Below are 1124593 nucleotides of genomic sequence, written 5' to 3' on the forward strand. Positions count from 1 at the left end.
GATCCTAGGGCAACTATATATATTTTTAACTACCTTTTTTTTTTTTCTCTGTAACACAGCTTAGCACTGACCTGTTTCCTACAGTGCATGAACCACTAGATGATGATTTCTCAAGGAATAACATTCCTTACTCTGCTTCCCAGAAGAACATGCCTCTATTTGCTAATCACAATGATTTCATCGCTGGTACCTGAGTCTCAAAAAGCAGGTTTCAAAGAGTATACTCTCTGCAGGCTGCTGCAAAGATACAAAAACAAAACATAACACATTTTTAATAAAGTCAACAGTTGAACAGTTGCCCAAAATCCATTTATATAAGTTGGTTTCTTACAAGGAATAACACTCCCTCTGTATGTGTATACTTCTATACTTTTAAATATATATATATATACACACACCCACACGTACTAATATTTTTTAAAAAACACACAAAAAAAATTATCAAGACATTGTCTTATTTTTCAGGGTGTGGAAGGAATCAAACTGTGCCGTGGGCTTTAGATTCCAGTCCAGACTTGTGTAAAATTCAGGCGTGACAGTAGACTCTGAATCAGTACACATTATGATGTTTAGTTTTACCAAATGTAGAGCTAGGAACAAAACACTTCAAATCCCCCACTTGTATTAGTGCTTCAACTTTATTACAGCCTATTTATTACAGCCTACAGTGCTCTGACAGCCTTAAAAAAGGAAGCGGGACAGCACAAAGCCATCTGCCTCAATAATACCATAAAGTTACCTAGCTGAGAAAATGTTTGACTAGCAGAGGCCACAGATCAGCTTGACTGAACCATGTGCTTCTCATAGCTTTCTATCAGCAGCTTTTCTGAAGTGGGGAAATGTGAGGGACAAACCAGCACCAGATGTGTCTGTAAGGCTGGGTCGTCCCGCTGCCACTGGCTTTGCACATGTCTCATAGATCTAAGAGACTGCGGTGCTAATCACATGAAAGAAGACTTGCCAAAAGCAAAAAAAAAAGGTTGCTAATTAACCACTGACAAACACTGGGGGGGCTAAAACATTTAGGTATTTTCCTCGGTAGAACTACAGCACGTTCTAGTATAGACATAAAAATAATCTTGGCGCAAATTGCAGTTACATAAGAGATACATGCCTCCAGCATTATATCAATTCTATTAACAGCCTGCTGCACAGTTATGTTGCCTCAGTGCAATTGCACTCCAATATCACAAGGGTATTTGGGCTTTTTGTTTGTTTGTTTTTCTGTAGCTGACACAATATTGCCCAAGCAACGTGCCCAGCACAAAGAGTTCTCTCGGTGGCTAAGAATAACCTTGCACCTCGGGCCTATTCTGGTCTGACTCAAAAGTACTAAAAGGCCATGAAAGAAGTAAACAGCTTTCATGTGCATTTACATTTTGGATAAATGGATGGGTCACCCAAAGGACAAGGATTGTGTGTGGGAGCTACAGAACAATTGTTGCTGCACACTGAAAATGCCAGCAGAAAAAGTCCCCTGGATGCTGCAGCTGTGAAGAAATTTTAACAAATAAAAGAGAAATCTATCATACCAGCTGTCCCTCTAGACACAGCAAGAGCAAACATTTGCTCTGCCCTGGGTGGGTGACTCACCATACCTAGCGACTGTTGCTTCAAGGCCCTTGTCAAACAATCGACAATCAGCAGCACTGGGTAGCAGATGTAGCAAAAAAATTGTGCCTGTGTACCATTTTGGTGGGAGAGCAAAAAAACACACCAAAAAACCCCCGCCACACACCAAAAAGCACACAACACCATTTGCAGGACCAGACTTCACCCTTTCTTATTTAGTAAGGTCAAGCCCCTGATAGAGCAACTCCAACACTCCAGTGCCCGGGAGAACACCACCTCTGTGAATGTGCAGTTCTAGGCCCCTTGAATAATCCTTTGTGTGCCTATATGTTTTCCAGGATTTGAGGTAAACAGTATTTGAGATAAGCATCCCAGAAATGCGAAGATTATATTTAGCACTACCTTCTGTGCCAGAATGTGTCTTTATTTGTAGTGTAACAGCAGTTTCACTATGAGTCTTCAGAGGATTATGCAGAGACAGCATCCTTACCTCCCAAGTTCAGACAGGTATATGCAGAATACAAGAACACAATACAAGCTTCCTGATTTCAAATGCTAAATTCATATAACACAAAGACCTTCATCCACTCTCTTTTCAGTAGCTATCTTTTTGCCGTCTCTTCCAAGCACACACCCAAGGGAAGCTGATGCGCAGAAGAACATCTATTTACAGACCAGAAACCCAGAACATATCACAGGACATTCAGTAACTCCCACAGCATCAGCAATGTTGGATGCACTCAGAATCTGAGCACCCATTGACAAAGCAGAGGTTATAGGGCTATTTGAGTATTAACCATCGACGACAGGCAGCTCAGCACTGCATGTGTGCCTGAGCCTCAGCTGTAAGTTCACCCCAAGATTATTACTGCAGAACCTATTTGCTGTGGGTTCCTGTGGAAGTCTGAAATAACCCACACACAGCACAAGAGTCCACTTTTGCACCTTGCACACACAAGCAAGCCTTCTAGACTCATGCTGGTAACTGGACTGCTACGGGGAGAAAGCAGGTTTCTCTGCATCTTTCACACACAAATGGTGAAATATAAGTAATTTGCAACACAAACCATGTCACTGACTGATGACCAACACAAGCACAACACAGCACCTGCTTATTCCACAGAAGCAGCATTGCACCCTTCCTTGGTAATAGTAAGCAACAGGTTTCCAGCGCAAGCCTCAGCACTTGCTCTCAAAGAGACAGAGAGGAGGAATTTCTGAAGGTCTGGCCTCGGAAGAGAAATGTTTCCCTTGGCTTGTGAAAGTTGCTCAGACTGAGAGCGGTAACAGGCTGAAGAAGCCAGCTTTCAATTCCCTGTTCCATTACTCTTTTTGATTGGCACTTTAATGAGGGCGCGAGGGGTCGACCCCCTGCCAGGGGGCCGGTTCATGCCCCGTTTATCTCACAGTCCATGTAAGACTAAAATAACACGCCAGGCTGAGTTTCACTGGCTTGTGATCCAACAGCCCACCATGATGGATTGAGTGACTGCAGCAAGTTGGCAGCTAAAGTGTGTTGTAACAGTATCTTTCTGTCAGCACAACACAATGGATTTGCTGATTCCCTGGTTTTCCCAGTGTTCACCGTTACCATCGGCTCAGAATTTTCTAAAGTTCATTTTCCAGGGGGCTGCAAAGTGATAATAAATAACATACCAAAGGTTATGCCAAGCTTTTCTTCCCCTCAACTGTCCTACTGCTGACAAAGTACGGGTTGTGGTGCCAGCTTTACTACACACACAAGAACAGCCATAAATCCAGTGTTTTACAGAAAGGAAGAAAGGGGGCAGCTATATTGCTCTTTTCGTGTGAGCTCATTCTGCTTAGGCCAACACATGCTACACAGGACTTTTCACCCCTGAACAGAACAGTAAATACAATCCAACACGAGGAGGTTGGTATGTAAAGCCGTGTCGGCTTATTTGGGGTCCGAGTTCACAGGCTGCAGAAACACAGCCAACAAGCTACTGTCCTTGTGATCATCCTACTTACTTGCATGGCTTAGAACCATCCAAATAACTCAGAAATGAGCCAGAAAATCCAGGAATCCCGTGCAAGGGATGGATTATGCTTACCCCTTTCTATAATACTGTAATATATCCTCATGTCTCCTCTATAGGAAAACCCCAAGGGAGAGGGTTTTTTTTCCTTCAAAAAACTGGACTACAAGGAAATTGACTGAATTTTTATTAGCCATCTAAAGAGGCCCTCTATGTCCTCTACCTAAGACCTTGTCTCTGTGCCCTGTTTCTTCAATACACTTCATTCTCCCTGCCACTCTCTGTGAAACGAAAAGCTCACCTCAAATACTGGGGAGAACATTTGTATTTTCAGTCATTGCCATCCCAGCCCCTGCCAGCAAGAGTGAACAAATGAGCTCCATGACAGAAGTGGCTTTTCACTTCCTGTATAAGGATTTTTGACAGTACAAATTTCAACAAGCTAACAAGTCTCCCAACCCCTCAAAGTCAGATTCACACCCAGGGTTAATAAATAGGGAGGGTGAATGCTGTTTTCCTTGCTTAGGGAAGAACTCTGTAGATCCACAGAGTCTTCTGTTTCTTTTATGCCTTGCATGAGACAGTCTAACACAGCCAAAAATACCTCTAAAATCTACTTTAGAACTTGAGCTGCCCTAACGTCAATGTGTTCTGAAATACATCGTTGCAGGCATCCAGAATTGACCCAGTGTCACACTTTTACAGCTCTGGACTCTAGATCCATCTAACTCTGGGCAAAACCAAGTGTGTTCCTGCCAACGGAAGAAATTACTAAGAGAGAGGAAGGTAAAAGAAAAAAGAATACAGATTCAGAAGAGACTTGGACAGGCAATAAAGGGAAGAACGTGATGGGTAAAAGGGAGCCTGACTGAGGAGCTCCTTCAAGAAAACGCCGCTGCTCTCAACAGCAGCGTACTGTTCACGCCAATGACACAAACCACTGCATAATACAGATTTCAATTCACAATGCTGGAGGAACAAGCCGCATGAGTTGAACATCTTTATTTGTGAAAGAGAAAATCATACCTACAAACTGGAACAGCAGCAGCACACAGGGACAGTACTGGTGCAAGTCTTTGCTAGCACGGAGTGTGTAATTAAGGTAAATCTTTCCACAGCTCCTCTAGAGAATCCAGTTTGTAGTTCTGTGCACCCCAACACTGTAGCCCACAGCTAAATTACTCATCTGGCTTTGAACTAGCTACCTCAGAGGCTGGCAACACAACAGCCACAGCAAAGAAGAAGATGTGCTGTGAATGTAGTTGGAAGCTTTACTGAAGCTGCCAGTAGCCAATCTATCTCACTAGGTCACGTCCAGCTCCTATCTGCCTACGTGAGTCGCTGCAGCCAAGCCCTAAATGTTCCTCTGGGGAGAGCTAGATGATTACACCTTAGCACAGTAACACAGAGGAGGGCACACTGAGCGCACAGCCAGAAAGCCTGGGAATTATTAGGAAAAACGAGTGGGTGTGGGAGCTCAAGGGACCAGTGGGAGGATGCGGGAAATCAGTAACACTGATTTGAATAACTGGTAACAATTATTAGATCTTTTTTTGGTATGAATCATCTCTCAGAGACTCATCGTTTAAATGATGTCGCTCAAGAGGCAGTAAAAAATACAGTACGAGAAATAAGCCTGTCCTGACACAAGGGTTTTGAACTACAACGTGAATGGGCAAAACAGGTCTGGGAAACTTCACCAACACATCCAAAAGGGAAAAATTTTTGTGGAGAATATACACTCTGACAGACCAGACAAGCAAATTTGTCTTTAGGGAGATTATGATGTTACTTACAGCTCTGCTGAATCTGCTTAAACTGATGGAAAAGGAGTGGTCTCGCTTATCTGATGACCACTGAACTCCTCCTTGCCCAGTGGTGGTATTTGCATTTGAAACTACAGGTTATAAAATTAGCCAGCCAGAACCATAACAAAGGGAACTCAACAAAACAAGAACAACAAAACAAAAGTCCCCAACAAAGAAACATAAAAAGTGAGTTTGAACAGAATCCGTTCTCTGACTGGGCTCATCCAACCTACAGGAATGTTCCTGTCACTGCTGAGGAGGGAGCAGCAGAGAGCAGTGCTGCCTTATGCAGATTTCAACTACTTCTTTTTATCTTTTTAAACAGCTGCATGAGAAGAAAAACTGTTTGATAAACAACTAGTAGCATCAGCAACAGACAGGCCCAGCAACCCACCAGCAACCACCTATGGCACCTATGGGATAGCTGCTGCTGGCTGTTCTGCTGTGTAGCCCAAGAAGCACCTGACCACCTTCCCAGAGCCAAAATGAGGGGTGGAAATAATCATTCTGCATTGAGCAGAGTAGGAGGCAAAACTGAGCCAGAAAGGCTCACAGCTTCCTGAAGCCAGAGATTATCTCTAGGTTTATACAATGCTCTCTGCACTTCAGACACAGATCTCCCAGCATCTACCATCTGAAAGTCCACTACCGGTAGAAGTTTCTTAACAAGGGTCAGCAAGGACTTGTGTTTTATAGAATTTAGGCACGCACACAGAAAAATACAGGACTTAACTCCTGCAAACACTGTGCGTTAGACAGCTTTTATTGGTTTCAGACCTTCCTTACCTATAATGAGCGAAAAGGAAATGAGAAGATCAGAAGAGAACTTGAGTCTCAACTTCAAACCAGTAATTTCTGGCCTAATAACAAGGTTGAAATGCTTTACCAGGTATTACACTTCAACAAACCTGCCACACCACAAATCAGAAAAATGGTCTAGGAAAGCGTATTAAATACTTCAGCCTCACCACTACGTACTGATTGTGGTGGAACAATTCCTTTAAAAACAGTAACTCTTAATTTGCTTGGAGCCTTCTTGGGAGAGGAGAAACCGAGAGGAAGCAGCAGGGATTTAGGAAAGGGTCAAGAGAACAAATTCAGTTCTTGGTTCCATACCACACCTCTGGAGCAAAGCCCATTACATCGGTGTCATGGGAGTAAGAGCCCAAGTACGCCATATCTGCCCACCAATATATATTATTAACTAAGACAAAAAATAAGCTTAATGGTTAGCATAATGCTATGTTTTTATAACATCTGTCAGCAATTATTTGTATTTACTTGCACTGCAAAGGCAGAAGAAAAGTCAGAGAAATATAAACACCAGAATTCACTGAATTCCCACCAGTCTTGCGTTCTCCCACAAAGAATCTCTAATCATCCCTTTTTAGATACTGTCATTTGTTCCTTGCCCTCTCCAGCATGGAATTTCTTCCTGATCCTCAATGATCAGAAATGACTGGTCCTCATTCTACACTGGAACAAATAATAACTAACCCCTCTGCAATTGGTGGTGTTAATGTCAGTTCTCTAAAGACAGTAATTAGAACTCTAATATTTCTTGGACTCAAAACAGCAAATCAAACCCCTTTCAGTTCCTGGTCTCCCCTTGGCCATGCTTTACAGCAAAAAAAAAGAGAGCAAGGGTTGTGCACTATTTGAGTTGTACTCCACCTGTGCAATGCAGGGTGAGGAACAGGTTAGCTGGGTGAAAAGTTCACTGCAAGCTGAGCTGTCTGTTTCTCTTGCTTAATTTATCCGATATTTGGCTAACCTTGCTCTGAACCCAGCCCCCAAGACCCCCTTCCTCTCATCCCTCCCCAGCGGGCTCATGTCAGCCAAAGACACCGCCCCTTATTCCCTTCTCCCTGACCCTGCTGAATGGAGCGGGGGCTGGGACAGAGGGCCAAGCACCGAGTGAGAGCCCTTGCACTCCAGAGATAATTATTATTTATGCTCTGAACTTCAACAGGCCTCATCCCCAGGAGCAAACAGAAAAGTTCTACAGTCAGCAACACTGCCTGATGTCGTGTTCAATCTTACCAGTTTCCCCCAGGCTGGGTGGCACCCACACTGCACCCACCTCCTCTGCACCCCGTCGCTCTTCCACAGACACAGCGCTTCCTAAGGAGGCTCATCATGGATCCCTGATCCACTCTGGCAGCCCTTACAACACGACTGTCACACAGTTCCCACTACTTTCACGATCTCTAAGATACCAGTTAGCCCAGTATGTCCATCACCTCATTTCTGCAGTTCTAGATCCTCAAAAAGATCACAACAGACATACTTAAAATATTGCAAAGACCAGAGCAGTAACTGCAGTAACACTGAGCATGACCTGGAAGACCCTAGATGTTTTTTCTCCCCTCAAATCTCAGGGAGTCAGTGGCAAAGCAGCTGGGGTAGTGAGACCTGCTGCTGCTCTTTGCAGAAAAGGTTTCCCTGATCCATGGACCTTTACACATCTGTAAGCTACTCATCTGCAGAATACAGAAAAGGTTCTGCTCAGAAAGCACTGAGCAGTTTCCATTTCAGCGATAGCCTACAACTTTCCCACACGTCCTTCCCCGTACCCAAAAAAAGTGTGTCAAGAACACTCTGAAGTTACCCTGCTGTGTAGGCAGTAGCAGGGCACCGGTTTCACCTCCCAGAAAACCTAATTCAACGCCACCTCCTGACTCAACACGTCAGAGCTCCACATCAGGTGATGCAAACCACTGGAAAAACTGCCCAAGAATGCACATTTCTGGCAGGCTTGCACTGTTTTCCTGCTGTGCTCAAGACTGCTCCCGGCCCTCTCTGGGGCAGCACAACGCGCATTTGATGGCCTTCCCAATGACTGGATACACCATCGGAAAACAGAGCACAAACCAAACCTGTCGTGATCCACTGTTCCCACTTGGACTCCCAAGAACCAACAGGCTTTACAGCCGCCCGCTGGCACTTTCTGCCTCTGTGAGGCGGTGAGTTAGGATGTGAATAGACTCCACTAATTGAGAAGAATAAATGTTTCCTGTAACTTCATTATACTCTTTGACCTGACAGAGGGCTTACAGCTGTTCCATGGCTTTGATACACCTAAGCTGCTTTAGCTCCAGTAGAAACTCTCATAAACAGCTTATTATTAATAATAATCTGCATCGTCATAGTGCCCCAAAATTTCATTACAGTATCAGCGTAGACACAAAGTTGCTGTTCCACTGATTGGGGGGGGGGGGGACGACACGACACACAGACACACAGGGGCAGACACACAGCCTGACAGCTTTACAGTAAGTGGAAATTCCTTGTGGTCTAAGAATAATATTAAACTGGCTTCTCAGGATCACCAGATGACCTCGCCTTGACACGTGGCTTAAATTGTCTGGAAGCAGCGCAGAGTAGTTCTGATGTGGTCACTAATTTAGTGACACCATCCATTTCAAACTTCACCGCTCCCACAGCAAGGTCGCAAAAGACCAGTTTGCAACAAAGAGTCCTTGTTATTAAAGGAATCCCGGGCCCTTATCAAAGAACATGATCCAGCATCCCCCACCTAACCTCTGCATATTTTCAAGGCATGAAAATTGCTAAGAGCCAAGCAAGGTTGTCAGGAAGATATCAAACCTCAAACTGCTACATGAGAAAACAGAGGATACGCACCAAACCCTCAGCCCACACTGTAACTCTCCCAGTATCTGTATTTCCCAACAGCAGGACAAACACAGCCACTCGCTTACCATTGCATCAAGATAATTAAACTATTAAAATAACAAACAACGGTAATTTCCATACAAGGAGTTCTTTGTGTAAACTTCAACAGCCTTTGTTAGAGATTTTAACACCTCCTCAAAAGTGCTGAAACCGTTCACGGACAGGTAAAAAGGCACAGGATCCATACAGCAGATGTCAAAGGTGAAGCATAAAATAAATCGCAGAGTTCTAGTGCTACATATCCCAGTTCTTTGCGCCTTCCGTCCACCACAGAGAAAAGCAAAAATACTTCAAAACCACCACGGGAAAACTAAGGCAAAGTGAACCGAGATGCAGCTCGAATCGTTTACAACTTGCGGTTTAAGAATCACCCCATGAAAACGAAAAAAAATAAAACTTGACGCGGCGATTTCAATCATTATGGCCTATCTCAAAAAATCCAGTGTTAACAACAGAGAAGAGCTTGTGAAAACCCAGCCATTCGGAACAGCTTCCACTTCAGAAATTACAACATACAGGAGGGCCATTCACAGGTCAAGTTTAAAGGAAACCAGTGTCCTCTTTTCAACGTATGCAATTTAAAGGCTTTTGTTGTTTGTGGGGAAAACAAACAAACAAACAAGGCACCACCCCAGAAACCCACATTCTGAAAACACAGGAGGGCAGCGATCGGAAATTCGGCATTTCGGTCTCTTTTGTTCCATAAATCGGAGGAAATCTCTCTCCCTTCACAAACACAAACGCTCCACTTGCAGCCATTCAGGGCTCAATCCACTTGGTGCTTCCGTCACCAACGCCTGATCCGGATTAACTCCGACAGCAGACCCGCACACCTAAGGGCGGGCTGATGGCCGAAACGGAATTAAATCAAAGACAAAGACACGAAAATCGCCCCATTTTCCACCAGAAAACCCTGCACAGGAGGCGCCGGGCCCGGTCGCGCTATCGCGGCACGACGCTCCCCGCCCCAGCCGGTAACGAGCACTGAGCGCTCACCCCGCTCCCACCCCGCCACCCAGGGCCGCTCCCCGCCCTCCAGCCCGTTCTCCCCGCCCGCCCTCCGCGGGGTCTCCGCTCTCCCCACATCCCCCCGCAGCGCTCGGACTTACCGCTGCCCCACGACACGGCCCCGGGGGGGCGCGAGGGGTTGGAGTGGGTTGGGTTTGGGGTGTTTTTCCCCGCTAAAAGGCCGCGTTTCTCCCGCTTCTCCTCACCTCAGCCGCCGCCTCGCGTCCCCTCATGGCCGCTCTGGAACGTTCTGCGGCGCGCGAGCAGCTGCGGCTCGAGCCGCAGTGCGCCCCCTGCCGGCTGCAACGGCCGCCAACAGCCGCCCTGAGGAGCCGCCCGGGCCCAGCGCCTATAGCATCCATGCGTAGAATCCATATACAGAATCCACGTATAGAATCCATACCCTGGACACGCTCAGAGCCGAGGGGACGGTGACCTCGGGATGGAGGGCTGGGCAACCCGGCGGGAGCGGGAGTTCATCCCCCTCGGAGGCAGCGTCCAACACCAACCGTCCCGCGGGCAGGTTTGCTACCTACTGAGCAACCAAAATATTAAAAATTGCTCACATGTGGAATCTATTAGGACATCTAGGAGGAATTCACGTTCATTGTTTCGCTTGAAATATAAAGGTTATAAAACTTAACGGCCACATGACAAGGAAACTATATGAAACACTCGGAGATTTACAGAGCAACCGTTACGTTCTATAGGCATGTGGGCTGAAAATTGCTTTACAATAGGCAGCGCAACCTGTGGCTTGAGCACTGAGGTTTGCTGGCAGTTTTAGCTCTTTCTTTTTGACCTTGCAGACCGGTATTCAGTTACCACAGCAGCTCCAAAGTAAAACAGAAACACAGCTTGTATCTTCTTTCAAGTATTTATTTCTTTTGTCCTGTTAACATCAAATCATGAAAGGAATTGTGACGATTTTGAAAGGGGGGGGAGGGGGTAAGAGAATGAAAGCAGGAGAAAGGATAAAGAATACCAACATAATGGGTTATTTCTCACAGCGTGTGCAGCGAAAACCAACAGTAAACACATACCACGGAAAAATGCAAACAAAGGCTAAAAGTTCCGAGGAAAAAACCCATAGTCAGTGCCCCTAAGCAAACATTTAGGTGATTAAATCCTTAGAGCCTTTGCATTTCTAGGCCAGTTTTGCACAGCAGGTACTTTCCTCCCTCCCCCAAAACACACCTGGAGGAGCCAGCGGGGGACGAGGGGGCAGGTTTTCAAGCCTTGTTTTGAGGCACAGAAATGTTGCAGTTAGGGCGTTAAGAGGAAGCTGCAATCTAATGGGTCAAGGACAAGCGTGAAAACTCAATTCCAAATTTACCACTAGGGTTTGTCTATAGAGAGTGACATGATTAAGAAAGCAACAATTCATGGGCAAATCCTGTGTTTTGCCGTGCTTGTCAAACCTGGAGCTCAGCAGTGGCAGCACCACCTCTGAGCTGTGGTCTGGGCTGTCACACGAAGGCTTCAGGGTGACCCTAGGGGTCACACCATCACTGCAATCATATATCGTCTCATTCTGTGACACTGGGCAAGACTGCACAACTTTATGTTTCACCCTTGCCCTATGTAAATAACAGAATCTGAAAGGCTCTGGTCGGGCAGGGTTTGCAGAGGTGTTCATCCAAATCTGCTGCCGTTTCGACACAGGAGTCTCAAATCTCCACTCAGCATTTGGAGTGAAGAGGGAGAACATGAGCACAGATGAACTGAACCCTGCCCAGCAGCAAGCGCAACCTTCCAGCTGACGCACCTGTATTCCCAGGGCATTCATTCTGCTCTTTTGCTGCACTTGCTCACTGCCCACATTTAAGTGGTAGTACAACTTTATTCGTTTTCTCAAATGAACTAGAGGTGAGCATGCAGCAAAACAAACTCAAAGAAATCATAATGCCATTCCCCTGATGTCAAGAGGTCACTTTTATATTCATTAACTATATTCCGGCTCAGGACAGTGTGATTTTTTTTCCCCCTGACAATCTAAGGCTATTAGAGAGGTGAATCCAGTGAAAGAAACAAAACCAAACTGTGAATATTTGCTGCTATAAGTAAAAGCAAATGCACTTTTGACACCATCCCAAGTTAGGTTTTTTTTCCTGTGAAAACGTCTATAAGCACATTTTTGATCACGAGATTGGACTGTGTCAGGAGAACGCATTGAAGTATGCATTTGCATTAGTACTGTTGCCAGAAGCCATCTCCCAGTGATCGGCAGACATCCTGGAGCCCCTGGAAAGCTTTCTGTGGGATTGGAAGGCATCCAGCCAGGGGAAAGCAAAGCCACCATGTCATTCGGATGGCCAGTTCCACAGGAAAACTATACATTAATGAATGGCAAACACTCAAAGCGGTAGTTATGGTGAACAGCTTGCAAGCGAATCATTGGCCGAGAACCATTAAGTATATAAAGTATTTGATGAATGCAATTTTGAAGTAAGCCTACTTAAAAATAATCTGCTGAAAGAAAACAGGCTAATTTTACAGCAAGAATCGCTGATGTCAAACAGTACTGCTAGCTGTAAAGATCACCAGAATATAGTGTTCCATCCAGCCTTAAAGCCCATCTAACATAGTATGTACTTCATACTGCAAAAAGACACTTTAAGGTATCATTAGAACAATCTGTTTTAATATTCCTGAATGGTAAATTATCAGATTCTCTGCACCACATTTCCATTATTCAGACAGACGGAAAGGGTTCATGTGCTTTACTGGCTGTTTGTTTTCTACTTCAGTACTGATCCACAAACACCACTAGACCTGCAGTTCAATTCTTTGTCCCAGAAAGTGGGAATGTAACACTTGAACCTGCCATTTGCACTCTGAACTTTTCACGCATTTTCTGCTCATTTCAACAATCCCTGTTTTCTTCTATTGCTTGACTTCTGGCTTATGATTCCTCCTTTAACCATAAGGTGATGTTCTGGTCAACCACTACCTAACAGTCCTTCCCAGCTCCAATTCAAATCCTGTACGTGTTAAAAAAGAACATGCAGTTCTCAGCTCCTGAGGCAGAAGGAATGCCAGCTCCTCTTGGTACATTTAATGCTTTAAAGGAAGCTAATCTCAAAGATATTTAGGGCGGTTTGCTGTGTTAATGTGTGAGAAGGTGTGGACACAGGTGAGACTGCCCCAAGGGAAGGCGCCGAGATGAATAATCTGCATTCTGCAGATTGCACAGCATTCTGGCTCAGAAACTTCCCAAACACAGGCCTCCCCAAGAGGAACAATTGGAAGAGACAGGCAAAATGATGAAAAATGAAGTGATCAGCAAAAACCAGACCTAATATAAGCCTAAGTTAAATAAACTCAGCGTGGCTGCTGTGGCTCATTCACAAGAAGGTCTTCTCTGAGAGTTCATTTGCAAGAACTCGGTTCACTGAGGAAGAAAGACTGAATGAAACTTCCTCCGTTGGGTGTGATTAGGAGCATTGGCAAAGCTGATTGAGAATATGAAGAGGTTTTTAAAGGGAATTACTGAAGATTACAATGGCTACCTAGCAGATCACATCACGGCAAATGTGACATCTCCAGCCAGAAAGCATTGGTACTCTTAAGTACTGGGCAGAGGAATTGGAAAGAATTAAGATCATTTTCTTAATTGACTTAGGGAATGAGCTGTCAGGAGTATTTGTCTGAATTAAGAAACAAATCATAGTTTTTACATAAGAAAACTTATAATTCTGTAATTTGTTTGAATGGGTATTGGGAAATCTATTTTTAAAACTGGAGTGAAGATGCATTGAGCCTCTCTGTTTAAAACAACCAAAAAGAGGTCAGAAGGCTCCGCGCTATCAGCCTGTAATGATGGAAGCAGGAGGTTCTATTGAATGATGAAATGTAGCTGTCGGTACATGACTCCTCTGGTTTTTAACATATGTAGCGACTTATGCTACAGGACATCAACGCTTGTTTTCTTCCAAAATTACTTTTCTGTGTCAGCATCAGATCCCTCCTGAAGAAGTTCGAGGCCATATTTCATTTGATTAACATGTTTGTTAAACCTCAGTTATACCAACAGGTCAACAGATAAGCTGAATGCATTTGGGGGTTCAAAAGTATTATAGTAGTTGATGTGGGTAAAAATCCATTTTGCAATAGCAGACAGCTGAGAAACATGTCAGATTGCTAATACTGCATAATCTAGAATAGAATATTGAAAGTCACAGACAATTCAGTGTTGTGCTGGCTATTTCATTCTTTAAGCTATTTTTTTCCCAAAAGTTTCTTGTGGGAACATAATTTGAAATCAGTTTGTTCAGTGATTATATTTACCTCAGCTTTCTACGCAGTCTTCCTCTCTACAATACAGAGACAACTCTTTCAGATAAATAAGATTCAATTTAAAAAAAAAAAGGTAACAGGAAAGTGAACCACATCTACCTGGTAGCACGAGGTCAGCACGACTACTGACACAAGCCAGAGAACCACGTGGCCTTGTAATACCCAGGCAGCTGGGCAGGAAAAAGCGAGCGGTGAGTCAAACTGACCCTTCTTTGTTCGGACATACATGGGATGCTTTCCCTTCCTCAAGAAAAACAAGAGACAGCAAACAGTAACTGGTGTAGGTGTATTGGAGTGTTGAGAGCCAGCAAGCTACAAAGTTAATGGACTGCTTTTTAGGGCATGGTGACCCATAGGAGCGAGCATAAGTGACAACACGCTTCTTTTATAGACTTTGGATTTGGATGGAAATCACATGCTTCTATTTTCATGTAACTTCAGGAATATAAAGTGGTGTCTTGCCTCTGTTTACGGTCACCACACTCCCCCTCAGACTGCATCTATCCTCTATTTTGTTTCCTCTTGTACTTACTCTTTGGTCACTCTCAAGCTCAAATTCGAGTGCTTTCTCCCTTGTTTAAGGAGGAACTGTTATTTCCTACATTTATGCAGAAAAAACAGCATATACACTTGCCTTGATTTTTTTTTTCTGTGTTAATATGTCACGATGCCCATAGCCAAGGTGAGGACAAGGAACTGACAAAGGTGTGAAAATAGAAATTGTCTCCTCAGAGGTCTACACGCTTCTCAGTTGTATCCAGTCCACACAGGATGGATCAGTAGGTTTCTGCTAAAGCACCAGCTCGAGGGATTTGTTACAGAAACACAAGAGGGTGTTATGTTTCAGGAAAAGATGACAGGAGCGGGGGAACACTCTGCCTTCCATGGTACTGGCAACACTCAAGTTGTGTCCTGCATCTTCCATCTGTGGTACCTCACCCCATCAAAACAGAGTCTGCTCTTCCCTCACACGTTACCCTGCTGATCTGACTCTCCTCCAGAATACAGAAAGGTCATTTCTGTTGGAGCTGTGAACTCCATGAAAGGATCGAGGAAAGGTGCTGAGGTGATCTCAGTAGAACAGAGGGGCAGTAAATCAGTCAGAAAAAAGTGACTGAACACCAGATAAAAGAGAATGAGTAGCAGGGAGAGGGTAAAGTCCTGGTTTTCTCCATGTCCATCTCTAAGTTAGTCACTGAAATCTGTGAGAGAGGCCCGCCACCATCCACATCGCAAAATCTCCTTCAGAAGAGCACCCTAAGGAAGATGATTTTGTTCACTAGAGAATGGAACTGCTGCTTGTGAGTGAGGTCTCAGCAGGCTGAGCAGAACACCAGGTTGAAAGATCTGAGCACCGGGGAGGTAAGAGCTACAAAGACAGGGCAGAATATTCTGATTCTCAGGGCTGTTGGTCATTTGGTGAAAAATTCAAAAGATTACATTTGACATAATCTTGCTTTACCCCCAAATTTATGAACTAGTGCTGTCAAAAAGGTGGCTGTCACCCAGATTAAGTTTATTAAAGCCACATGAAGAAATAAAAACAAAAGAGATGATCCAAGGTCACCCTGTATTCTTTTCTCAATGGTTGCATTTCAGCTAGAGGAAAACACAAGGCCAAAATAATGTCTGCTAAAACCAGATATGTTCTGTTTGAAATGAATGCACCCACTTAGGCTCCGCTTGCATTAAATCTGTTACCGGATTTTTATGAGATTTGGCAAGTGCGAAGCTATCTGTTAATATCTGAAGGTGGGAGCGTCCAGGGAGTTGTCTGAGAGGCTTGCAAGACTTGATCTGATCATATCCACCCACACTAATTAACACATTACATAAAAGCACAACAAGTTTCTCCTTGCAAACATCAGAATCACTTGCCCGGGCACTTTCTGTGAAGAACTATGGGGATGGACTCTGTCACTTTTTAACCTCAACAGAACGAGGGATGAGTAGGTAGGGTATAGTTCCCAGTGTCAGGGCTCACTCCTCCTCCTGTGTAAAAACTATAAGGGGTCTTCTACTTCTTCATAGATCGGAGCAAGTAAAACTGGAAGAGCTCAGCTAATTTCATATGAAACTCCCGTGACCTGCTCCTACAGCTTCACCTAGATTCCTCCAGCAGGATAATAAATATATAACGCTGAGTTAGATTTACTCCAGACTCTTTGTATGACATCTGGCTTCAAGATGGTGGCACTGAAAAGTGCAGTAATGACATAGGAAAACAGAAGGAAAACAAAATAATTGTGCAGTGGAAAGCAGGAGGCAGTGGAGAGAGCAGGGAAAACCAAACTTAAAATAAGTCAAAGGGCGGAAATTCCTTTGAGAAGGCCTTAGGCTTCAACAAAGCTTGTCCATATTTGCAGCGCTTCAAGATTACCCAATACTAACCTTATGTGAAAAGGGACAGTAAACCTCAGCGGGCATGCCAGAGGAGCCTTCTGTAAAATAAATAAAGTCTGCAAATGTACGCATCCAAATGTGCAAGTAACTGGATGGAGAGAGCATTCTATCTTGTAACACTCAGGAGAGAAGAAACCTCTTACTCAACTCTTCCTCACTATCTGGAAAAGCAAAGTCAATGTTTTCCTCATTCTGTTTGCCGCATACCTCTCCCCCGCTGTGACTGCTATTTGACCTGCTGGCCGCTCAGAGACCCTGAGGGAAAGAGAGAGGCAAGTCTGTGTGTGTAGGAGAGTGAGATGACAGTCTCAGCTCTGTTCTGACTTGTTTATGTTCATTAGAAAGAAATCAACAGCACTTAGTATGTAAAACAACCTCTGAAGACAGGAACAGCTTTTACACAGTGCAGGAAAAGAGCAGATTCACCTAAGAGACAGGATTTGGGGATGAATGTGGAGTTAATTTCAATGTGTGCACTAGTTTTTACCTCACTTTTGCCTTAGGATGTCATTAATCAATAGAATCTCAGCATAAAGGTTTAATTTAAGGGGACACTGTGGGGTGCCCTCTTTCACCAATTCTGTTTGCTTTTGCATCTACAAGCCTGACTGTGAGTAATGAGAAACTAAAAAGGCTTAGAGTGCATAAAGGGAGGTACATATAACCATCCCGTCCCCTCCCGAGCATCTCTTGGTAAATATGGTACCTTCAGTATTCCTGGCAGATCCTGGAAGGGTTCTCCCTTCATTGCTCTTGTGTTTTCAATGAATTGGCTTTCTTCTCAAAAAACAGACAAAAAATAAAGCTGAAAGTATCTATTAGGGCAGGCATCAAAATCACAGAGATCAAAGTTTCTTTTTGTCCTCTCCAGAGAACCTCAGACATCTAGGAATTCAAAACAAAACTCCATGGTAAGAAACCTTTCCAAAGCTGATATGCTCTGCACTGACGCAGATCCGAGAGCTCCTCAGCACACCCATGCAGGCACAAACACTCACATCACTGCACCTGGGCCATTGGTCTCCATCCTACACGGTAGAACCAAAGGAACATCTCAAATACAGCTCACAGCTTTTCTGCTGTAACTCACATCTCTCTCAGGAGGTGATGGATCTCACCAGAAGTGATGCATTTTGGCATATGGGTTTTTTCCCCTTCTAAATTTTTGTATAGAGCCTCTTGTTTAATGAACAAATATTGCTTTTCCTTTCTTTAGCATGGTACCATTTGAATTTGCTGAGCTTTTGACAAACATTTAGGTAGTCAGACTTACAGCTTTTGAGGTAGGGAAACACTAGGAATATCTGCTTTGCAGGCCAGGTGTACCTTGAAACTGTGCAGCTTGCCCCAGGTCACACAGGACATCTACTGAAAAGCTTGAAATTCAAGTCAGAAGCCCTAAATTCACTCCTTTCACCACGTGCTGTTCCTTGAGGCGCTTCATTCAAGTGTTCTCCTGTCAAGCTTGCTGCTTGCCTGTACTGCAATTATATTAATTCCTCTTTTAGTAGCGTTCCAATGTGTTTCAACTACATTACTATGCCTAGTGCTGCATACTGCATCTGGCATAGGAATTCAGTGTTGCTTTTACTAGGCTGTCGAAGAGAACATATCATTACAAAAATAAATAATGTCTAGCTGCTTCTGGCATTTCAGTCCGAGCAGTATTTGTCACTTTTGGCTGCTCAATGCCTGATTCAATGCCCCCAAAAAACAACGGGTATATTCCCACTTGAATTCAACGTGCATTTAATCAGGTCTTTGCTAACTGTGCTTCCAAACTTCACATTGCATGAGCACCACAGTACTGTCTCTTCTATTTTTAGAGCATTATTCCACTTACTTCACTGTGCAGATTGGTACAATGGATTTTCCTCTGCGTGGATTATGTCAGTGAATATGTTTGTACAAGCAGCCTCTAGTTTTAGTTCTAGATTTAGTTCAACTCCAATGTGATGCTGCCTACATGCATGGCAATCTGGGATTAATGCTAAAAATATAGATATATTTTATCATAAATGAACAAAAATATTCAGAAAGACAATTAAATTTCATATATGAGTTCAGTGACAGAATCTTCCACTATTCAGACTGTCTGCCCTTCTGCCTGAGCACTCCTCTCCAGCCTTCCCAGTAAGACAGCTTTCTTGGGCCCAGCACAGTCCTTCCAGACAGAAGTCCCGGGTGGCCTTTAACACATAAAACATCGCTCCGCAGTTGGCTCCTTCCCTAGTATGAGTGGGGCACAGCTTCATCAAGAGACGTCAAGTGAAGGGAAGGAATCTTCCATTAACTGTCCATAACTTTCAGTTCTTCCAAGTATTTTAGAAGTTCCCCATTCAAAAAGCTGAAATGAAACCAGTAGCAGTTAGTAATTGCAGTTCCCCTGAAGAGCAGGGATGAAGTGTGGGGTGTGATGTGCTGCCTCTCAGCCGAGACAGCCTACAGACAATTTAGAAACAAAAATTACATCTTAAAACCATAAGTAGATTTAACAATTGAACTCTAAAGAATTAAACATCATATAAACATTTCACACTTTTTTGTTTTTCTTTCCAGAGGTCCATAGTCTACTCATTCAGTCCTGTGCAAAGGTCACGTTACTATGGATATGACCTGCAAGAAATGTGTTGCCTCAGAGCAGTGCAAGTCACATGAACAGGCGACGAGCCAAGACTGCTGATTCACAGTGCTGTCAGGATTTTCATGCTTGTGTTGGCTTCACTGAAGAACAGTCCTTGCACCATCAAGTCTATGTTCGCCCTTTGAAAGTGTTCATGCAGGTGTAGCTCCCAGAAAACTTGTGGATTTCTTCAAGTGCTGCCTGAGGGAGAATGCTGCAGGAGAAGCAGGAAGAAGATAAGCAGACCAGACAAACCTCTTTGTCTATTCTAACAAGAGGATGTGTAAATGTGTCGTATACACACATACATAAGTACATATATTCTTAAAAATCAGCTAGTGAGAGCACACAGACAAAACATGTGTCAGCATCCTGCTATGAGTAGGCCTAAAGGGAGAAAGTTGTATCAAGTCACTCTTTCTCTACAGAAATAGTTACCCAAAAAGGACTGCGAAAACTGTACCTTGGGAGACACAATCATGTTTTATTCCTCTCAAATATTGTGCCGAATCTTGCACTCTGAAATAAACAAATTTAAAGCGAGTTCTCCATTAACTTGCCATCTATTTGTGCCAGGCACATGGCCTCATCATACGGTATGCATATAGATCCAATTTCCTGACAGCTACTGTACTGTACTGTAAAATAAACGATGAATTACAATAAAGGAGAAGGAGAACAGCCCTGTATAATTCAGTCTGTAGAATTTCTGGGAACTTTTGAGAGTATCCCAAATTTTACATTTAGAGCAAAGCATTTATTGTGAATTATTTTTTCTGGTTTGAAATGCAATATTGTAATTATTTTCCACAGAAATCTCACAGCCTTGTTTCAGCTGGGTTTTCCAAAGGCTTTAGTGCAAACTCTCATGCAAACACTAATTTAAATGTCCTTTCTCTTCACTTGTTTCAGGATATGAAGTTGGGCCTTTCTTTCCTTAGGGACTTTAAAATTCATGTCCTAATCATAGATGGTTATTTTTAATCGTTTCATTGCTGTAACGCAAGCAATGCTCTCTAAATCCTGTTCTGCCTTGGTGGACAGACACAGAGGACCGCAAGCCAAGCTGCGCTATTGCTGGGCAAAGGAAGTATTTACCTTTTGAGGATGACAAGAACATGCATTGTCCAGGGAAGGAGCAGGAAGGCTTGGTTCATCTGAACGGCTTCTACTGTCCTCCTAGCCACTGTCTCTGGCTTGAGAGGAGGAAAAAGATTAGGGAACCTGAATAAATAAAGTAAAAAATAAGATAATTATTTGTTAATCAACCTCCTTCTTTAAGATATCACCTTCCAAGCCCTGTTGCTCACTAAGCTGGTACTGGTTCCTGGCACTCGAACATGCCCCAAGCAGGCTGGAGGGAGCAGGAAGTTGCAGTTCCAGCCAGAAAGCTGGAGAGCAGAAAGCCCAGTTCCAGCCAGTACTCCTGGGTCAGCTAAATGGTTAAGAACGTTTGTGCCTTTAGGGTGAAGTGGCAGACTGCATTTGGAACCTTAGTTCGGGGATTTTCTTAAATTGTATGCAAACCAATATGAAAATGCTGTCTGTTCAGTGTTGTTTTTCCTCTTCCTTTCTGTTGCTCTTTGCTTGATTCAAATTCTTGACAGGTGAAAGACAAATATTTTCCCTTGTTGCTTTAAATACCAAACATAAAGCTTTTCCCAGCTCAAGCAACAGTTTGACACTGCATGTTTTCTTGACTAATAGAGCATAAACTATACAAATATGTTATTTTGTCCATTGTAAAAGATTAATTCGGTCAGCCATTAGCCTTTGAATTTAGCTTGTTCTCTTAGATCGAGGTAAAAAGGAGGTACTGATAGCCTTACTTCAGTAAGTGGCTGTCTTTCTTTTCAGTGGGAAAGACTAAAGAATTTCAATGAATAAAGAAGGAATCCGTGCTGTTAATTCTCAAGTAATTTGTAGACTGTTCCTTTTGAATGACCTCAGTTTTCAGATTGCCTTCCCTCCCTCTCTAGAGGCTGCACATGGCCCAAATACACTCAGGGAAAAAGAGCTTACAGATTTCTCCGCAGAAGCAAAGGTCTCTCAGCACAGACAGCCTGTATGAATCCGCCAGTAAACTGAGGAACCAGTCTGATGGGTCCCAGGTGGCCTAGAGTGACCCTCTGTTCCCAGGCAGCCAAATGAGACATCAAATTCTCTTAACTAAATGAAGCATTAATTAGGAGTGTATTCTGATGATTCATTTAAAATGAGATGCTTTCTTCTAGCTCCCCTGGACTGACCTGATTCTCATGCCTTGAAACATCTCCGTGCTGGTGTGGAAGGGCAGGACTGTTGTGGCGTTCACCCCAGGACAGTCGAGCAGCCCCAGGGTCAGGCTCTCCATAAAGGCAAAGGACGAGGCTTTGGAGGTGCAGTAGTCAATGGCTCCAGGGATGGCTGACAAGGCCAGGACAGAGTTCAGGCAAACAATGTGTCCATTCTGCAACTCCAGCATCCTTGGCAGGAATGCTTTGGTGGTCTGAAGAACAACAGAGCGGAAAAAAAAAGGTTTGCTCAGCAGAGATACAATAAAAACAGTAGTTACTGGGAAAAAAAAAGGTGACATGGAGATAAGAAGCTGAACTGTGCTGTTCATTGTGCTGGGAAAGGAGCGGCAGAGTACCTTGTTGCTTTGTCATTTTCCGAAAGATTCTGAACAGGCAAAGTTTGTGTAGAAACAAAACCAAATCTCCCCTAGCACGTAAGGAAGCAGTACCCACAGATATAGGCCATGAACAGGATGCTTTGAATGTTTAAGAACTTCTTGCAGAGGACAAAGTCTTCAACAAAGTAAGGAAATCACAAGAATCTCTTTTTAAAAATTCATTCCTATTATCTAATTTGGAATGGAATGAGTTTCACACCAGCTTCCTTCCCCGAGCAATGGAGTCTCACTCTCCTCTGATGTTCCATGTACAGAAAAATAGCTTCTGTGAGCTCTGGCTTTCTCAAAAGAAATCAGATGTTTTTCTGGAAATCCCAGAATGCGGATACATTAGCATCAAATATTGTGTTACTACTGGAAAAATTAATTTTTGTAGACTTCTTTCCTCTGGCCTTTGCCCCTCACATTGTTTGTTCTGTCTCCTTTTCATGTCAGACTGATTTTACCAAACATCATTTAGAAAAGCTTTGTAGCAGCCAACAGTTTACTGGCAGTAATCTGTCACTCTCATTCCCAGTTCTGAATACATGTGACAGAAGAGCTCGTCTTACCCAGAACTGGCCCAGGGTGTTTATGTGCTGTGATTTGAGCAGTGCGTCATCATCGCTGTCCATCAGGCTCTTACCATGGACCACAGCAGCATTGTTCACCAGGATAGTGATATCGCCCACCTGCAAAAAAACCAAATGACTGGTTACAACAAATATCTCTCCTCAAGAATCAGCAGTCACCGTTATATCTGAATATCTATTATTGCCTAAATACATTTATATTTTCATAGTTTTTGACATTCTGGCCTATAGGCCTTGTAACCCTTCTGGATCACTTAAAACAGGTAGCTAGACTTTGTGCAACACAATCTGGATGGTCATCCATCCATCCTCATCAACCGTTCCTAAATTCTACCCAAAACCAGCGTTTCCACAGCCACTAACCTTTTCCCGCACAGCTTTGGCTTGCCGATAGACCTCCTCTCGATTTCCTACGTCGCAAATGAAATAATGGCATTCCGTCCCCATCGTCCTGATTTCCTCTGTGGTCTCCTTCAGGCATTTCTCAGTTCGACCCCACAGGATGATCTGCAGCGAAAAAATCTTTTGTTACAGTCAAACAGCTTCTGCTTCAAATCTAAAATAATTAAAACATGCTTCTAACTTCAACAATTTGATGAACATCTTTGATGTGTTTGCAGTGCCAGCCCTGTTGCCCTGTTTCATTTAAGACTAACAATGTTTTTCTATTAGATGGGGATGGGACTTGAGTATCGTGCTGGTAGCTGTATCGCACTGCTGATGTTATTTACAAGCAACACAATAGCTGACACAAGAAATCAGATCTTTAGCCTAACATGACAAACACATGAAACACTTGGCAATTTTCTGTATCGTGACATTTCAAATCTATCCCTGCTTTTGCTATGCACACACAAAGAGAAATTTACTCTAAAATCCCAGACCTTCCTGTATATCTGGTATGTTGTTTTGTTCTTGTTCTACATTTGGAGACAAGATCTGCTCTGCAGTAAAACATCTTTTTTCAGCATAGCATATGTAAGTATTTGCAATGCTGTTTGCAGGCTGGTGCCATGGGTGCATTTCAAACAAGACGTTCATCCTAATGCAGACATTTAAAGCGAGCAATTTCAACCTCTTAGCAGGATTGGATCAGTCAAATGAGACGCTAAAAAATTAACCCACAAGTTGATGAGTGATGGAAGGCAGGAGAGGCAGAGAAATAAGGTGTCAGACAAGGGGAGGAAGGCAAGAAACTGCCCTCACGTACGTAGCACTCTGGGGTTTCACACTGCTGTTGCAAAATAAAAAGAGGAACCCTTACTTCAATATCTTTCAAACATCCATACAGCCTCCTGTTCCCAAGAGCTGCCACCGATGCACTGAGGGTCAGGAAATATATGGAAGAATAGTTAAGCAAAGGACGACCAGTCAAAGGAACATCTGTCTGTGATGCAGCTCTTGGATATAATATTTTTTATGCCCCAACAGTTACTTGGGGACCTTTAATATCCTACAGGCAAGTCTTGCAAGGTGAACCCTTTAAAACCTGGGCCACCTGGGGAAGACAGAATTTGCTGGTTATCCTGCTGACAGCATTCACTTCAGTACTGATTTTCTTCCCTGGGAAGTTTCCGTGTCCCTGACACTGTTCACACTCAGGTGAAGGCACCAGCCTGCGTAAAACAAAAGCAGTAAATAAAAGACTATTCTTTCGTGAGAGGTGAAAGTTCCCTAACGACACAGTGGGAAGTGAGCTTTCCTGCCGTAATTTCTGCTACTTTTTACAGATGGATAAAACTCTCAACTCAATACAACAGGCTTTTGGTCCAAATTCAAGCTTGACTGCTCCTACAAGATCATATGAGACTTTCAATTTCTCTCTTACATCTGGCCAAATTAAATTGGCACAGGCTTCCCTCTGGCCTCCGAGGAGATCAGATCTGACGGACAGACAAGACTTTTAGTTGCTGCATCAGCCTCATGGTTGAGGCTTCTATTGCTGCTGAGCTCGATCCTTACAGAGGGCTTTGGCTTTGTGTTTCTGTGTAGGCAATTGTTTGCTTGTAGCAGTTTTCACCAATGTTTTTCTAGGTCCTTATTCCACTATTGCCTCCTGAGATTTTCTATCAACCTATTCATCAGTCCTTGGTTCTCCTGAATTCACCTCCTTCTGCAGAATTCGCAATTTGACAATTTGCTGTTTGGCTCTCATAAGGTTGTATTATGTGTAACATTCTCACTAAAGCATTCAACTAGACAGCTCAAGAGCTGGGGACAATCACACACATTCTCAACGCTCCTGAACAAAAACTCTTGGTCCTTGTTGAGCTGATGAATGACAGGGCTCGGACCTGCGTTTTGCTGATGCCCCACGGCCTAAACATGGGCAGTTGGCACCTCGCTTTATATGCAAGCAAGCATGTATTTTATTCTTTGCTCATTCAACATCAAGAAAGGGACCATGTAGCTTCATCCTGCCCTAGTCAGGACTGGAAGGCTCTGCATTTGTAAGGACTCTAGATCTGCAGTTTGGGAAATGGTCCCTTCTACTAGGAAGCACAATTGTCAACATGTAGACAGGGCTCTCAGAGTCTGGTCTGTGTCTCCTTTCCTTTTTTAGGTTTAATTCTAAATTGGCAATAAGTGTGTCCCAATTGGAGGCTAAGTCCTGGAGAGAATGACACTTACAGACACAGAAATTCCTGTCTGGGACAAAGGAAAATGCCGAGGAATAAGGGAGAAAAGAGACACAGCGTTCCTTATTATGCAGCCTGTCAGGATGTTGCGCAGCCACTCATTCACAGTAATTTAATGGTGGATAGAGGAATATTTAATCTATATTTCAGATAAGTTCTTGGACAGACAGTTTTCCGTCCTGGAAAGAATCCAGCCCCTATTTCTTCTCCTCCTTCATCTCTCACCATCCTCTCCCGCCTGCCCCTCCCTGCTGCACTAGACACGCTCTCCTTTCCAAAAGTTACTGACCAGAAAATTGTCGAGGGCAGGAGCCCAGCGAGGCGGTTAATCCCCGCTGCGGCAGACCTGCTCCTACCCCGGGGTTACCTCGGGGTGACCCCGCGCTTGGCAGTCGGGAGGCAGGTGGAATGTCAAAGCAATCGCTTCTGCTCCAGGCTGCGAGCGAGAGGCGGTGAGAGCCCTGCAGCAGCAGGGTTGGGGTCTTCCTGCCACTGGACATGGAAAAGACCAGATTTATGATGACAGAGGAACCTAACACGCCCTCCTCTTAATTAACTTTAAAGTAGGCGAGGGCTGTGACATCACAGCTGAGGGCAGATTTTCCCAGGATTTTTGCAAAACAAACCTTATCTCCAGATCTCCCCTCTGGCAAGTCCCATGACTCCTTATCTGGCCTTAGGAAAATCATCGCAGCCAGAGTGGCAGGCTCAGTAGTGCTGCATCCTCCACTCCCAGAGGACTCGTTTAACTCTGGACTTAATCTGCTAATGAGACGTGAGCTGAGGTCGGAGGGGAGGCAAAGGGAAGGTTTTAGCTGCTGTTGTACCAAGGCAAGACTTTCTACAAGAGGCCTGCGCTGCCTACTTGCCAAAAGCCCCAAACCTGACTGCAGGTTTAAATCCTGACTTTCACCATAACACGAGTAAGTAAGAGTTATGTTTTTGACCACCGCAAAATCAGATAAAGCCACTAATTTATATAAACTGGTCTAGATTGAAGCTGCTATCAACCACAAAATACACACATGACCAATGCTTCCAGAGCCTTAAGTACATTACTGGTGCAGGAGATGAGGCTGGAGCTAATTTTACATCGTTTACGAGGCTATTCAACTTGTTTGGTCCAGTTTTATTGCTAGCACAGCTCAAGAACAGCAGCAAAGGAATGTTGCCCTTTTCCATCGTCAATTAATTTGGCACGGTATCTTCAGCAAACCCGCTGTGCTAGACTTTCACTCCAGTGAACTAGACCAGTGTTGGAAAAGTGTCCCACAACAAACGCATTTCTGAGACTGCACATGTGCCATTTCTCAACGCTTCCCTTGGACTATCTGGGTTATATTTTAGTGGAGTTGTTTACCCTTAGTCTTTTCCAGCACAACAACGTGTATTGAGATTAGCAGCTATAGCTCCCATCCCAAAAGTTCCAGCATGTTGCGATTCATGAGGCAATTCTCTGTATCAATTTGAATACACTGAAAGATTAAAGCGTTGCAGAGAGACAGGGACGTGCCCTTCCTGCCTGATCTCATCATTGCTGCCTCCACAAATCAACCACAACCACAGATCAGCAGAGATAGGAAGTAGTTGGTAGGTCAACACATTTCATTCCCCCTTTCAACCTCCCTTCCTAGCCCAGTGAAACAAAAGTTGCTCTGTTTGAGTTGGTCTCTGTAATTGCACAGCCTGCCACCTTTGTTCAAACACAGAAAGCCTTTCTACACCTAACACTGAAAGTCCCTGCATACTTTTAGGAAGTACAAAGTGTAGATAATCCACTGAAGTATGTCAGTCTTAGCCCCATATATTTACAAAGCCTGGTAGTACTAACTCACAGTTGGTCCTCCAAAGAAATGCATTCCAGTGTGTCCCGTAATCCCGGCGGAGTTTTGCATATCGTGAGAACAAGAGGCTCAATTAAATCCTAGAGCCTCCAAAGCTGTCAATGGTGGAGTTTTCTCCTCCACCCCTTCCCCTCTCTTGCCCCAGGGCAAACGCAGACAAGTCCTTTCAGGAGTTTTTCGTGGGAGAGGCAGGAAAGACAGATTACTGGGGAGCGAAAGGTGCGGCCCTTCGGTGTGAAAAGCCAATCTTGGCTTTAGAAGGAAAAAAGAACCTTTTGATGCCTCAAGTGGGTCAAAATACTTAACCCAGCCCCCTTAGTGACACTTCTATAAAAGTGAGCAAACAAAGCAGGCCAGTGGCAACATTTTCTCCATTCGCACAGTGGAAAGCGAATATCAAAGCTGCAGGAAAGATTACAGGTAAGAACGGGGGAAATCAAGAGAGTGAGCCCATTTGCCTATTTTACACACAAACTTTTGTAGATTAGTATTTAGAAGCTGTGAAGACATTAAGCCATAAGAAATTCAATTAAATTTAATCCTGCCACCATGGTAAACACAAAACACAGACTTTAAAATAACTGCTTTGAGTTAAGGCCAGGAGTAATATACAGTAATGAGATTAAAATGTAGGTGTAAAGAGTCTTCAGGAGACTAAAAGAGTGAATTCCAACTCCTTTAGTCTACAGTCAGAACTTTTATTACTTTATATGTTGATCTAGCGCTCAATGGGATTAACATTATCCACCCAAACCACAGTCAATTCCACTTGTACCCCGCTCGCTGCCTTTTTTTCCTCTGAAGGGAGCAAAACAGCACCTAAAAGGTCACAGAGAACTACATAACTACCTGTCTCCCATTGAATAGGGGCCTTCCTTAGAAAGAAGATTTGTACTTTTTTATCTTCATTCAGGCATTTCAGACCAGCTCCCTGTAAAGAAGTGAACAAATGCCCACTGTTCTCACAGCCAGGACTATTTAAGGACAGGTGGCCCCACGCTGACTTTTTTTCCAGTGGTTTTTCCAATTGCTTTCGTCTGCAACATGAACTGTCACTCCAGACTGCCTTGGGAGCAAGGCTTTGCAGCTCTGTCCTACCCAGCAGTTGAGGAAGGGGAAGGGTTGGGGTTGTTTGCAAGGAGAGGTCACGCAGGAGTCAGCCTTTACAATCCTATTAACGCTGGGACAGGGTCAACCGGAGTGCACGTTCCAACAAAAGCACCAAGTGGCCACAGGCTGTCACCCTGCAAAGGTTCATGGAAGCGTTTGTGGGGGGAAAACCGACAGATTTTTGAATGGTGAATGTCTGCCACACCATGTGTTAGAACCGGCCTCTGCTCTGGGGAACCAAAGCACACAAAGAAACCTCCAGCAATAAAATCCTCTGGCTGCAAAGCAGGAAAAAGTGGCATATCTGGGGGTGGGGAGGAGCGGTAAGGTTATTTAAGTTATATATTTGAGGTAAGGCTTTGAAAATATCTACCAACAGAAATATAATACCCCATCCTGTAAAAATAACCGGTGTGCCGCCGCTTGGCACGCCAGCTCTATAACCCAGCTTCATAGGAAACATGCAGAGACCTCAGGAAATTGTGGGAGGGGAAATACGCAGGTGCAGAAAGCGCTTCTGAACTGCAAGCCCAGCAGACAGGACGAGGGATGGCAAGTCAGTATAAATAACATTTCAAAGGAAAAGAAGAAATGACTGGTTCTGCCATGGTCCAACAGGGCACTTCGGCACAGCTGAAGGTTTGCTGTTTGCACGTTTTCCTTCCCAAATTCTGCGTTGTTATTTTTACTTACCGCTCAGGGTTAAGAGTTCTCAAAATGTGGCAGGTTAAACATCCATGTAATATAGTTAAACATTTACTATGATAGAAAGTTATATTGACACTGAATGGCAAGAGTGTTTGTTTTTGTAAAGCTAAAACCAGTCAGAAGTTTAGATTATAGGGTAATGTTACAAGTTAAGGACACATGAACTTCAAAACACGAATCCAACACTATTATTTCTATCACCTGCCTGGGTGAAAGTAACTCCTGAAATTGCCTGGCTCAACCAACAGTTAAGTGAAAAGTCTGCTACTTCTTAAATAAGAGACTGGAAGAATCAGACCTATCATAAATTTATGGAAAATCAGAATCAAAGAGCTACCAACTGGGCACCAACAGAACTGCATTGTCTTTTAAAGTTTGCCTTTCTATTTCTGAGAAGACTTCTGCAACAGCATGCCTAATCTTGAAATGCTGAGAGGTTCTGGAACAGAACAAACATGGAAACCTAAGGATGAATAACATTTCTAACGCTGTCATTATGAACTACCCTACAGAAAGGCCTAAAACATGCTCCAGATCATCAACATGCGTAATAGGATGCAGCTCTTGACTGAAAAAGTAATTTCTCCCATGAGGCTACTGAAGAAGCATTGGGAGTTAAACCAGCCTGCATTAAACACGCGTATAGACTGAGCGCCAGCAACAGCTCCAGACAAGCGCCCCTCAAAGTCTCCTTTCTTCGCATCCAGAAAGAGAGAATTGCTACCTTTTAAAAACCATCTAAAAGCTGACAAAACGAGCTTTTATTCTAAGTATTTTAGTCCAAGAAATAAAAGATATTGCTTAGAAAGCTTCAATATTTAAATGCTTAACTGGTTTCCTATCTTTTTATGCACCCCTCAAATGCTATTTTTTAATGGTGGCTGTTGCTATGCAACAGGGCAGAATTTCTAAAATCTATTCATCTGTTGTACAAATGACAGTTTTCAGGACATATTTAACTCTCTCAGCCTGTTAAGCCAAAGAAGGAAGATGGGGATGGGAGGACCGTGAGCAGACATCCCCGGAGGGGCACAGCACGGCTATAAAGGGCCCTCCACTCATCAGACCAATTTTTTCAATACAGCACTAAGATGAAGTAGCTACCCAGCTCAACAAAACCTGAAAACAGCACAGCTCTGCTTGAATAAAATGATATCTAAATGTAGAAACGCAAGTTATGATCGTTACTTTTATCCAGAATTGATCAATTCTAATCAGATGCTTATTTAAACTAGAGGGGCTGCTCAAGCAACCACAAATCAAGCTCTAGCGTATGAAGAAGTTACAGCTCCCTGGAAGTTACCATCCTTCGGATGCGATTGCCTATCACACACGTGCTTGTTAGGCCACTGCAATGCAAAGTGAACTTAACACTTCAACATGAGCATAAAATCAATTAACTTAGAACAGAACATGAGATAAGCTGTCCTTGCTAGTAAATAAAATATATCAAGTAGCCTGGTCAGTAACTAGGATTTAGCTGAGGGGGCAGTAACGTAATACTGGAGCATAATACATCATATTGAGGCATAATAATTCCTTAACGTGCTCACAGTCAGTAAGAAGCACAGCTCTATGTCACAAGGCTTTTCTACCTGCCAGCAGATTGCAGAGCACCGGGGATCTGTCAACTGCTTCTATGGAGTGTGCGAAACTCAGCCCTAAAAACCAGCCCTGGTTTTGGTTGTCTCGCATGCACTGTAGAACAATCTTCACTTTCACTGAAAAATATCAATAGGTACACAAAAAGACTAAAATAATGGAACTAACGGACAGGACTTGCAGGAGTGCTGAGGGCAGTGGGAAATCTGTAATGTATTGTCATCTTGGAATTGCACTGGGAAGCCTAGATCCTGAGACAATAACATGGCTTGGCCTAAATCTGTGACTCAAAAGCAAAGCAATAGTATTTTAATTGTTTTAACTGATTCTATTGGCTAAAGAAGCCATTCTGGCTTCATGTATTGCAGAATAGTTCATCCCAACTCTACTGACTCCCTTTGAGATGGATCTGTTTTTCAATCTGTAATCAGCATTCTGGTTATTTACTTGCACTAACAACATTAACAACAACACAAAACACTGTTCTTATAATATAATTTAAACTATTAAGAATTTTCTGTCTTTTATTTTCCCTTTTAACTCAGTCAGGAAGAGAAAAGAAAATCACTTTATAGAGGATGCTTTACTAAATTCCCGATTCTGCAAAACCACTGGGCTAAAATAAGATAATGACAGTGGTCAAACCCATCAGCACGGCACTTCCTGAGCAGTAAACAAGTGTAACGATGTCGTTAGGAACTGGCTGACCCAGCGACGAACTCGGGGCTGTAAAGGAGACACAAGGTGCCAGTTCACTACACACACTACAAGACACGTACACACTCGTGTGCAAACGCGTCCTTACACCATAAAGGTGTCACAGCCCAATCTACAACAGTTGCACATCATCAGCAAGGGAAATGAAGCCCTGAAAAAACCCTTTGATGACTAAATATTTTGCTTTTAAAGAGGTAAACCTCTTGCTTCCATAAAGCACACATTCAGATATAAACACAACATAGACAATGGTCTCTAAGGGGCCTGGATTAAAGTCAAATAACAAGCAACACAAAGAACACTCTGCAACATTGCACAATCTCAGACCCCCAAATCAAACAACTCGGCTCAGTGAGACAGGGCTCCCGTCTTTCCCAAGGGGCTTGGAAACGTTCTTACCTCATTTCTGACAGCTCGCTGTGCTCAGAGCCAGCCCCGGTCTATTAGCACTTGTACCAGCTGGATGTCTTTAATATTCCACTTGGAAGCACGACTTCTTCTTTTTAAGGCAGTAAGCTGAGTTTTGTCCTCCCTGGTAAGGTTTTGTTTCAGGAGGGAGGGAATTGGAGTTTGTAGTCAACCCCAAGCTGCTGAAAGTGGGTGTCAAGGTTTCCCATTCCCTCTCCAAGGCACCAGAGCCAAGTCTCAGCCAGCAAATGTTCTGCTCAGACAGAGGATGTGTCTCTGTTTACTACCAGCAAGGAGACTAAAACCACAGATCTAAGACAAATTCTAAGTTTAATCTGCATGTAGAAAACATCTGAGCATCCACTGTTATTCTTGAGCCATTCTTTTTAAGGGCACAGAAAGGTGAACTGCAAAGTGTTTTCACACCAACATCTTCCACTCCCATTTATTTTAAGTCTGGTATATTGAGGTTTTTCTTAAGGTCCAGCACCCAGAGTGAAAAGATTTTGCTTTCAGTTAAAGTGGTGCAAGTTAATCCACTTATTGGATATGAAGAAAACATTGAAAATGTAAGTTGGGTGCTCCCAGTGATTCAAAGGGCAAACAGAATGTGAAAACAATTATAATTACTTAAAATACCATGCTTTGCTGAGTAGTAACTCCTGACTTCTTAATGTAGGCCTAGCTATATATTAGACATTCATTGCTCAGTGAAGCTTCTAAGAAACACTGAAAAAAGGTTTTGTTGGGTGTGTGAAGTTTCATGTTCTGATCCAAGCAGGCTCTCACTGAACCTTCGCCAGCAGGTCCAGCCCAGGGCTTCCTGGGGAAAATGAGTTATCTGAAAGACAGACAATACCTACTGCTGCAACCGGTACCTGTGCTGACTGAGAGAAGGAACAGTGACCGAATGAGAAGTGAAGCTTGAAATCCATTTGCACCTATTTTAAATGACTGTTTCACTGAGATAAAGGATGAACTATATTAGCCAGGTCACACCAACTGCCATTCTACCTTTGTATGGACTCTTTCTAACCTGTGGTTAAAATTATGTCCTGCTACAGGATAATCACAGCTCCGAATCTTTTTTACGCCACCTCAAAATATATATAATTACTGAGAGCCAGATTTATCTCAGACCAACATACGTAAAGCTTAACTGATTTCAGCAGAGCTGCATTTGTGCTTTCAAAGACTATTTTATTGCCCCAAGTGGAGCACTGACACATCCGCTCAGGCACTGTTAGACAACAGAAATCCCCATGTTAATCAAAACAAGTAAGCTCTGTAGCACTGTATTCAATAAATTGTAATTAAGAAGGTGGCAACATAAGGGTGGCTGTCCACCAAATCCTTTTGTAATTATGCATAGTTTATGGCTAAGCTAATAGGATGAACAATTTAAATTAGTTACAAACTCTGCCAAGGTACCCATCTATTCCCAAGTCTATTAATTAGAATCAATTTAATCCCCACTGGGATAAAGGTCAAACAACATGTATTTGACCCTTTTCCACTGGCGTCAGTGTTATCAGCCAATGGATCTGGCAGTGCCTGGGTCTGACTTGTCCGGCTCTCCAGCGCGTTGACACGATGCTTTGAAGAACGGTCTGAAAAGATCTCTCTAATAATTTCTGTTTTATATTCCTGATAAGCACACAGGTTCAAAAAGGCCAGGGTTTGCTCTCTCTCGGTGGTCAGCTCTGCGGCTGTTGTTCTCCGTCTTCAAGATTTTTCCTTTTCGGTCTCGCTTTCCTACACAATGCCCTAAGGCAGCAATGGTATGAGGTTTGTATCTTCAGTTCAGTCCAGAAATCAAAGTGAAAAGCGAACATTAAAAACTAACCGACATGTGTTAACGGATTTTCAAACAGACTCAAAAATCAATAATCATTAGCTGATATTTCCAAACTGTCCAGAAGGAAAAACACAGAATTTCTATATACTTATCCCATTTTATGGGAAGGAAATAGTTCCCCATAGTTCCTGTAGAATTAACTGGCTATTTCCATGAAGTTCATCATCATCATCATCATCTATGTGTCCTAGCTCTTTTGTGGGAAAAATTAATTTAAAAAACCCCTCTGTGTTTTCTAGCACACTGTTTGCATCTCTGCAAACATCCCCCAGACTCTTTACTGTTGCTCTTCAAATCCCAGACCCCAAACCTCCATTGCTGTGATGCCGTTCCAAAAAACTTAAAAACGGCTCCATGAGTGGTGCTGAAATCCCTTGTTTTACAGTCCCCAGCAGGACAGACCTCTGTGTTTGTCTTCAGCTGTTGTCTTTCGGTTTATATCTACATTGGAAACCCTGACATAGGCATCATCTTTTTCTGTTATCCTTATACAGCACATTTAGCATCCCCAGGCTAGATAATTTCTGGTGTGTAAGTGGGTTTCTGAGGCAACATTAATATATAACCTAATCTTTAAAACTTACCTCCAGATTTCTTGCAGCATTGACACAGTGCTTATATTTCTGTGGGAAGCCTCATTCAACCGTCTTGATGCCAGTCCTTGAGCATTTTAAGAAGGGCTGGATTTTGGTCTTATTGGGACAGTATTTTCCCATGACATCACTGTGTTCTGATGTGAGATGACAAGCCTGCCACTCTGCAAGTTCCACTCCATTACTTGTTCTCCTGACAACGTACTCACTAACAGAAGACAGGTATGCTCTAAATTATAAGCTAAACCAGCTCCAGCCGGAATGCTGCTTCACAGACATCAACAGATCTGATACCCAAAGAATTCTGGCTGTGCCTGCCAACCAGAAACACTTATTCAGCATGTTATCCAACCGGCTGCCCTTGGCACTGTCACACATCACAGGCTTAATGCCATCGAAGCCTGGACTTGAAACAAATCTTCTTCTCCCCATCCTTAAATTCAAGCAAAGCAGTCAGCTGCCAACAGGGAGTCATCAAATTGCTGACAGTCAATAGTCTTTACAGAAAGAAAGCCTTTTTAGAGACCATAAAGTGACTCAAACCATTCTATACTCTCACATTTCACCAAAACCTCCAAATGAATATATTCTTTTGGATGACATGGAAAAATATTCACTCCCCAATTCTTTTTCATGTACTTCCAGTTACCGGTTCATTTCCAGCTCTAGTCACAATACAGTTAATCTTTTATCGCATATCATTGGTGTATGTTATAAAGAAGTTGTTAAGAGGTATATGCTAATTGACAAAAAACATGACAATAATAGGTCAACATAATTCCTAAAGACCAAAGAACTATAGAACTATGATTGTAAAGATCAGATGCAGTTGTGTAGGTAATGTGGGAGTAAAAACCCATTTCAAAACTTGCCAAATTTTCCATTACTGGGAATACAAGGCTAAATTCCAAGACCTGATCCCATTTTTTACATAACCACTTTGCAACACTCATCCTACACAGCTCTCATCCGTTCCTCGGTGCTCCTTCCCCCACTGACTTCTGATTACCATCCCCATTGGAACTGAACGGGAAGAGGATTGCACACTCAAGTGACAAGGTGTCTTCCTAAATGCAGAAATTGAGGTCTGGCTTCCAAAATGTTCTGAAAGGAGCAATGGAAAGAACAGTTTTCATAGGTGGCTTTTTTGTAACCTGAACAAAATCAAGAGTGATAGAAGCAAAATACAAGCCAAAGCAACAACAAGAAAAATCTCTGCTAAGTTTTCAAAGCAACAGTTTTCAAATAGTGCCGTCAGGATCTTTGTTCTCTGTCCCAAAATAATCACTGTATGACTGCATTTGTGGCGTTTTACAGCTGCCCATCACATTGCCATCCTGTACAAAGCACCTTGCAGACATAATAGTCTAGACTGCACTGCTGACAGACTGAGGTCACGGCTAGCAAGCGGTACATTCCACGCAAGAGCGAAGTTTCCGTTTCTTGTTTTGGTTGGTGATACCACCTCCTTGCCATCTAGTAAGGGCTCTTGTCTGTCTTGATACTGCTCACCCACTGCCCAAGCATGCAAACCCTCTGAGCCGCACAGTCTCCTGCAATACAGGAGGAGAATGTCCAGAGGACAAAACAGTGAAAGGAGAGACCTTTCAGTGTATTCATGAGGTCATTTCTTGCGCTGTGATGGAAGCAAAGAACTCTCAGCGAGGTTAACAGGGACTGTTTGACTCTGCTCTGCAGTACCGTCACACTAACGCAAGGCCAGGGCTGTCCCAGCTCGTTTGGTACTTTGGAGACACCTCTCACACCAAACCCGCCCCGGTTCCCTAGAATCTTGTTCATTCATCAACAGCTACAGTTAGCAGAAAGGCAAACATCACACAGCTGGAGGGGACAGGAAAAAAAGGAAAGAAATGTCTCCTAGACATTTATCTGTCCAAGTCATGTTTGAGGTACAATGGCTTAAAAGAATGGGGGTAGGGAATGGGAATCAGGATGGGTGGACATGATCATGCCCAAGAGACTTCCATCCTGTTGGATTGAGAATTTCCGTCTCCACGCTCATCTATCAACAGGAGACACTGTATTTCCATTTGCACAAACCCTGTTTTGATTTCTTTCTTGCCATCTTCATACCTTTAAATGCAAGATCAAATTTTACAGTAAAAAAGTTGCAGATGCGACAATTAATAATCTGAGTGAGATACAAACACTTGTCATCTTCCGTCAAAACTGCTCGGACACATCACATTTGTGATTAACAAAATGAGCCTCTGAAAATAGAGTGTAAGATGAAATCCAAACCAGTCTAATTATCAGACGAAATTTCATATGCTAACACTCTCAACTGACCTATCTTTCAGAAGATTCTAATCTCAAAAATATGGTTATATATCGCCGCCTACCTCCAAAACTCCGTCACTATGTCCATACGCAAGCGTTGTGATGACTTTTCCAAAATACACCGCACACCCACTATTAGAATCTGAGTCTATAAGTTATTGCTTCCATTCTTTGTCTTGGCCTCAGAATTTCACACCTTTGGTGGAAGTGTCACAGAAGGCAGGAAAGAAATGAAATCTCAGATCAAAGGGAATGGAAACTACCACATGTAGGTAAAATTGTCATTAAAATGTTAAGGAAGAAAGGAATATGACTGCTTTAGTGTTGCAGGGAAAACGTGCAAAGGCAGCGGCGCTACCAGAGAGGATCAAAACTTGGGGAGTGCCATATTTGACTCACTGGAAAGCCATGATCTGCCTGAAAGGAGAATCTAAATCAAATTCAGTAAAAGCAAAACCTGAAACATCTTGATGACAGCCATGAAAAAACCCCATAAGGCAAAACTCCTCAAAGTTCTAAACAACAACTAGCAACTGCATGGCATTTCACAGCATCATGTGAGACAAGTACAAAGGTTCCCAATAATTACCCTCATTTATTCCGTCTTTCAAAGACATGTAGATATTTTATAGACAAGTCATACAAATTAACTACAGTCTATATCTGTTTACTGCAATTTCCCCCTCAGCTCTGCATCTTCAATAGATCCTCTCCTTTTGGCCCATGTCACCTGGTTCGTTAGTGCTGCTGCCATTGCTCAGCTTCTGGCTCAACTGCAGCTCTTGAATTAGCTGTGGAAATGGTGGTACTTTAATACCAGAGCCTGGCACAGCAACCAGCCGGCCTAAAGAAATAAATAATGAGGCACAGTATTCTAACAGATTATATAAATACATTTTCAGCAAATTGCTTGGGTCCAAAGGTCAATCAACTTGTTTGCTCTGCCTCCAAGAATTTGTAAATCTCAACATGATGTTTAAACACAAGCATATACAAACATCAAAGTTCAATACTGACATATTTTACACCTCAAAGCTGTGTGCCAGAATAGCTCTATACCACACTGAGAAAACTGTAATGCATGTGTAAGGAAGTGACAAAACACTGTCCCAAACTAAATGCAAATTTTTCTTTAAATATCTTCCCATTCTGTATTTTTCTCCTTCTTTATTCTCTATTTACTCTCATTCATTCTCTCACATGGGCAAGTATTTATGCAGCTGTCTAATTTCACGATTCCTCCCCTTTATTACTCATAAAGGGGGAGATGAAACTTTACATCCCAAGCCTCATTTCAGGGTCTGTGTGTTTTCTGTATTCCTGATTGATTCACACATAAGGAGACACGTGTACTTATGCAAACACAAGGTTTTGTCACCAGTCCCTGTGCTAGAGAAGGGACACATCAGCTCCACTGGCATTTCCTTGCTGCTGTGCAGACAGCCCAGTCTCTCAGCCTCTCTCCCTTCCCCTCTTTCCTAAAGGAAACGTGCAAACAATCGCACAGCTCCTGCTCACATTGTGCTTTTCCTCCTTGCTGGGTTCTCATTCATCTTCCCTTTCAACAGCTCTGGGCTGGCAAAGAACAAAATACAAGGGACTTCAAGAAAACACAAGAAATTCATTTCACAAACGGAAAACCATCGGGGTGAAACTGAACTCCTCACTTTCCCAAGAGCAGGGCTTAGAGCCAGAGCCCTCCCGCACACACCCGTTGCCCCTTGCTGTGTCACCCCTCTCCTCTGGGGTGACACGCGTGGCAGTGACAGCCTGGCTGTGCCTAAGGAGAGCTTAAAGATGAGCTCAGCCTGGAAGGCTGGAGCTGCAGTCAGCTGCCCCCTCTCCCCTTGTACACAGCCGCACAGGCAGCCGTGCCAGGAAGCTGCCTGGTAAACAGAAACGCAAGCGAGCACCAGCTTCACGCACGGAATCGCACAGCTCTCCTCTGCCTGCTGGCTGGACTGAAAACCTCGCCTTTGTCAGCGGAGGAGAATTCACCAAGGGGACCCTTCCTCACCTTCACATTTTCTTAGCTGAGATGGGCAAAGACAGGACACGGGGAAGGAGGAGTGGGTAACTCCTGAAATGTGAGTCAATATAATAGCATAGCATGCCAGGGGTTTGCCAAATCAGCGCCCTTTCTCCCCTCTCACCTTTCCAAAGTGATCCCATCAATCCCACCTAGAGGTGATGGAAAAGGCTTTGGAGTCGGAGGACTCCCCGGTAGCACAGCAGGTGGGAGCTCCCCCGCTTCCCTCCCCTCCAAAGGGATTCTCACCTTTCGGGCTCCCCGCTTGGCAAACTCCCTGGCCAGGTGGCGGCCGATGCCTCTGCCCCCGCCGGTGATGAGCACGTTCTCCCCAGACAGGTCTCGGAGCTTCGGTGGCAGGACCATGCACACGGCAGCTTTCACCACCAAATAAACCATCTGCACTGGGAAAAGCAGCAAAGCGCCCAGCCATTTCCAAATCATCCTCTTGTTCCAGGCAAGGCAGGAAGGCAAAATTCTCTTCCAAACCTTCACAAAACCAAGTGAACAGAGAAAGAAAACCAATACCCTTCATGCACCCCCAGATGGGTGACAAGTCTTCAACCCCCTTCCAAAATTTGGGAGTAAGAGATTCTTGGACTGGAAAAATCCTTCTCTCCCCCTAAAAAAATTGGGGTAGGAGTAAAGTAGTGCAGAAGACCAAGTCACTCCCCTGTTTCTTGGTCGGTGTCCTCTGGGATTGTCACTTGCAGGTAAAAAACGGTTTCCTTGCTTTTTAACTGGAAGACAGTTGTTGTTTGTTTGTTTTAAATTAGAAGAGAGAAAAAAGTAAAATTAAAAGTAACCACACATCCCTCCGCTTCAAAGACCGACATAAAAATCCAGTATCCAAATGGAAGGGTTTTTTTACTTGGAAAAATAAAATAAAGCAGCCTATGTCTCCAAATTTCAGCCTGCAGTGCCTTCCAGGCAGCTCATTTCTATTCTTAGACTCAGGAAATTGCTTAAAGAAGACAGAATTGCCAGGACGTTCTTTTTAAGAAAGGCTCTATTCAGGGTAAGGTTGTTTTTGTTTTAATACCTATAAATATCTATAGACGTGCCGTCCTGAGCCGGTTGCAAAGGTTGAGCTGATAACCGCCTCTCTCTGCCCCCTCTCCTGGCTTTTTTTTCACTTGGAGTATCTGTGATCACAGAGCAGGAATTACGCCGTACACTATTTCAGCTCTGGCTCTTACTCATTTCTCCCTATTGCTCTCTCTGCCTATCACAGCCGCGGCGCTGGGGAGTTTTTATACCCCATTAAGCCTGATTGACAGTTAAAGTGTTGGGGAGATTTCACTACTGTTTCTGTGAGTGGCTGGCTCGGCTCTCCCCTCCCCCAGAGCACACACACTCGCACATGCAGCCAGGCTGAGCCTGCGCTCCCTCCCGAGCCGCAGCCGGCAAGCCGGGACTTGCTGCGGCCAAGCCGGGCTCAGAGCGAGACCCGCAGCGCTCGGGAACCCAGCCAGGGAACCAAAAGGTGCCGGGGGCTGAGCGGAGCCCAGGAAGGAGCAGGGCTAAGGCTGAGTTCAAGGGAGGCAGCTCTGCCTTACAGAGCTCCGGCAGGGAACTGCTCGCCCGAGATAAGCTGGTGTGGAGGGGAAAACTCCTTTCAGCCCTAAAATGCCAGGCTGAACCCAGCCTAGGCTGATAATCAGCAAACTCTGTTACCATCGGACCAACGTCTTTACGGACAACACGACAACTCGTGGGTTTTCCAGCCACAAGATGCGGACATGGCTGAAAACCGGTGATTTTTAGTAGCAGGCAATAAAAAAGGCAGGTTCTGAATGAAGGAGGGAGACTCACTTTCTCACAACAAAGGGTTTTTCTCTCCTTTTCCAAGACTTTTTTGTCCAGTTATGAGGGCATAGTTGCAACATCAGAAGGTCTCTGTGGCACTTTAAACTATGTTGTAACAGGAGAAAGGGCAAAATGTATTGCAACCAGGACCCCAGCTCGGTTGTTTGCACTGTTAAGCATTAGCAGATAAGTTGTGTTTTCAGTTGCACTGATTAAACATTTCTGAGGAGGATTGAAATGCACGTTTGAACTGAGAGCTGCTCACGCACAGTTGGTGGCAGCAACCAGAAATAAGCTAATGTGCAAAGCTTTGGGGATGTCAAACCTCACATTGCTGGATCCACGGCTGAGCTCGAAAAACCTTTTTTATGACTGTATATATAATTAAGAATGTGCCAAAATAAATCCAATCCCACCCGTTAATGCAGGAGGGGTGGGTCGATATCCACTATCCTGGGAAGCCATCTAGTGGTAAAACCCAGAATTACTGAAAAGTGACAAGCACCACTGCCATGGAAATGTCTGAGTCTGAACGCCTGCGCAAAGGTAGCCAAGTTACATTAAACTACCAACAGGAGTGGGTTAGGAAGCTGAAAAGAAATTCAAGTTTATGCTTTGGAATTAAACATATTTCTGAAAACAGGCATTGGTCGAAGTCACCATATGGTAACAGAGTGTTCAGGGGTTATTTGTTTGCAAAAAGAAGAGCAATTGAGTTTTTGCTGCCACTCACATTTAAATCTGATATCACACACACGGTTTTTTAACACAAAATATGAACAATGTCTAAATCCTTGAATTCTAACGCGGTTAAAAGTTCCACAAAACTTCACAGAAAAAAAAATTAATAAAATTTAGAGAGAAACTTGCAGTTCTTACCTTTACATGCCAGGTTACCTCATATGACATGAGCCATTGAATTATCTCTGCGGCATCATAGAGTGGCAGGAGAGGTTTTTGGAGAGAAGATGAAGCATTCTCACTGGAAACTGAAACTCGACACATTGCCAGAATCAGGTGATATTCCCTAACTCAGCTGCATCTGAAATAACCAGAGCTCAGAGAATTTCCGCTGTCACTTGGCAGTATTTAGCACCTCGGTGTGTTTTTACAGTAATACCTTCAGAAATGGAGCTCGGGGAGGCACCTGGCATTGCAATTTTCCTCTCAGTCCAAAAACTCTGAAGGGGGAGAAAGAAATTACACAGAGAGCCTAGTGTCTGGTTTAAATGAGAATGACTCAATGTCTGGACTGGTAACAAAATATAACAACTTTCTGGTATGGAAACAAGGAGCAGTGTTAAAAATGAAGGGACGCAAAGTTCATAAAAATAAATTTGATTTTTTGACTTCTGGGTTGAGTCTCTTTCTGCATAAAGCACCACAGACACATTTAGCATAGAAAAGTCAGCATCTTCACAAGTTCCAGGCTTGCTGAGTTAAGCCAAGAGTTCTATGTTATAACTTCTGTGGATTTCAAGGATTTCTTACCCTTAACACCTTATTTATTTATATTTTAGGCCACGTAATTCAATCAGTTGTACTTGCTGAATGCCACTGAAGTTAACAATTACACCTATTCTCTTAAGAATCCAGTCTGTTCACTCATATCACCCCGTACTTTATCTCTTATGACTCATCTTGTTTACTCTCATTCCAGGCAGGTAAATATTTGTTTATCTTAGGGACTAATTCACATCAAAGTTTCTTGCTCTTTTCTTAATGCAAATCTTGCATAAATGGGATTTTTCTAAGCAGATGTACTTCATCTGCGTCTTTTATGGGTATAAGAGAAGCTAGAAAGGATTCACCTTTTTTCAGTCAAGATCCCACTTTCAGAGGGAATCTCATTACAGCTTTGTTAGCCAAATGCAGAAGCTTATGGCTCATGAAAAGGAGTATTTCTTTTCTATGACCATGATCGCAAGCTTTTATAAGGGTTTTAAAATGGAATATCTGGGAGATTAGTGGAGATAAAGAAATAGTTCAGAGTGTTCAGAGGATAAGTATAGATTGTACTGAGCTAACCCTAAGTGAGCTAATTGTCAAGCTGAGCTGATGTTTGTTTGCATTTTACGTTTACCCAAACAAGTTCTGTCCAGTCACACGGTGCACAGAAATACACGGAGTCGCACTTGGTCACTCATTCCTTCACTATTGTCACCTCTGCTGGCACAAGCATTTGGGTGGCCAAAGGGTCTAATCCCAACCTAAATTACAATTAGGGATAACGTAGAGTTGTCTTGGCAAAAAAATAGCAGACTATGAAGTTGTAAAGACATCGAAACGCTTTCTCTAGAATGAATCAGAATGGAGGGTTAGGGCCAAAGTTCTCCAAGTCAAGAGGAAGTTTCCTTCTGACACTATAAGAGGTACAACAAATACAATTATCCTAAATATAGTCTAGAAAAAGGTAGCTCATGCCTGTTATAGAGTGGGAAGACTTGATCTTTCCTGCTATATCTATCTAGGTAAAGAACTTGGAAAGTCTGGGTATCTCTGAGGAGCACGTACTTACGAGGTTGATCGTTGATGGACGTTGGTGCAGGGGTTCAAAGCTCTTCATAAAGGATCTGCACTTCCATGAGGTGCCAGGGAGGATTTACCTCCCAAAAGCTCCATCTGCAAGCAAACGGAGAAGAGTCGTCTTCTTCCATGAAGGATGCAGGATGTTTGGAAGCATCAGGAAGGAACTGAAAGAGAAAATATGATTATTTAGGGTTGTTGACTATATATCTTAAGTAATTCTCTTGAACCTAAGAAGTGACTGAAGCTTTGTTTGAGAGATTGAGACAGAAAACATTTAATGTTTATTTTTACTGTTCTCTTCTTACGCTGTAAGAATCTCTGTTCTCTTCTCACATCAAAGAATAAATTCTCACCACGGCAAAAACCATTTTAAAGCACACAATATACGAGCAATCAGCAATGTGCATACACATATCCATGCAATATACAAAAAATCGGCACAGCAGCACAGATAAAATGCACCTGGAAGTTGAAGATACTTTCAGTAATTCCTATGAATATCCATATCACAAAGGAAAAAATCAACCAACCACCACCAAAACCACTCAGCTCCATTGTTACATCGCTTATTAGGACAGATCCACCTTTGCTAAACACAGATATCAAGGTAACTGCCATTGCACATCAAAATAGCTGCCCACGGGATGCCCAGGAGTTGAGAAATATTTCAACACTGTTCTGCAACCACCTTGCACTCCTAATACCTTTGTACACTCAAGTGCAGAAAGAGGGCAGTGTGACCTTCACCCTCCGACAAACTGTTTGTAGGAAGAAAATGGTGGGTTAAATTATTCGTGTTGTCACTATGTTAATTAAATATGGTGACAAGTTAGCAGTTACAAAGCTCTGGAGCAACAAGTTGTCAGTTGTGAATTCTTGTTCTCCAGTCCCTCAGCAAAATGAAATTATGTTTCTTTAAAACAGATATTTTGTTTCATTTTTCCTTCTGCAGGTAGGAGCAATTTACTCTTCAGGGAAAGAGATTTCCATGAGTAATAGTAACATTATAACATGATAAAGTTGCAAATGTTCCACTGTTTGAGGATTACAGGATTTGCTGGTTGTGCAAATCAGCACCAGGATTTAGAGACAGACAGAGGGTTCTTGGGGTCACCTGGAGTCACCATGAGGGAGTATTGAACATCTCTTGTATTTCATACCTGTTGTATTTTGTATCTGTTGCAATTGGCTCAGTTTCTGTCTCCCCGAGCATGTGCAGATACACAACAGAGAAAAAGCTAAAGGATGCCAGCCCACTATTGACAAGAGTTCAGGCACTGATATTTAGCTCTACACTGGAAATTTATAAGAAAAGGAGTTCCTAGGGTAGGAGAAGATGAGATTTTGTCTTTGGGAACCAGCTCCTCTGGTCTGTCCTACAGGAGCAGGAGATAATGCGAAAAAATTGGAAGCCGGAGAGAACATAGATTTGAAAGATTATTTAGGGAATGTTCTCCACCCTGGGACACAAGCAAGCTCATAAATTGCTGAATCTACACTTAGAAAGCATTAAGCATTACTCTGTGTACTTGCAATGCTTAAAGAAAAAAACCAACCAACCAACCAACCAGTTTATTATTTCAGGAACCAACTGGTTTGTTTCTTCTCCATCTGATCCCAGACTCCAGCACATCAAGTGTTTGTGTGGAGCTGCTGGGGCTGGTGCAGGTGCTGTGATATCTGGACCCAGTTAACAGGACCAAAGAGTCCCAGTCCTACCAGCTGCTGGTAAACTGGCTGTCGTAAGGACTGGCACCAAACAGACCCAGAAAGCAGATGAACAATAGGCGGCAAGAATCTTAGTAAAAAGAATCTGTCACAAGTGTCAGACAACTCCTTAGATCCGCAGAGGGTCCAAATCTGATCAGCTTGCTTAGATCACACCTGCCTCATTGGGACAACACAGTCTAGCACAAAGCTGATTAATCATTTTCACTATTAAATGCTAAAGATGGGAGCTGCAACCAGGTTTTGTGTAACAGCATTTCCTAATGATCTTGTCCAAGCTATAAGAAAGCTGAGCCCTATACACACCCTGGTCCTGATGGGTCTGAATTCACCGCTTCCATTTCCCAAGAGTGTCCCAACCACAGGCAACGTGCCTTTCACCAGCAGCCCCTGGCAAGCTGGGCGGCTGTATCAAGTGCCACAAGGAAGAATAAACAAAAAGAAACCTGATTTTATACTTAGCACACAAACAATCTTCTGGCAAAGGAGGGAGAGGGAATGGGGACATCGGGAAACGAAAGTCCACAAGGAGTTGTTGGATAAAATAAAGAAACAGTTCAGGCAGAGGGAGCAGAACACAGAATCAGCTTCTTCTCAGAGAGTGTTACCACCAGACTCTGAAATTAAGCTCCTTCCTGTTTATTCTAAACAATTAGAAAACAGTTTCTAAAGTGAGGAATCAAGTCTGAGGTCTTCTTTCCATCAGATTTAAAGATGCAATGGCAGAGCAGTGTACAAAATCTGTCATCAAGGGTGATGAAATGTGTTTGTGCCACTGAAACCTTGATTTCACTCAAAGGCTAAAGAAGCAAGGTGTGGAGGCACAATAAATTAAGAAATTGAGCAGCTCTGAAGGCGATTACCAAGAAATCCTGTTCCATGGGAACACTCAGAAGTTCAGAAATAATACAGACTTGACTGCATCCAAGAGACAGAGACATAACAAGTTCGTGTCTTCTTATAACACTGACGCTACAAATGATCTACCAAGCACTGGTTCTGTGCTGATGGGCAGACTCATGTTAGCTGCATATATGACAAACTGCGCATGCAAGCCTGTCTCACAACTAATTCTTACTGTCTGCTTAATTGTACAGTTTGATTGCAATATGTCTTAATCTTCCTATCAGCGTTTTTCAAATCTGGGATATAAAGAGAACTGCTAATCCTGCACCTTTACCTTTGCAGTTGGTTGCTCCCCACAGCTCCCGGCGGCCCAGGGCAATGGAACTCTTCCTGGGGATGTTTCTTGCTGGTTTGACCGTCCTTGTGGCAGTAGTGTTCTACTACGAACACTCCAAGGTCAAAGTCCCTCACGGATTTAGTCAGCGCCAAAAGCTTTACTTTTTTCATTACACCCTGAACTTCACATTGGGTCTGGTAAGTAGAACTTCATTAAAGCTGGAGTTTTTAATGTAATTTCTGATAGACGGGTAGTGGGTTGCTGATTGTTTTCCCGATGGCTTATGTTTAGCTTTTTAATCCTGCCGCCTCAATGCAGTGCTGGAAGGGTTAAAAAGCTTATTGCACTGCCTATGTGGAACTTCTCGGTATAACACAGGGCTTATTTAGAGAGTGATCAACTAAATGGTGTCTGTGATCTTTGTTCTCTTCTATACCTGTATCGCTCTACTTCTGAGCCATCCTGTTTTAGCTGCCACATTCATCATCTTTTGCCATTCGCTATGTCTCTATGACTTTCTCTTTTTTGAGGTAATACACACAGCCCAGCCTTGCAGCCCTCAGGGAGGTGATCACTTCTTTCCACAAACTATAGGCCAAAACCCAACACCTCACTTTAAGGGATCACATTTAATAAAAAATTGGACTTGAATCAGAAAGCAAAGCAAAACCGCAAATTCTGCTGGTTCTTGTAGAACTTCCATTCACAGGAACTGTACAATTTAAAGCATTAAATTTAAAACACCACCACCGGATTAAAATTTCATTTGCACATTAACAGAAATAACGATGAGGATTATGTGTGGTTATACTAATCACAGATGCCTGTCACAACCTTCCTTTTATCAACAGGCAAAATTTCTGGAAAAAGTACATATCATCTCAGAGGTCTCTTTGCTGAGGACTGTAATGGAAAGAATACCGCCATTAAAAGATAAACATCTTCTTATCAAGGACTTAAGCTTTGATAGGGTTCCAGTGAGAATTTACCAGCCAAAAGCATCAACCACTGGCCAAAGAAGAGGACTTGTTTTTTTTCATGGAGGTGGACAGTTTGGAAGCATTCGTGAGTAATACGTATAGCGTGAGCTGTAAATACAAATACTATGTAGTTTCTGATCAGATAAAGTATTCCTTAAATGACAAGAAGAGTTGGTAGATTAAGCAAGATAAACAACAAAACTAATTTCAGGACAGCAGGATAATTTCATTTACATGCAGTAGCTTCATGTTAACCTGCCTTTATGCAGGTTGTGCATCTATTAATTAATCATAGAATAGAGATAAGAATTTCAGAACATTTTCATTCAACTTATTTTCAAAGCAAGTTCCAATTCCATTGAAATATTTTCTTTCACAGGTGCCTATGAAAGAATTTGCTGCTATTTTGCTAGAAAAAGCAATTCAGTGGTTGTGTGTGTTGGGTAAGTAGAGTCAATCCAGACAGATGATGTAACAGCCCCAGTGCCTCCTTTGAGGCTCAGCTGTAGCCAAACCACCTGAAGTTGAAAACCAGCACCATGTTTGAAGTGTGACTGTTACTGATAAAAGCACAGTTGGCCAGGCTATCAAAGAGTCATTTTAGTAGCAGTTCCGAAAAGCTGGGGAGGAGTAGCCACATTTAACTTGCAATCAACCTGAGATGAACATTTAAAATAGTTTTCTGAGGAGCTGTAACACATTTTTAAAAGAACCAAATTTTAAAAGTTTAGGAAAAGAGCTGATGTCTTGGAAACTGATTAAAATAGCACTAATTGCTATTTACATACTAAAATACTTGAAGAACTATTAACTCTTATTGATTCTGTTTATAAATAATTCAGCTTATAGAAAACAACTGAAACTCATTTATATTTTCATTATCTATTTTCTACACTCATATCACAGAATCCCAGAATGTCAGGGGTTGGAAGGGACCTGGAAAGCTCATCCAGTGCAACCCCCCATGGAGCAGGAACACCCAGCTGAGGTTCCACAGGAAGGGGTCCAGGCGGGTTTGAATGTCTGCAGAGAAGGAGACTCCACAACCTCCCTGGGCAGCCTGGGCCAGGCTCTGCCACCCTCACCCCAAACAAGTTTCTTCTCACATTTAAGTGGAACCTCCTGTGTTCCAGTTTGAACCCATTACACCTTGTCCTGTCATTGGTTGTCACCGAGAAGAGCCTGGCTCCATCCTCATGACACTCACCCTTTAGATATCTGTAAACATTAATGAGGTCACCCCTCAGTCTCCTCTTCTCCAGCTCCAGAGCCCCAGCTCCCTCAGCCTTTCCTCACACGGGAGATGCTCCACTCCTTTCAGAATCTTTGTTGCCCTGCGCTGGACTCTCTCCAGCAGTTCCTTGTCCTTCTGGAACTGAGGGGGCACAACTGGACACAATATTCCAGGTGTGGTCTCACCAGGGCAGAGTAGAGGGGTAGGAGAACCTCTCTGACCTACTGACCACCCCCTTCTAACCCACCCCAGGTACCATTGGCCTTCCTGGTCACAAGGGCCCAGTGCTGTCCCCAGGACCCCCAGGTCTCTTTCCCTAGACTGCTCTCTAATAGGTCATTCCCCAACTTAGACTGGAACCTGCAGTTGTTCCTACCCAGATTCAAGACTCTACACTTGCCCTTGTTCTCTTTCATTACATTTTTCCCTGCCCAACTCTCCAGCCTGTCCAGGTCTCTGGATGGCAGCACAGCTTCCAGTGTCAGCCACTCCTCCCCGCTTGGTGTCACCAGCAAACTTGCTGACAGTCACTCTATTCCCTCGTCCAAATCATTGATGAATATATTGAATAATACCGGCCCCAGTACTGCCCCCTGAGGCATTCCACTAGATCCAGGCCTCCAACTGGACTCTGCCCCATTGACCACGACTCTCTGGCTTCTTCCCTTCAGCCAGTTCACAGTCCACCTCACTACCCGCTCACCCAGACCGCACTCCCTCAGTTCAGCTGTGAGGATGCTGTGCAGACTGTGTCAAATGCCTCACTCAAGTCAAGGTAGATCACGTCCACCGCTCTGCCATCATCCACCCATCTTGTTATGTCCTCATACAAGTCAATGAGGTTGATCAAGCACGACTTCCCCTTGGTGAAGCCATGTTGACTGCCCCTCTAACAATTTATTGGGGAATGTTCACTTCAACTTCTAAATAGAATTGCTGATAACTGATTCATACACACCTGCTTTGCCACCTAATTCTACAATAACGCAGCATGTGCCTTCAGTCACCTAAAAGATAAGTAAAGTAGTATTTTGCAAAGATAAAATAGAGTATTGACTCCCCCAAACATTAACAATAGTAGCAAATAATACATCAAAAGCAGTAATTAGGATCAATTCTATCACTGTAATTATAACCTCAGAATATTTTCCAGTCTTCAGAATGAAATATATGAACGACAAGATGAGAACGGGATCATTCACTAGGTATGACCATGTCAAAACACTTCCCCTCCTTTTTAGGTATCGCGTGGCTCCTGAGCATGCACGTCCAGCCCCATTTGAGGACTGTCTGAGTGCCACCGTACACTTTATGAAGACTGCAGAAGATCACGGAGTAGATCCTTCTCGCATTGTCATCTGTGGAGACAGCAGCGGGGGAACACTCACTGCTGGTGTTGTCCAAGCACTGGTGAATAGAAGAGATCTCCCAAAGCTGAGAGCACAAATCCTAATATATCCTTTACTACAGTATGTGGACTTTGAATTGCCTTCTTATCAGCAGAATAAGGGAATCCTGAGTTTTTCAAAGGAACGAATCCTCATTCTTAGTTTGAAGTATCTTAATAAAGACTTGTCACTCATGGAAGCAATATTTAAAGGTTGTCATATTCCAGAAGATTTGCGACTGAAGTATCAGAAATGGGTGAGTCCTGACTACATCCCTCATGAGTTTAAAAAAAGAGGCTACAAGCCAAGGACAACACACCCCTTCTCGAAAGAACTCTATACACTGGTCAAGCCGCTGTTGGACTTGGTTTTCTCCCCACTGCTAGCTGAAGACAGCGTTATTGCTCAGCTTCCTGAGACTTTCCTTCTAACCTGTGAATTCGATGTGCTTCGAGATGATGGACTGCTGTACAAGAAACGATTAGAGGATCACGGTGTAAAAGTGACCTGGTGCCACCTGCAAGAGGGATTCCATGGAACAGTATTCTTAGCTTCCTATGGTAAGGTGATGGCTTTCCGATCTGGAAATAAAGGCCTGGAAAATATAGTAGATTTTCTAAGACTGATGTAAAATTCCACTTCTTGCTTTCCTTTCCTGATTCCTATCTCTCATTGCTTCCAAAGGTTTTTTAAAAAACACCCTCAATTCTCCTTTTCTTAAATATCTTCCTAAATTTCTGCATTGCATCTGTCTTATTTTTACCCAATAAATGTGGTGATGGCTTTAGTTTCATTTTCTCGTATTACAAGTAAAATCAGGCGAACTTATCTTTCTTTCCTCTGCCACCTCTCCAGAGTTTTCTCCTGTACCCATAAAAGATCTGGTCCCAATGGTAAGTGTTTTGCAATGCTGTTTATCTCAATAAATTTCTGGTAATATTTATTTAAAAAAAACACAATTTGAGGAGAACTTGGGGCAGGTAACAGGGCGTGAATCTGTAGAGTAAGTGCATGGAAGAAAGGGGAAAGGGAAAGCAAACTGTCGTATGTCATTCTGATCACCAGATGCCAGTACACAATTGAGTGTTTAATGCCAGCAGAATAACTGAATAGACCGAAACATCTTTTCTGACCCTGTTGTTGTGCCTTCATACACTAAACTGCATGTTTATTAACAAAGCATACTTTAAATAATAACAATTGTCAAGTTAGATTACCTGCTCTAAACCAACCAAGTTAGAGCAGTTTATTACAGAAGGCTAAAACTTCAATTAACTTCTGCTTCATTATCTTTATCTTTTTGTACTACTCTTGTTAAAAGTCAAGATATGAGTGTAAGTATTTTGAAAAATAAACAGGCAATTAGAAAATATTCCAAATGTATTAACTCTAGTATTTAAAAATAATACTAATTCAAAAGCATTTAACATTATTCTCTGCCTATGATGTGCATTTTCTGTACTGCTCCTGAAAATAAATAAGCATAATCCTGCAAACTATACCTGCATTTATTCCTGTCAATCTTCTGTCTCTGATTGCCCATCACCTCAATTATTCACTGAGTTTGCTGACTCTCATGATAGAGAATGAACTGCTAACCTAAATATTTAGAATAATGAGTCTCAGGCAAATCTGTTAACAGCAAATTAAGGCCAGCTGCAGTTTTTATATTTACATTCAAGTTACTTATGACTTAATAAGAAAACATTTTGGTGTGGTGACCTGTCACGAGATCCGAGGTGGATGTTGTGGAGCAGCTTATTTGCACCCAATTTGTGTGGAGCAGAGTTCATCCATTCTGAGGAACAGGACTGCACAGTTACTGAGACACATAAGCCGAGATCTCACCCCCACTTCAAATCACAGAATCACAGAATCACAGAACCATGTTGCCATGGTCCCAGTTGCCAGCTGGGGTTAAACCACAACAGCTACATAACAAAAACCTTCTGTCAAGTCACCATTTCAAAAAAATACCTGCTCTGAACTGTGCCGCACAAGATCTGAATTTCCATTGCTGAATGCTAATACATAATATTTGTCATCATCGTAGTTCGACTTTTTTATAATACAGTACAGCTTTTTACTGTAGAATTCGTTAGCAGATGTTTAACCCAGGAGTCATTTGGAAGGCATCGACTTCAAAGAACAGCTTACAGGAAGAAAGGTTAAAAATAAAGATTTATGACAGACTAAATGAAAGATGGATTTCAGTCATGAGTAAGAGCAAAATGTGTAGGGAGCAGCTACTCATTTGGGTGGGGAGATGGAGATAACAAAAAGGGAGGACACCAAAAGATACGTAGGAGGAGAGCTAAATGAAGCAGACAGATCAAGCAAATACACAGCACCTTTGAGAAACAGCATCAAAGAGCATGTACTAAGCTGTCATTTCTTAAAGCTTCCTATTGTCACCCTAAAGGGCATATTAAAGCCACCTCACAGAGTCACAGATTCACAGCTGTGAAGAGGTCTGAGATGCTTTCGGTCATTTGTTCACATAAACACAAGAAATGTGAACTGAAGGACAGTCATTTTCTTACACGCTCTACTTGGTAAAACCCAAGTTAGTTAAATTGCACTACAAAGTCCAATTGTCCTACTAAGGTACCTAGAGTGAATAAATTAATAATAATTAAAAAATACGACACTACCACACACACACAAAAAAACCCCAAACAAAAAAACCCCACCAGCGTGTTTCATTTTGAAATGTACATTAAAAACAAACAAACAATGTATCAGAAGCTATTACATCTGCTTTTAATTCTTCTTTGGAATACATTATTTTTTCCTGTGTCCTTAGCTTTATGCCTTCCAGATAGTTATTAAGCCTGGCTACACTTGATAGCATCACTATCTCGGTCATTATAGCTGGCTCCTTTACCATGCTTTAGCTAATTCTCATAGTATTTCCTGTGTTACGCATAGTAGGTCTGCAATAGCCAGCTAACTGCAGGCTGTGTTTCCCAACACGGCCTTCAATCAGAAGTGAAACGTTTTGCAATGTTTTAGAGAACGACATTACAAGAGAAACAGTAACACATGACATTGGCATAATTCATCAGCACTGACTCCCCGGTCTTTAGCAGTGTTTGGTTTGAAGGCTGCCTGCTTCTTACGCTGATAAACAACTGATGTGAATCTGATAAGTCTTATGGATTTTCAATCCACAAGAGGTCTGTGATCCCACATCTTCACAAGCTTTACAAGAACTGACAAGCCAGGGGACAAAACAGCAAAGATCATATTTCTTTGAATAGGTATTTTTATAGTTCTTTACCTTCCCATCATGACCATTAGAAATAGCTGGAAACTAAGACTATAACTTGCATAAACATTGGCTCACTGATGAGAAAATGGGAAGAATTTACTGAATTATAATCAATTCTATACTCACCACCTGATATATTAAACATGTCAGTCTCCAGCAATGCTAACGGTTTATTCCCTTTCAACCCACTCCATGAAGTGAATACCTTCCACCTTTTGCAAACAGAAACACTTTTTCTCTTTCTGGCAGTGGGAACAGTTGTGACTATGAGCATTCCTAGAAGGACCCAGTAGCTCTAAGTCCATGGGATTTTCTTGACTCTGAGAAAACATGGAAACTGTGGTAAAAGGACAGAGAGGAAGGACTGAGGTGCTGACACAGCACAGTTAGAACATGCTCTCAGCATACACAGAGTATGCTCTAAGAGTAAAATATTCAAATATTAAGACTAAAATATTAAAATGCTATTCTGAAACCTTACTCAACCAATACTTCTTTAATAACAGAAAGGCTATCATGCACACCTGAAAGATTTTTTTCAGACTGTCAAGACTGTACAACAGATTCTCACTGAAGACAACCGCCAAGGCATAACGTCAAAGAGCAAAGAAAACCTCCAAACTGTCCCTTTAAAATGTATTCTAAAATAAAAGACAGGAAATAAATATTCCTTCCACTCTGCCATATCCATCAAAGGTTCAAAACAAAGATGGCATCCGTAAGGTGTTTTTGTTTTGATTAAAGGTGTTTAATTATTGACTCACGGAAAGCTGTGAAGAAAAGACTGCTGTCAATACGGAGTCAGCAGCAGCTTATCCAGCCACAGCAGACATACACGTTCTCTTTGGCACGAAGCTTTCATAGTCTACACTGATCTACTCCCAGTATCAGGTGTCCAGTTAAATTATCAACTGCTCTTAAAAGTTACATTTACTGCCACTGCAGTAGTAAGTGCCTTTATGAGCTTCCTATTCCTGATTACAGGTTCAGCACAGAATTTTCCTCCCCTGAGGATTCAAACACAAGCAATCATGAAGAACGCTGAAATACAATATTCAAAGCTGATCTCCATATGGTAATTTATTTCAGGATATTTTGATTGATGGCGCAGACATCAGAAATAAGCACATCGAAAGAACTGTGGTGTTCTGCAGTTTTGCTGTGAATATATGGCAAAACAAATACTCAATAAAAACCCCACAGGCTGTGCTGTAATATCACACTACACAGAAACTATCTATGGAACCAATAACCAAACTCATTAATAGGATGACCCTGCTGTGTTGCAGAAGAAGCCCTATGGATAAATGTGGATAAGTTTAGGACAGAATGAACATTGACCATGGGCATCTGGGCTTGGTATCAACACTCTACAGTCTGACGTGTAACTAACTCTGTTACTGTAACAACTGTCACGACAGCTTTGCTTCACAGAGTCACAGAATCCCAAAATGTCAGGGGTTGGAAGGGACCTGGAAAGCTCATCCAGTGCAATCCCCCCACCAGAGCAGGAACACCCAGCTGAGGTTCCACAGGAAGGGGTCCAGGCGGGTTTGAATGTCTGCAGAGAAGGAGACTCCACAACCTCCCTGGGCAGCCTGGGCCAGGCTCTGCCACCCTCACCAGAAAGAAGTTTCTTCCCAAATTTAAGTGGAACCTCCTGCGTTCCAGTTCGAACCCATTACCCCTTGTCCTATCATTGGTTGTCACCAAGAAGAGCCTGGCTCCATCCTCCTGACACTCACCCTTTAGATATCTGTAACCGTTAATGAGGTCACCCCTCAGTCTCCTCCTTTCCAGCTCCAGAGCCCCAGCTCCCTCAGCCTTTCCTCACACGGGAGATGCTCCACTCACTTCAGCATCTTGGTGGCTGCACTGGACTCTCTGCAGCAGTTCCTTGTCCTTCTGGAACTGAGGGGGCACAACTGGACACAATATTCCAGGTGTGGTCTCCCCAGGGCAGAGCAGAGTAGAGGGGTAGGAGAACCTCTCTGACCTACTGACCACCCCCTTCTAACCCACCCCAGGTGCCATTGGCTTCCTGGCCACAAGGGCCCAGTGCTGGCTCATGGTCACCCTGCTGTCCTCCAGGACTCCCAGGTCCCTTTCCCCTATGCTGCTGTCTAATAGGTCATTCCCCAACTTAGACTGGAACCTGCGGTTGTTCCTACCCAGATTCAAGACTCTACACTTGCCCTTGTTCTCTTTCATTACATTTTTCCCTGCCCAACTCTCCAGCCTGTCCAGGTCTCTGGATGGCAGCACAGCTTCCAGTGTCAGCCACTCCTCCCCGCTTGGTGTCACCAGCAAACTTGCTGACAGTCACTCTATTCCCTCGTCCAAATCATTGATGAATATATTGAATAATACCGGCCCCAGTACTGACCCCTGAGGCACTGCACTGGATCCAGGCCTCAACTGGACTCTGCCCCGTTGACCACGACTCTCTGGCTTCTTCCCTTCAGCCAGTTCCCAGTCCACCTCACTACCCGCTCACCCAGACCGCACTCCCTCAGTTCAGCTGTGAGGATGCTGTGCAGACTGTGTCAAATGCCTCACTCAAGTCAAGGTAGATCACGTCCACCGCTCTGCCATCATTCATCCATCTTGTTATGTCCTCATAAAAGTCAATGATGTTGGTCAAGCATGACTTCCCCTTGGTGAAGCCATGTTGACTGCCCCTAATGACCCTCTTATCCCTGATGTGCCTTGAGACGGCACCAAGGAGAAGTCGTTCCATCAGTTTCCCAGGGATGGAAGTGAGGCTGACCTCCCCCTTTTTCTAGTATAATGAAGTGTTGCCTGTAATATCATTAACAAAAGAGGGGTGGAGAAAATTAGGGTATTGCAACATTAATAAACATGTCTGCTTAAGAACAAGTGCTTAGTCTCCTGTGCCCTCACCTCAGAAACACTTGAGAACAAGACTTAAGACCACATAGTTTATTTAGCATTCACTTCCATTGAAGTGAAATGGCGTCTGTTTATACAACTTTAGCAATAATAGGAATATTTTTCATTTCTCCTTTTCTAATACCAGCACTAGTTTTGTTGGGGTTACTTTATGATTTTTTGAAGTCTGAACTGCCACCTGGAATTGACCAACCTCTAAAGCTTCGTGTGTTCAATTCATTGCTGGTTACAATCATGATCTTGGTAAGTTGATTCACTTTTATTTCGGTAGGATATTCGGGAGCTGGAAGAGAATGGCTTTAAAAAAAAAAAAAGATATTCACCTCTTGAAGCCTGTAAGCATTGTTATCTGAACCAAATCGTGTCAAACTGTCTCATAAAACTGATATGACTAACCTTAAAAGCATATTTAGATTGTTCAGAGCCTCTGTCAATCTGCAGCCACTTTACATTGGAAAACTGCTTTACATAAAACCTAAAATAAAGAACTATATGCATACTGTAGCTATTTGATCTGCATGTACACATAATAATGCTACCCATTCAGAGGCAAGCCTATATTACTCCTTTTTACATTTGCTTCATTCTATACTCATTATCCGCAATCAGACCTATATATTAATGAATTTATACATGCAGTGTAGTGTGAAAAACAGAATAAATACAAATAAAAATGGATAGGAATGGCAAGGTGTTTCTTCTGGTGTGGCGAGCTCCAAAAGTAAGGCAGAGGTATATTTAATAATGTGTTTAGGTTCTGCTGCTTCTTTAAAAATGCCTGTGTCTTTGTATATTTATTCACATGATAGTAAATATAATTCCAATATATCAATTTCCATTAACTCCCTAACATAGAGACCAATCAAAAATGTTTCAAATGGGAAGTAGAAATAAATAATTATGGAAAAAAAAAAAAAAAGGATATTTTCAGTTTCAAGAGATTTGTCTATTTTTTCCAGTTCAGGATAATAACAAACCCACTCCTTTTCACAAAATTATGGGGTCATTTCTTGAATGCAAGTGTTACAAAATCAAAAAGCTACCAAGTTGGGACTTGTTCCTTCCACCTCCCAAGTTGTGTGCTACTGTCATCATCCCAGAAACTTAGCACAGATTTGTATATGTTAGTCTTACAACATTAATTTCCTTGAGCTAAAAGCAACCACTGAATCCTGTCCCTTACAAATAGCAAACTATTTTGATACTGGACTTCAAACCAGTTGATTTTAAAGTTAACGCTTTATGGTACGCCTGTTCTTCTTATTATTTTTTGATACATGAAATACACAATGAGCAAGAGGACAACTGTCTATGCAGAATGGGCTTGATGTGTTACTTTGTGGCAATCTTCAAGAATATTTAATTCTATCAAAACTGTTCAATGACTTCTCAACAGTCCACGTAACTCCACTGAAGCACTGTCTCCAGTATCTCCCGAAATACAACACACCAAAATTAACCCAGGATGTTTTTTAAAGAGAGTTGGACCCTTTGCACTTATCACTTGCCGAATTCTTTCTTTCCAACAGGGCAAGGTCTTGAAGAAGCTGGGGATCTGCAGTGATTTAAGCTTATTGCGAGTTGCACTAGATGGAATACCACCTTGGAGAGATTCAAAACTTCTTATCAAAGATCTCAAAGTAGATGAGGTACCACTGAGGATTTATCAGCCTAAAGGGCCACCTACTGGCAAAAGAAGAGGAATACTTTATTTTCACGGAGGCGCTGGCACGTTTGGGAGCATTAGTAAGAAATCAGAAAGTTTTCTTTATAAATTCCAATTGAAACCTTTGCATTTGTACCTTCAGACACGTGTCAGTGTCTCACCTGTCCTTCCTAACCACAATAGTCTTTGCAGTCTCAATACCAACTGCAAAGCTCCTTGTGGCATTAATAGTCTAGTGCACAATTAAGTGTCACCACATTTCTGCCTCCTTTGGGCTCCAGGCCAAGCTGATGAAAGTGGCTCTCAGCAGATCTGAGGCTGCTAAATGCAGAACTGTGGTCCAGAAAATCCTGTCAGTGAACAGCAGAGGGACTCTGCTGCCCCTGTTGAAGCTATGCTGAGAAAGATTCAGTTTGCTGGGGATAGAGCATGGAAACAAAGCACATGTGCTCAGGTCACTGTGAGGGAAGTTGAGCTCAGAGGATGCTCTTGTACCTTAATTAACAGCTAGCTGAAAATAAGGTATAGCAATGGTCCTGGAGCAAAGGCTGGAATCCATGCCTCTTCCCTCCTTCTTCTCTGTACTCCATCTTTTCTAGAAATGTAACTTAAAATCCTTTTAGGCCAATAAGAACTCAGTATAGGCCTACTTTCTGGAATAATCACAGTATCGTGAAAATGGCAATGCTGTTGCCAAAACCAATACAACCTGGCTTCACTCTTTGGAACAATGCTTGGGTTACTTCTCAAGGAGAAATGTTTAGTTTGGGATCTCAACTGGATTGAAGTGTTTCATGTAAGCTTGGATAGGGCCTCACAGTCCAGAATTTAAGGTGTAACTCTCTGCTCAGCACTCAACTTCTGTGCAGAAACACTACAAAAGTCAGTGTTTCTCAGCTTGCAGTCCGGGCATCAAAGGAAATCTAAAAGACAGAAGAACACGGTCCAGGAAAGAATTTAAAGAACACATTAACCTCCCCCATAAATATATTCCCATTCATGCAAAGAAGGAATCAAAATGAAGGAAAATACAAATGAGCATTAAAATTAGAACCAACATAGGGGAGTTTGATTCTTGTGGTGAAGACGTAAAGAATACTTGATTTCTTTTTCAGAAAGGGAGACAAGCCTTTGATTGTCTCAGTAGCTGCTGGCTGTTCTGATCTCTTTCTGAGCAACCATGTCTATGTGTGCTTTGTCCGGAAGCCAGGGCACCTAACATGCAAATCTAGAGTTCATCCCAGGGGTCAGGCACAAATGAGTTTGAGAGTCTAATTGGCTTTGTTTAGCATCATGCAGAAAAAAATAATGTAACTTCTAGTAATTTAGGCCCTATTCTAAAAAAAGGGAAGATTCAGGTTAGGCATGAGGAAGAAATTTTTTACAAGGGTGGTAAAACACTGGCCCAGGTTGGCCAAAGAGGTGGTGGATGAACCATCCCTGGAGACATCCCAGGCCAGGCTGGATGGGGCTCTGAGCAACCTGAGCTGGTGAAGATGTCCCTGCTCATGGCAGGGGGGGCACTGGGGGAGCTGGGGAGATCCCTTCAACGCAAACTACTCCATGATTCTGCACTGTTGCAGAAATAATCTCCCCTTGTTTTACTGCAGAGCATGTTAGTCTGGGTGGAGCGTCAGGCTGACACCAGATATGACACTTCCAGTTCCAGAGTTAGTTTGGGCGGCAGTGAGGACCCAAGAGATAAGCCTCTGTGATCTAAACGAAAGGTGAATTCCTTTCGCTGGAAGAAAGAAACACACCACTAGGTCGCACAGTTGTTGTTCACAACACAACTGCTGTTGCACCATCACCACACCGAGGGAGCTGTATCACATGCCATGGGTTAATTTAATGCACATACCTATATACTGACTGTAGTATGGGACCTTTCATCTGAATTCGCATTGGTACTTGGTAACAGAAAAGCAAATAACATAATGACAAGTTTTTAAAAGGACTTAAGGAATCTAAGCACTAGTGAGCCTGAAGTCTGCAACTAGCAAATTAGCAGAAGCTACAATGAAGAACAGAATCAGTGGACAGATTTTACTCCTTAAAATCCATACAAATGGAAGTCATGCTTCACAAATCAGTCTAAGCTTTTTAGATGAGTCAGCAAATATATTAATAAAGGAGACTGAGGTGATAAAACCTACTTTGATTTCCAAAAGAGTTTCTTAAAGAGGCTACACACCCATAAGAGGGAAGGTCTTTCATTTGTATAAAGACTGATTGAAAGACAGAAAAAATACGGTCTGGGGGAGGTTCCTGTGAGATTCCCATAAGGAGATCTGTGCTGGGACCAGTGCTAATCAATATATCCAAAACCAGAAAAGATGGTGAAAGCTGACACGATACTAAGTCCTTCAGTGTAGTAAATGGACAGCTGAAAAAGTGCAAAATGGCTTTATGGCAGCAAAGGCTTAGACAATAAAATGACAGGTGAAAGGGCACGTAGAGAAGTGAAACAGATGAACAGAAAACCATGGACTCTCAGCAGGCTACTACCTTGCAGGAGAAGATCCAGGGATTATGGTAGAAAAATGCCTGAAAATGCCAACTTAGTGCACAATCACAGTTTAAAAGCAAATAAAATATCAGGAATCATCATTAGGGAAGGACAAAACAGGAAACTTCTTTATGTCACTGTCATAAATCCATGGTGCATCTAAACTTAGTACATTGGTTACAACTCCAGCTCCCACAGCTCAAAAAGGATGTAGCGGTACCACAAAGAGTCAGGGAGAGGCTTCTGTACAGAGAATAAATGAATGGACTACAACTCTTCAGTCTGGAAAAGATTTTAAAATGTCATTTCTGATAACTTCCTCTTCAGGAGCCTTTGAAAGAGTATGCCGCCATATCGCCAAAAAATGCAATGCAGTGGTTGTGTCTGTTGGGTAAGTGCTACTTTGATGCAGAAGTATTTATGGTTAATACAGTTCACAGTTGACACATTTCTGAATCATACGCTGAATATATTTATTCTTTTAGATTGTGCTCCCTATTTTTTTGCTTTAGCCTTTCATTTGATTTAGGAATGTGCTTATGGGCAAAGTATTCTAAAATAGTTATAACACCATTAGTTTGTCTTTCCAACCTATACTAATTAAAAAGAAACATAATATTTAAAATTTAGAAAAAAAGCCCTACATAACTACCATACCAGTCAATCATGAAAAACACAAATTAGATTTTTGTAATTACTTCGATAATAACCACACTATGTTTGACATTTCAGTTATCGTTTGGCTCCTGAACACCCATACCCAGGGCAATATTTTGATTGCCTCAATGCCACCTTATACTTTATGAGGAATTTAGAAGAGTACCATGTGGATCCTGCTCTCATCATCATTAGCGGTGACAGTTGTGGAGCTAATTTTGCCACGGTTATTTGCCAAATACTGCTGAATAAAAGAGATCTCCCAAAAGTACGTGCTCAGGTCTTACTTTATCCAGGACTCCAGGCACTAGATTTCCATTTGCCTTCCTATCAGCAGAATGCTTCAGTCCCCATATTGTTTCGGAAGCTAGTTATCTACTTCTGTTTTCGTTACCTTAATAAAGAACCAGCTGTTTTGGAAGATGTCCTACAAAACTGCCATGTTCCTGAGAGTATGAAACAGAAGTATAAAAAATGGATCAGTGCTGACAATATTCCTGATGAATTTAAGATCAGAGGCTACGTACCACAGAAACCCACTTCATTTAAACCTGAAGTCCATGAAGCAATCAAAGAAATTTTAGCAGGAACATTTTCCCCACTTATAGCTGAAGACTCCATTATTTGCCAGATGCCTGAATCCTACATTGTGACCTGTGAGTTTGATGTGCTTAGAGACGACGGACTGTTATACAAGAAGCGATTAGAGGACAACGGCGTTAAAGTAACCTGGTATCATTCTGAGAGTGGTTTCCATGGAATTATATCTTTCTTTGGTTATGGGATTTTTTCCTTCTTATCTGCAAAAAAGATAATGGATAATACTGTGAATTTCATAAACAGTTTATAAAGCTATTTTTCAGAACAAAGATGCTAGTCTTACATTATCCTTGGCAAAGAATGTAAACATGGTTGACCTATGTTTTGGATTTTGACTGCATTTTGTACTTTCTAATTTCTCCTTCTGCAATGACTCTCAATTATTTAAAGCACCACCATTCTAGAAAACATTATAAAACCATATCAGCATGATGGAGATGCAACAGCGAGGCACCTGGCACATACTGTTTCAGCTCAGCTCTAGCATCTCGGCGTGGCTGGCACATGTTCTAGGCAAGCAGCAAGAACATCTCTTCCTGAAGATTCTTCAGCTGCCCAGAAATGCTGAAGACAACAACTGGGGTCAACTTCAGCCTCTGGGAGAGACTGGAGATGGTTGGGGTACCAGATGGAGAGCCCAAGGACTCAGGTTCTGGGAAGTCTTATGTCAGGTAGTGAATTTGCAGCTATGCATTTTAATTTCTAGGGTTAGTTTGCACAAAGGTTACACTTCTCTTGAAAAAGTGTAGTCAAAAGAAAGGCTTCTGTCTGGAGCAGAAGTGGTAAACCAGAGCTAGTGTGGGTTTGATGTTGTTTGGAATCTGAGAAATGATGGTTCATTTTGGAACTTGATTCTTAAACTGGAATTCCTAAACTTTAATGAGAGCGTACGTGTTAGAGAGGTGCAGAAGTGAGACTGCTCTTCCTTTTTTGTACTCTTGGTTTTTCTTTCAAGATATTCTTATGCTCAAGATTACCTGTTACGTTGTTTGTTGAAAAAGTTTTAAAGATCATGGATGTAAGAAGGTAGAGGAGCATTATATTATATTCTATTACTGTAATGCTGTGGTAATTTTGTGATGCTTTCAACAAAAACCAAACCAAACAAACAAACCTACACACAAAAAAACAAACTAGCACTTGAAGTATTTGTGTTAAAAGACCAAGTCACATTCGCTAAACACACCCACGGACAAACCTAAATGAACAGGTCATGGTGAAGGGGACAATGCAACACTGGCAGACACAGCCCACAGTCTTGCTACTTCTACCCAGACAAATCTGTGCTGGGCACAGTAATTACTTTACCAAACAATGGGGCTATCCAAGACTGATCCAATCACTGATGAACAAGGTGGGTGCCCTGGTGACAGAAGATACAGAGAAGGCAGAGCTACAGAACACCCTCTTCATCTCTGTCTGCTCTGCTGGGGGCTGTCCTGAGGAGCCCCGCACCGCTGAGGCCCCAGAGGAAGGCAGGACAATGGAGGAGTTTGCCTGGGTTGATGAGGACTGGGTTAGGGAGCAGTCAGGCAATCTGGACATCCATAAATCCACGGGTCCAGATGGGATGCGCCCATGGGTGCTGAGGGAGCTGGCTGAGGTCATTGCTGGACCGCTCTCCATCATCTTTGCCAAGTCTTGGGAAACGGGACACCTTCCTGTGTAACCTCAGCTGGGTGTTCCTGTTCCGGTGGGGGGATTGCACTGGATGAGCTTTCCAGGGCCCTTCCAACCCCTGACATTCTGGGATTCTGTGATTCTATTGTGGAAACATAATACAAACTGAAGTCCAGAAATGCCATTGGTTGGGCTTTTTTTTTTTTTTTTAATCTGGACTTTTGTTAGTTTTAAACAAAAGATTTCCTTCTGGCTCCAAATATTTTATGATTACCATTAGAAACACTCCATTTCTCTACTGGAAAAAAACTAAAAAATTCCATTTTTTATAAAGTTTTCTAACTAAAATGATGTGGTACTTACCCCATCACTTACAATTTAAAATAAAAAAAAAAATTGTAGCATGGTTGTTTAATTAGGATTTTTACCTCTTTCATTTCCCTTAGAATCTGCAATTTCAACAATGTTCTAATGTCCTACTAATTTACGGAGCTGCAGACTCAGCTTCACAACTAGTATCTCAAGCATCATTTAAACTACAGCATCTCTACATCAGCACAATCTCATTTTACAGCAAGAAGATAAAGTTATTTAATTTGAAACTATTTAATTGCTGATTGTCTTAATTCATTTTATGCTGTCCCAGTGGCACAGTGCATTATTGGCATTTACTGATAAGAGGTAAACTGAGCATGAATCTAAACTCAGCCTCCTGTGTTGTTTTTTAACCATGTTCTTCTTTTAGAGGAAAACACGAACGCAAAAAAATCCTGATATTGAGGTAATGACATCATTTCATAAGTGCACCTTTCCAAAAACCATTGGTGACAATCTATTTGGCCCTTTAGAGTGATAATCATCATATCCAGGCTCCTATCATTGCACAGCCCTAGATAAACTCTTCTGCATAGTGTTTCATCAAGTCACAAACTCAAAGCACACAAATGCGCTGTGTCCGTTTTCCACCTCTAATTAAACATGAACATGGTTTATTCCTAACGATCTTCTTCTGGGTAAGGATTGGTTTCTTGCCAAAAAACACGATACAATGCTAGCATGGATTTTTTAATCAATTTTGGACTTCAACCAACTTACCTTTCATGAAATAAAGGGAAAGAAGAGAGAGTGGGAAAGGGAAAAATACCTGCTAATGTGTTTGTAAAAAGGAGGGGGAAAGTTTACACTAGAGCAACCTTCTAACGAACAAAGAATCAGGAAGTAAGAAGCCAAAGATATCAGGGAAAGTGACATCAAAGACATTTCCGGTCACTTTGCCGCTCAGCAAAATGGCAGTTGCTTACATACTGCTGGTGTTATTCTTAGCAGTTTTTGTTGCCGGATTTATATTACTGGTCTTGGGGGCAATTAATTTTGATTTATCCAACTCGGATATTCCTTCTGGAGTGGATCAGCCTGTAAAGCTCCGAATCATTCACATATTTGTAATATGCATAGCTGTGGTGGTAAGTGAACCTTGTGTGATTTCTCGGGGAGGAACGGTGTACTTGTAGATTTTAAGCTTAACGCAATGCTAGAATCCTGCTTGGAATTAATTTTCACAGAGAGAAGTGGGCATAACTCTCATGCTACATGTTGAATATAGAAGCTGAGTTTTGCTTAAGAAACCTTTACCAGATTTTTTTGCACTACACACTGCATGATTACAGTCCTGCCTAGCTCTTACATTGGGCAGTATAAAAATGCTGCCTCACACAAGCATTTGAAAGTCTGACTGTGCTTCTACAATGAATTGTGCTAACCTAGCAATAATTTGATTAAGAACACTTACTGGATAATTTCTATTTCTAGGTTCAGAATGTATCAGATGTCTTTGGGCTATTGTTTCAAGTTTTGCTTGGACTTGGGGATGAGGAAAAAATTAGAAACTGAACATTTCAAAGTTGGTTTTGGGAAGGGGGAGTTCTTGTCACACAAGTGACAAGATGAGGTAATGATGCCCAAGAGAAGCTGAAGGAATCCCATCTCTCCCGAACACTTTTATAACTCCTGCAGCAGCTAAGCAGGGAATTGACGGGAACTGCCCTGGCCAGCCCGACTTCTCTTGCCTTACCAGCACCCAACCTCAGGTGATCTCTGCTGACAAAGATCTTACCAAATCAGAGGGATTTCCATGTGATGACAGATGTATAGATGCTGTCATGATAGAAGATATTAAAAACACACAAGAGGTTGTGGATATACTTAATAATATTACTTACACACCTCCAGGAAGGGTAAACTATTTAAAACGAAAAAAATATATATACTATCTGTCAGAAATAATCTAGATTATAGTAGATTATAGTAATGAATTCTAGATATATACTCTCATGCTTTGGCTGTGCACACATTGCAATCAGAAAGAGATTACTAAAGCAGCTGGAAAAGCCAGTTCTCTTTTTATCATCTATACTCTGCCCATTAGTACCAATAACCAGAATTGTACGCTGCAATGTAAACAACACAGGATGAAAGAAACAGAACAAGCTGAATGTAAAGGGGAGACTATTGAGAGTTGTTCCCTTTCTGCTTGGAAAATAGCAAATACAATAGAATAAATCACTTTATCATGTTCGTATACAATCAGAGACACTAAGACTAGTTTCTATAATTAATTAAAATCAGTATATTGCAAAATGTGTTAGTTTCTTCAGCCTCAAAATCAGACATAGAGAACACCATAAACAGCTGATGTCACTGAACGAAAGGTCTTTCATAGGTAAATATGTTGAGAGTCATAACACTGTACTCACAATCCATCCAAACGTGGTGGTCTAATGAGAAATGTTCGTAACAAAATAGTGAATATTAAGAGCTTGATCCAGATGTTCATAGAGACTGAAGTACTGGTTTGGCCTGACTAAATAATGTATTTCAAAAGAGATGTTATACCTTTTTTGTTTGGTTGGTTTTGCAAAGCTATGTTGGACCAGTAGCTCTCGTTTGCATTTTTTTCAGAATAACCAGTGAAAACCAAACTCTTTTTCAACGTTAAAAAGCTGAGAAAGCAAAAGGATATTATTTCACTAGCCTTTGTTAATGCTGCATTAATTTGGGATTGTGTTCTTCAGTGAACACTGCTGTTGATGAGACTTCTCATGAGGCTACTGTTCTTTGTTCAGTTGTACTACACCTGTACACCTACTCCACTAAAATATACAACTTAGACATCACGTGTGTACTGGACATACAGCACCTTTGCTTTGGAAAATAAAGACGCTCTTGAGTGAACTCCCTATTCTCTTTGCCTTTGAACAGGGAAAGATTTTGGAAAAAATTGGCATCTGCAGTCAGTTTAGCTTTATGCGGTACATACACGATCGAACGCATGTAGGAGCGGACCCAAAGCTCCTCATCAAGAACCTGTGGTTTGATAAGGTGCCTGTAAGGATCTATCAGCCCAAGGTTCCATCTGCCAACCAAAGGAGAGGAGTTATGTTTTTCCATGGAGGAGGATGGGTACTCGGAAGTCTTGGTAAGATATCTAACAGAAAAATTATTACAATTTAGTTAAAGATGTATCTGCTACATAAATGGTAAAGTTGATTATCATTTGATGTGTAGCAGTTACGAAGCTGGAGTGTAATCACAGGTGCGCTCTACTACGTCTTGCTGTCAGAAGAAAGCATCTGCTGTGCACTCTGTGCACTAAAGACAAGGACAACGAGATATGAGGGGAAAAATACAGTGAGCAAATACTGCAATAGGGCGTACAGAAGATAAGGTGAGGGTGTACAGAAGGTCTGAGGAGCTATGTAGGAAGGGACAGAGAAAGGTAGAGAGTATTTTCTTCTTGTAATTCTTTGACTTACGCAATATATAATATTAGTACTCCGGCGAAAAACCCCAAACCAAACCCAAATCCCACCAAATATGTTTCTTTCAGAGGTCCATGAAAACATATGCCGCTTTATCGCCAGAGAAAGTGAATCAGTGGTTGTCTCTGTTGGGTGAGTCTTTTCTCATGCTGTTTTTTAGAGATTATTTCCCATAGTGTAAGGATCACCTTACAGCTTCCCTGATCAGAGCAACGACCATTCCTAGAGAAATGTTCCTGTGGGACTTTTCAAGCTTGTGATTTACAAATTCACTCTACTCTTGTCTGGAGCCACTGGAGACTGACTCAGTTTTCATTGTCTAGGCCACAAATAATCTAGTTGGAAAATGAAGTTTTCAATCAATGTTTTCCAATTCCAAACTCAAAATTGATAATAAACAAATAGTAAGCCATATATTCTACTTAATTCTTAGTCAAGGAAACTCTGGTTGATGCTTACAGAAGCACTACCTGAATGACAAGCTAATATCATCATCAATCTACCGACGTAATGATTTGGATTATGAGGATATAGTTGCACTGTGACAAAGACATATAAAAGAAATATTCTTATTTGTATTCAATCCATAGAAAGGTAAAGCATAAACCAACTACACAGCTCAATAAAACCTTTACAGAATTGTCTCTTTTTGTGTATTAGGTATCGTGTAGCCCCTGAACACAAATACCCTGCTGCGTATGAAGACTGTCTCAATGCCACCATACACTTCATGAAGAATATCGAGCACTACGGCGTGGATCCTGCCAATGTCATTGTCTGCGGGGACAGTGCTGGGGGCAATCTGGCAGCTGCTGTTTGCCAGACCCTCGCAGGTAGATCAGACCTCCCCAAACTACGCGCTCAGATCTTGATCTACCCAGGTCTTCAGGCACTGGACTTCAATTTACCATCCTACCAGCAGAATCGAGGAGTCCCTCTCTTATACCGAGAACATGCCGCTTTCTATGTGTTACAGTACCTAAATGGGAATTTATTGCACATGCAAGAGGTCTTGGATGGCTCTCATATTCCTATAGATATTAAATTAAAATATAGGAAGTGGTTGAGTCCAGATAATATCCCCGAAAAATTTAAGATCAGAGGCTACAAACCACACGTGCTACTAGACTGCACACCTGAAGTTTTTGAGAAAGTTAAAGGATTCTGTGAGCCCACCCTGTGCCCACTGTTGGCCGAAGACGCTGTTATTCAGCAGCTGCCCGAGTCTTTCATCCTGACCTGTGAGTACGACGTGCTGCGGGACGACGGCTTGCTTTACAAGAAGAGACTGGAGGACAACGGGGTTCCAGTGACCTGGTGCCACCTCGAGGACGCATTCCATGGTGTCATATGCTTTCTTGATAACTATGTTTTGTCATTTCCAGCTGCAAAAAGGGGTGCTGACAATATTGTCAGCTTTCTAAAAAGCTTATAGAAACTATTTTCTTTCTTTCTACTGCCAATTTTCTGTGGTCTTTTAAGCTTATAAACCCCATGTGAGAGGTTTTAGTAGGACAATCTGTTAATGATCAATTATGTCAATGTGATTGGTGCAAAATATATTGCAAGAATGCTATGCAAGTTTCTTTTAGTGCTGTTTGAAGTCGTCTATGTGTAGTCTGCCTATTTTAATGATCTATTTGGAGCAGACACTTCCTATTCTCTCAGTAAATATTAAAGATGCAGTAAAACTTAAATCAACATCTGGTCTGACCCATTTTGTTTAATTATGATCTATGGTTTCATTCTTCCTAGAAGATGGTGTTTTGGTAAAGGAGAAGATGCTGATATTACAATGCTATTCAATGGCTCTGTCTAAGATTCCCAGTCACTGACTTGCACAAGATTTCTACGGGCTGGGTAACTGGTATTTTAGACCTGAAAAAATGAAGTCAAAGCTGCAACTGTGCCCAACAAAGATACTCTATTAACAGCTTTGTGTAAATGTTTTCCTATGCTTATTAAAAATATGAGTACGCCGAAAAACTTGCTCCTGTGCTTAAATACTCTAACAGCAAAGCAAGACTGATGCATTTACTTTTGTAGAGCACATATTAGTTAGCTTTTTTATCATGTTAGTTCCCGTTTTATTTTCTAAATGTCCTTGTTAAAAATATATATTCAAAACTACTTGAATGTCACGACTGGGGAAACAATATGTTGTGCCCGCAGATCAGATGCAAGAGGTAATTTAACCTCCACAGTAGCTGGCTCTCCTTGTAAATAGCAACCCATCAGAAACTAGAAATTCATTCAGCACATAATTGCTGTCTCTGAGCAGCCATTCATAACATCTGCAATCCAAAACCACCACGCAAAACACCAGGCCATGCACCAGCCCCACAATTAAGGTGAAGCTAAACAGGAAATTCATCACACTCCGCCAGATCTCCAATACGGTGTGTGATGGCACCTTGCGCAACATTTCCAAGGGCTTTTAAAGTCAGTAACACCCAAGAGATCTGTTCTAACTTGGACTGCTCTAAGATTTATTGTTGTCTCTGAAAGCTAAAACAAATACACACGTGAAGACACCTCACCTTTAAGTGAAATGGCATTCATTTATATATTGCCGGTGATACTGCTGGTGATTTTTACCGCTTCATTCATACTACCAGTTATAGGAACAATTCGATCTGAGTATTCCAACATATGCATCCCTCCTGGAGTGAATCATCCTGGAAAGCTCCGAATTGTCCATGCTTCTACGGTTATGACATCTGCTCTGGTGAGTTATTCTGCCACATTTTCTGCCAGAAATGTGGTTTCAGTGCTATTTTTCTAAGGTCGTATATGTAAATACCAGAATCCCGCTGGCTTCAACAAGACTTAAATGAGTCTTTCCTTTTTGGGGGGCTGATTTTAGAGGGTGATATTTGTAAAATCATTCTGTCAGACCTCACATAGTTTCAGTCAGGTTTTCCCTATTACATAGGGTTGAAGCCAATCATAGGAGTCTAAGCTTTATCAGCTGTGCTTCCCTAATTCAGTTTAAATTAATTATTTATCGAAAACAAGATTGCTTTGATTTCCATTTCAGCTAAGCGCAGATGATGTTTTCAGGCCATTCTTGGGGCCTTCCAGTAACACTGACGGAAGGCTGGGTGCTTTTAAGCAGATAAAACCAGACTCACAGGGAACTTCAGAGGAACACCACCTGTGTTGTGAGCCTTTAAGTGGCATGAACCTGGTGCAAAACCCAAGGATCGATGACGCTGAGAAAAATAACACCTATTTTTTTTCCTTCCCCCAAGACATTTTGCCTGCCAGAGCGTGAGTGGGACGCACGGGCCTACCTGCTCAGGCGCACGGTGCCAAGGCGACCAGCAGCCTCACAGGGGCCACCACGGCGCTGGGACCACCACGGCTCCGTCTTCTGGGCCGGCTTTCTGGCGAGGCCCGGACCGGAGTGGCAGAGGCTCTGGAGCAGGCTGACCCGCCAACACGAAGCCCGGGTGTCCCCTCAGCAGCCGCGGGAAGGCGGGCACGGGGTCTCGTCACAGCAACCTGTGGTGTCCGGAGCCTCCCCCGGGGCGGCCCGCGGGGAGGCCGCGCTCCGCTCAGCCGGCCTCTCCTTTCTCTCCTCCAATAGGGGAAGATTTTGGAGAAGATCGGGGTGTGCAGCGAGCTCGCCTTTTGCCGCTACGTGCTGTCCCGGAGGGGGCTGGGGCCGGAGCCGCGGCTCTGGATGGAGGACGCCGAGTTGGGCCGGGTGCCGGTGCGGCTGTACCGGCCCCGCGCGCCACCTGCCGGCCCGCGGGCGGCCGCCATCTTCCTCCACGGCGGCGGCTGGGTGTACGGCAGCTTCGGTACGGCGGGCAGGGCTGCTGAGCGCTCCGCAGCTGCGAGGCGCTGCTGTTATCCTCTGGAAGCGTGGGGGGAATGATCCTGCCCCGAGATGTGGCAGAAAGTCTGAAATCTGACCGAGTTTTCCCGTCATCTTCGGCCAGCTCGGTGCGCCGGGTGAGCCGTGAGGGGAGGCGGCAGCGCTGAGGGGACAGAGAAGGCGTGGGGGTCGGGAAGGGCGGGAAAAGGAGGTTCCTAGAGCGGGCAGCTAACAACCCCCCAACTTTTTGCAGATACCTATGAAGACATCTGCCGTTACATTGCCAGAAAGAGCGAGTCAGTGGTTGTGTCCGTTGGGTGAGTTATGTCAGTGCTGCCCTATGGAGGTCCTGCTGCTTTTCTCAGAACCGCAGTGCTGCACGTCCTGTGGGAACACTGCTCAATAAACCATTTCCCCAGGGTCCCAGATGGTCAGGCAGAATTTCAACGGGACTATTTTCATTTATTTTCCTCTGCCCTAAATCTGGTAATGCAGGGAGAGTACAGACTCCAAAGTGAGGTTTGCATATCTCACAACACAGAGCTACGCTGGCACCAAACAAAATTGTGATACTAATAATACAGAAAAATATAACTGTTTCATTATTTGAATAAAGAAAAATAAAGCAAAACAATTCTCCAGAGAAAATACCCTAACACAAGGTGAGGAGCAGACTGATGGAATTCATCCACAAGCCAGACGCAGTCTACACCAGAAAAGTAAAATGAACTTGTACCACTCAAGTTCTAAGCAGAGCTGTTTTCAGAAGATTCAAACTATGCTACATCCTCACAACTTCATCCCAGTGGCTATACCTGTGATAACTCGCTGGACAAAAACCTGTTTAGCAGATGACACCCCCCAAACAACACAGGGAAAGCCAAGGTTGTCTACAACATTTGTATTTGGTTTTATTTGCTGCTTTTATTTTGTTGCCTCTTTGTGTATTAGGTATTGTTTAGCCCCTGAACACAAATACCCTGCTGCGTATGAAGACTGTCTCAATGCCACCATACACTTCATGAAGAATATCGAGCACTACGGCGTGGATCCTGCCAATGTCATTGTCTGCGGGGACAGTGCTGGGGGCAATCTGGCAGCTGCTGTTTGCCAGACCCTCGCAGGTAGATCAGACCTCCCCAAACTACGCGCTCAGATCTTGATCTACCCAGGTCTTCAGGCACTGGACTTCAATTTACCATCCTACCAGCAGAATCGAGGAGTCCCTCTCTTATACCGAGAACATGCCGCTTTCTTTGCTTTGCAGTACCTAAATGGCCACGCACTGCACATGCAAGAGGTCTTGGAGGGCTCTCATGTTCCTCCAGACCTGAGGCTGAAGTACGGGAAGTGGTTGAGTCCAGATAATATCCCCGAAAAATTTAAGGTCAGAGGCTACAAACCACACAAGCCCCATGAATTCAATGCTGAAGTTTTTGAGAAAGTTAAAGGATTCTTTGAGCCCACCCTGTGCCCACTGTTGGCCGAAGACGCTGTTATTCAGCAGCTGCCCGAGTCTTTCATCCTGACCTGTGAGTACGACGTGCTGCGGGACGACGGCTTGCTTTACAAGAAGAGACTGGAGGACAACAGGGTTCCAGTGACCTGGTGCCACCTCGAGGACGGATTCCATGGCATCATAAGCTTATTTGATCTTTCTGTTTTGTCATTTACATCTGGGAAAAGGGGATTGGACAGAGTTGTTGAATTCATAAAAGGACTGTAAAAACAATTTTCGCTTTTTATGTTTCTCCCACTATTGTCTCCATTTAGGCTCCCAAACCTCAGGTAGTACTTTACAGCAAAAATGTGATACCTTTTGATATGTAAAATACTAATTTTGATATTAATGAACTTCAAAGACTGTCTCAACACTGGTCTTTGTCCTCATGAGCCTATTGACAGTTCAGTCTCTACAGTTTTAATGTTTTCCATATCTTGTGTTTCCATCCCCTTTCTTTCAAATCAGCACCTGATTGATTCCTTGTATTTAATTACCAGATTGTTTACTTTATTTGGATTTAAAAACTCCTGTAAATTACTGTCAGGATCTTTGTGATATCCATTTGATAAGCTCCAAAGCATGACTTCATTTTATCTAGGTACAAAGTATAAGTTAGGTACATAGTGAGCTGGAGGGAAGAGTTGGAGGAAAGCTCTGGCAAACCAGACCAAGGTCTCAGTGAGGAGATTCTACAGGTATTCAGTGGATGTGGCAGATCCACATCTGCAAGAGCAGCTGTAGGAGGCCCGAGTTAATTTGGGACACCTTGCTGGAGGCAAGGAAGGGCTGTCCTGGTTTTGGAATAACCATAGGTCTGCAAACTCCTACTTAATTTGCAATGTCTCCATTATGCTCGTTGAAGCTCAAGGCAAGAGATACTGGTAGAGAGCAAACACTTAGGTCAGGTTTTAGGAAGACAGTAAGGATCAGTGAACTGGGCTCTTGATCTGTGTGTACTAGAAGGTTTACCTCAAAAACACAATAAATATGAATCAAAATGTTTTTATGTTCTTTCTAAGAGAGGTACCCTGATTTTTTTTTCTTTTTTTTTTTTTTTTCAGAATTCATGCTTAGTTGTTTCTCCATGTTTTGAGTTTTCTTTAGAGGACAAGGCAGTGTATTGCTTGACATGATGCTTCATTACACCCTGCTGATGGAAGCAAGGAAAAACAGCAGTGAGCATACACGAAATAGTAAGATTGATGACATTAAAATCCTAAGGAAAAAAGTAATCCCAAGACTGAGGAAATCAGATTTTTTTACAAAAACAAATGCTGTCTTCCATTCAGATTTCAGAGTGCAAAGGCTTCACCTGTCCTTAGACAAAGAATCCCTACATTTAAGGACAGACGACACACTCCCGGCCATGAGAAGACGAATCCATCAGGAACGCGGGTGCCCTGGCAACCCCCCGGCGCTGCAGCTTTTCCGGCTCCTTTCAAACGGCAGCACCGGGGACCCCCCCGGCTCCCCCGCCGGCCGCGGCGATGGGCGCAGGTCACGCTCTGCCTCCTTGAACCGAGATTACACCGCTCCTCAAGCCGCCAGCGCGGCCTCCCCCCGGGGCTCGGGGCCGCCCGCATCATGACCCCTGCGGCGGCTTTGCGGAGCTGTCACAAACGGCCCGTGACGCCGCCGGCCGAGGCCGCGGTCGCGGCGCGGAGGGGGGCGGGCGGGCGGACGCTGCCGGGCCCCGCCGCGGGCCGGGGAGCCCCCGGGAGCCCCGCGGGGCGGCCGCCGGGCCATGGCGCTGCTGCCCGCGCTGCTGCTGCTGCTCCTGCCCCTGGCAGCGCTGGCGGCGGCGCTGGCCGCCGTGCTCCTCGGCCTCCCCAGCTACGACATCCCGCCCGGGGTGAACCAGCCCGCCAAGCTGCGCCTGGTCCTGGCGGTCCTCCTCGGCACCGCGGCCCTGGTGAGTCGCGCCCTCCGCCGCGCTGGTCGTTTCGGGGGGCGGGAGGATGTTTCCAGCCGAGCCGGGGGTGGGGGATACACGGTTCCGCAGGTCCGGCTCCGCCGGGGTCCCCCCGCCGTGAGGGTGGGCAGGCACCCCCCGCCCGATGCATCAAACCCCGGCCCACGGAGCGCGCTGGGAAGCAAAAAAAGAAGGAGCCTGGGTGATGATCCACACGCCCCTGCATCTCATGGGATGCGTGGGGCTGCGCATCATGGGGGGAGGCACTCCAGCGGACCTTGCTCATATCTTGGGCAAAACTCATTTTACATTCAGAAGTAGCGAGGGGCTCGTTAGCAGAGATTGCCAGCCCGCGGTGTTGGTTTAAGTCTCGAATTCAGAGCTGAGCTGCTCTTATCTCTGGTAAGAGCCCTCACCTTGAGGCGAAGTCACCTTGCACAAGGAAAACCACAGCTCTTCAACTGCTCCTGCCACAGCTGACGTTCGTGGTACCAAATCCGGTTAGGGCTGCTTTACTTAATCCCTGGACTCCCTTTTCCAGCATTGCATAAACAGCATTAGAGCTCGCCTGAGCTCTTCCTCTGTCACTTGCTATGTCTTTTAGTTTAAATCTTCGGTTTTCTCCTTTAGCCACAACATCACCTTTGCTATCACACAGACCTTCTTTTCCTCCACACTGTTTCTTACACCATTTACATCCTCTTGAAATTCCCTGACAAAGCGACCCAGCTCTCCTGAACCCCACTAGCAGGTGACAACAAGCGAATGGATAAAGACAGAGAAAATTGCTGATGTGGTACTAGAATGACACTGGATTTGAGTACAGGAAGTAAATATTTTTTAAAGTCTGTAGAACAAGCTTTATTGTGATCAGACACCAGGGCTCAAGTTGCTGTGTGTGAAGCCCAAATTTTTCAAGCTGATTCTTCAGATTCCAGCGGTTACTGGTATGATGAAAGGCAGAACTTCTTTTTGGTAAAACTAATCTAGGCAAACTTAAAACAAATACTTTTTTTTCCTGATTCTACCCTGGGATCTCTCACTTTCCTACGACCGGGAATTCGTATCTAGAAAACGAGCTGTGGAGTTACTTTTCCTCACTGTTTTCTATGGGTTTACTAAAGCAAAACCCAAGGACTAAACAACATATTAGAACGAACTCTCCTGTTGGTACTTAGGATCCAGGGAGCCATTTAGAGAGTGTTTGGGAGATGCTTGCATAGCTGCTATCCTCCACTAGGAACAGTCTTCATGCTAGTTATTCTAACTTCTTCTGTTATTATTATTATTATTATATTTTCTTGTAATTTATTCATATTTTACAACATCACCACTTTTTTTTTTTGTAAGTTCTGTGTTTCTTTAAAATTTCCCTCAAATACAGTTCAATACGGACACAGCGCAGAGTTTTTACACCTCGTAACTTAAGACTTTTCAACTTCTTTTTCTTCCAACAGGGGAGGATTTTGGAGAAGACCGGACTTTGCAGTCAGATCACTTTTGGCCGATACGTGCGACAGGGCCGGAAACTAAGGGTGGACCCAAAGCTCTTTATCCAGGATCTGCAGTTTAACAAAGTTCCTGTGAGGGTTTATCAGCCTAAAGCTGCCTCTGACGGGCAAAGGAGAGGAATCATCTTCTTCCATGGAGGAGGCTGGATGTTTGGAAGTCTCGGTAAGATATTTGCTGGAGGAATTGTAGTAATGCAGAAAGAACACTCATCTTTTGTAATATTGAAATAAGAGGTTTCAGTATGTAGTTTGGGAGGAAGTCTGAAGACAAACACATGCCTTGCTGGAATGACATTCCCTGGCTGTCTCAAGAATGAGGGCAATAGCAAAGCACTAATGAAAATACATCATTTCTTTTCCAGATACCTATGAAAAAGTATGCCGCTACTTATCCAGAGAAAGTGAATCGGTAGTTGTATCTGTTCAGTAAGTGAACCCTACCTACATCTCTTGTTTGATTATTGTTGCTTTGGTGCCACAGCAGAGCTCCCCTGGGTTTGGAGATGTTATTTTTTCAGAGAAATGTCTATAGAATTCAGTGAAGTCCATAAAGAAGCAAATAGTAATAACAGAGATTTCACAGCTCTTAACTGTTCATGCCCTGATACACTCAGAAAGGACCCAAATGGAAATATTTGGCACACTAAGAAAATCTATAAAAGCCAATCAAAAACTTAGATTAAAAAAGTCTTCCTTGTGCTGAACGTATGGACACGTAATAAGACGCTCCAAGCAATTGTGATGTATAGAAAAAGAGAGAATAATCACACGCTGTATTACTCTCATTTTACACATAGGAAGCAGAGGCACAAAATGATTGAGTTATCTTGTCAAGAATACACAGGGTGATTTCAGCATGACTAAGGAATGTTCAAAGGCTCTGGCAGGCTCTTAATCAGAAGACAATCCTACTTTACTGAGCCTTTGTATTTGAACAGACTATTTAGAGCTTATCCGCAATCACTAACTGAGGAATGCCTGCTTAGGGTATCGAATATCCCGACCTGGAAGAAAACCACCCCAAAATGATAGGGCTGAAAAGACAGCATGGGATACAATTTTCTGATTAACACATTTCCTTCTCTTACACTCGTCTCTTTTTGTGTATTAGGTATCGTTTAGCCCCTGAACACAAATACCCTGCTGCGTATGAAGACTGTCTCAATGCCACCCTACACTTCATGAAGAATATCGAGCACTACGGCGTGGATCCTGCCAATGTCATTGTCTGCGGGGACAGTGCTGGGGGCAATCTGGCAGCTGCTGTTTGCCAGACCCTTGCAGGTAGATCAGACCTCCCCAAACTACGCGCTCAGATCTTGATCTACCCAGGTCTTCAGGCACTGGACTTCAATTTACCATCCTATCATCAAAATCGGGGAGTCCCTCTCTTATTTCGAGAACGCGCCGCTTTCTTTGCTTTGCAGTACCTAAATGGCCACGCACTGCACATGCAAGAGGTCTTAGAGGGCTCTCATATTCCTCCAGACCTGAGGCTGAAGTACAGGAAGTGGGTGAGTCCAGATAATATCCCCGAAAAATTTAAGGTCAGGGGTGTGAAGCCACTTAGGCCCACTGATTTTGTAGCTGAAGTTTATGAGACAGTGAAAAGGTTCTGTGAGCCCAACCTGTGTCCACTGTTGGCCGAAGATGCTGTTGTTCACCAGCTGCCCGAGTCTTTCATCCTGACCTGTGAGTACGACGTGCTGCGGGACGACGGCTTGCTTTACAAGAAGAGACTGGAGGACAACGGGGTTCCAGTGACCTGGTACCACCTCGAGGACGGATTCCATGGAATCATAAGTCTATATGATTATTGCGGTTTCTCCTTTCCATCTGGGAAAAGGGGATTGGACAGCGTTGTTAACTTCCTAAAAAGCTTATAGTAAACACCTTAGATTCCACGAGTCTGTTCATGCCTCAATCTAGAAAAATATCTTTTTAGGATATTTAATATCAGGTGATGGGTAGTCAATCAAGGGCAGCCATAATCAATGATAACCAAGGCTCATCAGAACCTCATTCCAGCTGTTAGTTGGAACATGGAATATGCAAAGCTTTTACAAGCTTGTACCATGCTGCAAGCCCTTAGCCTTTAGCTACGTCAATAAAGAATTGTATTGTTTTGAATGGACATCCTGGTTTGTCCCACTTGTTTAAAATAAAACGTGCGAAGAGAGACTGTGTGTTGTGCAGGTATGTGTGGTGTGTTTGCATAGAGTACCACTCATATCATAAGATTTCGAGACATACTCTGCGCTCTGATTCTGAAACCTATTAGAGAAAAAAGCGCTGCTGACTTGAGTGGGTTAGGAACCATTGTTTTGCTCAAGAGTAAATCTGATGTAGCCTAGAATGTGGTTGGTGGAACAACAGTCGCCGTGGGGACAGTGAACAGATGGTTCTATGACCAAGCAGTTCCACACATCACCCGTGGTTCTCAGCACACTGGCAGCAGGACTGGAGCCCCTTTCCGCCCCAGTTTTAGCACTGGAGTACTGAGGAACCTTTCACCCACCCAACTGACAGACAACTCCAACAGCCAGGGCGGGAATATGGATGGAGAGAACTGGTGGAAAGTTAAACCCAAATACTCTACTAAAGTTCTCATTGGAAACTGGGTGGAAGACAGGGCACGGGTAAGGGCAGGGAAAAAGTGTGAGAGAGTGGAGTGGGTCAGAAGCAGTGCATCCTACTGCAGCCATAACAGAGTCCTGGCTTGTCTCGGAAGGGTGATAAAAGGAGAAGGATGAGCATCTTGCTTAGCCTACACTCATTCATTTTGTTAACAATCTGCCATTCTTCCCTAAGCCAGGACAGAAGCAATGCCCGAGCGTGGGTTTTATCGTGCCATTCACAGTGGGCATAACCATAGCCAATTAAAAATACTATAGCACTTTTATGGCAATCCCTTCAGACTGCTGTACAACTTACATATAACAATATATACAACTTCATAATATATACCAACATTATACAATATAGGCTCCATTACCCCTTCCATAACTTAATATTTATTATTAGTTATATCAGATGATCTTTAATTATTTGGCTATTGGTTTCATTTGCTTCTATAAACAAGAGCATCTTTGATAGTAGACCTGGTCGACAGATCACATGCCCTAATTAAGAGCTGAGCAAATTATCACCATTAGACATTTAACTTTGTCAAAACATGCCAGTTATATCCGATATTGGAGCTGTTGGGGCAAATCCTCCTGCCTATGCTAGAATTACTTGGTTTAGGTGCTAGTTCACATGGCAGGTGGAAGTATTGAACACCAAACCATGAATAATTTTTCAAGGGCTGAACAGTATCTTATATTTACAGCGAGGAGTCAATCCAGTATCGTATAATTGCACCAGCTGACTTTACCATCTGAGAAAAACTACATAATACAGACTCGCATCCAAATAAGTCCTTTTTAAATGTGCAGATGAGGGAAGCAGCACTGGAACAGAGCTGCTGTAATTCTCAGATTCCCTCAGCTGTACTAAGTGTTGTGTATCTTTCCAGTCGGTAAAATCCACTGAGAAACCTGGCAGCAGCATCTACAGCACAGACTTCATTTCTTTCCCAGATCACAAACCAGACCAATTCCTGAGGAGAACCCTGACTGAGAAATACAGGGTAAGTAAAGGAAATTTCCAATGTAGGGCTGTGTGTGGCAGCATTCCGAACAGCAATGATCTTTGACTAATACTTCAATCGAATTTCCCCCAAGTAACACCTGCTAGAATGTCCCTTTCTCCGAGGTGCCCCTCCACCCCCAAATATCCGTGTCATTCTCTCCTGGCAGACAGTACAGATAGCGCAAGCGCACACTGAAACACTTAAGCAGCGCAAGACAATCGGCTCTTCATTCCCAGCCTTCTTAAATGTATCTGCAAACCCGCGATGTATGTGTTGAAATCAGACGAATCAGATCTCATGACATACAGATGTAGGTGCTTATTTTAACTAGAAAATTATTTTACTTGAAATGCAAATGCCCTTATTTTCAGGGATTAAATAACAAGTAATATAAGTACTGTCATTTTGTGGTATCACTGGTAGCACAGTGCGACTCAAAAGCATGCTGAGCCATCTCAATGTGGCATTTCATCTACGTCTCCTTTCAGGGCCTGCCAATACAGTACCTCTTCACCCATCACGATGAACCAAGAAGCCGGTATTTAGTATCGGAGTATGATGATAAATACAACAGACACGGTTATAGCCCTGTGCTGCCTCCTCTCCGCACCTGGAATGGACGCAGGCTCTCCTGGATTCCTCAGAAATCAGATTTCCCCATTATTGGTAGGTTTGGGCATTACCAATTCAAACGGATGGAACGTGGTGCAGTGGGCAATACGTAGACTCAGAGCCAGGAACCTCCTTCTGTTTGAATTCTAAAAATGGGTCTTGTGGTGAATTTTGGCTACTTTCTCACCCAATCAGTAGCTTGTTTTTCAGATAGATGAAGTGGATATGTTATCCATACAACAATACTTAATGACCATAGCAAGCACTGAACAGATTTCTCTCCCCCATGCACTAATGCAAGACACAGCTGAAAACAAGGAGAGCTGTGAGATACAACCAGCAGGGGAATTCTCACAGCCATACTATGTTTCCCAATTTAAGTGACATGTACAGCTCTGTTAACTTTTAAAATATCTACCAGAGAGACTGTGAAGAATCAGGACTCCTTACATTTATGGCATTACTGCTGTCCTCTCGATATCGAACAGTGATTCTCCCTTCCAGGCAGAGGGTAGACACACATGCCCTGGGAACAAAAAGACCAGTGTTGTCCTTCATCTGCTGTCAGTACAAATATTCCATATGGCAACTGTGGAGTCAAAACACTAGGACCAAAAATTTAATTCTATCATTTTTCTAACATTTAATCATTTCCTGTCTCAGAACCACCCACCAACTATGGCCTCCTTGAGTACCTGATGAAAAAATGGTACAAGAAGGAAGCTGGAGTGATGAACAGTGTCTACACGGTCTCCTACCAACGCCCACCCATTTCTCCTTTTGATATTTGGCAACTGAAACATCCAACCAAAACTCGATACGTCCCTTCCAGCCGGGGACGTCTTCCCACGAGCACCAACAGGATCCTGGACTACGAAGGGGGTCAGAAATATCTGGAAGCTGTCGGTGAACTGGTGAGAGCCAGGAAGCCAAGGGAAGCCTCTGCGTAAACTGCTTAGGGTGATCTTAAGTACTACTTAATATAGCTTGTTACTGCTATATATAAGAGTGACCTGTTCCATGCGGAATAAATGAGAACTGGGTTATATAGGCGGAGCTGCCGGGTTCCATTCTGGGAATATTTCAAAAGATATTAAATCACTGAAAACAAAATTTTCATCTGTTGGTTTCCAGTCAATGAGTCGTTGCAGTCAGAAAGAACAAACCAGGGTGGGATTGAATCGGAAAGGATATAAATTTCTTAATTGATTTATCCTTAGTTGTTCTTTTCATTTTTACACAGCTTGCTAAACATTTCTTTAATGAAAGAGGAGAACAGAAACTTGTGCTATTCCATAATATGTCTGAAACATCCAAGAATAAAGTAGATACATGAAATGGCTGCATAAGTAGGGACAAGGTGAACCAAGGTTTCTCCCAGTGTGGTGAACGAGCAGACCTTGATTGCCCTTGGCTGCACACACCAAACGGCACTTAATAGTAGATAAGCTGCAAAGTGAATTGTGTTGGCTGACCTTGCATTACCTGAAAGAAATAGCTATATTCTACTGGATAGGCCACCCCAATATGTTACTCAGTCAAGAAAGTATGTGAACAATCTACATAAAGAATGCCGACAGAAGGTTCAAATTCTTACTGCACCGATGTGCAACTTTTGCATTTAAATCACCTTTGGTCCAGAAAAGATATCTGTAAACTTCAGCTGCTGTTGGTCTGAGGCTCAGCAATAAACTTGCAGTTAAAGGCTTAGATTAGATATATCTGGAATTAATTCAATGCGTATTTATTTCTTCATCGTTTTTGCTCAAGATTAGCAATATTAGAAATATTCCGGGGAAGGTGCTTAGAAGAGCTATCCAAGTCAGTTAACTGGTAAAACAGCTTCACCGGTCTAAATTCAAACACTACCTAACAGGGACACAACGGCTGCCAAGTCCTGGCCTCCGGGTCCAGCTGTTCCATCCACTGATTTCTTCGAACAGCACAAAAAAATTATTTACTAGCTTTTAAAAAGCATTTGTATTGGGTCCTTTTCTAGACAGCGTGGCTTTCCTCGTAGAAATACTATTCCACGTTGGCAGGAACTACAGCTCTCATCAGGATTTTCATCCAACCAAGCAAATTCCTGCCACAAAGTGCTGTGTCACGGATCCTTGCAGGGACACGGAGGATCGTGCAGGGGCAGAGTCCCGCTGGTCTCAATATGACTCAGTTAACCATTAAGCAGGGGTTGGTCCTGCTTACTCACCCCAACAAAGGGTGCATAAACTTCTCAGACACCTCGTACTCACTCTATAATCCACACTCACATTTCAAAGCAGCCACTTGTCTTCAAGAGCAGTTAAAGGGGGCAGAAGCGCAGCAGCACATCAGGAACCTGATCTATGTGATGAGCTGCCTCTGATCAAGCCATTCCCTCCGTTCTTTTGGTTTGAGTCTTATTTCCTTGTGACTTAAGATCTACACAAGTTCCAAAGGCTATTTGTGGGAATTACTTCACAAAGGAGCAAGGTTGGGATATTAAAGAACTTCTGCAGAATGGAATGACATTTTTCTATATGTAACTGTGAGGTAGCTCCCAAGCTGGTTGGTGTAGAGAATAAAGGAAATAATTTTGCAGTTGCAAGGATGGAGGCATTTACTCTGGGTATTAGAAGGGGTTGGTCAGCAGGTCAGAGAGGTTCTCCTGCCCCTCTGCTCTGCCCTGGGGAGACCACACCTGGAATATTGTGTCCAGTTGTGGCCCCTCAGTTCCAGAAGGACAGGGAACTGCTGGAGAGAGTCCAGCGCAGCCACCAAGATGCTGAAGGGAGTGGAGCATCTCCCGTGTGAGGAAAGGCTGAGGGAGCTGGGGCTCTGGAGCTGGACAAGAGGAGACTGAGGGGGGACTCATTCATGTCTACATATATATACAGGGTGAGTGTCAGAAGGATGGAGCCAGGCTCTTCTCGGTGACAACCAGTGATAGGGCAAGGGGCAATGGGTTCAAACCGGAACACAAAAGGTTCCACTTAAACTTGAGAAGAAACTTCTTCCTGGTGAGGGTGTCAGAGCCTGGCCCAGGCTGCCCAGGGAGGTTGTGGAGTCTCCTTCTCTGCAGACATTCAAACCCGCCTGGACCCCTTCCTGTGGAACCTCAGCTGGGTGTTCCTGCTCCATGGGGGGATTGCACTGGATGAGCTTTCCAGGTCCCTTCCAATCCCTGATATTCTGGGATTCTGGGATTCTGTGTATGGAAGAACCTGAGTTCTATTCAATGATGACCCATAAGGAAATTGTCATACAAATAACATCCTAGTTTTTTAGCAGCAATAACATTTGCTAAGAAGGAAAAATTCTGTAGGCACAGCATTTTATAGGAAGATGCTCTTTAATGTCACATACTTTTACTCTTTCAAATTGCAAAACCCCCTAAGGACGTCAACCTCGTTGTGCAGAACTCAGCTGTAAACAGACAATACAGAGACAGCCCCTGGCCCAGAGAGCTCCCAAACCTACAGTTGTTTAAATACTCTGTCAGGATTTAAAATAATACATTGAACAAGCCAGTCCATTTTTTTAAACTAAGAACTCCGGATTGACTGCATGAATATGTACTTACCTGCTGGAGTGCTGTAAATATGTAATTTAGGCTGCTGCCTCATGACATATTTTGCGTCTAATTTAAGGAACTGTATATTTGGACAAGAGGGTCTGGACGCCTGTCAGGTAAATATTACAAGCTGCAAATTTTCACAGCAGATTTAACACTAAATTTAGTTAGCACTCTATATAAAGAGCACATTGACCTGGTGGTAGCCCTTGTCCTTGACAGCAGTTGGCCTGCGTCGCAGCGAAGGATCCCTGAGGAACGCTGCCCAAACCTCCCCTGCGTTTCATACACCGCCATTGTGCCCCGGCAGCCCCGACGTCCTTTATATCAGCATTGCAGCTCCAGCTGCCATGGCAGCTCAGAGCCTTGTGCTCCTTAGTTCACCTCAAGGTGGGGAACGCTCCTGCCACATCGAAAAGTGCTTATGGAGAAGAGGCTTAGAGGCATTGATTAAATTTCTTGGGTGTCTCAGCCTAGCAGCCAATACAGACAAAGTCTTGGATTTTAAACATTTAAAATAAAGCAATTTTGAATTCCTACAGTGATGCAGAAGCTACGGCTTTGCACATGCTGGTTGTTGATAACTGCCCACAGAGCCAGCTTTCTAATTTAAACTCTTCACTTGGAGGTATCTAGAGGAACGCTATAAAAATCCCCTGGTTTGTACAAGCAAGGCTGCATTTTTCTCCTGTTCCCCCAAATGCTTGAGCTTTGAAAGGTCCTTTAGTTACGCCAATGGTCTCACCGGGCAGGCCGCTTCCCATCAATATTCCCGATATTGTATTGTCAGTAATTTTACTTTTAAATATATACTTAGCACAATCCAAATATTTGCTTTTGTAAAACAGGTGTGGACTTGCATCGCAGTGTATATCACTACATACCACACGGACAATGCCCATTACTGCTATTTAAATAATAAACGTTGAAATATAATAAATATTGAAAGGAAATGACTTAATCTAGCCTCTCAAGTTCTTAACCACAGGAATCTCACTGGTGAACAGAACCTGGGTGAGATCTCGAGCAGGTTAGGGCAGACCAAGGCTTGGTCCACAGGCAAACACGGGCAGTGCAGCCGCGCAGGGAAGCAGCAGGGGGCAGGATTTGCTCTGCTTCAGTTCGCCCTGAACCCCGCACCACGGTGCTGTGGCTCCTCTGGCACTAAGAACAGCTCATGAGGAGCTGTCACCCGGCCTGTGACACCCCCAGCACCCCTGGGTACCGCAGACATCCCGGTCTAACCAGAGGGCTGCTGGTGGGTGAGGTCTGGTCTCTCTCCCCCTCTCCGATTTAAGGGAGATGAGCACCCTCTGTTTTCTACAGAGACAAAATTTCTGCACCGTATCTCTGTTCGGAGGATGCAGCTTTCCCCAATGTTTTGAATTCCCTGGAGACGGAAGTGCCATCGCTACTGTTCTTTATTTCTCCTACAGTAGAAATGAGGTCACGGCGGGTGGAAGGTAAACGGTGCTTGATTTTATGCCCAGGTAGTTGTTAAATGGCACACGACTGACAGACAAGGCAGCAACAGCTCTCGCTCCCCTTATGAATACTTTTTACTTCTGGAAATAGTCAATGCACTTACAACAGCAGTAAATGTCAATGCAAGCCAGCCCAAAATGACCTGCAGTGTTCTAACACGAACCATCTGCACCATCACACAAATTCACGTGATTTACACCCTGGCCACTTCCACCTTTCACACCCCACGATGCCATTTTTGAAGACATTGCTATATCCCAGAAATGCTGCCCTCCAGTTTCCAGGGGGAACCAGCCCTTTGCGGATGATTAAATACCCGGAGACAGCGTGGTTTGCCTGCAGAGTCGGAGGAACAACACAGGCATTTCGATCCCTATTTCCATATTTTCAACACTTGACTAAACTTTCTTCCCACAAAATGTTTGCGTAGAGCGAACTGTTCTGCTTGACTGTGCAGACAGGATTGTCACCCCGCGTTTACGTTGTCGGGGTTGTTGGCCTGTACCTGTTTCCCCGACTAACGACTCTTTTCTCTCGCTGGTCATTTCACAGACACGGCTTCTTATTTTCTATTTATAGGGACTATTCGCAAAGCCACCTCAGTCAGTGGCACTGAAATCCCATAATCAGCAAACTGCTACAGGGGAAAATATGTTCCAATTACTATGAAATGAGAAATGTGCTGCTTTTCAAAGCTGCTAATGAAGAAAATCAAAATAGCATCTTCCAGCGAGCTGGTGGCAGAGCTACAGTGTTCAAAGTTTAAATCTGAACACAAAGCGAGGACTCTCAAGCTCCCAAATACCAAAGCCATTAATGTCAAAAATGCCTGTGAGGTTTCACATGGCCTTTTAAAAAGTGCACACTGGCACCAACCCCCTGAAATAATGGACCAGTTTGTTTCCAAGCTGGAATAAATTTCCTGTTTTTGTAAGGTGAACGCAGCTCTGGCTTATGGTGCTACTTGATCACAGGCATCTGCTTCTGCCCCCAGCCAGGACAGCCGGCGCAGGGGAATTTAGTCAGAGTGCTCTAATTTTATTCAGATTTGTATTTAGCTTCAGACAGTGCGAAATAGCAGCTTTTAAATCATGGTTTTTTTACAGAGATTACCACTGCGGAATGAAAGCGGGAGAATTTGCCAGCTTCACAGTTAAAATAATGTTTTTCTTGCCTTAAAATGTATTGAGTCACAGCAAACTTCCAGCCATTTTTAAGGCCTATTTTAAGGAGACCCACTATTGATGATTATTTTCTTCCCTTTAGAATCCTGCAATGGTAATTATTCCCTCATTTTCACATACTGATGGCAAACCTATGTCAGGAGTACAATCAGTTGCCTATATAAGTATTGACATGCAGACTTACCGTGATATCAGCCACTGTAGGACTAAGCTTAACTATCTAAGCAAAAGTTATCATCCTGAGTCCTTAAACTCTGCTGGAAAAGGCATCATAACATATACAACACAGCAGGGACTCGGACTATATTGCTGGGGGAATTACGAATTCTACAGCGTGAGATGCATCACGTGCAATAGGGTCCACAGTAAACTGAAAACAGTGGGAAGATTTCCAGCTGTCTGCAAAAGACCTATGGTCAGGCTGTTAATACTTAGTTCTTAGAACTGCAACTCCTGGGATTACAGATAATTCTATTTCTAGACTGTGGTGACTCACAAGAAATCCCCCTTTTCTTGTATCCACTCATCCATTTGCACTTCAAAGTTCTGGGGGACATTCTTCTCCCTCCCTTTTTTCTTTATAGATTAAATCCCACACTGTCCAATGAGTCAGGCTCAACCTTAACACCAACAATTGTCACTGTGAGGCTATGGTGGCACCAAATGGTTTTTCTTTGGTTTCAGGGCAGAGTCCCATTGTGCAAGCTGGATACCCACGGTTCCCTCTTCCCAAAATGTTGGTGCTTTCCGCAAATGATCACAAAATGTTCCAGCAAAAGATACCAACTGCAGATCATCTGTGTTCAATGATCCAAGCAAGTATGTGCTGCTGTCGATGTGGACGTTGGTGGTTCTGCAAACAAGTCAATGGTACAAGCTCAGCAATAGGAACACAGCAACTTTTAAGCAGAAAATCTGTGTATTTGTGACAGTCCAGCTATAGGTCATGGAGATCGACTTTTTGGTGGGTTTTGCAGATTGTGCCACACGCTGTGCAGCTGAGGTTGGACAATTTCTTTGCACCTAAGGTAGTTAAGAGCAGCAATAGGTCCAGCAGTACCAGCACCCATCCTCCCAACTTGTACACAGCAATACAGCATTACCAGCTTCAGCATCAGCATTTCTCTTCTCCAAAATCATTCTGGCCCCATTGAAGCCAGAGGTCAAAGTCTAATTTATCAAAGTCTCTGTGAGACATGCAAAAAGATCCCAAATTTGTCATTTCTTTCCCTCTCACAGATAAGGAAAGGCAACAACTACCCAAAGTTTTTGCCGTCACAAGTTTGATGTCAGAGACAATTGCCTTCAGGTCTTAAAGCAAAGCGCAAAACGTATGTTTGAAGAGGTTATTTGAACACTTGGCCTCTCCGCGGTCCAACACGCCACCCAGGAAACTAATTCCAAGAACACGTGCCTTGAAAAAATAACCTTTACAAAAAGACAGCTGTTGATGCTGCACATCTCAGCTCAGACATTTGGTCGGCCAGCCTAAACCTACGACAAGCTGTGCCCACCTACGGATGGAAGCCATAGTCCATCATCAGCTAAATATATTTCTATTGCAATAGAGGCAGAACACAAGAACAGCCTGCAGGTCTCCACTTGCTAAACTAAGGGATCAATTCCCTAATTCAGCTGGGAGAAGTAATCAAAGCGGACTGGAATTCCAGCCAGCAGACAAACAGGGTTGTATTGTCTGTGTATCCCAAAACAAACATCACATGAATGCTCTGCTTGGCCAAGAAAATGGAAAACGAATCATCACCTTTTGTATACAGATCTATAGATTGATGTGTTTGGCCCTAGCTTGAAAATGTGGAAATTACAGTTGTTTATGGGATTTGGAAACAAATTTTACTCATTTGCTGGTCAAAACCTCATACAAATCTAGGGGGTTCTACCTGAACTTCAAGGGATTTTCTAGTTTCTGTCCATACATAGAGCTCTCAGGTGTATTTCAGCCAACATTGGAGCACTCCCTCAATTAATGGGGAGGGAGTGAGCAGGAGAAACAGAGTTCAATCTGAAATCACCACCCATGTCATTTTACCTGCCGGGACAAACACCTTTGCCTGAGCGAAGGCAGACAAGGCTCATGAAGCAGCTGCTTCACTGAATGAAGGGCAGAAAAACTGTTAAAATTCCTAAATCCAGAGCACAATTGATGCCCATGTTGTAACACACCCTGGGATGCTGACAGTAAGTCAGCAGGTAGGTTGGTGTTATTTTGCATTTTGCAGATATGCTTTTTTAACCAGCAACTCCCATGCTTTCTTAGCCTGTAAATTGCCCGTTTCCCCTCCCACTTCTACTTTTGTGATAACGTTTTATTTGAATCTTGTTCTCCATTTAACCTGGGCCCTGTACAGCCCCAGGAGATGCTCTGCCTTCAACTGGGATGGGCAGGTGGTTCTGCAGAGATGGAACACCCGTAACCTCCAAAAAGGGACAATGTGAGAGGGGACAGACAGTCTCAGGTGGGTGATGCCTTTTGAGCGCATCTCTAGCAAGCACATTTCACCAAAATAAAAAGAAGCCTACGATTTTTGCTGATCATTTTTTCCCTTTCACACTCAGTCAAATGTTCTATCAGTTGGGAATCTCCCAAGCTTTTCTTTATTTAAAGAGCTCTCGATATTCTTTTCCAGTAAGTCAGCATTACTGTGGTAAACACGGAGCCTTTCATAACCTTGCTGTGTGTGATCCCTTCTGAAAGTCACTCTGCAATCAAATGTACGGGGATTTCATAATAGTAATTTGCCACACTGTCAGAAATAGGCTTATCGGGCTGCTGTCACTGGTATCATGTGAACACCGCTCAGTGCTGTGCCCTTCAGATGAAAGGCAGAGCTCTGAGCCAGTGGCAGAGAGAAAAAGAAGGGGAAAAAAGGAGGAGTAAGAGAACATTAACTCTTTAAAGTCAAGTGCAGCCTCAGTCTGAAGGAAGAAGCTGCAGCGCTGCTGTTTGTGGTGTGGGCACCTCTTTAAACACCAGTAACGTTGTACCAGGTAATGAAATTACATGTTTTTCCAGCCCACCTGAAATCTCTGATAAACCCATTCCTGTTGTATCTCACTCTGTGGATTGTGGCATCTACCGATTTCCAATGCCACAAAAAGACATCATTCCCAACGCCCATGGGTGGTTAGCAGATCTTGACTAGTTGTTCGGGTTTAGAACATGTATTTCCGTCCTTTTCTGCTTTTTTGCCAATGTTTCTGTGAGTAGTACGTAAGCTTTTCCTGTAAAAACTCTTAGAGATTTGGGATTCACAAAAAGAGCTTTAATTAGAGCAGCAAACCTTTAAAAGGGACCCTGGATCCACACAGCTGAAATGGTGCTTTTCTCCAAACCTTCTCCTACGCAGTCACACACCCACCAAACTCTCCAGCAAATTCCACGGTTGTGCCAACAAATCAGGGAAAAAAAGAACCATTGCATAGCTTAGATTGACCAAACCAACTCAAATGAGAGAAACTTGAGTGTTTTTTTACAGCAACAAGTGTCACTGATGAGATTGCTCTTAAAGATTATCCAGAAGCCTAGTTTTATAGAGTAAATAGGGAAAAAAATAAGCCTGGTCAATTCCATAAATTCTATTATAGCAACAAGCATAAACTACAGGCTTAATACTGCAGGATTGTTTGGGCGATGGATTAGCTGCATTGTGCCTGAAGAGGATATATCTTGGTGGATAAAGCTTTAACCTTCATAGTGGTTCAGGGTATTTCTGAACAGCACGGAAAGGAAAAGGAAGAGGCAAAAGAACTCACTAAACCAACAAAATCCAAAGCCATAACATTAGTAACATCCATAATGTCTCAGGTTACATTTTTAGACTTTTTTCTCCACAGGAACTCATATTACACAAGGAATCTGGTCTTCAGGTAAAGAGGTAACACCAGACTTCAGATGTAGGGTTTTCAGACATACTGAAATTATTTGGATGGCTCCAGTTTTGTGCCTTTCCCAGGCAGCAGGTGCTCAGCACTCCATGGTTGGTGTAGCAGAATGCAACCCGCCCCCCTCTCCCCCTCCATCCTTCGATATGGAAGGAGTAGGCACATCTCCCTCTCTCTCTGCTGTTCGAGGCTGACAGCTTCTTTTGTTTGGCCCTAGAGCCCCCTGGCCAGCGCCATTAGGAGAAGGGAGCGCTGAGGCACCAGGGAGCCGCTGGGCACCCACGGCCAGTGTGGGGGATGTTTGGAAGCTTCAGGGGCACCCACGGCCAGTGTGGGGGATGTTTGGAAGCTTCAGGGGCACCCACGGCCAGTGTGGGGGATGTTTGGAAGCTTCAGGGGCACCCACGGCCAGTGTGGGGGATGTTTGGAAGCTTCAGGGGCACCCACAGCCAGTGTGGGGGTGCAGAGAAGCTTCTGGAATGCCCACAGTCAGGTCTGATCAGGCTATAAAAACAGGACCCTCGTCGAGACTCCGCCCATTGTCACGGATCTCTTGGAGTTGCGAGCTGAGCCACTGCCATCCGGAACCACCACCTCCCCCTACTCCTGTTGTATTAGTTGCTGTCCCTTCCTAATTTTCCTCAACTGATATCCGAACCTGTATTTAAGTCACTTTTGGAGTGCTGAAACCCTGCTTCTCACCAGTTTAATAGAAGTTGTTTTGGACCCTGTTGTCCCTTAAACTAACCTCGGGGTGCCTCCGTGACAGTCGGGTTCCTTGGGATATCACAAGCTGTGCGCTCTGAATCACTATTTACTTTAGAAAGTGTTTGCTCAAGTCATTTGGTTGTTTTAAGAACTCCAAGTATTTCAGACACCCACAGTGACATTTAGGTGCTTTGGGGGGGACTTTCCTGTGAATGAATCAGCAATGCAAAATCATCAAACTAATGTATATCTGATGTAATAGCTTTGACACTCAGTGTGGGCATCTCTTCCAGTAACGCTTTTTGTTTCATTCAGACTACTCCAGTCTAATTTTCTAAGTGACTCTGAAGAAAGACAATAAAAGCCTTGCTGGCTGATGACTGCATGTCCTGTAATAGCTCCATATCACATTGAGGTGTGTGTTCTTTACGACCTTATTTATCTACAAACCCAAGAAAGTGCCGCAATTTGGCCCATGGATGTTTCAGGCTGGGTAGTTCTCCATCCTTTTGCAAAGGACACATGCGTGGTTTGAGGTTCTGAGATGGCACAAAGAAGGAAACCTCACAACACCACGTGTGCGGTCACTTTGCACAGTGGAACTGCACTTCAAACCCTGCACCTCCACTGCTGTGGAGACTTTTGTGGGTGTTTTGTGCCTGCAAAGCACAGTGTCAAATTTGCTTCAAAATACTAGGTAAGATTTGAATACTGTAGCATGTATTAGGCAATCTGTTAAAACAGAATTAATCATTGGATTTTATTTCTGTTGTCTGTTATATATTTTACCATAAACATAACTCCTGAATGACTCAAGTATTTCATTAGTAAAATTAAGTATTTTTATCATTATTTCTGAAACTGCATAGGGGGTAGAGAGATAACATCAAGAATGATACCTGGTCATATTCCACGGACAATCAGCCTGAAATGTAATGCCAGGGCCCTCTATAGAAATTATTGATAACAAGCTCCCCATGAGGGTGTTCCGTTACCTCCCGCTCGCCCTTGCGGACCCAGGAAATCTGGTTTGTGGACAATAGTCTGCTTTGGTTGGTATAGAAATGCCTTCAACTATGTTGTCCACTTCCTTCTGATCCTGGGGTTAAATTAATTCAGAAGACTGCCTGCCAGGATCGAGCTCTGAGCTTGTGTCAACATGTCTTTAGAAATGCATTAACAAGTTGCTCCACATGTATAATTAATAGAGACGAAGGAACCCTAGACTCTCAGAAAGTCTGTACTCCATCCCACCACATCTCTTTTGCTCCTTGATACTTCCTTCCCTTTTTGATGTTATTTCTAGAACATTGATATAGTTCACCATATATTACTATGGGAAAAGCCTTATAAAAGCAAAAATATTGTAATAGAACTATTTTGCCTCTTTGTGCATCTTTTGTACAGTGAGCTCAAAGTGTTTGAACAGAGCTTGATTAAAAATTAAGCGTCTGTACAGCTGCGTCAGGCAGGTAAGCAGGATCATATCCATTTTACAGATGGTTAAACACACAATAGAAAGGTTAACTGCCTTGTCCACGGCCGCTCGCTAAGTTGGCTGCACTGTTGGGAGTGAGAACTCAGACCTGCATGAATAATCGATTTCTTTATTTGGTAGCTAATGCCCAAACCACAGAAATGGTGTTTTCAGTTTCACTGAAAAGAATTTTCTTCTAAAGGCTCTTTCAACCAAATCAGATACAACTAAAAATTTAATTTTTGTCGACCAAAAAAATTTAGTTTTATCTCAAATGAAACCAAATTGAACTCTTTTGCTGAACTCTGTATAGGTCAAAGTCAAAGAGAAATGTGACATTTTGAAACCACAAGTTGTTTCCTGAGGTGAGTCAGTCAGAAATCATTTGTTTCCCCACTGAGTTTTGACAGGTGAGCTGGTACCAACCTTGAACTGCTTCGAATGAGCCTAAAATCAGGAGTGACAAGTTCTTTTTCTTCAAAGCGACACTATTAATGAAATATACTTTACACAGTTAATATTCCATCCCATACTGAATACAGAAGTTCTCTCTCTGGCCCATGGGACGCATCCGTATCCCTGTGCTGAGGCTGGGACGGGGTCTGCAGAAGGGGCAGAAGGCAGAGAAAACGAGCGCAGTGGAAAGTGGGATCGGAGTGATTAAGTCTGCCCAGCTGGCAGGCACAACAGCTGTTACTGGTACAGTCCCGAGAGCATTTCATTTATTTTCAAACCCCGTCTCTAAAGCTTTAATATCCCACCCATTTAAAATCGCCTCATCTGAAGGCGGCAGCAGGGGAGATCATCTAGTAAAGAAAACGGAAAAAAAGACAAGTCTGACGTCACGAGACAAAACTTCTTATGCTTTTCCATTTAAGAGTGGACATCCCTAATTTTCTAGTGCTGTAATGCAAGACAGATCAAAATTCTGGCGACTTGACAAGGCTCATTTTTGCAAACAGTAGGCAGGGGGAGAGCAGTTTTATAACCCCAAACTTATTTCCACTAATGAAGTGAGTGCCCTCACTGACACTTTCCCATTCTGAGCTGTGCTGTTAAACAGAAAAATGGACAGTTGCCCTCAAAGTTTAAGAATAAAGTCTCAGGAAGCTGTGGTGATATAGATATGAATCAGGCAAGGAGAGAGGTTGATGAAGAACAGCAAAAGAAGGCTGGGAGAGTAGAATAAGCACTGGATTTCCCCCGCTGCCTGTAGATTTGGGGCAGGGTCTCCCCCTTGCTGCACAAGGGGCATGTGCTGGAGGTTTGTGGGAACAGCGTATCTTGCTGACAGTGAAATCTCAATTCCTGCATCTAAGAAAAGAACAGATGGACTCCAGGATGGGCAAAGAGGCAACAAACTGAATGGCAAGCTTCCCTTAAATAAATACACAGACCATATGTCCTTGGAAGAATCCAAAGGCATTTTGCGTGATAAAAGCCCATAGAGTACGGGGTCAGGGGGAGTCTGCAGTAGCAGAGTGATTTACATCAGGTTCTAAAAGATTCAAAGCGGTAAAATAAGTGGTAAGTTTGAAATTTCTTATTTTCTGAGCAAACCCAGCTTTGGAACTGATTCCCTGTGTGAACATGGGTTTTGCAGAGAAACTATGGCAAGCCTTGGTTTCTGTGCACGAAATACAGTGATAGGGGTATGTAGAGTCCCGCATGCAGTGCTGTGGCGAAGTGGGCAACCTCGCATGTGCACTGCATCTGAACTGCACCCAGTGATGCTGCATCCCAGATGCACCCAGCGATGCTGCATTCAAACTTCACCCAGTGATGCTGCATCCCAACTGCACCCAGCGATGCTGCATCCCAACTGCACCCAGCGATGCTGCATCCCAACTGCACCCAGCGATGCTGCATTCAAACTTCACCCAGTGATGCTGCATCCCAACTGCACCCGGTGATGCTGCAGGGAGGAAAACAAGGTAGCAGTAATGACCACATCTTAAAACCATTTCCACATCAAAGATCTTCTAAAACCACAATAAAGCCAAACAATCAGTCTAAGGCTCCTATCATTTGTTATAATATTTGGAGAAGCACTAAATTAAACCAGGATGGCAGAGATTCTTCTCCAACAGCTTAGTCCAGACAAAGAAATTACCACTGATTTTTATTTTAATCAGATCAATCCTATGTGCTAGAAAATCCCTCCCTTCTTACACCACATTCCCATTCTTAACACAACCCTGAAGTGAATGTAGATTTTAGAAATGCCCCCTCACCAGGCTGGCTCACACAATCCCTCCTCCAGCCCCTGCTGAGGACACACGTATCTCTGTACTACGTGCTCTGACAAGCCTTAGTTTTCCTCAGTGCACAGATTATTATTATATTTGACTGTGGTGCTCTCTGCAACCTTTCTTAGGATCCTACCAGGCATGGGCACTGGGGTAGGTTACAATCTCGCTTGATTCTGGTGGGAGGAGATGACTCACTGTTTGTTCTGTAGGACTACAAGGAGACACCTTGAAGCGAAAAATCGCTTTGAAGTGCCAGCTTGCCTCACAGAGCAGATGGCTGGGCTAGGCCGAGGTTAAAGACACTCATTATAAACCCATCAAACTGGGACACAGATATACAGTGATTATCAGATTGAGGAAATGGGTTTGGAATGATGACTTCTGAGTTGCTGCCCGAGCTACACGAGACTGCAGACAAGGTTTGGTAAGTAGGGTCAGACCTTCCTTTCACAGACTGGAGAGCAATACACTAAACCCAGAAAGGATCTGGACAAGCTACATGGCCTCTCTTTGCATAGAATGTCTGCAATCTCCAAATAATACCACCTATAATTGGAAATAAAATCAACAGTCACCCTGCAATGCAGAAACCACAAACTCAGGTTCCTAATGTACATACAAACCACCACTGCAAAGGCCCACACAGCATTAATTTCTTTCATTCTGTATGAAAACATAGAGAAGAAGCACACACACACACACGACTGCAGTTTCCATTGCCCAGGCAGTATCTTCACTAGGTAAATCTCAGTAGTAAAGTTAGAGCCCTACCGATCTTCATGAGATAAGGACTGGATGCCAAATAATGTAGCAGTGAAATCAGAATCAAGGGCAACATACAATGATTTTTGTCAAAACATATGGGTTAAACTGAAAGCAATTACTTCCTATGATACACTCACAGTCTCACAAAACACACACTGCTCAGTGCTGGGTAATCTGCATCCTACGTGCCAATAGTGAAGAAATCAGCCTGCATTACATACCTTCCTCTGGAAATAAACTCAGCCTAATGACTTCTGTTCCGTCAAGGAATAATATAAATTAGAGTCTGTTAAATCTGTAGTCACTGTCCTGCCATATACTATAATGTTCAGGAGTTTATGGTTAGAACACTTTCTGCTTGCATTTAAAATCCTGCATTAGAGGGTTTATTTTAATTTGGCTGTTTAAAAAAAGCCATTTCAGACTGAATAATCTCTAAAGCAGCTTTTTCTTCCTCTTTTTTTTTTTTTAAAAAAAAGAAGATTTGTTTGAAGCTGTGGACAATATCTCTAACTTGGCACTCACAACGTTGTAACACTCTTGGAAACATAGTTTCACAAAATCCCAGAATCCCAGAATGTCAGGGGTTGGAAGGGACCTGGAAAGCTCATCCAGTGCAATCCCCCCATGGAGCAGGAACACCCAGCTGAGGTTCCACAGGAAGGGGTCCAGGCGGGTTTGAATGTCTGCAGAGAAGGAGACTCCACAACCTCCCTGGGCAGCCTGGGCCAGGCTCTGCCACCCTCACCATGAAGAAGTTTCTTCTCAAATTTAAGTGGAACCTTTTGTGTTCCAGTTTGAACCCATTGCCCCTTGTCCTATCACTGGTTGTCACCGAGAAGAGCCTGGCTCCATCCTCCTGACACTCACCCTTTAGATATCTGTAAACATTAATAAGGTCACCCCTCAGTCTCCTCTTCTCCAGCTCCAGAGCCCCAGCTCCCTCAGCCTTTCCTCACACGGGAGATGCTCCACTCCCTTCAGCATCTGAAGCATCAGGCAACTGAATTATTCTGAACAAAGCAAGGGCCTGCACAGTGAATCAGCATCGAAAGGCAGAAGTTTCAGGTTATTAGTTAGGACACTGCAGCTCTAAACTCATAACTAGCACTAATTTACTGCAAGTATTTCACACTTCCCTGCCAGCATACAGGTTTTAACATCAGCGAGTGGAAATTTAGGTAAGTGCTCAACAAAGTAACTCAAAAATAATGGCCATCTATGAAAATACTGGTCCTTCATCCAACTATGCCTGTTTCATTTTTAATGGTATGTCTCATCTCTCTGGTTAGTCTTTCATTTTTAAAACCATCAGACACCGCAATCATACGGAATCTTTTGGAGTTCAGACAAGTGTTTTCCCATCTTCGAGTATACAGTTCATTATTGTTAATAAGGGCATCTCTATGCATCTGCCCAACTGATCAAGATGACCTTAAGGGATTTATTCTGGTCATTTCCTGTGACCCGAATTCACATTTGAAGCCAGATCTTCAAAGGATAAAGAGCAATACGTTAACCCACTGCAGATTGCAAACCTAATCTACTCGAGAGAGCGACAGTTCATCAATTGGAGAAAAACTGGTGGGCAAAAATAGACTAGAATTGTTTGTCAAATATATTCACAGTCATTTCATTTCCTGTTAAACACCATGAAGACCAAACATTATTTCCACTGCAAAGTCTGTCAACACTCACCCTAATTAAGGGCACCCCCCCGCCAAAACCAGCAAGCTGTCCCTTGGAACACCAGTTAGCTGGGCTGGGTCACATTTAGATCCTAAGCCAAGGTCACAAAGCCGCCTTTCCTGCTCAATTCCCAATGCTTTTTTGCTCATCCTTCCAGCCAAGGGGAGTTCTACTAACAGAAACTGGGGAAAAAAGCAGCTTCGAGATCGAAACAACGCTGCTTTGAAGCAAACTTGACTCTCCCGAACAACTCTGGCCCAAGCTGTTTCTCTCCTTATTTGCTGCTCACCTCCCTGCAAACTTGTCACTTCCCACAAAACCAACAGTAGGAGCCCACTCCAAAGTGTTTACTCATGTTTTTTGACAACTCCCCAAAAAAGCACATTATGTGCCGCTAAGCCAACGTTACACAATTTCACACAGCTCCACGGAGCGCTGGGTGGGGTGTGAGAGCTGATGGGAACTGGAGTCACACCATAATTCAGCCACTCTGCTTTGCAACAGAAAGTCTCCTGTTGCTCTCTGTCAGCTTAAAATCCAATTGTTTTTTTCCTGCTAACTACTTATGATGATAGATGGATGGTCAGCCTAAATAAAACTGCGTTTTTCATAACATTAACAGATAGGACATGAAATAAATGTTTCTGGTGGGTTATGCCTATTACAGGCTGCTTGGCACTCAGAGGCCAGGGCAGATCTTACTCTCCAAGAAATTTAATTTCCTAATGTATATTTCTGGGCTTTTTCTTGGAAAGAAAATGCAAAGATTCAGCATTTCAACATCACAACGAATCACTCACAATGACTTACCTCCACAGTTGCCACAAGAGGTCGGTAGAACAGGTTACATCACAAATTAGAACATTGTTCTCTGAGAGGAATGGTTGGATTGGGAAGCTATAAAAACCCTGCTCCTTTATTTTGGGGGGGATATAAGCTGAACTTTGAAATGTGACAGCTAGTAGCCTTGGCAACTGAAGTAATTTACTCACGTAGAAGGTAGGTAGCACATGCTGAATCAATAAAAGGTCCTGCATAGAGTTGCTCCCGTGGGTTTGAAAAGTCAGCGCAGAGGAATCTCCGCTGGGAGGAAGGGCTGGCGCGGGCTCAGCATCCCCACCAGGCTGCAGCTGTTCCGCTCGGGCTGTCTACGGGGTGACAGTTACAGCAAGCTCTAGTATTGTTACGCACACCTTCTCCCTACTGCACAAGCGTGTGCACCCTACCCGCATCCATAGGTTATTGCACGCAGTTCTTCCCACAGATGCAAGACCGGAACATTTTTCGTCACTTCTAAGCATGTCAGGCTACGTTTTAGCTGTCAGTGCACAGTGGGTCACTCTCTACTGTATATATATATATATACATATGAGGTAGGTTGCAGTATGCTCCTCTTTACGAGCTTCCAGAACCATCCCTTCAAGGTGCTTTCCCAATGCATTTTTTATGCTGCTCTAAAAACCAATCCATTAATATTCACATCTGAGTAAGAATCGCAGTGAGACTGCAGCTGCCTCAAAAAGGCGCTGGCTGATCGTGGATGAAATGCTAGGTCTGGACAGTCACTTCAGGTGATCTTTAATATTCTGTGGATTAAACATTGTTTTAACCCCTTTAATGCTTTTAAAAAGCCTCCAGCTCAATTACATCACGCAGATTTGCTTTCTTGCACATTATTTTGGATCCTCACACATACCAAGACCCAGCATTTCATCAGGGAGACGTATCCGCAGGCAACGTGACAGCTGCTTCCTGGCTCTCGGAGCCTGCAACATTCTATTTGGGTCACGCACAGAATCTTTCCTTCCCCTTGAAGCAGGTAGAATGTCTGCTCGCTTCTGGCAGGGAGAGATAGCACCGCTACAGTAAAGCCATTTTAGAAGGAAAATTGTAAATGGGGACAAACTTGTGAGCGCACATTTGTGGTCACCTACAGGCAGTGCTGCTTGAGCTGGTGAGGGATCGCACAGGCAGCTAAATTCAGCTTTTCTATTTGGCACCGTCATAAATTCATTGATTTTAACAGGGGTCACCAGAGCCTGGGGAGGGGGTGCCCACCCACTGGATCCTTGCACGGGATGATCTCCCACATCCCGAGATGGGATTACCGCCCTGTTACTGCCTTTGTGAAGGTAAAACTGCAATAATAATGCAGCCTTCAGGCCACTTCCTACTCATGGTGAAATTGGCTTTCAGAGTGTTGCAGGGGATCACTACGGTGAGCACCAGTTCTGGCAACATTCCCACATGGGAATGATTCGCTCTAAGGATTATGTGAAACAAGGAAAATGCCAGGAAGAACAAAATCCAAGTTTTGTCTCACTTACTGGCAACTAAAGTGATACAAAATTGATATTAATATTTGGTAACTGCTGATTCTTACAATGAATAAATATTACTAACTGGGTGAGTTCAATACTTATGAAATATATATTACTTAGTAGGGGAAAATATCATTAAGGTTTCTTATCTGGAAAAAACACATACTTTGCAAGATCACTTTGATGTGTCGAGTATCCAGAATGGCAGGTTCATAAATAGAGCTTTACTAAGCCTCGCTCTTCGGTTTGCACTGGATTATGTGGGTGTCAGCTTGGTCTGTTCCTTGCTGTTCTGAGGGGCGCTAATTCCGAATCTAATCAGCGCTTTCAGGGCTTTAGGTTGGGTTGAACAAAAAGCTACAAACTATAAACAAATCTAGATCTTCATTATGAGGCACCACGGTAGGAGGAACCTGCAAGTAAGAGCAGAACCCAGTCAAAAGAGTTGAGTTTGAGATGTGGCCTCTGCATAATTACTCAGCCTTACAGGATAACGAAACAAAACCATAAATTAGCTACCAAAGGAAGGGCAGACATTTGCTGAAATGGTAACTGCTAAGTTCGGTAGAACAGATCATTTTGCTAACTGGTTGTGAGTTTGGAGCCCATCAGAAAACTTGCAGACAAAAAAAGTGTGACCCAGTTTCTTGTTCCATGACTGAACAATTCGCACAGCTCTAAATATAAAACTGGCGATAACATAGCTGGATTGGTTGCAAAGGGAGCATGCTCCAGGCAACAAGGGGTGTATTTCCAACCAGACTGCAAAACCTGGCTTATAAATGATAAGGGAATCAGGCACGGTTTTTCTCCTCTTTCCATACCCACAAACAAACAGACATGAAAGCCCGTGTTGAAATTATAAATATATTTGTGTGATTTATAATCATGGCACTACACAGTGAAGATCATGTCATTCCATTTTTCTTGAAAGAATCAGAATAGAATAAGACAGTATTGATACAGAATATTCTCTCACTGTCCCTACTTAATTCTGTTCCAATGTGTTTTCAGAAACAATAATCTTAACCATGGTAGCATTAAGTCGCATTGAGTAAGCTGCCCATAGAAGACCATTCATGTTCACTGAGCAAGGCAATATTTTAACCCAAAGACTGCTTGTTTTAAATAAATGATAGCATTTACAGTATTTAAATAGATGCTTTTTATCAGATCTGATTATTTTATAATAGCATACAGTCCTTAGATTGTTTACTCCTATGTTATTCATTACTTTAAGCCCTCACAGCTACTCTAGATAATGCTTTAAATACACTGAGCTTTAAAAAAATATTTCCATTACAAATATTTTAAAAATATACTTATCCCAAAAGGCTTTCCAGCACTATTCCAAAAATCTCTTGTAATAAATGTCTTTTTTAATTTTAACAAAAATATCTACTGTTATATAGAAGAGCTCAAGTCTTGACCAACCTATAACACAGTCAGAAACATCCTGGGCCAGATTCCACTCTTGTTTATACAGTTGCCAATTTAGATCATGGTGTTCCCTTTGCTTATGTTACTCTGGTATAATCAGGAGCAGAATATAGCCCTTAGTGGTTTAAAATAACTAAATGGACTGGATGCTGCAACAGCTACTTGTGCCTGGCATTACAGGGAAGGGAAATCCTTTACTTCACTGCATCTAAAAATGTAAAAGAATGTCGTATTTAGTATTGGTGCCAGGACCAAAGAGGCGCCAGGCAGCTGAAGTGAATGACTCAGATCTACAATCGCTTCCACTTATAGAAAAAACCCAATTTTTTTGGCTGAACGACGCCTGCAACTGCTGCCATTAAACAGAGGATGAATGGTTATAGAGAACGTTTGCAGAAGGAAAATGCCAACGTTCATATAACGCTTTCTACAATTCTAGGAATCGTGTTAATTGCATTTTTTTACTTAGAAAGTTGTGTGAGCTTAAGAGAATCTCCCAGCACTTAGATCTAGGAAGGACACTATTTTAAATTGCTTCTGTACTTTCCAGCTGAAACACCTCCATGTAGCCAGTTCCTTTTGAAGTGCATTCGGAACAAGCTGTTAAGCACTCCCAGGAATCTGGATCTCAGCAGAAGGACAAGCTGGAAGCTCTGAGTTCATCTTTTAAAACACTGGGATTTTAAAGTTTTTTTTGCCTTTCCACCTTTTTCCTCTAATCTTCAAATTGAAATGCAGCGCTTGATTAAGCATGATAGAAATTACCCGGGTCTCATGGCATCAGGTTACAGATGTAGGCAAAGCTAACAGTCTGGGATGCAAATTGCAATTCCTACCTGTGACCATCGGGAGATCAGAACACATCCTGACATTGTCATTTCATTCCATTCATAGTTAAAGCTTTTACTCTACTTGCTTGCTTCCTACACTTTGGTTGATGATCTAGTAACTTATAAACCAAGGAAACTTAGGTATAGAGACTAAGTTCAGTCTTCACTGTCGTCTTCGTCATCATCGTCATCTTTACTGGGAGCACATCTTTGGAAGCAGTGGACTAGAGTTGCTAAGAAGAAGCTTGAGAGAATAGCAGCAATGGAGACTGCGACTCCAGAGAAGATGATGATGAAAAGGTCCGTCAATGACAAACTAAATTTGCATTCACTAAAGCTGACCTCAGATAATTCATTCAGAAAGATTCTTCTGTTTTCTACAGGCAGGGAGCACTGGATTTCATGGAGACCTGCAAAGAAGAGGAAAGGGAAACAGATCAGTGGAATACTGATGAATCCTTCAGCTGCTCCAGTCAGAGACTGAATGGCTGAAGAAAAGTTTAAGGGTTAGTTCTTGGTTTATCAATTGGTACGAAACTCAGGAAAAAAATGGAACAAAACCTGCCTTTACATAACCTCCTTGAGCGGCTCCTCAAAATGAAATTCTTTCCCTTTCAGTCCCCCTGGAGCTCAGATCTGATCTGGGACCATGAGTTTGAGGATTTAAGAAAGTGAATGCTGGACCCTGGATGCATCTAAATATGGAGACATGGAAGCACTTCCCAGCTACTTCTGACCTCAAACCCTGGCTCCGGAACAGGGTAACAGGGAGACTGAAGCTCCCTCCACACCTTGGCGCCTTCTAGACTACTTTTTTTTCCATGTAGTTCCAAAACTACATTTGTCCTTTTCTTCTGGTCCAAACAACAGCTTAGGTTTAACCACTTGACTAGTACTCTTATTATTAATGTTGTTTATTGAATTCTGTAGAACCTGTTGAATTTACTCTCTAAAAAAAACCAGCCAGGCTTCTTGTAATGTGTATCTCAAAGAAGATTGTTACTTAGTGCTTGGCTGCAGCAAGAAAACCTTTGATGATAGTTATAGATATATATATCTCTCATTGCTCCCACAGCATGTTCAAAGAGTTGTTTCTTCATACCAAACAAATCTGTAAATGAAATAACATGTGTGAGTGCGTTATAAATACATAGCTTATGTTATTTTAGTCAGGGCCATCACATAATCTGTAAGAACTCCAGCTGTCCCAAGGACAATGTCACCCGCCCTGTATCTTGCTGCTACATCATCTGAAGAAGCAGATGTACTAGAGTGGCAAACTAGTGTGGTGTTTGCTTTTAAAAAGGGAAAACTTTGAAGTTCCAGTCAAGGAGCAGGTGCTAGATTCTATATAGGCCTGACTCTTAACTCTTGGACTGTGAACTGGCTGAAGGGAAGAAGCCAGAGAGTCGTGGTCAATGGGGTGGAGTCCAGTTGAGGCCTGGATCCAGTGCAGTGCCTCAGGGGTCAGTGCTGGGGTCACGAGGATGGAGCCAGGCTCTTCTGGGTGACAACCAGTGACAGGACAAGAGGCAATGGGTTCAAACTGGAACACAAAAGGTTCCACTTAAATTTGAGAAGAAACTTGTTCCTGGTGAGGGTGGCAGAGCCTGGCCCAGGCTGCCCAGGGAGGCTGTGGAGTCTCCTTCTCTGCAGACATTCAAACCCGCCTGGACCCCTTCCTGTGGAACCTCAGCTGGGTGTTCCTGCTCCATAGGGGGATTGCACTGGATGAGCTTTCCAGGTCCCTTCAACCCCTGACATTCTGGGATTCTGTGATTCCTTGTGTGTTTCTGTCGTTCTGATTTCTCTGCTAACTACAGCTTTTACTGCAGAACTTCTGAGATTCATCATTGCCTCAATATTATGGTCTGTTAACCCTCAGAGCCAGATTTCCCTGCTATAATTTTGAATGCGAAGTTAAAAAAAAGGAAAAAAAGGAGGCAGAGGGTGGAATTCAGCTGTTCTCTCAGGTTGCTGAATGTAGCTGACACAGATTGGAAATGTTTAAATGTGGCATTTTATTTCTTGCACACTATTTTACCTCCAGCTATAGTTCTCTTTAGTCTATTTAAACACTGTCACTAATGTACTGGATGTATTAATCAGAAGTGAGAGAGGCGTTGCCTCTGAAGAGCGATGAAATTTCACTGGAAATAGTCTCAAGCTATGAGAAGAATAAGACTTCAAAAAACCTGAAGCCTAGATTTAGGTCCCTAAATAAAACTGATGGTCAAGCGCCCTAGAGTCTTGCAGATCCACACTAGAGGGTAATTAACAGCTTGTCTCAATGCCCAAATATAAAGTTTAACATTAGGTGTTCGTATCTGCAAATTCCGTCCTCACACCTTCAAATCCGTCAGAGATGGAAGTGCTCCAAACAACCTTAAGATGGAAGAAAGAGAGTGAAAGGCCAGTGGCAGTCAGATCATTTTACTGAAAACGACTAGGATATCAAATTATGTATTTATATATGTGGATATATATATGTAGAAACAGATTCGATGCACTTGTTAGGGCATCTAATTTCTTTTAGGAGTTTCTGCTTGAACAGAATAAAAGCTGCAAAATGTGTGAAATGTCTTAAGGCTTTTAATTCCCTTCCAAAAAGCCGATATAATGTTCTGTACCAGTGATGTGCCAGCATGTGCAGGATGCTCGGGGAAGAACCGGGTGGCTGTAACGGCCAGAACAGCTTGTCCTTTCGAGCTGAAGCTCCCTCTGCTTCTACATTAGCACGTGAAGGTACAGCAGCCTTCTCTCCATAGCTGATGAATAAACAGGTACTGATCAAGAATAATAAGAAGACCTACAAAGTGCTCAGTTGTTCTTAGAAGGTCAAACAAAACCTGTATTCTCACATAATTATGACGCTTTGTTCTGAAGACAATGCTTAACGTTTTCAAGGAGCCCAGTGGACTAGGGCAGTAAAATGTTCTTTTATTTACAGAACAAGTTTAGTGAGAGAGCTTAGATTGGAACAGGATTATAGAAAGAGCCCAAGAAGCAAGAGGTGATCAACTCACGGCACAGTCTTTCTAAACAAGCGTACAAAAAGAATTCCGCTCTTCTTGCTACACTGATTGACTTCTGAATCTCATAACTGTGTTTTAGTACTGAATTCAGCCTGAGTTTCCTGTTCCAGAAAGGTGCTTACAGTCTCATTGGCACCTGTTCTTGCATTTTTCCTGCCTCCTCTCACCACCATCCTTCTCTCCTTTTCCATAGACACTCTTCACCTGGAAATGTGCCCCTTTCCCAGCATTTGCCTACTCGACCGTACCAAGGAGGCACCAGCTACACAAGTCACGAAAGTAGCCAAAGAGCATCTGTATCAGTACAAACACAAAAACCCCTTCGAGTATCTTAAAAATTCATAGCCTTGTGCACACAACTTTCCAAAGCAGAGCAACATTTGACCAAAAGAAAAGCAAAACATGGTCCTCGCTGCAGCCTTTGTGTTGTGACATGGGATTTGCTGCCACTAATGAACTTTTTCCCGGTAAAGTTCAGCAATTAGCTTCACTTGGGATACAGCTCTGCAAGCGGACTCAGTTTTGCCGTCTTCAAGCTTCTTTTACCAGTTCTGCTTCTAGTGGTGTGAAGGGAAACGTCAGCATTCAGGAGGACGATGCAAAGACCCTGCGTACCTACCCTTGCTTCACCTTGTGCTACTTTAATTTCAGCCATTCCGAATGTCTGTTTCCTTTATGTAGCACACAGGCAGCACAAATCTGTTTGGAACTCTGTTGCTGGTCAAATCTGAGTGAGTTTTTCAAGTCTTTCTGGACATATCAGTGTATACAGGCTACTCACAAAAATGCTCAGTCTAAACCTTCTCATCAAATTGCTAAAAATCTTTCTAATACTGTTTTAATAGAGGGCAGCGGATTATTTTATTCTTGCAATGTATAGTGGGGAACTTAAACAGTCTGTATTAAACACAAAAGGCTGAGAAAAACACTATTGCATCTAGTGTGAAAAGCAGAGATATCAACTATTTCTTGCAATGTCAAACTCTACACAAGTTCTTGAAGAAGTTCTTCCAAAGATACTAAGGAGAAAAACCGTAAAAAGCAAAACGAGGGCAAGATGACAGAAAGGAGACACCCCAGTCACACTCCTCGGAATACTTACACTCTAATTGAAAGTAATGTTAAAAATGCATTAGTCATTAGCAAACAAGGTCACGGGCACAGCTGCCCAAAGGGTGTTCACTGAGAGTAAAAATCAGCACCCACGATCTCTACAGAGCACGTCAATGGGGCCACTGCGGGCTGCTTTTATTGCTTTTTGTCACACAAATTTTGGCTGACCTTAGTTGTGTAGATCAGCTGCATCAGCGAGCACCTTTGGCTGGACAAGCCCTGACGTTTCACACAGTATTAAGTGAAGGCTTTTAGCCAAGGTAAAATGTGATACAGAAGCTCTTAGAGGAGAAGCAAGCCCTTCCAAACATGAGAAAGTACTGAGTGATTTTCAGCTCCCATTGAAGCAGAAAACACAAGAAATCTCAAAAGTGACTAATCTCAAAAAACATTATCAAATATTCTTCGTCTCCATGCCCCTGCTAAGGGGAAGCCTTTAATAGGAAACATTGACACCACGCTGCCATTCAGGCTTAACAAATGCCTACAAAATCAAACATCCTTCTACAGAAAACTTTTGTAAGTTTTATGTCTTGACCATTTTGACCCATAGTGAACACTTGGTCTTCTCTAGGAAAAAAAAAACCCACTATTATACATTCTCCACACATCACTGTTCCACTGACCTTCACAGTTCCATTGTCTACTTTGCACCACATACACTAATTTATTTTTAATCAATTAATAACCAAATCAGAGGGGGAAAAAAATGTTCTTTGGTTTTGGAATATGATGAAAATGCTGGTTTTAATATCTTTTTACAAGTATAAAACTATATTTGCCATCTTAAAGTGCTGAGTTTAACTGCAAAACTTTCAGTGCAGTTTAATGAGTCCGCTTGCAAATCTGGCAGGTGAGAGTATTCACTCGCTGCCAATTAAGCCTTTATTTAGAAATTTAGATTAGATGAATAAGTGCTGGGATCTGTAAGGTGATTCAAATCCCAGCTGTTTGTGTGAAGCGACAGGTCAGATGTGCAAAGGCGGCTCAGCTGGGAAGAGCCTTTACGGGCAGCGACTCAGCCAGGTCAGCTCAGTGAGAACTTTACAAGCTACTTCTGGTAACGTGCCAGAAAGAAAATGGACCTGGCCTTTGCCAAACTAATGAGGTGGAGTATGGCTTTTGTTCACATCACCGTGTTCTCCAGAGGCCTTAATCACAGAGGCAAGAGCTTCAGGATCAGTAATGGAGATTTCAGTTCACAAAACTCCAATTATTAAATCAGCTTGGTGTTTCTCCTGCAAAACAACAAGAGAAGCTTTGACTAATGTGCCATTTTACTGCAGTGCTAAAATTAAAAGGTAGAGCAGTGGCTGGGCTTAGTAAATAGGGAATAGTTTGAGTGGTTTGTCTCAGACATGCAGACTGGGCACATTAAACTATTTTCAGCGTCGTTCAAAGTGAGGAATCAAAATGAATGCCCAGAACTAAAAATGTATCTGTTAATGTATTTCCCCCAGCCATTCGTCTCCTGGTTCTTGCTGCCACTTCTGAGTCCCCAGGGACTGCTGGGCTCCGGTGACACTCACCAACAGCCACCCTGGATCCAAATTCATCCACAGACTGGCTGGAATGTGCTGCCTTTCTGCTTGGGCACATCCTTTCTTGTCTTAACCCATTCTGAAGCATCCCGAGCCAGCATGAGACACACCAATGTGTACAGAGCCTTCCGTTTCTTTGCAGTGTTTTGTGCTTTTCATGAAAAGACCGGGGGTCACAGACGCAAAGGTGTCATCATTCACCCTTCCACACTCTTTCCCTTCTCAGTAAAACCAGGTTACGACGTCTGCTGTCTAAAGGCTGGGGAGATTCGTTCTGTGATGGAACTGTTCTGCACTGCTAATCGCAGTTTATTCTTATGGAAAACCAAGAGAGGAAAAACACCAGCCAACACTTTTTTCCTTCCTGCTGTTTCCTATGTGTATAGGTCAAGCGACATGAATGCTTGAGCTGCTGCAGAATTACAAAGGAAAAGCGTGCAGCCAAGATAACCAACCTCTTTTCTTAGGTCCTGAAAACGTACCCCTATTTTATTTTGCAGTTTCCAGACATAATGCCTGCTGCCCTATTTATCTTGATGCGTTTGCTGCAAGTACACTCCTGTCTCCAGCCTTACAGCACCAGGAGGAAGCCAGGGAGTCTGGATGCTGAATCCTTCAGTGAGTTGCTCTTGCCACCCCTTCCAGGAAAGGTCAGGAGAATGTGGCTTTGGACAAGCACAACCAGACAAGTAATGCTAATGTGATTCATTCCTAATGGCTATAAAGCTGCAACATCAATAAAAACTGAAAATAGATGTAAATGCAATCAAATCATGATCAGAAGAATGAGTTTTACGCTGACTTGGCAAAAGTTGTTTTGAAAGGCACTCAGTTGTGACCATACGGTTTTAAAACGTTATCGAGACAGTCTGCTCTTTTTGGGTTTAGTTTTGCTCTCACCTTCATGAGCGCTGCTTTGCTAGTTTATTAGAGAAGCCAGGCAGCGTTTTTGTGGCAGCAGCTGACAACAAGCGATGGAAATGCTGACTTGGCACGCTTTTCTGCACACATGCACTGGATCTCACTGACACGACTGGCTGCAAAGATGGCAGGGGACTTGCTCCTGGGGACAAATGCAAATCATTTGCTTAGGCCATGTCACAGCTCTGAGAAAACCAACCATTTGAATATTCGCTCCTTCCCTCTTTGCTTTCCCAGGTCAAATTTAACTGAGAGTCTGGAAGATCTGGATGAGCTAGTAATTTTGGAGCTATTTGGCTGACAACAACTGTGGATGAGAGAAAATGCTGTGAGAAAGCATCTCTAAGCTTGCAAGGCACTGAGAAGCACAGGCAATACTATGGGAAAGTTCAATCACTTGGTACTTCCAGACATAAGTTCAGATCCGCTTTAAAACACTGGCAGGGCAGAAGAGAAAAGAGAGACGTGCTGAGACACTCTCAGGCTGAACAGACTCAGTCTGGATAAAGGGAAAAGAGCTAAAAGTTCATTAAAAGAGACAGAAAACCCAGGGAAAGTGAACTGACATTTAGCATGAGAGATGGGCAAATACTTGGTTCAAAGAGAGCAACCTTTAGCTAAAGCGTCAGGGAAGGTGCGAGAACAGGCCCAGGTTTGGTTTAGAAAGAGTCAAGATGAAAGTTTCACTGAGGTAGACAGGAAAAAACCCAACGCTTTCTCCTCAGATGACTTAGTCCTTAGAGCAGCTGCTTTACAGCTAAGAATATTTAGGGCAACCTGGATGAGCACATTAGAAAAAATGCTACCCAAGGTCATGAGCATAGGAAGAACTCAAATAACTGACTACAGACTGATGATAAGAAAGGAGAGAAGAGACCTCTGAACTTTGTATGCTCACTGTGTTGTTCTCCCTTCTTGTCTCAAATCAAAGAAACAGTTGCTTGACCTCAGCCTGTTCTCCTGAGCTCTTCTCCCCCAACCTTTTAGCTCTCACCATCTTCTGCACAGACACCCCCTCAGACACAGCCCAGACAGCAGGGATTTCATGTCGGGTAACACTTGTAAACCCTCCACAGCCTTTCCTGAGTTTTTACGCCCCGGGCAGTTTGCCTTGTGCCGGCAGCTGGGCAGCTCCATGGCGTGAGCTCCTTGGGAGCCATGAACTGCGAGATGATCTCTTGCTAAAGCTGGATTAAGGATCTGGGCTCGGGTGGGAAATGCAGAGTGGGAGTCTGGATTCCCTACCCACTGGAGTCTTCATACTTTTTTTTCCACCACCATGTGTTTCTGAGAATTACCGGCCAAATACCAGAATTCTACATCCTGCATTTTGTTCCAGAGCCATTTCAATTTATTCTTAATATTGGAAGCAGTGTTATTTTAATGAGTCAAAAATCCAGCTCCTGCAGAGGGTTTCAAGCACAGAGTATCACAACAAAATCCTTCCAGGGAAGGGCTGACAATCACAACTGCATAAAATGGGGATTTAACTCTTCTGTAGCAGCTTTATAGCTGATCAGTAAAATGAGAGAAAAATCAGTTCTCCTAAGGAGCTGGCACAGAATATTCAGCTGCTCAAAGAGCTCATTGTAGAAAACACATTTACCAGAGAGAAACTGAAGTCTGGAAGAGAATCAGCTCTGGACTGAATGTATTTGAAAAGGCTCTTTCACTGCCTATGTAAGTTTAGTCTATAAATCAAAATTATTAGGGCTTAATTTTTAAATTTTATTGCTTAACTGGGAGGAGGACCTGCTGCTAAAAAGAACCCAACGCCATCTTAATGGACTCATTTGTTGAAAACATGCAATTACAGTTTGACCAAAACGCAGTTTGGGTCACTGCAGGCGACACACAGACTATTTGACCAAGAACCCTCTGAGTCCCACAGACACACACGTACTGCGCTGTAAACCACGGAGCTTTACCTTTCTGGAGCTTAGACGCGTTGTCCTGTATCCAGCTGAAAAGATTGGCAAAGTCACAGTCACAGACCCAGGGGTTGCCCTCCAGGCGTATGGTCCGCAGGGAGGGCAGCGCTTCCAGGGCGGCCACATTGAGGCTCTGTAAGTTATTGTCATTCAGTTCTAACACTTGGAGCTGTTCCAGGTTCTCAAAAGCAGCCTCGTCCACGTCCACCAGGTTATTGTTTCCAAGGCTCAGTTTTATCAGTTTTTCTGCTGATTTGAATATCCCAGCGTCAAGTTGGGTTAAATTATTGTAGCTCAAGTCTAAATACACCAGTTTGGTAGAACTGCTAAAAGTGCCCTCTTCTAAAGAGGTGAGGGAGTTATTCCTGAAGTCCAAATAGACTAGATCTCCATAAAATATAAAGAAATCAGCTGGTATCGCCTGAATGTTGTTATCTGCTATAAGAAGTTTCCGTACATCCAATGGAAATGGATTCGGAACACTTGGGAGTCCTTGATCCCGGCAGTCTATGGTGTGGTAGTCCATACAGCTACAGACAGCAGGGCAAAAATGAGCCACGGGCAGGAAAAGCAGGCAGACAAAGACAGCAAAAGGCAGAAGGCAGAAAGGAAAGCATGGCAACATCGTCAAGGATTCGAAAGCTGTGATGAGCACCACTTCTAGGAGAAGGACATTTTGCTCAGCTGAGCGGCGGTGCCTGGTACTTCTGCGTGTGTGTGATTGTATCCAGGAGATCACATATCATCACCGATCCGGTAGCAGCAGCCTGGGGAGGGGGAGGGAGAGAGACTGGGGGAGAGAGGGAGGGAGGCAAATGTGAGGATTTCCACTGTCAGAATGTGATAACGCTGCACAGCGCAAGGGAAAGCGATGATTGGGTAAGCGGAGCATCTTTCAAAGGACTCCCTTGCTTTTGTGAGCTAAAAAAAGCCCAGAGCCTGTTTGCATATTTGCTGTATATTCCAGCAAAGGGGAAATCACACCTGGTCCTGTGACTCTGACAGCAAGAGCTTATGCTTAAAAAGCCCTCCAGGTAATAAACCCTGGTGAAATCAATTTGTTTCTTCGCATGAGCCTACATCAAGGTGACCAATACCCCCCAGAAATACAAGTGAGGCTCAGGGAAGTCTCCTGGTGACTGCTAAGGACTGTTTGCCCTTTCATTTGTGAAACAGGGAGCAGAGGGGCAGCAAGGGGGGAGCCCAAGACAAAGAACGCTGCCTTGTGCTGCTTCTGGATGCCTTCTCAGCTTTTACAGCAAGCATGTCAATGTTATTTAAATATGACTCATTACCTTTTAAGCAAGAAGTATAACCCACTGTAGCAACACGGAATACGGTCTCAAAAGTGAGGGGTTTTCCCTTCCTGTTTCAACGGCCAGAACAGTTACTTTCTAACGTGGCACTGTAACGCCTGTTGGGCCACGTAAAAGTGCAAATTGTGGAACAAATCTTCAGCTTGTTAAAACCAAATGGATTTTCTTCATTTTCGGGGGGTTGAAATATTTGACAACCAACCTGCTTGTCTCCCATGGGTCAGCAGGCACGATTTTGCAACAAGGCATCTGTGTTTTTCTGACATCCCCAAATCCACACCCAGCAAGGCAAGCGCTGCGCCAGCTGCGAGCTGAACTCTTAACTCCATCCCTCCCTCTTGCTGCACATCAGAAGCCAGAAGCGGGACTCCAGTGCTCGGGCCACACCAGTGTGCTACGGGGGAAGATTTCTGTAAAGAGATTATATTGGGGTATGTATGGCCTAAAGATTAGAGCACAAACTCAAACACCTTTGGAAAGCTCATTCTCAGGTCAAAAAAAGGTGAGTAATCTCAATTTAAGGTCATATTTCATAACTGAATTCAGAGCATGTTTCATCCAGGACTGGGTACAAAACTTTCCTTCTAAGACAGCCTATCCTCCCAAGACACCTGCACTTAAACACTGAACGCAGTATTGTCAGCCTCTCCTTCACTAAGCTCACGTATATTCTTCACATATTACCCTCCATAGGGAAAGCACTGTAAGCATCACCGTCTTTGCAGCTTACTCTGTACACTCACCCTCAGTTTGCAATCTCTGCACAGAATCTGTGGAGCTTTCCTGTCTGAGAGGTTTGTGAAGGGGTTGGCAGGAGAGCTGGGATTACTGTCAGGCCCTGGATATTCTGGGTTAGGTACCCTGTAGGTTTGTCAAACATTCATTCACTTGCCAGACACTTCAGGCAATTTTGGATAGCGGGAAGGAGATTCTGCAAAGCTTTCTATCTAATAAGATATTAAAGCTTTACTTCTTTCATCTTTTATTCACATCAGTCAGTTACAGTTTCGTGTCCTACTAAAGAAGGGGCTTGTCTGCTATCTGCTAAGTGCAGAGCACCCTCTTGTGCCCTACAGGACACCGGTCATTCCACAACCACTCTGATCTCTTTTGAGATCCCCCAGGTTCCAGTATAAGTTGGGGAATGACCTATTAGAGAGCAGTGTAGGGGAAAGGGACCTGGGGGTCCTGGGGACAGCAGGGTGACCATGAGCCAGCACTGGGCCCTTGTGGCCAGGAAGGCCAATGGTACCTGGGGTGGGTTAGAAGGGGGTGGTCAGTAGGTCAGAGAGGTTCTCCTGCCCCTCTGCTCTGCCCTGGGGAGACCACACCTGGAATATTGTGTCCAGTTGTGGCCCCTCAGCTCCAGAAGCACAGGGAACTGCTGGAGAGAGTCCAGCGCAGGGCAACGAAGATGCTGAAGGGAGTGGAGCCCACATGTCAGGACTCAGTTTTCAACTAACACTATGATAAATACAAAACTTCTCCAGTGAGTAGTCTCAGAAATAAAGATGTGTTTATAATCTATGCTTCTTCAGTGATCCCAAGAAAAGTCCTCACAGGTTTGCCACCCGTTATCCAAAAACACTTCCAGTGGTAAACTTTACTCCATACAGTCGTGAAAAAGCACAAGCTTCCCAATTACAAACTGACGCCAAACAAAAAGTAAATATCCTTCTCTCCACGCAGATGGGATCCCACACAGATCAAATCTCAGCTCATTTATCTGCAATCCTGGCTCCCCTAAGGCAGGAGGGACACAATGGGTTTGAAAAACATGCTTGTAAAACAAACAGGATAACAATTTCATAATCAAAGAACCATGGAGGAGTTTGTGTCAAATCCTTTTGTGGAGAATGAGGAAGCGAACGCAATTTCTTTCCATACCTCCCAGCTCTGGGAGTTGAATAAGCACAGGCCTGGGCAGGCTAAAAGAGTCGTCTTTCCGTTCCTTTAATTTTCTACTCAGGATACTACTAAGAGAAACCTCTAAAATAAGAGTGACAAACCACCCCGGTTCTGGATCTTTAGTGTGCTTGCAGTACCATAGCATGGCAAGCAGTAAGACACCAGCAGAAAAACCAGTCACGTCCTTGCCTAGTGAAGAAATAGCTTTGCAGAAAAATGACGGAGGGTTCATCTTTTTCTTAGAAACTTGAAAACTGTCCATCCTCATTCATCTTTTTGAACAGCTAATTGAGCGTATTTTTTCATGAAGGAGTTATTATTCCAGGCTTTGCTGAGTTAAGGCACAGCCACGTCTTAGGCTGCCGGCCCACGTGCACGGAACGACTGCAAAGGGCTTTCCTCATTATCACACATCAGCAACGTGGCATGGGAACCAACGCTCAAACTCGAGTGATTAACAGCATGTTAATCAATGAAACACTGAAACCAGGTGCTAAACAACAGCTCTGCACAAAAGTCTCATTTTAATCCAGATATTTACCATTATGGCTTTGGTGCTTTTTTCTTTTGAGAAACGTCTTCCCCTGCTGTGACCAGGCGTGTTTTGATGAGAGCAGCCAATGGTCACCTTTGGGCGATTTTCCCTCTGATCTTACACATAAGAAGGACTGAAAAAGCAAAAGAAAAAGAAAGGGGAAAATTCCTTTGTCTTACAATATATGTGATGATACAAACTGTGAAGTGAACTGAAGCAGGCATTACACCTGCCCTGTCCTTCACTGCTGCTGTCGCTGCCATGCCACCGCGAGGGAAATTACATCAAACCCAATCAACATGGCAGCAGCAATGATTGAATTTGAAACCTTTAGACACTGCTGTTCAGCGGCCAAATGAGACCAGCCTAAACCTATCAAAAGACTTCCATCATCTGCTCTAGAAACACGGCTTACGCAGACATGTGGTCACTATCTTGTTGTAAACCACTTACAATCACTAAAGGCATTCACGAGAGACGGAACGGTGTAAATTACATTTCCTTTTTCCCCTCAGGAAGGAGTTTGTCCCCAGCCACTACAGCACAGTCAACCGCTTGCCCTCTACATTGTTTTGTATGCTAGTCCAGAATTACCACAGCTTTAAAGCAAATTAAAGGTGACTAAAAGTGAAGGTTCTCCTGAGCTGTTGATCAGAGATAGCTCATGTGTATCCACTGCTACTCTGGCATGGAAACGTCACAAGTAAAGCTGGTCACAGGTTTCTTCTCAAATGCTGCTTATCTGGTCTGATTCACCAAAGGGTCTGTTGAGATCTCAAAAAGCCTGGTTGGAGAACAGATGTTCTTTAGAAGCTCAGAGCTTCTAAATAAAAATATAAGAACTCCAACATCAGATATGCACAGGAAAATTTATGACATTCAGTGACTTTAAAGCAGCAGCTGGAGTTGAACATAACTTTCATATCGGGAACTTGTTTCAACCTGCACCTCGGTCTCGAGCAGCGAAGCTCAACAGAGAAGGAAACTCCAGCAAATTCTCAAAGCCCCAAGCGATCACAAAATTTAATCCAGCTCTGATACAACGCTAAGCAGATTGTTATTTTAACCCATGATTGTCATTATTACCATCGCATATCTGCTTCAAAAGACAGGAAACTAATAGGTCTGGGGAACTGACCTTTTCCCCATCGCGCACTCCACAGGTTCTCAGCCCTTCTACAGAGAACAACTGCTGACTTTATCACTTTATCAAAGCGTCCAGAGGCTGAACGTATCGCTGTGCAATCTGGCTGAGCGGAGGGTAAAGGGTGACAAATGGTGTGTGTCGAGCGAAAAGGAGGCAAGTTCTCCTTTCCTGTAAGGCAGGAAAAGCAGAAATTAGTCTGAAATCTCTGGGAAGCGAATCTGTACTCTCTCAGCAGGAAGTAGGTAGTTTTAATTTGTGCTCTGTGCCACCTAGAAAACCCTTTGGAGAGCTCTCTCTGTTCTAAGGAACAGCAAATGGATTTACAGCAATGAAAAGAGTTGACAGCTAACGTTTACAAAACCACCACATATCTTTTGTGTATAAAACCCCTGCGGATCATTAGGTACCAAATACACACCCAGCAAGAAAACAGCTCCAGTTACAACGGCACGGTCAGTTTAATCGGAGATCAAGGTCTTTTCATGACTCCTCAGTTTGCTTTCATAAGGGGACTTCACAAAGACATCACAATTTAGCTTCCTCAGCTGTATTAATTTAATTTATTTGATGTGACACAAGCTTATCACAACAGTGGAAAAAAAGCAGTCTAGATCTTTTAGATCTGTTTTCTAATGCAGAGGAGAAAAACCCCAAGACAAACATTTCTGCTTCCTTCCCTTCTCCCATCTCCCCCAGTGACTATCGCTGCATACACACCATGGGTTTAAATATGCAGAAAGTATGTTTGTGTCCGTAGGAATTCCAAGCATCCGTTGAATAGTAGAAATAATGCAAATAATTGTTACATCCCTCTCTGTTGCCCCTTAACATAAAAATACTTAATGAAAAACATAACTTGGTGCTTAAGAGATCAGAGTCTAATTTCAAAATCGGGTTTGAAAAATGCACTTAGAAGTGCATGGCACACTCATTAAATATATGCACCATTCCCACAAGTGTGCAATTCCATATTTGACGGGTTATTTCCGAGCAACTGGCTTTCTGCAAAATAACGGCTGCACAGAAACGCGTCCATCTCTGCACTGGAACCACACGGCGCTGAGGTACAAAGGGACAAACAACAGGTCAGGGCTTGAGAGAAGACAAGGAACACCAGAATCCTGCACGACATCCAAAGGGAAGCAGAATAAGGGTGTGCAAGTGTATACTGTTTTTACCTTTAAAGTAATATGTTGAAAAGACCCATATACTTTATGCAAAAAATGTTTGCAAGATGACAAAAACTCATTATAGTTACCAATCTCTTGGTATAACTGAAGTATCTATGGTCTTGTTCATGGCAGATGATGCTGGTCATTCACTCGTCTTTACTCTAAAGGGATCTTTCCACCCTCTTACAAGTTTCTCTGGCTATACAGAAGTATAGTGTCCCTTAGGGAATGCAGCATATTTTGACTTAATGCCTTCTGACATTTCACTCGCCTGGTTAAGAAGATGGGTGAAATGTCAGGTGAAATTATATCAGCAAGTACAGCAATCCCCGAAAGGGAGATGTTCGGAGCCTTGTAAAGCTGCCTCTGGATTTGCTTTTCAAAAACACGTTGATAACTGAAGCTATTTATTACAATGACTAACTTTCATAATGGCTTCAGAAATTACTTACTTCACTGACAGCCAACTGGGGGTATTGCTCTGGTACTCAGTGATACCAGATGCAACCTCCAGAATTCTCAGTCATAGTTTGGATGGTGTATTTGTCATCACTGGCACAGCTGCTCCCTTCAACACAGCTGCTTTCAGCCTATGTGCTGATACTGCAGGGGAAGTTTTAAACATTAGAACTTGAGCAGGACCCTTGTATTGGGAAGTGGAAGTGTCTGAGCACTTGGCTGCACAGCTGCAGCGCCCAGGAGATGTCCCATAGCAAAACAGTGCAGGGAACTCACCGCCCTGCAGCAGGAGCCTGATCTGGTCTGGGTGTGTAATGACCCTTTGGATGATCTCCTTCATATATTTACTGACACAGGCTTCTCTGATTTTGGGGTCTGCCTCATTTCAGAGCTATTAAAGCTGAGGAACAACACCAAAAGAAGGTAAAACACAGAATTTCCTCCCTGAGGAGTGTTAGTGAAGTTAATGGGCATTAGTGCTGGCATTATACATAGCTCACAGTCACTGCAATCTCTGGGATGGCTCTACATTTTCTTTCTTTAGTAATATCAAGAATAAATACATCTCACAAAAATAGAATGAGTCTCTTGAATCTCAAATTTGAAGAGAACCCAGAAGAAAAAGTGTGTTTGCTTCAGGCTCTTGTAAATTTTTCAGGAAGTTAATGGCACGGAGGATGAATATGGTAAAAATACTGTTCACGTGGTACCACGTGAAATGTTCTATACTCTCCATTTTCTCAGGCTGTGCTATAAGCAGAAAGATATTTTTAGGGCTCACGGAATGGCTGCAGACTGAAAATAGAAAAGCCAAAAATGTCCAACAAAACACTTTCAACAAAAAGCTAAATTTGAAAATTTCATTTAACTGCTAACTTACGTTTCCTCTTTAGAAAGTGTTTTCAGTTTTTAACAAGGGATTTTATTTGTCATTTCTTACATTTTCTCTCTATTCTTCAGTAGGATATCATCTTCTGAGTTTTCCAAAAAGTAATCTCATACAACGTATGGTCCGAAATGCCTTATCTAAGCACACAATGAAAGGCTTCAATTTCTTTCTTGATACAGACACACAAATGACTTAGTTCCTTGACTGCAGTGAGACAAACGCTTGCTAAAATCACACATGTGGCTTCTTCTGATACAGACGTTATGTTATAAACACTGTATTTGCTTTTCCTGCAAATGCAAGCCTAGCTTTCTGCTTTTCCTTTATCATGAAGGTTTTATTTTAAGGATGATGGTTTGAAGTTAACTTGTCAGTTGGTGCATGAGCAGTTCAATTATTCAAAGCCACCACAGCCAGCACTGTATCAGTATCAAAGCATTTATGTGACCGTCGTGGACACAGACGTGGAAGAGCTGTCAGGGCATTGATACAGCACCCGGGCAGCCCTCCCCAAAAAATGAGTTTGGAGTGTTTGGAGTTCCTAGCGATGAAAGATTTTGGTGGTGGTGGGAGGGGAACTTAGCTTAAAGTTACTATTTATTATATTGTTATTGTTGGGTCCCTAAAAGTGGGACCTTTATTCTCACTAAAATGACATAAGAAGTCACACATTACCCAGAAAAGTGCCTCCTCTGGCTCCTATCCCAACCAGGTATCACACAGCACCCTGTGCTAGGGCCACAGGAACATAATTACAACCTATATCACTGGGAGGCATTATAACAACTAGATTTGGAGTAAGCTGATTGGTCCAGTTGCACTTTGCATGCTAAAAACCAAAAATCTAATAAAGGATTAGTTAGAAAGCCCTAATGATTTTTAGTTTGCCTTTAGGCTTATTACTTCTCAGAAAATACAATATACTGAAATATTGTCAATGATAACGTGGCTACTGGGCATCGCTCAGAAGAGCAGGCACCTTATGGTCACTTTTCAAAGTACGGTCTGCTGCTGCTGCCCAGGGGCACGTGGTCACTACCTTCAGCGCCAAAGGCGGGAGGGCGCAGGGTCACAACTGCTGAGCCAAGAATAGAGCTCCATGATTCCTCAGGAGCTTTCTGGAAGATTTTTGCACACACAGTTTTACGCAACATATTCTATGGGTTAATAAAGTACCGGTCAAACTCCCTGGATACATGTTCTAAGGCAAAAAAGTTCTACTAAAAACCAGTCTTGACCTTACATACAGGCTATCAGATATACAGATCTAAATCCCTTATTTTAGGAGCAATCCTTGCTACAAAAGATGCTCTATTATCAATAGTCCTTGCAAGCAATTAAAATCATTAATTTCTTTGCATTGTACTTGGTGTACAGCTACCTACGCCTACAAATACATGAATCATGGTCTTCCAGTTCAGTTTCCTGCAGTGAAACCAAGAAGATATTAACAGTCCAATGAAGAAAAAAACCTCTTGATTCACTACTTATAGTTAATGAAATAATTTATAGAATAGAGACAGTACTGTCCCCAGAGGAAGAATATGCAATACTTATTCCCACTTATTTCCACTCCTGATCTGTGTAAACTTGGAAAAGTCACTACAGCACTCAGTGCCTCTGTTTCCCCACTGTTATGTATGGGAATAACTAGAAGCAGCAATAGGATGAAGCTTCAAAGTTAGATGATATTCACCTCAAACGCTCTCAGCATTTCCTTTTTAAAAGGCAGGGGCTTTTAAATATTTATATTTTAACAATACAACAGTGCCTTGATCCGAAGACACACGCAGATGGCTTGGGGCTATTAAAGTGGTGAGCAGACCTCCAAGAGAGCAACCATCTCATTCTCCTGTGTGTCCTAGAATTAGTTTGTGCAAGACAGGTCCTGAAAATGCAGAGCAAAGCATGAAACATTTATTTCCTAATTTAAAGCATGAATTAACTTACCCCTCAGGTAGGAAAATCCTGCATTTGAACTGCCTTCCCTTCTCTCCCTTGAGTTATTAGTGACACGTTAATATCACAAAAAGTGACCTCATGCAATGGTTCAAATAATGCAAAGATAAGGTCTTTGTGAATTCCGGTTTAATCACATTCCTCTAGGGCAACTTTGTGCACAAATCCTGCCCCACGCTGATGATGCCCAGACAGTCGGTGGCTGCTTGGACACAGGACGGCCTCCCATAGCCCAGGGACTGCGCTGGGTCCTGCTCAAACACCAAGCAGGTGTCATCTCAGCCACCTTCTACCAAGCAGGTGTCATCTCAGCCTCCTTCTCAGGATTGCACTGTGTTAGGGTGCTGAAAATACACCAAGAAATGTGTATTTAAACAACAAGAGGACATGCAAATTTCTAATGACAGACACTTGCTTTATCTGTATAAACTGTATAAAGCACTGAGTCTTTGAAAGTATTAACAAACAAGCTCCTAGAACCGTTCTGTAATACATGAGAAACTGAGTACACAGTATGTGTGTGTTTTCCCCCCTTTTGGCTCCATTGCTGTATTGCTTTCCTTATATAACTGTTCTTGTTCAAAGAACACTCCTGACCTGAGAAAACCTAAGTCAACCTTATAATTTTTTGTTAAATACATGGTGGTCATCCACAGGTTTAAAAGTAGTAAAGAGTGGGCATTCCACATTTAACTCTGAGTCACTCCATTGTATGTCACGTAGAGACAACTGCTGGCAGAGTTCCGAGAGACTTTTTCTGCATCAAGTACTTACTGACAGAGATCCCAGCTCCGCTGTGTCCTCGGGAACGTGCCCACTCCCTACAATCAGCTCTTACACTGAGTGTTATATGTTGCGTTCAGTGAAATTTGTCTTCAGGAGCGTGGCCCCAGAGAACTTGACTCTTGCAGGAAGAAGCTTTCTTGTGCAGGCAGCCGAGCAGCTCTGCTCTGGGGCTCTTTCATTTTCCCTCTTCCAGCCCATCTTAATCAAGGCTTTTCAGGTCTGACTGAAACAGCATCTTGGAGAGAAGCAGCTTATACAAAGAACAATTGCCCATAAACCTAAAACAGTAGTTTACTGCAAGTGTAGCTGCTTACTGCTATTCCCTTAAACACCAGCTTCTTTTCAGAGTCTGTTCAATAGATCTGGATTTCCTGGCCAGGATGGGATAGGGCTGCTTCGGGATTGCTTTCTCCATCAGCCTCCTGTATAGCCCAGGAGCCCATGCTGAGCCAGTGCCCATTTATCAGATCATAACATATTTTAGGTTTCCTCTGTGTCCCATAGAGGGGAGCAGTGCTTTGTGAACACAAATATATTGATTCTGGCGAAGCTCTGAGTTACAGTAGCTGAAAATCTAGCTCCATCTCTAAAAGTGACCAATAAATATCATTACTATTCCAGCTTAAGATGTCCAGTTTCAAGCATTGCTGCAGTTTTCTAATTCCATCATCTCTTCTTTACAACTGACAGCCAGGGCTGCTCACACATGTGTGCACACAGTATTTTACTGTGAGGAGCACAGATGGTCAAGGAGCAGGGTTTGATTTATAGTTGCTTATCTTAAAAATAGCTGTGTAATATAAATATTTGAGTTTGTCTATACTACTAACAATCCCTTCCTATAGGACACACTTTTTGGGCAGTGAATTCTTCTTCTGTCCTGTACCAGCTGCCAGTCTGACTACACAAAGTCAGGAAAGGATGCATGAACCATAAATAGGGTAAAAGCTGCATCCTCCATTTCTCCCACTCTTGACATCTGCCCTACAAGAAACTTCTGGATTGACATGTCAAAAGCTAAAGAGAGGCTAGTATATATATTCTCGTATCTTGCATATCAAATGCATTTCAAGAAATAATACGAACTAAAAGCACAGAGACTCAAACCCAAGAGCTACCACAAATCCACAGCTATTTAAGGCCTATGCAAATCAATGAAGAGATTCCATGGACTTCAACAATTTGTGAATAAGAGAAGGCAAGAACCATTTCTGAGGGCAGGGGTATGTATTTCTGCAAAAGCCTTCAAAGAATCTTTGACTTCCACGTAAATATCTCCATAAGATGGGAACGTAACCCTCCATACTCTCAGTTTCAAGTCCACTATGCAGACCTGAGTACGTGCACATACACATACGAACAACTTCTCTCTATACACACACATAAAAATGCCACACGGATGTCTCATCTCATGAAAGGAATACCCAAATTATCCCTCTGTTTTCCTGCAGAGTTCCCCAAGTGGTCAGAGATTGCAGCATGGTGACAGATTTGCATGTACTGGCTTTTCTCTGACTTATTACAGAATATTCCACCAACGTGCAGCTCCATGTGCTCTTAGAATTCATCTTTCTATAGAACCACCTCCAACACAAGTGAAATCTTAGCTTACAACATCTCTAGTACACAAAAAATAAATCCATATTTTCCTTTGCTACTCTTTCATTAAAAATCCACTCAAAAAACATAACTTAAGCATCCAATTTAATTATGTCCTTTGCAAATCTGCTCTGTAACTGAAAAGCCACCGTCTCTTTCTGTTGCCAGCTTTCCTGTTTCTATACCCTGGGGGCAGCTGCAGGCCCCACAATATGTGGTCAGAAGCATAGAAACTGTTTTCTGCAAGCTTTATTAATTTTCAGGCCGTTTCCTGTTTTCCATTTGCAACCAAAGCCACCCCTTTTGGCAGGTGCTGAACTACAAAACCCACACAATTCAGTCTGAGGAAATATTCTGTTACTTTAAAGAAGAGACCCAGAACGACAGCAACCAATTTTTCATTATCTGCTTTCAACAAGGCAACTCTGCCCTACCTTGAGGCAAACTATCAGCCAATCACACTGTATAGAGTTGCCCATCTCAGTTTTTGAATCCTTTACATAATAGATTTAGTCTTAGAAAACATTGTATAAGCCACAAGCAGAGAGTGTCCACAAAACAAATTGTTCTGGAAGTGGAAATACAACATAAATTCTATTCATAGTTTGCATTTTTCATAACTGTTGTTTAGGGAGGTGCTTTTGACACGTAACACAAACCAGTAGAAAGTACCTTCTGTCCAGTTTGAGACACCAGAGCCTCAGTTCACAGATGGGACAAGCAGGAACAGGCTCAGACAATTTCCAGGAGCTCTGCATGCTTGGCACTCCTGACCGTCGGTCCTAAGAGACGCAGGTGTCCCCAAAGGGTTTCTATAAAAAACAAATCAAATATCAGTTCTGGCAATACAGCCCTAAAAAGTTTAGACCTTGATATATATAATTCCTTTTGTTTCAGAGATAGCTGTAGTGAAAAAGGGAATAATTCCTGAGATACTTCAAGAAAATGAGAATAATTTCATTGTCATCTGAGATTAAGTACAATTACCAGGTTCATGCTACACGTGGAGCTCTGTAACAGCCCCTTCTCTCCAGCCCATTTACCCCAGATGCTGCATCAACCTCATCCCCACAGTTCACTGCCACACCTGGCCCTGTGCAATATTCCTTATTTTCTGGATCATAGTGATGTTCACTGTAAATCTGGAGCTAGGCTTTTGCAATTTAAATGAATTAAATGCACACATAAGGATTATTTCATTCAGTAGAGAAATGCAAGCAATTCCAGGATAGACTGTCAGATAAAATTTCCAATGAAAGGCCTGGTTCCAAGTCCGTTTATGACAATGGGGAGTTTTGCATTGACTTCAGTGCTCCTGGGTTCATATTGCAACACTGGCTGATTCAGAGGAAAACACGCCGTCCCACACTTGTACCACTGAGGCAGAACACTTTGCAGGATACAGTCACTATCCTTCTACTCCCCCAGCTACATCTCATTCTTGGCTCTTACTGACCTAGAGCCAGCTTAACCCTCTCATCACAAGGCTGAGCAAATGACTGCAACCATCAGATAAAAAGGACAGGTTATGAAACGAAAATATAAGGGCTGCTTGTACTCGAGACCCTTTCCATCTCCTCTCTTCAACCACTGTGATTAAAAACACGCAGAGCTGCCTTGCATCCATCCCATGATGATGACGCACAGAAACATGCACAAGAAAGAAGTAACTAGTCTGGGACAGACCATTACACAGCTGGACTACTAAGTTATGTATGAAAGGGAAAAATCCTCCATCTCTGTAGGGTGATATTAGCACGCAGAGGCCAGCAAGGCTGTGGGCAGAGATAAATGCTAGAGCACAGCTGGGATGTCACTTGAGGACACAAGCTGAGAGACGTGGACACGCAGAAAAATTCAGACAGTATTTACTGCACAATTAAATAACCTGTCCTAAAATTATTTCAGAATCCCTAAGTGCACATTCAGTACCACACTTGCTCAGATAAACATGGGGGCTCACTTTGAAATGAAACAAACATCAGTTCACCGCTGGAAATAACAGGTAAAATGTCCTTAGTGTTGTTCCTTAAATATTTTTAAGGACGGTTTGCAGAAGGAGCTCACTGAATACCTCGTTCTGCTTAAATACCCTTTCCCCCTTTGCTAAATAAAAGTCTTCTGAAAGCCACAACAGCTCCTGTAACTTTAAACCTGGGGTGAGATCATCATTCCAGTACTGACCAAACAGAGGCGGAGGGCGGGCCTGGCTCTTCTTTGAGGACCACCTTAGGCACGCTCCCACCCCTTGGCTAAAGAAAATAATGCCGACTCCACTCATTTTTCTCTAGTTGTGTAGTTATCATCTGGGAAAACCTTCTCCCTTTAGACTACAGCAGTTAAAAGGAATATTTGGAATACCGAAGCATTTTTTTGCAGTGATTTCTTTTTGTGATCTCAATTCTTCCCTGCCTCTCAAAAAATTCATCAGAATTGGAATCCATCTGCTCTGAGGATTGGAAAGCTATTCCCCAAGCTGATCAAAGATGTTTATTAAACTTCAACTCTTCATCTTCGTTCTAGGGAGTGTGCCTTTCGTAGCACTTGCTGAAGAAGGTAAGAAGAAACTTTGGCTAAAATTATTTCCATGTTTTCCTGTAGTTTAACGGTTTATGTACTTATAGGCAATATAGTTGCTCTGTCCTGTTTATTAAACTTTCTTTTGAGTTCTGATGCTATTACTGGGCATCTGCGATGGTTGTAATCAGGAAGGAAACACAAAGTTTTCAAATGGCCTGAGTTCTGGTCTGATAGAAAAGGATTTTCTCTGTCTGTGTAAGGGAAGGAGAACGGTGGGAGCAGCCTGGGAAGGGATTTCATCAACAGCCCTTGGAAATGTCTTCGCTTTCCCTGTAATATAAGCAAAGGGGACTGCAAGCAGTAATTTTGCTGTAGCTGCCATTTAGGTGGTGAAACTCCCTGCGAAAGTAACTTATAAATCTTTCCATTCAAGAGTTTGGCTTCTGTACTTGGAGGCATCGCAACAGCTTAGAATCGGAGCCTTACACAGGGTTTTGCTAATACTAACTTAGCCATAATTAATACATTCAAGTGAGGGAAACTAAACCAGGAAAAATTATTACCTAAGAGAGTTGAAAAGTGGTTTTGTGTCTACTCAGAAAAAGTTACCTTGGCAAACTGTTTCTTTTGAATTTTATATGAAAAATGCAAGTTATAATTTTCGGTAAAACATGTTTAAGTCTTTTTAAAGGTAAAGGAGAAGGGTCTGATTTTTTAACAGTAAATCAGAATTACCCCAATCAGTACTTGATTCCAGGAACGCCACATTCAAATTCGTTTTTTCTGCGTAGCGTTTGACTCATTATGAATGAACCAGCCACAGGCGACGTGCCTGACGGATGATGTGTGTGCAAAGTATGCCCACCGCAGGGAAATACAGCTCCTGTTGTACAGAACGTGTTCCAAGTGCCAGTGCTCTGAAAAGAATAACTTGAAACTCAACCCACTAGTCTGTCAAAGCATAAATCTACTTGTCTGACTTGGGTTTGGGGCTCTAACTGAAACAATTTCCCAGGTTTGTGCTGCTCTTAACAGGACTATTGGGACTATTGGGTCCTAAGGTGAGCAACATGGTTTCCAAAAGAAAGGACAAAAGCTCCTTTAATTGGGTTACATAAAGCAAGGTATAAGAAAGCTGTAAAAGCATAAAATACTACACTGATGTGGAAGAGAGTTAGCTTATTAATTTACTTAACTCTTCATATGTGAGCTTCCGGGTAGTGAGGTGGACTGCGAACTGGCTAAAGGGAAGAAGCCAGAGAGTCGTGGTCAATGGGGCAGAGTCCAGTTGAGGCCTGGATCCAGTGCAGTGCCTCAGGGATCAGTGCTGGGCCGGTATTATTCAATATATTCATCAATGATTTGGACGAGGGAATAGAGTGGTTGTCACAAGTTTGCTGATGACACCAAGCGGGGAGGAGTGGCTGACACTGGAAGCTGTGCTGCCATCAGAGACCTGGACAGGCTGGAGAGTTGGGTGGGGAAAAATTTAATGAAATATAACAAGGGCAAGTGTAGAGTCTTGAATCTGGGCAGGAACAACCCCAGGTTGCAGTCTAAGTTGGGGAATGACCTATTAGAGAGCAGTGTAGGGGAAAGGGACCTGGGGATCCTGGGAACAGCAGGGTGAGCATGAGCCAGCACTGGGCCCTTGTGGTCGGGAAGGCCAATGGTACCTGGGGTGGGTTAGAAGGGGGTGGTCAGTAGGTCAGAGAGGTTCTCCTGCCCCTCTGCTCTGCCCTGGGGAGACCACACCTGGAATATTGTGTCCAGTTGTGGCCCCTCAGCATCTCCCGTACGAGGAAAGGCTGAGGGAGCTGGGGCTCTGGAGCTGGAGAAGAGGAGACTGAGGAGTGACCTCATTAATGTTTACAGATATACAAAGGGGGAGTGTCAGGAGGATGGAGCCAGGCTCTTCTCGGTGACAACCAATAATTAATAAAACAATTAAAAGCACAAGCATTGAAATGAGTGCTTTAGAGAGGCAACACATTTCCTAATTTGAAACCCTTCCCAAGGTGCGAGTATCATTGCAAAGGAGATTATGGGCTGTCACATAACATGAACAGAAGTTAACATGATCGTTAAACAAGTTACCACACGGCACTTGAGCTGTATCAACTCTCCATGTCTGATCTTACCTAGAGGCAAATACTAGATTATACCTCCTTATGCAAGTCTCAAAATTGAACAGGTTTATTCTAGGTCATCTGAATTTACATTTGTTTCAGACTACAAGTAAGCTCATGGACAGGATAATTCACATGAGAAGTGTCTATATGGTAAGAATGGAAATTGAAGTTTACAGTGAACCATAAAAGACTAAAAAAAATCATATGTTTTTCAAAATCATAAAAACCAGAATCGACAAAATCACAAGAAAGGATTTTTTCAAACGTATCTTGATTTACCCAAACTGTGTTAGCAGTTCAGTGGCAAAACTGAACAATGAAGTTAGGTGACTCTAAACTCTTCTGGAAATCACATTCTGTAACTGCTGCTAGTAAATAAACTGAACAACTAAAATGAATGGTCATATGTGACTCCAAAATGGAGCCCGTTTTCTAACAAATAAGCGTGACAAAACCTTTCACCCTCTATGAGGCTGCATCACAAACAATGAATGTGCTTGTATGTGTGTCCCCAATATTGGCCTCTTGTAAACCACATTATCATGATACAATTGTAGCTCTGTATGGCCAATAACCAAAACTTAATTATCAAAAAAACCATCTTACTGGATCTCAGCAGGTGTGCAAATTAGTGTGTCTGTACTTTGCAATGTCTTCATAAAAGCCCAGCAGAACAGATAAAAATTGCTTTCTCCTCTTCATTGGGAAAGCAGAGAGGTTTGTCCATCTGTATCTCAAAAAATTAGGTTTTGAATCTGTGTAACTTTGCTTTAAAAGGAAATAATATTTAAAACCTCACAAGTAGACCTTTCATTAACTTGAGCTGCACAGTGAAAACTAAACGGAAAGGCCTGATTCTCAGCTCCTGCAATTCAATGGTTTCCACTGAACCCACGCATTTACCCCAGATCCAGTACTTTTAAATCATCTGCAAAAATAAGCAGCTCAGAACCTAAAGAGATAAAAGAGCATTTTAATAGATAATAAAAAACAGCGAAGGAAGGAGAACCCACAGCACGCAGGCTGTTGGGCTTGGACAGAAGCGTGCAGTGTTCGCTCCCTGTGTCATCTGAGGCGAGCCATACATCCACGCGTACCACAGGAATGACTGCTGTTTACCCAGCTCCAGCATATGGTCCGTCTCAGTTGCACGTTTGTTTTGTTGGTTTGTTTGCTTTTTGTCTGGATGTGGTCAGGGACCAGAGGATGGAACTCAAACGCTGCCAGGTCCTGCTATTCAGCGCATCCCAGCTCCACGCTGCGGACAGGCAGGCTCTGAAAGGGCCTCTGCCAGTTTGCGTTGCACCTACCGTACCCTCGGTTTGAAACAACGCTGCAGCAAAGCTCACAGAGCTACGTGGTGCACAACTTCCTGCACAGCACTTCAGAAAAAGTTGTAGGATTGTGAGTATATGTATGTTCGGATGTTATAAAGAGAAACAAATGAGAAGAGACACAAATTTACTCACTGTCTCAGAAGTCTGGCCAAGGACTCTCAAACGAAATAGAAACTGTGATGCTGTCTGTATTCCCCTGTTGCTTTATGGCTTCCTCATGTTTTTTTCATCTTTGTACTTGATGATTACAAACACCACAACATCCAGCATAAATTGCACCAGAATAGTCCTGTCAGGGCACAATTCTGCTGTGTACACCCCTCAGGCAAGCACGGACTGTCTTAGGAGGGCTTCAGTAGCATATGAGCTACTGCTCAATCTGTAAAGGGGACACACTTAATTCCAAATGCATACTAAAATGGTTTTATGACTAAGAAATTCATCCAAGTATTAGCTAGTGTGTTATTAGTCAGTACGAAAGTCAGACCAAACATATTTGAATGGATCTTGCTGTGTGGTAATATAAAGCAGCTAACGAAAAATCTTTGTGTGAAAAAAGTAAAAGCCTAACCAGATTCCAGTTAGTGTCCTATCATTGGTTGTCACCGAGAAGAGCCTGGCTCCATCCTCCTGACACTCACCCTTTAGATATCTGTAAACACGAATGAGGTCACCCCTCAGTCTCCTCTTCTCCAGCTCCAGAGCCCCAGCTCCCTCAGCCTTTCCTCACACGGGAGATGCTCCACTCCCTTCAGCATCTTTGTTGCCCTGCGCTGGACTCTCTGCAGCAGTTCCCTGTCCTTCTGGAACTGAGGGGCCACAACTGGACACAATATTCCAGGTGTGGTCTCCCCAGGGCAGAGCAGAGGGGCAGGAGAACCTCTCTGACCTACTGACCACCCCCTTCTAACCCACCCCAGGTACCATTGGCCTTCCTGGCCACAAGGGCCCAGTGCTGGCTCATGGTCACCCTGCTGTCCACCAGGACCCCCAGGTCCCTTTCCCCTACACTGCTCTCTAATAGCTCATTCCCCAACTTAGACTGGAACCTGGGGTTGTTCCTACCCAGATTCAAGACTCTACACTTGCCCTTGTTCTGTTTCATTACATTTTTCCCCACCCAACTCTCCAGCCTGTCCAGGTCTCTGGATGGCAGCACAGCTTCCAGTGTCAGCCACTCCTCCCCGCTTGGTGTCACCAGCAAACTTGCTGACAGTCACTCTATTCCCTCATCCAAATCATTGATGAATATATTGAATAATACCGGCCCAGCACTGACCCCTGAGGCACTGCACTGGATCCAGGCCTCAACTGGACTCTGCCCCATTGACCACGACTCTCTGGCTTCTTCCCTTCAGCCAGTTCACAGTCTTGTGGTTTATTTCACAACTTTGGTTGTAGCTCATATGCACACAGCAAGCACTAGAAGCACAGTTATTTTTCCCTCTATCTGCCCAGTTGTATTTTGGTTTGCTTTTCTGTGCGTATTCTACATATGGGCAACATAGAATTTCGTAACATTCAGAAGCCACGTGATTTGCTTCAGAAGCAGCTGAGTGGCTCTTTGCCACTTGGCACTGAAGGTTTAAACTCCAGCTTTGTTCCTTTGGCTAAGCCAGCGCAGCAATAGAAACCATCTGGAGCGGGGTGTGGTGACCAAAGGAAACGTTTCTGACAATTCAGCAAAACGTTGTCATCGTGAGTGACATGGAATACCTGAACACAGTCGGCCATCCTCCAAATAAGGCTGAGCTAAATCTTTCTTTGCACGTCCTGACCATTTTTCAACTGGCGGATCCTTTCCCAAGTTCGTGGTGTTTTCTCATGCAGTTTCCTTTATTATCTTAAGCAAAACTGGGAGGTTTTGTATCGGAAAACTGCATTAGGCACTTCAGCTTTAAGGCAGACAGCACATACTTTCTCTTGAACAAGTCTGGACACTTAAACATATGCCAGGGCATTTTGTTATCATGGCGTGATATACAACACCAACTTCCAGAAAGGATTAACAGAAAAAGAAATAATGCCAATATCATGGCCCCAAACAGGCTCAGGATGCTGCACATGTAACGAATTTTGCAGGAGCCACAGGTACAAATGAGAATTTCAGTTCTCATTAAGAAACTTCCTTGCCTTCTGAGGTCTGAAAATGTTAACTGTCCAAAGGCTCAAAATCCAGAAGGTAAACCCCAGAATCCACTATATTATATTCCTCAAAACCTCAAAGTCCAAAAAATGTTGTAGCCTGGATTTGGCAGTGTTGAACGATTTCACACGCAAAAAAGAGACAACTATATGCTTTTAAAAAATATCCGAACATGCTTAAGCAATTACAGAAAAATAACGGAAAACTACTTTCAGAGAAAAATAAGCTGATGAGGTAGGTTTTGGATCTGACTGTGGAATATGTTCAAGCTTAGGATGAAACCAAATAACAGACAAAATGGTATTTGAAAACTACAGAGCTGCTGCTGAGACATTATGTATTCAAAAGGCAGATAACTTATCAAATTATACGTTTTTGTTAAAACTTCCAACACCATGAATAAAAGTCGCCACCGAACTACCACTGAACAAGGTTCCAATAATGAGATACTGACTAAGACTCACTTTGCTCACAATCAAATTAAGGTGTGGGGTGAAGAATGTTTCCTCAGAAAGGGAATTCCTGTATCAGGACGTGAATATTGAGGAAAATATGGCCAAAACAGGATGGCTTACACACTCAGGCATGCACAGTTCTTCAAACACCACCACCGGGGCTGTGACAGTTCAGGAAGCAGATCCTGAACTACATCAGCCAACTCCAGATAGCTAGCCCAGTTATATCTGAAACAGAAGGGTGATATCTCCCAAGTGACCCATCCCACTAAATTCTTTCTCTTGCTTTTCTAGAGAGCATTCCACAAAGCATCTATCTAGCACAACTCAGTAAGATAAAATATGATATCAATAAGATACAGACAAAAAGAAGCTTGTATGTTAAGATCAAAGCTTTGGTTTGACAGTTAACCCGCTAGTTAATTTTTTAAGCTGTTATAAATATCTAAAGCTGAAGGAGTGCAATGAGCAACAAAGATTATTTCAGTTCTTGATTCAGGGAATCCTTTAAAGTTCAGCATTTTTACCTACTGGTCTCTTATATGGAGATGGAAGCTCATCTGATTTTGAGGGCTTCCTATTTCAAGGACTAAGCTAAAACACAGGGTTACAACCGCCTTCGCCCACTGGTGTCTGCGTTTATTCTGACTGCTGGGAAAGAAACAAGATCCTACAACATTCTTCATCTTCAAACGTATCTTTGTTGGTTTTGGAGATATCTGAAAGGAATGGTAATGAACAACAGTTTTACAGCTCATTCTCCTTTCCAACACAACCACTGTGCTTTGAAAGCAGCCCTAAGAGGTTTTTCTAGTAAACTGTCACTCCATGCATAACAATGAGCAGTGAGCTCATCCTCCCCAAGTGGGTCATGGGATGCTTAACCATGGGCTGTTTTCAAAGCACTATTAAACTTTTAAAGACATCAGATTTTCTGCTGGTGTGAGAAGTCGCAGCCTGAGAGCAGCTGGGGACTTTGAACTGAAACGCACCCAGCTGGAACTGTGGCAGAAAGAGACGCAGGGATGAATTCCCATCCGCAGCAACGTAAAGCTGCGCACAGAAGAGGCCACGGGGCTAGAGAATCCCAGCACTGCAGGCACTGCTTTGATTTACAGCCTCCTCCAAGATAATATTAAGAACACATGCAGAAGCACTACTTAACCCTATAGCTCTTGCTACGGTTGGCCCACATCAAGTGAAACAAATGAGTAAAGCACACACACCCTTACGTCCCATTTACATCTCTCTGATGCCAGCACTACGTTTGCGTGGTACTGGGAAAAATGTTTCATGCCCAGTATTTCCCTCAATTTCATTTAAATATCCTTTTTCCCCCCCTCTATCATGGCTTTGTCTGACAACAACTTGTCTAGTATCAAATATTCCTTCCTGCAAATGCAATACACTGGTAACAAATTACCTCCTGGTCTTTCTTTCGGTAATAGCTCAGTAGTGGCCACTTAACTACCACCCAGAGCACTTCCCTTGTCTGTCCAGGAAAATAAACCTGGAAATATAGTCCAGGGACTATTCTCCAGCAAATACAGGAGCCCAGCATGACCACAGCATTATGCAGATTGGACAGGGCTGGGACAAAATCTCCGCATTGACAGAAATCAGTTGTACCTGTGAGCTTTAGCAAGTTAAGAGGGAAACCGTATTATTGTGGTTTCCCTTTACAGTTCAGAAAAGTCAGCACTTCCAAGGATGACCCAAAGCACCTTCTGGCAGTATTTATCTTTCCCTGCAGGCTCTAGAAGATAAGGGTAGGCACACACCTTATTTAGGCACCTTTATAAAGCACCTAAAATTAGGCAGGATTAATCTGGGCCACCTCCTTTTGTCAATCACCGTGCACTGAGGTCAAACGCAGCACCGAAATAGCTTCTCTACACGTCACTTGTTGCCAAGAATCTGCAATAACTTAATCATACAAAGAAGAATTATTTCATGTTTTTTCATGACATTTCACTAATTCTCTACACCTTCGTTTCTTTTCGTGCCCTGACTATCAGGGCTGAAAGCTACTGCCATGCCAAGAATATAGGCAGTTTCTTTGAATAAGCTGCTTGGTGTTAATACACAACGTTTTCAAGGCTGCTTCAAGGAGAAGAAAAAAGGGCAATTTTGGGGAGACTGGGTGGCTTAATTAGCCACTATATTAGGTCTCATGTTGGCATAACATGAATATACTTTCTTCATCTTCAACTGCCTAAAGTACTAGAACACACCCTTTTAGCTCTTAAATAGAAAGTGTATCTGTATTCAGCCTTATAAATGTATAAAACCATAAAATTCTATTTACTCGAGTAAACATGGAATTAGAAATCTAAGTTTAGATCAGTGTTTAGTCTCTTGGTGATGGGACAAAGCTCAGAGTCTTACATTGCTAGAGGTGGGTGAAAAATTGTTGGTTTGGTTCAAAAATGAGTTTTGGGAACAAAGAATATTTTGTGAACTACAGCTACACCCATGTACATTAACGATAGTTCTAAAAATAAAAGGTTGCAGCTGGCACTGAGCTGAAAGTGCACAGGGGCAGGGAGACTTAGCATTACACCGATCTTATGTGTAACAAAATTGAGATGTCTAAGTAGCCAGAATACGTGAGTATTAAGGAAAACGCTAACTTGTTTTCTAAAATTCTATTCAGCAAGCTCAGTTCTAGAAGGAGAAGAAAGTGCAAAAATTGATTTCAGAGACAGAAATGACACAGAATTTGAAGAATTATCAACCCTGGTGAGTATAATTCTAAATGAGGCTCCCTTATTTAGATTTCATATTCCTGGTACTGTCATTCCCCATCTTATACTGTAACCTGGGGTTGTTCCTACCCAGATTCAAGACTCTACACTTGCCCTTGTTATATTTCATTACATTTTTCCGCGCCCAACTCTCCAGCCTGTCCAGGTCTCTGGATGGCAGCACAGCTTCCAGTGTCAGCCACTCCTCCCCGCTTGGTGTCACCAGCAAACTTGCTGACAGTCACTCTATTCCCTTGTCCAAATCATTGATGAATATATTGAATAATACCGGCCCCAGTACTGACCCCTGAGGCACTGCACTGGATCCAGGCCTCAACTGGACTCTGCCCATTGACCACGACTCTCTGGCTTCTTCCCTTCAGCCAGTTCCCAGTCCACCTCACTACCCGCTCACCCAGACCGCACTCCCTCAGTTCAGCTGTGAGGATGCTGTGCAGACTGTGTCAAATGCCTCACTCAAGTCAAGGTAGATCACGTCCACCGCTCTGCCATCATCCATCCACCTCTTTATGTCCTCATAAAAGTCAATGAGGTTGGTCAAGCACGACTTCCCTGGGAGCTTCCGGGTCTCTTGAGAATGAAAGTGCCCGATTGAAAGTAAAAAAAAAAAAACAAAACAAAAAAAGGCTTCTCTGTACCTCAAAGATTTTGCTTAATCGGGACCCACCGAGCTGCCTCTGATCAGCTGAAACCAAACAGAAACTAAAGTTACAAAAAACAAGTCCAGGAAAAAAGGCAGGCATGCAGTCCTCTCCTACCCCTTTTGTAGTCCAGCGTAGACCTCACCTGATTTATAAAGCCTCTAGCAGCAAAGACAAATCACCTTTTTTTTTTGGCACTTTACACAAGTCAAAGACAAGAGGTAATAGCTAAACAAGCATCCATAGGGCACCTGACAGGCTGAGAAATTTAAATACTTGTTTCATACACACAGCCTGAGTGTACTGAGCTTTTATTTTCCTTCTTCCTCCCAATTCCTGCAGTTGCCCACAAGACTGCACCACGCAACAAATCTCTTGGAGTTTGGAGAACTGATGACCACAGAAAGTGCGTTTGCCACAAGTGAAGACAGTGAGCATTCCACGGGTTACGAAACTAACACAGAAACTGTTGACGGTAAAAAAGTCTTTTCTATTTTATTATATCAAAGTTCTACTGCCATCTACTAAACCAGTGCACTCTCAGTTCTACCCCAAGGTAGGCTATAACTCTCTGAAGCCATCACTTTCTTTTCAGATGATTAGTATGGAAATCAAACAGCTCTTCAGAATTTATTTTTACCAACTCAAAGATCCTCGAATGCAGGAAACACAACTGTTATAACCTGGCTGCCCTCTTGATTTTTGCCGAATTCTCCGCCTTAACTTTCCTGGAGAGACACAAATTACTGTCACACACATACAAAGCGAATTGCACCCACATTTATACAACAGTCAGTGAGCAGCAGATCAGTGCAAAAGGCTGATATTCTGCACATACACTGAGAGCAAAGCAAAATTGTATCAGCATGAATCAGTCTCAGGCAATTAAAATCTGATCTCCATCTTAATTAGAATTATTTTATACCAGGTATATTCTTATTGATGCTAACATGACCACATTCTATTTTCACTGGTACATATTAATTCACATTCAGTCCCTTAGGTTTTAATTTCTATTACTTCAAAGTGCTCTTTGCTCTCATTCTCTCAAGGTTTTCAATTGTTCAATTGTCCTATCAAAGAACAACCTATTAGACAGCCCTCAAGACATGGTGATATAGTTGCTGGAAGTTTTCCTTGGATATAGCACTATAAATTGAGATGTAAAACTCTGCACAAAGCTGAGTGATTAAGTAATTATTCTCTTTCTGGCTTCACAGGTGGACGGAGTGGGGAAGCAGAGAAAACCGAAAAAGGTATTAAACAAAAGAACTGCTTATAAAGACAAGGGAGAAGTTAACTGCCAGGCAACACCTTCTAGAAGCCACTAGCCCTGCCCATGTCACTCTTAAATAAAAGTTTTGGGAGAAGACATGATCTACTCCCTGATCTGCCTCCTCTAGTTCACCTGATTGCTGTCTCCATGGCCACATCTGTACAGAGCCCTCCAGCCCAAGGGCACATTTGCAAGTGACAAATGACCCTGCTGGATATGCCAAACCTGCTTCAGAGTTTACAAGATAGAAGGAAATTTTCCCCAAGGGTTGGGATGCAGCAGAACAAGTGTCAGTTCTATCAGTAGCCTCTTGTCAATGGTGTCCATGAGAAACATGCCAACATTCCCAATTTCCTCTCTCAGGTGGCCTGGAAACAATTGCACTGGTTGGAATAATCATTGGAATCATAGTTGCAGTTGGAATCCTTGCAGGAATAATAATTGCTGTTGTAAGGAAGATGTCAGGCAGGTACTCGTAAGTAAATTGCTAATCAGTCTTTTCAAACAAGCATCATCCTCTGAGCAAGGTCACAGGAATCATTCTGGAGATGTCTAATGCTTCTATTTTGACAAAATAACTTATTTTCTTGTTATACAGCACCTATTGTTTCAGCAAGAGCTGCCAATGCCTTGTAGGTGATCTAAACCCCCTCACACACTCCAGAACAATGTCAGATACTGCATGCATGCTGTTATACCCATCAGGTGCATGGGGTTTGGATTACTTTACTGCACAGAGGTAAAATTCACTATGAATGACTACAGGACCAACTTCTGGAAGCGCTGGACAATGTATGAACACTGACAAGCGATCTTGGTCTTACCACTCTGGACATCTGTGGAAGCTCTTTTGGTACCAATAAGATTAACTGGTGCCATGCAAATCTAAAGTGCTTTATAAACTCCGAAGTAGTAAGAAAACCACGTTCCATTTAACAAAAACTGTTCACCCAGCATTAGTCAGTGGCAGGAAACAAGTTGTAATTCCAGTAATAGGGATGGGGAAAGCAAAATGTGAACTGGGAAGAGAAATAAAGTGGTAACAGGAAAGACAAGGGAGAAAAAAAAGATCATATAACACACGTGTAACTACGAACAACAATTAAACCTCTGTGGTTTTTGTTTTACAGGCCCTGAAAATAGTTGAAACAAGCAACCATGCCATTCTACACCAGAAAACACAAGTGCTTCTTATTTCATAAGAACCAAAGACTACTCCTGTATTGCTGTGAGGAGATGATCCATGGAAAATCTGGTGAAAGAATTCCAGGTCTATGGGGATCCCACACAACTCTAAGGACTCCTCCCCTGCCCCAGACTACAGAGCATGGAACATTTCACAGGATTTTTACCAACCAGGAATTTACTAGAGGAACAAAAAAGATTATGCAATAAGAAAAAAAACCCAGCAGCAATGAGATTTACATCTGAAAAGTGATTTGCAGGTAATATGTGTTAGCTTGATTTTTAAACGCTACCAAAGATTATTTCATATTCCATTTTTTTAATGCATTTATTTAAAAACACATATCCAGAATCTTTCAAGTTTTTGGCTGAAGTGCTTGTGGCATGTTTCGCTACTAAACGATGTATCAAAAAGGAGGATTGGCTTCAGAGAGAAACAGTTATTTACAAATTTAGAAAATATTAGATACTGGAAGCTAAAATCTTTCCGCTATTGATACAGATTGTCTGCTCTTGATACTTACGTGGCAAAATATGGTAGGCCCAGCTGGAACTGACCTACCAGCTAAACGCTTGCTCATCTGACTGTTGCACCAGGAATTTCCTGTCTTGTTGCAGACACACAGGGATTGAAATACACATCCTGAATTAAAGGGTGCTTGGAAAATACCCAGTTTTGATGGGTCACTTTAAGCAGTTACTCAGCACGCTTCAGAGCTGACATGTAGAGGCTTCTGAACTAGTTTATACTGTTTTTTTCTTTCCAACGGTCTGATTTGCTAACTAACTGGATAGTTGGCTTGTTTGCTAACACGTGCAACACTAGATCAGGGTGTGTTAATGAGGTACAACGCACCTTGGGAGTCTACAGCTTTTCTGTGGCATATTTAGTGCAGCAGGACCCGAGTGCACAGAGTTCAGAGCAAAGGCTTTGTACATCAAGTGGTTGCAACACATTCTGTTCTTTAAACTTTGAGGCACTGAAATGTTTGGTGTGAAAATCATGGTAATCTATATGGTCAATATTTGCTAAGCAGAACAACTTAAATATATTTGCTTTTCCGTTTCTTTCATGTGCCATGAACTACCATATCAATCCAAGCTTTGGAAATAAAAATGATAATGTAAGTTGTCTTATTTTCAATAATTGTTCTTTATTTTCTTTAAAAAACACCTACGAAATGTTATAAACTTCCACCAGTTTTCCTAAATTGTTTTATTATTTGTCTTATCAGTGCAGTTAGAGTAAACCTTCATTTCTGAAAGTTCTGGTATATCAGTTATCTGTCAAGTTTACAGTCTCTTACAGATGAGCAGATGAGGTCCCGTCCCTGCAATACAATTCACACACACCTTAATACACTTTCCAGCTCCCGTGACTCAGTTCAGTTGAAGACAACTGTCTTGGCTAGGAAGAGTTTGACTTTTCACACTGGCATCCTTTGCCCCTGTCCTTGCAGGCTGCAGTACTTCTAGGGAGCCAGAGTACTTCACATATTTAGTTTCCAAGAGTCCACACGTCCCACTGGTTTTAGAAAGAGAATTGTGACCAAGTTCCATGCATGGCTGTTCTATTTGCTTGTGTGACTTGTACGAATTAACTAAAAATGTTTATAAGTTCATAGGAAAGCAGCAAAACGACAGCTTTTTCTTACTGTGGCAACGTAAAAGAATAGTACGTTCTGTTACTCTAGACTTCACAATTTCTTGTCTGTACTGGAAACTACCCCATAAGGTGCACTCAATGTCTGACCAAACAGACGCCATATGGAGTTATTAATTATTAAGCCATTGGAGAGAACAGCACAGATGTCACCAGTTTCTTCTGTAGCAGCTTAGTTGCTGCTAACTTGCAAATGCCATAAAATGGGAAAATCATTCTTATGCCTTAAACCAGAAGTAACGAGACCTCGTTTGAAAAATGCAGAACACTAGAGCAGACAATCTTTTTGGGAAGTTCTGAGTTTCCCTGGATCATGTACGGAACTGAGCAGCCTGCATTCTACTCAAGTAAACTGTGCTTTGCTCCTACTCCATAATCTCTCACTAAGAGCCATTTTAACTTCATATACCAACTATCTAGATTTTCTGGTCTGAACTGTGCCTTTATGTTCTGCCCTCTAGTTTAAGGAAACTTTTATTAATGTTAAGTGAAATCAACCCCTTTCCAAATGGCCCATGCTCCACTGAAGCATTATCTGTGGGCTTCCAGCACTGGGGACTCAGTATTAAATATCGTGCTACACTAAATTCAAACCTGCAAAAATGTGAAGGCATTAATTTCCTTCTGATCGTCATCTGGAGATACTTGTATATGGCTAAAGAACCCAAGGGCTCTGAAGAATCAGAAGATCTCCATTATTCTGCCAACAGGAAGAAACAGCAACTGCTGCTACACTGATACATTTAATATTCTGATGATTCATATCGCCTTGCTGCAAGAAATCTCAAGCATAGAACATTTCATTCAGCTTCAAATGAACCTCAAGAAACAATCACTTCATGAAAAGCTTTGCCATATTTGTTATGTGTTATATGCTACTGAAGAATTCTTAATGCCCTCTCGTACCATCATGATACAAACATTCTAGAAGTATAGACTATAAATCTGTGCAGAGGTCTACATTCCATATGCAAACTGCCGCAGCGTTCTGTGGCTGAGCTTCCACTGACTTGTATTATGTAGCTCCCCTTTACTGGTTCAGGGCTTCAAAGGTAGGTTGAACACAAGCTACATGTTTTTTGGTACAATTTATGTGGAAGATGGGATCTTTTCTGCTTTGCAAGAAGTCAAACAGCACATTGTCCTAGGGCAAATACTTCTGTAAGCTGAAATGCATGATCGGTATACACATTTGCAGAATCAAGGCCCAAGGTCAAGAGGCTTCCTATGCATGAGAACACATCAGGAAACAACCGCGCCACACTTTCAACAGCTGGCCAGGTTTCATTTTTATTCACCGGGAACAACATTCAATATATCAACACTCGCTTTTGACTTAAAATCCTTACTCCTGATCACATTCATTCCTTTAGAGTTAGTAACAGTAATGTTCCCTTTTGCAGCTTGGCTTTGAGTCATGAATGTGGCTCTCCCCAACAGACAAGCAGGCACCAGACTTCCCGTGAGAATGCCAGATGCCACTAAAAAAATATCATAAACATAGTTGTCCCCTTGTATTTGTGTCTGTGAGGAGGATATAGAGCAGTGGTATACTATGAAAGCAATGACTTGATGCATCAATATTTATAATACTTCTAAGCATCAGTACAGCAATTCTTACAGGAGTTCAACCAAAGTATGTTTTCACTAGAAAAGCAGAAAATACCTGAAGAATTAATTCAATTATACTAGCAATAATTAAATATGAACCAGAGAATTATGGAGATCAGGTTAGTCCTACAAACTTAAAAAGTGTTCATTTATAGTTAAATACCAATTAAAACATGCAGCAAATGCTTTAAAATGTAATTACTCATTATTTTAAGAGAAGCTGCAGTATGCTATTGCAAGTATCTTAACCATACATTATTTAATTAAAAAATGGGACTTGCACATTAACACTGTCTGTAAAGTGCTCAAACTCAAAAAGCACTGCTGTATCATTCACATGAGGATGGCAAGCGCGACCTGCAGTTCAGGAGAGTATGATACACAGATTAAGTGACCTGCCGAGGATTGTGACCGCAGGTAAGAGAAAAGCCACCAACCCTACCGCCTTTAAACATCAGTCCTACCACAGCTTCACATTAGTTCAAATGAAGAGATGCTCCATTATGTTTTATGATGACATGATCCTCAATATTCTTTAATATAAGGTGGCAACTAAGGATGCGAGGAAAAGAGCAACTTGTTGAATCTACCAGGAACCCTCAGCTCCAATTGGTTTCGATGAAAAAACACTCCATCTAAAAATAGTTTCTCCTCCGCCATCTGAAGTTCTGTAGTGTAGATACTACAGTACCACTGCAATTTAAAGCTTAAGTCATAACTGGCCTACACCATACCTGAAGACATTGTTATACTTATTTATACTCATCTGTTTAACTAGACAAAGTATCAGATTAACCATACACATCCTTTCCCAGACAGTTTTTTTAACCTAAAGTATTAATCATTCTCAGCATCTAGTTTTGTTAGACGACCACTGACAGACACAGAAGGTAACAGTGGGTATGCAACTTGACACTAGGTGCCATAATGAGAAGTTTGAATTAGTGCTTTGTACATTTTTCACAGCTGCAGCGCAGAGGCATTTTATGTATAAATAAACCCAGCACCACACTAGCCATGTGTCTTTGTCCAGGCCCTGTGGATTTAGGCATCGAACCAAACCCACAGCTCCCCCTGCTCTGCAACGAACACTTGAACTGCAACACAAAGATCCCCATTCAATCATGTAGCTTGTTAGGCTATTCCAGGCTGGAGAAGTCACATTTTCAGACTCTGGTAAATGTTAAACTGGCACGTGCCTTACCAGGCAAGGAGTACTGCACACTCCACGCATTTTCAAGGTTGTGTTCCTTTTGCAGAAAGGAGTTGGGCAAGTTGTCCAATCCCCCTGCCAGAGCAGTCCCTCCTTGTTAGTGAGGATGAGGTCCAGCAGTGCACCTCTTCTAGACGGCTCCTCCACCCTTTGCATCAGAAAGTTCTCACCAAGGCACTGGAGGAACCTCCTAGACTGTGGCTGCCGGCCGAGTAGTCCTTCCAACAAACAGCAGGGAAGTTCAAATCCCCCACCACAACCAGGGCCTGTGATTGGGAGGCTGCTCTGAGCTGTCTGTAGAGGTCTCATCAACTTCCTCACACTGATCTGGTGGCCTATAATAGACGCCCACAACAGTATCACCCTTGCCAGCCTGCCCCTTAACTTTCACCCATAGACTCTCAACTCGCCCCTCATCTGTGTCTGGACAACACTCAATACATTGGAGTTGGTCTCTCACATAAAGAGCAACTGCACCACCACACCTGGCTGGCCTGTCTTTCCTGATCAATCCTGATCAATCCTGATCCATCTGATCAATCTGATCTTTTCCTGGTCTACCCTTCAAGCTCTCATAGATTCAAAGTTCTAAAGTGTTTTCTGAGATGTCACAGCACAAAGATAAGGAACCACCTAATTCATCCTGGGCTGCTCTTGCAGTATTACAGAGGGAAGGAAGAAGAGTTTTAACAACGACTGAGGTTCATCCACTTCATGTCAATGACGGAACTCAGCTGCTGGTCAGTATTGCCTGTACGCTGTTACCAGATGTCAGCCTTATTGTAGAAAAAAAGAATAGTTAAAGGGCTTACGTAGTACAGAGAAACGCATTTTCTTAAAACATCAGTAGCTTCCTGTTTTGCATAGAAGAAAGAAGAGAGGGGGGTTCTCTGAAGCATAGGACAGTATCATTCTACCATTTATCCCCTCCAAAACCAGAAGAATCTTCTATTTTTACACAGGTTTTATTGGAATTTTTGCTGCATTGCATCACTATCCCTCTAACATTGCTCTCTTTCCTATCGGAAGATCGGTCGTAATTACTTTCAACTACTCTGGAATGACTGAACATTTTCTAACAAGGCAATTGTACCGACGTTTGTCTTAGGAAATTAGTATTGTGTGTCTCATTTGAGCTGGGAAGCAACTCAATTTCCTGCTTTTATCAACCACATTACCCTCAAATAGCACATTCCTCTAGAGTTCTGTGAATATTTTACCTCATGATATTTTTGATTCATGCTACGCAGGAAACAGGGAAGGAATTAGCAGGTTCAGCAGGTGTACCCAGGGGAAAAGAGAAGGGAATATCAGCTCTTCCTCATTTCCTATCTACCATTTTGCAAAAAAACACAGGGGTTGAATAAACAGTTGAATAAACTGAGCATAGCACACACATGCTAACTTCCTTCTTGAAGGCATGTCCTCTCCCGTGCACTTAACACTGGTGCAATTTGCTGAGAAATAAGAGACAACCATTTGCAGAACCGTCAGTGCTTTCCTGCCTACACCCACACAAACTGCTTATACAAAGAGAATTAAGAAAAGTCCACTTCTCACAACTTAGACATAGCTGTAGAAATCCGTGGCACAAGAGATTTTGACCCAAAATCCAGCCATTAAAGGTGAGTTGTATAATAAAATACAGCTTATGTTTTTAACAGGCAGCCTTTACTTTATCAGTAAAGTAGTGGAAGAATTTACTTGGTTTAAGTTGCTGCAGAAAGTTACCTCTGTGATCCAGAGTGGGACTTGGCCTGAGGAAACTACTGCTGGCACTAAGATGTGTCTCTTTGTAAGAGACCAAATATTCAAGAGATTATGAAAACATGCATTGCTATTAACCACAACTCAAAGGGAGGCAAACCCTGGAATCTGTTCATTTAAACCTAGAAGTGCTGAACTTCAGAAATGTTCAACTCTTGATTATGAAGTTACTCCTTGAAAACCATTTTCCTAATGGACTTTTCTCACTCATTTTGTCATGATTAATAATTAGCTTACTTCCACAATAAGCATGCTTGGTTGACTGAGTGGAAAGTACCTGCAAATGTAAAGCACGCTTCCGTTTCACACTGAAAAATGAGCAAGAACCACAAGTAACTAAAGATTTGATACACCTGACAAGAAGCAATGTATAAAGAAACACACAAGCGGAATACTAAAGTGAAAGGCTCCTCACTGCAGGCTAATAATGCAGATGCACCACGACTGCACACCCAGTAAACTGTATCCTAGCACCAGCTAGTGGTAAGAATTAGTGAAGGCATTTTTACAAGAAAAATGAATATGTTCATAATAAAAAAGCCTCAGATCATTATAAATTGCCTCCTGGCCACCAAGCCTAACTGTATTTTTTAAGTACTTTCAATCAAAGTTACTTATCAGTTCTACAGCATATGCCTACACCATCTATGCTGCACCTCAAGTGTTTTTGACTGATCCAGTCGCTAGGAGTTGGAAGATGCAGGAGTACACATAACACCCAGATGCTTTCTCCACCCTCAGTGCTCTTTCATCCTCAGAGCCAGCTTGTCACTACTCAAGTAGTAGGTAGCCGAGGGTTAAACACTGTTCTTACCATGCATTCCCTTCCACAGAGTATTGCCGATATCTTCTCTCAACATAAACATTATTAAACACAAAAAAAAATATATAAATGATTAATTCAGCTAAGAAACTCATAGTCATCCATTTTCTGGACCCAGTCCTGTAGTGCTTGATTCAGTTTACAGAGGCAACACCAAACCAGTTTACAATGGATACCATCCAATTTAAAATTATCTAGACTTAAATGAACCTTATCTTCATCCCTCTGCCACTGCTGGTGTAATCGACACCGATGCGTTTTAGCCAGTTAGTAGGAGTAGGACTCAGGTAATGGGTAGTAAGTCCTATATAACTTATTTGATGGATTTAAGACCTCAGCAGCTGTCAAGTTCTGGAGAGGGCAGTATTCAAGTGAAGCATGTTTATTCAGTCTTAGATGGACTACTTCTTCTGTAAAATGGAGAAAATAAAGTCTTGAGTTCCACAGCTTGTGATCAAGAGGTAGTGAATCGATTTCACTAACTTGCCACCATTACCCTGCCCCATCAGATCCCCTTTACGCTAAAGTCAGTCATATGGGAATTGCTGAAAGGTCACTTGGTACACGCACATGGAAGCCAAGCAGTAGCAGGCTGAGTCTTCAAATGAAGCCTCTGAAGCCGCAACAGCCTTGACCAGGAAGGAGCAGAGAAGTAATGTTGAGATTTGAGCAAAAGCATTTACTCTTTGCAGCCTTAAGAGAATGAGTAAACATTGATACTGTAGAAATAAAGTTATAAAGCAAGATAAAATTAATAAGCTCAGAGGAAGTGTTACAATATCAGTTTTGTAGGTAGTACTGTAAGTTTGTGAGTTAGCTTGTTGATACTTGCCCTGTCTGGTTTACAATCTCGATAACAATCCCTCCAGAACAGAAGAAAAAACTTCAAGAAGCTCATAGGTTAATTTATTTAGAAGAAAGTTATAATTTGTATTATTTGTGATACTTTTGGAAAACCTTATACTTAACAACCTTGGAGGTAGAAAGGTTTGTACCCTAGCTGATACAGTATGTATTTTTTTGTTTTCTGTTACTGGTATAATGGGAGCCTCGGTTTTTCTTAACCTCAAACTTACACAGGTGTAATTAGTCTAGCTTACTTATAAATGTAAATATTAATATAGCTAAACTAGAATTCAATTAATTTGCCATAATAAGCTAAAGCAGTTGAAACATTTATAGGGGATTTGTTACTACTAAACATAGAGGTTTCTAACATGGCTTGGGTACACCTAAGCAATGTTTTAAAGTACAAATGCATCCTGTGTATCCCAGGTGGGAAGATCACTGTCTCCTGTTGTTTTTCAGCCTGCTGTTAGGTGAAATATTGCCACAGAGCTGTTCAAGTTCTCTGCCTTTAGAGTGCACCTTTTCCCTGTGTTTGGGAGGTTACCTTTGTAGCTATGTCTGTGGGGAATATGGTGGATTGTCTTAAAAAGCTTCAGTTTGACAAGAGTAGGTAGATTTGCTTGGCTGCTTGTAAAGGAAACCTTCCAGTGTCACGGAATGAGACTCCTCCATCCTGGTACTACATGAGCACCTTGTGTGTTGAGGCTTATCCACAGTTGTATTGTTACTACTTGATGTACACGCACAATGGATGTGAAAACAAAATAATCAAAGAAATGTAAAACACTTTCTGAACTTCAGACCTTTAATGACTCCCACCTCCTGTGGGTTTAAGTCAGGGGGATTTTCCTCTGGAAAAATGGAAGATTCTTGGCACTTCCATGCAAAAAACAGTCCTAGCCCAAGAGGATTACATCTCTTTGACAGCAGGATGAATAGAAAACTCAGGTAAGACGTACAATTATTTTGCTCTTCATATTAAAGGGAGACACAGTTATGCCCTGCAACACAAATAGGCACATCTCCTGGGAGATAACCATGATTTGTTTTTTTTTTTTTTCCTCTCAGGTACTTGTTTATGAATTACAGTGAGAAAAACTTGATTTCCAGGGCTCAGCACATTATTTGTGCAGCAGAAATGGGTCTCGGCCTGTCAGGGGAACCGCCCGCGTCTCCCAGGGCTCTGAGGGTCTCCCTGTGCATCACCTCCACTTACTCAAATTATTTATCCTCAGACACTGATTTTTTTTTTTTTTTTTAAATTATTTTTCAGTCAGAGGCGAGAAAACCACCTCCCTTGCGGAGCTGCGTTACTACGAAAAGAAGAAGAACAGATCAAAAAAACCCAAAACAGTCAGAAATAGGGAAAGAGAACCTGCTCTTCTCCACAGCTCATTGTCTGGGATGAGGGTGGTGGCTGGAGGCGGCGGTGCGGAGCCCGGCGGTGCGGAGCCCGGCTGCGGCAGGTGGGACGAGCCGAGGCGCTCTCGGGGAAGCACTGGGGGTGCAGGCGGCTGCGGGGGGCCGGGGGGCGGCGGGCGGGGGGCGGCCCCGCTCCGAGGGGGGTCCCGCGGCGGGGGGACCGGCCCGCTGGCCTCCCCCCAACGTCACTTCCGAGGCTGGAGACAAAATGGCGCCCGGACGGTGCCGGAGCTGAGGCCGTTCCGCGCCGCTCCGAGCCCGGGCCGCAGGCAGCGGCGCAGGTGAGAGGGAGGCGGCGGAGCCCGGAGAGATGCCGGAGGGCGGGACGGGGCGTGGGGGCGGTGGGCAGAGCCAGCGGCGCCGGGGCCGGGGGGCGCGGCTGGGAGGGGGCCCGGCGCGGGAGGAGGGGACCATGGCGGCGGCCCGGCCCGCCGAGGAGCCTCCTTCGGGGGCGTGGAGCCGCCCGGTGGGGCCCGGAGGGAGGGGGCAGCCGTGGCCGCACGGTGGGCGGGCGGGAAGCGGCTGCAGGTGCGAGGAGCGAGTGTGGGGCTTGTACCCTGAGGAGAGCGGGGTCCGGGAAGGAGGGTGGCGGCACAGCCGTCTGGAGGAAGATGCTCCATCCCCCGGCTGCATTTTCAGGTTTTTCTCTTGAAAAGGCTGCTTCGGGGGTATTGGCTGTGTCTGTAACCACTGCCTACCTGATGCTGTGAGACAACTGTTGCATTCCACACAGCTCATAATACACAGTCTTCAAAAGTTTTGGCGATTCAGACGCCTTAAAGCTCGCTGCCCATCAGGCGGCTGCTGAGCCGGCTGGGAGGGGGCTGGAGAGATGAATTTCAGAATTGGTTTCTTCACTGGAAATGTGCTGCCTGGGACATTTCAAATAAATCAGAGGTTTCTTTGTGATGGTGGTACCAGGGGGGAAGAATTTCTGGGGTGAGATTGAAAATCTGCATGTAAGGTGTTCAGGACAGATCAAGAGTAGAATCTTCAGGTACATTTTATATTTGAAGCCGGAGCAGCGTGTGGAGCGTTGCTGATAACTGACTCGTGAGCAGGTAGCTCAGGGCTTCAGTACAGTTTCCAGTGGTTTCAAATTCATATGAAGCTGCAAAATTTCCACTTCGAAACAGTAAAGAAAACTTTAAATTGTTTTCAACTGTTGAAAACGGAAGGGAAGGTGATGTGGCTGATCTGTCTGATCATTTGGTGGCAAAAGAAATATTTCTCTGATGTTCTGTTTGAGTAATCAACACTGCACAGCTCTTGAAAACAACGTGCATTGGTGGTGCCACTCCGGGCTGCTGTGCCCAGCCTGTGATCTTGACTTTGGGTGTGTTATTTGAGTGCAAAATCTTTTTCAGTTGATTTACACATATTAAATAGATGAGGAGAACTGGGTGTATATAGCAGTGTGATCTGTAATTACGCTGTTGTGTCTTGATATTTGCCTCATTTTAATAAAAATTACATGCATGTTAGGAATTAAGTTCTCAAGGTATGTGTCCCTTGGTATAGAAAGAGAAGCCTCCAGCTCTGCTGGCTGTTGAAACGTGTGATGGTGAATCAGTGATAGCACTGGCTCTATTCAAATAGAGAACTGGGTCATTGATAGATGGGGCATGACTATTAAGAAATGAAAGAGCTATTGGACTTGTAGAGTAGGCAGCGAGAACTGTGTTGGTTTTCAAGCATATAGCTCCCAGGATTTGCTGGGGCAGAAGTGTCTTAACAACCTGTCTGCCCATGGCATAGACCATATAAATGAGACCAATTTTCACTTACAGTGAAACCCTAGTTATGTTAAATAGAAGGCAAATAATCACTTTGGATAATATATCTTAGATAGAAATGCTGTGATGAGTGTGGTGTTTGGAGATTCCTGAATTGCTGGCTGTGCAGTGTAGGTTTGGGGATCTAAAGAATCTTTCAGAATGGCATAGAAGATGAGGGAAGGATGCTACAGTACTTATGTACATTTGTATAATCCTTCCTTATTTTTCTACATGAAAATTTACTTGGAAATGGAATGGAAGTAAAGCATGAAGTCAAAGTGATCTACTATTTTTCTATAAAAACTAAAATGCTTCTTGAAGCCCTTCCTGCAGTGCAGTGTTGTCCCCCTTTGAGTGTTTTACATGGAAGCCTTGATCCTTAGGGGTAAACAAGTAACTGTATATAAAAAAGAGATATAAAAAGGAGATCTGAATATTGTTGCTGACTGGGTGACTGAAGTTCAGAGACACTTAGAGATGACCAGTGTGGTGATGTATTTCTGGATCATTGGTAGGCAGTTGATAATTTGTTTGCAGTGTGGCTGCAATACCTTTGAATGAGGATCTCAGCAACAACAACAAAAATATATATATATATATATTAGTCAATGGCTTATAGCAATAGCACAGTACCTTGGTCATCACGAGTCATTGCTTACTGGAGGAGTTTGGAGCTACTGCTTGTATGGTTTTTTATCAGAGATTTATAAAGAGCTGGCGTTCATAAACTTGTGTGTTGAATATCTGCATTGACAGACCTTGGTAAAGCACTGCAGTGTATTTGCTGTTGAATTTGTTAGCGTGTGAAAGGGCAGGTGTGATCCTGATGTTAATGCCTTCTCTCCAATAAAATCATTTTTTATCAATATGTTTTTTCTCTGGTTGTATTCTCAGCTGGAAAATATTTCTTCTCTGCCTCTGTGTAAAACCTTCCTGGAGGCAGAACCGGGAGACCGAGTCCTGTGTTGTAGAAAGAAATTACAGAAAGACTTCTTCATGTAGTAGTAAATCAGGAAATTTTCATTTGAATTTGCTGTCTATGCAAGTAGAACTAAAAGGTGACCTTATGTCTGGAGATTGGAATGGTGTTTCTGTGAATTTGCTGTTTGTTAGAGATGTGGGGTTTTCTGTTGCTTCTCTTGACTAGCGGCTGTTGAATTAATGAACTTGGGGTTTATTTTTGTGTGACTTTTTTCTTGGCATGGTTATCTGAATAAACCTTTCTGAGGTACAACAGTTTATTTGGCTACGTGGCACTAGCAAAGCCCTTTTTCTTAATGGACAATGGGTAATACATTTCAGTGCTCAGAAAATCATTGTTTGTCTATTTTTTCTCTCTTCTTATTCTGGCAGTCTTGAATAACTCAAAATGTTTTTGCAGTTCAGTGCCCTTAGTGCTTCTTGTTTCTATAAAATGCATATTTTAATCTTTTAGAGTTAACAAGAACTTATTTTTTTTGCAAGCTTTGTTTCACCTGATACATTGAACATTTTTGGATTTGAGCGTTTCAGTGTTGAATTTAAAAATTTCCTGATTAAAAAAGAAATCACGTGCAGCAACAGAACACTAAACCAAAGAAGACGATGATTTCTGAAGCCCCGCAGTATCCCAGCCTGATCCCCGGTCATTTGGAAAGCAAACTGCTGAGACTTTCCCGTTTTGTTCCTGGTTGTAACGAACATGTCTTTACCGGAGCGGTGATGTAATGCACGGCCCATTTTCGGCTTCCAAAATAGGACTCATACTCTTATGCCTGGTTTTTCTTTTCTCTGAATTGGAAGCCACATTGTCTTTCACAGTGCTTTTTGATTCTGTGATTTTTTTTTAGGAACCCCCCACATACAGAAATGATAAATATGGCTTATAAAATCAGAAGATAGACTGTTTAGCGTAGCCTACGAATGCTGCACTAAATGAGGAGAAAAGGTAGAAACAGGCAGCTAGAGGCAAGAACCACTTAAACTTGTGCGCTGTGGCCATCGCAGCTCATCAGGCTCTGAAATCATGTCAATAAAAGGTTCTGGCTTTTACCGTCTTTCTGTGAGCAATCGTTTTTTGTTTTGTAGCCAATATAGAAAGGCAGGACACTTGTAACTAAAAATAAGTAGTTTTAAACACTAGGAAATGTTTTGATGCCTCTCTTGCTATCCGAAACATTTCATTTATAAATTGACATTGTGTGGGTATTGTCCCCGTGAACAATGAATAAGAGCACTGGCTTTTTCTCTGTTATTCAGGCCTCATCTCAAGTACTGAAGTTCAGACCGACTCCAGCTTTTGCTTTTACTTTAATCAGCATTGACATGTGCTAAGGCGACTTTGAGCAGACGACAGGCAGTCTGGGGGTCGGATTTCAGAAACCATTTGCCTGAAGCATTTGCGTGAAAATGTCTGAAGTAGAAATCGTGTTTGTCAGGAGGGAAAATGAGTCAAGATATGAAGGTTAAGGGAAGTAAAGGGTGTGCAGAAGATGGGTGAGGAACAACTGTGTGCTAAGGCACGAGAAACTTAAGACACAAAGGGATAGTATTGTTGTGAACAAGATTTAACACCCTCAGGAGTGGCTGTAACTGGTAATGAAACCTGTGGAGCTTTCCCTGCTTGCTCGGTGGTTTCTTGGTGTTGACTGTGTTCTCTGTCAGCGTCACAGAGAATTGTAGAAAAATCAAATGCTTGGGACTTATCATTCCTAGGAGTCCATTTGTATTTGGCAGATGTACTGAAATAAGGTAAAGTTGTAACAGTACCTTCCAGAAGGAATGCTTTTCTTCAGATGTTTTAAAGAAGAGTTTCCTGTTTCTAATATGGGAGAGTGGAGACTCAAATACATGCGTTTTGTTGATTTGAAGACCACTTAAGGTCTATTATAATCCTTTGATATTAAATTCTAAAGAGATCTGACTCCTAAAGTTCTTAAAAGTATTAAATCCTGAACAAGCTAACTTGTTTTTAAGAATAAAACAGTTCTGCTTGAGCACATTTCTATTGCTTCATCATTTAAAACTGGGAGAAAGATTAATGGCAGAGATCTGTCTTGAGGTTGTTCTTACACATTTGAGCTAAAATAACAAAACTGTCACAGAATCCCAGAGTGTCAGGGGCTGAAGGGACCTGGAAAGCTCATCCAGTGCAATCCCCCCATGGAGCAGGAACACCCAGCTGAGGTTCCACAGGAAGGTGTCCAGGCGGGTTTGAATGGCTGCAGAGAAGGAGACTCCACAACCTCCCTGGGCAGCCTGGGCCAGGCTCTGCCACCCTCACCATGAAGAAGTTTCTTCTCAAATTTAAGTGGAACCTTTTGTGTTCCAGTTTGCACCCATTGCCCCTTGTCCTGTCACTGGTTGTCACCGCGAAGAGCCTGGCTCCATCCTCCTGACACCGCCCCTTTAGATATCTGTAAACATGAATGAGTCCCCCCTCAGTCTCCTCTTGTCCAGCTCCAGAGCCCCAGCTCCCTCAGCCTTTCCTCACACGGGAGATGCTCCACTCCCTTCAGCATCTTTGTTGCCCTGCGCTGGACTCTCTGCAGCAGTTCCCTGTCCTTCTGGAACTGAGGGGCCACAACTGGACACAATATTCCAGGTGTGATCTCCCCAGGGCAGAGTAGAGGGGCAGGAGAACCTCTCTGCACCCTCTGACAACAGATCTTCTCCCCAAGTGGCCAGCCCTTCCTTCCATGATCTATAAACTCTGGGACAGATTTTTTAAATAAAGCAATATGCTGCCTTGTGCGAAATGTTTTAGGAAGAGCAACCAGTGTCTGTATGTACTTTCAATTCAATGTAAATTTGTAGGTAGGTACATGTTACAATTGTCTGTTTTTCTTTTTAGGACTCATGTAATCAAAGGAGTTTCTTTGTGTGTGTCTTTTTAGAACACAACAGGAATTCAAAATGAATCAGGTGAGTATAAATGTAAGACTGTCAAAATACTTAGATATTAGAAGAGTTAATTGTTCTTAAGAAAAGTAAATAATCCACTAAAAAAGAAATGTTATTTAAAATCTTCAGTGTCATTAAATTTAATAATCTTCCTTTCCACAACATGTATGCATGTGAGATTTATTGTATTTCATGGATTAGGTTTTGTGTGTGTGATTAGCAGTACGTAAGTTATTACTGCTGGCACCTCTTATAAGAACACCACTCCGGAAAGATTGGTTTCATCATGAGGCTTTTGGTATTAATTCAGCTCCCTATAAAAGTGGCCCGAAAATCAAAGTCTTCCATTTACTTTTTTTAACCACTTGACCATTTCAAATGTGCGGCAAACAATCTGTCACAGGAACTGATTGATGGGGAAGTTTCACACTTTTCTAGAACCTGAAGCATTTCCCGTAGAACCAAGTGAAAAGATTAGAAAACACATTTCTGTCGCGATGCTGGACTCTGCTGTATGGATGCAAGAATATTCTGACTGGAGGGCGTTGTTTTAATCGATGCCAAGTGTACATGATTTTGTTTTGCATTTGTCTGTCCAAGTAGGAATTAGGTTTATCATGCGCAGTTGTATTACTTACAGATAATTATAGGCAAAGTAGGTGTTGCCTTCATTTTTTCTCCTAAGTTCTTCTCTCTTTGGATGATCTTACAAAGTCCCTTTGGCGTGGGAATGCGAATGTAGGATATTACACTGAAGGAATGCAGATTTTAATTTGCTAAAAACATTGGCAATGAGTAGAAACTTTCTTAGCCAAAACCAGCCATGGTCCACAGTCATGTAAAATGTTTTGTATACTGATTTTTTATTGATGCCGGTATACAATGAGTACTTTTATTGCCCTTTGTGCCTTTATTTCAGCAGCCATGAATACATTTAGCACTTTGCTGAAGTAGGTTTTCACTGAAGTTATAGGAGTATATCCATAATGTAAGCAATTACAGTGCGAAATGGGTTGGTGGGGTGTTTCCTATTGCTTTCTTCCTCTGATTTAAATTGAAAAATTTTCAATATAAAAAAAATCAAAAAGGAAAAAGCAAAATAAATATCAGACACTTGAAATATGTATTGTAAAAAAAAGACATATTTGTATTGTATCTATACACAAGTATAAATTATCATGTATATATAATACAAATAACATTTGCGTTAACACGCTTTGAAGAACTAGCAGTCTGCTTTGGGGTAACCAGGTTAACTATTGCTTCACAGTTTATTTCTATTGTGACTTAATTTTGTTTTACCTGTGAGGTTTGTCTGAGTTCTGGGATCAGCTGACGTGCGGTGGGCGACACCGCGGCGAGGGCGGGTGGTTTAAAAGGTGTCCTAACTCGACACCAGCACTCAGTTCCTGAGATCAGCTGGTCGGGCTGGCCACTGGGGGAGAATGTCAGTCAGAGGGTGTAGGGAGGCAGCTAGGAAGGCTAAGGCCTCCTTAGAATTAAACCTGGCGAGAGGGGTCAAGGACAATAGGAAGAGCTTTTCCCAATACATGGCAGATAAAACTAACAGCAGAGGCAATGTAGGACGAGGGAATAGAGAAGCTTTGGATTCTGCTAAAATTCTGAAAGCTATAGATCCTGATCTTTAATTGTTACTATTGGCTCTTTTCTTCCCATTTTTGTGTGTGTCCCCTCATGTCCTCTCATCATGTCCCGTCCATTTCTCCCGATCTGTTTCTAGAATAAAATTTCTGTGCTGTATGAAAACAAAGTCGTCTTTTTTCTTATTGTGACTGCTTCGTATTGCTTATGCAGTGCTGTGATGTATGTCATCTTACAATTAAATAATGAGATGACGCTGCCCCTGGGAATAGTTACAGTAGCTTCAAGTCCTTCTTGGTGTTTCTGGCTTTCACATTTCGTTTGCCAAGTGTACAGAGCTCATATGGCTTTTTATTATTCAATTACTATTCGTATTAAGTGTGTATTTAGCATCAACCCTGTGGTGTTTTTTCTTGCAGTGCCCTTGTCCTTTCATTCACTGTTGACAAGTTGTAGTGCCAGGTCTGTATGAGCAATGTTTTTCCTGATGCCAAACATCTTTCCAGTGTTCTGTTCTTGTGTTTCTTTCATGCTCCTTATCTCTGCTTTTGGTGTGACTTCAGTGACCCTGGAACTAATTGCACTATTGTTAATTTGGTTTCTGTGAAAAGACTGCTAGTTTTGTTGTTTATCCCATAGCAATCTTGAAGTAGTGAAGGAAATCCCTTTCATAAATACTTGGATATGGGCTTCTTGTAGTAAGGAGAGGAAGGATTGAAAAAACCCCCGCAGCTGTTGTTGGAATGAATATTTTTGGGTTTCTTGGGAGATCGCTGTCTCAGGATACAGTGTGCGTCCTCTATCTGTTTTAAAGAGATCTTCCTTTAATATGTAAACTACTTTATCGGAATATGCTGTTTAATTTATTTAAAAAAGCACAAGCAGACATGGGGTTTTGATTGATCGCACTCACTGCAGCTCAGACCGCCTTAAGGTAGAGTAGGAAGACCTGGAAAACAGCATGGGCAGTTATTTAACACATGGTGAAGGCATACATTAATAAATTACACCTGCACTTAAGTCGCTTCACCCCGGCCAATTTGAACACTAGCAGTGTAATATTTCTGATGAGCTTCAGAGTAAGAAGCTTAAAAGTGAAATAAGCTTCAAGTGCTTTTGTATTCAAAATTGCAGTCTCGAAGTGAGTGAAAAATACCATATTAGGACTTCAGTTCAATGGGAAAGTTTACTGTAGGACACCCACCGTGCACTATCCTTATCAAGAGGTGAATGTTTTAGACAGAAAAGTCCATTTAAATGTGATTAAGTGTTGGTGGAAAAGGGATTGAAATGTAGTATTTCTTCATTTGGTAGACAGACATTCCTCGGGGACAAGTTGTGATCTGGAAAAAGATTCAAGTAGCCAGATTTAAATTGCAAATAAAATGAGATTGCACTGATTTGACTGAACTGAATTGTTGTTTATTTTACTGTATAATATTTGGTTACTTATTACCATTCGTTTGAGGTGTGAGATGTGTTATTTACTAGGCCATATCCAGTTTTCTGGTATTTGTGAAATCCATTAGTGCGACAGGTGTTGAATGAGTCTGAGTGCTGTGTTCTCTGAATGTAGCTGCTAAGCCTTGATTTATGGAGGTAGATGCAAACCCAAGTTCTGGTTGTGTATTCATGCAAATAAACTTCTTAAATGATAGAACAGTTTGGGGATATTTGTGGCTAAAAGCAGCTGTGACTGTTAAGGAAGATGCCAGACGCATTGAGGATGTGACAGTGTTGTACTGTCTGGTTGTTAATGTTTTGGTAGGTTAGAATTCACTTGCAGGCTTGAGATTAACTGCTCATCAGCTATGGTTGTGAAAAACCAAACCAAATCCAAACAAACCCCAAACAAACTAAAAACCCATATCAAACAAACAAACAACAAACCCAAAACAAAAAACCCAAACAAACCAAACCCCAAAATGAAACCCAACCAAAACCCCACCTCATTTTGTTAGTTTAAATTTGGAGGGCACTGTTCAGCTGGATGTCTCGTTCACTCTCTCTAGTCCTCCTCATCTGTGCCTATATAGAATTTGTTAGAAATCACTGTGCAAAATGGGCTGGTTTCTCCCCTACTGAAATCATGGCGTAATGTGCTGGGAAGATATTTAGGTTTCTTCGTTTGATATGCTGAGCAGAGTGTTTCTTTCATATTTGCGACATGGCTTCTGGCATATCAGTTCAAGGCTAACAGATGTCTGACAGACTGCTTTCAGCACTATTTCTCCTTTTGCGTTGTTGGAAAAGCAAAATAAAACTTTGCTCTGCTTTGAATAGACCTCACCTATTCTAACTGAAGAATAAGGATTTCTTTTTCTTCCCTGCTCTCCTCACTCTCTTGGATGAGAAGAGATTTCTGGCATTCTTTTCCTTCCATGGTTTCCAATTTGGGGTCTTTCTGCCCTACAAATAGCTCTCTAGGATGTGTCTGTGCAGCTGTCGGGGCTTACCAAGGCAGCAACAGCATAACCTTGCTATGACTCCAGTTTGCTGCCGTTAAAGCTGGGAGAAGACATGTTCCTCTAACTTCACTTAGCAACTCACACTCAGAAACATGGAGAATAATTGCCGTATGCAGCACCTTCATAAAGAGGGGGTACTAAGTAGAAAAGGTTGAGAAACTTTCTGTTTCACTTTAGACATTAAAACCTTAAATTTGATCGTATATAGAGATGCATTTTAAATATATATTTCCAGTGAACTTCCAGCATGATATATTTCGTAAGTGCTCAATGGAAAATGTTCTGAGTATTCCTCAGAAACTATTATCGTATCTCTGCTTTATGGTTTTATGTAAAACCAAGGATCATTTCCAGAAAGTTGGGGTTAACTTGAATAACTGTAGTGTTGTCCAAGTTGTTCTCTCTCTGTTTAATACCTCCTAAAGCTCATTCACCTCTTCGGTGTAACAGCCTTCATATTGAAGGAGTTCCTGCCATCACCACTAGGATTCGTTTCTGACCAGAACAACCAAATTTCACTGTCAGAGGGCAGGTACTTTTTCTTTTTAGGGCTGTTGCACGTGGTTCAACATAAGCCTGGTTCTCACTGAGCACCATTCTCTCCTAAAGCAGGCAGATTTTAGTGGGAAACTGTGCATGCTTGGAACTTCGAAATTCTGGTCCGTTTTATCAGGAATAGTGTTTTGAGCCAGCACTGGGCCCTTGTGGCCAGGAAGCCAATGGTTCCTGGGGTGGGTTAGAATCGGGGTGGTCAGTAGGTCAGAGAGGTTCTCCTGCCCCTCTGCTCTGCCCTGGGGAGACCACACCTGGAATCTTGTGTCCAGTTGTGGCCCCTCAGCTCCAGAAGGACAGGGAACTGCTGGAGAGAGTCCAGCGCAGCCACCAAGATGCTGAAGGTAGTGGAGCATCTCCCGTGTGAGGAAAGGCTGAGGGAGCTGGGGCTCTTTAGCTTGGAGGAGTCTCCTTCTCTGCAGACATTCAAACCCACCTGGACCCCTTCCTGTGGAACCTCAGCTGGGTGTTCCTGCTCTGGCGGGGGGATTGGACTGGGTGAGTTTTCCAGGTCCCTTCCAGTCACTAACATTCTCTGATTCTGTGTGTGATTCTGCGAAATAAAGCATTGCTAATATATGTGAAATGATCCTCAGTGTGTTGTTGCTTGTGTGGATTGATCATTGGTTGCACTGTTGTTTTGATTTGTTAATGGTCATGGCCCTTTTGGCTTTTTGCCTCGTAGAACACAACTGAACCTGCTGTCGCTGTGGAGACCTTGGATGATGTACCTGAGCACGTGCTTCGGGGGCTTCCTGAGGACGTGAGGCTCTTCCCCTCTGCTGTCGACAAGACGCGGCTTGGTGAGTGGAAAGATAACAAGATGCGCTACTTCACTGCTGTTTCACTTACAGCACTTCACACTTTTCCCAGTTTTGCGTTTTGCAACTGTCTTACTGTTGTCTCTTTAAAATGCTGGATCTCACTTCCAATCAATACAAAACATTGAATTTGTAAGAATGGATTTAGTGCAGACTTGAAAGCTGCTGCGTGGAGCAAAGTGTTGTTTCTGTGATACATGCAAAATGCTTTTTTAACAGAGTTTAGCATGTGAGAACTGATGGAAGTTGGCATTGCAGACTGGATACTTGATGTTGAAAGCTGGTAGTTTGATGCATAAACCTGACTATAGATGCATTACTGTCAGTAGCAGGTTATAAGCTCTTTGGAGCAAGGTTCATATTTTCTAGTATTAACCTGATCTCGCATGGTCTGAATGAGAATGTTATGTTTAATTAACAGTTATGAATCTGTTGTTAGTTTTTGTGCTATAAAGTGTGAAATACAGCTGTCCATTTTCAGTTCATTTAAATCTTGTCAAATCTGTGGGAAGATGCACAGATTTTAACCAATCCTACATGATTTTTTCCTTCAAAATATGCTATTAATTAGGTTCACAACTTTTATGAGGGCTTTATTCGCCTGGCATTGTTTTGGAGAATGCAAATAGGATTTTTGTTTTGATAACATGTTTAGTCAGCAAAACAGCTGAAATCAGGGACTTTACGATATGAAGCTTGCAATGCTCTTCTGGTATTTTTAATATCACCTGAAGTACAAGAAAAATCTAGGCAGGTTTTGTCTTCAGAGTTACAGTAGCCCATAAGCAAAGAATGAAACCAAGTGAATGCTTAAACTCTTCATGATTGAAGTGAGTTTTGGGGAGAGGATTGTTGGAATTAATTTTAATAAACTTCCGTTTCCTTATTGTGATCTTAATCACAGAATCACAGAATGTTAGGGATTGGAAGGGACCTCGAAAGCTCATCCATCCAAGTCTCCTCTTCTCTAGCTCCAGAGCCCCAGCTCCCTCAGCCTTTCCTCACACGGGAGATGCTCCACTCCCTTCAGCATCTTGGTGGCTGCGCTGGACTCTCTCCAGCAGTTCCCTGTCCTTCTGGAACTGAGGGGCCACAACTGGACACAAGATTCCAGGTGTGGTCTCCCCAGGGCAGAGCAGAGGGGCAGGAGAACCTCTCTGACCTACTGACCACCCCCTTCTAACCCACCCCAGGTACCATTGGCCTTCCTGGCCACAAGGGCCTAGTGCTGGCTCATGGTCACCCTGCTGTCCCCAGGACCCCCAGGTCCCTTTCCCCTACACTGCTCTCTCTCTTGTGGAGTGCTCCCCAGTCTGAGAGAGACATGTATAATGATCTTAAGAAATACCAATTGTGAGTAGAAGATTTGCCTGAGAGAAGTTAGATTAGTTTTAACTACTGATCTGTGTCTCTTCAGGTGTCTGGGCAACAAAATCAATTTTAAAAGGCAAGAAGTTTGGACCATTTGTTGGTGACAAGAAAAAGAGATCTCAAGTTAAGAGCAATGTGTACATGTGGGAGGTAAGAAACAGCTTGTAAATGGAAAAAGACATCTGTCTGTAGGTCAATATTTTGTATTTCACAGAATCCCAGAGTGTCAGGGGTTGGAAGGGACCTGGAAAGCTCATCCAGTGCAATCCCCCCGTGGAGCAGGAACACCCAGCTGAGGTTCCATAGGAAGGTGTCCAGGCGGGTTTGAATGTCTGCAGAGAAGGAGACTCCACAACCTCCCTGGGCAGCCTGGGCCAGGCTCTGCCACCCTCACCATGAAGAAGTTTCTTCTCAAATTTAAGTGGAACCTCTTGTGTTCCAGTTTGTACCCATTACCCTTTGTCTTATCATTGGTTGTGACCGAGAAGAGCCTGGCTCCATCCTCCTGACACTTCAATACTGATATTGGAATTAAAGAAGCTAAAATGAGCCCACAGCAGTTGGCCCCGTATGCTGACATTTGAAACCACTCCGGAATCCTAACTGTTAGAAAAGATGGTTTGTAAGAGGATGGTGGTGTGTGGGAGTAGTTATGTCTATGAAACTTCAAATGGGAGAACAACCTTTTCCAAAAGAATCCCATTTGTTTCTTGAGTGAAGTTGAACTGAAGAAAAAGGCTTCTAAAAGCTGGCATCTCCCATCAGTTTGAATCATGCAGAACTGTCATGCTGGAGTATCATTCTGAATAACTTGAGTTCTGTGTGTCTGCATAGTTATTTTTCCCAGTTCATCAGATAGTAAAAATAAAGCGCCATTGCCTTCATATCTTAAAATCAGTTGTTTTTCTAAATGCAAAATCTAGAGAATCATTTCTGGCTTGCCAAACTGAGAAGAAATCATAGAATGTTTTAAGTGTGTTGACTTTTAGAGAAGCGTTTGCAGGCCAAAAGTGGGTGGGTTTAGTTTTTGTGGGTTCTTGTTTGTTTTTTCCCAGTTGTACCAGTTCCACTAAAAAGATTGCAGAAGTCCAGCATCATTCCCTGCCAGTAAAATCCCAGCCTCTGCTTGTATCCTGCGTTACCCTTGTCCTTCGCTGATAACTGCTGCTCTGTATGGCTTTAAGATGTGTAATGTTGTAGTGCAGGTACACTTGAGTGGCAAGAGCTGCCCATTTGCTTAACGTCATTTTTGCCCCGCAGGTGTATTACCCAAACTTGGGCTGGATGTGCGTTGACGCAACGGATCCAGAGAAGGGGAACTGGCTGCGCTATATAAACTGGGCACGGTCAGGAAAGGAGCAAAATCTGTTTCCTCTGGAGATCAACAGGACCATCTACTACAAAAGTTTAAAGGTATCAGTGTCTGAAGAATCAGTTACTGCTTTGTTACCTATTATTATTAATATTTTTTATTTCCCTTTATTCAAATCCTATTTTTTACTATTTGTATTAAACCGATTTTTGAACCATTCTATGAAATACAATTAAAATATTGCAATGCTGCATTTCGTTGGTCTAAATTCTTCTGTGCCAATACAGTTGACACTACAATCTGCTTTTAAATGTAGATTACGTACGAACACTCTGTCTGTTTTGTTGGTTAATGATTTGCTGTAGCACCAAATTTGATACAAACTTAAATGAAACACCAGATTACATAATTTTTGTTGGCCTTTTCTGAAGATACTGAGACACTGAGTATTTTTTTCAGATATTGGTTATTCTTACGGGCTTTGCATCATACAACAGGGATTGGTTCTCAAGACGTTTTTATAGGTAGCTTCATACAACAAATTTTGCTGGTTTTATACCCTGCCAGTTTTATTCAGAGAGTCCTTCTCTTTCTATGTATACGTGTTCTGGTATATACACTGCCCTTTTGAAACTGTTGTGAGTTTACCAGCCCAGGTATGTGCACATAGATCCTTCCTGATCTTTATCATAATTAATAAATTTAAAGGAAATTCCATTTGGTGATAAAGTACAAGGTTATAGGATTTAATTTATATTCTGGAGTTGTTACACCAAAACTAAATTAATCAAGTCGAATGATAGCTCCAACCATGCAGTTAACAAATTACACGCTCGTTATCATCCCGTGTTTGCATTGCCTAAAATTTTTGCCGTCTCTTTTCATTGAGTTTGTATGTTGTTGAGATGATAAGTTGTTTGCATCAGGCAACTCTTCATTCCTTTCTGCTAAACAGCTGCAAGATGGGGCCATGCAAATAGCTTTACCGCTATTTATCCTATCAAGCCTCTGGAACTGTTAAGGAAGCCAAACCGTAGGCTTTGCTTATATTATAACTTAAACATTTAACATAATTGTTGCAACTCTTGTTGTTCCAGTGTCTGGGGGTATAAAGATACTATCACCTTTATCCAGTGCTGTGAGACCCACTAAAAAAAAAAAAAAGTGCTTTAAAAGAAGCAAATGTTACTATTGTTCATGATACAAAAGTTCCCTTTGGCTTCAGAGTTGAAATAACAGTGTAAGGAAACCCTTGGCTCTAATGTCATGACCCTAAGAATAGGGTGTTATCTCCAGAAGCCCAACGTCCATTAAGCCCTGGAAAAAGGGGGATTGTAGTTAAGGCTAATAATGGTGTATTATGTTATTAATTAAAAATACTGGCAGATAAAGCCGTTTTTCGGTGGGCTTGTTGGTGCTGCCCCGTTTCTGCACGGGGCGGGGGGAGCTCGGCGCTGCGCGCCCTCCGGGCCGCCAGGGGGCGCTGAGCGGCAGCACCCTTGGCGCGCGGGGCTGCGCGGGGCAGCGCCGTCGGCGTCGGCGCCGCCGCGGCCTCTCCCCCCCCGCCCCGTCTCGCTCCCCCCGCGGCCCGCCGCCAACAAACCGCCGCCTGATTGGCTCCGCGCCTCTCTCTTCTCTCCCGGCAGCCAATCGCGCCCGGCGAGGAGCTGTTGGTGTGGTACAATGGGGAGGACGACCCGGAGATAGCCGCCGCTATTGAGGAAGAGCGAGCCAGCGCCCGGAGCCGGCGGCACTCCCCGAAAGCTAAGAAAGGTACGGCCCTCCCCGCCCGCCGCTTCCCCCCGCGGCGCTCGGCCATGGCGCCGGGGAGCGGGGCCAAAGGGAGCGGGGGGGCGACCCGCAAACTTTTGCCAGGTGGGCGGCGGCGGCCGCCGTGACCTTCTCTCCCCCCCTCCTCTCCCCGCCGCCTCCCGAGCCCGCGGGGCGGAACGTGGAAGTTGTGGCGCCGCCCGGCCCGGCTGGAAAAGTTGGCCGAGGTGGTGGGAGAGGCGCTGGGCGGTTCGCGGGGAGGGAAAATGTCTCCGTGCGGGGCCTGCCGGAGGTGCGGGGCCGGGTGAGCTCCTCGGCACGGGAAACTGCGGGGGGACGAAATTATTTACAGGCAGCGTGACTGGGGGAGGTGTCGCCGAGGAAGGAGTTTCTGTCAGGCGCAAGGATTGTGATTCACTTCAGTCGAGGGCTGCTGCAAACGAAAAAATAAGGTTTTGTCATTTTCTGTGTGGGTTTTTTTTTCTTTTTAATGTTATTTCTGAGGTATCGGAGATGAAATTTTACAGACAACATGAGTGACTACTTTTGGCTGACTCTGGCAGATGGGAGAAGAATTTCGGGGGGGGTTTGCATTAGTCCTTATGTGACTGTGTATGTCAAACCAGACATCCAGTATTTATTCCATGATTAATTCTGTAGCAATATTTTTTAGAGTGCATGTGCCTGCGCACATGGGCTTACATAACTGACATTTTGACTACCGTTTTGGGCCAAAATCACAATAGAAGCTGTCGCTTACAGGGAATAAAGAGAAAAAGGAGATATTTGCAGTTGTAGCATAAGGGTATTGATTTCCTCGTGTAAGTGAATATTTATATTTTGGAATTCTCTGGAGGTGACAAACCAAAGAAGGAAAGGAGATAATATTTTAGATGGCATTGTGGTAATTTTTTTTTTTAACTTTAAATTTACGGCCTGGTTTTACTCGTAGTGCAGTCAGCTGTGGAACTCACACTGGGAACAAGCTCAACTATTTAGAAGAACAGTTATTATGTAAGGTTTTTTATTTTAGAGATCGAGGAGGGGGCTGGGAGAGAGAAGTAGTGCAATGCAACTGGTTCTGGTTTTGAAGTGTAATTTGTAGGTTAAGCTAATACGAACTGAAGCTCAAGCACTGATTTTTATTTTGCTGCATGTACTGAAAAGCATATTTAGCACCATCTATAAGTAACACTCGGTAAATCAGAGACTGCATTATGCTTTTTCCTAGATGTGCATGTAATCTCTTTTTACCGAAAGCACGAGCTGCATAAGGCAACTTGAGTGAGAACCTGTCACGAAACCAAATGATCTCTTAAAGAAACAATTGTGTCACCTCTGAAAATAGAGTCTTGTATTGTAGCGCAGGTGAAACGCCTGAGTTGGGCAAACCTATATCTTGGACAGCCCCTGATGATTATTTATTCTAGTACAGTTTTGAAGTCTCAAACCATTGCTAATAAATCTTTTAAAAGTTTACTACCGTACATGGCTCTATTGCTGTCATAATGTTGCTGTTTCCCGTGGCTCTTATCAGATTTCAGGGAGAGTACAAACTATAGTGTAACTCTTGGTGAATAATGCTGTCCCAGAGATAGTGTGAGATTAAGGTGGGTAAATTATGAATCAATTATCTTTGGTTGTAAATAATTATTGTGCCTTGTTGCACTTTGCATTCAGACCGATATAAACCTTTAGGCTTCTGCTTCACAGATTCTAAAGAAATGCGGTAATTACACTGGATTTTCTGTTGTCTGTGTGGCTGAAACAGTGTCAAATTGCTGCTGCAGGAAAGGGAGATGTAAAGGTGAAAAGGCCAGGTTAAATTCTGTGACCATAGAAATCCTTGCAGTTGTTTGTTAATACTTCCGTAGGCGTTCTCATGGCAGCTTCTATCTGGTGAAAATCTAATGCATTTGAGGTCTTCTAACCAGCAGAAATTTGCTTTTCTCCCTCATAAATGGGGCCCTTTAAATAGGAGACTCGTGTTACTTTAAATTCCCATCTTCTAGAGCAACACCCCCAGTTTCTGTGATAGCTGCTGCTCTGAGCTTTCCCCATCAGCAGAGTGAAACTGCTATGATTCATTCCAGCATTGCTCCTGCCTACAGCTTTAAAAATAGAAGATAAACCTTCATTTCAAAGGTAAAAAAAAAAAATTTTCTGTATTAAGGAAAAAAATAATTCAGCATCAAATTGCGTGCATTGTTCATTTAAATTCCATATTTCTAAGTGTAAACTTTTGGAAATATGAGGGTTTTGCACCATCAGATATTTTATTAAAAAAATGTGGGTTTTGCTGCAGTCAGGTCGTATCATTTCTGTGAACAGTGAGAAACTTGTTTACTTCTGTGCTGTAATTAGAAGGTTAGGGAAGGTTGTAGGGTTCATTTCTTCTGCAGAAGCCTCCGATGTATGATGTGGCTCCATTCCCTTTACGTTTGCATGTGTGCAGGTGGTGATGGCTGTGCCCAGGTGCCATCAGGTGCTCGTGGCAGCAGGGGGGGGGGTCTGTCCCCATTATCGAGGCTTATCCTGTATTTGTGTTTGTACTGGCGCTGGGATCAGACACCTGATGCTTGTGGTGCCCCAGCTTTGTCTGCACAAGTGTCCGACCGGTGATGCCAGTAAGAAAGCAGAACTTCTTAGAAGAATTCAGCACATGGCCTGAAGGTGGTTGGGAATGCAGCATAGGACTCAGTGCTGGTTATCACATCTTTGTCAAAACAAGCGTTATTTGGTTATTCAAATTCTAAATTGTTGCATGTTTTTCTTTTCCTATTTTCAACCACACCTGGACCGCTCTCCATCATCTTTGCCAAGTCTTGGGAAACAGGAGAGGTGCCTGAGGACTGGAGGAAAGCAAATGTCACTCCAGTCTTCAAAAAGGGTGAGAAGGAGGACCCGGGTAACTGTAGACCGGTCAGCCTCACCTCCATCCCTGGGAAACTGATGGAACGACTTCTCCTTGGTGCCATCTCAAGGCATATCAGGGAGAAGAGGGTCATTAGGGGCAGTCAACATGGCTTCACCAAGGGGAAGTCGTGCTTGACCAACCTCATTGACTTGTATGAGGACATAACAAGATGGATGGATGATGGCAGAGCGGTGGACGTGATCTACCTTGACTTGAGTGAGGCATTTGACACAGTCTGCACAGCATCCTCACAGCTGAACTGAGGGAGTGCGGTCTGGGTGACCGGGTAGTGAGGTGGACTGCGAACTGGCTGAAGGGAAGAAGCCAGAGAGTCGTGGTCAACGGGGCAGAGTCCAGTTGAGGCCTGGATCCAGTGCAGTGCCTTTGGGGTCAGTACTGGGGCCGGTATTATTCAATATATTCATCAATGATTTGGACGAGGGAATAGAGTGACTGTCAGCAAGTTTGCTGATGACACCAAGCTGGGAAGAGTGGCTGACACGCCAGAGGCTGTGCTGCCATCCAGAGACCTGGACAGGCTGGAGAGTTGGGCAGGGGAAAATGTAATGAAACAGAACAAGGGCAAGTGTAGAGTCTTGAATCTGGGCAGGAACAACCCCAGGTTGCAGTCTAAGTTGGGGAATGACCTATTAGAGAGCAGTGTAGGGGAAAGGGCCCTGGGGGTCCTGGGAACAGCAGGGTGACCATGAGCCAGCACTGGGCCCTTGTGGTCGGGAAGGCCAATGGTACCTGGGGTGGGTTAGAAGGGGGTGGTCAGTAGGTCAGAGAGGTTCTCCTGCCCCTCTGCTCTGCCCTGGGGAGACCACATCTGCAATATTGTGTCCGGTTGTGGCCCCTCAGTTCCAGAAGGACAGGGAACTGCTGGAGAGAGTCCAGTGCAGGGCAACAAAGATGCTGAAGTGAGTGGAGCATCTCCCGTGTGAGGAAAGGCTGAGGGAGGTGGGGCTCTGGAGCTGGAGGAGTCTGAGGGGTGACCTCATTAACGGTTACAGATATCTAAAGGGTGAGTGTCATGAGGATGGAGCCAGGCTCTTCTCGGTGACAACCAGTGACAGGACAAGGGGTAATGGGTTCAAACTGGAACGCAGGAGTTTCCACTTAAATTTGAGAAGAAACTTCTTCATGGTGAGGATGGCAGAGCCTGGCCCAGGCTGCCCAGGGAGGTTGTGGAGTCTCCTTCTCTGCAGACATTCAAACCCGCCTGGACCCCTTCCTGTGGAACCTCAGCTGGGTGTTCCTGCTCCGGTGGGGGGATTACACTGGATGAGCTTTCAAGGTCCCTTCCAGTCCCTGATATTCTGGGATTCTGTGATTCTGTGAACGTCTTACACTGAGGGCTTATCTACGGATGCCCCATGTAATCTGTTATGTGGTGATAGACAAGCATGTTATCTTCAAGCAGATGCTTACAAAGTTTTGATAGCTGATTTATTTACTGGAAGAGATGCAGACTCCATTGTGGGGTGAGCGGTCTGAGAGCTGTTTTCTTTAATTGTGTGATCTCCTTTGTAAGGTAATTCCTGTTTGTAAAGTCTCTCATGTCACTGGGTTACAAAACTGCAAAATAGCAAAGTAATTCTATATTCCACTTATTAAAACAGCGCATTTTCCAAACGAACAAAAAGGAGACATGGTTGTCAGACCAGAGTGTATTTATTTTTTTCAGTCTGTCCAAGCTTCAGATTGATTTTGTTGTTCTTTCTAAAAACCTTACACAGATTGACAGGAATGACGTTGTTGTGAAGAATTCTCACTGGCCCACACTCGCTGTGTCAAGTTCCTCAAGGAAACGTTATAGCAGTCTGAGTTTTTACTGGTGTTTAGCAGTTATTGAAATAAGCCTCACAAGTATTTCAATATTTGTAGCTGAGAAATTAGATAATGCCTGACCATCAGATATTCACTAGCAAATATTTACTTAGCTTTTATAAACTTTTTCCTCTGGACTATGCAAGCACAATATTTATTTGGGTCACCACTACGTGTGAGCTGTTTAGAGTGAAACCCTCAGAAGCTCTTCTGAGCTTCCCGGGGTTGCTCTTAAGAGTTAATTTTGTTGTTACACTTTCTGTCAGAGTTCTGCAAGAGTGATAGACTATGATTAATGCTTTAGGACTTCAAAGAGGCAGTATTATTAATGCAGTGATTGACATAAATTTACTCTAGTGAGAGTATTGTAATAGCTGAAAATCTATCATCTTGATGATTATTACTGCAAAATGCTATGGAAATGGGCAGGCAGCTCTACATCTATTCTAACTTGCATCGAGATCCAGATGCTTGCTTGAGTCTAGGCAAATATGAATCTTGTTTTCTTTGGCAATCCATAAGAAACAATTGGATTGTTGAATGGGAAAGACCTGGTGTTTCCGAAAGTGACCTGATGCATACAAATTTTCCTCAGTTATCTCATGCGTCACCTTTATTTAGAGCCAAGTCCAATCTAAACTTCCTTAAGTCGTTGGTAAAATTGGAATCGTAATGTCTGACTATTAAGCTCTGGTGCAAAGCAGCTCATCTGCACTGGCATCAGGCCGTTAAACACCTTTGCCATGGCGTCATGCTCTGAAAAGGAAACGGTGGTATCGCTGCCAAATATTAGAGTTGTCTTGGGCCTTTACCAAGGAGTAGGTCATACTAAATTTCTGCAAATAAAAAAAAGACTTCCTGCAGAGTGTTGTATTTCAGTGACAGGTAAAGAGCAAAGTGTCCGGTGTTTCCGATCTTACGGGCCCTTGTCAGGGATCGCAGAAGCAAAGTGGACTTTGTGCTGAACCTTCGCTCGCAGCTCCCAAATCCTTCACTGTTGAGCGTCAGCCACCACTTGCACACCGGAGCTCTGTGTTTTCTGGCTGTTCGCCTGCAAATGAAAACGTCCTCGTTGCTTTTCAGTAACATTTTATATTTGTATTCTGTTCTAATTGACGTTTTATGCTTTGAAAATACGCGTGCAAAAAACTTCTACAGCCTTAAAGTGTAATTTGATCTAAACAGGTTAATCTCAAATGTAGCAGTTAACTGAGTGGAAAACAAATACATTTGTGCTCTGACTGGGTTTTGGATCTAACACTCTCGGAAGTTTCGTGATCCAAATAGGGCTATGACAAGTATTGGGGTTATTTACTACAGGTAAAGGCAGACTGATCTAATAGTGGTAATTTTAAACTTTGTGGTACAAGTAGTCATGGGAGGTCTCCCATTGCCATTATCTTGCAAATGATGCTGTCAAAATGCATGTAATTTCTTAATTATCTGAGTGTAGCTCAATTTCAGGGTTAGAAAAACATGTCAGGGAGAGTTAAAGTGAATGTGGAAGCAACGTTTTCTGGACTCAAGTTAAAACTCATTTGTTAAAGTTGAGATTTAAATTTTGACTGCTCTGTATTTAAATACAAAATGTGGATGCTGTATTTTTAACTGAATTGTACGTAAACACTGGCTAAATATAGCCAACACCAGTTATTTCTGGAAGATGTGTATGCCAGCTGTCATTTCTTCTGCTGCTTCTTTTGTTTTAATACTGGGCAAAATAAAAGCTCATGGAAGGTAACTGCAGAGAAGAGTATTTATTACGTTTTCTGCAGTGGGTTGGCTGTGGTTTGCTATTAAGTAACTTGCTAGAAATTAGTAGCGAATGGTGGGAGGTTGTGTTATTAGGGTGGGTAGGAGGTAAAAAATCACAACTACATTGAACGATTGAGAAATTCTAATGCAAGTCTGGTTGCATGTTGTGTACTCTGTATCTGCTGTTTTAGTTTTAGAAATATCGGCGTAAAGGCAGAAATAACCTTTTAAAATCTTACTAAGATAAAAGCTCTGTGTTTATTTACACTTAATTGTTTTATCACAGTTCTCGTGTGGGTTAAAATTGCATAGAATTAAACCCTGTGGGTGTTTATTTGCCATACTTTGTAATTATTAGGTAGCATTCTTTACTACTTGAAGTCGCAATGGATGAGTAAGTCTCATAGTCTATAACCTTAAGACTTCCCATGGTTTATACTCAGGTTAGAAGGCACAACATATTAAGGATTTGAATGAGATGCTGCAAATGTGGTTGGCATACTATTGCAAACAGGTAATATAAACTACTTTTGGACCCTCTTCTTGTTATGTAGGTTAATTTCCAAAACCTGAGGTATATGAAAAAGACTGGAGACAATTCCTATTTCAATTTTTGGAGACTGATATAACAAGAAGATACAGTAACATGATCTTCAGTGCTATCATTGAAGTGGAGTCTTTGCCAAACATTTGCAGAAGTTGGTGTTTTAAATAGCCCAGCTCAAAATTTTCTTACACTTTCCATGGCAACAAGTTCATCTGTTATGCAAATGTCACGTTAACAGTCTCTGTAAATGTGTTGCTCTGTTTCTTTTCTGCAAAGCGGGTATTCAGTGCTTGGCACAAACGTATTTTAATACACAAATACAGTTAGGTGTATGTACATCTGTCTTCAGGTGTACTGAAATAACTTCCCAAGGTGAGACCTTATTGCAACATTTATAGTCTAGTTGGAAAACACAGGGATTAAAATGCTACTCTTTGTATGTGAAGTGATGGTTAATGTGTAGCAATATGTTTATACAAAGGGCAGTTTGATATTAATAGAATTACTGTGAAGTTTGTCTTTCATGCTTATTCTGTTCCTTTTTCTCCTGCTTCTACCGTGTAAACTCGAAAATGTCTTTTTGAGGAAGAAGAGATGCAAATTGTGCTGGAAAAAGTTAGGGAAGAACCTTTGCTCCCTGAATGAGCTTTTATTCTTCATGTCAAGCAGCCATTTATCTCTGCTGCTGCTGTTTGTGGTCTCCGCACAGCAGTAGTGCTGGGCACTGAGTTGTGAGGTACAGCGAGGGAAAGTGTATTATTTGAAACAACGGGGCGTGCAGTTTCTCTTCAGAGACTTTGCTTCTGGAACTTTGGCTTTGGAAAGATCCCTCCTGGGGCCTTTCAGCATTGCTTGGCACAGGTGAGGCTGTTGCAGGACAGCCCATGCGTGTGTGCACCGCTCCTGCCAGTTTGGCTCTGTTATAGTACAGGGACAGGAACTGGCTATAGATGGCTTCCAAGATTTTTACAAAGGATATAGCTATATGAATTATGCTTCTCCACCTTTTACATTTTTTGATATATTACATTGGGGAAGATTCACAACAGAGAACTGAGATCTTCTGTAGCTCTGGATTATTCTCATGGTTTTCAGGAGTTAGAAGTTAAAAATTTGTTGTGCTATGTATGGTGTGTATGTCTGTGCTCTAAGAGGGGTCTCTGAGGCAGCTTCTCCTCGGTTTTCCAGAACTCTTGAGATTTGGGTGGGTATCTTTGGTACTTGTAAGAACAGCATGGACGGGGCATGGGGTAGTTGTGTTCTTTTCACTTATTAACCCAAGATTTTTGGGGAGGCACAAGTCCGTCTTTTGTATTTCTTGTAAGCGATCAGATGTGAGTGTCCTCCTTACTTTGTGATCTTAACTGTGAGCAGGTTTGGTGCTGCACTTAAAGGTTGCTAAAGATAATAGCATCTTGTACAGTTTAGCAATATTTAATTACAGAATTCAGCTCCAGGTGTGTGGAAGGACTGTGTTTAACTTTTCCCCCCAGTATCTGAGCATGCTTATCCCATCCCACCAGTTGTTTTACTGTTCCATTAGTATTTTGGCTAGCAGCAAAAACAGGAGCACAGATCACTGTAGGTTGTTTTGAGATGTCTTGGTTTGATCAGTAAAATGAAATGCGGGCTAATAAAGATTATTTCTCTTAAATTCTTACTCTGCTGTCATCTGAACTACTCAGAAATAGGTGGGACTACAGTATAAGTATCAGCCGATTATCTGGGTGGTGGCAGCAGCATGAGATCTGCTGTGCCTATTGCAATGCTTGTGCTAAATGTTATACAGGTACTGTACAGGTGTACAGGCAAATAATGCTTGTGCTGACCTATGTAGAATGTAAGTGAAGGAAAGGGCAGAAAAAGAACCATATTTAAAAGTTAAGTTGCAGGACAAAAATTGATGCATTCCTCTCTGATCTGTTGCTGTAGGCAAGTAGCTACTTCCCATCTGTTTCTTTCATTCATTTTCCTTTGCATCTTTCTTTTGCGATTCTTTTAATGCACATACGCATATATTAAGTTCTACCTTTCATTTATTCTTTTGTCATTGTTTCCATTTCACTTTCCCTGTGTTTCATTCCTGTATCTTTCTTGTTTAGACCAAGTGGAGGATCCAGCTGGCAGTAGCAGCCATGTAGGACCCTTCAGGAACCTGATGGTAAGTGCACGTGTGTACTTATACTCAGGCTTCCACCAGGTTCTGGATTCTGAGGCTTTTCCCCCCTCCTTTTGGCCTCTGTTAGTTCTTGAACTGTAAAAAAATTAAGGGACAGACCTCAGGCTGATCGTTAAAGTTCTTTATATCAGACTAGTAGGTTGTGTTTTTAATTGGAAATCTACAGGAAGAAAATGATGCAAATCTTGCAGGTATACATGGATTTTAAAAGCACTTTGCAAACTCATGCAGGAAGTCTATCAAAGCTGTTAAATATCTTCAAAAGTTCCTGAAGTCTAGATAAGTGAAAGCTGGGAGACCATACCAGTGAAATATCACTGTTACTCTATTCTTTAATTTTCTTGCTTGGCATCTGCTGTTGAACACTCAGGGCCATGAAATGGATGCATCTGGGACAATTATTGCCATGCTTGAGTATAGTGGATTCTTTTATTCTTTACAAAGAAAGCATCCTCACAGCTGAACTGAGGGAGTGCGGTCTGGGTGAGCGGGTAGTGAGGGGGACCGCGAACTGGCTGAAGGGAAGAAGCCAGAGAGTCGTGGTCAATGGGGCAGAGTCCAGTTGAGGCCTGGATCCAGTGCAGTGCTTCAGGGGTCAGTACTGGGGCCAATATTATTCAATATATTCATCAATGATTTGGACGAGGGAATAGAGTGACTGTCAGCAAGTTTGCTGGTGACACCAAGCTGGGAGGAGTGGCTGACACTGGAAGCTGTGCTGCCATCAGAGACCTGGACAGGCTGGAGAGTTGGGCAGGGAAAAATATAATGAAACAGAACAAGGGCAAGTGTAGAGTCTTGAATCTGGGCAGGAACAACCTCAGGTTCCAGTCTAAGTTGGGGAATGAGCTATTAGAGAGCAGTGTAGGGGAAAGGGACCTGGGAGTCCTGGTGGACAGCAGGGTGACCATGAGCCAGCACTGGGAAAATACCAGAAATCAGTTGGCATCTCTAGTTGCTATATGTCAGAAATTGACGATGCGTGTATGTACGAAAGCAGTTTTGCTCGCTATTCTGAGTAAGGGCAAGTAAGTGCTAAATGAATCCTCTCTTCAAATGCGTTTGCGCTTAAAGGCCAAGAACTTGAAACATTTCCAGCCGTATCTGTGAGCAGGTTGCATTGTGGGCAGGTTGCATCTTGGTTTTTTTTGAGGAGACTGACGAGATAACTTGCAAATGATCATCTTTCCATCAGTAGCATAAGGAAGTATGTGACTTAAGTAACTCAATTTTGCATACAATTCCTGCTGTTCCAGTGCTTTCCCAGGTGATAGTTGGATTTCAGGTACTATAAATTTTATATTCTGTAACTGGATGACACTTTGCAAAACCTACTTTAGCATTTATGAGTGATTTTTGTCGTTGCTTTTACATATTCTACCCCACGCTTTGAACAGTGCAGTAGATTTCTAATCCCGTTCTAAGAAACAATAAATTTGGTCTTGCTTTGAAGGCTTTTACAGTAACCTGTCATTATGCTGTGAAATTCAGTGCTGCTGTAGAACTGGATGTAGGATCGCCCAGTGAGTTCATCTGCAAAACCATCAGGCTGCGCCATCTGGTAAAATCTGGTCTGTAGCCCTGGGGAGGTTTGGGGAGAGGGGCCTGTGGATCAGTCTTTTCCTCCTTCTTTCCGTCTCACACGTAGAAGTGAGAGATGAATCTAGAATTTTGTCACTTCAGTCACGATAGTGATGTTGGTCTTAATGCTAAGCAGTCTGCAAAAAGGTGGGGAACTCTTGAAGAGTTCTAGCAATTCAGTGTGTTTGGTTACGTTGCTCCTAAGGTGGAGTGTGATGCATGTTTGATGCCCTAGAATATATATTTGGATCCTTTACCTAGAAATGGAGCGGTTTGTTGATTGTGTTACTCTATGTTTCAAGAGGGATTTCAGGTGGCTTGGCAGATATTTCTGGAAACTGCTTTGAAACCCTTCATACTCAGATCTTAGTACTGCAGGTTGTAATTACAAACATCAGAGATGATAACAATATAAAGTTCTGTTCAAATTGAACATTCAGTAGCCTGTCAGGTTAAGATGCGTTTCAGGTCCCTGTGTGAACACTGAAATAAATGCTGAATCTTCCAACAACTTGCAGCTGTTCGGTATAAAATACAGTTGAATATTTTATTGTCAAATAAACCGCTGTTGATTCCTTATGGCAGATTTAGACACAGGGATTGTTGTAATATTTGAGGGTATTATGGGATGATTCCTAGTTCACTTTAGGAAGGATGTGTGTGTATTTTCCAAAGGTGACAAAAATTCATTCCAAGTCACTTTTTCTCAGACTAAAAGTTGTTAAATTTGAATAAGAAGGCAAAAAAAAGAAGATAATTACACACGTGAAAATGAACCACACTGGAATTTGGGGAGCGCCTGTGAAATCTGAGCTCCTTGAGAGGAAATACAATTATCTAAATAGAATAGAATGTTCAAGTAAAAACAGGCATTTCCTTTGAAAGCCGACCTGTCTCTGATCCGTTCCATTGGACGGGTGCGCACTTGGCAGTTTTCAGTTTGAATAGAGGAACATTTTTTAAAAGGCATTGCGATTTCTTGGCTCAGGATGTGAAAAATATTTTTGAGAGGGGAAAAAAAGAGGGAGGAACTTATTGACAGGATTGTGAGTCGGAGGGATGTGCTTCTAAATAAGAACTGGATTTAGGGCTATGGTGCACACTGCTGATTAGAGGGAAGGGTCAGGTTGTTAAAAAATAGCGTTTTGTGTGTTAGAGGGAGCAAAGGAGGAATTTGGATGGCTGCTTCTGGACAATTCTCATCTCTGAGAGGTGGCGTGTATTGGAAGTGTGACGTTTCAGAGGAATCTGGTGTTTCAACCTCAGCGTTATATGTAAAATACCCGTTCTGTATGGAGAGCCTGGTCTTTGCATTGAACTGAATTGGAAGACCTTGAAGTTTCATTTGTTTTTACACAGTCCTTATCATAATTTTGACATGATAGGACTGAATCTTTAATGGAAGCAATCAGCAGTAAAACTGTGTAGTGCATTGGTAAATTAGGTTTTTGATGTCTTTACATCTTGCGTCGCTGGTGAGGTCTTTGCATAGTGCCAGTTTGCCCTGATCCCCGTTGTGTTCTTCATTCTGTGCAACTAATATGTGCTGCTTAATTTTGATAATAGAAAGCATTAGCAAATGTATTTGTGTCAGTGGACATGATGAAATAACTTTGTATTTTACTGTTACTTAGTTCCATTTAATTTGGTTTTACTGTCTCTGCCTTGTTGGTCAAGATCATGCTGCTTTTAATGTTCTCATAATATTATTACTTCATTGTTTTTACTGTAGCTCGGGATTGGACTGGGTGAGCTTTCAAGGTCCCTTCCAATCCCTAATATTCTGTGATTGTGTGATATGGTAATTTAATAGCCATACGAAGGTATTGGGTAACTGTATGATGTGAACTTGTTAACTCTGGAAAACACATTTCTGTTGTCGTCTGTTCTTGCTTTGAGAGAAAGTATTTTGGAGTCTTAGGTTTTTAGAAACTCATTGTTATCTTTAATTTTCATTTCTTCTGAGCTCTACAGAGACTTACTGCCTTGTCTGAACTCTATATTTTTTTTATTGATCTATCTTTTGTATTCCTCAGGAAAACAGGATTTCTACAGAAATGGGTTATGTTCCAAAGCGGGCTGTTTTAGTTTGTGCCACTCAGATAGGAAAACTAAAAATTATTGGACAAGAATAATCAATGTTCCTTGTTTTTCCCTAGGAAAGAAAAAGACTCAGGAAGGTAAAAACAAGGGAAAGAAGGCAGTGGATACAAACCAGAAAAAGGCTGTTTTGGACTCTCCTGCAGATATGAGGGATTCTAAAGAGGGTGAGTTCTCAAGTATCTGACTTCCTCCTTCTGTCTCTTTGAATCAAAGGCCACTTGTGGTCACGTTTAATATGTTAGCATGTTAGTGTAGCAAGGTGTACGTGTTTATATAGTTTACCAAAACTTTTAGTAAGGAACTTGGATATGAGAAGTATGTCATTAAGCATGTAGCTCTGATAACAGGAAAAACAAGCTTACTTATAAATCTAGATATAAATCCAAACTCCTGAGAACAGAACAGCAAGGTCTTTATTCTAAAATGAAGTCAATGAGATGCATGTGGGCTCTGGTTCAGGAGTGCAGGAATAGCCACTCAGGCAATGGCTGCAAGAAAATCGGATATAAGGAATGGGAAGGATGTTAATAATGTGGGGAAAATAGTCAAAATCCAAAATTGGCTCGACAGGCTTCCTGTCTACTTTATATGTATTGCAGGACTTCTCTGACATGTATTCACAGGAAGAAAAGTCAGTGAAAATTTCTTGGAGGTTTCCTGAAACGTTCCGAAGTCTGCCCTGAAATGTCCCACTGCTCTTCGGGCTGGTTGGGGTTTCTTGGCCACAATGTTCAGTCCAAAGATTCTTTGTTAAGTATGGGCAGTTGCCTACACCTTGCTGGAGTTCCAGAAAGGAGATTTCTGGATAGAGTTTTACTCTCAGTACTGAATCACAGCAGTGTTGAGTCATGGATGTTGGATATGTTGTGTTAGAGGAAAAGGCAGAAGAAGGGTCCTTTGACGCTTTAAGTGCGCTTTAGACACTTTAAGGTGCTTTAAACACTTTAAGTGTTTGGTAAAAATGTCTCATGCTTTTCTTTTCATACTTTCTGTGTCAGGTCATAAAGAGGAAGATGAAACACCTTCTGTTTCTGCTGTGCTGTCCCTGGAGCAAACAGCTGTGATTCAGGAAATGGTAAATCAAGAGGTGCTTCCAAAGCTGATGGTCCCCAGTCCCACCAGTGAACCACAAATGGTGACAGAAGACAAACAAGGAGAAGCAATAAACTGTGCATCAGATGACTTAGATGATGATGAAGAGGAGGATGATGAAGAGGAGGAAGATGAAGAGGAGATAGAAGATATCAATATGCCTAAAGACCATGCTGAAATGCCTTTGATATGTGAAGAAAAGTTAGACTCTCTGGAAGAACAAAAGAGTACGTCAGAAGAATCTCCAGAAAGCTCTCCAAAGAAAAAGCTTGTTGTGAAAGTTCCAAAAGCAAGAGGTGAATCAAATGGTGATGTTCAGGAAATGTTCATGTTTCCCTGTCAGCATTGTGAGAGGAAGTTTACAACAAAGCAAGGGCTCGAACGCCACATGCACATCCACATCTCTACTTTCAACCATGCCTTCAAGTGTCGATACTGTGGGAAAGCCTTTGGTACTCAAATTAACAGGCGAAGACATGAGCGACGCCACGAAGCAGGGCCAAAAAGGAAACCGTTCCTAACACTGACGTCATCACAACACTTGGATAATGTTGCTGATAACCAAGTGATTGTGGATGATGGTCTGAAAGATGATCTGAATGTTTCCAGTCTTGTGCAAGACTCTGTTGCCTTGGATTCTGAGAAGGTTTCCCAAGAAATGTCAAACTCTGCTTTTGCTGAGGAAAATAAGGAACCCAAAGAATTGCACCCGTGCAAATACTGCAAAAAGGTTTTTGGAACTCACACCAACATGCGGAGGCACCAGCGTAGGGTTCACGAGCGTCATCTTATTCCCAAAGGTGTCAGAAGAAAAGGATTTTTCACTGAAGAGCCACCGCTTCAGACTGAGCAGGCCCCTCCAGTCCAGAGCGTGTACATAGCAAGTACAGAAATTGAAGAGGAAGGCGAAGTAGACGATGTCTATATCATGGATATTTCCAGCAATATCTCTGAAAATTTAAATTATTATATTGATGGCAAAATTCAGTCCAACAGCAGCACTAGCAATTGTGATGTGATTCAGATGGAGTCCAACTCTGCAGACTTGTATGGCCTAAATTGTATAATCAGTCCAGTTACGGTGGAAATCTCCCCGAATTTAAAGGTGACACAAACACATGTGAATGAACCTCCCAAGGAACCCACCAGCAGTGGGAGCAATGAATCCAAAAAGAGAAGAACTGCCAGCCCTCCTCTCATACCAAAAATAAAAACTGAAGTAGACCCAGAACCCGTAACTCCTACTAGTTCTTTAAATCTTCCCCTTAGCATTTCAACAGAAAGCCTACCTTTTCATAAAGAAAAAGGTGTTTATTTGTCATCAAAATTAAAACAGCTTCTTCAGACGCAGGACAGTAAGAAGATGACTCCAAGTGAAATCCCTAAACTAGGACCTTCTGTTACATCGTCCCCTATTTTGCCTCCAGTTTCCAGTAGATTTAAAAGAAGGACCAGCTCTCCTCCCAGTTCTCCCCAGCACAGTCCAGTTCTTCGAGACTTTGTCAAATCAGGTGAGGGAAAAACTGTGTGGAATGATAACATTCGGAGTTCAAAAATGCCAAAGTTTGAAAGCCACGGCAACTCACCTGCTTGGAACTTGACTGGAAGGGAGGAAAAAGAGACTTTGAGCACTCTGTGCTTTGAAGACTATAAAATGTCAAAAGACTGGACAGCAGCTCCGACTTTTGGCAGCGTGTGCAACCAGCAGCCACTGGATTTATCTAGTGGCATGAAACAGAGGTCCGATGTCAAAAATAAGAATCAGGTTCCCTGGGAATCTGTTTTAGATTTAAGCGTGCATAAGAAGCCTTGCAGTGATGCCGAAATTAGGGAATACAAGGAAAATTCCATACAACCAACCTGTAGTGGTGTTAAAAAGAAGAAACCAACCACTCGCATGTTACAGAAGGTTCTGCTGAATGAGTACAACGGAACGGATGCAGCCACAGACAGCGCGCTTGCTGTGAGCAGGAGCGCGAGCCCAAGCAAACCCCTGGAGCCTCAGGCTGACCCTGACGTGGATCCCGCTCTCTCTGCATCTTCTCTTGACACTCAGCCCCTCAGTTCCTCAGTTTCCCCTGTGCCGCAGGTGGCTGCTGTGCCTTCCATGTGCCAGCTGCCTCCTTTGTTAACGCCAACCAACCCTCCTTCCCCTCCGCCCTGCCCACCTGTCCTAACCGTTGCTACATCGCCTCCTTCCCTTCTTCCGACGATGCCGTTACCTATTCCCGATGTCTCTGCCAGTGCCACTAACACTTCTTCCTGCCCATCTCCTCTTTCTAACACTACTACCCAGTCCCCACTGCCAGTTCTTTCACCCACGGTTTCTCCTTCTCCATCTCCCGTTCCTTCTGTTGAACCTCTTATTTCTGCTGCTTCACCTGGTCCTCCCACACTCTCTTCTTCATCTTCGTCCTCCTCTTCCTCCTCTTTCTCCTCCTCTTCATCTTCGTCATCTCCATCTCCACCTCCTCTCTCTGTAGTTTCTTCTGTTGTTTCCTCTGCTGATAATCTGGAAAATACTCTCCCGATAATAAAACAGGAAGAAGCTGAAAATGAGCAACAGAAAGCAAGAGAAGATCCTCATACTTCAAGTGAATCAGTAGTGCAGGAAACATTCAATAAAAGCTTTGTGTGCAATGTCTGTGAATCACCTTTTCTTTCTATTAAAGACCTAACGAAGCATTTATCCATTCATGCTGAAGAATGGCCCTTCAAATGTGAATTCTGTGTACAGCTTTTTAGGGATAAAACGGACTTGTCGGAACATCGCTTTCTGCTTCACGGAGTAGGAAACATCTTTGTTTGCTCCATCTGTAAAAAGGAATTTGCTTTTTTGTGCAATTTGCAACAGCATCAGCGGGATCTCCATCCAGACAAGGAGTGCACACATCATCAGTTTGAAAGTGGGACTTTGAGACCCCAGAATTTTACAGACCCTAGTAAGGCCAATGTGGAGCACATGCAGAGCCTGCCCAAAGATGCTTTGGAACCTTCTAAAGAGGAGGACGATGAAGATCTGAATGATTCCTCTGAAGAGCTTTATACTACTATAAAAATAATGGCATCTGGAGTCAAATCGAAAGATCCAGATGTTCGTATGGGCCTCAATCAACACTACCCAAGCTTTAAACCACCTCCATTTCAATATCACCACCGGAATCCTATGGGTATTGGGGTTACTGCAACAAACTTCACAACCCACAATATTCCACAGACTTTTACTACTGCCATTCGATGCACAAAATGCGGTAAGAGTGTTGATAACATGCCTGAGTTACACAAACACATACTGGCCTGTGCATCTGCCAGTGACAAAAAGAGATACACACCTAAAAAGAATCCAGTACCACTGAAACAAACGGTGCAGCCAAAGAATGGCATGGTTGTCATAGCCGGCCCTGGAAAGAACGCCTTCAGGCGAATGGGTCAGCCCAAAAGACTTAATTTCAATGTTGAGATTAGCAAAATGTCTTCAAATAAACTGAAAATAAGTGCATTGAAAAAGAAAAACCAGCTTGTCCAGAAGGCTATCTTGCAAAAAAAGAAATCTGCCCAGCAGAAGGCAGAGCTGAAAAATAATCCGTCCGAGTCAGACTCTCACATCTGCCCCTACTGTAACAGAGAGTTTACTTATATTGGGAGTTTGAATAAGCACGCATCGTACAGCTGTCCCAAAAAACCCATCTCTCCCTCCTCTAAAAAGAACTCAAAAAAAAGTGCAAGTTCTCCTTCGCCCGCAAGCAGCGAAAAAGGCAACGGCCTGCGCAGGAGAACGGCGGATGCAGAAATCAAAATGCAGAGCATGCAGCCCCACTTGGGCAAGACCAGAGCGCGGACCTCGGGACCCGCACAGCTCCAGCTGCCCTCCGCGTCCTTCAAATCCAAACAAAACGTGAAATTTGTGTCTTCGATTCGCTCTAAAAAGCCAAATTCCTCTTCGTCGTTGCGGAACTCTAGTCCTGTGAGAGTGTCCCGAATGTCCCACGTTGATGGGAAAAAAACTAAGGTGGTCGCTAAGAACAATTCCTCTGGAATCTCGAGCAAAGTGTCCCGGAAATTGCACGTCAGAATACAAAGGAATAATAAAGCGGTTTTGCCAAGTAAATCTGCTGTGGCGAGTAAGAAAAAGGCAGACAGGTTCGCTGTCAAGTCTCACGAGAGGATCGGAGGGCCGATCACCCGGAGCCTGCAGCAGGCAGCAAACGCGGAGGCGGCGGAAAACAAAAGAGACGAAAGTACAAAGCAAGAGCTAAAAGATTTCAGGTAAGCATTTAATTTGAAGTTGAAGCAACACAGGAGCGCGTTGCTTGCTGTTTTGCCGATTTTCTTCATCTTTGTTTTCGAATTTCTCATACTTAAATTAAAAAAAAAAGGTTGCGTTTCCTCGACCGTGGTTAAGTAGCTCAGTGATGCTGGGGTACGATGTACATACTTGATGCATTTTGTCATGAAATAACACGTAGTTTGTACAGAGAGTGGCTTTCGTTATAAACTGAATTGAAAACTCTGGAAAAAAATGTCAGTGCCCAAGTGCAAATAAACTTAACGTCATTAAACTTGATGTTATTGGAGACGGTGACCTTGTATTTGATATCTAACGTGTACGGTGGCCCCAAATCATTCTCGATGGTTTGCTAAGCTAAAAATCGTGACTGCGTTTTTTATTCACTAAAATAACTCGCATTGTTGGTCTTTTGATAGAAAGCGTGCTCTGCATATCATATAAAAAAAGCCATGACCAAATACTTCAGAAATGTATGTACATACTAATTGAGTCAGATCATTAAATACTTAATATAAGGGAAATAGCCTTGTAAGAAAAATTATATGAACGTGTAAATTTGTTAGAAGTATCACACTCTTATGTTTCAGTATAAACAAATTTTATAATTAAAGTTCTGTTTCTTTTTGACAAGAAGCATTTTAATCACAGGAAAGGGTAATACCTCAATAAATAAATAAAACCTTAATCTACGTGCCTGAGTCCCCACTTCTGTCTTCATGTAGTCTCGCAAATCAACAGGATATTTTGCAAACTGTTATGACTTTATTAGCATGTTCCTGCCCTGGCTGCCCATAGGATTCCGGTGGTGATATTGAAATGGAGCTTTCCAAGAATGTCTTGGAAATAGGTGTCTGATTTATTGATTAACTTGCACAAAGCTCACTGGTAATGAAGAGTTAGTTAACTTCCCTGCTGTTTGTTGGAAGGACTACTCGGCCGGCAGCCACAGTCTAGGAGGTTCCTCCAGTGCCTTGATGATAACTTCTGATGCAAAGGGTGGAGGAGCCGTCTAGAAGAGGTGCACTGCTGGACCTCATCCTCACTACCAAGGAGGGTCTGGTTGAAGCGGTAAAGGTTGAGGGCTGCCTTGGTTGCAGCGACCATGAGATGATGGAGTTCAGGATCTCCTGTGGCAGGAGCAGGATAGCGAGCAGAATTGCAACCCTGGATTTCAGCAGGGGAAACTTTGGCCTTTTCAGGCAATTGCTGGGGGAAATCCCATGGGCAAGGCTGCTTGAAGATAAAGGGGCCCAAGATAGTTGGTGAGTGTTCAGGGACTGTTTCTACCGGGCACAAGATCAGAGCATCCCGACATGTAGGAAATCAAGGAAGGGAGCCAGGAGACCTGCGTGGTTAAACAGGGAACTGCTGGGTGTGCTCAAGTGGAAGAGGAGAGTTTCTAGGTCATGGAAGGAGGGGCTGGCCACCTGGGGAGAATATAAGGCTGTTGTCAGAGGGTGTAGGGAGGCAACTAGGAAAGCTAAGGCCTCCTTAGAATTAAACCTGGTGAGCAGGGTCAAGGACAACAGGAAGAGTTTTTTCCAATACGTGGCAGATAAAACTAACAGCAGAGGCAATGTAGGCCCACTGATGAACGAGGTGGGTGCCCTGGTGACAGCAGATACAGAGAAGGCAGAGTTACTGAATGCCTTCTTCGTCTCTGTCTGCTCTACAGGAGGTTGTCCTGAGGAGCCTCGCACTGCTGAGGCCCCAGAGGAAGGCAGGACAATGGAGGAGTTTGCCTGGGTTGATGAGGACTGGGTTAAAGAGCAGTCAGGCAATCTGGACATCCATAAATCCATGGGTCCGGATGGGATGCGCCCATGGGTGCTGAGGGAGCTGGCTGAGGTCACTGCTGGACCGCTCTCCATCATCTTTGCCAAGTGTTGGGAAACGGGAGAGGTGCTTGAGGACTGGAGGAAACCAAATGTCACTCCAGTCTTCAAAAAGGGCGAGAAGGAGGACCCGGGTAACTGTAGACCGGTCAGCCTCACCTCCATCCCTGGGAAACTGATGGAACGACTTCTCCTTGGTGCCATCTCAAGGCACATCAGGGAGAAGAGGGTCATTAGGGGCAGTCAACATGGCTTCACCAAGGGGAAGTCGTGCTTGACCAACCTCATTGACTTTTATGAGGACGTATGAGGTGGATGGATGATGTCCGCCTGGACCCCTTCCTGTGTAACCTCATCTGGGTGTTCCTGCTCCCTGGGGGGATTGCACTGGATGAGCTTTCCAGGTCCCTTCCAACCCCTGACATTATGGGATTCTGTGAGGCTGACTTTGGTTCTGTGCTATGTCGCACTGTTGGTTTTATCTTTTCCCAGGAAATCTTCATATTTTTTCAAGACTTGCTTCATATAATACTTGTCTCCAGGGTTGTTTCTCACCTCTCAGTTTCTCTGTGTAAGCATACTCCGTTCACAAAGACTTGGTTTTGTCATTTATCTTCAGTTTTTGTTTTTTATTTTCTAGGAATCTCCTGTAAAAACCAAACCAAACAAACAAACAAATCCTTTAATGCCATGGTAGAGCTGTTGCATGGTCCACTTAGGATAAGCACTACGCCAATGGATGTGAAATCCAGCAAGCTTGCGAAACCAGCTGCAGCTGACTCAGAATCCTAAAATTGCCTGCGGGCTTCTTGCTAAGATTCAGTGGCGGGTAGAGATTTTTTATTTCGTGTCTGACACATGCGCTGGGCTACAGGATGATTCAGATAGAAGAGAAAGGGTACTATTAAAAACCAAACCTGTGAAACCATCAAAAGAAATGGTGCGATTAACTCAAGCAAAGCTTTTGCTGTGGTGTTTGCGCAGGTCCTGGTTTGTCCCGGGTGTCTGTGGCAAAGCAGGTTCCTTCGTTTGGTCAATAACTCAGTGGAGATTCAGGGACAACAGATGTTGCTGCACTCGGTGCTGTTGTCACGTATGAAGTCTCTTAAAGCCTTTTGTCAAAGCGAATGGGTAGAGCCCGACCTCTTTTCTTCCCACCTCTTCCTCACTTTCTGAGTCTTTTAGATGTCCAGCACACAGCGGGAAAAAGCCTTGTTGGGATGTTTTATGGATTTTTCCAAATTCCTATTTATACATGCAAATGAAACTTTATATAGCGGTGAGATACTGATATCGATTTCTAAATACCATATATATAATGAATGCAGTGTATCTTTTTATCGATAAGAAGGCTAGACCAGGACTACGTACCTGTATATTTTGAAAGTTAAATATATAATTACTCTAAAAGGTCGTACACTTCTAATAACTTAAGACAGCAAATTGGTCTGTTGTTCATAACAGTTTTAATGGAAATACCGTTTGTCATGTGTTCATGGAGCTTTCGAGGTTAACGACGGAACTGATGGGACGTGACTTGTTTCTTTATCCAGCCACCCCTTTTCTTTTTTGTTCTTGACTTAAAAAGTAATCTACCTCTTAAAATTTGTAGTTTAATACTTGTTTGGTGAATTTGTGCCACTTTCACTTTCACTATCATTCCCATTTTGTTACATTTCTGTTATGGGGACTTTCTGTTGAAATATTGTATAAAGCATTTGTAGCAAGTTTAAAAAAAAAATAAAATATTTAAAATTATTTAAATTGTTTTGGACACTTCAATTGTACTATATGTGATTTACATTTTACATCAATTTCATTTTGTTTTCCTTTTGGGTTGTTAATCTTGGAGCATGTTCCTGTATTAAAGTTTGCTGTTAGTTATATTGTTTCTTCTATTGGAGAGTGATATAAAGACTATTCTAATGCAAACATTAAAAGTTACAATTTGACATAAAAGCGGGGTTGTCGTTGCTTTCGAACGCTGGAGAGCCTGTAAATGCAGGTAAGCAACTGTATTTCATGCTGGAAGAAAATAATCCCTCTTCAAACATCACCCAAGCCTGAGATGTATTAGAGTCTGTGGTGTTGCAAGCACTTAATGACCAACTAGATGGAACCATCATGACACATTTTCTATAACTGTAACCAATAAAGCAAACTTTTGGAAAACTTGTGGGAAACTCGCCTTTTGTATGGAAACCAGATGTACCAGGGCAAAGGGAACAATGTACATCTAGAAGGAATTAAGTCTGCTTGCATCCTCTCCTTGTCTACACCCAGTTCACGGAAATGAGTTTGTACCAATTTGACGCTTTGGAGTTAGTCTTAGATATTTTTGTTTCTTTTAATTGTGGGCACAGGAAATTTAAACTATTCTAATTAAAATTGCACACGTCTTCAGCTTTTTCTGATATTATGATGTTCTAATTTTATATGCTTTAAACTCGTGGAATAGTTTAATGTAAACAAATACATGTAAAGAGTTTGGGGATGTTAAATTCCAGCACCGAGATGTTCATTCTGTCCCCTGCAGTGGAGCTGGCGGCATCTGTGTCCATGGTAGTGTGACATGGGATGGAACAATGAACCATCGCTACGACGGGCACTATCACAGTGACCCATTTCTTAGCATATTCACTACTAATCCAGTAGCCTTTTAATACTTTCTGTAGTTGTCTATTCAAATTAATGCTTCTGTCTGAGTACGATTCTTTGACAGGAGCTCCCAGTGTATTTTCTCATGTGACAGGTCATTCCCTGGGCGTTATTCTCTCCATAACAAAGTTTTCCCTGAATTGGAACAGATAGGGAAAATCTGGTACAAAGCTGCACATAAATAAACCCTGTTCCTTCCCTAGTTCCTTAATATTATGGCAGAAATCCTGTTGCCGTTTTCTTTACAGTTTCTCTGCTGGGCTGTTAAATCCTGTTATGTCCCGACCCTGGTTCACCCGTGTTCGCAGGTGATGTGCTATGGGATGCAGATCTGTTCCAAAACGAGCCCTAATCATCACAGAAGTGTCTTTCCTAAATAGGCTGCTCACCACAGGCAGAAAATGTACAGCTCTTCTAGTTCCTATTGCATCTCATCTGCATAATTGAATCTTTGTGGCTTTTCTAACTGCCTCTTGACGATCTAAACGCAACAATAAAGCTGTAACGATGCCCAGAAAGTGCTGACATCTTTTGAAACCCATCCAAACAGGCAATGAAAACAATTAAACTTGTCCTGTTTACAGAGGCTGACACGCTGGTCAAGATCAAACACCGTGTCAGTTTAATGAAAACAGCAATACTGCAATGAGATCTATCACAGCGTGATAGACGGGGTAGTGAGGGGGACTGCGAACTGGCTGAAGGGAAGAAGCCAGAGAGTCGTGGTCAATGGGCAGAGTCCAGTTGAGGCCTGGATCCAGTGCAGTGCCTCAGGGGTCAGTGCTGGGGCCGATATTATTCAATATATTCATCAATGATTTGGATGAGGGAATAGAGTGACTGTCAGCAAGTTTGCTGATGACACCAAGCTGGGAAGAGTGGCTGACACTGGAAGCTGTGCTGCCATCAGAGACCTGGACAGGCTGGAGAGCTGGGCAGGGAAAAATGTAATGAAACAGAACAAGGGCAAGTGTAGAGTCTTGAATCTGGGTAGGAACAACCCCAGGTTCCAGTGTAAGTTGGGGAATGAGCTATTAGAGAGCAGTGTAGGGAAAGGGACCTGGGGGTCCTGGGAACAGCAGGGTGACCATGAGCCAGCACTGGGCCCTTGTGGCCAGGAAGGCCAATGGTACCTGGGGTGGGTTAGAAGGGGGTGGTCAGTAGGTCAGAGAGGTTCTCCTGCCCCTCTGCTCTGCCCTGGGGAGGCCACACCTGGAATATTGTGTCCAGTTGTGGCCCCTCAGTTCCAGAAGGACAGGGAACTGCTGCAGAGAGTCCAGCGCAGCCACCAAGATGCTGAAGGGAGTGGAGCATCTCCCGTGTGAGGAAAGGCTGAGGGAGCTGGGGCTCTGGAGCTGGAGAGGAGGAGACTGAGGGGTGACCTCATTAATGTTTACAAATATCTAAAGGGTGAATGTCAATCCCTGACATTCTGTGATTCTGTTTACCTTTTTTTTTTTCTTTTCCCCCATGATCCAGTTTGCTAGAAGGGTTTAAAACCAGCTTATATCAGAGATGTCTTACATGTGTTTGGCCTGAGGCGTTGCAGGATGGTCCAGTGATGGGCCAGGCCCCGTGTGTGGTGGTTTCTGCCCTTTGTGTGAGGTACCTGCGCTGGGACTGAGCTGCTGTGTCTGCTACGATGTTCTGTCGGCATTTCGTATTGTGAGCCTTTTATTGAAAGTGTTCTGGTTTTGTTCCCGATGGTTTTCTCGAGGGAGATGTCACAGCAAGCTGGATCCTGACAACGTGATGTGTCAATTTTCCATTTCAAATATAGAAACGAGTAGCACTCCCTTCGCTTACAGAGCTTTGTGACCTCATTTCCAAAACCACGGGGCCAGTTCCAGCTCTTCCTGGAGTCAGGTTCAAGAAGCTGAGGTGCAAGTGATAGCCTGTGACAGACAAATAGCTTGTGAATGACCTTAAGTACTGCTGGTTTTAATCCAACATTGTGCACCTTTTGGCTTGCACAATGCTCTGGGCTTCCTTAAAAGGGCAGGAAGATAAATTGCTGACCTGATACTGTTCATCTAAATGTATAGATCTAGACCAAGAGTTCCTAAAGTGACTAATAATGTCTTTCAGCTCCATTTGGAAGCAGCATCCAGGAGACTGATCTTCCAAAAGAGCTCAGTAGCCATCAGTGATGAATCCCTTTGAAGTGGCTACTTCAGGTCACCAGTTGCTTTGGAAGATCTAATCAAGTAGGATGATATTGATCCAGGAACGTGAGGTCGTTCCCCAGATGAGCTGCAGACACGGCCTGAGAGTTTTTCCAACCGTTCTCGGTGGCGATTCGGCCGTTGGTCACTGCAGTTAATCGTGGTCCGAAGCGGGATTTCCTGGGGCTGGAACCAGGTCAGCAATGGAGGAACTTGAACTCCAGAGCATGTGCATGAAACGGTTTCTGTGTTACTGCGGGGCAGCGATGCTGCTCTGAAGTTCTTGGAAGCCCTGTGATTCAGTGCTGCTCGGCACCTCGAACGCCGACAACACCAAGGGTTGCACCAACAGGTTTTTCCAGTTTAGATTCATGAAAGGCCTGACCATAAAATCATAATATTCACATTCTGTCCTTTAGCATCACATGATTGTGAGATAAAAGCCCGACGTGTTCCAGCTTTTTTTACTGCTTTCATAAATAAACACACTTACATCTCGCAATAGTCCAGCACATTAAGATCCTTTTTGCTCTCTGCTGCTCCCCCAGTTTTCATACAGAGAGGCAGGACTCTGCATCCTCCTCAACAACATTCTATCCACAAGCCTTTTTGCTAAATATTTTGTTTCACTTGAAAAAAAAATCATATAATTGGTGCTTGATGTTTTTCCAAGCCCTTGTTTTGTGTGTTTATTTTCTCATTAGGCAATATGCTGGTGCAAGAGAGCACATGCCACTGAGGTTAGCAACACATGGTTTAGCTCTGCCTGGGAGCAGAGCGCCCAGCAATCTCATTTACCCCCAAGCGCTCTCACTTGCCTTCTGGCCTGTAAAATTACCTCGCCTAGTCCTGCAAAGCCAGGAATTTGCCTTTAATCATCCACACCTTTTTATCTTTTTGGGTTTTTTTTGCAGGCAGTGAATTATTTTAGGACTCAGTCTGTGTTTTATTTAGGAGGAGTGAACACTTTGGATAGAAAATGTGCCTGTTCCGAACTCTGTTGGAGTGTGTGCGCCTGGGGCTGAGATTTTGGACCATATGCATGGGGGTTTTTTCGGTTAGGAGCACAGATGTATAAGCCCTGCAAGAAAAACACGCTTTGATTTGGGTTCAAATGTGAACCCAAATTACCTGAATGTTTTATCACGCGCGGGATGATTCTTCACTGAATTTCACCGGCGTGACCACAACCGTATCGGTTCAGTCCATTCCCACAGTAACGTGCCTTTTCTGGGGCATTTTTAGTGAGCGAAACTCAGCGCTGGAAGAATGTTCACGGCACAAGTGTGGTAGGAGACAAGGGAATTTGCATTGAAAATACCTGATGTATTTGGAGAATGTCAGAGGGGAGGGTGTGCGCCAGGAGCTGGAATTTTCACTTGCGTTCTAGTTTGTGCTGCTTGTTTCAAGGCTCGGTGGCCTGGGAGGGCGTCTGGAGGTAGGAATTGGATTTAGACAGACAAGGTGAAATTTCCTAAGTATTCCGTTTAACCTGGGGACAGTAGCTCAGTCTGACAGGGGAACCTTGCTCTCGGTTCCTGCCCCAGTTCAGACTGCGGATTTCCTGGGCAAATCACTTTCTTTCTGACTCAGTTCTGCATCTGAAAAACGGGGATTCTGGTCCTGACTCACACCATAAACCACCGTCAGATCTAAGGATGGGAGACTGTACAACCTTAGTGAATTTATTGTAGCAAGTCTCACCAAGTTCAGTGGTTTGTCTCTTGTTGGGCTGTGCTTTCAGTCAAAAGCGAGCGCTTTGGGCCCTGTCTACATGTGAAAAAATAGCATCGTTGAAACTTTTGGTTTAGATTGAATTTATAGACTGGCTAATATTTACCAAAACCTTATCCTAACTTAAAAATCCTACTTGGCAGAGAAAACAGCGTAGGTGAGTCCTTCCTGTTGCCTAACATTTGATTGCTGTGCTTTTTTTCTTGCAAGCACAGTATGTGCATGGTGGGGGTTTGCAAGCACAGGGGGTTTGCTGGGTGTGCAGCCCCCTTGGCGCTCCCCATTCAACCCCTATTGCACGGCAGCGTCGGCACAGCCTGCTCAATGATTCCTTTTCTCTTGCCGGTCTCCAGTGACCCCAGCACGGGTGATGGCGAGAGCAGGTGCAAAGTGACAGCGCTAGAAATAGCAACAGCAAGACCTCTTTGTGGGGTGTTCCAGCTCCCCAGCCCCTCCGAGCCTGCAAACGCCGTGAGTTCCTCCTCAAACACCAGGACGTCCCTGCAGGTCTTGAAACAGGCTCCGTAAATCCAAGTTCTCGACCCACTTCGGTTTAATGTCATTGCGCTGATTTCTGAACCGCTTTGGTAGAGCAAACGTCGCTGTTGATGCTTTGCTGGGCGGTTTCCGTGCGCGGTTAATTGAGAGCAGGGGGGAGCGGCAACAGTAAAACTCCATTAAGAACTCGATTTCCATTTCTAGCTAGAAAAACAACCCCTTTTTATCTCGGTCCTCTAATCCCGAACTTCTGAATAACGAGCCAATGACCTATTAGCTTTAAAACCAGATGAAAGGAGGGGGTGAAGAGCGTGTTGTTCTGGGGAGGACAAGGGGTGTGCGTTTGGAAATGTTGGTCAGATTTTCTCGCTTTGTCTCTTTTAGATTCGAGGCTTTTAGTTAAGGTTTCCCACAGGATCTAGGCATTGGCGCATTGCGTGCAATAACACGCAGATGTTACGCATTATCCAAGAACCTTTACAAATCATCATTTTTTGACGTTAAGCGTCGCTTAAATGGAAACATTCTAAATAAAAAGAAACTCAAATTTATCTCTTCTAGTTGTAGTGAAGAAGTGAAGCCAAGCAAACTGAACTTATTTTGGATGTTCTTCAGTTCCCCTTGGTAACAGTCCTTATATGGGACAAGAAAATGTGGCTTTTGTTGAGTCCCTCATCGCCACTTTGTGAATCTTGCGCACGAGACGGATGCTTCAGTGTTCAATTCACAAGGGCTGGAGAGCACAATTTACATAGAACAATAACAGAACTTTAGCAGATGATTTCAACCACAAATTGTAATAGGGAAATAATCGAATTTCTTGCTTCTCTACATTTCTGTGGTTTTGTTTTTCTGTTGCAATGGAAAATTTTGCACTTCTTTGTCTAACCGGCAGTTACACTGCACAACAAAATCTGTATGTGAGGGCGAACAATAACCGAAATCTCCTTGAAAAGGGGTATATTGAACTTTTAAAATAACCCACAGGAAACCCGAACTTTTAGCTTCTCTTAGGTGTGTTGTTAGGTAATGAAATGATATTTCAAAAGCTGTTCCCTTGGAAGAACATGAGCGGTTGTGTCTGGTTGGACGTGTGAAGGGTTTGCGCAGGGGTGGGTACGTGATCACCGCACGTACGGGGCGCGGGGGAGCAGACGTGTCTGAACGCCCCAAGGAGCTACAAGTACGTGCAAGATCCCAAAAGGGGCTGAATTTAATAACAAACAGGAACTTTTTGTAATCTTTTGGTGTAAGGAAGTTTAGCCGGGGTATACATTTGCAGTTTGTATGTTCAAACATGACATGAGTCTTTCCGCTGCCTTTGCTTTGAATGATGTTTTCTCTCGAAATCACCATCGGCAGGGGTGTAACGCTGTCACTTAAAATCTCTGCTTTTCACTTTGGGATTCTTGGACTTAGTTTAGAATTTGAAGTGAGATAATGTATCATGTACAGACACCGCAGCGCTCGCTGCTGCGGCAAATGTGTCCCGCAGGCTTGCACCCTGGGGAAAATGAGCAGATGGGGTATTATCCTTAAGTATGTGATTTAAAACCCGATACGGAGTGTCCTGAGAAAACAGATGGTAGCTCTTCTAGTCGCTCTTCACGTAACTGGGTTTGTGTGTCTGTTGGAGGGTCTCTGGCTGGGACGTGGGGTGGGGGGCTGGACGCTGCTTCCACTTCTATTGTCTGTTTGCTACTTAAATACTTGCAGGGTAAGTTCAGAACAAGGCAAAAAGCCCCTCTTGCCTTGAGAAGTGGCTCTCAGTACTTGCAGGGTGAGTGGAGTGAAGGGTTTCTCATCACTTACCAAAGCCCCTATGGGCCACTAAAGCATGTCTCTGGTTTTGGTTTCTTCGGCTGGGGATTTTTTGCCCCGGTACCCTAACACGTTTTGAGTGTTTTCTGCCTCTTTGTACAGTTACAGGCTCCGCATGGCCTCTAGATGTCCCTCCTCCTCCTCGCATAACACCAGCGCCAGGCAGTGTAAGAAACCCAACTGCGCAGCATCCCAGTTCTTCAAGGAATAGACTCATCCGCATGGCCAAGCGAACCAGGTACGGCGATGGCACCTGAGGATGCGCAGAGCTGGCGTGTCTCTGGGGTTTTGGCGAGACGAACTGGGTAATGAAGCTATTTGGGCTTTGATAGGTTAATGATCTGGTCCAGTGTTACTGGTAAAACTGAGCTGATCTCCTGTTGGTTGACTTTAAACAAGATACTGTCTTCTACTGCTTCATTTCCCCACCTGTAATAATCACCTCCTTCATACCAATGTAAAGCTAATGGACGTTATATTTACTTGTATAAAGGTAATGGTGAGAATGACTGCCAGCAAAATCAACACTCTGCAGTGTGGAATTCATTCTTTGCTAAATATGCTCAAAAAAATAACATTTGAGGGAAACGTTAGTAAAACTCTGAAGTTTACCATCTCCTGAATAAGGGGAGTGGTTGCTACTGAAAAGTTAAACACCCCTGAGTGCAGCACAGACCATTGAGTTGTGGGAAACCCAAGCAAAAGTTGAATCGTGGGCATCTCTCCTGCCCAGCACTCACTGATGGCCGTGCTTCCAGCTCGCTGTCACTGGGCTGGTACTCGGCTTCATCTCGAAGCTGACTCCAGCTAACCACAACTTACTGTGTATTTGCAGGTACTAGGAACTTTTGACTGGAAAAGACGAGGTGAAATGATCCTCAAACATTATCCTCTCCTGCTTTGTCTCGAATGAGGTGAGAGCGGTTCCTCCGTAGACGCCAGGGACAGAGTTTTCTTCTGCTGGAAGCAACGGTGTCAGCTTGTCCTCCCTTCCAGAGGGACAGACATGGAGCAGGGCTCCTGCCTTCTCCAGGAGCGATGAGCTGGGGATGCTGGTGAGAGGGGGATCTGGAGGTCCCATGGAGTCCACACATCACCAGCCAGTTGAATAGCGTGGAGAAGTGTTGGGACAATTGCAGGCAGATTAGCCATGTCCAGAGGGTTGATGGGTCTGGATGAGTCTCCTCTTCCTGGTAGAACACAGAGGGGTTTAACATACTATGCAATTAAATTCTGAAAAGACTGTTACATTGTTTTAGTTCCTACTTTACATCCTAACGGGTAAAGAACTGGGCATCCCGCAAAAATCCGCTTAAGGGAGCAGTAGGTTTGGCTGAGGTTTCCAGAGTCTGTGGGTACCCCAGTCTCTTCACTTCGTACCATTAGCTTTAACGGGCACGATGCCATTGCTTTCCAAGGGTGTCAGGACCCATGGTTTTTTTTTGAAGACCACCTGCTACATCATCTCCATGAAAAAGCCCAGTTCCATAAAGGGACCAGCATCCATTCCTCAAAAGCTGCCATGACGTTTGCTGCCAGTCTGGTACTCTTGTTACAGTCAGGTTTGATTTTGTTAGCGAGAGGATCAAACACGTGTCTTGCTGTGCAGCATCAAGCAATGCTTTTCCTTAAATACAAACCTTGTGTTTGCGACCCTTGATACCAGCCTGCCTGGTTTCTGTGGTCCTGCAGACAGGACATCATGAAGGTAGCGGTGAAGGCAGCCAGCGAAGACAAGTTGAAGACACAGGTTGGTAAAACGCAGTGCAGAAAGGTCTCTTACCTCCTGCCCCAAAACGGTGACAATCACACATGGGTGCATCACCTGGCAGGGTGCTACTCGGGGCCCCGCAGATTTCACCTCCAAGATCAAGGCTTCCTTCTGGCAAGACAAGTTTTTTGCAGGATTCCTTCTGATTTACCGTCTGGGTTTGGGATTTTTCAAGGAGGCCACTGGGGTGGATTGCCCCGTTTCCCCTTTATTTCAGCCCATTTACTCCTCTCCTTGTCCTTGCACTCCACACAGATCAGCAGACATCTGTGTATGCACATGTTAGTTGAGAAAGAAACAAGTGCCCAGTTGATACTGCTTCCCACCACCCTGAAAAAGTCAAAAAAGGATCAGTTTTATATATATATCTATATATATGACATATATATTAATATATATATGTATGAAATTGCTGAAAACAGTTGATTTTTTATAGTTTTGATGAAAATCAAATTGTTCAAAATGAATACAGAAGCTTTAAATAAAAACATAGGTTTTGTTCACCGTCAAAATGTTTTAGCTACATGTCGTTTGAGTTGGAAAGAGAAGGTCTTCGGGATCTCGTATTATCTAGTGACAGATTTTTCGGATAAACCCCTATTGGAGGCTTTCTAAGCGCAATTGTGGTTTGGGCAAAGGCTGAGCTGCCGAGGACTGGAGGAGCCATAACAAACGCCGTGTCCTCCTGAGTTGGAAGCGATGCTTCCAGTTCAAGACGGCGAGACCATCGAGACGGAGCTTTGTGGTTTGAGCTTGTGCCATTGCCGGCTGCTCCACCAAGAGTGGGGAGTCTCCTTTGTCCCCTCTCGAGCTTTTGGCTAGCAATAATTTCCTCCTGAAATACGTGATGTACTAATTCCAAACGAAGGCTGAAATTTTCCGTAGCAGCCTTGCAAGACTGAGATTCTCATTATTCACTAAAACTAGTCGGGAGTGAGTATCCACATCTGCTGGGCAGCTTGGTAAATCTTGGTCAAAAAGCACAGAAATGAAGTTTCCTGGCCTTACGTGTATCTCGAAGGAGCCGGCGGGCACGCACAGCTCTCCAATCACTTCAGCTCGCTTTAGTTTTGCGTGTTATCTTTTTACGTTCTCCATGTTTTCTCCTCCTTCTCATCATCCCGCACCAGTATGGTAAACCCTGTTCTTTCAAACAGGAATGATCTTCCTGCGTGTCTGGACATCACCTAGATCGTTTGCAAGGTGAACGTACAGCGCGGATAAAAACCAGCCCTAATATACTCTGTCTTAAGGGACCGGTATGATATGACATGCCCTTGACCTTCCCAGCGCAGCTTTGTTAGGCATTCCCTCAAAACCAACACTTACTGTATAAATTTGCACAGGTCCCACGAGGATTGTTGCTGAGGAAGAGTTTCCTTGCCATGCAGCCCAAATCCTGCTCTAAACAATCGGTTCTTCTGAGACCCACTGGACTTCCAGCCACAGTGAGCTAAATCACAGAGGTTCTGGCATGGATGCTGCTGAGTTTAGTGCCTTTAAGGCATACCAATGAGGTTAGTAAGGTCACTTTTGTGCAATTTATTTTTGCTGCTCTGTTTTAGAGCGGTATTAACTATAATAACTGACAAACTCAAGGAGAGAAGTGTGTAAATTGTTGTGACAGATGGACATTTTTTTCCCAGAGAAACTCTGGTTTATCACACGAGCCTGTAAATATGTATTTACAATTTTAAAAGCACGTCTTTATGTCCCTGGTTGTAAATGCTCCGTTTTTAAAGTTTTATACCATGTTACTCAAGCAAGAGACCACAGCACACAGCTTTATATTATACAGGTCTGTTTGAAGGATCTGTTATGGTCCAAGCTGTGCCAGAAGAATATCCACACCACCAACAAGAAATAACCCATGGTTGCACCAGACTGTTCATTTTCCCTCAAATAACAAGTGTATGGAAAGGTGAGGGAGTTGATTTTTCTTGCAGAAAAAGATCCATTCAAAATGGTGTCGTTTCTCTGGAACAATGAGGATATTTTATTCGCAGTCAATTCAGGAAAGTATGCCATTTTTTTTTTGTCCCAAGGCAGAATTTCACAGTTTTGCAGCAAATTTTTAACCTCCCCCGTGCCTGCTGATGAAACGTGAAATTTTGCCCTTGACTAATGCCACAAGTTCTTGTGAAAATTCGAGGAGAGGGTGGGGAAGAAGCTCAGGTTTTGCATGTTGGGTGTTGCGAGGCCGACACCGGTAGCTCTGCAGTGCTCTCCTGGTGCTGCCGACGCCGAGAAGCTCATTAAAAATAACCTGTGTGCAGATGTGGTGTTACCTGGTTGGCGCTCGGGTTCCGAACATCGCTCTGGAAAGCTCTGTTGTCCGTCCGCCATGTAAAGAAAAAGAACAACAATAAAGTAACGTGACAAAGCGCATAAGAGAGATATTTGTTATTATTGCAGCAAAGGAAGCCTTCAAAGTAGAAACCAAATATATCTGAGCTCTGAAATGGCTGAATGGTTCTGGATTTTCTGCAGGAGAGGAGATGGAAATGTCACCTTGGTCTATCAAGCTCTGTGCACACTAACGGTAATTACAGCAGAAATTTTGAACAGGGCACGGAATGGGAGGGTTTTATCTTCCTAGAAACGGTCCCTGTTTCATGTATCGCTGTTACAGGACGGGCTCCATCGCAAGGCCTGGAGGGGGAGTTTTATCCCTCATCCGGGGCTGTGGGACTTGGCGTGTTTGTTGAGGGAACTCCATGGGCCGCCGTTCATCACCAGTGCATTAATTCAGCCACATTCTTTAAAAATAGCAGATGAAACAAACAGGTTTGGGCACAGCTGAAGTATAGGTATTAATATTAATTTCACACGGGCTAAAAATGGCTCTTTTGGCCCAGAAAATCTGAAGATTCCTTATGCATTATAACTCTGACCTGAAATCGCTGTTGTCCCCACAGCACAGTATTCTCTTCCCATGTCAACCTCCTGTTGTGGCCCACCTGGTTTTATTAAACAGCGCTCGGTTTCACTCAGGTTTTGAGTGCTGAGATGTTGCTGAACTGTAATTCTCTCCCCGCGAGAGAACCCTCTGAAATATTCTCAAACTAAATAGCTACACACCTCCTTTCATCTGCCTGTGCTGTCACGTGTAGCAGCGCTAATTACTCCTTTTTAGAAGAGCTGTGGCTTTTTTGGAAGGAGACGACCTTCAAAAACAGGTAAGGGGGAAAACATTTCTAGAGGTGGCCATTTATAGCATTATAGGAAGGAGCAATCTCATGGGAGACGATAGCTTTCACAGTACAGAACCAATCTAGCAGCTGTTAAAGTGCTAAATCTACCTGTTTCTTTGGACTAGAGGGAGTAGACACAATAAGATGATAAATCTGAGATGATGTGGGCATCACCAGTTCCCGGCTGAGCTGGGGGAGCTGCTCAGCCTGCAGCACACATTGGGAGATGTGACTTCAATTCCCTGCTGCTAAACACTCTCCAGGTGGCCCTGGGCAAGTCCCTTTGCCTCTCTTGGCCTCAGCTGCCTGCAGAAAGGGGCTAAAAACACCCCCCCGTCTCACCTGGGTTTTGAGCCACCTGCAGGTGACCCCCGTGATGTACCCTGGGCTTTCTGTTGCTTATAATCTGGCAGGTTTGTATCTGTACCCAGGTCACGGTGTGTGCTTTCCTGGGCCTGGGTGACCTTCTTCCCAGCAGCTTCCCAAAGCAAGCGCCGATGACTCACGGAGCACAAAATTATGCAGAGCGCCCAGAGTCAGCATCTCCATCAGAGGGAGTTTTTAAAATGAAGATGAATCAGCTGTGTCAGACTTCCCTGGGAGTTAACTCTTGGCCTTTCTTCCCTGCAGACAGCCCTGGCTGGTGTTGACACTGAAGGAGTCACAACAAGGTGGTGACCGCAGTGCGATGGGTGGTAAAGCCACGGGCATCACCCCGGCGGCTCTGGGTGCCGGGTTTGCCCCCTTCCCTTGGCCGTGTCAGGAGTGAGGGGGTTAAGTCCCCTCGGTGCCGCCGGGCTGAGTTCGCACTTCATGTGCCTCCAGATGAGCTCCCGGAGCAGCCGCTGCATCAGGGCAGGGGCAGAGGGAGGGACACTGCAGCAGGGCAATGTTATTTAACGGCGGCTCCAGTCTCCTCCCCCTCGCCTGTTTTGCTGGGGGAAGGGGAACCGGGGCTGGCAGGCGGGAATAAACCGCGGGGGGGCTGATGCCGAGACCCGGCAGAGCCCCCGGGAGCGGAGGCTGCAGCAGCGCGGGCGGGAAACCGCGCAGCCCCCACAGCCGCGGGGACCATTTTGGGCACAGGACGGCAGGTTTGGGAGCTGCTCAGCCCTCGGCTTCACCCTCTGGAAACCTCCTCTCGCGTCCTTGGGCTGCAAACCCCGGCGAGAGGCAGAGATCTGCCCGCTGCTCCGGCGGCTCTGGCTGAGGGACGGACGGACGGACGGACAGACGTGCGGCCCCCGGTACCTCACACAGGGGAAACTCCCCCGTTTCCTCGAATGGGGATGTGCCCACGCTCACGGACAAGGTAGCTGCTGCGTTTAGACATCTCAGTGCCCCACGGAGAAGAAATAAGACTCTTGTATTTGCTGTAACTATGGCAGAGACCCCGGGGGGCTCGGACACCCCTGCCAAGTGCTAACGAGGGCCTGAGGCCTCCAGCCCTGCCCAGGACACCACACAACTCCTGCAAGAGACAGATCGCGCTGAAAATACTAACGGCGCCCAACTGGGACCATGTATCCTGTTACTCACCCTTGAAAAGAGGGAAAGGAGCATTTTTGGAGCTGGGGAAGAGCTCAGTGGGGGGTCTCCAGCCCTCTGAGGACCTGTGGGGCACTGGAGGCGTCTCCCCGCAGCCGGTTCCCCCCTCATGACCCACAGCACGGACCCATCAGCGCGATGGATGTGGCCCCGGTGACCTCCAGCTCCACGCCAGCCCCCGTCACCTTCTCGCAAGTTTTTGGGCAGCAGTGCCAGCTGATGGAAGCAGGTAAGAGCGGAACGCGCGTGTACAGCCTCGGCTCTTCCCGCCCTCGCTTCCCAAGCCCTTCCCAAAGCCCCGTGTTGGCCAAAGGGAAAGCTGCAGTGACCCCTGTTGCGTTTGCACAGCTGCCTCAACTTCTCCCAAAGCCACTTGAAAAGCTTCGTGTCCAAATAGTTACAAATTTCAGGCCAGGGTTGGGACGATTGTGTGTTTTGGGTTAATGAGACTGGAACGAGGTGCTTTTTCCCCGACAGTGGAAGTTGCCATTATGTTTAGACGCATACACAACATGTATAGCAATTTTTCCAATTTCAAAATAATGGTATTCAAGCTGGAGGTTGATTTGCTGTTTTGGAGTTGACTGTTGCATCTCTAGGTATGTAGGTCTCTGCTTTGGTGTTCAGTTCTGCGAAGCATAAGGAGTTATTATCTTTTCCTTTGTTTTTTCTGGCTGTTTGTGTTGCTGTAGCACCAGAAGCTCTGTTCCTTTTCCCAGCTGCTTTTATCCATTTGCAACATCCCTACCGATGTGCCTGATTAGCTGTTGCCTGCACCTTTTGGGTATTAAGGAGGGGGACTGTAACATGGCTACACCCAAATTTTCCAGTTTTGCCCTTTTTTGTGAATTTGCTCTGCAGCACTGGTCCATTAAGTGCCCAATGCTTTGCAGTAGCATCCTCCTTCATACCTGAGTTCCCAAGTTTAATAGATGGGCGTAATGAATTTCACATGACTTGCAGTCTCCTCCTATCCCTGCTCACAGGAGGGCTGAGAATGGATGGATTTATTTACTTGTGGCTGTGGAGAAAACCTGAGTTTTTGCAAAGATGCTGTAACAACACTTGCTCTGAATTTTGAGGGCTTGTTTTACTTGGGCCTTTCTTATTACTGTGATGAGAACATATTTGCGAAGATACATGCACCGAAGTGTTCTGTCCCCTCTTTCTCTTCTTCACAGCCAGTTCTGCACTAATGATGTTTGGATTGTAGTGTTTCGATTTATGTGGTGAGATCCAAAGTGCGATGTATTAGGGTTTTGCTGCAGATCTCTCTGTGACTTCTGTTGTGTCTCTTGTACGTTGAGTTAGGAGAACGACTTGTTAGCTGACAACTACTCAGTTAATCAAGCCTGCGATCACAGTGCTGCCTCCAAGGAAATGTCAGGCAGTTTTTAAAGAGGGTTTGATATTAATGTTTCATATTATATGGCCTGGGATCAGTCCAAAGGCTGATCCATTATGTCAGATATTACATCAAGAAGAGGTGTGTGAGAAAGCCCCAGTGCTGAGTACTTTGTTTGCCAAATGAGTAAGAGCAACCAGCTGGGAAAACACAGGTGGTAATTTTAGTTTTGTTTGCTTTTCCTTTCCCTTTTTCCCAGGGAGATGCCAGAGGGGAAGCCTGTGAATCTGGGTCTGGTGAATCCCACCTTAGTAACGCAACCAGAAGATTTTCTTCCCTCTGATGGATCATTTTAGTAGGGTTTTCTAGATGTCTCAGGCACGTTCAGCCTTTAGGTACAAGGTGCGGTGCGATGTAAGGGTGGCTGCCATGAACATCGCTGACATTTGGGGACACCAGGCTCCGGTTACTTGGTTACATCCCATGCCACTGAACAAATAGTATTTGGGACAGAGCAATAAAATGGTTCTATTGTTTAGGGCTGTGCAGATGCCCTCACAAACCATAAAATCGTGCCCCCAGTGATTCTTTTGCAACAACAATTTCTAAAGAGCTCTGTGGAGTCAAGTTCTGACCCATATGCCCCGAATTTCCTGAACAAGACTTGTAGGCCCCCCGTACCACATCATTGTCGTGGGTGACATTTGGGCTTTTTTGATAACACCGCAATGTGCTTGAACGATGAAGTCCTGCCCTTAACTAAATGTCAAACTATGTGCCTGGAGAAATGCTGAACTCTAAATAAATCACGGACTTGACAGCACAACTTCCAGGTACCACCTGGAAAGATCTCATGTTTTTTATAGCTTCTGCCTTCTTTATGGGGACTCTTTACCTCCCAAGCACTTGCAGGAAGAGCTGGGGGCTGCTTGCAGAATGTGCCTTAGGTTTTGTGTAGCAGTACCGTGCCACCCTGGTGCAAACGTGTGTCCCCTCTCGCCTAACGTGGCTCTTCAGTGACTCGCTCTGAAAAACCACTATTGAATATATTGGAAGTTGACTTCTCAGCTGATTCTGAATAATTGGCTGATTATTCATGCAATGTTTTTGTAGATTTGCACGATAACCCTAGAATGTACTACAGTATTTGCAATATTAGTGTAAAGAGTATGTTGTTATATAGGAGTCCTGCTCCAAAATTGATTTGCCCTTTGCATAAGTGCCTGTTCTTTATTTTACCTCTGGAACACTGTTTACCTGTATGTTATGTAGGATGCTCTTTTGAAAATCAGTTTTCTATCTTCTTATTTTACCCTGCCATACTGATGCTGCTTACCTTACCAGGGTAATAAATCTGACAAAGCTCCAGTTTCCCAAGGTAGTAAATCCTTGCAATTGCAGGTATTAAATTTACCTGGTGCCCAAAAGATCTGTGGGGAGGGTGATTTCCAATGAGGGCCTGTAATTCCTATCTGGGATTGCTCAGAGAGGAAGGTTTGTGTTTCGTGGATAGGCAGGTTTGTTTTTCATCTGGAGATTTCCAAAAGGAGTAGTTGAGAAAGGCTGGCTGCAGAACCCGGTCCTAAATCTTCTTGATCTCAGCTGAAATTCCTGTCTGCCAGGCGATGCTGGAGGATCTTTCTTGTTTGAAGCATAGGATTGAATCTGGCACACATTCATGCTATAAATTTTGCTAAAACCAAAATGAAAGGCTCTATATATTTTTTTCCCCTTGACAGTTTCTGAATTAAAAAAGTCTGAAAGATTTATGATTGGCAGTACTAGACCTAAAAATGAGCGAGACTGCGAATTTGAAGGGTATTTCCCCCCTGCCCTCCTCTGAAGTGTTGAATATATGGAGCGAGACCTGATCTCAAGGAGAGTTGGGGGCTCTCCTGCAGAATTAGGATTAGAAGATAAACCGCCTTCTTTATACGTGGGCAAATTCCAAGCAATTTGTTTGGTATAATGCAGTTTTCTGTACTTATCGACATGTATTATTCTCTGCCTTACTGCTCCATTAGATTAATTGCCGTTTTCACTAAATCTTTGGCTCACAGATGCTGCTGACTTGTTAGACTCTCCATTTATTTTTAATATCTTGCCAGTTAATTTTCCCTTGGTTATGAAATAAGGAACCCAGTTCAAGATGTGACTGCTATGAACAAGAAAGCTTAAGTCATTTGAAAATCATCCAGACTTTAAGACATTGCACTGAAGCTTTTACGTGTTATCATTCTTCAACATACGTATTACCCAGTGTGTGTATCTGGTATCTCCCTCTGATGGTCGCTCCACAAATGGATGCGAGTTTGGTTTGGCTACCAAGCAGAAAACTAAGGACGTGATGTAAAGTTCTCAGGAGATCTTCCATGGGAATCAATGTAACGTGGCTCAGAGCTTTTGCCTTCGTCCCCTCGATTTGTAGTTTAGCCCTTGATCCAGTTCCTCAAGAGGAATGTGAGGAAAGAGACACGAAACATTACCTAGGGCAATATATTTGTCCTGCAGTGTGAAATTCCTGGAATTTCATCTGGTCTAGCATCTTGCTGCAGATAAAGCATCATATGTGCAACATAAGGCTGCTTCTTTTGGTGTCTGAATATGGTTTTTAAAACAATATGCTATGTACTTTGTGATTTGGATGAAGTTTGCCTTGGTATCCTGCTGTGCTGGTCCTGCCTTTCTTCAAGTACAACACGAGCTCAAACCTTTGGTGACAGCTCTTCTTGGCTCCCGTGGACAACAAGAGAAAACAAGTCAGCATAAAATCTGCTTGGGTCGGTTGGTTTGAGACCACACCGAGTCGGGGCTGGGAGCGCGTTCCTCGGTGCTTAGCGCCTCGGGTTTCCTACGTGCATTAGCCAGTAATAAATCTTTCATGGAAACAAGTTGTTTCGTTTGCTCTCCCAAGAGAAGATGATGTGTAGCAAAAAGTGACTTTGTTTGCAAATATGATTGCGACGGTCTTGTTTAATTAGTGTGCTGCAGGTTAGGTCTGTGCAGGAGCGGATTTTGGGTTTTTTGGGGAAATAAGGAACAGGGATCAGGTGAGGTGAACTCAGTGATGCTTGGTGCAGGTACCAGGAGCTGTTGGGCTGCTGGCAGAAACCCAGAACAGAAAATCATTTACTGCAGCGTTGCAAAATTCGGGCCTGTTATTTCATAGAAATTCAATGGTAAGGGGGGGAACATTGCTTTTATTTTGCTTTAACTAAATGTGCCTGCTCTGGGAGATGTCTGCTCCCATGGGCAGAGCTGTCAGCCGGGTGTACGTCCTGCTATCGCAGCAGGTTTCAGCAGCTTGATAGAAACCAGCATAAATCTCCATGCTCATAGCTGTGGTGCTTGAGAACATGGAGATGAGATCTCTGCCAACTTCTCCTGCATGGTATTGTTATGCTAAATAACGTGTGTGTTGGTGTAGAAAAAGGTGTCTCTTTTTATCTTTTCCTGAGATGACAAGAAATGTATCAGAAACAAACTACTCCAAAAGCCCTTTGAGTTTTGTGGTTTAGGGGAGAACAGGATAATGTGATTCTCTCTGGGACCAGCCCCGGCTCTAGGAGGAAAAGTCATTTAGCTCTCCCCAGAAAAGCAATAAGTAAAAATCCTCCTTGACAGCTGATGTGCTCCTGCCTGAGCTGAATAGATTAAGGGGCCACAGAAATGAAACGGGAAGATCACTAATATTTTTCTTTTCCACCCAGTGGAATAAGCTGTTACTAGGGATATAAAAAAGTGACATTTATCTCTCTTCACTTTGTTAGGTAGTGCTGTGCTCCCCAGGGGGAAAACAGCAATCCAGGCTTTGTGGATGGAGTTCACTTGCTGTTTAGACCTTTCATTGCTTTACAAAATTCTCCTTTTAATCACACAAATATTGTGCCTTTGCTACTCTGCTTGGGAAGCTGTGGGTGATGCGGATGCTGCACAGGGCACAAAAGACAGTGACTAACTAGTCACAGAACCCCAGAGTGTCAGGGGTTGGAAGGGCCCTGGAAAGCTCATCCAGTGCAATCCCCCCATGGAGCAGGAACACCCAGCTGAGGTTCCACAGGAAGGGGTCCAGGCGGGTTTGAATGTCTGCAGAGAAGGAGACTCCACAGCCTCCCTGGGCAGCCTGGGCCAGGCTCTGACACCCTCACTGAGAAGAAGTTCCTTCTCAAATTTAAGTGGAACCTCTTGTGTTCCAGTTTGAACCCATTGCCCCTTGTCCTGTCACTGGTTGTCACCGAGAAGAGCCTGGCTCCATCCTCCCTTTAGATATCTGTAAACATGAATGAGTCCCCCCTCAGTCTCCTCTTCTCCAGCTCCAGAGCCCCAGCTCCCTCAGCCTTTCCTCACACGGGAGATGCTCCACTCCCTTCAGCATCTTGGTGGCTGCGCTGGACTCTCTCCAGCAGTTCCCTGTCCTTCTGGAGCTGAGGGGCCACAACTGGACACAATATTCCAGGTGTGGTCTCCCCAGGGCAGAGCAGAGGGGCAGGAGAACCTCTCTGACCTACTGACCACCCCCTTCTAACCCACCCCAGGTACCATTGGCTTCCTGGCCACAAGGGCCCAGTGCTGGCTCATGGTCACCCTGCTGTCCCCAGGACCCCCAGGTCCCTTTCCCCTACACTGCTCTCTGAAGTACTTCAGAAATATTTATGTGAAGTGCATGGGAAATCAATAGAGACTGCATTTCAGTGAGCAAAAGAGGGGGCAAGTGACTGTGGCATCCTAATAAGTCTGAAATTCTGCATATGTACCTACATCTACACATATAATATACAGCAGGAGGGGTTTATTCTTCAAACTGAGAGATAAAACTTTTCTAAAATGTTAGGACTGCCATATGCCGTTAAGTATCTGACAAACAAAAAAAACCCAGTGACAGATAACAGAAAGAAAATATTGAAAATATTTTTCTTTGCATAAATTAAATATAACTTGTTCCCTGCCATCTCAATAGAGAGAACAAATGATTACAGCATCTGTGGACTAGCCACATGCCAGCTGATTTGCTCCTGATTAAATTATGAGTAGTGTTCATCTGCATTCCTGATGGACAAATTTGGTTTTGTCAATTAATGTTCATGAGTAGCAAAGTATAAGAATATAATAATTCCTTCAAATTGAAAGAAACCATCAGATCTTTATGACACCAAAATAATGAACTGAAAACACGTGTATGATTAGATTTGCAGCTATGAAAATGAATTAGTTATCCTTCCTTTCTTTGGAGGTCTTTGAGGCAATTTTAAGACCGTGCATTGTTAAAAGGAAAGTGGAATGAAAGACATTAAATAATGTATTTGCCTTTGCTCTGGCTTTATCCTATTTTATGGAAGGTGGGTATTTTTTAGAAGTGGGGAAGTGGATATTCTAAGGTTGCCTAAATTCTGATGTGAAATAATGGAAGTATTCAACTAGAACATATCCAGCTGAACAAAGCTGGGGTATTGCCTTTGTACTGTGTCACCCAGACTAATGCAATGGCTGGAATGATGAAATTGCGCCTTTCTACACCAAATCATTCCTACAGAGCCAAAATACAATACTCTTGAAATACCTATATGTTATCCTGGCTTTGAATGAAATAAAATATGTGAAGACACATGAGATGAGGAAACCACATTTGAATTCCATTTGTTTTGGGAAGGAAAGCGTGGTAAGGAGAAAACAGGTTAGGATAGAGGAAATGATGGTTGTTCTGCAGAAGAGAGAGAAAATCTTGCTGTGTCCCAAGGGTCACGGGCTGCGAATGAGGACTGTGTTATCAGCTGATACACTGGGCATTTCCGCAATATCATCCTGTAAGACATGGTCCAAAAAGCACTTTTAAGAGCTCCCAATAAAGCAGCTGGAGATGATGACCTTGCAGCAAATTGCCGCCGGCCTGGTTAATGACACCATTCATCCATCCTGGTACAAGCTCTACATTAGTGCTGCTCTGCCAACAGGGCTTCGCTGCCTGTTGTCTTGAGAGTAAGTTCCAGGTAATTACATTTATTTGTATTTCTACTATTCCTTTTTCCCCCTAATCACCCAATTACTTGAGCAATGCAATTATGCCACATGATCTGCTGTACGTGTGCTCAACATTCACCAGCTTTATGTGCTGTGATCCGCTGCTGGGTCCAGGTTACAGGGACCAAGCGCCCTTGTTCTGTTGCGTGCAGCACAATGTGTTATATTCCTGTGCCAGTACCAACCGTTGTTTGGTGAGGAGGCTGAAACTGCTGCCCCCAACTAAATGATTAGAAAGTAAATAAATTAAATCTCAGGAGATTCAGAGTTGGCGAAACAAAGGGCATCTGATGCCCTGAGTGTTTCACAGAGCTTGCAGCAAAATAAAACTTCATCTTTCTGCATGAATAAAAATAGTTTCTGCCCCTCATTTGAGCTGTTCAGGTTATCATCTTACAGAGGCGCTTGTTATTAGCTTGATTTTTGCAGGCACCGAAACAAAGGTACAGTGTGCTTCAGTGGCTGCGAAATTCAACAGCTCAGCCCCAGATCTGCCAAAAATAGCGCTGAGGATTGCTGATTTATGGAGCTGCGGCTCTGCGACACCTCCGGGAAGGGTGAGGCGGCAAGAGTGGGTAATGCAAAGCAAAAGGGCGATGGGGTATTGGGGTCTGTGCGGCCAGGGAGGGGGGAGGGAAAGAGACATGAGCCTGGCTGGGGATGCGCAGGGCAAGGAAAGCAAATGTGCAGAATTCCGATGGATTGTTCTCTGTTCATATGCCATTCTCCATCTGTTCCACGCCTCCAGAGGATGTACTTCATTTTCCTGTGCTGTCGCTCCAGAACCCAATTATATGGTATTTTCTGTAATGCTTGATTCAAACAGAGCTATTACAGCAATTTTGTTTTCTTGGTCTTGAGCAATAATGTAACTATCTGGTTCTTAAGAGCTGCAAGATAATATATCTGGAGGGGGCAGGAATTACAAGTAAGAGCTGTACCCTCCAGCTGCAGTTTGCCAGGGCAGGACAAACCCTGCAAACCCCTCCAACCCCGCTTAAATCTGCCAAAGCAGCACTTGCCAGCATTGCTCTTATATGTAGAGGATCCCTTGGTTTTATTGGTCTGTGTTTAATATTCAAGGCTGCTTTGACAAACGGCTAACACAAAGACCTCATGTTTCAATGATAAACAGCAATTGTGTGCTTTACTGGGGGTGTACACGTAATTTCTATAGGCTTTAAATAAGGGCTTAATGCTTTCCTGAATGGACTGGAAGCTTTGTGGAGCAGCTGTAGTTAGGGGCAAAGATGCTTCTGTTCCCTTAAGTGAATTGGAAATATTAAGAGTAACCTGGTTGTGGCAGCACAGAGCTCTGGGTAGGTTAATTTATTGGTTTTATCCTCATTTCCCAGCTGCCGCAGGTGGAGCTCTGGGCACCTGTCCTAGCTCAGGTATTTACCCTGCCCTGACATGTGAATTGCCCTTGGAGCAAATTACATTTTGTCTGCAATATTTTCCTTATGCCACTGGTCCTAATTTTGAGGTAGCAAGGTCTTTCCAGGCACTTTCTGGGGCTATTCCTTGCAGTAACTGTTAACAAAGTTTCCAGTTTCCCTGGCTAGTGCATTTGCAGGTCACCAGGAGGGCTGCGGGATTTTCCCTGCTGTGTTAAAGGGCTCCAGTCTGCCTCAAGGGCCCTGTTTGGTCTGGGAAGGTTCCAGTTATGTATTAAACAGGTTACATCAATGTGTCATTTTTATGAGTGCAAAGGAATTGGGCTTCCTCCTCTTTCTTTCACCTGCAGGCAGGTAATGATACCAAAGGACTTTTTAATAAATCGCTTTATCCGTAGCTTAAAATCTTGTTAAATAATCCAGCCCCTCAGACACAGCTCTCCATCAATCTGTACATGGCTATGGCTGGTGCTCACAACTTGAAGAAATTGATGGGGTTGGTTTGTTTGCTTGTTTTCTCGCCTAGAAAACCTGGTATTTGTGAAATAAATGTCCTTTGTGCTGTGCTGCTGACCCCCAGTGGCTGCTGTGCTGGCGTCTCCTTGTGCAGTGCAGCCTCTGTATGGACCCTGTTTTCCTATCTAAAGACCGGTCAGCCTCACCCCCATCCCTGGGAAACTGATGGAACGACTTCTCCTTGGTGCCATCTCAAGGCACATCAGGGAGAAGAGGGTCATTAGGGGCAGTCAACATGGCTTCACCAAGGGGAAGTCGTGCTTGACCAACCTCATTGACTTTTATGAGGACAGAACAAGATGGGTGGATGATGGCAGAGCGGTGGACGTGATCTACCTTGACTTGAGTGAGGCATTTGACACAGTCTGCACAGCATCCTCACAGCTGAACTGAGGGAGTGCGGTCTGGGTGAGCGGGTAGTGAGGTGGACTGGGAACTGGCTGAAGGGAAGAAGCCAGAGAGTTGTGGTCAATGGGCAGAGTCCAGTTGAGGCCTGGATCCAGTGCAGTGCCTCAGGGGGCAGTTCATTTCAAATTTGATGTTCTTTGGACTCAGAGGTGCCCAAAATGAATGCTGTGGTTTCATGACGATCTTTTTCCCATTTAATATGGTGTTCACCGCGTGGAAAATACCGAAGGCAACATAATCTCCAACTTTGATGACAAAGTACACACAGGAAAGTTAGAAATACAAATGAGCTGCTTGAGAATCTCACTATATGAACCTGATTGCATCTAATGCTAAGTATTCTATAGATCTTGAGCATTTTAGTGTATTTCAGATACATCTGGAAGTCTGATACTTTAAGCGTGGCCAACAATTAAGCATACATTTATATTTATCCACATAAAAACACAGATGCAGACTGAACCTACTGCTTTGCCTAAGAAGTAGGAAAGGGCTTTTACTGTGGAATTCCAACCCCCTACCCCTTCTAGCTTTTATAACCCAGTTGAGCCCATTTACCTGGGAATGCCCCAGTGCTGATTGACTGCACTGTGATGGTTTCCCTGTGGAGAGAGGGATTTTGTTATACTTAACTTTCCTTATGCTTGATAACGGTTCATTTGAGGTTTGCTTTCATTCTTGTAGATTGAATTAGGGAATCATGGCTTGAGATTGATGCGTCCTCATCCACTTTCCCTTGGGGAGTGCATTTTGTAATAGGTTTACAATTATTAATGAGTGTGATTGTGATAGTTTCTTTTAAGAAAGGCTGAGTAGAAATTGCCAGGCTTTGATACCAGTGCTTGTGATCTTAAACAGGGATTATCGGTGTTTTGGCTTGTCCGTTATCTTTTCTGTTGTTGGACATTTGTGACAGCTGCCGGCCCACAGCAAAATCTGCTTTTTGCAAGTCTCAGTGCTGGGTCAGTAGGTTAATGATGGGAAGGATCTCCTCAGGGCTCTGCTTTTTTATCTGTAAGTTTGGGGCATTTTATATGGACAAATATCCGAAGCTGGCTAATGCTGCTTGAATTCCACTTTTCACCAAAGTTTTTGATGTTCTGGGAACAGGCCAGGAGAGGGAGGCAGAGCTCGCTGCACAGCCCCTTCCAGGTTCGTTCACGTTGCTCTGAGTTTGTGGATGCAAAACTATTTATTTGTACTGCATCAAACCCAGAAGCGGCGCAGGGCTGGGGCTCCCCCGCGCTCCCCATCACCTCCCAGCCATCGCTGCTCTCCTGCTGGTGGCGAGATAGGATGATACCTGTTTCAGGTGGCCTAATCAGATTTGGGGTTGTCTCAGGTTAATTAGGCTAATTTAATGCAGTTTGATGATGACAAGCAGCAGCATTTGTTTATCAAATAGGCCATATTTGATATAAATCAAACGTGTCCTGAGAATCTGGGCAGGGAAAAATGTAATGAAATATAACAAGGGCAAGTGTAGAGTCTTGAATCTGGGTAGGAACAACCCCAGGTTCCAGTCTAAGTTGGGGAATGAGCTATTAGAGAGCAGTGTAGGGGAAAGGGACCTGGGGGTCCTGGGAACAGCAGGGTGAGCATGAGCCAGCACTGGGCCCTTGTGGCCAGGAAGGCCAATGGTACCTGGGGTGGGTTAGAAGGGGGTGGTCAGTAGGTCAGAGAGGTTCTCCTGCCCCTCTGCTCTGCCCTGGGGAGACCACACCTGGAATCTTGTGTCCAGTTGTGGCCCCTCAGTTCCAGAAGGACAGGGAACTGCTGGAGAGAGTCCAGCGCAGCCACCAAGATGCTGAAGGGAGTGGAGCATCTCCCGTGTGAGGAAAGGCTGAGGGAGCTGGGGCTCTGGAGCTGGAGAGGAGGAGACTGAGGGGTGACCTCATTAATGGTTACAGATATCTAAAGGGTGAGTGTCAGAAAAGCCTGGCTCCATCCTCCTCGGTGACAACCAATGATAGGACAAGGGGCAATGGGTTCAAACTGGAACACAGGAGGTTCCACTTAATTCTGAGAAGAAACTTGTTCCTGGTGAGGGTGTCAGAGCCTGGCCCAGGCTGCCCAGGGAGGTTGTGGAGTCTCCTTCTCTGCAGACATTCAAACCCGCCTGGACCCCTTCCTGTGGAACCTCAGCTGGGTGTTAGAGCAAATGATCTCCAATTGGCCTGGAGCACATGCACTGTACTCATTACAGGATTCTGCCTGGTGCATGTTAAGGATCGATGCTGGGACAGTGTGACCAAGGAAATGACAGAAGTCCTTGTGTCACGGGCGAGTGTAAGGAAAATGAAATTACTGCTTGATGTTGCTTGCAGCACCCCAAGGAAGCTTGGAGTTACCCACATCAGAAATAACTCACCCCAGGATAATGATGTGACTGAAGCTCAGGGCAAGCTGCACGTAGAATTTCTTGCCAGAGAAGAGGTTTTAGCTAAATTTCTGGTGAACAATTACTCTCATAACTCAGTGGTAATCCTGCTGGGGAATTGCTGTCAGTAACTCCTGTATTATTAACTAGTTCAACTAGCGTGAGGGATTAATAAACATTGCAACACTCTTGATGAAATATTATTCGCTTATTCCCATTTTTCACATGACATACCTGAGGAACGAAGGTTGTTCCTTGTTTCTGGTAGGTACAGAAGTACTGTTTTGCTTTTCAGACACAGCCACCAGCTCTCAGCCTGAGTTTTTCCCTCTGATGGCTCATCTGGAAACTTCTCTGCTCCCTCCTTCCCCGCATTGCTGAGCACAGACCATGGCATCTCTTGCCGTTCCTCATCCAACATTGTGTGTGCTCTCTCCAGCTGTACAGGAGATACTTGGGCATTTTTATAGCTGTGATAGCACCTTGAGGGTTTATTTATTATTATTATTATTATTTAAATTGGGGAAAACGTGAAACTGGTGTGTGCGGGGGCCTTGGTGTCTTGTTGCCAAAGCAAATGGATCAGCTGGTGCCTCTGTGACCTGCTGATTTTATTTCATTGTATTTTTGTCAGCAAATGCACCTTAGGCTGGGCTAACCTTTCTCCGTAAGCAGCCTGAGAATTAGTTATGACATTTCTTGCTAGGAAATAAACTCCATCTGCCACTTTCTCCCTATGTAACCATTTTTTTCCCCGCCCTTTACAAGTCTAAACAATTAACACTCCAATGCATCATCTAGACGATAATTTTGCGCGGCTTGATGGCCTGCTCAACCCTCTTTAGTCTTGTCACCGGGACGCGGCAGCGGTTTTATGGCTCTCTTGCTAAGAACAGCTAATCAGATTGCCCAGCAATTGAAAGGTCAGCGCGATAGGGAGCGTTCCCCTCGCAAAACCTGCGCTGGGGAGGGGACCCGGCGCAGAATGAACCTGACCCGGGGACGGGCTGCAGCAAAAATGAGCAATGAGAGGTGTTAAGTGCAAGTTAATCTGGTTACAACCTGAAACCCGTCATCTCCCGGACTTTTTTTAGGTGCTGGAGGGGCTTATTAGGCTGATAAATGGCTCCTTTGTTTTACTACATGGAAAGAAATGTGTCCGCTGTAAGATACGCACCTTCAGGATATATTTTTGCATGTGTCGTGAAATGTTTTCCAAGTATCTGCTGTGGTGCTGTGTATCTTTTATGCCCTTTAACAAAGAGAAATAAGCACACCATGAGAAAGATGTTGCTGGGGTTGTTGCATTGTAGTGAACAGTGAGGTGTTTGAAGGAGAGCGCTTGCCACGTTTTCTAGGGCTGGTGTGGTTAAAAAAGTGGATGAATAATTAAGTAAACTTATCCTTAATTAACTCTGCAGTCTGTGGGCATGCGACCAAGTTGTACAGACCTTTTGTCAAGGCGTATATATGAACCCTTGGAAGAAATCTCACATCTTTATGGAAGAGCAAGGTTCCTTGAGCAAGTATTAGCTGCTTTCCTTGCTGAATTTCCAGTTAACTTTACCAGACTTTCATTTGTTTGTCTCTATTTTGCAAATATCCTTTACTGTTTTTACTGCTTAGGTCTTACCCCTATAGCTCATTGTATATGGTGTGATTTATGTCGTTCTGTACACTGCTTCAGGCTTCACTGCGTTACTGTGTACTGAAGTGTTCCACATAGAAAATGATGTGTGGAGAGTTGCAAAACCAAAAATATATAAAGCTTGCTGTGATTCGGGGGAAACTCAAGGTTCTGTTAGACTTCTTGGCCTGATTTTTTGTTTCTTCCTCCAGCTTTGCACCTGAATTTTTTATTTGGCTTTTACAGGGTTATGTAAAAAACAAACCAAAACAAAACACCACCACAAAACCCCTTGAATAGACATTGGATGAATGTGAGTTATTGCAGATGTGTTTTGCTCTCTGCAAGACTGAGCTATGGGGTAAGGATCTGGTCCTTGAAGGTCCCCAAAGTGTTTTAGCAGCTCTGGTTCCCCTTCACTGCTCGGGTTGTAAATGAGCGTCGGTGGAGCCATCTCCACTATGGGAACACCGGCGGTGGGTGCCAGCCAAGGCAGCGGGGATGTTATTGGTTGGATGAGATGGAAAATCAGAGCTCTGGAAGGAATGGGTCATTCCACCTCAGAGAAATTTGAACTCTTGGTTTTGCAGCTCTGAAAACGAGCTGTGTGGAAATAAAGCGGGTTTTGGGGATGAAATCCATGCTGGTAAAAAACATCCATACAACATTGCTATGAAGGCATCTGGATACTGTTATCTGTGGATGTGCGTCTCCATCCCTTTCTGCACTACTACAATAACTTACTCCTAGCCACCCATAATGTGGGAAATCCATGTTCACAGTTCTCCTGAACGCCTTTTTGCAGTTTATTGTAAATTCTTGAGTGCTTCAGGCCCTGAGGTTCCAAATAGGGTCTGTAGTGCTACGCCACATCTATTTCACACTGTAATAACAACGGCTGTACCAGTGTTTAATACAAACCAACTCGCATTTTGAGTAGCGTGGCCTCTTTGAAGCGTGAATAAAAAAGACGGCGCGAAGTCTTGAGGGATGTTTGGGGCTGAGACGGCGCAGACACAGCGGCTCCAGCGCAGCTGCGCTTTGCAGCTGTAAATATTCAGAGACCGGTGGGTAAAAATCCTCACCCATGGGTGGAGAAACACCCTCTTCTAGATGTGCATAAACCACGGGACTTCCCTCGTTACCCAAAAACTTGGGCCCAGCAGATGCTGTGGCTGTGCACCCTGTCTGTAGGCTGGCACAGGAATGTATGTGGTTATAAACCTTTTTGGCAGTGACCATGAAGCTCTGAGTCTTATATCTTTTGGAGGCTACTTCAGTATAAATTCATTTTAGGCTATTTTGGGTGGAGGACATGCAAGCTGGATGCTTCAAGAGCTTATTTAAAATGCTTTTTCCTACATTAAGGCAAGGCAAAGCCCTCTACGTTTTGAAGGCTGTTCAAGCATGAAGTTCTGAGCTGCAGCAAAGTATTTCATTTCATTCCTTTCCACTCCATCTTTCTTCCTAAAAATGTCGAAAACACACGTAACATTAGAAATGCTTGAGTGCTTAAAAGTAAAACTGCAGAAACTTTGGCATTCTGTCTGATTGGAAATTCAAATGGAGTTTGCTAGGATGAATCTAAATCTGTCTTTCAACACGCTACACACGGAGAAGGTGGGTACGGTGTTACTAGAAGTTCGCATTTATGTAGCAATTTGCATGTATGATTTGCAGCATGGAGGTTTCTAAACAGTATTAAGCCTCATGTTTTAAAGAATAGAATCAGAAGAATAGAAGTTGTTGGTGTTTTATTTTCAGAAGTGCTGTGAATCCGGAGCTCTAACGCTTCTGGAAGTTACTCGATATGTCTGTAGACACTCCAGTTATAGCACTGGGATCTCACTGGTCCATTAGCTCCATGGAAGGGTTCACCAGTGTGCATTTTGCAAGCTGAAGAACTATAGATAGTTCTGAATTTTTGCCTTCTGTTTTCCCTACCTGGCTCAAACGTGGACTACTGTATTTTTGTTTTCAGTTCTGTGTGTTGCCAATAGAAACATATGGGGTATGTTGGCAGTAGTAGCCTTGTAGTAGGCATTAGTTATTAACGGGAATAAGATGTGGAATAATTATCTGGGACTTATTTTCCAATCAAAAAGAAAAGCTCATCAACTTAACCGTCTAGTCTTCCTCAAGAGGCTTTACAAATGTGCTCATGCCCTTGTTTTGGAAGCAACAAATGAGATGCCAATTAATAAAAATCAGTAATGGAGTACTTGAAAACCTCAGTTTGTCCTTTGCTGTCAAAGATGCAAGCGCCTGTCACTCTGCTCAAAAGCTTCTCAAAGAAATCTCCTTCGTGTCAAACAAAAATTACTCCATATGGTAATGTAATCACCAAAGAGAAACTTCGTTCTATTTATTATCCCCTCCAGATATTCCAGTAAAAGAATCATTGTAGAAAAATAATAAGAGTTTTGCGATTCCATGTTGCAAATCTGATTGACTCTTGTTTCTTTAGGAAGATGCAATATGCTCTTTTTTCCCCCATTCTCTGTAAAAGCACTTTATTTTTAGGGGCTGTTTAGTAATTCAGAATCGCAGAGGAGCAGGTGTAAGAAGTCTGAACAACATCTGCGTGACTATGGATGAAAGCATCATGACCATTATGGTCTAATACACAATAATGCGTCTTGGTTGATGGGCATGGATCTCCCGCACCCGTGGCTGCGCATACATCCCCTTCTTCATTTCCACAGCTGCCGGTGCTTGAGGTGAAATTGTAAATCACAAAATGACTGCGTAAAATAGGTCCCTCCCCATTCAAAAGCACAGTGAACTGTAAGCTGGGATAGCGATCTGATCTGCTTGGTTTACCAACAAAGTGCTTGTTTGCTGTTGGTGCCACACGGGTGGTACAGCTGTGTGTAAGCAAATGGGACTCTCTACTTTATCCTTCACACTAGTTAAAAAGACCCAACCAGCTAAAAATACCCCACGAAACAAAAACCCCCATCCTTGTCTGAGAAACTTTGAGCACATTGCTGGGATCAACTATTTTAGCTTGGAAACTTAGCAAGTTTTCTTTGAAGGCTGGAGAGGGTCTATGTAAAACGGCCACCACAATTCTGGTTGTATTTCCAAACTTACCTGTACTTCCACTACTGTAGTAGAAGTATCTGGACTACTAAGGCTGCTTCTCTTATCAAATCCTTCCACATCCAAGCTAATAATTTAGCTGCAAAGGAATGACATTTCAGAAGATAAAAGGAGTTTTGCTAATATTAATATTGGAAAAATAACTAAACGTGTTTATTTGCCAGGTAACCCTTTAGATGTGATGTATGTGTGTAGGAGGCATTTATGTGTTTTACACAATGCATTGGGATCGGTGGAAATGAAAAGCAGTATAATTACCCTCTGGCCTCTTATCTTGCTGTGGTATCATCTCTAGAGAACACAACGATGGGGTAGAGAAGCCTTTGCACAGCGGATAATCATAGGCCTTAGAGGAAGCAATGCCAACTGAAAATCAGCGGCGTTTTTGCAATAAAATGTTAATATTAGAGTCTGTGTTGATGTGTTACTGGAATAACACAGCCAGGAAACAGCCACGCTCATGGAAAGACCCACGCGTAAAACCAATCGCTGAATGTTCTAGTAAATTCTTAAAATATTCAAAGGATTGGTGTTATAGAATGGAGGGGGATACACAAAGCATACGAACGTCTGCTTTAAGTGCAAAATACAAGTCAACCTTAATTACAAATTAGTGATCAATGCCGCCGCATTTTGAAAATGTTGGTAAATAATTAATGAACGAGTGCTGCATGAGGATTAAAATTTTCTTTTAAAACTGTATCTTGAGCGAATGCCAGTGCTGGTGCTTTTTAAGAGGGGAAGCAAAGGACCAGATTTATGATACAACTGGAATTTATAAAGTGAGCAGCAGTTTTATTCGGTAGTTAAATGCACGTGAAGCGTTTCGGCCGCTCCGGTTTGTCATGATCCCTGATCCAGGAGCAGCAGCTGAGTGAGCGCGATCTGTAATTGCGTGGGGAATATTCGCGTGTCAATAAGATCTCGACTGAGTGTCACATCCACTTAATGGTGTTTAAAGGGGAAAGGAAATCACTCTGTCTTGCCCCCCTGAGAAAGGTCAGAACATCAATTTATCTGTTTGTCCGAAGCCAATTGAAAATACAATGCAAGTTTGTCACTTAAGGATTTAACTCTATTTTGAAATGGGTTTGTTAGGGACAAAATGCCCTTAGCTCTGAATTCTTGTGCCACCACTTTGTTTTCCAAAAGCCTGTGGGATTAATCGAGGTATTCAGTGAGAGGTTCAGTGAATAATTCAATGGGGATACTTTTAACTTTAGTTCTTGGTTATAATTTTGTTGGTAAAACAGGATTCTGTCTAGAAAACTTTGCATGAAGTCAGATTTAATCAAACCTGCAATACACAGAATCACAGATTGTTAGGGATTGGAAGGGCTCTTGAGCTTGGACAAGAGGAGACTGAGGGGTGACCTCATGAATGTTTAAAGGGTGAGTGTCAGGAGGATGGAGCCAGGCTCTTCTCAGTGACAGCCAATGGTAGGACAAGAGGCAATGGGTTCAAACTGGAACACAAGAGGTTCCACTTAAATTTGAGAAGAAACTTGTTCATGGTGAGGGTGCCAGAGCCTGGCCCAGGCTGCCCAGGGAGGTTGTGGAGTCTCCTTCTCTGCAGACATTCAAACCCGCCTGGACCCCTTCCTGTGGAACCTCAGCTGGGTGTTCCTGCTCCATGGGGGATTGCACTGGATGAGCTTTCCAGGGCCCTTCCAACCCCTGACATTCTGGGATTCTGTGATTTAGGAAGAAGTTGGTGAGTGTCTAAATAATAAATGATAACAGGAAAAACATCATGGAAGAGCATTTGTAACATACCTTAACATTGTGGAGTAAGTTACGCATGAGATGCATTGTCAAGAAATGCCAATATTACCAGGTTTGTACACTACTCCAAGTGGTGAAGTGCTCTTGGGTGCGAGCAGTGCTGCTGCGTTGACACCAATATTGTTGCAATTTACCAAGTGATAAAATGAAAGTAATTTATTATAATTTTACAGTAATTTTTTCATATGGAATGAAAGGCTTGATTGCCTCCAGTTTAGTCCATTTCACTCTTAATAATGCTGATTTTACCATATATTTTTCTTCCATTTTTAGAGCCGTTTTCCGAACTTGGCACAAGATTTACATTTTAATGTGGTTGACAACATAAAAGCCAAGTGTTAAGAAATCTTATTACGGTAATTACATTTCCCTGCTGGAAGCTAATGTGTGTATTACATAGAAAAATACTTTCTATAGTTGAGGAACCAGTATAAAGGGACAGTCAATAAAATAAATGTTACAAACACACTTCAAGTCTTTGGTGCCAGGTAATTTCAGTATGTTTGAAGGAGTGGAGAGTAGCACATGCCTTCCAGTGCTTTTCTGTATTTGCCCCCACTTCTAGTGAGAAGAAATTCCTCCTAGAGATGCTTAATACAGGCCCGACTTTTCTCAGGAAAGTAGTTGAGCTATTGTAATTCCTCATCCTGGTGTATGCTTAATGTATTTAAAATGAGCTGACTTGAGGGAAGTTCTGGAGAGGTCCCAGAGTAAATATAGGCACCTATTGAGGATGAACAGTAGATTGGGGTTATATTCTTAGAATGGGGGAAAATGGGTTATAAAGAGGCAGAGAGTGAGGGAGGTGGGAGGGAGAAGGGGCTTGTTGGGTGGTCATGGAGGAGAAATGGAAATGGTTGAAGCAGCGTTAGAGATTCAATGCAGACAGGAGAAAAAAATATACATAGATTAAGGTTAATGATTGTCCATCTCCCTTCTGCCTTGCACGTGAAAACAAGGACAGAATGATTTGATAATGATGCAAGAATAATTACAATGACAAAACACCTGCCTGCCAAAGAGGAGCGAATTAATTCCTTACTTAGAGTTTTAAAGCCTTCAGATCTAGTTAAGGCACAGTTGAGTTTGGGGAATAGAAGTCAAGAAGATGAATGGTTGGACCTTACTGAATAAAGTAATGCATGTTGTGTATGAACACAGCACCAAACAAATATGTTCTGTTTCATGGATTATGTGAAAATAAATGGTGTTTGGGAGAGCAGGGCAGCACACGCTGCCCGTTCGTTCCCTTGTTGCAGATTAGCGGGTGGTCCTTTGGGGAAGAGGAAACTTCTTTCCCCATCTTTACAGAATCAGAGAATGTCAGGGGTTGGAAGGGATCTGAAAGCTCATCCAGTGCAATCCCCCCATGGAGCAGGAACACCCAGCTGAGGTTCCACAGGAACCAGAAAAATCTTGGTTCAGCTCCTGGCTTGGTAAGTATTAGGTTATTTGTACAAAGTGGAGCAGCTCAAGGAGGAAGGACCAGGAGCAGCACAGCCAGACTGGCTGGGAGCCCCATGGCTCAGAGTTCCGCAGGAGATGGGAGAAAATCTGCTTTGTCAGGTCCAGATCAGCAAACTAAACTAAATTTCCCTGTACTTAGGAGTTTCTTTAGAAAGGCAAAAGGCTCCTGTTACTACTTGCATAAAATGAATGCAGGAACAGCAATCCAGGAAGGCAGGAGTTTCAATCACAGCCAGAACACAGCAAGCTAGAAGTCTCTTGGGAAGGCAGTTTGGCCCCATTCATGCTCATGTCTTACCGTTTATATTAATGCAGAGGGAAAATCTGAGGGGACTGAGTTTAGTTGCTTGCCAGCATCCCAATTTGCTGCTCATTGAGAAGAAGAGCTTTGCCTGTTCATGCTTGGCTCTCGACAAAGGCAGATGTGCTGCCAGCAGCACAGGGTGTCCTCTCTGTGGAAAAGCATCGCCCTATGGGGATGCAGATTTGGGCCTTGCTGAGGGCTTGGAAATCAAATAGCAAAAGGTTGCATTGTAACTTCTCCTCAGGAAAAGGTAAATTAACAAATTGCAACTAAGCATTACATTTAGAGAAATACTCTTTGGTTCTGGAGGTTAAATCCTGCTCGTTGGCCTCAACCTGCTGTTTTTTGTGGAGATAGACAGTGGCCATACAATGGGGACCTTTAAAAGACAGCTTACCAAACGCAGCCTGGGTGTTTAATGGCTCCAAGGTGCTTCCCTTCACTCTGGGGTCACGATTTCTTTGCCTTGCTTGACCGTTATTACAAGTAGCCTGTTTGTTTTCATATCTTCATTCCTTAGTGCTGTTTCAGAAGCCCAAACGCATATACTTGGTTAAAAACCCAACGCACCTAAACCTTTTAAGTTCCCAGAAGTGGAAGGTCTCTTGATTCTTGTATATTACTGTATTTTAGGTTTCCTCTTTGTCCCAGCTCTGGTTTAAACACTCATGTCAGGAAGAACAAGCTGCGATAAATAGGCAGTGACTCATGTATGTCATGAGTGTGCTGGGTCTGTGTGAGCATCCCCCCTTCATCCTGCACCTCCTGTTTCACTCGGGTACTTATTAAACCATCCTGTGGCTCAGTACCAAATCTATATAATTATACACAAAGAATGTAGTATATACCAAAGGCTTTAGGGAAAAAGAATCCACGTGTAGCCTTAGAAAAATAATAGTAATAGTATGTAAGCTTGTAAGTACTGAGATTCCTCATCTTTTAGCAGCGTTAGGCTCGCTGAGATTCATAAAAAGCTACAGAAATGCTGTCATGTTTTTGGTGCTTTTTTTCTCTTATTAACGCAGTGATTTTCAGGAGGGCCTTTGAAGCTCAGCACAAGCCGTGGGGCGGCCCTGGAGCAGCGGGAGCACAGTGGGCTCTGGCTGCGGGGGGGGGACGCCCAGATCTGCGGTGGCTGCACGGAGCCCAGCGTGGGCTGCGCTACAGACACCAGCGCTGATGCAATGCAGTGCCCAGTTGGTTTTGCAGTTACCCACGTTAGCCCCTGCATTTCCAGACTTAGTTCCGATTCCACTGCAGTGCTCGGAGGAAGAAAACAAGTGTTTGTATCTGTTCTTAATGTCTTCGTTTTGATCTCAATATTTTGAATAATTTTGGTGCAGTCATCATCGCCCTGGTGGATTCAAAACAAAACGCATCATCCTGAGCGTGTCTGCCTTGATTCTAACAAATATGTTGCTATGGGAACTTGATGTTGCTCTAGGTGTTGCGCCAGATGCACCAGCTCTCTGTCCCTAGACTGGCTTTTTTTTCTGATAAATTAATTGCACTTAAATTAAACACATGAAGTTATTTCATGTCAATTAATTTGAATGTTAAGCTGGGTATTTGCAGAGTTTCTCTCTTCCTCCTCACCCCACAATGTTAATTAACTCCTCCCGATACTGTAGTCCATCACACAAAGCCGTGGTCCTTCCCAGCTATCTGCACTTACAATACTCACTGCCTGCATGGGAAGTAATCAGTGTCCAAAATAATTGCTTTTCACAAGCCTGTAGCCAGCTGCCTTGTCAGATACTTAAGCTGTAATGAAACTGTTTTGTTTTCCAGGAGAAAATATTCAGCTGAAATGTACTGTAATTGCAGGTGGAAAGCAAAGCTGATCACGGAACTGTTTTTGTTTAGCAGATCATGTTTTCATTTGTTGGGCCTCTTTGGAGGTGTTTCTTCCAGCGCTGGCACCTCTCTGCATTTCTGCCGTGGGAGTGGGAGGTTTGGGTTCTCCTCAGCATTGCTGCTTTGCATTGAGGCAATAAAAGGTGGAGAAGAATTGAGGTGCAGTGCGGTGAGTGAGGAGCAGCCTTGGGCACAGAGGCAGGCAAATGATAGAGGATAGCTCTGTGTTGTGCTCCTGTACATTCAGCCAGTGGTGAGGACTTGTGAAAATACTTAAATCCAAACTGGTCACTTAAAAAACCAAGATTAAAATAAATAACATCATCCGAGAGTTGTTCCAAAAATCTAAACTTTGCGAGAGCTCAGCAGCAAATGACTCAGTTGCTTGGATTTTCACCATACAGTAGAAGGCTTTCTCCTAAAATTCAGAATTCTTGAAGCAGAATATTTGCTGTGGGTACACGTGCCCAGCGTTAGCCCAAAGACAGACAAGAAGGAAAACGTGAATGTATGTAGCAGACTTAGACATTGTATACGCAGCTTTCTGATCCGTGGTCATAGGCTGTAGAGAAAGCGGCTGATAAATTAGTAGCCCACAGGGAAATCTTATTTACAAGGAAGGCAAGAGAAACACATTAATGTGTCTTTATTAGCCTTATTTAGACCATATGCTTTGTACGTGGTGGGAAACGGCGCAGTCCCCGCAGTAAAACAGCGGTGGGTAGATGCTGAGTTACAAACTCTCCTCATTTGTGTGCTCGCTTAGAGCTCTTCAGCTGCTGCAACTTCTTCCTGAAGTGAAAAGCAGACTGATAATCACCACGTGGGGAAAGGGGGTTTTTCTTTGTCTTCTCCAGGGTCTCATTGGGTAGAAACCTATGGAGAGTATAGCGCGAGAGAACACTGATTTTTACGGAGGAAGGAGGTGTGCAAAATGGGATTTATAGCTTTTGTGAGGAAGAACATAGGAAGATGTTCAGTTTGCTCTCAGTAAGAGATCAGTTTTACCCTCCTTGTCCCCTGAGATCTCCCCACCAGAATAACAAGAGCTGTGGTACAACCTGGGATATGCAAGATTTATGGTTATGTTTTTGGTTGCCTGTCGCAAGAGAACCCCTATTGGAGGTAGGAAACGGTGCTTTGGTGGAGAATATCATCTGCAACCACGTATTACATGTAAACTTACTTTGTTCTTGTCCAAAACAGATGTGTTTTCTTTCTTATTACTTCTCTTTGAGTTGGATTTGGATAGGCTTTTGGGGTTGGGTTGCCATCGAAATTGCTGTCACCCAAAATGTAATAGCAAATTCTACACTCTCAAACCCATTCATTAGGAAGGCCACTAGTGCTTTTGAATTAAGCCGTAGTTACTTGCTTTTTAATGCACGCACACATTTTCCTGCATATGTTTAGATAAATTGAGTGTAACCCAATGACGAGGAATTAAAAAGGTGATTACCATAATTTTGCATTTTCTTTCCTACCTAACTCTTCCCATTCCCAGTGGGTTTCACTTTGCATGTTATTTTGCTTGGTTCAAGTGCAATCCTTGCAATTTTTCCCTGAATACAGCGAACCTAAGATATCTTGCTGCTCTTACTGACAACTTCCCTTGGTACCTTTGAAGCATTATTTGTTTATTCGCTTTTTTAAAGGAAAGTCCGTGCGCCGTGGTGATTTCTTGCTCTTCTGTCGAGCCTGAATTTTAAATTGAAACGTAATCCCGAGCAAGCGGTCTATTAATTCCCAGCTAACTTCTTGCTGGCTGATTGTAGCTGGAGAATGACAACATTCCCGTTTTGTTCCTTGCCACCCATGGACTAAATAAATCAGGAGAAAAGTGTGGAGTGAGTCTTAGGGGCTACATTAATGCCAAACACAAAGACGCTCCTGCTTAGATTGTACTACTTTGATTACTCAACTGAGTTATTAGATACATGAAGAACACCCATTTAAATGTAAATCCATTCTCCTTCTGTAATAGATAAATGCGCTTTGCCTTGAATTTGTAAGCAGAATGCATTACTTTGGTGTACTAACTGGAACTGAATAAAGCTACTCAGTAGACCAAGGGAAGGATGCGGATGGCTTTCAAGCGAATGCGACAGAGGGGTCCATCAGTTAGTTAATTAACTTCAATTTTTATTTTAATGAATTTTCTCTGGTGCTTGTTTAAGGATCCAGATGCTTGCAAATGTGTATTTTTTTTCTCAACAACAGGCTTTTGTTGGCTTGTAATAAATCATACATGGGGGGTACCTATCGTCTGGATCCCAGCAATACTCTTTTAGTATTGGCGCTGTGGCATCATCAACGTGCCGGGTGCGATGCACGTGTGTTGTCAGCCCTTGGGCCAGCGGCAGCACCGCTTCAAAAGCTGAAAGAGGAGGGAAACCAGGGATTTGGTGTCTTGGCCCCTTCCTCATGACTCTTCCCACAGGCAGGTGCTCAGAGCTGGGTGTTCACTAAAGGTGACCACTCTGGTGAACGTCGTCTTCTCAGGCTCCTCCTGAACAAAGGCCACTTGGGATAAATCGGATTTCTGCTTGGAATTATACTCTGGATTACTCTGTTTGGTATGAGGAATAGAGGAGTTGAGAGAACCTAGTGCGTCTAGACCCAAGTTGTCCAAGGTGTGTGCAGGTAACTCTTCTCATAGAGCTTCTCCTCCCTAAACCCTCAGTCGTTCTTCAGGAGTTGGCCGGACCTACTAATGCCGAGGAAACCCCTTTGCTACTTGTTGCAAGAAAAAACATTCAGGAAGAAACCTGAATTTCAAAGGAACAGCAGTGATTTTTCACACCGGGGTTGAACAAACTCCTGGGAAATGGCACCGCCTGGTGATGGCTGCCAGGGGAACATAATAAATGACAGTCCGATGTTGGGTGTCTTCCCATGGGTGTTAGTTTGGAATGGGCAAATTCTTAAAAATGGCAAATTCTCAAGAAACTACAAAAATAGAGTCTGGAAACAGGGCAACAAGTGGCCGAGATTCACCTTGGTAGTCTGTAAGAAGTTTTCTCTCTTCTTTATCCTGGACTCCCTGTATTGTAACTGTAGATGCAACCACCCTTGTGAAAGGAGGAGTTGCATTATTCCTCTTATTATTGGATGCTGTTAATTGGATGCTTAATTCTTTCAAACACCACAGTCATCTGTGGAATGAAACAGAATTAAAATCTAATAGTAACAGCTGAATAAATGCATGTGCCAACTGTAGAGATTCTTGGGTACTGCTCACTGTAACTGTAATTAGCCAGTTAAAGCCATCAGGCATCCCTGTGTTAAGAGATTAGGTCTGTCCTGCTGATTTCATTAACTTGGTGAGAAGTGGGAGGGTTAATGAAACAGATTTTGTAGTGATGGATGTATTAAAAACGCACTGGAGAAAAATACCTTACAAATGAATCTATTGCTGTTAGTTCAGGTGGTAGGAATCATTTCTGGTTGTGCTCAGTGCGAGGACTCCTGGATGCACTTGAATTCAAAGCTGACTTGCGATGGACCGCCTTTGCCATAATGCTTTGACATACTTGTTGCAGTTTTTTGGGGGACTTTATATTTTGGTGTTTTTCACGCTATCCCCAGCACCTGAGCCCAGCTGTGCAGACCACAGGCTGGGAGCTGGAGGAGCAGGGCCCTACTTGCAAGGAAATTATAAAAGGGGAGTACCTGCCTTATATATCCCAGAAACACCCTTGCAAAACCCAGCAATTGATTTTTAGGAACTGCCTGGTGCTGCTTTTATTACTTACAAATGCCAAGGAAGAAATTAAATTGCTTTTCATACTGTATCCCTCCAACCTGGGGAAGGTTCTGTTGAAGTCTCTAGAGGAGAGAGAGCTTTGCTTAATCCTCTTAAAATTGGTGTGAGTGCTGCAGGTCGTTCTGCCGATAGAGCCCTCTTTGTCCTTGGGTCTCCTCTTGATGCTCTGCAGGTGGAGGAGAAGGTTGATTTTCTATCTATCTATCTATCTATCTATCTATCTATCTATCTATCTATCTATCTTTTTCCTAAATGTTTTTCCTGCCAGTTTATTGCAATATTCTACATCACTGCGGTGTTGGTTCTGAACCAACTCTGGTATCACAAGGTGCAAGCACCAGCACTGCTCTGATGGTGCTTCTTGGCCAGAAAGTGATGGTGCAGCTCTCTGATGCTTCTTGGGTTTTTGGGATGCAAAACCTTCAACCCATTCTAATGCCAGGCCGCAAAATCACCCTTTTCCAGGTATAACGCAACAGAACACCTGCTGCTACATCTGAGATGTCGCTGGGTTGGGTTTTGTTATTGTTATTTTAAGCTGTGCTAGAGACTTGAGCTTGGCCATGTGAATTACCTGCTTTTGAACCTGTTTCCATGGGGGATAATTAAAAATCACAAGATGTAGTGGGGCGGGTGGGTTGGAAGGAGCTCTTTTCTCTGCTGAGGTTGTGCCTTCTGCACTTTGGGCAAAGCGGAGTCTGGCAGAAAGAAAATAGGACAGTTAACTGAATGAGGATTTATGTCTGTTGTGTTGTTCTGTCTTTATGTACTGTCTACCATGAAATCTGAGTTATTAAAGCTCCATGACTAACGTACCTATACAGACCAAGAAGTGACTCTGAACCTTTGCTAAGCTTTGAAAACATTAGGTTCATTTATTTAGATTTTCTTTGTCTCTAAAACGGGAATGGGAAAGGGGAGTTCAGGGCTCACCTGTGAAGGTCAGCGAAGAGCAGGATCCCTGCGGTCATAGGGTTGTTGTGAACAGCGTTGTTTGCACAAGCAAGACTTAACTAGCAGGTTACATTGTCTAAAAATCTGCTCACATTAGAGGTGGAGTTTTGTACATGAGTCTGCCATTTTGGATGCTTATCTGCCTGCTCCACACGTTGCATTTCAGTAGTCGCTTCTCAATATTTCATGTTAAATTGATGATGTGTAAGCGAAATATTTTCTGAATATGAACTCTTGCGGTAGGAGATCCCTTGAATAGATGAGGTACAGTGTTAATGAGCTGTGCGTTACCCCCACCATTGCTGGTGTTCCCGATGCTGGGAGCCTGGAGCAGATACGACTTGGAACAGTGATGGATTTGCTTCCTGAGGTTTCATAAACTCTGATTTGCCCAAGGTTTTGGGGTTTGAAAGACGTGTGAGAATCCTTCGGCCAGTAAAAACCTGTTAATTGGCTTTGTCCGGGGATGCAATGTGTTGGGTTTGCACTATCAGAGTGGTACTTCTTCTACTTCTTATATTAATTGATCCTCCCTGATATCTTAGGACACAGGCCCCTAAAACTTTTTAATGCATTTTCAAACTTGCAGCATTCAAGTGGGCACAAAGTCGTGGAAGAAATGAGTCTATCCCTTGTTTCCAATTAAGTTTGCATACGAAGCAGCGTGTGCGTGGGCTCAGCTCCGCGCTGCCGAGCGACGCTCTGCTGGGTCAGTGATTGCCAGTTAAGGAGCCCCAAGGCTAATTAAGGCTCCAAGGCTAATTACAGCCTCCAAGGAACGGGGATCAGTCTGCCAGGTCACAAGCTACTTATTGTCAGAAACTCTGGCATTCGGGGATGCTTTCACATGCATTGCTTTCCCCTACTGTGTTCTAGACACTGCAGACTCTGAGCCTTACTCAAACCGATATTAACATTTAATTTTTAATGTGCTAATTAAAGTGACCAGCGCAAAACCTCAGAGGTCAAGTGTAGTTTCAGCTTGTATCAGTTAATTCTGGTTTTCAGCAGCACTCTGACAAAATGCTGAGAAGGTGTTGTCTTTGTCGGGATCACAGTATTCACGTCAGTGTCTCGTGTACTTAAACTTCTGCTCAGTATGATGAATACCACCTTGTTTCCCAACATTTCCCAAGGGTTAGAAAGCTTATTTAAGTTTTTAAAGAGATATAGTAATATGCAACCATGTAATGAAGATCCTCATCAAATACATACAATTATTTTATTGTGCAAACTTGGAGTTTTAATAGAATTAAAAATGCAATTGAATTCAAGTCTAAGGTGGCGTAATCCCCCTCTGTGGTTTTGTTGATCGGAATCTTGAATTCCACGCAAGAATATATGAATCTAAGTGTCTCTTGCAAAGTGCTGTGATGCCAAAACATGCCATCTGTAATGAGATGCTCATCAGATTTGGCTGTATAATTTGTGCCCTTAATTTATTGGGCAATGAGGGTTTTAATATGTAATTCATACATCTCCAACGGTTTTATTTGGCTGCCGGCCTGAAAAATACCAATAATGTAAGGATTAAACAAACAAACAATCAAATGGTGTAACAGAGACTAAATGAATAGGAAAGAAGCACAAACCAAAAGAACCCAAAGCAAACACAAACCCCAGAACAAAATGAAGAGGGTGGGTGTCTGACCCACCTTTACAAACCCTTGTTTCGGGTGTTTTGCAAACTCGTTCACATTTTTCTGCCCTGAGAACAGCCCGTCTGGGTGAAGTGTGGTTTAGTGGTGTGAGGTTGCTTTCAGGCCAGGTGAATTAATGATATATGGTTGTAATTACGTGGATATAGAAAAATACTGAAGACAATAAAGTCTTGAGAAGGAGGTGGGTTGTAAAGGTGGTGGAAAAGACAAACTACATATCACAGACATCCATGGGATGGGCCAGAATGGATTTTGGGTACAAATCTATGAATAACAGTCCTATATTTGATTCATGGAATCATCATATCTACAATCAGCTCCTTTCCACTAATGTTGGATGTGCATTTCTCTGATCTATACAATGTTTGTAATATCAAATCTATAGTTTTTAACTGAATATCTATGTGGCTGAAGAAGATTAAAGCTTCTCCAAGTAGGACCTTGCCAGTGCACACAATATCTCTGATTAAAAAGCTGCAGGATCTTACACCCTGAGAGCGGCGCGTTGAGTGTCAGACAGGAGCCAAATCAAAACCTGATGCTGTTTTAGTTTTCAGCGGGTCTGTCTGGATTCTTGTAATTAACTAATAATCTCCGTGAACATGACGATTTTGGAGATGATCTGCTGACTGTGAACTCCCTGTGCTGCCTGCAAAGACTTTTTTCCTATGGATTCATAGAGCTGATCCCGTCAGGGAAATCCCTGAAACTTGTAAAATGCATAATTATTTCCTATGATACATTTTCACGCATCGCACAGAAAGACCGGTAGCTACGCAGCTCTGCTTTACTTTTGCATCTTTAAACTCCTGCGCCTTCGAAGCTCCGTATTTCCCTGAAAATTCACAGTGGATGAGAAATTTCTCGTCTCCCAAACCAAAGCGAGTAGCTGGCGAGGAGCAGACAATTAAGATGCGCGAAGCTTTGCTCCAAGTGACAGACCATAAATCACAGCCCGTGGAATATTGCATTTTAATGCACTGCGCTGTGCACGGCGCTGTGCGGAGCCCCCGTCATAGCTCGGGAATGAAGTCACTCCTGGTGCCGAAGCTATAAAAAGGTGTCAGGCCTTTGGTATGTTGTTTGCAAAAGAAAAGAAGCGGGATTTTGGGTGTCTGCTTGCTCTCACTTCTAGAGGAGGTATTTAGGAGCTTAAAGGGGGGTTCTTTCTTGCTCTTTAATAAGTGTAATTTATGGCGGGAGGCTGAGAAACGCTGTTAGCAGGAATGTTTGGGAGAAAAACTCATTGTAAGCGTGGCTTGGGGCAAAGCTCAGAGCCAACTCGCTTGATTTTGCAAGGAAAATATTGGCTCAGCAATGTGCCTGGGCACTAAAAAGTCCCTATAGTCAAGCAACACGGTCAAGAAAAACACCTTTCTGTATAGAAACATACATTATACCCACGTGCAAGGCCAGATTCACAAATTACACCAAAAATAACACAAGAATGTTGCAAAATAGCAGCGCAAGGTTTCCCTAAATTTCACAGAATGTCAGGGGTTGGAAGGGCCCTGGAAAGCTCATCCAGTGCAATCCCCCCATGGAGCAGGAACACCCAGCTGAGGTTCCACAGGAAGGGGTCCAGGCGGGTTTGAATGTCTGACAGTCACTCTATTCCCTCATCCAAATCATTGATGAATATATTGAATAATACCGGCCCCAGCACTGACCCCTGAGGCACTGCACTGGATCCAGGCCTCAACTGGACTCTGCCCCATTGACCACGACTCTCTGGCTTCTTCCCCTTTCTTTTTTTCCCCTCTGATTGCTCTTTATTTTTGTGTTACATGTGCTGCTCAAACCACCATTAGGACAAAATAAATAGGAGGGGCCTGTCTGGAGCAGCGCCCATTAATTTCTCTGTATTTTTGGGGCTATTCAGAGCTGAGTTTTGTGCTCCATTTGTGGGGTGGTCCTTGGCTGAATGTGGGGAGGACTCCCCATAGGAGCTGCTGGCCAATTCGGCTCAGGGGGAACCTGCTGTTGCTTCTTTTCTTTGACTCCATCCATACATTGTTCTGAAGCCGGCTGCTTTTTTGAGAAGGTGCTCATTTCGGTGTGAATTCCTGCTGTTTCACCATCCCCTCTGCGATCCAGCGTTTTCTCTGTGTCTGAAGTATCCTCCAGAATTTGACCATTTTCTTTTATTTCTGAGGGGTCAAGTGCATACAAGGAGAGAAATCAATGAGAAGGGAAAAAAATACCCAAAACCCCGGTGATGTAGAAAGAAAGAAGTGACGTTGCCTGCGACTGCCAGCGCTTCTTACCTTACAGTCAAAGAATTATTTGCAAGTGGCAGGGAGATGGAGGAGACGGCTCCTGATCCATCGCTCCAAAGGCCAGAGCATCCTCTGCAGAAAGAGAAGCCGACAGGCTCTGACCTCGGGAGCAGCTTCAATCCACTGCAGGCTCAGACATAAATATCTCCACAAGCACCAAGTGCTGCACAAATGATTTAAAGGAGAAACACACACCTTTGAGCTGCTTTCCTTTGTGCTGGGGACAGCTTATGTACTTAAACATGGGAGTGATTTAGTCCGATGGGTTCCAGAATGATGAAAATTAGTGAACTGAGCCCTGCACACCGAATCTTGTGTTTGTGATTTAAGGGAAAAAGCGGTGTGGATGGTTTTAACAATTTTAACATTTGCTCTGGATATATTAATGGCCTCTAAATGTTATACACGTTGTGATGTCCTTTTGCTAGTGAATTGGGTGTGCGGGCAGGTCTCAACTCACGTGCTGTTTTGAGTCCCAAATTCTGCTGGAGCCAGGGACCACCTGCTAAACCCCTCCTCAGCACCCTCTTCTTCTGCCCAATTTCCAGTAGAAACCTTCCCCTCGTGTTTGGAAAACATCATCACACTCCTCTGTGCTGCTGCTTGGGATCTCCAGTGTGAATGGGTCCTTTCCACTTCTCTTAGGGTGCAAAATCGTGTCCTGCTTCAGTTTCCACCCCGAGCTGGTGCTCAGTTCCACCTGCCCTCATTCATTTATTGTTGTGAAACTTAATGATCAAAGCATAAACTCACAAAAAGGCATCTTCCCTCGTTCTTGAATAAATAATTCATATGTGTCTGCATCGCTCGTTGTCGCATAGAGCATCCTGCGTTTGGGACTTGGCAGATGAAGAGGTCATCCCTTGGTCTGTCCAAATGGTAATTCAGAGCTGAATTTTGCTCCTTTTTTTCCTTTTTTCCTCAGGTTGTCAGGCCCTTATTGAAACTGAAAATGCCTCAAATTCTCCTTAATTTCTTATGCATAAAAATGCATTAATGATAAGGCAATTTGATGCTACTTGAGCTTGCTTGACCTTCAGAGGTATAGGAGTTTTATTTCCCTTAAGTTACAATATAATATTCCACATCCTGTAGACCTTCTGTACATTCTGGAAAGTCACAACATTGCTCAAGTCATACTCAGTCTCTGGGTTTCCACCAGTTTAACCAGGAGGACAATTTCACCCATTGTGTTTTCCTATCTTAATACCACTCGGGAGTGGCATAATTAATTAAGCCATATGAGAACGGATGTATCTACAATGAAACCAATTTACTGAAATACCAGAAATCGGTTATACTGAGTATAAAAGGAACCTGATTTTGCCTAAGCCCGTTGTAGTGCTTTTTATTAATTCATCACTACTGCTGTATTTCCCCCCCCCCATTTGAGGCAACTTCAGAAGATGTGGTTGGAAGCAGAAGGAAGCCACATTCTCAGATTTCCAGCCAAAACTGCGCTCCTCTTCTTTTTCATCTCATGCTTATTTTACCTCATCAAATAAAAGAATGTCAGACACTTGTGTTGCAGGGAAAGCAACGTGTGGGAGTCACCAAAGGAAAGGAGAAATCTCATTGTTCGCTCCTTATCGACAGAAAGCAACGGCCGCGTTACACGGGGCTGGGTTAACCGAATAATTAATTCCTCCGTTTGAAACCCTGTGTCATCTCCGCATGTGACGAGGGCAGCACAGAGATGAAAGGGTTTGTCTCTCAAGCTGCTTCTCTGGTTTGGTTCTTGGGGTTATTGTGACAAAATCCTCCTCCCGCATCTGCTCAGGGCTGCTCTAAAGCTCTTCCAAGCCTGGCTTGCCGTCGGTGGCACTTCTGTGCTTCTTGTAAAGCCCAAAAAAGCCTCTTGCCCATCAGGTGGATGTCAAACCCATGGACCCATCAGGTGGATGTCAAACCCATGGGTCTGAACTCGGACGTGTGGACAGGATGATGCTTTTCCTGTTCGTTTCCCGTTCAAGTGAGGAAGGATTACCTTGGCTGGGGAACCGAGTGAGCAGGGAGTGGATGCTCATGTGCTTTTGTGGTTGTTTTTGCTGAGGAATGGCCAGAAATAGGGTTTGCCAACGGGCAGGGAGATTTCAGTGCAGAGAAGTGCTTTGTCTTGTGCAGTATTCCACACCTGTGGATGGGCAAACCCGTGTGCATGGAAGCAAGAAGCGGTATGGTCCATACTGCATGTTGCGTAAAAGCTTTAGTTTTTTCTTTTATGTATGATTTCACTCTTTTTCTTATGATAATTCAGACTCTGCAAATAGCTGGCATAAGGAACATCTGCATTTACGTTTTGTGTTCTACCCTTTTGTTTCCAACGCGTTGGGTGCCTTACTGATGTACAGGACAGGCCGTGCCCCCAGGAGCTCAGGCACTCCGCACCAGGGTTTGTTTTCATTCTAACCAGCATTACTCTTAGAAACACCCCAGTTCCAACCTGCCTGCACCTTTCTCCCCCAAATCAAAAAGAATCACATCATGGTTTATGGTACATCCCCCAGCTGTGTCCAGATTCCACTGTGCGATGCACACACAGACTTTACAAAATGATGGTCGCTATTCTTTGCTTTTCCCACTTTTCCCCCTCACCATTTTAAGACCTCGTATGAGGTCAGCGAGAGCTGTGAACTCCTCAAATTACGTTCTGGATAACTTCACATTTGCCCTTGTGTTCGTTTGTGCTAATCAGTCTCTTTCCTGTTATTGCTGGCTGAGTCAGTGGCTGCTGCCACACTTCACTCCTGGAGTTTGCACAGCGCCGCCGATTATGACCCAGTTTGGGTAATTTGTCCTCATAATGACTCATTTATCACCATCCAGAACCCACTTCAGCAAAACACTCCAGTGTGCTTTAAAATGCGGTACTTATGAAGAATTAAAATAAGCACTTGCTTAAATGGTCTGGAGGTGGGGAGAGTTGTGTGCTAATCATACTTTTCCCTCTCCTGATGTTGCTGACAAATGTTCCCATCTTAGTGTTTTGCAAAAAGTAACAATTGGAGATAGATAAATTTGATAAGCGGAATCAAATACCAGCAGCGTGTCATTCCTGATTAGATCTGACATTGTGCTAACATCTATCTTCTGGAAACCGGGTTGCATTGACGCAAGTATTTTCTGCTGGAATCTGGCTCTAAATTATAAAACTGTCCAAGCCATGCAAAAAGATTTATTTCAATCCAAAGATCATTGATTTGCTAGAGAACAACAGAGGCAACCATGGTCTTTGGTGGATACCTTCAAAACACTCTTTATTTAATCGTTCTTTTTGCAACCAAATGCAGAAGTAAATGAAATAAAATTGCTACAGTCTGAATGCTGCTACACATGGGAAATAGCGCTGCAGCCAGTACAATTGTATTTATATGTATATACAGATGCACACATATGCGTATATATGTGTGTATATCTATATGTATATATGTAAGCTTTTACCAGCTGAGTTTGACAGTGAAAAATTCTCCCTGGGTTCAAGCACAATTCTTATACTAATACTAAAAATCTCCTATACATTTTTATTTAAACCAGATCGGAAATGAAGTCTTGACTAAATAGGTTGTGGAAAGTTTTAATGTGTTAACAAGTTAACTCTGCATCCCAGATAACTCTGCAGAAAACGAAGTAGTAGATTGCACAGGAAGGTAAGGAAATCATAGAGAGAATAACAGTGTCTGGGGTGGGTTAGAAGGGGGTGGTCAGTAGGTCAGAGAGGTTCTCCTGCCCCTCTGCTCTGCCCTGGGGAGACCACACCTGGAATGTTGTGTCCAGTTGTGGCCCCTCAGCTCCAGAAGGACAGGGAACTGCTGGAGAGAGTCCAGCGCAGCCACCAAGATGCTGAAGGGAGTGGAGCATCTCCCGTGTGAGGAAAGGCTGAGGGAGCTGGGGCTCTGGAGCTGGAGAAGAGGAGACTGAGGGGGGACTCATTCATGTTTACAGATATCTAAAGGGGCAGTGTCAGGAGGATGGAGCCAGGCTCTTCTCGGTGACAACCAGTGACAGGACAAGGGGTAATGGGTACAAACTGGAACACAGGAGGTTCCACTTAAGTCTGAGAAGAAATTTCTTCCCGGTGAGGGTGTCAGAGCCTGGCCCAGGCTGCCCAGGGAGGTTGTGGAGTCTCCTTCTCTGCAGACATTCAAACCCGCCTGGACACCTTCCTGTGGAACCTCAGCTGCGTGTTCCTGCTCCATGGGGGGATTGCACTGGATGAGCTTTCCAGGGCCCTTCCAACCCCTGACACTCTGGGATTCTGTAATGCTTTTTAAAATTTGCATTTGTGAGAATTTTCCCATTAAAAGTGCAGCACAGTGTGAGCTGCGGTGCAGTGTAGATTTTCAGGACAAGACTTTTACACCTTATTAGCGCTGAAGAACATTAAGGGGAAAAGAAAAGTCATTAAAAACATATTTGTCAGCTTCCAGAGATGCTAATGAACAGAAACATAGTGACATATTAACAGCTTGAGATCCTCTCATTTTCCAGGGAAAACTTTAGCCTCACGTAATTCTTTTATCTCGGTGTGGAAATCCACACTAATGAAGACCCTTCTAGGGGCAGGAGCTATTCGAAGGTTCACGATGTGGCAGAAAAACCCTGCTACGCCTGTAGCTGCTCCTTTATTTCATTTAATGTATGAACAAAAGGCGTTAGAAGGAGGAACAAGAGGAGACTGTGGGAAAAAAACCCAGAAAATTCAGTTCTTAGACCTAGATGTTATTTTTTGGTGGCATGGGAGCGTCATGAGGAGCACGAATTGGGATGAGGTGTCTGATACTCTCCTTGCTGCAAACTTTTTTAGTACCGAGAAGCAATTCTGAGGGGAGGGAGGTTGGGTTTGCTTTTCATTAGCCTGATCTGGTCTGAGTTTAATAGCAAAAGCACAATAAACCTCGTGTTGTTTTCATTAAAGAAACGCGTACCCTCCTTTGGCTCGGCGCGTGTTATCTGTTGGCATTGTTAAAGAGTTTATCATTTTGACTCCTCATCCAAATCACAAAGGGGCTGGAAGGGTTTGATCCATGGCTGAAGAGCCGATGAGGTGAAGCCAGAGGACCCGTGTGCCCCAATTGGCACCTCAATGTGCTTTGGACAGATGGTGCTGGAGATTGTGCAGGGAAATTACTCCTTGACCACGGCTACTTCTGTGTATTATTCCAGAGATTTCAGTCCATCCTTTATTCTTGTCAGCATACCAATGGAAGTATTTTGAAGTGTTATTTTAAGCTATTTACTTCTAAAGGTATTAATACAGTAAAATGAATCAAAACCACAGTAGGCATACATTTATAAGGTGTTTTTGTTTGTCTCGGCATAAAAGCGGTATCTGCGTGTAACTCAGTCCACGATCTATATCCGATACAGGTTTCCCATTTGTACCAGAGGCAGAACAAGGGCTGACAACTGAAAATTGATGCAAATAGACAATCTAAAATGAGCTGACCTTTCCAAGCAAGGCTACGCCCCAGCGCACTGATCCAGCCTGTAAATGTACTCACCTTGCCTTTTCCTCATGTTAACTTCGCAACCTTTGATGAGAACTCACTGATCATCAGCAAAAGGGCCCTTTTAATGAGAAATATGAAGAATACCTGTAGTCTGACCAGACCGTGAAAATGCAATGTTTAAAATACCGCATACGGATGAACTGTGTGTGTTTGTGCTATATGGGTAAACACCGTATTGCCAACTCCACACATTCAAACGCTGCGATGGGAACAGCATCCGTCTCCCACCTCTCGGAGAGTGTCTTAAAATCATCTTGGAAATGTGTTTCAAATACAGACTCTGCTTCTCGCTGTGGTGCTTTCAGTCTGTGCTCAGCTGCCTTGGAGATGCAGCTTTCCAGACCCCGAGCGGAGCTGTTCAAACCATTGCATTTTTCCAAGAGATGGGCTCTGAGAAAATAAAGAGCTGCTTAGGGGTGAAATAAAGTCACAGTTGCTGTCAGCTGCAATCAGAACAGAAATATTGTAAGTGGTGGTTAAAAGGGAAGACGAGGAGCCTCCCGGCCACCTCAGCTGGGCTCGGGTCTGCTCTCCATCCCGTAAATCAGTAACGCCGCTGAAACGAGTCAGCGGAGCCCCACAAATACAAAGCACTTTGCAAGGGGAAGATCAGATTGCTGTAATACGTGAATCACTTCTTGCCCTCTGATTCTGTGTGTTACTTCGTTGTGTTTTACGAGCTGCTCTTCACTTGGCTTCTTGGCCAAAGCGATTCGCTTGCAGAATTACAAAGGGTGATTTCCACAGCTGAGGTTTTTGTAGATCCCCACCGTGGCAGCTCACCATAACCTAATTATGAACCAGCTGCACGTCCAGCACCTCTCAGATGTCCAAAGAATCCTCCCAAAATGCAAGTAACTTCTAGTCTTTGCTTTTCAATGGCTACCTTTTCTTTCCCCCTTTAATGGGACTGCACCAAGCACATATGTGATCAACAAGCGCCTGAACATTTTCCTAGCTCAGGATTCACTCATGGAGGAATTTGGAGTTAACGGAGCCACATGTGATGCTGTTGCTAAGAAACCCTGGCTTGCCTCTCTAATGTCCTTTTGCAGTTTGGCGAGTGTGTCCCCCATGGAAATGTTCGTGTTGCAGCCTCTCTGCCTCATCCAGAGCAGGGGCTGCTCCCTGCAGCTTGCTCAGCTCCGCAGTGACAAAATGAAACGGGAAGCCTATGTCCCCTATTCTATGCACCTTATCCCTTGCTTTCTGCAGCCATAAATCTCCTACCTGCCCTTTGCACGTGTTTGCAGCTGGTTATGTATTTATTGCCTGGGATTTACTGTGCTGCAGGTTTTCAGGGCAGCGAGCGCATTGCCGGTCTCGCGTGTCTCGTAGCTGGGAGGTGTCCTAACCCGGCTAGGGACAGAAGGACAATTCAGAAGCGTAGCCCATCCGTTTTACACCGGTAATATGCAGTTTTCTTGTTGCCATGGCAAACCTGGAAAGAAGAGCAGAGAGAGTCATTCAGGTGAGGGAGAAGAAGTGCAGGGGAGAGACACCGTTCTGCATTACGCTGCATAGATCAGGATAAAACCCACCACCAAAGGTATTAAAGTTACTCTGGTGAGAGAAGAGGTGGCTTCTATGCAGCTGTGGAGGTTGTTTCTTGTTTGCGCAAGTCCGAGCATATAATATTTTGAATTACTATTGAACTCTAGCAGATTTGATGCTGATCTCACTTGGACTTTGTAAGAAATAGAGTAAATAGACCTCTTGCACTGAGCTGTCTTAGCTCATTCTCCATGTCTTCTAAGAATCCCCTAAATTTGACACCAAAATTAGTTTTTGGAAGTGTATTATCATTTCCCTCCCCTTCTGTCTTTTTGGTCATAATTAACAGGGACGTTTTCTGTCAATCAAGTGTCAAAATGAAATGCTTTCCCTTCATCCATCAAAACGCTTGTGCCAAAGAGAATGGTTGTTCCCTTAGGCAGTGAACAGGGGAGAAAACAGAGCGATGGGCTGGGTTATTAGCAGGGCCAATTAACTGTTAATGTCAATTTGTTGTTTGAGCATGTTTGCAAGCCTGGGGAAGAGGAAAGGCTCTCAGAAACCCCTAAGTCGTTTTTAGTGCCAGCCAAAAGAGATTCTCGGACAGGGAAAGGCAATTGGGGCTCGAACCGCTCAGCACCCAAAAAGCCAGAGTGTAGGATGTGTCCGTCGGCCCCAGGGGTTTTGCAGGATGGGCTGTCTGGCCAGCCAGTAAATGTGCTCCCAGGTGCCTCATTTTGGGGCATCTCCCACCTTTCCAGGGCTGGGCACCCAGAGTCGCTGCCCTGCTTGCCCTGCACCTTCACAAGTGTTTCAGCTCCATCCCCAAAAGCCAGTTGGATGCCAAAATGTCACCGTTGCTCCACGACTCAGGAGCCAAAGAACTGTGGGTGTGTTTGGAAATGAAACGAGACTCTGAGTCACTTCAAGAGTTTTGTACATTTTAATCAAAACCCTTTGTATTTCTGTAATATTCTGCTGTTTGAGTTATTGCTCTTACCTACAGCGAAAGTTAAGCTTGAAGTTGTGGATACAGACATAGTCGATCACAGGATCATATTCTTTACAAAGAATGTTCTCTTGCTGCTTTTTATAGACATAGTTACACAGAAATAACAAGTTTAAATACTGGTCTGAAAAATCTACTTTATTTTAGGAGGAGTTTATTCAATTCTGTGCCCATAAAAAGAAATTACACGCTGAAGAAGTGTCTTGAATGTGGAGCTTTGGCTCCAAAGATATTATCATGTCAGGGTTATTAAATGCCGAATATAGTTTCCTTTTAACTTGGATTGCCTGAATACATTTCTAGACACTTATTTTTATTCTACATAAACAGTGCTGGTGGTACAGGATGTAATGGCTTAACAGGCACGAGTCAGAATTGGGCAGTAATTGACACAATGTCAAAATTACCTGAACTGCAAATAAGCCAAAATATCAATGTCATGTCTTACAGTTTAAAGCAGCAGAGCCGCTCAAGACGGCGGCTCGCAAGGAAATTTAGATTCTTGCTTTAACAGTATCTTCCATCCCTTGGTGCAGCTACGAACAGCAGATAAAGACACGCCAGTTTTCATGGCTTTATTGCAAGTCTCATAGTCACTGACATTTTCCTTATGTGGCAGATCTGTTGGGTGTGGGTTTTGGTTTTATGTGTGGTAGTGGTGGGTTTTTTGCTTGTTATTTTTTTATTTCTATTTTTTTAAATTTAAGTTTCTAACCCTCATTAGGAGAAGCGCAAACTCTCCAGAACTGACGTGAACAAACCCAGTCGGTTGAATTTTTACATCTTATTTTTGAAGTTGGTTCCAGGGTTTCTGGTGACCCTCTCTGATTATTGCATGGCCAGCAGCTTGGCAAGAAAACATTAATGAGTCTCTCAACACTCACAACAACACATAACTCGGCTTCATGCTCCTCCAGGTGTTTGGTGGGAAACCAGTCAAGCTCAGTTGTCTTCTAACAATCCCAGTTCATTCAAAGCCTAAAAAAGCCTGTGATTTAAATTCCCTTTAGGAAACGTTTTCTTCTATCTCTGAGGAGATGGAGCATCCCGTTTGCTGCTTGTTAAACCAGAACAATTCCCAATTTGTGGCTAAAAAGCAGAGAAAAGCCAAACGAGTCCCTCGGCGGTGGTGACTTCTTGCCTTTGCGCTTTGGTGATGTTTCTGTGGGCTGCAGAACTTGGATTTACAGCTGGGAAGCTGAAGCGCTAAGGGTTTGGGTGACCCATCCAAGATCCCGGAGCCAATTTTGGGCACGGTAGGAACCAGTCCTCCTGTACCCCATCCAAAGGCCATGTGCGAGCACAGATGGACATCGCTGCTCTCAACTCAGCTCAGCGCAGCTGGATATCTGGCCCGTGATGTCTTTGTGTTGGCGTACGGGATTTCTCTTGTTCCCTTCCTTTTTGTCTAGATAAAGTAGCTATTGTCTATGAAATACAATAGTTGCGCAGTTAGCTGAAGAGGTGACAAATAAATGATTACCCAAGCGAAACAAGAAAGCAGCAGCTGTAAAGCTGGCTGCCACCATGCCTTGGCCATCTTAGGAAAGGGTTTTTATTTTGTTCTTGGCAAATGAAAATTTTCTCTTGCAGCGGTGAGATTTACTGCTTTGGCGTCATGCCTTTCGTATTTCTCAAAGCTCGACATTGTTCCGGGCAGTTTGTAGCTCTGCGAGGGATTAAACATCTCAACTATCTCTGTAAACAACAACCAGCAAGCTGTCGAAGCTGAGAGTCCAGTTTGCTGGAGGCTCTTTTGGCCCAAAGCCCCGTGGAAAGCGGCAGGACCCCAATGCCGGCTGCGTTTTCTGCACTGACTCGGTCTCCCCATTGTAAGCACAAACATAGCACAGGCATTTATTTTCTGTTTGTTTGTTGGTTTTTAGAGTGAGTGGTAATATTATAGACAAACTCCCATCCTTTTTCCACCATCTGCTAAAATACATTCTTTTGGGTGGAGGAGCAATGTCATGAGGAATTATAAAGTATGTTTCCACGTTGCTGGATTCGAAACATATCCGTGTATTTAAGGACAATGTAAAATTGACATTTTAGTTGGAAGGGTTAAAAAAATCCATCTTTGAAAGGAGATCCTACCGCATTAAAAAAGAAGGTGTCAATGCAAAGCTTTATTAAAGAGCTGCCAGGACTCCACAGAGCTCCACTTCGTGATGCCATTTTTCATTTTCAAAAAGGTCAGATTAGGAAGGAGAAGCTAATAAGCTGCAAAAATGACCAGCTTCATTTCTGAGCGTGTTTTCCTGCAGAACTACAGGGCTATTTATTGGTCTGCTGGCTTTCTTCTGCATCTGGGAAGCTCTGAATGCAGCTCTTTGCCAGTTACACACAGAACATTTACAGCCCAAAGAGGCCAGCTCGTTAGTAATTACTGTAATGAGTTCTTCACTGTGTTTCTCTGAAAGGTGATTGAGCCCCTAATGTAGACAACAGATATTTTTTCTTCAGTTAATGGTGTAATAAATGATTCCTTGGAGGGGGCTCGGTGAATTCCTCCTTTGGAACAAGTTAAAGACCACGAAGGAGAGAAAAAGTTGTAGGTCTTGGTAAGTGGAGAAAAGATTCACGGAGCGCTTCAGATCTAGATCTTCCCAATTTTCCTGCAAACAGCTATGAGTGTAAGGTCGTGTCGTGTAAACACCAATGGGCACAAGCGAATGGAAGGGGCAGATACTGCGAGGTGTATTTTCCACCTGCGAAGACTTGGGTAAAGATTTTGCCCAGATGGAGCTACCACCTTGTGATCCCCATCGTCATGGGCTCTGCAGCTTTGCAGATCAGCTTCTCATCGTGTTGGGAAGCAAGAGATGTCAAACCAACGCAACACTGGCACAAGAGACGGGAATGATTTTCGTGAGCTTGGCTTTTACAAAGGGAGATTTCTTCTACTGCTAAGTGAATAAATTAACTGATTACAGAATCACAGAATGGACTGGGTTGGAAAAGCCCTCAGAGATCATCCAGTCCAACCCTTGGTCCAGCTCCAGTCCATTGACCAGATCACGGCACTAAGTGCCATGGCCAATCTCAGTTTAAACACCTCCAGGGCCGGTGAGTTCAGCACCTTCCTGGGCAGCCATTCCAGTGCTGACCACTCTCTCTGCACAGAATTGCTTTCGAATCTCCAGCCTCAATTTCCCCTGGCAGAGTTGAAGCCCATGGCCCCTTGTCCTATTGCTGAGTGCCTGGGAGAAGAGCCCAATCCTCCCTGGCTAGAACTGCCCTTCAGGTCGTTCTAGAGAGTGCTGAGCTCACCTCTAAGCCTCCTCTTCTCCAGACTGAACAAGCCCAGCTCCCTCAACCTCTCCCCATAGGGCTTGTGTTCAAGTCCCTTCCCCAGTCTTGTTGCTCTTCTCTGGACCCGCTCCAGCACTTCAATCTCTTTCCTTTCCTTCTTCAGTCTCTTTCCTTTTCCTTTTTGATGTGTCCAAATGCAATTAGAAAATGCAACAGTGGGAAAGGCTTCATTTATCAGGCAGAAATGAGCTGTTGCGTGTGTTGCATGGTTTTTTTGGACCTCAAAAAAAGAAATTTAGCTAAGCAAATATGTTGTGACTGCTCTGCAAAAGGAGATATCGACTGGGGCTTAGGATGTGGGAGATGCTGAAATCCTCTACTGAAAGGAGCTGGGTGCTTCGGGCATCCCGAGTGTTACAGAAACCTGCGCTGACTCTGGTGTGGTAAAGCAGATCAAATCAGGAGAGCTCCTAAAGGAAAAAAAGGCCCGAAGTGCTTTGAATATTTTTCTTCGCTTTATTTTTCTTCCCTCAGTGCAAAAGCAACACCCATACATGTTATTCAAAAGCTGTTTGGTAATATTAAGTGATAATGAATTGCACAGTTTGCCCACACACACATCGTTGCCTTTTCCTGGATAGTCAGAAACAGCCATTAATTAGCGGGCGAGGTTTCCCTGGCAGCCCAGAGCTGGGGAGGCTTCTCCAAGCATCTGTGCGCACACCGAGCCTTCCGACTGCCCTGCCCGCGGAGCCGACCTCCAGTCACGGCGCCCAGTGCTTACACAGAGCTTCAGTTTCTATGTCTTTTCTCATTTTTTGCAGCAGAATCAGCTGACGAGCCCAGGAATCCTTGTACCGCATCCCCTGGTAAGATTATGGTGCTGTCCATCCTCTTTCATTTAGTCACTGCTTCTAGTGAGAATTAATTTTAGACTCTGCTGGCTTTTGTCAGTAGATCTCAGGATATATTATCTACGGTTTATTATATTCTGTACTCATCTGGGCAGTAGCTGGAGTGAATAAAATAGGGTCTCCTGGAACAACTTGATTGCTTCAGCCTCTTCCTTGGAGTAGTCTGCTGCACAAGGATGCTTTTTCCCCTCATCTCTCACAGAAATCAATTCCCTTTACCTTTTGCACGTCCTTCAGGCTCCAGTAATTCCCACCCTGATGCACCCTGCACAAAACCAACTTTGACCCGTTCTTGCTTCTGGAGGTGGCAATTGGTCCTCAGCTGAAAAACAGAACCCCCCCCAGCGCTCATCATCTCTGATAGCAGCGCTGGAAAACACCGCTTCCAAAATCTATCATTTTCTCTCTTCTCACAGGTGATGTTAAAGCACTAATGGCAGATTGTTACGGTTTCTTTGCCTCTTGAAATTGTCCATTGCAGGGAGGAAATGGTGCAATTGGAACAGGAGAAGCCGGGAAGCCAACGGGGCTTTGATAGCTGTAAGTTTTACTTAGCTGGTTGTCTTGCTCACGGTGCTACCAATGCATTATCAACCTGAAGCCAAGAGGACTCATATGGGAAGGAAAAACCAGTGTCTTTTTATTTTGAGATCTAGAAGAACTAGATACACGTGTGCTTATATCTGAGATCCATAATCTTTTTTAAATAACACATCTATCTTATGTGTTTGCAGAGAAGTTGCCAGGTTCAGCGCTGTGCTGCTCAGCAGAGATGTTAATGCTCAACGTTGAGAGGGATGGAGGCTTTGCCTCATTACCCTGCTTGCTCAGGTTTTTCATGGGCACGGAGCAGAAAGTTCCTCTTGGTTTAAATGAGGAATATCCAACATCTTCTGCCTATGAGAAGGGCTGTGTGGTAGTTGTGTTGCAGACTGACACTGGGACACATAGAAAACCAGTGTTTGGATTTTTAGGTTTCCTTTGTTTTTACTTTGTGTGCTGGCAGAGATTCAGAAATGCGTGTTTTACTCTCACAAGGAAGACTCAGGTGATTTTGTTTTCAAATACAGTGTCTATTGTTTGCATGGAAAAAGATCTGGTTTGCTAAGCAGCGTTTAAACATAAAGCTAAGGCAGATACTTATAGAAATCAGCACAAGTCAAATATGATCTGCTTTTTCCACATTCTTACTGGAAAACATGCTGTCTGATTTCTCTGGTATCTCTATAAACCTACAGAATTACAAATGAGAGAAGCATTTGCCCCCCAGAGCTTAATGTGCCACATATTGCTCAAACAACATGAAGATTCCCAAAGGGTAGTAGGAGAAGAAATATTGGAGAATATAGAGCTATTGCTTCAGATAAGGGTGTTAGAATAACTTAGGAAAGTATAATTTTGTTTGGCTTTAATTACATTAAAATTGTAATACCTGGGAGAACTGCGCTGCAAACCGGTTCCTGGTCACAGTCGGTGTAAATGTGGAATTGAAGCCGTCAGCTCAAGGAGAACTCTGGTGTACGTTAATATTACTAAAAGCAGATGTGGGTTTATGGCTCAAGCCAAAATTTTGAAGTGTAATGAAAAACCCAATCTGTCCTCAGTTCATTCTGGGTCGGAATGGGATGGATCGATACTCCTGCATTGGCGCTGGGACGAGGGCTCTCGGGGCCATGTGTGTGATGGAGACACCGGTTCAGCTTGGGAGTGATGAGAAGATGAAACCTGCAGCCCCACACCCGCTGCGACTCCGGAGGAAAAACCTGCAGCTTCCTGGGGCTTCCGAGTGGCGGTTGGTGTGAGGATACATGATTATAAAGTGATTGCTTCACGGTGACCGGGAGAAACTGAGCTATGTGTATCCATAGGCAAACTGACTGTTGTTTCCACTGCACCTGTGTGCTGTGCTGCTCCCCAGACCCGGGAACCTCCAGCTCCACGTGCCCACCAGAAGGAGATGTTGGATTTATGAGCATGATGCTTGCCTGGCTTGTGATATTCAGTAGTGCATGACGTACACAAGTCCTACCCATCAGTAAAACTATTATGTAGTCAAGATAGATGTCAGATTTTGCTTGCAAGCCATCACATTTTTGGCAAAACTGTTTTTGGAAAGTGATCTGGTGCTGGAGAAACCCTTGTGTGTCTGTGAATGGAGGAATGCTAAGCCCTGACTTTTTTCCTTTCAAGACATAAGCCTAACTTCTCAAAGGAAGCAGAAGCTCTGTGTGCCTTTTAGTCCCTCACTTCCACTTTCATTAGAGGGAAAAAGAAATCACATCAGTGCCTTACTCTTTGCTGGAATAAATCCTGCTGCCTGACTTGCAGAGATCTGGAATAGAAATGCTGACAGAACCTGATTTATAATAGTGTGAACAAAACCATGGTAATGGGCCTCGGAAAAGAGAAAGTGCTTCAACTTTTAGCTGGCCGAGTATGGGAAATGGATGCAGAGACTTTCCAGTGGGCTGAAGACTAAAACCATTGTCTCTGGCATTCACGCAGACCACATGTGTTGTTAAAATAGGGTAGGAGGAGATCAAAAATCAATGGGCCTCGCTGACCAATTTACAGGCCCATGTTACAGATTTGTGCATTTGTTTGCAACAAGTGAACACCCGCAAATCCGCCTCTGCCTCCCTGTGCCCGTGGTTGGTGCTTCTGCGGGCAAATTGGGGTTTGCTGCTGGGTCTGCTGCTGGGATGGGGCTCAGTCCCCATGGCGGGGTCTTCCTGGCCAAAAGATGAGGGAGGGTTGATTTATTTATGGTGCAGGTGACTTTTGCTTATGTGCTTATCAGCAAGTTTTGCTCGAGAGAGGAGCACTGGAATGTTTTGGCTGGGGGCGGCGTTTCTGGAGGCTCCTTCATCTTCTTATTCCGCTCAGCTGTAAATGTATTGACGTACAGAACTAAACAAAACCAGACCTTCCAGAATTGGCGGTAGCAGCTCTTTGTCTAGTCCGGTTTAACCTCGGAGTGGCAAAGCAAGGAAGAAATATATTTGTAAATTGAGGGGGAAAGGTGTGGGAGGAAAATGCAGCTTTTGGGCAGGTGGTTGGTCTGTCATCGCTCGGTGCAGAGGGCGAGCGGCGTGGGATACGTCCAACCCTCAAATCCCCTTTGGCAAGGAGCAGCACAGTGCCCAGATTTCATGTAACCAATATGATAAGCTATTTCATGTAACCGATACGATAAGCTGTGGCGTGCTGAGAGAAACCGTGATGTTGGAAGAAGTTGCGTAGTGTGGCGATGGTCGTGTGTGACTTAAAACTCAATCATGAGAGGAGCTGCTGGTCCATTGTGCGACCAGCTCAGCGCGGTGCCCTCCCTGATACTCGCTGTGTTCATTTGCTGCATCTTGAAGGTGCCAAGGACTCTGTTGGTTTGATATTGAGGGAGCACGCCTCTGTTTTGCTCGGTGGAGTGATTTGCAAAGCTGAAATTCCTCTATAGAGCAGCATCCCTGCTGCCTCCGTGCTTTTCCAGCGAGCGCAATGCGCGTACGTGACCCACGGACACCCCGCGCCCCTTGCGTGCTTGTGGAAGCTGGAACTGGTTCAATGGGTTATTCTAAAGCCCTTATCTTGAACGTGATTTATGTTGTGGTTTGAAATGGACCCATCCATCACAGTGAGCCTCAAATAACTTTTCTATAAGCAGTGAGGAACATGAAAAGCCTGAACGTGGGAATCCTCCCAATCCCCCCAGACTATTCCCAAGGCTTTGCAAGGCTCATGTTTGATATTAATAAAAAAATAAACACTTTCTGTAAGGAGGATTCTGTTCTTTCACTCCTGCATTTTGGAGACATATCTTTTATTTGTTATGGACCTTTTGTCTGGGGAAGATCTGCTGCTTAATAAGTACAGTTTCTGGCTGATCTTTGCTACTTCAGATTTTATGGTAAGATCCTCTTTGGACAGAACTAGGTTGAATATATTGCAGCTGCCTTGTGTACTTAAAATCACTTTGTCAGAGAGTCCTAAATAACACGTTGTCTTATTCATAAACAGCCTGAGCAGCTCAGGATTTGCAGTCTGTAGGGCTGGGGCACAGTGATGTGTTATTCGGAGCCACAAGCTTATCAAAGGGCTTCACTGCGCCAACCACCGGCAGAAAGAAATACACCCAAGAGTTACTTGAGCCTCATTTATTTAATGAGTCTGAGGTAAAAATGAAAACTCCAAACTTGCAATGGTTTAAAAGCAAATTGCATCGTGGAGTTTTGAAAGCTGTAGAAGTGCAAGGTTTTTAATTGGGCAGAAATAAATTTTACCATTAGTTTGTGTATTACAGCCCGTGTGAACTGCGGCATCGTAAAGTGTGTGAAATGACTGGGGGACTTGTGTGAGAATGGAGGGGGTGATTTCTGATGTGCGTGGCTGGGAGCAGAATCCCGCACGTAACACCTGGCTTTTGACCGTATGAAGAAGAATTTAAAAGATTAATAGTGCTTCAAATACTGATAATGGTGGAGAAACAAAATGAGCAATGTTTTAGTTGTTGGTCTCTCTCTCTCCTACCCTAGTGAATCAAAAGCCAATTTTTCTGGCTTCTGCCCTTCGTGTTGGCTGGAGCCCTGGGTCCCAGCGCGTTGGAGGGATCAGCTCTCTGAGCTGGGAGTCGGGAGACTAATATTACTTATTTTTACTCTGGTAATGACCTGTTATTTGACCTTGGGCAATTTGCTTTCTTCACAGCTAGACTGTGCTGCTGTTTAGATTTGCCGTGTCCTGGGAGGAAAGGCTTAGGGCTTCCTTCTTAACAGAAACGATCTTCACTTTCAACTGAATTTTATGAATGCTAATGTGGGGAAAATTTATGAAAAGTAATATTTGTAACCCAGCTTGGTGTCATCAGCAAACTTGCTGACAGTCACTCTATTCCCTCGTCCAAATCATTGATGAATATATTGAATAATACCGGCCCCAGTACTGACCCCTGAGGCACTGCACTGGATCCAGGCCTCAACTGGACTCTGCCCCATTGACCACGACTCTCTGGCTTCTTCCCTTCAGCCAGTTCCCAGTCCACCTCACTACCCGCTCACCCAGACCGCACTCCCTCAGTTCAGCTGTGAGGATGCTGTGCAGACTGTGTCAAATGCCTCACTCAAGTCAAGGTAGATCACGTCCACTGCTCTGCCATCATCCATCCATCTTGTTATGTCCTCATAAAAGTCAATGAGGTTGGTCAAGCGCGACGTCCCCTTGGTGAAGCCATGTTGACTGCCCCTTATGACCCTCTTTTCCCTGAGATGCCTTGAGATGGCACCAAGGAGAAGTCGTTCCATCAGTTTCCCAGGGATGGAGGTGATGCTGACCGGTCTACAGTTACCCGGGTCCTCCTTCTCGCCCTTTTTGAAGACTGGAGTGACATTTGCTTTCCTCCAGTCCTCAGGCACCTCTCCCATTTCCCAAGACTTGGCAAAGATGATGGAGAGCGGTCCAGCAATGACCTCAGCCAGCTCCCTCAGCACCTGTGGGCGCATCCCATCCGGACCCATGGATTTATGGATGTCCAGATTGCCTGACTGCTCCCTAACCCAGTCCTCATCAACCCAGGCAAACTCCTCCATTGTCCTGCCTTCCTCTGGGGCCTCAGCGGTGCGGGGCTCCTCAGGACAGCCCCCGGCAGAGCAGACAGAGAGCTGCAAAACCTTATCACATAGGGAGAGCTGTCTGGATGAGGACTGGCTGGGGGAGCAGTGAGACTGTTTTGTTTGGATTCAAATTCTGTGGTGCTTAGATTTCAATTGAGTCTGGTTGATATCTGGAAATAACTAAAATGTAACACTCTGGTGTTAATTTAGACCGCATTGTCTTCTCGCTGTTGCTGTGGTTCTCCATCACTATTGGACTCTGGCACAGTTTCATTCCCGTTTTCCTCTTCCCTCTCTGTTTCCGCAGCCGTGGAGTCGCTGCACTCCTTGAACGACCAGATCTCCCATTTTATCGTCAACAAGTCGAAAACGCTGGATGAGGATGAAGACGCCTTTTTGCCCAGCGAGAAGGAATCTCTGAAAAATGCCATGATGCTGATGAGGCACCTCCTAATGGATGCACAGGTAGGAAATCAATAAACTCCCTTCTGTTAGGACATGAGGAAAGCACAGATCGGGAGGCAATTCATCGTTTTTATAGGTGGTTTTAGCAGTGGGGAACATTAGTCCCTGACACTTATTTCAAACTGACTTTGGCTTCTGAAACCTGCAGCTGTGGGAAGGACATCTCAGTGCAAAGACCATGTGGCTTGTAATTTAGGGTTGAAAATCGTTCCGGAGTTTCAGGAGAAAATGCAACAATATACGCATTGATGGGAATCCAGCGTCAGCCCTAGCAAACGAAAATCATTTTGCCACTGAGCATCTGTGCTGAATGCCGGTTTTAGAAGTGCCAGACACACACCGGAGCTGTTGGTTTAGCCAAGCTCTGAAATGCCAGTTAAAAGTCATGAAATGATGTGCAGATGTTTCTTTGTGCCTTTGCTGCTTCGCCATCAAATCTCTCGCTCTGTAGGTTTGCTGTGTTGCAGCACGCTTCCTTCATTCTAGTGAAAATAACCCAAACGTTTGAAATATTCAGTATGGTTTTTTATATTCCCTTCTGGTCTTCATTTATAAAGCCCGGATGGAAAATGGCAGCTTAAATGGGAAGGTTGTTTTGAAAACAGAGTGATCTCCTCTCCCTTTTGCTCCAGTAAACCCTAAAATCCAGCAAAGCAGGTCTGAGACCCTCTCCAGGGGTGGCGATTGCACAGCCCAGGCTCCACACTTCGACCGCCCTCACGTTTTATGTTTTTTAAACATCTTATCGGTATTTCCCATGTTGCAGCTTGTGCGTATCACCTCTTGTTAGAAGCCTAACAAGAGAATAGAATAGAAGAGAAGTAAATGATTCCTGCAAGGATTAGCAAAATAATCTTATTCAGGGTTTTTCCTGATTGCTCTCCCATGCCGAACCGGGGTTGCTATTGCAAGTGCCAGCAGGGGTTGGTGCCGATAGTGTTACTGCAATTACCCTGCACTTCGTTAAACAGCTGGTCCCCAGGGCCCAGGTTCCCGTGGCTGCTGCCAGCGTTTCACAAGTACCTAAATGGAGAATATAACCAGAGAAAGCTGCACATTTCTGTCTTCTATTCCCCTATTCTCCCATGTGGAGTCTGGTGGCTACCTTATCGGCTTCTCTCACTTTCAAAACCTTTGCTCCTAATTACTTTGTCTAATAGGGATCTTGGTGCATGCGAGAAGTGCCCTGGGAGTCCCCGCTATATTTGAAAGTTGGATATTTTTGCATGTGGAGCCAATCTGGGCTTTGGGGACTGTGGAGTGCACAGTGAGCAAACCATTACAACCACGCTCTGGGTTTTGTTTCTGTGACTATGGTGTTCGTGTCACTTCAGTGCCTCTTTAGCCAAGTCACCTCCGTTGACCCCAAATCAAGGGGTGGAACTCTGCTGCAATGTCATGGGGAGCACGAAGGGTTTGATTGTGCGTTTGGATTTGCTGCAGGTGGGAATACCTGTGGCAAATCAGGCATTAGAGCAGAAAGATGGTTACAGGCATTTGCATGTTGCAGATTCAAATCAATATGGGGGAAAAAAGGTACCTATTGATAATCCCCTTGTGCAGGAATTCCTTTTTTAGCACCTGAGAATTACTTTGCTATTTAGCAGTTGTCCTGCTGCATATTAAGTGCTGTCTGTGATAGAGTGACTGCTTCAGGAAATGCTGATAACAACAGGGAAATGTCAAGTGCTCCTGCGCCCTCGTCATGCGCCTGGATCTCTTCCCAGAAAAGACAGGCTGGTGTTTTACCTGGGATTTTCGAGTTGGAAGGATGACAAGGTGGGAAGTGGTGGTGATGAGAAAAGGACGGAACGAATCAGGTGACAACATCAAGTACCAAAAAAGCCAATAAAATAAATCCTCAGAGGAATGGAGGAAACAGGAGGCTGGCAGCAAGCGACCTAAGCAGGAATATCAGCGCCAGCGTGTGCATATAAAGTACGTACTAAGCGTGACTGCAGAGTGCCCCGTGGCTCTAATTACACAGGAGGAAAAAATATCACCAATGCAATTATTTCCTTTCCCTTACCTGATCTCATTTCTTCCCAGCCAGTGTTTTTATGGGAAGATGGAGCCCTGCAGCTCTAAAGATTGTTTGTGCAAGGCTCTGAACAAAAATAAGATGAAATCCAGTGTTTGGCCCTTATACTCCCTTTCCTCCCTCTTGGTGTGGATGTGATTTTGGCTGGCAGATGATTTGAGGAGAGAACATCCGGCTTCAGTTTTTGGGTAGGAATTAGCTGAAGTGCTAGAAGTGAACCCACCAGAAGTGACCCAGCAGAGGGGACGGTTAATGAGTATTTCTCACTTCTCTGACACTATTAATCTGCTTTTAAGACACAGCCTGTGGGATGATGTCTCACGCCTGCTGCCTTTCTGCTGTGGAGGGGAATGGTACACAGTTTTTGTTCGGGGTTTCACAGATGTATGTTTTCACAGCCAGAATGTGGACTCCCCACTCCTGAGTGCCAGCCCAGTCCCTTCATTAGACCATGTTTATTTCTCCCTTGGCTTCTTGGAAGAACCTCTTCCCCCATCTGTTTTGTCAATTTAGTTTTCATGCCTTTGCTTTTGCGGTAGTGATGTCCAAGCAACTGTGACAGTAGTGGCTATGGCTTTGTAGGAGAAATTTGCTGCGTTGGAGGTCACTTGGTAAACACAGTAGAGAAACAGCTGTTGAATGGGGGGGGGGAAGAAATCATCACATCTTCTGTATGAGATAAGGCTTTCTCCATGCAGAATGGGGCATTGCCTTGTGTATTTTGCACTCCTCCTGCCTACTGAAATGTCATTGGCGTCAACTGAAGTAGCACTGGGCTGGCTGAGAGGTGGCTGCCAGTACCTTGTCCCAGTCACCGGTACTAAACTGCACGTGGGGATAGGTAATAAGCTGTGTGGAGTCTCTCAGCAATAGCCTGTCAGGTCAAATTCTGCCCAGGGAAGACAGTGATTTAATGAAAGTCATTGCAGTCTGCAGGGATCTCTTGACCCCAGTGGTCTCCATCCATTACACAGCCCGGACAGGATTTCCTCATCACGAATATACCCCGTTGGAGGGACTGCACGTCCACTGCTGGGCTGGCTGAGCTCTGGAAAGGGAGCATCACCCTCCCTCCCAGGGAGGACTGGAGCTTTACACCCAGTTTGCTCATTCCTCAGATTTGTTTCAGGTTTGCAGCGGTTTCCTGACATCAGCCTGGAGGTAGAAAAGCATCACGTTCCCCTAAGCAGCGCTTAGCAAGTCATCATCTGCATAGCGGAGCTGGAAGGGGGGAGAAATCCGAGAGGAAACTGGAATAGTGTTGTATGAACTAAAAAGTGGACTCAGATAATGTGAGTGCATGAAAGCAGACGGAAAGAAAAGGTGCATTTATTCTATAAGACATGTTCCATCCTCCGCGCAGTATAGGAATGAATAAACGATTTCATTTCTGCCAGACAGCCCCGTGCAAGATGCTATCGCAGGGATACGGCAGCCTATGATAGATTGTCATTGTTGTCAATCATTTCTGACAGTCCTATTATGCCTGGAAAGGATGTTTGCTCTGTGCATGTTCTTTTATAATCCTCAGAGGTGGAATTTTATAGCCTAGCAGTGTTTTTTCCTCAGATGTTTCCCTAAGCAGGATTTATTGCTTCTGAGACACACGTGACGTGAATCCATTATACCGTCAAACTTTAAATCTCCCCCCAGCTTTGCCTGAATTCCTTTTGGTTTGTTTCACTTGGCTTTGTGTTTCTATTTGCTCTCGTGCAAGGCTTAGCTGGTGTGGAACACAACATCTCGGGGCCGAGTCACCTGCGTCAGGTCTAATCTCGCCGTTTTACCAAAGCAATTTGTTTAATGAATTGAAAAGGTGCATCCAGGCACCAGCATCAGCCTTAAACGTAGGGTAATATTCGCTCTTATATGAAAGAACACGCATAATTTTTCTGGATGCTTGACCTTAAAAGCCAAGCTTTCAGGAAGTTCAGTCCGTTTAGTGACTTCCATAAAGGGTTTAGTTGACTTCAAGTGGATTTTAAGTTCTTTGGGGGAAATAACCATCATTTCATGCAGTTCCTTTCCCAACAATGGCATGATCATTGTGTCCTCTTAGGTGCTGTTATAGAAGGAATGAATAGACATAGGGACAATCTCTTGGTTTGGCCTGGACTTTTCAGGTGCGGTCACACCACAAGTCGTGACTTAAGAACAGGATTAGTTTAGTAACCTTGTGGAGCACCTGACTTAAACTCAACTGGATTTCAGGTCTTGACTGGGCGTGAGAGCGTGAAGATGCAGAGATATCCAGCTGCTTCTCTGCCCAGGGTTTGCTTCTGTTTGTAAGTGAAGAAAGAAAATAAACCCGGTGGTACTTCTAGCCGGAGTTGTTAAAACAGTAGTATGGTTGTGGCCAAAAAGTCACAGGGGCAAAAACCTTTTAAGTGACTTAATTTTTTTCTTTAGAATCTGGTGGTTTAGCACTTTACCTGAATAAAATGGCTCCAGTTCTCATTAACTAGTGGGACAGACCATTAGCAAGTGTTTACCGAGACAGGTCTGTAGATAGGGCTGGAAGTTGATAATAGTTTGGGTAGGGGGTTTTGCCAGGGTTTTATTTGGAAAATATTTGAGTTGTCAGTGCCATAAGCCTTTGAAGTTTGGCTCTGGGATCCTGTGAATAAATCATGTCAGGAGAGAGTATTTCAGTTGGGGGAAAACAAAACAACTGCCCCCCCCCCCCATGCACACAAACCCCACAACCAAACGAAACCAAACCACCAACCCCAAAAAACCCTGCTTGGCATGACTTACTTTTAGCCATTCAACATCCCACCAGCTGGTTTTGGTGTGGGTTTTTGTTTGTATATGTATATATTTAATATATATATTAGCCTCCATTCTCCTTCTCACCTGGAAATAATAGAATTTCTTGAGCTCTTTTACATTACAATCTTTTCTTCCGTGGTCTCCGTTGTGTTTCTGAGGCGGCCGTGGTAGCAGCTGCAGAACTTGTAGCAGAGCAGCGCCGTTTCAACTGACCTTTAAAGTACTTCTTATTGCCTATAGAGATCTGCTGTACAAAACCCACCGTGTTGTTGCAATATTTTGCTTCCTAGTTAAACACTTTCCACCATCTGCTCTTCAGACTTCCAGCAGACCGAGTGCAGGGAACTAAACCCCAGGACCTTTATTTTCACGCGAGTGGGTCGTATGAGTATCAACAAGAAGGAACGGGGAGGAAGGATTTGCCCTTTGTTTCGATAAAGTTGCATAATTTGAGCTCTGAAAGCATCCTCTCCACACTAATGCGTTTCGGAGGTTGTCGAAATGGATACGGCGCTAATTCTCTGTTATGGAACATTATGAAAATGCAATTGTAAATTGGCATTCTTGTATGTCAGTGATCGCATTTCATAAGCTGGTCTGGCCTGGAGAAAGCTTCATTTAAAATCAGGATGTATTTAGGGGGAAGCCTGAAAAACAAATGTGCTGCTGTGCACAGTTGTATTATTTTTACATTAATCTTGCCATCCCATTTCCATAAGAAGAAGCCTCCTTAGCCACTTCCAAGCCAGCAGCACATCTTGTAATGATCCCGCTCGGCCCAGTCTGAAAGGCAGCACAAAAGACTCTCGCTTCTGTTGCAGGAGGAGAAGATAAAACGCACAACTCAGCACAAGCTTCGTCAAGGGCCGCATTGTGTCTAATGGCATCATTAGCATGTGTTACACGAGCCCGGTTTGCGGCGCTTATCCCTAAACGTGTCCCCGCCAAGCCGCTGCGTCGCGTCGTGCTCCACATTGATTTGTGGATTTGCCTCTGTTAGTTCAATTTATTTGGAGAACGATGTGCTGTGTAATGAGCGGAGATCAAAGATACCTGTGAAAAAGTGATTGTGCTGTAAGGTACGTGGGCACAGCTCTCGCGTCGTTAGTCCCCCGCTAACGATGGGGTTTGCTTGGAGCCGGGATGCTCTGGCATGTTCGACGTAGGGCTCACCCATTCTTCATCACCTGCTTTTAGCCACCTGTGATTTGTTGATTCATATGGGGGGTTTAGGCTGAGATTCGCTGTCCTTCACTTCTAGTGATAGGAGGAGGCTTTTCGAAATGTGTGATGCCGTTTAGATGGAGTTAAGTGACAGAAAGTTTCATTTTTGTGTAGAAATGGAGGAAAAGGTGGGGATTGTGCAACGCCTCTTGCATGACTGAAGAGGCCTCATGCCCATATGGTTCAAACCAACCTATATTAGGTGTCTTCTGCTGGTGAAGGAAGAGCTAATCCAGATTTGAAGATAGTATTTCTCTGAGTATTTAAATTGGATTTGTCTCCAGTTATTTCAATCTGAAAAATTTGTCTTGCAAAAATCCATGCTGACCTGATATTTTAGGCAAGACTGTGGCTGATTCAGGGTCTGCTTTAGCCCATTCTTGCTGTAATTCCAACTTTTTCGATCCATCCATCCATCCATCCATCCATCCATCCATCCATCCATCCATCCATCCTTCACCCCTCATCTCTCGGTGTTTAACTGGTGTGGGAAGAGCAGCTTTGTCCAGCGTTTTGCTCTGATATCAATAGCTGTGATCAGCCTGGCCCTTGGATACTGAGCAAGAGCACTTGTCGCCGTACATTTTGTCGCTGTACGTTTTGCAGTGTTGTCGCTTGACAGGGTTGTCATCTGGGAGTCACCGCGGTCATTTAGCTACAGCTGTACCCTGCCCGGCCTCTGCTCACCTCCTCCCCTGGGAATGGAAAGAAGAAGACACCACGAATGTGTTAAATCCTTATCCATACAAAACGCGACTGCCTGCGTGCTGGAGTGAATCTAAATTCAGCTGGTTCCTCGTGTGTCGATGCTTGTTGGTGCTGAGGCTCCATCGTCGCTCCATCGGCCCAGTTTGCTCCTTGCGTGTCGCAGTTTGCTTTGACCTGTTGCTGCAGAGCTGGGGCAGTGGAAATAAAAAGCCATTTCCAAGGCAGGAAGGAGATGACACCGTATTGCAGCGCTGAGGTTTGGGGAGCGGGGAAGGTCAGCTTAACCCATCTGGTGCTGGAAATGAAGCAGGGGATAAAAAGCTGCGGTGGTGTGGGACAAACCCGAGCTGAGCGTGTGTAGAGGATGATTCTCTTGCCTACTACCACTACAACAAAATATTTCTATCGCTAAGTAACCGTACTAAAATTTGACGTTACATTTGCCTCCACCCAAGTCCTGCAAGAGCGGAGCTGACGGTGATGCATTGGGTACGAGATGGTTCAGCACAGCGACATCCTCGGTTCTGATTTCATTTTCCCCCTTTCTTATTTTGCTCTCCTTTGCTGCTGGAAAATGCTCATTACTCTGAGTTAGGTTTGATATTGCTGGGTTGAAAGCTCAGAAATGCTTTCAATACTTGCAGCCCTGCAAGAGTAGAAGCCTAAAAAATAAATATTAATCACTCGTACAAACGAGAGCATAACCTCGTGTTTAAAGGGTGCAGGAGTGAGATTCGCCACAGGTCTATTGTTCATTTAATTGCTTATAAATTAGTATTGACTTTTATGATTTCATTACGGTATGGAGGTCAGCAAGAGAGAACGGTCATGGCAGTGGAGAGGCCGAAACTGGATGTTGTACAGCAACAACTCAGCGCTGTGCTCCAGAGAGAGAGGAATATGTCTGTGTGTGTACATAGAAGAGAATATAGCACTTGGGAAAATGGCATAGACACCTTTTTTATGTCAGAGGGGAACCAGCACTGATGACAAGACAAAATGCATGAAGAAGCCGCGATGTCTGCAGCTGTAGTAGATGCTGCAAATCAAGCTGGTACCCAGATAATTCCCAAATTCCAGTTTCTCTGGCTCTTTCGCTCACAAAATGCTCTCGTACCCCTGAGCAGGTGGCTCAGGACAGTGTTCCAAATGCAGAGCCCTGTTAACACGGAAGAAAAGAGGGTGACAATTCTGTGTCACTTAAAATGTGTTGTATATTCATGAGTGGGGATGTGCGTGTGTGTGTGTGAAACCTCCGCAAGCTTTAATTAGAGTTCATGAGAGATAAACGAAAAGAAGGAATTAGGGGAGAGCAGAGTGTATCTGCTATCGCAGCCGTTTATCAGCAATGCAGATTTTCAGTTAATAAGAGAATAAAAACCCCGATTGTGCAGCCAACAAATGAATCAGAAAATCCCAGATCGCTTCATTTTCTGCACGAGTCGAGGACATGAAGACTCAGGAAAATGTGGTTTGTTCCCTCCGAATACTCAACATGTTTTCTTCTGCCTGGAGAATCTATCGCTCCATTTCTAGTTAACAAAAAAGCAAAGGAGGAACCACTAAACCCCCCAAAACAAGGTGCATCACTGCAATGAGCTGCTGGGAAGCCCAGAAGCTCCATCATATAGGAACCAACTGCTCCGGAGTCATCTGCAAGCTGTCCCTCCAACCTGTGAGCTCAGGCTCAGCAAAGCCAAGCTTTGCATTCGCGTTCTTGCCTCAGAAAGACTAATAAATACTTAATGGCTCTGCGAGATAGGGCGAGTGCTCGCATTCTTTCCCCATATGTCAACAGTTGCTTTAAGCGCTTGCTTGATAAAAATTAAGCTGTTTGTCCGAATTCGTGCCTCAGATGCTCGATAGGGAGCTGATTTTGCAAGTGTAAGCTGTCTTGGTTTTCTAGTGGAGGAGCGGGCTTTAGGAAGAGAATGCTGCTCTGTTATTCCTGGTGAAAAGAGGCAAAAATACCCACAACAGCCCCGCAGGTCGACCCCGACAGCGGCTCCTCTCCAGATGTTGTAATCCTTCCTACTTTAACTCCTTCTAGGCTGTGGGACTTTAATCTGTTGTGTAATTTTAAGGCTGTAATTTAATTCCCATCTTCCTCATTTATCTGTAAGTTGGGAATAATATTTGCCTACTTCACAGTGATCGCGTGAGGCTCTTCATTAATTAACGTGTAAAAGCTTTAAGATCCTTAGGATGAAAATTGCTTTAAAAGATGCCGTTAATAATAAATATCAAGTAATGCACCTTGGTACCTCTTAGCAATAATTGGTGCTATCATTTCTGCCCAACTCTTCCATGAATTAAAAGGCTTTGAGCGGGATTGGAACCACGAATGGGGTTGGGACCAATTAACATGTAATCGCGTGTCAGGTTTTATATCCTTGACTCTCCTGTCATGGGACTCTTGGGAAAATCTCCCTGGGTTTTGACGGTGCAGTGTCAGAACTCAGCCCCAGCCATGTTTGTGTGATAATTGCCCGATCGCCTGCGTTCTTCTGCTAACTTGGTTGCTTAGTGATTAAGCTGAAAGCAAACCCACGGCAGTTTAATATTAACGTAAATGGAATTAGCCACTCTTTCCGTGAATTAAAAGTTACCGAATAATGTTCATTATAAGCAAACCATGAATGCTTTTTCTTCTGATACTTGAATTTAATTAACTATTTTGTTGAAATACTGATAGTTTTTGACCTGCTCTGTGTGCTTGACCTCCACTCCAGCGTGTGGAGCCTGGCTCTTATGGAAAATCCAATAATTTGCTGCTTGGTCACCCAGCTCAAACTTTGATTAGATTTGAAGCACACAGCAGTTGTTCTCCTAAGTGTGGAGGCTCTGAATATGCTTCCATGAAAATAAAGAACTCCCATGAAGAAGTTACCTGGTCTTTCCAAAATATCAACTTGGTTTTTATGGAAAGGGAAAGCACTGAACCATCGGATCCAGGTGGGATGGAGCCAGCAGATGGACCAATGTGAATAATGACTTTGCAAATTAATGCGTAAGAAAGTCGGTGTCCAGGAAGGTGCAAACATACAGCAAAGTGTTTCCCCCTTATCAGCGGCCATGGAAACCCCTGTTATTTATATCTGAGTGTGAATTGCGCCCTGTGAACATTCCTGGTGCCACAGGGGGGAGATGTTGAAGAAGAGCTGGATCACTCCATGCACACACTGGCTGCCTGGGGCAGAGCAGCCCCAGGTGTTCAGGAGCTCAATTCCTTTTAATTCCCACCCCCAAATAATAAGGATTTAAATATCCCTTATAAAAGGTATCTGTTGCAAGCCATCTGAAAAATGCTCCCTCCTGGATGAGATTCGCTGCAACACCTTCCAGGTGCTCAAGGAGCTTTTGTAAGCGAGACCATGAGGTGATCAAGGAAGGTACAATAACGAGCGATACGGTCCAAGCGCTGAATCTCTTGTGTGTTTTAGCATCACCCATTGCTCCTCGTGCTCCTGTCCCGCGAGCTGGGCTCCGGGAGCCTTTGCAGGAGCAAAGGGAGTGCGGAGCACTTATCAATAGCAGGATTTCTTGCTGCTGTTTCCTAATACATAAAAAGTACCGATAGGCTCATACAAGTGGCTTGTGATTTATTCAGGCCCTCCGGCCGTCTTTTTTGTTTCTTCTTAAAATAATACTTTCCACGCTGCCTGGGAATTAGCGGTTAATGCTTATTTGTGCGTGAGAAATCTCCATAGAAATGGCTTGAGGGAAAGAGAATATATGTATTACGTGAAAGGCAGGAAAGTAAGGTTTAGTTTTTGAAATAGCTTGCCAATCTCCACTCTTTTCTGCAATGGTTTAAAAAGACATTTTCCCTAGGACTCTGATATAGTTTATAATATTCTAGAAGCTAGGTTAACAGGCAGAAGCAAGGGTATTTGTAAAGGGGCTGAGTTGCCAACACAGAGGCAGGTGGCCTGGGGAACTCAAGATAGCCTCATTTTCCAGTTTAAAAAGAAAACCCAAACCCTACAAATACACAGCTCGTCCCCCTTCCTGTGCTGCCCCTTCCAAAATGTGCATCAGTTGACTTAGGGGAACTTTGGCTCCTCTTTCAAGCACAACATTCCCTTTCTGGCCACATCACCGGAGGCTGAGTGAATAGAACACCTTTTTTCTCAGCCTTTCTGCACAGAGGGGTTCAGAATCACTGCGTGATGTGTGCCCCAAGTAATATTCCCCAATTGTTTCCCTTTCCTTTCCAAATGATATCAGTCTCCATTATTTTTGGCATAATGGCAGTAAGAGGAATGTGTTTTCTTTCTGAAATACTTCATCTCATTTTTACGTTCTGAACAATCATTATTTATCTCAGGATGATTTTTTTTTAATCCATCTGGTTTTGTCTTGCATTTCAAAAGACCCAAAGTAAAATAATGAAAACTGTCTGAATCTATTACTGCTCAGTTTGTACATAATTAATAACGAAGGCAGTGTAATTAGGCTGCGGAATGCACAATGAACACAACATTAAGATGTCCTTAACTAACATCTGTGGCTGATGCTTGTCTTATATTGACAAAAACCAGCAAGATTTTCCATGAAAACAGTGTTTGTGTCTGGCATTGCGTTCTTCCTGATTTCTTGGTGTGAAATAAAGGGGAAGCTTCTTTGCTGCTCATTGCAGCCGCCTGACGTTGTCCTTGCAGCCCAAGCCCTGCTGTCAGTCCCCCACGCGTGGTTCCTCACAAACCATCCAAAAACGCTTTGTTATTTTTCTGTAGGGATTTGAGGGTAGGATTAAGCTGTTCCTACCAAAAACACAAGTGGAAAAGCATCACGCATGGCTGTCTAGTGCAGTAAAAACAAGTGTGCTTGGTTAGCAGGTACCGTTGGGGCTTCCTATGTGTGAAGTTGCATAGAATAACTGTGCGCTCCCCACTCATCCTGTTAACGTAACCCTCCCTGTCACAGCCAAAGTTATTAGCGGACCCGAATCTTCCTGCTGCTCCCACATTACTCATATGATCAGCGATGACTCTGCACAAACAAGAAAGTAAACCAGCCTTACAGCCGTATTAATGTATCAGCTCCACCGAAAACACAGAAAAATGCAATGTTTGCAAAAGGGGGAATTGATAGTGCAAGGGATTTTATTGTGGCACATTCGAGAGCGGAGCACACAATGGAGAGTGAATAAAGACCTTATAAAAATACTTGGCAGCAACTCCTTTACATCTTTCAAGGTATGAGTTTCTTATTTTAGTTGATTTACTGGTCTGACAAAGAAGCAATCATCATTAATCAAAATAACTCACTCCTACTCTGCCTATGAAAGCTGAAGTTAGATGAAGGTCAGGGAAAAAATATGATAAACTAGCCTGGGATGGTTAGTGGTTGCAGTTCTTTGGGAAGCCCATTCCAGGGGAGAAACAGAGTTTTGCTAATGCTGATTATTTTTTAAATGGAATTTTTAAAAAAGCAAAGTTTGTATCTACAGCAGATTCACAGATGTGATGTTCTCGAGTATGCATGAAGCGATGATTTCCCGACTGCTTTTAGTAGCAAGAGGTACCGCATGGAAGAGCGTTTGGTGTTCTCCTGGAGGCAGGGAGGGAAGTGAAATTTGGATAGGATCTGTGGAGCTGAGAAGCGATGCAGGTCTGTAGGTGCCAAAGCACATTTTCTGGATGAGCTTCAGGAGACTGAGCCACTGACACTTCGGAGAAATTTCTCTGTCGTGCATAACTGAGATTTCTGCCTTGTGCAGAAGTCTGTTTCTGTGTAGCTGAGTGTCTTCCCTTGTCTTTTGCTGGTGCAGTGTCTCATGGGCACGTCCCTCACCTTAACCCATAGCATCCCACCGAGGACATCAGCAGACACCTGGGTCAGCAGTTTGCTGATGGCTGAGCCCCAAATAAGGCAAAACTGAACAGGCGCAAGCCCAAGAAACCTTCAAAACGCTCTTAACGAGTTCCGTGTTTTACCTTGAAACTCACTTCCATGGCTCAAATGTTATCTGCATTCTGTCTAAAGTAAGAGAGTAATACCTAAATTCAAGCAGAAGTAATTGCTGGGAGCAGGGAGGACTGCCAGTGCCTGCAGACAATATCAATTAGCGTTTGGGTGGCAGAATTATCAATAGCTCCCTTGCCACTAGCATTTGTTGTATGAAACAAAGTTGAGAACTGCGTATTTCACTCGGATAACGTAACGCGTGACCTTAGCAACGATGGAGGGATGCAAAGTCCCTTAGAGATTGAACGCAGAGGTTTATTTTCTGTTCTCTGCTCTTCTTGTTCCATGGATGCATTTGATGAGTCCATACCTGTTCATTTAAAAGCTTCCATGAGGCATTTGAAATTTCTAAAGGACGTGCTTATACCTTTATTGTTTGCATAATCAGAAACACAAACACTCCTGGGGACTGCAAACACTCCCGGAAAGCAAACAGAAGATCAGCTCCCAAATACCGGGGACCAGTTCAATATTATGAAAGCTCTAAGTTATAGTGTAAATAGCATACACCTATGTCAGCTCATGAATTAAATTATATTTCCAAGAGATCTCTTGCGGCAGCCTACTGCAATAATATATTACATGCTCAGAGGCAGCGTTCGGCTGCTACAATGAAAGGGGGATAATTAAAGGCTTCTCAAATCCCAAATGTGCCGGCAGCTGCGGGGCTGGTTGGGAAGCGGCTCTGGGACCCACATGTGTCCTTCCCACAAGGGTGGAAACCCATTACGTGACTCTTGTGGAGAAGAGACCTGGAGGGGGAACAGCCCCTCTGCCCAGGATAAATATGTGGAAATAATCCATGGGGAATCATGCAAAAAGAAGAAGAAAGTGGTAGCAGGTGGCAGCACTTCTTTTCACCCTACAGAATACATATTTAGAGGCAAAATGGAGAGGAGGAGCCAATTAGTGGGATTACTGAGCTTCAAGAGGCAGGTGCTTGCATTCCAGCTCGGAAACTGCTGCTTCCTATGAGCTGAAATGCAGGTGCTTCATATACAACAAGGGCTTTGGCCACAAAGTTTGGTTAATTACAGAAGCAGAGGATAAAAAGAGGTGAGACTCAATGGCAGCTTGTTTCTCAATGAGCAGAGAACCCATAAGGCAGTGTTGAAACTCAATAAAAACTGAGTTTTCAGAGCTGAGCAATTATGGGTGTTCATTGTGGAAGGCATAGAGGAGGGGATATGTCCTACGTGGTCTTTTAAATGGTGGGGAATAGGGAGGGACAGCGCTAAGTTGTGTCCGTATGATATCGCTTTGGAACAAAATAGCATCAAGGGTTTGGCTCTGAGCAGAATAACAGAACTACGGCTACACGTTCCTACTTAAAATATAGGAAAATGAACAAACCTATGGGTTAGCACCAGAGAAGAGGCTAAAATAGAAACGGTCTCTTGTGTGGATGCCACTCTCGCTCGAGCTGAGCCGTGTGTGTCTTTTCGCGGCTGCGGAGCAGATGGGCTGTCGGCAGCAAGCAGGGAGGGCACGGTGCCCGGCTCCTGCGGGAAGAGCAGATTTTGCGGCGTTCACCAGCAACCTGCCCTGGGTAGGAAAGGAGAGACCTTCCTGGAGCTACAAAGCGATGATTGGTTTGTCTGAGTCACAATTTAGAGCCTCGAAGTCTTTGCCATGGGGAGAGGTGGCAAGGCAAGCGGGAGCCAAGGGGAAATTGGGGGAAAATCAGGATCCCGTGTGCTGGGCTTAGCTCCAGCTAAACTGAATCAGGGCTACACAAGATCCGAGTGTTGGTTTCCAGTTACTTTAGGATCAGTAGAAAGTGAGAGAGGGCTATAACTCTCCTGGGATGTATTTTGGGGAGTTTAGGTCATGTTTTTGGTTGGGGAGGTAGCGATGCTGAACACTCTGGAGCGTCTGTGCTGCCTGAACCGTTTGCTCTGGGCTGTGCGCTGGGTTTGCTGCATTCCGCTTTCTGCTGCGGAAAAGAAGGTGCCTTGGTTGTGCAAAGGATGCTCTTCACAGGCAACGTTCTGCCAAGACAGCAAAGCTCTCGAGACCTCATTAATTTCTGCAAGTGCGTTGATAGTATTTTGCTTTTCTTCCCATTTAAAACATGGTCACTTGTAAGTAGGAAAACGTAGGATTGGTGGTCAAGTATAGTTGGAATAGAGTCACAGGAGTTTCCTAGCATGGCATTGTGTGTGAGCTCCATGTTTTCTCACATTGGAGAAAACCAGTGCAATAACTTGCAAATCTGGAGGAAATGTCCGTGCAGGTTGACTGCACAACTGAATTTAATCATTTGCACAAAATCTGTTTTGCTTCTTCACGCTGTAACGACACCGATCTGATTATTTTTCTTTGCTGTAACTGGCAAAACGTCCCTCAATGGTGTTTGAATAATTAATGCTATAGAATTCGGCTTTGATCCAGCGCCATGCCAGGAAACGCTGTGCTCTCCAATCTGCTGCAAAACAGCGTTTTCTACTGCATTATTTTAGTTCTAATGCTGTAATATGGAAAGCCCCACAGTGCCTTGGCTAATGTGGCTTCTTCTGTCTCTTCCTCGCAGCAGTTGGCTCTTTCCTGACCTGCAAGAGCGACAGATCCCATTAGTTTAAAAGCAGCAGCCTCAGCCTGAATATTTTCCTGCTTGCAAACTCCAAACTGCGTTTGTCTATTAGATGTATCTACAGAGTCTGGTTGTAATTGGGGTGTTTTAAAACCCACTGGAGCAGCAAAACGCCACGAGGTGGGGAGTCAGAGGGAACTCGTACAAGCTTCACACGGTGGCTTTCGTGGTGCGGCTTCCCATTTAGATTTAGGCTCAGCTCAGGTCTCTGCGGGACAGCTTGGTACAGCTGCCGCTGTCCTGGCGCTGGGAGGATGTATCCGCGATGGACCAGGCTGGTTTAGCTGCGATAAACCTTGGAGGTCACTTTATTACTTCTCTAAATGATCCATGGACCTGCTGATCAAAAGGGAAACCCTTTAATTTTCCAGTGAGGGCTTTGGTTCCCACCTCCTGGCTTCTGGCATCTCCCTTTTCTTTCTCTTCCATCATTTTGTTGCTCCAGTAACCCCTATCTTTATCCCCTATAAAGCAGTTAGGTAGTGATGCTTTTCTGATTTTTTCCCCACTTGGTACAGGGAGAATAGTTTTGCTTTAGCACACCAAGAGTTAATTTGCACAGGCATCGTTCAGTCAAGCAACTTAAAGAATATCTTAATCAAATGAGCTAAATAAGAATGGGATCTCTTCTGCGGATTTGTAGGTGGCAAACTAAGATATGAGGGGGTCATGTATTCATCTGTCAATGTGTAATGCAATTAGACAAGATAATTGGGCAAACTAAGTTTTTACTGAGGGCTGAAAAATGTATTAACTTTCCTTCATTAGCTTTGATAGCTCTGCTGTGTCACTGGGGGTGGGTGTGAGCTGCAAAGCCGAGGCTGCATTTAGGATCAAGGCAAGACGTTTTCTGATGGGGAATATACATCCAAGCTGCTTTCTGAGTGTCCCAGGCTCAGCTTACAGGAAAAGCCGAATCCTGTGTTTGCTTTGCTTTGTGCGTTGATGGAGGAGGGTTCAACAATTGAAATGGCGGGGCCAATTGTAAAGATGAGCCCGGTAATATCTCTTAATTTAATGAACACTTTACAAAAATCCCTGTGAAGTAAATAATGTGCTCACTTAGGTAGCAGATTTTACTGTGGTATCTCTGAATCTTTTCACACAGAATCACAGAATGGACTGGGTTGGAAAAGCCCTCAGAGCTCATCCAGTCCAACCCTTGGTCCAACTCCAGTCCATTGACCAGATCACGGCACTAAGTGCCATGGCCAATCTCAGTTTAAACACCTCCAGGGCCGGTGAGTCCAGCACCTCCCTGGGCAGCCATTCCAGTGCTGACCGCTCTCTCTGCACAGAATTGCTTTCGAATCTCCAGCCTCAATTTCCCCTGGCAGAGTTGCAGCCCATGGCCCCTTGTCCTATTGCTGAGTGCCTGGGAGAAGAGCCCAATCCCCCCTGGCTAGAACTGCCCTTCAGGTCGTTCTAGAGAGCGATGAGGCCACCATTTTGTGGCAACGCAGCACAATGTTGGAGCATAAATGGCAAGAAAGGATTAGAACTGGGAAACCTGAGCTCTACTTCTATTATTTTAATGGTCTTTGTTCTAAGAAAGGCTGTGAAAGTCATCCAGACACCTTAACCAGGCTCACAAGCACCAGGAAGCCACAGAGACCAGGGTGTGAGTTTGGAGTGTCACCTTCTGCCCGTCCGATCGTTACTGTACCTTGCACTCGTTCATGACTTCACCTAAGTGATCACAGTCAAAAGTTTGAAATCATCGTCTATAAAGAAAAGAAAGCAAAAGGAAAGCCTGACTGGTATGTTTATTACCTCTGAATTAAAAAGCATCCTTCAATATTCAATGATAAAGTATGCAATGATGTACTGGCCATTTCATTAAACTAAAGCAAGGCAGCACATTTGGTTTAGACTATCCAAGCTTTCCATTCACCGTGTGTATGAAGTCCTGTGGTAGCAATCAGCTGCCTATATTCAGAGGAAATTGTTTCTTTATGGTTTAAAGTGGAAAGGCTCTTCTAGATAACCATATATTGCATCCATCAGGACCCTTCTTTGATACATTCAGTGTCTGGAGATGGAAGCAAATAGCAACAAAATTAAGGGAGAAATTGCCGGGCAATGTCCTTGAAGTGATGCAGGGCCCTAACTCTGCAGAGCACTGGAGCGCATGTTTAACTTGTAATCTCTGTCAGGTTTGATGAAGGGGTCGTGAACCCAAAAGCTTTTCCACGTTTTCATCCAGTTACACCAGTGGGTCTAATGAAAGAGATTAATTCAGGCTAGAACTTTGTTTCTTCTGTTTATAGACCATTACTGAGATCTGCATTGCTGCTGCCTTGTGCCATACAGGGACCTTGGTTATTGATGCCTATTAATTATTGATGCTTATTGATTATTGATGCTTTTCAATGCCTTTATCACAGACTCTTCTTAAACCTGATTTGCAGCATCAGGAGTAAGATTGTCTGGGATCATTTTTAATAAAGTAACTTAAACATACTATTCTTATGTTCTAGCTGAAGGTAGAAAAGAGTTATGTCCCCTAGTCATGGGCTCCTGAGTTAATCAAACAACGGCCTGTAGCATTGTAGGGGGTTTGTTATTGCGATTTAAGCACCACATAGGAACAGCCACCAGTGAGGGGAAGGATGATCTGCTGGTACAAGCCTGAATTCCCCCAGATTCAGCATTTAGGTAATTATTGCACTATTGCTTTGCATTTTATATGCAGGAAGCTCTTGGATAATTATCAAGTTCAGAGGGAAAAGCACACAAATAGAAAATCTGTGGGTTTTTAAGACGTGCTTAAAGGTGGCTTTTTGTCTGGCGTGAACCTTTCCGTTTGGTTAATGGACGTGAAGCTGTTTGCTGCTTCATAAAAACAGCCAGAACCAGCTCCAGAAGCTCAGCAAAGCCAGTAAAACCAGAAGAAGGAGGGGACGTTGTGCTGTCCCCACGCAGAGCCGGGCTCCCGTGCAGGTGAGGCAGCAGTGGGACCGCACCACTGGCTGAACTGGGATGGAAACATGGCCCTGGTCCTACAGAAACCCCAGCACTGGAGCTCAGGTGAAGAGGAAGATCCCACAGGGGTTCAGCTGTGATATATCAGCAGCAAGTGAATGATTCTTGACCCCATCGCTCAGCCACCGTGCACTTTCCCTCTACTATAGGACTTGTATTCTCCTTCATGCATTAGAATCCATCCCAGGGAAGCCCTTGGCTTGGGCAGAGCGTTGGGGGGTTAACGAAGCATTTGTACTCAGTGTATTGGGACCCCCATCATTACAGATTATGTGTGGGATTATCTCGAGCCCCACTGACAACACGCGTTGTTCGCAGACAGATACCATTAGCTCTTTCTGATTTCTCCCTGAGCGTGCAGGAATTTTTGGAAACCGGCGCTTTGGTAAAGCTCTCCGGTAGGAATTGGATTACGCTGTGCAGTGCTGTGAAAACTAGAATTTGAGCACGCTAGGTTAATAAACGCAAGCGAGTTACCATAACTCACAAATTAAAGGCCCTAATTTTCACAGTCAGGCTGCAAGATCCAATTAAGGCTGGTGGTGCAGTTCAGTGTTTGGAAAGTAACTGCGTTGTTTAACTTATCAGTGGATTTTGCCACTTTGGTTTTTGAAAAGTACTTCCCGTAATTTTTCATAGATGAACGTGATAAACTGGGTAACGTGAAGGGGACTGTGGGGTGCGGGCAGCTCGGTCCCTGCAGGACTGGGAACCAAGGCAAGAGTCCATCTCTGGCTCCTCGGTGGTTTGCATTTGATTATTATTTCTCGCTGGTTATTTTCTGGGTACCAGAGGAAGCTGCTGAGTTTATTTTACACCCTTCATCTCCTTAAACAGTGCCAAAGGCAGCTAATGCCCACAACGGATGGCTCGCTTTTATAAATGTGAATATTATGAAGTATAATGGGTATGTCGCCGTTATCGTAGTGTCGGGTGCCTCCGATGGATCTGCAGCCCATCGCCTTAGGTCTGGCAGGAGGATTAAACAACCCTCAAGTTGCTCTGTTTCCCGGGAAATGAGCAACTAATGGCAGAGCCCACAGTGTGTGGGGCTTCGGGTGCTCCCGTTCGGCCGGGTTGTGGGGATGGTCTTGTTACACCATGGCCATCTCAGGGTGGTAGGAACAAAAGCAAAGGGAGGCTGTGTAAATGGATCCCAGCACTCCTGTATGAACGATAAACGTTTCCAGAAGAGCTTTTATTTCACATTATCAGCTCTTCTAATCACCTCTCCTACTAGAAAATCACCTGAGAGAAAGAAACAATGCTGCTTGTACAGAAAACTCCCCGAGCTGGCTGGTTAGATTAGAGCTGCTTCAGTTCAGGAGGTAGATATCATCTCCCTACATTCATCTGTACAGCATTACGTCCACAATAAACCAATTTTTTAGCCTTCAGGTGATCAAATACCAGCTGCTAAGCGAAAAAACAAGTATTTGGAGTGTGGCCGCTATGCATGTGTTGACTATTTGCCTTTAACAGGTAGAAAATTGCTTCCTCACAGCAAGGTTAGGGTTAGGCAGCCTCTCTTTCTGGTATTTAATACTGTGCTCAAGCTGCCCTCGGTCATTGTGTCACACACACAAATCACCCTGATATGTGCTACGCTGGAGTAAATGAGCACCCTGCAAAGGAACAAAAAAGCCCAGCTTTGCCAGGAAAAAAAAAACGTGTCGCATTGTTATTCGTCTGAAGATCCATGTGAGCGATGAGCGTGATGAGAAGCATTGGCTGTGAGATTCTGCTCGGGAGCATCTGCTCGGGGGCTCCTCTGCCCATCGTGGGGGGACCTGGTTCCCCATGGGGAGGACGTTCCTCCCTGCAGCCCTCGGCCAATTTTGCTCACAAACCCACTTTGAAGAGGTTTCCCGCTTTGCTGCTTTTCTCCATTTGGCTGTGCATATGCTGGGGGATTCATTACACGGGTTTGCTGTTTGCTGGGAGACCCTCGGGCTCTGATTTTTACCGGAGGAGCTCAATATCTTGCGTGAGATTTTTGAGCACCCACCACTCCAGATGAAATCAGTGGGGAGCTGCATGTACTTCAAGTTTCAGAGCCCATTTAGCTTTGATTTGCATCTGGTATCTAGGGCAAACTCTGGGAAGTGTCTTGTTTCATCCAGTCTTGCCGACGTCTGTGATTTTTATCAGAAAGTCTCATGGTATTTGGTGTGTTTTTTCTTAGTGTCCCAGCTTTGACTGTCAATTGATCACATCAGACTGAATCATTCAGTTAAAAATAAAAGCCCGTGTCCCCTGAAACAATGAGTAACAGTCAGGAAAACACAGAAGCTGCAAGAAAAAGGGAAGATAAATCACGAGAAACCAGAACTTTCTATCGCAGACGTCTTGCGGGGGTTCCCTGGGCAAAAAGCAGAGGCTTTTGGGAGGTCTGGTAGCGCTGCAGGAGAGCTCTGCTTGGCTTTATCACAGGTAAATGATACAAACACTGGGTTTATGAAAGGTAAATGGTGTTTTACCAAAGCATAATGATCCTGGTCACGCAGTGTGTAGCAAATCTGGGCTGAGCTCTCCTGGTCCAGCCCTGCTGGGTGATGCTTCCTCTGGGCACCTGGTGTGCTCGTTCGTGTTCGCTCCTCGTGCATATCTCTGTAGCAAAAGCCTTAAAATGATGAAATATTGAATATCTGAGTGCGTTTAAGTATTTCCCACTTGAGGCACAGAGCTGCCACTCCAGGATGGGACTCACTGCAAAACGTGACGGTAAACAGGGCACGTTGGGTCTGAGAAAGCCGCTGGTTTGAGAGGTGCGTTTTCCACTGTTGGAAGAATAATAATTAGGTGTAGAGAGTTGGGGCTGCGATCAGGCTCATTGTGGGACCCCGGGCACGTCCCGATCGGCTGCCGACAGAACAGGACATCGTTCATCCTGCATCTTTGCCAGCCCGGCGTGCAGAATCAACACGTGCGCTTTGGCCGGGGTGGCCCCGGAGGCATTAATCTTGCACAATGCTCTCGGGGCTGCTGGGTCCGCAGCTCCCCCAGCCCTGTTTGTGAGAACCATATGGCTGAGAAATGTTTGACCAAAGCTGCCTTTCCCACTTTATATTTTCTTTCCTACTTATATTTTTCTTTCTCTGCACACCCAGCATCATTTCTGACACACTCGGATGGGTGGAAGGGACAGGGTGGCTCTTTGCTCATGGCTGGCTGGTCCCCTGCAGCTGCTTCCCGTGCGTTCTGCAGGGTTTAGGGAGGAAAATTTCCTTTAAACACATGGAATTCGGGAGGTTTCCTGCACGGACCACTGCCCTTTTGTCCGCAGCCATGGCTCCTTCTTCAGGCAGACGGTTCTAATTACAGACGTGTAATTGCAGTGCTGGACTCGGCCGTCCCAGCGAGGGACCACAGCAGGCAGGGCTGTTCCTTGGAGAAACTCCAGCCTTGGGCTTCCAGCGCTCCAGTGAATAGTTGGACATATTTCTTCTTCCCTCTCTGTCCGCCCCGGCATTCCCCAGGCTCCGCGGATCCTCAGTTTCACACACCCAGGGAGGAGCAGTCATTGTTATCTCACGCCTGTAAGCCAAGGAAAGAAATACGAGGACAAAAGAGCAATTTGTTTTGTTGCCTTCTTTCTTCCCCCCCCTTCCACCACAACTTCACAATTCTTACATTGCTAAATCATTCTCTAATTCAGCATGCTTAGGATGTCTTTTACCAGCCACGAATGCCCTGTGGAATTGCCCTTTCTCCTCCATTGTATTCACCTGCTTTCTTGCAGGTAATAGTGAATATAACATCTTGCATGACAACGCTTCTTGGAGAAAACCCACCGTGTGTGGTAGCCATGCTGCCTGACAAGGGGACACCGGTACGAGCCGGTAAGGGGTAGAATAGGTGCAGTAAACCCCCTTTTATTGCTGGTGTGCAGCTGCCCGCAGGGTAACATTGCAGAGCCTGCAGTGTCACATTGCAGAGCCACAGCAGCCCAGCTGTGCCGCAGCAGCCCATTCATCCACCTGGGCAGGAGGTGACCACGCTGAACTTCAAACGCCGCATTAGTTTCAGATCGCATCGAACCCCGGGCAGACTTTATTCAGTCCTCAATGGATGCCAGGAATGATATTGTAAAAGGCAGGTGCCATGGCTCTGTTTTTCTCCTTTTATAATTGTATATTGCAAAATCGGTGATTATAAGTCATTAGAAACAATAGATTTGTGATTAATGAATGTGTTGTGCCAGCACTCGGGGCTTCACAGTTATATTTCCAGTGCTGATTTGGCCGTGAACCTCTCCAGAAAAAAGCCATCTCTGCTTTCCTCTGACATTTGCCACTTGCCCACTGCACTAAGGACTCGGGTGAGGCACAGCGAGAACTCCGAAAAGCCTTTCATTTCAAACCAGTTCTCCTTAACTTTACACACGTGTTTATTTCTTGTCCTTTATTTATTTCCATTGCTAATGGTGTTAGCACAAAAGGAGATTTTCATTTCTATTTTTCTTTCCCCCCGAAGCTCTTCATCCGCCTTTGATGGCTCTGGAGTCCCTGGGCTCACACTCCTGCCCGTCTCAGACGTGCTGGTGTGAGGAACAGCTTCCCTCGACAATTTTCTCTAAGGGAAGCGCTGATGTGGTTGGGAAGTGCAAATACATAAGGGTCAGAGGCAGGACGACTGGGAGATACGAAGAGGTCGCAGGAATAATTTGCTTAATAAGACATGTCTTCCTACCTACAGGCAGTTATTGTTACGCTTAGTCCCTGAACCATGAAATGTTTTAAATTACTTGTTTATCTGCTTCGTTTCTGGATGTTTTCATTCTCTGCCTGACATTCAGATCCCTTTTTCTTAATCCTTCTGCTTTTGTGCACTTAAAATCTTGTGGCAGTGGTTCTAATGAATCGTTTTAAAAAGTAAATTCAGGGCTTCAGGGGCTTATTTTCCCTCGGCAGTGTCTATTTTGGACCTTCTTTACTTTGGACAGTGTGTTTAGTGAATTATGTTTTCATTTTCCTCCTAAAATGCTGTTAAAATTGTAGGGGCATTTGAAAGGGCAGAGGGAGAAGAGTCTCCCTGGGGTGCAGCTGTGAAGGGCTCAGATAACAGCACAGGGCTGGGTAATCCCAGTGTACAAACCCAACTGGCTTTGGAGGGTTCCGTGCATTCCCATGTCACTTATTTTTCCCAGCAAGGACTTTTCGACCATGTCTTAGTATCAAAGTGGGCAGAGAGAAGCAATGAAAAGGAGGATGCTGCAGGACCAGGTGAAATACATATATATAGAGAGAGAAGAGCAAAGGGAACATGTGCCCCAAGGCAAAGAGAGAGGCTCCAGGGAGGGGAGGGGATACAGGGATGTCTCAGCACTTCGCTCCTCAGTCTTATTTCTCAAAACCCACCTGACACATTCAGCAGTTTTACTCAGGAGGAAATACTCTGGTTGAAGGGAAAAGAAATCATAAATCTGTGCGAGATGGGGCAAATTGGCACCAAGGATTGTAAGTGGCTTGGTCAGTCTGCAGCATCCTGCGAAATCAAGATTAGAAAAAGCGCATTTTTAAGGGGCGCCACAAACTGATTAACTACTGCAAAATCGCCTCTAGAAGTATTTTCTAAGCTCGTCTAAACATCACTATGAATTTTCGTGCCAGGGGCCCATATAACCCTCATGATCAGAAGCTAATGTGGGCATAATGGTGTGAAAAGGGTGGGTTAATAAAATCGGGTCCATTATTAATGCTCAGCAGTAACAAACAGGTCACGCAAAAAGAGCCCCTGTGTTTCCTAACTCTGCAATTAATATGAGACATGCCAAAAACAACCTGTTCACCATCACACTGAGAACAGAAGATCAGGCAAGATTTGTAACAGAATATTCACTTTTTCCCCAGGTGAGGCCACTTTGTCCTTTTCTGCATCACCAGGATCAAACTGCCTTTATTTTCTTGGTTGCCTAAGAGGGTACATAAACATGTACTGAATACATTTTATTGCCAAAACATTTAGAAGCAAAGTTTATTTGTGTGCATTCTGTTGCTAATTCCTCTTGTAAATATTGTGTGAAGGGTTTGTTGTTCTTTAAAATGTGAGCAGCTGTAGTGGTCTGGGAGGCAACTCAAATGAACAGATGTGGATGTTGGGAAGAAAAAAGCCTATTATCTTCTTTTTGTTCACCGAAATCACAGAATCCCAGAATGTCAGGGGTTGAAGGGACCTGGAAAGCTCATCCAGTGCAATCCCCCCATGGAGCAGGAACACCCAGCTGAGGTTCCACAGGAAGGGGTCCAGGCGGGTTTGAATGTCTGCAGAGAAGGAGACTCCACAGCCTCCCTGGGCAGCCTGGGCCAGGCTCTGCCACCCTCACCAGGAACAAGTTTCTTCTCAAATTTAAGTGGAACCTCCTGTGTTCCAGTTTGAACCCATTGCCCCTTGTCCTATCACTGGTTGTCACCGAGAAGAGCCTGGCTCCATCCTCCTGACACTCACCCTTTAGATATCTGTAAACACGAATGCGTCCCCCCTCAGTCTCCTCTTGTCCAGCTCCAGAGCCCCAGCTCCCTCAGCCTTTCCTCACACAGGAGATGCTCCACTCCCTTCAGCATCTTGGTGGCTGCGCTGGACTCTCTGCAGCAGTTCCCTGTCCTTCTGGAACTGAGGGGCCACAACTGGACACAATATTCCAGGTGTGGTCTCACTGGAACAGGCTGCCCAGGGAGGTTGTGGAGTCTCCTCTGCAGACATTTCCTCCCTGTCTTGGCACTGCCGTGCTTTCAGCACGTTCAGCCTCGTATGTCATCTCGCTGTACTGCACGTATTGAGCAACCTTTGTAACCTTTGATGTAATTGAGTGTTCCAGTTACAGGTCGCTTGTGCTGCTGTTCTGCACCGGGAGGTGAGGGTGAGATTATTCCAGGGTCATTTAAGAACAGGGCGACATCCTCCCTGCTTTGCAATGGGAACCTGTTATTATGCAGCCAGCAGTTTACACACATACCTCATGCTGTAAACTCATATCTTATTTATTGTCCACCATTTAAATTAAGTCACATTTACTGTGGTTCCAAGACATCTTTTCTCCCTTGAATCTCTGGCTCCAATTATTTCCCCCCTCCTGCCCCAATGTCATTAGTTTGTATTTGCCAGGTTGCATCTCATTTTGTTTTCTGTCTTTTTGGTTAATAGTAAAAAACGTAAGGGGTCACTTTGAGGCAGTGGAACTAATGGGCAATCATGAATATTAGGGAAGCCTGAAAAATTATTAGGGTGATGAAATCTTTCTCATGCTGCATGCTAATGAAAACTCAGCATGTGGCTGTTTCTGAGATAATCCTATTGCTAGACTGATTGAAATATCATTGTGAGTGCTTTCTTCTAAATATACATACTCTAAGTACATATACATTCAGCTTTCTGTGAAATTGGAATTCCTTATTCTGCTCTTGATGAACTCTCAGATGAAATGCATTGGATGGATGTTTGTAAAATCTTATAAAGCTGCCGTTGCTTGACATTTTATGCATCTCATGGAGTGATAATCTGCAGTAACCAGCTGAGCTCATAGACGCGCAGGATGTTTTACCTCCTGCCCACAGCCGGTTAATTCCTCCCTCGCAGGTCAGCGGCTGTAGCACAAGACAGGGACTCAGTAGCCTGCTGCTCTACAAGAAGATAAGTGCAAGGGATTGCTAAACAAGTCTTGGAAAATGGCCATATTGAAAAGCAAAATATGTCCTTGCTTTTATTTTTTGCCAGGACACACTGGTGGTGCCAGCACAGCTTTGCTGGGATGGCTTAGGGACGGAACATTCGCTGCCTGAGTTACCCCTTAGCACAGCTCCCTGCAGTCGCTGCGTGCTGCAGGTACCAGATGTGATCGGGGTTGTTTTGTGGCAATGAGGTGGTTAACGGGTTATCCTCGCCCAACACGGGATTGCCACGAGTTCTTGTGCGCGGGGGGGTATGAAATAAAAGCCAAGGGCAGAGCTTCTCCCCGCATGACCCTTCTCTGTGCTTTTGGTGACTTATTCACTCCGTGGCCCGAGTGGAGTCCCAGGCTGGGCTTGGGCTCAAATAACCATCTGTAGCTGAATAACTGCACTAATGCAGTGAACACAGAATAAAAACTGCAGATTGTGTGCTGGGTTTTTCATTTGGTACAAGCAAAATTCTCTTCCCCAGAATGAATGGCAGCTATTCATGTCAACGAGAGGAGGGAGAAGGAGTCAGGACAATTTTACTGACCTTTAATAAGGCTCTCAATCTATTTATAAATTGCCGTCGATGTGTGGCTATGTATTCAGCTAAAGACAGATGGCAACAGTTTAGTTCAAACACCTTTTTTCTCTTTAAAGCAGGAAACCCATTGTGGACTTTGTCGCTGTTTGTTTTGTCCATGCAGAACTGTTGGATGGATGCCGCGTGGTGGCTCCGGTCGCCATGGCTGGGGGGAGATGATGCTTTAAGAAGGAGCCATGGGTGTGTTTTATCAACATTGAGGAAAACCTTGAGTTCTAGACCTTATATGAATAGTTGCTGGGTTTTTTTGTTAATACATTGAGCTGGATTCTCAGAAACCATCAGGTGAAATCTCTGATCTGTGCTCTGTCTGAGGCACTGATAATGATCCATATTGGCCCTAAAACCTGCGAAGCTGCTGACCACGTGTTCCTATATCGTAGTTTCCTGGATCCAAAGGTCCCAATTGTATGTTTAGTTTATTTTATTTTTTTCTTCTTAATGTATACCCACATTATTTATGATACAGATGAGACTTGTGCAGTTACTGAATAATCCCATAGACTAACACCTTCTGTGATGGAAAGGCCAACACTGTCTGTTGTACCTTCAATAAACCCTTTTTGGGTCTTTTTTGTATCAGGCTGCAGTTTGACATCTTATGGGGAAGCTGATGAGGAGGAAATGTTTCTGCTTAGTGCTGAGATAATTTTCTCTGCAATTACATTCCAGGAGACTTCTCCTGCTCTTTTGCATCACATGAAGCGAACAACCTCTTTGGCTTTGTGGCATCTGTGTCTACAAATGTGGTCTTTTCATAAAAGCTTCGGAAATGCTCTGAAGGCCAGGACTGCGAGGGCTGCAGCGAGGACCAAATCCATGCTATGTTGTCATAACAACAAACAACGATTTGAAATGCAGATTTTTCATCTTTACTCTTTAGTTGTGATTGAAAGCTGTGGAAAATGGGGGATTTGCTGTACCGAGATTGTGCCTATTAGAATAAGAACATGATAATGGAAGTTGGTAGGATGCCCAAGGGATAAAGAGTGCAATTTATGAAGCATTTAAAGCAAGAATTAAATGTGTTTATGGGGTGTCCTATCCAGCTATTTCTATTCACCCTGTTAAACTGGTGTCACCGCTGGGGAAGCTCTGGGATCTGGGACATGGGGCAGTGCCAGGGTTGGGTTGATGGTTGGACACGATGATCTTGAGGGTCTTTTCCAACCTAAATGATTCTGTGATGCTATGAATGCTCACCTGAACCTGCACCCGCTCTGTCCTGCCATTGCAAACCTGCAGAGTGCTTGTGAGCAAACCCTCCCTGGGGAAAATAAGGCATTTTTCATGCGGTTGCTAAATGCAAAGGGAGAGAAGGATAAGTGGAGCCGCGTGTTTTCCGGAGAATTTCTGCAATGCCGAAGTGCTGGTTTTGAAAGCAACACCTGGGACAGAAAACCTGCGTTGCACGACAGCATCATTTTGCACAAGGATGCTCAAACCTGCATCCCAGTTTGCTCCACCGGGTCCATTAACAAGGTGGTGGCACCAGAACAAAGAGCTGGTGGGGGCAGCTTTTAGAGCATAGAAAATAACCTGTGCTGGCACCAAAGCGTTGACATTGGGCACTCAGGTTAAAATATATATATATATATATATATATATATATATATATATATATATATATATATATATATATATATATATATATATATATATATCTATCTTCACTCCATGAACTGGCAGATAAATGGTGGGAGAGCAGTAGGTTTTTCTCCTCCAGTTATCAGAGCACAATACCCAGGTCGGTGTGGTTATTTTGCTTTGCTGAGCAGCTCTTCTTCCAGAAGTGGATGAATAATTTTCTCTTCAATCCTCTCTATTTGTGTCCCCTGTCCCTGTTGGGATCGATGCTGAACAGCAGCCACGGGGGTGCCTGGGGCAGGGGGTGAATGTACAGCCCCGTGCTTGGCCACGGCCTCTGCTTTAGTATTGAATATTCAGATAATCATGTTCTCCATGTAAACTCCAACCTGTTTTTTCTACCCTTTCAGGCTTGATTCACGCTCCTTTTGTTATTTTTCATGTTTCTTGATGCCTCAAATGTCAGAAACCTCCTTATTTTCCTTTGTAGGTTTAGTGATTTCCTTAGCCATCCGTATCTGTCCCAGCTCTTTGCTTGTACTGATATTGCTGCGAAGCCAGCTCATTTCCTGAGCTCGAGACAAGGGCTTTTGCTTTTCCTTTTTATTGCTAATCTTCATCTCCTTTTCCTGTCCCTGTCCATCCTTTTCCCACTCCCTCATTTGTGCTTTTCCCATTACCCCAGCACTTTGCTGAAATCTAGCGATGTTGATTTGCCTGAAAGAGGAACCATCAATAAAGTGAATACGCTGGGTATATCAACACAGGCAAGGTTTGTTCTGAGCAGCGTAAATATTCTTGAGATCTGAGAGCCCTTGAACTGATTCCTTCACCTTTTTGGAAAGAAACGTGCCGATCGCATTTGCCGGTGCTCCGCGGAGCGCGGGGCCGAGCAGGGAGAGCACACCAGCAGCCTGCAGTTGTTTTCAGGCCTGTGCTGCCGTCACCACCCAAAGAAACAGCTGTTAGACAAAAAAAGAAAGAATAAATGGGAAGAAAAATGGAAGCAAGTCTCAGCTCCAATTATTTCTACTGACAGGTGCAATCTCCAAAGCGGCAGAGATTTCTGCTCGCTTCAGATAACTCTCTCCGCTTTGGATGTCTTTCTCTGAACCTCTTTTGACGTCGCTTTGCTGGAGCGCGGTGGGACAGTCTGGTGGCTCTGGCTCGTGGCTCTTATTTAATCATCGTTCTGGAATGAGCTACTCTTTTTAATAATAATTCACTGTTTAGGACAACTCGCTGCTACGGCTGCTGCAGCAAGGGCAATGGCTTCATCAAAAGATTTTTCCATACTAAATTATACTTCGCATTTTATTCCGTGTGATGGAATTTCTTTCTTCCTCCCTCCCTCCCTGCGGGGTCACCGTTGCAGCCTCTCCTGCCCGTCTTAGTAAATACCAAGGCAACACATCCTTATTATTTCTTCCATCAGCAATCCGATCTTGACGTATTTCCGGAGGCCCCTTGGGTCTCTTTCAATGATCCTTTTTTCTATTCCACACTTAAAAAGGCAAAACAAACGTACGTTTGTATTTGTTTTAACCCCTAATGTAATTTCTACTTTTCCACCCCACGCGCACCCCCCAGTTCACCCTGTGCGCCCTTTGTTTCTGCCTCCGGTGGCTTCTTCCGTCTCCTGATGATTTCTGCACGTACCATTATACACTTATTTATTGCTAGATAACTCCAGGGCGTGCGACTATTTTCCTTGCACGGTTTTCTACCCTTCTGTGGTCTCGATTGTTTTCCCCCAATAACTTCAGCGAAAGGCTGTTACTGTATATTCCCCATCAGGAGCAAACTGCACATCCTGCCTAACGACAGCGGCGTTTGGTTTGCGAGTCCGTACTAGCGCGTGGTAACCGATGGACGCCAGCGATAGGTGGGTATTTCAGACACAGGAATGAATGGATAAGGTTGGTCAGCCCCAGGAAAAGCAAAGCTTGGCGTGTTTAAGGTTGTGAAATACCCGAGATGCTGCGTTTATGGTCAGGTCTCCATCCAACCGTCAGGCTGTGTTCATAAAGCAAAATGTCTCCTACTCATCAATAGGACACGCAAACCTCTGCAGTCCTTCTCCAAAGACGCCCATGGTGCCCCCTGCAATTTTGCTCCATCTGTGTTAAGAAAATGGGCGTATTTCTCAATGGAATAAATCAACATAAAATCCCAACAGAGACAACACAAGTTGAGACGTTTTTATGCCTCTTAGTAGATCAAAGTAAATACTAGACTCCCCATTCAAGCTTGCTTGAAACTGAATACGTGTGTTAAAACCCTTAAGTGTTTTGTTTATGAGTAGGTTGCTAACATATCTTAAACCGCATTCCTCTTAATCCAGATACGATCAGAGACGGGACTTTTACGGCTGGGAAAGTGCTCCGCTAGCATTTCACCCAGCGGGATCAGATCAGCCAGCGGCAGCAGAGCCGTGAGCAACGGCGGGGGGAACCTGCAAAATCACCGCAACGCTGGGATGAGTTAATTATCGCTTTGTTTTTAATCATTTAATTGTTTCATGCCCGACTATGTGGATGATAACAGAAATTACGGCGTTCTTAAGGCTGCCTCGGATAGCTAAATCACTTTAGAAATAAGAAAAGTGGAGTTATTCTACTTCTAAGTGTATGGAAAATGAGCGGGTTGGCCAGCTCAGATCATCCCTGGTGTGGACAGGGAAGCAGGAACAGCTCTGCTGATTCAAATCATTCTGATCTTTTGTCAGGGTGGATCTGTGGCTCTTGGATTTCATCTCTTTCTACCCAAAATACTAGGTGTTTTGGAAAATCTGGAAAGGAGAGGGGTTGTAGGACAAGAACAAGGAGCTGTGGGGCAACTCGGTCATACAAAGGACCTTGCGATGGAGATTGAAGTCTGGAAGACTTCAAAGCACCTTGTTATAAAGCATGAAAACATGTGTTGTTATTTCACTTGGACATACAGCTTTGTAGCTGCCAGGATGTAATTTCCTTAACATTAATTCCTGGGATAACAAGTTGGTGTTTTCTGGGAACCGTGCAGGGATGGTCTGGAGGGGCTCACACCTCAAATTACTGTACTGTATGGGCAGCTTGATTTCAAGAATTAGTGCTTGAAAAAACAGCTCTTTCCCTGATATGTTCCAGGAATGCATCTGAATTGTGGCGCTTTGTCCTCAAAGTGGAATTTGCACTTGATTTAGTGCCCGGGATGTGTTTGATCACAGCTTGAAGCACAACATGGCACGCAGCAGCCGCTCCCGGCAGCGAGGGAGCCCAAAGCTCTTCTTCTTTATCTAGTCTGTGTAAATAGTCTCTCTTTCAGCATTTCACCCTTTTCTGTGTCATCAAGCAACCTCTCTAGAGCTTCCCTAAAGTTTGTGGAAGAGTCTAGGTTAGTAGTTATTAAAACTGATCTTTTTTTTTAATCCCAAGCAGCAGAATTGTGCGTTTCCTCATGCCAACCAAGTGAGGCATTTGGACAGGCAACCTGCAACAGAGAGAGCAAGCAGAACCTGTTGAGTCCTTTGTGTTTTCCATTGGAGTGATGTGGAGAGCCATCCACTGGGATCACAGCCTGGCTTTTCCATGGCTGAAACAGCCACGGATAATCCCGGCTGGATCAAAACCCGTGGCCAGAGCCGCAGTTCTTCCAGGTTCTGGGTGCTGCCTCCGCTAATCTGCTTTTGTGCCCTTTTAATCCCTTGTTGTGTGCTACACACCGAACATGTGGCATCGAATTGGCCAAAGAGGACACAGAGTGTTTCCTAATCCATTTCCAGTAGCATCGGAAATCGCTAAGAGCCACTTCAAGGAGTCGTGATGAGAATTTTTAATTCACTTTCCTGCAGTATGCGGTAGTTTCAGCCTGTATGGCTTTATTATGATGCTCAGGAGTCTAAAGATGTTGCTTTCTTTCTGCTTTCGTCATCGTACATGAAATGCTGAGTGTCATCTCTGTGCTAGCAGATCATGAGTGGGCTATGAAAGCCCTGATGTTGTGTGCAACAGCAGAATGCCCTGCAGTTATCTGGCTTTCAAGGAGCATCTCTGGCAGCGCTGATAGGTCTTGGGTTTATGCAATTCAAATAATGTGTTCATCTTCTTATTCTTCCATGAATATTTTCATCTGGCCAGGGAGAAAAATCCTATTTTTTAGGCTCTCTTGCTGTTGCAGGTGTAGCCACACTCCTAATAGAAAATTATCTGCAAATAACTTGATCTTCATCAAGTTGGGCGAGCTGCAGGCTCCACGTCGCTATCCGGCAGCCCGTGACACCGAGTTTGGAGGAGACAAGTGTCGATTTGTCTGTCGGTAATTTTGGCAGCATCACAGTTACTTTTAATCAACTATTTAAAGACTTCACGGCTGGTGGCCAAACTCCTGCTGCAGTTTCAATGGAGCAGTTTTCTCTTCTGCTTCTCATCACGCCTGGATCTATTGCACAATGGCACGATGTTGACTCAGACGACATGGCAGCGAGTCTGCAGCTCCCGGGGCTGCTGAGCACGTCTGTATCCACTTACATTTCTGCACTGACACAGGGTTATATAAATTTTTGGTGGACATCAGGTTTCTGCTGGAGTTGAAGCCCGGGAAGGCAAAATAGTGACAGCAAAGAACAGAGTGAATCTTGTTTGACTTCCATGTGGCTCCTCATGAAGATGCTCACCCCACCACAAAGAGATATCTAAAGGGGGAGTGTCAGGAGGATGGAGCCAGGCTCTTCTCGGTGACAACCAGTGATAGGACAAGGGGTAGTGGGTTCACACTGGAACAGAGGAGGTTCCACTTAATTCTGAGAAGAAACTTCTTCCTGGTGAGGGTGGCAGAGCCTGGCCCAGGCTGCCCAGGGAGGTTGTGGAGTCTCCTTCTCTGCAGACATTCAAACCCGCCTGGACCCCTTCCTGTGGAACCTCAGCTGGGTGTTCCTGCTCCATGGGGGGATTGCACTGGATGAGCTTTCCAGGGCCCTTCCAACCCCTGACGTGCTGGGATTCTGTGACAAGCCGGGAATAAAATGATCATATCGATCCCTATCCCGTGCACGCTCCGAGCAAGGATGCGTTTGGGATTGCACCCTCCAGCACCCATGGATTCCAGCACCGAGGAGTCTGCTTGGCCTCCCAGAGCCTCCCCAGCCCAGCAGCCGTTCCCACCACAGAGGAGTCGCTGCAACACACGGTGCAGAAGTTTCCTCTCCTGGGCTTTCTCTGCAGGGAACAGCAAACCAGAGGCTGATCCATGCACCCCTATGTCCCCGCTACCTGCAGAGCTGCTGCTGGCAAAACCACTGGGCTGGGGAATATGTTTTGTTTTAATATGATGGGCTTTTTTTGTTCTTATTGTTGTAACAACCCTTAATCATCTGGCAGTCTTTAGCTCTCCTCCAGGGGGAGAACAAAAAATAAGCAAAGGGGCTCCTAATGGGAAGATATAAGTCAGGAAGATGCCATAGCAAAACAGGTTGCTGCAGCTGAAGCAAGAACCGCTTCACTGTTGTTACTGGGGTGTTTTTTTCCCTGCTTTTCCATCAGAAAAATGATGCACAGCTCCATTAAAAATCCAGATCTGGACCCCAAACTGGTTTCTCCCTCCGATCCCCAACTTGGAAAATGTTTGTATCAGTGGCTTTCCTGATGTTGTAGCTAATGATGCAGCATCTTGATATTGGAAAACCCAGAACCCACATCTATTACTTGTAGTCAGGCTACCTAAGCAATTTGCATTAAGCTCTTAATGGTAATTTTCCTGAGGTCGGCTCAGCCAGCAGGTGAGATCCCTTCAGCTGGAAACCATGGGAATGTGCTGCAGCTGATCCCTGGGAAATAGGTAAAGAAAGAGTTTTCTCTAAAAGTAGAGGGGCCACCATGCATTTGGGGTTATGCTGTAATCCAGGCAACACCTACTGAGCCACCTCTGCTATTTAAACAGCTCATACTCCACCTTAAGGTATGTTGGAATTACCTTTACATTTTTGAGGACCAGCCCTAATTTTTTTCATTTTCAGGTTGCTATGTTAAGCAAAACAACTGCATTTTTCCTGCATCCGAAAAGCTTAATTTCTTTCAATAAAACAGAAAATGAAGTCCTGTTTCTCTGATCCCAGGCTATTTGGCAGTGTGCTGGATATCACTGTATTCACAGGAGACGTTATTACCAGAAATACAAGCAGGTTATTATTACTCATGCTCAGCCTGGATCCACTTCTATTCAGTGCGTCGGGGTTTTTTTCATTAGCATTAGCGATTTGGGTGATACAACAGACGATCAGGTTGCAAAACTTGGGAATGATCGAGGCGGGAAGAGGTTGCGAGTGCTTTGAAAGGTGGGTTTGCGGCTCATATTGACCTTGGCTCGTTGTATTGCTGCTCTCAACAAGACAAAATTCAGTATAAAGGGCAGCAAAGCCTTTCTCTGCAAAAGAGGGAATAGTGACCTTGGCAGAAGAGTGTGCTGAAAGTATTTAGGGTCCATCACGGATCCCAATAAAAATGTGGCTCAGCGATGCAATGCAGTTGCTAGGAGAAAAAGCAAATACCATTTTCAGAGGGCAGGATGTATGGAAAGTCGTTAATCCTTTATTTTTTTGGCATGGGATACATCAAGGCCAGGTCTGGGGGAAAATCTGGTGCCTGTCAGCATAGTGGGACATGGGGACGTGGCACCTATGGATGCTGTAGGGTGTCTGAAGGGGCTGCTCTAGGGGTTCGTCCCCCAGCTCTGGGGCAGGGGGTGGGACGGGGCTGATTGCTGAGACCTCCCTGCTCTGGCACTCGTGATTGCTGCTCCTCGTGTCACCGCAGCGCCCGGCTCACAGCTCGGCAGTGAACACGTCTGTGCCGCTCGTATTTACAGCCCCGTGTCCAGATAAAAGCAGCTATTTATACACTTGCAGTAAACTAAGATCTCTATCTGTGCGCCTGCTTCTGGTGGCTGTTTAAGCCAGTGAAGGAAGACGGTTTGGCGTTTTCGAGCCTTTAAATGTTTTATTTGGAAAAATAAACCTGAATCTCTTTCTGTCTCAGGTAAACAAAATCCTGAATTGCTCCGGAGTGTTTGAGTTTAACTGCCCAAAGAAAAAGCATCTTTAAGGTAAACCTGCGTGAGCTTTGCTTTGTCCAAACTAAGCCCTGGCTTTTCCCCCTTCCACTATCGAAATCAGGACCAGCTTATATTTACTAGTGATAAAACAAAATTAAAGCTTCCTCTGTATTTCTGCAGAAACGGATAGCTCGTCAGGTCACTTACATTTTAATTAAACCCAGACTCAGGTAGTCTAGGCTTTTCAAAAGCAAATATTTCTTAGTCCTTGTCCTAATGCTCGCACAGTCTTGGGCATCCTGGCTGCACCACTCAGACAATGTGGCGTGAAAACCTGTCCTGCTCGTGCTAAGGCTGAGCACGTAGGCTGAGCTTAGTAGATCTCAGCTGGTGGTTCCAGGTTGTGGTTGCAGCCCCTGGGAGCCTTGGGGCTCCTTTGTGGGGTCATCGGGGCTTGAACGAGAAGGATGCTGATGGAAAATTGTGAAGGTGTGCAGACCTGTTTCAGCATTTTAGACTCTAAATATATATTCAGATTTTTTTAAAATGTATTTAATTGCATTGCTGGCATATGGAAACAGTATTTTCATGAGGTGGGCAGCGGGCTAGTGCTTTTCTCAGGGTAAGACAGGTTTAATGTGTTTCTTAGCTTTAATCTGTTAGCGAAGCTCTCATTTCATCATGGCAGGACTGACCCTATTACTAGCAAAGCCCATTTTTGTTAGGTTTCCACTGGAATACAACAGTATCTGACCCCATAACAGAGTCCCTTTCAATGAACTACTGGCAAAGATCCTTGTGAAGGCTCTTTTCGAATAAATTCTTGGCAGCGCTCTGGGTAATGAGATTTCCATTGAATAAGCTGTTAGCAGAGCACCTTTTAACTCAATTGAGATAGTTAGAGAGGAGCCCTGGGAGCCGGGAGTCTCCAGTTTGGTGTGCGGGTGTTGCTGGGGGAGCAGCCAGAGCTCCATCCTCACTGTGTCTGCAGCTCAAGCTCAGGAGGGCATGGAAATTCCCCCAAAATCATCAAAATGTTTTATTAATTCCAATGACACGATTATTGAGGACAAACCTTCTGTCCCTATGAGCTGAATGGTTCCACGTTTTGCTGTTTGCAATGCGACGTGGGGTGATGTTGAGTATAAACCTTTTGGGTAATATCTTTATGTATATATATAACAACTTTAAAACTATATCTTCTGTAAAACTGCTCTTTTTTGTATTTCTAGAGTTACTCGGCCTTATTCCCTCATTTGTGTCGTGTCTGAAAAGACAGTAGCAAGTGTTGCAAGCAAAATGAATCTCTTTCTCCTCCCAAATGTCATTTCCCTGTTATTCCAGCTTTCCATCTGAGTTTGGGATTATGAGTGGTCGGCTTTCATGCTACAAATCTTTATAATGGGATTAAGTGGATAAGAACATGTAGAAAATGATTAGCACTCCTCCTGGGAGCCATTAATGGTTTTTAAAGGCCCTCACAAAAGTAACGTCTACCCGGTGATGTTGTGCAGGAAGAAACTTGCACTTCCTTTAACACTAATTTTAGAGAGGCTGCGGCTCTTTGGGTAATAAGTATTGATTCCTCAGAGAGCTGCTGAGAATTGGCAAGCTTATAGATTTAATCGGGAGTAGGATTCCGGTTGTAGTGTGGATAATACATAGATAATCACACATTTCGTTATTTTGGGGGGAGTGAAGATAGGCAGGTGGGGTGAAAGTCTCTCTTCTTCTTTTTGATCCTATGCTGCCCGCTGCTCTGCGGGACCAACAGCATCGCCTTCCAAACAATAACTTTTTGCAAGAAAACACCCTCAAATTCCCTTAGGTGGGGTCCCAAGTGCCTCTCCAGCTGTCCCAAGACAACCATGGTGGCTGCGCTGGGGCATTTGCACTCAGAGCATCGCCCGGTGCCAAGGGCTGCAGCGGGTTCAGGGCTCCCCCGTGCACACAAATACACATAGGAGACAAAAAGCTGCTGCACAAAGACTTTCTTTACCGTTTCACAGCGACAAGCTCTTCCTCTGAAGGCACCAGCCGTCCTGCTCTGCTGTAGATAAGAGCTGCAGGATTAGCTCCCCCGACGGGAAACCCTCCTCTCCATGCAAAGTTTCGGTGCTTGGTGCCAGCTGCTCGGCGAGCAGCGCGGTCTGCGTGCAATCCCGCTTGTGTCGCGGCCAACTGGCGCCCCACTCGGATTTCGTGTTTTGGTGGAGCACGTCAGGAAGCCATGTCTTTTTGAGTTATAGCCGTGCTGGCTGGGAATGGCCGCTGCCATCGGCCTCTTGCTCCCCATCATGACAACTTCGGCGAGTTCAGTGTTTCGTGTGTTTGGAATAGAGATGCTATCTGGAGCTACTGTCTGATTAGTGCAATTGCGTTCAGTTAGCAGCGTGGTTTGCACCTTTTAAATGAAGCAAACTGCTTTACAGCGAAGGACGGATGCACAGGTAATTAAACACGCATAGCGTGCTGAAGAATTAACGGGTTTAAAAGTGTGAAAATCTTGCTTATTGGAAACACTAAACTTGAGTGCAAGGCATGAGAAATGATGGCTAATAGTGAACAGATAATGATAAATATCATCTCTCCAGGTCGTGTCCCCGATGCTGAAAGCAGCAGCTCCTGGGGGAAGTTCTGGGCTGCAGGATAACATGGCTAGCAGCCAAAGTAGGCCTTGCTGCTTCAAATGCTTCCTAATTAAGTTCTGGATATTAATCTATCTTCCTGGGTTAAAGTTCTTCTATTAAATAACAAATTAATCTGAAGCATCTTGAGGTGGAGGCACAAGGTTGGCTTGATTTGAAATGGGGTATCATCCAGCATATTTGAAGTGGAAATGGGCTGCTTTGTGGCTGAGGCCTAGTGAAGCCTTTGCATCTTTTTTGCATTGATGCTAAAGCTGTACGGGCTGCCCTGTTCTCCAATGCACCGATTAAAGGTGATTATAGAATTAGCTGAAGAAAATCCAGTGGGATGTCATTGCCATGCAGATATATTGTTGTGTTCCTCGGTTCCAGGCTGTGATCTGCAGAATGACTCATCCGATTTAATATTTTTCATAAAGCTACCAACACGGCGTTGCTGTTTACCCAGATAACTCTGTTTGTGGCAGCAGCGTTCAGCTGCTCACCTGCCCTGTGCTTTCCGGGGATCGTGGAGGCAAAGCTGGGGGATGAAACTCATGCTTGAAATTAAAGACATCGTGGAGCTGAGAACCTTGAGGGCCGGGGAGATACGGCAAGTGCGTCCACCTGCCTGTCTGCGGGAAATAAAACATCATCCGCTTATTCTCTAAAGGCTTAAAAGGCTCACGGGGAAAATGGAGGTTGAATTCAGGCCATAACCTGATGGCCTTTGGGCATCCCTGCCCTAAACCCCTTATCTGAAGGGTCCTGGAAATGACAGGGAGTTTTAATAAATACGGATTTATGCAGCCTTGGGGGTTGGGGGGTCAGGGTGACCTGCTGAGATGGGAACTTGCTGCTCCTGGGAGCTCACGTGTGAACCCCAACACTGTTGGGGTGCTTTGGCTCTTGTGGGCACCCCAGGGCTTTGCCGCTTGGATGCTGCTAATTCCTTTCTAATAATTATAATTCCTTCTGTTTTCTGGGCTCTTCACAACCCATTAGCTTATAAAATGTTGAGGGCCGGGTCTGTCGTCTCCTTTAGCGTGCAAATCGCAGCAGGAACTGGATCTTGGAGGTGCTTCCTGGGCACAACCGTAATAAATGTGATTAATATGTGAGGGTATAATGTGACTTCTGTTGAATTTGTGAGTGGATGAGGTGGTTAGGAAGGGGTTATTCAGATATGACATATCTTCATGAGAAGCCTGAATGCCAGGGGTGCTCAGTACCAGCTGCCCCAGCTCACACCCGTGTTCCCATCCTTTCTTCCCCTGTATCTTATTGCATGAAAAAGGGAAAAAAAAAAACCCACACCACACTTCAGGAGAATCTGAGTGCAATTTTCTCTAAACACCTCATTTTCCACTGGGCCAATTGCACCTATTTTCTAACATGCAGCTGTGACACCGTAATGACTTGTAAAGCACCGTTCTGGGTGCCCTCCTGTCTGAGCATCTCTGCCCCATCCTCCCCTGCCTGAACTGCTCCCCACTGCTCTTAGGCAACAGACCCTTGCAGCAACTGGGTGTTTAAGTCTGACCTCTGTAGTCCATTAGCAACTCCCCAAAAGCTGAGCTTTGTCTTCCAGAGGAGCTGATCCCTCTGATGGGTCATTTTTAGTAGTTTGAGATTTGACTTGGGAGGCTCGTGAGCACCGAGATGGACTTTTTTACGTTGGGCTCAAAGTGTGGATGGAATTTAAAGCAGGCGAGGAAGGAAGCTGTAAAAGGTCTTGCTGTTATTCACATTTATTGTGCAACACACGTGATGTAAAAAGGAGAGGAGGAAAATGCATCACTGGTAATTGAGACAAGCTGCATGGAGAGAGAAACCCGCAGAGGCCAACAACGATTCACGCTCACCTGAATTCAAAAAGCACGTAAAAAACCAGCAGAGAACAAAATTAAAATTGGTAAAATGGAAGGGAGAGATTTACACACCTCCTCTTGGAAAATTAGCATTAAAGAAAGGTGTTCTGGACAAACAAGTGTGATGTCTGGTATGTTTAACAGTAGCTTTGTAGAGTGGTTCACAGATCCTGCCTGTGCTGCAGAAAATAACCTCGAAGACTCACCAAGTGGAGTTACTAAGGAAATCACGACGATCGATAACTGAAGGGCTGGCTCTGAAAACCTTGCTTTCTGCTTGTCTTTCTAGGCTTAGCTGCCCACTAGCAAAGGGCTTTATTTCTCTTTTCCTTTTTCCTTTGTCATTGATAGGAGTGAACACGTGTGCCAAGCACTTGTGCACATGCTGGGCGTGCAACCCAGGGGGCAGCTGGAAAGCAATTCTGCCTTCCCTTTATCTTCACCTCCTCCTGCTTTCCCCTTCCTTAGTGGAATCTGCTGAAGGAGATGCGGAGGCAGTTTGGGGAAGGTGGGGAGAGATGGTTGTTAATAACACACCTATCGAATCTTCCTGTGTTCTGCCTAATCTTTTGTTTGCCCTTGTTCTGTATCAACTCAGCGAACACAACCTATCGGTTCAATTAATGAGAAATAGGTATTGTGAACAAGGAGCAGCAATACAGATGCTGCCGGAGCTTCCCCTCGCTCTCATCACATCACTCCAGGCTGGAGCTACACTTTATATTTTGGAGAAGCTATTGAGAGACAGGACCAGATGTAGGGCTGCTATTTGATGTCTCTTTTATGAATAGTTTCCACCGCAAAGCTGTTTGCACTGGGCGGTTGTAGCTGGGACATGGTTGGGTGTCTCATGTGGTTGTTCGTGATCCTTCCCTTCTGCAGTTTCATTTTGCAGGGTGCACGCCAGGACTACGTTGCTGTAATAAAGGCGATGGCATTGAGAGGCATCCAAGAGTGACATTGTGTTCCTTAGAGCCACTGTGGCTTCTGGTCATCGACTTTTTGTATTTCCTTTCTCCTGTGCGAGTCCTAATAAGCTGCGTTCCAGTCACTTCTTGGGCTTCCTGGCATAAACTGAGCAGATTAAATTATTTATGTCTGGGTGACTCTTGAGTAAGACTTGCAGGATCAGGCCTCAAATATCCCATCTCTTCCTTTCCAGTTTATCCATAGCAGGGCAATATGTGCATGCGATACTCCGGGTGGGTTAACAGGGTGGCAAATTAAAAGAAAGGAATCAATATACTGTATAATTGTCGAAGGATCAACCTCTTCCTCTGTGTGCTTGTACATACAGATTAGGCGTGTTACAATAAATCAATGTATTCAATTCCTCCAGAGTTGCTGGACCTATCTCAGGACTTGCAGGGATAAAGCAGAGGTTTTATCGCCCTTTCGTCAGTAAACATTGCAAATGATCGATTAGACAGTGAAATGTTCTGGACAGCTTTTGATTATCAGGTCTTCAGCTTCTTAAGCCCCCCTGAACTGATCTAGGGCTGCCAGGGGGATGTTCCAGCCAGGAAGCATCTCATCCCTTATCTGCTCCTTATCTTAGGAAATAGCTCATCCCTTCAGCATCGTCCGCGGCGTTTCTCTCATTGCATCGAACCTCGGGCGCGCTGGGATTATTGGAATTAAACAACTCGAAAACATCTCGGCGAACGGCAAACTGATTTGGAATTAATCACGATTTTAATTTGACAGCTCTGCTCGCTGCGATTTCTCCTCTCCCCACCCACGCGGGGAGCTGCTGCAGGGTGTCTGCGGGAAATGAGACGTACAGCCTGCCCTGCCTGGGAAAAGCCTGTTTAAGTGATCAGCCGTAGACTTGGTTGGAATATTAGGCAGTAAAACAGGTTTGCTAGAAAATGAGATTGCCTCCGGCACTGGTGAATCCATTCAAAGATTTGAGGAAGTTGGGTGGATATGGTAACGTTTGGGAGGCAATAGGTATTTTTCTTTCTTAATAATTCGTCTACTGAGAGGCTATAAATTAAATAGTTTTCAAACACGGGACCTGATCCTGCTCTTGTCCTCGTTTTGTACCTGTTTCAGTCTCACTTATTTCCTTTGGTTTAAGCCTGGGAGAAAAAGCTTGGATGTAATTTCTAAATAACAGTAAAACCCAAGCATCTTTCTGGTGGGGAGCACACACATGGGAAGCGACCGTCTCCTCTCCATCAAAAACCTGATGTTTAATGCGGGGGAAAAAGTAAATGAACGTCTCAGCCAGGCCAGGCGGTGATCAGGAAGATGCTTTTGGCCTCATCTCTCGGCAAGGATCCCCCATCCTGCAGGTGTGTTTGAAACCCCTTTGGTCGTTCTCTGCCTGGGCTGGCTGGTTTAAAGAAACACCGATTTCTCTGAATGGAGCGAGACGGGAGATCTGTGCAATGTGTGGGTTTAGTAAATTAAGCGTTACGAACGCTGCCACCACCCCATCCCCCCTCACATATGTTCCCACTTTCCCCAGTATTAAAAACCAAGTAGTCTGCAAAGCAAATCTGTCTTGAATCTCATTGCCTCGTCTGCCGCTTTACAAACAAGGAGGAATCTTACGCGTTATGTACACCAACTGTATATTGCCGGTCCTGGCTGTACAGAATAGGACCATAATAAAGAGATTACGCATGCCTGTGCCTAGTCCTTGCTAAATTAGCTTTTAAATATTTCTGTTTTCCAAGAGGAAGAAACAAATACATGAAGTATTCTTCCCCGGGGCTGCAGCAGCTGTTGGGAGGATTTTGATTACTCTTGGCCGTGCTGCTGGAGAGGGCGGCTGTGATTAAATATTTGGTGTTGAGGCTTGAAGAGCCGAGCCCCAGAGGACACAGAGATGTTGTTGGGTGGTAGCAGGAGGTGAGTCTCTAGAAATGCAGGATATTTCCATTCATTTCGCCCAGTATTTTCTCCAGAATTGGGAATGAAGGAAGATTTTCCAACAGGGAGGAGAGCGATGGATGCAGGAGCAGGGGCTGATGGCTCTGGGCATCAGGCTGGAAATAGGAGGAGGTGGAAGAGGCAGCGCAGGCTGTGCTGAAGCCTCGCACAGGGGAAAAAGTAGCTGCGTTCAGGCATTACCCTCGTCTTGGCCTCTGTTACCCTCTTGTAAATCAGGAGGAGCTTTGCTGGCTTCAGCAAAGAGCAGCCGTGGCACCCCTGGTGCTCCAAGGGAGATTTGATGCCGGAACAAAACCAGCAGAGCACGCAACCTCATTTTTGGAAGCGCTGAAGGTAACTCCGGTTTCCAGCGAAATCCGTGGGAGCTGCAGGTGTTTGCATCGGCGGGTCCGACAGAGTAAGAAATGCGGTCTCCCCGTGCTGCCGGGCTTCCAGCAATGTTCACAGCCTGCTGATCAGCAAAAGTGGCCGTGTTGTCTTCAGGGCGTGTGCCAAGCTTCAGCTGGTGCGATCTGAAAAGGGAAGATAGAGAACCTGGGGAATGGAGATGCATAATGGAAGCACTGAGTGATGCCTAACAGAGATATTTTCAGGCCCCGATGGCAGAATAATTTTGTATATCGGACTTGATTTTTAGGGTTTGGTTGATAGTTGTGAAGAGGGAAGAGGGAAGCTCGAACCTTTGTTCTGTAGGAGTCTGCAAGACCAGGTTTCCTCTTGTGTCACGTTACAGATTCTTGGTTCTGCTTAAAATAATTCAGCGCGTTCCTGCGGCCGACAGGAGGTTGAAGCAGTTTGTGCAACGCGAAATGTAATAAATGTTTCTGGAGGCAGGGAAAAATATTTAGCAAATCTCAACTAGAGTCAAGTCCCATCTCTCTTAATTTCACTAAACAAGGCAGCACATCAAGCTTTTGCTGAGCAGGAATTTCAGTTGCTCGCGGGAAGTTTTCAAATGAAGGAGGCTAACAATGAAAGTTGTTCCCTTAGATTTCAAGTTCGGCCATGTGATGAGCCAGGATTTAGCCATGATTGCGGTGATAAGTGATTATGGTGATCAGTGATTTCGGTGAGAAGTGATTACAGTGATAAGTGATTGCGGTGATCAGTGATTTTGGTGATGTGGCTCCGTAGCCCTCGCCCACGCCCGGATACTCCGTGAGTTTGTGGCAACAAGCGCTGGGGGAGCCGGACGCGTCCTCTCCCATCAGCCAAATGCTTTGGTGCCTCGTGTTGTGTGTTAGGGTTTCAATGAGAGCCTGTGCAAGCAGGGAGGAATTTTAAAGGGTAAAAAAAAAACCCCAAACAAACCCAAAAATATGGAGAAACAAACAAAACCAGACTGTAGGAGTAAAACATGAGCGCTGCTTGGGCAAATCCGCATTGGGGATGGGGCTATGGGAAAGCAAATGCGAGAAGCGTAGAGGCTGGATAATACTGAGGTTATGTTTCATTTTTCCTATAGTCCGTTTGCATTCTTTCAGACCTCTCGTCATTCCTGATGCTCCGCTCTGGGCTGTCCCAATTTCCTCCCAGCTCTCCTAACCCACGGTGCACAAGTGGCTCCATCCCAGTCACCAGGAGGTCGCTCTCGGGCATGACACTTGTGTGGGAAGCCCAAGGATAGAAAGATCACAGCCAAATTTAATAAAGCTACCAGCATTTTCAGAGTTGTTTTATTTATTTTCTATTATGTTTTTTTATCACACTCTTATTAGGCAGCAGCTATTCTGTCGCCGCTTTCAATCTCTTTCCATCAGGCAACGGCATTGGTAATCGGTTTCTTGAAGCACGGATCTTTTCCGGGTTTGAATTACTTGGATTTTATTAAATAAATGTGCATTTGTGTAGAATGGAAACTTTGCTCCTTATCAAGATCATCTGTCTTGGTGAAATGACTTGGAACAGCTGTTCCATGAAGCAAAATCTGATAGAAACACTGGGACTAGATATAAACACAAACATTTGTTTCCATGGAGACTAAAGTTACTGTGAGATGGCTCCAAAAGCTCTGCTTCTATATGTTTCTTATACTAACTAAATATTCCCGTGGGATTTTGCCAGCCACTTCATTTAAAGGATCTAGGAAATGTTCTGCTTGCATACACACAAATCACCCCAGAGCGGCACCTCCAGATTTGGGTACCACATCACTCCGCTGTTAAAATCAATGGGGTTATTGATTTAGCTCAACTCCTGGAGGCTGGGGAGGGACAAAACGCCATTTTAAAATATCAAAAGGCAATGCTGAGTTTAGGTAGTTGTGGAAAAGAGCGCTTGTGCTTTAGGCTGCCGGTTTAACCCTGTTACAGACTGGGATGCTCGCTCCACATCCCGCCCCAGCAGGTATCGCTGCAGGGATGGAGGGGCTGGACCGCTCTGCCCGTGTGCTGGGCTGTCATCGGGATATCGGGGGCTTTGCTCCTCCGTCTGCCTGTCCTCTGACTTCTCTGTGCATTTAAAAGATACGCCAATGAAGGAAGAAGGTTCATCCCCCTGTCAGCAGGGGTGCATTAAAGAAGCTGGTTTCTGTATCCACAGAGGAGCTGTGCCTTTAGATAACCCTTGGAGACCACTGAAATAAATACAGTTCCTGGACTAGGACTGGCATCTTGCAGAGATGAGCCAGCAAAGACCTAACAGTGATGTTTGCCGCAGAAATAACCCCCGCAGGGCAAACGTGGATGTGTTTGAAGGGAATAACTTGCTCAGCCGGAGGTGGTATCACAGCTCAGGGTGTCCTGCAGTGTCCATACGTGGCCCCAAAACCTGCCTGCAAAGGAGCTGCTCTGCCATGGCTTTCTTGGCCCTTTGCTCTCCTTTTTGCAGGAGTTTTAAGAAAATCCATGGTCACCATAGCAACCGCTGGCTCCGTGGCACACGTTTCTCCCTTGGGATCTCGATGGGGCAGAGGGTTTGGTGCCCACATGGAGCTGAGACACAAGTTCTCGCTGTTAATGCGCTTCACACACCGAGTCCCCGTCCTCGTGCTCTCGCTGTCCTTCCCCATCCGGCTGTCTTGGGCGAAGCAGGGAGATCATTATTAATTGTTTTAGCCTCCAGGTCGACGCCTGTGCATCCTGATCTTGTTATCCAGGCTGTTAAAAGGCCACTTTCCGCCTTGCCGTGCTGCTTCTGCAACCAGCCGCCCCGATGCGCCGCCAAGGGCTTTGTACACGGCTTTTCCAAAGGTGTTTCGCAGCCCGGCTCTCCTGGTGTCGCCGAGCGAGGCAGCCGGGTTTGTCCGGGGCTTTTGTGCCGTTTCCGTCCGTGTAACATTTGAGGGTTTTGCAGACTTTTTGCTGAATTCCTGCTGGCGCTGCCCGCAGAGCTGCGAACTCATCGCAGCGGAGAAACGGGGCAAGCACACGGCTGCGTATGAAGGTCTCATCTCTCCAGTGACTGCCTGGAAAAATGCATTTGGGGGAAGCTTTTCTTTGGAAGAGTCCCACTGCCCTACTTCAGAAAATAGTCCCGAATAATTGAGCGAGCCACCGGGCACATCAGTTTGGTTCTAGCAAAGATCTGTTTTAAAGGAACAGAGAGAAAGGCAGAGAGCAGAAAGCGAGGGGGCAGGCTGCCTTTGAAGTGTGGCTGCTCCCATCTCTGCGGCAATTCGGGATCGTTTGGAAGACAGCGATGGGCCGACTTTTATCTCCCTGGGGAGCCCCGGTGCTGGGGTCTCATGGACCCAACCCGCACAGGCAGGTGCTGAAGCTTCGAGGAACTTGCTGTTCAAATTCAATGTCACACGTACTGGGGGCTAAAAAAAGTAATGGCAGTTAAGGAAAATTTGGGACAACACTGAGGAAAATAAGTATTAATGTTGTTGTGGGGTTTTTTTGCGGTAGGCAAAAAGCAGTTGTGTTTTTTTCTAATGGGAAATGTAAGCTTTGTTTTTTCTCCTCCTGTATCTTTATTCTTAATAGTTTTATTGCTCATTAACTTTACCTAAAACCCCCTTTTTTAACGTAACACACTCGATGGAAATCCATCGCTCACGGACTCATTAGCGGCACTTGAGCCAACGGGCAGACCCCAGAAGGACGATAATCCCGGGCTGTCTGAACAGCCAGTTGCTGCTGAATCAGGCAAGATTTGGGGATCTAATGCACTCAGACTCCTCCTCCTCTGTGCAAATCCCAGCCGGGTTGCTCCCAGTAAGTCTGTCCCACGCCAGACTGAGCCGCGTTGGCAGGAACTGGGCTCAGCAGAATCAATTATCCCACTCATCAGCTCATTCCCCCCGACCCTTTGCAGGGATTTCATTATTACTGAGGAAAAGAGGGTGCTGTGCTTCTCTAACCACGTCAGGCTTGGCCTCGGTGATTATGTCATTATACCCACGGCAAACATTTTGAATAAATATTAAACAATCCAACAAAGTCAGAGCTGTTTAGCAGTGGCGGCAGAAGGCGAGCGGCTCTGAATTGCGAGGGGGTTTGTGCTGTTCAGCCCTTCCCAGGAGCGATTCAGGATGTGCAGCCTGGGGAGATGCCTCCTGCATCGCTAAATGGGCTCGTTGTGCCATTAGGATTCCCGAGGCTGCGGGGACACCCGTCCGTGTCCCCTCCGACCGCGGGGCGGGACGGGCTGAGAATCTCGCTCAGTTTGCGAGAGCCGCTGCTTTGCTTTCTCCTTGCGTTTACAGCCCTTGGGACTCCCAAAGACCCTCCCTTTCAAAACAGAAACTGCAAGGATAATAATATTTGGAATATAATTATTAGCAAGGATGATAATTAGAAAAAAATGGGGTCTTGTTCATTTAATCCCTTTCCTTTTGAGCTTGTGTTCCATCCCCAGAGCCCAGCCCAGCGATGGACCACGGTACCTATTTCAGCACAGGTACCTCCAGGTACCATCACAGGTAATGAGAAAGGGCTGAGAAACACCCGCTGGTGGATTGGGAGAGAAAACCCCATGAGATAAGGGAGTTGCTTCCACAAAGCTGGTTTTGTGGCCATGGCACGGCCGGTGCAATGTGATGGTTTTGCCGGGGCTGAGACATTGCAGGGGCTGTGAGCTCCCGAGTGTTTAATCCAGGGGTTTATAAAACCCAACACATTCAGGCTGGGCAGTAGGCAGTGTCCCCAAATCCAGCATAATTGGCTCTTTAATCTGCTCAGGAGGTCCCTGAGCTGGATACCGGCGCTGTCTCCTCCTTTTGGTGAGGGTGGTACAGAAAGAAAAAGGAGGAGAAAACAGAAAAAGAAGGAAGGCACATGATGTGAATTTATTTGCATCTCCCGACAATAATCCAGTCATTCTGCCCGGGAAATGTGTGTCTTGCTTAATGCCCCTTTATGCAGCTTTTTTATGATGCCCAAGAGTTTACTTATTTATTTACAGATTTATTTTGCAGAGGTGGATAATGAAAGGCACAAAATGCCCTTTTTTCTTGTTTTTTGAATTTTTCCTTAATTTTTTTATGCTGTTTTATTTTGCACGCGCAGATTGGCCGGGGTTTGGCTGAGCCCCCTGAGCCCCAGCTGTGCCGCTGGAGCGAATCCCGAGCCCTGCAAAGCAACCGCACTTCCTACAGAAATCAATGGCAGTTGTTGGCGCTGAGCGCTTCTGTCCCGCCGTTATCACCCGGGTTCGCCCGTTCTGGTTCATAACAGCACGTGCAACACCCCCTGATGCTGGTCCTGGTTGGGGTCTGAGCCCCAGCTCTTTGGTACCCAAAATGTGGGTATTTCCCAAACACAACTAGAGCCAGATAATGGTCAGGACTCCGGTTCCGTACTCAAATGTCTCAGAACCCCAAGAAGAAAACTGCACCGTAATGTTTTTCCTCCTTTGTATAAATTGCATCTGGAAAAACACAGAATTGTTAGGATTTTGGAAAAGGTGCCTTATTTCAACTTGGCTTGCTAGAAACGATGCTGTTGCACAGAGTAATTACGTAATAAATTTGTTAGAGGGATATAAAGCCATAAAAGCAGTGGTAATGGTTTGCAATTTAATAGCTGAATTGTAAATGAATTTTCCTATAGCAGCTTTAATGTAGCCGGCTGCTACAATTAAGAGAACATTCTTGGGGTGCCTTTAATTTTGCGTCGTTGTTGTGAAGTTCAGTGTCATTAATTCCCCGGTTTAAAGAAGCCGTAGAGTTAACCACTTCAAGTCGTCCAAGCCAACTTGGGCTTCCTTTGCTACCAACGGAATATTGTCCTGGGGAAGGTGTTTTTAGCCCATTTGGTGCTTAGATTTTCTTATAGTAGTTACTGTGGGGTTGTACCGCATATTGACCTTGATCTCATTTCCCTGGTGTCATCCATCTCGCTCCCATGATGTGTGGCATCTTCTCCATGGTGGTGGAAAACCAAGAGGACTAAGAAGGTGCTCACAGCATTTAGTTTATTTATTTATATGCGTTTCCAGCAACACGGTCCCCAGCGCTGGTTTCTCTTGGTTTCTCTCATCACGTTCCCCTTCTGCTTCTCACATTTACCTAATTACGTCTTTCCACTTGGACACCGGCGTCACTCCCGTCTCCTGCGTTTGAAGGAAACGCTGCGAAATCCCGCGGCCGATTCGCTTGCAAGCAACGTGGGGGCAGTTTAAATTTTTCATAATTATCGATGGCACTTAATTACGTTGTCAATAACACCTGCTGTTTCTACGGAGGGGCAGGGAACTGCTGCAGCACGGTGTTGCAAATGCAAATCGACATGGGCAGCCCTAATCTGAGTGTGGTGGGTGATCATTAAGAGACACTGGTGTATGTAGGGAAGCTGGTGGAGATTGATGCTGCTCCGAGGGGCGGCTCTAAATGCCCCCCTCCGGCGGCGAATCCAGCTTAAGGGCAATGCATCAGACAGTGCATGTCCTAATGCAGTTTTCTCTCTTGTGCATCCTTATTACTGTAATTTAAGCTTCAATTTCAAGGGTTTTTTTGCTCATCAGCCCTTATTAATTGGTAATTTGCTCGCGCTTCAGTCCGCGGTGCAATGCGTAGAGCCCTGCCCCGCTCCCAGCTGGAATTTGACCCTCAAGTTATCCCTCCATAATCATAACAAATGTGCTCCCTCGTTGCGTTCTAGACCGAGACAGGCAGTAGAGGAAAATCATGTAGCGAAGCCTGATCTGCTGAAATCTGAGCTCCTGAGTGAAAGCCGGAGTCCGGCCCATAGGACTTCAGCATTAAAAAAGGATGTTTCTTGATGAACTTTAAATCCTCGACTCTATTTTGAACATCCCAGATGAACACACCCTGCACATGGTCGTGCCCTCGAGTGGATACGCCGCAACTGTCTCATTTTTGCCTGGAAAACTGCAGAAACATGTTAATCTGTCACCCTCTGCCCCAATGCTTGTCCTTGGCCTTGACATTTGCCACCTGCCATCTCAGCTCTTATGTGACCGAGCCTGGTAGAACTTGTCACACATCCCCATTGGTGTTTGCTGGGGATGGAGATAATTCCTCTAAGCCTGGGACAGTGTTTGTACAACACCCAGGACCAGAATATCTTGGACTTTTTATCTAACAAGTACTTCCACAATATAAATATTTAAGTATAATAAACAATTATGATCAAGTTTCTTGGGTGACTGCACACAGCAAGTGAATTTAAAATTCATTTCCCATGGGTATTCAGGCTTCAAATTCACTTTCTGTGAATGTTCATGCTAATAAAACTCCGTGGCACAGAAAGCGAACACAAGAGAGATGCAAATATGACAAGGGCAAATTTGCTTAGGAGTTCAAATGAATATTCACCGACTTCTTATTATTTTTAAGTATTCATCCCTATTTGCTATAAAAAGATTATTATAGTTTTACTCTCCAAGCTCAGTGAAGAGTGGATTTCAGAGGTGTAATATGTATTTCATTGTGCTAATGGGAAGTTTTGTTACTAGCAAGTAAGGATTGCGTTTAAAATACACTTTATCTTCAGGAAAAGTCTCTACTAAGCCCACACGAGTTATCACCATCCTGATTAACACCTGTATTTCAACATGTCTTGCAGTTCAAGGCTGGAATTAACATCTGTATTTCAACACATCTTGCAGTTCAAGGCTGGGATTTTCCAGTAAGTCTAAGGGATAGAAGAGCTGAAACGCAGTGGGGGTCAGAAGCGAATTCTCTTCTCTCCTTTATAACCCCTTTATAACTCGCTCTGGCTCATTGTCCTCAAACCCAAACCCACCCGAGCGGGTCTCCAGGTGGTTTGGTGTCTCGCTGAGCTTTTCCCCTCTCTTTAAAGCCGCAGATTTCAGATCCAGATTCTTACAGCGTTATTCTCCTCTGATGTTCTTCGCTCGCCTTTCCTCCAGCGCTGCCCTCGGTTCCGAGGGTGCCCGGGATGTTCTCTACATGAGCCAAGCTCATGTTTGGAAGGACCTGGGGGTCACCGCGCCTCCTTTTTTGCCTGCGGCAGAGGTAGCGCTGCTTTGACATCTTCATTTGATTTCTGTCCTAGAACTGAAAGAGATGCAAATGAGCAATAATGAATATTTTCATTAGAAGTGTCTAGACATTATATCTGCGAACAGGATAATGATGTTGGTGCGTACAAAGTAGACCCAGGCTGCTTTATTTTTTCTTCAGAAAAGATAACGTTTATTTAAAAAAAAAAAAAAAAGTAATTTAATATAAGTGAAATTAGGGTAATTGCTAATTAAGTAACTGCAAATGAGGCAGATCTTTATCTTGAGGCCGAGTTGGTCCGGCACAGATTATAAACCGTTAGTTTTAATGGGGTGTCATCAGAAGGCAAGAAAATCAGCCCAACAGCCCCAAGTAATTTCTGGTGCTTGTCCAGACCTGTTGGAATGTGAGAGGGGCGAGGGCTGGAGCATCAGCCCTCTCACTGCAGGTCTGGCCTAACTTTTAGTCTAGGAGCCATAAATGTGGATGTTACAAAAGGTACCATTTGTTTCTCTTCTTGTCCCTTTGTCTCGCACCGTGACAGAGCGAGTCCCCCTGCATCCCCACCCTCCGCTCACATCTTCTCCACCAGCTTTGAGGTCCCAAGGCTCGTTGTCCCCCAATGGGCCGCTGGCAATATGAGAAACTGCGCTCAACACCCAACGAAACCTCATCCTGGGGTTTTATTTTTCTATATGTACTGGAAGAAAGTTACGAAGTCACTAACGTTATAGGATAAACATATTACCCGCACACAAGCTATGGTGTGTAGGTATTGGAAGAATTAAATGCACTTGGGTAGCTTTGCAGATAGATGTGTCTGTCCCCATCAAACCTACTGACAGTGAGCAAACACTAGAGCTTGGCAGTAGTGCTGCTCTGTTTAATTGCTATCCATAGGTTCTATACGTATCACCTTCTTAAAACCCCTCTGGCAACCGTCCTGCCAGCTCAGTGGTTCCAGTCTTGTCCATCCAGCTGTGATTTAAAAAATACATTTATTTAGCATTTTGCATCCTTAATTTGTTCAGACAGTTGTACATACCTGGCCTGGCTTCCTCGGGGACCGCTCTCCTTTACTGCCACTACAGAACTCTCAATTTCTGCATTAATTTTAGGATTATTTGAGAAGCCCGAACCACACTTGAAATCTCATCTTTTACTTTCTTCACAAATATTACAGTCAAAAATCACATTTCTCTCTAACATCTTCCTTTCCAGGATGCTCTATCTGACCCCACGTGCTCTGCCCTGCAGACCCTGTTTCTAGATTTGTGTGCTGGGGAGGGCTGTTCTCCCGCTGGTTTTGTCAATGGTATTTTTTGGCCGTGACTGAATGGGTACAAACGTTTATTCCCACCTCCTGCTTAATTTAGGACAGTGGCCTTGTTTGTCATCTGCCAGGCTAAAGCATCTAGAAGGTCAAAACCAATTGAAAAGCGTCTGAATTGCCCTGTGCCTCTTGCTTATGTCACATCCTCATAGGAATCGACTTCCCAGGACAAAGAGGCTGTCAGAGGGATGCTGATGCTCCATTAATGACAGGGTACATTGGCCCACCCCGGCGTGTCATCGTTGTTGCCGAAGGAAACACAGAGGCAACCCATAATCACCTTTCCTGCATCTGTTCCGCTAACACCTCATTTAAGTATCTATTTGTCTGCTGATTGATCACGGGATTTTCTTCACGGTGCCTATTATTCTGCTACCTACGTGCTGCAGAATCTCCTTATTCATATAAGTTTGAATATGATGCTTATAGTAGTGTCTGAACAGCTGGTAAATCGGGTCTACAAAGCAGATGGACTTTCCATTCTCCCCTTCCTCAGAGGATGGATGATTTCTTGTAGGGACTCAGTAGGACCTGATCTCCCACATCACCCTTCAGTTCTGCAAAAACCTAGCCACGTTTTGCCCCTCTAATTTGTCATAGGGAAATGGCATTTCGTACAGACCTTGCCTGAAGTTCTTTCTCTTTGCTCCCTATTTCTCTCTTCTTTTACAGAAAGCTATTTGAGAAACCCAAGGGCTTTCACAGAACTAGCACGCAGACTTTGCTGCTGCCAAGCACGTCTGCGCCGTGCATGCACGTTTGGGTCCGCACTCACTCCTTGCTCCTGCAAGTGCATTCCCATGGAGCGTTACTGAGATAGTTTGTAGTCTCCAGCTGCATTTGTGGGTCCCCATGACTTACTGGCATTCCACCCCCCCACTCACAGCTGCCACAGGTCCTGTGCTTTGCTGAGCCACCGCCAAGCACCCACGCAGTGAACTCAGCCCTGAAACCACCCGGAAATGCCAGCACCAGGGCTCAGGGCATCCTCCTGCACCTCCTGCATCCTTCTGCACCTCCTGCATCCTCCTGCACCTCCTGCATCCTTCTGCACCTCCTGCATCCTTCTGCACCTCTCGCATCCTCCTGCATCCTCCTGCACCTCCTGCATCCTCCTGCACCTCCTGCACCTCCTGCATCCTCCTGCACCTCCTGCATCCTCCTGCATCCTTCTGCACCTCCTGCATCCTCCTGCACCCTCCTGCATCCTCCTGCATCCTTCTGCACCTCCTGCATCCTTCTGCATCCTCCTGCACCCTCCTGTACCTCCTGCATCCTTCTGCATCCTTCTGCACCTCCTGCATCCTCCTGCATCCTTCTGCACCTCCTGCATCCTTCTGCATCCTCCTGCATCCTTCTGCATCCTCCTGCACCTCCTGCATCCTCCTGCACCCTCCTGCACCTCCTGCATCCTTCTGCATCCTCCTGCACCCTCCTGCATCCTCCTGCACCCTCCTGCACCTCCTGCATCCTTCTGCATCCTCCTGCCAGGGAGCAGCTGGCCAAGGGCAGTTGCTGTGGACCATTTCAGATCAAGTGGGGCTTGGCACTTAGTGAATGCTAAAACCAGCTCCTTAGGGATATTTCAGCCCAAACTACAATGAAAACAGTTTTTGCAGCAAAACATAACCAGGCAGCTTGGTCCCACCTTTGGGGCTCAGCCCTTCTCCTAGAGAGACCTGTAGGAACAAGCCAGCAAAGCTGGGCTGGAGAGCACCACAAATCAGAGGTATCCCTGCAAGAAAGCGAAATTATCGCAGCACCATCACTATTGCTTCTTTATGCCATGAAAGGGAGCACGTCACGCATAGTTTGCAGCGGGGGATGCATTAAAACAGACGGGTGGACCACAGTTTTTTGTCAAGGTTTATGTATTGGTGGGTGAGATGAAGATAAGGTCATCCTGGAAACAGCTGCAGTGTGTCAGCCTGTTCAGCTGTGTGGGTTTTAATGGATTAATTCACCTTTCAGTTGCATGGACCAGCCCCAGCCAGGTGGGAGATGTGGTTCATCAATGGGGAGAAAACCCCCCAAATTTGCACTGAACCCAAACAGTTTTATGTTAAGCAGAAACCCCGAAACTCCTGGCTAATTGCACTTACAGTTTTATAAAACTAAACAGCAACTAACTGCCCACAATAGTCAAGAAAGCAGAAAACCCAAAAAATGTGACATTTTTGGGTACATTGCAGTGGGAGCTGATCACTGACAGCGATACCTGTTTGTGCAGAGCTGGCTGCTGGTGTCCCTGTAAACATTTAAATATAGGCTAAACGTATGTGGATTCATTGGATCGCTGTAATTCATTAAACAAATGCTGGGTTTAATAGAGCCGCCTATAAAGGCTGGTGCCATAGATGCGCTCAGCTGTGAAATACGCTGTGGAAGTCGTTTGTTTGCAAGGGGCCTAGAAATCTGCTTCCTATTAACGTAAAATGGGTTTATTGGAGAAAAAATCTCCGGGATCACATTTTTCTCTCAATTATCCCTTCTCAGTGGGATTCCTCGAGGTTTGCGCCGGGTAACTGAGATGTATCTAAGCTGGGGGGGTTTGGACCTGGGGTTTGTTTTGATCCATTAAGCTCGTATCTCGCCGCCGTGCTGTAATTCCCCTGGTCCGAGACACTTTATAAACATTAATGGGTTTGTTTTCGCCATCCCGAGGGATGCGCAGCGCAAGAAGGTCACCGGGAAATGGAGCTGGGGAAACGTGTCCCCGCAGCATCGCAGGGACAAAACAATATTCACCCAAACTTGTAACCTGTGCATCCTTAGCCTCGTTTAATAACCTATTAACTAAAGCATTAGCATTCCAGCTACGGCGCAGCGCTAACGCATTAGCGTGGTTTGTGTTGAGATGCTCCAACCGAGGAGGAAAAGAATTGCCGCTCAGTATTTTAAGAGCGAGAAGGGCCAAACACCGTTATAAATGCACAAATAAAAATGTGACCTTTGTAGATGCAAAAAAACAAAAAGAGAACTAGACATTAGCAAGGATTGTAAGTGGGATGGAAACGACTTAGCGGAGATGCGCTACAAGAGACCATTGAAGTCGGGGCAGGCTGCGCTTTTCCTGGCGGTGGCCGCTGGAGTTTGCTGGTCTCTTGGACGGGATTTTCTCGGGGCGCTTTTCTTTGCGGATGAATGGCCGCACAGAAGCCTCTGGTGGCGTTTGGCAAGGGCCGAAGTGCGGCTGTTGGCGCCGCAGCGTGCCAGGGCGCAGCAAAATAGAGGCGCGGAGCAGAAATCCCATCTTTGGGCATCTTTTTATCCAGTCACAGAAGGGGCATTTTAGAGGATGCGGTGATTGCTCGCAGCCCTTTCAGCTGGGAATTGTTACTGCAAACAGAGGCACATGGAGCAGATGAGAAAATAACGTAAATACACAGACAGAAGGCAATTTTTTTTGGTGGAAGTGAGGCGCAAGCAGATAAAAGCGATGGGCAGAGTTTACACAAACCTTCACCGTCTCAGAGGTCATCATTCTGCACCATGACACACTGAAATTCATTTTGATTAAATTCTGGCTGATTATTTAATTGGAAAAGAAAGGATTTAATTGAATCAAGTCAAAGGGCTGTATTAGATTACGTTAAACCTTAATACAAAAGGCTTTTCCCCCATTATGTTCAACTGGTTCCTTTGTATACTGTACATATTAAACTATAAAAAGTGGTAATCTGAGTAGCAAATTGAAGTGTTTGGAAGGGCTGAACGGTAACCACGTGCTACTTTTTCACCTCCTAAACCTTCCTGTATTCTCTTTTCTGCATTCCTTAGGCTGAAAAGGGAGCAAACAGGACGGGTAGTATTCTCAAATCTTCCTCCATCTGCATTTATGCCATCTATACGTTCTGCAGAAATACCCTGCCAGGATGTGACGCTACTATTAGAACATATTACCCAAAATTAAGGGTTTTTTTCAGGTTTTCAAGGCTATTCTTGCACCGCCTGAAAAGATGTGGAACAGAGACTTGTTGCATTGACTCGAGGTCCCCGTGTGTCCTTAGGAGGGATCCCCGAGCCCTCTGCACCTCGTGGTGTGGCCGGGGACGCCCGTCCCTTGGGGACACATTTGCTGCAGAGCTGGCAAACTCCTGGGAAAACTGGGACTAAAAACAAAGCAGAAGAAAAGCAATTTGGGGAAATAACATGTTTCTAATTTTGGCTGTTTAATTAGCTTTAATTTAATTTTTTTTGTTAATTCAAAACTAAGCTGAGAAAGGGAAAGAGGCCCAATTCATTTCCTAACGCTTCGTTTCACCCCAGCGTTGAGGATCTCAGCAAAGGCTTGGCCTTAGGAATCAGCACAACCCAAAATAATCCTCAAGTATTGCCTTTTGAATACAGACCTGGTTGATATCTTTAATCCTTTATTGGAGGCAGTTTTGCTGTTGGAGCAGCAATTGGGTCCTCTCTGTGGCTTCATGTGTCACCCTCATCTCAGAACCAGGGAGATTCTGGGTCGGGAACGTGTAGGGATGCACACGTGAGACAGGGGGTGGGATGGGGGCTCAGCATCGCTGCACAGGGGGGCACCCCATCATATTAATTCAATTTAATTGCGTGTGGCCAGCAAACCCCCAGCCACCCCCACGCTGGAAATCCCTCGCTATAGCCGGGCACGAGCTCTTTTGGCCGATATCTTGGGATCGCGCTCCCCAGGCGGAAGCTTCGAGAGATCCAAATCAATTTTAAATGGACCCAGCTGTTCCCTGGTAAGGATGGGAGGAGGTATGGGCAAGGAAACCTTTCAAGATATCTTCAGGGGAATCTCAAAAGGACCTAAAGTAATAAGGAAGACTTTTTAAAGCGAGGTTATTAATTTACGGATGAGTCCACAGCCAACTTTAAGAAATATATTTTTTAAATAGCACACTTGCTAATGTAGAAATTCTCTTGCATCGGTAAATTAAAAAGATTCCAGTGCTGCCGGTACAGCAACTCAACTAAGTCTATTATTAAGGTTAGATTGAGCAAGAACCATAATTTGGACTTTGCTTCAGCAGCTGAATGTGTTCTTGGAAGGCTCAAATCAGTTTTAACCTGATTTTTTTTATGATAAAAATAACGTGCCTGCGCTTTAGAGCCGAGTTCCTTTCTGCTGAAGCTTACGTTTTATTCAAGTGCAGTGACTAAGTTGTGCATATACGCTACCGCGATTGCACATTCAGGTTATCCGGTTACATACATAATTCTCTCATTTACAGGCAGAGTTTGCAGCAAATACTCATGCAAATCAGGCGTGACACCGGGCGTTTATCTTGATTAGAATTCAGTTTCTATATATACTTAAAGAATTGTATCTTGTGCAGGGAGGGTTGCATAGATGACGAAGAAAGAATTTGAAAAATGGCATTTATTCTCCTTGTGGGTTGTTTGGCTGCCCTTTGGGAATTCATTAAGGAAAAGAGCCCGTCCCGCCCATATTCCAAGCGCCCTGGCCTAGCGCTGCTGGTTCGGTTGCAAACACCGCTGGAAACTCTCAGTTAAAAATAACTTTCCCTTGAAAAAGCCACTGCGCCATTATCTGAACACTAGATTTTGGTTTACAAAATCCTTTTACAGATCACAGGGTCTAGATGATACTCGACAAGGCTCTTGGAGAGCCGGCTTTACGTACGACCCAGATCGGGTCTGAGGTTTTGGGGGACCCAGGCCCATCTTAATGTTGGTTTTCAGTGGACCAACATGAGTTTACCTGATTTCTGTTCCTGAACACTGCCTGGGGATGCTGCATCCCAAACCCCTCTGCTTCTGCGGAGCCACGTCCCAGCGCTCCCCGGGGACCGACACCGCACGGGACACTGGTGCCGTTCTGCTTTAGCTCATGTCAGGCTGCTCCCAGACTCATCTGGGCAGTTCTCTGAGAAGGGAAGCACTTTTCTAATGTTTTTACCGCATTTTGGCTAAGGTCTCTGCAATGCCAGGAGCACCCTGAAGTTGAAGGAAATGTCTCAAATCCTCAGCTTGTTCAGCTGAGTTTAGGCAAATATTGGAGGCTTTAGCAAATTTGAGACACGAGGAAGATTGTTTCTCCCTCTTTCCTTAAGGGTTCTGATTTTCTGTGAACTTTTCAAGGTGGGCACGGCTCAGGTGAAAACAGGCAGCACTGCTCTGCCTGTGGTTTTGGGGAGCAGGGATGGTTTGGGGAGGTGCAGCCAGAGCAGTTTGCAGAGCATTGCGGTTAGGTGGGGATGCAGCTTCTGGGCACAGGACCGCAGCATCACGGTTTGGTGGGGATGCAGCTGCTGGGCACAGGACCGCAGCATCACGGTTTGGTGGGGATGCAGCTGCTGGGCACAGGACCACAGCATCAGGGTTTGGTGGGGATGCAGCTGCTGGGCACAGGACCACAGCATCACGGTTTGGTGGGGATGCAGCTGCTGGGCACAGGACCGCAGCATCACGGTTTGGTGGGGATGCAGCTGCTGGGCACAGGACCACAGCATCAGGGTTTGGTGGGGATGCAGCTGCTGGGCACAGGACCACAGCATCACGGTTTGGTGGGGATGCAGCTGCTGGGCACAGGACCACAGCATCGTGGTTTGGTGGGGATGCGGCTGCTGGGCACAGGACCGCAGCATCATGGTTTGGTGGGGATGCAGCTGCTGGACACAGGACCGCAGCATCACGGTTTGGTGGGGATGCAGCTGCTGAGCGCAGGACTGCAGCATCAGGGTTTGGTGGGGATGCAGCTGGTGGGCACAGGACCGCAGCATCAGGGTTTGGTGGGGATGCAGCTGGTGGGCACAGGACCACAGCATCAGGGTTTGGTGGGGATGCAGCTGGTGGGCACAGGACCACAACATAGTGGTTTGGTGGGGATGCAGCTGCTGGGCGCAGGACCACAGCTCTGCAGCATCGCAGTTTGGTGGGGATGCAGCTGCTGGGCTCAGGATCGCAGCTCCGCAGCCTCGCTGCAGCCCAGGCCCTGGCAAGCACACAAGTGCATCCCTCCGAGGCATCGCTGAGGCGCAGGGAAACAGCAGCGCTCCCTCTAGCAGTCGCCAGCGATGATACCAAATAATTCTCGATTTTTCACCCTGGGTTCGTGCCACATCAGCCGCCAGCATAAGGGCTCTCGCATTAACCATTGCTACAGGATACAAATGTTGTGCTTTCCCTCAAAAAAAAAAACCTTCCAGGGGGATTTTTGGAGCCCATTTTACATTAGCAAGCTGCATGCAGCTTTTGGGTATGGCCACGGAGCGGGGCGAACCTGAGCCCAATTAGCAGCAAGGAGCTTAATGAGTGGCATTTGCAGGGCAGCTGCGGGCACTGCAGCACTCACCGCAGCTGCACCGAACTTGCCGGGGGGGCGTGGGGGTCTCGTTATTAATGCAGCGCAGCCGCAGGGCTGCACCCCCATAAGAGAGACCCACCTCCGCCGCTGAGCGCCGCGGGTGCCCGAGCCGCGCTCACCCTGCCCGGGCTGCCGAGGGGGGCAACAGGTAGAGGGCAGCTCCCCCACTCTCCAACCTGTTCCCCTTCGCACAGATCCATCCCCTTTGCTCCCCACTTGCGCAGAACCCTTTGCACAGCCCCTGTGCCTTTTGCACCCCTCTCGCACAGTGTTACCCACTTCGCAGAGCCCCCCCCGCCCCGCATAGCTTCCCCTTGCGCAGCCCCACTCCCTTTTTGCACCCCCTTTGCGCGCACCCCCCGCCCTTTTGCACCTCCTTGCGCAGTCTCCCACCTCGCACAGCTCCCCATTGCACAGCCCATTCCCCTTTGCACCCCCATCGCACAGCTCTCCATTGCACAGCCACTCGCCCCTTTGCACCCCCCTACCTTGCACAGTTTCCCCCCTTTACATTCCCCTTACACAGCCCCCCCCTTTGTACCCCCTCGCCCAGTCCCGCTCCCCTTCGCGCCGCCCCCTCTCCCAGCCCACTCCCACTCTCCCCGCTCCGGCAGCCTCTTCTCCCGGCACAGCCCCCTGCCCGCCTCCCCCTTCATCCCCCCCAGCGGCGCATGCCGCTCCCGCTCTCTCACCTCTCTCCTCCTCTTCCTCCCTCCCCCAGGCCAAAATCCTGCACATGATGGACGACAACAAGCAGCTGGCGCTGCGCATCGACGGGGCGCTGCAGGCGGCGGGGCAGGAGGTGACGGCGCTGCGGGCCGAGCTGGCGGCCACCGGCCGGCGCTTGGCCGAGCTGGGCAGCGAGCCGGCCATGGAGCACGGCCCGCACAGCGCGCAAGGTGGGTGCCGCTCCGCGACCCCCCTGTGATGGGGAGGGTGAGGGAATGGGGGGGTTCGGGTCCTTCCGCGGGCACCGCCTCCATTTGTGATTTTTCATTGTGTGTTTTAGTTGCGGGGTGGGGAATGGGGGGTGTGTGTGTGTGTCCCGTCGGGACGCGGCTCCACCCGCCGGTTGCGGATCCCCCTTTGCCGTTTAGCAGCTCCTCATTCCCTGCTACTTCTCCCATCGTTTTCGGCTCCAACCCACCCCCCCAGCCCAAGGAAGGATTTTCGCCATCCCCAGCGCGTTGCTGAGCTCGCCCGTTCCCTGCACGCCGGCTCCCCCCGGTACCCCGGCTCCCATAACCGGTTTCGTAATTGGGCAGGCAAAGCAGCCATGTTCCCCGTGCTACCGCCGCGCTCCGGCCCCGCCGCTCCCCCGCTGCCGCCGGGCCCGGGGCTCCGCTCGGCCCGGGAGGGGCCAGCGGGCAGAGCCGGGGGGGACGAACCGGCTTCCCGGCAGCGGGAGAGCTCGGGGTGTGCGGGGCTGCGGGAGCCGCCCCCGAACAGCCAGCGCCAGCGTGTGTTGTGTTAATCTGGCTTGCGCGGACCCTATGCGATGCATACATCCCCCCCACCCGCTTTTAACCCCCTAAAAAGTTGTCACCAGGGCTTGGAGCTGGAGCAGCAGAGGCCGAGTGTGGAAAACGGGGTGCGGGGGGAGTGATTTGTGCTCTTGGCTTTGCGTGAACGAATGGGGTCTGGATTGTTTCTGTAGCGCTCTTGGTGGGGTCCGGTTCTCATCTGGCTGCGATTCGCTGCTTTCTACTCATCAAACTAGTGCTGGTATCACTGTTACTTCAGAAACATTTAAATGCGAATGTAGATATATTTACTAAATAATTGCAGGCTTGCATGACAACTCACCCTGGAGCAGCCTTGGTGTCAGATCAGAAATCACACAAGCCCTTTCTTGATAACTGAGCTGAATTTACACCTGTGTGAGAAAATCATCAGCAGCTGTTAATTTACATGTTCCTTATTGACTGTGGGTCTCTCTTGGTATGCTGGTTTGGCGTTGTTTCACAGCTGCATTTTGGTTAAGCTGTAGCTTTTCGGAGGTCGCGTAGGTCCCGGTGGGCACCGTTGCTCCCAGCCGGCTGCTGGTTCATCGCTGGTATTTTGTTTGTGGTGTTAATGCAAATTGATTTACAGGGATTAATTTGTGGATTTGTTCCATCTAGCTTGTTGTATTCTGCCGTTTTCTGTAGTGGGGGTGTGGTGTGTGAATTCCAGTTGTTAAACAAAGTTAATCCATCATCAGGTGGGTTTGCTGGGCGGGAGGAGCTGGACCCAGCAGAGCTTCCCGGGAGCTGTGGGGAGTAAAGTTGCATGTGCAGTCAGGTAATACGTATAGGTGCCTGTTGGTATAATCTAAACCATGTATGCATTCAGGCTACCGAGGTGCTTGCTTTTATAAAAATCTGCTGAGAGGGCAGATGGAGGATGCCTTCATCATCCCCACCGGAGCGGGGGCATCGGGAATGCAGCTGATGATGCTGCAGGGGTATCAGAGTGTGGAAATGCAGCCTTCCAGCTAGAAAAACAGGTAAAATCCAGCGAGGGAGGGATGTGTGTGGTTCTGCAAGGGGCAGAGTTTCTCATTTGTCTTCCTCAGAGGTTTTCCAGTCTGTTGAGTGATGCAGAAGCTCCTCTTTGGGTTCCTTTGCTGTCCGCATGCTGGAGCAGAATTGGTGTGCTGCAATGGTGCTGAAGAAATGCACTCTGTTCTCCAAAAGGTGTGCCCTTCTGCTTCATAACTGTAATTACAGACACCTTGGGGTGAAAAGCGATGTGTCGGGGGTTGTGGGGTCCCTGTGACCAGTGGTGAGGAGCGGTCCCATTGTCATTGGGGTGCATGAGTGGTACCTTGGGCAGGTGCTCAAGTTGCTGGAGGGGTCGCTTCATCCTCCCCCTCGTTAAGCTGGCAAATTTGGCTTGGGGTGCTGGCATCTGAGTGGTAGGAAAGAGGACATTTCCCTAACGAGGGGTGACTCTCTGGCCTTGTAGCTGTAGATCTGTGAGTTTTTTCTTGTTCCTTGTGAGTTTAAGAGGCTGTTACTTAAGATGTGGTATACCCAGCCGTGTACCACTGGTGTTATAACAGAAGCCGATCAGTTAAGTATAAAATTGCATCTAAAGAGCATTGTGTTCATCGTGCTTATTGAGGAGAAAGGGGGGGCCAAGAAAGTACTTGGCCTCCTGCTGATTAGGTTTGCTCTCTGTTTTGAGTTGCCTCCGTAAGTTTGCTACTATTGTTTGTATACTGCCATAAATACACTCTCCTATGCCACTCTGGGTTTGTATAGGCAGGCCCAAGGTATCTACAGTGAACTTTACGTTTTTCCTCAAGGATTTTGAGACAACGTTCAGAAGGATGAGGTAGAAGCAAGTATCTCTGAATAGCTCTGTTCTCGCGTCTTGTAAGTAGGAGGGGTGCTGAGCTGTGTGATGTGTGTTAAAGGAAGCGGGAGTGAATTGGATGGGCAGCTGCTTACCTGCCAGTGCAAATATGGGATGTGCGGGGGGGGCTGATGGGTTTGTGGTGGGGATCTGCTCAGGTGGCAGAATCATCAGGTCCCTTTGCTTGATGTGCGGAGGAACTCGGTGATCCCAGCACTGCTCCAGGTCAGTCCCAACTCACGCAAAAGGAGGTAAATGTGTGTAATTAACACTGACTTGGTGAAATGTGTTATTTGTATAATTATGGTGCAGCTTGAGACAGCTCCAGGTAATAACTCTGCCCCTTTTGTGCACGTGGAGGCTTTTCCCCGCTGTAATGCTCTATTTTTCCAGCAGCGAGGTGTGCTTCAAGGGCCTGTTTTACGTAATTTAAAACAAAACTGGAAGAATTCAGCAAAACACAAGAGCAGGAGTGGATGGTGGGTGTGCATACGCGGGTAGGAATGAAACTTGTGTATTGTTACAGTCCTTAGCGTGAGTGTTAATCACTTGAACCGCTCAGTCCTGACAGTCGGTTTTAAACAGCGAGTTTGCTGGAAGAAGTAGTTTGGCTGCAGCCTCCGTCTAAACCTGGATGGAAATCAATACTGCGTGTCCCCGGCGCTTAGCACAGCAATTAGAGCCGTGTGTCAGCGCCCTTGTGCTTAAATTCTGGTTTGAATTAATATTGGTTGAATGAATTGAGAGCAAAAGGCGTGCCTGCGGTGGGGTCGGGATGCTGGTGATGGGGGGATGCAGGTTGGCAACAGAGCGTTGCAGCAAGTGCCCTGCAGCTTTTGTGCTCAGCCGTGGTCCCCGTTCACTGGGTGCACCTTTGGGCTTTTGGCTTTGCTCAATCTGTGTGTGTATTTTCAGTAGTTCGAATAAAAGCAATATCTGGGGGGAAACGCAAAGCTGGGGTGCAAAAACCTGCCACCTGAATCAGGCTCTTGGTCTGTTTAGCCTCGTGTTTCTGCTTTAGTCTCCTCCCAGTATGAAATGGAAAACACCTCAATTAATTAATGTTGGTGAAGTGCTTGAAGATGTAAAGCACAATCAATAGTAAGTGTTATTAATAAATACCTGGCTCAGCATTTGGCTCGTCTCGCTTCCTATTTCAGAGCGGTGGTGGCACCGGGTGGTCGCCGAGTCCCGGCTCACGTTGTGCGGTGCTGGGGATGATGGTTCCACGGGTGCTGCCGAAATTGGGCTGGGAAGGGAGCAGGAGCTGCCCCTGCTCCTGGAGCAAAGGGTTTCTCCTCCTTGCTGCGCACTGAACTGGGGCATATAAGAAAGATTTCGGTTGTCTTGGTAGCCAGTGATGCCGAAGGGCCGGGGGGACCTTTATGCTCGTGACAGCCTAAAATAGAGTTTTCTCTCTTTCTTTTTGATCTCTGTACACTCTCGTAGCTACAATGCAAAGACTTGGACTCTTACCCAGGAGGCAATCAGTTACCTCTGGGCTCTGTGCTGTTGTTATTTTGCGAGTAATCATCTCAGGCTCTTGATAATGTACCATTTTCATCTTTTCAGAGATCTCCCCTGCCATTTGTTCTTCCAGAACTTGAGAGCTGGTAACATAAAGGAACCTGAGCAATATGGATACTGCTGTCCAGTTGAGTATCGGGAGCGTTTTTGCACCAAGCTTATCGCAAGATCAAGGTCTTGCTGTACTATTACTCTTTCTAGTAATTTCCTACTTTATTTACCTCTGTCCTGTGTAGTTCATGGGGTGAGGGAGCAATTAGTTTCATGCTCTGAAACAATTGCATGCACCGGGGAATAAATTTGGGTGTAGTGGTATTCACGTGGTTCTTTTAGACCCACAGAACTGGCTGCAGACAGCACTTCAGATCCCCATTACATCTTAGTCTTTGCAAATGGAAATGTACAATATCCTTTCTGGAGTTTTCCTATTCAAAAGCCTCATCTGACATGTTTAGCGTAATATTTAGATTACTGTTCCCTTAGGGCCTGTCCAGGGGAGTTTTAGTGAAGCTCCTGGGGATGAGCAAGCTCAAGTAAACTCAGAAGTTGAAGGAGGACTAAATCCAGGGGTTTGATTCCTGGTTTGTAGCATAACTATGAAGATGTTTAGTGTTAGACTTACAGATGGGGAGGAGGAGGGATGAACAGGTCCTGGTCTTAAACTCAGGGAAGGTTAAGGGTGATTCTCTCAGTTGAATTCAGACACTTTATCAAATAATCACTGGTGGGGCTGGGTATCCCCCAAAAGGACAGACTTTCCTTCCATTAGTTATTCGTTATTACTCCAGATATATTAGCAAACTGTGCTCACTGGCACTGGGGCCGGGTGATGCAGAAAAATGCGCATCCTTGATGTGAAAGTGTCTGAGGTTTTGCAGCTGGGGAGGCTCCTTGTCCAGCCTTGGAGGGCAAATGTCTTTCCTTGAGCGGCCCCTGCTCCTCTCCTCACACCAAACAGGGTCGATGTACATCCCTATAAATTAGCTGCTAGCACGATATATAGCCATGCTTCAGTCTCCAGCTTATTAAAATTCAATTCTCATAATTTCTTGTTGACAGCAAAGCGTGAGATAAGAGCATTCGGTACTGACGCAGCAGCTCGCGGAGCCGCTGTGCTCGTGGTGCGGCGTGCGGAGCCGGGTTGTGGCTCCATCTCTGTGCGAAACCCCGGGGAATCGGTCAACCAGAGACCTTGTTTGTCAGGCCACATCGTCACCTGTGCGGTGCTGAGGGCTCAGGGAGTCGCTCCTCGCTTGCCACCAGCTTTGCAACCTGTTCCTGCTTTCTCTTGCTGTGAAATTCTGCTTGAGTCTTTATGGCTGATGCTTGCAGGTGTTGAGATGGATTTTGGGGAAGCAACAGCTCTGGAGACCTCAAGCTGGACAGATGCTTATTTTGCGGTTTGGAGATGTGTGCTGTGTTAGCGGGAGGTGGAACAGGTTTAGCTTTTTTAGAAGAAAAAGAAGCAGTAGGTCTGGGCTGTCCCACCAGAACAGACTTGGAATAACGGCTTTTGAAAGCATTGGCCAGAGTCCTTTTCATAGTCTGCTTGCAGAAGTTGCAAAGGGGAAGGAAAAGCTCCTTCCAAGGTTTTCCTTGCGTACTCCTGGCCTAAGGGGGATAATTGGATGGTTTGGGGGTGTCTCCCCTGGGTTAAGAGCCTGAGGTTCAGTGATGCTGACAGGCTGTGAACCAAGGGCACCTAAGACAACAAACGCTTTGTAGGAGGACAAAGCATCGCTGGGTAAGAACAACTTTGCAGAGCTATTGATTGTGATTGAGTGTGACACTGGGTGGAGGTGGCAGCTCCCAGGGACACCCTGATACCCCAGTGCCCTCAGCCGAGCTCTGGCTACACAGCTTCAGTAGTCTGATAAATTGCTTATTTCTCTAATCTCGTTAGTCTTCCCCTGCCCCAGATCCTTGCGAGGAGCCGCCGGGATGGGGATGGAGCTGGTGGGGTTTGGTGCAGGCCGACTGCTCCCAGCTACACCAGGTATGGGTGGCTTTTGGGGCAGGTTTCTGGTGTGTTTTTTTTGTCCTACCTGATGAAGTGATGTGTCTGTGTCCGAAAATTGCTAAATTACGAAGACCTCCGCTTCTGAGTGCAGAAGATGAGCTGCAGCAGAGAGCCGGTTTTACGTGGAACAGTTAATGGGAAATGGGCTTTTTTCATTAGGATTTCTGACACCTGTGAGGTGCGAGGGCTGCAGCGGGCAGGGCTGCGTTTGCCCTGAGAAATGGAAAAAGCTCTGGAGTTTTGCTTTGTGGATGTGTGGTCAGCCGCAGGTTTTAAGTACATGCAGCACCCTGGCTGGACTTTGCTTTCGGGTCACTCGGGTGATGGGAAAGGAGCAAAGATGCCCATGGAAAGACAAGTGGAGCATCACGGATCTCCTTTGGGCACCCAGGAGACTCAGGGCTTGGGAGAGGATCAGCCTTATCGCTGGAGAAGGAAAAGGGGCTGAGTGATGCTCTGCTGTGTTGCGGTCCAGGCCTGGGCTGCATCCCGGTCTTGGAAACTTGCCTGTGTCTCTTGCTGCTTCCACAAACTTTTTTTGGAAGCAGCATCTTTTCTGAGGGCATCCATAAATCTATTTCTCACCCTCCTTGGTCCTCATGGAGTTGTTCTGCCTCAGATCTTTTCTTGACACTTCTCCCTCTAAATCAAAGCTTTACAGGCTGAACCTTTGGGGTTACCTGGTGTGTCACAGCCTTTGCTGCAGCCGTCCCCGGGGACATGCTCCTCCCCTGGACCACCTCTGCTTTATTGTCCTGCTTCGCTGGGTGGCATCTGGAGGAGAATCCCAAACCTCTCCATCACCTCCTCTCTCATGAGGAGAGCACACATTGGGGTGAAAAAAGATAGTATTTGGTGTGAACATGTGTGGCATGTAAAGAAAGCGGGTGAGTGCAATGCTGTGCTGATGCCTATCATCATGTTTTCCTGTGGCTCGTTTTTCCAACAGCAATCGAACCCGGTGAGCTGGCATTGCTGTGGAGGAGTAGTTTGTGGCAGGAAAGATGCCACAAGGCCAGCACTGTGTTCATGCAGCTGGCTGATTGCCCTATTTGCTCCCTTTTAACAGCAGAATATCCTAAAATGCTTAGTTTGGCGTGTTGTGGTTTAGGGTTGCGCAGGAGCGTTCCGTACCCTTTGGGATGTGTTAAAAGGTCTTTGTAAGGTTCTGCTGTTGCTGCCTGGGCTGGTTTGAGCAGTCTGCCCTCCCATCATCAAGTGGGATTCTTCTCTTTCAGGATGTTTCTGGTTGCTGTAAGATGCTCCTGCAGGTCGAAATTTGCTGCAGGCGCACAAGCACGGGAAGCGTTTGCCTGTTTTCCAGGGAGATGTGCTGCGTTAGCTGGAAAGCAAAGCAAATTGATTTGAGGAACAGATCTGAGGAACTTAGCTTTGATGTCTCGATTTAGATGGTCTAGACGCTCTCTGAAGTAGCAGGAGGGGAAAAAGAACATCTTAGAAGAAACCTAAAGGGCTGCTGTAAAGGTTTGACTGGACTATTGAGATTTTCAGTAGGAAAAACTCCATGTGCAGCTGCATTTTGAAAGCCGGGGGGCATGGCGTTTTTTGGCATGACCATCACAACCTGTTGCTGGGGGTCTGGGCACAAGGATGGTGCTGGAGAAGACTTTGGGGACCAGTTTTCCACTCGGGGTGGTGCTGGAATGACTCCTGTGTGAGGAAGAGGAGTGATGCATTGGGCACTGATTGCTCTGTTAGAGCTGGACAATGTCACTGAGTGCACAGAGAATATTCACCCTGCAACAGCAAAATATTCCATCTCTCTGTGTGTTCAGCGTTGGTTTTCATAGCTGTAAATACACCCAATTATTTGCTTTTATGTCTGTCAATTATTGCATTATCTACTCGGGCAAAGCCTGTTGTTTTATCCACCTGCAGATTCTTAACGTTAATTCCTTTAACTTTTATATCCTGCATAATGTATCTGGTATTGTTAAATGGCTTTGCCCAAATTTGTCATCATTTCTTTCACACCGAAGTGATGGGTCCGGCAGGAGAGGGGGAACCACGAGAGGTGGAGATGCCGCGCGCTCCCTGTACATTTGAATCCTGTAATTGAATTTGCAGAGATTGTTGTCATCCTTGGGAACAGCTTGTTTGTAAAGCTGCACAGGGTTTTGCTCAAGTGAGCTTTGCTTTCCTGAATGATTTCTGTTCGTGGTACAGAGGGGTCCGAAAGTGACATTTCGGGGTTAGGGGCTGGATTAAGGGAATTACTGCATTTCCATGAAAAGCAGCAGGAGCTGGTGGGGCTGAAGCTGCGCGGCTTCTGTGGGAAAACCCATCAAAATACAAAGCTCCCGGTGGCGTGGGTCTGAGAAACAGTAGAAGGGCCACCTATTTAATGCAAAGGGCTGTACTTAATGCCACAAAGGCCTATTTTGGAGCAGTGTGTTGTAGTGTAAGCAGAAACACTTCAGGCTTTATTAATTGAGGTACATGGGTGGTTGCTGAGTGTTGGCATGGGAGCGGATTCTTGCAAAGCCCTGGAGATGTGATGCTTTTGAACACGATGCTTTTGGTGGGTTGTTGAGCTGCTGGGAGAGGTGGTGGTGGGGACGGAGGGGACATGAACGGGTCCCCAGCATCTCCTGGGATGTCCCCTGGTGGTGCAGGAGCTGCTGAACGTGCCGTACTCAGAGGGAGTGAAAGGGGCTAATGGGGAATGCTGGAACGGGGGCTCCGAGCTGCCGCTCGCTCTCCTTGCCCGTGTTCTTGTCCCCATGTCACTGGGTGGCTTTGGGGCTTGAGCTCCCAGGAGTTGCTTGCAAGCTGTGAAAGCTTTACCGGGGCCATGTAAAGGTCTGTAGTGGCCGTTGTCCCCAGGACGAAGCGTGTGGCACCCACAAAGGTCACCCGCAGCTGCCCGGGTTGCTCCGTGTGCGGCACCGAGTGCGATTTATTGTTGCTTTCAGGCAGAGCAAAGCTTCGGAAAGCGCTTTCAGCAAGCACTTTGCATTTTCAGAAGGCGCTTTGCGTTGTTGCCACCTTTGCAGAGAACCTTTTTATGTGCTGTTCCTCCTTGGACATGCATCATTTCCAGGGTATTTTGGTAAATGATCTCATTTAACACATCTTCCACACCCTGCCTATCACTGTGCTTTCCGAGTGCATTCATTAGGGACCGGTTTGATTTGGGGCATAATTCCTCTGATGGGCACATTTGCTCTGCAGCAGCAGAACATCTTTGATTCAGCATTACATGTATGGCAAGATTAATGGAAAGCACTTTACTAAATAGCTTTGAGTACCTTGTAGATTCCTTAAGGATTCTTTTCTTTTTTTCATTTAAATGGAACCGTATTACCTTGGGCTGAGGTTTATTTGATGCTGTTGTGGTTTGTGGACTGTAGTGCTCCCTCCTCTGCGAGGTTGCACTGATGCACATCAGAAGGTCCATAGCTCCTGGAAATAACGCGATGCTAAATCTGGGTCTATGGTTGCGATTATTCTATACATGTTTTACTTTGTGGGGGGTAGAAGGCATCAAAAAGCCACGAGAGCTCTGCCTGTTAATTAGTCCAACAATAACGTGGTATTGACCACCCCGCAGGATTAAAATCCCATATGCAGATAACGGGTGAACTCCGCTTGTCGGCAGCATGAAAGGATCAGATAATATGAAATGAGCAGAGGCGGCTGGCGCGGCGGTGACAGCCGGTCGATAGCGTGATGGCAGCACGCACACCTTTGACCTCAGCACGAGGTTTAGTCAAACCTGGCTTTGCGCCGTCACATTTGCACAGGGAGAAATCAAGTAAATCCTCATTAGTGAGAGGCCCTTTGTGGGTGGCTTTGGGAGCGGCATTTGGGTCTAGAACTGCAGGGCTGAAGCCTTTTTCAGGGCCTTTGTTAATGTGATTATACAGCTGGTTCTTGGTCTCACGGCATTTAGTGCAACTCCTAACGTTCATTTCCCCTAATTTTCAAGGGTCTTTTCCCCACCTTGGTGCCTTCCAGAGATGGTCACCAGCTCTGTGACAACGTTGGTGACCTGACCTGGTTCTTTGCCACAGCCCATGGGGCTGAAAGGCCTGGGGAGGTATTTTGGTGCCCATGTGGTTGCAGGGACCTGCCCCTTGCTCAAGATGTGCATAATAAGGGGCTTTGGCCGTTGGGTTGGTGGGTCGCCTGCCCTCGTTGGGTTGGTGGGTCGCCCGCTGCAGGAGCTCATGTCCAGTGTCATCTCAGGCTGGGTGCTTCATACCCAGATACCTTCAAAAATGCCAGTGTTGGATCCTCCAGTGTATTCCAAGCTGGGAACAGCTGAGCTTTTGGGTTCTCTTCAAAAAGGAAAATTATCCGAGCCTTGAAGACTTGCTGTGATTTATTCCGGTTCCTTTTAGTTGCAGCTGTACATAAAGACTCCAAATTGGGGGGGATATTTTGCTTAACTAACAGTTTTAGTGAAGTAGCTCTCATTTGCTAATTCATTTTTGGTCGTTACTGCCAATGCAAGTACAAGGTTATCTTGCAGGGACGTTTTGCGTCTTTCTGGTGCTTGAATCAGCAAATACGTGTCTATCTTTGTGACAATCTGGTGAGGAGAGGGGAAGAGAGAAAACTGGAGTGGTGCTTTGAGGCTGATTCTATTCATGCTGGTTTTTATATCAATGTTCAAAGACACTCATCAAACCAAGTGTCTTGAGTGAGAAGGTGAGTTGGGTGTTGCTGGCTACAAGTGGGTGGCAGGAATGGACCCAGTGCTGGAGATAACCTGCAGGAAGTTATTACACATACTCTGCTTCCTCTGGGGCGTGTTTTTAGTGTATCTTGAATTTCTGTAAGTGTGTGTGCACAGTTCAGAGGGTAATACCATTAATTAGACCAACAAGAAAGACTAATAAAAAGGTATAACCCTCTATAGTATACTAGGTTTATCCCTGATTAGCAGAGCTGCTCTGATCTCATCGTAAATCTGTGTATATGTTGTTAGGAGAGCAGTATTTAGTTGGTAATTGACAGGACCAAAAAGTTAGGTTGAAAAGGGGTAAAAAAAAAAGGTAAGGAAAAATAAAACAACGCAGAACTTTGAATTAGTGTAGGATCAAAGCACAAAGATTTGTCTTTATTCCAGTCTGTTAGGGAACAAGGGTGGAGGGAGGTGTAGGGTACCAGAAATGCTACAGCTGAGACTTGAATTAAAGCCAGGACGTTGTCAGCTGCCCGCCTGTAACCCATCTCCTCACCCTTTGGCTTTTGCAGGTATGGGACCAGGGCCCTTTTCAGTATGTACACAGCACCAGAAAGTCCATTTGTGCCTCTGCACACCAGCATTGATATCAGGGGAGTTCCAGGAGCCTGTCCAGAGCAGAACAGATCCCATAAATCCTAATACAAGTGCTACGCAAAACACTGTATTTTATCAGCGCGCTCACGCTCGAGCTGAGTAAATATTGTCCTGGGCGATATAGAGCCAGTTCTTTCTGAACTTGAGCCAAAACTTTGCTGGGTGAAGCCGCAGACTGTGTATGTGTGTGCTGCTGTGGGCATCTCCGTTTCACACCGAGGGGAAGTCGGGCTGTTCCCGGGTGAGCTGTTGTTCCCGGTGTTATTAAAAGTATTATCACGACGAGGGGCTGCTCGGGCGCTGAACCCCGTGAACACGAGGACGGCGTCTGTCTGGGTGACGGGTGCTGTACGAAGAATCCCAATGAGGGGCTGCTGCTGGTGCGTTATCCTGCCCGCTGGGATCTGCGTGCGGGAGGTTCCTTCCTGCCTGTTTATTCAGGCAAGCACCAGCTTGCTCTGTTAGTTATTTCACCTCTTAAAAATGATGACTAGCAGAAAAGATTAGCTACTTTCTGATGAAATATTTATATATATAAAAACATTATTTTTAGTTTATTTTTATGGTGAAGAACAGCAGCACAACCAGGAGATTTTTGCTGTGGGTGGTACCTGTGCTGGAATTTTTATCTTCAGCGTTTCCTTTAAGTTTATTTGCATGAGGTTGAACTGCTAAGCAAATGTTCCCCGTGTTTTAACCTGCTGCACAGCTCCACCGGGCCTTTCTTTGTTAACCCGCTACGGAAATGAAGGCAGATCGCTGCGTGGATGCGTTCGCAAACGGACAAAAAGCAGCCAGGTCTTTATCAGCGTTGAGAAACCAGGGCACAAAAACCCTGGCATGGACCCACATCTCCTACTTATTTGGAGATGAAAAGCTCTTGAGGCTTTGGTTTGTTGTGAAAGTTAATTGCGAAGCACTTGAACGTTGGCCGGGCTCCCGCGCCGAGACTCGTCACGCCCGAGCTGAGCCCTCCGACAGGTCCGGGTCTTGTCCGGGCTGGTTGTCGGTACCTCCAGAGGGAATTTCTTCCCAGATACTTTAGACATCCCGGGAGGAGATGAATGGTGGGGCAGCAGGTGAGATGATCCCACCCATAACATCACCTTGGCTGCTGAGGCACCGCTTCGACTTAATGATGGGTTGTGTCTGGTAAAGGCTGTCGTGCTTGCGTCAAGTGACGTCTGGAGGTGCCCGTAAGCAGAATTGGTTCCTCAGGGGTGTTCCCAGCACTACTTATTGCCCAACGCATCTCCATGACCCGCCTGGGGAGGCATCTCTGTCAAGTCTTGGTGTCCCAGAGCATCCGCTGAGATCTTCTTGCAGCTTTTAAGGTCAGGATGCACATGCAGGACCCTTGTGGTTTTGGATTGGTCCTCCATGTGAAGGTTCTGGCTTCAGAGCCGTGCTTCTTCATGCTTTGCCTCTCAAATCCGTTCACCATGGGAGCTTTCCTGCATTGCTGCTGCTCCAAGTGGTGGGAAGTTCTGTCAACCAGCCAGGATGCTCAGCACAAACCTGAAGGAAATGCAGAAATAAATGCTGAGCTATGAGATTGCACACAGACAAGGGGTTTTTTGCTGTCATTGTGTTATGTTGTTTGGGTTTTCGTTAAGATTATTTCTAGTGGCTCCTTTCTGGCCAGTGGCCATGCAAAACCTGATGCACCGAGTAACTGGTTGACACTGCCGATGGGTGGTGAGACTGTAGATATTGAAGTGCTGGACATCTGCGGTAGACACCCAGCGTCTAAGCCTTGCTGTTGTATGGTTTAGCCAGGCTGGTCCAGCGTTGGCACTGGCTCTATACGTTGCTTTGACCTCCAGTTTCCATCGCAACCTCCTGATGGTTTTGTTCACCCCAGGGGTTGTGGTGCAGGTGGGGGGGGCAATGGGAAGGCAGCAGTGTGGATGAGGGATCGGCTTCATTGTCATAACAGGAGGGCAAAACCCCCTAACACATCTTGAAGATGACAAATGGGGAGTTCCCCGTGTTGAGTCTCCATCCTCCATTTAAAATAAATCAAAATACTGCCCCGTTGGTATCGGTTTCTAGCTGAGCAAAACAAAAGTAAATGTTACCGATCTGGCAGCGCAAATGGAAGGAGAATGAGGAGTGATGTATGAAATGAATTGCCAGCCAGTTTTTATGTTTTTCTGGGTTGGCCTAGCGGTATTTCTGCCGCGCCGGCCGGAGCGCGGCGTTCCCTTACATAACGCTGCCATCACCGCAGCGTGACCGCGTCCCACTGCCACCCATGGGGACGCTGTGTTTATGTCTCAATGAATTTCATCCCTCGGTCTCCATGTCCAGGTCCTCTGGGGAATATCACAAATTCAGTGTTACCGAGTACAATGGCACGTTTGATTTATCAACTCTATTAATGATCTGGTTGAAGGGAGAAACAACACCGTAATTAAATTCACAACCGATGATTAAGTTGGTGTTGTGAGCGCCAGGCAGGACAGAGATTTAGCATGGAGAGACCGGAGTGACGCAAGAAATGGGCACGGAAATGCTACTGTGCTCGCTATAGCAGACAAAAATGTGAAGAACGGGGATTTGGGGAGAAGATGACGCTTAGAACAAATGGAAGTGTTGGGCCGTCTGCAGTCTCCACCGATTGTGGCCAGAATCAGTGTTGCGGGCTCATACTGGTACATACTGGTGCAATGGGGAAGGAGGAGCCCTGGGTATTCATGCCCAAGGGGTCAAATTAATATCTTGTTTTAAAAACCAACCTGCAGGTTGTCAAGTGTGAGCACTTTGGCGCTGCTCTGTTGATGGTATTAACATAAATTCAAGCTGACCTAAGTGCGCTGGGATGAAAACAAACATCTACCCTCGGAAAATCCTCGGCCCGAATGTGATTTTCACTGTTGGCTTTGGGCTGTCTGGTGTTTTGCATTTCTTTTCTGTGGGTTTTAGTAATGAAAACAAACAACTTGGCTTCACCTTGGCTTGTACTTTATTCCGTTTCCAGTCGCTTTCTCTCGTTCCCAGGCATTAGTGCTCATTGTGTGTAGTCTGAGCTGCAAGTGGGCGGGAGGACGTCCTTCTATAGTTTGGATTGAACATGGTTTTATAACACGATGCAGAATCTCTGAAGTTGGGGCTGACTCATTTCTCTTAGATCTACACAACCATATATTCCTACACGAGACACACAGTGCCCAGGCGGGTCCATGGGTTTGGTGTGTACAGCCCCACACTCCAAGCCAAATCCTCCCCTCTGCTTTTTGGGTTGAATTCCTGACCTTCCCTAATTGTCTCCAGCTGAAACTCCCCCCTAAAAGTGAGCTCAGACAGCAAATATTTTTGCGCAAAAGCATTAACACATTTTTTTTTTGGGGGGGAAAGCCTCTTTTTTTAAAGGTGGAACAGGCTAGAACTGGTGTATTCAGTTCATTAAAGGAACCAAATGTGCTTTATTTTACTAAAGGCACCTGTGGATTGTACGGAGAAAAAACGCAGCAAACCCAAGAATGAGTTACAGTGTGTTGGGCACAAGGGGAATTTTAACCAAGAGCCTCTTCATCCAACATCGAACTTAGTGTCGGTTGTCAGAGGGGGGAACTTGGCAAGGAACGTTATTAATTATTTGGGGCTGGGCTAAATCAAATATATTTTGGACGCTGAGTTAGCGCTCACGTTATTAAAAGACTGTTTAAGAATGAAGAACAGTTTCCCTAGCTCGCTATCCTTCCTCTTGGTGGGAAGAAGGATGTTGTTTTAAAGATCAGTCACCATTGCTCCGGTGCTATTACAGCATCTCAAAGACACCCAGTGTGGTGTTCTTTTAGCTTTAATATGTTTTGCAATTAATAAGGGGTTTTTTGCATGTCAAAGGGATTTGCGGGCAGGAAAGATGGGCTGGGGGTCAGGGAGAGAGCAGCACAGGCAAGGCCTTACAGGGAATATTTATCCATTTTAAGGTGAGTTGTATTCACCAAATTGCAGCAAGCTTTAAGTGTTCCTGCCATTCGATGTGTCAGAAGAGACGAGCCGCTATTTTTCAAGATAAATTTATACAGTTCAGATCACACTTGTAGAGTTTTGTGGTTTTTTTTTCCTGGCGTTTCTTGTTTTACTAATTGCAATTGCTTCACGTCCTCTGATCTATTATACTTTTTAATAAGGCATATAATTCATTATTTAAGTGGTAGTGTTCTGATAATTAGATGGGTTATTTTTGTCAGTGCTGATTAGTTGGTAAGTACAGATTAATATTTGAAGACGTGACGTGGTCCCTTGATATTTTAGTTTCAAAGAGGTGATGCGGCGCTTGTTTCACAGCCTTCCCGACAACTTCATCCCTTACGGTGGGAGGAAGGTGCCGACAAATTGCAAAGAGGCTTTGAAAAGCTCAGGATCTCATTTCCCCCATAAAACTCATTATATTAAATGCCCAACGAGTGTGAGCTGGGGCTGGTATATTGAAATTGCAACCCCCTGGGCAGCAGCATCTCTATTTGCATGTGCAACATCAGGTATCACGAGGCTCCTTACCCCAAATGAGGTTTTGGGGTGCGCAGGCAACGTCTTGCACATCGCAGCGCATGAACCCGCCATTTGCTGGATATGCCCTAGAAAAGCTTTGCCCCTTCACAATTAGAAAGGCTTGGCCTTGCTGTTTTTTTAATTGCAGGGCAGGACAATGTGGGCTTTGTGCCCCGGTCCCCGCGCTGGGGGCTGGTTTGTGCGCTCCCCTTCGTGCGATGCCAACAGCGGAGCTGTGCTCGATTGGTGATGCAGAAGCTGTTTGCAGGATTAAGGCTTTTTAAATTCATTTGCAGGCTGCTTAACGAAGGGTGTGGTGGCCGAGGGGGGCGAGCGGGGACTCACAGGACCCCAGTGTGGATATCAGTGGGGTGAGACATCCCGGCGTTCCCTGTCCCCTGCAGACCAGACCAAGTGGAGCAGTCGATGCGCTGCAGTGTAATGAAGCGCGTGTTTTTGGAGCTGCAGCCTTCTGCCTTCTCCAAGATGATATGAGCCATGCTGCTAGAAGAGATTATGTTGTTGGAGCTGAGCCATCGCACTATTCAAGACCAGATCTCTGGGAAGAAGGGAGTAAACCACATTTTTTTGGCACTTGGTCACCCCTACCAAGGAAACCACAGTGCTCTTCAGTGGCTCGTCTTTATTGTAGGCTGTTTCAACCCTCCCAGCTTTAGCAGATGGCTCTAAACACAAATAAGCCTCGGGGACGCCTGTCACTGCCTGTGACCCCGGGGAAAGTAGAAACCACATCGGAAATGAGCAGGGATGAGGAGATGCCGAACGTTTTTCTTGAGCAAATAACTGTGGCATAGGGAAAGCCGGGGTGAGCTCTGCGCGGTTACCGGCGCCGTGAACGCGCCTTGGGCAGACTGCTCGCAGCGCTCCCCGATGCAAAGGGGTTCCTGATCCTTGGTGGTTCAAGGGCACCTGTGTTAATTGGTGGTCTCTGATGTATCCACAAAGGTGTTGCGGGGTTTGCAGAGCCTGAGGATGGGAGGTGAAATCTTTGGGATGTTCTCCCTTGAGTTACTTGGGGTAAATTTGGCGTTCGCCGTGTCTTTCACGTGGTAATCCAGCTGTGGTGGGATGGTTGTATGGGCTGTGGAGATGAGTTCACAGACAAGTGTAAAAGCAGTGCAAGAAAAGCATTTACCGAAGCACAGGAATGATGCTGAAGCTTTCTGTGCTTGCCCTGGTTTCGAGTCTCTTGGGCTGGGGAAATTAATTAGGGGCTCAGCAACTGGGAGTGGGGGACAGGAGGTTCTGCGAGATGGGCAGAGGTTGAGCAGAGAGGCCCAATGTCATCTCCATCACCCCATTGTGGTCCTGTAAAGCAGCCCAGATTTCCAGCCCCTCTTCCGTGGCGTTGTAATTGGGGCGTTGTGCAAGAAATAGCGTGTGCTTTATGCGCGATCTCACTGCCGCCGAAGAGGGGAGGTCAGAGTGTAAGTCGGTTAAGCGGCCGGATTGCCCTGGTATGTTTGCCACAGGATAATGGAAAATTCCTGTGAAGAGTCTTGCTTGATCTGGGGCCAGAGGAAACAGGATGAAGTCTATTCCAGCAAAACGATAGAAGAGTACACTCTGCATCTTCCGGCGCCTGCTGCCAATGTTTTTATAGGCTTGAGATTTTATTTTGAAGAAGAAAAATAAGCGAGCGCAAGGCCAACCTGTGGTCATGCCAGGCTTCTTGCCTTCTGCCCTCCCGCGCTGCCCGGGTGCCGTTCCTGTATCGTTTTGGAGGATGGCATAGCTTTATTTTCTGCTTCCCAGGACGATGGGAGGAATGTGGGGCTGTGCGGGTGCCCTGCGGTCGGTGTCCTGGCACGGCGTACCAGGCACGTCGACTCTGCCCACATCAGTGGCTGCAATAAGTTCTTCATCCTCTTCCTTTCCATGAGTGGCTTTGGGTCCACGCTGCTGCATGGAAATGTAGAAATTACCATCACAATTTCTGTCGAGTTAAAGGGAATTGTCAAAAACTTGTGTCTAGTAGAAGTCTTTGAAAGGAAGATTTAATATCTCTTAGGACTTTGTGGTGCCTTCGTGTTACAAAACCATTCAGGCTTTAGACTGAAGGATCCAACTTGCCTCTCTTAGACTGTTATCATTAATAAAATTACTTTGCACTTTGATAGTCCCTTTCATTCAAGGATCTAAAAGTACTTAGAAAGTGCTAATGACTTAAGCTCCTTGATAGCTCTTGAGTGCAGCTCTTTGTACAGAATTTGGTCCAAAGCCTAGTGAAGTCACTGGAAAGATGTCCATGTCATTAGCTCAGGCAAATCCCTTAATCTGTCTGTCCCTGCTTGTCCCGTCTACAGCCGGAGCTAATGGCAGGGACATCTCCCCATGCCAGGACCTCTCATCCTTTCCACATTGGGATTTGTTTTTCCTTGTTTTTTCTGCCCAATTCCCCTGCTGAGGAGCACACGGGGTCCTGGTGCATTCAAGGCAAGGGAGGGGGATGTAAAGATTTAGGGCTGCCTGTCTTGGCTGCTGTTGAGCTCTGGCTTAAGGTCAGAGATTTAAGAGGAGTCTGGGTTGGAAATAACACAGAATTACCCTGTAAGAAAAAGCCCTGTTAGCTCAGCGATGATACAACATAGAGCATAGAGCTGTCATGGTCCAGCTCAAGGGGCTGTTTCCTCCAGGAACTCTGCGTCAGTGGGAAGGGTTTAACTGTTTCTCATAGTTTCCATGAGCTTTATTCCTTCACCCATTTTTAGTTTGTTGGAGGTTTGCCGTCGATTTAGACATTTGGCATCTCAGTTGGAGAAGATGGTTCCTTCTGCTGCGGGACGTAGCTGTGGATGTGACCGCAAGGAAGATTCATTGCTGCTGCTGGGAATGCTCGTTTGATCCAGTTCATGGCTGTCAACTGAACTAACAGGGGAGTTCTTCTTCTTACTGTATTAAACAAGATAAAAGCCATAATGCCCCGGCAAAGCCATAGACACAAGGCTCTGTGAACATCTTGGCGCCCCTTTCCTCTCCCAGCCGTACGATGGGCTGTGTAATGTCCTTACGTCTGATCGGCCGTGACAATCTGTATTTTATGGATCCTCACTCTTTGTCACCCTGTTACAATCTCTCCTCTCCCCTACCTTTCATTCATTGTCTCTCAAAACCATCTCATCGTTGCTCTGATGATTTTTTCCGGTGGATAAGCCTGTTAGAGATAATCTGGTTTGCTGAATTTCCTTTCCGCTGGGCAATCTCCTTAACAGTTGCCTCGGAGCATTTCATCGTGTTTGGTATCAGGATGTGGTGTTGTATAAATACTCTGTTTCTCCATGGCCCTTCTGCTGATCAAGGTCTGTTCTTCCTTCTAACTAAATTGTCTTATTGAAATACTTCTGAGAGGGGAGAACTTCATGGAGACTCAGTGTATGTCTGGTGCTTCTGAGCAAATCACGTTGGCCAAGATGGTCAAAATTCACTGGTGATTTTGGACGTGTTGCTTTTGAGAGTTCAGGGGCCAAAAAAACCAAAGGGAAGAAGAGAAATGAAGGAAACGAAACGGTTATCTTTATCTCTGTCCATTTCCCCACTATGCAGCATCATTTAATCTCGTTCAGAATTGTCAGACTTGAGGTAACCTGATAAGGACGTTTGCCACCACCGCACCTCTTGACAAAGCTCATTTTCAGCACTTTTTAAAGCAAACCTCTCCTTTTTTATATGTGCTTCAAGGAGGATTTTTCTTTCCCTTGTCCAAATGGGGGCTGGATGGAGGGTCAGGAAATTACAGTTCTGTTCCCGGCGTTGCCAGCGAGTCGCTGAATGATCTTCAGCAATTCATTTGATCTTTCTGTGCCTTGTTCTCGCAAATAAGGACGCTGGTAATAACTTCCTATTGTTAAAGCTCTGGTAATAACTTTCCATTGTTAAAGCTCTTGTATAGAAAGTGCTATATGGGAGTTGGAATAATTATGGTAATCATTTGCAAGTGAAGATGCTGGAAAGAAAAGTTTCTGCAATATAGGGCCTTAGTGCTTGTTGAGGGGAATTATTAGAATCATTTTGGCTGGAATGACCAATAAAATGTGAATAAGGCAACTGCTTCTATTGGAGTTTATAGTCGATAGGGAGCTAGATGATTGAAAGAGAAAGGGGTGGAAGGTGTAGGTTTCCATTTGAGCTGTCTTGGAAAAAAGCCTCTGATTATTCCAGCTGACTTTGGTCTTGTGTAGCATCCATACACTGTGAGGGTTCCTCGTACGTATGGGCAATGAGTTGTTTTGGCCATTATTAAAACAAACAAAACCCCAAAAAACCCAACCAACCAACCCAGAATCAGTGGCTGCACAGGCTGCTATTATGCAAGAAAGCAACTTGAAGCAGTAAAGATAGTGTAACATTGACCGTGATTGTCCATACGGTGCCTCGACACAGCAGTTATAGGTGCATTAGGATAATGGACAAGTACACGCATTTGCTCTATACAGTTCTCAGCTCCCTGTCCCTTATTGCCTCCAATTTACAACTGGCTAAAAATAGGTCTTGGAGAAGACTTGGAGCTGTTGAGACAGAGCGAGACCGTAAATCACTTGACAGCTCATTTCCTTATAGCAAATACCTTACTCTTATGACTATATGTTTAGATTAAGGAAGGAATAAAATGTAGCAAGGACTTAGTCCAGTTACCGCGTGTTTCAGTCGTGTTTCTTTTTGCTTTAATAAATATCAGCCAAAGTACATAGGAATGGGACAAATCTTGTCAGAGAGACACGAACTGGACGTAATTTTCTTTAAAACGTCTCGTATTTGGGGTTTTGGCTGGTGCGGGAAGGGGAGCTGAGCCCTTTTAGCCCCTGTTTCCCCCCACTCTGCACCCCTGCAGCTGCGTTCCCACAGCCGTGGGAGCTTTGCCAGCAATTCCAGCTGGGATGGGATCGAGACCTTGTCGGTCGTTTCCTTCCCTTGTGCATATGAGGACGTGCAGAGCTCTTTGCAAACACCGCTTAGTTCAAGGCACTCTCCTTGGGGCTGTTTTTCTGCAAGACATGGGCAGCTTCATCACAAAACCTCCGTGTCCACCTCCGTCCTGTGCAAAAGCCGCATTGCAGAGGGTTCTAGCGGTGGTCACCCATATTTTGGCGCAAGTTTAATTTTCTCTAGTGCTATACACCCTGCATTCCCCTTCTCCATCTCCACCACAAAGGGATCAGCCAGACGAGAAAATTGTGCCCAAAGCTCTGCGGTGCAAATAAAAGTCATGGGATCAAGCCTGTACTAACAGACTCGGTTGCAGCGATATGTGTTTTAGTGGGTGAAATTAGAGCCTTGTCTCGCTGGATGCAGCTTCTGATAATCAGATCCATTATCTGAACGCCACGCTGTCTTTTCACAGCAAATATTTCGGTGGTGTTATGCGCGGCGGGGTGTTTGCTTCGGTTTGTGGCAGCTCAGAGATGAGTCCTGCTCCCAGCTCTGACAATAACCTGCGATAAGATCACGGACAAGACTCTTTTTTCACCTGAGCTGCTGTTTCCCGACCTTAATGTCTTTGCAACAGAAATGCCGTATGACAGCCAGAGGTTATAGCGCTGCCTTAGACTTGTGCTATCTATCGACATTGTGCAACAAGAAGAAAAAGGAGTTATCAGTGTCCCAGGAGGCGCAGAACAAATTTAGGTCCTGATCTTGCATATGCTTATACAGCTAATTAGCTGTACTGAATGGTGCCTATTCAGCCCATAGCACTTGTCCTTCATCTGTGCAGGACCATGCGTGTGAATGCTTATTGAAACGCCGAGTCAGTTGGTGTATTGTTGCACGTACGTTATTTCTTACGTTCTTGTTTGAAGCAAGGAACAGTCTCTCCATTATATAAACCTTTTAATGTAATACAGCTATTGCTGCGAAACTACATGCCCAGGTAAATTTATGCTTTTCAATTGCCAGGTTTCAAAGTGCTGAGCTTGGCTGGTTTTGAGGCAGGAAACGTTCAGCAATATTTGTCGTCGCATGGGTTGATGTGGGTGTTGTGCCAGCTCCGGGACTTTGAGTAACAGACACATAATGACCGATTGCCCGATTGTTGTCGGGTGCTTGTGTATCAGGACCTTTCTGTCTTGGCAATTGATCTGCTTGTTCGTGAACGCTCCGCCAGATCCGGCCGAGATCTCGCATGTCCTTTCGGTCGTTTGGCAGCAAGGGTGGCAACGAGACTTTTATCACAGTTTGAGCTGGAACTTTGCTGATGTTTGAGGATACAGGAGGATGTAAAAACGAGCACATCCTGTTTGTAGGGGGAGAACATGAGTGCTAAACCCGCTGTGGGGCTGCGCTCTGTGCATCGCCCGGTCCCCGGGTCAGCGCGCGAGCCCCTTCTGCTTTGCTCCTCCGTTAAAACTACCTCGACCAAGCTGAAAAGCCAGCATTTACATAATGATTCTGTGTTAATGATATTAACATACTGGTGCTAACAGTAGCTTTTAACAGGCAAATCTGCAGAGATTTATTTTTCCGTTTGACCTTGAGTGCTGACATTGGACTGGCTTGATATTGCATTATTTTTCCCCCCGTGTTTGAACTTGAAAGGTTCTTTAATACTCAGCTCAATGCTTCTGTTTTGCTTTTTAAATTCCTTATTATTTCCCATGGCTGTAATGTGCAGCGATACCCCGTGCCAGGTCATTTCCAGGACTTGGACCTGAATTAGATTCAGTAGCTGGAAGGCGCCGAGTTTCAGAAATGTTTGTACATGATTCAGTTCCTGGAGGACAAAGGCTCATCCTTGGCCACGGAGCCTCTTACACGCGACTCTCCTTGTGCTTCCAGGCACTGTGAGAAGAGAAATGTGGAGGCCGGCTGTTCCCAGGATAGTCCTGCCTAAAGTTTCCCGCCTGCATCGCTAATTTTGAGTTTTGTCTCTTTTCCCAGCCACATTCTCTCTTGGAATCTTTATCAGATGCTAATTAGCACTCATTCCCACCCAGCACCGGGGTGTTTATTAAGGTTTTTGTGAAAGCTTTGCGGTTCTGGCACTGTTACAACCCCACTGATGAAATCTCCCGTAACCCCTTCCCGCCTCGGCTCTCCCCTTTATACCAATACACAAGCACCCAGTGACCCCAAATTATTGCATTTCAGCCGTGCTCAGCTCAGGCATCTTGTCACGAGTAAAGCTTGGGGATAAATAGGGTTATGGCAGGATGTGATGTGTGATTTTGAGCTTGCTGGAAGTGTCGTGTGGTCCTGCAGAGTCGCTGATGTTGGTTGGAAACCCAATTCCACCTGTAGTTTGGAATTGCAGCGCGAGCCGCCGCCTGCCAGGTCTGTGCTGCGATTGCCCCCGTCAGCAGATGCCATCGCGCCCTTGCTCGCTGCTCCCCCCCTGCTTATTTTTATTTGCATGCCTGGGATTCTTGCTTTCAGCGCAGCAGCAATAATTGAGCCATTTGCATAATGAATGGGTTTAAAAAGTGCGTCCCTGCAGTGTTTTGAGCCCTTCAGAAGGGCCTGTTTGCCCGGAGAAGGTGCTATAATTCAAAAAGCTCAAATTCCTCTAGGAAATGGAAGTTTGGATGGGAAATAGGTGATTTTTTTCAGCCGATTTGTCCGGTGTGTGCTCAGTGCCCTTGCACAGCTCTGTGAGTGCAGTGTCACATCAGCTTTTGGAGCAAAAAGAGAAAATGCAGCGTATTGCACCGTGTTACAGCCGGGGGGTGAAATGGGGGAGAAGTAGTGCTGGAAGAGGCTGGTTTGCTCCCAGTTCCTGCTGGTCATTTGTTGTGCAAGTAATTCAAATGCTTCATGCCTGTTTTCTTCATGCAAAGTTACTGGGAGTTCTCTTTGTTTCTGGGTGCTCCTGCCCTTCACTCCGTAATTAAAGTGTGCAAGCAAGTTTAATTTCCTACCTGTGTTTCCTTGAGCCTTTCTGGAAAAAAAAAGGACAAAAAGACTCTCTCCTTTCTGCTTTTCCCTGTGCCCATTGCCATCCTTGCATTGGTTTTGGCTCCTTTTGGAACAATGCTCATTTAGCACACTGTTGTCAGCCTCCCGCGGGGATGACCAAGGACAACCCAACCCCGTCAATCAGACCCGCGGGCTCGGGTGAAAAGGCTGAGTTTGTGCTCAGAGGAACGTTAATGCAGAAGTGGTGGTTTGGAAGGGGATTTTGGCTCGAAAGGTGAAGATTGCACCTGCAAAAGAGCAGGGGAAATGCAGCATTAGGAGCGGTGCATCACTCAAACATATTGGGGTGCTCCTCTCCCTGCTGCATGGGGTCATGGGGTAAAGAGCCCAAACCAAACCCCGCTGCCCACAAAGGGGCAGGAGCCCTTGGTCCATGTGGGGGGTTTTCTGCCGAGCAGCCCGGGGGCTCAGCCAGTGATGGGTTTCCTAACTATTTCTAATGCAAAAAGGGAGGATGAGTAACGAGCAGTGATAACTCTCCCGCAAACATTAACATCCCGCTCGCTCTGATAAGGTGTTGCTCCCATTCAAGTCCCTTAAAATGCTATCTGTGTTTCCAGGGCTTTTACTGCAAAAATTCTGCAAGGCACCAGTTTCTATTTGTTTTCCTTTAAACTGCTTTCCAATTTCTGTTTGTCAAGTTTGTGGAACTCATAGGAGGCTTCATTTGAGGAAGAGGAGATTGAGTATAGTCAAGTCCTTAATGGAAAATGAATGCGAATCAAAATCCAGTCCAAACCCTGTAATCTCTGCCCCACATAAGAAAGCTCCACTTCAAGGAATAAAAGTAGGAAAAAAAATAGGTTGGATTTAATTGCTTTGGACGCCCTGTTACAGCAGAAGTGCAAGAAGACGATAAAAGATGCAATTTAAAGCTCAGCAGCGGCGGGTTGGAAACGCCGGTGCTGGTGCTCCGGGAGATGGTTCCTTTATCCCCAGCACATCTCTGCTGAGTTAAGATAAATGTTGAGCTATTAAGTTCCTGAGAGCAATAAGAGGCTGGGAGAAGGTCACTTACTTCTGCTGGGCAACTCCTGGTAGAGTCCCCACGCTAAATGTTGTCCGACCGGGGGGAAACGGGGTGCAGAGCATCAGTAGCATCCGTAAAACCTTTGGGTACCTCGGTTTGATTGCGGTCCTGCCCCCCGGGGTAGAAGAAGCCGGAGGAGCAGGGTGATGCTGTGGGGAACATGAACAGGTCAGCTCTGCTCCTTTTTCCCCGGGTACGAGATGATGCGCACAGCCCTGCCGGATAAAAGACTCAAGCGAGGGAGGAGAGAGGAGGGGAGGAAGATGAGTCTCCCGCATTTGTTATTCCATATGCAAAGAACATCAAAAGCACTAATGGAGAAGGCTTTTTATATTTTTCATCAAAGCCGTTGTTGAGATTTGGCAGGCCCATTCCTTATCGGTGAAATATTTATGAATGAAGCAGCTGTGGGGCATTGCTTTGGGAGGACAGCGAGGAAACGCTGCCTCCTGCCTCTGTAAATATGGTTTTCCACTCGGTCCTTTTTCTCCCCCTCCGCTTTATTCACGTTACTTCTGTTGGAGAAACTTGTAGTCGAGGCAGGACCGAGTTTGCAAAGTGCAGGTGGAAAGATGTGTTTAGTGTTTGCTTTTCGTAAGTCAGGAAAACAGCGATAAACCAGAGCTCAGGGTGACAGATGGGGACAGCAATGGGGTTACACCTGGTGTCTCCCTGCCAGTGCTTCCACGTTTAACCTGAAAACCTCTTGACTTATATCTACAGCTAATAATTAATCAAGGGTTTTTTTTCCTGCTTAGAAAAGGGATTGCCCTGACCTAAATGAGATTTATCTTTTTTCTTCTCAAGTAATTAGACCCACCCACATGTAGGGAGCATGAGATGATTTATGAAGGTGTTTTGATCCCAGTTTATTAATTCCTAATCCTGATTTATTAGTATTCTTTCTGATTTTTGCGTCGTCACTTGGTGAGTAAGGTAGTTCAGAAAGCACAGGTGAAGAGCTGATATTGAATTCCTATTGAAATATCGGGTGCTTGGAAATAACGGGCTGACAGAGGGAGACTTGCAGCGCTCCCGTGTGCCCGAGGGGATGGGAAGAGCAGGAACTGGTACCAGCGTAAACCACTGTGTCCAGTCTCATAGGCAGTGATGCTCTCAATTAATTGTCATAAAATAAAGTCCTTTTCCTTCTGGCTTTGTCCAGAAGATGGTGAATCCGGCGCTGTTACAAATCAGTGTTTTGCACAGCGATCCCATTGCTCCCCTTCCCTCCCTGGAGATGATGGGCAGGTGTTGTGTCACGATGGATGTGTGGGGTGATAGAGGCCAAATCTGGGGTGTGGGGGGACAGGGAGGAGCTGCTGGGGCTTTGCAGACAATATGGGAGTTCTCAGGCCTCTCAGTGTGTGTCTGTGCACTGTGTGAGGAGGAACAGGCTATTTAAAATTTAAAGCCGCGTTGCCATCAGGGTATTGCGCTCTTTAAATATAGATCCTTTGAAAGGCGATAACTTCGGTCATTGAAGGATAGTAACTGTAATCGTATAAATATTTATGTCGTGTAAATTAGCACAGATCGGTGGTGCGAGCACTGGAGTGGTTTTTTGCGACCGCAAAAAGTTGTCGTGAAATGTCGAGTTTTGACCAGATGTGTAGGGGGATCAGCCCCTAAAAACAGGAACAGCTCTCCGAGCTTGTTTCTATTTTAAAAAGTGCACTAATGCGCTGAAGGAGCAGAAGGTTCCTGAGCCGTGGTTTGTGAAACGGGACGCCAGGGCTGGTTGTTGCCGAGGTTTGCACGTCTCCTGCCGGTGTTTGGTGGTTCAGGTGGGCACACGTGGGTTACGTGTGTAGATGGAAAGTCCTGGCGGGTCTCCCGAGGTGCGGCGGCGCCTTCGCTTCTGCACAGCAAATAGAGAGGAAACACGATGACATTTTGCGTTTGCTTGCTCTTTTAATGTTTCTTTTATTTTCTGTGTGGTTTAATATTACAGTGCCTCATAGCAGGCTTTCGTATTAGATCCTGGTGTTGATTTAGCAGCTGGTCAAACACTGTGTAATCACTCGCCTCTGCCCAAATACCTCCCGGGAAGAGTTCGCTGTTAAGTAGCTCTCGGTGTCCTTAATGACCATCATACCCATGGTCATGGTAAAAACCCCGCTTGGTGATGCTTTGCCAGGGCTGGGGTGCCGAAGGGAGAGCACTGGTGGGTTGTCACCCCTCCCGGTGTCACCGGCACCGAGCGGGAGCTGTGTCCCCCGCTGAGCCACCGATGTTAATGGAGAAGATGTAAAACTTAGCGCGCTCAGCACGGCCTTAGCGCCGCAGTCCTAGCGCGGCTTCCCGGCGAGCTGGAAGGAGACAGGCTATTAATCCTCCTGACATCCCCTTTGAATACCGTCATATTTCAGTCCCGTTAAGCCGCTGGGCTGTTGTTTATGGGTTTCGTGCTGAAAGGAAGAGCTGTGCTGAGCCTGCAAAATGCCACTTTACTTTTGTAATGCCTCCACGAGAGCAGACAGCTCGTCCTGGCCGCCAGCAATCCTCCCTGACCCCAGACCCTGCCCCGTGCACAGCCTTGCATGGCCAAGCATTGCCGGCTGCTTGGATATAATCACAACTTTGAGGGAAATAGCCCCATTTCCCCTTCCTTTCTGGGCTGAGAAATGGGTAACGCAGCCAGCAGGTACCCCCTGCCTCCTTTCTCCCAGCTCATCCCTTGCAGACAGACTGATTGAATTTGATTGTCGCGGTGTCGTGGGTTGGCCTGTTCGTTAACCAGCGTGCGGCTCCCTCAGCGCGCTCGCGTCACTTGTGCCTGGTTAAAAACACAGGAGAATAAAGCATTGGCAAACATGGAGAGGAATATTTAACACAGCCAGATGTAGTCCCTGAATTGATGCGTTCTTGTGAGCTGAATCCTTTGCTTTCCTTGTAATGTAGTCACCATCCCTGGATGGGTTGAACAGACGGAGATGAGGTTCTTAGGGACATGGGGTAGTGCCAGAGTTAGGTTAAGGTTGGACCTGATGGTCTTGGGGGTCTTTCCCAATCAAGATGATTCTATGGAGCTGCTCCACAAAACCACCCATCTCTTGACAGGATCACAACAGCAGGACCGTGAGGCTCGGGGTGCTTGGGATGTGGAGATCAGGATGGATCCTTGATGGCATCACTGGCCTCAGTAGCAGCTTCCCCGGCCTGTGCTTCATTAGTCGGGTTTTATTTCTTCCAGTTGGCATTCCTAAACCCCAGGGTTTTCTCGCATCCGTCTTGCTTGCACATGTTTTCCTTGGCTTGTAGGGAGGAAAAATGCTTTTCTGCTTGTCTCTGGCACATCCCGGCGGCAGCTTGGACGTGTGTGCTGGGGAAAGCAGGGCGCGGGGGTGCTGGGAATGGAGGTAGCTGGGGGGTCACGTCACCAGCCACAAAAACTGCGTTTAGCAGGAAAAGTGGACTTCTCAACCAGGTCCCTGCTCGCCGTGTCGGATGGCACCAAGCGGCAGGGATATTCAAGCTGTACTTTTGTCGAAGCATCTTGCTGCAAGTTTGCTGGGTGCAGAGGGGCCGACTGAGATATTGTGCTGATAAAAGGGAGGAGAGGCGAATCCCACCCATGGTCCCACCCGCTGCGTTTCTGGGTGCCCCCCCAGGTGAATGTGCAGCTGGAGCTGCTGCCCGTGCTCCGTGAGATGCCGCAGTGATTTGGGGGGCAGGGAGCTTTCCTCCTGCCCCCTCGGCAGCCTGTAATTCCCTGCCACTATAACGTGTCATTTTTCCAGCGTTCCTGAGGAGCCGGGAAGTAACGTCTAAGCCTAGAGGAACAGCAAGGATGGGACCTCCCGGGGGAGGAGAGATTGAGCCAAGGAATTAAAGTTGTCATTTATTTCTATTTTCCATCCCTCCTAGCCTGACAAAAAGTGGCCACGTTCCTAGAGATCCCTTTATTTTACAGCTTTGGGCTTGTGGGTTTTTTTTTAAAGTGGATGCTGCCAGTTCCCATCACCTAATCAAAGCTCCTCTGTCGAAGGGCCGGCATCAAACGAGCCGGCGGTCTCGTTATTACATCCCATTATACCCTCCGGCAGCGACTGTACTTCATAACCGCCTCGGAAAAGCTGACAGGTAACCAATGAGATGCATATTCCAGCGACAACCTCCTGCCCCCCCGGGGAACCGGGACCCTCTTCGGTGCCGGAGCCGGGTCTCATTGTGGCCGGGGGCTTCCCGGGAACAGCTGGGACCATTGTCTGCCCGGCCGAGCGCGAGGCCATGGCGCAGCGAGGTTTGCTCTTTTGTTCCCTTCGCGTTTCATTGTCCGTTCGGTACGGGTTGTCGTTAAACGCCTGCGTGTTTGTTGGCTCGATGGGAAAGGGGAGAAGAGTTGCCCGGAGACGCGGGGAGGGGAAAATGTGGCTGAATAATTTTATCGTTGCAGCTGGGTATTGCCTGTTAGTGTATTAATTCATACCTCATTTTGCTGGCAGGATCCAGCCCACAGCCTTACAACCACCACCCCTAAATCAGTACCTCGGTGAACTTGCTATCCCGTCTTGGCCACCAAAGGAAAAGGAGCGGTGTTGATTTTGGAGCAGCGTCTTCCCTCCACCCCTCCCTGATGTTCGTTCATTGTGTTTTATTGTTTGTCATGATGAAGTGTGGAGAGATTGAAATATTTGGGTATTTCATATTTCTGGGGCTTGTTCCTGCGGGAGGGTCAGGCTGGATGTGGAGGGGTGAGGGATGAATTTGCATTGGGAGGGATTTTGGAGCTGGCTGGGATGAAGTGTGGTGCCTGGGATAGAATTATTTGCTGGTTTATTACTGAATTAGTTGTGGACTTGACTGCAAAAATCAGAGCGGTGTCGGACGTGGCTTGTTCTGGTCCAGAAGCAGACGCTGGTGAGGCCAAGGATGGCGCAAGCAGCATGTCCATGCAGGCTTGGGGGGGCAATATTGGCTGCAGCATCTCACTTCTGCAAGGAATTGAGATGTCGCTATAGCAGCCCAAATGATCGTATGACAGCAAGTGCTGGGCAGCGTTGGGTGAGACCCGTGCGTCAGTCTGTGCCATGGGCTGGGCCGCTTTGAAGTGTTTTGTTCTGAGCCTCTTGCCGCAGAGGACTGGGAGCACAAGTTCAATGTGCAAACTTAAGTCTGTGAAAAAGTGGAGTCTTTCTGCCTTTAAACTTGAGTTTTACCCTCCCCTGTGGTCTTCTGGCTGTGGTGGATGTGGCAGCCAGGGGCACATTGTGTTCAGAAAGGTTGCCTTCAAATCCTCCAGCCCCTGAACATGAGAGCTGCTAAATCCCCTGAGTTATGGTGAGCACAAAGCTGTGAGCAAAGGAGAAGCAAGGTCTGAAACTGGAGGGAAGGAAGGAGAGGATGTCCCCCAGGTGAAGTCAAGAGCCTCCAGCAAAGCGGCCAGGACATGAGAGGTGGAGAAACCTCCCAGTGTGGTAAATACAACTTGAAGTGGTGGCCAGATCCGTCTGGCGATGCTCCACACAGCACCCGACCATGTGCTGCAGCATCCGAAGACCAACAAAGAGCCACATCCAGGCTTGGCTGCAACTTGGGTTGAATATCTCTCAGTTCCTCGGAGACCGTCCTGCATGGCCGTGAGGAAAGAAACAGCACGTAGACCTGGATTTCCACTCATGTGCGGGTCTGCGATCGTGTTGCCCGATGCCGGTTGTCCAGCAGGGCTTTGCTCGTAGCCCCTTCGCAGCTTCGTTCTGCAGCTCCTCTTGCAACGCCGCAATCAAAACCCCAACGCTGATTTCCCTCAACAGCATCTTTTGCACCACCTAAGGATTTCCTGCAAGCCATTTGACCTCCCGCAAGCTAAATCAGCAAAGCAAGAGATGCTTGTAATAACCTTTGATGCTAAAAAGTTAATCCCAGCCTGCTGAACATGGTGCAAACAGCGGGGAAGCGCGCGATGGTGTGGAAGCTTCTCGAAAGCCGGGCACGCAGCGGTGGGCAACGTCTTTCTCTTCTGCAAAGCTCTTTGCTCCCTGACAGCTCTATCTAAATAATATTAATAATTAAAAGCTCAAGCTGGGTGTGGATTTGCTTCTCGGGGGCTGCACTTAAGCAGCTGCGCCCAAGGTGGCAGATGCCACCTCCTCTGCTCGGCGGCCTTGGCCGTCCCTGGATCGGGAGGAGCAGCAGCGATCGCAGCAGGAGCCCTTCTCAATATTTAAAGACTATTGATGGGCAAGTCGGGCTGGGATGTTACAAAAAAAGACACGTCTAGACATAGCAGAAAGCGGAGAGGCTGCTTTCCCTTGGCGCACGAGGCTGACGGGAGAAAACAAGCTGCGGTGTTAATTTTTCCTTGCTTTTCCTATCAAAAAGTTGTGTTTTGCCCTGTTCCGCAGCCCAGCTGATGATGCTGGGAAGTACATCATGTTGTGGGGAAAACTGGCCCTAGATGCCTCCAAATCTGTCTTCACCTGCCCTGGCAGCTCTGGGACGTCTTCCCAACATCTCAGAAGTGAGAGGAGCGCTTCACGTTTTGCTGTGTTGTCAGCAAATAATTAACAGAGAAGTAGGTGGAAGACTTGCGAAATAACTCTGGAAACGGGGCTCTTCGAGGAAGAAAAACATGTCGATGGGAAGAGAGAGTCTGGAGTTAAAATAAATGGCTCTTCCTGTAAATCTAAATTTGAAAGGCAAAAGCAGACTTTGGTTTCTTCTGTGGCCATTGCAGCAGCCAGTGTTCCGAAATAAAGCTCTTGCAAGGGCAATATCATTTGTGATTTAGATTATACGTGTTAGAGAAGAGAAAGGGGGGTGCCTGCTTAAAGCCTGGTGTAAAAATCACTCTGGAGCATCATCTAAAGAAGAGCCTTTTTAAAGTTGCTATAAAGCATAAGGATAAAATGAATCAAACTCATTTTTCTCCAAGGACCGTAACATCCTTTAAGGCTTAATTCTGCTGAATATTTTGTCGGTCCTCTCTGGGCTGCTCTGGTTTAATCTGTTATGGTCCAGTTCTGTGAATTTGGAGACATTGGAGGTCTGGGTGCTCTCGCCCGTCCCCTCTCCTCTCTGGTTTGGTGGGGAGAAGAGGCAGGATTTCGGTGGATGTGTTCAGTGCTGGGAGGTGTCCTGCTTAGGTGACTCTTGGAGTGACCTTTGCCATGGCTACCTGTTCAGTTTTCCTGCCCTTTTCCTTTCTCCCTATTCAGTTGGTCCGTGTCTCTGTGTGCTGTCAGGGCAGGGAGCAAAATTAATTTTATACATCTGTCTCTCCTGTCAATATTTGTGTCAGGAACGCACTTGTACAATTTCTTAGAGAAGTCACCATCTCCCTTCGCTGACCTTTTCTTTCTTCTGCGGTTGGAGTGTTTCTTTAATATCCTCTGCAATCTTAGTTCAGCCGCTGCTTATTCTCTTATCGCTTTTTATAGCTCCCCGCTTTGCATCTACGCTTTTCCTCGAGTGCTCCCCTGCTCTTGAACCCTTGAGGGCTGCTGGTTCGTCTCATTCAGTGGCCCACACCATGTACTTCTGCTGAAGGAAACCATTAGCAGTTTTGCATAATAATTTATTTTAGAACAATTTTACTGCATAATCGCGCTTGCCTCGAAGCAAAACACGTGTTGTCTGAGCACATTGAGAGGCGAGATGGCATCGCATGCCCTCTTCTTACACCATTTCCCATTGACATCTTGCTTTTACCTATCTCCGTGTGCCTTGGGCCTATGGAAGTGACATGGAAATGGGTCCATAGGGAACAGCTGATATCAAGTTGGGATGACTGGTCGCGGGACCACGTTGCATATGTGGTTGATGCCGACTGTCCCAACAGCGCTGCAAACACAAATTTCCTGCTAAATGCCTTCTGTTTCCTTCCCCCCGTGTTGTTTTATTCCATTTATCCCAGTACTTCAGTAACCAGTTGGTAGGTTTCCTATAAACACCAAAGGCGGCATAATGGAGTGTACTCCACATTTTCGGTAATGAAATCATTGAGGCTGCTTCTTAAGAAGAAAGAGAAGTTATTGGTTCATCATTAAACAGAATTTCAAAGCTCTAAGCAGGTTTTGTTGCTCCAGTGACCATCCACAGGACCCCAGCTCTCCTGGAGCTGCCTCGGCCCTTTCTGCCCCCCGCATGCTGCGCATTCCTCGTGGCCGGATGCGCCGGGCTCTGGGAAGTCTCATTAATTCCCCGTGACCCCCCCCTTGGCTTTTTGCCATTTTCCCAACACGTCCGTCCTTAGAGGAATTCCCCTTTTCTCTCCAATCGCCGCGTTCAGCTTTCGGTGTAGGAGAAGATGCTCTGGCAGAGGGCAATGGAAATAATTTTGATGACTTTAGTGGAATTAGAGGAGATGACGGGGAGTTTCCTGGGTTGCTGGTGGGAACAGACTGCTGGCTTCTCATTCAGCATGTTCATTAAACCAACCCCCAGTAATTGCCACATGTGTTACTTTGCTTTTATAGGCGCCCTGGCATGGTTCTCTAACAGCAGATTTACAGCCCTGCAAGAGCACAGGGAGACTGGGCCTAAAAACGCCCGCTCTGGGTTTTTTACTAATAGTACTCGAGATTGTTAAGATGACATAGTGGAAACCACTAAGCAGATAAACACCGAGAGCAATGATGGTTTGTCCTTGAAAAGCTCCGTGGGCGGTTGGTGAGGAAAGGGGAGATGCATTGACTTGGACAGCTACTTACAGAAAACAGATGTGCGAGTTAGGAAACACAAGTGATAAATCTGAACCCAGATGGCAGCCCTCTCACGGGCGTTTAGAGTCAGAGCCGGCCGCGAACGGCTCTCGGTTTCCTTTCTGAAAGAAGAACTTATTTGTAAAACACGAAGACGGTTTTGTTTGTGTCCCCCCCAACCTCCATTCTTGTTGGCTGGAGGAACCTACACCCTACGGATGTTCCCTGGGTGGGGATGGAAGAGCAGGGATGTATATCGTTGGGACAGGTTTATGGCTTTTCCTTCGCAAATGCCAGGGCTGAAGTCACGAACAAGTAGCGTGGGATCTGTGCTGGTTTCTGGAGCTGGCACTGGTGGGGGTGGCTTTCGGCAACACCCGCGCTTGGGTTGGATTTTAAGCAGTCACAAAGTCTAGTTTCCTGAAAAAAAGAAGAAAAAGGACTTTGGGACTTGGTATTTGAGCTTTCCATGGCTTTGCAAGGCCGGGGGATTTCTGCTGAAACGGGCAGGACCCCTTGAGCGATGGACGTCTTAGAGGTACCTTCAGGAGGATCCATGATCTTCTGTTCTGGATCTCAGCTCTTTTTCCCTTCTGTTTTTCAAGCTTATAAAGAGAGGTGATTTCCAAGCCAACTATGGACGTGTTATTTTTCTCATTCCCATCTGAAAACTGCTTTTCAAAGAAGTTAGGGCTCAGTGGGCTGTGTAACCTCCTCTGCATTGGAAAGCCTCTTGCTGCAGTTCTCCACCTCCTCTCAGCCCATGGCATCTCCTCCTCGATGGCTCTTCTAAAGCCCTTTGTATGGGAAACTAATGGGTTTTATCGGTTATTGTCTCAAGTGCGTGGTCTATGAAATTAGAGTCTTTCCCCCGCAGTATCATAAGGAGATTAAAAAGAAAGCCCAGATTTTTGGGAAACAGAGAATGAATGCATTTATAACCTGAGGAGAGACTGTAGAAATGTATCATAAACAAGTGTTTTAAACTTCAGATCCCAGTTTAACGCAATGATTACCATTCAAAAGTGTTTTCTTTTCTGGGATTGGGTTTGTAGAGATGACTGTGGTGCCGGTTCCTTGGTTTTTGCTATTGCCTTGATCTTACTGCTCATGGCCCAGCAAGCTGACGTCCCTGTTACAGCAGGACTGGGCTGGTTTATTTAAATCTCCTTTTAGATATATTGCTACACCCTGAATTAATTTCTTACTCATCCCATATGCATCCCTATTGGGTGACTACTTTGTTAACACTGACAAACTTTGTTATAGAGCAGCGCACAAATGGATGTAACTAAGGAAGCGTTGTGAAGTAATTAAGGAGTCTGGTGCTCTTTGCAGCCTGGCTGAAGTCCATGTCCTCTTCCAGCGCTTGCCAAGAGTCCTGGTTTGGAAGGAAAACCACAGAGTGCTTAGTGAGGCCACAGGTAGGAGGAGTGGTGTGGAATGAGGTCCCAGGCAGGGTTCTGGTTTACCAGTATTTGTGGTTATCCCGCCCGGAGTCAAACCCTTGCTGGGAAGCACACTTGGGTCATCCAGGGACTGGTTCTGCTCCCGGAGCTGCAGGTCCCTGCTGTCTCTCACCACCTTCCCCGGGGTCTCCCAGGCTCATGGTTTGTTTTGTGGCTTCTCTGATGGGAAGGTTTTGGCACGAAGTGAGCAGGATCATGACGGTTGGCCTCCCACACTATATATGGGGTTTTTTATATATATGTATGCATTGGTCTGTTGCAAGTCTAATATGCTCCACTGACCAGAGTTGCGTTGTCTAATCCTGTTCCTCTCCCATCTCTGTGTTAAGTTGGTGTCTTGCGTCTCATCCTGAAAATATGAGCTATTTAGAGAGAAGCCATCTATGTGTCCTGCTGGCACAGCACCTCGCACAGTGGGTACCAGCCCTCGGGTGTCCTGCTCGGCCATATCATCCTGACACCTCGCACGGGGTCCTGTGGTTGTCTGGGCTGCTCCTGGGATGAGGAACATGCCTGTGTGGCACTCGTACAAATGAAGGTGTGTTAAACTTGGACGTGATGACAGCTGTGCCAAATTACCTGTTAAAATGACCTCGGTAATTACAACAGGAGAGGTGAATGAGGATAAAAGGCTATGTAATAGCACAGGCGAGGCTGTAATTTACAGAATGGAAGACCTCTAGAAACTTGCAGGGCTAAGGATTTGTCTAGGAAAGAGACTGGGACAACTGTTTAATAAACTTGGTGAAACCCTGTTAATTAAACACATTTTTAAAGACAATTTAGCACTCACTTCAGATGAAAAGTAGCAACATCTTCAAGAACAGGTTAATCCTGGCCTTGTCAGATACATTTCAGGTATTGCTGTGTTTTCCCAGGGTCTGAAGTAGGATTTTGTAACATGAGGAAAGACTCTTCTCTCGTGCTTTATTTGTGCTTAGCAGGCTTAAGTCCGACTCTGAAATATCCCAAGACCCCAGAAGATCTGGGAGCTCAAATTCCCCCGGCGTCCTCAGAAATCCCAGCTGCCGTGCCTCCCGCTGAGTGTAAGTTTAGATGTTTTGCAGATGGCATTAAATCAAAATACTTGTGGTCGGCGCTTTCAGGTTTCGTTTGTCAGTGGCAGCGGTTCATTCAAGGGCAGCGATGACTTGTGTCCTCTCCATCCCGCTCGGCACCGGAGCTCGGAGGGCTTCTGTGTTTTGAAGGCAACTGAGGAGGAGAGCTGGGAATGTATAGAGATGGGGGTCAGGTCTCTCTACCCTTTAGAAGAACAATTCCAAGCTCAACCTTTGCTCAGTGTTGGAGCAAGGTCTTTGGCAGAGGTCTACAAGGTTTGGTGGACTCATCCATGAAGCAATAGCTCTGGTACCTCCTGCTTCTACCCACATAGAACCCTCTTTCTTTTAAGCTTTCTTTTGCAGTGAAATTGGGAGAAAAACATGGAAATCCTGTTGTTGGGGAGTCAGCGTTTGCCGTGGCTGTTGGATTTACCAAGCGCCATTTGTATTGATTGGAGCAGAGGCAATTAAGAGCCTCCCACTGCTTTCGCTGGAGGTTTTCCTGCATAAGGAGGCTTGAAGCAGAGGGGAGGGACCATTATGGCGTGTAAACACGGCGCAGGCGAGCAGATGGGTTCTAGAGGCATCTCACAGCCTTGTTTAAGCCTGAAATATTTCTTGCTGGCTCACAAGAGAGGCCAACAAGAAGCACACATCTCAACATTGCATCTTGTTGGCCTTGCCGTGCATGTCATCCCCTCTTGCACGGGGTGATGAGACATGGAATTGGGGCCGGACCCCTCCTCGCTGGGCTTCATCTTAGGGGTTTTCCTACAGTGCAAACTTCTCGGAAGTTCCTTATTCCTGGACTTGTTCTTCTTAACTCTGCCCATATCCCATGCAAGTTGTTTTCTGGTGGAAGAACATTTGTGTCTCTGAGGAAGGTGAAGCAGTGAAAGGATTGTTTGCATACAAGAGAGAAGTCTTGTAGCTTAGGTTGGATGTAAGGAACAATTTCTTCCCCAAAGGGCTGTGGGGCATTGGAACAGGCTGCCCAGGGCAGTGCTGGAGTCACCATCCCTGGAGGGCTGGACAGACGGACATGAGGTTCTCAGGACAATGGGGCAGGGACAGAGGTGGGGAACGGTTGGACTTGATCATCTTGAGGGGCTTTTCCAACCAAAATTATTGTATGATTCTATATAAATTGTCTGCTTGGAGAACTGTGTGGTGTTGCCCTCTTCTCCTCCACGGTTGGTGTTGGCCATGGGCTTGGTCCTTGACCGCTGGGACTTTGCTTCATTCCCAGCTAGAAAATAGTTTCCTATGTTTGCTGGCAAGAGTCCATGAGTGTGAAATGTGAGAATTCGGGTTGGGTTTGTAGGAAGTTAATCTGATCGCTTGGAAGGAGAGAGGGGTAATCCAATTCTCGTGTTTTTTTTTTTTTAATCTGTGTAATTTTGTCCTGAAAGAAGAAAGTGGCAGCAAAGGAGCTTGGTTCTCAGTGCATTAACACATCCTGTATTGTCCTGATGTCTTTAACATCGCTCTTTAAACACGATAGTCCGCAGCGGCCCTTCGAGACCCCAAATCCTGTTTAGACAAAGTAGGCCTTGATGAAGTTGGACGTTTCTAATTCAATAATGCGCCCGTGAGAAGGTTAGTGTGAAAATGCTGGAGAAAGGAATAAAATGTGACCTTCTCTCACTCACATTGCAACATCCCCTTCTCTCTTAAGCAGGATTACGTGCTGGAATTTCTAAATTTGTGTTTTATTTAATAGTAATGTGCTGACAAATTCTTGGAGAAGGCAGCGAAGCTGCTGGTGCTCCCACATTGTGGGAGGTGGGCTCCGGCCTGGGGGCTCATGCAGGTTTGTGCTCCATGGAGTTGGTGGGAAGGGCCAGGGGACAGTGCTGGGTCGGGCAGGTGGGACACAGCTCTTGGCTCCTCCGGAGAGAGGAAATCTTGCAATTAAACAGGAATTGCAAAAATGCATCTACTTAACTCGAAACAGAACAAACCACCCAAACGGGATCTTGTTTTCACATTAAAATGATGCCTTTGCTCTCAGTTCTAATTCTGTTGGCACGAAAACTCGGTTGCTGCTCTAATTGGGAAAAGGTGGAAGAAAACATGTTTTCTTTTGATTCGACAGCTTTGGGTACATACACTGATTTTTCCCGCTGAGGATTTATTTTCCTTTTAGTAAGGGGACCAAGAGCCGGGGGTAACACCTGGGGGTGCTTAAAACTCATCGTAGAAACTGAGGATGGCTGTGTAGTGTATCATGGGAGCATCCAGTTTATTCTCTGAAGCTTTCCACTTCACCCTGTGCCGGGAGAACCTTTGCCCGAGTCCGTGGAGCTGGCAGATTAGTGCCAAAGCAAAGGAAAGCAGAATAATTCAGTCTGCGCTCAGTGCTGGTCAATCCAAAGGACTAAAGCCGGGGCAGGTCTCTGGGCATGAGGAGCGGGAAGGGACGGTGACAAAGGGCTCGGTGGCCTCAGCGGTGACCAATCCCAGCCAGAAAATATCAAGTGCTGGCACGCTAAGCCTCTTGTTTGTTCTAAGCTATTTATTTTGCTGCTGAAGGATTTTATCATCTATTTGGCTGAGTGGAAGCAGCCAGAGAATGTTGTGCTCTGAAATTCCCTCCTACCTGTGTTAGAGATATATTTATCTATATTTCATATATGTATATAATTAACTAAGCATACATTTTAGTAAATGCCCGTGTGTTTACCACTGTGGAGCGAGGGATATTTGCCTTGGATAGCGCAGTGGGACACGAAGCCCAGGTCTGAAGCCGGGTCAGCACAAAGCAGGAGCACACAAAGCTTTCCGCAAGGCTGGCTCGCGTCCATTACAATATTACTAAACACCATAATCCTGTGAGCCTTCGCTTCATAATACGATAATGAGTTATTAAAGACTAAGACAAGGTACTTGGGTGTTTCCCCCCCCCTGCTGCTGGTTTTCCCTCTTGCGTGGCTGAGCCATTTCTCTCAGTTAATCTTCATTCATAAGATGCCGCAGCAGTTTAAAAGTTAACAGTTTTAGGCTATAAAAATGGCGGTTTCTGAATATTGTATGCTTTTTCCAGTTAAGATGAGCTGTTTTACTCCATGCCCTGAGATACCAGCTTGTCCCACAGCATTTAGATCCTCTCTGGGGGAAAATCCCAAGGAATTGGCTAAGAAAGAGCCGTGTGTGATTGGAGTGTGGGGCTGCGCTGGGCGATGGGGGAGGTGTTCCCGGGACCACGGGTGTGCTCTGCTTCACCTTAGGACCCACCAAAATAACCATGTTTGGGTAAGAATGTTGGAAGTGTTTTGCAGCCACCTCCGTGTCTCGGGTGCTCTTGGAAATCCTGGTGAGGACATTGCGCCGTGCAAAGCGCCAGGACTGCTGGTGGGGATGGAGATGGTTCTTGCTTGCTTGGAAATTAAAGCAAGAACTAATAAAATAAAAGAGTAGAGGAATGTGCCAGCTGTTATTTGCAAATTGGTAAACTTTGGTTTTGGGAGCACTTGGCAGCTCTGGGCTATATTCAAAGTAAAGGCAGATAATCGCATAACTCACGTAACAGCACTATTCTGAACTATCAGTGGCAACTTTTAAAAACCACCTAGAGATGTTTTCCTATAGCTTAAGCCCTCTGCTCTTCCTCTGGATATACAATATATACACATTTGTCATCAGTTGCTTGAATGTTGTCTCCAGGAACCAAGATTTCTCCTGGCACACCGAAGATCAAAGCATCACCTTTGAAGAGCTGTTTAAACTATTTTTCCTCTCCCCGTAATTACAGAATCACACAGAATCACAGAATGGACTGGGTTGGAAAAGCCCTCAGAGATCATCCAGTCCAACCCTTGGTCCAACTCCAGTCCATTGACCAGATCATGGCACTAAGTGCCATGGCCAATCTCAGTTTAAACACCTCCAGGGCCGGTGAGTCCAGCACCTCCCTGGGCAGCCATTCCAGTGCTGACCACTCTCTCTGCACAGAATTGCTTTTGAATCTCCAGCCTCAATTTCCCCTGGCAGAGTTGAAGCCCATGCCCCCTTGTCCTATTGCTGACTGCCTGGGAGAAGAGCCCAATCCCCCCTGGCTAGAACTGCCCTTCAGGTCGTTCTAGAGAGTGCTGAGCTCAGCTCTAAGCCTCCTCTGCTCCAGACTGAACAAGCCCAGCTCCCTCAACCTCTCCCCATAGGGCTTGTGTTCAAGTCCCTTCACCAGTCTTGTTGCTAATTGTCAATGCAGAAGCCGTGGTGCCGTTGGTGAACTCTCCCCGTGCAATTCGTGTGCTTCTCTTGGAGGGGGGAAATTGCTGATGGACAATGATGGACAAGTGACAAACTCATCAATGCGAGTCTGGCTGCAAAGTGATAGGTGGGAGCTGGCAAACAGCAAGGAGTTCTTTTCCATACAAAAATAGAATAATCCTATCCATGTAAATTTGAATCCTAGTGATTTCTGTGTAAACCTGTCCAGATGTATCGCTGCTATAGGAAGGCAATGGTGTGTGGATGTGTTAATAGGAATGGCAGCGCTTGGTTTGTCCAGATAAAATCATGGGAGTGAGAAAGAAAATAAACCCAGTGCTTTTTCAATGGCAACGCTGTGGGAAAGATGTAATTTTTGAAGTGCACGTGCCTTGGCCAACAGCTGCTGGTAGAGCAAAAAAGAAGAGATGCGAAGCTACTTGCTGGGCATCACCCTTGGGTGGTTCCTGCGTTGATCCCATCACCAGCATCTTGCCCAATGTCACACAGTCCCGATGTAAATACACCACAAGTGTGTTTTTCTCTCTGGATTTCAAAAATGTGCTCTTTGACGTTATAGCTTACAAATGAGCAGATCGCGGTTCCTCGGTGCTAACGTATCTCTAGCAATTTATTTCTCATTAAAAACTTTATGCGCCGCAATAAAAGTCAATAGTGAGAAAACAGCAGAGCTTTATAAGGTGTTAAATCAGGTCTCTGCGTATATGAACGGCCACCTTAGGCTGTCGCTGGGGTTTAGAGTGAAACCAAATCAATCCGGCCTTGTCCCCATCCTGCGACCGTGCAATGCTCGGTACAAAAGAAGGGGGGGTAAAATTGTGTTGCGGTGACTCTTACTGAAGAGTTTGGGGAGTGGGAGAGGGATCGGTCTCTGTATGATCTACGTTACAGACAGCTCTTTTCTTTGGTGTTTTACTCCTTTCTTTGTGTGCACATGAAAAGCCAAAGAGGTTTGGGTTTGAGGGAGCCTCTAGTAAAAATCTTTGTAATTAGCAGTGGATTAGCTTTAGCTGGAACAGCGCAACGCTGCACCTTGTTTGCTGGGCTCTTAATTGTTATTTGTGAGGGCGCAGCGGGCTTTGTCCCCCACCCTGTCCCTTTGTCCCCCACCCTCTCCATTTCCAGCACCAAAGTCACACAGAATTTGTTCCACTTGTGCTAATGGAAACTCATTCCCCCTCTTTTTCTTCTGATCAAATCTCAGTTGTTGCCAGCTCCAGTTTCACTCACTTGTTCTGCTTTTGGGAAGGGCTGTGCTGAATCTCGCTGGACAGGAGCGGGATGCGCCCCTGGGCGATGCTGCGGGCCGGTGGAATCTTGTGCTGGTTCCGAATGTCCCCGGCGCGTCCCCTCCCCACCATCGATTCGGCTCTGCCGCATCTGGAGCCTCTCGCCACGGCCCCGCTTGGCTCTAAGTGCAAAGGAAAGGAGGAAAATCAATTCCCATCAGCTGAACAGTGCCCTTTGATTTACTGCCGGCAGAGGAAGGAATTCTTTATCTCCTCCTCCTGGAAGGGTTTGCTTTGCTGCTTGTTATTAGGGAGCGATGCTGTAAGAGCCCCTTCCTCCCAACCCTGATATTTCGATAACCTTTACCATCCTGAGGATGTTCCCTCTGCTGTTTTTACTCTGAGAGCTCTCTTTTCACTAAGTAATTACAGGTATTTAATTATTCCTTTGATTTTTGAGCTGCAAGGCTGTGCAGCCACCATCCTTGCAGAAGCAAAGCCTGTAAAGAGACTTGATTTTTGTTTCAAACACAAAGGGGACGCTGAGAGGACAATAAAGCATTGGACGGGGCCGGCTTGCAGCCATCCCCAAAGTTCCTCTGCTGACACACAGCCCTGTGGCATTTGATGGCGTTTTTGCAGTTAGCACTGTGCGTGGGGTCTCCTAATAGCAGCGAAGCTGTTTGGCACCCACGTGGAGGGGAATTGAGGTTCTGCATGGTGGTGCTGGGACAATGGGCTGCTCAGGACAGACAGACGGTCATCAGGGGACATCTGCGCTGCAAGTGGGTGTTTTGCTCCTGTCGCAGTATCACAGTGTGTTTGGGATTGGAAGGGCCCTGGAAAGCTCATCCAGTGCAATCCCCCCGTGGAGCAGGAACACCCAGCTGAGGTTCCACAGGAAGGGGTCCAGGCGGGTTTGAATGTCTGCAGAGAAGGAGACTCCACAACCTCCCTGGGCAGCCTGGGCCAGGCTCTGCCACCCTCACCATGAAGAAGATTCTTCTCATCTTTCAGTGGAACCTCTTGTGTTCCAGCTTGATCCCATTACCCCTTGTCCTGTCACTGGTTGTCACCAAGAAGAGCCTGGCTCCATCCTCATGGCACTCACCTTTTATATACTTATAGACATTAATGAGGTCACCCCTCAGTCTCCTCTTGTCCAGCTCCAGAGCCCCAGCTCCCTCAGCCTTTCCTCACACGGGAGATGCTCCACTCCCTTCAGCATCTTTGTTGCCCTGCGCTGGACTCTCTCCAGCAGTTCCCTGTCCTTCTGGAACTGAGGGGCCCAGAACTGGACACAGTACTCCAGATGGGGTCTCACCAGGGCAGAGTAGAGGAGCAGGAGAACCTCTCTTGATCTACTAACCACCCCCTTCTAATCCATCCCAGGGATGCTCTAACCAGGACCTGCAAATAGAAAATACACAGAGTGGAGGGGGTTGTCTTGGTCCTGCTTGCTCCAGCTCTTGGGCAGTTGGATTAGACGCTCATTGTAGGTCCCTTCCTACTGAAAACAGCCTTTGATTTCTTTATTCATTCCATTCTCCTTGCCTTCCAACAGCGGTCACTTCCCCCGTTGATGTAGATTATCGCACTGCCGCAGAGAGCGGATGTAAATCTGCCCATTTACACCCGTTGAAGAGTCCCCCCCTTCCTTCATCCTGCAGCTGAGGTCCAGAGCGGGAGGTGGGTGCACCAGAAATCAGACCTCGGGCGCTCCGCATGCGAGTTATTTGCATTGCAATGGCTGCAGGGCGATGTTTTAATTAGCTGTAATTGCTCAAGCAGGTTAGCGGCCAAATGAGCAACTGCGGATGCACATCTGGCCTGATTTGTTGGCAGCAAGTGTGAGCTGATACCCTGACAATGTGATTAGTGCTAATTTTGTGTATCTGCATAAAAAAATCCTCTCCCTTTTGTGGTCTGAGGTTGCTTCTGGTCTCAGTTCTCCTGGGTGGAAGCTGCTGGGGGTAGCAGGAGGTGGGTGGCCCTTGTTTGGTCTCCTAACGCTCTCCTGGATGGAAACCCAAGGCGAGTTTTTTGTGCTGAAATTGCTGTGATTTACACCTTTCCTGCAAGGAAACCAATTTGCGGATGCTTTTGTACGTGGGCAACACCAGGACTGCAGCAGCAACCTCCGTGTTTTAGGCAAGACAGGGAAAATTCAGTCTCAATACCACTTAGTGCTAAAATTATCTTGTCTCCTCTTTTAGTTACTTTGATAACGTTTATTTGTGTGGTTTCCTAGGACATCAAGGTTTTGCATTATCCGCAATCCATCAGTTTAATTCCCTCTTTAAAGCAGCGATCCTGAGTCTTAAAGTAGAAAAAAGCGAGCAGGGAGCTGATTTCCAGCCTGGGGCATTGCAGCTGCAGGCACCAGGTTCTCCTGGAGCAAAACCACCTGGGGTGGTCATGCCCCCCAACAGCCCTGTGTCTTTTGGGCAATTCCCTATTTATTTTTGAGCAGTAGTTTTATGCAGATGAACTTTAGGGCTTTGTGAATAAAGAAAGATTTCTTTAGAAACCAACTGTAGGCTGGTTTTGCAGAGCTGGTGGTGGTATCTGCTTTGCTTGGGCTTGGATGAAGCTCGTGGTTTCTAACACCTTCCTTTGGGTCTTTTCTCTGTCTCCATTTGCAGATAATGGGGAAAGTGGGAATATCTGAAGGGCAGGGCGGGTTTTGGAAGATGATGCTGCCCATAGATGAAAGGGTGAATGGAGATGGTTGGGTGCTCCTCACCTCCCTGGGTGAAGAAATGCACCATTATTGATGGCCAGAGATCAACTCAGGGTGGGCTTGTGACAAAATCTGGTCTTCTTCTGGATGAGGAGTATGAGGTTTTTCATAGAGTTGCCAGCGAAGGTGAATGGAACGCAGAGGTTGTGACCTGTGGAGCGTAACCCTCAGTGTGGTGATGGGGACAAGGTACATGGTGGTGAGTAAACCTTCAAAATCTGGAGCTGGTGTTAGTTTGGGCTGCATTCTGGATTTAGGGCGAATGTAGCTCCATTGAAACTATTGCGGTTAATTTAATCCGGCTTTCTTTTGTGTGATTTCATGTGGATTTTGATGTAGAGGACTCACTGAATTGCGGTCTCTGGTGCTTTTGGTCCCTCTTTGCCAAACGTGCTGAATCCTCCTTTGGTCACCATATAGAAAACTCAACAAAAAGTAACATTTAAGGGGGGAATAAAGCCAAGAGGTTCCTTTAGGCTTGTGCAGAGCTTGACCAAGGACCAGAATATATCAAACATGCTGCAGGGTGAGTTTCCTTTTGCAGGATTTTACAATGTCAGGCAATTACAGAGCATTCTTTAAGAAGATTATAATTCTGCCTCTAGGATGGCCCTTTCTGCAAGGGCATCCACATCCCGCTGGGGCAGCTCTCTGGTGCATTGGGCTGAACCAGGTCGTTAGCATTGTAGCACCATTAATTACCCCGAAAGCAAAAGGTTAATTTGAAGTTCTGTGGGTTGCGGGGAAGAGCAAAACCTTTAATTTGGTGCCATCGTGTAGATGCAGCAGAAAAAGGTCTTTTTGCAGGAGTGGTTGGTGAAAGCGGATCCAGGGAGGTGCGGGGTCTGTGAGTACCACTGCTTTTTGGAAGCCAAAATAAAAGCAATATATCTCGTATTGATTTTCCTACTGTATCCTGGACTGTTTTTAAAGCGGGAAAGATGTAGATTTGTTGAAATGAATTATTAAAGTCATACCTCAGATTACTTTTCCAGTGTGTGAAAGCAAAGCATGTCCTCCTTTGCTATGATACAGCTGCTTTATCTTCCTTTTTTGTTCTCAGGAAGCATTTCCAAGCAGCGGACACGCAGTTACCGCCCCGCAATAGCTCAGCGAACACCACGTTTCCGCCACAGATCTTCTGGAATCAATAGCTGGTGTTTGTTTATTTTGATACAACAAAACAAGGGGGAAAGAAACGATCAGGCAGGTGAGGGAAACCAAGAGCTTTAGCAGATTTTGTTTGTATAGACACATTGAGCTTGTTTATATGAAAACCAAATCTAAATAAATAAAACGCAGGCGCCCATCAGATTGGATTCACGTTTGCAGCGCGGGTTCGAAACGCACGGGGTGTTCTGAGCACAAAGAGCGTCTTTCATATGCGCCTCAAAGGGAAGATCTGTGCTGTTCTTGCTGGCGCTCCCCGGGGAATGTTTGAATTATGACACCCTGGCTCCTGTTCCCACCTGCTGCTGGTGGCACAGCAATGAGCACACCCGAGGAAAAACCTTGGGGACCTGCACGATCCTGTATATTATATATTTTCCCCAGGATGGCGACTACACTTGCAAAATGCTGCTTAAAACTTACCCCGCTTGCTTGGGGCTGTGTGGTTTCTTTGCATGTTTTTTTGCTTTCTGAAAGGTCCTGTGGCTTGTCCTGCTGCAGAGCCCCCCAAAACCCCTAATTTTGCCCCCCATAAACACCCTGATGCTGGTGTGAGCCAGATTGGGCGGAGAAGGCAGAGACCTCGGAAAGACACGGAGCATCCATCTGTTTTATGGTGTAATTAGCGCTGGTCGAATTAATCACGGGAAATAAAATTCTCCCGTGAATTTAGCTCTTTTGTGTGTGTTGGGGGGAATTAATCGCCACCATTCAGGTTTCTGTGCTGGCTGCTCACCTCTTTCTAGCCCATGTCGGTAATTCCTCACCCAGTAGATAATTTGCAAACCACTGTGTGGGTGTTTATTTGCCATGGGTTTGGGCTCCCCTGGTCCAAGGGATGGAGTTGCAAACATCAGACGCTGTCATCTGCCCGTGGATGTGAATAAACCTATCGATCAAAGTATTAGAGCTGGACGACAGTGATGGAGAAGCCGGTGCGGCCTCATCTCAACATCAAGTGTCTGGGGGGCTTCTCCATTGCGCCTGTACATACGATAAAAGGGGGATTTTCCCTCTTAATGTCACTTATCCCTCCTCCCTTCAGCAGAGGAAGGAGGGGAATCTCTCTAAATCCCTCACACTTATTAAAATTGGAGTTTACTGCCGGTTCTGATGTCGTAGCGAACTTCAAACATCTCGTGATGCTGTTGGACAAGCTGCCCTTTAAAAGTTGATCTGTTTGTTCCCCTGCTGCAGCCCCTTGTTTTTAATACCAACTCGCTGAGGATCGTTAAGCAGAGAGGAGCACGTCCATCTCATTTTCACTTGGATATAGCAGGCGTGCAGAAATTATTGCCGATTAAAGCGCATTTGACATGATACAAGCCAAATGCGCTCGGGCATGTTCCTTCCCTGTGTTATTGGAGAGGTTCGTAGGGGAATTAAATTGCCCTGAGGGTGGGGGAAAGACATCTGGGAGAGTCTGCAGCCCCCAAAACACACCTTGCAGCTGTATCCCCTATCCTTGCTGCCTCAGAAAGGTGAAAATCACCTGGATTTGGAGAGATAGAGTATTTGCCAGGAGGAATATGTGGTACCCAGGGTTAGCTTTGCTGCAGCTGGAGCACCGGACACCTCCAAAAGCTGCATCCGTGTGTCCGGAACGCTGTCGGCACGCTGAGCATCTGGCTTTAACACATCGCCCTCTCTGGTTGCTTTTTGAAGGTTTATCCCTATGCAAAAGCAGGAAGAAATATGGGGTTTGTTGTACACCCGTTTCCAAAAGACTTTATAGATAGGGATCTTCCCTTCGTCTTGATGCTCTCAGCGATAGAGCGAGAAGGATGGGAAAAAGAACGGTCTGTGGTCTTTTGGCTTCCCTGGAGGTGTGGGAAGCGGCAAGGGTGGTGCTGCCTGGTCTGCCCTGAAATTGGGGTCCCCTGCCCCAAAATGGGGGTCTCCTGCCCCCAAATTGCAGAGCTGCAGCTCATGGTGATCAGCAGCTTGCCAGCCATGGGATTAGGATTTGTGGCTGGAGGTATTTAAGTGTCTAATGACACTAACTAACGCCGGCTGGGATTTAGGAAGGTAGCGGTATTCAAAGGGACTTTCAGTGGGATTTAGGCCCCTTAGCCGGCTTAGGTGCTTGTGAAAATCCCACTAAGCTCTTAAATACCTGCTGAAAATGTGCCCTGAAGTGAGGGATCCTGTCCTCCTGCGTGTCCCCAGGCACATGGATGTCGGGGTGCAAAGGGGGAATCTTCCTTGCTCCCCAAATTAGTCCCTGGCTGCCAGTAAGGAACAAAACTGAACTTGTGAGCCTTGTCCCAGATCACCCCATCTTCACCTCAAACAGCATCCGAGGGGGCACGCATACTCTTAATGGGTTTTTTGCATTCATACCACCCTCAGCAGAGATTTTTTTCCCCATTTATTCTCAGTCTCTACATCACCTCCCCTTCTGGTGGGTTTTGGCTGGAGTGGAGCTGTTTCAAAGAAAACCCCAAGCGAGCAAGAGCTCTTGGGACAAGGTGCAAAAGCAAAATTGCCCAAATGTGGAGGGGGTATGAGCTGGAGAAGCGCTCTGGGTCATCAGAGCAGTGCCAGAGATAATTGTAATTAGGGTAACGTCTTCAACCGAACTTGGAAAATAAATAAAGAGGGTAAAGTTGAGCTGGAAACCAAAGGTGGGACCGGATGGCTGTGGGAATTGCTGGGGGGATTTGGGAGCTTCCCAGCTGTGGGTTGGTGGTTCCTGCCTGGGTATGGGGGGGTTCTCAGTAAAAAAGGGGTCAGGGAGCTGGTGTTGGTGTTTGCATCACCTGGGGGTGGTTTTTCCCTCGCTGGGGAACAGGGAACAACAGCCCTGGAGCTGCTGTTTCTCGTAGCAATAGCCCCTGGTGCAGGTTTGGAGGAGTTTGGTGTGGGAGCGTGTGCCATCCCGGCTGCTGGAGCAGGAAAAGATTCAATTAAACATCTAGGGAAACAAAAAAATGAGGCCTTTTAAGTGTGCTGGGGCTGGGTGGTGGTGCTTTGCATGTTGGCTGCTGCTTTCTTTAGCGAATCTCTTCCCGTGTGTATTCGCAGCAACCTCTGCTTGCAGGTTAGGGATGCGTCTCGATTTGTTTGGCTCCTTTAAACGCAGCTCAGAGGAGAATGTAAGCTGGTTTTAAATGGGTGCTGCGGTAATTTGGCGATTCCCAGGCAGCCGGAGCAGCTCTGCCCCGGGGCTGGGAGCATTGGGAGCATGGGGAGCATCGCTCCTCCTGCACTGGGGATGCTGGAAGGAGGAGCTTCTTGGGTCATAGGAAAGAGAAAACAAGCCAAATAAGCCCTTTTCTCCATCTCCTTTTCATAAATGAAGTTAATTTGATATGCAGATCACAATAAAAAAACAAGTCTGGAAACACAAATGTCCATTTTTTGGAGTTTCAGGGTGTTTCATCATTTAAACAATATCCTAGGAAAATGAACTGAACCATAAGCTGCAGATGGCTTGGTTTAAATCCTGGTATTAGTGCTCCCAAGGAGCAGAGCTGGAGTTTAGGACAAACCTGTGAACAGGTGGAAATCTGAGAAGTTTCAGGGGCCGGAGGGGTCCCAATATTTGCTGAAGCAGCATTGCAGGTGGCAGCTCTGGGTCTGAGACTTGTTATCTCCTTTGTCCATAATCCAACATGTCCTTTTTAACCATACTCTGGTACAGCTCATTTTCCCCCTTCTTATTCCCACCCCGCTTTATTCCAGGTCTCAATAGGGGCTGGTTGCTGTCAACAGAGATGGGGGCAGCTCCTCGAACCCCATCCCCATGTTAAGCTGCTCAGACGCCCTTTGCAGACGGGGTTTGTTCAGGTTTGGCTTCTCAAGGTGGCTTTTTGCAGGAACAAGCCTCTTACCTGCAGCAAAACTTCATTCACGGTCGCTTACATCAGGAGGCGAAGCCTCCGGGGTTTATCTCGCGGCGGATAAAATATTCCTTTCAAATGTGCTTGGCAAACTAATGAGCGAGGCAGAAATACAGATTGTGTTTGCTAATGGTAATGCAGTTGCCAAAGAATGTATGAAACCGCTATTCACTGGGAGGGAAATTCCTCTCTTTCACGTGAGATGTTGGAGCTGAAAAGTCCAGGGTCGCGGCTTCTCTGAAATGCTGCTTCTTGGTCTGAATTTTGGTGCAATTTTGCGGGGGAAGCTGATTCTGCTCTGCTGAAGGAGAACCCGAATCAGCCAAACCCTTGCTGGTGTTGATTCATGGTGAGATCCGCTGGAGTTCAGCAGGGACCAGAGAATCATGGAACGGCTGGAAAATACCCTCAAGATGATGGAGTCCAGCTGTTCCCCAGCCCTGTCCCTGCCCCATGTCCTGAGAACCTCATGTCCGTCTGTCCAGCCCTCCAGGGATGGTGACTCCAGCACTGCCCTGGGCAGCCTGTTCCAATGCCCCACAGCCCTTTGGGGAAGAAATTGTTCCCAGATCCAACCTCAACCTCCCCTGGTGCAACTTGAGGCCGTTTCCTCTTGTCCTCTCGCTTACTACTTGGATAGAAACCACACCTCTGCTCTTGTCTGTAGTGCCCCGGCCACTCTGGGGAGGAAACTCCTGCTTTGCTGCACCAGGAAAGATGATTTTGGAGCTAAATCTGATTAGACAGCCTGTTCCCCAGATCTCACATCCTCCTTGACGTGTTACTTTTGCGATGTTGAACATCTTGTTACACTAAGGATCGCAAAGATTCCTGACCTTGCGTGGTTTCTGCTAAGGAGGAGCGATGCTGCCTTGCCAAGGCAATATATGTATTTAGATACGTAGTAATGCATAGTGGTAATTTTGGGGTTGTTTTGGGCTGGGGCTGAGCATCCCGGCAGCTGATTTGCCTCCTGCAGCTCCCTGGATCCACTGGGGACCAGTCCCGCGTTTCCACTTGGAAACAGCGTTTGGCTTTGAAGTTACTGTTGGCAGCTTTGGGGATAGATAAGAGGAGAACAGGGGGATGGGGAGATGGTTGAGAATATTCATGTGTTGGGTTATGTCTTGCAAATATTATATTTTTGGAGAACACTTGCTTCCCTCCCCCCCCCCGCCTTGTTTTGCGTGTTAGTTTAAAACATGCTTTTGATTTCAAATTAAACAATTTAAATTCGCGAGGTCTCCATGTATGAAAACGTCCATCAGGCTGCGTGAAATGATGCTTGGGAATCCCTCCGTGGTGCATCGCTCACGTCGCAGGATCCGTGGGGTTGGTGGAAATGTGATGTGCATCTGTAAAACCCTACGTAATTGAGTCAACGTTGCACGTGGATTATGGCCTCGTATGGAATGCCCCCGGCGTGGCAGAGGTGCCTGTCTCCATCATACCAGTTCTCTGCGTTTCTCCTCAAATAAAGCTCCGCTCAAGGAGCTGTTAAAGGAGCGAGGAGTGCAGGGTGTTTCAAAAAGATGGGCCCAATTTCAAGGATATAACGATTTCAAATTGGGCCCGTCTTTTTGAAACACCCCGTGCTTGTTCTGCAGAAGATGAGGGGGGGAAGCAATCAGTTTGCAGCCCTTGGAAAGACCTGAGCATCCTCTTCGTCAAGCTGCCAGCCTCCAATATCCCTCCCTTGCTGAATATCGCCAAGTATAAAAGGGCTGTAATTATTAAAACGATGCGTATAGGAGAATTCAGCCTCTCGTTTGAGTTGTCCTAATGACACTCTAACAGCCGGTGCGGAAGATAATAGGCTTTGTGGCAATTACACAGCCAGGGAAGCGCTGTGTGTGGATGGTTGGGACGCGGGCTGGGATCGAGGGGATTTTCGGCGGTTTTGTTAACGCACAGCTGCTGTGTGCAACATTTTGGCAGCAATCGCAGAGCCGCCCGTCTCGGGTGGGCACAGCGTTTGGTGCTGGGTTCCTCCATCACCCCTGATTCCTCATCCCTGAGCCCACGGGGATGCTGCTGGGCACTGAGGGCTCAGCCCACTATCGCTTCTTCAGAGCACGCAGTTATTCATTTCCAAAAAAAAACCCCTTGGATATCTAAAAATTAGGCTTTTAATTCACATTTTTATGCCAACCCACCCCGCCATTCACTGAGGCTGTTGGGCATAGGGCTATGGCATCCTTACTTTTCTCACCAAAACAGGAGGGACGTGTTTGTGTTAGAATAATAGTCTTGAAAAACGTGATTGCCGTCCCTGCGGAAAAGCCGTTTTCTGTCTGAAAAACACATCACGTGTTGGTGCCCACGAGCGCCTGGAAATGCTTCGCTGTTTGCAACAGGTTTGCCAGTTCTCCTGTGTTTTCTCTGCTTCTTTCCTCAAAAATCTGGTGCACTAAAAAAGAATAAAAAAGAAAATATCTTTTATTAATTGCAAATCGCTTTCCCGCAGCAGAATAGTTGTGGTTGCAATTCCCCAGGGTGACTTAGCTGAAGTAACTACGTTAAGCATCGCAAATAGCATCCAGTCCTCTCCTATTTATAGCTGAGGAGAGTTTCTTTTGGACTCGTTTTCTCTGGAGATGCTGGGCCGGCTTGTAGCTGCTTTTCTAAGAAACCAAAGCCACAGGACACCCGATTTCCAGGCGTCTGTTCCCAAAATCCCCAGCGTGCAGGTCCCGCCGTGCTTTTCCGTTGCTGTACTTTGATTTCTCTCCCTGGAAAAGCCGCGTTCGCTGCGTTTCCCTGGAGCCCTGTTTTCCTTCCCGAATGGACCCGGATCAAGCAATATCTCTCTGCCACGCTTTGGAGATAAGGCAGGAGGCCGAGCAAACCTGCCGCTATCTCAGGTTTAATTTGTATTTGCACATAGCGTTGAGCCAATGCCTCTGCGCTTGGATCAGCTCCTCTTATCGGAGGGATTATAACTGGCTCGCTAAACAATATTATCCCTGTATAACCCGCAGCAATCTTTCAGGAGGATTTTGCAAGTGGCTGAAGAACAGAGTAAAGTCTCTGGCTATAGGATTAATTGGTATAAAATCAAACTGGTGTTTAAAAAAACAAAACAAGTGACTGTATTTTGGTTTGTTTCCTCTTGAGTGATCCCTCGGTGGCTCCTGCAGCGTGGAGATGTGTAATACTGCGAGTGTGGGACTTCAGGTGTCCAAAGCATTTCCTCTTGGGCACTGCTGAATGTGGGAGTTTAGAGAAGAAATATCTTTGCCTTTATAGGTCGTGTCCCACTGCGGATGCTCTTGGGCTGTTCTTCATCCGCATCCCTGGTCCCTGCTGTGCTCCAGGACGTGTGGTGCTGCTGGTCTGCAGCTCTGCTGGGCACGTGGATTCACACCTGGGTTTGGCAGCCCAGGGGATGAAATATCAGGAAAAATTGACTGGATATTAGGAACAATTTCTTCCCCAAAGGGCTGTGGGGCATTGGAACAGGCTGCCCAGGGCAGTGCTGGAGTCACCATCCCTGGAGGGCTGGACAGACGGACATGAGGTTCTCAGGACATGGGGCGGTGCCAGAGTGGGTTATGGTTGGACTCCATGATCTTGAAGGTGTTTTCCTACCGAAATGATTCTACCAGGATGTTCTGGGACCCCAGAACATGTTGTGGTGCATCCTTCTCCCCTTCCCACCTAACATTTTTGGGAGTGTTCCCTTGGGCAGTCAGGGCTGATCCTCAAGGACGGGGATGATTGGGGAGGATGGAAACCTTCATCAATGCACACGCCTGCTAGATGATGTGAGCTTTGGAGGGTGTTGGTCTCTTCTCCCCAGGAACAAGCACCAGGACCAAAGGAAATGGTCTCAAGTTGTGCCAGGGGAGGTTGAGGTTGGATTTGGGGAACAATTTCTTCCCCAAAGGGCTGTGGGGCATTGGAACAGGCTGCCCAGGGCAGTGCTGGAGTCACCATCCCTGGAGGGCTGGACAGACGGACATGAGGTTCTCAGGACATGGGGCAGTGCCGGGGCTGGGTTATGCTTGAACTCCATCATCTTGAAGGTCTTTTCGTACCAAAACGATTCTATGATTTTGTTGCCCAATCTATCTTTTTAAGCTTTGGAAACTCAGTGTGGGTTGTGTTAGTGGTTTTCGTGTCGCTCGCTGAGCTGCTGGTATCGAACACGAGCGGGCAGGCCGGGTTACCCGAGAGGTTTTGGTTTCCTTGTTGACCGTTCGCTCTTTTTCTCCCTCCAATAAAAGGAAATCGATAGCAGCACCAAATAGCTGTGCCGTGCACGATTGGATTCTTGTCCCAGGAACCGGCTGTGATTATCGCTTGTCTTTGCACTGTGAATTTTAATAGCATTAACTATAGCGTAGTCGTGTTATTTTAAAACCCCGTCTAACGTTACAAACACAGCAGCAGCCACCGCTTGGGTTGTGTTTTCTCCTCCCTCGCCTGCAGAAATCGCAACCAGAATTAAGAGACAGATTTGGAAGGTTAAAACTTCCCAGATTGTTTCCCTCTCAGTTGTCATTTCGGGACGGTTTTGTTTGCTTTCCGATTGCATCAAATATTTGTAATCCTGCGGGGCCTGTGGGGAGAGGGTGAATCTCACTTAAAAAAAAAACAAAATAAAGGGATTTTTTAAATTTGTGCTGCGTATCTGGGGGGAAATTGGTGCAAAGAGTGGTTGCCAAACACGGCTCAGCTTGGCCAAGGTTGGGGCTGTGCTCCGCGGTCCCTCTTCTGATGTCTTTTAATCAGGTATTTGAAGCATCGCCTGAGACTTTCCCATTTAGAACTGTTGAGCTGTCAGATGGACCTTTCACCCAACCTCCTTTTTAGATTGTTTCAATTTTGATTTTACTTCTGGTCTTGCAGGCAGCCCCAGGAGAAGGGGGCAACAAAGATGATGGAGGGAGTGGAGCATCTCCCGTGTGAGGAAAGGCTGAGGGAGCTGGGGCTCTGGAGCTGGAGAAGAGGAGACTGAGGGGTGACCTCATTCATGTTTACAGATATCTAAAGGGTGAGTGTCAGGAGGATGGAGCCAGGCTCTTCTCGGTGACAACCAGTGACAGGACAAGGGGTAATGGGTTCAAACTGGAACACAGGAGGTTCCACTGAAATATGAGAAGAAACTTCTTCCCGGTGAGGGTGTCAGAGCCTGGCCCAGGCTGCCCAGGGAGGCTGTGGAGTCTCCTTCTCTGCAGACATTCAAACCCGCCTGGACACCTTCCTGTGGAACCTCAGCTGGGTGTTCCTGCTCCATGGGGGATTGCACTGGGTGAGCTTTCCAGGTCCCTTCCAACCCCCGACATTCTGGGATTCTATGTCCCAGCACCCATGAAGCACAAAACAGCTGAAATATTAAAAACCTCCTTGTCTTAATAAGGAAAACGAAAACACTTTGAACTCCTTGCAATCTGTATTTCTCCAAACCCCTCTTTATTGCAAACACCCCATGCCAGGTGTCCTTTTCCCACACGCTGTTGCTTGCACCAGATGAGCTGCATTGCGCTTGCCCCTTCATGGCTTGTTTTTCCTCTCCAAATCCCCGCATTACTGCTTTTAATTCTTATTCTTATTATTATTGGCCTGATCTTCTCAGTACAATATTTGTTCTGGGGCAGGGCCCAGCGCTGGGAGGGTCCTCTGGGGGTTCAAAAAGTGCCTGACACTGAAACCTTTATGCGAATAAATAGCAGGAAACATAATATTTTATTTCTTTTTGTCTTGCTTAAATAATGCATTAAAAACCCATACTCGGGTTATTATTCTTGATCACATTTAGTTTTGAGTTAATACAATTGCTGCTTGGGTAGGATCGTTTATTACCATTTGCATTTTCTAACTGTAGCTGTTTGAAAATCACGGTTTGGGTTATAAAGTGTATTTGGAAGAGATAAGGATTCCTTTTATTGCTTTGGTTTGTGAGCTTGCGCGGTACATTGGGGGGGTGGAATGCAGAAGTATTTCATTAAAAAAGGGGGGCCGTGAAGTTTTATTTATAAACCAAAAGCCAAGATTTCCATGCGTCCGTTTGAGTTAAGAAACTGAAGTTTGGGATGGGAAAAGAAATAATACAAACCTACCAAATACTGGGAGATTTGCGATGAAGTAATGAAAATGGGCAGCTCGTGTTGCTGCACATCTTGCTCCAATCATCCCTCTCCTCTTTTCCTCCTTTATCCCGGCATAAACTCACGCTCCGTCTCTTTTCCCCGGTATCCATCGTTCCCATTGGCCACACGCTGCATCCCGGCGCTGATGCTGGGAATACCCAGGATGTCACATTGGAGCCAGGATCCCTCTTTTTGTTTAATTTTTAAAAAATTATTATTTTTAAATTTTGTTGGTAGCAATTTGGGGTCTGTTTGGTCATTTCATAGGGTAAACGAGTTTGGTTGCAGTCGGACGTGCCGGAATATTTCACACGGTGGTAAATATTTGGTGTTATATAAATGGTTGAAAACCTCCAGGTGTTTGATTTTTCTCCCTTTGCAAGCACAAACCAGCTTTGCCATGAAGGAAGTTGTAATAAACACAGTTTGGAAGTTCAATAAGCGGCGTATAAATAAAATGTATCTCCCTTGCTGCTTAGGCACTTTAGACCTTTAGGTTTATTGTTCTTTTTTATTTTGGGAGGTCAAAAGCTTTTGGAAATGGGATTCGGAGTCACTTGAGCAGGGAGGGAGCTGCTGGGTGCTGCCCGCACCGTGCTGCACCACAGTTATGTTTAATCTATTATACATCGTTCTCAGTAGAATTATTCTGCCCCCAGCCTGTAGATAAGGGCTGATACTGGATGAATTTGAGCTTTTCCTTGAAGGTTAAATTGCTGCCTTGCAAGTTGGCGAGTGAGGTGGGGAGATGCTTTCTCTCCATCCCCTCCGCAAGCGTGGGATTCAGCCCTGACCCGGCAATTTTGTGGAGCGTTACTTGAAAAAGACAAGGATTGTACTGAAACGCTGCGTTTTGTCCTCAGAATTGGCAGCTCTTCCTGAGCACTTTTATGTTAAGATGCCCACCCTGGTGTCGGCTCTCGGGTGGGATCGTGCAGCACCGGAGGAGGACGTACAGGGGGGTGTTTTAAGGCATAAATTTGGGAAATCGGCTTTTAGGCAGCCCGGGGTGCGTTCCCGTGGGACGCGGCATTTTTGGGTGCTCCTTAAAAACAAAGCAGTGGCTTGTAACCCCCACTTGGAGCTGAGCAGCTGTGGAATTCTGGCAAAAAAGCACCCAGTTCATGGCGATGCTGATCCTGCTGATTCAGCCTTGGCGTTGGCATCTTCTGCGGGTTTGAAATCCATAACTAACAGCAGCAACGCGGCTGCTGCTCTTGAGAAGGATTAGGATGGAAATATTTGTGGAAAACATCCAGAAACACGTGGCCGTCGGCTTTGCTGATGAGGAGCGGGTTGGTGATGGGAAGGCTACCCTGGGATGCATTGGATGGGAAATATTAGGCCGTATATCCCTGGAGGCTTCCCCTCGAGTCCTGGAGATGTTTCTGGGCTGTTATTCATAACTCGGATGGAAGGGGTTGGTCGCTTCAGTGAACCCGGCAGCGTCGGCCCCTTGGAGCTCATGGCATCTACATGAGCATCCCTGGCTCCAGCTGTGGTCCAGCACGCCAAGGGATGCAGGAGATGCAGGGATCTGGTCCAGCCCAGCATCTCTCCACAGGACAATGGTTTCTCTGCAGGTCCTTCTGTCAGTGTGCAGTGTTGGTTAACAAACACGGCTGCCGCAGGTTTTAGAAGCTGTTAGCATGAACCATTAACTCTTCCTTTTAATTATTCAGGTTGCCTCTTTTAAATTTCTTTTTTAAGTGGAACTAATAGGCTTTGCAGAGGAGGCTTCCAACCACAGCGGTTCCTCCCCAGAGGAGCTCTGTTTGTGCATCGCCAGCTAATCTCTTTTCTTCATTATCCTTTATCTTCCTTGAGCTGATTAATTGCTTTCAATTGATTTATAAATATTCTGTTGATACACACAGCGGACGGGAGGGGAATGGAATATGTCCGGGCACATGGGGTCATTGATTCATGCAGCCCCCCCGGGCTCTCCTAACCTGCATTGCAAAGCTGAGTGATTTCAGCCAGGCTTTATTCCTTTTTTTAATATATATATATATATATATATATATATTTTATTTGCAATTCCTGCAAGCAACCAAAAATTGCCCTGTAGCATCGTTTTGAGTCTATACACATGAACAAACCCCGTTGCTTTTGGTGATGCTGGTTGATTGGGATGTTGGGCACAATCAAGGGCACGCGGAGGTGGGGTTTGTGCATGAAATTCTCCTCCCAAATCTGTATCTGACCGCTGCACATGGCCCAAAAAATGTGTGATCGGTGCTCATACCTGCAGCTCTGGTCTCTGCTCAGCATCCCCTCCATGCACAAACTGGGCCCAGTGCCTCAGGCCAATGAGCGGCAGGTCTGGGGTGCAGGAAAATGGGGTTTGCATAAGGTTTGCTCATATTTGATCAATGCAGCAGGTTGTGTGGGCAGCAGGTGTCCTCAAATTATGGTTTCCGTACTGGATTCCCTAATGCACATATATATTTATGCATATATATATATATAAACATATTGCTGGAATGGTTAATGAAGAGGGATGGTTAGGATTGCTTACATGAAACTCTCTCCAAGCTAAAGTGCAGCATTAAAATATAATTTTAAAGGCAATAACATCTGGTTCATCACAATAGTGTCCAAATACAGAGGTGGGTTGCCTGCCTTCAACCCCATTAAAATCAGGAATGTCATTGGGGATGCAAAGTGGCTTTTAGAAATGGGAGCACGTTTTGACGTATGGATAAATCATTAACCTTTCCTGGTAGGATTCACGAACCTTAACAAGAAAGTGTTCCCTAAAGTTTGAGGGCAGCCACGCAGCTCTGGGTTTTGTTGCTGTTCTGGATTATTATTATGTTGACTTATTATTATGTTGATTTATTATTATTATGTTGACTTATTATTATTTGGATTTATTATTCTTCTCTTTCACCGTGAAGTGGCTGGTGGCACAGGCACAACCTCAGTGTACACCAACTTAATTACATGTTGCTAATTAGAGATTGCCAATTGAGCGGGCTGTTTTAGCAGCCCAGGCTGCCACTTCATCGTATGTTGTGTAATTTCTTTGCCATCATCTATGGTAATGTATTCGCTGCAGCATGGCATAGGATGCGGTTCAATGAATAATGTAAAACCCAGGATAACACTGAATCCATACTCGATGTGCTTTCCCCCCCGCCCCCAGCGCTATTTTAAAAAGGAAAATATTGATTGCGGTGGGGTTCAGAGGTTCGCTGTGTCCTGTCCCCTCCGCGGCTGCAAGCGACGGGTTCGGTGACATCCCGCGCCGCCCTCGTTAGCGCTGATGAAGCTGGCGAGGGCAGGATGGAGCCGGTGCTGTTTGCAGCTGGATCCAGATGTGGCCGGAGCACTGAGCTGGTGCCACCTCCATTTACCATATTCGATTGCTAATTAGGATGGATAATTTATATTTGTTTTCTTCCTTTCTTTTTACCGGGTTCTGATCTGTATCACCTATTTTTGCAGGCCGTTATCTTCCTCTCATTACAGCCTTTTAGCATTTGAATGAAAATATCGCAAGCAAGCCAGAAGTTGTTAGGCATAAAACATCTGTGATAACAACCGCAATTCTCATGATAAAACGAAAAACACAATAGAAATAACCCTGTTGAGTTCAGGAAACTACCAAATGAGATCGTAACCGGGACTGCCAAGATGATGTTTTGTCCTTTACTCATTACTTCTTTGCCTCTTTACATTGCAAAGTGCTATTTTTAACAAGGGGAGAGTCACCGTGTATGGCCTGGGTAGGGACGTAAAGCAAGAACTTTGTATTTTTCGCTGGGTTGAGGCTTTAATTAATCACCACAAAAACTCGGTGCGATGCACGTGTGATTTTTGGGAGCTTAAAATACTCCGGCGGTGCTGGAGGAGGCGCCAAGCGGTGCCAAGCTCCTGAATGAAAATGACTCTCCCTGCCTCCGCTCCTGGAGCCAGCTCCGTGCTCATTAATCCTTCGCCTCACATGCCACGTTTTGCAACCTCGCCGCCGCGGGTTTGTAACTCGGTAAAAGCAGACGAAGGTTCCCCGAAGCGCCTCCGAAATCCCCAGCGAGCGCTCGGTGACGCCGCCGATTTGTCAGGAGTGAAGTGTTTGACAAAAATGTGTCATTTCTTGAGAAAAGTTTTCTTTGAAAGAGAAAGCGGGGGGAAAAAAAAAAAAGAAACCGGCTCTGTTTTGAAACATTACTTCATTTTATGGGGTTTTTTGGTGAGAGACAGGGTGGGGAAGGGAGTTTCCACATGCATGGGGAAATGTTTTAGCAAGTTTTCCTGGAAGTAGGTGGGAATTTGGTCCAGAGCGTGTACAGGATGTTTGGGGGGCACAGCCCGTGTGCCAGGGGTGTCTTCAGGTGCAGCCTCCTCCGCATCGTCCCCCTGAATCAAGCTTTGAGATTAAACTTCTACACAACCCACAGCTGAGACAAACAGAGCTCAAACAGCTGGATTTTACCAGGTTTTGTGTTGATGGTTTTTCCCTTGAGATGACAAATTGGCTTGGGGGTTGCATGGAGATTGGGATATGAGGAACAATTTCTTCCCCAAAGGGCTGTGGGGCATTGGAACAGGCTGCCCAGGGCAGTGCTGGAGTCACCATCCCTGGAGGGCTGGACAGACGGACATGAGGTTCTCAGGACATGGGGCAGTGCCAGGGGTGGGGAACGGTTGGACTTGATGATCTTGAGGGCCTTTTCCAACCAAAATGGTTCTGTGATTCTGTGAAATCCGGATTTCACACACTGACCTCTTCCTGGCCCAGTTAGGTGCACTGTCAGTGCCATCTCTGGAGGGGACACTGCACAAGCAAAGCTCCTTGTCCTGTCACCTCCATCCCAGCATGAGATCATAGGTTGCTCTAAAGCAAGGAGAGGAAACCCAGACCCCAATTTAACAGCAGCCCACAGCGTGACTGTTGCGTGAAGCAGCGACACGCTCAGCACCTTCCTGCCTGCACCCTGCAAACCCAGCCAAGGCACGCGCCAGCTTCTAATTAAGCAGCACTCTTTTTCCATGCACCTTCCAAAGGGGTTTTTAATTAAGCAGGAAGGGGCAGAGGAATCCCTGCAAGTGGCTCTGGGCGCTTGGAGCTTGTGCAACACCCGTGACAGAGACACCACATCCCCGAGCTTTGGTGCGGGGTCAGCACCGCTCTGCACCGTCCCATGGCAGATCAGACTGAGAGGTGCGCGGTTCCCTTTTTTGTGAAGGAGAATTAAATCAGCGCGTTCTCCCAAACCCAGCGGTGGTTCCTTGCGGTTGCTGTGGCCACCGCGACGTCCCCGCTGCATCGGGATCTGAGTCAGCACGGACGGGCGCGCTGTGACTTGATCCCCAGTGAGGGAAGTTGGGCAAACCAGGAGTGATGGGAGGTGGTGCAGCAACCAGGAGTGGAGCTTCTGTGGGCTTTGAGGTGGGCGATGCAGGGGTTGGGACGATGGGGACACGGCGTGTCCCGGTGGTGATGCTGCTGACGGTGCCGTGCATGCACCGGGCTGCCGGCAACGCGAGCAGTGTTGGTGCCAGCCAATTGCATGCACCAGGGCTTGTTGCAATGAGAACCAGGGCTGGTTGCAAAACAAAACCAAGGGTAGCACAGCCCAGCAGCAGGACACGGGGCTGGGAAGGACCTGGTTTAGTGACCAAGAGTGTTTGGTGTGTGAGACAACCGTGGTTGCATCTCTTCCTAGCCGGGAGCAGCTTGTGCTTCCTGCAGTTACGCTCTGCCACCCATTTCCCAAAGGGTCAAAGCCTGTGCTCGCGGGGTGTGCCTCAGTTTCCCCGTGCCTAAGATGCTGATATAGGGCGGGGAGCTGGGTTCACAGTGCCTGGCTGTGGCTTCATGTGCTGGGTGCTCGTGGAAAATAGCATATGGTGATTATTAGTATTCTTTTCCTTCTCAGCCCTGAGCAGTGCATGGTCGGGCAGCATCCATGCGTCCATCCTCGCCAGCCCAGGTAGCAGCAAAGAGACTGGCCCAGGTTCATAAACCTGAAGTGCTTCTGCCCAGGTCTTCACCTTTATGGTGGGGTGAATAGATTTAAAAAGCAGGGCTGCTGTGGGAAGCTTAGAAATGCGGGGTCCAGGTGGCCAGACAAAGTCAGGTCACGGTGCAGCATGTGCCATAGGGGTCTGCTGGGTTTCTCTGGCATACATTCATATGACTTTTATTACAGAAAAGCCAAGTGGCTCCGGGTTTCTCGCTGGGTTTTGCCGTGTCCCTGCTCACCATCCTCCAGCTCCCCCTCCCTGCCCTTTCCTTGCTGCAGGGCCGGTCCTGGCGGTTTGCCGTGGGAGGGGAGCCGGTCTGCAATGGTGCTCACGCAATCGCAGCCTGCCTGCATAGAATGAATAACAATTGCCTTGCAAAAGAAATTAAAAAATGCACTTATTCCCCATGCAAGGAGCAGCTGGCACAAGCCGCATGCCAGAGACAGGGCTGCTTGGCAGTGCGTTACCTTCTTCGTGCCTCGGTTTCCCCGCTGCGCTGTGGGTGACGGCTCAGGGTCGCCAACAGCGGTGGCCGAGCCGGTGCAGCCGGGAGGTCGCGGGCGCTCTTGGCAACCGCTGGCTCAGTGGGTGGTGGCGGGAGCGATGGCCGGCGAGCCGGGAATCATTTCCGCCGCCCGGGCTGCGGGTTCCTGCGCAGCCCTTTGCTCGGGGCTGGTGGGGAGAAGCCGCTCGCCCGCCCGCGGCCCCCGTCCCGCGCAGCTCGGCTCGCTGTCGGCCGAAGCCACTCCTCTGCCGGCGTGACATCAGGCCAAGGAAAAACTTGGTGACCGGCAAGGGGTCAAATTCCCGGCGCAGGTAGCGTCCGCTGTACTTCCGTGCAGAGCCGTGCCGGGGAGGAACCCGCCCGCCAGGACACTCCGAAACCGGGGGCCCCCCGACCCCGCCATGAAGTCGGAGCAGGAGGAGAGCAAGCCGGGGACGTGCCGCTGCGAGCTCGGCTTCGCTCCGCGCCCGGCCTATTGTTCGGGTCTCCGGGGAGGGCGAGGGGCGGCCGGGGACGATGCTCGGGGCAGGGCGCCGTGCGCCGGCTGTGCCCACGCAGGTAAGGGGGTCCCCGCGGTGTTGGGGGGTGCAGCCCGGCGTGCATTTCTTGCCCTCGCTCACTTTGTGCGGCTGCAGCTCGCTTCCTCCTGGGAGGAACAAAACAACGCGGGGCTTGCCGGGGCCGCGCGGGAGGGCGGCTGCGGGTCGTCCCGCCATCCCCCCGGGACCAGGGTGAAACGAGGGGCTGGGGCGAGGGGCTGGGGCTCCCCCGAGGCGCTGGGGAGGGTGAACGAATGGCTCCCCGCGCCCCGTAGTCCATTTTGTCTCCTGGAGAAGTTGGAGCACACCCGGAGCTTGCTGAGGGCTCGGCGGCCGATTCCGGGGGCCACTGGGGAGGTTGCAGCCCCCCGGCTGGCTGCTTTTACACCCCGTGTGCTTTGGAAAGGCTTTGCAGCCTCCAGCTGCCTCCCAGACCCCTCTGCCCCCCTTCCCAACGGTGTGCACAGGGGGGTTTTATCAGTTCTTATTTCTTTACATCCACTCTGAGACACCCGCCGGTGTGTGGCCGGGGCAGCCGAGCGAGCAGGCTTCACGTTACTGGGAATAGTCCTTCTTTTTTGGGTGGTGTGCCAGGACACGGGGGTGACTTTGTGGCAGGTGGTGCGTGCGCGTCCTGCCTGGGTGAGGTGGGTGGAAGTGCTGGTTGATGGTGCACGGTCGGGGTGTGCAACGTGGGGGTCCCGTCCCGGGACTGTGACCGTATGGATGCGACGAGCTGGTGTCTAACTCAGGAAATGCTAAAAAATGATGTTTGCAAGGATTTACGCCTATGGGGTGAAAGCTTGAACACAAACTTGCTAAGGGGTGTCTGTACCTGTATCCAGGCATGACAGCTCACTCGCAGCATCACAGCACTAGTGAGGGTGAAATCGAAACCTAAAGCTTCCTTCTTTGAAAGATGGGTGTGTGGGGCTAAAATTCACTTGGCGCTACAAGAGACGCCGTCCCCAGGGCTGCAGCAGCAGCGGGACTCGGCTGGAAGTGGGACAGACAAGTTACAGGTCCCCGTGTTGTCCCCGTGAGGAGCCGATGCTGCTGGTTTGGTTTGGAGCTGCCATGAATCTCTGCTGGTGTCCGGTGTCAGTGGGAGAGGTTGGACATGTTGGTTTTGCATGGGCAGTGATGGTAGCTGGGTCTTTTTGTGAATCCAAGTGTATTTGGAGCTAATCAAATGCTTTATTGAGTGCAACCTGTGGCTTGCATGGGGGTGGCCATGGTTGGCCTCCCTCCTCTGTCACCTGGCTGTCACCCTGCCCTGTGCCCGCCAAGTCAAGAGACTTGGGTCCCAAGCTGGGGAGCTGCTGGACGATCAAAGGTGATGAGGTGCTCTTTAAAATACTGGTTAGGCTCATCCTTAGCGCTTGAATCATTGTTTTTCTTCTAATAATGTACTTTACCCTATGACCCTTCTGTTTTCCATCCCAGGACAGAGGTATGCGTGTATTTATGTGCATGTATATGCGTATATGTTTTTATATAATGGGCCAAAGCTCTGCAGGACAGAGGAGGGACCATGCGTTGCATCAATGGGTGAGAGTCTGTTAGATGATGCTATAGCACGGAGATTCTGTATTCTCCCATTTTCCCCGTTTTTTTCCCCATTTACATCTCTCTGCAGGCCCTGTGAACTCCCCCTTTGGGGCGATCAACCACTGACTTTAAGCCTTTTCTCTCACCTTGGTTGTCGATATATTGCTGTTGCAACCCAGCACACACTTGAGTTTTCTTGCTGACGTCCTGCGTAAAAAAAAAACCCCTTGACTTGCGCCCAGTAAAGCAAAACCCACCATAGCGGTAAACTCGCAAAAGCGGCACAAAACGCAGCTTTCGCTTAAGATACAAATTTCACCAACAAAAACCTTGTCGTTTATACCGCATTCATTTTTAATGCGTACCCTCCGAAGACAGAAACGCGCGTACAGCAATCGTGTCAGCTGAGTTACATGGGGGAAAAAGGCTTTTAAATAGATGTTTTTTAAATGGATGCCAGCTCTGCTGTGTTGCTGGTGAATCCGCTCCCTAGAGGAGCCAAGATGGGGTTTCCAGGGGCAGGAGTGGCAATTTCAACCCCAAATATTGTCTGGAGGTGTCCACAATGGAAAGAAAAGTCTTAATCGCGCTGTCTGTTACCACTAATCAGTTCTCAAAGCATAAAGGACGCAGAATCCGACGGTGTCATGGAAGTTTAATGCTATCAAGTGAAATATAATTAACAGGCAATTATTTCGGCGTGAATGGTAGTTTTCGTCAATTAGTCTGGGAGATGTTTAAACTGCGTTAATTCCATCTCTGCCCACGTGCGGCAGATTTGGAAGGGGCTGCAATGAGCTGGTGGGTGATGGGGATTGTCAATGTGGGGTGACGCTGCCTTCCCCACGAGGGGTCGGGAATTACAGTGCCCAAACAGCCCCCCCAAAAGACATTAAAAAGCGGAGGAAAAGAGTAAAAGCGGCAAAAAGTGATGTAGAAGCTTCTTGCATCGGCATTATTGCATTTGGGAGGTGATGGCTCATAGTAAATTTGACTTTGCACCCCAATATGGGAGTGCTCGCAAGGCTGAGCTGCAGAAATGGTTGTATTTTTGTTTTGGAGAGGCCTGGTGCTCACTTGAAGCATGTACAGCTCATTCACAGCCCCGGCCGTGCAGGAACGTGGATGGAAATGCCATCTGTACGCGCAAGAAGTAGAGTCTGAAGTTACGTCTCTGAATAACTGACCCTATTTTCCTGGTTAGTGGAACTCTTCTGTAGGAATTGCCAAGAGCTGCCTGCAAACAGCGCTCTTCGCATCGTTTATTTAGGTGCTTAAACTTGGCACAGGGATTTTTTTCTCCCCCTCCTCCCCCCCAACTTGTTTTAAAACAAAGTTAGAATTTCTCTTTGGAGCTGAGTTGTTCTCTTAATGCAATTTATGCAAATAAAATGGACTTTCTCCATAAGACCCTCTCGAGATGGAGATGCTGGTTGAGATTGAATGGAAACTTGCAGGAGAGGGATAGTGGGTGCTGGAGAGGGGCCCAGCTTGGGGACCCACTTAGTGCCATGATCTGGTCAATGGACTGGAGCTGGACCAAGGGTTGCACTTGATGATCTCTGAGGTCTTTTCCAACCCAGTGGATTCTGTGATTCTGGGGGGGGATAATTGTATTTCCCACTGATAGGCTGGAAATCCTGTATGGAAATCACAAGGTATAAGGCAGTGTGTGGGATCCCGGCTTTGGTCCAGCCCCAAATTGGTGGTGTGCCTTCTGCTGGTTGAGCCTAGGAAGAGGTTTTTCTCCTCTATCTTGGGCTGCACAGATTGTGCTTTACAATTTGTATATCTATACAAAAAAAGTGAATTGTGCTTTGAGATATCTATCTATCTATCTATCTATCTATCTATCTATCTATCTATCTATCTATCTATCTATCTATATATTGCTGAATAGATGTATATTGCAAAAATAAATACATATAGCAAAGCACAGTCCTTTTTGCGTGTGTGTGTGTATATATATATAAATATATCTTGAATTATATATATATAAAAATCAAGCATCTCAGGTATCTCACCAGTCCTGGGTTCAGTGATACAATTACAGCGTGGGGAGCGTGGTGCTGCATCCTCCTTTCCATATTGCACCTATAGCTGCCTATAGATCTTGGATTTTAGTGTTTCAATGGCATCAGGAGCCGAGGACTAAGTCGGGGATTAAATTGCCTCGCTGCATGCTTCAGAAAGGAATACTTTTGCATTATTTTCACCATTTTCTAAGCGGGAACAGCGCGGTTTGGGAGAAGCTGCATCGCGCAGAACTTTAGAGAAAGGAGCTTTGTAAGAAACAGCTGCAAATCTGCTTGTTGGGCTCTTCTGGCATGTTCTGCTGCAGAAATCCCCCCGAACGGCCCTTCCTTGGGCTCGTTTGCTGGAGGGGTCCCTGCCGAGTGGGGGATCTTTTTGGGTTGTCACTGAAGTGCAGTGATTTGCAGAAATGCAGCAGGATTCAAACTGTCCTGCCCGGATCCTCGTTTGCCGGTTAATGATTTGCCAGGGAACAGCCCGCGGTACCTCCTGGGCAAAGCAGCTCGCAGTGAAAGGTGAATATTAATTAATTGATCAGTGTGAACAAACAAAAGAGCAATTAGTGGCGGCCTTTTGTGGGGCTGCGTGGGGCTTTCTGTGGCCGGGGAAGGCGCTGGGTGGGTTTTGCACGGTAAATATTACACCGTGTACAAGTCCATCGTGGTCCCCCGCCACGTTCCCAAAGGTTGGGGGGGGGAAATTGCATATTTTCAGCCCCTGGGGACGACACTTTTGGCCGTGGCGGCTGCTGGGCTCTTGCTTTTTGCCCAGATTTCAAGAAAACCCTTTGGACTGCCCCGAAATCCCCGGCCCGGAGCTCCGCTGTTCCTCGTTAGTGACTGTATTGCGAAATAATTTACAGAATGGGGCCTTGCCAGTTTTCATACGGGAAGCATTTCAAGTATGCAAGCCAGATTTTTATGCCTTCCTGGTGCAGCTGCCGTCCGGACCGGCTAAAATAAGGGGAGAAACCCCAATATTTCATGGCCAGCCACTGTCCCCTCGGTGGTGACAACAAGGAAAAGACCCAACCACAGTCACCTGAAGAGGGGGTGTTTATTTTTAATTTCTATTTTATTTTTTCCGATAACTGTAACATACGTGCTGAGGGGTTTGGTTATTTTTCTCCCCATGTCCAGGGGCACGATGCAAACCCGAAAAACCCATAAGTCCGTAAGCAATGGATCTTCTCCACACGTTCTCAAAGACTACGAGAAGCAAAACGTAACTGTTTGCATGCTGGCACAAGTCATTTTGGGTCACGATATCTGGCTAATATAGAGGATTTCAGTGGAGGTGCACAGCCAAAAAGTGGTTTTGCAGGAAGAGGGCAGTGAGGGAAGACGAGGGCGATGGGGAAACAGCAGAAAAGCGCTTTAATTACACTAAGCAGCCATAAGAACCGTGGCTGGAGCTTCCGCAGAGGGGACCAGGCTGGGGTGCTCCTGCAATGCAGCTGCTTTGGGGGGGCACAGTGATCACTGGGCATAAATCGGCAAAATTAGAGATTGAGGTGTGCCGGGAAAAGCGCCGTCTTCGTCTTTCTGGTCTTAGAATGGTTTTCATTGAATTTTGTGGGGTATTTCCTTGGCCACGTGGATGGCTGGAGGCAGAGCCGGGGTGTTGATGGGGCTCAGTGTTAATATTTTGTAATGCAAAACCAGAAGCCAGTACCCATTGGATGTTCCCCCTCCCTACCCAGTGCTTCCCCATCCCTTCCTCCTCCTCCATTCCCAGCACCGCTGCAGATTTTGCGCTTTATTTTGCAAGAGCCGGGGGGGTCACCCCGGCAGCGTTTCCGCGGGGCGTGAGTTTGCAGCGGGGGCCATAACCGGGAGCCGTCGGTCACTGACTTCCTCGCATTGTGTCTCCTCTTCCTCCAGCGCTGCTGCGGGAGGAGGTGGCCCAGCTGCAGGAGGAGGTTCACCTGCTCCGGCAAATGAAGGAAATGCTGACGAAGGACCTGGAGGAGACGCACGGCAGCAAATCTCCGGAGGTGCTCTCGGCCACCGAGCTCAAGGTGCAGCTGGCGCAGAAGGAGCACGAGCTGGCGCGGGCCAAGGAGGCTCTGCACGGTAAGGATTGCACCCTCCTCCTCTCATGCATCTCCTTGGGACCTCAAACCCTCATGAGTGAATTAACAAGGAAAGGAAAAGTCATTCCTTTGATTCGGATTGTGCGCCACGTGCACGTGGTGATGCGGTTTGATTGCGGCACACCGCGCCCCACGACCCCCTTGCTGTTCTTCCCCCCTCGCCCCCCAGTGCAAAACTGGGGTGAACTGGGGTGCAGCAACGTGCTGGGAAATGGGGTGTGGGGAACGTTTGCAGCGTTGCAAAGAAATCCCCCCACGGCCAGCGAGAGAGCAGAGCCAAGAGAGCAGCTGAAATGCAGCTGGAAACGTTTGCGAGGTGGGGGTGGGTTGGATTTAAGCCCCTTGGAATCTTTTAAGTGAGAAGCAGTGATTTTTTTCTCTTTTCCTTGGTAAATGCAATGTTCCTGATCCCGTGTGGAGTTTTCAGGAGCGCTGCAGGAAGGATGAGCGTCCAGGCGATGCGCAGGGTCCCCTCTTTTTATTTTGCACGTTGATTTGGGTGTTTTAGTGCAGAGGATGGGACTGGGCTCTCCCTCCCTCACGCGCATCCTGCTGCGAGCCCTAGACCAGGGTGCGATTGGCAGAATCGCAGCTTTTCCTCCCCAAAACCGCGCTGGCGATAAGTCGAGGCAGGACGGTTTGTTAACCAGAGCCGGGGGATGATCCTGAGCAGGGAAAAGCTCTCGTGTGTCAAACCCTGGCAGCGCCGCGGCTCTAAATATCGTCTCAAATCCCCAGCGTACCGCGGGTAACTTCCACTTGTCAGCTCGTGTTTGCGGATTACAGAGTGAGGCCGTCAAAAGTTCTTCAGGCTCAGAGGTTGAGAACCCACCGCATCTCCCCCCATCTGGGATGCTGAGGTGCACAGGTTGGGATGAGTCTGTATTTAGGTGGGGGATTTGGGAAAAAAGAAGAGGAAATCTACCCCAGTCGACTTGCTTTTTATTTTATCGTGCTCCGATTTGCAAAAGCATCGCTATACATTAGTAACAGCCAAAATACCTTCAAAATCTCACCCCCACCGCCAGTGCTGCCTCCGGCAGCAGGAAATGCTCTGGGTTTATAAAGCCGTAATTGGAGAAGAAAAACCTTAATTAGAGAATATTTGCTCTGTGCAGACAGGGAGGAGGAAGTGCTGATAAATGCAAAATACAGAGAAGCAGAACTATTTTAAGACTATTTGCAAAAAAAAAAAGAGTCATCTAAGAAGGTGCAGTGAGGTCATACTGTGGAGGACAGTACAGGGAAAAAGTGAATTTGGCTTGAGAATTGTGAGTATTTAAGGAATATCATGTTGGTTTTTTATGGGGCTTTTATTGGCTGCTCTATGAGCTGCCGGGCTTGGTTTCCCAAGACTTCTCTGCAGATTGGATGGCCAGGAAGAGGGAATCTCAGCTTGCGCTTGGAAAGGCACGTAACGAGAAGGCTTTTAAGAGCATTGCTCCTTCCCTCCCGTGCTATATTGGGAAGCTTTTGCATAATTTGGAAAAGTTTGCTGGGCTGGAGGCACCGGGCAGCAGCGCAGGCTCAGAAGAGAATAATACGTCTTCCTTTTTGTGAAGAATTGTCCATAGAGAAACATAGCCAAAAGGGAGGAAAAATGGCAATAACTGTGCCTGGTTCTGCCAGGGGAGATGTATTGGCTGGTAGAGGCATTGATGGCTCTATATTAGGGAGCTGCAGGGTAATGCAGTGCAAGGAGAAACTGGGATGTGCTCTCCTGTAGCTCAGGGCTTGGTGTCGGTCCCATCTCACATCCCCAGGACCATCTCACCACCTTGCATTGCTGCAAAGTCCTCGCAGCAGCAGCATCGGCTGCACATCCCCGCGCCCGCAGCAGCACAACCGCCTTGGGTCACACGTAACGTCGTTAGCGGATGAATTATACTGAAATCTGTCGGCGTTGCTGGCTCTGAGCCTGGAAGCGCGAGGCAGCTGGTTCAGGTAGATGTTGGCTCGCCGGGCATTAGCGTGGAGGGAAGCGGAAGGGGTTTGCCAGCAGGGTTTGCTTTTGGAGGCTCCAGCAGCTTTCGCACACTTTGCATGGCCACACGTGTTATATTTTGTGCTGGTCTGGATGGAGGACGGTGGGTTCATCATCAATGCATTTCCAACCCTTTCAGACAGTGTTTAGCACGGGGGTAAAGCCGGTGATAAGCCTGTGCAGCATCTTCCCCATCTGTGCTCACAAACCTTTGCTGGGGCACAGGATGCTCTGCAGGAGTAACCAAGCAGTTTCTGTATCCAAGGCAGCATCGTTATTGCTCCTTTTTCTGGGCTGATTCCGTCTCTTGCACTTCTTTTTTTTAATCAATTAACATCCAAATAAAATCCCGTGGTGCTACATCCCGTCATCCTCCCCTCCTTTTCTTAGACTTGAGATGGTGCTTACAGCGTTAACACGGTTTTATTTTCCCCGTCCCTGGCTGGAAAAAGGCCTGGATGTGGTTTGGATCTCTGATGTGGAAACGTCCGGCGGGAGAAGCTGCAGACAGCTTCATTACTGCTGCGTCCTGCTGCGGGCAGGGACCGTGCCCAGCGCCCGCGGCACTCAGGAGCCTCTTGGCCAGGTGACATCTACGAGCATGTGGGCTGATGGCAGAAACCTCCTTTCTGGGAGGGTTTATCCGATCTGCTGGAGCTCGCCTGAGGGATTATCAGGTGGAGAGCGAGACTGGCTTTTGCTGCTTTTTCGAGTGCCAAGGTGCAGACCTCGGGCTGGCTTTCCCCGGAGCTTGGGAAGGTGTGAACCGACTTCACGTCTGCTCCACAGCAGTTTTAGCCCAGTCTTCTCCCTCTCAAACCCATGTCTCCGAGCTATGATCTCCCAGGGATGGAGTTCAGGGTGGAACAAGCCTCCTGCAGAAATCCTCAGCACCCCCGGCTGCTGCAGGGAGCGGGTGGGTGGCAAAGGAAGGGGTGGATGGATGTCCCAGCAGATAGATGTCTCGGTGGATGGGGGTCCCAAAAATGGATGACCTGGTGGATAGATGTCCCAGCAAATGGGTGTCCCAGTGGATAGATGTCCCGGTAGGTGGATCTCCCAGGGGATACACATCCCAGTGGATAGATGTCCCAGTGTATACATGTCCCAGCAGATGGATCTCCCAGTGGATACATGTCCCAGTAGATGGGTCTCCCAGTGGATACATGTCCCAGTAGATGGGTCTCCCAGTGGATAGATGTCCCAGCAGATGGGTCTCCCAGTGGATAGATGTCCCAGCAGATGGGTCTCCCAGTGGATAGGTGTCCCAGTAGATGGGTCTCCCAGTGGATACATGTCCCAGTAGGTGGGTCTCCCAGTGCATGGATGTCCCAGCAGATGGGTCTCCCAGTGGACAGATGTCCCAGCAGATGGGTCTCCCAGTGGATACATGTCCCAGCAGATGGGTCTCCCAGTGGATAGATGTCCCAGCAGATGGGTCTCCCAGTGGATACATGTCCCAGCAGATGGGTCTCCCAGTGGATAGATGTCCCAGCAGATGGGTCTCCCAGTGGATAGATGTCCCAGCAGATGGGTCTCCCAGTGGATAGGTGTCCCAGTAGATGGGTCTCCCAGTGGATACATGTCCCAGTAGGTGGGTCTCCCAGTGCATGGATGTCCCAGTAGATGGGTCTCCCAGTGGATACATGTCCCAGCAGATGGGTCTCCCAGTGGACAGATGTCCCAGCAGATGGGTCTCCCAGTGGATAGGTGTCCCAGCAGATGGGTCTCCCAGTGGATACATGTCCCAGCAGATGGGTCTCCCAGTGGAGAGATGTCCCAGTAGGTGGGTCTCCCAGTGGATAGATGTCCCAGTAGGTGGATCTCCCAGTGGATAGGTGTCCCAGCAGATGGGTCTCCCAGCCACAGACCTATCCGAGGAACCTCTCTCCACCAAAAGGACCTGGTACTCTGTTCAGCAAACCCACTGCTCTCCTTTGAAGACCCACCTTGAACCCCCAGCAGAAGTCATTGCCCACCATGCCATGACCACGGCAGGTCTGGTTTGGAAAGCCCTTGGCCTCCTAGCAGGGTGTTTCCAGGTGGATTCCCCTCGAGGCAAATGCCTCGCCTCATTTTTTTTCTGAAACTTGACATCACACCCAAATTTCCTGCCCGTGCGGAACCTCCGCGCGCCCCGGAGCGGGTGCTGGCTCTGCCCAGCGCCGCGCAACGCTGACGTCTTCAGCGGCAAGATCTTCTCGGCCAACGGTGACGGCTGCACGTGACTGTTTAATTGCGAAGCAAGGAGCGGTGCTGCAATTCCTGCACAGAGCTGACCAATTTTTATGGGTTAGTCATGCTGACAACATCAAATTTCATGGTTGGGATGGAGAAACAGGAGAAATTAAGTGGATGTTAATGGGACAAGATGGGTTTACGCGTTCCTCTGGCACAGGGCATCACTGAGGCTTGAGTGCTGACCCCCAAGAACACCTTTACCCATGTTAGAAAATCAGTGTATGGTTCAGTAAGTCGTAAAGTCAGCTCTGATTCCCTTCCTGGCGTGTTTCTATGGCCTGAAAATAGTAGTTTTTCATCTAACATCACATTACCAAGGTAGCCAAACTGGTAATCTGTATGCCCTCCAAACAAACCTGGGCTAAATGGTGCAACCAGCACATCATTTTCCTTTAATATGATATTTTTAATTTCAAAAAGGGGGTGGTACTTACAGCAGTCCCTGTTTAAGGGGGGAAATGCCTGTTTTTAGCATGCAGCAGCTGATTCTCACCTAGGAGATGTTGGATGTTGAGGCCGGACAGGGACCATGGGGTGGTGGCATCACAGGGAGGTTCCAGCCGTGCTGCTGTGCCCCTGGGGTTGGTGCGTCGCAGCAATTAGATGTCGTCTCATTAGGTAAAGCTGGAAACATGATGTGCTAGGGGTGATTTTTAGTTATTTTGGGTGTGAAGCAGGTCCCGTTACCGATGTGTCCAGCATCCTCCTCCCAGCAGAGCGATGCTGGGATGCTGGGGGGCACGGATCATGTGGCAGGAGGTGGAAGCTCAATTAATGGGATTAATGGTGCGGGGGCGTGGTGATGAGAGCTGGGGGTTCACACCATCATTCCCGACCCGTCCTTCCCGTCACTTGGTGCCCGGTGTGGGGGTACAGGGGGGGCTGGTGGCTCTATCTCTGCCACATGCTAGGAAAATAAATAATGCAAATAAACCACGTGAGATAAATACTTCCCACTCATGGGAATGGCTGAGGATCTTGCTTCTCCTGTTGTCTTGGGCTTATGAACAGGCTGGAGGTTTCGCCAGAGCACATTGGGCTGTGGGAGAGTTGATTTCGGTCCCCGGGGGGGTTGGGACACACAAACCTGGCCCTGGCCCATCAGCTTAAAGAAAAAACCCATTTCACCTCCTGGAATGGCCGGTGAAAACCGCTTTATTCCTCCTTGGCTGCCCTTGCCGTCGCGCCATGGATTGCAATGGCTCGTTTGCCCTGACCGAGTAATTAGCGGGGCTGTTTGCTGAGGACGTTATTATTAAGCCGCGACGCGTGGTCCAGGAGCTCTGGCAACCCCAACAGCTCACTTCTGCCTTCGCTTTTGTATTTTCCTTCTGCCTCTTTCAATTAATTTGCTATTAATAGGGTTTGGAATGAAGTTCTCAAATGACTGATAAATCTTCTTTAAGCTTAGGAGCTAATCGGTTTCGGAGTGGGGAGAGCGGTGGTAATAGAGGGGGAAAAGAAGTGCGTTCATTTTAGCAAATCTCTCAATTATGAGCTGAAACAAATGGTAAATTGTCCTATTAGGTTAATAGGGAAAAAAGTGCTGTTGCAATACCCCAAGTCCATCATCCTCTTGCAGTACTGGTTGGTGTGAATACTGGTAAATATTGGTGTGAATATTGGTAAATATTAGTGTGAATATTGGTAAATATTAGTGTGAATATTGGTAAATGCTGGTAAACCTTGGGAGATGGTATGTGCTTTTATCCTAATAGTACTTCTGAGCTTTTTACATCTATATATATATATTTGGCAAGTAATGAAGTGTTTTCCCTAAATCTTTAAGGACCCTGAATGCTGCCACTAATTAAAGCCGGTTGTATGCTATGGGGACCCGCTATTAATTAGTTAAATTCATTAGTAGCCTTTTGTCACCTGCAGCATCAGAGAGTGCAAATGTGGCTTTTAGAAAAGCCTCTCGGTATCCTCGAGGCAATTAAAAATATGTATTTGTATGTCACAAAGTGTTCAAGAGCTTGAAAACAGAGGGATTTTCAGCAGCGCCTTGTCCTGCAGGGATGGGGCTGAGCCCACATCACTTGTACAATATTTTCCTTTTCAGCAAGTTTTTAGTTCATGTGAAATGAATAACCGGGCAGAGGGAGCGTGGTTGTTAAATACACACAGACGACAGGAAAGCGCTTTTTAAAAGCACTCAGATGCGGTCCAGCCGTGCTTATTTTTAGAGGGTTTCTGTAGTCATTTCCCAAACTGGAACAAAAATAGGGAAGGGGCTGAGCTGTCCCAGGAGGAGTCGCGTTCATTGAGGCAGGAAAGGGAGAATCACAAGTGCTGCCGGTCACGGGGCCGGGTGAATTGTTGCAGCATTTCTTCCTCGGTTCATTGGGGTATTCTCTGGGTTTTGCTTCACCTCTGGTGCCTGAGGGCAGATTGTCCCACTCCCCTCTTTTTCCACTGTTTCATGTCTCATTTTTATTTTCCCTACATTTCTCTGCTAATCTGCAACCTCCTTCCTTACCGACTCCATCCCAAGCGCTCGTTCTGTTGCGCATTACAGTGATACCTGTGCACAGAAATGACTTCCTACCTGAGTAGGGTTTATTTTGTAATGTAGAGGAATGACTTGCAAGGCTGGGCTGCTTGGAGCTCAGAGAATTGGGGGGCAGAGCGTTCCATACCATCCCATTCCCTCGAGAGCAGCGCTTCCTCCGGGCAGAAAAACATGCAAAGTCTTTCCTATAACGAGAAGCAGTCGCTGTATTTTGATGCCTAAATCGGGGATTGTTTTGGTGGGGTGTATCTGGGGCAGGGTGTTTCTGTGACCAGGCTCCGATGTGTGAAAATCAATGGATGTTTCTGTAATTCTCCCTGGTTTTACCAGACTTCCAGCAAGTTTCTGTGTGTTGGTGCTCAGTGAGCATCCCTCCCTGTGTGGGAGAAGGGAAACATGAAGACCTTGGTTTCATCTTGGGGCTGGTGAAATGACCCCATTGCATCCCATGGGGCTCCCACCCTGTCCCCTCGTCCCCCTGCAGCATCACCAAGCTGGATGGGTGACACATGGGAACGCTGCAGGAAAACCCGCTGTGGTTTATTTAGCCTGGAAAAGGGAGCAGCAGGTTTTCCTGTGGCCTTTCCTCAGGTTTTGCTATCTATCAAATCTTCTTTTTCATGATGATTTGGAAATGTGGCAGCGATGGGATGGGCTGCTGGGTGCACAATGGGGGTGAACTGGGCACCTGCTCCCCGTGCAGCCCCTGAGGTTGTAATTTTGCTGCTTCTATTTTGAAAAATAGAAGCGGTGGAGGCAAGGGGCCGGCCGTGCCCCAGGCTTAAGCTGTTGTTTGTCCCACAGCCATGAAAGCCGACCGCAAGCGCTTGAAGGGGGAGAAGACGGACCTGGTGAGCCAGATGCAGCAGCTGTACGCCACGCTGGAGAGCCGCGAGGAGCAGCTCCGCGACTTCATCAGGAACTACGAGCAGCACAGGAAAGTGAGTGTGAGAGCCCAGTCCTGGGAGGGGTGGCAGTGGTGTGGGGGTGAGACCTGGTTTGCAATGGGGCGAAGCCTCCCAAAGGTCCAGCTGGCCTCTTGCAGCTGGGAGATGCTCGCCAGATGCAAGGGCTGAACTGCGGCAGGTAAGGGATAAACAAATCACAGAATCACTTTGGTTGGAAAAGACCCTCGATCATTGAGTCCAACCGTTCCCCACCCCTGGCACTGCCCCATGTCCTGAGAACCTCATGTCCGTCTGTCCAGCCCTTCAGGGATGGTGACTCCAGCACTGCCCTGGGCAGCCTGTTCCAATGCCCCACAGCCCTTTGGGGAAGAAATTGGTCCCAGATCCAACCTCAACCTCCCCTGGTGCAACTTGAGGCCGTTTCCTCTGCTCCTGGCGCTTGTTCCTGGGGAGCAGAGCCCGACCCCCCTGGCTCCAAGCTCCTTTCAGGCAGTTCAGAGATCAGAAGGTCTCCCCTCAGCTCCTGTTCTCCAGCTGAACCCCCAGGTCCCTCACCTTCCCCTCTTGTCTCCCGGCAGGAGAGCGAGGATGCGGTGAAAGCCCTGGCGAAGGAGAAGGACCTTCTGGAGCGGGAGAAGTGGGAGCTGCGGCGACAAGCCAAGGAGGCAACGGACCACGCCAGTGCCCTCCGCTCCCAGCTCGACCTGAAAGACAACCGCATGAAGGAGCTGGAGGCCGAGCTGGCCATGGTGAGCTCAGGAAAGCCGTTGTCATTCGGCTCAGCGTCTTGAGGCTTGAAACACAGAATTGGTGTGGTTGGGGTTGGCAGGGACCTCTGGACATCATCCAGTTCAACCCCCTGGGTCACAGAGCAGATCACACAGGTGGGTCCAGACGGGTTTGAATGTCTCAGAGAAGGAGACTCCACACCCGCTCTGGGCAGCCTGGGCCACGCTCTGGTACCTCCCAGCAAAGAAGTTTCTCCTCGTGTTCAGATGGAGCCTCCTGTGTTTCAGTCTGTGCCCGTTTCCCCTCACTCTGTCCTTGGACACCACTGAACAGAGTCTGCTCCATCCTCTGACACCCATCCTGGAGATATTTATAACATAAATAAGATCCCTCTCAGCTTCTCTTCTCCAGCTAAACAGCCCCAGCTCTCTCAGTCTCCTCATCAGAAAGATGCTCCAGACCCCTCAGCATCTTTTTAGCTCTTCACTGGAGTAATTCCTTGTCCTTCTCAAACTGGGGGGCCCAGAACTGGACACATTAAACACCCCAGCGAGTTCTGCATCCAAGTGTTTGCTGCAGTTCTTGCATTATTGCAATTTTGGCAGAAAAAAAACCCCATGTGTAAAAAGGAACTGGATATTCTCAGTGCAGCAAGCAACACAATTTGAGTATTTACTTGCAAAGGGAGGGTGGGTTTGGTGCAGCGTTGCTCCTGGTTCTGCTGCTCTATGAAATGTTCATGTTATTTATCCCCACCACCACCGCCTCGCTGTCCTTCCCCAGGCCAAGCAGTCCCTGGCCACGCTGACCAAGGACGTCCCCAAGCGTCACTCCTTGGCCATGCCGGGCGAGACGGTGCTGAACGGCAACCAGGAGTGGGTGATGCAGGCCGACCTCCCGCTGACGGCCGCCATCCGGCAGAGCCAGCAGACCCTCTACCACTCCCACCCCCAGCACTCGGCGGACCGGCAAGGTGAGTTCCCCCCGCACCCGTTCTGTATATTAATAAATTAAAAAAAAAAAAGGTGAAGCACCCCAAAAATAGGTCAGAAGTTAACTCCCCTGTGCACCCCCATTGCTTTCCAGCCGTCAGAGTGAGCCCCTGCCATTCCCGGCAGCCGTCCATCATCTCCGACGCCTCGGCGGCCGAGGGCGACCGGTCGTCCACGCCGAGCGACATCAACTCGCCCCGGCATCGAACACACTCGCTCTGCAACGTAAGGCGCTTGGTTATTAGGGGTTTGCTTTGGTGGGGGCTTCTTTGCCTACTGCATGGTGGGGGAACAAACTCTGGGGATGCTGCGAGTCCTCGCCTTCCAAATATGATGTTTTGGGGTTGGAGGTTTGCTGACCTGGAGGTGTCCGTTCCTGGGGTTTATCCCAGCCTTGCAGGTTTGTGGTTGCCAGGATGAGCTGCTTTTTGTTGGGATTTGGGGATTTCTGGGCTGTGTTGGGGCTGTTTCAGTTGGATGTGTCTCGTTCTGCTGCAGGGGGACAGTCCTGGACCGGTACAGAAGAACTTGCACAACCCAATTGTACAGGTAGGGCACAAAACCCCATTTAAATCCCACTCGTGAAACCCGTTTCTGTGCTAGTGAGTGATTTGGGGGGGCTCAGAGGCACCAATTTGGGTTTAAAAAAAGAAAAGAGCAGAAGCTATCCTGAGTTCTAAGTCTGGGATGTCTCAGATTTCTGTGATTTGCCCCAAAATTCAGGTAATGCCGTAGGTGGTTGCTGTGCTTAGAACCCATCTTGATCTTAATTTTTGCAAGACAGACTAGATCAGATTATTCTCCTGTATTTGACCCTGAAACGGAGGGGTGTTTTTGCAAGCTGTGCACAGACCCTTGCTCTGACCATCCTTACGTACCTGGAGCTGAAATCCTGAGCTGGTTGAATTAAACCAAATGTGGGGGGCTGAATGAAAAACTCAGTGTCCAACCTCATGTCCTCTCCCCCCACAGTCTCTAGAGGACCTGGAAGACCAAAAACGGAAAAAGAAGAAAGAGAAGATGGGCTTCGGCTCCATCTCCAGGGTGTTCGCCCGGGGCAAGCAGCGCAAATCCCTGGACCCCGGCCTCTTCGACGGTACGGCCCCCGACTACTACATCGAGGAGGATGCGGACTGGTGACCCCCCCCGGCCGGGCGAGCACCGGGACGCCAATGTACATAATCCACCCCTCCCCGCCTGTGGACGTGTTACCTGTCGTCTTGGGAGCGATGCAGCCGTGTCGTAACTTCAGTTCTTCCCCCTTTTCTTTTTGTGTGTGCCTTTTTTTAACCCCCCCCATACCGCTAACCCTTTGTCGTCACTTGAGTTTGTCCGTTTGGGTTGGGGTTTTTTGTTGGTTTTCTTGTTTTTAAATTCCTCCTTCTTATGACGAAACTTGAAACTTGAAGGACTGCTGTGTCTCTGTAAATACCAGAAATATTGTGCACTTTGTGCTTGTGACGTCTCTTGTCCGAAAGCCGCTGTTTTCCGGAGCCCAGCCCGCGGGATGTCCCCGCTTGGGGACAAAGGACCTGCCCAGCTGAGGGACCTTAGAGAGAAAACACACACACAGAGAAAAGAACACTTATCTCATTTGCTGTGACGTCTTCCTGGCCGAACCCCGTGGAGGCGACACGGGCTGCTCGTAACGCCCGCCGGTCTGGAAATTAAGTGTTTTAACCTTTCCTTTTGTTTTCCTTTCTTTAAGTTGTTTTAATTTATTTGCACAAACCCAGAGGAGCTATTCTAACTAAATTATTGCAGAAGTTTTTTGGGATTTTTATATTTTTCCACATCGGTTGGGATGGGGCGGGGAGGAGGAAAAGGGTCTGTTTGTACTGTACTGTCCTGGGAAGCTGCTGCCGGGGGGGCTGGAGCCTTGGACCCCCCCACCCCAGGCTCCCTCGGCCCCAGGAGCACTTAACGCCTTGGAAAACACAGATTTAAATACATACCGGGAAATTAAGCAGGGGGGGAAAAGCTGGTGGGGGCTTTACCTCTGTTTTTTCCCTGCATTTTGGAGGGGCTCACCCTTTGCTTCAAGTGAAAATTGGGGGATCCGGCATGAGCCGGGAGGCGGGGAAAGGCGATGTCCCGAGATACCTCCAAACGCCACGTTTGGGGTGTTATCGCCACCGGGGAAATCGGTACGAGACCCCCACGGGGAGGTTTTTCTGGCTCCGGGGTGATTTTTAAGCACAAAATGCAACTTGTGCTTCCAAATCCCCTGGAAAACGCCCCAAAACCAGCCCCGGCGCGGCGGCCGCTTCCCCTCCCCACTAACACGCACCGCGCTCTGCTTATGCCAAGATAAGTACCTTATGCTTTAATGCTTACGATATAATTTTAAGCTCTTAAAAAAAAAATGTATTAAGATTTATTTAATGATGCTATAATAGTGTATTATTTTTCTTAATTCCGATACGCGTGCCCCGGTTGAACAAAGAAAGGGGTATTTTGTCTTAAATCGCCGAACTAAACCGCCGATGCCCTTGCGCTGTGTATTGCTGCGAACGGGATGATGCGGAGAGGCCGCGGGGTGGGCAGGACGGGGTTCACCCCGCGGCATCGTTCTCTGCAGAGAGGCATTTTTATATACGTTTTGTTGTTTGGGGGGTTGTTTTTTTGTTCATTCATTTGGTTTGGTTTCTTTTCCTCCTCGCATTTTTATAATTTAAACTATAAACCACCGGAACAGATGAGCGATCTCCTTGTTATCGAGTAGTTTCCTTTGCATTTCAGCTTTTTTTTGTTTTTTGTAAATTAGGAAATAATTCTAAAAATTACTAAGAGGATGATTTATTTAAGAGAGAACTTCGATAAATAGCATATGAATTATGGGTAACATTAGATTTAACTTTTCCCCAATGTGAGTGGGGGAGAATCCTTGAAGGCATGGATGCAAATATAAAATTATAAAAGATCTAAATAAAGCTTATTTTAAAGTATGGGTGAATTCCACGTGATTTAATTGATCCTGGGCTGATGCTGGTGGCGAACTGTTGTCATCGCTGTCATGGGCAAAAGTGAACGTCACCCCTGGCCTGGCTGATGGGTGAATTGGGGTCCCTGCGGTGATGGGGGATGCAGGTGAGGATGCAGGAGAAGGATGCAGGATGCAGGTAAGGATGCTGATAAGGATGCAGGTAACGTTGCAAAAGAAGGGTGCAGGTAAGGATGCAGGTAAGGTTGCAGAAGAAGGATGCAGGTAAGGATGCAGATGGGATGCAGGAGAAAGCTGCATCCTTGGCTCTTCCCCATGACCAACTGCCAGTTGAGCACTTGCACCCAAACACGGCACCTCTGGCAGGGGCTGTGGCCATTGGTGCATCCGTATAAAATGGAAATGTAAGGATTTAAGGTAAGTAAAGGTTTGGGAATGCAGGGGAAGAGCCAGGATATGCCCTCAGATCTGGAAGATGTAAAGCTGAGGGCTGAGAAAAGCCGGTGGGACAGAGAGATGAGAAGATTTTGTGCTGTAATACTTGCTCGTGGATAAATTACAGTTAATTATGGATGGATAAAACTGTTCTTTTATTACTAATTTATTATTATTAATTTACAGATGGCGTTTGGCACTTGCAGGGTTGTGCCAGCACTTCCAGCAGGTCCCCATGCTGGTTTGGGGTCGGTGACAGTTCTCGGGATGGAGCCAAGCGGAGGACCCGCTCTCGCGAGCTGGAGCCGCTCGAGGTATCGAGCCACAGTCGGGAGGGAAAAGAACTGAAAAGAGAGCATTTCAGACAAGGCCTGTGATGATTTTCTGTGTTTTGAACCGATGAGAGTGTGGATGAATAGATGTGCCTTTTTCTTTTTAACAGAAATACCCTTCTGGGTCTGAGAGCAGCTGCAGAGCAGGTAGGAGCCTCCGCAGCCTGAAACAGGGAGGGTTTAACAGAAAAGAAGAAGAAAAAGCAAGCTAGAAGCCAGCTGGCTCTGCAGCTCTGTGACCTGCAGCTGTAACACAGCATTAATGGGAATGAAACATCGCGTTGAAGTGTAGCTGTTGAGAGCAGCAGAGGTGAGCCGGGCGCAGACCGTTTGCTGCACTTGGGAGTGATTTTCTGGTAATATTTGGCTTTTTCTGTCAGTCGCAGGGTGCGAAGCTCATCCACACTGTGTCCCCCCATCCACGCTGTGTCCCCCCATGCACGCTGTGTCCCCCCATCCACACTGTGTCCCCCCATCCACGCTGTGTCCCCCCATCCACACTGTGTCCCCCCATCCACGCTGTGTCCCCCCATGCACGCTGTGTCCCCCCATCCACGCTGTGTCCCCCCCATCCACACTGTGTCCGTCCATTCACGCTGTGTCCCCCCATCTATCCCCCCATCCACGCTGTGTCCCCCCATGCACGCTGTGTCCCCCCATGCACGCTGTGTCCCCCCATCCACACTGTGTCCCCTCATCCACACTGTGTCCCCCCATCCACGCTGTGTCCCCCCATCCACGCTGTGTCCCCCCATGCGCACTGTGTCCCCCCATGCACGCTGTGTCCCCCCATGCACACTGTGTCCCCTCATCCACGCTGTGTCCCCCCATCCACGCTGTGTCCCCCCATCTGTCCCCCCATCCACGCTGTGTCCCCCCATCCACGCTGTGTCCCCCCGCACGGCTGCTGTGTCCCAGCGTGTCCCCGCTGCAGCGCGCTGCGATGCTGCCACCGTGTGAGCGGTCCCCGAGCCGCAGCCAAACCTCCTTTTGCGCCATGCAGGGGACACCGCAACCACCCCAGTGACCGTTGTCCCCACCGTGGCCAAAGGCTCCTGTGCCCCGTTGAGTTCTCTCGCCCAAAGTCAACAAACCCCGGGCTGAAAATCTTCCCCGTCTGTGCTGTAGAGACGTAGGACACAGCTCAACAAATGCAGCACGAGGTGGTTTTTAAGAGCAGGGCGTGTTTATTTTAGGCCTGACTCGTGGTGGTTGTGCACTTTGCACGGGGAACGTCGTTTCGCAGATGGAGTCGCAAGGACTTTAGACCGAGAAAGGACAATAAAGGCCGCTCTGTGCTGGGATGGACGGGGTGTCCTGCAGAGGGGACACTCGGGGACCGCTGTGCTCCTTTCCCAGTGTGTCCTGGCGTTGTCTTTGGGTGCCATTCCAACAGAAGCTGTGTTTACTCATCACACCACAGCCACGCACTAATAACCTGTAGATCAGGAGCAGATCTGGGAGGTTGCGGCAGGCGAGTCCCGGGGAGTTTTCCAGGAAACTCACCCCACCGCTTCAGGCAGGTGAGCTCACCTCCTGGGCTTTATCCTTTGCATTAAAGAGCTGAAGCTGTGTACACTCAATAGCTGAATAAATCGCCAGGATGGCTGTGGGTTTTGAGATGTGGCTGATGGGGGACACGAATGGCGGTGTCTACCCAAACGCTGGTGTCAAAGCTGCTGGTTTATTGCTCAGAATCACTGAAAATTTGGAATTGTCCTTGTTTATTTGTTCACCCATTTTCGGTGTTTTCCTAGAAGGTGTCTGCTACCCTTGCTGCTTTGTGTGTGTGAAGCCGATGTTGGAAGTCGGCTCCATCCAACCGGGACACTGATGCTGCAATCAGACCCTGTATCCAGGTAATGAGTTTTCCTTGGAGTTCTGTCATCGCTGCTGAGTGGTTTCCCAGCAGTTTCCTAGTCTTGGGCACAAGCCATCGCTCGCCATCTGCTCCTCATTCTGCAAAGCTACGTTAAACCTCTGCTCAGCTCTGGACACCCCCGTAACTCTTCTCTTCCAGCCCTGTTTCTCTCAAGCCCTGGATCTCGTATTCCCAATATTCCCAACTCCTCTCCTGTCCTGGTCAAGCCTCATGGCACCACACAGGACACAGAGGTCCCGAGGAAAATGAATGAAGTTCCTCAACCCCTTCCCATATGGGACAGTTCTGCCCAGCCAAGCCGCGCTTTGCAAGGCAGGACTAAGCATCACAGATGAGATGCAGCAGCCCCCAGGAGGAAGCTGCCGGGTTACTTATTATTCTTATAATGAATACAGCAGCTTTACTTATGCTGTTCTCCAGGTTGTAGACGTGCGTGTGCTTGAAGCGGCAGACGGCGACCTGGCCAGTTAGACTGGTTGTACCGGAACCGCCGTCCCTCCTGGGCTGCTGCTTTTCCTCTTTTCTTCCCCATTTAGACAGCAGGTTCCCAGCCTGCAGCCCCCACAGGCACTCTGTAAATCAGGGTATAGAAACCAAGGTATGGGGAAGGGAGATACCAGTATAGACCAGTGCGTGTGGGCTGGGAACTGGGATTTGAGGGAGCGCATCATAGGACAGGCTGGGATGGATTTTTATCCCAGGGGTAAAGCCGGGGCCACAGCTGCTCCCCGGGCAGATGGTTTGCCTGGCAAATATTGTGCTGGTGTTTACCCAAAATGGGGGAAAATCCAAGTTCCCCCTCCTGAGAGGCTGCGGTGTCAGGGGAAGGGATGGCTTGGGCCTGTAGGACTGGGGGGGGATGGAGTAGAAACCTGAGCATCCTCCCCAGTCCTGGCTGTGTTACACTTCTGGTCCTAATTCAACTGTAACAAATAACTCTCTGTATTAATAGATATGCAGTTTGGTGGCTCTGATTCTTCCAGGACAAGTTGCGGTGTCCAGGAGTGATGTGTCACCCCAAGCAGTGTTGGAAAGGTTTGGGGGAATCTCAGGATGTGGCTGCGCTCTGCACCGGGCTTTGCAGGGATTTTAATGTACACGTTTGAGCACCTTCCTTTGAGCAGAAAAAAGAGGGGAAGACTGCCGGTGAGCAATTTCTGCCGCTGAGGCCAGGGTAACATGAGTCCCTGGCATCTCCAGCCAGTACCAGAGCATCAAATGCTCCTCTGAAAGGCCCTTTTGTTGCTGCTGATGGCTCCTGGTCAGGCTCTTGTTTCCTCCTTGGTGTTCATGTACAAGCAAAGTCATTATCCCACGTATTTGGCTGGATAATCACCCCGGAGAGGTACCAGCCCACCCCGGAGTGATTCGCAGCAAGTGTTTGCAAGGGGAGTATTCGAGCTGCCCATAGATAAATACCCACGCCAGGATTGCTGCTATAGCTAGAAAGGCAAATGAGCCAAAGAAATGCATGTAAATGCATTAGCCCATGGCAAAGTGCACAGCGGAGACTGGAGCAACCATCCAGGCTCTGCCCTTCGAAGGGTGCGAGTGAAACCCCTTAATTTAGGAATGGGCAAGCGGTCTGAGTCAGCATCAGGAGGGGAGAGGAGGAAGAATCCTGCTCCAAAGGGAGCAACCGAGCAAAGGGAGAGATGAAATGGCTTCAGTGTGCAGCCACCTCCGGCTGGCCCGGCCCTGATGCTGCCGAAAAGGCCGTTTCTGGCCAATATTCAGCTTTGCAGAGCGGGAATTTGAGGAGCCGCTTAATAAATGTCCTCTCTGTGCTCGTGGTCTCCAGGGCCCCTTTGCAGGGTGGGTGACATGGCTCCAGCTTAAGCTGGGCTCTCCCCACGCGGATCAGCAACAGTCACTGTATATAGTATATTTTCCCCCTGATTTTTCGCAGCTAAACGGCAGAAAAAACACATCCCAACTATAGCTGGAGACGGCAGGTTTATATTGATAAAGGTGCTGCGAGCAGGTGGAGAAGCAGAGGGAGAATTTGCCAGAGCGGGGTGGCCAAACCTGAAAATGCAAAACAATCCGTGTAGGGATAAAAAAGAAAAACCAGCGTAGATATTTAATAATTATATTCTTTGATAGCACAGCTCTGGAAGTTGGCCTTTGATTAGGTACTGGGAGCGGGGAAGGGCAGCGCTGCCGCGCACCGGGGGGAGGAGCTGGGGCAGGTGAGTCAGTGGAAAATACCATCAGGTCCGTGCAGGATTGTGCTGGGGAAGGGAGAGATAGAGGGAAACTGGGAGTTCCCACCCGCATCCCCGTGCCCCCGAGGCAGGGCTGGCCCTGCCGACTCACGCGCGGGGATGTGACAACTTGTGTCGGGTTCCTGAAGGTTCCTTTGCAAGGACTTGCGGGGCTTAAGGGACAGGAAAAACTGCAGCGGCTGGTCCAGCGAGTGTAGCAAATGCTGCTTTTTCACGCATGGTTGGGGAAAGAAATCCACCCTGAGCGTCGTCTCCAATAGAATCGGGAGTTCTCGTGGTGTTCAGCATTAAGACTGGGTGTGAGAATGCAAGTCCCAATTGCTGCTGGGCTGGCAGGTGACACTGAGGTGACACTGGCCACATCATTGATTCCAGCAGGGTTTGCCAAAACCCAGCTGCACCCCCTGTGCTGCCGCTTAAGGAGCGCACTCCCAGTTTTGTAATTATTTTATATTGCACAGAAAAGTTGTTTAGTTGCATCATAGATACGCAGGGAACTATGCAGAGCTTCCCTGTCTCTGCAGCCTGGCTTTGGCTGTTAATTGCTCGTTAGTAACGCCCTGTGGTTCAGCCTAGAAACCACGGGGCTGTCTGGCTACGAGGCCAAGGCACCTGGCCACCAGCAGCCCCAGTGAGGGCTGTGCCCAGAGCGGCTCTTCCCGGGGAGCGGGTGCTTAACTGGGGCGTTTCTCCAGGGCAACAGCCTGATAAAAAGCACTTTCCAGGCTCTTTGTGAACATAAACCCGGCTTTATGGGGTTGTTGGCTTTGCCCTGGGGAATGGAGCGATGAGACAAAGTGGTTGTGGTTCCTCAAATGGTGCTGGGAACTGCTCGTTTGAGGAAAGGCTTTGCTTGTCTGTACGAGCCGTTTTCGTAATGCAGAACGCTAGTGAGCTGGGTTTTAAGCTAGAAGTGGGGTCCTCTGGACACGAGGAAGAAATTGTTGGCCCTGAGGGTGGTGAGAGCCTGGCCCAGGTTGGCCAGAGAGGTGGTGGATGAACCATCCCTGGAGACATCCCAGGCCAGGCTGGACGGGGCTCTGAGCAACCTGAGCTGGTGAAGATGTCCCTGTCATGGCAGGGGGGCCACTGGGGGAGCTGGGAAGGTCCCTTCAACCCAAACCATCCTGTGATTCTATGAGGTGTGGAAAAACATATTTTTATATATCACATGATGGATGGTAGGAATTGCAGGAAGGAGCTGCTGCAGGGACAGCCTGCGGGGTGCAGGGACCCCCTGGAATCGGGCAGGCTGGAACCCGTCCCCTTCACGCCTGGGTGCACAAATAGCACGGGAGAAGGAACAGATTTTGCTGGGTTGCTGCTGTAGCACATCCCTTTCCTGACTGAACTCGTTGCTGGAAGCTCAGACGCTTCTGGAGAAGGGGAACCAAAATCAGCCCGTGCAGTTCCCCCCAACTTTCTGAGAAGTTTTAGATAATACTGAAAGAAACTATATATGTGGAGAAGGGATGGTGGAGAGCATCTCACGCTCAGGATCAGCCGGGCCAGGCTTGTGCCGTGTGAAGGGCTTCCAGGAGAGCAAATTCCTCCTTGGAGGATTGGTAAGAGCCCAGAGCACCGGGGGGAGAGATGAGCGGCTGGAAGCGCTTGCAAAGGGCGAGAAGGGGAACCCGCACCCCGGGTTTCGGTGTCTCCCTGCCCCCCTCTCCGTTCCCCCGTTTCGCTGCGGCGGTTCCCGCTGCGGGGGCCGGACCGGGAGCGCTGCCCGGGGCCGCCCCATGGCCGGGGCCGGGCACTGCAAGCACCGCCCCGGGAGGGCCGGGCAGGGCGCACCGGGCCGGCCCGGGCTGGGAACGACCCGCAGCCGCCACCGGGAGGTACGTGGGGTCGGGCCGGGGGACCCCCTACCCCGGGAAGGGGTCGGGGAGCCCCGGCAGGGGGGAACAGGGGCGGGGAAGGGACCGGGAGGGGGTCGGAGCCGTGAGTGGGGCGGGCTAAGCTCGGCCCTGGTGCCGGGGATGGACTGAGTGGGGTTTAAACTCAGGGCAAGGTGCAGGACCGCGTCAGGCTGTTCCCGGGTTAGGACCAGGTCAGGCTCAGTCCCGGGCTGGACTCAGACCCGTGTAGGGGGACAGGACCCGGTTGGGTTTTACCCCAGCACCGGGGCACCCTGTTGGGACTGGGACCTTCCTGGTGTGGGACCGAGTCACCATCCCTGGAGGGACTGAACAGTGTAGGTGGGGCTCTTGGGGACATGGTTTAGCGCCAGGGTTAGGCTGTGGTTGGACTTGATAATTTTAAAAGTCTTTTCTAACCAAAATGATTCTGATTCCATAGCATCTCTGAATGTGGCCCATGGGGCTGGGGACGGTGGAACCAGCAACAGCAGCCTTGGGAGGAGGGGAGGGCATGAGGCAGACCCCACGCCAAACCCACCCGTGTCTTTGTGGCTGGTTCCCGCGGGTGACAGCATGGCCAGGGAGTCACGTCCCACGAGCCCATTGCTCGAAGACGTCAGTCCCCGGGAGGGTGCATGGGACAGCGTGTGCATGAGTGTGTTTGGAAAGCAAAGACAAAGAAACCTGTACAGAGCAGGTCTGTGCCAGGCAGTTTATGAACCGAACACCGGTCAGTGGGGTTTCAGTTCTACCTATCGTGCTGTTTCTTGCCAATTAAAGAGTGGCTTGGAGCTTCAAAGGGCTCCAGCAAATCTGCAGATGTCTTCTGAGAGATGCTTTAGAATGAAAAGCGGTGGGCAGCTCCACGGGTGTTTGGCAGCAGGTGTGGTTAGTCACCCTCAGCGTGCACCGGGTCGGCACACACCCTCCTGCACCGTGTTTGGGGCACGGCTTGTGATAGTCACCATCAATTTAAGAATCTATCTCTGCCTGCCACAGTGATTAATTCCTGCATTGCCTTGATGGGCTAGGGAAGAACTGCTGTATCCTTGGGTTTGGAAAGCAAGGCTAGGTCAGGATCGCTGTCAGGTGGATGTTTTGTGGGGAAAAGGAACCTACCAGCCTCGCTCCACCTGTACTGAGCCTCTTTCACAGTCCTGTGACTCTTAATTGCTGGGGATGGTTTTGATGACTTTATTGCTGGCAGCTTTGCCTAGGTTGTTTTTCTCCTCTAAGCCAGCTCTGTGTGTTTGTGTATCAGGTACAATCCCAGTGTGAGTTTGCCCTATATTGACTTAAAAACGGGTCGTTTCAGGAGTGACAGCACACCCAGCACCAGTGTGATGGGAGCATATAGAGGTGCTGAGCTGCTACGGAGGCTGCACGTGGGATAACCCCATATTGAGGGTCTCCCATGCGCTGCCGAAGCTCCCTGGGTCTGGGGGAGCAGCGCCTGCTGCCAGCAGCGTGTCCCAAAGCGCTTGTCTGCAAAGACATTGGCGTTTGCTTTTTGGAGGTGATGCGCTGGGGGAGTCTCTAAGCCCGGCATAGGTTTGTGGGAAGTGTGACCGTGTGAGCAGAAATCAGCAGCTCTGCGAGCGCATCCCACGTGAGACGGGCTGCCCTTGGCTTTGTGTGGTGAGAGGTGAAGCTGCACCAGGTGTGGTCCCGGCTTTCGGCTGCTGGGGCGATTTCAGGCTGCTTAAAGCTCCTCTGGTGCAGACCTCGGTGGGATGCAGCAGCATCGCATCCCTCTAGGATGTAACCGAGCATCCCGCAGCCGTCCGAGGCCCTGGACATCTCGGTGTGATGGCCAGAAAGGGAAGCATCCCAGGTGGCGCCGAGGAACGTGTGGGTGTGGGGCTGGTGAAACCCAGCCCTCAACCGAAATGACTCGGAAGTATGTGAGAGATGCCTTTGATTTTATCTGTGGGTAATGACACGGGTGGGGAAATCCTGGGGCAGGGAAGTGCCTGGGGAAGGAGGGATGTTTGGGCCTCGGTGCCCTGCAGGGAGCTGAGCCGCGGTGACGCTCGGCGCTGCCATAAAGCGCTGCCCACATCCACGCTCCTGCGGAGGTCCTGCGAGGCCAGGCTGGCTGTCTGTCCGTCCATCCTCCCCGCCAGAGCCTGGCAGGAAGAATCCATCCAGCAGCCCAGGTACGTGTCCGCCTCCCGAATGCATTTCTTGTTCCCAGTGTGTTTCTTAGGCAGAAACTGGTGTTGGGGCTCTGCCAAAGCAGCTGCAGAATCTGGAGAGGTAGTGTGTAGCGACATAATCCACCGGAAAACCTCCATCCCTATCAAAATACCTGTCCCCGACTGGCTAAACACTGCCGCTTTGTGCCCGGACAGATCCATCCTTCCCTCCTCCATCTCCCTTTCTGCCCTGTTGGCTCCTCTCTGCCGTCTTCAGTGGGTTTTATTGGTGGTTTTTCCTCGTTTGGGAAGCCTGGGGAGAGGTGATGCTGCATTGGGGCACAGAGAGATGAAGGATGGTGCTGAAAATCCAGGCTGAGGATGAGGAAGGTGGCACTGGCGAGGCCGAAGGCAGCGGGGCATCCTGGGTTTGCAGCATGGGGGCATCTCTGGTGCGAACAGGAGCTGCTTAAAGCACTCTGGGAGGGCTGGGAAGCGCTTTGAGGCAGCGGGAATGCCGGATTCGGCTTCGAAAGACGTTGGAAGGGCAGGCAGATAATGTCTTAATGTCTACAAACGCTGAAAGGCTCCGGAGGGGAGTGTGTTATCTGGCACGGAGACGGGCAGGGTCAGAGACCGAAAACCCTGGGAGTGCTGCCGGGGGAATGGTGTTATCCCGGGCAGGAAACAGCAGATCGGGACAATTAAAAAAAATAAATCAATTACAAAGGTGGAAAGCGGCGTCCAAAGGAAAGCAGGAAGGAGACAAAGGCACAATGCTGGGATTTTCCCAGCCAGTTCAACTGCCTTTTCTAGCCCTAAGAGACGCCCCAAATCCCCAGCCTCTGGTTTAGCAGAGCCTGGCTTGGAGATGTTAAGCTGGTACTAACTACATGTGCAAGCCAGGCACGGGAAAATCCAGGGGACACCGGTCACGAAGTGGGCTGGGACACGGCGAGGGTGTCACCAACCTCCTCGTGCCACCACGGTCTTGGTGGCTGCGGCAGCATTGTCCCCAGGAATAAACAGCAGCATCCTTAAACATATTTAAAGGGACTTTTATAGATATTTAAAAGGTCTCTTGGTCCATTACTGGTTTGCAGCAAGCTCTGCTCTGACAGCCGTAATGAAATTATGGGGAGAAAAAGAGTCTGGAAGTCGGCTTCTCAGACCTCGATGGCAAAGTTCAGGCTAATTAATGGCTGTGTAGTGATAATTAAAGCTCAGTGGGTCTGGTTCCTGTGGTTTGTGCGATTTGTGCCAGTTCTTAAACTGGTGGCGACTTGTTCGCCTCCCCGTGTCCGGAGTTAGGAAGGATGGAGATGCTGGTGGTGGCCGATGCCTTCAGCTGGGGAAGGACGGTTGTGGGAATGGGGGTGTTTTGCGAAAGCCGTCGCTGTTATTCTGCAGGCGTCAGCGTGGCTGCGGTGGCTGCGGTGGCTGCGGCGGCCGGCCGGGCAGATTGCAGCATCCTGAGCCCGGGAGTGGGCCGGGCAGCGTTTGCTTTCCCGTGACGCCCTTGTTTTGCAGGAAACCGGAGCACCGGGGGGGCTCTGGGCGCCGGGGTGGGCTGGTGCCGAAGCAGGGGAAGCTCCCTGTGCAAAGCTTCCAGAAAGAGCTGTTTGCAAGGGCGCGATTGAGGAGGGGTTGTTGAAATAAACCAAAAAGATGGTGAAATAACCCTGTAGGGAATGCCGAGAGTGATGGATGTGGGCGCGTTCCTGTGCGCTCGTGGCAGGAAGCATCAAAACAAAATGTGGAAAAGCCGTGAGAGCCTGTCCCCCCGGATCGCTGCGTGCCCTGGTGAGATGCTCTAAAACGGGCTGAGAATGGGTCCAAACGAACAGGAATTGGCCAAATGGGCAGCAACGCTGCTCTTCCCAGCATCCCTGCATCCCCTGGGATGAGTCCAGCCAGGAACATCCCTGCTGCTGGGGCAGGTGTAACACGGGCAGTGAGAAGGGCCGGAACCAGGAGAAAACATTGTCTGAAATATTACCTGTTGAGCAGAGGAAATATTACCTGCTGGTTTTCTGACTCCATGCGGGGTTTTGTGTTGCTGGTGGGTTGAGTCCTCGTGTGACGAGGGCTCCGTGCGAGGTTACTACTGCTGTGGGAACAAACTTGTGAGGGTGCACTGCAGTCCCCAATTAGCAGGGACACAGTTAATGAGAAGCTGTCTGTGCATAAGGGTGAAGGTGGAGGTGGCTGCTGATGTGGGGCTTGGGGCTGGGCAGAGAGGTGAAGCCCATCATTACCCCATTTCCAACCAACTTGGGGTGCACCAACCTTGAGCCAAACCCCCTGGGATTTCCAGCTCCACCTTCAGAAGGTGCAAGGTTCCCTGCGAACACTTTGCAGAACTGCCACCAGCCCTGGGAGCAGCTTGGGAGTTGTGGCTCAAACTGATGTGCGGTGAGCTCCGCGCTCTTGGGATGTTTGCAGGATATTTTTTGTTTCCCCCAAAAAAATCCAGAAAATTAACCTGGTGGTTTATGACTGGTGCTGGAGTCGCACGCTGGTTTTTAGCGGTGGTTCCAAGGGGATGTGACGCTGTGAGCTGTGCATCGTGTTCCGACTCCTCCTGGGAAGCGAGGAAGCCCGTGAGCTCATCCTGTGCCCACATCAGCGTTTGACCCATTCCCCGAAACGCAGACTCATCTCTCGTGACCCCGTGACAAAGGTGTTGCTGCCGGAGCATGAGCGGGAGGTGATGTCACCAGAGAGGGAAAGATGCAAAGGTTGTGGAGGGCAGAGGAGCACGGGAGCAGCCGTGGGTGTCGTGTCGTGTTTCCTCATGAGTCACCGTGGCGGGGCTGGCGTTTCACCGGGATGTGGAGCGTGATCCGGGACTGATACCCTCAGGGGGATCTGTGTCCCCATGGCGGGACTGCTGTGACAGAGGGCTGGTGTCTCCCGCAGAGGGGAAGATGCTATCTGCTGCGGTCCTGCCTGGGTACCCGTGCCAAAAACCTTCGGGGTGCGTCCGGGCGTGTTGGCGTGGGTGCTTGAGAACGGGCTTATCTGTCAGAATTAACAGTCGCAAATGTCCCAAGAGAAGTCACAAAGTGTCCCTTGGCGCTGGCAGCCTGCGGGGAGCTGGGGAGTGGTGTGGGGAGGGTTGTTCGAGCGTGGAGCGGGTGCAAAGCCCTGGCTTTGCAGCTGCGTTGGTGGAGTTTAATGATTCGGAGATCCGGGTGTAAATCATTGCCAGGGCGGCTCTGGGCCCTGGGTGTGCGTGGGATGGGGACGAGGGGGAGTCTGGCTGCAGGGAGACCCCGTGCTGAGGGTGGAGGCACCAGCTACACTGTGATATTTGGGGTGACTTGGTGGTTGTTTCTGGGCTTCCCTGAACCCTCAATTTGCAGCACTGTGTCCATCTCAGGGATGCTGGACTGAGACAGTGGCTCCTTTCTCTGCGCACTGACGTCAGGACACAGGGGTTATTGCTAAAGCAGCGATAGGAGGGTGCTCTGGAAAGCCGAAAGAAGAGCTAATTCAATGGAGAGACAGACTTGGATGTTAGGTCTCCTGCTTTAATCTGATTTGCCTGGGCTGCAGGGCAGTGCAGTGAGGGATCTGCCTGAAACTTGCAGGCACAGAGATGGTGAAGAAGCTGAAATCCAGGGGTGAGGTGCCCAAGGGAAGCCAGAAAGATCAAGAATAGACCACGGAGGGTTAGACACATCAGGTAAATGTTACCGGCCCTGCGTGTTTTCTGTGCCAACCTTGCGTACAGCACAATTTCCCCACCCCAAACCCATCGCAGCAGTTTGCAAGTGAGATCTCAGGAGGCCCATGTCCATTTGTGAAACTCCCTTAGCAAATAACGTCGGGATGTGAGCTCATTTGGATAAACAGGTAAGGAAAAAACCCAACAGCAGCCAGGTTTGGAAGACCCAATATGAGAAGCAGGGCTGCATATAAATAAATAGGGCCTCGGTGGTCCTTGCCACGAGCATCATCGGCACAGCGGGATGCAGGAGCGGGTGGATGAAGGGGGAGGACGTGCGATGCATGGGGAGCGGTGTCTTGTCCCTGCCTGCGCCTCATGTTCGCTCTGTAACCCCAGGCGTGTTGCAGGAGCAAAGACTTTGCCCTGCCCGTGTCCTTGCAAACACTGACAAGCCCAATGGGGGCCAGGACTGTGTGTGAAGGGGCTGGGACATCCCTGGGTGACCCTCCGAAGCGGTGAGTGGACTGCGATGGGGAGTTTGTTCTGCGGCTTTCTCTTCCCCGGGCTTACATGCGTGTCTCTTCCTGCAAGCTGGTCTGTTTTCTGGGAATGCTGGTTTATTCTGCCCCTTGACCCTGCAAACTGGGCTTGAGCACAAGCTAAACAAGCAAATGTGAAGCTTGGGGCCATCAGGCCGGACAGACACTGAAGGGTGAGGACATGTGTGGTGACAGCATATCCAAGGGTGGCTTCTAGCACAAACAAGCATTCAGAATCCAGGTTTGGGGAGACAAGGAGAAAACCCTGGCATGTTTGCGCAGCTGCGTGTTGGTTTTGGCACGTGCATAAAGCTCGTAGGCTGCTCGGGTGGAGATGGGGGAGCTTTGCTGCAGAGATCCCCATTACTCACCCATGGTTTGCAGGAAGGGGTTGCACTCGCAGCTGCATCTTCCAAGCCGGGGTCAGGGAGGTGAGCAACCCGGAGATGTGTTTCCCTGTGTTTATTTTTGGCAAGTAGAGCGCATCTGGTCCTGGCGACTCAGGAGAGGCAGAATTGAGCTCAGAAAAGTTGGCTGGGATAGCAGTGGTTTTGCTTTCTGTTCCCCGGGCAGGGAGGCATTGCAGGGCAGGGAGACATTGCAGGGCAGGCAGCCAGCGCCGAGGCAGCCCCGCTCCATCCCCAGCAGGGAAATGCAGACCTTGTGCGCCCAGAGGGTTGTTTCTGGGTGGTTTCAGGTCAGTTTGCGTTGCCAATGGCTGTTTGTGTAAAGGCAGCCAAGCTCTATAAAGCATGGAGCATTTTTCCAAGCAGGGAGATTTATTTTGGTGGGTTTTTTTTGGTGCTGTGAAGAGGTCAGCTATCGTGCTCCTAAGGATGGTTAATTTAAGTCCTTAGCAAATGTTAATAATTCAATTCTTTCCTAAGATTGGTGGGTGTTGAAGCAGAGAAAGTAGCAAAGGGACGTGATGAGAACAGCCAGGAAGGATCATAGAATCAGAGGGCCATTTTGGTTGGAAAAGCCCCTCAAGATCATAGAGTCCAACCATTCCCCACCCCTGGCGCTGCCCCATGTCCTGAGAACCTCATGTCCATCTGTCCAACCTCATGTCCATCTGTCCAGCCCTCCAGGGATGGTGACTCCAGCACTGCCCTGGGCAGCCTGTTCCAATGCCCCACAGCCCTTTGGGGAAGAAATTGTTCCCCAGATCCTATCCTGCTGATGGTGGTTGTGTTGTGTCTCGATGTGCTCTCCACAGACGTGGTGGAATTAGATTTCCAGCATTAGTGGAATAAAACGATGTTATCATGGTGGTTGAAACAGCTGCTGCGTAGGCTTTGCATCCCACCACGTGCTAATCATCGCTTTCCATCTCTCCCCAGAGCTCGCCGCCTACCAGGGGAGGGGACCGCACGCATGCCAGTGGTCCTGCACCCCCCGAAACCCAGACAGGCGATAAGGTGGGGACAGCACGGCCGGCCAGCCCGTGGCGGCAGCGATGGCCCAGTCCCGCACCAATGGCTCGCACTACGCCCTGACGGCCATCGGGCTGGGGATGCTCGTCCTCGGCATCATCATGGCCGTCTGGAACCTCGTCCCCGGCTTCGGCCCCACCGACAAACCCGCCACCCACGCTGGGAACAGCAGCAAGCCCGACCGCGGCACCGGGGGCATTTTGAAGAGTAAGACCTTCTCGGTGGCGTACGTGTTGGTGGGAGCCGGGGTGCTGCTGCTGCTGCTCTCCATCTGCTTGAATATCCGCGACAAGAAGAGGCAAAGCGAAGACATCGTTCACGTGCAGCACCAAGCGTCTCCAGAGCCCTCGCACCAGGAGGACAGGTGAACCTGAATCACAGGGCCATTTTGGTTGGAAAAGCCCCTCAAGATCAACCAGTCCAACCGTTCCCCACCCCTGGCACTGCCCCATGTCCTGAGAACCTCATGTCCGTCTGTCCAGCCCTCCAGGGATGGTGACTCCAGAACTGCCCTGGCAGCCTGTTCCAATGCCCCACAGCCCTTTCTGTGAATAACTTTTTCATTTTGGGGGTAAAAATGGGGCAAAATCAAGTGTAGGAATGAAACCAAGAGCTGTTATCCTTCCTCAAGAAGGTCAGGAGCAAGGAGAGCAAGGCCGATAGCAGCGAGTGCGCTCAAATAAAGGCACGGCCCGTGGCTCAGGGCACAAATACGTGATGGCGATTGGGTAGGAACAACTCCAGCTGTATTTATGGTGCCGTAGGTGACAGGGAGCATTGTTTTGTGTAAGCCAGGGTCTGGATGGAGCCGTGGCCACTACTGGCATTGGGAGCACTGGACTCGGTGGTTAATGGTTAACGAAGAGCGAGGTCGCTGGTGCGAGCAGAGAGAGCAGCAGGAGGTCAAGGGTGTCCTGTCTCACCCAGCACAGCTGTCCCCGATATAGGTTTTCCCCATGAAATTGTGATGATAACTTCATACGCAAGGGGAACACGAAGTATACGCATGCGTAAATGGAATTGTATTGCAGAGCTGAATCTCTTTGCAGAAAAACTCAAGGTATTAATACATACGCCACCAAAAAGACATCCAGAGGGGTGATGTCCCTGTCAAATGTCTTTTGGCTGATTGTCAAGAGGGGAGGGGGGACATCAGTATTCTGCTGGGGAAAGAAGTCACTGCTGTGCAATAGAAAAATGGGTTTTGTGAGCAAAGAAAGTGGACGTAGGTCACAAGGACATAAAATCGTGTGTGAATATAGGTGGGGTTGCGATCTGTTCCATCAAACAAAAAGGAAATGCTATAGATTGTAGAGGGGTAAATACACAGTGTTTCAAAAAGGTGAACCTGATTTCAAAGCAGTCTATTTCATGATGGTAATGTTACAATTACACAAAAATTTACAAAGGGTTTAATGAGTTTCAAGTTTTAGGAACCTTCTCATAAGTGCTCTGTGTTCCCTCCCCCTGCTGTATGGACCCAACACCTCCCAAAGTGTTTCCTCCCACCAAGGTCACCGCTGCTGTGATTCTTTCGAGCCTGATTCAAACGGGGTCCAACTTTTCGAAACACCCTGTAACTTGCTAAAGTTTTGGGTGGATCTTTTTATCAGTTCGCTCCATCCCCAACCCATGATGAAGCTGAAATGATGTGCTACTGGAAGCCTGAACTGTAGTTTTTTAAAATGTTATTGATTTTTTTCTCCTCCAGTCAAGAAGAGGATGAAGACACATCTTCCCAGTACTACGTCCCCAGCTACGAGGAGGTGATGAACTCGGGCTACTCCGAGCCCAGAGACTCGGACAGGGGCCCCCGGCTCAGCGTCTCCCTCCCCTCCTATGAGTCGCTGACGGGGCTGGATGAGAGCACCCAGACACCGGCCACGGCCGGCACGGAGCCCGGCACGGAACGGCACCCCAGCCGCCACAACTCGCGCCTCAGCAAACACCTGAAGCCGCTCAAGGTCCGGAGGATCAAGTCGGAGAAGCTGCACCTGAAGGACATCAGGTTAAACCTGGCCGAAGGGAACAGCAGCGTCCCCGTCACGATAGAGCCGCTCACCCCTCCGCCCAAGTACGAGGAGATTGAGGAGAAAGCGCCAGAGAGCCGACAAATGACTTAAGAGGAGGAGTATGCGTTGCTGCTGTGGGTTTTATTGGTTTGTTATTTTAAAGCATGCTAAGAGGGGCTCGGTCTGTGGGCGCAGGAGCGGTCGGGGCTGCCTGGACGCCGCGATGTGGAGGACACGATGGACGCGTCGCCCTGCGGCGTGGGGACAGGATGAGCTTTTCCCAGGGCTTTTCCCAGGATGGGGTTTTACAGAAGAACACGGGCAGATAAACCTGAATGCCAATAGGTCTGCTGCTTTGAAGTAAATGAAGGCTGCAAGTACCGAAAATGTCATTTGTGATGATTTACATAAGGACTACTCGATGTATTTTCTCACCTCCTCTCACCCTTGCGCCAGCAAGACTTTTCCGAGCCACCAAACGGATACCAAACAAGGATTTTCCAAGTGGAAAAAGGCTAGCACTCATTTGTTTTTGGTGCCTTTTCTTTCTGAGTATGGGAAATGGCATTTGCAGAGTAGCTCTGCAGCTCGCCCCGCTCCCGCCCGGGGCTGGGATGGCCCAGGGCCAGCCCCAACTCCTGCCAAGGTCTTTGCTGTGGGAATTGGGATGGAACAAGCCCCGTGTTCCCTAGGGAGAGTTTGGATTTCTCGCCTCGGTTGCTTTCCCTGTTGCGTTTTGTGCTTCCCGGGGGATGGTTTGAGGCGAGTGGAGGAATCCGGGGGTTGGGGGCTGAGTGCACTGAAATGGCATAGGGTGCTGTGCGAGCAGACCTGTTCTGAATAAATGTTTTGTACACTGTGTGTGTGTGTGCGCTCATGTGCGGTGGACCCTTCCCAAGGTTTGACATCCATCGGCTGGTTTGGGGTGGATGCTGCTCCACAGGCATCCCAACAAATCCCCAAATTCTGGGCTTCCAGCAAAGCTTTTGATGACGAAAACATCATGATGTTCAACCCCGGGCTCCCTTGAATGGTCTGAACTTTGATGGTGTGGGTAGAGAGCAGAATCTCTCCTGAATGTGCAGCAGATGTCAATGTTTCCTGGCCAATCTGCCCTCTGGGCTGCTGGTACAGATGTGGTTGTGTTGGTTCAATGCTGATATTGATGTAGATTTGTCCCTTCAACAGAGGTTGACTTGGTTGGTGAAAGGTGTGTGAGAGGAGCACAAACGGGCAAAAGGAAAACAAAGAAGAGATGCTGGTCCAAATCTGTGTCACAGTTTCTCTTGTTTAGTTATTATTTGATATTGCATCTCTTGATTTTTGTGGTCATATTAGATGAATTTCACTGTGTTGTGTCCCAGTGGACACCACAAACTCAAAATAATGTCATTGAATAAAGCACTCCCTGATTCAAGGGAAGGAAAAAGTACTAGAAGAATATGCCCCAGATGGAGGGATTTGGGCAGGGGTGCGGGGATGGGATGAAAGAAGCTCGAGTGTCACCAACATTGGAGTGGCCGAAACAGAGGCTGCTGGGTTGGGTGGTGGTGGCGGGTGTGTTATTTTCCTGTTTTCTGCTGAAAAGGGGTGTTTGGCAGGTTGGGATGAAGGCAAGTTGACTGAGAAGCGTGCCAACGGGTCACAGCGTCCTCGGCACCAGGTGGCAACATTAATCCAGTCACCTGAGGCTGCAAGACCTGTTTGTGCATGGGATTAATTAAAAAAATAAGTAAGAAAGGGGGAAAAATGTTCAGCGGCAACATGCATGGATCCCTGTGAGTTGTTTGATAGGTGGGGAAATGCTCCTGTGTGTGTCACCTGCTGTCAGGGAGAGCTGTGCCTGGCACAGAGCTGTGTTGTGCTGCCAGACCGGTTGCTTGGAAAAAGGAGGAGGGGGAAAAGAAACCCAAAACAAAGAGAAAAAGGAGGGTGGCAGCAGACTCCGGACCAGCCGGGGTTTCCAAGGCTACTGCGAAGCTGTGGCTGCGCTACCGGCCACGGTAGAGCCGCGTTTGGGTTGATTTTGCACAATTCTAGTGCACGAGTTGGTCGGGACGTCCTTGACTCAGTTGCCTGCGTTGGATGGGGGTTGCTAAGCGGGCAGTTGTTGTGTTTTATAATGCAAGCCTTGCAGGTGCAAGGGCCGGACGATGCGAGCCTTTCTAAAGAGTTCGGAGGGGTGTTTTCAGCTGAAGCCGCACACGACGATAGGCAGACACGAAGGGTCCGACATCGTCCTGCAGGTAGGGTTGAGGAAGTCCATGGTCCTAAGATGGATGCTGGGTTGTATGCGGGGAGGAGGGTGCACCCTGGTCGCCCAGGGCTACCATCTCGCTTCTGCGGGGATGTACAGCAAGGAGAGGGCGGGCTCAGCAAATCAATAACAAAACCTGAGCTGCTTTCCAGCAGGTTTCCCTGCTTGCCTGTTGATTGCCCGTGCCAGTCCGCAGGTGTAGCCGATCACCAGGCAGCCCTCAGATTCACCGCCTGGGACAACGGCTTTGTCCTGCAGGACTTCAACTCCCCCCACGGCACCTTCGTCAATGGCTGCCAGGTCCAAAATGCGGCCGTGAAAGTGAGTCCAGGAGATATTCTGCGCTTCGGAGCCGGGGGAGCATCCTTCGAGCTGGTGGTGGACGGGGCTGCCCAGGTAAGGATGGAAAGGGATGCTCAGGTACGGGTGGGTGCTGCTGCTCCCCAGGAGCAGGATCAGGCTCCCAGACTCATCTGAGTGATCCTCAGGAAAAGCAAAGGGTGGGGAAAGGAAAAGCTGGAGCTCCCTCTGCTGCAGGAACTCGGGCAGGTCAGTAGGAAAAAAAGGAAAAGCTGAGGACAGTAATTTGGACATGAGGTCTGGAAAACATCCTTTTCCTCTATTTGCATTTTAATGTTTCCTCAAAAGTTACTACAACGGGTGATAGTTTTAAAGTAAAGGAGGGGAGATTCAAGGTGGACATGAGGAAGGAATTGTTGGCCCTGAGGGTGGTGAGAGCCTGGCCCAGGTTGGCCAGAGAGGTGGTGGATGAACCATCCCTGGAGACATCCCAGGCCAGGCTGGACGGGGCTCTGAGCAACCTGAGCTGGTGAAGATGTCCCTGCTCATGGCAGGGGTGGCACTGGGTGAGCTGGAAAGGTCCCTTTAACCCAAACTGTTCTGTAATTCTACTTACTAACACAGCTGTTTGCTTTTGGATCCCACCAAGAGCAAACTAGAAGGTGCTGGGCTGTGCTGTGCGTAGCTGAGATGCCGTGTTGTCCTGCACAGTGTGCCCAGGGCATCGCAGCTGACTTGGGAGCACAAGAGAAATCCAAAGTGATTGTAAACTTGGAAAGAATGTCGTCAAACATAGCGGCAGTCTGTCTGTGGGAGAACAGCTTTTTTAGGGATGTCTGTGGAGGTCATGGAGCTTTTGGATTATTATGCAGTTAAGGATTGATAACATCTGGTGTTATTTGTAATATTTTGATTCTTGAGGAATACCAGAAAATAGATACTGAGACACAGTCCTGGAAATGTGTATTGTGTACCTGGTGGTGGGAGATGCAGAGCCTGGTCTCCCAGCAGTGCCCGTGCACAAACAAAACTTCACCCAAATACTGGGTTTAGGGGTCTCGGCAAGATTCCTGGTGTAGCAACTGAGACAGTGGATCCAAAGTTGTCCAGAAAGCCTTGGCCAGGAGACATTTAAAATCCGCTCAGCTCCACGATGAAGGCAGAGCAGCTGGGGTGCCAGTGCTGCTCAGGTAGAGCTGGTTCTTGCTGGAGCAGGGAGCATTTTAATTTCCAAAAGTAGGATGTACCCAGTTCTGCACCGTGACCCAGAAGATGCTCTGCGGTGCTTCTGGCGCTTCTTCATCTTCCTCTGGTGGAACAGCTTTGAAGCATTTGAATGCAGAGAGTAAATCACCTCCGCATCGCACCCCATGAGGTGTCAATGGCCTATAATATAGGGAATTTTCTCTCGTTTTCTCTAGTTTCAGAGGAACGTGATATAAAGAGGAGCAACACCCAGCTGTGAGTCACATCTGCAGTGCCCCAGAGCTCAGGACAAGTGGGCAGAAAGGACATTTGTAACCTGACATTAAAGACCTCAATGGTGGCTTGTCTCTTCTGCACCAGGAAGCTTTGCTCATAAGGAGAAGACCAGATATTGTCCTAATTACATGTGTGATAGGTCTGAAAAGTGTGACGGCGAGCCAGGAGTGCAATGAGAGGGTTTGGTTCAGCGTGAGGAATGGGAGAAATGAGAGGGCAGGACAGCTGGTGTGAGCCAGGAGAGACGTGAACCAGGGCGTCCCCATTTTGCAAACGGCATGCAGAATTAGGATAGTCAAACCTAGAGAGAGGGAAGAACTCAAAAAGCAGCAAACCTTAGTAATTTATCTTGATTTCCACAAAATATTTGGGATTCCTGATTTAAACCTGATAGTTGGCAAATGGAAATGGAAAAGGACTGAAATTCTGCTGCTACTCAGATCTGTGCCTGGGTTTTGTTCCACATAATGCACACTCATCAGGAGCTAAAAACCTTCCTAAAATCTTGCTGACACTGTGTTTGGTTTTGTTTTGCACTGCAGATGTCCTATCCGCCCGTGAAACGTCGCACAGCATGGACCGGGCAGCTCCAGTTCGTTGCAGAGCCCAAGCCCCCGACTCCTGCATCTCCTCCCCACCTCCCTTCACTGCAGGGGCCGCATCCCCCCGGCTCTCCGGGCAGCTGGGCTCCCGGAGCAGCTGGCCACGTGCCACATCCACCGCTGCGGAAGCGACCGCTCAGCGCCTGGGCTAGGAGTGTGGCCACCACCGTCCCACCAGACGCTTTCAGCAGGACCTCCATGGTGAGGCCAGGTATTTCCCAATGCCAAATTGGGTCATTCGTAGCCAGGTCACCTCCTGGAGCAACTCAACGTTGGGTAAAGTTGATCCGAGCAGAGGTGGTTTTGATATGAGCTGAGAAGTGACGAGCGCTGACAGAGATCAGGTGTGAGTCCATGTCCAGTGGATATAATTGGAGACCATGTGTGGTCCTTGGTGGCACATGGGTCAGTTAAGAAATGGGCTGTGATATGAGATGTAGATGAGAATCAGAATCATGGAATAGTTTGGGTTAAAGGGACCTTCCCAGCTCCCCCAGTGCCACCCCTGCCATGAGCAGGGACATCTTCACCAGCTCAGGTTGCTCAGAGCCCCATCCAGCCTGGCCTGGGATGTCTCCAGGGATGGTTCATCCACCACTTCTCTGGCCAACCTGGGCCAGGCTCTCACCACCCTCAGGGCCAACAATTCCTTCCTCATGTTTGGCCTGAGGTTCTTGGGGACATGGTTTAGAGGTGGACTTGATAGTGTTGGGTTAAAGGTTGGACTCAATGATCTTAAATGTCTTTTGCATCCCAAAGGGTTCGGTGATTTCATGCACAGGAATGCCGTTGCCCTCATAGCTGAGGGACTTTTCCTCTTCCTTTTTCCTTGTGTGTGGTTGGGAAGGGCGATAACTGTATCTGCACCGGTGACTCGTGCACCTATTGCTGTCCCCTGCTTGAAGTGATGGTTTTTCCTCCTTTGAAGTGCAGTTACTGGCTGCCTTGTGTGCAGGGACTATAAACTAGATCAAGAGCTGATACCTTTCTGAAAATAAAGCATGCGATAGCAACAGGCAGTGGAAGGAATTTGTGAGAACAGTACAGCTGGAGAATGAGTTTTTTGCCACAAATGTAGCTTGTTATGGCCTGAGACACAATCTGGTGGTTTTCCTGGTTTGGGGTTGGGTTGTTTGCACAGTTGTAATTAATACAACGTCAATAGTTGAAGTGCCAAAGTACGGCGGGTGTTCCAGAGCAGAGGCTGTGCCAGCAGCAGTGCTGAAAGACGTGTCCAGGGGCAGAACCTGAAGTTGCCATGAAGGTAAAAGGAAGAAAGAACGTGCTCCAGGTTAGCATGTATGCATCTGATTTTGGGGAAATACAGCCAAAAGGATCCAGATGTGCTAATCGTAGTGAACGTGGCTATTCGTACGTGCAAAGCTAAAAGTGGAGCTGCTTTCTGTGGGGCTGGGCAATGCTGAAAAGTCCAAGGAGACTTATCTGTCCTGTCTCTGCTGGCCTTGAGGCTTTTTTTGTTCACAGAGGTGTATTATTACCAGCACTGGTGTCTTTTTAGTGCCAAAGAGTTGGTTTCTCTTCCAGTTGTGAACCAAGTTCATGGACTGTAAAAGAGCTGCTGCCTTAGAATAGTTGTGAGTCAAGTGAGAGGGATGCTGCAAGGAGCGCTACTGCTGCATAGCATGGGGGGATCAGTCTCTGCTCCCCAGGAACAAGCGCCAGGAGCAGAGGAAACGGCCTCGAGTTGCACCAGGGGAGGTTGAGGTTGGATCTGGGACCAGTTTCTTCCCCAAAGGGCTGTGGGGCATTGGAACAGGCTGCCCAGGGCAGTGCTGGAGTCACCATCCCTGGAGGGCTGGACAGACGGACATGAGGTTCTCAGGACATGGGGCAGTGCCAGGAGTGGGGAGCAGTTGGACTCGATTGTCTTGAGGGGCTTTTCCAAGCAAAGTGGTCTATGATTCTATCGTTCTCGTGCTGATATTTGCTGCTGTTTTGTTTGCTTTCTTCCAGCTTCAACCAACATCTCGGGCAATGGTGCGAGTGGTGTGGGGGGAGCCCCTTCCCCCGGAACTCACGACACAGATGTCCTGCAGGAGAAGGTGATGCTGGGGAAGGTGTGGGTGTCACCATCCCTGTCCCGCTCCTGTTTGTGTGTCTGGCCATGAGTCCCAGCAGGATGCAGGGACTGTCACCAAAGGCAACTGCTCCTGGGGATGGGGACTGTAGGGTGGGCAAAGGACTTGGGTACATTGGGAAGCCAGGGCAAGCGGGTCCGTGCATTGGTACCCGTGGAGCAGGCACCCTGGTGTCTCCGTAACCGGAGAGTGACAGATGTCACCCGTAATCTGCCTGCAGGGTGACAGGCTTGTGCAATCGGAGAAGGAAATCAGTCACCTGTCTGGTTTGGAAACAGAATCAAAGCAGAAAGACGCTGTGATAAGGGATCTGCAGGATGAGATCGCGGCAATGGCCAAGACTTTGGCTCAGGCGGCGGCGAGGAACGAGGTGGAGCTGAGCCAGAAGCTGCTCACCTTCGACCGAGAGCTGGGAGCCAAAACAGAGGAGATCAGAGCCCTGAAGGAACAGGTACTGAACACCTCAATAGGCACCGATCAGGGAAAATACCTCAGATACAGACGTACTTCTAGTTTAACACTCAGTTTTTCGGAGCAGCAGGTTGCATGCCTGAAACCAAGAGAAATGAGGTAGGTTTGGTTTTTCTTCAAATTTTTTTTGTTTTGTGCATTTGCTTGCTCTCTGTGCAAGTTTCCCTTTGACTATAAGCACTGGAACAGCTGCCCAAGGCAGTGATGGAGTCGCCATCCCTGGAGGGGTTGAACGGACGGAGATGAGGTTCTCAAGGACATGGGGCAGTGCCGGGGGTGGGGAACGGTTGGACTTGATGAGCTTGAGGGTCTTTTCCAACCAAAATGATTCTGTGAGATGAAACATGCAGTGTCTGTCTTCCCAGTGGCTTTCGTTTCTCTGACAAAAGTGTCTTCCACCTGTGGATTCCCTCTATTCCCTCTTCTATACTCTCCAGTAATTGCTTCGTGAAACCGGTCATTTGAGCAGTGGGAAGCGAATTGGCGCTATCTGCAGAGCGGTGTTGCCTGCAGTGGGTAGCACAAGCTATTCCCTACTCCCTGTTTCCAGTGAGGACTGGACTAACTGTCTTTGAAGCAGAAACATGATTTATTAGCAGCTCTGGATCTGTGTTTGTGATAATATATAGGTATGCCCAGAGAAGGTGGCAAATCTGCAGGCGTTTCTGCTCGTTGCCACATTAGTGTCACCCAGCCGTGGATTCACAGCATCGCAGGCAGCGGACACAGTGCTTCTACGCACTTTTGATACTAAGATTTGAGTGTGAATGACCAAAATGAATTTAAGTTCATCCAATCTGAAGCAATGACTGCTGAGAGTTAGCCAAAGATGCTCAAGAGTAACCCCATCAGAGCGGGACCTGGCAGCACTGGATTTCCCTCTCCAAAGGGGGCTGTATTAATAAGTTATATGGCAGGTGAACCTGTATTTTGCAGATCAGCAACCTGCAGAAAGGCTCGAGCCAGGTTTTCAGCCATTCCCTCTACGAAAGAGACCTGGAGATCGGAAGGCTGCGGAAAGAAGGGGAGAAGCTGAAGAGGGACCACGCTTTGGCTGCAGGTATTTTATCCCTGGAGCTCTGTGTAAGGGCACGAAGCAGTTTGGCACCTGATATTGGTAATAAATGAGCTTTGCTAAAGCTGTTAGGGCAACAAACGATTTGTAGCAGCTTTTAGAAGTCATCCGACCTATGTTTCTGTGCACCAAAGCTCTGACTTGATGAGCGCCATGGAGTGAGGGGCACTTTGGGGACCAAAGTGATGTGACTGAGAATTTTTAGGGGAAAAAAAAGTCTCAAGTGTGGATTGCAGGGCAGGTTCTGAGCTGCTTGGGGCTGTACCCACCTGCAAAGGCCACCTTGGCCCATAAACCTTTTCCAATGGTCTTTATCAGGCACAAGGAATGCAGCGTGTACACAAAATATTTGCTTCTGTAAAACGTTCAGATTAGCACAAGTGTTCTGCTCGGTTTCATTGCCTAAGATAAGGGAGTAGGATCAGTGCCTGGCAGGGAGCAAAGCTGCGGATCTGATATAATAACGCAGCAAAAACGGATCCGTAGGAGCTGCTCGTCCAGGGAGCGTCTGCTGCCAGGCCCTGAGGAACCTGTTAGTGATGCTGTCACGGAGCGATGGCCAGCACAGCATGCCCAAAGCTGAATTTGCTTTGCGAGCTTGTCAAAAAAGAGGGAAGGACAGTCGCTCAGGGGTTTTGTGCAGGGATGCTCTTGCACAGCATCTCACCGGCGCTGTTATTCTCAAGGTCTAGTGACCAGCCTGCAACGGGAGATCGCCGGGAAGGAGCAGAAAATCCAGCAGCTCAAGGATGACGTTGAGAAAATGAAGAGGGAAAGCAGGGAAAAGGACCATCAGCTCACGGTCGTTTCTGCCAAGGTTAACATCCTAATGAGGGGGCTCGGTAATTTACCATCTCGCGTAAGGGTTAAGGTGGGAAACCAGGCTGAGAAGGCTTGATTCTCTCTGTTAAGCGGCGCAGCAGCTATTTCTGTGGCTCTTTATTGGAGCCCAGGGGTCCTGGCTGCATGCAAACAGAACTTTGCCCCTGGGATGTGCCAGCACCGGGGCTGTGGTCGTGTCTTGGTGCCGGGCGATGCCCACAGAGCCGTGTCGCCTCCCCCAGCCAAATTCCCCCCCCTTGTTGTGCATTCAGGTGCTGTCCGCCCTGCATTTCTCATGGCACAGTGGCTGTTTGTTACACACAAAGCACTTGTGCCAAGTTCTTCGCGAGGAGCCATGGAAACCCCGTTTTGATGTGGCTCCCTGCAGCCCAGCCTGGGTTTTTTTTTCCCCTTAAATAAAGCGGCCTGTGCAGCAGGTTGTTTCTTTGTATTTGCAGCTCCCTCCTTAAGCGGCAGAGCCACATCGTCTGCATAATAAGCACAGAGCTGGGTTCTGGCTGGCTGACTAGGGGCTGTTCCAGGAGGTTTCAGTGATTTATTGTGGATTTTAAGCGGTGGAAAAGATCCGTGGGGCCCATGGATGCAGGCAGAGGTCGCTATACCTGGCTGAGCATCCTCCCCAAGCAGCTCTCTGGAGATGCATGATGAGGATCAACCCTTTAACTGATGGAAAAAAGGATATATATGGATATTTGAGCCTCCGTGGGTGGGAGGGGAACCAGGCATCCTGGGGAAGCATCCTGCTCGGTACTTGGTGTCCCACAGCGCTCACGTTGTCATTTGCTGCAGAAATGACCGTATCTGCCTGTCCTGATGATTTGTTTTTTCCTTTTGTTGCCGTTCGTTCTAGTGCTCTAGAATTAAAGAGGAAATGAAACATGAACTCGGAGAGCGAGAAGTAATAATTGCGTGCCGAAATGTGAGTTGCAAGTCATTCGGGGTGACGGAGCACACGGGAAAGTAGCAATGATGGGAGTGCATCATGGAGAGAATAATTAACTGGGCGTTTTAAGAGAGTCGTTTTGAATCTGATTCTTGTAATAGAAGGCACCTGATGTGCATAGTGAACCAGAGAAACATAAACTCCTGTAAAAATTGTAATACCGCATTACAATGCAGGGAAACAGTGTTAATAATAAGATTGAAATTCCACTTGAAAGCCAATCTAACCACAGTAAATATAGGTTAGAGGAAAATTCCATGGTAAATTAATGGGATAGAAGGGGGAGAATGTACTGCTTATGGGATAAAATCCTGCGGAGAGGCAATGGGGAGACCCTGCTCTGTCCTGGGACTCTTGCAGCGCATTGGGGAGCTGGAACGTGACGTGGGGAGGCTGCAGGAGGAAATCCAGAAGTGTTGCACTGAGCAGGAGGGCACCCGAAAGCAGCTGGCCCAGAAAGCCAAGGTAAGCTGAGCGAGCGGTGGGTTAGAAAGTCACGGGTGGATGATGGCCCAGGGACCAAACCGCGGCGAACTGCAGCATTAAGGGTCTGATGCTGCAAACCCACCCCCCTGCTAAAGCATTGCTCCTGTCTCCTGCTGTTTCATAGGATTATAGAATCACAGAAGAGTTTGGATTGGAAGGGACCTTCCCAGCTCCCCCAGTGCCACCCCTGCCATGAGCAGGGACATCTTCACCAGCTCAGGTTGCTCAGAGCCCCGTCCAGCCTGGCCTGGGATGTCTCCAGGGATGGTTCATCCACCACCTCTCTGGCCAACCTGGGCCAGGCTCTCACCACCCTCAGGGCCAACAATTTCTTCCTCGTGTCCAGCCTGAATCTCCCTCCTTTAGTTTAAACCATCACCCCTTGTCCTATCACAACAGGCCCTGCTCAAAAGTCTGTCCCCATCTTTCTTATAGGCCTCTTTTAAGTACTGTATTTGGAGTCATCTGATGTGAATATGGAATACTTAGGGTAAAAAGTGCTTTCAGCATGATTGCCGGGTGTTGCTTTGATGTGCAAATGCTCTTTTTTTGTCCTTGCAGGCTGAGGAGGAGCTGAAGGAAACCTGTGCCAGGCAAGTGCTGCAGCTGCGGGAGATGGGGCGCAGGGAGCGGCTGCTGCGAGCGGAGCTGGGGCAGAGCAAGGAGCAGGTAGGGAGGAGCTGAACATCCCCCAGGCTGGGCTGGAGGCAGCAAAAATGCACGTTTTCCCATGGGGAAGAACATTGTGCTTGAATGCAGGAAAGGAAATGCAGCGTCCAAACCCTGGCATGGGGCTTAACTTGTCATTGGGTGCAGTATAATAGGCTTATCCACAGGATTTGTATAGGCAGCGTGGAAGATGCAGCGGGTTTAATAGGATACAGAGATGCACTATAGTCTCTATAATCGTAGTTATGTTGTCTGGCACCCATGCAAACCCTCCTCCATGCCTGGACAATGCTGCTCCGGGCAGAGACAGCCCTTTGCAGAACAACATCGCAGCAGGATAAAGCCGTGCTTTGCACAAGAAGGTCGTGTTCCCCCATTAAACTGCAACTCAGAGTTTTGCTAGCACGAATTTGTTAGCAGACTCGGTCAATGAGAGGCAGAAAAAAGCTGTGGACAGTTTGATTACATGTTTGGAAAATAAACCCAGTGTTTGTGCAGAGCTGAGCCAAAGGGCAACCTCAGGCTTTTAAGGGCAGATGGAGATTTTTTGGGTCTGCGTGCTGCCCGGTAGGTTCGCACAGAGGCAGCCACGTGTCGAGGAGCTGTGATATGGGATTGTAAAGCAGTAATCTCAGTGGAAATGGTTGTCGTCTCCTGCAGAGAGGCTGGGGGTGGCATCCTCAGCCTTCCCTGACTGTTCTGCAGGAGGAAATAGGAGTTGGCCATCAGAAATCCCTGCTGGAGGGTGGGATGGAGCAGCTGCTGAGCTCAGTTTGTCCATCCTTTGCAGTTTGTACTGTCCCTGAGTCGTTACAACCCTGCCACAGCAAGAGCAAAGCAGCAGGAGATGTTCAGGAGTCATGTTGTCCTTGGCCTCCCCTGTGCATGGTTCTGGTGCTCACACCTTGCACCTTTATAGGCCAAGAGGGGTGTGAATAACCACTGTGCCTCGCTACTGGCGGGGTGCAAGCAATCAGGGTCAAAAGAGGGGTGTCAGGGCACCCTTGAAAAGTTGCATGGTGAGAATGGTGCATGAGCTAATACGATGTCCTGAGGGGATGGCAGGAGTGTGCACAGGGTGTCCAAGGTGGCAGGTACCAGGACACCTTTTGCCTTGATGGGTGCAGGGTTGGGGAGAGTGGAGCAGCAGAGCCAGTATCGATTCTCTGTGATTTTTGTTCTCCTGTGTCCGTCTCTGCTGTAGCTGGAGTCCTTCAAAACCCGAGTGATGCGAGCCTGTTCTCCAGCAGCAGCGTGCATTGCGGGGAAAGCCGTAACGGAGCAGCAGGTGAGGCTGGACGCCAGCGCACGGAGATGCTCGGTGCCTCCAAAACCCACATTTGCTCAACTTGGCCGCTGCAGGATGGCCACAGTGCCTGCTCCATGCACAGTAGTGCTGGTCACATCCAAGCTTCTCTAGATTGTAAGTCGTGCCGCAGCTCTCCCAGGTTATCGATACAGCTCCAGAATGTCAAGGAGATGTGATATTTTTTATCCCCCAAAGCTTGGATGGGGTCAATGGGCTGCAACATGGAGAGGCCCAGGAGTCTGCCGTGGTTTGCAGCAAGTCTCAGTCATCACTCGCTGAAACAATCTGTGGTCCCTCAGCTGAAAAAGTGTATTAATGCAATGTCTTATTCTGCTTTACCTTCACGTGCTTTTGCAGGTGATAGAAAAGGTCGGGGAGGTCTGCAAAGAAAACCAACAAAGCCATGAGAGAGAGAAGGGTCTGCAGGAGGAATTAAGCTCCAGGCTCTCAAAGGAAAAGGAGGTGTCTGCAAATCTGGAGGTGTTCAAGAAATCCGTGTGTGAGCTCCAGGTCAGTCCTTTAAACACTGTGTGCAAAATGGCAGCCAGGAGATAAGAGGCATGGGGTGTTTCAGCAGCCTGAGGATAGGTCAGAGAAAAGATGTGCTTGTGCATCAGCACCAGCAAGGGCACAGCTCTCCAGATCAACGAGAGGTGAGTGTAGCCCCCAGAAGTGTTGGTTGGAAAGAAGTGGGATGTGTCACCAAAGTGTCCTCTCCTGGGCCTGCCAGGAACCGTTCCCACCCAAGATACTGACCCATGAAGTGAAAAGTGTTCATGTGGTTCAGAGTGTTCATCTGCCACCTCCAGAGAGGCGGTGGGTGCCCCATCCCTGGAGACATCCCAGCCCAGGCTGGACGGGGCTCTGAGCAACCTGAGCTGCTCATGGCAGGGGTGGCACTGGGTGACCTTTGTAGATCCCTTCCAACCCAAACCGTTCTGTGATTCTATGGTTGTACCCAGGACTTTCTCAGAGATGTTGTGCTATTTCCCAGGTTCCAGAAGCCCATGGAGTCCACCTTGTTCACCGCTGTGTTTTCTGCAGGAGTGCCTGAGGAGCTCCTGCAGCAGCGACAGCCTGCGGGGGCAGCTGGGGAGGCTGGAGGTGACAATCCTGGACCCCTCCGTCTCGGCCATTGGAGTGGCAGCGGTGGAGATGGCATCTGTCCTCCTGTCCTGGCTGGAGGACACAGAGCAGCTCCTGGCCAGCGCAGGGTTGGACCCACACACCTCCAGCAAAGGTCTGTGTCCCACGGGGTGTCCTTGGGCACAAACCTGCTCTAGGTGGGATGTCCTAGTCAGCCAGCTGTAGAAGAGAACAACCAGCTTGGGAATGCCAGACCCTCATATTGGTGCAAATCTCAGGGAGTTTGGGCATGAAAGAATCCTGCTCATTGTGCATGCTCTATTCCTCTGCGGCACCGGTCACCCTGTGTAGCCAGTGCCAGATGTAGGACTCTGGGGTTTGTCTGTGGGATGTCTGTGTGTGGTGGACCTGACCTACTGCCATCGTGGTTATTCAGTCAAAGTGACTTTTGCCATGATGGCATCTAGGAAATGCTTATTGATTGTGATTGTGGCTGTGGTGCTGGCTGAGATCCGAACCCTTTGTCTCAAGGTTAGAATTGATTTTATCGTCCCTTTCCTGTGCCCCATCTGTCGTGGAGCAGCAGAGCAATTGCTGTGTGGAGTTTGCCAAAACCAAGTTTAGCTGAACAGTGTGTGGAAAGCATGGGAGCTGTAGTAGCACAAGTCTGTGTCAAAGCATTGTCGGGGATGGACTTTCTAGGAGTACCTGTTGTGATAGGACAAGGGGTGATGGTTTTAAACTAAAGGAGGGAGATTCAGGCTGGATATGAGGAAGGAATTGTTGTCCCTGAGGGTGGTGAGAGCCTGGCCCAGGTTGGCCAGAGAGGTGGTGGATGAACCATCCCTGGAGACATCCCAGGCCAGGCTGGACGGGGCTCTGAGCAACCTGAGCTGGTGAAGATGTCCCTGCTCATGGCAGGGGCGGCACTGAGGGAGCTGGGAAGGTCCCTTCCAATCCAAATTGTTCTGTGGTTCTATGATCTTGTCTTGTGGAGTGTCACTGCAGAGGAGTGATGGCGGTGACAGCAGCGTGGGAGGGAGAACATCGCTCTCCTGGCAGCAATGAGCATCTCAGAGGGGTGCAGGACGTGCTGGGCGGCGCTGGGGCGGTGCAGCATTGGTGAGGGTGCAGGAGCTGTGAGGCCGCTGTGGTTAGCAGAGCGGTAATTATAGCACCAGGAGCATCCTGCAGCAGCGAGCCATCCTCAGCTCTTGCAGAAGCGTCGGGCTTAGAGAAGACGGGGTGACGCAGCAAAACGGGTGACAGTGTGTGACAAGGAAAACAAGTCTGCTGGTGGGCGCAGGCAGCTGGGCTGTGTGCGCAGCCAGGATCCCTTCCAGAGATGTCTCAGCGATCTCCTGGGGGTGGGAATGTGCCATGGGTCCAGTAAGTTTAGAGAGGAAACCCTCAGCTGGCCCCAGGAGCCTTTCTGAGGGCACCTCTGAGCCTGAATCCCACAGCAAGAGGCTGGTGAGGGTCTGTGTGTGCCAGGTGGAGTTGGTCTCCTCTGATAGCTGACACCAGCACACAAAATCACAGGATCATTTCGGTTGGAAAAGCCCCTCAAGTTCATCCAGTCCAACTGTTCCCCATCCCTGGCACTGCCCCATGTCCTGAGAACCTCATGTCCGTCTGTCCAACCCTCCAGGGATGGTGACTCCAGCACTGCCCTGGGCAGCCTGTTCCAATGCCCCACAGCCCTTTGGGGAAGAAATTGTTCCCCAGCTCCAACCCCAATGTCCCCTGGTGCAACATGAGGGCAGCCCACACTGAGCGTGTTTTCTGGGTATCCCAGCTAGTGTCAGAGTGGTGCCCATGCTTTTGGTGGTCCCTTCTCCCTGTTGCCCATGGAGGAACGTGGACCTCCATCTTTAGGTGAGGGGGGCTCCAGGCCTCAGAGGATGCTCCAGGTAGGGTGTGTGGGCTGTGTGAGCATCTCATACGTTGAGACTCTGTTGGCTTTTGTAGGGCTCTTGGCTGCTCTCAGGGAATTGTTGGAGGATTATCAGGAAGCCACACAGAGGAAGAGGCTATTACAGGTACAGAAATGTGTATGTATGTGAGCTGAGTCAGTTGGGGATCTTTCTATTGGTAAACACGATGGTAGTCCCAAGTGAACCAGTATGGGACCCAAATTGGGAATGTGTGGCAGCAGAGGTCCCTGGGTCTGCACTAAATTCAGGAGAATGGAGAAGACAGAGCCCACTGTCAGTGTGAAGTGTCCGCAAGGATGGAAGCTGTTTCTCTCTAATTGTTACTGAATGTGCCCAGGATGTTTATTTCTTGCTCTCCTGCTGAGACGCTTCCTCCAGCTCCTCGGTATCTACTGTTTCCCCACAGGCTCAATTAGAGAAAGTCCAGGAGTCACAGGCGGCTTTGCTGCAGGAGCACGTGAAGGAGCTGGAAGCGAAACATGAGCAAGACCTACAGACAAAAATAAATCAAATTATATTGGAAAAGGACAAGGAGAACAAAGAGGTATGTCGGCATGGTGGTTTCTTAGGAAAATTACTGTTATGCAGGAAAAAGAGGTGTATGTAGTAACATTGCCTAGAGAGAGGAAGGAACCTCCAACCCCAAATTGTCTGGGTGCAGCCCCAAGAGCCCAGATATCTTCCTGTATTGATGTATGTGATTTTAACTCCCCAAAGTATGTTTGGGTTTGGTTTTTTTTCAATGAATTTGAGGGCTGTCCATTCTCAGATTCTGGAGAGCACCATCGCCAAGGAGAAGGACAAGTGCAAGCAATCTCTGGAGGAAGAACAGAAGAAGACCCAAGACCTGGAGAGCCACCTGCGAAGTGTGACTGAGGTCAGTAGCACGCACGGGATGTAAAGCAGAACTTTTCACGCTGGAATAATTAGATCTGAAAGTGCTCTGTAGCATGGTGATGCATTTGGTCAGGGGTCATCAGTGGACTGTGGTGGGTTTTGTTCACCAAAACACGCATAGATGCATACCTGCAGAGAGAAAGGTGGATTTTTGCAAGCTTTTTACCTTCTCAATTACTGCGAATTTCCTTGTGTAGGTAATGGAAAAGAAGGCAAAAGAGCAGGAGGTTTCAGACTGCAAACTGAGAGAAGCTGTGCGCAACCTGGAGGAAGCTGCGACACGAGAGGTACCTCCAACAATCCCCATGTGCACGTAGATGTGTGTTGGGTGAAGAAGGCTTCCCCGGTCCCTGCTGCCCTGGGGCCAAAATCCTTCCCTTCCCTCTGTCTGTCCAACTGCCAGCCAGGAGAGATGATGCAGATCATGATCCCGAATGAAAACACATGCAAAACTTCCAACCACACGTCATCTTTCCTAGATAACATTGCAGCAACAGGTTCTCGTGCGAGACGAGCAGCTCAAGACCGTTCAGGAGGAGAATGAGTTTCAGAGGCAGAAACTGGAGGAAGAAATACTGGAATATAGAGAGCAAATCAAGCAGCATTCCCTGACAATTGTGGCCTTAGAGGAAAGGCTGGTGGAGACCAAGCAGCAGCAGAAGAAGCTGGAGGAGGAAAATGCAGCGCTTGTGGAAAAATTAGAAGGTAGCTAAAGGTTGCATGGGGTGAGTTTGTATTAGGAGCCCTCTCAGCTGATGTGAAATTATATAGAGACGGAGTAATGTGTTTACAAAATGCCTTCCACAGCAGCAAGTTGTTGGTTTGAGGTTTGCCTGAATGCAGGACAAGCTCTGTGAGTCCCTGAAGAAGCCATTTCACACGTTGTGTTGTTCTGTGGCTTTGGGGGCTGTTGTTGGTTGTTCCTGCTGGAGAAGGGCTCTGAGCCCGCTAAAGCCATAACACTGGGGCACTTCTGGCTGCAGCCAAGCCTAAGTGATCCTGAGCAAGGAAGGATTTAAGGAACAGGCCAGACACGAGGAAGAAATTGTTGCCCCTGCAGGTGGTGAGAGCCTGGCCCAGGTTGGCCAGAGAGGTGGTAGATGAACCATCCCTGGAGACATCCCAGGCCAGGCTGGACGGGGCTCTGAGCAACCTGAGCTGGTGAAGATGTCCCTGCCCATGGCAGGGGTGGCACTGGGGAGCTGGGAAGGTCCTTTCAACCCAAAATGTTCTGTGGTTCCATCAACTGTCTAAATACCGTTGGAACTGGAGCCTAAGAGACCCAGGTCTCCAAGAATGAGGGTCCTCAGTCTTCAAAGCTGTTGTGAAGGAGAGGACACAGCAGGAGCAAACAGACCAAATGTGTATGCTTTACACAGAAGTAATCTGCTCTTCTTATTTTGTCCCATAGGATTTCAGGGTGATGCTCACCAGTCAACATCAGGAACTTGTCTGGAGGCTTCTCCTGCCGCAGAGATGCCCGGTTGTGTGTAAGCAGCACTTGCTGATGATGGTCATGTTCGGAGGGGGTGGGAGCAGGGCAGCCATGGCAGTGACAGCTTCAGGGAGCCTGAGGGAATGATTGCAACTTGTCTTGAGGCCTTTTGGTGAAAAGAGTCCTTTTGTTAGGAGATTCAGGAAGGAGCTGGCAGCCGCACAGAGCATCCTCCTGTCCAAGGAGGCCGTCATCGCCGGACTCACCAGGGAGCTGGTGGAAACCAGGGCCAGGATGTCAGACATGAGAGGTGGGTGAATTGTATTGGGTGGTTTCCATCTTCTCATCCCTCCTCTGAGCAGTAACAAGGGTGGGTACAGGCAGATAATGGGAAATAGATGTCACTGTTCTCAAGCAATGCTGTTGCCTTTCTCAGGGCAAAGCAAGTGGTCTCATTCTCTTTGGGTAGGTGAATTCCTCCCTGGCCTTGGCTAAGTGACTGGGTTCAGTTTTGGGCCCCTCATGCCAAGAAAGCCCTTGGGGTTTGGAGGGTGTTGGTCTCATCTCCCAAGGAAATAGCACCAGGAGCAGAGGAAATGACCTCAAGTTGCACCAGGGGAGGTTGAGGTTGGATCTGGGAACAATTTCTTCCCCAAAGGGCTGTGGGGCATTGGAACAGGCTGCCCAGGGCAGTGCTGGAGTCACCATCCCTGGAGGGTTGGACAGACGGACATGAGGTTCTCAGGGACATGGGGTAGTGACAACACATGCGTGATGGTGCGTTGGGGAAAGGGGTCACATCCGTTTCATAGAGAACTGCAGATGCCCCAGGGCTGAGTGAGGAGACACCAGGCACACACCGAGCTGTTGTGTGTCCAGGGGAGCTGAGCGAGGAGCAGAAGGTGGAACTGGAGCGGAACCTGAGCCAGGTGAAACGCCAAGAGCAGGAACTGAACCTGCTCAGAGAGAAGCTCTCCCAGATGTCCAGCCTGGTGGAGAAGAAGGATGGAGCCCTGAAAGCAGCAGCTGAAGAGTTAAGGTACATGCTGCTGTTAACTTATGCTTTGCCGAAGCTGCTCTGTAGCTTCCCAGCAGCTGATGGGAAGTGATGGAGTCACCATCCCTGGAGGGGTTTAACAGACACAGAGATGAGGTTCTCAGGGGCATGGTTTGGTGACATTGTTGAGTTATGGTTGAACTCAGTGATCTTGAGTGTCTCTTCCAATCAAAATGATCCAATGATTCTATTTTGGTGTCTCCCCGGGAGCAAAAGGCGTGTGTGAGAACATCAGCATTGAGCTCAGCAATGCCCATATGGAAGTGCCATGTGAACCAAAATGGACTTTTTTTAGTGGAGCTCAAGCCAGTGGATGTGATTGTTCCCACCCACGCTGTGCTAGTCACCAGTGGGTACCCGGGGTGCTGCTCTCCACAAGCTGTTTGGGTGACCCTCATCCATCACAGTGTCCCACAAGGGTCTCGTCTCTTGGCACAGACGAGCCCGAGCCGACTGCCAGGCACTGCGGGATGCCGCCCGAGAAACGGCCGAGAAGACGGACGATGCTCCTGGAGTGCCGGGGCAGGCGGGTGAAGCCTCCGAAAGGGTAAGTCCTGGTTTTCTGTGAGTATCAATCACATGCAGGGTGTTTCTCAGCACCGTGGTGAGACCTGGCGATGTCCAGGCAAGGCTGGGCTCTGCTCAAAGCTGGCGGGAACACAGGATGGCCGGCTGCTCCTGCTGCTGGCAGGTGAGCTGGTGTTTGCACAGCACTTTGGAGCCATGAAGTGTTGTGTGCGTGCTAATGGCTGCTGTAATTGCCAATTAGATGGGATAGCAGCGTGCTGAAAGATCTGCGAGCATTCCCAACCTTGCTCAGCCTGATGCTGGCTGTATTGGTGACACAAAATCAGTTGTGTTGGTTTTTTTAATAGGATTGAATCCGCGGGAGTTAGGGGTAACCTGTTGCACAGGACAGGAATAAATGCTCCTTGTGCTGAATTCCTCTTTGATTTCCCCAGTGCTGGAGATGGGAAGAACTCAAAGGTGGGTGCAGCAGATGGAGGGACTGTAGAGGGATTGTACAGCCTGTTCCGCAGCGGTGGCAGCCAGCCTGCCAGCGAGGAGGGCTGGATGCGTGGGGACCAAGCGCTGACTCACAGCCAGATGACGAGCGGGAGGTATCGCCCGTCCTGTTCCGCACGAAGCGATGGGGAGGGGGAGCAGGAGGTGCAGCCCACCTAAAGCCGCGGGTCAGGAGCGAACCGCATCTCGCTGAGCGGTGCTCGGGGGTGAGCACTGGTGGGCCATTTGCAGCCATCATTAGCTGCGTGCAGGTTGTAGCGTTGGCCCTGCTCCGTCCTAGATCTTTGAGTATTTGTCACGATGCAGCGAGCTGGTTGGGGCTGGGATAGGGAAATGCACATGTCTGTGCGCATGGGTGTAGTTTGAAAGAGAATAATGTATGAGATCATGTATAAATGCAAGACACCAAGTGTATCGGTGTGTAGGAAACAGTAAATGCTTTGCGGTAGCACAAAATGCAAGAGAAATATGCTGACGTGGCCTTTGCCAGCTCTCTGGAACATTTGCAAGGTTAATGTCCCCACCAGAGTGTGGCTGGCACAGCGATGTGTCCAAAGCATCTCCAACACTGCTATTCTACCCCACAAACTCACAGGGAGGGTGTAGGGTGAGACACTGTGGGTTTTGCTCTTGGCACATGCCAAGTGACCAGCGTCTTTCAGCAAGGCCGTGTTTAAGGCGGGTTTAAGCTGGGCTCGCATTGAGCCAAGCTGCAGCCTGGGCGAGAACCAGGTGGGCTTCTTCCAGGAGCCGGCGTTGGACTTGGCCGACCTTGGTGCGAAATGCCGAGGCCTCAGGCACGAGGAAACGATCCAGCGCCAAAAGGAAGGTTTGGGTGAGCTCCGGGAGAGAATAAAGATACTGGAGAAGATGCAGCCCTCAGGTAAGTGTGGCTGTCACCTCAGGGAACGGAGCCTTGGCCATGCATAACCTTGTGAATACTGCACACTGTGAGAATCTTCTGCTTGTCCTAACTCCTTCTGGTTTGGTCCCTTTCCATCCCATATTATCCCTGTGTTGAGAGCAGTATGGAAAAGCGGTGTCCTCTCTGTTAGAAGCTACAAGTAGAGTAGCAGTTTGTGGTGCAATCTCTGAATTGCCAGCAGGAAAATAGTTTTGCTTCTGTTTTATGGAGAGAAAGCAATTTCCCAAAGGCTTGGACAAAGATGCCAGTGGGAAAGGCTGGTGCCAGCTTTACTCCATAGCCTGTGCATCTATCTAGAAGGGGAAACCTGGTGAGTCTCAAAATGTTTGTGATATGAAACCCCAACATGTCCCATAGAGAGTGGAATGATTTGTTGGGTGTTTTTTTGCCCCCAGTTGTCATGAACAAGGTTTCAGAGCCACTGATGGTCCTGATGAAAGACCTACCAGAGGATATAGTCCAGAAAACAGGTCTTGAGAAGGAACCTGCAGCCGTGTCAGGAGCAAAGCTAAAAAACAGCAAGGTAAGAAGGCACTTTTGTGGTTCATGGTGCTTGTGGCTCCTTTGGAAAAGTATGCCCTGGAGCAGGGAGGGTTAGGCTTCCAGATATGCTGAATAAGAAGATGAGAAGCGAGGGAGAAATGTATATAATCGGGCAGCTTGTAAGATGCAGCATTTGCAGAGGGGATGGCAGCTTCTGCCAGGCTTTGGATCATCCTCATCTTGCCAGGGCCATTATCCCACGCAGCAGAAAGGGTGCTCGAGGCAGCTCAACCTGAAGCCAGGAGATCTGTGGGCTCTGTTGGTCTTTCCCTGTCTGTGCAGGTTCCTGGCTCTGGTCTGAACGGGGCCACCGATGGGGCAGCGAGCTTGGAGATGGCAGATGAGATGGACCTCGGTGAGAAGATGGTATGTCAGTGACAGACGTGTTCATGTGGTACCCGGTGCTCATAGAGGGTAAATTGTTTTCAAACTCATTGCTGAAGGAAGCAATCATCACCAGGGCTGTGGTGAAGGGTGAGCTGTGAGGTACAAGACCCGGGGCGTGCCAGGGGGCTACCAGGATGTTCTGGGACCCCAGAACATGTTGTGGTGCATCCTTCTCCCCTTCCCACGTAACATTTTTGGGAGTGTTCCCTTGGGCAGTCAGGGCTGATCCTCAAGGACGGGGATGATTGGGGAGGACAGAAACCTTCATCAATGCACACGCCTACTAGATGATGTGAGGTTTGGAGGGTGTTGGTCTCTTCTCCCCAGGAACAAGCACCAGGAGCAGAGGAAACGGCCTCAAGTTGCACCAGGGGAGGTTGAGGTTGGATCTGGGAACAATTTCTTCCCCAAAGGGCTGTGGGGCATTGGAACAGGCTGCCCAGGGCAGTGCTGGAGTCACCATCCCTGGAGGGTTGGACAGATGGACATGAGGTTCTCAGGACATGGGGCAGGGACAGGGCTGGGGAATGCTTGGACTCGATGATCTTGAGGGGCTTTTCCAACCAAAATGATTCTCTGAGAAAAGCTGCAGAATGATGGAGGTGGCTGCTGGAGGAGGTGGGGTTGTGTCAGTGGGTCTCTTCCCTCCGAAAGATGCAGAATAAATTCCATTAGGGAAAACAGCACATTTGAACGTTGGAAAACAATTCAACCCCAAGGAGTCCTGCTGCTGAGAATGGGACCCCAGGTGTGAGAGGGGCTGCGATGTGTCGCCTCTCAAAGTGCCTCCAAGCAGCCCAAAGACACGGATGAACCCCAGGCGGCCGTATTTTTTAGGAGCACTCAGAAAAACTCACCCAGGGAAAGCACGGGTGGAAATTAAACAAAAGGGAAGGCACGCAGCAGTTTCCTTTTGTGATATTTTCATCTCCCTCTGTAGAGCAGAATGGAAGCAGATGGCTGAGCGGTGTGATGTTATGTGGCGGAGGAGTTGGCAGGCCCTAGTAAATAAAGCATTCCCTGTTCTTACCCCTGCAGTACCTGGATGTTCTTGGTGCTCTGGGCAGGCTGCTGAAGATGGAGGAGCTGTCGGGAATGCAGCCTCTGAAGCATCTTCCTCGGGAGGGGAGGCAGAAAGCGGGACTGCAGAGACAGAAGGACCTGGCACTGCTGTATGATAAGATCAGGCACCTCAAGAGCTGTCTGGAGAGAAAAGAAGAAATGCTGGAAGATTACGAGGCCAACGTGGAGCAACTCAGGTAGCAAAGGGCAAAGTGGTCGTTACTGGTGAGACCTGGTCCTGGGATGCAAAGTGACAGGGAATTCGGGGACAGGAGTGGTGCAGATGGTCTTGGGGGTCTTGAGATGGTCTTGAACCCACCAGCAGGCTTGTGCAAGCCCTGCTGCTGTTTGCAGCACAAATGCAGAAGTCTGCCTGCCCACAACTCTGGAAAACACGGTGTGGAAAGATATTTCAGGGCTGGTGTTGATATGTCTCAGTATTCAAAGTTAGGCAAGAAGTTTGATAACAATCTCCAAACTCGCTGTGGGTGCGAGGAGGGGGACGCCTTGAAGAGGTGGCATCTGGGTCTTGGCAAAGGCAAGAGGAGTGGGGTTTTGCATGAAGTGGGGGGAAGTTTTGCTAAAACTTGTGCAGGTCCTTGCAAGGTGTGAGGCACTCTGATGCCCTTTGGTGTCACCCCATATTATGGGGGGATCCTAGGAAAGACACAAGAGGGATCTGAGTTTGCTCAGTAGCTGTGACCCCCAGGCAGAGCCCGTCTGGAGACAGGGGCATCAATGCAGTGACGGATTCACCCCCTCCTGTTTTGCACAGGTTGAACCAAGCGTCTCTGCAGAGGTGCCGGGAGGAGATGTCCAAGCTGGATGCTGAGGTCTACAAGGAGGCGGAAGAGAAGGCTCTGCTGAGAGAGGCCCTGGAGAGGACACAGCTCCAGCTGAGCCAGGAGAAGCGGCTGCTGCGAGCGGCCAAACTGCAGAAGGTGAGAACACGGGAGCAGGCGAGCACATCCCAGGAGGGGACCTGAAGTACAACGTCCCTGAGTGTTTAGTGGCAGATCATAGAATAGAATCTTAGAATCATTTTGGTTGGAAAAACCCTTTACGATGATAGAGTCCAACCATTCCCTGGCACTCCCCCATGTCCCTGAGAACCTCATCTCTGTCTGTCCAACCCTCCAGGGATGGTGACTCCAGCACTGCCCTGGGCAGCCTGTTCCAATGCCCCACAGCCCTTTGGGGAAGAAAGGTCATGGTGGTCAGGAGGCACCTGTGAGTTCAGTGAGGTGCTACAAGACGTGTCTGCCCCGATGATGTAGGAAGGCTGAGGAGATGCGGGGCACAGCCTGAATGTTCAGCCAGTGCTAAGGTGCCCAAGATGAGTCCTGCAAGTAGAAAGAAGGTGCCTCGTGGTGTTACCCAGAGCCTTTCAGGGGACCAGGTGCAGGAGCCTCCAGGCTGTGCCCATTCTCCGGAAGGCAGATGGGGAAGGCATGATGCCTTCTGGTCACTTGGTTGCAGGCAATGCTTAACTCTGGTACTTCATGCGACAGCCTGCTCCATCTGCCAGTGACTTGGGGATTTAGGGTCTGTCAGTTCATCCCAAGAGGCTGGGCATCTGCACGTGGTGTGAAGGACACACTGAGCTCTGACGGGCAAATGTGATGTTCACTGTCTCTCTGTTCTGCAGCCTGGAGCCAAGAAGCCCTTCTGCTCAGGAAAGACGAAGGCTAAAGACCATGCAACAGGAGGCTTCAAGAAGGGAAGCACATAGCGGTGGCACCGCATGGGCCTTTGGTTGGCAAAGGTGGGAACAAGTCATCCCACCATGGATTCCAGTGCTGGATGTCGTACAAGGTGTGGGTGCACTTGGAGGAGCCCCTGGGCACACTGGTGTGGCCATAGGGTGTGTAGGAGCTTGATTTCCAGCAATATGTGTCCCATACTGCACAGTGGGGTTTCTGGCAATAGAAAAGGTGTTGTGGATACAGCCCAGTGTATATAATATATCTATACATATGTGCATGTGTGTGAATACAGCCCAGTTTGTACAGTAATGATGTGGGGTCTGTCCTGACTCTGCTGAAGTGAGCCTGAGCACATGGAGCCCAGCTGTGTTAATTGTCCCTTGCTCTTGCAACTCCTGTGCCCACCAGTCCCCGTGGTGTCACGAGGGCCTTGGAACAAAAGGCATGGTGCAGTGTGGAAATGTAGCACCCCAGGAATGCCAGCCCACAGCACCGAGCCACCACAGTGTACCGGGAAGGGAAGAAGAGGAGCCGCATCATCACCACAGCAGAGTGAGGATGGGTGTTTTGGGGACAGGGACACATCACCCCTGCGCAGCTCTGCCTGAGCATCGCTCAGAGCAGTCGGTGCCGAGTCCTCAGCAGATCTTTTCAGTTGAGGATAATTTGGATGTGAGCAAAACCCTGGGAGGAGAGAGGGCTGGATTTTTCTTTAATAGGATAAAAAGGTCTGAGAGCAGCACAGAGGAGCTGCGACTTACTGATGTGGGAACCGCATCGCCCTCAGCGTGCTGGTGGGCAGAGCCTCCCCAGGCACCCAGGGGTGCACAGGCGCCGATGCCTCATTTCTGGTGTGGGCTTGTGGTGAGCAGCTGTGCCACAGGGCTCTGGTTATTGATTATCTGGTTTTCCATCTGTGCACTGCCCTGGGCTTGTTTAGGGGCAAAGCATGGCCTTGCATGTTTGCGTAAGTTGAACATTGTGCTGTGAGCCTGTCTGTCCATGCTGTGGGCATCTTCTGTGTGTTTATCTGGTGGTTTTGGGCTGAGCTATATGATGTTCCACCTGGACAAGGCTCCAGGGAGACCTTATTGTGGCCTTTCAGTACTTAAAAGGGGCTGATAAGAAAGATGGGGACAGACTTTTGAGCAGGGCATGTTGTGATAGGACAAGGGGTGATGGTTTTAAACTAAAGGAGGGAGATTCAGGCCGGACATGAGGAAGGAATTGTTGGCCCTGAGGGTGGTGAGAGCCTGGCCCAGGTTGGGCAGAGAGAGGTGGTGGATGAACCATCCCTGGAGACATCCCAGGCCAGGCTGGACGGGGCTCCGAGCAACCTGAGCTGGTGAAGATGTCCCTGCTCATGGCAGGGGTGGCACTGGGGGAGCTGGGAAGGTCCCTTCAATGCAAACTGTTCTACGATTCTATGATTATCATACAAATCTCACCCTTGCCAAAGCCCCGATCCTGATGGATGGAGCTGGAAGGTGCGCAGGTGGCTGTAGGTGCACCTGGGGCTGCAGAAGCCCCATCTCCTCCCTTGATCTTAAGGACTCGCAACTGCATCCCCGAGCGATCCCACGCCTGGATGCGACCGGGACCCCCGCAGAGCCGGTGATGGGGACACAGGGCGGGGCTGATACGGAGCGGGGGTAGCTGGACCCCCCCGGGAGAGGGTGGGCACAGTGCGGGGCTGCAGCCCGGATCCCCCTGGGCCAGGAGCATCCCGGGCAGGGGGGCTGCAGCCCGGCCCCGGGGCCGCCCCCGCCGGCGGGGCGGAGCGGGGCGGAGCGGGGCGGAGCGGCCATCCGGGCAGCATGGCGGCGGCGGCGGAGGAGCTGGCGGGGCGGCGGGGCCGGGCACCGGAGCCGGGACCGGGACCGGGCAGCCCGCTGGGGCGAGTGGGGAACGAAGGTTCGCCCGGAGGTGGCGGCCGCCGCGTCTTTAGCCCCGCCGGGGAGTTCCGCGAGTTCTCCCGGAGACAGCTCCGCGACATGGAGCGGCTCTTCCGACAGTGAGTGCGGACGGGGATGGATGGGGGGTGGCATCGACAGGTCCCGGCTGGGGGGGCCCACGGCATCCCGGCTCCCTGCAGGAGGGGACCCCCAAATCTCTGCAGGAGGGGGGCCCCAGGCACCCCAGCTTCTTGCAGGAGGGATGCCAGAGACTCCCTTGCAGGAGAGGGACCCCCAGGCTCCTTGCAGGAGGGATCCCAGGGACTTTCCCCCCCCCACCCCAGCACCTTGCAGGAAGGATGCTGGGGACACTTTCCCCGCAGCTCCTTGCAGGAGAGACCCCTGCACACCCTCAAATCCTTGCAAAAGGGACCCCCCTGCTCCTCTTGAGAGGAAGGACCCTTGTGCCGAGGCTGGGGAAGGGGGCTGGAGGATAACGCGAGGGACCCCCGTGTTCTCCCCCCACTGCAGCACCGAGGAGCCCCTATTTCTCCAGCAGCCCCCCAGGGCTGTGGTGTGTCCCCAGCATCCCTGGCTGTGCTGCGTGCCACCACGCACAGTGCAGCGTGACTCTGCGAGCTCAGCCCCCCGGCCCCCGAGGGAAAAGCTGGGCCAGCAAGCATTGAGCCCTGGAAATTTCCAGGGGGGGAGAGAGAGAGGAATCAGGCTGGTTCCGACCACGATCACGCCAAGATGCGCGTGAGTAGCTGGGGACGAGTGGGACGGCCCGGAGCATCCCTGCAGAGCGTTGGGCGCTTTGTGCTGGTGGCATGGATGGAAGCAGCGGCTGCAGGGAGACGGTGCAGGCAAAGGCAAAGGCTTGGCTGCAGCGTCACTGCTGCCCCTCGCCCTGGCCAGCTCCGCCGTGGGGATGTCTGTGTTCCGTGGTTTGCTCGAGCATGGCCAAGTGCTGGGGAAAACGGAGGGGATGAAGGCAGCAAATTCCAAAGCACAAGGCTGGGGGGCTGTTTGGGGTGCAGGCATGACATGAGGAAGGAATTGTTGCTCCTGAGGGTGGTGAGATCCTGTCCCAGGTTGGCCAGAGAGGTGGTGGATGAACCATCCCTGGAGACATCCCAGACCAGGCTGGACGGGGCTCTGAGCAACCTGAGCTGGTGAAGATGTCCCTGCTCATGGCAGGGGTGGCACTGGGGGAGCTTGGGATGTCCCTTCAAACCCAAACTGTTCTATTCTGTGATACTATGCCCTCCCAGCATCCCTAGCAGTGTGAGGAGCCCCCCGTTCCCCACTTCTTCCCAGAGGGCCGTCACCCCCTTACATGTCTGTGGCAGCAAGGTGCGCAGGTTGCTGCTGGCAGTCTCGTGGACCGTAGCGGAAGGGAGCCCGTAGCAGGGGGGACACCATATTTGGGGTCCCCAGGGGCAGAGCATCGTCTCCTGGTGACGGTGGCCCTGGCCGCAGGTGGTCTGGCTGTGGTGCAGATGGCGGTGCTGGGGGGAGCGTTGTGTGGCGGGAGTCTGGCCGGCGCCGCGCAGACGGGGGAGCCGGGTGGGCGAAGCAGACGTGTTTGCTCTGACACTCACAGCATCGTGCTGCAGCAAAAGGAGCAGCGCTGGGGCTGCACACGCTCCCTGGAGGCGGCCCCTGGGGGTCTGGGAGCCGGGGGGGTCTCCCAAGGAAAGGATGCTGTCAAGTGAGACCCTGTCCTGGTGTGACAATCTGGCTGTACAGTGTAAAGCAATATGTGGAAAGGGTTTTTTCTTGGTGGAGGGGAGATGTTACTCTTTGGGAACATCCATGGGAGAAGCAAAGGGATGTCTGTATCCCAAAAATCAAAGAGGAGGGGAATGAGAGCGAGGAGATGCCCTGCAGTTGGGGTACGGCTTGCATGGGACGAGGCAGCAGCAAACATGCCCCATGCAGAGAAACTCTGTGTGATGGTCTGAGAGGGGTCTGGAGACAGAAAACACGTGGGGTTTGCTCCCCCAGCTTAGTTCCTGGGGTGGCAGGCAGAGCTGAGTAGGGCCAGCCCTATTTCGGGGCAGCGTGGGAGAGCAGGAAGGTGCCGTTTGCGACACGGACGGAGCCGACCACAGCAGAGAAGGTACAAATGAGTCATGGACCTGCAGCGCGGCGAGCGTGCTGCTCTGCCTGGCTGCTGCAGCGCCTGCAGGCGTAGGAAAGGCAAGTCACCCCAAAAAATAGAGTCTGTTCTGGATGCGCACAGCTGGGGAGCTGCTTGTGTAATTCTGCATTGCTTCAGATTGCTTGGCCAAACCCCAGTATGTGGCCAGGGCTGGAGCATGGATGACAAGGGGCTGTGGGTAGGAGATAAAAGTCACCTGGAGGTGGCATAGGGAGTAGGAGATGGTGGCAGCGCGGGGTGGGCTCATGGTCCCCCCAGTCAGGCTGGACATGAGGAAGGGATTGTTGCTCCTGAGGGTGGTGAGAGCCTGGCCCAGGTTGGCCGGAGAGGTGGTGGATGAACCATCCCTGGAGACATCCCAGGCCAGGCTGGACGGGGCTCTGAGCAACCTGAGCTGGTGAAGATGTCCCTGCTCATGGCAGGGGGGGCACTGGGGGAGCTGGGAACTTCCCTTCAAACCCAAATTGTTCTATGATTCTATGAAATGGGCAGGGGGTGCCAAACCCCTGGGAACCAGGAGGAAGGTGGCTTGTGACCATGGGGTGATGCACGCAAGGGGTGGGTGCAGCACTGTGGGCCGTTATCCCTTGTAGCAGCCAAGGGGAGCTCATGCTTGGGCTCCTGGCACAGGGAGCCAGCAGCAGGTTTGGCAGCATCCCGGGGATTTTTTCCTGCCAAGTGCCGCACGGAAGCTGAAACAATTTGGGATGATGCTCTGGGGGACTGTTAGCGGTTCACCAGCAGCTTCCTGTGGTTTGGCCAGCTGCCCAATATTTGACAGACCCATGTCTCCATCCCACAGGTACGACGCAGGCAAGGACGGCTTCATTGACCTGATGGAGCTGAAGCTGATGATGGAGAAGCTGGGGGCACCACAGACACACCTGGGCCTGAAGAACATGATCAAGGAAGTGGATGAAGACCTGGACAGCAAGCTCAGCTTTCGGGAGGTGAGGGGCTGGGTGGTCTCTGTGGTGGCAGATGGCAATGGTACCCCTGTGGCCAGTGCCAGGCTGGGCTGGAGGTAAGATGAAGCACAAGTGTGATGGGAGTGGCTGAGGGACCTGGGGGGTTCAGCTGGAGAACAGGAGCTGAGGGGAGACCTTCTGATCTCTGAACTGCCTGAAAGGAGCTTGGAGCCAGGGGGGTCGGGCTCTGCTCCCCAGGAACAAGCGCCAGGAGCAGAGGAAACGGCCTCGAGTTGCACCAGGGGAGGTTGAGGTTGGATCTGGGAACAATTTCTTCCCCAAAGGGCTGTGGGGCATTGGAACAGGCTGCCCAGGGCAGTGCTGGAGTCACCATCCCTGGAGGGTTGGACAGACGGACACGAGGTTCTCAGGACATGGGGCAGGGACAGGGGTGGGGAACAGTTGGACTCGATGATCTTGAGGGGCTTTTCCAACCAAAATGATTCTGGGATTCTAAGATGGGGAGGGAGCTTTGGTGGCTTTGAGGTCTCAGGAGAGCTGATGCCAACGTCTCCCCTCCCAGTTCTTGCTGATTTTCCGCAAGGCGGCGGCGGGTGAGCTGCAGGAGGACAGCGGACTGCACGCCCTGGCCCGGCTCTCTGAGATCGACGTCTCCACGGAGGGGGTGAAAGGTGCCAAGAACTTCTTTGAGGCCAAGGTGAGGCAAATGCTGAGCACGCGAGAGGTCTCAATGTGGGACAGTGATGCACAGTGGTACGGTGATGCTGGAATGGTGGGTGGGAGATGGAGATGTTTTGGTGGGCAGCAGGGCTCTGCGGGGGTCACAGGGGACCCAGCCAGACGTGTCACCATCCACAGGTACAAGCCATCCACGACGCCAGCCGCTTCGAGGAGGAGATCAAGGCGGAGCAGGAGGAGAAGAAGAAGCAGGCGGAGGAGCTGAAGCAGAGGAAGGCGGCGTTCAAGGAGCTGCAATCCACCTTCAAGCAGTGATGGGGGGCGGTGGGGGGCCGGGCAGGACTGGTCTGTGGTGCCTGGGACAGGAACGCTGCGTGTGCCACATGCTGGGAGTGACATCCCAGCTACGTGTCACCTGTGACCCCCAATGGCCGGGCCACCAGTGGGCTCCTGGTCCAGGCTGGACGCAGCGCCAAGGTGGCCCTGTCCCCCTGTCCCCTTACTGTGGTGTCTGTAGGTGTTGTTCATGTCCCCCGCCGAGCTGCTCCATCCCCAACGGGCAGCAGCGCCCTCTCCCCTGCCCTCAGCCATACCAGGGGCTGTGGTGTCCCTGGGGGTGCCGTGCAGGGGACACCTGTCCCCACGTTGTCCTGTGTTGTGCATGCACTGTCAGGTTTGCCGGATGGGGGGGCTTGTCCGGGCGGGTGTCGCGGTGGCTGCGCTGGCTTATTGCTTATTGGTATTGCTGCTGGGGATCACGGTGTCCCCTCCTCGATGCCATGTGCCGAAAGCTGGGGGGGAGCGTGGTGACACCCACGTCGCGGTGCCGTGTCTGTGTGTCTGTGCCAGGGTCCGTGTGTCTGTGCCAAGGTCCGTGTGTGATGCTCAGGAGTGGCAGCCCCCCCGCTGACATGCAGCGCTGCACCCATCTGCCTGTATCTTTATTTCTTTTGTGGTAAAAGCCGTACAGAAAGGCTCGCCAAGCTGTTTTATGTTCTTTTCCGTGTTGTCTTCTGCCCAGGAGGGCAAGTGTTGTAGGCACGAGCGGTTCCCATCGGTCGGTTGGGGCTCCTGTGTGTGCGGGTGGCTGTGCAGAGGCGTCTGTCTGTCCTGCGGTGTCCCCAGAGGGGTGGTATGGGGCGGGGGAGTGTTATGATTTTTTTAATTTTAATCCCAAATAAATATTATCTTTCGTAAGAGTGCTGGTTGTCTGTGCAGGGGCTGAGGTGCAGCCGTGGCGGGTTCATGTCTGGAGGGGTGACAGTGACCTCTGGGGCACGGGGACCAACTGTGGTCACCTTTGGGTGTGGGGACACGAGCGTGGGAAGCAGCGGGGCCTGATCCAGGTGTGGGGGATGTGGTGTTATTAAAAGGTCTTCTGTGTCCCCGCTGGCATCTGCGCCTGTGCCCATGAAGCGCGTCACCTTGGAGCTGCGATAAGGGGACCTTGTCCCCGTAGGGGTGAGGGGGACATGTCCTGGGGTGACTGGTATTTTGGGTTGGAGTGCAAGGGGGGCTGCTGGGCACACAAGGCCAGCTGGGGGGGGCTGCCTGCCAGCTGACCCCCCAGAGGGACCTTTCCTGTCAGCAGGTTGGTGGCACCTGTCCGTGTCACACTGCGGTGACACGATGCAGGCGCAGGAAGGGCAGATGTGGCCATTCCCAGGCAGGATGGGGAAATGTGGTATGACAAGGGTGGCTCCGGGAACCCCCAGGCCCCCCTGGGCGTGTGACACCAGCCAGATGGTGGCAGGAGGGACAATGCCAAGGTCCCCAGTGGTGGCAGGTACTATAAGAAGGCAGGTGACCCCCCAAAAACACCCTGTGACAGCACAACCATGCTGGGTGCCGTGTGTCTCACTGTGCTGCTGGGCTACGGTGGGTGCAGGTGGCAGGGAGGGGACAGGGTGGGGTGGCCGGGACCCCATCACGGGTGGATGCTGAGGTCCCTTGGGGTGTCACACAGCCTATGGATGCGGGCAGCCGGCTGTGCCGCCGCAGCTGAGCCACCGGGTGGTGGGTGGCGAAGACGCCCTGGCCCACAGCTGGCCATGGCAGGTATGGTATGGGGGACACGGGGATGGGGAGGGGGGGACAGGGAAGGGGACGCCCCAGCTTTGACACGGTGCCTCCGCCGTCACAGATCTCGCTGCAGTACAGCCGCTCGGGGTCTTGGCATCACACATGCGGTGGGACCCTCATCGCTCCCAGATGGGTGCTGACAGCCGCCCACTGCGTCAGGTGGGTGCTGGGGTGCCGAGGGGGGACCTGGATTGGGGAATCAAGACATTTGGGGAGCCTGACACCCTCTCTTTCCTCCCCCCCGGCAGCTCTAGCCTGACGTACCGCGTGCTGCTGGGCAAGCAGGTCCTGTCGGAGGAGGACGAGCCAGGCTCGGTGACCGTCGGTGTGGAAAAATTCATTGTGCATGAGAAATGGGACTCCTACCTCATTATGTAGGATGGGACACGTCGGGGATGGGTGGGGGCATCACAACTGGGGTCCCTGTGTCTTTGGGTCACCTGTCCCCATGACTCAGGGTCCTTTGGTCAAGGTCAGCTTGGCTTTCATGGAATAGAATCATAGAATAGTTTGGGATGAAGGGACCTTCAAATATTGTAGAATCATAGAATTGTTTTGGTTGGAAAAGAACTTTCAGGTCATTGAGTCCAACCATTAACCAAACGCTGCCAAGTCCACCTCTAAACCACATCCATAAGAACCTCATCTACAAAGAATCACAGAAGGGTTTGGGTTGAAGGGACCTTCCCAGCTCCCCCAGTGCCCCCCCTGCCATGACAGGGACATCTTCACCAGCTCAGGTTGCTCAGAGCCCCGTCCAGCCTGGCCTGGGATGTCTCCAGGGATGGTTCATCCACCACCTCTCTGGCCAACCCAGACCAGGCTCTCACCACCCTCAGAGCAACAATTCCTTCCTCATGTCCAGCCTGAACCTCCCCTCCTTTAGTTTAAAACCATCACCCCTTGTCCTATCACAACAGGCCCTGCTAAAATCTGCCCCCATCTTTCTTATGGGTCCCTTTTAAGTACAAAAAAGCTGCAATAAGACTTTTCTCTCCCTGCAGCAATGACATCGCACTGATCAAGCTGGCACAGGAGGTGGAGGAGAGTGACACCATCCAACCCGCCTGCCTGCCTACCGCCGGCTCGGTCCTGGAGAACGACTACCCCTGCTATGTCACCGGCTGGGGACGCCTCTGGAGTAAGCGGGGGGGTTCCCCAGGGAGGAGCCGGGGCAGTTTGGGGGTGCAGGGTGTGAGACGGGGCTGTTGTTGCAGCGTACGGGCCCTTGGCCGATGTCCTGCAGCAGGCGCTGCTGCCCGTGGTGGACTACGACATCTGCTCCCAGAGCAACTGGTGGGGCAACTACGTCCTCCCCAACATGGTGTGCGCAGGGGGCGATGGCGTCACGAGCGGCTGCAATGTGAGTGGGGGTCCCTGGGCAAAGTCGGGGTACAGGGGAAAGGGGGTGGGTTGTTTGTGGGTGGTGCGGCGCTGTGACCCCCGTGGGAGGAGAAGGGATGGTGGTGGGGGGCAGGAAGGAGGTGGGGGTGCGTTGTGGGGGTGTTGAGTGTCCATCTGTCCGGACAGGGGGATTCGGGTGGTCCCCTGAACTGCCAGCGTGGCGGGATCTGGGAGGTGGATGGCATCGTCAGCTTTGGCTCTGCTTGGGGCTGCAACACGGTGCGGAAGCCGACAGTCTTCACACGGGTGTCCTCCTTCATCGACTGGATCAACGAGGTGGGTGCCCCTTCCTTTGTCCCCCAGAACCCCCCCAGTTGTCCCAGTGTCTACCCAGCTGTGGGTCTCACCCTGAGCCCTCCTATGTCTTGTTGTTGACAGAAAATAAGCGCGAACTAAGGACGTGGCTTGTGATGCAACAAATCTTGATTGCGATAAAGGCACAAGTGCTGCTCTCATTTGTGTGTTGTGCTGGTTATTTGGGGGGGACACACGTGGTGGAGCAGGTGGTGGACTCCTGGAGCTGTGTTGGTTATGGAATCACAGGATTGTTTGGGTTGGAAAAGCCCCTTGAGATCGTGGATTCCAACCGTTCCCCATCCCTGGCACTGCCCCATGTCCTGAGAACCTCATGTCCGTCTGTCCAACCCTCCAGGGATGGTGACTCCAGCACTGCCCTGGGCAGCCTGTTCCAATGCCCCACAGCCCTTTGGAAAGAAATTGTTCCCCAGATCCAACCTCAACCTCCCCTGGTGCAACTTGAGGCCGTTTCCTCTGCTCCTGGCGCTTGTTCCTGGGGAGCAGAGCCCGACCCCCCTGGCTCCAAGCTCCTTTCAGGCAGTTCAGAGATCAGAAGGTCTCCCCTCAGCCCCTGTTCTTCATTTTTATATCAGGGTACAGCCTCTGTGCTCAGGAGGGGTCCCAGGTCACGCAGTGGGGCTGGTTGGGGTTCTTGGGACCACCCCACAATCTGTCCCTAGTCATGGGCAGGGAGGTGACGAGGAGCCATGCCCAGGCTTGGCTGGTGTTTCTCGGGGAGAGAGGCTGTGCCCTGGGGGTCTGCAGTGGGGCTGGTTGGTTCTGGGGTGATGTGGGACACCAGGTAGGTCTAAGAATGCTTGGTGGCGAGCCAAGGTGAGCCCTGGGGCTCCTGCTTCCCCCAGGAAAGCCAAAAACAGAGGGAAACCAAGTGAAATTAATGGCTGTAGCTCCAAATCATAGATATAAACTAAACTAACAATTAAAGCAAAGCAAAAGCCCCCCAAAAGCTCACATGCACACCCCTCATAGCCACCTACCCCATGGCCTCGCACCCCATGTGCACCCCCAGGCTTTCCCAGGTGTAACGGGCACCACCAGCATCCAAACAGATGCCGTGACAGTGAACCCGCACCCCACAGCACCGAGGATGGGCACACAAAGTGGTTCCCACCCTGGTAGGGACCCACAGCCGCCCTGTGACGTGTACCCCAGCAAAGGTGGCACCGGTCCCGTGCCAGCCCCGCTCCTGGCATCGCGCTGCGGCTGTGACCGGCACTGCCAGCTGTCCTGAGGGGACAGGGAGCTCGGTGCCACGACGGGGAGGGGACAGGGATGAAACGCAGAATAAACCCCACTCGCACCTGTGACAGGCGCAGCTGCAGGACCTTGGGATTGTCCTCCAAGAGGACAAAGGCAGGCGGTACCTAGAACCTGTTTTGTTTTCCATATTCCGCTATCACATTTCTACTGTGTCATCTTAACGATCATGGTGAGCGCTTTAACTCAGCTCTGATATCCAAAGGATATCAGGTACCTGCTATAACTCCTGTTCAATGTCAACTCCTTGAAAGGACAAGAGCTGCCTCCTCTCTATGTTGGCACAACTGCAGTGGCAATGGTACCAGGAACAGCAGGAGGCTAAAAAATAACTCAGGTAAGGTTTTTCTTGCTCTTCCCGTTTCAAAGATGTCTTCGGGAGATGCCGAAATGGCATTCAGCAGACGGATTGGAAGAGGGAATACAACACAAAAGATTTTTTTTCCTTTTTCAATGCATTTTATTGAAAATTAAAAATATTGATTAAAAAAATCATACCACTCCACTCAAGCACTAGGCCTTGATTCCATCCATCTGGGCCAGCAAAGGACACAAACACCATGATCACCATGATATTTTACTTGGAAGCTGAACAGAGGCTCCAGGCTGGCATGAGCCCCAGCAAACGGGGCTTCTCTCATATATCCCTGCTCCATCACTAACATTTCCCATTTTTTATCTGTGTTTCCCAGCAAGGACAGCTCTCACAGCTTTACATTGCTCAAGACAAACATCTTGACGGACAAAAGCCCCTGGCAACGTCGATGCCGAGTCACGATGGGCGCAGATTTCATCCGGCCACAGGGAAGTAACTCTGGTTCTTGACAGGACCTCGGAGCCCGCAGGTCATTTGCACCTGAAGAAGAACTTTTTACGGAGGAAGTTGAAACATCCTGGGATCTGCTTGTACCTCCCCTTGGCAGAGACGGCGTTTGCCACCTGAGAACACAAGCACAGCAGCTGAGGAGCAGGGCACTTTTCCAGGATGGGGTGTGACATCTTGCAGGGAGCGCGGTGAGGATGGGGAACTGGACTGTGGGATGGGAGAGCAGGGAGGTCTCCTAAAATGAGACATTTTTTGCTGGCATACACAAGGGGAACTTGAGGAAAAACATCCCTTCAAGAAACCAGGGCTGTACCAGCCACCGCTGCCTCCAGCTGGTGCTTCTCAGCATAACCCCCAGCTCCTTCAGGTGTTTACTTCAAAGCAAATTCCCTTCCCACCCATTTTCTTCCAGATATTCCTGTTATTTCCCCAAGGTCTCTGCCCTCGCACTCAATGCCAGCTGACGGAGAGGGTCTCATGCTACTCCCTTGAAATCAACAGCTTCTGTGCCACCACGTGCCGAGGAAGTACCGTGACACCAGGAAAACAACAAAGAGTAGGTTCTTTCTCCCCCACCACCTCCACAAAAGACTTTTCTCCCACTCACGGAGAACAACAAAGTGTCTGGAAGCACCAGCGCTTGTCCCACACTTTGGGTATCGGACAAACTATGCTTTGGTCTAGGGTGATTTTTTTAGAAGCTTCCTTGGTAAAGATTAAAGGCTGAATTTTCAGAACTATTTCTCATTAGAGAAACCTCAAAGAGATTTTTGGCAGGTTAATGCCAGACACTTTCTTATTAATTAGACCTCTCCACAGTACCTTCAATTAGCCAACCTGTAAACTGAATGTTCCACATCCTCATTCGTTTTTTAAGTGTAGGCTCCATGCCCTGACCAACTGCAGCTCTGATTATTTCCTGCATCACTTTCATGGCTATGCAAAGCAGGAAAAAAATAAGACATTTACCCGTAGTAACATGTTCAGCAGATCTTCGGAACGGGCGTATTGCTCCAGCACGCTGTCCAGCGTCTCCACGTACCATGAGCCACTCGACACGTCCCTCCAGGAGACAAAACCTTCAGAGGAAGAGTGAGAAGGTCACTGCTAAAGCCACTCAGCCCAAACTTTGGCCATGAAGCTCCCACTTTTGGGCTAATTCCTCTGTTGGGATTTGTGCGGTTTATCTCACCTGGGAAAGTTGAGTAGGAGACCAAGATGTCGCTGGGCGTGGGCAGACTGGCAACGGCATCCGGCTGGTCCACATTACCTGCTGGAGTCTGAAAAGGAGTCGCATCTGACTCTAAAGAACCTCCGGGAGCTTCGTCACCGGGTGAATCACCATGCACGACAAAGCCTCGATCTCTTTGTTCTGCAAAAAGCAGCAAGGAGACAATCTCTGAAATTCATCTTCCATCCTGCATCTACCTGCTGTGCAGAAAAACCACTCCAGCGCACACAAATCAGAACTGTCCTTCTACAAGAGGCTCATGCCTGAGCCGCTGGACTCAGCCCACGCGAGCAATATGAACATGTGGCCAAGAGAAAGAGAAGACAGCTGGAGAAACACGTGATGGACACAAAAGGAACAAGAAATCAAAGCCTAACCACATCTCTGAAGCCTTACACCCAAGAGCCAATTCCCTACGGGAGCCAAAACAAAGATTCACCTCCACCACAGGCCTGGATGAAGAAGAGTTTGGGTTTTCCTCTCAAACTCGGGCAATGGGACCCATTGAAATAGTTCACAATCTTTTCTACGGGAATGGCTTTTCCATCTGTTCCGTAAACGCCTCCGGGAAACTGAATATGGCTCGTCTGCAAGAGGAAAATCCAGGAGCTAGTCAGGCAGGAGGTGAGGCCAGTCCCGGGGGTGCTTTGTAGCCTGAAGTTACCAGAACAAATCTCATTTCCTCTTGTTTGTGCAAATGCATCAAGGTGAAGGGATGCCCAGGAGACACTTGAAACACCCTAAATCCCAACAATCCAACTCCTCCTTTTATCCAACTCCTATCCTGCCTCCTCTAGCCATGGGGTTCTTCATCCTCCGGGACAATGGGCAGGTAACAGACACCATTTCCCTAAAAACTGCTCTCCTCATTCTTTGAGGCCTCTGATTGTGATAAACAGCCTTTACTTTTAATAGTATCTCCCTCATCAGAGCTGGAGAAACAGGAAAGACCCAGCGACCATGGTATTACGGTCAGCATGGCCTCTGCTCTGTGCCCATTGTTCGGTTCTGAATTATACACCCCAAAATGGAGAACACTTCTCCACAGGCAACACTGGAGAAGCTCCTGTTTTCTTCAACCCAGATACGAGAGTGTAAGCCCCTGCAACATGCTGAGAACAGCCATCAGATCGCTCAGGACCAAAATTTCCCTCCCATTCTCTGTGAGACCGCAGCACAGGGAATTAACCCCTTCCCACGCAGGTAATCTTGGCTAATGAGCTAAGGGAGAGATGCGATGAACCCACCTGACACCCATGGGAAAGGATCACCACCACGCAGCAGTCCAGGGCGCTGTGGTCCTGCCGCGCCAGCTCCTGCAGCTCCAAAACCATTTTCTAGATGGAAAATGTCACAAAAAGTTTTTCACATCACAATCTTGAGGTTCTTTCCCAAACATAACAATTCTCTGATTCTCTTGTCCCTCACATCAGTTGGACACGACCGGTGTCACCTGAGCTGCGAGATCCCGCCGAGTCAGGACATCAAAGCTCAAAGCCTTGAAACGCTTCTCCAGCTTCTCGCAGTCCACGTCAGAGCCGTCTCGGGTCGACAGATCCGAGTCTCGACTGAAGTTGACGTTGTTGAGGATCAGGCAGCGGCCACACGGGTCTGATTTCAGCTCATAAACCTGACAGCACACGTCACGATTAAAACCCCTCCTACTCAGAGTGCTTGCTGGCTAATCCAGTGAGAATGGGAGTTCTGAGAGTAACTTGCTTCACAGCTTTTCCATTTCTCCAGGGCTGGGGATGCATAAAAGCATCTGCTCTCCACATGCATGTTGGGAAAACCCTGCCAAAACAGGGACTGCCTTTGCAGAAAACCACCTGCTTCTTTACCTGCAGCACCTCCGATAGCAAGCTGAAGCTTCCAGGAGGCTTTTAGGCAACATCCCCAAACCACACCACGAGAGGCCACATAAGGAGCCAAAAGAATGGGCAGATAAATCTCCTAGAGACTTAGCTTTAACACTGAAACTGTTTCTGCACAACCTTTAGCTCTATATGTTGGTTGTGGTATAGCTACGGTCACCCTAAGGAGAAGCTGGATAATGACTGATCTCCTGTGAGCTCGTCAGCCCCATTAGATCAGCGTCAGCCTTGCAGCGATTGCTCAGATCATAAGAAGCAAATCCCAGCTGTCCCAGCAAATTCCAGCTGTGTGAGCCTTCGCTGGAAACCACTTTCGGTCCAACCAAACACTTACCAGGTCACGGTTCCTCTTGTCAACAGCTGAACCTACAACAGAGACACAGTATTTAATCTTTGCACTCCATAATGAGACGTTACACCCGTTCCTCCTGGAATTAATGTCAATCCTGCCCTGTGCATCAGTGACATGTAGGAATTCCCTCTTCTTACCCCACCGCACCCTGGAAATGAGCGTTTCACACCCCGTCTCTCTGGAAGAGCCTGGGCACAGCTTACCCTGGGCTGGCATGGGAGGCATTTGAGGTCTTTCGCTTTCAGCTTGGACCGGGACAGACAGACGTCCAGGGAAGCTCACACCTGTCACAACACAGGACAGCAGGGTCTCACCGTCTCCCCATTCCAATTTCACACTACAATAACCAACCTGGGGGCCTCAGAAGGACCCAAACCAACACCCGACTGCTGCAGCAACATGACAACATCGCGTCTGTTTTCCCCTTTTCAGGGTCTGTCAGACTAAACTTCCTCCAACAACCACAGAAACTGAATCCACACGCACACTGAGCAGAGCACAAGCTGGCGAGGATGTGGCAAAATCAATTTTTCACCAACGTACCGCAGAGGTTGCGTACAAAAATATAGAGTATGAAGCTCCTAACGGCACTTGCACTTAGTCTTAGCTTAAAAGCTTCTGCTGCTGCAAAGCCTAATGTTCTCCCAACAGCTCTGCATGGTCACCTGTAAGAGCCACACTCCAAAATAACAAAAACCATGATTTCACAGATGGTGAGAGGGATCCCTGCTGCTACCCCCAGAGCTGCTGTTTGCCCCAAATTAACTGCCCCCTCAGTACTTACTTTTATTATGTTTTCCTCCATGCAGGTCCAGCTCGACCGGCCTCAGGTCCCCCAGCCGTGGCGGCGCTGGAAGGTGTCCACACTCCTCCATCAGCATGTCCGCAAGGTCGCCCTGCCCGGTGTCCCGCAGGATTGAGAGGAACAGAGGAAAAGCCCGTTTCCCTCGAGTCTCCAGGTCGATGACCAGCTGCCGCGCTTGGTCTCCTCGGCTGCCGGCACTCTGTGGAGGAGAAAAGCCCAGGATAAGGTGCGTTCACTCCCAGCCCAGGTGTTCCGTCTGCCCAGCCCTTCCCGTTGGCACCCAGTGAGGGGAAACACAGGGATCTGTGCTGAAAATGTCTACACAGGGTGAAGGGCACTGAGATGCAGTCACAGGGACACCCAGGAGCTGACACCCTCCAGGCACACAGCCCAGGAGCCTCCACTGGGACAGGCAGCTGCAGCCCACAAAATGGCTCAAGTGGACAAGGAGGAGGGTCCCCAGGGGCCAAACGGGCATCCTTTGGCCCATCATCAGTGCGTGGGACAAGGTAAAACACCTCCAGGCCTGCCAGCAGTCACAGAGACCCCTTAAGTCTGTCACCAGGTTGGGGACCCCAGGAGAAACCCCATGGCTGGCACCAGCTGGGGTAGGGGACAAGAAGTGACAAGGAGATGGGGGGGTCTTATGCCTCTGTTTGCAGGGACTGGGGTGAGGGGGGACGAGGGCCACCCCCTAGGCCTGTCACCAGGGTGAGTGTACACAGGGGCCTCCCTCAGGCTGAGTGGACACAAGGGCCTCCTCTGGGCCTGTCACAGGGTCTGAGGGGGACATGGGGCCTTTCCCTTGGGCCTGTCACCGGGGTCAGGGACACAGGGCCTTGTCCACGGGACGCAGACGCCATCCCCCAAACCCGTCACCGAGGCTGAGCAGACACAGGGCCCTCCCGCAGACGCTGAGGGTCACCCGGGGCACCGTCCCACCTGCATCTCCTCCACCATGGGCCGGGTGAAGAGGCCGCGCCGCTCCAGCGGCTCCCAGAGCGGCGCCACCCGCAGCGCCGCCACCAGCCGCGCCCGCCCCCGCCGCAGCGCCCGCCGCTGCGCCTCCTCCATGGCCGCCGCGCACCGGAAGCGGCGCCCCGTCTCCATGGTAACGCGGGCGGGCGCGCCGGAAGTGGCGGCGCGGGGAAGGGTGAGAGCGGCCCGGCCGGTGCCCGCGGCCTCAGCACCGGTGTCCGTCCGTCCCTGCCCCGGAGCCATGGGGCGGGCGGGCCTGGCCTGGGCCACCGCGCTGCTGCTGGCCGCCCTGGCAGCGCAGGCGGTGGCGGTGGGGGATTTCGACCCGTACCGCGTCCTGGGGGTCGGCCGGAGCTGCAGCCAGGCCGACATCAAGAAGGCCTACAAGCGGCTGGCCCGGGAGTGGTGAGTGTCGCCGTCCCCCCGGGCTCTGACCCGCCTCCGGCAGCGGGGCGGGACGCGGGGACACACACGGTGTCGTGTGGGGTGCGTTGGGTTGTCAGAGCAGGGACAGCCGGTAATGCTGCTGGGGGTGGCGATGGGGACACGGAACGGGCTGAGGGCTGGGACAGCTCTGCTGTGGGACAGGCTGGGAGCGGGGGGGTCAGCGTGGAGAGGAGGCGGCTCCGGAGAGAGCTCATTGCGGCCTTTCAGTGCCTAAAGGGGCCGATGAGAAAGATAGGGACAGACTTTTGAGCAGGGCTCATTGTGATAGGACAAGGCGTGGTGGTGTTAAACTAAAGGAGGGGAGATTTAGGCTGAACATGAGGAGGAAACTTTTTACAATGAGGGTGATGAAAAGGAGAGCAGGAGCTGAGTGGGGACCTTATTGCTCTCTGAACTGCCTGAAAGGAGCTTATAGCATGGAGAGTGTTGGCATTTTCTTCTGAGTAGCAAGTGATAGGATGAGAAGAAACGGTCTCAAGTTGCCCCAGGGGAGGTTGAGGTTGGATCTGGGAACAATTTCTTCCCCAAAGGGCTGTGGGGCATTGGAACAGGCTGCCCAGGGCAGTGCTGGAGTCACCATCCCTGGAGGGTTGGACAGACGGACATGAGGTTCTCAGGATATGGGGCAGTGCCAGGGCTGGGGAAACGGTTGGACTCGATGATCTTGAGGGGCTTTCCCAACCAAAATGGTTCTAGGAAACACTGGCCCACGTTGGCCAGAGAGGTGGTGGATGAACCATTCCTGGAGACGTCCCAGGCCAGGCTGGACGGGGCTCTGAGCAACCTGAGCTGGTGAAGATGTCCCTGCTCATGGCAGGGGGGGCACTGGGGGAGCTGGGAAGGTCCCTTCAACCCAAACCCTTCTGTGATTCTATGATTATCCCCTTACCTGGTTGTCTATTCCAGTGGTCAGGGACAAACACCAGGTCTCCTCACGGCCCAAGAGTCATCCTGAAACCAAACAAACTCTTTCATGTCAGTAATCCATGCTGGAAAACCCTCCTAGAGCTGGGCTACAGGGGCAGAAAAGTTCTCCCGGACTCAACTGGGAACCTTTAGTTCTCCAGCCCCTGGATCTCAGTTTGGTACATTGATGCTCACAGACAACTCAACCTCTGTGCCGAAGGGAAACACATTGGATCCACAAATGCTGTGCCCCTCGCTTTGGTGGTGTGCGCTGAGGAGCATTGTCATGGAAAATAGTGTTACCTAGAGCTTTTAGACCCTGCATATTTCTGTCTGAGGCATCTCTGAGGGCTGTGGTGGGAGGTATTTTACAGGAGGAACTCGGTAGCTATGTAGGGCAGCAGCTGAGGGATGTATCGCTGTAGCAGGTAGGAAAGACAGACACTGTTGACAAGGGATGGGATGGAGGGAGAGGTCCGTGTGCTCAAGGCGCATGTCCCGATGCTGCCTTTTGGGATTGGGTTTGGGTAGGGAGAGCATGTTCTGGGTGTAAAATCAGATCTCACGCCCGACTGTCCCCATCCCGTTCACCTCTGAGCAGAGGCTGACAGCTCACTGTGCCCCCCGGGGAACCGCTGACCCCCTTTTCCTCCCGTTCTGCCTCGTAGGCACCCTGACAAAAACAAGGACCCGGGAGCAGAAGATAAATTCATCCAGATTAGCAAGGCCTATGAGGTAACGCGCTCTTCTTGCTAAACTCCTGCTGTCATTAACAGTTAAGTGACCTTATTTTTCTGTACGTGGCTCTGCGCTTTTTCTACGTGTATCTCCATGGGAAATATGCTCAGCCCTACTGACCCAAAAAGTTTCCTCTGCTTTCTGGATGACACCGGTGTGGTTTCTCTGTTAAATATTTTGCTACAGGTCAGCCCTGTTCTTGCTAAAAAACCTCAAACAAGGAAGGATCAGATATTCCCCTAGTCCTGACAGCCGAGTGGCGTCTTGTCTGTGTCACACGTGCATACGAGTATTTTCAGAGTGACATAAACAACATTAATTACTTTAGTTGCTTCAAGTCATTCTTTGTATAAGTAGTTACTTGTACATTGCTCCTGCGCTGCTCTTGAAATTGGCTGCCCCAGTTTGCAGCGGCCAACCTGGTACTTCCATGGCAAGTGAGCTGAGCCCATGGAAATAAATCATAATTGCACAGCCAAAAAATGCAGTTTCTCTGTGGGGCTCCTGGCTGCTTGGTAGAACTTGTGGTGCTGATGCGCTGAGAAAACCTCGGTGTTTGAGCAGATGCAGCAAAAGCTGCTCCGGAAAAGAGCATTCATGCTCATACGACGTGACAGTCGGGCTCAGAGAACTGTTGGTGTCAGAAACTCTACAGCAGCCTCGACTTACAGGCTCCTTTTCCTTGGGCTTTGGCATTTTTTACTCTTATTTGCAACAGTGAGCCTGGAGGTGATGCGATGGTTCCCTTTTCCAGAATATTTATTCCTCCAACACGCATCAGAGGCTACATGTTCCCTCATTGCCTGTCCTTATGCAACTGCAGTTATTTACCACAGGATTATTGTCAGGACAGTTCCACCTCACGGTTTCAGGCCACTATTTTTCTATCATCTACTTCCTAGATTCTCTCCAACGAGGAAAAACGGGCAAACTTTGATCGCTACGGAGATGCCGGGGAAAGCCAGGGCTACTCTCAGCACCAGCATCGCCAGTTCCACCACTTCCACGAAGGTTTCTATTTCGACGAGTCCTTCTTCCATTTTCCCTTCAATTCCGAGAGGCGCGACACCTCCGACGAGAAGTATTTGCTCCATTTTTCCCACTACGTCAACGAAATCGTGCCAGATAGTTTCAAGAAACCTTACCTCATTAAAATAACCTCGGACTGGTGTTTCAGCTGCATCCACATCGAGCCCGTGTGGAAGGAGGTCGCTCAGGAACTGGAGGCACTGGGTGAGGACAAGACTGGGCGCGTGTCCCTCGTTTAACCTGTAGATTAACCTTGGGGGTTTATCCTGACGCTTTCCTGAATGCTACCAGTATAATCGATGAGGCTACGAAAAAACTAGTCCTGTAGATCTCCAGGGCAAGATTCCTTTTCTGCTGTCCCTACAGCTACTGGCTTAGTCCAGCGCCGATGAGAATAAATGATGGCGTGGCCAAGGGACAATCGCTGCACCATAAGCTCAGGCCACCAGCAGAAATGCTGTGTTGCTCTTCGTCCTGCAGTTTTGTAGAATCACAGAATCATTTTGGTTGGAAAAGCCCCTCGAGATCGAGTCAGACCATTACCCCAGCCCTGGCACTGCCCTATGTCCTGAGAACCTCATGTCCGTCTGTCCAACCCTCCAGGAATGGTGACTCCAGCACTGCCCTGGGCAGCCTGTTCCAATGCCCCACAGCCCTTTGGGGAAGAAATTGTTCCCCAGATCCAACCCCCACCTCCCCTGGGGCAACTTGAAGCCATTTCCTCTCGTTCTGTTACTTGCTATAAGTTTTGAGACTTATTGAACACATTTGGATGCCAAGGAGATGTTTTGTATTTGCCTTTCTACCCCTAGTTCCCCTCTTTTCCCTGCAGATGTTACACAACCTCAACAGACAGTGGGAGCCAGAGGCATTGTAATTCCTGCTTAATAAGATTTTTCTTCGTGAGGTTTTAACGCAGCCGATGAGATACCAGTGGACAGAAGAGGACAGCGTGTTCGCTCTTTCCCTCTAGAGTTTTAAATACAATTTTCAGGGGATTGCAAGAGAAGGAAAGCACAGAGTTAGGAGTGACTATTGCATGAATAACTCCCAAGCAGGATGCTGGGGAAGGGAACAGGTGTTCAGCCTCTGTTTTCTACCGTGTGCTTTGGCTCATCATTGATCTGTCGTGTCCCCTTTTCAGGAGTGGGAATCGGAGTGGTTCACGCTGGCTACGAAAGGCGCCTGGCCCATCACCTGGGGGCACACAGCACCCCGTCCATCCTAGGGCTCATTAATGGGAAAATAACCTTCTTCCACAATGCTGTTGTTCGAGAAAACCTGTGGCAGTTCGTGGAGAACCTTCTACCAGGGAATCTCGTGGAAAAGGTAATTTCTAGCGCAAGTGTCGTGTGCTGCTTCCCATGTCTGGGTATTCATTCCTCCTTAGCTGTTTTGGTGGTTAATCTGTTTAATTCAGCCCCTGAGCTGATCTGTGTCACGAACACGAGAAGATCTGACTGAGGCTGGGGAAATTAAGTGTTTTAAGAGCTGTAATTACAGCCACAAACCCTGGAGCTGTTGGAAGTGATCGTGCAACATGGGTCTGTAACGCTTCTCTTTGCTAATTGTGCTGCTGCGGGGTCAGGCTGGCAACTTAACATGTGTGCTGCTCCTGGTTGTAACTTCCTACAGCTGCCAGAGCAGTAGGAAAGCTGCCCTGGGTTAGGGATCTGTGATTGCGCCCTACCTGCCTGCTGGATTTCACTTCCCTTCTCCTTTCTTGGTGCTTCATCCAGCAAATTAAACACCATTTGCTAATTGTAGGCATTGTCTGCTAGAACTGATCCACACGCAGACCCGTTGTTTGTTTTGTCCGGTTTTAATTCAGACCAGCACCAGCATTGACTTGAAACAGCATCGATGGGGGGTGCAATAACTAAGAGGGTTGGTGGGGTCAAGATTGATGGTTTTTAGCTAATTTCTTGTGCCAAAAAAATTCAGATCAGGGATACCTGTTGGAAAGAAAAGCCTACCGTCTGCTTTCTATCCCACCTGGGCAGCTTTTCCACACTTAATTCTCATGCAGACACCTAATTGTACAATACTTTGTGTGTCTAATGGCTCAGAGGTTAAACTAACATGCTGATTCTATTTAAAGATTACAGATAAAAACTACATTCGCTTTCTCTCCAACTGGAAGAAAGAAAACAAGCCCCACGTCCTTCTGTTTGATCATATGCCAGTTGTGCCATTATTATACAAGGTAATCTGATTTCTATCGTTGCATCGTTGCCTTGCTAATAAATCCAGCTGTTCCCAAAAAAAAGTGATTTTACTGCAAGCAGAGGCAGAATGATGCCTCTAAATACTGTTGACTGGTTCAAAGAGAACAAGTAGATTTGCATTGGTTGGAAATGGTTCAGCCAGGTGACCAACTTCATTAGGAGTTTGTTTCTGAGTGAATGCGAAGGTGCAGGTGGGTTTTGGAGGCAGCAACTTGTTAAAGTGCCGCTAAATTCTTTTTACATGTCTGTGAATGAAAAGTCTTAATTCATTGCAATAAGTTTGTTGAAATGGGAATACAATTTTGATCAAATGCAGTGGAGGCTTCTGTTTTGACGTGTAATGCTAACACAATTACATTGTAAAGAAATTCAAGCTGTTGTTCTTTGTCACTGTGGGACGTCGTCTGTTTGACAGTTTAAATGTGTGTCATTTCTGGTGCAAGGGTTAGTACAGGAGGTACCTGTCCCTTTCAGTCACCATCTGAAAGGTGGCAATTGTCAAAGTAAACTAATGAAAAAAATGCCTATACAAATCCAAGCTGCAGCTCAGTGAGGGAGAGGGAGGGTTTTTACCTCTTGCAATGCAGTGTGAACAGCAGGAGTTGTTCTCAAAGCAAAGTCACCACAGGAACCCGGGGAAGAAAATGGTTTTTTTGCTCTCTAATGTTCTTTTGCTCCCGCCCAGCTGACTGCCTTCGCATACCGCGACTATTTGTCCTTTGGCTACGTGTACGTCGGGCTCCGAGGCACTGAAGAGTTGTCCAGTCAGTACAACATCAACGTCTACACCCCCACCATGATGATCTTCAAGGAGAACATCGACAAGCCCGCCGATGTTGTGCAGGTATCGCTCAGTCCTCTCTAAGAGCTTCCATGAAACGGACGCTGATGTTTTCTGACTGAGCTTGTGATGGGAGGTTGGTTGGTGGCACGTTTCAGAGTAAGGAGCATTTGTTCTCAGCAGAAACTCAGGCTTAGCAGACGCAGAGAGGATATTAGGAGGCAGGAAGCTCAATTGGCTTTAGCGGTGGTGTCTGACCTTTAAAGGAGGGTGGCTGCAGGTCACGTCTCAGCATCTCAGAACATCTCAGGTGATTCCATCAAGGAGCAAGAGCATCACAACAGCTTTACTGTCCTCACCCTGCTCAGTTCTCACCACTGTTTGCTTTGTCCTCACCAGGCACGAGAAATGAAGAAGCAGCTCATTGATGACTTCCTTTCCCAGAATAAGTTCCTCATGGTGGCCAGACTCACCAACCAGAAGCTGTTCCAAGAGCTGTGTCCTGTCAAGAAGACTCATCGTCAGCGAAAGTAAGGTTCTGGGGGTGACACATCCCCTCATTTTGTTCCCTGAGGCTCTGGGGCTGCTCCTAAAGCCACTTTTAGTTTGATTCTGAGAGAGAAGGGAAATTACTGTGCAGGATCATGCTGGGTATCTGTGTTGTTTGATGGGTTTCTGGCTCATTGGGATCGTTCTGGGTAGTGGAAAGGGGAAGGTTGTTTCCTCTTGCATCCAGAACAGCTCCTAATCCTCCATCTCCTTGTGTTCCTTAGGCACTGCGTGGTCTTGCTGACCGGAGAAGGCGAAAAGTTTGCTGAGGCTTATGAGGCGTTTTTGACTTTTGCTGTGGCCAACACCAAAGATACCCTGAAGTTTGTGCACATCTACAATGACCGGCAGCCAGACTTTGCAGACACTTTGCTGATGGATGACGAGAAGTATCGGGGAAAATCAGCTGTGAGAATTGCCTTTTTTTTCCCCTTTTTCTAATTCACATCCCTTGATGTAGGATGCTATATGTTGATCTGACACCTACTTCTGGGTGGTGATTTGAAGCATAACATATGTCCAAAGAAAAGTACCTTCCTCTCTGATATCTGCCGTGTTATTGGCTCATCCAGGTGGTCATTTTGGAGAGACGCAATACGGCGGGGAAGGTCGCATATAAAATCCTGGACGAGGCCTGGCAGGGCAGCAAAGAGGACAACTTCATCCTCCTGGATCTCCTGGACCAGCTGAGGACAGACCCTGGCCTTCTGTCTTCTGAGACTGTCCTGGCAGACCTGAATGATGAACTCGCTCCCGTAAGTGCGCGGCCCTTCCAACCACGTTACCTTCCTGCACCCTCGTGTTACAGCCACTGGTTATATTTTAAAATATCAAGGCAAGTCTTAAAAGTTTTTTCACTCTTGGCCTGCTCCACTTGGCACTCCTTACCTGATTCGGCCCAGGATTCTGTCCAAGGGGTGGGATCCCATCAGGGCTCTGCATAGAGGATTTGTCATTTGATATCTTTCTCTTTTTAACCAGATGTTCCTTATCCGATGGCTCTACTCCACGCTGGACTACATCTCGGACTGCTGGGACAGCGTGTTTCACAGTAACTGGTACGGGTTGGGTGTTAACGAGTCTTGATGGGGAGCAGGATTGTTCTCATCTTGTTCAGACGCGCAGTAGAACCAGGTTCTTATTAACAGAATTGAGAACGTATAAAAAGTGCCTGTATTTTCTAAAGATTTAGGCAAACAGCGGTGACACCACAGTGACATTAACTTCTGTGCTGGGTGCTTTTGCCTCGAGGCTGAGCATGCACGTTACACTCAGCAACACACATCAGTTGTAGTTTTTCACCGCTTCCCTGTCACCAATTTTTAAAATGGATCCATTTTTCTTGCCCTACTTTTGGGTGGGAGCAGGGCAGTGGTCAAAAATGTGATTGTGTTTAAGACCTCAGGAAAGGAGCTGGGTTTCTGGGGAAACTGCAGGTAGACGGGAACTCAAATTCAGGCAGAAACTGCTCAGCTCACAGACCTGACTGCTGTTTGCAAATCTTCCCCTCAGGCGAGAAATGATGCCGCTGCTGTCCTTGCTCTTCTCCGCGCTCTTCATTCTCTTTGGCACCGTTATTGTCCAGGCTTTCAGGTGGGTGCACGCAAAAACACCCTGAGGGGTCTTACAGTCCAGCAAATACCACCTCAGCCCATTCTGTCACCTTAAACACACACCAAAAAATCTTCCTTTGCAGCGATTCAAGTGATACAAGGGACTCTCCTCCCTCTGAGAAAGAAGAAACTGCTGCAAAGACTGAGAAGAATAACACGAGCTTCAGCAAAGAGAGTAACAGGTTCCCTCTCTGATTTTCCCAGATGTGTTTTCTCTTGAATTATTGCTCAGGGAGGGTCTGTGCAGCGGGAGGACGCGGAGAGCATTGGGTGGACGGCAAGAAGGGCCAGAGCTGCACAGGGCAGCGTGGGCAGGAGGAGATGGTGGTTAACCATGAGGCCAGCAAGGACGGGGGCCCCAAACTTAAGTTATTAAGCAATTCCCACTGATTTTGCCCCAGACAGCATCCTCGGGGAAAGGTAAAGGTCTGACTGACTTGTTGAGGAAAATCCAAGTCTGGGCGTTGCACTGAGTAAACCGGCTTTAGCTGCAGGGCACAGGCAGGGAACGAGTTCTTGGTTTCTCCATCCTTGGTGGGTTGGTCCTTCGTTTCCCCTCTCACTCAGTCACCGTTTCATTGCGGCAGGATTCCCAAAAAGGGCTTTGTGGAGGTGACTGAGCTCACGGGCATCAACTACACCAGCAACTTGGTGCGCCTGAGGCCGGGGCACATGAACGTGGTCTTGATCCTGTCCAACTCAACCAAAACCGCCCTCCTGCAGAAGTTTGCACTGGAAGTCTACACCTTCACCGGGTACGCTGGGGCTCTCTCCTGGGTTTCTGTGACCATTTTAACCCTGTGTGTCATGCTGTTCCCATGACAAGTTAGGAGCGGCGTTGGCTTGATTGCCTGGCGAGCAAAGCAGCCTCCGCACTCATTAGTGACGATGAGATGCTAAAAACCTTTGGGTGAAGGTGACCGGACGGGTCTTGCGGTGCTGCGCACTGGGTAATTGTCACCTGCGCCAAACCGGGTTAAAAAAGGAGCTGTGGTGACACTGCTCTGCGCCTGTTTACAAACAACTGTCTGGTGGGAATCCGGCCTGACTCAGGAAACGTGCTAATCCTGCTTCTCCTCTGCTCTTCCCTCAGGAGCAGCTCCCTTCACTTCTCCTTCCTCAGCCTGGACAAGCACCGGGAGTGGCTGGAATACCTGTTAGAGTTCGCGCAGGATGCGGCTCCCATCCCAAACCAGTACGACAAGCATTTCCTCGAGCGCGACTACACGGGCTACGTCCTGGCTCTGAACGGCCACAAGAAATATTTCTGCCTCTTCAAGCCTCACAAATCGGGGGACGAGGGGGGAACCCTGGGATCGTGCGAGGATTACGAGTCCTCGCTGCACATGGAAGGCAAAGGGAAATCCTCCTGCAGCCCAAGATCTAAATCTGTTAAAAACAAATTACACAAATTGTCCTTTTGGATGGAACGCCTCCTCGAGGGTTCCTTACAGAGGTTCTATATCCCCTCGTGGCCCGCACTAGACTGAGGGATTTTAAAGAGATTCTAACGGACAAACTTTTTATGAAGATATGACAAGGGACAGCTCTTTCCAGGAATAAGCAAACAAGCGTGATGAATGGACCTTTAGGTTTTAGATTAACTCTCCTCGGGCCAGCGACTAAAGCCCAGGAGCACAGCCAAGCGCACCGAAATTCCCTCCGCCGACTCCTTCGTGCGTTTGGACGCCGTGCTACCGAAGAGCCAAGAAATCCACTTTTCCCTTCTTGTCCCGCTGCGTCTGCTTCCCGAGTCGCCCCCGTTCCATCTCTCGTTTTACCTCGGTTGAAGACAAAAACCAACCCCGTGACTTCTCTGCCGCGGTGACTCGGTCCGGACCGAACGCGGCCGGTGACGCAGGTCGGGTCGTGGTTCTCTGTCCCCTTCCCCCTGTGCTTGGCCCGAGGTGTCACAGCGGCACGACCCTGCAGACCCTTCCGAAAGGCCTCCTGCCTCCAGGCACTCGTACTTTTATCAGCTTTCCCCGTGGTAAGTGAGCTAGAATACGGTCAGGAGCATCTCCCTCATAGCAAACCTGTAGTTGGGACTCACCCATGGTGCGGGCTCGTGGACGATCTGCATGTTTCATGCTCCTCCTGTCGTCATCCCATGTGCAGCCTCACCGGCTACACCATAACCGGGGAGGGATTTTTGCACGGCCGTGAATACTGTAAAGGCGTTGAGCCGTTTAAATGTCACGTTGATTTTTTTCCAGATGCCTTTTCTGCTTCTGTCAATTTTAGACGATGTATCCTAGAGCCATAACTTTAACCGTGTCCTCAGATTGTAGGCGTGAGCTGCTATGAGCCAGTAGATGTGTAGAAGAAACTCTACCTAGCTGCTAGGGAGTCGCTCCCGGCTCCTGTCCAACACCCTCACATCTGTAGTACAAACCAACCTTTCTTTGTATCAAGGAACCGAATTCTTCGACGGTTGTATTCCTGAAATGTTGCCCCTGTGTCACCCAACCGTCGCTTACGTGTGAAACTCCTTCTACTTCAGCTGTGGGGTTAAGACTCTTATTTTCAGCCTCTCACCTGTTTCCTCACCACAAACCCTTGTTTCTCACCATGCAGGCTGCTGCCTTGGGTTATTTGTTCGTATTTTTGGTTTGGTTTTATATTTCTTTTGTCTTTTGGAACTCGTAGGTCTGTGTGGAGCCAGGACAACCGTAGAGCGCAGGGTTGGCTTGATGCTCGGCTCCAACAACTGTCACCACCACAGGTGGCCCTGTGTGACACAGAGGGAAATCAAGCCGCAGATTTGCAGCTGTTTTCCATTCCTCAGGTGATTAAATAAAAAGCAGCAGGGTTTTATTTTTGCAGCTGGGACTGAAACCCTGTGGGAATTGTCCTTTTCACCACCCCGGGGCTGACAGCTTCGCCCAGGCTGGTCCTTGCTGCACAGTACCGAGTTGTCTTGGTACTTGATGGAGCACCTGCTGTTAATTAAAAGCTCCCTCTGTCCTCACCACCTTAATTAACCACCTTAGTGGAGGAACAACTATGCCAAACTGAGCTAGCTGCCGATCCCCTAGGAAATCTGGGGGTACTCAAGTCATTTTACCACCTCCCCGGCTCATGAAGCGCTGGTTTGCCGCATCCCTGACCCGCTGCGACCACCACAAACGCCCTGTACAACCTCCTTCCAAATAAAGGCTCCGCTGCTACCAACTGACCCTGCGGTTACTTAATTTTAGCTCAGCAGCTTGTGCTGCCGCGCCAACTGAATAAAGGGGAGGAAGGAAGGAGAAGTGTTCCCCCTGCCAGAGATCTCCGAGGCGCACAGGTGCTGCGGGAATGGAGCGGACAGGGGATAAAACACTGGCCTGATGCTGCTAAACTTGGTTTTCATGTGGCTGGAGCAATCGCCAGAGCACTTTTGTGCTTTTCCCGCTGCTGGCCGTGCAGGATGTGGCTGGAATAAGGTTGGAGGCCAGTGGAGGGCTCCATGTAGCTTTTAAAACCACTCTCTGGGTCCCTGCGGTCTCTTCAGCTCATCAGAAACCAGGAGAAAACCTTTGACACATTGAAGTGCCTAGTTGTGCTATAGCAAGAGAATTCAGCCCTGACCCGGGTAAGATGATAAGGCCTTAAGGCCTCCAAATTACAGTTAATGTGCTGCACGCCTGCTGGAATCCTTATTTATTTTATTTTAGCGCGGGTGACCTCCCGTTTCAGCCTGGGTTTAGTTAAGCAGAGCTTGTGGCAGTTCGCTCTCGCTGGCTGTGCCTGGACGGGACCGTGTCGCCGTTTTATGGAACAAAACCTTATTTTATGGGCTGATGCCAAACTCTCCATTGGCTTTGGTGTCTGTCGCAGAGCACGGGGTGCTTGATTTCTTGTAGAATAACACGGGCGGAGGCTCCTGACACCCAAATCCATCCGCCCTCTCCCAGCAGCCACAATAATTTTTAACATTAATTTTCTCCAGCAGCACCTGGCCCAAATTGTAACATTTCCTCAGCAAAACTCGCTTGCCCTTCTGTTATGCACGTGGTGGTTCGTAATCCAAAGATTGATGCCGTTCAGTCCCAGTGCACGGTTCTAGTTGAAATCCCGGTGATCGCCCCCGCTCCCCAGCTCAAGCAAAGGGCTCCAGGCCCCCAAATTAAAGGTTTGTACCAAAACCTCCTCCTCCCTGGCCCAAGCGGGGGCTGCAGCAGCTGCCAGGAACCAGAACGCTGAGAAACAGGACTGAAAACTAGAACAGATTTTGCACTTTTGATACTGGGAGGGGGGGATTAACTTATTTGGCAAATGTCTTTATTTTTGGTTGTTTTTTTTTTTTGGGGGGGTGTTTTGGATTTTTATTTGTGTTTTGGTTTGCTTTTATTTTTTAATTGTGAACGGACACTGATGTCATTTTATTTTCAGACGATTCGCAACCAAAATAAAACTATTTTAACGTGTGATGAGTTGGCTCTTGGTGTTTGCTTGTACAGGCTGCTCTCACCTCCATGGCAGGCTCGGAAATCCCCAGGACCACTAAACTTCTGCCATTGGAGACACCTTGTTGTCCCCAAAAGGTGACTAAGAAGTCAAATATTCCCCTGTGCTCAGCGTGAGCCCCACGCCACCTTCATGCATTCATTGTAATAAAATCAGAGTCGTTTGGGTTGGAAAAGCCCCTCGGAATCCAACCATAACCCACCCCATGTCCCTGAGAACCTCATTCCCATCTGTTCAACCCCTCCGGGGTTGACCTGGCAGAGCTGGGGAGTCTCAGAATAAACCCCTGAATAACCCCCCCTTCTCCTGCTGGTGCATTTTATCATAAAAACCCTTTTATAGGGATAATTAACAGCCCCTGTGCCCCTGGGGGAATCGCAGCTGTGAGTGCTGAGAAGCAGCTGCATTGGCCTCATCACCATGCCCCGCTATACACACCAATCTACAGTTTATCACATTAAAATCACCTTTTCTACCGGTAAATGGTATTTATTTCTTCCTGCCAAGCCTGAGCGGCAGGTTTGTGCCCAGGAGGGACAATAAAGTGGAAAAAACCCCAAAAAACACAAGTGGTGAGTGCCCAATGGTTTCACCTGTGGTCACATCTGCCCCTTTCCCCTCCCTGCCCTGAGAGATCTGGGGGTACGGGCAGCGCTGCAGATGGACAGATGGACACAGGCCTGTCCATCCAGGCAGTTGTATGTCCCACCAGACACATGGACACTTGTACGTCCAGATGGCCGCACAGTCAGACACTCACCTCCTCCCCCTCCCAGCACAAACACCCCACCCCAAAATGGGCTTAATTCCTCAAAGGTCCTGCTCAAAAATCAGCAATTTCACACTCCCACCCCACCACACTCCCAGCACCATGAATGGGTGGCAGGGACACGGACACAGACACAAAGACAGACGGGTTGGGGGGGGGGGGGAAGGGGCACTAAAGGGCCCGATCCTGCAGATGAATGGGGTGGGGCGGGGGTGTGGCAGGGGTGGGGCGGGGGTGTGGCAGGGGTGGGGCGGGGGTGTGAAATAGCTGACTTTTGGGTGGGGACTTCAATGCAAAAAGGCCATTTTGGGGCAGTTTGTGCTGGAAGGTGTAGGAGGTGACTGTGTGGTTGGTGTGGGGGCGGGACAGGGGTGTGGCAGGGGTGTGGTGGGGGCGGGGCAGGGGTGTGCCCCTTAGTCCCCCACAGTGCGTCTGTCTGGGTCCCTGTCCGTGTGTCTGTCACCCACTCATTGCACTGGGGGAGTGGAAGGGCAGGGGTGTGAAATTGTTGATTTTCGAGCAGGGACTTTGGGGCACAACGTCCATTTCTGGGAGGTTTTGCCGCAGGGTGCAGGAGGTGTCTGGCTGGGCAGGGGTCAGTCCCACTTCCCACCTTCCTGGGATGTGCTGCAGCCAGCAGCAATTTGTTCCGGCTCTTTGGGAAACATCACTTCGTGAAATAAAACAAAATAAGTCCCACAGATGGGCCTGGAAAGAGCTGAATAATTTTTAAGACCCCCACTGAACCGGGGCTGCAGCCTAAACCCCGATCCCACAATGGGAGATGAACCGGATTTACAGAACCCACGCAGCAGCAGAGCTTAATCTTCCATTTATTGTGCAACAAGCGTAAATAACTTTCTCCCCAAATTCCTCAAAACAGGATCAAAGACATGAAATCCAAACATGTTTCCATACATACGACTGTTGGTCAAAAATCCACGTCCTACCCTTGCGACCAAAGGACGTTATTCCATTGTTAAACGGAAAAAACAAGTGGATCAAACAGAACATCCCACTGAACTCTGCTCAGCCCATCTCATTTGCAATATTAACTCTAACCCGCCACATCTTGAGTTTGCCTTGGACTCCACAGCAGCCACCGCACAATCACCACAGTTGAGAAGCGAATATAAGTGGTTTTGGGCTCTTTTTTGCTGTACAAGCAGCGAGATGCACGATGTGCGTTACTGTAAGAAGCAAGCGGCTGCTGCTCACCTCAGCAAGAGGCTTTTCGAGATGCGGAGAAATTTTAACATCATTTTAAAACCGCCGTTGGTTTCCCTACACAAAAGAAAGATCGCACGTCTCGTTGTCAGCCCGGCTTTCTCGGTGAATTGTTTAAATTTGTGGTGCTTCCAGTACATCCTCCCATGCTTCTCTTCTGAAAGGGAACCTGTTCTGCTCAACACGCGACTTACGAGTTGACGGTGAATTCCAAACGTGAGCAAAACCCACCGCGGGGCTCAGGACACCCCCAAGGGCCACAAACCCTCTCCAAGAGCAACGACACGCGGGGATTTCTAGAGACAAGCAGCGCCTAACGCTTGCTAGAGATACTCAACCTCTTCAACCCGCAGGTTTGCTCCCTAAAGCGCTACAGGATTCGCGGCAGACGGAAAAGACAGATTCCTTTAAAAAGTGATGTTTATCTACCGCACGCTCGCGCCCCGGGTCGTGTTCTTCACCCAGAGCGGCTTCTCCAGGCCAGCAACAGGAATATGGCCGCCCAGAGGTCTTCGTACTCCAGGTTGGCCAAAAAACACATCTTCATTTTGGTTTCCACGCGGGTTTTCTCGGCCAGGCCGTGGGTGAGCAGCGCGGCCGCAGACTGGCAGAGCAGCCAGGCGATCATCTGGTCGGGTTTCGGGGTGGAGGAGGCGAAAACGCTTCCACCCCACAGGCTGAGGTGCAGAACGTTGGCGGCGACTCTGGCGGACAATCTCTGCGTAAAGAGGGAGAGGGAGGATGAGCTGATCCTGCTGTGATCCTGCGGCATCGCCAGCGTGTGGCATCAACAGCCCCAACAGCCCCCCAGGCCTCCTCTGCGGTACCACAAGTTAATAATTAACAAGTTCTTTGAGATTATTAATATCAGGACACCCCCCCAATTCAAGGTCTGGTCCCTGACACAAACATCTGCTGAAACCCCTGAAACTGTGCGAAAATCTGCACTGCACTTAGAATCAGAGCATCATTTTGGCTGGGAAAAGACCCTTAAGATCCAGTCCAACCATAACCTAAATCTAGCACTAAACCACATCCCTAAGAGCATCATCTATATGTCTTTTAAACCCCTCCAGGGATGGCAACTCCACCACCAAACACCTTTTGTTGGTCTTTGATCGTTATCCAGCGATATCTGCACCCAGGAGAAACAATCTACAGACAAACCTCCCAAACACCAGCTAGACAACTTCTTCAAAAGAAAAGTGGTTGTTTTACCTTGTTGGGATCCCTCTGAAGCAGCATCCTGATCACTTGTCTCAGCTCCAGGGGCACGTGGTCGGGCAGGGTTGGCAGATCCTCTTCGCGGTAACTTCTGCTCTCCAGAGCCGCGTCCCCAGGGCCGTAGAAAGGGTTGGCCAGGCCGAGGATTTCGTAGGCGATGGCTCCCACAGCCCAAGCGTCGGCTTTGCTGTAGTTGATGACCGTGTCCGGACCGGGTGACGCTGTGATCACCTGCCAAAGAGACGAGGATGTTCAAATAACCAGCTCTAGCGTGGGCTCTGCGCTAAACCTGATTTTCAAGGGGCAAGACAGTATTTCTGCAGCAATAAAGACCAAAACCAAAGCTAGGTTTCATCTAAATCTCTGGTTTAGATTAGAAGGGACCTTTGAGGATTAAAAATTAAAATATTAAAATTAAAGATTTAAAGATAGTTACACAGTAGCCAACTAGCGGTACTGTCTGGCATGACCAAGTTACATCAATAAGCAAAAATGGGTAGAAAATGATCGATCTGATCGCAGCAGCTTTCAGCAGGTGTTACTGTGAACACACACCAGCACAGACCACGTAAGTAAGTACTGGTGTGTGCACACTGGTGACAAATGACAGCAAAGCGATGTGCACACACACCCTTTGCTCTTTCTAGACCCAATATGACCCTTTTTCAGCCCGCACTACAGCTGGGCCTGAAACTTTTTCATCCCGACAGCAGGACGAGCGGAAAACCAGCAACACAAAGGGTGATGACAGGGGGATTCACCTCGGGTGCCATCAGGGAGCCGTTGCCGCCCCGATCCACGTAGGAGCTGGTGAACGGCAGCCTCAAGCCCACGGTCTCATCTGCCAAACAGCAGCCGAAGTCGGTGATCACCAGCCAGGGGCAGCCAGCTGCGGAGGACAGAGGGACAATTCAGCTGGGGAGGACCCGGTTGTACCAGACACGTCACACGGACACCAGAGATAGTCAGGAACAGTCTCGAAACCCCTGGGAATCAGCATGACCACACGCTATTTTCCTGCTTCCCCTCGGTTTTATTAGGTGAAATGTTAAAACTTGTTATTCCGTTTCCTCTTTAGAGGACGTTACCGCTCCCCATGGAACGTGCGTGTCACGAAATGTGGCGGATACCATCAAATTAAAGACACATAAGGCCAGAGACTCATCCATGATGGAGCAATATATTTTTCCCTTAGTTTTTATCTACAGCAAAAGCTATCGACATGTAGATACACACTCAGCTACAGCAAAAGGCTGGAGAAAGTTTGCGTTAGTTATTATACCAGTTCTTGTCCTGATGACAAGTCAAACATTGCAAAGTAGAATCAATCCCTTTCCGGACTCCAATATGGAAAAATCAATGCTGAATGTGGTTAGGAGTGACCTAAAGCATCGCTACAGAGATGCTTTTCCTTCAAGAAAAGAAGGATGGCGTCAGTATCGCTGAAAACTTTCCATGGCTGCTGCACCAAGACCTTTAATCACACAGATCTGGCTGCCTCCTATTGTCTCCTGCCCATTCACATCTCAAATCACTCTGAAAAAGAGCTCAGGTAATTAAAATCTCAGTTAAAGAGGCTGATAGGAGAACGAGATGATGAAAACGCTGCTTTTGGCTTTGACACTGTCAGATCCTTTGCCTTCCAACCGATGTTTCATCATCCCAGGGAGCAGTACTGACCATGAGGGGGGATTTTAAGAATCACCCTGTGCTGTTTGGTGAGTGAGAGATGAAGGAGCCAAGCGCCTGAAGCAAAGGCACCTCCAGCATCCCTAATATGACATTATTATACACCAAACGCTCACTGCGCTCATGCAAAGCATCTGCTGAGCAATATTCTCCATCCCTGCATCTCATCACAGCAAAACGCTCCTTTCAAGTTCGCTTTAATGATCCAAAACCTGAAGCACAGAATAAATTACATTCCCGGTGCTACAGTGACAGCAAGCAGTAAGCTACAAACCAAACCTGAGATTCTTCTAAGGGTTTGATGCTTGTTTTTTTCCACAAATACACGCCTGCATAGGACACAACCACATTGCTTCCATGAGCGACTTAACTGGCATTTATACTCAGTGATCTACGTACCAGAATCAAATTCAACCAGGATGTTGTCGGACTTCAGGTCTCTGTGCGCGATTCCGTGTCGAACAAGATGGTCCACGCCTTCCAGGAGCTGTAAAATCATCATCGTGGAGAGAACAACATCCGGGCTGCTCTCCCTCAGGTACTGGCGCAGCGTGCATGGATAACTGATAAAAAGAAGGAAAATCACTGAATTAGCATCCTGGGAGCTTGTGGTTCAACCTCAGCGCTGGCTGGCTGGGGATACAGTGTATTCATACGTGACAAATTCTTGACCTTTGTGACACCTTCCCACCTCCCAGCCTCAACCCGACACCGCTCCCCATCTGCTGTTCTCAAATCCTCTGTTTTGCAACACACGACACCCTCGCCCAAGTTTGATAACTGCAAATAAAATAAACCTCTCGAACGGCACGGTGAGGGGCTCCAGGTATTCTTAGAGGTTTCTATGTACCGGTGTTGTATTTTGCATGAAATAGGAGGCAGATTAATAACACAGATCGTATGAGCAAAATGAGGAGATGTGTTAATCAGGAGAAAGAACATATTCTTGAAATACAGAGAGAACAGAGCACTTTCTCCAGACAAGGGCAGAATAAAACCAGAAAGTGTTTTTACATCGGTGCCACCACAATCCCCATTCAAGACCAAAGCCCAACCGAGAAAGCCAGAGATGCCGAGCACGGATATATCTCATTACCGATTCCACCCTGTCACTAGTGGCGTGTTCAGATAGGGGTGAAGTTCAGACTCAGCAAGGCGGACAAATGGGGACAAGCTCCACATTTCTTACCTTAATTTGGTTTAATTATTAAAAAGAACAGCCTGTTTTCATTGTCAGGCTAGAGTTAAAACCTCAAGGACTTAGAACAGGTCTTAGGAGGCATTTCCAAGAGGAGACTCTGCTTTTTGGCAGCAACCCCAGTGAAATATTTGCAAGGACCCGTGCGGTAGCAGAACACACAGCCCTGTTAGACAGTGTCACCAAAACCTCGAGTCACACAACAAGCTTCTCTCTACCTACTTCTTCATCACCAAGAAGAGCGTGCGGCTGTGGCCGATCCCTCTGGGATTCAGGCTGAACGGAAGAACGTCGGGATAATCTGTGAATGCTCCGGGCAGCAAAGGGACTGAGGATGTGAACGCTCGGATCACTTGGATTATATTCGGATGAGGTTGCAACTTCTTCCTCCCAAGGACAGGTTTTCTGCACAGAAGTATAAGTACCACAGGTTACATGATCTCCGGGTCAGTTCTGATTTATCATTTTATTTCTGGATTTACTTTCCATTAATATAGCCCGTCCTCCCCACCAAAGGGTTCCAAAGCAGCATGCAAACAGACTGCAAACTCCATTGTTTCAAATCGAGCAAAAAGATACATTTTTGAACAAAAAGACAGCTAAACTCAAAATTATTTATGAGTTTCCATGCGGTTTTCCACCTCTATGTTGTTTGTTCTTTTCTCACTTGGGTGAAAGGGTGGAAACCAGCTCATTTTCCATTTTCTTTCTCACCAGTTTCCCTGCACTAGAACAGTTTCCACCTCCCTGCCCAGCGTTTTACAACCAAACCAGTCCTAAAATTGTACAGTCAAATTGTTTTACAGTCAGATTGTTTGATGTTTAATATGTTCAAACTGTTACCGATTATAGCTGTATATTTCTGCAATTAAAAAGCACCACGACGCACATTTAAATGGTTAATCACAAGTAGCTCCTCCCAACCTTTAACTCCGCAGATACCAAAGCAATTTACACATGGGGAAACTGAGGCACAGGGCACAGAGTGGCTCAGCCTCAGGCACCCATCAGACCGCTGGCAAGACCCCAGTGGGCCCCAATCTATTGGTGCATCTTTTCAACACCCTCCTGGACTGAGGTGTGCGGGACTTCCAAAGGCTCCGTCATTTAGACAAAACACATGCACACGTCTCCTGAGCCACTAATAATCATTTTATCTGCTTTCGGGAACTGTTAGAGAAAGCCCTGGCCATCTTAACAGCCCAGATGCGCTGTAAAACTGATGGATGGATAAAATCAGCATAACACCGTTTGGGAACCGCTGTCATTTCCGTTGTGACCGTACCTGCGGCCAGAGACAGCTCCATATTCTCCAGCTAAGGCAGCACCCGTGGCTGGAACGAGCTCTCGGCCCATGGCATCCAGGATGGCTTCACTCGACGAACCTGCCTGCAACAGCGATTACATACCATGTTGGCTTAAGCTCCAAAATCCAGCCCCAAAACAGCCTGAAAGTCGATAATCCTGATACTGGCAGTGTATCTGGAGCTGGATCAACTGAGACTGGATTGAGGGTATCCCTTCTCTACTTTGAAAATCAGGGAAGGTAATTAACACTTAAATAATTTACCAAATGACATGGCAAGGCCTTTACCTACCAAATGAAATCCATGTGTCTCTTCAAATGCATCCTGGACCGCCAGTGCTCTGAGCTACATGTTAACGCTCACTTTCAACCGTAAAACCTGGCTGGAAAAGGCCACAGCTAAACGCTAGCGTATTTCTGGAGCCCAAGGGATTATAGATGTTGGCATTTGGAAGGCTCTCTTAGAATATCCGCTTGTCACACCAAATGCCACAAAACTCTTCCATGGGAAAAGCCAGGTGGGTTTTTTAAAATGTGGAGTAGCCCCTGTGACAACCAGGTCCCATCTCATCCACACTTCGCAGACAAAAGTCTATTTCTATCCCAACAGTGACAAGAACACCAATTCCCAAAGCCCTGGCAGCAGTGGCTTTCCCTTCTTATACCTCACCATCACCGTCAGCTTCCAAAAAGCCTTTTTTCCAGAAATTTCACCTCCATCACCAACAACTCCCCCACCAGCAGCTTTCAGTGCCGATTCCAGAGGAATGACGAATGCGAATTACCTCGCTTTGGGACTGTTCGTCAACAATCGACATCTCCAGTGTCACACATCAACAGCTCTGTTTTGACACGCTCATTGTGCGCTGCATAATTAGCGCTTAAGCATTAAAACATTCCAGCCAGACTTCCCAAGTGACAGACAAAGAGCCGACTCCTTACCGAGATGTTCCACATCATTTTGATTGCTAATGGAAAAGCCTCTTTCGACGGTTGTTTCTGCACAGGTTTCTCTTCAGCCGGCGGTGAAGTGGAGCCACGATCCTGCTGCACGCTCGGCCCCCGCCCCGTGAAACAGCTGCTCCCCGCACACCCGCGACGATCGCACGAGAAGGGAATCGCTGCTTCATACACGGCGGCACTGCAGCCCTTCCCGATGGGCTGCCCGATGAGATATTCCTCCAGCTTGAAGCCCTGCCAGCGCAAGGACCTCAGCGGATCCTTCTGCGGCTTGTTCTTCCCGACAAACACCGTCTGGAAGGAATGAGAAAAGATAACGATTAAAAAACCTGCTCGGTTATTCAAGATTTCCCAAGGAAGGAGAATTCCCTTACTGTTTAAGTCGTACTAAGTGCCCCATTGGGTTGGTCTGACCTGAAAACCACAACCAGGCTCTGGCCACTACAGCTCAAACCACTGTAAGCACAGGGAAAATAATCTGCAGACCCTATATTTAAGTCTGAAACAGATTATCCCAAAAAGAGTCTTTGCTAAAAATGCCATTCCTCGGGGTGCTGTAAATCCACAAGAAGAAGAGAAATGGGGAGGGGGGACTCACTTGCTAATCCAGAATATAAACATGTTTTGTAAAGGCAAGTCTAACTAAATCTAAAAAGAGACGTGCTATTACACTTTTGTCCTTCTCCATAAATAAACCAGGCAAACAGCATTTCAAAAAAATCCAATTAAGAGCGACAACAGACGGAAAAATAATGCCCTGAGTTGTTGTGGCAGCTGAGTGCGAGGGCACAGTTTGCGGCACAGTGGATCAGTGACGGGAGAAGATCTGGGGGAGGAAATCGAAAGAGAAGTGAGAAAACACAGCCCAGGAGGGTTGTTCTGGAGTCTAAGCACAGCGTTCACCATCCCACAGGTCCGGAGGTGTCACGGCTGTCACCTGGACTGACACAAACCCGCGTGCTTCTCCGCAAGATACAACCCCAATACACCGGTGGCCGCTCCAGGGACGTGTCCTGTGGTGAAGGGACACAGCTCCAGGGACACCAGAAAGGGGAAAACAGGAAATTTAATCAGCCAGCATCCCAAGAAGCTTCAGGGAAGGCAGAACCCCTGCGGGAATGTGTTTGTCTGCCGGTTAGCGGGGCAGGTGACAGCTGGCTGAGCACCAAATGTCTATTTTTACCCATAAAATATGTTCAGCGCCGTCTGTCCCCAGCACCCTGCCAGCACGGCCTTGCGAGGTCTGTAACGGGGAGGTGATGACACCCCAGTACCTGTTGTGGGTCTGCTGACTGAGAAGCTTCCCCAATACCCTACTCTTTGGGGGGAGGAAAGGGTGTTTTTGGGGTTGCCCACAGCAGGGGAACCCCCATATCTTCCTCAGGAGGGGGTGTCTGTGGGGCTGCCCATCACAGTCAACACGCTGGGGACATGGCCAAGGGGTGATTACCACAGTGGTAACCACACCTCCCTTTGGGGGGTGTCTGAGGGGCTCCCCACAGCAGTGACCCCCCCGCCATCCCATTCACAGGGGGTGTCTGAGGGGCTCCGCACAAAAACGACACCCTGCCCCTAATAAGGGGTGTCTGAGGGGCTCCCCAAAGCAGTGACCCCCACTCCGCTTCATAAAGAGTGTCTGAAGGTCTCCCTACAGCAAAGACACCTCCTCCCCTTCACAGGGGTGTCTGAGGGGCTCCCCACAACAGTGATCCCCCCAACCCCTTCATGAGGGGTGTCTGAGGGGCTCCCAATAAAAAGGACCCTCTCCTCCCCTAATAAGGGGTGTCTGAGGGGCTCCCCAAAGCAGTGATCCCACCTCCCCTTCACTGGGGGTGTCTAAAGGGCTCCCCAAAGCAGTGATCCCACCTCCCCTTCACTAGGGGTGTCTGAAGGGCTCCCCAAAGCAGTGATCCCACCTCCCCTTCACTGGGGGTGTCTAAAGGGCTCCCCAAAGCACTGACCCCCTCTCCCCTTCACTGGGGGTGTCTAAAGGGCTCCCCCAAGTAGTGATCCCACCTCCCCTTCACTGGGGGTGTCTAAAGGGCTCCCCAAAGCAGTGATCCCACCTCCCCTTCACTGGGGGTGTCTAAAGGGCTCCCCAAAGCAGTGATCCCACCTCCCCTTCACTGGGGGTGTCTAAAGGGCTCCCCAAAGCAGTGATCCCACCTCCCCTTCACTGGGGGTGTCTGAAGGGCTCCCCAAAGCAGTGATCCCCCCTCCCCTTCACTGGGGGTGTCTAAAGGGCTCCCCAAAGCAGTGATCCCACCTCCCCTTCACTGGGGGTGTCTGAAGGGCTCCCCAAAGCAGTGATCCCCCCTCCCCTTCACTGGGGGTGTCTGAAGGGCTCCCCCAAGCAGTGATCCCACCTCTCCTTCACTGGGGGTGTCTAAAGGGCTCCCCAAAGCAGTGATCCCACCTCCCCTTCACTGGGGGTGTCTGAAGGGCTCCCCACAGCAGTGACCCCCCCCTCTCCTTCACTGGGGGTGTCTGAAGGGCTCCCCAAAGCAGTGACGCCCCCTCCCCTTCACTGGGGGTGTCTGAAGGGCTCCCCAAAGCAGTGATGCCCCCTCCACTTCACTGAGGGCGTCTGAAGGGCTCCCCAAAGCAGTGACGCCCCCTCCCCTTCACTGGGGGTGTCTGAAGGGCTCCCCCTTCATAAAGGGTGTCTGAGGGGCTCCCCACAGCAGTGACCCCCCCCTCCCCTTCACTGGGGGTGTCTGAGGGGCTCCCCACAGCAGTGACCCCCCCCTCCCCTTCACTGGGGGTGTCTGAGGGGCTCCCCACAGCAGTGACCCCCCCTCCCCTTCCCCGCGGGTGCCCGAAAGCCTCTCCCAGCCCAGGACCGCGGTGCCCGCACCTGGATGTGCCGACACGCCGCCTCTGCCCGTCGCTGCTCCTCCAGCCGCGGCTCCACCAGCCCCAGCGCCATGGCCAGCGCCAGGCAGGCCCCGCCGCCGCCCCGCCGCGCCGCGGCCGCCAGCCCGCCCCCCGGGCCGCTCAGCAGGAGGCGGCGGGCGGCCGGGAGCCAGGCCAGCCAGGGCCGCCATGGCGAGGGCTGCGGGACCGGCCGAGGGTCCCGGCGGGGGGCGCGGGGCGGGCGGCAGCGCGGGAAGAGGCGCAGGGCCCGGGCCAGCAGCAGCCGCAGCGCCATGGCGGGCACCGATGGGCGGGGCTGCGGAACGGGACACACGACGTGCGTCACTGCCGGGGCGGGGACACAGTGTGACACCGGGGGACAGCCGGGCCCGGGCACCCGGGGGATGAACCGCCCCTGGAGACGTCCCGGGCCAGGCTGGACGGGGCTCTGGGCAACCGGGGCTGGTGAGGATGTCCCTGCTCATGGCAGGTCACTGGGTGACCTTTGACGGTCCCTTCAACCCAAACTATTCCATTATTCCGTGATTCTTGTGCATAACAGAGCACAAGTGTGATGGGAGCGGCTGAGGGAGCTGGGGGTTCAGCTGGAGAACAGGAGCTGAGGGGAGACCTTCTGATCTCTGAACTGCCTGAAAGGAGCTTGGAGCCAGGGGGGTCGGGCTCTGCTCCCCAGGAACAAGCGCCAGGAGCAGAGGAAACGGCCTCAAGTTGCACCAGGGGAGGTTGAGGTTGGATGTGGGAACAATTTCTTCCCCAAAGGGCTGTGGGGCATTGGAACAGGCTGCCCAGGGCAGTGCTGGAGTCACCACCCCTGGAGGGCTGGACAGACGGACATGAGGTTCTCAGGACATGGGGCAGTGCCGGGGTGGGGAACGCTTGGACTCCATGATCTTGAGGGGCTTTTCCAACCAAAACGATTCTGTATGATACGTGGATACACACACGCTGGGTGTGCCTGGTGCACAGCCCATCTGAGTGTACTTTGTGCATGGCCGGGGCACAACAGCTCCGCTTCCCCTTCCCTGTGATTCATCATTTGCAGCAAGTGCAGGATGAAAACCAGGGCTGCTTTTATTCCACTGGGGCACGGGCAGTAACGCCCAATGCAGCGCCGATAGGGAAACTTAACACGTTTGTTTTGCATTGTGCGTAATTAATATCACAATCAGCAAACGGCATTACTCTGGAGGCAGAAAACCCTCTGGAAGGCCTCAGAAATGCCTCTCCCTCTTCATCCCCACAAATGAGATAAAAGGAAAGCAAACAAGGCGGATAAAACGAGCAAAGGACACACTCGGGGTGATAACCGTCCAATTCCAGCAAATCATCTAATCTGAATTGGCTTATTAATAACTACTGGGGTTGATGGAGCTTTTCCTTTTTGCTTTCACTTCCCATGTAAAGCTGAAGAATTCAGCATTTTCCCAACCATGATTTTGCATCATTCAGGAGTGGTTTCTGTACCAACAAGCCCAAGCTTGAGCCGTGCATCAAACCCTTCTCCACCTGTGCACTCCCCCCTCAACTACAGCCATATCTGGACATATTTTTCCTAATAACAGGGATTTTCTATTATTTGATTTCACCATTACCCCAGGGCAAAGTGGGGCTGCGGTCCACGAATCAGCGCTGAACAAGAAGATGAGCGAGAGGAACGAGTCACTCAATGCTATGAACACTTTTCCCACTGCATCGTGCCCTAAAAGCCTCTTACATACTGGGGAAATTGGGGAAAACCGTCCTCCCCGGCTGCCGAGGGGCGAAAGCTGCACTGCTCACACCTTCTTCAGGTCCTCGGGGCCAAAGGAGAGCGGCAGCAGCTCCTCCAGCCTCTTGACGACGTAGGTGCCATCAGCTTTGGTCAGGTAGATGTCCCAGTCCGTGCCAAACTGGAGAAGAGGAGAAAAAAGTGCCCTATGCGAAACCTGCACTTCTTCTTTAAATTACCCAAATAATGTGGTTTTTGGCTGAGTTTGTAAGGAGCATCCTGCTCTACTGCATGTGTTTTGGAGCGGCTTTTCAGCATCACCTCCCCCAGAGGGTATTTTGGGTTCAGATGCTGTAGTTTTTCCCCCTCTGGGGTGAAACCCAGTGCCTCCAAACCCACCAAATCCATCCTTTGAGCTGAGCCCTAAACTCCCTAAAATATTACCCCCCAAAACCAGGCTGGGGGTGCTCACAGGGAGGAGGGAGGGGAGAGCGGGATGGACTTGGTTTTTACAGGAAAAAGAACATTTTCAGGCTTCCAGGGTCAAACTCTGCACCTGGGAGGAATAAAACCCCCCAGAGAGGGTGAGTTAATGGATTCCCACTGGTCACCTGGTCCCATGGGACAGGGAGGAATGAATAAATAAATAAATACCCCTTTTCCAGTAAATAGAGCAATTTGAGGTGCCCAGAGCCCTGGGGCTGCGGACAGGGGGGTTACAACCCCCTCTCTTTGCACCTCTGGGTGTATTGGGGGGAGATGTCGGGGCTCAGGAAACGTGGGACGCCCCGCATGAGCCATCACCTCTCTCATCACTTGTCTGCAGGCGCCGCAGGGCACGATGAAGTTGTCCCCCATGTCACTGCCAAAGGAGAAGGGCACAGAGCTTAGAGCTGGGGGGGACACCTGTAAAAAAACCCTCATGCGCCAATAAATACAGAACCACAGCAGATTTCCCCCTAAATCCCCCCCGAAAAACACGCAGAAACCTGCCTCCCCACCAAAATACACCCAGGCTGCTGTGGTGTGGGGCGGCGGGGGGGTCACGCTGGGTTTTCCCCGCTGTCCCCGCCGCCGTGTCCCTTACCTGGCGATGGCCATGGCCCTGAAGCTGGTGTGTCCCTCGGAGATGGCTTTTAGGATGGCGCTGCGCTCGGCGCACACCCCCAGGCTGTAACAGGCGTTCTCCACGTTGCACCCTGCGGGGACACCCCCGGCACCCGCTCAGCCACCCCCAAACCCCCGGGTGATGTTTTAGGGGGGAGAAATTAGCAAAAAAAAAACATTAAAAAGCCATTTTTCATGCGCACCACCCTATCCTGGCCTCTCGCCAATGCATTCTTCACTTCCTCGATTTATTTCCCATATTTTCCGCAATCTTTGGCTCGCTCTGCGACGGCGGCTGCCAAGGGGCACGGGGAGGGGGGACCAGCACCTTGTGCCGACCCCTCTGAACCCCCATCCATGGCTGAAGTGTTGCAGCCGGACCCCAAAACCCAATGGGGGGGTTTGCACAGCCCCGTCTTACCAGAGAAGATCTCCCCGCCGGCAGTGAGCAGCGCGGCGCCCACCGGGAAGCGGCTGTAGGGGCAATAAGCGGAATTTTTGGCCTCCTGGCTGCGGCGAAGCAAAAGCTGCAGTTTCTCCCCATGGGGACGGCCCGGGGGGGCAGTGGGGGCCGGGTGCTGCCCGTCACCCTCCTCCATGCCTGCAACCTGCCTGCCCTGCCGGCTGACGCTGCGGTTAAACATTTCCTCGCCTGGAAAATAGAGCGGCCGGCCCCGCTGGGATAACGCCCCATTGAGCGGCCGAACCCTGGGGAGCATCTTGGGGTGCAGCCCTGATCCCCCAGATCCATGCACAGGGGGTCCTGTGTCCTCTCCCTGCCTTCTGTCTCATTTTTCCCTATTTCTCCTTGTATTTATTTAATCCTTTTACCTCTTTTCTCTGTCCCAGCACTGCATTTTTCCTCGCTGTTTCGTTTCTTCTTTTCTGTTTTCCTTCCCAGTTGAAAACTGGTTGCGTGGCTCCACGGGAAAATGTCATTAAATCATTCCTGGCAGGGGTAGAACAGCAGTTCCTAATCAGTGAGATGAAAAGAAATACATTAATTTGATTGAAAACAGAGAAAAAACCCAAAACACATAGATATATTACATTTTCCCATGTCTCTTAGATCCCAGTTGCCAGGCAGTTGGTTGAAGACAGAGATAATAAAACCCCATTTAGGGATGTTCAAGCCCAAATTCTTCTGTGGGATTCAGCCATGAGGGGTAAAGGGCTCCCAGGATGAGGAAATTAACCTTTAATTAAAGTGATCTCTTCTTAATTAAAGATATCTCTATTTTTGCCCTTGCTGGAGGAGCTCATTGCCCCATTTTCTGGCTGTGAGTGCGGGTGTCGCAGCCCTCGCTGATTTATCACCAGGATTTTTCTGCGGTTTGCTGGATTTCAGGAGGACTTTGACCTTACCTCTGACCGAGGTTTTGGCAGCAAACCTCAGCGCTGGGTCGCTGCTGATGAGCCCTGGATGGGCTGGGACGTGGCGCCTGAATTGGTGCGGTGTAAACGCCGGGAGCTGAAAATGGGGTGCGGAACAGCAAGGGGACCACAGATACCCCCAAAAAATCAAAGCCGGTAGGCTGAGATCTGTATTGTCCCAAGGGATAACCCAAGAGAATTGCTTTCCTTGCACTGTGCAGGTGCTTGTTCACTCTGAAACCTAATGATGACAGCTATTTGCAAGGGCAGCCAGTCAAGGCAATAAGCAGCTGGAGGAGGGATTAAGATCCCTGAATCAGCACGGAGCCCTTTTTTTAGGCTTTCGAAGTGCAAATCCTCGTTGTCTTCCCCTCCAAAATGAGACGCAGATGCTCTTGTGTCCCCCCAATCCTGTTACACGGCACAAAAACACGAGAGAAAAGGAAAACCAGCCCTGGGACAGCTGGTGGGGGGCACAACCAGGAAACCCCTCCTAAATAATATAGGTGTCTATAAATAAACAAGCTTTTGGGGAGGGTTTAATGCCCTGTTGATATGGACCCCAAGCAATTAAATAAAATTTGAGCCCTTACCTCTGGTGACGAGAGCAAGATCAGAAACAACAAGAAACAGGAGCTGGCGTGGGTAGAAACCTTCCTCATTCGCACTGATTTACTAATTGCCACCTCCCTAAACCCGTCCTCACGCCAGGAGCAAACCACACAGCAGCAAAGCTGAAAAACACAGAAATTCATGCCTTTTTATCTCAGTATTTTGGCTGCAAAAGCCTCCGAGGCTGCTGAGGCCACGCTGCCTGCAAAGCAGCTATTTTAAGATTGCAGTTGCTTCGCTCAAACCATAGAAAATCTGGAAAACGGCTGGGAAATGGCTTCCAGCTCCCTGCAACTCCGCGCTCAGCTTTTCCCCCCCAAAATGGACTCAAACCGGGGGCACATGCTGCTGTTTTACTTGTTTTCCTCCCCATTTTTTAATCTCAAGGCAGCCAGAGCGCTTGTGGGTCCCCGAGCCTGGGGACCTGGCACAAGAAGCCCAAAGTAGGTAAAAAAAGGTGGAAATTAGGGGTTTAGCTGAATCTTAAACATCCTCAGACTCCCCAGAAATCCCCCCCAGGTCGTGCTGGTGTTGCATTTATCAGGGAGAAGCCATCCTGGGGCCTCGGCCGGAGTTAAAAGCAACAGGTTAAAAGCCAAAAGCTCAGTCTAAGAGGAAGGATGGGGGTGGCTTGGAAATAAAGGGGGAAAAATTGGGGGGTTGAAGCAAAAAATACCAGCAAAGCCACAGGATCTGTGAACGCTGGCACAGCCCCTCATGCAAAGCGCTGATTTGGGGTGGGGGGGTGGAAAGTGTTTTCCTGAGCTGGGGTAAGAAGCTGATGTCTGACCCTCCCAAAAATCATCCCCCCCACCAGATCCTGCTTAATTTCCCCCCATACAGGTGAGGTTTGGTGCAGGGGGTCTAACGGCTGCGGTGAGGGGGGGAGGGAAGTGTGTTTTATTTTACCAGCATCTTGTATTTCCCTGCGTGCTCGGGGCGACGCGGCGTCGCGGGGAGGTGGAGCAGCCCACGGAGAGAGCTGCATCCCCGCAGCCGGCGCAGGCGGCAGCATCTCGGCCAAAAAACGGGCTCCCGCATCCTTCCGAGACGGCATCGGCTCCGGCAGCCGCATCCCGGGGTAGGGGCATCCCCGCTGGGTGGGGAAAGCGGGGTGTGGGGACACCCCCCAGCTGGATTTGGGGTCTGAGGTGGGGGTGTATCCGCTGGCCAAGGGGTCGCAGCGCGGTCGGGATTAGCGGAGGCGCGCGGGGCGGCCGGAGGGAGCGGAGATGCTGCCCTGGCGCCGGAGCAAGTTCGTGCTGGTGGAAAATGAACGTAAATGCAAAAGCAAGAGCCTGGGGCCGGGGCTGAGCTACACGGCGTTGCTGGCCGGTTTCCTCCGCTCCTGCCCGGACCTTCTGCCCGACTGCCCGCTGGAGCGGCTGGGCAGCGTTTTCCGCGGAAAACGGCAGAAAGTGGAGCTGAACAAGGAGGACCCGACGTACACGGTGCGGTACCTGGGCAACGCCGTCACCCTGCATGCCAAGGGCGAGGGCTGCACGGAGGAGGCGGTGGGTAAAATCTGGGCAAAAAGCGACGGTGGGGCCGGCGGGGCCAAGATGAAGCTGACGTTGGGACCCCAAGGCATCCGCATGACCCCCTGCGAGAAGGGGACGCGGCGCCCGGGCCACGCGTACCTCCTGCACCGCATCACCTACTGCGCCGCCGACCGCCGGCACCCCAAGATCTTCGCCTGGGTTTACCGGCACCAGGTGAAGAACAAGGCGGTGGTCCTGCGCTGCCACGCCGTCCTGCTCCCCAAAGCCGACAAGGCGCGCGCCATGGCCTTGCTGCTCTACCAAACCTCCGCCGCCGCCTTCAGCGAGTTCAAGAGGCTCAAGAGGCAGAGCGATTTCCGACACGTCCAGCAGCAGCTCCTGGGTGATGCCATCGTCCCCTTGGTCCCCCTGCGCCGGCTGCTCAACGCCAAGTGTCCCTATCGCCCGCCGGCCGAGAGAGCCCGCTGTGCCCCCCGCCTCAGCTCCATCCTGGAGGAGGAGGAGGAGGGAGAAGCCTTCGGCGCCGGGGGTGGGGATGGTGGTCCCACCGCCATGCTGCTCCTGGCCAGGGAGATGCGGGGGTGCAGCCTGCGCAGCCCCAGGCCTCCCGTGTGCTGAGCGTTTTGGGGACAAGCTGCCCACCCCGTGCCTCCAGCTAAATTTGGACCCTCGGGGAGAAATCTGGACAAGGCAGCGGCTTCGTCTGCAAGGAAGACCCCTGAGTGTGGGGGGGTTGCACCCTGAGGACCCCCCCAAACATGAACCTGCTCTCGTACCTCCTCCTCCGCAGCCATAATAAAATCAATGTGTGTTTTCTGCGGTGTAACGGCGCCTGTGTCTCGCCCAGCCCTGGCAAACGGGAAATGAAGAGTTAAGCTCGGCTTCAAATTTTGGGGGGCGTTTATAACAAATTTACCCCCCGATAAGCTGGGGTGGGGACTGCAGGGTCCCTGTTTCTTTCCACACCCACCCTGCGGCACCGAGGGCTGGCGAGAGCTGCAACGCGTAGTCATGGCAACTCGGGTTTTTTAAATATAGAGCTGGGGGGGTGGCACAAGGCTGCCCAAACCGGGGGGGCTGCGATGGGGCCCTTCAGACCCCCAGCACCAAGCAGGGCTGATCTGCAGCCCCCGCTGCCCACCCCAAAAGCAACATCAAGGCCCTGAATGTCAATAGTTTACCAAAATCTGCTATTTTTTTATCTTCCTCTTTTGCTGCTTTCTGAGAACAAGCCCTGGGAAGAGGATGGGGGGCAGGACACAGGGTCTTGTGTTCCCCCCCCAGCATGGGGCTGGCAGGGACCCCCCAGCCTGGCCATGGCACTGGGGGGCAGGAGGACACTTAAAAATGGGGCTGGGGGCTGAAATGGGGCCGGAGGCTGTGTGCCCACCCTGAGCCGTGTCCTTGCAGCGAGGGCCGTGGGATTTGGGTCCCCCCCTCATACCAAGGCCCTTGGGGGGCACTGGGGGTGCTCCCCCCATGGCCATAGGGATACTGAGTTTTGGGCCCTGCTACAGCAATCCTAGGGGGTGGTTGGGATTTAGGATAATCCCACCCCCAAGGCCTTGTTAGGCTGGGCTTTAGTCTCCACTCCAGGACCCCTGGGCAGGGCTGGGATCTGTCCTGCTCCCCAACGCTGGGATTAGACCCCCAAGGCCCTGTGGGGACAGGACCTGTCCTGCCTGCCCCCCCAGGCCCTGTGGCGCTGGGATTTGGGCCCCTCCGGCCCCCCAAAAAAGCCTTGTTGGGGGGATCAGGGCACTTCGTCCCGGCTTTTGCCCCCCTCCCGCCCTGGCGGACCGCATCTCTATGGTCGCGGTGCCGCCCGCTAGAGCGTCACGGTGACGTCATCACCGAGCGCCGGTGGCGGCGGGCGGTTGCCGCGGTAACGGCGCGGCGGCAATGGAGGGCGGCGGGCGGCCCTCGGCCCTGCAGGCCGCGCTGCTGGCGACCAGCACCGCCCTCACCGCGCTGCTCTACTCCGTGTACCGGCAAAAGGCCCGAGTCGCCCGCGGCCTCGAGGTGGGTGCGAGCGGCCCCCGGGGAGGGCGCAAGGGCTCGGGCCCCGATCGCGGCCTGGGCCCCTCGGCTGAGCCGCGGCCTCGGTTTGCTCCCCGCAGGGCGCCAGGACGGTCCGGCTGGATGGGGACCTGCGGGCCGTGCTGCTGGAGGCGCCGGGGCGCTGCGTCCCGTATGCGGTCATCGAAGGTAGCGGCGGGACCCAAAGCGTCACCCCTGGGCGGGGATTTAATCTCCACCCCGCGGTTCTGCCCCCATCGGGTCACAGAGTCATTTTGGTTGGAAGAGCCCCTCAAGATCAAGAGTCCAAGCGTTCCCGACCCCTGTCCCTGCCCCATGTCCTGAGAACCTCATGTCCGTCTGTCCAACCCTCCAGGGATGGTGACTCCAGCACTGCCCTGGGCAGCCTGTTCCAATGCCCCACAGCCCTCTGGGGAAGAAATTGTTCCCAGATCCAACCTCAACCTCCCCTGGCGCAACTTGAGGCCGTTTCCTCTGCTCCTGGCGCTTGTTCCTGGGGAGCAGAGCCCGACCCCCCTGGCTCCAAGCTCCTTTCAGGCAGTTCAGAGATCAGAAGGTCTCCCCTCAGCTCCTGTTCTCCAGCTGAACCCCCAGCTCCCTCAGCCGCTCCCATCACACTTGTGCTCCAGCCCCTTCCCCAGCTCCATTGCCCGTCATTCATCTCCCCCTTGTCAGGCAGCCACAGGCTTTCCTGACGGCTCAAAACACGAGCTCTCCACTCTTCTGTCTCCCTGTTTTTTCTGATACTGCCCGTATTCACTCTACACCCTAAGAAATGAAGCAGATGATTAACAAGCAGCTCACACGCCCTTCGGATTTGCCTTTCAGGTGTGGTGCAGTCCGTGAAGGACACCCTGAGCAGCCAGTTTGTGGAGAACTGCAAGGGCGTTGTGCAGCGGCTGACGCTGCAGGAGCACAAGATGGTTTGGAACCGAACAACCCACCTCTGGTATGTGCCCAGTGCCCACCAGTGTCCCTCTGAGGTGGCCTCGGAAGGCCTGACACACAGAAATGACTTCAAGTGTGGCCAAAGTGACCAAGGTGACACAGACATGGACCCCACAGGGCCCTGCGGCCCCGTTGCCACTGCCCAAATGGGGCACATTTGGCTGGTTTGGGGGCTGGAGGTTTTCAGAGCTCATCTAGGGGCTGTAGACGATGAGCACGTAGCGTAACACAAGGTGGGCAGAGCATTTATCAGCAGGCTCATGTTGCTGTTTTAGAGGTGGCCACTGGATGGTGTTTCCCGAGCAAAACAGCGCTGTCAAGCCAGAAATTTAGTTGGATTCGGGCGATACCCGCATCCAGGGGTCCTGAGAGCAGCCTGGCCCCGAGAGCTGTGGAAACAAGAACATGGTGACGCTCTTCCAGCCTCAGCATGTCGGATAACGCCTCTCAGATTTGTACCTGTGACAGGCAGCGCTTCTCACAGGACAGTTTCTGGCAGCCAGGAACACCACGGGGAGATGAGGGGGAATTTGGGGAGATGAGGTGCTCGCCCGGTGACGGTAAAGCCCATGGTAGTTCTGTGGGGACTGTGGAAGTGCAGAGGTGAGGGTGGAAGACCCAGTGCACAGCCAGATGGTGCCATGAGGGAAAAAAAATGCTGTTCTCCAGAGAATCCCACCCAAAAAAAGCTTCGCTCAGGGCAGGAGACACCTGGCAGTCCCCAAAACAGGCGGGTGTTTCACTGCAAGCCTTGGTGGGAAGCGCCAATGCTCCCGTTCGCTTCATCCCCTTCTCCTCCTGCAGGAACGACTACGAGAAGATCATCCACCAGCGAACCAACACCACTCCCTTCGACCTGGTCCCTCCCGAGGAAGGCGCCGGCGTCACCGTCCGTGTGATGAAGCCCCTGGACGCCGCCGAGCTCAGCCTGGAGACGGTGTACGAGAAATTCCACCCCTCCGTGCAGTCCTTCACCGACGTCATCGGTCACTACATCAGCGGGGAGCGTCCCAAGGGCATCCAGGAGACGGAGCAGATGTTGAAGGTGGGGACAGCGCTGACGGGGGTGGGAGAGCTGGTGCTGGACAACACCACCATCAAGCTGCAGCCGCCCAAGCAGGGCATGCCCTACTACCTCAGCAGCCTGGATTTCAGCACCTTACTGCAAAAACACGAGGCAAACGTCCGCTTTTGGAAAATCCTCACCGTCGTTTTCGGTTTCGCCACCTGCACCATCCTCTTCTTCATCCTACGGAAGCAATACCGGCACCACCGGGAGCGGCGGCACCTCAGGCAGATGCAGGAGGAATTCCGACAGGCACAGGAGCGCCTGATGCGTGAGATGAACGTGGAAGGTGGCGAAACGCTCAAAAACGCCTGCGTCGTCTGCTTGAGCAGCGCCAAATCCTGCGTCTTCCTGGAGTGCGGCCACGTCTGCTCGTGCACCGAGTGCTACCAGGCGCTTCCTGAGCCCAAGCGCTGCCCCGTCTGCCGACAGCCCGTGTCCAGGGTGGTTCCCTTGTACAACAGTTAAATCTCTGTGTGCTGGGGGAAGCTTTTAGCATTAAAACCGCCTCTTGCAAAGGGGTTTTTTCTTGCCTACCTGCTTGGGTGGTTGATTTTGGGGAAGCTCCAGAGGTTTTTTGGGGGGTGAGAGACGAGGAGTCCTCGCAAAGGGCACGGTGCTCAGCTGGGAGACGCTGGTTTAAGCTCTTCTGTTAAAAGTTGGACTCTTGGGGTTTGTGTCGTGGTTTGCTGAGCTTGTGGTCCCTTATAAAAATATTGTGAGGAAAAATAAAGATGTATTATGGCTACAGAATTGGGGTGATGCTGCCAGCTGGCTCTGAGGAGCCACAGAGCAGGGTGGGTTTTCAGAGAGCTCGTGTGAACAAATCAGTTTTGTGACCGTCCGCAAAATGGAGTTGTGACCGTGTCACGACGGGAGGCGAAAACGCTGCGGCCGATTGCTGCGCTTGGCTTGAGCTGGGGTGGAAAATGGGATGTGAAGGAATAAAACAGGATGAAAAACGTGCTTGCCTTGGATCATTCCGTGGCCCTGGGGGGGTGATGGGATCTGCGCTCCCCGGGGGCGCACACGCTGCGTGGATCAACACCAAAGGAACGTAAATCACACAGAGCGGGGACCGAGTTGGGGTAACGGGGGGATGCACCGAACCTGACACTGGTTGTGACAGACACCGCTGTCCCCTTGTCTGTAACGCAGGCGGTACCAAAACCCCAAACATTCACCCAGATGAGGAAAATTCCCTTCCCCAACTCCCCCATTCTGCTGTAAATCACATATGGTAACGGCACCTGAGAGAATAAACGATGCTTTAACATTTGCTGTGGCAGCACTGAGTTTTCAATTAGAGACACGCAGGAGCAGGGAAGGGAGCCCCTGTTTTTGGGAGCCTGGAGCAAGAACAGCCAAAAAACCCAGGACTGACACAGGGGAACCCCCCGCACCCCATCTGGTGCCTGCGGGCAGGCAGAGCCACCCGCGTCCCCCACGTGTTTAAAAAATACACAATATTCCATGAAGCTCCAATAAAAAATGGTGAGTTTAACAAGGAAATGGGGTATTTCCTCTTTAAACGTTAACAAGAAGGGCCCGCTGGCTGTAGATGGCAGTGGCTGCCTGTCACAGCGAGGCTGCCTGCCTGTCCCTGCCTGTCCCTGCCTGTCCCTGCCTGCGTGGGGAGAAGCCAAGCTCAGGTTCGCTGGCGAAGGCGTCTCCCTGCTGTCCCCACGGTTATCGCCCTCCCGTGCCCTTTGTGCCCTCCCGATGCTGCCGGGAATCAAAATCTCCTTTTATCGGCACAAAAAACCCCCCAAAACAGACAAGAAACTCCCAAGACAAAGAGCAAGAAATCCCCGAGGGATGGGTTCTGCCAAATCACACCCATCGTCCCGACAGCCGGGATTTAAGATCCGGACCAGCCGAGACCTCGATTCTTTTCCCTAAAAGCAATTTTCTGCTGTAAAAATCATATTTAGAGACTTTTTTTTTTTTTGAGTATTACTGCCTATCGCTCCCTGTGCTGTACCAAGGTTTTGCCCTTCGCTCCCCAGCTGCGGTTTTCTGGGGACCCACCACCCCAAAAAGCCTCATTCTCTCGATGGGGACAGCGGGGACGTCACCCCCCAGGCAGACGGGTGCAGGACGTGGCCTCAAGCCCCGGCATTTTCCCCAGGGAATGGAGCTGTCATGCAAAGCCTAAAAATACCCTTTTTTGGGGGCTGTGCTTTCCCCGCTACCTTTCGCCTCCTGTTTTCGAGCTTTCCCCCGCGATATCTCGGGCGGAGATGGAACCTTATGTAAGGAGCTGACAGCTCGGGGGTGTGCGGGATTGGGGCTCATGCGGCTCTGGGAGCTGAGCATATCACCAAACGAGGGGTTTTGGGGTGGGAACAGCCCCAGGGCAGCGTGAGCTGACCCCAGCATTGTCCTCCCCGTGTCCCTGTCCCGCTTGGTCGCAAAACGAGCTCGGCTTCCACTTCTGGAAAAAATCCACTGGTGAGGATGTTGTTGCAAATGTGGATTTTGCTGCTGTCCCCAATTGTTCCCCCAACTCTGCTCCGCAGGGGTTGCACCAGGGATGCCTGAACCCCCCAAATTAGCTGCGGTCTTGCCCAAAATGGTAACCCCAGCCTTCCCAGTAAGCCCCAGCTGCCTGACTGCTGGGAAATAACCCACATGGTCTGTGCTGGGGCAGACTCCATGGAATGCTCACAGAGACGCCAAAGCCACCCCGCTGTCCCCAGGGAAAGGCTTGTGCAGGGACACGTCCTGGGGACCAAAAGCGTCCAGACTGACTCCCCACATTGCAGCCCCCCAAAAAGTGCCAGAATCCCCTTGGCAGCTCGTTTCTGCTGGGTTCTGCAGGGCAGATGTGGGGCTGGGGTTCCCAGGGATGCTGTGGGGCAGCCTGAGCTCCCCAGATGTGTCTATGGGGAAGCTCCAGAGTCCCCAGGGATGCCGTGTGGCACCTTGGGCTTGGTGTGCGGCAGCTCCAAGCTCCCCAGGGCTCCTTGTTCAACAGCTCCGGGGGATCAGGGGTACTGTGGGGCAGCTCCAGACTCCCCAGGGATGCCTGACCGGCAACCCTGGGCTTCCCGGGGATACCGTGGGGCACCCCAGGGATGCTGTGGGGAAGGTGCAGGCTCCCCAGGAATGGTGCGGGGCATCCGGGGATGCTGTGGGGCAGCTCCGGGCTCCCCAGATGTGGCTGTGGGGCATCCCGGGGATGCTGTGGGGCAGCCGCGGGGATCCCCGGGGTGCGTGGGGCAGCCCCGGCGGGAGGGGCGGTCCCGTTCCCGGGGGCTGTGCCGCTCCCGCCCCGTCCCTCCCGGTCCCGCCCCCCGCTCCTCTATCGCCGCCACCACCGGAGCCGCCGCCGCAGCCGCGGAGCCGCCAGCAGCGCCGGGCCGGGATGTGACGGGGCGGCCGCCCCGCGCCCCGCTCCGCCGCTGCCCCGGGCCCGCGGGCCCCGTGCCCCGGGAGGCTGTCGGGGGGCGGCGGCGGCGGCCCCGGGCCCCCCCCCGCCGCCCCCATGTCGGAGGGGCCGCCCTACGGCGAGGGGCAGCTGGCGGGGGACGCGGCCGTGGGGCAGCTGCCGTTCCCCGTCCGCCTCGGCGGCCCGGACGGGCTCCTCGCCGGCGGGCAGGGCAAGCGGCCGCCCAAGCTGGGGCAGATCGGGCGCAGCAAGAGAGGTGGGTGCCGGGGAGAACGGGCGGGGGGCAGCGGGAGGTTCCCCGGGGACGGGGAGCGGCCCCGGGTACCCGGCGGGATGTCGGGCATTGTGCCCCAGGGACCTTCCCGGGGATGCAGGACAGCGGGGACTGTCCCCAGGGACGGGGCACGGTGTGCCGGGCGCCTCGCGGTCTATTTGGCATCATGCCCAGGGGACCTTCCCCATGGACGTGGCGCCTGGTACCTGCCCGGGATGCAGGGACCGTCCCCGGTGCACAAGATACGTGGGGGGGTATGTGGCCCAGGGCCCTTTCTGGGGATGCGGAACACAAGGGACAGGGCACGATGCACCAGGTAACGTGCCCAAGGGACTTTCCACAGGGGTTTTGGGTAGTGGGGACCTTCCTGGGCACTTTGCCGGGGTGTCAGTCAGCAGGGAACCTTCCCCACGGACAGGACATTGTCCCCCCAGGACCATCCCCAGGGTGTAGAGGAGAACTGACTTTCCCTGGGGACAAAGCACCGTGCCCCAGGCACAGGAACCTTCCCCAGGGGCAAGGCACCAGCACCGGGGTTGGGGTACCAGGTACCCTCCGCAGGGATGGGGCACAATGGTGGTACTCTGGGGGGTTTCGGGCACCACACACCAGGTACCGATACCCCCCAGGCTTCACCAGGGATGCAGGACCCCCCCAAGCCCACCCCGGGGTGCCACCACCCTGGGGTGACCTTGGGCGAGAGGAGCACGGCGGCAGCGTATTCATCACCATTCTGTTCTTTCTGCTTTCCAGTGGTTATTGAAGACGATAGAATTGATGATGTGCTGCAAAATCTCACGGAAAAAGCCCCTCCGGGTGTTTAAAGCCTCCCCGGGGACGCTCGGCTGGAGCTGAGGGGGTCAGAGGGTGGGGGGGGTCGCTTTACAACAGCGCAGGTTATCGGCAACAAATACAACTAAAGAAACCAGAGCCCCCCGCAGCACCGCACCGAGTGAGCATCCTCGCCAGCCCGCGGCCCCCAGCACCACATCCCGCCCTCCGGGAGACGCGGAGGGAAAGCGGCGAGCGAGACGAAGCCCGGCGACAGATCAAATAATACATTAAAATATAAAAGAAATAAATTGGGAAAGTAATAACCTGCTCCAACGCCCTTACACCCCAACCAACCCATTGATGACAAACGGAGGCGTCGCGGCTCCGAATCACCCGCGGTTTCTTTTCTCGGTGCGATGAACCTGGCGAGACGGGGGGGTAAGAGGAAAAGGGGCAGCGATGGAGGGAGGGGGGCGGCCCCGGGGTCCCCCCGGCCGGGGTTGTTCCCAGCGGGCACCTTGTTTACATTATTTAATCTTGCAAAAATGAATCCGTGCACTTGGATGTACCACGCTCTCCCCTCTTCCTTCTGATTATTTTTTATGTTGATGTCTTTGGATGTTGGGAAATGATATATAAAAATATATATATATATATTTCATTTTAGTCACGTTTTAAGGTTCTCGAGGGGAAAAAAAAAACAACAACAACAAAACTTTTATAAAGGAAAGGCCTAGAGGAAGAATTGCTGGTTTATTTTTTAAAGCTTGTACTTCTCGGTTGCTGTGAGCAAAGGGACAGATTTTATATGTACGGGGGGGCGGGGGGACGCTCGGCTTTTCTAACCACCATGCGGTCTGTACTGTGAGTGCTCTTGGTTTTATTTTTCTTATATTGTGGCCGTTTTCTTTCTTTAATAGATTGTATTAAAAACATATATATATATATACTAAAAGAAATAATCTAATGTAATCACAAGAGTGCCAAACACTTGGAGATGCCGGAGGGCAGCGATTCCCTCCCCGAGCCAAGCAGCGCTCGGGGTTTTCTGCTCTTTCTAGGGCTCGGTCGGTCTCTCGTGGGGTTTTCTTTAACTTCTCTTTTCTAATCTTTCTTTTTAACTATTTTGCATGACGTGCATAACAAAAAATAGGGATTAAAAAAAGCGCCTCTCGCGCCGGCGTTCGGTTCCTTGTTCCTGTTTGCGACTCTAAACCAGACCTCAAGGCAGGGTCTTTTTCTTTCCTTTCCTTTCCTCCTTTTTTTCTTAAATATTGTGTATGTTGCACTTTTATCCACTACACAGGGCTATTTCTGCAATGTCCAAATAAAAAGGAAAAATGAAACAAAATGGAAAAATAGGTATATATATAAGGAATAAGTACGGATCTGCCGTGCTTTCCCGCGTGCCGCGGGGCCCAGCGCCACCAGCATCCCGCCCCAAACACCCCAAAAACGCCAAAATACACCAGAAAAAGCCTCTCCACAACCCCCACGACTGGGGTCACGCTGTGCCCTGAATAATTAATTATAATTAATATTAATTTATGCGATTTGGTGGTTGATTGATCAGTGGGAAGACGCCCCCAGGGCACAAAGTCCACGGGGAAATTCAACGCGAGGTCCCAAAAGCGGCTGCTGGGGATGGGGAGGGGGACACAAAAAGGCGGCTTGGTGGCTGGGAAAACCTCTGGGAAATGGGGATTTTCATCCCAAACCCAAATCTCGGCCGGTTCCCTGCGATCGCATCGTTAATCATCGCCCGGGAGCAGCGTTAATCGGCCCTTATCGCTCCCACCAAACCTTTGTGCTGGCGGGGGGGCGGGAAATACAATCATTCCATAGGAAACGGGTCCCGGGGACAGGGCTTTATTGCAAATAAAGCAATATATTGCACTAAGAGCAGCGTGATGCTGAGCAGGGCTGGTGCTGCTTCGTACGGCGATGGCCGGGGGGAAACTGCTAATTCTGAGTAGGACAGGGAGCCGGTGCTGCCCAAACACCCCCATTTTCAGGCTCCAGCTCCTTTGCTATTTATCTCTCCATTTTTAACCCCCACAGCCTTTCACAGGTAGGGGATGGGATGGGGAGATTTGCTCAAGCACTCCCTTCAAAAACAAACAAACCAAAATGAAACCGAACAAAACACAGCAAATACTTGAATTGTTTCCCCATTGGGTTCAGCTCTGAGGCCCCAGGAGTTGGACTCAGGTGACACCAACAATTTGGCCCCCGGGTTTTCCATCCTGGGTGACCCCCCGTACCTGTAAAGCATGAGATGGGCTTGAGGGAAGGTTCTTTTTCCCTATTCTAGTGGATTTTACCCCAACCAGCAGCTGGGTGTGAGCAGCCGCAGCCCACGGAGGAGCAGAGCATCCTGCATCCCAAACAGCTCAGACACATAACCATGGGCTTTTATATACCAAAAAGCCCCAATTTTGCATGAAAACCTGATCTACAGGTCTGCCAGACCCAATTACCCACTTCTTCCCATGCATAAAAACACCAAAACAACCTAAACACCCCAATTCCCCAAAACCCAGATGCACCAAACCAGGTGCTGCAGCGATGCGGTCCCAGGAACCCCTCAAAAAACCCCTCGACACCCCGGAACGAAGCAGAAAAACCCCGAAACCCGAGGGGGAAGGGAGGCTGAAAGGAGAGGAGATTCTGCTAAATTATAAACCGCTTCTTTTATCTGCATCTTTCATGCACAGCACATCAATAATGGAGCAGGAGAGCGCGGCGACGCGGCGGCTGCTGGCGAGGATGGAGGGGCAATAAAAAGGGGGTCGGGGGGTGGATATGGGGGAACAGTGCACCCTGAGAGGCCGAGCTGGGGATCCCCCAGCCACGCATCGCCGGGAGATGATATTCTGAAGGAGGATTTAAGGATTAAGGCGGCCGCGGGACAGGAGTTTATTGCATACATTATTTAACAGATGGCTCAGCGCCGGCAGGCGGCTGCCTGCGATCTCCACGGTGACCTTGGCCGGGAGACGCCGGTGTCACCGCCGGGATCTGGTTACCGGGACCGGCGCAGAAAATACATAAAAACAACCCAAAAAATACAACCACCACCCCCTAGGGAGCCAGTACCCAGCAGCTCCAGTGCCAAATCCCCATGGAAACCGCAAAAGAAATCAAAATCCCCACCCAATTCTGGCCCATATGGGCTGCTGGGTTAGGCAGCTGTGGGAGAAAAAAAGGAGGAAAAATTAAAATAATTTTAAAAAAGCTGTTTGTGGGTTTATTTACTGAAACTTGGCACCTTTGGAAGGAGAAGGGTGCGGAGGGACAAAGGTGCCAAGATCCCGGTGGCACCCGGAGCGGTTGCTGTGCCCAAACAGGCACTTTTAGCCCAAATTCCCCGGGGATTTTGGCACTAGGGGGAAGGTGCTAAATCAATTGCTCCCTCAGCAAACCCAACCCCGACCCCTCACACCCAAAAGCCAAGGGGGATATTTTTATCCATCTCAGAATCCTCTCATTTTCTACAGGATTTAAACCCCCGCAGCCATCGCAGCATCAGCCCTTTGCATCGTGTAAATCCCCATGGGGATGACACCAGCGCCACGGGTGCCCATTTTGGGGCTGTATCAGTGTCCCCACCACTCATTTCCCACATCAGTTTGTACTAATCCATAGGAAAACACCCCAAAAATCAAGAGCAGTGGGTCGCAGCCAGGGAGAGGCAGGCGAGCCCCCCAAAGTGCTTCCCCCAAAAGGATGCCCATGTAGCAACCGCCCAAAATAAATACTCCTCTATTCTTCTCATCCTACCAAAACTAGGGCATGTTAAACTAGGCCAGCGCTCCCCTGCAAAGTGATTTATTTTTCATGGGGGGCCGCAGAGCAGCGTGTCCAGGGCAGGGATGCTCCATCCTGCCCCCAAACGCCACCGTTTTGGGGAAGAAAACGGGGTCAGTTATTCCTCTTGTCGAAAATAAATAAAACAAACCACGATTACTCAGAAGGAGGCGGTTTAAGTGACTTTTAGCAGAAAAAGACATGAAACCGGTCATTTTAACGGTCTCAAACCCGCTCTGATCCATTCTCTCGCGACCGCTGCTGCTTCCCACCGCGTGCGGTTAATGGTTCACATCGCGGCGCCACCGACGTAACGTACGCTTTAGAAAAATAAAAGAACGGGCAAAAATGGGCAAAAACATGAAGGAAATTTTGCCCTGCAGGAAAATTATTTATTTTATTTTATTTCCCCCCCCGCTTTCTTAACACAGGAATAAGAAAAACCCGGTGGCTGCCCCATCCCGGCTCCAATCTCTCTGTGGGGTGATGCAGGTCTTGGGGATTTTTTTTACTTTTTAATATTAGTTTTCCACAGGATTTCTCTCTCCCTTTGGGGTCACCCCAGGACAAGGGCCTCTTGCAGTATGGGCCACTTTTTGGGGGCATTTTAGGGCACTGCGGGTCCCCCATCCCCAGGCTCTCTGTCCCACAGCCACTAGAGGCCACTGGGGCTCTGTGATCCCACCTGGTTCAGCCACTCGGGACGTCTGGACACAACATCAGAGCCCAAAAGGCTGAAATGGAAGGGAAAAACCATATAACATACAAGCAGCACAATTTGGGGCTCATCTCCCATCTCCACTGGTATCCCCAGAGCATCAGAGACCGCGTAGGAGACACAAAAAGCGTTTCTTTTCACCCCAAATCCCTCCTGCTGCCCGTCCCTGGGAGCCCCAAAGCGGCGCTGCCGCTCTCCCCAGGCTCCTTCTTTTCTTTTTAGCCTGGAGTTAAAATTTCTAGGATATTATAAACAGCTGCTCCCGCTAATGAGGACTAAGCGAAACATCAGACATCTTCATTTATACGTTGCTCAAGGTGTCAAACTGTTGCTTTACAATAACAAGTGGGAGACACCTCACCAAGAAAGAGGAGGAAAGTTTCAGCCTGAGCTAAATGCAGAAGCAGATGCTCAAATAAAAACCAAGCCCAAGCAAAGCACCCGGCTCTGCAACCCCACCAGTTCAATATTCAGCATTAAAGGGGGTTTGCAACCCCACCGATGTTTTATCAGTTAAATAATCAAGGTTAGAGGGGGTTGATTTTTATGATTTTGGGGGTGGGGGTGCCTGCATAAACTCCCATTTTTCCAACCCAGGAGCATTTTCACACCCTCAGCGCGCAGATACAAAAGAAATATAAGGAATTAGGGCTCCCTCTCCATGCTATGACATTATACTTATTAATATATATATATGTATAAATTAATATATACTAATTTTTGCAGATGTGCATGTGTGACACCTGTATGAGTCCTTTACTTTGAAGACCCCCCTGTTCCTGGTGGCTTTTTAACATCTCCCCATCCCACTCATCCTTTCCTATTGTTTGATGAGCAAACATGGAAAGAAGGGGAGAAAAGCAGCTGCCAGGAGCATTCCCTGGGGTCTCCAGAGCTTCGTGTCCATGGCTTGGAGCAACCAGCCCCTTCCCAGAGTGGGGGACAAAAGAAAAGCAAAGCAAAATAAGCAAACAACAAAAATACCACCCCCCCAGCACCAGTGCGTGCGATTTAACACCTCGAAATACCCGGTGGTGACTCACGGTGCTGGGATGGGGCCAATCCAGCTCTGAGTCAGCCGCACTCAGCTGTGTTTGCCCCCCACACACCCCCCGTTTCCCAGATTTGCTCCAAACCTGCTCGAATACAAACAAATAGGCAGCGATTCAGAGACAACAGAGCGGGGCTCAGCTGGTGGTGCCCATCCTAACCCCCCAGCATCCCCAAATTCCCAATGACGGGGCCAGATCCACCAGAGTCTGGCAAAAGCCAGGTTTGGGGAGCATTAAATGGGCTCTTAAAAAACCAAAATGTATTTTTGGAGGGGGACACACACCCAGGAGATTCTCGCTGCAAGGAATCACTTAGGATTTTCCTACTAGCTCTAATTAATTAGCATTTCCTCAGCTTAGCATTGTTTGAAACCTGAAGCACCGACTAATTCCCCACGGTCGTGTCCAGAGGGAGAAAACACGGAGCCAAGACGCTGCCCAGGGCTGGCTGAGGGGATGGGTGAAGCCCCAGGACTGGGACACCCCCATTGTGAGAGGTGGTGGGTGCTGGTGGCACTGGGACCAGGCTGGGTACAAGCCAGTCCCAGCCCTTCCCAAGCCACAGCATCCTACAACATCCCCAGCGGGATGGAAAACAGCCAGAAACGGGGTTTATTTCGGAAGAGGTGCCTTTGGAAAGCCAACCTGGGGTTATTTTCACCAGATCTGGACAAATAAATGGAGGGGGAACCTCTTACAGCAAACAAATGTCATGTACCAGGGTGAGCAAGATCTAGCATGGTGTAAAGCCAAGCCGGGCTTAACCACCCAGAGGGTTTAACCTCCCGGGATTCTCCAGGCCAGGTTAATCCCAGCCTGGTCACCCAGGTTAACGCAGGTGAGGAAAGGCAGAGGGTGAGCGGCCCCGCACCACGGGCAGGACGAGACCCGCAGCATCCTCAGCATCCTCAACCCGTCTCCATGGCAACGGGGTTCAGCTCCAAATTGGCGGCAGGTGTTGGGGAAGCAGGGGCGAGGAGGGGGCTCCAAAGGACACCCAGCACAGCAAAATGACGAGGTTTCATAATTAAGAATAAATAAATAACTCCTCATCTCAGTGCACCGGGAGCGAGCGCGAGGGGAAGCTGAGGCCACAACGCAGCGACGCCCCCCAGGACACCCCCATCGGGAGGTTTGGGGAGATGCCCCCCATCCCAGCACCGCTCGGCACAGCTCCTGCTCAGCCCATTTCAGCTGTACCAGCCTTCCCAGTTTAACCTTTCCTCTCTAGTCAGAAGCAAACAGCCACAAAACCCCCCAAACATTCATCCTGAACACCAGGGAAACAAAAAATGCATCCCGGGCAGATGCGGGTGGGAGGGCGCCCAGGCGGGTGCACGGATGCTCCCGGGTGTTCGGATGCTCCGGGGGCCCCCGCAGCCGCTCACCCCCGCGCCGCCGGCTGCAGCACTGTTACACAAGGCTGCCAGCACTTGCATAAGCCGCAGCGGCGTGCGCAGCCCCGAGGAGAGAGGAAAAAGCAGCAGGACCCGCGGCCCCAGAGCTGCGTCGTGGGGTGGGACCCATGGCCTGAGCCCGGCTTGTCTGGTGGGTCCCACAGCAGGGACAGCTGTGCCTAAATGCGGTGACATCCCCAACCCCATCCCTTCATCATCCTCGCTGGGGGGACCCAAGAAATGCAGAATTCAACCCACTGCAGCTCAAACCCTGGAGAAAAGCTGTCGAAACCCCCAAAGCCAGTGAGCAGCATGCACGTCAGCCCTGCAGCATCCAGCACTTGCTGCCACTTCAAGCCATGGGATTGGGGAATAGCTCCAAAGACAAACCATTTTTTAAAGGTTTTTAACCAAACATGAAGGGGTGTGGGACATGGAAGGTTGGGAGCAGCATCTCCCGCTCCTGGGGAGGCTCCACAGGGCAGCAAACACACAGTTGAGCAGCAGCCATCGACCCCCAGACCTCGCCCCAGGAACATACACATCAGCAACACAGAGATGCATTTGGCCAAAACACCCAGTAATTTTGCATCTTGATGCACCAAAATAATATTGTTTCCACCCATCATGGTGCTTTGGCATCAGTTCGCCTTGCACAAGCAAGAGAGGGTTGTAAGGAGCTGCAGCCCCAACCCGACCACCTTTCCAAAGGCATTTACACCCACATTCCAGGGTGTAATTTTCCCCCAACCCTACAAACCTACGTATATTTATCATACATCCCTTTCTTTCCTTCTTCATGCATGGAAAGAGTTAACAACAAGACAAAAAGAAGCCAAGAAAGCCCCTCATTTAATGAGCAGGGAGCTCGCAGACCTTTAGCTGAGTTTTTTACACATCTGCACTACAATATCTGCACATTCAGGAGATTTAATGATATGAACAACTGAAGAGACCAAGCAGGACTCGTGTTAATGTGTAAATCCCAACCTGACACACATTGCCCCTGGCAAAAGTGACTTTGTAGGTGGCACAAAAGAGGAGAAAACCAGAAGAGGTCATTGCACAGAGCATAGAATTCTACCAATTTAAATGCAATACCTAAAATCAACAGTGCAAAGCCATCAGCACCCCCGGAGCCAAAACAAACACTTATCAGTGATGATGGTGGTGGTGGCAGCTCCTTGTAGCATAAAGGGACAATCTTCCATCCTCCTGTCCCGTGTGAGCTGGGGAATGGCACAAGAGGGTGTGGAAACACCCCAAAAACAGGACATAAACAGGCTCCCCATGCACCCATCCCTCCTGCAAGCCTCCCAAACCTCCGCTTTAGGTCTTATATTACCTTCGGGATCAATAAATTACAAAAACTCAGAGCAGCTGTCTTGGGTGTGAGTATAGAGAGGGAGGGGTGTTTAAAGAGCTTCCAGCCCAGGTGGCTCCCACTAATACACGTGATTAAGATGATGCCCAGCAAGGTGCATGTGTGGGGTCACTAAGCCCCACTAAAACCCCCATTTTCCTGCAAAAAAGGTGGCGTGTGAAATTAGGAGCGACTGGCAACTGTTTCTGCTCCTGCAGCTTCTTGTGCTATGAGCCCCCCTGAGAAACACAGCAAAGCTCTGGGCATATTTTATAGATTAAATTCCACATGTATATATGTATTTCTGCCTTATCCCTGTGATGCACTCAGTAGGGTTGCACGATGTGGGGCCGGCTGGTTTTGAAGGGAAAGCTTGGGAGTTTGGGGTCAAAAGGAGTTGCTGGGGGCACAGCAGCATCCACCCCATGGGGGCTGAATTTAGGGGCTCTCTGGACTCCTTATTTCCCCTTATTTGATGGGCAGAAGCCTCTGGAAATCCCTTCTCGTTCCTTGTGCATGGGTTTACTCTCTTTTTGATTTTCCTTAATTTCTGGAGCTTGGAGATGGAGCCAGACAAATGCAACCGATTGTGTAACGTTTTGCTCCAAAAGCTTCTTAAACAGCCACATATTTCTATTGGATTTCCCTTGCCCTTCGCTGCTGATTACTGGAGTATTTATATATAAATAGAAGCTGTCTTCCCCATAATCTGCTTGTTTCTCCTAATTAACTCGGGGCTGCGCTCGTCGCGTTGCTCAGCCCTTGGGTTTTGGGGGTGTCGGGATCTGGTAGCGCTCTGTGAACCCAAATCTGCCAGATTTGGGTTGGAATTGCTTTTGAGCTGGTTTTGAGGGAGCAAAACCCTCCTGGCACCCAGAAACTTGGGAAAAAAGCCCCTTTTCTAAACTTCTCTGTGCACAATATCTGCCACAACATCCTCCCCATCCACCCAGCCCCCTGCTCAAACCCAATTTCTTCACCGCACCTTCATCCTCATAGACTTTTCCCCTCATTTATGGAACATCTCCATTTGCTAATTATTTTAATCATTATTACTCATCTTTTCTCTTCTTTACCCCCCCCTTAATACTTCATTCCGGGCCTGTCAATCACTTTAATAGCTGTTTACAACCTATCATCAAGTCTTGCATAACATCCTCATGACTTCGGCTCAGATGCCTCCGAAACACCCAAAAAGCTGCCCCTGAGCTCTATTTCGGGAGCGCTGAAGCCCACGGGCACCAACCGGCCGCATCCCCCGAGCTCTTGGGATGGGGAGAAAGAAATCAAAGGGAAAAACATCCTCAAAGCAAAAAAAATACATATAGTTAAGATAAAATGACACCATGCTTCAACCTGGTCTGGATTTTGGGGGTGAGGGCTTGTTTGGGGGCTGCTGACCTCAAGCATCATAGGTAGATTCTATATTGCTCTGCTGCATCTTTTTGGAGAAATCAGGAGCAAGAAGCATCCGGAGAAGCCCTGGACCACTTTGTGGATGCTCCTGGGGGGCTGTGACTGCACTGTGGCCTCTGGCCCCCGTTTTCCTCAGCAGAAATTGGGGGGGGGAACACACGAAACACAGCAAACGCTATGAAAAAAGCTCATTTTCCAGCAAAGTTCTCCGCCCCGCTGGCGGGCGGACGGGGGCAGAGGCACAATCTGTGCTGGGATGGCTGCGGCACGGCGCCAGCCCTTTTCGGCTGTGGGGTGTGTGTGGGGGACACACGCACGACGGGTCTTTTTTAAGCTCTCCTGTCCTCCCCCTCTCCGGCAGGTTTCATAACCCTGAGAAGCACGAAAAAGCTCCATTGGGTGCTGGCTAACGAGCCCCTGTGGCTAATAGCCCTGGCAGGGATGTTGGGCAGCAAAATCTCCCCGTGTTGGGGCAGGTTGGGGGTCTCTGTGGGGTCCCACCACCCACTGTCACCTCCCTAACGCCCACACCAGGTGTTTTGCACTGGGACTACCCCAATTTGGCCATTTCTCTACCCAAAACGCCCCTCGGCACCGATCGTGGGGCTGGGAAGCTTCTCCCTCCCTGCATGGACGCAAATATTTATTTACACAGTATAAAGGGGCTTATTTATTAAGCTCGAGCTGACAACTGTATCCAAACTAATTTCTCCTAATGAGGCACTTGCAGTCGCCCTGGCAACAGCATCGGAGCACCCATGTCTTAAAGACAACGACTCCATGGGGTGAAAATCCCCTCGGATGGTGAGGAGGACCCTCAGAGATGTGAGAGACCCATCCCCACTCCATTCCTGGAGAAGGTGGTGATCCCAGCCTTTCCTGCTCTCATTAACAGCTCAATTAGCTAACTGAAGGGCAGTTAAACCAAGAGGTGCCACAGCACAGCAGGAAGGCAGGATCGGGCATTTTTTTTAGCACACGGTGGGGCCCTTAACTCAGTTCTGGGTGAAATTATGGGGAAAACTGCATTTTCCATTGATTTGGCTTTGCAAATGGAACAGTAAAGATGGGCAGCACTGGGGCAGGAGAGAGAATTTGGGAAGGAAAAGAGGATTAAAGAGCAATTACCAACTCCTAGCCCAGTGCCCTTCCCCAATGGGCACAGGCAGAGATGGGGGGATGAGATGGAAACAGCTGACCCCTCTAATCTGGTCCAGAGGGGGCAAATTGAGCTGTAACTGCCTATTTCTTAACAATATGCGTATATATACACAGGTCACCAAAGGCAAGAGGAAACAGGAGCAGGTCCTTACTTGAAAATAAGGGATCACATAGCTCCTACCTCCTGAGTTGGGCTGGAAAATGCGATGGATGCTTTATTAATGCCTGTAATGACAACAACAGTCATTAAGGAAGGTATAGGATGAAGGCAGAACTTCAGCATCCTGCTGATGGCCCAGGTGACAGGATAAACGCAGAAATCTCTGATTCTGGAGACAGAGATGGCAGCAGGATTCCTCTGCTCCTGTCTCTGCCTCATAGAAGAATTAAATCCACCTGCCCCTGGGTTTTATTAATAAATCCCCAGATCCATCAGTTTACAAAGCGCTGTGCAATTTGGGGTCTGCAAAACACAACTCCCCAGAACCTGATGGAAGCTGCTTCCCCTCTGAAATCCCAATCTTGGCTCATACATGAAATTAGGTTTTTGTTTCTGGGTGGTCACACAATGCTCCAGCCAGCTTGGGTGTCCCTGGGGACGAGGGGAAACCCCACACACACCTCCAAAGAAAGGAGCAGCACTGGGCAGTCAAGCAGGCTGTGATTTACTGGGACAACAACACTTCTGCAACACAGAACACAATCGCGCTCAGACACCTGGCTGGCAAACCCGCAATGTCACCGAGCATCACTGCGCTGGGGACACCAGAGAGGTGACACCGGGAGCAGAGAGCAGAGGGATGCTCGTGGTCTCCAGCACCAATTTCCCTCCCGTTTTCCCCCCTGAGACACACAGACATGAAACATAAACCTGCTGAAACACGGCAAGAGGAGGGGGCGAAAGGCAACAGGTTTCGGACGGGCTCCACGAGCGCTGCAGCCACACCGGAGGTGACAGTGGGTGATTCCCTCCGTAGACACTTGATCCGCAGAGCTGGATCCTGCAGAAGAGCCTGTTCTGGGGGGCACTGGGCAGGACCCCTGCTGCTGGGGCTGGGCAGCGAGCTCAGGGCCTCCCCAGCTGGCAGAGAACTGGGAGGAGTGGTGGTGAGGACACCCAGCTCCTTGTAGGTGGAGACAGTGAGTGTTCCCACGACTGCTGGGGTATCCCAGGCAGCCGGTTTAAGGAGAGTCATCCTCTGCATGTGCTGACACAGACCATCCTAGGATCACAGAATCATTTTGATTGCAAAAGACCCTCAAGATCATGGAGTCCAAGTGTTCCCCAGCCCCGGCACTGCCCCATGTCCTGAGAACCTCATGTCCGTCTGTCCAACCCTCCAGGGATGGTGACTCCAGCACTGCCCTGGGCAGCCTGTTCCAATGCCCCACAGCCCTTTGGGGAAGAAATTGTTCCCAGATCCAACCTCAACCTCCCCTGGCGCAACTTGAGGCTGTTTCCTCTGCTCCTGGCGCTTGTTCCTGGGGAGCAGAGCCCGACCCCCCTGGCTCCAAGCTCCTTTCAGGCAGTTCAGAGATCAGAAGGTCTCCCCTCAGCTCCTGTTCTCCAGCTGAACCCCCAGGTCCCTCAGCCGCTCCCATCACACTTGTGCTCCAGCCCCTACGGTCTATTCCAGTCTGGATTTTCTTTGGTCCATGACACGAGCGTGTTGTCAGATGTTCACCACCACCAAAAGGCATCTGAGATGGCAGGAGCCTCAGGGGAGCAGCAGCTCGCGGACAGGAGACGGCAGCAGGGACCTGGCAGAGATTTGAGGCTGGGCAGAGGCAGCCAAGCAAGGACAGGACAAGCCAAGCAGGAGAGACCTGCCCTGGAACAGGGCTGGAAACCAGGAGAAACAAGGATCAGAAGGATCTGCTGTAGCTGGAGGTGCTTCTTCAGTTAAAAATAAACCGCATCCTCCTGCAGGCAGGCAGCAGGTGCCCTCCCAGGGCAAAATACCAACCACTGAGCGCAGAATTTCATCCAGGCTGGTTCTGTTTGCAGGGTTTGCTCTGATAAACACACTGTTCCTGCAGCAGAGGAGCTGAGCTCCTTGGAGGTGTTTCCTCAGGGATGGACCCCTGCTCCTGCGCTGCCCGAGCCCCTCTCCCTGTCCTCCTTACACACTGCTAGGGTTGTAGCACAGCAAGTTGAATTCCAGGTTCTCATCCCAGTGCCGGAGCAGGACAAAGAGCTGCTGGGCGGCAGCTTTGACAGTGGCCAGGCTGTATCCCTGCGGGAAGTCCTGGTGGCTCAGCCACAGACTGGCTTTGGCAGCCACCAGCTCCCACTCGATGAAGAAGGATGCTGAGCTGTGCTCCAGCCAAGCCAAGGCCACCGCCGTGGCCCACAACGTCCCCTCCGGCTCTGTCTGCTGCTGCAGCTCGATGTCGAAAAGCAACGCTTGGACCTCAGAACCATCTGTCTCCGAGCCCCGGCCGCTGTCACCTTGCCATTCAGCCAAGGATGATGTGTTCTCTGGGGAGGAAAAGCGGCGGATGGTGATGGCCGGTGGGGAAAGTTCCTTCTCAGCTTTCAGGGCTTTGGAGATGCTCTCCACTGCGCTGCCCGAGAAGTGGCGAAGGCGGCCGGTGTCTTCTGCACCCTCCAGAGTGATGTCTCTGGTGGTGGGACTCTTCCCATGGCCATTGGGAACCAGGAGCTGCCGGCTGGAGCTGAGGGTTTTGTGCTCCCCGGTGGGGCTGGTCTTCTTGGAGCTGTAGGAGCTGGAGGGGCTGAGGGCCAGGCGGTGGCAGGCGAAGGGAGATGTCCACTTCAGCTTCTCCATGGGGATGTTGACGGCATCACAGAAGGCCGAGTTGAGGAGAAAGGCACCGCAGGCCAGCTGCAGAGACACCTGCAAAGAGCGGTGGGCACAGGGAGAGCTCTGAGATACCAACTGCTTCAGGAAAGAGGCGTGCATGATGGAACAGGTCTCCATCTCTAAGCAGATCATTAGATGTGGTCACCAGAGAACAAGAGGCAGGATTTGGGGGATTCTCCTGCCCTTTACTCCCCCACAGTGATCACACAACCCCAGCAGGACCCAGGAATGAGCTGCTCACCAGGGGAAGGTAGTCGGTGTTCTCATTGTCACCCTCAGAGCTGGCTTCGCTCGCTCTGCTTGCAGATTTGCTCATGAACCCTTTGGCGGCTCGAGTCAGCAGCCTGGTTTTATTGAGGGTCAACCTGCAGGAGGACAGAAAGGTGGCCAGAACCTATGTGTCCCTTCCTGATGCCCACCCTCCCCTCCAGAAACCATCATCAGTCCCCAGCCACTGGCATCACGTTCGGTCCTGGCTCCAGCTGCTAACTCTGGGGTGTTGTAGAGTCACAGAATCATAGACTCACAGAATCATTTTGGTTGGAAAAGACCCTCAAGATCATAGAGTCCAACCATTAACCCAACCCTGGCACTAACCCATGTCCTTAAGAACCTCATCTAAGTCCTTCCTCTCTTGCTCACTTGTGTTTTTGTTGGACCCATAGAGGTGCAAGACAACTGCTAAGGGCAGAGGAAGTTCGAGCTGGCCCATACCTTGCAGCAAAGAGGTTCTCGATGGATTTTTGGGCTTGTGAAGAGGGAGCAGACAGGCTCTGTAACAGCCCTGGGAAGAAACACAAAGCTGGGGTTAAAACAAAGTGCTACAGGAGAACAAAAGGGAGCAGAGCCTATGTGCTGAGTCTTTGGCAAAATCCTTCCTCCCCTCTTGCCCTGTTTTTCCTATGCGGATAATGAAATTCCCTTGCCTCTCAAAAATGAAACTTGGGGGGAAATTGACAGCAAAGGCCCCATCTGGCTCTGTCCTCTTCACCCCTGGAAGGAGTCAGGTCTTGTGCTCACAGGGCTAATTTTAAGGTCATAAGGTTTTATAAAAAAAACCCAAAACTCAGTAGAAGTATTTGCTGAAGAGCCCAAATCACAGACTCAATGGACCTGCACCCTGGCAAACACCATCAGCTTTTTCCCTACCTTCGGGGAGACCGCAGCGCTCCCCGCCGTGGGGTGATGGGGTGCTGGAGGGTGTCAGGCTGCTCTCCTCGGCATCTGCAATGAAGGAACCACGTTGGCAATGCAACCCAGCCGAAATCGCCATCATGTCACCACGCTGTGCGGCACGGTCATTTCCCCTCCCCGTGGCATTAACCAGTTAATGAGCCTGATCAGGGGCATTTTTAACTCAGCTGCAGATCTGACGATGCCAGACAAGGTCCAATCCCACTCATCTTCATTAGGGGAGGATTTGGCGAGAACAAAGTGTCTTGCATCCCCTTGCCTCTAATTACAGCCAGTTTCATCCCTCACGTTATCTGTGTTATGGCTGCCAATTAACTTCCAAGTGTTGTCAGCAGCCACTGCCTGTGATTTGGGAGTTTCATGTGAAATTGCAGCTTCTTCCCTATTTAAGGAGGTGAACTCTGGTCAGACAAGTGTCTGGTAAGCACCATATTCAAAGAGGAAGGCAGAAGTAAAAAAAAAAAAGCAGGAAATATGTCCCTTTTATAGACTAAACCACACCAGGAAGGAGACAACCCCCAAGAAATCTTACTCATGCCATAAAATCCATCGTCTCCATTCTGTCCACAAGCTGACTGGGGACATCCCTGGGAAAAGCCACGATGTCTTCTGGTTCCTGAGCTCTGGCTCCTCTGGCTGCCTTGCTTGGATGCTGCCCCTTGGCACGAGAGAAGGGAATTGCCAGTGTTAGAGAGGGGCGAGCACACACACGGTGGCAACAAACCCCACAGACAGATGAGTTTGGTTATCTCTGGGCATCCAGACCTAACATAGAAGGGTTTGGGTTGAAGGGACCTTCCCAGCTCCCCCAGTGCCACCCCTGCCATGAGCAGGGACATCTTCACCAGCTCAGGTTGCTCAGAGCCCCGTCCAGCCTGGCCTGGGATGTCTCCAGGGATGGTTCATCCACCACCTCTCTGGCCAACCTGGGCCAGGCTCTCACCACCCTCAGGGCCAACAATTCCTTTCTCATGTCTGGAGGGGTTTCCTCTGAGCAAAGTTTCTCAGATAACACCCTCCCTCCCAAGAGGTTTTCCCCTCCACCAGCCCCATGTTACCCATGTTGGGGTACTCGACAACAGTGGGCAAATAGGTGTTGGCACTCAGGTCCACTGGCACAAACGCTGTGTACTTGCTGATAACGTTGCAGGCCTTGCTGGTGTGGACAGCGTTGACATGGTACCTCCGCCCAGACCCTGCCACGAGAGAGACACTGGGGTTGGAGGCTGTGTGCCCCATGGGCTCCATCCACCCTCTGGACCCAGTTCCCAGACACAGCTCCATGCTTGGGATGGTGACTCCAGCACTGCCCTGGGCAGCCTGTTCCAATGCCCAACAGCCCTTTGGGGAAGAAATTGTTCCCCAGATCCAACCTCAACCTCCCTGGCGTAACTTGAGGCCGTTTCCTCTGCTCTTGGCGCTTGTTCCTGGGGAGCAGAGCCCGACCCCCCTGGCTCCAAGCTCCTTTCAGGCAGTTCAGAGATCAGAAGGTCTCCCCCCAGCTCCTGTTCTCCAGCTGAACCCCCCAGGTCCCTCAGCCGCTCCCATCACACTTGTGCTCCAGCCCCTCACCCGCTCCGTTCCCTTCTCTCAACTCCCTCCAGCACCTCAAGGCCTTTCTTGGTGTGAGGGGCCCAGAACTGCCCCCAGGATTCAAGGTGCAATGAGTTAAGAGTGGTAACGCGCAGCAAGGCTGCAGAAGTAGAAGAAAAGTTCAAGGAAGGTGCCATCATTTGGGAACTGGGTGAGACATTCCCTAATATCCCACCACCGCCTGCCCTTGTATTAACTTGGGAAGCTGCTGGAAAGCCACCCCGGGGCAGGCAGGGAATCTCGCAGGCTGGCCGGGAGCTGCACGTTACCATGCTCTATTTCACACTCTTTCTCGGCAAGATGCTCGAAGTCCCGGATCACCGACTTGGCTGCCAGGTGGTGGAAGGCCTCAGTCCACAGGTCTGCGTCGCCATCCTCCTGGTTCTCACGCTCTCGGAAAAGAGGGCGGATATCAAAGGTGACTTCCCACTGCACAGGCTCGTTGCTCCTCAGCCCCTTCACCACCGCCTTGCAGAGGGTCCTGGGGGAGTGCGGGGAGCCCCGGGCAGAGCCCAAGTCCCAGTCCTGGGGCTCCCAGTCGGAGGAGGTCTCTGTTTCAAACGTGAAGGAAGGATGCTGGGCAGAGTCTGCAGAGCGGGGAGAGGCAGATAATTAATCAAATCTGTGGGAGTTGAAAGCACAGAAAGCAATGCAACGCCACCAAAACCCTGGCACGGACAGGTGACGCTGGCCCTGCCTCCCTCTGTCCCCAGTTACCCAGTTCCCCGGGGCTCCGGCTATCCGATGAAGACCTCAGGCTTGTGCTGGCATTGAATGTTCCAATGCCCCTTCCTGGATCTGCTTGTTGCAGCCCGTCCAGCACCGGTGAGGAGTCAGCGTCGTGGCAGAAGGACACACAGCTGCGGGGGAGCAGGGACGGCCTCGGGGCACCCGTGCCAGAGATCCTTGTGGCAGAGATGAGCGAGGTGGCTGTGAAGGACTGAGAGAAGAGAAATTGTGAGGGATGGAACCAGTAAGGACTTGCTCTGTCCCTGCAGATCCTGTCTGCTCCCTGCCGCTCCCAGTGTGAGATACTGGGTACTTGTGCTTGGCAATGTGTGCTTGCACATTATTGCAGCCTTTCCAGACTTAAAAGGGGCTGATAAGAAAGAGGGCGACAGACTTTTGAGCAGGGCCTGTAGTGATATGACAAAGAGTGATGGTTTGAAACTAAAGGAGGGGAGATTCAGCTGGACATGAGGAAGGAATTGTTGCCCTGAGGGTGGTGAGAGCCTGGCCCAGGTACCCAGAGAGGTGGTGGATGAACCATCCCTGGAGACATCCCAGGCCAGGCTGGACGGGGCTCTGAGCAACCTGAGCTGGTGAAGATGTCCCTGTCATGGCAGGGGGGGCACTGGGGGAGTTGGGAAGGTCCCTTCAACCCAAACTGTTCTGTGTATCTATGAAACACGTGGGTCCCTCTCTGCTCAGCCCCCTTTCCATCAGACCTGCGGGGTGTCCCCAAGGGACCCCAGCCCCAGGGGCTCCTTCCCCAGACAGGCAGAAGGTAAAATATGAGTTTTCTTCCTCTAGACATTTTAATGACTTCACTTGGGAACCAAAGGAAAGAAGAGAGACAGAAAGATCAAGGAGCAGTTGCTTAGTAACGAAAGGAGAGAGGCGCAGGGGATGAGAGGAAGGGAATTTTTATCTCTTCTTTTTTTTTTATAAAGACTGTTTCTCCACTTTCAGGACACATGATTTCCTCCTCCAGCATCTCCAGTGCCACATCCCACATGGACATCTCTCTCCCAAGGTCTGGCTGTTTCTGTCCCTGTCCTCAGGGCTGTGGGAAGGTCTCTCTAAAACCAACAGCCTCTCTGTTTTTCCAGCACAACACCAGCAAGGGACAGAGGTGGCAAAAAGCAGTGGGTTGCAGTGACAGATGGAAAGATGCTTTTTTGGGTGGCAGGCAAGAACGTGGCCTCTATCACCACTAAATTTTTGATGCTTTATGAAACCACCACACAAACAGGAGGCAGGCAGCTCCAGGAGCTACTCACCAAGCCAGGACTGAGATATTTAAAAGCAAACCGGTCACAGAAGCCTTTGCCAGACCCTTTCCATTCCAAAGCTGCTCCTTTTCCTGCCCAAGCCCTCCTCCCAGCCAGAGGAATCTGGCCAGGCATGGAGCCGAGGATTTCAGCTGCCCATCGCACATGCTGACCTTTCCTTCCCACCACGGAGACAAGCTGAGGGCTCACGTTCACACCCCTGAAAATGTCAAGCCCCGGCAGTCGGTGTGGGAGCTGGGAGAGCCGCTGGGAGCCCTCCAAGCAGGAGGGATGGCAAAACCAGGCTGCAATTAATTAAGAGCAGGATGCATGCTGTTAACTGTTTACTGCCCTCCAGAAGGGAGTTGTTTCCATCTCTGCCTCTGCATCAAGCATCCTGCGGGCAGGAGGATGCTCTGGGGACATTCGTGATGCTGTCAAGGTCACGGGGAGCCCTAAAATCCATCACTGGTTGCCCTTTGTCAAGTGATGCTGTTCACCCTCAGCACTGCATCTGGAGGGAGCAGAGGTCTCATACCTCCCTGTGAAACACTGGCCCTTCGTCCCCTTCAGTCCCCTCACCTCGCCTCACCTCCATCCCCCCATCACCCAGCGCATCTCTAACCCGCAGGGGAAGAGAAATGAAAGCCCCCAACATTCCCTGCTCAGAGTTTCCATGGGAACCAGTGTTGATGGTCCTCCCAGCCCTGCAGATGCTGATTGCAGAGCGGAGCATCCTGGTGGTGCCAAGAATGGGAGAAAATCATCCTTACCCCTCCACAGCTGAAAAATCTTCCCAAATTTCACCTGCTACCTGCTGCAGGTAAAGGACATCACACCATTCAGGAGGTCACAGAATCACAGAACAGTTTGGGTTGAAGGGACCTTCCCAGCTCCCCCAGTGCCCCCCCTGCCATGACAGGGACATCTTCACCAGCTCAGGTTGCTCAGAGCCCCGTCCAGCCTGGCCTGGGATGTCTCCAGGGATGGTTCATCCACCACCTCTATGGCCAACCTGGGCCAGGCTCTCACCACCCTCAGGGACAACAATTCCTTCTCTTTTACTTTGAAACCATCGTCCCCTTGTCCTATCACAACAGGCCCTGCTAAAATGACTGTCCCCCTCTTTCTTCTCGATCCCTTTTAAGTATGGAAAGGCCGCAATAATGCTTCCCCAGAGCCTTCTCTTCTCCAGGCTGAACACACCAGCTCTCTCAGCCTGTTCCACAGCAGAGCTGTCCCAGCCCTCAGATGATGTGACGTGCTGCAGCACAAAGCATGGGCACATATATTTCTATATGAGGACTAGCACGAGCAAGGCTCTTTCCCTTGTGCATCTGCAATTTTTCTGCTGCAGGCGAAGCCTCTCTGGGCATCACGTACCTGGAAATCCACCTGCCAGGGCTCGGGGCTGACCTGCTGCAGGTCCTGCCAGTGGGTTTTCCTAAGGCGGTTTTTCACCAGGGTGCTGCTGGGATCGCTGGCCATGGGCACCTTCTTGCAAGGCTCGTGGTCGGCGATTTGGGGGGTGCTGAATGCCCGTCTCCTGGAGGAAACCTTGACGTCCATGCCTGTATGTTGGGAGAGAGGATCAGTTCCACTCTGGAGCGGGACCAGCATCATCCAGCCTTGGCCCTGCATGGTTTTAAGCAAAGCACATAAACCACAAAATGAAATAAGAGCCTACACTCAAAACTCCTGGGGAAGTTGGGAGAGCAGATTGGGGAGGTTTTGTCTGAGCGGTTTTCAGACTGCATTTCCCCAAACCTCCCTGGAGAAGACAAAGCGTTTACTAATGAAATTTCATTAGCGCAGACATTCTCCTGTCAGAGCAAGAGTAAAATTTCATTTTAGGCACGACTTCTCATTGCTTTTGACAAGGTTGGGGGGATGCGCGGCACAGTTCCTCTCTGAAGATAAGGGAAGAACATCCCACAAGCAACAGAGGTTTCTCTGTTGCATGGAGATGCAACTGGTTCTGGGGTGCAACCAGCTTTGGGGTGCAAGCAGCTGCTTTACACCGTGTGTTGCTGACACAGCTGAACTGTGATGGAGATGGGTGACACCCTGGGGACAGGGTTTTGGTTCCATTTTCCCCCTTCTGCTGATCTCAAGCTGCAACTTCAGGACTTGCAGGGAAGCGACAGCTTTCCAGGTGCAAGGATAGGCTACCTATTTGCTTGGGAAGCTTGTAAATAATTCTGTGGCCAAAGCTAGAGCTGCTTTGAAAATCTCCAGGGAAGCCACTTCTCTAGGGCTTTCCTTGATTTCCTGACAGGTTAGGATAAAACATCCAAACCAAATAGACTCGCTCAGGCCTCAGGAGATCTGTCATCCCTCCTGCAAACCCCTCCACCTCTTTGCAGAGATACAGCCAAAGCAATTTATTTGTCAGACAAGCAAATTGGCACAGAAGTTTGATTAAAAAGACAGAGGCATCACACCCACGCTTGTACAGAGGAAAATCTGACCAGTGTCTGTGTCGGAGTCTCCCCCGGGATCTCTGCCCACCACCAGCTGATCGGGGCCACGCTCGGCGGGGCAGCAGCTCTCCGAGTCTCTGGAGTGGTTCCAGCTCTCCACGCCTGCTCCTTCCTCCTGGGAGTGAAAGAAAACGGAGCTGCCCGACTCCTGGGAGCGCATCATGCTGTAACGTCGCCTCTTGTCCTGGGGGGGAAGCAGAAAGAGGGAAGAGGTCCTGCCATCGTGTCTGTCAGCCGGCTCCCAGCCAAGAGGAGGGACTGCTTGTGCACCAGACCCCTTGAACTCCTATTTCTCCCCAATGTCTCGCCTGCCATCTCACTTGAGGGCAGAGCAAAAAAGCAAGAGACATCTCACCACGTGCAAAGAGCTGAGATGCACACTTGTGATAATACAGACAAGGGGTGGTGGTTTTAAACTAAAGGAGGGGAGATTCAAGCCGGACATGAGGAGGAAATTGTTGGCCCTGAGGGTGGTGAGAGCCTGGCCCAGGTTGGGCAGAGAGGTGGTGGATGAACCATCCCTGGAGACATCCCAGGCCAGGCTGGACGGGGCTCTGAGCAACTTGAGCTGGTGAAGATGTCCCTGCTCATGGCAGGGGTGGCACTGGGGGAGCTGGGAAGGGCCCTTCCAACCCCAGCTGCCCTGTAATTCTTGTGCACGTGGACACCAACACCCCCAGTTCCCGGGACAGCCCCAGCAGCCAGCACAGGGGGACTCACCGATCGGGGGTTGGAGATGTACGGGGAGGTGTCACAGACGATGCCGTAGCCGACCAGGCGGTCACCAGGGAAGAGGCAACTGGTACTGATGGGAGAAACTAAGACCTCGGTGCTCTCAGGAAAGACCCACTCCACGGACACGTCACTCAGAACTGGAGCCATCGCCTTTTTCAGCGACTTGATCATCTGAGGCAGAGAGCAGAGGGATGCGGTTGTACCAAGGGCAGCAGAGCAGATCCAGAGCGAGTGGAGAGAAGGGAATGGAGCTGGTGAGGGGCTGGAGCACAAGTGTGATGGGAGTGGCTGAGGGACCTGGGGGGTTCAGCTGGAGAACAGGAGCTGAGGGGAGACCTTCTGATCTCTGAACTGCCTGAAAGGAGCTTGGAGCCAGGGGAGAACAGGTCCTTGCTCAGCGATGCTCTTACCAACAACACATGTGGAGAAAACCAATATCTGTGAATATCTCATGGACAAACCTACCAGGGAGCCACCTAAAGAGCTTCCCTGTGCACCAGGGGAAGCAAACACCTGATTTTGAGGCAGAACAGCTCCAATGTTCTCTATTGTTCACTGCTTTCTCACAGGCTCAGGAAGACGCACTAGGTTGTGTTTTATAAGGCCATTAATTGATGCCTCAGACTGCCGCACAGCCCGCAAAGCTCTTTATTAATAGCTCTATAAAAAAAAAAAACACCACAAAACAACACCTCTCTTCACTGTCTTTGCTTTTAATTTACATCAGAAATGCTGATGCTGTTCTGTCTCATAGAGGTTTCTGTGTGCTCCAGGTTCCTGCAGAGGGGCTGGACTTCTGAACTCCTCCTTTGGAGATCAGGAACGTAGGAGCCAGCTTTTTGGAGATATTTAGGAGCTAAAGACTCAATTGTCCCTGGGTTTAGTCATCCGGTGGATGACGGACCAGGCTCCGCGCTTTCACCGCGGGACAGAGCCCTTCGTACGGCACGTTTGAGGCACATTGGTTCACTCGGTCTTCACGGGGAGAGTGGAAATGAAGAGGCTGCCCCCCCTTTTGCTTTAAAGTTAATAAGCAAAGCTGTCACCGCAGATTCCTCCCCCCTCCAACACTTGGTACTTCGTGCCTGAGCAAAGCCAGAGCTGAGCCTGACTTCAGAATTAATTGGCTGCTTTGATGCCGGTTCCTCTGCCGTCACCAGTGTCGGAGGCAGCAGCTGCCTTTGAAGGCGAAGCTGCCGTTATCGTGGCGATCACTTCTACCCATCTCCGCACAGAGGGTGAACACACCCCCCCGCATCCTCTGACAGATGGGGATGAAGATGCCTTCTTCATCCCCTCCCGCTGCTGAGGGGGAGGTGGCAAAGCAGCACCAGGACAAGGAATAAAACCCTCTTGCTGAACCAGAGCATCCTCTGAGCCTTGAAAGTTGGTCCTACCTTGGGCTGCAGCCTCTCGCCTTCCGCCAGGAACTCGGCGATGCCCCTGGACACGGCAGCCAACCCCTCCACCAGCCTCCTGCAGGCGTTCGGCCCGATGCCGAAGCTGTAGCACCTGCAAAGGGACAGGGAGGGTCAGAATGTGGGGGGGGGCAAAGCCATCCCAAGCACCAGCCCCACGCAGCTCACCCACTCCCTGAAGGCAGAAGACCCCACTTTATTTTTATATTTATATTTTTAATTTATATTTTTAATTTTTTAGATTTTATTTATAGTTCCTATATATTAATTTATATTTTTCCTTATAGTTTTATACATTTTTAAAAAATTTTAAATATTTGCTATTTTATTCATTTATTTGGTTGTCTATATTTTCTTATATTATCCCACTGCTGTACAGTTGCCCAGCATGTCTGGAGGGAAAAATAAATGAGCTCCCCTTCCAGCTGGCTGACAGGAGGGTCAGGAACCAGCATCTCCCTCCTTTCAGCAAACCCCAAACCCCTTCCCTGCAGAGCAGCCTCCAGCCACGATGCTCGAGGGCTCCCCAGCGGGACCCCAAGCCCTTGTGTCCCCTGCAAGGACAAACAAGCTGCTTTGCTGCCAGCTCAGCTCTTTTCCCTGCTGAGCGCCTGTGGTCAATAGCACTAAAGACCCAGTAATTATCTCTGCTCACAATTAAAATAAATGTTTTCTCAAGGAAGGAGTGAGGAATCAGCCAGGCGAGGGTGCTCCCCTGATGCGGAGGGAAATGAGTCAGGATTTGGGTTGGGCTGAAGGATGGGGTGGGGGTGGGATGGGATGGAGATGGGGTTGTGTCCCTCACGCCAAGAAAGCCCTTGAGGTGCTGGAGCGAGTTGAGAGAAGGGAATGGAGCTGGTGAGGGGCTGGAGCACAAGTGTGATGGGAGCGGCTGAGGGACCTGGGGGGTTCAGCTGGAGAACAGGAGCTGAGGGGAGACCTTCTGATCTCTGAACTGCCTGAAAGGAGCTTGGAGCCAGGGGGGTCGGGCTCTGCTCCCCAGGAACAAGCGCCAGGAGCAGAGGAAACGGCCTCAAGTTGCACCAGGGGAGGTTGAGGTTGGATCTGGGAACAATTTCTTCCCCAAAGGGCTGTGGGGCATTGGAACAGGCTGCCCAGGGCAGTGCTGGAGTCACCATCCCTGGAGGGTTGGACAGAAGGACATGAGGTTCTCAGGACATGGGGCAGTGCCGGGGGTGGGGAATGCTTGGACTCCATGATCTTGAGGGGCTTTTGCAAGCAAAATGATTCTGTGATTCCATGGATGGGATCTGGCATTCAGCCAGGGCAGCTGAGAGCTGAGGGTGAAACCAGCAGCAAACGGCATCTCCACGAGGGGCTTTTCTCTTCGAGGTTTTTAATCCCCATCTGGCTGCAAATCTGAGTTCAGCCTCACACCCTCCTAAATAAAGCTTTGATCTTCTTTTGAGCCGAGGGCACACACACCAAGACCATGCCCTAACTGATTGCATTTAGCTTAGCCCACCCCTGTGCCTCTACTAGAGGGAGGGATGGGTTGCCCTAAACAGTTAAACTTCCATATGGTGAAAAAAAAAGGACAGAGCAGCTTCCCTGATAAGCCCTGAAGTCTGAAGGATGCGAGAAGAACAAGGTTTTCTTACATTTTTCTTCTGTTTCATGCCCCTTAAAGAGGCAGAGGAGAAGCCAGAGCAGCCTGTCATCAGGGCTAGGGAGCCAGGCTGGGAGCTTGATGCACAAATTAGCTGCTTTTTATATTGCTCTCTTTCAGCATATTCAGTTCTGCACAGCCCCATCCTGGAAGCAGCTGGGGCCAGACCCAGATGTGCTTTAAAAAAATTTTAAAAATAAAAGGCAAGGAAGATTGTTCATGTGTCAATCTCTCCTAGCAGGAAGCATCAGCCGAGAGCCTGTGAAGCTGTCAGCCCAATTATCCTGCTTTTGATTGTTTAAAAAGCATCTGAACTTCTGGGATCTGTTCCAAACCCTTTGAGGTTCTCCCATGGTCCATACCAGCAATGTCTCTCCTGGGGGAACGTCTGTGAGATGGAGCCATGCTGGAGGAGAAGTGTGTCCCCTATTGTGCCAGGCTTTTGTGATAGGACGAGGGGTGATGGTTTTAAACTAAAGGAGGGGAGATTCGGCTGGACATGAGGAAGGAATTGTTGGCCCTGAGGGTGGTGAGAGCCTGGCCCTGTTTGGGCAGAGAGGTGGTGGATGAACCATCCCTGGAGACATCCCAGGCCAGGCTGGACGGGGCTCTGAGCAACCTGAGCTGGTGAAGATGTCCCTGCCCATGGCAGAGGTGGCACTGGAGGAGCTGGGAAGGTCCATTCAACCCAAACTATTCCATGATTCCATGATTCTACGCTGCCCTCCATACCTGGTGGAGCAGGAATGGTTCCGCAGCAGCTCCAGGACCTTCCCCGTGTTGCTGATGGCTCCGTCCGTCAGCAGAAAGAGCAGGCGGGGGTGGCCCCTGTGGATGGGCTGTCGAATGACCCACTTCAAAGGCGATAAGATGTTGGTGCCACCCATATCAGCCCGGATACTCTTGATGCTCTCGCAGGCGATGGCCAAGCTCTCCTGCCCAAAGGAGAATCATCAGCTGGGGCACCAGCCCCCTCCCAGCACCAGGGACATGTGTCTGCCCCGTCACCCACCTCGCAATAAGTCTGACTGGCAGGAAAAAGGGTCTTGAAGGTGGATCCAAAGCCAACGATGTTGAAGAGACACGCTGGCATCAGGCTCTTGAGAATGACCAACAGGGCCTCCTGGGGGGGTCAGAAGCAAATGGACATCAGGCAGAGCGGGTCTCTGCCTGCCTGCCCCAGTTTCACCAGTAAAAGCTTTGCTCACGGTCATCACACCTTATTCCCACCTGCATTCGATAATAAAACAACCACTTCCTACATGTGCACCGCACCAAGAAAGCCCTGCATATTACTCTGCTCTTCCCAAAGTCCCTTAATGATATTTGGGTCCTAAAGCAGGGAGGGAAATGGGGAGCCTTCAAAAAAAAAAAGAAAAAAAGAGCTGAACAAATTTTTCTGTTTGTTTTTAGCTGATTAAATTTGTGCTCGCAATACGGTGCTGCGGCACGGAGCTGGTGGGTGAGAAGCAGAGTGTGAAATTGAGAAGTGCGACACGCAATGCATCTCAATGTCCAAACCTGAAGAAAAATAAACAAACAGCTCCAAGTTACACAAAAGGAAAAGCCTCCCCCATCCCCAATTCTCTTGTATCCGTAGCTGGCATCAATTAAAATAACTAGGAGAGACAGTTTGAAGCTCTTTTCTTTAGCAGAGGTGGTTATCTAACTTGTCTATTCCTGGTTTTTACATAAGAGAAGAGCAATTTGAATTGTCTCAGGCATATGTGATGGGGCTCCAGGATGGAGCTCGTGTCAGCAGCAACAGGGTAAGAGCCACACAAGGAGCTCCCGAGCTTGCAGGGCAGTGGGAGCAATTAGCGTGGAGGTCAATTAAAAGCAAAAAGTGCTGGCAGCGCTCAGGAGCAGGTCGGTGCTTTCTGTGTATGTGCTGATGAAGGCAAACTCCTGCCAGGCTGCCTGGGGCAGCAGAAACCCTCCAGCCAGCCCCGAGAGAGGAGCTGCCAAGGTCAAACCAGCAAGAGCAGCGTCTTTGCTTTGTCACACATGGTGGCCAAGAGTCACCGCAGGGGGTGGGTGAGAGATGGGTGGGAGGTCAGCCTGGTTCCTGACCCCCATAAGAATCAGCAAAACGCTGCAAATCAGCAAAATACTATACGAGGACAGGGCTGCCCTTTCACAGGCTCCACAGCACTTTAAACCAAGCTGTTCTCTCAAACCGCCGAGAGTATATTTAGACCGCTGGCTTCCCAGATGGCTCCTGGGATGCCGGCTCTTCCAAATCTCAATGCTGACATCCCCTCTTGGAACTAATTACAAGTAAAATAAAATAATAATTTCAAAATATTTCTCTTAAAGCACTTCCCAAAGTGGGCAACCGATGCCTGTTTTCTGTTTCAGCAAGCGGAAAGATTTACTGCTTCTTGTGGTAAATATTGATCTCGATCCCGTTGCACTCAGTATCTATACAGCAGCTCAACAAGGAGAGATGTTTGCCTCCAGAGAAGTCAATTCCCAGTTATTAGCCTCACTTTGCCAGCAAGCCCACCCGGAGATGGGCAAGGAGATGGACCAGGAGATGCTCCCTGGGCAGAAGCGGGTGCAGCCGTACCCAGGGGAGCATTTGGGTCCAAATCTGGGTGGTGCTTGTGTTAGGAAAGGGTGTGAGCAGGACACCAGGGGACACAGCTGCTCGGTGAATCTCTCAGACACTCAAATGCAACCAAACCCCTGCGATGAACCTGTCTCTGTGGTTCCCTCGCTGTCCTCAGCAAAGATGCACAGGGCGGCACATGGATGCAATATTAAGTTATTGGGGTTTACCTAGCCCCCAAAATCCAGACAAACTTTCCAAAAAAGCTTTTTACAGAGACTGCAGCTTCTCACCAAGACCTGCCAGTTGGACACCAACCTGGCCTCCAAAGCACATCAAAAGGCAGGGATAACGATAATTAACAAGTCACTGGAGTGAATTCCCCTTTTCTGGACAGGGTGGTCCCCAGTGGGCTCCAGGCAGGAGTCTCTCCAGCCCCTCTGGGCAGCAGCACAAAGCCAAGCCTGGCTCTCATGGGTCTTACCTGATCAGGGAACCTCAGACCCACAACATATCATGACAAGACCTTTCTACAGTCCGTTTTTTATCCAGAGGTCTCAGCACACCTCTCATAAGCTCCCGCAAGCAATCGTGTTTGAAAAAGGGATGGATCATGTTCAAACGACTTTTCCAGGTGCACAGAGCTGCCCATTGGCAAACTGTCACCTCATGCATGGTCAGCACGTGGCCCTAAAGTGTCTCGTGGAGCTCCCGGAGACGGGGAGAACTGGAGAAGAGATCCAGGAGATGAGCAAAGAGGGGGAAAAGAAAACATCTTTGCATTTGATGCGCTGATAGAAAGAGGAAAAGGAACAGCACGGCGGAGAGTCAGCTTCACCGCAGGTACCTAACAAGCCACACGGTTGAGATGACTAAAGCTACAGCCTATAATTACCCCCCATCCCCTCTTAATGAACACTCATCAGCGTTCAACAGACACCGCTGCTCTCTAACACTCATCCCTGGCTTGCACGCAGGCTCTTCCCCGCCTGCGCGGTACCTTAACGCGGGTGATGTTCACCCCGCTCATGCTCCTGCTGCGGTCGACGAGGAAGATAAACTCCCGCTGGGCTTGCCGGAGGTCGGGCTGGACCGTCCTCAAGTCAGGGCAGAAGTTGAGCATAACGACGGGGTGGTGGGGGATGTCCTTGTTCAGCCGCTTCCTGATGATTTCCGTCTGCAAGAAAGAAGGAGAGAGCTCAAGAGATTCCCCAAAACCGTGGTTCATTAGCAGAGTTTAATACCCCAGAGAGGCACACCAGAGGTTTTGTCCGTGGTTGCTCAATAATGAAGTGACAGATACAGCCCTCAGCGTGCTGTATTCACCACTTCAATTCATTCCCGCTGCCTCCGGTTTGCTGTATTTTTTTCTGCCTCTTTCTTTTATAATTTTTCCTTTGTACAGATCAAAACGCTTTGCGATGCCAAACGGGCCGCTGAGGACACAGTTCGATACGAACCCGCATGATATGTGTCTCTATACTGCACATAGCTCTGATGCTTTCTGGCTCGCTCTAGTTCAAGTTTCAATCTTTGTTAAAAACGTGACAAAATTAAACTGGAACAAAACCCTCTTGTGATGGGTGTAAAATCTGCTGCTACGGGTGTATAAATCAGTCCCTAGTTCAGGGTCTCAGCCCATTGCTGCTCTTCAGGGAGCCCCGGGACACCCCATCAACACAGCCCAGGGTCTGCAGTGCTGACACATCTACTGCAATAAGCGCTCGGTCCTCGGGGGCTTTATTTGCCTTTTTTTCCCCCTTTTTCAAAAGCTGTTGGGCTTCACCAGGAGTAAACCAGACCCTAAATAACCAGGTTTGTTTTCTCCAGCCGTGAGTCATATTCCTAGATCTAATGACCAACCTTTATTTTCCATAAATCACTAAATTCAAGAGTCCCTGTGGACCAACACATCGGCTGAGTGCTGCTTCTCTGACCCCTGCGAAATGACGGTTCCAATCACGGGAACAGGCACCTCGCTGTCACCCCAGCTCTCGCGCGTCCTCCTGCATTTCCCTCTCATGCTTTGCAGTATAAATTATAATTTATCAGTCCCCGAGAACTGGAAGGGCTTTTTCCATCCCATGTGACATTATTTTGTTTAACATCCTTCCCAGCATCGAGGTTTATCACATTTCAGACTAGAACGATGTCTCCCTGTCCAAGGACAGGATTGTGGCTCCGGACCCACCGCAGGGTTCCCTGGGATGCTCTCGAGGACCCAAGACACAAAATCCCAGTGTGATCAGGATGAGCCCATAGTCTGGATTTCCCTTCAGAGTAAATTTTACAGGCAAAGGCTTTAATCAACAGCCCCGGAGCCGCTGCTGCAGGTCAGCCAGCAAAGCAAACATCTCACCCGCATCCTTTCTCCTCCTCCTCTCCGTTCCCCATCACCCCTTATCCAATTACAGTAAACTAATCAGATCTCGTCGGCCGAGAGCTGATTCCAGCGCGCATTCGTCCCCAGCACCCTGTTAGCTGCCAAGCATCCGAGGCTTTTGCATAACAAACCGAGGGAGGAGAATTAATTATCATTTACTGCTGAAATTTCTGGGCTAATTTAATTTAAGCTGAGAGGTGCCCAGTGTTCACGCTCCAAGCAGCAGCAATTCAAGCCCATCATCCCCCCCAGATATTCAGGGCGTTTTCTCTGCTTCTTCCCTTCTCCACGCAGTTGCTTTCCTGAGGTTAAAAAAGGTGGATTTCCTGCAGGGAAACGGCTCAGAAATGATACCCCCCCTTAGATAATTTGACGTGCTAAAGACACAGAAATAATTAGAGAGCCATCTGAGCCGGAGCGTGGGAGTCTCCTTTCGTTCCACCTGCCGAACACAATTAGAGGAGCTGCTCGTTGCGCAAGCAAGCGCGGTCCCCATCCCCGCGTCGCGCTGCGAGAGAAAGAGAAGGGCGAAAGGGAATTAAAAAAGGGTTGATGCAAAAGGAGAAACCACGGCAGTGTGGGGAGGCAGCTCCGCAGTGGGTTTGAGGTGTTTGCTGGGGGGAACTGAGCATCCCTGGTCACAAACAAGAAGACAGGCACATGTAAAACAGGGAGGTGACACATAAAGCCCGGGGCTGCGGTCACATAAGTGTCGTAGGTGAGACGCCCACCCTGGAAATTCGGAGAGCTCTGTCTCCCCGGATCCCAGACACCCTGATGTGGCAGCTCAGAAGCATTTGCTGTCACTCATCGCTTCAGAATTGCCAAAAAGACGAAGCACAAATGCCAGAACTGACTTTTTTTTCCTATTTGCTGATCAGCAGAACAAAGAGAAGTTTCTCCTACCTTGTCTTCAGCTCAGCTCATTATTCCAAGCAAAATCACTTCTTTCTCTCTGACAGCTATCCAAAAACGGTAAACATTTACTGAGCAATTAAAAGAATATTTTATCCTATGTCACTGCAATAATTATAATACCCTTAATGCTATAACAATGTACCTATCTAATTGTGTTATGCTAGACTAGCACTAATTATACACACAAAAACCATCTCAGAGCTTCTTCCACACTCAGTTTACGAGAAGCACTGCAGAATTTTCCTCTCTTTCTCCACACAAGCACCTCTCTGAGGGAGGATGCTGCAGAACTCACTGGGCCAGTGTAATATCTGGTACTACAAGCAAGCAAGGAATTATTTACTTGCACATCTCCACTTCCAAGGAAAGCCTCAGCTAATGCCTGCAGCTTTTGCTTCTCACCTTCTTCTCAGCGCTGGGGTCCTTCTTAGTGCCTTTAATGAAATCATTCTTCCCCTTCAGGTGTTGTTCGTACTCTGCAGGCGTCATATCACCTTCTTCCATTAAGACATGAGGCATGTGTGGCTCTGGAAATGCAGAGAATCGGGTGAAGAACAGCCTGAGCTGAACTTTAGGTTTATGAGAGATGTAGGAACCTCCATTTGTGGAAAAAAGAGCAATACCTCTGAGCTTGGGCAGCATGGGCAACCTTGAGAGGTGTTTGGATTACAACAGAATCATAAAATAGTTCAGGTTGAAGGGACATTCCAAGCCCATCCCGTGCCACCTCTGCCATGACAGGGACATCTTCACCAGCTCAGGTTGCTCAGAGCCCCGTCCAGCCTGGCCTGGGATGTCTCCAGGGATGGTTCATCCACCACCTCTCTGGCCAACCCGGACCAGGCTCTCACCACCCTCAGGGCCAACAATTTCTTCCTCATGTCCAGGCTGAATCTCCCCTCCTTTAGTTTTAAACCATCACTCCTTGTCCTATCGCAACGGGCCCTGCTAAAAAGTCTGTCCCCATCTTTCTGACAAGCCCCTTTTATCTCCTAGGAAACACCTGATATATTTGCAAAACCAGAGCTAATCCAGCTGATCGCAGGAAGGGGCAAGGGCAGCAGAGAGGACGCAGAGCCCACCTACCACTTGGGTGGATCAGGATCTCCACGGGTCTGTCGAAGGTGTGCTTATCAGCCAACGTGATGACGATGCTCTTGGCGGAGCGAGCGGAGGGGTCGGCGTCTGCTCGGATCTCATGTGTGGGGCTCTCGACGCCTGCCCGGGGAAACCAAGGTACAGTCAGGGATAGGGAAGACCAGGGGGAATCATAGAATCATTTTGGTTGGAAGAGACCATCAAGATCACTGAGTCCAAACACAACCTAAATCTAGCACTAAACCATGTCCCTAAGAACCGCAAGGTTCTTAGAAGAGACAGCAAGATGGCAGAGGACAGGAACCAAGAAGACTATGCGATGCTTCTGCTGTATCAACACCCCACATCAACATCAGCACTGGTAAATCCACCCCAGCACAGTTACCTTGCCAAAACAGACTCCAAACGGGGGAAAAGAGAAGGAGGAAGAATGTGGCCATTGCCTTGAGGTGGTGACAGCCCAGCCTGGTGCTCCTACCTGCCAGCAAGCACGGTCCTCGGATCTCCAAGTGGAAGCTGAACTCGTACTCGAAGGGGTTGGTGGCCTCGTTCTCCAGCAGCTGAGCCAGGCACAACCTGCTCCCCTGCTCCGGGCTCCCTGATCTGCAGAAGCGCTTGTCCCTGCCGGTGACACGAACCCCAGTCAACACTGTGGACCTCATACCCCACCAGGAACTGCAGATCTGCAGCAGCTCTCCAGCCTCCCACAGCAATTTCAGGCTTTCAAGGTTGTTCTGCCCCTCTGCTCTGCCCAGGTGAGGCCCCATCTGCAGTACTGGGTCCAGTTCTGGGCTCCCCAGTTTAAGAAAGATAAGGAATTACTGGAGGGAGTCCAGCAGAGGGACACAGAGATGCTAAGGGGTCTGGAGCATCCTTCTGATGAGGAAAGACTGAGAGGGCTGAAGAGAAGCTGAGAGGGATCTTACTTATGTTATAAATATCTCCAGGGTGGGTGTCAGAGGATGGAGCAGACTCTGTTCAGTGGTGTCCAAGGACAGGGTGAGGGGCAATGGGCACAGATTAAAACACAGGAGGCTGCATCTGAATATGAGGAGAAACCTTTGGTTTTTTTGAGGGTGCCAAAGCTCTGGACCAGGCTGTCCAGAGAGGCTGTGGAGTCTCTCTCTCTGGAGACATTCAAACACATCTGGATGCAATTCTGTGCAACCTGCTCTGGGTGAACCAGGGGATTGGACTGATGATGTCCAGGGGTTCCTTCCAGCCCCAATCATCCTGTGATTCTGTGATTCTGCTCCCCCAGTCCTGCATCCCCCCAGCTCCATCCCAGCCAGACCCTGTCCCATGGTTTTTCGTACGTTTGGAGCTGGTGGCTGGAAAGGCTGCTGGCATTCTCCAGGCTGGGCTGGGGGACTTTGGGGACACACACAGCTGGCAGAAGGACCCTCACGGCCCCGCTGGGCAGTGTCTGCAGCTCAGAGGAGGTGCTGATGAAGATGGAGACACTTTCCAGGGGAGGAATCATTCCCAGGTTAGCTACAAAAACAATCCTCTCCAAGTCCTCATCCATCATGATCCTTCCTGCACAGAGAGAGGAACACAAAAGGGAGATGCAGGGTCATAACCATGGACAATGTTCCACCCTGGGTATCCTGTGACCACCTCGGCCCTGGACCAAATGCCCAAACCAGCCCTCCCTGCACACATCAGTACTTCTCTAAAGACCCTCAGCCCCCTGCACCGCTCCTTCGCTTATTCAGAAGCAACGGCTTTTTCCAAAACAGATTTAACTACCACTTTTGGCAGAACCTGAAAGGACACGAGCACCGCAACCCAAGGCTCAGCCTTTCACAAGGAACCCCCTCCATGACATGGCATATGTCACCTCCTGCCACCTCCTGCCACCTCCCCATCCCTCTTTCCCTGGCTTTCACCCCCCAAAACACCCCTGACACCCTCACCGCTTCCATCGCGAGCTCTTCCATCAGGGAGGCTGCAGCTGTCGAAATATGTCTCGTCCATCTTGGCTTTGTCTTTGATCTGCACCGTCACGGCACGTCGCGACACGGCCGCCTCGAACCCCACCACGGCGGTGCACTCATCCAAGGGGTACACAAAGAGTCCTGCCAGCAGAAAGGTTTTTACCAAAAATGAGCACTTGTCCAGAGCCACCAGCCAGGACCACAGCAGGGCAGATCCCTCTTGGCTCTTCCCTGTACGCTCCTGGGATTTTTCACGCTTAAAAAATGGTAGCCTTGGACTGTGAAGGGTACAGCTGAGGACACAATGCCCTCAGCTACTCTTCCCACAAGCATCTAAAGGGGCCAATAAGGGAGATGGGGACAGACTTCAGCAGGGCCTGTTCTGATAGGACAAGGGGTGTTGGTTTTAAACTAAAGGAGGAGAGATTCAGCTGGACATGAGGAAGAAATTGTTGCCCCTGAGGGTGGTGAGAGCCTGGTCCGGGTTGGCCAGAGAGGTGGTGGATGAACCATCCCTGGAGACATCCCAGGCCAGGCTGGACGGGGCTCTGAGCAACCTGAGCTGGTGAAGATGTCCCTGCTCATGGCAGGGGTGGCACTGGGGAAGCTGGGGAGGTCCCTTCAACCCAAACCATCCTGTGATTCTGTGTAGATGAGGTCCTTAGGGACATGGTGTGGAAGTGGAGTTGGCAGTGTTGGGTTGAATTCAATGAAGGTCTTTTCCTACCAAAACTTCTACAATTCTATGATATCCCTGGCACTAAAGCTCCCATAGTAGCTCTGGCATTTGGAACTTCACCCCTTGGAACTTGCCTTCAACAGCCTGTGTTTCTGGGTTGCGGTAGGTGAGGGACGCTGCCATCCCAAAGGCATAGCCGCTGACACACGATGTCACCTCCGACGCGGTGAGCGGGAGCGGGGAGCGGGTTGTCCGGTTAATCAGCCCTGGCATCTTCCTGGGAGTCTGTTGGTGACAGGAGGGTCACCTGCAGAGAGCTGGGGAGAGGTGCAAGGGTGACAATTAAAGAGGAGACCCCAAAATGCTTGTGTGCCCCCACCAATTCATTTTGGTTCCTGCAGCCCTGAGGACAGAATGGTGACAGATCCAGGATGGGAGGAGACCTGGGCTTGACAGCTTCACTGGTGGAGATGGAGAGCAGACCCTGGTGGGAGGACACAAGGCAAATGCTTGCCCCAGGTCCCCTCCAGCACTTGGCAGGGGGCTCAGATTAAAGCCACCTGGCGGTGACAGGCAGCCCCAGAGGTCCATGTTGCCGTGGTGGATCCGACATCCCATCAGCTCCCACACCCACCTACAGCTTGAACCTGGGCAGAATGGGTTAATGGTATTTTTTTGGCTCTCCTGCATCTCATTATCCTCCAAATTGACAACTTTCTCCAGGATAAGACTATGACCCTGAGAGCTTTCCTTGTTACATTTCAGGGTGGTGGCACAGCTCTGCCCTGCATCTCCAGATCCCTTCCCCAAAGGCTGACTCATCCCTCCCTTCCCTTCACCGAGACACTCAGATGCAAAAAGCGGCTACTTCTGCCAATTACATTGCAACTCTTCCCCCCAAGCAGGTTTTCTTCTGTTCCAGCTCATCTCCCGCCAGACCTGGGCTTTCAAAGGAGACCTTTCAGGTGGTTCTGGGGCCACATCCAGCTCCCCTGGGGCAGCAGGAGAAGTTGCTAGGCAGCAGTTCTCCCTGCCTGGCTCTGCGATGCTTTATGCAATGATTTACAAGGCCCAGGAGGAGCCAGCAGCAGTGAAATACATCAGTTTCTCATTCCCTAGCTGTCCTGCCTTATTAAAACCACCTTTATATGCAAATGCCACGGAAGATGCGAATGGCAGACATCAAGGCCATGAGCTTGCTGGCCGTATGGGCAGGAAAATGGGTCTAAGGGAGGAAAAAGAGAGAACAAGGGAGAGCAGCCAGGGCACCTGAGCAAATGAAACAGCGAAGGAGAAGATGGAGGGTTGTAACCCAAGGCACACTCCGGATTCCCAGCTAACGACCTGATTTAATCCTCTCCTTCCCCTGCAAAGGGTGCTCGTGCGAGGAGCTGCCCAGGGGTATCGGGGGATGCTCGGGAGATGCAGGAGCATTTCCAGCTCAGCTGCTCCGGCATGAGATGCCCAGAGCCATGCTAACGCGGCTTGTAAAGTCAGCAGCTGGCAAGAGTTCACCTGCTCCAGGGAGAGATAATGAAGGTTGTCTCGCTGCCGAGACATGGCAGAGGCCATCAAGATATCGGGAAGTGATTAAATGCCAGGAGGAGGAAGAAGGAGGGGGAGATTATTTTGACTTAGGGAAGAAAGCGAGCAAGAAATACCAAGGGGAGGTTGCTCTCTGCCAGCTAGGCGCAAGGGGGAATTCATTAGAGGGCTGTCTGACAGGTGATTTCGAGCTCCAGGAGCGTGACTTTGGCCTGGCAGCTCGCTTGGTGACTGATGGCAGAGCCACAGTTGGGATCGCAGCCCCTCCTTGCCCACACAGTAGTTCAGGATGTGCTTCCCACAGGATTTCTGCATCCCCCAGCCCAGCACGAGTGTTAAGGGACCCTGGGTGGGATGCAGAGCCCTGAGCCGTGTGCTCTATAAAGCAAAGCAGCAGAGTTGCACCTCTCCTGCAGCTCGGATGAGCCCTACACCAGCCCTGCCTGCTATACCAGCTGCAAAAACCATCCTACAAGGACTGGGAGGACTGGGAGAGGTCTTCCTCACCGCTTTCTCCCTTTGCTGCTCCTTGCAGATCGTGTCAGCAACGCCATCAAGTGACTGCAGCATGGAAAGGGAATGAGAGCAGGGGCAGAGCTGCCATCTCTGTCCTGTGCCCCCCAGGAACCCGAACCAGCCCCCACCAGCATTTTCCCATCCTGCTTTGTTGCTCTGGGACCTGCACCCAGTCTCTGCCCAGGGCTTGGACCCTCAGGATGGGAACAGGAGGGACTTCACATCCCCAAAATTACCAGCATTGTAATTTTTTTCCCTTGCATTGTAAACACTCTTTCCTTGACAATCTGCTCCTCTTCATGGCCACAGAGGAGGGAATGGCACTGGAAACGTGCTCGTCCCACTCCAGGTTATACCCCCGGCCAGATTCTGTGCAGGATTTACTGATACTGTGGACGGCCCTGGTGATGTACAGAGCTCTGCTTTGAAGCACAGACCCACTGCAACACACAGGCTCACCTGGAGCTCGCACCGGCTGCTCCACCTGCCCCAACACACAGGTTGGGGCTGGATTTTAAAGAATTGGGCTGGAAAAGCGGGGTTTAGTGCCTGAAAAGAGGGTGTGATGCCTGGAGAGCTGCTCAGAACTGCCTGGGTGCCTGTCTGTGTCTCAAAGCACTGATGTGCCACCAAAAAATCTGCTTTTTGAGCACGTGTAGTAAAGACAGAGGCAGAATAACGCTCTACTAAGGTGTATTTTCATGTGTTGAACAGAGCAAATCATGACATGAGCACACAGCCTGGCTTCTGCCCAGCTCCCAAAAGCAGGTTGGGGTCCCAGTAGTGCCACCACTACAGCATCCCTGGCACCCACAGCTTACAATGGGCCAGTAAGACCCAAATCAGACTTGGCAGGTGGGATAAAACGGCGGCACAGCCCCACCTGGCCCCGGTGTCCATTGGCACCCCCAGTTGCTTTTGCCCCCACCCAAACACAAATGCAGCTGTGTGAAAACCAACACTGGTGCCACAATTTGTGACAGAGGCATTTTTGGGCTGCCGAATCTCTGCACCCCACTACTGTAACCTCTCACCAGCCCCAACTGGGTTCCCTTGGGAAATGTCACCTCCAGGTCCAAGCCAGACCTGGGTCACAGCCGCACTGCTCGGGGGGTGACTTGTTTTTTCAGCAGCTGGGTAAAAATATTCCTTCCACTTCATCTGTATCAATCAACACTGACATCCAGTGGCTTGCCAGGATGATTACAGCCAGCGTGCCTGGTGGGGATGGACAGATGTACAGCCCTGGACAGACAGACCACTCCGGCCACTGGCAGGGTGCCTGTGATAGAATCACAGAATCATTTTGGTTGGAAAAGCCCCTCAAGATCATCGAGTCCAACTGTTCCCCCAGCCCTGTCCCTGCCCCGTGTCCTGAGAACCTCATGTCCGTCTGTCCAACCCTCCAGGGATGGTGACTCCAGCACTGCCCTGGGCAGCCTGTTCCAATGCCCCACAGCCCTTTGGGGAAGAAATTGTTCCCCAGATCCAACCTCAACCTCCCCTGGTGCAACTTGAGGCCGTTTCCTCTGCTCCTGGCGCTTGTTCCTGGGGAGCAGAGCCCGACCCCCCTGGCTCCAAGCTCCTTTCAGGCAGTTCAGAGATCAGAAGGTCTCCCCTCAGCTCCTGTTCTCCAGCTGAACCCCCAGGTCCCTCAGCCGCTCCCATCACACTTGTGCTCCAGCCCCTCACCAGCTCTGTTCCCTTCTCTCAACTGTCACCCCAAACCTCTTCACCAGCATCTCTAGCACCTGCTCGGCTGCCTACATGGGGAAGCAAATTCCCATCTCTTTGTAGAACCAAGACAGGAGAAGCCCTGTGCTTCCCAAAAAGCTTTTGGGGCTCTCAATTAGAGCCACACTTTGGTGTTACCCCCCAGTTCACAGGGGCAGCTCGGCTGGAGGACCCCACGACTTCACCCCACAACAGCCACAGGTCACACTTAAGACAAGTGGGACCCCTCCAGCCCCTCTCTCCCAAACACAGGGCTCGAGCCTCACCAGGGGACTGGGATTGACCCCCACAAAATATTTCTAGGAAGCAATAGAAACAAATGGGGTCTGAAACAGCACACGCAGCCCTCTCCTGTCCAAGCTGGCTTTTCTGAGCCCCTGCATGGGGCAGGGAGGAGGGCAGCACATCCTGGAAGAGACGTGGATCCACCATGTGGGAACCTCTCGTGAAAAGCTCCAGGAGCTGTTTTCCTGTCTCAAAACACACACGGGGGGGTGTCCCATCTGCTAGGAAAAGCAGCAAAACAGCTGCTGTGCTTCACCCCAGAGCCGCTGTGGGGGACAACGGGGGTACCCTGCGGTGACAAAGGGACAGAGGGACATGTCCCTTTAGGACAGCGCACCCCAAGGCCTTGGATATGGAGGCTGTGGGGAGCACCCTGTTGAGAGGGCACCCAGAAAATGCAACCTGGCTGCCCCTTCCCAGGGTGATGCAGCACCAGGTTGAGGTGTGATTGACAGCCAGATTTTGAGGACTGTCAATCACACCCCTGGCAGGTGCCTTGGGCTGTCAGTCTTGCCCCAAAGCTGGGCCTCAAGGACCATAATTCCTGTCTCTAGAGTCGTCAATCACATCCCTGGGCAGAGAGCACTTCTGATACAGGGTTTAGTTAACCCCTGCCTTGCTGGGCTGCATGGGAGATCTCTGGGCTGAGTCAGAGAGGGAAGTCTTAGCCCAGACACCCTTCGGCTGGGCTAAACATGCCACAGAGCCACCCCACACCTGGGACACATCCAGAGACACGCTGGGGACCCAGGAGAGCACAGCCCTTCTCCATCCACCCCTGTCCTGCCCCAGCCAAGTGATTGCAACCCAGGTCCTTGGTGCTTTCACCCTTCTGGGGGGCTCAGAGTCCTCCTTCCTTCCCCAAGGAAGGGCTGGGATATCCCACCCGGCTGCTCAAGACAGCAAAAGCCTGTCACCCCCAGGATTGTCCCCCCCATCCTTTGCTTTCCCTGTCCCTTGCCTGCAGGGAGATGAAGACAGTCGCTATGAATGTCTGTAAAATTTTGGGGAGGAGAGGGATGCTCAGGGGCTCATCATCCAGCTGGAAAAAAAAAAAAAGGCAAGGCAGGGAAGCAGCAGCTTGCAAAGTGTGGGCTTGTGCCTGCAGAAATATTATGACAAGGATTTTTTTCACAGAGCGGCTTTGTGCTGAGATTGTGCACAGCCTGGGGAAGTAACAGCCCGCACACACACGCACACGCACAGACAGACACACAGACACACACCCCTGCAGAGCACACACAGCCCAGCCTGCGAAAAAGGTGCGGGAGCAACTGGAGAGTAGCCACTGCTTTTTTTCTTACCTTTCCTGGAAGAAGAGAGAGGAGGAGGAAGAGGAGGAGGAAAGGGATGGGGGGGATGGAGCAACTTCACCCGCTCCTGCCAGTCCCTGAAACTGCCCGCAGCTGGGTTTTGGGGGGGCAGGAGGGGCAGGAGAAATCCCGAAGGCAGCAGGCACAGCTTCAGACTGCTTTTGTCTCTGAAAGACACCGAGAGACGGAGATAAGGAGAGAGACGGGAAAAAAAAAAGAAAGGAGGGAGAGAGAGCAAGCGCCAGGGCTTGGGGTGGGGAGCACTGCACAACAGCCACCTCAGCGACCTGTGGCATTTGTGTCCCCCCCTTGGGACCTCTGCATCAGGCGGGGGATGCTGGGGCTGCCAGGGATGCAGGGGCTGCCAGGGATGCTGGGGCTGCCAGGGATGCTGGGGTGGTCCATGGGGTCTGGGATGGGGAAGGGGGTTACCTACCCGGCCGCAGCAACACGTGCCCCCCCGTGCCGAAGCTCTGCCCAGGAGCCAGGGAGGATTTTTGGGTTCCCGGAGCGAGCAGCCAGCTCCCCGCTGCTGAGCGCGCACTTTGCGGAGCTGTTTGGGTGACCATCATTAAGTGGAGCCATTTGTTTTGTCAGGGAGGTAACCATGACAATCACCCTGTACACACACCGCTGGCTCCTCCGCCTCCTCCCCTCCTGCTCCTGGGGAACGGCAGAGGGGCAAAGCCCCCCCGGGGCAGAGGAGATGCCCTTGGGGTGGGCGAGTTGGCAGAGAAAGGGGGATGCAAACTCCTCTCACCGATCACCACAACTTGCCTCCCCGGAGTGGTATTTTCCGCAGCAGCTGCTGGAAAACCCATCCCCTCTCACTTCTGTCCTCCTCTTCCTCTTTTAAAAACAGGAAAGCATCCTAAAGCCACACAAAATTTGGGTTTTCTGCAACCCTAGGCCAGATCTCCCCTCTTTTCCCCCTTGCTGTTGTCTTCTCTGCTCATCCAGCCTTTCCTCCCAAAGCCCCTCGGTCTGAAGGGAACCCTCCCCACAGGCAAAGGGGAGCGATGCTGTCACCGCGGGATGTGCTTGTGCGGAATATGGTCCCTGCCCCAAGCAGTTTACATCTATACACAAGAAAAATGACATGCAGATGAAAGGGGAAACTGAGGCAGCAGGAAGGGCCTGGCTCAGAGCACGCAGATGGGTAAAGCTCCTCCCCATTGCTACCTAAATTCGGTGCTAAAGATGCTGCTGCTGCCAGGCACTTCGCTAGCATGGAAAATATCACCGTCTCCCTCGAGAGGGAAAGCTCTCCAGCACAGCAGGGATCTGCAGCGGGACAGAGGACTTTTGCCCCACCTCGTCCTACGCAGAGACGTGGATCCACCCACAAATCTGTCTGGTTTGTGTCTCACCAGTAAATCCACCAGCAGGTCAAGTGCCTAAACTCACCCACCGGGCTCTGTGACAAAGCATCTCCTCCATGTGCCCTTTCTGTCTGCATTCAGATGAACCCACAGCATTTTCTTGCACTTCCTCGTCTCTAAGCTGCACGGCCATGTCATAGGAGAACCGGGGTGACCAGATGGACGGTGTTGCTAATGAACCATCGTGTCTTCACCAAGAAGGACGTGCTTTAGGGGAAATGGCAAGAAACTTCATGAGCAGACACCCAGTCAAGAGTCTTTCCCTTAAGCCCAGCTCCCAGGGGCTGATTTAAGCCCTGAAGCTTGAGAATTTATGGTTCTTGCTAGACAAATAAGTCAGCCATGGAGAAGCCCACGTGCCGTGTTTCCAGTGCCTGGTAAAATGTTTGCTTACTATGGGTTTTGGCTCCTACAAAGAAAATAACATATGTCAGGAAAATGCTGGGATTTGTACCAACAGATCTGGTGGCTGCAGAGTATTTATTTGTAAAACAGAGCAGGATCCGACATGGAGGCTGAGGCAGATGTGAGACTTCGGGAGAACCGAACCAGAGGTGTTTTAGGGGGAAGAAATGGCGCTGAAGGTGAGGTTGCATCGCCAAGAGTATCAGTGTCATGGTCAAAAGTGCAGCTCACAAGGGTCTTTGTTCCTCCTCATCCTCTCCAGCTTGGCCATACCTGGGGGTGTTCAGCTGGAGAAGAGAAGCTCCGGGGAGACCTTATTGCAGCCTTTCCTTACTTAAAAGGGGCCAATGAGAAAGATGGGGACAGACTTTAGCAGGGCCTGTTGCAACAGAACAAAGGGTGTTGGTTTTAAACTAAAGGAGGGGAGATTCAAGCCGGACATGAGGAAGAAATTGTTGGCCCTGAGGGTGGTGAGAGCCTGGCCCAGGTTGGGCAGAGAGGTGGTGGATGAACCATCCCTGGAGACATCCCAGGCCAGGCTGGACGGGGCTCTGAGCAACCTGAGCTGGTGAAGATGTCCCTGCTCATGGCAGGGGTGGCACTGGGGGAACTGGGAAGGTCCCTTCAGCACAAACCCTTCTGTGATTCTGATTCTATGAACCCCACCATCAATAAGAGGAGGCAGCAGCTCAGAAGTCAGATGTGCTGCAGCAGGGACATAAATGAAACACGGATCTGAGGAGAGGACAAGCTAAAAATAGACTTTGAGCTCACCAAAGTCCCATCTCATGGCTTTACTCACCCAGGGGTTGATAATAACCGGTGGTGTGCAGCATCTCTAAACAGTGAGGCGCTGCAGAGGAGTATTTCCAGTCCTGTTTTATGCCTGGGACTTGCCCAGGTGAGTTAGGGACAAGTTCAAGGGCATCCAGCAGGCGGTGGCCAAGCAGAGGACAGGATTTCCCAGCCCGTTCATTATTCAGCTCACTCACGCTTCAATATTACACGAGTACATGAGCTCAGCGCTCTGGTGTTTGCTCACAGCCTGCGTCAATGGGAGGTTTGGGCATGATAAAAATGTTTAAAAAGACCAAAAAAAGACCGATCCTAAACCAAATCTCCTGTCAGACGGAGAGCGTTGAGCATTTCTCATTATCTCTGTGTGTAAATGCAGGAATGTTGTGGGAAAACCAAAATAAATCGCCTTGTTGGGAGATGGTGATAATAAAAAGGGATAACGCGCGGCTCGGCAGGGATGTGTGCGGACAAAACGCCTGTTTGGTGGGTAAGAACCACTGTTAATTCCAATGAAATTCCAAAGTGCAACATCTGCCCTGCCAAGAGCTTTAGTTCCAGCACAACCAATATCCACCAGTGAGGGGAATTAAGCACTTATTTTATGTTAAATTAATCCAAACGTTTATTTCATGTTTTAAATGAAATGGTCTTAGGGACATGGTTTAGTGACAGTGCTGGGATAACTGTTGGACTTGATGATCTTGAGGGTCTCTTCCAATCAAAATGATTCTATTATTCTATTCTATGAAATGATAAATATTTAATTATAGGGCAGCGGAGTCTCCAGCAAAAATAAGGACCCTGTGTGAGTGGCTGAGCACACACACTGAGAACCCACCCCCGAGGGAGAAAAGGCTTTTCATGTACAGAAAACACAACATAAAAACACCCGCTTGTGCCTCCAACAGTCCCCAGATCCTTGAAAATCCCGAGAAATCATCGCAGCTGAGGGAGAGGATTAGAAAGGAGGGTTTGGAGGGATCTGCCTGACCACGGGCAGTTCTCGTTCCCCGTGCCTCGATTTCCCCACCTCTAAAATGGGTCTAATCCCCATGGCATCTCCCCACGGGAGGTGTGTGTCCCTGCAAGAAAACATCACACTGGGAAGCACGAGCATCTCTTACTTTCTGTGCCTAAAGTGCCCGTTGGCCTCTGGGACTTCTCATATTCCTTTTTATTTTTACCCTAGTTAATTAATTAATGCCTCAGACTTGCTTTCAGCTGCCTGCTCTGTTCCCATTGGAAATCCCCTTGCGTTCGGCTCCTGCGTTCAGCATCCTCCTGGGTGTCACGACGAGTTGCCATGGAAAAAAAAGCCGTGATGTCACCTCTGCAAATAAAACTGTCGGATGTCGAAGTTCACACGTGTGGCTGGGGAGGGGGATCCCGACCCTCTCACCTCTGAAAAGGAATTAGATGGATGGGGGGAAAGCAACAGACAATAATACTGGATAATTACAGGTTTTATTTGGAAGGAAAAAGTTAAAAAATCACAGAGAAGTGCAATAGTGAAGGGTCCGGTCCTGCCTGGGTTAATGCACCAATAGCAGCAAAACTGCATGAGGTCTGGACAAGATTTCTTGTGCACAAGAAGAAATAACAGCTCAGATGGAAAGTTTCAGGCTGTGGGAGCAAAGAAAGTGGCTCTGTGTCTTCATTAAACTGCAGGGTGAGTATCGAGATGAGGAAGTCACCATCAGCAGGGGAACTTCTGGCTGACGCCCACGGGCTTGGCCATTTTACTAGTCTTGCCGCATATCATAAAAATACAAATTAAAACCCTCCTCGAGGGCTGTTCCTTCCGTGCAAGGTTCAAGGAAGCACAGACGCCGAGCAGGGAATGACAGCCCAGCGAGGAAATCCCGCAGGCTCTTCCCACGCATCTTTCATTTCTGCTTCCCCTTCTTCTCACCTTTATTCCAGGGGCTTTAAAGACCAGGTTTGATGTTGAGTCTAAGCCGGCTCCTGCCTTCCAGCAAGAGACGGGACACAAACGACTCTTCCATGTTCCTGCCACTTCTACACCTCTGTGACTCATTCTACAAACTTGTTTTTCCACCTGCATCTCTGTTTCGGAGACAGAAAGAGCTGCAGTTCCTTCGCAAAAGTCACAGCCCCACACCACAAAGGGGTCCAGGCCCTGCACCATAGAATCACAGAACTGTTTTAGTTGGAAAAGCCCCTCAAGATCAAGAGCTCAACCACAACCCACCACGGCACTGCCCCGTGTCCTGAGAACCTCATGTCCGTCTGTCCAACCCTCCGTGCTTGGGATGGTGACTCCAGCACTGCCCTGGGCAGTCTGTTCCAATGCCCCACAGCCCTTTGGGGAAGAAATTGGTCCCAGATCCAACCTCAGCCTCCCCTGGCGCAACTTGAGGCCGTTTCCTCTGCTCCTGGCGCTTGTTCCTGGGGAGCAGAGCCCAACTCCCCTGGCTCCAAGCTCCTTTCAGGCAGTTCAGAGATCAGAAGGTCTCCCCTCAGCTCCTGTTCTCCAGCTGATCCTCCCAGGTCCCTCAGCCGCTCCCATCACACTTGTGCTCCAGCCTCTCACCAACTCTCTCAACTCGTTCCAGCACCGGCCCAACACCCTCTATTAAACACCGCTTTGTGGCCCCGGAACGCGCCGCTCCCGGAACGCTGAGCCCGCGGCCGCGGTTCCCGCCGGGCCGGGGCGGTGACTGCGGGCGGCGCAGGCGCGATCCCCGCGCCCGGCGCCATTGCAGCTGCTCCCGGTGAGCCCCGGTGCCACCGACCCCCCGGCCCGGCCATGGCCACCGACTCCTGGGCACTGGCCGTGGACGAGCAGGAGGCGGCGGCCGAGTCGGTGAGTGGGGAGCGGGGGTGGCCGGGGGGACCCGGGGTTCCGGGGCTGCGCTGCCGCCCCCGCCCCCTCACAGGAAACACCGAGCGCCGAAAAAACCCCTTTTTCTCCCTATTTTCTGGCGCATCCAAGGCGTAGGGAGGGCCCTGTCCTTCCCCTTCGCCCGGGGCCCTGCTGGCAGCATCGCTTCGGGGTGTGCATGGGCCTAAAGTCTTTCTTTAGGAGTAAAAAAACCCCTTTCTTCCTATTTTTTTAAAAATAATTCCCCCTTCTTCTCGTTTTTTGGGTCTCCAAAGGGCAGGGAGGCCCCTGTCCTTCCCCTCACCCCGTGTCAGACACAGCCCCGCTTTAGAACGGATCACTGAGCATGCAAATATTCATCCAGAGGCCAAAAAAAATCCATTTTCTCTCAATTTTTGGAGACAAGATCTACATTTTTTTAAGGTGTTGGGTATTCTTATTTTCCTGAGGTGCTCAAGCACTGCCCTGTAGCATGGAGAGCATGAACTCAGCCCCTGGACTTGCAGGGAGACCCTCAGGGCTCTCCCTGTCGTGTTTCTGGGGTAAAACCAACGCACGCTGGGATGGCCCTTGGCTCCAGTTTCCATCCTGGAATGTACGTTTTTCTCCCATTTCCAGTCAGATAAACTATTAGGGAGTGGAGATGCACGGCCAGAAAACAAACCCCTTCTCCACGTCACCCTTACACCTTAGAAAAAGTGATATTTGTTTTAAAACTCTTGAAAACAAGAGCACGGATTTTCACCGTGCGATAGCAGTAAAATCTGGAAACCTTGACGAACGCGCCGGTTTTCCCGGCCAGTAGTAAAATGCTGGTGTGGCAGCCTTTGAATCACTCTGATTTTGTGTTTTTCCTCGCTTGCAGTTGAGCAGTTTACACCTGAAAGACGAAAAGACCAAACCAGACGCCAACGGTGAGTTACAGCCGCTGAAATGGTCCTAGAAAGGGCGCGATGTTTTCCCATGGGAGCGCTGCTGGTGAAGCATAAAGCTGAGATTAAACAGCGGCGTAGACTAAATATCTGGCCCGCGTGCTTTTTTTTGGTTGTGTTTTGCTGTATTCAAGGAGCTTTGCGGGCAAAAATCTGTTGGTGTGGTTGATAAACTGCAGTTTGGCCGGACAGAGCACGCGGTAACTTGGGTTTGTTTTGCGCGCTGATAGAGCAGAGTTCTCAACAGGAAAATGAGCTGGTTTGTAGCTTTTCCCAGAGTATTAAAAAGGTAAAATGTGGTGGGCGTGGGCTGCCTGTGAGGCCTGACCCCCTCCAAAAAATGTCTGTGTTTAATTAAGGTGCTGTCATCAAGGCAGATGACAATGTAGAGAAGACGGAGGACGAGGAGAAGGGTAAGTGCCGATTAATTTTGTACGTACTTAAGTGAGTCTGCCTTATGTATCAGGATGGATGATCTTGTCTCCTACCCCAAGGACTTAATTATCAGACATTGTCCTTCCTCCGTAATATTTTTAAAGCCTGTAAAAAGTTGGGAGAGTCGTGGATTAGAGTGGAGAGAAATAAGGGAATAGCAGTGTCCTCAAGGGCAGGACGGGATACAGGAGCGGTTGGAGAACCTGGAGCTGGAATTACTGTAGCAACCAACATGTTGCTTGTGTGAAATGGCTGTTAAGAGGTGGGTAGCGGCTCTAAATCCTTCAGAAGGTGCCTTCAGAAAACAGATTTATTAGTAAGACCCCGAAGCGCAGCAGTTTTGATCTCACTGGTCCTTAGCCCTTGCTGTGTTTCAGCCCTGGGATTTTTCAAAGTACCTTTTGTCCTCAAACTTCCCTTAAAAAGAAAACAAACAAAAAGGTGGCCGCCCACATGTCGGATAATAGTGAGGTTTAAGAGGTTTTTAACCCTGTCCCACCTGCCAGGCAGAGTTCTGTATCTGCTAAGGTCTTGCTTGCTTTGCTTTGTCTTCCTGGATATGAAACAGGAATCTCTGGGATATCCTGACAGATGTCTTGCTCAGGAAGCTTTGGCTTTTTTATGCCATTGTTCTCTAATAGAGAATTCAATATTTAGATGCATCTCATGCTCTTTGACTGGCTCAGTCATGCAGCATTTCAGTGGGAGCGACACCTGACACAGGCCGTGATTTTATTTCTTTTCCTTTTTTTCCTCCCTCCTTTTTCCACAGAGGACAGAGCTGCCCAGTCCTTGCTGAACAAGCTGATCCGCAGTAACCTAGTGGACACAACAAATCAAGTGGAGGTGCTGCAGAGGGATCCCACATCCCCTCTCTACTCCGTGAAGTCTTTTGAGGAGCTGCGACTGTAAGTCCTGTTACATTTCCTGGCTACGTAGATGATAATGCTTAAAAGTGCACAGGGTTCTTTTTCAAGTTACTGGAAATTTGTCATTAATAAATTAACATATCATTTATTGTATGATTTAAATGCAAGGAGAATTATTTTATCTTGGTGTTATGGGAAGGTTTCCCCCTGAAACAACTTGTTTTAATTCCTGGTCTGTGTAGAGCTAGCACCGTTTTTACAATCAGCTCTGGCAACACTATTTTGGATTTTAATGTATGGCTTTTGGCCTTCAAATGTACAGTGAGGCTTGTGTGTGATAAAGTGAGACCTTTTCTGTGTCGGAGGTGTGGTTATTTGGCCACCGGTTCTCCAGCAGACGCGGGAGGTTCAGAGCATGTGTTCCAGCAGCACGGCGATGTTTTGGAAAGCACGAGATTTGTTTTACCAGCAGAAGTAATGAACACAACCGTCTTCTGTTCCTCTTCTGTGAGGGTTATTTGTGGAGGTCCAACAGCAGGGAATAGTCCGAAGGGAAAAGCTTATCTCTTCTCTGTCAGCGATACTGGATTTATGTACTACTAGTGTTGGTATTTTCTGACCCTTCCTATTGAATACCAGTGGACCTTTAGAGTGACGACAGCTGTATTTAAGGCATGACAGATTTATATATATATATTTTTATGTGCTGAAGAGCCTGTGCTGTTGGGATTCTTGTTGGTTATATTGATGATCTCGGTTTTGTTGCTCTTTTGCAAGCTCCACGGGGAAATGGGAGCTGTGAAATGTCAGGATGTCGTTTCAGTTTGTTAATGGTAGTGGCTGAATGTCTACAAAAAAACCCTGAGGTCCTGTAGTGCCTGTTAGACTAATTCCCGCCTTTCAAAAGCCAAACAGTCCCAGTGAGTTAATGATGGGGGGAGCCAGACTAATTTAGTCTTCATTTTGTTGTTATGACTTGGTGTATCCTTGGCAACTGTTGCAGCATTGGGCTTTGTACGTCCTTGCTTCTGAGCAGCACAAGGTTACGTTTTCAAAGAGCTTTTGTTCCAGCCATCATCTGAAAGCAATATATGATTTTTAAAAAGCACGTTGGGCTGAATAGGAAGTTCTTAACAGCAAAAAATGGTGGGCAGGAAACCTGTAACCTGCGCTGAAAGGAAAGCCCTTACTGAGCAGCACTGAGAGCAGTCCAGTGAGCGCTGGGAGGTCATCGGCTAAGAGTTTGCTGGCACCGTAACCTGAATTTTAGGTTGTCCTTGGATCTCCTTGCCTACACAAGTGTCTGCTGAGACGAGGAAGCTCCCTTGAGAAAAAGCATTTGAGGACATGCCTCGATTTGAGCACTGGGTTATAACCACAGGTGTAGTCCCAGTAAACTAAGCTTATCACTCATTTACCAGTTTTATGTGCTAAGACAAGATCGCTCTGGTGTTAAGATGTCAGTTTGTCTTACAGAATCCAGCATGACTTACTGAAATCCTTGTAGTGATTCCACAGTATTACACTTCATTCTGTTCTTCCTCTACTGAGGTTGCTCGGTCCCGTATTTGAGTCTTCAAGGAGTGATAATTTTGGTGCTGAGATTAGCCATGGCTGAGGAAATGGGATTGGCCTAAAGGGCAGGATTAATGTTCTCTGCTCAGGGATTCCCGGGATTGTCTGAAAAGCTGCTTTAGAACAAGAACCCAGCACTTGCCTCCGAGCTGTGACAGCCGATTTTCCATGTGAAAGGCTGATTTACCAAACTGAGGGGTTTTTGCTAACTTTCTGCTGTCACTTGTAGCTTCCAGGCACTGATCGGAGTCGCGTCACTGGTGCGATTAGAAAGAGGCAGCTCTAGGTCTGCTTGCAAGGGTTTTTCTCAGCTTTTTGTACACAAGTGAAAACCAAATGTACTTTAATAGGTTACGGTATGAGAACTCTTCTGTTTTCAGGAAGCCACAGCTCCTGCAAGGAGTCTATGCCATGGGCTTCAACAGACCATCTAAAATACAAGAGAACGCCCTGCCCATGATGCTTGCTGAACCGTATGTACACATAATTCCTATTCCCGGTATAGGAAGGATCTGAAAGATTCGATGTGCAGGGGAGGATGGCGATGGGGTGAAAGTGTTGCCGTGTCCCGGTGTTTCTGTGGTCACAAACTATGTGACAGCAGCCCTGGATTTGTCCTTTTCCTAGGGCTGGCACTGAACATGCAGCACCGCAGCGCTCAACAGGGTGAATCCCATTTTCCGTGTCGGTGTAGGGAAAAATAATAAGACTGCAATGGCACATAGCTCCAGAAATCCTGGCGGGGTGGGAGCAGCTGAGATGCTGCGGTGCCTGCGTGGCTGCTTTTCCTCTGAGCTGAAATGTCTGAAATGTTAAGACACTAGGGGGAGATGTGCAAAATGGAAAAGTACTGCCAGATAATCGCAGTTTGCCTTCCAAATCTCCATCATCAAGCTGAAAGAGAGAGTTGGTAGAGGGCAGAAACTAACTTCTGCCCCATTAGGCACCAGTCCGGAGCGGTGGTAAATCTAAAAGGTATTAAAATGCCACTCGCTGCGTTTTGTTTCTCGTTCAACCCCATGAACACGCTGTCCGGGTGGTTTGTCTGGTTGAGCTCACATCTGGTGTGTGTTCTGCAGCCCACAGAACCTGATCGCACAATCTCAGTCCGGTACTGGCAAGACGGCTGCCTTTGTCCTGGCCATGCTCAGTCGTGTTGAACCCGGGAACAAGTATCCACAGGTGAAGTTTCTGGGCTGTGACTGGTTTTGGGTGGTTTTGTTGTGGTGCAGAGCTGGGCTGGGCTTTTCTCGAGACCTTCAGTATTAAATTCAGAGCTTGATGAACTCATCTCTGTGATGCTGTTTATATATAATGTGCCTTTAATGCAAAAGACGTGGAATTTGGTCACAACTTGTCCTATTCAGTCCGTCCTGTGCGTCACTCAGGATACCATTGCACTGTGAGGAGTTCAATGGGGGGGGATATCATTCTAGAAGCAATTAAATCGAGAAACATTGCGGGCTGAAGGGGGTTAAGTAAGTGGAATTTGCGATGGAAAGTATCAGTGATAACAGAGCAGAGAATGCCCAGAAAGGGGCTTTTGTAACCCGATTTCTTCCTGAGATGTTTGAGCAGTGTTATTAAGGCTACAATTCTTTCCTTAAAAAATGCTGTTCCTGTCTCTTGTTGGTCATCTCAGACGCATTATCCCTCTGTCCCTCCAGTGTTTGTGCCTTTCCCCAACCTACGAGCTGGCACTTCAAACAGGAAAAGTGATTGAACAGATGGGAAAGTTTTATCCGGAGCTGAAACTTGCCTACGCCGTCCGAGGCAATAAATGTGAGTAAAGCGAAACGGTGCTGGTAAATTGGATGCAATACAGAAAATGAACAATCAGCTGGTGGAATAGGCTGGTTTGGAGAGGGGCAGCGCGTTTCAGCGTCTGCTCAGCCATCTTAGGAAAACTTTCCTTTGTGTCCCGGCAGTGGAGAGAGGTCAGAAGATCTCTGAGCAGATCGTGATCGGCACACCCGGCACTGTGCTGGACTGGTGTTCCAAACTCAAATTCATAGATCCCAAGAAAATCAAAGTGTTCGTTTTGGACGAGGCTGACGTGATGATAGCAACCCAGGGCCATCAGGACCAGAGCATCCGCATTCAGAGGTAAGGACTCTGCGTACGTTGCCCGAGGTGATTTTTGTTTCTTTCGGTTATAGCCGTTTCATAACGTAGGGACAGCAGGACTAGATTCTTGACCGGTGTCTTCACCGATAAAGCAACAAGATTAAAATGATATATTTAGCCCTAATCCAGATGGTTAATAGAAGTGGAATGTCAGGGGATGACAAGCAGTTTCATTTTCTTACGGCATAAAAAGCCTGTCCCTGGAGCAGGGTTTATTCATTCTTTAGAATGCAGGGCTGGATGCCAGTGGTCCAAGGGGGAACAATCAGGTGTTGCTCAGATCAGCGTTAGTCTTCCCAGCCACAATAACTGGTTTTGAGGTTATTGTTCTGCTTTGCCCGTAGCATTTAATCCCATCAGGATATCAGCGGGTGACGGCGTTGGGTGGGAACCCTGCCCATTTTGCTCTCTCTCTTGCAGAATGCTCCCCAGGGACTGCCAGATGCTTCTGTTTTCAGCCACTTTTGAGGATTCCGTGTGGAAGTTTGCTCAAAAAGTTGTTCCTGACCCAAACATTATCAAACTGAAGCGAGAGGAGGAGACGCTGGACACGATTAAGCAGTATTACGTTCTGTGCAATAACAGAGACGAGAAGTTCCAGGCTCTCTGTAACATCTACGGCGCAATCACCATTGCCCAGGCCATGATCTTCTGCCATGTGAGTCCTTTCGGGGAACGTTAGTCCCAACAACCCCGTTAGTGTCTGCTGGTGCTAAAAACCTGGCAGGCGTGCTTTTCAGAAAGAAAATGAGAACAGGAATTGTCCTTTTCTTTGGCTTTTCTGGCTCTCTCTTTGAGTGAAATCTTGAGAGCCACGATAGCCCCAGCTAGTTTGTTTTTCTGGGTAATTTTCATTTTGGAAGTCCTCTGAAGCAAAGATCAGAGTAATGCAGAGTTTTCCAAAACCAAAGTATTACTCAGAACTACCGACAAAAAAACCCCACACAATACAAGCAAAACCCTGAGGTTGGAAAATGGATAAAAAATAGGGCAGAATGAGGGATGAGAAAGTCTTGTCATTCTGTAGCCGATACGTTATTTCTCCTGGGAGTCCATTTCCCTCGGGTAATTGGTAATAAACCTCTGGGGTCTCGCTATGAATCATACTGGAACTGCTTTTTTTCTGGAAGCCACCATAACTCATAATAAAAAACCCCAGTGCTGACAGCACCAGAACAGCCCCGCAAAGCCAGCTCAGACAAGATAAAACCTGTATTTGGATTGCGCTGCACTCTTCTGCTTTTACACTGGTTTGAGAGGCAATAATATCAGGCATAATTGGAGCTCAGGAAGTGATCATAATTGGCAACTGTGTAAACCAAGACTGTGCAGAGCGTCTCTTGGATTTCGCTGTGACATTCAGCTCTAACCCTGCCATTTTCCAACCTGAGTACTTTTATTTTCTTGACAATGCTCTTGGATTTTTAGTGTATGTGTGTAATCCCACATAGAGTGAAAGCTGAGCACCAAGGAAACACATTCTTTTTCTGTGGGTTCCTATGGTGGCAGACACACATTTTCCTATTTCTGATATGAGAGCTGGGAGCGCAGTTTTTAATCAAACAGGTGGGTGCAGCTCTTAGGAGCCGTTTCCTTTTCAGACGGAAAACCTGAGCAGCCGCGCGGCTTCCAGCCGACCCCAGAGAGGTTTGTTCCCGCTTTATACCGTTAAACCTTTCTCCACAAGCCTGGCTTTGTGTTTTAGACCCGGAAGACGGCGGGCTGGCTGGCGGCGGAGCTCTCCAAGGAAGGCCATCAGGTGGCATTGCTCAGCGGGGAGATGATGGTGGAACAGAGAGCTGCTGTGATCGAGCGTTTCCGAGAGGGCAAAGAAAAGGTGCTGGTGACCACAAACGTCTGTGCCAGAGGTAGGACACGGCAGAGCGGGGCCGAAGCAGCAATTCCTGCAGTAATACACCATTTGCAGAATGAATTCACATCCTCAAGTGTTCCAATCTGGACAAATTAGGGGGTTTTAAGTAATTTCTGATTGTGTCTGTGCATCTAAAGGTGCCTGTGAGCAAACAGAATTAATTCCTTGTGGGCCTCCTGTAGCTTGAAATGCAAAAGTCCATCCTGGGAGAGTTTTATGCCTCTGGCACTGAGCTTGGCTTGTACTGCTGACCCTCAGTGTTTATTTTAAAATAAACATGTTCTGAAATGCAGAAATCTGAAAAACAGTGAACTCCAGTAGGAATTTGTGTTGCAATTTGGCATCCTAGAACAGTTGAGTACTTGGTTTAACTGTAGTTGTGTCATCTGATGCTTTTTTTTATCAGGGATCGATGTAGAGCAAGTCTCTGTTGTTATCAATTTTGACCTTCCTGTGGATAAAGATGGAAATCCAGATAACGAGACTTATCTGCACCGGATCGGGCGCACGGGTCGCTTTGGGAAGCGAGGGCTGGCGATTAACATGGTGGACAGCAAGCACAGCATGAATATTCTCAACAGAATCCAGGAACATTTCAGTACGTACTCTCAGACTTTCTTCTTTCTCTCAAATTAGACGTTATTTCTGCAGAATTTTGCCAAGCTGTAAACTGAGCAGATCGTTATTGAGCCTTAAACTGATGGTGGAGGAGAACGTGAGCGTTTTGTGTAGTGTCACTTGGGCTTGTGAACTGTGACATGGAAATAAGTCGTTTATTTGATGGATAGTCCTTAAAGTGGATGTTCAGAGATGGGTAAGATTCAAATAATGGGTAAGATTACAATAACTGGATGGGCCTTTAATAAAGGAAAAAATTATGTTGTAGTTTTAAAACTTGACCGAACATTTCACAGTTAAACCTGAACTCAAGAGCAGCTAAAAAGAGCAGCTTTCCCTTCTCTGTGTTACGAAATCTGATTGATTTTCTCATCTTTTCCCAGACAAAAAGATAAACAAGCTGGATACTGATGACTTGGATGAAATAGAGAAGATAACTAACTGAAGCACAGCTGCTGGAACTGGTGTGTCCCCTGCTGTGGAAGCTCTCCCACTACAATTGGATCCGCGTTCAGATTGGCACGCCTTGCGCCTAGTCCCGCAGAGGACTCTTTAAGATACAAGTACACAAAAATTACCTCATTTAAAAAGAAAAATTGCAGTCGGACTTCAAATTGTGCAACTATGGGGAGGAAGAGGAAATGTTTACAGAAGCTTTTAAAATTTCTTAGTTTAGCCTTAAAACGGGAAGTTCTTTTGAATTCTAAGAAATGCACTTGCCAAAAAAATGGGCAGTGTGTGATTACCTGAAACAAATTTTTTAAAAGAAAAGCTTTATTGCCTTTAATTGGAATAAAGTTCAGCATGAACCTGATCGGTTAAAATTCAACAGCCAGATATATGATGGAGATAAAAAAACAACACAAACCAAGGCAGCTGTTTTTTGGCTAAAAACTCAACTTGTACAAAATAGGATGTCATTCTCTCTGGCGCTCCCCTGAGCTCTCTAAGCCTCATTTCTGGCTTCCTGGTGGATTTCCCCTGCTTTTCCTTACGTAAATTGTCCTGAGGATGTCTCCAGTAGCTCATACTCGCAAACACAGGTGCCGTGTTGCTTTTGCTGGGCAGGATTTTCTTTTAATTTATCTTTGGTTTGTTAGGCCGCTGTACGGAACGCGGTGCTGATGTGCTCTAGAAATTCATCTGAAGCCTTTACCGTCGCCAAGGTTTAGGTAGGTGGGGAGGGAGGGGAAGTGTGAAGGGAACTGTACTAATTAATGTTTGGAATAAATTGACCGTTGGAGTGGGGGTCGGTCACCTTTAGGCAGGTGCTGCCAGTTCTAAGATGCTGCTGTGAAGCTCGGCGTGAATAACGTCCAGAGCTGCTGGGCTTCACCGATGAGTAAAAGAAATCAAAATCATGATAGCTTGTATTGACCAAAAAAAAGAAAAAAGAAAAAAAACCCACAACTTTTCGAACACCAAATTTACCTGTTACATTACATTTCAGTACCAGAGTTTTGAGTTCAAATTGCTCAGCCAAATTGCAGACGGGAAGCGCTCCACTTCCATCGTGCTCAAAACAGGTCGGCGGTCCCTCGCCCCAGGGCGATCCTTGCCGGAGGAGGAAGGATTTGCTTCATTCTGTGCTCGGGTTTTTGGTTGGGTTGGGACCATTCTCGTGCGCACAGCTGAAAGCCTGCGGGTTGTTCCCCCCCCAGCCCGGTTTCCAGGAGAAAAGGAGGCTCCTGAACTAGATCTTTAGGGTGCACAGTTCTTTTTTGGGGAAAATAAAACACGGGACACGCGTGAGCAGCCATCGGCTTGCTACTCAGTGCAGGAATCACTTCAAAACAAATGTATAAATTGTAAATTTAACTAGGAAATTTTCTTTGCAATTTTGGCCATCATATTCTGTTCAAAGACAGGAACATGGATCCTTTTACCAAGTAAAAAAAGGCTCATTTAAAATGTACCTAAAATTTTAGGAAATTGTGCACCCTTTTATCAATTTGTATAAAGGCTTTAGTGAAAAAAAAAAACTGTTAAAATTAAACTTTTTGTATTCTGGGGTGTATCTATTTTTATTCTGTTGGAAACCTATTTAAAGTGGCAGGTGAGTGAGTGCTTGCGTGTCGAGTGGAAGACTTGTTTCAATCACCTACTTTCCTAGTACAGCAGAATGACCTCGTGACAGCAGAGTATTGGGTTGAATTGTCATGAAAACTGCTGCTGGTCCTGTGTGCTGTTTCTAATGTACTTTTAATTGGAATAAAGAACACATACTGAATGATGCCTCTGCTTGCTTCTCCTTTAAATACCTTGTTTAAAAGCCTTAGGTAGGGATGTTCCAAGCCTGGAGTCCCAATGAGTTTTCCATTTTTGACCTCGGAGCATCTCGTGACTCAACTTCACCTGATTTAATGCTGAGATTTTTAAAAGCTTCTCCCAAAGCAGCTTGTTAGATGATACCACACGATAAATGAGGTCAGGTAAATCCTGTTCTTCCTCCCCGCAGTGTTTCTTGTGCCGGACTGGGCAAAGTTGCTGCCAAGACCTCCCCTGTGTCCCCACAAGATTTCTGAAGAGAAGAAAAATAGGGAGAAAAGAGCTTTTTTCCCTGCATTGTGCTAGATCAAGACTTAGTGTGGTTTTCAGACAAGGAAAATCATTAAAATGCACATTTTTGGAGCTGCTGTAGCCTTGGGTGAGTTTGTTAGCGTGGCAAATTCCTTCAGCTTTACCTTAAATGAAGATATTCAGGAGGAACATCCTCCAGCACGGGAAGTGCTGTCCACTGAGATCCAAGTTGCTTTTATTCTTCTGGGTTTTGTTAAAGCGTCGGCCCCTGTTCGCTCTCAGAGCTGCACGGTGGTTGCTGCGCCTGCTTGGAGCTGCTTTTTGGTTTTGCTGCGATCTTGTATTGAATGCAGGATGGAGGTGCAAGCTCCAGGGAGGAACATGCAAGGTGGTTGGAGGGGCAGCTCCCCATCCCCAAGGGATTTGCCATCCAATTAACAGCATTTCTCAATTAATGGGAGATGCGACGGCCAAGCCTCCAGTTCACAAAAATCATTTGAAGTTCAAGTTTTGGCCTAAAAGGTTTTTATTGATTGTGCTACCACACAGGAGGAAAACACTCGGAAATGGCGAAGTAACATAGTACACACAAAATCTGAAGGGAATTAACCACTTAACACTGAATGAAACACAGAAAACGGTTCCTGTTCCTGAAACAAAGCGAAATACTTGGCTCCCCAGCGAGGTTTGATTAAAGACACCCGTATTTTGTGGTGTCCTGGTCTCCCTGAAGACGCTGGGATTGCTCCTGTGCAATTAGCATCACCCGCGGCAGGAGGTAACGAGGTTTCATCAGGGACCCTTTTTCGGAACACTTGCTGTAGAAAGAGATGCTGTGCTTGCTGTCAACACCGGCACCGGTTTTGCACTGGTCTGTCTTGGTTTGGCAGTTAAACTGAGGTTAAAATACCCTTGGGTTTGACTCAAAATCATTAACGCTAGCTCAGCTCTCTGGCAAGTGTTGCGTTTTTTGACCAGGTTGACTTACTGCCTTTGAACCAGAAGAATCCACATTAGAAACCTAGAAGATTCTTCTTTTAGCACGAGCACATTGTATTGATCAAAAACCTGCCCTTAGACAGCCATTTTTTAATGATGGTTTAGTAAAATATGGTTCAGCAAAATATGGTTTACTGCCTGAGCCAATTCCTCCATCAAATCCAATTAATATTTGTTTTAATTTACACTTTCTTTCTTGGACTAACTCATTTCAGTGTAAAGGTGTTAAATGGAAATATTTTGTAACATTCTGTCTTAACTATCCATCTATTCTTACCTATGGATCACACGAGCTGAATGAAAGAGAGAAAACCAAGCAGAAAATCCTGCTGCTCACCAACACAGCCAAAATAAGAACTATTTGTTCTTAAAAAGATGACGTAGTCGCGCTTAAAAGCTGCGCCGAGGTTATTCCAGAAAGAGCTGAGCCCTCACAGCTCTAATACCATCGATTTTACGACTTAATACTTCACAGTAATCCATTAATGTGTTATTACTCTTATTTCTAGATATTTTGGGGGTTTCATCTCCTTTTCAGTCACTCTCGAGAATAAGGTGCTTTAGGATGTTGATGACCTACTGAAGATGCTCCTCCAGAGTAGAACAGTTCCCTTTCTACCGTCCCAAAAGGTGCCTCTGCACCTGGATTTGCTCTGGGAAGCGGCACCTTCGTGAAATACAGACAAGGACAAGGCGAGAAGCCTCAGAAACTTCAGTTTTCAAAGAAGAAAATCAGCAATTTAAAAATAAAATAAAGAAGGCCAAAGGCTGGTGGTGCTCAGGGAACGTTTTGTGATGGCACATGTGAAAAAAGACGCAGTTTCTGTCGCAGGTATAAAGACCTGAAACACTATTTGAACACGTATACACAAATCTGCTTCACAGAAAGTTTTTGGAAGCTGGCAAGATGAAGTCAGCCCAGAAAAGGTCAGAATTTCAGGTTTTTAGAAGGAGGAATACATCCCACTCAGCAGAGCGGCCCAGAGCGGCGTGGAGGCATCTCCATGCGCCTAAAGATCGGTGTCGTGCTGCTCTTTCTGTTGGATGCACAGCATGGATTTGTGGAGAATCCCACAGTCGTGGAGGGACCTGGTAAGGTCAGAGAAACTCCTCCGGGGCACCTCCATCGTTTCCACACTGCAGCGTTTGTATTTGGCTGCTGTTTTCTGTTCCGCCACGGCGAGAACGGTCTGGAGACTGTCGGTGGGCTTGAAATGATGTTCAAATCTCTGACCGGAGGGAGATCGAATAGCGAGCAGCAAGCGTGACTCTTTTTGCAGCGGCTCTTCCAAACTCAAAGCTGACATCAAAGGGCTTGCTTGTCTCATTTTCCTTCCTGGCTTTGCAAGGGGACGCTGTGCACGTGAGCCTTCTTCATCAGGGCCATCGATTTCTGGCATCACGCCGGCAGATCCTTGTTCTCCAGAAAGAGTTTTGATTGTCGGAGCGTCCCCATGCCCCGAACTCACTTTCAGTCGGTCAATCTGTTCAGTCACGGCTTCCACGGCGCTGCTCCCCGCGCCTCTGCAGCCGATGGAGGGGAGCACCCTGTACTTGTTGAGGGAAGAGCAGCTCCGCAAAGGCACCTGCTGCAGGAGCCCTGGGATTTCCTCCGGAAACACATGGCTGGCTGGGAATCCCCGTTTTGTGGATGATTCTCTCTGCCTGTTCGCTAATTCATGGGGAGCTGCCGGTGGCGGGGGGGGTGGCACTCGGTAAGGACAAGCTTCCACGCTCTGAGAGCAACTCAACCTCGGCCTCGTGCGTCCCTTGGCAGACTTTGGCCGGGTGACGTGCATGATGAGGGTGTTTGTCCACCAGAAAGCGGCTGCTGTGCTGGAAGGGAAGGAGCGGTGAGACGGTGGTAAGTTCAGAAGAGCTACTGTGGCCATTGCTTCTCAAGGCACCTGCGGACGCAGTAGCAGAGGGAAACGTTACAGGAATTGGCCACAAAGCTTCTAAAGAGTTTCATCTCCCTACAGCTCCCATGTCTGTGCTCTACAACAGCTAATAATAGCAATAAATCTGGCGTATTGCCGTGTGTGCAGGCAGCAATCCTACGGTTCAGTAACGGCTGAGTCAGAGACGGTGGGATATGTGTATTTATAAGCGCTGGCTTTGTCAGGAATCATTTCAAGCTGACCCAGAGCATCGGGAAGTCGCGCCCTTCCCAACTTGAAGAAACTTTTTGATGGAAAGAACAGAAACATTTTTTTATCTGAAGCTCGAAACTCAGTGAAAATGGGAGATGAGTGAACTTCAAAGCACAGAGCTGGTCCTTTTGCAGCTCCTGCAGTGAAAGGTTAAACTCCCGTTGCAGACTTTTGGGTAAGACTGACTGTACTTCACTTTTTAAAAATCTCTGAAGACCTTTGAGATTGAATAAGGCTGATTCGATACAGAGAAACCCATTCTGGTTTCTCCTGTGACCAAAAGCTGCGTAACAGAGATCAGCATTAACCTCCACTGAAGATGAAGCCATACTTTGCTGTGTGCTTCCCAACTTAAGCTGAGCTCAGACAACTTGTACTTTACCAGGACAAAACAGGCCAAAAGCCCAGATCAACGGGCCACAACCTCACAACAACATTTTGAAGAAGTTCAACGGGGTCACACACCTTCTCTTCCTTTTCTGTGGTTTGTGTAGCAGGATTTGTCAAGGAGGGGCGGAACATGTTGATTTTTATCACTTGGCATTCTCTAGTAATGATAAAATTGGACTCGCCTGCTGCTCAACACCCCAAACCAAACAAGCAGAAGGAAACTGCCACTGTGGTTGTTCCACAACCTTTTGCCAGTGATGTGTCAATGTGTTTCTTAACGCTTGGTTTCTCCTCCACCGCTGTGAAATGGAAATGCTCAGCAGCAAACCAAGGTGGTGCAAAGCCAAGGCAGAGTCCTGACAAAGCTGCTTGGAGACACCTGTCCCCCTGCCAGAGCTACGGACAGGGACACTCTGCCCAAGTGACACACGGAGTTTCCAGGGAGCCTGTGGGAGGGGATGTGTGCCTGTCATGTGCTGCCTCTAACAAATAAACTCTAAGGCAACAAGCTGCAGTTGGGCACCCTCTGAAGAGGAATGGCCAAGAACATCGGTGCACTTACCAGACATCAGCAACAGTTCAAAGAGTAAAAAGCCCTAAACAACCAACCAGACGGATGCCATGGCGGAATGCACCTAAGGAAGGATCTGTACTGCTGCAGGCAGGGTATATATTAGAGGTTTACCACGAGGAGCTGTTTTAAATACAGCACATTTATATTTGGGTTGGGATGGAGAACTGTTGTCAGGGAGGGCTGTGCCCACACGTGCCCCCGAACACGGTGACCCCAGGGTGTGGGAAGGCACGCACCCCAAACCCCTGACCCTACAGCACAGCCCTCAGCGGCCCAGCCCAGCCCCACAGCCAGGCCCTACTGCATAAACCGAGCCCCGCAGCCAGGCTTAGACCCTATAACCCACCTCCACAGCCCCATAACCAGGCCCCGGCCCCTCAGCCGGCCCCGGGCTCTACAACCCGGCGCACACAGACAGTTCCAGACCCTCCGGCCCGGCCTCACCTGCCACCCCAGGTCGCCCGCGCCCGCCGGGCAACAACGCCGCGTTACCAAGGCGACCGCCCCCTTTCCGGTCGCGCGCCAGGCCCCGCCCCCGCAAACCACCGAGATGAACCGGCCGGAGCGCCGCCCGTCCTGGTCCTCCAGCTGCCATGTGTCGGCCCGAGGGCCGGGCCCGGGTTCACCGAAGGACACAAGCGGGGTCGGGGGGGACGGACCTGGGCTGTGGTGTCCCCGTGCAGGCTCTGGAGTAGCGTCGGGCCTCGATGGTAGCGCGGAAGCTTCATCCTGAGGGGCACAAGGAGAGGGGGGTGAGGGAGTGGCAGCAGGGTCACCTCCTCACCTGCTGCTCCTGATCCCGGGTGTCCCCGTCCCTAACCCGGGAGCTCGTGTTCCTCCATCCCACCCAGAGGAAAAATCACACCATTGTCACCCCGCCTGAACACCAAAAGCCTTTCTTTTAAAGCCTGAGAGTTTAAATCTATGGAGTCAGTCCCTCTCCTGAGCAAAAGCAACACGTTGGGGACAAGGGGATTGGGTTCTGAGCCCCCATGACATGGGTTGGGTGGCGGTGTGACTGAGCAGCTTCACCTGAGCGCTGAGTGCAATCATTTTGGTCGGAAAAGCCCCTCAAGATCAGTGAGCACAACCGTTCCCCATCCCTGTCCCTGCCCCATGTCCTGAGAACCTCATGTCCGTCTGTCCAGCCCTCCAGGGATGGTGACTCCAGCACTGCCCTGGGCAGCCTGTTCCAATGCCCCACAGCCCTTTGGGGGAGAAATTGTTCCCAGATCCAACCTCAACCTCCCCTGGTGCAACTTGAGGCCGTTTCCTCTGTTCCTGGTGCTTGTTCCTGGGGAGCAGAACCCGACCCTTGGCACCCATCCCACCACCCAGACCATAAACCACCCCAAACCCAGCTCTGGATGTGGGAACACCCACGTCACGCTCACATTTCCATCACTCCCCGTTAATCCCTTTTTAAACCCGCTCCTAGTTAACCAGCTCCTTCTCCCACTACCAGCTGCCCACCAAAGGCATCAAGAAACAAGCCCATAAATATCTTCAGATAGCGTTCATCAAATCAGGGAAGATCAAGGTGTTCCCGAGCACTAAAAAAGTCAGAAAATAGTTGCGTATCAGCTCATCCCGTTCGCGGGATGTTCAGATAAATCGCGGGATGCTCAGATAAACCACACGCGCTTGCAGATCAAAGCACCCAGAGCATTTACATTTCAGCAAGGCCCTGAACAAACAGAGGAGCGGGTTGATCCCTTCTTTGTTTGCTCCATAAAAAGGCTGGAAAGTTTCATGTTTCCAACAGGGCAACAACTTCCACGGGTGGTTTTTAAGCCCTGGGGTTTGTTGCTCGATTGTAGAGAGGGTTTAGCTTCATATGCTCGCTCTGCTGAGATTTTCCATGGAAGGGAGGGCTTAAAATGAGGGGATTTGGTTAAAACCACCTGTGGATCACTGATTTGCATGATCCCAGCGCTCTGTCTCTGCTTAGACCCCAGACAGTGTTTTTCATGCAGGTTTAGCTAAACTCTACAGCAAAGATTTGGGCCATTTTCCCCATCATGGCCAGCGAACCCATCCCAAAGGTGCAGTTAGAGGGAAGGAAATCCCTGGGACAGGTATCTTTGCAGCCTTGAAGGCCAGCCGGGAGGTGATGTCCCTTCCAGCGAGCGGCTTTGCTGCTCTTGAGAAATTCAATAAATGGTTTTTTGCCTTGAATACAGACCCCTCAGCCATTTTCTCACAACCCCCCTCCCCAAAAATTCGCTTCCCTCTAATAGTGGTTAATTACCGAGGGAGGAGCCCTGCACGCATGCCATCCCTTGTATTTCTGTGTTTGCTCTCGGTTTTGCAGGGCCGATAGCACCTTTTGTTTCTTATCTCCTCCAGTTTTCTGCCTCCCTCGTGCCTCTGTATCACATCTCAGGTATGGTGATTAAATAAAACCGTATTCCAAAAGCATTCCCAGTCAGGTTTCCATGGCATTTCCAGCCTTCTCTGCTGATAATTTAATTTCGCGGACCCCTTGCCCACGTACTCCAGGGAAACTACAGACCCACAAAATGCGACCGCGGTGTTTGCCGTCCTCCCTTTTTCTCCCCTTGCTGCTCAGCGTGGATGGATTTGGAGACAACGTGGATTTAGGGGGAAAATTGCAAGGGAAAGACCCAAGAGAAGCCACCTCTGAGCTTGCAGGGCTTAGGCTGGCAAAACCAAGAACCCACTTGAGATGTCACCCCAGCCAAAGTGTCACCTCTGCGGCTGCAACAAGGATGCGACAACCTCTGTGATGCCAACCCTGCATCTCCTGGGCATAAACGGCTTTTTGTTTCTAGTGAAGGATGGAACCTTCACCTTCACCATGGGGCCTCGGCCAGACCCGTTCGCAACGAACGGCCCCCCCGGCGCAGATAGAGGAGGGGGTGGATCTCGCCACTGATATAAAGCCACCTCACTACACCGGCAGTTTTGGAGCTACCGAGTCCAGGCGGGGTAAGGACAGGGGGGACTTTATTGCGCTGTTGTTTCATCAAACAGCTGGGGGTGGGTGGGGGAGGATGCAGCTTCTCCATCGCAGGACAAGCGCCGGGTACCTGTACACATCCCTGCCGTGCGCCGCATCCCAAAACCGGAGTCAAAAGGCATCAGCTGCATGCATGGTGATACCTTCACAGCGCTGCATATCCCCAGTGACACCAATGTCACCCTGTGGGTGTGGGGACAGAGTCTGCTGTGCCCCCGGGTGCTGCTCATCACCCACCGCTGATGTTTCCTCCTCCAGGACCAGCCCGAGGATGAAGAATCTCCTCTTTGCTGTGCTCTTGGCTTGTGGTAAGTGCCCCAGTTTCACCAGGCCAGGCTGAGATCTTTTCTGTGTGCCAAAGACCCATACAAACCTGGAGCCTTTGTGCATGATTCAGCTTTTTGTTTAAATTTTGCAGTTTCTAATGCTCTGTGTAGCACTGCTCTAGTCCAGGAAGTCTTCATGATCCATAGTTATTCATTATTTCAGGCTAGACATGGCCCTGAGGGTGGTGAGAGCCTGGCCCAGGTTGGGCAGAGAGGTGGTGGATGAACCATCCCTGGAGACATCCCAGGCCAGGCTGGACGGGGCTCTGAGCACCCTGAGCTGGTGAAGATGTCCCTGTCATGGCAGGGGTGGAACTAGATGAGCTGGGAAGGTCCCTCCAACACAAACCCTTCTGTGACTCTATGATTCTGTGGTTCTATGATTCTATTTTAAGAGGCCCTGGAGCCTGTTGTCACCTGTTTTCCTGCCCGTGTTGAGCCCAGGGCTGATCCTGGCAATGTGGCATTGCCAGTTGTGGGATGCACAAGCGGCACAGCCTGTTCAGAGAGCAATGATATCTCCTGCCAGAGCAAATCAGGCAGCTGCAGGAACCAGACATAATCCTGAGGAGGTTTTTCGGGGCTTCTCATGGTTCACATGCCTGAAAATGCGTATTTCCAGCAACGCAAGGCTTATTTAATTCCTCTGCTTGCTGCGAGGTTGGTTGCTCGATGATCTTAAAGGTCTTTTCCAACCAAAAATGACTCTATCATTCTATGGCGATGCTGCCCGCCTCCTCACGCCGCTCGGGCACCATTTCTGTCCCTCTGTCCCTCCGCAGGGCTGGCACCGGCTTGCGGCAGCGTTTTGGAGCTGGAGCGGATGATCCAGGCAACGACGGGGAGAAGCGCCCTGCTCACCTACAGCTGGTATGGGTGTTTCTGCGGCATCGGGGGCAGAGGGACCCCGGTGGACCCCACCGACCTGTAAGTACCTGGAAGAGCATCACCACGCACTGCCCCAGCACGCGGGGGTCCCTAGAAAGCTCCCCGTGGCATATCTGTGCTCTGAGAGGGGGTTTTGCACCATTCCCCAGCCACATCTTGCTGCTGCCTTGTCCTCCTCTCCTCCTGCTCACCTTAAATTTGAAGCTGGACCTTCTTTTACCTTCCAAGCATGGTGAGGGGAGGCTGGGAGGCAGCAGTTTGAGATATTCCCCCCCTCAGGTGCTGCCATGCCCACGACTGCTGCTATAGGAAGCTACGAGAGGGCACGTTCAGCCCCCTAATAACCCCCTACCACTTCAACGTCACCGATGGGGACATTGTCTGCGGTGAGTACCACTGAGCAAGGATCCCATAGACCCCACGGGGATGAAACCAGCCTGATGCCCGTTGGGTGCATAAGGGGGAACACAGCGTATGATAAATAAATGGGTATTGCACTTCAATTGAAAAAGACCCTCAAGATCATCAAGTCCCACTGTTCCCCCACCCCTGTCCCTGCCCCATGTCCTGAAAACCTCATGTCCGTCTGTCCAACCCTCCAGGGATGGTGACTCCAGCACTGCCCTGGGCAGCCTGTTCCAATGCCCCACAGCCCTTTGGGGAAGAAATTGTTCCCAGATCCAACCTCAACCTCCCCTGGCGCAACTTGAGGCCATTTCCTCTCATCCTATCACTTATTATCACTCCAGGATTGAGCACCAGGGCGTGTTTCTTGATGTCCTTCCCCCAGGCAGCTCCTAGGATAAGGAGTGCTCCAAGGGGACCCCAACACCAACGCCAGCTGGGAAAGCCATGGCAAAGCTCTGTGTTTTCCCCCCTGCAGGTACTGAGCAGAGCTGGTGCAAGAGAGAGACCTGCCTGTGCGACAGGGTGGTGGCTTTGTGCTTCGCCAGCGCTTTGCCGTCCTACAATAATTCCTACCGCTTCTATTTCAAACTGAAATGCCGAGGAAGCTCGCTCCAGTGCTGAGGAGAAGAAATCTGCACCCCTTTGCAGGTTTTGACTGGGTTTTCCCCATTGCTATGGCAAGAAAAGCCTGATGTGGGGACTGAGCAGAGCAGGAGCCAACAAGGCTCCCAGCAAGGTGATGCTCAGGGTGAGGAAGGGCACGCACACATTAGGGATGGAGATTCCCCAGTTCCCCAACAGACACGTCAGCTCCCTTATTTTTATCTGTTCCTCCTCTCTTTCCTCTCCTGATTTCATTTCCCAGCAAAGATAATTAAATAAAAGTTATTTGAAATGATTCTCCATGGTGCTTTTCTGTACAAGCCACCGAGACTGAGGCACTGCAATGGCAGCACTGCCGAGTTTGGGGAACACTTTTGTATCTCACACCAGTTGCCTGACACCCCAATATTTTCAAAATCCTGCCAGAAGCCCAAAAAAGCTGAAGATCTGACAGCAGCTTTAATTCACAGCTAATTAATTACTTCTTCCCTGGCCAGCTTTACCCCACCATGGAGCAATAGTGCTGCTGCCAGATTGCTCGCTATGGGGGAGCATCAAGAAATGGGGACAAGTAAATTCCACCATGTAAAACTCCCTGGGGTTTGTTAACAAAATTATTGCCCAGGAACGAGCCCTGATCACAGTCGAGTTTTTTGGCTTCTCCCAACACTCCTTTCCCCTTTTTGAACTGACTCGCAGAGCTAAAACACAGCGGTGCATTCAGGCGCAGGTGAGAAACACCCAAAAAAGCGTTTGTCATGTGAAAAACGGAGGTGGAAAAACGTGGGAAATGATTTGAGACTCTCCTCTGACACTTTAAATTGGTGGGTAAAATTAAGGCTAAAGAATCGTTACCTGTCTGCAGAGGAGGGACGTTTTCAAGACCTCGTGCATCCCAAGGTGGATGCTAATTTGGGAGGGCAGTTAAGCTGGTGATTAAATGGTTTCTCATCTAAGGGCTGAGCTCTGCATAGGGGCTGCAATGAGGAAGCAGAAAAATCATACAGAGAGGAGTTGCGTTCATCGCAAAACATCCATTTTAGTTCAATCTCCTCTCACGGTAGGTGAGGGTTTAATCATCCAATATCTGCGTAACCCCATGTTTCTGGGAACTGCACATTTAGGGATGCTTTTATTGTTATCCGTACATTTTTTCCCCAAAAAAATGATAATTTGCTGTGAATCACCTCTGCAGCGTGTTGGAAGGACACTTCCCAAGTTGTGCAACCCCTCAAAAACCCCAAACCCAACTCGATCGCAGCTGCCAGGGTGCAAAAGCTGAATCAGGGTGATTATTTCCCCCCGATATAGCATCGTGGTGCTGGGGGGGGCAGAGAAAAAGGCCCTGGGGCATCTCCAGCCTGGGGCAGAGCGAACTGGGTTCCTCCTCAGGCAGGAAATGATGCTGCTTTGTCAGCTCATCCCTCCCAGTACCAACCCCCGTGTGTGGGGTACAGAGCTGGGAATTCGGGGGGGATTTCTTGCATTCTTGTAAAGGGGAAGGACAGCACCTTCTCCTTTGCAGAAAAGCTCAGTAAGCAAGATGTGGGTGAGACCAGCATCTGAGCAAACCCGATATAAAGGCAGCCCTGCCCCTGCAGGGCCCTGCGAGCGAGCGGTGGCTTTCCCGAGGTACGTGGGGCTGGAGGAACAATTTTCCTCTCTTTCCTCCTTTAACCAAAGATTAAAAAAGCCAGAGCACAAGCAGGGAGCAAGGTCCATGCCAGAAAAGCCACAGCAAGGGAGAACTTATTGAAGATGCTAAAATGATGGTGATGGGCTCATCCTCGTCCCCCTGATCTCTGTCCCCAGATAGGAGGGGAAGTAAAAAGGAAAGTGGTTGATAAAATGGGGAAATTACACAAGTTTGGTTTCCTCTCCCAGGGCCATCGAGAAAATGAACTCTCTCCTCGCCTTCGCTGTGCTGTTTGCTTGGGGTAAGTGTCCTTGTTCACAGCAGTCCGCGGAAATTAGGACCAAACTGGTGATTTCTTAATATTTCCTCACGACCATCTCTCCAAAACATGCAACAACTCTCCCGCACTGAGCCGGGGATGTGATTCCTCTCTGTTGCATCTACTCGTTTTTAAGGCATCACCGGCCTGGTACCAATCTGGGGGACGCAGGGATGCTGCTGGGGGGTGGGTGTCAGCATCAACCCCACTGATGTCCCCACCAGGCTTGTCCTCATCTCATGGGAGCCTCTGGGACCTGCACAAGATGATCACGAAGGTGACGGGGAAAAACGCTTTGCTGCATTACTCCACCTACGGCTGCTACTGCGGCGCTGGGGGCAAAGGGACGCCCAAGGATGCCACAGACAGGTAAATGCCCATTAAAAAAATCTCCCTGCTCAAACACATCCTTACACGGCTTCAAATTTGGGGGTGAAAGAACCCCAAGCCCCAAAGCCTCAAGCTCCCGCGCAGATGCTGCCAACTGCACGATACCTGCTACAACAACCTCCAGGGCTTCGGCTGCAATGCCAAGATGCAGGGATACAGCTATGGCTGGCACGGCGGCAGCCCCTCCTGCGGTGAGTAAAACCCCGGAAAAGGGGTGCCACCCCTTCTGAAAGCTGGGGGTGACCCTTGGCTCCCCTCTTCTTGCAGGGGGTGGCTCCTGGTGTGCCCAGCTCTCCTGCGAGTGCGATCGCAGCCTGGCTCTCTGCCTGAAGAGGAGCAGCGGGAGCTACAGAAAACGTTATCGCTTCTACCTCAAATTCCAATGTCGGTGATGGGAGCCGGGATGTGGGGCCGGAGCACACGCACGGGTTCTGCATCTGCATCGCCCCACGTCCCTGCCTGCAGGGACCACGTTAGCGCTGTGAATTTAATCAACATGAAAATAAACAATGTGTTTAAACCAGCCCGGTCCTCTGTGAGCTGCTGCTGGGCAGAGAGAGAAATCCCTGTAAAAACATCATCCTCCCCAAACTTTGTAAAGAACTGCGTCACTCCGGGCTGCAGCCCACGGGGTTTTGACCAGCGAGGGAAGGGGCGTAGCACAAAGTGGTTTTTTGGGACAGGAGAGTCATTTCAGAGCTTCCAGTTCAGAGCCCGCGGGCTGGACACGGAGGAGCGGAGCCGGAGCGATTCCCCGGTGAGCGACTGCCACCCTCACCCCGCTGCTGCCGTGGGGCGGCTGCATTTCTGCGCCGAAACAAAAATACAGCAGGGGGATACTGGGGGGAGGCAGCAGGCGTGCTGCTTTCTGCTGTTTGCCACAAAATGTCATCGCTTTCGGGGAAAAACTGGGCTGGGAAGTTGCAACCCCGGGGATATAGTGGAACTGCTGCTGCAAAGTGATGCTCTGGGTGCCCAAAGTGGTGGGATGGGAGGTGGGAGATGATGTTCGGGGGGTGGGAGACGCTTGGGGGGTGGGACAGCTTCAGAATGCGTTTGCTTTTGGCCAAGAGGCAGCAAGACAGATGGAAGGGAGCACGGCTGCCTCCCTCCCTCCAAATTTTGGGGGGATTTGACCTGAATTTCAAAGGGACAATGTTTGTAAGACAGTGCCTGTCAACGGGACACGCTGTCTGACTGATCCCACCCTCTGTTTCTCCTCCCAGAGGGGCACGAGGAAGATGAAGGTCTTGTTGATGCTGGCGGTGCTGTTTGCCTGCAGTAAGTGCAGCCCCACACTGATGTGGGGACCATCCCCAAACCCCCCTGCACTTCATGGGGAGACTCCCAGCAAAGCCCTCCTCTCCCACGGGCCTCGTTTCTGCATATAACTTGAAAAAAATACAAAGAAAAAAATAATTACGTTTTGTGGTCACTCCAGGTGTGTTCACAGCTCGTGGGAAGCACCCACGCGCATTTGCACCAGGACTCGAGGGGAGCACCGTCGGAAATCTGAGCGCCCACGGCTGCTACTCGGGATGGGGCAGTGGTGGCACATCAAGGGCTTCAATGGACCGGTATGGGCAACGCTGCTTGGGATGGCTAATGCTGGCCCCAGGATGGCTAACACTGGCCCTGGGGTAACCCTGGACCTTGTGAGCAACCCCAGCAGTATCCTCCAAAGCTTTGCAAAACACAGAGTCGGCGATGGGCAGCGACAAGAACAGAACAGGTTTTAGTGAAGAGGGAATGGTGTTCACCCCGAATTCCAGCGCTGTAGTTGGTAGGGTCGTGCCAGTGACAACCAGCTGAAGTCAGCGGGGTGGCAGCACAGAGAGGGTGGGGACAAGGACAAGGGCTCTGGGCAGCGGCTGCGTGGGGAAGCAGAGAAGTTTGTTGTGGGAACGGGCTGGAAAAGAGCAGCTCCAAGGTGGTTTAGAGCAGGAGGAGGATGCAAATGCCGCTGGCTCTCACAGAGCCGGTTTCAAGAAAGCTGGAAGCAGCCGTCACTGTGTTTTGGGTAAGGCCAGGCTCTTCTTCTTCCCGCAGGTGCTGCCGGCTCCGTGCCTGCTGCTACGCCAGGCTGGCGGCACGGCGATGCCGCCCGGGACCCATCCAGCCTGCCGCAATATCCCGGGCAGGAGTCCCCACCTGCAGTGAGTCCCCGCAGCCGTGGTTCCAAAACCTCCTTCTAAACCATCTCCTTCCTTTGCAGTGCCCTTTTTTTTGGGGCAGCACCCCAGGAATCTTCCCCAAAAGATCTGAGACACGTTTTCTCTGCAGGGTCGGGGACGTGGTGCCAGCGAGGTGCCTGCAGATGCGAGCGGGCCGCCTGGCTCTGCCGCATGCGGAGTCGGGCGCTGGCCCGGCGTCCCAGCAAGTGCCGGGGACGAGCCGGGAGATGTTGAAGCAAAAAGGATCTTTGCAAAACCACCTCCAGGCTGATAAGCAAAGGGCCGGGGCCGGGAGCATTTCCCAACCCTGGCGGGTCTCCTCCTCGGGGCTTTTTTGGCTTTGACATGAGGACAAGAAGCCTCTGGTGAAGTTGCGTCATTATACACTGGATCCGAGGAGGGGGAGCAGCGCAGATGCAATATTTCAGCGCAGAAAAACAAGGGAGGGGTGGACACCTGTGCCTTGTCCCTGCGAAGGGTGAGATGGAAACCAGCACCAGCCTCTTCGCTGATTCGTTTCACCTTGGCTCGAGCTCCCAGTGCAGTCTCTCAGCTCCCTCTGCTTTTTGCTTCTCGCCAGATTCTCTTCTCTTGCTCCCAAATAAAACCAGAGAGTGCAAAACATCGTGTGATGTGACTCAGACCAGCGACCACCCCTTGTGGCCGGGGAGAAGCTAAGCTCTTAGCTAGGTCTCCCATTGAAATACCCAGAAAAAAATGACACCTGAGAGGTGTTGCATCTCCCACCGATGGGCATTTGCACCCCTGAGCTGCCCCCTGCTCACCCCCGAGCTTTCAGGCTCCAAAAATCTGCTGTTTTTCCGAGACAGAGGAATGAAAGCGGGTGCAAAGGGCTGCGGGTGGGTGCGATGCTGAGGGAGGGCCAGGCATAGGGAAGATTTGCTGCGATGGGGTGGCCAGGAGCGCACTCTTGCCTCACATCCAGCACAGAGCAAAACAGATTTCTCACCAGAAAAGAATGTTTTGGCTTAATTCCGCAAAAACCCCGAGCATGTCTCTGAGGAAAAGACAGTTTAGGCTGTGGCTGCTTCACCCCCAACCACTGCAGCATCCCCACGGCGCAGGTTTTCTGCCCTGCAGATGAATTCAGCAGGGCTGACCCCCAGGAGCTCTCAGGGCTGCAAACCTCATATTTCAGCAATTAAATATAGAAACAGAAACAGCAACAAAGCACTATTTGCCTGAGAGCTGATGCAGCTGTACTTCCCACCTTGCCTTGCCCCAAAAGTCAACAGCATCAGGAAATACCCCTTAAATCAGAAATGCTTCCCTCCAGCTATAACCCAGGCATTGAGCTCCACCATCCTCCTCCTCCTATGTTGTTTAGTCCTGGGGGAGATGAGGAAGGAGCGAGCAGCCCCTCGCCCAACAGCTGCTGTTTGCAAGGCATAAATCAAGGATTAAATCCTCGCTGAGATGGGAGAGATCACACATGTGAATTGCGACGCCAGGATGAGCTGAAACACACTCTCCCTGTTCAAATTCTGTGTGAATTTTATCTATTTATTTTTTCTGCTTGGACATGTGGCTGTATGAATACATTTATCCAGAGTTATTAGTGCTGATGTGTTGGCTCAGACACTGCACCCCCTCGGTGCATCGCAATAAATTGGGCTGCAAAAGTTGTGTTTTGCATATAGCGAAAGAGAAACAAAATCCACATCCTCCCAGGAGGCATTTGGCTTGAGAAGGATCTCTTATTTCTCATTTGGAGAAGGGCTACAGCAAAACTGCCGCCGGTAGAGGAGTTGGGGTGGAGGGTTTTTCACCTGGAAGCTCAGCCAGTTCAATGTACAAAAATATACCTTATTTCTCAGTGATAGAAACTGGCTGCAGACTCAGAAAATCATGAATTACAACAAGCGTCAGCTCACCTAATTAACTCACTGTTGTCCCAAGGGTTTATTTATGTTAGCCTAGAGAGCTGATGAGGCAAATGGCACATGCCAGAAGGGGGAAGGTATTTTGCTTGAGGTCCTGACCTGGGTTTGTTTTTCTCACCATCTGATTTCCACACAAGTTGCACCCTTGTTCCCTGCCTCAGCTTCCCTCTCAGCACTGGGGGGATTTCCTCCCCTGTTTTGGTGCCTGCCCATGGTGGGGTTCCCCAAAAGCACTGGTAATCTCTGCCAGGAAAAGCTGCTAAAATGGTTTGCCATCACCTTCCTAATCAGAGAGTCTCTCCTATAGAGGCCAAATATTGAGGGTTTGAGGTGATTGGCCCCTCTCGGATGGGGACCCGGCAATGCTGCAACAACTTCAGTGCTGTTTCAGGGCAAGTGGATCAAAACAAAGCCATTCCCTGTGATCAAAGCAAATAATTATACATACATAGATAAAGGAAATTAAACCATCCCTCCAGGGCCACACATGGTTCTTGGCTAGGTAGCTCAACATACCTGAGGTAAGAGGGCCACCCCAGACACCCCAAACTCAATGTGGGGGCTGCATACAACAGCAGGAATGACCCAAAAGACACCCCCTGACTCTCACATTCTTTGCCTTGCTCAAGCCCAACAAATTTCCTTGCAGGATCTGGGATTTTGTGTGAAAGACGGAGCTGCGAGTGTGACAGGCGGGTGGCAGAATGCTTCCAAAGAACAGCCAGGATCTACCACAAATTCTAACACAAATTACCCCAACTTTCTGTGCAGGGGCTCAACTCCCTCCTGCTAGATACACCAAGCTCAAAACATGACAGAAATGGTCCAAACTGGGCAAGTTTATTGCATCTTTGCAACCTTTACTGCACAGAACATCCAAGAAAAAGGAGTTTGGTTTGGTTAACAGAAACAAGCGATCTGCAGAGAGTCTGGAGGGAGAAAGGAAAACTTTTACTGTGATTTCAACAAAATCCAACAGAAAAGGAGTGCAAGAATACTGCAGATGTGGAGACGATGGATGACGTGACTTCTGCTGCTGTTCAAGCACTGCAGATGAGGTGAACTTGTTAAATAATAAAAAAACCCCTGTTAAATAATCTAAAAATCAGCTCTCCAGAAGGAACGAGGTACCACAGGAACGGTAGCACAGGCAGAAAAGCCCAGCTACACATCATAAGGCCAAGAAGTGCTTATGGACAGCAAACAGAACCTGCCTAAAGGCTGAAAACTTCCAGTTCAACTGGGCTCCTTACCTGGAAAAAGTAAACCTGGGGAAGATGATGGTCATGGATGGGATGCAGGAAAAGCTTTTTATATGGCCCTGCCACATACTTGCCTTCAAGAAGGATGTGTAGATCAGGTTCTTAGGGACATGGGTTAGTGCCAGGGTTGGGTTAACAGCTGGAGTCGATGATTTTGAGGGTCTTTTCCAACCCAAATGATTTTGTGATTTTATGACCTGCTGGTCCAGCAGCCACCAAAGCTCACCTGCAACCTCCTGCCCACTTATGACCCCCAAAATGTGAGTGAGCAGCTCGTAAAAAACAGTAATCCTCCCCAAATACCAAGGGAACGCACAGTGCTTATTGTCCCATGACTGCATCGTTAACTCCACCAAAGAGTAAACATGAGCTATGAATCATGTTTCTCTTCTTTTTGTTTCTCGCCTCTCATCCTTCTGCAAGGAAAATCCATGACCTGTTTACAAATTCTCTGTGTAAAAGTGAGTTTCCCTGAGAATGTTGCATATGGATCATCTAGAAAAAATACACATTGTAAAAGTCGGTAGAAATTTCAGCAGCTAAAGGAAAAAAAAATCGAAAACAGATAAAGTTTTAACATCTTCGGATGTAAAATGGTTTTGCAAGTACAAAGTCATCCTGGCAAAAATGAAGAGAATCTGATGTGCGCTTTCTCCCCATGAAGCTGGGACTTACCATTCTTTCCAGTACTGTAATACTGACTGTTTGGGGAAAAAAGAATTTGAGCAAGTAACGCTATTACAAGCTAACGTTGGCATAAAATGGATTTCACCAAAGTAATTTTTTACTTTAAGAAAAGTACTGTGAATTCACCTACCACCGGGACTTACAGCAGCACTTAACGTTGCTTCACTCGCCAGACACTCTGTCCCACCGTAAAGCATAAAAGCTGCTTTGTATTACATTTTATTTCCACCAAGCTCATCACAGGAATCAAAGTAACTTCTTCACCAGCATTAAAACCTGTTCTAAACCACCAGTACTTCAAGCAGAGCTCCTTTCGTTTTATTCTTCAAATGCTCTTGATAAACGGTAGCAGAGAACATGAAGTAGTAGCTCAGATCTTGGTAGTTCAGTTAAAAAAGGCATTTATATTTCTGTGCTGATTTGGAAACATCAAAGATCAATTTTTTTTCTACTTGTTCCTTACTTCCAAAAAATCTATTCTGTCTCTGCCCTGGCTGATGAGGTGTCTCCTGTTATCTGTTGTGCGTCTAAGTGCACATGTGCTTTCTTCAAGTTAGTGCTTGATACAAGTCCAAAAACCTGAGTGAAGCTGAAACACTGCAAGCCATAAATCGAGGGCCAAGTCCCAAAGTTCTTACATTACAGTCCAAATTCCCAGTCCTATAGGGAAAAGCATCACAGGATTCCAGCTGTACATTCTACGGTACTTGGTGACCTTACCGAAGGGGAATTTAAGATGAAAAAAGCTTGACGGATGATGTGTGAAGTAGGCACGGTTCCCAGTGATCACTGCTCCTCGGAAGCTTGCTCCCAGGACTCTTGATCCTTTGGCTGTACTAATTTCACTTGGAAACTAATGACTATCAAGTTCCTGGCTTGGACTAAAGGTCTGGAGTAGCCCAAAAGCTCCAAAGTACGGCAAAGGAGATGAGATTCCATGTCCAAATAACAGCACTCAGCAGAAGCCTACGCCTGCTCATGTCGCATTTTACTACTTCATTAGACTTCACCCAATCAGATTAATTTGCTCTGCAGTCTCAAGGGTCTGTTGGTATTATTTTGTTTGCTCAGTAGGTCTCAATAATTAGCAAGTGAGCTGATCTCAAACTTAAGCAAGAAACAAGCATGGACACAGCAATCCCATTCTCCCTTCATGTATTAATCACTCCTGAAACAGCCCAGTGTAACAGCACAGGCAGTTCTAGTTGGATTAAAACTTCTCACTGCATTCTTGCATGGGAAAAGAAAAATAACGGAACCTCATGTTTGATACAGTGTTGGCTGAGACAGCTTTGGAAGATTCTGGAATTCTGTTCCCTTACTTTATTTAAATTTTAACAGAAAAAAATAAAACACGTTCCTGAGTTGAGAACTGTTCAGCTTTTCCTGACAGCAAGGTAAATAAAGCTCCTCCAAGCATAAGTAAAAACTGGCTGTAGAAAAAAAATAACCTAAGCACATCAAGAGACGTCACAGCAAATCTGACACTTCAGTGTGAGGAAAAGCTTCTCACCTTCATCTGACTCCAAAATTACAAAAACAAGTCTCTAGTTTTTTTTAAGTTCGAACAGCTCTTCTCACACGCAGGCTGGTGCAGAATTACTGAAGAATTGTTTGTGCCACAACCACAGAACCAGGAAGTTCATGTGCGCTCAGAGATCTCCACAGAAACCATCTTTAGGACAACAATGGGTGCTTGGAAATTTGCTTCAGGGGAATTTTGTCTCCATCAGTTTCATTTACTTTTCTCACTCAGAATACATTCAGTCAGATATTTAGAGCTGCTGTGGCCTTCACTAAGGTGACCTGGTTGTCCGAGTCCCTCTCTGTCCTGCCACTATCTGCACAGTCACTCTTGGTGGCCACGGCCTTCTGTCGGTGTCTTTCTTCCTGCCGCTTCTTCTTCTCCAGCCGCTGCTGTTCCTTCTTTTGTTTCTTAGATACCTGAAAGGATGAAAACACACAGCTGAAAATACACCTTTTCTGCTCAGTTGTAGAAAAACAATACACTGGAAAGGAGACAGGCAGGTATCAAAGCAGCTGCCAGGGAATGTTTATTCCAAACTACTTATCAGGACTTTATTTTGTGTCATTTTGGGAAGAGTGCCACATGTCACTAATAAATGTTTGTATCGGAGAAGTCACAGCTGTAGCAGCAACAAAAGCCAGTATTTTAATTCAAATGAGAAGACAGCTGCCAATTAAGCATCCCTAAGCATTCCCCTGATCGTTAAAGGGCGTTCAAATCACAGCCAAACCACCTTCACATACCTTTGGGTTTCTGCTAGCTCGATTCTCTTCACCGGCTCCAGCCTGTCCTTTGCTGGTTTTTTCACCTTGATGCAAGCTCTGATTTCCAGAGATTCTTGAACCACTTCCATTTGCTTCCCGCAGAGTTCTGCTACACAAATTCTGCTCTTTGCTCCGGGGATTGTGCTGCTCCTCAGTACCTACCAAACGACAGAGGTTTTGCTCAGACACACTCTACCCAGAAGTTGTCTCACTGTTGGCCAATTCCCTCTTCTGGAGTTTCTGGAACAGTGTATCTTTTTTGGCAATCAGATGGTATTTGCCCTCACTAATAACCTTCCTGAGCAGAAAAAGGCTGAGGCAGCAGCACAGCAAACAGCAAACTTCGACCGCCACTGTCCCTGCTGAACTGCTGTTCACAGGGAACACTAACGTCAGACAGCGTTATTATGAAGCACCAGGTGACAAATTCTGTGTACTTACTGATTCTTTCCAATTCCTTCACTTGCAAGACAGCAAATATCGCAGATTCTATATTGTAGTCTTCCTCTTCCAGAATCTGACTTACTAAATCAGCGTCCTGTCCACAAGAGGAGAAAGATAACACTGAAGACAGTTCAAATCACTGACGTACATTCATTTAACAGCCACAGGCATCACTAACTGCTGTCTGTTTTTGACCTTTCAATCAGCCTGTGTTCCATTTCTGAAAAAGGTGAGGGAGAAAAATCTTAACATCCTGAAGATATCAGGAGAAATGAATACGCTGTTTCAGTGTAACTGTTTCACTCTTGACCCCTTCTGTTCTCTGCATTTGCGCCGTGCAAGCAGCAACCACATAAGCTATCCAGTGACAACAGCTAAGATATAGATTAAATAGTCTAACTACAGCCAGCCTCAAAGGATTTTAGCTTTTAAAAGTTGTTTCCAAGTAATTTTTCTGATAGACTAGAAAACAAACCTTCCACAATTATTAGCTGTCCACACAGATTATGTATTTCATCTGCGTTTAAGCACTGAGTCTAGGGTGAAATGCATCCTTATTTCTGGCTGTGGTACTGAAATTATCCCAGATTAATATTTTTTACAATTTTTACCAAGGCTACTTCCACAATGTCTGAACATGAAGCACAAAAGGGCTATTCAATACTTACCGAACATCCGCTTGCTTTACACACTTTGTGTACAGCATCTTCATCTTCAATCTCATTTTCAGAGCTACCCTTTTGAGGTTTCACTTCTTCCTCTTTATTAGAATTCAAATCATTTTTGCAAAACATCTGCAAGAAAAGCAAAGCCCAGCAGATCACACAAACATGCAGCAATTTCATCATCTAGAGTAAAAAAACCTGACATCATCAGAAATTTAATAATTATGGCACACTTTTGTCAGAAATACCCAGTTTCTAAGATGCTTCGACACAGGATAACTTCCATCATCACAGACATGGTTTCCCATGACTTGTACACTACTGAGCAAACCCTCACATACTACAGGATCATCAATGCCAATGAAAAACCACTGGCTTTTGAAATGAAGCATTAATCTATTTTACAATGCCACAGATTATACAGTTGCGTGCAGAGAACCTCCAGGAAAGCACAGCTTAGTCCTTAAAATGAAAAAGTGAGCTATGAAGACGGCTGTTGTATCCAGCTGTTTAATTTCTCTCTCTTTCCTCCCTTTATTTTTGCACTTGAGGTGCATAAGTATGTAATTCAGGTGGGGTTGCTTTAAGGCATCTACAGCATCAGATTTGGGATTGATTTTCAGCCTGGTAATTCAAACACTTCACTGTCCATCTCAGGAGAACAGGCAGCACTACTTACAACCACCTCAGGGGCTTTTCGATCCCCAGCATGAAACAGGGACCAAATTCTCTTCTCAATTTCAATATAAACGAGAAAGGAAATCAAGCGGTAACATTCACGTTTTATTTATCACCCACAGCTGGCTCAGGTCACCCATCAGCACCCACCTCCATCTGAAGATATGCCGGACCTTGAGAATCATCGCTGATTCTCCTCACACTGTCGTAGTGCTCTCCGTACCGATACGCAATATGCAGCTCCCTTGCATTGGTTTTGTCTGTGCCCTGAACCTAAATGAAACAAACAAATCCCAAATGAGGATTTGCAATCAACTTCAGCATCCTATTTTTCAAAGTATTATGTTTTTTTGAAGCAGTGATAAACACTGTGATTGGAAGCAAAGTACGTAGCTCCTGAAGCATCTTTAAACAGGAAGAGCTGACCTAATGATCCAGATGTGCCCAGATACACAACGCTGGCTCAGTTACATCCTAACAAACAAAATATTTCAGTGGAAAGCTCAGTTTCCTGATCATCTTCCCAGACACGGTTTCAGTGACAGCTCCCATTCAGTGTACAACACCTTTTCTACTTCAAACACGAGGAAAAAAAGTCAGTTCAAGTTAAGACCACAGTGGAAACTGTCACCCAGGGTAAGTTTTGTCCTGCAGTCGGACAAGATGCTGTTTTATGTTTTAAAAAGAAAGACTAATACAAATAAAACCCAATAATGAAAATGTATTAACCCTGTTCAGGAGCACTGTTAACAACCAAATGTTCTTTTGCTTTGCCAGCACCACGTACACCAGTTTCTGTAGAAAATTCCTGCTCTGAGTATTATCTCTATTGATGCAAGAATAACTCCTACCCTGATCATTGGTGTTTCAAACTATTAGCTAAAAGCTACACAGCATTCCAGCTCTTGTGAAGAATGCAGACAATCACACTGCATTTGCAGATCTCCTTTGCTTACCTGTCAAGGCAGAGTTCAAAGATCTGACAGCTTTCCTGGAGAAGACGTCAGTAAGCAAACAACAAGAAACGCTTGCTTTAGGGTGCCAGAATTTCCCAATCCTTTCACGTCTTCAAATCAGCTTACGCCAACTTACAGAATTTACACCAAGTCACCTTTCAAACACGTCTGCAGTTTGTGCTGCACGGATTTCACAACAGATATTCTCCATTCATCTACTTTACACTTGTTCACCTTTGAGTTCCAACTCAACACTTGTTTATTCTATCAAGTTATTCAACATGTTGGATCTCAATAAGATGTATTATCAACATTTGTCCTCTGCCAGAGCCTACATAGGTATCTAAGAAATCCCAAAACTCTTGAATAATCATTCTGAAAATCAGGCAATTTAGCTCTCAGTCGTGAAGCCTCTTTTTGCATGATCTTTCCATAATACACTAGAAATGTAGGTAAAAGACAGCTGCAGATCAAAAAAGGCAAAAACACTGAAAAAAGGTAAGCAGTTATCAAAGAAGCCAATAAAATAACCCACATATCTGACATAACTTGAAGCTCTACATTTACAGTCACTATCAATAAAAGGAAAAGGGTGTTGAAAGCCCTAAAAAGTCAAGCTCCAAAGAGCTGCTGCTTAGGTCAGAGCTTGAGAAAGAGCTTGAGGTCCTGAACATTTCTGCTCATGCTGTTCCAGCTCAGCTGCAGCACATACAAATGGTTCTCTTAAAATTAAAGGGTAACTCACCATCTGCTTTAGAGTTGGGACCAAAGGAGATATTCACACCATCTGCTTTTTTGGAATCTAATCTAAAGTTTTGCTGCGGCTCCAAAGAAGAGAGCAGGATAAAAAAAAAGTATGTAGATGCATAGAAAATTAAGAAAAAAGGTGTTCTGGGTTAGTTAAGTCTAACAACTTGCTAACATTGTCACCATATTGTGGTCCTCTACATTATTTGACACCCGGATGTCTCCTCTGTGCGGGCAGGGGACTCCTTACGGTGCAACTATTAACAGCTTTTTAGTTATGCCATTCTCAGGAGCCTAAGACAACCTTTCACTGACAATACCACACTCAGGCAAAGCAGAACCTCACCACAAACGCTGTATTTACAACCCTGGAAAGGTCAATGAATGGGGAAAAAAAAAAAGAGTTTAAAGTTTTTGAGAGGATATATGAAATGTCGATAAGGGATAAGTACATGGAGGTGAGTATCCGGTTCAAAACACAAACAGCACCCCCATGAACTCTCCTGCAGGGCTGTTACCTCTGTTCACCCTCACAGGTCAAGTATTCACTTGTGTAATTGTCAGGTATGCTTTATAAAACAACAACATGTAGGTTAGCTGTCTTACTGCCCACGGCTGCCATATTAATAAGAGTTTAAACTTGTTTGAGCTCAGGAATCCACCTGACACTGTTTCAAATGTATTTAAGACACCACTGAAAGCTTTCATCTGGTCTTTTATCTTTATTGCCCTGTTTAATCTATATACTTCATTGGTTCTTTCTGTAAATTGGGGTCAGAAACAACTCTGCCTTCAACACAGGTTCTCGCTTGCTTAATGAACAGGCAGAGATGGAGGGTGGACCCCTTCCAGCATTGACTTTTCACCGAAAAACAACAAAAAAGAGAGCAGGAGAGACTCGATGGATTAATTGTTCCAGTGCCCCGCTGTCAGAGGAAACCAGACACATGGTCCTTTCCAGAAGCTAATTAAACAGCACCTCCCTCTTCTGCCCAGTGCAGAAACCCATTTCTCCAACCATCAGAAACCTTCTCATTCCAAATTCCATGCAGAACTCATGGAGCTTCACTCACATACACCGCAGGGACTGCCTTGCTATACCTTCATTTCCATATTCATGCACCTTATCATACAGGTTTCTTTAAGCCTGGCTCAAATTAATGTGAGAAAACCCACCTAATATGTAGTTCGATCTTCAGGAGAGAAAAAACATATCAATGAAGCCAGTAGCTTAAAATCAAATCAAAACATGTTGCTCTGTCTCCTCATACTTATCTTTCAAGCATTCATTGTTTTCTTTCATCCCCTCCTAGCTAAAATCCAGAATGTTTTCCTACAAGGCTGAAAAAGCAAGTGCAGCAACACCACACCAAGCTAACTGTGGCTGCTGACAATTCTCTTTTAATACATCAGGAAGTTTCAGCACTATTTGTATTCACCAGCTAAAAATTAGGGCAAAACATAGAAGTTTTGTTTCTCACCTGCCACAGTGGAGTATTAAACTGATGAATAACCACATTGATTTGATTGTTCCTTGCAAAGGCCACAATAGCATCGTTGCCAGCAAAGGTACCGGGCTTTGCCAAATTGGTAACTAAAGGAAAAAACATTCAGAAGAGTTGGAAACCTCATTTCTGACACTTCCAAAAGCACTGGAGGGATAGTGAGTAACAAAAGTTCAACACAAGCCCAAGAAATTCTGGAAAGGAAATCCCAACTGTGAGACAGTGACTGCTGAGGCAAGAATTTGGCCATGACAGAAGTTAATGCACTTTAAATGACCACAGAAACCTCCAAAAACTGCAGTACACCCTTTGATTATGCAAGGCTGTAAGCTCTGCATTAGCTCGGAAGGAAGAGTGCCACATACTAAATGCATCACCGCATGGTACTTGGCACATCCCTGCAGCTATGAAAACAAAGGCCAAGTGCCAAGGAGAAAAAGAAACCCACTCCACACCCACCAGTGTTCAAAGAGAGCCAGACTACTTTTGCAAGTTCGTTTTATAAACACCAGTTTTCTACTCCTTGCCTTTTTTTTTGCCTCCTTCCTTCTCCAAGTTTCTCCTAAAATTAAACAATTTCCAAGACAAATATAACACAAGTTTAATAGCTCGACTTTCTACAGAAACATAACAGAGAGAAATGTAAGTTCACTGTTTCTGAGAACTAGAGAGGAGCCATAACATAGTTCTGGCAGGAGGAAATGTTTAGTAGGAAGGTACTCAGGTGAGATTTAATCACATTAAACAATAACCCCTTCCATTAGAGTCCTGCAGAGACCATACCATGTTTGTCAAAGGGCACATCATCCTCCACAAAAGGCTCAAAATCCTCTCGCTGCTTTATCATGTAATCCACTGTTTCCTGGCGATGTCTGAGGTGGTTTCGCGAGTGCCCCTCAAGCTGGTCACCAAGTGCCCGAAACAAACAATTGCTACACAGAGAGAAACCACAAGTTAGTGTGTCTGAAACTGAGCTAACACATACAGCACTATATAAATGACTGTGGCGGAGTGGTGGAAGGTATATGGTGTTAAAGGAAAAGAAAAAGAGCTGCGTTTTTTCTGCCTAGGAAGTTTAACAAGGATATGAATATGAAATAGCACCCATTCCTTGTACTTTGAACAGCTGTCACTATTAGAATAATCGCTGGCAAGAACATGAGGTTTTGAGCGAACATGTCATCAGCTCCAATGAGTCAAGGGCAGTAGGAACACTGGGCCAAACTGTCTTAAACTGACACCGAGACAAATTACACAAAAAATGACAAACCAATGATGTTCCAAGCAATTTCTCAGCAGACACGTCTAATGCCCTTTTCACCTCGTACTTACGGACCCTCCTACACTTCACTCAGCAGCCCAGTGGTGCCCTCAGCCCACACGAGGACCAGGCCTGGGGCCAGCAGAGCCCCCGGCCCCAGGGGACACCGGCCTTGCACAACCACAGGGCCGAGATCGCTTGATCCCTGTGGGGTACAGAAGGGAAGCCTCCATCCCTGTGGAGCACTGGCCCCACTCAATACCCAGGGGAAAGCCCTCAGCCCCCGGGAACGCAGACTCCCCACCACCCCGAGGAGGAGAAAACCCCCAGTCCCTGGAGACAAGAGACCCGGGAACAGGAAGGCCGGTGGAAGTGTCAGCCCCAGGGGTGCCGGCGAGACCCATCGCAGTGCTCACCCATCGCCCGGCACCTCCCGCAGCTTGAGACCGAGGGCCCGGAGCTGCCTGGCGAGGCCCCCGCAGCCTGCATCGGGGTCCGGAGCCGCTCTGACGGGGGGCTGCCGGGGCTGCCGCCTCTTCCCGGCTCCGGGGCCCTGCCGGGCCTTGGCCGCCTGCTTGCGGGACATCCTGCGGGGCGCACAGCGCGCCTGCGCACAACGGCATCCCTTACGTGACCATCGAGAGCGTAGTGAGAGCGTAGCAAGAGCGGCGCCAGCGCGGCCGCTCTACCCCAGGCACGGCGTGGGGAGTCCTCCAGGAAGAGGCGGAGGAGGAGGAGGAGGAGGAGGATGAAGGCGAGAGGAAGGTGTCCCAGGAGGGAAAATGAGGCAGGGGGTACAGAGGGCTTTAGGGATCAAAGGCCCCTCGCTGGGGGAAGCGGAGGGCTTTAGGGATCAAAGGAAGAGGGGAGCGGACTGACTACCCGCGAGGTGGCACCACGAGAACAAAGTTATGCTAACAAGGGAATCACGAGAATGTTAAAGTCACCTTTTTTTTTCAGTTCCCCTTGTCACAACAATCTGAAACACAGGAAAAAGCTCACGGGACCATCGACAATATTTTGACTATTATTGTGCTCAAAGCCCTACAACAAGCAAGGATTCTGCACTGACATGACGCAACTGCTCTTTTATATCCATTTCCTGCCATAAACAAGCGCAGGAGAAGCCCATAGAAACACATTTTCTTGTGCAAACATACTGAAAGTAGGGAAACGGGATGAGTATACAAACTGACTGCAAATGATTAATGAAGCATAATTAGCCTAAGCGGCTTTAAAGGGCTATGTGAGCCAGCGATCAATGGTTGCAACATGAAGGACAAATCTACGCCAAAATCAGGGCAGGTCCTGTGACACTTGGAGGAAAATTTAATCAATGGAGGACGACAACAAACAAACGTTTTTAACTCAATACAAGCAACAAAAACGGAGCAAAGAAACCACACACTGCTGTAGCAAGACCAACCGCACCCCAACTAGCTCCAAATTTCCATCACATACCATCAGAAGGCACCCGACGGTCACCTGCTGCGAGAAGAGCGAACAAACACACAGGCACGCTGTGAAGTTTTTAAGGCAGAGGTGTAGTTGCCCCTCTTGGGTGTCTGTTCCAGCTTCCCAACATCTGCCAGACAGTTTCACCCTATTCTAATAATTAAGAATCCGTACATTTTAAGACAGTTTCATTTTGGAAACGGGAACTGACAAACCAAATTTGAAATTTCTAAAGTGTTGTAAAAATGGCAGATGTGTCTTCTCCTTTCCCAGATATTTTCTTTTTACGTGTTCAGCTACTAATAAAGAGGTATGTGCAATGCAATAGAAAATTCTCATATTTTTAAACACAAATGAGCCTTGCAGTGTACCAGCTCACTTCCAGACATTCTTGCACTTTGAGTCCTACTTTTTGCAACCGAAAGATCTTCAGGCTCCTAAAATGTGGGGTCACCCAGAACTCTATCAAATGCTGCCAGATGCCACGTCAGCAGAAATACAGCAGGAACGCCCAGACACTTTTCCGAAGTTTGCCTACAACAAACTGCCTGTTTCTCAGCAAAGAAGAACAAGCTCTTCTCACCTCATCCTCCCCACCAGTGAGTTCATGAGATTAGACTCTTCCTGAACTCTGTGTACTCCTGAATTGCGGTTGTTTCATTTTTACTGCTGCTCCTCTGCTGGAGGGAGGCACTGGTACATGGTAGCATAGACAGTGTGAGTGTTCAGGTGCACTTGAGGCTACAAACTGTGTGTCTTCTACCAGTAACGCTGAACTAGTTCTCTCTTACTGAGAAATCACCTGTATTTTATGCCTCGAACAAAAAGGCAGAGAGAAATTAAGAGTGAGGGATTTTGTTCAGGCTTTTTTTTTCCTTTTTCAGCTGAATATTCACCAAACCGTGTAACCTGAATGCGTGAGGTTGTCCTGGGAATGCAAAAAAAAACCCCAAGAAGATGGTCCTACCAAGACATTAACCTTGCTTTTAATTTCCAGATCTCCCCCATGGACTCTGTGAGACCCTAAGTCATGCTTCAGTCCGCACCTGAAGCCCTTTGGTGACTGAAACCAACAGGGATGCTCCTACAATAAAAGACTTGATAATAATCAGACATTCAACACCTAATATAAATAATCTCCATCTCATTCTATACTTTGTGCTGTAGGATAACAGCTCTAGGATAGTATTACTAAAGCAAGAGCAGACTCCCTACCCAGAGCATGCAAAATCGGTGGTACTCACACTCTCTAATCAAAGCACTGCATTCAGCACACTGATGTAACTATTAGATAATTCCCCTGAATCTGCCGCTGTCCAGCAAAGCAGTGGTTAGAGACCAATGAAATTGCTTTTAACAAATAAAGTACTAATTTAGTAGTAATGGTAGTGTATGGCTAGCACAGTGGCCAAAGCTGCAGTCTGTTAACGCCATGAGATCTGCTTCTGGACAGGAATTGCTCGGGGATATTATCAGCTGTTGTAAAATGTCTTGGCCACGAAATTAATCATTAACTCAGGTCCCTATCTCATAAAAACATCATATTGTAAGAGCTCAACATGCTTAAAGCTGTCACTAATCAATCATGCATACAACAGGAATAAAGCAACTTATAAAAGGAGCCAGAAACTCATCAAATCCTTCAGCTAAGGGAAGACGAACTGCACTGAGGTTTATCTCCATGGAGAAATCCACTGACAAGCTGGATGAAAACGGATCAACGGCTCTGGGAGCAGCGCAGGCTGAAGAGGACAGTCCTGCACCCGCTGCAGTAATGAGCAGAGCAGGAGCCCCAGCAGAAAACGCTACAGACGTGAAGAGGCTGGAACTCACTGCGGAACATAATAAAGAAATGGAGAGACCTTCAGGCACAGAGCGAGGCAGTCCCGATGCCTTTAAGACAGCAATTTTGGAAGGAGACTGTGCAAACCCCAAGCCTCTCGTTATGCTAACAAACTCAAACTCTCCCAAAGAGTGCAGTGTGGATGTCAATCAGCAGTGTCCAACCACAACGTCTATCAATATGGACTGCCTGATCTGCTTCAACAAGTACAACATCTACAGAGTCCCAAAGCTCCTGGAGTGCCAGCACACCTTCTGCGCCGTCTGCCTCAAGCTGATCCTCAGGAAAGAAGAAAACACCTGGATCATCACCTGCCCCCTGTGCCGAAAAGCCACATCTGTGTCAGGAGGGCTCATCCGTACACTTCAAAATAAAGAAGATATCATGGAGCACTTGGAAAACCCTGATTCAAATGTTGAGGTGCACGTCTCTGCCATAGGGCTGGACAGCAACAGCTGGATTCACAGCAGCCAAGACACTTTATACAGAGCTGAAAATGTTCCGGCAGACAACAGACTGGCTACCCAGAGACTTGTGCTGCTCCTGCTGCTCGTGGTGATCCTCATCATCCTCATCCTCCCGTTTATATACTCAGGGCTGATAAAATGGGTAATTTGTCTCATGCTCATTTTGGGTTTGGTCCTGTCTATGGCGCTTTGCTGCACTCCAAAATTCTACTGGTGGTGTAAGACGGACTTGCTCGCTTCCAGCCAGAAGGAGACCCACATCGCTGCTATTGCCTGAAAACGGTTTAACGTGTGTGATAATAGACCGGTCCTGCCTGCAAAGCTGGATGTCAGGCACATGGCCAGTCAGTTATTGGACTTTGAAAGCAATCATTCCTGTAATAAATCCAACAGGGGGCTAAGCTGGTGCAATGACAATGCACAGTGGTGTTAAATTTAATCTGTAAAATATTTTTGTGTTGATATTGACAAGATATAAATTGTAGCTTTTCCACACAATTTTTTATCCCAGACTAATCATTTTGCTGTTTTGCTTTCATCATGTTGTTCTTGTTTGTGTCATCCCCTGATTAGCACCGCAGAATGTTACCTCAAACAACTGACAGATGATGTCCTGTGAAAATCCCTACCTGAGGTTCTGTTTTCCAACTTGCTTAACACACATACACTTTTTTTGGTGACAATGTGTGGAAACACAACTGCTAAACCAGTGACTGAATGCCCAGTCTCAGTGAAACAGAGGAGTTGTAACCCAAATTATCACTTTAATCTCTATCACTGCCCAAATGGTTGTTGGGAGAGACAGGAAGGTGGGGCTGGGACAGGGAGACGTCAGTTGGTGCCACCTGGTGCCCACCAAACTAGAGAGGGAGAGGCAACATCAACACTCCCAGTCTCAAGTCTGTGGCTTGCAAAGGGCAAGGCTCTCAAAAACTCATGACACTCCCAAATTCCCTGTGTTATTTAGCACAGAAATAGTTCCTCACACCTAAATGCCCTTTTCTGGCTACCCACATCACCTCCCTTCTTGCCTTCTCTATGTTAAGTATGATATTGCCCTTGGAGATGCCCATAATTCTCCTAAACCGAAATCTGTCCATCGCTATGCCACACTATATGTGATATTTTTATATGGAATATGTCCATTAAAGTTGAATAATGTTAATTGCTCATTGATTTCTGTGTTTCAATTCCTCACTGACAACTAATGTCAAAACATTTCACAGTTTTCTGACTGAAAGGAAACTTCCAGTTTCCTGAAATCAAAGCACCATGTTGGGTTTTTTCCTTGATTAAAAAAAAAAAATACTTAGTTGCTACAAAAATATCCTATAACCCAACTAAAAATAAATTGGAAAAAAACTGGGAGATTGGTCTAGTTAAGGTACATTTTTAAGAGCACCATGGATCTCAGCAGACCTTGGATCAGGCCTGTGGTAAATATTTGTGTTCGATAAGAATGGCAACTGAAGCACTCCACTTGCTCAGTGTACATACATAGTGTCTCACCAGCAGATAAAACAGATTAGACTAAGAGGGTAAGGAGCTGCTGTCCTCCTGGAGTCTTGGAAAAAACAGGTCTATTTTCTGCCTAAGAACATGAAGCTTCAAGGGAAATAAATGCCTTTTTTTCCCCCCCCCTCACATATTTGGACTGCAACTGGCCTATTGCAAAGTACATATGTAGTAACATTTGCTAATAACCAAACAGAAAAAAGCTTTGCAATTGGTAGAAGAAACCCAAACACTGTATTATTCCAAATACAAAAAGACCGGACCAGATATTCAGCTGGACTGGAAATAATTCCAGAAACTCTCGCCAAGTCTTTCAGCTTATAGACAATTTTACTGTCCCTTCACTAGCACCAATGAGTGCCTGGTACGGTGAAGGTATGTAACAAATACATAAACATTGGCCTGAATCTAGCGTGCGTGAATGCATCAGAGTAGATATCTAGTAGATAACTAATCTTGCGCTAATTGCTGCAGAACACTGATCTCATTCAAATGATCAGATAGTAAGGAAGAAACAGACTGTCCTAAAGATAAGATGACAAAGACGAACTGGACTAGAGCCATAAAATAACCCCAATTAAAAAAAAAAAAGATTAAACTTAGGGAATTTTGCCTAAGAGGAGAAGAGACCAAGCACAATACCCAACACCACCAACTCCAGAAGGCTTTAGAAGTCGTACCCAGTATCTGTTTGCCATCATCAGTCAAGAAAGGTAATGAAGGTTTTAAAGGCAGCGTCCTTTGCCTGCTGTATCACTCACAATGGAGCCTGGCCAGCCCATGTGGGCTTGTCAGCATGTGGATGTGATCAAATTAAACCAGAGAATTAACGTGAACAGGAAAAATTGGGTTGCAATGCATCACCCTGCCTTTCCAAAAGGGTGCATCCAATTTTATTACATCAATTTCTACAGTATCACAAAAATGGTCAACAGAAAAGGGCCTCCTCAAGGCAGCACGCACCAGTGGGAAAGAAGAAGGCGTGATGTGCCATCACCAGTGAGAGACCGGCCCTCCGAACAAACCCCTATGGATCCAGATGGTAAGATTATCAGTCCTGCAAGCCCACGTCTCCACCCTCACCACTTTGTATCAGCACCTTCCAAACCTGTGTTCAGCAGTTCAACTGGAATGTTGAACAACTCGCTGATTCAGAGTTCACGGATGTTGGTGGAAGTCATTAGGCCCTAGAAGCCGATATCTTTATAACAGCTCTTGATTCTCATCTGACAAGATAAGGCTCAATGACAAGCAAACCTCTGAGGGAGCAACTAGGTTTATGGAGAAAAGGCCAACAGAGTTGTATTCCTATTCCAAAACATAAAGGATTTGCTTGTACTCAGTTTTAACACATGCCAGGGTTTTGAAGAAGAAAGTTTCAGCTCCACATTATCTTGCACTGCTTACCTTATGTAGCCAGGTCCCAGCTTCATAGTGATGAGGTGACATGTTGGAGCCTGAAAGAGAGAGGGTCATAATGAGAAATGGGCCCAAGCAGTAACATTCAAACTCAGTAAATATCACAGAACAGTAATTTACAGAGACAGAATCCCATCGAGACATTAAGAGCATGATAAAACCCAGTAGCAATATTTAAGGATTATAGCCTGTATAGATGGAATCCTGGACCAGAAACTTCCAAGGTGTTTTGTTTAACAATGCATTTACATTAGCCAGATTCTTTTATTTATCATGCTGTGCCTCCACTCTGTCCCCTGCCCACAGGACCCCTCCCAAAGCCACAGCTTTCCCAATCCCAGTCCCTTTTCAGGCTTCTCATCAACCACCACCATCACCCACCCCAGTCACTAATTACATAATATGTAAGAGAGTGCCGGAAAAAATCTGAGTGTAGGTGTTCTAAATTACTGTTGAATATATAAGTCTCACTGTATCTACAGAACTTTAAAATATCCATAATTGAACTGGCTTTGATTACTATTAAACTATACAATAAGATCCCAAGTTTACAACATCTGGTAAAACACACTCCTAATTGTCATTCCACTCAACTTATGTTTTGGTCCACCGTTAGCAGCTCTTCTGCATTATCACACAGATACAGGCAAAAATAAACACGGAATAAATATTAACAACACATTTCACACTTCCACATCACTCGGATTCTGTACAAAGAGAACTCTAGGTCCTCAAACACGGAACTGTCAAATCTACCAGAAACTAATCGCAGATTTGGGGCTGAAAGCACAGATTTGTGTCCAGGTGATTCCTCGCCTACTGTGAACCAGTCATGACTTGTCCGTTGTATTGTGCAGTTACTGAAGTCACAGGTAAAGCAGACACCTTCTGCACCCTAACCAGGACTAACAGAACCTTCCGAACTTCAGTGTCACATTTAATGACGATATGATGCTGCTTAAAACACACACATGTAACATGAGTACTTGTGTGAGTAAACCTGATGGGGTCTAATATTAACAAGCAACTAGGGCATGGTATTTGCTTTTACACAATACTGGTACCTGGATTTTTTAAAAACCGATTTATAACGAAGTCCCAAATAGCACATTTTAAACTATAAATCGTTTATCCAAGCTATAAAGCAACCAAAACTAGTTTTGCTTTTGTGAAATGCAATCATATAAAAAAATAACTCTCCTTCTACTGAAAAAAAAATGTTTTCTCCAAAATTTACTACACATTGGACTTGAGGTTCCACCCTGAGACTGCTCTCAGAGCAAATGCATTTCTTAAAACCCCCAAAATACAATGCAAAAACCTTATGCTCCAATAGTTGAGCCAACTCCAAAGCCTTGGGAATTATCAAGATTAATTAACCACAATGGAGTGAATCCTCCCAACCCAAGCTGCCTGTGCCAGCTGCATCCCTGCTATCAGAAGCAACACATACACAGCCCTCGTATTTGTCTGATGAGTGTATATGTGTATACAACCAGCCTGTCCTGCGTGGAGGTGGCAAAGAAGTCTTGAGGCAGCAACCTGAGAGCATCTTCACCAAATGCACGTCCCTACCTCTATGACCCTCCCTGAGAGGGAGAAGCTCTCTCAGGAAAGAAGAACCTCAAAAATGGCTTGGGCCCAGGTGGGCCTTAACCCCGAGTGAGCCACCAACGTGGGGAACAAGGCCCACGATGGCAGATGAAGGTGGGAAAAGTGGAAAGAACAACTATACCCATCTTGTGGTGGAGACGGACCTACCACCACGGCGGTGAAGGAGCCGGGAGCCGGGTAAGGGCCCGCCCGGCATTGCCCTCCTGCCCACGCCATCACCTCAGCGGCTCCGCGTTCCGCAGGTTACGCACCTCGCTACGCCGATCGCGTAGAGGAGCTCAGGAGCCCCCAGCGCAGCGCGCCGGCCGTACGCTGATTGCGTAATGGCGGCGGGCAGGACGGGAAGGGAAGGGGCGGGCGGCGGCGGCGGAAGGAGCGCGGCTGCTCTGTGCGAGGCCCGACCGGCAACAGGTCGGGTTCGGGCCGGGGTTGGGGGGAGAGGGGCTGGGCACGGCTGGGGTGCAGCTCCGCGGGCGGAGGGGCGAGCGGGCGAGATGTTCTCCTCAGGCTGTTCCCTGAGGAGAGGGCGATGTCAGTGTTCCCCAAGCTGCCGAGGGCTTGGTGTCCTCAGCGGTTGTCAAAAGTGCCACTTTCTGTAAAAAAAAAAAAAGAAAAAAGCCTGTATTCTAGCAGCAGAGGTCTCACACACAAGGGACATGCGATAAAAGTGAAAATCAGTTTTGGAGATGTCTTTCCTCAGAGCTTCCCCAGCTGAGGTGTTTCCTTCATGTTTTTCCTGCTCTTTGCTGGTCTCGTCTCTCTCCGCAGCTTTTCCCACCTTGTGTGAACTGACATCGCTTCTACCAGCATCTGGATTAACCGAATCAAACCCGCTCACTTCTGCAGCTGCTTCAGCTTCTAGGTTTCCCCGTCCCCTCGGTCTCTGATGTGTTTTACATTTAGCACACGTCTCCGCAGCACCTGCCAGTATTGCGTGTTCTTGTGGCAATAAGGGATTTTATCCGGGACTGAATTAATTGTGTTCCGTGTTCGTATCTAGGGATTAAAAGTGAAGGCTGTGGCGCTCCCAGGATGTAAGAACGTGCAGATAAAAAAATTTATCTGCAAAATGTTTCTGCAGTCATGGTGTGTGATGCTCAACCATAATTCAGCCACACTGTCCCCCAGTGTCCTTGCTAAGGGACTTTTTGGCCAGCTCTATCTGATAATTACTTACAACCACTTCTCTGAACTTAATGAGACACCTCCTTAACTTTTGAGAGTCTCTGAGATGGACATATTGGTGTTTTGGTCACTTTTGTCATACCAGCATCTTTATATTTCTTTTTCTAGCAGTAGGGAATGCATGCAGATTGTACAGCCTTAGATCCACAAAAAGATTATCTTTCCCCTTTCCAAATAGGATTGTGGGAGCTGCTGTATAAAAGACACCACCTCTCAAGAAAACAAAGGGTTTTGTGTGAAAAGTGAGCGCTGGAAGTGATAAAAAATATCTCTTTTAAGTGATGGTTCAGTTTATGGCAATACTATTGACTGCTGAATCCCATTGTTTGAGACAGAGACGTGAATTCCAGTGCCACAAGCTGTAGATAACTTTCAGGATGTATTTCTAGCTCTCAATTGCCTCATCTTGGATTTAATAGCAAAACTTCTTGGCCCAAGTTTTGTTTACTAAATCACATGTTGCCATTTTTTATGCTGCATGTCTGAATATCAGAGCCAATTTTATCCCATATATTTATGAGTAGAAATCTGTATTGAAGGATGCACGTCAAGTGTACGGATCAGAGCACCTTTTAGCAAAGAAAACTATTTCAGAAGCTTTCTCAGGAAGGCACAGGACTATGAAGTATTTGTGCATGATGGCAATAAAGTTGCATGCAAGAAGCCACTGTGGTGTCACTCCATAATTGGTCACATTTTTAATGTTGTTGGGAAACAAGGTTAAATAGTTGTACCATTTCTGATTCCTTTTTAGCTGCTTCACTTTTCATATGAGCCTTTTGTGTTAACAAATCAATAAATCTACCCCAGCAGGGAAGGGAATTTTATTTTCAATATAATTTTCAATTTTATTCCTGTAATAAGCTAATAAATCTGTGTCCAGAGGCGAGCATACACGCCAAGTCATTGTAAATTTATTGAAACTTGAAGCGCTAGATTATTTCTGCACAAATTGGTCCGTGAGCCTGGATGCTTTAGGAAGATGAGAGCCTAGCGAGTGATGTTAAATGGATTTTGGGGTCGAACTGAGGGGCTTGGAGCTCCTTTTTTGTAGGGAAGTCCTGGAAAGCATGAAGACAAGTCTCACGCCACTTGCACAGCGGCATAATTGCTGCTGAGGTTGGTACCCGCCCTCTCTGGGGAAGCGTAATCTTGCCCTTCCCTTCTGTGGTTGATACGGAAATAAGTTTATTCCTGTGGACTTTGTGCTCCCGTGTTGCTGGAGTGTGATGTTTCCATGGAAACGCACCGAGATGCCATTGGGAGGGAGAGAGGTGTGAGCGACAATAACCATCAGCCCTCGAGTGATGGATTTTCCTTGCATCTGTACACCAGCAGTTAAAATAGCGCGAGCCTTGAGGAATCTGCATCCCCTCGCATAAATTCCTGAGTTAGAAGGCAAGACAGACACCTGTCCCAGGAGACTCTGACAGACAGCATGTGGATAATAAAATCTCATTTAAAAAGAGCTGCTCCTGTGCTGCATTTCTTTATTCCAGGACTCCAAAACTACTCCATAAGTGGTGTCTGCATCCTCTGAGGTTCTCTATGGTCTTCTAATTCCTTTTTAGCCGCTTTCTACAGGGTTCAGAAGAAAGGAAACATTTAAATAGGAATTATATAACAAAATAGGTGATTTGGGCCCCTTAGAAACCGATTGAATCTTGATGAAGTCAGTAGACGTTTCAAGGGATGTGAGGGAGCTTTGGAGCAGATCGTTAGCCCTGTTTAATTGTGAAATGAGCTGTTGTCATGTCTGCCTGATTTCAGTCACCTCTGTTAGCCACTTGTATCGTGAGGAGAGCCCCAGGGAGCTGTTGTAAGCTGTTCAGTTGGAAATGCACATGTCTGCACTCTAAAAAATAATATTTTGGCCCAGCTCAAGGTCCGTGTGGTGCTGGGATCTTCTATTTGGGGAAAAAAAGCAGCAGCAGGTTATATAGAGGAGAGGATGCTATTAGCAAAGTGATGGGCATGGGAGGCATTAAAAGCCCTCGTTGGAGGCTGCAGCTGGGCTCGACTTTCTTAACACTGTCAGCAAAACGAACAGAGGAGCAATTTGGATTGAGGATGAGGGAGGCAAATTATTTCCCAGGCAGCCCTACTGGTCCCTGCACCAGGTGCAGAGCTTTTATTGTACATGTTATTTTTGTGGTAAATGTGAATGATCCGCCTGAGCGGAGCCCAGCCTCTTTGCATCTCGGAGGTGATTCTTCCTTTTGCTGTGTGAAGTATTTCTGGCTAATTCTGTGCAAAAATTTTGAGAACCGGGGAACAGAAAGTCTCTTGTCTTCTTTGGTCACAGCACCATGTTAGCGGGGGATGCACAAGCTGGACCTTGACAGACTCGACCTAATAGCGACGGCAAGTGTGACAGTGAAAAAGCAAAGGCAATTTGTCTCCTTGCTTCCTGGTTTCCAACTGCTTGTGGTTTTTGTTTTTCTTCTTTTTCCTCTTTCAACTTGCAGGTGAAAATGGCTGTGGAAGAGAAGTGGAAAACTTCAGCTGAACAGGAGGGCGAAAAGGAACCATGTGTGCTCCTGGGCCAGCAGCTGGGCGAACCGGGAAAATTTGCTTACGCGGCGCTGTGCGGGATATCTCTGGCACAGCTCTTCCCTGAAAAAGAGCAAAGGTACGACACAGGCTGGCAAGGGGTGAGCAAAGGAGGTGGCTTTTAGGTAGCAGCGCAGGCAGAGCTGGTATCAGACTGTGTGGGGCCTTCTGAAGGTTGAGGAGTGGAAGATCCTTTTGACATTAAGTGTTTTCTTAAGTGCATTGACTTTTTTATCTTATAGATTTAAAACTTTTATACTTTGGCACAAATCGCATCCCTTAATTCTGCAGACTTTGGAGCATGTATGGAAGCAAGGTCTGACGTCTTACAATGCTTTGATTTTTGTGTGAACAGCCACAGATAAGCATTTGAAACCAAGGATCACTCAAAGTTTGCAAAAATACCCATTAACAGAGCTTTAACTGCTACTGTTGCCTTCCAGCTCCTTCAGGATGGAATTTATTGAGGGCTTTGTGAAATGGCTGGACCTGCCCGAAGCTGTCTTACCTGCCATGACTGCATTTGCTGGTGGCTTAGGAGGTGAGGGCACAGAAACTTTTGCCCAGATTTTGCTGAAGGATCCCATCTTGAAAGAAAATCCAGTTGTCATTACCCAAGTAAGTTCCTGTGCTCCCCTCGCTCTTGTTTGCAAGAGACTTGTCATACCTGTCTGTTTGCAACTGAAGTTCTGTTTGTACAGTCAAGGAAGTAAAATCAATATTTCTGATACGCATATACTTCTGAGTAGCTGTGTGGGTGACTGGCAGTCTCTCTATCCATTAACAGCTCGTGGAAGCGATGAACATGAGGCACAATTACTGTCTGTTGAATTAACATTTTGTGTCTTTGATGCTGTTGCCCTACAGAACAGAGAATGGTCAAACTTTTTGCTTCGACTTACTATTGCAGTGGTTTTGATTCATATCTGTTTTCTACAGTGAAACACTGAGCAAGATAGACCTGTTTTACATTTGTTTCCAAACCTCTTCACCATCCTGTAATACAAAACATACATGCTCCAAATAGCACCATTTGCAAAGTCTTTTTTTCCAGAGTCAGCTTTGGCTGGAAGGAAATAAGTTACCGTGACTATTTTCTTTCGCTGAGAATGAGACTGTGACTACTCCATAATGTTCTGATGTAAGAGCTGATGTAAAGATAAGAGGCAAAGCATTTGGGTGGTGTTCACCTTCACCCCAGAGCCTCATCTGGGGACGATATCTCCTCATCCAGGCCCACGTTATGCAGGGCGAAGAGCACAGTTGGCTGCTGCTGATGCCACATGTAACATGGCTGCTGTCACTCATGCCCCGTGCTGTCTGCTGCACACAAGGAAACAGTGAGACATCCTGCGTGCAGACAGCACTCTGGTATTGAGTAATAGTTATCACACGGTCACCTTCAGCAGTGGCCCAACAGAACAGCAGATGCAAGGACATGGCTGCTTAAGTAAAGATATGATAGGAGTGAACGTTCATCGTGACCAGCTCCCATTATCTCAGCCATCTCTGGTGTCTCCTAGTGAGTCCATAAAAGGCCTCAGAGGATCTGCTCTGAACATCCGAATGTTACAGTGCCCAAAGTCCTCTTAACAGTACACTGACAGAGAATCTTGAGCTTAATTACTAAGTTAGGACAGATCTTCTAAAATAAGAGGAACTGTTTTGATGTTGTTTGCCCAAAATCAACAAATCCACACTCATTTTTAAATGGCTTGCTGTTTCCCAGGTTGTTTCTCTCATTCTCTCTGCTTCAGGATGGATTCTCTAGATTTAGGCATGTCTTCCTGCATTGCTGCCGAGTTCATTAAGTGTGAAATTTTGGTGAAATTTAGCTGGTGCTTGCTCCAAGCTTACGTTGCACCAGGGCTCCATGTGCTTTTACAAAAGTGGGTATGCATCAGTGGGAGTGCACGGTATTTTGCACTGAGGCATTATCACCTGGTGATCAGGTGAAACGCAGAAGCCGCAGACAACAATTCTTTGATTAGTTGAAAGCAGAGATCAGGAATAGCTCTCAGTGTAATGCCACAACATCAGTACCTCATGCAGGCAGGTATGTGTGCAAGGTGATTGATTTTTGTCCAAGGAAAGATAGAATTAAAGACTTTTGTAGAGCAAGGCAGAAGAGGCTTGCAAGGTATTGGAGACTTCAGTGTAACAAGCAGAGATCAGCTTTTTACATCTTACCTGAAAATAAACAAGCTGCGGGACAAAGCTTTGTGAATTCTTGACATGTTGTTTTATGGTGCTCTTGGTTCTTTGTCTTCAGCTGCTGCTGATGCAACATTTACTGTTTATTTAACAAAAACACTTCAATTGCTCGGTGTGTCCGGTGGCAGGGTCCTGTCAGCACTAGTGCCTCAGTTTTTGAATTCCCTCCATCTTAGCATGCTGAAGAGTTGACGCATGAGGTCAGGAGACTAAAGGTGAGCTCACCGTGGATTCAAAGAAAATTTGAGGATTGTGGAGTTTTATCTTTGTTTGCATTCACTGCAGATGACTAATGCAGGCAAATGTTGGTTAACCGAATCCTTTAAGGTCAGTAGTCAAAACACATAAGCTGTGGGTGCAATATGAGAAGGCAGTGCAACAAAAAGAGGTGAAGAAGTGATGACAGGTGTGGAAATGTTCTAAGTTCTTAATATTATTTTTCCTCTGGACATACTTAGAATGTCCATTTTCCTGTATTTTTCTGTACATATCCACTGTGATGTGGACTGGATGCTCTCTGTTCTTGAGGAAATGAATTTTGAACTTGCGGCAATTAATAAAAAGCTGGCAAAGCCTCTGAATGAAGCTCGCTTCCCTTTCTTCACAGGGCTTCTCTGTCCTAGGGGCGGCAGTCTTGTGCTCAGGGAGAATCAAAACACCAACTTCAAAATAATAACTGCTGCTTAGAGAGGGAAAACAAACTTGCGAACTAATCTAATCAATGCTGATTGGATTCCAGAGGACTGCACAGTAGTACATGCAAAGCCTATGTCAATTAGAAATAGTTGAGAATGATAATTGGCACAGATGCAATAAAAAGAGTAGTTCAATTTTATTGCTTGATTAGCTGGATCCATCCCTAACCTTTTGAAATACATGTATGGAAACGCTTAGGCCAGATGTTTAAGAGAGGTTATTTGATGTTAGGTGCCACAGAGGATACTGGGCATATCATATAGGACCTGAGGCACAACCCACAGTTCCCTTTGCAACACACAGGGATTAATTTATTGCTTACAAATGGTAATAACCCTGTTCCAAAGGCTATTTACATTATTCCGTGGAAAATTATGGCATCAAGATCACAAGCTTCACCTTATTCGAGACTTCAGGCTCTTTGCTTGGTCAACCTTCTGGTTTGGACTCCCAGCGCTGGGTCTAATGCTGGGTTTTGACACCTCTGTGCCAACCGTTCCCCACAAAACTGCGGCCAGGGAGGGGCTGATGGTGTTCGTCTATCTAATACCTGCGTCGTTAGAGCACTCAGGCTTTGGGAAAATGGGGTTACATTCCTCTCTCTGCTTGTAGAAATAATTTCTCCAGTTCCCACATCCCACCAACCAGTGTGTGTGCATGCACTGAATACTAATTGTGGCCAGAACTAAAAAGAAGCCTTTTTTTTTTTCTGTAGTGTGGTGATTAGGGGAACAGAGGAGACCTGATTCAGTGGCTAACAAATTAAAAGCATTACTGACATACTGGGAGCAAAGGTTTTGGGGTTATAACTGGTGAAGAAGCACCTAGAGGTGGGAGTTCAGCTGCCCTAATCCTTTGGTTTCCCCAGCCCTGTGCAAACACTCTCTTCTCCTTTATGAAACAGCCGACTCATGTTGAAATTATATTTAGAGTCCAGGCACTTCCTTTTGCCTGGATAATAACTATAGTTTCCCCCTCTTCTAGTAGGAGTTGGTTAAGGATGGCTTGTTCTCCATTCTATGCTTCTCATGCAGTAGGGAAAAGATTAGAGACATTTTTACGATACAAATTTTGCTTAGGAGCTTATGGGACTAATAATCATAAACTCTTTGGCAGCCGCCTACATCTTTGGCTGCATATTTTGTGTTCCCAAAGGGCTGAAGGATTCCCTGTAAAATTCGGCTGTGTTTTATTTGTGTGTAGGAGAGGGAAGGAACTAGACTGAGCGAGTGCTCAGTGTTCTCGTTACATAAAGAACTAAAAATTTGTCCAGTGACAATAAAAGAGGAGAATAGACACTGACCTCTTTTTTTCATGGATTTGTCCGTAGAAACCATCTATTGTATTGATTTATTTATCTGATTTTTTAATGGTGAAGAGCCAACACACAAGTCAAGTCCCCCCAGTCTTGACAGATGGCCATAAATTTGAATTTTCTGGTTTTGAGCACTTAATCCAAAAGAACTTCATGTCAGTTTAGCCTTACTGCCTAGAGCTATGAATTCCCAGAAAGCCAAAGAAAATAGGGGCCACTGGTCCATTAGAACAGCATTCAAACCTGTTACTTCTGTTGAAAATATGAGTATTTATGACCATATAGTGAGCAGAAGTTATTGGAGTGGTAGGAAGATTAAAGCCCTGTTCCTCCAAACTTTGAAGTTTGGTGTAATTGTGGTGCTTTCAGTTGTAACAGGATGGCTATAACAAATAATATAGGATGCTTCAGCGTATACCATCCATTATATACTCCTGTCCAGCCATTAGTACCTGCATCTGGAGAATTTTGTATTGGAAACATCTGGCTTTGCTCTGCACTGCCCTACTATACTGTAACGTGATGGCTTCCCATGTTTATGAACTGAATCTGCAGTAATTAAATCACAGTCCAATGGGTTTTCATGCCTCCATTTTGATGTCTCCAGGCATACATCATCACTTTTAACTTGAATATTCTTTTTTTTTTTCTTTTTAGGACCTTCTATCCTTCTCTCTTAGAGATGGTAAGTTTACCCACCATTTGTTCTTTGTAAGAATAACGTAGGTGAGTTTATGTCTGATAGTTTAAAATGCTCAAAAAGCTCAAGGTACCATCCTATTTTATCTTGTCTTCCTTTATAGCAAAACCAGCACACTCTTCCCCTGCGTCCACTACAGCGAAGCCAACTATTATATTAGGGGTGATTAATAATACCTGTTAAAAATTGAACAGCTGTTCACCTCCTTACCTTCATGGCATGTGTTGCCATGCAAAAAGTGATGGTAGGATAGTTCTGAACTGAAACTGGTTTGTATCCAGTGTTTCCAGGGGTGCAGGCCACCTCCTCCTTTAGGAAGCCAGTGAAGCTGTTACGAAAATCTCAGCCTAGCAAAGCTCCTGGCAGATTGCTTGTTGCCTAAAACGAAGAAAAAAAACACTATTCAGGGAATAATTTCCAGAGTGTCCTGTGAAGCCTATTAAAAATAAAAGTGATTTTACTCATATATTATAGTATGAATAAAATAATTTTCTGGTTTACAATGCGTAGCATGGATTAGTCTGAGAGAATTAATGACATAAAGACTGGCTACTGAACAAAATGTTCATTTCTAAAAGAAGCCTGTCCTGTATCACTCCTTGCGTTTTTTAAATCTCTGTGTTTTAACACGTTCTCACATGAAGGACCTCACTGGTTGCTGATTAGCCTGTTTCTGCAGAACAAAGTACCATTTTTGCTCTTGCTTTATTTTTAATGGAAAATTGACAAGTCAGTTATTGCAAAACTGCTTATTTTGCTAAGCTGGAATTTAAAAGAAATATATTTTCAAGACTCGCTAACTTAGAGCCAAGCTGGTTAAGTATAATAAAAAGCGAAGTTGTGTATTAGCAGACAGGAAACAAGAAGGCTGCTCCTCAAAACACCTGCTTGGGCTTGCAAAACATGGCACATATCAGGGATGAAGCGAAGAAAAATACCATCCTTATTTCTCAACTACGCACAAATCTCCAAACTGGCGTCATTAAAGCCTATTGAAGTAGTTTGGTATCGTGGTATTGATGGCAATAAATTAATAAACCTAATAGACTGCTAAGTGCCATATTTGATCTACGTGCAGTGGGTATCAGAAACATACTTTATAGTTGGGTCTTGCCAGTATCTTCACCCACCACTAGAAAAGCAATTGCATTTTTCATCCCAGAGTGCACCAAGAACCCTTTACTAAAGCCGGCAGGTGCTACCGAGAGAAACACATTAAGAAAGCAAGACTTGGCACAAATAATTTAAAATCTGTTACATTTAAAATGTCTTTTCTTAAAGAACACCTGCTTATAAGCCCAGGAGGAGTCATTTCCCCTGTGGCGTGTTGTCTGAGCGCACTGCTCACTCCTGCATCTCCAGCAGTGAAGTATCAATGTGAACAATTGTCAGTGATGCTACGAGGTGAGCTGGTGTGTAGTTTTAAACAAGAGTCCCTCTTGTTGCCAACAAGATGGATTCAATACAAAGGTTTTGCATGGAGGCACGTTTTTACAAGATACCACATCTTGCACTGGTGCATCATTGAGGTGTATTGTGTCCTGTTACCTATAGATATGTATATATGGGGTATTTTGAGTTAGGACTGGTCTTGCTGCAGCATTTCTCTGCTGAGAAGATGCAGCCTATCCAGAGCCATTACAGAGGATGAAGAGCGAAGGGTTTATGACCTCTTTTTGGCCACAGAGACAATTACCTGGTGTAGTGACTCTGTTCACAGGATGAGGTTTGCAGGGATTAAGGATTTTCCATTTGTCACGCTCTCCTCTAGATAAAGGAATTGTCTTCAAACACACAGAAGATGAAGAGGGCCTGAGGGAAGGAGCTTTGCTTGTGTGGGACAGGGTCCTGCAGCACAGCTGAGTGCACTGCTCGCTATTTAATCTGCCGTGATGCCAACTGACTGATTTCCTGGGCTTCCCTCTGTTTAAGGGTACTACGATGCTCGAGCAAGGGTGTTGATCTGCCACATCACCTGGCTGCTGAGAGTCCCCTTGGAGGAGCTGGAAGTCCTGGAGGAATCTCTGCTTGAGAGCTTGAAGGAACAAAAAGAAGAAGAGTCAGAGTAAGAACATTTGGGTTGACTACGGCATGAAAAAATTCTGCCGGTGCTTGAAAGCTTAGCCGTGATTCCTTGTGCCTAAGTCCAGTCTCTGATCATTCCCCCCCATGGCTCAGTGCAATCATTTATGGCTTGATGAGGGTTGCAGAGCCCTCACAGCACTTTGGCTGTGCTGAGAAGCAGGAATCACAGAATCATGGTATCATAGAATCATTTTGGTTGGAAAAGCCCCCCAAGATCATGGAGTCCAATATTCCCCCAGCCCTGCCCCTGCCCCATGTCCTGAGAACCTCATGTCCGTCTGTCCAGCCCTCCAGGGATGGTGACTCCAGCACTGCCCTGGGCAGCCTGTTCCAACGCCCCACAGCCCTTTGGGGAAGAAATTGGTCCCAGATCCAACCTCAACCTCAAGGAAAGCTCAGCATTCTTAAAATCAGAGCTGGTAAAGGCTACTCCGTGCTGACCTGCTTCACTTCTGTGCTCCGGTTTCCTCTCCTAGACTGTAGATTATGCTTAACTACATCAGAAAGATCTTGTGTCTCTTATCTTTTGACCCAATATTCTTCAGCTAGAACTGCCTCTTGCAGAATGAAGTAAGTTCCTATAAGTTTGGGATTAGATCCTCAGTTGCTGATTTTCTATGGATCTGTCTTTCTCTGTGTCCTGTTCGACAGCTGTTGAATTCCTTTTGAAGGTAGATCTCTGAGGGCAACAATCTGCATCATTAGATACTTACACACCTGACTCCTACTTTTGTGTTACGAATATAGGATTAATTCTCTTAATCACTAGTTCTTAGATATGAAAATGCCGAAATGTTGGTATCTACAAGAAATGTAGTATTTTTATATTTCATGTGTTAGGCAGGAGTTGCGTGAAGGTTTAGCAATATGTAAGGCAGTAAACATGTCCGTAGTGGACTTTCTGTCAACTCAGCAAACAGGTTATGAGATTAACCTGAGTGCTAATAAAGGCTTTAATCAATGTTCCTGACACAGTAAAGTTCAGACGTTACCGTGGCGTCCAGCATGTGACAGGTCTCTTTCAGTTATAGTTTATTTAAATAAAGCTTAACTTTATAGTGCACTGTAAAAAGGGAAAGTCAGAATAATCTCAAAGATCATGGACTGCTAAACAGGACACGGTTTGGCATGCAGGAGCAAGGGTTGGTATTAATGGGGACTGTTTTGCTGTGGCTTGTGGAAACAAACTCAAACCTGTCCCTTTTGTGCAGGAGAACATCGATGCCAAGGGTGGGGTGTCATTTGCAAAGATGATGCTCCAGTACCTAATTCTGTATCAACTGGACTTGTGGCTCCTGCAGCACAACCCAAAAAGACAGCAGTGATAAAGGCGAGAGCAACTGGAGGATTTTGCTGCATAATTAAAAGTGTGGCTTTCAAACCCATTGGGTTTTGTATCTATCCAGTGGTTGCAGTCATGGAAGTAAATACCTATTAGAGAAAAGAGAAAAACAATATAGTGAGAGTAGTCCAAGACTGCTGTGCGAACACATTCGTTACTGCGTGTCTAAAACAGGGCTGAGATTTGTGGAGAATCAATGACCCTTGGTTTGTTTTAAAGTTAGGAGTCAATGGGGAAAAGAAGTGGAATATAAACCTGTCACCGCTTTGACCTCACAGATTTTTGGGGGCAGGGAACACATCAGCATCTGCTTAGGATGCTTCCAGCTTTGACCATCCACTGCAAGAGGTTTTAGAACAATAACACAGGGTTTTGGCAGCTTCTGCATAGGCAGTTTTTACTGATATTTATTAACAGAAGGTTTTGCTCCCACTTTTGTTGCTGTGTTTTGGCCTGTGGCCCAGAATGGGCAAGGTTAAATGTACATATGGACATCTATAGAAAAAAGCTCCAAATACTTAAATCCATCTTAACCAGCACCGAAAATGTCCTGACCTGCAGGCGTGAACCTCTCTTTCTGTGAGAAACTGGAAAATATGGCATCATTTGCTCGCCAACGTGTCCATCTGACGCTTTTCATCATTGGAAAATGACCTGTCATTCCACCTGTAAAATCCCTCCGAAGATAATTTGTGGTTCAGGCAAGAAGCTGCATATCCAGGATCACTAAGGGTAAAGAATTACCAGAAGAGGCAGTTAATTACCATAGTGGAAAAAAAGGGCAGTCTGATAATCAAGTGATAATTGCAATGCAGAACCTATTAGGAAAGCAACTGATGAACCACTATGTAGAACAGAAATTGCTGGATATTACCAACATAGGTATGAGCAGGCAGACTGTAGGACTGGTTTAAAGAACACCTCGAGCAATATTTTTCCGAAGCTGGGCATTCAGGTTGGTGACTGCAGGCACAATCCGGGGCATATCCAAATACTGCCTTGAGCGTGGGTTTGTAGAAATTGAGCTTGGTTACACAGAAAATGCTGAAGATGCAGCCATTGCAGGCAGCGCTGTTGTTCTTGGCTGCGTTTGCTGCTGCGGCAGGTAATACACAATCTTTTTTGGAAGATTTCTGTGGAGGCGAAGCCTCCGTGCTGTGCAACTCAACGGGGGTTCTGCTGTTGACTTGAACGGCGCGGGGATTTCGCCCGCTGTGCTTCATTCTCCTCCTGCTGCGTTTTACAAAGCCGCGTATTGTTTGGGACTCATCTAAAACTGTCTTTATCAAAATTACAGTGCGCTTAGGGGGTTCCAAGAAGGATTAGGCCATTATATGGATAATGAAAATCCACAATTATGCTAGGATTAAAAGGGAAAATATCCAAGTTTGGAAGCAAGATACATTCTCATGTTTAAAGGCCTGGATTAACTGCTGCATTAGCAGGCTAGAAGGAACCTTCCTTTGTAAGCAATTTATTCCAGCATCCTGTTTCTCGCACTTTCCTCTGAAGGGCGAAGTATTTCTTCTAAGAGAGAAAACAAAGACAGTGGACAGAAGCCAAAAGCAGTGCCTAATAAGTGATATTTGTTCCTTTCAGGTTTATTTACCTGTTTCTGGTAAGTTTGTTAAAATGTAGCTTAAATGCACACAGACAAATGAACTAATGACTGTGTTTAATACCTCTTCTATTATTATGTTGTGATGTGCAATTAGAAAGCAGCTAAATGTAAACACTGTTGTTGGAAAATAGTTTCATTCCATCCCTCTGTTTGTTAGCACAAACTATGCCTATTCTCTCGTGTTTCAAACACTTTTCCCTGTTTCCCCTTAGCTTTCTTGGGTCTTTTCTAAGCCATATAGGCAGTTATTGAAATGCTTTTGATTTTTTGTGTCTTTTTTTACAAGCTTCAGCCCTATTAGGAAGGATATTCCAAGTAAGTAACATCTGTTGGCTTTTGTCAGCAATTACATCGTTTTAATTTAAATCTGTGGGTTTATGTCCGTGCTCATAAATCTGAGTGTGTTGTCACAGTCCACACCTGCTTGTTCCTTTTTACTGTTCCCAGTAGGGAAATTACACTGCAGAGAATAAAAACAGATTCTGATGCAGCGTTGTTATCTGTCAGGCTTTTCCATCAGCTTTTGTGCTTCTAATCCCCCCACAGAACTGCAGAAGTATCAAGAAAAAAGAAGGAAAGAAGAAGAAAGCTGAAGAGATACCTGCTGATCGGTTTGGCGACCGTTGGGGGCGGAACAGTGATAGGTGAGGCTGCTCTGGCAGTTTGGACATTTGCTCCTGAATTGCTTGCACATCACTGGGGGGGGGGTGTCTGAATTACACATTTGGCAGCAAAACCCATCACACCTTTTAGCCCAAACTTCAATTGTAAAGTGTTTGCTGCTTTGCTTTGCCAGGCTGAGTGTAGCATGTCACTTCAGATACCAAAAAAACACCCCAAACAAACAAGAAAAACCCAGACAAACAACAGAAGAAACCCCAAATCTAAGAGAAATATTTTCAGCCACGTGAAAATAAAACAGACATAATTAGCTGGAAAAGTTATTCCAATGTAGCTTCACTGGCTGGGGGAAATATTAAACTGACGTCGTCACCCTTAAAAAATGTTTTCTCCTCTTTTGCTCTTGTGTTGTAAGGAGGATCAAGTCTTCAGGTCTAAATTCAGAATAGTGTGAGACTAGATCAATGTTTCCTAAGCAAACAGGGCATAGCTCCCCCCATTCTACCACACATTCTTCCTTTGACTTTCAAATTGCTCTTCATTTTTACTGAAGTCAGTCAAAGAATCTGTGCAGAGACCCAGGGCCAGAAAGCCCCTTTATTGGTGATGCAAAAAAAAAGACCATAATTTGTACCTTTCCAGTAGCATTAGCAGCCCTCACACAGCACAGGGCAATGACTGCCTAGTTTTTGAAGGTGATTAATAGTTTGGTGATGTTACTTGTTACATCTTCAGGCTTGACGGGGGGTCTCGCTGCCCCTCTGGTTGCTGCGGGAGCTGCTACTATCATCGGGAGCGCTGGAGCAGCCGCTTTAGGTTCGACCGCTGGAATTGCTGTCATGGCATCGCTTTTCGGAGCGGCTGGAGCCGGCCTTACCGGTGAGAGAGCGACGGCACATTTCTGAGCTCCCGAGGCACAGGATCTTGCCTGTAAATGCAGAGCTCACGACTTAACTGAGCTCTGCAGAGCAAGGGAAGCAATGTGAAGTGTAATCCCACAACTGTGAAATTTAATTTCAATGCCGATTGAGATGCTGTGTAGCCCCTGATGACCAAGTAGGAAAAGAGTATTTGGGATGTAGCTTAGAAAGATGCTGCCACGGAGAGCAGCGGCTGTCGCAGCTGATGTCAGGTCTGCAGCAAGAAAAGCTTTCTGCTGGGATTCCTTCAAATCACACAAGCCCAGAAGAATCATGTTGGCTCTGTACCAGACTCTAAGTAATGCACAGACTCGCTGAGGGTTTTGGAAAGGAAAAAAACCCACAAACCTATCCAAATGACCCAAATAATTTCTTAGGAGCTTCTACTATTAGCAGTTTGTCCTTGCTGTGCGATTTCTGAGACTCGTGTTTCTGCCCTACTGTGTGTAGGATACAAGATGAAGAAGCGTGTGGGAGCCATCGAAGAGTTTGAATTCCTCCCACTCACGGAAGGAAAGCAGCTTCATATCACTATAGCAATTACTGGATGGCTGTGCGCAGGAAAATATGGTAAGAACAACACGAGGAAACCGAGAGGAGCCTGGAGAGCTGTGTCTTTCTTCCATTCTCGGCACAAACATCTGCTCTTGTAGCACCCTGTCTTCCCCCAGCTTGCATGGCCTGGTAACTAAAACACATGGACTCTCAACATAAGATTTTGCAACCCAGTCTGCAGTCCCAATCAAAACAGAGGAAGCAGAGAGGGCAGTAAATTGGTTGTAGTGATAGCAGGATTGGCAGTAATCATAGCAGATTAATAAATGTTAATAAATGCTGTCTGGTTTTGCTAGGAAAGGTCTGTTTGGAGTGGATGATTTCCAGCAGTAGTACAAAGTGTCTCACCTATCTCTGAGACCTTATGCTTATCCTCCAGCAATTAACAGAAAATAGTGTCCTTTTCCTTCTGGGTATCTGCCAGATAATGAGGTTTATTGGCAAGAAAGTTCTGTCAAGTAAATCCTGTTAAGCACAGCACTCGGGAGGTGAACTTAGAGGCAGCAACCTTGAAAAGTCCGTACTGTTTTAGTTTCCAGTATAGCTTGTCATTTAAAATATCTCAACTGTCTGCTGATGTGTTCAGCAACCTGACTGAACAGCTGCCAATTTATTCAGAAGCATCATAATTAACACTGGCTATCATTAATGCAAAAGGTTGTTGTTTGTTAGGTTGCAGCTTGCTGTCAGACTAAGGTTATTTTCACTTTTCATTACAACGCTTCGGCTTTTCTCATTGTCTGCTCACCGGGGGTCCAAATCCTCAGGCTTGGAGGGCTCCCAGGCACTGTTCCAAAGACAAGTGTGTCCCTTCAGGAACCTTTTTGTGTCCATTTGCCCTTAAAAGGGAGTTAAAAATGACACACATTCTTCTTCCATAACTAGCAATCTGCTGTCATGTTTAAAAAAGCAAAATCACAAACAGGAGAGAGAATATGGCTTAAAAAATTCTCAGGACCGGCCCTTCTTGGGTCTGTATGAGAAGATGGAGCTGCAGGACTTGGCCTGTTGGCTGATGCTGGGAGGAACATCCTCAATACCTGCTATTAGTATTAATATCCATCTGTCTTGGCAGCCTTTGAGGCAATGGAACAGGTCATGAACTCTGAGCCTGTCCACACTGAAGATCCTTTGTCAAGGCAGCTGAAGCTGTGGCATGATTTACAACCCCCAAATTTATTATAAAACAGTGGAAATACAGAGTCTAAATCTAACAGTATTTTAAAATATGATTCCTGATTTTACAGTATAAGTATATTGCAGTGTCCTGCTGGTTCTTTTCTGAGTCTTTGCTGGACTCATCTTGCCAGGAGTCAGACGTTGTTGTGTTTTCTCTGAACATGAATTGCATCTTTGCAACCTTTCCCAGGGAGCTTCACAGCACCGTGGAGCAGCATGTTGCGATCGAGTGAGCAGTACTGCCTGGCCTGGGAATCCAAGTACTTGATGGAGCTCGGCAACGCCTTAGATTCCCTACTGAATGGTTTTGTCAACATGATGGCTCAAGAAGCCTTAAAATTCACTGTCTTGTCAGGTAAGAACCTAAATCATCTCTGATCTGCATGAGCGGCTCTTGTGCAGTTTGACTGTTGGTTTCTGTTTAAAGAAGCTTTCCTAAATACAGATTTCTGAGCAAACAGAGGAGATTTCTGGCAGGATTGGCACCGCCCTGCAGAACTGGCCTGAGAACCCTCTCTGCCACACCTGTAATTTAGATTTGCTTTCCTGGATTGCTCTGCCTCTGTGTCATTGACTTGTTCTTTTAAAATTACAGCTGGAAGCACCTTCCTTCATGTGTCACTGTGTTTATTTCTCTATGTTATTAAACTGTGTTTTACTGCTTTACACAAACCTTTCACATGCAGGTTACATTCATGTATAGTGTCTGTTTGCCTCTGTATCAGAACATCAGATTCCTTCTTATCTTTAGCCTAGCAAAGCATTTCTCAGATCAGCTCTTGAGAAAGAAGAACTGGAAACGGCAAAAGGTCTCAGGTTTAGCTTTTAACATCAGTGAACCATCTTGCTTTTGGTGTTTCCTAAGAGCAGCCCAGGTTTGTGACTGTGCTGTGCTGTTTGCTTTGTGTCTCGCAGGTATTGTGACGGCCTTGACGTGGCCAACATCGCTTTTGACTGTTGCCAGTGTCATTGACAACCCCTGGGGAGTGTGTCTCCATCGCTCTGCTGAAGTAGGCAAACACCTAGCACATATCCTGCTCAGTCGACAGCAGGTAATTGCCTAGATATTATCCAATAATAACATGCGTAAGGGATTTGGCCCATGGAGGCAAAGTTTTATAGTCACACTAATTAACTATTAAGTGGTATCTTTCCAGGGAGAAGCAAATCAATAATAAACTGAAAAATAAAAAAAAAAAGATGCATGAAGGTGACCAGCGTGTATCTGGTTCATTGCAGAAAAAATAAGTCCCAAGTGAATCAGAGAATTCCTGACAAGATTCATTCCATTTAACCTAAAGCTTTTCTAAACAAAGAAGAAAAGATCCGGGGCATAAATGACAAGTGGCTTGACCACGTCACAAAACAGCCAGGCCAACTCACCTAGTGCGAATTTGGGAACAGAAAAATAAAGATAGGTGAAAAGAGAATACAGAGTGTTAAAATATTCACTGATACTTAAGAGGCACCAGCAAAACAATGTAAGAGGCGACTGTGCAGCATTAGATGCACCATGGGCCGTGTTTTTGCCCACGGAGAAGTGAAAACACATTCCAGTGTGTCGGAACGTCTGAAACTACTCAGTGTCATGTCTATGGAGTCCATCGCACACCTGCTGCCCTGTTAATACAACGATTATTTTTTATTGCTGTTGAGATTATAGAGATTATCATTGCCTTTGATCTTATAGAAAATCTTATTAGGCTATTCAAAAGAAAAGCTTACGCCACATCATTTTTTATCACAGCCACACAGTGCTGCTGTCATTCAGTCTTGAGTCTAGAAGCGGTCGATATTTTTGTAGGACAGCTGCTTTTTCTCTTTATCGAAACATTTCTAGGAAAATTTTTGATCTGTGAATTAGGCTTTTATTTGGAAATTTCAAAACAATGGCAGCATCTGGTTTGTTTCTGTTTGAAACATCGGCTTTGCTGTAACTTCAGATCACTGGATCCTTTCAGTTGGTTTTCTGAGAATCAAAAAACACCAAATAGATATGCAGAATTCTGAGTGTTGAACTGTTCGTAGCGTTAGCGATACATAATCCCTTAGAAATCAGCCAAATTGCTCACACGTTTAAAAGATCATGCACAAGCCTCAGTGCTTTGCGTCCCAGGTACTGGTGTGTAACGGTATTTGATGGTGTTTCCTCATTTCCCTCTTTCTTAGGGCAAGCGACCTGTCACACTAATTGGCTTCAGTCTGGGTGCAAGAGTCATTTACTTCTGCCTGCAGGAGATGGCTCAAGAAAAAGGTAAAATTCACCTCCTAACCTTTTCTTCCTTAATCTTCCTTATTGCTAGTAGAGCAGTTTTTCTTCCAAGAGGCAGAGTTCTTCTGGAGCAGAGCTTGGGTCTTTTAGGATAGGACAGAAACCACCAGTTCAGTGGATTAAATCAGCTGTCTTCACTCAGGGTGCTCCAGTGTGTCAGTTTGGTCCCTGGTCTGTAAACAACAACTTGACATTTGGTGACATTCGGCTGCCAGATCGGCCTGTGAGCTGCCCACGTGCCCCTGCAATCGCAGCAGAGGATGCTTTGCCTTTATTGGAAGCTCTCTCCAGCTATCGTATCTGATTCCCCGAGTCCTCCCTTCCATTTAAGTCACTGAAATGCCACTGTCATCTGCTATTTTCATGGTAATTTTTCCCCAAAGTCATGTATAAAACCATCTGTCAATATATTACCCGTTTGTGGTTCTGTTTATTAATAGATTCTATTTTTAATTTAGAAAAAGAATAAAATCATTTATGATCAGTAGATGCAAATAGCATCTTGGAGTTGAGTCAGTAGTGAGTGTGTGCGTTCAGCCTGCCTTCCCCCCTACAGAGTTAATTTAATTAATTAATCATTTAGCCTCACAGAAAGTCTCTAATAAATAGCTTTATAAAGGCAAACGTTCAATAAAGCCCGAGAAGGTGGGAGCAGAGTCAAGTGAGGATGGAGAACGTCAGCATTTCTTCAGCTGACAGCTGTGTACCAGAACTTCACTTCTGGTTTAGGATGGAAGTCCTCAAATACAGGATTTCTGCTCTCAAAATAGATCTAATCAAATCCAGAATGATCCTAATGGAGTGACACTGAAGGCAGAACCCAGATCCTAATCTGGCCCTAGATCTACTCTTTTTGTGCGCTAAGAATGCCAGGGGCTGAGACATTTCCAGGCTTTTATTTAATGGTCTGTAGTCTCTCGCTGGAATAACACGGGACCGTAGCTAAGTAATACGTGAAAGGAAATCATTAGGGGTCTTTAAGGTTGGCTGCCATTCTAAAGAAATCTAAGCATCGTAATTATGTATCATAGCAGCTCCCCACCGTACACTCGTTTTCCAGTTCCTTAATTGAATTACGAAAGCTGAGCTGTTTGCGAGATGAAAAGCAGCGTGTTCGGCGCGGATTGCCAAGGCGTTCTGCACACGCACGTTCCAGCACAAGCCACAGAAGGAACGGAGCTGGGACCTGGGACATCTGAGACAGATTGGAGTTTGGACTTGGATGTCTCACACAAAAGGAACACAAGGCTTAGTCATGCGGGCCTTTTGTATCCAGATGGCAGTGGCATTTCTGAGGACAAATAACTAATCATGGATTATCCATTGAAACACCATGGCAGAAACTCAAATTCTGTTAAAAGAAAATACTCCTCTGTAAAGCAATTAAATAACCTTTGGGACACTTCATCACAAATGACTTTGGAAGCCAGAGCTTAGTAGCTTTCCAGAAAATGAAATTACAGCAGAAGATGTAGTAATGACCCATCAGAGACAAGTTACGACGTGGGAAGAATCAAGAATGTCCTGAGTTGGAAGGGACCCACAAGGAAGATCATTGGTCTGATATTTTTCCATCACAACTCCCATGCATTTTAATAAATAAGAAGTGTAAACTAATGAAAATTAATAACAGCCTGAACCTGAAGCTTGAAGCCAAACGACGTGCGATAGGAGCGAGGTGTCACATATGAGATATTTAGCTAATACTGATCGTGGTATCTGACAGAATCACATGTGTGACCAGTATCGCCAGCTCTGCTGGGGTTGGGTACTGGGAATACCGCTGCCAACCTCTGCCATGAAACACTCTCCATGGCACTGGATCTGTACAATGCCCAGAGAGACCTAAATCCCACCCTTTTCCAGTGAGGGCTAACATGATGAGGTGCTTTCCTCTGTGCCCAGGGACCAATCATCTCAGGTTTAAATTCTGCCCACACATAAAAGATTTGCAAACTGTGAAATACATTTGTATGGTTTCCATCCCCCTCTGTCGACATTGGGAGAAAACAAGTGTTTTTCAGCCGAGGCTGAACATTTTTGTTCTGAGCAAGAAATAAACTGTACAAAGGACCAGAGACACAAAAGCTTCCAATACCTTGCCCAAACATCCAGGATCCTGATGAATTAGCTGTTTGTTTATTCAGTTGGCTCACACCGTGACCGTGGAATTTAGTACCTTGGTTGGAACGAGCTCCCCGTTCACGAGGCTTTGGGTTTTATTTTTCATTGCTCATGATGATGGGAAAAGGACTTTATTGCTCATGGATCACACTGACAAAATTGAGTTGCTCTTTGCTTGATCGGTGCAAAATTTGCTTTGCAATAAGAACTAAGACCATGAGAGCTCATTTGGATTGTTGTCAGGAGCTGGGATTTACACCACAGAGAAAGATGCAGGCACTGCAGGCAGCTCCGTGTCTTTTACTGCTATAAGGGAAAGGAAACCAATGGATTTACGTTTAAAAAGTCAAGCCAGGCAGCACCTCTCCATCATAACTTGATGCAATATGCAGTTATTCTCACTTCTGCCTCCCCCTAAACTTTAGCACATTATTTTACAGGATGGTTGAGCTCACATCTCACGAACGCTGCTCTCCCACCGGCGGAGAGTTTGGATTTGGCAGGTTATACCCATGAACTTCCCAAGACGTGCGCTGCTGTGAATTCCATCTAACTGCTTTGGCATCAGCTGCTTGATCTCTCTTTACCAAGAAGATTTATTAATAGATACTAATATATTGTTTAGGAGGTTAGGAAAGTAGTAGAGCTGCCCAGTATTTCTCATTCCATAATTATTTCTACTGAAATTTCCCAGTTGCAGCTGTCTGATAAGAGAGGAAGATTTATTACGCTTAAAATTCAACATTCTTTTTCAGCAAGTCGTGCCGTGGGCATTCATGTTAAAGAACCCTTCAAGAGAATCAAACCAGTTTGATAGATTATCACCTCGTGTTGGCAAACGCCTTCATTGTTGCCAGTTCCCAATCAATACTAAGAACCTGGGTGTTTTCTGTTGTGGGTGCAGGTCACGTTTGTCACTAACTCAGCTCTAAGGACTGTGGCAAGAGCTTATCGTGCTTAATATACGACAACATTTGCGCTATAAGGAATGTTGGTCCCTCTCCCCCGTTTCAAAGCGTAACAGTTCAGCTCCATGCAAACCCAGACCCAGGTCTGTGGAAAGAACTTCCCATGGGTTTGCTGCTTGAACTGCATCTTTCTGAACAGAGGCCAAGCCGGTTCTCCCTCTGAAATATTCTCTAAATCTGAGCTGTTCTGCTTTTTTCCTCTCAACAGACTCTCAAGGGATCATTGAAGATGTGATCTTACTGGGAGCTCCAGTGGAAGGAGAAGCCAAGTACTGGAAAGCCATCACAAAAGTGGTGTCGGGCAGGATCATAAACGGCTACTGCAGGTCTGTACGTGCTCAGTCCTCCGCTTCACGGTGCTAGCGTCACTTTGAAATGATTTTTATCCCTTTTGAGCACTTTGTAAGTGAATATTTGTTCAGCTGGCGAGTATGTTGATTCAGCAGCGCCAGAGGCTCTTCCCTCCGGAGATCTCTCCCTTGGATTAACTGGACATGAGAGTTTTCAGCAGACACTTGAAGGCTGTTCTGGCTCCAGCTCTTGGCTGTTTGACATTAACAGTCACACTGGAAGCCTGAGGTGCTCAATATGTAGGTCCTGTTCATGCTGTGGCGGGGTTATATCAGCTCAGCAGCTCAAAGCTGGGTCAGTGTGTTTGTGTCCATAATCTGACGTATTCTAAGGCCACTTTAAAGCTCAGGTTTGTGGAAAGGACTATAAATACAGCCATGAAGTTCACTGACAATTAAAGAATGTGGATTAAGATCTATCAAAGCTTGGAGATATGATTCATTAGAGGCTGCTTATGGGGAACAAGATGTAAAAATTGCAATGGAAGGGAAGGAGCTCAAGCAAATTGACAAGTTTTTATATCTGGGAGAGTTTCTAGTCAAGATAGTCCACGTGAACAAGCTATTTTACTTACACAGGAGGTATAGCTAGAGCAGCTGCAGCGAATTTAATAAAGATGTGAAAGAATAGAAAGGTTACCTTGAAACCAAATACCAGCCTTTCAAAACTGTGCAGGCAGCTGCAGAGTTGTGAGAGCTGCTGAGTGAGAAGAGGGAGATTCAGAGGCAAGAACCAGCTGAAGCAATCTTCCCAAAGCTGTAAAGAATTAATGGAACAGAATCAAATCTAATGACTTAGTTGGAAGGTAATTGTGACAAGAACACTGCTCACCAGCACAATTAGAAGAGGGGAAATTAAAAGGAAGGAATGAAGCGGGGAAGACTAAGAGCATGGGAAAATAAATTGAGAAATAACCAGGCAAGAAGACTAGAACGTGTAACCACAAGTCAAGACAGCTTGTAAAGCCACGAGCCCTTAGGTCAGGGACAGCTGAAAATGGTGTCAGTGCTTTCCATGCACACATATATAGGTATCAGATGGGGGAGTATTGTGCATCTAACACAGTATTTAATTTGCAAAGAAGAACTAAATAAAAGAATTAAAAGCATTCAAGTTCAAACAACAAATTATTAATCCCATCTGTCAGTTAGACTGAAAATTGTTGCTTTTTGAGTAGCGGGAGGTTTTACGGATGCTGCATGTGCTCACCAGTTACAGTATTTATTTATGTGACATAAGGAAAAAGCAATTGCTGCCTCCTTGGGAGTGCTTCTGTGTTCCTCCAAGAAGCCATAAATGACAGCAATTGTGGCATATAACTGAATGTGCCCTGGCAAATATTGTTCCTCCTTGTGTTATACAAAAATCAATTTCACTGCAAAACGCTCAGCGTATTCATTTCCTATAATATATATAAAAAAAGATCTTGTTATAGTTTCAAAGCCTGCGTGTGCTGTTGGAAGAAAACAGTATGTGTGTTTGTACCTCTGGGTGTGCAATCATTTGGTTAGTCTCTGCTTTGACAAGTCCAAGTCTGGAACGCTGAATGAAAAAGGATGTAGAAGTTGTGTCTTGTTGCAGGAAGAAGCAGGTGACAAGACTGTCAGAAAATACCCCAGTAGGCTGCTTCTCTGCTTTGCCCTCAGATGCTGAATTTGAGGGTTATTCAGTTAGCGTGAGGGGCAGCTGAAGGAGGTAACTGAGAGATATGGAGGATATTAGATAGGACAGGATTATACAAACATTCCCTGGTAAGATCCCACATGATTCTGCTTCCTGTGCTCTCTCGCTCATACAAATTGTGGCCTCGTTCTGTCACTTTAGGAGTGACTATGTTTAGGTCAGATGAATTACATTAAATAAAACTGCAAGATCAGATTTGGGCCCAGTTTGTTGAGCTTCAGTCCGCTGTTGCTCGTCTCCTTCAGCTTCGAGGCCTGAAAGGACCTGGAGAGTGACAGCCAGCTGTCAGAGCTGTCCCATCCCATTTCACCGCAGGGTCACAAATTCCTACTGAGAAACCTAAACCAAATCAGTCAGACTCACCAGCTCTTGAAAGAACCCATGCCTGAGTAGCGGGGATGTGACACCAAGAGTTTGCAGAGCTCTGTGTAGATTTACAACTCGTAGCACAGACCATTTCGGAGCGGAGAGGAGCAGCCAGAAATGGTGACCTGTGCGGGTGCATCTCACCTGCTGAGTATAAATACCACTCGCATACGTCTTAAATCTACTCTATAGAGTGCAGCGGTGTTTAGGTGCTCAGCTTTTAGGCTGTTGCCAAGTGCAGAAGAGGTTACTTATTTCCAAAGGTCGCATCGCCTTCTCTCATCATGCTGTAATCTACCCTGAAACTGTCACAGTGACTTATGGCATTACTCTAGAGTGGGAACCAATTCTTCCTAGCTTTGTCATTGAAACCAAGTATTTATACACTACCTATAAATCAGCAGCACTCCAAGGAGCTTCACAGTCAATATTTATGTCAGCAACATTGGTACTGTAGGCTTCATCACGTTTACAGCTGTCTGCAGGCTGGAGAACTCCCTGTTAGTGCATTAAAAAGATTAGATATGTGAAAGTATTGCAGTCTCTAAGCAAATTTTTAAACCTGCTGTACATAATGAGACTACACCCATGAACCAGGACACCCGGGAATCAAGATTAAATTCAGACTTAACACCACGATGTTCTGGGAACCCGCCCTGAATGCAGCAGCTGCTCTGATTCCTGGGTCCAGACATCCCTTGTGCTCTGAGGAGTCACGTATTGATTGGTTTGATGACAGGATTTATTCACGTTCTTCTGCTCTGCTCCTAGGGGGGACTGGCTGCTGGGCTTTGTATACAGGACCTCTTCTGTCCAGCTCAACGTCGCCGGCCTGCAGCCAGTCGACTTGGATGACAGGAGGATGGTGAACATGGACCTTTCAGCCGTGGTAAACAGTACTTCTTAAATTCTCAGTTTTTTCCATCTGACCTTTGCTTGCAGCACCATAACCTCACACTCCTTGATGAGGGGAAGATGAGATGCTGGAGAGAGCCCCTTGACGTGCATTTTCCTTCTTTCTTTGATATAAGTCTCATCTCAGACTTCAGTATAGATTTTGTTGGCCTGACCAGTGCTCTGTATTGAGCAAGATAATGAGAATGTGCCTCTCCTGTTGGATGTTTTTGGGGTTTTTTCAGTCCTGAAATATCTCATACCAGAGACAGAAAATGCAATTATTCCCCAAGAAAGACCTTGCTGTCTTGCAAGCCCCAGATCAGCAGGTAGGTAGGATCAGCCACTGGGAAACCTGGAGCTCAAACACACCTGTGGAGCAGCTGCAACCTACAATCTTATCTCGGTGGAGACTTCACCGCTGCTCAGGTTTGTACTGGGGCAAGGTCACCGGCTTTGTACCTTGGTCCCCTGGGCTGCATTGATGCTGTCTTACGGGAAACAGTTTGTAATGGCAGGAGCTCTGTGATATTGATGGCTCATTTGCTTGGTCCAGACCTGGGCTGCTGCTCCAGGAAGCACGAAGAGATTCACCTGCATAGCTGGCAGGCATTTAGTTTCCTCAAAGCCACCTGGTGTCATTGGTAAGCCACTATATTATATGTCTAGCAATAATCAACCCAATTACCGTAGGCCAACTAATGATCTCATTGCCTTCTCTGTACTCATGAGTGAGCTCTTCCACAGAAAACCATGCAGAACTCAGCTTGTGTATTGATATTCAGAGTAATCTTGGTTGTGCAATCTTGTTTTTTCTATATTTTCGTGTTCAAACTTATCTTTCACTCTCTCCAAACTGGACTGCAGGATGCTCAGCACACAGCTCAGGATACTTCTGTGTCTTTGTTCCTGCCTTAAATGTCCCCAAAAGCTGGTAGAGGTTGTCAGAGTTGCTCTGGAGCCAAAGACACAAATTTTAAGTGCTTTCAGATTTTTTGGAACACCATCCCGCTGAGCCTATAAATACCCAACTGTTACCAGCTCACTTCATTCATTATAACCCAGCTCTGCACAGCCCTTGCCAGAAAACGCTGTACAGATAAAATAGAGACTTTGCAGAACAAAATAGCAGCTTCCCAGAAGGAAGTGGTGCAGCAGAGGCTTTCAAACACGGTCCCGCACTGTCGCTGTTCTTGTACCTTTGCATCCTACTGGGTTGCCTTGATTAGTATTTCCACATGCTCCCACGTCCAGTTTGTCACCGTCCCCAGAGTTGCCATTAGTCGCTTGTGAGCAGTGACATCTGTTACGGGCTTGAAGAGAAAAATGGCCAAAGAAATCAAACCGTGGTGGCACTGGGGTGACTTTTCCTGTTGGTTTAGTCTGTGTTACTCTCTTCTCTTTGACCTCCTCAGAGATGCTCTTGCCGTTGACCTTCTGCTTCCTTAAGTCTGAAACCTCACAGAGTCCTGCACAATTTATCCTGCCTGGCTCGCAGCATTTTTCCCCCAAAGGAGCGGTATTTACATTTCAGCGACGTGAATAATGGTTGCAGAGCTGCTATCTGCTCATCTTCTATTGTCGTGCATCTGTATCCGTACTGCGTGATGCCAACAGACAATCCCAGCGCTCCTCTCTTTTCAAAACGAGCTGATGCTTTCACTTGCTAAATCTTCCTGCAAAGCAGTGGGGGAAAAAAGACCAACCCCCGCTGGCAAAAAAACCTGCATTAAGCAGGTGTCCCTCTCTTGATCCATTTTCCGGACCATGCAGCGTTATGAAAAGAAACGCAGATCGTTCTGGTGAACTTTTTGAAAGGGGAAGGAAATATATAGGGGCAATAGAACACAAAGGTGGGTTTTGCTGCAAATATAGCGCGGTAGCATAACAAAACTATATCTAGAGATCTTTTCACTAATGGGGACCAGTTCCCAGCTCCATCCCTTGCTGGAGATCCCCATGAGTCTCGTGCCAGGGATAATAAAGGACAGGCAGTGACAGAAAAATAAACCACAGATGACGCAAAGGTGCTCAGTGTGCAAATACTAGGCAGGCAGCCTCAGTATTTTAGGCATCTCCCCGTCCATCCATGATGAAACCTGGACCACATCCAAAGGGGCTGGTTCTCTTTGCACCAGAATCCTTAACTGAGCGGAGGGCTGGGAGACCTCGGTATAAACAGGAATTCGCCTCCAAGGCATTTCTCGCACGTCTCTCTTGATTAGTATGTTTTTTATCTGACTGTCAGTAAAAAAACCTGAGAGAAAAATGTCCTCCCACTCAGCAATATGCGGTTATAAAAGCCTTCCTAATGGTTACAATGGAACTGATTTAGTCAGGAGATTTATTTGACAGCACCTGTTACAGAGACCAAGGCAGTAATTGAGCTGCAGCGTATTAGATTGATTGCTGTTTGTTCAAAACGGGATGTCGTAGGTTACGTTTTGCATTAACATTTGAATATTGCTGGAATGCTCAGGGTCAGAACGTGGGCAGAGCGTTTTCATGGAGGCTCACAAGTCAAGTAACGGGCGCTGAAGTTTCTCTGGGCGGTTTTAGCGCAGCAGAGACCAGGGATGAGCCTGCGAGTTTGGGGGCTGTAGGAATGTGTGGCTGGAAGTCCAGTAGCGAGCATAACAATCATTGAAAAAGTCAGTACTGTTCTCTCGTTAAAGTTCTTTAGGTTATGATTAAGTTGTGCTTCGACTTTAAAACTCCTTCATTTCCCATGCTTCCAATGGCAGCGTAATTCTCCTTTTCTGGAGGTTTATGTTTAAAACCTTCTTTATACCATCTAATCCCTTCTTTCCCAGTGCTACCCCAAAGCCGGCCGGGGGTTTATTTCAGAGCGCAGGGTTGTACCGCGGTTCTCTTCCCGAACAACAAGTTCACCAATGCTTTTGGCAACGGGGAGTGAACGCTGGAGCTGAGTGGCAATAACCACGGTGCGGGCGCTGTGTCGGGAGGAAGCAGTTTGCATTGCACGCTGTGCGTACACAACGCGTCTGACACGGCGGCGGGAAGGATTTGCTGCTGGAAGTGAGGTGTGAGTATTACCTGAGCGTCAGGAACTGCAGCTCGCTCCACTAAACCCTCATCACACCACACAAAACCCTGAAACTGTGATGCCCTGCAAGGCAGTCATTACTGCTCCTGCTGAAATAACAAAGCTCCGGAGACATTTTAACATGAGGGTATTTTTTCTTGCATGGTAGAGTTGCTCTTTAGATGTGACGGGCTCAAAACCAATGCAGCATTATTAGTGACGCGGGCAGCTCGCTTATGTTCTCCGGCGAGTCCAAGCAACCATAAAATCAGGTACAACAGGGGAGGAGTCACCTGAGCTCAATGATAAACCTACCCCACTGCTTTCATTTCCTTGTAACAAGCGTAAATCTATTTGCTTTGGTTATGAGAATTCTTTTCTACTCCATTTATTTTGAAACGCCTCCTGCACTTTGTTCTGACAAGTATTGAGACCATTGTTTATTTCTCTTTAAAGCTTTTATTATCCCTTAGCAATGTTTTACATGTTCCCAACCCTTCTCCAGCACAGCCCACCCAGCGGAGGAATTCAGCTGTTCGCTTTGCAGATGAAAACAGGCTTCTGAGAGGCCAAATTGCTGAATTTTCCCACCAGGACACTGTCACAGCTTTCAGGCTTCAAGGCAATTTGTTCACCATTCTTTTCCCAATGGCTCAGTAGAGCAGAGAGTCCTACGTCCTCGTACGCTTCTCAGGGCTTTGTGGAATCCTCTCCTGGGCCGTTCTGGACACAGAAGTGCATTTCCTTTGAGGAGATTCAGTGGTATTAGCAGAGCTGCACGCAGACCGGCTTTCAGGAGGGCTCAGCTTCTCTTTTAGCACACGAGGACAAGCTCAGGCTGTTCAGAATTGCTCATTCCCAGCGGCTCTCGGTGATCATGGTGCTCCAGAAGAGGAATTCCCCGTTGTTTTAGTCTAGAAGCTGCTGGGTGCAGAGGAGCTATGAAAACCTTGTCCTCATTCTTCTCTCTGACTAATGACTCAGTGACAGAACAGGCTGAGGAATCCCCGAGCGCTGACCAGGGCAGGTCGATTGTAACGACCGCAGAGGTTTCAGAACGCAGCAAACCGAGAGACTTCAGCAGCCCCTCCCAGTAAGTCCATTTTCTCCTTGTTTCTCTCCACCTCGTCCAACGCTGGGCTCATTTCTTTCTGTAGCACCGAGCACTGCGCAGTATAAGTTCATACTTTTCCAGAGAACAATGTACACCTCTTAACAGCCAGTCGATTAGTCCTTCAATGGTTATTTTAATTAACTAATCTGTTTAAAACATCAAGAGCCTGTTGAGCCATCTGGACTGATTAAAGTCACATATTGCACTACTAATGCGCTGATTAAATCCTTCATTTTGCTCCAAGTCTTAAGTGCATCCAAATGTCGCCGCTTCTCGCACGCAGCTCGGAGGTTCGAATTTTGCCCGTGCACGAAGAGCAGCTTTGCTTGAGGTTTGGGTTTCTTCACAGAGCTCTGCAATGAGCTCTTTAACATCTCCTGTGAGCATCAGCCACTTCTTGGGACGCTCGTGCCCACACTGGGAAGGTGGAAACCTAGGGCTGTGGTGTCAGGATTCCCGGCTGGGGAAATTCCCTAATTACTAGCAAGATTTGGGAAAACCAGAGGCCTGAGCTTTCTGGCTGGGTCAGATTTAAACTGTTAGAAATAGAATTTAGCAAAGATGCTGAAATATCTTAGGGTTCAAATCTTCATCTTGGCTGAAATCCACAGGCCAGCCAGTGAGTGGAGCGTCAAAATAACCCTGCTCAGCCTGACCACACCTTCCTCACCACCAAAAAGCCCGCTGTAAATCCACCTTGGGATTCTTCAGTCCCATTTTGGCTGTGGGTACAACAGGAGATCCAAATGCTGGTCTGTAGTAGCATCTGAAATGCTCGGTGTGCACAGGACCCCTAAACCGGAGAAGGCACTTTCTGCCCTTCCAACCAACTCTTTAGTGCATGACAATAATTTCCATCTCAGAGGGGATTTCTCTCCCTCCTGCGCCCTGAGAGGAAGGGTGCACTCCACCATCCATCTCAGAAGGTTTTATCTTATCATGGAAACCACCTTACAGTAAAAATGTCTGGGCTTTTGGACATATTGTTGACTTTAATTTGGTTTATGAACCCATAATTCTCAGATTCCTGGTTTTATATGGCGTGGGACAGCTCAGCTCACCTTCCAGCCAAGAACCTGCACATGCTTGGTAGGTGTTGCAAGATTTAATGGCTGTATCCTAATTTAAATAAGATAATCTTTGTTTTTACAAGGCACAGGAAGGATATGTGATTTAGCAGAGAACAGGGAGCTGAGCTAAGGCAGCTTTTGTCCTACCTGAGCATCTCTCACCGTGGCAGATCGGCTCCTCTTACCCTCACGGCACCGCGGATCAGCAACGTCCAAGCATTTAAACGCTCGTCTGTCAGAGAAGCGACCCAGCAGCGTGTGCCACCAAGGCGGCAGCCGGTTGGGGTCATTCAATGGACAGCTGCCTTTTTCAGCCCTCGTTCTTTCAGCTTTTCGGAGCTAAAACCAAGCCTTGTGGCAGTGCTGGTTTTTGAGATGAAGCTCCCGGAGGTCCCTCACTAACACAGCTCTTGTTCACAGGTAAACGGCCACCTGGACTACATGAAGCAAATGGACACGATCCTAAGAGCCGTGGGCATCAAAACCAAGGAGTGTCGGCTGGATGAGAAAGGCAGCGGCAGCTTTTTCTCCCCTCTGGCCAAGAAATCCCAGCGGGCAGCGGAAAACACCACACGAGAGGAGGATGCGCCTGGCGGGGACCACCGGGATTCCTCCAGCTCTCTCCTGGGAGAAACCTCCCTCCCCTGCCCGGATTGTTCACACGGCGGGGACGGCAGCAAACAGGCAGGAGCAAATTAGAGCTCGTAGTGTTGGGCAGAGATGCTCGGCCAGCAGTAAAACGGCTTTCAAAGCACGATCCATCGCACTGGGATCCCCCAATGAGCGTTGGTGGAGCTGGCAGAGCTTGGAGCTGCAGTTTCCAGCCCCTCCGGAGCGGCTGGACCGTGGCACCGGAGCATCACTGCGTCAGAGCTTGCGGAGCAGCCGCCCACGGCATCTCCCACGGCTGAGAAATGGCCGATTCCTGCCCGAATCAGCGTTTCTCCTCAGGAAGCGGCGGCACAACCCTCCTGGCACAAACTGGGATGCTTTGTGCTCAGTTGTCTGTATAACTGGGAGCTTCAGGAGCACAAACTCCTTAGTGTGAGCTTGGAAACGGGCAGCAAGGCTTGTGGAGTGCGAGTGCCGGGAGGGCCCAACAAGCACCTCCCAGCCCATCTCTGCACCCGAAAGGCACTTGAGGGAGAATTTGCCCAAAGCATTTGTTGTTTCATTATTTTTAAGTGCCCACTTCCCATATTACTCCCTATTCTCTCTGCTAATGGCTATGGGGAGGCCTGAGGGGGTGGCGTTGTCCTTTAAAAGGCCATATTTGTTTAGATTCTTATTTGAAGGGGAAATAAAGTATATTTTCTAACGGCATCATCTAAAAATTGATGGATTGTCAGCGCAAAGTATGATGGTCATGTGCCAAAAATAGGAAGCTGTAGGATGAATTCTAAAGGGAAACTTATCTCGTTGCTTCCTCCTGCCAGGATACCCAGCGAGCCACAAACAAGCCGAACACCCACACCCTCGCTGAATAGCCAAAAAACAGCCGCCGAACATTTTGCATCCAATTTAAACCCCCGTAGCGCAGGCTGCTCATGATCAAACATGATGGTTTCACTGTGGAACTCACTGCTTCCGCAGGAAACCGAGATAAATACAGCCTGAATCAGGCGAGGAAATTAAACTTGGAAAAGACGGGATGTTCTGTGGACCGAAGCAGCCCCGAACCTTTGGCTGTGAGTCCCGGGATGTGGTTCCCAGCGCTGCTTTTGGTGCTTTTGGTGAGACAGAGGTGACCTGTGGAGCTGTGGAAGCCGAAACCAAACCTGGGTTTGAGTTCAGGGAGACACAAGCTGTAAGAAGGGTCTTGAATCTGAGATCCAGACTAAGCGGAGGTGAAACAACAGCAGAAGCAGCTCTTGGGGAAGGGGGAGGGATTGGTGACGGTGAGCAAAGGAGGGATGGAGAAAGAGAGAAACAAGGCAGATTAATTCAGCAGTAAAACGTAGCTTTGCAGTGTTCAAATCCACCCGCAAAAGCGCTTGGTGTCGACGTCTTCTCCAAGGAGACGCACGTTGCATTTGTAGAGGGTATCGAGGAGCTCTGCGTGGGCTGGGAGAGGTCCAGTGGCAAATTTAGGGCTGGGGACCCCCTCCCCAGCGCACAGAGGTCCCGTCACCCCCCGTCGGGGTCTCCCTGGCTCAGGCCACGGGGGTCCCGAGCTGCCGGGGCTGCAGCTCCGCACCCAGGGGCTCCGCGTTGAAGAGATTGACCAAGCGTGCGCCGGGGGCCGGGTGAGCCCGGGGGCCGTTTTCGGCCGTCAGCACGTTGTGTTCGTTCCCCAGCGCCCCAGAGTCGAGCGAGTCGGTCTCGGCCGGCAAAGTGAGTACGTTCTTGAGGGAGGTGGGGGCACGGGGTCCGCTGTTGGAGTTCCTCATGGAGAGGGAGATGGCGCTGGGCCGGGGCTCCCCCGCGCGCCGGCAGCACGGCAGGTACCGGCCCATGGCCCGCTTGAAGTCCCGCATGAAGAGCGGGTAGATGATGGGGTTCATGGTGCTGTTGCAGTAACCCAGCCAGGTGAGCACGTCGAAGAAGCCGGCGGGGACGCAGCCACAGACGGCCTGGCAGGGTTGGAATCGCAGAACAGAATCACTGAATCGTTCAGGTTGGAAAAGCCCCTCAAGATCATGGAGTCCAGACGCTCCCCAACCCCTGGCACTGCCCCATGTCCTGAGACCCTCATGTCCGTCTGTCCAGCCCTCCAGGGATGGTGACTCCAGCACTGCCCTGGGCAGCCTGTTCCAATGCCCCACAGCCCTTTGGGGAAGAAATTGTTCCCAGATCCAACCTCAACCTCCCCTGGTGCAACTTGAGGCCGTTTCCTCTGCTCCTGGCGCTTGTTCCTGGGGAGCAGAGCCCGACCCCCCCTGGCTCCAAGCTCCTTTCAGGCAGTTCAGAGATCAGAAGGTCTCCCCTCAGCTCCTGTTCTCCTGAATAAATAGTTTGGGTTGGAAGGGACCTTCAAAGCTCATCTAGTCCAACCCCCTTTGCAGCGTTTCCCACCTCAGCCCCAACCCAGAGCTGTTTTCCAGGCACCCCAACATCATTTTCCTTTCAAAGGAACCCTCCAAAACCCTTCTGAAGGGTTTTCCATTGCCGTTGCTCCCTGGGGAATTTCCATCTTTGCTCCTAGACGCTTCCCAGCAAGACCTGCAGGCGCCTGCGATCCAACCCGGCTGGATTCAAAGCGAAAAGCTTTTGAAAACCCGACACAAAGCCGCCGTCCATGCTCACCTGCGTCATGTTGGTGACGAAGAAGGGCAGCCAAGCCACGAAGAACATGCCCAGGAGGATGCCCAGCGTCAGGCTGGCCTTCAGCGCCTTCTTGCTGTGCTTGTTGGCGAATCTCCTGCTCTCGCTGCCGCCCGGGGGCTGGGTCGGGGTCTGGGGGACCTGCGGTGGGACACGGGGTGGTGAGCGACAGCACCCACTGCCCACCCATGGAAAAGGCATTTGGTGCTGCAAATCCTGCCCCAAAATCCCCATTATGTCCCTTCTGGCAAGGTGTCACACGCCGCAGCCCCTGAGCCAGAAATCAGGAAGAAGCAGCCACAGAAACCCTCAACATCGAGATATTTCTTCTCTTTTTTAAACCATAAAATAGGGGCTTTATCATTAAGGCACTTTGCTTATAGAAAAATCCAACTCAGTCAATGCTGTGGATAAATCATGCCCTGAAGAGGAGCTGTAGCCATGGATTAGAGCAGCAAACTGATGTCAAACATTGCAGCCTGCAAACACCATACCTAACTCAGTCCTCCATCCACCCTCAGCACCTAAAATTGTTATTATCTCAGCCCTCCACCATAATTAAACGAGGCCCCGCTGCTGCTCCACTTCCTGCCCAAAACCAGAACAAAAATCTGCTTAAAAAGATGTGTTTGTAGAGTCCAAACACCTGGCAAAGATGGAGAAAATAGATATTTTATGATATTATCTGTTTATTCTTTGATTCCCATTTTCCTTTTAAATGTCAGGTACATCTTTTCACGTGTGGGAGAGCTGGCCAGGCCACAGAGTCCTGGCTCCTTTCTTAAAAGAGAACAACAAACTAAATCTAAGTATTTAAAGGCAATTAAGTTTGTCTTTTCCCTGTAGGATATGAGGTCAATAAAGCCTATTACGGAGAATTAAAGCTGTTGGACTTAGTGGCAATTAACCTTCTCCAGAGAAACACAAACAAGCGCAGCCACGTTTGGGTTATGAAAACCACACGCGCTGGTTTAACCAGCGATGGAGTAACGAGGGATTTTGCAGCTCCCGTTATAGACCCGGTAACAAAAATAGAAGCTGGCTCTTCAAAATAAGGTGCTCTGCGGAATTTGGGATTTGCTGTTATTTAAAGTCCTTCTCCCCCATACGTCTCACACCCAGCATGGCCACGATTTCTGAGTGGAAAGTCAGATAAAGGGTCAAACCCGCTGGGATGATGGGAGCCAAAAGGGGGGCGAAACTCCCATTTATTTTGTGCCACTGAGGATTTTCGCCTGTATCTTAATTTATTTCCCTACTTCTGCTTATGCTGTTCCTGTGCTCCGGAGCAGCACAAAACCAAACCACCGCCGGGACGAGAAACGGGGCAGCACCGAGGACACCCCGGCAGAACCGTCCTCCCATCGCAGAGGTGGATTTGCCCTCTCTCTCTGTGATCTGGTTGCCAAATCCCTTGGCTGGCAGAAACACCCTGGGCACCCAAATCATTGGGTTCTGCAAAGAACAATGTCCCTGCGGCCACCTTACCTGCGGCACGGTCTCGTCGGCGGTAGCCACGTTGGAGGCGAGAGAAGCCACCTGCACCGCTTGCTTGCGGGCCGCCAGGAGGATGCGGCAGTAGGTGAAGGAGATGGCGGCAGACGGGAGGAAGAACGTGAGGCAGGAGGCCACCAAGGCGTAGGGCAAGCTGACCAGCAGCCGACACTGGTCCTCGTCCCCCCGGGAGGTGACATTTGGGGTGTGGACCTCAAACTCCAGCTTGTGCCAGCCCATCTTGATGGGGAGGAAGGAGGCGAGCGCGGCCAAGGTCCAGGTGGCCAGGATGAGCCCGAGGGCTCGGCAGGACGTCATGCGCAGCTTGTACTTGAGCGGGGAGATGATGAGCAGGTAGCGGTCCAGGCTGATGATGCAGAGGTTGAGGATGGAAGCGCTGCAGCACATGACGTCGAAGGAGGACCAGAGGGAGCAGAAGTCACCGTGCAGCACCCAGCGGCCGTAGAGCTGGTTGAGCATGGCCGGGGGCATCACCACCAGCCCCACCATCAGGTCGGACATGAAGAGGGACACTAGGAAGTAGTTGGAGGTGTTCCGCAGGGAGCGCTGGGTGACGATGAGGAGGATGAGGAGGAAGTTCCCCGCTGCGGTCAGCAGGATGATGAAGCAGAGGAAAGCGGCCACCCAGCTGCTCCCCACCAGCAGTGAGCGCTCCCCCAGCACGCTGGCGTTGGGGGACCCCGAATCGCCCTCCATGAGGAGCAGGGCTGGGGGGACCTTCTCCAGCCGTGACCTGCGCTAGGTGATCATCGCTGAGCCAGCCCCGGGGGACAAAGTGCCACCTCGCTGCCTCCACTCTGTGTCCGTCTTCCTTCCTCCTCTCCTCCTCCTCTCCCTCGCTTCCCCCCCTCTCTCACTTCACTGGCAATCAGGGCAGAGTGACATTCCCAGGAGCCGATCAGCAGGAGCGAGGTTCTCCTCGGTACTCACAGCCAGGAATCTCCTTGTCTCTGCAAATCCCCCTCGGCTGGGATGTCCCTGGATGCTGCTGCTGGATGCTCCGGACACCGGAGAGGCTGGGGATGCTCTGGATTCCAGGATGCTCGAGATGCCAGGGATGCTCTGCATGCTCCGATGCTCTGGATGTGCTGGACCAGGGAATCTGGACCCTAGGATGCTCTGGACCTCAGGATGCTCCAGATGCTGGAGATGCTCTGGACCCCCAAAACTCAGCTGTTCCCCAGCTGGGCTCCCCTCTGCAGAGCTCTGTGCCCCACTGAGCTCAGCTCTGCCGCAGGAGCGATGGAGCAGCCCTGAGGCGAGTCCGGGGATGCTCCCAGCCCAGGTCGCCTGTGAGGAGGAAGATGCAACACGCAGGAGTGTGGGAAGGCGTCTGCCCTGAGCAGAGGTGTGTGCAGGGGTGTGAGTGTGTGTGTGAGTGTGTGTGTGAGTGTGTGTGTGTGTGTGTGTGTGTGTGTGTGAGTGTGTGTGTGTGTGCAGGCGCCAGCCAGACTTTCACCTGCCGCGCTGCGATGCACAGAGAAGGATGCAGAAATGCCGATTCGGAAGAGGTGGGGTTGGGAGCGGGGAGAGAGGAGGAGATGAAATGAAATGCTAATGAAAACAGGGATCTGCTGGAAACTCCACAAAGTGGCAGCCAGAGAGTTGCCTTTCCTGCCTTAAAGTGACATCCAGCTCTGCCTCCCCTCCCGCGTTTGCCCGGCAGCGCTGGTTCCATCCACCAGTCGCTAAAAAGCAAAATATCGCAAATCCAAAGAAAAAGCAACAAAACCCGCCTGCCACAGGCACGGCTGCCTGCTCAGCGAGCAGCCACAGGCGCTGAAAGGACTTGCTGGCTGATTTTCCAGCAATCTGTGGCTGGGGACGGAGGGCACAAGCCAAATTCCAGCCAGGGTTGTTGGGGATCCCTTGGTGCGGCCAAGGACCCTGTGGCAACCGGCCCTTTGGCAAGTGGGAGGCAACTGGTCAGAGAAGCCAGCAGGTCCTGGCGGCTTCTTCATCCCACCCCGCTCAGAAGACACTCGAGAATCTGTGAGTGCTGCTCTGTGTCCCACGCCACCACCTCCCTGCGTCACAGCCAGTGTCTCAGGTGCTTGGCCGAGCTGGATTTATATTTTTTGAATTGCCCAGCTGCCAAAACAGTTCACTTGTTTTGGTTTTTCTTCCAACAAACAGCTGCGAATCTGCTGGGGGGAGACCAGAGCTGCTGGCACTGACTCCAGCACAAACCGGAGCCGTGTGTGTGTCCCTGCTGTCCCCGGGTCCCTGCGCTGCGGTCACAGGGCCAGACGTGTCCCTTCCCTCCCCACGCTGCCGCCGAAGCCTTCGCTAACAGGCCGCCCAGGGACGATGCTGCTGCAGATGTGTGGGCGAGTTCCAGCTGTGCACGTCACACACCCCACGGCCCCGTCCCGCTGCAACCCCAGCACCGCCCACCCCGGGACAGAAATCTGTCACTTTACCAAGATTCACTTTTCTAATCACCTTCTCAACAACTTCATCGTGCTTTTTTCAGTGGCTGAACGGGCAGTTTGGGTGTCTGAGAACAGGATGGGGGAGATGCAAATCAGAGCTCTCCCCTGCACATGGACACAGCACCCATGGCCCCCCCTGATCTCTGTGCACCTCCAAAATTGCTCCCTGGGAAGCAGCTGCCATCACTGGCACCAGGACAAGCTCTCCTGGGAGTGTGTGCACAGCGTCTGCCCGCCCTCCGCTTCCCCAGGACCCTCTCCTGGGATGCTCCAACCCCCCGGCCACCTCTGCGTCACTCGTCCTGGCGGGGACCCAGGGCACAGCACACACACGCAAGGCTCTGATTGCAGCAGGAGGTTTCTTTAGAAAAGCGCTTGTACCAGGAAACCCTGCTTCCTCGTCCCATCTGTGCTGGGAACCACCAAGAAAACCCACCCTGAGCGCCCCCACCGTGGCAGCCGCCCCAGCTGGGAAAACGCAACACGGCTGCACAGACCGATCCCAGCTGGTGCTCGGCGAGGAAGTCACGGCACAGCACAAAGCTGAGCGTCCTCAGCCCCGCTGCACCCACCCAGCGGTTTGTCTCCAGAGCTTTTACAATCACAGAATCATTTTGGTTGCAAAAGCCCCTCAAGATCATCCAGTCCAACCATTCCCCACCCCTGGCACTGCCCCATGTCCTGAGACCCTCATGTCCGTCTGTCCAACCCTCCAGGGATGGTGACTCCAGCACTGCCCTGGGCAGCCTGTTCCAATGCCCCACAGCCCTTTGGGGAAGAAATTGTTCCCCAGATCCAACCTCAACCTCCCCTGGTGCAACTTGAGGCCGTTTCCTCTGCTCCTGGCGCTTGTTCCTGGGGAGCAGAGCCCGACCCCCCTGGCTCCAAGCTCCTTTCAGGCAGTTCAGAGATCAGAAGGTCTCCCCTCAGCTCCTGTTCTCCAGCTGAACCCCCAGGTCCCTCAGCCGCTCCCATCACACTTGTGCTCCAGCCCCTCACCAGCTCCATTCCCTTCTCTCAACTTGCTCCAGCACCTCAAGGGCTTTCTTGGCACCGAAAACTGCCCCCAGGATTCGAGGTTTGGCCTCCCCAGTGCCCAGCACAGGGAATGGTCGCTGCCCTGGTCCTGCTGGCCACACCAGTGCAGACAAGGAGACTGGATCAGAAGTGTGTCCTCCACAGGCCGGTCCGTGGGAAGTTTTGTACATTTGGTTTGGATCTATTGGCTGGGGAAATAAATCTGAATTGATCGAAGCAAAATGTGGTTAAAAAAACCTGCCTTAAAATGAGGTCCAAATCCTACCGCGGTGCCTGCAAAAGCTTCCCTGCTCCGGCAGCTCTCCTGGCCTGTCTGTGCTCCCTGCGCTGCACTTCTGGACACATCTGCAGGGATCGGGGTTTCCACCAGCTCTGCTCTCCAGTTCCACTAGCAGGGAAAGCAAAACCAGGTTGTCAACGGCCACCCCAGTGTAAACATCACAAAGAAGGGGCTGGTGAGCAGGTTTAGTAAAGCTGGAGGCTGACAGACCTCGGTGAGGACACCCAGCCAGTCCAGTGCTTAATGCAGTGGCCTCCAGTGTGCAATCCACTCCCAACATCTCATCCCACCCTTTAACTGGGATGGCTCCATAGGGCTGATTTTGGGCAGAGCCTGACTTGCTACCTTTAAAATATTGTTTTTTCCTCTGTGTAGAGAGGAGGTGGAGACCTCCTGCTCCGAACACCTTGAACTGCAGCTCCTGGCGTTCACAGAACAGTCCCCCTGGCAAGTCCAGCTCCTGTTTTCACTGCAAACCAATAAAAGACCACATGATGGTGGCTGGTGACACTGTGGGGTTCTCCACGTCTCTGCAAAGCTCCTGTCCTTGGGACAACACTTCAAAACCCCCAAAAAATCATTATCTTAACACACATAACACCTCTTTTTCAGCCCATTCCCTTCGCTGTGGCAATTGCTGCCTTAACACGAATGCTGTCCTTCTTCCCCACCCAAACTGCTGCTCTCTGGACTCACGCAGAGTCCCCAGGGTTGAAGAGGGAAGCAGGAGCCTCTGTCCCCTCCAGAGCCAGCAGGACCTTTCCCAGGGCTCAGCTCAGGCTCTGAGCATCATCTGATCATTTCTGAGGACACAACCACACTGGGTGTCCTGGCACCAGTGGAATCCAAGGTTTCCCCTGCTTGGGGAATGCACAATGCAAACACCCTTGGAAGAGCCCAGTGGTCTTCAGCCAAGGCGCTGGTGTCCCCTCCTCACCCACGAAGGGACGTCCACGTCCACGTCCATGTCCAAGTCCACCTTACTCCGCTCCAGAGGCGCTCCTGGAGGCCATGAACATCTGGATGCCACCAAGCACGCTGGACCAAGAGTGTCCCCTAGTGGCAACAGAGCCGATAAAAGGTTGCACGATCCCGCAGTGACCCCACGCGCTTCCCACACGAGTGGGACCCAACAGTCCTTAAACCCTGAGCGCAGCCACACCTGGGTGACAGCCGACATGTCCCTGCGTCCACATGCAGCCCAGATGCTGCGGATTTGGGGTCTGTTTGCCTTTTAGCAGCTCTACCTCCTCCCAAACTGAAGGCAGCCGAAAGCTAAACCGCCCTCGCATACCCCGCACCCTCCTGCGCTGCTGTCCTGGCTGCTGTAAACGGCCTCTCCCCCGTCAGCACTTTGAGGAGGCATCAGAGCACTGAGAAATGGAAGTCAGAACTAATTTATTTAAGAAAAAAAACAAAACAAAACAAAACAAAACAACCACCTTGTAAAAAGGAGGGGGAGGCATCGATTACAAGCTCCAGAAGCTCTTGTCAGGACAGCGCCAAAGAAATCAGCTTTATACAACAGAGAGAAAGGGGTAGCAGGAGGGTCCTGGGGCCGTCCCCCCACCCTGCATGAGCTGTCCCCTGCGTGGGGACACCGGCATCCCGGCACTCGTTCCCCTTCTCCCTCCACCACCGTTAAAGTGCAGCAGGGAGAGTGGGGCGAGGGGCTGGCTCCCACCCCCAGCACAACTCTTGCTCTCAGCCTTCCCCTGAGGGCCACAAAACACGAAATCCCAGCGCCCACGGCACGACCCGGCCCCCTCATCCCCTGCGTGGTGGCCCTGAGGACCAGTAAGTTTCCTTGGGCCCTTGCCACCGCAGATCCCAGCAACCTCACACACGCAGCCCCAGAGGCACATCCTGGGGCAAAACGCTCCCCAAGAACTAAACAAGAGGGAGTTGGGGACGAATTAAGGTCCAGGAGGAACCGTGAGTCCATGCTAAGCCCCTGTGTTCTTGGAGGAAGAAGGGATGATGCTGGTCCTGCATACCCCAGGAGAGATGTGCATCTCCTGAGGGGCTGTGGACAGCTGATCCCTTGTTCCTCCAGCCCAGCTATGAGCTGTTTACAAGGGAAAAACCCAGAAGAACCCAGTAAAGGCTCCACAGCCTTCAGGAGCCACCACACAGCCCCTGGGGAGCCCAGTTAAGCCAAGCTTTGCTCTCAGCCAAACCTTCGTCTGGGTTCCCGCTCCTCTCAATATATTATTACTATTATGTCCAAGTAGTTTTGCATCAGAAAAGCCCAAACCCTCCTCTCTTACCCCACAGCTCCAGTCCCACCTTCACCCCCTCAGCCCTGCTTGTACCTCAGAACATTCCTCCAGCCCCGGGGTGTCATGGAGAGCAAAAGCGTGAGGGTAGCTACTAGATAGGAAAAACTCCACCACCCCCCTCCCTCCCCAAACCCCGGCCCTCTCCCTCGCACACACCCCCTGCCCGCAAGGACAGTCCCTAAGGGCCAGGTCACTCCTCGCCCTCCTCCTCGTGGTGGTGGTGGCTGGAGACAGGAGGTTCTTCCACCTCCTGTTGGTGGTGGCCATAGTGGTGGGGGCTGGGACCTTCAGCGGGCATGTTCTCCTCGGCATTCAGGTAGACGTTGAACAGGGCTCCCTCGTGGCTCGGCTCCTTCCCGCAAGCCTGGCAGCTACAGTGAAGTATCTTCTCCACCAGCTTGTCCACCCTGGGGATCTCGTCGTTGCCTGGACAGTCCAGTGTCACCTGGGTAGAGGGACGAGGACACAACGAGTGAGTGTGAAGGTCCGACACCTCAATGGCCATCCTGCTGCGAGTGGTCTGACCTGCCCTGTGTCCTAGAATCATAGAACGTCTTGAGCTGGAAGGGACCCACAAGGATCATGGAGTCCAACTCCTGTCCCTGCACAGGACAACCCCACAGGTCACACCGTGTGTCTAAGGACATTGTCCAATCTCTTCTTGAACACTGTCAGGCTTGAGGCCGTGACACGTTCCTGGGGAGCCTGTTCAGTGTCCAGCACCTTTTTGGTGAAGAACCTTTTCCTAATGTCCAACCTGAACCCCACCAGCAGATCTTCCATGTCCTGCAGATTTGGGGTATTTTAAGGCAGATGCAATGGTTCTCGATCCATATGAACAGTCACAGTCAGTCTGCAAGGCGAGAGTTCTCTGCGAACATCTCACAAGACCACAAGCTACAGAGACCCAAGGAAAATGTGGGACACCGCTCCCAGGCACTACTATCAGGGATAACTGGAAAGGCTGCCCACAGGACACATTGCTGAGCATCTCAGATCATATGGACTGAACCATCTGCCCAAATGCTGGAGCTTGAAGCCAAGCAGAGAGTGGAGTCAGCTCTCCAGATGCCCAGGTGTGACCCAGAGACAGGGTTTGTGGCTCTGCCAGGAGCACCAGTGGCAGGAAACTGTGACAGTGACCGGCAGATGGGCTGTGGGACGCACTTCTGGACATCGAAGGCAAGAGCTCCCAAGTGAGAGGAGGTGACAAAGGGAGCGGTGAAGAGAAGAGGCAGGAGGGATGAGCACAGGGATGAACAATGCAGGGACTGCTGGGGGACACTTCTGCAAACACAGTGACAAGCCATGGTTCATCACAGCAGTTACATTGTTCCAGCAGCACCTTCCACCCAGACAGCTCAAGGTAGAGACACCTGAGAGACACCCTGGAGGGAAAATACGAGTGGGGAGACCTCAGGGAAGGAGAAGAACTTGCCCTAAAGTGGTGGCAGAGCTGAGAGCCCCTGAGCGAGGCCACTGCTGGTGCAGAGAGGATGGCGGAGCGGTCAGGGATACTCACGATTTCCCACATGGACTGGGCCGGCATGCAGGAGTCACAGTGAACCAGGGACTCTGTGGACTGAGGGAAGGTGTTGGGGACGCTGTAGCTGAAACACTGCCCCAGGCAGGCCCTGCGGAGACAACAGGGGGATGGGGGCTCAGGGGAGGTGCCTGTTCTTCCCAACAACTGCAGAAGATTAGACCTTACAATCGCAGAATCATTTTGGTTGGAAAAGCCCCTCAAGACCATTGAGTCAAACCATTCCCCAGCCCTGGCACTGCCCCGTGTCCTGAGAACCTCATGTCTGTCTGTCCAGCCCTCCAGGGATGGTGACTCCAGCACTGCCCTGGGCAGCCTGTTCCAATGCCCCACAGCCCTTTGGGGAAGAAACTGGTCCCAGATCCAACCTCAACCTCCCCTGGCGCAACTTGAGGCCGTTTCCTCTGCTCCTGGCGCTTGTTCCTGGGGAGCAGAGCCCGACCCCCCTGGCTCCAAGCTCCTTTCAGGCAGTTCAGAGATCAGAAGGTCTCCCCTCAGCTCCTGTTCTCCAGCTGAACCCCCCAGGTCCCTCAGCCGCTCCCATCACACTTGTGCTCCCATCTCCTCTCACTAGCACAGGTAGACAGCAGCTGGGCAAGGGCAGGACATTGTGCCCGGCTTCTTGTGCGAGTGACAGTCCCCAAAGCCACCCCAGTGCCATCAGCAAACAGAAATCAACTGCATCCAGCTCTGCCCCGAGGGTGGGTCTGTACCTGTTCTGGATGGACTTGGACTCGCAGCCGCTGTGCCCCACGATCTGGGTGATGTTCTTCGCCTCGCACCAAGCGCTCTTGTCCGGGAACAGGGCGAGTTTGTTTATGGGGGGCGGCGCAGCCAGGAGCAGCGCTGGGAAGAGGGCGCTGACCACCAACCGTAGCATCATGGCCAGCTCAGCCAAAATCCTACAACTGGAGACAGAGACCAAAGCGTTAGCAGGAAAGAAAACAGGCGAACCAACCCCTTTCTCCAGCCCCATGGCAGCTCTCAGCTGCAACACAGACAGGTCTGTCCTCCCCATGTGCTGGGGCTCCGATCTCCCTCCGTGGCCAGGGAGGCTCTGAAACTTTGCACGGGGAGCGGGACATGCTGCTCTGCCCCTTCGCTGTTCAAAAACCAGTGGGCAAACACCCGCATGACTTCTCCCAAACTCTGCCAGCAGCAATGGGAGGCTTTTCATCATTTCCCACCTGGGAGAAGTTTGCAAAACAAAAGCATCATTACCACTTCTCCGAGGTCAGAGAAGTGGCAGACTGCGGAAATGATTTTATTTGAGGAAGAAGCACGCTTTTCTCCCACATTAGAAGCCAGATCTGGCCTTGCCGAACACCTTCCCATAGCAAAAAGACTGCATTCCCGGGCAGGAACAGCTTTCCGGGGCAGGAACCTCGCTCTGCTCCTGGCAGCGCGCAGCAGGTGTCGCTGGAAGGCAGCAGCAAGCAGCGAGATGTGGAAACCCTCAATCCAGAGGCTAGAAACCCACAGAAATAACCAATACTGCATTGATTTTTTTGAATGGAGTCCCTCCAATCCAGCAAGCGGTTACTGTGAGGATGGGAACTCAAGCCTGCAGACAAGGGGGGGTCCTTTGAATCCCAAATCAAAACGCTGCTCGCAGAGGTGGTCGGCCGAGGAGGTTACGAACCCCTCCGAGAGATCCCACGCATGTTTTCCGTGCTGCCTCGCTGTATTCTCAAGCCAAGGTGCCTGTGTTAACACTCCCAATCACTGGGGAAAGGCAGATGGAAAAGCATCATAGAAACAGGGAAATTTTTTCCTTTGTGGGGTTTGGATGGAGTCACAGCGAAAGGCAGACATTTATACTTGCTAAAATATTTGTTAGAACCATGTTATTAGTTATTTCCTTCTATTTATTTATCCAGACGAAGATCCAAAGCCCACACTGGAAAGACTCCTGTTGTTTCCCATGGCCCAGCCCTCCAACGCTTGCCGGGGAAGGAGAGGAAAATGTCATGTTTATCAGACGCTGGTGTCAGCGCCGCGCTGGGGCTCCCAGCCGGGCGTTCCCCCATCTATCTGCACAAAATTCACCACCACGGGAACCCCACGGGTGAAAATCCCCACACACAGACAGGTTTGCAAGCCTTGCTTTGAAATAACCAGATGGTTTTAGCCCCTGAACTTGCACTGCCATTCATGAGAGCGGGGTGGGTAAATACATTTGTCCTGAAGACAACTCTTAAGCCTTACGTCTGCTCCCTGATATTTTTTCTGTTTCAATGAGGGAATTCTGCAATTTCTGCTCCATGGCGAAGCTGCACACACTCGGTTTGCTTGGTTTGCTGAAACGAGCATCACTCATTCCTCAAATGCCAGCGGCTCCGTGCGCAGGAATCCTGCTCCCAAAGGCAAGTCCGAGATCAGAGCTGGGATGTGACCCAAAGAGCAATCGCAACCCCCTGGGGAACAGCCGAAATTCCTCTGGAGTCAGCACACAAGTTCACTTCCACACGCCTGATTAGGGAGCAATTTCCTTCTTTCCAAAGAAAGGTGGCGGCTGGTTTTTTTCTCTTTTCCCAGGTTTCTGTGCATCTCTACCCAGCGGCAAAGAGGCAGAAATTTCAGATTGCACTCACATTCCCAGAACCTTCTTCTCTTCTTTTCCTGGAGGGAGGTGTTCAACAGAGGTGTTTCTGCAGCAGATGCATCACCAGAGGCATCTGGGCTCCCGTCCCGCTCCGATACCGAGAGGAAGACGAGTGAGGTCGTGCTCTGCTACAGCACAAGCCCTGGCCCGGGTTCAGAAAAGCACTTAAACAGATGCTTATGCCTTCTCCTTCCCTGAGCAGGGATGTCTTTGTAACCGGGGCCCCCAGTAACACAGATACTGGTCCAGTTTGCAGAGCAGTCGGTGGGAATCGGGTACCTCGACAGAGCTGGAGAAATCACAACTTTCCCCAGTTCCCAAAGGGTGCTAAGCACAGATTTTAAGCCACGTCCACATGGTGTTTTCCTTCTCCCAAGAATGCCCTGCAACCCACAGGGCCACATTTCTACTAAGGACAAAGGTTTATGATTCTATTTTATGATTCTAATCTATGATTATGCCAGCGCTGAGGAAAATATCTGACGCAGCCGGGTTTGGGAGGGAGCTGGGGCTGGAAAGAACCTGTTCGCACCCGCGGCGTGTTCGCTGCCATAGTTCAAACCAGTCATGCGAATGGAGCTGCCACTAAAACCATTCATCTGACAAAAGCACTGTGTTCCTTCCCCCCTCTCCCCAGCTGGGAAGGGGAAAACGGAAGACAAGGCACCCGAGCAGGTTTGCAAACTCCTGATTAAATAAAGGCATTGAGCACATTCCTCCGTGACAAGCTAAATTACACGTTGCAGCCCCTCAAGAACAAGTGTGTGCTCCCCGGCGCTGACCCCGCACACAGGGGTGCAAGCGCTTCCCCGCACACAGGGGCTTCTTTCTCTTCTCTGCACCAAAAGCACTTTTTTGTTGGGTTTTTTTCCTTCTAGTCAAAGCTTTTCAAGCAGAAAGTTCAGCAGCCTGGGAGGGTCTCCCCCATCTCCCTCCATAGGGAAGAACACGGCAGCTTCCTCCGCCGGCCCTTCAGCAGGCGTTGGAGAAATTAAATGACTCAGTCCTTGAGCCTGGCACATCCCGGGCTCCCGAGACAAACAACTTGTCAGCGCACACGCAGCTGCAGCCCTTTCCCAGCTTGTCCCCGTGGCCGAGGAGATGAGGGGCAAAATGTCCACGGCTGATGGGTCTCAGCTGGACCACATGTCAGGCTGGACAGGAGGAGGAAATTGTTGGCCCTGAGGGTGGTGAGAGCCTGGCCCAGGTTGGCCAGAGAGGTGGTGGATGAACCATCCCTGGAGACATCCCAGGCCAGGCTGGACGGGGCTCTGAGCAACCTGAGCTGGTGAAGATGTCCCTGCCCATGGACTGGATGAGCTGGGAAGGTCCCTTCAACCCCAACTATCCACGATTCGATGATTTTGTGATCCCTTCAAGGCTTCTCCCTGCCCTGCCAGCAGCAGATCCTCCCATGAGCCCGGCTTTGGGATCACGCTCAGAGGTTTTGTGTCACCTAGAAACGCTCCGTCCTCCCATCTCAGCAGTCACAGGACTCTCCTGGGTCCCACAGGCAGGACAGTCGCAGCCAACGCCTGGAAGCAGCTGGGAAATTCTACATCGTTCCATCGGCTGGAGGACAATGACGGGAATTACCTCGGAGGCCACATTCCCACCATCCAGCCCGCAGCTGTTCCCAGCCATTTAGAAACTAAACACTTCGGGAGGAAAATAAAAAAAAGATCTAATCAGTTTTACCCTCTTTTTCCAGTGGGAAGTTTATACCATAATACAAGACAAGCCTGCAGGTGGACATGGAGAACATTTCACGAGTAGTTTAATACATTTATAGGTATTTTTCTTATCCAGGAGCTTGCAATTTTGCCAAACACATAAGACCACAAACACAGGTATATTGTGCTCATGGCCACACACGCAGCATCCCAGGTTCCGAGAGACAAGAAACCCCCAAGTTTTACAAACATTGCTCAAAGCCTGTGAATGCAGCACAGAAATATCGTTGGCTCCATGATTTAGTTGAGAAAAATGAGGTATGAAGCCAGGAAACTGCCTTATCTCAGTCCGTGTGCGAGACACATGAGGTCTCGGCAGAGATGGACCAGGTGAAGCTTCCAACCCCTGGTCTGGGTCAGAGCTGGGACCTCCAACTCCCTGTCTGTCCTCCCTGGACAGACAGACGTCCTTCCCACCCAGCTGCCAAGAGCAACCGCAATCCAGCCTTAGACGTGAATCCCAGCAGCACCAGGCCCTGACTTTGTGGTCAACTAGTTATTTGTGCCATTTTGCTCAGAAAATCACTGCACAGCACTCAAGAGAAGACCCCAAAGACAAGTGTGCTGCTCCGTGCCTCAGTTTCCCTGCTTGTAAGACTAGAGGTAGTGGAGCTCTGTGCTCTGATGGGTGCGGGGAGAATCGGCAAAACACAGGGAGGTTTTTGGCGTGGTGCAGAGGGGAGGGACGGCTGCCAGGAGCCCTCGCCCCACACGATGTGGGGAGGCGGGAGTCACGCCGGGACATGGGGTGCGGGTGGGAGTCACCCCAGGACACCAACCTGCAGAGCAAGGGGGGGATGATGCCCAAAAAGGATCATTTCTGAGCCGGGAGGTGGCCAGGAGCCATCTCTGTCACAGGTAAAGGCTAAAATGCAACCGATTATTTAGGCACCTATAAAGAAGCAAAGCCACGGTGTCTGATTTAGTGATAATTGGAAAGAAATGTGTTTGTCCCAGGAAGATCCAGGGTATGGCTCTGCTCAGACACGGGATCTTGTCCATACAGTAACCTCTGCAGTTGTCTCCTAGGAATCTCAGCTCAAATATTTGCTTATACAGAGCAAAAAAATACCACAGGCCAGCAGTAGGAAAAGTTTAAAGTGGGAAAACCTGAAAACTCACTGAAAAAATACCAAACCAACCGATTTTATTCAATACTTGCCCTTATCCAATACTTCCCCCCTTTTCAAAAAAAAATTGTGTTTAGCTAAAGCTTTACATTTTTCAATTTGGTTGCAAAAAATACAACGTGCAGCATTCTTTAGGGGACTCTACTGTTGCACCTGCAATAGCCCAAATTAATCTGATCAATGTCAGGACAATATCGCCGCGGAGAGGGAAGATAAATATGCACTGAAAATGTCTAGAGGTAATTCTTCAGGATAGCAAGGCAGATGAGCGCTTAACTGGACACAGGAGTCTTGTTTGAGCCGAGAGCTTCAGCCCCGCTTTGCTGAGCTGCAAAATGTGGGAAAAAACTATAAAAAATAAAAAGGGAACTACCATAGGAAGACGTTCGATATTTAACATGCACAAGAATCCATTCTTTTTGATAATGGAGCAAAAGCTGTGTCGTTTCTCACTGTGGATCTGGCTGTCCCTGCTCCTTTCAAAAGCAGGAGATGTCAGAGCTTCCCTTTCCGCAACGTATTAATTTCCACTCGAGCGTGGCCGGGCGACTCGCAGAAATAAAGCAGAAGCATAGAAAAGCAGAGCAGCGTTTTTAAAGCCGTCTCCCCTCCCCACTTTGGCCAGGATTTCAAAAGACTTCGGCACGTTGGGAGTTTCAATCTGGCTTCTCAACCGTGCACTGAGTGCTTGAGAAACTCATTCCATGCAGCTGGAAAAAACAATCCAAGCTGCTTTACCTACAAAAGTCATTGGAAAGCTACCTATGGACTAAGCTAGGCTTAGAATGGGGTCCTAAAGGAGTTCTGCTGGAAAAGGGGCACACTAATGGCCTGTGCAGGAGGCAAGAGTAATGCAAACAGTTTCTGGTAATTTATTTCAATTGCTCAATTTCTTCTGCATTAAGAATAATCACGGCTGGGAAAACGCATCAACCTAAAGCCCAGGAATATATCCTGGTCCCATCCCACCCTCCACTCCCTCTTTTCTTCAAGCACCTGCTCAAAATGTGGGGCTCTGCGGCCCCTAAGAGAAAGCGATGGGAGGAAGGGGACTTGGAAAATAAACCTCCAGTAGTTTGGGGGAGCAACGGGACTGGGGCACCTGGGGAAAGACCCCGTGCAAGGAAGGACTAGTCTGCAACATGCTTTGGCTAGAAGAGAGCCCAGCGGTGGCTCATACCCGTGTGCATCGCAGATAATATGAAAAATAGGCACTTGCAAACACAGCTGTTCGCAGCGTTGCAGCCAGAGGCTTCGCTCGCATGTCTGGACCTGAGCGAGACTCGGCTCCCTCCTGCCTTTCCCCCGGAGCCGGCGTTTCCCCCGCAGAGCGGGCAGAGCGCGGAGCTTTGGCCACGCAGGAGGAGCAGAGGTGGCCAAACGCGGAGCCAAAACCCCTCCGGATAATAAATCCCACGCGATAACAGCGAGAGCCGCTCTCCAGCTGGGCTGCTCGCTCGCTCGCTGGCTCTGACCCCTGCAAGCGGCGCGGAAAGGCGTCTTTTCCTCCTCCACAGCATCACTGATCGAGAGCCTTGACCACTATCGCTATCCCCAAAGCACCTGGCTCGCTCCCAGTCGCACCACTTTTCCTCTCACAGCCTCTCCCCTCCTTTTTCGGTGAAAACAGCTTTCACGAGCAGGCGGTAAAATCCGCGCCGCCTCCGGGAAGGGTCCCAAGAGTCGTTCGCTTTTCCCCACGTTTGATTTGCAGTGATTTCCCCCGGGGACGCTTCTCCCAGCAGGCCCAGTTCTGCTTTCACTTAAGAGTGAGGTAAACTGGGACCGGCTCCGCCGAATGACTCCGCTGGTGCAAATGAGATCAGAATCTGGCACCGCTCGTCTAACTCAAAACAAGCATAACTGGAACCAGATAAAACCAGTTCCAGTGCATAGTGGCCACCAGGATGATTATACTCCTTTAATTTCGCACACACGCGTGTTAAGGCCATCCCGCAGTTGGGGACGGGAGGTGTCTCAAACGCCAGCCGCACTGGTTTTCGGCTTTGCTCGGCCATTCGTTACCAAACTTGCAGAAGAAAATGAAGCCCCACACAGCGGGGCTGCGCTGGCAGGATCAGGTTCCCAGCTGCTGGAGCGAGAGGTGGAAAGAAGGAAGGAAAAAGGGGTTTGCAGCTGAAGCTGTGGATCCCTCAGTGACGGTTCAGGATCCTTCCTAGCGTTTTCCTCTCCTTTTACACCCGTTTGGGCCACATCCTGGTCACAACAGCAGAAATTCAGTCACCTCAAGTTGCATTTTGCCCTATTTTTATCTCTGCTTTATACTGCACTGGTCTTCACATTTTTGACAACATAAAACCCAACGTTGTGTTATTTATCCACAGCACCGACTGCGATATCTCTAATACCGAAGCACAAAAACAGGCGGCACTGCAGGGTCGGAGGCTTTTGGGGGTAATGTACCAGCTCACAGCCCAGTTGGTATTTTCAACCGGTACCAGAGGTGCCGGGGCTGCCCCCACACTTGACATTGAGACAGTTTCTCCTAAAGCTGCAGGACTGGGCCCAGCACCCACAATGAAATCAAACTGTGAACAGAATGAGGGTCTTTCCCCCTCTCTGGACATGTAGTCCGAGCTCTGTAACAGACAAGGAGGTTTAAGCCAGATCTGAAACAGCACCCAAAGCCAGGGCCTGATCCTGCCACCATTTCCAAAGCTCAGCTCCAAAGGACGGTGTTATTGGACCAGCCCAGCGCCACAACTGGTAGAAAAGAGTTCTCCGGTTGCTCCGTTCCCATCATCAGTGGGAATTTACCCCCAGGAAAGCCATGCCCCTCACCGCCCTGTGTTGCTCCCCCCTTAACAGAGAGAAACAAAGGTCTGGGACCAGCAAGCACAGCTCCTGCCAGCGCTAACGGGAGGCGCGCAGGACAGACCACCCCTCATTCCCACCCCGGTCCTCCCCCAAAAGGACAATTTTATCAGCCGCTCACGTTTTTAAGAGCCTGATTTGAGCGGCTGTGAAGTTTCTTTGCCCTAAGCCATGCTGGACCCGCCAGCATGCTGGTCCTTGCTTTATCCGGGGGATCTCCAAGCCTGGGCCACTACAGAGAAGGGTTTTTTTCCAGCAGATTTTAAAAGAAAAAAAGCAGAAGCAAGGCCCTGCGGTGGCTGAAGCGACGATACAGGAGCTGGAGAAGGTGTTGCTAACGCTTTAATGGGAACGGCACAGAGCTTGGGGAAAAATAACTGCCCAGGAGTTCACTCGGCTTCTGGGGCGGGTTTCCCACGACTACACCAGCTTAACGCGACCTTGGCGATGCCAACGCGCGCCGCCAGCAAAGTTACTCCAACGCGGGCAGGTCTTCAAGGCTACTTTAAAAGCAGGTTGGCTCATGGCCCAATCCTGCACCTCCTGGGCACCCAAAACGAACTCCAGCCTGACTTTTCCTTGCTCCAGAAAGGTGACCGAGCGCTTCGCTCATTCGCCCTTTTTGCAAGACCGCAAGCTCCCCAAGCTGGAATTTAGCGCAGAGAGGTCAAGCCAAGAGCCCGGATTCTTCTCAGGGCTGTTTGCAAACACTTGGGATTTTTATACCGAAGGCAAATTCCATTTCCCATCCTGCGGTTTGCAAATTTGAGGCGAGCTGCCTTTTTCGAGATGGGAGACTGCCTTCGGAAAGCTAAAGTGCCCCTTGTATAGAGCTGATTTTTGGATGGTTGGATATTCCAAAGAGGACATTAAGTTTTTAGGTTAAAAAATACAAGGGGAAACCTGGGTCTAACCATATCGCTAGGATCTTTCCCACTTTCAGCAGGGTGTAGGTTTTCCCCCAAAAAACCCGCATGGCAAAGCTGTGGTGCTCTGACTCCACAAACACTTTGCACAGGCTGAATTTTAAATCTGTTGGGGTTGATCCTATACATAAAAGTTAGACTGTGGAGCGGAGCATAAATTTGTTGTAAGAGTGCCCTCGTAAGAGGAATATTAGTAGGCAATAAGGGATTGTCTGGATCAACTTTAATGCAGCCTGAAAAGGAGCTAAAGCATGTTCTGTCCCTGGAATATCTCTCAGAGAATCAAAAAAAGAAACCCCCACTGTGCAGAAAACGCAGAGATTATTGTATATAACAGACAAGAATTGCTGCAGATACTTAGACAAACTGAAATACTATGTTACGACCCAAGAAACAGGTAGTGCTATATTGGCTATAAGTCTTTGTAATATTCCAGTAAGGAGAAAAACTATTTGCAGGGTATAAGGATGTAAATTCATCCCCGGCACAAACTTTTCAAGTAACAAGTTTACTGCCTTGCCACCATGAACATTTCTTTCCTTTATGATACGCTACCCGTCCTTTGGTGTCACGGTTAATGGATATACCGAACGTTCCTGTTGTTTCCTCTGCACTTTTGTTTGAAACTCAAAAGAGAAGGGACGGACTCTGTCCCACAGATGTGCACTGATACAGCGCGGCTCCCCATATCCTATTCTTTTATTTTATTCGAGCTAAAGCGGCGGTGGAAATAGTTTAACGATTGCACAGCAGACCCCCCCCCATAAAGTCCGCCTCATCTGCAACTAATTTCTGCCCGTGGCAATATTCTCATCCTCCCGACCATCAATCACACGAGAGGGGGGGAAAGAATGGGAGAAAGGGGTGTGGGGGGGAAAGAGGCGGAAAATCTGGTGCGGAGAAAAGCAGCAGGGGCGGGGGAAAACGCGGGGGGGAGACACAAAGCCAAGGGGTACTCACCACCCAGGAGACGGCGGGGACATCCCATGGGGGTCCGGGGCCGCGGGCGGGCGCCTACAGCCCCGCGGTGCCCGGCGGTGGCTGCCGCATCCTCGGCACCGCGGCCCGCGGAGCGGAGCGGGGCGGGCGGGACCTGCCGCCTCCCTCCCCCCGGTGCCGGGCTCCGGGCGTGCCGCCGGCCCCGCCGCTCGCGATTGCACAACCGGGACTGGGGGGGGGAAGAGAGGAGGGGAAAGAAGGGAGGGAAGGGAGGAGAGAACGGGAGGAGGGAGGGAGGGGAGCGGCGGGGGCAGCGCTTGCCCGCCCCGCCGGGGATCTGCCGGTTCGCGGAGTTCCGAGCGGCCCCTCCGGCCGCTCTCCCGGTTCACGGAGCTATGAGCAGCCGCTCCCCCGGTTCACGGAGCTCCGAGCAGCCCCTCCGGCCGCTCCCCGGGTTCACATTGCTCCGAGCAGCCCCTCCGGCCGCTCCCCCGGTTCACAGAGCTCCGAGCAGCCCCTCTGTCCGCTCCCCCGGTTCACAGAGCTCCGAGCAGCCCCTCTGTCCACTCCCCTGGTTCACAGAGCCCCGAGCAGCTCCTCTGTTGCTCCCCTGATTCGGGGAGCCCCCGACACCCACGGCTCGGTGGGGCAGCCCCCCGGGATGGGCACCCGGAGCTCCGGCACTGACCGATGAAACCCCCGCCAAGTGCAAAAAAGGACCCGGTGGGAACACACGGCCCTAAAAACGAGTTGGCTACAAAAGCAAAGCTGTGTGCGAAGGTGATTTCCCAGCGTTTGCTTCTGCAGGGACATAAACAAAGTCTGGATTTGGCTCCCCGAACGCAAACAGTTCCTATTTAAATATAACACTTGATAGAGAAGGCTTGGGGTAGAGTCCCAGCCACAGTGAGGGCTTTGGGAAAGTTCTCCAACACCAGAGAGGATGGCTTTAGCTCCTTTTTGCTTTTTTCCTTTCTTTTCCCATCCTCCTTTTCTTCTCTTTCTTTTCTCTTTCTTTCTTTTCTCTTTCCCTTTCCCATTAAAAATCCAACAGCAAAACCCAATGCCAGTGAAACCCCATTCATAAATATCTTTTCAGTCAACGATAATTGTTGGAGACCGGAAGGGCTTTGTTTCTGTAAAGGTGCGATTAATCTAATAGAGGCCTCCACATTAAACACCGGCACGGCGCTACCCAAATCCAAAGATACCTGCGAGGCTTGGATGGGTTCTGCTGGCTCCTGTTTGGGTGAAGATTTGCATAGAGATCAGAGGAGCAGGAAGCTCCGTTCCAACAAGAGACACAGGGGCAGCCTTTTACCATGGCTGCGTACCCCATGGCGAGCCCAAATTCCAGTCTCCCACCATTTTCACCCACTGCTGGGCTTTTGGCTAATCTCTGCCTGCTCCTCATGGCCAGCATGACCAGCAGAGAGCTCCTGCTTGGGAGGCTATTTTATTCTGAATAATATAAGTGAAAGACGAGATGTAGAGGCTTGGAAGCAAGTTCTCAGGTCTACGGATAAATAAGAAATAAGATGTAGACACCAGCAGCTATGAAGCAACAGACCATGGGCATTCAAGTGAAATACACTCAAGTGTATCACGTCCACGTTCAGTATTTTAATGGTTTTTGCGGGATCCTCAGCACTGGGGTGAAGCGCCAGGCTTCATGCAGAGATGTGAGCCAGCGTGTAGTTCATTCAGCGCTTCCTACTATTCATTCGTGTTCCAGTTCTGTAAATAGCCAAAGAACAGAAAAGGGAAACTCGGCAATTTGTAAATCTGGGGGTGGGGATACACGAGGAGCAGAGCTCGGGTTTTCTGGTGTCAGAAGAAAGAGGCAGAGGTGCCGTGTGACAGAGCAGGCTGGCCGGAGGATGAAAGAAGCTGCCGAGAGGTTTGTCAAAGCCTTGGGCCAACACTTTTCTCCTTCCTCTGGGGCAACGCGGTATCGCAGCCAGAACAAGGAGTGAAGACCTGATTTCTGCAGATGTCATTTGGACAGACACCGGCTCCAGAATGGGCTACAGGCAGCTGGGAGCAGATGGAGGGAGAGCAGGGACGCAACACCGGCAGGAAAGGAGCCGTCCTCACTGGCTATAAGAAGCAATATTCCAAATAATTCAAGAAACCAAGGCAGCCTATTCCCTAATAGCCCCCAGCCAGGGTCGCTGGCTACAGCAGCATTTTTTCTCCACTTGTTTAGCAGCTCCTGCTCCCCGCAGGCTCTGGGGACCTTGCCGCCTGCCCCTAAAACATCCGTGCCAAACCACGCTGTTGTTTTCATGCCGAGCGGTGTCACACGTGGGTTAGTACGACACAACTCTTACCCCTTGACGACAGCCCATGTCATCAGCCTCTTGTTTTCCACCGCAGATAGACATGATATGAAAACACAGGTGCAGAGTCTTGCCCAAACTGTCCCTACATTTCCCTGTATCTTCCTCCTGAGCCCCTTCTCTTAGTGCTCGATCACCAAGGGGTTTGTGCACTGAGACACAGCACAAACCTGCTCTTTGGTCTCTAGGATCTTCCCTCCTTCGCCCGCTGTTGCTGTTTTGGGTCTGCTGACAAACACCCGCAGTGCCAGGGGCTCCCCGCTTGTCAGGACAGGACTAGGAACTGTGGGCGTGAGAATTAAAAGGGTGGATTTGTAAGTTAAAAATAAAACTATTCTTTTTCTTTGGGTCTTCATGCAGATTCCAAGGCTCCCTGCCCATAGCTGGGTGCTGGGAAACACACACGGGGAAAGGCAGCTGGGAAAAGAGCGAGCGAGGGCTGTGTGTCCATGAAGTGTAGGGAGCAACGAGGGGGAATTGCCCTTCACCCATCCCCGCAACGCTCTGTCTCTCCCCCAGCAACGTGTGTTTTGTTCTCCAGCCCCATGACACACTGCAGAAGGTCCAGAGAAGTGCTATCAAGGGCTAAACCCCCTGGCATGACCCACAAGGGACTTGGAGACTGACACCTGGGTCTGCCATGGACTCACATCAGTCAATTCGTTCCACGTCTCGTTTGCACAAGGGTACCAAATTGTATTGTAGTTCCCTGGAATAAAGATTGGGTTATCAGCTGCCTTCTCTCACCAGACCATCACCTGCTGGAGCTGAACTCCTACTTCTTGGTTCCTAAATAAACTCTAAGACATTTCCAAGAGAACAGCTATGGGCACACACACACGAGGACACAAGCAGGGCTCGTGTCAGGAGACAGAAGCAAAGATTTTACTGCTAAAAAAAGCTGTGGGGTCATTGCCCATCATCAGCTCGGGTAGATGACGGGAGGGGACAGTGGTGACAGGTCCATCAATGGAGCAATCCTTACAAACACCATTCCCACTTTTTATAACAAGATTCACCCAAAGCACCCTTAATACAGCTTAATAACATAACCAGAGGTAAGAAGAGGCTGGAGGGGAGGGTTCAGCCACGGGAGGAATTTGAACCAGCAACCTCCATCAGGCCATGGCTTTAGGATAACAGGTTCTGGATCCCTTTGCATAGGTAAAGCAGAAAGGCACGCGTCCTAGCGGTAATTTGGCTAGCTGGCTTGGACTGCAAAGCCTGACTTGCCTGGCCACGCGTGGAAGGCGAGATCTAGGGACAGACCTGGCTGGCAGGGACCGTGCTTGGTAGTAAAGGGAAAGGATTTATCATAGAGCTCATTAGAAAACATCTGGGCTCAGCAAATGACCTGGAATGCGACTCGGCAGCGGGGCGCTCCTCTCTTTTCGAGTCCCGAGAATGCGAGCTCCCGCAGGGTAAGACTCGAGCCAGCTGTTTCCTCTAATCCCATCAGTCTTGCCTTCGACAGGGGTCCAAACGAGAAAGTCCCGTTCCCTCCCCTCGGTGACTGGGATTAGTGGTTTCTCTGTAGTGCCGTGCCAATGCATTTTGGGGCCCTGGGGCAGCGGTAAAAAAAAATGTACCCCTCCCATCTCTGAGCAAGTCCAAGTGTGTTTAAGCGCTTTATTTTCCACCTTGCCCAATCGTTCCCGCTCCCAGGCACTCCAGGCCCCTTCGTCCCTCCCTCCCTCGCTTCCCCAGCGACTCAGGTCATGCAAAATCCTCCTCCTATTCAGTTTGTGGCTGCAGGGGCAGTTTCTATCCGGGAGGGCTGGGAAGAAGCTGTCTGGCTTCATTTGCAGGTGCCCTCTTCTCTAAGAGTTCAAAGAGTTTGTTCCTTTCTACTTCAAAAATACCAGCTTCCTCTGACTCCATCACAACCGGCTAAATCCCCTCTGATAACCATCTTATTTGCTGCTGCACGTCTTCCCCCCACTGCAATGCCTCAGATCCTCTTATTATATTAATTATTTTTCTTGCAGCGCTGCTTGAAGCCCCCAGCCAAGCTCAGGGCTTCATCACAATAGGTGCTTGTATGTGTTTAGAGACAGTTCTGGCACCGAAGCGCCTACAAACTGTCGACCGGCAGCACAAACAGAATGTTCACATGTGTGCAGGGAACATTTTGCACATTACCAAAAGGAAACCGGCACCCGCCTGAACCGGGGTGACTCAGCCCGGGCCAAAATTGCGCTGCTGTTGCATAGGAAGAGGCTCACGCACAAATTCTCTGGCTTTCTAAAAAAGCGGCCAAAATCAGAAGCCTCCAAGCGCCGGTTGCTTAAGTCCTGCTACTGCAAGAGAGCGTCGGCGCTTTTTAAAATGAGAGTAACAAAGAAAAGAGAATGTATGCATGTATGTATTCACTAAAAGATCAAACTCCTCTGCTCCTGTTCCCCTCACCTTACAGAATACAAATGCAGGTGATAACATGATTTTCATATTTTACAAGGTGTGGTTCCTAAATCATAGAAATGTGGGACCTTGAGAAATCTGCTTTTGTTACCTCCCTCTCCTCCTACCCTGAAGCAGGATTGTGATTTTTGAGTTTGTGAAGCAGATAAAGCTACTGAATCTGATGAAGAACCAAATGAGAGCGTCTTAGCTTATCACTGCTTGCTTGATCGTGCTGAGACATCCATGCTAGCACTGGAGCAATTGTTCATCATTCCGGTTTTAATTTGGGTAACAGGGACTGCCTCAGTGGCTGCTCCAATGTATGACAAGAGTTAACGCTGAAGTCTCAGCTGAATAATTACAGGCTCATCCTGTGCTCAGAGGAGTCACAATGACCTTCTCTGGATCCGCCAGCCTACCTCTATTTATACCTAATATGGATATAAAATCCACAACTTAGCAGATAGTAAACTAGAGCCTCCCATAAGCATGTCGCCTACTAGGATGCTCCCCAAAGATTTAAGGGAGTTATTTCTCAGGCCTTTAAAGAACCCAGTAAATTTGCTCTTGTGTCTGATGTGGTGCAGATAGCAGGACCACGCGGACTTTCCCATTTAGTCCCAGCCCACAAACACTCCTGCAGTTCCAGCCCCAGGCTTCCATCCATCATTCCAAGATGCATTTATTGACATACAAAATACTCCGACGCTCCACACATTAGGCTATGAAACCATGTAATCTTCAGAGACAATTAAACCAAAACCGGGCCCCGTGCCTGGAAAAAGGAGTGGGGGGAAGAACGAACCATCGGCCGTTCCCTCAAACAAACCGGAGGAAAACAGCCCAAAAGGGAGGAGCTGGAAGAACAAAGCCGTAATGATCGGCAGAGAAATAGGTTGTCTTACATCTGAGAACCACGCCAGGGACTCCTTCAGGGAGTGTCTGATAAACAAGGTCCTTGAGCTGAAAACTTTCTGCATTTAGTTCATACCAGATGAAGTCACGGGACGGAGACCAGGAGCAATGCGGTCAACGTTCGTGGCCTTGGAAGTTGAGGAGAATTTACGGCCAACGAGAACAGTTAGATCATCTGATACGAATCCATGTGTGTTACAGGTCATTTGGTTTGACCCAGGTGGAGCACAGTAACTTCCACTTAAGACATTAAGAGTTGAAAAATCCACCCATTCCTCTAGTAGCTTATCCCAGTCTCCCTGCTCACGATTCAGGGCCTCACTGCTCTTCTGCATGGGTCAGGCTTCAGGCTCCAGCCATTGCTTCTCATTATTGCTTTCCCTGCTGGCAGCAAACCTTTTGATTTCTGGGTTTTCGTAAGCCCTAAATCCTTGCAATCTCTAGGTACGATCAGCGTTTGTTGTGCCTCAATGTTGAACTTGACATTTGATTATATCAAAAACTATATTGCTCCACTTGCATTTTCATTTGCATAGCATCCCAACAAATAGCAATTAGTTGCCTGCCACCAGTTTTATATTTACTTCAGCTTATTAATGAAAATGACAGATAACACAAAGCGTTATACTGACACGGCATCCACAGAACCAGAGTGTCACCGCTTTGCAAATCAGACATGAAGCCATTAGGACATGAAATGATTTTCTTCTCCTGTGGCCTCAGTCAACCTTTGAACATAGAAAGAGGTTGCTAAAGAGAGAGATTGCACAACCCACAGCAGTTACCTGCAGCCTAAGCCTCTTTTCCCCTTACTCCATTAGTAACTACAGCCCTTTCTCTCTTATTGTTCTGTGCAGGAGTTTGGTGATAGAGAAACAAGTGACTGTAAGAAATGAAAGGGTGGATATAAAGGGTAGAAACACTCCCCTTCCACAGCATCTCTCTACCTTGTTTGAAACACTCCCACAGCACAACTTTATCTTGTTCTTCCAGCATCTTCAAAGAGCAGAAACCAAAGTATTTTGTGAATTGTGGAGTGTGATTTAATCCAGCACAGATGAGTAATGAACTGTGGGGTCCCAGAATATACGCTGACAGTAAAGAGCTGAATTTTAACCAGGAATTAAGTAGGTTTTAAAGCCATGACCAAGTGGAGAGAGTATCACCATTTCCACTTTACAGGGGAGAAAACTGAGGTGCTGTCTATCACAACTGGGCTCCTAAATCCTCAGGGAACGCGCAGCTCGTGGGATTAGTAATGGTTTGGGGTTAAGCTGTTAGTCACTCCTAACGACTTCAAGTGTAGCACTGAGGGGGAGGAAGAATACCCTCTAAAACTTCTAAAAAGAAACACACCCTTTCATACAACAGGAGATTTATGAACTGAATTTGAACTGGTAAGGGCATGACCTTTTCTAGGAAGCGGCACACACTCCTAACCCAGAGCTGGAGTCATTACAAGCAGTACTAATAAAGACTACAGATGAAGAGTGATTTATTAGTCACCAACAACTTTCTCAGCATCTTTATAAGCTACAGGAGGTGGGCATCCACCACCACGAGGAACATCCAGCTCTAAAGAGCTAAGAACGCTCTGTAGCTAAGTGCTGACAGCCAGAAGTCACAAGAGAAACAGCGATCCACAGCTGAATTTCCATAAACTATGTTCCCATTTAAGTTTCAATCTCAGCTAAGCATTCCACTGTGGGTGGGCTATAAGCTGGACTCTCGGAGCAATTAAGGCACAGTATGCATTGCAGACAGCTGCCTACTGGAGCCGGCGTGCCAAAATTTGCACCAGTCCCATTTACAAAGGCGAGGGTAGGTTGGGAGATGAGGATAAAGTTTATTTCTTACCACCGGGATGTGTGCGGCGGGGGGAAAAGCAACAAAACCCAGGCAGCTCGGAGCAAAAGGAAAGGTCAGCAATGGCTCGCTGGTTCGGAACATGGCTGAAAAAAGTGGTTTTCCTAACTGGTTACTGATTATTCTAGCTAAAGTGTAAGAGCTAGGCCTCGTGGTACATCCCTACCACAACTACAGTCTCCTTTAGTCCACTCGTGCACCCGCTGCTCATGTTTGCAAACAACACCTCTGTGATTTCGTGTTGCTCCAAAAACTCAGAGGGAACCCAATAAAAATCCCCGGAAAACCAATTCCTTCTCCTTGGAGAATCACCTGTGTTGAGTTACATCATCACTGCTGTGTTCCCAGTACTGGAATGGTACTGTCTCCTTGCTATTCTCCCTCTATCTCGAGCTGTTACCTAAGTTCATATTTAAGACAGATCTACAAAGGCAGTGACTATCTTCTGGTGTCCAGCTTATGTTACAGCTAACACAGCGGTGCCCTGTTCCATGAGATTCAAAGAACTGCAAGACATTTCTGTATTTTCTCTCCTTATCATATTCAGATTTACACTAAATTCAAGATTGAGGATCTCAGTGCTTTACACCTATTGGCAATTCTATAAGCAAGCACCTCGTAGACAATAAACCAGTTCCCTCTGAGACTGATCGCTGACCTTGGCCACAGCTTCTCCCATCGTTAAAATGGGAATTAAGAGCCTTTCTACCTCTGTTCATCCCATGTTTAGTTTGTCGTTTCTCCAGGACAGAGATTGGTTTTTATTTGTGCGTACAGCATCACGTACAGCAAGGTCTCGATCTTGGCCAAGGCTCCTCGCCGTGATTGAAATACAAAGAAATGACGGGATCTTGATCAAATATGAAGAACTTGGATAAACAATAGAAAAGCAGCTTGATATTTTTTTGTCCTGCAGTCTTTGCTTTTCCCTGCCTTGTTTATTCATCTCAAAGCATCAGCAGACCTCTAATCAAGCTGTTAAGAGGCAGATTTGTGGCCAGTCGAGCACTTAGGGAGTCGTTAAACATTCAAAACCAGTTCTATTCAGCAAACAGCTCTTTTGTTTTACCTGCCTAGATAGTGGTATGGTTTCTTTACTCACTGTATACTCACCATTTTCCTATTAAAATCGCATCAGGGTGATGCAGCAACTTCTCCATTAAAAGCTCTCGCGAAGTTTTGCGTAGGGACACCTGACTTTTTCAGGCCTATCTTGTTTGCACTTTTTGGTACCGATCCAAATCACGCTACGCTTCGACAAAGCAATGATTTCAGCAGGCTTCAGAAAAGAGGAAAAATGTGATAGTTTCCAGATGAGTGTATTATACTAAATTTAACATGCCTTTTGGTACTTAGAATTTCCACTTTTCCCTCTTCCATTTATGTAATTAGAAATCAAGCAGCAGGAAACCGTTCCTATTCCAGCCCCAGCTGGGAACAGTACGGTCTCATTCCCATAGAGGGAAACGGGAGACTTGTCCTCACCAGGAGATATTTTGCACAGCTTACACGGACAGGTTCAAAAGTAGGTTTTGAATAATACAGTTTTAATTAAAGCAAAACAGATATGAATACAGGCCCGTTATGTGCTGGTTATATATGCATATATATCTCAACACAAGCAACAAGCAAGGCAGCTGTGACAAACAAAAAACTTAAAAGAGCAGTGACAAAACTTAATTTCCACTTTTTAGAATAAAATTGTGCATTTTTTCCACACTCACCCCAATGTATTTCATTGTAATGAGCAAGAACATTCGTTCTGGTTATTCTCTCACTAGCAATAAATGACATGTTGTGAATGGGTATCTACCTGGGTACCCTCCGAGTCCCAGGGCCAGAAGAACCACTTGATCCCAGGCCACAGTAGATCATATTCAGTAAGAATTAACTTTAGAAGGTCATATGTGACATAAAGCAGGGCATACCAGAGCAAGACAACTCATTACCGGGGACACTTAATAAAAATGGAACCCCCCCTCACGGCCCAAGTGACACAGCTAAAGCTTTTTCTGCATGTTGACCATTGTTATACTCAAGAGTTGTTTCTGCTTTTGGTTGTTTCTTACCCAGGTTGATGCTCATCTCTTCAGCTGAACCCGCTGGCTTACCAGACTGCTTAGCATCGCAACACACACACACACACACACAGAACTCAACAAGAACACTTTCCAAACCACAGCGGAGCTACGGCTCCAAAGTACATAGTTCAAATTAAAAATTGGGGCCAGATAAAATGATTCAAAATTGGGAAGAAAGAAAGAGATCCTGTTTCCATTATGCTGTTTTGACCTGACAGATGAATGCAGTCCGGCAAGGGAGGAGGTGGAAAAACAAGGACATGCTCAAGCAATGGTCCTGGATGGTATCGTGCTTTGACAGTCTTTAATGCTGTTCTGGCACTAAAGCTATTTTATTTCACAAGTCCATTGCTCTAGGCGAGCTCTTCAGCTTCTGTTGGCTCTGGGCACAGCTCAACATGTTTCTTCGGTGTGCGAGATCCACACGCATGCCCAGGGAGGTGTGGGGGTGCGGGAGTGCTGTAGCACCCAGACCAGATCTCAGTCCTGCTGCTCGGTAAGATAAGGGGTTCCTCAAGCTCTCTGAACTCAGCAGACTGGTCCTCGGTCCATCCCCTTCCTTTTATTGGCATGGTTTAAAAAGCAAATATTGCGCAACTTGTTTCCATTGTGTTTTCCTTTCTGGAGAGGAATGTTTTTGTTACTCTTCCATCTGCCAGCACTCACCATGCAGCAGAACAGGCTCTCAATAAAGGAAAGCTCCGTATCAATCTATACCATCCCCTTTCTCTCTTGGGACACATGCATTTACATCTCGTGCTACGTGGCCAACATGCAGCAAGCATTGGACAAAGAAAAGTGGACCTTGAGAGGCATCTCAATAGATAGAGAATTGTGCTGAGTAAAGAAGCACTGATGACTTCTTGAGTCAGGAGAAAAGCAGCAGACAACATGCCAATGAGTAATTACAAGGACTGGGGTAAATGTAAATAGAAAGTACTCAGACCAGTGACCTGCTCAAGTAATAAAGAGCTTTAAATATTTACTGACCTGTTCCCATACACTGAAACCTCTATGTTCATCCACAGAAGAGGGGTGAAAAAACAATCAACTCAAAAGGCAAGCTCGGAGCCAGATGGTGTGTGCATCTGTTTAATTCGGCCCCTGTACCGAGGAGGTTTCAAACCTGGGGCACTTTGTGAGTCAAAGCTCCAAGAGCTGGCGAGCTGCAGTCACACCCTCAGGGTCTGCCCTTTTGGATTCTGCCTCTTTGGAGAGGACAAAATTCCAATTTTAAAGGGCAACTGTACAAACAGGACATAGGAGTATTTATATTCCTCTCCAAACACCGGCACAAGCAGCAGGGGTCTAGTGGGTGATTTATGAGGTGGGAAAGCTTCTTTGAACTGTATGTTAGATGGGGGTCGCCTTTCAAGAGGGGAGAGGAACATACGGCGGCTGTCTTTTCTGAAGAGCTCTCGCAGTGGCATTTACCCAGGTGGTCACAGCTGCTGGGTACTCAAAATGAAGTCCTTTCCTTCCATTCTCTCTCTCACATACAAAGTCAACACACAAGAGAAGGCCATTTTGCTTTTATTTATTTCCCAGAAGAGCTCTTCCTTGCACTTTCCAGACACGATACAAAACAAGCAACAGAACTTTTGTTTCATGTACAGAAACAGTTTGTTGGAGTATAAAGAGTTACTGGTGATCGTTACTGAACAACGTTGGTTTATTCCAGGGGCACTTCAGTATTCCTGAGGAATAATCATTGATTTCTCCTTCCTTCCCACTGGGATAGTCTTAGTCATTAGTCACTGTTCCTGTAAAGTAAGAAGGCTTGTATTATTAAAAAGCCATTTGGGTTCCTTACGTGGAAGGTGCTGCACGATGTAAAGCAAGTCACCGGGCTCTGTAGCATTTCCAGAAGGTAGGGTAACATTTTCATCCTTCGCTAGACTGAGAAGCTGAGTATGGAGAAGTTAAGCAGCTATTTTCATATTCGAAGCGTGCCACGTTTTCATGCACACAAGTCTCCATTCTGATAAAATGAGTGCTTCAAAACCACCCCCCCCAACATCATTGTTCAAGTTAACTATTCCCAGATTGAATGGAAATCAGAAATCAAAGCCACAAAGGGCAGGAGGAAAGGCTTCAGTTGCCAACCTTCTTGTAGTGCTGCACATCAATATAATCCACATTGCAAGCAAAGGGCAAGGGTTGTGCGTTTTTTGGGTGATAAATAATACAGGCTAAATAACTTGAAAAATATGATAGTTTCCATTTTGCAGGGAAACCACAGGCCATGTAATTCTCAGCCATACCTTGAAGTAACTGCTAGAAGTTGATTTAAAATTCAGCTGAAGTCACAGTGACATCCTCTTGATCAAATTACTTAAAAGGCCCTTAGAATCTTCTAACCACAAATTAGAATCTTTCTGCATTTTAAGTAGTCTCTTGATCTAGATGAACGGCTCTTGCATTGGTGTTAATATTTCATTATCAACTTACTAACCCAAAGGACGGGCAGTGTGACGATCCCAGTTACAGCTGAAACAGCTGCAAAGCTGCTTTGTAATCTCCTGATTATTTGGTATCATGAGGGTCCTCTGTCCTCACTCATTCTCACTTAGGATTCCGAATTAAGAACTTGATCCTGAAGAATCAAGAATCCAGGCTGGGTAAAGCCCCGAGTAACCTGGTCTGACCCCATATCCAGCCCCAGTTGGAGGTCAGAAGAGATGACCTCCTCAAAGTCCCTTCCAACTTGAATTATCCTGTGATCCTATGAACTTGACAGGTTTGGAAAACTAGAAATGATTTTGTTTCAAGTTTATCCGTGTTGCATTTTTCTCTCTCAATAAAGCTGATTTTCTTGCAGAATCTCACATTTTGACAAGTTGGCATTTGAACAGAAACTGGTTTGTAAAGGAAGTCCTACAGAGTTTAGTTACAACAGTATTTTCTAGGAAAAAAACAGATGAGTGATAATGTAACAATATTTTCCATGCTCCTAACCAACAAATGAAATAATTTTGTTGTAATAACCCCAGAGCCATTATCCATGACACGACATTTTGGAGAGAATTAATGACATTAACCATTAGATGGCTTCATCCACGTCTTCCCTCTCTCAGCGTGTTCAGTCTCTTTGTGCCAGAGAAAGCGCACTGGAAACTATTTGTCTAGTTTTGTGCCACGCAGGCAGCTGTGCCTCTTCTGTGAAGTGTCCTTCCAATTACCTCATGCTTCGAAGGACCACCCTTGCTCCTGAGCACAGATTAGTCCTTAATCCAAACAAAATCCCTTACTAGGCTGAGTTGAAAGTCAGTTTTCTGCTGCCTGACGTCCCTAGTAACAAGCATCCTTAAATGAATGAGTTTTTCTCAGAACATATGAACGGGGTATTTACCATTCACATGAAGCCACTGACGTGTCATTCCAGTTTCTTTTTGGACACAAACTGGAGGAGTACCCTCAGGATGGTGCGGAAATGTTAACAAACCTGCCTAGAAGACTCATACACAGACTTCTGGTTCCGGGCTGTAGCTGGTAATGTTGTATCATCTGCATCTAAGCCACAGTTCCTCTGTATTGCTATCCAGAATATTTTATTCTGAAGAAGTTGAAGAATCTTGTCATTGCTTCCCTTTCTTAACAGGCAGCTGAAGAAAATATTTGTAAACAGGTATGTCTAGTAGGCCTGCAGAAGGCTGGCAAAAGCTCATCTGCTGGTAAATCTAAGAGGACTGGACTCCACTTCCCGGTCTAAATGCATCAGGAAAAAGTCTAAAAACACCTTCACGCTTCTTTCATTGGACAGACGAGCAACACGGAGGTAATTTTTGCATTCTGCATACTTCACACGCAAAGCTCCTGGCAGAACATTTCACCTCAGTACTTTCTGAAGTGCTATAATAACTATAACTATGTCTAACAAGTTTACTGCTAAACACACCAGATATTAAAACTTTCTCAAGAGTAGGGGGAGAATCCTCAGCAACACAAGTCTCTTCTTACTAGCACTCTTTTGGGTGAGGCAGAGGAATATCCATGTAAATGGTGTCTAGATATACCGCTTAACGCTAATTTATAAACACTTACCAATTAATAGTAACTAATACCGATACTTACTTTTACAAATTTACCATGGAGAAGATATGGAGACTGGAAGTCATGTTGGCAATTGGAATAAGCCATTCCTAACCCCATGCCGGACCCAAAAGTGATAGGCCATGTCTTTCCTGTGCGGAAGGCAAGCAGAGAGGAAAAGTTACAGTCAAAAAAGAGCTGTTCTTGTCCCATGGCAGTGAGATCACTGTTAAATAAGCACCAAGAAAGAATGGAAGATGCCTATCACGCATTTTCAAGTCCTAAGAGTCCTAAAATCAGCCCCACACCCGACCACTTCAGAAAAATAACAATAGTAAAACATCATATTTAGAATTTAATGGAGAGCAATCTCTGAAGTCAAGATACTACTGAAAATTATTCTGTTGCCAAAACATAACTAAAAAAAGAATTTAAATCAGTTTTGGCAAGACTGGCATAAAGTGAAAGGGGAAAGGGTCCTGGGGACAGCAGGGTGACCATGAGCCAGCACTGGGCCCTTGTGACCAGGAAGCCAATGGTACCTGGGGTGGATTAGAAGGGGGTGGTCAGTAGGTCAGAGAGGTTCTCCTGCCCCTCTACTCTGCCCTGGGGAGACCACACCTGGAATATTGTGTCCAGTTGTGGCCCCTCAGTTCCAGAAGGACAGGGAACTGCTGGAGAGAGTCCAGCGCAGCCACCAAGATGCTGAAGGGAGTGGAGCATCTCCCGTGTGAGGAAAGGCTGAGGGAGCTGGGGCTCTGGAGCTGGAGAAGAGGAGACTGAGGGGGATCAATATGGAAAGGGGGAGTGTCAGGAGGATGGAGCCAGGCTCTTCTCGGTGACAACCAGTGATAGGGCAAGGGGCAATGGGTTCAAACTGGAACACAGGAAGTTCCACTTAAATTTGAGAAGAAACTTGTTCCTGGTGAGGGTGTCAGAGCCTGGCCCAGGCTGCCCAGGGAGGTTGTGGAGTCTCCTTCTCTGCAGACATTCAAACCCACCTGGACCCCTTCCTGTGGAACCTCAGCTGGGTGTTCCTGCTCCACGGGGGGATTGCACTGGATAAGCTTTCAAAGTCCCTTCCAACCCCTGACATTCTGGGATTCTGTGATGTCTAGACACACGGCCCCAGTAATTTGGCTCAGGGTTTCCTGCAATTCCAGAATTTGAGCTGAGCACAGTAGGACCTGAGAAAGACGCCACGTGTAACAACCTTGTTACACAACAGTTAAAAGTTTACGCAACTTCAACTCAACTGAAAACAAATATGACCAATAAAGAAAGATTTGGTCTAACACGCTGATTAAATCTGCCATGCCTCAAAGATTTCTTGGTTTTAAACCACACCTACAACAGACAGAAATTAGGAAACCAGGCAGTCAAAATTGCTGCAGTACACTTACTTTTGAAGAAGATGACTGAGAAAACAATTCCTAATCCAAATCCAGCACCTGTAAGAAGAAATGCAGCGAGTGAGGACTAAAATAATGCAAAGTAATGGAAAATTATTTAGTTCTTTACAGCACTTCTTTGTTCTAACTCAGGAATATCAGACTACATATTATTACAGAACACCGAACAAATACGTTCGTAAATAGCAATTTTGAAAGAAAATAATTCTTGTTTTCTTAAGTAACTGTAAGAAACTAATTCAGATTAGAATCCCAACACACACATTATCACAAGGATTTGGGAAACAAACCAGACTCTTGTCCCAGGGAAAGTTACTGAATTTCTGTCACCATCTACAATGCGGAATTAAGATTTATTTGGCTCATTGTCAGCAAATGAGAAACACTTAAATGAAAACTTATTGTGTCCTTGAGCTTTAGATTTTGCAGATGAATATCTTATTGTATTTCGTTTATCTCGCTATTTTAACTACTTCAATGTGTGTCCCGAGGGCAGCAAAACTTTGATGCCTTATGTTATCCTATACCTTGCAAAAAAAAGCTCCAGGCTGCTTATCTTTCACATCCACAACATTCATTATGGAGCATATTTAAGCACATTAGGAATGACTGACTTTTCACATCCTTATACTATATATAGAAATAACTGCAGCAGTTGAGAAATTAATTAAAAGACATACTTTCTTTTAAAATAGTCCTAAAAGCATGTGATCCTTATTTAAGCTCCTGTTGAACACATTACTAAGTGGGTTGAGTCCAGAACAATGCCAAAGAATCCTGTACCCTCTTGGCTTCTAGGAGTAGGTTGCATTTTTTCCTTAAGTTTCCTTCTGCTCTTTAAAACTTTTTCTTTGCTAAAAGTGTGGCACAGATTCTTGAAACAATACTTACTGCACTAAGCACCCCATGGTTTTTAATTGATTAAAAACCCTTGAATATTAGAAGAAGGATGGCTAAGCAGATGAGCGGAGCAAATCTCATGTTTACTCCCATTAGGACTTCACTATCTGTATTTACTGCAAGCTGGAAATCAGAGTTGCTATTGCAAACTCTTCGTTTTCCTCCACATCTTCATTAGCTCTGATGGTGACAGAGATAACTGCTTTACCAGGTCATCACAAAACATGCAACTCAGGGAAGAGCTCTGGCTGCCCGCCAAGCGGTCCTGACATCGCTTCCCCAGACATTTTCGAAGCCGAGCGTTTCGCAGAAGGTCGGGGTTTCACTCTAATCATTTGCACAGCGAAGGGAAAGTCTCAGTTCCTCGGATGTCTGGTCAGAGCTCCAGGCTTTTTCTGCGTTTCAGACAGTGATACACTACTTGGAGCATCTCTAACTACTGACTGGAAGAGACAACAGGCAGTTCATCTGTCCTAAATCCTCTACCCTCCCTCCCCATGCAGAGCCTTCCCTCGGTACCTTTGCTATAATACAGCTGGTGTTGGCTCTCGCAGAATGTTTATGCTATTAAGGATAATTACTATCTGCAAGAATTTCTCCAGCGGACAACTGTTTGGCCCTCTGACCGACTCCCTCTGCCAGTCTTTCCCTACCATACGTAGTCACGCTGCCGGCTTGTTTCAGGCTGTAGGTCTGGACACAATTCCTTTCTGTTCAGCCAGCACGAGGCGTTGTTTGAACTGCCCGGTTCAGACACCTTGTCATGCAGTGGGTGACACTGGTCCTGTGCAAGAAGAGATCCCCTCTGCCAATCCAAACAGTTTAGCTAATCAATGAGAAATTATTTGCAGGATGACAAATATCTGCATCATCTCGATGCAGAGCCCATGCAGTTTGTAACCTCACCACATTTTCCACGACACCAAACCCTCGTTCTTCTTACCAGTGTGGTGGTAACTTGCTTACTTTCTCGTCTTCAAAGTCTGCACTAAGGAAGCAGCTTTTGTTAATACAGTTTATTTCCATTTACTTCCCGAAATGGTCATCATCTTGTATTCTCTTCACCTCCTTCACACGCTCTCTCACATTACAGCCCCATGTGTAAGGGCTCCATGCAGATGCCATCAATGCTGCTTCCTCTTGGCCATGGGGGAAGCTACAGGATACACTTCAAGGTGAAGAAATTATTACTTCTGCCAGCTGCAATTCAGTCTCAGCCTAAACCAAAACCTAGGCCTTCCCCCCACGCTAACACCCAACACTACTGTTAAGCAGATGTGGGCCAGCACGACCGACTTGCTAAGACACAATAGTCCCGCCTAAGAAAAGCTTTTATCTGAATTAGCGATAAGCCTGGTTCTAGGGAAGGGATTTTTCTCTTTCATTAAAATGCAGAATGTCAATTTTAGAGGCTGCAGGAGGAAGGGGAGTACAGTGGCTGATTAGTTTAAGGAGATGATGGTAAGATATCTAGGGCCTTGCTCTAAGTAATGAAAATGCTACAGAGAAGGAAGAGATCTGACAGCTAATGGGTTTTTGTTTTCTGTCCAAGAATGCAGCTTTAGAAACAAAGCCAAAAAGGTACCTTAGCTTCCCTCACCCCAAGTCAGGTTCTCTCCTTTTCTTACTGAGGAACAGACTACAGTCTATGCCAAAAACTGTGGCTGATCACAACACCCAATTAATTAGAAATGCTCAAATCTGTCCCCTCACATCAGCCAGTACATATACATGATTTGCTCTTTTCTACTTTTTTTTAATGTTTAAGCATTGGTTTTAACTTAAACCCAGACGCTTTAGCTACGTTTAATTTCTTAGCCCATCTGGTTAAGAACCTATTTCTGTGGGTAGTTTGTCACTCATCTTCATTCCACTAGAAAGTATTTGTGGTTATGTGGTCATTTCCTGCGTCTCCAGGACCAACGGGGAGCAAAACCATCTTGTCTTGGAAGCAAATAACACATTTCACTTTAATTCTATATAAAGTTACACCAGAGATAAACAATGGCAGAGCTGTTGATGAGTTTTACAGGTTTACATTCTCACATGCTCAATTTCCTTTCAAAGAGGCAACACGTTGCTTCAAAGAACCTCCCACCTGAGCAGGGGACACTGGGTCTGCAGCTGTTTCTGCTAAAGATCAGCACCTCTAGGCCAGGCTTTAACTTCATAACAACAAAACATGAAAGGTTTATCTTACAATAAAAACAAACGAACATGGAAAAGCTAAGGGCTTGATCCACGCCGGGCATATTTCCCCTCCCTTTCTTGCATGACAGACTCTTTGGAGGAAAAGGCCACAGGAAAGACTACAAGGCATTTTTCACCTCCTCTGACAGTTTAAAATGTTTAACTAGAAAAACAGTCTCTTCCACCCTACATCTATCATTTCAGCTTAAACTCATTTACAGTCAGTGTCACCAGGGGACAAGGCCATTCTGTGGACATCTTAGTCCCGTTCCCCGCTATGTGGCCCGGCCATATGGACCAGCGAAGCCACACGGAACTGGATTAGGCAGAAAGCCCACGCTCCCAAACTTCTTCATTCCATTTCTTTTTTTTTTGGTTCCTACACCTTCCAAGAAAAACGTCACGGTACCTCAAATCAATCTAACGCACAGAAGAGCACGCGCCGTATACCCAACAGGACATCATAAAAGTGTCTCGGAGAAAAACACAAATCTTCAGGATGGGCTCCTGCTCCATAAGAACATCTGGAAAAAGCTTTTTCTATAAATTTAATCAACAGTCCCTCCAACAGCGATACTACAAGATTTTTTCCTAGGCTACCCAAGTAGCTACAGGCTGAGGCAGCTATTAAGACGGCCACACCTAGATACACTTTTCTTCAATAGCTAGAAACTTAAAATAGAAGCATTCAAATATGCTTGTTGACATCTGGCAAATGTGTTGCTGTTACTATAGCAGCTGGAAGTTTTTAAATTACTTAACAGCTTTCTTGTTGTCATCAGATTATTTTCCTTTGCCATTCCTTACGCGCAAATACAAAACACGGAGCTTCAGCCTCCTCTCCTTCCGATTCAGTTAATTTGGAATTAAAGGAACTAAATGATGGAAATAAAATGAAGGAGGAGCTTGTGGAAGATGGTTTCTTGTTCTAAGAAAACAGTGACCGCTCTGTACAGACAAGACGCTCTAAAGCTCAGGGATTTGTCCCAACAGAGCAGATTTCTTCCCAGCTGAAAAAGCAGCTTCCACTAGGATCAAGGAAACGCATGGAGCTCAATTAGCTTCTCTCTGGGGACAGGGACAGCAACAGCTTCAAGGTCCAACAGCAGATGTGATGCACTGGAAGTCTGAAAGGGGCATCAGCTCGCCCCAGCACTAAAATTTGTTCTGGGTGAGGAAATACCCATGAAAAGTCAAGATCTTCAAAACAAACACAAATGGCAAGCAACTCTCAAACTATATTCTCCCTCTCATTGTAGGGTGTTCCTTCCTGCCTCCTCCAATCCCTCTTTGGCAAGATACATAGATAATTGTTTTGCAAAAATGGGGAGGAGAGCCTTCTTCATACACCGGGGCCTCTACAGGGCAGTGCTGAGCACCAGTTAAAAATCCGAGACCATGAAATCACTTATTTACAGAGAGAATTAATTTTAAGCAGACTCTTAGCAAGGTCCTTCATGGCAGGAATCAGATTTTCTTCCAACACTGACTTTGAAGCTTTCATTCTCATCTCCCCTGTCGTGTGGCCTGTTTACATAGCAGGCAGGAAAATGAGCAAGGACACCAGAAGAAAACACAGTGAAACTATACACCAAGTACTCGAGGAAGAAGCAAGAAAAAAGCGTGTTTTGTTTTCTTTCAGCATTTGACTGCAGTAACACAGAATACTTGGAATGACAGAATATAAATATCCAAATACCATTATAATACAAAAATCCCAACGTGCTTTCAGGGGCCGCTTTCACCCTGAAGCACTCCTGAGGTTCAGCCTTGAATAAACATCAGCACTTTTGCAGATGGACACACGGCACCAGGAAATATCACCGTTAGCCCATGATCTCCTGAGCAATCCTAGCAATAATCTCGGAGTGGACCAGAGGCTTTTCATCCTCACACTGGTGAATGAGCCGTCGAGGAGAGGGCACATGCATTTTTTCCCTCTTGGAAAAGAGGGAGAAGAGTGGAAGCTGCTCTTTGACAGACAATACACCAAAGGATCTCATCAATATTGCAGCAAGCTTTCAGGCAAAAGCAGGGTTGCACTTGCTTTAAAAGCGCATATATAAGAAATGAGCAAGATACTCCTCATGTGGAAAATATACCTCTGCCAGAAAACTCTACCTTGTCTTACTGCAATAAAATATTCCACTAATGAAAACAACAGCATTGCTAAAAAGAAAGGTTTTGCTGGAGTAAACTCATCCAGATCTAGGGCTTTTTCAAGCCTAATTATGAGGGTTGGCAATCCTACTTCTTCCCACCCATCCAATGTAGGCTGATCGTTACTGACACGTACTGGCCCAGCTAAGAAATGGAGGAGATTTAGAGCAAGAAATGTTATGGTGGCATCTTACTAGCAGAAATGCTAAGGAAAGAAGCCTGATCCTCAGCTCTCTCATTATCAATTTATTATTACCAAGGATGTGCCAGCAGCCCTGAAAGGATTTTCTCAGAGCACTAAATCTGATACAATCCAGAACAAAAAGTTGTTCCCACCTTCTGCTGTAACATCTCAAGGACCAAACGAATGGTTTTGGATATCACTTGGCTTAGAGGTCCCTTCCTGGGGAGTGTCACTGTGTGTCACCTCCTGAGGAAGGCACAGCTGGCATCTCACCAATGCAGAGGACAAGGGAGTCAGTGAACTTTAGATACATTTCCAGCAGAGTTCTTCTGCAGCTTGGGGGTTTAAACGGCTACGCTATCAGATGGAGGGCTCAGCTCTTCTTTCAGGTTTTCTTGCACACCAGAAGCATTGCCCAGGGCAGGCGGGGACAAGAGTCGAGCAGGTCTTCCCCTGGAAGCGCTCACAGCTTCAGTTACTGACTGAGTGGGCACATTTGTGTCCAGTGCTGGGCTCCCCAGTTCAAGACAGATGAGGAACTACTGCGGAGAGTCCAGCACAGAGTCACAAAGATGATTAAGGGACTGAAGCATCTTTCTTACAAGGACAGGCTGCGAGAGCTAGTCTGTTTAGCCTAGAGAAGATTGAGAAGGGATCTTATCAATGCCTATAAATATCTTAAGGGCAGATGTCAAGAGGATGGAGCAGACTCTATTCAGTGGTGCCCAATGCCAGGGTGAGGGGCAACAGGCACAGACTGAAACACAGGAGGTTCCATCTGAATATGAGGAGAAACTTCTTTGCTGTGAGGTGCCACAGCCTGGCCCAGGCTGCCCAGGGCAGGTGTGGAGTCTCCTCTGAGACATTCAAACCCGCCTCGGATCCTATGTGATGTGCTCTGGGGACCCTGTGCTAGCAGGGCTTGGGCTGGGGGGTCTCGACAGGTCCCTCTGACGCCAAGCATCCCGTGATTCTGTGATCCAGGCAGGGCAGAGCTCCCTGACTCAGTCTGATGACCAGCCAAGAAGAACAGCAGGACACAACTCAACTATGGGAACAGGCCCCCGAATCCCTAAAGATTTTCCTGTCTTTTTCTTCCAAAAGATGGTAAGAGCCCCTTAATTTGTAAACAGCCATTGTATTCAGAACTCTGCTAACAAGATACCTAAATATTGCTGTTAGATTTTTGACTGAAAGCCTATTCTCAGAACATTTGTGCATCTCTTTCAAATAAAACAATTTTTCATTGGCTGTATTGCCTTCCTGAACAGTCTAAGCCATAAGCAGTTAATATTTACACTCCTCGGTCTGCTACAAGATACAACCAGTCAAGTTGGATCTTCTCCTGTACGACAGAAGAAAATAACTGGGGGTTACAAACAAAGCTCATATAATAATCCAGTTGTGTGCTCCCATAATACTCATATTCTCCAGTATTAAAAACTAAATCCCAAACAAAGAAGAAATCTTTTGACTTGGTAGCTAAGATTGGATGGCCACATTACAATTGCCAAGCAAAAAAAAAAGCCTACTTCAAAACAGGAATTTCAGGACTTTTGTATATTTAGAGAAAGTCTAATCCAGTTTTCAGAAAGTATAATCAAGTTTTATCATTATATAGACTGACTTTATCCTACTCATAACCATGTGAAGGTTTATTTAAAAATACTGACGTTGCAAGCCATACAATGATTCTTTTTGAAATACTCAATCTGTGGAATGACACAAACAATCCCATTTCACCCTTGCTGTTAACAGAAACAGCTATTCAAGCAGGCTAGATAATGCAAGCCAGAAGAAATCATGTAACAGTTGCAGGAGAATTGAAAGTGCTCTTTTATCTTAAAAAATTCCTATTAAATGGAAATTAGAAGCATTTTATTTTCAGATGTCAAAACAGAGGATTAGAGGAAAATGAACATTACTACACTGGGTTATTTACAAACTTCCAGACTTAATTTTGGTCAATCACAGACATACATCAAAATATTTATCTCCTGCAACAACAAAAAAAAATGAACTTCAGCACAGCAACTTAACACCCAAGCCAAGAAGCAAACAGCTTTCCTAAGATTACCTTTCAATATCAGATAAATCACAGTGTTCAACTCATTTAAAACCACAACAGTTTCAAAACAAGCCAGGGCACACAAGCACAGAACTCTCCCTTTCCTTACACACACTCTTTATTGCCTCCCTGTTCCCTAGAAACGGCATATAATAATAATTTGTCCAAAATTATAGCCTCGTGGAGAAAAAACAACTCTGCCAGTGCTTCATGAGTAACTGTCTTTCCAGATAAACAGGCATGAACTATCCAGCAGTTAAACAAACAAACGAACCCTTTAACCAGGGTTTGAAGGCAGTAGGATGGAAGAAGACCACAATATTATTTACTTCCCTGTCTCTTCTCTGCAGAGCTCCACTGATGAAAAGGAAGAAACGGTTGTGAAGGCTGGAGAGGACACACTATTTTCTGAAGTTTTATAAGCTGGGAAGAAAAAGGAAACCACTGTAGTTTGATTCTCCTTCTACACATAGGAAAAAAGCACAGATTTTGTGATGGGTAAGAAAAATCCGTATGAGGAAGAAAGAAGGAACAGAAAGTGAAATTATTTAAATGACTCCAGGGGTGGAAAGTCTTGAAAATGGTGCGAAGCTGGAGCCAGCATGATCTGGATCACCCAGAGAAACTGCCTGGGCAGCCAAGAAAGCACAACCCAGCCCACTGCACACAAACCACTGAGGGAGGGGGAACCAAAATACCTAGAGCCATCCTCATCAGGAGCAAAACAAATCAATGTCGGCCCAAATAAAAGGGGGGTAAGCACATAAACTCCACTGAACAATGTTTCGATGCTTTGTGCAGGCATACAGAGTTTTAGAGTACTTAACTCTTTGGAATTAAATACTGTCTTAACAACGCCTGACAACATATTCTGTTTTGAACTAACAGGACAAAGTTTTAATACTGAATTACAAGATACACACAGGTAATGATCAAGAGGTGAAAAATACAATACAGCGTTTCAAAATATGTAACGTAAGATAAATACGTATTTTGGATGTTTTAGTGGCATGAGATCAAGTTTCTTCCAGGAGCTCAATCTCCAACTAAACCAGGACAGCATAACTACAAACAACACAGCCACTGCAAACATACTGGCTGAACCAACCGTAGTGGAAAGCCTGACAGACTAATACAAGACAGGACAGGCTGCAGAGCCCCCAGCTATTATTTCAAAACATCCTATTGCTCATAAAGTCATCCCGATAGCTGCAACCTCCCCTTCTCACTCTGTTTCCCATGTCCCTCCAGCCCCCAAATTAATCCACAGGAGTTACTTGTCTCTACAGTTCTCACAGACACTGGAGAACTGTCATGCGTGCAAGGTTTCAGAAATTCAGTGTTCTCCTTTATTTGCAGGGTTTGGAATGGGAAAACACAGGGCTAATCCCAATGTTTGTTCTTCCCCAGCTACTGTCTGGAAAGATCTCTCTTGCAATAGTGCTCAGGAAGGATGTAAAGGAAAGTACAGGAAGGAAACTGTGGCGACAAAAAGGAAAAGTCCAGTGAAGAAGCTGAGGACATAGTAAACTTCTATATCCCACATAACAAGCAACAAAATTCTCAAGTAAAAAAAGTTTATTTTCTTTCTTTCCAGTATAACAACCACCCTTGATAGTTTATTGGAAACTCCACAGTAATATTACAAAAACAATCATCAAAACCACGTGGGATTTTAAAGTCTCTGCAGAGAAAACAATCATTTCCACTGAGACAGCCTAAGAAACTTTGTGTTATCAGTGCTCAGTTAACAGCTATGCCACCGACTCACTTTGCATTTAAAGGCCATCATCATCATCTTCAGTCACAAACTACTGGTGTATGAAGCAACTTCCGTGTTGTTCCGACTTCCAAAGTTCATACAGAGTCATTTGTTGTTAATACCACAGAGGAGGTCACCAGCACTGACACTTCGGTTACTGGATCAATCGCAAAAGCACACAAAACAGAAACGCCAGCACACATGAAGAGCAACATGTCCGAGGCCATCACACTGGGTTTAGTGCTAAGGACAAAATGAAAGAGCTGCAGCCCATGTGCCCTTTTCGGGTCATGTAATGAAAAACATTAATTTCACCAAGACATCTACTCAACACCATCATGAAGCTAACACAGCGAATCCTTGGTCTAGAGCACTAGTACAGAAAGTCTGAGCACATTTTCTTTCTCCTGTTGCCACTTTAGGATGGAAGAAAACACCCCATTAAAACAAAAGGCCTGCTAAAGAGACATGCATCAAAATCAACCTCGTATCCACTTCTTTCAGCCTCCTAGTGAGCCTTCCCATGTTCAAGACTCCTACATGCACATGTACATCTGCAGCATGGAACAAGCCCTTGTTTATAATTTGGCATCCTTAATATTTTATGATAAAGCAACCAATGCTATGGAAATATAAACATATCTGGATATGTTTGTCAGACAAACCTGAATAGAATTTCATAAGGCAAAACATTGCTGTGGAGCACTTGACACTTTGCAAAGGCCTGTTATAAACAATGGAAGTTTCAGTTTACTTTAAATTATTAAACATCTTTTCTAATGGAAAAGTATTAGGCAACTAAACCCCTCAGTTCCTCATCAGCTTTCAAGCATCAGGCCACTACAGCAACTAGAAATAAACATTCGCATTTCTCAGATATTATTTACGGTTCTAAAAAGAGACTTCTGCACCAACATGGAACACGTACCTTTCACATCAGATACTTCACTTCTTGCTCTATACATAGCATGCAAAGATTTGGTTTTGTACACACATTTTGTAAAGCCACAAGCTCTGTCTAGTTGATTTGCCAGCCTGTCACACGAACAGCGCATACGCAGTTACCATCACTCATAAAACAGGTCTAGGTGAAATGTTATGAATGGTTTGCTGCAGATCTGAAGCACTGCAGGCACAGCCATAGTTTTAACTTTAAGGACAAATAAGCATAGATGAAAATCAACAGAACTGTTCCCCTACTTGAAGAAAAGGCACAACCGTCTGCAGGGCTGGGACACCGGCCGGAAAGCTTCTCAATGTCAAACGGCGCACACTTGCCCTAGGTAACACATGCCAAAGCTATCAGCGTGTCACGCTGTGTATTGCTTTTAATAAACACAGCCCACCTCGCACACTGAGTGATGTGAACAGCTCTGCAGAAACAGATTTCGAAAACCAAGCCGTCGTCATAGCGAAACTAAAGGCGGGCAAGGTCGTGGCACTGCGGGACCCGGCGATGCCAACCCGGGCCCCATTCATTCGGGTCAGGAGGCGCCCAGCCGGCCACGGAGCTGGGCACAGGCAGAGATAACACACAGAAACCTCGCATCTTCATCAGAGAGAGTAACCAGAGCTCAAAACGGACCCTCCGCTACCGGATCGCGGGTAAGACGGGGCCGGGCCAGGGAGAAGAGCCCCGGGGCGGCTGTGGGAGCGGGACCGGCGGGGCCAATGCCCGCGGCCAAGGTCACCTTGCCCGGCCCGGGACCGCCCGGCTCCCTTCCACCGCCCCACTCCCCGACCCCCGGGACCAGCGCTGCCCTGCACTGAGGGCGGAGCCGCAGGCAGCCCCGCCGGGGCACACAGCGCGGCGAGACCGCCGCCGACCTACGCCAGGCCCGGAGCGGCGGGGGGGAACGGCCCTCACTGGGCCCTTCCTCCCCAGGCCCAGCCACGCCACGGAGCCAGGCGGACGGCGGCCCTCCCAAGCCCGGAGCGCCTGGCCAGCTGCTCCCGCTCCTCCCCGGGTCCTCCCCCTCCGCCCTGCCCTCCCCGCCCTTACCCAGCTTGACGGCGGAGTCCGCCAGACACCGGTCCCACTTCCTGCCCAGCTCTCCCTCCGACGCCATCTTGGCCGTCCCCTCGCCTCCTCCCCCCGCGCAACTCTCGCGAGATCTGCCGGCGCTGGCCAGCGGCGGAGCGTTAGATCCCGCGAGATTCCCCCCTCCCCGTCCCGCCGCCGTTGTCAAGGTTACCAGCGGGAGGGCGCTATGGCCGCCGTGCTCGACCTTGGGCCGGGCCTAAAAGTCCGCCTTTCCTCATTAGACCAGGCCCAAACGCCCGCTTTTCCCCGTTAGACCCGGCCCATCACAACCCCAGCACCTCCTAAGCCTCATCTCTTCAGCCAGGGCTCCTGCTGTGTCTTTGTGAGGCCTCGCATCCCTCATCCTAAGGCAGGATACCCATTGCTCTCAGAGGCAACTGGCTTAGGCCCAGCAGATCAGTCTGCTCCCCGTAGGGCTATCACCTCAGCCTTGGTAAGAGCCAATCTTTGCTGTAGGGTCCCATCTCTCTCAGGTAGAGTTGGAGATACCCCACTGGACACATTGCTGTGTAGGTTTTCTCTCACTGAGATGCCACATCCTACACAGCTCCTGTATCTGCTTGTCCTCAACGACTCTGCACGGCCTGAAATGAGGTACAGGTGTGTGAAAAAAACAGCTGTTGCCAATCCTTATTGGTTGTTCTTTTACTTAAGGGCACCCTTGGCCCCCATATCTTGTTGCTGAGTTGGGAAAAGGAGGTGAATAATGTGAGGAAGAAAATGTTATAGACATTATTCCGTATAATTCTATGCTAATGTTAAAAGAGTTTTGGGAAGGGTTTTCAATTATTTACAGGCCTTTGGCACATCCTGAAGTGTGCTACAGCATTGTGGAACCAGGAATGTGTGAATAGTTTAAAACTTAATGAACTTTCTATTGCAAATGTTGTGTAGGCTTTCTGGAAGTCGTTTTCCAGAAGCCTTGTGAAAAAATACAGAGTCTTTTTCAATTAGTAATGTCTCTATTCACACTTAGTAAGGCGATTTTTAGCTGCGATTACTTGTTTTGATTTCTTCAAGTTCTGACAGCTTTATCAAGTTGGAGAGGAGGAGGCTCTACTGCTTTAAATAACTGGATCTTCTTTAAGAAGTCAGTTAAACACTAAAGTAACAAATAGAAGACATAATTTTCTTCAATTGGCAAAAATTTTCTGAAGTTATTGTTTGTGGTCTTTTGTCTTAAATATAACTGATTTTTATCTAGAGCAATGATGAAATATTTTTCCTATATTTGGTTTAGTTCAACTTCTTCACATATCACTGAACAATCACAATTGCCTATCATTTTTACTTAGTTTTTAAAAAATCTAGATGGTTTCTTTTTAAAAAGCTCATTTTGAAGGCATGTGGTTAAACTAAGCCCTTGCAGGTTCCAGAGGTTTCCCTGGAGCTGGCAGTTCTTGTGCTGTAAAAGGAGCCTCCTTTTCTCTTCCTTCCCCTGCAATTTACTCAAATCAGTTTGCGTTGCTGCATAGTCGGTATCAAAAATAGAACCATGCATCAAGTTACTTGTAAAAATACCAACAGGATCAAGCAGTTTTTTCCCTGACCGGATAAAGAAGTGTTTTCTGAAACCACTGCCCCAGTGGTGTGTCCCAATGTGCCAGCTCCACCCTCCCATTTCCAAACAGCTCTGGAAAATATCAGGAGGAGAAAGATACTCGAAGCCCCCAGATAATTCTTTATTATTATTTTTTTTCCCCAAAAAATTAAATTCCCAAACCCAGTGTTTAAAAACAACAACCAGAAATGTGGTCTTCTCTCTGGCAAAAAACAAATACCTGGTGCAAGCCAATGTGTAGTTTCACTTCACACTTACTCATTTTCAGGCTGTTAGGCTCGCTGGAAAGTGCTGTTTCTTCGGGGATGAAGGAAGTGGTGGTGAGCTCTTGGACTGTAATAAAGGGTCGCGTTGCTGTGTAACGGGTCTCAATGTATTTTGACAGCCTTGCGTCAGGAACCTGGTGCACTAAACCCTTTGGAGGAGATGGAATAGTTCAGTATAATTGTTTTGAACGTGCAGCTTCCTTCTGAGAAATCGGTCTGCTGCTTTTAAATTCCAGAGTCGCCAAGTGATCGGAGGGGGCTCTGGAAAATGTTATCCATTATGGATCTAGAGCACATTCCCTGCACCCCTTCCCCACCCCAGGGAAAAATTAAGGCAAGAGGGAATGTATCCAAACCAGCCTTTTCTCTGCATTGCTATAGTCACTTGGCAATTAGACCCTCTCAGTGTAATACCAAGTATTTATTATTGTATGACTCCAAGGTGATGTTTAGGACATGCTGTTTTGAAAAAACTTTTGCATTTTACAGCCCAGCATGTGTTGTCCCAGGGTTCCTTCCCTCCCTTTTCCCCTCACGCTCTCTTTTCCTTTCTTTTCAGTAAATAAATATCTGAAAAGACAGAGGAGGCTGAAATTAAGCCAGAAAAGCTTCAGAAATTCCTGCCTTTTTCTGATGGAAGTCAAACTGGAGTAGTTTCAGATCATGCATCACCAGTTTCCTTAATTACATAGCTGAGTGGTGTATTAAATTAGTAAGACTACTCAGACTAAAAGTTAGGCATTCACTTAACTATGCTGCTGATGAGTTTTTCAACAGATAGCCATCAGACAAGCTAGAGGCAGAACTGGGAGTCTAAGATGAATAAGTACCATTATAATTCTTCAAAATTGCTATTTCCCTGGTGAGTGAAGCCACACAGAAGGCACGTCCACATGTGCATGTTGAGGTGAGGAGCTACGCTGGGGCTGCACCAGCCAGAATTCCAAGACTGTTAGGTAGAAAAGGGCCTTTCTTTTCTTAATTATTAGTCCTAGCTTTGACATAGTGCAGTACAGGATGGTTCACCCTCACCCCAGTAGTTTTTGTTTTAAAACTTCCAAGAGAGTTTACTTTAAATCTTGACCCTTCCCCAGGATGAACAGATCACGTCTTATTCTGGTTTTTCAAATAATCCTATAGCATCTCTCCTGACAATTCCCCACTGGATACTTCTCATCTTTTCCAAATAATACACATGTAACTTCTCCCATAGTTTTAAATAACATGAATCACTTCCCACACATTATCATTTTATTTTTTTCTGCCAAGAGGAGCAGTGATCTGCACAGCAAGACAGCAGCGTAGGAGTTATCTCCTTGAAATGGTTGATACAGCCTTGGTAGAGGGCCCCCACTTCAACTCCTGGTCTCCATGCTAATTTGTTGGGTCTGTTTTGTTGGTTTTTTTTCCCCTCACAGATAGAAGCCACATTCACCAGCAGATACTAATGCTTATTTTTCGCTTTGAAAGCCTTCTTGCTATCTAAGCAACAGTCTAAGTCCAAAGTCTGAGGAAAAAGAAACCCCTCCTCAGCAGGACTTTGCCCTAAAATGGGAAAAGTGCCAGAGACTCCATTAAGTCTACTTTGCTATTCTTATTGATTTTATGTGGAAGGCAGTCGGATACTGTGCGGATGAACAATAGTCTAAAGGCTGAGGTAGACATGCATTAGGAGAAAGAGTGTGTGATGCAGAGTGAAACATCATTCAGTCTTTTCACGGTGATCACATTCACGTTAATAAGCAAGTCCATTTTGTCCCTGGGCTAATGTATTTTCATGCCAGTTTTGTAAAGCTGATGTAACATTATATTCAGTCGCGTGGTACCGCTGGTTACAGTTGTCAGGTACGGCTGATTGAAGCAGAACTTTGAAAAATGGAACAAGATGTGTCACAGCTCGTTGTGCTAATTCTGCCATGAATATGAATCTTGCCCCAAAAACCTCTGGAGGAAAGCGCTTGCATGGAAAGACTGATTGGAGGTTTTGCTCACTCTTACGTTACGGGCATAAGCACCACTATGACATTTGTCTTTATTTGATGTGCGTTATTTCGTGACCGTTTTTACGTTAGTTGTAGAAGTAGGAAAAGAACTAACACACTGTATTGATAGAGCTTTTCTAATGAATAAGCCTGTGAAAGAGTGCCATTTTTCAGCTCTTTAAGTATGTTTTTCCATTCATTCATGTCACTGGCTAATTCCATACAGATTCTAGCTAGTGAACCGTGACTATTGTATTAAGAAAGAATCCAGGCCATTACAATTCTTTTGGCTGGTATATTAGCAAGCTTCAAATGAAGTGCAACGTGTCAAGGAAACAGTACGGGAATGGAAAGTTTTGTTTCTTTCTGGTGCATTTAATCAGCTTCTCCTTGATTCTTTTTTAATGACAGGCTGCAGACATTATTATTATTACAGTTAATGACCAAGTTTGACAGGAATCTTCTCAATACTCTCTTTGCTCAGGGTAAAACTTTTCTGAAAGCTCCTGTCTATCAAGCTTTCTAAACTGAAATATAAAGTTAAAAGAGCAGTTGCAAGCACAGAAATAACGAGTGTCTTAGGCTATGCAACTAATTGGAATGAGCTGGAAAAGTAGTGGGCAGGACTGAAATAAAATAGTTATTATTAATGGATGAGGATGTCACTTTAGATGTGGAAAAATAAATCCCAGTTATTCTGTGGCCAAGATATGGACCCAGGTTGCAGAGATGTGACTACTTATGTCTGCTCTCAGTCTGTGAGAGTGGTGTGGGATGTGATTTGGCCTCACCTATTTAGGCAAAATAGTTGTAAGAAAATGGTCAAAGCCAGAAAAACCTCGTGCCTCTAGTGATATGTGCACTTGAGTGATGCGTAACCTTTAATTTCTCTGTATTGACTGTGCCAGTGCTGCACTGGTAGGTGAATGTCTCAGTTTTGGCCAGTATATGGACATTTTGAGCTGCTGGGTTTATTGTCTTTTACATTAATCAAATTAGCATATCCGCTTGGGTGCTGATGAAGTGGAAAGAAATCTGGTTTTTGCATTCTTTCTAGGGGGGAAGAAATGCCTCAAGCCTCACACTAAATGGGCAATATATTGTTTTTCATCAAATGTGGCATTTTCATTTGCTCATCAGTTCCTGCAGCGAATGGGAAACTCTTAAAACCTTTATATTCCAAGAGTATCCTCAGCAAAGTTGCCTTGGAATTGGAATGGGAGGCTTTTTTTATTGTTTGTGTGCTATTTTGACAGTGTGTACAAAGATCTCCATAGTGAGAACTATCAGTGGCTTGAATATGGAATTCCAAGACATTGGGTAGTGTTGTAGGTACCTTTTCCCTATATTAGTTTCCAAGAAATGCTTCGTTTTCAGCCTCAAATCAAGTGATGCTGCTGGTTTACTGACTCTGACTAATAAAACCCAGCAAGCTAAACTTTACCATTGCTGGAAGACTCTTGCAGCAGTAAATTCAGTTTATGAGAACCCCTAATAAAAGTTTACATATCTTTCAAGTGCCACAAGCTTGACACGAAAGAAAATGGGCAATCTGACCTAAAAAAGCTCAAGATGTCTTTAATAGAAAACTGAATATTCGGAGAAGCACGCAAGTTTTTTTCTATGACCTGATTTCTAAGCACATTCTCACAGCCCCTCTTGGTCCTGGCTAAACACTGGAATAAACAAAATAAATAGCATTTCACCACGCGCGCAGGCGGATAAAATAAAAACCACATCGTGTTGGACCGCAAATGCTTTGTGAAGTTCTGGCTAAATGTGAAAAGCATTTTGTAATGCTAATAAGTATTTATCCCTTTGCTTCCTCGAATATAATCAAACGTACATGGAAAGCACATGTATTTTATAGTTGCTGATTGCAAGATCAAAAGCCTTGTTATTAATTGCACATGAATCTGATGTTGTAGGGCTGTTCAGCCATCAGCTGACATCACTGTTTGCTTCCTTTGTTTATAGACCCTCATTCTAAAGATGTGTACGCCTGACACGAAGCCATTTGAGCACACTCTTGTTTAGGTGGGTGATTCCATGCCAGGAGGTTTGGGAAATACCTGTGGTGCAGGTAACGCTGCCTCCCAGCGCTCAGATTTATCGAATGTTCCTGAATTAGCTGTATTAGGTGTCAACCCCACCACGAATCCCAACAGAAAGCAACAACTGTAGTTACAGACACGGAGCCTCCTGCCATCCACTCCACGCTGCAAATCGCAGCCTAGAATGGAGAATCTGCTCCTACAACTTAATAAACAAACAAACAAAAAATATTCCCTTAAGCATGTCCTGCTATAAACAAGCAAAGCAAGCAGCTGGTCCTCATTTGAGAAGATGTTACATCAATGGCAAAAGGGATCTGCAGATTTTCTTAATGCAAATATTTTGGGGAAAACAAAAAGCAGCTGTTTATTCTTTTTTATACCTATTAGCAGGAAAACAAAATCCAGGATGCTTGTATTTCTTCCATTAAGAAAAACATCCTCTTGGCCTCAAAGTTCATTTGGATCTCAAATTGTTTAAAATATACTGGGCTACATAATTCTGCTTCTTCCACAAGCATCTAGAAAGTTTCTGTTCATAACTCTAAAAGTAGAGTAGTAATTGAATACTCGAGTTTTGTGACGAAAATAATGAAGTTTAGAATGTGCATTTTCAAATGTATCGATTCTGTCCTGGACCCTGCCCCAAGGAAAACGTGCACATTGGAAGTGTGGAGCCCTGTAAAATCAATGAATAATTTTCCCTGTGTAATGAAGAGGCTTTTTGCTTTTCTTAATTACTGCTGGTAGGCACCTCTGAGGGAACATAAAGAGTGAAGGATCTGGGGACTGCAAAATAGAAGCCGCTCGGGGTTGCTGCAGTTTATAAACTGGGTTTAAGGGGGTTAGACTGACTAATATTGGGAAAAAAAATGAATTTGGAGACTCTAGAGCAGGAAATGCCTTCGGAGGTCTTGTGGCCTCTCTAGCAGATTATTTCCCATCTTAGAGTTTATTTGGTAGTGAGTTATTGATGGAGTTTTAAGCGCTTTTTTTCTCTTAAGTCATATAGCTCCTGTTTTTGTTGTTTTTTCTGTTTTCTCTCCTTTGCTTCCTGGGTTCATTTTGTTCCTGCACTGAAAACACCAGAGGTTTAAAAATGGCAACAGAGGAATGGAAAAAAGCGGGTAAAGGCTAATTTAGCAAAATGAGTGACAGCAGATTGTCAGACAGTCATCAACACCCCGGTCAGTTTTGATTTTCTGGTCAGTGGAAGCAGCGATAGCTGCTACTTCTGTCATTTGTTGTGCAGATTGAACAGTTCTACCTCGATGCTCGCTGTTGTAATGGGATGCATGGCCGAGCAGTTCCCTTCCCTGGAAATCGAGCTTGTTCTTTTCAAACTGGAAGCTACTGGAGGCTGTTTTGCCCTGTTAAGTAAAATGAGCGCAGAGTTATTTCTTGGAAGGCCCCCGTCTGGTACCTGATCGCTACGAAAATGTCCAGTTTAGCCACAAACATCTGTGATAATCTCTTACTGAGAAGTCAGGGTTCGGTCTGGGCCGTCTCCTGCAGGAAGGATGTATTACAGTGTTACATCCAAAGGAAAAATGAAGCGGTGTGCGACTGCCCTTGTCAGCGTTTCCAGTTTCGACAGCAAACTGCGGAAAGTAAACGGAATAACAAAAAGGGCTTTTGGCTCGGGAGGGCCGAGTCTGCAGCGCAGGAGCCAGGGAGCACCAGCGGTTGGTTCTCGGGTTCCTGGCACCAAACTCTGGTGAAACACGGGCCAAATAAGTGTTCCAGAAAAGCTGCAGAGGAAAGTGGTGTCACATCATGAATCAGATGCTCTCCTGGGGTAACTGGGTAGGTTGCAGCTCTTAAATTACTGTTTGGAAGGAAAAGTCTAGAGCCTGGAACTCAGATCAGTTTTACCGCAGATCACGGAAATGGGCATACATACATACATTAGGGGGGAAAAGATCGTGTCTTCTGGGACAGTCTGAGAAAAGTAGAAATGTTTTATTAGTGCAATTACCACGATTTGCTGATTTCTGTCTCACTTTGGGAGATCTGTATCACCGCTGAGCCCCCAAGTCACCTGTAAGCACCTGCCTGGCTTCCAGCAGGTACCTATGTGCTTTGCTGAATCAAAGGCTGAGCAGGCTCAACACTTGCTTTTCAAATTAATTAACCGTGGCCTCAAGCAGCCAGAGGCTGATTATTTCCTGTAGAGCTGAACTTGCTGCGTTACGGGCAGCACCAAGGACGATGCTCTATTAGTTACCTCTGTGAAGTCCAGTTTTGAGCGCCGATGACGTTACCAAAACGTTACCTGTTCGGGCTGATGTTTTCCGTGCTAATTGCCCGCCTCGCACAGGTTTTTGCTTAACCCTAAAGGCTCATTTAAGTGTTTAAAAGCTGTTTTGGGACGTGACCTTCGGCTCCGTGGCGGAGCAGGGACCGACTGCCACGAGTGCTCAGCGCCCACCGCGCCCTCCCGCAGGCCCCGCCCCTGACTCCGCCCCCGCCTCTGATTGGTGCCCTCCTTTCCCCCGCGCTAGAGTTGGTAGCGCCCACAGCCCCGCCGCTGTTACCTCCCGACGCCCTGCCGCTCCGTCCTCCCCTCCCGGGGCGGGCGGAATGGTTCTTCCCGCTCCGCCCTCCACGCCCCGTTCGCGCGCCGCGCTCCATACTTGGCGATGGCTGGCGAGCCGCGCGCTGATTGGCGGGGAGGTGGCGGAGGGGCGGGGCGGCGCGGCACTGACCCGGATGTTCACTCCTAGGCAACGGCGGAAGTGGAAGGGCTGCGGCCTGTCTGGGAGGGAGACCGGACGGGACCGGGAGGCGCCGCCGTTGCTACCGCCCAGCGCAGCCCCGCCGAGCCGCCATGGTAAGGGCGAGCGGGGCGGGCCCTCGCGGCTGCCCGCACCCCCTCTCCGCCCCCGGCGTTGCTGCCCCATCCCATCCCCCGGTGCCGCGCCCCGGCGGCTCCTTCGCCGCCCTCACCCCCACGGGCACTCCCCGGGGCGGGTGGGCCCCGTCCGCCCCTGAGGGAGGGCCTGAGCCGGCGTTGCCGGGATAGAGGAAGGGGCGACCGGGCCTGGCGTTGGGGGGCTTTGCAGCGCCTGGGCCCGTCCGGCTGCTCCGCTGTCCGGTTGCTTCCCGGTGTCTGGGCCCGGTACCCGCGGGGGTGGTTCCCGAGGGGACGCTTCGCTCTGCACGGTGGATGTGGCCGCTTGGTGTAGTTGTAAACGAAGCGAGGGATCAAATGCAGCAGCGTTTGACAGCGATGGGGGCCCAGGCTGCTGTCGCTGGTGTTCCTGAATCCCAAATTATCACCTGGCATTTCCTCAGGAAGCCGGGCTTGCTTGTTAAGGTGTACTAAGATCTAATGAAATTTGCAAAATACAGGAAAACGAAGTGCAATCAGAGCAGGTAACGTTGCAGCGGTGGGTGCTGCTCCTCTGCAGGGCTGAGAACTTTGTGTTTTTCAGAGGAAAACCTCTAGTTTCTTCAGTCGGGTAGGATTATCTCCATCTTGCTGTGTGTTTGCTGAATGGATCAGCCCAGGTCACCAAGCCTTTCAATTTCATTTTGGCACCGTGTGTGAAGGGGGTAGATTTTTTTTTCAGCTCTAAACAAATGCAAGGAGGAGAACGGGAACTGGCCCAGGCCCTGGTCTGCTCCCAGCTCTGGGCTGTGGTGGAGCCTGTTTAAAGCACCGTAACCCCTGTGAATGTCATCACTGAGATACTTTATACTGTTTGGGTATTTGCGGTTCAGGTTTTCCAACATAACAAATTAAAAATATTCAAAGGTATCTAGATTTAAAATAGAGCAACTCAGTGCCTGCCTATATAGCAATGTAAAGGCTGGTTAAGCCAACGAGTGTAATCCTTCACTTCAACCATAAGAATTTCAGAGGAAATACCTTACGTTGTTTTCTTCAGAGCTGAAGATCGTGGTGATCCTGTCACCTGTATTATGCAGGATAAAGATCTTTTGTTTCTGGTGAAAGGTGAAGAATGGTTAAGATCAAGATTCTACTCTTCTGTTTGAACAAACAAGATACTGTAACTGGCTTCTGAGGGTGGGTGGTGACAGGATGGCACATCTCATTTCAATTGTGTATCTTAGTCTAAGATACTGAAATCTCTCTGAGATCTGACTGTGGAGTTTGAAATCAGGATTCCAACAGATTGTGGGAACTTCTGCCATGGCAAAAATCCTCACAGGAAAAGAGTTCAAGAAAAACAAGTAGGCTTCATGTAAAATAATGGTGAATACTAGCTTCTTTTCAGGGGTTATGAAAGCATACTACAAGAACAGGGTTTAAATGTAACCATCTCAGTCTTTTGAAGGAGGTAGAGCACAAATTCTTTAGAAATTCCCTGAGCTCTAAGCTTCTGCTGTCCTCTGATTTTTCACGTTTAGTCTTGGAGGCCACTGGGCGTAGGAGAAATTTGCTCAGAGCTTCCAGCACCATGTTCTGGTCTCCAGTGTCGAGTGGACTTCAGGGATGAAACCCATGGCAGTCGCTGTCATTTGTGTGTCGCGGTGGCCGTGTACATGTCTGAAGACTCACTCGAGAACCCAGCCACTTGAGCGTGACTTATCTAAGTCCAGTAGGAGTGCGCGAGATGAATCACTGGTCTTGTTTGCACATGGCAAACAATCTGTGGTGATGTTTTAAAAGAGATGGGAAGCTTTGCTTTCCTCTGCAGCACCTCAGGGCTGAAGGAGCTCAAGTGGGAACTCAGAAGTGCGTCTGCGTTTCAGTCAGGTGCTCGGTGAAACAGGGCAGGGCAACACATGAAGCTTGAAAACTGCCTGGAAGATGCTGCTTCTGGTGCTAAAAATAAACTGAATGGGCAAAAAGGGCAAAGCAGGACTTGAGAGAGTGCTGAGATTTCTGAAATTCTGGGTTATGGATGGGTGGAATCCAGTTACTCTTTGTAAAAAATAAAAATGTTCCTTTCCAGCTTATGCAAACTGTCCTGATCGTGTTAGTTATGCATCTCTTCAGGAAAAAGTGGACAATCTGAGCAAAATTTATAACTTAATCAACCATAAATTTGAACTGTCTATTGCAGCTCAGGCTGCACATCAGCCGTTTAGAATCCGCGAGGCAGCTCAAAAGCACTGAAGCGCAGCCAAGGGTGCACGATGCGACACTGACACTCAATACAGAAACCTCGTGCTGCTCGGAGTAACTAATATTTTCAAGGTAGGGGCTGTTTGTCTTGGGCAAGCACATTGCTGCTCAATAAATAACCTGGTTTTCTGCAACTGTTACCAAAAAGACATGAAATTATTTGTGAAACTGCACAACTTAAGGTAGCGCTTTTCCAGCTGCTTGAATGTGGAGCCCATCGCTCTTCTAAACTGATGGTGTCACTTTTGGAACCCGACCATGTAGCGTGAGAGCTCTGGGTAGGTTTTCAGCATCCACAGCAAGTCCTTTGCACCTTGTGCCTGCTGAGAAATACTGACTTAAGCTCTTTTGTAGGGTCCCGTGTTTTATTAGCCAAGTGTACAAGCTTAGCTAAATGTTATCTTAAAAGGCAAATTCCCAAAATAATCAAGTTAGAGGATATTGTTGGGATAGGGAAAACTGCCATTGCAGCCATGCTTGATCTTGTGGTTTATTAGCGAAGGAAAAACATTCTCAAGCTGAAGTTGTTCAGACAGGATTTCCTCATATGGTAAATATATACGCTGATATCTTACTAGTTGACATCTGGGAGTAAAACAAGGTGAAAATGCGGTTCAACTCTTTTGACTGTTTTTCCTCCTTATTGTTTTATATTGTTGTGTTGGTTTTTCCCCCCTCGGGCTGGTACACGTTGCAGTAGTGCCACCTCAAGCTGAAATAAACCTGAAGATGTTTTGGTGTCATCTGAAGAGCTAGCGATTTTACTGGAGAAGCGTGAAATTCTGAAAGGTGCCCATGCAGGGAGCATAAGCTGGAGTTTAGGTCTATGCTAAGCTTTGTTTTTTTACCTCACTTTAATACAATATGATGTTTAAGGGCTTTTTTCTTTTCAGACAAAGGACATGACTGCACAAGTAGAAGATGCTCAAAGTGACGTTGATCTTCTGCTTTTATTCATATTCTTATTCAGCCATTGTGCACGCTTTCCCACTTTCCCATTGGTTTCTGCTAGAAATTCTGAAGAGCCTCAACCAAACCTTTGTCTCTCCCTCTTAATTCACCAGATCCAAAGCACGTTTTTAATTCAGTTCCTCCTAATCCTCTGCTACTTCCAGGAAGGACCATGAAAAAAAATCTCACTTAAAACCAGGGGACTTTGAATTTTCTTTATGGATGAAACCTGTGCGATGTGAAGGAGCAGTTAATGCATCTGAAGAACATAAGCCTTTCGCAAGCTTCCTACTCTCTGTAGTTGGGCTCTAGCCCGGGTTTATTTGCTGTTAGGCTGTGTTAATTGAAAAGCTTCTCTAACTTGTACAAAAAGATCAGGAATTCAGGCTAGTGCAACAAAAGCCTGTGGCCACTTTTAACTGGAGTATAAACTGATTTTTTTGCATCCTTTGTGTAACGCCTTCTTAAGTACTTAATAGTCCCTGAATGAGTTGTTCACATTGACATTAATGTGTGAATTGACCAAGTAGTCTGAGTGGGCGCTGAAGAGCTGTGACTGAAGCGTGCACTTGGAGAACATTAAACTATTGCAGCTCACTTGAGCTGAATAACCCTGGGATTCTGTCAGTTGGACCTGGTCAAGTGGCCAAAATTCACTTTTGTGGCCTTAATGTCCTAAAGCTGGATGGGGATGGATGATCCCAAACAGGTTGTCCCAGGAAGTCCGAGCTCTTGCCCCAGTGATTGATGAGACCGTTGGCTTTTGAAACTTCCTTTATGAGGCACGAGGGTAAATGCTGGTTGAGCAAGTTTTAAAGAGATTTCCCTGTTAGCTGAGCGGAGAGGATTTATGATGGGAAGAAAGTGCAGCGTTCTTGAGGGAGCTGCTTTGTGTGTTTCATAATTAAAATGTTGTAATTTTCCAGAATAGGTTCTGTCTGGGTAATGCCAGACGCAATGGCAATCCTGAACTTTTTCTGGGTTTTTAGATATAGTGAAGTTTTGAGTGAGGAATCGAAAACAGGACCTCTCTCTTACTTCTACCTAGAATTACTTTAGTTGCATTAGATAATATCTTGTGCTGTGTTTCCTAGAGTGGTGGCCTGAGCCTTGGTATCAACCAGTAAGATTAATTTTCTTGTATTATCTGGTCCTGTTTCTCTGCCCCATCTTCCCCTTCTAGAGTTTAGAAGGAAAATGTGCCGGGTGCTTTGAGCTCATGCTCTTTGTGCTGCTGCTTCCACGCTGGGTGAAGAACTGCAGAATGATTTGCACGCACTTCACTTCTCTGGCCGCCCTTCTCATAAATTACCTACTTTATTCCTGGTCTATGCAAATTAAACCTTGCTGGTTCATATTTCATCAGCACAGCCTGTGTTGTTTTCCAGCGCAGGGTTGGCTGAGAAGTTCTGACTGTGTTTAAACCCACGAGTCTTCCCTCCAGGTGTTTGCAGCCGTGTCCTTGCTGCTGCCCTGAGTGTGCACAACACGTCCTCCAGGGCTTTTTATTACAGAAAGCACAGCTGAGTTCTTTCCCGGTGCATTGACTTGGAATTTCAATCACGTCCTTGTTGCGAAGTGGCAGAGTTACCAGCCTGGGTGAAAGCGGAACCCAGGATGTCACAATTTTAGCAGCATCAGCTGGACACGACTGAAAACAGCGCTCAAGTAAGAGGATTTTGTGCGGAAGGAAAAAGGGTTGAGACTGCACCGAAGACATAAGCTTAGTGGTTGCCTTAAGCCACCAATCAAAGCCACCATTAATAAAATCACCCTTTATTCTCTGAGGGGAATTTTTGTTTGCGTTTCTTCAGGTGATACTTTTCCATTAGACAAACTGCTGAGTTTGGAAGTGATGTCCTGTTACCTGCCTTGCCCAGTTATTTTTGCTTTGGGTAAATATCAGGATTTAAAAAAAGCTTGCTGCTAGCAAAGGTGATTGGTGCCTGACCGGGAGCTGGTGCTTGCAATTTGAGACGGGCTCAAGAAACAAGAGATGGGTCTTTTGGTGAGTTAATTCAGAGGAGAGAGCCATGAAATGGAGGAATGAGCTAAAATATCAGCTGCATTATGCTGACCACAGCAGTAAATGGCTGTATTTATCCAGTGAGTTCTGTCACTGCAGATTTAGGGGTCATCATGAATAGTTTTGGATGTGATGCTAAGAACAGGCGTGGTCTTGCCTCAGTGTTGACCACTGGATGGTCAAATGGAGCTCTCATGTGACTGCTGGTGTAGGCAGAGTGATTCCAGAGCTTGGGAAGGTAAAAAGTGGCCAAATGGAATAAGCATTAACGCTGTATTGAATTGAAGGAGAAATCTGACATGGATTGGAGCCGGCACGTGCGCGTTAGGTGAAGTGCTGCTCCTGCACAAACTGTCTCTACTGCTCAAGTGTATTAAAAGTTTTGTGGAACATGTATGTATTGTTAGACCGTGTGCTCTCTGCGGGTCTCACTGCGGGGAGCTCAGACGTGTTCAGAGGCAGCAAGGAAAGCATAAAAAGACTGAAAGAATAGGCAAGTCTGGGATTTACAGCAAGGAAAGGAATTCCGGTGAGTACAAATATCTCGTTAGGTGGAGATGTGATATTCTCATGGCCTATATATACACAAAACCATTAGCTTCCTAGTTTAAAACTTGAAATCCTTCGCACTGAATCCCTTCGAAGCTGAACTGTCTTGCAAGCTTTGTGGTGTAGTCAGCAAGGTACGTCTTGCTAGACACGAGCAAAAGGCATATTAACCTACTTTTTTGACCTTTTAGGCAACCGGAGAACATTTGGGCATGAGGACTAATTAGATAACCTCGCTGTCTCTCCTCTGCCTTGCCAGGCATCCGATTACTTGCCAGAGTTATCTCGTGAATTTACAACCCCGGCTACCAGACTTCAGGACGCTGGAAAGTGCTGAGTTTATCTATTAAACGGAGCAAGTGCGAGTGTGGCGGCAGCTTCCCCGGGGTGACAGGGACAATACAGACGGGTGTGAAGCCTCATACTGAGCTGGTGATGTTGAATATTTGTGTTAGTTACGCTTTCAGTAAGCACGTCAGTGTTTGGTGTCACCTTGGCGACGGAGAATACGCCTCCCTGCTGCTATAATAACGTGCAGTTTCTCAAAAGTTTTTGATATAAGTAACTTCTCATAGGAAAAAACTCCAGGTTGCAGTTGACTGGAAGGTGAACCTGGACCTAGAAGGCCAAGGGCCAACTTGCCAAACGTGGATGTTTCTACAAGAGAAAGATTCTCTATTTGAACGGAGAAGTTCCTCTTCTCATACCTCCGGTGACATGAAACAAACAGCACATAGAATAAAAGAGCATTTTGAAAAGATTACCCAGCATTAACAGGATTAAAAGCAAGCATCACAAACAAGATGTTTGCGGGTGTTCGGGATGAGAAATGCCAGTGTTGAATCCCAAGAGCTGTTGCGTTTGTGGTAATTATGATTTCGGTTAAAAAAAGAAGTACCCCTGTGAAAATGAAGTGATGCTTCTCTAGAGACGGGTTTGCACGCTTCCTCGTATTTGAATGGAAGGCAGTGTGACTGAAAACCAGGTCATCAGACTCATGAACCGACACCAACCTGCTGTATTAGCTCCTTTCAAACACTGAACTAACCTAGTTAACCAGTTAGGAGTAGGGTTTTATTTTCACTTTGTTCAGCTAAGATTTCCTAGCCGTACTTATATCTAACTTATCTAACTTATATCTAACAAAGATGTTATTTCGTGTTATATCGAGACTTAAATTGGGGAGAAAACCCTGTTGTGCAGTACCATTAGCCCAATTAAATCTCTTAAAGTTAATTGGAATAGGTGGTCAGCTCTACAGTCAACTTCAGTGACTTTAATCCCGTTTATTAAAAGTTAGCGATGCTGGTTTGCAATCTGTGTGACTTTTCTACGTGGCTGTTTTCCTGCTGTCCCCGTTTTGTTCTTTCATGTGGGGCTAATAGATTGCATATTCACTTGATGCCGTGATTTATTGGGAAAGGACTTTTTGCAAACTTTATGCTTCACAGGAATTCTTGGCACCAGATGAAAGCTGGTAAATTACATTGTCATGTTCAATGACCAGTTTAATAAATAAAACTTTGTTTCTGTTATGCTGAAGACAAACACTGGTGCAGAAATTATTAGTGATGGTAGCAAGAGGTCAAAAGGAGTAGCCTGTTCCCAGAAAGTCTTTTCGCTGGTCCATCCTGCTCTTCTGTGTGTTCGCGGTGGCTCTGATCACTGCACAGGTTACAGGTTTGCTTTGGGCTTGATAGAGAAGCAATAGATGTTAAAAGAGTTTTGACAATAGGTGCAAGTATCTGCCATCCTGAAGTATGTCCTTGTGAGCAAACACGGCTTTTTTCGCTGCAAGAGAAGAAGAATTTAGTCTGCATCAATGTCACGCTCTTTTAATAATCTTTGACCTGTTCTTTTATGACTACTCACAGCGTATTGTATCTCCAGGTCTTATTGCATTTGATTGCTTCTTAAATATGGGATCACCGTTTCCTTAGTGCACCTTGCTGTCAGGAAGCTGTGATTTCTAAGTACATTAGAAATGGTTTTAAACAGGATCTGCCAGAAGAGGGTTAATAGTCAAGGGAAAAATTAGGTAGAAAAACAGATTGCGGGGAATATGTGCAGCTGATGGAAATGTTGTGAGCGCAGAACTTGTCTGGGATTCGTGGATCATACAGAGTTATTCCCATCCAATATGCTAAAAAGTGAATGCTGACAGCCCAGAAGGGAACCCTGTGACTTCACGTAGTATGTTAATGTACTTTTTATTACACAGGGGTTACAATAATTCAACCCTTTGCTAAGGCCTCTAGCAGTAATACTGTCCCATTGTGCAGTTTGCAAAGGGAATCTTCTGCCTCTGGAGGTCTGGAAGTTGGCGAGGATTAAAGTGATGAGCAGAGGGGAAGCTCTGGGTCTGTTTCAATTAAAAAAAATTAGAGTTGGGTACCGCAAAGCTGAAACATTAGTCAGACATTCCTGTTGGGAGAACTGACAGGAAATAATATGATTTACAATCTGGGGTATGTCTGCAACATAAAAGGAAGGAAAAAAAGTCATTTGCTGGTTATGTACTTTTGGCTCTGGATTAATTTACAAAGATATTTTCCTTGTAAAATGACCAAAGTGATCTGATGTGCGATTGCTTCAAATTTCTTAAATTGAGCAAACGTTCTATTTTTTGGTGTCCTTTTGGGTTTTAATCTTATATTTCTGTTCTCTGAAAACTGAGATGCCAGCTTGTCCTTTACCTTTGGGTAACTCTGCAAACACCGGTCTTGAGCACATCTTGTGAGCAAAGCAGAACGAACAGGGCAGGGAGGACGATTGTGTCACCTTCAGTTTGCCAGTGGGAAAGATTTGGTGGCCCAAGTGGCTTATTTTTCCCAGAAAGGGCTAAAACAGGGAGAAGGTCCCACTGCAGTGGCGCTGAACTGCTGCAGCTGGATTCTCTTGGTCTGGGACTTGGCTCAGAGTGATGTTGATATAGAAACACAGAAGTGAAACCAGCCTGGTTTTCTTTTTGAAGAAACTGCCTAACTCTTGTTTATGCTCAACAATAACACAGTCAAATGAGCAGGAGCTGTCGGAACAAAGCGGTGAAGACCAGGGAATTAAATCTGCAGGTCTTTGTGATAACTAGAAGCAAATTCCTGCTGTAAAGCTGGGAGCTCTACATGAAATCTTTTACGTGCTTTCAAGTGGAATGGCTTAGTCTTTGAAATGGGTAGAGCTGCAGGTTTGTGTAAACTCTCTTAAAACCCAGAGTGTGGGCCAAGTCTCAGGTAACTACCAACGGGGAGTTGTCAGAACTTGTGAATAAAGCCTGTGGATTTCCAGGAGTGTATGTAGTGAGACGCATGTGTGAAGGTATCGTTTAAAAAGAAGTGCAAAATACCTGTAGGTAGTAACTCCTCAATGTCTGTTGAAAAGAAAAAACATGCGTAGCTTCTCTGAAGAGTTACTGGTTCTGCCTGCGACACTGATGCTTGAAAGGCTTTAGGTAGATATCTTGGCTTATAATCTCATTTACAGTTTGCACGGAATTGTGCAATAATGCAGAGCTGGTTTGGTTTATGACCTTGGTCTGGCAGCGCACGTTCGGGTGCCGTGAGCTCTAACGGCGGTGTGAGCAGCAGGTCGCTTGCAGGTTTGTACAATCCTGCCTCAGCTGCTGTTACCTGATGTTTTCATTGTGCACTGTCCTGGCAGATGCCCCCGTTCCTGTGCCCTGATCCCCCGGATCCTCCGGAGCCGTGTGGTTTAGGGGACACAACAAGTAGGAGTCAAAAGGAAGTTCAGCATTATGCGTGTTTTAATCTTAGCGATTTACTGCACATGGTAACTGCACACGGATGTAAGGTCAGGAAAGTCCTTTGCTCGTAAAATGAAAAGCAATGACCGTAGCACACCCTTGTTTCAAGCATTGAAAATGGTGGCACATTGTCTTATTACACAATCTGCAAACACACCTTCTCAAAACATCTCAACAACACCCGCAGTAACTTCCTGGGGGTTTTTATTTGTTTTCTGCAGAGTGACATCTGCCCTTTCTCAGCCTTGAACAAGATTGCTACAGTATGAACGGAATTAAACTATGCAGCTTTTCCTTTGTGCAACTACACATTTATACAAGTTAGGGGTTTTTTTTCAGCACTGTTTCTATTTGGGCCTTAACACGGAGTGGCCAGATGACCAGGGACCTGTGGCTGTTCTGAGAGGGTTTCTCTTTTGGAAATAATCTCAGAAGCTGAAAAGAAGAGCAAATGCAGGTGAAAAGTTAAACAAACGTAAGTACTCCTATAGGCGTATTCAGAACATTTTTCCCTGAGGTAGAACCATGAGAAACGCTTCAGTGGAGATTCTAGATAGCCAAACATCTTTAGAGGAAACTTATTAAGGAGCTTTCATCTAAGCTAATGTTTTCAGTCTTTGAGATTCCTATGATCTCTAAATCCTTCAGTGAGTTGAGCTGTAATAAAACTTCATTTAGAATCTCTGTCTGAACTCCCTACTCCTCCCTAGGAGCTCTGTGCTGGATGAAACGCAGGAGTGGTAGAAAACGGCCTCGTATCAGGTGAACCCTGAGCTCAGCCTCGCAGAGCTTGGCTTTGAGAGCAGCCCAGCTTGGGAAAGAGCCTGGCTAATCCCCGCCTCGCTGAGCAGGGCTGGATGAGCCTCTCACGGCTAAAGGCAAGAATTCTGTAGAAATGTTTTGTCTGGAGGTCTGTTAAGAAACCACACCTTCAGTAAGCAGTTTTACAAGAGAATTAAGCAAATGGAAACGTGGAACAGGTGAAGCTGAGAGTGTAAGGAGGTTAAGAGCGGTTTTGGCACCTTGGATGTGATTCCAGTCTCTTTGTATGGCAGTACATACAGCTTCTTTAGGTACTCCAGCTGGGCAGAGGACTGGAACCAAAGGATTTCTTTGACCACAGACCTGGTTTTTAAAACCTCATTTCAAAGAACCAGCAGCAAATGATCCTGATCGAGTTACCTGTTGAGTTCTGAAACCGAACGTACCAGATGTATCCGATGCCACACGGTACCACTGTGCTCCTTTGTGTTGCCTTTTTGGCCGTGCCGGCGTGGATTTATGCTGGATTAAAGCGATCGTATAACCACAGATTTAGGGGCAGAAATACAGCAGAGCCTGCCTTTATTTCAGTACTTTAAGAGATTTTCTGGCAAGCTGTTTAATTATTTAAACGCTCTGCAAGAAAACCGAAAAGTCCTGCTGCTCAGCCTTGCTTTTACCTCTTTGATACCAGAAAAATATAGTTAGTTTGTGCTTGGATGGTTTTGTTTTTCATGTGTGCCAGCCATGTGTGAACCCCTTGAAGAATCTCTGCCTTAAACAGTCTTGTGTCTTTTTCCAGCTGTTATTGAACATCGGTCAGTCCAAGCTCTTTTGGTTAATCCATAAAACACTGCAAATGTAGATCATTCTTCATTCAGTAGAGTTTATTTAGAAAATGTCAGACTGTGAAACATTTATTCTAGGGCTGCAGCTGTAGTGATGGTTTTGAACATCTTTCCCGAGGCTCTTTTTGGCAGTTATGTACATTGTGGACGTGTCCTTCAGTGACAGCAGGTGACTGTCATAAACTCTGTTCCTGGTGTCAGTGCCTTCTGCTTTTGTGGTTGCAGGCTCAGATCTCCAGGAGACGGTGGCAGATGGGTGGGAGTTGCTGCCTGTGTGTAGAGCTGGAATATTTTGCAAAGATTACATCCTATAACCTGAACTGGCTGAGTAATAAATAGACAATCTCCCCAGACCAGGCTGTCTGACTCGCTGGCTGTAAAATATTTATCTTTTGATAGTGAATGGGTAGTACCTTTTAAGAGCAGCTTTCATAATGGATGTGTGCTAAAGTGAGAGCTCCCTGCTTTCCTTGTTGCTCCGCTATAGTTTAATTGCAGGAAACCCTGCTTCCCGGTTCTACTTGAATAATGTGATAATACAACTGCTTGAGTTTTGAAGCCTTTTTTTAATAATAAAGGTTCAGAGCTTGGCAGAACACAGGAGGTAGAAACTAAAGCTAAGCTGAACTCATTGTTTATGGTCGGCTAGAAGTCGCAAAGAAAAAAGGGAAGGGAAAACAAACTGGCTGCGCTTCAGCTGCCTGCGGACCTGCTGATCCAAGTCACTCCTGCACATTTTGGGAACTTTTAGGCTTGCAGGAAAGCGTCTGTTTATATCTGTTGGCAAGAAGGAGAGCTAAAGGTTATGTCAAGAACACGGTTCAGCTCATCAGGTGTCTGTGGTAATGTCTGGTGCACATTTTCCGACTCTGAAGTGAAGTTTTTCTCTGTTGGGGTTGGATGTGAGACCGACTGCAATGAGGCCTTTGGAATATGTTGCTGTGGTTTCTCAAAATAACTGAAGTCCCTGATTTCTCAGCAGCTTTCGGTGTGTGTTTTGTAGGAAGAAGGAAATAACGGATCACATTTTGTGTGCATGTTTCATTCTGTTTTTTTGATAAAGTTGAAGGAGGGAGAGACAGCTCGAAGTTGGAACAGAATTTGTCTTGGATACCCGTTATCTCAAGCTGAATGGCACAATACAAATGAGGAAGTGTTAAAACTGCTGTAGGAGAAGGAACTTTCAGTTCCCTAACCCAACTTATTGTTGAAATAGCATGGATAAGCAGTGCATTACATACTTGCATAAACATTGGAAACAGTTTTTGGTGAGGTAAGGACTGGACTCCTTTCCATCAGCAGCGCGGTGTTAAATTGACGGCATGACACCACTTACAGCCGGGCTCTTAAATCCATAGTCTAGAACACTTTTTGCAATACCAGATCAATAATCCACAACCAAATGGTACTGAACTTTATTGATATGTTTGTATTAATGCAAAACATGCTGCTGCTTACAAGAAGAAACTGTGTCTTTTGTATCAGAGGAGTCAACAAGCGCTGCAGTTTGTGTGTGTGCAAGTGTGATGTGTTACCTGTGCAAACTGTGACCAAAGTGTGTTCTTGTTTCCACAGAGTGACCAGCAGCTGGATTGTGCCTTGGATTTGATGAGGCGTCTGCCTCCGCAGCAGATAGAGAAGAATCTCAGTGACCTCATTGACTTGGTGAGTATTGGATGCTCTGACTTGGGTGTGACAAACAACTGGTATGCGAGAACATTTGCTGAAGCATCTAGGAGGTGTGATGATTTGTTTCTCTCCATGTCTTTTGGCAAGGTGGAAGAATACAGCAATTGCCCAAACAATGTCAGAAATGTATGTGTCTTTTTAGGCAAGCCAACAGGTACTACTGTATATGCACCACAGGCTTTCAGATGAATGGTCATTAGCAGCTTTCTTGGTGAAGTCGTCACCAGTTTGGAGGCTGCTGTTCAGTAAAAGTAATTTGGAACAGTTTATCCAAGGTTCTTGCAAGCCCATGACTCCTGATAAACTACCTGCCAGCCTGCAGCTTGACATAGGACTTGCGCAGTGGATGTTTCAAAGATGTTAATGAGACACAGTATGAACACTGGGCTTCTGGAGAAAACCCAAATCTGTTTATAATTTATGCCATATCAGGTGTGCTGCAGTCCAGTGAGTATCCAAAAAAACACCAACCTGGGCAACTGCAGCGTAGAGAGCAGCGTAGGGGAAAGGGACCTGGGGGTCCTGGGGACAGCAGGGTGAGCATGAGCCAGCACTGGGCCCGTGTGGCCAGGAAGGCCAATGGTACCTGGGGTGGGTTAGAAGGGGGTGGTCAGTAGGTCAGAGAGGTTCTCCTGCCCCTCTGCTCTGCCGTGGGGAGACCACACCTGGAATATTGTGTCCAGTTGTGGCCCCTCAGCTCCAGAAGGACAGGGAACTGCTGGAGAGGGTCCAGCGCAGCCACCAAGATGCTGAAGGGAGTGTGAGGAAAGGCTGAGGGAGCTGGGGCTCTGGAGCTGGAGAAGAGGAGACTGAGGGGTGACCTCATTCATGTTTACAGATATCTAAAGGGTGAGTGTCAGGAGGCTGGAGCCAGGCTCTTCTCGGTGACAACCAGTGACAGGACAAGGTGTAATGGGTTCAAACTGGAACACAAAAGGTTCCACTTGAATATGAGAAGAAACTTGTTCCTGGTGAGGGTGGCAGAGCCTGGCCCAGGCTGCCCAGGGAGGTTGTGGAGTCTCCTTCTCTGCAGACATTCAAACCCGCCTGGACAACTTCCTGTGGAACCTGAGCTGGGTGTTCCTGCTCCATGGGGGGATTGCACTGGATGAGCTTTCCAGGGCCCTTCCAACCCCTGACATTCTGAGATTCTGTGAACTACCTGATAGCTCTTTTCTGCTTGCCCCTGAAACGTTTGTTTTCCTTCTATGAAATGCTAGTGAAGAAAACTAACTTTAAAAGGATGCATTTGCTTGTTACCAGTTGTGTGGGATTGAGTTGCACATCCTGGGATGCACAGTTGTGCTGTGACAGGCTGGCTGGTGTCAGCTCTCCTTGAAAACAGCGCATGGCACAGCTGCCTCTGGAGCAACTTTGAAGTATTACTGAAATATGGACTTAATCTATACAGACCCTACTATATGGGCAGCTGGAAAAGTTTGTTTCTATTGTCCAGTTGAAATATATGGCTTATTTCTCACCTAAACTTCTCAGTTTTTGCAGACAGAGGGCACTGAGGCTGGAACAGGGCTGTTTTTCCTCTGATCTGTAGTGAGAGCCACATCCCTTTTCTGTCTGAACTTTATGCCTGATGCTGACAAACCTTGTCTGAGAGACCCTAAAAACTCTTATTTAAATGCTGTTTTTAGTTACATAAGCCAAGGTACAGGTAAGAAAGCTCTGGGATTCAGGAAAGAAATTATTCCCTGCAGGAAGGGATTATTTCTCTTTCTTGAAACCATTTAGTAATTGGCTACATCCGTGCCACCGAAACTCAAGACAACCTAAAGCATCATTTTTGCGGCTGTTGCTGTAGGTAGAACACAGTAACTAAATCATTGAGGTGATCTGGTGTGGCACGGTTGGTTTTCTGATGGAATTCAGAGGACTGAATGGACATCAGGGTTTCGGCAGCTCCAGGGACCATTCAAACAGTGAGTTGTTTGGGGAGCACTGGTGAGCTTGACTGTATAATTGGTGCGAGGGTTTTTTTTATGACTCAGAAAATTGCTGGTTACCTCTAAACGTTGGAATTACTCTTTGGATGGTGCTCATTAGTGCTCTCTACATGCTTTCCATCAGCAACACACTCACCGGGCTTCTTTTCTTATTGCAAGTATAACATGAAGCAGACCAATTTGAATGACGCTCGTTAGAAGAAGAGTCTGTGCGATTTCCCCCCTGAGCACTGCAGTCCCTTCTCTGGGGTGGAGATGAAATAATTTGTTAAATCTCGTACGATTTCTTTATTTTTGAGCCATCTGTAGACTCCTGCAGCCTGCTCAGCCTGATGTCTGTGGGACTGAAGTCTGCGCTCTGGTTAGACAAGAGCACTGTATACGCTGCCACCTGTCATAGTTCCAAAAACATCATAAGCCAGACTCAAGCAAATAGGGTTTTTTTGACCTTTTTTGGCAAGTTTCATCCAAACCTTTAAAGCTGATGTTTTGATTCTGTTTCCTTTACCATTACCAGACAATAACCTCCTTGAAGTAAAAGGTCAGGCTCCGAATGCACGATGAGCATGAGCAGGTTCATTAAATTTGTGGCAGAATTATAAAAGGTAGCACCCTGACTTCTACTTCCTTTGTGCTCGGTTTCCTTGCTTCCTTACACTGCCCTGCTGGAGTTGACCTGAAGATGAAGCCCATATCATTTTTTTGGTGTGAAGCATACATTATTACCTGCTGGGAGTGCAGCTTTCTGTAGGCTTTTTACAAGAATTGTCCTCCAGACATGTAGCTACTCTTGATACTTGCTTAATATCCTTCGAAAGGAGATGAAGATAACTTAGAAATGGCTTTATATACAAAAACTTTTCCAAAAGTGCTATAGTGAGAAGCTGGTATCTCCTTCCTAGACTTGTGTTCCTTCTGGGACCTCCCTGAGGTCCCTCTTACTCTGTCCAAGCCATGCTCTGCTGCTGCTTTTTAATAACGTAGCATCTCGGTGCCAACGTGAGCCTCTGGAATATGTTCAGCACTGTACGTTACTGCCCCCAAGCGTTGGGCTGACGGGGGAAAGGTCCGAACTTGACCATGAAGGAAAAGGCTGGGTGGAAGAAGAGAATTTTTGGGTCGCTGGCCCTCATCAGACCAGACACTTTCCATTCATTAGCAAAACAGTTTGCGGTTTGCCCTTTTACCACATCTGTTGTTGGATTTTTCAGACTGCCGAGTCTTCAATTAGGGTTCATTAGCGACCTTGTCAGTCACAGGACCCCAGAAGTCCTGCCTGAAAGAAGCCATGTGCGGTGCTGGTGATGTGCCTTGGCATGGAATGCTCTGCTCAGCATTCCATTAGTTGTTATTAGTAAATAGGCTACTCAGAGGCCGTCAACAACGTACAAGAGGACTTCGAAACCTCTACAAAAAGAGTTTAGTGTAGCCACATACCTTTTAAAGGACAGCTAATTTAAATTAGAGTAATTTTCCATGTCGCTTCTCTGGAAACCGGGGTAACTGAAGCTTTGGAGCGTCTACCTGTCAGCCAAACCCGAACTGTAAAGCAGTTCCTGTATGAGGAGTGGTGGTTGTGCTGCTCTTCAATGGGTTTGTCATGAGGATACGCCAAGTGTAATATTGAAACAGATTTTAATTGTGTAGCATAAATACTGTCTCACCTTCTTATTGCCTCATGTTGTCCACAAGTTGCTGCTATTGATACACTGGGCAGCACATGTAACAGGGTGGGTGGGTGACAGCGGGGGTCACAGCCTCCAGAATGCTTTGGGGTTTTGTTTTGCTCTCGCATGTCTTAGAGGTGTGCATCGCTAGGAAAGGAGCAGGGTGCAAGTTGGATTTATTGTGCTTATGGACCATGTGCAGCAAATAAGGGTCTGGGATGGGATTGTCTCGGTGGCTTTGACTTGAGTGTGGAAGTTGATGTGCTCTCAATCTTAGTAAAAGTTACGCAGGTTCCTTTTGCAAGTACAAATTTCCTGCTGAATGTTTAATTTGGATGTGTGCCTGTGTGTATATAATAGAATATAATACAAATTAGATGAAAAATGCAGCTGACTCAGAAAAATCAGATGGTTGGCATAAAGTGGGGATGGAGGATCGTCCTTACAAAGCTGGATCACAAAATGGACAAACAAGGGGGGTTTGCTCACAGCCACAACTTCTCCTTTCTTTTCCCAATAAGTCCGATATTCAAATACTACTCATCGTATTCCCCAAATTGAAGGCTTTCTTGAAGTACAGAATCAAGTTATTCCTGCCATGGAAGAATTAAAGCTAGAGCTCTTTACGGATATAGCAGTCAGTAACTTGACTGGTTGTTTTTTAAGGCTCTGTTTGCAATTAAAAGTCTGGGAAGTGATCGTCTTTGTTTTCTCATCACAGGAGAATGCTGAAGTATTTTTAGTAAAATCTGTTACGTTTGAGAAAGTCCCAGAGTGATGAATTTAAAAATGTACAAACTTCTGATTTTGAAATATTCGAACAATATTCAGAACCTTGCTTCATGTAGCTGTTGTGCTTCGAGGCAGGTCTCAAATCCGCTTGCATACCTTTACTAACTGAAGATATATGAAGCTAGAGAATTTATCCCCAGGAAAACTGCATTGCTTGAACTGCACAGACCATAAAGAACACGAGAATGTGACTGGAGCTTTTTGTATTCTGAGTCCAAGAGCCTGAGCGGTGTGCAGAACCGAGGAGAAGATAAAATAATTGAATGCAGATGGCCAGCTGAGCATCTGGGGAGGGTGGAAGATGTTAAAAAAACAATCAGACCCAGCAAAAACTTAGAGAGTGGAAGCAGAAGTGGTCTCGAAGCTGAGGTTTTGACCTGCTGGACTTGCTTATTGTGTGATAGATTCTGAGCCCCTAGCAGCCAAGGGTTTCCAATGGAAGGGTTATTGCCTAAAGAAAGGGACTCTGGCTCTCTGAATGAATTTATGGCTGTTGAGAGCCAGTTTTCCATTTGGTGAGTGGCCGTTAAGCAGGAGCTTTTGCAGCTAGAAAAGATTACCTCTGGGTATCTTGATGGTAATTGGAGATAGCAATTAATATATGTAAATTCTTAATGTGATGCTTGGCTTAGAGCTAGCAACTCCACTTACTTGCATGAGATTGTAAAAGTGAATTGCACTTCTGGCTTCATATTCACTTGCTCTTTTTAAGCCTATTTTTCTTGTAGGTTTCTGTCACTATTAGAGATCCTTAAAATGTCTGTTTAAATATCTTTCTGAAGGAGTGTGTGTGTGAGAGATCACTTGATGAGCTTAAATCCTAATTAGAAACCTATCTAACCGCTTTCGAAAATAGGGAGGGAGAAGTGAAAATATCGAAACGTGGCTGGAGAGAGTCTGCCTCTGCACATCCCTGCGTTGTTGCTGGATATCTCCAACACCCGCTGGACTCTTGACACAAATAGTCAAGACTTGCCAAGATATTGATCCGCTGTGATGGCTCCTGGGACTTGTGCCTGGTAATGAGATCCAGGAGCCCTCACCTGCAGGTCACTGGTCCCAGTCCAGGGCGCTCCGTTGTGCCTGCCAGATGGCCAGCTTTTGTTCCTGGGTAAGCCACGGAATGCCGAATCGAGCAAAAGCCCTATTTTATCCAGCAAATCGCAGGAAAACTGCCAAGGATCCTGTTTTATGAACGGTAGTCACCTTTCAGCGTTTTTAAAATGTAGTTCCTCAAGCTGGATTGAACACTTTTGTAATTAATATAACTTTTCTGCTATGAGATCACTAACTAGATCTTAGATCTGCAATCTTATTAACATTTGCCTTTTTCCGGAAAAGCGGATTGGTTTTGATTTTATTTTTGCTAATTCTTGCAGTGCTGGAATACGGCACAAATACTCAAATAAAGCTGAGCTGTTTCCAATATCAATTACATCCGGTCTCGAACACAAAAGTCCATTTAAGTGTCATTTAATAAACAAAGCCTGAAGAATGTGTGGCCCTTGGACATCTGATGGATCAAATTAAGGTTTAGCGATGTGTGGATTTGTGGGAGTGACTTTCCTGGTGGTTTTAGCCCCAAGATGAGTGGAGCCAGGCTTCCTTCTCCAGTTTCCACAACATCCGTTCAGCCGTGTCTGTGTTCTGCAGGAACAGGAAATTCTGAGGCTGTGGAATGACTCAGAAAAATTATAATAATATTTTATGAGATGCTGGCCCAGAAGGGAGGAATCTGGGCTGAAATGGGGGGGCGTGTGCCAAAATGGTTCTTTTGCAGAAGTGCCAGGTAACTCCCATGGGCTCTTCTTTGCCCCAAGTGACGTGGGCAGTGGTTTTGTTGACTTCTGTCATGATTTAAGTTGTCTTAAAGAAGAAGAATCAAGTCTTAAGAGTTCACATGCAATTAAAATACTCGCTTTCCGGTTTGGATGTGGCTTTTTAATTAAAAAGTGGTCTAGTCACATTCAGATACCTGTGTGTTATAGACAGTAGTTCAGAACAGAAATGGGTCTGAGTGCTAAGCGTTGGAAGGTTGTTTCGTCTTCCTTCTGATTCTTCAAGGAAAAACGTATTTCATCTTTAATTTTCCTGCATTTAGCATAGTTTTCCAGTGTGTTGGCATCACAGAATGTCAGGGATTGGAAGGGCCCTGGAAAGCTCATCCAGTGCAATCCCCCCATGGAGCAGGAACACCCAGCTGAGGTTCCACAGGAAGGGGTCCAGGCGGGTTTGAATGTCTGCAGAGAAGGAGACTCCACAGCCTCCCTGGGCAGCCTGGGCCAGGCTCTGCCACCCTCAGCCTTTCCTCACACGGGAGATGCTCCACTACCTTCAGCATCTTGGTGGCTGCGCTGGACTCTCTCCAGCAGTTCCCTGTCCTTCTGGAACTGAGGGGCCACAACTGGACACAATATTCCAGGTGTGGTCTCTCCAGGGCAGAGCAGAGGGGCAGGAGAACCTCTCTGACCTGCTGACCACCCCCTTCTAACCCACCCCAGGTACCATTGACCTTCCTGGCCACAAGGGCCCAGTGCTGGCTCATGCTCACCCTGCTGTCCCCAGGACCCCCAGGTCCCTTTCCCCTACGCTGCTCTCTAATAGGTCATTCCCCAACTTATACTGGGACCTGGGGTTCCTGTGGAGGTCAGTACATGCTGACCTCTGAATAAATATGGAAAAAGATTATTTCCCAGCACAGAACCTTACACAAACAATATCACTGTTTCAGTTGTAAACATAATTCATTTCAGTCAGGGCTGTAGAAGAAAATAATGACCTTAGCGTACTCACGTTCTATGGCTAATAAAGCAAAATATTCACTGTCCTGAATATGTGAGGTACAGAATTTGATGCAATTCAGCCAGAACGATTGAAGTGAGGATGCCGAGTGCATGTAACACATGAAGAGCTGAAGTAACTGGTTTTGTTTCCTCTAAACTTTTTTAGGTGCTTGTGGAATCATATTTTTAAAAGTAACTCAGAAACAATCTCTTAGTTGATAGTAAGTTCCTTTAACCAAAAGCTGAGTCAAGAAGGAAGGATTATTACGTTAGCTACTCCAAATAGGGTACGGTTTTGACTTGGGCACAAGCGATTATTTGTCTTGATAGCAGAGCAGTTGCCTTAATTAAAACACTGTCCACATACCTGGCCTGCTCTGATGGAGAATCCTGTTACACGGGACAACAGAACCCTTGTTCAACATGCCGGAGAGTAGGCTGAACTCGCTTTTCTTTCAGTGTTTCTTTCCTCTCCACTACACGTTCATTGTATATCTCCTCGGAAGGAAAAGCTCCCCCGAACGCAGTGCCCGGTGTGCGGTGTGTGCTGCTGAATGATGCTGCTGTTCGCTTCCAGGCCGGACAGCTGAGCCCAGACCCCCAGAGATCCTTCATCTTTTCCTTTTCTAATGTACGTTGAGGGTGGTCTCGCTCCATAGAACCACCATACTAGATGATTGAGTGCTTATTTGTGGAAACATGGGTGCATTAGGGTCCAGGGTAGGTTGTGGACCAAATTAAATTAATGACGGCCTTCAGCTAAAGCTACAAGGTTAAGACTGTATTCTACATTTGACCTTCCGCTGCTTAGAGGGGGGAAAAAAACTTGTGTCAAAATAAGGATGGGAGCCCAGTCTTTGCTTATAAAACAATCCTCATAGCTTCAGTGTTTTCATCGCAGTGACATTTATTTATAGTGCAGTGATGAATTGAACAACATCACTAATTCGGCGGTTCAGTGTTTGGCCTGGGTGGTGGGTTAATTCTTGCATTTCTAAATTGAAGTCAAAGTTCCCTATATAATGACTACTGGAGGCAAGCATGGTGGAACTTTAAGTGCATTTTGGCTTTCCAGTTAATGCAACAAGCTAATAAGAAAAGTTAACAGTGCAAATCCACTGTTTCAGACTGAAAACTCAGAAAATTGGTTAGTGTTCTAAGCAGAGCTCTCCTTGCTGGGATCCAAAGATTTGGATACTTTCTTGCTAAATAGAAACTGAATTCTGCAGGAGTCTGAATGTGCACAAAGGTAATTTAAATGCTTTAGGAAGATTCAATGCTTGACAGGGGGAAGAATTTAATCAAAGGTACATGCATAGTGTAAAATAATTGCTCAGTGCCTACATTGCAGCAGCCAGCTTAGCCTGGCTGTGCCAAATATCTTATCACAGAATCACAGAATGTCATTCCACAACTTATACTGGAACCTGGGGTTGTTCCTGCCCAGATTCAAGACTCTACACTTGCCATTGTTCTATTTCATTAAATTTTTCCCTGCCCAACTCTCCAGCCTGTCCAGGTCTCTGATGGCAGCACAGCTTCCAGTGTCAGCCACTCCTCCCAGCTTGGTGTCACCAGCAAACTTGCTGACAGTCACTCTATTCCCTCGTCCAAATCATTGATGAATATATTGAATAATACCGGCCCCAGTACTGACCCCTGAGGCACTGCACTGGATCCAGCCCTCAACTGGACTCTGCCCCATTGACCACGACTCTCTGGCTTCTTCCCTTCAGCCAGTTCGCAGTCCACCTCACTACCCGGTCACCCAGACCGCACTCCCTCAGTTCAGCTGTGAGGATGCTGTGCAGACTGTGTCAAATGCCTCACTCAAGTCAAGGTAGATCACGTCCACCGCTCTGCCATCATCCACCCATCTTGTTATGTCCTCATACAAGTCAATGAGGTTGGTCAAGCACGACTTCCCCTTGGTAAAGCCATGTTGACTGCCCCTAATGACCCTCTTCTCCCTGATGTGCCTTGAGATGGCACCAAGGAGAAGTCGTTCCATCAGTTTCCCAGGGATGGAGGTGATGCTGACCGGTCTGGAGTTACCCGGGTCCTCCTTCTTGCCCTTTTTGAAGACTGCAGTGACATTTGCTTTCCTCCAGTCCTCAGACTCCTCTCCCGTTTCCCAAAACTTGGCAAAGATGATGGAGAGCGGTCCAGCAATGCCCTCAGCCAGCTCCCTCAGCACCTGCGGGTGCATCCCATCCGGACCCATGGATTTGTGGATGTCTTATAATTCTGTGTTCTAGAATGCAAAGGACCTGAACACAGAAAGAATGAAATAGTCTCATCAACGTGGAGCTGAAGTGTTTAAAGCTGCAAATTACCGTGTTCAAATTACCGCATTTGCCTTGTAAGCAGCTCCGTAGTGTAGAAGAGGAAGATCAGTATGAATAAATCTTATAAATTCATTTTTAGTAAGGAAGTACAGCAGCTGTTGAAAGTTGCTGTAATAAATGATACAAAAATTATTCTCCTGGGGTAACCATGCCACACTTTTTCCAATAATTAGAATTATATGAGTATTTCCATCAGCTGGAATATCTCTGTTCTTTTTATAGTCGCTGTTGAGAATTTCTAATACTTCTAAAGTAGATGAGTATGTTTTCTTCGTTGTTTTATTCTGGAAGAGAGAAGAATACAGAATATATTGTCTGAAATCCTCTATAGTGTCTGTAGCAAAGAGACAATGGGTATAGAGCATGCTATAACAATAGACTATTATAATATAGTATAGTTGTATATTCTAATAAGTATATGATGTATTGTATTCACTGTTGTGGCTGTAAGACCAACCACAGCTCTCAGAAATTCAAGAAGTGACTGTGCTCATGAATATTTGTGTTACCAAATCATCCAGATTGCTTTTGGAAATGAGTATATATATATATATATATACATGTGTGTGTGTGTGTGTTTGAGTGTGAAGAGCGGTACAGCGAAACCTCTCGTGCTCCCTCACTGCACGTATAGCACAGGGCTTTTCCTGGAGAAATCCACCAGAAACGGAGTTTGGGAACGACGCCACTTTTCTCCGCATTGTGTTTTCATCACTGTTACTCATCGGAAGCCACGACAGGGTGAGGAGCCTGTTCCTGGGCGCTTATCTCGGTGCTCGTGGGCAGCTGGCCAAGGAGCGGCGAGAAGCAGGAGTATATTCAGCTGGTGGCTCTTTGGAAGAACACAGAGCGTAGGTCTTGATGATAAGGTGCTTTGGGTCTCGTTGTCCGCGCATCCGAAATTAAAGCAGTCGTCTCGAGTTGCTCTCCGCCTGAAGAGTCAGCCTGAAATGAATAGCTAATGGAGAAGCGAAGGAAGAGGCCAAGTGGAACCAGATGGGCTGGTGAACACAGAGCCATCAATTTGCTCGGGCCACGAAACGGCTGATTTGTGTCGGCTCTGCGAGTGTCAGGGTTGTTTGTGTTCAGAAAATCTACAGATTTCTCTAAAAACTGCTTTTATTTCCTCGCTGCCTGCGGGATGGTTTGGAGGTTACCCCAGCCAGGTCTCCGAGTATCAAGCAATGAACTCCTAAGAGAAGCATCTACCTTTATAGAAATATTAACTGCTCTGCTCTTTAGTCTGGGCTCTTCATTTATCACGTTACCACATTACAGCATATATAGACCCAAGTAAAAAACCTCCAACTAATGTTGTAGCTTTTTCAGCACTGTCAGTAACTTCACCAACCATTTCTTGCTTTCTCTCTTATTTTCCTGTGTTTACAGGGTGATGGTGTGGGCTCAGTGTTGTGTCTCTTGCTAACTGAATCTCATTTTGCCCTTTGGCCTTTCTCGTTGTTTTGGTCTTTTGTGGTCACAGTGATTCATATTCATCCCTACTTCCTTTGACTTAACATCCTCTGTGTGTTATTGCCTTGTACTTGGGGTTGGGAGTGTTTTCATTTTAAGCAGTTTGATTTCTTGGGTCACTTCAAGTGCATTAAAGTAGTTTGTGCTTATGCTTTTGGGAGCTATTGCACTCCTAACATGTTTATTCCCCCCTCTAGGTTTCTTTTCTTTGAAATCATCCCAGCCAATTCACTGAATCAATGGCTTGAAGAGAGGAAAGCACATTTCCACATTTTCTTTATCCCTTCCTTCCTCCTCTTTTCATTTCTTATGAGTTGTGAATTCATCGCTTCATGATTAATTTTACCCTGGATTGCCTTTTGTCTTCATGTTCTCAGTCAGGTTTTCATCTCCACAATGTAGAATGAAACGCAGGAGGCATTTCACATCGGTTATTTATTGTATCTCCTGTGTTAGCATGTTGCAGGAAGCTGCCAGCGTGGCCAAACCTGCAGTATGGGAATATTGATATTGATTACGGGGCCGCCAGCAGCTCCGGAGCAAGAGGCCACGGGATGGAATGTGTTCGATTTGCTTGTGCTTGCATTCAGGCTGCACAACGCCGTCTCATCTCTTGGCTCTGCCACGTTACAAGCCGATCTTGTAGTCTTTCTCCACGTGAAACACAGGGAGGAAGCCAGGGTTAGGAATCTGTTTAAAGCTACCTGTGTAAGAGATGTATTTGATTTTATATGTGCACGAACACGCGTATTTTTATTAGCCAACATGGTCACGTTTGGCCAGCTGCCTGGAAACTATTCTAAACTCTACCCGGAGTGGGAGCTTGTGAAAAACACGCTCTGGCGTATGGATGGCGTATTCCTTTAGCAGCTCCCTCGCTTCCCCTCCATTATAAATATTTACCTTTATTCGTCAGCCCTCAACAATCACTTTACTGGCCGTCTTTGGCAAGAAGCTAACATGGAGAATGTATATATTTAAGTGTACTGGACCACACTAGTCGTTAGGTAATTAAATCTGAAATTATTGGAGGTGGGAGCATAGGATTGTGTTGTAACTTAAGTGCAGCTTTTTTTTTTAAAGGGTTTCTGGCTTTGGGACAGATGTTATTAATAACAAAATCTCTTCCTAGGGTTGCCAGTCTTTTTTAACCTTAATGTGTTGCCCTCTCTTTTCTCCCTGTTTTTGTTCTCTCCAAACCATCAGGTCCCAAGCCTCTGTGAAGATCTCCTGTCCTCTGTCGATCAACCGTTGAAGATTGCACGAGACAAGGTGGTAGGAAAAGACTATCTATTGTGTGACTACAACAGAGATGGAGACTCGTATCGGTGAGTTCCTGTCCCAAGCGAGGAACTAACTGGTTTGCTTTGCAAATGAGAACTGCGCACTAGTATTGCAGTCCACAGAATCACAAGGACTGGAAGGGACCTGGAAAGCTCATCCAGTGCAATACCCCTGCTGGAGCAGGAACACCCAGCTGAGGTTCCACAGGAAGGGGTCCAGGCGGGTTTGAATGTCTGCAGAGAAGGAGACTCCACAACCTCCCTGGGCAGCCTGGGCCAGGCTCTGACACCCTCACCAGGAACAAGTTTCTTCTCATATTTAAGTGGAACCTCCTGTGTTCCAGTTTGAACCCATTGCCCCTTGTCCTGTCACTGGTTGTCACTGAGAAGAGCCTGGCTCCATCCTCCTGACACTCACCCTTCAGATATCTGTAAACATGAATGAGTCCCCCCTCAGTCTCCTCTTCTCCAGCTCCAGAGCCCCAGCTCCCTCAGCCTTTCCTCACACGGGAGATGCTCCACTCCCTTCAGCATCTTTGTTGCCCTGCACTGGACTCTCTCCGGCAGTTCCCTGTCCTTCTGGAACTGAGGGGCCTCCTCCCTTTTACTTCTTAGCCAAAAATAAAAGAATTTTAGCATCAAACTTTTCTTGGCGATGAAGCTGGGACTGTGTCAATCTGCTTGAGCGAGACATTGACCATGGAAATTATTCGTAGTATTTCTCTAACGTGAAAGGGTACAAACATCTTCATTTCCAGACCGTTGCAGGTAACGTGGTTCTATGGCTGCTAATCTGATGAGCTCTGCTTCTTACTGTCTCTGGAACAAGATGTGTTTGACCCCAGAAACCGCAGTGTTTCTGCACATTTGTTGTGATTGCTAAAATAGCTTCGAAATTTTTAGGGCTTATTAAGTAATGGGGTTTCGGTGAAGCTATTTCATTAGTTTGCATAGAATAGGTGTAATATATTAATTACTGGCATTAAAGAATGCTGTTCTTCACGGCTTTCGACTGAAGCATTGTGGATTGAAGTGATTCTGCCTTCTGGAACTGATTGGTCTCACCTCTGCTTGGTGAAGTAAATTCTTCCCTTCAGTACAAAGCAAAAGCCTTTGAAAAGCAAGCGGTACTAACGTGTGCATGTGTTAATCCCATTCTGTGCCTGTGTTCAGACACTGTGATTCATACCTCATAAAATCTGAAGTCGTTACTGGGAAGCGGCTCTTACACTAATTTAATCAATTAGGCCAAAATCTAGGAGGAGTTTACTGTGCTTTTCAAAGCTTTTGATATTTCCACGAAGATTTCTCAGAACTATTAGAAGCCCCAAGAAATCATTCCCTGCCTGCAACGTGCTGCATCCCCAATTATGGCACATTTCAGACTAAACACTGGTTTTCTTCGTATTGGAGAGGTTGCTAATTGCATTTTTTGAATACTAATCCAAGGATTTCAAAGCATTCTGCAGACAACGAGCCTCGTGCTACTCGAGCAGGAAAGGTGGAGCTGGGTAGTCAGACTTTCTCACTGAGAATCGAATTTTGTAGGGGTTTTTTGAGTGGCTTTACAATTTCTCTGGGAATTAGCCTGGAAAAAAAGCTGCTGTGGGATGTTTGGCCATTTAGGTGATAACTCCACCAATTTCATGGGGAAATCAAAATCCTAATGCTTAACCTATCAATTTACTTCTTCCTCATATTTAGCCAGACTTGATTTTCTCCATGTCCAACACGGATCAGACCAGGAGGTGGGTTTTTGGAGTCTCTCTTGGATCTCCATAAGTAGATAATTCTCAGTTTCTTATTATTATCTCACTGTAGCTTGTGGGAACAGCCTTTTGTGCACGGAGTCTCATGGGCACTTTTATGAGTGCTCCTGTAATCCCAGGGGCTCGGGGAGGGTATCGTGGAATCCTCCTTGGGAAGGCAGAGCTTTTATTAATATCTTTTCTAAAGGTCCCTGACTTTGTCCATACATTTCCACTCCAAGTGTGCTCCATCACTCAATTAAATGGAATCCTTATGGGGAATTTGGTGCCAACAAGGCTGAAACCTGTTAGCTGAAACAAAAAACATTCACTTCTAGGGAAATGAGAGGTCTGACTTTTGAAATTTAAGTGCTTACCCGTCTGTCTTTCTTCAAATAACCTCCATTTAGGTTTTTAAATGTCGTGAGTGCTCTTCCACAAAAAGAAAAAAGAATACGGGGTTATGTTATGAGGTTGGTTTTTTAGGTGAAGTTGCTGCTGGCTCCAGCTGTAATGGGTTGAAAATGCCACAATCTGCTAGTTAAAATCTATGTTACTAGGCTGCGCTTAAATCCCATTCCTGCAGCCGGCAAAAGACATCTCATATTTACAAATAAAGTATCTTGGCTGTGGGTTCTCTGCTCACGGATTTCCTCGTACGTGATGGAGAAGGACAGCGTCCCGGATTTATAGAAAACACTAGAATTCTTTTAGAATCTGCCTTTTAAAATATAGCAGAGGTATTAAAACTAAACACATCCTAAGGGAAAGCTGCTGCTGCACTAGCAGGACGCTCCTGCATCGCCTGGCGTACGAACCCTTTGCTTTGCTCGTGCGGATTTTAGGATGGGAAGGTCAATGCTTGAGCTTCTTTGGGTGTAGGTTGTGCTATCTGGGAGTCCCCCAGACAGCACCAATAGTGATTTTTAGGCGAATCTTTTCCAGATTTCAGAGAGTTGTTAGATAAAGGAGCGATTTTTCCCCAAAGCACCCGAGGTTTTAGCAACTGTTTTAAAATGAGAACCACCACCTGAAAATGGCTCGGGGCGGACGTGACACGATGATTTAGCTTTTCCTGGTGCCCCCACCTTTGGAGTCAGATGTGGTAGAGAGGACTGAAGTGTTGTGAAAGCGCAGAGCCGGTTCTTTGTGCTTTGCATTAAACAGATGTCAAAACTAGACGCCTTTCTGAGAAATGAAGAACAAATGGCTACCGAGGAAAAAGCCCTTGCGTATGGGCTGCATTAAGACCTGGTGTTAGTTGGCTGGAGTATTTTGGAAAGTGAGCAGGTAAAAGGCAGAGGTACCTTTCTTTAAACTAATAGTGATATATGTAGGTTGGTTGTTCCCAGGGGAAATGAAAAGGAGAAGGCAGGTTTACAGAATGGGAATTGTAAAAGTCTCAAACAGATGGGCAAAGGGTTCCATTAATCTTTTAATACCACCTCTTTCATTAAGAGCCCAAAATCTCTTCTACACCTGCAGAAATCGTAGTAAAACCTGCAGCTTTACAAACCCTGTTAAACCCTTCAAACTGATCAAATGTTTTCCTAATGTTACACTAGAAGTAGAGTTTATTTCATAGCAAAATGGTGGAGGAAAAATTGGACCTTAATTGTAGACAGGAGTGTTTGGCTCAAATGCCGTCGGATCCCAGATAAACTACACAATCTGTTTGTATTCCCCTGAATTTTAAGTGTGTAATGTGCAGCAGCTGAGGCTTCGTTTTTTAATATTGAAGAAGGAACAGATTCAAACACAAGCGTGATGGTTTATGCAGCAGAAACCTGAGAACGGGGAGTGTTCCCCATGTACTTTGTGAACCTGGAGGAGTCAGTGTCCCCTTTTTGTGTGTGTTTGAAACAGCTGTTGAGGGCGAGATTCTTGCAGATAGACGGCTCTCGGTACGTTTTGTTTTCTTGGAAGTTCAGTGTCTGTGGATCACGTCAGACTCATGGATCTCGAACCTTTCAGAGTGTCTCGGTTGTCTAACCATCTCTGTTTTCCTTCTCTCTTTGGCAGATCACCGTGGAGTAACAAATACGATCCTCCCCTGGAAGACGGTGCCATGCCATCTGCTCGCCTGCGCAAGCTGGAGGTGGAAGCCAACAATGCCTTTGACCAGTACAGAGACTTGTATGTCAGTTCTACCCTACAGAGCCCTCTGCTTGCTTTTATTTCCTTCAGCAGGACACACAATGAGTCTAAATTGTGCTAATTGAGCACGGCACACCAGTGTCTAGCAGAGGAAGAAGGGCGGGCAGCGCTGATCTGCTGCTGGGAAGCGTATCCGCTGTGATTTCACGATGCGAAAACATGATCAAATTTGTCAGCTGATGCTAGAGGCAGATGCTGAGGTGCTTTCCTGCCTCCCTCCCCTCTTTAACAGATTATTGGCGTCTTTGTCCTCAAATGACCTGTGTTCTCTTTGGTCTTGACTCAGTTCAGTCTTAAACCATCTGCTTTTTCCACTCCCTCAAGACTGTACTCTCAGAATATCTATATATACAGCAGCAACTCTGACACCTTCCAGTAAAATGACAGGCGCTTGGATGCTGAAATGCAGCAGTTGTGTGGGGGTTAATGTACTTCTGCTGTGCTCCGATGCTTCTTTTAGGCTCTGTCCTGCTAAAGAGGTGTAAAGCAAAGGAATTAATAGAGCATGTGTAAGATAAATGTAGATTAGGCAGTGTCTTTTTTTAAAGCGGTGATAAGAAGCTGCCCAGGTGACTTCTCAGTTCAACAGTTTTATTAGAAAGGTGGGGCTTGCACTGCAATCCCATCTGAAATCTCAAGATATGACCAGGTTTAGCTCTTGCCTTTACAGATTGTGGTCTCCTGAGCAGTGATGGGATGCAAACAGTAATGCTAAATCTAAAAAGCAAATATCTTTTGCAAGCAAAATGAACTTACTGCTTTATCTAGAAACGGGATGCTTTCTTACTGGAGGTGCTTAATGACCGTGAAAGAGGTGAACAAGTTTCATTGCTTCTTCACATTGCCCAGAAATGGAGATAAAACGCATCCTTAGATGTAGTTCCTCCTGTGTCACTGTACTATCACAGTACTAACAAAAGCAGGTTAAAAGGTATTTTAGTTGATAGATTTTCTACTCGTTTTAAGATGTGGTGTGATGTAAATATAACCTGTCCAAATGTGTAATCTTCATGTGTTTGTTACAGCTATCAAATTTTTGTTTATTTTCATGCATTATTTTCCTAGGTATCCAACTTCTCTTGCAAGTAACAGTTGTTATTGGTATCGGAACTTACTGGAAGAAAGGAATTTTGCATATGCAGCAAAGAGGGGTTGGCGGTTACTCCCCAGGTGCAGAACAGACCAGGAGCAACAGGGCTTTTAATGCACTAAGATGAAAACGAGTAGGTTTGTGGAGCCAAGGTTGTCTTTGAAAATCCTTCTCTGATCAGACAACCATGAAGTCATGGCTGGATACAATAACTCCTTTAAAAAGGTTTCATTTGTAGGAGGGAAAGTGCCGTACCGGTTACTCTCAGGTGCATGTGCTGAACACTGCGGTACAACAATAGTCTTAATATATTGCCTGGAAGTAAAAGGTGAGATTGTATCAAATTTCATCTTTCAGTTTGTCAGTCCCAGTTTTACAGGCGAGGGATTGTTTGAGGGTTTACAGGAGGGATTTCTCACAAGGACTTTGTTCTCGTGTCATCAGCCAGAAATGAAGGAGGCATCTGACTCGTGGTCCAGTCGGACTAGATAAGCACAGGGCGCTTTGGTGCATGTTCTGATCTCAGAAATGTGTCAGAAAAAGAGGAGAAGGGTGCTGGAAGAATCCTGGCGTTTTTGGAAAGAATTTGCAAAGTTAGGGAAACTTAACCTCACCATTTGAAGGCTTCCTCATGCTTTAAGTGGGAAATGATTCGTACTTTACCTACAACAGAGATCTGGATAGAAACAGGCTTTTGTTCTAGTAGTTTCTTAGAGACAATTGGATTTGGTATTCTGATGGCAGGAGCTTAATTTTGACTTGGAGACCAGAGAGGGGAAAGAATGAGGTGGGGGTACCAAGTGCCAGATTTTCTCCCTGCTGCTCGCTGCTCTTGCCAATGGATCAGGTTGGGAATGGCTGGAACAATTACCAGCAGAACAGCTGCTGGAGCCACGTGGGAGTCTGGAGAGTGGGGAAGGTTGTAGCAGGAACGTGATGGCGATTGCAGTGATGTAATTTCCATGGTCTGCTAGAGCTGGAAACTAATCCCGCGTACCCACTGTAAAGCCAGACTTAGGTCTGAGCCGTGTGATGCGGATTAAAGGTGTCACTGGCTGCCTGGTTTGGAATGTTGCAGCGTGCGATGCGTCGGTTCCGGGACAAAATTATCAGCGTCCTTTCAAATTCCAGAGCTGGTGACAACAGAGTTTTTCCAGCACTGTGAAATATTTCAGGCTTGTTTGAAAGTGTTGATGTATTAATCAAAAAGTAACATGCTGGCAGTCTTCAGTACTGTATTTTTGCAGAAATTATGGTTTCTGCTATATGGGAAGATTTATAACAGGTCCACCTTCCAGTAACAGTGTTCATTTTCTCGGTAGTGTGCAATGAGTTTCTTGAAGTGACCTGCAGAGATTTTCCTTGTTCCCCCAGGGGCTGTTTGTCCAAACAGAAGGTTTATAGGTGACACCAAGCTAATCAATACCTCCCATTGCAAACTCCTTCTTAAAAAAGTGCGAGTTTAAGTGGAGCGGTTGCACTGTTGGACTTCCAGCTTGTATTGTGGATTGAGAGGGTGAAAATGATGCTGAGAAGCCTCATATCTGACACATCGAGTTCTTGTTCAGCCATCCCGTAATAGGCTGTTGTGTCCCCCTGTCTACGGGGGACAGAATGTTTCCGAATACACCTCTAACCACAGCTGTGCTGTGTTTTATGGTAGGTAACAGTTAACACAAAAAGAATCTTATGTAAGCAGTTGTTCACAGAGCACTCCAGGCCCCAGCATGCTTGAATTTCCTGGGCTGTTAGACCTTTTATTCCTATAATGAGGGTTTCTGCTGGGTTGTGGCTTTGTTTCCAGCCTTGCTTTGCTCAACTGCTGGATCTTGGGTTTGCAGTCATCTAGACTGCCCATCACAGAAAGATTTTGTGTATCTTAAAACCTCCTAAGTGCTTATTCCTGAGTTGTTGCTCTGCGTGGTGCTCACTGCACTCCCCACCTGGTCGTTCCAGCAGGGGATGCAAAAGGAAGATGTTTCCTTTCTATAGGAAAATAAGTACTTTGGAGAATACGTGCTATTCCCACTCTGCTCTCTGCATACAGTCCAAGGTTTCTGTGGATTATCTCCCGTTTTACCTTTACACAGAGTTCATCTCGGGCGTCTCCAAGACTTCCAGTAGTTTCAGATTTTCCTCGTGTCACTCCCATTTGGCCCACATACCGTTCCTTTTCAAATTTCAGTTTTAATCAGGTATGGTAAGTATCCACCTACATTTAGTGAGTCATCAGCAAGTCTTTGCCATTTCCCAAGGCTCTGGCACCTGTTAGTGTGGGTGTTTTGAGGGAAAACAGCCTGTTACGCGTTTGTTAACAATTTGTGTGAAATAATCCATTCAGATCCGTTCACTGGGGAGTTTTGTCCTAAAAACCTTGTTGGCCAAACGAGTGTAGTGGGAAAACAGGTCTTGTAGTATCACGTGGAGTTGTTTCAAATCTTGACAGCTTGAGACAGCTGAATCTTCAGTGCCTCTTAACCAGTGCTGAGTTGTTTGCTGTGAGCATCTGTTTTAATGCAAACTACCTTGAAGTATCCTTAGAGTTGCCCGCTTTTTAATTCTGGGGCCGCATTCGTGTCTCCTTGCGTTAAAGAGGAATTCTACTAGGTTTTATTTCCCTCTGTATCCTGTATGTTAAATAACCAACATATTGCTCGGTTTTCTGTTTTACCAAAATGCATGTTCACTTTCCCAAAAAACAACTGTTTAATTTTGATCTCCTGCTGCCAGGTTTAACTCAGACACTGCCTGAAGCTAATGCCCTGGTATGTTTTTGTTCAGTGGGTTATTATTCCCAGATGGAAGCCTAATATCTTACACCATTCAGTTAGAGCCGTTGCTCTCCGCTCCCAATATCGTGAAGATAATTTCTTCAAACACATGGTTGTAATTTATTGCCCTTTGCTTGACGTGTGTGTGCACGACTGATTGAAATCAAAGCATAATGAGGACCAGGGCATCTGGATAAATCTATCTCTTTCAGATTCTGTGTTCTGTTGTTTTGAGTTGGAGATAATCAGGGCTTTAATTAAGTAATCTAATCGCTCTTTGTTGTCTGGAAGAAATAGTTTCTGAAGTGATTAAATAGACCTCCCTGGGGAAGGATGCTGCTAATGTGAATATTTCTGCAAACAAGATGAGTTCTGGCAACTTTGGGCTGCTTTAGTAAGCTGGCATACATTTAGAAAGATAGCCCTTACCTCTTTGTTTCTTGGGTTAAGTTGGATTTATTGGATAAAATGCTCCTCTTAATCATTCTGCTTCTGAAAATGTTTTTATTGATTAAGGTTTTGAGTTCTCTCAATAGAGTAAGCCATGAAGCCTTTTGAACTCCTGCTTCTGTCTGTGTTTTGATGTTGGTCCATTTTCAGTTTGTTATATGGGGGCTCTGGACAAGGAATTTGGTAGGAGCGGAAGGAGGTCTGGGAGAGGATTGACCCCTAAAGTGTCTTTGTTGTGTGTAATCCTGGTGTTATTGAATTTTGGATTGGAATCCTGTCCGAATTGGAGTTAGTCACTCCCATTTCCGGTGCTGTCAGCCGTGCTGAGGATGGCACCACTTCCAGCCAAGCGTTTGCAGGAATCTTTGCGGCACAGATCCTGCCTGAACAGAACACCCATCACTTCTGTCTTTTCAGCTCGAGGAGGAAAGGCGACAGTAATTCCCTGTACGCACATGCCTTCGGGAATATGTAGATTCAGGAGCCTTTTGCTAGAGGCATTCAAGGAACTGAACTGATCAGGTACGGTAGCAAAGTCCCAGTGACAGACAAGTCAGTTTTTAGAGTGCTCAGGACTGACTTTGTCCGCTTGTCTTGGTGAGAACAAACTACAAACCTCATTAGTGCTGCCCTTTGACTTTAACCCTTTCAGAGTGCTGCTGTAGTTTGTCACCTAATTTCTCCTTCCCTGCCCGTACCTCCCTTTGCCTGCCCTGGTACCTCCCTTTGCCTGCCCTGGCACCTCCCTTTACCTGCCCCGGTACCTCCCTTTACCTGCCCCGGTACCTCCCTTTACCTGCCCCGGTACCTCCCTTTACCTGCCCCGGTACCTCCCTTTATCTGCCCCGGTACCTCCCTTTATCTGCCCCGGTACCTCCCTTTACCTGCCCCGGTACCTCCCTTTACCTGCCCTGACAGACCATGAGATCCTCTGAGTGGAATTAATTCCTCTCCAATTTTGAAAATACTTTGCACTTAAGGTTTGTAGCAATTGCTGTGTGTATCCGTTTGACCAGATTTGACTTATTTTGTGCAGCGCCGATTCCAGCAGGTAAAGAAAAGGAGAGCAGCAGATGTAAGGGCTGTAATTAGTGGTTTTGGCGTTAGAGCTCGTGCCCGTAGGTGTGCGCGGGGGGGCAGCGCCTGAGCCCCCATCCCTGCAGCCTGCGGTGCCACTTTCAACCCCCCGAGTGATTAGGCAGCTGTGAGCTCTTTATATGAGCCTTCTGTCTGTGTTTAGATGTAAACCTCATTTGCCTAAACTCCAAACCCATGGAAAGCTTTGAAGTGACTTTATTGCCATTAGCTCACTGTTCCTCGTTAAGGGTTACGAGCCCTTTGTGATGGCTTTCTCTTGGGCACGATGGTTACTGCGGTTTGCGCAGCAAGGGCCCTGCCGATGGAATCCAGATGCATTTGTTGTGCATCCCAGTGCTAAGGAAACCTGACTTTCCATCTCACTGCTGGCTGGGGTTGCGCACAATAGGGTGTGACATCAGGATTATGTCATCTGTGAGATTCTTGCCTCCGGGTTAGACTGATAAGTACAAGATGAAGTCTGAGACGGACCTAAAGTGCCGAGATGCTCGCTGCTTTCATGTTTGCAGGCTTTTAAAATTAAAACAGGGATGTTTTCCCAAGGAAATTTAGACATGAGTAAACAGGGCAGTGTTGGGGTCCCTTAAGTTGGTCGTGGGCAGCTCGAAACTCAGAATCAATATTGAAATTGTTGATATATATTACACAGGTTCGAGCAAACTCAGAAGAGAGAAAGACATTAAGCATGTTGTCGTGCCGGGAGAACTAAATGAGTTGCCTTCCGTATTCCTTTTCTTTGGGTGCTTGGTTTTGGAGCAGCTCTGTACAGGCTACATTCTTATCTTGTGAATCGGAGATTTTGAGCAGAGGAGGAGTTTTTCCCTGGGGTGCCCACGGTTCTCTGTGATTACATAAAATCTGAACACTGCAGAGGGAAAATTGCATGAAGAGGTCAGCACTGATGCTGCAGCGCTATCCTCAGACACCGTTCTCTCAAAGTTTTAAATCCCCAGTAAGATATTACTTACCTGCTTTCGAAAATGGAGTGAGGCTATACTTTAAAATCTCAATTTATTGCAATTTGGGATTTTAGAACTGATTATCTCTAATAATACATGGCTAGGCTTGCAGAAATTTACCTCATGCTCTCACAAATGCAGCGTTTTAATGATGAGAAATTGAAGACGGAGTAACTTAACCCATAATAGCCGTCTTGTAGCATATCTGATGTGCACCTATTTGAAGAAAGAAGTTTGTCGTGTGGAATCTGCGCAGATTTTGGCAAACTTAACACACGACACACAAGTCTTCTGCTGCCGTCTTTTCCCCTCCTACCCTTGTTTGAATTGTAGCTGGCAGAGCGTGAAACGTGTCAGACGGTGGGTGGGTGAAGCCGTGGGCCGGCTCTGCAGAGCAAACTGGTGGCAGGGATGGGGACGGCTGAAGGATTTGGAAGCAGCCGGTGCTTCCTGGCGGTTAATGAAGCGATTCCTCGTTTGGCCGTGTTACAAAGTGACCCATTGTCTTGCTTATTAGGTGGCTGATAGAACTGTTTCCAGGTGACTTCTCAAAAGGGATTTGGTCATTAGTTTCCATCTGCCAAGAGCAATTGGATGGTAAGGAAAATGTGAGCAATACGTTTGCTTCGTTTTTTTTTTTAACTAATGAAAGATACCAAAAAGCACAAAACGGGAGGTTCTGGGAGGCTTTTAGCCTTCAGGATCCCATTGTTTGGATGCTGTTTCCCCTCCTTGTGGAGTTCTTGCACTCCACAGCTCTGCTGCGCAGTTGGAGTCGTCCCGCCGTGCTCCAGATGTGGATGTGAGCTTTCAAGTGCAACTGGCATTGGAGTTACACATACCTAACTGCATTGGTATGTGCGCTCCGGGGATCTTTGCACCTGTGTATGCTGGAAAGAATTTCTGTAAAATACCTGCAGAGAGTCCACAGGCATACTTTGGGTCGTGTTCATAAACTGTGGGGAAAGACAGCTGGGCTAAATACACAAACATTTTACCTTCTTCATTTGAAGTATTTAGGTAACATTCTGAAAGTGTTAAACAGTCGCGCTCATGGGACCGGAGAAGGAGGGAGAGAGGAGCTGTAAATCATCTGTTCTCACACCAGCAGAAGTGTCATAACCTGGGTAGTTCCTGCTCCCAACTTGTCCTTTTTATTAAAGAGCGGGCCCGTGAGCCTCATTGCTGGAAAGCTGGGTGGAGGACACAGGCAATGAAATTATTTAATGACAACTTTGCTCTCTTGGTGTTGTCCTGAAGACTTTTATCCCCCCTCACTTGACCTGCAGGCTGGCAGGTGAGCTGAATGAACACAATATTTGGGGTTTGGTGCAGGGTGGGTCACTGAAACTTGCTGCTTCCTTCATATTTCTGCTATTGATGTGCTGGTTTAAAACGATAGGGAAGGATTTGGTGGAAATTGTGCCAAGTCGCTTGCCATCACGCTCATCTGTTTTAATAATAATTGAAATGTCTCTTCACCTCATCTTTTAGGCAATTTTTGTGGGTTGCTGTTAGGCACTAGTTTCTCAGATTGTGACTTTAGTCATTGTCAGTCTTTAAAAACATTTGTAGCTGAATGCTCAATATTTTCCTTTGCGGTAGGTGTTTTAAATGATGCGTTTCTTCGAAGCCTGTTGATCTAAATAGATGGAGATGCTTCCCTTTCAATGCTGAGCTTCTGTAGCTAGAAGAAATAGCTATGCAACCTTTAGAGGAAAAAGAAAGAAAATGTATTTTGCTGCTTTAATCGAGCCAGTTTGAAACACTGTGCAACTCCTTTGATGGTTTGCACAGCCGGGCCGAGGTTCCAGGTACTGGTACTTTGGCATCAGGGTTTTGTGGCTTTGTTTCGAGAGCCACAAGCCAGATCCAAACACCCACCCGGTGTCTCTGGCTCCCAGTTACTTACTGGAAAACACACGAGTGTTTTTATGGATGAGCGATTTGGTTCTGAAGTGGAAATGAAAGTCGTGGCTTGTTTTTATTGCTGTGTGATGGAAACTCCTTTTCTCAGTGTAGAGTCCAGCACTGACTTGCAAGAAGCAGAGTGCTATCGGGCAGGTTACGGTGCCTTTTATGATCTGGCCTTCAGCGCTAAAACAAAGTGATTAATCTGTCCTCCCTTCTTGAGGCCTGTGCTGGAAGCTGGGGGATTTCCTCCCCTCTCACATCTCTCCTGAAGTTGCAGCGTTGTTCTGGCCACAGTCTCTGGTTCATGGATACAGCTCGAGTTCTTAACTTTCCATCCTGTGTCTCCACCCGCTTCAACTTCAAACACTTCATAAAGCTTTGGATCACCCGTAGCTTAAATATTTTCTTTTATTCTTGCGTTCGTAAAGTAGGTCAGTCTTAAGTGTGACATTTTTTTTGCATAAACCAGCTTTTTCCAGGAGTTCTGTGGTTGATGAGTAACGGACATAAAACTTAAGTGTTTGATCATGGCATTAAAACTGGGATTGATTTTGAATGAAAAGCTCTTCTGAATTTTGTAAAGAGAATGCATTGATTACGGTGGGCCTGATGTCTTTTAGTTATGTTCCTGGGCAACTTTTGTAAGAACCAATTTTACCAGAGATGGAAGAACCCTGGCTGTCCTGGGAGAGAACAGGGCTATCATGTGACGCTGGTTTGGTTGTTAACGAAGCAACATGACAACCATAAGATTGGTTTTTTCACCGTTTTATAACAAGCTTTTGTCTGTAGGTAAATCCAGAGTTACATCCTAGAGAGATCCCCATCCTTAAGCAGAAGAGGAGCGATTGCTTCGCTTTGAATCGCTGTCCTTTGGAAATGGTTTCTCCTTCTGAAAGGTAGCCTAGGACGAGTTGGAGTTCTCCTCCTACACCAGACCTCTTGGACACCTCAAAAGCATCTACTGATTGCTTTGTGCTGAGCGTTGGGTGCTTTGGGAGAGGACTGGAGCTTCCAAAGCAGACACATTGCCTATTCCCAGCACTGTTGTGCAGGAGGGGAACGTGCCCTGAGCCGGGGGAGCCAGAACGGGCAATCAAACAAAACGCTCTTTGATCCAGGAGCTGTGTCGCGCTTTCAAGGTGTTTTGCTGCAACTAGCGCACGTAACTTTGATGGGCCCGCGCTCTGGTTTGCCCATCTGCTTCTTCAACGGAGAAGATATATCAGCTTGTGCCTTCCAGGAACCTTTTCCAAGCTGGTTACCTCTCTTGCTTGGATTTTAATAAGTGCAGCTATTTAATCTGCGGTGAGGGTGTTTCTTGGAGGTATTCCAGCCTTCCTGCAGCAAATCCAAGTTCATGAATGTAGATTTAAATTCCTACCAATCTGTCTGTCATCTATTCTATTATGTAGCAGCCAATTAACCTGTAGCACTTCTTTATTTTTCTTGAAAAAAAACCCAAACAACAGGTTTCAAGGAATGTTCCCTTCTCCAAACACGACTTTCCTGGCTTTAGTCTTCAGAAACCCCACCTGAGTGCATTTGATTTGCTGTGTGAGGAAAGGCGAAATCTAATGTGGTGATCAATGATATATATTTTCTCCCCGTGAAGGAGGAGTGAATTTTTGAAGCGATTCTATATTCCTGAAGCACAGAGGAGGCTTTGGCTAATCCGTATCCCGGCGTGCCTTGGATTCATAACGCTTCAATCGCTGGCCTTGTTGTTTGAGTCTCAAGATACTGGATCTGGCTACAGCAAAGCGACTTTATTGAAATAGCATGTTGGTATTTAAAACAATATTAATACTATATTTGATTCATTAAATATACAAAGGCAAGTAAAGCGTTTCCATGTGTGCGCTGTTAGTTCTGGCGGGAGGTTCTTCAGATGGTTTTATGTGGTTTCAGACAACATTTTAGCACATTCTTAAAATACCCACAAAAGCCTTTATGTAAAATCTCATAAAGGTGAACCACATAAAAATCGTTTTTTTTCCTGTTTCATGTCATTAGGATCAAAGTACAGTAGGTAAGAATAAATTTCCAAAAACCTTGTTTCGGTCCCTCTCTTAATTAACGTTTCATGCTCATAGCAAGCTCATAAAGTAGGTAATGGGGAAACTGTCTGTACACACTGTAATATTCTCAGTGGCTGCCAGTTCATTTTGAGTGAATTCACATATTCGGTATATGATTTTCTTTTTAATTCAGAATCTCTGGAAGTGGACGGTAGCTCATGTGCTCTGGCTTTTGGTCTGCAATGTCCTTTTCTCCAAGGAAAGGGTCACTTGGATTGGAACCGAGCTTTGCTGCGGGACTGAAATTCCCATTAACTGCGTTAACCATAATCCATTTGTGAATTCCCCGGGGGATATAAAAATGGTGTTTGTTGGTTTGTTAGGTCTGAATTACCTGCTGCAAGTCTGGCTTTAGTGTGCCTGTGGAGCAAAGGGCTTTCCTTTTTTTAACGGTGTATTATCAGTGACTTGACAAATGTCATAGGGCAGTGTCCAGGCGGGTTTGAATGTCTGCAGAGAAGGAGACTCCACAACCTCCCTGGGCAGCCTGGGCCAGGCTCTGCCACCCTCACCAGGAACAAGTTTCTTCTCAAATTTAAGTGGAACCTCCTGTGTTCCAGTTTGAACCCATTGCCCCTTGTCCTGTCACTCATTGTCACTGAGAAGAGCCTGGCTCCATCCTCTTGACACTCACCCTTTCTATATCTGTAAACATGAATGAGGTCACCCCTCAGTCTCCTCTTCTCCAGCTCCAGAGCCCCAGCTCCCTCAGCCTTTCCTCACACGGGAGATGCTCCACTACCTTCAGCATCTTGGTGGCTGCGCTGGACTCTCTCCAGCAGTTCCCTGTCCTTCTGGAACTGAGAGGCCACAACTGGACACAATATTCCAGGTGTGGTCTCCCCAGGGCAGAGCAGAGGGGCAGGAGAACCTCTCTGACCTACTGACCACCCCCTTCTAACCCACCCCAGGTACCATTGGCTTCCTGGCCACAAGGGCCCAGTGCTGGCTCATGGTCACCCTGCTGTCCCCAGGACCCCCAGGTCCCTTTCTCCTACGCTGCTCTCTAATGGGTCATTCCCCAACTTACACTGGAGAGACCTTTTACTCTCCTCCACCTGCCGGGTGTTTTATCTGCTTTATGTACATATCTGCAGAAGGGCAGTATGTGCTCAGGAGAGAGCAGAAAATGCTAAAATGCCTTGTCATTGATCTTCTGGCTCAGCCGAAGTTGCATCTTCCCCAGGAGATGGTGATTCTGTGCAGCACGAGTTCACGGCTGAGATCTCGCTGTGCTGTGACAGCATTAGTCCCTTTTGCGTGATGCTCCTTGTGGCTCTTTGGTAACCTGAGAATGGAAAAATACTGTGGGTTATGGTTTGGCTTTTCTAGAAGCCGAAATTGGTGCTTGTGCATCTTCTTTCCTACCGCGTTGGGTTCTTTATGATTATTTAAAGTATGTTTTCGTCCGGCATAGAGGGAGCCCAGCAGTAGCGTTAGGAAGGAGGAGCTGGGTTCTGCAGATGTCATTGCTTTGTTAGTTTTCTGAGACTGTACTTTTTGCTGCCAGAAACCTGAGATTTGGGTAGTCTGCTGTATACCATGTCTGAGGTTGGAACAAGATATAAAGCTCAAAAGCATCCCTTCATTTCTAAGAACCTGGGACTCAGTTCAGCTCGATTTGTGATAAATCAGTAAATCAGCTTCACACACACTTTTGAGACAGCAGCATGAAGCTACTTACTCGCTCCCTTTTGTCTTCATTAGCGGACTTTATTGTAAAGGACTTCCAGACTTTCCCAATAGCAAGAGAAAAGGAAAAAACTGTAAAATAAAGCCTTACTCTCAGCCTACTTTGTAGCTTGTAGTTTTACCAGCTGTTATGGTTAATTGGAATCAGAGGAATTGTTTGCTCAAGTACTGTAGAAATCTGTAGCTAGCTCTGTTTCTCACTAGACTTTTATTCTCCTTTAGAGAAATGTGCAGGTTTTTTGTAATTAAAGTCTCTGTGTTATAAAATGATTTAAATCGGCGTGGTTCTAGGTATATAGTGAGGGTGTGCCATCTGAAATGAAAAAAGCTCTTTACCAGAATATAGAGATTCTGCTTATTAAAAGATGATGATTATTGATATGTGACTCTGGCTTGGATCCTGCTCACTTTAACGTGGCTCTTGGATTGCATCCCACAGGTATTTTGAAGGTGGAGTCTCCTCCGTCTACCTCTGGGACCTGGATCATGGTTTTGCCGGGGTGATCCTCATTAAGAAAGCTGGAGACGGATCAAAGAAGATTAAGGGATGCTGGGATTCCATCCACGTGGTGGAGGTTCAGGTACAGCCTCTGGGGCAGCCGATATTCCTAAGTGAAAACAAAACCCAGTTAATTCCAGACAATTAACGAGCACAGGTGTTCCAGCGAACAATGCAGTATTGTGTTAGGGGCTGTAAACTTCTTTCCCCTGTTAATTTTTGAAAATTCCCTGAAGCAATTTGGACAGAGATAAGTCAGGGCTGGAATCAAAAGGAATCCCAGAAGAATTGAAAGTATGTTACTTTCTGTGCCTGTGATCCTGAGATTTTTTTTAAAAAAAACATAAAGCTCTACAGATAAATATCACTAATTAGGTAATAAAAACAAGGTAATAGGAGGTTAAATTGCTCTAAGTAGATTTGCTTTGGAAAATTAGGGGAATGTGCACGCTTAAAATTGCTTTTAAGAACCAGACTTTGGTGTGAGTGAGGTTACATGTATCTATCCTGTTGCTTGTGGGGTCTTCAGAGCCAGCCACCATTTAGGTTTTGGAGGGATTTTAACCTTTTGTCTCCTTTTTTGTTGTCCTCCCACTCCTAGGAGAAATCCAGTGGTCGCACCGCTCATTACAAGCTGACCTCCACGGTGATGCTGTGGCTGCAGACTAATAAAACTGGCTCTGGTACCATGAACCTGGGAGGGAGCCTCACCAGACAGGTACGTCTGTATATTGGCACGCGCGTACGCTGCAGACCCAAGGCGTGCCTCTCCTTATTTATATATACATATATATATATATATACACACCCAGTAGCCCCCGTCAGGAACAAAAAGTTGATTTTGTGAGGTGTTGTATAAACATCTCTTCTCCCGCTGTGCGTGCAGCCCCGTGAAACAGCGAATGCGTAAGTGTGTAATTACCAGGGAGCCCCTTGAACTTTGCTTGATGGCAGCAGAGCTCTCCATTAAAAACAGAAAACATTCAGTAGGAGTTTGGACTTGCTTTCGAGTCTTAGTTTTTCTTTTGGTATTCCTACATTTTGGTACTTCCATATGTGCTACCCAGAGAGATATTTTTACCTGTAAGATTTGCCCGTTTTCTTACTGGAAGATTCCAATAGGATGATAAAAATACAAGATGAGCTTATACATTCAGGATTTAGTGCCGGTGTTAATTACTTCGTGTTCTCTTGCGAGAGAGGTTGTTTTGCAGGGAAGGTGCTGGCCAGATGACTGTTCTTAGGATCTGCTGGACTTGGCTTTGCTGGGCGAAGGTGCTTCTGTCCCAGGCGCCTGCCAAAGGCTGTTGTCTCCCTGCTTCGTGCTGCTGCTGAATCACAATTGGTTAAGATCTGGACTGTGGAAGTCAGTAATGAACTCTGGCGGACAGGAGGTGTATTGTACGGTCATGAGTGGCTGGGAGTGACTGGAGAGACTGGCAGCAGCTAAAACTCCTTTATGAGACTTCTCAGGGCAGAGCGTTGCTTTCGATACAAAGGACAGTGCAGACTCTTAAACGGTTCGTGTTTCCGTCCAGGTTTGAGCCAGGTGAAGGAAAGGACGATCTGTGGTTGCAGAGACAAACTGAAATTGTGTTAATATTGCACTCACAGGAGCTTGCCCCAGGCCTAGGTGACTTTTTTTTCTTTCCACATTGTTGATTTACAGAAGAAGCTGATGGAAAACCAGAGGGAGGGAAAAGGCATCTGGCGACAGCTTCGAGCATTGCGTACCCCTTTAAAATGTTTGCGGTAATTACACCCGAGTTATGGTGACCCGGACAAATATTTAATCACAGGCCTTCCTAATACTTTAAATCATCACTGTGAAGTGGAGGCCAAGGGCTTGACTCTGGCCATGGCCTTATGGTGCGTGAGAGCCGAGCCAAGGAAAACAAGAGTCTGTGGAGAATGGGTGTCCTCAGTACACCTTGGCCTGAGCTTGTTTAGTTTGACTTCCACTCTCGAAGCTGTAGTGAGGAGATTCATGCTTCTGTCATCATTTTAACAGCAGATCGTTTAATTCAGATGTGATGCATTACAGCAGGGGCCTGCTTCCAATGTAAGTAACCATAAAAAAAAGCCACTGGGGTAATGATGCACTGCTTCTGCACAAACAATGGAAACTTGATGTTCAGAATGTAGCTCTGGGTCGGAGATCATTCTGTTTGCAGGTGCTCAGTGGGACAGGCTATGGCAGAATCCACGAAAATCTTGCTGCTGCCTCGAGGAGTGTTATGTGAGGAGGAGCTGTTTGTCCTGAGCTGTTTGTCGAACTGTAGCTGCACTAAACTGAGTGCAAGGCTTTTTCTTTGCCGTAAATCCAGTTGGCCACATCACCTAAGGACAGCAGGTTTGGTTTGTATTTTTTGATAGGCTTCTCATACAGTCTGCAGCAAACTTGGGCACCAAACATAGATTTCAGTTATCTCTGGAGTGGTATGTTACAGGTCACTAATCTGATGTCTAAACTATACTTTTGAGATCGTTTGTCCGTATTAAGTTGTACATGGTTTTGGTCAACTTAACATATAAGCTACTTGACCACCTGTTGATCCTAAAATGCGAATAGCAGATGTCCTCGCGTTTCAGTGGAAGTTTTTGAAGTGTTCACAAGCTTTGTAATATCCTGGCTTATAAACTGATGGCAGAGAGAACCTTTCAGAGCTTTGAAAGGGAAGTGTGGCGAGAGCCATTCCTTTGAAACCAGTTTCACCTCATAGCTGCAAATCAGGTATTTTTCGAGTGACGACTGAAATGATTAACTTGGACCAGGAGTGGGCGCGAAGGAACAGCTTGGATCTAGAAGTGAAAGCCTAGAAATAGCCGTTTTCTGCTGTCATTTCCTATCGGTGAAATATTATTGCCCCACATCAGACACAAACACGGAGGGTTTTGCTGCCTTTGTTACGACTATTTGGAAAAACTTGTCTTTGCTTTTTTTTTTGATGTCTCCAGACAATTGTTACTACAAGGCTCCCGCTTAGACTATTCCTAAATGTTGCACTGAATTTCTAAGAATATTTTTATCTCTCTCTCCAAGACACCATGTATTTGAGTATTTGTACACCTGGCTTGGGGCCACGTGTTGTTTTGTTCTGGGTAGATATTACATAGAGGTTGTGTCCCTATCCTACATCTACTTTAATATTGTACACTGAGAATTGACATTTCTTGTCCGAGTCATTGAGCTACTACTTCTCAGTAGTTTTCCCAATGTGATTTTTAATGCGCTATAAGTTGTCTCTGTTTATAAGATGTAAGTAAGCATGTGTAAGGAAGTACATGCGTTTTACATTTGTAAGGGGACAGAATAAGGAAAGAGAGGGAGAGACAGGGTGGACAGAGGACTCAGCCTGTTTTGGGAAACTGAAAATCTTTGTGTAGAGGTTCTCAGGACATGGGGCAGTGCCAGGGGTGGGTTGATGGTTGGACTCGATGATCTCGAGGGTCTTTTCCAACCAAAATGATTCTGTAATTGGTGTGTTATACGCCGTCTGTTGAGACAAGGGGCTGCAGGGTGATGTGCTGTATGTCTGAGAGCAAAGGACAGGACACATTACCTTCAGTTTACAACAAAGGGAGCAGCACTCGTAGGGAAATGAAAAATGCCAGCACCTTTTCAATTACCATTCTCCAGTGAGTGCAGGTACCTCCCACCCCCTCCTGATTCAAGCCAGATGCTTGGCAGATGATTTTCTCTCTGACCGACATTGGGGTCCCGTCCTCTTTGTGTACATTGGAATGACTTGTGTCGTTTGCCACGGCACCGTATTGCTTTAGCTGAATGTTGAGGTTTCATTAGGCCACGCTTTTATTTAAGGTAAGAGCAGCTGTGTGATCCTGTTTCATTTTATGCAAAGTAGACATGGCCTTCCCGTTTTCTGGCAAATAGTCAAAGCTGCACTTTGTTGGACACATTTCTGGAGCCCCCTCCTTAAAAGCAAGACTAACAGGTGCCTTTCTGAGATCTCGCCTTGCACAAAGGACCCGTGTGTGTTTCCTAAGCCAGGATGAACACTGTGAGGAAGCGCGAGTTTGCTGAGAAAGAAGTTGGCTCAAAACCTATAGTTTATTGACATTCGGAGGTGCGGGCAGGGGGAGGATATAAAGTTGTAGGGGAAGCGAAGCCTGGGATTTCAGATTAAAGCAGCACAGATGTGTGTTGATTTTCATACTTGAAATGCTCCCTGGCAAAGGTGGAACGTTTTGCAGAGCTGGATGAAGGCTGCTCTGTTGCAAACCGCGCTGTCCCTGTGTCCTGCAATCTAATACTGCTCAAGAAAACACCAGCAGACATTCTGCCATTTATCATAATAGCTAAATCCTCTGAGGCTTGTGCTCTGCAGTTAGCAGAATCATATATTTTCATCAAGTTGAGCTTTAATGTAAAGGCCCATCCCACAGACTTCCAGATGTTGCAGCATTAAGTGGGGCATTGGGGAGTGTGTGTCCACCAAATGGTTCTTTAGGTTGTTGCTGTCACCATCCTTAATGTTCTTGGAGTAACTGTCTCTTTAATTGCTACCCAAGTAGTATTTTGGGATGCAGAGGGCAACAGAGATGTGCTGAACAGTAATTGCCTGGGAAGTTATTTCTGCTTTAGATGAACATATGGATTTTACAGTGGTTCAGTTATGTAATAAGTGGTTTAGACAAAGGGTTGAGTACGTATGGACAAGTGGCATAGAGAGCTGATGTAGCATCCCCAGGTTTACTCCTGGGTTTGAATGTACAGTTTGGTAAAGGATACGGGATATTTGTGGTTACGCTGGTTGGAGTAAATATACGCAAAGGCCACACAAGGATGCGGTAAGTTCTGGGCTGATTTCTACAGAGCTGCAAGCTCCGTAGAGCTCACAGTCTTCATTTATCTAGTTACAGTTTGAAATAAGCATTGGAGAGAGAGGCCAAACTTTGCCTTACTGATATCCAGATAATTCCCCATATTTTCCACCTGGAGGCTTCAGCCTGCCCGCTGCCTGTGGCTCGGGAGCCTTTGGCTCATGTTCTCTGTTTGTGTTTCATTAAGGAGATTTTCCCATCACTCCGCGGCCAGAGCAGCTGCGGATGTTGCCGTCAGACCTTCGGAGCAAAATGGTGGACGAGTTTCTTCCTCATCTCTCTAGTATTTTTAGACACATTCGCGATGAACCAAAGTGTTTATCCAACTTAAATTTCTCTCTTCCTATTAACTCATCCTCCAAATAACGTTTACAGAAAGCCCAAACAGCTGCCGCTTTCCACACAGCAAACATCCGAAGTGACCAGCCAGCCATCGAGAGCTTGATAGACCCAAAAGTGAGTTCCCTGTGAGTCAGACTCACAGCAGATGGCGAGGGAGCCAAGCGCCGCATCTCGAATGGGAGAGGAGCCGCTGAGCCCCCTGGATGGGACTTGGCTCATTCAGGAGCGTTGGGTTTTTGGCTGAGCCTCGACAGCAGATGGGGAGTGACAGTGGGAAGATGAGCCGCTTGTTAACATCGACTTACAGAGTGGAATTTCCCCTCGAAGCAAATTAACCCCTTTATTTAAGCAGCTCTAGGCTTTTTGCTTTAGGTCCGTGCGCTGTGAGCCGCCGGAAGGAACCTTTAAAAATCCCGACAACTCCGCTGTTTGTATAACATGGCTGCTTACTGACTCTGAACTCCATTAAAACAGCCTCTCGTAACATCTGGGCTTCTAGAGCGTGTAAAAATGTTTTCCTTCTGGCAGCAGTTTTTATGGAGATGTAATAATATACGTTTTGCCAAAGAAAAAATATAAAGTTATATTTTCAGATTGTGCTTCTTACCCGTGAGCTGGGCCTGTCCAGGTGTGGAGGAGACTCGGTGGGGAGCCCGTGGAAATAAATGACCCGCTGCCAACTCCCCGGCTGCCCCAGCTTTGCCCAATTTGCTGCTAGTTCACCAACTCACCGTAACGTGTATACGTTCAGATTTATCTTCTCCCTCTCCTGCGGCTGGATCCGTTCTCCAGGCAGCGTGTCTCCATTACATGTAAACAGTCTGACTGCGATCGAAAGGGAAAATTAAACAGCCTTGTTCTTTTTCTCCCCCTCTTCTAGGTTATCTTTCGCCTTCAGGGTTCCAACTAAATTACATGCTTCCCTAAGCCTGTTAGAGACTTGGCTTATTAGAAGAAACCTGTAGCTGGCCCAGATTTTTAAACTCTACCCCGAGGGAGGGATATGAACAGATGGATAGGAGAATTCAGTGGGATTAGTAAAACCCTTTGAAGACTGTTCTTCCCACTACATTTTTCTCCCAGTTTTGTTTTCATGCCATCTCAGCACATCTTGTATCAGTTGAGGTCCCTGGGACTGATGTTTATAACTCAACAGCTTGTCTAGCCAGGATTCTCCTCTCAGGAACTGGAGATGATGATATTTTCCCTAGCGCGGATCATGGATGGTCGGTCACAGCCTTGGGGTGGACGTTACATGGCACAAAGTCGGATTAAAATAAAGCAAATATTGCGTTCTGTAGTACCAGCTCCCAGTTTTTGGTCTTAGTGATGAAAAATCTCACCTGGTTCAGGTACCTCTGTGCTGTTCAGACACTACACTAAGAGCGTGGATCATTACACGCTTGTGGTGACCCAACTTTGAATTTCATTGCAATCAGCGATCGGCTTTCCGCTCATGCTTGCCACTTTGTACTAATAGTTAGGTAAATATCGGTTTGGGTTTTTGGTCTACAAAGAAAAAATAACTACAAACTGTCAAATTTCTCTTTCCATGTTATTGCAGCAGTTTAAATCAGCACCAGTCTTGCAGGTAGTTGTGGTTTTTGTGTTCTCTGCACCTTCCCTCTCTGCTGGAAGGTAAATAAAGCTGAAAGAGTCTCGTGCCAGGAGATCCCGCAAATGGAGAATGTGCCCCACGTGTGGTTGGAAGGAGCGTTTGCGATAAAGATTAAAAGAAACAGCTTTTTTTACAGGGTTAGTTCCCAGCTGTTAACCCCCCGGCACCATCCTTGTGTGCATCACATCAACAACAACCTTGTTTTCCTGTCCCCACGCTGTGCGTCTTGTCCTGCTACACGTGCCCTGCCGTGACCTCCCGCAGCCCCGAGTGACAATTTTGTAGTGCCTGTCTACACCGAGGATCTGCAGCAGCGTTTATCTTCTGGTTTTTATTACACTACATTTCTGTTATCAACATGTGAACCGTTATCTAGTTTGGGGAATTTCTCAGTCTGTTTGCACATTGAAAGAATAGTTACTCTGGGATTTTGAGACCCCGGTTCTTTCATCCCTTCTTTTGGTAAGGAAATCTACGCTCGCATTTTCACCTGTATCTTTTCTTTCTAGATGGAGAAAGATGAGACCGTGAGTGACTCCTCTCCACACATAGCCAATATCGGACGCTTGGTAGAGGTAAGTGCACTGTCCCGTATGAAGGCGTTCTTGATTTCCTTTGTCTCCGCAGCCACTTTGCTAAGAGAGGAAGGAATTCTCAACTAAAATAAACTATAATGCATTTTTTAAAGGAGCTGGGAAATAAAAGGAAAGCAGGTACTTAATTTTTTTAATCCCCTTTAAAAGTTTTGGGCTGGAGTAAAAGCGACCAGCTGAAAAAATGCTGCTTATTTACAAGATCTTTCTCAAAACTGTTTGTCATGCGGTTTTAGATTGTGAGTCGCCAGCTCAAAAATTCAAATTAACCAATAACCGTAAAACTGTTTACCTGCTGCCTTTGCTAAATGGCTGACTTGCCACTTACAGTAAGTTCAGTACAAGGAAATTATGGAGTAAGATTGGGGTGAAATGCGTTTTCTTGTCTTGCTGCTGAATGCAGAAAAAGGAATAGCTGGACTGAAACTGCCCTCTTGTGGTCCAGGGAGGCTCATAGCCTGGAGTAATTAACTGGGAGGCCAGGAACAGAGCTAACAAAGCCTTTATTTCTTTGATAAGAGCAGAGAGGCAAGGTCGTGCTGCCTCCTGTGAGAAGTGAGGTAGCGGGAATACACCGGGTTGAACCGTGCGGTGACAAGTGTTGCACAGCAAGACGAACGCATCAGATGCACAGAAAGTGATTCCTGAAAACGTGCCTAACAATCTGCTTTCTTCCTTTTTATCCAGGACATGGAAAACAAAATCAGAAGTACACTGAATGAGATTTATTTTGGAAAAACAAAGGACATCGTTAATGGGCTGAGGTAAGGGGCTCTCCGGCTGATTCTTGGCTCTCCCGCGGTGCCCGTGGTTCTGTCCCCGGCTGAGCACTCGATCTGCTTTCGTTTGCTGGAACTCCCCTTTCCTACACAAACTCTTTTCATGTCCCTAATTGTTCAGCTCACCGTGCTTTGGAAACATTATTTGTTGTGTGGAGTCCAGAGAACATTTCTACATTGTAACTATGGAAATCTGAAGCAATGTTTTAATCCCTTGTTCCCTCAGCAGGAAGAAAATAGCCCAATTAGCAACACTTGTATTTAAGAATGATTTTTGATTAGGAGTTTTATTCTTCACAGTGCTGAAAGTTGTACTTAAATTCTCACTTCTCTTTCTACTGTTCTAAAAAACAGTCAGTTGGTCCTAGAATTAAGTCCTGACATTAATGGTTTGCGGTATTTAGACTTTGTTTGAAATCCTGTCATTCTCTCAACACCGCTGGTCAAAATACAGTGTATGAGAACAGATGAAGTGAATAAACCCCCTGTGCCTTTCTGTGGGGAAACTGTACTGTACTTTTCAACCCCTGCTCAGGAATTTTACATAGAAATCCCAATGTCAACGAAGATAGACTAATGGTGCTAATTAAATGTTTGTGCTGCCTTCTGAACAGCGTGGGCAGAGGGAGCCGACAGTATCTGAAAAGCAGCTGTTCTGGGTTTTTTTTCCAAACCCCAGCTTTCATAACAAGCCTCTATTTTCATTTGCGGTGCGCAGGGGTTTAGCCAGGAAGCATTTATTACTGTTAAAAGGAATTGCGTAGTACAGTCTTTTTGCCGCGTGAACGTTGCCGTAAGCTTTTGTAATTGAACCGATTTGCTGTGTCTCCCCATTGCTCCGTTTGAGTCTCGGTACTTTGTGCATCGCTGAGGTGATCCACGCAGGACTGGTAACGCACAGAACGTCTGCCTCCGGCTTCTCCAGCCTTTCCCCTGTTTCTTCTAACTGATTTCTTTACATTTATTCCTCCTGGTGGTGTCCAGAATACCAGCTCTGTGTTACCGACCTCTTCTGACTGTTCTTTTCCCTGTTTACTCCCCTCGTTTCCAAACTGCTCTCTGTAGATCTATTGACGCTATTCCCGACAACCAAAAGTATAAGCAGTTGCAGAGGGAACTTTCTCAAGTGTTGACCCAGCGCCAGATCTACATCCAGCCTGATAACTAAACCGATCCAGGTACCCCCTGCCTGTGCGGTGTGACAACCTGCACTAAACCAGGACTCACCCAGCTGAGACCTCTGCATGAGAACCCAGACCAGAACTAACCCCTAACTCCCGCAGACTGATCAACGACGTTCGATCCCTGTTTCACCCAAGGGTTATTTCTTAATACGGCCGACTAAATGCTGTGATATCCCATTTGAAATAATCACGCTCGGAAATGTGGCAGGATTTACCACTTTGCACTCTGGCTTGGGAGCAAGGAAGGAGCTGCGTGGTCGCGGACCCAGAGCGGTGGCAGCTTGGATTTGATTCCATCCACGAGCCCCGGGACTCTGTCCCTTGTGCACCGTGAGTTTTTTACAGCTGTAGTACACCGCTCGCTGAAGAAACTCCTTGTAATCTTAGTGTCCTCCCCGTGACTTCTGAGTAAATGTGAGCTCACCCCCCACGCACATCCCCTGTTTGCCTGGTGTATCTTGAACTTGGAGCTTGAAATCCAGTCCTGTTCAAGCCCTCCCGAAACGTTTCTCCGCCCGCTCGTGCTCTGCACAGCCTCGCAGGGGTTTGTCCGGCCGCTCTCCATGTCCAGGACACACGGCAGCGACTAACCTCAGCCAGCTTACCTCCCACTCCAGCTCGTAAGGAGTTACACATGTTGTCTTAAAACCCATTAAGCTGACAAAGGAGAAAATGCACTATTTGTTGATAATGGCCAAGAACCACTTCTTTAGCCTGTGACAAACGCACATATAAAATGTATATATTTTTATGAAAGCAGCGGAAGTCTCCAGAGACAAGAGAATGGAAATACTGCTAGGAAAATAACTGACACGAAGAGCAGCCTGGTTTACAGGAGACAGGCAAAATAAGGTAGCTTTGAGCACTGAAAAGGGTGTGAAATATCATTTACATGGGGAGAAATTCTACCAAACTGGATCCTAACCACTCTGCCTGTGGTAGCAACTTCTGAAAAGTCTAGTAGTATTATTCTATCAATGATCATATTGATGAGAGCTGTTTTAAAAATGGCAATTTCTTCTGGTGCCATTGAAGATGGAGGTTGCTCCGCAGCTGCCCTGCAGGGCGGCGATCAAGGTGACTCCTCAAACTTGTAGCTTTTCTTCTGCAACCAAACCTTTAGCAAAAGGAAAGCCAAGCAATAATCGTGCTGGCAGTATCTCTGTTCTTCTTTGGCTGCTTTGATTCCCTGATTACTCTAGGTAAGCTCCAAACTGCAAACTAAATTTGAGAACAGAAGCTCTGGCCGTTTTTCCCAACGGTGAACGCACCGCAGGGAAGTTTTGCCGCGGCTGCTCGACCCTGGGTGAACAGTCTGCAATAAAACGAGGGTTCAGGAGCTCCCCCCAGCCCGGCGCTTTTCACCTTCCTGGGTAGAGGTGGATTTTCTCTGCCTGCCCGTCAGGGTGACTGGGAGAGCGCTAACACCCTTCGCTGGTGCTACGCTGCCTACAAACATGGGGACTCTCCCTCCAGCGGCTGGAGGTGGAGCGGAACTGCTGGGGCAGCGTGTCTTTTGGTGCCGTCCTTGCTGGAGTGAATTTTGCTTGGATTTACTCACTTGAGTGTTCACTTTGCCTTCTGCTTTCTGTATTAAAACAGGCGAGCTGAGCTGTGGGTTCCTGGGTTGAGGTGCTTCCCTCTCCTCTTGCCTCGGGGGCCCGAGGCCCGTTCGAAGCTCCGTCCCTCCCGTGTCCCCTCTGACTTGCGTTTCCTTCTTCCCCGCAGGTCTGTGCAGACTTTTGCAGACAAATCAAAACAAGAAGCTCTTAAAAACGACCTGGTGGAGGCTTTGAAGAGAAAGCAGCAAAGTTAAAAATACTCTTCATGCTAACAAGACATGCCATGCACTCATTAGATTCCTTTCTTAGAAAACTCATCCCCCCCCCTTTGCCCTTTTCTGTTTCGTCACGTCACAATTTGCATTCAATACTCTCCATGCGGCGCCATCTTCTCCCCATGAATAAAGCTGTACAAACTTTTTCAGTCTCTGAGACCTACTTTGCACCACATTTTACTATTTGAGACCTTAGGCTCTGTTTCTGTAGAAGTCCATGTATTATTTTTCTCAGCCCCTCTCTTCCCACCCTCCCCCATTTATACGCATAACCACGGATCATTGTTTGTCTTTTCCTCCCCACCCCACTCCTGCCTTTTGTTATTAATACATTGGTGTAAAAAATGTAAAACAAGAATTTATTAAATACTGTGGTGTGTGAAAGAGGAAGAACTGGAAAAAAAAAACCTTAACAAAAATCTATTCCACGTATGTTTGGGGGCTGGGGACAGGGGGCGGCTGGTGGGAGGGAGGGACGAGAGGCTGTTCCTCGGTGTTGTACTATACTGACTAAACCAGATTTGCAAGGAAACGTCCATTGGGAGACCTGCTGAAAGTTCTGCTCTTCTATAGCCTGGTTCCAAGGCGCTTTTCTGTCAATTTTTATGGAATGCAAAAAGGGGTTTTTGTTTTGATTTTTGGTTTTTTTGTAAAGCTTAAATTGAATCTACATCTGATACTTGAGCCTCCATACTAAAATAAAAAAAAAGAAAAAAAAAAAAGACTAAAACAAAAAAAATAATAAAAAAAACCTCCCAGGAAGCAGCGTGTGCTTGGTGTCTTCATTTCCTTTTGTTTCATGCAGTTACGTGGGGGTTGTGCTCTAAGTGCTTTTGCCTGTAGCAACTGGGACAATTGGTGTGGGTCGGGAGACGTGGGCCGACCCCAACCTGGAATCCAAACACTGCTGGATTATGTGGCCATAGAAAATGAGAAAGGTTTTATTTATATATATTTGTTTTTCTCTTGCACCCAGTTCAGCTGAAAGTTGATTCCCCGCGGGTTTGCTGTCCCGATGCTCTTGGCAGGTGGAGCTGCATTCCTCCTCTGCCCCTGGGCTCCTGAGACATTGGCGTCCTGCTGGGATCGATGCTTTGGGAAACATGGAGAACATTCACTGAGAGGAGGAGGATGATTCCAGCTTTCCCAGGTGCGTTACAAATGCCCGTGTGTCCGAACGCTCCAAGCAGAGGCCGTTGGGTTCGCTTGGCGATTGAGGTGGATGGTTCCAACCATGGTGCTCCCCCAAAAGCTCCTTCTGCACATCATTGTGATTTGTGAACCTCACCCAGAATTTCCCCCTTTAAACGCTTGGCGGTCAGAAGGATGTTGCATGGCACCAAGGTGCTTTGGTTGTAACAAACTTTGTCCTTTGGTTATGACAAACTTGGTGCTTTAGTTATAACAAACTCTTCATCCTGGTGAAACTGAGAAAGCAAATACCAGCTGGGCCCATCCTGTTGGAACGAGCCTTTGGGTGAACTTGTGCAAACAGAGCCCGTTGGCATTAATATTGAATACGTGCTCGTAATTGATTTGGGGTACACAGGGACACCCCAGTTGCTCATGTGCAATTCCACAGTCGTCCAAGTATGAGCTGCAGGGTCAATGCAGTTTTTATTCCTCTTTCTCTTCCCGAAGTGGTGTAATCTGATGGTTTTGATACTAACCTGATGGTTTGGGTACTATATATGTATGTATTTACCTCCTTGTGTTAAAGCTTTTTTGTCTAGCTTTAAGGAGAGCCCTTGGTTAGCTGGTATGTGGAAATTATTTCATGCTGTGAATGGCAGAGATGAGGCTCTTCAGATCCCGTCCTATCCCCCTGTGCGGCTCAGCTTAGTAAATCCAGCTCTGTAAACCAGCTGTGCCTTCCCCAGCGCTTCAGGGCTGAGCTGAGCTTAAAATACACTCCTTTAATAAAACCAAGCCCTGGAGTCTTTATCTGTAATAAACAGGTATTGAGGTCTAAGGGAGCTGTGCTTTTTGTCTTGTTAGGAATGTGCTCGTGGTTTTTAGTACCATATAGGAATTGTTGTTAGTACCGGATAGTAATTGTTTCACTCTGATTCCTGGGGAAAGACAGCAGAGGAAATCCAGGAGGGGTTTGGGGCTTGCAGCCCCATCGCCTGCAAGCCTGGAGGGGAAGGATTGTGAATTAACGGAGTGAAAAACCCACCTGCTTTGTTCAACAGGCTCAAAGAGCCTGGAAAGTGTTCTTTCTATTTCTGGAAACAAATGGATCAGCTCCCCACGCAGGCACAGCCCGTGTTTTAATTAACCTGCTGTTGCGGTTTGATGGGCATCGGGTATTTGAGCCCCATTTCGCCTCCGATCGGGCTGAGCTGTCACCGCAGGGCTGTGGTTTGACTTCCTCGGGAAGGACAAACGTCACAAGACTGGCTGAAGAATCATAAATTAACGATAACACAGCTAAAGCCAAAAGGTGGACAGCGGGGAAGCAGCTGGAGAGGGGGAAAGGGAGAGCAAAAAGAGCTAATAGCAACTGCAGGAAAAGGAAAGTTCTTGTTTTTAAGACAACTTGTTTTAGATTTTCTTTCTGGTTGATTTTCCTTGCCCAGGGAGGCTGGGCAACGCGGTAGAAGGGTGGGAGCCACCGAGCTGGTGTGCGGGGCTCTGAGAGGGGATAAATTCATCAGTGTTGAGGATAAATTCATCAAGTTGGGGATAAATTCATCAACAAGGGAGGGCAGGACCAGAAAACATCTTCTGCCTGGCTGACTGCCTCCGCAGCTCAACAGAAAGATGGAGCAACTTCCCCAAGATATCCCTGCAATTAAAACGTGGGCAAGGCACAAAACGAGAACTCGGAGAAATAGGGACGATAAGATGCGTTAAGAAAGAGGCAGGAGCTGCCAGAACCGGCAAAATAAAACCAAGGGAGGCACGTAGGCAAGGACTTGTTTTATAGACGTGTGAGCTGTGCTAATTAAAATGGGTACGCATGGACCCAAATGCTTTGGTTACGCTGCTCGTTCCTCCTGAGCCGGTTGCAGTCAGCAAGGAAAGCTCGGCGGTGGAGAGGGGAGGCCCACAGACGTACGTGGTGCTCGTGTTGGTGGCAGGTCGGTCACCTCTGTCCCCTCAGGCTCTTCCCAGTTTGCTGGTACCAGGAAAGCTCCAGGTCACCCTTGAGAGACGGAAGGGACCGGGCTCAGCCGTGGGGTGTAAGAGCAGCACCGAGCGACCTTTTGAGGTATCGAATAATTCCCTGTTTATCCCGATAGCATCATTGGTACCAAAGAGGCACGAGGTCTCTCAGCAGCATCCTCTGGCACTCGGCTGGGCTCAGCAACACAATGTGTCACCCATGGGCTCAAGTCCTCCCAAGAGCCAGCAGGATGGAAGCGCTGGTTTGTCTGGCTTTAGGACCAGTTTTGTCCTCTTTTCACTCTGGGGAAGGTCCCTTGGTCAGCTCTCCAGGTTGTCACCCTGCTCACCAAGCAGCGCATCCCTCTCTTCGTGGGTACCAGGTCTTCCTCCCTGATAAGCAAGGAACTGGAAGGAGATCTGAGACCATGTTAAGGCTCTTCACGCAAGAAAAGGTGGATTTATGCGACACCACCCAAAAAAAGGCAGGAGAGGTAGAAACAGGACAAGAAGCTTAACACAACAAGGGTCTGAAGCATTCAGCTGTTGCAACACCATAAATTACTCAGACTGGTGAGCAAGCACAGGTCAGAGTCAACCGCTGGGTAGCATCAACCCATCTGCTCCTGCCTGCCCTGAGATGGGATCGCTCCCTGCAAAGCTTTGCTGGTGGGATAGGAAAGGATACAACCACATCAAGGGAGAGGACGCCCAGGCTGCCGACCAGCCAGGGCAGGTGGTGCAGGACGTAGTCGCCTTCGCCTTGGCCCGGCTCGGGGTTCTTGAGGAGGACGCTGAGCCCGTAGAGCGAGTTCCCCAGCATCACCAGGGCAAAGAGGGAGTAGGAGACGCCGGCAGTGGATTTCCTCTTGTACTAGAAAAAGAGGGGCCAGAGAAAAGGAGCTTGGGTGCAGCTCTCTGAAATCTCACTAGAAAGGAGTATTAATCACCCGCCCCCCAAAGAGAAGAAAGAAGGTGGTGACTCAGTGCCAAGAGTCTTTTAGTTCCCCCTTTGCTTGTAAATGAAGTCAAAATGAAAGTCTCACCCTCAAAATACTGGTATGTTAAAGGGAAGGGAGAAAAATGAATCAGGTTTTGGAGGAGAAATACAGGAAAATGGTCCCTTACGAAATGAGCAGAGACCTGGGACCTCTGTGCAGAGGATAAAGATGATCCCAGTCCCCTCTTTGATCTGAAATCCCAGGACCCCAGAGGGTCGCCAGCACTCGGCTGCCATCCCCCCAGGTCACACACTTACATTTGTGTAGATCTGGGGGACTCGGGAGCACAGGTACAGCACGGAGGAGATGGAGCCGATGGTGAAGCCAATGATCTCACTTCTGGTGAAAGGCTGCAAGGCAAGAGGGGGCACCACAGCCCCTGTGTTTTCAGAGATGTGTTTACCACCCACGTGGTGGGTCCAAACCCAGATTTTGCTTTCTCCACCCACCCCTTGCCCTGCTGAGCACTGAGCGGGATCACCATGGCCTCAAGTTGCGCCAGGGGAGGTTGAGGTTGGATCTGGGGACCAATTTCCTCCCCAAAGGGCTGTGGGGCATTGGAACAGGCTGCCCAGGGCAGTGCTGGAGTCACCATCCCTGGAGGGCTGGACAGACGGACATGAGGTTCTCAGGACATGGGGCAGGGACAGGGGTGGGGAACGGTTTGACTCGATGGTCTCGAGGGGCTTTTCCAACCAAAATGATTGCATGATCTTCCCTCCCCCCCAGCACCCAGCTTTAGGAACCAGCTCACCTTCGAGCCAGGCTCATCCCCATGAGCAGACAGCAGAGATCTCCCTTTAAACGTCAGCGGGTCCTGTGCCACAGCAGGATCTCTGCCCAGGAAGGAGACGGTCGACACCACCCCCAGCGCGAGGCAGACGAAGATCGCGTTGATCGGGGCCGTGACTGTGGGGAATCACACGAGGCTGGTGAGGGAGGCTCCTCCATCATCCCCCTTGGGTTCCAGCACCATCCCTGGGTAAAGAGACCTTCCAGCTCTCTTATCTCTGCAGCGGCACAGCCAGCACCACCAAATTCAGGCAATATCTCCTGCGGGTGTTTTATCTCGCAGCGATATGGGCAATTTGTAAGTTATCAGGGAGGAAGCTGCTCCTATCTCTGCAGACTGAGAGTGCTCGAGTTTCTTTGGCTTTGGGGCTCTTAAAAATCATCCCCCTCGTCTGGAAGCTTTGCATCATCTTGACCCGCAACAGTGCACATTCAAATCCCTGCTCCGACAGCAAGACTTGTATTATGTTCTGTAAACAAGCTCTCCAGCATTAACAGAAGTATATAGTTGATGGGTGATCTATCAATTGGTTTAATAAATTCAAATGGTTTGAGAAGTTAAGTGGTTTTCAGGGTCCCATGGGATGCCTGTTTGTAGTTCACAGAAAGCTGCTATGCTAAAAAGTGGGTTTTCTCTTGCTTTTTAAACCTTGCAAGAACAGCAGAGCCCTGATCACATTCCCTTTTTACTCCATTTCAACAGGGAGGAACTTCTCCATCACATCAGGGCTGCAAGAGGAGTATTGACCCCCCAAACAGCTGGAAAACTTCATCCCTTCCCTTAAAACACTGGCCTGGGTCAAGAGATCTGGCTGTGGTTTCCAGCTCCAACACATAACTGCAAGTAAGTAATTTCTGTACTTAACACAACTCTGGGGGTTTATTTTCACCCCAGACTCTGTGCAGGGCAGTTTGCAGAAGCCCCAGGCACATCTGGTCACTATTTCCTGGCTGTGGCTGTTGTGGGTACTCAGGTTATCCAAGAAACAAAACCAGCAGCAAACAACACGAGGCCTCTAATGTGTCGATGCCTCTGCAAAGCAGCTCTGCCCCATCCATCTCCCCAGGGATCACTTTCCCTTCCAGCTCCACAGCCCAGGACAAACCAGCCCAAAAAACGCACCAAGGGGAGCGCCCAGACCCCCAACTCACTCCCTCCGGCTCGGTTCTTCACTTTGTAGTAGCAGTAGAGAGACAGCATCACCAGGTCTGCCAGCACGTAGTAAACAGCCGTGTAAACCTGCGGGGAGAAGGACAGGGTGGCCTGACCTGCAGAAAGGCTTCTGATATCGGGGATAAGCCGGAATTGCATCCCGGGGTACGGCATCGCATCCCAGGGCTGTTTGGGTTTCTGGTTCCTGGTGCTGGATTAAGCAGCTCCCATCCCATCCCTATTCCATCCCATCGCTCCTCCCCAGAGCTCGGGGTGTTTGAGAGCTGATTTGGTACCTGCAGCGGCAGCTGATCGGCCAGGAAGGAACCGATGAGATTCAGGAGGTCTCCACCAAGCCATCCCAGCAAGAAATATATAGAGAGAGCCCGGTCCATGATGCCGGTTTTGCAGGCTTGGTAAAACTGTCTGCAGAGAAAAAGTCACAGAGACACAAACCATTACCCCTGGTTGGTCCAGTGCTACCTGGGAACCATCCCCACGGTCCCCTCTTGCTCTCACCTGGGTTGTTTTTTACAATTGTCACCAGCCCAAAGCACCCGGGGGGAGGAAAAGCAAAGACTTCCCCTGCAGATTGGCCCCCATGAGATGTCCTGTCACCCATCAGGTGCTCGAGCCCTTGTGATTTGTCCCTCGTGAGCAGACAGAAGCACCGGCTGCAGAAACCGCCTCTCCGGTTACGAAATAACCTGACGATGCACCAAGATGGAACACAACCCCTCCCGTCCCCCTCCACCACGGTTATCCCAGGGCTTCCAACAAGCCCAGGGCTCCTGGAAATGTTTTTGCTGCACGTACGACTTGCAACGACTGCATTGCAGTTGGCTTACGTGTGGTATTACAGCTGCCAATTAGAATAATAATGATATAATAACAAACAAGGCTTTGGGGCTGTACCACCTGCTCCCTCTCCTGTTAAACCCAAATTTTCCAAGCCTGGTAGATTTGATAATTCACACAGATTGTGCTTGAAATTTGGGAGCGCTACTTACGGAAAAGACGCGGCGGCGAAGCAGAGGATGGAAACCAACCCCAGGATGACGCTGGCGATGTCCCGGCCATCCTGGGCGCACTCGCTGAACACGTCCATGACCCAACGGGACCCATTGGGACACCCGGAGATGTTCCCGGGGGGGACACCCCCCCAGCGCCGAGCCCCCATGAAATGGGGACGTGAATCCGTGTCTGGCAGCCAAACTGTTGAGATAACACTGGGGAATATGCAATAACACAGGGAAAAAATACAGATGTGTTAGGAACAGGCTCATGGCTTCTCTGGAGCGCATTGCAAAAATCTTATTATTGGCTAATTCACCTTAATTAGCCTTAATTTCGCAGCCGGTGGGATGGCCTGGAAAGGCCACAAGCCCGGCGGGATTTATCTATAATTAAAAATAAAACCCGAGCGATGTGTTGTCGCAAACAGGGACTTACCTGTTTTATTTTTATCTGCTTTATTTTTCTTTGGTAACTCCGCTTTTTCGGAAACTTCGTTGTTGTTGTTCGGCGTTGTTTTTGTGGCTTTTTTCCCCAAATCCACTGCTTCTTCAGAACCGCGTTTCCTTTACAAACCTTTTCCACAAACTCGCTGTTTCCTTCCAAACCCGCCGCTTCTTCGGGAAGTCGCTGCGCTTCTTGTTTTTCCCGCAAATCTGCTGAAATCGACTGAAAACTACCGATATTTATGTGTATTTTACCCGCCTTTTCACCAACTCGCTGGTTTGTTGCTTTGTTTGTTATTTCCGACCCTGATATTTAAGAAACTTGCAGGGATTCTTGTGCCAACCCCGCCGCTTTCGGGGCAGCCGGTACCGGCGGGGGCTCGGGGCGGGACGGCGCTCGGCGCATGCGCGGCGGGCGTGTTGGGCGGGGCGGGCTCCCGGCGGTGAGCGAAGGGCGCGCTCATGCGCAGTGTGCGCAGCGTCCTCGGTGGCGATGGCGGCCAAGGCAGCGGGAGTGCGGCCCGGGGTGGTGCTGGGCGCGATGGAGATGGGCCGGCGGGCCGGGCCCGAGGCCAGCGCAGCGATGCTCCGCGCCTTCCTGCGCCGCGGCTACCGGCTCATCGACACCGCGCATATATACGCGGGAGGAGAGTCCGAGCGGATCCTGGGCGAGCTGCTGGCGGGCGGCGCCGAGCCCGGTACGGTCGGTCGCTGTGGGGATGGGGCGGTTTGTGAGGAGATGGGACCGTTCCCTGAGGAGAAGGGACCTTTCCCTGAGGAGAAGGGACCTTTCCCTGAGGAGAAGGGGCTTCCCTGGTAAGGGGCTGGAGCACAAGTGTGATGGGAGCGGCTGAGGGACCTGGGGGGTTCAGCTGGAGAACAGGAGCTGAGGGGAGACCTTCTGATCTCTGAACTGCCTGAAAGGAGCTTGGAGCCAGGGGGGGTCGGGCTCTGCTCCCCAGGAACAAGCGCCAGGAGCAGAGGAAACGGCCTCAAGTTGCACCAGGGGAGGTTGAGGTTGGATCTGGGAACAATTTCTTCCCCAAAGGGCTGTGGGGCATTGGAACAGGCTGCCCAGGGCAGTGCTGGAGTCACCATCCCTGGAGGGTTGGACAGGCGGACATGAGGTTCTCAGGACATGGGGCAGTGCCAGGGTTGGGGAACAAAATGATCTTGAGGGGCTTTTGCAACCCAAATGATTCTGTGATTCCCTGGCAGGCTGACACCATCCCTGAGAAGGCTCTCTCCTACCAGGCTGACATGATTTGCAAGAGAAGAGCCTTTCCCTAAAACACCTCAAGCAATATTTGCATTATGCCTCTTATCACCATTCCCTTCCTGAAGATGGAGACACCGCTGCTCATTCTTTCTTTATCTCTGCCAGTGGAAATTGCCACCAAGGCCAACCCCTTGGAGGCTGGGAAGTCACTGAAGCCCGAGAGCGTGCGATCGCAGCTGGAAACATCCCTGGAGAGGCTGAAGAGGAAGAGTGTGGAACTCTTCTATCTCCACCTTCCTGACCATGGGACCCCAGTGGAGGAGACACTGCGTGCCTGCAATGAGCTGCACAAAGAAGTAAAGCGAGCAGTCCAAGTCTGGACCACCTCTTGCGTCTCTCCCTCCCTCCCTCCCTCCCTCCCTCCCTCCCATCACTTTTTCAAACCAGGGCTGCTCCTTGTGCCCTTCTGCAGCACTGGGTTTGCACAATACTAAGAAGGAGGGACATAGCTGACCAGGGCAAAGACGAACAGCTAACGCTGTTGCATGTTGACTTGGTGCACTTTGTTCTCAAAAGCTCTGAGAACATCTGAACTTTGCTTTCAGGTGTGTTAACTGACTAGGTTAAAATTCATGCTGGTAATGGGTGAAGAATTGCTGAATCACTTTAATCTAATAGTGCCATTTAATTTGAACATAAAACAGGGAAAGTATTTTTGTCAGGTCTTATAATTCATAGTCATCTAAAAGCAGCAGACAGGGATGAGCAGAGAACTCAACTAAAATTGGGCAACTGTCCTTTCACGCCATCTAGATAAAAACTCACTTTTAAAACTGGAACCAAATACACTTTTATTCCTCTGCAGGGAAAGTTTAAAGAGCTCGGTCTGTCAAACTACGCGGCGTGGGAGGTCGCAGAAATTTGCACCATCTGCAAATACAACAACTGGGTGATGCCAACTGTGTACCAGGTGATGGACGGGCACTTGCCGTGGTCTGGCAGCTCTTTTGTGGCGGTTAAGATGAACCAAACCGGAGGAATATGGGGTTGTCTGTGTCCTCACAGCAATGATCAGTCACCATGGGGAAGGGTATGGGAGCCCTGATCTTGGACAAGCCCCTGATATGTCAGATGTAACACAGACAAAGAAGCTGCTGCAGTTGTCTGGGAAGTTCTTTCACGTGATTAGAAAGCTGAGATTGCTTCCCGCAAAACGCTGAGCATGTGTTTTTTTGCTTGAGTCAGCGACTCCCTTGATGTGGAACTCAAGAGTTTTTGTGTTATTTGCAATCCTTTAGTGAAAGTCTGTTCCCAAGCAGATAATAACCTTGTGTGAGCTGGCACTGCTCTTCTGGATAAGTTTTGACAGGGTAGGGTGGGGAAGAGGCTGTTCCAGGTGCTCCTGAGCCAGCATTTGAAGTTCTTTGTCCCCCTTCTCTGTGCAGGGAATGTACAACGCGACCACTCGCCAGGTGGAAACCGAGCTGTTGCCTTGCCTGCGATACTTCGGGATGCGGTTTTATGCCTACAATCCGCTGGCAGGTAACGGGGAGGGACAGGGCGAGACTTTGAGACAAAACCACGTGAAATGGGGACTGCAGAGAATCCAGCTCACCCTAAAGGGGCTGTGACCCTTTGCAGGGGGATTGCTGACCGGCAAGTACAAGTACGAGGACAAAGACACACGCCAGCCCACTGGACGGTTTTTTGGGAATGACTGGGCTCAACTCTACATGGACAGGTATGTTTTGAGCTGATCGATGCACAGGGAGACACAGCAGGAGTGGCTACATAAAAAAACACACTAATAATCAGCTGAGAGGAAGCAGAATTGCCCAGAGCTTGTGCAGTTATTATGTCTGTGCATGTGGTTGGCACCGTGGCTTGTGACCGAGCTTTGCCGAGCTGTTTTTAGGCTCAGCTTCATCTTTGCTCACAGGAGACCTTGGAGGCTACAAAGAACTTTGAGGCTTCCTGAAAGCCTTTCGTACTTGCTTGGAATACACATGTATGATTCGCTAGAGGTCCCAAGGGCAGTAAGAGTGATTTATTTTCTTGCAGGTACTGGAAAAAGCACAATTTTGAAGGAATTGCCCTAGTAGAAAGAGCTCTGAAAGACGCTTACGGCTCCAACGCGCCGAGCCTGACCTCCGCAGCCTTGCGCTGGATGTACCACCACTCCAAACTGCAGGTGAGAGCTTGATGCGGCTGCACACGAACAGGGACATGTCTGCATACAAACAATTATTATATTTTAATCCAGATATTCCCTGGGTTTGTGGCCTTCCAAAGTGAGCGTTGCTGTCCAGACTCTGCTTTTCCTGTAGCCATGGGATTGGAAAAAGTGGAAGATTTTAAGTGGCAGTTACTGGGGTCTTGGCTTCCCACCCAGCCAGCTCATCAGATTAGGAAATTCATGTTTATATTCCCCATCTCCCCAAAATGTTCCTGTAGCCCCTTGTAAATTGGGATTTGGCAGCTTTTGAGGCACCGGTGTGACTTGGAGATGTTCTGGCCTTGTGAATAGAACTTCATGGTGTCAGCTGTCTGAATTTTACTGGAAAGAAACATTTAAAGTTTGGCCTGCAGTGGCTTGGGAGCTGAACCAGGTTTATTTTGGGCTCAGCAACTCCTCTTGCTGCTTTCCAGGGTTCTCTTGGAGACACGGTGATCCTGGGGATGTCCAACCTGGAGCAGCTGGAGCAGAACCTGGACTGCAGCGAGGAGGGTCCCCTGCTCCCGGCGGTCGTGGAGGCGTTCGATAGCGCCTGGAACATGGCCGCGCACGACTGCCCCAACTATTTCCGCTAGACAGCAGGGTAGGGACATGAACGCGGGTGTGGAGAGGGTGGAAAATTGAGTGTGAGTCTCTGTAAGCACAGGAGAGGTACTTACCCCCCTGCCCCTTCACTCGACGGGATTTTTGCCTGTATTAATGAACTTTTTAGGATGCACTAATGGCTGTCAGCACATGTTAGGCCGTGCCTTATTCTTCCTCCCCTCGTGGACCTTCGGTTGTATGCAGCACACGCTATGATTTAAAAATGCAGTTGATCGGGGAAAACTGACACAGAATTGGCAGAGGGGCCCCAGTTCTGATTTAATGAGATATTAGATAATTAATTTAATAAATAAAACGTTCTTTCTGATGCACACCCTATCTCTTAATTGTCTCTGCAGCCTAGTTGGCATTTTCTTGTGAGCGCTCACTGCCTTTGAGCTAAATAGTTTCTTCTGAAGCTTTTATGGGACAATAAGAACAAACCCTCAGCATCCTCCCCAGCGCCAGGCATGCCGCATCCAAGTTTTGTTACATTTACATGTTTTCTGCCCAATTTTAGTGTTTGAGGTGACATCTCCTCAGATCCCAGGGTACTCAAACAATAACAGGCAGCACTGACAACCACCTGAAGTTTTATATCTAGATTTATATTAAAAAAGTAGCATAATTAGGTCATCTTTTATGAAGAACATCTTTGAGCTGATCATCCTTGTCCTGTGGGTGCAAACAGGGAAGGAAAACACCCTCCTCTTTTTCTCTCTAAAATAGAGAACTGTCTAGTGTCCGAGCACAAGGAGTGCTGCTAGTCCTCGTTGCTGTCATCAGCGTCTTCATCCTCCTCTTCCTCCTCCTCCTCTGCTGTGTCTCCCACGAGCTTCTGGAAGTCTCCGGTCTCAGAATTCCACAGAAATTTGATGGTGACTTTAAACTCTGCCATCTCGTAGCCGAAGAGTTTCTAGGAAAGGACACAAATCTGTCATTCCCGCTCTCTTCTCTCTGTGGCCAGTCTAACAAGAACACTTAAATAATAAGTATTAAATATAAATATTGCTTCCAGATGGAAACTGCAGCACAGCAGGAGCCGAAGTAATTCCTGCAGAGTTTTCTCACCCACATGAGGAATACAAAAGGGTGTTTGCTTCAAGTGCTGGTCACCTTTGACCAACAACTTGCACCCTCCAGCAAAATTAACCTGAACAGTTAATTATTCTGTATGGGGGGAAATAGGGGCTCATGAAGACGCCGTGTTACGTCGTTACTCACCAGGACGCGGGCTTGTTCGGGGGTGAGAACATCCCCTTCTTTGCAGACTTCGTAATCTGACAGTAACGTCACCACTCCTGCGGGGACAAAAGCTCTTGGAGCAGGTTCCCAAAGGCTGGATTCACCCACCAGGATACGGGGTGCAGAGCTAAGGCACTCTTGACTATATAACGTTCTCCTTAAAAGACAAAAACCGCAGCTCACCCTCCACGGCTGCCCCGCATACCTTTCTTTAAGGCCGTCGGCAATCCCAGCTGCCGTAACTGCGGCTCCATGGAGTGCGGGAACTGCTCCAAGGGCCCCGTGTCCAGGCTCACCGTGTACGTCGCCTTGTTCCCCGCACGGGCAAAATCCACCTCTTTGAATTTAGAGAACCACCTGGGAGGGGGAATGAGAGGTTTAGGTGTGGAGAAAACATCCCACGGGCTGAGACGGGGATCACGGCTGTGATTTCTGCCCCGGTGCTGCAGGGGTGGCAGGGAGAGTGGAAAAGTCTCATGAGGTCATTGCTGCTTTAAGAGAAGCATCAGCAAGGGGAGTATTTGAGTGGAAAAAAGGCAGCTCGGCGCTTCAAAGCCCCACGGGTACTTACTCGTCCACCTCGTCTTTGGTTCGGTTTGTGAAGAGGAGACCGACCTCACCCCTCAGGTGTTTGCTGACCTGAAAGACAGGAGCAGGCTGTGGGGCTTGGGCAGTGCCCAGGGACTCATCTCAGGCTTAATCCTGTACAACTACACAATCGTATACCAGAGCTTTGGTGTCAGGATATGTCTTGCTTGGACACAGCGTCCTGACTCGTGTCAGTGACCGTTCCCTGTAACGGGCATTGGGGAGGCCAAACCTCGAATCCTGGGGGCAGTTTTGGGCTCCTCACACCAAGAAAACCCTTGAGATGCTGGAGTGAGTTGAGAGAAAGGAACAGAACTGGTGAGGGGCTGGAGCACAAGTGTGATGGGAGTGGCTGAGGGACCTGGGTGGTTCAGCTGGAGAACAGGAGCTGAGGGGAGACCTTCTGATCTCTGAACTGCCTGAAAGGGGCTTGGAGCCAGGGGGGTCGGGCTCTGCTCCCCAGGAACAAGCGCCAGGAGCAGAGGAAATGGCCTCAAGTTGCCCAGGGGAGGTTGAGATTGGATCTGGGAACAGTTTCTTCCCCAAAGGGCTGTGGGGCATTGAACAGGCTGCCCAGGGCAGTGCTGGAGTCACCATCCCTGGAGGGTTGGACAGACGGACATGAGGTTCTTAGGACATGGGGCAGTGCCAGGGGTGGGGAATGGTTTGACTCGATGACCCTGAGGGGCTTTTCACAGTATCACAGTATCACAGTATGTTTGGGATTGGAAGGGACCTCAAAAGATCATCTAGTCCAATCCCCCTGCTGGAGCAGGAACGCCTAGGTGAGGTCGCACAGGAAGGTGTCCAGGCGGGCTTTGAATGTCTCCAGGGAAGGAGACTCCACAACCTCCCTGGGTAGCCTGTTCCAGTGCTCTGTTACCCTCACTGAGAAGAAGTTCTTTCTCAAATTTAAGTGGAACCTCTTGTGTTCCAGCTTGATCCCATTGCCCCTTGTCCTATCATTGTTTGCCACTGAGAAGAGCCTGACTCCATCCTCATGGCACTCACCCTTTATATATTTATAAACATTAATAAGGTCACCCCTCAGTCTCCTCTTCTCCAAACTAAAGAGCCCCAGCTCCCTCAGCCTTTCTTCATAAGGGAGATGCTCCACTCCCTTAATCATCTTTGTTGCCCTACGCTGGACCCTCTCCAGCAGTTCCCTGTCCTTCTTGAACTGAGGGGCCCAGAACTGAACACAATATTCCAGATGGGGTCTCACCAGGGCGGAGTAGAGGGGAAGGAGGACCTCTCTCGATCTACTGACCATCCCCCTTGTAATACACCCAAGGATGCCATTAGCCTTCCTGGCCACAAGGGCACAGTGCTGGCTCATGGTCATCCTGTTGTCCACCAGGACCCCCAGGTCCCTTTCCCCTACACTGCTCTCTAATAGGTCATGCCCCAACCTATACTGGAACTTGGGATTGTTCCTGCCCAGATGCAGGACTCTACACTTTCCCTTGTTAAATTCCATCAGATTATCCCCCGCCCAACTCTCCAGCCTGTCCAGGTCCCGCTGGATGGCGGCACAGCCTTCTGGCGTGTCAGCCACTCCTCCCAGCTTAGTGTCATCAGCAAACTTGCTGATAGTACACTCAATTCCCTCATCTAAATCATTAATGAATATATTGAATAATATTGGCCCCAGTACTGACCCCTGAGGCACTCCACTAGATACTGGCCTCCAACTGGACTCCGCACCATTGACCACCACTCTCTGGCTTCTCTCTTTAAGCCAGTTTGCAACCCACCTCACTACTCTATTGTCGAGACCACACCTCCTCAATTTAGCTGTGAGGATGCTGTGAGGGACTGTGTCAAAGGCTTTACTGAAGTCAAGGTAGACCACATCCACCGCTCTGCCATCATCCATCCACCTTGTTACATTCTCATAAAAGGCTATGAGGTTGGTCAAGCATGACTTACCCTTGGTAAAGCCATGCTGACTGCCCCTAATGACCCTCTTATCCCTGATGTGCCTTGAGATGGCACCAAGGATAAGCTGTTCCATTACTTTCCCAGGGACAGAGGTGAGGCTGACCGGTCTATAATTACCCGGGTCCTCCTTCTTGCCCTTTTTAAAGACTGGAGTGACATTTGCTTTCCTCCAATCCTCGGGCACCTCTCCCGTTTCCCAAGACTTGGCAAAAATGATGGATAGCGGTCTAGCAATGACTTCAGCCAGCTCCCTCAGCACCCGCGGATGCATCCCATCTGGACCCATGGATTTATGGACGTCCAGACTACTTAATTGTTCCCTAACCCAGTCCTCATCGACTAAAGCAAACTCCTCCATTAACCTGGCTTCATCCGGGGTCTCAGGGGTACAGGGTTCCCCAGGACATCCTCCAGCGGAGTAGACAGAGACAAAGGCGGCATTCAGCAATTCTGCCTTCTCTGTGTCTTCTGCCACCAGGGCACCCACCTCATTCATCAGTGGGCCTACATTGCCTCTGGTATTAGTTTTATCTGCTATGTATTTGAAAAAGTTCTTCTTGCTGTCCTTGACCCCTCTTGCCAGCTGTAATTCTAAGGAGGCCTTGGCTACCCTAGCTGCCTTCCTGCATCCTCTAACAGCTGCCTTATATTCCTCCCAAGTGGCCAGTCCCTGCTTCCATGACCTGTAAACTCGCCTCTTCTGCTTGAGCATACCCAACAGATCCCTATTCAACCACGCAGGCCTTCTGGCTCCCTTCCTCGACTTCCTACGTGTGGGGATGCTCTGATCCTGAGCATGGAAGAAGCAATCTCTGAATGCAATCCAGCTCTCTTGGGCCCCTTTTCCTTCAAGCAGTCTTGCCCATGGGGTTTCCCTCAGCAGTTGCTTGAAAAGGCCGAAATTAGCCCTGCCAAAGTCCAGGGTTGCAATTCTACTTGCTATTCTGTTCCTGCCACACGAGATGCTGAACTCCACCATCTCGTGGTCACTGCAACCCAGGCAGCCCTCAACCTTTACTGCTTCAACCAGACCCTCTTTGTTAGTGAGGATGAGATCCAGCAGTGCACCTCTCCTGGTCGGCTCCTCCACCATCTGCATGAGGAAGTTATCATCAATGCACTGGAGGAACCTCCTGGACTGTGGCTGGCTGGCTGAATGGTCCTTCCAGCAAACATCAGGGAAGTTAAAATCACCCACAACAACCAGGGCCTGTGACTGTGAGGCCACTCTCAGCTGCGCATAGAAGGCCTCATCAACTTCCTCAGTCTGATCTGGTGGCCTGTAATAGACACCTACAACAGTATCACCCCTGCCAGCCTGTCCCTTGACCCTGACCCATACACTCTCAACTCGTTCCTCATCTGCTCCTGGGCAGAATTTAGTACATTGCAGTTGCTCTCTCACATAGAGAGCAACTCCACCACCACGCCTGGCTGGCCTGTCTTTCCTGAAAAGGGCATAGCCATCCATGACCACATTCCAGTCATGTGAACTGTCCCACCACGTTTCTGTAATTGCCACCAGATCATAATCTCCCGACCGAACATAGGATTCTAACTCCTCCTGCTTATTCCCCATGCTGCGCGCATTGGTGTACAGGCATTTCAGGGAGCGAGCAGAGCACACCAATTTCTCCCTAGGGGCACAGGAGGCCACCCGGTCCTCATCTGTTTTAGAATGCTGCCCCTCTGGGGCAAGCCCAACTACAACCCCATCCCCCTTCGAGGCTAGTTTAAAGCTCTCCAACCAAAATGATTCAGTGACAGGCGTGGACTCAATTAAAACACAGCACAAAGGTGACACAAGCTCTGTCACCTCTCGCCATCGCTCCAAGACACAACCAGGGGATGCGCAGAAACCCTCCAGCCCCCACCTTGTGCAGGTTCTCCTTGTACTCGCTGCTCGGCTCCCGTCCCAGCGCCACCATCATCACTTTGTTCTTCCCGAAGAAGATCCTGGAGCAGAGTGAGGAGGAAGAAGAGGATGAGGAGGAGGAAGAGGATGATGAGGGGGCGGCGCTGTCAGCCCGTCCCGCTACCCCCGCCGCCATCCCCCCCACCTCACCTGCTGTGCTTCCAGGCATTCCGCACGTCCTTCAGCTTGTTGTTCCTCATGTTGGCCACGGAGAACACGAAGATGTACTTGTAGGTGTCCACGCATCGCCGCAGCTGCGAGGAACCGGTTACCGAGAGCGGGGACCCGGGGAAATGAAGTCAAAATGAAAGTCTCACCCTCAAAATACTGGTATGTTAAAGGGAAGGGAGAAAAATGAATCAGGTTTTGGAGGAGAAATACAGGAAAATGGTCCCTTATGAAATGAGCAGAGACCTGGGACCTCTGTGCAGAGGATAAAGATGATCCCAGTCCCCTCTTTGATCTGAAATCCCAGGACCCCAGAGGGTCCCCAGCACTCGGCTGCCATCCCCCCAGGTCACACACTTACATTTGTGTAGATCTGGGGGACTCGGGAGCACAGGTACAGCACGGAGGAGATGGAGCCGATGGTGAAGCCAATGATCTCACTTCTGGTGAAAGGCTGCAAGGCAAGAGGGGGCACCACAGCCCCTGTGTTTTCAGAGATGTGTTTACCACCCACGTGGTGGGTCCAAACCCAGATTTTGCTTTCTCCACCCACCCCTTGCCCTGCTGAGCACTGAGCGGGATCACCATGGCCTCAAGTTGCGCCAGGGGAGGTTGAGGTTGGATCTGGGGACCAATTTCCTCCCCAAAGGGCTGTGGGGCATTGGAACAGGCTGCCCAGGGCAGTGCTGGAGTCACCATCCCTGGAGGGCTGGACAGACGGACATGAGGTTCTCAGGACATGGGGCAGGGACAGGGGTGGGGAACGGTTTGACTCGATGGTCTCGAGGGGCTTTTCCAACCAAAATGATTGCATGATCTTCCCTCCCCCCCAGCACCCAGCTTTAGGAACCAGCTCACCTTCGAGCCAGGCTCATCCCCATGAGCAGACAGCAGAGATCTCCCTTTAAACGTCAGCGGGTCCTGTGCCACAGCAGGATCTCTGCCCAGGAAGGAGACGGTCAACACCACCCCCAGCGTGAGGCAGACGAAGATCGCGTTGATCGGAGCCGTGACTGTGGGGAATCACACGAGGCTGGTGAGGGAGGCTCCTCCATCATCCCCCTTGGGTTCCAGCACCATCCCTGGGTAAAGAGACCTTCCAGCTCTCTTATCTCTGCAGCGGCACAGCCAGCACCACCAAATTCAGGCAATATCTCCTGCGGGTGTTTTATCTCGCAGCGATATGGGCAATTTGTAAGTTATCAGGGAGGAAGCTGCTCCTATCTCTGCAGACTGAGAGTGCTCGAGTTTCTTTGGCTTTGGGGCTCTTAAAAATCATCCCCCTCGTCTGGAAGCTTTGCATCATCTTGACCCGCAACAGTGCACATTCAAATCCCTGCTCCGACAGCAAGACTTGTATTATGTTCTGTAAACAAGCTCTCCAGCATTAACAGAAGTATATAGTTGATGGGTGATCTATCAATTGGTTTAATAAATTCAAATGGTTTGAGAAGTTAAGTGGTTTTCAGGGTCCCATGGGATGCCTGTTTGTAGTTCACAGAAAGCTGCTATGCTAAAAAGTGGGTTTTCTCTTGCTTTTTAAACCTTGCAAGAACAGCAGAGCCCTGATCACATTCCCTTTTTACTCCATTTCAACAGGGAGGAACTTCTCCATCACATCAGGGCTGCAAGAGGAGTATTGACCCCCCAAACAGCTGGAAAACTTCATCCCTTCCCTTAAAACACTGGCCTGGGTCAAGAGATCTGGCTGTGGTTTCCAGCTCCAACACATAACTGCAAGTAAGTAATTTCTGTACTTAACACAACTCTGGGGGTTTATTTTCACCCCAGACTCTGTGCAGGGCAGTTTGCAGAAGCCCCAGGCACATCTGGTCACTATTTCCTGGCTGTGGCTGTTGTGGGTACTCAGGTTATCCAAGAAACAAAACCAGCAGCAAACAACACGAGGCCTCTAATGCGTCGATGCCTCTGCAAAGCAGCTCTGCCCCATCCATCTCCCCAGGGATCACTTTCCCTTCCAGCTCCACAGCCCAGGACAAACCAGCCCAAAAAACGCACCAAGGGGAGCACCCAGACCCCCAACTCACTCCCTCCGGCTCGGTTCTTCACTTTGTAGTAGCAGTAGAGAGACAGCATCACCAGGTCTGCCAGCACGTAGTAAACAGCCGTGTAAACCTGCGGGGAGAAGGACAGGGTGGTCTGACCTGCAGAAAGGCTTCTGATATCGGGGATAAGCCGGAATTGCATCCCGGGGTACGGCATCGCATCCCAGGGCTGTTTGGGTTTCTGGTTCCTGGTGCTGGATTAAGCAGCTCCCATCCCATCCCTATTCCATCCCATCGCTCCTCCCCAGAGCTCGGGGTGTTTGAGAGCTGATTTGGTACCTGCAGCGGCAGCTGATCGGCCAGGAAGGAACCGATGAGATTCAGGAGGTCTCCACCAAGCCATCCCAGCAAGAAATATATGGAGAGAGCCCGGTCCATGATGCCGGTTTTGCAGGCTTGGTAAAACTGTCTGCAGAGAAAAAGTCACAGAGACACAAACCATTACCCCTGGTTGGTCCAGTGCTACCTGGGAACCATCCCCACGTTCCCCTCTTGCTCTCACCTGGGTTGTTTTTTACAATTGTCACCAGCCCAAAGCACTCAGGGGGAGGAAAAGCAAAGACTTCCCCTGCAGATTGGCCCCCATGAGATGTCCTGTCACCCATCAGGTGCTCGAGCCCTTGTGATCTGTCCCTTGTGAGCAGACAGAAGCACCGGCTGCAGAAACCGCCTCTCCGGTTATGAAATAACCTGACGATGCACCGAGATGGAACACAACCCCTCCCGTCCCCCTCCACCACGGTTATCCCAGGGCTTCCAACAAGCCCAGGGCTCCTGGAAATGTTTTTGCTGCACGTACGACTTGCAACGACTGCATTGCAGTTGGCTTACGTGTGGTATTACAGCTGCCAATTAGAATAATAATGATATAATAACAAACAAGGCTTTGGGGCTGTACCGCCTGCTCCCTCTCCTGTTAAACCCAAATTTTCCAAGCCTGGTAGATTTGATAATTCACACAGATTGTGCTTGAAATTTGGGAGCGCTACTTACGGAAAAGACGCGGCGGCGAAGCAGAGGATGGAAACCAACCCCAGGATGACGCTGGCGATGTCCCGGCCGTCCTGGGCACACTCGTTGAACACGTCCATGACCCAACGGGACCCATTGGGACACCCGGAGATGTTCCCGGGGGGGACACCCCCCCAGCGCCGAGCCCCCATGAAATGGGGACGTGAATCCGTGTCTGGCAGCCAAACTGTTGAAATAACACTGGGGAATATGCAATAACACAGGGAAAAAATACAGATGTGTTAGGAACAGGCTCATGGCTTCTCTGGAGCGCATTGCAAAAATCTTATTATTGGCTAATTCACCTTTATTAGCCTTAATTTCGCAGCCGGTGGGATGGCCTGGAAAGGCCACAAGCCCGGCGGGATTTATCTATAATTAAAAATAAAACCCGAGCGATGTGTTGTCGCAAACAGGGACTTACCTGTTTTATTTTTATCTGCTTTATTTTTCTTTGGTAACTCCGCTTTTTCGGAAACTTCGTTGTTGTTGTTCGGCGTTGTTTTTGTGGCTTTTTTCCCCAAATCCACTGCTTCTTCAGAACCGCGTTTCCTTTACAAACCTTTTCCACAAACTCGCTGTTTCCTTCCAAACCCGCCGCTTCTTCGGGAAGTCGCTGCGCTTCTTGTTTTTCCCGCAAATCTGCTGAAATCGGCTGAAAACTACCGATATTTATATGTATTTTACCCGCCTTTTCACCAACTCGCTGGTTTGTTGCTTTGTTTGTTATTTCCGACCCTGATATTTAAGAAACTTGCAGGGATTCTTGTGCCAACCCCGCCGCTTTCGGGGCAGCCGGTACCGGCGGGGGCTCGGGGCGGGACGGCGCTCGGCGCATGCGCGGCGGGCGTGTTGGGCGGGGCGGGCTCCCGGCGGTGAGCGAAGGGCGCGCTCATGCGCAGTGTGCGCAGCGTCCTCGGTGGCGATGGCGGCCAAGGCAGCGGGAGTGCGGCCCGGGGTGGTGCTGGGCGCGATGGAGATGGGCCGGCGGGCCGGGCCCGAGGCCAGCGCAGCGATGCTCCGCGCCTTCCTGCGCCGCGGCTACCGGCTCATCGACACCGCGCATATATACGCGGGAGGAGAGTCCGAGCGGATCCTGGGCGAGCTGCTGGCGGGCGGCGCCGAGCCCGGTACGGTCGGTCGCTGTGGGGATGGGGCGGTTTGTGAGGAGATGGGACCGTTCCCTGAGGAGAAGGGACCTTTCCCTGAGGAGAAGGGACCTTTCCCTGAGGAGAAGGGGCTTCCCTGGTAAGGGGCTGGAGCACAAGTGTGATGGGAGCGGCTGAGGGACCTGGGGGGTTCAGCTGGAGAACAGGAGCTGAGGGGAGACCTTCTGATCTCTGAACTGCCTGAAAGGAGCTTGGAGCCAGGGGGGTCGGGCTCTGCTCCCCAGGAACAAGCGCCAGGAGCAGAGGAAACGGCCTCAAGTTGCGTCAGGGGAGGTTGAAGTTGGATCTGGGACCAATTTCTTCCCCAAAGGGCTGTGGGGCATTGGAACAGGCTGCCCAGGGCAGTGCTGGAGTCACCATCCCTGGAGGGTTGGACAGACGGACATGAGGTTCTCAGGACATGGGGCAGTGCCAGGGTTGGGGAACAAAATGATCTTGAGGGGCTTTTGCAACCCAAATGATTCTGTGATTCCCTGGCAGGCTGACACCATCCCTGAGAAGGCTCTCTCCTACCAGGCTGACATGATTTGCAAGAGAAGAGCCTTTCCCTAAAACACCTCAAGCAATATTTGCATTATGCCTCTTATCACCATTCCCTTCCTGAAGATGGAGACACCGCTGCTCATTCTTTCTTTATCTCTGCCAGTGGAAATTGCCACCAAGGCCAACCCCTTGGAGGCTGGGAAGTCACTGAAGCCCGAGAGCGTGCGATCGCAGCTGGAAACATCCCTGGAGAGGCTGAAGAGGAAGAGTGTGGAACTCTTCTATCTCCACCTTCCTGACCATGGGACCCCAGTGGAGGAGACACTGCGTGCCTGCAATGAGCTGCACAAAGAAGTAAAGCGAGCAGTCCAAGTCTGGACCACCTCTTGCGTCTCTCCCTCCCTCCCTCCCTCCCTCCCTCCCTCCCTCCCTCCCTCCCTCCCATCACTTTTTCAAACCAGGGCTGCTCCTTGTGCCCTTCTGCAGCACTGGGTTTGCACAATACTAAGAAGGAGGGACCAGGGCAAAGACGAACAGCTAACGCTGTTGCATGTTGACTTGGTGCACTTTGTTCTCAAAAGCTCTGAGAACATCTGAACTTTGCTTTCAGGTGTGTTAACTGACTAGGTTAAAATTCATGCTGGTAATGGGTGAAGAATTGCTGAATCACTTTAATCTAATAGTGCCATTTAATTTGAACATAAAACAGGGAAAGTATTTTTGTCAGGTCTTATAATTCATAGTCATCTAAAAGCAGCAGACAGGGATGAGCAGAGAACTCAACTAAAATTGGGCAACTGTCCTTTCACGCCATCTAGATAAAAACTCACTTTTAAAACTGGAACCAAATACACTTTTATTCCTCTGCAGGGAAAGTTTAAAGAGCTCGGTCTGTCAAACTACGCGGCGTGGGAGGTCGCAGAAATTTGCACCATCTGCAAATACAACAACTGGGTGATGCCAACTGTGTACCAGGTGATGGACGGGCACTTGCCGTGGTCTGGCAGCTCTTTTGTGGCGGTTAAGATGAACCAAACCGGAGGAATATGGGGTTGTCTGTGTCCTCACAGCAATGATCAGTCACCATGGGGAAGGGTATGGGAGCCCTGATCTTGGACAAGCCCCTGATATGTCAGATGTAACACAGACAAAGAAGCTGCTGCAGTTGTCTGGGAAGTTCTTTCACGTGATTAGAAAGCTGAGATTGCTTCCCGCAAAACGCTGAGCATGTGTTTTTTTGCTTGAGTCAGCGACTCCCTTGATGTGGAACTCAAGAGTTTTTGTGTTATTTGCAATCCTTTAGTGAAAGTCTGTTCCCAAGCAGATAATAACCTTGTGTGAGCTGGCACTGCTCTTCTGGATAAGTTTTGACAGGGTAGGGTGGGGAAGAGGCTGTTCCAGGTGCTCCTGAGCCAGCATTTGAAGTTCTTTGTCCCCCTTCTCTGTGCAGGGAATGTACAACGCGACCACTCGCCAGGTGGAAACCGAGCTGTTGCCTTGCCTGCGATACTTCGGGATGCGGTTTTATGCCTACAATCCGCTGGCAGGTAACGGGGAGGGACAGGGCGAGACTTTGAGACAAAACCACGTGAAATGGGGACTGCAGAGAATCCAGCTCACCCTAAAGGGGCTGTGACCCTTTGCAGGGGGATTGCTGACCGGCAAGTACAAGTACGAGGACAAAGACACACGCCAGCCCACTGGACGGTTTTTTGGGAATGACTGGGCTCAACTCTACATGGACAGGTATGTTTTGAGCTGATCGATGCACAGGGAGACACAGCAGGAGTGGCTACATAAAAAAACACACTAATAATCAGCTGAGAGGAAGCAGAATTGCCCAGAGCTTGTGCAGTTATTATGTCTGTGCATGTGGTTGGCACCGTGGCTTGTGACCGAGCTTTGCCGAGCTGTTTTTAGGCTCAGCTTCATCTTTGCTCACAGGAGACCTTGGAGGCTACAAAGAACTTTATGAGGCTTCCTGAAAGCCTTTCGTACTTGCTTGGAATACACATGTATGATTCGCTAGAGGTCCAAGGGCAGTAAGAGTGATTTATTTTCTTGCAGGTACTGGAAAAAGCACAATTTTGAAGGAATTGCCCTAGTAGAAAGAGCTCTGAAAGACGCTTACGGCTCCAACGCGCCGAGCCTGACCTCCGCAGCCTTGCGCTGGATGTACCACCACTCCAAACTGCAGGTGAGAGCTTGATGCGGCTGCACACGAACAGGGACATGTCTGCATACAAACAATTATTATATTTTAATCCAGATATTCCCTGGGTTTGTGGCCTTCCAAAGTGAGCGTTGCTGTCCAGACTCTGCCTTTCCTGTAGCCATGGGATTGGAAAAAGTGGAAGATTTTAAGTGGCAGTTACTGGGGTCTTGGCTTCCCACCCAGCCAGCTCATCAGATTAGGAAATTCATGTTTATATTCCCCATCTCCCCAAAATGTTCCTGTAGCCCCTTGTAAATTGGGATTTGGCAGCTTTTGAGGCACCGGTGTGACTTGGAGATGTTCTGGCCTTGTGAACAGAACTTCATGGTGTCAGTTGTCTGAATTTTACTGGAAAGAAACATTTAAAGTTTGGCCTGCAGTGGCTTGGGAGCTGAACCGGGTTTATTTTGGGCTCAGCAACTCCTCTTGCTGCTTTCCAGGGTTCTCTTGGAGACACGGTGATCCTGGGGATGTCCAACCTGGAGCAGCTGGAGCAGAACCTGGACTGCAGCGAGGAGGGTCCCCTGCTCCCGGCGGTCGTGGAGGCGTTCGATAGCGCCTGGAACATGGCCGCGCACGACTGCCCCAACTATTTCCGCTAGACAGCAGGGTAGGGACATGAAAGCGGGTGTGGAGAGGGTGGAAAATTGAGTGTGAGTCTCTGTAAGCACAGGAGAGGTACTTACCCCCCTGCCCCTTCACTCGACGGGATTTTTGCCTGTATTAATGAACTTTTTAGGATGCACTAATGGCTGTCAGCACATGTTAGGCCGTGCCTTATTCTTCCTCCCCTCGTGGACCTTCGGTTGTATGCAGCACACGCTATGATTTAAAAATGCAGTTGATCGGGGAAAACTGACACAGAATTGGCAGAGGGGCCCCAGTTCTGATTTAATGAGATATTAGATAATTAATTTAATAAATAAAACGTTCTTTCTGATGCACACCCTATCTCTTAATTGTCTCTGCAGCCTAGTTGGCATTTTCTTGTGAGCGCTCACTGCCTTTGAGCTAAATAGTTTCTTCTGAAGCTTTTATGGGACAATAAGAACAAACCCTCAGCATCCTCCCCAGCGCCAGGCATGCCGCATCCAAGTTTTGTTACATTTACATGTTTTCTGCCCAATTTTAGTGTTTGAGGTGACATCTCCTCAGATCCCAGGGTACTCAAACAATAACAGGCAGCACTGACAACCACCTGAAGTTTTATATCTAGATTTATATTAAAAAAGTAGCATAATTAGGTCATCTTTTATGAAGAACATCTTTGAGCTGATCATCCTTGTCCTGTGGGTGCAAACAGGGAAGGAAAACACCCTCCTCTTTTTCTCTCTAAAATAGAGAACTGTCTAGTGTCCGAGCACAAGGAGTGCTGCTAGTCCTCGTTGCTGTCATCAGCATCTTCATCCTCCTCTTCCTCCTCCTCCTCTGCTGTGTCTCCCACGAGCTTCTGGAAGTCTCCGGTCTCAGAATTCCACAGAAATTTGATGGTGGCTTTAAACTCTGCCATCTCGTAGCCGAAGAGTTTCTAGGAAAGGACACAAATCTGTCATTCCCGCTCTCTTCTCTCTGTGGCCAGTCTAACAAGAACACTTAAATAATAAGTATTAAATATAAATATTGCTTCCAGATGGAAACTGCAGCACAGCAGGAGCCGAAGTAATTCCTGCAGAGTTTTCTCACCCACATGAGGAATACAAAAGGGTGTTTGCTTCAAGTGCTGGTCACCTTTGACCAACAACTTGCACCCTCCAGCAAAATTAACCTGAACAGTTAATTATTCTGTATGGGGGGAAATAGGGGCTCATGAAGACGCCGTGTTACGTCGTTACTCACCAGGACGCGGGCTTGTTCGGGGGTGAGAACATCCCCTTCTTTGCAGACTTCGTAATCTGACAGTAACGTCACCACTCCTGCGGGGACAAAAGCTCTTGGAGCAGGTTCCCAAAGGCTGGATTCACCCACCAGGATACGGGGTGCAGAGCTAAGGCACTCTTGACTATATAACGTTCTCCTTAAAAGACAAAAACCGCAGCTCACCCTCCACGGCTGCCCCGCATACCTTTCTTTAAGGCCGTCGGCAATCCCAGCTGCCGTAACTGCGGCTCCATGGAGTGCGGGAACTGCTCCAAGGGCCCCGTGTCCAGGCTCACCGTGTACGTCGCCTTGTTCCCCGCACGGGCAAAATCCACCTCTTTGAATTTAGAGAACCACCTGGGAGGGGGAATGAGAGGTTTAGGTGTGAAGAAAACATCCCACGGGCTGAGACGGGGATCACGGCTGTGATTTCTGCCCCGGTGCTGCAGGGGTGGCAGGGAGAGTGGAAGTCTCATGAGGTCATTTCTGCTTTAAGAGAAGCATCAACAAGGGGAGTATTTGAGTGGAAAAAAGGCAGCTCGGTGCTTCAAAGCCCCACGGGTACTTACTCGTCCACCTCGTCTTTGGTTCGGTTTGTGAAGAGGAGACCGACCTCACCCCTCAGGTGTTTGCTGACCTGAAAGACAGGAGCAGGCTGTGGGGCTTGGGCAGTGCCCAGGGACTCATCTCAGGCTTAATCCTGTACAACTACACAATCGTATACCAGAGCTTTGGTGTCAGGATATGTCCTGCTTGGACACAGCGTCCTGACTCGTGTCAGTGACCGTTCCCTGTACCGGGCATTGGGGAGGCCAAACCTCAAATCCTGGGGGCAGTTTTGGGCTCCTCACACCAAGAAAACCCTTGAGATGCTGGAGTGAGTTGAGAAAAGGGAACAGAACTGGTGAGGGGCTGGAGCACAAGTGTGATGGGAGTGGCTGAGGGACCTGGGGGGTTCAGCTGGAGAACAGGAGCTGAGGGGAGACCTTCTGATCTCTGAACTGCCTGAAAGGAGCTTGGAGCCAGGGGGGTCGGGCTCTGCTCCCCAGGAACAAGCGCCAGGAGCAGAGGAAACGGCCTCAAGTTGCGCCAGGGGAGGTTGAGGTTGGATCTGGGAACAATTTCTTCCCCAAAGGGCTGTGGGGCATTGAACAGGCTGCCCAGGGCAGTGCTGGAGTCACCATCCCTGGAGGGCTGGACAGACGGACATTAGGTTCTCAGGACATGGGGCAGTGCCAGGGGTGGGGAATGGTTTGACTCGATGACCCTGAGGGGCTTTTCCAACCAAAATGATTCAGTGACAGGCGTGGACTCAATTAAAACACAGCACAAAGGTGACACAAGGTCTGTCACCTCTCGCCATCGCTCCAAGACACAACCAGGGGATGCGCAGAAACCCTCCAGCCCCCACCTTGTGCAGGTTCTCCTTGTACTCGCTGCTCGGCTCCCGTCCCAGCGCCACCATCATCACTTTGTTCTTCCCGAAGAAGATCCTGGAGCAGAGTGAGGAGGAAAAAGAGGATGAGGAGAAGGAAGAAGAGGATGATGAGGGGACGGCGCTGTCAGCCCGTCCCGCTACCCCCGCCGCCATCCCCCCCACCTCACCTGCTGTGCTTCCAGGCATTCCGCACGTCCTTCAGCTTGTTGTTCCTCATGTTGGCCACGGAGAACACGAAGATGTACTTGTAGGTGTCCACGCATCGCCGCAGCTGCGAGGAACCGGTTACCGAGAGCGGGGACCCGGGGAGCACCGCGCGGGGCCGGGCCGGGCCGCACTTACCTCCGCGATCAGCGCCTGCTTGGCCTCCAACCCCTTCCTGGCCGTCCGCGTCAGGGAGACTGCGGGGAGCGGAGCACAGAGGCGGCGTTAGTGCGGGGAGGGGCCGGGGAACGGGGGACGCGGGATCCGAACGCTCACCCTTGCGGTCCCGCTTGGACTTCGGCATGGTGCCGCCGCCGTGCTTCGAGGCCCCCTCAGCGCCGCGCGGGCTGCTGGGAACGCCGCCGGGCTGTCCTGCGTGGTGCCTGCATCCGCAGAACCGTCCTCACGTCTGTTTTTCGCGCAGGCGGCATTGCGGGCGGCCCCGCGGCAATAAGGCCCCCTCGGCTCTGTCATGGCGGCCGCGCCGTGGGCGCTGCTGCTGCTGCCGCTGGCGGCCGCTGTGTATGAGGATCAAGTGGGCAAGTTCGACTGGTGAGTGCTGGGGGAAAGCTGCGGGTTCACACCGCGCCGGGGTCCTCCTCCCACCAGCTGGCCCCGGGCCTGACTTGCTGCCTACTCCCGCCGGGCCTGTCCCCTCAGTGAGGCGCCGCGTTGTCCCGGCTGGAATATTGTGTCCAGTTGTGGCCCCTCAGTTCCAGAAGGACAGGGAACTGCTGGAGAGAGTCCAGCGCAGCCACCAAGATGCTGAAGGGAGTGGAGCATCTCCCGTGTGAGGAAAGGCTGAGGGAGTTGGGGCTCTGGAGCTGGACAAGAGGAGACTGAGGGGTGACCTCATTAATGATTACAGATATCTAAAGGGTGAGTGTCAGGAGGATGGAGCCAGGCTCTTCTCAGTGACAACCAGTGACAGGACAAGGGGTAATGGGTTCAAACTGGAACACAAGAGGTTCCACTTGAATATGAGAAGAAACTTGTTCCTGGTGAGGGTGTCAGAGCCTGGCCCAGGCTGCCCAGGGAGGTTGTGGAGTCTCCTTCTCTGCAGACATTCCAACCCGCCTGGACCCCTTCCTGTGGAACCTCAGCTGGGTGTTCCTGCTCCATGGGGGGACTGCACTGGATGAGCTTTCCAGGTCCCTTCCAACCCCTGACATTCTGGGATTCTGTCTCACCCTGACCCCCATTTCCTCTCACAGGAGGCAGCAGTACGTAGGGAAGCTCAAGTTTGCTTCCTTGGAAGCCACTCAGGGTTCGAAGAAACTCATTGTGGCCACTGAGAAGAACGTTGTGGCCGCCCTGAACTCCAGGAGCGGCGAAATCTGTGAGTGAAGCAGCGTTTTGTGGCGGGCAATGTGCCTGTTGTGCTGGGGCTGACTTGTTAATTAAGTTGCACTGTGTTTTCATGCTGGTAAATTAATGCTGGTGATGCCGCTTTGTCAGAGAAGATTCAGCTGGCACTTCAAAATCTGTTTTCTAGGGCACGCAGGTTGTTCTCTGCGTAAACTTATTGCCATAAAGAGCCTAGATTTAAAAATAGCAACAGAGAAATGGCCTTGGGGGAACAAGTCTTGTTCTCACTTAACTCTTGTTTGCTTCAGTGTGGCGCCATGTGGACAAGGGGACCCCTGAGGGAGCGATCGATGCGATGCTGATCCACGGACAGGGTAAGGACAAAGTCTGGGTGCTGGGCTGGGCTTAGAACTTGGCCTTTGACATGGGATCTCAGCCCCGTGTTAGACCACAAATTGAACTTGCTGGAACTCATCGCCTTGTTGTTCTGTGGTGGGTGACAAGTTCTGCCTTCATCTCTTTTTCTTAATTTTCTGGGCAGATGCCATCACGGTGTCCAATGCTGGGCGCATTCTGCGTTCCTGGGAGACCAACATCGGAGGGTTGAACTGGGAGACGTCTCTGGACACGGGCAGGTGGGCTTTGGGTTTGAGCTGTCTCTTTCCCTTTGTAATCCTGGTCTAGGAAGGAAAAAAGGCCTTGTTGACCTTGTTTGGACTCGTATTATAGAGAAAATGATTTAGTTGTAAGGTTTTTGCAATAACATTTGGCTGAATTCTTTAGGAATGCCTGAACCTTGCAGTTACATCTAATGCAGCTTCTATTTCTTAGCAAACCAGTAAGAGGAAGAGATACAATTTCTTTCCATAGATAGATTTTTCTCTTCAAATACACAACATGTTAAACGCGCGTCTGGTTTCGGGTGTTTGGATTCCACCCTGATGCTTTCTGTTGAGATCAGCAAGGATCGATAAAGTGGGCTATAAATTGTACTTCAAGACTGATATTAAGGGTTTGAAGAAAGTCTTCAAATAGAGTGTTGTGGTTTTGTTGTGTTGTTTTGTTTTTTTCCTAGAAGAAAATAGTTTTCTAATTTATTGTTTCTGCCCTGTGCGTAGTTTCCAGGCGGCGTGTTTGGTGGGGCTCCAGGACGCGGTGAAATACGTGGCTGTGCTGAAGAAGGCGGCCATCTCCCTTCACTACCTCTCCAACGGGCACCAGAAATGGGTGGAACACTTGCCAGAGAGGTAAAAAAACATATTTTAAGTAAAAATGCAAGCTTCTGACAGGGAGCTTGTTACCTTGGAAAGGAAAGGATGCTGTGCTTGTGTTATGCTTTAGAAAATGGTAACGTGAGGAGATGATGCGTCATGGTTGCTGCTTCTCTTGCAGTGAGAGCACTCAGTACCAGTTGTTGTATTCCCGTGGGGCTGGAGTGATCCACGTGCTTGGAATCGTTCCCCAGAGCCACTTGAACATTTTAACGTTCAGCGTAGAAGATGGAGAAATTACAAAACAGGTAGCGCTTGATTAAGGATCCAAAATGTTGAATTTGATGTTAATAAATGTATTTCTAACTGTGGTGTGCGGAATAATGAATTGGTGTTGTAGTACAGATAAACTCCCCTTTCATTGCGGCGTTGCTGACGGACCGATAAATGCATTTCACTGCTGATTGCCCTGAAATCAAAACTGAATTAGACACACAGCTGTTAGTCAAAACCTTCCTGGGAAACCTCAGGCTGACAGTTTCTCCCAGGGTCATGGGTAAAAATAATTCTGACTTAAATTCTTGGTTGTGTCTAGGTTGTTTCTTTGAAGATTTTGTTTTATTGACAACTTATTCTCTGCTTATGTCTTTCTTGGCAGATCCAAGTAGCAGCCCCGTGGCTGGAAAGCTTAACCGACGCGTGCGGCGTGGTGGGGGACGCGGTGCTGGTGTGCGTGGACAGGGACAGTCAGTCGCTCTACGTTTGCTCCTTGGAGACGGAGCAGGAGATGAAGCAGATCCCGCTGCAGGTGGGAAGTGCCAAAAGAACGTTGTATGTAATTCATGGTCCAGCTGTTTTGGAGCCTGGTTCTGATAGTAAACCACAGAATGATTCAAGAGGTGTGGGGCGGAGCACGACCCATAAATTGAGGGAGGGGAGAGAAAACTGTGTGGTTTGTCTGTCTAATCGTTCCTTCTGGACTGATGTCTCCAGAGTTTGCTCCCGTGAGATCCTAGTTCTCCTTACTTGTGTTGTATCGTTATCCTGACGTGTAGAACCTCTTCATAAAGCTGCTGGTAAAGGAGGGCATTCGTTCCAGTGAAGAGAAAGTTTTCACAAACGCATAAACTTGTTTTCCTTTCGCAGTCACTTGAGCTGGAGTTTGCCGATGGCTTCCAGCCCAGGATATTGGCCACTCAGCCCAACGCAGTCGCTGCTTCCCGGCCGCAGTTCTTCCTGCAGCTGGCTCCGAGCCACTTCTCGCTGCTGCAGTACAAACACGGGCTGCTCAGCCACCTTCGGGACTTCCAGCAGGTAACCGAGGGAATTGTACTCAAGCAAGAGAGCCAAGTACAGCTTTAAATTCTTCAAAATAAAAAGAAAACCTGTAGCAAGCATTCTGAACATGCCGCTGAGCTTCTCATTTCCGTGCACTCTTGGCTGCAACACTTGAAAGGTCTTTGATTTCATTTACACTGGCTGCTGAAGTATTTCCAGGTGTCAGGGTAGGTGTGTTTTGTTGCCCACAACTGTCAGCGTTGGGGTGGTTCTGGTTTTTCAGGTAGACAGAGAAGTGCAGGTCTCAGTGGGGCCTCAATACTTTGGTTAGGCCAGCTGAGAGGTTTTGAAAAGCAAACAAGCCTTAAAAACCTCAGTAACACTGGATAAAGTAGTTCAAATTCGGCTGTGAAAGATCTGTTTTCATTCCTGTGGGGCTTAATTTGCTGCACAGGCCGTTTTTGGTGGGGTCTGGGGTTTTTCTTTTTTGTTTTACGTTTTCCTGCAATTTTCTTTTTCTTTTCAGGCAGCTCTGGTGAGTTTTGCAACAACTGGGGAGAAAACTGTGGCTGCAGTCCTGACCTGCAGGAGTGAACTGGTGAGTACAACGTGTTCCTCCTGTGGAACCAGCACTGGGGGTACATTCCACAAGTGTGGGAGGGCCAGGGTTGGGTGGTAATTTAAGGAAGATTTAATCAGCTTTTTAGACATAGAAAGACACTGGAAATGCAGTTAGGTCTTGATTACATCCAGCTAAGGCTGTCTGTGCCTTGGTGGAGCGTGCTGTCCTGTGTGCAGCATGTTTCAGCCTTCCATGAGGTGGGTGTGTAACTAGGAACGGGCTTTACTGATCTAGCGAGCATTTCAGTTTAGAGATAACGAACTTAGCAAAGTTTCATTTTTATCAGAAACAGAACACAACTGTTTTGTGCCTACTCTGAGTCGAGCTGAGATTTGTCAGGCACTCAAAAACCTCTTTGTTTTTTTTACACTTTCATTGGGGTCTGCAGCCACGTTCTCTCTTTTCATCCTCATTTCAGAAATCTGTGAGTTCCGATGGCCTTCATGCTGCAGGTGCTCTGGAGGAGCCCCGGAAACAGGTATCAAGTGCACTTGTTCCCCAGAACCACAGAACTTCTCAACAGTCCATTTTATTCCTTTGCATGCAGGAACAGAATAAAAAAGGTGTCACACCAGCTTTGTAGCAGCTCCATATATATCATCTAAAAGTAACCTGGAAGCCACAGTTTTTACTGAATATTAAATCCTTCTGCAGATTGTGCCGTGGCGTGTGTGTTTAACTCGGCTATTTTCTGCTCGTTGTTGTAGGAATCCTTAACCTGTTCCAATCAAACCTACAATATTAATCTCTACCTGGTTGAAACTGGCCAGAGGTTGTTGGACACCACGATTACCTTCACCCTGGAGCAGAGCGGTGCCAAACCACAGCAGGTGAGCAGGGAGGGGTTATTTCAGTCCCGTGGTTTATCAGACTGCAGTGCCCTCCCTGCCTTGATTTGGCAGGACTGGTAGAGCCCTTCGGACATTCCGCGGATGCCGTTTGCTGTTGTTTCACCCAATAGTTCTGTTTTCTCCAAAGAGATGAAGCAATCGTTAACCTTGCTGTTTTATTTGTTCTTTTTTCCAGCTGTACATCCAAGTTTTCCTGAAGAAGGATGACTCTGTGGGCTACCGAGCCTTGGTGCAAACAGAAGACCACATGCTGATGTTCCTCCAGCAGCCAGGTAACCGGGAAACAGCTCAAGTACTCTGTTTTTACCAACACACACCTTGGCACTGCAGGACAAGAAGAAAACTCCATGTCCCAAGTGATTATATATAATTGTCCTCAGCTAAATCCCATCAAATATTGACCTTCACCAGACATCTCATCCGAGAAAACGTTTCTGCAGTGTTCTTGACATGGACAGAGCCTTTGAATTTCATGGGGTTTGTGCAGATTTCAGAACTCTTTTTATAGGGTGAAAGTCTAATCTTCCTCAAAGTTTCTTCAGAAAAGATCCTCAAACATTTTAATTTACAGAAAAGGTTGAGAACCCATCTCAGTGCCCTGAATTTTCTAGGGTTTCAGAGGCACCCAGGTGTTCACACTGTTCATCTCTTGTTTTAAATAGACTTAATGGCTGCAACCCTTTTAAAATATCAGATTGCTTTACAGTTCTTGTGGTTTATTTTTCAACAGTGGCTCCAGTTGCATAAAGTATTTGTCTTTTTTGCAATAACTGATCACGTTACATTAGACAGATACACACTAATTTGCATTGCATTAAGACCAGTGAGTTGCATTTGGAGGGCCCACTGGGAGATGTTTCTATACTGAGTGATGATTTTTCCTCCAGAAGTCTATTCCCAGATATTAAGTGTTGATTTTCCAATATTGTACTTGTTTTTCTTCCCAGGAAAAGTCGTGTGGAGCAGAGAGGAGTCCCTGGCAGAAGTGGTAAGCTTGGAGATGGTGGATTTGCCTCTGACAGGGGCACAGGCTGAGCTGGAGGGAGAATTTGGAAAGAAAGCAGGTAAATCATAGACTTCATAGAATTACCCTTAGGCATGTGAGATGTTTTTTTATTTACTTCCTGAAAAAACGTATTTATCATTTTCATTTTCCTCAGAGCTGAGAGTTATGATTCAAATTTCTACTGATGGCAATTAAAATGAGCAGAGAGAAACTCATTTCTGTCTAATCTTCTGAAGTCCAATGCCGAATGCAAATGACACAAAGTGTATTACATTGTTATGTTAAAAAAACAGCAGAGATAGGAGAGATATTTTGGCCGTCTCTCCTAAACATTTCCCTTTGACCCTTTCTGGAGGAGTTGTTTGCAATTATAGCTTTTGGTTTTGCTTTGTTTTGTGTTTTCTTGCTGTCCTGGATGCAGCCATTCAAGGTAACCTCTGCATGCTGTGTTGTCTAACGCTTCCTCATCGAACGTGCTCTTTTCTCTGCTTGCTTTCCTGAGTGGTGAAATACAGTAAAAATCGGGTTTTTTGCTTATTTCAAGATGCTAAATATAAACCCTGATAGGGCAGAATTAGGTATTTTTTCCTTAGAGAGCTTCTCTTGCTCTGAGTGAGGAGTGCAGAGGGAGGAATGCACCTTACGGGTGGGGAAGCTTTAGGTGGGACTTGCTGTGAGTGCACCAGTGAGGACAAGATGATGTTCTCTGCAAGGAGGTTTGCTTTAAGTTGCTAAGATAACATTTTGCAATGAGCTGTACCAATGTGAAGTGGGAAAAGGCTAATAAATATGATAGAAATGATAACTATAACTCTGCTATTCTGGAGTGGGAGGCAGAGGTGATGAATTATCATCGGTTAATGCGTGGTCGAGACCATAATTTTAATTATGGAGTGAGACATAACCTTTTTATTTCCCCCTCTCATTCTCACTGTTGGTCTGTTTGCAGATGGTTTGCTGGGGATGTTTCTGAAGCGGTTGTCTTCCCAACTTATCCTGCTGCAAGCCTGGACCGCTCATCTTTGGAAGATGTTCTATGATGCCCGGAAACCCCGGAGCCAGATTAAGAATGAGATTAACATTGACAACTTGGCCAGAGATGAATTCAACCTCCAGAAAATGATGGTGATGGTCACTGCTTCAGGAAAGGTGAGGACACCGGGATAGGAATTCGGTTTCTAGACTATAGTGAAGAGTCTCAGCTCTGAATTCCCACCGCTGTTTTTAGCCAGGCTTTAGTAGAGTGTCGTGGTAGTTTTATAGAGGGACTAAGACTCTTCTATCTTTGTCATATCCCAAAGAGAGTTGCAGTGCTTGAATGTGAGAGATGTGTTGTTCTAAACTTTGGCTTTACTGTGTTTTTTTCTGCTCAGCTTTTTGGTATTGAGAGCAGCTCTGGCACCATCCTGTGGAAACAATATCTCAGGAACGTGAGACCCGGCTCCTCCTTTAAGCTGATGGTCCAAAGAACAACAGCCCACTTCCCACACCCTCCGCAATGCACCTTGCTCGTTAAGGACAAGGTGAGTCCCTCTGTCCCTTCGAACCTGGTGAGCGTGGAAATCTGCCCTTTAAAGAGGCAGGAGAAAGTATCTTTTTGGGTATTGCGTGGTAATCACTGATGTGGGGACAGGAGGAGAGTGAATAGCTGAATCTGAGCTATGAATAGTTGATGCCAGCAGATAGAAAACCAGCTCTTTTGTGTGCCTGAGAACAAGTTGTGTGTCTTGTTTGTGTTTTAGGAAACCAAAATGAGCTTTCTGTATGTGTTTAACCCCATCTTTGGGAAGAGAAGTCAAGTAGCTCCCCCTGTTTTGAAGCGCCCAATTCTTCAGACTTTGCTTCTGCCCATTATGGATCAAGACTACGCCAAAGTACTGCTCTTGATCGATGATGAGTACAAGGTAAATGGCTTTGCCTGGGGGCAGTTTCTTCATGTTCTGATTAAAAAATGCCATTGAGTCACATTTCATACAAAACTATGAGGTTATTCTGGTAATTTAGACCTCATCCTGAGAAATGTGTTTGAAATAATCTTTGTGTTGTTTCTTATTTTTGTGTGTGTCAATTGGTTTTGAACCTGTGTTTCAATTCTTCTTGCCCAGGTTACAGCTTTCCCAGCAACTAAAAACGTCCTTCGCCAGTTAGAAGAAATAGCCCATTCTATCTTTTTTTATCTGGTGGATGCCGAGCAGGGAAAACTCTCGGGATTCAGGCTGAAAAAGGTACAGAAGCTGCATTACAATCTTAGTGATGTCACCTTCCTAAATGTCCTCTGGATATCAGTTGATTGGTTTCATTTGGTTTACGGTGTTTCGCTCGGCACAGAAACAGTTCAGCCTCAAAACGTGCCTAAGAAACCTTTAAAATTCAAAAGCAGGGAGAGCTCCCTTTGTCTTATTGGTGGCAATGGTGTCTTTTTGAGGTCAAAACCTCCTACATTGTGCTTTTTTCATCCAGGACCTGACAACAGAGGAGAGCTGGGAGGTGGTGATACCCACCGAAGTGCAGAGGATCGTGAGCGTGAAAGGGAAGAGGTCAAACGAGCACGTGCACTCGCAGGGCCGTGTGATGGGAGACCGCAGCGTCCTCTATAAGGTGCCCTTGGAACTTCTTGTTGCGTTTTGTTGATGTGTTATCTCACGGGAAGATCTCAGCGCAGTTTCCAGGCGCTACGTTGTGATTCACTGCCCCGCAGTGCTGTTTTTTCTGTCTATATCCACAACCTGCTGCAGAAGATGCTGATTTTGGTGGAGATGTCTTTTATAAAATGTTTTCCTGCAGCAATTAAGTCAGTCAAACATCCAATGATGGTCAAATAGCTGCTTCATTTCTTCAAGTGATTTTGGCTAAGAAGATACTTGGTTTATTTTACACTTAGTCCCAGATGAAATGCAGATAAACAAGGTGCCTGCAGCACTGAAGTGGGGGTCTTGTTTGGTTTGTTGCTTTTTCTGCAGTCCTTGAATCCAAACCTGCTTGCTGTGGTGACAGAGAGCACCGACACGCACCACGAGCGCACTTTCATCGGAATTTATCTGATGGATGGAGTCACGGGCAGGATCATCCACTCATCGGTGCAGAAGAAAGCAAAGGGACCTGTCCACATCGTCCATTCAGAGAACTGGGTGGTGGTAAGAAATTATTCTTACCTTGTTTTTAATGTTTGTGAGGGAGGGGCTGTAGCTGAACCTGTGTGGAAAAGACTTTCTGACCATTCTCTGTGATTTCCTGCCTCATATTCCTTAAAAATTCCTAAAATCGTCTCTGATTTCAGTACCAGTACTGGAACACAAAGGCGCGTCGGAACGAGTTCACCGTGCTGGAGCTGTACGAGGGGACGGAGCAGTACAACGCCACGGCCTTCAGCTCCCTCGACCGCCCCATTTTACCCCAGGTCCTCCAGCAATCTTACATATTCCCCTCTGCTATCAGCGCCATGGAGGCCACCATCACCGAGCGAGGCATCACCAGCCGCCACCTGCTCGGTAAGTACGTCCTGCTCCGCTCTGAACGCGTTTACGCCACCTGAACGAGCCAGGTTTTGCACAAAAACCAAGCAAAATGCAGTTTGTTGCCGAAAATCCTGCCTGTGGGCTGGCGGGGGCTCCTGGCAAGTGTAAGGAAAAGCACTGAGAGAGCTTTTCTGTTCACGGTTAGAAAATGCTGACAGAAATGGCTGGTTTTAAGTTATTTTCCTTTCAATGCGCAGTTGGGCTTCCCTCCGGGGCCATCCTCTCTCTTCCAAAGGCTCTGTTGGATCCTCGCCGCCCCGAGATCCCTACGGAACAAAGCAGGTGAGGAGCACGCGATAACCGATTTTGTGTATAATATATAATAGTGTGAAGGAAAACAACTTGTTTTGGACAGATTGAGGGCGATTCTTGCATGAAATTCCGCGAGGCTGCTTTGTTCCCATGCTGTGATGATGGAATAAATTTGGCCGTAATGCAGCAGGTCTTATCGTTAGCAAAACCAGCCTGTTGTCTGCACTCCAAGAAGTAGCAATCAGAATAACTGAAGTTTTTATAATGACACTTTGAGAAGCCTAAGAGGAGGCTGCTGCTGTGTAGTCTGACCCAGCTGGTGTGTTTGATTTTCATCTTGCAGCAGAAAAGCTGCTAAATTTGCCAGGTTTAGGTCAACTTGTGATGATCAGACTAGTGAAAAATGCATTGTCCTCCATGTGCTGTTTGCCTGCGTTCTGATTTCTCTTTAAATGCCTTTCAGAGAAGAGAACCTGATTCCATACTCCCCCGATGTGCAGATCCATGCCGAGAGGTTTATCAACTACAACCAAACCATATCCCGAATGAGGGGGATTTACACAGCCCCCTCCGGCCTGGAATCCACATGTTTGGTGAGTTCAGGGCTGATGATCCAACATGGGGCCCTGGAATTTGTGGATAAAACAGGACGATACCGTAACTCGTGGTGGGGAGGTCTATAAATTCTTATTTAGCTCCTCACCATTTGATCAGAACTTATAGACCTGAGTCAAATTTTTGATGTTTTGTGCATCTGGTTTTATGTTCAAACCTGCGTGACCAGCTCACAATCTCATCTCTTCAGGTTGTTGCGTACGGCCTGGACATCTACCAGACCCGCGTGTACCCGTCGAAGCAGTTCGACGTCCTCAAGGACGACTACGACTACGTCTTGATAAGCAGCGTCCTCTTCGGGCTGGTTTTTGCGACGATGATCACAAAAAGGCTGGCGCAGGTGAAGCTGCTGAACCGAGCCTGGCGGTAGCGCTGCCGAGATTGGGGGCTGGCTGAGGATCCGCCCCGCCTCAGAACCTCCAGCTCGCGTGACTGATGGACGCAAACATCTCTGTTCCATTTTGGCTGGAAGAAAAGCTGCTCACGCAACAAAACCATCCCTGGGCTCCGCATCTCCCGCTGAGAAGAAACGGGAGATGGAAAAGAGACGCCGCTCTGTTCATGACTCAAACAGAACTCTTCCAAGCTTCTGTTAAAGCCCTAAAGTCTGCAGTCACGTCGTCTGTGTAACGTTAGTGAAGCTCCCGTGTGCGAGACCTGAGACGAGGACGAGACGGTGGGGGATTTGTCAGGAAAAAGGTTCGAAATGGGGTGGATGTTGGGGGAAACAGCCTCGTCAGGCCAATTAATGAAGTTACCAGGCTCCAGGAGGGATTTAAGTGTCAAGTCTCTCCGTGTTCTTTATTTATTGTTATGATAACGGTAGTTCCTTCTCAATTCCTTTTACCTTCGCCCACGTTATGGTCCAACAGAGGGGTTGAGGCGCAAAGCGCCCCCCGGCGCGTTTCCCCTCCCGCTAATGACTTTTAACTCTTTGTATGTGGATTTAAATTGTCGCGATCAAGTTCTGCCCCCCGGAGCCCGTGTCCCGTCCGTCCCCTCAATAAAAGCTGAGGAGCGCGAACTCATTTTGTACTTTTGGGGGGGGTTCATTTGGCGCCGCCGCGCATGCGCCGCCCCTCCGCACTGCGCACGCGCCGCCCGCAAACTTGCTGACTCATGTACTGCGCACGCGCTTGGGCCGGGACCTTCTTCTCCAATCGGGAGGCGCGCTGCGCGCGTGAGCGGTGCGTCACTTCCTGTGTGTCCGGGCCCCCCGTCCCGCCGCCGCGGCGCCCCCTGGCCCAGCGCAGCGGCAAGATGGCGGCGGGCGGCGCGGGGGCCGCGGCGGAGCCGGGCTGGGACGTGGCCGTGCGACCGCTGCTCTCCGCCTCCTACTCGGCCTTCGAGATGAAGGAGCTCCCGCAGCTGCTCGCCTCGGTTATCGAGAGGTGAGGACTCACCTGGGGGCGGCGGCCTGGGCGCTGCCGCCTTCTCCTCTCCCCTCAGGGTCTTTACCTCAGGGCGGGGGGTCCCCTCGGGGTTCGCGCTGTGAGGGGCCGGTGTCGGGCTGAGGAGCGTCCCCGCTCGGTGCCGGGCCGGTGGGCAGTGCTGGGGCTGCGGGGTAACCGGCGTCTCCGGGGGCTCCTCAGGACCGGGCTCCTCCCGGGGGTTCGGGTCCCCTTGGTACCTGATGAGCGGCGTTGAGGGCGCAGACACCGCGCTGTTGGCGTTGGCTGCTCGGCCACAGCAGAAGCACCATTGACAGTTACTCCCCGGAGAGGCTTCGGGACGATTCTTGCGGTTTTTGTTCCTGTTCAAGCACATTATGCTGTTCACACACCTCACCTGGCCCGTTCCCTCTGGGAACAGACTCACGGCGGGGTCACTGCGTGGCACTCGCTCATATTTGGGTTCCTACCAGTGCAATACTGCTCGTGTTTCAAGGAGAACAGAAACCGAAGGGAATCAAGTCTGCCTTTTCTGAACCAGAAAGGTTGGACTCGGAGCGTGAGAGCGCTCACCGGAGCTGCTAAAATTCAGCTTGTGCCTTGTTTTATTATTTAAAACACAAGGTATGCATGCCATAACATTATGCTCCGTTACAGAGGTAAAACCTCAACTGCTCTAAGTTGTCAAGAAACAAGAAGTAAACGCTGTGCTAAGGAAGATATCAAAATAAAGCCTTGTGGTATATTACTTAATATATAATGACTGAGTGTCCAGAGAACAGATGCTTCGAACTAACGTTCTGTACTTACATACGTGTAGTAGACGTTTCTGTACTTACATACATGTAGTAGTGGTTCACCTCGGCACCTGTGGCTACTCAATATTTATGTGATTTGAGTGGTTCTTAAGCTGATCTTTCTTTTAGGAACCATTTCAGCTTTGCTTTTCCTTGCGGTGCCGTCGCTGTGCCTGATGCTCACTGGTGGAGTGTTTGGGCAGAACTATATCACAGAAATGCTTAAGTGATCGTGCTTGACTTTTGGGAAAGGTCTGTTTACTCCATTAGCAAAGATGGCGGTTCCGTTTTCCGCTTGAGCCAGCAGTTTGTTGCCTTTACGTAGCACTAACCTGAGGTCTGAGGTAGTTTTGTGCCTGATGTGGACAGGATTTAGTGCGAGGATGGTATCTTTTATTTTGTGCCTTGATATGACGTGGTAAATCGCGGAGGAAAAAACACAGTTTGTTTGTGTTTGGAGCCATGCTCTTCTATTCTGAACAAAGAATCTATCTTTAGATTACTAATCTAAAATATTTTATCTGTTCAACTTATTTTTAGAAGATGGTTGTGAGCTGTTGTAGTGAGACTGTTGGTTGACACCATCCACAAAGTGCCTGGATTTCCTGGTAAAGAAACATGGTGCGACAACAGCAAAATCACTAGCATTATTCTTTTCAAAATAAATCAGTAAACCCCTTTTCTTGACAAGTCTTATATTTAATTTTTAAACGTAAGCATCATCAGGTTGCAGGAATTCCCCTGTTAGCATGGGTATTCAAGAACTGATAGGCTTTGGCTTCTCTTTTGCTGTAAGTTCTGGAAATGCTGACTTGGAAAGGCAGAAGTGAAGGGGAACGCAGTTTACAAATGCTGTGCCAGCCAAGGGAGCTGGTTTTCAGCAGAGGGAGAGCTCCTGCACCTGCTGCTCTGCCTGTTCCAGAAGAGGCTGCTCTTGTGCCCAAAAAGGGGCTTATTTTGGGTGTGTTTAGGATTGGGAAGCAGAACTGAGAAATGAGGTGGCTGAAGTGTTATATTTGATACTGCTTCTTCCGTAGCGTGGTGGTTTTCCCTGGGAAGCGAATGTTATTGGAGCAATAAATCACAATACAGTAGCCGAGAGTTATTATTAAGTCTCGCTTTACATGCAAAATAACACTCTAGCACATCACGGATCAAGATGTTATCTTTTATTTCTGTTTATTTGCAAAGGCTTGGTGATTAGTTGACAGATGCCTTCTGCTTTTCACTACCCTAACAAGTCCACGACTTGTTTTAATAAAACTCAAGCCTTTTATTGCCCAATGCAGATGAGATTTCCCATCTTGTTGTGGTTTCTGCACCTTTGTGTTCTTGTGCCTCATGCACATTGTCTTGCACAGCTTGACCTATACAGCAGAACGATAACTGAGGAGCTCCCAATTTCTCCTGTATTCTGTTATTCCCAAATCGTTCTCTTAAATTATGTTGCATACAGCTGCTGCTAATGTATCGTTGAGTGTAAAGAGGTAGATGAGCAAAATTAGTGTCTGGATATAAGAAAGCATGAACTTTTTTGCGCATTTAGTCTCTGCTTTTCTGGCAGGAGACAAGGTTGAATCTCAGTCGTGATACACTGCTGAATATCTTCAGCAAAGCCTCTCGCTTCTTAATGGCTGCTTTGCTATTTCAAGTTTGCAGGCAGACTGAATAAAAAAGCCCTCTCAGAACCAGGAAATCAGAACTACAGGGCTGTTGAATCTTTCTGCTCATTTTTCGGAAGAAATGGTGTATTCTACAGTTTCAGTTTGAGCCACGTCTCCCATTGTGACTGGAAATGGTGACTTAGGATAGAAAAAGGGGACTGGGCGTAAATTGGGTGCTGTTCAGGTCGTCATGAGTGAAGGGTATATGGGGGTTTGTTTGGCCGTACTCTGCAGCAGTGTCGACTGTCGCTGAACATGAAAAATCATTTAGTGGGGTAAAACGTACCACGATGGCCTGATTCCTTCTGCTCATCGCTCCCCTCCAGGAATAAGCTCTGCTGTGGAGAAGGCTGGTTTTTGAGAGGTAAAGATTAAGTGCCTGGTGATGTTGAGTTGTATAATCTGTTCTTCAAAGTAATTCATTCACATCACTAAATGAAAGTTTTTGTCATCTGAATATGAGAAATAAGTTAATTTAAGCATTTAACAGCCGTGTATTCGCATCCCTTGGTTTTGTCACAGGAAAAACCTTCAGGTTTCTGTGTGATGGGATGTGGTGTGACACGGCAGCAACATTTAACATATCATTTGTGGGCATAAATAGATGTTCTCCATGGCCAGTGCCCCTCAGCGAGAGACCTCAGAGGCTTCACTTTCAGTGTGTTGATGCTTATTTTGCTTCACATTTTTTACTTTTGGTTTAAGTCGGCGTTATTTTTGTGTGTGTCTGTTGCTTTGTGCGTGGGGCAGAGTGATGCAGATTTCTGAAGCTGCAAGTCTCAACCCACGAGGCTGATTACAGTGGACCTGTTTTTCTCTGCCATTTGCTACCTGCCAAAATCTTTACTCTCCAGCTTGTTGCAGACACTGCTTTGTGTATTTGTTATTATTGTGCAATTGCCTATTTTGATCCTCCTGTTTTGCAGAATTGCATAAACTCCGGCTGACTCGGTGCCGTGACAGAAAGGGAATGCCTGGGCTCCGCTCCTGGCAAACCCTGCCCGGTGTTAGCAGAACAAACAGGCCAAAATTTATGGGCGGCTGAGTTTAGAATAACTTAAAGATTAATGAGTCTCTGACTTGGAGAGCGATTGTAAAAGAGGCTGACCTTTTTGTGCCGCAAAGGAGAAACATTTGCAGTATTGGGGTTGTTTCCTTAAATGTCCTACATGGGCCGGGATTTTAGTGCCTTGGTCTGTTGGCTGCTGGGGGATTCAGGCCTGAGGACATGGGACAAAAGGGAGAGGGTTCTGCTCTCAGAACTCTGATTTGAAAAGAGAACATGATTTTAACGATCTTGTCTTACATCTGTTAATAGATACAACATATTCCGAGTGTTTTGCGGTGCCACTGTTGTGCTGTACACAATTGACATGTCTCCTGTTCTCCCATTGCAGTGAATCTGAAATCCTACACCACGACAAACAGTATGAACCTTTTTACTCTTCCTTCGTTGCACTTTCTACACATTACATCACTACTGTGTGTGGGCTCAGTAAGTGTTCCCCCTCCTTTGCTTCTCTTACTCTCGTGTTAAGGCCAGGATATAGTAAAAATAAACTACAACTGCTGTCCTTTTGGTATTTGTCTCAAGCCCTTGCTGAATCAGATATTAAGGCAGAGCGTTGCTAGCTTTAGACTGCCCAAATGTCAGTGCTGGTGGAAAGGGAAACCTGTCAATAGGGGTATTTGGCCACCAAATACTGGACAGCATTGGCTTTTGGTTGCTTATTCATTGGCCTGACTTCCTATATGGAAAATAATTTTTGTTTAAACGTTTAAATCTGTTTTCAGGATTTTTAGGTTATTTGGCGGTTATGTTACCACGTTGGGAGCAACGATCAAAACATTGTGACTCAAAATATTTCATGTTATTTTGGCTGACAGAATTTGGCAATTTCAGCAAAAAAGTGTTTTGTGGCAACACATTTTGTGTTCTTCAGTGCTCCTGTCAGTATTAAATAATGTTGCTGGGGAAGCAACGTCTGTATCTAAATTACCTTGTCTGGGTAGAAGGTATTATCCTCACTTTATTGACATTCAGTGAGACTGAATTTATATTGCATCTGTGTGTTAGGGGTGATAGACTGTGTACGTGCCCGTGTTGCAGAGCTTTCTGCTTTATTGAAAGCATTAAGAATGTATTATGCTGAATTATTTAAAAGCTTGTCCTGAGTGATGCAAACATCTGCTTTTTTCAGTACCAAGAAACCAACTGCAATCGGTGGCGGCTGCTTGTAAAGTCCTGATTGAATTCTCGCTGCTGCGGCTGGAGAACCCAGATGAAGCGTGCGCTGTTTCGCAGGTGAGCACAGGGTTTGACCGCGTGGGCAAACCTGGGTGCGAAAATGGACTTTGGCCTCTGATTCTGAAATATTTGCTCTGATGTTACATCAGACAAAATGACTGAAGTTCTTTAAGTCTTTAAGATCTAGTGATTTAGTAGAAACTGGTAGCTGTTGGATCTTCCCTCTGCATTCTTTTCTCAGAATTGCAGCCTGTGAGCAGGCCAAAATAATTGTGGTCTGACACCTTGCTTAAGCAAATTTCAGTTAAATCACTCGCGATTTCCTACAGTCAGATTTTATTTTGTGTAACAACCTGGATCAAAACTGTTCTGTTGCCTGTTTGTTGAGGTTTTAAAGATGCATTCTCCCCCAGTTGTATTTCAGTCTTCTAGGAAGAGCTCAGATCTATTTCAAAGAGGAAAGGCGCATGAAAAGTGTTTGCGTAGCTTAGCTTCGGATGGGGCCAGCGTTAAGCCTTGGTGTGTCATAGGAAGAAGAGCTTTTCCAGATGCTTTTCCATAACAAGCACATGGGACACGGTTAGCGACCAGATTTATCTGCATTTAATACGTTGTCACGATCTTTGCCATGAGATCAGAGTGAGTTTGAGATGCTGCAGTAGCCTTATTGGCTGAAGTTGCAGGACTCTTAGTGCAGCTGATTAGAATAAATGCTATTGAGGAATAATTAGAACCGAGAGAGTTTAAATTGTACTTGATGTCTTTTTCCTCGTAGAAACACCTCATTCTGCTGATCAAGGGGCTGTGCACAGGCTGCAGCCGCCTGGATCGGACTGAAATTATCACCTTCACGGCAATGATGAAATCGGCCAAGCTGCCTCAGACCGTCAAAACCCTCTCTGATGGTAAGAGTTCTAATTCATGGTTACATCACTGCGGTGCTTGAGTTGGCCATCGAAAGTACTACGTTTTCGGTGTATGAAATGACACGTTGCTGTTTCCCCTGCAGTAGAGGACCAGAAGGAGCTGGCATCCCCGGTGAGCCCAGAACTAAGACAAAAAGAAGTACAGATGAACTTCCTCAACCAGTTGACATCTGTCTTCAACCCCAGAGTCTCCTCATTGGCATCTGTCATTCCAGAGACACAGGTAAACACACAGCCCTCACCTAGAAAGTCTGGATTTTAACATTAATAACATTGGTGCAGGGAAGGACAGAGGGCAGTAAGTGGTAGATTTTTAATACATATGCGTAAAGAAAACCTTTCTTGACTATTTAAATCCTACTTGCGTGTTGATGAATAGCAAACAAGAAAGCACTGTTTGTGCTGTATTTGCAATAGTCGTTTTGTTTCCTCATGGAAGCTGATGTTCAGATATTTGCAGCTCTCATCAGTGTGCTACGCCTTGCCGCTGTGTAAAAGCTTATTGCAATATCGTGTATTTTTAATGCTTCCATGATATATTTAGTATGGGCTTGCTTTCAGGTGGAAGGAGAGAGCGAGGATCAAGCTTCCACAGATCAAACCTCTGCGGCAAAGACAAAAAGCATATTCATTGCTCAGAATGTAGCCAGCCTGCAAGAACTTGGTGAGAATCATCCTTTTAGTGTTGGGGGAAAAAAATGCAAGAGCCAGTGTCTCTCCAGTGCTCCACCTTATAGCTCGGAATGGGAGGGAATTGTTCTCTAGGACTCGCTCGGTTGCACGCTGATGTTACCAAGGGAGGTTGTGGCTGTAATGTGGTTTTCTTCATTGCGGAGCAGATGAACTCAGTGTATTTGTAGGCAATAGGTTTGGTTTTAGGGGGTAAAAAACAAAGGGGAAGATATAAAATAGCTTACGGGGTGGATTTTTAAATGGGTGTGAATTAGACCTGGTGTGTCATGTAGCACGCTCACAGGGCTTTGTGACACCCGTTACGAGTTCTGTCAGAAAACTTCACCGTCTGGTTTGTGTGTTGTAAACTAGTCTTCATCCTGTTACTTCATGTGTGGTGATACTTTCTCACCACAAAGAATAATTAAGTCAATTATTGGTGACCGTTAGACCTGTTCCGCTTACCTCTCCCATGGAACAGTAAAAATAACGCTGCTATTTTTATTTGGTAGGTGGCTCCGAAAAACTGCTGAGAGTGTGCCTGAACCTCCCCTACTTTTTGCGATACATAAATCGATTCCAGGACGCCGTGTCAGCCAACTCGTTTTTTATTATGCCAGCCACAGTGGCAGATGCCACCGCTGTTCGCAATGGGTAAGAGCTGTTGTCACTGCTCTTTGGTGGGCGCTGGTTGCAGCATATGGGAGAAAATAACTGTGCTGGCTGTACGGTATCAGTCACCTTGCTGCTCCTGTGAGCTGCCTGGTGTGTATATTGTGTTGCTGAACTTTAACATGTGTTTTAACAGATTCCATTCGCTGGTAATAGACGTGACCATGGCGCTGGATACTCTGTCTCTGCCCGTGCTGGAGCCCCTGACACCCACGCGTCTCCAGGATGTGACTGTTCTTGCCCTCAGCTGTCTCTATGCAGGTGAATGGATTTCCTCTGTTTTCTTTGGAGCTTTAAGTCACTCTGGCTTTTGCTCTGCTTTGTTACCTGCACGTTTGAGCCTCAGCCCACAAATAACCTTTATTTCTCATGAATTTGAAAGCCATGCAGCATATGGTGACTGGGTTAATATGAAAATTGTTATCACAACACTGATATTTTGATATCTTCTATGAATGTTCTTGTCAGTATCTCAGACAAAGATTAAGTGACTCAACATCATCTGAATAGCCTGTAATTATTGCTTTTTTTTTAATGTTCAGAGCATAGTATATTTATGCAATGCTTATGGCTTCAGCTTAATTGGTTAGACTCCCAAATGAACCTCGTTTCCCAGGAGTGGTTTAAGAACACCAGAATCCTGAGTGTTTAATTGGTATGGGTAAGATTTTAAAGAGATGTGGCAGTCAAGTACAAAGATTGCCTTAAAAATGGTACTGAATTACAGAGTAAAACATTTCTTCCTCTAATTGTTCTCACATGTTTCTGTAGGCCAAAACTTGACTCTTTTGGGGGTACTTCAGAAAGGTTTTTTAATCTGTCAGCTGTATTGAGTATTCCCAACTCCATCGAGTTTATGGGCACATTTGATACCGCTTGTTTTAATGTGTAAGTAGGAACATTAAGTCCCAAGATTGGCTCTTAATAAGAATGTTACCTGTGCTTGATTTCGATCAGGTGTGAGTGTGGCAACCTGCATGGCCATCCTACATGTGGGGAGCACTCAACAGGTACGAACCGGGTCAACAAGTTCCAAAGAAGAAGATTATGAAAATGATGCTGCTACTATTGTACAGAAATGTGTAAGTAGACATGAGAGCATTTGTTGTTTTCATTCTCGGCAAGTGAAGTGTGTAGAATTTGTCTTTATTTGGATTATGATACATATCTATTATTTCCAGGTGTTAGACTTGCTGATAAAGTAATGGGGTTGCTAATTGTAGAGGGCAAGGTACAATTGTATTTGAAGTTTTAAAAGTGTGTGTGGTGGTTTATTATTGCCCAGAGAAGCGCTTAAACATGACCATGGTTTTGGATTGATTTGCAGCTTGAAATCTATGAAATGATTGGACAAGCCATCAGCAATTCACGTCGTGCCGGGGGTGAGGTAAGATTTGCATCTCCTGAAGCTCTTTTCACTGGTTTTGTGCTGTTATATTTTGACATTTGGATTAACACTATTTTGTCTCTTTTTTTTCTTTCCCCTCTTTCACTTTTGGGCTGATAGCATTATCAGAACTTCCAGCTGCTCGGGGCTTGGTGTTTGCTAAACAGCCTCTTCCTCATCTTGAACCTCAGCCCCACGGCCTTGGCTGATAAGGGAAAGGAGAAGGATCCACTGGCTGCTCTTCGTGTCAGAGACATTATTGCACGTACTAAGGAGGGCGTTGGGTCTCCCAAACTAGGACCAGGCAAAGGGTATGTAGATACCTCACTGAAGTAATGAATCGTTGCCCGTGTATCTAACCGTGCCCTGCAAGCAGCTACTACGGAGTCTTGTTGGTTTCTTGAAGTTTTATCTCCATTTGTAACTCACATCTTGATTCTCAAAAAGAATTTGTTTTCTTCAGCTTAGGAAAGCAGTCACTTCACTCAATTTAATATAGAAATATTTTTCCCCCTTGAAATTGCATTGTATCCTCTCTGTTTCCGTAGGCATCAAGGGTTTGGTGTTCTCTCAGTGGTCTTAGCAAATCATGCTATCAAATTGCTGTCATCACTGTTTCAAGATCTGCAAGTGGAGGCATTGCACAAGGTATGCAGATAGCACGTACATTCTCGTGAAACATTTTGCCTTCTCCACTGAAACACGCTTTAAATTCTCTTTTCGATGCCGTCCTCCAGGGCTGGGAGAGCGATGGGCCGCCAGCGGTGCTGGATGTCATGGCTCAAAGCACATCCATCCAGAGAATTCAGCGCCTGATCGATTCTGTACCACTCACTAATCTGCTGCTGACTTTGCTGTCTACTTCCTACAGAAAGGTAGGAGCTGCTGTACAGCGAGTGAACTTCTGCGGCTGAGCGGCTTCTACCGCGTGTCATCCGCATGGAAAGTTCTCACTTTACAAACTGTGACTCTGCTGAGAAGAATTCAGAATTCTTCTTTCAGCAGCTGTCAACTTGGGCCTCTCTCTTGCCAGTTTTCAGAGCTGTAAATTTGATGAACTTGTTTTGGTAAAATTTTTCTGTAAGCTCAGTGATACGTGTGAGTTTAGGGAGAAGATGAAAAGGCTATACACAAAATGTTATGTTAGAGCTGTTCCCCAAAGTGTTGCTTACAAGCTATTTGTCTCCAACCATCCCGTGTAATTTTTAGTACAACTTAAGGGGGAGAAACCTTGAAAAAACTGTTAATAAATTAGTTGAGACAAATTTGCTAGAAGAAAATGAAAATGCATTAGAAATTTACTCTTATTTTCAAATTCTTATCTTTTACAATCCTGAAATTTACTTGTTCTACTGTTCTTCCCAGGCTTGTGTGTTGCAGCGCCAGAGGAAGGGTTCCATGAGCAGTGACGCAAGTGCCTCCACTGATTCCAATACTTACTATGAGGACGATTTTAGCAGCACCGAGGAGGACAGCAGCCAAGGTAATCGAGTTTGCAGCAAGCAACTTAAGTCAGGATTTTACGCTGTCTTTCAGACTTACTGGAAACCTGGCTACGGGGCTGTTGCCTTCTTAGACTGGAATGGCATGTAATGCTGAAAATATGAAACAGTTTGTAAGATCTGTTTGGCAAAAGTAATGCTGACTGTACTCTTTTATGTAAACTGAAGCCTGAGCGGCTGGGATTTGGCAGTATTTGCTTAGGAGGAGACTGGAAATAATTTCTCCTTGTAAATTCCAGCTGGACTTCTGTGAAAGTGCTTAGCTTTGTGATTTGAAAAGAAAAAACGAGGATAGCAGGTGCCTTATCTCCGCTCACTGAAACTTTTTCAGGCCTTTTCTAACCTGAGTAGTTTGCTTAAGGTATTTGCTTGTAACGGAATGTTTGTTTTTCCTTCCTCCTGCATTAGATGACGACAGTGAACCAATCCTTGGGCAGTGGTTTGAGGAGACGATCTCTCCGAGCAAAGAGAAGGTGGCCCCGCCGCCCCCCCCTCCACCACCACCTTTGGAGAGCTCGCCCAGAGTGAAGAGCCCCAACAAACAGTCGGCTGGAGAGAACGGGAACATCCTGGCCAGCCGCAAAGATCCCGAATTGGTACGAGGTCTTCAGGCTTCATGAGCTAATTGATGTGCTGTCGCGTGGTTTGCTTGTCAGCGGCTCGCTGCGTTGACAGGCAGCGTGATAAATGTCAGGTATTTTAAGTACATTGCTGATGGAGAATCAGTGACTGTCCTGACTTTGAATAGAGAAGTGTTCTCTACTCAGGTGGAATATGAGGATATTTGTTACTGCCAGGGAAGCCGAAACTGAATTTAATATCTATTTGGGTTACAGAGAGAGAAGGGGAAACGAGGGCAGAACTGTAAGCGAAATGGCTTGCTGCTAGAATACTTTTAGCTCTAACTCCGTTGGGTAAAGACAAAAATAAATACTGCAGTTGAGAAGTCAGAGATTTGCAGCCTTTTCAGGGAATTGTAAAATTGGTTCAGATATAGAACACGGAGTGCAGTGAGCTGGGTTGTGATGAGTAAATCTGTACCCCGCTGCCAGGGGTGGAGTTATGTGACTTGATTTATTTTGCTGGCAGTTTTGGTTCTGTTTCATGTTGTCTTACAGTCCCCCTGCTTTTGTTGCTTCTGTAGCGTGTTTCTTTTTTCTTTTCAGTTTTTAAGCCTAGCTTCAAACATTTTGAACTTCATCACTTCTTCCATGCTGAACTCCAGGAATAACTTCATTCGCAACTACCTGAGCGTCTCTCTTTCGGAGCAGCACATGGCTACGCTAGCTAGCATCATCAAGGAGGTGGATAAGGATGGGCTCAAGGGTGAGTGAACACATCTCCATTCGAGACCACAGGCTGGAGGATTTATAGATGTCTGTTTTCTGAGTTTCATGTGGAAATTTAAAATGTAGGAGAACAACAGTGCTAAAGTGGCTTGATCCCCGTCTTACAGGCACGTCGGATGAGGAGTTTGCTGCTGCGCTGTATCACTTCAACCATTCCTTGGTGACCTCAGATCTTCAGTCCCCTGCCTTGCAGGTAAGTCTGTGATGGAATGTGTAATTAAAATGAGGTGTTGATGTATGTTAATGTCTTTACACAGACTCTCTGCACCTGGAGTACTGCATTGGTGATTCCGTTTGACCCTAGAGTATATTATTTTGCAAACAGAGCCTGCAATATTTTGGATCCAACAAGCTGGATGACCTTTTCAGTCATCCAGTTTACACATCCTGCAGAGTGTAAACTTAGTGTCCAGAGTTCAAATTAATCCACTGAACTTTGGAGGTGATGAAAGCTGAAAAGGAAATGTGGTTGTATATTTTGTTTTGGAGGGTTGCCTCTGCGCACCCATTGATCAAGAGGGATTCCTGCAGATTTGCTTTGCTGTCAGAACTGATGCCAAAAGGCCTTAGAATTCTCTCCGAAGAGAATCAAATTAATCCTTTTGCTTTCATGTGCGAACTTTGTAGCCTCTGGGTTTCTCTGTTAGATCATGGGCTGACCTGACTTAACACTGTTGAGTAGAGGTTATAAATCTGCTTACCAGTCAGTGAATTCAATTCCTGTATTTTTTTTGTTGTCTGTTTTTGAGTGTATTTAAAATACTCTGCTTGCTTGGTTGATGTTTCTTGTAGCAGGTTTGAGTTTTTTTAAGTAGTTAGACTTTCTCAGAAATCAGTTGTCTCCTTATATTTGAGAAGAAGCAAGCATTACTGTGATCAGTCAAAGGGGTCTTCTTCCACATTCTTAGATACTAAACGTAGTAGTGGAATCTCTTTTGCTGTGATACCGCAGTAAATGAGCAGAGCTCATTAATGCCATTTTTTCTGCATTGGCATTGAAGTTGAAAGTCAGTTTTAGGTGACGAAGTGACAGCAAAGCGTCCCTTAGTAACTATGCCGTATATTTGAGATAGGAGAGATATTGCTGTATGAACAAGCTCTGCGAGCCCTAACATTTATTATCATCAATATGTTCAGATCGTGCTTTCAGTTAAAGCATCAGACAGGACTTGCCTCTTTTCACAGAATGTCAGGGATTGGAAGGGACCTGGAAAGCTCGTGCAGTCCAACCCCCCTGCTGGAGCAGGAACACCCAGGTGAGGTTACACAGGAATCAACAAGTCTGTGTTTTGTTCCAGAACACGCTTCTCCAGCAGCTGGGAGTCGCCCCCTTTTCTGAAGGTCCATGGCCTCTCTACATCCATCCTCAAAGTCTGTCAGTGCTTTCGCGACTTCTCCTGATTTGGCAGCATAAAGCCACTACCCAGGGAGATCCTGATGTTCCAGAATGCCTTAAAGTTTGGGAAAGGTGAGATAATTCCAATGCATGATGTAGTGAATAATTTATGAAATTGCCGGTATTAGAAGAATAAGCACGAAAATATAATGATGAAAATGTGTCTGTGACCTCTAGTTAAAGAGATTTTAAAGAGGGATCTAAACAAGGAGAAGAGTGAACTTTATGAACTTCCTGTCCTGTCAGGTTTGTGGGCACACTGAAGCAAAACGCCTTGCAGGGGACTCTTCCCAGTGACACCGAAGATCTGAATGTTGAACATCTCCAGCTGCTGCTGCTTATTTTTCACAATTTCTCTGAGAGGGGCCGCAGGTCTATCATGATGCTCTGTATCCAGACAATTGTGGAGCTGACGGCGAACATGGATACCCAGCAGTGTTCTGTGCCACTTATCGTGGCGCGTCTGCTCTTGGTGTTTGACTACCTGCTCCATCAGTATTCCAAGGCCCCCATGTACCTATTTGAACAGGTAAGATTTTGAGATCATTCTGTAACTACTGTCCTAATAAATCCTGGTAAAGACAGGAGGAATGCCCCACCTGTCTTGCAAAATCTGGAGTATTTGGGGATTTAGGCACCATTTCACAGATACCTTGTACGCCATGTCCTTGCTTTAGCTTTTCCTTGTTGAGGTTTTTGGTGCTGTTCTCATTAATGGGATGTTAGTTTTTTGTGTGTGGCTTTTTCAGTTGTTGGAAACTTGACCGTTGATTTCAGCTGCTCACTCCAGAATAAAAATCATCAAGTAGGGTCCAGGGTTTCCGTCAGAAACTGGGAATGATTTGGTCTTAGTGACAGAGTTGGTTGTATTTTATGGTTCTTTTTCTGTTGGTGGTGGTATTTTTCCCCCTGACTCTTAATGACGAGGATGCCATGGGTGGTTCTTTGTTTTTTTAATTTAGGTGCAATATAATTTGCTGACTCCACCCCTTGGCTGGGTGAGTGGATCCCAGGACAGCAGCAGACGAACGTCTGTCCCACTTTATCATGGGTTTAAAGAAGTGGAAGAAAACTGGACCAAACACTGTTCATCAGGTGAGAAGGAAAATTGTAGGAATTTTATATTCCAAGATTTGCTTTTATGAATAAATAAGAGCCCTTCCTGTGCCCTGGTGTGTGTGGCTTTTTCTACTTTTAATGGGCATAGATACAGTAGATAAAAATGCACATAATGCAAAGAAAGTTTAATGGAACAAAATTATTTTTAGCTAGGTGTATGCTACAAATAATTCAAAATAAATGTGTATTTATTATGCGATGTTTGTATGAGTAGGAAAACCTTGGCTGTGCGTACCACAGGTTAAAAGTACATATAATGTGTTGTGGAGCGAGCTTAGTAGAATCTGGTGTTAGTCTTCAAATGTGAAAGGTTGTGGGGATGAAGGAGAGGGAATGACACATTGATGGCTAATTAAAACTGTCACTTTAAACATTATTTTCTGTCCTTATGCTCCAGACGCAGCTCCACAACCCAGATTCTACTGCATCCTGTCTCTAGAAGCTTCTGAGGATGATCTGAACCGTCTCGATAGCGCGGTACGAGGATTTCTGTTTGAAAGACCTTTCCGTAAGCCTTGAGGGCCGAGTTCATTTGACAAGTGCCCGGGAAAGTAGACAAGACTTGATGAAGCAGTTAGAGCGAAAGTTTCATTTTGCGTGGTTTTGGTCTGTGGGTTTTCTGAATATTTACAAGAAGACCTTGGCTGTATATAAACGTAGAGCTGTGCAATTTGCAATGCACCCATCCTGACTTATCATGTCTTGCAGGTTTGTGAGGTCCTGTTCTCTAGGACTATGAAGTATGACGAGCTTTACACGGCCCTGACTTCGCTGCTTGCGGCTGGGTCACAGTTTGATACACTCAGGAGGAAGGAGAACAAAAACGTCACTGCGCTGGTAAGGCTGTGTTACTGTCATATTGTCTGTGTTGAGGAACAGCAAGTTTTCGAACTAAGTATTTTTGAGTGAAGTATTCTTGACAGCCGTTGGAGGAATGGGGAGCTTAAAAATCCCATGGCTAATGGTAGCGTTTCACATCTCATATGAGTCTCTAATTCATAACATGTTTTAGACTTGCTGTGTGTCCCTGTTAATCCCAGGAGATCTGGCTGGAGTATGGTGAAGATGAAAATAATCTGTATAATCTTTCATTTTTCTTCTCTCCCTCCTCTTTGTTGCATAATTTGTTGTGTAATATGACAGAAACTCAGTCAAGTATGTGTTCATCTCATTTGGCAGATCTACAGGAGTCCCTGATGAGATAATTTCAGTAGCTGTAGTGATTGACGCTCCAATCTTTCTTTATTAATTTGTCCAACTGTACTTTTGTTCAGGAAGCCTGTGCACTTCAATACTACTTCTTGATACTGTGGCGGATATTAGGGATTTTGCCTCCATCCAAAAACTACATGAATCAATTGGCTACGAACACACCCGAGATGAGTGAATGTGATATTTTACACACGTTGCGCTGGTCTTCCCGTCTGCGAATCGCGTCTTATGTCACATGGATCAAGGTACAGCCTCATCTTTATCAGGTTGTTTTGTAATGTTGTTGATGGCAAGAATCACAGAATCGACTGGGTTGGAAAAGACCTCAGAGATCGATCGTCAAGTCCAACCCTTGGTCCAACTCCAGTTCTTAACCCAGCAGAGAGTGCACTTGTCCAAGCTATGGGCCACCAGCTTTTGCAGGAGTATTTTATGGGAGACAGTGTCAAAGGCTTTGCTGAAGTCCAGATAGACCACATCTGCAGCTTTCCCCTTATCCACCAGGTGGATCACCTGATCATAAAAGGAGATCAGGTTGGTCAGACAGGACCTGCCCCTCCTAAACCCGTGCTGGCTGGGTCTGATCCCTTGTCCATCCTGAAGGTGCTGTGTGATTGAATTCAGGATGATCTGCTCCATAACCCTGCCAGGCACCGAGGTCAGGCTGACAGGCCTGGAGTTGCCAGGGTCAGCTTTGCAGCCCTTTTTGTGGATTGGGATAACATTGGTCAATTTCCAATTGTATGGGACCTCCCCAGTGAGCCAGGACTGTTGGAAGATGATGGAGAGCAGCTTGGTGAGCTCTTCTGCTAGCTCCCTCATCACCCTAGGATGGATCCCATCTGGTCCCATAGACTCGTGAGGCTCCAGATGGCTCAGTAAGTCACCAGCTATTTCCTCCTGGAATACAGGGGGGCTATTTGGCTTCTTATCTCTGTCACCCACGTCCAGAGGCCAGTTGTCCTGAGGGCCACCTGTCTTACTGGTAAAAACTGAGGCAAAGTAGGTATTAAGTAGGTATTAAGCTTTCTCTTCATCTTTGTTAACTATATTTCCCTCGAAGTCCAACAGAGAATGGAGGTTTTCCTTGCCCCTCATTTTGTTATTAATGTATTTAAAGAAGGACTTTTTATTATCCCTAACAGAATTGACCAAATTAACTTCAAATTGCACTTTTGTTTCCCTGTTTTTTTTTCTGCATGATGTAGCTGTTTTCATAAATTCTTTATAAGTAGCCAGCCCTTTTTCCCACAGTCGGTAAACTCTCTTTATTTCTGATTTCCTTCAGAATCTCCCTGTTTAGCCAAGCCGGTCAGTCTCTTGTTCTTCCGTGCCGGCTGCATGTGGGATTTGTTACATGGGCATGGTGGTGAGAAATGGGAACTTGTGTCTGTGTTTTCTGAAGTGTTCTCACCTCGTAATTGGCAGAGTGGTTAATTATAGAGCACTTTTTAAGTGTGGCGGGTGTTTTTTTGGCATCTGTAGGATCACCTTACGAAGCAGGGCGTGAAAGCTGACCATGCTGCTTCTCTCATTGAATTGGCGTCCAGCAAGTGCAGCTCGGTGAAGTACGATGTGGAAATAGCAGAGGAATACTTTGCTCGACAGGTAAGCCGGTGTGAATGTGATTGTGCAGATGGAGCTTCTGTTTGTGTGGAATGATTCGCACTTACTGTTGCATCCCTTTGCTTTTTCAGATATCTTCTTTCTGTGGTGTTGATTGCACAACTATTCTCCAGCTACACGAAGTTCCCAGTTTACAATCCATTTACACCCTTGATGCTGCAATTTCCAAGATCCAGGTTTCTCTGGATGAGCACTTTTCCAAGCTAGCTGCAGAAACTGATCCACACAAGTCTTCAGAGATAACCAAAAACCTCCTGCCTGCTACGCTGCAGCTTATTGACACTTATGCCACATTCACGAGGTACAGTCCTTAGGATCACTAGGGGGAATACAGTTTTTTATGTGCGTAGGGCTTGCTTTGCATTTTGTTTGTTGTTTTCTTAGAGGTAGGTGCCTTTTTTTCGTAGTCCAGTAGAATTATTCTAATGTATGTCCTCCAGAGTGTCTGTTATTTTAAAAGAAGAATAAAAAGCAGCTTCTCAAGCCATGTATGTGAAGTTGTTGTTTCTAAGTAGCCTCTTTGTCTGATCTTTCAAGTCTTGCTTGCAACACCAACTTTTCCTGTGAAGATAAAACCTCCTCTAAGTGCTCTCTAGGACAGGGCTACTTAAGGTTATTTCACTGAGATAATATTGAGGCTCTCAGACCATCAAGAAAGAGCAAGGGTTTAATTCTTACATTAAGAGTCTGAAGTCTCCTAAACTCTCATTAGAACCTACGTAGAAAAAAGCAAAAGTCTATCAGTGTTTTCTTTTGAGTGGGTGCTTTTCCTGGTAAGTAGCTTGGAGGAGATAAAAGCCCAGAACTCCCTTAGTGGTATAACACAAACTATGGGGCAGAACGTTGCTTTCTTATCTGTCACTATATTGACAGTTAAGACATATTTAGTCCTGAAGTGCAGATCTGTTTCCTGAAATAAATCCTTTCCATCCTGAATGCAGATCTTACTTACTACGGAGCCTCTCTGAAGAGGGCTCTGCTGAAAACAAACCCTCTGAAGAGAAGCTACGAGGTTATGCTGCTGTCCTGGCCATTGGATCCAGCCGTTGCAAGTCTAATACTCTAGGTGAGTATTCTTATTAATACTCTAGGTGAGCTGTGTGCTGGCTGTTGTGTTCTGGAGCATTTTGTTCAAACGAGTGCCTTGTGCCGTCAGCAGCAGACTGGGAAATCTTTCCCTCTTAGTGTCCTAACAGCTGAAAAAAGTTGGGCAAGCCTTGAAAAATCAGCAATCTTCTGGGCTTATCGAAATGCTTTTGGAACCATGCTCGTGTTCCAGTGGCATGACGTAGTAAGGGGCATTATGAAATGTTGATATGTTGAAGACTGCAGTGAATTAGTATTTTTGCCATGTTTTCTGTTGCTTCAATAAAGAAGCTGGGAAGCCCTTGCAAACTTAATGGTAATTTTGACTTGTAGAAAAATTTGAAACTAGCCCTCAGGAGAATTACAGCGCAGCTTAGCTACCGTTGTGTCTTGATCTAATGATCTAGTTTTAAAGTGTTGGTGAACCATTCTTGTTTTCGGTAGGACCCGTGAAATTACTCAATGACGTATGATTCCACATTAATCGCAGGTCCGGCGCTTGTTCAGAACTTACCATCAGCTGTGCAAACTTTATGTGAATCGTGGAACAACATTCACACAAATGAGTTTCCAAACATTGGCTCGTGGGTGAGTCCAGCCTCGTAGATCCATCTGGTGGGACCATCACTTGCTGTGCATGGCAGGCAGTGCCTCTTTCTTTAAAATCGTTCTGATCTTTGCATTTTTCTCTCAATCCTTAGCGCAACGCCTTTGCGAATGACACGATCCCTGCAGAAAGCTACATCAGCGCGGTTCAGGCCGCCCACCTGGGTACCCTGTGCAGCCAGAGTTTACCCCTTGCAGCTTCCCTCAAGCACACCCTGCTCTCCCTGGTCAGACTCACTGGGGATCTCATTGTGTAAGTGAGGGGGTTTATGGTATGTTCTCCCTGTATAAATCTGTCTGCTCTCCTGGGCTGCCATCCGGAGTTGTGTGACTTCTGATTTCTCCAATAAGGGTGTTCTCTGATACATCATATAGGGAATTAACGTGTTTGCTTTTCAGTCTTCATCAGACTGTTGGGGTGCAACACATGAACTGAATCTGTATTTTGAACTCAGCCTTTAACGGAGTTACTTAGTGTACACTTCTAAATTAATGAAAAATAGCCTTTCTGTCTTGATCTGCTGTCTTTAAAAGGCCCTGAGAGAAACTGTTAGTCCTTTTGGTCAAATAGGGACTTGAAGAAACTGGGATATAAACTGAGACCATATGGATCTAATTAATTCATCTGTATTTTTTCATCTTATGTGATGGTATTAAAACATAAGGAAAAAGTGAAAGGAAAGGCTTTCCAAGGACTTACTCTTAAGATATTCTGAAACAAAAGAAATAGTTGTTGCCACTGCAGGCAAGTCCAAAAGCCATAATATGTGATAGCGTGACTGTCTGGCAAAATGTAGCTGTATATACACAAAGTAATGTGTGGAGAGTTTTCCAAATGAGAACAACTTTTCTGAGGGGAAAAATGCCTGGGTCAGTGTCTTTATCCTGGCTTTCTGAAAAGGGCTTTTATCACAGACTTCAGCCAGACTTGTGCCTTGCTCGTGTGACTTCTGATCGATCCAGTAAGATCATACAGACAATTAACTTCTTTTCTTTTCCAGCTGGTCAGATGATTTGAACCCGCCACAGGTGATTCATTCCCTATTGCCCCTCCTTTTGGAGACCAGCACAGAGAGCGTGGCAGAGATAAGCAGCAACTCCCTAGAGAGGATCTTGGGCCCTGCGGAATCAGATGAATTCCTGGCACGTGTTTACGAGAAGCTGATCACAGGATGCTATAACATACTGGCCCATCACTCTGATCCAAACAGGTAACGCGCTGCATGGCTCGGACTTTAATCGTCTTTTGTAACTCCAGATAGAGCATGTATATTTCTGGACTTTTTTTTATTTAAGCAAATAGAAAATTATGTAAATACAAGCACAAAATCAAAGCTGAAGATGCTGACCTAACTTCCTTTGTATTCCTTTTTTCTTGCTATTTGTAAGGATGGCTAATCCCTGCTTTATCATAGCAAACTAGCCACATTTGTGCTTCCCACCCCTTCCTCTCTGTGTGCAGAGAGAGAATAAGTTCAATGCACAGATGTAGATTCTACCTCTCTGAAACAAAACCAATAAGTATTATGATCTTGCATCTTTTTAACACGGATCCTCTCTGGGTGGAAGGTGCTCAGAGAGAGATCTACTGCGCTTTCTGGGAGAGAATGGAAACGTAATTGGATTTGACTTGCAGGGTGCGTTGCGGAGCGGCAATGAGCACGGTAGAGAATGGGGAGGACTAACACTAAAAGAGACTTGAGGTGTAAAAACAGCAGCTGTTAGAGGAATTTGTAATATGACAAGTCCGAAAACTCTAGATTATTTTTGATTTCTGACTGTGTGTGACTTGCCTGCAGCAACACGTGCTGCTTTTTTTCTGAATACTTGTTGGATTTGTTGGTGTTCATGTGCGTTTATTAATGAATTATTTTTACCTGTCTCTTGGAAGGAGAGCTGCTCTCTCAGCTAGTGGGAAGTTGATTAGAATTGTATGAGCAAAACTGATCACTTCTTGGCTCTTGGAATTGTTAAAATTGTTCTTTACATTGTTTTTAATGCACATCTTTTGATGCTCAGTGGCCTGGATGAGTCCATCTTGGAGGAGTGTTTGCAACATCTGGAGAAGCAGCTGGAGAGCAGCCAGGCCCGCAAAGCCATGGAGGAATTCTTCTCAGAAAGGTGAGGTCAACCTCAAAGTTGTAGGCCAAGGACTTTATTTCGCTTCCTTTTTCTATTAGCTTGTCACTGTCAACACCTAAGTGACGTTAATGCCAGTCCTCATAGTGGGGAATCTTGCAAGATGGTTGTTTTATCAAAGCATGATAAGGAGGTTTTAGAGAGACACACGTCTGCGAGGCAGTTGCAAAATCCCAAGTTCTCTCAGTGCTTCCTTGGGGCAATAGGTTGATAATTTTAAAGGCGGAGGTGAGGTGTTGGCCTGGCTTAGAATTATGAAGATAAATTGTGATGGGAACAGCATAAGACGACAACAACAATATCCCAAAGAGCTCTGAGGGTGCACTGGAGGAAAGTGTTTTCTCAGTTAGAAAGCTGACCATTGTCTGGTTTTGCTCTTTACTTGTTCAACAGTTAAAAATTGAACCAGTCTGGTGGCTGTACTTGTTAACGTGGAAGGGGAAAAAGGGCAAGAAAATATTGAATTTTGGTTTGGAAGCCAGTACAGGCCCTTTTGTGACTCAACATGTGGATGATACTACTACAGAGCTACTACAGAGCTCACAAAATTTACACGTTTTAGTCTGAGCTCAGAGTTTGCTGTTTGCCTGAAAGCGGTTCCGGTGGCTTGGCTGCTGAGCAGTGTTAATACAAACTATTGCCAATCTGAAATGTGAGGGCAGATATAACTGTGAGTGAAAAAAAGGAATGGGTTTGCCTTTTACAAAGCTGACTTTAATTTCTCTCCTCCATGTAGTGGAGAACTGGTCCAGATCATGATGGCGACAGCCAACGAAAACCTCTCAGCGAAGTTCTGTAATAGGGTGCTGAAATTCTTCACCAAGCTCTTCCAGCTGAGTAAGTTGTTAAATCTTTTCTGTCCTGCCTTTGTCCACATTTTATACTGTTCTGGTATTAGACTGTGATATGAAGATGCTTGAAAGAGAAGCTGTAAGAGGAAGTGGAGTGACAGCTTCACGCTTTTGATGGAAAACCATCTCCAAGCACGTTCATTGTAGCATCTGGCACTCACTAGTGGTTTTCTCCACCAGCTGAGAAGAGTCCCAACCCCAGCCTGCTGCGCCTCTGTGGCTCTTTGGCTCAGCTGGCCTGCGTGGAGCCTGTCCGGCTGCAGGCCTGGTTAACCAGGATGACCATGTCCCCACCCAAAGATTCAGATCAGCTGGACATCGTGCAAGAGAACAGGCAACTGCTGCAACTCTTGACAACTTACATTGTTCGGGAAAACAGGTGAAGTACAGCAGTTGTCGTTTCTTTTATCTGCTGTTCGTTCCTTTAGTTCTCTAGATGTGCAAATTGCTGGTGGCTTCTTGGTGGCAGCTCAGATGAAGTGATGGGCATGGCAGCATTGCCTTGTCAGTGCTCTTGCGCTCTGGGGCTTTGCTGTATTTCAGCGGGTGATGTGCCACATCTGAAACTTTCTTCTTTTTGATTATTAGCCAAGTCGGAGAAGGCGTGTGCACTGTTCTACTGAGCACCCTGATCCCGATGGCCACGGAAATGTTGGCCAATGGTGATGGCACGGGCTTTCCTGAGCTGATGGTTGTGATGGCAACTTTGGCCAGCGCAGGACAGGGTGCGGGCCACCTCCAGCTTCACGGTGCTGCTGTCGATTGGCTCAGCAGATGGTAAGAGCAAACCATATGCTAATCTTTGTTCATTTGCATCGCTTAGACTGTTTTTTGTTTTGTTCCTGGTAATTTGGGGACAGAAATTCATTTTTACCGATACACACTTATTTTTCAGTTTGTTGTTTGGAATATAGAGTGTCTGAGAGAGGCTGGTCTGTGTCCCCCCATTTAAAACAACCATGTGTTTTCTTTGTCTTCCCCTCTTGATGGTTTAATTACTGCATTTATAAGTTTCCTGTTGCTGATCTAAAGCTGACTGAATGCTTGAAGCTGCTGGTGAGAATTAAGTTTGTAATGATCTTCTCCACTGTTCTGTGCTGCAGCAAGAAGTACCTGTCTCAAAAGAACGTGGTAGAAAAAATGAACGCAAATGTCATGCAAGGGAAGGTAAGACGTGTGACTGTTGCTTAACTTGCAAATATTTGGGAGTTTTAAAGCTATTTGGTCAAGGGGCTGTTAGGTTTTCTTGCCTTGCAGTAGCTATTAAGGGATCTAAGTGTTGTCTCTCATTTTCATTCATCTCTACGTTACAGCATGTGACTATCCTGGAGTGTACGTGCCATATTGTCTCTTACCTGGCCGATGTCACTAACGCGCTGAGCCAGACCGGTGGCCAAGGACCAAGTCACCTTTCTGTGGATGGAGAGGAACGGGCCATCGAGGTGGATTCAGACTGGGTGGAGGAGCTGGCCGTGGAGGAGGAGGACTCGCAGGCTGAAGACTCGGTAGGCGATAGTCACAGTTAATGCTGCCAATGAGATGTAGATTCATTTTACAGCTTCCAACTCAGAATTACTCAGGTTCTAAATTGAGATTTTGTTCTTATTGTTGTTTATTCCTAATGTGAGACCAAGTTGTCAGATCTGGAATAGGATATCTGTCATCCTGACGTACATTTTTTGACTTTGTGATGTCAACCAAAGTTGAAAGTTTTGGGGTTTTTTAGAAAATAAAAAGAAATGGAGTAATGGTTTGTTCCTACTGGCTTCTCTGTGAAATAACTAGATTTTATATCAACAAGCAACTTTTATTAGGTTTTTAAATGCTGTTGGGTGGAGGAAAAAACTTGCTATTAATGAATTCTTTAAAATTTGGCATCCCGATATATTTGCTACTGTTTTCTTTTTCTTGATTCACTCCTTCGAGTTGCTCTAAAATGTCACCACGTGGTTTGATATCAGCTGCCTTCTTTTAGCTAGGTGCTGCTAAAACTTGCTGTTCTTCAAATGTGCATTTTGTTGTCTGAGGAACGTGTTCTGTGCCGTGTGCCTTTACTGTAGCAATAACACCTTTCCAAAACACCTTTCTTCTGGACAGGATGAAGATTCCCTTTGTAATAAACTCTGTACCTTCACCATCACACAGAAAGAATTCATGAATCAACACTGGTAAGTATCTCAAACTTGTGTTCTGAGATTCAGCCTGATATTTCTGGCCATTGAGAAGGAAACAGATGCAGCTTCTGAGCCTTCCTCAGGCCCTGTATTTTATAACTCGTCTTCTTATTTTGTGCAGGTATCACTGTCACACTTGCAAGATGGTCGATGGGGTTGGTGTTTGCACAGTTTGTGCGAAAGTGTGTCACAAGGATCATGAGATCTCATATGCCAAATACGGATCGTTCTTCTGTGACTGTGGAGCCAAGGAAGACGGCAGTTGCCTGGTAAAGCGTCTTCATGTCAACATACCAGCTGGGATTTCTTGAGTGATTTCTTGAGTGATTTCTTGAGTGGTTTCTTTTGCAGAGGTTTCTGTTCTGCAGTAAGTTACGTCATGATAATTTACTTTTTTTGCACTAAATAAGTGCATTGGCAAATCACTGTCCTAGTGACTCCTGGGATTCCACCCCCCTTTACAGAACCAGCAAATGTAACTTCATCTTAAATGTGAAGGTTTTTCTAATACTTGGGTGGAAGGTGGTGTGCAGGATACTGTTACTCTATTTCTTTAAAATCCTGCTGCCTTTACAATCTGTATTCATTTTGTCAGTGGTAAAATTGAGTTTGATTTGGGCTTTTAGCGTTTTTCTGTTGTTCCAGGCCTTGGTGAAGAGAACTCCCAGCAGTGGTATGAGCTCTACCATGAAGGAATCCGCCTTCCAGAGCGAGCCCCGAGTGCCCGAGAGTGTCATTCGGCACGCGAGCACCTCCCCTGCGGAGAAAGCCAAGGTCACCATCAGCGAGGGGAAAGGGCCTGATGAAGAAAAGCCCAAGAAGAGCAGCCTGTGTAGAAATGTTGAGGGCTGTCGAGAGGAATTGCAGTCCCAGGTATCATCAGCTGGCTGTTAAAAGGCACATGGGTTATGCTGAGGATCTTGGCTGGACTGTGTTGGTTATCAGCCAAGTTGCTTGATTTTCATACTCTTTATGGTAAGAGGGATTGTGAAAGTGGTATTGAGCTATAAAAACCAGTTGACATGGAGCTGTTGTGTGAAATCCCGACAGGAACATCTCGTGCCTCACTTGCTGCATCTATTTCTTGCAGGCCAACTTCTCCTTTGCACCTTTGGTGCTGGAGATGCTGAATTTCCTGATGGATGCGATTCAGATCAACTTCCAGCAAGCCTCAGCCATGGGGAGCAGCAGCCGTGCGCAGCAAGCTCTCCATGAGCTGCACACCTTGGACAAGTCAGTGGAAATGACGGATCAGTTGATGGTATGACACTCACGATTCCATTACGGGTGCGTGTGATCGCTTTTAAACTGAAAAATTGCAGTGGTAGACTTTTGACTTCTTTTCCTAATGACTCAGGTCCCAACTCTTGGCTCTCAAGAAGGCGCTTTTGAGAACGTCCGTATGAACTACAGCGGGGACCAGGGCCAGACGATCCGGCAGCTGATCAGCGCTCACGTGCTGAGGCGGGTGGCGATGTGTGTCCTGTCGTCCCCGCATGGCCGCCGGCAGCACCTGGCTGTCAGTCACGAGAAGGGCAAGGTGAGTTTTCTGGCTCTGTAGCAAAAATTGGAGCGTAAAGGAAAATGAAACGACCTTAGAGCACTGAAAAACAAGGAGAATATGATTTGTTCTGCCTGTCCTGAGGTTTGGTAAAGTATTGCATAGCTTAGAAAAACCTCTCGTTCTTCAGGGAAAAGAGTTCTTGCAGCAGAAACAGTGAAAACTGCAGGTCATTGAGCTGAAATGGAAATGCCTTTGTCCCCACAGTTGTAAAGCTGGGTAACCAAGCTGATTTTGTCCTGCAGATTACAGTCCTTCAGCTCTCGGCGTTGCTGAAACAAGCTGATTCCAGCAAAAGAAAACTGACCCTAACTCGCCTGGCATCTGCGCCTGTTCCATTCACGGTGCTGAGCCTGACCGGCAATCCCTGCAAGGAGGACTACCTGGCCGTGTGTGGACTGAAGGTATGCGCCTCGCAAACCCACCTCCAGGCAGCTGGAAACCTCAACCCAAACCTGCTGTGTTTCTTGCCCCAGAGGAGCCAGTGCCAAAGCTCTGTCGCCAGTTCTAGCTCATGAATCACTTACCTACTAGATACAGCAGGGCCTGTGTGATTGATATAATAAATGGGCTTGTGCCTCAGAATAGTTCTTAGTGTATTTAGGCCAATTTTACTTTAAGACAGGAGTCAAGGCTTAGTCATGTGAAACTTAGCGTGTTAGAACTAGCTGTAAAAACGAGTGTTTTGTAGCAATGACTCAGTTTCTTTTAATGTTCTCCCAAATTTAGCTTCAGCTTTCACAGTGCAGAATCCACAAATCTATTATTTCACTAAAAAACAGTTGGACTCTGTGGTTTTGGCTTGGGTTTGGGGTTTTCTTTACAAACTCTCATGTCATTCATCTGTAATGCAGGAATTTTAGATTCTTTCTGTATGAATCACTTGGCACTGGGAGGAATGCTGGTTTTTAACTCAGTTCTTGGCTTGAAATGTTTATAAACAACATTTTGTTCTAACATTTGACACTTTGTTTTTCCTCATTACTCCAGGATTGCCACGTCTTGACGTTCAGCAGCTCTGGATCAGTCTCTGATCATTTGGTCCTTCATCCCCAATTAGCCACTGGTAATTTCATCATTAAAGCTGTGTGGCTGCCAGGATCCCAAACAGAGCTCGCTATAGTGACTGCAGACTTTGTGAAGGTGAGTTTGCTCATGAGCTGTTGGTGATATGTCTTCTTTCCTATATTAGAGCCTGGACCTTTGCAGAAGTGCACACAGAAGAATATTGTAATATTCTTAGTTTAAAATTAATTGGAAATTCGTGGTGTTTGTGTACTGTTGCCATAAGAAACAGCAAAACCAAAGAACCTCAAAGAGAAAAAATATGAACTGTAACATCTAATTCCTTGTCTCAACTCTTGTCCATTTGCACTGATTTCCATTGCAGTAGTTAATTATTTCCTTGATTCTTCCCACAGATCTACGATCTCTCTGTAGATGCCTTGAGCCCAACTTTCTATTTCCTTCTACCAAGTTCCAAAATCAGGGATGTCACTTTCCTTTTCAACGAGGAGGGAAAGAACATCATCGTGATCATGTCCTCCGCTGGCTACATCTACACGCAGCTCATGGAAGAGGCGAGCAGCGCCCAGCACGGACCGTTCTACGTCACCAACGTGCTTGAAGTCAATCACGAGGACTTGAAGGTACTGCTGACTTCTCTTTCGTGTAGTAAGGGCTGCAGCAGCTTTTGTGTCTGACATTTGAAGGCAGAAGGTTCAATTAACTCGCCGTTCCTCTAAAGAGAGAAATATCCTTGCAGTGAAAATATGGCGGGGTGAAAATTAAACCCCCTGATCCTTTCATCTAGAAAATGGAATATGTTTTCCGTGGCTGGCTCTGAAGTCACGCCCAGCAGGATTTCCCAGCAGGGTGATGCCTTCCAAGCAGTGCTGTTCTCAGAGCGGGGCACTCCAAAGGTGCACTAACCAAAGAAGATTAAATTAACAACCTTTGCTGGGGCAGCAGAGGTGGAGCAGGCCTTGATTTCTGCTCAACAGCAGCTCTGTAGTCTTGGAGGTGACTTTTTAAATCTGTCTGCATTTTACTTGGTGTTTTTTACCCCAACCTGCTCCAAAATGGGAATAGATGAGAAGGCGGCCCACAGGAAGGCTCTTTTATGAGCTGGGAACACGGGGAGCGCGCTGTGTGAGATTCATACAGCGTTCACGCACACGGATGCGGTAGCTGAGGGCTCTACCAACAGCCTGCGGGGCTGCAGCCTCAGCATCCCCTGCAAAAGCCTTTGAAGTATCTGATGGATGAGTTCACCAAGGAGTTGAGCTTAGAAAATTGTCACTTAGGGCTGCATTCCCTCGCTGGCACAGAGGAGGCAGGGGAGAGGCTTTCGGAATAATTCGATCAGGAGAAATTTAAAAGCCCGACAGGGTGTTTTGGTGGATGTTTGTTGATCTGAAATGTCACTTTTTTCTCTCTGATCCCCCAGGACAGTAATGGCCAGGTGGCAGGAGGTGGGGTGTCAGTGTATTACTCCCATGTGCTGCAGATGTTGTTCTTCAGTTACTGTCAAGGCAAATCCTTTGCAGCCACCATCAGCCGGGCCAATCTGGAAGTGCAGCGGCTGTTCCCAATTAACATAAAGAGGTGAGGCTCAGATGGAAGACTCCCCTGAAGTTTTCATTTCTATTTATTATTAATAAATATTACTGTTTATTCTTAACATCCCAGCTTGGAATGGCCAGAGCTTGTAGTGAAGATCCCCTTTTTGACTGACGATTTCTTGCTACTTGTCATTGTGCTTCTGCCCCGATTGCAGAACGATTTTAAAAGCAAAGCTGGCTGGTTTGGCAGTGGGGCACACGTGCGTTTCCCAGCAGAAAGGTGCCTTCAGAGCAGTCTTGCTGCACAGTGCAGAGCTGCTCCTGGTGCAGCAGCTGGAACCAATGGGATTACCCACTCTCACGGAGGCTGCAGAGCAGGAAGCCTTTGTTTCCTTTCGGCACCGGTACTGCAGTGGACCTTGCGTATTGTGCATATTCAGCCTTATTTTCAGAATCCCTTGAGGGAGACTGAGCTCTTACGTTATGCATGTGGCAAGAAAAAAATCTGTCATCTGTTCTGACAGGCAGAGCTGGGCATTTATGCCACAGACTCTTCACTGGCCTGACACAACGCCACTGTCGTGAGTAGGCTCTGGAGAAGGGTTGGACTCCAAGAGCTCCCTGGTCCCAGTCGAGTTTGGTTCAGCCTTTTTGCAGCTTGGTTTTTTTCCACTGAGTGGAGTCACACAGATTCTCCCACATTGACTTTTGCTTAGTGCTGCTGGGTATGTTGAACCACGGAACTGTGCGTCTGTTGAGATTAAAAGATAGCTCAAAGCTACTTTAAAATGACTCCCTTGGTTTTGGGCATGAAGTGTTACTAAGGCAGTGTCTTTCCTCGAGTTTCCGTGGTGGAGATCACTCAGGTGACTTTTGGCTTTCTTGCCTATAAACCAGGCACCAGTGTTACTTACTGTCCATTAATGCAAGTGCTGTGAATTCCTGCTGAGGACAAAGTTTTAACTGATTTGAACTTCTTAAATTCATGCCATTCTGCCCTGCATCTCTTGCAGTTCAAATGGTGGCAGTAAGACTTCACCGGCACTGTGCCAGTGGTCCGAGGTGATGAACCACCCCGGCCTGGTGTGCTGTGTTCAGCAAACCACGGGTGTGCCGCTGGTGGTGATGGTCAAGCCGGACACCTTTCTCATCCAGGAGATTAAAACCTTGCCAGCCAAAGCAAAGGTTAGTCATCATTTTCTCTATTTTTTGGCCCTTTGTTCCATCAGCAAGATCTCCAGCTTTTTTAATGCAAAAAGAGCAGCGGTTGCCAGGTGCTTTCCTTAACCTGCAGTGCTCGCCTTTGCAGATTCAGGACATGGTGGCCATCCGTCACACAGCCTGCAACGAGCAGCAGAGGACCACTATGATCCTCCTGTGCGAAGATGGCAGCCTCAGAATCTACATGGCCAACGTAGAGAATACGTCCTACTGGCTCCAGCCTTCTCTTCAGCCCAGCAGTGTCATCAGCATCATGAAGCCCGTTCGCAAGCGCAAAGCAGCTGCTATCAGTAAGGAAATCCTCAGATATATCGTGTATAAGGTAGCAGTGGCAAACGTGGGTGCAAAGATTGATCAGCATCGTGTAGATACTTAAGATGTTCACTTTTGGCAATTACTGGTTAACCTCGGGGCTTAATACCGGCTAAGTCCGGCTAAAATGTTTCCATATGAATTTTTCATAATATTCTAGAATATTACCTAAAAATATGTAGCTATTTGGTTCACATGGGCATTTCCAAAGGAGGCAAGCTCATTCTGCAGTTTTTTTTTCCCCTGTAGCTTTGCCTATTTAGAATGTATTGGGTCAAAACCATCTCTCTTCCCTTTTTAGCAACTCGCACGTCCAGCCAAGTGAACTTCCCTATTGACTTCTTTGAACACAACCAGCAGCTCACAGACGTAGAATTTGGAGGCAACGACCTGCTCCAGGTTTACAACATTCAGCAGATAAAGCACCGACTCAATTCCACTGGCATGTATGTGGCCAACACGAAGGTAAATGAGGCTTTGGGGATTCTGTTGGGCTTCTGGGTGAAGTTGATGTCCAAATTGACAGCTTACCTTTTCTTTGCAAGTCTTCATTGTTCAAATGACCCTGTACAAGTCCCATGATGCTGTTAGATGAACAATGGAGACACCTGTTTGCAGAGATCAGATTCTTAGTGTAGTGGTGAATTTTTGACTTCACCTTTCTGAGCTGTGATTTGCCTTCTGCAGCCTGGGGGTTTCACCATCGAAGTGACCAACAACAACAGCACCATGGTGATGACAGGCATGCGGATCCAGATTGGCACACAAGCCATCGAGAGAGCGCCCTCGTACCTGGAGATCTTTGGCCGTACCATGCAGCTGAACATGACCAGGGCTCGGTGGTTTGACTTCCCTTTCACTCGCGAGGAAGCCTTGCAGGCTGACAAAAAACTGACCATTTTCGGTAAGTCTCTGGTAATTGTTTGCTTGGACTCACCTGTTTTTTGGGGGTAGGTCGAAGCTACTGTACTTCACCTTTAATAGGGAGCGTTTCCAAAATCTGTTTGTTTGGCCTGACTACAGAAACAGTTTGAGGGGCGGAACCAGAACATTTAATAACTTTATTTATGGCCCAGTTTTTTGGTGCAGTGGATGAATGTGCTCAGTGATTTTGTGTTGAGGTAACAGGAGGAAGGTGGTCTTAAAAAGCAGCTGGAGCTGCCAGAGTGGGTGCACATTAATGATGCAGTCTAATTGTTATCCTGACCTTACAAAGCTGTGCTTGTTTTTATTCCAAAGAAAAAATTGTTAGTTTTTAAGAAATTTCTCTTATTCCTGCAGTTGGGGCTTCTGTGGATCCTGCTGGAGTCACGATGGTGGATTCCGTAAAAATTTATGGCAAAACCAAAGAACAGTTTGGGTGGCCTGATGAGCCCCCCGAGGATTTCCCATCTGCTTCAGTGAGCAACGTGTGTCCCCCAAACCTGAACCAAGGGAACGGCACCGGGGACACGGAGTCGGCTGCGCCTGCTGCGGCCAGCGGGACTGTCCTGGAGAGGTATTTCTGCCGTTTTTCTTCCATTTCTTCTCAAAAATGAGTAGTTGCTCTAGAGTGGACCTGGGCACACTTGTGTGCCTTTCTGAACTTATGCAAGTTAGGGAGTTGTTCTCACAAACATACAGAACAACTGAAAATTTAGTGATTATCCTCAAACGAGGGCTTTGTGCTCGCTGTTGGTTTACGCGATAGAGTAGATGGATAGATCCATGTGCATGCTTCATTTCGTTAAGTTCATTTGTTCCAGCAGTCTCAAAGAGCTAAAAGAGATTTCTGCCTCCGTGGTACATTTTCTCATTTCAAGCTGCCCCTTTTTCGTTCTCCAGAGCTCACAAAGTTCAGGCCTCTCTGAGGTTTAAGTTCAGTTTTAAGGAGGAGTTGGTGTGACCCGCTTTAGGCAAGTGGTTCCCACCAACTTATCTTACAGCCCGTAGATCTCGGGCTTAAAAAGGACAAAGGAGAAAGTGTTAGTTCCTTCCACCCAAAACCCCTTTGAGAGTCAAACCGTAAGGGTGAGCTGAGCATATATGTAGTAGATGAGAACTTTTTATTAATCTGTAGAAAGCCTGGCAAGCTACAAGGATAGGAGGGAAACAGGAAAAAAAATGAGCATTTTAAGGGATACGCTGCTTGACTGTGAGTAAATGGTGGTTAATTCTGTATTGGTGAAATTCTCAGGTAACGGTTTGGGGCATGAAGTGGCCGTTAGGTCCCGCTGAAGCACCCGTTTGGCCATCTTTTAATATTTTGTCTAATAGTTCTGCTGAATTTCTCTTTTCCCCCTTTCTCTGCTGTGACATCTCCACAAGGTGGCCCTCTCTGTGCAGACATGCCGTCTGCTTTGCCAAAGCCATGGGATTAGATTCTAAAAGCTCAGAATCAAGTATTCTTTTTCTTTTCACTTACATGTTACGAAGTACAGCGTGGTTACCTTAGAAAGGGCCTCTTGAGTAGCAGCAGGTAACAGCGGGTGAGAGGCAGTTTTCCCTCCAGAAGTTTGGTGTCTCTTCTTCAAATTTAACCTTCAATGGTGCTTCAAATGACACGCTCGGCTTCCCTGCGCTAGGTGGCTTGGGTCTCCTGCATTTATTTTGCTATTAGGCAAGTGTCTGCTGCCCAGATAGAAAGAACCGTGCTTAGATTTACTGTACATAGCGCTCTCCAGCTTCCTGATTTCCCCGTTTAATTTGCCTTTTGCTTAGAATGTGTTCTAGGGAGATTTTCTGTGAGCTTTACACATTATTATTATTTTTTTTTTCCTTTTTCTTTGCTCCCCCAAAGTTCTGAAACTGAGTCCCTAACCACCCTGGACCGGTTAGTATGCCATCCTTTTCTCTGCACGAATGAGTGTGTGTCAGAGAGACAGAACACATGATGTGGCTTTTGTTGACTGGGTTTTTTCGTTTGTTTGCTTTCCAAGTGCCATTTGCTTCTTTACATTCTGGTCATTGCATGGCAGATGGTTTAGCAAAATGTAAAGATGAGGCGGTTTGCAGATTTTTGCTCTATACAGCCCAACTGTTGCTTGTTTGACAGGCTCCTCTTTTCACTTTGTTCCCTCCTTGCGTCTTTTGATCCCACTTATTTCCCCTATTGGCTTTCTGGAGGGTGGCTGCGGGTGGGGGAATGTCATGTTATTTATCTCCATCAGACCAGACAATTGTTTCTTCTCCCTTGTATCCAACCCTACGCTGTTATTTCTCCCCTTAATGCTTTCTCTCCCCTCCTTTTTCCTGTATTCTCCTGCTCCTTCTGCTGTGTCAGATGGCGTTTCAGGTAGTTCTACCGCGAGGCATGAAGTGGTAGATGTGGGGGAGATTCGGCACTTTGCCGCGAGTTATAAATAAGGTTATCCCTTGGGGCAAGCATTTTACTAACCTGCCTTCCCACTGTCAAACACCTGGACTTCAGCATCTCTCGCTTGGGTCATACCCAGCGCTCTGAGTTAATTCTCCTCCGCAATATTTTGTGCTGAAACTCCAAATTGGAAAGAGCGACCTGTGTGAAAATAGCAAGCGAGTAGAATCTTGCTCCCTTAGAAAAGTCGGTTACGCTTTTTCCCATGTGTCATACCAACCCTTGATCTGCAGTCATATGTACGTCTGTGGGCATGGTGAATTGGTACTGTCAAGACAATCCAAGTTATCCCTGCTGCAGGCTGCGTAAGGAAATGTTTTATCCTCTTTGGGAGAGAAAAGCCCCTGTCTTTCAGCTGTGGATTATTAAAGCAGTCCTAAGTTTGTCTGTGAGCGTGAGCCAGGTTTAACTCTGGTCTGTAACACAATGAAATGATATGCATGGTGCCTGTGGCAGGTTTTATCATGCTTTGATTTTGTACTTGGCATTCGTTAGCTGTCTCTGAGCTACTCGTGACTGTAGCCCGCATAAAGCAAAGTGCTAAGGAGAGGGAAGGGTTGCTGTTCTCAAGCCTGCTTTCCTTTCTCCCTCCAGGCTAGTAGTGAGTTCTTTAGAAGCACTGGAAAGCTGCTTTGCTGTAGGACCAGTCAACGAGAAGGCAAGTAACTTTGTGAATACATTCTGGAGCTTTTAGAGCTGGGGGAGGAGGGGCGAGATCAGCAGCACCTCCTGCAGCCCTGGGGGCCTGATACGGGAGAGAGCCGCATCCGTTTTGCTCCGAGCGCTGATCTGAAAGTTGACTTAGCGAAAAGCATTTGAAACTAGTTTAGAATGACAATTGGCATTTGCATTTATTGCTGGTGGGATTTTTGTGCTGTAGAGTGACCTCGTTTACAGAAACAGCAGGGTATAGAAGCCTGTAAATCTCAAAATGACTTTTCTTGTGTAGATATGTGAAATGTTCCTTAAATGTCAAATAATAAATTGAGGAGGCTATCAAAACAGTGTTGAAGAAAGGGAGAAACACTGCATGTACAGTGTAAAGAGGGGAGGGAGTGCAGGTATGCTGAGAAATCAGACTCACGCATCACCTGAATGGCAAATGTACTGAAGAATGTTTTGTGTTTGTTCTTTGGAGCAGGAGAAAAATAAGATGGCAGCTCAGGAACTGGCTACTGTGCTGCTGTCCATGCCAGCTCCTGCCAGCGTCCAGCAGCAAACCAAGAGCCTCTTGGCTAGTTTGCACACCAGCCGCTCAGCGTACCATAACCACAAGGTAACACAGATTTCAACGTCTCCTGTCACCTGCCGCTTTACGGTTGAGGTACAACGCACCCCTAGAAGGCCCTTCCTCCATGCAGTGTAAACCTGCTGGCTAATTTTCCTTTGGTTCCTGCCGCTTGCCTCGCTGGCTCTGTGTTTCATCACGGCTTCGCTATTTAAAATGCTTTTTTTTGTGGTGGGAAATAACATGAGTTAATCTAGAGGAATCGGGATCTTGAAACGCGTGAAATTTGTTTGCAAACTGTGTCCGTAGCTCTGGTTTCCATTTCCACAGGCGTCTGGCTTAGGGTGATAGGACAATATTAGGGCAGGTGGTGGTTGGAGTGTGCGCTGACGTAACTGCGGTGGATGCACAGGTGCCTGCAGACAGCCGGTGCTAACCGCTGGAATGGTTATGGTCATACCCTGCTTTTTCCATCTGCATTTAAACCTGAGGGGAAGAAAATGTGAAAATCTATTCTCAAGCCAGATTCCTTGGTGGCTTTTTAATATTAGTTGTCCTTGCTAGATGACATTGACCAAGAGTTAAAGCAGCAAGTGCCAGATTTCCCCAGGATCTGTCCTGCGGTTGTATTTCTGTTGCCTTGTTGTGCTCCTTTCTGTCGTTTTTCTTGACCTACGTTATCTTTCACTTCACAGGATCAAGCATTGTTAAGTAAAGCCATTCAGTATTTGAGTTCCTCAACCAAAGAAGGAAAGGACCTTGATCCTGAAGTGTTTCAGAGGTTGGTCATCACTGCTCGCTCCATTGCTATTATGAGACCCAACAATCTGGTCCATTATACGGAATCCAAGCTGCTGCAGTTGGAAACAGGTACGGAAGTCTGGTTTTTTCTTCAGATTTCTCTTGTGATAACTGAACGTGTCTTGGGGTATCTGTTTCAGTGTGACAGGGATTGTATTTGACACGTTTAGGCCTGTGGTAGTCCTTGTACTGAGGACATCAGAGCCTCCCACAGAAGCCATTTCAAGTAAACTTGGTGTTACCCTGCTCGTTAACATTTTCCCCTGCACATACCTGACAACTGTTTTTTAACCTGTACAGAGAGCGAAGAAGGGCAAGAGGCCCAGAAACATGCCGAAGGAGATGGCTGCACGTTTATTACCCAGCTGGTCAACCACTTCTGGAAGCTACACGCATCAAAACCCAAAAACGCCTTCCTTGCCCCTGCCTGCTTGCCAGGTGTGCCAGCTCTTCTTTTGCTATTGTAAAACTGCTGTATTTTGAAGGAGCCTATTTTAATCTTGTAAACAGAGAAAATTACTTGTTCCAAACGAGGCTTAAGGTGTTAATGATGCGATGAATGCTTTTTAAGGTGTATCTGCTGTAATGCTTTTGATCGAAAGTATGTGTGTTGTGCTAGGAAAAAGGGACTGGTGATTGATTTATTCACATTTGACTTCATGGGTGGTGTTAGGGGCTATTCAGTGGTGCTGGTATATGGCGTGCACAATATTCCATTACGCAGCCAAGACTGTTTTGTAACCTCATTTTGGATTGAAACTTCCATGTATTTGCGGTGCAAATATTGTGCCTTGAGGTCTGCAAACTAAATGTGTTTTCTGCAGTGTCTCTCTATGCTGAAATGAAAAGATCATTGATGACAGTCCTACTCTTCTTCCTCCTTAGGTCTCACTCACGTTGAAGCCACAGTCAATGCATTGGTGGATATTATCCACGGATACTGCACGTGTGAGCTGGATTGTATCCATACGGCATCCAAGATCTACATGCAGATGTTACTTTGCCCGGTATGGAATCTTGCTCTGCTCTGCTTCAGCCTATAACGCTGGTAGTATCACAAGAATTAAATAAAGGTAGAATGATAATACGTAGTATGGATACAAAATAGAGGCAAAACCAGACAGCAGAATTGAATGAAGGAGAAATTTCTCTCCTTATACATTAGTAATGTTTGTGATGTGTTGCCTGTGGAACGATGAGTCTTGCTTTATTGCTGGGGGAAACAGGGAGTTTAAAAATTGGGCAGTGACATGTTTTACATGAATCAAGACCAACAGAGTCCCAAGTGTATTTTTAGCTGTCTTTCCCAATACTGTGAATAAGCACTTAAAGCTTAAGAAGTTTAATGATGAACTGTTAACCCTGTAGGATCCTGCAGTGAGCTTTTCTTGCAAACAAGCGTTGATCAGAGTGCTGAGACCAAGGAACAAGCGGAGACACGTGACCTTGCCGTCCTCCCCTCGCAGCAACACTCCTATGGGTATGTGAGATCCATTCATCTTTGCCTTTAATAGAGCATGACCTAACTTATTTGTAAGAAAAACAGCAGTCTTTTAAATGGGGCTAAAACTACCCTTTCTCCCTTCTTTTCCACTCTCTTGCCCACTAACCCCTCTTGATTTTTAACCAACAATCACGTCTTCTTTTGATATTCTGGGATTCAAAGAGGAGATCTCTCCAGGATATTCCCCTTTCAGTGACAGGGAAATCTGATTATTTTATCTAGAGGTTAGTAATCCAGACTGTCTTAGTGTTTCTGTGCTTATTTCCGTGTCCTTATAAATCATAATAAACGTGTATCCAGGCCAAAATTTGGGTATCAGATCTCCATCCAAGAGATACTTTTTTAGCATGGACGTGAATTGTAGTTGTCCTGGAATCTGTTTAGTAACTGGGGACAGCTTAGGTTTTTCTCCAGCATTAATTACCTTGTTCCTGAAGATTAAAAATAGGAAGAGCATATTTGGGAATGAATTCTTTGTCACTTAGGAGATAAGGATGATGATGATGATGACGATGCAGAAGACAAGCTGCAGAGCTCTGGGATAGCGAACGGCGAGCACATCCGACAGGAAAGCCAGGAGCAAAGCGAGGTTGATCACGGGGACTTCGAGATGGTGGTAAGTCCAGAGTGTGTCTATTCCGGAGCATTTTGAGTATGTTGGGAACTTGATTTTAATTTAATGATGATGAATGAGTTTGTAGTGCTTCATTTGGTGGTGGTTTGGTGAAACCTCTCGCTGTGTTTTCTCTCTCTAGTCTGAATCTATGGTTCTGGAGACTTCTGAAAATGTGAATAATGGGAACCCTTCTCCCCTGGAGGCTCTTCTGGCCGGAGCGGAGGGTTTCCCGCCGATGCTGGATATTCCCCCAGATGCAGATGATGAAACAATGGTGGAACTGGCTATTGCCCTGAGCCTGCAGCAAGATCAGCAAGGTAAGACGTCAGCAATATAGGCAGTCAAAAAGGTAAAGAGAATATGAGGAAACTGGGAAGGAAACAGAGCAGAAGCCGTTGATGTCACCACAACCAAGTGAATGTAGAAATATATAGAGAAGGCCACAATTAATGTAATTCTGTCATACAAATACACTCATCGTTTGGTGTTTTGTTCTTGCAGGGAGCAGCAGTAGTGCACTTGGGCTTCAGAGCTTAGGGCTGTCTGGCCAAGCACCCAGCTCATCTTCCCTGGACGCCGGAACGCTGTCAGATACAACAGCATCAGGTAACTGTTCACTGCGAGGAATCAACTTTTTCAATTCTGGCCTAAATAATGACTTAAAATTTGTTTATAAGTACAGTTTTGAAGAACCACTTATTACGATTGGCTTCATGTATTTTTGGTAGCATATTTGTGGCCTCTTCCTGCTTTGACGGACTTTCTTTATAGACTTCTGAGGAAGTTATTTCCTCTTCTTAAAGCAGACTAAATCATAGACTCTATTTCCTTTGTGTTGATAAACAACCAGACATTGTTCTTCAGGTAACTTATATAATTGTCTATTTGATGAGGAGGTTTCTTTCTCCTGGTATCTCTCCTCCACTGCTTTTAGGCTTAAATGTACCGATGGACACTTCTAATTTATCTTGTTATTTGAACTTGAAAATTGACACAAAAAAGACAAATATCCATGGCTTTTCTTTCATAGCATGTGCTTCTTTTGAAGTCCTATCAAGGCAGTGTTTTTACTTGTAACAGCTCTCTTTATTCTCTTAGCTCCAGCGTCTGATGATGAAGGCAGCACAGCTGCGACGGACGGCTCGACCCTTCGCACTTCGCCCGCAGACCACGGTGGGAGCGTGGGCTCCGAGAGCGGGGGCAGCGCCGTGGACTCCGTAGCCGGGGAGCACAGCGGTGAGTGAATCTCTTGCTGAACCCGTGTCTGTACATCATTTTTCTGCTGTCGTAGGACTTTACAAAGAGAGAGGGAGGGTGGGTAATCACTGAAATCTCAGTTCCAAATAGGTGACAACATTTTATGGTTACTGCCAAAGTGCCATACACACTGAATATTTGCTCACTTTTTGTAGCTTTCTAGAAGTGTGGAGTCTGCAGTAGTTTTTGCTGGCCTGTAATGACAGAATGCAGTAGCCTAGAGCAAGGCTGAAAGAATTCACTATAGATAGAATAAGAACAAGAATAGAATTAGAAGAGAGTAGAATTAGAAGAGAGTAGAATTAGAAGAGAGTAGAATTAGAAGAGAGTAGAATTAGAAGAGAGTAGAATTAGAAGAGAGTAGAATTAGAAGAGAGTAGAGTAGAGTAGAGTAGAGTAGAGTAGAGTAGAATAGAATAGAATAGAATAGAATAGAATAGAATAGAATAGAATAGAATAGAATAGAATAGAATAGAATAGAATAGAATAGAATAGAATTCACTGTAGATAGAATAGAATTTATCTCTGTTTTGTTTTTTGCTTGGGACTGATACCCAGGTAAAACTAATCAGACTTTCATTAAAAAATTCCGTTTGCACTGTATATAGCACACCTCTTCTGACTCTGTTTAAATTACTGCTGTGGAGCCGATTCATTTTGGGCCACAAAGACGAGGCTGGCGAAGAAAAGAACGCGGGGGGTGTTAAGTTGCATCCATAGAAACAATTCTCTTGTAGCTTTATGAAGATAACCAAACCCACTGTCTCCTTAGAACCGTAATTCTGAAGGCTAGCTCAACTGTGAAGCAGGCAAGAGGCACGTTCAATTGTGCTGATGTTTTTCCCTCTATTTTCTTTTCTCTTTTCCAGTGTCTGGCCGTAGTAGCGCCTATGGGGACACGACAGCCGAGGGCCACCCTGCTGGGCCCGGCAGCGTCAGCTCGAGCACGGGTGCGATCAGCACAACCACAGGCCAGCAAGAGGGGGACGGTTCGGAAGGGGAAGGGGAGGCAGAGGGAGACGTCCACACCAGCAACAGGTGAGGGGCTTGATTTTCCTCTTAGAGTTCAGCACATGTGGGCTGCAGCGTCGTTGTTTACAGAGGAGTGCGCTATACGTGTTGAAATTTGTGGTGTTTGATTTGTGACTCTAGACAGTAAAAATCTAAAGTCAGAAATGTAGAACAGAGCAAACTGCTATTGCAAAATGCCTCCCTCTGTGCATTCACCCTGTTGTGTGTTACACATACCTAATGTGTGTCCCACAAAACTGCTGCCTATATGTAGCGATGACAAAAATCCTGCGTGAGTCTAGTAAACAGAGGAATCGCTCAAATCTACAGCTTGGGAGCTTGTGAAATTCAGCGTTAGGAAAAAACAATGTGCAAGAGTGCAAAGTGCTTTTGGAAGGATGTGCGGTTTTTCATTCTGGGGGAACAGATGCTCTGGTTCATTTTTATGGTGCAGCTTGGAACAGGTTTGTAGTATCTGTTTCTAGACAGTTGAATTCTCTGGATTGTCATGGCAGGCAGTGTGGATCTGAAGTGAAGTTGTCAGAGTTGCTCTGCACCTCTGACATCTCTTGGCTGCCAATTCTGAGAGAGTCCACTTCTGTCTGCTCTGATTTGACAACCTGAGGATTTAATCACACTCTGAATTTACGTGGCAAATTGCAGCGCTCTGTCGATAACCCTGCTGGGTCTCATTTTTCTTGTGATTTTATCTGAAGTCCTTCCTTTCTGATTCCTGCCTTCTGACTTCCCAGGCTGCACATGGTCCGACTGATGTTACTGGAGAGGTTGCTGCAGAACTTACCTCAGCTGAGGAACGTTGGAGGAGTCCGGGCCATTCCATACATGCAGGTAACTGAGGAGAGCTCAGGGATTTAAGCCTTAATAAAACTGTTATTCACTGCTGCTGCTGGGTTTTCATCTTTCCTGCATCATCATAGTGTTTGAGTCCAAATCTGAAGTGTTTCCTCAGTTGTGCAGCATTCCTTACCCCTAGTTTTTTGCTGGATGTGTTCTAGGTTTTCTCGGTGTGGGGTTAGCTGGGTGAGGAGCCTGAGGGCTAAAGTCCTTGAGCTCCAATGTATTTGGGAGGTTTTGTTATTTTTTTTCTCACCTTAGGCTATGGTGGTACAGGCAGAATTTGGGAAAGAGCATAAATAAGAAAATCTGCAGTGGATTTGTGAAAAATAATGTGTATTTATCTTGAAAACATGGAACCCATCTTCTATTAATTCTCTGACTTCTGTTCCCAGGTTATTCTGATGCTCACAACAGACCTAGATGGAGATGACGAGAAAGACAAGGGAGCTTTGGATAACCTGCTGTCCCAACTGATCGCAGAGCTGTGCATGGACAAAAAGGTGAGCTGGGGTATGAGCACATGTGCTTCAATTTGCTCCTTCTGGACACAGCTTCTTCCGTGGAGGAATTCACAGGAGTCACGGAAACACATCACTGTATGGATGTGTCCAGGCACTTTATTTGTCTTGGCTCACTTCACATAAAGTACAAAACGAAATGTGTAGCTCTCACTCTTTCCTGGTTCTGACATCCACAAGCAAGCATGAAAATTGTTTTTCTTGAATTAAACTCTTAAAACAGGCGTGATCAGTGATGCATAATTGACATATATACCTTTCCATTTGTGTTCTCTGGCATCCAGGCCACTGTCCACCCTTATATTTGTACTGCTTTTTTAGTATTACTGCTTGAGCTTAAATTAGAAATGCTTCAGGAGGATCAGAACACTGACATTTAGATGCTTAGGACGACTCTGTAAATAAGCAAACGAGCTCTCTCCTTGCAGGATGTGTCCAAGAAAAACGAACGCTCTCCTGTGAATGAAGTGCACTTGGTGGTGATGAGGCTGCTGAGTGTGTTCATGTCCCGAACGAAGTCAGGATCCAAGTCTTCAATTTGTGAGGTACATTCTTCAGGTCACTTTGTCAAGGGGGTGATGTGGTTGGGGACCTTTTGTTCCTCAAAGATGGTTTAAAAGCCACTAACTGCAATAGCTGGTCGAAAACTGAACAACAGTTTAAAATGTTGTGGAAAAAACATCTGAGGAATCTGTAATGTTGCTTGACACTTCTGAAACAAACTCTTTGAAACTCAGAATGGAGGAAACCAACATTTAAAGAGACTCGATTCATTTGTTTGTGCGCGGTTTCTGACAGAGCTAAAGGCAGCACGTTAATGATGTTATTTTAAGAGTCTAGCGCATTTGTTCCTCGCATCTTACTGGTGCCGAAGGGGTTAAAGAGGATTTGTAATGTGATTATTGGAAAGCAATATGCTGCTGTGTCAACGTAAAAGTCGCTAAGAGGATTCCTTAGATATTTGTTGCTAAAAGGTACAGTAATAAGGCATAAAAAGCAGTATGTGTGGTGGGAAGGAGATTAATAAAAAAGCATAGAGGTTAAAAAATTTAGTCTGAACTGCATCAAATTTTAATGAGCTTATGAGCTGTGGGGTTTGTTTGGATTTACAGGGCTGCTTTAATAGTTTTATTTACAGTAGCTTTTTCTCCAGCCTTTGTTATTCACTTGAGCTTCCCACAGAAATCAAAGGCCGGCGTCTTGCAGAATGCAGGTGGAGCAGTACCTGGGTGGAGCAGAGCCTCTGAGCGCCATCCGCAACAGCGACTCTTTCTCTCCCAGGATTCACCTCCAGCTGCCCAAATCCCACGGAAACAAATAGAATCCCAACTTGTTTTTTGGTTTTTAAAGAAGAAGGAAAAAAAAAAAAAGAAAAAAAGCCCTAGTCGTCTAATCCATAGCAGAGTGGCCTCTGGCACATGTGTCGAGGGGAGATTAGACTTAAGAGGAGATTTTATTTGTTTTCCTTTACTAAGCGCTTGTTCAAAAGAGTCTCTGGAAATATTTGAGTTGCTTTTCATAAACACACAAAAAACAAACCCAAAACCCCAACCTCAAACAAACCCCAAACTTTAAAAGCTGCCTGTAAAGTTTCCTAAAAACCTGCTTCTCCTATCCATCCTGACTCTCGCAGCTTCCCCTTCACAGGTGCTTTTCTAATCCGTGTCCTTTTGGTTTCAGTCCTCCTCCCTCATCTCCAGTGCCACTGCTGCTGCCTTGTTGAGCTCTGGTGCTGTCGATTACTGTCTGCACGTGTTGAAGTCTCTGCTGGAGTACTGGAAAAGCCAACAGAACGACGAGGAGCCTGTAGCCACCAGCCAGCTCCTGAAACCTCACACGACTTCTTCTCCCCCTGACATGAGCCCTTTTTTCCTCCGTCAGTACGTGAAGGTGAGTCCTACACGATGCTGTTCGCATTAAGCGCTGCGGCACAGAAGCAAATAAAAGCATCTTTCCCTTAGTAGTGCAATTAAAATCCACTCCCTTAGCATGTCGTTACAACTAGGATTGCTCTGAGTTCTCTCTGTCACTGTTTCTGCTTTCTGCTGTCACCGTTTCTGGTTCAAGTGTTTAATCTTCCTGAAGGGAAGCTGCTCCATCGTGTGACTCCTTTTGCTTGGCAGGCGGAATTTCTGCAGCACCGCTGCTTAACGTGGCAAGGAGGTCAAACAGGCGGTGGGGACTTCCACACAAAACCCCAGACTTGTTCAGCCACCCTGGTCCCTTTATGCTGCTGAGGGCTGGGGGGGGCATTGATATATGTACAGGTGCCGTAAAAAAAGCCTATTTAAATGTAAGAATGTCTCCTAAGTTAAAAGCTCATATATGTCAATGCCTCATTACTACAGACTAGCTTACTCTGTGGTAATCGTTGCCGTCTAAAGTCCTCATGTGGGTTTGTCAGCTTATTTTTATTTATCAGGAGCCATTCTTCTGGCTGCAAAGGTGCAGAAGAGTTTGGTTTTTAGAAAATCAATAAATGAACCCTACAGTTTGCCCTGACATGATGCTGGGAGTGTTCAGTGCCAGAGCCGGATGGTTTGCTCTTGTTCTCAGGGTCACGCTGCAGATGTGTTTGAGGCCTACACTCAGCTCCTGACAGAGATGGTTCTGCGGCTGCCCTATCAGATCAAGAAGATTGCAGACACAAACTCCCGCATCCCACCTCCCATCTTTGATCACTCCTGGTTCTACTTTTTGTCTGAAGTAAGTGAGAATGTGATAAACCACTGAATTTTAACCAAAAAAATCCTGGTAATGTTACCTTTCATGGGAGAGATGAGCTTTTGTAGGACTGATCTCGGATTTTCTACCCCTTGAAAGAAGCTGAACTCTTGGCTTTGTTTTACTCCTGTTGAACAGGAACCTGTCAGAAAGCACATGTGAAGAATAAGATTGCTATTATTTCGAGTAACTCAGTGTTTGCTGCCAGAAAACGCCAATAGAAAACCTTCTCTGAGGCAGTACAATGTAACAGCATGCTCTGCTGTTGGTACTTAACTTAGTCTTTAAAATAAATCAGTAAGATATTTGGAGTTTCTCTTTTCAGTTCCTTTGGTTGTCTGTCTTCCTACTTGAGATAAAAGTTTGCACAGGTTTGGGGAAGGATTTCTTAATTAGGCTTGATTAGCTTTCTATTTGAGGTCACAGATGGCAAAGAATGGTTTTCAGAAGCGGTTTCATAATTGCTCAGGGTGCTGCAGTGTTGCTGTGCAGTGTTTCTTCTGCCTGCAACTTGTTTCTGTGGGTGACTTCACGGTACCTTAAAGCTGAGAGATCAATGCATCTCCCCTATCTTTTCTTTTTGCAAGAAAACACATGGTATTTTTGTGCAGGTTGCCTGCTGCGGAGTTCCCAGTGCTGATGTTTTAGGCTTTTCTTTGTCTAGTACCTGATGATCCAGCAGACTCCATTCGTGCGCCGCCAAGTCCGCAAGCTTTTGCTCTTTATCTGTGGATCGAAGGATAAATACCGCCAGCTCCGAGACCTTCACACCTTGGACTCTCACGTTCGTGGAATCAAAAAGCTCCTGGAAGAGCAAGGCATTTTCCTTCGTGCCAGCGTTGTCACAGCGAGCTCAGGCTCTGCCCTGCAGTATGATACCTTGATCAGCTTGGTAAGGAAAAGTGTGCTGCTCTACTAGGAGAAAGTGTAGCTTGCATTTATGTAAGATTGTCCGTAATAGAAATACTGTCGTGGTGTTTAATCCTGTCCCGTTGTGCCTTTCAGATGGAACATTTAAAGGCTTGTGCCGAGATCGCCACGCAGCGAACAGTAAACTGGCAGAAGTTCTGCATTAAAGATGACTGTGAGTTCTTCCTTGGAGGGTGTTTGAGGGAGCAAAGGGGATGCATTACACATTTGGTTTGAATCAAGGCTTCTCAGATGGGGAAACTCAGCAGAGAAGGGGGGACACAGCTGAGAGTTTTGAGTAGAACTGAACAGTTTCTGCTCTAATTGCATCTGTTCCCGAGCTAAGAGCACAAATGACTTACAAGAAAAGGAATAAGATCTGTGTTCTCCTGCTTGCATCGCCCTTGTCTCAGTGTGTAATTTGGAGTGAACCCCTTTACCTTGGTGCACTCAGATGTTCTGCTTCTATAGTGTAGCAACAAGAAGGTTGTGGGATGGTCCTTGTCATGTTCAAAGGGTTCTTTGGTTTGGGCTGGACTTTTTTCTTTCTTGCAGACTTTAAAGGTTTTCTCCTTCTCTCTGCAGCGGTTCTGTATTTCCTCTTCCAAGTCAGCTTCCTGGTAGACGAAGGAGTGTCGCCAGTTCTCCTGCAGCTGCTTTCTTGTGCTCTGTGTGGCAGCAAAGTGCTGTCTGTAGCTTCATCCTCCGGATCATCAAGCACCTCTTCCACCGCTGCTCCCGCGGCTTCGGGCTCTGGGCAGCCAGCGACGCAGAGCAAATCCTCCACTAAAAAGAGCAAGAAAGAAGAAAAGGAAAAGGAGCGAGAGGGTGAGCTGCAGCTGTGCTGGTGTTAGGGGTGCAGTCTGCTCCTCTCAGCCCTTCTTATTTCTGTTTGGAGAGGACTGCTTGCTTCTCATTGTGATGAATGCCACTGTTGTGAAATGGTTGTGGATCATGGCAGGGACACCTGCAGACTTCAACGATTATATGTAGATGGGAGAGGGGCAGAGATGAAGCAGTATACCCTAGGAGCTGGGGAGGAAATGAAGTGCTGAGTGTATCCCAGACCCACTGTATTTATTAACTTGAGTGGGCTTTTGGTTATCTAATGGTAATTAGCTATTCCAGTGACCACCTGGCTTCCCCCTAACTTGCCTGGTGGTTGAATTGCTCATGGGAATTAAAACAAGAACTGCACACCCAGCTCTGCTCTTCAATGGTTGTGTTCGGACTTGTTTCCTCTGTCTGACTCGTAAGCTGTGCTGGAGCCAGGGCTGCTGCTTAATGGATATCCAGAGTCCTGGGAAAGTAATTAAGCTTTCCTGTAAAAGTCACAGGCATAAATTCTCTCTTGGCTTTTGTTCAAGAAACTATTTTGGCTTTGTCTCACATGATTCTCCGAGAGGCTTTTCACTGCCCCATGGTTTACACTTCTCTTCTTATCACGATGTATAGCACATATCAGGTCCTTACTGGCAAGTATTCCAGCAGTTTTCTTCTGCGTTGATCAGGAGTACTAGCTAATTTTTTAAAAAATAAACATTAAACTTGCTTGTTGCCTGAAACACTGTAATTTGTCCCCATTATCCTCACTATGATGTGTAAAATAGGAAGCTGGATTGCCTGTGAGCTGCTCCATTAATCTGCTTGCTTATGTTTTTCTTCTGCCCCCCCGCTGTCCCTTAGGCGAGAGTTCGGGCAGCCAGGAAGATCAGCTGTGCACGGCTTTGGTGAACCAGCTGAACAAGTTTGCTGACAAGGAGACCCTCATTCAGTTCCTGCGCTGCTTCTTGCTGGAGTCCAACTCCTCATCGGTGAGATGGCAGGCGCACTGCCTGGCGCTCCACATCTACAGGTGAGCCAGGACGGAACCTCAGGCCTGGCTTTGCTAAGCCAGGCTCAGCTCAGATATGGAGACATAAAAGAGCTCTGTCCTTGTGGAAGAGTTAATGCTTGAGCTGTCCCGAAAGACACTGAAGCTTGCAAACGATTGCGTCCCCTTGAATTGCTCACACTACGTTGCAGTTAATGGGGCTAGAGGTAGAAATTATGACTTTTTCATTACTCATCAACTTTTGAGTTATCATCTGCATGTTATTTCTGTCTGCAGAATCTGGCTCCTGACATCTACAGGAGTGGATACTTGTGGGAGAGTGAATTTGTGAGGCAGATGCAGACTCGTGCAGTTAGAAGTTGTGAATTGTGTAGGGAAGGGCACATTTCCGGGTGTTGAGCTCCTTCAGTTGCTGCAGGACAACTGCTTTCATTACAGAGAGTGCTGGTGGCAAGAAGCGATGAGATTTAACTCTGCACTGTGATGTATAGCAAATAAGTTTCTGTATTTAGTGAACTGTAGCATGCATTTTCTTTTTGACTAAGATTGTGTGCCATGCAGGCAATACAGCAGCCATCTTTGCAAGCCTAATAGATACATAATCCATTTAACAGGAATTCCAACAAGTCTCAGCAGGAATTACTGCTGGATCTCATGTGGTCAATCTGGCCAGAACTTCCAGCCTATGGAAGGAAAGCTGCCCAGTTTGTAGATCTCCTGGGATACTTCTCTCTGAAAACACAGCAGACGGAGAGAAAGGTACGGTGTCGTTCAGCGAAGGAGGAGCAGCGATCCCGCTCCTCCTGCTTCCTGCGAATTGTATTAGTGTTTGATTATGATACAGCTGGGACAGATTTTCTGTCAAAAGAGCTTCTGGTGGAAATTTTTTGTTCCCAAAATCTGTTTGAAAAGGCAGGGTCCTTAAATTGGTGAGTGTGCATTTCTTTTAGTTTAGAAGAAGACTTCTTTTCCACAGGAAGCCTTTGTGGGAAAATAACATTTGTCTCCTAGCTCTAACTTATAGATGTTTGATATTTCAGATCCTAGAAATCTTTTGTAACCACAACTTTTGTACAAAGGAAGTCATAGGATTTCTTAGGGGACCAGCGGGCTTGAGAACAAATAATTTAGACGCACTGATACTTGTATGAGTGTGTTTAAAGAGCTGGGAATGCCTTACGAATCTTGGCAGGCATTTGCAGTGATTGGCTGACAAATAGCACTGTTATTGTGGTAAAGGTCTAATTTTAGCATCTATTACGTTCTTGGGTAGTGATTTAACCACATAAATTCCTCTGGGTGTAGTACATGCATCTTCTGGGGGAGGTGGAATGCCATAAGATGAGATAACTTTATGTCTTTGTAGCAATAAAGAAAATGTTGAGCAGACAACATTGTCCTAATTGTGTTTCAGTTGAAGGAATACTCCCAAAAGGCCGTGGAGATCCTCCGGACTCAAAACCACATTCTTACCAACCACCCTAACTCCAACATTTACAAGTGAGTTACTTCTGACTTTGATCCGTTTCACTAAAGAGCTTTTCAGCTGCGATCCACGGGGGAATACACAGTTCTTGTAATCAAATTGCGGTGGAGGAAGGACCCCTGCTGAAACCGCACGCTTGCTGCAGCTGGCCCGGGGAGAATCGCACGGTCCTTTCTGCTGGCTGAAAAACATGACGTTCCCTGTACTATCTAGCTTTCTTTGCTTTAATTTTTGGTAAATGTTACAAAATATTAGCGACAATTGGAGAGTATAGACTTGCAGAATTAAGTGTTGTGTTCCTAGTCAACCTTGGCAGTTAATAATTATACTAAAATGCTGCCTAGTGAAGAACAATGATTTTCAACGTGCTTTATATTGTAACACTCATGTCACTAAACCTGGGCCCGGGGACTACAGGTAACTGCAACTATTCTGCATGAATGGCTTGTGTTTAAATCACAGCGAATGTCAAATTTTACATGTGTTGGTGTTCTTCCCCTATTCCAGCACACTGTCTGGGCTGATGGAATTTGATGGCTATTACCTGGAGAGCGATCCTTGCCTTGTCTGCAACAACCCAGAGGTGCCCTTCTGCGTAAGTATCTGCTGTTCTCAAACCCAGAGATCCCAGCTGTTTACAGCAGTGTGATTCGCTGCATTTCTGGGTTTTTTGGGGTGTTAATCATACAAGCAACGTGTCCTTGTTTGTGTCTTCTCAGTACATCAAGCTTTCCTCCATCAAAGTGGACACACGTTACACCACCACCCAGCAAGTGGTGAAGCTCATCGGCAGCCACACCATCAGCAAAGTGACCGTGAAGATTGGAGACCTGAAACGCACCAAAATGGTGCGAACCATCAACCTCTATTACAACAACAGGACAGTGCAAGCCATAGTGGAGCTAAAAAACAAGTAGGTTCCTTCATGTTTGTGTGCACAAGTCTTTGAATTTAACGTTACGGTTTCTCGTGAGGCGCCTGGCTTCTTGTTTTAGGTAGTGTTCCTTCTTAACCCATTACACACACTGTCAGTGGGATTGTTCTGAATCTCCTACAAGAAATTGTTGGAGAAAAGATCCAAATTTCACTTAGGGCTTGAAAATATGCCTGTAAAATTTGTATACGCCAGCTCTGTACAGGTTCAGTTTTAAACACCTGACGTAATTGTCTGTGGAAACCAGCATTAAAACCAAGAGCACCTCCTGGAGACTTTGACACTGAAAGGGATTTGGAGGTTGCAGCGTGTCCAGAAATGCAGAAGGCGTTAATATTACTTGTTTGAAGCCATATAGTAGAATTAAAATTAGAAGTTGGATGGCCTAGCTCTCGGCTGCTGCTTTACCCATGAAAAATGGCTCCTTTTCAATATATCGCTCAGTCTGGAGCCAGTTCTGCTTATATGCTTTCCCTTCTTACTTCTTGAGATGTTCTCACCAGAATCAGATCTCTTTGGTTTAGGGATTAATCTGTGCCTGCCGCTTATTGCTTATTTGAAGTCTTAATCCTCTGTGACATCACAAGTGGCTGCTGCGGAGAGGATTATGATGTCACAAAGAGAGGATTCTGACTTCAGGTTGAGAATAAGCAGTGGGAGCAGATGAGATCTTTAGAAATAAATATCCTGTTTTCATGCAAATATCCTTACTAATAAAAAAATGGAGGTGAAAATCCCTAGAAAATGTCTGTAGAATTAAAGTTTTTTTTCCATGAGGCATCAACAGCTCTTTAATCCCAAACAGTCTCTCTCTATGAAGAGGATAAAGGCTTAAAATGTATTTCTGGCTACATATCATGTCAATACAGAAGCTAAGGAAACGAATCCTAGAACTGCTCTCCATTCATCCCATTTAAAGTAGATTTGGAGCCGAGACGGTTGCGTTTGTCTTCTCTTTGTACGTGGGCCGGCAGGGTCCTTCCCCGCTGAAAAACCACCGCTTTCTTCCCTTTTCCCAGGCCGGCTCGTTGGCACAAAGCTAAAAAAGTGCAGCTGACCCCCGGCCAGACGGAGGTGAAGATCGATTTACCGCTGCCCATTGTGGCTTCGAACCTCATGATCGAATTTGCAGATTTCTACGAGAATTACCAGGCGTCCACGGAGACCCTGCAGTGCCCCCGGTGCAGCGCGTCCGTCCCGGCCAACCCGGGGGTGTGCGGGAACTGCGGTGAAAACGTTTATCAGTGCCACAAGTGCAGGTAACGGCGTCCTCCTTCCTCCCTGTGGCTTTACGGAGCCCTCGTGCTGTTGCCCGTGTTGGATGTTCGACAAAATACCCCGCTATTTAAATACACGATTCTGGTTAATACAACCGCACAATCAAATTAGTCGAGAGGTATAAAACAGGCTTACAGGGATTTAATGTTAATTCAGGCTAACAAAGGAAACCAGATACCACAATGCTGAGAGAACGCAGAAGTTGCAGATCAAGCTCTCAGAAGATTAAAAGAAGAAAATTCCCAGGAGGAGGTTACTTTTGGGCTGCTTGTTCAAGGGCGCGAGGCTGGAGTTCAATTATGGGATTGCAGGGGGGTTTCCCCACAGGATCCCTGACTTAGCGGCTGGACGGACAGTGCTGGCTTGTCTATTCAGAGCTTTTGTTGTTCTCTCCTCATTCAGAGCAGGGCTCAGGGCGTAATTTACTGTGAACGATTCAAGCTTTCACTACAGTATTATAAATCCTTCTCTTTTGTGAGTTTTGTCTCCTTATCTGATATCTCTTCTCCCCTTATTGTTGTCCAATATTCCTCTCTAATCCTCATGGGATTCGAGGTGTTTAGCAGATTCTTTCCATAGATCGGGTGATTACTGGTGCATTGAAAGGTTTCCACATCCCTTCTGGAATTACGGGAGCTATAAATCAGTTCGTGTTGTGCTACTTTAGTCTTCAACAGGATAATAAATATGCTGTAGCTAGTCCCGCTGCAACCGGGTAAAGAGCGAAAGCTGTTGAAAGCCTGGACCTTACAAAACAAAATGGTTTCCTTTTATCTGTGTTCTCGGAAAGGGCACAGTGCCCTAGTCTGACGTTCTGCTGGGAATTACTGCAGTTAAAGTAGAATTGTTAGCAACAAATTCACGTCTGTTTCTGCTTTTTCTGGCCAGAATGGCCCTGCTTCTATAAGGATTTTTTTTTTTAATTGCCTGATTTGTAGGTTTTGATTCTCATGTACCTCATGTATTTCACTTGGGGCTTTTCCAGGGCAGTCGGGTAGGTTAGATCTTTTAAGGGCCATCCTTCCCTTTTACCTACTGAGTCCATTCACGGCTTAATTCTTTCCCTCAATTACCCTAATAAAGCTCAGCTGCATTCATTGACCTTTCTGGTTTGCCTTTCAGATCCATTAATTATGACGAGAAGGATCCCTTCCTTTGCAATGCCTGCGGGTTCTGTAAATACGCTCGCTTTGACTTCATGCTGTACGCCAAGCCTTGCTGTGCGGTGGATCCCATCGAAAATGAAGAGGATCGAAAGAAGGTGAGACTAATAGCAGATTCATTAATTAAATGCTGTATGTCTTGGCCAGGTCAACAATGTAGGGACATCAAAGCTCCATCCCTCTCGGGAGTAGCATGAAAAGCTCTGCTCCTTCGAGGCTTCTCACTGACTAATGCGTTCTGTATTTCCTCTCTTGTTCCACCAAATTCTTCAAAAGACATAATTTAGTGCTTTACTTGTAAAGTAATGGTCTAGCACTTCATCTCTTTGCCTTGCTCTACAAGGGGCTGAATTTGGGTTGTGCTGACGAGCCCTGCTAATGAGACAAGAACCCATTGCGCTATTTGGCCTGTCCCAAAGGATAAGTGTGCTGAGTACAGCGACAGCAGAGCGAACTCGTGGCAGAACCACCATGCAGGATCACCATTTTTGGAGGCAGGAGACTTGGTTGTAGCTCTGTAGAATTAAAAATGGTGTCATAAAATAGTTTCCTTTCCTCTGTTATTCTTAGGCAGTAACAAACATCAACACTCTCCTGGACAAGGCTGACAGGGTGTATCACCAGCTAATGGGACACCGACCGCAGCTGGAAAACCTTCTGTGTAAAGTGAATGAGGCAGCTCCTGAAAAGCCCCAGGTAGGAAGGGACAGATCCTGCACAGAAAAAGTGCAGCTCCTTGCCTCAGGTGCTGTTTGCAGTGGTTATTTTTGTGTGTAACCTCCATGGGTGATTCCTTTTTATTTTCCTCTCTGTTCCAGGATGAATCTGGTAGTAGTGGAGGGATAAGTTCTACCTCAGCTAGTGTGAACAGATACATACTCCAGTTAGCCCAGGAGTATTGTGGTGACTGCAAGAACTCTTTCGATGAACTTTCCAAAATCATCCAGGTATGATGTGCTTCGACTTGCATTTGTCACGTGTTTTCTTCTGTCACTGGATACAGCACATACCAGAAATAGAAAGCAAGATGCTGCCACTCTGCATTTAATGATATCGTTAACAATAGGTGAGCAGCTGTAGGTTTTCAGGGAAATAACAAAATAATTGTTTCTAAAAGTTATGGTTACCGTTAGTACTATGGATTTGTCACATTTCCAGTGTTACCTTGCATGTAATGTAGACAAAAAGCCTTTAAATAGGGCAGATAGCTGCGAGTTAGGCTGACGTTTCTAATGGTTTTCCCAAGTCTGCCATTGACATGAAGGATCTCAAGCTCTGAGATACTTGGTTAAAAATGTTTGTCCACAAAATATACAGTGAAAATAAGCTGTGAATGGGATTAGCGATTACGTGCTGCCTCACAATCGCACAACTTTAATTTCTCTGTTTCCAGAAAGTGTTTGCCTCTCGAAAGGAGCTCCTGGAATACGATCTCCAGCAGAGAGAGGCAGCAACGAAATCCTCGCGAACCACTGCCCAGCCCACGTTTACTGCCAGCCAGTATCGTGCCTTGTCCGTTTTAGGCTGCGGCCACACGTCGTCAACGAAATGCTACGGCTGCGCCTCGGCCGTCACCGAACACTGCATAACCTTGCTCCGCGCTTTGGCGACCAACTCCGCCATCAGGCACATCCTCGTGTCCCAGGGCCTTATCCGAGAGCTCTTTGACTACAACTTGCGCCGTGGCACGGCCGCGATGCGGGAGGAGGTCCGTCAGCTCATGTGCCTTCTGACCAGGTTAGGCGTGAGTCGGTGTTTGCAGCCCTGTGACTCCCAGCGAGCTCTGGAAAGCCGCTTGTATTAAAAAATGCATGATCAGAAAGGAATAGCTTCGTAGGGCAGATATCTTACATCAGCAAACTGCAGACTGCAACTGCTTGTACATTTATTATCAGCTAAGCTGAAATCCCAAGAGCTCTTGGTATTTATGCACAGCGTAACAGTGTTTTCTCTCTCCTTCTGGAATTAGGGACAATCCGGAGGCCACACAGCAAATGAATGACTTAATCATCGGGAAGGTTTCTGCAGCTCTGAAGGGACACCGGGCAAATCCAGACTTGGTGAGAAATCCCGGTGTTCTATTTCTGTTTTCTCCCTCTCTGCGTCTACTACTGTATTCCAGTCATTGCATCTTCTCTCTTATCACGGTCTGTTTGTAATACAGAGGTGTTTGTGTCTTGATAGGAATTAAGATAAATGTCACAGTAAAGCAAAAAAATGAACTGATCAGGTTTATGCCTGAGTTTCCTTGGGCAGTTGTGTCCTGTGTTCCTTGCAGCTCTCTCAGACAGGTTGCCAGTTGTCCCAAATGAGCACGGGATTAAATTTACTTAGATCGATGTGTTTTGAACCTGTGTTTTTTAAGTATCAGAAGGCAAAAAGGACTGCCAAGACCTTTTAAGCTTTTGAACACGTATCTGTGTTACAGGCTAGCAGCCTCCAGTATGAAATGTTGCTGCTAACAGATTCCATCTCAAAGGAAGACAGCTGCTGGGAGCTCCGGCTGCGTTGTGGTGAGTTCATGTGACTAGCGTGAAAGCTTTATTTTAAAATAAAGGGAAAGGTGGCAAGACTCTCTTGCTAGAATAAAAACTGTTTTCCATCCATGGCTGCATGAAAATGTGATAGTTTTTCTTGAGGATACAAGGTCTTACCTAACCACTTTTAATGTGCTGCATAGAACTATGGAGGCAGGTTTTACAGTGACATGAACACTTATATGTGTCTTTCAGCTCTCAGCCTCTTCCTGATGGCAGTGAACATTAAGACTCCGGTGGTTGTCGAAAACATCACCCTCATGTGCCTGCGCATTCTTCAAAAGCTGATCAAGCCACCTGCTCCTACTAGCAAGAAGAACAAGGTACTGCCTTAGATGCTGAGCAAAGCATCTGAAAATTGGCTGATTAAAGTCTAGCACGCTGATCTCGGTGATGATTAACTTGTTGAGGAAGCCAGCGCTTGCTTTTCCTGGTCACGGTTACTGGGGAAGCACAATTTCTGAAGAATCATGGAGCTTTTTTGTTTTTTAGGATGTGCCTATGGATGCTCTCACCACTGTGAAGCCTTACAGTAATGAAATCCATGCACAAGCTCAGCTGTGGCTCAAGAGGGACCCCAAAGCATCGTACGAAGCTTGGAAGAAGTGCCTCCCTGCCAGAGGTAGTCCTGTACTTTTGATTTCGTGCAATTTTGTGAAAGAACATCTATGCCCAAGCAGTTTGCAGTCAATAGTTGCTGACGGTTCTCCTGGGCTGTGTTCAATATTGCAGGTATAGATGCCAATGTGAAATCTCTCAGCAAAGCTGAGCTTCACCAGCTCTACTTGGCAGAAAAATATGTCTGGAAATGGAAACAGTTCATGAGTCGCCGTGGGAAGAGAACTTGCCCTCTGGATCTCAAGCTGGGACACAATAATTGGCTGCGACAGGTAAACGTGGGTGAAAATTCCAGTGGGATGCACTGAGCAGAGTTGACAGAGATTATTGGCAGTTTGCCACATTTTATGCACTTTGCAGGTGATAGGAGCAGTGATATTTTGGGACACTCTATGGACTGCATCTAATTCTAACTCAGATTTACAGCTTTGTTCCCTTAAAAATACTAAATGTAAACATCCAGTAGTCCGTATGTTCTTAAACTCTGAACTTTTAGTTGCCGCGGTGCTCCTACCTGTCTACTGAACTTCATTTCGACTACTGAATTTTCATAGATCCTGGGCAAAAGTTTCTGTTCTTGTGTGCGTTTGGATGAGTATGTCGCCTACACAGGATATTGTTTAAACATTTTGATGGCAAGCAAGGTAGGAATTCTCAGAGAACGTAGTCTTTGGAGGTATAAGAGAGCGCTGCCACCAGGTCACTGAACTGTCCTCACGTATGCCGTACCTTTTTATAAAGTATCGCTCATCTGTACGTATCAAATGATACAGTCTTTTAATGTTTGTGCCTTAGGTGCTGTTTACTCCTGCTACTCAAGCTGCAAGACAAGCCTCGTGTACGATAGTGGAAGCTCTGACCACCATCCCCAGCCGCAAACAGCAGGTCCTCGATCTCCTGACAAGGTATTTCCGTGTTGCCACCTTGGCAGCTCCAGGATTAGTTTTCTTCAATTCCCATGAGAATCTCTCCTTTCTTCCAACTTTTCACACACCTCTCCCACGCATAGACCTCTGGTTCGCAGGTCTTTTTGGGCTGGATTCTAAATCTTCATTAGCTGGGGTTATGTAGTTTTAGAAAGACTCTTTTTTTTTTTTGTCTGGCAAGAAGCTATTACAATTCTGTGCTTTTTCCAGAAGTAAGTGGATGATGTTCAGCTGTGGGGACATTTCCCCGGCTTCTGAGACAGAAAAATAGTAGGGTGAACTCTTTTCCAACTCCTGTGACATAACTTACCCCAATTGACACTAGGAAGACAGTTGGGAAACTCCTTTTTGGGACGAAATATCAGTTTAGCCATCAAGTAATGAGTATCAGTTACGCTGTTAACTGGGAGAACAGATTCTGGAGGCTTTTTTGTTTCCATGTGAATACGTCTTGTTACTGCAAAGCGCTTGTCAGCTTGTTGTTCTCTTCACAGTTACCTGGATGAGCTGAGCATTGCTGGCGAGTGTGCCGCCGAGTACCTGGCGCTGTATCAGAAACTCATCAAACCTGCCCACTGGAAAGCGTACCTGGCAGCCAGGGGTGTCCTGCCCTATATCGGCAGCCTCATCACTAAGGTACGGAGCTGTACAGAGAAACTGGGTGGCAAAATTTTGCACGGAGGGTGGTGAGAGCCTGGCCCAGGTTGGCCAGAGAGGAGGTGGATGAACCATCCCTGGAGACATCCCAGGCCAGGCTGGACGGGGCTCTGAGCAACCTGAGCTGGTGAAGATGTCCCTGCTCATGGCAGGGGTGGCACTGGGGGAGTTGAGGAGGTCCCTTCAGCCCAAACTGTTCTGTGATTCTATGCTTCTGAAAGAAACCTTATCCCTACCAGTCAGTTTGGCTTGTGTTGCTTTCAAATCTTCATCTCTTTGTTCAGTGCCCTGTTGCTGACCCTTGCCATGTTTATGAAGGTCACACTTCTGTGCTGTCATCACTAACAGCAAGAGCTGCAGTGGTTTTAACCCCAGCTGTAGCATTCCTGAACTCAAACTGGCTGATACACAGTAACTAACTGCTCTGGGGGCTGGTGTATAAATATTGCCTGACTCTCTTGGCACCGGATCCAAGTTGGAAGCTGCCTTAGCTGCCAGGCTGGCCTCCGAAAGCCCTTAATAACGGGAGAATTAGATGTGCTGCCGTTCGCTGAGTGTGAATTACAGCATGTTGGGAAGCACCACGTTGAAAGTTGCACTTTTCAGAGCGTTTAGGTCTTAGGAGTTTGCTGTGGCGATCCCTGGTGCACTGCAGAGAGGCAGGTGACACCTTCTGTAGAAATAGTGACATCTTGAAGGGCCACCAGCAGTGGTAATAGCCATGAGGTGGATATAGGGAGGAAATAAGGGAGATGTTTGGGCTATTTTTTCCCCTCCCCGCCGCTGCATTGTATTTCTAGTTTTTCTATATCTGGCTCTGTTTCTTGGCTCTGTTCTTTGCACCCCGTGTTCACACACAGGTCAGGGTGTTAGTTTTCAGCACCTTAAACACTCACCAGCTAGTCCTCATTGACCCTGCAGTTTATTGTCCTAATGGGCTTGTTAATTATTTCCAGGAAATAGCTCGTTTACTCGCCTTGGAGGAAGCAACACTCAGCACTGATTTGCAGCAGGGTTACGCCTTGAAGAGTCTCACAGGTATTTGGTGGCATCAACATGAGTCCTGCAGTGGGATTGGAAATGGGCTGCTGGTTGTTCTGTAGCAGCATGCAGCAGAATTTTCAAAGAGATGTGATTCAGTGTTTTGCAATTGCCAGCACTGGTGTTTTGCCATCAATTTAAAACTTAATCCCTAAATAGATTTTTTCCCTTTTTTTTTTTTGTGGTCAGTTTGAGTTTTTAGTTCCTCGAACTGCGGCAGTGTATCATAAACTTCATCATACCACTTTTCTCCTCCATTTCTTAGTTAAATTTAAATATAAATTCCCAGGACCATTGTAAACACTGCTGATTTATTCCTACTTCTTGTTTCCTACCTAAACTATGGTAGGTTTTTATTTTTGAATTTTCTAGGGTACGCTTTTTTCAAAAACTGTTGGAAATGGGTGTACATCATTAACTAGGTCATCTTTTTGTATCCTCTTCCATGTTCTTCAGAAATTAACGGGCTAATTCATAAAGCCTGGCTTCTTGCAAGAAAAAGCACTTTGATAAACATGTCACGGGAAAGAATCCAAATATTCTCTGATTCTTTCTTGTGGGAGTGACGCAGACTGATAGTGGGAGCTGTAACAAGCCATTTCATTGTGCTGTTTTGATGATATTGTGTCCTGTTTGCTGGCTACATGAATTTTAGAGCTAACAAATCAAACTCTCCCGCTCACTGGATATCTCATTGCTTCCCAGGTCTTCTCTCTTCCTTTGTGGAGGTGGAGTCCATCAAACGGCACTTCAAAAGCCGCCTGGTGGGTACGGTGCTGAATGGTTACCTGTGCTTGAGGAAGTTAGTGGTACAGAGAACAAAGCTGATTGATGAAACCCAGGACATGCTGCTGGAGATGCTGGAGGATATGACAACAGGTAAAACCACCTCGGGCCCATGAAGGCAGAGCTTGGGTCGACCAGGATCAAAAAGCAGATTGGTATAGCCACAGAAAGAACTTATTTTAAAAGGCTGCTCTAGTGAGGGGGTTTTTATGACTTGGACCTTCAGATATTTCCTGTTGGCACAGAAAAGGGAAATAACATTCCTGGAGCCATCTCTTACTTTCCAGGAATTTAAGCCGCCTTCTTTTTATATTTTACTGCAGCCCAACATGCGAAGGGTTTTCCTAGTGAACATACGAATAAATAACCTTTTAGTAGTGAATATGCAAAAGAAGAGGGCACCAAAGTATGGTGCTTATTGCAGAAAGTTTTATTGTGTGTGCTGAGTTAAAACAGAACCTGTGAAATAAGCTCCTGTATCTTTATATCCTGTATCTTTTATCTTGGCAGGCACAGAATCTGAAACCAAAGCATTTATGGCAGTGTGTATAGAGACTGCAAAACGCTACAGCCTTGATGACTACAGGACTCCAGTCTTCATCTTTGAGAGACTATGCAGTATTATCTATCCTGTGAGTGTACAAACAGCTGTAGCATCGCTTATGAAGTTAGATTTCTGAAAGAGACATAGTTGCTTGCACTTGGGCAAAACAACCAATAGTGTATACAATGATGATTTAATATAAGCCAGTGTAGAACTGTAGCAATATGATATCCCATTTTGTGGGGTTGAATATTCGGGTTCCCTGCTGTGACATGCTCTGTGCAAAACAGCAGAACCAGCAGAGTTGTTTCATGCTGAGGAATTTGCTTGCTAAATGACCCTAAATGTGCTCTAAGTGCCATGTGTGTCCCAGCCTACAGCAGGGTGCGCCGGTGGTGAAAAGACCGAAGGCTTAGGGGCATCCTGGTGCTTGCTACCATAAAAATGCAGGAATAGGAGCACGTTTAGGGGAAAACTCACTCTGTCTCTGCTGCTGTTCTTTAGGAAGAGAATGAAGTGACTGAGTTCTTTGTAACTCTGGAGAAAGATCCCCAGCAGGAAGACTTCTTACAGGGCAGAATGCCAGGAAATCCCTACAGCAGTAACGAGCCTGGCATTGGGCCACTCATGAGGGACATCAAGAACAAGATCTGTCAGGACTGTGACCTGGTAGCTCTGCTGGAGGATGACAGCGGAATGGAGGTGAGAACGCACACACATGGAGTTCTAGGGTGCCGTTTCCAGGCAGCTGATGGTTGCTGGGGTGGAGGTGCAATGAGGGTTCGTTCTTGACTCTTTATTTTCTCCCTTTCAGCTTTTGGTGAACAATAAGATCATCAGTTTGGATCTGCCCGTGGCTGAGGTCTACAAGAAAGTGTGGTGTCCCACTAATGAGGTGTGTGTTATCTTTATATATGTTAACAGCACTAAGCACCTCTCTGTGACATTAACAAAAAAAGCAGAGGAAACAAAAATCCTACGAGTCAGGATTTGGTTTCTGGCATATAATTTCTTGGGTATAATTTTTCAGCACCTTTTTTGCTCTCTTAATATAAACTGTTACCCAATTCTGCAACATGATTTAAAAGCACATAATGCTGACCCAGGTGAGCGTATTGAACTTACCCACGTAGCTTGTCAGATGTGTCAACTGTCGTCTTGAGTAACAAACTTTCTTACATTCCTTTTGGGAAATAGCTGAACTTTGTGTCATCGCCTTTCAAAGCGCGTTTCACAGTCCATCTGCACGTGATGGTTTAACGTGTATGTGCAGACGGGGACGCCAGCTTGCTCCATCAATCTGCGCTTCGGAAACAAATCCAAGTTATTTATGCAGAGAGAGCATCCAACATTTTTCCCAGTTACTTTACACTCCTGCTCTTGTGCTTTTCGTGTGGGAATCTCAAGAACGTGACAGATTTCATACTCCCAGTTAGCTCTTAATAGTATGTTTTACCTGTTTATTAGATGAAGGAGTGGAGCCAACAGCCTCAAGGGACCAGTCCATGTCATAGTAGGTTTGTTCCAGAGGTGGATGTGGTCCAGAACAAGCTCTTCCCTTTTCTTGCAGCCACTAAAATAAAAGAATCCATCAGACTAAATCAGTCTAAATCTTGTCCATTATTAGTATTTTCTTTAGAGGCACTGTTAGTAGCACTTGAGATCATAAAAGACAACTGATTTGCCCAACACTTCGTGTTCATTCCTCGTTTACTATTGGGTTGCAGTCACCTCTGACTGAAACCTCCGTTTCCTGAAACCATTTGTTTGCTAAGCTTGTGGGGAAGAATTCAAACAAAACGCCCATTCTCAGTGAATTATGATACGGGGAATAGGTCTCATTGAGCTTTATTTAACTAAAAAAGCCTTCTGCACTTCAGAATCAAGCCCAAATCTAGGTGATAGTGAGAATTTTTTAGCAAGGTACCAGCTTGGGTAGGGAAGCATGGTGCTGGTCTTAATCTGTGAAGTCTAATTAGAGCTCTAATCAAGGTACTGAGGGAAATCATGCCTCGACCTGGGGCAGTGAGATGCCGAGCTGAGCTGACGTGCGGCTGATGGCAAAAGGCAGAGTTTGCTCAGCGTTCCGTCACCGAACAGCTTTCATCTGTCTTTGTGCGCTGCTCCGCAAAGCGCCTCTGGAGCTGCAGCTCACGTTCCCTAGGATATAGACAGGCGCACAAGAACGCAACCTCAGGCCTCTCTTTGTTTCCCTTGTCTCTCACTGGCTTTTTTTTTGTTCATCTGCCGTTTTACCAGGGCCCCTGTGGTGTTAATTGCTGGTCTCTAGCATGGCCTTTGAGCAGATCTTCCCCCCGGGGCTTTCCCTGTGCTTATGTATTTGCTGTGACATTAAGCGCTGCTTATTCCACATTAGGCTTAGTGCGCTCGCTGACAGGTTTTCTCTCGCAAGGTCTCCTGCTCCCAAATCTGGGATTTTTCTTTTCTGCTTTTTATTCAGTCCTATAGATTAAAATGGAAAGTTTAGTGAAATGCTGTCAGTGTCTCCAGCTGGAAATGCATCTGGAAAACTAGCCCTTTCCCAGGCTAAAAGCACAGCTTGTGCTTCAATGGGTTGGGCTGTATTATTTTAGTAATATGCTGTCTTATTGAAAGCTCATTAAGTTGCCTTTTCCTCCTCCTCTTCCATTTTCCATCACTGCAGATTTTATCTGTTCGAAAGCACTCATCCAATTAGCCTCTCCTGCTTCGTTTACTGGGCCGTGCCTGATCCCTGTATTTACCAGGCTGTGCAATACCCTTAGAGGGAATAGTTGCCGTGGAAAGTACGCGTTTCTCTGTCAATGAAACACATTTTGCTTGGTTAGATCTTTCACTGGTGCTAAAGGAAACTGTTGGAGAAGGTAGAAGGAGGAAGAGACTATTACCAGCCCATCCATCTAATTAGCAGTGCTGAGAAAAAGTGGACAGACCAATAGATGAGTTATTGATGTTTTTACAGGTGGTGGCTTCACTGTTGTTTTTAATTCACCTTAGTAAGGGGAAAAAGAGAGATTGAAAGATTTCTCTGTGTTACCATCCGCGGTCAAAACAGCGCAAAGGAGAACTGAGGCTGGAGTGTGTGTTACACACTAATGAGAACTGGACTCATCAACCCAAAAATCAATTTAGGCAGGTGATAAGCTCCAAACAGACTTTATTCTAACCAGAATTGTTTAGCAGAGAACCAACTAGAAATGGGGTTTATCCAAAGCTATTCAGCGCTCCAATGTGATAAAACACAGGTTCGGATACTGGTTAGGAGTTCAGTTACTACACAGCTGATTCAAACTCAAGGGATCCCAAAACTTCATATTCAAAATGTGCATCTCAAAGGTACCCATGTACTTTGGGACAGGAAGAGATGCATCTGCCACACTCATGTATAGGTGTCCACAGAGGTATGGTTAATATAATGCTCTCTTCTGGTGCAGGGGGAGCCGATGAGGATCATTTACCGCATGCGAGGGTTACTGGGAGATGCAACAGAGGAATTCATCGAGTCTCTCGACTCCACTACTGGTAATGCACTTGTCTTATGAAAGCTGGGATTAGGTTTGAAATCTGAGGTTCGCTGTGGAGCAGTGACGCTCTTATCCTTACGGCACTGAGCTTACAGTTGATTGACGTTGCTTTTGCTACATTCACCTGCTTCACCTGCAGTGGAGGAGGATTTTAACAACCCTTTATGCTTTCAATGTGAACACTTGTGGGGCACAGGGACCATTCTGCCTGCCCCTTCTTCATATTCCTGCTCATAATTCTTTTCAAATTCAATACGGTTGAAGTGACTCGAACTCGTGGTGAATGTGTCCTACTGTACTCTGTGTTTTTGCTTCACTGTTTTGTCCTGTGGGCTACACAAGCTTGCCATGTTGTGTCTGCTTCCTCTCTTCACAATCTCTGTCTGTCCTGTAGATGAAGAGGAGGATGAGGAAGAGGTTTATAAGATGGCTGGTGTCATGGCCCAGTGCGGAGGCTTGGAGTGCATGCTCAACAGGCTGACTGGCATCAAGGACTTCAAACAAGGGCGGCACCTCTTAACCGTGAGTCTCAGCTTCTGTCCTTCGGGCTCAGGAGTTACATGATGGAAAATGCCACAGACGTTAGTGAAGTTTAGTTCTCTGGGTTGTGTTGCAGTTTAAGTGCTGGAGCAGAGGTTTCAAGTCACGAATTAATGAAAACCTGAGAAATTCCTTCTTTTCCTCTCCCATTCCTCTTGGTTAACAAGTCTTTACAAAGACTTTGAAGGGTGTAGAAGTGGAGGAGTTGGTAAGACTAAATCCGATCTGGCTAGAGAGATTGTTTTTCTGCCTTGGCCTTACTTGAAAACCAAAGCTGTCCTAAGGTTAATAATGGTGTAAAAGTCTGGCTTGTAATTAACCCCACAAGTCTGGAAACAAGCTAGATTATTGGGTGCTTCTAGTTTCAGCAAAATCCTCCTACTCGTTTTGAAGGTACCATAGAGAATGCATTCTCTCTATTTTGTAGGTGCTGTTAAAACTCTTCAGTTACTGTGTGAAGGTGAAAATAAATCGTCAACAGTTGGTCAAGCCGGAGATGAACACTTTGAATGTCATGCTGGGAACTCTTAACTTGGTAAGGGCAACCCTGACTTCCATAGTGTTTTGTCTGGACTCCAATGAATTTAAACCACCTCTGAGTGTTGTGCTGCCTTATAACTAGAAGAGATCTTAAATATTGCTGGGCTGGCATTGTGAATTATCTGGTAACCATTCTTTATCTGTTAGCGAGTGGAAGTGTGTGGGTCAGTGAAACCAATTACTGCTGGTGTTACAATAACTGGTGTCACCTTTCCAGGCTCTGGTGGCAGAGCAGGAGAGTAAGGACAGCGGAGGGGCAGCCGTGGCCGAACAAGTGCTCAGTATAATGGAGATAATTCTGGATGAATCCAACGCAGAACCTCTGAGCGAGGACAAGGTGAGCGCCTGGGGCTCGGTGTGCGAATGGAAATGTTGACTGGGATTCGAGGCTTGTAAATGCCTTAGGACAGCGATGCTGAGCTCCGGGAGCTGCAGAGGTGTGTTAAACGGGAGTCTAACCCTTGTTCCGCTTGCTGGCGTGTCTTGGCAGGGCAGGAGTGCCCTGAGCCAGCAGCACTGCGAGGCGTCTGCAGGATGATCTGGCACAGCCGGGGTGGGGGTTATTAAGCACCGCTTGGATCCCTTCCTTGCTGCTTTGGGCCACAGGCCAGTGAGAGACAAGAAGAGACACGGTTCTGCCCTGGGTTTTTTGAGTGTTTTCGTACATGTTGAAAACGTGATTGATTTTTCCAGGTAGTTGAGGGTAAAAATTATATCTCAGCTAGAGTGAGAACGAGAAGTTTCTTGCTCATCTTTTGAAACTCTTGGTGTATATGAAGCTGATGGCCTTTGGGTTGGAATTATTAGTTGGTTTTGACTGGAAAATGCTTTAATAGAAGTCAGGTGTCAGGAAGAGGAGTTGATCCAGCTGTTGCACAGACATTTGGGAATGAAGCTGGGTTTTGTTCTTCATCAGGGTCTAGACCTCTAATCCTTTAAGCCTGGAGTAGTCTGCTAGCTACCAGACTGAGGGTTTTCTTGAAGGTTATAGATTTATTCCTGAACATAAATCAGGCTCTTCCTCCTTTGCAGGGCAACCTCCTCCTCACTGGTGACAAAGATCAGCTGGTAATGTTGCTCGATCAGATTAACAGCACTTTTGTCCGTTCCAACCTCAGCGTCTTGCAAGGCCTGTTGCGCATCATCCCTTACCTGTCCTTCGGGGAAATGGAGAAAATGCAGATTCTGGTTGATCGATTCAAGCCCTACTGCAACTTCGATAAGTATGTTGTCATATTTCAATTAAAAGCACATGAAATCTGTTGTACTGACAAGTCTATACCTTTTTTTTCTCATTGATGCTTACCTCAGTGTAATGCAAAGACTCAGAGATTCCCGGTGCATAAGCTTAATTTGCTATTTCACTTCTAAGCCATTTTAAAAAGAAATACATGAGCATGTAGCTCAAGGAATAGGGCTTTAGAGTATATTCTGAGATGACATGGGTCTGAATAGCTTTTCTGAGCCTCTAAGCTGGAGTAGCTACGTGCATTCAGTGATAATGTAATGAGAACTGCAGGCAGAGATTTTTGCAGAGCCCCCAGTTTACCATTTGCTCTCTTCATTCAGGTACGACGAGGAGCACAGTGGAGATGATAAAGTTTTCTTGGACTGCTTCTGTAAAATAGCAGCGGGAATAAAGAACAACAGCAACGGCCATCAGCTGAAAGATCTCATCCTTCAGAAGGGAATTACGCAGAATGCCCTTGACTACATGAAAAAACACATCCCCAGCGCAAAGAAGTAAGCGTCACTACTTCATGTGTGTGATAATCCCAAACATCCTCCTCTCATCGCCACAACAGTCTACCAAGAAAGCCATTAACTAGTTCACGTTCAGAAGCGTTTAGATTTGGTACAGCTGTGATGCAGAAAGTCTGTTGAGACAGTGCTGCTGTAGAGATGGGCTAAAAAGCCGAAAATCCTCCCATTTGATACCCATCCGAGCTGGTTTCCCGGATATCACAATGCTCCTGTTTCTTGCCTGTTCCTTACCTATTACACTGAAATAGAGCTTTTGCTGTTGATGACCAACTCACAAACATAAAACAAATCCCAAGGCTATGAGCTGACACTGTGGCTCTTAGTGTGCACAACATGCAAGTGGGAGTGTGAATGTCGCTTCGTTAATTAACGGACGAGGAATATGGGGGGAAGGGTGTTTGTCTTGCCTGCTGGCTGACCGCCAAGTGCCTTTTTGGAACGAGTGACTGCCCTTCAGCTGCTGCCTCTTGTTTTCTGTGCAGTTTGGATGCAGACATATGGAAGAAATTCTTATCTCGACCTGCGCTTCCTTTTATCCTGCGCCTGCTCCGCGGACTTGCCACCCAGCACCCTGCTACGCAGGTGAGGACACTGTCCCAAAAGCCAAGTAGGACATGGATGACTTGTTAAACTATTTGTGGCTGTAGTTAAGCAGTTATTTCTGTAATAGTTGATTCTACGCTGTTTTTTGCTGCACTTGAAGAAAGACACGGGCTTCAGGTATCATCCGCTAGTCTGGGGAAGTCTGGAGGGCAGAGATTTTGACTTTAAATATCTTCTCACTCTGTGTGGGGTGAGATTTACGCACTGATGTAAAGGGAAGGTAATTGAGGACTGTGAACTCTATACAGGGTGTTTCAAAAAGCTGGACCTAGTTTGAAATCACCGTATATTGAAATTGGGTCCATCTCTTTGATACACCCTGTGGTATTGATAAGCTCCCTAGGGCCTGATTCTTGTTACAAGAATGCTGTTTATCCAACACGCACATCTGATCTCTGGTCAGTGTAGAGGCAAATTGCCCCAGTCTCGTACGCAGTTTTAGGGCCCAGGATCCATAATGTAGGAGCATCAAAGAAGAAAGTAAGATGCTCAGCAAAAATTATTCCAAATTGGTGCTTCTGCTCAGCTGTTGTGGGCGGGATTAGAGGGATCAGTTGCTGTCTTTTTCTGAACCAAGTGCTATTTTTCGACCCCTATTAGGTGCTAATAGGTACAGACTCAATCACCAACCTGCACAAACTGGAGCAGGTGTCTAGCGACGAGGGGATCGGGACGTTAGCGGAGAATCTTCTGGAGGCACTGAGGGAACATCCAGAGGTCAATAAGAAGATTGACGCTGCCCGCAAGGAGACGCGTGCAGAGAAGAAGCGGATGGCCATGGCAATGAGACAGAAGGCCTTGGGCACTCTGGGGATGACGGTAATGCCTGTTTGCACCAACAGCAGACCCTCCATCTACCAGTCTTTTATTTCTGTCTTGCTAAAACTGCCACACAAGGAATTGTGTAAAATGATTTACTGACGAATATTTCAGAGCTCGAGCCTGCGGTTTGCCTGGTGCTGCTGGGAGAGTAAATACGGTTGCTAATAGCAGGCTGGGAAATGGGTTGGGCATTCCTGTGACGGTGCTGGGGACAGTGGCGTTCATCGGTGTCCTTCTAACTTGCTTGGCTTGTTCTCTCTTTCAGACGAATGAGAAGGGTCAGGTAGTGACCAAGACTGCACTGCTTAAACAGATGGAGGAACTTATAGAAGAGCCAGGTCTGACTTGCTGCATCTGCCGGGAAGGATACAAGTTTCAGGTGAAACGAAATACATTTGCAAAGCTCTCTCATAAGGGTTGGTGCATTGGCTCTGGAAGATCAGGAAATGTCAGCTTTAGTTCTTGGGATCAGAAATTCCAGAGGCGGTTGGGAAGTGGAAGCGTTTTTCCAATGAAAGCTGGAAAAAACATTTGGTCAGTGCAAGTTTGAGTTGGGGACTGGGAAAGATGAAATTTCAGTGCAGTGTCAAAATAATGCCAAGTGTGGTCTAACGTTCTTTAACGTAGCTGCTGTGTCATTGCAGCCCACGAAAGTCCTGGGTATTTATACTTTCACCAAACGCGTTGCACTAGAGGAGTTTGAGAACAAGCCTCGAAAACAACAGGGATACAGCACAGTCTCTCACTTCAACATTGTCCACTACGATTGTCACCTTGCGGCTGTGAGGTATGTTCTGGTCACAGGCCGGGTGGTCGTGGTTGACGTTATGCAGGGTGGTTTGTGAGCCTGCCGCTTGGCCTTGTCACTCAGGGTGGGTTTGCTTCTCTGTGGTCTGCCTGGACACTGAAAAATAAAGCCCATAATCTAAAGAAGCTGTGGAATTGTCAATTTTTGATGGTTTTGTAGACTAAAACTTGCCTACTTCTAACTGGCCTGGGTGTGGATTGTTTTCTCAATGCAGACTTGCTCGTGGCCGGGAAGAATGGGAGAGCGCAGCCCTACAAAATGCCAACACCAAGTGCAACGGGCTCCTGCCTGTGTGGGGACCTCATGTGCCAGAGTCTGCTTTTGCTACTTGCTTAGCACGGTGAGTAGAAAAACTTATTTCTCAAGCTGTTTTTGTTTGGATACGCGAGTCAGGATGTTACCACAGCGGCCTCCTCGTTTCAAACCATGGAATCAAAGATGATGGCAGCTAAATCTTAGTAAACCTGAGCCAGATGAAGATGGTTCGTCCTGTTGTCAATATTCTGCTCCACCTTGTGTTGGGTTTGTACAGTCACGTTAGAAACCAGGAGTGGTAACGTCTTTAATGTATCCTAAGCTCTGGACATGGTAAAATGGTATCTATGAGTGTATATATGTGTATGTATGTATATATGCAGATGGAATTGGATGTAAGCTGAGATTCTGAGCTATGGTGTGGAAGAAAAAAAGCTCAAATGAAGTTTTTGAAGTGTTTTCTTTTTAATAAAGTAATACTTATTGCTGGTTTTCAGACACAACACGTACCTCCAGGAATGCACAGGGCAGCGGGAACCTACCTACCAGCTCAATGTCCATGACATTAAGCTGCTATTTCTCCGTTTTGCGATGGAGCAATCATTCAGCGTAGATACTGGAGGAGGAGGAAGGGAGAGCAACATACACCTCATTCCCTACATAATCCACACGGTGCTCTACGTCCTCAACACGTCAGTACCTTTCTCTTTGCAACAACCTCTACTTTCCACTCTTAGTCTCAGAAAGGTCTATAAATCTGGGCTTTGTTAGGTCTATGGGAAAAAGGATGGGAAAATCACACTAAAGCGGACTGTTAAAAGTTTACATTGTTTGGAGTGAAGCGTTGCTGCCTGAACATGCAGGATAACAGGGAACTTATTGAGTAAAAGCAATTGGGAATTAGCTTCTCTTTCCATTCTAGATGTAATTATTAGCTCTGGGCTGAGCAACAGGGTTATTAGATTAAAGAGACACTGGCAGCTTAATTTTCTCAGGAACAGACAGAAGAGAGACACTGTGATGAAGTAATTGCTGTTAGTTGAAAACTTAACCCTGGTACCATTTTATCCAATATTGAAATAGCAAAATCAGTTTTGTTTCCTGTTTTGACATACTGCAATTCTCCTGTATTGTTCTGATCCATCAGATTTCGCTGTCATTTTTAAGATTTTTTAAAAATTAGTATTAGTAAGTTTTAGCAGCTGAAGTGTTTCAGTAATATCTTATTTATACAAAGCATAAGTGTCAGGCGTGCTTTGGCTTGACACTATGTCCAAGTTTACAAATGTATAGGCACTATTTGTGTAGTTAGATACCAGAAAGTAATACTAATTAGAAGAGGGTATAACTGTTTGTATATATGCCTGTTCAACCAAGGTCACTCCAAATGAAGTGCAATGAAATCTCTGTCTTTCCCGCCTGGAACTAATCAACGCTTTGGCTCTAATACAATTTGTCTATTGTTTTTAATATCTATCTCCAGATCCCTGTGCTATTGTTTTCCAGGTCCCTTGGGAGACAAATAAATGAAACTATTCTTTTCATCTCGTTAGTCTGTTTACTGGCACCAGAGAGCCCAGAACCCGCTGCGCGGCTCTTGTAGAAAAATGAATTATGTAGTTTCCAGGCTTTATGTTTTTTCTAGAGACACATTCGATATTAAATGGAGAAAATGAAGGGCTACTAGTTGGCTACCAGCTGCGTCATGTAGCAGATGAAAAGGTCACACAATGCTGATGCCCAGACACAGCTTTATCTGCTGAGGTGCTGCTTTATATATTCCTTATAAGGGAGAGTATTAATATATCTAACTTAAAAATCAAGGGTCTTAGCTGGCTGGCAGCGTCTTCTCATCAGCAGAGGGATAGCCGGTGGTAAAACGTGATACATCTTCACAAGGTCTCCTGTAATGCGGAGTTTGCACCGTCAGCTTTGGAGTGTCAGGACTCCTGAAGAGGCTGGAGCTGGGGGAAAGGAAAAGAATTATATATACCGGCTTACAGTAAATACATTATCTTTTTGGGTTTGAAATTGGCCTGTATCTTCTCAGCGATTGCTTTTGCGGTAGGTGAATAACATAAATCGATGATGGCTGTCGGAGCTGCAATCACATGCTTGGTGTCAGAGGGGAGTTGGTACAACAGGAGCACTGGCTGGCCCGACTATTTTTTCTCTAAGAAAAAGGAAATATAGCTCTGTAGTAGCACTGCCCGCCTTGGGGCAATGCCAGGTGCCTTGTGAACCTCTCTAGCACTGCACACAGCCCTAAGAAAAAGTGATTTTGCTAGACTTGTATGCTTTACTAGGAGCGAATATTAAATAAACCAGTGGCTGAATTTGGGAAAAACCCAGTAGTGCCAGCCCAGCGCTGCTTTTTCCTCAAATCACCAGAACGGCTGCTGAAGCTTTTCTTGTGTTTCAGAACTCGAGCGACGTCGAGGGAGGAGAAAAACCTGCAGAGCTTCATGGAGCACCCCAAAGAGAAGTGGGTGGAGAGTGCCTACGAGGTGGACGGGCCCCACTACTACACCGTGCTGGCGCTGCACATCTCGCCCCCCGAGAAGTGGAAAGCCATGCGAGTGGAGATCCTCAAGAGGCTCCTCGTCACCTCCCACGCGCGGGTGGTGTCACCAGGTGGAGCCAGCAGGTTTGTCACTGCCCCAGTGCTGCTCCCGTGCCTGTCACCTTAGAGCCACAGGACAGTTTATGGGGAGCTGGGGATAGGCACATGCGTTTTGGTAAAAAAGCAGATAGTAACCCTTCTGAGTAGCTTTGTACTCGGCGTTGCAGAGGAATGAGCCAGAGCATTCAATTATGGGTATTTTCTGGAGTGGATCAATCAGCCGGGCAGTGGGAATGATGATTTTCCTAGGAATATAGCTAAAACCAGGTAAATATTATAATAAGATGCTTATTCCCTCTCCCCCCTCAAGTGAAACACTGTAGTAACTTCTGGTGTGTGTGGTTTCCGAGCAGCTCGCTCTCTGCTCGCCTTACTAAAGAAGCCATTCCTGTGCTCTTTTGATCAGTGTACCAGCTTCCTTAAATAGAAAAATAGAAATAGAAATCAAATGCCTTTGCTTTTAAAAAAGAAAAATATCAATAGCAGCTGTCAAGCACTTGAAGTACAAGAATAAGTGCCTAACAAAAGCACATATTTCCAGAGAAGGAAGTGGAATTCCAGTTGCTGAAAAGATGATTTTAAATAGCTGTCATAATTAAGAATAAATTCATTATTATTCTAAGTCGCCTTAAAGGGCATTCTTATTCCGATGACTTTAATTATGTGTTTGATAAAGTCATTCCATTGTAGCAGCACACAACACAGCATGCATCAATGCTATTAGAGGCATCAAAAGTGAAAGAGCCCTTAAAGGGGCTCCGGTATTGATTTCTGTGCTAGTTTCTGCTTTTCAAGCTCAGCCTGCTCCGTGTCTCCTGTTTCCACCACCCTGCCGGAGTTCTGGGAAAGGGCGTTGAACAGCAGATATTATCGTGGAGCTTCTGTTTTCTCGGACACAAGGGCGTGCAGCATTTCACACGGCCTGTGAGAGAGTCTGGCAAAGCAAAGCCCTCGTGTGGCTTTGCTGTGAATATTTCATGTTTTTTAAAACCCTCGGTAAATGAGGCTGTTTCTTTCCCATCTTATCTCTAAGCATGTGTGTAATAAAAACATATTGAAACGACACAGCCAGGAACTTCCAGCTAACCCCTCCAATCTGTGGAATTTCAGGGGAAAACAGAACCAGTCCTCAGGAATTATGTCAAGGTTTATTCAAGGGCTTTCTTTAATCCCTGCAGACTAAGAGAGCGCAAAGCCCTCCACTGATAATACCTCTCAGAAATAGAAATATGGCAGTTCTTATTTCCAAGCTGGCTGCTTATTTATTCTTGTGGCAAATCAGGAAGAGAGCGATGGAGAGGGAAACGCTCTGCAGAAAAGTGACAGGACCTTGAGTTTACGAAGGAAACCAAGGTTTGCAACATCAGGGTGACACGTCTGCGGACGAAAATGAGCGTTGCAGGTGGGATGCAGTTCTGCAGCCATAGGGCGGTGTGGGCTGGAGGTCAGAGAGACGCGAGGACTCGCTGCCACCGTTACTGGGGGCGATGGAGCCGTTGGAGGAACTGACAGCACATCCAAGAGCAGCTGAGGATCAGCTCGTGATCCCAAGAAGGGCCTGGAAAGCTCACATTCCCTCAGACGTAAATGAAGGCGACACATGCTGCCCGTACTCCAGGCTGTGATGAGGTGTTTGATCCAGCTGCTCAGCTGGATTAGTTGGTATGAGGCGGTTTTGAGGAGAATCCAGCCAAAAATGCTCTCTCTGCCAGGAGCTACAGCCGTCTTGTCTACAAGACCAAAGTGGAAGATGCTCAGCACCTTCCGTGCTTTAAAAACACTTTGTATTTCAACCCCAAGATGAAATTACCAGGATGAGTAGTTCTGGGTTTGTTCTCTTTTTGTTGTAAATATAATTTACAAATTCCAAAGGACTGACTCAAGTGACCGATGACCTGCTCGTTATTACTGAACCAAGAGTTGTAGCTAGAAAAATGGCTTTTCAATGTAGCTTTCCTCTGGAGCTTGGGAGGAAAATATCCTTTGGATTTATTGTTCTTTTCCTTCGCTCCTGACTGTGACCTCTCTAAAATATTCATGAGAGAAGCGAGGCTCCCAAAGTGTTCGTGTCTCACTTTCTGCTGGCGATCTGTGCACGGCTGATGAGCCTGAACCAGCTCACGTTAATGAAAACGCGGCAGCTATTACATGAAGTAGCCATTCCAAAAGGTACCTACCAGACTTCGCCCACAAGGGCCTTTTAGTTTTCAATTAAAGGAGCAGACTCCAATTAGATCAAAACCATTCGCATAAAAAGAACCTCTGTCTTGCAGTATTTGGGAGTCTAGAATTAGCCTCGCTTTAAGTTGCTGTTCTTCCCGTGGAAATTTAGTCACCTTTACTAATTGGTTTTTCTTTAAATAATTAAGCCTAGCTGCCCAAGCAGGCCACCACCTACCAAGCCGCCTGTTTTAAGGGCAGGCATTAAAATGGAGCCTTTTAGAATAAAAGCAGCGCAATGTTCATTTCCCCCCCAGAAAAAACCCAACTTGTGCGGATCGCAGCCGGGCCTGTGGTCATACAACACCCTTTTGCTCACTTGCATCAGCTGAACTAGTTCTAGATGCATTAAGAAACAGCTTTTTTTTCCCCCAAAGCTTTTAAGAGGCAAGCAGGAAGCGGCATGTGATGGAGGCAGATGTACCTGAGAAACACATGCAAGAAAATTCCAAAGCCATTAGAGCTGCTGGCAGGAGGTTCTGCCTTGCCAGGACCTGTTGGTGATTAATCCTGTAAACTGGGGAGCTGTTATCCCAGGACAATTCTGCACCTTTTGTAGCATTTCTCCTGCCAGATGCTCAATTTCCAAAAGCAGAATTCCTTCTTTCGTAAGAACCAAGAAGATATTAATTGGAAGTTCCTCCATTTCCCTCAGCGTCTTTCAGAAACGCTTTTGTGAGTTAGAAGCAAAAATATGTTTTCTGTCATTGATACAGACTGCGGCCGAAACCTAAATGTAGTTATTTCTTCAGGAATCAGCTGTACTCCCAGCACCGAGCATACAAATGGGGCTGTGTGTTGTTTTTCCGACGGCTGTTGACTTCCTACATAGTTGAACAGTGCGTTTCCCTCTGTGCTTGTTCTCTTCCTTTGAAATAAGGTTTACTTGGCTAACCTGCTTTGGTCACGCTAGCCACAGCTGGCAAAGTGGCTCCCTGGCCATAGGACTCATTGCACAGAAACCACGGATGCCCGGTGTTTGTTTTGTGTCCCGGCACACGCAGCAAAGCTCCCTCAGAGCCATTCCTCCTGTGTATTATTTGGCCGTTTCAACTTTCGTGCTATTCATCAACTCAGTTACCAAAGCATAGTAAAGTGATTAACTCCAAATTGATTTCATTATCTCCCTAGACTGGCAGATAAGGCGGTGAAGGAATACGCAACGTACCGCTCTGGCCTTCTCTTCTGGGCCCTCGTAGATCTCATTTACAACATGTTCAAGGTAAGAAAGAACACTGAAGTTTTTCTGTATCACCTTTTTACCAACTACCTGCATTGAAAATAAAAGGCAGGGTTTGAAGCTTCCTTCTCCAAGATCCTTCTAAACATAACATTTCACCTTGTATGAGCAGAAAGGCCACAAGAGGCTGCCTGTGGTTCTTGTACCCCTTGTAATTCGGTATCTGAGGAAATGAGAGACGGTCCTGCTGTATCCTGTATTTGCTTATTTCTTCTGTTAACGGTTCACTAAAGCAAGGACATTCAGAGCTGCACCGGGGAAACAGCTGGGGAAGGAAAGAGGTGGGGGTGTCCACCAGAAAGAAACTTGCAGTTTTCAAAGGTTAAATAATTAGGGTGAGAAAACGCCAGCGACCTTGTTCGCTTTCTGTACAGAAAGATTATAAAGTCACATATAGGGTCACTTTTTCAATGTGGCTTGTTTACAAGAGACAGGGGGTGCAAGTCCAAGAGCAGCGGGATAAAGCATCAGGGTTTGCAGTTATGCTTCTGAATAGTTATGTTTTTGGGCTGATTTGGTCCCGTTTTCCCCTTTTGTAGAAGGTGCCTACCAGTAACACAGAGGGAGGCTGGTCCTACTCTCTTGCTGAATTCATCCGACACAACGACATGCCAATACACGAAGCTGCAGACAAGGCCCTGAAAACCTTCCAGGAGGAGTTCATGCCAGTCGAAACGTTTTCCGAGTTTTTGGATGTGGCCGGTAAGCGTGCGCTTTCCCTTTTATAGGCCGTCTTATGCAACTCGTGACCGCCGCTCGCTCCAGCCGGCAGCATTCCTGCCGCCACAGCTTGTTTGGACGAGCGAGAGGAGGAGACATCGGCGCTCCAGCTGCTGCACAAACAGTTGAGCATCCCCAGACAGGAAAATTTCTCTCACCTGATCCTACAGCTCCTCCCCTTGCTCTTTTAAACATACATACATCACAGCTTAAGGATGTTTTTCTGGGTATAAGTGGTTTGAAGGCTGATAAACAGATGCGACCCTGTACTAAAGGCAGAAGAGTTCCTGCTGTAGGGATTTTGGTTTCCTCAGGAGGTGCTGAAAACTCACCTGCAAAGAGGTTATTCTTGACTTGTGTCACAGATTTGTTGTGCCCTGGGCCAGTTTCTCGCTCTCCAACATACAGAGCTGCTGGGCAGCCGGCTAGCAGGGTCCCTATAGTCGCTTTGTTGCACAAGAGCGATGCTGTATGGATTTAATGTACACGCTTTGGTCCCTTCTGCACACACATCCAGCGAGGGTTTATCTTGGTCTTGTCCATCCTTAAAATAACGTTGCAGCTGTCATCATTAATTTCCACATGCCCTAGCGCGAATCCCTAATGTGGGGAGGAGAAACTGCTTGGTGGATCTAATTATTCTGTACTGTCGTCTTTTGTTTAAAGGACTCTTGTCAGAAATCAGTGATCCCGACAGCTTCCTCAAGGATCTCTTGAACTCCATCCCCTGAGCCGCCAGCACACAGAAGCGTTGGGCAGACTACACTAGCTTGCCTTCCATCCCTTTGTGTTCCTCCTCGTGCGGTCTGTCCCTTCCCTGAGGAGTGCTGCAGTTTGGTTTCTCTTTTTTATTTTGTTTTGTTTTGTTTTATTTTGTTTTGTTTTATTTTGTTTTATTTTATTTTCTACCTTTTTTTTTTTCCTTCTTGGAGTGTTTTGGAATTTAGATTTGTTTTATCCTGTATTTCAGTGTTCTATCTGTAAAGCCTTGTGTATTCAAACTGGTTGAAAAAACTTGTACAGAAAGGAATCCAAACCAGTAAATCTTAATGCTTTAGTGTTCACCTCTTTGAAGTTCAATAAACCGAACAAATGGGTAAGATGGGTTTGACGAGTACTTTAACCATGTAGTAGCCTAAATGCCAAGCTCTTTCTCATCTTTTCCTCCACAGCTCCTTCTCTCGGGGCTCAGAGCTGCTGCTCTTTCCGGCCCGTAGTTTGGACAAGGAGACAGAGGAAACAAAAAGTCTCATAGTGAGGAAGGCGGCAGAGTGACGCTGTCCTTACTGATCCCACGTGCAGAGCAGGTTTCCCCTTGTGGGACATGAGCCTTAGAGACTCGGGGACCCCCCGGCGCTTCGCGTTGCCCCTCTCCAAGGCATGTTGCATCTCACGGTGTCTTTCCTGGCTTGACTCTCACCGAGGCTGTATCCAAAGCAAGAGCACGTGGCGTCACCTCCGGTCGCGTGGTACCGACGGTGACTTTACCTCTCAGAGGGATGCTCCTCGCATCGAATTTTATTTCTCTCTCTGGTAACATTTTCAGCTTCAGCAAAATGCATGGAAAATAGACGCTGCACACTTCTTGAGCCGACCGCTTGCCCTTTCGATGGCTTTCTTTTCGGTGTGCATGCCCTGACCTGAAGCCAGGTACCTGCTTTGAATACAGCCTTGCCCTTTCTCGCCCAGCTGTGCATGCTCTTAACTTCCCTTTGCCACCGGTTCTGTTCTCCTGTAACCCAACTGACACGTGGTGAAGTTGGAATCTAATAAAGCTTTCCCTGTCCTCCTCGTCTCTGTTTCAACTTGTATTTCCGCAATCCTAACACAGCCCCATCCCATAAATAATAGTTGGTTTAGAGGCTGAATAACTCGGCAACCTATTTGATGCCTTTTGTTAGCGTTGAGCACGCATTATGATTTGGCAATTAGCAATCGGGTGAAGGCGCGGTGTTTTTCTTCTCGCCTCCGCGGGTGCTTATGTCACCCCTGGCAGTCGGATTTGGTTCTGGGGAGGAGCACGGAATAGCGAATCACCTCGAGAAGTTTGGTTAGCGAGGGACTCGAGAACATGTCAGCGGGCAGCTTTGTCGGCTGGGTGAATCTGCCTTGCCTTACAAAGGATGGGGGCTAATGCGTGGAGTTTGTTCTTCTTTAGTACAGTGATATTTAACCTTTTATTTAGCCTTTTAGCCACATAAAAGAGAAAAACACGCCTCATTCTAAAAGCACTGTAAAGTCAAACCTAACAGTCTTCTCTCCAAATAAGCAGCTGTAATACCCCTACGGGTGGACGCGCAAGCCTTGCTCACCGATACCGGCGCACGGCAGCTTGGGCGATACTAAAAACCCTTTGTGAGCAAATGACCCTTCAGATCAGTGCGATTCCTGAAAGCAGCAGCCAGCAGGTAACAAGAAACCAGGTGTTTATGACTCTGCTTCCAAAGCTTCTCACTGTACACAAGACTTCAGGTGCAAGACTCAAACCCCACCGCATTTGGACTTTGTCGTTTGTGTAAGACTGATTGATTAAGCTCCGGACAAGAATTATTAAAGTATTTTGGAAAGCTGGGAAGGAATACTTGGCTGCCTTGCTACCTAATTATGTTTTTTTCACAGAAAAATACATCTTTCCAGCCACGGAGTCAGCGTGCCAGGCAGTCCCGCAGCTTTTCCTCCACAGCTGTTGCCTCACTGGCACAAGGGGCGATGTTACAAGTATTTGTGCGGTACCTTTCCTCCGCTTACCTGACCAGGTAACTCCAGCATAGCTCCAGTTCTTGCTGATGTAAATCCCAGCCTAGCTCCCTTTATGCTCGCACAGGTCTCTTGCGAAAACAGTCCCTGCTGTTGCACAAACCGGTAAAGATTACACCAGCAAAAAGGTTCTTTTTCTACCCGTGCAGTTGGATCGGCAGATCCTTAAGCTTCCTAGGAGCAGAACGCGATCGCCGTTTGTTCACCGATGTCATTACAGCTGCAAGGATCTTAAAAGGAGGTCATAAACCACACAGTTGCAATAAACTACTCAGAGCTGTTCTGGAGGGTTTTGCAAAGGCCTAAAGATGTATTTTGGAAAATAAAGGGCAGCGTATCGAGTGCGTCCCTGCCCGGAGCACGAGAGGTCTGTGATTTATGGGGAAGGCAGACTTGAAAAGAAGGTAGAAGCAGCGTGGTAGCGCTTCTGCGGAGCAGAATAGCTTGGGAGGGCCTGAAGTTGAACAAAAACAACCCCAGAAGAGCTAGAGGGGGCTAAGAACAAAAGAAAAGTGTTTTGGCGAGTTTCAGCTGGCGCAGGCCACACACGAGGCTCAGACCTCCGCGGGACGCACAGAGGCGATGCCCTCCAGGCTGCACGATCCCCGCACGCCGGGGAAGTCGGCAAAGACTTTTGGGGAAGAGTGTTACTTAAATTAGAAGTAAGAGAGGAGCAAGACTGGGGAAAAAATGCATCAACACAAGTAAAACAACTCAAACTGATGGACCAAAGCACGAGCTGAACAAAGAGTCAACCCTCTCTCCAAAAAAAATCCCTGGTTTATTTGCAAAAGACATTTTTTGAGGAAGAAAATCCTTTGCAATGCACGAGAGCCTGTGTGACCTCCGTGACTGCTTGAACCTGACTCTGTGGGCAAGAGCTTCACCGAGATGATCTGATGTCCCAGCGATGCTGTTCACACCGGGTCAAACCCTGGTAATTGCTTATTAATTAATCTTGGGAATGACACCTCCCGAAGAGAACAAAGCCCCAGCCTTGCCCTGGGCTTCGGCAGGTCTGTGCTGGGCTCTCGCAACTGCTGCAGATGAAAAGGTCCCTGGGAGCTTGAATTAATTCGTCGTCGTTGCTGCAATCGCACAAACCCATCGGGCAGGTGATACCTGAACAAAACCGCCTGTTCCGTGAAGATGGGAAACCCTTGACCTTCCCCTTTGTATTTCATGATGGTTTCCTTTGTCCCACTGCCTCCTCCCTTTGTAATTCCATTTTTCAAGCCAAGCAAATGTCCTCCTGGAAGCTTTGCACGGCTGGGTGCTCTGTTGGGATGAGCAGCCTTCCTCCCGCTTCTCTGCCCCGCTACCGATGCTTCCGACTTGTTCTCCATCCAAGTTTCTCTCCGGTGTTTTGTCTCCTGCAATTGCCTGGAAGTATTTTCAAATAAACCGTGGATTAGAGCTGCTGAGCATAAACACGCTGTGAGCTGCAACGTTTCGATGCCATAAAAGATTCCCTGGACTTTTTCCGATGTAGGAAAAGCGATTTATCTCCCCGGACACGTGTCCGCGCGGCTTGTTTTTCAGGCGGGGGAAGGACACGTGGATCACGTGCGTTCAGCAAGACCGTGGTGGAGCCTCAGTTACGTGGGTACATCTCAGGGTTGCAGTTTACCACGGAGTAATTAGGGGCGAGAAGCCTCTTTTCCCTTTGTGCAAAGGTTTTGGGGAGCCCTTCTATGTATGAGCACACACAGTATTCAAGTTTACCTCTTTATTAGACAGCAAAAAGCTTTTTCCTACAAAAACATTGCCCGTTTCTGCCCAGATGATGCTGAGACATTGCTCAAGGAGCCTACAGCACAGAATCAAGACACCAGACGTCCCTCTGACCGCTGAACCACATAAAAATGACAGCGGGCACGTCTGCCTGTGACAATGAAGCCAAATCTTCAGCAAAATGCCTTCCCTGCCTCAGCTTTGCATTTCACACCAGCCCTGTTTTCGATTCAGGGCTTATTCCTTACCTATTGATGCCACATCGAGCTCAAGGACTAGATGGAATGAGTACAAAAAGCACCGAGTCCACATTCCCAAATTGCCTTTAAATTCACAAATGAAATCAGGCAAGTTTTTAGCTGCCACCCTGTGGATCTCAGGAGACCTCCTGTGGTCACACGAGCTGATTTAGAGCCACCCCTTGGGTCTTATTTCTGCTCCCTGGCCACCTCCAGATAAGAAAATCAAGACTGGCCTTGGCTTGTTTGCTGCGCATCGCTGGGGCCGCGTTATCACCCCGGGCAGGGCTGATTCACAGCTCACACGTACAGGATCGAGGGCACGTGGAAAAACAAGCTGCACAGATTGCAGGGACCGCTGCAAACGACGCTGGGGTGAACTAAGTATAAAAAATAATGACTAACCCCCCATTTGCAGATTTTTTGGGGCAGGATTGATTCGGCTCATTCACATGGACTGCTCGGCTCAGGGAGGAACTGGCGGCTTTATCCCTTTATCAAAACCTCGGAGATCAGCAAAGACCCCTCTCCCCCTCCCGATGGGGATACGTGCTGGTAGGAAGAGATGCTTTTTAGTTTAAAATGTTACAAATGACAAATTGAGGGGAGGCCCTTGTGTGGCATTTTAACACTGAGACCCGAGGCAGGTTAGGGGGGCCCAGGCATCGCCCCCCAAAACGCAGCATCCTCAGAGACCAGGATGGGGACCATGGCTTTCAGCCCACCAAGGTGTTTCAGAGGCCCAGCCCCTGCCTCTCAAATGATTTTATTTATTTTCATAGTGCGTATTAAGCCTTTATTAGAGCGGGATAATCCCGTGCACTGTGCTATTCCCTCCATCCAGGCTCTGTTGCTACAGGTCCCAGATTTGAAGTGGGAGTTACAATCTCTCTCCAAATCTCCTGCCCTGTGATGATTTTTCCCTTTGTCCCCGGGATCCTGGGAGGGATCGGACACATTCCCTGTTGCCAAATTCCCGCCGCCAGGCTCTCCTGCCCCTTCCTACATCAACCCTGGAGCATCGGGCACCTTGCGATGGATTTCCCACCCCAAAACCAGCAGGGGCTTCTTTCTGGAAATGTGCCACCGCCCTGACACTCCTGCCTGACTCAGCCTGTTCCCTTCCCTTGTAAAATAGAGTAGAAACCACTTTTAGGTGAATCATAACCCAACCTGAGCTGCGGGTGAACTGCAGCCAAACCTGGTGCAACCCTCAGTGACCTGCGAATGTCCAGGGGGGTCCTGGAGCCACAGGAGAAATAGTTTTGATGGGGAGAAGCCAAATCTGGTTTGGGGGTGACTGTGATTAACCCCAACCTGCTTCTCAGGGGAAATAGATTGATATATTTATTTTGCATTAGTCTTATGCAGGATAACACCCTCCCTATGGCCTTGCTTTGCTGGGGAAGGTGTATGATAGCGAGAAGGGCAGCTATTAAGCAGAAATTGCAAAAATTAAGTTGTTTGTGGTTTAAGTTCAGTTTTGGTATATGAAGAGAGGCTGGGTTTTTTTAAAAAATGTATAGAAATATCAAGAACATCATGTTTAGCTTTGGCTGCTCTTGCTAATGATGTTGAGTCTGGCATCTTCTGCATCTTTGGGGAAGGTGGGAGAGGAATAAAGGAGATGGTTTAATGTGGGGAAGGAGGCAGAGGGCAGGCCAGCCGGGGACACCCACTTATTAAATGGGCTGTCGGGCTCGAATCGTTTAGATGTAGAGATTTTTATCATGATGATAACCCCAGTAATTACTGCTATTAACAATAATCCCGCTGAGTGCTTGTTCTTTCCCAAGCGTTGTGGCAACAGGACCTCAGTCACCGTTGGTGCATGTCCTGGGGGTAAGTCAGTGCTGTCCTCACCTGAGATGGGAGAACTGGGATGGGAAAGGGCTCGGGATGCTCTGGGAAAGGCTGAAATCCTCTGGGGTTCGAGCACAAATTACAGCAATGAAAGCCAAACCCGGCGCCCCAGGACAGCACGTGTGTCCGACCATAAGATCTCCTTTTCAGCCCCCAATGGGTGTTGGTGATGTCTCCTGTTGGTGTCTCTGGTTCTATGTGTTGTGTTGCCGCTTGTCACATCGTCCTGGCCGCTGAGAATCTGCAGGACACCCCCCGAGCTGCTCTTCAGGTGTTCAATCCCTGCAGCTTCTCCCAAGCCATTTTGTTTCATTTTATTTAATGAGCAAATACGAGCGTGTTCTAAACCCAGCGCCGTCCTTTAATTATTCTTAATATTTGATGACAAAAAACCTAATTCCTAAATGATGAGGTCAGACATTAAAGGACCATCTCCTGCGTGCCGGGTCATTACTATTTCTCTTCCCTCGGTCCACATTTTGCCTGCTGTCAGCACTTTTGCCATAACGAGCCTGGTGACTGCACCGGCTGGCACAGCCCACAGGTATTTCCCAGCCATAGCTGCGTTACAGGCTGGGAATCACGGCAAACTGGGTGTCGAGCTGTCCAGGAGCTCCACCCGAGCACCTCTCCCTCGGAAACACCCAGAACGTTGGGAAATGCGACAGGGAGCTGCTCCGGCTCTTTGACTCAGCCGCTGACATTGGGTTTTCTTGCGACCGCCACGAACGTCCCCACGGGGTCAGGATGGGAGAGCAGAGTGGTCCAGGTTTGCTTCACCTTGTGTCGCGCAAAACACATCAGGCTGAAAAACCTCACAGTGAATGAGTGAAAATACTCAGGTTTCTGGAAAAGAGATGTAAAGATATGAATATATCCTAGGAACAGTGTTCTGTGCTTTGAGCCTTCAATGCTGCTCAACCCATCGTGGATTACAATGTGTTGGGGAACAGTGGGAAAACAAATCATATCATATCTGTTCCCAAAAGATAATTCTTTGAAAGATGATTATTTCTGTGTTGAAACAAGACACTTCACCTGTGTGTTCCAGCTTACAGAATGTGACACTTGCCTCCACCTTCAGATAACTGCCCCTGAAAGTATTTATTTATTGAGCTATTTTAACTGCAAAACAGTGGACAACTTTACTTGTTAAGTGTGATACCAGATAAAAAGTTTAGGAGGATTTGAAATGTGATCCACGGCCAGAAGCTCTTCTAAACGCTTTGAAAAAAACACATTTAAATTAACAAGGCCAGAGTCATCCTGCAGAATGAAAAGCTTCGCCACGACGGGATTGAAACTGCGCTTGGCCATGCACGAATTAACGACGCAGCCTCCCGCAATTAGCCCTGACGAGGTGCCAAAGCAATCGCCGTGCCCTAAAACACACCTGCGGCGGCCTGTACGGGCTTATCGATGCATATTTGCCGCTCTACTCAATACAGATGCAAATATTTGGTTACTAAGGAAGCAGCGAACATTGCCACAGTCTCCGAGGAAATCCGACGGCGTGTCTCGGCCGCGCCGGCTTAGTGGATGCTTCGCAGCATCCTTATCTCTCGCTGCATCCCCGTCTCCTGAGCTCACCCACCTTTTTGGGCTGCACCTGGTGCAGAAGCTTTTGTTTCCAAAATATTTACGCCATCTCCATAGAGATCACCCCCAGGTGAGAGGAGATGGGCAGGTGCTGGAGTCAACCAGCCCAGGTCCATCCTTTGCATCCCCAACTCTGCACTTGGGCTATGTGAGCAACATCCCTCTTTTTGGCTTTTTTGCGGTGCTGACGCACATCAAACCACCCGAATGTGGCAAAATGAGATTCATTTTAGCTCTGAAAAAGCGACTGGGGCAAGGGAATAGACCTGCAATGGGAGAAGGTTCTGGGTTCCGCAGCAGCTCCTATTTCATGTGATCCAATAGGACTCACAGAAAATATATTGGAGGAAAAACCCCACTGTTTGAGGTGGAGAAACCTCCTTTAAAGGCAATAAGTAACCTGCAGGGAGGGAAAACTGAGGGTTTTGTAACTGCTGATGTAACTCATTCCTCCTGCATTATCAATAGCAGCCAACCTGCCAAACATTTTCTGTTTCCGCAGCGTGACGCCCTGACTGATGCAATCCCGACACGACCCAAGGGTTTCCCTTATAGGGCTGGAAACGATAGCCCCGGTGACTAACCCGGCCCTTTCTCCGCCGAGCGACACCTCGGCGATGCACAAAGAGCTTCGCGTCTTCCCGCACCGACCGGTGCGTTCAGCGGGTCTGAGTCACCGGAGGAGTCACCGGTGTGTCCTGACCCGTCCGCACGCACCATCTGGGTTAAAAATCAACCATTTGGGGGAGGCAGTGTTCAAAATCCCGCTTATTTCAGCAGCCTGGTTTGCTGAAATTTGCCCCTATTGAGGCAGGCAGTGAACAGCAGTGCATGGGGAAGAGCCGCAGGTGAGCGATAGCAATCCCAGTTTAACCACCGAAGCTTGCTGGTTGTTCAATGACAACCTCGGAAAGAAGCTGCCTCTTATTACCGCAGCATCTAGGATGAATAAATCCTCTTTTTTCCACCTCTGAGGGTGGCAAAGAGCAAACTCGGGTGGTTGCCGCAGCCCAAGGGAAGATGCGGAGATGCTGCTTCACTGCAATGCTGGGAATTCAGATCTGAGGAAGACCCCACTGAGATTGTCGAGTGGGGAGTTTACAGATGTTAAGCCAATGGATTTTCTGCTTGTTCGTTTTAGGGGTGGATTGATTCAAACACGCAAACCGTAGCTCACATCAGCCCTGGGGAGCGTCACCTCTGCGCTGCACCTCAGTGCGGTCCATATGTGCTGGCGAAGCTGTTGGGTTTGGTCTGATTTGGCTGGGAAATGGTTACTTTGAAGGCAGACAGACCCACGGAAAGCAGATTAACAAAGCCCCAATGTATAACCCACCCCAGGAAAATTAATGTTTTAAAAGCATGAAACAGTCACTGAGGTTTGTGAGTGAAGGATGATAACAAAGCACAATAAAAATAGGTGTAAAAGTCAAATCCGAGGGTGCAGATTCCTCAGCTCCAGCCCGTGTTTGGGTGAAGCAACTGAGAGCCAAAATAAACCCAGTGCATTATTATTAGCATTGCTGGGGGTGGCCGCTGTTATTTAATTGCTGGATAGTTTCTGCCTTCAGAAATGGCACTATTTCCCATCCCTTTTCCTCTCTGTCCAAATGGGAAAGGGCTAATCAGTGCTTCATTATTTATATCTGCAATTGGAGAGCTTTCCATGGCTGGAATCGGAGGAATCCCCCCAGGAATGTCCCCGTGTGCGGGACGGCGGCTGCTCGGCTCCGCACTTGCACGAGCCCTCGCCAAACAAGCCGAGCTTAAGCCTAATTAATTGTTGCAATTAATTCAGGATGATTCACTTTTAGGGGCTGGGATGGGACCGTAGCCCAGTGGCGGAGCAGGATGATGACCGTGCGCATCCAAAGCTCGTTAGGAAAACAGCTCATTGATTTAACGACCTTTGGATGGGGCCGTGGTGAATCCATCCTCACCACTGTGGTGGTGGGTGCTGCCTAACAAACCGCACAATACACATCGTCTCACCGGCAGGTACAGAGGCATTCATTAACTGGCTGGTTTATCATTCCCTCTGATGTTTTCCTGCTTCCTTAAGGGGAATAAAAGGATTTTCCCAGCTGTTGACCCAGCGGTTTCACCGGGTTCTGAAATCCCCCGGCTCTTCCCAGCATCGCGGCCTGGCAGTGAGGATGCCGTGTGCCTAAAGAATGGAAAATTACCCACATCTGGGAGAAACCTGCTCTCGGTTGGCTTCTGCCCCTAATAATCACCTTATTCTTGGCAGTTCAGTCTATTCTTCCACTTTGCAAGTATTGCTGTGAATCTGCAGAGGGGTACACACCATAGAAACGTCTCCCAGTGAGATGCATTTGGTTTTTCTTAAAATAGGGCTCTGTTTGATGCAGCGATGGTGCCCAACACCAGCAGTTATAACCGTGCCCTAATGATCAAGGCATTAAAGCTGTTTTCCCGTAACCTCAGCAATGAGCACAAGTTACAGTCCGCACAAACTGAGGCCAAAGTGTTGCTGTGCTCGGTGAGAGATAATCTTGTCAGGTATTTCTTTGAGTCACCCTTCTAATAAAGCTCCTCCACCCAGTACTTTTCTTTCTTTTTGCAGGAGGTGCTGGGAAAACAGAGGCTTGTAACACATTAACAGAGCCCTTTGAAGCGCCTTTGGTTACGGTGCCGAGCGCGACTCGCGGGTGCTGATGGATTTTCAGCAGGTGGATGCTGCTGCCCATGGTGTTCAATATCAATAAATATTACCTAGCAAAACACCGTATTGTATTTGAAAAGCTGTTTGAGCGAATAGCATTACTAGAGCTTTACACCAGCATTACTGAGAGTTTTCCGTACGTCGCTTGCTCGTGAAGCATCGTTCTGATCTGTGGCAGCGCAATGGAGTAATCACATAATTCAATTAAACAATATCCTTTGATTGCCGAGTGGCTCAGAGGTCCAGGAGCAGTAGTTGGGAAATGCTTATTTAATAACTTAATTATTGTAATATCAGCGTTATTTAGCACTTGGGCAAGACTCTGCATTCAGATAATAAAATTCACCCCTTATAATTTAATCTTATCAATTAGGTGACTTCCCCAAGAAACAAAAGCAGTGATAGGGGCGGGGAGCGTTTCACGGGGCAGAGCGACACTTACTCAATTATTTTACATCAGCCAATTAATCTGGGGGCTGGCTGAGGGATCAGAAGCGCTGTTGGACCCGCTAACCCCCCAAAAATAAGGGCAAGTGTAGAGTCTTGCATCTGGGCAGGAACAACCCCAGGTTCCAGTGTAAGTTGGGGAATGACCTATTAGAGAGCAGCGTAGGGGAAAGGGACCTGGGGGTCCCGGTGGACAGCAGGGTGACCATGAGCCAGCACTGGGCCCTTGTGGCCAGGAAGCCAATGGCACCTGGGGTGGGTTAGAAGGGGGTGGTCAGTAGGTCAGAGAGGTTCTCCTGCCCCTCTGCTCTGCCCTGGGGAGACCACACCTGGAATATTGTGTCCAGTTGTGGCCCCTCAGCTCCAGAAGGACAGGGAACTGCTGGAGAGAGTCCAGCGCAGCCACCAAGATGCTGAAGGGAGTGGAGCATCTCCCGTGTGAGGAAAGGCTGAGGGAGCTGGGGCTCTGGAGCTGGAGGAGACTGAGGGGTGACCACATTAATGTTTACAGATATCTAAAGGGTGAGTGTCAGGAGGATGGAGCCAGGCTCTTCTCCGTGACAACCAGTGACAGGACAAGGGGCAATGGGTGCAAACTGGAACACAGGAGGTTCCACTGAAAGAGGAGAAGCAACTTGTTGGGGATGAGGGTGGCAGAGCCTGGCCCAGGCTGCCCAGGGAGGTTGTGGAGTCTCCTTCTCTGCAGACATTCAAACCCGCCTGGACCCCTTCCTGTGGAACCTCAGCTGGGTGTTCCTGCTCCATGGGGGGATTGCACTGGATGAGCTTTCCACGGCCCTTCAACCCCTGACACTCTGGGATTCTGTGATAATCACCGCCCGCCCCCCATGCTGAGGCCTCGCTAGGAACACGTGGAGGACATGGGGCACCGCGGGGGCGTGGCTTGAGGGAGGGGGCGGGGAGTGGGGCGTGGTTACGTGAAGAGGCGTGGCCATGGGGGCTCGGCGAAGGCTGGGAAGGGGCGTGGTTTGGCGGCGGGGTGGGGCCTGGCGGCGGGGCGGGGCCTGGCGGCAGCGCTGCCCGCAGCCGGGGGCGCGGTGAGGCGGAGCAGGGCCCGCCCCGCCCCGCCGGCAGCTCAGTGCCCGGGCAGTGGCGGCGGCAGCCGCAGGAGCGTGTGGCGGTGGCGGTTACCGGCATCGCTCCCTCTTTCTCCCCTCAGCCCCTCTCAGCGCGCGCCCCGGCGGCCCTTAGCGGCTCGCGCGGTGCCCAACGGCCACTCCGCCTCAGCCGCGGCGACCGTTAAACCGCCGCTTCCGGCCGCCTTCACCCCTCACTTCACCTCAGGGGCTGAGGCGGCCGCCGGGCGATGAACTCGCTGCTCTTCGGGGAGATGGCCCGGGCCTTCTCCCCCGGCGCCGCGGCCGCGTCCTGCCCGCTGGGCCCCGGCGGTGGCGGCGGCCCCGGCAGCCCGGTAGCGGCGGCGGGGGGCCCGCCGGTAACGGCGGCGCTTCGTAACGACCTGGGCTCCAACATCCACCTGCTGAAGGGGCTGAACGTGCGGTTCCGCTGCTTCCTGGCCAAGGTCCACGAGCTGGAGCGGCGCAACCGGCTGCTGGAGAAGCAGCTGGCGGCCCAGCAGAGCGAACGCGACCGCCGCCTGCGCTACAAGACCTTCTCCCGGGACCAGGCCGTGCAGACGGACGGCGGGATCCCCACCCCGCTGCTGCTGCAGCCGCCGGGCCCCGGCCACGGCTCGGCCGCCGCTCCCCTGGCCTCGCCGCCCCACTACAGCCGCTTACCGGGCACCATCTGGAGCTACACCCAGGTGCGACGCACCGGAGGCGGCGGCTTGGAGACGGTGCAGGGGCCCGGGGTCTCCTGGATCCATCCGGACGGCGTCGGGGTGCAGATCGACACCATCACCCCCGAGATCCGCGCCCTCTACAACGTGTTGGCCAAAGTCAAGCGGGAGCGGGATGAGTACAAGAGAAAGTGAGCGGCTGGGGGGGGGCGATGAGCTGCGGGAATTGGGGGGGGGATGCGGGCTGATTGCTCCTGCAGTGCGGGGAAACGGGCTGGGCCTTCCTTGGGGTGTATGGAGGATTTGGGGGACATGGGGACAGGCCTTCCCCTGCCCCACGGCCCCCTCCCTGGGGAGGACGCTCCCAGGGGTTTGGGGAAGCATTTGCACCTCAGCTTGGTACCCCAAAAAATTGTGGGGTCCTTCCCTGGGAACCTGAAGAGCCTTGATCTTAACAAGGAGCATTGTCAGCTTGACTTGAAAAAACAACCCAAAAAATTAAAAAAAAAATCTCTTTTTGGCGGAGGGAAATAATCTGTTATTAATATTGAATCGCATTGTTACTCCTAAATTTAGCTCGCCTTCATTTTTCTGGACTAATCACTCTGGTAGTCGGTTTTGTGTGCCAGCTCTCTGAAATTAGCTCAGTGCTGCAATATTTGGGTTGCAAATACTGCAGGGGAAGGTTTGTGCTCCAAGATGTTCATTGGAATTACTCAAAACAAAAGCCCTCACGCCAGCCTTGGTAAACCCTGCTAATCTGCAGGTTTCTCTCAGCCTCTTGGGAAGCCCTGGGGTTTTTCACGGGTGTTTTCATCCCCCGTGATGGAGAGCGTTGGCTTTGCTGTATTCGCCTGCTCGGTGTGGCTGTGGCGGAGATGGAGGCCAGAGGAGAGGGGAGGGAAAAAAGGTAGTTGGGATTCTGCAGGAGATTCCTGCATTGTCTGACGAGCCGCTTGTCCTTCGGGGCTGGCGTGGGCGCTCCCGTTACAGAATTTTGTCATCTTTAGCCTTAAAATGCGTTTCCTTCTTTCCCAGCCTTGTGTATTTTTTTTCTCTGCGGAATAAATTTAATCCCCTTTTATTTTCTCCTGAGGCAGCCGGCGTTTCTCGGCTCTGTGGCCTGTGAAGCGTAGCTGAATTTCTTCTGTCCAGGGTAACAGGACTGCAGTGTGCTTTTCCCATACCTCTAGTTCTAACAGACCTCTTCTTGTGAATTAACTCTGTTTAGAGAGGTTTTCTAGGCCGGCATATGCTTAATTTCTGGCCTATTAACTAAAGCGCTGTCTACTTTCAGTGCATCTTAAAGCCTGCATGCCTCGGTTGCTCTGTGCTTTGTGGCTGGAACACCTATTGAATCTGAGTGGAAAAAGCTATTTGCCTGTTTTTTCAGTCTCGAATAGTGGCTGTCATCGTGGCACCGGGTTGTTTGTGTTTTTGTGGTGGGTACCAAGGAGATGGGAGTAGGAAGTTGCGCTTGGTGGTGGCTTGGTGAAGGATGATGTGTGTTGGGTGTTGGTTATTTCACCAAAAACTGGGGATGCTTCTCCTTTTTTAATGGATATGTGATATATTTATTTGTTTCTTGGGGAAGACGAGGCTTGTGGGCCATTTAAGTTCAGTCTTTCCACTGTTGTATAGTTGATTCTGTCTGTTCTACTTCCACTTGATTGTGTACAGCAAATTTTCAGCCCAGAGTCTCTATTGAGATGTGACTGCTGGCACATGGGGTTGCATAAACCAGATAAATTCTATGGAGTGAAGACAACCACAGATCTGATTCTCACCACCCTTCCTGCTCTTGAAACAGGTTTTTCTCCTGATGTTTGAAAATAAAATTTGATTAATACATATCAACACATATCACATTAGCATTATATCCGCGGTGTGTCTTTTCTGGTCCGTCCATTACTATGTAACTGGACTGATCATTCCACTCTTGTGTGACCTTCACTGATCAGATGGGCATCACAACGTGAAGCTCTTTTGGGGCAGTTTGGCTTTTTCATTTGTGGTCATGAGTGCACTTTTGCACGCTTACAGAGTAATACTGTTGTAAATGTAATTCTGGCGGTCAGAGTAGATTAGTCAATTCGATTTCATTATCACGAGCTAATGGGGTGTTGCAGTGTTTGGTAGCAATCTTTACAGGATTGCTGACAATGTTTTCTTGTTTGTTTTTCTTGCAGGGAAGGGATTCTCTGTCCTGGCATGTTTGTGTGTATGTATGTGTATATAAATACGTACTTTGGGTGTACCTTATCTTGTTGTGAACCCTTTGATGATTGAGTTTTATTTAGGGAAATGAGCTCCAAGTGGAAAATGAGCCTCGTGCCGTCTCCTCACGGTGCTGTTGGGACCTGCAGAAAGTTAAGTGCGTGCACAAGTTTCCAAGGCAGCCATGGGATCTTGCAAAGATGGGTGCGTGTTTATCACCAGGGCGGTGGTGGGTCTGCGAAACTGCACCGCTCCGTGTCGCAGAGATCTCGGTGTCGGAAACACCGCGTTCGCAAGGTGCGTTTGGGTGGTTTTATGCACTCTTGTTGTTTCATGGCAAGAAAATAACCATTTTGTGTAACTGGAGAACCAGCAGAGCACGGCAGCCTTTTTGAAGCCATCAGGCCTTGTAGCCTGAGCAGTAAGTCATCAACTCCATGGTTTCTTTTCCTTTCCAGGATGACCACTTGATTAAGGAGGTCACAGCCAGCAAATGCTTCATGGTTGAACTATTTGGCTAGCAGGAAAACACCAGGCAGATGATGACATGGCCCAGTCAGTGAGTGCTGCTCGAGAGTATTCTTCATTTCAAAGGCATATGGCTCATACGTGATGTGTCTGTTGTTGATGAATGCACAGACTCATTGATGTCATACTGGTGAAGTGAAGAATGCCATGGTGGAATTCAGAGGTGAAGGAATTCCTTTTGTTTCCTCCCTTTTAAAGGCAGCTTTACTGCTGCTCTTAAAAACTGCACTGGAAGATCATCTAAGATGTTCTTTCCAATGAAATTCTGTCTGTGCAATTTGTGGAATTACCAGTGGCTTCATTTCAGGAAAATGTGTAAAACTCCTTTGTCTCAGCTCGTCAAATGTATTTTTTCTTGGACCATCCTAACACAAAAAACTGCTGTGGAGTTCTGGAGTCTAAAAATCCTGGAGCGCAGAGTCAGTAGAGCACCTAGATCGTATTTTACCCACGGTTTTGTTTGTATCTGAAGTACAAATGGGGAAATATCCCCCTGAGGAACCCAGCAGAATATTTCAGACCAGAATTGTTTGGTTTTTGTTTTCCCCCATATCGTGGTATTTTACACAAATGGTATATAAATGTGAATCTTTTTCTACTTAGCGTGTTGTCTTAATCTTATATTTTTTTAGTAACAATCACGATTTTACGCTGTGGATTATGACTTTGGCTGTGGGAGTTACCAACTGGAGGAGATTTATAGGGAACAGGAACTTAAAATTAATTTTTCTTCTTTTTTTCCAAACTATGGTAGCTTTTAGAAGAGCGTCTGGCCATGGATCAGATTCCAAATCCTTTATAACTTTTTATCAGGTATTACCCTTTTAACAAGAAAAAAGTGAAATTGTCCACTTTCTAGCTCCATAAATAATGTGTTCAAGAGATAGTTATTTAAAAATGGAGGCGTCAGATTTTGGACATTGAAACGCATGGGTGAAGTGTCTTTTTTGTCTAGATAGGACAAAACTAAATAGGCGAAGCACAGTAGATTTTGAGGTGAGATTAACCAGTTGTGGGTTTTTAAACAACCAGTGTCTGAATGCTGGATCTCCCCATCCCTCCAGCCACCGGTAACCAGCCTCCCGGGTTGAATTGCAGGGGCCTGTGCGTCGCTGCCATCTGTTTGGGTTACTTAGAGACAAAATGCTCTTTCCGAGGATCTCCCCTGAAGATGTAAGCGCATCTCTGTGTGCCATGACAATCCAAATGCTGCTGCGTGTGGCCGCCGAGCCTGCTGACTCGGTGAAAACCCGCCGCAGTCATTCCCCGTTCGGCCTCTGCTTGTTTTCCTCCTTGTAGCTGCAAGAAGGCTGCTGATGTATCTATGGAGAGCGTTAGTCTGAACACTTGACCAGATTTGTACATTATGGTTTCAAAATTGGTCTTAATTGGTGCCGATATTGAGTCTGCCAGATGTTAGCCGGCTTCTCCAGCGGAGACTTAACTGTTACTAAGGGTTGAACTGGAAATAATTGTTTTACCTCAGGATGGTATTTCGTTTGGAAGATTAATAAAGTCCACTTGAAAAAGAGATTATCTTAAATTTGCTGCAGCTGGAAAGGACAAAGATTATCATTGTCGAAGGCGACGCGCGTCAAAACGAGCTGGATCTCGTTTTTTTAAAGAAGGGAACTTAATAAAAATGTGCTTAAGATAAGCCCTGGAGGAATGTCTGAAAACTTTTAAAGCTAAAATATCAGTGGTAACAAGATGCAAATGTTACGCATAGACCCAATAAAAAACAAATAATTTTTTGATCCCTATGGAAGAATGTAACCAGCATGTGAGACTTTGTCCATGTTTCAATTGGTTACAGAGCTGGTAATAATGCAGGCTCTGTGTAAAGCCACATATATATTTTTAACTTTGGTATTTCTGCTTTTCTTTTTGTTCTAAAGGGGTCGTTATGTTTCAGTGTGGCTTTCCACTGAAATTTAGTGCTCCTTTCTCCCCCAAAGCGGTTATGCAGCCATTAGAAATTTTTGGACACCCCTTATGAGATGTGGGGTTTGATGTTAAATGCTCCGTCTGGTGAAACCTGATACTGAGTCTTGAAAAGAGTTTTATACTTGCACTGGGAGGACGTGGATTTTCCCTGTGAAGATCGGATAAAATTGTCTAACGTGAGAACACTTGGCTATATAACAAAACTATACATCCCTTAGAACTGTTGCTTGGAAAGCTGTGCAAATTAGGCTCTACAAGAAGAATATTTGTTTGGGTGTCAGACATTTTTCTTTCAATGATGCCATCTTTGCTTTTCAAATGCTGCTGCCAAGACATGCGTTTATGATATACATGAATATCTGGAGCACGCTACTGAATCTCCAATTTATTTGCTTTTTTTCCCCCTGGTATGACTAGAAACTGGAACTTGTGGGTTGTAGTAATGTGGGAGAAGGTTTGGGAAGAGGGGAGGATATTTCCCTTTGATCCTGCTTTTAAACTGTGGGATTAGGGCTGTACTTGTTAAATATTTGAGTAGATAAGTCTGTGTGTGTCTTTCTTAAAGTGACTTGTAACGGGAGCAGCCAGGGAGGGCTACAATACGTTGTGACTGATTGGAAATAGCTGTCTTAGCTGCGCCAGTTAACTGTTTATACTGAATTTTATCTTTGGCTGTTAGCTCTGAATGCTAATTAACATAATGAACTTGCAGATGAACTAGGTTGGATGTGGAGAGAAAAATCCCCACGTTGTGTTGTGGTAAGAGTTTCAGAGAAACTTGGGCCAGGACCCGGGCCGCGTTCTTCAAAGAGCAGCTTCCTCTGGTGTGAGAGAACCACAGGCCTTTCTGTGTACATCTTGAACTTTACCTTTTGATTCCTCCTGTGACTCATGGTGGGAAGCATCGTACTTTCTGAAAGCAAAAAGAAACAGACTTTCAAAGCTCAGCTTAAATGTTGAGTAGATCTGGGAGCAAAACCCCCCAAGCATCTCTGATCTTAAACCCAAATAATCTCTGGAGACCCTTGCAATTGAGGGCTGAGGTGAAAACAAACACAGAAACAAGTTATTTCTAGCTCTTTGTCATCTCTTTTGTGGCATTGACGCTGTTTGAGCGCTGGGCTCGGAGCTAAAGAAAGCACTGAACCCACGTACGGCTCCACAGCTGCTGCTTTGTGGTTGAAGGTTTGGTAGTGATGCTCTGCCAGGTCTCATCTGGGCTTCCTGCATATTCTTTGCTGTGACTACATTTGTTATGGTTTTTTAGCTCTGCTAGAAATATTCACAGGATGTTGCTCTTTACGCTTTAAGTCTCCATCTTAATGTTTAAGACCAACCTTTTAGTTTGTGGAAGAAAGGAAAAGATTTCTTCCAGTTTGGCCTTTTAAAAACCTCACAGTACGTATCTGTGCACTATTGAGTCTCACTGAAGCTCTTCTGCAGCCTTGTGACCTTGCTGAACTAAAAATTATCTTGTTTCCAGAACCCTGAACTGATCAGTAATAAATGGTAATAAAAGGTGATAAATGGTTATAAACGGGCCAGGACTAATTTTGCTTGGTAAACAAGGCACAGGGAAATCTTATAGTGCACGGCTGTGCTTTAAAAGAGTTTTCAGATTCCTTTCTGCTGCCCCACCATACATGTGGCTTCTAGATGGTATTTGCTACATTTTACTGTCTCCAGTTATGGTTTTTATTACCCTGGTCTTGTTTTTTGCAAGTTTCTACATGTGTACCTCCCACCTTTGCATCTGAAGAGAAGTAACATGTCTCTGCTTAATCATATATTTAGAACAGGGGGAAAAACAAGACCATTGTAGTATGGGGATAGCTTGGACGTGCTGATAGATCACTGAATTTCAACTATATCGTTCAAATGTGTTGGTTTGGGATTAGATGTGAATGGCTGTAGCCAGTGACCTAGAGGAGTTGTCATTTGGGAGAGTGGGATTGGTTGGTGGTGCCAAAGAACTAAGTGATGTATGTGGTGTTTCATAACCCTGGCTGTCAGCTCCTCTAGAAGCAATTTTCACCTGATCTTTCCATTTCGGAGTGGGCTTGAAGGAAAATGAGGGGATATAACAATACGTGGGTTGCCTGGGTTGTGCCAAATTTGTGAAAACGTCAGAACGATTTGGTGACTTTTTCCAATGCTGTTGCAGAAAGTGGCAACCGGGAGGCAACTTTTACCGTGATTGGATCAACAGGATGCTTGCTTCCAAAAGCCTTTTAAAAAATGAAATTAGCGTTGTTTAAAATACTAAAAAAAGTGTTTGGGAATCCCTCTTCTGCTTTTTGCCGGGAATGGTGTTGATCCATGTGCAAAAATGACATGAGCTCTGCCTCTGGATCTGCTTCAATAGCAAGAGCATCGAGAGAGCTGGGAGAGAATGGTGCCCTGCGCCCATTAACGATGAGTCCCGCTTATTAATGCCCCAAGAACATGGGCTGGTTACATTGTTTCTGTGTGAAAGTGAATCACGGATGATGCATTTCTCCAGCCTTTTGTTCCAGCATTTCCACTCTCCAGCTCATCTACACGTGACTTGATGCTTACGGAGCTCAATTTGGAAGCGTTCTGCCCCACTCCATGTATCCTGCTGCCCCAAAACGTTGTTAACTTGAATCCCCTTCCAAGTAGATGTTGGGACTGAACCTAGACACGTCTGCTTTCTATGTTGTGGCTTCAAAAATCAGCCCACTGCTGCCTCTTGGAGCTTTTTCTAGAGAAATGTTCAGTTCTCCCTTTTTTGGCTGTTTCTGTTTGGAAACCACCAACATGTGTTGCTTCACAGAAGGGTTTCAGTTGTGTTGATCGAATGTGTGACTCACATTGCTACTCTTTGCAGTGGGGCTCCGAATATAATGTCCAATCAGATGCTGATTTCAGTGGATTTCTTCTGAATTTGCACTGAAATGCAGTCAAAAACAAAACGTGACTTTAGAGCCTGAGCATCCGTTCCATGTAACTGTATAAATCTCTTGGTGCTGTGCACAAGCCAAATGTTTTGATTTCCCAGCCTTGAATGGTTTCACAAATCTGAACAGAAATTACAAAGTGAAGAGGTAAGCTTCTCTATTGCACAGTTATGGGTACACAGGTGTGCGGCTGCATTTCAAACCCGGGTTGCTTTGAAATGTGAGGGAGTTGTATATAAGCAGAGATCAACACCGATTGAAAGACATGACAGCTCACGGACCCTGTATGAAAAAGAGGGGGAATTAACCTTGTCCTCTTTATGTGGGCAAGAAAACTCATTAATTTACAATGGCTCATAACACAGAGAGCAGGGGTGTTGAAGGAAGTGAGGATTGGATCCCCCTTTACCATTAAATGCAGGAGATGTGTTTGGTCCATGCACTGACTCATGCTGGAATTAGAGATCAAAGGGATCCTGGCTCAGGATTAATTCCAAATCACTGCTTTCAATGGGAAATGTATTCTGTCTCTGGATTCCTACAGGTAAAATTTGTCTACGTGTCTCTGATGGGAGAAAATAGAACTATGTCATTTTTTTAAAATGAAGCTTTCTCTGTTACAGAGAACAGAATTCAATTCAGCAGGCCCATGTCGGTTCAATCATAGCAGCCAGTCCTGACAAATCAAATCTAGGTAACAAAAATTCTAAGTATTAGTCTAATTTTATATAGTTCTGTAGAATGGCATGGATGTGTTAATATTGAATCATAATGGGAATATTTTAAGGGTTCAACAAGCTCTTGTCACTAAAACTACTACAAGAAAATTCCCCCTTACATGTACCCAAATAAAAATAAAATAAAAACCTTTATTTCCCCCTCTAACCTTTTCAGTAAATCACTGGCCATATGATGAAGAATTAGCCAGTTTGGATTCTTCTACTGAATTTTTTTCCCCAAATGGTTATACCAGAATCACCTCACTTTTGACTGTTTTTGTCATCCCTGCAGTTTTGAAACCCCTTTTCCTTTTTATTTCCTTTAAAGAAAGGGAGAAAACCAATCCAAAGCACTTAAGAACTCCTTAATACCCTGGAAAAATGTTTTTCCACTAATCTGTATTCTTAAGCAGAGCGCAGAATGCCGGCTGCCAGTGGGAGACCAGCTTGCTTGTTAAAAGGGACAAAGTGACCCTGGGAATGAAGTCCCACTTGCCGAGGTGCTGTGCAGCCTTGTATCCTATCGGGAATGGCTGTGGGATGTGAGGAAGGTCATTTGGTGATCACTGTCCCTGCACACGGCAAGCTCCTGGTGGCAACTTGTGATGAAGCTGCAAATAAACCCATTTTCCTTTGTAGCTTCTCTTCCCCTTTTGGGCATTGAATGCTTCTATCCATTTATATGCAACGCAGTCACAGTCTTCCCTGTTTCAGCAGCTGGAAGGAATGATTTACTATCTTTTCTACTTATTATTTTATATAGGGGATTGTAGGAGCATCATGATCATCAGTATGGCAATGGGTGCTGTGAGTGAGTTGGCCATACACTGAATTAATGTCATTTTGCTGCTGCCCTGAAAAAGATGTCAGCCTGTTTTCAAATGTGTACCCCATTGTGGTCTTTCTCCTATCACATCCCCAGTGAGGTACAACTCTAGACCCATAGGCAGGGATTGTTCCCCTTGAGCTCGCGTGGGCTTGGATTTAGGTGAGGTTTGGGTCCGTGACTCAGCCGAATTCTCCTGTAATTGCAGGGCAGAGGAGTGAGGTCACTGTCTGTCACTGGTCCCTCTCACTGGCCTTTTGCCTTAAAACAGAGTTTATACTGGAACTCCTGTCCATCTTTTCCCTTCCATAAATAGCACAGAGTTGCTGCTGCTAGTAGTTCGTACCCCCCCGATGAGAATTCGCAGTGTTTCAGGCTGCCTGAAAATTTTAAGTGTCTTTTTTCATTCTTTGCCTGTGAAGTCAAGTCCTAAACAATTCTCTTATTGGGAATTCATGCAGCTGAGACAGCAAAAACAACTATTCTGTTTGTGTGCATTTAAGACTCATCTGCCTTTGTACCGATATTTTAAAATGCCTAATCTTGTATTTTATATCCTCCTAGCTGTCGTCTTTATTAATTCGCTTCCATCTAAATGGCATAGTATTGTTGTTTAATGGTAATTCTGTAAAGGCTAGTCACCATAATTAACTAGAAATACTAAACTATATTAATCTGCCCATTGTACTAGAAGTGATTAAAGCAGCTTAACCAGGGTGAGTTTTCTTCCATTTCTTGTGAGGGGTACTGTGTATTTCCTCACGTGTCACAGCAGCCTTTGAAAAGCAGTTTATTTCTTACCCTTTGTCAATATGCGTGTTCTTAGAATCCTGACACTGGACATAAAAGCTACACCGAAGTATATTTACCTTTACAAAGGTAATAAAACTCTAAACATGTAGATAAGATAAAGGACACACAGGAGCGCTATTGGGAGGATTTGCGGTGTACTCGGTGTGTATCCCACCTGCCTCCTGAAAGCAGATAAGCTTTATCTCATTTCAATAAACAGTTTCCTTGATCTGTACTAGGTTCAGTAAAAGTATGTAGTGTTGGGGCAGAGATTAAGATGACTCCCAGCTCTTGGTTTTGCGACTGGTTCTTAAAGGATGTGGGGGAACGGGAGGGCAGCTGGAGATAAACCTGAAGACAAGGTAAGGAGACCAGTGAGCTTTTTGACTGCAACTTGCAATTATTTGTGGCATTTCAGGCTGAAGAACTGCAGAAATGAATGAAAATGTTGTGGTAATACATTCTGGCAGGGTGGCTGGTTCCTTTCCACAGAAGAGTAATCCCAATCTGCTATCGCTCGGCCTTATCAAAGCCTTTCGGAATTAGAGATAGCAGCAGGGTGGTTACACTACCAGTGAAGGGAATGGCCAGAGATAGCATTTTCTCAGGAAAACAGAAAGTCAGATGAAGACCATTTATGAGAGAGGCTGTTAAAATACCAGTGTTTTGAACTTAGTACAGGTAACATCCTAACAGCTAAGCTTAGCTAGTTGTACATCTAATTACACACTTTGGTATTGCTTTACAAAAATGGAGCAGTTTTTCCCCAAAATGGATGATTTGCCTGAATACTGAGATGAGAGAAGATGGGAACATCTGTTCAAAAGAAGGTGGTGTTTATGTGTTAGAGGATTGCAGTAGGTGTTGAAAATGGTGCTATGATCGCTCTGTGCCGTGGCAGTGACGTATTTCTTTTTCCTTTAAGGTCACCAAATGCAACACATGCTCAAAACATCCAGGTTTTCCTCTTCATAGCAGGTTGCCGTGAAGTCATAAGGTAGTTTTGAAAAGAAATAATCTTCACCCTACATGGGAAAAATGCCCTGTAGTTCAAAGCCTGCTAGGTTACGTCTTAGAGCCGTGATGTAAGAATCTTCCATGTAGTCATGTGCAGCGGCTGAGATAATGCACTTATTTTAACTTGGCAGGCTCCAAGAGGACATTCATGAAAGCTTTCATTAGGTGTTTATAGAAAATAGAAAGGAAATTCATGCCACAGAAGTTTGCCTGGACTTTCTGACAGCTTAGCGTTAGATCTTATTATGGCTTTAAATCTCTTGTGTAACTACTCGGCTCCTCAGCTGCCAGACTCTTGGCAAGGTGTCCGCGTTCTGCTGAGTCCTCAGCAGCAGTAGGAGGTGAGAAATTACAAGTGAAACGTCCATAAAAATACAAATGTATTTTTAAAATGGTGATGATACATTAGAGCACGCTTCCGTGACATCTCCAAGTTGCTGCGAGGCTGGGAAGATACAGAATTATACTCCTTTGTTACACTAAGCGTTCTTGGCTACAAGTAGGTTTATTATATGCCTTATTTGCTTTCCTTTTGTTATTCATTTTCCTTCTGCCCAAAGCCCTCCTCCATACTAACACCTTTATCAGCTCTTGAAGTGTCGCCTGTGTTTTGGGGATGAAAAAAATAGGAAAGAAAACTGAGAATTTTATGTTACTTTTTCTAAAATTAATGTGCTAAAGTGTAGGCAAAGGACTAAGAGTTTGAAATCAGTGTACTAGAGAGAAGCAGGATGTGAACCCCCTGCCTAGAAACCGCAGGATATCAAGGTCAGATCAGTAATTAAATTTTTAGCCCGAAGGACAGGAGTTGAAAGTCATGTTTGGGGGTAGGCTGCAGAAAGCTTTAATTTATTACAAATATTTGCTTAACACTACCTAATGTGCAGTTTACAATGGCATGAGTTGCTTTCTGAAGTGCTCATGTTAGTAGTCTCACGTCTTAGCAAACTATTAAAGCTGTATTGAAGGCTTGGAATAAGATGATTTTCACAGAATCCCAGAATGTCAGGGGTTGAAGGGCCCTGGAAAGCTCATCCAGTGCAATCCCCCATGGAGCAGGAACACCCAGCTGAGGTTCCACAGGAAGGGGTCCAGGCGGGTTTGAATGTCTGCAGAGAAGGAGACTCCACAGCCTCCCTGGGCAGCCTGGGCCAGGCTCTGCCACCCTCACCAGGAACAAGTTTCTTCTCAAATTTAAGTGGAACCTTTTGTGTTCCAGTTTGAACCCATTACCCCTTGTCCTATCATTGGTTGTCACCCAGAAGAGCCTGGCTCCATCCTCCTGACACTCACCCTTTAGATATCTGTAAACATGAATGAGTCCCCCCTCAGTCTCCTCTTGTCCAGCTCCAGAGCCCCAGCTCCCTCAGCCTTTCCTCACACGGGAGATGCTCCACTCCCTCCAGCATCTTGGTGGCTGCGCTGGACTCTCTCCAGCAGTTCCCTGTCCTTCTGGAGCTGAGGGGCCACAACTGGACACAATATTCCAGGTGTGGTCTCCCCAGGGCAGAGCAGAGGGGCAGGAGAACCTCTCTGACCTACTGACCACCCCCTGCTAACCCACCCCAGGTACCACTGGCCTTCCTGGCCACAAGGGCCCAGTGCTGGCTCGTGGTCATGAGCCTTTCCACCTTTCTGCACAGGTGGCTCGTGTGACGAGCTTTGAGGACACAGACACACCTGTCACAGCTCCTGTGACGCTGCCGCTGCCCAACTGAAATGCTGGAGACTGAGGAACAGGGCAACTCCTTATCTTTGAGCTCCTTTTACCAGCTGCATAGTAGAAAGGGATGAAGAATTGAGATCTGAGAACGCGTGTTCTGGCTGGTGCTGCGGCCTTTGCCCTGTGTCAGCCGGGGCACCTGGGAGACCCTTGAACTCAAGGCCCCATCCTGGCTTTCCTCATCTCTCTGCAGCACCTGCGGCTTCGTGTGCCCCGCTCCTCTGGATGATTTTACTTCTTTTCTTGAAGCCAGTGAAAATTTAGATTCTGGGACAGGCATGCTAGTGCCTATCTTCTGCTGTTTAAACATATTTGATTAAATTAAGAGCATTAAGCAATTGTTAAGTTTCCCTAAACAATGGATGGATTTTTCTGTCATTATTACATGAGTCAGTTCTAATAATCCCTTCTCATTGTGCAGTTTTGTTGCTGAAACCAAGCGCTGGTGTCTTGTCGGTAACTCCCTTATAAACAACCCGACTTCCAATTTGCAGAAGGCATTTTTCTCGCTCCGTTCTCTTCTCCCGCAGCCTGTATTTATTTCAGTAACGATGCGAACGGCGGGGATGAGCCGTCCAAAGGAATCACATGGCTTTACTGGGACACGGGGATAATAGCGTGTTGTGTTCCACAGCTCGGGGCCTCCCAGAGCTCCTTTTGACCTTTTCCGTGCAGGACACCGCAATTCTACAAGTTTCTCACATTAACACTTGTACCAGGCTATTTCTGTATGTTGACCGAAAGAATTTGAGATGATGAATAGTCTATGCAATAATTGCAACGTGATTTAAAAGGCACTGGATGGGCTACTGTTTCCTGCCCTGCTATTGAAGGGTTAGCCAAAAAACTACTTCAAGATGTCCAGCTTCTGCTTCTTGTTTGTTCAGAGATGCTTGTACGTGTCTGTCAGACACACATAATGAAATTTAACCCCCCTCGCCATACCATAGGTGGGTAGATAAACACACAGCAGCTTCTCAGGAGTAGAGAATAATGGGCAGCTCTATTCTCTTCTTTGTCCCTTGGTTAAGTTTTATAGCGTCTGTCACTTTTTTTAGTAGTATTTTTTTCAGATGGTCATTAATCCAAGTCAATTCTTGACTAATTTTACAGCAATTTCATAGATGCCTGCACCAAAGCGTCAGGAAAAAAACACCTGAATGTTTGACATACTAAATTCCATAACATTGCAGCTTGTTGATAAGCAGAGTTGTAAAATAAATGTACATAGCCGATCGGCTGTCTTTAATGCAGGAGGTTTGTAGGAGTTATGTTTGCTAGAGATTGCCTTACATGGGAATTGGGTATTTGATAATTAACTTGTAGCTAGCAGCACTGTACAGGAATGTAATCCTGTGCTTTTCAGATTACCTGTTTCAAAATGAGTCAGAGTAATTACTTTATCTGCAGTTATGACAACAGTTTTACAGGAATGTAATGTTCTTTGGCTGGTTCCTAAGCTGCGCTCGCAGTTGTCTTCTGCAGGCCTGGAGTACGCGGAGCTCTTCTCTATAGTTCAGTGGCAAGTGAGATAAGGGTTTGCCGGATTAATGTGTAAAAGTGAGTGTTGTGCTGCTATTTTTCTAGAAAACAATTTGATCAGAGCTGACATGAGCGTGGACTCAGCTACAAGCTACAAATGAGACTATAGGACGATGGCTTTTGAGCCTGCTGCTGTGATCTCTCTAGAAAGAATAACACTATGATAATTAATAAATAATAAAAATACATAAGAAACAATAAATTGTAATTATAGAAGAAGAATAAGAATAGCAGCATGGGAAATAGCCTTGGAAATACAATGTTGTCCTCCAGTGTGGTGAAATCAGGATATGTCCGTCTTATTAAACTTCCTTTTTATTGTTAATAGTAATACACATAGAGAAAGGAAAGAAAATAAGCAGCTATACCTACAAAATGGGGGAAATGCCTTGGACTTCATTGATACAAGAGAAAGAGAACTAAGATTTTGAGCATTGTCCCAGGCTGATGTGGTAACTACAATAAAATATTTACACAGATGACTTAATTCTGCTCAGTTGAGCTAACAAGAAACCCAAAATGCAGCGCTCTGATTCTCATCTTGCCAAGAGCGTCACGCTGCCGTGATCTGTGTCAAATGGGCGTGTGGGTATAAATCTTATCAGATGTTTCGTAGTTAGACCTGATCGTATTTACTACTCCACGTGTGGGCTGTATTGGGTTCCTGGAATCAGAGCTGACTTGTCAAGTGAACTGTCTGTCTGTCTGTCTGACATTTTCTTGCAGAATACAATGTTGCTGCAGGTATTTGGAGGTGCAGAGAAGGTTCCACTCCCCAGCAATGTGCTGAATTCAGAGGAACTGTAGAAATGGAGTGTTCTGGTGGCACAGGGAACAGTCCTTACCTGCCTTAATGACCAAGAGCAGCTTGCTAGAAGTTGATATCCCAGGTAATTCAATTGTTTTGCAGCTCCCATCTCTCTGATGGGTTTCTGATAGCTGCAAGGCTGTCTCCATCAAACCAAGGACTGATGGCAGTAATTGGAAGTTTAAAGTTCATCATAACAGTTCCCTTTTGCATTTGAGAAACTGCTTTTAAGTGCAGTCGTCTTCTGTTTTGTACGTTTTCCCCCTCCCCACTTCTTAAGTCTTGGCCTAGTCTTGAGCTGTTGTTCTAGTTGCAGCCTGTTTTGTCTTTACCTTGCTCTCTTGGCTGCTTTTCCTTTATTGCACAGCGTAACTCTTTACCCCCTACCCCAAAGCAAGCCCACAGCCCAAACTTGTACATCTGAGCTGCTGTTTTTCCACAAGGCTCTTTAGTTCGAAGCCATTCTGGGCAAGCTTCAGTCACCGCTGAGCATACAGGAAAATGGAAGGCACACAGTCCCTGCCTTCTCATGTTACTGAGCAAAGCCCTCTCCCCTTCCCTGGGGTCTGCTGTACCCAGCGAAAAAACTGCATTTCAGCTGTCAAAAACTGCAATAGATCCACACCGCAGAATTATTTGTTCACGCTTAAGAGACGTATATTTGTTCAGGGGCTGTAAACACTGTCAGGAAGATTTTGACAGGAGTGAAAGATGAATTTAAGTGGGTGGTGCTGAGGGAAATACATCTGGCGTTAGCTCTGCCTGCAACGCTGCTGCAGCCTCTCAGTGCCCAGTGCGCTGTGCTCACAACTAAATGCAGCTTAGTTTATTATTGCTTGTGTTTGCGGTTGCTGGGACAGGCTGGGCACGGATTTGTAAACCTGTCTTTATACGCTTGCAGACATAAGAGGAGGATACAGAACGTGTTTGGCTTATCTTGTGTATTAGTTATCATATCAGGAATTGCATCATAAATCTTGCTTCTAGAGCTCGCAGTCTGATGGGGCCTTATCAGCTGGAGCCCTTGATGAGTAACCAGAAGTCATTTTGCTGCAGGAAATGGTTGTGTTCCTGTGATCAGCGCGATGGTTTAGAGGTGTGGAGGACGCTGGTGGTAAAACGTGATTTTTAATTGTCCTCTGATTCTAGACTATGGATACTCTATAAAGATAGAATAGACAGAGGCCTTTTGTGGTTTTGCTCCTCAAACTATAAAAATTCCATCCCTCCAAAGCAGTTATGATTTCCATATGCACGAGATGGATGGGAGCAGCAAACCAGCCGTGCAGAAATGTAAAGATGCTGTGAGTTTGCATGAAACCCTACAAATAATTACCTTACCTAATCAGGTTCATTTCAGGAGTGGGTACTCCTGGCCATTGCTGGTAGCAGTTGTGGTTTGGAATGCTTCTCACAGATCTAACTGTATTTAAAAATCATTTACAGCTGCAGAATAGGCAGGTTAGTGGTACGCAGGTTTGGGTTATGTTGTCATGGGTCTGATCTTTCACTTCAGGTGAATCCGCACTGGGTTTAGAGAAGCAAAGAGCAAGCAGGATGTGGGGAAAGAGGAAAACTGGATAAAACTTTTCCTTTCAATTAAAGTAACTCTCAGCAATTCCGGACTCTCTCCCACAGAATGGCTTAGGAACCAGGATGCTGAACAGGTTAGAAACACACGGGAAAATCAAAGGCTGCTTTTCATGGCACTGGTTCAGTTGAGGGCTCCAACACCCCCAGGTTCTGAGAGCAAGCTGAACTCAAGTTACTCAGTCAAGAGCAATGAGGCAATCAGGGAAGATGTTTTAGCCTATTTCCCAATCTACCTACAGTGAAAAAACACTTGATTATTACATGCAAGGCAGCAGTATTGCAAGTGAATTTGCTACTGTGTGAGATGGAAATAGACTGCCAACATGAATAGCCTTGGATGCACTGGGAAATGGAAGACTTACTATTATTTTCTTTTTCTTCACATGTTTAGCTATGAGGTTGAACAGAACTGAAGTTCATCATAGGTACTTTTGCATCATACAGAGCCCTTTGCAAGGACAGATCTGTGAAAACACCCAGCAGCAGCCTCACCTGCTGCTAAAACTGCTTTGAGTAACTATCTTGTGTCTTTGTTAATGGGCTTCTGTGTTTGGGGCTGGGTGCAAGTACAAAAGGAGAGGGCCACAGCTTCTCCAGGTATCCAAAGACATCTCAGATTTAACCCCAGCCTTTATTTAGTGCAGTGTCGTTTGCAAGAATAAGTCATGCAGGAGCCTATGACCTGTAGCTTAAAATGTATTTAATGTTGCTGTGAATACTGCAGAATTGTATGTGGATTCTCCTAATGGATTAAAAGCACCATAATTTTCTTTATAAAGGAATGCAGGCATGGAGGTTGCTTCTACTTGAAGTTGTTGAACTCTTGTGACATTATGCACGGCTTTTGTTTAAACACCTTGTGTGGTCAGGAACAAAACACAAATGAACTTGCCGATGATTTTTATTGTGGTTCCAGGAACAGGCTGGAGCATCTTTCCAGGTGTATGTAATCAGGAGGCATAATTAGGCAATGTTTTTATGTAGAGTAAGTCCTTGTAGTAATTCTCTTCACAAGCAATTGCTGTTGTTCAAAGGCCTGCGTGCTGTTTTAAGTCTAGAACAGGACTTTAATATTAAACCTTAGAATGAGACACCCAAGTAGGAACAGTGCGGAAGTTTCGAGTTCTGCTGGGCAGTGATTTGACCGGTATCATCCAGACCATTGGTACAGGTTCAAGAATACGCGCTCGACCGTCGCTCTGACGGGTGGGAAATTCGATGCTGTGGTGACTGACTTGTAGCAAAGAGCTTTTGCCGAGAGGATGGTGCTTGCAACAGGCAAACCCATGACTGCATTCGGGAGCGCCGCTGCTGTGTTACAGCCAGGCTTTAATGGAATCAGACGTCCACATTAAATTAATACGTTTACATGGAGCCCATCAACTAACATTTAATTTGCTTCAATAAGAAGTCAGGCATGCGGCATCGAAATGGTCTGTGCTTGGGATAATCTGGAAGAATCCTTGTATTACAGCATCTTAAAAATGCTCACTTAAACAAGAGGTAGCATTTGTGAATAAACTAATTGTTTAATGCAGGCTTATATCTAATTTAGTGCAAAATTAAGACTGAGCAGCAAAAGGATTCTACAAGCAGGGGGAATGGTGCTTAGTTTCTTTTTTTTTTTTCCCTTAACAAAAGAAAGGAGCCTTCATGGAGGTTTTTTAACGTGAAATCCATCTAGCATGGTCCAGTTCTTTTTAACTAACAGAACATGCAGACAGCTATTTGTGTTCACAATCCCAAGCTGCCTTCTTGCAGCCAGAGTGGTTCAGTGGTGTAGGTTCTTCTTTCAATTAAGAAACACCATTGCGAATGGTTAAACAGAAACTGATGCTGCAGCAGAATTTTAGTATCGTAAAGGTTTCTCTACATCTGTCCAGAAAGCCCTGGACATGATATTTTCTCATCCCCAACAACCACAGTGTGTTTCTCCCAAACAGCATATCCTGCCCAAACTTCTGTTGTGGCCGATTACAGGATTAGGCTGATGATCCTTTTGTGTGGCAACTGAAGTTTGTACATCTGATGGGCCGCTAAGTCCATTCAAATGAAATGTATAACAATCAGAGTTACAAACTGTAATGTTGGTAGTTATTATCTAGGTGTTGGAGAGGGGATTAGCGGGCGTGTTACTACAGACCCACGGTGAGAGGCGGCGTGTAATGACCGTGAGTAACGCGAAATGATTCAATCACTTCAACTTGTGCGTGGCAAGTGTTAAATCTCCTGCCAGCGCCGGTGCGCAGCGCGGTCCGCCTTGCCATTCATTGGGAGCTCTGACAACAACCTATGGGCGTCAAAAAGATCCCAAAACAACAAGCAGTGCTACCGCCAAGGAACGGGAGCACAGAAAACGTGGCTGTGCCCCGTGACGGCAGAGCACGAAGCCTCCCGGGCAGGCGTGATGACTTGGTCCTGCCATAGGTGGGTGTTTTGTTCTATCTCCTCACAGGTGTGTACATCAGAGGGTGCATCTGGGATGCTTCGGATCCAAGAGATGAGCAAGGCTGGCTGCACCTCGGGCCAAAAGTGGAATAGAGGTGTCTTAGCATGCAGGAAAAAATGACGCTGTTCCCTGAAGTAGCACTGACAGTTCGTCCCTTCACTATGTTGATGTTTTCAGGAATTATCAGCTGTTAGTATTTTTGTGCACATTTTATACTCATTGCTCAAACTAACACTTTTGTTTCCTGTTATGGACTTAAGCACTCGAGCTATTAGGTTTTCCTTTCTGCCACTGCTTTTGTCCCATAAGTGGGAAGACACTCCATCGATAACAAAATGCAGTGAAAAGCTTTGGAGTCAGTACCTGAGAGAATGACGGGGGAAAAACTTAAACCACTGTGGATGTTTTGTGTTGTTCTGTTTCTGTTTGGTGGTTTTCTTCTCTCCATAAAACTACCAGGAAGAAGGGTCTTCCTAAGGAGTTTTTTCTTACGGGGAAAATTGTATTGCCATTAAATGTTATTGGTGGAATATCGGCTTCCTTGAGGGAGGTATATTTTTACTGAAAGAAATAGTGCGGCTGATGCCATCAGGCATCATTAACTGACAACAGATCTACTTGTGCCTTTCTGCTTTGAGCAAAAAACATATTTAAAACACTAGGTTTATATCTGACATATTTTGTAAGCGCATTGTTTGTCGTCTAAATAATATCGTATGTCTAAAAATCCCGAGTTTTTAGAAGAAAATTGCTGAACAATTTTTGGAACGGCAATTTCTGTTCTAAAGAGGCTTTGTGAATGTACTCCGATGGGTAAGTGCTCTGGTCTGTATTCTTAAGCTTGACTTGATGATACTGGGAGAGAAGAAAGGAAGATGTTTGTGTTCCTTGATGCAGGGAAAGTGGTTTGGAGCCTGTTGTGTCAACATAGGTTGCTCAGTTTAATTTCATTAAGGCTTAAAGACTTAGAGAAGCTTTTCAGGGACACTGTCCAGTTCTGAGATGTCTCTGTGAGCCTTCTCCAGTGTAGGAGGTGATGTTGCTATGGGTGAACTGGTAGCCACTCTTCCAATTTCAAAGGAAACACGGAAGTTTGTGGTGTGACTCAGCTTTCCAAGAACCCCGCTTTAAGCAGTGTTAATCCCAGCTCACTATTCATGTGTTTTGTTTGCCTAATATCCTTGTAATGTCACTATTCCCGTTAAAGAAAACCAGCATCCTTTGTTCTCCTCTGAGCTGTGTCAGACGTGATGCAGGAGCAGTTTGGGGCCCGAAGCTGCGATGACCAAACGCTGCTGGAATGTAACGCGTCACATCTGGTAAAAGGGGAAGAGATCCAAAGCTTCCAAAATTCAGATTATTTGGGGGATGGGTAGGTGGTGGTTGGAACTAAAACATCCTTGGTGGGACAGGAAAGAAGGAAAAAAAGCTTGGTTAGATGTGAAATTCCTATTGCTGATTGATTGATTGATTTATTAAAGAAATAACTGAAAATATAAGAAGCAGCCTTGGAAGTCCAGTAGATTTGGATGGCAAGGTTTGCCTTTCTGGGTCAGGAATAAAGATTTTGGGATACAGCTGGAAATCCTAGCAATCGATGCATCTGAGCCAAGAATGAAGTGTACGTGAGAGCAGCAGGAGCAGCTGGCTGGTTCATATCCTGCAGCAAATCTGTGGCGACTGGTGTGTTTTTTAGCTTATAGCGTGTAAAACCATTTCCCTTTGGGTTTTATAGTCCTCGTCCTTCCTGCCACTGCTTCTCGTGTGGTTACCCAGCCGAGGGCTCACCTGCCCGCCCCCATTTACACTGCGGAGCTGGTTAATCAGGTGGCGTTTCCCTTTCCTCGAGACAAAGGCAGCAGCAGGTTCTGGTCCCTTCAGTGATGTTTTAGGCTGCACACGTGAGTGGCATCACGGGCTCTGCCTTTAGTCGGTAACTGAAGGAAAGTTATTGGTCACTGGAAGAATAATTTAGAGTATGTTTGAATATTAAAGACAGCAGAGCCATAGTTAGCGGGCTCCTTACCACCACTTCTGTTGGCATGTGTAGCAGCACAGCTGCCAAGGTCCCTTTTGAATTCCGTCTTGTGTGTTACAGCAAATACAGGATGATGATATGAATGAGCAATCTTTCTATTGTCTCACTTCCTCGGAAGTTTAAATGTAGAGAATTAATCCTCTGCTTCATTGTCAGCCTCCACCTTCCCATCCGTCTCCTTCCTCTCTTGGCTACAAAGTCTCCTGAGGTTTAAGTGTGAGGAGAAAGTAAGATTGTCGGGTTTAGCTGTTAAATGAGGTTAATCAGCTTGGTAGGAGGTGGGAGAAATGTGCTCTGAGGTTGAGAATATGATACTAATGGTTAGCAGGACCCTTATTATCAGTCCAGTGTAAAATTCCTTCTGTTAGGCATGCACTTTTTGGTTAAAAATTACCCAATTGTTTTATTGTTCCTATAATTAAGAGAAACACAGAAATTGTGGGGAAGGTGCGTATCAGTATAAAATAAGGCATCCTTTTCCTCTTCTCTTGAAGACACCGTCTTGAGTTCGACAGAAGGGAATTAGGGCTGCAAATCACTGTTCTGCAAAATGCACTTGAACTGGCACAAGGAGAAGCAATCGAACTACTGGAATTTCTGCAGGCTGAGGAAACTTGGTCTGAGCAGCCTCCGAGATGCGTAATTTTGGAGCCTGTCCAGAAAGGCTGAACTGCTGGGGAGGAATGCTAATATTTTTTGCTAGCTTTTGGCAGAGTCAGTAAAAATATGCAGAGACGCCTTCCAAAAATACGTCCCTCTCCGCAGAATGCACGACGCGCCGTAGGGCTGCAAATAATACAGGAGATAACCTGGATGCAGCCGGTATGCCTCACTTCAACAGTTAAAACCTTAAAGCAGCGTATCAGTTTTTGCAATGTCTGCTTGACTTCCATCCGTAACTGACAGCGGGCTGGCAGAAACACCAGGAGGAACGACTGGAGCCACACAACGCTCTCTAACAGAAGGAGACCATCTTACAGATTGCGAATATAATTCACTACTTTAATTAACTTCACCTTCTTGCCTTTAATATTAAAATCTGAAAACAAAGTTACTATTTTTATAGAAATGTACATGTAATTACTAGTAAAAAAATAAATAGGATATGGCAATATGAGCTAAAACATTTAATGACAAATGCAAATTTCAGCCGAAATATTTTACCCTGCTTGGCAGTAAATCGTTTTGCTGGGAAAAATATGCACAACAAGTCTTCCTGTGTAAATCAAACTTCAGCTGTAGAGTGGAGAACTCGCACGCTGTTACGTTGGATATTCACAGAATCCCAGAGTGTCAGGGGTTGGAGGGCCCTGGAAAGCTCATCCAGTGCAATCCCCCATGGAGCAGGAACACCCAGCTGAGGTTCCACAGGAAGGGGTCCAGGCGGGTTTGAATGTCTGCAGAGAAGGAGACTCCACAACCTCCCTGGGCAGCCTGGGCCAGGCTCTGACACCCTCACCCCCAACAAGTTGCTTCTCATATTTAAGTGGAACCTTTTGTGTTCCAGTTTGAACCCATTACTCCTTGTCCTGTCACTGGTTGTCACGGAGAAGAGCCTGGCTCCATCCTCCTGACACTCACCCTTTAGATATCTGTAAACATGAATGAGTCCCCCCTCAGTCTCCTCTTCTCCAGCTCCAGAGCCCCAGCTCCCTCAGCCTTTCCTCACACGGGAGATGCTCCACTCCCTTCAGCATCTTGGTGGCTGCGCTGGACTCTCTCCAGCAGTTCCATGTCCTTCTGGAGCTGAGGGGCCACAACTGGACACAATATTCCAGGTGTGGTCTCCCCAGGGCAGAGCAGAGGGGCAGGAGAACCTCTCTGACCTACTGACCACCCCCTTCTAACCCACCCCAGGTACCATTGGCTTCCTGGCCACAAGGGCCCAGTGCTGGCTCATGGTCACCCTGCTGTCCCCAGGACCCCCAGGTCCCTTTCCCCTACACTGCTCTCTAAATAGGTCATTCCCCAACTTATACCGGAACCTGGGATATTCCTGCACCACAATAGCAGGAAAGCGCTGATGTAGCCCATGTGTCATCCTGGCACTGCACTCATCTGATTTGATTTAATTAATGTTTTTATTTAATAGATTTCTGGGCCTGTGGTTTGCCATGTTCAGTTAAACTATAAAAAGTGTTGAAGTAGCAACAGAAATTATCATGCTGGTGCTCAGATGATGTCCACAGGATTATTTTAATCACGTGGCATCCAAAGTTTCTTTCCCAAAGCGTCGTTCCTGTTGTTGTAGCAGACTGGGTTTGGTGATCCAGTTTGCAGCTGTGATCCCGCTCCGCCCCTGCAGCGCTGCAGCAGCAGCGAGCTGGGGACGCTGCGTTCGAGGATGTTTGCCCGAGTCCTCTCCTTCCAACTGCGGTGCTGAGAAATCCCTCACGCATGGAGATTATAGAGGATTTTCATGTAGAAGTCACATAAACCTATGAATTCATTGGACTGAACGGATCAATAGTAAGGCGGCTGATTCAGATAACTGACCTTCACCTGATTCTTTTTGCACTGAAAATTTCCCAGCCTTATTTGCAACCAAATATTGCACAGAGGAGCAGATAGAGCGCTGGTCCCAATGAAAGTGGGTTTAGCTTTTATTCACTTACAGACTTCATGTTCCTGATTTGCGGGTGTACAAGCGAGAGGGACCATCTGCTGTACATTTCAAATAACTGTCATCACCTTACAGCTACCAGAAGACTTGTGATTTGTTTTTTTTCCGTAATTAACACTTCACTTGCAAATCTTTGTCTCTCAGATGGGAAGAGGAACTGACGAGAAGAATGAGTCTGGAATCTATGGTAGAAACCTTGCGAGAGGTAAGTTTTGCATAGTGTGTATTGATAGGTATGGGGTTTCTCTGCACCTTTTATTACGCTAGTAATATTTTGAGGTTTTTTTTTTAGTTAAAAATCTATCTTGTAGTTAGAGCAGCTGACTGTATGCTAGAGAATAGTGTTAGTGTTAATATTTGGAAGCCGAAGCAGGCAGAATTTTGTGACAAAGTGAACCGCGGGAGTGGGGAGGTGCCTTGTCAGCCCTGTCGGGGTCATGCGAGGAAACGCGTGTCGCCCTCTTAATTCTTTGTGTGCTTTCTCTGGCAGGAGGCGCAGGAAGCGGAAGCTCTCCAGGAGGAGTTAAATGAAAAGATTGAGAGGCTGAAAGCAGAACTTGTGGTCTTTAAGGGTCTGATGAGTGATGTAAGTACACAGGAGAGCGGAACAGCCGACTCCCACCGCCTCTGTGAGATGCGTGTGTCATGCAAATGGCTTCATTCATAAAAAGGTTCTGGTTTTAGTGAGTGCCGCTTCATAGTTAGCGTTATGGCTGCCTCGATGACCTAATGCATCGGACAGATCACCCTTCCCCCTGCTTCCCGTCTGGTCTGTGGAGATGCATTAACTCGCCGCTTAACCCATAACCCGGACTCTTCCCTCCCTTCCCCGTTCTGCAGCCGTGGCAAAAACTAAAATGTTGGAGAAGTGGCAGGTGAGGGCGAAGGGCTCCTCAGCGATGGTGCAGCACCGGCTGCTGCTAACAAGGGGATTTTGCTCCCAGTCACAAAAAGTCACCTTCAAAAAGGAGCATGTATGTGTTTCCCAACTCCTTTTATGAAAGCTCTGAAGGGATTAACCCACTATCACTGGTTCAGGTATCTGACTTGGTTCCCAGTGCTGCTTTGACCTAATTTATTTATATTTTTTTAAATCCTTGTTTTCTTAGGAAGTTCCATAGAATCTTTCCTGCAGAACTGGGAGATCTTTTAGGCTACAACTGAGGAATTTTTTCTTATATTTAGACATACCGAGAGCATGTATACATGCAGTTATCTAGTAAGATAAGCCGGGTGAACGTTAAGTAAGGTGCCTTTCTCTGTAAGACTGAAGTAGTGCTGATCCAAGTTGTGTAATGAATATGTCCTATTACGTTTATTCTGTAATTTTGGGTAAAACTGCTTCCTTCTGTCTTCATACAAACCTGCAGAACCTGCTCCCTGGTGTCAAATACATTCTCTCAGGGCCGCTAGATGGGTTCATGTGAAATTCGGCAATTAGCTGTCTCTTCTTTTGGTGTCTAATTGAGAAAAGGCATGCATGGTTAGAGGCAGTGTGAAAGGGAGAAACTCGTCAGGGCTGTATCACTGGGATTTCTTCACCGAGGAAGAGATGTTGCTCGGTGTGTACAAAAAGGGTGGTGGTGAATGCAAACATCCTCCTCAACCTGCGAGAAAGTGCATTATAGGCTTTGCAAACTCTGCAAGGAAGAAGGAAGCCTAAGGAAAGCACTGAGAATGCTTGTGTTGAATCCCTCTGTGTAAATATTTAGAGCAGAGAAACGCAAAATGTTGGCCTGTGACTCTCGCCTTCCTGTGGAAAAGAAACCCTGGTACCTATTGGGCTGATAGGATTGTCTCTAAATTGTCCAAAGGTGGTTGACAGGGGCTGGAGAAGAACTCTAATAACTTAAAAACCAAACAAACAAAAAACAACCCTAAGCTTTCTTCTCGGGAAAAGGATTTAGTGTTTAAGAAAGCTCTGCAAAGAGTTTTTCTGCTTTTCTGCTCGAAGTGGAAGCATTTCCTAGCCCCTGAAGTGATACTTTGCAACAGGGTAAGTCTCATCTAGGCTGGAAAATAGGCTTTTTGTGGAACAATCCTTCTTCATAATGAGCCAGCTGTACTGTCTGAGTGGGAGTATCTCTTATAGATTATGTTTATAATTACTGTTCAGGGTGAAGCAAGACACAGTATTTTTCATGGAGAACTTTTCCTGGGCTGGAAGCCAGGCTAATGCCAATGAGGAGGATTTTCAGTGTCACAAGCTTTCATGGATCTCTTTAGATCCAGTCTTGATTTTAGGTTTTCATGGTATGTATGAAGTTGCCGTGTAGCCTGGATTCTGTTTTAGGAGCAGCTTTTCCTGGCAGGCACCGTTTTTCTGTCTGAAAGGGAGGGAGGTTTGCACACTCAGCAGATTTTAGATTCCGTTCTGTTCTGCACATGCTCAACAGGGTTTTTCTCCTCCTTTTTAAGAGCACTATTGACCCATAAAAGTGTACTGTTGCCACATGTAGCAGCTGTTTTGGGGTGGGTATAGGGTTTTTTGGTGGCAAATCAAGTTGAAATTTTATTAGAATTGGATATGAATGTTAATTGTTAGCTGTCCAGTCTCTTTAGATTGTCTGTGTACTGCCTTTCCCGGAGAACACGATGTAATAATGTTTAAGAATGGTATGCCCTGGGGTTAGAGAGATACTGTGGGGTATCTCCTCTTTCCTGAACTGTATAATAATAGAAGATAATCACTACTGTCCTTCCTGCAGCCCATGACAGACCTGGACACAAAGATTCAAGAAAAGGCCATGAAGGTGGACATGGACATCTGTCGGCGAATCGATATCACAGCCAAGCTGTGCGATGTCGCGCAGCAGCGCAACTCGGAAGACGTTTCCAAGATATTCCAGGTGATTAGGCCATGAATTTTCCATAGGGTAGGACAAGAGGGAGCAGTGTTGAGGAGTGTGGTCCAGGTCGTTTGCCTTTTCTTGAAATCTCTCTGTGTAGCCATATTTTCGTCTTTCTCAGTCTTCAAGCGTAGCTCTCTTCTGCAGAAACGCTAGTTCGAAGAGCACAAAATTTAGAGAGTTTAAATAAAGAAGTCTCAGGGTGACCTTTAAGACATGCTGTTAGTCTGATGCTAGACTACAATTAATGCAGGGGGGAAATAAAAGCATTACAGAGTCTCGGTTTGTACACATGGCTTCCTCACATTTGTTCCCTTCACAAGTGAGAAGTTTTAAGCTTGTAGAGCCGTCATCTAAATGTTCTTATTTCTGGCTCAAGCCGCATGGCCAGAAATAACGCTTCTGACTGCTTGGTGAGACTGGAAACTCCGGTTGCTTTCCTTGAGCTGTTGTGGCTCCTTGGTGCCGGTAGGAAAGTCGTTTGATTTGCTCGGAAAGCGAGCAGCTCCAGCTCTGTGTGGAGCAATCCTGTAACTCCCAATGCAGCTGGACTTGTGTCATAGCTGCAGTTTCAGTTGTGATTAACCCAGCTTCCTTCTGCGTCGATTTAAATGTGTCTGCAGTCTTTCAATAAGTCTGATGCTTTTCTCTGTGTAGCGATGCCATATAGTGCGCTAAGTGCCATACAAAAACCACCGTAAAAGATCCTTGTGGTCTCTACTGGTTGTGCTTTCTGGCTATAGTGAAGTAGCCAAAATGTTTGATTTTTTTATTTTTGTTATATATCCCAGAAGATTCAAACTTCCTTATTGGAAACTATTCTTTTTCTAGCAAGTTGAGCCATTGAATCGTGCTAGTGGTTCCTTCTCGTCTTTGAGTAGAAATGCTTTGTCTTTCTGCTCAAAGATAACTCCAAAGCACGCCTTTGGTCGAGCATGCAGTGGTTAAAATGATTGGCACAGACAATACCAATAAGGGACGGCTTATGTGCCAAGTAGAGGAAAAACGACAGTTAATTTGGGAGCAAACTGTGTGTTTGTGGCTCTGTGGCACCATCTGTGAATGTCGTCGATGTTCCCAGTCCTCAGATGAAGACGTGATCTTTGCAGGGGTATCTGTCCCTGCGCATGTACAAACTGCATTTCTTTGAGGTTGTCTCGGTGTTTCTGTGGCCCAGTTAACCCTTCTTTTGTCAACCTGAAGAGCAGCAGCCTGCTGGGCTGGGAATAGCAGCTCTCTAGAAAGGTTTCCTGTCTACTTTTTGGTGGTGGTTCGACGCTGGGAGCTGCAGTGGTGGCAGGAGAGGGAGAGTTCTGTCATTGCTCTCGAGCCTGCTGCCTGGGCCCTCCCGCAAGCTTAACGCTTTGACCCTGTGTCATTCTAACCTCTGCATGTCCTCTGGTGGGTCCTGGACTGGTGTCGGTGACCAGATGAACTTGTGTAGAGCGCTGGCAGCCTGCAGCTTGCTTTGCTCTCCGCTCCTCCAAACTGCTTCCCTGTGCTCTGTGTTCACCACTCATTAACAGACGCAACTCCTGTCCTGAATACGAGCAACCCCCGAATTGCCCGGGAGCTGATGAACAGTTATATTTGCTCAAACCTAATGCCTGTCCTTCTTTATTCCCACCCCTCACGGTGCAGCACCTCAGTTGAACCTTCTAGTTACTGCTCTTCTCTCCAATTAAGGTGGCTTCCAAGAAGAAAGACCGCAAGCTCACGTCTGACGACGACCTCTCTGAGCAGGATGGAGACAACGGCAGGTTCTCTGACGATGAGGTCAGCTGCTCCTTGAACATCACGGATGAAATGAAGCGGATGTTTAATCAGCTGTGAGTATCGTGGGCCGCGTGGGGAGAATCTATTCCGAAATGCAGATTTAATCACAGAATCCCAGAATGTTAGGGATTGGGAGGGACCTCAAAAGGTCATCTAGTTCAGTACCCCTGCTGGAGCAATCCCAGAACTCATTGAGTTATTTCTATATGCTTGCAGAAGTATTATTTTCTTCCACCCGGTGCTCACTAGGAGTTGAACCCGAGCTGCCAGGATGGTGCATACTCCAAGGAAGTTCAAATAGAATTAACAGAAGCTTATTTTTCTTCCTCTCTTGAACAGAGGAGGTCTGACTTTCCCAGAGGGGAGAATTCCCTGTGTTTTCCCACACAATGGGGGACAGTATTTAATGTACAGTACACCAGAAATTCCCTAAGTAGCATTAGCTCCTCTTCTGCTGTCAGTTAGTGCCAAAAGTTCTGTTTTCAGGGGCCGTGTCTCTTTCCGCCTGAATTTCATGCATAGGGGGTGTGTTTTTTACAAAAGTTGTAGGTAACTCCATTTGTTAGGACTCTTGTTTTAATGTCTTTAGGCCTTTATTAATATTCAGTGTAATAAATACAGATTTTTGACTTCTCCACTGCTAGAATTCAGTGTGACAGCAGATAATGTGGGTTTTTTAGACAAGCAAGAGGCTAAAATTTAGCTACTAGGTTGGTAATGCATTTAGGTTTGGGGTTTGTTCTTAAAGCTGTGCTGTGATACCCAGTTTTTAGTGGTGTTGCTAATGCCATTCTTATCTCCTGGTCCTTATTTGGCACATAGTGCTGCAGGAATCTTGTTACATGCAAATGGGGTTGATGTAGAACAGTGTTCATGACTTAATGAGGATATCTAAGGATACCTGGGTTTTGGGGGCTTTGTGAGGTAGAAAAGACTATTTTACAAATAACTGAATAGCTTGTCTCATTAACAGAAACTGAAAGCAACCTGCATTTTATCTATAATGAACTTAATCTTTAGGTGTGTAGTAGTAAGAACTCCAAATGCAGTTGGCTTTGAGCGGTGTGTATGGCTAAAAGCAAGCAGCAGTCGGGGCTTCCTGACAGGGATAGCTCTTGCAAAAAGAAACCGCTTTGAAGAAGGTGAATTGCAAAAGGCATAACCACGTATGTCCAAGTTTATTGGATTTTTCAAGAATTATTTTTTAAAAGTCATGCTGAGCATAGACAAATAGTCTGTCTCTTTTGCCAAGCTCTTCAGCCTCCTAAGGACAGCATCGGTCTGGGCTTCCGGCCTGAGATGTTATCTGCTTCAAAGGAAGTGAGCTAAAGTAGCAAAAATGAATCCATCTGAAATGAGCAGACTGCTTCTGGGAGCAAGTTCAGACTTTGTCAGGCCTCCTTAACAAAGACAAGAAGCAGCTACTCGTGTTTCACCCTGCTCCGTTCAAACCAAAAGGGACTGAGTGCCTTCGGAAACTTGTCTTTCTTGCACAACTGACCAAACAACAGTGTTAAAGGCCATGCTCGCCACTGTTTGCTCTCAGTCTTAAGTGGCTGTAGTAGTATCTTTGTTTTTCAAGTCAACAATAAGTATTTATACTCACCTTGCGCGTCGTTTTGGGGTTCAGTTTTATCACAGCTCTTACTTTTGAAAATAACATTAAGTGCTGCAGGGAAAACGTTGGCTGAGCTTCAACCTGAAAATCAGCAGGGAGTCTTCTAGTGGCTGTTTCTTGTAAAATCCCTTGAACTGTTTGGGCTTATTTTCCCATGTTATAAAAGAATAGCGTAAAACATTTTTGTGGTTTTGCAAAACCAGGGGAAACTAATGTGCAGCACCATCTGGAGGACAGAGCTGGGCTGTGTGCTGGAACCAGGGACAGGACAAGGAGCTCTTATTGTGCTCCAGGGTGGCAAAGAGCCCAGGAACAGGGACTTGGACAGTGGCAAAGCCTGCTTGTAACAACCACGAGGCTTTTCAGCCGCTGCATTGTCTCCTTCATTCAGTTCTCATAGTCTCTTTTTTTCTAGAAGATTAATTAAAGGACGGGGGGAGTGGGGCTGGAGTGCTTTTCACTCATGCTTTTCCTGTTATCTTAACAGTCGTGAGACATTTGATTTTGATGATGACTGCGATAGTTTAACATGGGAGGAGAATGAGGAAACGTTGCTTCTTTGGGAAGACTTCACAAACTGCAATCCTTCAATTGACCTCCAAGGAGAGGTGAGTTTATATCCATTATTTTCTTGAGCTATTCTCTATAGAAACTGTATCCCTCAGCTGCTCTTTTAGCCATCTGAGCCTTTGGATGTTTGACTGGTGATCTAGTTTGCCACGCAAACTTGCTTTGATTTTTAAAATCCTCTTAGTGCTTTCTCTCTATGGTTGCTTTTCAGTCTGTGCAATCAGTTCATTTGCCAAACTTCATTTCCTCTGCTCCTTCAAACCGAGTCTTTAAAAGTACCAAGCGAGTGTCAAAAGAGGCAACACATCTCGCTGTTCAGGAGCATCACACAATCTGTCACCCTAAGCAGTCGCTTATCTAAAGCCCTATATCTTCCACACAGTGTCTCATTTTCTCTAGATCATCATTCACACTTTAATTGTCAAAATAGTACACGTAGTGTGGGGGATAATATTGCGCAGTTATTCTGGTGGGAAGAAAAATAAGCTCGGTCTGGTCTGTGGAAGATGGTAAAGTCTGTATACTCCATCCCAAACAAAGGAGCTGTGGTTGCTGGACTGTGTAAGGCCCCGGGGATCTTCTGAACCTGTGAATCTTGTGCTTCCATCTTCCCAGTCAATAGGAATCTCCTGGTGTTGGTGGATAATAAACAGCTTGCATTTAGTCCTCAAGATCCCACACGCCGTCAGCTAATGGCTGCGTGCTGCCTCGTTCAGGGACTCCTGAGCCTTTTTAAACAGACCTAAAGACAGATTGAAATTCCAAGGTCTGGCTTTGCGCAGGTCATCTTAAAGGTGACGCTATTATTTAATTACTGAGTAGCATGAGAGCAGTAGGTAAGAAATAACCCTGCCTTCCTCCATCAGTGCTGGTGTGGAAAGGTGCTGAGGCAGCAACCTCCTGAATATTGTCTTGTGTTGACTGCCGGGTGTGTTTAATGTACATCTTCCCGTTTGTGGATCGTCTGGCGTGCTCTGAAACTGCGGAGATTACCGAGAAGTGCTGGGACTGCAGAAAGCAGCGTACTTAGCTACACGGCGTCTTTGGAGCAGGGAGAGTGGCAGGGCAACAATGTGTGGCCACGTGCTGGAATTAGTGACAGATTTATTTGCATATACCCATGTATGCATGTATAAGCATAGCTATCAGAGGAATATTGCCGAACTCAGACCTTCCGTGCGAAAACTCTGAAGGTTTTAAGAAGCTTAAATCCTTCTAAATGAAAATTATACAAGGAAAGGGTAGATTTGTCTTGTAGATGGAGATTCAGAATAAAGACTGCTCCGTCTGTGCCTGGTCTTTAACATAGTGCTTTACATCCCTGAATCTTCCTTCCACGGGCTTTATTCCTTTCAAGTTCTTACACCGTGCCCTAGCACCTTCTTTTCTGACCTTCCTTAAAGCGCTTCTGCATATAAAAGGATAAGTGGAATGATTCGTGTAGCTCTAGGCTGGGTAGCCTGACATGGAGAGCAGGTACGATCCTGATAAAGCTGCCACAGATGTGGCCAAACGATGGAAACACAATTAATACTCCCTAAACTGATGATGATTTTTTTTTCCTGGAAAAGGGAGGTAGGTAATAAGATAAGAGAGAACAATTATATTGTTTTAGCATCTTTGCGACATGCTATTTATTTTGTAGCCCAGACTGCACTTGTCAATCCAAAGCAAGGATGATACAGGAGCTGGTGCCCAGCAGGATGTTTCCTTTGGGACAGCACATGTTCTTAGGTGCAGTATTTTCATGGGTAGTGTGCTGGGGTGAGCTTGCTTTATCTAGCAGTGAAGAATTTCAATAGGAAGGAATGCATACAAAGCATACGTGTGAGGTAATGGAGACTGAAAGTACTCAAGAGTAATAGTATGGAATTGGAAAATGAGAATTCCAGTGCAAAGCTGTACATAGTGCTGTGGTCAGTGCAAGGAAGGAATGAGTTTCATGGCTGGTGAGCAATTATAACCTATCTAAGTGTGAGCAGACGGAGAAGGGTTCAGGAAAATCCCTGGTTTTGGTTCTTTGGCATGCGCCAGGTCTATGTGCTTAATTGCTCGAGCCTTGGTTTCCAGGTTCCTTGATCAGAGCCTTTATCTTTGTGTGTCCAACGCCGTGGTCATGGTACAAAGATGTGTTTCCTGGTATGTCAGTTTTGAGAAGCAGAATATTCCTTCCGTGGATAAAAATGTATTGAAAAAAAATCTTTGCATGAAAAAGCAGAACAACTTGCATTTCTGAATGAAGTTAAATAAGAAAATCTTCAGTCTGCTACCGAATTCCTTGTTAGGTTCTGGCTAATTCTTTGTGTCCTTCTTTCCCCTGCAGGAAGAAAACCTGGGAAACTTGATCCATGAAACAGAGTCTTTCTTTAAAACGAGAGACAAGGAATACCAAGAAACAATAGGGCAGATAGAGGTAAGGAAGTGGTTCATAGCCACGTGAATTGTTTCTAATGGATAAAAACAGGCAATGTTTAGGTCCTATATACCCACAGAGGAAAGGTGGAATATCTCTAGATCTAAGAATGCAAAGGTGTTTTTCTTTGATATGCCCTTGGTATTTTTCCTAAATACCATTCTCTGTACAGCATTATTGTTGTGTAAGCAGAAATCTGTAGCCAGTGGAGAGAGAACCTTCAGAACAAAGAGAATAAAAATGCACTATTATTCTTTTTCCCCTATTTGTCTTGCACATCCACCGTCACCCTGGGAAATGCTTTACAAGACGTGGCCTCCAAGGTTGCCAGACACAACAGCTGTAGCTTCGCGCAGTCTCTGCCCTGCCTAGAATATGCTTTCATTAATTACTGTTGACAAACAAGATGCCAAGCAGCAGAAAAAACCACTCAGGGCTGTTTAAAAAGAGTGTTGAGCTGGTTTTAAACTGAGGTCGCGCATACATTGGGCGGGTGTTCTGGTTTTGCTCTGGGCAGCTTCAGCATCCCCACCAGTTTGTGAAATGGAGTGAAGCTGGGAGAAGCTGCTAACGAGTCACCTCTGGCTGATTATTTCCTCTTTATTTTGTTTCTCCTATTTCTTACAGCTGGAATTGGCCACAGCCAAGAGTGACATGAATCGCCACCTTCATGAATATATGGAAATGTGTAGTATGAAAAGGGGCCTGGATGTACAAATGGAAACCTGTCGTAGGCTTATCAAAGGCTCAGCTGACAGGTAGTAAGATATTCCCATTCTGCCTCGGATGCTTCAGGGATTTATTTTGCTCTTGTTTCATGCCAAAGGCCAGAGTATCATTTTACCCTAAAGCTTTGTCCTTCCAATAATCTTGTTTAATTCAGAGCCAAATACCAGTCTTAAAAGGAGCCCTATACCAATGTGTAGGTTCCTACACACAGTAACACCTTTAAGGATTTGACAATGTTGCTAAAAGCAGGGAACTCTAACTTGGACTGACGTTTAGTCTTAACATCATAGATCTAGAACTCTTACAAAAGCCCACATTAAATCTTGACTGCAGACTCAGATGAGGGATTTGGGTTTTAATTCTCTCACGTGTTAAGAACCCTTTACTCTGGGGGATTTTTCTGCTCTCTTGCTCACCCCCAGTACACCCTCTGTCTTAAGAAGAACAAGAGGAGAAACTTTGGAGTTTTTGAGATTGTATGTAGTGTGGATGAGGAGATGTTTGTTGGACTCAACTTCCATTTCCCCATCCATAAATCTAGGGTGGCCTTTTTGTTTGAATAGGAGAGGGCAGGGCTGGGATAGCAACACATGGGATGCTTAGGTTTACTAATGATACTTCCTGTAAACCCAAAGTTTAATGTTAATAGGGGATACCTTAAATTGTTTTGGGAAGTGAAAGTGGGCGTTTTCTTTAGAGGTTTCTTTTTTAAAAATGACTTTGTCAATGACATTTGTTTGTCTAAAGCTTGCTCTGAATTTGCCTACAGAAATACTCCATCTCCCAGCTCTGTAGCCAGCAGCGACTCAGGAAACACAGATGAAATTCAGGATGAGTTGGACAGAGAGACGGATGTGGAGCCCATGGTCAGCTGATACGAAGTTGGGGCGTTCCAGTGAAAGGGAAGATAGGAGAAAAGATTTAAAAAGCTATACACTGACGTGGGAATAACAAAAAGACTTGTAAGCCCTTGCACGGGGTTTCTAAGGACTCATTCCTACACGCATCCTCACCCCACCCAAGGATTGGTGCTGTACATTTCTATTGTTATACAAATCATAAATGCAGAGTCCTGTAAGAAAACATGGTGTTTTAATTGTGCCTTTGCCCCAAGCTGAGCCACTTGGAGCTCCAGTGGAATATTAATAGCAGATGTTTTTATAAAAAATCTTATTTATAAAAAAATCTGGTAGCAGCAAGAGGATGATGCTGCAAAGGCTCTGGGTATTTCAATAAGCTTATGGTTTTATTGAACTGCTGCACTGATTGGCAAAAGGAACGCTGGCAAAATGAGACACGAAGCCAAGACTATTATGGTACAATTACCAATGTCTGGCAGAACAAAAGAATGCCTCCAAATTGAACTGTAAACATTTAAAAATAATAGTGGGTTTAGAAGAGAGCTTTTAGGATGAAGCAGTTATACAATATTAAAAGGAATGTCTTCACTCCAGCTTTTTTGGGGGAAGGAGTCTTTGGGATTTGTAGGAGCTCTCTGCTAGACTCCAGAATCTGAAGCAGCGAATCTCAGCTCGGTGGCAAAGCGGGGGGACAAAGGAGGGTTCCGTGGGGTGGGACTATCACTGATAAACTACTATGCAAAAAAAAAAAACAACAAAAACTACAAAAAAAGCTCGCCTTATTTATATGGAATGTTTGGTCCCTGCTGGGCTACAGTTATCTCTTGGGGAAAGGAAAGCTAAAAACACATTTGCACATGTTATTATCTGTAGAGCTTCTTTTGAGGAGGAATGTCATATTACAATGCCTTTGTTCCCGGTGATTGGATTACGAGGGGAATCAGCCCTTCAGTTCCCATGTTGGTTTGTATTTTTTTTTCAGGATTTTTTTTCTTTTGAAACCATAGCGTTTGCAGATTTTACTTTGCTGACAGGGAGATAACTCCATTTTATGCTGCTTTCGTGATGTTTAGAGTGGGGTAGTTGAAGCATCGGGATAAACTGACATGTGGTGGTTTAGACGGAGGCTTGAGACGTGACATTGGGAGAGTTCCCAGACCACTGTTCTTCAGAAAAGCTGAACATCGGAAAATACCGTAATCCTTTTTAGGGCGTAGTAACATGAATCCCCAACTACTGCTGCCCCGGAATTAGGGAAGAACAGCCGTGTGCTTTTTCTGTGAGAAGATCTAGGCTTTGTCAATCTTTCTGTATTTTTACACAGGAGAAAGCAGCACCCAAAGTCAGATCACTTGGTGGTATTTGAGGAAACTCTGGCATCATCAAGCTCTTCATGGTTATAATGGGAATTGTAGCACCTCAGCCAGGTAAAAACAGGGTATAAACCTCAGCCAATAATCTTTTTGGTTTGTTTTTTTAGACCAAGATTGAAAGTGTAGTTAATACTGCCTAGAGGTAGCTGTGTAGTTAACTAGACTTGGAATAAATACCAAATGTATTTATTTTCTTTTCCTGCCAGGAAGCTTAGAAACTGCTTTGTAGGAGCAGTGCTAGGACTGGACAGGGAAATACCCGATTTAAGCACCCTCTCAGTGTTATGTAAAGGTAAGCTGGCCAATCTTTTTAGCTTCCTGAGTATTTATTTCCAAGCCTCTCTTATGTATTGATCTGAAACCAGGGCGGTTGCGTTGTAAGCGTACGGCCAGCATAGATCAGCGTTGCTTTCTTCCAAAAAGAGCACAAGTGTCTCAGCAAACAGCACGTTCCCGGGCAGAAATCTGCTCGTTCTCGCACAGCCTGGCGAAGGAACAGGACCTCGGCGGGTTTCTGCTCGCACCGCAGCTGCGGGTACAGTGATACCTTCAGTTTGAGTTGCTTTGGTGCTGCCTGGAGTTTGGTCGCTGTTCAGATCCGGCTGCTCGGACACGGTGGTGCTTTTAGGCCACGTGAATCAAACGGGGCTCCCTGTGGCTTTTCAGATTGAGGAAGGGTACTGGGATGATCCGTCTGGATCCACACTTGGTGGCTTCTGCCCCAGCAAACAGATCCAAGGACATTCTCATGGTTTCCCTACTGATGGCAATACTCAGTGCAGTTACTCACAGAGTAGCTACCAACTTCTTGGTTCTTGGGGTGTGGGTTAGGGGCTTTTTTCAAAGCCTACTTCATCGTGTAAATGTAGATAACTTATCTCTGGAAAAGAAACTTTATTCCAAAGTGCTCGTTCCTATGATTTCTTAAGTGGCCTGAGCGGTAAATGTCACGTTCACCAAGGCTGTGAGTTGGGGCTGGGTGGGTGGGGGTGAGAGATGTGATATATTTTTGAGGGGGCTGGGACTGCATGTTTTCAATCAAGTACTCTTAAGGTTTTCAAGCCTGGATGAACTTCAGCTGCTAATACGTCGTTTCTCAGGAGGCTGAGAAACCATCTGCCAAAGCTGAACGCCTGTAGCGCTTTAGTGACTTTGGTGGGGACACGGTTAAGCCTTGCACAGTGAATCAGCTCCCCTCAATCATTAAATGCTCTTTGGTACTGGATAAACGGAGCAATTTTAAGGGCCGTCCGGCTTAGCTGCTGGTGTTTGGTTATTTTGCTTTGAAACTCAGTGTCCTAGAAAGAAAAAGGCTGAGTATTGTTGAAACAAGGGTTAAGGGTAGGAAGGAATATCCTCAGTTTGATGGCAAGAGCTGAGCGAGGGAGCAGAAATTCAGCAGTGGGCACAAGCCGGTTGTAACCCATGGTTTATCTCGGAGCCATAATCACAAGGATTATAATGCATATAGGGCTGCGTTTGGTAAGTGTACGGGATGTGGGTCCATAGTAGAGGGTAGAGAAATAACGTGTACGGTGGTGATGTGTATGACGGTAAATTACCGTGGTTGTCGGTGTCTTTCTTATAGCTGTATGTAATCCATTTTTAGAGCAGAAAAGGTGGTTTTGTAGTCGGGATCGGGGGTTTATTTTCCTTTAGGACCACGTAGGACTCGGTGGATCAGCCTCTCGGCAGTTGTGAGGGTTGGTCCTCCACCATTGCCCTGGGAGGACTTGGGTTTCGTTTCAAGCGATGCTGCTGATCCAGCTGCCAGCGCTCCCGTTCTGTTGCGTTTAAGTACAAACCAGATCAAAAGCTTGCCAGACAAAAAAAGGTGAAAATGCTGGAAATGATTTTGATGACCTCTTTCCCTTCCCTTCGTAAAGCTGTAAATACTTTATTTTCGTTTTCTATTCTTAATGCGGTGTCATATTGACACTTTTTTAGACGTACAATCAGAAAATCCTCCTCATTCTTTCTCATTTTTTAAAAGGGGTTTTCAAGGAAGCAAATTTTTTTGCTTGTTAGCAGTGTAATAACAGATCCAATTCCTAACATGGGTTTGTACAAAAAAACATGTTTTCAGTAAACAAACGGCAGTCGCTTTTGTGGATGCATGTTGTGAAAAAATGTCCAAAGAATAATGTGGTACAAATGATTTTGTTTTCAAAGACTTAGTAATTATCATAGTTCACACAATGACAAACACAAAAAGCTTTTACAAAAATGCGTCGGGAGCGGGGGGGAACGTAGTGAAACTCATCTAAGCTAAATGTGTAATCTATTTATAAAAAACACACTATATATTCTATTTTTATTAGAGGTTTTTAAAGTGCAAACAGAACTCTGGTAGCAAACGCGATTATTCCCTTGTAAAGTATCTTCGGGACTCCAAATTCTCCAACGGTTTCAAGCGACAACACAAATAACAGAGCAGGTTTGGCTGCAGAATGCTCGCCCATCGCTTCCTCAGAGCGGGAGGGGAGCAAAACAGGTTCACGGCTTTGCTGCCACTGCACAATTGTTGCTGTTTCCCCTGTTTTGCGGTTTTTGGGTTGTTTTTATCCTCATTCTGCTGGAGAGGGTAAGGACACAACCTTAAAATCTGCCCCAAAGAGCATTTGTGGTTTACCTGCTTGGAAGAGAAATTATCATCATCTACACTGCTCTAAATTGGAATTAGCCTGATGAAACAACATAAATCAGAATCGTGCCTGCATATAGATCTAAAGCTACTTCTAATATGAAATTATTACTTATTTTTTTGGCATAACCATTCCTGCCAGCAAAAATACCAGCGGCGATGGGCGGGTGCTCGCAGCCTTGGCCACATGAAACAGATTGCCTTGTGTTTCCCTCTGGAAAAACAGGGAAAATGGTTTGTGTTGGAGCACACGAGGTAACGAATTGCACCACCGGGATGCCTCTGTTTCACATTTTAGAGCGGAATGTTTAAATGTTTGTCACAGCAAAATGAAGAACTGGTGGTAATAACACCCCGATGAGGATTTTCCACGTTTGGCTTTAGGACGTCTGGTATTTTATTCGTTTGCAGGGGGCCAGGACTTGGTTGCAGGGGAACACCCGGGTTTTTAAAGTATTTGCTTTCAGTGTTAAGTCACCCAAATCCTTTATTTTGTTTTTCCCAGCTTTTAGTAGAATGTAACTTCTGTCAGTTTAAGTGAGAAATTGCCAATAACGGCAACACGTAGTATCCTGGTGTTAATAATGTTGGTTTTAGGGGTGAACTAGAGACACTGCCTGCCAAATTCTGAATTCACTGAACCCAAGTCTTGGCAGAGCAGTGAAGAAACACTCGATTATTTCTTTTTGTCTGTTTTTGTGTGTAGTTCGGTGTCTTAAGCCCCTTCCGCCTTGGCGGGAGCCTCTCCAAGCTTCTCTTTTGAAGAAGCAGCAAATCGTGTGTAAGAAGCGGGTACCTGATGCTTCTAGAAATCACAATTCCCTCCTCATTTGGGGCAGTCCAGCAGCAAAGCGCTTCTGTAAAGCACAGGGGGTGCTCGTAGGTCTGGCCGGCTCCATTTATGGAGGAAATAATGATTTTAATACTTCAAATAAACGCTGGGGTGGTTGAAACCTGTGTTATTTCTATGGCAGAACACCCCGGTACCCCCGTGCCACAATCCCTGCGCAGATTTCAGCTGAAATCTCTTCCGTATTAGTGTTGAGGATGATGACAATCTCGATCACCAAACACACCTCTTGTGTAACGTGGTTTCACCAAAAGGACACGTAATTGAGCCCTTCGAACACCTTCCCTGCGGCTAAAGTGTACGTAGCTGTTCTGCCAAAATCAATTATTTATTAATTAACGCGTCCAAGTGGAGGGTATTGATGATTCTTTCCCCACGCTGTGTTACTTCTTGTCGGTTCCTCTTAGGTCATGTAAGAGTTTCTTTTATACACATGAAAACAGACTACTGATCAGTGTGGAAATGAACCTGTTTACCGTACTGTTGTAAATATTGTGCTTTATATTCTGTATATTAGCTTATTTTAAAGAAAACAAAGAAAAAAGACTGTACTGATGATGCTATTTGATCTCTGGTGAGGAAAGGACGAAGGATGAACCAGTTTGCTCTGGAGCAGAGATGTAAATCGATGTTTCTCTGTGGGTGGAATTTGCAAGCAGACCAAAGGGTCCATGTATTTTGGGGGATGGAATTTAATCCCCTTTAGCCGGGGCACCGAGAACCACCCGCAGCGCGAGCCAGAACCATTCGCACTTCCAGCAGATTATCTCCATTTCCCTTTTTTTAGTGCCAAAACCAGCTCCACCGCCCCTTCCAGGTCTGCTCCTCATACTGCGCTCCGCGCTCCCGTCCGTCCGTCTGTCCATCCTCTGCCCTGCTGTCCCTCCGGAGCCGTTCATCCTTCGGCGCTCGGCCCATCGGGACCCCATCCCGCGACGGGGGGAGCGGGAGCTGGTGATGAAAACGGGTCATGGTCCTTTTCTGGTTACAAGGAAACAAAAAAAAAATATAATAAATACCAAACTCCTGGTGAATGGCTCTGTGTGCGTTAATTCTTGGGTCGGAAAACACCTTTAACTGCTTGTGCATTTGGAGCTTGGGTTGGGGGAACCTTCCTCTGGGCTGGGCAGGAGGTTCGGGCCCCTAAAATACCCCAAACGCCCCTAAAAATTCGTCTCTTCCAGCTGCAACTCTTAAAGTGCCGATATCCTTTCTGCAAATAAATACAACCAATCGCAAACCAGCCTCCTGCCCGGGGCCGGGCCCCGTTTTGGGTTAAAATCCTCCTTTATTGCTAATTGTTAGTTGCTAAGGGGAAGCGCAGCAGCCGCCTCAGCTCCTGTTTCTCTTTCTCCCCTCGCAGGTTTCGATCCCGGAGCCGCCGCCGAGGCCGGAGCCGCCGCCGGAGCCTCCTCCTTCGGGTGGGTGGGCGGTTCGCTTTGCGCTTAATTACTGGGGCTGTTTTAATTATTTTCAGCTCATTCCAGCACTCCGCCCCTTCCCACGTGCTGCGGCGCGCGGCCGCGCCGTTGGCCGGGCGCAACCACCGCGACAGCGGGACGGGGGGGAGGGGGAGGGACTGGCGAGGCCACCCCATTCCCTACCCACGGGAGGGGGGGAGGACACGCCCCCCAGAGAGTGCACGAGTGTGGGGTGGCTCCGGGAGCAACCCGCTTCCCTCTCTGTTTTCTTTATTAATTTGTTTTACGTTCTTGTCTTAATCCCCTCCCCGTGTTTGGGAGCGGCCGTTGGACGCGGAGCGCGGCGGGGCCGGGATGTGGCGAGCGCTGCGGGGGCTGCGCGGCCGCGGGTGAGTGCGTGTCCCTGTGTCCCCCGTCCGCTCCTCCTGTCCCCCTGCGCTCCCCTTCCCCGGGGACACACACACCCAACCCCACCAAACCCCCGTTCCTGCCGCGTTCCCACGCCTGGCGGCGCGGGTGGGAGCCCGGGGGGTCCCTTTGCGTTGCCTTTGTTCGCTTTTGCTGCTCCAGCCCCCCCGTACTTCTTACCGAGCACCTTCTTTGCTTCCACCCGCTGTTCTTTCTCCACTTCTTTGCACTTTTTTTCCCCTTTTTCCCCTTTTTTTTTTGGGGGGGAGGCCAAATTGCTGAGATGGGCAATTTAATGCTGGAGCGGGGTTGGGAAATGCACAGCCCTAGCTGCCCAAGGTCCAGCTGCTCGCTGGACCGTGCCAGGCCCTGGACTTTGCCAGGGGAGCCAACCAGCTCGATTCGGAGCTTGCTTTCTGCGTAGTCCCTTGAAAATTCCTCTTCCAGCACCTTTTTCAGAGCAAAGAGAAGGGAGAGCTGGATGGGAGCCGTGTCCAGGCTTGGTTCTTGGCTCTGCCATCATCACCCGATGGGTGGGATGACAGATACCGTGGTGCTGTGCCTGGGCTCGCGTAGCTGGTTTGGCCAAGGAGCGCAACGTAAACCAATAAAATACGTTATTGGAGCTGGGGTGTGGAGAGGAGGAGGAAAACAAGGAGAATTTCAGTGTCTGTGTTGCTCTCTCGCAGGCGGCGATGGCAGCACCGCGCGGCCATCGAGGTGACCAACGAGCCCATCCTCGAGTTTAAGCCAGGGAGCCCCGAGCGAGCAGCAGTTCAGAAGGTACCGCCGCGGGGGATTGGGATTTTGGGGGGGTTTTAAGATCCTAGTTTGTACTTCTGGTGCTGCACAGCAGCCCCAGGCTCTTTCCTGGGCCGCAGCTCCTTCCTTTTGGGACAGTTGGGGTTGTTCCTCCTGTCCCCATCCCTCCAGCCACGGGCATCCCGTGCGCAGGGGACAGAAGGACGCCTGTCCCCAGGTGTCCCTTTGTGGGGGAGGATGGATGGATGGATGGATGGATGGATGGAGGGGGGTGGCTGGCGGAGCTCTGTATGTGCAGCTCCCACCATAATGCTTTTTTCCTCCTCATCCTCCTCCTCTCACTCAGGCGCTCGCCGACCTGAAGGGCAAGACAGAAGCCATCCCCTGCGTGATCGGGGGCGAAGAGGTGTGGACACCGACCGTGCGGTACCAGCTGTCGGTGAGTTTGGGGGAAAACTCTTATTTAACAAGTGAAAACAGAACAGGAGGATGTACCCCGGAGGAGGGAGCTCTGTCAGACCGATGACTACAGGGGCTTTTCTTCTCTTTTCAGCCATTTAACCATGCGCACAAGGTGGCCAAGTATTGCTATGCCGACAAGGTGAGTACACCTCACTGCTTTCCTCTTCCTGTTCTATTGTCTGTTTGTTTTGGGGGGTAGTGGCAGCGTTTCGCCAAGCTGTATCTCAAAAGGTTGCAAACCTTGCAGCGCGATGCCCTTGGAGATTGCTGGTGAGAAATCTGGATGAAACACAAATGGCTGCTCAGATTCTGAACAGGGAGGCTCCAGGGGTCACTGTTGGCTCTTCTGGGGATCTTGGAATAAAATGGTACCAGGAGCTGCAAATCTGGGATTGTGATGGGAAAATGGTTCCTGTGGTTTGTGCCTGGAGCTGGGTGGTGACGTGACGATGACGTGGTGAGTTCCTCCTTATTCCTTTCCCCTTTTCTTCCGCAGGAGCTCATTAACAAAGCCATTAACGCTGCCTTGGCAGCCAGGAAAGAATGGGACCTGAAACCTGTCCAGGACCGAGCCCAGATCTTCCTGAAAGCAGCTGACATGCTGAGCGGCCCCAGGCGAGCGGAGGTGCTGGCCAAAACCATGGTCGGGCAGGTAAGGGGGATGCAGGATTGACATTTGGGGTGAATAGGAGGGAATTTGGGGAACCAGGAGCTGAGGAAGCGCGGCAGGAAGAGCTGCCGAGGGATGTTTTTGGCTGTGAGTCTTTGAACTCAATAGGAGCAGAAATGGGCTGCAATTATCAGGGTTTTCCTTGCAACATGGGAAAGGGGAGGCTCTGCAGGGGTGGACGCGATGTCCCCTGGCACAAGCACAAGCTGCGTTTGTCTCCGCTCGGTGCCAAGGAGCTGTGGTGGGATGCTGGCTCAAAACATGGTCCACCGCATGCAACATGCTGCACCTCACATTGCTGCATCCCCCAAAAACCCTCCGCTTAGTGCTTTTATTTGATGTGTTAGTGCCTTTATTTGACACGACCTCTCCCCACAGGGTAAAACAGTCATCCAGGCAGAAATCGATGCCGCTGTGGAGCTGATTGACTTCTTCCGATTCAACGCCAAGTACGCGCTGGAGCTGGAGAACGACCAGCCCATCAGCGTGGACGTCAGCACCAACAGCATGGTGTACCGGGGGCTGGAGGTGAGGGGCTGCCCGCCGCTTCTCACACTCCCTTTTTTTGCCCAAAACTCCCTGTTTTTGCGGACACCCACCCATCCCTTTCCTCTCCTCCCCGCAGGGTTTTGTGGCGGCCGTCTCGCCCTTCAACTTCACAGCCATCGGTGGCAACCTGGCCGGAGCTCCGGCGTTGATGGTGAGTGTCGCGGTGGTTTGGGAAAGCCAGGGATGGGGAGGACAGGCCGCAGAAAGGCTGGGAAGGGGGATCCGCTCTCCCCAAGGCTGCGGTTGGCCTGGTTTGGCATCCACAAGGAGCACATTCAGCCCTCCTGGTACTCTGGTGCTGTTCAATAGGTCACACCTGGGCTCCTGCCTCTGCTCATCCTTCAGTCAGCTGCCTTGCAATTAGGCACAGCTGTCTTTAATTACAAGAAGGCATTCTAGTGGCTGGATTTTAGACCCGTTTGCTGATGGACAGGTGGGGTGAGGAGGAGTTGAAAAAGGCAGAACTGCCCACACCTGCTCTTGGGGGTTGGTTATTGTTCAGAATAAAGGTGTCTTTTTGCTTCTAGGCTGAGTTTTAAGTCAAGAGAAGGTGAAGGTGCTGCAGGGAGATGTGAATAGAGAGCGGGGTTTTGTTTCTCTGCGTGGTGCTTGCTCTGTGAATGAGGCTTCAGGTGCTGTTGTGCCCCAAAAGTGCAGTTGGTTTGTAATTGCTCAGGTTCCCCCTGGAGGACGCTTTTTGGGTACAGCGGGTGCGTTAGGGCCATGGTTGGAGAGAGCAGGGCATGTCCCTGGCATTGAAATAGGAGATGAGATCCAAGGATCCATTCCAAGGGTGGGTAAAGAGCATTTCTGTACATGTGCCCGTTGAGCACAGGGAGCACCTGCCTTTGCAGGGTGGGTTTTGGGGAGGGGCTGGAATAACCTGATGAATTTGGGACAGGATTAATGAATGTTGCACCAAGGGGGGAAAAAAAAGGAGGCTGGTGGCACAGAGCCAAAGGGGTGGGAGCCTCCAGCAGCGCTCGAGCCCTGTGTTTTCCAGCCAGTTGTGCTGTTTGCTTGTGCATGATTAATCCGGGCCGGAGGTTTTGTGTCAGTGCTTTGGCCGGTACAAACACCCGCTGGGTTGCGTGGCAGCGGTGACGGGACTCGCGATTGTCGTAAGCACGTTTCTTAGCGGTGACGTCCCGTTTCCCGAGATATAAAGCAGGTGTGGGTTCTGTGGCTCCTCTGAGGGAAGGGAAAACTGTGTCCCTGGTAAGGGGGAGTGTGAGTCTGGCACAGCGACCCAGGGTGTGAAAGGGGAGAACAGGAGCTGAGGGGAGACCTTCTGATCTCTGAACTGCCTGAAAGGAGCTTGGAGCCAGGGGGGTCGGGCTCTGCTCCCCAGGAACAAGCGCCAGGAGCAGAGGAAACGGCCTCAAGTTGCGCCAGGGGAGGTTGAGGTTGGATCTGGGAACAATTTCTTCCCCAAAGGGCTGTGGGGCATTGGAACAGGCTGCCCAGGGCAGCGCTGGAGTCACCATCCCTGGAGGGCTGGACAGACGGACATGAGGTTCTCAGGACATGGGGCAGTACCAGAACGGTTGGACTTGATAATCTTAAAGATTTTTTCCATCCAAAATGATTCTATGATTCTATGAATTTGTGCTTTGAGCTGGCCAGGCCCATCACAGCCCTTTTCACAACCAGTGCTGGGGCACAAGTCAGCTGTGAATCACCCGGCGGTGCCGTTGCTCAGGTCCCCTCCACCGCAGGCTGCGGGCCAGGCTTTTGCTGGAGCATTTAAGCCTTGCACAGCCGTGTGCTTAAGCCTTTTCTCCCGTGCTGACTTTCTCCTCTCCCACAGGGAAACGTGGTCCTGTGGAAGCCCAGCGACACCGCCGTGCTCTCCAACTACGCCATTTACAAGGTCCTGCTGGAAGCTGGGCTCCCTCCCAATGTCGTGCAGTTCGTGCCGGCGGACGGGCCCGTCTTCGGGGACACTGTCACCAGCTCCGAGCACTTCTGCGGGCTCAATTTCACCGGCAGCGTCCCGTACGTTGGGAAGGGGAGCGATTTGGGGGAACGAGAGCGAGGAACCGCTGGCTGGGATGATGCCAAGTGCTCGTCTGCGGGTCCTTTGATCACATAGGACAGCGTTGAGTAGTGCAGCAGGCAAACAACCGGCTATCCTCACCCGATGACATTAAAGTAGGGTGTAAACTAATTGAAAAAATGTCTAACCAGTGTTTTTTTGCTGCACAGAGCGGGTTTAATGGCAGGGTGTTTCTGTCGCTAAACTCAAGGCACAGAGAGTAGCTGAAGCTGCGTGTGACAGTGCCCTGTCTCCCAGGGATGCTGCCATTTGGCTCCAGGAACCACAGAGCGACGCCAGCCCCACCGAGATTTGCAAACCTGCTCGTTAGGGTGCGTTAGTGATGCTGAGGGCCCCGGCAGCCCGTAACAGGCTATTGAACCTGGGGACCCCGCTCCACCGACCATGGACATGGTCGGATGAACATTGTGCTTTAGCGGTGGGAAGCTCATAAATTAGTATTAGCGGCTGTGCCTCCTGCTGGGAGGTTATTAGCATTTTTATTGTTTTCCAGCCAAGGGGTTTGTCACAGTAAGGACCGAAAGGAAGGGGCGAAAGAACATAAACTTCTGCTGGATGCTCACTCCTGTGTCTTCACTGCAACAGCTGCTTATTTTAAAAACTGTTGTGTAGTGCCATTGCCTTAATACCTATGGTTTCATTGTCAGCATCTCCTTTTCTGCTTGTAGGGCATCCCTTGTTTTGGGGAGGGACGCAGGGGTTTGCTGGGGTCCCCTTCAGCACGTCACATCACCCAGATGTGCCTTGAAACCAAGTGCTACCACTGTGCAAAGACACAAACGCACTCAGCAGCTCCTCCTTTCTCTTCCAGGACTTTCAAGCGGCTCTGGAAGCAGGTATCCGAAAACCTGGATCGCTACCGCAATTTCCCACGCCTGGCCGGAGGTAACGGCTGCATCTTGCACCTTTTTGGGGGGTGGGTTAGTTTCTCCTGTCCTTGGGGAGAAGCTGAAATGGTGGCCAGGATTCCTCTCCTTGTGAGCAGAGAGCAAATGACACAGTATATTTTGTCCTCTCCAGTATGGAATGGGCTTTTATGGTGGGGAACTGGCACTTGGGTGGGAGGTGATGATGCTCTGGGGTTGCGGAGCCTCCACACTAAGTTTGGGAACTTGGGTCGGTCCCTTTCCCACCAGTTCTGTACATCTGCTCCAGCTCCAGGGTTAGAATCATATTAATAGAATCATTTTGGTTGGAAAAGACCCTCAAGTCCAACTGCTAACCCAACACTGGCACTAAACTGTGTCCTTAAGAACCTCATCTACACGTGGGTTGTGCTCCCCGGGATGTGGCACTGTCCCTGTTTCCCAAAAAACAGACGGGGCTGCCTGAACCCCTTGCAAGGGACCTGGCCATAGTTTCTGCTTTCCGGAGGCGGTGCAGCCCTGACAACTCCTCATTTCCCTCTTTTTTTCTCCCTTTCTCCAACACCAAGAGTGCGGTGGGAAGAATTTCCACCTGGTGCACAGCTCAGCCGACGTGTCCAGCGTAGTGAACGGGACCCTGCGCTCGGCCTTCGAGTACGGCGGCCAAAAATGCTCGGCTTGCTCTCGTCTCTACGCCCCGGACTCGCTGTGGCCCCAGATCAAAGAGAAGCTGCTGGAGGAGCACGGGAAGATCAAAGTGGGAGACGTGAGCGGAGCTGCCGGGCTGCTGAAGGGCTTTGCGGCTCAGCGGGTGGTTGATGGGATTAGAGACTGCGGTAACTGGCTACTAATTCCTATTGAACCGAGCTTTTTATCCACTGGTTCTCCGCACCGCCGCCCCTCCGTGGGTCCCCCCCTCCCGCTTCATCTTTTTTTTGAGTGATTAGAAATTAACTTGTAGCCAGTGTCTGCAGGAAGGATTGTGTAAGTCACTGAATACTGCAGACTAATTGAAAAGGGGGGAGCTCGAGCTGAGTTGCGTTTGGAGCCAGGGGGGGAAATGTAATTTTGGGAATCTAAGCTCCTCCTAATTTCAGAGTTAGCTTTTTTGGCATAGTGTGTACTTATATTGTCGCCTTTTTGGCTTCCCACAGCCTGCCCAGGACTTTGGGACGTTTTTCTCGGCGGTGATTGATGACAAGGTGAGTTCACCTCTCCCAGGGCAAGAAGGTAACACCACCCGGCTTAGTAAGTGTTAAGTTAAATGGGTTTTTATTGCTTAGAGCAAAGTAGGAATATCAGAGCTGAGTTAGCTGATGATCCTCATAGCAAAGTGTAACTATCAGAGATGGATTAGAGGTGAATATCAGCCCTCTTTTGCACCCTCCTGGAGCATTGCATGGCTCAGTCACTGCCCCTCTTGAAAATGGGTTATTTTGCAGAAAAACTATCTCAGACCTAAGGTTCAGAGTGTCTGGGACTGTTTTTCCAGCTCTGCTCACCCCTCTCTAAACTGGAAGAGCAGCGTAGTCCTGAAAGGGATTGCCCAGAACTCCTTTTAGACCCCAAATCCACACTTCTTTTTTAATCATTATTTCCTTTTCTCCCAGTCTTTTGCACGGATCAAGAGATGGCTGGAGCACGCTAAGAAGTCGCCCAACCTCACCATCCTGGCGGGAGGCGGCTGTGACGACAGCGTCGGGTATTTCGTCGATCCCTGCATCGTGGAGAGCAAAGACCCACAGGATCCCATCATGAAAGAGGTGAGAGCAGGAGGGGCCGGGAAAGGAGCAACAGGGACAAAAATCCCCATCCCGAGGCATCTCCTGCGCACCTAGAATTGGTGCAGGTTTGTTTTTTTGCATCGTGGTTTAGCTTAATCAGGTGCTGAAACACCCACTGCTTATTTTTAAAGCACTAAGTGCTGTATATGTATTATTTTTACCGTACAGGAGATTTTTGGCCCCATCCTCACGGTTTACGTCTACCCAGAGAAGCGGTACAAGGAGGTGCTGGATCTCATCGACACCACGTCGCCCTACGGCCTCACGGGGGCAATCTTCGCCCAGGATAAGTGAGTGCCAAAATTGCCGCATCTCAGGAAGGAGAAGATGCTTTTTCCCCTTCTGGGCTGAGCCATCGCTCTCCCTTCTCTCCACAGCCCCATGCTGCGTGGGGAGGGGAAGGGCTTTTAGCCCTCCTTCTGCTGAGGAGGGAAGGGGATGGATCTAAAGTGGGGGTTTTTCAGCCCAAAAATGCTTTTTTGGTGAGAAATTATCCCAAAGGCATCTTCTGGAGCATACGGGAGGCTGCACCCCAAAGCAGGAGGAGGGCTTAGAGTACAGTAACCTCAAAAAGGGACCATCCTTAAGTTATATACAGAAGGGTCGGTATGGGCAGGTGGAGGCCGTTGTGTGGTGCTCAGCGCCGGTTCTGTTCCCGCGCAGGACGATCATCGCCCAGGCCCGGAGCCGCCTGCGCAACGCGGCCGGGAACTTCTACATCAACGACAAGTCGACGGGCGCCGTGGTGGCTCAGCAGCCGTTCGGCGGCTCCCGCGTCTCAGGTGAGGACAAACACCCCCCTGCCGTTCACGGGTCGCCGCATTGGGTTGCTTGGAAATGATGTTTAGGGTCAAGTCCAACCATTAAGCCAAGTCCAGCTCATCTCCGTGAGACGTTTCAGCTGTTCAGCTCATGTCTGGAGAGTGTTTGGGAGAAAATACTTCTAACATAAAAAGATAACGTAGTAACTGGTAAATAACACAACACTTCAGTTACCACTGCAATCTTCTGTGCTATTTCAAGCTAGAATAGTGAAGCCTAAAATAATTCCCATGTGTGCACTGACACAGAACCGTAATACACAAAGTATTATTATAAGGTTACAATGTAATGAGGGAGGGAAAGCGGCTTTGCAAGGGGTAGAAGGGCTTTTCTAAAGTCTTTAGGCACAATTCTTTGCAATCTTGTAAGAGCTGTCAGAATGTTGCAAAGTAATGATGACGTTACCCGTGTATTTGGAAAGTCTGTTTATTTTTATTGGAATAGAAGTATATTTAATGCACTCCTATATAATATTTTTCCTTCTGAATTGGTGGAAGATTATTTTTCTCCTACATCATACGTGATTACATACATTGTACATAATATGTACTTATTCTAGGTAAGTATATATGCACACATCTGTATATGTGTGTGTGTATAGATACAGACAGATATACATATGTATTGTATCTGTATATATACACATATGTATAGTATTATGTATTTCTATATACATATAAAATACTCGTGTATGTATGATGGTATGTCTATGTGTATATATACATACATATACACACTATATAGATATGTACTGTAGGTATACATATATGTGTGTGTATATATACATATATGTGTATATGTATGTATGCGTATATAATATACACATATGTATATATATGCACACATGTATATATATGTATGAGATATACATATATGTGTGTATATATCATGTATATATGTATAGGTATATATATACACACACATATGTATTATATATATGTATGTGTATATATATATATTATATAATAAATGAGATGTGTATATGATATATATCGTATATATCCATATGAATATATATGATATATATGGTATATATGATGTGTATATATATGAGATATCTCATATATATCCACATGGATATATATATCTCATATTTGATATATATGTTTTTATATATTTATATATTTTATATTTATATATGTATATATCTCACATATATATATATATGAGATAGAGACAGATATATATATATATGTCATATATATATATATATGAGATATAATATATATACTTACCTAAGTTGTCTGGGCTCTCGGGATGTCCGGTCACCAGCAGTTCCGCAGCACCACTGATGTGCCATTGCCACTTTCTCAAGAGGCGCAGGGATCGCAGACACTTTGCACAGATCCGTGCGGCAGAGAACAGAGAAAACACTCCCAGTCCATAAAACTCTTCAGAGTTCTTTCGGTTCACTCCCCCCTCAACCAACAAGCGAACGGTTTTTGAAGTGAACTGTATTTGTCACCTGCGCTGAGCCGCGTCTGGCAAGTCCCTCGTCCTCCATCTCCTGGTCACCGCTGTTTCTTTTCTCCTTCGGCACAGGCACTAACGACAAACCTGGGGGTCCCCACTACATCCTGCGCTGGACGTCGCCCCAGGCCGTCAAAGAGACGCACGTGCCGCTGACCGACTGGCGCTACGCGTACATGCAGTGACACCCGTGCTGCGTGCAGTGACACCCGCCCTACGTGTACGTGCAGTGACACCTGTACTATGCGTACATGCACTGACACCCGTGCTGCACGTACACGCAGTGACACCTGCGCTATGCGTACGTGCACTGACACAGGTGCTACGTGTACGAGCAGTGACGCCTGCGCCGCTCATCCTCAACGCACATGGTGGCTTCGCAGCTGCAGCCTGCAAATAAAGCACTTAAAACTACTGATCTTTAACCTGATGAGCTTAGGTTTTCTTTTTAAAGAAAAAATAAAGAAAGGAATAATTTTGAGTTAACTGTTTAACAAAGTGTTTGTGGTTTTATGAGCATGCTTCATTAGCGAATGGGGGGGGGTGGGTGCGTTACCTGGACCTGGGTTTCCCTTCTCCTCCCGTTTTGTCCATCCCGAGCCATCCAACGCGGTTCTCTCTGAACGCGGCTGAAAACACTGGAATTAAAGCGTGAGATGGGTATATGTCACCTGTAAAAAGCAAAGTCCTTCTTTTTCTCTTCTCTCTCTTCTCTTCATCCCCAAGATTGTTTCACCACGGCAGCGCCTGAGCTGCACCAGCAGCAATCCCTGCAAGTCCAGTTTCCTGTTCCAGCCTTCCTGGGATATGTGGAAAGCCAAGCTTATTTTAAACCTGAGATCAAAATGGTTGAAACCCTAAGACGTATTTTCTCCCTGTTCCCGAACAAGAGCAAAACCTCTCACACACCCAAACGGTTTTTATGGAGGAAGAGAACTTGGCAGAGGTGCTTTGTGCCAGGAGAGGGCGGCTGCAAGTGCGGTGTCGCTTAAAAATCAATTTAAGCGCATTATTTTGCCCCCGTGAAGCCAACAGCCGGGGTTACCTGCACTGTGCCCTGCACACGGTCCCGGGTGCGCTCGGCCATTGCGCAGGGGGAGCAGCAACACCCCGCTTGGTCCCAGTTTCTTACTGGTCACGCTGCCTCCCTGCTGGTTTTCAGCTGCTTCCACCGCTCCCATCCTTGTATGTCCGCTTGAAGGAGATGAAAACATTTCATTTAAGAGATGTTTCAATAATAGGAACGTTTCTGCACATGCTTAGGTGGCTGCAGTGTCCCTCACCCCCCCAAATAATTGCTGGGACAGCAGCAATTCTGCAATAATTAGAGCAGGATGCATTTCCCAGCCCATCGTGCTCTGAGCAGCCTTGTGCTCCGCAAGCTGCCGAGTTGAATGAGTGAGTTCTGACCTCCGTGACCTGCGCAGGCTCCGCAAGCGAGCTCTCCCCAGCCTGGCCTGGAATGCAAACAGGAAAAGGATCCGAAACACAAAATCCTCCCAGGATCGGTTCTAATTTGGAAACGTCGACGTTTGTAACACCGCCAATTAATAACTGTTCAATTAGCAGGATTTGCAGATAACCCTGTAAATGCTGTTGTAACAAGCATTACGTATTGATCCTGGGCTGGTACTTAACGTGCGGGTCACAGACAAGTTCATTAATACCTGTGAATCCTGATTTAACTGAGAAATCCTGCAATAAAACAAATTGTGGAAAAACTTGGTGTTCTTTTATGAATTATTTCTCCAAATAGAGAGCTCCACCGAGTGTGCGTTGGTACCTTTAATGCACGTGACGTGATAAGATGGGAACACTGAGGATCCCCCCAAAACTGCTGCTGCTGCCCCAGAACAGGCGGGTGCAGCTCTGGTCAGTGTTGGGATCCAACTGCAGGTGCTGCTGCACCCACCCTTGTCTATATTGATTATATATTAAAAATATATACATATATTAATCAAAAAGCACCTGTTTGCTCTCATCTTTAGCAGATAAACCAGGACACCTGGGCTGCCACAGCTCTGCATCTGCTGAACTGCACTGCAGAGACCCCCAAATATCAGCCTTTCGGCTGCACTTCTTACCATGTGCACATCCCAGACATAAAATAGAACACGATATAATACACTACAATAAACCAAAATACATTAAAATAAAAACACCCCAGCTTTGTATTTTCTTCCAGAACTAAGACAATCCCCATGCACGGCAATAAAAGAGGCAAAAACTAGTAGGCGCCTAATTCAATATAATCCTGGTTACTACAACACATCCTCATGCTACACACCGGGCGGGCACATGGGACTCCAGTTCAGCTCCAAAAATGCCCCAAATTCCCACACCAATGTCAGGGGTGGTCTCTGAACCCCCCGAGATCACCCAGGTGGGACCACAGGCACGTCCAGGTCACCTCCTGGGACAAACCCCCTGAGCCTTGCTGGGGTGGCCCATCAGCTCATTTAAATCTAATTAAGTCTCTGCCTCGCACCCCCTCGCACCCACTGCCTTCGGCTCACGCCTTTCACGACTTCAGGCCGGAGCGTCAAGTGGATTTTTTTAGCCTTAACTCTGAATTTCATGGCTTTTTGTGACTTTAAATCAGTCCCCTAATGCTATTGAAACACTCGGCTGCTAAAGGCTTCGGGAAGTGTTTGGGAGCAGCGGGGGCTTGAACATCGGACCCCTGAGCGCCCCCTGACCGCTGGGATGCGCTGGGACCGCTCTGCCCGACACAGGGATGGGGAAAATAAATGGGAGGGATGGGGAAAGGGCCTGGGGAGGGAGCGGGGGCTCCGCATAATCCCAATAGAGACACGCAACAGGTCTGGAGCATCCCTGGCGGGATCCCACCCCGCTCCTGCATCCCGAATCCCCGGAGCGGGTGGGATGCTGAGCCCAGAGGAGGTGGCAGATTTTCCCCTCTGATAACACGCAGCTCCATCTGCTTCCCGTTAGCGGCCCGGCTGCGGCTAATTGCCAGATCAAACCGCGCCATGTCCCCGCGTTAGGGACGTCGTTAGAGAGGCTGGAGCGAGGCTGGTGCTGCTTGGCCGGAGCCCAACGCCGTCCCCCGGCACCCCGGGCTGCGCGGGTGCTAATGCAAACCACCCGGAGCTGGGGCGAACGGGGAAATCTCACCCTAAAGCAACGTGAAGCAGAAAAGGTAGCACGGACCTGCTCGTCCATGGGGGGGTAAACCAGAGAGACGGAGAGGACGAGCGGCAGGTTCTGCACAGGGACACCAGCCACCTTCTTTTCAGCGTCACCTCTGGCTCTCTGAGCAATCTTATAACTCCCCAGTTTGCACAGGAAAGGCAGTGCCCACGACGATGCAACTGCTGCCCTAATTTCAGCCTCACCGACTTTAATTTTCTTAAAAAATAAATAAAACAGTTTAACTCTTGTAGAGTTAACATCTGCAGTTCCCACACTGGAACGGCTGCGATTCAGGACAGGGCTTGCGGCTGGAAAACCCAGCACTGCATCCTGAGGACAAAGGGGAAAACCCATCGCTTCACCGTGAGCACAACACACAGACCCAAAACCTAAACCACAGAGGAACTGCCCCGTCGCGTTTGGCTTAATGGGGTAGAGAAGAGCCCTTAACCCCCCGCCTTGAGGAGGGTGCAAATATCACATTGAAAATGCTTTCTGGAGCCTCTTTATAACGCAGGATACACTGGGGTCCCTGCAAAGCCTGGAGGGTGGGGGAACGCTCCAAACGGGGGTGTTTCTCCACAGCACACATACCTGGAAAGGCGCTGGAGCTCAGGTTCCCTTCCCGCATTACAAACACCCAGAGCTTCTCCATCACAACCTCTTTACCCGCCCAGCGCTCTGGGCAGCCCCACGAGCCACGTTTAACAACAGATGGAGCAAATCTCTGCTCTTACCTGAGGGAATCCAACCTCCGCATGAGCAGCAGCGGCCTGATAGCAGATCTGTGACCCACAGCCCCAGATCAGCGCTCACCTTTGCTCCCAGCCCAGGATTTTGGGCTCTTCCCTTGGCTTTGCTGGGCCGGTGTCAGCAGCACCTGGAGGGTCCTGCCCCAGCTGGATCCCGTTCACAAGCTGGGTCCCATTCACAAGCTGCAGCTGGTCAGGGGAGGCTTTATTTTCCAATAAAGTGATTTGGGGGAGACCTTTAGGGCTCCCTCCTTCCTGATTCCCTCCTAAAAATCCTCTATACCACGTCCTAGGAGCACATTTCCTGCCCAGCCCGTGTTTCAGGCTGGAGAATAAATACTAAACACAACCTAAGAGGCTGTTTTTACCTTTTGCTGGTACCATGGGGGCGAGTGGGTCTAACTCTGCGGGTTTGCTTGGTTTCCCAAGGAGAGGCCAGAAGAAACTCATGACACGGATGCTACAGGGGATGCAGGGAAACACCAGGGATGGCTGTGTGATAAAGGGAATATCTGACCTTTAAACACAAGCCCAAGCTGAAGCCCAGCTTTAAAAATCCCTAAGCCGGCAAACTCCCCAAGGCTGAAAACCTTTGGGAGCTCAGGGTGTAGGGGAGGGGGGGATCTATGTGTGATCCCCATGTACCCCCGTCCCCCGGGCAGGGATGCTGCTGTTTACAGGGAACATCTGCCCAGGCCAGGGGCACCAAGCACCAAATCTGCCCCCCCCAAAACATCCTCCTTGTGCAGGCGCCGGGGCAGCGACTGCATCACCTACACCTGCACCTATACCTGCACCTACACCCACACCTACACCCGCACCTACACCTGTCCCTACACAGAGACATTTTTAGGCACAACCTGTCTTATTATTTTTAAATCCCTCAGAAAAAAAAGGGATGGCGAGGAGAAAAGAGACACAGGGGTGAGGGGGGTGGCAAGACAGAAAAAACCCCACGATGCAGAGGAGCAGCAGAAATCCTGAAAACACAGTTTTCTAGGGGGATGAAGACTTCCTTGGCCTGTTTTTTCTCTTTCTGCCCTATATTATTTCTCCCTTCTCGCCGTTTCTGCCTGAGGATTCACCCCCTGTCTCTCCAGGGCTTCGGGGGAGCGGAACAGCCTCGGGGGCCGGGGCGGAGGCGTTTGCAGTACACGGACTCGGCGGCAGGTGGTGGTCTCTGTCCCGTTCTCCGCAGAAAACCAGCGGCCCCACCGCTCCCACCGAGCTGGGAGACTGGAACTGAGCATCCAGGGGGGTTTGGGACTGGGAGGAATGGGAGTGGGGCTGGGTGCGGGTACGAGCGTTGGTTGGGACTGGTGGGGAGAAATAAGGGTTCAGCCCGACAGCCGGATTTTCCCACAGTACGGATGGGAGAAAACGAGCAAAGAAACACCGAGCGGCAAGAAATGGGAGAGGGTTTGAGTCCGTCAGCCCCGTTCAACAAACAAACAGGGGTTTTAAGGGCTGTAGCAAGAGCTCACACTCCCCGTCCCCTCCGAAACGCTGCAAAATTACGGAGAGGCTTCTAATATTTAGCATTTTTGCTAAAGCCCCAAGTCCTGGAGTCATGAGAATGCAGCGGGATGTCAGCTTCCAGCTAAAACAAATAAAGAGGGGATTCGCATCCCTGCGCTAACCCGGCAAAGCTGGAAGGAGATACCACCCAACCCTGGGGCCGGAAGAAAACCCTGGAAAGAAAATAAAGGGATGAGGAGGCAGAAACCCCCCCGCACTCCCCCATCTCCTTTGCAATGAAAAATCGGGGGATACATGGCTCTGGAGGGGAGAAACATCCTCCCGGGGCATCCGAGGACACTCGGTCCCCTTGCCCAGGTTTGGGTGCCTCTTCCCCCGCTCAGGGCTGCGGTTTGGCCTCGGGGCACATCGCTGGGGGCTGTTTTGGGGGGGTGAGGAGCAAACCCAGCCCGGCCTTTCCCAGTTTACCCCAGGGAGGGCTTGTCTGGGAGCCTGAATTATTTTGGAGCCAGGCTGCTTGAGAAGAGGAACAGGTGAAGGCGGCCGGCTCGGCCGCTCTCTCCTCCCCCGGCTCTCCCGGGAAGCCCCCCCAGGAGATAAATTACTGGGCTGTTGTCTGACATCTCGAGGTTGGCTCCAAAAGCGAATAAACGGGGTTTCTGGCAGCAGCGGGGAACCGCAGCGGAGTTGGCCCAGGGCGGCTTGGGATTAAGAGCAAACTTCTGCATCTGCCAAGCGGCTCCTGCGCAGCCGTTTCCCTGCCAGCTGTGGCCAAACCCCCCCAAAATCAGCCCCTCGGGGATGGGGAGAGGCTGGGGGGGGGATGAGGCACCGTTTTCCACGCTGAACCAGGGGGTTTGTGCAGCCTCAGCCCATCATCATCCTCACATCATCATCCTCACATGCAAAGCACAACCCTCACCCCACAGCTGCAGGGACGATGTTTTTCTCTCGAATCACCATTTCTTCACACACAGAGGCCACCTGCACCCATAGTCCCTTTCCGGGTGGGGTGGGGGTATCCCCTACATTCTGCTCCTGGCCCTACAACCCCCCCGGGCTCAGCACCAGCCCCTGCACAGCCATCGATCCACCCTCCCGAACCGCAGCCCTTGGCAGCGCGTCCCCCCTTCCCCAGCCCTTCGTTTGGGTGCTTAAAATGTATCTACGGTTCCATCTCAGCTGCTGTTTTTCATCCTTCAGCGATAAGGCATCTGCGTGTACACAGCACCCAGAAAATGCCTTACAAACAGCAGCTTCCTCCTGCGGATATTCCCCCCTCCTTTACCAATTATTAATATTATCACAGAAGCAGCCCCGCTCTGCCGTTGTTTTCATTAAAGATTTTCCCCCCCACACCCTTTGGTTTGTTGGGTTTTTTTAACCTCGTCCTGTGTCGTGATCGCCGATTTGAGATCACAAACCTGACATTTCGGTGCCTGCTTCACAGTGCCAGGCGGGCAAAACTGCCGGGGACAATCGATTTTCCCCGCATCGTCTACCGGTGCCATCCAAAACATTTAATCAAGGCGAGATCAACCCTTCCGGCAGCTCCCTGCTTGGATTTTGTCTTTTTTATTCCCAGTGTGTGGAAAATATGTGACACCCCAAAAATGAGCGATGTCAGGAGTAGGGGCTGGAGCATCTGGGAGGGTGGGGAAGGGAAGGGTGGTGGGGAAGGGAAGGATGGTGCTGGGCATGGAGGGGATGCCAGGAAGGGGGGGAAAGAAGAAATTGCTGGCCCTGAGGGTGGTGAGAGCCTGGCCCAGGTTGGCCAGAGAGGTGGTGGATGAACCATCCCTGGAGACATCCCAGGCCAGGCTGGACGGGGCTCTGAGCAACCTGAGCTGGTGAAGATGTCCCTGCCCATGGACTGGATGAGCTGGGAAGGTCCCTTCAACACAAAGCATTCTATGATAAAAGCTGCAAAAGCAGGGCTGAGATCGCTGATGCCACCCCCTGCACATCCCCTTGCTCCTCTGCACCGACTCCTCAGGGTCCCACGCTGGAGTGAGTTGTGGGGGGCAGAGGTGGCAGCTGCCATGGGGGAAAATGCGACTTTGAATAAAACCCACGTGCATCAACCCACGGGGGAAACGCAGAGGCAGGGAGGGGAGAGCCAAAGTGACGCCCGTCCCCCAAGAATGCGCGTCCCCCCCTCGCTCCCCCCTGGCCCTAATCCGGGGGTGGCAGCGGGATGGCTGGAGACAGCTGTGCCTGTCCCCCTGACATCACCCACCCGCTATGAAGGCGCTTCCCTGGGCCAAGGGCTTTGCAGGGAAAGGGGGGGCAGGAGACACCCCCGCTGCCCTTAACCCTCTGCGGGACCTTTCGCTTGCAAAGCGGCTCCAGATAGCGTTTGGCAAATAAATGTTTTCTGCAAATGCGCAAAGCAGGGTCGCTCCTGCACGCGGGTGACACCAGGCTGCTGTCACCATAACTGTACACAAGGACAAAGGCCCCAGCAGAACGGTATCATGGAATAGTCCAAATATTCCCCCCCAGCTGCCCAGAATCCAGCTGTGAGCTTTGTTTATCAGCCACAAGTCGCTGCTGCTGGTGCCTCAAAGCAGGAACAAAAATAGGTGGAAGGAGGGAGGGATGTGAGCAAGGTCAGGCTGGAGACCCCAAAATGCACCCGTTCCCCTCGCTGCTGCTCCCTTTGCAGCTCTGAACTCCCTAATTCTGTTGCTTTGGGGTTGTACATCAACACCAGCCAGCATAACCAGCCCCAGGGTGGCCTGGCTACCCCTCCAAATGATGCTGGCATGGAGGGAGCTGCGCTCGCATCCTCTGCTTTGTATAACTGCTAATTCCATCTCATCGCTAATTCCCCTGCTCCCGGTAACTCCTCTGGGTTTGTACATTAGCACCTCTGCAGTTGGTTACCTTTACTATTTTCCTGTATGCTCAATAGGTTTGTTAAAAATGTTTTTTTTTAGACTATACATACATATATATATATATATACACCCATAGAGATACAGGGGACACCACTGGGGTAGTCCTGGGTTTACATGGGAAGGCAGCATTGCATAGGGGGCTGAGACCCTAAATTTACTGCAACATATGTCGGAAAAGAGAATTTCCTTCAGCATTCCCAACGACCCAGGGCTGGACATCGCAGAACCATTCCCTGACGGCTCGAGCCGACCAGAAAAGGGACCCGGCGAGATGTCACGTCCCCTCTGCTCCTCTCCCGTCCCCCATCCCTGGCCAGGTGACAAGTGGGACAACCCCGACCGGGGGGATAGGATGTCAGGCGGCTGCGCCCTTGAAACCGTGATCCCCTCTGGGCCGAGCTGCCTCATGTTTGCACTGGAACCATCAATCAGCGCGGGAGACACGATCATATTTTATAGCCAGAGCTGCTTGTGAAACTCAAGCTCGGCGTGGCAGCCACGGCTCGGAAGAGGAAGGGGACGCCTGGCCGCGGCTTTAACCCCTTGCGATGTCCTCTGAGCTGTGATTCTGCTCGGGTGATGATTTCTTCCCTCCTCTGTCCTCAGGATCCAACACTGCAGATGCAGCGCGAGGTGTTGACAACGCTGCAGCCTCTCCTTGCGCTCCCGAGCAGCTCTGCACACACAGAGACGCAGGGATGTACAGAAATGCTCCTTCCCACACTACCTACAGCTACACATTGCCCCAGACTTGCTAGAAAACATATATGGTATAAAACACCAGCTGTCTTTGGCTCCCACAACACTCAGCCCAGACTGCAGAGCCCAAGATACTCCCCACACGTTTGCAAACTTGCCACTAAAATAGATATTGTGCAAGTCGCCCCTTCTGTGTGCACAAATGCAATTAAATCCCCACCCGGGAAACAACGCTGCTTCTATTAAACTGAAATCAAAGCGACGCTCTGGTCAGATAGCCCAGCGCCGGCTTCAGAAAGTTGATCCCGGTGTCCCGGTGCCTTTGTTCGCCCTCTCCTTGGGGAGCTTGTTCCTGGGCATCGTCCCACTGTGCGATGCTGTTCTCCGGGAATTGCTCCGGTGGCTTCGGTTACGCTTGCCCAGGAACAAAGCGGCTCTGCCCGACGTGAGCATCCTCCCCGCGGGGGGAGAGCAGCCTGGCTATTGAGACCAGAGGCATTCGGGAGGCCTGGGGGATGGTTTTTTACAGCCCAGCCATGCCAGGCTGATGGATTGCTGATTGGAAATGAGATTTCCAAAGCTCGAAGCAAGTCATGAGTGTTGGAGACAAGACGGCTCCCACAGGGAATGAATGCAGGGAAGGGAAGGATGGGGCTGAGGTGGGGACGGGTCAAAACCAGAGACAGCAATCAAAACCACAGCCTGGTATTTATATGTATTACGCAGGGAGTGCACTAATTAGCTAAATTGAATTTTTGACAAGGGCACTGGGACAAGGGGGTACACCAAGGATGCTGAGAACCTGTTCTGCATGGACCCATCCCTCCTTTGCCACCAGGACCCCCAAATTCTGCACAGACCCATCCCTTCTTCAGCACAAGGAGCCCCAAATTCTGCACGGACCCCTAAACCATGATGCTCGAGGGTACCAGGGTCTCTTGCCTGCTGTTCTCGAGATGCCAAAGGCGTTTGACATTCGCAGCACCAGCCCGGACAGCCGCTTGTATTTGCAACAAGATCTCGCTGGCAAACGGCGGATTATAGATGAATAAATCTGTCGAAGGGAGAAATTGAATGCGCACCGAGGAGACGAGCTGGAAGCGTTTTCCATGCTATCGAAACTAGGAGCTGGCTGATTAAATCAGGCCCAATTTCCAGCAGCTGCCTGCAGGACCAGGGGCTTGCAAAGTCACAAGTTTGGGGCTTGGGGACCTGGGGGTGAAGTGATAGTGGGGGGAATCAGCTAAAAACCTGACATCCACTGACCTACTCGTGACTCAGAGCCTAAAAGCAAAGGGTTTAGTCTACATCACCGATAAAATATTGTCGGTTATGGCCACGCTGCTGTTCCCTGCCTGGTCCCTCTGTTTGGGTCCTGTTCTGCCCCCCATCCTGCACAGAGCTGATGGGGGAGTTAACATCGAAGAGATGAATGGCTCTTGGAGCAGGAATTCTTGTTCCCTGTTGAAGGGAAGAGACTACATGAATATACAGGATGTTTCAAAAAGAGGGACCCAATTTCAAAGAAATTGGAAGGAGAAAAGATGGAAGAAACAGGCCAAATCGGCGCCTTTTCTTTCTGCTTCCGTCACTAAAATGGGAACGGCCTGGCACTTGTTTTTCCCACAACTGGTGTGTTTTGAGCCTCTCAGAGGACACCGGTGCCCCTGAACCCCTGGATCCCAACCGGGATGTGATCCATGTCAAGCAACGGAGCTCGGGATCTGCTCCACAAGCCCATTCCTGGACATCCTGAGCATCCTCGGCCCCAAACGCGATGGTAGCCGGGCTGATTTACTGCTGCCCAGGCGATAATTCCTCCCTAACACCTGCATTTACGGTCTGCTTGGCCTGGGCTGCCTCCCCCACTTGTCAGCTCCTTTTAACCGCAGCTGATAACTTGTCAGAGGCTCTTGACATTGTTTTTTTGCCTGTTTTTTCCCTCTCGAGCTGGGCAATGTGGTGAGCAGCTGCATGCGGGGAAAAGTCTCATCTTTCTGCTCCAGCCAAGGCGAACCCGGCCGTAACCTCCCCACCTCCTCTTTTCATTACCAACGTTAAGACTTTGGCATCACTTCAGACCCTCCCTCCCGTCCCGGGCTGGGGGGAAAACCAGCTGTGATGCCTTCTCACAGCCTGGGAAAATAGTTCAGGGCTCCGTTTTTCCCTGAGAGCCCTGAAATTCGAGTGGCCAACGCTCTCGCTCCCACCTCCCTCCTTCTCCCCTTCGTTTTCCCTCCCCTTTTCTCACCCCAACCTACACAGTTCTTGTTTAAAATTAAGCGCTTTTCTTCCCTCATTAGAGGCGAGATCAGGCCACCCATCCCACACTCCACAAGAATACATCCTGCATCTATTTCCCTTAGGAATATTAACCCGTTCCTTTTCCACCCCATTATTTTTGGGCAGTAATTCCAACCATTCCAAGACAGTCCTTAAAATGATACTCTCCTTCTAAAATTATTCTCTGCTTTTAAAATTATGCTCTCCTTTAAAAATTATGCTCTCCTTTTGCATTTCACTCTGACCGTACCTGTATGGCGAGGCTTTGGGCATTCATGATTTTGTCCATGGGTTCATTCACATCTTTGGGGTTGCAACTCCCAGCAAAGAGCCCACATTTATGCACCTCCAAGACCTCCTGATTAATAATTAAGTCCACCCATGCATCCCAGCTTTAAGCAGCCGCATGCTGTTCCCCCATGACGAGTGAAAATGTTACTTATCCCTGTTCTATAAATGAGGAATTGAGGTGCAAAGGGATTTTGCAGCTTCCCAGTGCAATAAAGAAGGGTCAATGGACAAGAACCTGATTCTCGTCGCTACTCAGGGCCTCTATGTCAATAAACTTATCCCTGTTATAGCACTGAGAAACCCCCACAACACATCACAGAGAGCGATTTTGGTTGTTCGGGCATGAAACCGTGGTGCAAAGCCACCGATGTCCCCAGCCGGGGGTGCAGGGACAGCCAGGGCTGCTGCTCTTTTCAAGCCGGATTCCCCAGTTTAGCAAATATTTGGCATCACCCCCAGGTAAAGGATGCTCGTGAGCAAACCAAAAGTCATGCAAATGGACCATCTATGCAGCAGAGACCTCTGAAACATCTGGCAGCACCTCCTTGCTGGGCCCTTCTTGGTGCAAAATAAAACTTCAGTGGTACTTGGCAAACACAAGACCCAGTTCTCCCCCAGGATACTCCTGCAAAATGCCATTAAATCAGAGTAGTGGTGGTTTTCACCCCTTTTGCACCACAGAAGACTGCAGCACAATATGCAGTCAATAGCTGGGGTATGGAAAGTGTTATGCACCTCTTCTTTCTCCTATATTTTGCTTTTATTGTTTCTCCAGCAGGGAGGTGGCTGCTGGAGACCTGCTCCAGGTCTGGACCTGCTCTCCAGCTGGTAGAAGCTCTGGATCTGCGTTTCAGTCCCATGGAGCAGGTGATTTGGATCAGTGATTTGTCACAACCCCCTCGACGCGCACACAGATGTAAAACCTCACTCGTGTGGCTTTGAGCCGAGGGTGCATTGACAACCGTAGGGAGCTCGGGGTTTGATTCGGGTTCAGACTGAGAGCTGTTATCCCAGAATTGTCACCCAACATGATCAATACATTTCGTGCTGGGGACAGAAACGGGCAGGAAGATTCTCAGAGCAGGAAATCCAAACTTCAAAATGAAGCCTGAGCTCCTCAGAGAACCCAGCATCGGATTCCGTCCCCATTTGCCAACCATCACTCAAACCAAATTCACTTCAAGTCTGGCCCAAAAAATGCTCACAGATGTCGCGGTAAAGCTGGTTTCTGCTCTCTCCCCTGCCTGCAGGCAGATGAGTTTTAAAGATTGGGGGAAAGGGAGATTTTCCTCCAAAGGGAAGATGCCAGAACTTCCAAAACACCCAGGCTGGGCTGGATCCCTCCTGCTCCCGTCCCCTGGCAGGGACACCGAGGGCAGGGAGCAGCGGTGGGACCCTCGTTGCGACGCTGCCGTTCTGCCTGATCACCAAAATAGGAGGAGGCAGCTTGGAACAGCTGTGAAATGCCAGAGGGATCGGCGCGGTGACGCTCTCGCCAGCTCCCTTCTTCCACCCCTGACACAAATCATTAATTTATTAACTTCTCCCCTTCGCCTTTCTGTCTGTCTGTCCGACGGTAGGAAGAAAGGGGACAAGACCAAGGGGGGCTGGATGCCATCGAACCACCCCGGAAAGGAGGGATTTTGGCAATTTTGGCATATTCAGCACACAAAATGCCAGCAGAGCCAGTTTATCCCCATTTATCCCCAGAGCTTACCTGCTTGGGAGGGGTGAAAAGGCAGCAGGATGCTGTGAAGGGCTGAGCTCAGCTTGGGAGAAGTGGTTTGGAGACAGTTTATGATCCTCTTCATTGCATTTTCACTGCAGCAGCGGCCATGGAAGCAGCTGACGATGAAACGAAGCCTGTTCCCTTCTCTTGTTGGAGGAGAAAAAGTCTTCACATCAGCGCGGGGTCCGTAGTGATGGAGAAGATCCTTTCACAGCCAGCACTCCTCCCTGCGGACGACGGAGAGAATTTGGGTTAGAAAAGGGAAATTGCTCATTTGGGGAGATAGAACCAAAGGGCTGTGACTTGCAGAGGGACATGGAGGGATGCGAACAGCTCCTGTGGAGACACCGTGAACCTTCATAGAATCACAAAACCATTTTGGCTGGAAAAGCTCCTCAAGATCAAGTCCAACCATTCCCCTCCCCGGCACTGCCCCATGTCCTGAGAACCTCATGTCCGTCTGTCCAGCCCTCCAGGGATGGTGACTCCAGCACTGCCCTGGGCAGCCTGTTCCAATGCCCCACAGCCCTTTGGGGAAGAAATTGTTCCCAGATCCAACCTCAACCTCCCCTGGTGCAACTTGAGGCCGTTTCCTCTGCTCCTGGCGCTTGCCACCTGCAAGAAGCACCTTGCTGCTTTGGGCAAGTTTGCCCCCAACCATGCGACCTTGGGGTCCCATATTCCCCTCTTTTACACCAATTTAATCTCAGGGTAACTCCAATAGCTGTGAACCCCAAGGAATGCAGAAATCAAGCCACCAAGCAGCCCTTTCCCCTGTATTTGGGCGCAGTTCGGTCTCCCCGTCACACCGGCGTGTTTTCCCAGCCCCGTGCACCTGGAGCACGGAGGACGGAGCAGGACGCGACGGGGAGAAATGACAAACAAAGCAGAACAGCACATCTGACGCCCTGTGAATTAATCAGAGAGCAGGGCCAGCATGCTGGGCAAACAAGACCTGGAATTGCGTCTCTAACCTTGATTAAATTAGAAAGCTCTCCAACTAATACAAACGTCCCTCGGTAAACAAGGGAACGGGGGCTAATGAAGTGGATAAGAAGCAACTTGACAAGTGATGGGGCTGGTGAGGGAGAGGCAGGGAGGGAGGAAGGCAGGGCCAGAGATTTAGAATAGAGAAAAGGGAGGGAGACAGCTAGAAATGGGGAGAAGAGAGGGATGGAGGACAAAAAGGGAAAGGCAATTTCCTTCCAAAATGTTTTCCTAAAAAGCCAGCGGACAAAGTGTCTGGTTTTTGTGTCACAGGATGCGAGAGCAGAACCCACCCAGCCCCTTCTCCTTCCATTGGGAGCATTTACCCCCCATACTCAGACATAAGGAATAACATAAACATTCCTGAGACCCTCATCCCTCCACACAACCCCCCGGCATCCAGGTCAAACCTCATATGCAGATGTACCACCCAGTTTTGATGAAACCCTGCAGAAAGCCCCCAAATAACTACCCAAGTACAACTGGGAGTGAGAAGAGGAGCAGCCGGGCTGGGGAAAGAAGAGGCAAAGTGGTCAGGAATCAGCTTGGGGGAGATATTAATGTATCCCCATGCTGGGTGTATGGCAGAGGTGCCCTGAAGGGGTGAGTTTTCTATAGGTGATGTGGCTATAGAAAGGACGGTACGATGCTGGAGCATCACCAGTGACAGAGCACAGCCAGCACTAAGCAGCCATCCCATCAGCTGCCTCCTATGTCCAGAGGCTTGGAAAGATATTTTGGGGTAAGATAAGACAAAATAAGTTTCTTTCCTAACACCATGTCCTGCATCAGAAGAGGCAACATCCACCCAGGGCTGTGAAATGAGGCTCAACTGTATCCACACACATTTATCCCTCTGTCTCCCATCCCTTCTGGCTCACACCTCCTCCCCCTTTTCCTGCTGGCGAGTTAAAAAGACTTAAATATTGCTTTTAAAAATTTCTTTCTGTCTTTCTCTCTTCATTTTCTTCTCTGTCTCTTCTTTCTTGCATGGCAAACCAGGATGCAGAGCAAGTTGATTCCCACCCCTCCCAACCTCCGCTATGCCAGCGAATTTCCAATTTTCAGCTAATATCAAGGTCGTGACAGAAAGCGCAGAGGCCCTGGTAGGACATAATGGCAGAAGAATTGTAAATGTTGCTTTTAGTGAATGCAGAATGAGGAAGGGCCAAGAAGGGGAAATTTTCCATTCAGCGCCGGCCTCTGAAAAGCGAATATATTTTCTCCTCCAGTGTGTCGCATTAGATTTCCAGAGGTGCTCGGCACCAGGTACATGTCATTAGTAACAGTTTGCGTGGTAATGAATCCTTTTATTTCTCTTCCACACAGCTCATGAATACATAAAGAGGCCGGTTTTAGTCACATCTGGTTCAGCGGCAGGAGCTCCACGTAACTTAATTTCGCCTCCTCTTCAGGAGGGTGGCAAACCCAGCTGGGGCCAGGCTTAAAGGCACAGGGAGCTCTGCAAAAAAACTACGTGAAAGTCTAGGTCTGGAGGTGAGGGTTTGGTTGGGGATGTCTCAGTGCCTGCTCCATCCCCCAGTGATCCTCCTCGAGACCCGGTATCCTTTGTTTTAACACAGAGAAAGGGATGCGCTTGAGTTTGGCTCAAACATCACCTGTTTGGGGCAACGGTGGGTGCGCTGTGCCGTGACACGGGATGGATAGAGCGAGCCCGTGTGCCTCGTGCCTTTGGTTAGAAAAACCCAACAAAATAAATCCTCTCCTTGCCCTGGGAGGATGGAGCTGCAGGTATTTGGGTCTTTCCTGAAGTTAAAAACCTCACAGCCAGGAATTACGGCTGCGTTAACACCCACGTTCCGCAGGGGAGGAACCGCTGCCAGCACCCCGGCAGCAGAATTGCTGCGCTTCCCTTTCCGAAGATTTATCTGTCTTAATTACAATTAATTGCTTTGCAATATTAATAATAAGAAGAAGACAACCTCCCGTGCTTTTGGCTCTGTGCAACTGCCCTGCGGGGCCACGGCCACAGGAGCTGCCGAACGGCGACAGCAAGAGGCAAAGGAAGGAGGATCCCTCCTGCAAAGGGAGGAGGATCCCCAGCCGAGCAAAAGCATCTTGAGTGCAGCTGGAGAACAAATTAAGCCCAAACCTCCTCAAGCACCCAGCAAACCCAAACCTACACAATGTCTCGCTTGCTTTCTGGGAAGAAATTGTTCCCCAGATCCAACCTCAACCTCCCCTGGCGCAACTTGAGGCCGTTTCCTCTGCTCCTGGCGCTTGTTCCTGGGGAGCAGAGCCCGACCCCCCTGGCTCCAAGCTCCTTTCAGGCAGTTCAGAGATCAGAAGGTCTCCCCTCAGCTCCTGTTCTCCAGCTGAACCCCCAGGTCCCTCAGCCGCTCCCATCACACTTGTGCTCCAGCCCCTCACCAGCTCCGTTCCCTTCTCTCAACTCGCTCCAGCACCTCAAGGCCTTTCTTGGCACCCAAAACTGACCCCAGGATTTGGGGTGCCAGGCACAGTCCTGCAGAAAAAAAATCACTGGGCACTAGGGTCTCCAATTGAACATTGACCCAAAACCCAGCGTGTGGAGCTGCTTTTCCTGCATCCCCATCACAAGGTGCCCACTGCTGCACCTCTATCAATAGAGACACACATTGGCTTTATTTGGCTTAAAAAACAAATGAAAACACACACATGAATTATTCTTCTCAATACAGATTTGAAGCTTGAGCCTAGGACTGGAGAGACCCAGTTGTCTGGAGCTTTAGTTAAAAGAACAAACTCCTGGTGAAATAAAAACCACAGGACTATGTAAAGAGGATAAAATTCCAAACCCTTCTTTAGGAGATGGGAAGAATGAGAAAAAGGTGTTCCTTGAACTCATGATTTTTTTATTAATCGGCACAGTCCCTCTGTGCTGTCCTGCAGCCACCAGGTTTAGCAGAAAGAGACCAGGTTCTTTGGGATGTTTCTAAATCCAGAGCATCCTTCCCAAATCCAGAGCATCCTTCCCAAATCCAGAGCATCCTTCCCAAATCCAGAGCATTCAGTGGTTTGTTTTCACCTGGACAAGCCCATAAGCGATCAGAATCTGCCTCCTCTTCCTCCTCCAGGTGCCGGGGAAGGCGACCAGAGCCAGCTGAGGCCCAACAGCCTCGGTCCAGCTGTGACCTGAGCCTGAACTCATTCCCAGCAGGACAAACCTGGTCCGGCCCCCAGCAGCTCCTGCAAATCACGTCCCCGAGCACCTGGCACACACATTTCATCGCTGCAGCAGCAAACCAGCAGCTTCCACTGCTGGTTAAATGCTTTTCCTTACCAAATTAATAATAAATCCTCCAGTTTTAGTAATAATAAGATCTCAAAGACTACCAGTGGCATTGAAAAAAAAATACACAGCGCTTGCTTTCTGCTTATATATTCTTCTGAACTAAAATAAATGCTTGTTATTAAATATCAAGAATCACTAGATTTTGTAGATTAAGACATGAAAACTTAAAATAATATGATAATAAAATTAAAAATGTTTACAAAGGGGGGAAATGAATCATTTTCTGGCCAATCCAAGCATCCTTGGCCCGGTTGCTCCAGCCACAGGTAACTGGTTTCAAGCATTCACACTAAGCAATTCTCAGATCCTCCTTATTCACCCTCCAAAACACCAAAGAGCAGTTATTTCCTCACAAACAACTTATGAAACTTCCTAAATTTGGCTAAATAACCCATTTATATAGTTAAGGAGCCGTGCTGGACTCAGTGCAATGGGAGCATCCACAGGGGATGCTCAGCTCTGCTGTTTCCAATGACTTTTTTGCTACAAGCTCATCTGAATTTATCAATTGATGTGAGATCCTTTCCCCCCTCTCTTTCCTGATATGGACACAGATCACAGAGGGAGAATTTTCAGGAAGAACCTGCGGCGCTTGTAATTTTGGGGTTAAAAACCTCAAAACCACAAAGGAAAGTCAGACCTCAAAGCAACAAAAGCTGAGACCAATCCCAGCGAGTTCCCCGTGAGATGCTGCAGACAGATGTGGTTTTGGAGAGAGGGAGGGATGGAAAGCACAAAGAAAAGCTATTTCATCGCACACAAAGCGATGGTTACGTGCTGTAGAGGTGCAAACCTGCCCCTGCACCACAACTGGGCTTCTCGGTGGGTTTTCCAAGTCAGCACCGAGGAAATAAGACAAAACCTGTGTGCAAGGTTTCTCATCACACCCTCCAAACCACAACCAGGCTCAAAAAGCCACAAATACTTTACCTTAAAGAGTTGCACCCACCACGAGGCCGATATCCAGCATTAACCCACCTCACACCGAGTCTCCACACAAACAGGCTCGAGCTCAGGCCACAACGCAAAGCAAAGACACCTCCCAGCGCCACCCTCCCGCTTTGTTACCCAAAAATCCACAATACATCAGAAAAAATGCATCCCCATCAATAGCTTCCTGCAACAAAGACAAAAATCAGTTAATTTTAAGATAACTTTAATAAATACTACAGACCTGGTGACCGTTCTTCCAGCACAGGATGCACTTTCGACTCCTTCTCATCTAACAAAGGTGCCAAAGCTCTGTATTAATGACAATGACTCCCACCTGTAGACACAGGTGTTCCCTTCAAAGGCCTTTTAAAGGACCCTGCCTCCCTTCTCAGCTAAAAAACCTGGATAAACGCATTATATATTTATCACTTAAAGACATTTGCTTGTTTCCTGAGCAGTGATTTAAGCACAGCACAGGCTGTCTGGTGAAATATTCCTATGAGCCATTTTATAGAGGAATTAAAAAAGGATCTGATCCAGACCTACCAAAGCACTGGACAACATCACTCATTTTCAGGTATGGTTTATTCTCCCAATTTGCTAATGGCTTTTAATTTAAATATGCATTAAATAAGAGCATCAGTATCGCTATCAGTAGGTGCGGGTGCAAAGCTACAAGCTCCTTGTGTTCAGCATCGCTAGAAATCAGACGGCTTGGTGATATTTTGATACTTTTAGCTATTCGAGTCTGAACTTTCACCCAAAATAATCATATGAATGGTCCAGCCCTGGTCCCTACAGGAGGTTTTCTTGAATAAAAAAGGGGAAAAAGAAATCACGGCATCACCCTGGCACAAACATCATTCACCGTGGGGAAACAGCTTTGAGGGAAAGCAGCTAAACATTGCAAAGGCTCCTTGGAACCGGGGCCACTCCCACCCCCTATATCCCCCACAAAGCTCACCTATTCCTACAAACTTCCCCCTTGTTATTTCTTGTCTCCGCAGGCAAACGCCCAGGTCACGATTTCCCCGATTCACCTTGTGTCGCCGCCTCTAAAAAGAGACCATAATGGCCAAATAATTAAAAAATAAAAGAGAGGAATCAAACCCACCATTTTAAGGGAGAAAGGGGATGGGGTGGGGGGGCAGGAGATCTGCAGAGCCAGTAGATAACCAGCAGATGTGATTTTTGCAGATAAGCGTAGTAATTTAGATAAATCTGGAGGCTTTAGAGCCTTTCGCTTGCGTCCCTTTTCTTTCTGACTGATTCTTTATTTCAATTTTATCTGGCGAGTCAAGAGGAGGGGGAGCGGGAAGGAGGGAGAGGGGGGGGACGCTTAATCTTTGGGTAGTTTTTCTTCTCTTTTTAATGTGTTTTTCCCCAGAAGGTGGGATAATGTGAGCCGCTCTCCCCCCGCTCCACCACGGACACATTGCACATACACATGGGCTCCCACGCGCACAGAAGCCGGGGCTGTGTTTTTTAAAAGCAGCGGACAAAAATCAAAATATTTGAAAATGTATTTCATGGTAATTATGTCATATTTCATGGACTGATGCCACTACTGAAAGAGAGCCTGAATGCCTTAATTTGTATAGAAATTGTAATCATTTGTTCATTTCAAGGTGAAAATTGCATTTTTTAATTTAAATTGTATCCTGCGTGATAGTCTATTATCTAGTAAAATTGTCTCCATGTCTGAATGCCTTATATGCAGCTGCAATGCTTGTTACAAATCCAGTTATATTCATAAAAGCTTTGTCGACGTCTCGGGAAATGTGAACAGTTTCTTGTGGGTTTCTTCTCTCTCTCTTTCTCTTTCTTCCCCTCTTCCCTCCCATTCTCATCCTCCCTCCCCTTCCCCCTTAGTCCATTTTTTTCTCCCAGTTGAAATAAACCCATATCTACTATTAATAATAATTAGCCTGGGCATACACAAAAGACAATTCTGTGCGGAATGGGGCGAGGGACGTGCGGAAAGCGTTCAGGATCCCTGATATTTCTCTATTTCAGAGCTTCCAGGTTGCGTGTTGCTGGGAATAAGGGATGAGAGGAGAGAAAGGACGAGATAAAGGAGGAAAATGAACTGAGGGGTGAGGGTTTGTGTGTAAATAAAGCTCAAGCGGAGCCCCAAGGATGGCACGGGGGGGGCGTTGATTGAAGACGGAGATTTAAGTCATTTTGGTGTTTGGGAGACGTGGGACTGTGGTGGGATGGAGGTAGAAGGTCACTTTGAGAAATCCCTAATATTGGATATGGCGATAGGTCCTGTCCCACAGTGAACCGCAGCCTTGGGGTCTGGTTGGATCTCCAATGTGATTTAGGGATGCTTAGAGGTTGCAGGAGGGGAAATAGAGCCTAAAAGAGTTAATTGTGGTGTCCAAGATCCCCCAAAACACCAATAAAAGGCCAGATCTCCTAATTCCCCTTCTTGTGCTGTGTTCTCCCTGCATATTCAAGCTGCCTTGTTTTGCAAAAGAGAACTTGGATAGAGGGAATCGCAGCCTCCTCACCTTCCTCTCCTGCTTCAGCCAAAGAGCCCAGGACATCCCATCTCCATTGGGAAACACCCCAAAAAGCCCTCTGCTTGGGGTAGAAACACTGGAAATAGTGTTCCATGGATGCACAGCGTTAGGGGATGAACCTAAAGGAATGTTCCAGGAATGTGGGATGAGCTCGCTGGCTAATATAAATCAGTAAAACCAGTTAAAATTCTGGGCTGGTTTGCACCGGGAGAACGTGGCCTGCCCGGGACAGGATATTAATTCTATTAATCCTTAAAAAAGAAAGAAATGAGCCTCACAAGGAAATCCTTTTTCAGTCATTTAATTCCCTTTCATACACCTCTCCCTGCTCAGAATACCCTGATTTTATGCAGGTCCACAGCCTATTATAATAAACTTCTCTACACCTATTCCACAAAGAAATTGCTCATGAAATGCTGCCACGCCAAAGGCTGCGGAGCCAAATTTGCCATTGGAGTCGCCATCTGCCAGCAGCTGTAACCACTGAGACGAGCAACACGGGATCTAAACACGGGTCGGGAGATGGGTCTGACCCCTGCGCCGGGCAAACATCCCTCGGAGATTGAGATTTGAAAAGGTGGGGGGGACCAAAATGCTGTTAGGGATGCATTCGGTTAGGGGAGCTGTCATCTCCCCAGTTCTTTAAAGAGATTGAGCAGGTGGAAATAAGGAAAATACCTGTGGCTAAAATATAAGGTGGACCCATTATAGGGCAGGAGGGACCGCTCGTGAAAAGCGATGGAGCTGGAAAGATGCAGATATAACAGCAGAAGAACAGTGCTTCCCCAAAAAGATGTGTCGACGCCTTCCTACCCAACAGGTTGCATCGCTATACGCAAGCCAACTGAATTAATGTGAGTCAGAGGGGAAAGGCTGGTATTTCCCAGCAAGTTCCTGCTGGAAGTTGGACCAGTGCTCTGCACTCCCCAAAAATTCAAGGCCGTTTGGAGCTGAGCAAAAATCACAAGCAGGTTTTAAAAGTCTCGGCGCGTGGTTTAAAGAGGAGGGACTGGTGTTTGGAGGGTGAGACGGAGAACAAGGTGCTGGGCAAATGTTGCGCATTTCCCTTGGGACTTTGAATTCAGCATCACCTGCACACTTTAATGGTCCTTGGATTGTACTTTCAGGACGTACTTTCCGCATAAATATAAAAAAGAATAGTAGACAAAAGACTAAACCCCACCACAGCGCTCAGGCCTTGCAGGGCTGGGCTTTCTGCCTCGCTTTTCTCTGATCTTTATCACACCGTGGTTGGGATTTGGGGGCTGGTCAGTGGAGACACGAACTCGATTCAGACACGAACTCGATTCAGACACGAACTCGATTCAGACACGAACTCGACTCAGACACAAACTCGATTCACACACAAACTCGGTTCACACACAAACTCGATTCAGACACAAACTCGATTCAGACACAAACTCGACTCAGACACGAACTCAATTCAGACACAAACTCGATTCAGACACGAACTCGATTCAGACACAAACTCGTTCAGACACGAACTCGACTCAGACACGAACTCAATTCAGACACGAACTCGACTCAGACACGAACTCGATTCAGACACAAACTCGTTCAGACACGAACTCGATTCACACACAAACTCGATTCACACACGAACTCGATTCAGACACAAACTCGATTCAGACACAAACTCGATTCAGACACAACCCAACGAGATCCCACGTCGGTCACTCAACCTGAATCAGCTTCCGAAACCGTCCCGTTAGAGCGATGCTGGAAATGTAACGTGATGGCAAAGAGGAAAAGACTAAAGCTGGTTTAAACAACTTTCCCCAAAACATTTTGTTTTTATAATAGACGTCTTCTCCAAATTATTTTAATTATTCAGTTTTTAATAAAGAGAAAGGACTAAAATATTCATTTAGTTTTAGCTAAAAAAATAAATAAAAAAGGTTTTAAATCTCAGGTTAGAAAGGCAAAAGTGTTTTGCTTCCTTTCCGGGTTGTTCTCTATTCTTACACACTTCTTAAAACGAAAAAGTGGAAACAACCTCAATATTTTCATCTATTCCTCGTATTTCCCCTAAGAAAAGTATCTGCGAGAATGTCCAGGAAAAGAATATAAACACATTTTTGGAGCCATTAAGAAGTGCTGATTACTCTGCCCTCCAAAACACTGTAGGATAAGAGATATAAATGTATGTATATAAAAGAAGTGCACTGCCCCGTGCTTTCCGAAGGCAGCGAAAGGCTCGAGGGGAGGCTGTTGTAAGCACAGGGGCAATGGCTCAGGTCACAGAGGGGTTTTCTTTATGGGAGGGACTACGAGTGACACCCAAATTGACAAATAAAAGCCAGAGGAAGGAATCGGATCCCATGGGGCAGAGGAGCAGCCCCTCTCATGCAAAGCGCCGTGAGGCGTCCGCAGCAAATCAGGTCAAGTTCAACAACACGGGACCGCGTTTGCGAAAGTTGGCAGCCCGGCGTCAGATTGACTGGAATTTGATTTATCACCGGTTTATTGGCAGATTAAAGCTGACGACAGCTTAGAGCCATAATTGACCGGTGATACTTGCAGCGGGAGCTGTATCGGCCCCAGCGGCTCCCTCGGGGGCTGCCTCGTGCCCTTGATGCCTTGCAGAGGGCGCCGGATCGACTTTGGCAAGGCCGGGGAAATCTCCTGCGCTCCTCAGATAAGGTTTGGAGCCACAAGGAGGGAGGACGAGGAGCCGAGGGAACGGTTGAGGGCAGTGTTGAAACGCTCGCAACGCCAGGGCCGGCGGCGATGTGAGCAAAGTCATGGCTGGGAGAGCAAAGCTGTTACTTTGCAGATTTAAAAACAGGGATGTGGGTAAAAATGATCTCGTCCTGTTTTAGGGCTCCTGGAAAACGATGGTCCTTTTCTCTACAAACCGCTCCACGTGGCCACCGCCAAAACCCAGCGGCTCCAGGGTGGGAATGAAAAGTGCTGCTAGAGTGAAATGGAAGGTGGGGAAGGGGGTTTGGTGGGGGAAAATCAGCAGATGCCAAATATAAATTGCCCCAGGACGGAGCTGGGAAGCCGGGGCTACCGCCCCGCTCCGACGGCTGGAGTCGGCTACGGTTCGTACACAAAGGCCTCTCGGTTTCAGAGTTGTCACCAAAAAGGGGGGTTCTGACAGCACGCTGCCTTTGGCACCACGCAAGAGGTTTCCAGCCTTTTCCCCAATTTGGGACAGAATACGTCCCAGGGGTGCCCAGCCCGCTGCCCCCCACAAACCCACCTCCTGGGCTGCCCAGCCCTTGGCTCCTGTGCCCCCTTTTTCCCCTTTTCCTCCCAAATATGAATTACCCAGGTGTGGAGCGGTCTGACCTGCGCTAGGCCAGGCTCTGCTGCTCTGTGTTTCTTCCTCTGGGACCACAGGAGGTTTTTGTGCCCCGGTGAGGCTGATCACAGAATCACAGAACGGACTGGGTTGGAAAAGCCCTCAGAGCTCATCCAGTCCAAGCCTTGGTCCAACTCCAGTCCATTGACCAGATCACGGCACTAAGTGCCATGGCCAATCTCAGTTTAAACACCTCCAGGGCCGGTGAGTCCAGCACCTCCCTGGGCAGCCATTCCAGTGCTGACCACTCTCTCTGCACAGAATTGCTTTCGAATCTCCAGCCTCAATTTCCCCTGGCAGAGTTGAAGCCCATGCCCCCTTGTCCTATTGCTGAGTGCCTGGGAGAAGAGCCCAATCCCCCCTGGCTAGAACTGCCCTTCAGGTCGTTCAGAGAGTGCTGAGCTCAGCTCTAAGCCTCCTCTGCTCCAGACTGAACAAGCCCAGCTCCCTCAGCCTCTCCCCATAGGGCTTGTGTTCATAGGTTCTTGTGTTGCTGATTCTCTCAGCAAAACCGCTTTCCCTCACCCTGACCGAAGGAAAAGCTGCAGCCAGGGTCTCCACATCCCACCTCACCCAAAAGTGGCTTTGCTGGGCAGCATCTGAAACCTCATAAGCCCCAGTGAAGCTTTGTGCCTAAACCCAGCGCCTAACGAAGCTCGTTTCTGCGTGCGGATATTCGTCCAGCACGACTTGGACCAAGATCAACTTATTTTACAGAGAGTCAAAATGTCTTCAGATGGGGAGGGCTCCTGAATTCGGTGCTTTGTTTAAAGGCAAACCGCTTTATTACCGATTGCCCAAGCCCCGAGCCATGTATCCCTCCGTACTTTCAGAGTGTTTTTCCGCCCGTTGACGCTGCGCTTTGGGCTCTAACGAAGTCCAGGTGCCCGCGGAGCTGGGAGCGCAGCGGCGGCGCGGGCCCAACCTGCCTTCCAACGCAGAGAGAGCGGCTGTGCTGAGAACAGGCCGGGCGATTGTTCTGCCCTTGCGGAAAGCCACAGCGAAATGAAACGTTTTCTTTATTCACGTAGCTTTCCCGCCTTTGCATTAGCGAATGAAGCGCACGATTTTGCCTCTTTTTAGCAAAAACCGCGTGTCTTTTGTAGGCGTGTGTGAACACTTTTGATTTACCAGCCTCCCCGCTCGCGCTTGGCACAGGGTTAAGCAAACAAGCCACCCAAAGCCACTTTTAATCCTTTTTTTTTTAATGTATAACAGTTATGCCTGAGTTACAGAGAGACACCTACAGGCAGCAGGTAGTTAAAGCAAATACCAGTTTCTCTTTCTACTAGAACTACTCCATATAGCTGAATAAATTATGGTGCGATTATATATATACACACGCACGCAGGCAGGCACGCACGCTCACATCCTCCCGGCAGGCACACACATGGAGCAAAATGGCTATGAGGCAAACACAGAAGCGACATATCCGCGGTTACTAGGGATAAGGAATGTCCTATAGTGCTATGTAGATATTCCCCGGGTATATGGAGGTGTTAGGGATGACGGGTTAGAAGCATTAAATACACAAAAGTCTCTGAGCGGCAGGAGCCAAATCTGCTGAGCTACTGGACACAGTGAGGAAATGTCCATTTTGTTGTGGTCTCGGGACGGCGCTGAGAGGTGAAGGCAGGGGAGCGGGGAGGCCCAAAACATCCACTCGGCGCTCTATTTTCCTTTCCCCCGAGGATGCCAGGTCTCATCTAGAGGCATGGAAGAAATGTCGGCCAGAGAGAACGTCTCCCTTCCCTTGGGTGAGGTGCAGAATGACCTTTTTGGATTCTAAGAGTCACCACAAGTTAAATATCTGCTCAGTGTCCGCTTGAGCGAGCGTGGCCACGCGTTCCTCAGGGTCCCGCTGCCCATCGCTGCTCCTCCATGCTCTTGTTTCACCTTCAAGGCGCCTCCCTCTGTGCTGTGCCCCCCTCCTCGTCCCACCCCATCCCCTGAGTTTGTCTCTTTTCAGCAGAACTGAGGTTGGCGATCCATAAAACGAAACGAAGCAAAGAATAGTTTGACTTTCATACATGAACGTACCATAAAACAAAACAAACCGAAAAAAAAATAAAAGAAAATAAAAAAACCTCCCCAAATCAAACCCATCCCACCCCAAAGGTTCTGGAATGTATTTTGAAAACACACGATAGGCAAATTTCTACAGTTCATTCCCTCCCCCCCTTTTTTTTTCTTCTTTTTTTTAACTAGCACGGCACTCACTGTGTTTTTAGTATAAAAAAATGTCAACTTTCTATAAACATACAGCACATGACCAATTTCCAACTAATGTACAAAGTGCGACCACGAGGGAAAGGTCAGAGAACAGCTATTTGCGCTAGCACGGGGCGTTTTTCCAATTCCTCTAAGAACTCTATTTACAGCAGTGCCCGGCTGTTCACGGACTTTCTGGTGAAGGTAATTGGCAAATAGGTTTCTACAGTGCTCCCTGTTCTGAATAGCTTGTGGTTTTGGGGTCCGTGAGGCCCATGGTTGAGGGATGCTGGGGAGATGTGGAAGCACGCACGGGAGAGCAGGTAAGATAACGGCGGGAGATAAGAGCTGACGGGGCTTTGCGAGCACCAAGAGCAGACAAGCGATTCTCACGACAAACTGAAACTTCCCTTCTAGTTTAGCGGGCAGTTAGGAATGCATTTGGTCAGAAATTTCAGTATAAAGAAGGGGTTGCGACTGTCTGGGGCAATAATCACCATCTATAAACCCCCAGGGCAAGGAGGATGTAGATTTGAAGGCTGGGTGATTATTGGTATTTGGCCTCTAAAACACTATTAAGTGTGGTAAGTAAGAAAATAATGAGCTCTGTTGTTTTAGCAGTTGGCTCAGGATGATACTGAGGTACAGGAGCAAATTAAAACAGATGCTTCAGTCCCTAATTTCCCAGTTCAAGTGTGGCTGCAGGTTACTGGTGTTGGGAATGATGTTTAAGCCCGGACTGGAATTCAGAAGAGATTCCTTCCTTAGATCAGCTCTAAAGCGTAAACAACATAAACCAGCATCTTCTGTTGCTTTCTGAGATCTCACACTGGCACTAAGCAGGGAGAGCACTCCAGAAAACGCAACCGGTCCAAGGGATCTTGGCTTTTCAGTCACCTCAAGGATATCGGTACCTTTGGCCCCACCTGCTCATCCAGCTGCAGGTGCCCTGAGAAAGGAGGCGAGGAATGGAAGCATCAAGTGCTTCCAAAGCTTCCTGATCCAACCAGATCGCAACCAGAGGGAAGCTTCACGTGTGGTACAGCTGGACAAGCAGAGGCTGAGCTGTGATTTCAGGAACATGAACGATAGCAATACAGCCTCTGGATGCACAGAAGCCTGTATGACTGTGTGAGAGGCAGAGGAGCCAAGCTGGTGTATTAATTTGCTTTTAGGAACGTCAAGCAGGCTCCGGCTCAGCCGTAAAGCAAAGCTGATGGAAGCCATATGTGGCTCTGGTGGGAAGCTGAGCAATGCAAGGAGCACAGCTCTGCTTTGGAACAGGTACTTGTCCACACGGCTCAGGAGAAAGCAGCTGGGTGGCTCAGGATATACGATATATGATACTGGGGCAAAGCAGGGGATAGTTCCCCAGAAAAGTGTTATTTCAGCTGCAAAACCAAGATGAAATTATTTGAGAAGAACGGAAGCAGCAACAGAAGAGAGCACAAGAGAAGTGTCTCCTTTAACTACCTAGGAGCACACGTGAGACCAGAACCCATCCGACCACGCCATTCTCTGTTACCACCAGTGGAAAAAAGCAGATATTCGTTCTCCTAAAGCAGGTATATAAAATAATAAGTGTATTATAAACCCTAACAGTCTGTAGATGACTTTAAGCACTGCTTGTCGCCATCGGACTTTACACACCAGCCGCTGGCTGGCACAGATTCTGTGCATCGGGGTTGTTATTCATGGACAGCGTTCCTTGTCCTCTCCAGATCCAACTTCAGCACGTTCTTGAATCGTGCCCTCACTGCACTGGAAGGTGAGGGGAAACAAAAGTCTGTAATATTAGACATCTGCTTAAGAATCATCAAGAATCATCACCACACGCAAAAGGGAAACTATTCAAAAACCCATGTGGGTCGTGATTTAGCAATAACCTCTTGTTGTTGGCTGCTTTGATCCCAACAATGTGATGAGAATTGTGAGCCGGTACAGAAGCGAGAGCGCTGGTTGCTACAGGAAAGTGGGGTGATAAATCCAGAGAACATGATCTGGCTTAGAGAGAGACGGGATCCACCCCCAAAATGGAAAGCAGAGGGAAGGGACTGAGAGATTGAATTGTACATAAAATGAGAGGGGTGAGGGAAGAGCTGGGAGGATGGACAGGGGCATTTCTCCTGGAAGCTCGAGGATGAGGAATGCTGTGGGTAAGGTAAAACTTCTCCTGCAGTATAAATAGGTGTAATACTGTGGCTCAGAGCACCTTTCCTCCCTAGCTGCTGTTAGAAGGACTCTTCAGGTCACCTCCCCTCTGACTCCACAGCCACATACATCCCTTGGCGAGAGGCAGCTGTGGGAAAGCACCTTCAGAACAAGCACCGTTTTCTTTCAGGTGGCACTTTCCTTGCAGAAGAACCTGGCTTTGAATCCCGACCCCTCCGAGCCGGCGCTAACCAACCCCTCAGACTCATCCCTCTCTCGGCTTTGCTTCTCTCCAGCGGAAGGAAAGAAGAGCCACTGACAGTCCTCACCCTTCTCGACTGGATGGGTAAAAGCTCCGACACGACAGGGTGTACCCGATCCCTTTCCTCTTTGTGTGCAAGGCCAGCGCTCGCTATCGCATCTCCTGTCTTCTCAGTGATAATCAGGTCTAAATTGGTCCCTACCAGGAAAAGTAAATGTTGCTCGTGCCTGTGCCCATCATCTCCAGTCCTCATGCAGCAAATTTACATTTACACTTTCCAAAAGTCCCAGGCTGGACGGACTTAAATCCTGCCCCTGCTTAGCAGCGGTCTGGCCTGTTTGGCCCTGCTTTGGGAAGCCATCAGTGAGAAAGGAAGGGGAGAGCGGGGTGGGGAAACTTGCTGTCACTTTCACATATGTTTTTCTGGTTTTGTTTGTATTTGTGGTTATTTTTTTTTAAACAAGTTCTTATATTTGGTCCATAGGTCTTCTGTGGTCCCGAACTGTATCACCATTAATGATCAGCTTGGTTATTCCTTCCTATACAACATTCACCAAATTTACAGCAATGGAAAGAAAAAGAAACAAAATGAAACGTTTTTTTTTGTACAGAGGAAAAAAGATCAATTTGGCTTTCACTATGCCAACTACCTAGATCAATAAGTCCTTAAGTGTGGGCAAAATGCCACGGCCAGGTAGATTAGAGGGAGGGCATGAATTTGGGGTTAATAAATGTACCCAACCCGTTGTCTCTGGCCAGAGGAGAAGTCAGGTCCCAGAAGCCAAGCTTGCCTCTGAGATGAGTGCTCTGGGAGCAGCTGGGTACTTGGAGAGCCCTTCCCATCTTTCCCATCTCCTTCAAGTTGGTGCGAGGTGGAAGGGAACTGGGAAGGAGTCGGGTCCGGGTGCAGGTGGATCCCTGGAAGGCTGGTGGTGTTTTCTCCAGTGGTACCAAGTTGCTGGAGTGGGTTGTTGGCACAGGCGGACTCTTCAGTAAGCTTGGCCCGTCTCTACTGGTAGGAGGCCCAGAACGGCTGAATGTTCTCCCAGCTTCATCCTACGCTGTGTAGACAGACTCACGTTCTTGGCCAAGTAATCAACAGCGGCTGAAGAGGAGGGGGAAAAGAAACGGGAGGGTGAGAAAACAGCACAACCTGAGGGTTAGCATTCAGTGGAAATAAGGCACTCGGCACCACAGGGTGTGTAATCAACAGGCCCAATGGACTGACTCTTATAAAGAGTATGGCAGTGGTTGTCACAGACACGAGAGCCCCACTGTGCTCCTAGGAAAGGGTTCAAACTGCCAGAAACACCTGAGAAAACATTGCTGCTGGGTGAACACATCTGGGCCGTGCTGCCTGTGCTGCTGCGGTCCCTCCAATCTCTCCGTGAACCTCCCGCAAAGAGCTAAAATCCTACTTCTGCCATGGAAAACGGTGTTTCTGAGGGAGCTGCCCGAAGCCAAGCCTGAGCAGAAAGGCAGCGGGATAAGCCTTCCAGCCTCACCTCCCCGTATCGTCATCTCACGGTGGCAAAGTCAACTCCTGCGCTCAGTGACGCTGGTGGAAACAATCCCAGAGATTTCAGCGGACGCTCACCCCGTTTGGACAGGGCTCAAATCTGACTCATCCGCTGCACGCTGACTCACGTGTGCGAGCTCTGCTGCCAGCCTGCATCCACCCTTCCTCGGGGAAACCGATCTCCGTCTGGGTGAGAACCGCAGCCACAACTCCTGAAGCGATGCATGAACCTGCATCCCAGCTCGCCTGACTGCCCCGCGGTCTGAGGGGGAAGAGGAGCGGGGCAGGATGGTGACATTGCTCATTAGCTGAGCTTCAGTCAAAGTCTCTCCCTTTCACTAGCTTTAATGTCTCAAATTAGATTAATAAGGAGCTGGCAGGAGATCTACAATCGGTGCCAATGAGTAAACAAATTTCAGCCATCAACGTCTTGTCAGACGTCTGCCCCAGAGGAGGTCCCTTCCAGACACAAATTCTTATTAGACTTGTCATATCTATTAGAATTCCTTTCACGCTTCTGCGTTCCATCACCGGCATCATTAACACAGCTCCGGCCTTTGGGAACCGCAAGGACCACATTAATCTGGCATCTCTGCTCCTCGCCGGCTGGGCCAGCACAGGCGCTGGAAAGGAGCAGGATGAGCGCGGGGTGAGCTCTGCGGGGCCAGAGCGAGGTCTGCGGGGCAACAGGGCTTCTGCCTGGAAGGAGCCGATTTTAGGCAAGTGGATGTGGCACGTGTGTCCTTGGGGACAATCCTGCGGCGGCTCAACTCGAGCACTGGGCTCTGTCACCTTGTGTTGTAGTGTCTCTAGCTTCAAAATATAAATATATATATACAGGGTGAGACCCCACACTATGGTTCTTGTCCAGACTTTAGCAACTCGGTCCCCTGATATTTCATGGAGCCACATTAAATAATGTCTTTGAGAGGTCACGAGGGGATTGCCTCCTCTCTGTGTGGTTGTGCTTCTGTCCTGTTGTCACCTGTGTCAGTTCAGGTGGGTGTCTGGGAAAGGACGGGGGTGACTGGTCATCCTGCCCTGGGCAGCACCCAGCAAAATGGACAAGTGATGGCAGTCCATCCTTCCAAAAAAACCACGCTAAACTCCCACTATTGCTTTTTGTGCCAACGGGAAGAGTTCAAAGGCATCAGGGCATCCCATGCCAGGAGCCGAAGAGGTGGTTTGTTGGTTTAATACAGTGGAAGTCAAAATAAAACCAGAAACTTACCCAAAGTACTCTGGGTGTTTATTTGCTTATGTGAGAGAGAAAGTATGTCTGGATTTGTGTTTCTAAAACAGAGAAGTGGGCAGAGGGAGGTTCTCCAAAGCCTATCAAAGCTACAAGTCCTGGTTACATCCCCTGCTATACAGAGCCTGCCCGCACCATAGCAACCCCCCATTTTTATTATATTACAGCGTTCACTAGAAAGAGTTTTGATACTTTTTTGCTGCATCGTAGAAAGAGGAAAAATATTATTTGAACTGAACATCACTAGATAATGATCTTGTGGAGGTCACCTCACACTGATCAGCATTTAAACAGCATTTGAAAAGAATTAAAAAGCAGGAGGAATTAAAAGTATCTGCTAAATACAAAATGCACTGAGAAAGACAAGGAAAAATGGTGTTCTATCAAGGTCAACTTCATGTAAGTGATTGCTCTAACAGGACTAATTACCAATGAAAACTGTTTCCTCACACAGACATTATTATAAATGGGGCTCATTATAAGAAGCAGCCTGGACTCTCATGACTAGTAACAGGAAAACACTCCTGTTCTGAACCCAGCCCAGCGGGCTCTAAACTGGACTTGTAAATTAAATAGGTGTCCAGCAGGAAACAGGGAACCGTGCAACAGAAATCAGGAAAGTTGGGGCAAATAAAGCATCATAAATAGGGCCGTGTGAGCGGGTTTTCATCAGCATAAGGAGAGGCCCAAGTAAAAATTCCTGCAGCAAACCAATACAAACCCTTCTTTCTCTTTCCTCCTCCTTTGCTGGTCTCTCTCTCTCTCTCAGAAAACTTAGCTCGTCCGCCTGATTTTACTTTTTACACACATGGGTGTGACTAACGTCTTGCCCAAGGGAATCTTTATTGGAAATACATGGTATTGGAATTTGTTTAAGATTTTTATCAATAGCACGTGTGTCCAGCCTCACATCCAGAAGCGAAGGGAAGGTCAAGGGGTCACAGATCAAACTCCCGAAAAACAAAAAAAGGAGGGGTGGGGGGAAGCTGCTATTGATCCCGTCTGCCGCCACAGCCGGTTCTCATTTAGCTGGAGAAGTTAAAGACATTAAAGGGCTGTGACGGAGAGGGGAATAAAAAGCCACAGCCAAATGGAAGGAAAGGTCACTGAGGACAAGCTGTGGGCAAGCAGGAGTGCTCCCGGAGGAAGAGGATGCACCTTTAACCCTCCACGGATCACTCTCTCACAACACCACACTTATTATTCGTTTAACACCGGCAGGTGAGCCCTTTGCCAGGCTCACTGGTGTGTTTGTGACCCATTCTGGAGGAGAAACAGACCCTCCCAGGGTCCCTCCGCCTTTCAGGTCTGAGGTTTGGGTTTGGGATTATAATTCCAGCCTCACTTCAGCCCTCACAGAACCACGGCCCAGTTGACAGGCACTGGTTTAACATGTTTTGTCGCAAAATCTCTCAATGTGACCTTACCTGGCAGAGGGCAGAAATGACACATATGTAACAGTTCTGTATTACTAAGGGATGGCACTAAAACTCCAGTTTCCCTCTGGCAGAGCAGGATGAATGAGGTGTAGGACTTTTGGAGAAGTGAGAATTGGAAATGGGGACAGAGAGAGGTCTGCAAGTTGTCCTTTTCCATATAGAAATGTAAGTATAGGTAAACTAAAATATTTTAATCGGGACTTTAGAATCGGACTACAATGGTGCTGGGGAGGCTGTGCAGAGCAATCTCCATCTGTGTCTGGTGAGCAGGTCTGCTTTTTCTCTCTAGATGGCCAGATTTCCATAGGAATCCCTTCCAATATCCATACCTTCTCCATCCCCTCCCTCTCTTCTACGCAAGGGGCATACAACCAGTGCACTTACTTTGTCCGTACTGTCCATACTGGTAGCCAGCCACTGGGTCCACGCTGTAACTGGTGGTGCTGTAGGTGGGAGGACAGTAGGACTGGGAAGTCGGGAGGCTGTCCACGGATTTGATGGAGTCGCTCCGCTGGCTGCAGCTGGCAGAGATGGAGTTGGTGGTGTCCAAACCACCGTGAAGGGGAGAGATGGAGAAGTCAGCCTGGGGTTGAGGAGGAACCCCGCTGGGGTTGCTCAGGATGCTCATCACCTGGAGAAACACAGGAGGCCACACGTCAACGGCTGGAGGAGAAAGGGCACACGTGCAGCTGTCTTCATGCATACCAGGGAGAAACAGGCTGCGTATATCGTTCATCTCTATGTATAATATACAATATCAACACAGGCTGGAGAATGAAGGCCTGCTTCCACCAAATAATAACAGACACACCCCACAGTTGGCTGCTCGGTGTCTAACGCTTTATTTGAAAGACCTTAATAGGGGTAATTGAGAGGTTCCTTCACAGCACATTCGATTTTTGGTGTTTCTTTGCTGACCTGCCAACGTCAGCTGTGCTGTTCCAAATGAATGCTGGAGAGAGGAATAAACCCGGGAGAAACCTGCTCGACACGCACTGAACCAGCACCCCCTCCCTTCCTATACGAGGCACCCTCGCCCACAAGACAGGGAGCAAAAATCCATATTTTCCACAAGGGATGCTGAATACAGCCCCTTTCTTTGGAAGCCTGAATGCGGCTTGGCTTGCAAAGGTCCCTAGTGAAAGCAGACACAAACCCCTTCTGCCTCTGACACAGATTCCACTTTAGGGACTGAAATGCCAAAGTTCTCTTTACCCTCAAACGTTAAAGGATAATAGGTCCTGGTTCAGCTCCTTTCAGTATAGTGCTTGGTTTAAAAATGTAATTAAATTTGCACACAAGTGATCTTCCTGCTTTGAGACCTGAAACAGATGAACTTATGATCTTTGTTGGGTTTTGGTTTTTTTTTTAAGATCTTTTGCAGCAAAAATGCCAGATTTGTTCCTGCGGGTGAGCTTGGGGTAAACCACTGCCCTCAAGCCTTCACACAAGGGCCTAAAACTAGCGTTTTAATGCAATTGCCTTCTGCAATCAGCAAAATTACCCCCGGGCTGCCAAGCAAAGAGTGTAAAGAGTTTGCAGAAGCGAGGCCGTGGCGAGGGAAGGAAGGAAGGGAACTCCCGATGGCTCTCGGTTGATGTCGGCAGCGCCGCAGGCTGGGGACAGCGGGGGGAGAGGGGACAGGCAGTCACCTCGGGGGGCCAGGCCAGCGCTCAGATGCCGAGCGGCTTGAAAATCTCCGAATTTAGCATAACCTTATTGACATCAATTAAAGTGGCAAATTGGAAATATTTGGAGCCTGGCAAGTGGTAAAATGAGCCCTTTATCCCCCAGCAGCGGCCTGGTGAGCTATTGTGTGGAGGATACATTCTCTGGAAGGACACAAGGGGGGTGGTATAGAGCGGCGTGTCCCCTTCCCGCTCACCCCGACACCTTCCGCGTCCCCTCCTCCTTCACCTTCCTGCTGGAACGGGGGCTTAGGCTGAATAACCAGCTAGGCTTTGGCTTTCTAAAGCTTCTCCTCCCCTCGGAAGGACTCGGGAGCTCTGCAAAGATGCTTTTTCTCTTGATGCGATGCCACCTCCTGGTTCAGCCGGCCTGAGATTTGGCTGGGAGGGGAGTTTGGGAGCAAGGGTGGCTGGACACTCATGGGGAGGCTCTGGGGAGGGAGTTAGTTAAAAAGCCTGGAAAATCAATCTAACCCCAATCACTTAGTCTGCCGTGAAGTACAGAGACACTGGAACCAGCTCTAAAACAGCTTCGGACAAGCAGCGCAGTGGTGGCAGCACAGAGCTCAGACACTGTTCGGCCACCCTCTCCTACTGCATTGAGCTTGGAGTTTGCTACTAGTCCCCGAAAGCTAAACCCAGCTTAGCTGTTTCTACACTGCAGGACAGGCGGTGCTCCAGACAGAGCCTAAACTACCTCCAGCTCTCCAGACTCTCCAGGCACAGTTTAATCACAGCGATTAAGCCCCGAGTTATCTAGATGAAGCTGTTTGGCCATAACGCTGTGCAAAATGTGCCCGTGGAACTCCCTGCCCCATTGACAGCCCAAAGACTGAAAGACAGGGGGATGAAGAAAGGAAATTGCATTTAAATATGCAAGACAGAGTGGATTAATATGAGAATAGGGTTGTCATGCTTTTCTGTGTGGATGTAACGTAAACCTCTCTGCCTCAAGGCTTATGCAGTGGGGAAATCACAGCGCTGCAGCCTGGTTTTCCAGCTGCAAAGTTATTTGTAACCTTCCACTAAGCCGGGTCACGAACTTTGCTCTGGCTCAGCTCCGAATTCGCCTTCTATGCCCCTCGATCCCGCCGGCTGCATTCAGACCTCACAGCTTCAACATCACTTTATCTGTAGGTGTTACACCCTGCACCTCCGTGCCCTGACGGATCTCCGGGACACTCGCGTATACAGCAGCCACGAGACGTCATTGAATTTCATTTGCAAGCAGAACCGGATGGTTAAAACAATAAACATCCTTCTTGCAGGCGCAAAAACCACACCAGTTCGGGCAGCGCAAAGCTGGACCGTTTGGTCTCTCCCTTCCTGAGCTGTCTGGGTCTGGTAGTGCTGCCTGCAGGTGCAGAAAAGAAACTGTGAGCTACAAAACAAAGGGCAACTGGAAGCACTCATGGAGCAGAAGGTTTTCTGGTGCTCTCCCTCCTGGCCATCTCCCCAAAAGAGTCAGCTGCTTTATATTACTCAGAGAAAATAAAAGGCTCTTAAAGCAAGCAGAAGTCATATTAACACTTCCGCTAAGGCCCTTTTAAAAAGAAAGGGGGATGTAAAGCAACGTTGGTAAATGAAACCCAGATTCACACTCTTCAGATTCAGAGGAGCTGAGACCGGAGAAGACACTTGCACAAATCCCACTAAAGACAGTAATTGGCTTTAATCAGTCAGAATCAGGACTGATTTCTAATCCCAGCTCTGCTACTGACTCACAAGGGCTTGTGCAAGTCACTTAAGCTAGGACTCAACTAACCTTAGCCATGCAAAGTTAAGTTTCTAGTCTCTGCTAATCCTCTAGAATCCCTCTACAGAGAAAGTGACACTTCTGAAGGACAATTCATCCCATCCTAAGACCCCTTTCTGAAAAAGACAGGCTGAATTTCCCTCTGGAAATCCATAGTGAAACATCAGGATACCGGTATTTCATCAGGACAATGCCAGGGGGGTGAATGGATACGGAACCGTACTGGAGATGCTGGAGGCTCCTGGGGAGCCAGGGTGGCTGCCAGATGAACCCTGAGAGAGGTTTGGGGCTCAGCTGAACCTCAAAAGTCTCTGTTCCCTCTTCAGCAAGGCTGACTGTGGGAAGTCTCTGCCTTTTCCAGGCACACTGAGAGCAATTTGGGGTTGGGCTCCCCCCGAAACTCTGTTTGCACAGGTTTATGAGAGGACAGCATCCCATCCTCCCCACCCCGGCACACACGGAGGTGTCAGGAATAACAAGTGCGAACCGGAGGTTTCTATTCCCTCCCTGCTATGCAGCCACCCAGCACAGATAACCCTACACGAGCCCCCCACCCTCGGCAGCCCTGCGTTATCTGCCTTCTTGTTTCAGCTGGATAAACTCATTTTCCAGGCAACTTTTGAACTTCGGAAAGTCTGGGGCAGCTGGAGAAATCCCCTCCTCAAGAATGCAAAGTCCTTTTACCTTTTCTTTTTGACCTTGCTTTCTTATAATTTATTACTTCTTGGTGCATTATCATCACTAACTAAAAATCAATACCCACTTCACATCTGTAAGGTTTTATCTGGAGGGAAATCTGCTCCGTGTCCATCACAGTGACTGACAGCCTTCCCTTTCCCCTCCCTCTCACCGGTTGTCTCTCTGCCTTTCTCCATCTCCTTTCCCTTTGCTCGCTGTCCCAAATCAGTCACAGGCGTGGCGTGGGCTCGCACTTTGGGCTAAGTCAATAAAAGCCACGGTGCGAGGAGTCTTCGATCTTGCTTCCACCCCTTCCAAAGGTCATTTGTCGTGGGGGAGAGGAGGTAGGGGTGCCCATGTGTTGGGGAGACCAAGGTTAATGCACAAAGATCCTCCTGGATGAAAGAGCCACCCCCCCTTGCCTCCTGCTGCTGCCTCCCTCCTCACCCTCATCTCTGTGGCTCCCCCCTGTTCCCTGTCCCCCCCCGGGACGTTTCATCACTCTCTCCCATACTTTAAAAGAAGGGGAGTTAAAAAAATGTAATTAATTCCCTCCATTTCTGAGCTGGCCCTCAGGGCCTCTGGCCGTGGAAACTGTAGCAGGGGAAATGTGCACCCTTTATGATAAACGAAGGCGGCTTTGGAAAGGGAAGTGCAATTAGGGCCTTCAATCTGTGCCATCAGGCCTTCGGATTTTAGGTTGGGGGGCTGGGGGAGGACACAGTTGGGTGGGTAGAGAAGTGATAAGAGAGATACCGCTTTGATAGAGAAGGGGGTGAGAGCACCAGGGAGGGGAGCAGCCAAGTTTCACAACAAAACATTGCCCCAGAACCTGGCTGCTGCACCTCGCTGCTCTCTGCTGTCAAAAGCTATACGACAAATACCAGGGCGGCCCAGGACAGGCTATACATCCTCTGAGTCCCTACACCTCCTGCCCTGCGTTATCGGTTTGCTTTAGGCTTGCTAAGATAACCAGTCAAGGAGATATCAGGCCCTGGACACAGCAGGCTTTATATCCACACTCAGTGATGCTGCGTGGCCCCGTGAGCAGACGAGGAAACGGCCTCAAGTTGCACCAGAGGAGGTTTAAATTGGATCTGGGGAACAATTTCTTCCCCAAAGGGCTGTGGGGCATTGGAACAGGCTGCCCAGGGCAGTGCTGGAGTCACCATCCCTGGAGGGTTGGACAGACGGACATGAGGTTCTCAGGACATGGGGCAGGGACAGGGGTGGGGGAATGGTTGGACTCCATGATCTTGGGGGTCTTTTCCAACCAAAATGATTCTATGATGACACCGAGGAGCCACACGGAGATCAAACCCAAGGCAACAAAATGATGGGAAGGCAGGAGCCTGTGGACAGAGTTTTCCAGAGTGACCCCGGATTCTGTGGTGTCTCCATTTCTGGGCACCTGATTTGACACAGTGTAAAGCGTCCAAAATCAGAGGCTGCCTCCGAAAAATGCTGCGTTTAGAAACTGCTGAGCCTGGCTAAGTTCTGAATAAAGGGAACACGTAATGATCTGCAACCAGCTGAAGGGTGTTAACTCCAGAGAAGCTGCCGGGTGGTCCCAAAGGGATGCAGACTGGACACCAGGCAGGAGTGGAAAAGGGAAAACCAGAGGAAGGGTCTCTCCTGGCACTGGGGGCTTCCCTAAAACGGGGAGAAATCCTCTCTCTTTGGGAAAGGCTGGAAATGTGATCAGTTGGAATATTTGATACCACATCAGGAAAACGCACTTGGAAATTCTCTGTTGTAGAAGTGCTGGTGGGCTGAAATCTCTCTCTGTTTCAGGTTCTGTAGTGTGAACATTTACACCAATCCCTCGGGAAAACTGCAGGACCTGATGGGTTTACTAAGGACACGGCCCAACCCAAGGATCCGCTCGCTCTCCACGAGGAGCCGGTCTCTGCCACGTGGGCTGACCCAGCTCCTGCTCTGGCCTCCAAGACTGTTCTCACCTACTTGGTGGGGACTCAGCTTAATCTTTTCCATCTTTATTTTGCAGCCTGTTCCACTAATCTTTTCCTCCTCTCTTGCGGAAGGCAACCCTTCCTCATCTTAATGCTTTTTGATCTCTGTGGATTCATTTTCACTTGGTGGGAAGAGGAAGAGTCGATTATTCTATACATACATTAAATGGAAACAAAATGAAGAGGTGACTGTAGGACTACTGAAAGCTGAATAAAGAGTTGTGAGGAGATAAATACAGTTTCCCCAAAGATCTTCACTTGAAAGGAGGATAAATATATGCAAATATGCCCCTAGGTAGGACTAAAATGACTTATGTAGCAATCGCTAACACTGCACTCACAAAACCAAGCAATTAATTCTGAATATTTTCTAAATCACCAGACCCAGCTGAGTTGTATCCCAATATGCCACACCAATCCAGTAAGTATGCCCATTACATTTGATTTTGCAATCAGGCCAAGGATCCAGACAGTGCTTCACACTTCTTGCACCTAGAAAATATCTGATTGGGGTAAATGCAGTTGGTTCAGAGTAAATTTTGGAGCAAACTTCACATCAGCCTGTCTTGATCATAACTTTACTGACTTCAAGCACAGTCCTGATTAATACTGGGGTAAATGAGCAGGTGACTTAACTCTCTATTTTGTTGTGGGTTTTAAGAAGTTTTAGAAACCTGATGCTCTGCTGCTTTGTCTAGCCAGGTATTTATAATCCATCGATCCACACGTCTCTAGTGCTAGAGAGTGCTATGAATATGAGCTAACACAACCTCACACACCCTCCCTGCTACAGAAGGACCCGGGGCTGACAGCAGCAGCAAAGTCTCATCTTTGCAACCTTCCCCACTCCATAGGAAAACACTCAGAGGCCAGTGAAATGCCCTTCCCAAGGCCACGCAAAGTGTGTCAGAAGCAGAGCCGGGAATAGAACACGATGTGCTCGAATCCTTTCTGGAGCATATGGGACAGACGTCACCAGATCCCTTCAAAGTGGTCAAAAACGGTTACTGTGAGCCTGTGCTTGACCAGTGGTAGCGTTTGGCAGCAAACAATAAACCCAGAAATATCATCAATGCCTTTCGGTGACTTAAAACATCTGAAGGATGTTTCAGTACCGTAGGGGAGCAGTCTAGGACACAGCGGGTGAAATGGAGATGAACGGTTTGTGTCCTAAAATGACCCTGTTCACTCGACGGATGGAAAAACTGCCACACACTCATGATGGAGAGGGCTCGGGGAGATGCCGGGGGTGGGATGGAGCTGGGGGTGCGATGGAGAGCTGCAGCAAAGCAGACCAGTGCAGGCTGCGCAAGGGGAGGATTAGGAGAAACAAAACAAAAAAGGCGATGGGAAGTTATTACCTGATTGTTCAAGGCTATGGTGAGGTTCCACCTGGAGCACTGCATCTTGTTTTGGGCACCCTGCTTCTGTAGAGATGTACAAATTATGGAGAAGGTCTAAAGAAAAGTTTCTAAGCTATACAAAAGAAGGGGAAGGTCTTAACTGTAAGGATAAGAGAAATTGCTTAAGTCTTGATGGTATGGGAAAGAGGAGCGGGCTCTTCTCGCAATGGAAATACCGTAAGGAAATGGGAAGCACCGCAGGATTATACACCCGTAGTTTGGAGGGGAGTGCAGGGAGGCATCACTGTGAACGGGAATTACATTAAAAACTTCTTCATGTTGAAACACGAGTCACTGTCCCTGGTTTTAGGGCATCAAACTCTACTATCACCTAGATAAAAGCAGATGGCAAAGCTTTCAGTAGTCTGGGTAATCAGAGAGGAAACAAAAAGACATGCCATGATACTAGGGGCTGTTTAAGATAAAGGGAGGTTCTACGGGCACTAATTGCACTAACAAGCAAAAGACACGGACTCACCCCTTCCAGAAATGGGAGAGACTGGAGCCAAAAGGCTAAATAGTGCCTGGCCATGTTCAAAGTGTCAGAGGAGCCTGATTCTCCTGGGCTGCTCAGTATCTCCCCTCTGAAAATGGGCACTTTGTGCTTTACTAACCATCAACATCACTATTCACCTTGTGTTACCTCAGCGGGAAGTGTTTTTCCTGATTAAATTGGAATTGCTAAGACATTTTATACAGAATAACTGAAAGAAGGCCAGCACTTCCCAAACGTGCTGGTTGGCAAACCGAGCCACCCTGTACTCTGTATTTCCAGGCACTAAACTGCATTAACAGAAGCCATCGCAAGCAAACTCTACCCTGATGCTGTTTTCCCTGTGAGCACGTTTCCCTGTAAAGGCCAAGTGAATACGTGGGAAAGTTTCCAGGGAAAAATCCCTTTGTTGAGATACAGAGCATCCCTGGGCAGCTTTACGCAGGGTACTGATTGCAGGAAGATGGATCTTGCTTGTGGCGTTTTGGAACTCACAAAATCATCTGGGAGGAGAAAGCAGAAAGGCACAACCACGGCAAACTGGAATTCCTCGACATTTCCAAACAGGCAGAAGCACTCAGGTTAGGTCTGGCTTTGGAAATAGGCTGGAGATCACTTGTGGTTTTTATTCTGCACCTATTCATCATTCTTGGGTAAGCTCAGACATGCTGATGGCAGGTGAGGAACAAAAAGGGCTTGGTATAAGATTCAAAATACCGAGAAATAAACAAAGGTTTCCTACTAAATCAGCCCTAAATCTATTGCTGTGTATCTGTCTGATGTGAATAATGGCAGGGTGGGGAGATCACGCAGCACAACTAAGTCCCAGCAAATTAAAAGCGTTTGATGAACTCCTGTCGTTCCTCTCTTCAGCATCCCCTACGCCGGCAGAGCCTAACAAAGACAAACCAAAATTCACAGAAAGGTCTCCTCGTCCCCTCCTCCCTTTCCATTTCTCTCCTTCATTTTATTACTTTTTTTTCTTTCCCATCTCTCGGCTAAGCTGCTCTGTGCTCGCTCACTATCAGAACCCCCGCGGACACTGGTAATGGAGTGCGGGTGCTGACTTACTGCTTCGAAACAAGATTTCCTGAGATCCTTTGAGTCCACTCCATGGCCCACCCCCCCGCTTGCTTTTCTCTCCCTGTCTCTCCCTTTTTGGAGAGTGGAGGGGAGCCTCTATAAATGTGAAAAGAGCCGCACTACAAAGAATCCCCCGAGTGCCATATCCCAGCCCCGGGCGAAGCTGCTCGGTGCACTGATAGACCCGTATCTGCTCTAGGACTCCTCTTTCTCTTCCCCTCCCTCTCGCTCTGATCAATCGAGGGCTGTAATCAGTTAAGGTCCAGCTTAACTGCAGTGTAAGATACACCAGTTAAGCAAAGCCAATGCCTCCAGGGTTCCCATGGTAAATACGGAGAGGTCATGGGGAGATGAAATAACCCTGATAAGTTCAGCAAGTGCAGGGCTAGCCAGGCACACACCCAACGCTTAATAACTCGAGCTGGCAAAAGAATGGAAGAAAGGGAAAATCAGAAGCGTCTCCTATTGCCAGCTCCTCTGTTGCTTGTTCGTTTGCGCTCTCGGTTCCCCTGATTTCCTGGGTGGGGGAGCCTGGTGCATTTTTTAAGGTGAGGGTTTCTCTTTTCAGCTCAGCCTAATGAATGAACAGACCCTGGTCCTGTCTGCAAGCGCCTCAAGATTATTTGGGATTTTCTGAGGGTACCACAGGGATGAATTTTTAAAGGCAGGACCTCTTTTTTTCCCCTCACCCGTAGGAAAATCACAGCTCCTAAATCCAAGGAAATGCCTTTTGCAGCCCTACATAGCGCCACGTGCTCTTCCCTTGGACTTCTCCCGGCTGCTAGGGAGCACTGGGGTATTTCCAAAGACAGGGAAGAGGAGAAGGAGAAAGGAGGAGAGAGAAGGAGAGAGAAGGAGAGAGAAGGAGAGAGAAGGAGAGAGAAGGAGAGAGAAGGAGAGAGAAGGAGAGAGAAGGAGAGAGAAGGAGAGAGAAGGAGAGAGAAGGAGAGAGAAGGAAAGAGAAGGAAAGAGAAGGAAAGAGAAGGAAAGAGAAGGAAAGAGAAGGAAAGAGAAGGAAAGAGAAGGAAAGAGAAGGAAAGAGAAGGAAAGAGAAGGAAAGAGAAGGAAAGAGGAGGAAAGAGGAGGAGAGAGGAGGAGAGAGGAGGAGAGAGGAGGAGAGAGGAGGAGAGAGAAGAGAAGGAGAGAGAAGGAGAAAGAAGGAGAGAGAAGGAGAAAGAAGGAGTGAGAAGGAGAGGGGAGAGAGAAGGAGAGAGAAGGAAAGAGAAGCAGAAAGGAGGAGAGAAGGAGAAGGAAGGAGAAGGAAGGAATGAGAAGGAATGAGAAGGAACGAGAAAGGTGGGGATCCTTGCTGAAAACACTGGCTCTAAGAGAGGATTACCCTTACAGCTAGGATGTTCTAGCTCAACAACTGCTTTCCCCATTTTACTCCATAGTAAGGCTTTTCCTTTCTCTCCAGAAATGTCCGTTCTCAGAGACGGTCCAGGGAAGAACGAGCCTTTTGTGTTCATTATTTGTAATCACCTTTACACCAAGTTCATGCTGTGCTGGATTCAAACAGCTTATCGTGTTGTAAAGCACTTCAAGAGGAGGCTGGGGACACTTGGACTGTTGAGGGGACTTTTCTGTGCAGGGCAAGCTGCTGCTCCCATTGCTGAATTTCTGCCCCTCAGATGTGAAAGATCTGGTACAATTCAGTCACCATCAAATCCCTCCCTCAAATTCTACCTGGTTTTAATCCCAAATTTATAACTCTAGCTGAACACAACGTGAAGTTTGGGTCCAAATGCCACTGCGGGAGCTCCCCTCTAATTGGACATTGGTTCACAAGGCACTATAGGGAAAAAGAACATTTAGAATTTATTAAAAGCAATGCAGACGCACAAAGAACAGAACAAAATCTTTAACCAGAAGCAATAAGAAAGCCTTAAAGGATTTGAGTTTAGATAAGTATCCCTCTTGGAGTCCTCCAGCTCTTTCAAAGCTCTTTGGACAGGACTTGTCCTGTGGTGTTACAGTGATTATTGGAGTAGCCATCGCAAACAGGTGAAGTCTTTGAACAACAAATGTAAAAGTTGAAGCTCCTGGACTAACACATCATTAACTGCGCTTATTTCTTATCTGTGTGTCACAGTTTGGTTTGGCTACATCTGATGGTACTCTAAAATAAAGTATTTTTTAGAATTACACTATGAAGCCACTAAGAAGTGATCTCAAGCATCAGAGTAGCAAAATGCCTATTTTTAAAAGCTTGCCTTTCTCACCAACATCATTGACTGCCTTGAACTAAGTGATTTCTGAAAATCAAAAGATAACCTGATGAAAGGTAACTGTCTGCTGGCAAAGCTACATCTGCACCATAGCAAAGGGTCATAGAACAGAATCAGAATCGTTACCTCATTAAAATTAAACCTCTCCCAAACAAAACCAGCAATACATTTACCAGGTGGGTATGTAAACCAACACAGCTTGCTCTCAAACGTAACCAAAGAACTTTATACATTAACCCCACAACTCCTGGCTGAGCCGCAAACTCTCTTTAATGAAAATATCTTGATGAAAAGCCTCCAAAAACTGGCAAATCCTCTAATTTGCTGTGTATGGTTGTGCTTCACCTGTCCTCCTCGCTGGGGCCAAGGGGAGCAGTGAAGGTCTCACCCACTTGTGTTACTCGAGCAGAGTTTTTAAGGCATCTCCTGCATGTCGAAGTTTCAAAGCGTACAAGTCACTGCTGATCCAGAGATAACTGGTGGAAAAGGGATTAGAGATACTTAGCGGAGGAGAGGGAAGACTCAGGAAGGGCTGATTATTTTAAAGATATGACTATTTAAAGATAATGATTGCATAAATTTAATTAATGCATTTTCATGCTGCAAATGGCCGTTTTGTAATTAATGTATCTGGCCTCGCTAAGCATGGGAGATCACATCTCCCAGCCCCCCTCCCCTTCTCCATTCCCCCCTCTGCCTCTCGTTTAATGAAAGACAGAAAGCAGATGACAGAAACAATTTGTCAGCCAGTACGGGTGTCAGATGCCTAATTGGTTGCGCTGAGTTAGTGGAAAGTAAAGGGGGAGAGGGTCGAGGCTGGGGGGGCTCTTTCCTCTTTATCCGAGGCTTCGGGGTGGGTGTCTGTATGGGTGTGGGGGGGAGAGCGAGGGGGCGAAAGTGTTTCTTGTTAATTGATGGAGATTAGGACACAGATTGGCGGTGGCAGGGACTGGGCAGTGACAAGAAGGGGACAGGAGAGGCTGGTTAACACCCGTGCAAACAAGCTGCCATATCTCACAATACGTTAAGTCCTGGCAGCGTTGACAACGTCAATGGTTCTCACCCGTCCTCCCGCTGCACCCCACGCACCCCTGGGTGTCAGTTTTCCCCGTTTGGTTTGCACCCTCGGGACCTCGGCACAAAGTTGGGGACCCCGGGGAAGGGGCAGAATCGAGGCAAAGCACAAAGACCAAAGCCCCAAATCAAACCTGGGTTTTACTTGCCCTAAGCCTTGCCCAGGGTTCACACCGTTCACACCTAAGAGATGCTCAGAAAATCTGCGTGTCCTGGCTCCTCCCCACTGTGAGACTGTCTTAAAAACCACGAGATTAAGCAAAACTGGAGTTAATGTATGTACCAGCTGGTGCCTGAGCTTTGTGGGTGCATTTGGGTCACCGATAATAAAGTCCCCATCTGATTAACTCTCCGTTGGTCATTACATGGAGAGAAAAAACCTCCTGTCCACGCAAAAAAGACCCAGGAATCCAGAGCTTTCTGTATGGGTGAGCTGAGCATCCCGGCCCTTCAGACACCCCCAGAAAGCAGCAGCACAGAGCACGTGTTATCCACAGTCCCACCTACGTAAAAAGCAGAAAAGTGTCTTATTTCTGCAACATTCTTCTTATTTTCCAAAGATTTCTGCGACCTACTTTAATGTATTTTATCACCAGCACTCTCACCTTACAAGGGGAAAAACGAGCCCAATAAAGGCTCCAAGTTGAGCCGGCGCAGACGTTTATGGGGGAGAAGGAATGTGAACCCCCCAAAGCCAAGGCTGGTGTCCTCATTCCAACCTTCTAATGAGCTCAGCGCAGAAACGAGGGGAACTTCAAAACATTAGTGCCATACGTTGATATTTAGTGTATGTACACAAGCCTTTCCGTGGAAGACAGAAGTTTTCCAAAGGTGGGGAGAGTTTTACCAGCTCTGTTTTCACTGCCACACACAAAAAAAGGTGGTGGATGGAGAGGCATGAGGGGAAAGAGCTAAGAATAGAAAATGTTGAGTTTCCATGCTGGGCTCTGATCACATTTAAACACGCAGTAATGAAAATACTACTAAGTTTTTGCGACATACTACAGGTCCCTCTACAAATGGCTTACAAAGGGTTGACAGATGTACAAATAACACTAAACGTAATGAAAAAAACCAATGTTTTCTTTTAGATGAAAAAGCCTTTTAAATAGTAACAATGAAAATGGAAAGGAAATGGGTGAGGAACGTGAGGGCAAATACAAAGATGGAAATGCAGTAAAACGCTGAAATTCTTAACAAAAAGATATTGAAAATGAAATACCCAGTTGCGAGTTGTGTCTCTTTGAATCTATTCCCCTGCAAAGTCAAAAGAGAAGAAGCCAACTTAGTTGCAACTCTAAGAAGGAAAAAAAGGGCCCAAGGTGCTGCAGGTAAAACTGTTAATCCCACGCACCTTTTGTCCTTCTGGTTTATAAACCATGAGTGTGCATCACTGGGCTCTGATGGGGAGGAAGATGCTCTAGTGGGTATTAAAGAAATGCTAAATGATTACAAGCACCATATTGGCTGTGAAAGAGAGCAAGCTGCGGTGAGCTGTGCCTGTCACGTCACCGCTCCTGCTTGGCAAATAAGTTCTAATGCACAATTGGTATTTATTACATGACATACAACAACTGTCTCATTAAATCAGGGCTTGAGCATAGGGCAGAAGTCTTAATTTAAAGTGTCACCAGCTATTGAAATCAGATGGTTGAGGCAGAAGCAGAGTGAAGGGGGGAAAAAACAGGGACTAAAGGAGTAGGAAATAGTCACTGGTCCTAACCCACCTTTAGAAACAGGTTGTGATTTCTATGCTGGTCTGGGCACTGGTTCAAAACAATATTTACTCTGCGTTTGCTTTCTCTACGTGCACTTTCCAACTCTCTCCCTAATAAACGGTTGGGCACCTTTCTGTGTGTTTCAAATGCAGCGTCGAAAGCAAAGGTTAATGCTGGAGATTGCATTCCAATTGAAAACGCGGCAACCGGTAAATTTGGTTTGTTTAGAGTGGAAATGCTTGAACTGCTGTAGATGGGCGGCGGGTGCGCAGGAGTGGGGAGAAGGGGGCGGGAGACGCTCCCTGCGCCCCAGCTCTTCGCTGGGCAAAATTAAATTTCAAAGTTTAATGAGTTGCGAAGGGCGCTGGATTAAAAAGCCTGAGCTCCGCGCTGCCAAAACTGAAGCAGCGAGATGAAGAGAGAGAGAGAGGGGAAAAAAAAATCCCACCAAACCCAAAACGTCAGGGAACAGAGCAAGTGAAAAATGTCAGGGCAAATTGCTCTTGACAGTGTTAATATCTGCACCTCATAGCAATAATTACATGTAAATAAATAGTGAAATAGCTCTCAGCTGGAGTCTGTACTCTGAGTGCAGATGCCACTAACAGCCAGCTGGGGACCTTTCGCTCTTCGACTGCTGCTTTCCCCCTTTTCTTCCCTCCCTCCCCCCTGTTTCATCTATGCCAGAGCTAAGAGCGCAATTGCTGGCGACTGCAAAATCTGTGCACGGCCCTCCCCCCTTTCTCATGGCACCGCGTTCGCTCCCTCTTCATATCACCCTCCCGGCCAGGGGCTGCTCTCGCTGTCAGGGGAAAGGGACAGTCGCTTCTAGCCCTTGCCAGGGGAAAACGAGCTTTACTGGCTTCATGTCTGGCCATGGCGTGAGTAAAGCCAAGGGGACGGGAACGGCATGGCTGCCTATCCTTCCATCTCTCTGGGCTCCTAAAGATGTCAGGAGGGACGGAGCTATCTGCTTCAAACACTGGGATTATGTTCTTCTTATCGCCGAGGTTGCCTGTATTTCAAAAGGACACTGGAGAAGGTACAGTTTGGCAGCAGGATGCAAAAAGATGCTTCGTTTCCACAGGAGACGCGTCTCCCACTGCTATCAGAAGCATCCACAGAGATTTATAAGACTGAGCCGGTGTCTCCAAGCTTTGCCCAAGCACAAAATGCACTTCTGCAAACCCGCCTCGTTCCTTCCAAGGGTGTCACAGCAAAACTGCCATGGCCCAAGCAAGGACAGGGGGAAAAAAGCCACTGCGCCATCAGCATTGCTGGGTGGAATCAATCAGCACCTTTCCTGGTTCCCTGGGCTGTGATGGCAGCCTAAGAAATCACAAATGACATGGAGAGGGTGAATATTAATTGACTATTCACTGTCACTTCCAGAACGAGCCCTCGAATGGAGGCAGCAAGGGGAAAATTCAAAGCAAAAGAAGCTTCACTTGGTGGAGCATCAACGTGTGGGACTCCTCACCACAAGATGTGAAGCTGTGTGGATTGAAGAGGAGATGGGAAAAGTACCTGGAAGGAAGGTCCACTGAGGATTATCAGGCAAACTACCTTTTTTTTATGGAAATCCCCTGAGCTGGAAATAGTGAGAGGCCAGGAGAGCGCCCTGTTCTTGATCCTCATGAGGAATCTGCTCATGGTCGCTATCGGAGAGGCCCTGCTGGGCCAGGCAGAGCTGTGACTGTCACCAAGCTCTTGGCAGCCCCCAGGGAAAAGAAATTCCCAATGTCTCCCAGGCACTAAAGCCAAAGGGCCGTGGGCGTCTGAGCAGGGAGGGAGGACTCCAAAGGCCTGAAAATAAAGCTACAACTGCACAGAAATATAGAATTATAAAATATGGAAGCACTTTTACAAAAAAAGCCTTCTGAGTGAGCAAAGGGCCTTGACAAAGCCTCAGGTTCCTACCTTACATTTAAGCAGGATAAAAACTCTGCGCCTCCATTCTTGGCCTTGGGGATACGAACCCTCCCCACACTACCGTGAGGAGAAACACATCCCGGGATGATGAGATGCTCAGATATTATGATGAAAGTCTTAGATAAAGTTAAGCTCATTATTTTAGCCCTATTCGCTTCCACTCGGTCAATTGATCTCTCTGTGCCTTCAGTTTAGCTCCAGCCCTACAAAGTGCAGGTCTAACTGTGAGCCGTAGGGCTCTACTAACCAACTAGCAGACCTGTGATGCTTAGTCCCGAATGAAGCTGGCGTGTGCCCGGCCCCACCGCCAAAAGATGCCGTATTTTCATGCCGACAGCTCATTAGCCACTCCCTAATTAGCAATTAGTCGGGGGCCAAACTACTGGAGTAAAGCAAATGAAAAAAATAACCTGCCACTGATAGGAGGGAGATGTTCCTACGGAACCGCAGCCTTGCGTAAGGGAGAAAAGCTTTGAGGCCTTTCCTTTGGGCTAATGAGATTCACAACAACACCCCACACTGCACCGAGCAACAAACACAGCTCCATTCTTCGGAAAACAAATATGTTCTTTAGAGCTTCCTGGTTGTCAAACACCTTTTTGTTTAGCTCAACAACTAATCCACTTATCGGAGGATAAAGCTGCCAGTGAATCACCAGTATGATAAAAGCATGCACAAAATTAGCAAAAATTTGCCTATGGCTCCTGCACATTCAACAAACACCAGCTAAGAGAAAAATGAGTCCTTTTTTTGCTTTTTTTTAATAACTGAGATCCCCAGGAGAGATTCTGTCAGATAGCAGCTTTTCTTTCGCTTGCAGTTTTTTTTCCTCTCTCTCCCTCTCTTCCCATATAACCCAAGCACCGAGGCTGGGAGATGCTGGGAGCTGATAGGAGAGCCACGGAAATTGGCAGCATTTGAATAAGTAAGAGATGCAGCCGGGCAAAATTTTAATAAGTTGGGGTTTTTTTTAATAAAAAAAAAAAGAAAATAGTGCTTAGGCATTGGCTTCTTCCCTAGGATCTCAGCACTGCTGGATGCTGTGCTGCTCAGGAGGGGTAACACCTATAGGATGCTGGATTTGTCCTTCCCTGCTCTTCATTGTGGTTTGTAGCCCGTTGTGATTTAACCCCTCCACATTCCCGTGTGGCAGATCCACACCAACTCTCCCGTTACACAGATGGGGAAACCACTGCAGACAAGAGTGAGTAGCTTGTCAGGGTTGGGCAACCAAGTTAGTAGTAAAGGACACAGAACCCCATTATTTCCAATCCTTCGCTGCCACAAACATTAAACCACCTTCCCTCTCCCGAGCTCTTCCACCCAAACCTTTGGAAGGACCTTGCAGAGCATTAACTGGGTAAATGAGATTTATCTACTCCCTGGAATTCCCTCGGCTATGGAAACCTTGGGAATTTCTCCAGCAGGGATGTGTGCAGAGATGTTCTGGTGAGAATTCTGGCATCTCTGGACAGCTATAAACCCAGTTATGTGAAAGGTGGAATGAGACAGAGAAAGAGGGAAGAGAACTCCTTGGACTTGGACTTTTGCAAAAGACTTGTTCCAATAAGACAAAATAAATACCTCCATAGGCTGTGGCATCAGTGAAGAATGATTCAGCTTTTCTGAGGTCTGACTCATCTTCTGAAGATCCCGGCTCTCTGTACTCATCATCTAGAGCACCTAAGATGACTGAGCACCTAATGGAAGCGTGTCAGTTAAGAGGAATGACTGTGAGTGATACTCTCTCTTTGTTACCTTTCACTGACGGTCTGAAAGGGAGAATCAGCACAGTGTGATTATTGCTGCCTTCAAGATTACCAAAATCGCGCTACCGTAGCTGTTACCGGTGAGGAACCAACAGGAGCTGACTGACGCACTTGGCAGCTGCCAGACTTTGCCCCACACCGAACTCATCAGCCTCTTCAGAGCCCACCCCCAAGGTTCCAGCCAGCTCAGGTGATGAGGATGCTCCCTTGATCCCAAATCCTTGTTTTCCTGGACCGTATGCACCTCAGCTGGCTATCTGCATCACCGAAGATTAGCAAGAAGACACAGCTAGTTCAGAACCGCACCACAGCAGTCGAGCTGGGAGAACTGGGGTCTTTGAAGGTTTCTGGCTGTACTTTCTAAGCACGGCTCATTACTTGGAAGCACTGTCAGCACAACGAGCGCAGGAGGTGAAGTTCTCCAACTGTCCCAGGCCACAGTCCCATCGCGAGAGCCTGAACGGAGAGAACCTGACACATTCCAATATTCTCCTCTTCCCCCCCACCAATTTGCCTGGGCTTGAACAGGACCACAGCACATGACGACAGGAACATTTAGGGGAGCTGGGAATTAATCAAGAGGCACCCACCTGTCAGGCTGGTATCTGGAACTAAACAGAAACACTTGCTAGTGCTTGACCTCTCGCCCTCCAGACAAGCCTGCGGCTCTTGAGCGGTTTGAGAAACCCTCTTGCAGGGATCGTGGCTTTGAGACCCCGGGTGAAATAAAGCAAAGGGAGCAGGCGAGGAGAGACACAGGAGCTGGGTTACGAGCGGCGGGGGAAGGAGGAAGAGGCCGGTAGGGGGACTGGCAATCTTTTGGTACAGCTGGGAGAACGTAGCTGGTGTGATGACATGGAAGCAATGGGAAAGACCAGAGCACACAATGGGTTGGCCAACGGGTCAAGAGCAAGAGCTGTCCGAGGCTCAGCCCTGTAGGTAAAAGAGACTGGAGAGTTAGAGACAAATATCCTCAAGACTTTCTATATATCCCCTGGATGGGGTTTGTGTTGGGTGACATCAGGGCGTGCTGATCAGCAGTCCGGCACGTTTGAGTGTTAAATCAGCCTTTCTTGTAGTTAATGGAGGCCAAAACTCTGCACTGACAACTGTTCAAACAGTGAAACCTAAGGCAATGCTAACTGTGTGAAACAGCAGAAGAAAGCCCTGCGTGCATGCCAAGGGATTTTGAAACACCAATCTTAAGGTATGGGATTAAGATCTTAATTTTTAAAAAGATGTGGTGCACTTGGTCTTTAAAATGCATGAACAGATTCTAGCTGATGTAAAATGGCTCAGCCACTCTGGTAGCACTGACCTCAGACCCAGATGATGTGATCAGAAAGGTGCTACCCTAGTTCTGACTTTCAGATTTTTGGACTTCTGGGGTGTCTGTGCAAACACCCAGGAGAGGGGAAAGGACAAATACTTCAGGACAACCTCTTTCCGCCTGCCTTAATACTGAAGAGAAGAGAGAACAGTACAGAACAAGATCTGAACCAACAGTGCAAAGGGGTTGGGACATTATGCCAGCATCCTACAAGTTCCCATACTTTAACAAGTGCAAGTCAGTGTGCCAGTCCAAAAGCCTCTGATGTTTCCAACAGGCATCTGTTACACCTGCTTCCTCCTCGTCTGAAACAAAAACTCCTCCTTTCCTTGGCAGAAGTTACTCAAGCACTGAAGTTATTGAAAGCCTTAAGTCTTGCCTGGTAGAAATCTAAATACTGGGGGTTCAGTTCCACTGATGTTCCCTGGATCTATACAGTATGGACTGGAACATAGACCCTAAAATTCTTTGCAGGAAAGATGCCACTTCATAGATGGACATAGAAATGGGGAATAGACGTTCATAGGAGCTGGGCAGAGACCGAGAGCTAAGGAAGAAGCTCGGAGTGAAGAATTCATTTGCTTTCTGATTTATACTGAGCTTGTGGCCTAGTGATGAGAGCAGGAGGACACAAGTGGCTGCTACAGAACCCAAGAAAACATTTTCTGCAACTGGTCCCTGCTTTTTCCTCTCCATTGCCCCAAGCAGCAATGACTAAAAGCTCCAGGGAGAGCTCCAAGCCTCTGGTGTTGTACAGAAACGTGCATTTCCTCAGGCTAAAACCCTGGAGCTACAGATTCTAAAGCAAGCAATGCTTTGCTGGAGTCTCAGCAAACAGAGCACGGATCCAGGCAAGGATGCAAGACTGCCTAGGACACAGCAAGCAGCCCAGGAACACCAGCCCTATCTAGCGCTGAAATCACCTTGCTCCCCTGGGAGAGAAGAAAGCATCGTGAAACCCACGCCACAAACTCCGAGGGAGCAAATCCCTTTAGAAGTAGACAGAACCACGTCCCTTTTTCACTGGAACACCAGCGAGCAGCATGGCTGACCTGCTCTCCCCACTGCTGCTCATTTTTCGGGAGCCCCTGGCCCCATCGGGATGCGTTTTCCAGGCAGTCTCAGCATCTCCTCCTACTGCAGCGCACAAGTCCCGCAGCAGGAGCCGGTGCCCAGCCAGGGTCCCTCCTGCCCCGTCTGCCAGGCTGGAGCAGGGCACAGAGGTGCAATTAGCAGCACACCTGGCCCTGAGCTCCGTTAGAGCTGGTGGACCCAACGCTCCCGACAGAGCCACTGAATCCGGTGGTGGCTTTTAGGGTCGGGGAGACCCCATGTGGCTCCTAATTCGGGGCTGGATTTGTGCTCAGCTGCACACTTTAATCGCTAATTAAAGGTTTGCCATCATCCTCCGGCAGCTGTTAGTGTCCTACAGGTCGATCCCCAAGCAACACTCTGCTGAGCCAGAGCCGCTGATCGGAAAGTTCATTGGATGGGCAGTTTCCAACCCCCTCCCCAATACACCCAGGGATTTATTTCCTCATCAGAAAAAAGGGGCTGCAATATCAGACAATTCCCTGCTTTGCATCACCTCTTCTTCTCCCCTTCTTGCAGTCAGCCCCCAAATATTGCTTGTTTTTCTCCTCTCATTCATTCTTTTCTTCTTTCTTTTCTTCCTTTTTTTTTTTTTTGAATGAAAAAGAATGTTATTTTGTGCCTCCTGAGCCTTGCCGGCTGCGCTCGGCGTCTGTATCAGCTGGAGGAGCTTATGAGCCTCGTCTCCTTGGATTTAGACTGAAATTTTGATTTTCTGCCGCACTCAGATAATGTGGAAATCCTGTTCCCCGATATTTACTGTTTATCAGCACAGCACAGCGCAGTTCTGGGGGGAAGGGAATCTCTCCCTCCATGTGTCCCCCCTCGCTCCCCTCATCCTGCATGCTAATGGAGTTGGACTTGGGAGCAGACGCTACAACAATAGCCTAATTACGGCAAGAGCGGAGGGGAAGAGAAACTCCCTGGCAAAGAGTCTCGGCATCGCGGGGACGAACTCTGATCCCTGTCCCCATCACCAGAGCCAGCCGGAGCACTGGGCTGGTCCCTGGTCCTGCCAGGGATCACTAAGCCACCTATCGCTCTCTAGACCCACTCCTAAGCCAGGGTTTGTCACCTCAGGTGGATCCCAGGTGCCTTCCAGCTTCAGGATGGGGAAGCACGGTGCATGGTGAGCCATCCCACATCTGCTTTCCTCCAGCTCCTCACCGGGATTAAAGGCTTCTGTCTCGTGTGTCTGAGCCAGGTTGTCCTCAGCATCTGAATCTATGAAGCCACCTCCCTGTCCCTTTTGTGTCATCTGTGTCCCACAGGGAGTCTCTGTGTTTGGGGACCCCGTTTGCAAGCACCTTCCACAGCGTGTAGCCCGCTCCTCCATGTGCCACCACACGCGCCAAGTCCTGTGTCCTCCAGTCAGGATTAGCGTCACTGAGCCCTCGCAAACTCATTCCTGCAAGGAACCCGGAGGCGAGAAGGGAGAAGGGGAACGCGCCTCCCTGCATGACATGAGCTAGGCAAGAAAAATAAAACAATAATAATAAAATCTGGGGCTCAGCAGCAGGGGAACAGCTCTAAGGACCACTTAAGTGGCCAGCGGTGCATAATGCCTTGCTATTAATGAGGCCTGCTGCTGATCCCTAAAAGGGTTGGTTATTGTCAGATAACGTACGGGGCTTTCTCTGTGCCCCCCAGCCCCTCGTGGGGAAGGCAGGCATCTCCCTGTGCTTGGGATTGAGCTGAATAATGTCCCAGCCACCTGCAAACGCGCTGGGCTTTCTCTGCAACTGCATAATTAGAGGCGGCATTGGGGTAAGGCAGCAGGATAACGCAGCATGTAGAGAAGAAAAATGGGAAAAAGAGGGGGTTTTTATACATTAAAAAAGAAAAAAAAGAGGGGGAAAGGAATGGAAAAGGAGACAGGAAACATGATAAGGCTCAGCCAGGCGCTCTCTGCTCGGCTGTTCTCTGTGCAGCTTGGCTGTTGGCTGGCTCTTCTGGTTTAAAGTGACTCCACTTCTTATGGAAACGGAGAGGCGGTATTAAAAAAAAAAAACCAAGACACAGAGAGCTTCCTTATCTCATGGAGACAGTTGTCAGGAATCACTTTGACTGAGTCGTTTTGTCTCCATGCTTTTTTTCGCTGTCAAGCAGGCCTCAGGACATGGATCAAAGGAGAGGCGCCGAGCGCTTGCTGAAACTTCTGATCCCTTCTCGGTAGAGACGCGCGAGTGGCAGACAGCTCCCCTCCACATCAAATGGAAGGAGAGAGGAGAGGGAGGAAGAAGGGAAGGGAGAGGGAGAAGAAAAGCTGGGAGAGACACAGAGAGAGGAGGCTGTGAGGAGCTCGCTCTGCCGCTTCCGATCTCAGGGGAGAGACAGACAACAGCAGCTTTTGCTTTCTCTCTTCCCCGTTCCCCATCAGCTCTGCACTGGCGTTGTGGGTGAATTCCTACCCCAAAACAACCCCCTGGGTGTCAGCATTGCCTCTTCCCCTTCCATCTCTCAGATCAGTCGCTGTGATTTTCCTATATCTGCTTGGCAAGCGGCTCCCCGCCCTTTCCCCGATGTGACTCACGATCCCCTTTCAGGTACTTATTCCCTGAAATAAGATCCCCCTCATCTCCAAACTGGATAGAGGCTTAAGGGCTGACTCCAGCTTACTGCGGCGAGCTAAGACCCTCCGCACCTTTGATCAATTTACTGCTCACGCACCCCAGACCCCGCCGGGATTTCTCATCTTCAGTCCCCGCTGCAAATTGATCTCGTGCACGCCTGTCTGAGGGAGGCAAGCAGCAGCGTCGTGCAGCGGGAGGCCCTGCTGCACCCAAGCCATTTTCCCCTGTGTCCATTGCTGTGCGAGGTGCAAACCCCGGGGTGGCACGCACCCCACACCCCCCAATATTTATCTGTTCCACACACAGCTGTATCTCCTCTCCTTTGCACCTCCCATGCCCCCTGCACACCACAGAAGCTCTGTCACCCCAAGCTGCTAAATCACGTATTGCACAGCCGTCTACTGCTCCTCCTCCCTTCGCACACAGTGCATCGAGACAAACGCACTGCAAGCTGCCACAATACCGAAATGCCCTTCATCTCACACAAAAGACCAGCACAGCATCCCTTTAGGGCACATCTCCCCCATAAACCCCTCGTGATGCTTCACAGGGCCCTGTAGCTTTTCTGAGCAGCCCTCCAGGATGCTCCAGAGACGGACACAACCCCTAAAGTCCTCCCTGTCCTCTCAGCTGCCAACGTTCTGCTTGCAACCTTTGCTCTAAGATGCTGCAACACAGCCATCAGCGATCCCAGGAGCTGGCTGGCTTTGGGATGGGAGCAAACGCAAGTTTCCTGCATTGTTAGCACACGTCGATGGTGAAGTGAACTGAAAATAAACCGCACTGAGTAACAACCCATTTCGAAATGCATCCGTCAGCTCTGGGAAAGCTGGAGGTCACGGCATATCGCCCTAACACGGAACCATGTGAGCAACGCACAATCCTGCGCCTGTCTTCAGCAGAGCGTTTCCTGAGCTGGGGCAGGGTTGAGGTTCGCAAGGAGAGCGCTGACCTGCCCGTACCTGTGATAAACCGTCCCTCCTCCTCTCCCAGTGCATCTCTGCTCTTCTGCGCGCCCACTGGTGTCGTTACACTTTCCACAACCCCTCTTTGCGGAAAAGAAAAGAGAGGGGCAGGTTGAGGTCAGCGCCTGATCCACTGCAAAGTACACTGCCGTAGATTTTTCCTATCGTAGATGGCTTTTCAGAGCCAGGGCACAGCTGGAGCACAGCTGTTACACCGTTGCTAGATTTTAACAGGCACACACGACGCACGAGCACACACAGCGGCGTGTACGCACAGAATGTGCACGCAGGACATCGATGCCCTTGTGCACGCAGGCGTGCAAGAGCACGCACGCATGCCCCTGCCTCTGAATCCTGATTATTCCTTTTACTGCATTCCTCCCTTTTAAAGCTTCCCCTCTGTCTTATGTCCCTCATTCCAAGGCTGCTTTCCCCGCCACGGTCCCTTGGTTCCTCTCGTGGCTCAGCACCAGCTCCCCAGTCCCTGGGTTATTGCAGCTCTTCCAGCCACGCTCGCCTCCGAGTGCCAGAGGTCGCTCCGAAATGCCCGTCGCCAGGCTGGATGCTGTATTAATTGCTAATCTCTCATTTTTCTCTATCTGCGCTGCCTGCCTTGTCTCAAGTTCCCTTATTAATCATAAAGCAGGGCAAATCCTACATTTGAATTCTCCGAGTCTGTGTCTCCCAGCCAAGCCCCTCTTACCCTCCCTGGTGTGGAAAACAGGCAGGACCCAGAGGGGTTTCAGCAGGAATTACAGCCCCCGCATCACCTCTTCCACCCACCCGGAATTGGCTTTGCTGCCACCATCCCATAAACAGGCAGTGGGGTCTGGGTGGGAGAGGATATTTAAAGATTTTTGGGTACAGATTTAAGTGTCTTAGCCCTGCGTTTCTTAAATATGTGCTCCCCGCTCTGACGTCTGGGGGCTTATCAGACACTTTCATACCTCCCTGCATTTCCTCCTGCTGTCATTGGTCTCGTCATTCTCCTCAGGTTGTTTTCCCTGTATTTCTTCTCCTATTTACTCCTTATTCCCCAATTTGTCTGCTTCTGATACTTGTGTTGACAAATAGTTCAGTGCCACAGGGGCTGGTCCTGGATCCACCGAAGGTAACGACAAAGCTCCTGTTGAATTCAAGGCTCAGGAAACGACTGTTTGCTCTGAAATCCTTCAGTGTTTCCAATATTTTAATATCACAAAAATACCCACAGAGAACAATGTCTGAGTGGAAAACACATAGGAATAAACACGATCAGTGCCACCCAGAGTTAAGGTTAAGGTAATAAGGTGCTGCCTGTTTCTAATCAGTTTTCAATGGGATCTGAACATCCAAATGAATCGAGGAAACCCAAGAAACCTCCAGATTGACAGAAAGCATTTTGGCCCCTCAGATATGACTTTCCCCCTTCCCACCCTACTCCTTCGCTTGCAGAAACAGTCATTAGGAACAAGGCAAATAAATACGTATCCATTTTCACACGAGAAAAATGTTCCATTCTCCCGTTTTCCCATTGCTGGGAGCAGAGGCGTCTAATTGACAAGAGCAGATGGCTTTGTTTGGTTAAATAAATTTAAAAAAAAAGAAACTTTAGTGGAAAAACGACCAGCTTTCCTGGGACACGTAGGTTAAAAGTTTAGAGAGATGGAGCTGCATTCGACACCAAGCAAGAGAAAATGCCAAGGCAGTTCCAGCAGAGTTAGTTTCTCCCAGAGAGAAACCTGGAGCTCCCATGTCTCCTTTCCACACTCCCACAAAAAAAGGACAGGGATTTTAGCACTTGTTCACCTCCTTCTCCAAAAACCCCATGTGCAATCTGCAACAAAGATCGTGGGGAGGCTGAAGAGCACTCGCCGAGACAGAAATGGGGTGCGAGGGATAACTGGGACAGCAAGGACTTTGTGAAGGGCAGATGCTTCGTTTTGGGGAATTGCGGTCCTGGAGAGATGGTGCTGCAAGGGGAACGTGGAGGAGGCGGCGGTGGGGGGAACAGGGCAGAGACCACACGGAAATAGAACAGGAGTGGAAAAGGAAGGTGGGAGAAAGGGGAAGGAGAGAGGGAAAAGAGAGGAAGAGGAAGCCAGGAGGCAAGGGTAAAGAAAAACCCTTGTGTGAGGTGGCACCCAAGAGCGTCTGAGGTTAAAGAATAGGAGAAGAACATGTTCCTACACTAAGATAAGCCGGAGAAATGAATCCTTATCCGTCCAAAACCAACCCTTTAAAATTCGAGCGAGAGAAGGGTCTCCTTTCAGGGAAACGGGGAATCCTTAATGCTTCCTCCCTCAGCAACTGTAATGCCAGGATGTTCCCAATCTGCTTTGAGGGATGGAAAGATTAAGAATAATAAAAAAATTGCAATAAAATATGTGTGAACGAGGGGGTAATTGTGGACAAATGCAGCATTCAAATTCATTTTTCAGCTCTTTTACACACCATTTCAATCTTATTTTCTGCTTGTTAATGAGATCTTGTTGGTTGGGGTGGGCACGGCTGCCCAGTATCGCTTGGGTAATTGCACATAATTTTCTCTCTACTAGTGATTTGCATCAGATTTTTTTTTCTAATTCTTTGCTATTTAAACCCCCTCCTCCCTTTCTCCCTCCCCCCCCAAATCTCACCCTCTCCTCCCCCTCTTTCTTCCCCTCCCCTTCTCCTGGCCCAGCAAGACTCATTTTGAATGCTTATTATAGGCACAGTGTCTCCGACAAAAAAAAAAAGGGAAAAAAAAGAAAAAAGGAAGCAGACAGAAGGGATCCATGTCAGCGAAGGGAAGAGCGCTGCAGCCAGCCCCGCCATGCCTGCTCCCCGCTCGCCAGTTAACATCGCGTCCTTCCCACTTGCCAGGTTTTCCACCCCCAAAAAAGGACTCGGCTCTTCTGACGCTTCTGCCGGGATCTGTGTGCTCCTGATGGGGATTCACAGAATCCCAGAATCCCAGAGTGTCAGGGGTTGAAGGGCCCTGGAAAGCTCATCCAGTGCAATCCCCCATGGAGCAGGAACACCCAGCTGAGGTTCCACAGGAAGGGGTCCAGGCGGGTTTGAATGTCTGCAGAGAAGGAGACTCCACAACCTCCCTGGGCAGCCTGGGCCAGGCTCTGCCACCCTCATCCCCAACAAGTTGCTTCTCCTATTTAAGTGGAACCTCTTGTGTTCCAGTTTGAACCCATTACCCCTTGTCCTATCACTGGTTGTCACCAAGAAGAGCCTGGCTCCATCCTCCTGACACTCCTCCTTTCCATATTGATCCCCATGAATGAGTCCCCCCTCAGTCTCCTCTTCTCCAGCTCCAGAGCCCCAGCTCCCTCAGCCTTTCCTCACACGGGAGATGCTCCACTCCCTTCAGCATCTTGGTGGCCGCGCTGGACTCTCTCCAGCAGTTCCCTGTCCTTCTGGAACTGAGGGGTCACAACTGGACACAATATTCCAGGTGTGGTCTCCCCAGGATTCACATGATCCCCGATCCACCTGTTATGGAGGAAGAGACTGGAGCCCTGGGACAATGTCAGCAAAAACACAACTGTGCTCTGGACTACAAGGGTCCTTGAGTCTAGGGCCTGACCTTGAGTTTAAAGCCTGACCTATGCCTCAAGTGTCCCTCCAGGAACGCTATCAAGAAACAGTGATAAGCCAGAAATCTTAAAATCCGACTCCAACCTCCACATGCTGCAGTAACACTGGGAATGAACCTGCTCACGGAACAAAAAAAGCCACCAAAAGCCCTGAGAAAATTAAAGCAATAAATATGAGATGGTGAACAAGTTTCTCTTGGCTCTTCATCCTTCTGGAATTGTCTTAATCTCTGGGTGAGCCTGTGGGTTTGTTACAAGATTCAAAGGTCTCAGAAAGAACATGTTATGAAAGTATAGAAAGTGCTTGACTCTGAACTATACCCTAATATGTTCTCCAGCTAGACAGGGGCCATCTGCAACAAACTAATGATCTTTTGCTTTTGAATAACCCCAACATGCTACAGTGAACAGTCAGATACATTTAAGATACAGGCCCGGATTTAAAAGGGCAGCAGAAATTTTAGGAGGCAAAGCAGTGGACAAAATCCTCCTAAAAAAAACCCATTAAGACATTTTGAAAGGCAGAAGAGATGTGTTAGAGATGAAAGCAGCCCAGAATACAACATGACCCTACTTTTTACTGTTTGAAAAGCACGCAGGGAATCTCCTGTCATCACAAATGGCAGAGGCACAGTGAAATGTGGCCCTCACTTTTCTCTTTATGTTGACTTGTAATTAATTAACTTCCTCCCACCTCAGCCCACCCTGCAGCAAACACCTTTCCTAAAGGACTGGCGGCTGCTGAGCAGGACACAAATGGACTTAATACTGAGTTTACCGTTATACCGAGCTATTTGTCAAGCCTTATCGCAGCCATGGTGAGGGGCAATACTGAGCCAGCACAGGGATGAACTTGAACACAAATGGATGCAAAGTCTGTCCTCACTGCAGTGTGAAGCATGGACCTCGTGAAGGATGTCTTGGTGCTCGGCCTTGTTCTAGCTAAATGGGAGACGATTCCTCTGCGGGATGAAAATGAGTTGGAAATATTTACGATGTATTTATGAAAACCCACCCATCCACGCACACACTTGGTTTACAACCCACTCTTGGAAGAAATTATGAGACAGAAGCTCCGGGGCCAGCAATTATACTCTATGACTGCTAACTCTGCTTACTCACGCTCTGCTTCGGGTCTCTGTCTCTTCGCTAAGTTTAGGCACAGGAACTAATGCCAACGCAGAGGCCACTGAGTCACCCAGCTGAATCTGGGACAGCTGCTGCCGACCCACGCGACCTCCAGGGAGCGACGGGGACCTCGCTGCTGCGTGTTCCTGATCACCCGTGACTGCTGCACCCCCCAGCGCATCCTGTCAGATGCGAGGTGACACATCTGGCTGCAGCTGGGCAGCCTGTGAAGTCTGCTTTCTCCAAGAGGCGACACTCAGAGCAAGGTCTCTCTCCTACAAAGGCACAAAACCACCACAAATCACCGCTCGGGTTGCCCTGAGGTCTGTCATTAAGGTCTAGGACGGAGTATGGCATGAGAGATCATGCTACGTAGTGGTTTAATTACATAGAACCATCCTTCGCATGACCACGTTGGTGTTCTTGGATGAAGTGTCACAAGAAAACATCGTAATGGGATGAAGTAGCTGAAGATAAAATTTCCCAGTTGAGCTCTCACTCCTCAGCAGTCTCAGGTCTGGAACAGAGGCCCAATGGCCTCTATACCGAGGAAATCATATGGGAAATGTTTCAGGGATGGGCACAAGACCTTGTGCGCCATGGGCTGAAAAACAAGCGAGAAACGTGGCCATTTCCCACATGAAGGTTGGGGAAAACTTCAGCAGCGTCTGCCCTGTCAGGAGGGGGAGGACGAAAGTGCGTGCGTGCGTGGGGAAACTGAGCCCGCGGAGGCCAAACGTAATCCCCTTTTCTCTGTTGTGAGAATGGAAATGCCATGCTTGCCTCTAGAATTTCAGCTGCCAGCACCGAGCCCGTCTGGTGGATTGTGGCTGGGACACCCAATCCCAGGGTAACTGGATAGCGGTGCCGAGCGGCAGCAAATGCTGGAGTTCTCAGCCAGGTTGGCCCCCACCTCCTTGTCTAAACTGCAAAGAAGTTTCCCTCCTGCTGCTGCTAAGGGATGAAACCAGAGAACTGTCTGTTTGCAGCTCAGATAAATTGCCATCATTTTAAGTTCTCAGTATTTTTTTTTCCATCTCCTGGACTCCCTCCTTCGCTGTAGTTGGTATTCACCCCTGCAGAGTGCAACCAGATGCCGCAGATATCTGAACAAGAAGGTTGAGGTGCAATGGGTTTTACCCGTAATGCCACGGAATAGCTGAATTACGCGCAAATAGGTTATACAGAGCATCCCATATTGAGACCTCACAAAGGTTTCACCCACCCTGCTACGTAAAGGACACTTCTATGAGGTCCCATTCATGCTGGTAGGAGTTATTTCTTGCATCCTTCCACTAGGAACAGGAGAGGAATATAGCAAGATAAGTAAATATAAAGCAGTCATGAAATCACCTGGGTTAGCCTTTCTATGCACAAAAGAAATAGAAGAATTTATATGCTGATAGCTTGGCCCTCGCATGACTAAAAGCATCAGAAAAATGGGAATCTCCCCTTTTTGGGGGTGCAAAGCTCTCTTTTCTTCAGGACTGCCAGATAATGTATGCTCTCTTTGCCATACAAAGGGTTTATTGGCTCAGGACTCCATCTTCCCCCAGCCCGAACCTGGGGGCAGGGTAATTTGGGATAGGGATAAGCACTGAAAAAGCGTTGGTCTGATCATTTCAATGAGCCTCTGATTTAGTGAGCGGGACTAGTAAGTAAATGATGAAGCTACAGAAATGGAAATTGCATGATGGACTTGTACACATCTAGCAGCTTCATCAAGTGGATCACATCTTTAACTTATTCTGCGGTGCTAAATTGCACTTGTGATAATCACAATTAATCACGTGCCCTGGACCATCTAACCTGCAGTCTGCCTTCGAACTCCACCCCGTACACTCATCTCCCAAGCCCAGTGCTATTAGAGATCCCTTGTCAGAAAGATGTTGCCCTATTTCCCCCATAAATTACACTGTTGGAGCCAATATTCAGCCTCACACCAGTCACGCTTTTACATTTTTCATCTCATGACCATTCAAAGCTAGAAGTGGGGTTTTTATACCATTTCAGAGAAGCTGCAAAATTTCCCTCTTTCCATTGACACTCAATGTTTGTTTTCACACTCGAGAGATCACAAGCTATTGGACCTTAAATTCTATATGCCTCTCTGATGTCTCCGTTCATTGCACTCCTCTCTAAACAGTTGTAGCCTTTTCATTTCAGATGCCTACCTAATTTCTCCTTGTAGTTTCAAATTCTTTTTACTTCCTGTCTTAAATAGTGACACTGGCCACTCTGAAGCAACTGCCATAGTGCACTTTGTATGTGTCCATATTTCACAAGGGACTGAGAGAAAAAGCAGAACATATTTGGTACTCCTCCAGGAAGGCAGGCACCACATGGATACAAGTCCTTGCTGTTAATTTTCAGCATACAATATGTGCCCTGTTCCATTTAAAAGCAAATGTGCATTTGGAAAACAGACCACATCAAGTAAACCAAAGAGAAGCTTAAATGAGATGAAATGTACCTTTTCTCCTTTAAAGCTCAGCTACACCTCTCATTCTGACCTCATGGAAAGCGTTAGTGGAATTGTTTACACGACAGCTTCTTTAAACTAGATCTCAGATCTACATCCCTGTGTCCTGAGGAAGCTCAGATCCACGGCACTCGCAGGGCTTTCCATGTTCCAACCGGACTTGGACAAGCTGGCTTCAGCTCATCTCTAGACCAGTCGCCCACAAATCATGGACTATTCTAAAGAAAGCCTGCAAGAAGTAACTAAAAAAATCAAGCGTGCTGTCATTAGGCTAAAATGCACAATCAAAAGGTCCACACCTGCACTGGAATTTTTTTTTGGAGGGCTGAGAAGATGAACACCAATGTTCCAGTCCTGGTGTTTGCACTTACAGTGGGTTAACCTGAATATGGGAACTAACAGCATACAAACGCTCTGGCAGCACAGTGCTGAGCTCAGGACAGACATACTGCCGATAAACAAATTAACTAATTGCTTACACCAGGCTGCTTCCAGGAATTGGTGACAATAACAATAACTCAAGGGAGTCAACCATAACACACTGTGATAGCCTGAAGTTTGCCCTGCTCTCGGAGGATCTGGACCAACCAAATAGTGTCAGGCAAAGAAAGAGAATGGAAGCGGGTCACATACCTGCGGAGAGAGGCCATTGCTAACAGGATTCATGTGGTTGGCAGGAGCTGCAGCGTTCATGAAGCTGTCCGAGTAGCTGGAGAAGCTGTGCCGGGCCCCGTAGGCAGAGCCGGTGTCGGCGGCGGTGGCGGCAGCGAGCCCTCCCTGGTGCATGGTGGATGGTGGCAGGGGCTGGGGTCTGTGCACGGTGCTTCCCCCGTCTGCGGAGAGAATGGGCAGGGGGAAACGTTGGCGGGTGTCAGAGCTTGGGCTCTGCAGAGCGTGGATTGATGGTTTGGCTATTCCAATCTCAGCTTCTGGGTCCCACTATCTCTGTGCCCCATGGGAACATGAGCATATCATGTGACAGTACAAAATACACAAACTTGGGATGAAATATCTGAATTGTCTCTTAATTTTTCCCCGGACAGAAGCTATAAATTCCTTTGTGAAGATCAAGGCAAACTAAGATTAGCAATACTCCTTCTACTGAACCCCAGTATGGAGTTTTATCCAGAACAAGGGATCACCTAATGTGATACTTACTTTATAGCGATGTGCTCATAATTTCAAAGCTGACCAGAACTATAGTCATGAAAGGACCATGAGACAGAGGAGAAAACTGTGGAGTTTCCATTGACTTGAGGAAAAACCCAGTCTTCCCAACTAAAGGAAAACCACCTATGTATTACAAGAGCCTTGTGGGATGTCATGAATCAGAAAGGGGAGGGACGATGGGGTGATGTAGGGCAGGAGAAGAGAAGCAGCACAGGCGAAGGGGCGCTCACCTTGGGAGATGGTGGTGGTTGGGTAGGTGGAGTCCGGCAGCTGGTACGGGGGCAGAGTCGGCATCCCTGTGGGCGGGAAGCCCCCTGGTAGCAGGTGGTTGAAAGCCGCAAGCTGGTTCGCCCCCGCCTGTTTGCGCCATCTCGCCCTTCGGTTGCTGAACCACACCTGATGGGGAGAGGAAAAAACCATGTGTGACTCAGAGCTGCTGTCCCACCTCACCTGCGCTGCTGGTGGAAACGCATCCTGAGCTACAGTGCTGGCCAAAAGCTGCTTTGAGTTGCTGCCTGACGCAGACCTTGTATTTGTCTCCGTTCCTCAGTTTCCCTTCTCCCAATGACAACAATGGCTCTTGGGTGAAGATATATTCATTTTAAATAGTTAAAGATGCTATTAAGAACATGGGAGGGTGTATCAGCAGTAGGGCGAGATGAAGAGGAATAATTTAACTTGTGTATTCCAAGAGAGTCCATTCCAAATAGATGCATTGCTACCACCTGGCCATTCTGCCTTGTTATCTGACAACTATGTGAATTATGCTGAAGGATTAAGTACCATAATAGCAACACGGCTGCACTGTTAGGAGGGATAAATAGAGAGATTAGCATCATGGTTTCTATGTTAGACAAGCTAAATAGATAGAACCAGACCGGAGGGAATACAGGGTTTTCTCAGCTTCTCTGGACTGCAGCAAATCACTGTTGTCTGTATGCTAAGACATGCCCTCCTTGCAAGAGGCACTGCAGTGTGCACTAGAATTGTACTGCAGCCAATTTAAATCTCTGTGCATTAAAATAAACCCAGTACTAATGCACGTGCAAAGCTGGGCTCATGTTTCCTGCAGTGCTAGTTTACCTGTAAGACACAAAGGGAAATTTTTCTAAATGCATTTGTCTGCCCTGATGTGTTTTATCATGGGCAATCTCTTTTCTGCATAGTGGTAAAGGCTTCTCAAGCTGTCTCTTGGGCTTGGTTTACTTCATTTAATCAGAGAGGCTCTCAGGCCCGATCCGTGTTTGGGGTTCAGAAGTATGCGGATAAGCTTTCAAGCCAGATGAGAATGCAGCTGCTGGACTCTTGTGAGGCCTAAAGGGCTAGAAAACATGATTAAATTTCACAGCAACAAGAAAAAATGAAGCAAAAATCAAGAGTGTAAAGCATTTGGGGCGAAAAAAAATCTTCCATCAGGCTTCGAAGCTGCTCAACGTCAGATCAGAAGCTGGGGTTACAAGGGTTTGAGGCACTGCAGCCTAAACCGTCCCCACAGCTTGTGAACTGAAACTAAAATTTCTCCCCTAAATACAGCAGAACCTTAGTCTGACCGCACCTGGTACTTCAGCCACGATCCAAATCTCAAAGCAGGTATTTTTCTCTGCCCTTTAGATTGAGTCCCGCTGCAAATGGTCACTTGCCGGTTTGCCTTGTTCTGGTCGGCACCTATGGGTCACCCAGCATGACAAGGCAACATTTCACTGCAAGCTGTTTAGTTGAGCGCTGGCTCTCAGTCCACACGCTACAGTGCTTCTTGCTGCAAAAACAAGCATGCGCTGAGCTTCACACACCAATTTCTGTGAGGTTCTCTGGATCACAGTCTATTCTTGCTCTTTCTCTGTGTTACTCATCCAGTGTGCTGTGGAAACAGATTCAAACCTGCTAATGATATTTGCGTGTGACCTGCTGGTGATGGTTAGGAAAGACCTAGTCCTGGGCAGTCCTGCTGTTATTTACATCCACGGAGAGTGAAAACAAAAATACCCTGGTTTTCTTTGGAAGAGTTGGTCTAAATTAAACCCTTGAAATGTATCCAGGGCTGATGTCAGGTCCTTGGCACCAAACGCCTCTTTTTACAGACCTGTTCCTACGGCACTGCACTAGTGGCTGAAGCAGCATAACCTCTCAGCACCTTCCAAAAGTGTGACAGAAATAGGTCAGCTCACATCCGATCTGCATTGCCCAACAAAGGCCATGCAGGTCAGAATCTCTGGGTCTGTTTTTGGCATCAGAAGTCGCTAGCAAAATCTAGGACAGAGTTAAGGAGAGAGAAATGAATGAACCTTAAAGGTCTGTAACACTTTACAACGCTTTTACACAGTCTAATTCGTGGCACAGTTTCTAGGAGCAGCGAGCAACACAAATAAATAACCTTTTCTTTGCCCTGGTCATGCAAAGAGGATGGTCCCATCCTCTTCTCACACATACACGTATGTGGAATTCATGCTCATTACGGACACAGAACTTGGCTCCTCTCACATCACTCAGAATAAAATAAATTTGCTTCCACTTTTACAGTTAAGGACATAAAAACTGTCTCAATATTTCTGTGAGCTGAACATAAGGAGATCAAGAAACCTTTGCTCTTCAGAGAAAAAGGCCGAGTCCCAGGCTGGAAGAGCTTCCAAATTACTAAGATCTCAATGCTGGGAATAACATATAAAATTCCTATACCCGAAGGGTATAACCAAGCAGCTCTGAGTCCAGGAGTCGAGAGGGAAAGAGAAATTGAACTCCCAGGATGTAAAAGCCACACCAGTGATTTCTGACACTTTCCCGACGTCGCAAAGGGTGGGAAAGCTCCTTTTTTATAACTAAGAGCCAGATGTTGGCAAATCCACTTGGGATTAGAAGTTCAGAAGAAACACGTGGAGCGAGATGGTCGAGTACAGAACATGTTTGTCCAACAACATCCCTTCCTTTATTTGTTAAGGGAGATAAAAGGATGCTCTGGCTCCTTTTACAACTAGGTAGAGTTGACCAAAAAGGCCTGTGCAGGGGTCATTCTCAGGGTGTCTTACCTGCTTTGCTCTAGAATGTGCAGCGGTTTGGAAGACAGGAAAGCTAATTTTCATCAGGAGAGAAGTACAGTTCTTAATTATGCTACAGGCTCCTTCTCTGACTACAGGAAAGCTATTGCTTTGCTGTTTTGCAGTCAGGGGAAACATCGCTGCATTCAACAAATTCTGGTCCTTATACAACCCGTGCATCAGACCGCCATCTCTAAATTGACGGTAACCCCCACATTTTCTTGTATTTTAGTTTATTTCAATAATCAGCCATCTGAAACAGAAGCTCTCCTTAACTGCCAGTAAGCACCATACGCAGCGCAGCGAGATCTCTGTCCTGGCTGAAGCATCACAGCAAAACAAGCAACAAATGATAAGAATTGTAAATATACATGCATCAAATTCACAACTACACGCTTAAATGGAGCGCTTCCTAACAGAGCCTGGCTGGAGAACCCAGCCACAAATACACTGGAAGCTGCCACAAAGAAACTGATAGGATTTATCTTCCCGTGCAGAGGAAGGGACATTTCATGGCCCAAACAGGTTGATTCTGCCCCTTATTTATAACCCACAGAAAAAAAGCAGATACATTCCAGCTAATGACGTTAGCAATTCTTTCCCTTCCCCCGCCTTAAAGGTGGCTCAGGCCTTTATGCTTATAAATCATTTTATTGGTAGTTAAAATATAGAGGCTAGAGCATCTAACTGTAATGCGAGGCGCACTTCAAAGGGAACCTGCTTTCATTTCACAACAGTTAAGGTTTTATCAGCTACTAAAGATTCCCCCTGCCAGAGGATCCTGTTACACCATGTTAAGCTCGGGGTGAAGGCTACGGCTGCTAAAACCAGCCTGGTGGGAAGAAGATGAGGAAGAGGAGGAAGTTTTGAAGCTGTTGGTCTGCCTGTGGAGACATCGCTCTAGGGGCTGGATCGGACAACTGGGGTTTGCTGCTGGGAAAAAAACAAGAGGGAGCTTGGGAAAAGGGCTGTGCAAAGAACCCAACAGCAGGAAGAACTGCGTGTCAGAAAGTGGTGGTTGTTAAAAAGACAAGTTCTTCGTGATTTGTCTGTGCACAGCAAAGAGATTCTACACAGAGTAAATGTGTTGCTTTCCAAGGGTATGGGTAGATAACATAGGCCAAACTAAAGTTCGTACATGCTGAAGACATTTGGGGCTTTTGTCCCTGTGAATTTTCTTCCATAGAATGCATCATGTAGACAGGAGATGCATTATAGAAACTGCACAGCTCAGCTGAGGGGAAGTAGATAGGTACAGGAATACCCACATGGAATATAATTTTAAAGAAGATATTCTTGATGTTGTAGTCATACCCAGGGTCTGGAGAAGAGCAGAGCCCCTCACTGTGCCATGTGCACCTTGCTCTGTAAGCGAACACACTGCTACAGGGACGCTGAACATGAGATGTTCACCGCAGAGTAACACTCGATCCATTACCTTCACTGTCCCCTCCACGGATCAGAGACGAAGAAACCCCTCCAATTCATCACCGTCTGCCTCGCAGAACCAGCTGAGTTCAGAAGAGCCCGTCCTCCCGCTCGGGCTGGGTTTGGGGCAAAGGTTAGCAGCGGTTCTTATTTAACCCCAACGCCTGCACCCAACCCTGCCAACGGCCGGCCCGAGATGTCCCAGGCACTTGTTCTGCACCGGCAGAGACAGCTGCCTGCCAGGATGGGGCTGGACTGAATTATCCCCGCAGCCGCCCAGATATGGGTCAGCTCCCACAATTTGTCAGACAAGGAGAGGAAAGGAAGGTCAAAAAGAGCCTCCTGTGGGAAAGAAAGCCTGGTGTGTTCCTGCTCAGCCTAATCAGGACTCGATGTTGGGGAAAGATAGATGGGATAAAAGAGCTCATAAATGGAAACAGGGATGGAAAGGCCAAGCGGTGCTTTTGCTTTCGAGCAGAACGGAAGAGATGCAACATGTGTTTGCTTTCGCAGGCCCGAGAAGCTGCAGAAACCAGGTGGAATGGAATCATATGGGCATTTATGGCCCAATCACACCGGAAAAATTCCACTGAAGTCAGATGAGGTCCCTCCTCAGGTCGCCTAAAGGCGACTCTACCAGATCGGGTCCTCTCCGGGCTCTCCTTTAAACCAGGGCAGATCCCTGCAGTGATGCAGAAGGTTTTGAGAAGTGAACTCTAGCAGCAACAGTGATGAGATACAAGAACAGCTATTGCTCCATCCAAACACCTTCTTCTGCCCTCCCAGATGGAGATGTTACAGTGGCTTGGGATCCTGTAAGTCCCTACAACAGTTTAGTGACCATCAAGCTCTCTCTGCCAGGTTCTGAGGGTTAAGAACAGACATCGGAGACATACAAGCATCATTGTGGCTATTGAGGGAATTCTTTAGGCAAAATAAAAAGCACAGATTTCAGGCACGCAGATTTTTAGCGGCACGTGGAGGGACACGGCTGGATCTAGTGACACTTCAGTGCCTAAAACGCAGAGCCTCTGTCACTTGTGGGTGATATGGTTAAGATAAATATTAAACAAGGTTAGTGGAGCAGAACAAATGACTCCTCACAAATGAGATTATCCAATGAATTTAGCCTATATTTCTCCCGGCATATCCACATTCCTGAAGGTGCTTGCTATTTATAACAATCTGTTGAAGAATTTCAGACCGTTTGTGGTATGGGGATTTTTTTGCAGATCACTTTAAAAACCCCAAAAAACAACAACAACAAAAAACCCCACACAACACCAACCAAACAAACAAAAAAAACCATTGTTAGCTGTGAAACATTTGATTAGAAAAAATATCGCAAGAGTAAAGTAATCTTTGAATCAATCATGTCACAAACGCTTCCTCAACCAAAAGGTCATCTCTACCTTTAAATGATCATCACCGTATGAACACCTCATGACTGCTGATGGGTTCGTACTCCAGACAGGGAAGCAGGAGGCAGCAGAAATGGGATAAATCCGTCCACTTGCACACCAGGACATCCTAAGCCCAGGTTTAAACTTGTGGTTCCACAGCTCCAAATCCAACCCCATCCAGCGATGCAGCTTTGCCACTTACTGTCATAAAAGCTAATCATATTTACAAATTTTAAAAACAATTATGATTGAATGAAGTAGCTATTGAATACTGAAAGATCGTTTGCAAATGTGGTGCTTTCCAGTTCTACATTTTATGAACTGTGCCTTTCAGTGACTATTTCAGTTGTCAGAGAAAATTCTGTTAAAATAAAATATAAGACCTCTCGGTTACTTATCTGTTGATCTTTTTATAAATCCGGTGTCTGAGGATGAATGGGACCCGTGGAAGCTGAGAGACTTGGGGATGAGCTCACTGCTGTCAGAAAGCAGCTGCGAGGCAGTGGATTTTATGAAGTGCTTTCTCTTCACTTGAACACTTGCTTCTCAGACAGCCAAGTCTTAATGGTCTTAGAGTTGCATTTAAACACTTTGAAACAGGCTTTGATGTTCACACATCATGGAGGTGAATGAGATGTCGGAGAGTAGATCACCTGCTGCTGTTGTTCAGGTGAAGATAGGCTGGGCTTTAACAGCAAACCAGCAGCACCTTGATTCCCACTATCAAGATTCTCTTTGCAAAATAAAAAGCAATGAGCTTTTAAAAATAGCTTAAGCACTCTGTGAAGTGGCTCAAAGACTCAAAGACCCTGGCAAACCCTCCTCCTGATTATGATAAACATTTTGCATTGCTGACCAAACCGAATCTATTTAATTGGTGTCCCAGTAAACAGAAAGACAGAACAGACGAGTCACACGTGCTGGCGACTCAAAGCAACAACACACCTGCTCACTGGGTGGTGGCTCTGCTGGAAGCTGAGATTCAGCATCGAGCAAAGCGTATGAGAAATATTTTGGTCCACGCCCTTGTCAGACTGGAAATTTTGTGATAAAGGTTCTTCTCATAAAACCTCTGGGAGGCCCTATTTGTTTTTAATACAATGGGACAGACACTCTGCTGCTATAAATCAGTGCAACTTCACTGAGTTCCATTTAGAGCAGCTGAGCGCGCGGTGTCAGACACAACCGCTTCAGCCAGGGAACCGCGAGCTCAGTCATTGCTTTGGCCTCTGGGCCCTCGCTCCTTTGTAAGGAAATCAAATCATTACCACATTGTTTAGGGGATCTCTTTTCCAGCTTGTGCCCGTGAGGCCGGCAGTCCCGATGTCCTCGGTCCAAAGCAGACCAAGCAAAGGAGAACAGGACCAGGAAAAGGTCAGTTCCAGGTTTCACATCTCAACACAAATTTTACCTAAAACTCCTGATCTACTGAACAGAATGGATTCCATCTGCAGAAGCCAGCGAGTTCAAAGGAGCGCTGTCATAAATTGCTCCATTTGTTTCATACAGATGTCCCGCCCCGCACATACAAAACAAGCTGGTTTTGTCAAATTACGCTGCAAATCCTGACATTTATGCTCATTCCTGTTGTTTTCAACCAATGCTTTACCAGAAGGACTACAGGATTAGGCTTATCATTTCATCACCAGTAAAGTCTCATATACTTAACGGAATAGCGCTGACTCTGCAGCACGATGCCCTCAGGCTTACAGAGCTGGCACTACGTCCTCTGCCAGTGGCACATCTCTATTTCCAAGGGGGCTGGTTACTGCAATTGTACTACAACTATTAAAAGTGCTGATGCTTTTCCAAGCAAACCCTTAGATACAGCTATCGGACGTGCTTGCAATTTTAAGAGATCATCTGTTTTTTCCAAAGCTCAGGTGGAAAAACACTTGCCCCTGAACTTTGGATATCTTATATTTTACTTTACAGTTCATTTTTTACGTGATTAGTAGGTGGACTGAGGACTCATTAGGAGCATATTAGCTGGGGTAAGTATGCAATGGGTTCCTCTTGAATCCAATTGCATTTCTGCTTCTAACTCAGGCTGGAGAGATAGGAAAGAACAGCAGCAATGCCATGAGAAGTCAAGCATTGATTCACTAAAACAAAAAGTAACACTACAAGACTGCAGCCAAGCTCACTCTCTCACCAGCAACATCCCGCAGCAACATCTCCACAAGACATGAGGGGGAAGCATCTGGACCCACCTCAGCTGCATTTAAGCCTGGCTTTACCTTGCAGAACCAGTCCTTTAAAGCCGGCTGGAACAGCACGCTACCCTCGCCCCGACCTCTCCGGGGAGCTGGATGCTGCTTGGCATCGCACTGAAGAGAAGCTGCTAAATTCACATATACCGTGATTAAGCTATGAGAGACGTACCCATCGTTAACCAACTGACACGATAAATGTTTTCTGGCCGCCTGCAAAACGAGGGGACATTTTTCAAGTTTTAGATCCTTCTGCACGACAAGAGGAGACAGAAGATTAAGTAATACATTGTTTAGAAGCAGAGTGCTTAGTTTATATTTAACTAATAACTAATAGATGCATTGTAAGTAAGAAACTAAACTATTATAACTAACATCAATTATTTCTTACTATAGATGTACTGTATGTCAAAATATTGAAAAATTGTAATGCATATGTAATAATTATGTGAATATAAGCAATGCAAGAGCATCCAGCCTCGGGAGCACTGACGGAGGATGATCTCCAGCGCTTGATAAAATAAAGAACGCCGCTTAACGGTATCATTGACTCTGCTGTTAAGTTTATTTCGGCACCGCTGCTCTCCGGACGTGCCCGGGCACACGCAGCGGCAGCTCGGCCGCGGTTCTCACGGTGCCAGGGGTTGTTCTGGCTGTGGACGGTGGATCTGGCCGCCCCGGTGTGTGAGAGCGCGGCTGGCCCCGTGCCACGGAAAACCAGCGTGCCAAAGGAGCCGCTGCCAAGCAGAGCCCCAACTGCCGGCTCCTTCGCGCAGCCCCGGCTGCTGCCAAAAACACAGGGCAGCTGTTGTGTCATAACCTCATCGCAGCCCTCTTCACGAGAAATGTAAACTAGCCGGAGCCTCAGGAAGAAAGAAAACATTCTCAGCTGACCTTTAAGGGAGGGGGGATTGCCTCAGAAAAGCCAGTTTGGACACATCTCAAAGAGTCTGGGAAGCAAAACACCAGGCAAACAGCTTTAGGCTCCAGCAGCTTTGCATGTCTCAAGTTAATGCTCGGAGCTGGGGGAGCCCTGCTTACCACCCTTCCTATAACATCTTCAGCTTCAAAAAGCACCATCTCCAGGAACAGGACAGACCGCGGAGCACAGTGACAGCTGGTGACAGAGCACTGGGGTCCCCACAATGTCTGAGAAGTTCCTGAGAAAGTCAGGTCTCTTCTAGAAATTGGACTGCAGAGCACTGCTGGTAAATGGTGGTTTTCAGCTTCTTCACACTGAGAATAGAATTGTTTTGTGAAACATTTCAAGCAAAATTGAATGGAATTTCTTTTCTGGTGCTCCATTTGGCAGGTCTGAGCTGCTGCAGCATGATCTAGAATATGGCTGTTTGTTTACTACAGTTTGAAACTCTGTCATAAAATACATATTATGTGAGTAGCCTAGAAATGCACTGAGATTTCAGAGGCAGAATTGCTCTGAGCCTTTTTATTAAATGAAACATCCATTTTCTCCCAGGCAGAAATCACAACAGTATCCATCATAAAAATGATCAATAAAGCACTGGGTTGCGACTCCTGCTGTCTAGTTTAATTTTGTTATTGAAATAACGGTTTCTCAGTGCATGGAATTTCCTGGGGATTAATAACAGACATCAGCATCACAACGCACCCACCCTTTCACGCTTCTTATTTATTTCCAGAAAGCACCCACTGCCCAAACCATAGGAACTCAGATTACCGTCCTTGCTAGCGGCACACGCGCTCGTACCCAGCTGGCTGTGGAATGACCATCTGAATCATCCGCAGGCCACGCTGAGAAGCAAGAGCTGCCATCTATTTTTTGGGAACAATTTTGGTAGATTTCTGGGAAAGCCTTTTGAGAGAATACTTTGGAGCCTGACACATCTGAGTCATTATAGCAGCAGGATTAATGGAGATAGGTTGCTCACATGGGAACCTACACGAAGTTTATTCATGAAGAACATTCTCAGCGCTCAAATTTCTAAGTGACTTGGGATTGTGGTGCTGACCTGAGGGGGATTTGGGCACAGGCACTGCTTTGTTTTACCTTAGATTGCTTTCTGTTGGTATTTTTCAAGTAAAAAACAGAAATAAGCATTCAGGTTTGTTGGTAAATAGCCTTAAAAATGCAATATATTTGGGCAAACAGATGTACAAATGGGATCAACTAGGAGAAGGATTAGTTTCAACTCCCATGACTGATGTACCTGGTGTCTCTTTTGACATTAGCGTTGCTTTGACAAGTCATTTCTACATCATTTCCTGACAAAACTACTTTCCTATTCAAAACCACTGTAGCGACAAAGCTAAACTGTTCATGAGAAAAGGCTTGCTCTGAGAAAGGTCCCTTCTCTAGAAATGTCAGGGAGAAAAGTTTCAAAATTATCACAGAATCCCATTTGTCTTTTTTTTCCATTTAAAAACTTTGACATCATCAGTTAGATAATTGCAAAAACTGGTGTAAAAACCCAAAATACATTTAAGATCTAAATCAAAGTTTCCATTAAATGAGCTAAGCGAATTGCTTAGCTGTTAGACTTAATTTTTAAATCCATGAACACTTGGCCTTCCAAAGCTTGTTTTCTGGGGGGGTGGAAATAGGAGCTCGCAGATGGGCAAGAATTTGTTCAGTCCTGGACAATTAGTGTGGGCACATGAGTCAAGACATCGTCTCGCACACAAACAAGTCAGTAGGAATTTCCATCGGTGGCCTCGCTGGGTAGATTTGGCACCGAAATCCTGATCCTTACGGAAATCCACGGCAGTCTTCTCCCTGGCTATGCTCAATTTGGGATTAACCTTTGAATGGTTCGGACCTTTGGATGTGTTGGAAGTCGGAAGGCCGGAATCCTGCATCTCAACCAGACACTGCAGTGACCTTGCAAAAATCTTGCTCACCCTCCTGTGATCTTCCTAGCAGACGAGAAACCGGAGCTTGGAACTGCTCCCCACCACCCCCTCCCCTTGTTGTTCAGCCTGTGAGTTTTATTAGCTGTCAACGTGTCAAACTTCCACTTAGGCGGGCAGCTGCGTGACCAGCCAGACTGAGGCCTGCCAATAAAATTTAACAGAGCTATCAGCTTTTCACGTGGAAGAGATTACGGTACGTGAATGCTCAGGTAGCAGAGAGAGCGAAAGAGACTTGGCTAAGTTGAAAGGTAAAGGGAGGTGAGGAGGAGAAAGAAGCAAAGAGATGGAGAAGTCCAGTGCTTATACAGTGATTAGCAAAATGGGATGTTGTGTATATACAATAAAGCAGGCCTGACAGCAACACCTGAGCTGTGATTCGGAGACTCGGGTGTGATCCAGGATTGACCAGCACCAAGATCCAGACAATGGCTGAATCAACGACCAGGCACTAAGGAGCTGCTCTCCAGTCTCTTTTGTGACTATGGGTCACAACATAATCTTCATACATTTGCCTCCCATTTTACATGTGAACGCAGTAAGCTTTTGGGGACAAGTAGATGTTGGCATGGCCTGCAACACCCAGAAATCCTGATCTCAGCCGGCCCTGCTGTTATTACAGCCGTCTTTAATCCAAAGCACATCTCTTGGCCTTTAAAACTCTGAGACAGGAGTAGGGCTATAAGGGGGTAGAAGGTTCCCCGCTGGATGGGTACATGTGTGGATATGTGTGTGTGGCTTTTTTTTTTTTCCACAACAACTTGATTGACTAATGTTTGTAGGTCCCAAGAGCCAGGAAAAGATCTGCTCTGATATCCAGAAAATTTTACAAGGGGCGGCAGGCTTAAAAGTGGTGGGAAGAAGCTGACTCTGCCAGGATGTCGGAATGAGAAAGCCATCAGGAATGCGCCTCGGAGAACAGCTGCTACTAGAGCCCTGGCAGGAACCTCCGCACAAGCTGCCTGGGAGCAAGTAGGGAGATCACAGCTTGAGACAAGGGAAAGGTTCTCTTTAGTTATTTATTTAGCTTTCCCGTTCTGTTTTCGTCTCCCTCCTTTCTCCCGGCCTTGTCACAGTGAGGTCAGAGCGCCTCGGAGAAGAGAGAACCTGCCCTCCCTGGAGCTTCAGGGCTTTTCCCTCCCTCCCCAACATGCCCGTATCACAGCTCACACAACACAGTTTTCTTTCACACCATAAAAAAGTGTTACCTAAAGTCTGTTCTCCCCTGAAATCCCTTTTTTAAAATCTGTTTGCCACAGAAACATCTCTTTTTATGTCTTTCTTAACATCTTATGCCCATCTACAACAAGCAAGACCAATTAGAAACAGAATATGCAAACCAAAAATGTGGGAATTTACACTTTCCAACTCTTGGTAGCTTAGTTGTCTAAATTAGCTGCTTTCCCAGTCTCCATCTGTCTGTGAACCTACATGGGTAGCAAATGAACACTATTACCGCTGAATGCTCTGGCACGGTCTTTTGGTGAAATCAAAACTAGGATCAGTTGAAAGTTTGCTAGATTTCCTTTCTGCGGTCTCCATAGCCAAATCTCGAGGGATGATGGATTCGGGAAAACCCAGCAGCTCTCAAGAGAAAGCTGGAGGGAGGTGAGGAAGCACCTGCTGCAGTGCTGCAACTGGCTTGGGAAAAAAGGCCAATGGGAAAAGTCCTTAATGATTTAGTGAATGTCCCAGGTGTGGGGGAAACGTCCATTCCCAGACAGCTAGGGGAAAACAGCAAAACCTTCTGGCTCCTGAGTAAGCACATCAAGCTCATTATCCTGAGAACTGCAGAACAACAAAAAACAACCCTGTTTTGTTTCAGAGGAGCTGGTTAATTGACTGTTTCCCTGTCACAAGCCTGGAGTACCCTTGCCCTCTTCTCTCAGAGCCACTCGCGGGGACTCTGTGCTCAGTCTGAAACCCAATCGTGCTGGTCACACGGAGGATGGACTGCTGGGGTCTCCATTTCACTTCTTTAACCCAGCACAATCCCAAATCCCTCCCCCTTTCCTTCCCGTTCCCCAGGGGACTCTATTATACCCCCCGATCTGTTCACACTCCTTATCCCTCTGCATGTTTGCACACACTGCTGACCCAGCCTTTATCTGGAAGACATAAGGGTCTCTGTGTGGAGTTCCCACAAGGGCTATTAATCGTGTAGATGTCAGAGTCCTCCGGCTCCGAACCCTCCCTTCCTGCTCCTCCCCTCTTCTTCCCTCCCCCCGCCCTTTTTGTGCTCTCTGGAGATCGAGGGGAAAAGAAGTTTCATGAAAATTCACACATAGAACTTGCAAACTTTGCAAAATATGAGCTGCTCCCCTGGGCGAGGCTGGTAAATGGTGCGATTTCTCCTGCAACACCAAATACAAACATGTACACACACACTGCTTCCTCCCAGGCAAATGAAGGAATTTCCTCCAACAGAAAACAGAGCGCTAAATGCTTTGCCAAGTTTGGCAAAGTCTGGTTCCTGGTCCCAACCTGGATGGAAACTCTCCAGCTGGTACCTCTGCAACGGGCCAAATCCAAACGGCACATCTGCAAACCCGTGGGAACGTGCAGAACTGAAGTCTCAGAGCCTTGTGAACGTGTCCCCAGAGACGATGAGCATCCACATTACGGCTTTTCAACACCCTCATCCCCAGCACTGCCACCTCCTTGCCCACGGTGAACAGGAAGCTGTGCCACCGGGCTGACCTGCCCCACGCCAGGTCTAGTCCTTACCTGAACTCGGGCCTCCGTGAGCTTGGTTCGTTGAGCGAGCTCCTCTCGTGTGTAGATGTCTGGGTAGTGGGTTCTCTCGAAGGCTTTCTCCAGCTCCTCCAGCTGCTCGGCGGTGAAGGTGGTTCGGCTGCGGCGTTGCTTGCGCTTCAAAGGCAGGTCTGGTTCGGATTCAACGTCGGAGCCTTCGTCCAGCCTGTTACCTGGGGTGGGAAGGGAAGGGGAGGTGAGGCTTGCGTGGTGAGAAGCCAGAGAGGGAACAGCGCTTGGAAGAGATTTTTATTTGAAATTACTGTTTCAGAGTTGTACATCTCACGCTGAAAAAACATAGAAGCTGAAATGCATGCATAAAAATATCAATACCTAGTGCTTTGACTTGTGCAGCCTAATTTCCTCTTGGCTTTTGTGTAGTACCAATGTTTAAGATTTCGATGTTTTTAAACCACCTTAGGAAGAAACAAAGAAAAACATTTCCAGCTCCGTTTCACCTGTAGGTTGGGTTGCCCATAGGATACAGTTCCTCTTCTCCTAAATTCCCAAATTTCAGCAGGAGTTTTGCACAAGGCCAGATTCCCACAGCATTAAGATGCCATAAAATTCCTTTACCGATATCTAATTCGGTCACTTATTTCCTCCACCTTCACTTGCCCTGCACCTCTGCCTTTCCCTTCTCCCTGCACCACACCTGAGGCGCTTATCGAACCCAAAGAAGTAGAGCTTGGAGTACATAAGCCCAGTTTTTCTCACTAAAGTTTCCTGAAGTTACTAATAGTGTTTTTCAGTCCTTTTTGCTCCATACTATCATCATCCAAAAATCCGCCTTTTTCTTCCCAGAGCTGAGAACAGCAGCTGTGATTTCCCCAACAGCTGCTCGAGCGCGGCGGCAGTTTGAGGAGTACGGGGCAAATATCCCATCGGAGTTCACTTGTTTATACTGAGATGACCACAAAATGCCATTGCGTTCGGCTCGCTGCAAAACAAAAATGCTTTTATGTCTTGGAGTCCCAGAAACTCTGCTACAGAGGAGCGGATGGTTTGTTTGGGAGGCAAACGCATCACCTTCAGAGGTTTTCCCTTCTCTAGGTCTGGCTTACCAATACATAGAGTCTTTACATATGTTCACCTTTTTAAATCAGGAACCATTTATTTCTCACTGAAGTCAGTGAGAAATTGACCTTTTGACTTCAGAGGAGCAGCATCTGTCCTACATTTTAAAGCCAGTTTTACTGTACATAGAAATCTGTTACCAAACTAGCTTTTGGGTTATGTCCATTTTCAGGGAAGGTCTAGAGTCTCAAGTGGTATAAAAAGAACATCTGTACTTGAAAACAACAGCCCTCCACATCTGGGTCCCAGATGATTTGGGGCAGGTAGAAGCACATCTGGACCTTGGAGCACCATGCTGCGAAAAAGCACATCTGGAAACCTATAGCATACAGTAAATTTCTTGAAGTTAATCACTTAACTCGCTATTTTGGGTTTAATTAATTAGTATGTTTTCTGGAAACATGAACAAAGCAAGGACAGGGGCGTGTTTGGGTCCAGGATGCGAGAGGGCCAGTGTGAGGAAAACAAAGGAAAACACACCAAGTTAAATGTCATTTAACTCTGCAGCTGAGCATATTTCTTTACAGTAAATACACATTTCTGTATAGTTGGTATAAATGCTTAGCAGCAACTTTCAGCCTGCGAGCTCTTTAGCCCAGGGACTGTCATTTGTGGCACGTTTCACAGCTCATGTAACAAAACTCCAACACGTTTGGTAAGTACTATGGTGGAAGCAAGGGCAACAAGACTTTAAGATCTAACTGTTGGTCACTTGATTGCAACACTGAAACGTGTACCTACAGCTCATCCATTTACTTGGTCCAACCGGTTACATGGTATAAACCAAACCTGCGATCCAGTAACTCCCCAAGTGAGGAAAAAATGTTTAGAAAAGGATCTGTAACACGTTTCGTCTCCCTTACTTTGCTCACTTTTTTTCTTTTTCTGTGGAAGTCTGGAAGGGAAAATCCAGCCATGCTGTCTTCAACAGCCTAATGCTCCTAATATGGAGCTTTATGCTCCAAATCCCTGATTTAGCTACAAAGTTTTGGGAGAGGACAACTGATTGTCACGAGTAACAACCTGTCCTGCTCACAGCAGCGCTGGGACTGCGCTGCCCATCACGCTGACTACAGGGATAAAAGGGTGCAGAGCCAAACCTTGCAATATAAACTGACATAACACTTCGTATCCGCGAGTCTCCAAACAACTCCCAACTGGCATTATCTCTGTTTTACAAGCGTGGCAGGGGTGGCAGGAGTCACCCACCTACGGTCACCCTGTGAGTCAGGAGCAAGGCTGGGAAAAGAAGCCACAGCTCCTCGTGCCAAGTGCGAGGCTCCAACAACCCGACTACAAAGATGAAACCAAGAGAGCAAGAAAAATCCCAGGGTATGTCTGGAACCAGCTGGTCTTAGTAGGATGCAGCTGCTGCTGTCAGACACAGATTCATTAAATAATATAGAAAGTCTCTGAGCTGAGACAGACTGCGGTATGAGCTTATTATCTAATGTATCCCCTATTATCAGGGGCAGGCTCCCTTATCTGCCTAAGATGCAACTCGAGGATCTAACAGGTCTTTTCCATTCCTAAAGCACTGAAACCTGCTGGAACAAACACTGCTGCAATCTCTGCAAAGTTTCTGCACAATGAGAAGCTTTTACAAAGCTGCAAGAGTAACTCAAGGAGACTCCCTCACTAGGCAAGTCCGGGGGGATTCACCCAAAACTTGAACACTACATTTCTAGCCACAAATCCCTGTGTTAAAAATGAATGCATGAGCAGGGGGAAAACCCCAGTTTGCAGCCTCCAGCTGGGGTTATTGCCATAGAAATAATTGTTAGCGTTCGCTGGTAGCATTTTACACTTACTCAGCATGGACAGCAACGAACACCCTGCAAATACAAAGGTGGAGAAATACGTAGCAGCAGCTTCTTGTGTGGCTTACCAACCACTAGTTGTGATGAAGGATGGGAAACAGCTAGCTGTCCGGCACGCAGCTCCCCTGGGACATCAGACTGGCTAAAGATTGACAGAAAAGAACAGAATGGAGAGGAGAATGGAGGGAAAACTCTCACGGGAGGGCAAAACTGAGAGAAAAGTGTGTGTATTACAGGACACACACACGCTGACCCTGCCGTTTTTATTTTAAGAACGATTCCATCTTTATTATTTAGCATAACTGCTCCATAGCTCAGAAACAAAAAAACCAAACTGCTCTTCTCTCTCTGCATTGCAATACTATTAGAAATAAAGAGACATACGCTTCATTATGGGAATGAAAGCAAGTTTGCCAGTGTAAAAATTCGTAAGACCTTCCCTGTGCTTGGGAGGGATATTCAAATGTACCAGCACCTTCTTGGAGCAGAGATACAACGCAACTCATGCAAGGGGGGAGAGACAACCACGGGAAGGGACTTGAAGGTTTGCATGGACCAATGTCAAGTCCTGCAGCTCGAGGAGGATGAGCTGGGGAAAAACTGAACAAACCAAATTGGTTGTTTCTCCCCATAGAAATAAGTGCAGCTGGAGCACATGCACAGGTGTGTGTGCAGGATGGCACAAGAAAGGTGATAGATATAAGCCTGGGCTTGTCATGGGACCCATTCTAGCATGAAGAAATGTGTAAATTATGGCCCACAGACTTGTATTCCTGAGTAGCACTGACAGTTCAGGTTGGGGGTACAATTAGCAAGAGCTGGGCAGAGCTCCCTGGAGGGGTTTAAAGGAACAGAAGTGGACTGGACCTTGAGAAAAGGAACAAGACACCCCCCCCCCCATAATTATGGTCTGGATGCATCCTTCCTCTTCCCATTCCCTACACTCCTCCATATCCCTTCCTCCCCCTCCACCTTTCTCCTTTGCATCTCCATTCACTGCTCCTAGGCATCTCTTAGCCCTGGAGTTAAATTAATCAACAGGATTAGGTGGAATCGGCCACAACAAGACCCTCCAGGCTCCGACTGAGCCCTTGATGCTCTACAAGGACCTGCTGCCTTGTCTTGAAGCACCCTGGTGCCGTCTGGAAGGATTGGCAGACAGAACCAGACATGAAAACGCATTCATTAAAGTGGGGATCGGATTTTGTAAGAGGGTAAAGGGGAGCTGCACGTTCTCTCCTTCAGTATTTCTCATCTCATTTCCCCTCTCTCTTTCTCTCCCGCTTCCAGCTGCACCATCCTAAAAATTAAATATATGTTGGGCAGGATGGAGAGGGGGAAGGGAATGGTTTTGTGAAGAGCTTCGCTACAACTGCACCTTTTGTGCTGCAACTGGCGTTGGCAAACTCACCCAGACGCTGCTGGAGCAATGGCGATGCTCCACAAAACCGGGTCGGGGGGTGACTGGCTGGCAAGCCAATGCAGCCACAGGGGAACTCAGATTTAACAGCATGAAAGAAATAAGAAAAATCTCACTTTGAAGGTACCAGCAAGATCTGAGCATCCCCACGTTACAGCCCCATACCAAGTCTCCCCACTTTTCACAACGCTCTTCATCCAAAGCTCTTGTGCTTGGTGGTCCCAACGGCTACCCCTATATGAATGTGTATATATTTTTCCAGTCCCATATAACTTCAAGTTATTTTATGCTGGAGGACAATTATAGAGTCTCTCAATGACCTTGAAAAGAGCAGGTTTCACCTGCCCCATGATGCTTTTGCTGCCTGACATCGCCTTAATAAACAGAGCCCCACTGCCATGGGACAGTGAGGAGGTGCCCATCCCACAGGTGAAATATCTCCTGATCATGGGTACCTTGTTAGGAAGGCCTGAAATAATAAGATATATTACAGCTGAGATCCTTGCCGTGGACCTCAATTACAGCACATATGCGGAGCAGGAAGGGTGAGTCTGCACATCTCGCATGCTCTACTCCCACAAAAGGATGTGGGATGAACAAGGATCACCACGATGCAGCCATTTATTCACAGAGCATGTCCCCTGCGCTGGACCCCGCAGTCAACAGCTTCACAAGCGAGAGCTGAAACTCTCCCTGATTTCTTAGCATCTGCCTTCCCCTCTGGCAGAAAGCAAACAAAATCCATCAAAATGCAAACAAGCCCATGAAAAGCCAGAGAGAAGGGCGACGCAGTAACAGCATCGCAGGCACAGAATTGTATCGCTTTGATTTTTCTCTCCAACGTAAAATCCACAACACGCTTTTCTCTCTCTTTTCAGAAAATGATGAAGTCCTGAGCTCACAACGAGAGGTGTACATGTGTGCACAGAATAACCCCGCTCACCTCCAAACCTATTCAGCAGCAAGTGGGACCGCAAAGGGGGACAGGGGTGTTTCAAATTCATCTCTCACCCCCCTTCCCCTGTCCAAGCGCATTCCCAGACACAAAAAAACAATAATCGACAGCACATACAATAAAGCTTGGGTTTCCCCCTCCCTCCCCTTTCCAACCTGTAAACTCCCCATTCTCCTGCATTTGCTCGTGCGTGCGCAGCTGTATTACAGTTTAACATAGTTTAGAGGGCTGTGGTGTGGAGCAGCGGCAGAAAACGAATCACATAATAGTTGATATGCGTTTTAATCAAGTAATTCGGCCCAAGCAGAATGATCGTGCCTGTTGGTGGGGTGCCCTTGAATACCAAACAGACTGGGTAGCAGGCCTAGGAAAATGAAAAAGTCATTTACAGCTCAGCTGGGGACTGCAGTGTTCAGCAAAGCATTAGCGTGGGGCCTTTGGAGATCAAGGTTTGGGTATTTTTCTATTCTTTTTTTCTAATTCAGGCACTGAACTGGCCAGCTGTAACCAAACCAGACTGAGGTAATGTCCATTATGGGCTTTACAACTTGGAAATAATACTCACAGTGGAGCTGATGCTCTTGAACAGGGAGGGAGAGACAGCGTGTGTCTGTCTGGAGGGAACACGGAAAAGTGTAGGGGGTCAAAGAGAAAAGTGTTTCACAGCTGGATAATTCCCTCATCATGTCAAGATCTCTACTGAATAAGAGAGATCATATATGGAAGGAGAAGCTGTAGGAAGGAGGGAGAAAGGAAAACTGGAGGTTTCATGGATGAAAAGGGAGCACATGCAAAAGGTGTCCAAGTGTATGCACATGCCCATGCATGGGTGACAGGACACAGCCCGTCAGTCGAATGACCACAGTGAGAACCACACAACCTTCCCAGCTTGGAACGTGGTATCCAACGATTTCTCCACATCTGAATCCCAAAGATTCACCCCAGATGAGCCCCACATTCACATGCTGAGCTTAAAGACTCAAAGGTGGTGCAATGTCTTAAGTTTTCCCTGTTCTGGCTGTCCTGAGCACTCACCCCAGCTCTGCCAGAATTTGCCCCTTAACTCATGGATTGGCTCTGGGATTTTAAGTAAACAGGAGTATCTCACCCTACATCTCCTTGAACAGGTACCTTCACCTCCTTGGCTCAGTGCTAGCTGGGTTCATGGGCACAACTACAAGTGAAGCACTACAGGATTTTGGAAAGAATAAGCTACAGAAACTCTTTTCCTTGGAACTGTCATCCACCACCAAAAGCCTCTTGCCGACATGTGATATGAGGACCTGCACTGGGTGAAGACACATCCAACAGCTCTCCACATTCTTCTATCAATTGCAGCCTTCCCAGGTAACTCCATTCAGGTTGGGAACATACCTTTGCCTTGAAGCTGGAAGCTAAACTAGATGAAGGCTTTTCCAAGCCCACAAAGAAGGAACTGCATCCCTAACCAGATGCTCGTTCATAATCCATGCCACGCATATAGACCAAGCAAACTCCTTTGCAGCTCTGGCAAAAGCCAAAAAGCTGTACTCGTTTATCTCGGTGGAGGGATCTGGCCCCGAAGGCTCCATCTACTCTGCATGTGAAAGTTGTAAGAGACATGAGGGCCCCAGCAAATCCTGCCGCAAATCAGGTCTGGCAGTGGAGGTACCAGCTGCAGTACCCCCATGCAAAGACACATGGTCACAAAAAACACAACATATTCTGTTCCTTGCGAGGAGCGAACAAAACCAAATCGTCCAGAACATTTGGAGGAAGATGGGGAGGGAGGGAGGGCAAAAGACAGCCTATGTCTCCAACAGCCTTTGTTAATTCCCAGCACTGGTCTGAACATAAACAGATGGAATATCCATCAACTCCAGTCGTCTTTTCTTTTCTTTCAACTTTTTTCTAGTTCTCGCCTCCCTGCCCCCTCCACCCCTAACACTCTTTCTTCTGGCTTTTGTTTGGCCTTTTAAAGAACCCCGAGGTAATGAGGCCTGCCCCAACTCCCCAGCACATCTGTGAAGTCCATAAAAGGCCCCTTTTTCACTTCAATATTCATAGCCGCGTGCTTGTGGCAGGCGCAGGATCCAGCGGAGGGCTGCACGAGAGGGACCGCAGGGGCTGGCTGGCTCCTTTAGTCGCATTGAAACGATGTCGTTAGAGAGGCATCAATAGCGCTCCCAAAATTGGGAAGCAAAGGGAGACCAGCTGGGATACGGGGGGAATAAAGAGGCAGGGAGAAGAAAACGTCTGCTCACTTTCTCTGGAGTTTTCCCTTTTTTGCTTTCTTCCTTTTTCAGCTTCATTTCTCCAGTTCCCTTAAATAAATTTCTTGCAGACATGGGGAAGTTGACAGAGCAGCACAAACACGTCCCACTCGAGGGGCTGAGCTGCACAGGAGAACTTGGCACAGGTATCCAGGATCCTTGAAGCCTGCTAGAATTACGGATGGGAGATATGATCCTTTGATAACTGCCTTAATTTACCAATTAAAGCAGCAGGTAAACCCAAGACAGATTACCTGGCCTGCAGTGTACAAAGCCAGGCTCTTTATCCAGGCAAGGATTGGTATATATATGGTATCTGGGGTTGAAAAAAACAGTAGGTGACTGATTAAAGCAGATAATTAAATGTACATTTTCAGCTTGGGACTTTGTGCTTTGTTTCAAGCTCAAGTCAGCGCGCAGTCTCTGTCCTGTGTGCTCGGCTGGAGGCCCTGACTCTCACCCCCTAAATTCATGCCTTGCCTCCACCAGGTTGAACCTCAAGCTGCAGGCCAAGGACATGCAAGGAAACCCCCGTGATGCCAAGCTTGCTGCAATCCCACCCTTTGTGCCCCAGCCATGCCCATTTTCCCCCAGCAGCAAGCATACATAACATCACAGCCACCAGAGCAAGGGGGTGAACCTCCAGGAGCCTGTTACACCAGTTTGCCTCCTCATTCTGAGCACAATACAATATCTAACTGCTCCCCACATGCGTTATGACCACCCTCTGAGGGCGCCTGGAGGTACAAATACCATAATAGAAAAGATACTGTACTATTCAAACACCTTTGTGAAAATAACACTCAGATCCACAGGAGAGAGACTTAGAACTGACCCCAGCCAGATGACAGGCATTTCTGGAGAGTTTTGCCCTTATACCTCAGTTCTCACCTTGAGAAACATGTGTGCTTCTATCCCAGACCCAATCCCCCACACTTAATCCATTCCAGCACTTTTAATGTAGTAATTGTCTCAAAGCTGACTGAGCAGAAGCATCGTAGCTGTGTCTCAGGTGCTGCTGATCCCTAAGCAAAAGTTTCTCCAGATCTGGGCTGGAACTCACTTGGTGTAACACGTTCATCAGCACATCACGTATGCACAGACATGCTATCTCCGACGTCTAGCATCCTAGCAAGGCACGCAAACCCAGGTTTCCCAGTTTCTCAGCTGTGACAACCTCTGCTCCTCCTGGCTTTGTCCCAACACGGCTCTGCTTGTGTACTTGAAGTTCTGCCACCCCTTCTGTTCCAGTTCTGGGCCCCACGCGCTCTGCCAGCACATCTCAATCTTGGCTGATAGCTGCCTTGCTATTCTTACCCTGGGGTCCCTGCACAGCTCCATCGTTGCTCCTCCATCCCAATTTGCAACACCCTCTTTTATTTTCATCCTAAACCCCTATATAGCTCTGCCAACGGCCCTTAATCTTGTCCTGTAGTTCCTCTGCCGTTCCAGCCCTGGGCCTCCCTGCCTGGATACATCAAGTTAAAGACCTTTCAATATAAGACTCTTTCAGGAAAGATCAACAAATTTAACCTCATAAACCTTTCCCAATCCTGAAAAACCAGCCCGTGAGAATGAGGCACCAGAGACCACTTAACCACACATGAGAAACACATTCCTCCTGCTGTTTGCAAGCCTTGCTTCATTTATCTGAATGTCAGGCCGGCTGCCTGAAGCCAAGAGGTGTGCGAGAGGAGGCACGAGCGGCCACTTCGCTTCCTTTACTTTGTCCTCTACCGTGTCTGTGAAAACAGAGGGATGCAGCAAAAGTTATTAAGGCAGTTGTCCTTGGAGAGCATCTGATTCTCTTTCCTCTCTTTCACTTCCTTCCTTTTCCTGTGTCCTTATGCTTTTTTATTTATAAATATACACACTATATATATATGCATGCACGTGTATATATACATACATCCTCTCCCGCTTCACTGCTACTTCCACTTGCTTTCCTGCTCTCTCTACTGCGCTTCTGCCAACTCCGTCTTTCTCTCCATATTTACACCCCTCCCCTCCCTACTTTTCTCCCAACACACACAAACACTCACAGCTTTACATTAATTTCAGTCCACGGAGAAAACACCAAAGTACGCGACTGTAAAAGAGGTCTGGGTGAAAAGGACCCGCAAAGCAGAGCGTGTCCCTCGTCAAGTTGGCCAACAGCAACTCCGGCTGCCGCTGAAAATGTGTTGAGAAGCTGGACTGTGACATTCGCCTGCAATTGAACCCCTCTGCTTGTCTCTGCTGCTCTCCGCTAGCCGAGCCGGGAGAAGAAAGAGAAGAAAGAAAAGTATCGGGAGGAGAGAATGCAAGTGACAGAAAGAAGGATTGAATGAAGGAGTGAAAAGAAAGAAAGATATCCCTGCGCCGCTTGGTCCTTTATCAGCCCTGTCATCTGGTGCAGGGCCCTGTTCGCATTGTCTCACCTTGGACAAAACAAAAAGGCGTTTTTGTGCAGATTCCTTTAGAGCTGCCAGAGCCCGCACCTTAGGGGGTCGCTAAAGGCTGAATGTGCAGCTGACAGCCCTGCGCAGCCCGATGTGATATCAATAAACTCCGACACGTCAACTCTTCAGCACAGCTCATGTGGAAGGTACGGCTTGAATATTAAAATCTCCAGCGGCCGGGAAATAAGCTTGGGGTGGAGAGGGGGGGAGGAGGTGGCTCAGAGCAAGATGAGGTCGACGAGTGAGGGGGCTGCGCTAGCACAAGCTAGGGGCAAGGCAGCCAAAACAAGAGACACCATTCCGGATCTGCTACCTGCTGTCTCACTCACTGTGCAGTGTCTTTTTTTAATTTTATTCTTGGCCACCAGCGAGGACAAGAAGCGTAGACGCTTGTACGATGGCTTCCACTCCACGTCCTGGGACAGGGATTCTCTTTAAGAACCAAACTAGACAGGAACACAACAGCCAAACCAAAACCTGCACACACCTGCTTGATATTACATTCTACCTGCTGCTTGCCATTTGCTTCAGGGCAGGCGCAGCGTATGCATAAGTGAGCAAACACACTACTTCTTCATGTACTGCTGTTTATTCTATAATGGTGAACAGCCATAGAAGTACTGGTGCTTTCTCATGCCTGTTAGCACCAGCTACAAAACATTTTCCTCTGCTGACACTTTCCATCACTAGGTTCCAGAGTGAACACACCTAGCTGAAATAGGAGGCTGCTCACTCCATGAGAACTGGACTGTGTTAAACTCAGAGCCACACCAGGCTCTCAGAAGGCTGCGTAATGTCCACAGCCTCCATTTGCACTCAGATCACAACCCTGAAGTTTTATTTTTCCAGTAAAGGTTACAGTATATTTTGCTCCAATTAAGTACTTGGGAGTCTCAGATGCCAGTTCCTCTAGAGGGGTGGGGGAGTCAAACCCATCGCCAGCACAGAGCTGTGCTGAGCGTGTCCTTTAGCCCAACAAAGGCAGGACACAACTGTCACACGAGGTCATTACCAAGACAGTAGTTTCAAAGTCTCTGGCCCTATAGAGCAGTTTTTTTCAGGAGGTAGACAGACACATGCATCATCTTATGTGGGTTTCATCTGCCAAATATTTCTCAGGATACACAACTTCATTCTTTAGTTATTTTAAAATATAACAAGGGGTCTTTCAGGAGCTTGCAACCATTTCTGTCTCTTGGATTGTGATCCTAGGAGGCAACTGTGCCCTGAGAGACACCCAGCAAAAGCTGAAACCTCTCACAACTACTTCTTGCTTAGGAATTCAAGGCAAGAAGCAAAGACAAAACCATTTCTCACCATCATTAAAGCAGAAGGAGCTCTGCTCCTGCCAGGTGGGGAGACTGAATATGTGCATAATAATGTTTTAACCTCTCAGTCACAGATGGAAACAGGTATTTCTGTGACTAGATGTATTTGGTTAGAACTGTGCAGATCTTGAGTTTTCCAGTTTGACAGTCAAATCCCCCAAATGCAGAGAGGTGAGAGTGTTTCAGGATAATCTGAAATACCCTCTGTTTGATGGGACTGCTTGTTAATTTAAATAAAGAATCAACAGATCTCCATCTAAGGTAGTAAAAACATTTCAGCTGACATGAAATCAAAAGCCTTGCTTTGTTTTCAAATTATTTGATTAGTTGTTTTTTGATTAGAAGTAGCTTCATTTCAACATGAAGCTGCAATTTGAGAAGACACTGAAAAACCTCTTGTATTTTTTGATTCCCCTCCCGCATGTGGCCAACAGCTCTGGAATCTATGCAGAGGCCTCTGGTCTTGGTTTAGCTCAGTTTTGACCATGTGCCCTTTGCCAATCACAAAAATCAAAATCAAGACAGCCCAGAGTTGGTGCTGTGTTGTTTAGAGATGTGACGTGTCTAAAAATCAAACTCTGGGTTTCCCCATGATGACTAATGCGCAAAACAGAGAAGATTTCTGTGCATGGCTCTCTGTGATCTGCACAGACACACATAGACTGCTGTGGCATGAGGTGATTTCTGACAGTCAAGTCAGCAAGGTGGCAACCATGTGAAAAAAAATACATATATATATATATATCTATATATCATATATAGGACTGACATTAGTAGCTAACAAAACCAGCAAATAAAATCAGTACTAGCGACTCTCACTCAAAAAAAAAACATCAGAAACCCAAGTGCTACAAGAAGCAAATTCTCACCCTCAGCTTGAACAGACGGAGCAAATGCACAAGTGTCACAGGGAAAATATCTTTCCAGCTACTGATGAGCCCACGTGAGAATCACTCGCCCTTCAAGGGGCTCGGTAATATGGAAGTTAGTTCCACGCCATGTAGTTTTGAAACTGAGCACTGACCATGTAAAAGCTGAACCCCTTTCATCCACCCCTTCTTCCCAACCAAATTTTACAGACCAGAGAAAATTAGCTGGAATGTTTAATGAACCTTTTGATATTCATACTTCTTCAGCTGGTAAATAATAATTTCATTCTGCACACTGAGGACATTCAGGGTGCAAGCATGGAGATTTTCCTCTTGGGGTAGGGTAAGTTCGCTCAGCTAAATTAAGAAATTACCTCTCCCTGAAATTTGAAACACTTCAGAAATGCAGTTGTCTGAATTTTCCAGATTCTCTGTATTTCAGAGTGTGAAACACTATTAACTGTTATTTGTGTTTCTGGAGTTCCTATAGCCCGTAACTAAGGTTAGGCAGGGGTTTTGCACTGTACCAATGCAAACATGGACAAGACAAAGGAACTACACGGTGGAAATTCATTTTTACATGTCTGAGTCAATACAGGAAATAAAATTTGGATGTCCTGACTGCTGGGTCCCTGTCTGATCCTTTTTAGACTTTAATGCCAAAAAAAATTCATTACTTGATCTTATCCCTTGCACTTTTCTGCTTAACTCCTCTATCAAGTCTCAAGCTCACAGTTAGGTGACAACATAACTTTATGTGAGACACCATTCTGCTGAATATCACCTGCAGCTCTAACACATTATTCAAGTAACTGATTAGCCTGCCCTTCTTACTTCAACACTTTCCTCCGTGCCTAAAGACTCCCATTTCATGCTTCGAATATCCAGACAGAACAAGCTCTTGGGTCGCACGAGTTTGCTGGTCAGCCCCAGAGCTGTCAGCAGCAGTAACAAGACCCTGCTACCAAGCAGAGCATTCAGATACCGTCTAGCAAATCCATCAGGTCAGCAAAGGTTTGAAATGGAAGGCGCCCATTGCAAACTAGAGTGGTTTTTGTTTTATTGGATGTTTTCTAGACAGCAAGACAAGCCTATATTGGAATAACTTTGTCCACAACGCAAAATAAACTATGCAGGAGAGTCAGAAGATTAAGCAGCAGAGCTAGACTTGAAGCCTCGGTAAAACACAAACCAAAGAGCTGGACCTTACTCCCCGGATATTAATTTAAACCCCGGGTGTGCTGTGGGGAGAAACCCCATGGGGATATTCAAGCGTTGGGCTCCACTTGGCAGCAGCGGGAGCCGAGCCCCATTCTGGGAATGGCAGGGCTGCCCCGTGTCACGTAGCCACCGTTCCACTCCCCACTGCGAGGGGCCCCAGCGCTGGATATTTGCAACCGGCTTTAGCGTCACAGTGGGAGCTGGAGAGGACTTACCAGCCCTTTGTGATGGATACGCTTTTCGGTCCAATGCTGCCAGCGCTATCACTATTAGAAATGCCACCAGAATACAGGAGAGATTTTCCACTCCCTTCTCATCCATTATCTTATCTGTCTGTATTGTCCCCCGTTTGGTATGGGGCTCGGGGACAGCTGACACGCACAGACACAACTCAAGAACTTCCAGCAAGCCTTGAACCTCGTCGCGCGGGCCACGACGGGGTCTTTTGAAGGCACGCTTTGCACACTGTGTCTCTGCGATCTGCGCGAGATGCTGATGTATCTGGGAAAAAGAAAAACCCAAACTTTTAAAGTGCGGTATATGCCCCACAACTACTTAGTATTAGATGGAGGGACCCATCTCAAAGCAGCAGAGATGAGCAGTCCCTTTGTACCTACAAACAATCTTCCCCTCGCTTAGATTATTAAAGATTTTGCCTCACGTTGACTCCATGGGAGCTTTGTCGCAGTAGGTGCTGTACAAAGCCCTGAAAGCACGTGGTAGTACCTGCTCCACAAGCAAATACCAGCAAAAAAAACATTTCAGCAGCTGGGTCAAAAACATTCACACTCAGTTTTAGTTAAGTTCATAACAACCGTCCATGACCAGTCTTAGAAAACCTGTGGGAATGGCACAGATTTTTCTTTGCTAGAAGCACAATCTAATATTTATTTTATATCCTTGCAGAATTTCACTTGGATCAATTTCATTCCCAGAGGACAGAAGAGTTTCTTTTCCAAGAATTGGAGTTCCCATCAAAAGCATACACAAACTTAAAAGTCGTGTATTTTTATATTAAAAAAGTAGCAGTATTTATAAAAATGGGAAATTTTTAGTCACGGGAATAATGATATTTAGATTTCAAATATTTTCTTAGTCCATAATAATGCTACGTTAAAATAATTCCTTACCATTTGTTATCAATTTTTACAACACCTAACTTGCTTTCTTTAAATTTTCATCCATTCTAAACACTAAGACTTCAAAGTTTTTGTTGATGGTACTCGAGATATTTCCCAAACCTGCACAATGTCACCCTCTGCTGACGCATTCAAAAAGAACTTTTTATAAAAAAAAGAGATAAACGGTCAATTTAATCCAGTATCCTGCCCCTGGCAGCTTCCAATGCTGGATACTTGCCGATGGTAACAGGCTACTCCATAAATATCTCCTGCACCGTTACTTCTGTTAAGCGAAGGGTAATCTTCCCAATGCCCATTAATTCATGGTGCAAAAAACTTGTGCTTTTTTTCATTAAAAATAGTTATTCGATACATGGGATCAAACTGGGGAAGCACTCAGAAATTCAGCTGTTCCAGGACAACTCGAGCCTGAAGACCCAGGCTGGAAAAAGTCTCCCAAGAACCACAGAGAAATCAACATTTGGAAGACTTTTACATAAATGAAGAGGGAAGACAAACCCACAAACATTTCATTACTTGCCAACAACATTCTGCTATGACAACTGAAAGCCTGAGAGGAGTTTGAGGCTATCTAAATAAGGTCATGAATAACTACTCTTTATTAGAAAAGCTTTTATATTCACAAGACGAGTCCTGAGTCCTCTTGCTGGTCTCAGCTCGCTACACAGAGTTATTCACTTAATTTTTCTAACAGTTTGTGTTTAAAAAGCACTGATTTAATGCTGGTCACTTAGCACTTCCTAAGCCCTGTTCTACAAGCATTAATTTGAGATGGGAATTACACAAAAATGCTTTCATGTGATACTTACTGGGTCCAAGTGGCCAGGTAAATTTAAACAGAGCAACACATTTGACTTACTAGCAAAGGTACACACCTGAATAAAGATGGTGAAAAGCACAGTAAAGGCTGACAAACTGTATACCAATAATACTATGACTTATACGCTTACATATTCTGTGCACAATACCTACAGATCTGGACAGACACAGAGAGCAGAAACAGGACTGGGGTAAGTAACAAAAGGCATAATTACAAATAGGTATGAAACTGTACCTTCGAGGTTCTTTGTGAATTTTAAGTGCCATTGACAGAGGCATTTATGGTACTTATATTGTGTCCTGCTATAGTGTTGAGCCAGCGGGCTCTGTGCTGATGTCTTAAAAGAGAGAAGTGGGACTTATCCTAATAAATATCCCAGAGTTAGGAGTTTGAAAGCCTTGTTCCAAGGTAGATATCACTGATCAGGTGTGCAGTGAACACAGGGGAATACAGGCCCAGCGGGTTGACAAACGATAGGTAGTTTGCTTCTTAACCTAAAAATTGTTGCTAGACGGAAAAAAAAGTGTGAATGACTGAAGACACTAAGTGTACTTTCATCAATATGCTAGTAACTCAACATAAAATGGAGAAAAAAAAGAAGAGAAAGAGAGAAGTCTGGAAGTCCTTGGGGATGAGATCATCTGTCACCACAGCCCAGCAGAGCTGTCGTAAAATAAATAAATGGTCTGGATTGTCTGCAGGGGTGACTACAAGTCAGTGACATTGATCCACATGTCCATCTGGATGAAAACTTGTCTGTGGGCAGACCCTTCACTTGGTAAAAAGTGCCTCCTATGGCTCCTTCTGCTCATCATTGCTCCCTCCCTAAGGCAGAGATAATGAAGTTACAGAGCTCACCGTAACTCGCTAAGAAAGCACCGAGATTTTTTCTCCTATCCCTTCAGCTTCCTCTGAAACAAACCCAACAACAACTCAGCTGGTCTTCCTCTATTATTTTTGTTGGAGAGTCTCTGCCAGCCCCTCCCTCCCTGCGGATCTACTGCTAATAAGAGTCGTGTAAGTTTGTTGTACACCTGCCAAATTTTCTGGTGAGACCAGGAGCCAGCCCGCACGGTGGTTGTTTTCCCTGGACGAAAGAGCCAGCAAGGGCAGGCAGGAGCACGGCAGTACCTGAATGCTGGTGCTGGAAAACATGGTAGCAACCGCCCTGTGCTTCACCACCGTGGTGGGAGTGGGAATAAAAGCAGCAGCATAGAAGAGCACATGAAAAAAATTCATGGAAACAGCTGTCAGGCATTGGAACAGGCTGCCCAGGGAAGTGGTGGAGCCACCATCCCTGGAGGGGTCTAAAAGGCGTTTAGACAAGGTTCTTAGGGACATGGTTTACTGCTAGAGTTAGGCTAGGTTATGGTTGGACTTTATGATCCTGAAGGTCTCTTCTAATTGAAATGATTGTATGATTAGCACTCAGTGAGGAATGCCCTTGGAGAGCATTAAAAAGCAAACCCAACCCCTGTGATGTGCTTTAGGGAGAGAAGCCAAGGCTGAACCTAACACAATATTTACTGTGTGCTGCTTTTATTGCAAAGCACAGACATTTGGGCTGCGGTAGCACCCAGGGCTGTACAGAACCACGAGCACAGCAACACACAAAGAAAAGCCCAGAAAGGGCTAAACCAACTCACCAGCAAACTCAGACGCCTCAGGGAGCGCTGCCTGTGGGCAGATGGCACTTTCAGCACCGACTGCAAGGGCTCTGACCTCGGGTCCCCACAGTTGCCACGGCTGCCCTGAGCAACTGCCCACAACAGGGCGGCCCGGCCCAGCTTAATGTCCACATTAGGGCTGTCTTGCCTGATTAATTGCCAAATCGGGGCTGCCTGACCGTGCCACAGCCACTCCAACAGACAGACACACCAAAAACGCGCCAAGACCGACCGCCTGGCCCCGACTGCCCTTTGTGCGCCGCCCGGCTCACCTCAGGTGAGGAACTGCGCTCCCATTGGCTCCCTGTCCCGCAGGCCCGCCCCCTGCGGGTAGCCCAGCCAATCAGGGCTGGGCAGGCGCCCGGCTGTGGTGGAAGGTTCCAGAAGCGGGAGGTGGCTCTTGTGCCCGGCGGCCATTACTGTGGGGGAACGATCGCTGTTCCCGCAAGGACTCAGTGCCCACAGTGGCCTGGAGACGGGCTGGAGGAGTGCAAAAAAGGCCATTTTCCCGTAGCCAAAAGAAGGCAGTGCCTGGCCTTGCCTCCCCTCCAGCCTGAAGGCAAAAAAGGGGCAGGAGCACCTGTGGCGTCCATTTGCTGTGAGGGAGCAGAGGGCAGCTGTGCATGCACACCCCTTGGTGTACCTGACCTGGAGAAATGGCAGACTGCCTACACATACGCAGGCAGGTTGCAAGAAGAGCCAGAGGCCACAAATGCATTTGCAAAGAGCAAGTTTTATTTTAGTTACCTCTCTACTGAGGGGTCTCCGAAGCCACGCCTGAGCTCCCAGGCAGAGGTGACACCAGTGGGGATGCAGGCCCTGGTCAGTTCTGCCCTGCTGGGAGATCACCAGGCCTGCTGAGCTAACCTGTATTTCAAGGCTTCAGGCAGGCAAAGCCTCTCGCTCTTTCTCACAACAAAGCAGGAATCTCAGACATAATGATACGGTGCCTGGAGTTTCTCACAGGCCTATGTTATCTAACACAGAGGTTCTACTCATCAAGCACACAAGGTCAGTAAAACAATTAGTGTGATGTATGTGCTTTTTCTACAGACAGGTGCAAGTCACTTGAGTGTATTTACATTTAACTAACCTCCTTGCCAAATCTTCCGCTATATCCCTATACACAGACTAAAAGATTTATCTCTGAGATCTGGGACATGGGGAGGCTGGGGGATGCAGGGAGCAAGGACAAGCGGTTATAATTGTGGTAGCTTGCACAGGTCCTTGTGCAGAAAGAGCAGAATTTTGGTGTCTCTCTGGACAGAGAGAGATGCTGGATGGATTTTAATAGAATAACTTTGAATAACCAAGAAGCTGGGGAGGAATAAACTCAACAGCAATAAAAAATAGACTTAGTAGCTGTCATCTCCTGCACACGTCAGGCAGCACAAGGCTGTTCTTGCCAGTAAGAATTTTTCCTCCAAAAGTTGATAGTTCAGTTTAAGTCCCAGTGCTTTCTCTAGTGTCCAAATGCCACAAGAGAGGGAAATCCGGGCAGTCCGACTTCGCTAACCGCTGAGTCCTAAAATCTTTCTTTTTTTTTTTTTTCCTTCCCCTGGCCCTGTTTCTTTTGATTCAGACAAAACTCCCTCTGAAGTTGAGTGGACCAAATACGAGGGCATTTGCTCAAAGCTCAATTCAGATGTCACTGGGGGTAAATCTCCATAATGCCAGCTGGCGCTTGCTTGAGTGAGCAGTCATTACTCGCTAAGTCGACTGCCTAGTAAAACCTGAACCAGGCCTGGAGGAGGTGAAGTGGCAAAGGGACAAGCCTGATATTGAGGAAAATGGGGTTCAGAGTGCCACAGACATTTATTTAATTAAAGACGAGCTGTTTGACATCTGTTTGCAAGCGTGGATCGCAACACAGTCCCCAGAAAAAAGCTGCTTGCGGATATTCTGGTAATAAAGCCAGGCAAGCAGCTTCGTCCATAAATTGTACCAAATAAGACAACTCAGTTCATGTCACAGCATCCTGATCTGGTCCATCGAGTGGTCTGCAGAGAGCTTTAAGCATAATTTATGGAGGCTAAATGCCTAATAGTGCGTTGGTTTAAAAATCGCAGGCTCTGCTGAAATGAGTGGTCCACTGGTTTAGAATGGTTAAAAATACGTCTCACGGGCTGCTAGGAACTGAGTGAGATGTCCTTGATCTTTTTTTTTGGTTTTCTTTCACTCTGCGGGCAGGACCTCGTGCTTATTTCTTCCAGCTTAAACAGTATAGGACACGTTAAAATAAGAACAAAGCAAAAAAGGCCGAACCGAAAACCTTGATGGTAGGAGGGGGGGAAAAGTTAGCGAAAACTCAATGAAGGCAACAGCCGTTTCTTCCCGCCTCAGGTCTGATTCAATCAGGTCTTTCAAAAGAAACTCCTGTCACCACAAACTGTCTTTTCATGCCAGATTCCTCCTGCTCCCCCTCTCTGCCCCATCCCAGCGACTTCCAACAGCAACCGATCAATCTCCAAGCGACACCCTGGTCGCCCCCCTGCTCCCAGCTGCCTCCAGCCACCGCCGTTCCCAAGCAAAAAGCAGCTTCACCCAGGAAGGTGGTGGAAAAAATGTGGACAAATTTCTGATTTGCAACACTCTGGGAATGGGTTTATTGCCATTGTTTGAGTGCAAATGTATAAATAAAGCAAAACGAAGATTCCAGGGTGAGTCCGATGAAAAGCAGAAAACAAGAAATTTTATGGCCATAAGTGGCGTGGGCTAATGGTGATTTTTGAGGCACTGGACCATGGTAGTTACTTAGCTAAATGATTGCTGTGAAACCGGGCAAGAGGCTTATTTCTTAATTACTGTTACATATTATGTCAAACTGACACTTCAAGGCGTGCTCGGGCACTGATAAAGTTAGCCAAAAAAAAAAAAAACAACCACAAACTGTTACCATTCTGAGAGGCTGTTTTGAAAGCGTGTTACTTGGGGGTCACGGCTGGCACTGCGGAAAGACAAGGCTGGCCCCCCAAAAAGGGGTGCAGAGGGCTCACGCTCTGCTTTACCTTTACATCCATAGGGTAGGGCAGATGTGGAGAAACCTCTGGCACTGGGACAGAGGGAGGGGACAGTCCCCTCCTTCCTCTGCTGGTCCAGATTTTGGAATTCTGTTGCCCTGCGGCCACCTCTTCGCCCTGAGCTGGCAACCACTTCTCTTCCAATTGCTTTGCCCCAATGTAACATCGTAACGTGGGGCAGGAGCAATCAAGCTAATTCCCTACTCCCAGGTCTGTCTTTTTATATTATATTTATCAATTATAATTTATATTATACGTATGCTTTGTTCACGTATAGCCCATATGTAGAAAAATCTCACTTTGTGGTAGCTTAAATTTACAGTTCCTTATGTATCGCATAGGTTTACAGTCCCACAGGCTGTAGTTTGGTTACTTTACAAAATAAATATATATGTATTAAGTTCCCAAGTGTCCTCTCCCTCACTGCCCAGTGCAGCAAGAGGAGTACAAATCCTGCACAAAAGCCTGGTGTCTGTGCTAAAATCTTATAATTTGAGCACACAATTTTGTTGGTGTATTTTCTTCCCAGTGCACTTTTCTTCTAAACCAGTGCACTCCAGGAGAAGAGAGAGAAATTATACATTTGCAACATCTCAAAATAACCAGCTCACCACTAGAGAATATTGAGCTGGGAGACATGGACAGAGCAGCATCACAGTCCTACACGATCCCTGGTTTTAATTTGATTTAATCGGCCAAATCAACACCTCTGTCTCCACAGACCCCTTCAATTTGTGGCATGCGAAATCCAGATACTAGATTTACAGCTAGGTCAGCTTTACCCTATGGAAACTGTTTATACTCTACATTTAAAAACAAAACTAAACTAAACAAACAACAGAAACACCTCACTGTGCAAGAATGCTAATGGCAAAATACATCCACAACTTATTTAATAACCCAAACTGCATAGCTACAAGTAAGCTCATCCGAGATGCTTAACTTACATTTTATAGGCAGAAAACTCCTCTCCCTGAAAAAAGAATGGAAAATGAAAAGTCCTCACTGAGACTCCTGCTCAGACTGAGACATTTCATTCCCTTGGGATTAGTTTCTGTCCTCAAAACTCTTCTGAACAAATGTAATTATTTGTAAATCGCGGGGCTTGCTTCACAGCTAGCTGGCCATGCTCCCGAAAATGCATCGGTTGCCCGTTGATGTTGGAGAACAAGTAAGGGCACTCTTTCAAAAAATAAAAAAAGTAAAAGAATACAAAAAGTCAGGCTTCTTTTTTTCTTTTTCTTCCAGCTCTTTGCAATAATTTGCCTTCAAGAGCCCTGGATTCACTCCAGTATTTTTGAGGTAGGAAACATGCAGAGGTTTAATTCTTTACTGACTCCATCAGGTTCAGGTTACATGTTGGGCTATAAAATTATAAACAAATGGACAGCATTTCCATTTCTGAAGTGTTTCCAGTCCCCTCGCCCTCTGAAAGGTACATCAGATGCAGCATTGGGTGGGTGAAGGGACCCAGGTGGCTTCACCACTCACCAGGACATCCTTTCTACCCTCCTCATGTCCCAAACCCAGATGGCTGAGCAATTTTAATTTTTCAGTCCCTGTAGTGTGGAGAATAAGCTGTAATTTGTCTGGTTTTGAGAGCAGCTCAACCCTAATTGAGATCAAAGGTGCTAAAGAAATTGGGCAGGAATACACCCATTTTTACTGCAGCTCCATTAGCAAGTGCCATGGCGTTTTCAGGGGGAACGTTGATCCAGACCAGCTTGGCAAACAGCCCCAGAGGTGCAAACAGCCCCAGAGGTGTTTTCTCCCTCTGTTGCAAAGAATTGCTATCACTTGCTCTGTTGTCATTTTTGCAACTGGGAAGTGTGGAAATGAAAACTGTCGCACAATTCTAATCGTGGCTTATAGTTCCCAGAGAGAGGAGGGACGAAGTGACACCAGTGCCACCGATGTCACTTTGTGTTCTAACACATTTCAAGTAGATGATCCTGCCCAACCCGCCGAGCCCCCCGCAAAGATCAGAAGCTCGAATGGCAAGAACACGTGGGCAACTGGAGGGAACATAGGAATCAAAGGCAGCCGAGCCCCGTGCAAATCACCGAGAGCCTGAGTTTTCCCTTGATATCACCGTTTGTCATTAGTCATCACAAGTGCGGCACTTCTCACGATGACACTTGACCTTGATCATGAAATGGTAACGATGCTGCTTCACCATTAGTATCGATGTGCTCCTTGCACATTGCTGGTGACTGCAAAGGCTGCTCAAGTTGTAGCAAGGGTTGCCTGAAGATCCTGACTGATGTGGAACTAGTGCTGGGGTGGGACACAAGAAACAAGAAAAGAAGTCTGACTGCAACAGAGCAGACCCTCAAATACCCAAAATGACAACAGCCTCATGTCTACCAAGTAGTTAAGGGACCAATAATTATTAACAGCAATCTCCTTTGAGCCTTGAGAGGTACAACAGCTTCACTATTTCTTAGATGTGGTGAAGAATTGCTAGTCCAGAGTTGGTTCACGTTCACCTCCTGAATTAGTAACAGCAGCTCTTGCAGCACTTGGATATTTCTTAGACATCCTCCAGCTTCAGGAGAGGTTTAACTAAACCAGAGCAACAATGGTATGTGGTATTATTGCAGGAATGAGAGCGCTTGGTCATTTTGCTTCCCCATTATGCTAAAGTAGGTCCATCAAATTCACTGGTTTATGGCAGAATCTCTCCCTTAAACCTTGTGTGTGAGCACAACTCTGCTTTAATGAGTATATAAGGAGATCCTGCACCCTGGGGAATGCTTATTGCTAATGATCCCATTTCAGCTATTCACTTTTATAGGAGGTGGGAGTGGAAGTATCTTCTTAACCGCATCTGCGTTTCACATACCATGAGGCTACTCACATGTATAAAGTTAAATATGGATGTAAGTAATTGCAGGTTTGGGACACGAGACAATAAGGACCAAATTTTCAGTGGCTAAGCGTAGGCCTCCAAAACTGCACGCCTTAAACTGGGAGAAGTGGTTATGAATGATCACATTCTCATATGCCCCAGAGCTCTGAAACACACACACAAATGTATTTCGCATGCACCAACCTGTGTTCTGAGCAATGAAACCCAGACCAAAAATGTATGGTTATGGGGGGGAAGTAACTGATCCTTCTCTGGCCCAAAGGAGGAATCTCCTATGGAATACACTGTTTTCCTTGCATGTAAGGAACATATTTCTAGGTCAGTCCTCATGGGATTTCTTCGATGGATCAGCCTGGACAACTCTTGCTAACACAACAGAGCAGAGAGGAGAATCATTTGCTGAATAATCAAAATGCTACACCTAGAAGTGAATTAAAAAATAAGAGATGCAGAGCTTGTGGATCACAGACCCCAAGTACCATAATCCCCTCCTCAAATCTACAATCGCCGATCTATTCAATTTAAGAAACTCCACGAAGTGAAACCATTTTATGTTATTTGAGAATTTGACCCAGTGAGTGGGTTGAGCCTGAGCACGGAGATGATTTGTGAAGATGAAGGAGGCTGCGATGGACAGGGGGAATTCCATGGGACACAAATTCGGTTTCTTCTTTAACTCTGAGCTCCCAATGGGACACGAAGTGACATACCTAGCTAGCCTGTTCTTTAATTTCCTTACCTACAAAAATACCGATCATATTGCCCTTCTTCTGGGCTACGGTGACCCAAAATCCAGTAACGATGCGCTGGTGAGTATATGACATATGTGTTCCCAGATAGATTTTCCAGCTGGTCACATTTCACTGTGACCTTTTAAAATGGTTTTCGTGCTGCTACAAAATATGAAATGCCTGTTTCTGAGTGGAATAAACCAGCGAACATCTATTCAGTGCTTGCTTGCAAATGAAAAAAAACCCGCCACCCACAACATTCAGAAGAGATACAAGTGCTCACAGGAGCCTTGAAATATATATATTTTGGTTAACTGTGATGTTGCCTGTAGCTCTTTATGGCACTTTTAAAGCATCAAAGCTCAGATTTGTTATATTGAACCTGGAAAGCTTCAAAAAGTTTTTGTAAATTAGAATTTTTTAAAAAAGAAGATACCAAAAGCTATGAAGTTGTATTTTTCATAGGGGAATATGCTTTGATTCCAGTGGGTAATGCAAATAATACTCTCTCCTCCTCCTCTTTCCCCCTGCACCCCCAACAGAGTTTTCAGTGCTGCAGACAGAAGGTGGGGAAAAACAAATATGACATAAATTGTCTTGGTAAACAAGTAAATAGTGTCACTTAACTCTTCCCCCTATGACTCCTTGCTGGAACTCAGAATTAGTTTATGGCAGGGCTCTGTCAAAAGGGCCCCCTCCCTGGAAACAGAGGTGAGACCTGAAAAGCCATTGTCTCTTTAGTTAATTAATTAGGGTAATATTGAGTAGAACTTTGCTTCTAAGTTCAAGGAACCCAGCTGGAGGCAGCAGCCTCTTGTTTGATGCCATGAATACGAAGGAATGAGCTCCAGGCCCTGCTTTAAAATCCAAAAATCATTTAAAACATGCCGGGAAGGAGGGGATGGGGGGAAGGAGCTGGCGGGGGAGCCCAGTTTACGGAGCTTTACAGCAAGATCCAACCTTCTTCAAACAACTATGGGGGGTCAGTTTGCATTTTACACCAGGGCCAGCAAAGCCACGACCAGTTCCTCGGTTCATGACTCTTGTCTTTCAAGCCAAAGACAGGAGGAGGCTGTTGAAGTTTTGCAGAGCTCATTTTTCTCCCCGTGCAGCCTCCTTTGGCTGGGAAATGCTTCTTACCGGTGCCTGGCCCAATCCCTAGAAATGTCGTATTGCTCAATTTTGCTTACATGGGGAATCCTCTCACAGACATGGGATGGGATGACTCATTTGGATAAAGTCACCCACAAACGTAAGCCTTTGCAGGCCTAAGCTGGAAATGTGTTTTATATCCAAACAGCATCTAGTTGTTTGCTCCATGAGCTGATTTGCCTCTAAAGAAAAAAATTAAAAGCCAGACCTCCAGGTCCATATTCAATCTTTGGGTAAAACTGCACATACCATGGGAATTTTCCTGCATAAAACCGACAGGTTTTGAGGAAAAAGCAAGCTGCGCATGGGGCTCTGCTTAGTGATTTTTACACGAGGTTCCAGTCTTGGCTTTGCCGCTGATACTCCATGTGAACCTGGGCAAGCGGCTTCGCTTCACTTATCCCCCGGCTCTTTTCTACACCGCAAGCTGGCTCTGGCCGCGCATCCATCCACCGCCTCACGCAAATCTCAATCCCGGCCCAGAAAGCAAATAATATTCATCTGTTCCATCTGCAAAGCAAGGCGTGATGCCCTACCTCAGTCCTTACCTTCCCGTGCATAAACACAGATCTATTTGTTTCTCTTTTCCTATCAAACAAGAACTAACAAGTTGACGGACGCAGGTTTTAATGTCTGGAGATTGCATGATCTTTGTACATTTGAACCTCTCTTTTTTCCCCTTCACCCCCCGTATGCTGAGTGTTACCGTCTGCCGCTGTGTGAAGTCTAATTTAGTTTGGTATCTTCTCAGGGGAGAGGTTGGCTCTTGTCCGTACGTGGCTGCCGAGCGCCAGGCACGCCAGTGGCACCGTATAAATAACAGCAATCATAAATAGCTGACAACACCTGCTGGTTTTGAATCGGCAACAAGTGATAATCCTGCGAGCAGCTAAATGGGACTTTGGGATTGCGGGTATTGGCCTGCTTAACTGGCTCCTTGGTTTGATTATGTGTTTGTGTTTTCCCATTTCTCTTTTTTTTTTTTTTTGCTTTTGAAATGCCTCGGGGAGCTGCTATGGGAACAGGAATGACCCAAAATCTGTTGGTCTTTCATCACATCAGCTCCTCATCTGTTTCTTTTTTGCCTCTCCCCAGCCCCATTTGTGATGCTTTCAGGCAAACGGACCTCATGGAAACCCCAAAGGGAAAGAATAAAAATATCCCTGCACATGAAGGGCTGCAAAGGGTCCTGCAAGCGAAGAACTGGGCCCGTCAGTTGGTCCATTTACTCATATCAGTAACATCAAATGTGGATGCGTTTGCTTGAAGGGTCACACACACAGTTCCCTACAAACTATTTAGCTAATTAAGCAAGTATTTCCCTAATTTGGAAACACTTCTGCTTCGGTTGTTATTTTCTTTAGCTTTTTCTCAGTGTTTCTTCTCCTCCCTGTTGCTGTTTTGGATTTTTTTTTTTTTTTTTAAATATATTAGTTTTGCCCTTGTGGCTCTTTCTCCATTCGGGTCACCTCTCCAGGAGCGCGTCTCCTTTGGAAAGCACTAAGAACAGGTTAGGAGGGTCAGAAGTCGCATAACCCCCTTGAGGGAAGTTTGGCTTTAGCCAGCCATGAAATGGCAACTCTTCCGCTGCAAAGGGGAAGGTGAGGCTGGGGAAAAGGGGGGTAATTTTATTATTATTATCATCGCTTGACCTCCCAACCCAGTGCTCGGAGCTGTCTCTTGTTAAGGAGTGTGCAAATAGGCTCTGTGAGCACCAGAGACCCGCTGGACCGATCCATCACACGAGTTTTCAGACCCAGAAACACCCTCACAGATGGGTTGAGGTGCTCCCACCCCGGAGGGATCCCCTCGATGTGACAACAGGAATGGAAGGGACCCTCAGACACCCCGGGCTGGGGTGTGAGGGTGAGGACCAAGGCTGGAAAATCTCTGCATTTGAGTTTAAACCCCGTCTGGGTTATTTCATGCAGTCTGCACCTCTAGAAGTTATTTTGAGGGACAAAGTGATGAGAAACTCCCTCCTTCCCTATTTTTTTCTACTGTCTGGGCAACAAAATACTCCAAGATCATAAATCTAAAATGCCGTCAACTTCAAACACGCATTAATACCCCCTCTCCCTTTCCAAGGCTTTTAATCACTTTTCTGAATTAACCTTAGCGAGGGTGGAAAATGTCTGAAAGAGGCAAAGGGGGGGAACCGGGCACTCGTACAGATCATTGCAGTTTTATGGGAGAAATCAAAGCTGCTCAGTATTACTCAGATTTACCCAAATGCTGCTTGACCCCATCCCCTCCAGCCACAACAGGAGTCTGGAGCGAGGGGACCTGGAGCAGCAGGTTTGGGCATCAATTTGGGACATCTCTGGGCACCCATTGCTGGATTTGCTGTCCCCTACCCCTTTCCATGGGATGCTCGAGATGCTTCTCCCCACCACTATGTCCTGGCAGCGCAAGGCCGATATCCCAGAGAAAGAAAAAAAAAAATAAAATAAAATAAATCCATCAAAGCCTATTAGTTAAATTGCTCTGTGCAAACCTAATTGACCACGAGGGATCTCCTAGACAAGCAGGCCATAAATCGCGATTTTTAACAGCGGCAGAGGGGAAGGAAAGAGGAGGAGTGGGGAGGAAAGAGAGAGAGAAGGAGGAAAGTTTGCGATTGCTGGGGATCATTTTAGGCGACTGCCAGGCTGGAGGCTGCGGAGAAAGGAGGGTTGATCTGCAGCATATGGTGCAAAGAGCCAGTGCTGGGGGTGGAAGAATAAAAAACCCCGAAGGCCGCAGATCCTAAGGAGCTATTTATTCCTCCCCCTGCAGATGTACATTAATGCAGGAGGAGTAGGGGGAGCAGATCTTTGGGTTGGAGAAAGAGAAACAGCGCTCCTTCCTTTTAACATGCTGTTGTCTGGCTTGATCTTGTCACTCCAAAGGGACCCATTCAGAGGTATTCATGCATCTGCCTCAGGGGGACAATGGGACCTTAGTTTATAAACTGTCTGTCCAGTTGCCTGCGGCCTTTAGTCCTTTTGTTTTCGCTTCTCTTAATAAACTTTTTGGGGGAGTTCATCAATACGCTTGAATAGCTGATGTTCTCATTCTCAGAGAAGGGAATAACAGAAGGTCTCGAAGGTTTTTTTGCTTTTTTTTTAATAGAGGTGGGGGTGGGTTTTTTTCTCCTTAAAGGGGAACCGAGGCTTGAAAAGCATCAGAATAAACCCTTAAAAAAAAATCTGAATCAACCCCAAACAAAACCTCTATTCAAAAAAGACGGAGAAATGTGCAACATTTAATTGCCCCCCAGCCCCCCGACGCAATTTTCGTCCTGCCGGCAGAATTAAGACGATCTCCGACTAATTTTACAGCTCTCAAAGTATTTTGGGTAGGGGGATTGGGAAGGAATTTCAGAGACCAGGCTCATTTCCAGGGGATTTAGGGCTGAAAGCTGCCTCTAACGTTTCACCCTCCGTTCCCCCCCATTCCCCCATCCCCCGGCAATTGCAGAAATCACAGCCTAGCAGATTTATTTCCCCCCACACACACACACACTCTCTCAAATCACACGGAACGTCCCCAAACCGAAGTCACTCGCCCAGCCCGGCCCCTCCGGCGGTACCCGGAGGCGAAGGGGGGTGCGGAGATCCCCTTATTTCTAAGGCACAGCCCCCTCCCTGTGCCGGCTCCGTCTCTCCTCCCTTGATTTCTCTTTTAAGACGTTTATTTTCCTGGCAGCCCCTTTTCTCCCTCCCCGCAAATGGAGGCTGCTGCCCGGCACGAAGCCGATGCTCGGCTGCCCCCCTTCCCCATCTCTCCTTCCCCAGGCAGCCCCCCACCAACCGCTCTCCCCAGTGACTCCAGTTCAACGTTTTAAGGCCCTAATGAGTGTTGACAAGTTTAATGAGTTTGTTTTAAAGAGGAAAAAACTGGTCAAGTCGAGATTTCCGAGTCAAATCCATTAGGAGATCCCATTCAAACCCCTCCTGACAGCTCAGCCGCTCTCACACTTCACCAGCCAGCGCAGGACCGTGCTGGGGTGTGAACACGATCCCCCTGCCCCATAGCAGGGACCTCCCCTCCACCCCGACCCACAGCGAGGACCCCAACCCCACCGCACACCCCCTAGAAACCGGGGGTGTCACTGCCCGGGGGGAGAAGCCCGTTCCCGAACCCCGGGGTGAGGGATCAGGCCCCACCCCGGGGGAGAGGGCGAGAGGTTTAACCCCCCCGGAGGGGTAGGGGACCCTCTAAACCTACAAGACAAGGACCGAGAGCACCCGGCGGCCAAAGGGGACCCTCCAGCCACGCAAGAACCTCGTATTTCTATAGGAAATTTCATTAAACGCCCCAATATCTTCCCCCCCCTCCTTTCTGTCTCCCCCCCAACCTTCATATAAGCAAACAGCCCCGTGAAGCCGAGGTGGAGGTCACGTTAAGTCAATGCAGTCTGACTTGGTGAACTTTGAGCTGGGTGATTAGGAGAGGGGGGGTTCTCCTTTTTCAATTTCTCCACTTCCTAGGTCTCTCCATTGTTCCAATTCCAAACAGCTGCTGGTGCTAATCTTTCGGTTATTTGCAATCAGGAGGAAGAAATACCCACACCCTAGAGTGCTCCGATATTAGCCCTGCCAGCCGAGTCAAGAGACCACTGGAAGCTGGGGAGACGGAGGAAAACAAAACAGACCCCAGTTATTGAACTCAGTTTGACTCTGAGCCTTTCAGGTACCTCTCAATCCCAAATTGCCATGGAAATCAGGCTTACAGGTACCACCACATCACTTAAGGCCAGATCTGATTTTTTTTTTCTTTTCCCAAAGGTTAAACTCCTCCGTCCACTCGAAGTCTGACCAAAGCGGGAGAGGAAGGGGGGGAAATAGCAACCGAGGGTGAGCTGGGAGGAAAAAGAAACGACCACAAAAGCCCAGTTGGAGGCAAACCTGGACAGCTACGCCCAGGAGGGTTTTGCTCAAGCTGGCTCTGAAGAATTGGTTTTTTAAGCTATTATTAAGAAGAGATGGAGAAACTAAAGGGTTGAAGGAACCTGCAGTTTCCTCTGTGCAAAAGAAACCGTCCTACTTACATGCGCAGAGGTGGTGATACACGGGAGTGCCCTGCCCCATACGGGTGGGGAGGAAATCCCCTTTTAATTCCTTTATTTCCCTAATAAAAAGGGCGATGGGTGCCGGGTGATGCTGGGTGCATCCCGAAGGGGAGAAGGGAATCGCCCCTCGCTTCCCAGGCAGCAGAAACAGCTCCAACAACTCCAACCTATCCCAAGAGCCTTTAAAAACCAGACTCCTAAAATTGCTGGGGTGGCCCCACACGTGTCCAAGCCGGGACTAAAACCTCCGTTTTCTCGGGGGTTTATTAATATTCTGCCCTGGCTCTGCCGGGGGGAGCCCATTAGGGCCTTGATAGTCTTACATAGCCCTGCCTGGCCCGCAGCCCTCTCACCAGCAACGCGAAGCCTTTATTGGTTTACTTAGGTGTTAATCCCTTAACAATCAAGTTGTCTGACCATGGAGCCCCGTCTCTATTCTTGTTTACATCTAATTACGGGGCTGAAATACCACTTCCCTTCCCAACCTCCCCCCTCCCTCCAAGCCTTCAAACCAACTTTCATTTAAGCAGGTAAAGCCCTTCTCCCGGGGAAGCAATTGCCGGTAATTACAGCAGCATCTCGGGCGGCTCTGCCGGGTGCAGATGGCTGGGAAAAAAGGAGGTTGGCTGGGAAGAGAAAAAGGTTTGGGGCCGAAAAGAACTGTCCCCCCACATTTGGAGATGGAGCGGCCCTTCTCTCCTGCATCCATCCCACGGAGACCCCACCCCGAGGGGCTCCGATCCCCAAGATGAGCAGATGAAAAGAAGAGCTCTCCCATCACAAGCATCTCAGAGCTTCCCTTAATTCAATTAAACCTCGTAACTCCAGGAAACCAGCGGAGATCCACCCGAGCAAGCCAGTAGCCGGGACTAACAAAGGACCTTTCTTTGCAGAGGGTGTAGGGACCCCGCTGGCCCATGTGTCATCCATACCCGGCCACTCCTGCCTCTGCGGGGTTAACGATTCCGACACCACTGCGAGCTCTGGGACTGCAACTTGGCTTAGATAGCGTCTCAGCCCTGGGGCAATTCCTCTAAATCAATTTTCAAAACAATCAGTTTAGGGGCTTTTAATTAAGCTTTAAACCAGCGGTTAAAAATAGCAGTTTACTTCTTTGGGATGCAAACTAGGCTAGCGTAAAAATAAATCAGAGAGACGGGCCCGCTGCCTTTTGGGATTCAGGGAAACGTAGATTATATACGTCCCAAGATTACGGTGATTTTTTTTTTCCTCGTACTTACTCTCTCTCACATCAGCTGTTCTTTCCCTGCCAGACACTGAACTGTCCGTAGGACCGCAAAGCCGGGGGATGCCGCGAAGCTTCCCCAAAGCAAAGCAAAATTCCGGCGAGGAAACCTCTCCATGCCGGTCCTAGGTCAGGATCCCGCTGCGAACAGCAGGTTCCACGCCTTTTTCTGTATATATCATGAAGGCGGAAAAAAATAACAACAAATAAACTTATTGCAAAGAGGAAAAGCCCAACCAGCCTCTCAGCCGTGCATAGCCAACCCGCTCTCCGCAAAAATAAATTTCGCTTAAAAGCTGAATTTAGGCTGCTTTTGTGCCTTTGTAGTTTAAATCGGATCCTCCAGGTTCTTCCCACCTCCCTGCCACCCTCTTCCTTTGTTTAATACTTTTGTGATTACAGCAAAAGAGATGCTCGCCGGGCCCAGCCCGAAACACACGCTCCACACCTTTAAATCCCTTAAGCTGGAGCAGGTTTTTGGCTCCCCAGCCTCGGCCGGGAACCAGATGCTTAAACGCAGCTCTTGCACCAAAAGCAGCTCTTTAAAAGGGACCACTGCGCTAGGTTGATTAAAGAATAATTAAGGGCGGTAGGACTCCTTTGGTACCGCTTCTAGGACTCTCCGTACCCGGGGGATTTCTCCCTAGGTGACCCAGATAAATTACAGATAGGGCTGAAATAACTTTTGTCCACGACGGGCCGGGATGAGCCTAGACCGCAAATCCCAGCTCAGCAGTGGCTAATGAGGCAGTCATGCAAAACGCAGCCAGTTAAACCTGAAAAGCAGCGGCGTGGGGTGACTTCTCCTCCCTGCCAGACCCCCGGGGGCTTCGCAGGCAGGTTTGCCACCCCCCCCCCCCTCCAATTCACCATCACTTGCAGCCCCTAATTCACAGCCCTTCGGCGGGGAACAAGCGCGGCTCCTCGGACAAACGCGCAGCCGAGACCTTGACCCAGTTTATTCCCAGTTTGGGGAGAAAAACAGAGTCCGGCCGTCGGGCTTTTGCCCCTTTTCCGTGCTGCAGGAAAGAAGGGGGGGGACTCTCTCCAGGCCTTGTCCTCGAAAAACTTTCGGGGGAGCCTATTTTGGGGGTAGCTCCAGCCTGGGGAGAGATTCCTGCGCCCAGCTCGGGGAGGATGCGCAGGTCGGCGGGATGGGGACCCCGCACCACCCCGGCCGTGTCACCACGAAGCAGGACTTGCGTTTTTCCTCCTTTTTTTTCCCCTCTATCAACGTGATGAAAGACCCAAATTCCCCATGGGGAAGGTGGAGAAGAGCTTTACAAAAATTAAATCTCACCGCGAGGGGAGACACACGGGGAGGAAAAAAACACCAAGCGAGTGGGAGCTTTTCCCGATCAACCTGCTCTTGGCTGGGGAGGGAGAAAAACCTTTCCACAGTTGGATTCATTCCCCCCCAAATCTCTCTCCTTCCCAATCCGCGCTACTTTCAAGGACTTTCTGCTGGTGCTTTTCCTCCTTTCCTTCCCTGAGCATCCCACCCCCCTCCCCAGCGCCTTCCCCTTTTTTAGATCTCAGCGTGTTTGCTCTTGACTTCATCCACTAAGTCAATAGTTTGGAGATGCCCTCATCCTCAGAGGCCCGAGCCCCCGTGTCCCCTCCCTGTTTTCTCCTGCGGATAATGGCAGCCTTTTGTCGTGTAATCAAGCTCCCGAGGGGTTGGGAGACAGATATAGATTCTTGGCATTTGTCGGTGAAAATGAAAGCTGGATTAGGCAGAGGCGGCTGCACACTCCATGGTAAAGGACAACAACTATTCCCCCATTGAAAGTCCCATTCTGGTTTGGTTATTTTATCTTTAAAAGTTGTTTGTATTTCTAAAGTGGCTATTGATGCACTTAGAAAGTGTAGCAAGCTGTAAAGCCTCGCTTCAAATGAAAGGCGGACAAAAAAAGAAAAAGAAAAGGAGGTTAAGGGGAGAAAACAGAGTGAGAAAAAATACCGTCAGAAAAGGAAGGGGGAGAAAGGAGGGGAGGGGGTGGCAAAAGAGTTAAAAAGATCAAATTCAGCCTGGGTAAAGTTTAAAATCGGAGAGAAAAGTCACGAAGTCACAGCAGCCGGGAGAGGAGCGGGGGTTTCGGCTCCGCTTTTGCCCTTTCCTGCCTCGTAGGGAAAAAATAATGGCAATATTTAGATTTCCCTCCTGCGTGATGAGCTGCGCGGGGGGGGGGGACTGGGATGTTTTTTCTCCACGGGGGACACTTGACTCTTTGCGACTGAACTCTAAACCCAACCAGCTCTCTGCTCTGAAGTTACTTTATTCTTTAGCAACTGATCACAACCACCATTCGATTTTTCTCTTTGACGGAAATTTGCTGAGACGCTCTTGCCAAGCAGAAAAGAAGGAGATTGTCCATCTCCACACTATTAACCTTTGAGCATTTTCCCTTAAGAAGTACGGAGATTTGGACATATATATATATATTTCCCCCAACCATAATTTTGATTTAACCCTCTTGGATCCCCTCGTCCTTAAGATGTGTCTTAATCTGTGGCTGCACCGTCTCTCCCTCTTTACACCCCCCCCCCCTCCAGTGAACAAGGGGTGGCCAAAACTGGGTTAGTTTGTTTGTTTAAAAAACAACATTTGTTAACCCCCCCAAAAAACTTTTCTCCTCCTTTTGCCGGAGTTTCAGGAATGGAAATTGCGGTTGACCCGCTGCGAGCATATTCAGCCCAACGCACAAGGGAGGGTTTGTGGCTGGAAAGAGATTAAGGGGAAAACTCCAGGAAAAAGAAGCAGAGCAACAAGGTACAAACCAAATATTCACATTCTCAACAACAACAACAACAAAAGCAGCAGCTTCAAATAGCTCAATTTGCTGCCATTTAGCATCAAACGGGCATCTTCTCGAGAACTGGGGAAAGAGTTTAAAAATAATTTCTTTACTGAGAAGAAATAACGAATCCGTCTGGAAAACACCAGTTTTTTACTAAATACACGCGTTTATATGCGCGGGTGCATATATCTATATATTCCTTTTAAATCACCAGCAGCTCCAGCTATCTGCCCTCTCTTGGATAATTTACACCATACAAAGGTTGGGGGCTATTAATCCCGTCCCCCCCCAGCCCCCATTCCTATTCATGTCAGTGTTTCTTTCTTTTTCCGAGCAATCAAATGTGCCAGAGACAATTGTAGCGAATTTAAACATGACTGTCCCCTGAATATCCCTCGACATCGAAGTGTCCTTTTGTACCTTCAACCTCTCCTTTTGAAGACGTTTATACATTTAAAAATGCAAAATAATGCAGCCAGTGGATCTTTATTACGGCACAAGATGATGCGCTGGTTGGATTGATTTTTCACAAGGAAAAAAAATAATAATAACCTTTACGAAGTTGTTAAACAGTGGGAAGTTTCACGGACGATTTAAGGACGCTTCTTGTAACTTTAAGTAAGGTGAAAATCACCCGAGTATTTTTAACTCCACTTGGAGGGAAGTTGCTCAAAAGCAGCTTCTCGTTGAGCGATCCCGTCGAGTGAACTTTCCTCCATCTCCTTTAATTCCCAATAAAAATGCAAATCAATTCGTCCCCATAATGGGGGAAAAAATAACCAAAACAGAATTGCGGTCGCTCTGGACTTTCCCCTATACTCCAGATCTTGATGCAAATGATTGGGGCAGATTTTCCCCAATATATGTATATATATATCTATATACATACATACACTTTTTTTTTCCCCCGGACCTTTCCCCTTCCTTCCCCTGGGTTTGGGGACCGCAGTTTCATAACTGGCTTTCCCCCTCCCTTCCCTCTCCGTCCTTTTAAAGATGCCACCAGGTCACTTTGATCCACGGTCTTTAGGGTCTCCGGACAAAGGCAGCACTGAAGGCTCAAGGCTGCCGGGTGTCCCCCCCGCAGCTGCCCGGGGGGAGCCCCGCTCCCCAGGGTCAGCCAGAGTGCTGCCTTCCAATTTTAGCAACAACAACAACAAAAAAGACCAATAAGAGTGAAAACCAAGAAGGTTGGGGTTTGGTGTGTCCACCCCCTCCTTACAGAGAGAACGAGCGAGCTCGGGGGCAGAGGACAGAAACTTGGAGGGGTGTAAAAATAGTTTGTGCTTCCTCCGAGCCCCCCCGAAACATCCCGTGGGGACACGGGACATCCCTCCGTGGGGACACGGGACATCCCAGCCCACCCCCGGCAGGGCAGAGCAGCAGGGATCCGACCAGCTATAGGAAAGGCAGCTCCTCCTTTGAACTCCAGCTTTTGCGCCCCCCCCAAAAAAAAAATACCTTTTTTATCTTTTTTCCCCCCATTTGCAGGTGGAGGCGCAAGCGGAGCATCCCCTGGCTGGGATGCCGTTGAGGGCAGGGAAACCCTTCATTTCTAGCGCGACCCCCTCATCTCCCTTGCCCTCTTGCTAAGGACACTTGGCTCGTCTTTTTAAGCTATTTTTCAATTTACAAAAAATTATAAACAAGCACTTTTTTTTCCTCGTCTTCTTCCCCTTGGGCCCCAAAACTCTCCAGGAGCCCCAGAGCTTCGTACAAAATGGATGAGCCAAGATGTCTCCCCCGCTCCAGACTTCATGAATGAGCGACCCCCTTCTCCTCTCCCTCCTCATCTCCAGCTATAGATTGATAGATATAGATATATTTCATGAATGAGCCGAGGGTCCTCCCCCCTGCCTTGGCTATCCCTGCAGAGCCTATAAACAGCAAACGGCCCTTTACAACAATTCATCACAGGACCCAGAGCCATCCAAGCAAGTAATATGTTGCCTCAGATCTCGTATGTCCCACAAGACAGAGCGCCTGCTAATTAATAGACAGCGATTCCTGCAAGCAGCCCGAGCAGTCTGTAATATGATGAACTTCCTTTGTACCGGTGTCACCACAAATGTTTCTGATAAGGAAAAGCATCCAAGGATCAAAGACTATAAGCTTCTCAATTTCCTCAAGCTGCCTCTACTTTTCCTCACCTACTTTTTTATATATTTTCTCCCCCCCCACCCCCACCCTGCGCCTCCAAGGAGGTGCAAACCCCCTCCAAGGAGCCACAACCCGACAGACCTGAAGTCCGCTCAAGTGCAAGGGTCAGTGCCAGACTGTGCCCCCCTCCAATATCATCATCACTTCCACCTTCATATTCTGCCTTTACAAGTAATAATACTAAAAGCTCCGATTCTGGTTCTCTCCCTCCCCCGCACCTCCTCATCTCTTCCCCAGTTCTCCCCAATTCCGGATGACAAATGTCTTTATAAACAGGCATTAGCTGACATCTAATTTCTTTTGTGGCGAGATCCTGCGAAGTGCGAGCGCACGGGAGGGCCCGGCCGAGCGGGGACCATCCCCGGGGCGGGATGAGCAAGTGTTTTTGGGCAGAGGGAGATGCCGACAGATGGGGGGGGATGTTAAACCTCCCACCCCCGGGCACGTCGGCAAAGCCGCATCCCCATCCCAACCTCTCCTCCCCCAGTGAGCTGCACCTGCGCTTCCCAAATCCTTAATTTCTGCTTCTTTGGGGGCTGATTGGAGAGGAGGGGACAAGGATCCCCCCCAAAAACCCAGTCCACGGGGGCTCTGGTTGTTCCAGGCTTGGGCAGGAGCAGCTCCCAGCCGGGAAACATGGGGGTTCTCCCTCCCCAGCTCAGAGCCCTCTGCTGTTTTCCCACTTGGGACCCCCCCAGCATCTTCTTATCCCCTAAAAAAGAGCCCAAATCGGACTGAAGTTCAGATTAAAAAAAGCAGCAAACCCCAGTGGTAGAGAGAACAGTAATGTGGCAGCTGATTGAAATGGGCTTTTTTTTTTAAGAATAGTCTCTATAAATATATAATATCTCCAAAGCTCAGGTCTTAAGAGGGTCCCTTATTTGCTTATTTCTTTTGTAGCAAACGTAATTTTCAGAAAGATACTTCCCCCCTCCGCCTTACCCTAATGCTCGAGTAAGTACCTTACAGCTTTAAGGCTAGTGTTATATGTGCTTTAAAATCCTGCCATGTAAATTCCCCTGAAAAATTTGGAAAGCTTCTCGGGGGGGCTTTGTTGGGGGGGGGGAGGAAACTGAGAGAGGGGGAGAAAGGGGAGGTTAATCCGGGTTTAATGCTATGATGCAGTCACAGGACCAGGGCTAGGCTGATTGTGTTATCTCTTCCCAACATTTGGGTCTCCCATATTTCACCCAGCCAAATAGCTGCGAGAAAAAAGTGCGTATGGAGGCACTCCTGACGCCTCAGGAAAATATGTTATTAATATCTAAATAACTTCCCAATACTGTCTCTAAATCTCCCCTTCACCACTCCAGATGATGAATTCGTTTGAAGTGTTCTCCCGTCTCATCTTTTCAGTGTCTCTCTCTCTCTCTCCCTTTTTTTATAACCAGGCTTATTTCAAACTGGTAAATATCTAATTCCTTTAACCACACTGCAGACACGTCTCTTCTCTCTTATATACAATTCTCATTTGGAAATATCCATATATACATGCCTCTATAAAAGAGAATAAGCCCCGACACAGCCTTAAACTACTTCTTTGAATTATTTGAGGGTTAAAAGGGGTGGTTTTTGGTGGGGGGGATCTGTTTGTTTCCGAACAACCCCTGCACACACCTGGATCGCACATTTCACCGCCTTCCTGCCGCTTAATTCAATCTCTGCCTCCTCTCTCCTACCCCAATTACGGGCGAAACCTCGGATTAGAACTAGACCTCGCAGTTTCCTTCCTCTTCTGCTCTATCAGCATCCATCTCCCCCCGCATCGCCCAATATCTACTTCCTACCCCCCCCTCCCCTCCAAGTCTCATGTAATCTACCATCCACCTTCAAATTATAGATTATAACGTCTACAATGGATTTCCTTTCCCTTCTGAGCTGAACCCCGGGCACCCCACCTGCCAGCCAGCGCTCCTGATATCAATATTTGCCTTATATTTTCCCCGGTCTATAATTGAACCTATTCTTCTCCCAGAAAGAGAGAGAGAAGAGGGGGGGGAATGATGTAGAAAAAGAAAAACCACAAACAAACCCTGGATCACAAACATCTCCCTTATATTATTTCACTTCCTGCTGTATAATTGAACCTCTCTCCCCGCATCCTTGTCTTAAGTTTGTTTTTTAAAACGTCTTGTATTAGATTATACTCGTTTATTCCCCCTTCCAACCTTATCTCTCCTCCTCTCTTCTCTCCTTCCCGTCACACTTGATTTAGGAAGGAGTTTATCTTGCAAACATTTGCCTACTTTGTTTATGTAGACCAGGTTCTGCAGCTACTTGTTCCCAAAAGCCACTGTTTGCCTTTGTAATTGTTATCTGTGTTTATTGTTGTACCTCATTTGTCTCAGCTTTTTTTGTGACATGTAAGCTCCGTGTGTGCTCACATCCAGCCCCCCCTTCCTTCTCCCTCTCCCTTTTTTTTTCCTCCTTTTTCCCTCCTCTTTCTCCCTGAAATATGCACAGAATAACTCAGCCTAAAGCCAATGAATTGCTTGACACTACCCTATCTCTTTCCTGCCCCCCATTATTAGAGCTGATCCCACTCGCAACACTCACAAATCCCGCCTGGTCTCTGTTTGATTAGATTGCCAACCTTTCGTAATCCCTTGATTTGATGAAGTGTCTCTTCCCCCCCCCCCGCTTGTCCCCCCCCCAACTCCCTTCTAAACATACATTTACAGAGAAAGCGCTTGTTGGTTTTAAATCGATGCAGATTGTTTGCTGATAAATTGACTCCATAGCCCCTCTTTCCACCCCCCAGCTCGGGAAACAAAGCCCTTTTCCAGCTGTGGGGGGGTCCCCCCTCTTTTTCCCTATCTCTTCCCTCCCCCTGAGCCTAATTAAATTGGGCAGGACCTTCTACACCCAGCCCAAACACCTTTCTCCTCTCTCCAGCCTCCCCAAAAAACCCGACACAAGAGACAGTGCCCACTAACAAATTAATCTGTTATCTCCTCCAAATGTCTAAATATCACCTCCAAATGTCCAAATACCCCCCTCGCACACACTGTTCACACCTGTATGCATTTCCCACCCCTGATAAAAACACCCCCTTCTGTTATCCCCGCCTTGCCCGCTCGGGCTTCCCCATCCCACGCAATTTTTCCACGGGGCGCGAAGGAAAAAATAATCGAGCAGTGGAAGAAACTCCGTGCGGTAAAGAGGAGTTCGGAAAAATCAAGCAGGGGTGGGGAAGTTAATTAAAAATCGGTGTTTTCACCCCAGATGGGAGGTGATGGGAGCATCCTCTGCAGGGATCCTGCATCCTGGGACGGTACGTGAGGGGGGGCAGGACCGACTGCTCCCACCCGTGACCGTGGGGTGACACGGAGCCTCTGAACTGTCCCCTCTCCTTCAGGGCAGGCAGATCGCCTTCCCCATAACCCCAACACTTCCACCCGCGTCTGGTTGCAATTAATACCCCGCCAGGATGAGGTTGAGGTTCCACAGCACCCCCTTAAATTTTGGGGGGTTGCCCAAATGCCACCCCCCTCCTTGTCCTTCTCCATCCCCATCAAACACCTCAGAGGTGCGGCGGAACCGCGTATCACCCACCCGTGACCCTCTCTAATAAACCCCACCAGTCATAATAAATAACAACAACCCCAAATAATAATAACTCGGTCTTAACAAGGATAAAAAAAATAAAAAAAATATAAAAAAAGTGAAGCCTCATGAATATATGCCCAGGGCTAGCTGGAGTGAGCCGTTTAAAGATGAAAGTGCAAAGAAATAAAGGCTCAATTTAATCTGCCTTAAAACCCTTCAACTTAACGTTTGTGCTGGGAACTCAGAGAGTGAGTACTGATTGGGGATAAATACATTTCTTAGCATGCCTTGGAGCTATTACACCCTTCTCCAACACAGCTCCCTATTCAACAGCCACAGTTTTCATTACCAGCTCTAATAAGTCTTAACATTATTAAATGCCAAGCAGACGATAGAAAGAAACAGGCGCAGGGTGGAAGCTTTCTTTAACACTTAAAAAGAGAGAGCATTTAGGGCTGTCTTCCTCTGGCTCCCCGCAAGGAGAACCCGCAAATGGAGCAAAGGCGTTTGTCAAGAGGAAAAAAAGGCCAAAACAAAGTTGTTTTTTTCCCCCATCTGCAATAATAAAACCCCCGCATTATTTAAATAAAAGCAAAACTCAAACCCACGGAGTAAAAGCAGAGCTGGAGAACAAGTGTCAGAAAGGCCGTAGTAGTTTTATTTCATTGCAAAACTCCCAGGAATATTGGTAGGGGCTATGTGTGGGAGAAATCTTTCAAGATTGTTATTTCTCATTTAAAAAAACAAAGCAAAAATATACAGCGCGCACTCACCACCTCCGAGTGCTTTACAAGTTGAATCATCAATTACCTTAACTGGGGCCATTAAAACTTTTCCAGACATGAAAAGACACATTGACGGTGGTAATTCTTTTAAAGATTTTTAAAATTATTCTTATCTTTTTAATTGCGGTGGTCGCGGCAGCGCCGGCTCCGACCCGCTGCCAAATCGCCGCTTCTGCGCTTCATGTTCCACCCCCCAACCAAATAAAACCCCAAATCAAAACCTTTTTGGGGCGATTTCTCCACAAATCTACAGACCCGGGGCGCGATTGCGAGGGGAGGAAAAACCAAAACTAAATCTAAATTCCTGATAAATGGGGATTTCTCGCCGGAGATGGGAGAGGGAGCGCTCGGGGTAACGCGACGCTCCGCGGGCTCCGCGATCAGGAATTTGCCCAAATTAGCCCTCGATTCAAACCGGGCTGGTTTCATAAAGAATCGGGGGCTCGTGGTTGATTTGTCCGCGATATTACCCATGAAGGAAGAAGAGGGTGTTTTGTTTTGCTTATTGACACGCACTTCTGCATGTTATTAAGGAATAAAAAGCCTCCAGCTCTTTCGCTCTTTATTTTGCTTTTTTGGGGGGGTGATGGAGAAAACACGGACAAGAGAAAAAATATCAGCGGTCTAAAAATTCTAATATTTTTTTTTTTCAAAGTGATGAGGCTCGAATAAAATAAATCTTAACACCCCCCCCCCCACAAATCTCACCGCTCCCCAATAAAATTAAAAACACCCCAAAGTGATGGGGGGGAGGTTTTCGCGGACACAATAGCCCCGATTTGCAAATGAGCATCGCCTGTTTCCAAATCACAAGCAACATTTTGCACCGTCCAACGGCCATCCTTTTTCCAACAGACGGTCCTATAATATTACAAAACTATCTAACAGCAGGGAGTTTTGAATAATTTATCTCCCTTTCTTCCCTTCCTTGGCCCTTTGTCCCAACTTTTTTTCCTCCTTGCAGAATTTTGAATGAGAATAGACAAGCCCTCCCTCCCCCATCCCTTTACTCCATTTTTAAGGCAGCCTAAGGTTTTTTCCCCCCCTTTTTTGCCCCCCCTTTCTTCTTTTTTTTTTTTTTAGCTCCTGTTTGCTTTTGTGGGCAGGAATCTTTTGCTTATAAAGCTTCAATAGACTTGAAGGTCTTTGTAAGTGAAGTTCATCTTCAAGGTTGGGGGGAAAATAAAGAAAAATGATAGGATCCTTAAAGAACCCCCTTTTGTGCACCTTCATTTAAAACTCCCACTCATGTTTGATGGTGACACGGAGAAGTTTTTTTTTCCCTACCCCAAATTCCCCCCACTTTAATATCTCCCCATTCACTCGCGTTGTCCCAAAATGGGGAAAACTTCGGAGCTAGTGAGAAACTTTGGAAACGATTCCCTGCTCATACATAAAATACCTCTCACCGCTCTCCCTCTGGGCCTGACACCGATAATATCGCAATTCCCCAAAACCCCGACCAACCCAACCCCAATGGCCATCGCCATTTTAACATCAATTTAGAAAAAAATGAGCAAACCTCGATTTCCTGAAGCACATCCCCAAGATTTGTTTAATTGCTGTTCCCCCCGCCAAAAGCGCTGAGCTCGGCGACACAAGGAAATCATTTTCTGCCCAAACCATCGCAGCATCTCCTCCCTCCCGCGGCTTAAAACTTCCCCGCGTCTTTGCAAGCACCCTCATAGACAAACCTCAATTATGCCCCCTAAAAATGCAATATCTTACCCCCTTTTTTGGGGTGAAGGGAAACCATCATCCCCACCAAACTTGCCAAAAAACCAAATTACAAGCACCGCTCTGGCCGTGCCTTATCCCCCACCCCATATACACAGCACAGGAGCTTTAAGAAGTTCCTTTTTCCTCACGAAAGAAGAAAGCACCAACCATGGGAGACGATAACAGGGACCCCTGCTTGTCCCCGCCACCGGCCTGGCCCCCAGCCATTCATCAGAAACGCCAAGGTTTATTTTTTCTGACTTTATTTGGGGGTACAGCCCCCCCATTTCCTCCAATCTGAGGACCCCCATCTCCCCTCGGCGCTTCCCCAGCACCGGTGGCTCCGCGGCAGCCCCAGCGCAGCGCCGATCCCGGCTTCTCTAATTGATATTGATTGGCCAAATTGGTCAACTGTCAGCCAGAGTTTCAGGGGACCACTTAGAGAGCAGGAGAAAAATCTGTTTAACAAATTCATTTAAGGAATCAGAGATGCTTTCTCTCCCCCCAGCCATCTCCTTTTCCCCTTTTATAAATAATTGATCCGGAGCAAAACACCAACAACTCTTCCTCCTGGGAAAGCATCCTCAGCCCGAGGCTGGTACCACCTTCCCCTTGCGGGGCCCTGCCTCACACCCACGACCCTACCATCAATCATTTTTTGGAAAGGACGAACGCACGAAGCTCTGGACCCATCCCCTATCTTGTTCTTGGTAGGGAGGGACGTGTTCCCTCTCCCAAATGTCCCCTCCAACCCAGCCCCGGGGACACGCACGGTCACCTTTACCTTTGTCGCCCAGGATGCCATCTATGCTGTGCTTGGCCTTCTTCTCTCCATCTTCCTCCTTTTTGTCACAGTCTTCCTCTTCTTCTTTCTTCCCGAATTTGATGCGTAGCACACGGCTAATCGAACTCACTAAACCTCAGACAGTCAAAGACAAAAAGGCAAGTATAAGCTGCCTGGGAAGGTAAAGTGGGAGCCAGCCGGGAAAACCCAAGGCTTTCTGTAGAACTTGGGCAGGAGGCCTTGCACACACACAAAGGGCACCCACACCCCCTTTTCCCAGGGGTACACACCTGCCTGATCCTCTGTGTACCCCAAAACACCCCTGGGTTCATCCCTACCCTCACACCAAGCTGGACACCCAAAGTTGGACATGCTCATCACCATCCCCCTGAGACACCCAGCACGGGCAGCACCGGATTGTGTATGACACCCCACAGAGCACCACCGTTGGTGCAGCACCCTGGGGTGCACACCCCAAGGGTCACCAACTGCTTTCTAACAGCAAAAAGCCCCTCCAGTATCCAGCTTTCACCCCAACCCCAAATGGGACCCCACAGCCTGGATTCAGCCCTAGGCCCTGTCCTGCTTTGGGGGACGTGTCCTGCAGAGAAGGTTCAGCCCCCCAAAACAGAGAGGAACTCTCAGCCAGGACCTAAAGAGCTCACACATCCCTGCAAACCCAATGCTGGGGTATGGGGCCACTTTCCAGGGGTGATGGGGATCCCTGGCTGATGGAAACGCTGCTCTGCAGCCCCCACAGAACAGGCAAATCCCAATACAACAACCAGGGTCTCCTTTAATCCTTGATTTGGGGTCTCCCTTCACACCAGGAGCTCCCCGGCTTTCAAAACACTTGGAATAAATCAGGAAAATCGGTTTGTTTGTGTTTGTTTTTCCAGCAGACCGCAGCACAGCCCGGGCACAAGCCCCATCGCCCGGTGTTTATTTGCTGCTGTGGGTTCACTTGAAGTGATTTCCCCCCCCCCCACCCCACATCAAAGCAAAGGCCAAGAAGATGCTTATTAGCCCCTGGAACTATTTTTAGTAGTGATAATTATTCTTCTCCATCTTTCTGGGGGCATTGGGGTGTCCTTCTTGCCAAGTTGTCTCCTCACCTGAGGGCACGGTGCTCCGGTCGCAGTGCCCATCCTTCAGCAGCCGGTCTCGGATCTCCCAGCTAAACATCCCGGGGTTTTCCCGTTTGTATTCCTCGATTTTCTTCTCCACGTCGGGAGTCGCAACCTGCTTTTGTGATCAAGGGACACCGGTGTGTGCCAGCGTGTGTGGAGGGAGGGAAGGGGAAGAGAGAAAACGCTTTTAATTGAAAAGAGAAGCTGTTCGGTTCAACCCGCCTCACCCTGGCTGCTAGTTTGGGGGGATTTGAAGGGGGAAAGGGAGAAAAAAAAAGCTGGGGAAAGGCTCTTCCAAATATTTGCTATCCTAAAAGCAGAATCTCTGGGGACCAAGCACATCAGCCAGGATGTGTTTACCCTGAGTCCCAGGCAGGGATGCGGTGAAGGGGATGTTTTTTTTTTTGGGGGGGGGGGGGGGGGTTTATATACACCCAGTGATTTATTATTCCCCAAAACACGGTGGTTCGCCTCCTCCCCACAAACTGGGGCCGAAGCAAATGCTTGAACGCGGCACCACTTGTTGCACACCGTGTGTGTGGGGAAAAAAAACACCCCACAACTTTAATTTATTCATAACCTTCAACTCGGCACCGGTTTCTACCCCCGAGCCCGCAAACTGCGGCTTTATTAAAGCCCCTTCCCCTCCTCTCCCTTTTCCCTGCGTGTCCACCTGGGAAAACTTCTACCCCCTAAATAACAAGCTGAATTTTTTGAACGTAAAGAGGGCGGTTTAGCTGGTCCCCGGCATTGCACTCACCCTGGGTTTGCTGCCTCCGATGGCTCCGGGACGGATGGAGCCGGTTTCTTGGTACCTGCAGAGGATTTTGGAGACGCAACCGTGGGAGACCCGCAACTGTCGGGAAATCACGCAGGGCCGGATCCCGTGATGAGCCATCTCCACGATTTTATGACGGATGTGGTTGGGCAGCGGTCGGCCATTGATAAACACCCCACCGAGCTGGTTCACCCTGCCCTGACCCAACGGGGTGGAAACTGGAGAAGGGGGGAAAAAAGCGCCAAACAAAAGAAGGGAAAAAAGTTAAAAATCCACCAAAACGGGGCGCACCCCTCCCCACACCTTCAGCTTCTCGCCATGTATTTGGGTTTTTAAAAAGAAAGGAGAAGCCTCTCACCCAAGCCCTGGCCTCGCTATTTGTCGCTTCATCACAGGGAAGATTTTTCCCATCCATAGAGGGAAAAATAAGGATAGTCCGTGACCGCACACCCCTCGCCCGCCCTCCGAGGTGGCGGGTGTTAGTGTCTATGTATATGTATTTTTGGCATTTTACACCTTTTTCTTTTTTAAATCACAGACGACGTTTTTATAGAGAAAGATTTAAAACCGTATGGTAAATAAATCCCCCAAAACTTCTCTTTCTCCCCCCACAAAAAAAAAATCGCGGTCCACTTCTTGCTTCAAATTACGGGGCTATCTGCTTTCAAACAAACTTTTGGAAATAACCTCTTTAAATATCCTCGGACACCCCCCCCCCCTTTTTTTTTTTTTTTTTAGTTCCTTTCTCCCTCCCTTGTGGTTTTTTTTCCTCCTTATTTTCTGCGGTTTTGGGTTATGTCAAGCGGTTTGGGGAGATGCGGAACAAACGCGGAGCCCCCGCGGCCGCGTCGCTTCCCCGACACCTTGCGCAGAGCATCCGCGGCTCCTTAATCCCCCTCCCCAATTTGTTTAATATCTCGCTATGTCGATCTTGCAGATTAATACGATTTCACAGGCTGGAAATTAAAAAAAAAAAAAAAAGAGCAAAAAGCGTGGGGGAGAACTCAGCTGGGTAATTTGCAGAAAGGGGGCGAGGGACACGGAAAGCGAGGGGGGGGATTTGTTTTTTCTCTTTATACAAAGAAAAAGTCGATTCCAGAAATTGCCTCGCGATTTAACAAGAATCATGCACCACTAATTCCAAGTCACTTGGCCAGCACTCCCTGGATATATCATTATCGACAGATAACACTCGAGTGGCCAATTTTACATTCAAGAGGTACTAAAACCGCCGGCCGCTCTCTCTTTTCATTATTCCCAGTCATGTTGTGCAAATATTGTTGTAATCCTTTGATCCTTTCCCTTGCCGTCTGTTTTACTTCATTTGCTACAGAAAAGCACTTCAACAAATCCCCCCAGCTTGTATGTTTTGCAGCCTGCGTGGTTTTCCACAGGTTTGAGTTTTGCCACTTGATCACGATCGGGATAAAATTTTCCTGTTTAATAAATGCGGGGAGAGGGGTCCCGCTCTGATTTTGCCTTTTTTTCCCCCATTTTTTCCCCCCCTACATAGAAATAATAATCCTGTAACACAAAGAAAAAAGCAGCTGATGGGGAAAGTTGATGCGCTGCGAGGTGGGGATGACACTTAGCGAGGTGACAGCTACAAAGTGTCCCCAACCCCCCCCCTTTCCCCTCGCCAGCCCCGGCCAAGGACATCTCGGCTGCCAGTGGATGCTCCCAGCTTAGAGGTTTTCTTCTTAATTTCCCCCGGAAAAGTTGAAAACAATCAATTTCGTTGCTTTTCCCCACCTATTCAGGGAGATCAAATCGTCGAGATATTTGCGGGTTTAAAAAAAATAACAAGGAAAAAAACAAAACCCAAACCATGAGAACCTACCCTAAAAAATGTCCAGGATACGCGAAACTACTTGAAATAGGAAGGGAAAATAAAAACCGAAGCAAAACCCGGTAATTTCGCGGGGACGGAGCAGCTACATCGGGAAAGGGAGTTAAATAGCGGCGACAAGTTGGATGCTCAGGTCGGGAAACCCCCCCGGCTGCAAAGTTCAACTGTATCCCCACCCGGAGCAGCACCCCCCGGGTTATTCCGAGGGGGTAGAGCGGTTTAAAGAGGTGTTTTCCCAGACCTACCTTCCAAGGGGAAGCCTGTGCGAGGATAGTTTTGCCCCGGAGCCGGGCGCATCATCCGAGGCACCGTCCCGGGCAGAGCTGCCATGGTCGGGAAAGAAAAGGGGGCTCGGGGTGGCGGAGCGGGTCCGGTCCAAACCGGGGGGGGGCACCCCCTTAGCCCCGAGAGAACCGAGAGAACCGGGCCGGGGGGTTGGGGGGGTGATGCGGGGACTCCTCGGAGCCGAAGCGCTTCTTCTCTTCCAGCCCGCGGCTGCAAAAAAGACAAGGGAGAAATCTTTGCTCCGAGGGGGAAAAAATTCAAAATAAATAAAAATAAATAGAATAATAAAGAAGGGTGGGGAGGAGGGGAAAAAAGGGGGGGGGGGATCACCCACCAGAAATCGCTGGTAAAGTTTTAGGGCTATGTTAGAACCGGCCTGAGCGGGCGCTCCGGAGGAATGTAGCCCGGACTGCCGGGGGAAGCAACCGCAGCCAAAGTTGTCTCGGTACTGGGCTGGGCTTAGTGCTGGGGGGGGGCTTGGGGGGGAGCCGAGTTCCCCCCTTATTTTGTTGTTGCCTTTTTTTTTTTAAGTGCCTGGCGCTGAAGGGATGCTGGTGATGGGGGGGGGGGTGGGAGGAGGAGAAGGCGTGGGGGGGAATGTCAGATTGGGGGGGGTCAGATGGAGGGTTTGGAAGTTGTTAAAGCGCCGAAGTTGGGGCCGTGGGGAGGACGAACGAGCTGTGATAGGCTCCGGCTCCTTTCTTTTATTCCCGGCCGGGGAAGGGGGTACCACGGCGGGGCCGAGGGACCAATAAGAGGCAGCAGCTTCCCCCAAAGCTATGGGCTCGCCTTTTTTTTTTTTTTTAAAGATCTTATTATTCATCACTAGGCTTGGCTTCCCTGTGATGGAAAGCTGGGGTCCCCCTCTCCCGGTTTGAAAATATATTGGGGTGAAAGGAGCGAGGAGAAAGTTTAGGAAAGGTGTGTTGTGTGGGTTTCTTTTCATTTTAATCTCGCGTAAGAAATTTGGGAACATCCGTGGGGGTCCCAGATAAATAAGGTCGGCCCGGGGGGGCTGATCTCGGCCCAGGGACAGCAGCATGGATTAAAATATAAATTAAATAAATTTTTAAAATAAATAAAATAGATATAATAACCCTCCGAGCTGCCTGCCCGCTCACCCAGGAGGGGGCCGGACCCATTTTCGCCCCCTTCCCTTGTTGGGAGGCGGCTCGTCCTGCCCCCCTCGCAGCATCACCCCAGGTACCTCCCTGCGCTTCTCCCTCATTAACATCACATCTTTAATTAACAGACGGGTTCCGAGCTGCCCAGCTGGTACCTTTTTTTTTGAGGGGGGGCGGGGGGGTGACTCCGGTGCTTCCCCCTCCGTTCTCCCGCTCGCTCGCTGACCCGGGACGGACTGAACAAATAGTCAATGTTTTCCCCTCAAAATAGGAGCGGGGCAGGAATCCTCCTCGCAGCGGGGCATGACGCCAGGGCTCACGAACCCTTTTGTTTGAAGCTGTAAAAGGACTTTTGCCGTGCAAAACCGCTGGAAACTTCTCTCCCCCCTCCCTTAAAAGCATCCCGGGGAGGAGCGGAGGGGGAATAAAGCTGCCAGAGACGCATCTGACCCGTCTGCACCCAAAATGTGGTCCCTAAATCTCCTCCTTGTCCCCCCCCCACCCCCGGGGGCATCACCCCTAATCCCCCCCTCCCCTTCTCCCTTTGAAATTAAAGCCCTGACCGAACCCCTCCCAGTCCGGCCACATCTTCATCCCTCACCCTCTTCCTCTTCCCCCGCAGCCGCAAAGCTCAGCCTAAACTCGCATCCACAAAGCTCAGCCTAAACCCGCACCCGCCTCCCTGCGCACTTGTTTTTTCCCACGTTTCCACGCCTAAAATTCACCCGAACTCCCAAAAAACATGGGACAAGAAAATAAAAAAAAAGGCAATATTGAAATTCTTTCCAAGGTGTCAAGTTGTTGCTAAAGTCTCCTCATTCCGGCGCAGCCCCGAGTTTGGGGATCCAGCAAACGAAAATAAAGACTCTCTCCCCCTCTCCGCCCCAAAAATGCCAATTCCTCAAGTTTTAGGCAGAAAAATAACGGGCGGAACTGAGCGGGACCAGCTCGCAGCCCCTTTTCCACCGCATTCCTCCAGCGCGGCAGTAATTCAATTATTTGCCTTTCATTTGCTTAGATGGGGAGGGGGGGGTGGGCACGAGCCTGGGAATAAAGTTGAAAATTAAATGTTTCTGCTCTCCCAGCACCGGGGGAAGATTAAACTAAAGAAGCCGAGCCCCGAGTCCTCCCTTCCCCGCCGCTCTAGGGTTACCTCGCCGGGAGAAAAATATCTCACATCAAACACAGCATTTGTTTTCACTCCCCCACCTTCGAATTGGGGTAAGATTTGACACTTTTGGGGAAAAAAAGAAGAACAAAACCCCCCAAACTTCACTTTCTCCTCCAGCACTCGCTGCCAGCTCCGGGCAAGCACTAAGCGAGGAGCTATGTGAATTTTGGGGGTATTTATTTGCATTCAAGCGCTGCGGTGGCATGTGGCAGCAGCCCCTTATTCTGTTTCGGGGGTGGCTAAGGGGGTGACAAGGGACTGTCACAGCCTGGGGAGGGGACACACACACACACGACACACACTCCTGCTGGAAAGCAATTTCACAAATCATTTTTCTAACAATTAAGGAGTGTGCGGGGGTGAAATGGCGATTTCACATGCAGATCCGCGGGCCGGGGGGTGTTACCTGCGCGCCCAGCTGAGAAACGGGGAACCCCTTTTATTGTTATTATTATGTTTTTAATTTTTCCCTTTTTTTTGGACTAGTGCTTTGCTTCATTAGCCACGTTCACAAAAGAGAGACCCCTTCTTTTCTCTCCTGAGAGCAGCCAGCAATAGATTAAAACAAGCATCAATCAGGAAAGGAGCAAGTAAGTGCTTAAAGGAGCAGGGGCAGAATTCCTCCTCGCTTCCCCCTTTCCCTGCGCATCTCCATGGTTTCCTAAGGTATGTTTCTGGTTGATAAATGCCGTATATTCGCTATTCCCTTTGGAGAAACGGCTTGTAAATCAGCGCTGAAAGCCAACTCATAAGCAGAAGGAAATAGGGTTGGCTTTAAAACATATTATTATCATTATTATTTTAGGAGCATCTCTCGCCCCCAGCACCATCTCCTTCATCCTTCGCAGTGCGAGGTGTTGGTATCTGCTTGGAGGGGGCTAATACCATCATGTTGGGGGGGCGGGGGAAAGGGACATAAATCCAATTTTCAACTTGAAAAAGATGCACACAGGTCAGCTAAGCCTGCCCAGAAAAATCACTGTAGTACGAGCACTGCACCAGAGGTGAGCAGCCCAAATCACCAATTATTATTAATTATGATTCTCCTCAAAACAAAGTCCTGTTTTCTCTCTCTTTTCCCCATCTCTAGAGCAACGCAAACCTAAAACGAGAACCCTCCTTAGACGACAAGTCAGATGAGTCTCATCTGGTCAACTAAAACCTGAAGAATCTGATCACGAGTTGTTCCCCCACCCCCAGTAAGATGCAAAAAACCCTCTCAAACCGCCTGGGGATGAATTATTTAATGAAAAGTTGCTACCTTCTGCAATTACAAGAAGATTACTAATGTGGGAAGGTTTTCCATTTGAGATCCCGGAGTAATAAGCATTATTTTTTTAAGCGATTATCCAATAAATCTCCCTTTAAAGGGCGATAAATCCACCTTGAAAACTGGGGATTTAAAAAAAATATTTCGGAGGGACTTCCGCATTTTTTAAAATGACCATTGAAAAGATCGTGGGGGGAAGAGGAACAGATTCGACCTGAAGTGTTTGGGTGTTTTCTTTCAGAAGACCCAGGAAGGAGTGAAGAAATATTTGCAGCAAACAGGCTCTGGAAAAAACGGACTGCTTGGTTAAAAAAGTGGAAAAGCAGCTCCAGGGAAGCCAAGTCCACCTATCCTGGATGTCACATACAAAACTATTAATGTTTCTTATTTGCATTAAAGCCCAGAAGCTGCCAAAGGAAGGGGATGGGATTGAAGTGCAGAGATTTGGTGCCCTCCCCTGTCTCAGAAGACCCCAAGTGTCCCCAAGCTACGGGAGATCCTCGGGCAAGGCAGCTCCTCCAGGCAAAATATAACCTGCATCTACTGCTCAAATCTGCTGTTGGTTGCAGGTGGGCCAGAAGCAGCAAAACCAGGTAGACAAGGGAAATTTAAGCTCTTTGCTTTGTTCCCCAGCTCTAGAGCGTGGCCCTCAGGTTGTGTGCAGAGCATCATGGTGGTCCCCAATCCTCCTCCTTCCCCCCTTTCTTAGGGGAACGAAGCTCCACTTATTCGCCAGAGATTCTCCTAAATTTATTGCTGAAGAAAACAAGAAGTTCCATGCAACCAGACCATAGGGTTTTTGAAGCTCTAAAGCAGGAACGAACCAGTTTCCACTTTCAGGACTATTTCTAAAGAAGTAGTTTGTACTTTATTTATGTATTTTTTAAACAGAGTTCTCCTGCCCCACCACCGCACACCCCACAGCTCCGCAAGGCGCCGGGTGAGCCGCGCTGTGAATTTGTGCATGTAACAGGAATATTTTAATCATTATTTTAATTATTATTTTTTTATTTTCCCAGAGAAGGCAAGCCCCAAACCCAAGAACAAAACTCCTCCAACCCCATTCCCCATTAGGATGCCGAACAAAAGCCAGAGTGTCACAACACCACCAGGCTCCTTGGATCTGCGTCTCCACTGGGTCAGGCTTAATTTGCCCAGAGTGCAGTATTAATAGGATGTAAGCTGCGCCCTTGAACAATTACCTTATCAAAGCATAACATCTATGGAATGAGCAAAGTATTTTCATTAAACAAATCAAAATAATAAGGCTGGCAATGGCCTTGTTCCTCCTTTGAACCTGTAAGTGGCTTTAGAGATACTCAACAGTACCACACCAACTTCTATTCCACTGGTAGTCCCTGCTTAGTTTTTCTAAAGAAGATTAACTACTCCTTGCTAAAAGGCTCAGTTCTACTTTTGTCAGGGTGCACAGACTAATTGGGCTTTCCCCCCATACAACGGGATCCCTGTACTCCCACTATCGGCCTCGCTTCTCATTTCATGTGGCTTTTGGAGATAGGGAGAACACTTTGCGCATTTGATTTGCTCAGTGTTATGCATGAGAAATAACCCACCGAAACAGGACCTGGAGAGCAAGCGCATTGAGAGGTGCTGCTGGAGCACAATAAGGGTGCAAGAAATCAAGGATTTTCCTAATTCGTACTTTCCTGAGGTTCGGCAAATGATATTTTTCAAGGGAACAGGCTGCTGGAGAAGGTGGCAAGGGAGACAGTTGGTCCTGGGGGGAAAACAGGGATGCTGAGCACCTCACGACCCTTTTAAGAAGAGCGAGGACAGACTAGGAGCAAGGAGGATGGTGATTTGAGGGTGTCTTTCTTCAAGACAGCCAGCTTCAGGCACGCAAAAGCTGGATTTGCAAAGAAACACAAGAGCACCTGCCCTCAAATAATTCAAAGCTGCCTCCACACTGGATATACATCCAAATCCCTCATTATCTGCCTCATAACTCACCTCTTCTCAGATTAGTCCCACTCCGGCACTCGGAGCCAGAACCATTTCTCACCCCCATAAAGACATCACTCTGCCTTCCTTACACCAAGGGGTAAAGAAAATACCCCCAGCTGCCCGGATGGGACAACTCGTGGTGCTTCCCCAGCTGTCGGAGTTTTCTGGGAGCTGAATCTACCGCAGCTCCAGTCCAAGGAAGGAAATAAAGTCCTGGAAGGAGTTGTGAGCATGGAGAGGACAAAAACCACAAAGGGCTCGGTTTGGTCTTTCCCGAAGCGTAAGGAATCAGATGGAGCCAAGCTGCATATTTGTCTGGGTGAATTAAAAGCACAATCCTCTCTTCCCAGAGGGAGCAGTTGCTTCATATTTATACATTTAGTCTTACAGGTGTAAAATAGCTTCCCTTTATGCTTATATAATAATTTTTTTTTCATTTGAATTTCAAGGCTTTATTCCCTTCTTTGGATTCAAGTCTCCTACCTGAGCCTGATTCTCCGTATTGCCATTAATTCCTTCATCACAGAAATGAATTCCATTTAATTCTCTATAGCAGTTGTTAAGGCAGATCAAAAAGTGCATTTGCAGAGGTTTCTTCCTCTTCTCCCTTATATAGTTTTCAGCTCACCTGTGTCCTGAAAAGGCTCAAATTTGAAGCCATAGAACTATTCCCCACTCTCAGTGCAAGAAGGAAAAGATGGGAAAAAAAGGCTTGTTTTTAACTCCTTCGACAGTTCACAGCTGGGCTATTTCAGCCTAAGATTAATCACATTAATTATTGATACCAGCTGTAAATACAGGTTACCTGTTTAACCAGGTGAGGAATAATTAAGGCCCAGTCCCTATCGAGCTGGAAAAAAGACAACAGCAAAACCCAGGATTTCCATAAAGAAGAGGACAAAGACAAGGAAATAGATGTAAGGAGAAACTTCACTAAAGGAACACCCAGATTTTAGCCACATCAGACCTGCTCTCGGAGGCACCAGTTAAAATGAAGTGACTGCAGCCATAAGAACCATGAAACCAGCACATCTTTACACCACACTGGATGGAAATCCAGCAAAAATAACTTAGATAACCAACATATCAATACAAGCCAAGCAATAGCAATAATAATAAAACCTCATACAGACCATATCAGCCTTCTAGAAAAATTACATAGCCATATCAGGCTTGCTGCTGCCACCAACATAATTCAGACTCAGAACCCACTCATTTAAAATCATTTGGCATTTCAGTATATATTTTTTCCCCACTTCAGGTAAGGTCAGACATTTAGCTCTTGTATCGTATAAGTGGAGCTGCTTTGTTATTAGTGACAACATTGCATAAATGCATTGCTACAGCAATAACAAAGAGAACATAATATAGCTGGAAAGCCTCTTCCAACACTTAATTACAGCATTAAGAATTAAAAGCCCTACAATATACCTTCATGAATAAGCTATAACCAACAAACCTCAGGATTATACATAACAAAACAACACAATAATGTTATTTTACTTAAATAGCTGATGCTATAAAGCAAAGTACATACTAAAGGCTGGAAACCAGGATGCTGCCTGGACATAAGAAAGGGAGTTTGAGGAATTGTTGACTTTTATAGCATTGGAAGCCTCTGAAATCTGGGATACAGGCAGGGCCCAGCACACCTGGGCTGTGTGAGCTCCATTTGTGGGGCTGATTGACTGGGGAGTGCTCAGGGTTTGGCTCAGTTGCTTTGGGGCTTATGAGGAGCACAGGTAGGTGAAGAAACCTCTTCAAAAGTGCTTCATGTTATTTTAAAGCCTATTTTTAAGGTTACTAAAGAGCTTAGAGAAGATAAACGTGAAGCAGTAGAAGTGATTAGGGGGTGCAAGTTCTGGAAAGCTTCAGTTTTTTATAACAGGCTGGTTTCTACAACCAGGTAAGTGTTGGATAGGTGCCTTTTTATTTAAAAAGTTGATAATTCTGTAGTGTTATTATTAGCGTGCTTGGTCTCTGAGCTCAAGGTAAATCATGCATTGCAAGTCTATTAAAGTAGCTTTAAAGAAGTTTATTGTTTTTTTCAAAAGAAATAAATTTTCTTTTTGTTATCTTTACTTTTATGTGGGTGACCTGACTCTTGTTTTTCCCCTTGCAGGGGTTTCTGAGGTGGGAAGCGGTTGGTTGGTGCTGGGAGGGCAGCTTGGATGAAGAAATACAGTGAGTAAAGTCATAGTAAGGAAGGTTGGGTCTCTACAGGTGGTTTTGGACAGACTAGAAGGGACATTTTTGGTTTGAGCCCCGTGCTGGGTGGGTGGTTCTGAGCATCAGAAATGTGGGTAAAGATGCAGGAAGAGACTGAGCCCCGTGGGGCTATTTCTTATATATTGTTAATGTTTAACTAAGTTAATATTCAGCTGAAAATCACTGGCTGAGTCTGAAACAAGCTGTTGTTGCTGAACGTGGTTTACTTCTAAGGGTTTGCAAACTTGTAGAAGTGAACACGAAGTCTTTCTGGTTGAGGGACTTGGCTTCATGCTTAAAATAAGTGATTTGATTCTTGCTTTTGCTGTAGTTTTCTTTGTTGAACTTTAGCAGGACCTTTGAGTAAAAGCAGGGTAATAGTTTTGTTATCTCCTTGTTGTCCTGTTGCATGAGCTCTATAGGATGTTAATGGTTTGTGGATACTCCTCGAGTCCCCTCCTGAGCTTCCAAAGAGTTGTAATTCTGCAGTTTCCCTGCTATGGTCTGGCTATGGATCTGTTCATGAAGTCAGTTTAAATTTAAACTCTTGCTGGTTTAAATTTAGGATGCTTCCAGTGCTAAGGAAGAGAAACAACAAACCCAGGGGAAGAAAAGGTTAAATCTCACCAAGCAACCCCTCCAATTCCTCTCTTTCATTCCCACCAGGTAGCTTCTAATTACTCCAAGAGGAAAAAGGTCAGGAGGTGGGAGGAGGCTGCTACAATAGGGAGGAAAATGTTTTATTAGCTACTAAGTTAAGGGCTCCCACCCCCTGCCCAGGCATCCCCCTGCACCCTGCTACTCTCTATGGGTTTAAATCTCTCAGCAATGTTGAGCTATTTCTTGTAGGTGATACCTTTGACCAGGTATTTTAAGTGGAAAAAAAGCCCCTCTCTTGGTTGGTTTTATGTCACTTTAATGCTGAGGTGTGATTCCATATCAGTTTAAATTGATGCAATGCTGTTATTGCATGGAGAAGAGTGATGCTTTCTGTTTTGGAGCTGCATTTGGTTGTATTAATGGTGCACGTGGAGCCTGAAAATTACGCCCCTGTCTCTATCTCTGCCCAGGAGTCCTTGGGATGAGGGATTATTTTCTTCCCATGCAGTGTGTCCTGCTTCCATAAGATGCTTTCTCTGAGTGCTATTGTAAGCCCTTGCTAAATTTGCAATGAAGTTGTTTGCTTTCCTAATGTGTGACTCAGTGTTTTGTTTTCTTTTTTAAAATGTATTTTTCCAGCCATTTTCCTTCCTCATCCTATAATAGCGATTGCACCAATTCACAGTGAGACAAGACATTAAAGGGAGAAAAAAAGAAATCCCGGTCTAAGAAATGCATAATTTTTTGTCTGAAGGAGATAAATCTTCAGAAACACAGAAAGAAATTTGCACGCGGCTCAGCCGCGCAGCGCTTAATCTCACGCAATAATCGCTGCTGCTTGGGTTGGCAGGAGAATAATTAAACAGATATTAAAATTGCAATGGGCTGTCATTGAAATCTAATAGGAGCCCTGGGTGATCACATCTGAACTGCTCTCTGGGGGACGGAAGTCAAGGGGAGTTTTCCCTGGGTGGGTTTTCCCCATCCTTGGTGCAGCCACCTGGGTTTGGAGTTGGAGAGTTGGTGGTGGGGTTGGTGTTGTAGTTGTAAAGTCCATAGGAGCAAATCTGTAGGATAAAACACAGAATCCCAGGATGTCAGGGGTTGGGAGGGACCTGTAAAGCTCATCCAGTACAATCCCCCATGGAGCAGGAACACCCAGCTGAGGTTCCACAGGAAGGGGTCCAGGCGGGTTTGAATGTCTGCAGAGAAGGAGACTCCACAGCCTCCCTGGGCAGCCTGGGCCAGGCTCTGACACCCTCACCAGTTTCTTCTCATCTTTAAGTGGAACCTCCAGTGTTCCAGTTTGAACCCATTACCCCTTGTCCTGCCACTGGTTGTCACCAAGAAGAGCCTGGCTCCATCCTCCTGACACTCACCCTTTATATATCTGTAAACATTAATAAGGTCACCCCTCAGTCTCCTCTTCTCCTCTTAATCCAGTCTATATATACAAAAATTAGTGCTTTTCTTGCATGTAGCTGAGCCTGGATCAACCGCAGAGCGATGAAGACGTTCTTGGCGTAGCTGAGCCTGGTGCTGAGATGTTGGCTGTGTACAAAGTCCATGAGATCTTTCGCAGACTGGCTTTAAGTCTGAAAGAGTGTTTGAAGATAGCAACAGAAGGAACATGATGTTATATTTAACATGAAGGAAGCAAAGAGTCGGTGTTGGCTCAGAAGAGCCCCTTGCTGTGCAGTTGTGGGGGTTCGCTTTAGTTTGGCACTGACTCTTAAACATAATTTCTTTTAGTTGGGACCAGCTCAGGGGCCTGAGATGAAAGACAATCTGGTCACTGATACATTGTAAAGTTGGGGGGAAAAAATCCACCGAAAACCCCAGTAAATAAGGCAGGAGGGTGTTTCTTCCAAGAGTCAATTCTAATTTCCTGAATTTTCATTAGAAAGGAGAGGAGAGGTTTTCTTCGTTCCCCTTAATTCCTCTTCATAATCAATTGTTTTGCTTTAATACTTGACATAAGTGACAAACTGTTGACAACAGGCAATTTAATTGTTTTTCTTTCGATATACTGAAATCTTTGCAGAGTGACCTCCTGTTCTTTGGCACCATGGAGATGTCCATCCCTGTGCTGGGAGAAATGATACAGGACGTGGTGATACCTGATTTCTTGGACTGCGGGGGTGCAGGATCTGGTCCCCATAACACAAACACGGGAGGAGATTTTGATCTGAATCATTCTGGCCCAAATCCCATGTAACCCATAGACTCCAGTGCAGTTCCTCCGGCTGGAGGGATGCCCGGTGTAATGGAGAGCGGGGTTGGGGGCCCTCCCCTAAAAGCAGATATTTAACATTCACAAGTTACTTCTCAGCTTTAGGAAAAACAAATTATCGAGTTTCCAAAAGGATTTCTTCTCCTGGAACAGTAAAATTGCCTTTTTTTCCCCCTCATCCCTTAAAACTAAAATCTTTCTGTCTTCAAGACGCTTCTTTTTTTGGTTTTTGGATTTTTTTTGAAGCCATTACCTATATAATTTTTTAAGCCCATGGTTCCATTAGCCCTGGATGATGCAGTATCTGTTAAAGAAGGGTCTTTTGCTCTAACGCGCCGGCTGCACTTGACTGTTTCCTATTGATAGGAGATAGAGCAGCATGGAAAATAGCCTGCGCAAGGCCAGGTAAAGAGAGGGAAGTTAGCAAGTCTGCATATAAAACCACCCGTTCCCTTATCATAATCCAGAAACCCACTTTCCTACCATCACCTCTGCTTTTCTGGGGAGAGGTAGAGCTATCTTCCCAGGCTGGAGAGGCTTAGATAGGAGCCGAGCCACGCACTTATCGCCCAGCACAGCGGGCGTAATGGGAACTGGAAATTGCTCTAAAATAAAGTTGCTGGGGAATTAACTTCTAAAGGGTGGAAATTCTCAGAGGAGCAGGGGGGGTTTGGGATCCGTACGGAATTAAAATCAGGCTTGTGCTCGGTCTTGCTCTGTTCCTGGGGAGTTGAAAGCCTGAGGATGGCCAATTTTTTTCTGCTCAAAGACATATAGGTTTTGTGCAGTAGATCTGATTGATCAGGCCCTGGAAACTTGAAGGTGAGAAGGGCAATATGATGCAAAACTCTATCCCAACCCCCGACCACATTGGAAAGTGTCTTTGGGCTGCCCTTGCTGGGCTGTAGCAATGCAAAAAGCACCCAGCACCTTGCTGCATTCATCTTGGAAGCTGGTAGAGCTGAAACCATAGCACAGCTTTAAGCTCAGCCTTCTAAAACTGGCTCCTGGACTTCGGTGAGACCTTGCATGGGCACTAGAGACATCTGCCAGGGGTGCTGGTTTCTCCATCCCTGCTCAGTCAGCAGTCGTGGATGTCTCCAGGGTCTCCTCTGGAATTCAGGGGGATTTAAGCTGTGCTTAAAACAATTTTGAGGAGGTATTTGAGTGTTTTGTGGCTGTAAGACATGAAGAAAAAGGTGCTGCTGGGAGGAGACAGTCATATAGGCAGATTGGGGCAGTTGCTCCCTGTAAATTGGAAATATATTTAGCATATTGTAATTGCAAAGAGTTCTTGGGATAGAGCTGGTTTCAGCATGGGAATTGCTGTGATGCTCCTTTCCCCCACAGCAGCAGTTGCCCAGCTTCAGCGAAGCCAAAAGACATTGTTATAACCAAAGCATTGTTAGCAGAATAGAAATAAATTGCTAATAAAAACTCTAGGAGATGCTGGGTGAATGGGAATGGAAATAGAGCCTGGCACCCGTTTTTGTTGACTTCAATGGCGTTGCACCGTGTTGTCCCCGCGCTTGCTTTGGGTGATAAATCACAGCACATTTCTGACAGGGGTGGAATGATTAAGCTCAGATGTCTTATTAAGATCTCTCCTTTCCAAAATGTCATGTTGCCTTGATGTTTAAAGGTCTCTGTTGTGCGACAAACCCGGCATTGTGGCGAGCAGCAGGCTCGCTGGTGCGGGCAGGCGGGACCGGCGGGGTCCTGCTGGGAAGCGTGTGGAGGGGCAGGATTGGCAGCTGCCCTCCTGCTGCTGGGGTCTGGGGTCCCAGCCTCACCAGTATCCTGGAGAAGAAGGGGAGTGGGATGAGCCATGTAGGGCCTGGGGTGGAATTCCTTGATCCCTCCACCTCTGTGCCAACCCAACTGCTGATGCCTCCGAGTACGCTCGCTGAACTTCTCAAAGGTTTGCAGCTCCTCACTGTGGAATCATTTTGGTTGGAAAAGACCTTTAAAGATCATCAAGTCCAACCATTCATGAAAACTGCTATGGAAAACAAATAACATGCATATGCGACATGACGCATCACTCAACCATACTGCTTCCTATTTAATCTAACTGCACACATCTCCAGCACGATGTCCTTGTGCCGTGCTGTATTGCTACTTGAGGGGTGCACATACCTGGAGCTGCAGTTCATGCAGGACCTGAGGGATGCAACCCTGGAGCTGCAGCTCGTGCAGGACCAACACATCGTTTGAGAGCTGTGCCCTTCAACAACGTTCTCCATCAAGGGATGGAGGAGGGTTTCAAAGCCTCCTTGAGCCTCCTGCCCCTAAGGCCGGCCTTGCAGAGCCTGGGATGACTGTAGGCTGCTACGTTCTTGCCACTGGCCATTGAGTAATGAAGATGGGGCTCCAGTCTGAGTCCCTCTGTAGCATTAAAAGTGTCATTTGTTCAGGCTTGGGATAGTGTCACAGAATAGCTTGGGTTGGAAGGGACCTTCAAAGGTCATCTAGTCCAACCCCTGTCATGAACAGGGACATCTTCAACCGCATGTGGTGAAGCATCTGCGTATGTCAGGAGCTCAGCAGCAAACCAAGCCCAAAAGGCCCATGTGGGGTGCAGAAGAGGTTTCATGGCCCTCCTGGCCATGGTGCCTTTGGCCCTGGTTGCCCATCTGCAGCAAGGAGGGGGTTTGGGAGCCCCAAGGGTTGTCACATGGGTGTCACTAGAGTGTCCCTTCCATCCTGCAGCTGTGCACAGCACCAAAGCCTGTGTACCACCAGAGCTGCAAAAGGACACTCACCTTCTCTTTTTTGGAGAGAAAACCTTTGCTCAGCTCTGCCCAAGGTTTTCCACACCTGCTCCTCAAAGCAAACTGCTCCTTGGTGTCTCACCTCTGCTGGTTTTTGTTGGGGGGGATGGGCTGGAGCAGAGTAAATTCATCAAACGTTTCTCTCTGGATTGAATTTCTGGAATACTTGTTACACGGCACATATGGATACTTAACCATCTCATTTTAATAATGATACCACTTTGGTCCTATAGGAAAATGCCTAACTCAAGTGAGTTTAGTTTTTCAGACACTTGGAAGCTGTTAAAACACAGTAATTTTCTCAACTGTTTCGTTTTCTTTCACTCCACAAATCCTATGTTGCAAGTATTTTAATTTTTAGTGCTCGGTTTAGGTTATGGTTGGACTCGATGACCTTAAGGGTCTCCGCCAACCAAAATGGGTCTATGGGCCGGTCCCTGGGTGCCCATCCCTCCATCAGCAGATCCCTGCTGCCACCCTGTGGTCTTCTCCGAGAAGTTTCGAGGAGCGGTGGTTCCTGCTGCCTTCATCCCAATCGTCCTCATCCCCCTGGGCAGTTCCAGGCTGGACGTGGCTTAATTATGGACCATCCTTGAGCCCTCCTGCCTTCTTCCCAGTCACCCTCGTCCTCCTGGGCAAGCTCCAGGCTGGACCTGGCTCAGTGATGGATCAGCCCTGGGCCTTCTTCTCAGTCATCCTCATCCTCCTGGGCAGCTTCAAGCTGGACGTGGCTCAATGATGGGCCATTCCTCACCCCTCCTGCCTTCCTCTTCAGCCATCCTCATCTTCCTTGGCAAGCTCCAGCCTGGACCTGGCTTAATTATGGACCATCCCTGAGCCTTCCTGCCTTCATCCCAGCCATCCTTGCCCTCCTGGGCAGCTCCAGCCTGGACCTGGCTTAACTATGGATCTGGGCCATAGAGCTCTGAGCTGTGCTGGGCTTTTTGGATGTCTGAGCTTTTCCTTCTATCTCTGGTTTGTCTCCTCCACTTGCAGTGTGGGGTCTTTCCGTGTATTTAACGGGGTCTTTGGGGGGCAACAGGGTCAGCTGCCCCCCCAAGCAATTTTGGAGGAAACGGAATTCAAGCTGACTACCTGTGGATTGTAAGGTTTTGATTTGAGTCCATTTCTATGGTGTTTTTTGGGGGGGTGATTCAGCACATGTTGGCTCCTGGCTTTGCTTTTAAAGTAGATGCTTATGTGTTGCTAAATTCCATTTTGACTTGGATTTGACAGAAGAAAATATTGGTGCTTTTTCTGCTTCTTGTAGTTTGATGCAACAAACTAAGCACTGTGGTTCAGCAGAGGGGGTGGCAGGGCCAGGACCTTCCCCTGCTCCTGATGCTTCTCCAGACACCCCCAAAATCACCTTAGGGGGGCTCTCTGTGGGTGTTGTGGTCGCCTCTCCCTTAGCTTGTAAATCAGGAGCTGGGAGAGGAATAACTCCACAGATAAACCACAATTTTGGCTCACGTGCTGTGGGAAGTCACTAATTTTCTGCCCTGGGCTCCTCTGGGGAAGAGAAGCTGCTCTTTGACGAGCTTCTTAATTAGCCAGAAAGTTGGGTCATAACCGCTGCTGTGTCTCCCCTTGTCGTGGTGAGACTGCAGGGTGTGTGAAAAATCGGAACAGCACAATGAGCGTTTAGAGGAGATCGTGTTAATTTTAGAGAATGAAAAGAGGCTGATATATATAGATATAGATATAGATAGTTTTCTTTTTCTGCTATTGATAGTGATTTTTTTCAATACTCTCAGGAGAGGAATCTTTGGAAAGGGCTTTAAAGTCTCTGCAAGATTCTGGTGCTATGACAGCAAGTCATACCTACAGCATCTCCATCATACAAGTTCTGGGGACTGTCGCCTGACTTTGGAAGGTCTTGGGACATGAAAAGACAGAGAAAACGCCCCTTAAAGCTTTCCAGTTATTTTAGAGGTATATCATTTCATACTACACAGAAAAAGGGGGATTCACCTCAGCTGGGCAGACCGTTTCTTGTATTAAGGTATAAGAAAAAGAATTAAAGGGGTAAAATCTTTTGCCTAAGCTCCCGGTGTTATTGGCAGAGTGGAAAGTGTCTCATGGTGGGTAAATGTTCAGAATGGAAATGGAATAAATGTCCATTTAGCACTTGCACTGTGGGCTAAAAGCCGTAATCTGGGCACTTCTCTGAAGGCTGGTGTGTGCGAGTGCTCTGCTCGAGGGAGCAGTTTGGGGGAAAAAAGGTAAGAAATGGTAATGAAATGGGACTGACTTCAAAGGGCAAAACCCCTTTCCAATGATGTCTGTATGTGCGTCTCTTCCACCCGGTATTGCTAGAAAACTCGCTTCAGGGTTGGTGCTGTGCATTTGAATTATGATTTTGGCTTTTCAGGTCCTGGAGAGAGATGGCAAAGGCTGAAGTTTCACCCTACAGCCGTGCCCCAGACTGGCTTCAAACACTGCTCACTGATGGTCACAAGATGATAATTGATTTTAAACCCTTCATTCCCACTTGACCTTTCAGCAAAAGCCAAAACATGAGTCCCTATGACACGCTTGCGAACCAACACAAGCGCTCTAGTGCAGGAAATGGTGTGCATTTTGCTTTCTAGAAGGCTGAATTTCGGCAACTTTGATGCATTTGAGATGTTTGACCTCGTGCATTTGGGAGCTGTGTCCTTCAGTGTGTTTCTGTTGCTTTTTCAGATGGGTGGCCCTGTGTGCAGTGAAGAAATTGAAAAGGTCTTGAGGTGGGAAAAGCCCTTCAAATCTTGTCACAAACCATCTGTGTGGATGTACGGGTAAAGGAGGGAGGAGATGTGAGGGGATGGGTGATGGTGGATCTGAAGTAAAAGGGATGGAGAAAGGGCAGCTCCTCTGCCAGGCAAGACAAGGAGCAAGGGCTTTAAGCCAAGACTGGAGTGACTAGGAGGGATCCAGCTGCCCTGGGGTGAGCTCCCTTTGCCATGGACCAGGAGATGTCTCACAGGTGCGTTATCTCCACCACTTACCATCAACCAACTGCAGAGAGAGCCTTCTGGGATAGATGTTGCTGGAGATGCAGGACTGGTCACCCCGGGCAGCTCCATGAAACAGCACGTATCAAGGTGCTGCTGGCTTTGGAGGAAACCCAGAGAGTCTTGTGTCTTTGTACTAGGTGGCCCCAAATCACTGCAACACACAAAGTCCCCATGGGCTCGGATCTGCTATGATGCTCAGCAGCATCAAAGCACCAGCAGGCAGTGGGAAGCTGGCCACCTCCAAAGCTGGGCTTTTGTGTGGTGTGGGTGCTTTGTGAGCTTCTGTGCTGTCAGGGAAAAACATCTGCAAGGACTTTATCTGCTGGGACGGGAATCGTCCTCCTTGTGTTGCTCCTGCTGTTTGTTGCATCCTCCTTGAAGAAGCATCTCTGCAGGATGGAGCGGGGGAACACGGAGCTGCCAGGGCAGTTGTGTTTCTGCTGTGGGGCAGAGGGTTCCCGTCTGCAGCTCAGATCCCACAGGGGAGCTGGCAAAGTCCTTTGTGGTCCTTCTGAATAACTGCAAGTGTATTTATAGCCAGCCCGGGGATGTTTACTGCCAAGGAGACGCACACAGAACTTCAATCATATGAGTCGGTGTTGGTGTTCTTCACTCAACTGATCCATATTTGTTGCTGTTAACAGCATCCAAGGGCTTAAAAAAGGAGAAAAAAAATATCTCTGGGTTGCATATTTGGAAATGTTCAGTTTTGGGCCCAGGGCAGTGCTGGAGTCACCATCCCTGGAGGGTTGAACAGGCGGAGATGAGGTTCTCAGGGTCATGGGGCAGTACCAGGGGTGGGTTATGGCTGGACTTGAACTTGAGGGGCTTTTCCAACCAAAATGATTCAATGTAAGTGATGGTGGTCTAAACAGGTAAAATAAAAATCCTCAAGGGGGTGATGGAGGGAAAAGGACTTGCAGAGAGTGGCAGTGGGTGCAGGATGGGGAGCTGCGTTCATCATCTCCAGTTCTTGCTGTCAGAAATGCACGGAGGCAGCAAAGCGCAGCACGGGGGTCTCTGAGGACGTGTTGCTGGGAGGTTCATGTGGATTTGGTTAGGGGCATGAAATAGCGATGCTGGTAAGAGCACTCCCATCCCATTTATCACCGCGTGGGAGATGGGCAAAGCCAGCTGACAGCCCTGCTCGGTAGCTGTGAGACAGGAGTGAGTAATGACAAGCGAAATCCCACCGAACACGTCGCTCCCTGCTCACCACACGCATTTCTCCACTCAATCCTCTGCTTAGCACCTGCAACACCTCCAGCCCTGGAGAAGAAGGGCTGGGGGGGTTTGTCAGCTGCTGTGAGAAATGCCCTTCATTCCTGCTCATAGCTCCTGTTCCCGGGTAGAGTCATTTGTTTTTCCAACAGGATTTTTTTTTTGGTAGGTCTCCCATGCCAAGATTATGTCAAAAGGGAGGCAGGGGAGCAGGCGAATTTGGAAGACGAATGTCTCACCTGCTATGTCATGTTAGTGTCAAGGCGTAGAGATCAGTGTGAATGGATATTGAGCTGGGAAACGCAAGGAGGGGGGAGAAAAATAAGGTGCAGACATAAGGAATAGGCACTGTCGCGCTGTCTGTTTGCAGAAGGTTTGGAGCGGCTCCACAGCAGCTTATGAACGCTGAGTGCTGGGCTGTGATTTGGGTCTTCGGTTGTGATTAGAAGGGCAGTGAAACTGGGGAAACTGGAGCACAAGTGTGATGGGAGTGGCTGAGGGAGCTGGGGGGTTCAGCTGGAGAACAGGAGCTGAGGGGAGACCTTCTGATCTCTGAACTGCCTGAAAGGAGCTTGGAGCCAGGGGGGTCGGGCTCTGCTCCCAGGCTCGGGGTGTGGGAGATAAACACCTACCCAAGGAAATGGTTTTGATTTCAGTCTTGGAGGTCACTGTGGTGGGCTCCAAGTCATGGCCAGAGATGCTTGGTAAGCACAAGGACACTGAAATGGAGCAGTCCATCACAGCTAAGCGTCGATGTCACTTGAAAACTGTCAACAAGGGCCTCTGGGATTGTGTGTGAATTTATTTCATGCCCATGAACACCAGTAGCACAAAGAGCAGGAGCAGTAGCTGTGCTCATATCTGCCCTGCAGTTGCGCCGTGGAAACAAGCTGATTTATCTGTGTTAGTCATATACACAAACGAGAATAACTTGAGTCATTGTCCGACTCCAATTTCTTCGAGCCATGATTCAGTAACAGAGAGCACGTGCTTAGCTCTGAGTAAGCAGCCCTGCTTATGCGCGTAGCAATGTACTTGCAGGTTTGGGGTAGAAAACCTGTCTAAAACCCACTGCAGTGACGTGACAATGGTGATTTGTGCTTGGACACTTTGTCACTATCTGGGGACAAACACAAGACCAACACTCAAAGCCTGTGGTGTAGAGAGATATATATATATATATATATATTCACATAGTCTTATTAATACCACAAGATTTGTTCTTTGCATAAGTGCTTGTTGCTGTGCGTGTTTCAGCAATCAGATTCTGAAGAAAATAATCTTGTATTGCTGCATGTCCCATGGGACAGACTTGCGTGGGCCAACTGGTGACAAAAGCTTCATACCAGTTACAGGTTATGGATCATTAATGTCATGAGGAGTCACCATGTGACCAGGAGAAATAGCTCTGTAGGAAAAGGTTGTCTCCTTCTTGTTCCTCAAAGCTATTAAAAGTTGCCCTGACCTAGGTTTTTCCTTGCATGCAGCCTCTGGTCTGGTGCCTGGCTCGACTAAACGGAGCTTGCATGTCCATAGTGGAAGGAAAAGGAATAATTAGCAATCTGAAGATATTTATGATGACTTTGATCTTCGTCTCCTCTCCCTGCAGCCACGCATGTGACCCCGGCTCTGCGCTGTTCTTGTAGCGCCTTGGTCACGGCGGATGCTGCTGACGCGTGATGGGAAGATGGGAGAGACACCATCAAAGCTGCCTTGTCACAGGGAACCCTTGTCTGCACCCTTCGGGCTGGCTTAAAATAAATTTGGGTCAACAGCGGGGAAGCCTTAAATGGGCAAGAGAAATTAGAAAGAGGCCCGGTCATTAGATAAAATAGTGCAGTGGAAGAAAAGAAACAGAACAGAAACACAGGGGGCTTTGGATGTTGGGGTGGGTTATTAGGCTGACATGGGATGCACATGATGGGTTGTGGAGGGGTGACACAGACAGTGTCACTTGGGGTACAGACTTTTTAGCAGGGCCTGTTGCAATAGGACAAGCGGTAATGGTTTTAAACTAAAGGAGGGAGACTCAGGCTGGACATGAGGAAGGAATTGTTGGCCCTGAGGGTGGTGAGAGCCTGGCCCAGGTTGGGCAGAGAGGTGGTGGATGAACCATCCCTGGAGACATCCCAGGCCAGGCTGGACGGGGCTCTGAGCAACCTGAGCTGGTGAAGATGTCCCTGCTCATGGCAGGGGTGGCACTGGGGGAGCTGGGAAGGGCCCTTCAACACAAACCATCCTGTGATTTGGTGAGTTCTTGGCTTTCCAAAGCATTGATTTGGTTTGATTTAAATAAACCACTTTATTGCAGTTTCAAGAAGATCTATTGCCTTCTCCAGGGTTTCTTCTGAAATTAGGAGTCAAGTATGTTGCATAGACACATAAGGGAGTGCAAATGGGGCTTATAGGAACATCTCTTCTCTCTCCTGGTCCTCTTTAGGTTACAGTCACTGTTCCTCCTGCTCTCCTGGAGCAAACCAAGATGCTTTTTCCACCAGTGCATCCTAGCTGGGGTCAACAGGTCTACCTGGCCTTGGCTTGGTCTTGTCTGTCATGGCTTATTTGAGGTCTCTTGGCTGCCTTGGAGAGTTTTCTGCTTCTCCTTGGTGACCTCCACTGCACCGGGGACTGTGAGCACAGAGAAATGTCACAGAATGTCACGTACCTGCCCTGACCCGCTGCTGGGCCGGGGGCTCTTTCAAGGCTTCATTTCCACTGGAAGTTCCCATCAAGCCAGGAAAGAAGAGCCAACATGACCACTGCTTTTGAGATGCCCAATTACTTGATATTTGGGCCAATTCTGAGCCCTGGCAATTAAAAAGAGAAAACATGTGCAGAGAGATGGGCTTTAGAAATCTGCAGACAAGACTGGCCGGAGGGTTTTTTCCTGCTCTTGCCTTCCCTAGGATGCTGTGTAACTTATTTTTATTCCTCCCCAGACTACCCCAGGTGACACCACCTCTCATGTTGCCCTTTGATATTCTCATCTATCTGACTGCGTCTCATCAATTTGCTAAGCTGCATTTTTCTCTAAGACTCCCATCTTTCCTATTTATTTTAGTGCTTTTCCTTCCATAGAACATCTGCAGCAAAAATGCACCAGATTTCCACCCCCCCCATATGACAGCTCAGGAAGATATGAGGGGTTAACTTTTTTCTGTTTCCTTAAAAATGAAAATACATCAATAAATTAGCAGTGAGATACATCACACTGAGGAGGAGTATTCTGCATGCTCACTTAGCAGCAGCAAGTATTATCTCGTTCCTAAATGTGGGTTTTTGAGTGGGTTGATAGGAAGAATATGCCACTGAGTAAGCGCTGAGCCTTGTCAAATAGTGATTTCCAATACAAGCTACAGGACGGGACGTGATGGTGAGCTATTGCCTGTGAAAAGGGTTATTAGGATGCTGCGAAGTGCTTCTGGGCTGAATGTGGCTCTTGGGATGGATGAAATCATATAACACAGTGTGTATGTGGTCTCGTGGTCCTCTAAATCAGCCTTACCCTGCTAGAGCCAAGGGTCAGATCAGAAATTGGCCAAAATCCCCTAAATTTATATATATATGTGTGTGTGTATATATATTACAGCTGTACTCTGCCCTACCCTTTGCATATGGGCTGAATAATGTAAATAAATCAGTGTCCTTCTCCACCATAGAGTGGAAGAGGGAATAAGGGTCTCGGTGTGACCAAGGGGTTTGGGAGCTGGGGTGGGTCACAAAAATTACTGTGTGGCTTAAGAGATGTTTTTGGCATTATAGTTTTATTGCCCAGATTGAGCCTCAAGAGTGTCCCTTTGTGTCTTCAGGTGTTTTCCTGCAGAAACACACAATCCTTCGCTGGGGCAGTAAAAAACCTCAGAAAAACACATTGATTATAGTGAGAGTGAACCAATAAAACTTCTGAAGGATGCAAGATGTAAGTAAAATAGGAGAAAATATGGATGGAAGAGGGAAAAAATAGCTGGATGTCCTATGTTTTTGTGTTGCTTAAAGATGGAAACGGGGCGAGGGGGGGTGCGGAATATCTATCTATCTATCTATCTATCTATCTATCTATCTATCTATCTATCTATCTATCTACATATATATATATATATGTAAAAATGTTTGCACTCAAGCAAGTAGCCACTAGATGGCAAGAGCACCCTGCCAGGATTTGGCAGCCGGGCTGCACTGTGAGGATGCTCAGAATGGTGATTTTGATTTTATTTTCTTTTTAATTTATTTTTGGGCGGATCCGGAGCCACATTTGATGTCTGGACGTCTTTTGCCCTCCAGCATTTTGCTGCAACATTCACCTTAGAGCTGTTGTATTTTAGCGTCTGTAATGTGTGTGTGGGAGGGCTGGGCCAAAGCAGCTTTTTAACTTCTCTGCTCAATCAAATAATATTTACCTGGATAGGGAGAAATCTTCATCTCATCAGGAGCTTTGTCACAGTTGCTGACAAAACCCCCTCTCCTGAGGAGGATGCTGAGATGGAGGGATGGGCTGTGACTTAGTGGTCTCAGCAAACCTTAAAACCTCTTGTTGTGCTTATTCTTGGGCTGCCTGATTATTTCTTCTTTCTTCCTTTCCCTATTTTTTCTGTTTTGGGGAAGATTCTCCATTTAAATTGCAGATGCCATGCTGCTACTGGATCTGATAAAGCCCTGATAATGGCTTTAGAGGCATCTGGGACAAGATACAGGTCAAAGAAAAGCCCAGCTCTGCTTAAGGGTCACAGAATCACAGAATGGACTGGGTTGGAAAAGCCCTCAGAGCTCATCCAGTCCAACCCTTGGTCCAACTCCAGTCCATTGACCAGATCACGGCACTAAGTGCCATGGCCAATCTCAGTTTAAACACCTCCAGGGTCCTGAACATCTGCAGGAAACCTCCTGACTGAGCTGGATTTTCCAGCTGTATATCCTGTTGATAAGGTCTAATTCCCCTGAGAGGAGGAAAACAACATCATTCCAGGTCTTCCAGCCCTGTCTGCTGGCTCCAAAAGCTTCAACCCAGGGCTGAGAGGTACAAAAGTACCTGAAATTTGGTTAAAAGACACCTTGACCCTGGTATTCTTCTTATCTAGGACTTCATAAAGATACCTTGACCTCAGGACTTCATTCTTTTAATCCAGGACCTCTGTTACTCTGAGCACAGGATCTCAAGCATATAGAGAAACATATCTGCCTCCCTCTGTGGCTTCATTTTTCTTAATGTCCCTTGCAGGGGGTGCTCAGCCGCCTGTCCTGAGGGTGCACCCCAAGTTGTGTCCCCCTCCTGCATCCCTCCGTGTCCCCAGGGAAACACAGGGATGCTCAGTTTGCTCTTCCTTCCCAGGACCGGTGAGAGCAATTGAATTTTGAGGCATCTCCTCTTCCAGGCACATTTATTTTCCATCGAGGGCAAGCGCTGATGCGTGGAAGGGGATGGTGCAGGTTTATGTATTTATAAACTACTGAAGACATCTCCCATCAGTCCTCCATGCTTTTTATTGGCCATAAATTCTTGCTACTGCAATACTTTATTGCACCATAAGCAGACAGGTGGCCGTTCCCTTTTACAACCCTTAAAACATGTTTTTCACCGACTTTTGGTCTGTGGCTTTTTCTACATTTCCAAGCAATGGAAATACAGGTGTTGGCTTAAAGTGACTTTGGTCAAATAAATGGCAACTGGGAGTCACCTCTGAGGGCTTGGACTTGAATTGGGGGCATGTGGAGAAGGAAACGAGTTGCCCTGCGTGCAGGTGACAAAATCCGTGCTGCTGAACTGCTTTGCAATCCTGTGTCTTCTGCAAGAGAAGGAAATGAGGGCATTGCAGAACTTGTGGGGCACCAGGGCTGGGAGGAGAGAAGCAAAATAGTATGGGGGGTTCTGGGGCTGAGAAGGGGGTTGTGGTACCCATGGGGAGTAACCTGGGGCTTTGGGAATCGCTGTGCAATGTGTGAGAGATCTGCCCTCACCTGGCATTCATCCATTGGGGTTTTCCACCCTGGGGCTTAGCTGCAGGGCACCCAGCTGATGCTAAATTACCTCTGCAAGCTGCAGCTCACTGCCGAGCGCAGAAAGGCTGCAGGTATGGATTTAGACTTCTTCTGCAGCTGAGCTCTGAAGTCCTATACTTGCTTTTTAATGATTTCTTCGGTGGCTGCTGTTAAAGCTCTCGTTGGAGTCTCCACTTCTCTCAGCGCTACGCTCGGGAGTTCATTATCTCCCTCGGGGGCACTGACTGAGATGAGGGAGCCAGCAGTGGGGGGTCTGGGGGGCGTGAAAACTCTGTGTGTGCCTGTTAGATGTTATGAGAATGTTGAAGTTGTCTGCTTCATGCTGTTGAGGTCACAGTCCCCCCCAAATTGATGCTCAGGTTGGATCTTAGGAACAATTTCTTCCCCAAAGGGCTGTGGGGCATTGGAACAGGCTGCCCAGGGCAGTGCTGGAGTCACCATCCCTGGAGGGGTTGGACAGACAAGGCTTTTAGGGACATGGCTCAGTGCTAGACTTAGGTTATGGTTGGACTTGGTGACCTTAAGGCTCTCTTCCAACCAAAAGGGTTCTATTCATGCCAGACTGCCCAGTGCCTGCGGGTGGCTTCTACAGGATGTAGTCCTGGGCTGTTATTAGTGGATGCTATTTCCCTCTTAATTTTAATATTGTTTTGGGAAGGGGGAGCTGGAAATCTTGATCTCACCCACTTTGTGGTCTTTTGGTGGGCAAAGGGCTCTCCAGCCACCCCTGGAATGCCATCAGCATCAGGGCTGAGCATCATGGGTGCTTTGGCCTGAAGGCAGCTCCGGGATGCTCTCTGCAGCGAAGGGACGGATTTTTGGGAATGGGCTGGGACTCATTCTCCGGTTTCTAAGAGTGGGAGGGAGCAAGAGATGGTGCTTGTGCAGGATGCAGCCCAGGAGGGGTCAGCACAGCCCAAGGATTGGGCGGGGAGCAGGTAGGGGATGCTCTGACAAGGGACCAGGAGAGGGAAAAGGACCACGGAGCATCAGAGCATCGCTTGTACCAACCTCAGCAGTGCAAGACACGGGGCAGTGGCCTTGGGGACCACACTGGTACCTGTTAGGACGGTTAAGACAAGGAATATCAGCTTTCCCTGGGAAGATCCCGCATCCCTTTGGCACTGTGATGAAATAATTCAACAATGGGCGAAGATGTTAATTAATAGCAGAGGTGGCATGGAGTATGTTGGTGGTAAGGGTGCTCTGCTGCTGGCGGATATTACTGCCAAACTACTTATTGTATAGGTTTCAAAATGTCACTGCTTTCTAGGGTTGTGGCTGTTACACTGACACTGTTAATTATTAATTACTGGGGAATCAGCTGCCCTAGGTGAATCTTCTTGTGGGGCTGCCTGCCCTGGACGCGTGCTCCCCCCTGCCAAGCTCTAGCAAGTTTTGAAAGGCTCTAGGATGCAAATCTCCAACACCAGAGCAACCAGGAGCCAGAGAAGGAGAGGGCTGGGAGAGACAGAGAGAGGTCTCCCATCTGCCTGCAGTCTGTCTGTCCTTCTGCAGAGGTTGAGCACAAAAGCACAAAATGTTTCTTTTTAGAAATGGGATGCAGTGATGCTGGGCTTAGGGCCTGAACAGATGGCTTGGACCATGCCAGACCTTCGCACCGGCGCTGGCTGACGAGGGCAAGGAAGTGACACAAACCAGTTGCTAATTTGTAATTAATCAGTGAACTGCGCTGAGAGCAGGAGGCTGCAGCAGATGATGGGGATGGGGGGGTGTGTGTGAACAAATGGATGACGCCCCCGGGAAGATGCAGATCAGGTGTTTGCAGCCTCTGCTGATGAAACACCCCTGGGATTTGCTGCTCCGCATGCTTCTCTCGCCCTTGCTGGGTGTTTGTGCAAGGGGCTGATGTTTAGGAGTTCAGTCTGAGTCCCTTTTATGGGGCTCAGACACAAAACCTGAGGCTGGTTTGGAGCAAGCATCATCCTGCTGTGGCATCTGTCCTTGAGCTGGGCTCATGTGTGATGGTTGGCAGCAGCACAGAGGGAGTTTTCCTCCTTTTTGATCAAGTGGAACCCTGAAGGCCACATCTCAGAATAGGAAATGAATAAATATCTCCAGGCTTGGTCCTTCATATAGAAACATGGCCATTGCATGGTGCCTTAGTGGTGGGAGAAAGCGTCAGAGGTGGTTTTGCCCGCGTCCAGCTCCACTTGCAAAGCTCTTTCAGCGCTTGGTAGATCTCCATGGGATACATGTTTGCCTGTTAGGGTAGAGATGGAAATTTCTGTCTTACATCCTGGAAATATCTCACCTATTCACCTTTCCCTTCTGATTCCAGTGGCTTGTTTGCAAAGAAGGATAATGACTTTCCAAGGCTGGCTCTTGCTGCAAGCTGCTGCTTTGGAGCCAGCAATGGATGAGATGGGGATGTAGCAGTGACCGGGTACCCCAAAAACTCCTGATCATCCACCCAGACCTCTTTCCCAAGCAGTGAGGATGCAGACCGCATCCTTCCCCTGCAAAACTTTGCAGGCGAACCTGGAGCCAGCTCAGCTTTTCTTCCGCTCCTCGGGTTTCGGTTCTGCTGACAATTCCCCAAGAGGCAACTTTGCCCCTTCCTCACAGCAGAGCAAGGGAAAAATAAAGCGGAAGGGTTGGTGCCGAGAAAGCAAAATGGAAACAAAAAAGGCTGTAAAGCAGAAGTGACTGGAGTGCTGAGGTGGCTCTGAGCGCGTCTTGCTGCTTTTTAAGGGGCAGAAGCGCGTAATGCGTTCGGACAGGGCCCTGCCTCGGCCAAAATTGACTTCTCTTGGTCCCAGTGCTAACTCCACTGGGGAACGCAGGCAATTCCTGGCACTCCCAGCTTTTGGAAGTCGTAGCAGCCTCCCCCAGCCCAGCAGGCAAGGGGTTAGGGAGCAACCCATGAGCCCCTGGAGGATGAGGTGAGGCTTCCAGCTCCTATTTAATGTATCAAGTTTGGGACATTGTCCATCCTTTGGGGCTCCTGAGATGCTAAGCCTCATACCTTTCTCTCTCCTGCATCTCACTGCCTGTTTCTGGCTTTTTCCTTTGGGATTCAGTGCCCTGAATTTGGATGGGCTTTCTCTGGAGCAGGGGCAGACCTCGAAAGTGCCAAGTCTCTGTTTTTCCATCCCCTGCAGTAGCTTTGTTCTGATGTTGCTGAGCCACAAAAAACCAAGGACTATATCCCCAGGTGATGCAGTTACACAGTCAGTTAATCCAGTCAGCGCCGGGGTTGGCGTCGCGAGTCTGCAGTGACATATTTAAGCAAAAAGGGCAGTGACCTCGCGGCTCCGTTGTCCTGATCCCAACCTGGGCTTTGCTCCCCTCCCGGCTGATAAACCACAGTGAGGTGCCGGGATTTACTGAGGATGCTGGAAGAAAATAGGGCCCATTGCTCTTTGCCATCTGCCTGGCTTGCTCCAAATCATCCCGAATCTCATCTCCCTGCATATGCTCACCCCAAATCTTGGCCCAAAATCTGTGTTTATGGAAGTGGCTGCTGGCTGCAAGCTTCTCCCTGCCCGTCCTGGTGGGGAATTACCCGTCTGCTGCCGTGTTTTACCCATCCAAATCACCCTTGCGAGCAGCTGGATGCTGCAATGCATCATTTTTTTAGCTCACTGACCCTTTTTCCAAGCTGGGTATTTTGCGAAAAAGGTGGGGAAAGTGGAAAACATCCCCTGCTCCATAGGAAACCAAAGGGCTGGTGGCTCGAAGAGCTTGGGATGGCCACAAACAGCTAGTGGGGAGCTGGGCTGTTGGGCGGCTGGTTCCAAGTTACTCCTGTTTATTATCTTTAAAGCCAATGCTCTGGAGAGCTGCGTTTCTTGCCTGATGTGGATTAAGGTATTTGCAGCGCCTGGTGACGATAGACTGGCTGAAACAGCCCGGTGCCCTCGTGTTGCTGATGGAAACATCAAGGCAGACAGGCCCTCGCTAATGAGCCACCCTGCCCTAACGAGCTTGTGTTTACAGGCTGGGGAAAGAGGAGAGAGGAAAAAAACCCATGTCAGAAAGCACAGCCGTGCATCATCAAGACATGATTCTTTTTTATTAAGAGCTGGTTTTATTATGGGTGCTTTTTCCCAGCCATCCCGACCTGCTATTTCAGCCCTCGTCTATCATCCCAAACAAGGGAAGGAGGGGAAAAAAAGAAAACAATTAGCTGGAAACAAAATACTTGTAATGGCTGCATTTTAATTACAAATAAAAAGCTCTCCAAATAGGCCTATCATGCAGAAATAAAAAATTTCGGATGCTTGGCTTGGTGCAGATGCTTTTCTTTGTGCAAATGGCTGTTACGGCTTCATCTCTGTTTATTCGATCGCGAAGAACAAGGGGTGAGAGCAGCTGTGCAGCAACCCGGGAGATCTCCTCGCAGCACATCTGGTGCTGGCGTGGCCGTATCCTCGGCTGGGTGTCAGGCTGGGGGCTCTGGGGGTGCAAGTTAAGGAGTTAAAACTAATGTGGGGAGTGGGAGCTTGGGGGTCTGAACCCCAGCTGCATCTCCCTTGCTCCTGGGGCCAAGCCCCTGGTGGGGCAGTGGGATTTACCCTGTGCAATGAGGGGAGTCATGAAAATCAAGTGATGTGAGCGGCTGGGGATTGGAGAGATGCTGCTGTGCTGGGAAAGCTGCATCCTCCTAGCTCCGGGTACCAAAACTGGGTGCAACAGGTGGGATGCACCTGTAGAGCTGGGGCTTGTATCAGTTTTAAACTAAAGGAGGGAGATTCAGGCCGGACATGAGGAAGGAATTGTTGGCCCTGAGGGTGGTGAGAGCCTGGCCCAGGTTGGGCAGAGAGGTGGTGGATGAACCATCCCTGGAGACATCCCAGGCCAGGCTGGACGGGGCTCTGAGCAACCTGAGCTGGTGAAGATGTCCCTGCTCATGGGCTGGGTGACATTTGAGGGTCCCTTCAACCCAAAATATTCTATGATTTTCCCAAGACAGAGCATGCAAATGTGCCCTTTCCACTCTGGGTAAGCCTGGATTTTTAGATCCAACAAAAAAATTACAATCTAGAGCAGCAGGGAATCAAACCCCCTAAAATTTAACTGTTATTTGCACAAATCTGGTTTCTAGCTGGAGCCGGCAGCCCTGGTTTGGTGTTTGGGCATCCAGGATACTCTCCGTGTGTGTTTCTTGCCTGTGTCTGAAACTATTTTTAATGAGGATGTTCCAATTAGTGGGTTTGCAGTGAAGGCGGAGGGAAACGAAGGGCGAGCATCGTGTGTGATGGTTACTGGGGATGCAGGGATGGGGGGACTGGGTACCACACTGGCAGGGATGGAGGCAGCTGTGGTGGCGCTGGCCATCCCAAGCATCCTCCATCCTTCGTGTATTTATTATCCACCTATAACAAATCCTCCAAGATGCTCTGCATCTGGAAAGGCCGGGCCAGAAGATTTGCAGCTGCGAATCAATAGCTGAGGCTGACAGAGTTTCAGCTTCAAATGAAATGGGATTAATCCACTGCAATGCAACCGATGGAAAATCCAGGAGGGTTTCCCTTATACCTTGCGGAATTCTTGGGTTTTGGGTTGATTTGCTGCCTGGGAACTTGAAAAGAGGAAAAAAGGAGAATTATTTTTTCACCTGGTTTGATGCAAAATTCCACCTGTGGATATTTTAGGACTGTTTGCAGTGGTAAGAGTGCCCATTATGAGTGAAAACAGTGCTGCTTTGTGACGGAAAAGGTCTTTCGCTAAAGTTTTGGGGAGGGAAAAAGAGAAGAGAAGAGGCTTTATTGTTACCAAACCAAGCGTAAACCTGTTTCCAGTCTGAGCTTTTTAATTCTCCCTGTGAATATTTTGATTTTGATTTACTGCGTGCTGTTAAAAAAGCCACGTTGCAGGTATTTTATCCTTAGAGAGGGGGCTGTAAACCTGGATACCTCCAGCTGAAACCGAGGAGGTGGCGGTGGCGTGAAACCGATGTGAACCTTTTTATTGAAGGTTTAAAGAAACCCCGACAAACCCGAACTGGCAGCAGAGCTGAGACGCCTGAGCCGTGAGCAACGTGATGGATCGAATTTGTGTGGCACCGAGATGCAGCAAACTGCTCTCGTGTTGATTTTTCTAAAGATCCGCAGCCATCAGAGAAATGTAACATAATTGCTGCCCTGTTTATTGACGGCGGCACCGAAAATCCATCGCCGCGGCAAATTAACCCCCTCGGCCCCAAAATGCAGCTCCTGAAATGCTCCTGCATCCGCCTCCGTTGGCTTTTAGCTCTCGAGCCGCACTGGGGTGTTAATTCCCCGCAGCATCCAGTCGCTCGGTTCCTTCCCGACATGGAAAACATCTCTATCCATTCATAATTATATTAGTTTTATATTTTTTTGGCTTTGCGGCTGCTTTCTTGGCAGCTGTCAGGTATTGATAGGGTTGATGTGGGGACTGATGCTCTTGTGAGAAAAGGAACTCTCCTGCCACATCTTCCAGCATCTTCATCCTCCAGCATCATCTTCTTCCTCCCCCAGGGTGAGGAAGAGAAGAAGAGCTCCCTAAGTCCTTGCTGTTGGTCCTGAGCTGCTCTAGACTTGGCTTTTCCATGGGATGGAGCCAGTGTCCCCCTTCTGGGACCCTTCCCGGGGCCTTGCTGGCTCTTGGCACCGTCCCTAAGCCCTTTATCAGCCATGGCCAGTCTGGTCACCTCCAAGCTGGGCTATGTCACCGGCTGCTTTGTCGCCTCCTGCCTATAAATAAAGCATGAGAATGGGATGAAAAGGGTGAAAAATCCTGTGCCCAGAGCTGAGGGTTTAAACAACAGGTACAGCATGGAGAGGTCCACGTTGGGGATGCAAAATCCCCATGGGAGGTGGAGAAGTTGGAAGCAAAGGGGTTTTCCTGAGATCCCTGGGCTTTAAGCTGGGTCTGAGCAGGACCTAGAAGCACAGGACCGGGAGCTTTTCTGCTGCAAGCATCGCAGTGACCTCGCACAGCTCACCAACAAATTTTCTTGCATCACATTTGTGCATGCGCTGTATTTAGGGGCTGTTGGTGCGGCTTAGAGGGAGGGTTTCTTGCTGCTGGCGCCTCCTAACTAGTGACAATGTCTGCAAAATCCTTAAGCTGGGATTAAACCCAGCATCTGCGGCAATGGCAGTCACATTGTGGATCTGGTTTCTGTGGGCTGGCTGGTGGTGGGATAAGGAGATGAACCGAAACAGCTGATATAATAATAAATGAGGTTTTATTTGGCTAGATGGCAGCTTCTTGAGAGGTTGGGGCAAGGGCTTTCACCCCAGGGTTGGCACCTCTAGGGGACTTGGGGATATTTTCAATAAGGTCCATGAAAAGCAGCTGGGAAGAACCCAATTACTGTTGTTTTTTTCCTTGAAATCACTGCCCAGCCCCTTGTGGTTTTGGTTGAAAATCAGCTGAAAACCATAAACACCCCAGTCCTCCTTCTGCAACTCGAGGAGTTTTCCTTTCTCCCCGTCTTGGGCTCTTCTGTAAATAAAAATGAGCTTTATTGATTTTATTTTAGTAACGGAAAAATAATTCACCTTTGGCCTGAGCTCACAGGATGCTAAACTCCATCCAGCGTGGGTTTGGCTCTTTTTTGTCTCCTTTTTTTATAGTGTTTCTGATCTGTGTTTATGATGCCAGCGCTGACACATCCTAAACTACCGCACGGCTATAACCTCCGGAAAAACTCCCGGCGGGATGGAAATAGTGGCTGGCAAATGTTCCTTCCTCGCTGGAGCTTGTGAATCAAAAAGCATCAAGGGTTTAAGCAAAGGCTTGTGCCGGGGAGGGAGAACTTATGCTGGAGTCGATGCATATTTTATCACCGTGCTTATTCACTCGCAGCCCTTCTCCCTTCGAACGCCGTGTGGGTTTTAATTAAATAGTCATTGGCAAGGCTGTTATTCTAGCTTGGAAGGCCTCCAAATGGCCGTGTTTTTCCCCCAAAATGATCACAAGGGGATGTGTTCCCATCCCCCTCGTCCTCGCCAAAGTTCATCTTCCGCAAATACCGCTAATTACGTTCGTCTGGCCGGCTGCCGGCTCTCCGATAGCATCTTTCATTAGCGCTGACCCCTAGGTGCTCACAAGGAGCTGGCTGACGTTCCCGGAGCGGTGCCTGGTGGTGGTTGTCACCAAGAAATGTTCCTTTGGTCCTATGCAAGTGGGTCTGGGTCTTGCAAGCAATGGGGTTGTGTTGTTGTTCATTAGAGTCTGCTTGCAAATGAGGTTATGAAGCTTGGGTGCCGCTCCCTGTCTACGCAACTGGGTTGGTCCTGATTGCAAAGCAAAGCTGAGGTGGGTGCCTCCAGGATTTGTTCTACCAAGGGGTTGCTGGTGGTTGCGTGTGGGTGGTTGGCTTGGAAAATAAAGACATGGACCTGTTAGAGAGCGGCCAGAGGAGGCACAGAAAGGATCCGAGGCTGGAACAGCTCTGCTGGGAGGACAGGCTGAGAGAGCTGGGGTGTTCAGCTGGAGAAGAGAAGCTCTGGGGATACCTTAGTGTGGCCTTTCTGGACTTAAAAGGGGCTGATAAGAAAGATGGGGACAGACTTTACAGAAGGTCCTGTTGCAATAGGACAAGCGGTGATGGTTTTAAACTAAAGGAGGGAGACTCAGGCTGGACATGAGGAAGAAATTGTTGCCCTGAGGGTGGTGAGAGCCTGGCTCGGGTTGGCCAGAGAGGTGGTGGATGAACCATCCCTGGAGACATCCCAGGCCAGGCTGGACGGGGCTCTGAGCAACCTGAGCTGGTGAAGATGTCCCTGCTCATGGCAGGGGTGGCACTGGGGGACCTGGGAATGTCCCTTCAACCCAAACTATTCCATGATTGGGTGCAGAGAGCTGAAGAAATGAGTGGGAGAGGGCAGGAGCTCTCTCCTTGCCTTTAAACATCTCATGGAGGCTCTTCCGATGGCAACACAGCCCATAGCAGCCTAGATGGTACTATAGGCAACTCCCCATAGGGTTTAGGAGAAACCACAGCTGGAAGTCGAGCTGTTCCACCCCCTGAACTGCTGCAGTGGGTCTTGCCCTTCCCCTGGCTTTAAATTCCCACTCGGCAGCTCAACCACTGACACGACTTTGCTCCCGTTTGTCAGGAACAAGATACTTAATTTGTCAGTTCGCTACGCTTAATATTTCTTTCATGTATCGTGTCGGTTTTAAATGCAAAACATGTCTTGGATAAGCTTACTTTTTTTGCCTTTTTTTTCCCATCCTGCTGTAGCCGCCACATTGAAGGTAGCTGTGTTTAACTAATAAAAAGGATTTTTAAAATGCTGGTTTTGCACTTCTTTAATTGACTTCCAATTTCCATTCGCATGCAGCTCAGTACATTGCGAAGGAAAAACCAGCACCCAGCAAATAAGAAATGCGTCACTCGCCCTTTTTTTACCATAATCAAAAATGTAAAAATTAAGAATCTGAATCAATGTACATTAAACTATGTAATTGCCTAAATAAACGTGTCGGGGGTAGATAATGGGTCTTCCTGATTAGGAAAAAAAAATACAGAGTTTAATGCAAAGGTTAGATTTGGTTGCAAAGCAGCGCGGTTTAGAGGTTTGCACCCTTCTTATGGGGGGATGGACCAGACAGGGGGCTCAGGGGGCAGCGATGGGTCCAGGCGCTGGTGATGCAGGAGCTGGAGAGCATCCTTGGTGGTACCACTGAGGGAATTCTAGGGACGGAAAAATTGCTAGCGGATGGTGGAAATTGGTTTTCCCAGCTCTCACGAGCCTGATGGTGGTTGTATTTTCTCTTCCAGCACCCAGTCCTGGTGGTCCCTGAACCAGCGCAGGTCTTGCAGGAAGGGAAGGGGCTTCCAAGAGCAGGACCTTCCAGGTAACCCCCTGAGTTTGTTGATATTTATCATTATTTAAAGTCGCTTGGGGTGGTTTGTAGGTCCATAAGGCACAGAATGGAGTTTTATTAGGATGCACTGCGCCTCCCAACCCATTTCCCTGTAAATTATGGCAGCTTTGCCGATCCGATCAGCAAATGCCACAAGCTCCACTGGAACTGCTCAATGGTTCTACGGTTATCCCAAGAGCTCCAAACCCGTGGTTTGGTGCTGCCCATCAGCAGAAACACAGAGGTGGGTGTCTGGCAATGCTGACAATCGGTGGTTGGGATCTGGTGATGGGAATAAGTGGCTGGGATCTGGTGGTGACGGCAGGAGTTGGCTGTTGCCACCATGCCTGCCAGCCCTCCCAAAACTCCTCCCATGTGATGGTATTTGGAAGCAAAAGAGAAATCATCCAGGTCTGAGTATCAGTTTGCATTTGTCCTTTCCTCTTTGTTTTTCTTTCACTGCAGCCAAAAGTCATTTTGCCGTCAACCACGGGATCACCACATGCTTTTTGCTTCAAACCTGCTTGTCCTTCCCTGCAGAACAAGCCGTGCTCCGGCACGGGATGTCCCCGGTGCTTTTAATCTCCAAAATTGCCTCCCCAGGCGAATTGCTGTTAATATTGGAGAGTGCAGGAGCGGCGGGGAGAGCTGCCCACCCGCCGTCCTTGTTATTCATCGCTCGCCGCCACGCTGGGGGAATGAGGAAAAGCTGCTGGGTTTGGAGTTTTGCAGCCTGGCAGCGAGGAGTTAAAGGTGGAATACAAAGAGGAAGCAAAGAGGCGCCGTGGGAAGGGCAGGATGGCAGGAAAGCTTTTCTGGGGAAGAAATAGAGAAATAAAACTGGTACCTGGAAGGGCTCCAGCTGCCCGGTTCACAACCGGCCGGCACGTCCTCTGCTCACCAGCAGCCAGCCGGCCATGGTGCGGATGCCGAAGGACACGAAACTGAGATGCTGGCAGGGACAAGAGGGTTTTCTGCAGGTTGTGAAAGGGGCTGAGCTGCTCCGGTGAAGCAGCCGGTACCTGAGTTTTGCTGGGGGAAAAGTGGAAATGTGTTGCAGTGTTTATGAGCCTGTCTTGTTGGGCTCGCTGCTCTGGTTATGGAGGTAGCTACATAGCAAAGAGTTAAATAATAATTATGATGATAATAAGGAGCTTTTTTTGACTGATAAGCTTTGCCAGCCCGAGCATCCCGGCAGGGTGAGATGCTGGGATGCAGGAGGTGGCAGAACCGGCACATCGTGGTCCTCCTGGGGTGGGAGGAGGTGGAAGAGGCTGGGCCAGGGCAGCTTTTAGAATCACAGAGTCACAAAAGAATTTGGGTTGGAAGGGACTTTCAAAGGTCATGAAGTCCAGGCCCCAGCTTTGCACAGGGACAGGGTGCATCACCCACCCTCCATGCAACATGCTACGGCTAACGAGCAAACCTCAGAGGCAGGGTTAATTAACAAAGCCTCCCAAGGTCTCCTTACATGGGTGGATGCCACTGATCTTCATAGGAAGCCCTTGAAGGCAGAAACCTGAGTTTCCCAGGCAGTGACTGAGAGAAGGAATAAATCCTTTTGGGAGTGATTTCAAAGAACATTAAGCTAAGCTCTCCTAAACCACCACGAGCAGCAAGATGTGTGATACCATGGGCTGCTCCAGCACCATCTCTAATCTCCAAGCCCTTCAAGCGTATCCCTGACTTTGTGCTCATGACCTGCTACCACCAAGGAGGCAGCTACAAGGGTTTTGTCTGTCTGGGAGCTGCTTTTGTCCGTCTGGGGCTGCTGGATGATGGATGACGAGCTGTTTCTCTAATGGCTAGAAGGGAAGAAAACGCAATTACCCGGAGTAAGCTTTTGGCAGGACATGGAGGCAGCAGAGTGAGGTCAGTGAAACCTGGGGAAAAGCGGCTGATGTTCACATCCAGGGCTCTGGTTTGCTTTTGGTTGCCTCCTCAGAGACACTGTTCGCGCAGTAATTAGCCATGTAAAACATGCGTCGGCCTCTTTGTTCCCATTAGGCTTGGCTAGGGCTCCAAATGATGCGCAACGGTAGCCCACGGTTAATTTTACCAAATGTTCCCTTTAATTTCATTTAAGACCAGCTGTCTATAAATCTACGGTGCCTATTTACATTCACGTGCCTATCAATATGCATAAATTATTCCGTGCTGAGGCTAAGGTGACAGATAAGACTCTGGCTCCCTCTGGCCCCCAACCTCGATCCCTGGGGTGATGTGTGCAGTCAAGCCTTGAATGCTCAACATTGGCTTGATGCCATTGGGGTTGATCTTCGGGTGATACCTCCTCAGGGATCCAACCTCCACCCCAAAATCCCCCGTTTATTGTATGTTCAGGTCAATATTAAACGCCCTGTGTGTAAAGCAGGAATTTATCAGGCAGCGTACAGCTGGGAGCCGCAGTTTGTTTGCATCTGAGCAAGCACGCCCATGTTTAAATACCTCTAAGCAAACGAGTCCACCCAGCTCCTGCTTTGCTCTTCCTTGTGTCTTCAAGTCTCCGTTTATTCTTACTATTCCAGGGCAGTTTGTCTCCTTCCTTACTTACAGGGACTAGGATGCCTGCTCAATGGTAGGTATGGGTATCATTGTCCTGGTAGTGTTGGTCCCATGCTACGTGGTTCGATGTGGGTTGGTGGCTTCTTCTACCAACTTTCACCATCATGTCACGTCTAAGCCACCACCTCTGTCGCATGAGACCCCAGCACAGATTCCTCAAACCTGCGTTTGCACCGTCCCTCCCTCCGGTAGCACCAGGGTGGCCGGGAGGAGGCTGCCGCGGGGCGATGGGAAGGGCTGCAGCTCCTTGGTCCCGAAGCGTGGTGAGATGTGGTCGGCCAACAAGCGTACATGGAAGTACCGGCCAACGCAGTGGATGAGGTTACCCACCACAGCGCACTGGAAGCCACCTGGGTCAGGCATGGCGTAGGCCGCACACTCGTACCACAGCTTGGCCTTGGCGCTGCAGCGGTAGACGCCGATGCCCGTGCTGCGGTGGACGTCAAAGCGGTAGATGAAGCCGTTGACGCTCACCATGTCAACCGTCCTGTCCTTGCCGCCGCCGGCCGGGCTGACGCTCCAGCTGTCCGAGCGGGCGGTGTAACGCAGCAGCACGTAGCGCAAGGTGCCCCCCGTCACGTAGATCTCCCCATCGCACACCGTGGCCGTGTGGGCCACGGCGAAGGTGTCGTGGGGCAAGGGTGCCGTGAAGGTCCAGTGGTCCTGGCGGGGGTCGTAGCGCTCCACCGTGTAGAGGCACTCGCCACCGATGGCGTAGAGGTGGCCGTCCAGGGCCACCAGCTTGCAGCGAGGCCGCGCTTGGTTCAGGGGACAGATCTCCCTCCAAATATCGGTCAGGGGGTCATAGCAGAAGACACGCTTGGAGGGTCTTTGCGCCCGGCCTGTGCCCTCGCATCCGGCCACCACAAACAGGTAGTTAAACATGCTGCACATGGCACAACCCCTGGAGACCACCTCTGGTGGCACATGGCAGAGGTGACACCAGCGGTCCCCTCTGTCATCGTAGTAGCACAGGCGGCTGGTGAGAAGGCCGGGCTCCTGCACGTCGACGTCTGCCACGGCCACAACCATCTTCCCCTTCATCCTCCGCCGCAGGATGAGCTCCCGCTCGCCGGCATTGAGGCGGCCGTAGATGGACGGTGTCCTCAGCACCTGCAGGTAGTTGTCGCTCATCACCTTGTAGGCGGCCTCCTGGAGGTGGCTGAGCTTCTGTGCCTTGGCTGTGCGCAGGACCTCGTAGCAGTTGCCCAGGTCCAGGTGGGTGGGTGGTAGCATTTGGAAGAGGTCAGCACTGGCCACCAGCCCTGGCCGGGGGCTTGCAGGTGGCGTGTTGGGTGGCTCCGTGCCCCCAAAACCCTCCATGGGCAGCTGGAGGTGGGGACTGTCGGCGATGTGGAGGATGCTGTCCCTGCGGCCAGGAGATGGTGGCTCAGGGGACATCTCCAAACTCCTCATAGGTGGTGGAACTATGGAGGGGGTGGTGGGATCCCACACTGACAAAACTGGGTCAGGGTCCCTGGTTGCAAAGCTCTGTAGCTCCTCATTGACCTGCTCCGAGCTGCGTCGCCGGGATGTTCCCAGAGGGATGTAGGGGACAGACCTCCTCTTCAACACCGTTTGGGAGATGGACTGGACGTAGTAGTCGTAGACTTTGCCTTTGAGACCAGGGACTGGCCGCTCGGCCCCGTCCTCCACCCGCCGCTTGCTGATGTAGTTCTCCTCCACCTGGATCTTTGCCACTGAGGAGAAAGAGTAGGAGGCATCCGCCACCACGTTGCTCACTGTCATCATTAGCCCCAGGTCCGAGGTGACACTGAGGGTCCGGGTTGTCCCCCTGCGCCCCTTGGCCTCCCGTTTAATGGCTCTGCTGGCTGAATGCTGCTCGGTGCTTTGGGCACGTCCATCAACTGCCATCGGGCCATCGGCAACCCCAGGGGACAGCCTGGTGCTTGGGGTCAGTGTGTCCTTGTCCCCGCGGCTGCTCAGGGGTTTGGCTGCATCCCCAGGGATGTAAGAGCTCAGCTCACTTCCCGGCTCAGTTCCTGGTTTGCTTCCTGGCTCGCTTGCCAGCTCACTTCCCAGCTCAATTCCTGGCTTTGTTCCTGGTTTGCTTCCAGACTTTATTCCTGACTCCCTTCCCAACTTTCTTCCTGACTCGCTTCCATGATTGCTTCCCAGCTCAATTCCTGGCTCCCTTCCTGACTTACTTCCCAGTTTGCTTCCCAAATCACTTCTCAGTGTGCTTCCCAGATTGTTTCCCAGCTTGATTCCTGGCTCATTTCCTGGACCACTTCCCAGCTCAATTCCTGGCTCTCTTCCTGACTTACTTCCCAGTTTGCTTCCCAAATCACTTCCCAGTTTGCTTCCCAGGTCGTTTCCCAGCTTGATTCCCGGCTTATTTCCTGGACCACTTCCCAGCTCAATTCCTGGCTCTCTTCCTGACTTACTTCCCAGTTTGCTTCCCGACTCAGTTCCCAACTCATTTCCAAGATCACTTCCCAGTTCGCTCCCCATCTCAATTCCCATTCCTCTTCCTGACTGACTTCCCAACTCGCCTCCCCTTCTGTCCACCCCCTCTCCCCTCCACGCCAGCCCCGGTTCCCAAACCATCTCCTCACCCTCCTCCTCCTCACCTCTCCGCTCCCCCTGGGGATCCAAACTCTGCATCCCAGCGCTGCTCCCGTCCCCATCCCCACCTCCCCTCCTCACCCCCTCCCCAAACCTCCTCCTCCGCAGCCCCGCCGCCCCGTCCCCATCCCCATCCCAAGCTCCGTTCTCCCTTTTCTCTCCTCCCGCGTCGCCCAGCGGGATTTTCCCCCCGGCGAGCGAGCGGGATTTATAAAACCTGAAGGCCCATGTCAGGAGGAGCAGAGCGGCGGCGGAGAGGACCAGCTTGCCGGCCAGCTGCATGTCGCATTGCCAGGGCGGCGTTACCCGCTGGGGCATTTTTCCATCCCTTGGAACGCGGAGAAGCTGATTAATGATTGTTGAGCCGGCCCGGAGCGTGGATGTGAAGGTTTGGGGCAAGGTGACTTTGAGAAGGTGAAGTTGGCAGGAGCTTTCCGGATGAGTTTTGCATGTTTGGGGATGGGTTGGGCTCCGGGGAAAAGGTCCAGCCCAGCGCTGGCGGCACAGAGCCGGCTTTATTAAAGAGCCTGGGAAACAGAGAGGCTCAAAGAACAGCGAAAAGCAGCACAAAGGGAGGAAAAGTATCCGCTGAGCAGCCCGATGGTGCTGCCTCCGTTTTTTTTTTGCTATTAAAAAGGGATCGTGCACTGGAAAGAGAAAATGAAGTTTTGTTGGTTGGTTGTGTGTTTTCTGGGAAAGGTCCCTTTTCCTGGGTGCAGGGATGGAGAAACAAACCTTCGGTCCGACACTGAGCAGCTGCTCGGCGGCAGAGGCGGGTGACTAATTCGGCGGCCTTCGTTAGTGGCACGCTCGTTAACGAGGGGTGACAGGGAATAGCCCGAAAGCTCCTCGGGGTCTCTCTGAGGCCAGCGTGGAAGTGGCAGGGGAATAAAGAGCTGGTGGAAGAGGTGCTGGGGGCGTTGGGAGGGGGAAAACGTGGCAGCGAAGAGGAAATGAAGGCAGAATGGAACTGCAGCTGGTGGCTGATGTGCTCAGACCCGCATCCCTGTGCGTGGGGAGAGGGATGAGCTAAGGGAAGTGAACAAATGTGTCACGACTGGGAACAAATTTGGGGTGGGAGAGGCGCGAGTTATGGTTTCAAAGGGATTTGCTGCTGCGCATGGGATGTCTGCAGGGACTGGAGTCGCTGTGGGGAAACTGAGGCACAGAGGATGCCAGACAGTGTCGCGCTTGCTTCTTCGTCCCCCTGGAGAGATGTTGGGGATGCGTCTCTGATCTGAATTTCAAAGATTTAGGGGAATTGTCATCCCCGTTGTCCCTGAGGCAGCTGGGTCCCCACGCCTGGACCGCAGCGGGGGGCAAGGAGGGGGCCTGGGGAATGGCGTCCCTCATCCCCTCATCCCCCATCCCTCATCCCCCATCCCTCATCCCCCATCCCTCTGCAACCACCGCTCAGCGAGCTCAATTCAAAGGGAGAAAATTAATTTCCTTTTCCCCCGAGGGGAACATCTCGCATACTGAGAGATGCACAAAGAATCGAGGCCCTAAACCAGCGAAGAAACATCCTGATCGTGGGTGGGGGTGGGTGGCTGCTCCTGTCTGTGTACAGGGACTCGCTTGGTCCTGATCTGGTGGGATTTGCAGGAGAAACGAGCCCAGGGGATGCTGAATCAGCTCCTTGCATGAGGTGTGGGTGCGATGGGTGCTGCCGGTGTGGGGCAGGGTGGTGGGATGAGGTCTCGAGTGGGTGGTGGGTGCTTGTGAACTTGTACCCAGTGTCCAGAGCCACCCAAACCACCTCAGGTACCACCTTTGGTGATGGGGAGCAGCATCTGAACCTCCTTGGGACACATTCCCCACCATCACAGCAGCTGCAGCACCCAAATGTCCTCCTGCCAATGTCGAGATGCTGAATTTCACCGTGGCGGTGCCAAAGGGCACGGGGCTGGTGGTTTATTTACTGCTACATTTGCCAGGGATGCTCGTTAGGTGGAGAACCATGTGCTAAATAGTGTGTGATATTTATGTATATATATAGAGAGAGGATGGAAAAGCAGCAGAGGGGTGAATTTCCTGTGCTGGCCTGGCAGCTGGGGACCCCCATATATATCCCTACTGTGAACAGGGAGACCTCACCAGTAGTTTTTTGGGGGGGTTACAGTATTTGAGAAGATGTCGCCTTGTACGGTGATACAGGGAACCGGGATATTTAGATTAAGAGCCGATGGACGCATCCCACTCTGCTGTATCTCGAGCTTGAGCCCCAAATCAAAGCAACACCAGCCAACCCCCCCCCAGCTGCTCCTCTCCATCCTAATTGACATGGGCACCCAAAATTCCATCACTGGTGGGCTTGACCCAGCCAAAGCCTTGGGCAAGGCGTACCCCTCCTGCCTGCAAACCCACAGGGACCCAAAGCTGAGGCTGGAATTGGGGTAACGCATTGAGGCTGGAATTGGGGTAACACATCGAGGTCGGGAATGAGTTTCGGGGCTTGGATAACTGGCAAAGGGTCTGTGACCCCTGGGTTTCTCCATCTCTCGCTGCCGCTGTTTTTAATCTGCGGGTAGATCTGCCAAGATCCTCGTGTTCAGAAGCGGGTGAGGATGAATTATGCATGTGCTTGGCGGCATGTGAACCCGGTCACGGATCCGTAAGGAGGTGGGGGAGGCACCGGGTGACGCTCCCGGTCACTCCCGCTGACATTCCTGGCCCTGCAAGCTGGAGCCTCCCTGCTTTGGTTCCCCCACCCCAATATCCCAAAGGATGCGCTGTATCCTGGGGTGGCTGCCAGAACCCCGGCTCTGTGCGTGTGCCAGGATGAGCGCGGTTGTCCCCGTCATCTGTGGGTTTTTATGGACCTTGGGAGGGCAAATATGAAGCAGAGGGGCAGGTGAGGAGGTTTTTGGCCTTGGGGGCTGTTGTTTTCACAGATGGGTGGGGGGACCAGAGCCCGACGCTGAGCCTGAGCTGCGGGGTTAATGAAGGAGGATCCCTGGGGGGGTGTGTGAGATTCCTGATTGTCCAGCAGGACCTTTGGGGCAAAATGTCCATTTTTGAGGGATTGTGCTGTCTGCTGGAGGAGGTGAGGGGCTGTGTGTCCAGACAGCTGCGCATCCGACCGGACGCAGGGACACTTGGACAGACAGAGGGACCCTTGTACGTACCACTGGACAGACGAACACTTGTGCATGCAGACAGATGGACAGATGCCCACTCAGCCGGACACTCACCTCGTACTCCCTGCAGCGCAAACTGCCCAAAAATGGACATCTTGCTGCAAAGGTCCTGCTGGAAAATCAGCGATTTCACACCCCCACCACACTCCAGTGCAACGAGTGGGTGACAGACACACAGACGGGGACACAGCCAGACGGACACATTGCGGGGGGTTTGAAGGGCCCGATCCTGCCCACGAGTGGGGGCGGGGCAGGGGTGTGGCGGGGGCAGGGTGGGGGTGTGAAATTGCTGATTTTCAAACGATGCGTTCAGGATAAAAAGGCCATTTTTGGGAGGGTTGTGCTTTGGTGCAGGAGTTGAGTGTCCGTCTGGCGTCTGTCCAGACATACGTACAGATGTCCAGCTGGACATACAGCTCTGCATGGACAACTCGGACACTTGTACATGCAGCTGGACAGATGGACAGACGGACAGAAACCTGCCCAGACACTCAGTCCTGCACCCTGCAGCACAAACTGCCCAAAAATGGACATTTTACTGCAAAGGTCCTGTTGGGAAATCAGCGATTTCACAGCCCTGCCCCGCCCCAGTGCAATGAGTGGGTGACAGACACACGGGTGGGGGCACAGACAGACACATGGACAGGCTGGGGGGGACTGAGGGGCCCGATCCTGCGCATGAGTGGGGGTGGGGCAGGGGTGTGGTGGGGGGTGGGGCGGGGGTGTGAAATCGCTGATTTTTGAGCAGCGACTTTGAGGGAAAAAATGTCCATTTTGGGGGGGTTTGTGCTGGGGAAATGGAGGAGGTGCCGTGTGTGTCCAGACAGATGGACAGTTGTGCATCCACCCGGACTGACGGACACTTGTCCGTACCACTGGACAGACGGACACTTGTACGTGCAGCTGGACAGACACACACCAGCCGGACACTCACCTCCTGCACCCTGCAGCACAAATACACCAAAAAATGGACATTTTCCCCCCAAAGTTCCTGCTGGAAAATCAGCGATGATTTCACACCTCCCACCCCTGCCCCGCCCCCACTCGTGGGCAGGATCGGGCCCTTTAGTCCACCACAATGTGTCCATCTGTCTGTGTCCCCATCCGTGTATCTGTCACCCACTCATTGCACTGGGGCGGGGCAGGGGTGGGGCAGGGGTGTGGTGGGGGTGGGGCGGGGGTGTGAAATCGCTGATTTTTGAGCAGTGCATTCAAGATAAAAAGGCCATTTTTGGGAGGTTTGTGCTGCAGGTGGAGGAGGTGAGTGTCTGGCTGGGCAGGTGTCCATCTGTCCAATTGCACATACAAGTGTTGGAGTTGTCTGTGCAGAGCTGTACATCCAGCCGGACAGACGGACCCTTGTACGTGCAGCTGGACAGACGGACCCTTGTACGTGCAGCTGGACAGACGGACCCTTGTACGTGCAGCTGGACAGACGCCAGCCAGACACTCACCTCCTGCACCCTGCAGCACAAAAGCACCAAAATGGCCTTTTTGCCTTTGATGTTCCAGCTCAAAAATCAGCGACTTCACACCCCTGCCCCGCCCCCGCCCCACCCCTGCAACACCCCTGCCCCGCCCCCATTCATCTGCAGGATCGGGCCCTTCAACCCCCCGCAGTGTGTCCGTCTGTCTGTGTCCCCATCCGTGTGTCTGTCACCCACTCATTGCACTGGGGCGGGGCAGGGGTGTGGCAGGGGTGTGGTGGGGGTGGGGTGGGGGTGTGAAATCACTGATTTTTTTGAGTGGGACCTTTGCACCAAAATGTCCATTTTTGGGCAGTTTGTGCTATAGGGTGCAGGAGGTGAGTGTCCATCTGGGCAGGTGTCTGTCCGTCTGTCTGCACGTACAAGTGTCCGTCTGTCCAGTGGTACGTACAACTGACCTCTGTCTGTCCAAGTGTCCATGTGTCCGGTCGGACGCACAACTCTGTCTTGCCATGCACGACTGTCACCTCCCGCACCCTACAGCACAACCCCTTAAAAACCCACATATTTACCCCAAAGTTCCCACTCAAAAAATCAGCGATTTCACACCCCTGCCCCACCCCCACTCGTGGGCAAGATCAGTCCCTTTAGTCCCCACAATGCGTCCATCTGTCTGTGTTCCCATCCGTGTGTCTGTCACCCACTCATTGCACTGTGGGTGGGACGGGGGGGGTGAAATCGCTGATTTTCAAGTGGAACCTTTAGGGCACAACATCCATTCCTGGCTGCTCTGTGCTGGTGGATGTATAGACGTACATTTACCCATGCATCGCGCTAAGGAGGACGCGTGGGGGTTGCAGCCGTGTCGTCTCCGAGCAGCGGGTGACGTCTCGGCGCTTGTGACTCTAATTGAATGTAATTGCCTCCTCCGAATTTCACTCAAACCTTTCCAAAGTCCCCCGAAATGAGGGAACACGGCTGACGCCGCTCCTTGGGGTTTTCAGCCCGCCTCGCTCCCTAAGAAGCGCGATTAATTTTTTAGGAGCTAATCATATCTCTTAGGCGGGATGTCAGGCACGGATCTGTCATCGCTCATCAATAATGGAACAACCCCAGCAGCTCCTGCCCCTCCAGCCTCCTGCATTATTCACCGGCAGGTCCTCAACCAACCGTGTGTGGTACAGGGGGGGACCAGAGCTTTAATTGATGTTCTAATTACCTGGGGGCAGGTGGATGGGGATGGTGAAGGATGAGGTGACAGCAGAGTCCGGCACGGGATGTTTTCTTTCACAGAATCATTGTGGTTGGAACAGACCCTCAAGGTCAATTATTTTTTCGATTGATTTTTGGATTATTGCTTCATTGTGGTGGCATCTCGCCCACGTCTTGGGCTTTTTGGGGACACTTTGGGAAAGCAGGCAGCACCTCAGCTCAAAATGAGGAGAGGTCCATGTCCCAGGTCATTTTGGTGCTGAGAAGGTCCCATCCTGCATCCTGATCCATCACCGAGCATCCCACATGCACCTGCATGGCTGGATTTGGGATGTGGGACCTCCAAGCCCACCGGTCCCCTCCCAGTTGCTGGATGGGGACATCACGTCCCTCTTGAGATCGCACCAGTTGATGCTGGCACTGGCACTGTCTCTCTAATGCTCATTTCCATGGTTCCGGGCTAGAAATCGCCACATTTGCATTTAAATGGAGGTTTAGGCATCTGTAAATCCCCATTTTCCAAGTGAGAAGGCCTAATGGTGGTTTAATCATGTTGGGATGAGGCCTCTGGAGCATCTCCAGCATCCGCGCTGTGACGGGGTCCCTCCTGCCTGCTTGGTGGCGTGGGGGTAAACTGAGTCACATGGATTTCCGTAAAGCATAAAGGTTCACCTGGAAAATCAAGTTTCCCTTCTTGCCCAGGTCAGTGCAATAGGGTGGAGCACTAAGAGTGGTCGAGGGGGGAGTTGGTCCGAAGGGATCCGGCTGCTCAGATGCCGTTTTTTCGGGATGAAAGCGGAGCTGCTGATCCTCCTCCATCCCAGAAAGCCCTCAATCCACCCCTGCACTGCTGCCAGCCCCAATTAGCGTGTATGGGAAGAAACTCCTGAGCCGCCACGTGTTTGTTCAGCTCCTCCGAGGCCGGGAAATCGCTTGCAGCGAGGTTGGCGACAGAGCATGGTAAGGACTGAATCTGCTTAATAATAATTAATCATAATAGTAATAATAATGCTTAGCACCCGTCTGGGGGCTTTGGAAAGCTGAAGCACCGCACAGCTGCTGGCTAATCCTTCAGGATTAAGAGTTCCCAGAGGAAAAGGCAGGAGAACACCCCATTCCTCAGGCTGCTCCCCCTGGGGATCCTGGATGCTCTTGGTGAACCCCGGGGAGGGGACACAGCCCCAAAAAACCATCGGCATCCCCAGCAGTGGGCGGGATTTGGGCAAAACCCCCTGGTTTTTGTGCAAAGAGCCGTCGTGCAGCAGGATTAACACCGTCCTGGGATGCGCCGGGTAGCGCCAGGATCTGGGCGCGTTATCTGTTTCCATGGTAACGCTCAGCTAAGAGGGATGGGGAGGGTGGCATGGACCAAGCGTGGGTCCGGTGCCTTGTGCCATGGGACACATGCTGCCCGCTCATGTGTGAGCGGTGACATTTTGGGTGGGAGCCGCCTGTCACTAGAGATTGACCGTCCAGGCCGGGACGAGCGGCGCGTGCGGCTCCGGCTGCCAGAAAAGCCAATTTGCCCCAACCAAAGTCCCGGGCTGTAAGGTCAGTGATCCGCAGATTTTGGGCTCCCAGCACCACCGTGTGAGACTCGTCCCCAGTGTCCCTTGTGCTGGTGACACATGCAGTCCCTACCCCAAGAAACTGAGACCTGGAGCAGCTCGGTGCAGTGGGAATGGTGTAAATGGATTCTTTTTCCTGGGGAAATCCGCCCCTTGCATAATAGACACTCCCCTCCAAGACCTTGCAAAGCCCCTGGGCACCCCAAAATGATTCTGGGTACCCCAGCACAAGGTAAAACACTAAGCACAGACTTCTACACGGGGAGGTTTTCTTCCTTTTTCCTTTTAATTAAATTGTCTGAGGAAGCCGAGACACAGACAGAAAAAGATATAGACTGTAAATAGTATAGAAAAAAAAGATAGAGCGAGAGAACCAATTGATGGAAATGTAAATGCCAGGTGGAGCCGTACGGAGGAAGAGGAGGAGGAGGAAGAGGCAGGCGAAGCTTCACGTCAGCTCCAGGATCACTGTTAGGGTGAGCACCAAAACTAGTCTGAAGCCGCAGCGGCCGGTAAGTGAACCTGGGCAGGAGAAGAAAACGGATGAGGAGTTTCAGGAGCCTCGTCTCACTGCTTGGCTTCAAGCAGGATGTGGTCAGCACCTTTTCTTTGGGGGGATTACCCTGCTAAACTTGCTCTGGGGCTTGTGCAGGTGGACAGCAGGTCAGGGATGCTGTGGGGAGCAGCTACAGGGACCCTTGGGGTGCAAGGACATCCCTGCTGCAAGGGCGAGGGCTTGGGGCGATGTGAGGAGAGACCATTGAAGCATTTTGGTTGGAAGAGACCCTTAAGATCATCCAGTCCAACCGTTCCCCAGCCCTGGCACTGCCCCATGTCCTGAGAACCTCATGTCCGTCTGTCCAGCCCTCCAGGGATGGTGACTCCAGCACTGCCCTGGGCAGCCTGTTCCAATGCCCCACAGCCCTTTGGGGAAGAAATTGTTCCCAGATCCAACCTCAACCTCCCCTGGTGCAACTTGAGGCCGTTTCCTCTGCTCCTGGCGCTTGTTCCTGGGGAGCAGAGCCCGACCCCCCTGGCTCCAAGCTCCTTTCAGGCAGTTCAGAGATCAGAAGATCTCCGCTCAGCTCCTGTTCTCCAGCTGAACCCCCAGGTCTCTCTGAAGTGCTCCCGCATGGTCCTCCCCTCCCTGGGGGATTTCAGGTTGAAATCCCAGCGCTACCACCACTCACCGTTGGAGTCCTCTGTTCCTCTGGGAATATTTGGGTTTTCTAATGGGAAAGAAACACCAGACAGTTTATTGGGGGTGGAAGAGATGAGCGAGGATTTGCGGAGGGATGGGGTGACCACCGTGGCGCGGTCGTACCGAAAACGATGAGGCGGGTGTGGGTGTCGGTGGAGCCCAGCGGGTTCTGGGCCGTGCAGCGGTACATGGAGCCGTTGAGCTCGGCCGGCACCCGCTCCAGCACCAGCTCTTTGCCGTCGTGCTCGGCGCTGCCGTCAAGGAGCCGGCTCCCCACACGCGTCCAGGTGAAGAGGGGCTCGGGGAAGACTTCGTTCTGCGGGGAGAGGGGTGTGTGGGGTGAGAAAACCCTGGAAACCCCCAAAATCGAAGAATCATAGAATCAGAGACTACTTCTTGCGAAGAGATTTTAGACCTGTACAGTATAGCCATGAACCATATGTTGACCTAAAGAGAATGGGAAGAGCAACAGTAACTCCAAAGTGTCAGAAAATATTTAACATTCAAACTTGTTTTTACATGGACCAAAAAGCCACATCCAAACACAAAGCCTCTTGTCGTCAGCAACTGTGAGCACTTTAGAATGAATCAGTACAGTTCATGCTGAAGCAACACGGTTGGTCAAGAAACCAGTTTCTGGCATATTTGAAGTTACTTTTGCTTTCTCTGAGAGACTGCAAATAATAAAATGTAGACATTAACACCTTGTGAATACATTTAACCTTCCATTTAGCTCTAGTTTTATTCAGCATGACTGCAGGTAAGGGTAGGAGCAAACAATCATTGAAGCTTAAACATTTTTAAAAGAAGTACCAAGGCCTCATATTTGTTCTGAAACTGTTCTGTTTTCACAAAATACTGTTTAATTTAATTGTCTTGATTTTTTAAGGGTCAAAAGACCCTTAGGATCATTGAGTCCAGCCATAAGCTAAATCTAGCACCACACCACGTCCCTAAGAGCCTCATCTAAACGTGCATCAGCGTAGGGACTGGGATGCAACCCAAGGCCAGCAGCCCAACCGTGAGGCTGTTTGTTGGGACGGCATCGCCCTGCAGCCATGGGGAAGGATGGAGATGCTCACCTGGAAGCCCTGCACCAAGATCCGCACGGTGTCTCCCACGCGGGCTCTCGTCGGGGTCATCGTGATCTTCGGGCCCTTGGGAGCCACTGCAAGGGAAGGGGACAAGGAGGGACATGAACCGAGCGAGGGGTTGCGGTGCGTGGCCTTGGTTGGGATTTAATAACGGTTTGATGAACTATGGTGGTGAAGGGATGGTCGGCTGGTGGCTGGGTGATTGATGGACAAACTGACAGGCGTCTGAATGACTGACAGACAAGGCAAAGATCCTGCGGGTGGATGAATGGGAAGCCTGCAAGATTGAGAGACAAGTGTAGCGGGATGCATGATGGAGAAGGACAGATTGCCTAATCGAGCCCCTCTCTGCTCAGAAAGAGGGGTCAAGAGGAGGCAGGTTGGTTTGAAGCCATAGAGATGGGCACCTCGGCAAAGCAACCCATCAAAGTCTTGGCCTCATGGGGCTGAAGAATGTGTGAAAATGCTGGATTTAGGTTATTTTTGGGTTGCTGGGAGAGAGCTTAAATGCTCAGGAGGGAGGAACAGATAACAGAAAGCCTTCTATTAGCAAGAGAACTGCTGCCCTCCTTTTTGACTGCCAGCCTCCTGCTGACCCCCTCATTGCTACCAACCTCCCACTAATTAAGGTGGTTGATGAGCAATTTGTCAAGAAATGCCAAAAAAAAGAGGCAAAAAGTGCCAAAAAAACCAAGAAGCCCTCCAAACCATCCTTACCAAGCGTCACCTCAGACTGCATGGGCATGGAGAGCGCCGGGTGCTTGACCTCGCAGCTGAAAAGCGCCTCGTTGTCGATTTGGGGGTTGAGGGTCCAGGTGAGGGTGGCCCGCGCCTCCACCGTCCCATCGCTGACGGGCGCGTGAGTGTGGCGGAAATAGTAGATGGGCTCGGCCACGTGCACCCAGCGCGGGAACTCGCGGCTCACCACCGTTTCGGGGATGATTTCGGTGACCGGACCTCGCTCGGCAGCCAAGCCCCGTGGTGGCTCCATGGTGACCGGGGATTGGCCACCTCCCACTTCTCCTTCGCCCGCCAGAGATTTGGGGACCTTGGTGTCATCCAGGTCACGGTGAAGGAGGTTACGGGGCGCCCAGTTTCCGGTGCCGGCCGGCGGCTCCGGCAGTGGGGTGGCCTCGATGGGTTCTCCGTCCCGCTTGAAGTACACCTGTGTGGGGACAAAAGGGACAGTGAGGGGACGGTCACCACCCTGGACATCCCCAGCACCCCTTGGGGAGCTTCGGATGGAGCTCCTTCCCAAGGTCCCCACTGAAAGATGCTGCAGGGCAAGATTTGGGTAGCAGACATCTATTTGCCTTATTCAGCCCCCAAAAGCAGCACATATATATAATAGATTCTCTATACATACATTTTTATGGTTGATTCATGTATGTATATGAAAGATAAGCCCCTGGGGCTCACCAGCGGGGCGGGCTTGCCACCGGAGACCACGCACACCAGGGTGAAGTTCTGCGCCTGGTAGCGGCTGAAGGGCGCCGGCGTGTCGGCCGCGAGCACGGAGATGGACGTCGGGGGAGCTGCCGGGGAGCAGAGCCAGGGCATTGGCACAGTGTCCTCACCACGCACCCATCGCCATCCTCATCCTCACCTCCATCCATCCCTGTTCCCATCCTCATCTTTATCTGCATCCCAATGTTTGTTCCTGTCCCCATCCCCATCCCTGTCACCATTCCCATCCTCACGTCTGTCCTCATCCTCATTTCCATTCCTAACTTCATCCTCATCTTCATCCTCATGTTCATCCCCATGCCCGTCTCCATCCTCATGTTTGTCCCCATCCTCATCTGCCTCCTCATTCTCATCTCCACTCTCCCATTGTCCCTGTTCCCATCTTCATCCCCATCTATATCATCCCCATCTGCATCCCCATCTATACCCCTATCTGCATCTTCATCCCCATCCTCACCTCCAGCCTCATTCTTATTTGCATCCCCATCCTTATCCCTGTCCCCAGCCCCATCATGGTTGTGCTCATCCTCATTTCCATCCCCAACCTCATCCCTGTCCCCTTTCTCATCCCTTGTCTCTATCCTCATCCCTTGTCTCTATCCTCATCTTCATCCCCATTCCCACCCTCATCCTCCATCCTTCGTCACCATCCCCATGCCCATTTCCATTGCAAACCTCATCCCTGTCCTCATCCTCATCCCTCATCTCTATCCTCATTTTTGTTCCCATCCTCATGCCCATCCCTCATCTCCATCCCCATTCTCATCCCTTGTCTCCATTCTCATCTTCATCCCCATCCCCATTTCTATTGCCAACCTCATCCCTGTCCCCATCCTCATCCCTTGTCTCTATCCTCATCCTCATCCCCATCTTTATCCCTCATCCCCATGTCCATCCCTCATCCCCACCCCTCATCCTCACCTCCATCCCTGTCCCCACCCCCAGGGATGGGAAAATGAGCCAAGCCCCTCCTGTCCCCAAACCCCGAGACCCCACACTCATTTCCCGCCCCGGTCCCACTCGCTGAGGTGCTGCACTCACCCATCACGTTGAGGAACACGTTCCCGGACGCCAGGACCACCTTCTCTCGCGTGGCTCGGTCATAAATCCCCACGTGACACTCGTAGGGACCGTTGTCCGAAATGCGCACCTCGGGGAGGCTGTGGGGGACAGACAGGGCTCACCCCTTGCTCCCCCCTCCATCCCGACCCCATTTTCCCGGGGGACGTGGCATCCGGATCCCGCGGCATCGGACGGGGTCGCTTTTCAGCAGTGCCGGGGATCAATAAACTATTAATAACTGCAAAGGCTGCAGGAGCGAGCTGCGTAATGCAGTTTAGCAGCTGGAGTTTACCGGCACTGACAGCTCCTCGGGAGGGTAAGTAATTGCATTATTGAAAGGAGAAGCGTACGGGAGGTAAAGGCACCGCCGAGAGCAAAAAACCCACGAAGCGTGGACATGAAACGCCTGCGAAACACCGATGGGAAAGTCTCGGCACCAGACGTTACGGACCGCTCGGGCGATGCGGCGGCTGCAGCAAAGCGTGGCGGATAAAAAGCATCAAAAGCCCCAACTCCAAGCACACGCTTCGATCGGTGTATTATCGAGAGTCTTTAAATAGATATCATAAAAAAAAGAAGAGAGGTGCGAAAGGATTTGTGCTGCTGGAAGTGGAAATGCTCGTGGGGGTTGCAAAGGAGTCACTTTGCTGAGCGTGAGTGTCCAACCTTGCCGGTGAGCAGCATCCCACCACGGCAAGAAGGAAGGGGCAACCCCTGAGCATCCCCTGAGCATCCCAAGCATCTTCTGACCCTCCTGAGCACCCTCAGAGCATTCCCTGAGCATCTTCAGAGCATTCCCTGAGCATCTCCTGAGCATCCTTGGAGCATTCCCTGAGCAACTCTTGAGCATCCCAAGCATCTCCTGAGCATCCTCGGAGCGTTCCATCTCCTGAGCATCCTTGGAGAATTCCCTGAGCATCCCAAACATCTTCTTCCCATTCTGAGCATCCTTGGAGCATTTCCCCGAGCAACCCTTGAGCACCCCAAGCATCTCCTGCCCCTCCTGAGCATCCTCAGAACATTCCCTGAGCATGCTCAGAGCATTCCCTCAGCATTCCAAGCATCTCCTGCCCATCCTGAGCATCCTTGGAGCGTTGCCTGAGCATCTCCTGAGCAACCTCAGAGCATTCCATCTCTTGAGCACCCTTGGAGCATTCCCTGGGCAACCCTTGAGCATCTCCTGCACCTCCTGAGCATCCTCAGAGCATTCCACCTCCTGAGCATCCTGAGTATCCTCAGAACACCCTCCTGAGCATCCCCTGAGCACCCCAAGCATCTCCTGATCCCCCTGAGTAATCCCTGCACATCCCCCTTGAGTATCCTCTGAGCATCTCCTGAGCAATCCCCATCATCTCCTCCCACATGGAGCCAGCCCCAGCTCAAACCCCCACCCTTTTCCCGACAAACCCGTTTTGCCAAACCCTTTCTGAAATGCCCCCGGTGCCTCCTCCTCACTGCACAAGCCCCCCCAGCACAAACAAGCCCCCGTTGAAGCCACCAGTCACTCAGCAGCTCCTTTTTCACGGCCGCGCCGCTTTCATCTCAAGCCTCCGCCATCTGTTCCAGCCTCTAATTAACTGGGAAATCATCCACACCCTTCGTTAGCGACACGCAGGAGCGGTTCTGGTCCCCGCCAAGAAGAACAAGCCCTTTGGGTTCGCACCCGGATTTGGGTGTAAAATAGTCCTAATTGGGTCAGTTCCATGTTTTTGCAATCGGAGAGACCAGAGAAAGGGAAACCCCAGTCCTGCAAAACCAGACCGGTGCTTGGTGTGTCCTTCGCATCCTCTAAGCACACTGGGAATAAGGAAAAACAGAAATTATATAGCTATGCATAAAGCAGTGCTTTACTTGATGAGGGTGGGGTTTTAATTAGAAGATGGGGAAAAGAAATCATTAAAAATCAAGGGTCGGATATCTCTCTGGGCTTTGCTTTTCACATGTGAGCGGGCGGCATTCAAAGGCAGAATGAAAAGGAGCAGATAAGACCCATGGATAATGCTCCGTGGGACGGCACCGACGTGACCGTGCCCTTAAAGATGTAAAGAAAACAGGCAGAAAAGGTGAAAGAATACAATGAAAAAAGAGAAAAACCCGAGTGGAAATGGTTGGGAAGCGACCGAGCCATCGCCAAACCCTTCCAAAAATTGCTCATCTGCTTCACCGCAGCCCAAAATAAAGCAGGACTCCCATTGAAAAAAGAGTCATCAAGCCAACGATTCAGAAAACAAGTTCTGGAGAGAAATGCCTCCTTGCTCCCCAGGCAAGTTGTTGTTTTCCTCCGAAAAAAGGCAACTGCGTGAAAAGACTTTGACCGCAAACATCCATGGGTGATTTGCCGGCACCGCGCCGGCGATTACCGAGGCTCTTAAGCTCTTGGTCCTAGGGCGGCGAGATTTTCTGCTCACAAATTCTATTAGTTCTACAAACATGTGGTGAAAGGGAGAAAAAATGGAGGGTTTTGAGCCAAAAAAGGAAAAAGAGCAGCTGTTTTTTGCCTTGCTGGGATAGTGCAAGGTGCTTGTCTCTTGCTCAAGGGATGCTCGTGGTTGGGATGGCTCGTTCTGCACACAGGGGATGTTTGATTTGGGTTTAATTCCCTGAATTTCATGGTGCTCCCTGCTAGGGCTGGGTTTATGGCAGGGAAGGAGGGCTGGTGGGTTGGGGAATGTGTAATCTCTTCGTGAAGCCGCCAAAAACAGGCTCTAAACGATAATTAAGCGTGTCAGAAACTTGTACGACAGCCGAGTGAGCGGCTGAGCGGGGCCTGTGCCACACAGGGAAACACAACTGAAAAGTGGAGCAGCCCCTGAGCAACCTCTGAACCTCCCCCTGAGCAACCTCTGATCGTCGCCTGAGTATCCTTGGAGCACCTCCTGAGCATCCCCCCAAGCAGGCCCTGTGCATCCTCCTGGGCAACTCTTAAGCATCCCAAGCAACCTCTGAGCATCCCGAGCAACCTCTGAGCATCCCGAGCAACTCTGGAGCATCCTGAGCAACCTCTGAGCATCCCGAGCAACTCTGGAGCATCCTGAGCAACTCTGGAGCATCTCAAGCAACCTCTGAGCATCCTGAGCAACTCTGGAACATCCTGAGCAACCTCTGAGCATCCTGAACAACTCTGGAACATCTCAAGCAACCTCTGAGCATCCTGAGCAACCTCTGATCATCCTGAGCAACTCTGGAGCATCCTGAGCAACCTCTGAGCATCCTGAACAACTCTGGAACATCTCAAGCAACCTCTGAGCATCCTGAGCAACCTCTGATCATCCTGAGCAACTCTGGAACATCCTGAGCAACCTCTGAGCATCCCAAGCAACCTCTGAGCATCCCAAGCATCTCCTGACCTTCCTGAGCATCATCTGAGCATCCTCTGAGCATACCTGGAGCATCTGCTGACCCTCCTGAGCATCTTCTGAGCATCATCTGAACACTCCCTGAGCAACACCTGTGCATTCTCCTGAGCAACCTGAGCAACCTCTGAGCATCTCCTGACTCCCCTGAGCATCCTCTGAGCAACCTCTGAGCATCCTCTGAGCAACCTCTGAGCACCTGCTGACCCTCCTGAGCAACCTTTGAGCATCTTTGGAACATTCCCCAAGTATCTCCTGAGAAGGCCCTACACATCCTCCTGAGCAATCCCTGACCCTCTTGAGCATCATCTGAGCATTCGCTGACCTTCCTGAGAATCCTTTAAGCATCTTGGGAACATCCCCTGAGCAACCCCTGAGTATCCCCTGAGCAACATCTGAGCATCCAACTACTGAGGATCCGCTGACCCTCCTGAGCAACCCTGAGCCTCCCCTGAGTAATCTCCACGCATCCTCCCGAGCAACCCTTGAGTATCCTCTGAGCATCCCCTGTCACCTCCTCCCTAGCCCCGTTTTCCTCCTTCTCCACTCTATATTCACATTTATTCCCCTGCAGCCATTTAACACCATTTCTCACAAGAAAACATCCCTCTGAGAGCAGCAAAATTACAGCAGAAAACCCACCCAAAATTCCAATTCAAAGGGATTTCACACTCGCACACACACTCATCCCCCACATTTGCAGGTGCAAAGCATCACATACCCTCTATTTTCCCCACCATACGCAGAAGTTTACTACCCCGCGCTGGGGAAAAAACAAGCTTGGAAATCCAGCTGGCAAATTCTAATTTAAAAAAAGAAACAAGGAAAAAATAGTGAAAAAGAAATAGTTCAGCCCAGCTTTTTTTTTGCCTTGAATTAAGGTTCCCCTTGATGTTTGTTTTCAGGCTCCGGTTTTGTTTTTATAGCACCGGCGATAAAACAAGTGTGTAATTAGTAATAAAGCTGACACTCCTGCAAAGTGATTTGGCACTTGGAAGGAAAGCAAAGACAAGCTTCCATGACGCCTGCTTTATAAACATATATATATATATATACACATATATATTTTTATTTATTGCTTTTTTTCCCAAGCTTTGTTTTTCTAAGCCCATTTTCACCCTTGGAAACCTCCACTAATGTCACTTTTTCCCCAGGGACAGACTGTGGATATTTGGTGGGATGATAATTCCTTTGCAATACAACAAATCCTCACCCGCAGTCAAAGAGGACACAGCAGATATCGCCGTAATACCCTCAACTGCCCCAAAATGGGGGAAATTCCTAAAAAACCAGCATTCCAAAGTCAAAGGAGGGGATATTACCGCACGGTGGATTGATAGACCAGATCCTCCCTCTTCCGATAATTCTCCATGTGCGAAAAGTTGGTGGAGAACATGGCATCGAAGGTGAAGATCTTCTGCTTGATGGTGCCACCATCGGTGACCTGCGGGAAGAAGAAAATACAGCTGAGATACCCGTGGTCACTTGTGTGAACGCACGAGCAGCTTTGCACCTGCTTTTGGATTTCAAAAAATACTTTAAAATATGTTCATTTTAACTATTTTCATCCTTAATATTTCTACTTTACATATTTCTGCTTTTGACATTTTTCCTTCAAATATTTTTACTAGAAATACTTTTATTTTTAGTATTTTTATTCTTCATGTTTTTCTTAAGATTCAATGCATATGATTTATTTATTATACACTTGCTGAGATTCAAAACCAAACCCGCACGTTTCCGTCCACTTCACAGAATCCCAGAATGTCAGGGGTTGAAGGGCCCTGGAAAGCTCATCCAGTGCAATCCCCCATGGAGCAGGAACACCCAGCTGAGGTTCCACAGGAAGGGGTCCAGGCGGGTTTGAATGTCTGCAGAGAAGGAGACTCCACAACCTCCCTGGGCAGCCTGGGCCAGGCTCTGCCACCCTCATCCCCAACAAGTTGCTTCTCCTCTTTCAGTGGAACCTCCTGTGTTCCAGTTTGCACCCATTGCCCCTTGTCCTGTCACTGGTTGTCACCGAGAAGAGCCTGGCTCCATCCTCTTGACGCTCCCCCTTTATATATCTGTAACCATTAATGAGGTCACCCCTCAGTCTCCTCTTCTCCAGCTCCAGAGCCCCAGCTCCCTCAGCCTTTCCTCACACGGGAGATGCTCCACTCCCTTCAGCATCTTGGTGGCTGCGCTGGACTCTCTCCAGCAGTTCCCTGTCCTTCTGGAGCTGAGGGGCCACAACTGGACACAAGATTCCAGGTGTGGTCTCCCCAGGGCAGAGCAGAGGGGCAGGAGAACCTCTCTGACCTACTGACCACCCCCTTCTAACCCACCCCAGGTACCATTGGCCTTCCTGGCCACAAGTGCCCAGTGCTGGCTCATGCTCACCCTGCTGGCCCCAGGACCCCCAGGTCCCTTTCCCCTACACTGCTCTCTAATAGCTCATTCCCCAACTTACACTGGAACCTGGGGTTGTTCCTGCCCAGATTCAAGACCCTACACTTGCCCTTGTTCTATTTCATTAAATGTTTCCCCGCATCACTAACTCCCATCTCCAGTCACTCACTGGAATTGTAATTTTTAAGTGGGAAAAAGTTCTTTTTAAGAGTGGGGAGGACTCATTTCTTCTTTGTTTCCCCCAATACCTTCAGATTTGTTTCTCCCTCTTGCGAGGAGTGAGATTTAGTACAAAATTCTGGAGGAAAAGGCAGAGAAAAGCAATGGAGTCGGGAAATGGGCATTTTGGGGTTAGAACAGCCCGGATCGATCCATCAGAATGTTAGAATAGTCTTTCTTTTTTAATAGGCCACGCACAGAAGGGGATTAAACCCCCCAAATCAGCATCTCTCCAGGACCACCCAGCACTTCTCTCCCCTTTTGGGCAAAATTCAATGCCAAATTTTCTTTATTCCCCCCTTTTTTTTAACGGCAAAAAGGAAGGGAAGAAAAGAAACAACAAAAAGAAGCTGTCACTAAACCCACCTCTTCAAATTTATTCGCCAAGCCCGAGGCTTTTATGGCAAAGCAAATACACGTTGGCACGGACGTGGGATAAAGGACCGCAGGAAGAGTTATCGGACCTGTAAATCCACGGCCTTGGGAACGAAGGGAAGTTTTCAAGGACGTGTTTTGCTTCTTTTCCCAGTTTTTAGCTATGTCTGGAAACCTCCTGGATCAGGGAACTCTTTGGGTATCGCTAAAAAAAGGGGTTTATTTAAGGGATTATTTTTGGGATGCAGCAGAGCAATCGCTCCCAGAGGGATGCTCGGGGTGGGGACCACTGGAGGTGACCAGGAGTTTAAAACCATAGGAGTTTTCCAGCACATCTGGACAGATGTGGGTTATATATATCTATATTTATAGATATAGATATATGAGTATGGAAAAAGGAAAAGAAATGCAGCTCAAAGCATCTCTCACATCAACGCTCACCCTCCGTTACCCATCGCATCCCCCCGAGGATGCACAGGAAGGGAAGATGCTGCAGCCCGGTCGCATCCTTGGGGATTTATATAAAAGCACATTAAAAAATAGTCTTTCTCTAGGAATTAAGACCTATTTTCAGCCTGAAAATGACCCTGGGGTCACTTTTGATTTGGAAAGGAGCTACATATAAAGTTGGTGTGAGCGTGGGAGCCGCCAAGCTGGGGACAAAGCCAAAAGGATGATCATTCTGCAGTACCCAAATTGCCCCAAATTTTATGGCCACGTTGAGGAGCTGGAGAAAAAGGCGTGTGGGGAGAGGGAAAAGCACAGTGAAGGCACCAAAGCTGAGCTCAGGCAGCTGCATTATTTATAAACTCCAATAAAAACCTTATTCTTGCCCAAACCGCAGCAATTGCTACAGTGCGGGGACACATTAACCTCCTGCCCCCTCCTGCGTGTCCCCCCCCGGTTGCTGTCACCTCACCAGTGACCCAGTACTTCGCTGTCCCCAAAATACGCCGGTGTCGTTAATATTGGCAGAGCCTCTCGCCGGGATGCTGGGGGGGGTAGATAAGGCTGCGGATGGGGGACCAAAGGGATGTTGGGGGTGGATTTTGGAGGAGAAACCAGAGATTTTGAGGGTGTTAGAACCCTAAAATTACAGGTGGTCTCCGTAGCACCCTGGGGAATGGGTCTGGATTCCTTCAACCCTCCTCGTCTTGGGGCCCAATTGACAATTTTCCTCCAAGTAAATGCTATGGAAAAAGGGAGAAATACCCGCAAGGAGTGACTGATGCTTGAGGGGTTTGTAGCATCCCGCGTCGCAGCTGCAGGGAGAAACGCATCGCGCTGGAAAAACCCCTTTTTAGCTTTATTTCTGCCTCCTTCCCCAGCTCATTCAAGCATCTGCATTTAACCCAGCTGGCTGATGTTCCTCCTCCCACCCTGAGCTGCCCCACCTTGCTCAGAGCCACCCAAACTGCCACCATCACATTTACCTTCCAAAAAACACACATTAGTCGATTTAGTTGCCCAAACTTGCACAATTTGAGCACTGCAACCCTTTTCCATCGCCCAAAGGGCATCGCCAACGCCGGCACCCCCCGCTCAGCATCGCTAAAAATCAATGGTGCAAAGGGACGGTGCAACTATGGAAAGCGCAGCCCACGCTCCCCGCTGCCGGAGCGATGCCCTGGCCCAGCGGTAATAGAGAGCTCAATAAACTGCACTGCTGCTCGTGACCTTCTCTCCCCGCCTAAGTATGAGGAATTAAAAGAGTTCCCCACGCTGACATTTAAATTATCATCTGCGAGGCGCAGGGCCGACCCAGCCGGTGCGTAATGAATGGCACCAGTCAGACCTCTCGCGGTTTCCAGCCCCAAATCTCTCCATCAGCCGCTTCGCTCCCATTTTGGAGAATTTCTCCGCAGGTGTAAAACTCCAGTTTTTTTTCCCTCAAGAGTAGCAGGTTTATAAATCAGAAGCCATGAACTGGGTTCGCTTGAAAGTTTGGAGGGGGATGCAAATGTCTGGGAGATGGTTTTTAAGAGCGAGAGGCTAAAAAGCAGCATCCCGGTGCTGCATCCAGCCCTGCCTCCCAAAATTTGGGGCTCTGGCTTTCCCAGAAGCATCATAGGGTGGAGGAAGTGCTTATGACATCCCCGGAATGTCGGGTGCCCTTCGCTTGGTCACTTCACCCCGTTTTTCCCCTCCCTGGAGCCGCCGTTGTTGCCAGCGGTGACTTTATCACTGTCACCAGCAACATTTCCTGCTCGGAGCCGCCGCCGAGGCTGGAACATCGCATTTCTCCTAATGGGCAGTGGCAGAGGGAGCCCCCGCGGGGACAGCCATTTGTCACCATCCATCAGGTGGCTCCGAGTGGCGCCGCCAACTTCTGTGAAACGTCGGCCACCACTTGCCGTAGGGTTTGGAGCCTCCAGGGGCGTTTGCCAGGCAGGGATGAGCCCTTAACTGAGCAAAGTGCTTTGTAATCCCCTGTGCCAAGCCAGGGGCTTAAAAATGAGAGCTGGGGGAAGGGGGGGACATGGGGATGTGGGGTGTGTCCCCTCACCTGCAAAGGCCACGGTGCTATGGAGAGAAGCGCTTGTGTGCGGGTGCTACAGAGAGCAATGTCCACATCCTATGGGTGCTACACAGAGCAAGGTTCACATCCTATGGGTGTTATAGAGAGTAATGTCCATGCACTATGGGTGCTATGGAGAGCAACGTTCACATACTATGGGTGCTACAGAGAGCAACGTCCATACATCATGGGTGCTACACAGAGCAATGCCCACGTACTATGGATGCTACGAAGAGCAATGTCCACTTACTATGGATGCTACACAAAGCAATGTCCACTTACTATGGGTGCTACAGAGGCAATGTCCACGTCCTATGGGTGCTACAGAGACCAATGTCCACATACTATGGGTGCTACACAGAGCACCGTTCACGTCCTATGGGTGCTACACAGAGCAATGTCCACATACTATGGATACTATAGAGAACAACGTCCACTTACTATGGATGCTACAGAAAGCAAGGTCCATGCACCATGGGTGCTACAGAGAGCAAAGTCCACATACTATGGGTCCTATGGAGGGCAATGTCCATTCATCATGGGTGCTACATAGAACAATGTCCATGCACCACAGGTGCTACAGAAAGCAAGGTCCATACATCATGGATGCTATGGAGAGTGATGTCCATGCACGACGGATACTACAGAGAGCAATGTCCACTTACTATGGGTGCTACAGAGAGCAATGTCCATGTACCATGGGTGCTACAGAAAGCAATGTCTATACATCATGGGTGCTATGGAGAGCAATGCCTGTGCACCATGGGTGCTACAGAGCTCAAGGTGCACATACTATGGGTGCTACACAAAGGGATGTCCGCATACTTCAGGTGCTGTGGAGAGCAATGTCCATGTTCCACAGGTGCTACAGAGAACCATGTCCATACACCATGGGTGCTACAGAGAGCAGTGCCCACATGCTATGGGTGCTACGAAGAGCAACACCCATGTGCAGGCTCTGCAAACAGCATCACCAGCCCCAGCTCCGCATTCTTTTCCTTCTTGCTAATTACACCGAGCACCGAACTCCGATTAACCGCGGCAGAGCGGCTCCCCGCGCGTTCCCCTCCATCCCCAGCGCTCTCTGCTCTACACCCCCAGGCCAAGCCGCGCGTCCCCGCCGGGAAATCACGCCCGGCCCTCGCCTGCCACCAAAAAACCTGCAAACCACTTTTTTCTTGCAATTACCATCATCTCATCCGCGCCCCGGGCTGTGTGTACAGCGCGGCTGCTGCCGGCTGCCCGCGTCCCCCGCCGCTGCCAGCTGTCTGCACAGCCACCGCAGGCACTCCGAGGATTCCCCAGTCCTTTCCCACTTCAATATTAATTTTTTGAGCTCTGCATTGCTGCAAAAAAAGCAATTTTCTCCCTCCCCAGCCCTCGCACTGACCGCACTAATCAGGTCTGGAGCGCGACCCCTGAGACGCCTGCGACAGCAGCCAGCGAACGGCTTGACAGCTCCGCGTCTTCCCGGACTCATTACACGCTCGTTTGTAAGGATGTCACCACCCTCGTCACCCGCAAGGGGTTTTTTGGGCATTCACCTAACACGCCAGGGGTTCGGACCCGTGTTTGTACATGTTCTCAGGCAAATCGCACCTTCTGGAGACAAATCTACCGTGGAAGGGGGTGGTTGGATGTTAATTAACGCCTCTGCAGACGCTGCATGTTCTTGTTTGTATCGTGAAAAAGCGCCTTTGCTCAGCCCAGGCTTCCTCGAGTCTTCTGCATTGTAACTGCTCAAGCTGGGGGGATTTGTGACCCAAGGAAAACATCGTGCCTTGCTGCCACCCCCTTCTCCATGTCCCTCGGCCATGGGGCTCCCAGGGGAGTTGCTGGAGTGGGGGTTTTGGGGGTGCTGGGTTGCAGCACGGTGCTTTTTGGGGGGGTTTACCTGCTGCACATGTCTAAGAAGCCCCTTTACTCCTCACAGCCTTCAGCCTCGGTCTGCAGCACTCCAGGGGTTATGCACCCACTCTGTGAGTTATACACCCATCCCAGGGGTTGTGCACCAATTCTATGGGTTGGGCACCCACCTTGATGGGTTATGCAGCCACTTGAAGGGCTTTGCACTGATTTGAAGGGTTATGCACGCATCATATGGAACATGCAACCACCCCATGGGTTATGCATCCACCCTGATGGGTTGTGCACCAGTTCTATGAGTTATGCACCCACTTTAAGGGTTTTGCACCCACCTTGTAGGTTATGCACCCACCCCATGGGTTAAGCACCTGCCCTGTGGGTTATGCACCCACCCTGATGGGATATGCATCAATCCTATGGGTTATGCACCATTCGATGGGTTATGCACCCACTTGAAGGTTTTTGTACTCACCCTGTGGGTTATGCACCCACCCATGGGTTATACATCAATTCTATGGGTTATACACCCACCCTGATGGGTTATGTCCTCACCCTGTGGGTTATACACTCAACCCTATGGGTTATACACCCACCCTGATGGGTTATGCCCTCACCCCGTGGGTTACACACCCACCCTGGTGGGTTATGTCCTCACCCCGTGGGTTATACACTCACCCATGGGTTTTACATCCACCCTGATGGGTTATGCCCTCACCCCATTGGTTATACACTCACCCATGGGTTATACATCCACCCTGATGGGTTATGCCCTCACCCCGTGGGTTATACACTCAAACCCTATGGGTTATACACCCACCCATGGGTTATGCACCCACCCCATGCCCTACACCAAACCACTGCTGAATCCACTGCTGCACACTCCCCTTCTTTTGCCTTTCCCACCCCCTGCAACCCATCAACATCCTTCAACTCAACAAGCTCCCTCTGCTCTTGGGAACATAAACCACGGGATGCAGGAGCCCCCACGCATCCCCAGCCTGCCCTGGTGCTGCACACAAAGATGCTGTCAGGATGATTCACAAACGCTATAAATATAACTCTGTACCCGCAACATCTCCACCCCGGCTCCCCCTGCACAGGGGAGCTGAGAATGTGGGTTCAAAGTCTGTGAGTGAGACAAGATGGGGGGGAAAAGGGAGAAAATCCCTAAAATCGGGAGAGAATCTGGGAAATCCCGAGACGCTCTATGAAAAACCCAACTTTCTGAATGCGGGATGTCCCTGTGAAAAGAGAAAAAGGGAAAGCGGCTAGAAAATATGGAAGAAAGGGGGATTTGCGGTGATAAAAATAAAAGCTGGGTGATTTTCTTCCCCTCCCACCCTCTCCGTGGGTTCTCAGCGAGCGATTTGCTCGGCCGCCCCGGCACATCGTCCCCTGAGTGAGGGCTCCAGCGCCCCTCCGTGCACGGGGATTATGCAAATCCAGCTCCTGCTCGCGAGAAAGTGGGTTAATCCAATATTATTGAGTGGAAAAGGGAAGGAAAAACTCGATGGAGACGGCAGCGCCGTGCAAAAAGCCTCCTCCCCAAAATAAGCAGGAGAGGAAGCCCACTGCAAGCTGAAATGTAAGGTTTGGGCTGGTTTTTGGTTTAGATTTGGGTATTTCTCTGTATCCCCTACACACCTAAATACACATATTTATAGCAAAAACCAACTAGGACTTGACAGAAATACGCCTGTGCACACACCTGGCTCCAGCAACTGAATACATATCAGTACAGCGAGCACATTTTCCTATTTATAAACCTGCTTGGATGCGAAAAAGAGCTTTAAGGCAGAGCCTCTCCTTGTTCAGGGAGCAGAAAGAAGATGGTAAAACACACTAAAAATATCCTATGGAGGAGGGTGGCCCCTCCAGTCGAGGCCACCAACCCAATTAGCTCTTTCTTGTCCTCCTCCATGAGCAAATGTATAAAGAGCTGAGTTTTCCCCATCCTGGAAAACGTCTGAGTTTTCTCTGATCAAACCCCTGCGGGGGTTTTATTCGTGTTTGGCAGCTTATCTTGAAATTCCCCGGAGAAAGCCAAAAATGCTGCTGGAGACTGTGAGATGTGAGGCTGGACCCAGGATCGGTGCGGATGGGAGTGATGCTGTGCAGGGGGAGTTACAGCCTCCAAATCCCCCCTCCCCGAATCAAACCAGAGGCTCTAAGTCTCACATCCCACATCCTAGAGTATTCTGGGGACAGGGATGGGAAGGAGAAAGAATTTCTTGGGGAGGCTTGAAAAGCCCAGAACGGCTCCCCAAATACCCTCAGATTTCCATCATTTCCCCCCACAGAATGAAAACCACCTTCTTTTTCACACCATTTCACACCCAACATGCAAATCTGGTTTGTGCAACAGTGCCAACCCGAGCCCCTCGCTTCCAAACCCCCATTGGCAAAGCCCCCAGCACCAAACCAAGCCTCAAACCCACCTGAAAAACATAATTAAAAGCCTGGAAAAAGCTTCACACAGCTCTCGGGATGATTTCAAAGCCGTTTTTACATCTCTTCCCCCACCCAGATTTTCAAAGGCCGGCCTGCTACGCCAAATCAATATTCCCATCAGTGAGAGCATCGTTTGCTTTTCTCTCCCGCATCCAGCCTTGACCTCCTGTTGCACAGGAGCAAAGCAGCCGGGTGGCTCCGTGTCCCCGTCCCCAAGGGCAGGAGAAAAGTCCCCGGCATCGCTTACCCGGTACCAGACGATCTCCCGCATCTTCCCGTCCGTCTTGAAGTTGCATTTCAAGGTGACGGCGTCTCCCACCACCACGGGCGGCAGCGGCTCGATGCTGACGGTCAGGTAGGCTGGAAGAGGTGAAAAAGAGGAGACAAAGAGACGTGAGCTGCCGAGAAGGATGGGGCAAGGGGTTAAAATAGTGTTCTTTAAATGGTTTTATGATTTTAATAGCTCTGCAAACGCTGGTCGTATCCCATATGGGGATAACGCATCGTGTCCCCTCGCGGTGATGAGTTTTGGCTGCTCCCAAAGCACAAAAGAAGCCCCACAAACTGAGGCAAATCCTCCCTGGCCTTATTTACCAGCTTCTGGCACCAAAAAGGACCGAGCGTTTCGCTGCTTTGCAAAACTGCCCACGTTTGCCTAAACAAACCCCGCACACCCAGCTTCTGAGGTTTGCCTTCATCCACGCGTAAAGCCCCGACCCTGCAAACTCAAGCCCAACCTCCCTCTGAAGATCTTGGCTTTGACTTGGTCTCCACCATCACCCACCCCACATCAATTCTGTCCCCATCACAGACCAAATTCCTCCTTGGAAGGAAAGAAAACGCTTTAAAACCCTCTAAACGACTTGTTTCCCACGTGAACAGGTCCAACAGAGGATTTGCAAAGCCCGAGCTGAGGTTTTACAGCCCAGCTTCTTCCCCATCTCCCCCGTAGCTGGGTGCAGGATCTGTCCTCAAAGCAGAGGGAAAAATCAGAACATGGGTGGCTCCATCTGCCCATTTTCTCCCTGTTTCCCCTCGATTTGCTGCAAAATATTACAGGAGCGCGGAGCAGGCAGGGTCAGGAGGGCAGGCAATTGCATTTCTATTCTATTTTCCTCTATTTCCTCCGGCTGCTGGAAGATCCCAGATTGACAGCCCGGTAGATCGGAGCCTTTCTTTAGCATCCCTGCCCCGACTGTACCCGTTTGACACCGTTTCCAACCAGGGCGCCCCAAAACAACCCTTAACCCGCTACAAAATCCATTCTTTTGTAAATTATTGCTTGCACCAGGTGGAAAAGCAACACTAAAGAACTCCGGAGCGCCTGGAAAATGGGAGCGGGTTGAGAAATGAAGCTGAAGAAATGAAAACTCCTTTGCAGAAAATGCCCTGAAAGGAGGAAAGGTGGTTTCATACGTCCCGCAGCCGGCGATTCGAGCCTCGCAACACTTGTAAAACAAGTTGCCGGTGTTTTCGCAATAAATCTCAAGCGCGACCCGCGGGAGAGGAGGCTGCAACACGTACCTGCTGCAACAGCAACGCAGCGTGGCCTGGAATACTGAGCACGGGGCTGTAAGACACCAGAAACCCTCTTTATACTGGGTTGCAAAGCAAATTTGCCGCTGCAATCTGCGGGTTGCAAGGAGATATGGAAAACAGTGACTTTTTCTTGGTGGTGGGGAGTGTTGGAGGGTGTTTTGCAGCGTTTTGCAGGGAACAGCAGCACTAAGCGGGGATGGGGTGGAAATTAAGGGTTGTTTTAAGGCCTAAAAATGAGGTTTAGTTTTACATCTTTGCCACCCCAGCCCGACAGCGACTCAAATCCTCGCCAGCAGCCGCGTTCGTTCAGGACGGCTTCTTTCCAGCCTCTCCTCGCCTGGGCAGGGTTTATTTTAGCAGGCTAAAGCGGGGATTAATTCCTCGTGGCTGCCAACGCAGCACACGCTGCCCCTCGAATTCGGGGCTTTGCAGATGCAGCGATGGGAGAGGAGGAGGAGGGGGATGCGAGGAAGGTCAGATGAGGTCCCGCAGCCCCGATTCCCCCTGCATTTCCAAAATTGAGACAGGCAACAGGCACAAAAAGCAAAGGGAGGGGGATGAGTGAACGTTTTGCTCGTCTGCTCAAAGGAAACTGGGGATGGAACCTCAACACGTGTGGAAAAACTCTCCGTGAAGCGGTGTCGGAGCCGTGGGGTCTGATTCCATCTCCCTCCTGCCCCTGGCGCGGATCAGCGGGGCGACTAAATAAAGCGGGAGGGTGACAAAGACCGAGCTAAGGTTGCGTTTTCCCTCGTGCCCGCGAATTATTGAGGTACAGGAGTTCCCGGCTCGTAACCACAGCATCTCGGATGGTTTTCCATCCATCTATAGACCCTGTGCACTGCAATGGTAGCCGGAGCATCCCCGTCGCAGGCGTTTTGGTGGTGGCTTAGACCATTTTCTGGTGGTTGGTGGCTTTTTAAAGTCATAAAATGGCCAAGCTCGGGGTGTTCCCAGCCACCCACCTCTGCTCACGTGCAGCCAATGCATCGGCACAGGCATTTACTGCAGCAAATCCAACCGCAAACATCCCCAACCTGCTTCTTCCAAATCTCGAAAAAGCCAAATGAGGGGGTTTATTTTTGCTTTACACTCTCCACGTGCTGCATAAACCACTTTGAGGTGGCACAGAGGGGCTGCAGCCCACCAGTTTGTACCTCTTTACTCAGTAATTTGGGCTGGGCTGGGATCTGGATATGCGGTCCTTAAAAATAGTGGGTGATCCAGCATTTCTTCTCCCGCGCAGGTCCTGCCTGGCAAAGCCAAAGCTCTGGAGCTTTGGGGTTTATTGCACCGGTACCGGGGTTGCCAGAGGTGATGCAGTGGGGTGATGCTGATGCCTGGATGGTGAAACCTCAAATTCAGAGCAAAATCACCCCAAAAGATAAGGAAAACAAGGAGAGAAAGAGCTCGAGGGCAAGCGGACAGAAACAGATGCGCGATCCCCGGAGGAGCCAGCCCCCAAAATGCTACAGATGTGTGTAAGGGAGGGGGAAAAGCCGCGAAAATCGAGCCCAATGCCAAAAACGAACACAAGAATCCAGATGGAGCCGTCCAGAACCTGCTGGTTTGCTGCTTGACGTGTGAATCTCATCCCTCGTGCCCCCCTTTTCCCTTGGCTTTCCAATGGTGAAGGATGGCAACGTGTCACCGCTCCTCAAAATCCCCCGTTCGCTCCGGGATTTACTGGCTGTGCCAGGTATCGCTGAATTTTAAGGACTTTAAAGAGGGCTGAGCACCAGATTTACTCCTTAGTAGGAGGAGCCCGACCCAACGTCTCCATCATCCTCTGCATTATCTGCATCCCAAAGGCAGCTCCGAACCTCGAAGCTCCTCTCCTTCCCCTTTGCTCTTTTTGAATAAGACATATTTGATAGCGAAAGCTGCGCCGGGCCACCCTCTGATTAAATTCTGACCTATGGAAATTCAGCCTTCTGATTAGATCGCATCCCTGGGGAGAAAAGAGTATTTTTGCTAGCGAGCAGTGGGAATTCTTGCAACATCCAGTTTAAAGGGGAAAAAAAAGGAGAGAGAGGGGGAAGGGAGAGATAAATGAAATGTCCTTTTAAATCAGGAGTGACACATTAATAAAAGGAGCACATTGTAACATGCTCGGCGCTTTCAATTACCAAATAGCTGCGAGGGGGGCGGCAGGTTTCACCGGAAAAAGACCCATTTTTGCCCCGTTTTGAGCGGCCCGTGGGGGATTTTTGGCACGTGAGAGCAGCCCCATGGACACTTCATATCCCAGCCCTTCCAAAAAATTAACCTTCAACCAGTGATGGGTTTTACCCCTTCGGGATGTGTCCCCAAGGTTCAGCCTGGCCCCATCTTTGTGTTTGGGGGCATTTGGAGCAATGACGATGTTTCCAGGGCTGGGAGGGGAAAGATGCTGTGGGATGGAGCCGGAGGGGGGACGCGTCTGTCCCCAGCATGTCCCCCCCATCCTTCAGGTGCAAACGCGTTCCCCTCAGCTGGAGGCAACGGGGAGAGATAATATTAACACATCATCATTTTAATCAGCCTGTGATTAGCGGGGCCCATACATAATTCACACCAAATCCTCCGCCGCTTTCCGGCGCAGCCCCAGGATGGTATTTCGGGGTGCAAATACAAGGAGGGAGGGGGGAAAAAAGAACCAAGAACCCCCACTAATGAGCATAGGGCTGCTTTTCATCATTTTCCGAGATTTAAGTCATCCAGGAGGCACTTTGCTCCTTGCAGAAGAGCCGGTTGGGATGCTAAAAGATCGCTAATCACCCCAAAAAAACAAAAGCAAGGGGGTGATTTTGCTCCCTGTTCTCAAGCAGAGGAAGATGATGGTCGGCACGAGGGGAAACCACCGGTACCTGAGGGTTTGTGGCCACGTGCGAGGCCTCGGGGCCCGGACGTCACCTCCCGTGCGCGGGGGCTGAGGAGCATTAAGCAAACGCGCTTTGACTCGCAGCACTTTGCAACATCTTGTTCATTAAAAATTAAACGGCGACAGTTGCTCCCGTTCCTGTGAGCGCAGCAAATCCCTCCCCCCGCCCTCCCCAGCTCCGGCGATGCCTTATTTATGATATTCTGCCATGATTTACAATGATAATGTCTTGCTGCTTTTTCTTGCTAAGCCAGGAGGGCTGCAAGGGGCATGGACGGGTGAGGGATTCGCATCTGTCCCAATGAGCGGCCAAATTTTGCTCAATCTTGAGCTTTTCCTTCTGGAAAGCTGCTGCATTGGGATTTATATATATATTATAATATATATTCTATTTATTTCATTTTTTTGAAGTGGAGGAATAAGCGTTTTAACACATATTTAACAACAACAACCGAAATGAGATGTGCCAGGTGAAGAGCATCGCGCTTCCTTTCGCAAAGCGAAGAAACCAATATCGGAGGGAGCCCATTTATATTTCTATAAGTGCGAACTGCTCGAGTTTTACTCCAATTTCCAGCTTTGCCTTCAATAAAACCAAAAGCTGAGCATTAGTGGGGCTGAGTGTCACAGAGGCACCCGAGGTTGGTTTAAGGGACAACAGGGTCCAAACCAACTTTGATTAAAGCAGTGAGAAGCAGGATTTAGCACTGCAAAAGTGACTTAAATACAGGTTTGGATACCAGTTGAGGAAAATTATGAAGGGGCAGCAACTAATCCAACAGGAGGTCCACAGAGTGCATGCACGGGGCTTCACCAAAACAACGCCGGAGCCGTCCCTGAGTCCGGGAAGAGTCCACACTGCCTGCACATGGTGTGGGGTTGTTGTAAAGGGATACACGTACTCGTATTGAGTACGGAAAGTGTACACTCGCAATCCTGCGAGGGCTAATACACGTGCAAATATGCATGGAATATTACACGTGCTTATGTGGAAGCACGGGAGGAAAATACACTCGTGATTCTGCGAGGATTTATACATGTGCTCGTATTGAGCACGGAAGGTACGCGTGCATATGTGCACAGAAAGTAGATATACTCGCAATCCTGCGAGGAGAAATTTACTCACACCCGTGGCAGCAAGGCAAGCGGAGTCTCCATCCCGGGAGGGCTCTCGGCAGCACCATCTCGCTCGTGCTCCAAGAGATCGCGCGCAAGGGGCAGAGCCTCACCAAGAGTCCTGTTTTTATAGCCTGATCAGATCTGACTGTGGGCATTCCAGAAGCTTCTCTGCACCCCCACCCTGGCTGTGGGTGCCCCTGAAGCCTCCAAACATCCCCCACACTGGCCATGGGTGCCCAGAGCTCCCTTCTAAGGGCCCTGGCCAGGGTGCTCTGAGTCCAAACAAAAGAAGCTGTTGGCCTCAAGCAGCAGAGAGAGAAGGAGATGTGTCCACTCCTTCCATGATGAAGGGAGGGAGGGGGAGAGAGGGGGGTTTGCATCCTGCCACACTGAGCGTCCCCAACCCTGCTCAAAATTTGGGCCGGATTTTGCAAAACTCGAGCTGGTTCGTGGAATAAAAGCGCAAAAGCGCGGCGCTGCAAGGAAGAGCCCTGCTGGCAGAGAGCAAATTGTATTAACGCTGTGTAAATAGGATATTAACAGGCCGACCAAACAATTAAAGAGCCTGTAATTAAAATTCATCTTCCTTCACACCGCGGCGTGTTAAAGTACAAACGTTTAATTAGATGCCTCTTACCTCACAGCCATTTGCATAAGTGGGAGGAAACACTTTGCGGTTGTATGTGTAATTATTCTTTATGGGTTTGCTGGGCCAAACCAGCCCCCAAATCCTTCAATATTGCAGAACAAACGTATAGAATATATAGGGAGTATATAGAGAATATGCTTGGGTCTATTTTTCTCTGACTAAATAGGATGCAATAGGCACATTAAACCCGACAGATCCTACGGACGCCTCTCATGTCTTGTTAGCTCTTTGTCGTGCAAATCGATAATTTTAATCGATACATCGATCGAGTGCGGCCGGTTTGGCCTTTCGACCCCTTTTAAATCCAGATTAACTGAGCAAACCACTTCATCAGGGTTGGGGGACAGACGGACCCCAAGGGGTTCTGCTGCACTTAGGGTTTAATGATCAAAATCTGTCACAACTCTACAAAACGATGCGTTTTTTAAGCTTTATCAGTTCAACGTTTATCCCCGTGTCCCAGCCTGAAGCTTTTTGCTTTGCTTTGGGGTGTATAATGCAAAACTAAACCCAACTTCCAACAATTCCAATGTTGGTGACAAAACCCAGTTGAGATGGGGCTTTGAACGCTGCCCATAACTGTTTTTTTTGCCTCAAATCCTGGATTTCTCCTGGAAAAAATATTCTAGCCAAAAAGTATAAAGCAATAAAGCCTAATTTTCGGCACTCAACATCACTTTGTGTGCAGCCATCTCAGCATCACACAGAGTATCTTCAACACCGCGCGATCACATAAGGGCTTCCCAAATGTTATGTCAATATATCTTAAGGAAAAAAATCAATCTTTAGATGGGTTTTGTCCTCATTACGAACGCTACAGTCGTTTTGACGTTCTTAAGGGCAGAGATTGAATCTTACGCGCCGGCGTCTGTAGCAAAACCCCAGTGTGGTGCAGCAACACCGCAGGTTGCAGAGAAACGAGGCTCCAAATGGCTCACATTGGGCTAAAAACACAGTACAAATGCTTCAGCTCAGCGGGGTTTTCATGCACATCGGCACGATAAATGACCTCGGACAGAAAAGGAGAGTTTGGGCCACTTCGGGTGTGGAAATGCAATGGGTGATTTGGGTGGTGGGAGCCTTGGGATGCCGCGGTGTCTTCTCCTGACTCTCAAATATCCATCTCCTGCCTCTTTTCTATCTCCTCCTTCCACCATTTCCACCTCTCCAACATCCATCTCCTGCCTCTTCTCCATCTCCTTCATCCACCATCTCAATTTTTCCAACATCCATCTTTTCCATCTCCTCCATCCACCATTTCCATCTTTCCAACATCCATCTCCTGCCTCCTCTTCATCACTTCCTTCCACCATTTCCACCTTTCCAACATCCATCTTTTCCATCTCCTCCTTCCACCACTTCCCCTTCTCCAACATCCATCTCCTGCCTCTTCTCCATCTCCTTCATCCACCATTTCCACCTTACCCTCTCCAACATCCATCTTTTCAGTCTCTTCCTTCCACCACTTCCACCTTTCCAACGTCCATCTCCTGCCTCTTCTCCATCTTTTCCTTCCACCACTTCCACCTTTCCCTTGCCAACATCCATCTTTTCTATCTCCTCCATCCACCATTTCCACGTTCCCCTCTCCCGTTTCCTTCTATCAGCCTCTCAACCACCAGCTCTATCCATCACCAAGCGCCGGCTAATAGACCAGGTGTAAACACCATCGTTTTCACAAACCCGGCGCCACCTTTGGCGCGTGTCTCCCAACAAACAACTCCATGGCGGATGGAGCCATCCGTATCAACTATGCGGTTTGGGCATGGACCGAGACAAAACCCGCTTTAACGTCTCCATCGCGCCTTTTCTAAGTGAAAGCTCATCGGCAAGGGCTGTTCCAGTTCATTGGAGCACAAGATGAGAAAGCCCATTTCTAGCTCGGCTCCTTCGACTCGCGGCGCCGAGTTAGTGCTTGTACTACATCTCCGTCAAGGCGTTTGCCTCAAATCCTCGGGAAATGGGTCATTCCAGCGAAAAGATGGAAGTTCGGAGGCAAAACATCTGGAACAAACCCATGTCCTGCTACAAAAACCTGGAATAACCTTTGATGCATCATTTGGATGCTCAATGGATCCTGCAACCTAAAAATCAGGTGGTTTCCAAGACAGAAACTCAGAGGTGCAACGTTAGCAACATAAATCCTGAAGTCACGAAGCCAAAGGTCACATCTTGTCCACCCCACAAAGCCAAACTCATCACCTACAAAATGAGAGATGCTCCAGATGGTGGAGAAGTGATGATTTGGGGGTGAATGCAAGAAAAAGGAGGTTCGGAGGAAAGCAACAGGCACTGGGCAACTGGGAGCAGCAGGAGTTTGAGGGTACCTTACTGGGATGAATGGGAAATCTCTTCCATCTGGGTAATACTTCAACACCTGCGAGGCACGAGGTTACCCCTAGATGAACACGGAGAAAGAACAGAGACCCAAAACCAACAACCACTTGCAAAACTCCGACCCAACCCCAAAACCCCATCAATCAACCCCCAAAAAGACCAGTCTACATGAAGAAGATGGGTCTCACCATCATACGCAGCTTATCAGCAGGGCTGTGCTCACTGCTTTGATAACTCTTCTTGATATATCGTATTGTATTAGCTGCTACCAGACCCGCCCCGCACAGCCTGGGAAGCAGTGTACGTAAATTATAGATTTAATATTTATCTCCCGCCGCCGTGCAGACGTGAAGTATGTTTAGCAGCACTTACTCCAGCTCAGTAAAGCTTTATTTATAATTTCTCCCCCCACGCTGCTCAGCATCGCCGTAAAGCCAATGGCTTATAACGCACGCCTCCGTTTCCTAACGACGCCGGGTGGGGGGGAAGGAGAATTTTACTATCGCATCTTCACATGCTGATATTGCCATTAAACCAGAGTGCTGGAGCACCCAGCTGCCGTTTACAGCCGCTAAAATTGGTGGTCGTGACCCATGATGGGTCGTTGGGTTTGGATTTTTGGAAGGGAAAGGTGCTTGTCATCATTATATTGCTTGCTGGTCTCGTTCTTTTATCCCCAGTTACAGGTTATTTAAGGATTTGGCAATCCTGGGTGATTTTTTTGGGGGTTTCAGAGTCCTAAATGATGTCTTATCCCAAGAGAAGAGTGAAATCAAACCTGGCAGAGCCCCAAAACAAGAAGCCGGTGACGTAACCGATTGGGAGCAATGGCTTTGCCGGCACCTCTCGGCCTCTCCCCGGCTGCACAAGCAGCCGCCAGCGCCAAAGCGAAGCCAAAACCCCGCCATGGGTCAACCAGGGCCTCCCATGCCCTATTTTTCAAATAGAGATCACGCTCTTCATTTGCATATATGCAAATAGGGGCCAATTACCTTGCCAGTCGTGCTGTTTGAAAAACTCCTGCGCCAGCTGTTTAAGGCAGAGCCCTTGAAACCAATTGAACCCAAATTATCTTCCCATTTCACGAGCTAAAGCCAACAGATCCGAGCAAAACAAGATGCGAGGGCTGGGAGATGCCGCCCATGCCTTGGAGCAGCTCTGAGCGCTCATCCCTCCTCCCTCACCCCAAATTTTCCTATCCCCAATTAAGCAAACCCAATTCCCACCGGATTCTTGCCCTCCTGCAGATTTCCCCTACAGCCCCCGAATTTTCCTTAAGATTTCCATCCCAAACTGCCACTGAGCACAACCGCACAGCCAGAACCCACCCCGCGTGCTGCTTGTGCTGATAACTCCCAGGAGAGATTTGCTTTCTCCTTTTTCTAATGGCGCCTCATTGTAGCTGCTAATTAACCCTGAGACCCGCTAAAAAACCCCAACTCTTTATATCCCCCGACCCCGTGAGCACTTTAGCAGCTCTCCCTGTGCTGCACTGTGGGACGCCCCTCCGAGCGCATTTATTAATAATTCCATGTATTTCCAGAGAGACTCGCAGTGGGGTCTTGTCTTTCCCCAGCAAATCCTGAGCTCGCCGGACGGGCTATTTTTCTACACTCCTACTTTTGCAGAGCGGGAGCCGCCAAATTCAACACGACGCCTCCGGGATGCTGCAACATCCCCCCTAAAAATGCATTGCAATGGAATATGTTGTCCCCCCGCAACACCTGGGCATGGTGTGGGTTAATGCCCAGGTGCCAGGGTGCAACCCTAGCAGCCTCCCCATGCCAAAAATTCACATTCCCTCTTCCTTTTGCATTATTTTTCATCACGGATCTGCAAATCTCCAGCAAACCCCATGCAGATGTGGGGGTTAATCCAGAGTTAAGTGTGGCATGAGAAGGAGATACCATATTATAATCCTGCGCTGCAAAGAATTGGAAATGTTGGGGTTTTTTCCCCACCAAGAAACCTCTTTTCCAGCAACAGGCTCTGCTTTGCATCCCGACACACAAGAGATTCACTTCTGGCAGCTCTCCCTGTGTTGGCATCAGGAAGATGCAACATCTGGACGCTGCCCCCGAGCATGGGGGATTATGGAAAACCTCACCTGGGATCAAGGGTCTCATCTCCAGCTGGTGCTGAGCACAAAAACCACCCCGGAGATGCAATTCAGAAGGAAAAAAAACTAAAGTGAATTATTTGTATCCAGCCTGGTTTGTCAGAGCTCTAAACTGAAGCGGATGGATTAGATACAGATGTTGAAGTCTGGAAAAAAAGGTGTTGAGCCCTTGGCAAAGTCTGATCTGGGACTTGGGCGAGCAGGGACGGACCCACCGATGGTTTTACTGCTGCTTCGTCTCCCGTTAGGGTGAGGATTACGACACCGGCAGCTAATTATTGGAAAGCACGGCTCATGGTGTTAATCTAGGCTGGAGCCTAATCCCAGTCAGGGCTAATTAGTGGAGCTGGGAGCGGCAGGGAGATGCTCCAAGGATGCTCTTGGGAGCAAGTCTTGCTGCGTGCCTCAGTTTCCCCGCTTGCAAGTAAGAGCTTTCACAAACCCATCTGAGATCCAGCGAAAATCCCATCCCGGAGTAATGATGAGGGGTTATTAAAGATGCTGCTCCTCTGAAAAATAAGTGGAATTTGGAATTTTTCCCATCTAAAACCCCACAGTCCTCCCTAAACCGTCTCTTCTTCCAGCTTTAGTGGGAGATCCACAGACCTGGGGTGGGCAGAACTGGGAAAGATAATTAATTTCACTTAAGAACGAGGATGAGGGTTCAGGTTTAGATGCTGCCATCAGGTTTCCCCCGGAGTTAAGCATCCCAGCGAGGTGTTGGTGGGGTTTTGCTCTGCCAAGGTGGTCCAGGAGAAGTCGGTGACCGTGACCCAGCTGATGAATTCGCTTATTTATTTCTCTATTTGCAGGAAATCCAATTATCCCATATTTCTGATTGGTGACAAATGAGGCAGCCATCGATTCTCCCCTCCATCCCCGGCTCTGCCGGGAGCGCCCTCCGCCCACACCATCGATTCCTGTGCCGCGGAACTGCTAAGGGATTATTCGTAATTTTTCTCCCCGTTTTCCCTCTGAACAACTTCTCTGCGGCACAACCTCGGGCAGAGGAGGGGGAACAAAGCCCAGCACCAGCTGGAAGTGCCAAGTGCTACTAAATCCACTCTTTTCTTGCAAGTTGGAGAGTGATGTGCAGCTTTTTATCCCAAAAATGACCTGGAGGGAGCTGGAGGCGTTTGGGTTGTCACCTTTGTTAGTGAAACTGGGTGCTGAAAAGCAGTCAAAGCCACCCTGAGCCTTTCCGAAAAACCCTCTGTGCTCTCATGGGGAATGTTCTGGAGGCAGCTGGGGTTTTCTGGATGTGTATGGGAGTAGGGGATGGATGGATAGATGGATGGATGGATGGAAGGAGAGAGGGATGGAAGGAGAGACAGAGTGATGGAGGAAAGGATGGATGTAGGTACAGAGAGAGGTATGGAGGGAGTGATGGAGGAATAGAAGGATGAAGGGATGAAGGAAAGGATGGAGAAGTGGCGGGATGAAGGAAGAGATGGATGGAAAAATAGAGGGATGGAGGGATGAAGGAAGGGATGGATGCCAGGAGGAAGGAAGGGATGGAGGGATGAAGGAATAAAGGAAGGGATGGAGGGATGAAGGAAGGGATGGAGGGAGGGATAGAGGCAGGGATGAAGGAAGAGATGGGGAAAAATAGAGGGATTGAGGGATGAAGGAAGGGATGGAGGAATAGAGGGATGCAGAAAGGGAGAGATGGAAGAACAGAGGGATGGAGGGATGATGGAGGGAAGAATAGAGGGATGGATGGAGCAGAGGGATGGGTGGAAGGAGGGATAAAGGGACAGACAGACTGATGGGTTCATGCAACTAATACCTGCACATCCTGCATTACAACAGACACAACCCACAGGGATTTCCAGCCACAGCCTTTGGCCCTGGCCCAGAAAAGCCCCTCGCAGGCACCAATTTGGCGTTCAGCGCATCCCAACCTCCCCCTCACCCCCAGCACAGGATTTTGCCGTTTCCCTCGGTATCTCCCCCAACTCAGCCCCATCCGCTGCCTTTTCCCCTCCGTCCCCACCACCCTCTCGCTGACCAAAGCCAGATTGCTGATTCCAAGCTCCCCTCTCCTCCCCAATTAACGCTCCGTGATTAATAATCCCTTTGCTCTCCCAGTAATGCCGCACCGCTAATAAGATTAAAACATATCTCTCTCCTACAGCACTGATTCATAACGCTGATTTACGGTTACTTTGCCGCTCTTACGGAGAGGATACACACGGCTGTTACCTTAATCCCTATCCATCTCCGCACCGTTGAGAAATAACTGCTAATTAATACCTTTCTGTCTCCCGACTGCTTCCAGATATGCCCAGCTATCAATATTTGTCTGCCTTCTTGCTCCTGATCTCCAAGGCTGATAGAGCAAACTCCCAGTCCTGCTCGATGTGTTATCCCTGCAGAGGGGATTTTGGCATTTTGGGTTTTTTTGCCCCCAAAACGGTGACATCCTGGAGGTCCTTGCACCCCAGGTTTGATCACAGCAAAGCTGATAAATTAGAGGAGGTTTTTCTGAGCATCTTTTCCTGGGGACGAGCTCAGCTCCATCTCCCCATGACTCCACTTGTCCCATATCCAGCCCTATTCCTGCATCGCAACCCCACATCCCCCAGCCAACTGGGATACGGAGCATCCTTAGATAAACCAAACAGCCCCATTTTTCACCCCATTGCATATTTTCCTCCTCTGCCAGGAGACCCTGGACTGGCCGAGCCAAGCAGCTGGATGCTTTAGGAACGACAGAAAGAGCTTGGGAGGCGAAAAAAAGGGCAAAAAGAAAAATATCGGAGCCTCTGATCTGATGAATGTGGCAGGGGAGGCCGATGCTCTGCTTTTAATAAAACATAACGAAGCGTAGGATCATAAAATATTTCCTTTAATTCAGTGCTCCCGCGAGGGTGGGTAAGAGAGGCTGGGTAATGCGGGAGGTTTGCCTCGCGGCTCGCCGGGGGGGTCAGCACTGCTGGGGTTGTTAAACAGCCCATTTGAAAGCATGGAAGGGCTCTTCTTTCCATTTCCAACCCAGTTTGCGGGGTGGGAAGACGGAGGGCTGTGTAGACCCCCATAGAGCTGAAGCGCATCCCTCTCACTGTGCAGTTTGGGGGGTCCCCACCTCCAGAGCCGCATCGCTTTACCCCACAAAGATGGACCTTTTGCAGTGGAAATAGGTCAAAAAGCAAATTGAGGTGGGATGTTGGACTCCCATCCTCATCCTCAGCGAGTATATATGTGTCTAAGCATATATATTAAAAAAAATACTATATATATATATGTATCTATCTATACACACACATCTCCAAGGCAGTGTGGCGTAACAGATTAACATTCTTGCGTTAAAAATCTCCCCACATCTGCTTTGTCCTCCACCCAGCACTAAATATAACCAATTCAATATGCTCCTCTCCCTTCGCCAGAGAGATAACATTGTTTAAATAAGCCCTTTCAATACGAAAGAGCCGGGTTGTTGTCTCGCGGCGGGAGCTTTGTGCAGATCGGGAGCCAGAGGAGGGTGGTCCATGCAAATCAACCCAGAGCCACCAGCATCCCCAACATCCAAATGTCCAAATCCCACCCCCTTCCAAATCATTTCCCACCACGAAGTCGCCCAGATGTAATTTCCCCGCTCTAAACAAAAATACCCAAAGAAATTAAAGACGCGTTTCTAGGAGCGGATGATGGGTTTAATTTGGAAACCTCGAGCGTCGCTGCGCTCCCACGCTGCTGCTATAATTATAGCGGCGTAAATTCGCTCTCCGTCAGGAGGAAACCCAACCATCTCCAGCCAGGCGACCGCTTGCGAAGAACTTCCGTAGGAAAGCAAATAAAACAAAGCCGCGATAACGCAACGAGAGATAAATGGAGCTTAAAAAGAGCCGCCTCCGCTTACGGGAAATATCTCATGATCGAGTCGCGAGGCGGGGAGATGGTTTGAGTGGAGATGGAGGTTTTTCTGTAGGAATTATGGTCTATCCGAGGCCAAATCAATGGTGTTATCACTCAGCCTTGTTCCTGGTGGTGTTATATTTTTTGCATCCTTTCTGGAGTAATATCGACCCGTTACACGATGCTTCTCCAGCATTTCTACATGGAAAATCCCCGCTCCCCAGCAGCTCGCTGGATATATTTTGGGGTGGTGGATAAGGTAAAGTTGCCCAAATTGTCCCACCCCACTCTGAGTCACCGTCTCCTTCTGCAACGCAACTTGGCAGGTGCATCTTTGGGAGAAAACCCAAGAAAAGCAGTTAAATTCAAGCAAGGCTCTTGGGATGCTCTTGGGCACGGCAAAGCGTGTGGTCCCTTCATCTTGCAGCTCATGCAGAAGCTAAATCTGCAGGGAACAGGGCTTTTCTGGGCTTAAAAATATGAGGAAGATGCTTGATGGAGCAAAAAAAACTATCTCTGATCGTAGTACATTAAGGGACGGCCGGAATTCGCGCTGGAAATCTTCCCAAGCACGACTTAGAGCCAAGCTTTGAACTCTGCTCTCTGGAGGTGCTAAGCTGGGATGGAAATCTAAATCATTTGGCCATTAAAATGCCTTTCTAGATCACTTCCAGCCAAACCAAGGAGAGAGAGATATATATATTTTAGAAGGAAAGATGGAACCAACAGCCAACTTGCCAAGAAGAAGGTGCTCGTCTCTATGAGAAGACTCATGGGGTACAGGGAGCTCAGCTCACCCGCATCCCCACCACATCAAAATTGGGGTGATTCTGCTGATTTTAGTGATACCTGCTGAGCTGGAGCCTCTTTCTCCTCCTCCTGATGTTAGGGCCCATCTCTTGGTGCCCAAAACGATGCCAACTGCCAGGCAAAAATCTCACTTGTCATCATTTTCCTCTCTCAAGCATTGTCAGCCCCAAGTGGAAAACCAGCCCCAGCACGAGCACCATCAAAAGCAACATTCCTAACAGCGAATCCAGGGTTATCCATGACACTCATCCCAAAAAACACATCTCCACGGCTGGCCGTCCACCCAGAAGCAAACCCAAGTGTCCTCCTGCATCCCACCCATCACCTGAGGGGGACCAAACCCCCATTGTTCCGCATCTTTCCATCACTCTGCATCTTTCCATCGCGCTGCATCCCTCTCCAAAGAAAAAAAACGGTATAAATATACGTACCCAAACCTCCATCCTGCTCCAAACCAACCTCCATCCTCGCTCCAAACCAACCTCCATCCTCGCTCCAAACCTCCATCCTCGCTCCAAACCTCCATCCTCGCTCCAAACCAACCTCAATCCTTCCCAACCTCCATCCTCATCCCAAACCAACCTCCATCCTTGCCCCAAACCAACCTCCATCCTTCCCAACCTCCATCCTCACTCCAAACCAACCTCCATCCTCACTCCAAACCAACCTCCACCCTCACTCCAAACCAACCTCCATCCTCGCCCCAACCTCCATCCTCCCTCCAAACCAACCTCAATCCTTCCCAACCTCCATCCTCGCTTCAAACCAACCTCCATCCTTGCTCCAAACCTCCATCCTTGCTTCAAACCAACCTCCATCCTTGCTCCAAATCTTCCTTCTCACTCCAAACCTCCCTCATTGGGCTTGTCAGGATCCTATTAATGATAATTTTTGCTTCTAGCTAACACCAGCACCAATTGCATTTCAATGGAGCAGCTCCTCTGCTGCCAATACACATACACCAGGTGCTAACGTTGCGAGATCACAGAACTGCAGTAAGGAGGGTCCCCCCAAAAAGGTCTCAAGGTCACCCCACTAGATAAGCACATGGGGAGGGCTCCGACACAGTGTTTAGGGAGGATAAACCAAATTTTTCAGCGAAATGAGAGTAAAAACAAACACCTTCCCCAGTTCAAATGCTTCAGCAGACCCTAAAAACTTCATTTTATAGAATAATTCTATAGAGGGAACCATGGCGGTGGGTTATTGTCGCCACATTTTGCTACGAGCCCGCCTGCCCTTGGCACTCTGGGTGACTCCAGCCCCCAAAAGCGTCGAAAACAAGCCCGTGATTGACAGTTTATTTTAGGAAGGAGAAGGGGAAAAGTAGGAAGGAGATAATGCTGGGGGAAGAGATAATGTGAGCGCCAGTCATTAGTGACAAACAAGCCCATCAGTGCTCCAAGTGCCTCGGCAGCAAGCAAACAAAAGGGCAAAGAGAGCAGCTTGGCAAGGGAACAGAACCGGCGGCATCAGCTGCATCCTCCTCCTCGCAGCGGGGTTTGTGATGTGCGAAGTTTGCAAAGCAAGAGCTGCCCCTCCAGGAAATCAAGATTTGGGGGCTCCTTGCCTCGATTTGCCTTTTTGCTGAGAAAAGAGCGAGACTTGGTGTCCCAGAAACCGCGGTTTTCTCATAGAAAATAGGGGGGAAAAGCCCAAAGCGCTGAGGAAATCCCATGGGTCCCAAGCGGGGTGATGGTTTGGCCTCCCTGTGCCTGGTCCCAGGCAGGTCCTGGCCATCCCCATCCTTGCTGGGATAAGGTGTTGGCTCCATCCCACCTTCCTGGGAGGTTTTTCCCTCAACAAGTGCTGCAGGAGCCTTCGCAGGACCCTTGTCCCCGTCTCAGCCTAATTCCCGAGCCATTAGCACATCTGGATTAAATCAAACCCGCTCTTATCACCACACAGCGGAGGGCTTTTCATCGGCAGATCTTGGCAAAAGGAACAAGGCAAAGCTGGTCAAGCTTTCCCAGTCAAGCATTTTCTCACAGAAAAGACCATTTCTGCAATGACAACCAGGAAAAAACCCCAAACCATCTCCCCGGAATGGGAGGTTTGTGAGTACATGGTTCATGTCACATCTGGATGCTCCGTGAAAAGCCATCGATGCAGGAGCTGAGCTGCATTGCCACGTTGCTCAAGCGCGGATACAACACCAGGGTACAGACACCTTGCCTGCAAGTGCTTGAAGGCATCGGAGAAATCATAGCGCGTACAGGAGGCCTGTGAGGTATATAGCATATGGCATATAGCATTTAGCAGGCAGCATATAGCACTTTGCATTTAGCATGTAGAATTTAGCATCTTGCATTTCGCATGTAGCACATCGCATTTAGCGCCTTGCATTTAACAGGTAGCACCTTGTGTTTAGCAGGTAGCACACTGCATATAGAACGTAACACCTTGCATTTAGCAGGTAGCATATAGCACCTTACATTTAGAATGTAGCACCTTGCATTTAGCATGTAACGTATAGCACCTTGCATTTAGCATACCTTATTTAGCACATTGCATATAGAAAGTTGCACCTTGCCTTTAGCACATTGCATATAGAAAGTTGCACCTTGCCTTTAGCACCTTGCATTTAGCTTTAGCATATAGCACTTTGCATTTCGCATGTAACATATAGCACCTTGCATTTAGCACGTAGCACATTGCATATAGAACGTAACACCTTGCATTTAGCTTTAGCATATAGCACTTTACGTTTAGCACCTTGCATTTATCACCTTGCATTTAGCATGTAACATATAGCACCTTGCATTTAGCACATAACACATTGCATATAGAACGTAACACCTTACATTTAGCAGGTAATATATAGCACCTTGCACTTAGCAGGCAGCACCCTGCATTTAGTGGGTAATATATAGGCATCTTGCATTTAGCGCATTGCATATAGAATGTTGCACCTTGCATTTAGCACCTGGCACTTAGCTTTAGCATATAGCACTTTGCATTTAGCTTGTAGCACGCTGCATTTAGCACCTTGCACATAGAATGTAGCATTTAGCACTTGGCATTTAACCTGTTGCACTTTGCGTTTAGCATATAGCATTTAGCACACAACAAGGGCTACTTAGCTCAAGGCTCTTGCAAGCAAACCCAAGACCTGTACCACAAGCCCTTATTTCAGCAGCAAGGGGAGCAACATCCCCAACCCAAACCCTCCAGCACCCCTAGGCTGGACTTTTTTTGGGGGGGTGCTAAGAATTCCAAGGGATTGCTTGTTGCAGGAAAGGAATTTGGGGGGTAAACGCCGCAAAACTGAGCTCTGACACCTGGGGGAGCTTCTGAAATGCTCAGGGACAACCAGGGACCAGCCACGATTTGATGCTTCCATGGATTAATAAAGCCCGGACTATCCAATGGGATGAAGTTCAACAAGGCCAAGTGCCGGGTCCTGCACTTTGGCCACAACAACCCCCTTCAGCGCTACAGGCTGGGCACAGAGTGGCTGGAGAGCAGCCAGACAGAAAGGGACCTGGGGGTACTGATTGACAGCAAGCTCAACATGAGCCAACAGTGTGCCCAGGTGGCCAAGAAGGCCAATGGTATCCTGGCCTGTATCAAAAATAGTGTGGTCAGCAGGACAAGGGAAGTGATCCTTCCCCTGTACTCTGCATTGGTGAGGCCACACCTGGAGTATTGTGTTCAGTTCTGGGCCCCTCAGTTCAGGAGGGATATTGAGGTGCTGGAGCGGGTCCAGAGAAGAGCAACAAGACTGGTGAAGGGACTTGAGCACATGACCTATGGTGAGAGGCTGAGGGAGCTGGGGTTGTTCAGCCTGGAGAGGAGGAGGCTTAGAGGTGACCTCATTGCTCTCTATAACTACCTGAAGGGAAGTTATAGTCAGGTGGGAACTGGTCTCTTCTCCCAGGCAGTTAGCAATAGGACAAGGGGACATGGGCTTAAACTCTGCCAGGGGAAGTTTAGGCTGGATATTAGGAAGAAGTTCTTTACGGAAAGAGTGATCAGGCATTGGAATGGCCTGCCTAGGGAGGTGGTGGACTCACCGTCCCTGGAGGTTTTTAAACTGAGATTGGACATGGCTCTTAGTGCCATGATCTAGTAAATGGGCTGAAGTTGGACCAAGGGTTGGACTTGATGATCTCTGAGGTCTTTTCCAACCTAGCCAATTCTGTGATTCTGTGATTCTGTGATCTCCGCACCCCAAAGATGCTCATTAGCTTGGAAAGGTATAAGGCGAGGGGAAGATCCTTGCATGTGTTAAAGGGTTTTATTAAGAGCTCTGGGTTCAAACTGTCAGCTCGAAACTGCTCAAAAATGGAGCTGGTGGGATGAGAAAAATTGGGCTAATTGGGGAAGGGCAATTAGTACGGCCAGGAGGATTTTCGGACGGTGCTGCGTGGCCTGGATTTACCGGAGAGCAAAGCCCAGGCTTCATAGAAATGCAGAATCCACAGAAATAGTAGGCGAGGATTAAAAAATGAGGTGACCCTGAGCTGAATGCACGATTTGCCGGGGAAAAGCAGGAGGAGGAAGGGATGGAGGGAGCGTGGGATGGCTTTTCAGGTCAGTGCCGCGTTCGCAGGTGAATCGGAGCAGGTTTCGCTCCCACGTGGCGCGGAGGACGCTCCTCCTTTCCCCTCGTCCCCCCCAGCGCTCAAACTCCCACCAAACCCCTCTTTTCTGTAAGCGAGCTCAGCAGAGACGCGAGCAGGTGGTTCCCATCGCTTCAGCAAAAGCTGCACGCCGGCATTTTCCTATGGAAAGGGCAAAATCAAGAGCTTTTCCAAGCTTACAATGAAGGGGTTGAATGTGAGCTGGGAAAACCCCTGCGAGGAAAAGCATCAGGGGGAAAGGAGAGGGGGGAGAAACGCAGCTTGCTGAGAAAATTATAACCCTAAAGGGATTTTTCCGAGCTGGTTTTTGGCTTGAAGAAGTGGCACAGGGATGACCCTTAAGACAGATCCCTGCAAAGCCCGGCCCAAGCAAACCTGGCCTTTTGGGGCAAAGCCCAGAAAACCCATAAGCAGCTTCAAATAAGAAGCTACACTTGAATTTTCCCCATCTCACGAGGCATCAGGGGGGTGGAAACAGTAGCTCAACCAAATTGCTCAGATAGAGACTATATAAATATCTCACCCAGATCAAAACTTGACATATTCAGCCCTTTCCTTTCATGTTTGCAAAACACGGCTCTGATTTTCCACGGCTGTAACACAAACCCCCGCGAATGTTTGACGGCGACATATTTCAGGCGACAAGCTGAGCGCCAGCTCGGATTTCAACAATGCCAAAAAAACCCTGGTTGCAGATGGGGCTTCCCAAAATCTAAGGGGGGGTGACCAGACCCTGGGGCTCCATCTCCATCATTATCCCTGGTCCAGCCGTTCGCCTCCTCCGCGCGGCCTCGTTTTCTCATCTTGACGGCTCTTTAACCCACTTGTAGCCCTGCTCTAGGCGGCTTTTGCTGGCCAAGATTGAGCTTGTTAGATATTAAAAATAAAAGAGCTGTGTTACAAGGGGCGATGCTCCCGGGAGGGGTGTTTAACACATGGGCAAGGATGTGGCCGATCTATTGCACAAGCAGCTTCGTTCGGGTAAAGAAAAGGGCTTTTTGTTACGAGGCGATGGATGGAAACCTTACGAATATTCCTAATAAAGGCACAGATGCTTTTGGGGTGGGAAGGATCCGCAGCGCTTGGGATCTTGTTGCTCCTTGTGGATGCGGCAGCGATGGGGTCACTGTGTGGTATATAAAGTGACAATAAAAATAAGCAAGATTCCCCCCACAAAATGACATGGCAGGTGTATGGGAGACACACAGAGCAAATACACTAAAAGCAGTGGGAGTTTTGGGCATGTGCCCCCCTGTGCGTCCCCAGGACATGGGGCTGGATGCTGATGGATCCCGTGTGAAATAAAGCGCTGGGAAGGGACAAAATTCCTGGGGCACGTCCTTCTCCCCACGGCGCCCGCAGCTCCGGCCAAGGATGCTGTCAGCCACGGAAAAGCCATCTGCCCGCCCAGTTTTGGGAGCGAGCGCTCGGCCTCCGCGGCTCCCGCTTCCCAGAGCAAAGGAAGGCACCGGGATGCGTGCGCCGATCCCAGAATGAGCCCTTTTGCAAGGATTTTTAGCCGTTTGCTGAAAAAGCACAGTGCAAACTGGTTTTTTTTGGGGGGAGGGCAAGCATTTCTCTACCGAGTGCTGGGAGATGCTTAAAGCAGCTGATGCTCAGGATACAGGAAAGTAGCAAAGTCCCAGTGTGGTTTGAAGAGCCCAAATCTGGCTCGTGGGTGCCCAAACCCGACAAACCCGCTCACGAGACCCTGCTGAACACCACGATCCTCCTCCCATATCGTTTTATAACCCACATTCCGCCCCCAAGGGCCACCAGCGTCCTCCAGACCCATCACAAACCAACTTTCTTTTTCCCCACCAAAATAGGCACCGCAAGCACCCGCTCTCACAAATCAGCAGCAGAAGAGCGATCGCCCAATTTGCAGAGATTTAAAACCAGGATACAGAGTGGAAAAGCGATCCATGGATATGATGGACAGCTTGCCGCTGGGGAAAAGCTCGGGGGACGCGTTTTTCCTTGGAAATTATCTACCCGTGACCTTAAAACGGTGGTGGAGGTGGAGAGGAGATCCAGGTGGGAGGCAGGACTGGATTTGGGACGTGTTCCCCCCACCCTGAGCCACGCGGGTTCGATTATCAACCGCGTGTTGGGCAGTTGGGATGCTCAGGATGCTCGGAGCAAACCGGGGAGGGGGGAAAAAAGCAGCAGCCGCAGCCCATCAAGCAGCACATAAAACCCATCGGGAAGGGGGGACCGCAAAAAGGGATGCAGGAGATGCACGATGCTTTCCCGACCCCGGTTCAGCTAAATCCGAGCCTAAACCCAGCGGTCCGTGGTCCTCCAGGGATTGTTTTGGAGCTGCTCGCGATGCTGGGGAAGAATCGGCTCCTTTGTGTGAGCTCTCCCCGCTTAAGCCCGCAGAATGCGGCCGCCGCTCCCCCCCCGCGCCCTGCAGCAGCTGACGGTGCCTTTCCGGAGAGGAAAAAGTACATTATAAATAAAAAAACCCAATAAAACAAGAGGAGATAGCGAGCTCTGCTCATCCCTGGATCAGGCGGCGCTTGGCAAAGCCTCTGAGGCTCCGGAGAGCAGCCGGGTCTCGCTGTGCTCATTAAAGAGCCGCCACCTGAGACCCCAGAGCGGGTGATCTGGGGGGGCACGGGGAGGGGGATGCGTGGGGAAACAGGGGAAAGAGAAGATTGATTGTCTGCGAACGCACACGAAATCAAATTGCACGGCTCCCCCGCCGCCGGGATGCGGGGAGGGGAAAGTTTCCTGCCCCGTTAATTTTACCTCCTGGGAGCCCCGTTTTTGGGGATGGGGTTGGGGTGAAAACCTCAACAAAGGTAAGCGGGAATCAAAATGTTCATTGGGGATTGGGGGCTGCTGCTCCATGCTGGGTGCCCCCTCCCTCCCATCTGTGGGGTTTAGGGCACCCCGTCATATATCCAAAGGGCTGAGGGTCCCTTGGGTGTTGCAAAATCCCCCAAAACACTCATGGGGGCCCCCAGGGCATGGACCCCGTACGGAGCGAGCAGAGCCAGGAATGGGACTCACAGCCAGAGCCCCAGTACGGAGCAGGGACAGGGATACTGGTCCCCTCTCAGTGATGCTCAGGGGTGAGGGACGAGCATCCCCCATCTTCTCACCCTGCCTCCAGTACCCAATTACTGGGTCCAAAACACCTGCCCTATTAACACATCCACTATTAATTGCTCCCCTATTAACATCTCCCCCATTAACGGCTCCAACACCAGCACCCCATTAATGGGTTTCAAACCCCAGTTCGGGGGGGGGGGCACCCCATTGACGGGTCCAAACCGGTCACTCCATTACCAAGTGACTCCAAAACCAGTCTCCCATTATCGAGTCCAAACTGGGCGCCTGCTCCCCACCCCACAGCCCCCGCCCCGAGCCCCTGGGGGTGCAAACCCCAAATCTGCCGCACTCTTACAAGGGTACAGGTGGGTTATTTTTGGGGGGCTGACACTCACCCAGCACCAGGTCCAGCAGGTCCCAGAGCAGCAGGCACAGGAGGGGGCTCATTGTCCGCATGATGCCCACGCGCGGGGGCAGCCCCATTGGGGGGCTCACCGGCCCCCCACCCCTTTATCCGGGGGGCAGGCGGGCATGGCGGTGGGGGGTTCAGCCCGGGTTTTGTGTCCCCCCCCGCAGCTCCTCGGCCCGCACCCGGCGTTGCTGCCGCCCTAAGCCGATTTATTGCAGCGGGAGCGGAGCGAACTGGCGGCCGCCCGCCCCCGCGCCCCCCCCGCTGCTGAGCCCGCCCCGGCCCGGCCCCCGGGAGGGGCTATGGGGGGGGGGGCGGTGAGGATGCGGGAAAGGACGGAGAAAGGGATGCAGGATTTAGGGGAGGTGCGGGAAGGGTTGGGGGTGTATTGGGGGGGTGGAAGCGGGGAGCACAGGGTTTTTGGGTGGGGGGGTGGTACACAGGAGGCAATGTGCGATCCAGCGGGGGCAGGGGAAGGATGCGGGATGCAGGCAGGGATGTAGGGTGCAGGCAGGAAGGCAAGATGCAGGTAGGGATGTGGGGTGCAGAAGAGGGAAGGATGCAGACAGAGATGTGGGGTGCAGGCAGAAATGTGGGGTGCAGGCAGGGATGCAGGGTGCAGGCAGCAGGGCAAGATGCAGGCAGGGGGATGTGGAGTGCATGCAGAAGTGGGGGGTGCAGGCAGAAATGGGGGTGCAGGCAGGAGGGCAAGATGCAGGTAGGGATGGGGGACGCAGGCAGGGACGTGGGATGCAGGCAGGGATTGGGGGTCCAGGCAGGGATGGGGAATGCAGGCAGGGATGGAGGATGCAGGCAGGGATGCAGGCAGGGATGGGGGATGCAGGCAGAAACGTGGGGTGCAGGCAAAAGGGCAAGATGCAGGCAGGGATGGGGGATGCAGGCAGGGATGCAGGCAGGGATGGGGGGTGCAGGCAGGGATGAGGGGTGCAAGTAACCAAAGGGAGCCCCGGGACTGCAGTTTCCATGTGCCCCCCTTCCTCCAGCAGTTCCTTGCACCCCAGGATGCAGCCCTGGAAGCACTGAGTCCCCCCAGAACGCACACACCCGCCGGGGATGCGCCCCCTCCATGGCCCTGCTTTGCAGTGCCCTTGTTGTCCTCCAGCTCCCCAGATTTAATTGGTTCCTGGACATAGAGGAAAACGCAAATACCATTTATACAGAGCGCAGGTAGGGAGCGGGGCAGCCCGGGGCTCACAAACACCCACGGCAGAAGAGATCAGGGGGCTGGAAGAAGCTTCTCCTCCAGGTTTGAGGCCTTTTTCTGTTGCTATTCCACCCTAGAAGCAGCGTTTCCCTAAAACACATCTTTTTTTCTTTACAAAATCAGCTTTTTTACCACTGTTTCTCACTTTTTTCCCAGTCCCGTGTGCTCACCCCAACACCTTTTCTTACAGCCCTCAAAAGCCTGGCTTAACACCACGGCTTCCCAAAGTCATGCGAAAGCCCCTTCAAAGTCAACCCCATGTAAAATAACACCCCCAAAACCCAGCGTCCTCTTCTGGGAATGATATTTGCCAAAAAGTATAAGGTGTCCCTGGAATAAGAACAGGGAACAGCCTTCAGACTTCAGCACAACCAACGACACCAGTCTGGTGGAAACTGGTGGCTTGGGGCTCGTTTCTTAAATCCCCGCCTTGAAAGCATCAGGTTCTGTGTAGATCAATGCAAGAAAATACTAAATAAAACCAATTAGTTGCTGCAATTCCCCTGAGCGAGCTGGATTTTCGTTCCTTTCTCGCTCCGCTTTCCATCCACTGGGAAAAGCCGCGGCTCCTTCTTGCGCGGAGCCGTCCAGAAATCAAACCTCGCTTTGTTTGATCCTGGGTTTGACGGCTCCCCGAGAGACAGCGCCTTTTCCTTTGCTCTCCTGGGTTTATAACAACAAGGGGAAGAAGAACCGGCGCTCGTGGGGCCGCATCCCAGCAAACCCTAACAAAGCTTCGGCCTAACTAGGCGGCCTGGAGGTAAAACCGAGTTCAGTCAAGCCCAACGTGCTGTTGTTTGGTTTCAAGCCGCTCTGCGGGGTTAACAGCCCGCGCTCGACCCAAATGGTGCTGTCAGCTCCTGTAAGAGCCGCTCCTCGAGATGCCTCCACCGAGATGAGCTTCTTCCTCTTGTATTTTTGCCGCAAACCCCCGGCTCCATCACTCACCAGCCCCTTTTTCCGCTCCCATCCCAAGCAAGCGGGAATAACCCGATTTTAATTTATCCCAGGGAGGCGCACGGAGCATTTTCCCCACCTTGTACGCATAGCCGAGGTGAGTAGAGGTGGAGATTTTATGCTGGGAATTAGAGAAAGCTCATATCCAGTTAAAAACAACGCAGGAGACGTTCGACAGCTACACCTCACCATATAAAAACACATTTAAAATAAAATCCCACGCCTTCTCAACCTGAATTTTAGCCCTTTAGCTCCGTCTTTTGGCTGGACAACCTGCCCCAGAGCAAAAACAACGAGCCGGTGAGAGAGGCATAAACTAAATCACTCGAAACATTGAGAGCAGGACTTGTTTTCCCGTGGCAAAGCGGCTTTGGCAGCCTCCAGATTTCGTATTGGAGTGCAGGGAAACCCGGAGAGAAGCGCACGGGCCCGTCAGCCGCATCCCAGGACATCGAAGGAGACAGTAAGTGATGTAAATTGGTGGATAAAAATCTTGCCGTTTGGATTGGGTGTCTGGCTCACTTGGGTTTCGCCTGGGTTTTAATTTTGTGTGAATCCAGCGGCTGGTAAAAGCTCCTCGCTTGAGAGCCCTGGGGGCTTTGGGCCCCTAGAAAATAAGAAAATGAAGCGAGCTGATGGGGAACGGTGCTTCTTCCCCAGCTAAACGCAGCCATCCACACCATGAAAGGGGTTATTCCATACATTTTGCAATAAATCACCGTTTCCCCGCAGCCCCATCCCATCACCAAAGGCCAGATTGCTTCTTCATCACACCCTGAAAAAATCCATCCCTATTTTGGGATGGAGCTTTCGTCCTCCCGTCCTTCCCACCTTCATGAGGGATGGATCCAGCTTGGAAAAACTAGGTCCAAAGCTTTAGCCCTTTGGGAGCAGCTTAAATCCAGGGCAGAGCCTTGCGGATGAGTCTCCTCCATCTGTCCTCGGCGACCCCGATTCGGCACCAAAAAAAGGCTCCAAAAGGCAACAATTTCTCAGCTCCTCTCTCCTGACCTTTCTAGAAGAAGCCCGTGTACTAATTAGCTGACTAATAACGTGGCGAGGATGCGATTCCTCATTAGTTTTTGTGAGATTCCCAGCTACATGACTGATATGCATCTACAAGAAAATTAACTGGGGCACCAGGGCTCCGTAATCAAGATTAATGAGGGAGAAGAGCAGCACCTGCCCTTCACGGGGGGTTGAGCGCCCCCCAAAAACAGGGCCAAGGCCCAAATTGGGGGGATGCTCCTCAACAAAGTCCCCACCGAGTGTGGAATAACCCAAAGTTTCCCTAAATCTCAATGTAATATATTCAGGATCTCAGCTGGTCCCAAACACCCAGCTTTTGCGCCATCCCCACTGCTAGGAAATGCTTGTATAGAGCTGGAATAATACATTAATAAATAAGGAAATATTATAAATAATAATAAATGGGGTTAACGGTAATACGGACAGTGCTTAATCTGCTCCTCGACATGCAAAATTCCTTTGCTTGTGAGCTAAATTACATTAATTCACCCCAAAGCATCAGCATCCCAATAGGACAGAGAGGAGATATCGCCTGTGTTGCAAAGAGTGTTCATATGGTATGAAGGGTTAATTAACGTTGATGGAGATTGATCCTTGGCTAATTACCCCATGGAATAATGAAAACCCCAAACCCCACGTCATCCCTCGGTGCCTTGAAACGGGGGGGAAATTCAATCAAATCACAGGTGCTTGACTTGAAATAATCCATTTTTCCCCTCCCAAGCAGTTTTCCTTCAAGAATAGAAACAAAAAGCAAATAAACCACAAACACATCACCGTGGGATGACCCAACACGCCGCACTGAACCCAAACCATTTTCCTCCACCCAAGTCCTGGCTTTTCCCACCCGCGACATCTGGTTTTCAGCAATAAAAAACCACCGTAAAATGAAACAACTGCGTTCCTTCCACAAGTTTTTCTTAGCGAAGCAGCTGGAGCCAAACCCACTGTGTCCCTGGTTGAAAAAGCATCTCATTGCATTTATTTTTAGCGTCTTTTTAGTGCTGAATTCCCTCTCCCGAGCCCGCTCCGGCCAGGTAATGCCAAGTATCAAAGCCCTGTGATGCGGGAGGGAATTAAAGCGATTTTCTCCATGCTTTTCTCCTCCCTTGACAAGCCCAGCGGTGGCAAAACCACGAGGAGCAAAGAGAGCGTCGTCACGTTAACGAGGGGCTTTTCACAGCGCGCGGGTTGTAATTAATAAACTCTAATTAATATGTTCCGGCGTCGATGCAGAAAAGCAAGAGCAAACCCCAGAGCCCCCGAACCTGCAGCCTAAATGTGCTTTTATCCCCAAATCTCCCCAAATTAAGGTATTAGTCAACCTTGCTTTGCATGCACTGCGCACTGATTGATTCCCAGGGCTGGTGTTTGGGGCTGGAATGATTCCGTTATTATTTATAATGATAATTATAAATCCACGCTGGTGGCTAATGCATTTCAAAAGGCATTATTTCATTTATCTAAGCAACAGAATGAGACTTATAGCTAAATATATGGTCACACAAGAGAGAGAAACAGCCCTTCTATACGGGCAGAATTCAGAATATAAGTCTCCATATGTTCAACCCTGTCCTTCCCTAGAGTCAGTGAGTCAATATTAAGGCTGGATTTACCATTTCCCACCAAAACGAGTGAATAAAATCATCATTTTTAAAAACCACCGCAGTATTTCACACCTGTAAGTCACTCAAGGAGGGGGTTTTGGGTTTGAATGTCGTGTTTTTGGAAAAATTGGGAGTATTTTGAAAGGATTAGCGTGGTCTGTCCCTCCCTCCCCTCAATTGAGGGGTTTGCAGTGTTTCAGCTGCAAAGAACATTTTGTTACACAAATCTGCCTTAAAAACCCCAAATTGAAACATCTCATCTGCTGTGATATTTCCCCCAAACCCTTAATATTCTTTTCCACCCTAGAATAGCCCTAATTTGCCCCCCAAATTATTTGAGGTCTGTGCTTTGCCCAATGTACCCGATGCTCCTGCATCTCCGAGCCAGAAGGGGCCAAAAAATCCCCTTTAACACCAACAACCGTAGGAGAGATTCGGTTTTTTTAATAGGATGCTCATCCCAAAACACCTCGAGCAGCCCACAGCCCTCAATTCCCTCCAAGAAACATCTCCCGGCGCTAAATGAATCCTCCTAGGGACTATATAAATATAAAAGTGCATATGCACAGATATAGATATATATATCTATACATATAAGACGTTTGAGAGGACGTCTTCACAGCTGCATAAATAGGCTGATGACAGCTATGGGATGGATATAAATAAGATTAAAAGTTGCAGACGCCCTTTCCACAGCATTTTTCCCACCTCCATCCCCCCCATCTTCCAGCCTCCAAACCCCTTATTTTTGCGCTAAAATGATGCTTTTTTTTGCACACATATGAGTCAAATGGCCTCAAAACCTGCTCAGGACCAGCCTCATGGCCTCTTTTTTTAAATGGGGTTGCTGGGGGTTACATCCATCCTCATCTTCACCAAACTAATTGCCACCAAGTAGTGCCAGATACAGACAAAATTCTCCTTTTCCCCCAATAAACCCAATTCAAAAACCCCACTAAAGATCAATCAGGGTCTCTCAGCCTTGGAAAGGAGTTAAATAAATATTAAGGAATAATTTTAGGATCTTTTCTCCCATCCATCCCGTTGGCGCCATCCTTGTTTTGTCCCCACAAATTTGGGGTGAACCCTCTCAACCCCCAAAGCTCTGAGTTTTGCAAGAAGATGCTCTTTTTGAGCACCCCTCTGTTGAATGAATAATGGGGTTTGCAATAGAGCATCAACTTGGCGAGCAAATAACGGGGGATTTGCGATGGAACGTCACCTCGGTGACCAGAAAAATGGGGTTTGCAATGGAACGTCACCTCGGTGACCAAAAATATGGGGGGTTTGCAATGGAGCATCACCTTGGTGAACAAACAAAGGGGGATTTGCAACAGAGCATCCCTCTGCTGAACAAATAACGGGGAGTTGCAATAAGCATCCATCCATTGAACAAATAGTGGGGCAATTTGCAATGGAGCATCACCTTAGTGAACAAATAAGGGGGGTTTGCAATGGAGCATCACCTTGATGAACAAATAACTGAGAGTTTCTATCAGAGCATCCCTCTGCTGAACAAATAATGGGGGGTTTGTAAAGGAACATCACCTTGGTGAACAAATAATAGGGGGGTTGCAATGGAACATTCTCTGTTGGACAAATAACAGCAAGTTTGCAATGGAACATCACCTCAATGAACAAATAACGGGGGGTTTGCGATGGAACATCACCTCAATGAAAAATAATGGGGGTTTTGCAATGGAGCATCATCTCAATGAACAAATAATGGGGGCTTTGCCATGGAGCATCATCTCAATGAACAAACAACGGGGAGTTTGTGATGGAGCATCACCTTAGTGAACAAATAACGGGGGGTTTGCAACAGAGCATCACCTTAGCGAGCAAATAACAGGAGATTGCAATGGAGCATCACCTCAGTGAACAAATAAAGGGGGTTTGCAACAGAACATCACCTTGGTGAACAAATAATGGGGGGGGTTGCAATGGAGCATCACCTTGGCGAACAAGTAACTGTGAGTTTATATCAGAGCATCCCTCTGCTGAACAAATAACGGGGGGTTTGTAAAGGAACATCACCTTAGCGAACAAATAATAGGGGGGTTGCAACGGAACATCACCTCAATGAACAAATAATGGGGGTTTTGCAATGGAGCATCATCTCAATGAACAAATAATGGGGGTTTTGCAATGGAGCATCATCTCGATGGACAAATAACGGGGGTTTGCAACAGAACATCACCTCAATGAACAACTAACGGGGGGTTTGCAATGGAGCATCACCTTAGCGAACAAATAATGGCAAATTTGCAGTGGTATATCACCTCAGTGAACAAATAAAGGGGGTTTGCAATGGAACATCCCGTTGGTGAGCAAAAAATGGGGAGTTTGCAATGGAACATCATCTTGGTGAGCAAATAACAAGGGATTGCAATGGAGCATCACCTCAGTGAACAAATAACGGGGGATTGCAATGGAGCATCACCTCAGTGAACAAATAACGGGGGATTTGCAATGGAGCATCACCTTGCTGAACAAATAACTCAGAGTTTGCAACGGAACATCCTTCTTGAACAAATAACGAGGGGGTTGCAACAGAGCATCCCCTTGGAGAACAAATAACGGGGAGTTCACCGGTAAAACACGACACAAGGAGGGAGGAGAGGGAGGAAAACCCACCCTGAGCTGAGCTTGTCACCGTCTTTAGCAACTGGAACAAATCTGAAGTGTCGACCGAAACTGTGTTAAGCATTCAGGGAGACAAATGCCAGGCCCGGGAATAAAGATCGGCTGCTCCCGTTTATTTCCATCAGGCAATAATAACCCGCGCCTTTGCTTTATGAAGTCGAATTTGTTACGGCGGATGAGCTGTAAAAAATGGTGGAGTTGTGGGGGGAGAGGAGAAAATAGAGGCTATAAATAAATTTGTAATTTTAATATGCATTACCATGTAATTGAGAGGGTAAAGGATGGAGCTGGTGCTGGGTCTGTCTACCTACAGCCTCCCGTGGGTTTTTTTGGCCGAGCTACGAGTCTCTGGGGACAGATCCTATTTGAGTTGGATGGTGGCTTTGGCAGGGCATGCAGGAGCCCAGAAAAGAGTGGAAAAAGGGGTAAATAACGTTTCCTGGTCATGACAAGGGACAGTGAGCAATGAGCAAGAAAGCAGAGCCAAACAGCTGAGCCTCAAAGCTCCTGCACTCACGGAGAAGTGGATTTGGGATGGAAATATAGAAATAATTGCTAATTTATCCCTGATATGCAGTGAGGGCTCCAGGAGAGCAGTCTGCCCTCGGATGGGTGCAAGGGGATGGATTTCTGCTTGGGGAGAGGTGCTGGTGTGGAGATGCCTGGGATAAAATGGGACCAGCGCATGGATGCAGCATCCTTTGGGATGGATGCAGCATCCCTCGGGATGGATATCAGTGTCCTTTGGGATGGATACAGCATCCCTTGGGATGGATACAGCATCCCCCGGGATGGATAAAGCATCCCTTGGAATGGATACAGCATCCTTTGGGATGGATACAGCATCATTTGGGATGGATACAGCATCATTTGGGATGGATATCAGTGTTCTTTGGGATGGATGCAGTATCTCTGGGGATGGATATCAGTGTCCTTTGGGATGGATGCAGCATCCCTCGGGATGGATATCAATGTCCTTTGGGATGGATGCAGCATACCTCGGGATGGATATCAGTGTCCTTTGGGATGGATGCAGCATACCTCGGGATGAAGGCATCATGGGGAGGAGGGACAATGGGTCCCAATAGTTTGCAAAGCTCCAGATTTGTTCTGCAGAGCTGGCACTTAGCAGCTGTTAAAAAAAATAAATTATATATATCTATATCTAGAAATCTCCTTGTCTTAATAGTCAGGGCCACTTTCGCAGTGGAAATTTTCAGTGCAAAGCCAGAAAAACCCAGCTGCTGCTCCACATGACAGGGAAAAACCCTCTTGCCAACCCCAAATCCAACCCGTGCAATGTGTTTCCAACCTCGAGCAGCAGAGACAGACAGACAGACAGACACACGGCCGGAGGGACAGTCACCTTTAAAAGCAGAGGGCAGCCCCCCACCAGCTGTGGGTTGTTGCAGGTGGCCATAAACCACAGGGATTTTAATCTATCTTGCGAAAATACATTTTGGCATCATCTCCCCGTTGCGGTTTTGTTTGCACAGCTGCATTTTGGGGCCGCTCGCTTTGCAAACGGAGCGAGTGGTGACTTGGGGAGCACTCGGACCTCCCTCCCATCGCGCTGCTCACCTTCCCTTTACTGACTTTTTCCAGTATTTTATAAAGCAAATTTCCCTTCAGGTAGCAAAGGTGGCGGGCTCAGCAGAACCCGGCCCCGCTGCCATCTCAGCGCCGAGATCTCTGATATTTATTTACCGATCGCTCGCTCGCAAAAGCCTGTCAGGTCTTTTCTGCATCTTGGTGCTTTGCTCCTCCGTGCCTGAGCTTCGCTTGTATTTCAAGGGGCTGATCCAGCACAGGTTGGGGGTTTATAGGATGTTAATAGCATAATATATATATTTTTTTGCATGGAAGTGTTGCTTAATAAACCATCTGCATCTTGGGGTGGGTTCATACCCAGCGTAGCGTCCCCCTGAAAAGCAGGGATGCTGATGGCAGCGGGAGCTTTGCCAGCCCCGGTTTTATCCCCTTTTGACCTCGGCTCTTCCATGGATGCCCAGAAACCTTGGGAAAAGCTGAGGCTGAGAAGGCAGAGCTCAGCGGGACCCAGGCAAACACGATCAGACAGGTCCCCTCCAGCCCTTGGCACGGCAGGAGCAGGGGGGGTTTGCTGGCTCCTACCTCCCTGTACCAAGGTAAATCCATCCCTGCTGTATCCACGGAGGGATTTCCAAGGCACGGGGGCGATCCTGGGCTTGCACTGGGGCTCAAGCGGCTTTTCCGCCGCTTCTCATCGCCCAAATCACAGGAGCAAACAAGCGGCCGGCGCCTGTTTAAACAGAGATGCCGTCAGGCTGTTTGCGCTCCCGCAAAAAGCAGCGTCACCTGCACCTCCCGCAGCCGTCACCTCGCTTCACGTCTCCTAAATTCTCCTTGCATCCCGTATTCCGTGCTTCACCTCCCTTTGCCGCACACCTCGGAGCATCCGTAGCCTGAAGGGATTGCCCTGGTCACCCAACCCGACCTTTGCCAGCGGGAAAAATGGTGTTTGTTTCCAGCAAATCCACCACAATTCCTTTGTATCTCTGCTCCAAGTCGCCCTCTGTATCCATATTAAGACTGCTTACACCAGCTGCATCATCCAGGCCTTCCTCCTCCTCACTTCCAGCATCTCTACGCCCGCTTTGTTTTCACGTATTACCTCCCCAAGCCCATAAATCTGCGGGTTTGAAGCATCAATAAATGTTTTTACACATTGTCAGGGGAGCTCTTACGATGCCTGTATCACCTTGGGCACATAAGATGTTTCACGGAGCATCCATCCATCTCCAGAGCGTGTGTTTTCTGCTCTAGATACCGACTTTAAGCACCGTCCATCACCCAGTGAGAAATACAGATAACAAGCAACACATGCCGACGCAAACAGGTGAAATTTGGGCACTGGGGAAGTTTCCAGCCAAATATCCTATTTATTTCCACATGGTCGAGTCTCCTTCCCAAAGGTGTAAATGGGATTTGCTTGTTTGTGTGCTTTTTTTCCCCCAGTAGCAATGTATTTGCTTTAAACTAAAGGTGAATTATGCAAGATCTCTCAGGATTAACAAGCACGACCACGAGCAAAACCAACTTCGTTTTGACCCAAATTAAAGACATATAGGTCAATTCCTCGACATCCAAGCCTCGTAATGGGGTTGGCAGCATCGCTTCAGTGCATGGCCTTCCCAGTGGAAGGATGCATTTTGGGTCAAAAGCCTCAAAATAGGGGTTTTGAGGTGACTGACCAAGCTGGTCCCAAATTTCAGGTGTTGGGTACAAGGAACAGTTGCACAAGATGGTTTTTCTCAGGGAAAATGGTTTAAAACAAACTTTTCAACAGCCCCGCGCTGGGCTGGCTGAATACGTCATGGGACAGCTCATTGCTTCCTAAAACTAAAGCAAAACTGAAAATAAAATAAGGGGGTTTTTTTGAGAAGCCTGGGGCGAACAAGCATTTCATTGCTGCTGCACCAGATTATACAAATTGCTGGTAAATTTGGGGGAAAAACCATAAAAATCCTCCCACCTTGGGGTCTGTCTTTGCAAGATCCTGACTCCTTGAGCTCCTTTTACCTTCATGTGATAATGTGGTTTTCTGCAAAGGGTTTTCCCCCCTCCCGTCGCTGCTTCGCCTCCCAGCATCGCCAGGCGAGCTGCGGCAATGCGGCTTGTGTATCCTACCAAAAGATATTTAATAAACATGCAAATCACCTCCCCGCGTCTCCTCGGGCAGGTGAGGTGCGCGAATGGGCTGTAGTTAAGTATTAAATCCATCCACTGCCAAGTACCTGGAGGAGAGCGGAATAAACCGGAGCTCAAGTTTGCATGGAAACAGGGGTAAAAAACCCCTAAAAATGCATTTAACGGTGGCAGGGAAGCTTCTCTCATCATAATACAAATCCGATACACCATACCACGCACCCACCAGTCAGAATTTAAGTCAGTTGGAAAGAGAAAAAGAGCTAAAACTACAGCATATAGGCTCATTATGGACCAGACGCATGAAATTTTCCCTTTGTCAAGTCAAGTATTCCCCGGTGGGTTTTCGCAGCGTTTCTCAGCCCCTGATTCCTCTTCCTGAACGAGCAGCACTTGATTGCTCATTTTTACCATATTCTGTATTTCCCAGGCCCATCATACCCTTCCTACCAGGTTTTCCTCTTAGATAAATAAGGCAAATCTTTGTCATCTCTCTTCAAAGATGATTTTGTCCAAGCCAGGTGGACTTTATAGATGCTTCCCCCAAGGAATAAATCACTATATTCCCCCTCAGGCTGGGTGAAATCAATACAAAACTCAGCAAACCTTGAGATGCGAACAAGCATGTATGTGTCTTACCACTATATCCTCTTGAGCACACTGTGTTTTCCCCTATTTTTTCCCCAAAAATTCCCAAATCCAAGGAAAATTGTCAACCTGATGATGTCCATAGGGAGGGCAGGGAAAACAGCACAGCCTGGATTTGAAGCCGGCACATTAATTTACAGGATTACCCCACAAAACATTGAAACCTTGGTATTTTTGTCCTCTAAATTGCTACATTTGGGTAAGGTCTGTAAGAAGATGGTCCCACCAACACTGGACTGGCCCCTGTGGGAACAAAACCTAAAACATGATCAAAATAAATCTTTTAGATTATAATAGAGGCAGCGATGCTTTGCATGGGGGTGGAAAGACATTCAAGCATTGGAAGCAGCAGCGATTTGGGAGACGCCACGTTTTGCATCACGCAAGGTGAGGAGCCTAAAAATGCCCTTGAAAAAGAGCCAGAGCTTCCCAAAAAGAAACAACAGGGTTGTCGAGACGGGGGGGGGGGGGGGGGTTTGCCTATTGGACGCACAACTCAGCATCAGATCAATCTGTGGTGTTGGCAGCTAAATAATGCAAATAGAGCTGAGCTTAGACCGCGCAGAAGAGCAGCTAAATCCCACGCATCTCGCCCACCAACCACAGCAACAAGCAGTATTTTTAATTTCTTGAAGAGCAAAAGGGGGAAAAAAGTTATTTTTCATAAAAATAGTTAAAAAAAAATAAGAATAACAATTTTGGCACCGCTCAGAGTTTTTGCTCCTCCGCTGGCCCCGATGATATGGGAGCCGGAGCATCACGTGTCCTGGTGCTTTGCAGCGAACATAAATCAAAGCCAAGCGCTGCAACTTGCAATGGATCAACAGGGAGGCCAAAGGGAATGAGTGTGACCCCGCTTGTGCGGGGAAACGCCAAGCGGGGACGGGAGCCAGGGGTTCAGTGCGAGCCAAGAGAAAATTCTGCTTTTCAAGGGTTTTCTGAGCCATCCAGAGGAGACCTTGCCCTCCTTGAGCTGTTTTACAGCAAGAAAACCACTCAATTCTGGGCACGTCCAGCCCAGCACGTGACTCTTTCCTTCGGAGACCCGACCTTGGGTTGCAACGGGCAGTTTTACGAGGAAGAAAAGCACCTTGAGGAATGTACAGACAAGCGGCTTTTAGTAAGTCGGCGTCTCGCTTTCCTTCGGCTTTTCTCCGTTTGTGAGCTCTTTGGAGATCCAGCTCGACATCTGCTCGCAAAGGGGCACTTTTCGGGGAGCGTTGCAACACGATGACGAGCGAAGAGTCTCTGGCAACGTCTGACCCAGATTTTTTGCTGCTCCTTTACACCAGCGACGAGATCCGTTCAAAATAAACCTTCTCCGAGAGGATTCCTAACTAAAATAGTAGCAGGAGGAAATTGTTACTACGGCTGGAAGAGGCGAGGATGAAAGAGCAAAAAGCAAGAGAGGAGCAGTTGAATTATAATGATATTTACTTTATTTATAAGGAAGGGAGGGAAAAATACGGAAAAACAAATAAAACCCTCCAAACCTCGGGCGTTTGCATCCAAGTGCTCAGCTGTAACCCTGCCAGGAGAAGGCAGTTGGAAAAAGGCCACCAAAGTTGCTGTCCCTTTTGCATTTGGGCTCCGTGCACGAGTTCCTGTGCGATTCCCGAGGCCGCCGGGCTTATCGCTCCCGATAAGCCTCCTTTTATAGGCCTGGCAGCGAGATGCGAGAAAGCAGTAATTAAATTTCTCGCATGCAAGAAGGTTTACGGCTTCGCGCCCGCGTCGGGAGGAGTCGGTACAAAACGTTGCGGTGGGCCGATGATGGAGGGGTTGCAATTGTGTTAAGAGCAAGGCAATAACATGAGGAAAATGTAATGCTTCTCAGCTCAAAAAGCAAGTGCAAACCAGGGAACATCTTCTACCCCACAATATTAATCCAACTGCCGCTTTTTTACCCACTAAAACATGCACAGACGCCCCAAGAAGTTCATGAGCATTACAAACTCAACCTACATATGCCAAGCAGAGACTTATAAGTAGTGAAGCCAACACATGCCTGGAAATCATCTTGGAGACACGAGTAGACCCAAAACACCCTTGAAAATGGGTCTGTGTAAGGTTTCCAACCGCTTCAGAGCAGCTCAAGTCCATGGGCAAGCAATGGGACATGGAGACCTAGATGGTCCAAGAAGCTCTCCCTGGAGTCAACTCACCAACGCCACAATGTGAATGAGTCTCCAGCAAAAGGCGACGCTGCCAAATTTCATTACGACCTTCACGGAGCTGCTGATGTGGTTGGTCCAAGTCCAACTGCTCCACGTCCATGGGGAAATCTCTTTCCCCAAGGCACAAACATGAAAAAGAAGAGGCCAACATGAGAGAGGCACATTTCCTCCCAGGATGAAACCCAACCGACAAATACACGTTAGCCCCACAAAGATGAAAAAGAATGGAGGAAAACAGGCAATAAGCTGCTTTCAGGTGGAAGACACAACATGATGCCCTATTTAGGCAGGTGCTTCGTCAGCCAGAGGAAAGGACTTGACTCGTGCCTATTTTATGAGGTCTTTTACTCCATTCTGCTGAGTACTTGGCTGTCTCAAGGCTCCAGCCTTCCAGTTGTTAGAGGCAGTTATCTCTATGCAATTTAATTAAAGTCTAGTGTTTAATGACACAATGTGCTGCTAATTATTTTTCACTGGTTGGCAGGAGGCGCTTTTTTTTTTTGGTGGTGGTGGTTGGAAAGCAAAATTTAATTACGGCAAAGAAAGCACGGAGGTACTATCTTGAGGGCTTTTGGAAACAAAGAGCTTCGAGTGGGCGAGTGGTGGATCCAGCTCTGCTCATCGAGGGAAAAGAAGAAGAAATATCGTCCGGAGCAAATAACCACCGGATAGGGCCAAGAAATGGGGAGCTGAGGGATGTTCCAGGTTTGGTCCGCTTTGATTTGGTCAATATGGTCATGGAAAGACATGAACAAGCCAGCACGTTGATGCATCGTAGAACCATGGAATGATTTGGGTTGGAAGGGACCTTCAAAGCTCATCCAGTCCAATCTCTGCCATGAGCAGGGATGTTTTCACCCAGCTCAGGTTGCTCAGAGCAAATTTCTGTGTCATCTCCAAGACACAGTCCATGGAGGCACCATCCCGAGGCAGCAAGCAGGTGTTTTGGGGTAGAGTTTTTGATGTAGAGCCTACGGGATGCAAAGAGTGTGGGTGACGCCAACTCACAGCACAAAAATGGGAGACAGACCGAGTTGGCTCATCCTTGGATCAACGCAATAAAATACCGGGTTTTCACCTTAAAATAGCTTCCCACACATCAAGTCCTTCTTTCAAGCTGTCATTTTTTTTGGGGGGGTAGAATCTGTTCACATCTCAATCCATTTCTTCTGTCAAGTGGCATTATTCCCTGGCCAGAGCCTGCGTCATTCATCGGCTGCCGAACACGTTCAGCGGCACTTCCAGTGTTGCGCGGTTTCGCCCCATCAGCAGAAGGAGGATTTGGGAATCCTGTTTTCCCCTCCCCGTCTCCAGGCCTTTGTCTGCTGGGAGATTTCCCCTCTCTAAGCCTCAGTTTCCCTGTAAAGTCGAGATAATGATGCACATTTCTTTTTGCAAATTGCTTTGATCTCTCCTGTTGAAGGGTGTTCTGCGAGACTTAATTACATGTGTCACCACCAGCCTTTGCCGCGCACATTAAAGCATCTTAAGCCGCCTAGAAATGCAGAGGAGATCTATGCAGAGAGAATTAAATGTGCAAAACACTCATCTGAGAGGGGAGTTTTGCAGTTTTGAAGAGGGCTGGCGAAGTTTTGCAGTTGATAAGTAGCTTTGAGAAACTCCCCATCATTTTTACACGCGTTATTATTTCTTTTTCCCTTCAATACGAAAATACATCTGCTCAGCAACGCACTTAGAGTTAGCAGTGGGTCTAGAAGCGAGAGTTGCTTTTAGCAAGACACAAGCAGACACCATTTTGCTGTGAATCAACCCAACTTTTTCAAGCTAAACCCCCACTGGAAATGGTTGTTTGCTTGAGATCTTTGCAACGCCTACACGCTCGGATGGTGCAAGCGGCGCATGGTGACACCCAATAATTACAGCTGGTCAAAACATGGAATTTCAATCTCAGGAGAAATTCTGACATCCTGAAATTTGCAGGTTTGTTCCGGCTGATGGAGACGATATCATTGCAAAACTGCCCACGGACACAGGGGGGTTGGTTTCTGGTTTGGAGCATTATCTCCAGAAAAGCCTGGGTGATGTTACGAAGCACTTTAGGTGGAGCTTTAAGTTTGTTAGTGCGTGATGCGACAGCGGTTGAGGCATTAGAAATGTCTCAAGAGCATAAAATATTCATTAAATACCCCAAAAACGAATGGGTGAGGGGAAAAACCTACAAGAAGCCAAGCTGGATGATGCATTTTCCCCAGCAGCGCGGCCTTGACGAGATGAATATTGCAAAGACATCCAAGATCATTTGCATCCTTCTGCCCACGACTTTCCTCCTCATCAGCCATCTGCTCCCCTTGACGGGCTCGTGCTCTTTGGGGAGAGATTTAGTTTCCAAGGCTGGAAACAGCGAGAGGAGCTGGAACGAGAACAGCAAAAAGAAATCAAAGTCCGGGAGGAACGTTGGAGGTCAAGGATGGAGCCAACTCAACGTGCTCCAAACGTCCTTTTTCCTACGGGTTCGCCGCACGCACAATAGCAAAGACACAGAGAAAAGGAGGAAAAAGGCCCACAATGCAAAACAAACAAGAAAAATAAGGAAGGGAAGAGAAAAGCAAAGCACTTCCCAGGGAAAAGCGCCCCATCCCCAGTTCCCACCAGGATGGAAGTGGGCAGGATGGCAAATGGTGGCAGCGAGAGCCACCGGTGCAATTATTTTGGGGAGAGGAGCGTGGCTTGAGAAACTCGTTGCTGTCCTTTGTGGATCTTTAATGAACCTTTAAACACGCCAAAAGGAAAAAAAAAATCATAAAACAAAGAGGAAGGGAAATGAAAAGCTCTCATTAAGGCTTTTGGCAGATCTGATTAGTGGGTTTAGAGCCCTAAACAACCGTTTAATTGGTAAATCCTCCAGCAGCCAAGGGAAAGAAAGGGCCGGGTACAAAAGCGAACTGTTTTCCTTGTTGTTGGAGAGCGGCTCCCTTCCTCCCCGGGGAGAGGGCAGGGCCGGGCGGCCGCATTGCCAAGAAGAGAATCCAAATATCCAGCAGAAAGTCCCCTCTTCTCCCTTGAATCTGCTCTTTTTCCAAGTGTTACATCCCACTTCGCATTTCTCCACCTCGCCCAGCCGAGATGCTTCATATTGCAATGTTAGAAAGGGTTGTGAGTTGAGATGCGAGCGGGGACCTCACCTAAAACCACATCTTTAGTGCTCGGGGTAATTGGAGTTGGTGCTGAAGGCTGCGGCTGCATCCCCGGCCGCATCTGCAAATGGTCAAGCGGGGCTTATTTCAGGTCTTGTTTCCAGCTCTGTGCAACTTCACAATAGAGTAAAAATAAAATAAAAATAACCAGAAATAAAGAACCAACCTGTAGCTGTGCAGGCTGGAAGCGCAGCCAAGGCAAAGCCACCATTTGCACATCTCCCTTTGGAGATTGCCGAAGCTTGAGCTTTGGTAACGGAGAAGGTAAAACTTTTCCGAGGTGGTTGAGCAAATCCCTTGTGCCGTGACTCATTTTTCAGCCCAATTTAGCTGCCGCCCCTACGGCACACTTAGAGCTCGCCCCGGTTCCCTCTGACTCAGGATTGCTCCGCATTTCCACATTCTCATTGCAGCAAAAGCCATTTGAGGTGGGTACCAGCAGCAACGTGACAACTGCAGTTGTGGTATTGATCCCTTGAAAAGCGGCTTTAACCTTTTCACAGAACCCCAGAATGTGAGGGGTTGGAAGGGCCCTGTAAAGCTCATCCAGGTCAATCCCCCCATGGAGCAGGAACACCCAGCTGAGGTTCCACAGGAAGGGGTCCATGCGGGTTTGAATGTCTGCAGAGAAGGAGACTCCACAACCTCCCTGGGCAGCCTGGGCCAGGCTCTGACACCCTCACCCCCAACAAGTTGCTTCTCCTCTTTCAGTGGAACCTCCTGTGTTCCAGTTTGCACCCATTGCCCCTTGTCCTGTCACTGGGTGTCACCGAGAAGAGCCTGGCTCCATCCTCCTGACACTCACCCTTTCCATATTGATCCCCAGGAATGAGTCCCCCCTCAGTCTCCTCTTGTCCAGCTCCAGAGCCCCAGCTCCCTCAGCCTTTCCTCACACGGGAGATGCTCCACTCCCTTCAGCATCTTGGTGGCTGCGCTGGACTCTCTCCAGCAGTTCCCTGTCCTTCTGGAGCTGAGGGGCCACAACTGGACACAATATTCCAGGTGTGGTCTCCCCAGGGCAGAGCAGAGGGGCAGGAGAACAAGGGAGTGACCCCCAAGCTGCCTCAAAATGGTGGCACCAGAATCACCTCAGGGCTCCAAATGGTGTCAGAATCGCCTCAGGGCTCAGAAAGTGGCCCCAGCGGAACGAATTTTGGTTCTTTTGGCCTTGATGCAACAATCTACACTTGCCCTTGTTCTATTTAATTCGATTTTTCCCTGCCCAACTCTCCAGCCTGTCCAGGTCTCTGATGGCAGCACAGCTTCCAGTGTCAGCCACTCCTCCCAGCTTGGTGTCATCAGCAAACTGGCTGACAGTCACTCTGTTCCCTCATCCAAATCATTGATGAATATATTGAATAGTACTGATTTACCATCCTCTTCACTATTTCAGCGTCATTTTACCGTCTCCATCCCTCACAGCCCAATCCCCATCATCGCAACTAAAAGCATCTTTCGTTTGGATGCTGCTCACCCCAGGATCCCTGAACTGGGAGCAGTGGCAAAGCACCGTGAACGAGCATCGCTCAGTGTTTCTACCCCTTTGCTTGCCCTGGAAATATTTTCCATGCAAACCTGAGAAATTTGGGAACCCCAACTCCTCCTGCGACTTCAGTAACTTGCCGCCTTCCTTCGCTCGAGTCCATAACGTTGTGCTGGGGATTAATTTGGCCCCGTGCCTTCTGTTCCATCCTTGGCCTTGAATGTCCTTTGAGCTCCTCTTCGAAAGAGATTGATTAACATGAAATTACTGCGAGTCCTTTCAGCCAGCGCCAGTTTTGACACTGAGAAGGGAAAGGGCAGGATGACAGCGCCCAAATCAAACATTTGCCAAATTAATTCCTCTGCTGCACATCGTTTCGAATTTTGAGTGGTTTTTGTTTTAAATCCATCAGGCGGTAATTCTCTAATTAGCTCGGCGTTGCTTGGGTGAGGACACCGATCTGATTTACGAGGAGGGAAAATATTTTAGGTATATATTTTATATATATATATTTTAGGTGCAGTGCAACGCAAAAGGAAAAGAAACTCCCTGACCAAGTATGGGGGACGTCCAAAGGGTAAAAAATGCCTCTTAAACTGCATAAAAGTGTGGAATTAGAGGGGAATTGAAGGAATTGAAAGCAACGGGTGTGGGCAGGATGGTGCCCGCTGGCTCCTGGCCACAGCCTTAGGAAAAATCACATTAGGGCGGCTGATGCTCCGCAGAACTGCTGCTAATGCATTAATGCTCCATTTAGGATCAGGACCCATCGATCCCTCAGCTCGGAATAACTAATTCCAGCCCCCGGTGGGTTAATATCATTTGTTACATGCTTGGAAACCTTCCTGTTACCGGCAGCGCTGTGATGGAGGTGTCGGGGCCCAGCGCCGCCCTGTAATCCCCATAGAGCATCATTGATGCCGAAACCAAATCAAAGCATTGAAATCCAAACCACTGCTCCCGATGATGCTCAATCACCCAACGCCTCCCCCGGCAACCTCAGATCAATTAAGTTAGGGAGAAGGTTGTACCTTTGGTGGTCTCAAATGTACAAGGTATGTTGTCACCGC

General features: G+C 47.6%; 47 protein-coding genes and 3 long non-coding RNA genes across 97 annotated transcripts; 33 read left to right on the forward strand and 17 right to left on the reverse strand.

Annotated features, from left to right (window-relative positions):
- Positions 1-17586: 17586 nt before the first annotated feature.
- DHRS3 (dehydrogenase/reductase 3) lies at positions 17587-69859 on the reverse strand. 3 transcript variants are annotated; one of them, XM_065854901.2, is made up of 9 exons: positions 69669-69859; positions 42792-42966; positions 41153-41454; positions 38714-39204; positions 23019-23162; positions 22635-22754; positions 21659-21897; positions 20508-20633; positions 17587-19623 (listed from the first exon to the last, which is right to left on the reverse strand). In XM_065854901.2, exons 4-9 carry the CDS (start codon positions 38906-38908, stop codon positions 19539-19541), a joined length of 909 nt encoding a protein of 302 aa, XP_065710973.1. In that variant the 5' UTR covers positions 38909-39204; positions 41153-41454; positions 42792-42966; positions 69669-69859; the 3' UTR covers positions 17587-19538. The 3 variants fall into 3 exon arrangements, with proteins under 3 accessions (XP_065710973.1, XP_065710972.1, XP_071654340.1); XM_065854900.2 differs by lacking the exon at positions 69669-69859 and having other exon boundaries at positions 42788-42966; XM_071798239.1 differs by lacking the exons at positions 42792-42966; positions 69669-69859 and having other exon boundaries at positions 41153-41551.
- On the forward strand, positions 45755-49946 carry LOC136111056 (arylacetamide deacetylase-like 4). The gene is made up of 4 exons (XM_065854899.2): positions 45755-45910; positions 46565-46778; positions 47073-47136; positions 49169-49946. The coding sequence occupies exons 1-4, from the start codon at positions 45755-45757 to the stop codon at positions 49944-49946; spliced, it is 1212 nt and encodes a 403-aa protein (XP_065710971.2).
- Positions 55563-61184, forward strand: LOC136111261 (arylacetamide deacetylase-like 4). The gene is made up of 4 exons (XM_065855278.2): positions 55563-55745; positions 57032-57248; positions 60005-60068; positions 60410-61184. The coding sequence occupies exons 1-4, from the start codon at positions 55563-55565 to the stop codon at positions 61182-61184; spliced, it is 1239 nt and encodes a 412-aa protein (XP_065711350.1).
- On the forward strand, positions 63825-68069 carry LOC136111175 (arylacetamide deacetylase-like 4). Its single transcript, XM_065855146.2, has 4 exons — positions 63825-64017; positions 65813-66029; positions 66441-66504; positions 67033-68069. Exons 1-4 carry the CDS (start codon positions 63841-63843, stop codon positions 67805-67807), a joined length of 1233 nt encoding a protein of 410 aa, XP_065711218.2. The 5' UTR covers positions 63825-63840; the 3' UTR covers positions 67808-68069.
- An 81-nt stretch (positions 69860-69940) lies between the features above and the next one.
- LOC136111351 (arylacetamide deacetylase-like 4) lies at positions 69941-72704 on the forward strand. 4 transcript variants are annotated; one of them, XM_065855471.2, is made up of 3 exons: positions 69941-70181; positions 70452-70515; positions 71150-72704. In XM_065855471.2, exons 1-3 carry the CDS (start codon positions 70061-70063, stop codon positions 71922-71924), a joined length of 960 nt encoding a protein of 319 aa, XP_065711543.2. In that variant the 5' UTR covers positions 69941-70060; the 3' UTR covers positions 71925-72704. The 4 variants fall into 4 exon arrangements, with proteins under 4 accessions (XP_065711543.2, XP_071654338.1, XP_071654336.1 ...); XM_071798237.1 differs by having other exon boundaries at positions 70102-70181; positions 70452-72704; XM_071798235.1 differs by having other exon boundaries at positions 70122-70335; positions 70452-72704.
- A 391-nt stretch (positions 72705-73095) lies between these two features.
- LOC136111205 (arylacetamide deacetylase-like 4) lies at positions 73096-77259 on the forward strand. Its single transcript, XM_065855190.2, has 4 exons — positions 73096-73614; positions 75072-75288; positions 75488-75551; positions 76237-77259. The coding sequence occupies exons 1-4, from the start codon at positions 73447-73449 to the stop codon at positions 77009-77011; spliced, it is 1224 nt and encodes a 407-aa protein (XP_065711262.1). The 5' UTR covers positions 73096-73446; the 3' UTR covers positions 77012-77259.
- A 421-nt stretch (positions 77260-77680) lies between these two features.
- On the forward strand, positions 77681-80321 carry CFAP107 (cilia and flagella associated protein 107). Its single transcript, XM_065855472.2, has 4 exons — positions 77681-77764; positions 78643-78756; positions 79248-79425; positions 80035-80321. Exons 1-4 carry the CDS (start codon positions 77681-77683, stop codon positions 80319-80321), a joined length of 663 nt encoding a protein of 220 aa, XP_065711544.2.
- Positions 80322-99561: 19240 nt separating this feature from the next.
- LRRC38 (leucine rich repeat containing 38) lies at positions 99562-145204 on the reverse strand. Of its 6 annotated transcripts, XM_071798244.1 has the most exons (8): positions 145051-145204; positions 121962-122101; positions 114417-114593; positions 113285-113411; positions 111038-111245; positions 109517-110309; positions 107568-107730; positions 101308-101388 (listed from the first exon to the last, which is right to left on the reverse strand). In XM_071798244.1, the coding sequence occupies exons 6-7, from the start codon at positions 110142-110144 to the stop codon at positions 107570-107572; spliced, it is 789 nt and encodes a 262-aa protein (XP_071654345.1). In that variant the 5' UTR covers positions 110145-110309; positions 111038-111245; positions 113285-113411; positions 114417-114593; positions 121962-122101; positions 145051-145204; the 3' UTR covers positions 101308-101388; positions 107568-107569. The 6 variants fall into 6 exon arrangements, with proteins under 6 accessions (XP_071654341.1, XP_071654342.1, XP_065711229.1 ...); XM_071798240.1 differs by lacking the exon at positions 107568-107730 and having other exon boundaries at positions 99562-101388; XM_071798241.1 differs by lacking the exons at positions 107568-107730; positions 114417-114593 and having other exon boundaries at positions 99562-101388.
- PDPN (podoplanin) lies at positions 123488-135043 on the forward strand. Its single transcript, XM_065855154.2, has 5 exons — positions 123488-123845; positions 132536-132621; positions 133631-133763; positions 134509-134544; positions 134928-135043. The coding sequence occupies exons 1-5, from the start codon at positions 123776-123778 to the stop codon at positions 135041-135043; spliced, it is 441 nt and encodes a 146-aa protein (XP_065711226.2). The 5' UTR covers positions 123488-123775.
- Positions 145205-145281: 77 nt separating the features above from the next.
- On the forward strand, positions 145282-193798 carry PRDM2 (PR/SET domain 2). 2 transcript variants are annotated; one of them, XM_065854963.2, is made up of 10 exons: positions 145282-145378; positions 150708-150778; positions 156065-156182; positions 157618-157721; positions 158832-158984; positions 160530-160656; positions 173622-173729; positions 174564-178923; positions 189759-189894; positions 190492-193798. In XM_065854963.2, the coding sequence occupies exons 2-9, from the start codon at positions 150770-150772 to the stop codon at positions 189865-189867; spliced, it is 5088 nt and encodes a 1695-aa protein (XP_065711035.2). In that variant the 5' UTR covers positions 145282-145378; positions 150708-150769; the 3' UTR covers positions 189868-189894; positions 190492-193798. The 2 variants fall into 2 exon arrangements, with proteins under 2 accessions (XP_065711035.2, XP_065711036.2); XM_065854964.2 differs by lacking the exons at positions 189759-189894; positions 190492-193798 and adding an exon at positions 181421-182952.
- A 1808-nt stretch (positions 193799-195606) lies between these two features.
- On the forward strand, positions 195607-384373 carry KAZN (kazrin, periplakin interacting protein). 2 transcript variants are annotated; one of them, XM_071798454.1, is made up of 10 exons: positions 195607-196398; positions 245128-245285; positions 305587-305764; positions 373503-373694; positions 381259-381395; positions 381941-382111; positions 382875-383064; positions 383178-383308; positions 383582-383632; positions 384056-384373. In XM_071798454.1, exons 1-10 carry the CDS (start codon positions 196308-196310, stop codon positions 384221-384223), a joined length of 1467 nt encoding a protein of 488 aa, XP_071654555.1. In that variant the 5' UTR covers positions 195607-196307; the 3' UTR covers positions 384224-384373. The 2 variants fall into 2 exon arrangements, with proteins under 2 accessions (XP_071654555.1, XP_065711344.1); XM_065855272.2 differs by lacking the exons at positions 195607-196398; positions 245128-245285; positions 305587-305764 and adding an exon at positions 367657-368053.
- Positions 384374-388558: 4185 nt separating this feature from the next.
- On the forward strand, positions 388559-403428 carry TMEM51 (transmembrane protein 51). 4 transcript variants are annotated; one of them, XM_071798456.1, is made up of 3 exons: positions 388559-388653; positions 400463-400919; positions 402267-403428. In XM_071798456.1, exons 2-3 carry the CDS (start codon positions 400579-400581, stop codon positions 402676-402678), a joined length of 753 nt encoding a protein of 250 aa, XP_071654557.1. In that variant the 5' UTR covers positions 388559-388653; positions 400463-400578; the 3' UTR covers positions 402679-403428. The 4 variants fall into 4 exon arrangements, with proteins under 4 accessions (XP_071654557.1, XP_065711298.2, XP_071654556.1 ...); XM_065855226.2 differs by lacking the exon at positions 388559-388653 and adding an exon at positions 392653-392745; XM_071798455.1 differs by lacking the exon at positions 388559-388653 and adding an exon at positions 392862-394925.
- Positions 403429-404546: 1118 nt separating this feature from the next.
- Positions 404547-427441, forward strand: FHAD1 (forkhead associated phosphopeptide binding domain 1). Its single transcript, XM_071798376.1, has 28 exons — positions 404547-404813; positions 405014-405220; positions 407149-407419; positions 409183-409271; positions 409528-409758; positions 410715-410838; positions 411540-411670; positions 412547-412615; positions 413000-413104; positions 413687-413794; positions 414999-415082; positions 415461-415613; positions 416148-416343; positions 418161-418231; positions 418533-418670; positions 418896-419003; positions 419221-419310; positions 419503-419728; positions 420435-420513; positions 420653-420768; positions 421338-421497; positions 421954-422062; positions 423289-423424; positions 423862-423989; positions 424292-424375; positions 425435-425655; positions 426234-426399; positions 427107-427441. Exons 1-28 carry the CDS (start codon positions 404721-404723, stop codon positions 427188-427190), a joined length of 3777 nt encoding a protein of 1258 aa, XP_071654477.1. The 5' UTR covers positions 404547-404720; the 3' UTR covers positions 427191-427441.
- Positions 427442-428968: 1527 nt separating this feature from the next.
- On the forward strand, positions 428969-434032 carry EFHD2 (EF-hand domain family member D2). Its single transcript, XM_065855179.2, has 4 exons — positions 428969-429178; positions 432029-432176; positions 432718-432852; positions 433014-434032. The coding sequence occupies exons 1-4, from the start codon at positions 428982-428984 to the stop codon at positions 433146-433148; spliced, it is 615 nt and encodes a 204-aa protein (XP_065711251.2). The 5' UTR covers positions 428969-428981; the 3' UTR covers positions 433149-434032.
- Positions 434033-434671: 639 nt separating this feature from the next.
- CTRC (chymotrypsin C) lies at positions 434672-436694 on the forward strand. The gene is made up of 7 exons (XM_065855474.2): positions 434672-434711; positions 434800-434891; positions 434977-435074; positions 435164-435289; positions 435920-436056; positions 436133-436278; positions 436446-436694. Exons 1-7 carry the CDS (start codon positions 434672-434674, stop codon positions 436692-436694), a joined length of 888 nt encoding a protein of 295 aa, XP_065711546.1.
- Positions 436695-438336: 1642 nt separating this feature from the next.
- CASP9 (caspase 9) lies at positions 438337-444079 on the reverse strand. The gene is made up of 10 exons (XM_065855117.2): positions 443925-444079; positions 442962-443181; positions 442381-442461; positions 442160-442191; positions 441405-441581; positions 441199-441288; positions 440391-440538; positions 439913-440092; positions 439690-439799; positions 438337-438833 (listed from the first exon to the last, which is right to left on the reverse strand). The coding sequence occupies exons 1-10, from the start codon at positions 444054-444056 to the stop codon at positions 438741-438743; spliced, it is 1263 nt and encodes a 420-aa protein (XP_065711189.2). The 5' UTR covers positions 444057-444079; the 3' UTR covers positions 438337-438740.
- Positions 444080-444180: 101 nt separating this feature from the next.
- DNAJC16 (DnaJ heat shock protein family (Hsp40) member C16) lies at positions 444181-456666 on the forward strand. Its single transcript, XM_065855116.2, has 14 exons — positions 444181-444365; positions 445982-446048; positions 446954-447284; positions 448225-448409; positions 449182-449286; positions 449994-450152; positions 450489-450619; positions 450863-451046; positions 451211-451393; positions 451620-451696; positions 452151-452231; positions 452335-452433; positions 452839-453006; positions 453345-456666. The coding sequence occupies exons 1-14, from the start codon at positions 444202-444204 to the stop codon at positions 453739-453741; spliced, it is 2331 nt and encodes a 776-aa protein (XP_065711188.2). The 5' UTR covers positions 444181-444201; the 3' UTR covers positions 453742-456666.
- Positions 456667-458287: 1621 nt separating this feature from the next.
- On the reverse strand, positions 458288-468234 carry PINK1 (PTEN induced kinase 1). Its single transcript, XM_065855211.2, is given in 9 exon segments — positions 458288-459417; positions 459918-460154; positions 460685-460812; positions 462012-462175; positions 463033-463215; positions 464096-464199; positions 465059-465370; positions 467934-468033; positions 468035-468234. Coding segments are annotated over 9 exon segments (1578 nt in total). The 5' UTR covers positions 468124-468234; the 3' UTR covers positions 458288-459156.
- Positions 468235-468999: 765 nt separating this feature from the next.
- CDA (cytidine deaminase) lies at positions 469000-472099 on the reverse strand. 2 transcript variants are annotated; one of them, XM_071798459.1, is made up of 6 exons: positions 471819-472099; positions 471600-471741; positions 471190-471420; positions 470749-470884; positions 470466-470523; positions 469000-469842 (listed from the first exon to the last, which is right to left on the reverse strand). In XM_071798459.1, exons 3-6 carry the CDS (start codon positions 471410-471412, stop codon positions 469729-469731), a joined length of 531 nt encoding a protein of 176 aa, XP_071654560.1. In that variant the 5' UTR covers positions 471413-471420; positions 471600-471741; positions 471819-472099; the 3' UTR covers positions 469000-469728. The 2 variants fall into 2 exon arrangements, with proteins under 2 accessions (XP_071654560.1, XP_065711301.1); XM_065855229.2 differs by lacking the exons at positions 471600-471741; positions 471819-472099 and having other exon boundaries at positions 470749-470860; positions 471190-471578.
- A 1302-nt stretch (positions 472100-473401) lies between these two features.
- Positions 473402-475082, forward strand: FAM43B (family with sequence similarity 43 member B). The gene has a single exon (XM_065855225.2). The coding sequence runs from the start codon at positions 473987-473989 to the stop codon at positions 474872-474874; it is 888 nt and encodes a 295-aa protein (XP_065711297.2). The 5' UTR covers positions 473402-473986; the 3' UTR covers positions 474875-475082.
- Positions 475083-476130: 1048 nt separating this feature from the next.
- MUL1 (mitochondrial E3 ubiquitin protein ligase 1) lies at positions 476131-479589 on the forward strand. The gene is made up of 4 exons (XM_065855156.2): positions 476131-476278; positions 476377-476464; positions 477125-477245; positions 478049-479589. The coding sequence occupies exons 1-4, from the start codon at positions 476159-476161 to the stop codon at positions 478776-478778; spliced, it is 1059 nt and encodes a 352-aa protein (XP_065711228.2). The 5' UTR covers positions 476131-476158; the 3' UTR covers positions 478779-479589.
- A 2053-nt stretch (positions 479590-481642) lies between these two features.
- On the forward strand, positions 481643-484103 carry CAMK2N1 (calcium/calmodulin dependent protein kinase II inhibitor 1). The gene is made up of 2 exons (XM_065855467.2): positions 481643-481960; positions 482732-484103. The coding sequence occupies exons 1-2, from the start codon at positions 481801-481803 to the stop codon at positions 482800-482802; spliced, it is 231 nt and encodes a 76-aa protein (XP_065711539.1). The 5' UTR covers positions 481643-481800; the 3' UTR covers positions 482803-484103.
- Positions 484104-490498: 6395 nt separating this feature from the next.
- Positions 490499-516565, reverse strand: VWA5B1 (von Willebrand factor A domain containing 5B1). Its single transcript, XM_065855171.2, has 20 exons — positions 516417-516565; positions 515814-516036; positions 514976-515118; positions 514486-514617; positions 513802-513926; positions 511099-511275; positions 508557-508667; positions 508277-508479; positions 505894-506008; positions 504482-504667; positions 503750-503945; positions 502662-502849; positions 500002-500224; positions 499554-499871; positions 498750-498887; positions 498224-498349; positions 497647-497721; positions 497212-497281; positions 496739-496862; positions 490499-496530 (listed from the first exon to the last, which is right to left on the reverse strand). The coding sequence occupies exons 1-20, from the start codon at positions 516475-516477 to the stop codon at positions 495793-495795; spliced, it is 3672 nt and encodes a 1223-aa protein (XP_065711243.2). The 5' UTR covers positions 516478-516565; the 3' UTR covers positions 490499-495792.
- Positions 516566-527765: 11200 nt separating this feature from the next.
- Positions 527766-538598, forward strand: LOC136111147 (ATP-dependent RNA helicase DDX19B). The gene is made up of 12 exons (XM_065855093.2): positions 527766-527921; positions 528805-528853; positions 529231-529284; positions 530079-530214; positions 532131-532223; positions 532830-532932; positions 533418-533532; positions 533679-533856; positions 534298-534535; positions 535583-535745; positions 536157-536348; positions 536752-538598. Exons 1-12 carry the CDS (start codon positions 527865-527867, stop codon positions 536811-536813), a joined length of 1440 nt encoding a protein of 479 aa, XP_065711165.1. The 5' UTR covers positions 527766-527864; the 3' UTR covers positions 536814-538598.
- UBXN10 (UBX domain protein 10) lies at positions 538100-543522 on the reverse strand. 2 transcript variants are annotated; one of them, XM_065855160.2, is made up of 2 exons: positions 543449-543522; positions 538100-541794 (listed from the first exon to the last, which is right to left on the reverse strand). In XM_065855160.2, exon 2 carries the CDS (start codon positions 541777-541779, stop codon positions 540898-540900), a length of 882 nt encoding a protein of 293 aa, XP_065711232.2. In that variant the 5' UTR covers positions 541780-541794; positions 543449-543522; the 3' UTR covers positions 538100-540897. The 2 variants fall into 2 exon arrangements, with proteins under 2 accessions (XP_065711232.2, XP_071654378.1); XM_071798277.1 differs by having other exon boundaries at positions 538100-541723; positions 543449-543511.
- Positions 543523-546120: 2598 nt separating this feature from the next.
- LOC136111312 (phospholipase A2, membrane associated-like) lies at positions 546121-548325 on the forward strand. The gene is made up of 4 exons (XM_065855372.2): positions 546121-546295; positions 547096-547240; positions 547481-547587; positions 548085-548325. Exons 1-4 carry the CDS (start codon positions 546121-546123, stop codon positions 548228-548230), a joined length of 573 nt encoding a protein of 190 aa, XP_065711444.2. The 3' UTR covers positions 548231-548325.
- Positions 548326-549789: 1464 nt separating this feature from the next.
- On the forward strand, positions 549790-551045 carry LOC136111306 (basic phospholipase A2 homolog blK-PLA2-like). The gene is made up of 5 exons (XM_065855359.2): positions 549790-549844; positions 550097-550149; positions 550392-550536; positions 550642-550748; positions 550825-551045. Exons 2-5 carry the CDS (start codon positions 550110-550112, stop codon positions 550947-550949), a joined length of 417 nt encoding a protein of 138 aa, XP_065711431.1. The 5' UTR covers positions 549790-549844; positions 550097-550109; the 3' UTR covers positions 550950-551045.
- Positions 550949-553335, forward strand: LOC139825525 (uncharacterized). The gene is made up of 5 exons (XM_071798614.1): positions 550949-551314; positions 551784-551838; positions 551999-552134; positions 552607-552713; positions 552841-553335. Exons 1-5 carry the CDS (start codon positions 550949-550951, stop codon positions 552963-552965), a joined length of 789 nt encoding a protein of 262 aa, XP_071654715.1. The 3' UTR covers positions 552966-553335.
- A 2228-nt stretch (positions 553336-555563) lies between these two features.
- Positions 555564-573740, reverse strand: OTUD3 (OTU deubiquitinase 3). 5 transcript variants are annotated; one of them, XM_065855259.2, is made up of 9 exons: positions 573697-573740; positions 571820-571869; positions 564655-564803; positions 563848-563960; positions 560814-560936; positions 559989-560114; positions 559318-559414; positions 558856-559034; positions 555564-558528 (listed from the first exon to the last, which is right to left on the reverse strand). In XM_065855259.2, exons 2-9 carry the CDS (start codon positions 571843-571845, stop codon positions 558352-558354), a joined length of 990 nt encoding a protein of 329 aa, XP_065711331.2. In that variant the 5' UTR covers positions 571846-571869; positions 573697-573740; the 3' UTR covers positions 555564-558351. The 5 variants fall into 5 exon arrangements, with proteins under 5 accessions (XP_065711331.2, XP_065711329.2, XP_071654449.1 ...); XM_065855257.2 differs by having other exon boundaries at positions 573567-573697; XM_071798348.1 differs by lacking the exon at positions 573697-573740 and adding an exon at positions 573593-573689.
- RNF186 (ring finger protein 186) lies at positions 567498-569289 on the forward strand. Its single transcript, XM_065855385.2, has one exon. It carries the CDS (start codon positions 568173-568175, stop codon positions 569172-569174), a length of 1002 nt encoding a protein of 333 aa, XP_065711457.2. The 5' UTR covers positions 567498-568172; the 3' UTR covers positions 569175-569289.
- Positions 573741-573777: 37 nt separating the features above from the next.
- Positions 573778-605657, forward strand: TMCO4 (transmembrane and coiled-coil domains 4). Its single transcript, XM_065855069.2, has 14 exons — positions 573778-573856; positions 577099-577262; positions 577627-577801; positions 582066-582093; positions 584041-584173; positions 587703-587800; positions 588513-588656; positions 589148-589267; positions 590622-590786; positions 591347-591483; positions 592601-592685; positions 596004-596121; positions 598967-599084; positions 604740-605657. Exons 2-14 carry the CDS (start codon positions 577105-577107, stop codon positions 605016-605018), a joined length of 1758 nt encoding a protein of 585 aa, XP_065711141.1. The 5' UTR covers positions 573778-573856; positions 577099-577104; the 3' UTR covers positions 605019-605657.
- A 19-nt stretch (positions 605658-605676) lies between these two features.
- Positions 605677-612296, reverse strand: HTR6 (5-hydroxytryptamine receptor 6). Its single transcript, XM_065855070.2, has 3 exons — positions 609072-612296; positions 607566-607724; positions 605677-606892 (listed from the first exon to the last, which is right to left on the reverse strand). Exons 1-3 carry the CDS (start codon positions 609792-609794, stop codon positions 606473-606475), a joined length of 1302 nt encoding a protein of 433 aa, XP_065711142.1. The 5' UTR covers positions 609795-612296; the 3' UTR covers positions 605677-606472.
- Positions 612297-614232: 1936 nt separating this feature from the next.
- On the reverse strand, positions 614233-627020 carry NBL1 (NBL1, DAN family BMP antagonist). 2 transcript variants are annotated; one of them, XM_071798350.1, is made up of 5 exons: positions 626866-626982; positions 620878-620939; positions 617390-617584; positions 616656-616767; positions 614233-615578 (listed from the first exon to the last, which is right to left on the reverse strand). In XM_071798350.1, exons 2-5 carry the CDS (start codon positions 620898-620900, stop codon positions 615324-615326), a joined length of 585 nt encoding a protein of 194 aa, XP_071654451.1. In that variant the 5' UTR covers positions 620901-620939; positions 626866-626982; the 3' UTR covers positions 614233-615323. The 2 variants fall into 2 exon arrangements, with proteins under 2 accessions (XP_071654451.1, XP_065711440.2); XM_065855368.2 differs by lacking the exon at positions 620878-620939 and having other exon boundaries at positions 626866-627020.
- Positions 627021-637968: 10948 nt separating this feature from the next.
- Positions 637969-653278, reverse strand: MICOS10 (mitochondrial contact site and cristae organizing system subunit 10). The gene is made up of 4 exons (XM_065855345.2): positions 653162-653278; positions 641887-641934; positions 640526-640635; positions 637969-638214 (listed from the first exon to the last, which is right to left on the reverse strand). Exons 1-4 carry the CDS (start codon positions 653226-653228, stop codon positions 638206-638208), a joined length of 234 nt encoding a protein of 77 aa, XP_065711417.1. The 5' UTR covers positions 653229-653278; the 3' UTR covers positions 637969-638205.
- Positions 652586-714855, forward strand: CAPZB (capping actin protein of muscle Z-line subunit beta). Of its 2 annotated transcripts, XM_065855344.2 has the most exons (11): positions 652586-652764; positions 661793-661899; positions 674636-674725; positions 686977-687098; positions 690824-690937; positions 703453-703594; positions 704114-704230; positions 710827-710892; positions 711598-711674; positions 712755-712867; positions 714602-714855. In XM_065855344.2, exons 2-10 carry the CDS (start codon positions 661897-661899, stop codon positions 712855-712857), a joined length of 834 nt encoding a protein of 277 aa, XP_065711416.1. In that variant the 5' UTR covers positions 652586-652764; positions 661793-661896; the 3' UTR covers positions 712858-712867; positions 714602-714855. The 2 variants fall into 2 exon arrangements, with proteins under 2 accessions (XP_065711416.1, XP_065711415.1); XM_065855343.2 differs by lacking the exons at positions 652586-652764; positions 712755-712867.
- Positions 714856-715622: 767 nt separating this feature from the next.
- On the reverse strand, positions 715623-722303 carry SLC66A1 (solute carrier family 66 member 1). 2 transcript variants are annotated; one of them, XM_071798570.1, is made up of 8 exons: positions 722220-722303; positions 721778-721970; positions 721064-721193; positions 720767-720854; positions 719577-719731; positions 719080-719172; positions 718510-718695; positions 715623-718241 (listed from the first exon to the last, which is right to left on the reverse strand). In XM_071798570.1, the coding sequence occupies exons 2-8, from the start codon at positions 721945-721947 to the stop codon at positions 718143-718145; spliced, it is 921 nt and encodes a 306-aa protein (XP_071654671.1). In that variant the 5' UTR covers positions 721948-721970; positions 722220-722303; the 3' UTR covers positions 715623-718142. The 2 variants fall into 2 exon arrangements, with proteins under 2 accessions (XP_071654671.1, XP_071654672.1); XM_071798571.1 differs by lacking the exons at positions 721778-721970; positions 722220-722303 and adding an exon at positions 721287-721474.
- On the forward strand, positions 718747-721895 carry LOC139825519 (uncharacterized). Its single transcript, XR_011735614.1, has 3 exons — positions 718747-718880; positions 719552-719754; positions 720318-721895. It is a non-coding gene; the product is annotated as an uncharacterized lncRNA (long non-coding RNA).
- A 380-nt stretch (positions 722304-722683) lies between the features above and the next one.
- On the forward strand, positions 722684-726599 carry LOC136111200 (aflatoxin B1 aldehyde reductase member 2-like). The gene is made up of 7 exons (XM_065855185.2): positions 722684-722925; positions 723612-723802; positions 724312-724416; positions 724892-724988; positions 725088-725187; positions 725508-725637; positions 726096-726599. The coding sequence occupies exons 1-7, from the start codon at positions 722721-722723 to the stop codon at positions 726255-726257; spliced, it is 990 nt and encodes a 329-aa protein (XP_065711257.1). The 5' UTR covers positions 722684-722720; the 3' UTR covers positions 726258-726599.
- Positions 726600-726854: 255 nt separating this feature from the next.
- On the reverse strand, positions 726855-735744 carry LOC139825517 (mRNA turnover protein 4 homolog). Of its 2 annotated transcripts, XM_071798567.1 has the most exons (12): positions 735629-735744; positions 735187-735379; positions 734473-734602; positions 734176-734263; positions 732986-733140; positions 732489-732581; positions 732110-732213; positions 731919-732000; positions 728084-728151; positions 727718-727869; positions 727492-727568; positions 726855-727183 (listed from the first exon to the last, which is right to left on the reverse strand). In XM_071798567.1, exons 2-12 carry the CDS (start codon positions 735354-735356, stop codon positions 727031-727033), a joined length of 1272 nt encoding a protein of 423 aa, XP_071654668.1. In that variant the 5' UTR covers positions 735357-735379; positions 735629-735744; the 3' UTR covers positions 726855-727030. The 2 variants fall into 2 exon arrangements, with proteins under 2 accessions (XP_071654668.1, XP_071654669.1); XM_071798568.1 differs by lacking the exons at positions 735187-735379; positions 735629-735744 and adding an exon at positions 734696-734814.
- On the forward strand, positions 731793-735315 carry LOC139825520 (uncharacterized). 3 transcript variants are annotated; one of them, XR_011735617.1, is made up of 4 exons: positions 731793-732289; positions 732961-733163; positions 733727-733867; positions 734802-735315. It is a non-coding gene; the product is annotated as an uncharacterized lncRNA (long non-coding RNA). The 3 variants fall into 3 exon arrangements; XR_011735616.1 differs by lacking the exon at positions 734802-735315 and having other exon boundaries at positions 732961-733213; positions 733727-734788; XR_011735615.1 differs by lacking the exon at positions 734802-735315 and having other exon boundaries at positions 733727-734788.
- Positions 735745-736093: 349 nt separating the features above from the next.
- LOC139825518 (aflatoxin B1 aldehyde reductase member 2-like) lies at positions 736094-740015 on the forward strand. The gene is made up of 7 exons (XM_071798569.1): positions 736094-736334; positions 737020-737210; positions 737727-737831; positions 738307-738403; positions 738503-738602; positions 738924-739053; positions 739512-740015. Exons 1-7 carry the CDS (start codon positions 736130-736132, stop codon positions 739671-739673), a joined length of 990 nt encoding a protein of 329 aa, XP_071654670.1. The 5' UTR covers positions 736094-736129; the 3' UTR covers positions 739674-740015.
- Positions 740016-740270: 255 nt separating this feature from the next.
- On the reverse strand, positions 740271-742950 carry LOC136111201 (mRNA turnover protein 4 homolog). Its single transcript, XM_065855186.2, has 8 exons — positions 742847-742950; positions 742709-742767; positions 742534-742637; positions 742340-742421; positions 741498-741565; positions 741134-741285; positions 740908-740984; positions 740271-740599 (listed from the first exon to the last, which is right to left on the reverse strand). The coding sequence occupies exons 1-8, from the start codon at positions 742872-742874 to the stop codon at positions 740447-740449; spliced, it is 723 nt and encodes a 240-aa protein (XP_065711258.2). The 5' UTR covers positions 742875-742950; the 3' UTR covers positions 740271-740446.
- A 47-nt stretch (positions 742951-742997) lies between these two features.
- On the forward strand, positions 742998-754252 carry EMC1 (ER membrane protein complex subunit 1). Its single transcript, XM_065855248.2, has 23 exons — positions 742998-743122; positions 743785-743909; positions 744187-744252; positions 744420-744513; positions 744997-745125; positions 745271-745397; positions 745748-745897; positions 746236-746403; positions 746894-746965; positions 747408-747467; positions 747697-747819; positions 748016-748112; positions 748788-748904; positions 749796-749995; positions 750220-750369; positions 750589-750750; positions 750952-751071; positions 751307-751444; positions 751807-751980; positions 752124-752334; positions 752559-752643; positions 753077-753206; positions 753419-754252. Exons 1-23 carry the CDS (start codon positions 743043-743045, stop codon positions 753596-753598), a joined length of 2958 nt encoding a protein of 985 aa, XP_065711320.2. The 5' UTR covers positions 742998-743042; the 3' UTR covers positions 753599-754252.
- Positions 754253-754448: 196 nt separating this feature from the next.
- Positions 754449-829047, forward strand: UBR4 (ubiquitin protein ligase E3 component n-recognin 4). Of its 5 annotated transcripts, none has more exons than XM_065855273.2 (107): positions 754449-754619; positions 758478-758575; positions 759282-759385; positions 760104-760233; positions 760338-760477; positions 760816-760918; positions 761439-761580; positions 761735-761859; positions 762556-762680; positions 762926-762985; positions 763106-763296; positions 763534-763633; positions 763723-763860; positions 764351-764468; positions 764896-765083; positions 765654-765813; positions 765944-766029; positions 767135-767304; positions 767479-767761; positions 768195-768327; positions 768749-768828; positions 769060-769188; positions 769626-769808; positions 771049-771171; positions 771261-771490; positions 772131-772255; positions 772766-772863; positions 772977-773134; positions 773883-774092; positions 774901-775002; positions 775757-775857; positions 776052-776250; positions 776460-776648; positions 776975-777038; positions 777185-777376; positions 777969-778039; positions 778167-778314; positions 778691-778918; positions 779136-779306; positions 779403-779585; positions 779852-780010; positions 780597-780749; positions 781028-781255; positions 782056-782213; positions 783184-783355; positions 783480-783681; positions 784005-784168; positions 784391-784607; positions 784985-785201; positions 786483-786515; positions 787653-787716; positions 788200-788334; positions 788982-789156; positions 789388-789525; positions 789973-790094; positions 790456-790567; positions 791077-791207; positions 791347-791524; positions 791709-791813; positions 792288-792443; positions 793334-793502; positions 794228-794324; positions 794726-794833; positions 795280-795396; positions 796532-796741; positions 797408-797557; positions 798240-798467; positions 798581-798659; positions 799070-799312; positions 800171-800339; positions 800933-801077; positions 801733-801818; positions 802312-802399; positions 802524-802717; positions 803758-803997; positions 805139-805277; positions 805750-805875; positions 805998-806126; positions 806573-806916; positions 807149-807239; positions 807608-807692; positions 807912-808039; positions 808209-808338; positions 808449-808606; positions 809130-809239; positions 809755-809896; positions 810874-810955; positions 811664-811837; positions 812255-812376; positions 812793-812990; positions 813103-813183; positions 815723-815810; positions 816207-816334; positions 816780-816887; positions 817110-817229; positions 817925-818115; positions 818462-818635; positions 819139-819238; positions 819860-820078; positions 820347-820460; positions 820726-820868; positions 821104-821229; positions 821642-821836; positions 823567-823791; positions 827119-827209; positions 827767-827929; positions 828614-829047. In XM_065855273.2, exons 1-107 carry the CDS (start codon positions 754489-754491, stop codon positions 828676-828678), a joined length of 15540 nt encoding a protein of 5179 aa, XP_065711345.2. In that variant the 5' UTR covers positions 754449-754488; the 3' UTR covers positions 828679-829047. The 5 variants fall into 5 exon arrangements, with proteins under 5 accessions (XP_065711345.2, XP_065711346.2, XP_065711347.2 ...); XM_065855274.2 differs by having other exon boundaries at positions 792306-792443; XM_065855275.2 differs by having other exon boundaries at positions 792312-792443.
- Positions 829048-840350: 11303 nt separating this feature from the next.
- On the forward strand, positions 840351-881493 carry IFFO2 (intermediate filament family orphan 2). Of its 2 annotated transcripts, XM_065855119.2 has the most exons (9): positions 840352-841225; positions 864922-864982; positions 865268-865363; positions 867486-867626; positions 869313-869455; positions 871508-871628; positions 873914-874003; positions 874631-874761; positions 875502-881493. In XM_065855119.2, the coding sequence occupies exons 1-9, from the start codon at positions 840600-840602 to the stop codon at positions 875605-875607; spliced, it is 1515 nt and encodes a 504-aa protein (XP_065711191.1). In that variant the 5' UTR covers positions 840352-840599; the 3' UTR covers positions 875608-881493. The 2 variants fall into 2 exon arrangements, with proteins under 2 accessions (XP_071654603.1, XP_065711191.1); XM_071798502.1 differs by lacking the exon at positions 867486-867626 and having other exon boundaries at positions 840351-841225.
- A 583-nt stretch (positions 881494-882076) lies between these two features.
- Positions 882077-892230, forward strand: ALDH4A1 (aldehyde dehydrogenase 4 family member A1). Its single transcript, XM_065855331.2, has 15 exons — positions 882077-882269; positions 882978-883071; positions 883397-883489; positions 883604-883651; positions 884009-884164; positions 884561-884710; positions 884808-884882; positions 886542-886729; positions 887602-887675; positions 888226-888422; positions 888811-888858; positions 889267-889419; positions 889609-889730; positions 890104-890222; positions 891805-892230. The coding sequence occupies exons 1-15, from the start codon at positions 882235-882237 to the stop codon at positions 891915-891917; spliced, it is 1665 nt and encodes a 554-aa protein (XP_065711403.1). The 5' UTR covers positions 882077-882234; the 3' UTR covers positions 891918-892230.
- Positions 892231-918379: 26149 nt separating this feature from the next.
- LOC139825489 (uncharacterized) lies at positions 918380-923471 on the forward strand. 2 transcript variants are annotated; one of them, XR_011735562.1, is made up of 2 exons: positions 918380-918632; positions 920651-923471. It is a non-coding gene; the product is annotated as an uncharacterized lncRNA (long non-coding RNA). The 2 variants fall into 2 exon arrangements; XR_011735561.1 differs by having other exon boundaries at positions 918380-918513.
- On the reverse strand, positions 921696-1018332 carry PAX7 (paired box 7). 13 transcript variants are annotated; one of them, XM_071798298.1, is made up of 12 exons: positions 1018016-1018330; positions 1017642-1017891; positions 1015530-1015765; positions 1014755-1014884; positions 1013640-1013774; positions 970726-970925; positions 957267-957432; positions 956500-956699; positions 932389-932454; positions 925317-925563; positions 922370-922503; positions 921746-921827 (listed from the first exon to the last, which is right to left on the reverse strand). In XM_071798298.1, exons 2-12 carry the CDS (start codon positions 1017724-1017726, stop codon positions 921798-921800), a joined length of 1629 nt encoding a protein of 542 aa, XP_071654399.1. In that variant the 5' UTR covers positions 1017727-1017891; positions 1018016-1018330; the 3' UTR covers positions 921746-921797. The 13 variants fall into 13 exon arrangements, with proteins under 13 accessions (XP_071654402.1, XP_071654404.1, XP_065711371.1 ...); XM_071798301.1 differs by lacking the exon at positions 922370-922503 and having other exon boundaries at positions 921696-921827; positions 1018016-1018326; XM_071798303.1 differs by lacking the exon at positions 922370-922503 and having other exon boundaries at positions 921696-921827; positions 1013640-1013768; positions 1018016-1018324.
- A 34739-nt stretch (positions 1018333-1053071) lies between these two features.
- Positions 1053072-1056782, reverse strand: KLHDC7A (kelch domain containing 7A). Its single transcript, XM_071798472.1, has one exon. The coding sequence runs from the start codon at positions 1056529-1056531 to the stop codon at positions 1053781-1053783; it is 2751 nt and encodes a 916-aa protein (XP_071654573.1). The 5' UTR covers positions 1056532-1056782; the 3' UTR covers positions 1053072-1053780.
- A 7045-nt stretch (positions 1056783-1063827) lies between these two features.
- Positions 1063828-1105165, reverse strand: IGSF21 (immunoglobin superfamily member 21). 3 transcript variants are annotated; one of them, XM_071798506.1, is made up of 11 exons: positions 1104896-1105165; positions 1081805-1081917; positions 1073060-1073181; positions 1068364-1068482; positions 1067275-1067390; positions 1066573-1067020; positions 1065844-1065929; positions 1065177-1065208; positions 1064885-1065077; positions 1064751-1064789; positions 1063828-1064082 (listed from the first exon to the last, which is right to left on the reverse strand). In XM_071798506.1, exons 1-11 carry the CDS (start codon positions 1104981-1104983, stop codon positions 1064050-1064052), a joined length of 1389 nt encoding a protein of 462 aa, XP_071654607.1. In that variant the 5' UTR covers positions 1104984-1105165; the 3' UTR covers positions 1063828-1064049. The 3 variants fall into 3 exon arrangements, with proteins under 3 accessions (XP_071654607.1, XP_065711217.2, XP_071654608.1); XM_065855145.2 differs by lacking the exon at positions 1065177-1065208; XM_071798507.1 differs by lacking the exons at positions 1063828-1064082; positions 1064751-1064789; positions 1065177-1065208 and having other exon boundaries at positions 1064885-1065111.
- Between the last annotated feature and the right edge of the window lie 19428 nt (positions 1105166-1124593).

Source organism: Patagioenas fasciata, chromosome 23, assembly GCF_037038585.1.
Source record: "Patagioenas fasciata isolate bPatFas1 chromosome 23, bPatFas1.hap1, whole genome shotgun sequence".
In the NCBI taxonomy this organism is placed as follows: Eukaryota; Metazoa; Chordata; class Aves; order Columbiformes; family Columbidae; genus Patagioenas; species Patagioenas fasciata.

Bases quoted from the DNA above. Each gene is read 5' to 3' on its own strand.
- DHRS3 (XM_065854901.2), bottom strand. From the start codon at position 38,908: ATGATTTGGAAATGGCTGGGCGCTTTGCTGCTTTTCCCAGTGCAGATG. The intron at 23,163-38,713 runs GTGAGAATCCCT...TTTTCGCTGCAG, and splicing joins CCAAGCGGGGAGCCCGAAAG to ATCATCCTGTGGGGTCGAAC. The intron at 20,634-21,658 runs GTCAGTCCAGGG...TTATTTATTCAG, and splicing joins TTTCAAGGCATGAGAATCAG to GTTCCCTAATCTTTTTCCTC.
- LOC136111056 (XM_065854899.2), top strand. From the start codon at position 45,755: ATGGAACTCTTCCTGGGGATGTTTCTTGCTGGTTTGACCGTCCTTGTG. The intron at 45,911-46,564 runs GTAAGTAGAACT...TTTTATCAACAG, and splicing joins TGAACTTCACATTGGGTCTG to GCAAAATTTCTGGAAAAAGT. The intron at 46,779-47,072 runs GTGAGTAATACG...TTTCTTTCACAG, and splicing joins TGGACAGTTTGGAAGCATTC to GTGCCTATGAAAGAATTTGC.
- LOC136111261 (XM_065855278.2), top strand. From the start codon at position 55,563: ATGGCGTCTGTTTATACAACTTTAGCAATAATAGGAATATTTTTCATT. The intron at 55,746-57,031 runs GTAAGTTGATTC...TCTTTCCAACAG, and splicing joins TGGTTACAATCATGATCTTG to GGCAAGGTCTTGAAGAAGCT. The intron at 57,249-60,004 runs GTAAGAAATCAG...CTTCCTCTTCAG, and splicing joins TGGCACGTTTGGGAGCATTA to GAGCCTTTGAAAGAGTATGC.
- LOC136111175 (XM_065855146.2), top strand. From the start codon at position 63,841: ATGGCAGTTGCTTACATACTGCTGGTGTTATTCTTAGCAGTTTTTGTT. The intron at 64,018-65,812 runs GTAAGTGAACCT...GCCTTTGAACAG, and splicing joins TAATATGCATAGCTGTGGTG to GGAAAGATTTTGGAAAAAAT. The intron at 66,030-66,440 runs GTAAGATATCTA...TGTTTCTTTCAG, and splicing joins ATGGGTACTCGGAAGTCTTG to AGGTCCATGAAAACATATGC.
- LOC136111351 (XM_071798237.1), top strand. From the start codon at position 70,923: ATGAACTTGTACCACTCAAGTTCTAAGCAGAGCTGTTTTCAGAAGATT.
- LOC136111205 (XM_065855190.2), top strand. From the start codon at position 73,447: ATGGCGCTGCTGCCCGCGCTGCTGCTGCTGCTCCTGCCCCTGGCAGCG. The intron at 75,289-75,487 runs GTAAGATATTTG...TTTCTTTTCCAG, and splicing joins CTGGATGTTTGGAAGTCTCG to ATACCTATGAAAAAGTATGC. The intron at 75,552-76,236 runs GTAAGTGAACCC...TTTGTGTATTAG, and splicing joins TCGGTAGTTGTATCTGTTCA to GTATCGTTTAGCCCCTGAAC.
- CFAP107 (XM_065855472.2), top strand. From the start codon at position 77,681: ATGGATGGAGAGAACTGGTGGAAAGTTAAACCCAAATACTCTACTAAA. The intron at 77,765-78,642 runs GTAAGGGCAGGG...GTATCTTTCCAG, and splicing joins GGGTGGAAGACAGGGCACGG to TCGGTAAAATCCACTGAGAA. The intron at 79,426-80,034 runs GTAGGTTTGGGC...TTCCTGTCTCAG, and splicing joins ATCAGATTTCCCCATTATTG to AACCACCCACCAACTATGGC.
- LRRC38 (XM_071798242.1), bottom strand. From the start codon at position 110,144: ATGTTGCCATGCTTTCCTTTCTGCCTTCTGCCTTTTGCTGTCTTTGTC. The intron at 101,389-109,516 runs GTAAAGCTCCGT...TCTTCTTTGCAG, and splicing joins CGCGTCTAAGCTCCAGAAAG to GTCTCCATGAAATCCAGTGC.
- PDPN (XM_065855154.2), top strand. From the start codon at position 123,776: ATGTTTATTAAACTTCAACTCTTCATCTTCGTTCTAGGGAGTGTGCCT. The intron at 132,622-133,630 runs GTGAGTATAATT...CAATTCCTGCAG, and splicing joins TTGAAGAATTATCAACCCTG to TTGCCCACAAGACTGCACCA. The intron at 133,764-134,508 runs GTAAAAAAGTCT...CTGGCTTCACAG, and splicing joins TAACACAGAAACTGTTGACG to GTGGACGGAGTGGGGAAGCA.
- PRDM2 (XM_065854963.2), top strand. The intron at 158,985-160,529 runs GTATCAGTGTCT...CTCTCCCGGCAG, and splicing joins TCTACTACAAAAGTTTAAAG to CCAATCGCGCCCGGCGAGGA. The intron at 173,730-174,563 runs GTGAGTTCTCAA...TTTCTGTGTCAG, and splicing joins TATGAGGGATTCTAAAGAGG to GTCATAAAGAGGAAGATGAA.
- KAZN (XM_071798454.1), top strand. From the start codon at position 196,308: ATGGATGTGGCCCCGGTGACCTCCAGCTCCACGCCAGCCCCCGTCACC. The intron at 383,065-383,177 runs GTGAGTTCCCCC...ATTGCTTTCCAG, and splicing joins GCACTCGGCGGACCGGCAAG to CCGTCAGAGTGAGCCCCTGC. The intron at 383,633-384,055 runs GTAGGGCACAAA...CTCCCCCCACAG, and splicing joins TGCACAACCCAATTGTACAG to TCTCTAGAGGACCTGGAAGA.
- TMEM51 (XM_071798456.1), top strand. From the start codon at position 400,579: ATGGCCCAGTCCCGCACCAATGGCTCGCACTACGCCCTGACGGCCATC. The intron at 400,920-402,266 runs GTGAACCTGAAT...TTTCTCCTCCAG, and splicing joins CCCTCGCACCAGGAGGACAG to TCAAGAAGAGGATGAAGACA.
- FHAD1 (XM_071798376.1), top strand. From the start codon at position 404,721: ATGCGAGCCTTTCTAAAGAGTTCGGAGGGGTGTTTTCAGCTGAAGCCG. The intron at 411,671-412,546 runs GTTAACATCCTA...CGTTCGTTCTAG, and splicing joins TCACGGTCGTTTCTGCCAAG to TGCTCTAGAATTAAAGAGGA. The intron at 413,795-414,998 runs GTAGGGAGGAGC...TCTCTGCTGTAG, and splicing joins TGGGGCAGAGCAAGGAGCAG to CTGGAGTCCTTCAAAACCCG.
- EFHD2 (XM_065855179.2), top strand. From the start codon at position 428,982: ATGGCGGCGGCGGCGGAGGAGCTGGCGGGGCGGCGGGGCCGGGCACCG. The intron at 429,179-432,028 runs GTGAGTGCGGAC...TCCATCCCACAG, and splicing joins ATGGAGCGGCTCTTCCGACA to GTACGACGCAGGCAAGGACG. The intron at 432,853-433,013 runs GTGAGGCAAATG...CACCATCCACAG, and splicing joins AGAACTTCTTTGAGGCCAAG to GTACAAGCCATCCACGACGC.
- CTRC (XM_065855474.2), top strand. From the start codon at position 434,672: ATGCTGGGTGCCGTGTGTCTCACTGTGCTGCTGGGCTACG. The intron at 434,712-434,799 runs GTGGGTGCAGGT...GGTGTCACACAG, and splicing joins CACTGTGCTGCTGGGCTACG to CCTATGGATGCGGGCAGCCG. The intron at 436,279-436,445 runs GTGAGTGGGGGT...CTGTCCGGACAG, and splicing joins GCGTCACGAGCGGCTGCAAT to GGGGATTCGGGTGGTCCCCT.
- CASP9 (XM_065855117.2), bottom strand. From the start codon at position 444,056: ATGGAGGAGGCGCAGCGGCGGGCGCTGCGGCGGGGGCGGGCGCGGCTG. The intron at 442,462-442,961 runs GTAAGTACTGAG...GTGTTGTGACAG, and splicing joins TGGAGGAAAACATAATAAAA to GTGTGAGCTTCCCTGGACGT. The intron at 439,800-439,912 runs GTGAGATAAACC...CTTCCTCTGAAG, and splicing joins CTCCTACTCAACTTTCCCAG to GTTTTGTCTCCTGGAGGGAC.
- DNAJC16 (XM_065855116.2), top strand. From the start codon at position 444,202: ATGGGGCGGGCGGGCCTGGCCTGGGCCACCGCGCTGCTGCTGGCCGCC. The intron at 447,285-448,224 runs GTGAGGACAAGA...TCCCCTTTTCAG, and splicing joins TCAGGAACTGGAGGCACTGG to GAGTGGGAATCGGAGTGGTT. The intron at 451,697-452,150 runs GTACGGGTTGGG...TCTTCCCCTCAG, and splicing joins AGCGTGTTTCACAGTAACTG to GCGAGAAATGATGCCGCTGC.
- CDA (XM_065855229.2), bottom strand. From the start codon at position 471,487: ATGCTCCCCAGGGTTCGGCCGCTCAATGGGGCGTTATCCCAGCGGGGC. The intron at 470,861-471,189 runs GTAAGACGGGGC...GTGTCCCCGCAG, and splicing joins CGGCGGGGAGATCTTCTCTG to GGTGCAACGTGGAGAACGCC. The intron at 470,524-470,748 runs GTAAGGGACACG...CTCCTTTGGCAG, and splicing joins AGGGCCATGGCCATCGCCAG to TGACATGGGGGACAACTTCA.
- FAM43B (XM_065855225.2), top strand. From the start codon at position 473,987: ATGCTGCCCTGGCGCCGGAGCAAGTTCGTGCTGGTGGAAAATGAACGT.
- MUL1 (XM_065855156.2), top strand. From the start codon at position 476,159: ATGGAGGGCGGCGGGCGGCCCTCGGCCCTGCAGGCCGCGCTGCTGGCG. The intron at 476,279-476,376 runs GTGGGTGCGAGC...TGCTCCCCGCAG, and splicing joins GAGTCGCCCGCGGCCTCGAG to GGCGCCAGGACGGTCCGGCT. The intron at 476,465-477,124 runs GTAGCGGCGGGA...TTTGCCTTTCAG, and splicing joins CCCGTATGCGGTCATCGAAG to GTGTGGTGCAGTCCGTGAAG.
- CAMK2N1 (XM_065855467.2), top strand. From the start codon at position 481,801: ATGTCGGAGGGGCCGCCCTACGGCGAGGGGCAGCTGGCGGGGGACGCG. The intron at 481,961-482,731 runs GTGGGTGCCGGG...TCTGCTTTCCAG, and splicing joins GATCGGGCGCAGCAAGAGAG to TGGTTATTGAAGACGATAGA.
- VWA5B1 (XM_065855171.2), bottom strand. From the start codon at position 516,477: ATGGACGAGACATATTTCGACAGCTGCAGCCTCCCTGATGGAAGAGCT. The intron at 504,668-505,893 runs GTAGGACCAACT...TCTCTGCCTCAG, and splicing joins GCGAGAGGCTGCAGCCCAAG to ATGATCAAGTCGCTGAAAAA. The intron at 500,225-502,661 runs GTACGTGATGCC...CTCTTCTCTCAG, and splicing joins CCTGGCAGGTGGATTTCCAG to TCCTTCACAGCCACCTCGCT.
- LOC136111147 (XM_065855093.2), top strand. From the start codon at position 527,865: ATGGCCACCGACTCCTGGGCACTGGCCGTGGACGAGCAGGAGGCGGCG. The intron at 533,533-533,678 runs GTGAGTAAAGCG...GTGTCCCGGCAG, and splicing joins CGCCGTCCGAGGCAATAAAT to TGGAGAGAGGTCAGAAGATC. The intron at 533,857-534,297 runs GTAAGGACTCTG...TCTCTCTTGCAG, and splicing joins CAGAGCATCCGCATTCAGAG to AATGCTCCCCAGGGACTGCC.
- UBXN10 (XM_065855160.2), bottom strand. From the start codon at position 541,779: ATGGCCACAGTAGCTCTTCTGAACTTACCACCGTCTCACCGCTCCTTC.
- LOC136111312 (XM_065855372.2), top strand. From the start codon at position 546,121: ATGGTGATACCTTCACAGCGCTGCATATCCCCAGTGACACCAATGTCA. The intron at 546,296-547,095 runs GTAAGTGCCCCA...GTCCCTCCGCAG, and splicing joins TGCTGTGCTCTTGGCTTGTG to GGCTGGCACCGGCTTGCGGC. The intron at 547,588-548,084 runs GTGAGTACCACT...TCCCCCCTGCAG, and splicing joins CGATGGGGACATTGTCTGCG to GTACTGAGCAGAGCTGGTGC.
- LOC136111306 (XM_065855359.2), top strand. From the start codon at position 550,110: ATGAACTCTCTCCTCGCCTTCGCTGTGCTGTTTGCTTGGG. The intron at 550,150-550,391 runs GTAAGTGTCCTT...TGTCCCCACCAG, and splicing joins CGCTGTGCTGTTTGCTTGGG to GCTTGTCCTCATCTCATGGG. The intron at 550,749-550,824 runs GTGAGTAAAACC...CTCTTCTTGCAG, and splicing joins CGGCGGCAGCCCCTCCTGCG to GGGGTGGCTCCTGGTGTGCC.
- LOC139825525 (XM_071798614.1), top strand. From the start codon at position 550,949: ATGGGAGCCGGGATGTGGGGCCGGAGCACACGCACGGGTTCTGCATCT. The intron at 551,315-551,783 runs GTGAGCGACTGC...TTCTCCTCCCAG, and splicing joins GGAGCCGGAGCGATTCCCCG to AGGGGCACGAGGAAGATGAA. The intron at 551,839-551,998 runs GTAAGTGCAGCC...TGGTCACTCCAG, and splicing joins GGCGGTGCTGTTTGCCTGCA to GTGTGTTCACAGCTCGTGGG.
- OTUD3 (XM_065855255.2), bottom strand. From the start codon at position 565,718: ATGTCCCGCAAGCAGGCGGCCAAGGCCCGGCAGGGCCCCGGAGCCGGG. The intron at 559,035-559,317 runs GTAAGTACACAG...GTCGTTTGGTAG, and splicing joins GAAGGAATTGGAAAGAATCA to GTACTGAGGAGCAGCACAAT. The intron at 558,529-558,855 runs GTATGTGAAGGT...TCATCCTTTCAG, and splicing joins GAGCTAGCAGAAACCCAAAG to GTATCTAAGAAACAAAAGAA.
- RNF186 (XM_065855385.2), top strand. From the start codon at position 568,173: ATGCATACAACAGGAATAAAGCAACTTATAAAAGGAGCCAGAAACTCA.
- TMCO4 (XM_065855069.2), top strand. From the start codon at position 577,105: ATGGCTGTGGAAGAGAAGTGGAAAACTTCAGCTGAACAGGAGGGCGAA. The intron at 577,263-577,626 runs GTACGACACAGG...GTTGCCTTCCAG, and splicing joins TTCCCTGAAAAAGAGCAAAG to CTCCTTCAGGATGGAATTTA. The intron at 577,802-582,065 runs GTAAGTTCCTGT...TTTTCTTTTTAG, and splicing joins ATCCAGTTGTCATTACCCAA to GACCTTCTATCCTTCTCTCT.
- HTR6 (XM_065855070.2), bottom strand. From the start codon at position 609,794: ATGGAGGGCGATTCGGGGTCCCCCAACGCCAGCGTGCTGGGGGAGCGC. The intron at 607,725-609,071 runs GTAAGGTGGCCG...GTCCCACCGCAG, and splicing joins CCGACGAGACCGTGCCGCAG to GTCCCCCAGACCCCGACCCA. The intron at 606,893-607,565 runs GTGAGCATGGAC...CAACCCTGCCAG, and splicing joins TCGTCACCAACATGACGCAG to GCCGTCTGTGGCTGCGTCCC.
- NBL1 (XM_065855368.2), bottom strand. From the start codon at position 626,888: ATGTCCCCGCCGTCTCCTGGGTG. The intron at 616,768-617,389 runs GTACAGACCCAC...TTGTCTCCGCAG, and splicing joins TCCAAGTCCATCCAGAACAG to GGCCTGCCTGGGGCAGTGTT. The intron at 615,579-616,655 runs GTGAGTATCCCT...CCCTCTACCCAG, and splicing joins CCCAGTCCATGTGGGAAATC to GTGACACTGGACTGTCCAGG.
- MICOS10 (XM_065855345.2), bottom strand. From the start codon at position 653,228: ATGGCGTCGGAGGGAGAGCTGGGCAGGAAGTGGGACCGGTGTCTGGCG. The intron at 641,935-653,161 runs GTAAGGGCGGGG...TTCTTCTTACAG, and splicing joins GGACTCCGCCGTCAAGCTGG to GTGCTGGATTTGGATTAGGA. The intron at 640,636-641,886 runs GTAAGTGTACTG...CCTTCCGCACAG, and splicing joins CTCAGTCATCTTCTTCAAAA to GAAAGACATGGCCTATCACT.
- CAPZB (XM_065855344.2), top strand. The intron at 690,938-703,452 runs GTATGTCAGTTC...TGCATCCCACAG, and splicing joins TTTGACCAGTACAGAGACTT to GTATTTTGAAGGTGGAGTCT. The intron at 711,675-712,754 runs GTAAGGGGCTCT...TGCTCTCTGTAG, and splicing joins GACATCGTTAATGGGCTGAG to ATCTATTGACGCTATTCCCG.
- SLC66A1 (XM_071798570.1), bottom strand. From the start codon at position 721,947: ATGGGGGCTCGGCGCTGGGGGGGTGTCCCCCCCGGGAACATCTCCGGG. The intron at 721,194-721,777 runs GTAAGTAGCGCT...TTTTCTCTGCAG, and splicing joins TTCGCCGCCGCGTCTTTTCC to ACAGTTTTACCAAGCCTGCA. The intron at 719,732-720,766 runs GTGAGTTGGGGG...GATTCCCCACAG, and splicing joins GAAGAACCGAGCCGGAGGGA to TCACGGCCCCGATCAACGCG.
- LOC136111200 (XM_065855185.2), top strand. From the start codon at position 722,721: ATGGCGGCCAAGGCAGCGGGAGTGCGGCCCGGGGTGGTGCTGGGCGCG. The intron at 724,989-725,087 runs GTAACGGGGAGG...GACCCTTTGCAG, and splicing joins TGCCTACAATCCGCTGGCAG to GGGGATTGCTGACCGGCAAG. The intron at 725,188-725,507 runs GTATGTTTTGAG...ATTTTCTTGCAG, and splicing joins GCTCAACTCTACATGGACAG to GTACTGGAAAAAGCACAATT.
- LOC139825517 (XM_071798567.1), bottom strand. From the start codon at position 735,356: ATGGGGGCTCGGCGCTGGGGGGGTGTCCCCCCCGGGAACATCTCCGGG. The intron at 734,264-734,472 runs GTACCAAATCAG...TTCTCCCCGCAG, and splicing joins CCGATCAGCTGCCGCTGCAG to GTTTACACGGCTGTTTACTA. The intron at 733,141-734,175 runs GTGAGTTGGGGG...GATTCCCCACAG, and splicing joins GAAGAACCGAGCCGGAGGGA to TCACGGCTCCGATCAACGCG.
- LOC139825518 (XM_071798569.1), top strand. From the start codon at position 736,130: ATGGCGGCCAAGGCAGCGGGAGTGCGGCCCGGGGTGGTGCTGGGCGCG. The intron at 737,832-738,306 runs GTGATGGACGGG...TTCTCTGTGCAG, and splicing joins TGATGCCAACTGTGTACCAG to GGAATGTACAACGCGACCAC. The intron at 738,404-738,502 runs GTAACGGGGAGG...GACCCTTTGCAG, and splicing joins TGCCTACAATCCGCTGGCAG to GGGGATTGCTGACCGGCAAG.
- LOC136111201 (XM_065855186.2), bottom strand. From the start codon at position 742,874: ATGCCGAAGTCCAAGCGGGACCGCAAGG. The intron at 742,638-742,708 runs GTAAGTGCGGCC...GGTTCCTCGCAG, and splicing joins AGCAGGCGCTGATCGCGGAG to CTGCGGCGATGCGTGGACAC. The intron at 742,422-742,533 runs GTGAGGTGGGGG...ACTCTGCTCCAG, and splicing joins AATGCCTGGAAGCACAGCAG to GATCTTCTTCGGGAAGAACA.
- EMC1 (XM_065855248.2), top strand. From the start codon at position 743,043: ATGGCGGCCGCGCCGTGGGCGCTGCTGCTGCTGCCGCTGGCGGCCGCT. The intron at 746,404-746,893 runs GTAACCGAGGGA...TTTTCTTTTCAG, and splicing joins ACCTTCGGGACTTCCAGCAG to GCAGCTCTGGTGAGTTTTGC. The intron at 747,820-748,015 runs GTGAGCAGGGAG...TCTTTTTTCCAG, and splicing joins GCGGTGCCAAACCACAGCAG to CTGTACATCCAAGTTTTCCT.
- UBR4 (XM_065855273.2), top strand. From the start codon at position 754,489: ATGGCGGCGGGCGGCGCGGGGGCCGCGGCGGAGCCGGGCTGGGACGTG. The intron at 785,202-786,482 runs GTATTTCTGCCG...GCTCCCCCAAAG, and splicing joins AGCGGGACTGTCCTGGAGAG to TTCTGAAACTGAGTCCCTAA. The intron at 802,400-802,523 runs GTAAGTATCTGC...GTGTCTTCTCAG, and splicing joins ACCCAGAGGTGCCCTTCTGC to TACATCAAGCTTTCCTCCAT.
- IFFO2 (XM_065855119.2), top strand. From the start codon at position 840,600: ATGAACTCGCTGCTCTTCGGGGAGATGGCCCGGGCCTTCTCCCCCGGC. The intron at 869,456-871,507 runs GTGAGTATCGTG...TTATCTTAACAG, and splicing joins AAGCGGATGTTTAATCAGCT to TCGTGAGACATTTGATTTTG. The intron at 874,004-874,630 runs GTAAGGAAGTGG...TATTTCTTACAG, and splicing joins AAACAATAGGGCAGATAGAG to CTGGAATTGGCCACAGCCAA.
- ALDH4A1 (XM_065855331.2), top strand. From the start codon at position 882,235: ATGTGGCGAGCGCTGCGGGGGCTGCGCGGCCGCGG. The intron at 883,652-884,008 runs GTGAGTACACCT...TTTCTTCCGCAG, and splicing joins AGTATTGCTATGCCGACAAG to GAGCTCATTAACAAAGCCAT. The intron at 884,711-884,807 runs GTGAGGGGCTGC...TCCTCCCCGCAG, and splicing joins TGGTGTACCGGGGGCTGGAG to GGTTTTGTGGCGGCCGTCTC.
- PAX7 (XM_071798294.1), bottom strand. From the start codon at position 1,017,726: ATGGCAGCTCTGCCCGGGACGGTGCCTCGGATGATGCGCCCGGCTCCG. The intron at 1,014,885-1,015,529 runs GTGAGTGCAATG...TGATCACAAAAG, and splicing joins TCGGAGGCAGCAAACCCAGG to CAGGTTGCGACTCCCGACGT. The intron at 957,433-970,725 runs GTAAGGACTAGA...TCTCCCCATCAG, and splicing joins TCACGGAGGCCCGAGTTCAG to GTGTGGTTCAGCAACCGAAG.
- KLHDC7A (XM_071798472.1), bottom strand. From the start codon at position 1,056,531: ATGCCCCAGCGGGTAACGCCGCCCTGGCAATGCGACATGCAGCTGGCC.
- IGSF21 (XM_065855145.2), bottom strand. From the start codon at position 1,104,983: ATGGGGCTGCCCCCGCGCGTGGGCATCATGCGGACAATGAGCCCCCTC. The intron at 1,081,918-1,104,895 runs GTGAGTGTCAGC...CACCTCTTCCAG, and splicing joins CCTGCTGGACCTGGTGCTGG to CCTACCTGACCGTCAGCATC. The intron at 1,064,083-1,064,750 runs GTGAGTGGTGGT...TCTCCTGCCCAG, and splicing joins AGGAACAGAGGACTCCAACG to GTTCACTTACCGGCCGCTGC.